The sequence below is a fragment of the Alternaria atra genome, assembly GCF_907166805.1.
Source record: "Alternaria atra isolate CS162 genome assembly, contig: 34, whole genome shotgun sequence".
Classification (NCBI taxonomy): Eukaryota; Fungi; Ascomycota; class Dothideomycetes; order Pleosporales; family Pleosporaceae; genus Alternaria; species Alternaria atra.
In genome coordinates, this window is record NW_025091333.1 from 193,735 (window position 1) to 1,270,078 (window position 1,076,344).

Genomic DNA, 1,076,344 nt, shown 5'->3' on the forward strand with positions numbered 1-1,076,344 from the left:
GAGGAGGAAGGAAAGGAGGTTGTCGCATTGAGGTATGTTACTTTGATGCCGTTTCTTTTCTTCTTTTTAGGTATTGGTACATGGAAGGATCTCCGTTTCTTGTGGGAATCGCCTTGAGTCAGTGGAGTTGTATACCATATTTGGACGAAGCAGACAAATTAGTGTCTTTTCTATTACACTTGCAAGGTTCTGTGCTCTGAAACTAACATCACGCCACAGTAACCCGCACTTCACACCCTCAACTGTATGGACCTCTGGTATCGAATCCTTCAAGCCATCGATTCGCAACTCTGAAAAAGCTCCCCTACCTCGCAGTCAAACGGTCAAATGCATCGAGGAGCGTGCCCGTGTCTTCCAAGGCTGGCGACCCTACACTTTCATTGAGAAACTCTGGAGCCAGAGATATGGCGTCGGAGGCCATTACACATATCACTACGACTGGAGCACTGCGACCAAGAGAAGCGGACGTGTGAGTTCTTTCATGGTGTATTTGGAAGCGAATTGCACGGGGGGTGGAACACATTTTCCGCGCCTAGAAAGGCCAAAAGATGAAAGCTGGTGTCGATTTATTGAGTGTGGTGATGACGGTGATGTGTCTTCCTCTTCTTCGAGAGATGCAGATATGTCCGCCAGTCCTGCTGAGGATGGACGACCCAAGGAGGATCTAAGCAAAGGTGTGATTTTCAAGCCGATTGCTGGGAATGCGGTGTATTGGGAGAATATGCGGGGCGACGGGAGTGGTTATGCAGAGAGTTGGCATGCGGGGTTACCTGTTACTAAGGGAGTGAAGATTGGACTCAATATATGGAGCTGGTTGGCGGAGGGGTACGTGCCGGTGGAGGGAGACGCTTGAGGGAGTTTGGATGTGCAGCTGAAAATCGGATAAGAAGTGCATCATCATCATCATCAAGAAGAAGGCAAGGAAGACAAAGACCCTGTACAGGGAAGTTGCATAGCTCAGGAGACATACGGGCACATCAGTACAGGAAGACAGCGGGAGGAATGCATAAGTAGCCATCCGAGTACACACCGACGTGCCACACACATTTGGCATATTACACATATGTAGCCAAGGCACATAGTTTGTGGCAGCCCTGAAGACTACAAAGCAACAGAGACAGGAAGAGTTATAGCCCGCGGAACATAGCTTCCATGCATGTACTCAAAGCATTTTAGTGGTAAAGCCTGATGATCATTGCAAGAAGAAAAGATCAAGCCCAATATGGAAATAACAACCAACACATATTCTCATTATCATAAGAGCACTACATACGGCGCTACCTACAACTTCAAATCCCTTGATCCCTCTACGTCAACAGTAACAACGTGGTCAATATGCCCCGCACTCTGCCCAAACGAAAACTCATACTGCCCTCGATCAACAGTCCACTTCCCCTTCGCCTCATCGAAGTAGGCAAAGTCCTTGTTCGCACATTCAAGCTGCACTATCGCTTGCGAGCGGGGTTCCAAGTAAATCTTCTTGAAAGCCGCCAATGTTTTGACAGGATGCTCAGCCGATTGGTCTTTCCTACCGATATACAATTGGACGACGGTAGAACCAGCAACATCACCTATGTTTGTGACCTCAACACTAGGCGCAAACTGTTCGGGCGATGACTGAGGTACACGTGCGTCGGTGAGGACGAATGTCGTGTACGATAGACCAAAGCCAAAGGGGAAGTGGATCTTGTCTGCGGCGATACGGTCATAGTGCCTGTATCCTACGAAAATGCCCTCGTCGTACCTAACGGTGAGCTGACCCTTATCATCCCGCGTGCCAGGGAAGTTGCCATGCGCAGGCGCGTCCTCGATGCGTTTGGGCCAGGATATTGGAAGATGTCCGGAAGGGTTCACGGCGCCGGAGATGATGTCTGCGATAGCGTTACCGGCTTCTTGGCCGGGGAACCATGCTTGTATCAAGGCAGAAACTTTGCTCAGCCAGGGAAGAGCGACGGCTACACCCGTTGAGTTTACGACGACGGTCTTTGAGTTGACAGATGCGACTGTTTCGACGAGCTTGTCTTGTGAACCTTCGCGTGGTAGATTGAAGCTGACTTGATCTTGGCCTTCGGTTTCCCAGACTGGTGTGTGGCCGGTGAAGACGATAGCGATGTCACATTCTTTTGCGAGGTCTTTGGCTTCTGCGGCCATGTCTAGATCGTGCTCTTCCTCGTACATGAATCCCAGTCTGAAACCTGGGAGACCCGAGAGAATACCTTCGTCTGAATCGCCGGCGGGTGGCTTTGAGTGAACCTGGATCTTGTAAGATTCGCCCTTGGTAAACGATACACGAAACTCTTTCTCGGGGTTGCCGCCAAAGAGAAAGCCCATAGGGTCCGGAGAGTTGTGCTTCTGCTCATAGACGAGCTTGTCGTTGACATGTACGACTGTGGGGCCGATGCCTGAGCAACCCAAGTAGTGCGAGCCAGACTCCGTAGGCGTAAACATACTAGTAAATCTGACCTCACTATCCTTGGCACTCTGTTCGAGCAACGGAGTAAACGCAGCTTCTTTATTGCCGTGCTTAGTCTTGGTGGGCTTGCTGGTGTTGCCCTTGTTGAACAGTTCCATCGTCCAGCCATGTTTTCCCTCAAGATCTTTGCAGCCTTTGGATAGGGGCGGGATGAGTCGATATGTAGCGGCGCCCTTGGCAAACTTGAATTCCACATCGTTGCCATAAGCAGCTTTGAGGCCTTCTTCAGGAGTGATGCGGTAGTGAGCGTTCAAAGAAGCACTTCCACCACCATGAATAAGAGCCTCTTTCGCCAGACCAAACAGGCCAATTGTCTTGCCCTTGACCTCTTCTCTCTTGAGTGGCAGGACGCCATCGTTCTTCAGGAGAGTGATGCCCTGGCCTGCAACATCCCGGATAAGCTTACTATGCTTTGGATCGACGATGGACTGCTCGGGGGGAATCTCCGGGTTCTCGAATGCACCAACCTTCTCGATGAGTTTCAGGACGTTTCTCGCTCGCTCGGTGATGGTGGCTTCAGTGACTTGCCCCTTCTTGACAGCCTCAAGGACAGCATCAGGGCTCCGCCACCTCGTTGGACCAGGCATCTCTAGATCCAATCCAGCATTTAGTGAATCAGCTGTAGAGTTGACACCACCCCAGTCGCTCATAACAAGCCCGTCCCATCCCCATTCGCCACGCAAAACTTGCTTGAGGAGAAACTCGTTGGAATCTGCGTGGGTTCCGTTAACCTTGTTGTACGCTGTCATGACAGCGAGTGGATTTGCCTCCTTGATAGTAATCTCGAAAGGCTTCATGTAAATTTCTCTCAAGGCACGCTCAGAAACAATCTCGTTGACCTTTAAACGATCCGTCTCCTGCTCATTGGCTGCAAAGTGCTTGATAGTCGCCGCAATACCTTTCTCTTGCAGTCCGCTGACAACGTTTGCAGCCATCTTGCCCGCAAGATAGGGGTCTTCGGAGAAAGATTCAAAGTTGCGGCCACCAAGAGGATGCCTATGGTTGCACATGGTGGGCGCCAGACTGGAGCTTCGTTAGCAATTGTCATGTGTGCATTAGTACCAGCAGACTTACAGCACTCTCGCACTCTTGGTCTTGGTCTCCTCTGCCAAAGCATGACCTATCCGCTTTGCGTTTGTAGGGTCCCACGTCGCAGCTGAGCATACAGCTGCAGGAAAACATGCAGCTCGTGTACCTCCTGTAAACACTTCGCCTCGGGCTCCGTTTGGTCCATCGCTCGTCTGTTCATTGTCAGTAGTTACAAAACATGGTAGACGGTACAGCTGCTGGTCCTACTTTAATGGCGGGGACGCCCTTGTCCGGTATAGGTACTGTCTCCCAAAAGTCCTTTCCAGCAAGAAGGGATATCTTCTCCTCTAGTGTCAAGGACTGGAGGATAGTTTCAACCTTTGCACCCATGTTTTCGTTCACGCGGGGCAGAAGAATGATCGCTCAAAAAATGCGAAGAAGCTGTGAGATTGATTGTTCACGCCCTATCGTTTATTCTGCCGTAGTGACAGATATATTCAACAAAAAGAATAGGTAATCGAAAGGGTATCAACGCTCTATACCGCACCTGAAAGTGCACGACCCGTCACTATATGTATCTCAAGGTCTTCCGCTCTTCCCATTCCCATTCGGCAACACTGACCGTGTTTCCGGCAAGCACACCATTGTCGTCCCTATCGGACATCGCAAGTCGCTGAAGTGGAGAAGCAGAAGTGCGCATCATTGGAGCATCTGGAGATCTACCGCAGTGGCACCCGTAAGCGTGCCGAAGTTTTGCCATGCGGACTGCCTGATTGAGTTCTGATTCGTACCCTGAGTTGCGAGGCGTTTCGGAGATTCGCCGAGGGTTAGCCCCTCGGTATGCAAGTCGCTTACCGACTCGACAACAGACAATGTGAGTACGCGCAACACGAGCGGGTTACATGTTGATTTGGGAAAACCACGAGAGCCGGAGATGGATCGGAGAGTTGTGGCAGGTTGCTCTTGTTGTTGTTGTTGTTGTTGTTGCTGCTGCTGGGTTTAGTCATCTTCGGATGCGGCAACCTTCCGAGGCTCAAACGGCATCGAATGGGACCCACGTGTCTTGGCTGGCGCGGCTGTGGCAGGTGAATCTTTGAAAAACTATACGTCATGTTGTGTACGCGATAGAATTGCAATCTCTACGGCTTCGAAACTTCTGTTTTCATTATCCGATATCCTTAGATTTCTGTATTTCCAGGAGTTGTTCCATTCTTGTACATATTTCCATTTCTGGCGCACAGCATGGCTGCATCATCGAAAAAGTCGGGTGAAGTCAAACCCACCATGAGCCGGCGACATCCGCTGCAGCGTTTCGATTCACCGTCTAAAGGATTTTCAGGCGCGTTGCATGTAAGTACTAGAGGAAACGATGTGAATGAAGGAGTAGCCAAGACCAAACATTGACACCAGTTTGCATTCTAGGTCGCTGGTCTAATCAGCTTCTACAGTTCCTTCAAGTTGTATGTGCCGCCTCTTCCGGTTTTGTATAGGACCCCAGCTAACATACATTCAGCCTAGTGGACAACCCCAACATCTTTGTATGTACTGATTGCTCGCATTTCCTACATCGTACTTGAAGTTATAATCTTGCATTTCCTATACATTTATTGCATACAACACAGGAGGCATCTCCATGATGCTGACACTAGTCCCAATCAGACCAACAGTCTAACACACACCAGAATTCATCCTTCGGCTGGCACCTCCAATTCCTGACCATAATCGGCCTCTCCCTCTCCACAATAACATTCGTCTTCGGTCTCACCGCAGACCTAACCTCAACCGCCCTCTCAAGATCTCCAATCCTACCTTCAGATCCACCAGCGGCGGCTCTTTCCGAGCACCTTTTCCGGCTGAAGAACTATCTAGCCCTGATAGCAGCGCCGATTGAAGTCACCATCAGCGTACTATACTGGACGTTGAAAGCCATTGATGGGAAACTCTTGGTACCCCCTGATCTACCATTGCCGCCAGCCATCTATGACATAGGCTTCCACCTCGTCCCCGCCGTTGTCCTAGCACTTGACTACATCCTCCTCTCTCCGCCATGGCCCACAACGCCTATGAATGAATCTGCACCTATCATTACCCTTTCTATCTCTACTGTAATTGCCTTCGGGTATTGGATTTGGATTGTAAGATACGATCTTCTCCTTCCCCAAGAACTACTTGGCTAACCTATGTTTAGGAGATATGCTTCTCCCAGAATGGCTTCTACCCTTATCCCATCTTTGCGATGCTCACGACAAACCAGCGTATAGGGTTGTTCGTTGTAAGCGGGGTGATCATGTGGGTGGTGGGCGGACTATTGAGGGTATTGTATGCGAGAATAAATGGATATGAAAGCGTAGAGCACTTGGAGAAGGTGAGAAGGAACAAAATTATGGGCGGTAGTGGGAAGTGGGAGTAAACAAGGGAAGGGTATCAGGAGTGGTTCATGACAAGACGAGTAGATGATGAGAGGATGTAGAGATACTAGGGAAAGCGTTGACGGGACTTACGAGTATGAGTTGGGTAGACAGTGGAGTACCCTGCGTGTACACAAGGGCGGAAGTAGTATAGACCTGGATCAAATGTAGGAGCCGTTCAGTTCATACAGCTGTGAAAGACAACACACTCGCTTCTATCACAGCTCCTATATTAATTATGCAGACGAGAAACCAGCGATACTGCACATGCCCGCCAGCTTCCCACCAGCAAACCCATGTTTGCGAAGACAGTGCACAGTAGAGTGAGGTATAGAAATGGAAAAGAACATGCCCGAGAATCTGTCCAGCGATCCCCATAGCCCGTCTCTCTGAGAAAATCATATTAGATTATGCCGTATGTCGTTAGTCGTCGAGGTGTAAACCATGTCGCATCATGTAGGAATCGAACACCAAAACGTAACGCAGGAAAGTAAGTCGCATGCATAAGTCGGTAGATAGAATGAGTGCGAACAGTTGGGTACCTGTTACGGCATGCTGACGCCGAGTCGTAAGTGTCGCATCAGGAAGTCCAAGGGTAGCTCGGCATAAAGCTTAAGTGCTCAGCTCGTTGATGGCGAGGGCGGCGCCGTAATTGTGCGTTGGTCATCATCGTCTTGATCCTGCTGCTGGTAGGCGCTTGTGGTGTTGTAGAGATGGCTGGTGTATTGAAAGGCCTGTTGATCAGGACCAATGCCATAGGAGTAGGCGGGGTACTGATAGCCATTGCTCTGGTGGCCATGAAAGTTACTGTAACCTGTCTGATGGAACGATGGTACAATATTCTCCTTGTTCTCGTACTGGAAAGGATCGTTGAAGGGTTTGTAGGAAGTGAATGCAGGTGCTGGGGAGGGAGATGCTTGGTGTGTAAATCCAGACGTAAGATAGTTCATGCTGCTGGGCTGTGAAAATGGGACATCATCGTCATCTTGGAAGACATCGAATCGTTTCCGCTTCGGAGCACGGTTTTTGTGACTGTTTTCATAGCCAGAGCGGCTGCAGTCTTCATCGTATTGATTGCGGCTGAGGAAGGGAAATACGGGCTGCTTGGACTGCCTAGTGGAGCGGCGAGTAGCGTTGGCATCTAGGTTGGCAAGTGCAGGCCGCCTGTGCACCGGCTGAGGACTCTCAGCCTTGATCTCGATCTCGTCCTCTTCGTCAGACTCCGAGCAAGAAATCCTGCGCTGGCGTTTGAAAGTGCCCAATGGGGTGAAGATGAGTTCAGTAGCCTCGACTTCTTGAGAGTTGAGCTCAAGCTGTTCCACAACGGAGCTGTCCTTCTTCTGATTCCTCTTACGCCGCATCTCTAGGGTAGCAGAGTCGAAGATGTCCATGCCAGGCCAGTATACTCCTTTGAGTTTGGTTGATTCACTGACAGCCATTGGATCTGCCACCTCGGCAGGCTCGTCCTCGATGGCACATGAAGCTGCAGCAGTGTATCGGTATGGCCGCCGCCTCTCGCTCGGGTCTGAGTATTCACTAGACGTATCGTAGTCTGGGTTGGTGTAGCTACGGGAGCTGGCGCGCGACTCTGTAGGCCAGTATTGCATATAGGGTGCAAAGGTATTGCGATTGCGAAGCACCGGCCCATTGGGCTGCGGCGTCGGAGAAGGTGACTGCTCCAGCTTGATCCTGGTATGCTGCTGGTCAGATAGGCGCGGATCAAGGAGGTTGCTTGCGGCGGCGCGGCGTACGGAGCGTGGCACCGGGGCCCCAATCTTGAGTGGAGGCGTGGGCCGAGCTGCATCGCGTGGAGTTAGTAACAGTCTGAAGTACCACGGGATGAAGGTGAGGGGCATACCAGTGGGCCTCGCACGGGTGCGGCGTTTGTCCTTTTGATTCATCCGCTCCGACATGAGCTCCTCGACAGCCCATTCGGCATACCACTGGTCATACGTCTCAATGAGCCGGCGAGATGCTTCCTCGTTGGTGGACCGGACCTTGACCTTGTAGTAGTTGGATAAGTGACCTTTGCTGGCAATGTGCGTGAGTAGATGCGAGACATCGCTGAAGGTTGGCTTCTTGGGGCAAATATTGCAGTGAAGCGGAATGTTGGCCATGCCGAAAGCCTAGAGAGACTGCAGTATATTCAAGTGAAGGCTGCAGTGTGAATGCGGGGTTTGTAAGGAGCGTAAGTGAAACAAGCACAAGAGCAGCACAGTGGTGAAAGCAAAGAGCGTTGCGAAAGGAGCGGGTTGGTGAGGTGAAGTGGCGGTGGAAGAGATGCTCATAAGAGACCTGGTACAGAGATGGCTGCCAGTCACTGCGGTAGCTCCTAGCCCATTTCTGGAGCAGATGAAAGGAAAGCAGGAGAGAGACGCCAGCACTTGGAATGGAGGAAAGAGGAAGGTGCACTATCGCGGTGAATGAATTGCAGCAAGAAGATATCTGTTGGTGGTGTTCTAGCAGGCAGAGCACGTGGGGAAGCTCGGCACTGACGAAAGAGGCAGCCACCCTCACTTTCGTCCCGCTTTGTGTCTCGACGCCTATGGGAGAGACGCGAGGTATTAGATAGCGGGAGCGCGACGAGACACGACTGAGGATTGTTACATGGATGTGCAAAAAGATGCTTGAGAGGAACACAGGTGAATGGTCACCCAACTCACCAGCCACGTGCGATAGAACTGGTATTTGTTTATGGTTTTGTCACTTACTTACCCAGGCATCTACGAGTGACAGATCGGGGCATGCAGCTGTTTGTAATCAGTATACAGTACGGCAGTCGATAGCAGTGGTTACATACTACACGGGGTCTACCTCTTCGAGACCCGGATACTTCAGCAGACTGAGACCAGCAATTCCAAAAACGGTGTGGAAGACGTCGACCATATCACCAGGTCGATCTGCGAGGCCACCCAGCTCCGGATCCTAGTATGGTCAGATTGCTGTGATGTTGAAGAGAAGATGCTACGCACCTGGCACTGCAGGATGAAGCTCGTCAACTTCTGCCCGTCTATCCAGTGCAGCTTGTCCAACATGGCCATGCTGCTCATGACCCACCAGCTGTAGCAGACGTCCTCCTTCTTCTCTGGGCGGCCGTTGAGGCCTCCGTTCTTGAGTTGTCGTTCGCTTAGCCAGGCGCCCAACTTTTCTTGGTTGACAAGGTCAAGTCTCCCCGCGATGGTCAATGCGCCGACACACGTAAACACCTGACCCGAGTGCGACTCGGCACCTGGGCTGGTACCGTATCCACCATCAAAGTTGGCGCACGAGTTGACGTATTGAGCGGCCTTTTCGACGTCGACTAGTTTGAGCAGTCCCATGAGAGACAGAGCATTGAGCGCGCCGTAGAGAAAGCGCGTGTCCTGCTCTCCCCACTCATCACCTGCAAATGTGCCAGTCTCGCGATCTTGCAAATCGGCGATGACTACTACTATAAGTACACTACCATGGTAGATGGATGTACATATGACTTACACTTTCCGATCTTCAGCCGACCACCGGGGATACGCTCTTCAAGGTCACCGAAAGCGTCAAGCGTCGCGAGTATCTGCACGCCACTAACGGTATACAGCAGATGGGCATCATGGCCCGGGGCAGCACCGAAACCGCCATCATCATGCAGACACGAGAAGACAAAATCGAGGATGTTGCTGCGCGGGAGAGCGTCTGGCTGTCCCAAGAGATGCAAGGCCGTCAGTCCCCAGTAGAGGCCGTTGAGACGCAGATGTTCGGTGAGCCAGTATTCGAGCTCATCTTTGCGCTGGAGCGGGTCAGCGCGGGATTGGATAGCTGGCTGCTTGCGCGGCCAGGCAGAGCAGAGACAGGCTACGCACGGTGTCGAGGCTCTGGATGTAGCGGACGTGCTTGTCGACGAAGAGATGCATCTCGTCGGGCATGCTGGCCATGCCCGCAGCACGCCCGGGCCCAGAAACAAGAGACATGTCAGACGGTTGTCAGATGTGGGTGGTGTTGGTGGGAGCTGGAGGCACGGGAGGGTCTAGTTGTTGTTGCAGCATGGCGTCGACAGGGGTGGAGCCTGACGCACATTGAGGGAGAGGGTCTGAATTTGAAACGAGACTTGGCACATGATCCACCGCTGTACGAAGCAGGCGCATGAAGCATTTGGAGCCGCCAGCCGCGACAGCCTTGCAGGTAGTAGTATTGCACAGTGGGCGTAGTCGTCCATAGTTCATCGTCCAGCTTCAACAGTCTGCCCTCACCGCCAGGCCTGCACAACGCCCGCTGTGGACACCCGTTTGCGCACGATAGCTGGCTGATAGCGCCTATGGGACGAATTTGGGGGGTAGGGGTTTTAGTAGCGTCGCTCCCTCGTACCTGGGGCCGTGCGCGGTGCTGAAGTCGTTGCCGCCATCCTCTCGCAGGCCTTGGTGCCCTTTGCTCGCAGCATTGCAGAGCCTGTGCCTCTTGGGCCAGCCATCGTCCCCCCCGCCCACCACCACCATCACCAAGGAGACACGTGAATTGTGTCCTTTTGCTGACCAAGGCGCCGCTCACTGCACTCGCTCCTGCAACGGCCGGCCAAGCCCAGCTCCACTCGCTCCATTCATTCCAGGGCCGTCTCCAGTTCCCTCTGTCGCGCCCAGAAATAGTCGTCCGTGTCTTGTTTGTGAAGTGGGTAAGTAATGCCCGTCGACAGCACTGCGACACCTCTAGACTTGTTTCCACTCGTGCCCGCTCCAATGTTGTACCACCGTCAACAATCGCCATAGCGCCGCCCGGCCCCTTTCACGTTCCGCAGCGCTTGCTGACTATATCCCAGACGTTGCATGACCGCCTCATTGCCCGCGGCCCAGATACTCGACGTCCAAAAAGTGAGCACGTCTGGTGGACTGTGGTCACATATCCGCCTTCGACACCGGTAGCACGCGCCCGGCATTGTCCATCTTTCCGGGTTCCTGCACGCGAGCCACGTCCTGCCGTTGGTGATATAGACTCAACACCCGCAGCCGACACATCGAGGCACGCCTGCAGAGGGCGCTGACCAGGCTCTGACGGTTCGTCCTACCCCGCGCGCCGTCTGATACCTCCTTCACTTGTCATTCACTACTCTATGCCATGAATGAGCTTGCTGCTGACAGCCATGAAATGTAGACTCGTTGAATGCGCAACCACCCATGTGCTTCACTCACTAAACCTGCCCTCGTTACCCATACACCTATACCTACACGCGCCGCGTCGTCTGTTCCAACATCTGCTCGATTGCCTGCCCATTTGCGCGCTTGTTCCAAAACACTCATCGAGGTAGTGCGCTTCTCGACCTGCAAGCTTGGCAGCAGCCGTTGCTTTTTAAGGGAGTTGTGCTAAGGAGTCAGTAGCCCTGGGACTTTCCACGGAAAACAATACCAAAAATGCCAAAACCCTCAACACTGTCGTTGGCTATGCGGGGCAAGCCCAAGGATAATGCCAACACACCCATGAGCCCGAAAAGCCCGAGGTCGCCAGGCATGCCTGAGGATCTCGATTATGCGACACCAAATGCCGCGTTTCACAACATACCACAGTCACCGGCCTCCCCGAAACCTCGCAAAGACTCCAAGAGCATCTTCTCCAATTTCAGTGCCAACAAGTCGTCATCACGTCTCAACAGCCAGGGCAACTCGATACGGCAGCTTCCCGAAAACCAGCCTTCGCCCAGCTTGTACTCTAATGGGCGCGGCGGTGCGTCCACACCAGACCTCGGCCGTCCTGTGCGCACCCCGAATTCCGACGGTATGTTTACGGCAACTCAGACAAATCCCCTCTCGCTAATTACCACAGACAATCGCTCCGAAGTCGTACGCTTAGACCAACGAACAGGGTCAGGCAATTCCAACGACTCTTCCGACCCGTACGCCGACTCCTCGAAGCGCAACACCATCAAGCCGAAGAAGGGTATCCTATCGAGATCGAAATCCATTAAAGAAGGCGAGAGTTCTGGGTCCCGCGCAAAACTGAACAAGGCACCCCCGGGGCAACTGTCACCCGACATTGCGAGTTCGTGGACGACCAACGGCGATGGTATGCCATCAAAAACGGCGCCAATGGATAAAGGTCAATCATGGCGAGGGATAGGCAAGCCACGAACACACTCAGCCGATCGTCAGGATGGCTCCAAGCACATACAACGGGATGCCGATCACGGGCAAAGGAGAGACAAGTCAGAACAAATCTCACTAGCATCAAACTCATACAACGAAACCAAGGGGCATGGCTTCATCTCGAAACTAGGTTCTGGGGCTCGCAACATGGGAGAGAAGATGGACTCGGCACGAAAGGGCGTATTTGGCAAACTGGGGCGAAGCTCAAGCAACCACGAAAGTCAGACGCCCATATCGAACGAACCATATGTGTGCAAGATCATTCACAAGCCGTTGATCGAGCAGACGAGGCTGACACGAATATCGACCCGTCTGGAACAGTCCCGCGATAAAACTGAATTCTGGATGCCAGCTCTACCTTGGCGGTGCATAGAGTAGGTTGTGTCCCGAATAGTTCCGGATTCCCAGGCTAACAACAAGTGTAGCTACCTGAACATGAGGGGTTGTGAAGAGGAAGGCTTGTATCGTGTTCCAGGGTCAGCCCAACAGGTCCGGTATTACGAACGCAAATTCGATGAGGGTAAGACTATCTTGATCGCTACCCGTGACAGCTGCTCACCAAGCCCCAGATCGAGATATCGACCTGATCAGCGACCCCAACCTGAACGACCCAAACGTCATCGGCTCACTGTTCAAGAACTGGCTCCGACAGCTGCCAGATGAGATCTTCCCAAAAGCTATTCAGACCGCTATCCAGCAAGAATGTCAGGGCGCTAAGACGACACCGCAAATGCTTAAGGATGAGCTATCCAAGCTTCCGCCGTTCAACTACTACCTGTTATTTGCCATCACCTGTCACATCAGCCTGTTACACTCATGCTCGGAGTTCAACAAGATGAACTACAACAACTTGTGCATCTGCTTTCAGCCTGCAATCAAGATCGACGCCTTCTGCTTCCAGTTCCTCATCTTGGACTGGCGAAACTGCTGGCAGGGCTGTTGGACGGAGAAGGACTTTTTAACGGATGAAATCAACTTCCTAAACGCTGTAGAAGTTGAGTCCCAGCAGCAACAGCAGCAGCAGCATCATCAACAACTGCAACAACAACAAACCCCCTCTAGGAACGGACCACCTCAAAGCGCCGGTAAAAGCAAAGGCAACAACTCGCCCCAAGTTCAGCCTTCGAAGAAGCCTGTTACGACGCGGAGTCAGTCCACGGACCACGTTAAATCATCCTCAAGAGGACTCTCGTCGGAGAGGAGTGGACGCGCTACACCCCCGAACCCTTCGCTGGTGTTGTCGGAACCCTCGAGTAACCCCGTGTTACGCATGCGCGGCGGCGGCGGTTATGGTGAGCGCGAGACTTCACCCGAGCGAGTCATTTCATCTTCAGACAGTCGAGATGGGGGTCACCATGCGCGGAGCACACCGCGTGCACCTCCCTCGGTTAGCACTGAAGCGTCCTCAATCGACCTAGACGAGAATGCAACGCCGACTCAAGCACAACATAGTCGGGGACCATCTGAATCGACGCAATTCCGACTAGACCTACGGGATCCACCGGGCTCCCCATTCAACATCAAATTCTGATGAGATGGTTGAAAATACGGCGAATCATGTGTTTAGCGCATGTGTATGCGGCGACGATAGAAGAAGGGTTGGATTTGACCGCTTGATTTTCGCATGTTCGATTCGTCCTGTGTGGGCTGCCACGAGGTTGTGATACCCGTCCTTTGACCTCTCTGAACTCGTGGCAGCAATATTGCCCAATAATTGTTTAGTAGCCAGCGCTGGAGTTTGGGCCGCGTATTGCTTAGCTGCTTATTTATTCCTGCATTATGTTGCATACGGGCGTTGGAGAGCGGGCTGGTATGAAGTAGCATTTGAGCGGGTTCATTTGTATCATATGTGGATATCGTCGCATGGCAGAAAGCGTTTCCATGGCAGTTTCAACGTGTTCAACAATTTCCCTCGTACCAACTGCATCGAGTTGGGACGAGAGCCTAGCCCCCGCGCTATTGGAGAACTTGCACCCAGGAACGGGGCGCGGACTGGGGTTTGAGCTTGGGGCAATGACGTTTCTCCCGCGTGTTGCGCTTGCGGCTCATATGCTTCGCGACCGCCCACCGCCGATCTCACACGTCTCCAGGCGCTGCTTCTTTCTCTCCACACAGAGGGCAATTGACCCTCAGAAGCGACTGCGCACACGGCTACCGGACTGCTTATAACCTCAGTCGAGCCCGTTACTCCTACATCATACCCCCACCACTACCTCTGACTGCATCACCGCCATTACTACGTCAAAGACGTATATCCTAGAGTACTGTAAAACACCTACGGTCATTGTTTACCACCACACAATTTCTTCGCAACCATTCAGTCTCTTGACATCATCATGTCTGTAGCACTGCCACACCACTCCAAGTCTTCGGACCGCAAGGTTGTCTACTTGCTGCCATTGACCGACAATGGCTCTCCAGATGTCGCTGGCACCTATATCTACCTACCTCCTCCCACCGAGCCAGCATACTCGATTTGCTTCCAGATCCAAGGTACTAGCTCGATATGTCGCGAGGGCAGTCTCTGGGTGAACATCCCTGCTGAGGGTGAGAAGTTCAAGCGTAGCCAGTACCGCGAGTACAAGTAAGTGATCATCTATACCGCCTGGTCACATGTCACTGACTTTTTTTTTTTTTAAGATTACAGCCCGACTTCACAGGCATGTGTGAGATTGAGATCCCCATCTACGAGGCCAATGCCTTCTCCTTCTACACGACCTATAAACCGCTGCCGCAGTGGTCCTTCACAGATGTTGCGTCACCTGAATCTACGCGGACGGACACATACTACATCGACATATGTCCAAATCTCAAGTTGCACGGCGAGCACTTGCCGGTCGAGGCCGTCTGCATCTTTTCTGCATTGTCCAAGTTCATGGGCAACTACCCCACTGACTGGGACAACCACCTCCGGGGCATCAGCCAGCGTGGCTACAATATGGTGCACTTTACTCCGCTTATGATGCGTGGGTCTTCAAACTCGCCATACAGCATTGCTGACCAATTGGTCTTTGACAAGGCCTTCTTCAAGGAGGGTGAGAAGGACATTGCGAACATGATCCAAAGGATGCAGAATGAATTCAATCTGCTTGCTATGACCGATGTCGTCTGGAATCACACGGCCAACAACAGCCCATGGCTTGAGGAGCATCCAGAATCCGGCTACAACGTCGACACGGCTCCTCACTTGCGACCCGCTCTGGAGCTGGACACGGCGCTGTTGCAGTTCGGCAAAGAGCTCGCTCAACGCGGTCTGCCTACAACCTTTAACAGCGAAGGAGATCTTCTCAAGGTCATGGAGGGCGTCAAGGAGCACGTCCTTAGCAAGGTCAAGCTCTGGGAATACTACGTCGTTGACGTCAAGAGGGATACCAAAGCCATTATGGAGGCTTGGACCTCTGGCCAGGCCAAATTCATCGATGGCAGCTTTAGTGAGGCTGGTCTTCGTGGCCTCGATGCTGTCAGAGATTGGCCACTGAAGCAGAAGGCTGACTGGTTGGTCGAACATGCTCTGCGCGGTGGTGACCGCATGGGCGAGCGCTACCGTCGCACAATGGACCCGAACATCAGTGCCAGCCTCCTCTGCGCTTTGTTCGGCCGTTATGACACTCGTACTAGCAATACGCCCGACGACCGCGCAGCTCAAGGCACTATCACGGCTATTCTCAACGAGGCCAACCTTCCATTCTACCGCGAGTACGATGGAGACCAAGCAGAGATCTTGGAGCAACTCTTCAACCGGATCAAATATGTCCGAATAGATGCCCACGGTCCCAAGCTTGGCGAAGTGACTGAAGCGAACCCACTCATCGAGACTTACTTCACGCGATTACCACTCAACGAGAAGACAAAGAAGCATAACCCGGAAGCCCTCGCTCTAGTGAACAACGGTTGGGTATGGGCAGCAGATGCGATGCGGGACAACGCCGGGCCCAAGTCGAGAGCATATCTAAGGAGAGAAGTCATCGTCTGGGGCGACTGCGTCAAACTCCGATACGGAGACGGTCCAGAAGACAACCCATTCCTTTGGGACCACATGGCCAAGTACACGCGTCTCATGGCCAAATACTTCCAAGGCTTCCGCATCGACAATTGCCACTCTACGCCTCTACACCTTGCGGAGTACATGCTTGACGAAGCCCGCAGCGTGAACTCAAATGTCATGGTTTGCGCCGAACTTTTCACTGGCTCTGAAGAGATGGATTACAAGTTCTGCATGAGGCTCGGCATTTGTGCGCTGATTCGAGAGGCGATGCAGTCATGGAGTACTCAAGAGCTGAGTAGACTGGTTCACCGACATGGTGGTGTTCCCATTGGAAGCTTCGAGACCGACGAAGTGCTCAACGCTGCACAGGCGACTGATGGAGCAGACCAGACAAAGCCAATCATCAAGAGAATCAAGCGCAGTCCTGTCCACGCGCTGTTCATGGATTGCACGCATGACAACGAGACACCGGCTCAGAAGCGAGACGCACGCGACACGCTGCCCAACGCCGCGCTCGTTGCCATGTGCGACTGCGCAACCGGTAGCGTCTTCGGTTATGACGAGGTTTACCCCGAGCTGATCGAGCTTGTGCACGAAAAGAGGCTTTATTCCTCTGCTAATTCTACTGGGGGCCCAATCAAGCCCGAGGCTGGTGAAGGTGGTATTGGTGGCATCCGCAAGATTATCAACGAGATCCACGTCAAGATGGGTAGGGAGGAGTACAACGAGACTTACATCCACCACGACAAAGAGTACATCACCGTTCATCGCGTCAACCCCAACACCAGGAAAGGATACTTCCTTATTGCCCACACTGCGTTCCCTGGTTACGGCAATGGCAACGGAGGCTTCGGCGAGACCAAGCTACCGGGCACACAGGCGAAGCTCATTGGCGCCTGGAACCTCGAAGTTGACAACAGTCCTGAGACAAGAGCACGTATCATTGGCGACAAGACAACACTACGTGGCTTGCCCAGTAAGACAAACAACCTCCAGGGCGTCGACATCAAGTCAGCTGGCGATGACACCACGATCACCATTCCTGACAAATTTCCCCCTGGAAGTATCGCTCTCTTCGAGACCTGGGTGCCCAGCGCAGAGCACGCTGATGGTCTCGACAAGTTCATCACCAGCGGAGCGCGTGCGGCGTTTAGTGGTGTCAACCTTGTCGATCTGAACTACATTCTGTACAGATGTGAAGAAGAAGAGAGGGACGCCACGGATCATAAGGATGGAACATACAACATTCCTGGTCACGGTAACCTAGTATACGCTGGTCTGCAAGGCTGGTGGAGTGTACTACGCGACATTGTAAACGAAAACAATCTCGGCCACCCGCTCTGCAACCATTTACGTGAGGGTAAATGGGCGCTCGACTACTGCCTTGGTCGTCTCCAAAAGATCTCCCAAAAGGAGCAATACGTCAACATCAAGGGCCCCGCCGAGTGGCTGGAGGCAAAGTTCGATGCCATTCGCAAGATCCCTAGCTACATGCTTCCACGATACTTCGCTATGGTCATCCAGACTGCATACAACGCTGCAGTAGAACGAGCAATTGAGCTCATGGGCGAGAATGTCCGCGAGGGCAACCAGTTCCTGAAGAGTCTCGCACTTGTCAGCTGCCAGGTCACTGGCTACATGAACAGCGCCTCTTTGTGGCCAGAGAAGAGCGTGCCCAGCATGGCCGCTGGTCTCCCCCACTTCGCCAACGACTGGGCAAGATGCTGGGGACGTGACATTACCATTTCAGCTCGTGGTCTCTACATGGGAACCGGTCGGTATGCTGACGCCAAGGAGCACATCTTTGCCTTTGCTAGCGTTCTCAAGCATGGCATGGTACCTAATCTCCTTGGTGGTGGGAAGAACCCGCGTTACAACTCCCGCGACTCAGTCTGGTTCTTCCTTCAAAACTGCCAAGATTACACCAAGATTGTGCCAAACGGCATGGAGCTTCTTCATGAGAAGGTCAAGAGGCGATTCCTACCGTATGATGACACATGGTTCGCTCATACCGATGAGCGAGCGTACTCTCAATCTTCTACCATTGAAGATGTCATCCAGGAAGCTCTGCAGCGACACGCTTCCGGCATGGAGTTCCGCGAGTACGACGCGGGCCCGAACATCGACAGTCAGATGAAGTCTGAAGGTTTCAACATCAAGATCTGGACTGACTGGGAGACGGGTATGATCTTCGGTGGCAATCAATGGAATTGCGGTACATGGATGGACAAAATGGGCGAGAGCGAGAAGGCCGGCAGCAAGGGTCACCCGGGTACGCCACGAGACGGTGCTGCGGTCGAGATCATCGGCATGTTGTACAGCATAGTACGCTGGTGCGCCAACATGTACGATGCAGGCCAATTTAAGTACCAGGGTGTGACACTGGACGACGGTAATAAGACTGTTACATACAAGGAGTGGGCCGACCTGATCAAGGCCAACTTCGAGCGTTGCTTCTACGTTCCACGTTCTGCAGACGAGGATAGCAAGTACGATGTCAACCCCAGCATCATCAACCGTCGTGGTATTTACAAGGACTTGTACCGCTCCGGTAAGGAGTATGAGGACTACCAGCTGAGGCCAAACTTCGCCATCATGATGACGGTTGCACCAGATCTTTGCGACCCCGAGCACGCTTTGTACGCCCTCCAGACGGCCGACAGGGTCCTGCTCGGTCCACAGGGCATGAAGACGCTCGACCCCTCCGACCTCAACTACCGGGGTTACTACATCAACAGCGAAGATTCGACTGATTTCCACACTTCCAAGGGCCGCAACTACCACCAAGGCCCCGAGTGGCTCTGGCCCACAGGGTTCTTCCTGCGAGCCATGCTCAAGTTCGATCTGCAGCGCCGCAAGACGCCCGACGAGCGTATCGAGAGCTACCAACAAGTCACACGCCGTCTCGCCGGTTGCATGAAGGCCATTCAGGAGTCGCCCTGGGCTGGTCTCACGGAGCTGACCAACAAGGATGGTGCCTTCTGCGGTGACTCGTGCCCCACGCAGAGTTGGAGTGCTAGCTGCATTATCGACTTGTTCCAGGACGCGCGCGAGTATGAGATGGCGGGGCAGGGTAAGGCTGGCCAACAGTCTTCGTCGTTGGCCGATATGGCTGGCAGTGTTAAGAAGTTTGTAGCCAAGATGACTTGAAGAGGTGTGGTTTGGTGGTATAGAGTAGTAAGAGACTGTTGTTGTAGATACCTAAAGTAGTGCTTTAATGACCTCCAATTCGTTCATTTTCATCATCGCTCGCATCTGACAATGACTTTGCTCCGGTTCGTGTGCTAGTATATAGGCTTGCCTCGAGCCCAATGCTCGCAAACCTCTTATAGGTATGATGAGCAGTGCGCCGTATGTGTCGCCCTGCTGGTGAGCAAGCAACCGTGAGTGTATCGTATACCGAGCGGGCTACAAGGAAACTGCAGTCGCACGACGGGTGAATATGGAAGTGACGGAAGCCTACAAAGCCTCTACCGAGAGGCTTCTGTTGATCGAGGTGTGCTTGAGTGATTGCGGGCGGCGTTGGACTGACTCTGTGAGGAGGGGGTATACTGTCACTGCGCTCAACGTTAGCACGTACGAAGAAGCTCCTTTTTTCTTAGCTGTACTTGGGTAAAGTGTACCCTTGAGGTACTCGCGGCGTTTTACAGTAGCATATACATAGCGTAACACATAGTGAATACCTCTAATGTGCTTTGTTGCTAGGGTATCGCTTGGAGTACGAGCTTCTGGTAGGATTGCGGTACATTCCACACAAGATCGTTGAGAGTACTTGGCCGGTAGGATTAAAGGTAGACTAAGACATCTATGGCGGGGGAACTGGAACTCCTACACGAGATCTCCACTGGGGTTGCGTTGGCAAGGTGGATGGAGCACGGGCGCATGGTAAGCGTTATTGAGTCATCACTAATGGAAGCATGAGTTGCGAAGCACGAGGTGAATGAATGTACGTGACAAAGCTATCCACTGCCGTGGCGACGCAAAAGACTATGGAATTCACACTATGTCTCCTATATCCTGTTTCATCAGTGTTAGTCTCTTTGCCACGTCGCTCTTCCTCCTCCTCACTACCTACCTCAACGACAACCTCTAAAATCAGACACGTCTGACAATCATCTCACCAATGGCGAATCAACACTCATCGTAGGATCCAAACAACTCACCGATGCGCTCTTGCCCAGTCGCTCTCCACGCCACCGCGCCTCAACAGACTCTCCACGCCAATACCCACAACAAGCGTTGTCGTATCATCGTCATCGTCATCATCATCATCATCAGCCACCAGCATGTCACAAGAGGACGCCTTCTCCGCGCGCTTCCTGATTGCAGCTGTTCGTAGCGACACTAGCGCTATGCAGCAAGAGTTGCACCAGATGCTGTCGGTTGCACAGAGCCGAAACCAAGACTGTCTATTTCTGAAACAGCAACGGAAACAGGAGGTTGAGGCGAATCACGGCGAGATGGATTGCATGCACAAGCGAATCCGGGACTTGGAGGCTGAGGTAAGGCGCATGGAAGGGAGGTCAGGTGGATGAAAGATAGGCCGTGAGTGTGTGTGTTCGAGACAGGGTCTTTCCCGGTGGAAGATAGTGTAGCCGTGTAATCCTTCTGCTGCGTAGGCGCGTAAATGCTCATCTTGAGCAGATTGAGTATAGACGGACGCGCCTTGGTGGTAGTCGCAGACTCCTATCGACAACGAGCATGCAGATTACAATTCTCGATAACATCGGTTACATATTATGCCTTGTGCCAATAGCTTACACCAGGAATTTGTTCCTTCTCCCGGGATGATCTGGCGTGATCAGCCTTCTTGTTCCTCGAAAGAAGAGGGTTCAAATTGCGCCATCGTCGACTGACAGGCGGCCGGATGCTTGCGAAGGAAACAGTCGCTTGCTTTTGTGTGTCTACCGATCAGAATGTCGTGCATAAAGAAGCACTGTAGCTACCCGTGTCTTTACTCAGTTCGGACACGCGGCTGTGCATGTCGGCTCAAGTCAGTGGAAAAACAAAATCTAGATACCGAAGATGTGTTAGTACTCTCTATCAGCGCGTTGATACCTATGAGAACTGCCTCATTCGGACGCTTATCATCCCTACGATCATCCTTACGATAACTTCGTGGTGTTGTGCTACTGCGCCGTTGGATGCATGCATTGACTATGCCGTCGGCTTCCTGCGGCAAAGGCTCGAGTCAGCACAACCAACCACGAATCATCTTCCTTTCACTTTTGCCACAAGCCCTGCTTGGTTTCAGGAACGATGCGTAACACCGCTTCTCGCATGAAGTTTAGATGTTGGTTTAAGGTACGGATGCGGCCCGTATGGCGCCCCACAGCTCAGAATAAATGCCTTGAAACGCTTGGTCAATGCTTAGGATGAAGCCAGACACCGTTGAGGAAGGGTTGAAGGGGCGGTCCTGATATCGAGTCTGTCGCCACAATATCGGTGTAGGTGATCAAAATGGCCTTGCGCACAGAGGCATGGCCTGGATCATCCTTGGAGGTAAGCACTCTTGCGTAAGCGGCACATGCGTGATATTGTCGTTAACTGTCCATCATCAGGCGACAAGGAACCGAGGCATAGTGGGTTGTCACTCGAAAAGGATGGGTGAGAGGGGCGCCCCCTACGAGAAGGGCCGAAAGTGTGCAGAGTGACAGTCTTTCAGCTCTCAAGTTCGCAGTCCAAGGCTGCAGCGACTAATTGGCCATCACTTGGTCAGGGTCTGTCTTCTGCAGTGTTACAGGCCAATCGCATTCGTGCCTGCTGGGCATGGCATTGTTCGCGTATATGCAGTGTTGGCAATTTACCATAGGTATGCTGACGGGCAAATGAGGTATAGATGTTCGCGTCAACGGGGCTAGCTGCACTGCCTGCCAGATAACGCATGCGAGCCATCGCCAGGCACGAACAGGCGAGATCTAAACATGATGTGAGGGTAGCAATTGTGCCGTCTCGCTCAAGACATGGTATCTAGTATTGAGCACCCTCGATGCGTGAGTCAGTCGCGTCGAGGCCAGTATAGGCTTGACCTATTATGAGATTAGTAGGCTTGAGCTTCCTGTGTTTTCTGACTATAGTTGCGCAGATTGCTTCAACCTAGCCAAGTCGGGAGTGTTGTGCATCTCAAAGCTTTCGATCCTTCGATGTCGTGCAGGCACGCATACATGCCTAAGCGAATAACTGATGGCGAAACTCGCCACAGGGACGTGAGAAAGCTTACAAGAGACAGGTGGGTCAAGGCTGCCGCTGTGAGCCAAACATTGCTGGTGCAGCATCTGAACTGATTGGTCCAACATTTCTTCAACGTCGATCTTTGTGAGGGGATTAGCGTTAATGAGGTGATGCACGCGAGGCGGGGGAGGACTCCCGTAGCAGGGATTAGCGTGAGTATGAGTCTAGGGCTTAGCACTCACTTGGCTCGACCGCATTTACGGACTCGCTAGGTACGATGTGCCCATGCGAGCAACGTACGTGTCCTATACAGATGTCCGTGATGAGCATGGCTACATGAGACGAGTGATGAGAGCCCACTAGGTAGGTCTGGTCGCGATAAGACATGCCGTTATGCAAGCAAAGGATGAATGCAAGCAAGGCATCGGTTCATTGGTCTGCAGACAGAGCAATCAGTCGATGGCGAAGCAACCGACTTGGGCTTCGGCCTAGGTTAGTGATGAGCACCTTGGCTTGCGGTGTAACTCCTCAGGATAATGACCTTGTACCACAGCAGGAAACACTCGTGAAACTTGCGGAAAAGTTGAGCAAGCCGATGACAGACTCATGTACTCGGGCCGTGGGTAAACCGCGGCGTCTCATAGTGGCGCTTGATTCTTTGAGAAGCGGACGACTCGTTTGCCAATAGTCGAATGTACGGGATGGTCATATTGGCTAGAGCCGTGAAGAACTTGCATTATCGCCCGCAGGTTTGGGGTTGCATGTCCTGTCGGTTGTCCAAACACGCGTTATAGTTAGTAGGTGTAGCGTAACGGATGAATGATCCCCACACAAAGAGCTATTTTGATACTGATAGAGGATCCTCCTTCGCGGCGTAGCAGGCTGACAGCATTGTAGGATCGCCATGCAACTACCCGAAGGTCACTACGGGCAAGTACTGATCTGGTCATTTCGGCGCACAATGTAACGGGGAAATAGTTTGACTCGATTGTTGCTCATGCACACCGCTTAGTGCCTCTGAAAAAATGTCCGGGTGGTAAAGTGTGTAGACGAGGAGGTCCTTCGAAAGCGTGGTTATCGGTCAAGTTTGGAAGCAGGGACTGGTTGTGGGCCAATCAGACTGCGGTCGGTATACCGAGGAAAGGCACTTTTGACTTGGTCGAAGGGCGCGAGCGCGGGACGGATCCCATTCGGTCCGGTAAATGAGGGTCGCCCATGTCCCATCGGTGAAGCAAATGGGGCGAGAGTCGGGTTGCAGGGCACTAGATGGCCGTTGAATGCGTCAGAAGGGTGCAGCTGAAGCTTACCGTTTGGCGCCACAAACACCGTTGAGTGCTAGCCGAAACAGCAAATGGCTAGATGAGGGCTAAATGCTAACGGCTTTGGGAGTCCGAGGAAGAAGTCCAGATATGGCGGGCAAGTTGGGGTGCTGCCACTCTTTCTGGTGAGGCGCTTGGCGGGTGTTGCCAGGAGTAATTGGGCCCATCGAACGCCTGAGGGCGGCACAGTCGTCAACAGGTGGTAAGCGGTGCCTTTGGCCATCGCTCTCGTTTTCGGAGTCGCGTTTCCCATCGTTGTGTTTCCAGTGTCGCATTTCCCGGTCCAGAGCCTCGTTCTCGCGGCGCGTTCGTCCCCGAGACGGGAAGCCCACAGTTGCGTTCATTCGGATGCAGCCGCAGTCGTCCAAAGAAGCAAAGGAACACCCTGGCAGAGAGGCACATTGGACAGTGGCACAGGCGGCGTCTAAGATTGGAGGGAGAGTACGGGAGGAGTCACGTGGGGCATGGCTAGGTAAGCAGCTAGCCGCAGTGGGCGCACAAGGCCGGACAGGTCGCTGCACAGCAAGACACCCACCTGTCGACTTTGGCGGGCCGATTGCTGGTCGAGGATCCTGTGCGCTGTGCACTGTACTCGTGCTTCTGGTGTCACTCGGATCCGGAGCATGGTGTTCAGTGTCGTCCATGTCCTGTCTTGTGCTCGTCGGGGGGCCGGCGGCAGGGCTCGAGTCTGGCAAGATTGGCATGCCACAAGCGGATCTTCAGCCGTCTGCCCCGAGCCCCTTAGCGCCTTCGCACGCTTCCGCGTCTGGCGTCCCGCCGTGCGAGGTCCATGCTGGCAACATGGGTGGCTATGGGTGCGACATGGGTGGCTGTGGGTGGGCGACATGGGTCGACATGGGTTCGTTGACGGCATCAGGTCCCCGCTGCATGCCATCTCAAGTGGGCCCCAAAGCTCTCTTTCACAGTGCAGCAGCGCCTTCCCCCGCAGCCTGCGCAAACCAGTGACATGCCCTTGTCCCAAGCCCCTCAACGGGGGCCTCCAGCCGCTTCTTCCTGAGCGGAGCTGCACAAGAGTTACTGGAAATACTAGACCCTTTCCACTCTTCCCGTGAGACCCTACTCCTTGTGCGACCCTGCTCTTCTTCCTCAACTCCCATCATCACCGCCGCCTGACCGCCAGATTCAAACTTAAGACGACCGAATGCCATGATGGGGAGCGACTGGCATCCACGCAGGCACCCGCAGCCCGATTCCAACCACTTTCCCCGAACCCTCCCCAGCTTTGCTGAGCTGACATCGTCGTCGTCCGACTCAGTCCTGCAACGTCCGCGTGACTCTGTGCCGCCGCCTACGCCAGCCGACCGGCCTGTCTCGCAACCCACGCCGCCGACGACGCTCGCTGCGCTGGACTTTGCGAATTCGAATTCGTCGGCCTCTTTCACAGCAATCAATCACTCGAGCCCGCATGTCAGGTAAGTAGCCGTGACAGAGCCTGCGGCAAGCGTGCTGACTTGTTGGGCAGCCCCACCAACACCAGAATTCCAGCACTTGCACCAGAACATCAAAGGTTTTCTCTTTCATTACCACAGGCGACTGCCGCATCATACAGCCCGGCAGTCTCGTCATTTGGTTCATCTCGACCTTTGCAAGACGCTGCACCACCGCAGCCACCACCAACTGTCAACGTTCGCCAAGACTCTGCCATCTCCCAGCACCGCTTCGACAACTCCAAAGAAGCCGAGTCCTCTCTCCCTTCAGCTGTTCTTGCCTTTTCTTATTTCCACCCTGTTGTGGGTAATGGCCGTCAGTCCAACGCTTCTCCTCATTCCCCAGCGAGCGAATACCGCTCAAACCAGGCACCTGTAGAGACAGGAACCCGCAACCAAAACGGTGCAACCTCGCCCTCGTTATCTTCAGACGCCCACATTTTTGCAGAATCTTCCAGGTCACCAGAGCAAGCGCGAGACGCCAACACAGATTCCGGATCCAGGAGACCATTACCATCTCCTACATTGGATCAAACAAACAGCAGTGGACGACATCAACGCTACAACGTAAGATTTAACACCGTCTACACCTCGGAAAACATGCCGCCCAACCAAAGACCCCGGCCAGACCCTCATCCGACGGCCCCTGTGCCAGTGGAGACTCCCGAAGAACAGCCATCGCCTGAGCACACTATCAAGCCTTCTGTGGAGCAAGCTATCTTGGCCATCACCACTGCAGCTCCTCCCCCTATGGAGGATTCGGCGCAGCTTCAGCAAAATACGCCGCAAGTCGAGCGATGCAAGAACTGTGGTGTTCGCTGGAAGCGGCCTTTACCCGGAGAGAATCAATTTCGTAATAGTTCGCCCGCACAAAACATACGCGAACAGACGAGGTTGACGGAGGATTATATCAAACGACTAGAAAACCACACAAAGTACGCCGACGAAGCGTATGCACATTGGGTACGCCAACATCAGATGTGCGCTGCGACTGCAACTAGTCCGCCTGAGACGGAAGCCGCCCATAAGTCACGGAGCAGAAGCGTAGAAGACCCTTCACCTCCTAGTCCTCCAACCTATCCTGTTTCTGCCAAGCGAAAGTCCGAGATACCTCACGAAGCCTCCAAGTACCGAAAAGTAGTAACATTCGACCCCCCATCCAACCCGACACCACCCGTCCGCCCCACCGCTCCGGCTTAGGTCACTAATGTCTACATTACACCGTTCACGATTACGCTTCCGCACACGAAAGTTCTCATTCGATTCACGTCCGCATTTGCATTTGGGTTGGTGTTCATGACAGCAAAAGAAGATCCTCCGCTATACCCCCCATCCGGTCGTCTTCACGCTTTTGCCTTGGCTGCTATTTTTTGGCATTTGGTACTGTAAGGGTTTACTGCTCGGAAGAGATGGGATAAGAGAAAGATCGGCGTTATTATTCTTGGCAATGTCTTCCTCTTCCCGGCGTCATCCTTTTTACGCCACTATGGCTCTCTATGATGAGTAGCATTTATCATGTTGCTGCTCAGATCTGCACGTTTCATGGTGCTATGTATCACCTGATGTACATGGTACGCCTCCACATCTACGTTTCGCACCTCCTTCGCCCGCGTCCCATCTCCGGTGCCGGCAGCATGTACCTATCCCGCCAGCTATTACTCGACGATATTGCTACTATACCCAATCTGATCTCTTCTTCACAACTGTTGGACTGCTGCACCAGTCGAGTCTCCACTACTGACCCTGTTACCAAAGCGCGAAACTCACAAACCTTATCCAAACATTAGGGGCCCAGCATCCCGTGCTCAGACAAGGATGCACCAGCCCCGCACAAGCGACGAGCGTCAAAGCGGTTCGGTACGAAACCCAAAGTATCAATCAATATGGATCCGCTGAAACAGAGTTCTGGTATCCCGATCGATCTCTGGCTCACCCTTGCACCTGGATGCAGTCTTTATTGACGCAGTCTCGACTTTTACATGTACAACAGCCGGCAAATTCAATCGCAACCGCGCTCTAGCGTGTCGACATCATTCAACGCCTCACACTCGGCGGAGCAGCGAATCACACACTCAGGGCATGTTACAGCTTACGCTATCCGAATTACCTGCATGACTAGATACACCCTTACATGGCTACTCGCAAAAACGGGATAGGGTGACACGGCTGACGGCTGCCGAGCGGGGCTTCCCGAGTCGCCAACGCTGTTGAACTCGCTATCGCGGCTAATCATAATTCGTCGCTCAACTTCCCCATTCCGGTACAGCGGAGTCTTTCGGTGCCGCTTGAGTTTGGCCGACTCCGGTATGCTCTCGAATATCGATTTTGAGCTGGATCATCGCGGATTTGGGATGCAGCTTACATGCGGTCATACAGCGTAATGGCAACTTAGGCAAAGGATTTTACAAGAGCTGGTTTTGTGTATGTGGCTAGCAGATAGTAGGTTTTGTGTTGCCCAGCAGATTGTGCATGGTTTTCCTTGGTGCGGGGAGTACACGGAGGTCTAGGTATCAAACACATACAATCGAGCCACAATTGACAATGACCTCATCATCAGTGTCCACTTGGGCGGCGTCATCAGCCTCGCCAATCATCACCTTTTCGATACCGTTCTTACGGGCTTCGCCACGCCTCTCTCACGCGACTGCTTGCTGATCTTTTGATGTTCGCCTCACGAAATATCCATGTAAACCCAATCGGTCGCTTAGAATTCACCAAACTGAACAAAATGCACCCGCAACAATTCCGAGTTGCTGGGTTCAAAGACCTCGGAACGCCCTTGCAACGTTCTTGTATAAATAGTGAGCGTCGATCGCTCGGAGCACGCAGCGCCTTCGGGAAACGCTGGGTGCCGATTGCAGATCTAGGCTCTAGCGCAGGCAAAACTCTCTCGGCGCGTGCTAACGGCTTGTGTCGCTGGCTGGGAGCGCGAGGCTACGGGAACGCTCGTCGAGTCACAACACCTGGGCAGTTGTTTGAGAATGTGGGTATACAATCGGTCCGTAACGTGATTGCAAACCTGCTATACCCGGACTTGAATCTTGGCTGCGATGCCGAAAACAACGCCTAAGTGCCGCTTAATATCCTTCGGCAGCATACGGCGTCGAAATGGTTGCATGATATACGTCATACCACCTGCAATGTGCTAAGGGGGCTGAGGTGTTTGGGCTTCAAGACCTTGTCGCTCACGTCCTGTAAAGCTATCCGCCCACGACGCAAAAAGTCACAATTGAAGCCACGTAGCAGTTGGACCTGACCCAGAAATAAGGCTCCATTTGTTAGCAAGTTTTCTGCACAAGGCAATCTTCTATGCATGAACTTGGACGCTCTAGACGCACCACTGTACCCACGCGCCAATTCCTTCCTGATACAGCAGCAGTATACAAGTACAGTTCATATCCTTTTCCGCTTCCCCTACTTGGCGATGCATCATCGACCGCGGGAAGGCACAGACAGTACTCGCAACCGTCCTTCGTCAGACCCAGCGAAACGCTAGCCGCAAGAGCGTAGCCTTGGGGTGGAGTCGCCCCGACTGACGCCGTAGGCTAATACAACACAGGCCTTTCGAGTCGCGGGCTCTCCCTGAAGCTCGACCCATGCATTGTTTGATTGGCGCATCAGCCACTGAGGGCCAGAACCAAACACACCTGTTCCTTTCGCTTCCCGCGCAAATACACATTAATCTGACTCGCCAGCCGTTGTGGGATCACTGGGGTGTCTTGTGCGCATCTCACCTCACGTGAGAAGACTGCCGTTGGGCGTGCCGGCGGAATTTCCCCGTTGCCTCCTGGTTTGCGTACATCCTGACTCGTGGCGCAGTAAATCCGCCCCCTCACAGTTAGTAGCGGAGTGAATAGACGGACCTGAAATGAACCCCTACCGTGATCACAGGACAAGCCGCGTCTGCAAGACTACGCCTCTCATCACAACCGTGGCGATGACAGCTGTCAAAAGACAGGGCCCTTTATGCAGCCTGGTCGTAACAGGCAAGAGACGGGCTGCGGTTGCATTGGCCCGAACGACGGCCTTTCTTGCAGGTGGAGCATTCCGCGGCAGCAACCTTCCTCGCGATATATTGTCTATACCTGAGCTTCGGTATAGCCTTCTACGGTTTGCACACTCCGCCTACAAGCGCGATGCAGCGCATCGCTTGCAGCTGATAAAGGCAAATTCCACCGCAAGAAAGTGCAGCAGGGGTGGACAAGATATCTTGCGAACTGGGATATGCAGCGAATCGGAAGGGTCGGCAGCGAAGCATTTCTCTCAAGTTGGCACATTGAACACCATTGGCAAGAACGTCGGCGGTTGGGCTTGGAGTTCGCGAGTAATGCTATCAAGAACGTTACAGGTAGCATACCGATAACATCATTGCTGCATTAAATTACATTCCAACATTAGACGCAAGTGATTGGCTAGTTTGCACTTTGGTTCAGCAACGCACCAGATACAGCAGCCAGGCCGGAGACAAAACTTAGCTCCGTCCACGATACCGCATCAATACACTTTCGTCCCGTGCATACCAGCTCCGAAACCTCATCTTCAGCCGCCATTACCCCAACTGTGCCACAAAGGAGATGCGCTCACGGAATCCTGCATCCGCCCCTCAATCAACGGAAGACCGCGCAGCTACCAAGTGCACCGCAATCAAAGTGCGGTAGTACAATCCAGCCGAGTTTTCAATCTTGGTATAGAAGCTTCGCACGCGATTATAAGGGGTGAGACTCACGGCATGATGCAAGGGGCCTGCTTCATAGAGCACATTCTGCAATGTTAGGTTTACCGGTGTTATGCAGATGGTAGGCTGTAGCGCGCGCCGACTCTGCGGTTGCAACGCTTTCGTCCGATCCAAGAGCAAACTTGTTAAGGGCCTTGACTGCTGCGACTGGCTGGACTTCAACGCCGATGTGCGGATATGTATGCAGGTTTTTCTAGGGTTGTATCACGTTGCGCAAGACTGATGATGCCCCTGCGTTCTCTTTGTGGTGTCGACACCCTGTATTACTCTACCATACACACAGATCGCTGTACGATACTAGGTCGCGGTCTCCGATCTATGTTGTATCAGATACCCACACCGTCTCACTTGCATGGTCATTTTGCTCAACTATTAGAGGTGCGGGTCAGAATTGCGCGGTCGTAAGTACAGGGAATAGGGCATATTTGTATCGTATTCGGGGACCAAGAAGGTTTGGAGATCGATCGTCGAGATCTTGTTCGAATGCGCAATCCCCCTCTTTTTTAACCCACGCTAGATGCCCTGGCCCGCATGAACAACCAGCAAACGACAATGACAACTACCCACTACCGGCGCGTCGTCGTCGCGACCTAGATCAAAGGATTCCCCATCCTGACATATCAGCTTGACCGTAATCAGACAATGTGGAAATCCATATGCACGAAGTCCCCATCTGTACTTTCCTCCTTTCTCACTTCGTGTTCCTCCCGCAAGCCACCTCCGCACTTAGCACTAGATATCGTTGTCATCGGAAAAAGCAAGTACGTGATATAAGTTCTCGTGCCATCGGGAGATTACGCCGATATTGAACACCTGCGTAACATAGAAATGCTTCCATTGGCTAGGAATACATGTCCGCAGACCGAGACAGCTGGCGGGTGACAGATTTCGCTTATCGTAGCTCGATCTAATATTGCCTTTCGTGGAGAGATATTGGATGATTTTTCTCGGTATTTTGCCCGTATGTGTGGGTGTGTGGGTGTGTGGGGTGTGGCAAGAGGCAAGCTAATACTAGAGCAGCTTTCAGGTACAAAGCTGTATTTGCATTGGTGGCAATCATTTTAGCCTTCTTTTGCTGTTGTCAGTACCTTTTCCCGCTCTACACCAATCCAACCGTCTCCTGGTTTGTTTGCTATCGAGTTGTGTCCAGAGAACAGGCCAAAATCGATTTCCGATTGGGGAAGTAGGCGCGAGTATGATTGTCTCATACACAAGTTGCCGGTAGAATAACGGGTAAATGTGATAGTAGAGTAGAATAGTCGACAGCCACTGTTTTGGATTTGCTCTCATGCTCGCGTTCGTGTCCAACGTCTCGAAGTATCAGGCGGAATCGGAGACAACAAATAAGCCGGTAGCATGGAATTGGAAATGAATCCTGGTTACTTTGCCAAGATGGAAAACGTCATGGATTGCGTCAAAAAGATAGACCCGTGCACATATACTTGGGAAAGGAGCAGAGGGTTGGAAGTGAGGGAAATAGCTCATGTTAGTACGAGTGGTACGAATGGGATGAAGGGGCGATGGGGGGCGTGGTCGCGGCGTAGCGGGTAACGGCTTAGCCGCCTTACCGCGAATGTGCATTAGCATAAAAGGAAATGAACGTTTGAAAGATGCACATTATTTGTTGTTGTTTTCCTTCTTTCTTTTTTTACATTCCTAAGACTTGGGGTTGCGTGGCGTTTGTGTGGTACACATGATTTCTTTTTGCTCAAGAACTTTATTCGTAGTTACCGTGTCTCAGTCAATGAAAGTCTATTAGAGACGCCCACGTGCTATTGTACCAAGAGGATGGAAAGTATGGATTGCCATCTCTCTATTCCAGAAATTGTGCAAACTATGACTATCACCCCTTCCATCAACTTGCATTTCATCGTCTTGTTCCCTGCGTTCTCTTTTACTACACTCCATAGCCGCTCTCGACACCATATTTAGCTACAAGTACGGTTGGTGTAATTGGAATGATGTAATAGTTAGAGCCTAACGATAAGTTTACCGTATTGGACGACTGGGACACCTTCATCTGTCATGTTGTTGCCGCTGGCGCCAAAGGCTCCGTTTGGAATATGACAAACACCATTCCGGCGCTTTCGATATAGCTCTACGAGTAGCTTGCTGTAAAGCGTAATCTTGAGGGTGGAGGAACCTGTTTCCCTCTCTAGGAAGGAGCTGATGAGTAAGTTTACGGGGTCGTTGAAAGTAGCTGAGGCACGGACAGGCAAATACAAAGCACTGTTGGGGTTTTTGACAACAAACATCATCCCGCCATTAAATCTACAGCTTATTACCCATATTGATATGCACCGCCTTCAACTGTGAGTAGGCCTCTAACCCTGCCTCACCAAGCTCCCGTCCGATCCCGCTTTGCTTGACACCACCAAAAGGTATCCTGTAGTCGCAATCCTGACTGCTGTTCACCCAAACCATGCCCGATTCAATCTCCGCAGCCACTCTGTGAGCTCTTTCAAGATCCTTTGTGAAGATGGCGCTGCCGAGACCAAAGATCGAGTCGTTGGCCATGTTTATCGCTTCCTCTTCGCTTGAGAAAGTTGCGATCACTACGAAAGGCCCAAAATCTCCTCTCTATAGATGCGCATGTTGGGCGAGACCTTTGTAAAAATTGTGGGCTTGACGTAGTAGCCATTGCCTTCACAAGCCTCTCCACCCTCAATCAGCTTTGCACCCTCAGATTTACCAATGTCGACGTATGAGAGCACCCGTTCGTATTGTTGTTTAGTGACTTGAGGACCTTGGAAAGTATCATCGCTCCATTGATCACCGATAACAGAAACGACCTTGATCCGCTGGCGGAACTGGGTGATGAAGGAATCGAAAATCGACTCCTGAACAAGTATACGAGAAGTAGCCGTGCAAATCTGGCCTTGGTTCGACATGATACCTACGTGCGACCATCGTACCGCTTGTTCCATGTCGGCATCTTCAAAGACGATCAACGGAGACTTGCCTCCAGTCTCCAAAGTAATGTTCCTCAGTCCTGCAGCAGCCATCTTCATGATCTGGGTTGCAGTAGTGGTAGAGCCCGTGAAAGCGACTTTGTCGACGAGAGGATGTTGTACCAGCGCTGCACCTGCTTCCCGTCCAAGCCCGTTCAAGATATTTACAACGCCAGCCGGGAATCCAGCCTGCTTGATAAGCTTAGCTAAAATGAGAATCGATAATGGTGTCTGTTCCGCTGCTTTCAATACGACCGTGTTGCCGCATGCTAACGCAGGTCCAAGTTTCCAGCAAGCCATGGATAAGGGGTAGTTCCAAGGGATAATCTGAGCGATAACACCGATAGGCTGGCGTAGAGTGTATGCAAATTTCTGAGGGGTGGTACTAATTGTCTGCCCAGAAATCTTATCCGCCCAACCAGCGTAGTAGCGAATAGTAGAAAATGCTTCAGGAAGGTCTTCGTTGAGGGCTACGCTGTAAGGCTTACCTGATGACGTTTAGCATGTGTCTTCAATTATCTGTTCTACGAAGCTCACCGTTGTCCCAAGCATCGATAGTGGCAAGAAGTTCCTTGTTCTCTTCCATCAAGTCTGCAAGCTTTGCCATGAGTCGCCCACGTTGAGTAACGCATATTTGCTTCCATTCCGGATTCTTCAATGCCTTCTTTGCTGCTTGGACTGCACGATCAACATCCTGCTCGGACGCAGCCTGTACTACAGCGATCTCCTTTTCCGTGGCAGGGTCGATTGATGATATTGTGTTTGTTGGCGATGATGAGTCCACGAATTCATTATCGATGAAGAGGCCTGTGGGTTGCTCCTACTCTTGACCATTCGGAGCTTTCAGCTTGATGACTTGAGGCATGGTGGGTGATTATGATTTGTTAACGTAGTTCCGCAGTCTCATTTGTTTTCATGCGGATTTCAAGTAGTGATGGTGACTCTGTACAAGGTGCGAACATGGTTATGTATCAACGTTTGCTTCGATCCGGAGCTTGTGGGGTGGGGTCGATTGAACCCACACTAGGTTATCACAGCAGAATTAGTGGCTTTGACGACTGGAGCTAGGAGTCTCCTGCCGCATCTGGTAATCTACTCCCTCCATTTTCGTTCGCAAGCTCCACCAGAGGGACAATGTAGAAGCGGTTCGTCTCCTATCAAGGGACTGTGGTGGCTGAAGCCATGTTTCGATCTTATCGTGCGGATCCGCAACAGGCGCGAACACAATATTTGCAATGATCGTTTTGATTGTGGCGGAAGGCAGTGGATAGCTAGAGAATTATGGTGCTTCTGTTATCTAGTCTTTTTCGATGGGGATGGAATGGTGCGGCCGAATGCTGTCGCTGGGGGCGTGCTCGGCTGATGCCAGACGCTAATCGTTGACCTCACACCGACGTTCGTTCACGCTTTATGCCATCACTTATCACTAATCCCATGCCACATTACAACAACAAAGCTTTTAGTCAGGGCGTTCGAATCTATTTATGCTACTGCGAAACTTGACTACGCACTGTAGCTTTCTGCAGACAGCCCTCTGTGCTCAATGTCTTTTCGTCTACCACTTTGTAACTGCCTACTTACGTAGGTAGACTTCAACATTGGCAATGATTAAGCACTCAAATCCAGAGAGCTGTATATGGCCTGAAATTGTGCTTCCACTCTCAGTTCGAGGTTGTCAGAAAGGCAAAAGGAAAGAAGAGGTGCAGGATCGAACGTATAGACCTGGCGACAAAAATACTTACATTATCCCCGGCAGGCAATACTATGGCATAGCGCGATCAGTAACATTCCGAAATTCTACAACCAGGGGTTTCAGCTGATGTGAGAAGCTATTTCAGAGTAGAGAGGTACGGAACGTGTCGAAAATTGACAAGGACATATACACACCAAAAGACATCAGTCATAGACTTAGGCGCCCACTCACCGCAAACACACGGGAAATGAAACATTGAATCCACTCACATGTTCCACTAAGTTTCCACCCCCACAAAATGGGAGCCTACTCATATGAGAGCCTCACTCGTCGTGCTCTATTAGGGTCAGCTCCTATTCTTGTCACTCATCCCCTTCACTCCTACTATGTACGGCGTACTACGATCGACCATGATAGGACTGTCGTCATTCTTGTTAAAGCTGAACGTGACCGTTGGAGGCTTTCGATGAACCTGTATCACGTTCAGCAGGCACCATCGTATCTAGGCGCCGAGATGCGCACTCTCCGCGATGAAAATATTCTTCAATCGCATCTAGAAAGACCCATAGTGAGTGGCTTGTTCTAGATCTGAAGTGAATGTGCAACACTCCACCAAAGTAAGTGATCTCTGCCCATCGCTTTCGCCGCCGTTCCTTATCTTTCAGGGCCAAACCAATGGCGATACGGCGCTAGTCTGCCTAAAATTTACTGTGAGCGATTGCACCAGTTTCTTTATTTTGCAGCAGCTCCGACGTTTACCACGCCAACTGATCCCACCCTCATCAGATACACGTCAAGCAACGAGTCTTCTAAAATCGGAAGAACCGAACGTTCTACACGATACGATGTGAGATGTAAACAAGATGCGGTTTGTGACCGGTCTAGCTGATATGGCCTATTTGCAACACCGGTTCGGTGAACTGTCTGTCTTAAAGATGGATACAGACGATGCAAAGATCTACGAGAGGTATTTTAGTCCTCAGTTGGCACTCGTGGACACACCGTGGCTTACTCCCTCATAGATACCACGGTCAAATACGTTGTAAGATGGAGTGTGACTTATCTCTCCCTTCTTCTGATAGAGCGACAACTTTGCCGAGATTCCTATCAAATATTACAGCCCCATGATCGTTGAGATTGTTACTGGTTCCGTTATCGACCCGAAGTACAGCCTCCCAGACGGTATTTCCAATGGCACAATGGCGGCGGAGATTCACATGCAGGTGTATTGGTGTTGCTCTGCTCTTAGCGAAGCCGGTCCAGGCGTAGGCGTTCACGGGCAGTACTTCTAGCTACGATACCTTGGAGGACAGTGGGATAATTGCGTTCATGTAGTACTACACATCTAATGAAACCTCTTGGAGCCCATGGTGTATTCTTATGATAATTCTGACTATCATGTCAAACAATGTCTGTATGTTACTACTATGCTCATGTCGTTCTTCATCGTGTCTATCGAAAGCCTTGATTTACTCCAGACTTTCACATTGACCTCATCATTTGTGCCGCGTAGTACTATCGTATGCCTGGTTCCCTCTGCAAAGTCGAAACACAACTTTTAAGTAGTCCCATTAACCTTAGTTGTATGTTCCGTCCCGCAGGCGTATCCGCATGTTTGCCAGCACCCCAACCAAATGGTAGCACCAACCTTCTTCTACTTTGCTTATCTAGCACGACGAGTGCATCTAATGGAAATTTGCCTCCACCAAGAGGATGTAGTAGGCCTAGGCGGACGAAGTGATTGTTCGAAGGTGTCGCAGCTTGTATTATGGGCAGCGAGAAGGGCGCAGACGAAGAGAGTCTATGTGTCGAAGGATCGTGGCAGAGGACGAGGGCTTGGAGGGATGGCGAGAGAGCGTAAAGGTCTGGTAGTGCGGAGCTGTCGAATGTTAGTGGTGGTTCAGATGGGATCGGGATGATTTTACCATAGCAATTCGTAGTGTACTTGAACGTTTCCTTGCACGCACAAAACTATTATTGACCCCTGTCCCTTGTACCTTGGCCAGTTGTCATGCGCCTGTAACATACTGCCTGGTGGAGTCGCGAGCGTGTTGCTAGCAAGTATAGCGTCTAGATCCACGCTCCATGCTTCTTCCGGGCTTATAATGTCTAGCTCTTCCAGTTCGCACTGTGTCTTCGATCTCTTCAAGTTCTCGCCTAATACTGGCAGGGCAGGCGACGGCTCTCTGCGGTACGGTACCTCGTCGTCGTCATCGTCAATGGTCAGGCGCGAACGTTTGCGGCTAAGTGCCACGTTCATGGTCCAGCTGTTCTGCGTAAGTAGATCGCCCATCTACGGCATCACATGATACATGCGTTGTGGACAAAGAAGACGCGACCAGCGCACATGTTCCTACAAATAATTTAAAGTGCTCGTGGTTGTCGCAGAGACGCCCGAGCGAAAGGCTTGTGGTTCCTGCACGCCAGGCCCAAGCTCCCTGCATACCCCGCCACCGCGCCTTGCCTACCTACCCCACTATCGAGCAGCTGCGCCTAGGCTACCAGAACGGCGGCTGGCGACGTGCGTCTTGGATGCTTCGCTTCGATGGCCTCGAGAGACGTCACTAGTAGACTACGGCAGAGCACTTGGAATGGGAGTGTTCCGCTCGAGATACGGCTGCACAAGGGCGACTGTAGGACATACGATGAGTCGGACCCTTACTTAGTATGTGCAACCTCGATACTTGCATGATGACGGTACAGCTCGATGACTTGTGAGCTGACTAGAGGCAGATACAATTTCCACGAATATCCTATCTTGGGTTACTCATACACAAACTACATGCCTTCTTCTCACGCAGCCTCATCTACCCCGACGTCACACCGAAAGATGCATGGTTATCCTACGAAGATGTGCCGTTGAAATGGCACTATCCTGTAGGTCTCCTCTACGACCTCTACTCTGGTGCTGAGCCCGCATATCCCTCAGACACGGATACAGAAGCTGTGCAAGCTCAAAAGATTGATAATGCAGAGGAAGAGCGCCAACATCTACCGTGGCGCCTCACACTGCACTTCTCTGGCTTCCCTTTCGAACAGCTCGTTCAACTCGACAATGACGACAAGCATATGCATGATCTGTTTATTCATAGTGTCAAGGAGGCGGACTACCTCAGAACAGGAACAGGAAAGACAGTCATGTTTTTGAGCAAAGAGGACAGCACACAGCTTTGGAATGGAGTGAAGAACCACGACTTTGCGTTGTACAATCCCATCAACCAAAAGCTGCTGAATCCGCAAGGAGTCAACCTAAGACATCTGCCGGTCAGGCTGTATCTCCCACATGCGTCGTCCGAAGGGGTTCAAGAAGAAACGGCACCAGGGAGTTTGAGAATTGTGCAGAGGCTGGTGACGCCAAATCTGTCGTCTAGTAGGTGTAATTGCGGTGTAGGTCCGGATGGGGCTGACAAGAAACAGGGCAACCACAGACCATCGGGACAGCATTGAACCAGATATTGCCGACACTGTTTCCGAGCAGACGAAGTCCGCTACTGGCACAGGCAGTGCTGCACGGTGCCGTCTTACCGCTGGGGGCGAGTGTGGAGGAATTGGTTCGGGCGACAGCATATCTTGACGGGTGGCTGCACATAGCTGTTGTTATGATGGCCTGAATAAGTGTTTTATGCCCAGGCAACATCGGTCACACGGTGGCCGAGTCATGTGCGACGCTATAGCACCATCCTTGATAACAACAATATTGGCTGTACGGGCAACGTCACTATGGCGGGCATGGAAACACACCCTGGATGTTTGCCTCTCACTCGCGACACTTGCTACGGGTGATGATGTGTGCGTGACATAGCGATCCTTCTCAGCGTTTCAGAGCGCCTCGTGTGCCATGCCTCGCCAAGATGCGGGGGCACAGGCACAACAGAAGCTTAGTGATGATCCCGGCTGCTCGAACCAAGGCCACCCCACGCGCCTCCGGTCTGCTTGGGCGCTATCGGCGTAGCGCGTCGCCCTGTTGACGGCAGAGGGAGCGTCTGGAAATGAGGCATTATTAGCATGCGTTGTTTTTGTCTCCGGTGCGCTAGGCGTGCTTTTGCCTGCCAGCCCACGGTTCGACTTGTCAAACGGCCAGGGCGTTCTATCCGAGGGTGGGCTCGCTGCGTGTTCATCAGTCACTGCAGATAAGCAATGGGCGATGACATCGTTGCTGCTTCTGCGGCACAAGAACGGTTAATAAGTGGCAGGGGTCGTGGTCGAGTGGAGCCGATGAGTAGCGTCAGCGGCGGCTTGCAGCAACCAGACGCAACTGTGTGGAGGCGCGCGAGGAGCGTCCATGGGGAGTAGCTACAGTGGATATCACCAGGTAAAGGGACCGGTGAAGCTGCGCAGAGGGCCTTCTTTGTTATCGTACGAACTAGGTAAACAAGTTGGAAAACAGTGAATCAACACGTGCAAACTCCCTTGACGTCTGCCGAACATGAGGCTGGCGATCGTCGGCTCATCTACGACGAAATGATGGCATGTCGCGCCATTGGCCGCGCTGGGTAGCTCCATCCTAGCTTCCTCAACCCTCGCGTTGCCAGGTCCCAGCCATTCATCTACTCCTGCTGCTGCTCTTCGTCCCGAATCTCCCACATCCCCAAAGTCCACGATCGGCTACCCACCTCAACACGCTCTCGCGACTCACACACGTAAGTTCACTAATTCCATGACCGCTCCCATCCCCGGCCGAAGCTCGCGCTTCTACCCTTGCAAGCTTGGAGGCTCCCGGCCAACCCGCTAGGACCCGGGGCCAAACAAAATGCCTCATCAACTGCAGAAATTTTCGGCGAGCCGGCGCATTTAAAAGCGGACTATCAGCCTCTGGCTATTAAGGCTTTTGATTTCACTCTTTGATGCTGCATCGCTGTCGACCTGCGCCATTCAATTAACATCGCCGAGTCCCTCTGCCGTCGCGACCGTTCCGTGGGTTTGATCCGATCGCGCTGACAAGCTTCCGTTACCATCACCAGCTTCCAAACAAAGCTTCATCCAGCTCGATAATTCAAAAGAGGTCCGATTCAATTCGTAAATGTAAGCTCAATGCCGCCTTTTCTCTCGAGCTGCCTAGGAGGTTGCGCGCCGCGTTATCCCATCTACGCCATCGGGACCAGTCTTGCGACAAGCCTTGGCTGAAGATCTTTCTGCTCCATAGCTCTCTTGGACTGAATCGCATTCGCCCAATGTCGCTGGCCTGTGCTTCTCCAGCTCCAGGAATCTCTTCAGCTACCCCGTTCGAACATCCTGTCTAACACATTCACCTCAGAAACCCACAAACACAATGGCCGCCATCTCTATGCCTATCGCTGCTCGCGCCGAGTACGCTCTCCACCAGCTTGCCAGGCGTGACAAGAACTGGGCTCAGCGTGAGCCCGGTGTCATCGTCGTCTTCGTCATTGTTTTCCTCGTCGCCGTCCTGGTCATTGCCATGTTCATCAACAAGAAGGTACGTTACCCAGCCTCACCAGCCACCTATATTCGCACTCTTCTAACACACAGCACAGAGGCAAGCCGGCCGTGGCGTCGCATAAGATACCCCCCCTTGATTCGAGTTGGAGCGCAGCCGAGCAGTACGATATGAAGGAGGACAAGACATGACCCCCGATACGAAGTCATAGATCTGTATGTTGGACGGGCAAGAGCTTGTGTATAATGTGTTTGAGTATTCGCGTATAGGATAACACGAGTTTTCCCTAACGGGATTGCACCGTGGTGCGAATGCCTATATTCCTAGGCTTCGTGGTAATAATGAACAAATCAAATACCCATTGAGCAGTTGTCGCGTCCAACATTTGAGGAATGAATGAGTTTGCTAACGCGTAAATGATGGCTCCCGGAAGCTGCATAATCATAACAAGGTGGCGCGTCAACCGATTGATTCGACATTGGTCGACTCACACCTCAATCTCTTCGTTGCAGTAGAAAAAGGACTGGACTAGGTCCATGCACATGCCCTGTGCTGTCGTCCAGCACAGTCGCGAACAAATACATTCTCACCGCCGTCGTTACTTTTCCAGCTTAGCTCGCTAAATCGTCTGCAAACGCAGGTTCAGACTTCCTGCATGCTCTACGGCAAAATAGGCTAGCACCAGCTGGAGCGATCGCTTGCTTCTTTCTAGCTGTAGTCCCCAACATTCTTCTTTCTAGTTTTCCTCGCCCGACAAAACTCACCACATCCATACGGCCCGATGCCAATGTTGACGAAGATGAGAGTAATTGCACTGCTCAAACTTATCCCTCGATGGACTTCTTACCTGTCACACTAGTTCAACCTACCTGTGGCTTTGTGGACCTTTACCCTCGTTGTCGAGCGCTTCCCCGTTCATGTACCCGTCAAGATAGCACTCACCGACAAAATGCCATTGATTGTCACTGAGGGATCTCAATACATATGGTACATTTCCACCAAACAAAATCACGATCGAGTCTCCAGCCATCATGCCTGCTGGTCCGAGACCGAGATGACCCGATGAGGTGATAAACAGACGTCTCTTCATCAGTCGTTCAAGTGATGCGATGTAACGTTTTGGATAGCGATCCTCCCAAGGATTGGGTCTGAAATCCGTTTCTAGGTTGCATGCCTCACTCAGTTCTTGCGCTCGATCATTGATACACGGCTTGATTGAAACCAATCCTACTAAATGTCCTTGGTCTGGGGGCTGTTTGGGCTTTGTTCCAATCTTGCGAAAGATTAGGGATAGACTTGAAGGTACTGAGTGGTTCAAATCGAGCGTCTCGATGCTCAGGCGTCTCGCCTGCTATCGTCACAAGGAAGAACGTGTATGGGGAACTTGGTGGAACCTCACTCGGAAGTCCTTGTAGCAATGGGCTCTCCCTGAAAATACCCGAATTGACTGTTCGTTTGAGATCAGACATTCTGTTTCTTCACTGGAGTAGGTATGATGTTGAAGTAGACATGGAGCCGGTTGTGTCTGGGAGGTTGCCTTGTTCCGACGCCACATACTTGGCTGTGCAGGCCAAACTGCAGCCTGATATTGGCATGTTTTTGAACACATGGATGACAAAAGAAGTCCAAGACTGTGCAAGTGTTGTTGTTCTGTGAGCCGGGATCATTTATCATCGAAGGAGAAACCATGTACAGGAAGACACCGTTTGGCTGGTTTCTTCAAACGAGGCATCATGCTGTCGGTATCGGGAGCTATGATGGCAGATTCGCGGACGCGTTGCTCTTCCATGTGACAATTTCATCAAGTAAAGCTGTGCCTTTTCGTTGTGATGGCTGGTGCAAATTTTGGAAGAGCGAAAACGGAATTACCCCGCGAACCATTGGAAGGCACCCATCCACGACCGTAGGCTGATCTAGGCATAGGCAGCAACAGCGACAACCTTGTAACGGCCGCCTGAAACCCATGTCACATAGGTATAAGAGTTATTCGTATTCTCATGAGGAAAAGTACAATCTTAACATTTCAAAATAATTCGGATTTTCTCTACGCTGCAACCGATCTTCCAATACACACCAACAACCATGCCGGTCACACTCACAGTTGCGGACCACGAATCCAACAGCTACTACAGAAATCACAAACTGACCTCTAGCGAAGAACTACTAAGAGGGACGAGTCCACGAGACTCGCAAAAGTGCAAAAGGGTTATCCAAAGTTCCATCCCCGAGGACGAGTTCGGTAAATCTCACCTCATCGAATCGAACAACGGGTTCGTCCACGCAGCTTTCAATGCATATTGCAGCCATCATCACCTTACCATCCGCCCCGAAGATGTATGGTTCGCCATCTTATCGCAGCTGAACTTCTACATCAACGCCAACGCCGAAAAACTGCGCGACCACTTCGTCTCGCACCAAGGGCAGAAACAGCTCGAAGTCAAAGACGTTGGCAATATCCATAGCGTAGACGTCGGCGCGCTCGCACGGCGCATGACAGCGTTGATACGGGAGAATGTCAAGGACCCTAACTTGCGAGACTGGATCATGCCAGCCTTCAGCACGACCACAGTTACCGACCGTACGACGGCTGCGGTGCTCATGATGGGCAGTATGCAGGCTTATTTCTCATACAAGATGACCCTCATGTGTGGGATTCCCACTGTCACTCTATTAGGTGAGCGCGCAGATTACGAAGATATCCTCGCCAGACTCGATAAACTGCCAGAGTTGGGGCCTCAGACAAGCACATTTGCAGACCTCCTTCGCCCCGTTCTGCGCAACTTCATAGCTACTTTTGATTCAAAACAGGCTGCCACCTCACGCGACTTTTGGTCCAAGATTGCGCATCGTTTTGGCGGAGGTAGTGGGCCGTCGTACCTGGGAGGCTGGTTGACGGCATTCTGCTTCTGGGACGACAAGGGGAAATGTATGTATGATCTGCAGAGAGGAGTGAGTGGCTGGGGAATTAGCCCAACCGATCCAGAGCGGTTGGAGTTGGATGGCGCATCATACCATCGCGTTGATACTAATGATATTCCGAGTGGCTTTGCTTCCGTGCCAGTCTTGGTGGACGACAATGGTACGGAGTACAAGACAAAGATGATTGCAGGGTCGCTAGGTATTAAGATCACAAGCAAAGACGACCCATGGGCTGGAACAGCGGAGGAGAAGCTGGATTCACTCCAGTCACTCAGTGGGTGGATGATGTATGAGATCAGAGGGCCAGGCGAGAGGGGTCCCTGGTTTGGGTGAAGAAAACGACTTGAAAGGAAAGGTGAGGATTCACAGACTCGTATTAAGCAAAGGTTAGATAGAGATAAGAAACAATGAAATAATTGCCTGAATTTGTTTGCATATACATCTCAAAAGTACAAATCCGACTCAAAAATATCGACTTCAGCGCAAAATCGCAGGTACACACAGCGAATATGATGCAGTGACTCTCCCACTACTACTACAACAGTCTCGACCACTCTAGGTGAAGGCCATGCTCTTCTTGATCTCCGCAATGGCTAGCGCAGGGTTCAGTCCCTTGGGGCATGTCCTTGAGCAGTTGAGAATGGTGTGGCATCGGTACAAGCTCATGCTGTTATTGAGGGCGTCCTGGCGCTCGGCCTTCTTCTCGTCTCGTGAGTCGGCGATCCATCGGTAGGACTGGAGAAGGACAGCGGGGCCAAGGTACTCCTCTTGGTTCCACCAGTATGATGGGCACGATGTCGAGCAGCAGGCGCAGAGAATGCATTCGTAGAGTCCGTCGAGCTTCTTGCGGTCTTCCTTGGACTGGCGGTACTCACGACCCTGGTAAACTGTTAGTACTAACTTTTCGGCAAGCTTCAGAATATATACGTACATCTGGTGCGGCAGTGGTGCGCTGCAGGTATGGCTTCACCGATCGGTATTGCTTGTAGAAGAGAGTCATGTCCGGTACGAGGTCCTTGACAACGTACATGTGGGGAAGCGGGTAGATGCGAGATTCCTTGGTAGTGTCGGTAGGAATGCGGCCTGTTGTATCCTATTAGCCTCCCAACTCCCATGTGCGATGCTATTCCACATACAAAGACATGCCAGTGTGTTGACTCCGTCGATGTTCATGGCACAACTTCCGCAAATACCCTCACGACAACTCCGCCTGAAAGTCAGAGTAGGGTCCACCTCGTTCTTGATCCTGATGAGCGCATCCAACATCATGGGTCCAGTCTTGTTCAGGTCGAGCGTGTACGACTGCATCTTGGGCTTGGACGTGGGCTCATCTGGGTTCCATCGGTAGATGTGGAAGGTCTTGGTCTTCGCATCTTTGCTGGCCTCGGGATCCTTGATTGTCGACGTCTCGCTTTCGGGGATGGGTGATCGCGAAGCATCGGGTGCGATCTTTTCGGCGACCTTGGAGATGGGCTCCCGGGCGTGAACGTCGTTTACGGAGGCGAAGCCACGAGAGAAAACTGCCGGGCGTACGGCTGCCGTGGAGCGTTAGCAATGCTCAATTGAGGTTGTGATACTGGGCGATATACGTACCAGTTCGCTGGGCAGCCAGACGAGTAAAAGCGCGTATGGAGGCCATTGTGTCTAATGTGGAGTGGAGAGTGCGGGCTGAGGCTTAAAGGTCAAAGTGTTGCTATCATCGAAGTTGTAGCGCCAGAGCGCCACTCAAGCTTCCTCGGTTATGACAACTGCCAATCTGTGATTGGTGGTACCCGTTCATCGGACGATCCCGGCTTCTTCGGCCCTTCGACGCCACTACATCATTGTCGAAAACGTCAACACTTGCTATGAACATCTCACCATATATTCATCAACATGCAGAATGTTCGCGCAGTAATCTTCGTACGATTCGGTTGTTCTCGACTCCTCCCGTTCACGCCATTGGCCTTGTGGAAAGTGGCGCAAACGAGTCGGCTTCATAGGAACATTGTCGGCTTTATGCAATCTCTTCGAGCTCGTGTGACCATTTCGCAAGGTTGATATCCTGAAACTGCCAACGGTAGAAAATTCGGTACTGTCGTGGTGGCTTGATGTATGTTATGCCATGTGTTGACGATCGACATTTCTGTCCGCACCACCAGCCTCACGAAAAGTAGAATTCACTTCAAGATTCTACGTCTGTAGTAATAATCAACATGCAGAACTCTGCACTTTCGGTATATAACCTTATGCACCCTCTCGTTATCTGGGTCTCGTACACACTCTTCTCTATATTCCAGACACTTCCTTGCAGCTCGTTTTGCGCCTGTCATTCCATTGCAATCATTGCACACGTCTCATCCACGGCCTGGCCTTCACAGACTTGGAACTTCAGTAAATCAAATTTTGTGTCAACAATCTCAAGAGTACATGTGTTTGTCTTTCGCCCTGTTTTCCACTTGCATTTGCGTTACTGACCAGACCCATAGATCACTCTTACCTTGACCGTGTCACACTCTCAGGTATTATAAATACACGTCGTTTCGATACGCTTCTTAAGGACACTGTATCATGCCAATTTCGGGTCCGCTTTTCTATTTACTCGGTCCTATCTCACGCTCATGTTTTCGCTCTTTCCTCTTCCGGACGTCGACTCACCTTCACCACGCGTACCATGAAACAGAAGGCACGACGAAAGTCGCGTGTCTTGATCCCACTTCGAGCTCTTCCTAACGCCTTATAGAGAGTGAGATTCAAGACGGCCACTCTAGGATGCCTAATTGTGATAGCTGTTAGCTTGGCGGGAGCATCTGTTGCCAACCCACACTACGTCCGCCCTCTTCTCTCCACCATCGCACTTCGCTCGCACCTCGCCCACATTCGCATCCACTATTAACGCACCATTGTTGCCAAGATTCTGTAAGCAATGTCTTCATCACCTCAGGTCAGTCATCTGCTCTTGCATTTGCTTTTAAATCTTGTTGTTGACAGTCCTCGAGAGGCACACGCCCAGCAAGAGCAGAGTCATTGGAGGTAGCATGATCGGCAACTACGGCAGTCCACATCGCAGTGGTCAAACAGTGCGCTTCCAGACGGATGGTCAGTCTGATATCTCGCCGAGTGTGGTAGAGGCTGGATCTCATGCAAGCGCGTCAACTGATTCATCCACTCCCTCTGGAGGATCACTGTTGCAGCTGGGCTCCGACAATGCCGCTGGCCATTCCATGACTGTACCTCGAGGACAAGTCAACAACCAGATTTTACAAGCCAAGCAGCAGCTTGTGAGCCTTACTTGAGTCCAGAGACATGCCAGGGAACTGTTTCTAACATACACACAGCCGACAACCCCTCAGCGAGCTCATCATATGTCAGCCAACAGAAACGGCATGCCCTCCCTTATCTCCCAGACTCTCGCTTCTCCGCAGGCTATTCAGCAGTATGGTGGTTCTGCTCAAAAGACGCAGTCCAGCAGAGCCGACCACCTCAACAACCCCAATACACAACGTCGCAGCACCCATACTAGCCAGATGTCTGACAACTGGCGTACTTCTGGTCGTCTGTCATTCAACTCAAGCCGTCGCTCATCTCCCATAGTCAATTCTGCTGACACATCTCCACCATTGATGACCGATGTTCCCGAGTATCTAGCTGTACAAGAGATGGCTTTCCGTCAGGGTCAGTCTGACTCAGGTAACTCCCGCAACAAGGTTCCACCGAGCCCTTTCGCGAAGCACCTTGATCATGTCTGGGCTCAGTACTTCAAGGTGGGTGCGGCCTATGGAGGAACGCCTGCCACACCGCCCGTAGCATCGTCTCCCTCACACGACAACTTTGCCTGGTCAGTACTGATCAACCCCACTACACAAGATCTAGAGCACCTCAACGGCTCGATCGACATTGAGTGGGCTCGCAAAATGTGTGTCATGTCGTTGAACTGCATGAAGGAGCTCATTCACGTCGTGCGCGAGCGTCGCAACGACTGGCGCAAGATCGTCTGCGATGTCCCTTTCCCGGTTAAACAGGCGATAGTAGCCTTCCCCGATCTCTGCGAGTACTACGAGGCTCTTCAGCACGACGTTCGTCAGGCATTCGGTAACGGACTATGAAGCGTGTAATAAGCTTCACCTGCACCCCTCATGAAGTGGTAGTATTACTCAAAATACGGAGTCAGGCCGCTTCTCATGACGATTATGACACGCATATGGTTTGCTGATGGCTTTCACTGGGCAATGTAATGTTTACGTGGAGATCCGGGTTTCACTTGTAAGATGTTTCCCCTAAGCAAGCATGATTTTTCCTTTTTGTTGTCATGGCGTTTCATGGTGGGCGTTGGTGGAGTTTCAGCGCGATCTTGTTGAAGGAGTATCCCGGCAGGATCGTCATGTTTCTATCTATGTTCACGCCCACCAATCCTGCGACGTCATATAACGACCCGTATACCGCATATAGAACTGGCGTATAAATCTCAGATATATCGCAGCACACCGACGCACCAGCATGCATAGCAAAAATAATTTTCGATACAATGGCTCAGAAGCAACGACACGTGCCTCAAGTGCTCGCGTCGTGATACTGCCACGCCATATCACGTGGAGACGTGAACACGGGAGGAAATGGCTCCGGGCCTTCTAAGATTCCACGATCTGCGAATATCCGCGTCATTCACATCATATCAGATTTTCATCTCCATCTAATATAGCCGCGTCAAGTCGTGCAAACAGCAACCCCGAAAATGACAGCAACAGTTCCAGCACGTTCACATAGCTTCGATCGTCAGCACCGCCTTTTGCAGCTCGACTGCAGCTCCGACCTGCGACACTATTCGCGCAACCTCGGTCCAGGCGTCCAGGAGCGCATCTTTCAAACAACGAGCGACGCACTGAGGAAACAACTGGACGAGCATCGCGATTTCCTACTTCAGCATCAACAGCAACAACCGCGTTTGGCCCCTGCCTCCGTCGTCAGCGGCTCTACGCCCGCAACTCCTCACGCATACCCGCAACCTCATCCCTATCCACAAGTTTCGCAGCCTCCGCTACAGGTGGCCACCGCACCCCAGCTGGTCCATCGCCGCCCCGAACCTACTATCGTCCCCGGCGACATCAGCACATATCCGCTCGCCCTACGCGATGCTCTGTATTCGCAGAAATTGATTCCACGAGCGCACGATGGCAGAACAGTATACCATGTTGTGGCCAGCAGCAAAAACCGTGATATGGGCGAGGACACAAAGGTTGTAGGGACTTGTGGAACCATGCTGGCAGCAAACGAGCTCGCGGCGCGGTACTTTGTTGAACATTGTATGGGCGATGTCGCTGAAGCGAAGTTTACACAGCTGGCGAGCGGCGCATTGCACTGCGGTGCTGGGCCTCACAATGTGTATGTGCAAGAGGGCAGGATGGAATGATGGGGGTATGCGATATACAGACCGCGGACCCGAGGAAATGGTCTGTCTCAGGTTTCACGGTACCCTTCACAATCTGCAGGGTCAGCTGCCGTCCTGCCGTCTGCCCCTTGCCCAATCCCGCCGGTATGTCTTGACTTCAGGACGTCAAACCACTGAATGTCGGAAGCGCATCGTCATGGCCTAATCAACGATTTGCGGACAGTGTCCAAATTTCAGCGCTACTCTATAGCCAGCGAGCAACGTGACAGCATGCCAAGCTGTGAGATGGGCATGGCCGGTACAAAGGTGATTGTCTTCAGGGTGTGCCGAGTGACAGGAGTCAGACGAGTGCACTGTTTCTTCGGCGCACGCTAGAGATACATGTGCATGAGGCAAGACCAGAAGGAGAAGTGACGGGGCTTTACAATTCTGGAGTTGATGTCAAATTTGGCGAGTATGTATTATTATAATCTATGCAGATGTTCTATGCACACTGTTGCTGGAACAACAGACCTGAATGGGTCAATAAGTTCTTAATCACCTTACCACCCGTTTTACCGCCTATACAACGCTTCCCGCGTCCAAGTTCCCAGTAAGTACGTGTACAACATCCCCTGCATACTGTGTTACATGCCGGCCATACCTCGCGCGCGTGACACAACTACTCAATTCCCTCCGTTCCCAACGCCAATCGCCTTGCTACGAGAAACAGGCCAACAGGATCAAGACGGAGAAAACTTGATCATCTGCATGTCTGCACCGGAAGTCCGTTCCCTGCTCGCACTTCCCAATAAGGCAGTTTGTAGAATTACTATCGATTGCGGTGTTGGTATGTTCCGCAAGTTCCGCCAATACCGGACTCGACTCTATTGTCCGCCCGCAACTTGCCGGCAGGGACAACTAACAACCTGGCATGCGCTTGTTCAGACTACGTCATACAGTGCTGTTCTCGTTGCTGTCGCATGAGTGCTTGCTTGAATAGGTTTCAACGACAAGGAACAGCGCTTACTTGCGATTTTGTCAATCGCTTGTATACCATCTGTCACATCGTGGAGATCACAGATCCAACTTAGCGCAACGGGACGAGCGATCTGATTCTACAACCGCACAAAGCCTTACATACGCCTTACCTCGCACCCACACCGCATACGCGCAGCCATGGCGCCCCCAAACACGCCCTTTATATACCGTCTCTGGCACCTTTATCTCGAACCCTTCTTCGCCCTCGGCGGCGTCTACCACCTCCACTGGGCACCAGCGCAGTACTTCACCTTCATGCCGTCGACGTCGGCCTACCACCCCGATTCACAAATCGCCTACGACCAACTCGCATCGGCATACCTCTTCTTTGCTTTCACAGAGGGCGTGTTGATGCGGGTTGTGGACGATAGGAGGACGTGGTGGTGGATCGTGTTGGGGTTGGTGCTGTGTGATTTGGGGCATTGCTATGCGGCATGGTGTGAGATGGGGACGAGAGGGATTTTAGACTTTGGGAGCTGGAGCGACAAGGATGTAGTCACCAATACGTTGAATGTGTTGCCTGTGCTGGTGAGGACGGGGTATCTACTGGGGGTGGGGGTGCCCGGGGGTGACAGTGTGAGCAAAAAAGGGAAGAAGAGGGCTTAATTTTGGGATTTGAACAGGTTGTTGGCTTGTGAAGTCTTGACCGGTTGACTCTGGACTGTATAGTATCACATGACGTTTGAAGACAGCGTACGTATATTTTCAAGACAGCCAGAACCACATTCTTATGGCCGCATCGGCGACTATGCCGATTGAACTGTTCAGTTTGTCACTAGTATGATCAATGTATCTGACTTGTCAAGAAGATATCATGATCTTGCATATACTGCGGCCGGTTGCTTACGAGGACGGCCGGGTAAAGCGAGAAGTTTCTGTCACGTCTCGGTCTCAGTACAAGGTTGCATGATATCTCGGTATCCTCATGAAACGTCCTACCGAAATGTTGGGGGAGTTGAGGCCGAGGTTTGGAACGCAGTAGGTTTCTCCAACCTTCTCATCTGTTCTCACACGCCCAATTCTAGATGGTTGGTTTGCTGAGCGTCTGCAGTCCACATGCATGAAAAATATAGTAATAGGTGGGGTCAGTGAGCCGCGGGAGAATTTGATGTAGGCGAACATCGGATTGTTCGCGCAATATCGGATTCTGCGCAAATGCCATGACGGTGCAAGGTGCCGAAGCGCTACAAAAAGACTCAACACTTTCCCCGCCACTCCTCATCGAGATGGCACCTTATTCACATGGAAGCTGGAAGCTGCCCGAGCTGAACAGACGGGTGACTGGCTTCGGAGCATTCGGCGCGCACAGGACTGAAGCAGGCTATGGTTGATAGCCCCAACGGTTGCACGAGCCGTAGCCTCTCTAATTGGTGCGCGGGGCTGTGTGGTTTGCGACTAAATGGGAAGCTCCCGCAGCTGTCAGGCTTTGGCAAAGGATGCGCCGGCGCACATTCGTCTGACGACTTGTTTCCGTGGAACTTGCGTAAAGATGATTATCATCGAGTCATTCGCTGCACGAATTGCTGTGGAGAGGCCCACAAAGCTCTGCAACGCGCTGTGCTTGTCCGGTGTGGCTGTACGTCATACCGCGGGGCTGAAATCTTGCAATTTGCGGCCATGGACATGAAAGTAACCAGTACGTTGTCCCTGGCCGTATGTCGCACGCCTCATCAGGAACAACAGCCAGATATCCTGAATTTTCCTGTTCTCCCCCTAGGCCTCTGACAGCTCTTTCTTGCTTGGGCCGCCAACTCGACACGCCAAAGTTAACGTCTGGCTTCCCTTGGACGAGCTTCACGATCGATCGAACCTACCGGAAATTTCACTGCGCGCTCCTACCGCCTCTATAACTTCACCTCGTCTCCTCCGAGCCGTTGTACAGGACCCGCTCCCCCCACCTATATCTGTTTTCACAATCTCCACGCCATTTCTACAACCACAATTTCTGACCAGCGGGCGCCGACGCCAGACTGCTGCCCAACATGACCACCCACGTCGTCTCCCTGTAGGTAACCACTTTCTGCTTATCCAATCGATAGACAGCGCATCATGATTGTTACTTGCAGCTCTGCGCCTTCACCTCATCTAATGTAGTTAGTTTCCTACCGTATACTGTCGATTTCCACGAGTCCAAGTCCAACTCCAACTCCAACGCCCCAAGCCCACCACAACCAGCTCCCCCAAAGCTGAACGAGACCGCCCGCGAGCCCTCCTCCACTAGTGCAGGCAGTGCACGACCAGCTACCAAAAATGCAGATGATGAGCAGCCCCAGAGCCTCCTTAAGCGCGCGCCGCCGACGCATATCCAACTGCCCAAGACGCCTATGAGAATGACCGAGCATGAAGACTTCTTCACCCCTGGCCTGCCCAGTGCAGCCACGCACTTTCCCAAGCCAGCAGACCCCCGGGGCCTGGTACGTAGCGATGCCCATGTCCCTGAATGGGGTACCACCGGCCGGTTCTTCAACCAGCCCATGTCGAGGGCCGAGCCAGCACCACCCGACACGATTCTGGAATACGCCAAGGCACAGGAGCGGGCGCAAGCCCAGAAGGAGCGCATGAAGGGCTCTCATGCCGGCAAGCCTACAACAGACCCGCGATGGGCCACCGAGTACACCGTTGTGCCTGCTGTCCAGGGCAACGGCGGGCTTACCAACGCTCTACGCTGTGCAGTTGACAACAAGTGCATTAGCGACACTATAAGCGTGGGCTTGATTGGCTTCCCTACCGACAGCTTGAACGAGGAGAAGAAGACGGAGATTTACGAGAAACTTGAGGAAGAGCATGACGCTCTCACCGTCTTCGTCAGCGACAAGGACTTTGACGGCCACTACGCCCACTACTGCAAGACCATCCTATGGCCAGTCTTCCACTACATTATCCCCGATCACCCCAAGAGCAAGGCCTTCCTTGATCACTCATGGGTATTCTATGTCAAGGTCAACCAGGCCTTTGCGGATAAGGTTGTCAAAAACTACAAGCGCGGGGATGTCATCTGGATTCACGACTACCACCTGTGTCTTGTTCCTCAAATGATCCGCCAGAAGCTCCCAGATGCACAGATTGGCTTCTTCCTCCACACTGCCTTCCCATCGTCCGAGGTATTCCGCTGCTTAGCTGCGCGCAAGGAGCTGCTTGACGGCATGCTCGGAGCGAACCTAGTCGCATTTCAGACACCGGAGTATGCCCACCATTTCCTGCAGACATGCAGCAGGATTCTCTCAGTCGAGGCTACCGAAGACGGAGTCCAGCTAGAAAACCGTTTTGTCAACGTACACTCATCGCCCATTGGTATTGACCCTCGCGCTCTCGCCCTGGCACGTGAAGAACCCGAAGTTCTAGAGTGGATCACGACCATGCAGAAGCGATACGAGGGCAAAAAGGTTATTGTCGCTCGTGACAAGCTCGACAACATTCGTGGTGTCCGACAGAAGCTGTTGGCCTTCGAGCTGTTTTTGAACAAGAACCCAGAGTGGAGGGACAAGGTTGTCATGATCCAAGTCGCCACATCCACCACCGAGGACACCGAGCTCGCTGCAACCGTTTCCGAGATTGTCACTCGTATCGATGCAGTTCACTCGACCTTGACTCACAACCCTCTCATCTTCCTAAGGCAAGACATTGCTTTCTCGCAGTATCTCGCGCTTCTCTCCATCGCCGACGCACTCGCAATCACAAGTCTTCGCGAAGGCATGAACCTCACTTGCCACGAGTTTGTCATCTGCCAGGACGGCCGTGCGAGCGAAAAGAAGCACAGTCCTGTCATTCTCAGTGAGTTTACCGGAAGTGCCTCGGTCTTTGAAGGAGCCGATCTAGCCGTAAATCCATGGGACTACAACAGCATCGCAGAAGCATTCCGGGTCGCTTTGGAGATGACCGACTCTGAGAAGGAACGGAGATATACCAAGTTGCGCGACACGGTTATGCACCAAACCGGCGATTTCTGGGTCAAAAACCTGAGTACCTATCTAGCCAAGGTCCACGACGAACAGTTCAAGCGCGATACCATGTCCATTCCCGTCTTTCTTCCAGCAACCTTGCCCGTACCTACCAGGAATCTCAACGACGACTCTTTGTACTTGATTACGAAGGTACACTCGCATCTTACGGATCTGTTAACAACACCATCTTGGCAAGCACTGAGCGTGTCATCGTCGTTCTCAACGACCTTGTTTCTGATGAGAAGAACGTTGTCTACGTTATGACTGGTCGGACTGTTCGAGAGACCGAGCTCATCTTTAACCGCGTACGAGGTCTCGGTCTCATCGCGGAGAATGGTTGCTTCTTACGCGAGCCCACCGCGAGTGAATGGATTCAATTCCCCGAAGAAGAGAAGACTGTGAAGTGGAAAGACTCAGTCAAGCCTATCTTGCAGTACTATCTCGAGCGTGTGGAAGGTAGTTGGGTTGAGGAGCGCCACTGCTCTATCATCTTCCACTACAACAAACCCAGCGACAAGGACGACTCTGCAAGCCGACATGCCGGTGACTGCGCGAACCACATTAACGATGCGTGTGAGCAGCAACGCATAAAGGCGGTTCCCACCAAGGACTCGGTTGTCATCGAGCCCATTGACTTTGACAAGGCCTCTGCTTCGCAGTATATCTTCAGCAAATACCCAGAGACGGCTCGACCCGACTTTGTGTTTGCAGCTGGCAACGACCGAAGTGATGAGGGTGTCTTCCGATGGGCGGAGAAGTTGAAGGAGGATTGGAAAGTTCCCAATGTCCAGACTGTTACCGTGGGTGATCGCAACTCGATTGCCATGTCGACATTGCCCAACGGCGCAACTGGTAAGTTTTGTTTTCTGAATGCCCAACAGGATTTTTGCTAACCAGCACCACAGGTCTGCTTGGTGCTCTGAGCAAGCTCTCCAAGAACCCCCGCTCGCCTTGAGATGATTGAGTTGGAGCTTCAAAAAAAAAAGCAAGCGAACACAAAGTCATGAACGGCATGTCTCACACTTTCGATACCCCTCTTACGACATGATGATTGGTGAGGGCAACGGGTGCATAGAGGCATGGTATTGGGACGAAGAGCTGCGCATGGGATGTTACGCATGAATGAATGACAAGCACTGCATAGAGTGGAGTCCGGTTGGTCTTTTCCTATGATAGATCTTTTCTACACTCAACACGGAACCTAGAGTCTTCTTATCAGTCCCGCTCCAAGTGTACACAATTCTGCTGCCCAGATATCGTGAATTATAACAGTAAGCCCTCTACTGATTTATTGTAAGTCCACGTTCGTCGCTGATGGCGCTTGCAGCGAATGGGGACAACATCTAGACTCGGAGCATGCAAAATCATCATCCTGTATATGTAGTAATCTATTCTATGTAGTTTGTCTAAATACTGGGCTGGGTATATCAAAAACTCTCACGTCCATCGCTCACGCTATCTTCTCAACTGTCAAGGAGCCCTCAGCATTGCCTTCTAATGCAACCAGCCCGCTTGACTCAATTTGCTTCTTCCATTTAGTCGACTCATATCTCGCAGTAATGACCGTCAACCTTAGCGTGAAATCTTCCTCGCTGGAGCTCCCGGTGGCTGGTAATGGTACAGTTGTAAAGGTCCAGCGCCCGAACGACCAGTTCAGGATGTATCTTGCTCGTCCCTCTGGTATCTTTTGATGGGAATCCGCCTCAGTATCTGATGACTTTGGTGGAGTGGAGGTGTATAGGATGCCTTTTATCCGGTATACTTCGTCTTTCGTTGGATCCTCGAGGAGTTTTGCTAGTTTCACCGTGTCCACACTACCCTTCCCATCTTTGCTTTTCAGTGTAACAGTAAGAACCTCAACTTCGCTGGAATGGTCATGATCATGCTCATGTGCATGCGCGCTTCCATTCTCTTCGGTGACTCCGGCCAACCTCGCATCCAGCCCAAAGACAATATCCTTATCCACCCACCCTTTCCTACTCTTTGTTCTGGGTATTTGTGGCTCAACCTCCAGCGCTAGCACTGCATCTTCCACATCCTCCAACCGTCTTTCGCTGACCAGCTCGTGCTTGTTGAGTACGATCAAATCTGTGTATCTTGCCTGCATCTTGGCCGTGTAACTTGTATCCTCGTATCCCTTCCAGTTCTCTACATCAATCACGCTCATGACACCATCCAGGACATACTTTCCCGTCTCCCTGCTCAGCCGATTTACTTCCATGGCTAGTGTTGCTGGAAATGCAGAGCCCGAGGTCTCGATGACGATACGGTCGGGTTTTACATCATTGGCGAGCGTTTCGAGGGCGTCGGAGAGCTGCCCGACAAGATTGCAGCATATGCATCCATTGAGGAGTTCCTGTACACCCGATATCGCGGCCGAGGAGGCGAGTGCTGTGTCGACTTTGACGTCGCCGTATTCATTTTTTAGGAGTGCGAGCTTGTAGGTTTTAGGGAGTTGAGGTATCAAGTTCAGGATCAGCGCTGCAAGGCTGTTAGTATGAGGTTGTGATTTCTCTGTCCTTGCTCTCTTGTTAAAATTCAACAGAACGCGCTCATTTCGTGTTGTGGGGGGGCATTGCAAGACCTGTGACTGAAATTTACAACTTACTTGTTTTTCCTGAGCCCAAGAAACCTGTGATGATGGTGATTGGTATCATGGCGATGACAACAATGGTAGAGACGCGTCAATCCGGTCCAGAATTTCAAAGAAGAAGCAACAAAACCCGCAATGGCAAGATTTCTCGCACGTGCAAGTCATGATGGCGGAACGTCCCCCCTCGCGATAGCACTAGTTTCAATTTCCGCGTTGGCGGGGTCTCCGAGCTTCGGATGACGTAGGCGCGCAGCAAGCGGGGCAGCTACGCATCAGGTACACCACCCGTAGCTTCATAACCCCAGCCTGCAATACACGCCTATCAAGCCAGCTTAGCTTCAATACCAAGATTCTGTCACCAGGGACTAGATCTTGATTAACCCATCGCTGCTCCCGCTTCCAAGACCATCATCCTTGCCAGTAAATCAGCTGCATAAATAGCTCTCTCCTCCATTCCATTCAGCTTACAACTCACAACAATCTCATACAACGTCCTTCAATTCCTACTACTGTGATTGCCTATTTATCTTACCTATTCTCCAACAAACAACAACAAACATCATGGACTTCCTCAACAAGGTTACCGGCAGCGGCAACAGCCAAGGCCAATCCGTCAACGAGCAGGTCGTCCAAGGCCAAGGTTCTGAGCAGAAGTCCTCTGGCTCCGGTGGTTTCCTCGGCGGCATTGGCGACAAGCTGAACTCTGCTGCTGGCGGCGGCAAGGAGAGCGAGAAGAACGAGGACTACCTCGACAAGGGTACGTCAACCCTTGGGTTCCGACATGTTGTGATTGCGACAGATGCTAACATTTACTCTAGGTGTCGACTTCGTCCAAGAGAAGTTCATGGGCGCCGGTCCTCAAGATAACGAGTCGGCCGTCGAACAAGCCAAGGACGAACAGATTAGCGACTTCATCCGTGGCCAGTACAAGAGCACCACCGGCTCCGACATTCCCATCAAGGACAAGGAGACCCGCCTTGGTTAAGCTGTTGAGCTAAGGCTTCAGCATAATGAAGGGTATGCAATGAGCCGGCAGGACAGGAGATCCGCTGGCCATGGACTATGACCACGATGATGGTAACATGCATACGATTATGATAGTCATGAAATGAAACAATGACAATACTTCACAAGCAAGCAAGTGTCTTACTTTATGTGACTCTATCAAGATCCATGTGCTTCGTTTGCGCAACGTTGAAACACCATCAGAACCTAAACAGGCATCTTTGCTACACCCTATACAAGGAAGAAACTTAATGGGTGCTAAAATCTCCTCCACGACGTTACTTCCTTATATAGGGTGGCAACACCTTGCTAATACACACAGAACGGCTTTCCGTACGCACCGTCATCAGACGCGTGCTGATTCCATCCATCCCTTCCACCGAGAGCCCGTTCCTCAGCTATATAATACAAGTACATATCAACATTTTACAGTTGCTCAATACCCTCAACAAGCTTGTCGAGACTTGCTTCCGATTCATCAGTCAGCAAGCCCTTCACCATGCGCGACCTACTCAATGTTAGCACAAGTCCTTGACTCCGTCCATCCTCTGTCTTGACGCGACTTACAAGTTCCCCAGTTTACACGCCCCCATACTCTCTTCCAACTCCGCACTTTTGACCCCGGCCACATCGATGACCTTCTCCGGTACCCTTGCCAACCGCGCTACATTCAAGCCGTATGATCGATGACTGATACCCTCTGTAGCTTCATATAGGAAGACGACTTCCTTTCCGCCATTCTGCTCTTCAAAGCGCATGTGTACGTTTTTCAGCTCACCATTGGAGAAGCGACTGGAGAGTTTGGCCAAATGCTGGTAATGCGTGATGAACAGCGTGAGCGACTGTAGGTCCCGGATAACGTAGTCAAGCACTGCTTCCGCAATGGCGACACCGTCAAAGGTTGATGTACCACGACCCAGCTCGTCGAGGATGATAAGGGAACGGGGTGTTGCGGATTTGAGGATATCAGAGGTTTCGTTGAGCTCGACCATGAAGGTTGATTCGCCTTTGAGCATGTTGTCAAAGGCACCCATACGGGTGAAGACGGCGTCTAACATGCCTAGTCGCGCTTCGACCGCTGGAACGTAGGAACCGATTTGGCCCATGATGGCGATTAGAGCTGCAGAGCGCACGTAAGAGGACTTGCCACCCATATTGGGACCTGTTATAAGGAGGGCGCGCGTAGAGTCATGTGAGAGGGAAAGGTCGTTGGGAACGTAGTTGTCGAGGAGTAGTTGCTCGACCATGGGATGCCGACCACCAGTGATGTTGAGCTCAATGTCGTCTGTGAAAGTAGGCTTCACATAACCAGGCTGGTTCGCCAAGGTAGCTAGAGAAAGGAGTGCGTCGAGTGTTGCTAGAGAAGCTACGCAATCTCGAAGCTGCTGATACTTGGACGATATCTCTTCTAACAGACCAATGTAGGCTTTCTCGCATGCTGCCGCAAGTGACTCCTTGTACTGGTCTCGCTCTTGGAGCATGCGCTTGACTTCTGGGGTGTGGAAACGCAAGGTAGTCTTGGTGGCTGAGATCTGCTGCCACGAAGCAGGTACCTTCTTCTCCTCAGGTGCCTTCCTCTTGACCTCGATTAAGTACTCAATTCCAGCAACCGTGACGTAGACTACCTGGCTCTTCCCCAGCTTCGCAGCCGCATCCTTTCGGTGTGTGTTGAGGTCGTCTTCTACAGAGGCGATGCTCAACTTTAGGTCGTTGATGTCTTCCGCCTCATGCTCTTCGCGGAAGAACGAGTACTTGTCGTCATCTTTTGCGGCTCGAGCGTTGATACGCTCTAGAAAGTTGTTCAAATCATCGTATATCTTCGGTACGTTCGAGACTGCTTCGCTTAGGAGTGAGGAAGCGAAACCGCTCTGCTCGGGTGTCTTCGCTGACAGGTATTGGCTTGATATTTCCTGGAGACTTTGCAAAGCTGCCAGCAGTTCCGGCCTTGTACACTTCTTGTAATATATGCGAATGAGCACCTTTTCGAGATCAGTTCTGATCTTTCCAAGCACGAATTTCAGCTTGTCGACAGGTATGGTGTTGTCGCCTTCCTTGAGCTCCTCCACCGCTGCTATGCGCTCTTCTAATTTCTCCTTGTCTATCAGCGGCCGGCCGACCCACTTCCTCAGCAACCGCTGCCCAAAGCGAGTCTTTGTCCGGTTCATGGTCCAGAACAAGCTGCCTTTCGAAGTGTAGTCTGTTTGGTTCTGGTATATCTCCAGACTAGATAGAGTGTTGCCGTTCAGCAACATGTAAGATCTAGCGCTGAAAGGTTGAAAGTACTTTGTGAGATCGAAAACATGTTCCAGCCCGTACTCGCTAAGATATGTGATCATCGCTGAGAGACATATCGTGACATGCTCTGACAATTGATGTACCTTGTCTAGGATGGCACCTTGCTTGTCAGAGTCAACTTCCTGGCTAGACTTCATCTTGCCTGCATAAAAGTTCGAGATGTGACTGTACGCTTGTGCAGCCATCGTCTTCGGCTTTTCCACTCTCTCAACCCGCGACCTGTCTCCGAAAACGTTGGTCTTACTAGCTGATAGATGTTGTATTAGCTTCTCTGTAGCCTTGGATAGATGGCCGACTACAAGAAACTCGGCGGGTGCAATGTGGAGCAGTCGTGTCTCAATCTCGCTGCGCATAAAGCCGTCTTCGAAGTCATCGTAGATGATGTCGCCAGTCGCAGGCTGGACGGCCACCAGCCCGACCTGAACTTTCTCATCGGTACCCCAACCTTTCGCATTGCTCTCGGTAATGCAAAGCAGATATCCGGTCGACTGTACGCCAGCACCTGAGCCCTCAGTAGGTGCCTCCAAACCCTCGACATCGTCCACATAGGTGCCTTTAGTGTAGAGATTGGTGAGCTTCCGTACGAATGGAGCGTTTCTGTTGGTACCAGCCGCTTTCAGCGCTGCTGTCTCTAGCTGCCGCACTACACCAACCTTGTGGTTCGCTTGTATGAGACGTTTGACGTGGACTTGCAGACGATGTGTAGGAAAACTGGCAGATGCGAATCGGTCGAGGTGTGCTTCTGAGGGGTGCTCGTCATATCTGAACTTTCCTGAAATATTGGCGTATAAAGTTAGTGTATGCCTCATACAGTTCGCACACCGCAGGTCTTACCTGGTATACAGACGATACCCAGCGCTTTCGACGCAGTTCTTGCGTCCTCGCCAAAGAATTTGTACTTGTAACCGACCTCCATGACTATGATTGTGTCCAGATGCTTCCGCTTAATGTCCAAATATTGTATCTCCATGGGTGTCAGCTTGCTCGCCTTCTTCGTCGCAACGCTCTTCTTTCCCTTGGTGGGCTTCTGGGGAGGCTCATCCTCCTCCCCGTCCTCCTCACCGTCGCCTTCCTCGCCATTAGCATTGGGATTGTCCTCAGCTATAATCTTGTTGCGCCTCCTTAATTCGGCAAAGCTATCTGGTCGACCCAGCTTCTTGACAAACTTCTCGTGTAGCCTCTCCTTCTGCTTCTGCGAAAGCGCCGCATCCTCGTCGTCATTTTGATGGCTCTCATCCCGTGCGGGAGGTGACGAGGAAAACAGGAACTTGGAGGTCCTATCAGTGATCTTTGGAAGCTTTAATGCAGACGTCTGTCGCGGCGAGTCGCCTTTCTCGAATCTAACGCGCTTGGAGGGAGAGGAGCGATCGGTATCCTGAGCATCGTCTTCGTGTATTGCGCGTTTACGAACGGGAATAGACTGCGAGACCGGAAGGCCATCTTCGTCGTCGTTGTCGTCATCTTGGTTTGCGTCGTTGCTGATAGGTGGAGAAGGCGCCTTAGGAACGGGTTTCGGCGTGGACTTGGGCGTCTGCGACGGTTTTTTTGTGAAGAAGCTGGAGATGGTCGGCTGCGTGGCCTTCTGCGACGAGTTTGGCTGCGTAGATTGACTGCTTTTTGGCGCCATTGGGTGGTTCGCGGGGTTGCAACGGATGGTCGACGTGCTTGTGGAGAAAGCTGGAGACGCGTGAGGCAGGCGACGCGAGCTGCTCCAGATTACATCACGGTGTCACGTTTTCCCATTATCACCCACACCCAGTCTTACTGCCATGTCCCGCACGAGTCCAGCAGGAAAAACTTGCGCCTTTCCTTCAGCAAGACTAGTTTGAAAATTGAACGTAGCTACTATTATATCATTTGACGATCTACAGCCAGATTTGGCCCCGAGACCTAGCTGAACATATCGATAAACGCTCTCAACGAACCACGACTATTACTCAGTTCGTGCTGCATGCAGTTTGCATTCGAAGTTGGACAAGACATTATCCGTCCATGTTTCTCTTTGCTCATACAAACTTGCCGATACGACCGCCGTTATCGACCGCGGCTATCTCCGACCAACAACGGCCCGGCTTCGTTATCTCGAGTACTTCAATTGGCCAAACTTCCCCATTTCACAACTACAATATTACCTGACCACCATCACCGGGCCCGCTCACGATGATGCATTTCCTCCGCTTCGCACGCAATCCCAGCCTTCGGCTTTTGCAGCTTCCCAATTCGTCGCAGCACTTACCATTACAAGTTACTGCCGTGGCTATCATCAGGTACGGTCACAACACTAGATCCACCAAGCCCACTTCGGCTAGTATATAACCTGCACGATGACCCCATGGTTCACGTCTCGTAGCATTGGTGAGCTTGTTCTTCCTCCTTCTCTGCGTCGATACTGTGCTGCTGCGAATATGACGCGCGGATCGCTGGTCAAGTGCTTCACGGGTCTCTTGACGCTGCAAAGTGTCCTGGGTACTCCGGTCAAGAGCGGGGAATCATGGTCTTCCGATTACCCTTCGCAGCCCATTCTGAAAGAGGGAGAGTTGGGTGCTGTCGCATCAGAGAGTGACATCTGCAGCCATATCGGTATTGAGTTATTGAAGCTGGGTGGAAATGCTGCGGATGCCATGGTCGGTACTGTGGCATGTGTAGGCGTTGTCGGCATGTACCATTCTGGTGAGTATTACATATGCAATCCGACCTACCTAGGTACTAACAGCCACAGGTATTGGCGGAGGAGGTTTCATGCTTGTACGAGCACCAAACGGCACATACGAGTTCATTGACTTCCGTGAGACGGCCCCAGCCGCTGCATTTGAAGACATGTACAAGAACAACACAGATGCCAGTATCAATGGTGGCCTTGCCTCCGGAGTCCCTGGTGAATTGCGAGGTCTTCAACATCTTCACGAGAACTACGGTGTTTTGCCATGGGCCACCGTCCTCACCCCAGCTGTCAAGGTCGCAAGAAATGGCTGGAGAGTCAACGAAGATCTCGTCAAATATATGGCTTCCGCTACCTCATCTTCCAACTTCTTGGTCGATGATGTTGAGTTTGCCCTTGATTTTGCGCCGAGAGGACGTCTTCTCAAGCTCAATGAGACAATTACGCGGAAGCGCTATGCTGACACACTCGAGACCATTGCCAAGGACGGTCCAGATGCATTCTACAGTGGCCCCATAGCAGAAGCCACGATCCGGGCTCTCCAAGCCGCCAACGGAACCATGACCCTTGATGACCTTACCAACTACACCGTTGCCATTCGCAAGCCATCCACCATAAACTACCACGACTACAAGCTCACAGCCTGCAGCGCCCCTTCAGGCGGTGAAGTTGCCCTCGCAACGCTCAAGATCATGGAAGGCTACTCCGAGGTTGGCAACCCGGAAAACATCAACCTAACCACCCACCGCCTGGACGAAAGCATGAGATTTGCCTACGGCATGCGCGCCGAACTAGGTGATCCCCTCTTCCTCGACGGCATAGACGCGTATCAGGAGCAGATGATCTCCGAAGCCACAGCTAAAGAGATTCGCTCCAAGATCTCCGACACAAAGACCTTCGACGTGTCCTACTACAACCCTGCTGGTCTCGAATCCCTCGAAACCCCTGGAACAAGCCACATTGTAACGGCAGACAAGAGCGGCATGGCCGTCACACTAACGACAACCGTAAATCTGCTCTTCGGAAGCAAGCTCGTCGTGCCAGAAACCGGTGTCATCATGAACAATGAAATGAACGATTTCAGCATCCCGAACACGACGAATGCTTTTGGGTATATCCCGTCGCCTGCGAACTTTGTTCGTCCTGGGAAACGTCCTCTCTCATCCATCTCCCCTGTTATTGTCGAACACCTCAATTCGTCGTCTATTGCCAATGCTTTCTACGTTGCTATTGGCGCTGCGGGCGGCAGTCGCATCATCACAGCTACCATCCAGAACTTGATACATATTCTGGATGGGGAGAAGACGACGGCGGAGGCACTGGCTGAGCCAAGAATTCATGACCAGTTGGTGCCTGCGCAAGTGAGCTTCGAGTATGGGTTTAATAACGGAACCACGGCTTTCTTGAAGGAGCTGGGAAGCAATGTTACCTGGGTTGCGCCTGGTTCAAGTACGGCGCAGGGTTTGAGACGCTTGACAAACGGAACCTTTGAAGCTGCTGGTGAGCCTAGACAGAAGAACAGTGGTGGATTCGCCGTTTAGAAATGTGTGAGGAGTAAGTTCCTCGTGCTAACTGGGCGATGCCAATGGTTCACAAATAACCTCAAATACAGATGGTTCACATGAATAAGAACTTCACTGTGCATGAAATTCGTGAATGATCTTTAATGTCTCGTTGATAATCTTTTGTACATATGCAACTCGATATGAGCAGCCTGACAGCTTGACGTTACCCAAGCAAACTCGACGTCTCTTACGAGCATCTCCCTTTCATATCACCAATATCTTGTCAAAAGGAATACAACGCCAGAAGTTTTACAGTGCGAACAGAACTAACAAAGGAAAAGGTGCAATATGCATTACCTATGAGATAGCATGGACCACGCGGGCCTATCCAGAGTTGAAACATACCCTTGAGAAAGGTATTGGCTTCGATGTCGCATCGCATCAGGTCATTCTGTACCGATATCATTCATGGCGTAGCTGACCAGACATTATTTTGGAGCGCAATATTCGAACAAAGCGAAAGCTCAAGCAATTTGGGGTAAGCACACCTCGTCTGGGCATCACGGTCAGTAAATCAATGCGAAGGAGATTTGGAGAGATTCATACCAAGATACTGTCGCACTCCTAGAAGCGGGTTCGGTGACTAGGCTTTGAAGGCGTAACAAGAGGAGCTGCAGCAATGTCTTCGACCTGCTTTGCACTGCAACCAACACACACTGTCAGCAAGCACAACAAGATAACGAGAAGTGTGGTGTATTACGTTTTGCTAGTGGTCGTGTGGGTGCAGAAGAATGGTAAATACTAAAAAGTTCAAAAAGGGGTATGATGAACACTAGAGCGCTGTCATGATGCGACTAGCAACTCGCGTCGCAGCCTTGTGCTGAAGAGACCTAACGCACAACTATTTGCGCTGACGTTTGTTTGCTGCATTGTGAGGCTGGCCTTTTCGTTTCTTCTGGGGAGGGATTTGGGAGGAGTCGCTCTTAGCAGATGATACATACCCGTTGACATCCTTATCCAACTGCATATACTCCTCGGCTACGTCCTTGCCTCCACGATCCATCAGGTAAGCCATGTAGTAGTGCGAGAGTTCCTTTGCGACTTCTGGTGAGAAGTGTGCTTTGGTGCGCATCAGCTCGTGAACAGCCTTTATCCGAGTATGAGCCTCTTCCTGATCAGGCGAAGGTTGTGCGACTTCAAACTCAAGGTATTTGACCCAAAACTCGCGCGAGTCCGGGAATCGCTCGTGCTTGTCCTTGAACACTTGGCGAGCCTCATCGACGCTGCCCTTGCATTGCCAGAGTATGCGTGCCTGTTCAGCAGCTAGTATGCCGCCGATGTGGTTATTTGAACGGCCTATGTGCTCCTCTAAGAGGCGGACCGCAGCATCGTTGCCTTCGTGGCGTCGCTCTACACCCGCCAGAGCAACAAGGGTCTCGGTGTGCTCGGGGGCCTCGTCGAGCATGGCCAAGTATATATCGCGAGCAACGGAAATACGACCAAGCTTCTCTTCGAAGCGAGCCCAGTTCAGGCGTATCGCAGGAGCCGAGATGGGTACGAATATGCAACTGGCCCTCATATAAATGATCCTCGCGTTCTCCTCTTTGCCCTGCGAGAACATCCAGCGGGCGTATCGCAGCCAGAACTCGTCATAGAGCGCGCAAGCAACAAGGCAGCGCTCATACAGGAAGCAGGTACGCTCGAAGTCGCCCTGCTTCTCTTCGTACTCGAGATACTTGCGCCAGTTCTCGAGCTCTGCATCTTCGAGCTCTGTGACGTGGAAGTAAGCCCTCTTGATTGTTTGTTCAAAGGTCCAGCGGTTCGTCACGTCCTGCTGCGTCTTGGTGTATTCAGCGTAGTAGTACTCGTGAATTTTAGTACGCAGTTGTCGCTCCACCTCAAGCACTGGCTTCTCGGGCTGTCCCTGGTTCTCCAGCTGAACCGCGTTCTTCATCGTGCTGAGGGTATCGGAGTCGACCAACTCATCGACTGGTCTGTTGTTAAGTAGGACGGAGAACTTTTCGTAGTATCGTGCGAACTGATAGATGGGCAGGTGTAGAACACGGCTGTAAATCTTGGAAACATTGGTTGGCTCTCCGATGCGCTCTTCGAACTCGATGTACTTGTCCCAGAATGGGTGGCTCTGGAAGTCGAGACCAACGAAGTGGGCACCGCGCTCGAACAGACTATTAGGTCAGTATTTCGAAACAAAACAATGGGGAGGGATAGGAAGGGGTGATGCTGCAAAGTAACCTATCATGCCAACAACGGGGCGGCAAGGCCATCGACTCTAGACCTCTGGTGTACCATATCGCTCTTTCGTGGGGCATATTATAACGGGGCAATGAGGAGGTGCATCAAACGGTATGCAGCGAGACTGTATCACTCTGAAAACGCAGCGCCAGACTGCGCACGACTTCCCGCAGGCTACGGCGAGATTGAGCCTCCGAATCGGGAGGGGGTGGGGAAGGGGAGGAAAGGCAAGACTTACTCTCGGATGATGTCGTTGTCATGCGACGTGTCCATCTTGAAGGTACAATAATTGGCCCACAGGTCTACTGAGGGTGTAATGCAAGAGACGCCGCGCTCATAAACCATCTCCGCAGTCTCGGTGCCGCCAATAGAGAATTCGAGGTCGGCATACTTCTTCCAGTATCCGAAGAACAGCGGGAACTTGGTGAGGAAGCAGTCGTATACGTTGCGCACGAGTTCGATGGCGGATGGGCTGGAGTTGCGGGTGACGCCGCCCTCGAGGTCAGAGGCACGAGTGACGAGCGCCTCCCATCTCTCGAAATCGTCTTCATTCTCTACCTGTACATGGTCAGCACGAGTGTCGCGATCAGGTGGGGTAGTACTCACAACTGCGCCGAGGAGCTTGTTGATCTCACCCGCAGCTTCTTCTCCAGTGTAATGTATCTGGGCAATGCTGCCGCGTCCCGTGGCCAACATTGTGTCGCGCGTCAGGTTTGTATCAATGTAGCGTGTCTTGTGGTTGAGGGAAGGCGGGATGCGACGGAGGATGACACGCGGGTGGAGGTGTTGAGAGCTTTGCGACTCGTACCGTGGAAGTTGCGCCGGAGTTCGCGTCGGGAACTTTCGTCAGCGATGCACTCTAGCGCCTTGGTAACGCTTGCCTAGCACGTGCAGCCACCTTCACATCGTCTGCCGCCGACATGTACAATTACACCTGTAAATCACTGAAAACCACCAGCAAGCACAGTTGGTAACTGTATGCTTCGACAAGTTCGGACTTGTGGCCCCAAGCTAAAAGTTCTGTTGAGTGCGCGTGCATAGTGTTCAAACAATCGCAGCATACATCCAGCCCACTGCATTCATGTCGCATCAGTGCAATTGTGATGATGTAAATCTCGCTCATGTTGATTCCAACTACAATGAATTCTCGCAGAGGCAAGAAAGCCGCCTAGGTATCACGTTCATAACAGGGCCACATTGTCCCTTTGACTAACACAGTGCACCCATACCACACTCTGAAGCACCCGTGAATCCATCTACCACGTTATTAAACAGCACTCTCCTCCTTCAAGAAAGGAGCCGTCTCGTTTGCCGCGAATGAAAACGGACTCTTTCCCACTTCAGGACTTCTCGGACTTATAGGTAGAGCGAATAGCCCGTCGTCCTTGTCATCCTCGTCTGCAGGTCCAGATACACCCCGTGATTGAAAGATAGGCGCAGGGCCAGATAGGGCGTTCAGCGAACCCATCATACCAGCGCCTTGCTGTTCTGTGATGAACTGCGGGGGGGCCTGGGCAGCGACCTTGCGAGGCGGCGCTGCTGGCTGAGACTGTGGTTGCTGTGGAGGCTTTGCAGCAAGTGCGGAAGGATTTGCTCCTTTGAAGACGGAAAATGAACTAATAGCAATATCCGAGGATTCGGGCGATAGAGGATTGGAAAAGCCTGGCGTGCTGCTGCTGGGAGTAAGGTCTTTATCGCTCGTACCTAGTCGCAGGCCTGCCAGCTTGTCCATCAGCCGTCCACCGCCTGGTGATCGTGGGCTAGCTGGACCCTTCATCGGGGCTAACATGGGCTCTCCCAGCGAGATACTGAGACCCGCCGGTTTGGCATTTACACCAAAAGTTGATTCGATCCATTCCTTCTCCTGCACCACCATGAGCAGGCCAACGCCTTCGACGTTGTTACGCGATTCGGCTTCAATCTCTTTTTGCAGGACCTGTAGCCTCTTCTTCGCCCAGATAGTGTGCAAAACACCCTTCTTCCCCGCTGCACGCGCCGATGCTCCTAGTTCAGGGGGAAACAAAGCGGGCAGAGGGTTGGTATGCCAGACCACAGGCGATATACTAGCGTCCTGTGGTCGTAGCGTGAGTGTGACACTTGTAGGTACCGCGACTCCCGGGGGCAGCAGGAAGTACATGCGGTTCACGTCGTTGGCAGGTTGATCGTTGGCGGGCAGAACACGCGTGCTGCCGTCCCACGATATGTGCCAGTCTCCCCGCACTCCCCGCGTTGTGTCGTCGTCCTCCCACTCCACCATCAGGATCTTGGTACCGGTTGTGGCATTGCCATGGCCCGCCTCGTATTCGTAGCGGGCAAGCGCATTTGTGCTCGAGATGCTCGGCGACTCGACCTCATCCTTAGCTGGCTGCCGCGTTGTGGTGTCGACTGAGGTGAAGGGAATCGTGGCCGGAGACGCCATTGGGAAGGTGGAGTTCGGACGTTGAGAGCGCGATGCAGGCGGGACGGTACGTCTATACAAATGGGTGGGGGCGGAATACGAGTCTAGGTGTTAATAACGGCGACGGCAAAATGATAGTCGTGTACGGACCCGTATTCGACAGCGTGAGACGCGATGCAGTCGACACAAAGCCTAGATGCATGCACCCACCGCAAACTTCTTCCGACTTGGATGGTGATCTGGAAACGTCGTCGTGCTGGTCCTCTATTGCTGTACGCGTCGACTTGCAGCTTCGCAGTCCGCCCCATGTTCCTCGCTAAATTTAGAAAGGCATCTCTTCAGCAAACAGAAACGAGCGACTGTCGCGCCACACACCTGGGTATGCGGGATGCCCTTTCGAATTGTGGTAGCCAATCATCTTCACATATGCACAAAGGAGGCGTAGCAATGTTGAGCGATACGCTTGTTTCAGCTTCATTTCTCCTCCTCCATCTATGGGCGCTCACACTTGAACCCCATCCAACTCTACTATACATGTTAGGCGCCTGGGTGCTGCGCTAGCTTCCCTTGCACTCTCTGTGCCCCTTTCCACGTCTGAACTACCAGGGCAAGCAGGCCCCAAGTTCTACCGTGATATCGTCAGCCGTAAGGTCCCTTCCAACGCCATCCGGTTGATGCTACTACGCCCTATGAATGCTACCTTGCTCCCATCGAGCCAATGGTATCCGAATTACAAAAATGGGTATCGTGGTGAAGAAAATATATGCAAAGAAATAAGCAAAACGCTTTTCGTGTCATCGCAAGAAGAGGTATGGCGAGCATCAGACGCAGAGAGAATGTAAGTTCGCGAAGAGAGACAACAGACCAGGATGCATACCAGCAGAAGAGCCAGGCTTTTTAGATGAGCAAAAAGTCCCAGTTCTTCTGTCGCATCATGTCCCGCCAGTGGACACTCTGTGTGTTGCCCTTCGCGAGGTTGTCGTCGTTGACCCGCCATACCTCTTCAAGGAGGTTCTTGACCCTTCCGTAAGAGCCAAAGTCTGCAGCCTCACCCAAGAGGGCGGAGCGCTCCGCAAACATGCTGCGGAATCCTGATTGCTGCACTGAGATTGAGCCCGCGACCAAGAGTGGCCATACAAGAGATCGGTCGAATCCGTCAGGACCGGCAGGGATGTACTCCATAGCCTTGCAAAGAGCGCTAACCAGGTTGACAAAGGTGGGCGATGTGCGGTCGAAGTCCGGCACCAGGCTGCACAAGTAGATGCGGGCGGCTAAACGGTACACTGCGGTCATGTTGCGGCGAAGTTGCCTGGGAAGAATTTCACCGGTAGAGTTGTAGGCGCTGTTGAGCGATCCCTGGGGAGGCTCAGTCAAGCTGATTTGCTCACCGAGGAGCTTGATATGTGCGCAGAGCTGTACAACGTCCATGTTCTCGTTCTTCAGCGCCTCGAGACAAGCAATCTCCGAAATCAGATACATGATGCGGTCTTCACAGCCCATGAGTTCGGCGAGACCAGAAGATGCGTCAGCGATAAGCTTCTCACGGTAAGTGTCAGCGAAAGAAGGAGTCCTACCCAGCATGGTAGCGCCGAGAATGTCGATCCAAGAAGCCAGTGTCATGTTGAATGGAGGCTGAGCATGTGCTTGTCCGTTCATCGCAATCATCTGCGCAGGAAGCTCGAGCCTGTGGACGAGGTTCTGGACTGCTTCAAAATGACCATGCCATGGGATATCCATCAGGCCGTCGTTGAAGCGGCCAACTGAACATTGGAAAAAGATCATGCCAAGCGCGGCCTCAAGAGTCTGACCATGCTGGCTGTCGCTGTAGAGCGCCGCGGTAAGCTGCTGGACTGTTTCACCGCGATGCCGTTGGATGTCCTGGTCAATCTGCTCTCCCACAAGTCCCTGAGTAGTCTTCATGTGTAGCGCGGATATACTCATGCAGCAGTGCAGGTATGCTTTGTTGGATTCTAGTGCGGGTATGATGACATCACGCTGCGCTGCGCCTGGCTGATTGGTCTCGAGAACTGGGAAAGCTGTGGGCATGATGTTCTCGAGAAAATGGCTAAGAAGATGTCGATCGCAGTCTTCGACTTGAATTGACGGTTGGTGAGATGGGCTGAAATTACCGTAGGTGGTGTAATCAAAGATGGGGAATTCGAGGGGCTCCTCGATGTAGGACTCGCGGCGCTCGAAGTAGTCTTTCTGTATCCAGTCATCAGTTGGGTAGATGTTACCGGCAGCTGGTGGGGTTTGGTAGTGACTGTAGGATGATAATGTGGAATCGCGACGGGTTGGAATGTCGTTGATGAACATTTGGCTTTCCGTCTTGATGTCAATGTCGTAGGGCACATAATGTCCGGGGTGGGCAAAAGCGGGAGCAAACATTGGCGGAGGCATTGTCGAGTTGTAAAAGTCGGGTGTAACAGTAGGGTTGAAGTTGTAGTCCAGCGAGTTTTGTGAGTCGACAGAGGGCGCCCGGGTGCAGCTGACGCCGTCTGAGAACGTGTCGGCAGTTTGCATTGAATGGCATAGGCTTGGTGGTGTGTTGGTGCCCATCGCGCCGCTCTGTGCTGTCTTCTCATTGAGCTTGGTACGCTTGATGATGTTTTTGATGACTTCTTTTTGTGTTCGTCTTTGTTCATTGTTACTCCACCACATTGGCCTCTTGTATTCGCACTTGAGACCAAGGTGTTTGCATGCGCGGCAAGAGGGTTTTCCTTCATCACACTTCTTCCGTCGCAGGCGACATGTGAAGCACCCTGCAGAGCTCCCGTTAGTCGATTGTCCATGCGCGGGATCCCTGCATCCACATAGAAAGGGTGGTCCTTACCTGATCGTGAACGACGGTGCATTTTTGCGGCAGCTTGTTGTTTTGCTGCGTTAGCAGCATTTGTGGTCCCTACCATGGTTGAGGACTGTTTGGTAGCGGATGGGGGAGCGGACGAGGAGGACATGGACGCTTGATGTACCCAGAGCTGTGGTATATGAGGAAAGCCAGTAAACAATGCGGCAATAACGACTAACGCGCGACGGGACGATTCGTAAGGGACAGGATGGCAGGGCTCGACCGGGCTGCTCGTAATTAAAGATGGGTATTCAAAGCCTGACCAGCGGGCTTGATGTGAAGGAAGGAGCGGAACCAAATTATGCGGTCTACCTGTTGCGTGGAGATGTATTAATGAGAGACAAGTACCTTATATCTACCACGAACGGCAGATTGTTCACAAATATTGCTGAATCTATTCTTGGAGTCCCTGCTATCTGACCAGGTGGTCGTCCAACGGGAGGGAGATGCGAACGCCATGCAGCATGGCGACACAGCATATTGATTGGACGGCTAGTTTCTGGCGTGCAGCCTGATGTCGACATTTGGGGTCATTCTGTGCTCCTTGCTATTTTGGGGCACTCTTACCCGCCGCGCTAGAGCCAACAGCAGTGCTTAGCGCGTATATCTCCACGGCTATCGATCGGCTTACTGGTCCCCGCAACGACTTTAGCAAGTTAAATGACCCATTTAGTACTGGAAGCATATTACCATGTCGACTTGAGAGTTTTCGCTGACTGGGGCCGTGGGCCTTGATCCCCCTCTTGACCCAACCTCCTTGCGGGGCACTATCGAGTTGTGTCCAAGAGTGGCCTAGGAAGTACATGCAGCGGCTGCGATAAGTGGCCGGCCCGGACGTTACTGGTGGCCTTGTGCAGATGTGCAGATCCGGACTGCAGTGTGCCAAGTCCGTACGTAGATGATAGCATAACATCTGCAAGCCTCATGTACGTAGTGTATCGGTACCTGCCCTCGTGTCGACACCAAGAAATGTACAGTGACTCGTAGTACCAAGAGATGGGGCAGTTGCTCAAAATCTATTCGCTTGTGCCACGTTGAGCCAGAACGTTCGGGCATTGAGGACGGAATCACGTAAACTCGAGGCGGCCCAATTCGCGTCCACGCTGTCGTGATCATTTCCACAGCGGGACTTGACCAGCTCGTAGCTAGGCGAACGAAAACGTAGGCCGCATTGTCGACCAAACACGGCAGGTCGGTTGATGGTGTTTTCCCGAGCTATGCGGGAGGAGGTAAGTCGAGTGGGTGAGCCCTCGAGTAATGCGGCGAGTTGGCATAGCACGACAGGTTGTGGCATCCAGTCATCGTGCGCTCCCACGCAAAGCAAGTCGCTTGTGCATGTCGATGGGGTTGGAATTTGCAGGACAAGCTTTTGCTAGCAGAATTGTGTATCCAATAGCAGTTCCCATCGTCCTAGCTTACACTGCGGGGCAGGCAACCGGCTAGGAGAGCTCGGTGGGAGACAGGGAAGGGCCGGTGCTAAACATAGGCCCTTAATTATTCTTTCATCGTCCAGCAAATGCCCATAATTAGTGAGCCTACATCATGCCTGCAAGACAGGTGAAGCGAGACCCTTTCGGGATGTGATACCGCTTGCTAACCGTGCGATTGGTTACCGACAATTACAATCAATACTTGGTAGTCCACGAATTACCCTCGAGTGACTAGGTACCTCCTCGGACGGTTGGGCATACGCAGGATTGCTCACCTGACAATGCGGATTCATGCTCATGGCCATGTTTCCCGCTACAACCCGCTATTCTTCCCCGGTATTTGGGAAATGATGGTGCCTTCTATGCATCCTGTTGGATTCTTAAGGTGATGGATGAAGCGAGATAGATTGAGATGGAGGGTCCGGCCAATGAAGACGACTCAACAGCCTCTTCGCTCAGTTCCTCGGCACCACTTAGGATAGTAGTAAATGAGAAACTAGACAGGTGTTGAAGGCCATAAACAGAACTTTCAAAGCCAGAAGCTCACCAGAGCAGTGTGACTCTTCGTAATGCATGTAAATGTGGATCGTTAGCCGTCCCGCTGGATTTTCACGAACTATGCAGCGTATAGCATAAGAGACGGAAATTCTGTTCTGCATGGCGCGGTTCGTTGAAGTTGCTCGGAACCATGCTCGCACAACTTGCGGTCTGGTAGTCCGGTCGTTGGAAGCCGTCTTCGCAAGCTGATTCGCCCTCCACAACCACGCTTCAGCGAGACCATTGTGGTAGCGGAATATAAGAGACAAAATATGCGGCAGGTCGCAGGACTATTCAGTCACGGGCTCGTGGTGTGGAAGCTTTCTGGGCGACCGTTGGTCGACATGTTGATGAGGATCCCATGGCAAGCCGTCACGAGAACGAGCCGTCGGTGGGCTAGGTGATAGTATGCAACGGTCGGAGCAGCGGCCTGCCATGGCATCACAACGGTAGCAGGTAGCCGGTGGGACGCTTGTGAGATGAGTCAAGATTGTGACCGCTATCGGGTTTTGTGCCAGCCTGCCAGGTCGCACGACAAAGCAAAAGACATCGAGGTAAGTCCGGCAAGCAGGAAAGGTGCTCGGATCCGCGATTGCAGCGATGACGACAAGGTCCGGCGTGCTCGAGTCGTCGGTGGCTTGTACAGCTGCACGCAGCCGTCAAGCACGGAACGCATCCGCATGTGATATGTTTGTGCCAATATCGCTTACTGCATATCACTGACGAGGCTGCCGGCTAGCGACCTCAACCAGCCACAGCCCTGGAACGCTCCGAACCGAAGCTTCACCGACACAGCGCAGCAAGATCAACAAGTCATTAAAGGTCATTTGCAATGTCACTTGACCGTGGCCACAGTGGCGGTGGTGATGCGACTGGATGAAACTACTTCCGAGGTACGTACTTTGGGGCTGCGCAGGAACAACGAAGCGACCAACAGCAAGCGTGCACGGCATGGCCAACTCAGATCTTCGTCGCATCTGCCCTCGACAAGCGGCGACACGATCCGCTGCCGTCGACCCTGATCCTGAGTGGATCCCCGGCGACCCTGGCATTTTCATGCGTCTAGCCCGCGACGTGGGATATTAATGGCATTTAAGTGTCCTCATCGAGCAGAATTAGCCTGCGAGCCAATCTGCGCTGCAGCGAATGGGGGCCGTCTCTCGCCCTCTCAACGCTCGAGTCTAAGCGCCAGCCTAAACCTCGACCAGCATGCGGGCGGGAAAGGCCCGGATTCACATTGGCCGAAGAGCGGTGTCTCTCATCGAGTCGAATGCCTCAGTGGCCGGCTTAAGCAGGCATGCGCTGTCTCGTGCAGCAGCTCCAGTGTGATATTGTCGAACCACACACCCCACCGTCAACGGCGCCCAAGCAACCTCTACAAAAGACTTTCAAGCGCTCTCCACCCGAAGGGTCCCTTTCTCCGTTTTCGATCGTTGTGCTGTTACCGTGTGTGTGCCATGCTCGCGACATTCGCTCGGAATAGTTGTTAGCAGTCTCCCGAACAACCATATTCCCTACTACAGAGCGTGTACGCTGCAAACCCGTGATCATGGTAAGCTATGTTCTCTTCTCTCTCGATGCGCGATTCTAACGTCTCTATCAGCAGGCCATGACACCCATCACCCCGCTGGAGCCGGGCGTGGAGATGTTCGAACGAGGAAAGGCGCAGTCGTTCTTTCCAGTGCTCTAACGGTCCGGTCATCGCTAGAGCGTCCGCTTTCTCATATCAGTGTCGCATATACAGATATCGAAGATGATTCTAGCGAATTTGAGGAATTCAGCGGCTCTTCTGTATGTATTCTTTGGCCTAACAGCATATGCGACACTGACCCTTCCAAAGAGCGACAACAGGCGAAGTCAAACAACCATATCAACCTTCGAGGAAGTACAGACCCCTGGGGAAGAAGTACGACCACAATTCACCTACTGGCAGGAGCGAAAGTCAGTAGAAGGTCCCAAAGGGCCACACCTCTTCCGTGCTTCAGTATCATCCGGCGACTTTCTTTACGACGAAGGCCAAGTAATGCAAATGTCGCCTTTACTGCCAAAAGAAACTCCACTCCGTCATCCGACCTCATTCCGAGAAGCCACTCCAGAAACGATCGTTCCTCAAAGAGAGTACAACAACATCGCTCTAGCCGTTGCCCACTTGGACAATGCCGAAGTGCGCGCCTGACTTCCAAAGACGTTGCTACCTGGATGTATCAGAACGGATTTGAAGACGACGTAATCGACAAGTTTATTCAGCACGATATCTCGGGTGCCGTTTTGCTAGATCTACAGTTCGATGATTTGAAAGAATTGGAAATTCAGTCCTTCGGCAAGAGGCATCAATTGTGGAACCAGATCGACTCCCTGCGCACCGCGGACGGCCTGATGTCGCCAACTGCTCCAGCAGCTATCCCGACTCCATTCGAGGACATCGAACGGCCATGTACAGAGGCAAGGAACAGGTCTAAGAGCAAGGGCCGAAAAGCCAGTAAACGCGACAAGTCGCGAGGGCGTCACTTGACAGACGATGTCATTACTCCTGCGCATTCGGTCTCGATCGTAGCCATCGAACAACTGCTACCCAAGCCACACGTATGCGCAAAGGGCGAACGATGCGCCAAATGGAGGAAGCAACAACGGCAGCTTGCCAGACTTCAAATGGAACACGGCTTTCCGATTTCGCCCGAGAAGGGTGGTCATATCTTCATCGCTGGTGACCCAGGCAACCCCCAGACAGCATCTCATGTTGTCGAGAATGTTCACCGGCCGAACTCAGAAGCTACTCCCTCCGTCGTGGTACCATCCGTGGTAGCATCATCCGACGTGCTGGGGCCTGGCCAGCTACCCGACTTTACTCTCCAGGACCTACAAAAGTTTGAGCAACGCGACCCGCAAGACAACGTGCGACAGTTCCTTACCCTACAGGGTCAGCAGCAGCCCTTTGTCAGCGCTACTCCAATCGAAGCTCCCCCAACACCGCCTACAGAATCATACCCACCTCGCCCTTTCTTGGTGATACCACAGCAACCGCACTACCCGCAGGTTTCAGCCTTTTCCGCATCTACGTCAGCGCATACCACCAAGTCTTTCGATCCTTTCAGTCAGACACCCTCAACTCCAGCTCTGCATCCCCCGGAGTTTATGCCAGCTCCCCACTCGAACCTCAAGAGTCTCCCCAAATTGACAATTCCGCCAGCACGTTCAATGTCCGCCCAGCCTGCTGGTAACTCACACAGTGCAATCCCAGCACACCAGTACCTCGCACCCGATACCGCCTTCTCGCCATGTAGGACAGCGTCACCAGGTGGCGTCTACCGGTTTGGTACGCCGTTCTCCGAGATGGACGTCCCTGTGACTGCTGTGCAACAAGAACCACTTAGCCGCGACACGAGCCAGTCTGTGCCTCCGAACATGCAATACCAACCCCAAATCCAAAGGGTTGGATCGCGCCATGACTGGCGACGTCCCTCGTTGCCCATGCCAGCGCTTGCTGAAGACCGCGTGTTCAGCCCAACGGCCCACTCGGACGACGACACCCTACGTGAGACCATTTTCGACGACTCCGTCAGTACTAGTGACAGCGCTAGCTCGTCGCCGCTCAAAGCTACCAAGCCATTCGACAGCGAAGCTGGTGACACTATTGCGCCTTTGCCCAAGGGAGGCTTCGTGTACAAGGGTGTGAACCACCACGGCTGGATGAAGAAGCGACGTACCAAGCTCCTGCGTCACGAATGGCAAGACCACCATTTCCGCCTCCAGGGCACAATGCTAGCTATGCATCCCAATGAGCTACCCTCCTCCTCCGCCCTGCAGACAATCGACGTGGACGATTATGCCGTAGCATGCTCATCGCTCGCTTCCAACAAGCTCTCTGCCAAGTTCAAGGCCCTGAAACTCTCTTCAGGTCACCACAAGGAGAAGTCTTCCGCTTCCACCCCCGCTTTCGAGTTTCAGCTTGTGCCTGCCGCACCTGGTAAGGGCGATGTCAAGAAGGTCATGCCGAATGGCAAGGTGCAACACTTTGCTGTAACCACCAAAGACCAGAGGATCGACTGGATGCGCGAGCTCATGTTGGCCAAAGCCTTGAAGGCTAAGAGCGACGGCTACGAAGTCAACGTCAACGGTGCCAACATGTGATCGCTACACCAGCGTGCCCATCATCTTTTTTTCCTTGACCAGTAATTTTTCTTCTGTTTTTCTTGTCTAGCAAGCGAGCGTGTGTTTCTGTCCTTTTTGGTTTGTGCAATCTCCTCTTCCTCAGTCCGATCATGACCCGCTATTATACCCTTTCCGTTGTTGCTATCTTATTTCGCACCGCATGTTACTGTTCTTCATGCCTACTCTCAATCCTTGAAGGCAGCATATATTTACTTTTGCTACTACATACATCTAAAGACTTGAACGCTGAGCGGGACCGCAAGGTCATGGAACACTACTGGTTATTTTGGCTTGAACATGGTAATGTTTTGGGTTTGTATTGGTTATGTGCTCGAGCGTCGAGGTCTTGGAACAATCACTCATTGACTAGGGTGGTATTTTGTTTTTAATCAAAAGCTGTCGTTACGTTGAGATGGAGTGAGATGGATTCAGGAGTGGGACGGAAAGGTGGAGGAAAACATAGGTACTATCCATGAATACGATGAACGTCATAGAACAACGTCCTTCTCTGTCCACGATCCTGATGTGTCCACGTATAGCTACCAGCTCATCACCGCTCTCTGGAATATTCGTGCTCGTCACTCTGTTCGAAACACTCGGTCTCCGACATTGCTCTCGGGGGCCGGCCGGCGGTGTGCGTTGTACACTCCCGGCCGACGCAGCCCCATCACGAAACAACATCGCCCCTAAACACGTCAACCACAAATGTTAACAACATACCCACAAAAGACCATTAATTATTCTCTATTATCGTAGTTTCTTAACCCAAATCATTTTGCTACTAAAACACATCTTAACACCCAAAACACACATCTCGCTTCGTCCGTTCGCATCATTTCCCGCATGAACAGCTATCACCTGCATTTGAAACGACACCTGATATGTAATATGCTAAGCGAGACCCGCGATAATGGAATCCAAGGGTATTCGCTCAGAAGGTGTCCTGTTGAATGCCTTCGATGGCTAGTTTACCGGAGGAATGGTTGGGCAGGAGAAAATGACAAATGTTTAACATTACGATATTCCTTGAGTGACAAATTGCTGTCGAAGGCATGGCAGACTGCTGGTATAGCGACCTGGAGGTATACTAATTTTGGGGCTCCTAGGATCTGTTCGTGTGACTTTCTGTGGTACCATTAAAAATTACTACTAAGCAATACCTAAGTAAGCTATACATCAACTTGTCGAAAGCCGTATGAAGCTATTGAAGACCACAACTGGAGTCATAGACTCATTTAAGCTGTTCTTCGGCATCTGCTTCTCATCCGAGATTACATCGCTTTCTAATCGTCTGTCAGCAAATTAGACGTCTAATTCGTGTCGCACAGTCTCCCATTCGTATCCTGATCTAGAGGTTTGATAGCACAAACCCGGTCTTATCCACTATCATCACACAAGTCCGTGGCCGCGGTCCAGTATCCTGATCTTGGATCCTCTCTCTCGGGGCGTTAACGTGAACACCAATATGTGAATGACATCGGCTACCTGCATGATAACACTTTTTCGAATAGGCGATGCGATGCTTGTTACAAGGCAAGGTCGCACTGACAGCTGTCAAAATCGCTCGTGCGTCGTGACATGAGTGCAAAGTGATGGACCATGGATATGGGTCAATGTCGTGATGATGATAGCGTTTACTGGCTATATCTGAGATGAGCACATGTGATGGGTAAATGAAGATGAGATCGTAAGGGCACAGGAGCCGGAACTGAACGCCGCAGCCATTTCATTGAGGGTAACATTCGAGATTGGACTGGAAAGTGCCAGTGTATGAGTTCATGACAAGTACGCTAGGTGCGATGAAGTGCATACGAAATACAATTTATGATAGCGGTAGCGGAAGGATTACGACAGCAAAATATGATATGGCCCAAGTAGAAACAGGATTAAATTGATAAAACTAACGAGACGTTCGAGCAAGGTTATGATGTCTGATCAATTACATGCATTAAGAATAAGAAAATAGACCAGCTGTCCTCCCACCGTGGGTACACATCCTTCAATACAGTGAATGTAGTCCACAAGATGAGAAACCGGTCACGCTCTGTCTGTATCCCAATACTGGGGCATTCCTGTATTAGAAACAACATTATGTAGAGCTTTTGAGATAAAATTGTACAAGGCTCGTCGCGTAATAGTTGATGACCAAATCGCAAGTGTAAGAAATGGCGTATATATGGCTTGCGATTAATCGACTGTGCGTCAAGTGTTCCGAATTGAAATAATGATAGATGAGATAGAACCGGTCGTCGTCGTAGTCCGGTATAGATGTCGAAGGGGACATTGATGCTGGAGAGGTTTACTCCTCGGTCGCGTCAGCGTCACGCTTGCCGATAGGTAGACCAAAAGGGCGTTTCGCGTGTTTCCACCCAGCTTCGGCGTCGGCTTCACGCTTGCCGATAGGTAGACCAAAAGGGCGTTTCGGGAGTTTCCACCCAGCTTCAGCGTCGGCCGCACGCTTGCCGATAGGTAAACCGTAAGGGCGTCCAGGGAGGTTCCATCCAGCCTCAGCCTCAGCCTCAGCCTCACGCTTGTCGATAGCGGCGGGAGCAGCTGCGGCAGCAGGTACTGGCAGGGCGGCACCGGAGACGGTGACAGCTAGGATGACGGAGGCGATGACGGCGTTGATTCTCATGATGTCGAATTAAACGGTTTTGGATAGTAATGAATAGTGTAGGTCGGGGGCGGATCGACTATTGACCAAGTAACTGATAGCGGTCGTTGAAGTTGTAGTCGGTGACGAGAGATATTGGGGCTGTGGAAGAGCTGTACTTAACCATGAAAGAGACAAGGACACATGAAGGTATCTATTGGAGGCGTTATGCTTCTCTAATGATTGTTAAGCGCATGAATAGACCACTTTGTTGCTCAATAGACTTGTGAAGTGAAGGAATAGCGGGTTATCATCCAATAGCGGAGTGCCTATCCAGATGAATGCGAGGCCTTCGAAGGGATCACTCTGCTTAGAAGTTAGTCAAGCCAAATACCAAGGTCTTTCGGCGCAAACGAGCTCTTCCAGACCATCAAAGGCTCCGTAGTTTACGGATATCTTGCTTCCAGGAGATTTGTAGCTTCCGGTACCGGACGGCGAAAGGCCTGGAATACAAAGCACATGCATTTCCCTTAGAAATTCGACAAGGGATTGCTATACTGCTGAAAGAGGGCGTCAGAGTGGAGAGCTGGTGTTGAGATTACCCCATCTGGGTCTGAATAGCTTCAATAGAAAACAGAGGCTTGGCGAAAATTGCGTTTGTTTAACCTCAGCATAATGATGCGCCACCTATTTACAGCGAACAGATCATTCGACTGAGTAACAACGCTCACGAGGAAAGCTAGCAGAGGACTCAAGACTGAGGCATCGGCAAACATTGCAGCGGCTCGCATGTAGGCGAGCCACCTATGGAGATATGAGCGAGCAGAGGATACCGGATCTAGGTTCTCGGCTCACAAATTGTGTTTGTTAGGCTGTGAACCTGACATGCATGTAGGATGAGGTCTCTTTTGCGGAAATTGTCAGCATCGCGTCACCTACACCGTAAATGTTAGCGTGGTATGGACTTAACGAAAGCTATTCGACGTGGTTGACCATTGGTCGCAACGTCTGTGCGGGGGTATCGGAGCAGCAGAATATAGTAAGATTTTGCCTAGCCAACTGGCTGATTAAGCTAGCGCCACACGTGGCTTCGCGCCAAAAGTTGCCGCGGGGAATTGCGCGAATCCATGTGAGACGCCCATGAAAGTATGCATGCTAGGATAGCCAATTCAACGGCGCCTGCACTCAGAAGAGTGCTTTCGAGCTTCTCGAGACGATCACCATGGATTTGCTCGTCTTGCCATAATCGTAGCGGTCGCGGTCGACGACAGATTACCACCCAGACCTCCGAGAAGCCCTACTACATCACCACACCAATATTCTATGTCAATGCTGCCCCTCATGTCGGCCACCTGTATACCATGGTCCTCACGGACGTCATCAAGCGGTGGCACGTGCTCAAAGGACAGACAGCACTGCTCTGTACTGGGACAGATGAACATGGCCTGAAGGTAGTTTTACCTAACAAGTGTGAGAGTGTTGCACTAAGACTATAACAGGTCCAACGAGCAGCCGCCAAAGCTGGCATTGACCCGAAACTGTTTTGCGACAAAGGCGCCGAGATCTTCCGAGTACGCAAATACGCATAACGAACCTGTACTGTTGTTACTTACCTGCACAAGGAACTTGCACGAAAAGCCGAGATCACGAATGATCATTTCGTACGGACGACGGATAGAGAGCATAAGGAAGCTGTCGAGTATGCATGGGTACGAGACCTCGAGATACTTCGTAGAATGCCACGGTAGCTGATGGCGGACAGTTCCTGTTGCAAGAGAAGGGCCTCATATACGAGCAGAAGCATGAGGGGTGGTACTCAATCACCGACGAATGCTTCTACCCACAGTCAGCTGTACAACCGTACCTCGACCCACCGACAGGAAAGAAGATGATGGTATGGCCTGGCTAGTGAACTGTAGTAGTCTGAACTGACCATCCTGCAGACATCGATCGAAACGGGCAGTGAAGTGGAATGGTCTTCGGAGACAAACTATCATTTCCGGCTCTCGGCATTCCAGGACAAATTGTTGGAGTTTTACAAGAACAATCCCGAGTGGATAGCACCAGAACATCGCATGAAGGAGGTTGTGCAGGCCGTTGAATCAGGATTGGAGGACTTGTCCATATCTCGACCATACGAACGACTCACATGGGGCATTCGAGTCCCCGGAGACGACTCGCAAACTATTTACGTATGGCTCGACGCGCTCATGAACTACGCAACCAAGGCAGGATACCCATGGACACCGGGCCGCGAACAAGCAGGCGGTTGGCCTGCCGACTGTCATGTCATCGGCAAAGATATTGTTCGATTCCACTGCATCTACTGGCCGGCTTTTCTCATGGCCCTTGGACTTCCTCTTCCAAAGAAGATTCTGACACACGCTCACTGGACTCTTGGAGGGTCCAAGATGTCCAAATCAACTGGCAGAGTTGTCGATCCGTTCCACGCCATTGATCGATTTGGACCGGATGTTATGCGCTTCTATATGGCTCGTGAAGGTGGTATACAGGACGATGCGAGCTACGATAACTTTCGCATTATTGGGTTGTACAACAAGTTCTTGAACCAGCAACTTGGCAACCTAGCTTCTCGTGTTACACGAGGCAAGAAATGGAGCGTCCGAGGCGCAGTCGAACGCATTGGTGGAAGTCCAACAGAGGAATGGGAAGAAGGACCAGGTTCTAAATTCCGGAATAACTCTCTCGCCACTATCGCCTCGCAAGTAGACGCATCCTTTGATGCCTATGATCCGCGTAAAGCTGCCTCTCAAATTGCTGATTTTGTCCGAGGAGTAAGTTTGTGACTTTTTACGTATTGCTACTCTACTGACCAAACCAAGTCAAACGCATTCTTTCAGATGTCACAACCCTGGGACAAGATATTGAGCTTCGGTCCGGGCGAGCCTGGCGAGGATGTCGACAAGATTATCTATCTTGCCGCTGAAGCACTTCGCATTACCGGCATTTTACTACAGCCGTACATGCCGAATAAGGCACGTATGCTACTAGACCAGTTGGGCGTACAGCACGATCGAAGAAGCTTCGAGTACTGCAAGCCTGGCGCTGATCTAGACTACGGAACTCCATTGGTGGAGCTGGGTGTAGCGCACAAGGGCGTGTTATTCCCACCATTGTCGAGTGACGAGTAGGACATGTATATTGATGTAGTATATGTAAAATTAAGTCACAAAGAATCAGTGCGACTACCCTAGAGGTGAGCCTGTATACATTTATTTATTTTCGCCTATTAGAAGTAATGAAACTATCGAGGCCAAGTTTACTTTGACATATTAGACGCTCGCACCTGATTACCAAAGGCTATTGCAATTATCTTCCCCATGAAGTATAGCCCCAAGCAGGAAAATTCTAAGTAGCAGTTTAAGACAAATACGATAAATCTTCTTTGAGGTGAAGTTGCTAATCACATGTTGCTGGGGCCCAATGCCAAGACGACATCATCGCGCGAACTTTAGATTTCCGAATGAACATTTCCCACGACAACGCAATCATAAACCCCCCTCTACCTTCTACGCCGTCGATCTCCGCTTTCCGCATCAAACCCGTCGAGATTCTATAAGCCTTCCTACAACGACTGCAAAAAACACGATAAAGCATCGCACACGCGCTTCCACACAAGATCAGCTCACCATGGCCGCCCCCAAACCGGGCGGCTTCAAGATGTCGCTAGGGGCACTGAAGACAAACCCAGGGCTGAAATCGTCTCCCGCGCAGAGAGATACTAAAAAGACTAAGCTTCTGCTCGGCGACGACGAACCGGACGATTCGAACACGCAACAAGAGATTACAGGATGGGACGCAGCAGAGGGCGGCGCGCTCGATGCCAACGGGAAGAAGGAGAAGGAGGCACCGCGCATCATTCAAGCTCTGCCAAACCGCGATTGGCGCGCAGAGGCCCGACGGAAACAACTTGCGAAAGCGCCCCATCAACAAGCGCAGAATGTAACCGTCGACAAGAGCAAGATGGAAGAGCCAAAAGTGCAATATGGACTTACCATTATCAAGAAGGACGAGGCGCAGGAAAACGGAGCTGCAGAAACTGAAGTGCCAGAACCAATGGAGGTGGAGCAGGACAATCTTACGGAGGAGCAGCGACTTGAGAAGAAAGCTCTCGATGCGCTAGTCAGCGGCAAATCCACCGACAACGACCTCGTCATTCCCGTACAGACGGAAGAAGAAACGTTCCTAAATGATATCCACAATGCGCCCGACGCTCCCACCCTCGAAGCCTACGAAGCTACACCAATTGAAGGATTTGGCGCGGCTTTGCTTCGCGGCATGGGCTGGAAAGACGAGGAAGCAATTGGTAAGAACGGCGTTGCTGCGAAACCAAAAGAAACCAAACGGCGACCGGCGCTACTTGGCATAGGTGCAAAGGATGATGCTGCTATAGGCGTAGAGCTTGGAGAATGGGGTGGTGGAAAAGGCAAAGGGAAGAAAGTCGCGCAGAGCTACAACCCCGTTACGCTGCGGAATAAGAATACTGGCGAGATTATCACAGAAGAGGAGTTGAAGGCGAAACTTGAAAGCCAGAGCATGATCCCGGATGAGAAGCCGTCGAGAAGCAAGAGCAAATACGACGACGATAGCGAGGAAGATGAGCGAAGGCGTGAAAAGCGGAGAGAGAAGCGAGATGACCGCGACCGCGACCGCCGACGTGACGATGACTATGATAGCGAACGGAGGAAGGACAAGGACCGTCGAAGAGACAAGGATGACTACTACGACAGCGATCGCCGCCGAGACAAACGAAGAGATCGAGCTCGAGACGACGAATACGAAAGCGAGCGCAGGCGCGAGAAGCGAAGAGAACGTAGTCGTAGCCCCGACGACCGAAAGGATAAACGCCGTGATCGGTACCGCAGCAGAAGTCGGGACTCGAAGCGGAAAAGCGACCGGAAAGACCGTAGTCGGAGTCGCGATTCTGACGATCGCAGGAAACGGAGGAGAGATAGGGAGTATGAGGATGATGGGAGGTATGAGAAGAAGAGGCATAGGGATGATAAGTACTACAAGTAATTCTTACTAGGCTTGACCACAGCATTAGAGGGAGTATGGGCATGCATGTATCTGGCGTTCTTGACTGGAGCCACACTGGCATAGCATAGGCATGAATGAGCAATTGTATCATGGAAAACATACAATTCGAGATTTCACATCATGATAATTTATCAATTGACTTCTCTGGAAGTGATTTCAGATGAAGACCTGACGTATGCAGCATAATCGTACAGACCGACAGCTCTTGGGAACATATCTCACTCCAGGCAGATCGATAGCAAAGTGAAAACAGAAAAGTGATATTATCTCGTTCCATTATATGCCATATTATGTATCGTCTACTAATACATTCGTCCTTCATCAGGACGCTACTCATACATGCGTCATTACGAAATCGTCGTAACCATGCAACACAATCAAAAACAATCCAAAAACGCCAGTGGTATATTTGTATGCCAAAAGCTCAACACAAAAAGAATATGTACAAAACGGGGTATACATAGGGAATTTAAAAGTTCTGCGAAGGAAGTGGGGACGGGTCTACCGCAGGCTTGGGGTATCCGTTTGCTGTGTGCGACACGTAACCGTTGGTGTTACCATTGGTGTAGCCGTTGCCATTCGTGTATCCGTTGGTGTAGCCGTTGGTCTGGGGTACGGCCATCTGCGAGTTGCCACGGTAGTATTGCTGGTTGTCCGCAGCGCCATCACCCATGTGGCTCCGTTCTGTCTCGCTGCTTTCCTCAAACACTTGCATCTCGGTCTGCTTGGACTGGTGGTGCTTGGAGCGTGTGGCAGGTAAGAAATCGATGAAGAAACTGAACACGTAGAAGCAGTAGATGAAGGATACACACCATTCGAGAACGGCGGCGACGTTGTAGACGTGCTGCTTGGAGCAAACAGCAAAGGCGACAGCGAGGCAGACCTCGGTGATGATGAAGAAGAGCTTGATCCAGAAGGAAATCCGGAGGATGGAGTGCTCGCGGTAGTGAATGCCTAAGCGCTGGTACTCCCAACAAATGAAGATTGCCGAGATGATGTAACCAATGATGAACACACCGAGGAAGATGTTATGCAGCCTGTTATGGTTCTTGCAATCGAAGATGGTGAGCAGTATCAGACCGGCTGCACCAACAATGGCGGCAACGGTTGCGCACATGGAGTAAATCTTCTGCCAATGGGATGTGTTTGGTGCAAGTTTGTTCGTGTGTCGCAACCAGCGCTCGAAAATGAAGGCGAGATCGAAAGTGACGACGGTCACGGCGGACATGGCGATAAACATAGCTTTCAGGTAATCCGCACCGATATCTTGAGGCTGTTAGTATATGCGTATACTTGGGTGTCCATACTGCGTAACTTACCAGAGATGTAAGGAATGTGTTGCCCTTCGCTCATTGTAACATAACGAGGTTTACCGGTAGCAGCCCAATAGACCAACATGGTGATAAGCATGGCGGTCCATACTACTGCGGAGAAGATGGGAACGACCCAATACGAAAGTCCCAACATGGTGAGTGAGTTTCCTCAGGCGTTGCTCCAAGGTATGTGGGTGGTGTAACAACGAGTCTTCTATTGTGACTGCTAAGGGTGTCCAATGCGCCTGCGACAGGAGGCTGCGGGATCGGGTAACACGACACGCGACCAGATGGTGAAGTGAGAAGAATGGAGCAGGAAAGAGATGAAAGCGCGATCAGCAACAAGGAGCAGGGCTAAGATAATGAGGAGGGACCACGGCAGAGATGAATAGTAGGCAGTCCGCGGCGCGATGAAAGTCTCATACAAACTATGTTGTTGCTAGACGCGACTATGATGTCACGCCTCCAAGACTAAGCCGGCTTGCGTAAGATCCCGCCAGGTCCGATTCGTTCGCCCTATTCAACGTCACCAGGCAAGGCGCAGACTCTTCGATTACGTGGAATTGAAGATCGTGGGCGCTTCCGAACACTTTCGGACGAAAATTGACATCAAGGCAATGATGATGTTGGGATGATAAGCCTTTGCGGGTGTGGCTTCTGCAAAGTGTCGCGATGCGGACTAACGCCATGTTTTGTGCGGCTGGCGCACGTCACTCCTCCAGGGCCACCGTCGTATCGCTGATGGTAGATTCGAGGCAAAGCTTCGCAAAACTCGATTGCGCTCAAACACAACGCAGAGTTTCAGCGTCGGCGCTACAATGGAACCTCTGTGGACCAGGTTGTTGTCGCAATGAGACACCTGACATGGACTGGTCCATGTGATTTGCGATGTTCGGCAGTTTGCGCGGCCTGATTGCGGCTGTCACTCCATGGCCAGGTGGAGCGTTGCTAGCGATGTGCAACATCCAGGCCTTCAGTGCTTCGGCCTTGAAAAGCTCTATAAGACCATGCCGAACCCCAATGTGGCCTGTTGCTGGTGCAAGTGTATATCAGCGTCCAATATGGTTTCGAGGCCAGTCGATGAACCCGGCCTTTTATCCAGAACCTGGGGTAGGTGCGCTTCGCAACCGTATCGTGTCTGTTGCGCTGCGGACGTCCAACCCAATCGGCCATCATCGATCCAACAAAGACATGCTGCCAGTTATTCCTTAGCCGGTACAGGAGTAGCGGTGACTACATGTCCTGCGAGTACGTGGCGACGGTGATAACGTGCGTGGCCAGGATCCTGGGAAAATCACGACGCGACGCTGAAATGAAGGTGCGACTATTGATCGGAGATTACCTAGGTACCTACGGTTTGCTCAATCTGAGATCAACAGGTTCGGTTATCCGCTATGAGAGAGAGTCGCAACAAAAGAAAAAGCGAGAGTACCGGGTGAACTGGTCATGCACGGGCCAGGAAGCAACAGCAACGTAGCGACGACAGCATGGCCAGCCACCGTCGTCGAGGCGCACAGCCACGCTATATATTGCGAGACGCGTATATCGGCACGGCCACAGCAGGCCAGTTCGGTTAGGTCTTCCTGGTGTGGATCTCTCGTAGTTATGGCACGACTTGTGGATGCTGGATTTTTCACTTTGCCATGGCATGAGGCTTGTAGAGGTCCGATCAGCCGTTAGGTTTACCGATACGGTAAAAAGCAGCTGGGATCCAGCCTTCGCGCTGCGCATGGAGCACCATGCCCCGCCTTGATTGGCTTCGGTGCTCGTGCGTTGAGCAACCTTGATTGGCAGATTACTTCACTCGTCGATGCAGCCTGCATTGTCCGGTTTCATGTCGAGCTTCTTCCAAGTTTGTTGCTACTTGGACCAGCTCAATTCTCGCCTGCGACGTGCAGCACTCGTAATTCCATGCCTAGCATCCTTGATACCTGCAGCCAACTGCACTAGACGCCTGTTCGCGCGGGGACATATTACTTATCCCTCGATATCCCTCCATCTGGTCCGCCAGTGTTAGTGTACCACCAGACTTCACTCTCATATCCTCACACCAGCCTCCGTATTGAATAACGTTGCAGCTTCCTATAGCTTTATAAGGTACGCCGTGGACCCGGCATTTTGTCGAGCATGCACGAACTGCGATTGACTCGCTCTTTAGCTATCGCAACTCCGATGCATCCTTCGCAATAATCTTGAGGGCCGTCGCTCTTTAACCCCACTATCACCTGCCAATATGGGGAATCAATCCAGTACCACGAATCACAACAAGCTGTCCAAACCCAAGACCAACACCAATTCCGCAAGTGGGGCTGTGAAGGTCGATTCACCGCAGCCCACAACTTCGAGATCCGCAGACCTGAGCCCTGAAGGACGCCAGCATATCAAAGACGCCCTCCTCTCACCTATCGCTACCGAATTCGATCCTAATACGTGGAAGCATAAGGATGATGGCTTAGGGGAGGTTGCGAAGACGCGTGGTCGCGCATCAACAGTCGCGTCAAGATCGAATTCGCGAACCAACTCCAGGACCAACTCCCGAACAAACTCCTTGTCGTGTTTTGGAAGTAAGCAAGGCTCAGCAGCCCAGCTTGCTGGCCTGGCGGATTCCAAGCTGTCTTTGGCTTCTGTCTCACATGTTGATATTGCTGAGGCAATTCGGCTTCTACAACAAGTCAAGAAGAATGGCACACCAGAAGAGCTTGCGGCGTTGCAAGAAGTCTTGGAAGCACCTGAGGAGCCTGCACAGCCAGTGGCCGAGGCACCCGTTAGTAGAAGAACTTCGTTAGTCGACAGGTCTTCTTCCTCGCTCACACGCCGACAATCGCTAATTCAGACGCCTGGAGTAGGCACCCGACACTCGCCAGTCGAAGGACGTCGCAGGACATGGAATTCGTGGAAAGCCCCCAAGCTTGACCCTGAAGAAGAGGCAAAATGGCAATCCAAGCCAAAGGGAAACTCCCACTTGGCCCCTCAGACAGCTCTGCGTTTGTCTGACGAAGCTCATGACTCCACTACGGCTCGAGCCATCACCCCTTCAGAGCTCGACTATGCGCATCTAGGGAGTTTAAAGCTAGGAACTCTCGTAGTCACAAATGGAGCAGCGTCGCCCGCTCCCAGCACAAAGACCCTAGAGGTGCAAAGGGCTGTAGATGACGACTACTTCTCAGCAACAGAGGCCAACTCCAGTCCACTGATGATGAAGTCGACACGTCGGCGGGCTCACACCAGGAGCAAGTCAGCTGTGGCCCCAACGCCTTCTCCACTCTATGAATTAGAAGCGAACCAAATGCCTATACCTTACGATCCAAGAACTACGGCAAGTGTCATTACGAATGAGTCTGTCTCTTCTTCAAGGGCGCCAAAACCGATTACCGAAGAAGAGTCTCCAAAGTTCTTCCAAACATCGCACGAGCGCAAGCACAGCGCATCTCAAATTGCCGAGAGCTATCAAGCCGGCATACCATTCAGCCCGTTCTTCGCATCCGAGGAGACTGCCATGTTTTACCGGCCCGAAAACTGCGTTTCGTCTACGGCGGGAACACCTCGCAGCGTCCGGGAGTCTTTCCTTGAAGAACCCAAGTCTCAGCCTGAAATCAAAGTTTCGATGCCTTCCACACCATCAGATGTGCTTGTTTCGCAGAAGCCACAGAGCAAGGCTATTCAACGACCAACACCACGAACGACTGATTCTGGTTACTCATCTGGAGCCAGTCTCCGGATAGCCGATCGAGAACAGTCGGAAAACTCTACCTCAATACTCTGTCACCGATGTAGCGATTCTCCACAAATGGTTGATGTGAGCCAGGAACAAGGCACTCGACCTTCAATCCTTGCAAAGAAGGGTCATCAGGATGCCGACTTAGCGCCTCCAAAGGGCGATGTGGAACATCATGCACAAATGGCCCGACACCTACCAGCGCTGAACAGCCCGGTTCCGTCTACGAGCTCTTCTACAAGATCCTCGGCGTCGGAGTCTCTGCACTCACCCAACACGCCTAGATCTATCGGTTCAAAAGCATCATTCGACAGTGCATCTTCGAAATCCCAGAAGCGTTTCCACAAGAGACGGCAGTCGCAGCCGGAGCATGTAATCGTTCAGTCATGCCAGCCGATTCCAGAAGGAACAATTCCTGAGGTCCCAACCAAGGTGCGTGCCAAGTTCGAACGACGCGTATCAAATACTCCGGGAATCGAATGCCTGACGCACACCTATCCAACAAAAGAACACGTTGTTACAGAAGAGCCTGCCAACCAGGCCCTTGCTGCCGACCAAATCGAGTTCAAGCAATTGGCTGAGTTGGAGCCTGAGCGACCACCTACGCCCCCCGTTCATGGTCGTCGAAAGAGTCTATCGTTCTTTCGGAGGAAGTCTTCATCCGGGAAGAGTCAGGTTGAGAAAGAACCCGAGCATGCCGCACTTGATGTGGTTCATCTGGGCACTATCACTTCGTCCCTAGGCAACTCTCCGTATGATATTGCTATGCCCGACACTCAAAGACAGAGCATTACCTCTCCCACCCACCCGCACCAACTGGGCAGTTCCTTGCCTCGCGCGAAGTCCATGGTGAGCATGGACAGCAAGGCTGCTGCGGAATTTGCGCGTCTACATAGCAAGGATCTACCAGTTGCTGGACGGGGATCGCCTCCTCAGCAGCGACGGAAAAGCTGCCATAACCTGAAGAAGGAAGCCGGCGAGGCCACTGCTTCGAAACTTCGCCGGCAGAGTATCGACGTGCCACCTGTGCCCTCCATCGATATGTCCAAACTCACAGTTCCGAAACCTGCTAAGCCTCAAGGACCCAGGGCCGCTCCCAGCTCTAGTCCTCGCAGTCAAAGAGCGTCTCAGCCGATGGGCAAATATGACTCACCCCCGCAGAAGCCTTCTCAGCAACCTGTGAGCTGGGAGGTGCACTCCCAGATTTGGAAGCAGCGCCGTAGGACTTTGGGGGACCGGCTGTATTCAGATGTCGACTTGGATATAGAATCAGAATCGGAGCTCACAGTGGTCAATACAACTCCAGTGGAGACCACTCCTCAGACGACACCTCCAAAAGAAGTCAAGGTTTCCAACAATATGTCTAGATGGGATCGCTTCAGTGGGGGTTTGGAGTACAACTACGAACACGGGGCAGGCATTGGAGGCAGCGCAGGTACGCGATCCCTCCACAGCCACGCATCGGTGAAGTCGTTGCAGTTCCAGCACCAGTACGGCGTGGACCTCTCCGATGTACCAATCATGGTTCGGTACCAAACATGATTCAGCGCATCTAGAAGCGGCTGTTTACTGCTACATTCCCTTTGTTACGATCTACCCAAGCAGCAACTGCATGTCATGATTGTCTTGCATTTCATATATATTCACGCGTACAGAGCGGCATTTTGGGCATGGGGTGATAAGGCGTTCTTGTTTTGAGTACATACTGCATGGGCCCGCATTATAGTCACGTCCCCACAAATTCAGCAATAAGATAACATGAACACACAGCATCCAACGATAGCTGCTCGTATAATTACCATGCACCATGCGCCATTTACTATTCGCTCGTCGATTAACTTTGGGGCGTTGAGCGAGAAAGTTGGCCCAAGACGCTGACGAGTCGCATTGGGCATACCTCACATGCGCGGTTTTTATGCTCAGCCTCGTCTGCGTGCCATCGAGCCGATCAGGCACCACTGGCTTACATGCACGAGCCTCGGTGATGTCAGAATGAAATGCTAGTGGCTGCAGGTCCTGGACGGCGCAGGGATGTTAAGTAATGTTCGGTCCAAGACTCCAGGACCACAACCGAATGCGCGAAAATTGTCACTCCAGCTCCCCGCCATCACCTCCCTTTCTCCTACACTTCACCCATTCCCCATATTCACCGCTCGCCAGACGTCGCCCCTTATAAAGCGACTGTCTGCCCTTTCGTTACTGCTCAGCTCCCTCCTCCGACAGCCTTTGGTCGCGTCAAAGGCTCAAATCTCACCACGGCTTCGGCCCTGATCCTGCTCAACCTTCAAGTTGTCTCTGCTCGACCAGCGCCACACGTTTTCAACAACATCCCCCCTCCGCGTCTTGTCGCCATCTAAGAAAGAACTTGAGCGCCTTTTCTTTCTGTCTCCTACCCAGACACTCGAGCAGCCCGAACTTCAGCTGCCGCATAGGACGCCATCAGCGGTTCTTCCTCTCGCAGAGGAAGCGGCCAGACCTCGCCCAACACCAAGCCTCGGCTTCGCACCCTTCAAGCCACCTTAACACGGCCTAACGACCCGGCAAAATAACCTACTCAACCAATCTACTGTCAGCACCCACCATCAAGGGCATGGCACCTTCTGCTATCACGACTACCGAAGAATACCAATTCCCGTTGAAAGACATACCGTCGTTCAACAACTATTCAGCTGGTAGTGTTGACAATCATGGCGCCTGGCAATCCAAGCAGTTGATTGCCGACGCTCTCAAGAGCCGTGTCGAGACTATTGATCCTGATACCTGCAGCGTTGGCGAGGAAGATGCTTTCTTCGTCGCCGACCTGGGCGAGGTCTACCGCCAGCATTTGCGCTGGAAGAAGAACCTAAGCCGCGTCAAGCCGCACTATGGTAAGTCCACTGCATATTGTTCATGTCGAAACGCCACTAACATCTCGCAGCCGTCAAGTGCAACCCTGACCCCCAAGTGCTGCGTCTTATGACTGCACTAGGTCTCGGTTTTGACTGTGCTTCCAAGAACGAGATTGAGACTGTGCTCAAGCTGGGCGTCGATCCTTCTCGCATCATCTACGCGCAGCCCTGCAAGACCAAGTCTTACGTGCGCTACGCCGCTCAGTCTGGCGTCAAGCAGATGACGTTCGACAATGCCGATGAGCTCTACAAGACCAAGCAGCTCTTCCCTAACGCCGAGTTGTACCTGCGCATCTTGACCGATGACTCGGCCAGCTTGTGCCGCCTCAGCCAGAAGTTCGGCGCTGCCTTGGACACGACTGCAGAGCTCTTGGAGCTGGCGAAGAAGCTGGAGCTCAACGTTGTTGGAGTCGCGTTCCACGTCGGCTCTGGCGCGTCCGACCCCAAGGCTTTTATCAAGGCTGTCCAAGACGCCCGTTTCGTCTTCGACCAGGCGTCTGCACTCGGCTTCAACATGCATACCCTAGACGTGGGCGGCGGTTTCACCGGCGATGTCACTTTCGAGCCCATGGCCGCCGTCTTGTCTACTGCCTTGGACGAGTACTTCCCGCCCCACATCCGCGTTATTGGGGAACCCGGACGCTACTATGTCTCCACAGCGTTCACCATCGCGTGTCACGTCATTGCTCGTCGCACCGTTACCGATGCTACCCTAGGCACCACCTCTTACATGCTGTACCTTAACGACGGTGTCTACGGCAACTTCTCGAGCATCATCTTCGATCACCAGCACCCTGTGCCGCGTGTGTTGAAGAATGGCAACGACGTCCTATACGATGTGCGTCGTTCTGGATATGACACGCCGTCTCAGGTCGAGTACTCCATCTGGGGTCCTACGTGCGACGGCATTGATGTCATCTCATCCTCGTGCACCTTCCCCGAGTTACTCGATGTCGGTGACTGGCTTTACTTTGAGGAGATGGGTGCGTACACCAAGTGCTCTGCTACTCGCTTTAACGGCTTCAGCGACAGCCACGAGGTTGTGTATGTGTGCAGCGAGCCTGGTGCTGCCGCCCTCATGGGCATGTAAATATTCTGGTGGAATATTGTTGGCGCGAAAGTATTTAGCAGGCGTGTAATAGCGAGTATACAGAGAGGGGAGGTAAACCAGTGATCAAAAGTTTGATAGATTCTATAGATGTCCCGTATTTTCATAATCCTGAAGCGTGCATATTGCTAAACCTCATGCTGTTGTCTACCATCGAAGTCGTCATTTCCGTTGTGGGTACTGTTGATCATGTTTCTTACATGCACTACTACTAACCCCTATTCACTTTTCATATCCTCACCTCATGACCTTTCTGGATCTATCTCTTGCAACAACGACGACGCACATTTGTCCGATGCCAAAGCGTCATTAACAATGTTCTCCTCCACACCGGGTCGGCACAGATGACTGGGATACTTGGAGGGATGAAACTGCCGAGTACTGAAAACTCGTGCCTCGCGGATGCTCACAAAGTTGTCAGCCCGCTGTACTGCGCGGCCCGCCCTGCGTCGATGATCGTGGTGCTCACCAGCCACAGGCAGCTCGAGGGGATACAGGGTTTGATTCGCCGGAACAAGTTTGTAGCGTGTGCCACATGAGGTACTGGATGCTGCTCGTATGCGCCGCCAAGTGTGATCAGGAGTGGTCTTGAATTCGGCCGCAGCGCGTAAAGTCGACATGGCCAATCATATGGCAGAGCGCCTTGGAGGCCCAGGGTGGTCGCTATGGAGAGACCCGCCGCAGCCCAACTCTTGGAGGGCCATGGGAGATGGGCTACGTAAGTCAGCAGTATCGCGTAGAAACAAGCAGGCCACAGGCGCATTTGCCGTGGTCCGTCTTTCCTCGCATATAAACCTGAGGGGTCCGGATCGTCGAGTTGATGCACCTCCTCGCCCGGCAGCGTCATCTGTATTGAGCCACGAGCCACGAGCCACTACCCCACCCATAGCAGCAGCCATCCACACCCACGCCCTGCGCACGTCGAGCTATCCGCACCCGTAGCCAAAAATAAGTTTGCGCCTGTCATCGCCCGGCGATCAGGTACTGTCGCTGCAAACTCACAAAATCGCACGTTCCACCATCATGGACGGGAGGAAGCAGGGCCGCCCGGACGAGGAGCTCTTCCTGCGATACGACAACAACCCTGACACGCCCACTATTCCCACAGTCGGTCCCCTGAGGATACAAAAGGGTCGCGATGGGAAGAGCCCGCCTCCGCGAACAGACTCGGCCGGCAGCTCGAGCCAGCCCGCCTTCTCGCGCCCTCCACCGATGCCCTCGTTTCCCGCGCCGCCTACCAGTCCGCCGAACGCGCCTCTTCCCTACCCCGACACGGACCGGCCGCCAAATGTGCAACCCACCCTAGGCACAGGCAGATATACTCCACTCGGCGAGAGGGAACGGCGGGCAAAGAATGCCACCCCCTGAGAGCGCAGACGGAAGGAGGCGGGGTTCAGTGCGACAGGACCGAGTCCCACCTCGCCCAGCCAGCGCGCTCGCTTCGACGCCAACGACCCAAACCGACCGACGATAAGTGGCTATGGCGCAAGGAATCCAGATGGTTCAATCCAGCCTTCAAGGCTGGCGGAGCGAAGGGGAACAGCTCCAAAGCCACTCCCAGACTCGCCCGGCCCAGACACTCCTGATAAAGAGGGCCTGTTCCAGAAGGCGCCGCAGAGGAAGGATAGTGAAGATGTGGGCGTGAACAACCCATACCCCGACTATCACCAGCAGTACTTCCCTCCGCCCGCTGCAGGTCCCAGCGCGGCCCCAGCTGCTCCCGTCGTCCCAGTCGTATATACAGGTCCCAACCAGAATGAGCCGGTACTCAAGGTGCCTACGCCCATGGACGTCAATCGCATGAGCTCCACCGCTTCAACGTCAACAGTGAGAGCACAAAGAGGCTCCCCGCCGCCTCCTGAGACGCCCATCATTCCTCCTTCTGGTGGTGGCATAGAAGCGCGCTTTGCCGCAGCTGGCATTGCAGGAACCTCTACACTCACCAATCTACAAGCGCAAAGTGCTCAAAATGCGGCAGCTGCTCAGCGCAACCAGATCTATGCCAACCAGCCGCCTAGACCGGGTCTCTCAACACCACAACCGAGCCAGCAACAACCAGCCAGGAGACCATGGACACCAACCGAGCAACCCGGAGGCAATCCACATGGCCCACCAGCGGTATACCAAGGTATGGATCAAGTGCCTCCTTCGAGTACCCCTCCACAAGGTCCTCTTCCACAGGCACCAAACACTCGGTTTTCGCCTCCGCCTACAAATGTTCCGCATACGAACGTACCTCCGGAGCACCCTCTCAACCATGAGATGGGACGGATGAACCTGAACGAGGAGCCACCACCAGCATACTCGAGTATAACAACTCCACCAACAGGACAGGCCGGTAGCTATCCCAACGAAAAGGGACAGCAGCCGGCTGCTCAAGGCGTCAGTTTCTCTGACCCGAATCAGGGTCATCCTGCATTTGCGAATGATGTGCGCCCGCAAGCTGGTCCCTCGCAGCCTGCTACGGTGGTCGCACCAACGCCTACGCAAAACCAGTTTCCTCCTCAAATTCAAACCGCCCAACCTGCTCACACACCAAGTCCGGCTCCGGGACCAGGCCCCGGGCCTGCCTCACCTCCACCGCTTCCTGAGGGCTGGATAGCACATCTAGACCCTAGCTCTGGCCAGTATTACTACATCCATTTGCCCACACAGTCTACACAATGGGAATTCCCCAAGGGCCCGACGCCCCTAAATTTGAACGAGCCCATGTCTCCAACAGGTACATTCGTGGGCGGTCCTCTGGCATCCCCGTCTTTTGGCAAGGCTCCTATCGCATCGCCTGGCTTTGCTCCACAGACTGCTACTTTCCCTGGAGACTTTGGCATGGCTCCGCTTGCGACTCCAACTACTACCGGCTTCACTGGGCCACCCCCAGTCGCTGGCGTGGATCAATACAAGGTCGCTCCTACTAATGGCGTTTACTTTGGACCGTACCTCAGATACACCAACATGGACATTGAACGGGGTCTGTGGCTGGGTTCAATCCTGCTTATCACAAATACACCTCATCCGCCTACAATTCACATTCATCAGAGCGCGGATTTGTCGCCGAATCCGCGACAGCTCAAGGCCAATCCCATCTACACGCACCAGACATGGATCTTTTACCGATACGACATCGATCTGAGGATGGAAGAGGAACACGCCGCGAAATGGACTTACGCCATTACCTCGCACCTGGGCTGCACTCGCTTTGAGTTCTTGGTAGCAGGACGACATGAGACAAGCTGGCGGTTTATCGCTCACTCCGGCAACGATTTTGCATTGAACGTCAACGCTAACGAGCGAGCCAAGCTTGGCGGCGTGGGTCTGATGTGGAAGGATATTCTGCAGAAGAACGCCGAGTGTGGTGGCTTTCACGTACAGCTAGGACTGGGTGGTCAGATTTATGCTGACCGGCTATGGAAAGAGCTTCCTTTGTTGAAGCAATGGACAGCAACAAGTGGCAAAGAGATCCGAAAGAACGCGCCATGGACTGCAAAGCATGAAGAGGACGTCTGCCACGCATACTTCCACTACTACACAAGTCATTTTGATCAGCCGCACCTGCGAGAGGCATTTGCACAAATACCTCACATCCTTGCTCTGGATGATCATGACATGTAAGTCTATCTTAATCTGAAAGTAGCAAGAAGTTCTAACTCTGTTTAGTTTCGACGGCTTTGGATCGTATCCTGAATACATGCAGTTCTCGAACATGTTCAAGAACATCGGAAGATTGGGTATCGAGATGTATCTGCTCTTCCAGCACCATACGACACTGGAAATCCTGCGGAATGTCAACAACGACATGGACCTTTTCACCATTACGGGTACAGGCTGGCACTTTATCAAGTACTTGGGTCCCTGCGTTACAGTTGTTGGTCCGGATTGTCGCTCTGAGCGCAACCCGCATCAAGTGATGGCAGGGCCGACATATCAAGGTATTTTCCCTAAAGTTGCGACACTGCCGCCGAGTGTACAACATTGCATTTGGATGGTCCCTGTTCCTATCGTGTACCCTCGCCTGGAGTCTGTTGAGCATCTCGCTCACTCAATGGCTACTGGCAAGAAAGCCGTCACTGGTACCTTCAATATGCTTGGAAAGGTGACAGCTGGCGTCGCTGGTGTCGTCGGTGCTAAGAGTGTCGTTGGCGATGGCTTTAATTCCGTCAAGAAAGCTATCGGCAAGTCCGGCTTGATGAGCGGAGTCTTGAGTCCTTTCGGAGAGATTGACCTGCTTGACGAGCTAAGAGATCAGTGGACGCACGATTCAAAGGTTAGTGACTCCTATATGGTGTTGATCAACTTACTAACGCCTTGTAGGACCTTGAGCGAACGTACTTGATCCGAACACTCCAAGGCATCGCACACAACAAGTCGTTACGGATGACATTCTTCTCCGGTGCGGTCGACTGTTGCGGTGCAGGCCTTGTCCATGACCCGTCGAGACCTCAAGATCACAAGACAATGTACCAAATTATTTCATCGTCAGTGGTGAACGGGCCGCCCGGTAACTATGTACTGCGACTTCTCCATAACAATCGAGCCCTATACGTACCGCAGAACGGACACCGCAGCAACAACCAACCTAGCGACACGAAAGAAGACATGATGGAGATTTTCACACAAGACGTCAATGGCCAGCCACGAGAGTACAAGAGACTGATGGGTCGAAGAAATTACGTTGCATGTGTCATTTACGATCCCGAGATTGTTAACGGCACGTTTGGTCAGGCGGTTCCTGGACATGGAAGTGGCAAGCTGAGTCTGGCGGTCGACTTCATGGTGCAGAACGACGGTGGATATAATGCGCCCATGAAGTATGGACCAGTCATTGTCCCAAGCTTAGATTATGGTAGATAGACGGATTGTTGGCCTTTTTGCTTTCTTGTATTTCAGCGGTGGTGTGCATAGCAAGCGTTGTTTATGCTTTCAGGGTGGAATGTTGAGGCGAACTCGTTCAATATGATATCAAGAGCAATTATGAACAATCTTTCCACGCACGTTTTCATGACACATATCAAACTCCTGTGATGACCTTCTTAACGGTGTTTTCTTAAGCTAGAGGACTGGCAGAGTCCTGGCGGCGTGGAATGGTTTTCCGAATTCGGCAATGACATCTGCAGGCTTGGCTATGGCTATCCGCGGCCTTTGAATTCTCGATAGCGAGACAGGACCGAAACCACAACACCCACACTATGGCAGTTCCTGCAATGCAAGCGACAGCGATACCGCGATTTCTTCTGCCGCAGATATCATGGCCTGCTAGGGCGTCACGGCCAGTAGCGCTGGGCGCATTGGAACAAGTTCGGCATAGATCCTGTGTAGCTTCCGAGCGTCGCGTTGCCATTCCGAAGCCATTGTCACTCCAAGCACGAACAACGATACAGTGGCCAAGAACATCACCACAATACGCAAGCGGTTATGCATCTGCTCTGGATTTTCGGCGCAACTTCAGCGCAACTGCACGGCAGTCCAAGGACCATCATTTCGACACGCTCAAGTTTGTACAGCGATTGAAAGAGGAGGGCTTCACAGAAGAGCAAGCCGAGGGCATGATGAGGGTTCTTAGCGATGTGATTGAGGAGAGGTCAGTTACGGCACAGACTGTTCAAGAAGTTTGAATTAACCTGTGCAGCATACAAAATCTCACGCGCACCATGGTCCTTCGTGAAGACCAAGAGAAGGCCACCTACACGCAGAAAGTCGACTTTGCCAAACTCCGCTCCGAACTTATGACAGCAGACTCGACCGAATCTAGCCTGACGCGTGCATCGCATGAGCGCCTAACGAACGAGCTCGCAAAGCTGAACTCGCGCTTACGGGACGAGATACAACGGACACAGGCATCAGTGAGGCTAGATTTGAACTTGGAGAAGGGGCGCATTAGGGAGGAGGCGAACGTCCAGGAACTCAAGCTCAAGGAGACGGATACGAGGATTGAGCAGGAGACAGCGCAGCTAAGGGAGAGACTAGAGGCTGTCAAGTTCTCAACGCTGCAGTGGCTCATGGGAGTCTGCACCGGTACTGCGGCGTTGATGTTGGGAGTGTGGCGGTTGTTAATGTGAGGCACGATGCGATGGCATGTATGAAGATATCTTGGATCAGACGTGAACAGCCTCAGAGAGCTACAAAGCTCAGAGTGCACATGACCATGTCCCTGAGTTGCACGATTTATGTGCTACAGTATTCGTCAATGCAGTTCGTTGCTTGCAACGGAAGAACGGCTCCATAGCAGCCGTGCACGATGGGATGATGCCGAGACCGCAACGGTTGGTTTTAGATAAGACATTGTGGCGTGCATATGCAGCGCGCGGGAACAAGGTTGTCCGTGTAGAGCGTTGAATACGAACGGCTGCCTTGGTATTCAGGCAAATTCACAACATGCGCGCTGATATTGAGAAGAGGGCTGCTCGCCTATTGGAACATGATGTCTACGCTGTTGGGCTGCTGTGGATACATGTGCCAGGCCGCCTAGCAGGCCTGGCGCCTCAGATCAGCCACATGTGACACGGAAAGCTAACGGCTCTGGGTCTCTGGCATTTGGCCGTGGTACTTCACCGCAACGTGACACGAATCATGGCGCAGAAAGCTCGCAACGCAACGGCTTCTGTCCAGGTTTTCTAGCTGTTTCCAAGGTGCACTGATTGGCCCCCACTTGGACATGGGACGGCAGTCTAGGAGTCAGCCTCTCGTTGGCGGCCGCGCTTCAGAGCTCGACTGGTGTGACTGCTGGTTGTAGACGTTACAGGCAAACTGGAGTAAGATGAGTGCAGGACGATGCAATTGCACATGTCGCGAATAGAACCTAGGGGGGTGATGTAGCTGAAGGGGCCGGTGAAAGGGCAGACCCTGAAGCTGCTCACGTGCCCAAGTGCCCCTCATTGCCAGCTCCTGCGAAGATAGAGAGGCTGGACATGGCGACGCAACTGTAGGGGCGATAGGGGGAATAGAGGTATGTGGTATGTAGTGAAGAGTCTGAAGGGTGTGAAGGAAGGCGTGCCAGCGTGTAAACGGGGCAGGAGATCATGTGAATGGCAGCTCAGGCGCCAATTGAGGGAAGGCGCAGTCGATGGGGTGGTGTTGTTCGCTCTACGCACGGCCCCGGGGGGGCTCTCTTAGGGCAGACGCTCGCTTCCTCAAAACAACTTCGATCCTCTTCTGTTCGTTGATCCACACAAACACCTCAACAACTCCGCCCACCGTCTATCCTTCCATACGCATCTGCACCCACCCCCACAGTCTCCCGACCACCAAAACACACATCAACTCAACCATCACAATGGCGACTGAGGTACGTGGTGCTGATTCTGCCCCCATTCCCCCCCGCTGTTGTCCCCCGGCGGGATGCCCCTCTGAGCCCCGATAAACTACAAGCAAGCAACACGGGCTAACGTCAAACAGCGTGAGAGGTACGATCTAGCTGCTGCATACAGCGCCAGCCCGTAATTGACATGGCAATAGCAAGACTTTCCTCGCCCGGCTGTGCGAACAGGCTGAGCGTTACGATGGTAAGTCTCCGCGCGCTCCCAGCTATGGCCGCGCAAGCTAACAGTAGTCTGCAGAGATGGTTACATACATGAAGGTCAGTTGTTCTGCTATCGCTGCTCATCTGGACTCACATACTGATTGTTTCGCAGGAAGTCGCCAAGGTATGCCCGACCGCATCCGCTCTCAGACGAGCAGGCGCCCGCCACAGCAGGCTCCTATCTGGCCTCAACTAACACACGACAGGTCGCCGGTGAGCTCACCGTTGACGAGCGCAACCTTCTGTCCGTCGCCTACAAGAACGTTGTCGGTACCCGACGCGCGTCGTGGCGCATCATCTCCTCGATCGAGCAGAAGGAGGAGTCCAAGGGCTCTGAGAAGCACGTCGGCACCATCCGCGACTACCGCCAGAAGATCGAGACCGAGCTTGAGCAGGTCTGCCAGGATGTCCTCAACGTCCTCGACGACTCTCTCATCCCGAAGGCCGAGTCCGGCGAGTCCAAGGTCTTCTACCACAAGATGTGCGTGCACACCGCTACATCCGCTGCAAACAAGGCTAACACGGGCACAGGAAGGGAGACTACCACCGTTATCTTGCCGAATTCGCTTCCGGTGAGAAGCGCAAGGTTGCTGCGACTGCTGCACACGAGGCCTACAAGGTATGACGCAATGACTACTCTGTGAATCAACAGCCGCCTAACCCCGCAACACAGACGGCCACCGACGTTGCTCAGACTGAGCTCACACCCACCCACCCCATCCGTCTTGGCCTCGCGCTAAACTTCTCGGTCTTCTACTACGAGATCCTGAACTCGCCCGACCGTGCTTGCCACCTTGCCAAGCAGGCTTTCGACGACGCCATCGCTGAGCTCGACTCTCTGTCCGAGGAGTCCTACCGCGACAGCACCCTCATCATGCAGCTCCTCCGTGACAACCTCACTCTCTGGACGTCATCAGACGGTAACGAGGGCGAGGCCGCTGGTGCCACCGACGCACCCAAGGACGAGGCCAAGACCACTGAGGACGCACCGGCTGCATCCGAGCCCAAGGCCGACGAGCAGCCAGCTGCTCCCGCCCCTGCTCCTGCTGCTTAAGCACACTCTCCCTATTTCGACCTTGTGTATCCTAAGCCATCATCATCTGTTCTCGAATAGACGAAGAGGGCCGGCAGCGAGTGTCCTACGGAGTTGTACGTGTTCTGTGTGATTTCAAAAATTGGCTTTGGCAGCAAGCGGTTCGGTACGGTCGAATTCCCCATGACTGAATGTATTTCCCTTTACTCTCCTATCGCCGGCGCTGTCCCATCGAGCACGCAGCGTGCTGGGGTTGCGTTTCACACACAACCGCAGTACTTCTGAGCTCTTCCTCGTGAGAGTCTCGAGCTGCTACCGGCGAGATACGGCTGCGTTTGGTACGTCGGATGCTACCCTCAATTCCCCCATGTTTTCGTTTTGGCAGCACATAAACACCTCGATCCTATGCCGACAGAGATGTTTGACATCCTCTTGGTGATTCTGGGAGTCAGGACATCTGTTTCGATGGCCGGTAGAGCAGTACGAAAGGCTCTGATGGGCTTAATGTCATCATACTGCACTCTTAGCTAGCCAAAGGAATCGCTACTTCAATCTTGCCCTCTTATGCCGTGACTCTCGAACCTTGATTCGCATTGATCTCTGACTCACTGCAAGGAGCATGTATATCGTCGATCTTGGAACTTTGATCGGTCCTTTTCCATGTGCCAGACCCTGTGGAACGGGCAGCCGCTGCCCCACCACTTGGAACCGAACAGCCCTCCCCGCCTAACTTTTCTGTCTCCCATGTCGCCTCGCGTATGGCAAAAGTTCCAAACAAGCCCTCCAAGGGCGAGCATCGCTCATAATTCTATATAACAGTTTCTATTTCCTTAGGTCCCATCTCTTACCTCCGTACCATCACATCAACTCGCGACTGTCGCGCAAATACGAAAACCATGGCATACACCAAAGACTACTACCACATCTTACAACTACCTGCGCCAGGCTGGTCCTCGAAACAAGAAACCCCGCCAGCGGAATTACGTCGAGCGTACAAAGTCGCCTTGCTAGCAGCACACCCAGACAAAGCGAGCGCCATCACCGCGACCGCAAAGACGAAACCCGCATACACAGTCGACGACGTAAAAGAAGCCTACACGGCGCTCGCAAACGGAACGACAAAGACAGAATACGAGAATTGGTTCTTTCATCATCGCGATAGCATTGCGTCGGCGCAGACTGCGGACACGCATACGCATACGCATACAAATACGAGTACACAGCCGTCGAGCGATTTCATACTGGGGCTTGAGTTGCTTGATCTTGGGGACTTTGACGTTTGGGAACCGGAGGCTGGGGACGCGTCTGAAAACACAGATGTTTCGGGGCAGGAAAAAGGACAGGAACAAATGACGTGGACGAGGGCATGTCGATGTGGTGCGGACAAGGGGTTTAGTATACTGGAAGAAGAGCTCGAAGAGGCAGAGGCAAGGGGCGAGAAGGAGGTACTGGTTGGGTGTGTGGGGTGCAGTTTATGGGTCAGGGTTGCATTTGATGTTGAGGTGGGTTGAGGAATGGGAGAGGACATACCGACGTGGTGTCCCCGCCATAGCGGCGGCTGGTGGTCACGGACTGCTTGTTAGCCTGACTTTTCGACTGGTAAACAGACTGTGGGGTCGTGGAGCCTTTTCTCCGCCTCATACTACTTGTCTGAGTGAAAGAGGGCTTGTCACGACCGGTCATACTGTTCGCCATGCCCATAAGCTACCGTCTCACGCCTCGGACTGGCTCACATTCTACCTTTCCGGGATGTCTGTCGTGTACGTAGCAAGCAGGATATATTGGGTATGATAGGTATATACATAGCCGCAAGAGATCCACTACTTGGGTCTATTCTGGGACTCAGCGGGAAACGAGGTCGCAAGGCATTTGGAAAGGATATTGGGGGAATATCAGGAAGAGTTTGGGAGAAGAGCTTTGCTGTACTATGGCATATGACAATTATAAAATAGGTATGGAAGGTAGGAAGTGTAGATGTATGTATATATATGCGAATCGCAAGGCGGCGATACATGTACATTATTGACTATGGTGCTTTGACGAGCATTTACATCCTAACTTCCAGCGCTATCTCGGTTGCACAATGTGTCTTCCCAGAATGATCAGTAGAGAAGCGGCCACATCGGTGAAGCGCACCGCTCGCTTGTATGGTGTAAAGTTTGACGATATGACAGAAGAGAGGAGTCGGAGGGGTATCGATTTCGTTATCTATTCTTCACCGGGTCTTCATAATAGCCAAGGAGAAGGGGTGTGAAACCCTCATCAGCAAGGAACTTCTGACATGGAGACGTATAATCATGGAATAGACATATGACAAAGACATAAACAACACCAGACCAGAAATCAAGATATCCACCCACGCTTGTTGGTATCAAACATGCACAGATAGCCGCCAACGCCAACAACAGTCGCACCGTAAGCACCAGAAACCACTCGGGACATATCTTGATCACATGTTCGACTGTACCGCCAGCTTGGCTAGCAGATCATCGACTTGTCTCTGCAAGTCTGCCTTCTCTGCCTCAAGCTGCGACTTCTTCTTTGGCTTCTCTTTTTGCACGTGTATGTTCTCCCCGATCAAGTCGCCATTGTCGTCAAGTTTCATGCCCTTCGCCGTGAGCATCTTCTCGACCTCGGGCACCAATTCTGCGAATGTCTCGACACATTTGACACCATACCGGTCACATGTGAGATGGACATTTCCCGATTTCCAGTATGCTTCTCCGCAGCAAACAACAACCTTATCGGATGCAGTCCAGAGACCCAGCTCGAGGAGAGACACGGGGCTCTTAGTCTCGGTATCGAAAAAGAAACAGATGACATCTGCTTGTTCTAGTGCATCTAGCTCCCAGACGACCTGTTGTTTGAAGAATTCATCCTTGGCCTGTTGCGTAATGCTTTGATCCCAAAAGCCTTTCCGGGGATTGCATACAGTGATCGGCAAGTGATTAAGCATGGTTGCCATTAGCGGCTGCCAGTTGACTGCGCCACCCATCTCTATGCTGCCAGCGGTAAAGACAGTAAATTTGCGGTATGTAGGTGGTTCCGGGGATTAGAGTGCACAAAGTCCTTGTGCGGTGTTGGTTCTGGTGATGGCCAGGGTGGAAGTTGATGCTTTTGTCTTCAACCACCTTATCAATACTCGTCACACCGGGAGATTTGCTCATATCGGTAGCTTGCTCCTTTGTCGCTTCCTCGGGAATGTCCACCTTGGGAGGTTCGCTATCGGTTGTCTCGTTCTTGCCTACGAACTTCTCAACGATCTTAGACCAGGTTGTATGGCTCCTCATTAAGTGACCCGTCAGCTGCTGAAGTCGCTCTTTAGTAACAAAACCTCGGATTTTATCGGAAGAGTAGCTGCTCGGGCCAGAGTGGTGTAGGACAAAGGCTGATGAAGAGAGTGGAAGCTGTGAAGGGAAGTTAGTTGCGTGCCTTGTTTGTCTCATGGTCGTTTGGTGGGGCTAGTCATACTCGACCAGTGACATAGCCGAACCCTTGACTGCGGATGTCTTGGATCGTCGGGCCCTTGTGGAACGATGCAAACAGACGGACACAGACAATGTTGGTACGCGTTTTAGATGAGTGTTTGTGATTTGAAACTGTGAATGAACCGATAGGGCAGATGCTTCACAATGCGCATGGCTTTGCGCATCTTATTTGCGATTTCTTGAGCTGCCTGCAACTTGACGTTTGGCGCCAGGCTGCAACATCGGGATCCACAACGAGGCTGTGCCTCCAAGGCGCCTGATAGTTCGCGCCGGCTATACAGATTCTACATAACACACGTGCAGATTTTTCTACACCGACTCCATTGTTGGGGATCTTGCTTGTACGCTAGACTGGTTCACATGAGGCGAAGTGTGGCTAGTATCTTTCTCGTCTCTTTGTACCCCTGGCGCTTGTGGCGAGGCTGTCTATAAGGCTGTTATCGAAGGCAGTACCTAGATGGCTATCCGCCATCGTGTTGATCACTGAACTGCGTGATACTTGACGAGGTAATTGATAGGGCGGGTTCAACACTGGTGTTGGAGGTTTCGGAGTTGGCCGAAAGAGCTATCGCGATAGAATACGGCGGCTAAGGCTGGAGCTGAAGTACATGTGAGCGCTGAGAGGCTGAGTCATATTGGTCACACCAACTAATATCAGTCACATTCACAAAGACTTACTTAAACCTGGAAACCGTCGTTAAGATCCGTCATGTTTATACAATGAACCTGGTGTCACGAACGATGGCATACTGTGGCGATGCTGTCACAGGTGCAACACTAGGATCAATTAGAGGACTAAGGAACGGCCTAACTATTGCCTGGCCCATGGTAATATGACCAGATACGACCGACAGGCTCAAAGACCTGATCAACAGTCAGATCACGTCTGCCTACAAGTCCAAACGACATGTTACCGACAATCGCAGTGTGGATCTCTCAAGTAAGAAATGGAAAGGTCAGTCCCGCTGCGCCTATATAATTCATCCAGGATCCCTGACTGTAATATCCGAGGAACGGAACTGGAGAATGGACGGCCTTAGGTGATCCTAACTCTTGGCGGCCTCAATTTCGGCTCAATACATGCGAACCATAGACGCTACCTTCCAACCTCACCCTTCCTTCAACCGAATCTTTACTCCTAGATCTGTAGCAGGAGACGACTACTGCTTGATCTCCTGTCACTTTACTCCACAGGGTTGCTCCTGAGGGGATTCGGGTGGCGGCTTCCCTTCAACGTCAAGGTAGGTGTACCATGTCCCCTCGCTCTATCTTCCGGTGTACTGCCAAACCTAGCGACGTTGCGCGCAACCACTTGCTTTGCAAACTGTACCTTGCGGAAGTCTTTTGGCGGATCTACGGTCTGGAAACAGAGCGAAGAAGTTTCAGTAGTCATGCCGCAAGTACACTTGATGCCCGTGAACTTGACAGAAACAGACTCGGCCTGCTCTCCATGCCCTCTCTTCATATCGCTCGACAGGGACCGGAGGCTGAGGACGGACCTGGAAGAGGCTATTGATACAGCAGAAGGTTGCCTCTCTGTATCATCGTGCAGGTTGTTCATCGACCGACTAAGTCGGAGGCGCTCCAGAGGGTGTACGCCACCGCGCATCGTTAGTCGCCTAGGAACTGCAGAAACACGTAGTAGGGCTGACTTGTACGCCGGCTTTTTCTTGACCTCGTCTTGGACCTTCTCTGCGCGCCAGGATAAACCACAGCCTTCGCAGAATACACCGAACCGTATAACCTTGTCCTTATCTTCAGACAAAGGGATCAACTCCGGCTCGCTCATCGGTACGAAGTGCTTAACCAGACCCTCTAATGTGCACTTGGAACAAGATCGATGTGTGCATTCGCAGCTCAGGACACTGACTGGATGCTGGCCTTTTGCGAAGCTGTAGATCTCGTAACCGCGGTGACACTTGCAACAGCGCCATTTGCCGTCAGGTTTTGGTGCCTCTTTGTTGTCGTTGGATGAGGCGATTGCATTCGGGACTGCTGCTTTGCCACTACTGGGGTACGCGGAAGTGATGGACTCGTTGTCAAGCGCGGAGGTAACAGGCCCGTTGTAGCGATCTCGAAGAGTCTTCTCCATTGTGACCAGCGACCTGCCGGTATATTTCGGCGTGAAATTTGTAGGCGGAGTAGTATAGACCTGCTGTTTCTTGCTCTCTTGTAGTCGACGCTCTGCTTGAGCTCGTGCGCGTGCAACACTACCAGGGAATTTTTCCGTCAGCCCTAATCCTGCATACTCGTAACTTCCTCCTGTCATGTCGATCAAATACCTTAGGCCCTCATACCGAGCTCTCTGAGCAGCTTCTCCAGGTTCTGTTAATTGGTTTATCTTATCGCCGTCTGTATTACTGATTGAGATGTTTGGTAGATTCATCACAGTGTGCTGTGGGTCTTTTGGTATTGCGAGAGAGTACATCCGCTCTGAGCGAGAGACTTTGAAGTGCTCGTCTGGTTTGTCGCCAGAGCCAGGGCTGTGGGTTGACGATGATGAAGACATTGCGTCCATGGAGACAATCGCAAAAGGCTTGCGCGGTATTGACAGTAAACTGTTCCCAAGTGCAAAAGATGAAGCTGCGACAAAGCTGAGCGAAACAGCAAGTCAAGCTGACAGTGATAGTTTGGCTTTGAAAAATTCTCAGTGAACGACGAAATAGTAATAATGGCGGAGCTAAGAATGAGGTGAACGTGAGTTGGGTTGTGGGGATACAGCGTTTGCGTCTTCACTATGAAGTCAGAAGATTCGACAAAGTAACCCGCATCTAGGCAATCACCGCCACCACGTCCAGGTAGTACAAGATGGAAATCGGGATGTGGGTGACAGCTGCAGCTAAGAATTCATTGTGAAAGTGCGAGGATGTGCAGTCCTTACTTCCTCGTCAAGCCGCTCCTATCTGGAATGAAACAACGTCTAGTCAATATAGCGAATACTTGCAGTATTTGGGTGCCAGACAAAGTAAGAACACGGTAACACGATCTTTCTCATAAGAGAATGCCACCTCCAGCCATATCATTCATCAAGGCAAAATCTATCTTTCGACATAGCCGTCCAACATCCCGTCCACAGGCCACTTCATTAGCATTTCCGATATTTGTCTTCTTGAAGACTAGCGCTTAACAACGGTCGCATATTGATCTCAAGCTCACTGGCCATGCGAATCATGATGGCATGTGCAGCAACAGACGACGACAGGCTTATAGTACTTGTGGCGAAAGCGGATAAATCTCAGTGTCTTATCGATGATAGTTACCAGTAGCGTGGGGTTATTGCAGTCACAGCAGTGCTGGCGTGTAGGGGCGGCCAAGTCTCTTCGGTGGATCCTTTTTGTTCATTATTCGTATGGAGCCCACGTAGATAGAGATAGTGTTGTATCGAATGTAATAGTATGGGAAGGTGTAGATCATAGGTCTGATACCCGTAAAGAAATCGGATAATAATGCGTGTATATATACTGATGGTTTGGTCATCAAGCTGATGTTCAAAGGCAGAGTACTTGTATGCTCCATCGTCAAACTCACGATGGAAGCTAGAGATCATCGTAGACGCAAACCTGGTAATCGATAGCCTGATTCTCGAGTTGGGTTATCTTCGCAGAACTTCGCATAGGAAAACAAGCATGCGAAAGACCAGACTGGATGTATTTGCGGTATGTCAGTCTACTTAAGCTTAACCTGCAGCACACCCTTCCAAGCCTGAAGTGCGCTATCAACATATTCAGTTGCGTAGAAGTCGACGTCATCGTCACTCAGCACCTCTTTCAGTAGCTCGCCCGTCTTACCCCACCGTATTTGCGCCTTGATTGCAGCTTGACCTTTTGTTTCGACGAGCTTGATATAGCTATGCGCCACGTCACGTATTGCCTCAAAACAGATCTTGGTCTCGCTTTCTATATCATTGACCCAGTTCTTCGGCAACTTGGCCTTCAGGTAGTGAGTCTTCGCATTGACGACCTTCTCGCGTAGGTGCTCGACCAGCTTAATGAGCGCGCGGAGGACCTCGAACTTGGTGTAGCAGGATATAAGCATGTTCTCATGGAACATAGTGGGTTCATCTTCGAGTTTCAAGTTGGTAGCGCCCGGCATGCGTAACTTTTCCATTGCCAACCGCATCGCGTGAAGCTCTTCCGGCAGCGCTTTGATCAGAACAGAAAGCATTCCTATGGGATCTTCTCCCAACACCATCATCTTAGCGATAGAGTTGATGCACTCCCACAAATCCTGAGCTTTGAATTCCGCAGGCGTCATGTTAAGGTCGGTTTCCCTGATATGCCCCGGAGGCGTGGCATTTGAGCGTATCCATGAACCCTGTGGGTTCAACACTTGTGTCTCTCTATAAAGCACTCTGCTGCTCGTATCCCAGGTATCAAGGCTTTCGGCCAGCCAGTTGACATTAGGTATCGGGTTAGGCATGATGTGTCGAAGTGGTCCAGGGGATTGAGAGTGCTCATAATTGGGGAACACGGATCTGTCCACGTTGTCCGAGATGTGTCGATAGCCTACATGAATTAGCCGATGATCAGCTACAACGTAGAAAATACTTACTATTCGGGTCGATGACTGGTAGGTTATCAATTGGTTCGCTCTTTAGTCGTGATATACGGCGGCGCTCGATATTGCATATATGCTTTGTCAAGCTCGATTTGAATTTCCGCTTCATAGCCAGAAGTTCCATAGCCTGGTCCCACGGAAGCGATTGCAAATCAGCATATATGGTGTCGTCAATCTTGCGTTCCATTCTCTCCATGGTGCCAACGGCTTTGCCGAGTTCCTCTTCCGCCGAGAAACCTTGATAGCCTTTTGCACCAAATGGATGCGTCAGTGAGATCCGGGACAGAACATATGGCGACAACGTATGTACCAACATCTCTTTACACTTGGTATGGCTGTACAGTTGGAAAGCACATTTCCCTAGACCGAGGTTCAGGTGTAGTCGCGCAGCCAGTAGTGCTAGTGGCCTGTCTTGCTTTTCTTTATCACAAGCGACCAAATGGCGCGCGAGCATTGCAGCTTGAAGAAGGACTCGCGAATTCGGCGTTGTTTCGAAAGGATGGACGGTCTCTTCGTTACGCATGGCGTCATGATGTATCCGAAGGAGGATGTAGATCCCAATGATACCTTCAGGAGACTTGGGAACGCGTAACCAGGGGGCTTGCAATGCAATGGCCAAAGGCGCCTCCATATAATCTTGCCATTTCAGACTTGGCTGCGTCGTCAGTGATATCCACAGAAGATAAGACAGCTTCAGGAGATTCCCGCTATAGGTAACCAAGTCTTGGTAAGGGTAGTTATTTTCTGCCGATAGCCTGGATTTGTCCATAAAGTCGGCGTCCACAAAACTAGAGAATGCCTTACGATCCTCTCTGCTTAATGCTTCCACGAACGGACGGATATCCGCATAACATGTGATGAGGTTCGCGTGGTTTGACCAGTAAGCCTTACAGTCGGTCAGCATCGGGGTTCCTGGAACGACGGTCTGACGAAGTGTCATGTATGCCAGTCTTAGGCTACGGTCCTGGCTTTGGAACTCATCCGGCTTGAAAGTGCGGCGTATGACATCGGAGATAAGGCTAACGGCATCGTCCATGCCACGTGTTGCTCGCGCGGCTTGTAGCAAACTTGTCCAAACATCCTGCTTCCACGCGCAAGTTTCTCGAAGGCTGAAAATGTCAGCAATCAGTTTTGAGGTATGATGAAAGGAGGAGCTGAGATTTCTTCTCTAATTCAGCTTACCTCTCTTGTTGCGATATTACGCGCTCGATATACGCAAGACACTGACTCTCGAGCAGAGGCCAGTCCCTACTGTCCCGCGGAAGTCTGATCTTCATATCCCACAGGTCACCCTGATGTCTGTTCATAAGGTCCTGGAGAGCTGTGGGCGGGCGACTCCAGTGCTCGAACAGCTCGTTGCATTTGGCTTGCCGCGCAAAAATCTCACCCATGAAGCGTAGATCGCGTATATCTTTGAATGCGATCGGGTCATCTGGGGCCGCCTCATATGCTTGCTTCAGGAGTCTACGAGCCAGGTCAAATTGAAGTTTACATTTCATCTCGCCTGCAGGAAGTCCACGCTGCTGTTCGGCTGCAAGTTGGATGGCGAGTATTTGCGTGATATGAGCATGCTTCTTCGCTGACGCTGGCCCAGTGCCGTCCTTGGTCTCCTTACTGTAGTGGAAGACAGCCTGTTGATAGTCAGCAAGGGACACCAAGAATCAGTCTACTAGAATCCACTGCTGTGTGAAGAAGGCATGAAAATATCTGTCTACTAGGGGCTCGAGTTATTCGCATAGTGAGACCAAGATTCGACTTTTTACCTACCAGGCGGAAGTCTTCCCAGCACTCCTCGGCTAATGCTACTTGCCCTAAGGCGGACCAGAGTTCTTGACGGTCTTCTTTGCGGCCCAACGCTTTCGCAGCACGTTGCCAAACTTTGAGGTTCCCGTCGCCTACTCCGCTGATGTTAAGGTTATGACCCTGGTCTCTCCGCGTTGCTTCCGCAAGAATTTGGTATAAGTAGGAAAGCAGGCGGATGTCATTTACTCCTGGCTGCTCCCATGCTTGTTGGACTAGGTTCACCACATCGTTGTGTCCATGGTTGAGTGTAAGACCTAAACGAGCTTTCCATGCCTGCTCGAAATTAGCATAGCAATGCACTTTCCAGCTCAGACCAACGTACCAAGAGAAATGGGTTTTTGGGTGTCTTCTTGAGCGACTTCTGCACAAAAGAATCTGCGAACTTCGGTTTTGGGTAGTCGCGTTGAGCCTTGCACAACTTCTCCCAACTGTTGCACGCCATAATGGCAGGCACTGAAGCGCGACCGAGTATCGCAGTCGCAGAAAAGATCGACCAGAGGCTAGCGATGCTCGAATAATGGTAAAAATCTGGTGATTGGCTGGGGAAATATACGTCGCAGGCGGGGATGTGTAGAGACGGAAAATGATGTTGAGGGCTTTCGGGCGGAAGTCGGAGGCGAGTCCCGGCTGCAGTTTCACCTACACACAGCAAACAAAGCAGCCTCTCACTTCCCATTTGCCTGAACAGCGGCCATTATACCGATAACTAATCTTTCTATACCTTGGAGGTGCTCACGAGCTTCTCTTAATCAGTCTACGATTGTAAAATGTAGTGAATGCCTCGAGGGCAGTCTTGTGCGTATTATGACATAGAAACTACGAGCTCCTCGTCAAGCATACAAAGATAATATCAAAGTTCACTCAATGTGGCGGAAACCTGTATGTCACTGCTCGCACAAGATCAGCACGATCGAACAGCGTACGAACAAAGCGGCACGAATCTGTGTAGCCTAGCCACGAATCCCATGTATGCACAAATGGTTTATTTCAACTCCAAATATGACTTCGGCTTTATTGGTGAGTTGTTATCGTAGATACGTGATCGCAAAAGCATATTTCAAAGTTGAAGCATATTCGAGACGACCAAACGCCAGATCAAATAGCGAAAGCAATTGGCTCTGCTAAGGATCCAAGCCTGCTGCAATCCCACCTCTTGAAGTCTGTTGAAAACGACCAGACGCAAAAAAGTATGCGACCACTCCATGCAAGGAAGAAATTAAGTAGGTGTAGAAAGCCTTTCTACTACGTTGCCTACAACAACACTAACACAGACATCATATATAGATGTAGATAGCTTAGACGTCTGCATTAGCATAAGATATTCATTATTTTTTTATGATATGCTGTTATAGAATGCAATGTAGTAGAAAAGTTTTTAGCACTTATTTAGTTCTTGTATAAGATGCGACGATGATGTATACAAACTCGGGTTGCCGCGAAATTTAGACACCCTAATCAACCTCCATGGCCATGTCTTCGTCTCCATCAGCCTTTGCAACCGCACCAACGCCACGCCTCCCTTCATGTCTCCGCTTGAACTTGTCCTTCTGAGATGTGGGACGTGCACCTAATGTTCCTATAGGCGAGCCATCAGCCCTAAAGATTTTGTTCTTATCCTCGTTGCTGTGTTTGGAATTGGCTGCCTTCCTACGGTCCCGATGCTTCTTGCGCTCCGCCACCGACTGCTTCGTAATATCACCTTGTTTGATGAGCTCCTCAGTCTGTCCCTTGACAACAGTATAAACCTTACGGAAGTCGTCGTATTCTGAACCCTGGATGCTTTCGGAGAACTTTGTGAGCTGTGCTTCCGTCCAATGTCTAGCCTCTTGTGCAAGAACAGCTGCGACGACAAATTGCTGTAATGCACCATCCTCGTCTTTGCAGCTGATCGCAGCGTCTCGTACTCCAACTCTTCCGTCAGGGCGTAGATGTGGAGATGATACGCATATTCGATGATGTCGACGAGGGCAACCGTAGCAGGCGAGGGTGGATTCTCGTTTGGGATGAGGGTTGCGTGGTAGAATTTGAAGGTGCTCTGTGTGAGTTGACCGTCTTCTTAGCCAGGAAGGAACTTGTAGTCCGATGTATAGACTATGGTATTGAATCAGTATATGTTCTTGATTAAACAGTATGCGTAATACTTACTGAAATTGACAATTCGGTCTACGAGGATAGGGTGGAAGTGAGGCGGCAGATTCACGAAACTTGGCGGGTTGGGAATCGTCGCCTGACCATGTCAATTTCGAATCCACAACACGTAAAAGTAATAACAGCAGTTCATCAGCTCGAGGGTACGATCCAAACTGGAGTGAAGGCGATGAAAGGAGGTAGTCTTACACCGCCAGGGAATAGCCCCTTCTGCAACGCCTTCGAGCCACCGATCAACATGATGGAGTGTACTTGAAAGTCTACACCAGCGGCGGTGATCAGATTGAAGTCGCGACCAATCGGCGTGTCAAGCAACAACTCAGCGTGTCTGGGTACTATCACCAGTCACTGCAGCCACGTTCCTACAGCAGTGTCACTTACTCGGCCTGCAAATTCTGTGCCGTAGGTAGATGGTTCCAGCTTTTTTTTTGAAGACTTTGCGTAAGAGATTGCGAGCATTACGCGGGTCAAGCTGTTGCTGTCCGAAAGACGCAGTCTCGCGCTGCAGCCGTGGCGGCTTGACCTGGGGCGTTGGAGCGGCCATGCGTGTGGGTAGGGAGAGCAGGCTATCCATGGAGAATGTTGGTTGAGGAATGACAGTTTCGAGCAATCCAGGATTGCCTAGGTATGTTGTGGTGCGAAGGCAGCAGAGGTGGAATGTGGGGTGGGCAAAGTTGCGACCTGCGTGTTTGTTTGAGGGTCGCGTGTGCGATAATGTCTGTCGCTTTTCACGATAAGGCGAATTCCGAAAAATGAACAGACGTAAGTGCAAACAAACGTATGAACTTGACCGACTCGCAAAAAGCTGTTGCATCAGGCATCTGCATTACTCGTACAATCATATTCCCTAAAGACCCAACTCTTAAAATGTCGGCCTCGTCCTCTCACCTTTCCACAGTCCCATAACTTCTCCTGTCTCTCCGACCCACTCTCTGACACCAGTGACAACGGCCTTTGCCATGCCCGCGTTTGTTCCACTTCTCGCCCTCCTCTTTCCCTCCATTCCGCTGCTCACTCCGCCAACTCCAATACCTGTCCCACTTCCAAACGACTCTGGTGCTTTTCCTGGCATGATGTAGCTGCTGCCGTCTCCAGTCGCGTACTCGGAGCCCATTGAGGGAAGGACGTTCTCGCCAGCAGACAAGGAGACGAACAAGGCGAATGGTACTAGCCAGACACACAGGCCAAAGTAGGATGCGATCTCGGTGAATGAGGGAATATTGACGTCGCGGGAGTAAGGGTACGAGGAGTATGTGTTCGCCGGCGGAGCGCTGAAGTGGCGGAACCAAAGGTAGTGGTTTGCAATCACGAGGGCTAGGAAGACGCTTAGTACAGGACTGGTACGGACTTAGGACCAGGGAACGCATACCACAAGAGACCAAGAATAGCGGATCCGTGAGCTTGACAATGGGAAACTTCCTCAGGTTCTGCGCATAGATGACATGCGACACGACGCTCAACGCGCTTAGTCCAATTGGGAACCTATCGACCACAAGAAGCAGGATCTGTATGCCAACGACGCCGTAGATGAGCCGATAGAGTAGTTTCTTCGCGAACACAGTATGCTCTTCCACGAGTTCAGATAGATAGTATAGGCCGGAAGCTACGTTGCGTCAGCTCCATGAACCAAAGACTATATATCACTGCAAAGTACCTATCGCAAGCGTCAGGAACGCGAACCCCAGGATGACACCCACATATCCAAGCAACGGTAGTATCCACATGTTGACTTTGACACTTCAGGGGGATGTGAAGAAGGATGGAGTCTGGAAGTTTGGCAGGCGCACGATGAGGTCAGTCCAAAGGTGGCATCAAGGCTAGCGGAGAAACCCGTGGACCCGCGGCAAAGTGTGGGGTGCAACACCAAAAAGTCGTCGAACTCTTGGCTCCAGTGAATCGACCTACCGACAGATTACGCTCGCTTCACACAACCTCAGCGCAGGCAATTCGCATATTTCGAGCCTATAAAAAGAACACTGCAGTCTATTGTAGACGAATTCAGAGTCCATAACCGCAATCATGTCGCGCCCCGAAGACATCCTGTACGCACGCCTCTTCGCGATATCGCAAATCGCGCAGCAAAAGAACATAGCGCTTACAGTTCTATAGACCCCCCCGACCTCTTCTACAATGACTTCCGAATCGCGGAAATATACAACCTCGTCGCGAATCCAAAAGATCCAATCTACCATGACCCACCGCGCCCTCTCTCTCCTCGCGCTTTCCTCGCCCTCCATGATCCTCGACATTGGCTGTGGCTCCGGTCTCAGCGGTGAAATCCTCTCGCAAACCGCTGAGCAAGGTACGCCAGGTGGTCCACACGTATGGATTGGTTTTGACATCAGCGCATCCATGCTGGGTGTTGCGCTAGAAAAAGAGGTAGAGGGAGATCTGCTGCTGGCGGATGCAGGGCAAGGAGTACCGTTCAGACCAGGAACCTTCGATGCGGCGATTAGTATTAGTGCTGTACAATGGCTTTGCAACGCCGAGACGAGCGAGGACAGTCCTGCGGGCAGATTATCGAGGTTCTTCAACCAGCTTTACGCGAGTCTGAAGAGAGGAGGGAGGGCAGTTTGTCAGTTCTACCCAAAGAACGATGGGCAGAAGAAGATGGTAGCGCAGGCAGCGATCAAGGCCGGTTTCGGTGCGGGTCTTCTGGAGGATGACATGGGAACCAAGAGCGCAAAGACGTATCTTGTCCTGACTGTGGGCGGAGGAGCGCTGGATGGCGATATCACGGGTGTTGTGAGGGGTATGGAGGGCGTGGACGTCGACGATGCACGAAGGAAGGGAAAGGGTATGAAGAGGGGCGAGGAGCGCAAGGGCAGCAAGGCGTACATCATGAAGAAGAAAGAGCAGATGGAGAGGCAAGGCAAGGTTGTCAAGGCGTCGTCCAAGTACACTGGCAGGAAGAGGAGGATCCAATTCTAGATATACCCACGACATCATGATCACGATGTTACGCATAGCACGGAGTTCTGGTTCTGGCATTTTCAGGAGGGTATAAGAATGGTCAATTCAATCATGCAGCATGCTATATACCGCCTACAAGTACAGCTCTATTCACATTCCAGCTGGTAGTTGTACAAGTGCCATTGCGTCCAATCGTAAAGAAAATGTGTTGTTGCTCCCTATCATAGGTTAACCCGATGTGAGCCGAGGCCTAGATTTGACGGTATCATCGCGTTACATCAAAGCTCAGCAAACACGAAGATCATGATGGTCAGATCATGCCTTCTCCATCTGGTTCAGGACTGCGCGGGTGAACTCGTGGGTGGTGGTGTTGCCTCCCATGTCCCGTGTGCGAGCGGTACTAGAGAATATTAGTTAAGGTTTACTCTTTGGTTTAACATCAAACTCACCCGTCAGCGATAACCTTGTAGACGGACTGCGAGATGCGGTTGGCATGGTCATCGAGACCGATGTGACGGAGCATCATGGCAGCGGACAGGATCAGAGCAGTGGGGTTGGCCTGGTCCTTGCCCTTGATGTCGAGACCGACGTGACGGCATCCAGGCTCGAAAAGGGCGACGTTGCGGCCCATGTTGCAACCGGGGACGATACCAGGGCCACCAACAAGACCGGCACCGATGTTGGACAGGATACCTCCGTACAAGTTGGGCATGACCATGACATCGAATTGCTGTGGCCTTGAGACACACTGCATGGAAGCGTTGTCGACGATCATGTCGTTGGTCTCGAGAGTGGGGTAGTCCTCACCAACCCTCTTGACGGTGTTGCGGAAAAGACCATCGGCAAGCTTCATGATGTTGGCCTTGTGGATGCAGGTAACCTTCTTGCGGTTGTTGGCGAGCGCAAAGGCGAAAGCAAACTTGGCGATGCGCTCCGATTTCTCACGGGTGATGATCTTGAGCGACTCAACGACGCCGTTGACCGACTGGTGCTCGAGACCAGAGTATTCACCCTCGGTGTTCTCACGGATGATGCAGAAGTCGATGTCCTTGTGGCGTGTCTCGTAACCAGGGATGTTCTTGAGGAGGACGATGGAAGCGTAGATGTCGAGCTCTTGACGGAGGGCAACGTTGAAGGAACGGTGGCCGGATCGCTCGACGGGAGTATGAAGGATACCCTTGAGACCGAGCTTGTTGCGCTTGAGCGAAGCAATAGATTCGCGGAGGAGCTCCTCGGAGTGGACGTTGCCGGAGTCGACACCAGATACGTCGACCTGCTCCCACTCAATGGGAACGTTGTCCGCCTTGAAGATCTCCTTGACCGACTCGGAGACCTCAGCACCGATACCATCACCTGCGCATGTTCAGAATCTATATCGGTTTTATGGGCGGTTATCGCGCATACCAGGAATCAAGGTAACGGTGTATTTGCCGCCGAACTTGGTGGGCTTAAAGATGTCCTGAGTGACCGTGGCCATTGCTGTCGCCCAGTTAGACTCTCCATTACTCGGGATATTTTACGCAGTGTTCGTACATCGTGTAGCCATGGCGGGTGCCCATCGAGAGGCAGGCTTCGCGCCCCGCAGGAGCGTCTGTACAGGCGCATTAGCACTTCAATTTCCGCCATAACCGCCAATTGCAAGCGCATAGACATGTCCGTACCTGCGCTGTTCTTTGAGAGGTCCTCGACAACATGGTGGAGTTGCGGCGTTGGGCTGGTGGTGAGGGATTTGAGGTAGAGAGAAACCAGCTGGAGCTGCCGTCCCCCGAAAATGCATCCGAACCGAAGGAAGAAACCGCGCTTGGCAAATGACCGCATCCGTCCTTCCGCCGCGGCTCGCTTTCTCTATTACCTCCGGCGCAGCGCTATTCATCCCTTTCACTCGTCCTGGTACTTGTTTTTTTCGTTCTCGCCCTTATTCTATTCCGGCCTGTTCTTCGATTCTCTGCAACCCCCGAACCCTTTCTCTGCAGTCCACTACGGCTGCATTTGCATGTGATAATATGGGCTACGGATCGCATAGCATATGAGTGTTTCATCCCGTGACAGATTTCAGTTGATAAGCAGTTACTACGACGAACTGCTCTTAGGATCTGGAGCCCTCTTCCAAACATATTGAATTTGTTGTTCGGGCTGAGAGATGTACCAAGCGCTCTGTTCCCCATAGCGCACAATGGCCTCGTCAAGTTACTTTCCCTCATAGATTCTGCCAGACATTCTTGTTATGTCATGCTATGTGATGAGATGATCAGAAAAAATCGATCGTTTACAGGCAGCCAGTAGGGGCTGCGTTTCTGGTACCTCAAAACACCAACAATGGTGAACGTCGAAAGAGCAAGAAGAATTGGTCATGTCGAGCTACAGCAACCACTGTGATCTTGAAGCTTGTTAAAGCATGCTGCCCCATTGAGCCGCACATTTTTGAAGCATTCCGGGGCATTTCCCACTACGATGGAAGGATGGTACTGCATACAACAACTAACATATACAGCTGAACTCTGAGTAACGTTCAAGTGACTCTTACTTGAGCCTTTGCGGGTCTGGCGATCGCTGGCATCACGGCGTTCCACCAGCACATGTCGCGCATCAGGCTAGCTTCACCTTCACCTCACTGCTCATCTGTTTTTGTTAGGCCTTCTAGCCTATGAGGCCGTCTCTCCTCCATTTGGACCTTTTCTCCTGGCCACCACACCCACTCTTCTGTCGCTCGACACTACGTCAAGCCCCCTTCGCTACAACTGTCTGTCCATGGTAGCCCTACCCGGACATATACCAAGACCAAAGATTTGAAGCCTAATCAGTCAGTGTCAGAAGCGCCCTCACGCCGGCATCGTCTCACCTTTGGTCCTGGCCCCAGTGCACTCGAGAAGCTTCTTTGGTCCTCGGCAGCCTAGTCTTTAGCCTATACAACTTCTTCTATTCATTCCGTAACTCTACTACTGTCACAGCTTCCCCGTTACCCGCTCCCGTTGTTTTTGAACCTCAAACCTCGGCTTGGTATTAGGCCTCGTAAGGAGAGAGCTGTGCAATCGCCCCCGAACACGCCTTAGTCACTTTCAATCTTCGCATCACAACAAAGCTTCTCGATATGAAGGTCATTGAGAAGGACAGCGATAGGAAGGCCCGGGTCAACATTTACACCGAGGGCGAAGTTTCGGCGCTGAAAGAGTATGGTGAATATATCGATCGAACAGACAAAGCGATATGTTGCTATATACCACTTGATGAGGGCCATAAGCCTCGCATCGGAGGCCGGTTCTGGGGCACGGTAAATTCTACTTATACAAACTCGACAAAATCATCTAACTAATTCTCAGACTCTCGCTGTGGCCTACGATACTATTGTGGATGGAGTACTCCGCAAGGCCAGTTCGTATGCGGCCAAGGCGGTAAGCCATCAGCACAACAAGAAGATCGACACAGAGAGGTTTCTATACAAGACTACAAAAGGAATCATCGATACCGACATCACGGTGGCTCCAATTGTGGGTGTTACCACGATACAAGGCGATGCGCCTGAGACTATCGGGACCATTGAACTACGTCTTTACGTTACCCGACAACTGGGAGTTTCGCATGATATTGGTGAAGTAAAGAAGTACTACAGCGTTGGAGGCAACACCGAGGATGGAGAAGTCCATGATACCGAGCAGAGAGTAAGCTATAAGCTCATACCTCCGGCTTTCAGAATGTCGTTCGAGAAGAACAGTGCTCTTCTGGGGGAGAGGCAGCCGAGCCTTCACCGGCGCAGGGCAGATGCGAAGCGTCCAGGAACAGAGCCCTGGGCGATCTTTCGTTTCCATTATCGAACTGAAGGTGAGCTGGTCAAGCACCATTTTAAGTATGGTGCTGACACTGTTCTTCAGAAGACATTATGAAGCGAAACCTGGTTATGACGTATGATCCTGACAGCAAAGAGAAGACGGAACCGCGTATTCTATTGCTAGATCCCGCAACCCCTCTGCGATTAGGTGAAAAGCCGCTTAAGAACGACGGAGATGCTTCGTCTCGATCATCATCCCCAATGCCTCCTGGTACACCTTCTACTCCAGTAAAAGGCGTACAGCCAGTTTCTGAAGTAAGAGAAAGACTCGCTGGAACTTACCTCTCCTCACTACCTCATATCTACTTCACCTTGACTTCTGACTCGGCCCAATCTCTACCTACTTCTAACACATACTTTTAGATCTCCATCCCCACCAATAAGAAGCCTGGACTCAAATCAAAGTCAATCGAAACTACGAAGATGGTTTCTCCTACAGACCAAGCAACTGCTACTCTCTTAGCGAAGTCTACCACCACAGAAGAAAGGAAGATACCCACCAGCGGGGATATTGATAGCGTCATCTCTACCTCCACTGCCAATAGCGGTAGTGATGGTTTTGCCGACAATGTCGTTGATACATCTTCTGAGCCGGTAGCTGACAATACCACCAAAGTACCCAGCCTCCCAGATCTCAAGACCAAACCCACAGGTGTACACTCAGAGACATCCGCAATCGCAGCCAGAGCGACGGTCACAAAGCTTCCGCAGTCGCCTGTTACTCCAGCCAAGAAACCAATCGCAAAGCCAGCGCTTATCAGCACCGCCACTGTCAATGATCAGAAGAAACAAGATAGACCTCCCAGCGTAGCTGTACCGGTCAAGCGTCATTCCCCCACTACAAACGGCGCAACACCCGAGCCGAAGCGTACGAAGGTCACCTCAACGTCACTTTCGCCTCCTGCCCAGCCTACAGTCCCACGAATTCTCCCACGATCATCTACACCGAAGACCATTTCGATCGAGCACCAGCTTGCGGACCAGCGTAAGAAGCTCCAGGAAATGCGCAAGAAGCGTGTAGAAATCGCCAAGAAGCAGGCTGGAATCGACGAGCAAATGAGTCCGTATAAGCAACGTATGGCCGAGGAGCTGGACCGTCTCAGCCGAGAGATGATGGAGGAGGAGAGCGCATATACTGAGGAGGCAGAACACTACAGTGTTAGTGTCGAAATTCTCCGGGAGTTCAAGAGGACGGATGGTGGCCGGTAGGTTGTTAGTGGGGCTTGTGAGAAAAGCGTCAAAAGTGTGTTGGAAGGAGTATGGCGTTGACGTGGGATAATGAGGCCTGGAGTGATTTGGAGTTTTTGAGGTTTTAGAGGAGTCGATCAAATTTTGGCTGGGCAAATACCAGGGTATTGAGTTCCCGGATGGAAGGATAATTGCTCAGTCGGGCAACTACCGAGAGGCCACGAGATGGAAAAACTGCTTATGGATTCCCATTATTTACGTAACTAGTAACCAATATGAGGTACTGATGAGGATAGTTTGATACAAGATTATCAAACTATGCAACGGCTAGTTTTCTTTATTGACCTGGCGTTCGCTCTCTGGCTACCCTCATGTTTGCCTTAATCCGTTCCAGTAGCTCAGCGGTTGTTGCAAGTGGAGAGGGGTGTAAATTTCTCTGCTGTAGTATTAGCATAAAGTTGCTCAACCGACAGCACCTATCATCAGCGAAATGCCATGGTATGTTGACAGTAGCCAGGGCTAAAATACGTCTTGTTGTATCTTTTTGCGATAAGAAAACTTACGTGCTTGAGCCAGGTAATGCATTGATCGTGAGTCCATGTTTCTGGGTCTAAGATGGCGTCAGTAAGGTTTGACCGACAGAAATTCTAGGGAGCATAGATTAGCATACCGCCAGTGGGGTCTTGACTAGGAAAGATGTCTTGTCCCCAGATACTCCATGCTGCAACGCCAGCAACGACTGCAGCGAAAGCGAAGAAAGGGCCCTATCTTGTATTAACTTATGATGACAGCGATATGTAGAAGGCCCACTATGTAGAGCAGATGCCATGATAGCCATGAGTAACCTACACGTTGTTGCACTGCGCGATCGATGGGAGTCGGCATGCTGAAGAATGGAGCTGGTTGGACAAGCAGTGTGAAAGACGGATGTAGAACTTAGAGATCTTGTCGGAGTACGCAAGGAGACGAGGAAACTATTCAATGATTCGACAAGAATTGCAGCAGTTATAGGATGGCAGGCAGCACTGTTTTCACATGCGACGCTTCCTCATTGCACTCCTTCCTGGTTTACGCCACGCACGTCGTCACCCCACCAAGCCCGAAGCAGCAACGCTTGCGGGCAGCCCCATTGCAGCCCGTGCGTTTCAAGCGAGTTCCAGTCCACACCCAACGCCTGGGCACTGGCCAAATTGTTTCCGAACTTCACGATCCGAACCAAAACGACCCGTCAACACACAAATCGTCAAGATGCCTTCCGAAGTTTCCGACATCAAGCAGTTCATCGAGATCTGCAGGCGCAAGGATGCCAGCTGTACGTCTACCACTTTTGCTAGGAGGAGGTTGCGGTCGTAGTAGGAGGAGGAATTGTGCACGATAAAAGGGAGATGCAGAAGGCTGCGACGATCGAGGCAGTTAAATGTGATGAGAAATCTAAGCTGACAGCATTGCAGCCGCCCGCATAAAGAAGAACAAGAAGGTCAACAACATCAAGTTCAAGGTCCGATGCTCCACCAACGTCTACACCCTCGTCCTTAAGGACACCGACAAGGCCGAGAAGCTCAAGCAGAGTCTGCCCCCGGGTACGCATGCAATACCAATACTCTAGCGCCTATGACACGAATCTAATAACTTCAGGTCTTACCATCACCGACGTCGGCAAGAAGAACCCCAAGGGCAAGCGCACCGCATAAACGGATCGAACGCATGAGGAACTGAGGACGGAAGTGTGCAAGGACATCGACGCACAATGCGCACGAAGCACGAAGGCATGGGCGGACGGCGTCTCAACGGATAAATTTTGTTCAATGGCATCACGGAACCCTTCAGATTGGGTTACCACCAGGAATGAAAAAAGTTCAAACTTCATTCCGAACATCACGGCCTGTTTCCGACGTGCACCGAGACTTGTCATGTATCATGGTCAACATTGCTGAATAGCTAGCTAGAGAGTCGCTACGGATATGGCTACTAATACAGCGATTGCTTCGGCTTTTGTCCTTGCTTCACATTGAATTTGTACTGATCTTTGCGGTCCAGATACACGACCTTGCTATCCAACCCAGCCGCATGTACCGCCTTTTTGAAATCATCCAGAGGACTCATGAATACATCGTAATCATCGTAGTGGATCGGAATCGTTAGGTCGGGGTTGATGAGCTGCATCAGCTGTACACCCTGTTCGGCATCCATAGTGACCATCAGCAATGGCATCTTGGGACCAGGAATGGTGGTGCCTCCCAGGTGGATCAGCATCAGGTCGATGTTCTGGTCCTTGTACCGCTCAGGGATCTCCTTGAGCTCATCAACCATCAGAGTGTCGCCGGAGATGTAGATTCTGTATCCATTTTCGAAATCGCTTCCATCGCTAGAAGAAGCGTTCGAGTACCCGAGTTCGACCATCCAGCCATTTGTCGGCGGCACAGCGCCAAGAATGTCGTTCGCAACGTTCAGAGGACCGGGAGGCACATGCTTTCCTGGCATGCCTGTGACTTTGATGCTGGGCTTTGGACCGCTACCATTTGTTTGGTCTGATTGCGATACATCCAAAAGCAAACTGTTCCAGAAGTCGAGTGCATGCACGTTCTTGAATGACTCTTCGCCTTTGCCTGTCAAGCATTCCTTGGCATGTGGTGTGGTGATGATTGGGAGGCCCTTTGACAGTTTCTCCTCCACTTCCCGGTCGAAGTGATCCTCGTGGTAATGCGACAGCAAAATCACGTCGATCCTCGGTAGTTCTTCCAAATCGATTGCGGGGTTTGTCCGTCTTGTCGCACTGACGCCTGGTCCTAGATGAACATGGTCGCCAGCATGAAGGAAGTTGGGATCTGTGAGAATGCGAATGCCTTCCCACTCCAGGATTGTGGTGGCAGTCCCAACGAAGAAGAGAGAAGCATTTGTTGAGGCGTCTGGTGCGTTTTGAGGATGAATCTTGGTCTCTTTGGCGTCAGGTAAAGAGGTAGGGACGTCGGTGTTGAGTTTTGTAGGTGGGCCTGAGCCATCTGGTGTGATCTGGATGCGCTTCATACTTGCACCTGACATTGTGGTTTGTTGGGTGAGATGATTGCTGTAGAGGGAGTTTCGTTTCGTTTCGTCTTCCTTTTCGACTGAGATTCTTTGAATTGTGATTTTGCTATCTTAGGAGTATCCGGCTTCTTTACCGCAGGTGATGAGGTGCGAGCAAGCCGGAAACAATGATATAATGGCAGACAGGAAAAGAGGGCAAAGAATAGGAAGCGCGCTTCATCCTTGGTGTAGAAAGCCATCACGTAACTCGCAAACAACAATGACGACAAGACGCGGTAATCATAGAAATACGGCAGGGTATGCGATGATCGTGGGAACAACCTGTCCAAATGCTTCTTGACTGTTAATAAGCATAGGGATGCGGAAGGCGGCTGTGACTGTGCCCGTGTCCGTGCCTAAATACGCGTATTTCACCCATACTACAGGGAGAGCGATGCTTGCGAGTCGCAGAGGCTGAGGTGTGAAGGTGGAGCTTCCCCGTTGAACTCCGCTGTGGCTGATGTTCCCTAAGATGCGGAACCCCTGTCACGCCAAGCCATATGCATCGGGGTGAGCAATGAACACCTGGCGAGTCAGAAGGCGCTTTGAGCATTGCTTCCCGAGTCCATTGGGAATTTGGAGCAAAATGTCAAGTTACCAGACTTTGCAAGGGTGAACTTACACTCGCTCCGCTTGGTCTATTATTCAACTAGCACTACGCGTCGCGCCGCCTCATGAACTCGACACGCGATCCATTCAACCTCCGCAGCAAAGCAACGTTCAAGACACCCTCCGCATTCGCCGTCCTCCAGAACGCCGCCAACAAGAAAGCTTTACAGGCCGTCGAATCGACCAAGCAGGCGGTCGAGGCCACGAAGCAGGCGATCCAGGACTCAGATATGTCCTTCGCCATCCCGCGCAACGTACCCAACTTCGAGAGCGCGCAACGCAAGTTTGAAGATAATGTTTGGAACAAGTTACCAGGAAACGAGAAGGGCTTGCCAATGTATAAGGATAAGCCTTCGGGAAAGGTATACGGATATGGCGGTGGTGCGAGGGGAAGGAGAGGCTTCCTGAGGAGTAAGAGGGGGATGTCATTGATAGCATTAGTAGTGCTAGGGCTCTTCTACTGGTTTGGGTGGTCAAGTGGAGGGACAAATGTGGGCATAATACAAGATGAAAAGGACAAGGGGAAGAGCTTACTTTCAAACATGGGCGGAAGCGCTGCCGGAAAGAAGAGCAAAGTTGACTGGGAGAAGCGGAGACAAGCAGTAAAGGACGCCTTCTTATTGAGCTGGAACGCATACGAGGAGCACGGTTGGGGTTACGACGAGTACCACCCTGTTTCGAAGAAGGGTCGATACATGGCGGAGCCTAATGGCTTGGGCTGGATCATCGTTGACGCCCTCGATACGCTTATGATCATGAACCTTACAAAGGAAGTCAACCATGCGCGGCAATGGATTGCGACGAGTCTCGATTACGACAAGAAGCAGGATGTCAATACCTTCGAAACAACTATACGCATGCTTGGTGGTCTACTGTCCGCACACTACTTGCAAGAGACACTTCCGGGTCTGAAGCCAGAGAATCAAAATGAGGAGGACCTCTTCTTGGAGAAAGCAACCGACTTGGCAGACCGTCTCATGGGCGCGTACGAGTCCCCTTCGGGTGTTCCGTGGGCCAGTGTCATTCTCAGAGATGCCAAAGGCGAAGCCTCGCACGCCGACGGTGGTGCGTCCTCCACAGCCGAAGCGACAACCCTTCAACTTGAGATGAAATACCTAGCCTTCATCACCGGTGAAAAACACTACTGGGATGTGGCAGAGAAAGTCATGCAAGTCGTTGACAACAACGGCGCGAAAGACGGTCTTCTACCCATCTTCATCTATGCAGATAGGGGTACCTTCCGCGGTAACGAGATCCGATGGGGTAGTCGTGGAGACAGTTACTACGAATATCTCATCAAACAGTACCTCCAGACCCAGAAGCAGGAACCAATTTACCAAGAGATGTGGAACGAGTCACTTAATGGCGCGAAGAAGCATCTTCTCACTTATACGAAAGATAGCCACTTCACTGTCTTAGGAGAGCGACCAAACGGAATCGAAGGGAAGTTGCACCCCAAGATGGACCACCTTGTCTGTTTTCTGCCTGGCACCATTGCCCTGGCAGCAACTGGTGGTGCCTCTCTCGCCGATGCACGCAAACTGCCCACCTGGGGCAAAGCACAAGAGGAAGATATTACTCTTGCCCGCGAACTCACAAAGACCTGCATGGGCATGTACAAAGTAACTGCTACAGGTCTCGCCCCTGAGATCGCCTACTTTGAGCTAGACGACCCGCCAAAGATGTACCGCACTGAGATTCTAGCATCCAAGTCTGAGCTCGACACTAGTGTTCCCGATGGTGAAGGCTGGAAGAGCGATTTCGACCTCAAGCCAGCAGATACACATAACCTCCAGCGACCTGAGACTGTAGAGTCTCTGCTATACATGTGGCGCATAACAGGCGACGAAATCTACCGCGAATGGGGTTGGGACATGTTCGAAGCTTTTGTCAAGCACACTATCGTTGAGGACAATGGCGGTTTCTCTAGCATAGGCGATGTCACAAAGATACCTCCTCCATCACGGGACAACATGGAGAGTTTCTGGCTTGTAAGTTCTTCTCCTTTCCATTTCTCTAACCTTACATGTTAGAATTACTGGACTGTTTACTGACATACAACGTAGGCCGAAACACTAAAGTACATGTACCTCCTCTTCTCTCCCAACGACCTCCTTCCTCTCGATCAGATCGTCCTAAACACCGAGGCCCATCCTTTCCCTCGCTTCGACGCAAGCCACAAGCGGTTCAAGACGGGTTGGGAACGTATACCACGGGACGAGAAGGGCAATCTTGTGCCTAAGGAGGCAGATAAGCCTGTGGACACCAAGGCTGATGGGAAGACGACTTGAACGTCTTATCCATACGACTAGAACACTTTGGGGAGCCTTTTTGAACTGGCTCTCTAGCTCCGCGATATTAGAGACTACATTGCAGGCGTCTGGAAGCATTCATATATGCATGGATGGCGGTTTCACTGATATATCCTTCGAAGTAGGATAGACATACATATAGTCTCGAGTGGGGCAACACTTGTAGTCCAATTCGTTATGCATATTTGGTCGTGATATATATTATGTGCGCCCCCATTAAACACTCCGATGTCGTATATTCGCATAAACATGAAGCACGTAAATCGTAAATCATGACCCGTTCGATCTGTTTCCTTGCTTGAGCAATATCCCACGCTCGCTCGTGTATTAGAAGGACCACCGATGTAACAAAGCGTAGCGCTACGTTCACGTAGGGAAAGGTGCGTTGTGCTCATAGGGTCTTCATGGGATAGGGCCAAGCCAGGAAGCTTCCTCCGACGTAAAGCACAGCGGATACTAACGTTCCTGTGATTGTTCATCGCCTATGCGTGGCGGGCTCTTGGAGTGGGCAGACTGATTCCTAAAGGGCGAATGGCTTCCTCTGAGCATGTGTTAGCCTCCTCTCCTTTGCATCATCTGTACACCAAAGACTTACGAGCGCCTCCGCTTGCCCTCGTCTCTCCTCTCCTCGATGACCTTGAGCATGGTCCTCCGTCCGTCTTTTGCATTTATGTGTGCATCCCGCATGCTCATGCTAACCTTCTTGCTCGCATCGGCCCGAAGCAGCCTCTTAAGCAGCAGATGCCGCATAAGCACACAAACGAAAACGCCGCAGTCGCTTCCATTCTCTTGCTGCGGACTATCATTCATAGGGATAAAGCGCAGTCGCTTGCCTAATAATTGTTCCAGCTTCATGGTTGTGCTCCGTGCTTCCCGCTCGTTGGACTGGGTCATGGAGTCGTAGTGGAAGGAAACGCCATCGATGATGGAAACGAGAAGGAGAGACCAGTGTGAGCCGCCTTCAGCTTGTGTGACGTCGGTGTTGTCATTTATGGGAAGAAAGACGTGTGTTGTTTGGCTGAAGTTTGGGAGAACTTCTTTTAGGGAGAGAGGGTCGGCGGATTGCATGAGCATGTAGGACATGGAGGGGCGGAGGAGGACGATAGAGGCTTTGGGGAAGGCATTGAGCTCTTCGCGTTCGAGGTATTCCTGCCAAAAGGCGATGGCCTAGGGTGTATGTTAGCCCTAGTTGTGGTATGCAGAGGGGTAACGGTATGCGCACATTGTCGGTAAGCCAGTCGTTAGATTTGATACTGTCCAAATCGGCTCGCGTTACTATTGGTAGTCGTCAGTATCACCGTCGTTGTTGTCAGAAGCGCGTGGAAGCGCAAGTCAAAGAACAGGCGACGCATACACACCCCTCACATCATGATCTATTCTTAGTCAGTCTTCAGCTCTCGCAATTTCTTGATCTCGACTCACAAGAAAGATAGGCCTCATCCGGACTAGGATCACCCAAGTGGCGCCTCGCCTTGTCCCTGATCCTCGAAAATGATCCAGGCATGCTGTACCCGTTTGCGCTGTGACTCGGGGAAGGATTGTGTGGCACGGGCGTGCTATTAATCCTGTGCGAGGCTGCAACCACCAGTGGGGTATATTAATGTTTCGGGCCTTGTGGTTATGCGAGAAGGTAGGGATGTCGGATGACTGTCTGCCTCGTTGCACCGCTGGATAGAAGCGCGCTCGAATGATGCAGGTGAGTTATGCGGGTGGAAAGCAGGGATGACGTATGTATGTCTTTTGGCTAGACTGTGTGGGGGTGTCAAGGGAAATGGTTCTGGCCACCTCGGCACTTGCAGTCTCGGGGCGCGAACAGCTTTAAGGTGTCGCAAAAGTGTACCACAGTTGCGAGCTCCGCGTTCTGAGTATTCTGATGGTCTTGTTTGTTTCAACCATGGTTGAGTGTTTGGGTTGTAACAGCCAAGTCTAAGTATAGAACAAAGCAAATGCGGGGATATACTTGGAGCATTGGGTTTCTTTTCTTTTCTTTTTTGCGTTGCATTATTCATCAGTCTTTTGAGTATTTATCTAGGTATACAACCTTCACGGGGGTTTCCCGTGCTGGTAATCGATAGTCGTTTTTGGATACGTGAACGCCTAAAACCGCACTCAACACGTCTTAAGGCAGTTGTCCTACTATCTTGGCACCATTTGCCTGAGCTTGCTTGCCAAACTGTTCCGGCTTCTCTACCTTGAAAAGCCAGCTCTGCTTGTCTTCGATCTTTCCTTGCTGAATACCTTTCAGGGTCGAAAGAAGCTTCTTGCACGCTGGGCCTGGTTCTTGCTGTGCCTCTGCGTATGTAAACTTGTCGTTCTTCGATGGCAGGGTGATGGACTTGATGGGAACAAGAGCTGCCGCTGTTCCTGCAGCGAGGACTTCGTCGAAAGACTTGAGTTCGTCATAGGCGATCTACAATCGTTAGCTCGATGTACGCATTCATGGAACGCACACAGTACCTCTCGAGACTCTGCCTCCCAGCCAAAAGATTCCGCAATCCTGAGAATGCTGTCTCCAGTCACACTCTGAATGACGTTCTTGCTGTTGGATGCAACAAGCTTGACTTTGTCGCCATCCCTCTTCACCCCAATGAATGCGGACGTTGAGAATTCATCAACGACGCTCCTAGTCTTGCTGTCAAGGTGCAGGGTGATGCCGTAGCCTGCCTTGTACGCCTTCTCGCTGTGCCGTAATACTGGAGCATAGTTGCCGCCAACCTTTGCTGATCCAGTGCCCTCCGGCGCGGCGCGGTCGAAATCCTCAAGGATGACAGCATCTACCGGGTTCGATCCATGGTAGACGCCTGTTGGGATACAGTATACTACGAATGTGTATTCCTGTGGTGGGTTCAAGCCAAGCTGTGCTGAGCTACCGAAGAGCAGTGGTCGGATGTACATAGCTGCACCAGTTTCATGGGGCGGCACATACGCCGCGTTCATTCCTACAGCCATACTACAGCAGGCAAGGAAGTGGTCTGTCGGCACCTCTGGGATAGAGATGAAAGACGCCGAGTGCTGCATCCGCTCGGCATTCTTGTTTGGCCTGAAGATGTTTATGGTGTTGTTTGGCGCTCGGAAAGCCTTCATGCCCTCGTAGCACTGCATTCCATAGTTCAATCCTGGTGCCATACCGTGGATACGTAGGAACGGATCCTCGACGAAGACTGGAGGAGTCCATTTGCCGGTCTCAACCGAGTAGTGTGATTCAACATGACCAGCGACTTTGGAAAGTTAGGAGATATTCGAAATCGTACTTGTGGATGACTGTAGAGTGGAGATGGAAATACGCGGTAGAGGTACACTCTAGGCGCACCCTCTATCCCTTCTTGTGCATTGTCCAGTACATAGACTCGCCAAGGTCTTTCATAACAGGATTTGGTCTTACCTTCTCGGATTTTAAAGCCCACATTGCTCCAGTCTGCTGTTGAATTAGCGTGGGTCTTTGCGCCGTGTGGAACGTGCCGGCAACCCGGTGAGTAATTGACGTACCAATGGTGTCGACGGGTGGAGGAGGAAAGTCTGACATGGTTGTTTTATTTGCAATGAGTTATGGTGTCGTGTGCTGAGGTGCGAGTCAATATGCAGGTTGGTGAATTGGCGATCCCAAAGTTTTGAACACTTTCGGAGGCTCAGTAAGCTTAGCACTACTGCGATATCGGATGACGTAGACCGGTACTATCCCCCAGCAGCCGTCGCAATATACCAAAAGCTCACCGACTGCACCTTATATCTCATCGCGGAAAATGCTAATGTCGTTGTCGAATACGAACTAGCTTCGATTGTACAGATGTACCTGCAGATTTACCCGCATGGTGGGACCACTCGGGCGTGATGCTTCGAAGCCCCAATGCTTGGCGTTATCTGAGGCATCGAGTGCGTGGCCATGGATGACAGCCATTCACATTCTACAGTGGACTATGGAACGCCTCGCACCACCTTGAAACCTCGTTTTCTCGTCTCAAGGACCTAACATAATTACTTCATCATGATTCGCACCACTGGCCTCAGAGCCCGGTTCGCTCTCTTTGCTCTAGTCGTCTTCGCCCTGTGCTCGTTCATTCTTGTAGGACCCTACAAAGTGACGCCATCACATCTAGCACCAACATCGACTGAGAAGAAGCTGGGCCGTACCAGCGAGGCTGTGCTCACGGGACATGCGATCGCGCCAAAACTGGAGAATGCGACGGCAAAGTACGTGCACCACCGCCTCTGCGCAGACATGATATATAGGACAGGAGGCAGACTGACAAGCAAACGCAGGGCAGAACTCGGTCGCGCCGCGTGGAAAGTCCTACACACAACCTTCGCTCGTTTCCCCGAAAGCCCTACCGAAGAGGAGCAAGAGGCACTGCGGTCATATGTACACTTGTTCCAACGCCTGTACCCTTGGTATGTCTTACACCATGTGGCGCACACAAAGGTCATGCGCAAACTAACCGGGATTGCAGCGGGGAATGCGCAGAGCACTTCGGACAAGTACTCGCAAAGTACCCTCCCCAGGTATCGTCACGGACAGCGGCCGCCATGTGGGGTTGCTACGTACACAACATTGTCAACAAGAGGCTGAAGAAGCCCGAGTTCAATTGCGCAGACATAGGTGATGCATATGATTGTGGTGTAAGTAATACTCCTGTACGAACTACATGTGAGACATGGACTGACTGCGTACACCAACATCTAGTGTGGAGACGAGGAGCCGACCGCATCGAGCAAAGGCACAGCTGCATGAGACCCGGACCACAAAGCGCCAGAGAAGGAGAGAGATCACCAGGCAAGCGCATACCCTGAGAGGATACATTCGCCAATGTATCCTTTACGATAGCCCTAACCCCACCTTGAAACATCCAAGATGGATTCGCATGCAAGGCGGGGTTGGACGGCGCAGCGGACTTCAGATGCGTAATGTCCGAGACACTGTACTGCGCATAGGGGGTCGCGTCTTGGTCACGATATCTTTATTTGCGGGCACTTGCTACGCCGCAAATGGCTGCTGAAGACTTGGAAGGGGAGCCAATAAGCCAATAGTCAAGACGATAGCTGAAGGGTATCGACGGAGCTCCTCCGGCATCCCCGGCAGATCTCAGAGTTCGCCAGCCAGGTTTCACACGGCATGTCTTGAAGTGGCTTTGATGGTGGTGGGATGTAAACCGGACTCGAGATTGCCCTAAGCATACCCTAGCGAATGACTACTCAATGATCAGCCTTCGGACATGTGAAGCCCCGTCGTGTGGAGAGCCACGCAAGCATGGTGCGCGCCAGACAGGATGTCCTTATCGAGCATGATAGAAGGATGATAGAACGAGGCATAGTACTCTACCTGCGACACCGTGCCCCTCTCCAGCCTTCCAACCGTATGTGATACTCGTGCGTCATGGCATGGCAATGCTAGAGGTCGGCGAGCCATTAGGAGATGACCATGAGCAGCCCACCAGTTCGGTGGGCGCGTGGCTTGCAATGGCAGCTATTCGCAGGCGCTAACAGGCTGCATGCAAGATGCGCGGTCGCATGATGTATTTCGGGATGGTCGCGAGGCGCGCATTGTCAGGGGCCAGTTCCCAAAGTAACCTAGCGCCATAACGACTTTTGTTGTATCCCAAACAACTGAAACCTTACCTGGGCCAGCGAGGGGTGATAACGACGCGGCACCCCCTCCATACACCGACTCTTCATCCTCTCCTCCATTGACCGTCTGCCAGCTGTTCACCGCTACTTGTACATCGAAACTCATCTTCCCATCATGGTGTCGTTCTCTTGCGAGGTACTTGAGCCCCATGTCCATACTCTCCCCACCATTGGCCTCTTCCCTGGAGATGCATTGGAAGCTTACTGTGACGGTCTAGGGCTGTGGAGACGTTCTCACAAAGAAGAAGCTTGACGGCCATCGTAACCAATGCTATGGCGCTTCCTTTACATGCCTCGACTGCATGGTTCATTTCCCAGGAACCTCATACAAGTCTCATACGGTACGCATCATGCTTCTCCTACCCTATATGACGATCCGTTGCTATACAAACAACATCGAGTGATTGTTGCAAGTTTTGCGCCCGTGTTGCGCATTGCGCTATCTTCAATTTTCCACCGTTTGCAGTGGCTAACTGACGTATCGTAGGCCTGCATAACCGAAGACCAGAAGTACCAGGGTAAACTCTACAAAGAGAAGAAGAAGGGCCCGCAACAGAAGAGAGATAGCGCCTACCACGACAACTCGCAAGCGCTCGCTCCTCACAATGCATACGTCGAAGAAGCTCGCGATCATGACAACGCCGTCGCAGTCGTGGATGCTCCGCCCCGCGCGCCCACTCCTCCCCCAGCAGCGCATTCTCTAGGCTATCATGAGCAACAGGCTCTTGAGGCACCCAATGTCTTCGATTTCCTCGACCCTTCCTCGACGCCCAATATCCCGAGAACGAGCGCGCCCATCAATGAAGCGCGCATGCTTGAAGACAGCCAGCCACCTGCATACAAGGAGCAGTACATGCCTACGATCGCGGACGTTATGAAGTTCCAGGTACCTGACGACGACGAGTCTTTCGCACAGAACGGCTTCTCATACGGGAACGACCAAGTTCGCCCTTCCAATGAGCGCTACGACTCATACACTACGCCTGCTCCTAAGCCAAAGCACTCGAGAAACAAGTCGCGCGATACCGATGTTGAGACCACGTCGAAGAAGACGGATCGCAAGCGCAAGCGCAATTCGCCCAGCGAACTCGACATGTCGCTGGTCCGCGCCCAAGAGGAAAGGGATACCATGATGGCTGATGCGCCCGCGACGCTCCACTCTGGTCTCACTGGGGGACTGAACAGACTGCTTGCCCGACCTGAGTTCCCACCGTCGCCAGATGACTCCGGTGACTATGTCAACTCGCCTCTGAGCCCCATGAAACGCGCCAAGCAGGGCAACTCCAAAGCTCTTATGCGCGCGCAGCGAGAATACGAGGCCGAACAGGCTAAGCAGCGCAAGGCTGATATCAAGGCACGCGAGCAAGCAGAGAAGAAGGAGAAGGACAGGGGCCGCGAAAAGGAGCGCAAGGAGCGCAAGGCTAGCACCGCTCTCGTGAAGATCAGGCCCAAGAAGAAGCGCGAGGATTCTACAACAGAGGTTCGTCGGATCCGCCGCCGGCAATACTCGTCTTCCGTGTCACCAGCACCGCGCGAGCGCAAGAGTGTCAAGGCCATTGAGTACCATCGTTCTGCAACCAACTCTCCGGAACCAGATGGACAAGGCCAGCTCATTGTGCGTCCCAATGGACACGTCGCACCTGTCTCGCCGGATTACGATGCCCGCGCGGGACTGTTCATGTCCTTCATCACTAAGGGCCCAGACTCTGAGCGCGGCATGAGTGTCAACAAGGCTCTAAAACGGTACCATCGCGAGCGTCACGAGCACCACGATCGCGCGCCCTCCAAGGCTGACGAGGAGAAAGAGCTCTGGAAGGATCTACGTCTCCGAAGAAACGACAGGGGCGAGATCGTTCTGTTCTTCGCTCCCACCGAGGCTTCGTGACTAGACGGGGATCCGGATCTCGACATCATCATCCGCATGCGCGCGTGGTCTTGTTCTGATCCGACACCAAGTCAGGGATCTGACGACATGATCGATGTCTGACAACATTGGGGGAAGGAGCCTCATCGAGGTTCGAGGTAGTTTGGTGGTCGACTCTTGTACGATACCATTCTGCTTCATATGTTTCTTCCTTTTAGATGATACCCGACATCAAGTCAAAGGTTATTTCGGGTGGGCTCGGTGTATGTGTTCCTGTACATGTCTTGTTTGGACTCGGTTCTTTCTGTTGTATCTCATATTTGCATGTCTTACTGTCCGCATATACGTACGATCACGGCCATACTTTGTCTGCGTTGCTTGCTTTGGTATCTTTTGGCCAAATCACCTGCCCTAATACTCCTTTGGGCTGGACCCGCTCCGTCCTTTCGGCGTTGGGTCTTCAAGTATGAATTATGTTATAATTCGCAATATTGCCGGATCAGCTCTCGCGTGATGACTTGATGCAATAGCTGTTGAAGGAATCCTAACGGATCGTATTCGAGGAGCTGGGCATTGAGTTGTCTCTGCTCAATTGGCAACTTCAAAGCAGAGTACGCCAGTGTCGTGCTTGTGCGGAAAGGGGAGTGAATGCGCAGAGCCGCAGACACATGTAAAGGAATAGTGAGGCTAGCTAGCTACCTATGTGTATGGGTGGAATGCATGCATACCAGTACATACTACTGCAGCACCTAGTGCAGGGACAGAGCGATGGGCTTATGGCGCAGCTGCTTTGCCGGGTGTAAGGCACTTTGCCAGGCTGCATCTCGCTTGGCGATGGGTAGGGCATTGGTCTGAAAGGGGGGTCATTTACTCAACAGAGTTAGGTGGTCGCTTGACCTGACCATTCCCATCTACGTGTTCACGGCACTCTGGGGAAGGGCGTCGAGGACAAGCTACCTTGCAACCAGGGCCATGAATCCCGCGCGCCAGTCTTTCCATTACGTGCAGAAGGAGTAAGATAACGTCCCCGAAAGGGTCGAGGAGCTGCTCGAGTTCGGCAAACGTAGGCTTTATCCTCGGCCTGCCCAGGTGCCTCCGCACACTGGCTACAGGCAGTCGTCTTTTCTGAAACCCCCACAACGATGTCTGACAGACGTGATAGCACTCACCACGTCGAATTGCGAAGAAGAAGAAGAATATTCGATAATCCCTCAGAGACGAACATGTGCACAGCCGGAGATTATCCAACTAGCGGCATCGCTCACAGCCACGATGAGGCGAAGTCCTTCCAGAAGCCTGCCTTATTAGACATGGTCGCCAAAATCGCGCAATTGCGTCGAACCGGCCCACTGGCTCTAGGTTGCACGTCGCTCACATCTCTGATGCTGATTCGTTGTCAGTTTGTTGGTATACAGTGGGGAGAACTACCCGGTAAAGCACGGTGACAAGGCTACCACAGATTGAGTTGACCGGCCGCCATGCTGCAGGCCCGCGCATGGTCAGATGGCACTGCCGACCAGCCCTAAGACATCATACCTTCGACGCAAAGTTCCCCAGTGCCAACAGCCTGCGGCCATTTACATGTAAGTTCTGGTCATTGACTAATAAGCAGCTACAACGTGATAAGGCCGTTAACGACTACTCGTCAATTGTCCTGACGGCCTTTGATGCAAGGCAGTCAAGTTCGTGCGATCAGCCGCACTCTGAAATCGCCCCAGTCTGCGTGTGGAATATAACTTTGGCCTCCTTGCAGCCTGGAAACACCGATTAATGTTACACAGACAATCATTGTCTTCCAACACAAAAAATCAACTTCCGGCCTCTACACGCTTCCATCACTCATCGCATGAGACCCTCAGTGAAGGGGTGAACCTTACGGCCTTCATCCACTCTTGGTGGTTCCTTGCCCTTCAGCCTAACACACAACACTGTCAGTCTTAGGAATGTCTCAATTCTCGTACATTAGCTCCCCAAACGAAAGCTGGCAGGACCTCGTTGACTGGGACGATGAATTGTACGACCCTTTCTTTCAAGGCGAGACCAGCTATACTGGAGCTCAGGGAGGCAGCTACGTCGCAGATCACCAGCTATCGGAAAGCTACACGTCTGAGCCTACATACCTGGTATCAGCACCTCCTTCGGTTGCTGATGGACCACCATCACTCGAGTATACCGTCTCCGCCCCACCATCAATCCTAGACGGGCAGTCCTCATATGGACAAGTGAATGTTACCTCGCTGTCCTTTGACACCATATCCACTTCTCCGCTAGCTGTCCAAGCAGATAGTCAGTACTTTGGATCGTTCGGCGCGTGTGACAATAGCCTCCTATCGCCACTAGGTACTATCAGCGATTCTCCTATCCTGGATACACGGTATGAGCGCATTCCGGAAACCTTCACCTCGGGTTCTCTCGAGAGCACGACCGAAACCGTCTTCAACCCCCATGTCACGGACTCTTCCCACTCCTTCAGTGGTTTGGACGTTAGAGCCTCTCGTTTGTTCTCGAATCTGGGTACATGGGCGGAGCAGCCACGAATCATCGAACCCATTGCAGAAGATGACAGTGGCAGAGCAGAAGTCGAGCCGATCGCCATCCCTCATACCTTCTCGCAGAGCTATAACCCGGCGCTGCCGTCCTATCGGCGATCAGATGGCGAGTATGATCTACACAGCCGCAGCAGAGCCATCGCCATTCCTGATGCCACTTATGGACCCACCAGCTACAACAATCGACCTACAGTCTCTACATCAGCACGAAGAGCTCCTCCTATACTCTCAGTATCACCAGTGGCTTCACGTTACCCTCGCAGTGCTACGTTGTCTAGAAGCGCTTCGCTTTCTCGACGCAAAACTTCTACTCCGTCCCCCTCGCCTGACTCCTATGGGTGGGTATCCTATCACCCGAACCCGTTGACGCACCGGCTAGCACCTACGAGTACCGAGGGTATGACAGGACGGGCGCCCAAAGGACGAAAGAGAGCCTTGACTGCTGAGCAGCGCCGCCATGCAGCGTTGATGCGGATTGTTGGCGCTTGCTCGAATTGCCAGCGACGGAAGGAAAAGTGCGACCCTGGCACTCCGTGCAGGGCCTGTCTTGAACACTACAAAGGGGACTTAGTCAACCATCCTTGTCGTGACCACACTCTTGTTGACCTTTCTGCGGCATTCCTCGCCGACAGCCTAGGTTGGCATCCAACCACTCGACCCTGGGAGTCGTTCGTCCCGGCAGGTAATTTCGAAGTCTCCAAAGACGTTACCTACACAGTCCCATTGAATTTCGGCTTTGGTCCGACATTTCCTGTCTCAGTACATGCTGTACAGCTCAACGACAACGCTCCCCTGGTACACGAACACATCATCTACTCGTGGCCACCCCAGTCTTACACCGGTCCTCCACACAGGCACGCCGTTCTCCCAGCTGTGCTAACAGCTGACGCACAGTACCATCTACTGCATACCTTGGATTCTCATTTATCACTACTTGTAGCGCATCACTTCCGCGCTTTCCCGCTCTACTGTTCGCCACTTAGAATTCTCCGCGATATCTACGTCTTCTCACGATCCCTTCCAACAAGCTCCTCTCACCACCGCATACTCCATCAAGCGCTCAAGCTTCTTGTACTAGTCCACATTGGCGGCGACATAACGCTGCCATCACGCTCGGAAAGCCCCATGTTGGAGCAAACCATCCGAAGTACGATGGATATACCCGAGGACCTCACTCCTACACCTTGCTTTATCCGCTCGCAGTTCGGTGCGATCATGCCCGGTCTTGCTCTCAGCTTAATGAAAGACGTGCTCGCATCATTGGAGCAACTTCTTCTGAACAAGGACTGCGACGACTGGCCCATCGCTCTGGCTGTTCTTACTACAGTCTTGATGACAGTAGAGTCTATACACTACCATGCCGCGAAGCTGCCGTACCACAACCTTTATGACGCCACACGCTCATCTACCACCGTCGAAAACATAGAAATCGATGATCATGGTGTCAAATCACTTCTCGAACTCTATAGCGCGTGCTTCTCCGGTTGCCACGCTAGACTTAGACCAGACTGGGAGGGCGAGTCTATGCAGTCTCACAAGACGGGCACACCCGAAGATGCGTTCATCCAGAGCTTGCGGGAGGCGATTAGAAAGGCGGATACATCTGACTACCTGGTCAAGAAAGCCAAAGAGAAGAGACATGATGATGATATGGGTTACTTCTTCGACCGACTCGTCGCGCGCCTCTTTACCATGAGACCTCAATAGGCAGATTTCCGTTTTCTAATTTTCTCTTCTCACAAGTTCTCTACGTTTCTTCTTCGAAATCATGGCCAGATGGCTACCGGCGTTGAAAAGGCTGCGATACCCTTCTTTGTAGACCAACTGTATTTGTTCTTGGGTTATTTGTTGGCGTTGGTTTTACGACTGACGCGCTTATGATTGTATACTAACGACGAAACGGTCTCTTGATGACTCCACCTGGCGTTTCCTCTTTCTGGTAGTCACATGGTTATTCTGGAACGAGTCTCCGAATCTTAGATAGTTCATGAAATCAATCAATACTTCATTGCGTTGCGTGCATCGTACTTATCGTGATTCGGAAGGCGCCCATTTCGCTCCAGTGTTCAGGCTTTCACGCCATAGATCAGCTGCGATGCTGAGACAATAACCCACTTGGCCCCCATCCACAACATGCCACAAGCCAATCCCAATACTATAAACATGACAACAATCATGCGCCCTCGCATCTCAAGCGCATCGCCTATCTCCAACTTGGCTATTTTTCTAATCTTCCTATTCAGATGCCATGACTTTCTCTTCTTCTTCTTCTTCTTCTTCCTCTTGTTTGGTTTCTCCTCCCCTTGCTCGTCTGGCCGAGGACCTATAGCGTCATGGGGCTCGAAATGTCCAGTGGTTCCCCTTCGATCCCATGTTGAATCATCAGGATCTTGGTAGGGTTCTGGATCTAGCCAGCTGGATGGAGCGAGATAGGTGAGGAGGGAGAGGCCGGGCAAGTGTGCTTCTGTTCGGCGGGCGCGGTTGCGGTAGTTGACGAGGAAGAGGGAGAGAAGGAAGGATATGAATAGTACAGGAGTAAGGATAATCTTGAATATTTGTTAGAATTGCTAGCAATAATCTGCTATCTCAATATGGCTTACCCGTTTTAGAAGGGGTTCTTGATCGTCGTCCAGCTCGTTTGCTGGAGAAGAGGGCAACGATGGTATTGGTGCAGTGGCGAGTTCTTCAAAAGGATCTGGTTTCTTCTTTTGTCTTCGTCGTGTAGACGAAGGCGACGGTGGTGGGCTCGGTGGAAGATGCTGGTTATGACGATAGTTGTGTGCTGCAGACATGTTGTTCAAAGAAACGTGTAGACTGCAGCAAACTGATGTGGATGCCAGGAATATTCATCCAGTGGTTTCAATCAAAACACCATGCCGAGAATCTGTATAGCAAGGTTGGTAGATCTTCTTGGCTAGGACCTTGGATTTGGAAAGATGGACATTGGGATTGCGGTATTCTTAGGTATGATGCGGCTGAGCGCGGAATGACGATGCGTGCCCACTATCCATTCATAGGGCTGCTAGCTTGCATCGACCCGCGTTCCACGCAAGCACTCTGAAAACGATGTCATAACGGGTCCAGACTATGATTCTGGTAGCGCACCCATCTCCCCTCGAACGAAGGAGCGCATCATGAACGAGGGTCGCGGGGCCTCCCGCGGGGTAGAATACGCGTATACGGCGCACCAGGCATGGAAGTCTCGGGCACCGCCAAGTCGTATCATGGCGGTATTGACCGCCAACGCCATGTTTCGAGGTCGACTCAAGCATTAGCACAGCCTCAGGCTAACCACCAATGTGTTCATGAAGACCATTCGCATCGTTTCTCGCATATTTCGCCGAATGGGGAACGGGGATTAGAGGAGCTCCGGCTCGACCGAGTCCCCGAACACCCGCCTCAAACGCAGGATAAACTGCTGCCTGGAAATTCTGGCTTTCTATAAGATTCTGTAGTCAACAGTAGCCCTTTCACGGGCGTTGTGCGGCGTTATTCAGCTTCCTTCGCTGACCTAATACACGGACCTAACGGACGAAATCCCCGTCCGGCCCTCCTCGTTCTGCTTTGAAACGCTGTCACCACCAGAAGCTGACGGCTGTCCCTTTGCTACTACTGATCTCTTTTATTTCTTTCCCGTCAGCCTGATCCGTTTATTCCGCAGGAGAAACGAGTTGCAGACGCGATTATATATCAACAAACTTCCGTGATCCGGTTTGCGCGACGCAGAGCCGAGTCCGGACGAATAAGTCGCAAGAGCTAGGTTCGCACGATCTGGGTGGTTGGAACACAACGAATCGAGATGCCCAAGGAGGAGACGTTGCCGACACGCAAGAAGATGCGTAAGGGTACGCACAGCTGCTTCGAATGTATGTGGAACCAGTTGTTGCCTCATGTTGAATGATTACTTCACACCATACTGCTATCCTTCACTGTTACTCTTGTCTCACCTGTGCATCACTACGCCAACCTCAATCTCTACTCTGCCTTTCATCATCACCATACCGTGAGCCTTTCTGATGTAATACAGGTCGTCGCCGCAAGATCCGATGCATCTTCCAGCCCGACAACCCGGATGTTTGCTCAGAATGCTTCGCACGCGGCAGCAGGTGCATCGACCAAGAACATGCCAACCCTGAAGTCATTGTCGATCATAGGAAGAACCTCCGAGAGCGAGTATCAAGACTGGAGGCCTTGATTGACACTTTGCTTGAAGACAAGACTGTCAAGTCAGAAAGCCGGAGTCAGAGCCAAAGCTTAGCCGACACATCATCACCAAAAGCGCCCACCATCTATCACAAGGATACATTTCCACCCACTCCTCTTTCCTCAGAAGCCTCGTCCAACATCTTTCGAGTACCGGAAAATCAGCGTGCTGCCTCGGATCGAGGCCATCATGTACCAATCCTCTCTGTGTTCGAAGACGCAGTATGTATTCCTACTCCCTGAATCCGATCTTTAAGCTTATTGTCTATAGCTCAACGATGCTGAAGCGCAAGCGAAAGCCCGCAATGCTGATCAACAGAGCTCAACACCAAGGCCCGGCCAAGTGGCTGAAGATCGATATACTGTAGAAAACAAAAATGATGATGACATCGCGGCTGGAAGCACCATCGCGCACTCTGCGAAACGAGAGAGGTCCAAGCAAGCACTCATTGCCATGTTGCCGCCTTACGACCAACTCACCAAACTCCTGAACTCCAACAGTGACTGGTGGCAGACGTGGCGGAGAAAATGCAGTGGCACTTCCGGTCCTGAGCAAACATTGCCTCAGTTCGCTGCCCAGGCTCTGACGACCGGGAATATCGGCGCTATTGCTACTGTTGTTTTGTCGGTTGGTATTTGCTCATCGGAGAACGATGACGATGTCGAACGCTATATCGAGGCTGTGGACCGATGGTTCCTGTCTGACGATGAGTATGCGGCAAGCTTGGAAGGTCTAGAATGTCTGATCTTGAAGTCTAAGTGGTACGCGGATGTAGGTCAACCACGAAGAGCCTGGATCGCGTACCGCAAGGGCTTGATGTATGCCCAGCTAATGGTAAGTTTACACGCTCCCACATTATCACATCATGACTTACTTGAAGAAGGGGCTACACCGCAAGCGCACTTCCTCCGCTCCACACGAGAGCATTTGGTGGGCTATGTACCATGGGGACCGTTTCTTGTCTCTCTTGCTGGGTCTTCCATACGGTATTAGCGACGCGCATTGCGACTTAACGATGCCCGATATTGGCGACGGCACATACCTTCATCCATTGGTTGGCATCACGAAGCTCTCGCAGCTCGCAGGGAGGGTCATTGATCGAAACCAGGGAGTTGCCGAGCAGTCCTTCGCCTGGGCACTGCAGCTCGACCAGGAGCTTGAGGATCTGTGGAAGAAGTTCGATCCAGCGTGGCTTGACTACACCGAGTTACTCGCCGACGCAGAATCAAATGCGGCGGAATTGCGAGAGCGAATCATGGGTCAGATGGTCTTCCATCAGATCCGTGTGTACTTGCACTTGCCGTTCATGCTCAAGGCAGCATCAAACTCGCGCTTCTCATACTCAAAAACGGCATGTTTGAACGGCTCGCGAGAAGTCCTAAGGTTGTACCAGTCTCTACGAACAGGACATGTCCAGCCGCTCTACGAGTGCAAAGCTATCGACTTCATCGGTTTCACAGCCGCAGTCCTGATCTTGATCGGTCTTCTCAATTCCGGTATGGGTTCACAATCTTCAATTAGCGGTCCTACCCCCAAGGACATTGAGGAAGATGTGCGTCTCATCGAGGTCAGCATCGACATCTTCCGTCGCGCATCGAGCGAAAAGGGAGGCAAAGTAGCCGCCCAATCCGCACAGGTTCTCGAGCAGATGTTGAGCAAATTCAAAGGCACAAGTCTCGACCATGAGGAGGGACCCTGCAGCGGAAAATCGGACTTTGTTATCCCGTACTTTGGTACCATTTCTATCAAGAGAGGGGGCCAGTTGGTCAAGAAGGGCCCGGAACTTCCCTCTCGCTCGCCCAGCATGATGAGCTCAAGGTCCCCAGGTACATCAGCACAACTCTACACACCCACGTCTGAGAAGCCGTCACAGTCTTCTGCGTCGGACATATTCTCGCAACCCACACAGTCCCTTAATGTCACGCCAAAGACATCCGTCTCCGCTGGTACCGGTACCTCGGCCTTCGGCTTCACTGATCCTTCACCCTTTGTATCGTATGACGGCTTTTACAACTGGAACAACCTCAACGTAGATGATGCGTCGACAACGGGCGCCGCTGCGGGAGGCACGTTCAACTCCCAGATCAACGACGACAGCATGAACAACTTCCCACTACCTACGAATAACTTCTCGTGGCAGCATATGCCCATGGATATCGATCAGGATTGGTCTTGGTTCTTGAACGATGCGCAGACGACACAAGGTATGGGTACGGCAGGGGCGCTCCAGCACCCACTGCAGCGCTTGATTTCAATGCGCAAGGTTTCCCTGGCTTTGGTTAAGCGGGTTACGTAGGGCTGGCGTTTACGGGGTTATGCGTACGTTTGCTATAAGAGACTAGCTATGTGCGGGAAAAGTAAGGAGCAATGTACGATAATAGAAGCATCTGGATGGGCGCGTCCATGCATTCAGCTGGGATCAAGTGGTATGGTTATTGGAGGTGTTTGTGATATCCGGGCTACTCCACTCTCGCTAGTAGTGTGCGAGAGAATTGATTTTTTGTTTCTGTGTACAAAATGACTTCAAGTCTGTGAATCTGTGCTTACAAAGTCCAGATGACCACCCTGCCGTCCACACCAGTAGAACTGATCTTGGTGACACCGCTTCCACTCTCCTCAAAGCTGCGGATGGTGTTGATGGTATTCTGATGCACAGTCTTGAGCTTGGTATCATCCGTGCCCGACTTGCCCTTGAGATCCATCTGCCTGAACATGTTCAACGCGCTCTCCTCACGCTGATCCGAAAGACCAGGTCGGCTCTTCGCTTCCAGACTTCCTGCAAGCTTCCAGCCAGACTCATCACCCTGCAAGCGATAGGCTTCGCAGTTGTATCCCGCAGCAATGATTTCAGCCTCGGAGCTCCAGACTAGTGACATGAAGGGCAGTACTTGAGTGCTGACGCTAAGGATGGCGCGGGGAGCTTCTTCGGGACCGCTGGGGTAGACGACGGTGAGAGTGCTGTCGTGAGATGCGAAGGCGAGGGCGTTGCCCGAGGGAGAGAAGGCAACGCTGTGGACCCAACCTGCAGTGTTGTTCAGGTACTCGCCGCACACGGTGTTGAAGGGTAGACGCTCTCCCCACGCCGAGGGCTCAGGGCGCTCGTCCACGCCCTTGACAAAAGAAGAGAGCACGCGAGCGTGTCCGTCGGTAGAGCCTGCGGCGAGCAACACGGAGTTCGGGTGCCAGGAGACGCAGGTGACGGTGGAGCGAATGGGCTTCTTGATGTGCTTGGAGACCCACCAGTTGTCCTCCTCTTCGAAGTAGCAGACGGGGATCAGGCGAGCACCAGATCCCACTGCGAACTTGGTCTCAGAAGGTGCCCAACGAACGCATGTAGCAGCTCGGTTGATACGCAGAAGCACTAATGTAGGCTTCCATCCTTGCGGTGAAGGCTCCCAAACGTAGGCATTGCGATCTGTCCAATTCGTCAGCTGCCTGCTCCAGCCCACCAGATAGCTCCGAGCTTACCCTGCGAGCAAGTCACAATCTTGCCAGAGTTGGGTGCAATATCTACGCCCGTGACTGTCTTGTCATGGCCTGTCAGCTCGTCTTTGAGCTTGTATCCACTGCCCGTCTTTGAGAAGAGGTCAACGTTGTTCTCGCGGGCTACAGCGAGCGTCTGGCGGTCGGCGGAGAAGGAATGGTCCGCAATGGGATGGTGGAAGAGGTGGTGGACTTCGGGGCCGGACATGATGAATATGGTGGTAGGCGTGCAATAGGAGACTCTCTACTACTGCCAATTGGTGTTTTGGGCTGTAAGCTTGTGGAGCTCTGGGTGACTTGGTGACGTGGGGCTGCTGGCCGCGATGCTGCGGGTGTTAGCGTCGTCTTGGCTTTCCCGAAAATCACGGCGACTGCAACTTCGACATCAACGCGAATTGGGGGGATTTGCTACGCGACACGCAATTCTTCGTACAGTATGCTATGCGCAACAACTCCATGTATGTACTGATGCTAACTATGTCGCAGCAACCGCCATCATGATCCTCAGACGCCCACTTCTCAATGCGACCTCCGCAGTGTCAGCATCAAAGACATGCATACGAAATCTCCAACACTCAATCCCTATGCGCCCTGTTCCTAAGCCGATACCGTTCATCCCCGACCATACTGCCTTCCTCAGCGCAATTGGCCGCGGCCTCTCCGCACATGCAACCAAGATACCGTCCTGGGAGGCCCTTTTCACACTCTCAGGGCCGCAACTGAAGGAACTCGGTGTTGAGCCAGCACGCTCAAGACGTTACCTTTTACAGTGGCGAGAGAAGTACAGGAATGGGGAATATGGCATTGGAGGAGACTGCAAGCACGTCACAGATGGAGTAGCAGAACTCAAGGTTGTAGAAGCACCAGTACCGCCAAACCCCCAACTCGGCAACACGATAAGTCCTCGCTCTGCGGCTGCGACAGCCACACATGATCCGGGAACGAGGAAGCTGGTCGTCAATGTACCTGTCGGCGCCGAAGCACCAGTTGAACCTGTTGAGACATTACCAAAGGTGCAAGGCGTTATCGTTAAGGGCGCGAAGACGATCAAAGGCAGCTATGTGGAGCCAGTCAAGGGAAGTGGAGGTTTGCGAGCGCGGATACGGCTGCAAGAGGGTATCTGGGAAGTAAGGAGAGGACACAAGGTCGATGGTGGAGAGAGGAGAAAGGCAGAAGTGCGGGCGAAGAGAAGGGCGGCCGAGAACAAGGAGAAGCGGGGTTGATTTGGTATGAGTACATGGAGAAGTCGATACCGAATCCTGTACAATGAGTATTATTAAATGTGACACTACATGTTCGACGTCAGAAGACCAATAATGGCAGTACAGATGAGCCAGGTAGAGGTCAAGCAATGATGGAACTGTCCGCCAAATCGTCCCAATCTCAAAGGGCAAAGATGCTGATGCTGGGAGCAGCCAATGTAAAGTCACAAATATTCTGAGCCTAGTACAATGCTCAGTGACACGCACAACCACTACCCTGGAGGTTTCAGCTCGTCGTTATATGGTTAAAATCCCTATCCCAATCCTCTCAAAACCGAAGTAGACCAAGTGCCTGCTTCTCACTCAGAGACGTACATGCGCCGCAGTGGGGGTCGTGACTAAGAACAGAGGAGTTGTTGAACAATCGAGAACGAGTCGAGGGGAAGGTCACGTGCCAGGATAATGTTTCTCAGGACGACATGATCTCTTCGCAAAATACTCATGGTAATCAAGACCGAAACGGCAAAGTTTACAACAAAGGCCCTACTGTCAGGTTAGCATACTGATCCTGCGAGGTGTAAATGATTATTGATGAAGATGTATAGTAGCTCAGAGAGTAAGCTTTCGCACATCAAAACCACGCATTCGGGTTATCTGCTGCGAAGTATCTGGAGAGGCGCACTCGTGGGAGATTAAGCCATGAGGCACGTCGTGTCATCTTTGCTAGTGGAAGAGACTAGGGAACTTGTATGAGCATACTTACTACCTTTCAGACAGAACAACAGTAATATCTAGTCAATACTGCCTACAAATACGTGATGTGATGTGAGTGGTGCTTCCCATGTATCTGGTTTGTGAGATGCAAGCTTAAACTAGCGGACGTAAACGTAGCTACGTCAATGTGTAATGGAAGAAACAAGCTAAGTGTTGCTTTCCGATAGTATGTATTGTGAGAAGGTGTTTGTGTATACACGAAAGAAACAAAAGTCGTAGCTTGTCGGTGAGTGTTTGTGTTGTGGTTGCCTGTCCAGATCTATGACTTCAGGCGGATACGACGCTAGTCCCGATCGCTAGCGTACAACATCATTCCTGCTCTTACTCCAACGCACAATAAGGAGCAAAACTGAAGTGGACCAGGACTGTACAAGAACCTGAACTGTTTAGCATCTCATCGGAGATTGCAACGTACTATTGGAAGCGCCCCTCCCGCACCGTTGTATACGAAGGCCGAAAAAACTAGCTCCCGTACTCCCTTTTCCACCTCAGCTACGCCACGACAAACGATAACGCCTCCCGTACGTTGCCGTTACCCTTGTCACTAACACAAACTAACCCCGCCATTACGTCGATATGTAGGTGAGGGGTAAAGCGAGTAAGCACGGAGTCACGTAGTTCACCCAAGAGCACTAAAGGGAAGCCGTCTAAGGCTATGTTTGGTAGGAATATGTTTGATTCTAACTTAGCTACTTACCACCAGGCTTTCGCATCCCCCATGGTCTAAGAGGTACGTTGTATATACAAGATAGCTAGGAAACTGATTGTATGGCGATATAAGCCTCTGTTACCGACAGCAAAAAAAACTCCATGTATGCAGAACGCAAGGAAATCGACGACGCCATTGTATGCGGGAAAAATGAAAAATGACAAGTAGATGTGTTCAGCTCTCAAAATCGCGCTGCATGAGTCTTCGTATATCGTCCATCTTTTTCTGTGTTCTGTCTCTCTTCCGTTCTGTTGATTATCTAATTATTCTTTCAACTGTACAATATGGTATTAATACTTTCTGATTGCCACTAGTAACCATTACGGCCACCAACACCAGCGGTAATATACTACGAGCTCTTGCCCGCCTCAAAAACCTTGGTCATGAAGTCGTCGACGTCAAGGTCAATCTTCTTCTCCCGTAGTGTTTTTGCAACCTGCGCCGCGTCGCCCTCCATGCAGCTGCCCTCTAGTATGCTGAGTATGGCGACTGCGGCCCGTGGAAGATTCTTGTCGCCTTCGATCGTGTATATGTCCATTATGCGCGCGGCATGCTCGACGCCCAGACGGCCACAGAATAAGGAGCCCAGTGTGTGGAACAGATAATCTCTGGGCTCAACACGTAACGTCTCTAGTCGTTGAGCCAGACTAGGCGCTTTCTTCGCCAAGACGTGAAGTGTTGTGGAGTAGGCGGCATGTATGGCGTTTTGATCGTGGATGAGGAAGGACAGGGGTAGCGGACGGTTGAGGAGGTTGCACAGGGCGACAAAAGCTTGTGGCGCGGCTTGATTCAACAGGAGCAATGCGGCGATGTGATGTATGTCGAACTTTGAGTGTGGAATGTCCGGGCGGTACATCGAGTAGGCTAGACATATGTCGACGAGGTCCTGGTGTAGCGGTTGCTCGTCCTCTGCCTCCTGTGACGTTCGTGCGGCGAACATCTTGAGATCAGGGAACACTGCTTGGGTGCTTTCGACAATGTAGACATAGCGGCCTCCGAGCGCTTCGTGGCCATGCGTCTTGACTTCTTTGCGTGCTTTCTCCAAGGCAATGTTGTAGGTCGCTTCCGTAACCTCAAGATCATTTCCAATCGCCATCTGCCAGACCTGACCTCGCAACCGTGGAGGAATGCCGTTCCACCACATCTTCCTGTGCGAGGCACGGAGCTCGGAATTTGTCATCTCGGTGGCCCAGTTTGGTAAAAGTAGGCTCGACCAGTATTCTGCCTTGACGCGGGAGGCCTTTTCACGAGCTATCGCTTCTTCTTGAGCACGTTGAGCCTCGAGACGTTCTGCGACTGTTAGTCATGTGATTTTTTTCGGATTGCAGTCTGAAGGCATAGATGACTTACCAGCTTCCTCAATGCGAGCCAACATGCGCTGGTACTCCTTAAGGTGCTTCTTCTCTTCCTTGGGATTTTTGGGTGGAAGCCACGAAGGTCGGGTCCGCGAGAGGTACTTCTGCTTCTCAACCGACGGCTGGAACGGATCGATTAGAGGATCGCTCTTACGGACAGGTGGGAGAGCCGGCTTTTTGCTCTTCGGTTCAGGCTGGCTCAAGGATGCTGATCGTGTAAGACCGGGCTGTTGTCTCGAAATTTCTTGCTTTCGCTCATTCTCAGATTGAAACTCCTCCAGTTTTCCAGTAAGGAATTTGGCATCCGTATCTAATGCGGTGTACGTCTCTGCCCACGTGTTCGGCTGTGTCGCTGACTGTGGAGATACGCCTCTGCTAGAAACGTTGGGAGAAGGAGTTCTCTGGGAGACACGCGATACGGAAGGTGCGGGAGAAGTCCTCGAAGACCTCGAAGACGACGATATTAACGCGTCGGGATTGGGCGACGCCAAAGGCGGGCTCTCGCCAACCCAGGACTCTGATGATCGATCCATCGTGGGGCGTGGCGAGATGGGGATATTCCAGATAACAGCATCCTCGGGAAGCTCGTCATCTTCATCATCGCACTCGGCCTCCCTTTCCTTTACAGTTTTTCTTTTGGAGTCCTGCCATGACGGCCTCCTTGAGCCCAACCCTGGCGACGGCAAAACATCACTCCGAGAGCTCTTGCGAGATAGTGTGCGCGGCCCCGAGGCGGATTTGTGTGTGCTTGATGGGGATGGTGATCGGGAAGAGCGTTGGGGTGCAGCGAGGCTCAGGCTGGAGAGCGATGGGACAGACGGCGAAGTGAAGCCTCTCCTAGCTTGCTGCTTCCCTGGGGCGGACAGCTGGGCCTGCTGTCGCACAGCATGGTTGACCGGGCCCTTCAAGCTCGGGTACTTTGGCTTGGTTGCGCCGGTCAGGTCGCGGAAGGAGTGGGCCGAATGTGAATGCGGGAGGCTCCTGGTGGAAAGAGAGGCTCGTGGGGCTTCAAAGAGGATGCGATTAGACGGGCTCGCTGGCATGGGGAAGGAAGAGGGCCCACCTGATGCTTCGTCTAGGTTAATATCCTCAAAGTGGGAGAGGTTCTCCGTTGTGCCCATGAAGTCTAGGAGAGTTGACGAATGGATGCTTGACGACTTGGACGACTTGGAGTTTGTGAGGTCAGGCGGGCTGCCAGGCGGTGCGCCAAAAGTTTGCTGGGCATCTTGGGCGTAGGTGAGGGTGGCCATGAGCGGTCGGGGTGGTCTTCGTTGTGTTGAGAGGCGTAGTGATGTGCCAATGCGGTGTGGTTGTTGGTTCGCGCAGCTATTGTCGCGCTCGCAAGGGGCTCTGATCAATGAAGGCACATAGCTATGTTCGGAAATGATATACAATGACGTTTCCTGTGAGATGTAGTGAAGGTCGGCGTCTGAAAACTCGTGATCTCCAGCTTCGTAGACAGGAGGCAGTCGCTGTTGATGCTGCACCGCCGGCATCTTTGTCGATTTGGCGACGCAATTTGCGGAACTTGCGCTAACCCCTGATGTCGGGGGACAGGGATAGACTCCAATGGTGGGCCTCGCAGTGCTCTGGACCCGTCAGCGGCGCAGAGTGCCTTGGACGAGTTTAATTGCAAGCAGCGGACGATTCTACGTTGGGAATGGGAACTGGCATGGGGGCAAAGGGTGAGGATGCAGCGATATGCCAAAGGGTTGCTTGAAACCGCAAAACGAATACGATGGACTGAGGCAAGTATGCTTCCCCAGCTGGCCCTGGGCCCTTGTTCAATGCGCCTAGCAACGCGTTTTACGAGGCTGTCCGTCAGTTGGAAGCCTGCATAGTCGACCCCGGCGTAATTGGGATGGGGGTTGGCGTCCCAGCCGTCGCATCTACGCTTGACATCACGATACCAGAAGTTGAGGGCCAATCACATCTTCTTACTTGCTTAACCTGATGCTTATCAGGCGCAAGTACTGGGCCGTCTCTACACTACTGTGCTTTGCCTCAATAGCATAGCGCTCCAACATGCATGAAAAGACGAATAACGACATCATCCTCTCTACAGTCCATCCGTCACTCCCGAAGCTGCTGCAGCCAAGGCCCAAGGCTTGCAGTTGCGCCCACATGCCGCCGCTAAACGTGGGCCCCTGGCACAGATCCTTAGGTTGCTTCTTCCCGAGTTCCTGACCCGTCACCACTCCCAACATCAGCTTGAAAGCCTGTCCTGCAACTTATCTTTTCAGTCCGCTTTGTTAGCGCATCAAGCTTTCAACGCCAAGTAATTGCCGCCTCCAGCATGCGTCTCTCTGTCACGTCAGAAATGCAAGCTGCCGCGAGAGACACTTTCAGCCAGGCTAGTAGCGCGCGGTGCTGTGTCTGCTTGCGCTGAAACACTCTCTGAAAAGCTTTACAAGCCAGCCTATCCCTCCAAATTAGCCTTCGTTGGAAACAGGTAATACGAGCCCCGCCATGTCATCTTCCGAACCGTGGAGTCGATCTAGCCAAATCGCAGATCGTGCATCCACCCACATAAGTTATATGACATGGAAGCTTAGCCATAACTTACCATTGAAGTTGCCGACGCGAAATGACGCCCTGCACAATCTTCGCCTCCCTGCTACCACGCGATCGTGAACGGCGCTGTAGCATCACATAGGCTAGCGCAATGATATTGTCTACCGTCTCTGCAGTTCCACGGTCAGCAATTTCCTTGGCTAGCGTAGCTGGCCGCAATCACGATCGTCCATGGCGCAGACTGTGCTCGCTTTTGTGTTATCTGACCATCATTCATTCCACGTGCAGCCTCTTACTGGGCAGCCCTGCATACACACCTCGATGGATTTGGACTCCAACGCTTCAGAACAGGAAAGTTTAGACGTACTGATAAGCAGATTCGAACACGTCGTCCGCACTTTGGATAGCGCGCGTGCGTACTCGAGGCACCTCACCGCCGCTTCAACAAAGCTTTGATGCAAATTCGCTAGTACAGTTGCCACGCTGTTCAACGATTGATCGATCAACATAGCTTTGAGCTGGATTTTGAACGCGCTACCATCGAATATCAGTGAAATGTCGCATTTTTTCCATCCTCTCCATGACCCGATTGGTCGGACCTGTGTACCGAGTATGGAGACTTACTTGAGAGCTTTGCGATGGAACGTTTGGCCGGGCATTTTGGTCAGATCTACTGTCAAAGAGTCCTCGACACCTGGAGTAGTTAGCCTCTAAAGCCATCAATAGAGAACATGCTCCCAATGCAACCTACTGATTTTTGTAGGGCATTCTGTTTTCTTGCTGACTTCCAGCGTCGTCGTATCGATACAGATGCCGCAATACGGGAATTTGCCATCTGAGTCGCTGATAGCGATTCGGGTCCCCTCTTCTGTCATCACGTCAAAGTTGGCCAATGACTTTGAAGGCTTTATCACTACGCCATATTCCGGATGGCCCTTGTGCATAACACAGACGAAGCGCCGCGCGTACTCTTCGTTGATACTGATCAGAAGAAAGTCGTCAAGTAGACGAAGCAGCAAAGAGTCATCATCGAGCAGAAATCCGAGGACATCGCGTTCTAGTTGCGCGTAGAAGAAGTTGCATAAGATGCTCGACAAGACGGAACCTTGGGGTATGCCAGTCTTCTGGCGATAGAAGCGCTTTCAATTTTGACAACATTTCTTTCTATGTGCTCCTGTAAGAGCTGCATCAAGTCGTCTTTAGTCTCACACCGTTGTAGGTTAGTGTTGACAAAAATGGTGTTGGCCTTTGTGCCAACCAGTCTATTTTGCACGAGTTTGTTGAAAGGCGTCATGTCCGTTGCTGCGTGAGTGTGCGGAATGTACTTCTTTAGAGGCATCGGATCTACGTGTTTGCCATCGAGGCGTTGTAGAGATGGCAGGGGAGATATCTCCACATGTTTGCCCGTGTTGTAAGCTTGGATCGACATGAGACTGTCGATCATACGCAATAAGCGTGACTGTGGTATGGTATCGAAGCAGGCCTGCACATCGACTTTGGCAAAGTAAAGCCGAGTGTCGCCGAGTCCCCGTTGTCGCAATGAAGCCTTGAAAGACGCAAGCTTGGGAAACATGTCTCCGACAGAGAATAGGGAGCAGCCGAACTTGTCTGGTCGTAGTGACTGCTTCTGGTTAGCGCTGATGACTCGGTCAGCTCTAGCAATATACTGACCTTCTCATAGGTGATCGCATTGAATGCTGGTGTCATTACCGCGTTGATGCTTCGCCCGAGAGTCATAGTCCCATACCGCATCACCTGCTGTCTTCTCTTGAGGTTCGTTATAGTCCGAAAACCTTGCTTCTTGGGCAGGAGACGAATGTTACTGAAACCAAGTTGGCGTGCGGACAGTAACCTTTCTGTGCTTTCCGTGGGCATTTCTTCAAACATATTCATACGTAATTCCGTCAAAGCAGGTTCTGTTAGCATTCGCCAGACATCGTGGCGGAAGTAGAATAGCCTATTCCGGTGTGCGCTGGACTCAGTTACATGGAAATTTGTGCGGACCAGGGGGACGAGGAAGGAGTCAAAGAGCCAGTAGACGAATTCAAGAAATATCTCCCCACGTTTGTCTATATCCGATTTGGACAGCTTCATGTCATTTTCTTGACTGGGTGGGCGCAACCAAGTTATGTTTGTAATCTGGGGTCCGTTAGCACAGATTCATACTCAAGTAGGAAAATGCATACCTGTATGTTCTGTGTGACCTGATGCAAATTAAGGGACTCGAATCTTCGAAGATCTATGAATTGGTCTACCCAATACATGAGAGTGCGTTTGTTCTGTTCATTACCCCAGAAGCCTTCGGGTACAACCTTAGATATGACTGCGCGACAAAAGGCCGAGACGTGTGCTGCTGGACAGGCAAGATCTGTGAAACAGGTTTGCTGAACGGTGCGAGCTCCGGCCGTAGGTTGACACTTTTTGTCACATTTAGTTGGCTCTGCGACTGGCCGTACATCTGCTTTCGGCTGAAGTGCGCTCTTCCTCCATCCCGGCCTCGTTGATAAAGGTACTCCCTAGTCTGAATTAGTAAAGTTCCTTCAATACATAGAAGATTCGATAGGTACCTCGATTGGGCAGTAATGCCGAAGCATTTCCATGTATGAACATCGCTGGTTGCGAATCCGAAGTCTTTCAACCAACTTAATAATGTCACCTCGGAGCCTTTTGGGTGTTCGTTGCTTCCATTTGGCTACTTCTTGAGCGTCTGTTGCTTTTTTACCCAGCTCTCGGCACATGCTACTGTGTATATCCTTCTCTCGCAGCGTATAGTCCTTGAAAGGCATAGCGGTGTCACGCGGATCCACCTTGGATGTGAAGACATTGTGTAAGCCGAATTGACGGGGGAAGATATATCTCATGACATGTATCGTCTGCTGCTTGTCATCGCGATCAGGGAAACGATTTAGGATATCTACGAGTCAAGTTAGGTAACCAAAGCATTCGAAGGATAGTGGAAATGTACGAATATGGCGTAGCCCAAACCTCACACCACCTTTGGCATTTAAGGCCGCTTTCGCGTATAGCATACGACTTCGGACGAACGTAATTGCACCAGGCGTCTTGCATTCGCTCTTGATACGTGAGAGCTTGTCGACCGCTTCCTGGTCCGCACTGACTTTTGCGGTGTTGCTCTTCTGAGGTTCATCCAACCTCACCTCCGACACAGGTACACCAGACAATTGGTAGTAGTTGCCCATATCCGCGTTAACTGGTATGAAGATGGAGCATCCTAGGAGCATGTCCATTACGATGCGGTCGCCACCCTGGCCGAGCAATGCGTGCAATCGACACCATGCTGGCTCTTTCAAAGTTCGCCTGTAATTATTGGGTTGGTGTTCTTGCAGATTAGGAATTGAAGAACTCAGGTCCTCATTGTTGCCCTGTTTACGGCGGGTGTTTCCTGCTCTTTGGAATCCGTGACAGAGCAGGTGCGTTGGCTTGTGAGATGTTGAACGTTTGAATAAGCGCCATATCACGAAATCGACAATCTATGTACACTCAGTAGTCATTCGATAAGCGTAACCCTGGAAGTGTGTGATACGTGTCACGACCTACCTCAGATTGCATATAGTACCCAGGATTGAACGTGCCGCCCGGAGTACTTTGTGATCGCTGTTGGGTAAACGCCTGGATATCCTTTTCGCGTTCTTCGGTGAAACGCGTATGAGCATCCGTGTCTGCATGTACACTTGGTCCGCACACTAATGCTGAATCGAGCAACTGCACAACGGCCATGTCAAGACGATCCAAACTTGTGCCTTGAGTGGGTGTTGCACGTCCAAGTTGCGAAATCTTTCGATGTCTATTTTTGGATGTATTTGGTAGTCGCGACAGCAAGTACTGGCGCAGAGTAAGAACTTCTGGATAGAGACGTCGCAGGACTGGATGAGTAGCGTTGATAGCGGATTGGTCCACGGCGCGCCTCGTTTTCTTGCGAACGCCTCCAGCGCCGTGGGGGCTGCGCTTCCTCTTCATGCTAAACTAGACGCATGTGTTGCATGCGCGGTCGCGTTGTTGATGCTCATGGCCTGTGGATGGTGTTTGTTAGGTGTGCTATCGGGGTTAGCCCTGACGCGACTGCACGCGCCATCCCGTGACTTGGGTTCGGAGTCACAAAACTTCCACCTGCATACCATGATAATGCAGTCTGTTGTGTCGGGTTGGTCGTGAACAACGGAAATTTGTAGTGGTATTTAGCTAAACAACAAGGCATGACTTTAAAATAGCATGAACCTATCATGTTAGAGCTATAGTTCTATCTACGCGCAGGCCTAAGCACTTCCCAATCACCACCCATGTTGCGCATGTCCTCTGGCTCATCATCCATCAAACTCCGCCCTCCCCGACCACCACTCCTACTACTCCCACCAGTCCCTGTGCGTGGCGGCAAAGCCGGTTTCTCAAAATCATCATCGATGAGATTCTGCACTGGTTTCCTTGTCAGATTCGGAGGCGGTGCCATTGACCGCCTAGCTTGCGTTGGGGGATATCCTCTTGATTCTTCTTCTGGAGGATCATCCCGGTATCTTTGGGGAGGAGGGGCGTAGGATGGGCCTGGTGAGGAATCTTTACAGAGGAGAGAGGGTTTCTTGTTAGGGATTGGTGGTGGGGCTAGTTTGCGGAGTACCTGTGGTTTGTTGGAGGATTGAGTTGAGGGGAGCGTGTTTGATGCGCGGTACGGTAAGCTGGGCATGGAGTGCGTGGAAGCGCTTGAGCCGCTGCGTCGGAGGTCGTTGAGCGAGTCCCGCGCACCATCTGAACTGAGAATTTGATTGGCATGTCCCGGATATAATGGAGCAATCATCTTGCGGGCCGCTGGTTTCTGCGTTAGTGGCAAGCTTGTGGAGGGGCCGTCGATGTCGACTGTGCGTGATCTTTGTGAGCCGCGCGCTGGCGGAGGCTCTGGTCTGCGACTGCTCGGCAGGTGCTTGACGTCTACCCATTCTGGTTCTGGACTGGGCGTGAATGGGTTGCTGGGTCGGTTCGGGTTCGGAGAGTGGTTGTTAGATGGCGGTTCTACGCGTGCTTTCGCCGGTAAACCTATGGAATATGAGCATCCAAGCTATAGCAGGAATTATGATGAAGGTACCGTTGTCAAGCCACCATTTCCTCCGATCTGAGCTCGCAGGTGGCAGCCCTGGCTCAATGCTATCGTATCCAAGCAAGTCTTCATCATCTGTTTCATCTTCGCCCAAACGCCCTGCTGCATGAGTATCACCCACAACTTCTCTTCTTTGTCTGTACAAAGCCGCCTTCACAGCATCTCTCTTCTTTTCATCGACCCGCTGCACCAATAACTGAAAGGTTGCATAAACTGGTCGGTGGTCGGAGAAGCGAAGTGGTGCATCGTTGTAGTGTATTTGTCGGATGTTGTCACCCTTGCGAAGTACACGGTCGCACCAAGCGGGAATACGTGCTTTCTCCGACGTATCGTATTGATTACTATTAAGATCATACTTGTACGTCGGAGGGAAAGTTATACGAGCCTCGGAATAGTATGGGAAGGTCAAACCGGCAACCATCTGGAGATTGAGCTATTACATGTTAGCTTTGATTCCCATTAGCAAAGGACGAGTACCTACCTGATCGTTGTCGTACAAGGTCTCCAGATCACCGACATGGCATAGCCGTTGAACCTTTTCATTGTTCAGACCTATTCGGTAGTTGAAGTCGCCGAGCCATATTACTGTGTCATGGTCTTCGATTGATCGGTTTCTCTGGAAGCGTAGACCATGGCTGATGGTTTTGTAATCACGATTACGTTCTTCGTAGTTGGCAAATCCAGCTGCAAGATGTGCTGTGACCAGGCAGATCGAAGTGTTGGCGTACTCGAATCGAATAGCTACAGCTCCTTTGTTGCCGGCCATACCTGACATGCCAGTCTAAGATATAAATTAGCTCTATATGTGAAAGCGTAGATCGCGTTGACATACCTTCTTTAAAGCGCCTTCAACATTCTTGATGTGCTTGAGGCAGTCTGACCTGACGAAGACCGACAAACTCGCTCCCACCAACTGACCACCTCTAAGGATGACGTACTCATCCTTCCTGTGTTTCTCAGCGTTGTTGTTTAAACACGCTCTGACGGCTTCTTCCCAAGCTTCGCGTCTGTCCGGGTCTGTCGACATGATTTGTTGAGGGCTTAATTCGACAATCTCTTGAAACCCTACAGCCACTATCTCGGGGCATTGTTGTGACGGGTCGACGTCCGGACATAGCCATGGTGAAAGATCGCTCTTGATGCCACTTGTCTTTCCGTTCAAATTGAAGGTACCGACCAGAATATTGATCATCTCGGTCTCTGAGTACTCTGCAGATCTTCGCGTAAGCTCCGCGACCACATAGTCGTTAAGTGGATCGTATAGATGCACTGGAACCTGGCCAATCAATCTTCCTAGGAGCATATCGATCGTGTTCTGTCGCCCTTTATCCGCAAAGTTGTTTATGTACATTCGAGTGGCGCTCTTACGAGCGTCTGCCAGAGCGCCAGCAAGCGACATCTTCCCAGATCGCGTAAATGAGGACTTCAGCGCTCCAGTACCCGCGTAGATCTTCGAAAGAGCATCGCCGCAGTCTGCCCACATACTTGAATGTCTGACCCAGAAGTCCTGACTGGCTCGAAGGCCCTTGTGACTCAGGAAGATCTCCAGGGCCATCTTGCTGATAATGGTTTGGACAAGATTCGTTCGATCAAGGCAATCCAGGCAGTTTGTTCTGAAGACACCCTCCTGTTGTAATATGCTCATTGTCCGGCGTACAGCGTAGTTTTCTCCATTGTGCCTAGCAACCTCATCCACCTCCTTAGAAAGATAGTACCCAAATCCTTCGGCAGAATCTTGGATCCACTGAGCAATCATGCTAGCCATCTCATAGCCACCTGGCCCCCGCGTTTCGGCATGGAAGTCATATTCCGTCAGCTTGATGAGATCGTGCTGGCGATCATTGAGGTCGCTCCCTTGATTTAGCGGGCTGTTTCTGACATGACCGCGATATCTATGCGTCAACTCTAGCTCGTTCTGTTTCTCGTTGCTTAGGAGATTGACGACATGAACTGTGCCGTAGCTCAGCTCCAGGTTGTCAAAGTGCTTATCGAAGGCGGGTTGCGTGGCTTCTGGTGACCGAGTGATGGTGATCTTTTGCTGTCCTGGAAGCAGACCAGCCTGCTGTTCCCAAAAGATGGGTACACTTCCTCGCACCTGCACGTATGAGAAACAGGCTCCGGAGGGCGCCCAATAGATTGTCTCGCTTTCGACAAAGTTTGCGACGTTCCCATCATCGTCGATACCTCGCGAGTTGAACCTTGTCCCTGCCCTCTTGCACGATAATCTTGAGATCAGCGTCATGGAAGATGGCATTCCCGAGTCTTGAACTCTGATAGGGGCGGAAGATTTGGGGATAGTGATGGTAAGGGCGAAACCCCGAATTGCAGATGTCAGAATCCCCGAAGCATCCAGAGCCTCCTTCTCTCTAAGCGCAAGGCGACTTCTGAAGTCTACCAGTGGCTGGATCATGTATGAGTTCCATAGAAAGCCAGCATCTAGGCTATCGATCGAAACGGTCGCGGCATCGGTCGTACGGTCTTGTAGTCGTCGGGTGAGGTCGAAGTCTGAGCTGTAGTAAAAGGTTCCACTACTGAGGATCTTCTTGAGCGCCAGGCACGGGTGTTCCATGGGCGATTGCTCTTTCCTACCACCAAAGCCCATTTCATATCCTTCATCGTCGATGGTGTCGGTAGGGTAGGGGTTGACTTCGTCGTTGAGCAGGGTGTCGTAGCTCGTGCTGGTTAAGCAGTAGAAGCCGACTGAGTGTATCCTCTGCACCGTCTCGCCAGGCCGTACCGTGGCCACCTTGCTCGCGCCATTGACGACGACTAGGAAGACATCACTATTCACAGTAATCAAGCCCAATGTGCCGTGTACTTGGACTGAGTGTAGCGCCCGGTAATCATCTAGCTCGATTTCCTCCAGCCTGGTGAACTCGACCATACAGCGCGCGACACCGGCGCCATTGCTCCCCAGCGACGTCGATGAGGCATTGGGATTGCCATTCTGCTCGGTGGTCGATGAGCTATGTCGGAGGACGAGTGCGTGCGTCGATGTGGCAAGGGCGATTGCGCGGTGTGGGTAATCTTTGATCAGGACGCGGATAGACATGGTCGGCGGTAGAGAGCGGCGGAAGAGGACTGCACGGGTGTTCCAATCATGTCCCGGATTTTGCCATGGGCCACAAGCAGTCGAAGCGTTTGCGCGAAGTAGGACGGTCGCGGTAAGTAAGCACGTGTGCTTTGACGGTTGTTCTCAGCTCACAGAATATTGTTGGCCTGGATCAATGCTGATCGCAACCCAGCATGTAAACCACTCGACTGGTGCCCGACCCTTTACAAGGCTTCCCTGATCATCGCTTACACCGGCAGCCGGAACTTGTCAATTGGGCTGATCAACATGTGGACCTGATTCTCTCCAGCTCGGAAAGTGCGGCGCGGACCTCTTCGCTGGTTCGTGCATGCTACTCAACATCACGGATGACCTCATAGCCACCGAGCATTCGGCCAGTTGAACGCGAAATGCTAGATTAAACACGGGAAAGAGCTATAGATAACCTCACCACAGCTACAAACAAATGCTACACATCCTTCAAGATTAGAGTAAAGGCACGAGACCGATCCTACGCCATCAGAACAATGATACCCCCCAAACATGACACATTTCTCTACTCGCATGCAGGCGGTCACCGCCTGCTGTACGAAACCCTAGTATTAGTTTCTCTGTCATCATAACCGCCACGGCTGCGACTGCGTTGCCTACTCCTATCCTGCCTTTGGTATCTCTCATATTGATCGCTCTCACTCGATGCAGGCTCTACATATCTGTAGTGCTCATAGCGAGGGTTCTCCGGACTATAGTTGCGCTCGCGCTCGCGCCTGACCTCGCGCTCTCTATACACATATTCGCTGCGCCCAGGGCTGGATGAGCGAGAGCTCATACTAGACCGTGGCGAGACTTCGACATAGTGTGCGCCGCCGTGGTGAGACTGGGCGTGGGTATGGTGCGATGAGATGTGGCTAGGCGGTGGAGGTGGAGCCGGCATAGGCGCCGGGGGTGGAGGCTGAACGAACATAGGCACAGGCTGTGGTGCGGGGATCTGAAGTGGCTTTGGCGAGGGCACTGAAATGTAGGATGCTGAAGGCCGTGGAGGAGAGTCGTGCACTATCTCAGTGCGCGAGTAGCGGCGTTCAATGTCGCGCGACTGGCGTGATGTGCGGCGATGCGACGAATGGCGGTTCTGCTGGACGACACGGTACGGGACTACATGGTCCTCTTCCTGCTTAACTTTGACCAGACACATGGCGCCGTCACTCTTGGTATGAGATGCGGTGATAGCGAACGCCCAAAAAGTGGGAAGCTTCGATCGCGATCGCAATGTGATTCGTGCGGCGATCAACGTGGGGTTTGATCGAAGACGGGTCGGGGCGCACCACGAGTGAGTGTGAGAGGCCCTGCAACCGCAAGAGGAGCAAGAAGAGAGTGTAGACGAGCGCAAAGTGAGCGGCATCTCAAAAAGTCGACCGAGACCATGTATATATCCTGGAGATTGGGCAGCCGATGCCCAGCCACACAGCTGACCCCCATGTCCATTCCATGCTGCTCCGCCTTGGAACTCAACATGCGAGTGTGACGACGAGGTCTGGGCTTTTCCCGACAGCTGAGTACTAGCGTGCCGGTCACCCTGGTTAGCCTCAGGTACGAGCCGCCATTGTCAACAAGCAGGGTCGAGTGAACAAACATCATATTTCAATTGCCATCTGCTCTCGTAATTATCATGCTGCATTCCACATACAACCATCAGACATGCCATCAAATCTCTTGTCCCAGACTATGCATACAGCGTTCAAATACGCTATTCACTCCTCCACACGTGCTCTACGACTGCCCGTCATGTTACTCGCTCTTAGGGTCAGTCCCTAGCGAGTTCCCCAGTATATTATTTTCTAGTATACATAGGACTCTCTGGGCGGGCCGGGCGGTGTAGGCTGTCTTCTCTCACTTCCCAAAGGAAAATGCTTGCCGAAGTCTGAACCATGTTTACCACTAATCGTCCATGGGCTTGTCTTCCAGCGTAACACCTCGTGGCGCAGTGTCTTCTAGCGTGACGCCTCTCGGCGCGATGTCTTCACCCCTCAGGCTACCAGTAGAGTCCCTGTTACCCCTCGTCAGGCTGCCTGCATGTTTTCGTGGGAAAGGCACCCGAGTGCTCGAGGGCGCTGGGTGCTCAGCAGGTGCAGGCGCGGCAGCAGGAGCAGGAGCAGTGGCAGCCTCTGTTGTGCCGTTCGTGGTTACAGGAGTTGTCTCGTGAGTAGGACTGTCGTCGCTTCCGGGCACCTCAAGCGAACCACGGTTTGTTCCGTTACTCCTCCGCGTTTCGGTGGGTGATGATGTGTTCACTGGGAATCGAGTTTGACTTCGGTCACGGCGATGTGAGCCAGAGACGCGCGAGCCAGGTGCTGGCGAAGTCGCCCGAGGAGAACGCTGAGCCGCGATGGCACGCTGGCGCTCCTCCATGTTTGCCCGTCGGTTACTCTCATCAGTTGAAATCGCCCGTGGACGCTGGGCGCCCGAAGCCGAGTGAGTGAGTGTGCTCGCGCGCTTCAACTCTCCGAAGATTGCATCCTTGTGTGCGAAAAGGTCGCGGACGAGACGGTAGCTATAGCGCTCGTTCATCGTCAGACTTGATTCTTGTCTTGGCCTCAGAATGCATGGCGCAAGCGCATTGGCCAGTGCTGTAACATAAGTCTCGTCGGCCGAAGTCAGCTCAATGAGACGAGTGAAGTGGGTACAGATAGCGTCCAGCGTTGCGATGTTAGCGAGACGTAGTTGGCCAAGAGTAGATTGAAGAACAGAGACCCGAGTCTCTTCAGAAACATCCGTAGCGGTGGTGCTGTAGATAGTCTTGACAATTTCGTAGACGTGAGAAGAAACCAGTGAGTCTGGTATGGTTAGCTAAGGACTCGACATGCAGAGTTGTTACCTACCAGGTAGTTCCAAAAGGTAAAGCTTAAGGACACTAGCAACGATGGGTACGTCGTACTTCTCGAGTAGTTCATCAGGGAACCTCTTGCCAGTGTTGATCTCAGACCTAAGGGTGTGGGTTTGCGCCAGAGGGACGTCAACGAGCCAGATACCACGGCGAGCTTCGTCGCCCTCCAAGTCGGGATAGTGGTTGTCCAAGAATGTAAGGACAGTGGTAATGAGCACTGGAACACGCTTTTTGTCTGAGCGAGCCCGAGCCTCCAAGTCTACACCGAATGTTTGCTCTATGCGTTTGTCAGTATATTGTTGTAACTGGGCATGCAGTGCATCATACCGTCTACTGAGTTGTAGTAGTTCTCATAGGTCGTAACTCTAGGCACGAATGGCCCAGTCCTGTAGTTCTCGAGCATGTATCGGAGATCACCTAGAGGCTGAACGGTCTCTTGGAACAGCATCATCTTGTCGACGGTGCTCTGTAGACTAGGAATGACGTTGCTGACAGCACCAGAGAAATCCAGGATGACCGCCTTGATGGCCTTCAGCCTATCCAGTTCGCAACGCTCCATAAATTTGAGGTGATCCACCATAGCCTCTTCCAGATTGCAGCGTAGGGAGTCAAGCTTCTTGACAGAGGCCTTGTAGCGCTCATCTGACTCGTGAGCCTCCCTCCTAAGTCTCTCTGCTGGTGTCTCGTTCGGGTACTGGTTGTTAAGTGGGTTCCATCCCTGGAGGTATTCCTGCACGGTTGAGACGGGTGAATCAACAGCAATGCTGTCAGCTGACGAGGCCGACATGGCGGTGGAAGATCGAGCCAGGGGCTGCTTCTTCTCAGGCAGTCCAGTAACCTGGAACGTCTTGGGCTTCCATTGGTAGTTCATTCGAGAGCTGTTCGCGAAAGTGTTGCCGACATTGCCGACTAAGCGCAGGAAGCCATGTGCTACGAGGTCCTGACCAATGCGCTCCGCATAGCTCACTGTGGTGGCTGCCATGTGCTTCTGGATGTATTCGGTGATGTCGGCACCGCTTGAGCAGTTTTGGTAGGTACCGAGGATGGGAACCTTGACCTCCGCGATCTTGATGTTGTCCAGCATGTGCGTGAGTATCTTCTTGACCTGGTCGGGCTGGTAGGTTTCGTCACCAAGATCGATGGGCTCTTCTTCTTCGTTCTCTGGCTCAGACATCTTTATGGTGGGCACCTTCATCTTGGGGCTCTGTGCGGCCTCGCTTTGGGGGTCCTGGAACGCAAGCTTATCCTCCTCCTCCAGATCCTCGACGAGGCGGCACTTGTTGTAGTATTGTGATCGGTACTTGCGGACAGCATCGGCTTGTCGGTCATGTATCTTGATGCGCGATTGAAGATCATCCTGGGAGTTTTGCACGCGGGCAGCATGCGCATCGCACCAGCGACCGAAGGGGTTTACAACGAGTTCTCGGATGTTGGATGCGATCTTCTTGTGGTTGGCGGCCGCTGCCTCCATCTCGGTGCGCACGCCCTCGTAGGCCTAGTACTCGTTAGCCTGGAGTTGTCGCCATGTCTCCTGCTGACGCACCTTGCGCACGCTTGCGCCCTCATCTCTGCTGAAGCCCCCGCCTATGCGATCTGTGGCTGGTGTGATGGCGGACAAGCTGCTTCCATAGGCCTCCTCGGCATCGGCTCGCATGCGGGCAACAGTCAGAATCTGTTGGTTTTCCTGGACCCCCTGCTGCAGCTTTCCAAAGAGAACGCCGAGGCCTGGGAGAGTCAGCCAAAGTGGGGTGGTGTTGTGTGCGGTTGCAGCTCTTACCTCCGGCATAGTCGCTCGACCAGAAGGACGCCGCGAAACCAGTCGTCATGGCGGCGTGTGTTGGTAGAGTCGCCCAAGTGATGGCTAATGTGGGGTATCAAAAAGAAACGACTAAGTTAGGTACGGGTGTGGTCGTTCAACGGCCGTAGTAGTGAGCGCGCGGAGAAGATAAGTCTGGGGAACACGCAAGCGCAGGCCCAGTGACAGACAGAGCGGCGGCGTATGTGACGTCGCACCAACGAAGAAAGGACTCGGGTGACAGGACGGTGCAGGTGGCGTCTGGGGAATTGAAAGCAAGTCGAGCAAGTCGAGACTGAGGCACGTCAGGAGGAGGGTTTTGCAGGCCGCAGCTGGGGCAGAACTGGCAGAGCTGAATGATGTCTCATGTACCCCTGCGTGTGGCCGTTTGTCGTGACAGCCCTGGCACCGTTAGGCAAGCCTACCAATCTTGTGAGCTCCCGACATTTCGCCTTTAGCGGACGATATAAATATCAACACAATTCACCGACCCCGAAGCGCGGCCCCTGCATACGAAGTAGACTAAAGCTAGAGCCACGCGCCTACTACCGTCTACTGTATGCATCATTGCCGTGCTAATGCTGTCGCGCCCAAAAGTCGACACATCCATCACTTGCACCCTCGATTACATACACAGGCAGTAATCTGCGGAGCGCCGTCATCACTGCCCGACCGCCCCTGCACGTGCTCGTGGTCGTAACCTTGATTACCCAGGTTTCGGAAGCAGGTGCATCCAAGAGACACACCAAAGCCTGTTCGGCGTGGACCCTACCTCTGTTAACCATTCATCCGTCTTACTGTACGCATACATCGCCTTGGCCCTTCCAGGTCAGCCCCGCCATCAAAACCCAAGCTTCGCAGGGGAACCGAGATCTCGCTCGGCAAACGCTCCCGGTCCGCGCAGCACGCTTCCTTTTCCATCATGGCTCCAGCTGCCTTTGATGCCAACACACAGCTCAACTATGCTCGCCACATCAAGTACTGGCGGCGAAATTTGAAGACTCTGCTGCCGCACTTCTACACCAGCAATGACTCCAACCGCATGCTCTTGGCCCTCTTCACTGTGTCTGCCCTCGACATTTTGGGAGATTTAGACGCCGCTTTGTCAGCCGAGGAGCGGCAAGGCCACATTGATTGGGTCTACAGTTGCCAACTGCCTGAAGGAGGTTTTCGTCCATGGCCAGGGTCCAACTATGGCGAGCTCAGAAGTGAAGAAAACAAAAACTGGGACCCTGCCCACATTCCTGGAACTTTCTTTGCGCTCCTTACGCTGGTCGTGCTGGGAGATGATTTAGAGAAGGTGAAGAGGAAAGAGATTCTGATATGGCTGGCTAAGATGCAGCGACCAGAGGGCAGCTTCGGAGAGACCTTGGGCGATGGTGACTATGTTCATGGCGGCAACGACTCAAGGTTCGGCTACATGGCTACAGCTATTAGATGGATACTTCGAGGCGACCTAGAGGGACCTTGTGAAGGCGTACCCGACGTAGATGTTGACAAGTTTGTCACTTGTGTTCGACAAGCAGAGTGCTACGATGGAGGTATCTCCGAGGCGCCCTATCATGAGGCACACGCTGGCTTCACCTGCTGTGCCATCGCTGCTCTGCATTTCGTCGGTCGTCTGCCCTTACCACCGTCGCAAAAACCGGACGGTCTCATCCGTGGAGTGACCGACGTTCCAAAGACCCTGCACTGGCTTGTCTCAAGGCAGACTCTGACGCTGGACGAGGATGATGGTCTTGACACCTTGAACGACGAGACAGATACATCAGAAACGTGCCATGACGCGCATACGTTTGTCAAGTTGGGCTCCCGTCCATCCGCACAAGCGAAGTCAAACATCAAAGGACGACCCCATATCCACTTTGAACTGGAGTGGGTGGGAGTGAATGGTAGATGCAACAAGGTAGCGGATACATGTTACGCCTATTGGACTTCTACACCTTTACAACTCCTTGGTCATCTGGATATCATCGATCGGCAACCCATCAGGAAATGGTTGCTAGACAAGACGCAGCATCTCGTAGGAGGGTTCGGCAAGGTCACTGGAGACCCACCGGACATGTACCATTCTTTCCTAGGCCTCATGGTCCTTGCCATGTTTGGAGAGACTGGTCTCCAGGACGTTGACTCGGCGCTGTGTATCACACACAAGGCGAAGAAACACCTAGAATCGCTTTCGTGGAGGAGGAAGATCCTCGGGATGGACAACTCGCATAACAGCACGCAAGTCCCGTTGCAAGAAAGCATAGGCCTGACTGGCGACAAGACGCAGATAGACGCATAGATTGCTGGAAATTGTGGCAAATAACGTGCATCGCCGTCGAATATTGCATCAAACCTTATCGGTCTCTATGCTCCTTGAAACTATGACATCCACCTCTCAGTTTCTTGGGAAGGCAATCAGGCTGTAAAATCATGTCTTGATGTATCACAATCTTGCGTCCATGGTAGACCCTAGTCGGTGTAGCGCCAAAATACCTCGGCCCCACCTAAATTCCTAAGATCCCTGTCCACCCAGGTAATTTTCCCAAACTCCGACACCTGCTTTGCGAACACCAGCGCCAGCGACAGCGACAGCACCAGCCAAATCACTCTCAGCCCCGCACTCGACACCACACTTGGCACAAGCTGCAACCATGAGGAACATGCCGCCGCCATCGAAGAAACGCAAAATCGCCGTGACAGTCCCCGAAAAGATCGAGTTTGACTTTTCCGCGCGCGAAGAGTACCTCACAGGCTTCCATAAGCGCAAACTTGCGCGGATAAAGCATGCACAAGAGGAGAATGCTAAGAGGGAGAAGGAGGAGAAGCTGAGGTTTAGGCGCGAGGTAGGCTATGACTCCAGTTCCAGCCTTTCTCAATGTTGCGTGACAGGCACTTTCACGTCTTGTCGCATAAATACACTTTTTGGGTTGCACCATAGACAAAGATGCTAACAACACGTCAAACTATAGCTCCGAGAACAGCGCAAAGTCGACCTAGAGAAGCACGTCGAAGAAGTAAACCGACTCGTCAAGCAAGCAAATGGCGATCTGGACGACATCGTTACGGGCGAGACATCCGCCGACGATGACGACGACGACGAAGAAGAATTCACAGGCTTCCAAGAACCAGAGCCCATCAATCAGGAAGACGAGTACGTCGACGAAGACAAATATACAACCGTCACCATAGAAAGTGTTGGCATATCTAAAGCGGGCTTCTCGAGACCAGGCGAGGAGGACGAGGATGCTGCTGCGAAGAGAAAGGCCGAGGAGGAGAGGAAAAAGGCAGAGGAAGAGGCAGAGGGCAAGAAGAGGGTGTGGACAAAGGCTTGGCCGAAGAATAGTGAGAGGCCTAAAAAGAAGAAGAAGAAGTTTAGGTATGAGACCAAGACGGAGAGAAAGGCTGAGCGCATGAAGCAAGGTTTGAAGAAGAGGAAGCAGAAGGAGGCCAGAACGAGCAAGTAGACGCAGTCGATGCAAAGTGCACAGAAGTTGAGAAGCTGTACACATCGATATAATGATACCCTTTCATGAGACTTGGAGTACAAAATCCGCATATCGGCGCGTTGGTTATGTCGTGATTCTGCTACGATCATCTCAGACAGCCCGGTTCATGATAGCGTGGTGGGTCATACACCGCTCCTTTGTTTAACTTTGTCAATCCCAATAATGACATGTGAGTACCAAAGTGAATGGTTTGTTGTCAGGAACCGCCAATGTATTCGCTCAGGGATTATCTAAAGCGAACAAGCCCGCCCAGCAAGCAGCCGCAGGAAAGAAAACAGATATATAGGGGTAGTGTAGGGGTACGGGGGGGAATGTGATGTGAAATCTGCCTCTTCTCCAAGCTCCACCGCATGCCGTAGTATCATCCTCCACCGCTACCGTCGCCGTTCATGTTGTCGCACGCGCTCGAAATCAGGATCCGCAGAGGGACGACATCGAAGCTCGACTCAGAACTCGACTAAATACAGTCAACAACCGCAAAAGAGAGACGACAACGAGATCAGATGTTACCGATCTCCTTGACAAAGTCGTCGAGCTCCTTCTTGGTGTCGGCGTATTTCTTGGCCATCTCCTCGTACTTGGTTTCCCACTGGTCGCGGGACTGCTCGAGGGCTTGGACTTTGCGTTCGTAGTGGCCGGACTTGACGTCGGTTTGGCGGAGCCTGGCGGGTGACGTGTCAGTGGATGCAGATCAGGGGTAGTAGATAGTGGATAGGGACAGCGGTAAACGCGGTGAAAGCAAGAAAGGAGTGAACGTACTTCTCGTTGAGCTCGCGGATCGTCCTGTCCGATTCCTCAGCTTCTTCCTCGAGAACTTGGATCTTGCGCTGGAGGCTCTCGGCTTGGGTGCCAGCCTGAGCACCTGCACCAGCTTCGTCCTTGTGGATCTTGACTTGCCCCTCAAGCTTCTCAACCTCGCTCTCAAGCACAGAGTTCTTGTGCGTCAGCGAAGTAATCTCCTGCTCCTTCTGTGTTGTCTCGGCTTCAAGGCGCTTGACAGTTGCCTTGAGCTCCTCGGCGCGGGCGCTGCTCTCATCCGCCTCAACGCGGAGAGCTTCCATGCGCTGTAAAAAGTGGCATGTCAGCGTCTACTTTTGTACAACTGATGTGCATTGTGGCGTCGGGTACAACTGGTACCAAAGAAAGGGGATTTGGCGGGGTATGCGTGGACTCACCTTCTTGATCTGATCCATAGCTGCTGGAGGTGTGTAGTGTGGGGTAGAGAAGGGTGTCTGTAGTGTGTTTACAAGTGAAGAAAGGCCGACAGCTGCAGGCTATGTAGGGATGTGGTGCAGCGCAGTGTTGGAGAGTGGTTGTTGTATGAGAATTGCCCGGGTGTGCAAGCTGATAATGCGGGCAGGCGCTGCCGAAAGGGACTACCTCCGCCCGGACCCTTTCCAAAGCCCAGACCCTCTTTCCTGCCGCCCTAGCAACCATTGGTAAACATAGGCGAGCATCGCATACCATCGTCGCCATTACGAGATAGGAATAAACCACACCGCACACGACTCGCTCAATGTAACGCCCATAATGGCTACTCTCGCAGCAAACGATCAGGAGAACGCCGTCCGCCATCTGCACGCCGGCGCTGCGGGAAAGTCGCTCAATGCCGGCCTCAAGAGCTTCAACGCCAAAACACCCGGAAACAAAGCCCCGAAGACGCCTTTCAAGATCCCCCTCAACGACGAGAATGCCGTGGGCAGAGCTGGAAACGCCAAAGGCAAGGGAAATGATCTCTTCACCACCAACAAGGGCGGAAAGATAGACGCGAATGCCTTTGTTACACCAGCCGGTAAGCATAGCGACGACAGACTGCCCAAGACGACAACTGACGTGTTAAGGTCCGCGAACTCGCGCGCCGCTGGGTATGAAGACGACCAATGCCAAGTCTAGGGCCTTTGCAACTCCAGCGCCTCTTTCCTCCGTTGGAAAGACGCAGAAACTGAGCCCTCGCATGCGCCGACCCAAAGTGAAGATCCACCAACCCGAAGTCGCCCAAGAGGATGAAGATGACGTGCCTGAGATTGAGTACATGCCACCCAAGGAGATCCCGCTCGAAGATGACATGGACGAATACCTCCCCAAGAACTGGACCATTCCCAAACTCAGTAATCAGGATATGGTCCGCGGCATCTGGCAAGCCTACCACAACCCAATCGAGGACGACGGAAGGACCCGTGAGCAGCGCAAGTTTGAGGAGGAGATACAGCAGGGTCGCAAAAAGCGCGACGAGCACATGGAGAAGGTCCTTGCCGCACAGATGGCTAGGAATGATGCTGAGACTAAGGAATACTACGGTATCAAGGAAGCGAAGAAGGAGGCACCCAAGGCACCCGTTGCACTTAGGACGAGGATGACTGGGCCATCGACTATGCGAGCCAGGTCTGCAGCTGCCGCTCTCTCTCCACCATCCAAGCCTAGCTACGCCGCTCCCGCTGCAGCTGTAAAGTCGCGCGTGCCCACTGGACTAGTCGCAAGCAGGAAGGGAGCAAAGACACCCACGGAGCTCTCAGCATCTCGTCAAGCGTCTGCTGCAGCAGCTTCGAAAAGCACCATCGGCTACGCTCAAGGCCGCGCCGGACGCGCTGCTCCAGCTGCTCGCAAGCCTCTCTCCAACGTCACCAAGCCTGCTCCTTTCTCCGCTGCTTCTCGGCCCGCCTCCTCCACTCACATCCGCAGTGCGAGTACCAACACTGGTACTATACGGTCTCGCGGTCCCATGTCTCGTTGCAGCTCCACCGCCACCGACGCTACACTCGTCGCACCTTCAGAGGAAGAGCAGCCCCGCCGCACAGCTGAGGACCTCGAGCGTGAGATGGAACTATTACTTCTCTCCCGCTCAGACGACGAGGACGATGATGCATGGATGAATAGCTTCAACAACCAGCTACATGGTGCAGATCCTCTCGAGGAAGATCATGAGAACTTCCAGCTTCAGCTCCCTGAAGGTCTCTAGATCTTAAACGCTGGATGAGCTGAAGGATTCGGCATGAGCTCTTGAGTCATGTTTGCGGATGTATTGTAAATGGGTCTTGGAGTACCGGTATTGGATACCTCTTGTTTTTATTCGTGAATGATTATCTGTGTCTGCATGGCTAGCACGATGCATTAACGTGCGTAACACATAGTATAACTGTACTTTTGTAACACTAGACGCCTCACTGTCACTACTGCATATTATTTACTTCTCAAGTCACGTCTAGTACCACATCATCATGGTGAACTGACTGTTTGTTTAACAATAGCATTTGGTTAGAGTATAGCAAACGACGACCAAGGAAGCACCAACCCCGCTAGTCTCACCAACCGTTTGCCATGCCTTTATCCATGCACGTGTTCTTCTCTCCACTCCATTCCCCATGCATCCAGATTTTATGTGACGAGAAACTGTGGAAGAAAAAAGATAATGGAAGGACAAGCTCCCATGTCCATACAAACGGGACTAGGATGCGCGCTTCTGGAAAATCCCCATGAAGAAACACCGTCGATGCGCCATGCTGCTAAAATCAAAAGAGACGAAAATGTGACGTAGTGAACCTGGTCGTCGAGAATCGCCGCGTGTACGAATGCTCGTGATATAGTCGTGAGAGTGGACTGAGTTTGTGGATGCAGTATGTGGTTGTGTGGATTAGATTTACTTTCTTCTTCGCTGCGGTTATGGCGCGCGAGGTAGCGTGTAGTGAAGGCCTGGTGGACTGCAGTACGTTTCCGTATTAACACTATGTAGAGATGACCTCATCCACAGCATAGAGATTCTGGTTAAGGATCTTGTTCATGGTGAACATGTGAACGCGGTCCTGTTTGAAGACTGCGCGCATAGCATCGTCGCAGCGGATTTGACGCTTGTCTGCAGGGTCTTGCAGGTCACGCTCTTTAACGTACTCCCATATCTTCTTAACCGTCTGTGGACGCGACAACTGGGTTTCGCCAAGGAGCTCGGAGAGGGCTGGAGAAAGAGCCATCGGTTTCTGAAAGAGCAGTTAGCTTTGACTCGGGTAGCGGTGTAGATTGAGGGGAATTAACTGACATGGAAACCTCCTTTCCGACTTGGGCTCTTCTTTTCTCCTCCACTACCTGACGCAATGTCGCTGTCATCTTCATCCTTGATCCGGGTTGAGCTCTTCTTCTTAGTCTTGGGCTTCTTCGGCGCGGGTGCTTTCCGCTTTGTGTTCCCACCACGTGTCGCCCTGCCCATGCGCGCGTTCTCCTCGGCCTGTAACCTCGCCGCGAAAGCCGCATCATCGTCCTCGTCCTTGACTTTGGTCTTCTTGACCTTCTTCTTAGGAGGTGCAACATCTTCGACCTCAGACAGCGCTGACTCGTCACCGGGCGGCGATCGCTTGTTGTGGGAGACGTCCGAGGTATCATCATTCGAAGTCTTTGCGCCGTTTTCAACTGTAGGTATGGGTTCAGAAACTTCGGATCCGCCATTCTGCTCGTTGTTGAACTTGTCGAACCGCTGCATAATGAGCGTAGTGATTTGCTCCTGTTTGTTCGTCTCAGTTTATGCCATGGTATGCCATGTCGAGCTTCAAACCTTCTGCTTGGAAAGGTCATCCTCGACTCTTTCTTGTAGACCCTTCCGTATGCGCTTTGCAGAGATGGTATTGATGTCGCTGGCGCGTAGGATCTCGTCGATGATGACCGAGTAGGAAGCTTCCACTTCGGCGGGGAGGGGCTCTGATGCGACACGTTAGAATATAAAGATACGCGTAGCAGGCTTCGAGTGGGTACTTACCTGTCATGGCTGCGATGTTTCCTTCCTTCACAGCAAGAGCTCCTAGAATTAGTGGTCGCAAGCTTGAGTGGTGATCGCTGTAAGGACCAGTCCCAAGTCCACCAAGTATTGTGGAGCTCAGGTACAGCTCCGACCTTCGTGATGGCTATGTCGTGCAAACAACCGCGGCTGGTACCAGCGTCTTGGAACCGGAAATGGGAGGTGTGGTATAGGCCTAGAAGATTTGTATCGAGTGTCGCGTACGGCGGGCGTGTCGCCGGTCTCTCACTTAGCGATCAGCAATCGTTGTCGCGTTGTAAACTCCAAAAGGTGAGAGACAGCCAGCGAATGTGCAGCCGAGTTAGGTCGGGCGCCTCAAAGCGGTAGTTCCGACGTAGTGGGGTCCAGTCAATAGAAAGCGACACTAAACTGCAGTCGGAAGAGACTCAAATGTAGAAGATGATTGCAGGGTAACTTGGGTGCTGTCGCGGAGATGAACAGGGCAAGAGAATAGGCACTAAGGTTCATCGATCGTTGCAGTATGCGCGATGAGGTGTGAAGTTGAATGCACGGGCGCGGTCTAGCTCCAGGTACGGCGCCGACCGTGGAGGCTGGGGAACCACGACCATCTAAGTAGTTCAATCCGACAAAGAAAGCCAACCCAGACGGTCTTGTTCGTCTCCTCCAGGTCGCATAAGCAACGTACAGTTGTCAAAGAAATGCTTTTTGGTTTATGCATCGCATTTACTGCACCGTCAGCGGACTGCGCATTCGTCGAAAGCGGTAATCTATGTATGCCACTAGTCGGGGCCGAACAAGCCTCGTTTTCCAATCATGCCAGTCGACGTCACTGGACGATCCTAAACAAGTTCACATGACCAAACACCCCACCCCGTACATCTGCTTCTCCACAGCACCCTTGATTTGATACCAATCCGCTCTCCTTTCAGCAAACTCGTATACTTCCTCTGCCCGGAATATTCCATGATAGCGATCCGTGTCTGCAATAATCGTAGCAATCTCCTTCGCTTCCTTTGCGTCGATGAGATATATCTGGGAGAGTTCGCGGAGTGCGGCGAAGTACTGCATAAGAGGCTTGTTGCGCAGCGAGACAATGTAGGCGTTGTAAGCATTCATGTCACTGTTGGAGTCAGTTACTGCTCGTATGCCTTATGGAATATATGCCATACCTGATGAGTTTGATGGCACCGTCCACACTGATTCTCTGGCGTTTCAAGTGCTTGCAGAGAGCAGTGAACAAGCGCACACCCACTTCTTGGTTGAAGACATCTAGGACGTTCTTGTCTGTGCTACCGATGAGCATGTTTGTATGTGACGAAACAACTTCCACAATCTTTGTAGCTGTCTGGCTGGGTCCAATGTCGGACATCTGCACTTGGCCGTTGGGCCCTACAGGAGGGTTGAAATCAGATGGATGCTGGGTAGTGCCGCACAAATACTCTACTTCGTCCATCAGCACATCGATACCTTTGTTGAGACCGGCAGCGACCCGTTCATCCAACATGGCTTCGAAGCGCTTTTTTTCCTTGGCTGCAAGACTGAGGAAATCGTCGCGGTCTGTGAGGTTGGCGGCTACAAGCTCCTGGAGGTAGAATACCTCGACCATTTGCTGTATCAAGTCGCCAACGTTGACAAGCTCCAAGAAGGCAACCAGCGGTGCGACACCCTCTTTGCTATGATCGGCAACTTCTCTTGGCTTATAATCAGCCAAATGACTGACAGCCTTGTCGAATCCCAACTTCATGTGACGATTGCCGAGAATTTGAACCAAATTGATGAAGATTTGTTCGGATTGCTCTTTTGCCTCTTCACCAGACTGTCCACCAAGTCTAACGAATCGCGCAGCCCGTTCCAACCCAGACTTGGCCATGTGTGTGAGGTTCAGCGCCACCTCGATGCTAAACAGCGACCTGATACCTTCCAAACGAGAGTTCATGATGGCTGCTTTAGCGGCAAGCTCGGTCGTCGGGGCTTCGATTCGTGGTGTAGGCGATCGATCGCCAGGGCCTGGAGTACCAATCCTTGAAGAAGGCTCCAATGTAGCACTGCCATTCATTCCAGGTGCACTTTCGGTTGGCTTACTAGTACTAGACCCGCCGATAGTGGGGAGTACGCTGACGGGCATCATAACCACCTTCTTGAACGATGACAGAAAGTCTTGTTTAACAGCTTTCCTGTTGACGTTCGCCATGTATAGAGTTTCGGTGCTTTGCTCTTCTTCCATTAGTCGCTTCTCCCAAAGATCGACCTCTGCTGCCGACTTTCGCTTAAAGTAATCTAGTTCCTCCTGTAGATAAAGGTCGATGTGTTGCTCGAAGCAACGAGACACGATGCGCATCGCCTCTTCTCTAAAATCGGGCTTGGATGCCTTGGTAGGATGCAAGGAGACTGCGAGTTGAAGCGCTTGCTCGTAGACACCTGCAACCGCTTTGAGGTACGCTTCAATGCTTATATCGTGAGCCTCGTCAAACAGAGTTGTGAGGTATTCGGCAATGACATCGTCCGCAACGCGCTCGAAGAAGGTTTGTAGCACGTCAACAGTGGGTGGGAAGACGCGGTCGATGATGCCTGCTTCTTCGTTGAGTGCACTCGCCAATCCTCTGAAAAACTCGTGGGATGGTTCCAATGTCAAGACTTCGTTGCGCAGGCAATCTGCAGGGTCACCGAGCTTCTCTTTTTCCAACATCAAAGGGTGGTTGTGAATAAAAGAGTCTAAACATGCCGCGCCTCCGTTCAGGGCCACCAAGACTGTAGCAAATCTCTTCATACGACCATCAAAGTCTTTTTCCGCGTAGCCTTGCTCGAACTCTCTGAGTACAGCGTTCTCAAAGATGCCAGTCATTGTATCCAGCTTCTCCTCCCGCTGGCCCCAACCTTGCGCATAATCGCTCTTTGCAAATATCTTGAGCTGCGCCAGCATTTGTGCCTGTTGCTCGGGATCACGGTAGGTCCGAAATAGTATGGGATCTGTGTGACTTCTTGATCTCTCCAAGTCGTAATAGAATGGGGCCAGCGCTCCATAGACCTTCCCATACTCTTGTCGTGCCATGCCTCTAATAGAACGCACATTCGACAGAACCTTTACAGCCGCCTGCGGATCCACGGTGTACGAGCTTGGGGCCAGCGTTCCAGATGATGATAGGGTCATATCATTGAAGCCCTTGTCCAACGTAGTAGACCGTGGTCTATTTCTGTGTTCCTGTGACTTCCGCAGCATATCCTCCTCTATTGTGGCATCAAAAAGCGTCATGCTGGTCTTTCCAGGTATGTCGTCCCCTGGGGGCATCCCGTTGGTGCTGCCATTGAGTGCAACACCAGATCTACGGGCCTCCTCCGCTCTCTGTGCCTCTAACTTTTTCCGCCTTGATTCGTCAAATCTACGCTTTGCTTCCGCTTCGTTCCAGCAGCCCATGGTTCTAAGTCTTTGTATCCACCTCGTGTCATCGTATACCATCTCCCGCATACGTCTCGAGGTGCGTGCGAAGCTGAACATGTCGGCAATGGGTAGGTAATCGAGGATCGCATTGATGAGCTCTGTGGCTTGTAGTCAGATACATGATTTCGAATACAACTGAGTTCATACCGGCAGGTAACACAGCTTTGGAATCATCATTCACCAACTGCGTCGTTCTTAGCGACGCGAGGACGGACTGCTGTGTCTGGGGCACAGCCCGCTTGAAGTTGGATTTGGTCGCCATTATTTTGTACTGAGGTAGAGACTGTGTTCGTTAAGTTTGAGTGAGCGTGTTTCCCATTATTGGAGTTCAGTGATGCTCCGCGTGGTTGCTGCGGGGCGAGGGCTGTTCGAAGCGTGGAGCAATGACCGCTGGCGTTTGGCGGCAGGGTCCCGTAGATCCAACATGGCGCAACGATTGATCGCCCGGCAGCTAGAATCTGTCTACGACAACACGACGCAAAACAAAAAAAGTCGAGATTGAATTCATTCACTGGGCAAGTTTTCAACTCGGCATATTGTAAGAACCTGGGTGAGAGAGGTTGTTACACTTCATGGTCCAAAGCATGATGTCGAGCGTGCACGCGATCTCGAAGCGGAGCGCAAAACAACACGTAGAAGGTAAGCAGGTCATTACGTGCGGCTGCAGCGTCCGCTATAGTAAAACATAAGGACGCATAATTCTACCGAGATGGGCTTGTACACATAAAGCCGTCGAGATGAGACTTTCCATAAGGCGAAACCCAATGCCCACACATATGCAATCAGTCGCGGTGTCAACCTGAACTGTGTACCTAGTATGCATCGTAGCCGTGCGCAGAGAGGATAAGTTGCCCTGTTCGCGAGATGAGTGTCTCTGAGAACAGAGTCTAGGCTCTTTGATGTTCAACACATGCATATACTACGTAGTACAAGCACAACGCAAATCATGAGTTACAGCCAAGCTGCTTGCCTCATGGTCTGGCATTACTCAAACTGGCCCAAAGTCTCCCCCAGCCAAGACTTTTCGTAGTTGAGATCGTCGCGGATCTTGTTGCTATTGTAGGATGAGGCGCGCGTGGTACCCGAAAGGTTATAGCCCCTGGGCTTAGAGGACTACCACCGTCTTTCATGCTCGACTCAGACTTTGTGTGCTCTGGCTGTGCAGCCGAAGCTGAGTGGCAATCTGGGAGGACCTCGGAGGCTCTGTTTGTGTTGGTTGCAAGCAGAGGCTCAGAGGTCCTTCAGTAGGCAAAAGAGGTCCTCCTGTCAGGGGCACTGCAGGGCGACCTGTAGGGCTTTCCCAGACATATTGTTACAATGACCGAGTGGTTGAGTATTATGTGCTGATGATTGGTGAAGGGCGCTGGGGCGCAGCCGGGCACATTGAGAGGGCGCGACCACTGGCGACGCGACGACGCGTAAAGTTCCCGGTCTCGTCCACAACCACTTGTGCAGCCTGTCATCGGCAAAAGGGATGAAACGGAGAGACCCTGGCTGGCTGTCTCTCTGGCTGACGAAGGCTCTTGAGACGTCAGTGTGAGCACACTCCAGGCCTGTACCTGCGTCTCCGAATGCGGGCCGACGGATCCAGACCTAGCGCGCACTGGCGGCGTGGCTCGATTGAACGTGACAGCGTGTCTGGGAGCCGCATCCGAGAAGCCTCGTGATTTTGTGTGGCCAGCGCATGTGGCTCTGGTGGACCGCCCATGGTCTGAGACGCGGTGACGCGCTGTCCCTATGACGGCATAACGGGTGTTCGGCGAAGCACAAAGAAGGCGTCTAGAAACCGCTTATGAAAGGTTGTGAAAGGGTGGTGCTGGGTTCCGGGCCTCGATGCGCAGGGATGTGGAGAGTGAAGCAGCGAATGGGTTCGGCTTCCGCAGCTTCTAGTCCCCCAGGACCTTCCTCACACACGCGCGACAGCTTATGTTATCAGGCACGGATGCCAGGCTTGTCGACGACTCTTTGAGACACTGGGTCGGCGAGGCGGATGCACGATTGGCTGTTTCACGCTGAATTGTGGGCTTGACAGCTCTGTCCTGTTCCATCCCCTTTCAGACGCCGTCCAAGAGTCATCCCAGAGAAGCAATGTGCAATTGCTTCACTTCCAGTTGGCTGTGCTTGCTATACGTACCGAAGGGCCACGTACTGGGACTGGGTGCCCTTCTGGCCCGTCCGTTGCCCCGTGGATCATGGAGGACACGGCCAAGGTAGACGTCAGTATCATGAGTTACTGGAGGACCATGACTTCAGAAGTTAAATATATATGTCCCAGCTATCGGTCCACTGTCACAAGTACCGACACTTCTGTTGCACCGCTACCATACAAAGCCGCGTTTGTGAATCTTAAAGTCTCACACATAGTCTCACTTCTACCCACTCTTAAGCACACCTGCACCGATCCGAACACCGTCCCATAACACAATCAACACTATCACATCCACATCGACATCCAAATCCAGCAATATGTTGTTCGCCATCTCCAGACCCAAAGTCTCTGGTGAGGGTCAGCCCGGTGATGGTGGTCGTAAGTCATTCCCAAAAGTATGGTTGTGAAGTTCCGTTGCTGACTGCCACAACAGGCAAGCCGCTACTCTCCTCCGACAAATGAAAGAAAGGCTGCGCCTTCTCAACCAATCAACCATCACCACCACCAATCTCCAGCATCTCGGGCACGCCATGCGTTTTGTTTCGAAAACCGATTTCGCATTCATCACCACGATCGAGAAAAAAAAGCAACTCAGCATGTTACAGTGCAACAGCGTCGCTTTTGTCGCGCAACCCGGCAGTCGTTCCCCTGGCCCCCAGCTACCCTGTTAGCCGGTCCAAGATGCACCATCGTCAAGATGCGACTGCGAGGCGCAGCACCGCTGCGTCGACCGATTGGGAGAATGCTGCCACGGGCTGTGTTTTTACTCCGGTGAACAATACTGGCACAAGAGTCATCGAAAACACGACCAAGGCGACTTGGAGGTCCCGGGGCTGCTACTTATCGATGCGGCCAAATCGCGAAGATGCCTGGAGTTTGCCTTGAGTGCGCCGTGTCCGCAGTGTGGCTTTGGGGTGCGGCTGTGCAGCACATGTGCTCACCTCTTCACCAGCCTAACTAGGCACCAAACATCGGTTCACCATTTACGGGCCCCCAATGGCCACTTTTCTGCCTGGAAATACTGCCCTGGCCCGTAAATCGAGTCCCTCACCGTGGCTCTGCTGGTGAAGGGCGGTGACTAAAGGAGTCACCTTCGGGGTAGACAGGGCTTTTAGCCTTCTAGAAGGACGCTAGAACGAGTTGCAGCCTGGTTGTCGCCTTGTTCGTCAGGATACACCCAATGAGCATTTCCATTTCACTCTCTAGTGGCGCAGTCATGCTTCTTTTGACAGTCAATTCAATCACCGGAGCGGATTAATCTCGACGGTTTCTGCGTCATAGCCTGAAAGAAGGCAGTCATTGCCTGTTCCTGGACGGGATCTGAGGCTACGACAGGCCTCAGGATGTAGATACTTATACAATGAAAGCGCCTCTGAGGTGTGAGACATCACAAACCACAATCCAACCTTGAAATCTGCCTGCATATCACATACGAACCACAGCCCGCAACCTCCAGCAACATCTGTCTATTAAGACACACCACCCAAAACACATACGCTACCATCACACCCACCACTACCACCACCACCATGAGACTGCTTGAACTGAACAACGACCTCACCTACTCCGAGCCCCAACCCCGCGACGGTGGAGCCCCGAACCCAAGCGCAAGATCATCACCCTCAATGTCTCTTTTCAAGGCACCAAAGGATGGCTCGCAACCTCGTGACGGAGGTTAAGGACCTTGGAGTCGACTTCAGTATGTATAATACTTCGTACTCTGCACCATGCTCAACCTACTAACAAGACTCAGATCATATCTCCAAACCTTCACTCAGCTGAATGATGCGACCCCATCCTACCATCTCCTCCAAACGGAGTCGGATCGGTTTAAAGGACTCCTACACCCACAGCTCCTACACAAGCTCCTCTCGACTTTAGCCGCAAACGACTACCACTACCGCATCTTCTTTTCGGTACCTCAATTTATCCCCCTGAGGACGACCTGCTACATTATTCTGTACTTTCAGCTGCATCTTAGGCGCTTGGGACTTTTCGTTTTGTGTATAACAAGAGACTGTATGATGGACATGATAGCGATATGTTTTCTGGGATTTTAGAAGGCGTTCTGATAGAATAGGAGCAATCCCATAGCAATGGTCATCGCTTAGGCGCCTTTTGGGCAGGGCGGATGAGCATTGCATTGAAGCTTTATCGGACTTGATCCTATAAGGCATGTATCATAGTAGATAATGGGAGGCACAGTAGCATAGCCATAACAATTGTAGATCATAAAGTTTGGCAAAACTATACATCATTGAATATGACGTGTCGCGGATGTGATTGAGGTATTAGAAAATGAGTTAAAGTTGATGGGATCGTTGAAGAAGAAGATGGATGGGGCGTTCGCATTCGCGTATCTGTAACTTACCCCACGCTGCCGCCTATCCTAAGCCTTGGCATAGATAATGAGATTACATGTGTTGATGCGTCTGCATGCTTGCTTGTTCTCCCCGTGGGTGCGAGGATGATATATGTGAGCGCGTGCGTCGCAAGCAAGCCTCAAGGCAACTCTCAAATCTTTCTTCGCGACGCCTGACCATCCCCTCACAGTCTGTCAGATTTCGTCGTTGGACTCGAAGATGACGTTCTCCCGCCCATAGTGCTTCGATTTGCGGACCCCGCAGCAGGAACTAGACGTTAGTCACAGAAACCCAAAAACAGAGTCACGCACGCGCAAACATGGAGATTTTCACGGCTCAGAAAGCAACGTGCCGCCTAGTCGACCAGAAAGAGCACCATCGGCGCGTTGTGCCCAGGCGCGAGTAGACTACTGGTGCTTAATCACGATGGTGTTCAGGGAAACACGATTCCTTCTGGCGCGCAAGACGGAGCACAGTCCTTGAAAGTCTTGTCCTTGCGCCTGGCTTGCTGCTCGCGGAGGAGCCAAGAGCACGGTCAATATAAGAAGGGTTGTGACTGCCATCGCGTCATCACTTCGGCTTTTGTTGAATCTCCCTTACTTTGACGATTCGCTTCCAAGTAAACGCCGCGACTTCATCCTCGTTTGCGCCGACGCACACGCTTCTACAGAAGTAGCCTACTACCAATCGTACTCTCAAAGCTCTAATCAACACCAATTCGCGCAAGATGACCACTCGACCGAACGAATACCAGCGCGTTGCCTCGCACGGGCGCGGAGGTGCTGGTAGGTTCCTATTTTCCTTTAGATCTTGAATCGCAAGTCCATAATGCTTGGGTGATGATTAGCTGGGCCTGGATATCTTTGCAGCGCACGCAGGCGCGCAAAGACTACAACATGCAGTCAAGCAGTCGACAACCCTCGTGAAGCGCTTTACAATCCTTCACCAGTTTCTGCTTCTGAGCCATCACTAACGTTCCAAGGCAACATCGCAAAGGATGACCCTACCAACTACCCAAAGCCCGAGGACCTTGTCACTCCAACACTCAAGTCGAACACATACACCACCGGCCGAGGTGGCACTGGAAACATGGCGAAGAACGACCCCGAACGCCCTGAGCTTGCGCGCGCTGCTCAAGATGTCGACAGTAAACCGCACCCAGAGCCTCAAGGCCCCAAACACTACGGTCGTGGAGGTGCCGCCAATATCATCGGCGACGGACAGCCTGCGCAACGAAAGAGCGCCGAGGCTAAGCGCAAGAGCGAGGAATCTAAGCGCGAGGACAACGGAAAGGGCCTGCTTGGCAAAGGCAAGGACTTGTTGAACAAGTTGGGCAAGAAATAAGCCTGATTAAGCTAATGGTCGGCAATATGATGCTACATTGAAGGCACCTGGCTTAACGATCTGCCCTGTAACATATGATGGGTCTCTTGGTTTCTTTATACGGTTCATGATATCCCAGGAAGCGCAAGGCTTTTAATTGGCGGGCGGGAGGAGTTGGTGGCATATCTTCTTATAATCCGGACGATTGTCTAACCTGGCATAGTGTTATTCAATTGCTTGATTACCTCGTCGATCGTTATGCTTGATTTGCTAAATCTTCTGTGCGGATGGCTGCTATGCCATTCTTTCGAGAAGGCACTTTGGCTCGTGACATTACATCCTACTGCCTGGACTTTCGTTGATGCTACGCAGGATGTTGGAAAGGGTCTGAGAGCAGCGCACCATCACCTGAGTTGATTACATCACTCTTACATGACTTTTACCGTTGACATTCCAAAGTGGCGTACTACTGTTTGCTTTTCTCACAATCGTTAGCCCTTTCGGCATTCTGTCATCTCGCAACCCGTGCAATGCTTTGATAGGACAGCGCCGCTTATTACTACCGGAAGGTCCATAAAGGGTCTTCGGCAACAAGCAAGCGTCATGCGCGGGGATTTACGACATCCACCCGCAGCGGGGCCCTCATCCTCGCACGGTTACATCAAAACATCGCCATCCGCGTGTAGTACGCATTTGATCTCAAGTTTTCTTCAGTATTATCGCCACGCAAGCCCAAACGAAACGTTTCCCGAATATATGACATCCAATTGCCGAGATCAGCACACGCACATACGAGCCGTCGCTGCAAACGTGAAACAAGAACAACCCATTCCAGTCGCGCTCAACTCCGGTTCCCGATGGCTTGGTAAGCTATCAACGCAGTCCGTCGCTTATACATCACCTGGTAGGGTCCTGCCGTTATGGAGAGTCGTCCGATCGCCATGCTGTGGCTGCAGCTAATGCCTCACGGCTCACATGAGTTGCACGCTTTGGTGGGGTGTAAGAAAGTGACGTAGAAAGGTCAACATAATCCAACCATTGGGAAAGATAGTCGAGAAAGATACTGATCATGGAGTTTCCGGGATTATTATATCATACATGGAAGAGATCGAAAAAAGCGCAGTACGCGAGACAGTTCGCATAGAGCACCTTTACTCTCACACACCCTCCCGAGGTCCTCTGTATGCATAGCATCGGTCCTATACCAGCTCCAGGAACACTCCCGCTCCACACCGTCCATACGTAGATAAGTGACCCGGTGAGCGGCGATAGACCCGCCCGGCATGCGCTCTTTTCCGAGAGCATGAGCCTTGGAATCTTGGGGATGATGACACCCACTCCACCACACCGTATATGCATAGGCAATATGGTTCGTTCAGCCTGCAACAAGTACGCCTTGCTCCACGACGTGGTCTGTCACTATTGGTCTGGAAGAATCGTTATGCAGCCTTCAACTTTCACACCGTTTTCTTTTTGTTAGCCGAATATGTCATTCGGCTTATGGTTGGCTGAGTATCGGCTTGTGTGTTAAAGTTGCGGCGCGTCCCGCTGTTGTAGCCTTACTGGCTCTATATACCTTCCGGTTTTTCGCAATTCCTTGCTGTTGCGTATACTTGTCCTTCACTACTAGTATAACAGCAGATCAGTTATCATTCATTGTAATATGTCAAGTACTACCACGACGGAGACGGAAACTTACGTGGATACCTGGGTTCACTACCACGATGGTGGTGTACCCGGTCGGAGGCCAGTCCTCAAAGGCACCGCTGCCAAAGAAACGTTCAATGAACTACCCAAGATCGACTTCCAACGTATATACTCAGACAACCTGGATGATAGAAAGGAACTAGCGAGAGAGGTGGGCGCCGCGTGTCGAGACATTGGTTTCTTCTACGCAGTGAACCATGGAGTGGATAATGACATATTGGAAGGCACTTTCGAAGCGTTGAAGGAGTACTTTGCGCTACCAAAAGACATCAAGATGGAGACTCATAACCAAAAGACGGAGAAGTTCAGAGGTTACGAAGCGTTTCTAGAAGGAAAACTCGACCCAAGTACACGAGGAGGTAGCGTCTTCACTGACTCCATACACCGAACCGTGCATATCTCTAATAACAATATCTAGATCTCAAAGAAGGTTTCCTGATGGGCGAAGACTTCACCGACGAAGAGCAACTCTCTCTCGTCTCCTCTCTACCCCCTTCCCCACAAACCCCACGCAATCAATGGCCCACCCACCCCTCAGTCTGCTTCTGGCGCCCCGCAATCTACCGCTACTACAAAGCCATGTTCGAATTCAGCAAACGAATGCTCCACATCTTTGCCCTCGCTCTTGACCTCCCCGAAGATTACTTCGACACCATCACAACGCATCCCATGACCAACGTGCGCGCCGTCCACTACCCACCACAAGAGCGACAGAGCGACGTTGGAATTGGCGCCCACACAGACTTTTGTTGGTTCACGCTCGTCTGCCAATCCAAAACCGCCTACCCGGCCCTCGAAGTGCTAAACGGAAACGGCATCTGGGTCCCCGTACACCCACAACCCAACACTTTTGTTGTCAACATTGCCGATTTCCTCAAATTGGTTACGGGCGGTTCGTGGCAGAGTACTGTGCATAGAGTGAGGAATATCGGGGGTGAGGAGAGGTATAGCATGCCTTTTTCTTTAGCCCCAATGAAGATGCAAAGGTTAGCGTTGTGCCACATTTGAGAGAGGAGGGGGTGCGGTATGATGAGTTTGGTGTTGGGGAGTATTTCCAGAAGAGGTTGGATATTGATCGGAGGACGCATTTGGATAGAGACGAGAAGGAGGAGACGGAGAAGAAAGAGGACAAAAGGCCGACGGTGGAAAGGAAGGATAGTGGGCTTTGAGAATGCGGGCATATTTTTTGGCGGGGGGATAATGCGTCAATTTGTAAAGTGAATTTCGGCCTCAAGATATCCATAAACTAGTTTTTGCTTGAGAGATACTATGCTTCGTGAATCCATATAGATAGCCACGCTATCAAGCATGGCCATTTCGCCTCTTCGCTTCCTCCAACGCCATACGTAGTCGTTCTTCCTTTGCCGTGTCCTCACTACCTTGCCCCGTCTTCCTCTGCACCAACTCCATAATCTCAGTCTCATCACTATCAAGCACACTCACTCTCCTTTCATACTCCTCTACCAATCCTTTCTCAGCTTCTTCCTTCTCAACCTCCAACTCTCGTATACGTTCTGCATCTGCATCATCAGCCTTCACCTGCGCAATCTCAGCATCGATGTCGGCATTGTTGGATTCAACCTCCAGCGCATTGAAGAGGGAGAGAAGAGCCTTGGATGAAGTTTTCAGGGCTCTGAGTGTCGATTGTGCTTGTATGAGAACATCCGGGTCACCGGTGCCATCCTCAAGATCCTTGATGACTGCAATGACGTAGTCGATTTCTTTTTGCTCATCGCTCACCGCATCAACGACGACTCCCTCAGTAATCTGAAGAAGTTCGCTAATACGTTCAGCCTTCTCACGCTTAGCTTCGAAAATAGCTTGTTTCTCCGCATTCTCGAATTGCTTCTCAACGGCCTTCATCTGACTGATGTTGCCGGCGGCGTAAAGAGGTTGCGTCTCGGTTTTCTTGTAGCGTCTATCGCGCTCTGCAACAAGCTGTACGACACTGTCGTGTCTCTTCTCGATCCGCTCGTGGATATCTCTTAGAAGCTCGAAGCAGTCTTTCGTACTTGGATCATCCGTCTCCTTGAAGCTCTTGAGTCCTCTCACAGAGGATTGCAGAAGATGCTTAGCTTCCACGTACAGATCCATGAGGGATTTGATCTCGGCATGTAGGCCATTGAAAATTGGATCGAATACGGTGTCCACGTAACTCTCGTATTCGTCCTTGTCTTCTTGTGCTTTGAGCTCGCCCTCTTTCTGCTTGAATTCTTCCTCGAGCTGATTCATCTCCGCGTACGAGATCTCATTGTTGTTAAACAGGTCGTCGTTATGCTCCTCGTTCTCTTCTTGACGCTTGCGGCGGGCGTCGTCCTTCTTACGCCGGTTCAGCGATGTTGACTTTTCCCATGTCTTCGTAAGGTCTTCGGTGTTGCTGGATTTTGATCCAATATCCGCGAGCTTAGTTCTGAGATCTTGTATCCGGCGATTCGAAGAGTCAGAATTGATCTGCTTCGGCAACAGACCCTTGAGCACCTGGTTCGGATCTCCCTTTGACGGTGTAGCGGCAGACGCTGGGCGGCGTGGAGTTAGAGTCAATGGCGCGGGCAAGGGAATATCTGCTTCGCTACTGGAAGGCCGAGGAGCAGGCGACTGTGCAGTCGGTTGATGAGCTCCAAAGAAGATCTCATCATGGCCCTTGCTGTTGCTACGTCCCGATGGTGAAGCCACACCTGGAGTATTGGAGAAAGGCATCGTTTGTCTGTGCCTCAATTGAGGAGGGTCAATGGATATGCTAGCAGGTGGAACGTATGCCTTGTATTGAGGTTGCATCGGCTCCTCAGGCAGAGATTGAACTGGCGTTTTGTTTGTATCGTCGTCAATAGAGCTTGTCGGAGTCAGAATTGTCGTTGATACTACCGAGGAGGTGGCTTCGGAGGGCCCTGATAGTTTTCAATAGGCGGCATCGTACTTTGACGTGCCAAGATAGGTCTGCCACCAGGACTATATTCATAATCGTCCTCATATGCAGACCCCTGCGGTACTTGTATGTTCAGATCCTGTCTCTTGGTGGATATGTTTGAAGTTGCAACTTGCTCTGTTTGGTGTGACGTCTCTGGCTCTACTGGAAGCGTTTGCGTTGAGGCGTCGAAAAAGTTGATTGTCCTCATGCTAGACTCCACCTTCATGAATGCCTTGAAAATCTTGATTTTCTCTTCAACTTGCGGTGCTGCTGCCTCACTACGAAGCATGGTTACGTATCGCTCTAATGAGCCGACATACCACGGGTCGATATCCGAGATAAGATCGGCAGGGGTGGCTTTTGGCAATTCTCTCGACTTTTCAGCTTCAAGTTGACGCTTCAACTCAGCGACGAGATTGTCACGCTCTTCAATATTGTGTTCCTTCCCTTCCACATCTTCTTTCAGTCTTTCAATCGTCATGTTCTTCTCCTTTACTAAAGCCTCGGAGTTGACAGTGGCTTGGTCTGCGGCGGTTCTCACAGTCTCAATCTGTGCACGTAAAACGATCATCTGGCTCGCACTATGCGTTTTGTTGGCTTGATACTCAGATAAAAGTTTTTGATTGTCAGCCTCCAGCGCTTCAATCTTCGCGTGTAGTTCAGCCCTTTCCCGTTCTGCATCTGCGCGTAGCTGGTGGATAATGTCATCCTTCTCTTTTAACTCCACAGTATAGTCATAGCTAAAGGATCCAGCGTCGTTAGACTCATTGGTAGTTCGTGACTCGAAATGATGCTTGGGCTGTGTCGGTGTGTGTTGTGATGTATTATACCCGCTCTCGGCTGAGACAAACCCTGTCGTCAATGCAGCAAGTTGATAGGGAGGCTTCGCACCCTGTATGGGTCTTGGCGTAGTTCTCAGGGGTGCGACGATGGCATCTTCTACAACGAACCCTTGGTCAGACGACTGCGAGTCTTGACGTAGGGCAAGACTTGTCGTCACAGACGGCGGTGTGGGTGTATAGCCTTCATCCCACTCACTTGAACTCACATGTGCGGGACGTACTGCAGGACTGGGAAAACTATGTGTCGAGGGAGGAGATGGGACGTGAGCAGGCAACTCAACGCTTTCTGGCTGGGTAGTGTCGCTTTTCTTTTCCTCTTTCTTTACCCCAAATAATTCTTCGTCGTCGATTTCCTCACTGCCACCTAAATGTTCCCAATCAGAAGGTGCACCCGCGGCCAGAACACTGAACCTTGACTTGTCATCGCGAGGTGGAGGCGATACGGGTAGTTTGGGTGCGGGGGGTTTTGGTGAGGACGTCTTGTTCTCTGCGCGTTGTGCGTAGAGATTGGCCAGGGCTATGGAACTCACGGAGTCGGTGCGTCCAGATACAGGTTGATAACCAGATGCAGAACTCACACTCGGACGATTAGATATGGGAGACACAGGTTGACTCGGCGGGCTTGGCTGATGGTAGAAGTTCGGCGTAGCGGTTTCAATTCGATTGGATGGCTTTGGTTCTTGAATCCCTTGGTTCGGCATTTGAGCGTACTGCCGTCCTAAGAACGAGTCTTGTGCTTGGTATCCTGATTGCGGGGGCTGCTGCTGAGGCTCATAGGTCTGTGGTACGCTATGTTGATAAGTAGACTCGGGTGCTGGAGATGCGGACTGCCACGGTCTCTGCAGGTGCGGATCTGATGGAGATGGTTGACCATGATGTTCATACACTGAATGTCCATACTGTTGCTGTACTAGTTGTTGCTGCGATTGCGCCTGTGGGTATATCGGTTGTCCGACCGGCTGTTGCGAAGCTGGTATTGCACCCCAAAATGACCTTGATACTGATGCTGCTGCTGCTGCGGCGGCGGCGGGTATTGGCCTGACGGTTGCTGTGACTGATGAGGTGTCTGCGATTGTGGCGGGTATTGATCAGAGTTGGGGTGTCCATATTGAGGTTGGTGGTGCTCTGGATGTTGCACACTCTGTTGGCCATGTCGAGGAGGCAGAGGCGGCGCTTGCTGCTGGGCATTATGATATCCCTGTGCGTACTGTGGTTGCTGCCACGTAGGAGCTACTGGCGGAGGAGGAACGTATGCACTGGGTGCTGGGAGAGGTGGCTGTGTGTATGCCGGCTGCTGCTCATTCGGGCTGACAGCAGTGGAGGGTTGATGTGGTCCAGCTGATGGCGCATTCGTGTATGAGCTGACCTGGCCTGCACCATAGATGGAGCTGGGCCTTCCTCCTTGTGAAGATGGGAAGTATGAACCTCCCGGTGTGGCTGAAGGCGGCGGAGGGGCTGCATTATGATATGGCTGTTGTGGTGTCCCTTGTACTGGGTATCCTCCCTGTTGCGCATGAGGCGCGTACCCGGTATTCGGTTGCGATTGTTGCGACCAATTCTGCGTGCTTTGCTGCTGCTGCTGCTGCTGCTGTTGTTGTTGTTCTTGCCGTTGGACTGCCGCTGCGAAGCCATAGGGTTTGGGTGGAGGTGGAGGAGGCTGGTCCTGATGTGGTGGAGGGAGATGATACGATTGATGCTGCGCACCTGGCATAGTACCATACGTGCCCGGATTGTACCCTCTTGTCCCTTGTTGTTGCGATTGATTCCATGGGTTCGACGTATGCGTCGGCGTTGGCGCAGCCCATTGGCCGTGGGCTTGAGGAGCAGGTGCTTGATATCCCTGAGAAGCTTCGCCATCAAGTCAGCGCCTCGCTCTGGATCTATAATAAATGTTGCATCACATACCTCCATATCCGGGGGGCGGTGGTGGCACTGGTGGAGGAGCGGTCTGCTGGCCCGTGAAGCTCGTCGTGCTTCCTGGCCGCTGGTAGCCTGGTGTTTGCCCGTAGTTCTGCATCGCGAATACGCGCTTCTCAAACAACCCGCTCAATATCTACGTGTAGCGATGGATAGCGGATCGTGTTCGCTGGGAGCGCGGGCTCGGGTTTCCAACTGAAGTGCCTGTGTGTATTAATAGGCTCTCCAGAAGTGTGACATGCACATGTACAGCAAGCGCTGGGTTTAGATCACGAAGGCAATTGTGATGAATCGTATGACATTGATGCAAGTAGTAAGTACAAGAAGTTGATACCGAAATACATCAAGCAGTGCCTCGTCCATGCGGCACAAGGCTGAATGCTCGAGTCCAGGTGCGCAGAAAGTGGAATGGTGCCACAGCCACGCGGTGATCTGCATGCGGTTCGTCCCCGCTTCGCCTTGCCCCATGTGACTTGGGCCTTCTCTTTGCCAAAACAACTCGCATTCGTGTCCAAACATCAGTATACATTAACAAATGAAACCGAGTATATTCTCGACTTCGGATCGGGCTTGTTACAGGCCTCATGCGTAAATGAAACAGTCAATCTTATTCAAGTTGTACGCTTCCGTCTCTGATCCGCGATATGCGTAAGGACATACTCCACGTCCATCGCAATCGCTTCCAGTGTTTCCTTTTGCTGGACACCCTTCGGAGCCTTACGTGTCATGCCTCCCGCCGTACTCAAAGTCATCTGCAGCACGTCAGCATACATCGACTAGTGTCAGACATGTAAAGCCTACCATATCCCAACGATGACGGTCGCTGTGGGCAGACTTTGCCTGTTGCGCAACATCTTCACCGATGCCTGCTCCTCTCGGAGCGCCAATGAGCCTCTCCAACGAGACGTAGGTGCCTTCTGTCAGCTTCTTCCCCTGGTGCTGCTTCGGATTTGCATTAGGTGTTGATCCAGACCCTGCGATGGAGGGGAAATGGTAGCATTGTGAGGATCCTTTCGTCTTCATCCGACTCCTCTCTTGCACAATCTTGACATCGCCAAATGATGCATAATCAAGCGGTAGCTGAACAGTAAAGGATTTAGAGAGCTCAGAGGGACTATGCGACCGGTAGGTGTTTGCAGTGACGATTAACACATGGAACACGCGGTCTTGTAGTAAGCTGAGTCCAGCGACCTTGGGCATTGTATGAAACATTTGAGATACTACAGTACTTTAGCAACAGCTCAGACAGACATATGACTTTCCGAATGGGGAACCTACTAAACATCTCCACGTTATGAATCTCCTCACGGTGACCTGACTGTTGTACAGCTTTCAATAGCTCTTCATGATCCCACTTCAACAGCTCAACGGCGTCGAAAACGCTCGGCGTATAGATAGCTTCATTGCGACCGTGGTCTTTCGCCAGCAAGTCACCCAACTCGGAAAAGTTGACATGGGTGTCGCTATGGGTAGAAGTTCTGACTGCCCATTTGGCTTGATTCAGATCTTTGACGCGCTTCTCAACCGAGACTGGAACAGGAATTGCATCGTTACTCTCTGTAGCGTTCAATGGGGGCATCATCACATGTCCACTCTCCGGGCTCCAGGTCCCGCGATTCTCAAAACCTTCATCGAAGTCGATTCCCCGTACTTCGCTAAAGAGGTTGTCGAGGAATTGAACGAAGCTTACATTGTGATCTGAGGCAGCATTATCGTATGTCGGATGATAAGGCAAATCGAGTTTCTTCAAAGGCTTCAAGTTGAGGTATTGGCTTTTTAACGCTGCTGTAGTAGTGGAATTAGTATTACTTGGTTTAGCATTAGTATCAGCATCCTGTCCCAAGTTATACTGAGGTTGCAATGGCTTGGATTGCACAGGATCCCTAGCATTGGCAGGTTCTGCCATGCTTGTAGCGGAGCGGAAGTCTTGGAAACCTGCAGCGGACTACAATAGGCGACCGAAGCGGGTCCGTTGCAGTCGTTTGGCGAATGACAGGAGAAGTGCGTCAAATGCCTAGACCGCTGAGATGCAAAGAATCGTGTGGTACAGGGAATAAGTGCCGCGGCTACCAGCACACAGATCAGTATCAGCTCACCCCACTCGAGGCAATTTCTTACGTACTTGACCAGGTAAGCCACAGGCTTGCACAAGGAACACTTATGCGGTTGGCACGAACTGTGTGTGGTGCGAACGTAGTGACTAATCGGTCATACACCACATGGACATGTACGGGCGATGGTCTGGAACAGACTAGATTATATGGGCCGTGTACACAGGAATTGTTGTTTGTAATGTAGATGCAATTTGGTAGATGCCAAGCAGAGATTTGATGGAAGACGTAACAATAGAAGATGAAGTTGTGACACTGAAACGGGGATCGACGAGGGTATGTGTGGCCTTGATTGGCTCGTGCCTAGTTGTGCGATATGCAAGCTAGGAAGCAGCAAGTGTTCGCTTTGAACTGCATGCCACCTAGACGGAATACGAGGACTTTATTGTAAGCAATTCGGAACGATGGTATGTATTCGGTCTCACGTTCTGGGACATACGAGCCTACAGTGTGCAAGTTTCTGGTACAGTACCCGGATAGCAGGCAAGCTATCAAGTATGGCAGAATACAACGTGGACAATGCCATCTTATGTGCTCATGATTCAGAATTGGAGTTACATTGAACAACAGGCAGTTAGTGCTGCACTCAACATACGTTCAAGTGGAATTATCCGGTGGTGCCGAATGCTCAAAGGTATGCGTGGGATTGGCACAGGAGTCTAAACATCCTCAGAGGGAACAGATCTGCCCTCCTCTGACTTAAGTGTGCCATCACCATTGGAAGATCAAGAGAGCATACCAATGCGAGCGGATATTCTGTTTTGCATGTCGATCCAGAAAAGCCGGTTGCCGACTCCGCGGTTGTCCTGCTGTCAGTAGGTATTTACGCTCCGCGGACGTCAAGCTGATAACACAGTTGCTCCTCGGAGCTCACAGCCAACGCCTGCAGGGCCCTCGTTCGCCGTTCCCGTTCGGCAATGGCAGGATTCTGTACCGGAGGTCTGGTTCAGCTGTGGCCTCAACTAACTCTCACCGGCACTTCGTTACGAAGAGGCAAAAGCAAGGGTACATGCGTCATGCAGGTGCTGTGGAGTAATCAGGTCGCAGCTGCCTGCTGATGCTAGAAATCACGCAACAATAGGAAATCAACTGTTTCATCATGATGGTTTCGTGCAAAAATCTCTCTCGTGTTCCTTTGGGGTGTGAGTGGACCCGCTGGCATATAAGCCGCTGTCCGTGGTGTATAGACAGGGGCCCTTGTGATCTATACCGAATCCGAGCACGGTGTCGAACCACCTGCACGTGATTTATTTTCTATCGAATTGAATCCCTGTCATGTGGTGCCGGATCAGCATGCCAGATCTTCGATGTTGACGGACATGGATAAACCTCTCAAGATCCACATAACACGCCACGCCAAGCGCACAATCTCGATGTCGCTCGGGCCAAACAACCGAAGGAGGGTCCACCCTAGTATGACTTTTGCTGCAGTGACAAGCTAGTTGCTGCCTCTCCGTTGGGCGCCATTGAACCCGCCTTGCGCAGACATTATGACCGCCTCATACAGCGTGCGGACTTGTTCATCAAGCAAGGCTGCCTAGCTGTCACACTACATGATGTAGTCGATGAAATGGTCCAGATCATCGTCGCAGCTGACTTTCCAGCCCCCATGTGTACAAGAGAAATTGTCAAGCACGCAGTGTTGTTCAAGCGAAAAGATCTAGATTTCCTATATACAAACTCCGCGTACTCCTGGAACCGCCCATATACCCGCCATGCAGCAGTTCCGTGTATTCTCACGGCATATACCATGGGAGCTAAACTTCCAACCCTTCTACTCTAACATGGCGGGTCCTCCGCATGCAGGCAACATCCGTCCGAACGGCGTAGGCATTGCGCATCTAGAAGGGCCCATCATCCAGCTGCCAACTCCTCAATCAGTCAGGCAGGGATCATCCTCCGTATAATCACTCGGTAATCGAAAGGTCGACTGGTTGCGTTTGGGTATCATCTCGAAATGGCAAAGAACATATGAAAACGTAAAGCGTCTCCGCGTATGCTTACTGGGCTGATGTGCGATACACGCATGCCAATCGTGGCTTTACTGGGGTTGCGCAGCGATACAGCTGTTGGCCGCATGCTGACCACTGGAACGAGCCGTGTGTAATGCTCATACCATATCGTTTACTGTAACGTTGGTATAAATTCAAAAAATCAAGGCGAAGCTTCGGTCTCCATCACGTCGTCATCCACTGCTCTCGACGCCAGCTCTCCTGCTCTCACGAGGACGGCGAGTGACCCCTGCGTTCGATAATCATGGGGGTTATGTGAGAGGTGGGGTGAAGGCATCTGTGGCATCGGTCGATCCAATGGAGAGGCTAGTGGACCCATTGTAGGCACTGGTTGGGGAAGCATGCGCATCGTCTTGCTTGGGTCTACAGGTAATGTCTGCGCCGAATAAACTGTGAAAGGATATCCCGTAGACCCTTGGGTGCTGTGACCGCTCTCGGATGATAGTGTCGTGTCCTCGTGGCTGAGAGGAGGAAGACGCGCAGGTTCTCGCGGAGTCCTGCGAGAAAGCATATCGATAGGCGCTTGATAGTGGGTTGAATGGGGATAAGAAGGCGGTGCTGTAGATGTGATTTTCTGGTGAAGATCCAGGTTGTACGCAGAAGGTTGATGATATGGGTTGGCATCGAAAGGAATCCTTGGGTCCCGAATAGGGTTGGGCGCGGATGGATCAAAGGCTCCGTCTCTTTGCAAGCCATTGATACGTGGAGACGCGGAAGTAGGGGAGAATTGCTCGCCTGAGCGCGGGGAGTTGAAGCCAGAAAGGGAACGGTTAGCCGGTGACGTTGAGTTTGAGGAATAGACTGGACCGGCAGGGAGTCGTGAAGGGCCAACGGGCTGGGCTGGATCGGATTTCTGCTGTACTGTTGTCTGGGCGTCTGACTGGATAGTACTTAATCTTCGGTTTGTGGCTTGATCGTTCTGTTCGTAGCTGCCTCGTGCTGAAGTGCTGGGCTCGGATTCTAGCTTCGAACGTTTGCCTTCTGCACATGTCAATACGCTGCGGCGCGGTAAATTGAGGGTTGTAAACAGACCTTTGGTGGGCACTGAGTGTTTCGCCTTGAAGTCTTCGAGATACTTTTGATAGGCCTCATAATTTGGCGTCTTCTTGTACTCAGCTAACTCCGCGTAGTACTTCTCTTTCGCACCATTGGCCTGTCGTTCGCAACCTTCGCGTTCCTCGGCGGGCAACACTTGCCATTTCTCGCCTACCACCTTGGCGATCTCAGTGAAGGAAAGATCTTGTCCCTTTAGTGACTCTCGCACCTCTACTAAAAATTAGTTGTGTTCATGTTGCACAAAGACAAAACTCACGGTTAGAGAAGATGACGTAGGCCGATGGCGGGCGTTCTGGGGCATGCTCGTCGGGCTATGCCATATTAGCAAGATTGCATGACATGGTAGAAGTTGGAATATGGGCTACCTTGGGATGCCGCCGGTATTTTCGCTTGGCCCCTGTGCCACCCGGCGCAGGGTTGGTAGAGTCTGGCTGCTTGGTTTTGCCCTCTGGTCCTGAGTCGTCACTGCGATATGAGCCGGCAGTACTTCCAGCTCGTGTAAGACTGATGGGTAGGGGCCGATCAGAAGACTGTCCGCGCGATTCGGCAATGGCCCGTTGAAGTTTCTACACAGAGTTTAGTTGTTGGCAAGGCCAAAGGGGAAAGGAAAACAACCTACCCGACGATGTCCAAGCTTGACGTTCAGGGAACTTCTACATAGCAGTAAGCACAAGTCGAGGCAGGTACGAGTAGGGTATGTGCGCACAAGTCGGATTCTGTAATGTCGAGCACAGTCTCCCAAGTGTCGAAGCCTTCGGCCGTGAACACTTCGTGGTATTGGGACAGTCCCAATCGCGCGAGACGTTCTCTCAAGTCGCTCATGTAGGAGGGCGTGGGTGCGACCGCTGGGTGGTGTGGTGTAGCGACCAACTATCGAAATGGGCTGGCCGAAGAGGGTTCGATATGTTTGGAATTATTAAAGCACTAGTGGCAATGGGCTGGGATCGAGCGTGATCGATAGGACTCGAGTATGGCGGAACTAGTGTACAGGGATAAAATAGGAAATGGTCGCGTCGTGGCCCAGGCTATGTGATTGGTGCAGCACGACGAGTGTGGCGGATCGACTCTTAACGAAAATCCGCGTAAGGGTCAAAGTGTTGCAGGGCGCTGGGCGCAGAGAAGAGCAAGTTGAAGGAGTCGTCAACGACTAAGATGCATCCATAAGTGGTGGCGCCTAACGTTAGGTTTGGGGTAGGTGGGTCCCGGACCGATCAGCAGAATTCTGTGATTATGCTGTGGTAGGGGTAGGGAGAGTCTCGGCTATTGTAGCAGTAAAGACGGCGGACGCAGCCTAGTAGAGGCGCAACCAGGACAACGGCTGTCGATAGTCAGCAAGCGGCCGGATCTCATTTGGCGCGTCCCAAGCGGTGCTGCGCGCTGAGCAGAGTCGCACGAGGCCTGGGTTGCGGTGAGAGTGGGCAATTCTGGGCGAGGGCGGTGCAGGCCCAGGGAGAGAGAACAGGGCTAGTAGTAAGGATTCGGCGCAATCATGGCGGGCGTTGCAATTGGCGCAGGAGACGAGTCAGAGAGAGCGGGTGTGAAGAAGACGGCGGCGGCGGTGGTGGTGGTGGTGGTGGTGGTCAGGACGGGTGCAAAAGACGCAAGAAAATAATGCTGTGTGACTGTGCAAGCAATACCTTCTAGGGCCCCGGCCCAGGGCTCTCGAGATCAGAGCAGGGCAATCGACGCAACGGACAGCCAGCGAGCGCGAACACGGGACGACCAAGGGAACGCTCCAGCCACCTCTTCCTCACGGGGAGCACACTAATGCGGAATCTCCTCTAGGATATGGCGCGGGCTGATAGGCTGCGAGGGCGTGCGGGTGATGCTTTCAAGTCTACAGAACATCTCAGACAAAGGCACGATCGACGAAACGCCGGTACCTACAGTAGGGCCGATTCGCAGGAGCCGGCGACGACCTGGTCTGCTATCTGCGCTGACGGTGGTCCGCAATTGCAATTTCGTAACCCCTCCTCCTCCACCTGGCGTGTCCATGCATGTCCATGGAGAGAATGACGTTAAGCTGACATGGATGCATTTGCCTTGTCATATTGGAGCACTTCACCAACACGCCGCGGAACGACGTAAACGCCGCTGAACAGCCGAACAGGCGGGCATCCTCACGACCATGCCTGGTGCGACGGCATGGCCTGTTTCTCGAACTAAGCGAACACCAGACATTCGATCTGCGATGAGACGCAGATGGCGGCGTCTTGTGCGAACGACCAAAACCCGTAAACGCTCAAGATGGACTGCATCGGCGATTGAAATTTCCAAGCCTCAACACGCGACAAGGCCTTGCAGTTGACACTGTTGCACATTGTCGACCCATCACAGTCACTACACGCGCAACTTACTATCGGGCTGATCAACGCGCTGCAAGGGGCGGGAAGGGCAGCTGGGCACCCACTTCCGCCAACTCAGCATTAACAGCGGAGCGGAACATTGCCCATTTCCTGTTGAAGCAACGCTATCCTTGGCTACAGCACGCACGTGAGTATGACGGACGGGCACTCATCCATGAATACATTGCGCTATGTCTCATCTGAAGCTTCGTGATGATGGAATTCTGGGCCCTGGGCGTCATCAGAACCGCCTTAAATCAACCCAGCGTGAGCATCGCGACCGACGGTTCGTCCGCCTTTTCATCCACGTCGCCTCGTGACATGTTCAACCTCGGCAGCAGACAATGCCGGGCTAGACGCACCAACCGCACTGGTGGCCGTGTCGTCGTCGCAATGTGGTTTGCAATCATACCACGCTGCATTTGTTGGCTCACATCGGCCCTACTCGTCCTCCAGTACAGTCTGCCCATCTCCTCCGGGCACCATCTGGAAATGTCAATACTGGTGGCGTAGAAACTAGACAGGGCGTCCCATACCATGCAGATGTTGTTGCCGTTCAATAAGATTTTGGGCAGCTGGACGCTTCCCTCTACCGGGTCACTGTCTTCGTGTCAGTTGGACATGTCCATGTCGAACACCAAAGAACCTTGAAGCTACGCACATCTCCGTTACGTTCTCCAAGACCATGTCTGTTCTCGTTAGAATGGTTCCGTCCACGTTGTCTCTCTCAAGCACACTTACTAACGTAGTCATCGAAACCAACCAGCTTCCCCGTGAATTCTTTCCCACCGTTCATGATGACCCAAATCTGCGAACCCACGCATTTGTCGATGAGTTCTACCGTAATTAGCCATGAACAGACACTCGCTTGCAACCAAGACTTACCAAGCGGAAGAAGGTTCTCGAGCGACATGGCGGCGTGTTTTGTTGTAGGCTGCGTATCGGTCGTTGAATTTAGATGTCGTGTTTGAGGCGCAGGTAGGATCAAGGTGATGATTGGATTCGATATCTTGGCGTTCAAGACCATCTTCCACAGGCGACGCGCTAGCCAACCAATGCTCGTGAAACAGCAAACATCCTGTCCACCCAATCGACCCGCATCCGTGGCGACTATCCTCTCCTGCCGGTACCTAGTGGGAGCACTACCATGGAGTGTTATGCTCTTCCATCGACGCGCCTCTCTGCTGAGCGCGTCAGATGCCCCGCGACGTGTTTGCCATGAGACACTCGCCAACACCCTACCCTCTGTAGAGCGCTCTACACACGCCTCGCATACGTCGTATATTGGAGAGCGCAGAGCGATGCACACCACCCCGCTATGCTCAACACCCATTACCTCACCCACCTCGACCTGCCGCTGGAAGCGAGGACGGCCTGTTACTAGAAACGACAACTTTCCTAGAAGGATCTACCAGACTCCCACCGCGGGACTACAACCTTTAGTGAGCCAGCTCAGTTCCAAAGAGGCAGTACCCATGGCTGGAAAACCCCATCGCCTACGTCAGGCACCGGCCACGCTACACGTACGATCCGCTGAGACTCCTCCAGCACTAAGCACTGACCGATCCCAGCGAGTGGGACTTTGGAATCCAGCTCATGGACTACGCTTTGCGACAACAGCGACGGCTGAAGCGCCCAAGTCAGACTCTATCCCTGAAGCCGCCGAGACTACATGTACACGTATAGACGAATCAGCTGCGACGACTCGCACAGACGACCCCTCTCCGCACACTAAAAACGAAGCAAGAGATACTACGGGGCAAAACGGGGAGTTACTGTAGAAGATGCCTCAGAGAGTGAAGACTCTAACGGTGTCTCATCCCAGTCAGAGACTGAGTCCAAGGACGAGGAGGAAGACGACGACGAAAAAGAATACGTCTCTCTTGCATATCAGATTCCAGAGGAGAAGTTGCGTGCTGCAATGCTTGCCACTCCCAACACACGTGACAGTTATTGGAGTGCGAGACTCTACCAAGGACCTGATGGCGAATCGCTCTCGACCCATTATTGCAAATCCTTTGACGTTGCTGAAAGGGTAGCCAAATACTTCTTACAAGAGAAAGTAGTGGGCTTCGATATTGAGTGGAAGCCTCGTGGAAATCCGTATTCGATCAAGCAGAATACTTCATTGATTCAGCTAGCGTGCGAAGATCGAGTTGCTCTCTTTCACCTGTCGCTTTTCTCTGGAACTAAAGTGGAGCAGCTTATGCCACCTAGTCTCAAGGCTGTTCTCGAATCGCCGGATATCTACAAAGTAGGTGTGGCTGTCAAGGGTGACTTCAAGCGTCTGGAGAAGTACCTCAATATCCAAGCTCAAGGTGTCTTCGAGCTGAGTCGCTTGCATAATCTAGTCGAGTGGTACGAGGTCGACCCTAGCAAAGTCTCACATAGACTTGTCAATCTCGCGTCTCAGGTGCTGCAGCACCTCCAATTGCCCTTGTACAAGGGCGAGCGACTAGTCGATGATCTCGAGACAACCTCCAGCGTTCGAGAAAGTGACTGGAGTCTTCCTCTGAATGTGCAGCAGATACACTACGCAGCCGCCGATGCATATGCTGGATTCCGTCTCTATCATATGCTTGAATGGAAAAGGACGCGAATGAAGCCGACTCCTCCCCCAGTGGCTCTTTGCGATTTCGACAATAAGCTTACACCCAGGTCCAAGGAACCCCGTAAGAGGATGAAAAGTTCCAAAGAGGTCGCAGACACAGTTGTAAAGTCCTCAGTTGATATTGCTGAAGAGCAACAAGAAGACGAAGAAGATGCCGAGGGTTATGAGACAGCAACTGAAGAACTCACTGACAGCTATCAACTCGAAGAACCATCATATGCAAAGTCAACAACTGCCTCCACAGACGGAGCGAACAGGACTTGCGCATCCGAACCCACTGCGAACAGCATTTTAGAAAATACTGAGGATATGGGAGCTGAACGGGGGGTTGCTCGACAAAAGCGAGTTGGCCGAATGAACCTCTCCTGGCTCGATAGCACTGATCCCGGATACCCTGAGCTGCCAAGGACATCACAGGAAGAAGATGCTGAATCAGTGTCTACTGAATCCTCTGAAAACTATGTTGTGCATCCCAAGAAGCAAGACAATGATGTCTCACACCAGAGGCAAATTGATGCCGACGATGAATACGCAGACCCAGCACTTGAAGAAGCACTTGGACGCATGACCCTGGACGATAGTGGAAGGTTGACGGAAGACGTGAACGACCCGGTATCAGAGCATACAACACCACAATCAGACATCGGCCTGCTAGACGAACCATCACGAACACCTGAATACAACCTGGCAACAATATGGGCGCAAGAGCATCTTCGACTGACCATCCCATCGCCTACCTCGACGGCACCCTCGCGTATACGTGCAACCGTGACGCACCTTCGCGCTTATCATATGTGGTATCATCAGAAACTCCCGGTTGACAAGATGGCACAAATTTTGCGAGATCCGCCGCTCTCATGTAATACAGTTGCAAACTATATCTTGCAGGCAGTCACATTGGAGAGACTCGAATACAACCAGGAGTCTCTCAGAAATGTGTTACTAGCAATGCCTTCAGGGATGCGAAAGGGACGATGGAGGGCGTTGGCAGAGGAAGTGGATGCGTTGAAATGAATAACACGAGCTATCCAATGAAAAACCTATTCTTAGAGAGTGTTGAATGTGAAGGAACCAGATATGTGCCTAGAAGGCTGGTGGCTTGTTCAGTGGTACGTGTTCTCTTCGTGTTCATGTGATGTCCATTTGCATGTAGAGGTTCGGACACGTCTTGCGCGGAAGCCATTCCGCTTCTGTCAACGCAAGGTGGCTCAGCGTTGTGCGTCCATGGCCTAGCAGCGTCTACGAGGACACATCTTCGATACATACGAAACACCAGGCTAGCGTGATTCATGTCCAGAAGCTTAGTGAACACATATCAATATTCCCGTGTAGTCGTACTCGTGCAGGTACCATGCAGTGCAAACCAAGTCAGGGTCCAGGCACGCACTAACTCAACCCCACGCGTGCCAACGCGAAACTGCGGTGAGGATCAGCCACCCCTGCAGGAACCCCTCCGAAATATATCAAGACAGGCGGCCCTTGCGCTCTTGCTACACATCCGAATACTTTGACGTCTTCCATCACTCCAATTGAGTGTCTTTGATTTGCATATTTGTCCCATTGAAGCTCATTGAAGGACTACAAAACAAGACGTCCACCATGGCCGCCGCAGCAGCAGTTTACCCTCCCCTCGACCAGCGTCCGGTCAAGAACACTGTCCTTCTCTTCGATGTCGATGACACACTCACAAAGCCCCGTCAGCTCGTCACTCCCCAGATGCTGCAACTACTCTCGGAACTTCGTCACAAGTGCGCTATCGGTTTCGTTGGCGGCTCCAACCTCGTCAAGCAGCAGGAACAGCTTGGCGGGCCCGTAGATGTCACCTCGCTGTTCGATTTCTGCTTCGCCGAGAACGGTCTCACTGCCATCCGTATGGGTGAGGTACTGGCTAGCCAGAGCTTCATCACATGGATCGGTGAGGACAGATACAAGGCCCTTGCCAAGTGGTATGTGACTATAACAGGCTGCAAAGCGTCGCTAATCTAAGATTATAGGATTCTCCACTACATCGCCGATCTCGACATTCCCATCAAGCGCGGCACCTTTATCGAGTTCCGCAACGGCATGATCAACGTCTCTCCCATCGGCCGTAACGCATCTACCGAAGAACGTAACGAATACCAAAAGTACGATCTCGAACACAAGATCAGGGAAACCATGGTCGCGAAGCTCAAGGAAGCGTTCCCTGACTACGGCCTTACATACTCCATTGGTGGTCAGATCTCTTTCGACGTATTCCCCACTGGTTGGGACAAGACCTACTGCCTGCGACACATTGAGGCGGAGAAAGGACTCTCTGGTGTCGTCTACGACAAGATTCACTTCTTTGGTGACAAGGCCTACGAGGGTGGAAATGACTGGGAGATCTACAGCGACCAGCGGACTATCGGACACAAGGTCAAGAACCCAGACGATACCTATGCGCAGCTGCAGGAGCTGTTGAAGAGCTTCCAGTAGTGGTATTACACACATTCAGGATGATTTCGATAATTTCTAGACGGCATAGTAGCTTCGTCCGATTTGGAATCGATCACACTGGCGATAGAATGATACGACATGTAATGTGAACAAGACTTGTACGACTTCATTGGCCCCTAGGGTCACGATTTGGGTGTTGCGTGTCTACGTCACTTCGTCAGCAGATATCAAAGCCTTGTTTTCCAGTCAGATTATACGATCTATACCTTGGACGGAGAAAGTCGTTACCGACATGGTATTAACTTGCTGACCATATATCAGAAAGAGCTATTCTAAATACGCAGGCTGAACTTTTATCGAAATTCTGAATCGTCAGGGGCCTGCATGCGGTTAATTGACAAAATGCTTATTCAGACAACACCTTGATTCACAACCTGCAGCTGAATTTCTGAACGACGCCTACTCTTTCCGCAATAGCGAGCTTGTCCTATTCTAACCATGTGTCTACCAGACACAATACAATCGCAATCATGCGCTCTAAATTCACCTTCCGAAACCATGTCCCGAACGTCGAGAGCGCTGCCCGGCGCCATGATCCCGTCGCTTCTCGGGAGCGGGGACGAGATCAGATAAAGTACCTGCATACGCCCTGTAACCTCACAGCCAATGAATATCAGGCTCTGAACATTACAGGTTTTTCCAAGACGGCTTTAGGAAGTCTTATACGCCGGGTAAAGGCGCGAGGCGGACTTGGCAATTCCAGGATGCTAGATACTTTGTACCTCAACAAGGAAGGAGGAGGAAAAGTAAGTGGGGTTGAAACATATTAAATGATATCTAAGGGCAAACAAGTACAAATTTCTGTACGTAGACTTCTTCCAAAAATATTCTCAAAATTCAAACATTCTCCATCATGAAGATTTCCACGCTTCCACTTGTCAGCCTACTTCCAATTCTCGCTCTAGCGTCTCCTCCTCACCATATTTCCTGTATTCCACCACAATCTTCCTCCAATTCCTCAAATACATACGATTACATCGTTACCGGTAGTGGGCCGGGGGGCGGCACTATCGCTACGAACCTCGCTCGCGCTGGCTACTCTGTTCTGTTGGTTGAAGCGGGCTCTGATGCTTCGTTTGATATTCGCACCCAGGTGCTCGCTTTGAACGACTTCTCCAACACGAATGTAGCGTGGCACTTTTTTGTCAAGCATAGCGATGATGAGGAGAGGTTGAAGAGGTATAATTTACTCGTTTGGAGACTGGAGAATGGGGAGTGTGAGTTTAGTCTCAAGTGTGCAGCGCTTCAGAAGTCATTGCTGATATGGTTCGATAGATTGGGTTGGGAAGGATCCTAGTGTCGAAGGATATGTGGGTGCTGAGAGGCTGGGTATCTTCTATCCGAGAGGTGTAAGTAATGTCGGATAGGAACCGTGCAGGATAGATATGCTGACTTGGTATACCGACGTGTAGGCTACGCTGGGTGGAAGCGCAATCATCAATGCAGCAGGCACATTTCTGCCGAGTGACAGCGATTGGGACTTCTTTGACAAGGGAGTGGAAGATGGAATTTGGAGGTAAACCGTTAGCAAGTCTCATTATCCAAGACGATACTAACATTCCTATAGCGCTAAACTGATGCGCGAATACTTCGAGAAGATCGAGCATAATAACTATCTCGAAGAAGGGACTCCTGGTCACGGGTTCACAGGTTGGTTGCAAACAAACATCGCTGACCGTGCTACCCATGCGGCCGCAACACTCCGATTCAAGGTCTTCGAAGCGGCATTGAAAATGGTTGGAAAGGATCCAGCAAAGGTTCTGGACTATCTCACCAGCGATGCTAACTATCTGGATCCAACGCGTGACCAGTCAGAGGGTCTGTGGTCCCTACCCTTCCATGTCACACCGAACTGGAAGCGCTTCAGTCCACGCGACCGTATTCTGGAAGCGCGTAATCTGACGAATGCGAATGGAACACTGAAATACCCGCTTCATCTCCAGCTTGAATCTTTGACCACAAAGGTGCTATTTGACGACTGCAGCGGTAATGGTACAAAGCCGCGTGCAGTTGGAGTCGAATACCTTCAAGGCAAGTCAGTATACAAGGCTGACCCACGCCGCAATGCTTCCACCACAGGCACACTACATCAAGCTTTTGCTCGAAAGGAAGTCATTGTAGCCGGTGGCACATTCAACTCGCCCCAGATTCTGCAACTCTCTGGCATCGGACCCAAAGCCCTCCTCGCGAAATACAATATTTCCGTAGTCTCTGACTTACCAGGCGTTGGCCGCAACCTTCAAGATAACTACGAGATACCTATTTACGGTAATGCTCAGGTCAGCTTCGCGGCAGCGCCTAATCCCGATGCTCCCCAATGCACATATGGTGCACCAGGCGATCCGTGTCTCGATCTCTGGTACAAAGGCGAAGGTCCTTATTCGCGTGGCGGCTCAAACTCAAACGCCTTCCTCATCAAAACATCTCATGCGGTCGAAGGCGAGAGAGACGAGCTCATGTTTGCCAGCACAGGCGGCGCATTCGCCGGTTTCAGTCCCCCTACACAACTTTCAAACCTCACAGGCTACCCTCCCACCACATTCTCCTGGTCAACAGTTAAAATCCACCCCCAGAACACTGCAGGCTACGTTCAGATCCAGTCAGCAGACCCAGTCGATACACCAGAAGTGAACTTAAACTACTTCGCCGAGGGCGCAGAAACAGATCTCAACGCCATGCTCGACACTGTCGCTTTCGTACGCAGAGCTTTTGCTTCGACTGAAGCACCGGTTGGGCCTGTAACCCCTGTTTCTCCCCCTTGTCCGCCTGCAGACATCCTTGACACGGGTTATTGTCGCGATGTGCAGGTTGACAAGGAGTGGATTCAAGACCAGGTTTTCGGTCACCATCCTACGAGTACGAATAAAGTTGGACCGGACTCTGATCCCTTGGCTGTATTGGATACGAGATTGAGGGTGAGAGGAGTAGAGAGACTACGTGTTGTAGATGCGAGTGCGTTTCCCAGGTGTCCTGGAGCATTTCCGGCGGTCAGTACGTTCCTGTTGAGTGAGAGGGCGACGGATCTGGTGTTGGAGGATGTAGGGAAGTGGTAGGCCAGGTATTGGTGTTGTGTCGTAGAAAGAATAGCTATCTCGAGCAACGTGATGTGATTGAGATAGTTACAGCCACTGTTCCTGAACCGAACATATTTTCATAAATCTATGGTGCAGACGGATAGCAACTACCACAGACATTCAGTGGAAGCAAAATGAAAGCGGCCTGACGACGATCCAGATGGGAACTTAAGCATAAACTTAAGCCCTGCATTAGCGCTCTCTACCCCACCAATGACCCAACCCTCGCAACCGCGCCAAAATTTATTCGTCGCAAAGCCCGCCGGCCAAAACTTGTCGACCAAACCGTTCCACTCCACAACAGCACACGAAACCCTAGAGCGCCAAACGCCTTGCAAGATCCGATCTTTGTCATCAAAAACCACAATATGAAGCTCCTCACCTTGAACTTCCTCACTTGCGCCATAAAAACCTGCAAAACGAACCCCGCATCCTTCCCCCTACACCCCCGCGACGCCGAACTCGAAATCGTAGAAGCAGACGTCAACTTGGCCTTTCTCAAGAACATACTGCCAAGGCTGATGTGGAACGAATTGAGGGGAATATGCAGCGAGGTACGCGACGCCCCCAGTCCAATAGATGCGGAAACAAGGAAACAACAGACACGAGGTCTGCGCGTTGGTTGCGCAAAAGAGAGATACGGCTTGCGAAACGAAGGCTAATAGATCTGTGAATTATAGCTCGGTCTCCCTGAACTACCAACAACAGCACCCACGCCCGCCGACCTTGTCGAACCTTCTTCTACCTCTGCCTCCGCGTTAGATACCACGGATGCGACACCAGCAACAGCAACCGAAGAAGTAGAAGAGGAGCCTAGCCAGACAGCCAAAGATCTACACAGGATATTGCTCGAGACGTGTATACAAGAGGGTAAGCTGGTGTGTGGGGCGTGTGAGCATGAGTATGCAGTTAAAGAGGGGGTTGCGAATTTCCTGTTGCCAGGGCACTTGGTATGAGTGAGCTTGGGATGCTATGCACAAGGTTTTTGGTTAGATAGTTGAGTGTGCTAGGGGGATGTGTCAGCCTGGAGGTTGTGGTCGCAACTAGCAGTCTGCGATACGTCTAGACTGGGTATGGAGTATGAGACTATGAGGGCCATGGGCACTGGAATGCACGCTGTGCATCAGCGGAGAGAGGCATGTGGCGAGATGAAGGAATGCAGCTGCATGGTGGAGGCTGCTATTTGATACCCGTCTGATTGCATCTGCTTATATGGGAAAAGTGCTGTATTGCACAAGAGTATGCAGGTCCTCGCGACCCATCTCGACTGCAGAAGCATCGCCAGAGTCAAGTCAAAGTTGATGGAGGGCAACGCGCTTAAGAATTGAAGCTACACTTTTCCCTAGCCAAAATGGTATCTACGATATGCGCCTGAACACCCTTGTAACGGCCCTTCTACCAGCGCGGACTTCCAACCCTTATGAGCCGAGAGCGCGGTTAATCTGCACTCGTTTATCCTCGCCACCCGAAACGATGCCCACGGCGCGATCCCACCGTACGCTGAAGACCTTGGCGCCCTCACCATGGCTCTTGGCAGTATCGCGTCCTTGCCTGTAGATGGTGTATACGCTCTCACCAGTCATTCCCTCTCCAACCTGTCCGCCTGTACTGACATTCCTGAGGTCCCAAATCTGAACTGTTCCATCGTGCGAAGCAGAAGCCAGGTTGTATTCGGAGGAAGGATCTGTGTCCAAGGAAACAACACCGTTCTTGTGGCCTCGTAGTGTCATAACGCTGATTTGCGTAGCGGACGCACGGGGATCGACCAATGTGATGTGTCGTGCTGAGGTACCAGTTGCAAGAAGGTTTCGGGAAGGAATGGCGCATAGAGAGAGAAGCGAATGACCAGTCGTGCGGGTGTCAACGCACGACTGAGTAGGGAGATCCCAGGTTTTGAGTGTATGGTCATGAGATGCTGAGTATGCGACTGTAGCATCATCCGGCTTAAAGATGACGCTAGATACCGGCGAACTATGACCGCTAAACGTAGCCAGCGCTCCACGAGCGGGAACCGTGCGATCGGGCTTGGAAAGCTTTTGTCGCTTGTTGGAGGCAGCATTTGAGCTCGGCAGGAAGTTTGGCGGTGCAACCGGGTTTTCCTTTGCGTTGCTCGAGAAAAGTGAAATAGTGGTATCCGAAGAGGCGGAGAGAATACGGCTGGAGGGAGCGTGAACCGCGACGTCTTCGACACCCCAGCGATGGTTGAAGAGTTCGAGAGCCGTCGTAATGGTTCGCGTATCATCGTCGTACTTGTAAACACGAACAGTGTTGTCCAAGCCCGCAGCCACCACTTTCTTCTCCGACAACCACTTAGCCGTCTTCAAGCTCGTGACGCGACCGCCGTTGTTGGGAGCTTCGGAAGTTGCCAAAACATCACCTGAAGTGTTCCACACTCTTAACAGTCCATCATAACTCGCACTCAGTATTCTCTCTTGTCCGCTTTGCACCCCTGACAAGATATCCACGGCAGAAACCCAGTCGTCGTGTTCGAAGCTCGTGACGTTCAGAGGTGGCACCAAAGCTCTCGTGTATTCAACATCCAGCGTTGACTCGGCATTGATACCATTCTTGGTAAGAAACTCGTCGATTGTGGACCGGAGAAATTCGCCATTGATCAGGATGTCGAACGGTATGCGACTGTCGTCATCGCGGTGTAGAAGTTCGTTCACAAGTGTCGAAAGCTTGTGTCGTGTCAGAGCTGGGGGCGCATTTGCATTAGCCTCAGTGTCAAAAGAGTTGCGAAGACATTGGCAGTATAAAACCACGGTATTATGGTCGCGACGGCTCACAAGGCATGCGCAAACGTGTTGCAGCACATGACAGGAGGCCGCGACAAGCGATTAGGCCTGCGATAATTCTACTTACATGTCTGAACTAAAAGAATGTTCGGCTCCTCCGAGATTTGCAGGCTAGCATCGCGCGTAGTAAGACGGATCTGCACCTTGGTTTCTGTTGCGTCGATATCCATGGTGTCGGCGGGTTCGGAGGTATATGTTGGTTGGTGTTGAAGTTGTGAAGCTTTGGAAATTTTGGGATCTCGAACTTTTTTTCGAATGCGGTTAGCGCGGTGAAAACCAACCAGTCGGCGTTCGCAAACCTCCGCTCGTGTAGTATTGCAGGTTGTAGGACTTCTACATCTCACAGTTATCGAGCTTACTCAAGTTTTATTATAATCAGTCAAGGAATCCTGCAGCACTTTGTGTTCGACGCAGAATAGTGCTTTTAGACTAGGGTCATCACATGTTTAGCAGAACATGAACTTGCTCAAGAGGGAGCATAGCTCTGCTCCCCCAATATCCTTTCATTATGTCATACTGGTTCTCCTGATCTCTGCAATAGCTCTCCTCCGATGGTCGCTAGGCGCGAACAGGGCCTCAATTAAGCCTACCACCTCTTCAGCCTCCATCTCTAACTTCAGCTCGCCATCGGTCCAGAAATATTTGATATCCGCGAGGCTGCTATCCAAAATCTCGCTCAGATATTGGAACTTAAACCAATTGGGCGTATAGATGCCGGCCATGTCTCTCGTCTCCCCGTTACCATCTTCGGTCTGGAAGTGCTGGGATAGAGTAGCAAGTGAAACACAATATCCGTGTAGCTTTCTGGACTCGTCTTCCGCAATATCTGACATGTCCTCGACATCGTTGATGAACTTCGTAAGTACAGCTGATACTAACGAGCCAAGTGACTGAAGCAGGGCGCTGTGTGAGAGGACATTCTGCCATTGTCGCTTCACATCACCTATGCGATCAATGGTCGTGGCGATAGCGTCATCACAGACTGTAGCAAAGGGTACATTAGTACAGCCCTGGAAGCCCTGCGCATCTTCCAGATGATCCCTAATGATTTGTCTTTGTGACTCCATCTCGCGTCCATATGCACGCTTTCCGAATCCGTCAATTGTCTTGATATCAGATTCGAGCATCGGCTTGAGACGTCTGGACGGTTGCAAATGCTGTGGCAACGTAGATGTCTTATCTTTCTCAGCTTGTTCTTGAAGGAAGAGTTGCAAACGATCCGACAGCCGCTGGCAGTCGTTGTAGATGAGCATGTTACTCGCAATATCTTTTGAGTAATGCATCACAGCAGTAGCTCGGTACATCGCAAGGAGGAGACTAGGAATGGCATATAGACCTCCACTTGCGGGTGCGATCGCGGACTTGACGAGCTCCGGTGAGTTCAGCGTGTCTACTTCTACAATAACCTGCAAGATGATTTCCATGATGGCATCCGGGATTGCCGTCACTGTATATGTCTCCCGAAGTGTGACCTCCTGGTGCGCCGGTTGTTTCTGGGACGCAGTTTTTCCATTCGTTTTCGGTTGCTCTGACGTATTTGCAGCAGGCTTCGGCGTTGCAGTGGGTTTGGTATCGGTCTCGTCATCCCAGTCCGCACCCCAATCATCGGCATCCTCTGCATCGGCTGGCTTTTCCTTGGTCTCTTGCTCCTTCGACTCGTCATCAGCTACCTCGTCATCCTCACCCCAGGCACTCATGTCTTCTTCTTCGATAGTCTCTTTCTTCTCTTCTGTGGCTTCTCCTTCCTCGTCCCAGTCAGCGGCCCAGTCGTCTTCTTGTTCATTCCCAGCATGCAGCGCGTCGCCTTTTGAAATGACTTGCGTCTCGACCCTTTCAACAGTCTTTTTCTCTTGCACTTTCTTCGGGAACATCGTTTGCACTCGGGCAATCGCATCCTCTTTCTGTTTAGCAAGCCATATCTCGGCAGACTTATCCACCCATTCAGCTAAACGATTTTGACCAGACCAGCCAAGCTCATCGAGATACTCCACCAGGCCTAAGACATATGAGAGTGACTCTTGAAAGTGCGGTATTTCATCTGTGGACAATGGCACAGCAGGCAAAAGGAGGTTCGATATCAGACGAGACGCGACGATCGGAATAACTTTGGATGACAGTGGGACGGCGATGCTGGGCGGCAGGCGCGTGCTCAGATACTCGGCGAGCAAGTGAATATCCTCCAAGGTAGATTTTACCTTACCATCATTGACCGGACCTGCACGTTGGATGACATCCTCTTGAATTCTAAATGCGGATACGACGCGGTCGGTACCCATGGCAAGGCGGGGAAAGATTATGATTTTGTCAAGATCACGGCTCAAGCGGGTGACAAAGCTATCAAGGAGCCCCAGTCTCGTAAGCGCTTCGACCGTTGTATTAATATCGACCTTGGCTTCGCGTTCGATAGATTGATGCAGTGCGATCTTGTGGTTAGTGTTGTCAACCGAAATCAATCCGTTCCATGACTCCGTCACAGTTTCCACAATGGCTCTCTTCAGCTGCTCTTCCTTGTTCTTCAACACACCCACTACTCTCGTGGTCGTGAAAGATCCCAGTCTCTGGAAAGCGCCATCCGCATCCTCCAATGTCTGTATAGCATGCATGACATGGCCATGCACAGCAGCACTCTGGGCAGAATCAAGCAATGTCGAGATATCTCTCAGCTGTTCTACCGCTTGTGCCAAGCTCTCATTGTATGCAATCTCCGTGTGCAGCAGGCTGACCTTGCTTGCAGCATCCTGGACGCGAGCTGTGTTTTCTTTCCCAGCTTCTGCTTGTTTTACAATGTCTTTGGCCGTTTCCTGAGAGCGTTTGATATCGTCTTGCAGCTTGCGTGCTTGTGCTATCCAGCCATCGACGTCGGGAGCAGCTTCTCTTGAGAGTTGGCGTACTTCGTTCTGGTACAATAGTCAGCGCTGACTCACAAGCATGCTAGGTGTACACACCTTTGTGTCTTCTCGTGCCTTAGCAACCACCTCTAACAGCTTGGGAAGCGCGCTGGAAGGTACAGTTGCAGACGCGACATCTTCGTCCTGGGGAAACGCCCCATGCGCGGCTGATTGCAGCAGCGCATCGCCTAGCTGCTCGTCGGAAACTTGCGAAGGCATTTGTGATCACGGGGCGATTGACATTTCAATATCAGGAAGGGCACAAGGGCGAGCTGGTTCGTAGGGCAGCCGCAACGTCGCAGGACCAACATTGAAGCTGCACGGACGTCCAAGCGACGTCAACTCGTACGTCGCTGCCCCGCCACACTTACCCCGCCACGGTCAAGTTGTGTGGGCTACTGAAGAACCTAGCACATGTGTGTTTGAAGACAATCGCAGAAGACAAATTTGGGTCAGGGCTACGTAGTATATTCAGCAGAATCTTAGCGGCTCTGCAGTACTATTGCCGGACAACTCGCCTGTTCCAGCCCTGCGCTCCACCATTCCCTTGTTCCTTATCCGGGGTGGCTTCCTACTACTCGTACTTCTTTTTATCCTCTTGTAAGTCTTGATACTTGCCATCACATTAGAAATCTAGATCAAAGCGCTAGTATTGCATCCCAAATGCACCGATGCATTGCTAGATATGTCTCGCAAGTCAGCTAACACAACAATGGTAGTACCAATTCGGACAGAGCGGCCTGTGCCTGCAGCCTAAGCAACGAAGAAGTGTATTCCAGAAATCTCACTCTAACGTTCCCTCCCTCCTTCAAATTCGACATTATGGGGTCAATACAGCAGAAGTCGCATTTCAAGAAACTGCAACAATTCAAGGCAAATTATGCCGACGCCACGTTCACTCAGTATGAATCGCAGCGAACAGGTCTTCGGGTGGTGGTAGTCGATCGAAAGGGTCCCAAAGTATACGGCAACTTTGCAGTGGCCACAGAGATTCACGATGATTCGGGTGCACGTAAGTATCCTGGCTTGTATCTAACACGGCTCTACTAACTGATCCAGCGCATACCCTTGAGCATCTCTGCTTCATGGGCTCGCGGAAATACCCTTTCAAGGGTGTACTAGACAAGATTGCCACCCGATCGTACTCCGACACAAATGCGTGGACAGATGTCTCCGAGACAGTGTATACTCTCTCAACTGCAGGCTGGGAAGGCTTCGCCCAACTACTGCCCATCTACTTAGACCATCTCATTGTACCTACGCTTACCGATGCTGGCTGCTACACTGAGGTACATCACGTTGATGGCAAAGGAGAAGATGCAGGGTGAGTGCTACTTAATACTTGTACGCCATTTGCTAATGACCCAAGTGTGGTCTACTCCGAAATGCAGGGGCGTCAAAACTTGCAGGGTGATCTGATGGATCTCCAGATGCGCCGCCTCCTCTATCCTGAAGGCGACGGTTTCCGTATGGAGACAGGTGGTCTGATGGAGAATCTACGAGTTTCCACCGCAGAGCGCATCCGCCAATTTCATCGAGACATGTATCAACCCAAGAACATACGACTTGTACTGATCGGAGAGGTGGATCATTCAAATCTCTTGGAGGTACTAGACAAGTTCGAGGATCAGATTGTTGATCGCGTACCGGCTTACGATGCGCCCTTCAAGCGGCCATGGGTCGAGTCAAAGCAGACTCCGCCGCTGAGCAAGACTATCGTCGACACAGTCGAGTTCCCAGAAGAGGACGAATCAACGGGTGAGGTTCAGATTGCCTTTCTGGGACCTAAAACCATCGATGACCTTGGAGAGACTGCCATCAACACACTGCTCAACTACCTTGCTGGTTCATCTGTTTCAGTCCTGGTCAACACGCTCGTCGAGAAAGAGCATCTTGCGAGTATGGTCTATTTTTGGTGCAAAGGACATACCGATATGATCATTTGGTGGACCCTATCATCCGTAGAGACAGATAAGCTGGCAGATGCCGAGAAACGTTTCTTCGAAGTCCTCAAAGAACACGCTTCCAAGCCGCTTGACATGAGCTACCTCAAAGACTGTCTCCATCGGTTCAAGCGCCAAACCCGATACATGTCTGAGATTGGTATGGATGAGTACAAAGATCCGATCATCAAAGACCACGTCTTTGGCGACCGGAATGGAACTCACCTTGAAGAAGCGATGGCCACTCTTGATGTATTCGATACCTTGGATAAATGGACCGAGGAGGAATGGCGAGCGTACCTGAACAAGTGGATGGTAGATGCTCACCATGTTTCCATTTTGGGTAAGCCCTCCAAGGCACTCTCAGACAAGATCAAAGCAGATGAGGTTGCACGCGTCAAGGCACAACAAGAAAAACTGGGCGAAGAGGGACTGGAGAACCTCGCACAGAAGCTCAAGGAAGCCCAAGAGGAAAACGACAAGCCCATCCCAGAAGAGATCATCGCCGGTGTTCAGGTTCCAAGCACCGAATCTATCCACTTCTATGAGACTACCACAGCACGCTCTGGATTGGCGAAGAAGCTGGGCACCTCGGAGAATAACATTCAAACAATTGTTGACAAGGACGAGAACGGTCTCCCGCTCTTCATTCACTTTGAGCATATACCGACCTCTTTTGTGCATTTCGGCTTAGCCCTTGGAACTGCATCACTACCAACAGAACTCAAGCCTCTGCTCGGTGTATATCTGACCAACTTCTTCGCCACTCCTATCGTGAAGGATGGAAAGCGTATTGAGTTCGAGGAGGTTATCACTAAGCTTGAGCAGGATACCATTGAATACTCCATGGACCGTGGTACCGACATCGGAAGCTCTGAGATGATCTACATCCCTTTCATCGCTGAAGCGGACAAGTTCGAGACGGTCGTTTTATGGTTGAGGTCAATGCTCGTCGACTCTGTGTTCGACACTGAGCGCATCATTTCTGCTGTCAAAAAGATGCTTGCCGACGTGCCTGAGGAGAAGCGTGACGGTAATTCCATGAGCTTCGCAGTCGACCGCATGATCCACTACGATGCTGCGTCAGCCGTTCGTGCGACTGGAACACTTGTGAAGGGCCTATACCTCAAGCGCATCCTGAAGCTGCTCAAGACGGAGCCTCAGCAGGTTCTCGACAAGCTCGAAGCCTTGCGTAAACACCTACTGACTTTCTCCAACATGCGCATCCTCGTTACCGCCAACCTCGAGACCCTGCCAAACCCGGTATCCACCTTCAAACACCTCACCGAAGCCTTCAAACCCGGCCCAGAACCAACCGTGAACCCGATCGACGACCGTAATGCGCTCCTATCGGATATCGGCCGCAATCCGGGTGGCACACACTACATCATCCCCATGCCCATTGACTCCTCCTTCGCAGTTCTCACATCCAAAGGACCAAAGGGATACACAAATGCCCAACTCCGCCCCTCATGGTTGCACTCGCCTATCTTGATGCTGTCGAGGGCCCCATGTGGCAGTCAATCCGCGGCACAGGTCTCGCATACGGCAGCAACTTCTTCCGTGACCCCGAAACAGGACTGCTCAAATTCCGCATCTCCAAATCCCCCAACGTGTTTGCCGCGTACAACAAAGCCAAGACGGTCATCAAGGAGTATGGCAATGGCACGCAGGAGTTTGAGAAGCTGGCGCTGGAAGGTGCTATCTCTAGTATCGTGCGTGACTTTGTCGATGAGCGCGCTACTGTTGTCGATGCCGCTAGGAGCTCCTTTATTGATCTTGTTACGCGTGGTGTTGGCAAGGACTGGCAGGATTGGGCACTTCGCGAGGTGCGCAAGGTGACTGAAGAAGATGTCAAGAAGATCTTGAACGAGGTTGTAGCTGGTGTGTTTGTGCCTGAGAAGACGGATCTGGTCGTGACATGTGGTGGTATTATGACTGACGTAAGTTCTTCCTCGCCTGCTTCTGCCTTTTGTGTCGAAACGATGCTTACATTTCTATACAGGGTCTCAAGAAAGACTTCGAAGACGCTGGCTTCAAGATTGAGATCAAGCAACTTGCCGACTTCCAAGACGCATATGGTCTGGAGGGCGAAGAGGATGACGACGATGACGATGATCTGTCAGGTAGCGACGACGGCGACGATGATTCTGAAACTGGGTCGGAAATGGAGGAGTAGAATCTGGAGGGCTAACATGAGATCTGTGCTCAGTCCATCAAATTCACTCGTCAGTCATAAATACCTACTGTCACCTGCCGAATAGTAGCTGCAATGCAGAACAACACTTCATTCAAAACCCTCTCAATGTTCATATTTGTACACTAATGCGACGAAAACCCCTTCTCCAAACCAAGAAACGAAAAAAAAACAGGACACTGCCAAATATAAACCAAACCTCACATCAATCATGCCAGATTGAACAAAACCCTCAGAAAGTGTTGTAAATCATCTCTCTCGTAAATACATACAAGGAAAGTAGGTCTCAAAATTGGGCGCCAGCAATGCCTCCCAGCCTCAGCAGGCGCAGTCGTAGAGTTTGCGTATTTGGACAAGGCCAACGTAAAAAGTGAGTTTGGTCGAAGTTCGAAAGGTAAGAAGGATGGGTTTGGGGAATCACATAAGAAAAGAAACCAGAACGGACAAGGAACGACGCACACACACAACGCCGCTGGGTTGGTGGCACATTCGCCGAAAACGCCCCCAATAAAACCCAAGTTGAGCAAATTCTGATCGTCGTGGTAAATGAACTGCTGGAAGCCGAACTATGCATCTTCGGGTAGAATGCGCGCAAAGTGCTTTTCCCAAATCCATCCTACTGTCTTTGTTTGATCATCTTGATTCCGCGCAAGCCATAGCTCACCCTTCATACCAATGACATCGAATATCTCGCCTGGCACGTACACAAGATATGGTATTCCGCCTTCACGGCGATCGTGTGCAATATTGAATTCGAAGAGACTGGCTGCTAAGAAGAGCACCTCTGGCTCATCGGTATCCGCAGGTGTAGTAGGGAGGTCCTCGACGCTGCCGCGAGCAGGAGAATCGGACATGGGTAGCGCCGAGTTGAAGACACCCGACGCACGAGTGGATCCCGGTAATGACGTTGGCTGAGAGGTGGGCGCGGAGAAGGTGTGAATAGTGGGTTGCGAAGGTGAGAGGAAGGATGGACCAAGTTGAGGTGGGAAATCGAATGCGTTGGTTCCCAGCGGTGAGTGCTCGATGTCTACCGCGCCATCGAGACCCAGGTAGTTGTGATTGTTGCGGGAAGGACCAGTGTTGCGCCGCTCTTTGCGAACTATGGTGGCGTCACTATTATCAGATGTAGGACTGAGTGCACGGGCTTCCCGTAACGATGTAGGTCCAGGGCCAGCCCGACCTGATGCGTTGGGTGGATAGAGAGAAGGATATGCTGGTCCTGCAGGGGAAGAGCGTGGCGGGTTATCGAAACTGCGAGGATGTGATCGGGGTGCATAACCGCCGCTATTGCGGGTCTTTGAGTCGAGCATTGATGCCTCGCTCCCGATAGATTCAGTACGACGCGACGATGAGTTACGAGACGATGCGCCGCCATCAGAAGAGAGCGTCGGAACAGGAGACGTCATGTTGGAGATATCAACCAGGAGATTCCTGTTGATGATGCCCAATCTGTTCGCGAGATCCTGCATCGGTTTGTAGTCTGAGTGGAAACGCTCAACGTAGGATTCGAGGTCGTAACGAAGGGACGTCGTGTGCTGTGGTTCGCTCTCAAGTAGCGGAAGAATCTTCTTCGAGCAAGTCTTGTACCAATCCTTTTGCAAACACATGAACAGAGTCATGAGCGTGCGCATGAGGCCCTTTGTTCTTTCGTAGAGAAGAGGTAGCTCATGCTTGAGAGTGTCGTTAATTGTACTGAACTTTTTGGATGACTCCTCTATGTCCGGGTCAATCTTTTCGCCGCGATCAAGTGCTTGCTTGTGCTTGACGTAGTACAGCAGGTATTTTTTGCGTTGCTCGATGGTTTTCTGATAAGAGACCCACATTTCCCAGAGGTCACCAACAGGCTTCAGAACGCGGCTTCGAACGGCAGCTTTCTGTGACACAGTTAGCTGAATATTGATGATACGATCTTCTAATACTTACGTGATCTTCTAATGCCTTATTCTGCAGCTCGAAATGAGCCATAGCCCATTTTCGCCACGTGCTCTCGATCTCTGGATACACAGATGGCGCCACTTCGCAGACAGTGATGAAGCCCAAAAACACAATGTTGAGTTGAAGATAGTGCTCCGTAATCGAATCAAGGTACTGTTCGAAGTCACGAATAACGATCTGAAGTTGGAAGAAGTGCCCTCCAAACTTCTGCTCTTTCGATTTGTAATCCTGGTCTTTGAAAGTCTTGTCGGCCTCATCATATGCCTTGCTCTTGTCAACCTTGGGGATGAAGGCCTTGACAAAAGTCTTGCCAAGACCGCTTTTCTTCTCCTTCTTGCCTTCAGAAGCGGCGGCGCGGAAAGTATCAGAACGCGCCTTGGCCTGGTTGATACGCTGACTCATTGCTCTTAGTTCCTCATAGGCTTCTTTGATCTTTGGCAGATCGGGATGGTCAGGGTCTGTAATCTCTTGCAAGGACTGCAGAATCAGCGGATACTTCAACAGGCGCTGACAAGGCTTCAACAATAGAGAGTCCAGATCCCACGCTTGGGTCATGTTTTCTACTTGCTCAAAGCAAGCAGTGACCCACCCAGATAAGGTCTCGTTGCCGTGGTTCTTCTTGATATAAGCGCTGGCATTATCCTGATTAAGGAAGTATGTTGTGTAGAGTCGTTCCATCTTCTCTTTATTGTCCAAGAAAACTTGGCCAATCGTGGTCAATCGATCGTTCTCCAGAGTGCAGTTCTCGAACTGATCCGGAGAGTCCTCAGATGGCCGTCGAGCATGCATTGGTGATTCTCCAGAATCATACGATTTACCGTCAGAGGAGTCGCGGTTCCAGGGGCCAGTTGGAGGTGATATCTCGTAGTTGACAATAGGCTTCGCGGCCTTCTTGAAGGCACGAAATAGCGACAGAGAGAACTTTTCCAGTTCTTTGCAATTGCTGAACAATAACCTCTTTTCCTTTTCACTCATCAGGTTTTGCGCGGTCGCCTCGAAGATGTTGTGTGCAATCATCATGTCTATACAGAACTGATGCTCAGTGTGAAGCAGCTCTTGCAAGGTGCGATATCGCTTTATTAAAGCTTGCTTGGCAGGGTCAGGCTGGCCGTTTTCGCCTTGCTCGGCTTCACATGGTATCTCAACAGTAGACTCGATAGGTTGTGGAGTACCGTATCGGTCCTCGAGGCTTTGTTCGTGTACATGAAGGACAGGAGTACGTGACCGAGCGGGGTGCATTTCGAATTTGTCGTCGTGGAGCATGGATCGTGAAAGTTGTTGCTGTTGTTGCGGCGTAGAGTTGTACGGGTTAGGTCGAGAGGAGAGTTGTTGATCAATAGATGGGTTCACAGGGGGAGGCGGTGGTGAGTAGTTGGGACGGGGAGGAGCTGGGAGTGAATGCGGCATACTGTGTTGTAGGTCAAGTCCAAGTCCGCCATTGGTCCATGCAAGTTGTGGAAGTTCAATGCGGTTGGATGCTACCGACTTATGCTCATCTGTTGAGGTTCGTGATAATGCATTGTGAGAAGGGTCGCCGGAAGAGCTGCCGGAATGAGACGCATCTTCTTGGATGGTTGTGGTGGTAGAGCCTGCCGATTCCCGTGAATAGCGTCGCGAGGACGATGGGTAAATGATCGCTGTCCCGCCGACATGAGACTCTGGTGTACCTTGCTGTAGCTGTGGTGTGTACGAATCTGGGCGTGATGGGGACGCTACTCTTTCGGGCTCGCGCCTCGTCTTGTCGTATTTCGAACCATTAGCATCACTCAGCAATCGAGCGAGATATGTCTCTGTAGACTCTTTTGATGCCCAATCTTTGTGTTGTGCAATGACGGGCGAGACCTGTTGCACCCTTTCTCTCGATACCGAGGCTAACTCCGGGGAAATAACGGGAGACTGATGGTACATGTTTAAAACAGAGTTGACGACGCTGTAAGTCTCGGTATTTAGCGTCAGCGAGCCAAGTGTTTGGTAAGGAGCAACGCTTGCGGAGTCATCCGGATACAATGTGTCCCGTTTTGGGGCCGAATCGCCTAGCGATCCTTTCGTATCGTGGCGAGACATGGATGGCATGTCTCTAGCATCGTGTGCTTGCTCAGAGTTGTACCCAAACGCCAAAGCCTTGAGGCCTGCGCTGAAGCTCCCCGAATCGGGTTCCCATGGTTCTGGTGGCTCCTCTTCGCTAAGCATGATTGGTATTGATTCCCTAACACCTAGTTCTGACTTCTCCATCTCAGGTGATTGAGGAGCGGGCCTCTGTGGTGGAGGGTGGAAAATATGTGGTTGCAAGAGCTGGTGCTCCGACTCCTGATGCGCCGTCGGCGGCGTAAGAACAAAGCTTCCTGGCAGCCCCAGTACGGGCGATTCGTCAAAATCGGTCATGGCTGACGCTGGTTGCTCGAGCAGTGGTACAGACAGACTAGACGTCTGGAGGCTCAGATGTTGTTGCTCTGACAAGGGTGACGAGTGCTCATCCCGCGAAATGCGCTGCGTCTGCTCACGGGTACCATGAGATTGCTCGGTTTCAGCAACACCGGGCAGCCCCGCAGGTTGCTCTTGCGGCGTATCGAAGCTACTTGCAAGTGGAAAATATTCCTGCTCACCATGGGGGCCGGTACTCGTCGAGCGGGATGCGGGCGAAGGTTGGAGCGGCTGTCTTTCTCTCGAGTTGCGCAAGCGGGGCGACGTTGGTGGAGGCGGGGCGTTCACGACGGCAGACACACTTGGTCCGCTTCTCACTCCCAAGGGCGACTTCCCTCTCTCGCGATATCCACGGTAAGCTAATGCGGGGAGCGTTGACTGGTCTGTGCCTCGGGAGGAGACTGGAGCGCCTGCCGCCGCAGCCAGAACCCTGTCCATTCTCGTCGGCGAGGCGCGGTTGCTGTGATTCATTGCGCGGGTTGGCGTGTATTTGACGGACCGTGTCGACGAGTTCGAGTCTGAGCCCGCGCTCAAACGACGTGTCGCTACTGGTATCCTCGAACGTGGCGTGTGCCGTTGGGGCGACCGTGGTGTAGTTTGTTCTTGCGCATGTGCCTGCGTGCGCGGTGTGGGTTGCGCGTCGTCGGCGAAGGCTGATGTTGCAGTGCTCGCAGACCGTCCATGGTGCGAGCTGTTGAACGAGATCGAAGGTTGTGCAGCGTCTGCCTGCGTGCTCTCGAAAACGGGGATTCCAAACCCTGGCGATAACACATCCTGTCCAGTTAGCACTTCGCCAAACAGCTGCCTCCCACTGGGTGCTGACGCCCGATTTGGCGAGGTGACCTTTTTGGGCGTCGAGGTTGACATGTGCTGGTCGATGCTGCTCCTGCTGCCATTCGTCCTTCGCGCATTTCGAGGGGATGCTGGGGCAGGCTGGGGCCGGTCTCGCGGCTTCAGATTGTTGAACTTGTGCGATCCGTACGAGGCTTCTTTGCTCGGGCGTGCAGCCGATGCAGTCGACGAAATGGATGCATTCGTGCGTCTGGCCGAGTCGTGTGCCCCAGCTCGACTCGGTGTCCTAGATCTCGAGCGCACTGCAGTCGAAGACGTGGTTGAGCTGGCTCCGGGCGACTGCTCGAAGCGCTCTGCCAGGGCTCTGACTTTGTTGGAGACCTGAGGGGAGCGAGTCGCTGGGGGCGGCGATGCAGGACCAGAGGCAGACCTCGGGGTCGCTTTGGGTGTTGTACGCGCACCGTTCGTCATGGGCTGCCGCTGCCGCGCTGCGGGCATGTCGATGCCGCGTTGCGGTGAGGGAGGTGCTGTGTGCTCGGTCGTAGTATAGGCGGAGTAGTAGTGCTCGGGCGAGGTTCCCAGATCTTGGTCGGCATGGTCGAGCTCAGTCGACTGCAGCCAGTGTGAAACCGAAAGGCCGGGATCGTATGCATATTCATGCGCTTGGTCAGAATCCATATCCCATAGTCGGCGGGCGCAAGGGCGCAAAAGCAAGGCAGCGCCAACGTCGGAAGAAGAGGTGGTCCAATCTCGACCAACAAGGGTTGCCAACTCACACTCGGCTCCTCTCGATCAGAAGGCGTCTGGGCCAATGACGATGTCGAGGCCAGTGGTGCCCCAAGTCGACGAGTTGATATGTTTCAGCCTGAAAAGCAAGCCGACTGGTTCCCGATACGGCGCGCTTGTGAGAGGTTCTGAACTGTCTGTGTCAGATCAACAACTGGAGCCCACACGGTACATCTTAACTCCGTCGTTAACATGCAGCTAGGAAGCGGGATACCGGCGCCGCACTTGATGAGGCGGCACGCGACGACGGTCTGGCCTTTGCAACTAGCAGACACATGTCGATATGCTCAGTGTACACAGTGTGTCCCGTCTTGGTAGATTGGGTCAAGTTTCGATGATCCGCATACTCTTTCGCGGCGTGCTTATCCATCCGTGCTTCTTGATGGGTATCGGATGGTAGCATCCCGCTTCCCCAGCCCGTAGCCTCTACCAGTACTAGCGGTTCGTGCTAGGCTTCATTCCAAGGATAGCCGTGTTTTATATAACCAGGGGTACGTAGATCTGTAGATGCAGCTGACCTAAGATCGTTCCATGTACATCATTGTTCCGTTGCCATCCTTCAATTGCATGTAAAGTCAGGTACGAAGATGAGGACGATGGGGTTTCCACGTGGCACAAACGAAGCTAGTCCCAAAGAGATGTGGACTTGGACCCTTCCGTATCCATCCCCACACACGAAAGGTGCATCACAGCACACAAGGTTTTATCTAGAGATGTGATAGTGGAAAGACTGTGTGATCAACATCGTGTTCTTCGGTATACATCGCAAACTCGACGAGAAGTGTAGGTGACGGTTAGGAAGAGCTTACTGCGCCAAGGATACAAGGTATCAGCACATCAAAAAGTACATAAATGTTCCGTTAAGACACTTGGGGGTCATTTGCTTTAGGTGGCGGGTCCATTGCAGATAGTTGTTATTCAAGTTTCGCACCTTCCAGACATGTCCCCATTGAAGGAAGAACAACTCTGGATCTAGCCCCACTAGCAGGGGCAGCGGAATAAAAGAGCTTGTGTCAAGTGTTCAGTTTCTTCCTTGTATGCGGCAAGAGTGCATGTTTATCTCTGCAGAATGAAGCTGCTTGAAAACAACCGAGCTGTCAACGATTACACAGGCAACATTTGACAATGCCTCGTACACAATCATACAAGACTGGATGACTGAGACAGTGCAGTATCCAAACATGGCTGTACGCTGCAGGTGCCGAGGAATGCAACCCAGACACGGATACAGGACATGGCGTCGAAACCATGTCCTAGCATCAAGCACACAGCTTTGCAGTCCACCGAAAACGTCACGTAAACATGTAATGTACGACCAATCATTGCGCTCTCTCCCACTGCAAAAGCAGGGAGAAACCGCACCCAAGATCAGCCAAAGTATTCCTCTCCACTTCACAGACGGTTTTCGTTCTCATGGAAACCTCACACCGTCCGTAGACGACGGGTCTCTCAAAGAAAATGCTTTTCGTGAGTGTGCAATTTTTTGCGTTGTTCAATGAAGAGGAAAGGAAGGGACGGCGGCGAGAAAGCTTTTCTTCTTGAGACCGGCGGAACCTTTCGCCGAGGCGCTTTGACGTTGTGCGCAGCCCCGCCACAAGTGGGCTGTTCCGGATCTGGGTTTGAGTCACTTTGTGTGGGATTTGAACTCGAAAGTTGCCTGCCGCCAGTCTCCACAAACGCAACTCTACGACAGACGAATCCAATCTCCCAACAACCGAAACTTGCAACTCGATTGCCTCCCGAATTCCCAACCCCCCAAACAAGTTGCCCAGCATGGAGTCCGAGTCCGACCACGACCACCGCGATGACGAGAGTGTGTCTGAGCAGGAAGAGATTGAGGAGACAAAGCCAAAGTCCGCGATGAAGAAGGGCCGGGAACCCGTGGCGCCCGTAGAGCGCCCAGAGCTTCCGTACGTGTTGAATGTGTGAGGCTCTGCGCCATATAGCTAACGCGCACAAGCGAACAACCAGACCCGAGCACGCTCGACCTTACTACACTGAACCCACTGTCGCCTGAGATTATTTCACGCCAAGCCACAATCAACATCGGAACCATTGGTCACGTCGCTCACGGAAAGAGTACTGTGGTAAAAGCCATCTCCGGTGTGCAGACGGTCCGCTTCAAGAACGAACTGGAGAGGAATATTACCATCAAGCTCGGTTACGCGAACGCGAAGATCTACCAGTGTGACAACCCAGAGTGCCCGCGCCCAACATGCTACCGGTCATACAAGAGCGACAAGGAGGTCGACCCACCTTGTGAGCGTGAAGGGTGCGAGGGAAAATACAGGCTGAAGCGCCACGTCTCTTTCGTCGACTGCCCTGGTCACGACATTCTCATGAGCACTATGTTGTCGGGCGCCGCCGTCATGGACGCTGCACTGCTTTTGATTGCTGGAAACGAATCTTGCCCGCAACCGCAGACAAGTGAGCATCTTGCTGCCATCGAGATCATGAAGCTGAACCACATCATCATTCTCCAAAACAAGGTTGATCTGATGCGGGAGGACAGTGCTGCGTCGCATTACGAATCTATCCTCAAGTTCATCCGAGGAACCGTCGCGGATGGCTCTCCCATCATCCCCATCTCCGCCCAGCTGAAGTTCAACATTGATGCTATCAACGAACACCTCATCAGCAAGATCCCAGTTCCAGTACGAGACTTCTCCGCGAAGCCACACATGATTGTCATTCGATCCTTCGACGTCAACAAGCCCGGTGCCGAAATTGATGAGCTCAAGGGTGGTGTTGCTGGTGGTAGTATCCTCACTGGTGTACTGAAGCTGGGAGACGAGATTGAGATCAGGCCCGGTATCGTTTCAAAGGACAGTGCCGGAAAGATTCAGTGCAAGCCTATCTTCTCAAGAGTAGTGTCCCTATTTGCCGAACACAACGACTTGAAGTTCGCCGTTCCGGGAGGACTGATCGGTACGCAATCTTAGTCGCAACACCACTGATTCTTCAACTAACATACTCTAGGTGTCGGTACACGCGTTGACCCTACTCTGTGTCGTGCGGATCGTCTTGTCGGTTTCGTCCTTGGTCTCCGTGGACATCTTCCCAACATCTACACCGAGCTCGAAGTCAACTACTTCCTCCTCCGAAGATTGCTCGGTGTCAAGACTGCAGATGGCAAGCAGGCCAAGGTAGCCAAGCTTGCAAAGAATGAAGTTTTGGTAAGTCTTGATCCCTTGTGTGTTTAGAACAAGGCTGATAATCGCATAGATGGTCAACATCGGATCAACTGCAACCGGTGCCAAGGTTGTGGCTGTCAAGGCTGATGCTGCTCGTCTATCCCTCACCTCCCCCGCATGCACAGAAATCGGTGAGAAGGTTGCGCTGTCTCGACGTATTGAGAAGCATTGGCGTCTTATCGGTTGGGCCAACATTGTAGCGTAAGTTTGACAGCATATCTAGCTGCATCCACGAGCTTACATATCTTTTAGCGGCAACATCCTCCAGCCTATCGTCGATTGAGCGGGGACAGAGAGTAGTGGGGTAGCTCACAAGGAGTGGAACGATAAACTTTATGATGGGACGACGTAAACGTGGGGCGTATGATGGCAGAACATGTGCATTTGGTTCCTGAGCATTTCCTGCCGGAGTCGGTTGCGCTTGGAGAAGGGCATCAAAAGTGGTTTTTCTCGCAGCTGTGTTTTAGACAGCATCTGAAGCCACAACCGCAGAGGTCTAGCGTCACTGGAGAGCGAGCGTCTTGTGTATCAGTACGTTCTCCAGCTCAGGGTAGCCGCATATAATGAAACATGCACGATCCACTAGAACTGTTGAGAATGCAGATGACATCGGCTCCACAGGCGGAAAGTAGGCCGATCTTCACATGAAAGCCATTCCGTGACACATGCAAGAGCATGGCCCAACAACGTCAGATCAGCGTACTAGCCTACATGTGCCTCATAGTCCCCTCACTGCATTTTCGTACGAGTTCTCCGGTCGCTGTATTAATTTGATTGCCTATACGAGGTATGTTTGCGAGGCTCCAGTAATTATGCCTGTACAAGGCCGAGCACACGCTCAAAAGCTCACGCGCACTGACTCGGGGTTAGAGTTCAACTTACGTTCCATTCTAAACAACACAACGATTATACGAATACGCGGCTCTGCTTGTGCTGCGAACGATAGCTTGTCTCTTTTTACTTCTTGACGCTCGCTGTTCATATTGCTTTAATCTTTTATTGTAATCGCAAGCCTACATTGGATTTGTACACCTGACAACAAAGTTTGCGGAACCCTGCCCGCGTCGGAACTGGAGCGCGACGGCCATGGAAGAAGACCCTTCGAAAGCGAAAGCGGCACCACCTCCGCTACATATCTACCGCCCCATCCCGCGTCGCAACTTCGAATCCAACTACGACACGGCCGATTCGCCCACACACGCCTTTTCGCAGGCAACGCCTCCGAGCGCGACCGAGAACCGGAGATCGTCTGACTTCCTCGCTCAGCTCAACGCCCGCTTGCTGGGGACATTTAATTCGCGCGATGACGACTCGGACGACCAGGAGAGGGAGAGTAGGCCTCCGCCGCGGAACAAGAGTTACTTGAACATGACGAGTAGCACTTTATCCGGCATATACGACGAGACGGGTGCGAATACGGCTGGGGAACTGAGCACGGCGGAAACGCCATGGGGGACTGGTGCCGAGACACCCACACACATGACCATGGGCTTTCAGACCCGGGAAACCGCGATGGGGAGTCCTGATGGCGGACTGAGCTTGAAGAACCAGGCCAGGAAAGGATCAAACAAGGGCAAAGCTGAAGGGAGGCGGAGGAGTCATGCGATCAAACAACCGCGTCACGGCGTATGGAAATACGCTGTGATTTTGGGCAAGCTCGTAGCCCTGTACGTCTTTGGCGTCATCTACGGAGTCATCGTCTCGCATCTCCACGAGACGAGACAATTGGCAGCTGTACACGTTGAAGGTGTTGATCGCAAGAGTCAGGCCTACCTTGCCACCTGGGGACTATTTGGAGTTACCTTGGGAAGTTTGCTTCCATACGTTGATCTCGTATGGGATGCACAACGGAAAGAGAGCCAGATGGAAGACAAGGAGGCGGATACACACGATTCACCCATCAGCGAGCAGATCAATGATGTAGTTAGGAGTGTGGCAGCTTTTGTCGGGATAGCATTTGCTATTGTAAGTTCTCCTTGGTACTACCTCACTATATACTTGGACGTCGACTGACACTTTGATTCCTAGCGCCGTCTCCCCTGGCAATCCACCCTCCAGCTCACCCTAACTCTCGCCCTCGTAAACCCCGCCCTTTGGTACATCCTCGATCGCTCGAAACCCGGCCTCTCTGTCTCACTCACCGTCACTTCTATCCTCACATCCTTCATTTTCCTCTCGAATCCAGATGTTCTTCCCTCACCGTCCCTACCAGCCACCACAAACGCCACGCAAATCCCGTCCATGGGCAGCCATACATATAAAAAGGAAACCAGCACCAGTCGTTACACCAGAGCTGTTCGCTGGCATGGTTAGTTACGAGAACTTAGCTGTCGTAACTTGGGTGGGAAGTGTCCTATTCTGTAGTTGCGTTTGTTTTGGCAGTATAGGGAGGAGGTTGGCTGTGCTGGAGGAAAGTGGGTGGAAGAGGTGATGCTTCTTGGTTGAAGATTATAGTGTCTCAGGGATTACATTGGATAGTCTCGCACAACTATTGTGTGTTGAGACAATGGATAGATTCTGCGGATGCATGGGGCGTCTGGTAGGAATGAAACCCTTTGGCCTTATATTGGGCCTTTGTGGAATTTGATCTCATCACTCCTTGATGTGTGCTGCCCTTTCAGTACGGCTTTTTCCAGCGAATATTGTGCAAGTAGAATCACACGTCACCTCTCGATTTGGGACTACATGAGCACCCCATTCAATGGAAGAACTGTACACTTCTGAGATTCTGAAACTTTTCTTTGCCTACTACAACGGTACGTAATAAGAAATGATTTACGAAGATAAATGACTTGAACCCCAATATTGCTCTTGAATTTCGTGTATTGTTCTATCTAGTGTTATCGTAGGCTGCATAGCCTTGTTGTTCTTGCTGCTGCACTTGTTGGGTTTCCTCCTTGTATAGGGTGGTCAAGTCAACGTACTGCCCAAGTTTGACTAGTTGTTACCATTGCAGATGAGAGAAACTACAAAGAAGCAAACACCAGAAAACCTGCTGTCTATTATATCCACCAATAAATCTGGGAACAAAAACAATGATTGCCTACCATGGTACACTTCATGTGAGAGGTCGAAAAGGAAAAAAAGAGGCAAAAAAGAGGTGTCGCAAATTGGCGGTACTGGGAACTATAGACATGTTAGTAACAATGTCTCAGTAAACCGACTCAATGAAGGGGAACGTACTCGAACCCAGGCTGGCGCGGATCTGGATCAGGACAAGCTAAGTTGTCCGCCAGCCACAACGCGACGTCATACCACTAGACCATACCACCGTTGGTATCGAGCTCTGATTGGCTGATTTGATGGAGGAAACGAAAAATAAATTATTCATAATCTCTCTAAAATTATAAAAAGAAGCATGTTGGAAATGGCTCTAATCGGTTTTGCAAAGCGGCTACAGAGTGGGGAATATGAGTCAAGGTAAAGGCATCGTGGGGAACACATGCAGAGCCGAGTGGGGAACATAGGCGATTGGGCATGGTTGCCGTCTTCGGAGAAACGGCTACAAATACTTTTACTAGACACCATCACTAAGTGGAGAATCAGGTCTACTTTGCTCTCGGACTGTTTCATGAACAGGCCGTTTGAACAGGCCGTATGAACAGGGTGGTGAGATGCGTAAGATTCTTCTATGCTTTCTCAGATACATCATCTCTTCATACGTGTCCATATCCTCATAATCATCAATGCTTTACGAGCCGCTTTAGGCTGTATTAGATCAACGGCCGGGGCCACTGAAAACTACCATTCGGCGATGACAATTCTCTGCTTTGCCCACTAATCCCCTAATCCCCAACGTCTCTTTCTTGTAGATCCTGAGTACCATCGTACATGCTTCTTCTGTGTTTACATTCGTTTTGATTACCATGCATACGATACTACGTGATACACCAGAAACATCGTTCTACAAGACGTTTACTGGGCCTTGGAGAGCTTCGCCCTGCTAGCAGCGAGAGCAGCAGAGAGACTGAACTGGGTGTTGATACCGTCGATACGGTGGACAGCGTTGAGGTTCTTGACGCAGGTGATTTGGAAGCAAGTAGCAGATCCCTGGCGGGAGGCAATCGTAGAGTAGGCGAGGAAGTATTCCCAGATCTGGCGCATAGTTAGCATCTAGCGATAAAGGCATACGAAAGTAATTCTTACCTTGAACCATCGGATGCCGTACTTGGCAACGACCTTCTCCTTGTTGGCGAGCCAGTTGCGGTACCACCTCCAAAGAGTAGCAGAGTAGTGTACACCGATGGTGTCAACCATCTTGACCTCAAAACCAGCGCCCTCGAGGGTGTCGATAACGAAACCCAGAGGAGTAGAAGCATCGGCACCGGGGAAGACGTATTTGTTCATGAAAAGACCCCAGGTGAAGTCCTCGAACTGCCAAGCCTTGCGGAGACCAGCGATCTGGAGGAAGAAGACACCGTCGTCATCGAGCATATCGTAGACCTGACGGAAGAAACCGCTCAAGTGGCGGACACCGACGTGCTCAGCCATCTCGAGACAGGTAATCTTGTTGTAGCCACCAGGAGGGAGGGGAATGTCACGGTAGTCCATGCAGAGAATCTTGGACTGGTCTTCTTCGATGCCAGCCTTCCTGAGGCCGTTGTTGCCCCAAGCAGTCTGGTTGCGACCAAGAGTAACACCCGTAGCGTGAGCACCGTAGTTGACGGAGGCGAACTTGGTAAGGGTACCCCATCCGCAACCAATGTCGAGCATCTTCTCGCCCTTCTTCAGACCGATCTTCTCGCAGACGATTGACATCTTGTTATCCTGTAGCTGTTCGAGACTCTCCTCAGTGTTGATGTCGGAGATGATGCCGGAGGTGTAGATCATACGAGGACCGAGGAACCAGCCGTAGAAGTCGTCACCGCGGTCGTAGTGGTCGCGGACCTGTTCTTCGTCTAAAGTGGGGTCAGCATATACCTACAGTTTATAGGTGTTCGAGTTACCTACCCTGAGACTTGGAGTGAACAATCATCTCCGGGATCATGCCAAAGAGGAAGTGCTTGATCAATCCGAGGGTGAAGCGGGGCTTGGACCAGTCGTGGCGCCATTCGAGAATCTCGAGCATGTCGCCATTGAGCTCGACCTCACCGTCGAAGTACTTCTCCTGAAACGTCTCAATGGGGATCTGCTTCTTGCCATAGTATGCGTCGCGGTCCTCGGGCTTAGTGAACTTGAGGTAGTGCTCTATGGGCTTGCCGGGAAGTTTGGCTTTCTCGTTCTTGCGGGGTGCGAATTCAGAGGTAAGCCACCAGAATGGTCCTAGAATAGGAAGGAACAGGACAAGGGCTAGGAAAACCCATGTCTTGAAGCCCATACCCCAGCTCCAGGTGATGTAGGCGGGGATGCCAACCAGCAGCGAGATGAGGGCATAGTTGTTGAACGAGTCGCGACCGGAACCTTCTGCAGGCAGAGGAGCATTCGCAATGGTCGGGTACTGTTGGACGTCGAATGTCAGCGTGCTAGCTCTCCATGTTGATGCTCAATGGCTGGCGGGGTTGCTCGTTAAATTGCACAGATGCAACAACTTACCGAAGTCGTCTTGACGCCGCAGTCGAAGGCGGGCGTCGTGGGCGAGGGCGCCGGTGGCGTCTCAACCCACTCAAAGTTCTCCTCAGAGGTATTGCTGCTCATCTTGCGCACCGCTGAGCAATTTTGCAAGATGGGAAGCAAACGTGTTGGGATCTGGAGGCTTTAACGGCGGTGAATCTAAGCGAACACCCACCGGGGTTGCGCCTGCCCCTGCAGATGGTTAACTCTCCAAGCCTAGCTCCAAACATTGAACAGCACACCGACGGCGACTGCCTTGGATATGCGCGATATACGTTGCAGCATTACTAGCACAACTCTGCCGTTGATAAGGGTTGTGGAGCGTGGAGAAAGTCACAGTGCTCACAACTCAGCACTCTTGCATATGGAACGTAGTCCACGGTATCGTTATCACAGCATGTGAACTCGCTCTTTCTTCGGTCATATACGCGTATGATCCATACACGCTTCTTCAATCAACCAGCCGTCTTGTAACCCCGTACAGATAGGAACAATTTTCAAATTCTGCCAAGCCTTATTCATAGCATGGGCGGGGCACGCTCAAGACACGTTTACTAGTAGCTTCCCCCTAACAAAGTCCACCTTCTCCTTGGCAACACCGGCTTGCTCCAGGTACTTCTCAACGTTGCCGTACTTTCCAAGCATATAGGAGTGTACACTACTTACCAAGTCCGGAGGGCATGTCGCAAACTGTTCCGTCAGACCAATCGACGCCATCTCTTTTAATCTTCCTTCTTTCTCTGGCTCAAGTTCTGGTTCGGAAAGTCGGTAGTCTTCGTCGATAGTCTTCTCGTCGACATCGAGCAGCAAGAGAACCAGCATTACTATGAGCCCGGTTCGGTCCTTGCCCTGTGTACAGTGGACTAGAACTGGCCAATTCTGCTCTTCACCTAGTACATCAAAGACCTGCGTGACTTCGCGTGTGCACACGTCTAAGGATTGCTCGGCCAGTCCGACGAGCCCCATGTCTTCCATGTGAGGAGCTAAGATCTTGATGGCATCCTTGCGGTAGCCAGTAATCATAAGCCCTACGAGCTTGAAAAACTCGAGCCATGTGAGCTTTGAGAGCAACATGCGCGAGAAAGCTGAGCCGTTGAAGTTGATTTCGTGATAGTTTATGCCGGGTATCTTGAGGGGCTCTGCTACATCGTCATTGCTCTGAGGAACTGCTGCTGACGCTTTAATCCTTGCATCGTGCTTTTGCGCCTGTTCGATGTGCTCCGTTCTGTACTGGTTAGCACGATGTTGGCTCCCGCCAGTTACATCTACGTACTTTGTTCGTAGATCAATGATGCTTTTTACGCCAAATTCTTTCAAAAGTCGCTGCCTGTCTTGGAAAGAAGCCTCATCTTTTACAGTCAGCCTCGCGCCAAGATACATGTGCAAGATACGCACCAGGTCGGGCACTTCGGAATAGTAAGCCATTCCTTAAACGGCTGTAGTATGGTCAGCCAACGATTGTCTTCGAGTCGCATGGGCAATATACCTAGTTCCGGTCTTTTGGTTGACAAACTGACTGACATCGCGAAAGTTCAATATGCTTTTGAGTGGCGTTTGTAGTTCAGACATGTTCAATACATTTAGTCGTGCGAGGCTAAGAATGATGGTATAGCTATTTACTGGATCAGGTTGGAAGGTCGAGACCCGGTGACGTAGTTAAGTTGACACTAAACCGCATCTAATCCAGCTTTGCTTCTGAAGCCAAACACGCACCAATAGAGGTGCTCGGGCATCATGACAACCATCAGGATAGAAGCGCGCCATAATCGTTCGTAGCTCATGGATATCCGGAATTGTGCTATCGTGATCAATGAATTCAAGTAGGACACCATCTGGAAAGATTTATTGACTTTGCACGCGTTCAGAAATTGAAACTTGGCTATCATGTTCCACCAAACCAAGGTGCAACGTTGTATACAAATGATGTGCTTCGTTCGCACGACGCAGGTCTGTGATCTTCAGATGTGCGCAAGGATGCTGGGAGACAGGATAACCCTCTTGGACGGACTGGGTATATGATTTGACTACTTCGGTGAGTCTGTCGCATGTTTCCGTCTGGACAGGCAAGGTCATGTCCGGCGCGGGCTAGAACCAGCCCCAAGATAGTAAGGCTGGTGTGAGATTTCCCACGCGGAACGCACGCTCACGGCGATCCTCCACAGTTGATATGACATCATTGCTGTCTTCTCGTCATTTAGCCATGAAGGGCGCCGCAAACTGTGTCCCAGGCTGGCGTTTGCCTTTCCCTTTCATCTTCCGTGATCGCCCTCAAAGCAGCTCTTGGTTCAATTTCGTCTTGCACCGAAACGCTCTTTCACAATGGCGACGACAGCTCTTACTGCGAGTGCGGCCCCCACTGCTGACAGCAGACCCTTGAAGGGAACGGAAGAGGCGGCTCCACCACGATCCTCCGCCGAGAGGAACATGCGTTGCCCTGACCCATCCGCGCATCTGCATCAGCCAAAGAACAGCGTGTTACAAAACCAGGCGTCTGCAGCGGCGCTCTATTCGCATAACCACGGCAGCCCTGCCAAAGCAAACGTAGCAAAACCTATCAACCCGCTCGGAGCCGACGGCAAGCTCTCCTCAGCGAGTGAGTGTAAAACTGTGATGATCGCATTACATCATATCCTAACGAACATTCACAGGCGCTGCTACGAGTCTTAAATACGCGAAGGCCCAAGACCTTCCCAGCTATCCCGTCGTCGGAATTGACACTCAATCCTCTGCCGGAGCCGCCGCGCTACTTGCCAACCAGAACAAGAAGAGCCCGGAGTGGTGGAAGCCTGAAGCATCTTCAGCGGCAGGCAAGGCTGCGTTGCTCGCAAACGGTTATAAAATGGCCCCTGTGTGGCAACCAGAAGCAAGCGCGGCAGGCTCAAAAGCAGCGCTTCTCGCTCATAGAGACGGCGCAAAGCTGAACCTGTGGCATCCCGAAGCTAGTGCTGAGGGCCATTCTGCTGCTACTATTGCTATGAGCAAGAAAGGTCTCGGGCCGGAGGTCGACTACGGATATACAGACCAGGGCAGGAAAAACGCCTTCACTGCGGCCACCGACGCCCACTCTGCGTCGAGACGTAAGCGCGCTCAGTCAAACCCACCAGCTGCGCCGCTGTATCCAGACTCGAAAAACTCGGCCAGGAATGCACTGGGAGCAGCAACGCTTGCCCATAGTGCGTCTACTCGTGCGAAACCACAAGCTAGTCCTGCTGATTCCAACCGCCACGGACACGGCGCCATGGAAGCAGCACGTATTCAGCATGCGAAGAGCATATCGCGCGACATGTATACCAGCACTCCGCCTGTTGCACTAGAGACAGAGGAGAAGAGGCACAACGATGCTCTTCGAGCTTCTGCCATATCTATGGCTAAGAAGATCTACGATGTGCAACAGCAACACATCGATGGCGCATCGGGCCAGTCTATCGCCCGCACTGGAGCAACTGCGGCACATAGTCAACAACCGGCGACTGGCGAGGCTGACATCAAGCAGCAAGCTATGCGCTACATCGGAATCCAAGAAGCTGCACAAAAGCTTGCTCAGGAAAGACTGGCAAAGATAGGGTATGACGAGAACGCCGCCTACCGAAGCTACTACGGCTACGATAAGCCGACCAGATCGAAGCTCTCCATGCGCCGTGGACGTAATCGCGCACACAGTGCTTCTGAGACAGCTCCTGCGGACACATCTGATTCTGACGAAGACGACTTTCGCTCGAGGCGAATCCGCTCGCAGATGGAACAGTTCAACCAGCAACTGGCCGATGTGGACGCAAAGAAGCGCGAAAACGATCGCAAGTCCCTGCTTGCTGCAGCACAGCGTAAGGTACAAGCGCAGATGCAGGGTATGGACAAGAAGATCTATGATGAGACTGGCAAGATGTCATCTGCGATGGTAGATGATTGGGACGAAAAGGCGCGACAGCGTGCTATGGCCAACTCCGAGGCCCGTATGGAAAACCATGGCAGAGTACACATCGGCAATGGTAAATGGATGGATCAGAGTGAAATCGATGCTATCGCCCAAGCCAGGATCCAGCCCACATTGGACGAGATCACGGAGAAGACCGAAAAGCGCCTTGCCGAGGACGAGAAGCGACGTGCTGAAGAAGAAGAGCGCCGACTTGACATGGAGCAGGAGAAGCGCCGTGTTCGTACCGAGAAAGAGCGTGCCGCTGAGATCAAGGCGGAGGAGAAGCAAGGAAGGGGTAAGTAGTTCTCGCTGAATCGTTTGTCACGCCACTAACATAATCACAGAAGAAGAGAAGAGGGCTGCGAAAGCACGAGCGGCTGAAGAGAAGCTAGCAGCGAAACAAGCGAAGGATGCCGAGAAGACTAAGACTACAGGAGAACAGCGCAAATCAAAAGAGATCTCAGCGGCTGAACCATTAGTTGTGGATGCTGAAGCTCCACGCGACAACGAGGATCTATACCAGGAACCTACACCTACAGAAGTCCAACATACAGCTGAACATGATTCAGCTGGTCCAACTTCGCCGACGTCGCAAGGACCCTCGAAAGGATTCAAATCACTCTTAAGCAAGTTGAAGCGCCGCTCAAAGCATGCTCCTGCGACAGAGACTGAAGGTGATACAAAAGAGAAAGAACCCGGTTTCATTGGTGGCGCAACTCTCCGAAACTCCACTTCGCTGCCCCAATCTCAGTCTCAGTCTTCGAAGAACGCTAGCCATCCAGCTCGTGAGTCGATAGACGGCCGCATATCTGCAGATACCGATCGACCAAAGGACCTAGGCGCTGTTGAGCCTACGTATGTTCCTCACGTCGGTTTTGTTGACGAAGATCGCCACTCAGATGTTTCATCCCTGTCCAACGATGGAGAGGAATTCAGTATGGCACGTGGGAGACCAGCCGAACGTGTTGTAAGCGGAGCAACAGCGACATCCGCCGGAGAGAGCTTTGAGGAAGCCCGTGACCATTTCGACGAAGCTCTAGCACCGCCACCGGCCTTTGGCTCTGATGCGGAGAAAGCGAGGATAGGAAGCCCAAACCGGGAGTCAAAGTTCCAAGAGGTGGGATTGTAGGCCTTGTGATGGTGAATCAAGCGGGAGTATTGCTCTTGGAAGAACGATGTTATGATTGAGCTGAATGGTAGACTAATGGCCCATGTTTGGAATTCCGTTGTTTATGCGTAGTAGTCTGCAGGGTTATGGGTAGCACAAATACGGCCTTGGGATATAATTTAATGTCTTGTTCTGCAAATATATGTCAGAGACTTCAATATCGCCTATGCACTTGATGCGAGGGACTGTAGGGGGAACATGTGCAGAGGTGAACGTGTATGTTCTGTTTCGATGCTTGTATCGCGAAATATGCCGGGGAACTACGGGTTCCTCCCACACCCAGCCTTCTCACTTGCGACTTACTGTTGTACAAACGCACAAATTGCCAAGTTAATTGCCAAACTCAAGACCTAGAAGGCTGTATTCATCTTCATCCTCTTTTCAAGGTGATAGACTATCTACAAAGTCAGCGTAGCAAGTAAGAGTAGTCCTGATTGAACGCTGCAACAAACGTCATTGGGTAAAGCTGCCCTTGCGTCTTGCCTATTTGGGAACCCAATGCTTATGTCATCACAGGGCGATCCAGCGTATGTGGAAACAACACGAGGAGCTCCTTTCTCAAACAGCATCACCTCCACGACCCCGACCCCGCCTTATACGACCGTCTCTCATTTCCTATCACGCGCTTCTGGAGTTGTGCACCTGGTTCTACTTCTTCCTTTTCTTCCGATACCCGATTCTTGCGCGCTTTCTCACCCCGGTGAGCTTGGAACTGGACTGTCGCAAACATGGCCCAGCGACAGGTGCCATTGCACGTCACGCAGCCGACGCTGGTATGTACCGCATTAGCCCTTGGCATTGCATAATGATTGAAGCTAACAATTGACAGCTCACGAACCTCAACATCCTCGTACGTTGGTCCTAGGCCAAGCACTCCGCGAACAAGGCAACAAGGGTCAGCAAGCTAATACATAGTCCAGCCGGCATCGATATCATGGCAAAACTGCGTATGTGGCCCCATCAAGATGCACACACGAGATGTAGATATGCTGACAGCAGGCCTAGACACTCGAGTCCGACAAGTACGTTTGCGTGCGACAAGTCAACAACGAAGCCAACGCGCCCGCCGAGACTGTCATCATCGACCTTAAGAATACCAACAATGTCATCCGGAGACCGATCCGCGCCGACAGCGCCATTATGCACTTGACTGAGCCCATCATTGCTCTCAAGGCGCAAGGCCGGACACTGCAGCTGTTTAACCTCGAGACCAAAGAACGTCTGCAGACCTACAGCCATCAAGAAGACATTCAGTTCTGGAGGTGGATTAGCCAGACTACACTTGCGCTCGTCAGCACAAAGGCCGTGTACCACTGGGACGTGCTCGACTCGAAGAACGCTGTTGCGCCGCGCAAGATCTTCGATCGCCAAGAACAACTCGAGGTATGCGGCTTGGTCTATAAATCGCTAACTGCATCTAATTCGCTTTGTAGAACAATCAGATCATCAACTATGTTACCAACGATGACGAGAGCTGGTCTTGCTTGGTTGGTATCACATCAAACCCCGCCGGTGGCATTCGTGGAAACATGCAGCTCTTCTCCAAGGCGAGGAACGTCAGCCAGCCCCTCGAAGGTCATGCTGCTACCTTTGGCACTCTCCGTCTTGATGGTGCATCAACCGATACAAAGATCTTCGCGTTCGCTGTCAAGTCGTCGTCCGGTGAAGCCAAGATCAACATCGTCGAAGTCGACCACAACGCCGCGAACCCAGCCTTCCCGAAGCGTCTCATCCCGATCCACTGGCCTGCCGAGGGTACCGGTGACTTTCCGCTCGGCATCCATATTGCGCAAAAGTACGGCATTTTAATCGTAATTACCAAATTCGGTTTCATTCACCTCCACGACCTCGAGACCGGTACCGCACTGTTCCTGAACCGGATATCTGAGGAGACAGTCTTCACAACGGCGCGCGATGACGAAGGCACTGGTGTAGTCGTCATCAACAAGCGAGGTCAGGTCCTGCATACAACTATCCGAGAGGACAGCCTGATTCCATACATCATGGAGAACCCAGCGTGTGCTGAGATTGCGTACAAGCTCGCTTCAAAGGGCGGACTTCCAGGCGCAGACCAGCTTTACTCTCAACGGTTTGAGACGCTCATGTCCCAAGGAAACTTCGCGGAAGCCGCAAAGGTTGCCGCCAACTCACCCCGGGGCTTCCTCCGCACAATGAACACGATCAACAGGCTACGCCAGGTTCCCAACCAGCCTGGCCAGATCACTACTCTGCTACAGTACTTTGGTCAACTACTCGACAAGGGTGGACTAAACAAGGAAGAGACTCTGGAGTTGGCTCGACCTGTCTTCGCTCAAGGCCGCAAGCACCTTATCGAGAAGTGGCAGAAGGAGGGCAAGCTCCACTGCTCGGAGGAGCTCGGAGATCTTGCCAAGCCCCACGATTTGAACCTTGCTCTGGCCATCTACAAGGAGGCGAACGTATCCCAGAAGGTTGTCGCAGCACTCGCTGAGCTTGGCCACTACGACCTTATTCTGCAGTACTGCAACGGCGTCGGCTACACGCCCGACTACAACGTATTGCTCCAGCATGTGGTCCGCATCAATGCTGAGAAGGGTGCTGAGTTCGCCTCCCAGCTAGCGAAGAATGAGGGCGGCCCATTGATCAGTATCGACCGCGTTGTCGACATCTTCCAGTCTCAAGGCATGATCCAACAGGCAACCGCTTTCCTTCTAGACGTTCTCTCCAACGATCTACCAGAAGAGGGCCACATGCAGACCAAGCTGCTCGAAATGAACCTGCTCAACGCCCCTCAGGTTGCAGATGCTATTCTCGGCAATGAGATGTTCCACCACTACGACAAGGCGCGCATTGCCCAGCTGTGCGAGAACGCTGGCCTGCTCACCCGTGCTCTGGAACACAATGATGATCCGGCTGCCATTAGGCGTATCATCGTTCAGACCGACAAGCTTCCAGAAGAGTGGCTGATCAACTACTTCGGTCAACTCACAGTAGAGCTCTCGCTTGAGTGCTTGGACGCCATGCTCACTACAAACATCCGCCAAAACTTGCAGGCCGTCATTCGTATTGCCCAGAAGTACTCAGATCTGCTCGGCGCTACCAAGATCATCGATCTCTTGGAGAAGCACCGTACCGCAGAGGGTCTGTACTTCTTCCTAGGCTCGATCGTCAATGTCAGCGAGGATCCCGATGTTCACTTCAAGTACGTTGAGGCTGCGACCACCATGGGCCAACTTAACGAAGTCGAGCGTATCTGCCGAGAGAGTGCCTTTTTGCCTCCAGAGAAGACGAAGAACTTCCTAAAGGAAGCCAACCTCGCTGAACAACTTCCGCTTATCGTTGTCTGCGATCGTTTCAATTTCGTACACGATCTAGTGCTCTACCTCTACAAGAAGCAGCAGTTCAAGTCTATCGAAGTGTACGTTCAGAGAGTCAACCCTGCGAGGACACCTGCTGTCATCGGTGGTCTTCTCGATGTGGACTGCGACGAAAGCATTATCAAGGGCCTTCTGGCTTCGGTGACACCATCTTCGATTCCAATCGACGAGTTGGTTGCTGAGGTGGAGTCGCGAAACCGATTGAAGCTTCTTCTGCCGTTTTTGGAGCAGACATTGGCGAGCGGCAACCAGCAGCAAGCTGTCTACAATGCCTTGGCCAAGATCTACATCGACTCCAACAACAACCCAGAGAAGTTTTTGAAGGAGAACGACCAATACGACACCCTCACGGTTGGAAAGTACTGCGAGAAGCGTGACCCCAACTTGGCATTCATTGCCTACAGCAAGGGACAGAACGATCTCGAGCTCATCCACATCACCAACGAGAACGCCATGTTCAAGGCCCAGGCACGTTACCTTCTGGAGCGAGCCGATTCCGAAGTTTGGGACTATGTTCTGAGTCCAAACAACGTACACCGCCGATCGCTCGTAGACCAAGTCACTTCGTCGGCTGTTCCCTCGTCCACTGACCCAGACAAGGTCTCCGTCGCTGTGAAGGCTTTTATCACTGGTGACATGCCTGCTGAGCTGATCGATCTGCTCGAGAAGATCATTCTGGAGCCTTCCACTTTCAGCGATAACCCGTCCCTCCAGAACCTGCTGATGCTTACTGCCTGCAAGTCTGATCGCGGCAGGGTCATGAACTACATCCAACAGCTCGACCAGTACACCCCTGAAGACATCGCTCAACAGTGTATCGAGGTTGGCATGTATGACGAGGCTTTCGAGATCTTCAAGAAGCACGAGAGCCACGTCGAGGCTGCCAACGTCCTCATTGAGCACATTGTTTCAATCGACCGGGCATACGAATATGCTGACAGGGTCGACACGCCTGAAGTGTGGAGCAGAGTTGCTAAGGCGCAGCTGGATGGTCTTCGTGTCACCGACTCGATTGAGTCTTACATCCGCGCCGGAGACGCATCCAACTACTTGGAAGTCATTGAGATCGCCACGCACGCCGGCAAAGACGAGGACTTAATCAAGTTCTTGAGGATGGCTCGCAAGACCCTCCGCGAGGTACCCATCGATACCGCCTTGGCTTTCTGCTTCGCTCGTACCAACCAACTAGCCGAGCTTGAGGACTTCCTCCGTGCTACCAACGTTGCGGACGTTGAAGCCTCAGGTGACAAGGCTTATGAGGAGGGCTACCATGAGGCAGCAAAGATCTTTTTCACCAGCATCTCCAACTGGGCGAAGCTTGCAACCACTCTCGTACATCTGGAGGATTACCAAGCCGCTGTCGAATGTGCTAGGAAGGCAAACTCGATCAAAGTCTGGAAACAGGTCAACGAAGCCTGCGTTGCGAAGAAGGAATTCCGTCTCGCCCAGATTTGCGGTCTCAACCTGATCGTACACGCCGAAGAGCTCACCGATCTTGTCAAGCAGTACGAGCGTAACGGGTACTTCGATGAGCTGATCAATCTCCTTGAGGCTGGTCTTGGTCTGGAACGTGGTAAGTAAAACCCTTTTGACAACTACAACCCCACTGCCTATCACAATCTTCCGACGATTACTACCCCGGACAACTACAACGTGTGTGAGATGCTAACTGTATCATTTTAGCCCACATGGGAATGTTCACTTCCCTAGGCGAGGCTCTTGCCAAATATCACCCCGAGCGTGTCATGGAGCATCTCCGCCTCTTCTGGAGTCGGATTAATATTCCAAAGGTAAGTTGTGACTGTACGAAATGCACGTGAGACATACACTGACTTCGTACCTCCCTATCTGCAGATGATCCGTGCGACAGAGGAAGCTCACTTATGGCCGGAGCTGATCTTTTTGTATGTGCACTACGACGAGTGGGACAACGCGGCTCTCGCCATGATGGAGCGTGCCGCAGATGCCTGGGAGCACCAAGCATTCAAGGACACCATCACCAAGGCTACCAACGTCGAGATCTACTACCGGGCTTTAGGCTTCTATCTTGAGGAGCAACCAACTCTCCTAACGGATCTCCTCCAGGCGCTGACTCCCCGTATCGACGTCAACCGTGTTGTCCGCATGTTCGTCAAGTCAGACAACATTCCTCTGATCAAGCCCTTCCTCCTCAACGTCCAGTCGCAAAATAAGCGTGAGGTCAACAACGCCCTCAATGATCTTCTGATCGAAGAGGAGGACTACAAGACGCTCCGGGACTCGGTCAATAACTACGACAACTACGACCCTGTTGATCTTGCCCAGCGCTTGGAGAAGCATGACCTGGTCTTCTTCCGTCAAATCGCGGCCGACATCTACCGCAAGAACAAGCGATGGGAGAAGTCCATCACTCTCTCCAAGCAAGACAAGCTATTCAAGGACGCTATCGAGACCTCGGCCATGTCTGGCAAGTCAGATGTCGTTGAGGATCTGCTCCGCTACGTAAGTTGGACTTTGCTGCTTTTCAATGCATCCTACTAACTCGCGACCTAGTTCGTCGACATTGGTAGCCGCGAGTGCTACGTCGGTATGCTATACGCCTGCTACGACCTCCTCCGTCCCGACATCATCCTTGAGATGTCATGGCGTAATGGTCTCCACGACTTCACTATGGTATGTATCTGCTCTTTCTTCTTTCTTTTTGCAGACTACTGACTTTTCACCAGCCATACATGATCAACCTCATCTCTCAACAGACGGCTGCTATCGAGATGCTCAAGAAGGACAACGAGGAGCGCAAGACTCGCGAAGTCTCGCAACAGAAGAAGGAGGAAGATACTCCGATCTTGGGCTCGCGCCTCATGCTTACCCAGGGTCCGATAGCCTCGGCTCCCTCCCCAGGTCCGTACGGACAAGCCAACGGCATCGCCCCGCAGCCGACTGGAAGCTTTCGCGCCTTCTAGACGCTGTCCAAACTGAAGATGAGATACCTGCTCTGCAAGTGCGGGTAGTTGGGATTCCTCTTCAAATTACATATTGATGATTGGTGTGGCATGCAAAAGCGAGCGGAGGGTTCATACATTTTTGGCAGTGTGTGGCAATGTACTCTACAGGCGTTTAAGGTGGCCTCCTAGTCTGGATGTTTCAAACATAGAACATCCTCGGACTTCTGTACTCTAGTTAATCGCTTCATTTGCGCAGAGATTTTATGTTCTTGCTTGCGGTATTCATGTGACGTGATCGACATGGTGTTACACCCTAGAGCTGGAATCGTACCCTGAAGGTATTCGCGGTCGTCGTGTCGTTCGTATATCACTGTAGAATACTGCGAAGGCCTTTGGGGGTACGATTTGACGTGGGTGGTAATGGCTGGATGTCATACATCTCAACCATCAAATCCACGTCAAGGCCCCTCAAGAATTATGACATACGCCTGTGGACCCTCCAAAGACCTCCTCCTTCGAAAGACAAGCCTCTGAAATAGCGTAGAAAAGGGGGAGAGTCAGAATGGAGAACATAAAATCTGGGAGCGAACTACAAGAAAGCATCGGCTGCAAGCTTATCCATGGTGTCCTTTTGGTATTGGAGTTGATGGCAAAATATCCCGTTGCGCCAACCTTAACCATAGCAGAGTTGTTATGGCAGGCTCATACAGAGGGAGAACTTTGTACTGTGCCAAAAACTAAGATGTGCCCTGGAGTTATACACTACGTTTTCTTTTTGGGTGCGTCGATGTGCAATATGGTGAATGCCATCGGGGTACATTCTGAGGATAGAGCTAAAAGCACGATACTACCTAGGTAGGTACGTATGCAAACTATGAAATCTACAGAAGCCTGAAGCGCAGTCATCGTGGCAGGCTCAGACATGATATTGAAGCGGTGCTGTGCAAAATCTTAATATGTACCCTGAAGGTATACACTGACTTTTCTCTTCGGGAATATTAACGGAAACCTTAGTGAATACCTACAGAGTGTCTTTTGATGTTGGTGTTGATAGCAAATGTTACATACTTACTGACCACTAAAATCATATGCACCCTGGAAAGCTATGCCTACACCGTGGTTGTTACGGCTGGCTCATACATAGTACGAGTAACTGCAGACTCACCATTCTACTGTGGCTGAGTATGGCGACGACCACTCCAGACGACTCTAGCAAACCACGGTCACCAGATATTCAAGAACTTGGACGACCACCCAGATCGACCACGATAGGATTCATCAGGCTTGAGTGCAAAGACCAGAAGAAGGCTCTATGCTTGCAGCGCATGTGTTATAGCTGGTTCAAGCGTAGTACGAAGAAGCTTGTATTTTACCACGAACCAAATTGTACTCTGAAAATATACACAGCCTCTTCCGATTTTAAAATGTCAACGTAAAACACAGCGAAAGCATAAGGAATACTAATTCAATAGCCCTGCGTGTGCTCACGGAATAATTAGCTTTTCGATTCGGCCGTTGATGTGCCAAGTAGCGAGTGTTTGAAGCTCCGCCCGCAGTACGCGTGCATGGCCTTGGCCAAGTTAGGCTACTACGAGTAATGTTTCTAAATGCAGCCATTGAGTGCCTCAAACGATCCATCGTAAGCTAACGTGACCGGTCTCAGGTTTTCCCAAAGCCAAGTTAAGTCTAGAACTTAGTAATAGTGAGAGGCGGAACCGCATAGCAATGATGCACAACCGGCAATAGCTCAGACCCATGGTTCCGAATACTCCTCGCAACCATGCAGGTACGCGACCGGCAAGCGAGGAGAAGTCCGGAAAAGTATACCATGAACAAGGTGAAATAGCGAGTTCACCCTCGACGGTCATGAGGAAGCTCGGTAGAAAAGGCCTACACCGAAGCAAAGCGCTGGATAAGCACGACATTTTTCCGCGATGCCGAGCTTTCTCCGGCATGTGGCAGACACTGCTCTGGCAAGGTAGGATAGAATCGAGTTCGCGAACGGCTTGCTGGAGGGGCCGTAGTGGGGAGCGGTCCAGGTTTCATTGAGCGTCTATCATCACACCAGACAAAGTGCGTGTGGCTTGGCTAGCCGTCCCACGTGCTTTGTCGGCGTGGGATAGAGCAAAAAGGTTTTATACATGTCTGAGAAATCCGGTAGGCGGTGGGGCAGGACCTCTGACCACGGTGACAATTTTAATCGTGTCGCACATGGGGTGGTTCCGTCGGCGAACCTTGTCAGTGCCCTCCATTATCTCCCCGCGCCATGAAGCTCTGGCCAGGTCGTGGCATGCAGCTATCCATGGATAGCTTGGTTGCTTTTCAGGTGGCCGACGGGGTCTTTGCAGCGTGTTTCCATCTGGCTTGGCTGTGTGGATCTGTTTTGGGATTAAACTCGCGCTCTGCAGCTTTGAGCGAGTGAGTCGTAGCAAGTAGCAGACCCTGGATATCCGATAGTCGGTACCATAATAAATTGGCGCTGTATCTGCCCTCTTCTACAGATTTCAGACCTCCCCCTCTCATCCTCCTTCCCTCTCTACACTCTCCCTTACCCAACACACACAGCCGTCATTCGACATGACGACTCTTGCAGTTGACCAGAATGCCTCGTCGGCCATCGACGAGAACGACTTCGATGAGGACCATGGCGAGCACCACCCTCACAGGAACTCAGTCCACCACCACCTGCGTGCGAGCAGCTCTATTATGCAACTGAAGAAGCTCCTCGGTAAGTTGTCGGAGTTCAATGGCTCATTCATCGCGTCTTCGGCGCTCTAACAAATCTACCAGTTGCCAACCGAGGAGAGATCCCCATCCGTATCTTCCGAACAGCCCACGAGCTGTCACTGCACACAGTGGCTGTCTACAGTCATGAGGACCGCCTTAGTATGCACAGGCAAAAGGCTGACGAGGCCTACGAAATTGGCGCCCGCGGCCAGTACACACCTGTCGGTGCTTACCTCGCGGGTGACGAAATCATCAAGATCGCGGTTGAACACAACGTGAACATGATTCACCCGGGTTACGGTTTCTTATCGGAGAATGCAGAGTTCGCGCGGAATGTTGAGAAGGCTGGGCTCATTGTGAGTTTTACCGCTTTGTTTACGCTATGACGAAATTACGTGGAGGGGCCGCAGCTGCTATCGGCTGCTGTTGAGCCTATCGCTCCCGCACAAAGTGAGGAATTGGCGGGGCCGATCACCAAGCAGCCCGGTGCCGATCATCGCTGCGAGCATGGCTTTTGTTTTACCCCATGCAATATGCGACCCATGCTTACTTTTGATTTTAGTTCGTAGGCCCCTCTCCCGACACCATCGACGCTCTCGGGGACAAGGTCTCGGCCCGAAAACTCGCCGTCAAGTGCAACGTCCCGGTTGTACCAGGAACCCCTGGACCAGTCGAGAAGTTCGAGGATGTCAAGGCCTTTACTGATGAGTACGGCTTTCCCATCATCATCAAGGCCGCTTTCGGTGGTGGTGGCCGTGGTATGCGTGTAGTACGCGAACAGGGGACCCTCAAGGACTCGTTCGAGCGCGCAACTTCAGAAGCCAAGTCGGCTTTCGGTAACGGAACCGTCTTCGTCGAGCGCTTCCTCGACAAGCCCAAGCACATTGAAGTCCAGCTTCTTGGTGACAACCAGGGCAATGTCGTCCATCTCTACGAGCGTGACTGCAGTGTCCAGCGTCGTCACCAGAAGGTCGTTGAGATTGCCCCAGCAAAGGATCTCCCAGTCGAGACTCGTGATGCTATCCTTGCCGACGCTGTCAGGCTCGCACAGAGCGTCAAGTACAGGAACGCCGGTACTGCTGAGTTCTTGGTCGACCAACAGAACAGGTACGTCTACACTCCAATTATTGTATTCATCAGCTAACTCGATGCACTTAGATACTACTTTATAGATAAGTAGAAACCTTCCGATATGCACATCAAATCCATATGCTGACATTATTTTACAGATCAACCCCCGTATTCAAGTCGAGCACACCATCACCGAGGAGGTTACCGGTATCGACATTGTTGCGGCGCAGATTCAGATCGCAGCTGGTGCATCCCTTGAGCAGCTTGGTCTGACTCAAGACCACATCTCCACACGAGGCTTTGCTTTCCAATGCCGAATCACTACAGAAGACCCAGCTCAGGGCTTCGCACCCGATACTGGAAAGATCGAGGTCTACCGCTCTGCTGGTGGTAACGGAGTCCGTCTCGATGGTGGTAACGGTTTTGCTGGCGCAATCATTACTCGTGAGTGTCAAGCTACATTTTTAATTGGGAAACTTTGCTAATCGGCCTCGTTTACAGCTCACTACGACAGGTTAGTACTCCTCTAGAGATCACATTTGTGACAAATACTGACTTTCTCTGCAGCATGTTGGTCAAGTGCTCTTGCCGTGGTTCCACATACGAGATCGTCCGCCGAAAGATGCTACGTGCTCTGGTAGAGTTCCGTATCCGTGGCGTCAAGACCAACATCCCCTTCTTGATCAAGCTCCTTACACACCCCACCTTCGTTGACGGACAATGCTGGACAACCTTCATCGACGACACTCCCGCTCTTTTCGACTTGATTGGCTCCCAGAACCGTGCCCAGAAGCTTCTCGCATATCTTGGTGACCTCGCTGTCAACGGCAGCCAGATCAAGGGCCAGATCGGCGAGCCCAAGTTCAAGGGCGTCATTCCCATCCCAGCCATCCACGACAACAACGGCAAGAAGGTTGACACCTCCGCACCTTGCACCGAGGGATGGAGGAACGTCATTCTCAAGGATGGTCCCGAGGGATTCGCAAAGGCTGTTCGCGCCAACAAGGGATGCCTGATCATGGACACTACATGGCGTGATGCCCATCAGTCACTCCTCGCGACTCGTGTCCGAACTGTTGACTTGCTCAACATCGCCAAGGAGACCAGCCACGCTTTCTCCAACGCGTGGGCGCTTGAGTGCTGGGGTGGTGCTACCTTCGATGTCGCCATGCGTTTCCTCTACGAAGACCCCTGGGAGCGTCTTAGGAAGATGCGCAAGCTCGTGCCCAACATTCCGTTCCAGATGCTTCTTCGTGGAGCTAACGGTGTTGCATACTCCTCGCTGCCTGACAACGCTATCTTCCACTTCTGTGAGCAAGCCAAGAAGAACGGTGTCGACATTTTCCGTGTCTTTGATGCGTTGAACGACGTCGAGCAACTCGAGGTTGGTGTCAAGGCCGTCCTCAAGGCCGGTGGTGTTGCTGAGGGAACCGTGTGCTACAGTGGTGACATGCTTAACCCCAAGAAGAAGTACAACCTGGAATACTACTTGGACGTTGTCGACAAGATCGTCAAGATGGGCGCCCATATTCTGGGTATCAAGGACATGGCTGGTGTACTCAAGCCCCGTGCTGCCCGTCTCTTGATCGGCACCATCCGCGAGAAGTACCCTGACCTGCCCATCCACGTGCACACCCACGACTCTGCTGGAACCGGTGTTGCATCTATGGTTGCCTGCGCTGAGGCGGGTGCGGATGCTGTCGATGCCGCCATCGACAGCATGTCTGGTATGACATCCCAGCCTAGTTTGGGTGCCATCCTTTCATCTCTGGAGGGTACCGACTTCGACGCTGGTCTGGACGCGCACATGATCCGTAACTTGGACGCATACTGGGCCCAGCTTCGTCTTCTCTACTCGCCCTTCGAGGCTGGTCTTACCGGACCTGACCCCGAAGTATACGAGCATGAGATTCCTGGAGGTCAACTTACCAACCTCATCTTCCAGGCATCGCAACAAGGTCTCGGTGAGCAATGGGCTCAGACCAAGAAGGCGTACGAGCAGGCCAACGACTTGCTCGGCGACATTGTCAAGGTCACTCCCACCTCCAAGGTTGTCGGTGACCTGGCCCAGTTCATGGTCTCCAACAAGCTTTCTTACGACGATGTCCTAGCCAAGGCCGACCAACTCGACTTCCCATCCTCCGTCTTGGAGTTCTTCGAGGGACTCATGGGTCAGCCATATGGCGGTTTCCCTGAGCCTCTTCGCTCCCAGGCTCTCCGTGAGCGAAGGAAGATGGACAAGCGCCCTGGTCTCTACCTTGAGCCCGTTGACATCCCGAAGATCAAGGCAGAGCTCAAGGCTAAGTGGGGTGATGCTACCGAGTGTGATGTAGCATCGTACATCATGTACCCCAAGGTCTTCGAGGACTACAAGAAGTGGACCACCAAGTACGGAGATCTTTCCGTTCTGCCCACTCGTTACTTCTTGTCCCGCCCTGAGATCGGCGAGGAGTTCCACGTCGAGCTGGAGAAGGGTAAGGTCCTTATCCTCAAGCTCCTTGCCATCGGTCCTCTTTCCGAGCAAACTGGTCTCCGTGAAGTCTTCTACGAGATGAACGGTGAGACCCGTACCGTCACCGTGGAGGACCAACACGCGGCTATCGAGAACGTCTCACGACCCAAGGCCGACCCCACAGACAGCAGCCAAGTCGGATCGCCCATGTCCGGTGTCTTGGTTGAGGTTCGTGTCCACGATGGTAGCGAGGTCAAGAAGGGTGATCCCGTTGCTATTCTCAGCGCCATGAAGATGGAGATGGTCATCTCCGCACCACACTCTGGTAAGGTCAGTGGCCTGTCAGTGCGTGAGGGTGACTCGGTCGACTCTGGCGACCTGGTCTGCAAGCTCGTCAAGTAAGCATATTACCTGTGGATTTGGCGTTGCTTAATGAGATTTATGGAATCCAAGAATGGAAATGACTAGATAGTAACGAATGAATCACGGCGTCGGAATGCCATTTTCAACTTCAAATATGCTCTATATCCTACGTATTAGTGCGCTATTGGCTTCACAAACAAACTCGTTGTTTCCAAGTTCTACTACCACACAAATTTCACCCGGAAGGTATATAGTACATTTTAAAAACGTGTACAAGTAGGTAGATCACAGCGTATACCTCCGGGCTACGCTATATTTGTGAGATAAAGCTCATAGAAAACAGTTGTACTCGTAATAATTAATAAGTACTGTTGGATGTTTGTCAAGACAGGTAACATTAGTTCTTACATTAGTGATGTAGCCGGGAGGTATTCGCTCTAACCTGCGTTTAGGTGCTAAACTGACAGGAGACGATGTATACATCAGGGTACGTAATAGCGTGGTAGAAGTAAAGAGAATCAAGCCATGTCGTAGCCTGGAATCAGTCATGTGCAGGGATATCTGCGATTACACTAAGATTGGGTCGAGTAGTGTATTGAACTTCGGTGGTTGATACACCGAACAAAAAAGCTATCTGACCACCCCAGACTCCAAGAAATGCAGCATCGCTAGCCTAGACGAAACGGCAAGCCTTACCCGTATGCAGGTGCTCCAAACGCCCATGTCAGATCGAAAGTACCCACTAGACCGAACCGCGGTCGGGTGATGTCGGGATGGGATCTACCCCATGGAGCCAAAGTCAAGCTTTCTTGCTACCTTGTCCGCGCGACCATTGGTAGGTGTTTCTCCTCCTCTCCGCTTCAGATCCTCGCCCATAGCCTTTGCCCCACCGCCTTCTTTAGGTAAGTTTTCTTTCTTCGTGGGCCGGGGTGCGTTGGTCCACCATTTATCCTCTAGCGCTTTCCGGGCAGTGTACCTCTTCATTGGGTCCAAGGTCAATAGGCCTCTGATGAAATCGCATCCGTCATCTCCCAATGTGGAGAACTGTTGTTTCCACCAAACACGAGGACGTATCTGCCTGAAAGCTGTAGAGCCTTGTGGGCCGGTTTGTTTGTCGGGCGCGACATAGTACGGGAGTGAAGAAACACCCGGCCATGTCTCTTCGGTCGGCGTTCCAAACTTCTCGCAGATAACGGCGACTTGTTGAATATCCGTGTCGGAATAGAGAAACCAGTTGCGAATGCACAGTTCCGCCATCAAGACACCGATACTCCACATATCGGCCGTGCCACCATAATGTGAACAACCATATAGCAACTCCAATGGACGGTACATGCGTGTAATGACCATGGTAGTCATCTTCGTTCCCGGATCGGCGAAACTCCGCGCAAGACCGAAATCAGCAAGCTTGACGGTTCCGTCAGCGGCGATCAAGGCGTTGCTACCCTTGATATCGCGATGCAGAACAAAGTTCTCGTGGCAGAACCAGATTCCCTGACACAGCATGTTCATCCAAGATTTAATGTCTGCCTTTGTATATGTGATCTCCTTATTCTTCCATAGCTGCTCCAAGTCTCCCAGAGGCAAATGTTCGAGTACGAAGGACAGGTTTTGATCTTTGCTTGAAAATACGTCGTGTAGTTTGATGACGTTGGGGTGATTTATTTCAAAGAGGAACTGCATTTCGCGAAGGGCGTCGGGGGCGATTCCGTTGGGGTACTCGGCGTTGAGCTTGATCTTCTTGATTGCGACGAGCTTCTTGGGGTTGTTGACGTAGTGGGCCTGAAAGACTACCGCATATGTACCTTCTCCTAGTTTCTTGCCCATGACGAACTGGTTGCGGATCCGATCATTCATCTGCTCTGCGAGGTCCATGCCGCTGTCTCCTGCTAATGGGGCCGTCGGTGGCACCACGGGTGACTTTGTAGGCTTCGTGGTGTGGCTTGGGAGCGCGAGTGTTCTGGCCTTGGTCGCATCCTGAAATGGCGCTCCAGGCGGATTCGGTCGTGGGCTCAAGACAGCTGGTGATGCCATGGTGAAGTTGGGGTGCAATGGCAGGCTTCGAGTAGTGCAATGCAGGATAGTCGAGGGAGATAGCGGAGTGCCGGCGTTAGTGGTTACTCCACAGCTCTCTTGAGTTATGCGACTCAATCTCCATACCGCAGTCCTCCTCTTTTAGACGGCGAAGTAAGTGGGAGCGTGGTGTGCCGGTGAGTGAGCGGTCGCGTTCTAGGGACCGCGGCGGCGACCATGCACGTCCCCAAACATTTTGGCTTGGCCGCGCTTTTCTGCGGGGAGCTCACTTCACCACCGACGCTTACGCAGTCGCATATCACACAGACAATGGCTACTTCCGCGCGAGGACCGCCAGGCACCGTCGCCGTTTCCAAAGAGGGTATCCCGAACAGGACGTGAGTTGTTCTCCCCAATGCTCAAGAGCATGTACTGATGATATCAAACAGTTTATACGTGCGCAACCTCCCGACAAGCTACAGAAAGAAGACCTCAAGCGGAACCTGTACATGCTATTCGCTACATATGGCATCATCCTCGATATCGTCGCGCTCAAGACAATGAAGATGCGAGGCCAGGCGCACGTTGTATTCCGCGATGTCGACTCCTCAACGCAAGCTATGCGCGCTCTGCAGGGCTTCACTTTCTTTGGAAAAGACATGGTACGTCTAATTCACAGCTCGGAAGCTGTTATGGAACGATGCTGACATGAGGCAGCATATTGCATACGCAAAGACCAAGTCCGACACGGTAGCGAAGCTGGACGGCACCTACAAGATGCCCGAGCCCGAGCGTGAAGACGAACCCGAACAAGCGTCTACACAACCCGCAGGCTTTGGTGCCGCACCCGACAAAGCAGTACCGGTCAATGCGCAAGACGCAGCCAAGGGACAGAAGAGAGGACGTGAAGAGGAGGAAGAGGAGGAGAATTCGGACGCAGAGATGGAGATGGATGTGAGCGACGACTCGGACTAGATCCTTAAGAATGCGTATGGAAGGACATGATACCCACGAGCAATGAACAGAATCCAGAGGGCACTTCAGGAAGATCTGTTTATGTGAACTATCTACGAACGTGTATGGCGATATACTACAGCTATCTCTGAATTGGTGCTGACTCAATGCAGACAACGTGACATTGAGCGGAAGTTGTACCTGCCACAAAAAGGTATCCTGAAGGCATACACGGTGGTTTTACTAAGAAATCTATAGAACATGAGATAGTGTATACCTCCAGGAACAGACATGTTATAGGCTTGTAACACTCGACGTTGCAAGGTAGATCTCTTTACGTGTTGAGTACAACTCAGAAACAATGAGCATATTTGTAGCAAAAGGAATGGCCGAGGAAAAGCGGCGCGGTTAGGACAAACCGTTCTTGATGCTCCTGGAATGTTGGTTGCAAGTGGCTACTCGCCAGGGTCTATTGGTCTGCCAGCAACCGCTATTCCAGCCTGTGTCCAACAAACGATTATATAGCTGCGGATAAATCTAAACATGTTTGCTCATGCAAGCATCAAGCAGGCCCAGCAACTCAGACTTCCGTTCTTCACCTGTCCAACTGCCGTGAATCGAATTGCTAACGATTGTCCTCCATTCTTCCATGCTCAAGTTAAAAGCCTCTTGCACTGCGCAGTAATTGTTCAGGACGTAACCACCAAAGTACGCTGGGTCGTCGCTGTTGATACTGAACTTTACACCTGCCTCGAGGAATGTCTTGATTGGCACCTGACTAACGCTCTTCACAGCTTGAAGGCAGACGTTGCTCAGTGGACAAACAGTCAATAGTACCTCCTCTTCTACCACCCGACGGAGAAGTTCAGCATCTTCTGTGAGTCGAATGCCGTGATCGATGCGCTCGGCATATAACGCATCGAGTGCTCCGCTGATATATGTTGGGTCACCCTCTTCACCCGCATGGGCTGTCCTCCGTAGACCTTTCTTTTCGCCCTCACGATACATATCCACAAAGAGCTCTGGGCGAAATCCCACCTCCGATGAGTCGAGCCCAAGTCCAGCAATAGCGCGCTCCTGACCGTCGCTCTTAACATCAAAGTGCCCGCCCTTGACAGCCAACGCCATGGCGTCCGCCGCTGAGCTAGCAGGCAAATGCCTTAAAAAACACATAATCAGACAACTCGTTATCCCCAGCTCTTTCTCTGCACGTACTCTCGCGGCGTTGAAGCCACGTACCACAACATCAAAGTCAATACCTCTTTCTGTATGACTTTGTGGATCGAAGAAGACCTCTGCATGGCGAACTCCGTCCTTGGCTGCTGTCGTAAAGTACTCCCAACCAAGCATTTCAAAGTCTTCTTCGTGCACTACGACTGCGATGCCGCGGTAATAATACGCCAAGAAGTCATCCAGGTTGGTGAAATGTGAGTAGCGTTCCGTGAGTGTTGCGGGTGATGTGTAAGCGACATCCTCAGACGGTGATGGTAAGGCGATGTTGTTTTTAGAGGCCAGAGTGAAGAGAAGGCTTGGACTGAGGCAGCCTTCTAGATGGAGGTGATGTTCACATTTTGGGAGGTCCGCGAGGAACGTGTGGGTGGGAGATTTGCACATGATGTTTGATGTGTGGAGGGATAGGAAATCTTGTGAGTTTGGATTGTTAGATAAAGAGATTTGATGTAACTTCTGGATTTTGTAAAGAATGGGTTGTTTAGGGCTAGTTTCTATCGGAGTCTGACGGTGAGTGTCGGTGTTCGCCGGTCTTGCTGGGATAATGGAGATGCTCCAACTAAAGGGTGGATCCCAGATTGGGCTTGCAAGGCGAACACATTTTGCAAGCGCACTAAATTTACCCCAGGAGAATACTCGTCGCTCAGGTTTATCGTTGACCGTATACAAATGCCAATATAGGCGATAAGATTTATTGGTGTTCAGGCTTTTTGCCCTGTTGACCGCGGCTCATACATAGTCCTCCCATACTCTTCTAACAAGCCTTCCTTTTCCGCATCTTCTCGAGTGGTGGAGATCCTCCTGCTCCTGGCATCGATTGTCGGCAACATACAATCACCTATTGTCCTCTCTCCGTCACCAAAGGTTCCCTTGAAAACGCCGTCGTAACTGGTCCACATGCCTGCAAAGATCATAGCACTGAGCTTCGCTAGCCACCACGGCGACCGACCCTTTTTGTCTTGCAGCTTCCTCCCCATGGCAAATATGAACATGATGAAAGGCATCCAGATAGCCAGAAAGATAGCCTTTCCCATTTCCTGCTTCTTGGTTGTAATGGTATATGTTCGTATATTGTTTAGATATTCTTGGTACTCGCCGGGAAGACGACATTCAGCGGCGCCATCGGTTATGAGCTTGAGGTATCGTGCCGAAGGCTGCGCATAGCTGGGATCGGGTCGCGTTACACGAGCGGTGGTTCGTTCTTTGGTTTCGCGGTCTATGATGGGCGCAAAGAGTGTGTGCGCTTTGAACGGCTTCGAATCGGGTGTAGAGGGAACAGTGTTCGAGGGTGGTAGCACGTAGCATTCGACTAGGATATCGTTGTAGGCACTGCCTCCACCCTCCGTGGCGATGATGTGCGCATAATCAGAGAGCGTCACCTCGTACACAACGCCCACCAAGCCCTTATGCCATCGGTCCTTGTGGTAGTCTTGCGCGTCCGGCACCCGCAGCGCTGTGTTGGCGAAACAAGGCTCTTTGTAGGGAATGCCGGGGAGATCAAAGGTCAACCTCAGCGAGGGAACAAGAACATTGACTTGTGAAAGCGGGCGAATACCACGCACGCCTCGGAAGGTTTCGTTGCATAGGTTTGAACCATATGCCAGGTACAACACTGTTTTGTCCTTCTCTTGTGTTGTTGTGGACTGTTGCGACACAAGCTCCTCCGTGTCCAGGGGCGCGTCGGTCAACGAGGCATCGAGACGCGCTTGTGATGGTGGAGGTACGGCTTCAAAGACGGTCATAGTGCGATTGAGTGTTCGTGTGTACCACGAATAACGGCGCTACCAGTTACTTCATATATGACGCGTAGCTTCCGGAACGGCGATTCCGCTGGTGATTTCGTCCGTATGTCGGGCCCTACATCATCGATTTCTCATCAGTCTTAAGGCCGATGGCCCGAGCACGAGCGCCCGCAGCTGCTCACCGTAAGCCGCACGACCACAGGCATATTGTCGTACGTACCAGCCTCCTACCATTGGATTATTACTTTCTGTACGACCATCTGGTTGTTAGTGACTGTGTACTCTACCCTCCCGCTGTAGCAGGTCATGTCGAATCCTTCGTACGCCGTGCTAGCGCTTATTCCAGCTGTCGCATGGCTTTTGTACCTCCAAATAAGCCAATGGCGCTTCAAGCGATATGCACATATTCCCAGCAAGCTGTCATCAAACTTCCTCTTTGGGCACCTTGGTTATATCGCGGCTGAATACAAAAGGGCTGGCTTCAGCATTACCGTCCACCCGGGTAAGACTCACATCCTAGCCACTAGCCACCACTGACAGCAGGCAGACTATGTGTTTGAAAATATATGGAAAGCCCAAGGTAGCCCAGAGTTCATGTTTTTCGACACAAGACCTGTGCAATACCCACTCGTTCTCATTGCATCCCATGAGATGGCAGAGCAAGTTTCAAGAGCTAGCAAAACGCAGCAGTACAGCGTCACCAAATCTCCAACGGTCCAGCAAGGGTTCGGGGAGCTCGTTGGGAGGTATTCCTTGATTAGCGAGAATGGCGAATCCTGGAGAGGACTTCGCAAGACCTTCAACCCAGGTTTCGCCCCGCAGCATTTGCTTACGCTACTTCCTGTCATCGTTGACAAAACGTATACGCTTATTGAAAGACTGGACGCATTGGCAGCCTCTGGCATCGCAGCCGAGATGGAAAGTTACTGCACTGATGTAACCTTCGATATTATTGGCGACGTTGTGACCAACATTGATTGTAGGGCCCAAGACGATGGCGAACAAGCCCATGATATCGTCCGTAACTTCCGCACACTCAAGGCTGTATACACTGGTGACAACGGTCTAATGGCCTCCTGGTTGAACCTGCCATTGCGCGTCAAGAAGTACATTTACAGCCGACGGCTGGACTCGGCTGTCAAGAAGTGCATTGTCGAGAAGTTCGCAGATATCAAAGCAGCTCAGCATTCCGATACAAAGAAAAACAAAGACCGATCGGTGCTGGCCCTGGCACTAGAGGGTATTGATGAGCTGACCCCCTACATATTGCAGAGTACTGCAGACCAGGTCAAATCATTCCTTTTTGCAGGACACGATACCACCGCTATCCTCCTACAGAGATTGCTTTACGCCCTCTCAATACACCCGGATTGCCTTGCGAAAATCCGCGCGGAGCATGATGCTGTCTTTGCTGACTCCGAGCCACGCGATGTATTCCTCAAGCGACCGGATGAGACTATGAAAGCGCTCAAGTATACATCTGCATGCATCAAAGAGGCTTTGCGACTTTGGCCTCCAGCAGGTTCGGCACGAATGTCACACAACGGTTTCAAGCTACACACTTCAGATGGAGATGACGTATGTGTCGACAAATGTGTCATATACTTGTGCCATCATATCATTCAGCGAGATCCCAAGGTGTACGGAGAGACAGCGAACGACTTCGTTCCCGAGCGCTGGGTTGGCGACTCCGATACCAGCAGCACTCCGACTGAAGACGACGGATCAACTACTGGCGAGAGCAAGATACCCATTAGCGCATGGAGGGCCTTTGAAAGAGGACCACGCAATTGTATTGGTCAGGAACTTGCCAACATGGAGGCCCGCGTCATTCTAGCATGCATCATGCGAAGGTATGACTTCGTTAAGGTCGGACTCGGAGAAGTCGAGACGGACGAAGCGGGTCAGCCTATCATGGACCAGAAGGGCAGATACAGAACAAAGTCCGAGTTGATCAACGTAAGCTATCACCCCGTTCGCGAAATCACACAAGCGACTTACTCATTAGCAGACAATGTCCATTACCTCAAGGTAAGCAATCGCCACTCATGACAAGCTGTGCTTTGCTAACAATACGTTCAAGACCTATCGACAAGACCGTCATGCGTATCAAGCTTCGCGAATCCGCGGACCAATAAGCCACGACATTCAGAGATGTATTTTTGTAGCTGTATTTGTAAAAGGTAGGTGCCAGGCAACGCTATTACCGTGTACACATGTAATGTATTTACGACGTCTTGCCCTAGTAGGTAAATAGGAAAAGCTTATACACAAGTGTTTCGGTTCCCTTCTAAATAGAGTGCTATGCTAAGATCTAGATTATTCATCTATACCGTAAATTTCGTTTTGTTCTCCTCGGCGCATTCTTCCGCGATCTTCCGCACCTGCTCCTGGCCTAATTCTTCGAAGATATCGAACCCCCATCGGGACTGCACGTTGAACCGCTTGTGCCTCTCCAGCCCGCTCAACTCATCGAAAGCATCCTTGGGCAGTTCCTTGACCTGCATGTTGCTTTTGATCCTGTTTGGTGTGACGCTCTTGGGCAGCACCACAGTACCCCGCTGAATGCCCCAACTCGCAAGCAGCTGGCCGCCATCCATGCCTAGTCTGCGGCCCAAGACACTTACAAGCTCGTCGTCAACAGTTCGCGGCTCGCCGGTTTGGTTGTTTCCAAGGGGTGAGTAGGCTTCAATGAGAATACCTTTGCTCTTGCAAAAATCGAAGAGGGGAGGCTGTTGAAGGTATGGATGCGCTTCAACCTGGTTTACCGCCGGTACGACATCAGTCTTGGAGAGAAGATCGTTGAGGCGGTTGACGGTGAAGTTGGATACGCCAATGGCGCGAACCTTGCCAGTGTCAAGCAGCTTCTCCATGGCTTTATATGTTGTCGCAGGATCGATGTCAACGAGGTCAAACACACCGTTCTCACGCAGTGGGAACCACTTGCCCGTAGCACCATTGAAGGCACTTCGTCCATGTTAGTATGTTGTGCATGCAATAGCAAAGAAGTATGACGTACACGGGCCAATGCATCAGGAACAGATCGAGATATTCGACGCCTAAATCCTGAAGCGACTTATCGAGAGCTGCTTCAACGTCTTCCGGTGCATGTTTGGTGTTCCATAGCTTGCCGGTAAGGAATATTTCGGAGCGAGGGACACCACTCCTCCTTATGCCGTCGCCTACTTCAGCTTCATTGCGATAGATGGCAGCACAATCAATGTGGCGGTAGCCTGCCTTGAGTGCCGTCTCCACAGCGCGCTCGACCTCTCCTGGCTTCGCTTGCCATGTGCCGAAGCCCACAGCTGGTATCTGCGCGCCTGTGTTGAGGGTAAAGTGTGTGGGGATAGGCATGCTTGCTGTGGCGTTACGCAATGCGATGCGACGACAATAGACTCAAAATGCGCAGATTCGGGGCAGATTTAGGTTTGTACAATACAATGCTAAGAAGATGTGCGACATCTGAAGACAGCGTACAGCCATACGGACGATATATACACCCATCTTGAATTCTCCATATCTGATGCGGAAGGCGCGGTGGTAGTCCATATGTCGGATCGGAAAAGCGATCGAAGGGACCCACAAAAGTGCAGCCGAGGTTATTGACCAACCATTGCCTTGTATTGTTGTTCCAGGGTGCTCGACGGAAATTACGGATTTGCCCTACTTTCTCCTACTCCACAATGTCTACCGAAGCAGCATCCAGCAACACGGCACCCCGGAAGCGGGGCCTTGACGTTGCGCCAGCCAGCAACAATACAAGGCAACGGTTGGTCAAAGTCACGAGAGCATGCGATGTATGCAAGGCGAGGAAGTCAAAATGCTCCGGCGACCAGCCGTGCGAGACCTGTAATCGCCGGGGCTTGACCTGCCAGTATGAAGCCCCCTACACGCGAGGCAAGGTAGTCTCCCCGCGCCCAGTATACCCAGCAGCTGGCAGTGCTCAGCAGCCTACGTCGGCACCAGCCTATCCTCATGCTATACTCAGCGTCGCACCAAGTATGACTGTCGTCGGCGATGAGATGGATCCTCCGTCACGGGCTTCTCCTGGGCTCGAGGTAGCTGGCCAGTACTCAGACTCAACCTCTGGTCTCTCATTCTTGAATCGTGCTTGGCGGCGCATCTCCAACAAGGAAAGCAGCCAGGTTGTAAGTGGACAGCTAGGTTCTGCGGAAGACCGCCAGCTACTTATGAGTGCAGGCGACAAGCCCTTCCTAGAGACCGGAGAAATACAGATGCCATTGCTAGATCGAAGTCGCCAGCTTCTTCATCTGTATTTTGACGTGTGTATTGCAACGTATCGGCTATTGCATAGACCTACAGTCGAATCTTGGCTGGAAATTGTGTCTGAGAATGCAAAGCAGCATCGAGCACTCTTCCATGGTATGTACAACTCTACCTAGAGAACAACACATCCCACTTACAAACCTCTCAATGCAGATCTTGGTCGCCCCAAGACTGCAGCAGTGTTGTCTGTATTGGCTATCGCATCATTCCATGAAGAGAAAGCGGGCGGAGACATCGGTTCATCACCAGTGACCCAAGCCGACACGCAGTCACAGAGCGATATGCTATTCATAGAGGCTTCGCGTCTGACCCAAGCCGAAACTGGTATCCCAAAGCTCGAGTCTGCTCAGTGCAGGCTTATACAGGTTTTATATCTTCTCATGTCATGTCGCTTTAATCAGGCATGGTATACATTTGGCCATGCTTTGCAGATTATCTCGGCTTTAGGCCTACATCGAAGAGACGATCGGAAACGTCAAGCAACCGCCACCAAACGGGATTACATCGATGAACAGTGCAGGAAACGCACGTTTTGGGTAGCCTACACTCTAGACAAGTATCTTGGCGTTATCTTCGGCCGGCCCAGGCACTACCACGATGAAGATATCGACCAAGATTTCCCTGCCGCTGTGAACGATGAAGATATGACCAGTGCTGGCCCAAATGCTAAGAACACAGATGATTGCCATATAGAGTCGCTAGTATATCATGCGCGGCTGGCACAAATTGCCGAAAAGATATCGCGAGAAGTCTACTCGATAAAGCCAGTATGTCAGAGAGCCACTATTTCCAGGACAATGAGATAACTGACTCCATCATCAGGTGCCAGATCAGATTCGGCTTGCGGCCTCTCATCGCCTAGGGGCAGAGCTACGCCAGTGGAAGGCGTCGCTTCCACCCTTCCTGGGTGCCGTCAACCCTAGCAGTCTAATTCCGACATTTCGAAGACAGGCGACTGCACTCAAGTTGTCCTACTGCCATGCTGTGATTCTAGCCCATCGTCCGTTTCTCCTGAAGAACGCTAGGCGTAGTAATGCTGAGATGCATATCCTCGCAAAAGACTGCCTCGCAGAGTGTCTTGCAGCTGCACGATCAGTATTGGAAGCAGTCGATCGTATGGCTCGGGAGGGTCGTTTGTTTCACGCGTTTTGGTGGACTCACTATGTGTGTTTCTGCGCTTTAGTTGTGGTGTATGTGTGGGCTATCCAACAGAGCACCCACGGTACAGCCTCGGCTGAAGACCCCCACGGGATTTTAGATCAAGCTGAGAGCTGTCTGCAACACCTCGCCCAGGCAACAGCGACGAACTCGCCCTCGCGACGATACAGCATCATCTTACAGGAACTTCGCACTGAAGCAAAGAGAAAAGCAGCAAGGTCACGTCAAGAGCAGGTACATGCATCATCGGCTACCGCGGATGCTGGAGCTTCCGTGGCGTTAGGTGACGACGCGATACGAGAATCTCGTTCTGATTCCGCTTTGCAGGCCTTGCAGCCGATTTTTGGTAGTAGCCCAATGGACGTGACTACACCAGGGCTGCAAAACTTCCTGGACGACTGGCAAACGACCGACTGGCTTGACCTTGATGCCTCCGCTTTTGGCCCTTTCCCTGAAGTGGATGATCTGGAGATCGCTTGGATGAACAATATCTCTTGACGGTCTGGAGGCGACATCGTGTTGGAACTTATACTTACTCGGGATCAAAATCTACTCTGGAGATACTCGCTGTGTTTGAGAATGTCATGCCAGTAGAGTAAAGATGGTGTGCACACCTTCAGAGTACATTTTGGTATCGAGTGAAAGCTGGAGCATCCAAGGTCATCGAGCTTGAACTTCTCGCTAACGTAATAACGGATTCCAAATCTATATACCGCATTCAATTGTCCGCGATTGTTAGTTCATATCGTCCCAAGACGTTGCGCTTGCTCTACAAAGTGTATCGGAACAATGGCGACTTGTCACCCATGGCCAGTAGCTCCTGGTCCGTGTACTTTGCCCGGATTTCATCCTCGCTGAGCCTCGCCTTCTTCGTGTTGCCCCACTTGTACGACAACTCCAGTAGGAATGCGACAATGAAACCAGTTGCGCCGAACGCGAGGGACAGTCCGAACCCAGTATAGTACTTGGGCTTCTCGCTCTCCAGGTACATGTAGCTGCCGATGACACCACCGATGTTACCAACGCAGATGTTGAAGGCAACGCCAATGGCACGACGGGAAGAAGGGGCGAGATTGTTGGCAGCCCAACTGCTTCCAGCTGGCTGGATGGGGTAGATACCCATACAGGTCAGAATGATGGCGAAAAACGCCGGACCAATATTGCCACCCAAGTCGCCATCGAACGAGATAACCACGGCATATCCAATGAAGATGAAGGAGAGAGGAATTGCGACGAACGGCAAACGCCAGTAAAACCGATCTGAGAGCTTAGCGAAGAAGATGGAGCTCAAAGCACCGGCCACGTATGGTGGTACGGTCATGAGTTGAGCGTTGGTATTGTTGAATCCCATACTTTTTGTAATGGTGGGCAAGGTGAACTTCGTTCCTGTATGCCAGTCAGCGAGTGTTCTTGTACTCTACAAGGGATACATACCGTATGAGCATGCCGATATGCAGAGCAGAATGTATGCTTGCATGTACAAGCGCCAATTGCATAATACGGCCTTCAAGTCGCTCCATTTGAAGCCCTCTTTCTTTTCCTCCCCGAACCTTCCGCCGTCCTTGATGAATCGTTGGAGCTCGAGGAAGCGAATCTCGTCAGGCTTTAGCCATCGTCCGCTCAATGCTGGAGAGTCGATCAGAAGGAAGAAGCACGAGACACCGAGCGCGACGGTGACGATGCCCTCCAACAAAAAAATCCAGCGCCATCCTTCGTAGCCTCCGACGCCATCCATTTTGGCGATGGCTGCGGCGAGCAGGCCACTGAACGCGCCAGATAGTGCTGATGCGCAATAGAAGTACGAAATCCTCGTCGCAAGGTCCTTTGGCATGTACCAGTAAGAGCAAAGATAGATTGCGCCTGGAAAGAATCCAGCTCTGTATCTTGTCAGAGAAGAACGTATCGCTGATGCACAAGACTTACTCGAACACGCCAAGAAGAATGCGGGCTGCTAATAACCCAGCGAAGTTTTTCACCACGCCCATCATGGTCATGACAATACCCCAACAGACGGTGAGTATGCCGAGGTAGTAGGATGGACGTTTGAATTTCTTCAGGAGAATGTTGGATGGAACCTCGAGAAGGATGTATGGCACGAAGAACACTGACAAGACGATGTTCCATTGCACCCCGTCGAGACCGAGGTCAGTGACCATGCCCTCAATTTTCGCGTTCTGTCCGGGATCAGCATAAGCTCAAGCCCTCAACAAGTTGCCTTTTGCAACTCGCGGGAATGTGCGGTACTCACTCCGATGTTTGCTCGATCAATGTGGGAGATCAGATAAAGGACTGCAAGCATTGGTACCAAGCGTATGTCGACCTATGGAAGGTTAGCAGAAGCTAAGTGGCATAAATAATGGCCATCGCTTACCTTATGGATAACTCTCTTCCGTTGCTCTTCCGAGTAGTTGATATAGAAATCGGCATCTTCAGGTGCCAGACCTAGCACTTGGAAGTTGTCGATTTTAACGATCTGATATGGCTTCGGCGACTCGATCGATTCCGCCTTCTCATCGATGTATTGGATCTCGCTCTTGTCCATTGACGGAGACATTGCGACTATGGATGGCGAAGATGTGTCAGGAAAGCGAAATGAAGAACACGAGATCGATGCGAAGATTAGAGTGAGATAACCCTGATCAACGTCGGATCCTAGAAGCTTTATACACGAGATCCTGGTTACTGCACACCATGTTGATAGCGGTTCACTTGCGGAGAAACAAAGCCACCCCAGTCTTTCGATTTCCTAGAGAAAGTTAGCTGCGGGGAAAGTAGTTTTGTACCAAGCCCAATTCCTTCATCGGCTCGCTGTCGGCGAATCGCCAATGCTTCCGAAAGTTAAAGAAGTTTTCCGCGCGAATCAAAAGTGAATCCGATCCGTGATATGCAATGCAAGTCTCCACATCATCCCGACGTTCGAGGTTGAAGCTGGGGAAAGCATCCGCGTTAGACGAACTAACAAATACTAATACAATGACCCTCATTATGTCTACTTCTGAAACCACAGCCACTTCTTCATCTATTCTCGAACTACTCACTGTCACAAGCCACCATAGCCATGGCGCCAGCTCAGATCGCTATCGCTGCGCCCATTCGATCATCGACACCACCGTCCACATCCAAACATATGCGACATGACTTGCTCCAGCCTGACGAGTCTTCAATACAAACTGTCGACGCGCTCGTTCGACATCGCGCACGTCGCGATCCCCATGCTACCATTGTATCGTATCCGAGCTCTGGAGTTGACTTTGTAGACTATACAATGCAACAACTGGATGTCTTCGCCTACCGAGTAGCCCGGCACTACCAATCTTTCATCCCCACACGATCTAGCTCTGCAGAGAAGCCAACCACGGTCGCGGTACTTGGGCCAAGTAACTTGGACTACATCGTAACAATGCTCGCGCTTACCAAGCTCGGCCACACGGTACTATTCCTTTCGACGCGTATATCTCAAGCAGCCATCCACTCACTCGTTATAACAACCGGAGCTACCTACTTGCTGGCAGATTCAAGATATGCACAGTCTGCAGTCGACGCTCAGGCAAGCATTCCAGCGTTGCAAATCGGCGAGATTGCCCGGTCGAATACCTATAACTTCCCTATAGAAGTCCATGCGGATACCCGACTTGACTACCAGCTTGATCACAAAGTTGAGACTTCAAATAATATCTACATAATACATTCTAGTGGTATGTACTATCTACCCGTTTCTGGGTGCTTGAGTTGACACGAAGAAAGGTTCCACAGGACTGCCGAAACCCATATATCAAACACAGAAGAGCGCAATCGCCAACTACGCTATCAGCATGGAAATGAAAGCCTTCATCACTCTTCCCCTATACCACAATCATGGTATATGCAACTTTTTCCGTGCGATATACAGCTGCAAATCCATTCACATCTACAATGCCGATCTGCCCTTGACCCAGCCTTATCTGGCTGCAATATTGAGGCAGCACAGGTTTGAGATCTTCTACGGCGTACCATACGCTCTCAAGCTTCTCTCTGAAACGGATGAGGGAATAGAGCTATTGAAGAAACTCAAGATTGTCATGTATGGTGGAAGTGCTTGTCCAGACACTTTGGGCGACTTGCTAGTGAACAACGGGGTTAATCTTGTGGGTCACTATGGCGCGTGAGTTTTTCCTGTGTTTTTTATGTCATACACAAGCTTACAACAAGCAGTACTGAAGTCGGCCAACTCATGACATCGTTTCGACCTGCCGATGATAAGGTATGGAATTATGTTCGCGAATCACCGAAACTATCCCCGTATCTTCGATGGGTACCCCGCGGACCCAATCTCTATGAATGTACGGTTTTGCCAGGTTGGCCAGCGAAGGTTGCCTCGAATCTACCTGACGGCAGTTACGCCACGAAAGACTTGTTCGAACCACACCCTACGATCGAAAAAGCCTGGAAATATATTGCGCGTCTCGATGATACGATCGTCTTGGTGAACGGCGAAAAGTTCAATCCAGTCATGATGGAAGGGACCATCCGGTCACATCGAGCTGTGACTGAGACGGTCGTCTTTGGCTCTGGCCGACCATACCTTGGAATTCTTGTGGTCCCAGCAGTTGAGGGTATGCAATCATCAAGAGTTGTTGACGAAATATGGCCCGTCATTGAAGCTGCAAATCAGACAGCCGAAGCGTACGCAAGGATCTCCAGGGATATGATCCAAATCTTGCCATATGGCTGTCAATTCCCACGCACCGATAAAGGCAGTGTAATCCGACAAGCATTTTACAAACAGTTCGCTACTGAGATAAATGACGCCTATGATATCGCTGCATCATCTCGTGGGGATCTCAAAACATTCACTGTTTCGGAGATGGAGAACCTTTTACGTACGATCCTGGCCAAATCTCTGCTGCAGGCAAGCAACATCGAACGTACCACAGACCTCTTCTCGCTGGGGCTGGATTCACTACAGTCGATCCAAATTCGGATGGATATCCTCAAGACCGTCGATTTCGGTGACAACAAACTTGGTCAGAACGTAGTATTTGAGCATCCATCAATCGCAACCCTTGCGACATATCTCTACAGACTCCAGACTGGGCAAGAGGAGGAGGTTGTATCAGTGGTCGCGCAGATGCAAGATCTTATCGCGCAATACAGCATGTTCGAGCCAGTTGATAGACGACAAACTGCACTTACTGGCGCGACCGGCTCGCTTGGTGCTCATGTTCTTGTACAGTTAATCGAACGTCCGGACATCGACAGTGTTTACTGCCTTGTACGAGCCAGAGACTACGCGATTGCAGCTCGCCGTGTCCGAGAATCCCTCATACAGCGAAAACTATACCATACCCTATCGCTCACCGCGCGCAGAAAGATCCATGCCATACCTTCCGACTTATCTGAGCCCCGCCTCGGCTTGGACGACACGACATATGCCCAGGTGACCTCAGGTCTTGCTAATGTCATTCATTGCGCGTGGAGCGTCAACTTCAACAAGAGTCTAATGTCGTTCGAGAAGGACTGCATTGCTAGCGTGCGACATCTGATCGACCTCTGCCTTGCTACATCGTCGATCAAGCCTGCCTCTTTCGACTTCTGTTCTTCCGTCAGCACTGTCGCAAGGTGCCCCAATATGCACACACCTGAGCAGCTAGCAGCGCTTGACTGGGCCCAAGACATGGGATATGCTCAAAGCAAATGCGTCGCGGAGCATTTGTGCTTGACTGCGGCAAAGGAGACTGGTATTCGAGCACGGGTTCTGCGCGTTGGTCAGATTGTCGCGGACACTGTGCATGGCGTGTGGAATGCGACTGAAGCCATACCTCTTATGATGCAGTCTGCACTTACTGTCGGCGCGCTACCTCGACTGCAAGAATCACCGAGTTGGACACCTGTTGATATTGTCGCGAAAGCCGTGACAGAGATCTCGCTCAGTGACGCTGGCTCCGTGGTGGCGAATGTTACCAACGCAAAGAGCTTTTCCTGGACCGATGATCTACTCCCCGCCCTTCGAGAAGCTGGCCTCCAGTTCGATGAGATTGAGCCAAAGGAATGGGTGCGCAGGCTTCGCGAGTCAAATCAGGATGCTGTGACCAACCCACCGATCAAACTAGCTGATTTCTTCGCATCAAAGTACGACAAGGATACTTTCGGCCCTTCGCGTACATACGAGACCAGCGTCGCCAGATCTCTCTCACCTTCGCTCGATGCCGCACCTGTGCTAGATACGTCATTCGTGAAGACGTTTGTTAAACAATTCCAAGCTACCTCTTGGCAACTACGTTACCCCAAAGTTGCAACGAAACCCATGAAGCAGGTCGTCGTAGTTGCCGGACCATGTGGCAGCGGTAAGAGCACTGTTGCACAACACCTCGGTGCCCACTTCAAAGCACCTTTTATCGAAGGTGATGAACTACATAGTGAAGACGCTGTTGCATCAATGGCTGCCGGCACACCCTCGATGACCTCGCCCGTGCCCCTTGGCTCGCCCGCCTCAGGCAGCGCGCACTCGATACTGTCGCCAATGAAGGTCATGGGCGTGTGTTCCTTTCCTGCTCAGCCTTGAAGAAGTCGTACCGTGATCAGTTTCGGACTCTAATGAACGATAAAGTACGAGTTGTCTTTGTGGATTTGCAAGTTGAGCAGGAAAAGCTGACGCGGAGAATGCAAGAAAGGGGTGGCCATTACATGAAGGAAGATATGGTGGAGAGCCAGCTTGCTATCTGGGAGATCGCGGATGTATCAGAGACGGATGTGCTGCCTGTTGATGCTGGAAAGAGCGTTGAGGAAGTTGTAGAAGAGGTTTCTGGATTGTTAGAGGCTCTTAGTTCCATGTAAAGAGCGTCTTTCTGCGTTGATAATGCGTGTTTTATCCCTACTATAAGGCTATAGATTTTATGACAACGCTAAGACTTGATGACTAAACTCCTCTCGCTTGTATGATTGTCGCCTGATACCAATTGGTACACATGGCTGAGCGTAAATCATAGGGGAATTATAAGCTATACCTAACGACGTTCTCGCAAGCTGTGACATGAGTCTGCAGATCTTGATATAAGTAAGATGACAAACTTCGGCAATGCGAGCGACTCGAGTGATGATTACGAGAGCAGCGATGAAACAGTTTCCAAAACATTACTATGTGATCTCTTCCAGCTCAAGAACGCTCTCATCAAGCTACAAGAGAATTTCGACCTTCTGGATGAACAGATAGAAGCGCTTCCCACTCTTACATAAATGTCCCTCATCGAACAGAATGACCGCCATCGAATTTTCACCGACGATGGTTATCGCGACGCGCACGCGTTCAAGCTATATGTCGGAGAAGTGAAGTGGGACATTAACGGAGAGAAACGACGGGACCCAGCATGCGTGTACCTTTCCAAAAGTAAGAACTTTGGAAAGAACACGCAATTCAAGATGGAGATCTTTAACGGCGAGATCAAAGCAGGTCACTGGCCGCCTATGGATGTCAAGTATTTCGGGAAAGTATCTGACCTCACTTTCCCCTTCAGCGGAGAGGTTAGTGCAGAACGAAGTATCGCTGTCACCAAGTTTTACTTTCAGCTCGGCTTCGAGGTGGGTCTGTACCATGAGGGCCCCGGTTTCAAGTTCACTGAAGTGTGGCAGAAGCATTTGCGTGCTGCCTGCAATGATCTCATGGGAGTAAAGCAAGCTAAAGCAGTGAAAGCTTCATAGAAGCGGAATCGTGCTAGCTTCATCACTGCGACGCCCTCTGCTGCTATCAACAAGAGTTTACTATCTCAAGTTCGCGGCACACACCTACCCTTCGCTGGGCAACAGAACGAGACCATGGCAGGCGATTCTGGCAACGGGCGGCAATTTAGGCGAAAGGATCGAAACCATTCTGACCCTGTCCAAAATCTGCAAAGTGCGAAACCACAATATCATCCTACAGTAGACGACCGCTACCCATTTCCCCCTCGGCCATCACACTCGGGAGGTCCCCAGACCATACATAGAACACAATTTCCTGGTTACGAAACAGCTCCTTCTAATTGTAGCAACTACGGCTCTTCGCCATTCTTACCGACGCAGTCATCTTACTACGGTTACTACCCATCGACTACCATAGACCCATATACGCAAAAGTCCGGAGCTCACTTTCATCCGCGACCGGTTCCAACAAATCAATTTGACGGGGGATATGGGCAGCCGGGGTTGAGTCAGTCGGAGAGTGTGTCAGAGTCGGCAGGTCTAGTACCGAATATTGTTGAACCACGACAAGGGTCAAGGCCACAGTAAGTGGTAGTTCTTGGATACGTAGATACGTTTTGCTCACCACTCATTAGTGTCAAGAAGAGCGTACAAATCAAGGCTACACCGGAGGGTTCCCACGGGACACCTGCTGTTAGTCAATTCACCATGCTAGAAAATGAGTACGCAACCCTGTATCAAAAGCGCCATGAGATCGGTGTAAGGATGGAGGAGATCAAAAGAAGCCTTACAGCGGAGCGATACACTTCTTTGATGGCAAAGCTGGATCCTCAGGAGCCTGTAATGCTGAAACCATGGTCAGACAACATAGGCAACTAACAACTATGTGATGGCCTTTGCTTCACATGATTTACGAAGATGATGTTCATTGGATTGCTACTCGCAGCCTGAGGCACTCCATCAGATTAAATCAATATCAGTGTGAACCAAAGTTGATCTAAACAACTTAGTCTTTCTACGTGCCTGTGCCTTCTATTATGTTTCACCAGATGACCGCGACTAAGCAAGCAACCCCGTCTCTTCTTTGTCAACTTCCCCACTCCAGTCTTTCTCAATTTCGAAGTCGTCTTTTCGGTCAAAAAACAACGGGCGAAACCAGTGGTATTCTGATGTGTCTGATAAAAAGAGACGGCTGTAGGTGTGACGATTGAACAGGAACATTCAACTCGACAAGATTGGACCATTGAAATGACAAGAGCTCCAGCATCGCCGCTCTATTTGGAACTAGATGAAGATTGTCCCTAAGACCCCTAATTACTACAAGCGAATATGGTCCGAGCTCAATCCCGCGGCGTCGCGAGTGGAGCTCCAAGCATCAACACGCCGAAGCAGCCAATTCCCTGCCGACGTCCGCTGTCCCCTCCACGTCGCCGCCATGCTCTCCGGAATCCTTATCTTCAACCAGAAGGTGAGAACCTCATCTTTCGCGCCTTCCGCAACGATTGCCGCCCGCGACTTGCCGATGTGTTCCGAATTCAGGTCATCTCCAACGCCCAAGTACGCTCGCCCATTCTCACCCTTGGCTCGACCACCTTCAGCCATGTCAAACACGAAAACATATATCTAGTCGCCGTGACGAAGAGCAATGCCAATGCAGCGCTGGTCTTTGAGTTTCTGTACCGTCTGGTGGGACTAGGCAAGGCATACTTCGGCAAGTTTGACGAGGAGGCCGTGAAGAACAACTTCGTACTGGTTTATGAGCTGCTAGATGAGATTCTGGATTTTGGATACCCACAGAACACCGAGACAGACACGTTGAAGATGTACATCACAACTGAAGGTGTCAAGTCGGAAAGGGCTATGGTAGGTCATGTCCAACACGGCCAGAGCACAGCTGACAGAACCATAGGAGGACTCGTCGAAGATCACAATGCAGGCCACCGGCGCTCTTTCCTGGCGGCGTGCCGACATCAAGTACCGCAAGAACGAAGCCTTCGTCGACGTAATCGAGGACGTCAACCTGCTCATGTCCGCGACAGGAACAGTACTGCGAGCCGACGTCAACGGGCAGATCATAATGCGCGCATATCTCTCAGGCACACCAGAGTGCAAATTCGGCCTCAACGACCGCCTAACGTTAGGCGAAGATCATCTCCAACAACCATCGGGAAACAAGGCAGGCGCGAAGGCTACCAGGGCAGCAGCGGGAAGCGTTACGCTGGAAGACTGTCAATTTCATCAATGCGTGAAGCTGGGCAAGTTTGATGCGGACAGGATAATATCCTTCGTTCCGCCGGATGGCGAGTTCGAGCTAATGCGCTACCGGGCGACTGAGAACGTCAATCTGCCTTTCAAGGTGCATGCCATTGTCAATGAGGTTGGCAAAACGAAGGTCGAATACAGCATTGCCATACGCGCCAACTACGGCTCCAAGCTTTTCGCTACAAACGTCGTCGTGCGAATACCAACACCCCTCAACACTGCGCGTATCACCGAGCGGACATCACAAGGCAAAGCCAAGTACGAACCGGAGCACAACAACATTGTCTGGAAGATCCCAAGGTTTACCGGGCAAAGCGAATTCGTCCTCAGTGCCGAGGCCAGCTTAACGAGCATGACCAACCAGAAGGCCTGGTCACGGCCACCGCTCAATCTGAGCTTCTCCTTGCTGATGTTCACGAGCTCCGGATTGCTTGTGCGATATCTGAAGGTTTTGAGAAGAGCAACTACAGCAGTGTGAAGTGGGTGCGCTACATGACGAGAGCGGGTAATTATGAGATAAGGTATGTTTCCTCCCCCCTAGACCCTACCTGCATCCGTCTTACATATATGGTTCAGGTTTTGAGCATTATTATTCTGTATATTAGCCTGGATTTACACAAGTGTTGTTGCATTGCAGGCGTCATGGAGCCATCAAAGATATCCTTGAACACAATGAAAGTACCTTGTCCGTTTTTCGAACATGATCTCATTCTATTGAATGTTGAAGAATTTTATGTACTTCCAGATGATTGCTATGATGTTCTTATTAGGTAAGGAGCACTCCTCATATATTTGCTATCTCTCTTTGTTATGAGGTTTGACTGTATAGTCGCTTGTGTTAGACAACACATTCTAGAGCCGGTTGCTTAGTCCGCTAGGCAAAGTCTGGTTCGCGGCATGTCGTATCGCATCGCATCGCGTCCTTCTCCTTCTTGAACGTCACCGACGTTGAACCCCTATGGGTGTGTCCCGCGCTTCCTATAGACACTGGACATTAACGTAGCTAGAGAAATGTGTGACGACATCGCCGGTAACACAGGCGTCGTAGTTATCTTTAGTGTTACAGACCAATGTACAACTTGCTCAGCAAACCTGTCATTGCGACTGAAACATTCCTGCTCCGCCCCTTACCCATATGAACTGGCACCGAACCAAGCCGAACCGTGGAATTCCTCTCATGCATGATCGATCCGCAGCAGAGCTTCAAGGCGTGTAGGCTCGGCCCTGGGCTGTACATGTGTATTTATCTCTTGACCATAATAAAAACAGGTTCTTACCTACCTACCGTCATGGATCTTCGCCAGTAACGGTGTCTAAAACCAATTCAAGAGTTCTAACCATCTAAATTGCTAAGAGATTGATTCTTTGTAGGCGTAATGTATGATTTTAGTGCTCGTTGTCGTGAACGATCCGGGGTCCAAAAAGGTCACAAGGACCAATCAGGCCTGGCAGTGACAGCCAAGTACCCAGTGTACGGAAGACAAGTGATCGGACTGTTTGTGGATGTTTTGAAAAGATTGGACATGAGCTTCCGGTGCAACACAACGATGCTCCGTGTAATTCTGGATGTTGAATTGGTATAATCTAGTTATACTGGTGTTTAGTAAAGCACGCCCTTTGTGCTCCTAACTTCACCCTCCCACTGCTTCACCACGGTTGTCGCATGCCTGATAGCAACCGCAAGAGCCTTGAAGGCGCTCTCTGCCCTGTGGTGATCGTTGTCGCCGCGTATGCAGTCAACGTGGAGGGTGGTGCCAGACGCCTGCGCAAAGCTTTGTAGGCAATGGGGAATCATCTCGCAGCTCAAGTCACCGATCTTCTCCCTCTTGAGACCCAGCTCAATGATACTGTATGGCCTGTTCGACAGGTCGATGACGGCCCGTGATAGCGCTTCATCGAGCGGTGCGTATGCGTGTCCAAAACGGGCAAGACCCGTGCTTCCCTGCAACGCATTCTTGAAGGCTGTGCCTAACGCCAAGAATGCATCCTCGCTCGTGTGGTGGTCGTCAATGTGCAGGTCGCCCTTGCACCGGATGCGCAGACTCCAGCCAGCGTGCTTGGCCATGGCGTGAATCATGTGGTCTAGGAAGCCGATGCCCGTGTCGACAGAGATCTCCTGGGACGCCGATTTCTGGGTAGCATGGTCCTTGTCAACCTTCTCACCCTCGCCATTGAGATTCTGCTTGTCGTAGGCGGCCCAGAAGTCGCTATGCTCGTAAGGTGAGAGGTCGCCGCCATCGAGGTTTATCGAGACCTGGATCTTCGTCTCGTTCGTGTCGCGGTTGAGGCAGCAGGTTCGCGGCATTGTGGCGGTATTGTTCGAAGTATATGTTTCGGGGGATTTGGGGTTGTCAATGGAGGAGGAAAGGCACAAAAAGTTGAGGCGGATTCAGAGGGGCTTCCCCACGCCCCACGTCATGTCGCCAAGCGATATAGGGTTGGAAAAAGTCTGGCCAACCAACGAATCGCCGAACCAAAGTCTGCCCCAAAATTTTGATATCGCAAAGTCACGCCCCCAATACAAGATCAACATTAGGAAAACACCAACTCAGCGCGCTATCTCTCACTTACACAGCGCGTCATCTCTCATCTATTACCAACTAGCCACGAATAGCAAGAAGTAGCATAAGATGCCGGGCACCACGCAAGAACCAACTCAAGTTCCAATTTTGGACCCTACATCTGAGAACAACGAGGAGATTGATCCAGCAGTCGACCGTGACAGAATCAGAGTTGTACGTTAGATCGAGTAGAGTATGTAACTATATTTGTCTAATTTGTTGTAGCTATCTGGTGCGACGGAGACGGCTGCATCGTTCCAATTCGATGGCGAGGACCACACCCTGGGCAACGCGCTAAGATACATAATCCATAAGAAGTAAGCTTAGGATCTTCTTGTACAAGCAGGCAAATAGTTAATGTTCTTCTAGCCCCGACGTCGAATTCTGTGGTTACTCTATCCCGCATCCCTCAGAAGCTAAGATGAACTTGCGTATTCAGACATACGGTAGGCCATAGATACGAGCCTCTCCTGACCACGCAGCTAACAAGTAACCAGACGGTGTCAGTGTATATACTGTGCTCGAGAAGGGTCTTGAGGATCTTATGAACATGTGCGATGTCGTCGAGCAGAAATTCACCATTGCACGAGATGACTTTGTCAACAAGATGGAGGAGTAATACTGCGACGCGAGTGTTATGATAGTATTGCATTGTTGGCGTTAAAGGGTAGCATAGTTCATCGGCGAAAGGAAAGGAAATTGGTATTGACTTCAGCTATATACACCGAATTTTGTTCTTGCTTGTCCTCGGACTCTGGTAGTAATGGCCAAATCAGTTGCGACCCTACGCACGCATTAGTATCTGGAAACTCCGGATGATGTACTCAGGAGATAAACGTACCTCCAGGAAGCCGTTGATGAAGTTGCTTTGTAGCCGGGCCTTGGGTTCCTCCTCGGCACGGAAGTACTTGAGAACGTGCGACAGTTGCTTCCAGAAGTTGAGCGTTTCCTGTACACTTGTTAGCATATCCTCTTCGACTATCAAACGTATTGGTTCATGGTGTACTTGGAACTCCTGATGACTGTTGAACAGCAGTACATCTACCGTCTTTAGTTGATTCACGTATCGATGCCGCTCGAACTCCTGCCGCATTTTCGTCCGAAGCGTGGATACAGGCAAGTTCAGCGAGTACATGGTCTGGATTTCGGGAGCCTGCGTAATCATTGTCAGCCCAGGTTCCTGGCTTTGCGATGCTGATGCCCGCTTCTCTGCATGCCACGCGTTTCTCTCATTCCAGCTCTTTCTTATACATGCCCAGATCCTAAGCCCCAGATTCCAGCTAATAAGCCTCTCAAGACTGCGAGTTAACGTACCGACCGCAGCCAGTCCCGGTAGCTGTGAATGACCCTCTTCTTCGCATCAGTCCAGTTGACCGCTGTGGCCGCGTTAGCCTTTGTGTTCCCCCAATGTTCCGTAAGCGTATTCGACTAACATGAGCGCGTGCGCTGAGCGAGGTAGGTGGGGTTGATGACCATTTTAGCGGTGTTGCAGAGCTTCCAGTCGTCTCGTAGCTTGAGTTGCAGTGACGATGCGGCTCACGGGTGGAGTGGAGTGCCAAGACCTGACGTTAGCGCGGATTTTACTCCCGGCGCAGTCGCGAAGTTATCGATCGCTTCTTCTTTGAAACCACCAACACCGGCAACGTCATTGCAGTATATTTCAGGCTCGACCGCTTATACAGCCATAGAAGCTGCTCTTGTTCACGTTTGCGCAAAACCTGTGACCGTCGACCTTTCACCACCAGCCCGGACATGCCTCCAGTCCGCACCGCACGCGCCTCACGCAAGGCCCCGCCAGAGGGCTTCGATGACATTGAAGACACACTCCTGGAGTTTCAGAACAAGATGAAGGATGCCGAGAACGCATCCCACGAGGGCAAGAAGAAGTACGAAATGACGTGGCCCATCTTCCAGATCACCCACCAGCGCTCGCGCTACATATACGACCTATACTACGAGAAAGAGGCTATCAGCAAGCAGCTATACGACTACCTGCTCAAGAACGGATATGCAGACGCTATGTTGATTGCCAAGTGGAAGAAGCAAGGCTACGAGAAGGCAAGTCAACTCCAATCAGGCAGCTTGCCAACCCAGATGAAGCTAACTCAGAAACAGCTGTGCTGCACACGCTGCATTCAGACCAAAGAGACAAACTTCCGATCGACCTGTATCTGCCGTGTCCCCAGGGATCAGCTCACGGAGAACCAGGAAATCCAATGCGTAAACTGCGGCTGCAGAGGATGCGCTTCCAGTGACTGAGCACCATGACAAGGAGAATGATGTGCGAATATAGACTCTTACTTTAACTCAAGGCGAACACGCCTTCGATATGTTACGGATACTGCCAGGGTGGACTTAAAAGATGCGCACATACGCGCGCACGGTTGAGCAAGGCCTTGTCAGCAGGCATAACGCCTCAAGATGCTGAACCAGACAGACCAAAGAGATCATGTGCCGGGGCTCATTTGAGAACATGGTGGCCAAAACAAAAGCATAGGGTGTGTCTATTGACCAGAACATAATAATTCAATTGTTAACATGTTTACAGAGAAAAGTGAGTGAATGAAGGTGTTCCCAACCTGGACGCCTGCAATCTATGGGGTATAGTGAACCATTACGGAAGTCGTCCAGTCATAAGGAAAGACCTACCGTAATTTTAATTTCCGCCCCTCTACCACTTATTAACCAAAACGCCTCTCCAGTAGCTCAAAATACAGAGCTTGCATCGCTCCTTCGCTTGTAGTCAGCGCTGCATTGTGATCTCCGACTCATATCCCGGCCAAATCTCGATGACGGCAGCGAATCGAGAATGCCTTGCCGCCTGACCCAGGCTGTTGGCGGTGGTGATGGCCACAGTTCCGATATTTCAGATCCCAAGCTTCTTCTGACTGTGTCATCACGCTTTAGTCGGAATGGGCTTGACCCATCAATTGGCGAATCTCGACCGGAGTGAACCTTTTCTGACTTTATGCTGCGTGGCGGTGTCCTCAGCATCTCGCGGTCATCATCTTGATCTGGATCTATCGATCGAATGAACTCTCTGCTTTGACCGAGAACCTGCGCTTCTCTGTACCGACCATCATAGACGTGAGTGCTAAATGCGGCCATGTTGAATACCCTGCTTCCTCTCCGGTCACTGTTTAGCGACGGTAAGCGTGTGACGTAGTCTTTCTCTGGGACCGGAGGTGGCGTTTCCAGGTCTTGACTTGCTCTCCGCGCCTTTCCCTTGCGCCACCAGAAAACCGAGAAGAGGCAGATTGCGCACAGGGCGATTATAACGGGTATCATTGCGAGGCCAACTTTCGTCCCGGAAGGCATTCCTTCTGCTTTTGGTGTGGGTTGTGCTGATGGGGATGACGGTGTTGATGTATCCATGACTATCTTTCTCGCTAACGACTGTGATTGTATTGAAGGTCGAGTCGATGGTGTGTTCGGAGTGCTGGCGTCGAGGGTTGAGATTATTGGTGTTGGTGTATCTGCGCGAGCCCGCACATGGGGTATATTAAAGAAAGAATTCATGTTCGAAGGCGACGTATCTTCGCTAAGATGAAGTAATGAAATTATTTTAAAAATAGTAATGAACGACTGTAAAAGATATGGCCATGCTATGTCCCGTATCTTTGGCGGTAGAATTAAGGATGTCGACGAGGTGTCTCCTGCATCGCATATAGAACGCGGACATGAAACCAAGCAGATAAAGCCGCCTTTGTAGAATACAATGAAGCACGGTCGAGCACCGCCTAGCCGTGCTTTCGAAGACAGCCACTACACTGACCACTCGATTATTATCGATTTACGCAATCCGCTCGGTCCCCGATGGTCGAATGATGAAACGCAAATCATCCCGAACACAGTCCTACAACACTGCTTTCGGAAGCGATTGATGCATGGTGAAGCCAATAGCTGCTGTATCTTCTTTTCTATACTGCTGAGTACAGAAGAGGGGCTCATACCTACGTACTACAACACACGATATCGAAGGTATTATTTTCTCCTTATGATAACACCTGCATTCGCATGAACATGACATACCTTTCTTTTGCGCGCATAGATTATCGTAAAGTACCGACTTCCCTACGCACATGCGAACACGAGAACCCAATCGAACAAATGTCATCATATCTAAGTACCACTGACCTGCTCATCTACTTAGACACCGCAAAAGACCAGATCAACACGACTAGCATGCTGATTGATGTCAAATTGACATATGCTCTAAGAAGTCGGAAGGCCTAAACTTCAACACCGATGTTTGGTGTCTCAGGACGGCTAGCGTGGCGCAGGTGCGCTATTTGTAGTGTCTCCTTGTTCGTCCTTCCACCCGTCCCGACCCATAAGGCTGGGGCTGAGCATGGCCTTCCGAACGCCCATGTTCTCCTCGTGGTCTTTGTTTGCGGCTTTCTCATCCGAAGGGTTTACCAAGGTAAGACATTTGCTCGTGGTGATTTTCGGTGGCTGAAACGCAGAAACAGTGCACGAGCTTTTTCAACCACGTTTCTCACCGCGCTTGCATGCGAGGAGATAAAGAGCTGACATATTGTGTGCATCTGTGGAATATGAGAAGCATGTGGGACTTCTGGCAACTGATCTTTTCGAAGCTATGACGTACCTTGTGAATTATGTGTACACACTTGCGCTGTAGGGAGATGTTCGTCCAGCCATTGACGCATCGTCCTCCTGCTCTCTAGTCTCTTGTTCTCTCTCTGTGTTCCTCTTTTCTGTCCTTTACCTTACAGAGACAACATATCCTAGATGTCACCACGAGGTGTAGAGTGCGAAATGTTATGAAGCAAGCATACTTTCCACTGTGTGGAAAATGATTTAGTCACGAAGAGTATTCTATATATCCGATACGATCAAAGTGGTTTGTCACACGGCACAGAATACTAACCTCTACGAGGACACAGTAATAGTGGACTTCCGAAGCAGTGGATCTGGCTCCCGCTGCTCATCAGGTTGTGTTCGGTTCTGCTTATCAAAGAGATACGACTTGCTGCAGCTGGTGGGAGACCAACAAAAGGACAGCAGTCATAGTCAGACGCTGTCAACGAACAATGCGACTCTATCCTTCACACTGCACTTGGCGAACTTGTGGTATCAGCGACAGGCAAATCTGCTTGGGCATACTATTTCGAGACACCAGGAGCAACCGAAGCAGACATATCTCGTTTCACAAAGAGAACATGTCGAATGGCAGATGGCAGGTGGAAGAACACATTCACGGTGACGCAATGTTGGCGAAACAGCCGCTTCTTGGCCAAAGTACAACAACATGTCATGTTACCAGGCTATTTTGATAAGATCAAACATGCGAAAACTTTGTCAAAGATGTAGGTTTACGCTACTTGCTCTACGCAGCTTGATACACACAAGGAACTGCTCGCATATTAGCTCCTTAGCAGGCGCTTCCCGGATGCCTTGCCAATGTTAATTATTACAGCCTATAATGTTTTGGTTACGCTGGGTTCTCATTATTCGTCATCCGTAATTTCAAGGGAGTAAGGCTGACGAAACAAGACCGAGACCGAGTATGAGGCCAAGATGCCATGTCAAACAACTGGGTCCGCCTGTTTCACATGGTGCATTCCAAGACAACCAACATTGGTATCTAACATTGAATGTACCGCCCAAGCGCGAAGATAGGATATAACATGTAGAGGGCCTCGTAAACCAGACTACTGTATACTCGTCAATCCAAAAATTAGCAATCATGATGTCCTATACTTCTGAGAAAACGCCACTACTCCCTGTTGTCGAACGCACACTCGACGCCTACATCAACAAGATCGACCAACGCCGTCGCGACGGCATCGAATACGCATTGCTAGTCTCCACTCTGTTGCTTACGGTCTTCCAGTTTCTCGTCCTTTACAGCGGCGACAGCCTTTTGCCCGTAGCTTTGGATGGGCACTGCTACGTCCTGTTGGCCCAGCTTGCTCGCGGCCTGCGCATGTCAATTCCCGCCAGCCTGCCTACAGCAGCCATCTTTTTCATCGTCGCACCCTACCTGGCGCAAAAGGAGCGTGTTGTGATGACGCGGTACGCGATCCTCGTCTGTTATTTGTTGGGCTCGACGCTGGGCGCGTTGTTGCTCTAGACGCGCAAGGGTCCTGACTCGACTTGGCTCGCGTGGGGATCGGCGGGGAGCGATAACGGCGGGAGGTAGCATCCTTGAACTTTTTGGGCAGCTTCCATCGCAAGACTCATAGGGCGCAGGACGTCAATTGAGTGAGTCAGAAGAGACAAAGGGCACAAGAATATCCTCAGGTATGTTGGATTCTACTATTGAGCTCCGTTGAGCATTGTCTTCACGAGAGTTTCTGCATCATCGCGATTGTCGCAAACAGCGACTTTACAAACGACATATCTGACGGCTCCATCCAGTGCGACCGATTGCTCGCTCTATGTTACTCAATATGTCCCTCACACGCACCAACCCACGCTTTCTTACCCGTACAAACCGCATCTTCACCTCGCAAATACGAACATATGCTGCGCCAGGTGACGGCGTGATCCCACCTGCGAAGAAGAAGTATGTACCGACTTCGGGCACATACCCGCTCGGGTTCAAGGCTGGAAGTGCCCATGTTGGTGTCAAGGCTTCCAATACCCGCTTCGACGATCTTGCCCTCATCGCATCCGATACACCATGCGCAGGAGCAGCCGTCTTCACGACAAACAAATTTCAGGCAGCTCCAGTTACAGTTAGCAGGGATATGCTGAAAAAGAGGAAGGGCGAGGGAATTAGGGCTGTGGTGGTAAACTCTGGATGCGCCAATGCCGTGACGGGACGAGGAGGTATCGAGGATGCTATATCCATGGGCAAAGAGACCGACAAGTGCTTCATACAAGACAAGAACGGTCAAGATGACCTGAAAGGAAGCCGAAGCATTGTCATGAGTACCGGTGTCATTGGCCAACGTCTGCCCATTGACAAAATCACATCAAAGATACCGACTGCATACTACAATCTCGGAGATACGCACGAACACTGGCTAGGCACCGCACGCGCAATTTGTACGACTGACACGTTCCCCAAGCTCGTCTCAAAGACATTTACCCTACCAAGCACCCAACAAGAATATCACATTGCGGGTATGACTAAAGGCGCAGGCATGATCCATCCCAACATGGCCACTCTTCTAGGCATAATATGCACAGACGCGCCCGTCGCCCCTTACCCACTCCGTCAAGCGCTCGTCTCCGCCATCGGAAAATCTTTTAACAGCATATCCATCGACGGCGACACGTCTACCAACGACACAGTAGCTATTCTAGCCAACGGTGCCGCGGGTGGACAGCCCATCAACTCCGCTGATTCTCCAGACTTTGCCGCTTTCCAAAAAGTCCTCACAGATTTTTCGATTGACCTGGCGAAGCTAGTCGTCAGAGACGGAGAAGGTGCAACCAAGTTTGTTACTATCAAGGTGACAAATGCCGCGTCCTACAAGGATGCACACCGCGTAGCTTCCACTATCGCACGCTCACCGCTCGTCAAGACAGCCTTGTACGGAAAGGACGCAAACTGGGGCCGTATCCTGTGCGCGACGGGCTACGCAGAAGGTGTCGACTCCGTTGTTCCCGAAGAGACAAGCGTAAGCTTTGTACCCACGGACGGTAGTGAGGAGTTAAAGCTGCTTGTCAAGGGTGAGCCGGAGCTGGTCGATGAGAACAGGGCAGCCAAGATCCTAGAGGCAGAAGATTTGGAGATTAAAGTTAGGCTGAGCGAAAAGGAAGGAGAGGAAGCTGTCTTTTGGACATGTGATTTCAGTCATGAATACGTCACTATCAATGGTGATTACCGGACATGAGGAGATGTAGATATGAACGTTTTATGGAGCTATTTACGTACTACTGCAGCTGAAGTATCCATGCCATCCATCGTGTACTATGTTAGGAGGTGTCTACACCCAAAGTCCCTGCGCATCGCGGCCACATGGGTCCTCTCTGAGGATTCAAGATCTGAAATTCTGATGACTGCCACATACGACCATAGGATCTTGAGATCACGGCTTCCCGTTCGCTCAGCCCTAGTTAAGCAAGATACCGGCGGATTAGTAGTCAGGTGGGTGACCACTGGCGAATCCCCGCTGTTGTATGTTTTTGCACTGGTGTATATGTCCATGGACACATGCATCTTCGGCCTCTACTTCTATCCTCTTTTGATGCATGGAAAGGAAGCATGCATGATGAAGCACGAACTGTACAATTACAACAAGTGCCCCATGCGTACTTCCGGCTCCCTCAAAGTAGATAGATGGACAACCCAAGGTTCAGATGAGAGCACTTGCGTATACGAACAGTGCGACACTGAAGCGTAGACCACGTTGCTACAACACGTTACTTCTTCTGCTCAATTCAGACGTTCTGCTGTGGGACACTACGGGTATGTATGTGGTATGCACTACGGGTATGTATGTGGCATGTACATAGCCCATGCTGACCATGCACGTACGCACGTCCGCCCCGCTGGCGTAGGCTTAGTACTGTTTATCTCTAGTCGATCACTCAAGCGAATGTGTACAATCCCATGGGACGCTATAACATCGACCTACCGAAAGTGCCGAAAAAATATGCCCTAGACTTTAGCTGCGTAGTCCGTTTGTGGGGTAAACGACATGCTAGAGAGGTAAGTTGCATATGCAGGTGCACCTGCAGCAAGGCCGATCGTGATTAGTGTCCCGAACCTTGGGTAGGTACACGGAGGACCGATAGGCCGAAGGCAGGCTATCTTGCTCTAAGGTGAGGAAAGGTGGGTTCTTTTTGCGGGTAGAACGATACTGTTGGGACGAATGGGCTTTCGTTGAGAGGCGGTTAAGGATAAGAGGGGTTGAGAGAAAAGAAATGGTGCGGAGATTTAATTCCACGACTGGTGCTATTGGTTATTTTGGGATGCGGATGTGTGCCATTGTTTGCAGTATAGGTTCTGCTATTGGAGTCTCTATTCAGCCAGGCAGACTAACTACAACTATGCTCGGGGTATAGTACGTTGAAGAAAACGCGAAGTTTTTGTAATTGCGCAGCCAAGCAACTCATGAACTGGAGTGGAAACACGATAGACATAATGTTAAGGATCAAGAAACATGTTCAATTCGCTGAGCAAGAAAGACTATAATATCCGCTACGTTTAGATATGTTCTGGTTCTCGTCCACGTCGTGATTATGCCATGTAAAAATGACTCTCCTTTCAAGTCCAGCGTCCACCTTAGTATATCATTACGCTTGCATCGCTTGCAAAGAAACAAGAAACCCAAACACTATGGCAGACACAGTGATAGGCGCAATATGTACGTCCCATGTGGCCTTGCAACGCCTCGCCTAATGAGAATATATGCCAAATTAGACGTTAAGAGTAGGAGGGCCAGCCGTTGTTATCGTGGGTATCGTTGGTCGTTACATCGTGAGGCGGAGTTATCCAATGGATAATGCAAAGTAGGAGGTGTCGAAGTGATGATCTAGAGGACCATGATATGGAAGACCAGGGGGGTAAGAGCTAAAAGATGTAGTCGCAAGATGAGGGGTATCGAGAATGGCGAAGAAAGAAGCGTCCAGATCCAGGTGATGAGATCCAGAGGTAGCGCAAAAGTTGAGATGGAAGCCAAAAGCCAGTGACAACGGAATATTGGTGGTTTGCTTAGAAGCGAGTGGTCGAACTGCGGGCCAAGCCCGGTCTCGCAGCCTTCTTCTGTGGCGAGCCGTTAGGTGCGACAGCCAACGTCCGCGCTCCTATCTTCTCAAAACCCTGAAGCAAGTCAATACCTGGCTCAGACTCGTCACTGTGCAACAGATGGAAAATATCTTCATCGTCCTGCTGCTGTTGCTGTTGCGGCTTCGCAGGGACATGGAAGGACTGAGGAGGCGTAAGACCCGAATGTGTGTTCTCTTTGCTTGGCTGGGGAAGAGCGAAGTTGGAGAGAGGGGTAGATGTGGTAGACTTCAATATGGGAGCCTTGATGGGCGACAATTTCTTGGCAGGTGATAGGTCTGGGATGTTGAGGAAGGAGGACGACATTCTCCAGTTGGGCGTAGGGGAGTTGGCCATGTTCCCCTTAGCACCAGTAATGTCGGCGAGGACACCACTTGTGGTGACAGCACGCTCGAGACGGGGACGCTTAGCAGATCGCTTTAGCGGACTCTCGTTGTAGCCAAAATCTCCAAAGATATCAAAGGTACTCTCGAAGCCATGGCCCACAAGGTTGACATTCTCTTCGTTGGGGATTGATACAGCCGGGCTCCAAGCCTTGTTGTCGAGGAAGGAAGTGTCGACCCACATAGCCAGGCTCTTGTCCGGTGAGCCGCCTACTAGTTCTCGCATCTTGTTACGGTGGTTACGTAGGTTGGTATTGGGTGATGCGGAAGCGGGTGGGAGGGCAGGACGCTTGAAGACGATAGCAGGGGTAAGAGGGTCGAGGACCTTACTACCCTGACGAACCGGCGACGAGATGACAGGCTGCTTCGCGTGAGACCTGGTCTTGGTGGGAGAGTCGTAAGAAGAGCCACGTATGCGAGCAATTTCTTCTTCAGCGCGTCCTCGCTTGAGATTAGGGCGATCGAGATCCGCCTCTGAAGTGAGTAGAGGTCCCATTGGATTACCCTTGGTCGCGGATGATTCAATGGATGAGTAGTAGCCGCTGTCACCAAGGCCGTTGAACTTGTGCCTGCGTCCGCCCGAGCGGCTGTTGGGTGGGAAGTGTGGGGCACGTGGCGGTGTGTCCTCACGAACCGAACGGGATCGCGAGACAGGTGGAGGCGGTGAGGAGTGGATGTCAGTTGGTGGAGGTGAAGACGGCAGTTGACGGGGCGGCGGCATGCTAATAGGATCATGTCCATCATGAGCAGCCGGGTCGGAGCAGGGGATGGTAGCCTCGGAAGAAGGCAGCTCGGCCTCTTCCGGAAATTTGCTCGAGTCAAATCCTTTTGTCGAGCTCATGGGTGGGAAGCTAGCTGACATGGATGTGGACGGACGCGGGAGATCACTAGTATATGCCGAAGCAAGAGATTCTGAATGAGCCGGTCGACGGACAGGCTTGACCTTGTGATACTGCTTCTCGAACCCAGCATTGATGACCCAGTAATGGCCCTTTCCAGGGTCGTCCTTGGGGCGCTCTTGCTTAGAGAACGATTTGCTCAGGCTGAGGTTGTGGCGGATGCTATTTTGCCATCCTGTCTCTTGTGAGTTGCGATAGAAGGCGAATGTGTCGGAGATCCACTTGTAGATCTGGGCGAGGGTTAATCGGCGGCTCGGTGCTCTTAGGATGGCCATGCCAATGAGCATCGCGTAGCTGTACGAAGGCTTGTTTCCGTCGTCTTCGATGGTGGGCATCTGGTCTGGGTTGGGTAGTGGACCGTCTACTTCTTCAATCTTGATGTCCTTGACGAACTTCTGCTTCTTGCTGATGTTCATATTGGTGCGGTCGCGTAGTGGGGCAGCGTCCATCAGTGGTCGCTTGTTTCCCTGCTTCATAGGCGGCTCTGCCGCTGACATGACAGACATGACGGGGCCAGAGTAATACGCGTTCTCCTTGTCCATATGAGACGGATAGCCGGACCAGTACTGGATATCGCCGACCATTGAATGTGAGCCCTGCGAAGACGCGGTCTGGACCTTCTTGGTGGGCGCGTCGGTGCGAAACCACTGCTCTTGCGGCGGCGGTATCTTTACGGTGTTGAGGCCCTTCTCAACAAGGGCGCTGGGTGGAGGAGAGCTGGAGACTTGGCGGCTTTTGCGGGGGATCCTTTGGCGGTGAAGGGCGCGGGAGGGGTGAGAAGCGTGTTTGAGTTGTTGGACACGTCGGTAATGGACGTGAAGGCGTCGAGGTAGCGTGGGTCAAAGGCGTTGACTTGATGGTGGTCGTGAGGTTGCACAGGGTCCTGAAAAATCTGCATGGAGGGTTGTCGACGCGCTGCAGCCATGGCGAGACTCAGCTACAAGGGCACCAACAGCCTTGTATAGTCTCTCCAGACGCTTTGACGCGTGAAGTCGCGTCTAGAAATCCAAAATGGGTCCTTCGAGGCGACTAAGCACGGTCGGCGGGTGCGGTGTCGACTAAGATTGCGCTGACGATGGCCAAGTGTATAGTTATATCGACAGTAAGGTGTGGGCTATCAATTGTCGGAGGGAGTATACTGCCTATCATACGCGATGCAATTCTACGTGACTTTGTGAGAAAGGAGCTCGTTTGAGGGGGTGTAGGCTGCTATCTAACCTGTGCTGATGCGATGAGGCAGCGGAGCAATTCGCTTAAGGGCGCTAAAAAGTAACCTCTGACGACAGTAATGCCGGATCTGCAGCGGGAGGGCGGTGTGCGTTTTCTTCTGATAGCAAATAAATTGAGGGTTGGGGCAGGAGAGATTCGAAGACGCGAAGTGGGCGATGAAACAACAAGACAGGAAGAGGAGAGTCTTAGCCTGCTGCTCGACGGCGGAGAGAAAGCGGGCAGGACAAGAGAGCAAGTAGGCAGGCTTGGAGGCAGCTGCAGCGCACCTTCCTTGGCTGCCACCGCAAACGCACCTGCAAGGAAGGAGCAAGGAAGCGTGGCCAATGAGGCGGTCCGAGCACGCGTTCCCTCTGATCGATCGCACGTCATGTCCCATCTGGCCCAGGGACAACCTCGTGCCGGCAATTACACTAGCCAGCTGTTTGCAGTGGGCGTGCACGGTAAGGCTGCTGCCATTGACGCCCATCTGAAACCCGTTGCTTTTGCCCGCCGTGCCCATCTGAAATCTGACGCCTGTTGCGACAAACGACTGGGAAAGTCACCAGCATGTAGGCGCCTGTACAACGCGCCGGTGAAACAACAGATTCGTCGACGCCGAGTACTCTACAAGCCGGTGGTTAACAGCTATCGTATGCCTAGGGAAGATGTCCCGGGGCGTGCTGCACAGCCTATCGAGTGCTAGACGGTGGCACAGTCTGATCCGAACACTAGGGGCGCATGAAACTCGACAAACGACACCCTGGCTCTTAGGTGCAGCTCAGCTCAACCACTCAAGCCACAGGCCGACACCCTAGGGGTACGCTGTCGACGCTGCATTGCTGCCCTCGTGGTCCAGAAGGGTCTCTACAAACTACCACAGACACCTCATTTCGATCTCAACTCCAGCGCACGGAACTCCTCCTGCATCGCGATCGCAAAGTCGCAAATGAGATGAAAAATGCCATCTGGTCGACAACATGCGCAAAATCTCATCTTGGGACACTACGTGAAAAACGGGTAACTCGTCGTAATGCGCTCCGAGTATGCCGTCTTCATGCGAGGGAGCCTTCGCTACCATGCTTCCATGTCAGCTTACCCCAGTATTGTACCCCACTCAACAGTCACCACGCATGTACCGCATCCGGAGTGCCGATTTACACATGCTTAGCTCTCCATCTTTCTCTTGTCCATTACGAATGATCCTTTTCCTTGCGGCTCGGCTCCTGTTGAAAGGCGCAACGCTCATATCCGGGCTAGACAGCCGTCGATAAACGTATGTGGTTCCATTAATAACCTCCTAAGCGAGTCTTTACAGATCACGATGCGGAGCCTCCTCCGTGATTAGCAACGTGGGGCGGACGGCTCATCATGGTGATCAGCGGGTAGCCGCAACTTCGACCTCAACAGTGTCTGTTCTCTGCGCGCCTGTGCCAGCAAACAGGCCTGTATGACCCGACCGGGAAGTGTATTTCGAAGGCAGAGGCCCGCCCACTGGTCGTTTTCGCAGCCTGCTTCACTTCGTCCGTAGGTCACCCGCCCGACGTTACCTGTCTGATCGGAGCCCAAGTTGTGGCCGGTACTTTACGGAAATACAGTTCTACGACCAATCAAGAAAATTGCATTCTGATAATCCTTGATTATGAAACCATGAAGCCAAAGTCTAAACCATCAAGATTGAAGTCAGACACAGCTAAAGTCTAGAACGTGGGAAAGTGACATGTGCGATTACTGAAAGTCTATCTTGTACAGCCTTGCCCGTCGCCGTATGGCCCTGCGTCCTTTCATTCCGATCTTTTCACCTAACCGCACAGCTGACGTATCTTCAAACGATCTGTCCGCCAGTCAAAGTTCAAAGCGTGACATGAACATGCCAAACACTGAACCGCCCACGCGGCCTTTCACCAAACTCAAACGTATGCTCTATCGGGATATTCTCTTGACCCTTAGTAGTATATGGATGGAAGCTCATTGCTCCGGCCGCAAATACCGTTGCTGTTCTGCATGGGACTGCCTGCAGTGTTGGGTAAGGGCAGGATACCCAAAGAGATCGCTGTCAGAAAGATCCTGGATGTACCGGAGTAGAGTATCGGGCACGAGGTAGGGCATGTACTCTTACTACATTTGACGGCGCCATATGGGTAAGAGGATTTTGAGATTGAACGGCGTTTGATGCAAGGCATGAACATGAGATGGGAAGACCTAAGAGCAGGCACGAGGATGAAGCCTGCTCATGCTGGGACAAAGATGACTGCAGGTGTGGAAGCCGTGGTACTGGGCGAAGGTCATGCTAGTGGTAGCCATTGTCATTTGAGTTGTGCCATCAAAAAGTACTTAGGACACGTTAGTTGCAGTGATGAATTGATAATACATCACTGTGATGTGGCTCCCGTGGGAATGTGATAAAACCTGAACCGTGATGTGCAAGGTTTTGTCATGTGAATGGTGTTCAGATAGCAGTAACAAAGATGGCACAAAGTCATAAGAGATAGTTGTGAGTGTCAACCAGAATGTACTTGACTTCAGGCCGCACGTATTACGAACTGTTCTTATCTTGATCTTGATATTCTGTACCCGTTCTGTTCTTTTCTTAACACGGAGTATTACAAACAACTCTCAGATACGATAAATGAGAACTAAACCATTCGAGGCACCTACTAATATTATGTGGTACAGCAAGAGATATGCACAACGAGAAGCTACGAAGAGGAGGTCACAAAATCTTTTAGCGAGTGAAAGGAACACATGATTTTAGAGATGGCATTCAAGAATTGATTGAACAGAAGAAATTGGGTATCTAGGTACAAGTGCACCAAAATGGATGGTCTATCCTTTGTTTCCAACAACAGTGCTAGGCAAACTCAACCGCAATCTCTAATTCCAAGTGGTCTATGTGTGAACTCCAAAGAAAGCATGTTATCATTCGTCAGCTGCGCCACCATTGCTTTGGAAAACCAAAATAATAATGAAATAGATCATCTTCGAGACCCAATCCTCAGACCTGGTACTCCCTTGAGACCCATCTTGCCAACGGTCGACTTCTCCAACATAGGCGGCTCCGGGCAGCCCATCGTATATGCGTAATCATTTGCCAAACGAACCAAATCAGCTGTGCTGATCTGCAGTTTCTTGACGAAGGTCTTGTTGTAACCAAGGAATGCCTGATATGCCTTTGACTTGGCTACTTCATCAACGTTGACGAAGGCTCGGTCAATGTTCGCCTGGTGCGAGGGTAGACGTGACACTAGGTCAACAGGGTAGGGGTTGATGGGCAACGTCTTGTTGATCCTGGGGAAGAAGGCTTCTTGCTCAAAGAGAACTAGAACAGCACGCCCATCCTTGCCGGCACGAGCTGTTCGACCGACTCGATGAACGTACTGGTCAGTGCTTGAAGGAAGACCCAGCTGGACGACCAGACCAACATTAGGGAAATCCATACCGCGACCGACGACATCGGATGCGAACAAGATACCGCTTTGGGCATCCTTGAAGTCCTGGGTCGTACGCGTGCGAGCAGGCTGAGACATGCGACTGTGCAGCTCAAATAGCTTGAATTGTGGCAGCGCATTTCGGTATAGGTCGTAGAGTAGTCCGACACCGTTCGCGGTGGTACCGAAGACGATGGCCTTGAAGTCGGTGGGGTTCTTGTTGTATTCCTCTTCAATCAAGGCTGACAACGCAGGGAAAGTTTGACCAACAGTGGGAACAGAGAAGAAGAACTGTGGTACGCGCTCATGGGTCGGCACCTCGTTCGGATCGACAGTCGAGAGATGTGTGTAACCAGGGAACAGGACAATCTTAGCAATATCGAGAACTTCTTTGGGTAGTGTTGCGGAGAAGCACATTCCCTGCCAGCCATCGTTCTTTGGTGGGATGCGCCTTAGAATCTTCTTGACCGCAGGTGCGAATCCGGCATCGAGCATCTGGTCCGCTTCGTCCAAGATCACCGTTTTCAGATCGGAGAACTTCTCGCGGACTTGCTCTTCACCCAGGATGTCGTCAAGACGGCCAGGGGTAGCGACCAGAACGGTAGGGTTGCCGTTCATGAAGGCTTTGAGGTTAGAAGCACGGGAAGTGCCGCCGAACGCAGTGTGGCACTCCATCTTTTGAGGCAGACACGCTGTGACACCGTTGCACTCTTTCGCAATTTGTAGAGCTAACTCGCGCGTAGGACAGACGACGAGGATGGCGACCTTGCCTTTCCGAGGCATATTACCGGCTAGGAGGTTCTGGATCGCAGGTAGTAGGAAGGCTACTGTCTTGCCCGTACCTGTCTTTGCCTGTACAACGCAGTCGGAGGACAGTGTGGGTAGTTGGGTGAGAACCTTTTGTTGGACTGGAGACATAAACCTGTGGTAATTAGCAATAGCGTCAACAAAGAGCAGGGCGGAAAGAATCCTGCTTACTCAAAGCCCATCTTATCCAAGCCATTGAGCAATGCTGGGTGTAGCTTGTTCTTCAAATCGGAGAAAGGTTTCGGTGCCGCATCGCCAGCCGCAGTGCTGTACATCTGCCGCACGTCGACACCGGTCTCGGGCTTCGGCTGTGCATCTTCAACTCTAGGACGTTTTGGCTGCTGCGACATGGTCGAGCGAGGATTCGTAGGCCCGCCGCGCCCAGGGGCACCGTTCGCACGATCACCGCCGCCGCCACCTCCGCCTCTGCCGCGAGGCCACTTGCGCTTCGGTGGTGCAGACATGACTGAGAGTTGTGCTGGAGGTTGGGTGTAGTGTCTGTGTTGAGTGAGGGAGACGACTGTTGAGGCGTGGCTATGTTTTGTATTAGTTGCTAGAGACAGGCGCGATGGAATGAGGCGAGCAAGAGCAAGCGAGCGAGATGGAAGAGAGAGTGAAACTAGTTTCATTATCTTCATTCGTACATACAAAGTAAGTCTCACTGGAAGACCTAGAGAAAAGTAAAGAGATCGAGGGGTTGTGACAGAGTGGATGCCAAAAGTATTCAGCATCTAGTTTGTGTTGCCGCAAAAAGTTCAGCGCGCGACGTCAGTCTGTGCTTTCTCAATCTGCAAACTGAGTCAGCAGCCTGCTTGCCACCAACTCTACACCAAGAATCCGTCAAACCTAGCGTGACGACCACCCAGTCACGCAGATTTCTAGAACCGGTAGCCAGTTGGTTCAGGGACTCGCGATGTTCTGTCTGCTATATCCTTTTCGATGACCTCAGACTGCTGTAGCGCCTATCTTTCTCATGTGGTTACTCATCTTCTCGTGGTATCTATCGAAGAATCTCTTCACCTAGCTTGTAGTCTCCTCGATCTATTTGTCTTTGAGGTTTTGCACTGGAACTTCGCCTACAAGCTCCAAGATGAACATTGTCGTAGCAAAAGCTCAATGCCAAGCAATCCTTTCGGATTCAATCTGAAGCGTCAATCCTGATAAGGAAAATCGAAATACGGTACATCCATGTCATCGGAAGATTCTCTTCCAGTATTTCAAGCTGTGTTTTTTCGTACGAAACACTATGTTGTATGACATCACAAATTCAGAGACAAACACGAAACTCGCTCAGACCAGACTACACGGGTACTATCACCATGACTGCCCTTACATATAGTCCTCGCAACTACAAAGTCTCCAACTATCCTAAAGTTTTACTAGAGCCCGAGTAGAGGTACACAATGACTGGATAGTCAGTGCACACAATGGGACATAAATACTGCATGCCTTCAATGGGCTGATCAATGATGAATCGGATGGACATGGTAGAAACGAGTGTACTCTAATCATGACCACCAGAATGTCATATTGAGCACTCCACTACACTCGTCACCAGTCATATTGAAGGCAGTCAAGCAAAACCCATCGTCTCGATATCTTCACGTGTAATGCCGCCGAAATTGACCTGAAAATCATCAGCATCCACCTTTTCCATAAGCTCAAAGCCTGGATCCAGATAAGGGATATAAGCTCCGATGGGCCATGTCCAAAGTTGCTCGCGTGTTGATGTTTCAAGAATCGTAAGAAGGTGGAATTTTATGCGGAAATCTTTGCGGAACGTCTTAAAGAGCTGGTACATATATTGCGCGATGTGGTAAGGATCTATCGCATTGGCCTGATCCACAGAGGCCAAAGAAAACGAATAAGCTCGTGGGACGATGAGACATATCTCTATATCGCCGGTCGTACGTGGGTTCCGCATCTTGTCCATTGTCATCTCAAGGAATTTGACCAAGAGATGCCGTTCAGTCTCGTCTAGGGAAATGGGCGCCGCAGTATGGCAGTTCACAGCAATGTGTCTGAACCAGTTTCGTACATGTGTGCCGAGTTTGGGCGATCGTGAAGAACTTCCAAGTTCGTCGAAGATACTCTTGTAACGAGTGGGGCTGAGGTACTCGTAGAGAAGTATGTTGAGATCATGGGAGGTCGACTGTTTGACTCGCACCCAATCTTGCCTATCATCTGTTACAAATGGCGGATTGGCTTCAAGCCAGCGCTCGCCCCAGGTATACGTGTGAGCAAGTAACTGCAAAAGGCGAGGCAGTTGCTTGATGCCTTTCCAGTGTAAGTAGATGCGTGCTTCTTTCTCTCGGTCCAGTGCAATTAGGGCGTCGTCAGCAGCTTGCTGGATTTGGCGGCTGACTCCAGCGATGCCGCAATCGTATGCGATTGAGGGCCAGAGTGCATGTTCGAATCCAGGAATGTGATTCATAGCTATGCGATTTGCGTTCCACCTGTAAATTTCGAGTCGAAGTTCTTCTGGCAGAGCGGAGAAGGTTTTGGGGTCGCTGACCGGCGCTTTAGCGGGACAAATTCTCCTGCCTTTCCGTTTCCTTCCTACTGGGGTATCGCTGCCTTGACATATAGGAGTCTTTCGTTTTCGGTTCGCTGTTTCCTTGTAGTTGTTGCTGGCTTGTGGCGGAAGTGTGACCATGATGACGGTAGGAGAATGAAAGGAGGGGTACGCGGGAAGAGAAAAGGGTCGAAGATGAGGATGGGAGTGAGGAGATATACCAGGTCTCAGTGTGGCGAAGGCGATATATACGATACTTGGAGCAGGAGCGTATGGCTGCTTTCTGCATTACAACAGTACTTAGGTAACGACCATTGCGAATACATGGTATGCCATTGCAAGTACCTCGCCGATGTTCTGAGTTGCGCTCTGTCTTGTTCGAGCGCGTCTTTCCGTTTTGGCGTTGTTTGAATCGCAGTAGTTGTGAGTGGCTTTCCAGCCATGGGTCAGAGCAGAACCATAGCAGAGCAAACGTGTCTACTGAGCTACCTAGGTCCTGTTCACTTATTGGTAACGGTTCCGCTTTGGGTGGACCGTGGCTTACGGCTTCTGCCGTGGAAATCACTTTCGTGGTGGTAGTCTCTACTCTTCGAAACGTGAAGTGTGACCACCGGTTGTTTCGCACTAACAGCATATGATAAGCATTGCTGACCTGCTTGGCACAGAAGCTTAGCAACGATCACACGCTAGGACGCGGACGGCGTGATCGAGACCCAGCTGGTGCCGCGGTGGGCCTGTCCCCTCGCCAATGGCTAAACATGAATAGCATCTGGTGCCAGATTGCTAGCCCTGTCCAACAAATCCACTGATACTTGATGGTTTTCCTCACAACATCAGCTGCTTTCGCAAGCTTCGTAGCGCATATTTTGGTCGAATGTACCTAGAGCAAGCTTCAGTAGGCTGTCGGAGCGATGCCAGAAGACTCACTCGCATAGCATTAGGCCGAGTAGGCAGACGAAAAGAAGTGTGCAACGCAACCACAGCCTAGCGACCCAGCATCGGGGATCCGCATAGGTTGATCCGCGTATGGCGTGCATCGTGCATTGTGAGCACGGTGCCTCCCTCTGCGGGTAACTTTCTTGTATAGCTGGCGACGGACCCAAGTTGTTGGCCTACCCCTTCCACACATGGCTTGTCCTCACTCTTGAAGCTCCATCTGAACATCAATCTTTGGATGCTGTGGAGAACACGAAGCTTTTCCACATACAAAAGGTCCCCACTCTACGTCTCTCCATCGTGTCGCAGACCCTGTGTTCCTTTGACGACTTGGCAGCCAAGATCATTGCGGCTCTTGAACAAGCATTCTGCGCAACCCAAGCTGTACGTAACTGCTGATCCATCATTCATTCCATCCATTCCTTCGCGCCCCACAAGCTTCCCAACTGCTGTCCGCCTTGTGTCCGTCAAGTTAGCATCCATGGGGCGGCGCCGTGCACGGCGGCTTGTCTTTGCTCACGCTAGAGAGCACTGCCACCATCACCATCGTTGTTCCCCGCGTGGGACCGCGAGAAGGCCCCATATTGCCACTACTACGCAGAGTCGTCCGCAATGCTGACCAAAAGTGCGCGCTATCCAGTTGCTTCCTATCGACGTTGTCTAGTTGCACCACCACAGCCCCCAGTCCATCTGAGACAGTTGCGCGTCGCCGTTGCGTGCGCCAGCCCTGAAGCGACCGCCCCAGGACCACAACATCATACGTCGGACACCTGATCGCGTCCTTCATCGTCCCTGTTACACCTGCCACCGTGGCTAATCACGCAGAGTCATTCTCGCGATTCACCTACGTCCAGTCGCGCGTGCCTCCCGACACCGGTACCCGCACCTCGAACCCCTGCGCAACAGCCTTTCTCGGCCCTTCAAGCGGCGAGCTCGGTTTGACACATCTGTAGAGTCGCGTGGGCTCGCCGAGACGATTGTCGACATTGCGGATAGCCGCATGATGTGCGTGGTACACGGAGTATGACTTCCAGCCAGACACGTTCACCCGCTACTCCGTCCTCTCCAGTGTCGAGCAGATCGTTTCTATCTCGGCTCAAATCGCCCTTGACCTCCAAGACTCGCTATTACACCGAGTTTTATATCCAGTCCGACGACCCGCATCGGCATTACACTCCAGGAGACATAATTAGCGGGACCGTCATCATCAAGATTGTCAAACCCCTGAGAATCACTCATTTGGTTGTATCTCTACATGGCTATGCCCAGGTGTTCAAAAACCCAAATACTCCGGGGGGACGCCTACAAGAATTACTGTTCAACAGTCGGTTCTGGGAGAGGAACGAAGGCAGGGAGTTACTTTGGCAATGGATTCGTTTCGCTTTTCGAGGACGAGGTTGTGCTTTGCGGCGAGGGGAGACTGTCCGAGGGCGTATACCACTTCAACTTCGAACTCGAGTTTCCGTCCAAAGGCTTACCCAGCAGTATTGACGTAAGCAACAACGCAGTGCTGCAACTGACGAACATGCTGACAATAATGTACAGTTTGAGCGCGGAACAATTTCCTACATGCTCAATGCTACCTTGACCCGCCCCACTACCATATCGCCGACTGCGTCATGCGATACGAAGGTCTACCTTACCGAATCGGTCGATATCGCGCCCGTACCGCCGCTAAAGCCTCGTGTCATCTCATTGGAACCCATATCTAGACGAACGCGTGCTAGGTCGACGCGGAAACGACCAACTGAGGAGGCTCCACAGACACCTACCACTTCAGAACCTCAGCCAGTAGGGTCCGCTTTAGAAATAACAAATACTGTTGAGGAGACGGAGGGTCCCCGGAGCCCCTCGCCTAGCGACGTGAGCTATGAGAGTCAGAGAAGTAGCGGGAACGCTTCTGGCACCGAGTACGGCATTCGATCGATCAACACGGCTACAGACGGATCGGGCTCACAGAATGGAAGTCGAACGACCCTAAAAGGAAAGACAATCACAGCCACGATCGATGTACTAAAGGGAGGCTTTCTCAGAGGCGACCAAATACCTATCAAAGTCACTGTAAACCATACAAAGCACATACGAAGCTTGAAAGGCATTATCATCACGTTGTATCGTCAAGCAAGGGTAGACATGCATCCTGCGCTGCCTGTTGTACCCAACAGCAAAGGCGACAAGACCAAGTCCGAAGATTACTACCCGAAATCGAGAACTGGTTTAGGAGGCTTGTCTCTCTCATCGGCCGGATCCAGTCATTTGTTCCGGAAGGATTTATGCCAGTCATTCGCACCGCTCTTTGTTGATCCTAGGACGCTAACGGCTGAAGTGAAGTGTACAGTACGCGTGCCTGATGAGGCATTCCCCACAATATCAAACGTCCCAGGAGCGATGATATCCTTCAAGTACTACGTCGAAGTGGTTGTAGATATACAGGGCAAGTTGACAGGCCTTGACCGAATGGTATCTAATGCCGGGCTTGTCAATCTGCCTTCTGCAGCTGGTGGTACCTCAGCCATGACACGCGATGATGCTACTGGCAGCATGTTCTCAACCTGGGGAGGCAACTTTGTCGACACCGATCAGATTCGCCGCGAAAAGGGCATCGTTTCTGCTTTGTTCGAAGTTGTCATCGGTACCAGGGACAGCGATAGGAATGGCAAGAAGAAACAGACACAGGAACAGCCGGTCGACAACAATGGTGCCCATGAAGGACACATGGATCCAAATGCTCAACAGGGCTATGATCAGTACTATTACGAGCAAGACGAGAACGGACAATATTACGACTACAATTACGACCCAACGTATTACGAGGTTCCTGGATACGAACAACATAGCGCAGGCGGAGCTGCATCGTTCCCAGTACCTGCAGCTGTTCCCGAAGAAGAACAAGGGATATCGGAGAAAGAGCGGTTGCGAAGAGCAGAAGAGCGCTTACTACCATCTCAACCGCCCGATACTGCCGGACCGTCAGCACCTTCAGGAGCGGTCCAATACGGTATACCAGCGTCGGCGCCCTTGTTACCGGAAGATGACGATCCGAATCCCCCTTATGTCGCAGCATCTTCATCTTCCTCGACTCCCGCCCATCCTCCACCCCCATTTCGCGCGGCTTCCTCGCCGTCGTTGTCATCGGGCATGACACCCGTACCGCACTTGCAGCGCCGTATTACGAATATCACAGATGATGAGACAAGGACCATCAGAACTGAGTCCTCGCATACCATACATCCCAGTCACCCAGAACCATCCACCAATGGCGACAACAACGACCAGTCGAAACCACTACCGCCACTGCCACCACAACCGCCCACCACAGCACAAGGATCAGCACCAGAGTATGTTGCTAGTTCGTCATCGCATGTCGAACCCACCGACGACAAGCAAGAAATGCAGCGACGAAGACTAGAAATGGAAAGAAGTGCGCCGCCTACAGACCATGACGAAGACGGTGAGCCATCACATGGTCCTTCAGCACCGCCGCTCAATAGAATGCAAAGCTTGCACTTGGCGCCTTCGGCACCTATGCTGAACGATGACGACGAAGATCTCGTGGGCGCTGTACGTCCAGGTCGAAGTACGCAAGGTGGGCCACAGGATAGTAGGCGGGAAAGTGAAGCCTTGCCGGAATACCGGAGGTAACATGCATGATATTGGCGTTGTGGCGTTCGGGCACCGACTCTGCATAGAGTTAAGCGGTGCGCGTAGCCTCTGTCTACCTGGACGATATTTTGATTTACTAAAGCGCAAAGTGCTTGGAACGTGTTGGATGGGTTGCTCTTATGATACCTGGAATCGGATTACATTATTTTGATATTTAGTGTCTATTCTAATGAACAACTACGTCGTTGTTTTGCTGTGACTCTGCCTACGACGCTCAGACTTGGAAAGTCGCAATTCTGTATAGGAGCGCCGTTCTGCGACAAGGTTGCACACCCTCATTGTTCTTAGATTTATCGGGCTCACTTCATCTCTCTTAGTCGGCGGTCAACGACTGCCTCCAGATCACGAGAGTGCGCATGGTATATCTTTTGCAAGCTTGCTAGCTGCCTTGTCATAGCGGTCTCGATGCTAGTCTTTTGGTCGAATAGGTCTTGGAGGCGTTTGAGCTGCGCTTGGTGGGCTGTTGACCTGGGATACTGTTAGTCTATGGGGTAGTATGATTCTAATGCCTCGTTACTTACGCCTCTTGTTCGTGTGTGTCGTATACAATGTTGATGGACTCTTCGATATTGTCGTAATGGTTGTTGTAAGTCCTACCTACGTTTTTCTTTAACATGTCGTAACGCTTGCGTTGCTGCGCTCAGAATTAGCCTGATGCATCTAACGGCCTCAAGACGAGGCGACTTTGGGCCACTGATAGGAACATGAAGACGATAGTGTGTAGTTGCTGAATTCATCTAAACATACGTCCTCTACCATCTTCGCCATCAGGTGCTCCAGCGGGCCATCGGAAGTGTTCTGTGATGCTTGTGTCCCTTCGTGCCCTGAATCTTCGTCATCGCCTGCACTGTTGGCTTCGCCAGAATCGTCAAGCTCTTCTGCTTCGCCGATGATCTGTCTTCGGGACTGCTGTGCGCCCTGGCGAGTTGCGGCTATGGATGGGGTTGCGGAGGTGGATTTCTTGGATGCACGCGGTAGTGTCATGGCTGCTGTGGGTGAGTGTTGATGATTAGTGGCATGAAAAAACTTGTGATCAATTGGCTCGTTGCGTCGAGGCTTTTCTTGTTACAGCTCAAATGGTGAAGCTGGCCAGTTGGAAAGTGCTGGCTCGGAGCCTTGAGATGGGGAGAGCTGGCTTCCCCACATAGCGCCGAGATTCCGCGCTAGCGGGCATCCACAAATTTTTGGTCCTGTTTGCGGACTCCCGCTTTCCCTTCGACAATCGCAATATCGTTCACTCTGTCCAATATTCAGCATGGGTCTCGCAGCGCCGAAGAAGTATGTCTGCCAGTTCGACCCTGGCCAATCCCCGCATAGCTAACGCCACACCAGTCGATCAAAGATCGCCAACGATCCCCAAAATACTACTTGGGCGAACAACACGTCGCGCTTCGGCCATCGCATATTGACTTCGCAAGGATGGCAGCCCGGTAACTCTCTGGGAGCGACAGATGCCTCTCATGCCGCCCATTACACCGCTGCCTCACAATCGCATATTCGGGTGTTCCTCAAGGACGATAATCTTGGCTTGGGCGCAAAGCGAGGGAGTGAACGCGCGGAAAACTTTGGTCTTGCAGGTCTAGAGAGTATTCTTGGACGTCTAAATGGCAATGAGGCCGAAGTCAAGAAGGAAGAGGAAAGGCGAGAGGAGATTGAGAAGAGGGCGTTTGTGTACCGGAAGTACGGCATGATGAACTTCGTTAGCGGCGGCTTTCTGGTGGGCGACAAAATTACGAAAAGCTCTGATATCAAGAAGGAAGTGGAGATCAAGCCTGAGATCAAGTCTGAGCCAGAGAGCGACGATGGCGCATCGGACAAGAAAGACAAGAAAAGGAAGCGCGATGAGCGCACCGACGACGAGCCCAAGGTAAAGCGCAAGAAGAAGAGCCTGGACTTGCGCGACGAAGCACAGAAGGAGAGCGATGAATCCAAGTCGAAGAAGGACAAGAAAGACAAAAAGACAAGAAAGACAAAAAAGGACAAATCGAAGAAGTCGAAGCGGGCATCCTCATCAGATGCTGAATCCTCCACCGACGATGCCGCCACTTCAACGTCCGACCCAGAACCGCTTACGGATAAGGAACGCCGGAAAGCCGAGAAGAAGGCACGTAAGGAGGAGAAGAAGGCCAAGAAGGCTCTGAAGAAAGCTGCTAAGAAAGCAGCGAAAAAGGACAGCTCAGACGACTCCAGCTCTGAGAGTGAGGAGGATGAGAGTACGCCAACAACGATCTCATCGGTTCCTTTGTCAAAAACATCCACGCCGGTATCCGCTGGCCTAGCATACACTCCAAGAGGCATGCATGCCGTCAGGCAGAAATGGATCCGTCAGAAGAAGGCTGCGACTATGGATGCACAGGCCATGAGAGAGGTATGTCAACACCCTTTAATCCTTGTCCAGTCCTCACTAACATATTCGTAGATTTTTATGATTAAAACACCATCATAGATTCCTTCCATCCGAATTGTACATGCATAGCGAGGAGTTATTGGGTGTTGTTTGACAGGCACTTGCTAGAATCCATATTTACAGTCTCTGAAAATCACGATATCGGATATACGGATACCCTTTACATAACAACAAGTATAGCCTCTAGTCTTGATTCGTGTACCACGATTGCGTTGCGTGTTGTGGCTGTGCCTTGAGTAGATGTCGGGTTCCGACGATTTGTCGGACCCCGACGGCTGCGTGGCCCAAGTCGTCATATCTGGCTCCTTGCAGTTTACAGTCACCCAATGTATGAAATAATCGGGACTCAACAAGGGCCACTAGATATACTGCTATCTTGACACAACTACCACGCACCTACCTACAACTCTACAGCTGCATTATAATCCTAAGCATGCACAGCATTAGGAGAAATTTCTAACTGTTGTATGCAATATTTTATAGCTTTTTAGTAGTGCTGTATTACTAATAGCAGTGACTTAAGACATTTGGGAGTTCTGAATATTTAATACACCGGGTGACAGTTAATATAATATGAAAGTTCCCCGCATCTAAACCATCATTCTCTAGTGTCATGCCACCGGGCCGCTTCTTCAGCTTACTGCGGCTGTGAAGGATGAGTGCGGAACGACAAGGGGCTGTCTTGATATTGTTCGCGTGACTTGGTCAAAGAATCCGAAGCAAGCGTAGAACATGACTGCGCCAACGTTGAGCGCCGCGTCGTGTTACGCAGTACAGACGTAATTCTAGAGAGAGAGAGAGGAAGAGAGAGTAGGCAGTGCATGTCTTGGAAATGTCCGGGCAGCCATAGGGCGGTTCTAGAAAACAGGGATGTAAGATTAACCCCGACAGTTCCTGCATGGTGGAGCTGATCACTAGTCCGCCGTCGACTTAGCCCATGTATAATGACCTCGCCCAACTCTGGTACATGGCCCGCCCGTTGAGCACGACGCCTCCTTTGCCGTTGGCAGTTCCCCAATCTATTCACTCACGTTCACTTGTTACTTTTCACTTTTCTTCTTTTCGCAGTCATGGCAGCAAATAGCAGCATGCGCAGGAATACTGTGGTCGCGCCACGTAAGGCGGCTCCTTCCAGGTTGAAGGCTCAAGTCATGGCTAACCCGAACGCAGCGAGCCTTCACCCGCGCACGTCGTCGCATTCCACTCAGACACCCGAGCCCTCGCCCATAGAATCTATGCCCGCACAATTGGCCTCTAATATGCCCTCAATCACCTCCACAAAGCCGAACGGCGCTCCTGTGCTGCTCAGGAAGCAGTCGTCACCTATGATGCCTCCTTTCATGGTTTCTGCACCAGGCAAGGTCATCGTCTACGGAGAACATGCGGTAGTACACGGCAAGGTAGGCTCGATAGGTTGACCATCGCAAGACAGATGCTGATATCCTCCAGGCTGCCATCGCCGCTGCTATATCGCTCCGATCCTATCTCCACGTCTCGTTTCTCTCCAAATCAAATCGGACCGTTAAGCTGCGCTTCCCCGACATACAGATGGAACACACGTGGAATATCGATGACCTGCCCTGGGACAGCTTCTCTAAATCGGGCAAGAAGAAGTACTACTATGACCTCGTCACCTCCCTAGATCCCGACCTCATGGCCGCCATACAACCCTTGATAGATCAAGTATCACCAAAAGCCCCCGAGTCAATACGCAAGATCCATCATGCCTCCGCATGCTCTTTCTTGTACCTCTTCCTTTCTCTTGCGTCGCGCAAAGTGCCTCCCTGCGTTTACACGTTACGATCTACCATTCCCATTGGTGCAGGCTTGGGCAGCAGCGCCAGTATCTCCGTCTGTCTCAGTACGGCGATGCTCCTACAGATCCGCGCACTCAGCGGACCTCATCAGGATCAGCCGCCACAAGAGTGTGAGCTCAACATTGAGCGAATAAACCGATGGGCGTTCGTTGGCGAGATGTGCATACACGGAAATCCATCAGGTGTCGACAACACCGTCTCCTCAGGTGGTAAAGCAGTCTTGTTCCAGCGGAGGGATTACGACAAGCCACCTCTGGTCATCCCGCTGCATAGCTTTCCTGAGCTCCCACTACTGCTTGTCAACACACGACAATCTCGCAGTACAGCTACCGAGGTCGCCAAGGTGGCCAACCTACGCAACGTGCACCCCGCCCTTACGGAGAACATCCTCAACGCTATTGGATTGGTGACCGAATCTGCACACAAACTACTCACATCACCAGATTTCGACTCAACCTCTCCTGACGCACTAAAACACCTCGGCGAGCTCGTCACGATCAACCACGGCCTGCTCGTCTCATTGGGCGTCTCACACCCCAAACTCGAGCGTATCCGCGAAATCATTGATCATACTGGTATCGGGTGGACAAAACTCACAGGCGCAGGAGGCGGAGGATGTGCCATTACCATTCTCAAGCCCCAACCCCCAGCCCTTACCAACGGTCACGCGAATGGCATGCACCACGACATCTCATCGGACGAATCTGATACGTCTGATGAAGCGGATGTTGATTGCGCCGCATCCATAATCTCCAATGGTACAAAGCTGAAATACAAGATCCTCGACTCTCTTGAGGTCAAACTGGAGAACGAAGGCTTTGAGAAATTTGAAACGACGCTTGCCGGTGACGGCGTGGGTGTGCTTTGGCCTGCAGTACTACACAACGGGAATGAAGAGGAAGGTGGAGAGGAGATTGACCAAGAGAAGTTTCTTCGGGCTGAGGGCACTATCGGCATCGAGAGACTGGTCGGAGTGTCGAGTTCGAAGCGGAAGGGTCTTCGAGATGTCAGAGAAGGGTGGAAATTCTGGAGGCCCTGGGAAGTTCCTGAGCGGTAAATATGGGTCTTCTCTCCCAATGAATGCGTTTGCAATTAATGTTTTGTGGCAATGTTTAGGCTGGTCTTAAGTTCCATCCCCTTTCCATATTTTCTTGTTGCTTAGGGGCATAGGAGTTTTCATTGTATTTGCAGCAAGCCTCAAAAGGCGTGAAGGAAAGGGCTAAAGAGATAATGTCTTGTACATATGAGATGGCTGATACAATCCGGCTACAAGGTGCCTACGGCCGAACTATGATACACCACGAATAGTCTAATAATAGTGGACTCGAAAGGTGATGTTGAAGAGTGAACGTGGCGCACCCTATGTGATTGGGCAGCGAATTTTTAGGTAGATCGGAAGCGAGCCACGCGCGATGGTGAGCCCAACTATTGTTTCGCGCCGCAGTCAACTTTAGGTCATTTCTTTCACCCACATCACCCGATTATAAAACCTTGCGCCGCTGCCGGGGTACTTGAATACTACAGCCTAACCACCACAAACCGCATCTCCCTACAAACGATTGCAGCCATGGCACCAGGAAAGTGGGGTACGTCATGTTCGATACTGCGCGCGCTTCAAGATGGACATTGGAAGGCTTGGGGCTAACATGGTTTATAGACGACGAAGAAGAGGGCAGCTCTCCTCCTACCTCTCCACAGGTAGCGCCTATCGCCCGCCGTAGCAAATTCGACGACGAAGAAGAAGATGACGATGTGCGTCAGCCCACCATGCCCCGCGCTTGCACGATCTAAGCCCCGCCATACAAGACCAAATGTACTAACTGTGGACACAACAGGTCCTAGATTCATGGGATGCAGCAGAGGACTCAGAAGTCGAGCGCGAGAAGGCGAAGAAGGCCGCCGAGGCAAAGGCAAAGGCGGATGCAGAGGCAAAGGCAAACCACAAGTCCAAGGCGCAGCGGATTGAGGAGCACAGACAGGCAGCACTACGCCGACGGCAGATGGAAGAAGATGGTGAGACGGACGAGGAAGAGACCGAGGCCGAGCGTCGCGAAAGAATGCGCCAGGCAGAACTTGACGCTTCGCGCGCCCAAGCTGAGGAACTCTTCGGTGAATTGAGCGTCAGTAACAAAACCCGTACTGGCAAGGCTGTTACCATCACCGATGAGAGTAACCCGGGCAATGCCATCGACCTATCCTCTCTCTCCATTTTCAACCCCAACACCAAAGACCAGTTCACCAAGCTCCGGGAGACACTCACACCTCTGATTGCTGCCAATTCTAAGAAGGGACAGTACTCGCTCTTCCTGCAAGAGTTCACCAAGCAGATCGCCAAGGACCTGCCGAGTGAGCAGATTAAGAAAATCGCATCTGGCTTGACCACACTGAGCAACGAGAAGATGAAGGAGGAGAAGGCTGCGGAGAAGGGTGGAAAGAAGACAAAGGCGGCAAAGACCAAGACTACGCTCAACGCGAGCAGGGATGTCGGTGTCAGGGCAGACACCAGGGCATACGATGATGAGGACTTTGGAGAGTAAGTCATGTCCAATTTTGTCTGGGGCCTACAGATACTAACACATGTACAGTGATGACTTCATGTGAGGCACGACGCCACTTCTCATTCACACGCCTTCCCCTCGGACTCTCCTGTCTAGTGCGAGATAGTAGCATCCTACCAGATTATGAGGTAGCCTGGAGTCGCGGCTGGTGTATATCAGGATTGAAAAGTCAATATGCGTCTGGGGCATTTTGCGCTCAGTCTGTCTTTGTCGCGATTGAATTTCGAGACGAAGCGGCATGGTTTTGACGCATAGGCGGTGCATTTTAGATAGATACCAGTAGATGGCTGATTCGCACAATCGAGCATGATATTCCGTTCAAGGTCACTTTCTGCACTATTGAGTGTACAACATTAGTGCGGTGAAGCACTGGTTTATCTTCCGGTGTCAGCGTTACATGCAAAGTCTGGATTTGCACTACAGTCAGTTCACAACTCAAATTCGATAGTGAACCGTCTGAATATGCGAACTGATGCCGGCCGATGCCGCTTCGCCAAACTCCGACGCAACGCGGGGCAACATCTGTTGATGGAACGTCATCCCGCAAAAAAATTGAACCCGCAGGTCGGACATTGAGCCCAAATTTACTGCACCAATTGTAACCCTATTAGTTGCATAGTCTCTACACTATCGACGCGCACTTTTGGGTACTAATTTTGGGGGTTCCACAGCCATTGGCGCATCACACGTGTAGCCCTTACCCCTCCTTGAGTCACTACGTCGAGACGCGCCTCAATCTTGTACACTACAAAACGACACACATATCCACACATCCAAGCCTGCATATCAGGTCTGGCTCCACTCGCCAATCTAGCCACCTCCACGGTAGCAAGCTCATATCCAATTGCAGCTGCCGACGTGAGACTCGTGCTTAAACTGTGGCAGAATTCCCCATTCAAAGTCTTGTTGAAGGTTGCACAGCGCGCGTCTGCATACTACAAACCCTGGCAATTGCGTGCTTGATTCAGAACGATGGATCTCGTTAACTCGTATGTTCCGATTGTCTCTTTTCTCCATTCTTGAACCTTCTTCTGATAAGCCTTTTCTATGACAATGGGTCACACCAATGGGGCAAATGACATTGAGCAAATCGCGCAAAGAGCGCGACAGGGTAGCAGGAGTCTTCCTTTCATGACTGACATCTTGGGTAACAGCTTGAATGACCGCCTCCTCTTTGCGGTGCCTAAGAGTACGTCGCCTACAGCACTACTGGCTGAACTCAGAGACTGACAACCATCGCAGAGGGCCGCCTCCACCAAGCATGTCTTGATCTGCTCCACGGCTCAGACATCCAGTTCCACCGACACTCCCGTCTTGATATCGCGCTTGTCAAGAACCACCCGCTCGCTCTCGTATTCCTGCCCGCCGCTGATATCCCGACCTTCGTAGGAGAGGGTCGCGTAGATTTGGGCATAACTGGACGCGACCAGGTAGCAGAACATGAGTGCGTTGCACCACCCACTGCCACAAGTGGTGTAGAAGAGGTTCTGGATCTTGGTTTTGGAAAATGCAGTTTGCAGGTACAAGTCCCCGCAAAGGGCGACCTGGCAAAACCAGAAGATTTGATCGGCAAGAACGTTGTTACTAGCTTCACCAACTTGGCTGAGCAGTACTTCCGGAAACTAGAGGCGGAACAAGCTGGAAACACAAACGGAGAAGCCAATGGCGACGCCAAACTCAAGACAGTCATCAAGTACGTTGGCGGCAGTGTCGAGGCGGCGTGCGCATTGGGTGTCGCCGACGGCATCGTCGATTTGGTAGAATCGGGCGAGACAATGCGCGCTGCAGGTCTCAAGGCCATCTCTACAGTCGTCTCATCGAGCGCTATCCTTATCAAGTCGAAGCACCCATCGGATCCCAAGCTGGTTGAGTTGATCACAGCTCGGATAAAGGGTGTGATCAGTAAGTGGCATTGGACTTTTCGCGTGGTATGGCATGGCTAACTTCCTCCGCAGCTGCACAAAAGTACGTCCTGTGCACATACAACATCGACCGGTCGAAACTCGATATCGCGCGCAAGATCACTCCCGGACGCCGTGCCCCCACTGTCAACGCGTTGGAAGAAGACGGCTGGGTGGCTGTTCAGGCTATGGTGTTGAGGAAAGATATCGCCATTGCTATGGACAAGTTGACGGAGGTTGGAGCTAGCGACCTGATTGTGACGAAGATTGAGAATTCGAGGACAGGAGACTAAGCGATTGTTTCGCTAAGATTTATGGCCGTTAGAATATGGCATGCGTTTGCTGCGCGATGCCAGGGGCAATAGATAGGAATCATATAGATTGGTTCCATCATAGTAGAACCTACGGTCTGATTCTTGAACTCGTAATCATGGAGTATGAAAAAATGAACTCCCGTGTTTCTTACTACCAGGAGATTTCAGCTTCCAAGAAATTGTTCAATTCTTGCTTCCCACCTCGGGTATGCAGCATATCTATGGAACCTGAAGTCAAATTAAACAAACTTGGTGTATCAAGACATGGACCGTAAGGCTGTTTGGCGCTAGGAATGAAGTTTGACCCCTGTGCCGACGCTAGGTCTCATATCTACAAAATAGAATTCGTCCGATCGGCTAAACATCCACCACCATATGATTGGGATGCTGTTGTATGACCACGATGAGTATGACCTGGCACACCAGTCACAAGAGAAGAATACCAATGTGGATATATATTACAAAATTTAGTTTGTTTTCATCAAGCATTCTTGGTCCAACGGTAGGATAATTGCCTTCCAAGCAATTGGCCCGGGTTCGACTCCCGGAGGATGCATTACATCCTTCTCACGATTGCGAGACATCGATCTACTTTTTTTTTTTGTTGATGGTTGTTATGGTGGATGGTGGATGGGCATGTCACGGATGAAGCACGTGATGACCGATCTTTCGGACAAGCTAGAATCACTCAATCTTAGGCTACCTATCCGCATCACAGATACGTTCTCCATGTCGCTTCCAGAAGCAGAGGGTATTAAAAAAAATTTTAATAGTAAGAATAGCTAAGAATTGGGGACGACTGTTGCAGTATAATGCTTGCACGCGCCTGGGATGCTTACACCGGATTTACAGCAAGTAGAATAGATGTCTCTTATGTGTATCACTTACAATTCCCTATCTATGCAGCAGAATACAAAATGAACGGATGTGTGAGGGGGGTTGACATGTGATTACTTGTATTAGCATCAGTGGTTGGTTGTCATGTAAGGAAAGACCACGACAAGACCGAAGATCATGAGACCGTCATCACCATCAATATAAAATGCACAAAAGTGATGAGTTCAGTCAGATCCCGTGCCGATTCTAGCGACGATTCAGCCAGAGTCCAAGTTTTGATTCGATTATTCCTCTCGGATTAATACCGTCCCCGAGGCAGCAGTATTACCACCTAGCACATAATCTTGGACTGTAGTTGCTAGGTTGGCACCGCGAGTATTGTACTAAACTGAAAAAACCGATCAAATCACAACCCCAACACAGACCCGGAAGGCCAATTGAGCAACCATCAAAATGGATCAAAGATGAAGGTTACAATCATTCCATTGCGATGAACTAGATACAATCCCAATACCGCTACCCCATTAAGAGAGTGAATGCTGCGAATACTACAAGTGCAAAACAAAGCAAACAATCCTACAATACCCCATCGGAAACTCCATCGCTATGCCACGCTTGCTGATCGAAAGGAGGGAAGTCGTGATTCGTCGTTGCTCGGTCAAGCCGCTTTAATCTACTCGATGCTGATCTTTCGAGGCTGAGGAGCCTGAGCCTTGGGAACGAGGATGCTCAAGATACCGTTCTTAAGGCTAGCTTTGACGCTGTCTTGGTCGACACGAGCAGGGAAGGCGAATGAGCGATGGAACTCTCCGACTGAACGCTCGCTGACCCAGTACTTCGCTTTGTTCTCATCGTGCTTGGTGACGTCCTTGTTTTCAGATTGCTTGGCGACCTTCTTGTTGTTGTCGGATTCGCTGGGGTCGTCCTCAACAGTGGGTTGGTGACCGAGCTTCTTTTGCTGGGAAGACTCGCCGTTCTCGATGAAGCCCTGAGGGCGTTGACCCTCCTCGCGAACGTGCTCGTGGCGACCAGAGATGGTCAGCGTGTTGTTGTCTGTCCACTCGATGTTGATGTCCTTTTGTTCGACACCGGGGAGTTCGCCGTGGAGCTCGTAACCCTCTTTCGTTTCCTTCACGTCAAACTTGGGAGTGAAGGACCGAATGTTGTTGAATTCGCGGTCGATGTTGCGGAAGGCTTGCCTATCGTATTCGTCGAAAAGACGGAAGATAGGAGCGAATTCCTGGGTGAATCGTGGGAAGAGAGACATTGTTGCTGGTGTGTTGGTAAAGTGTCGAGTAGCTGTAGTCGTAGGCTTGCTGATGCGGTTGAGTTGTTGAGGAACTCTTCGGATGGTAGTGCGCAGTGATTGCATAGAAGACTTGTTGTTCTTTGTTGTTCTGATGATGAACTCAGGAAGACGCCTCGAGGGTTATATATAATCGAGAGATGTATTTCTCGAATCATCGTGGAGTGCGGAGAAGACTGGTGTTGCGTAAACCAAGATGTTGCGAGAAGCCTCGGAGATGGCTCGGGGAGTTTCTAGAGCTTTCGAACACAATGTTTGTCGTCATGTCGTCGTATGCGATCAGAAGACATCACGAGATGAGAATCTTCCAGTCCTTAGAGAGGGGTAATTACCATGGCATGCTCCCGGACGATCGTACTTCGTGGAGGAGCGAGCATCCACTAGAAACTTCGGAGCGGTGGCTCAGACCAGGTCACGTGACGGCGGCATTCGAAGCTTCCAGCGTGGCGGAAGCAACATGTGATGCAAGTGCTGTCCAAGACGTATTTTACCGCCCTGTAATGCTAGACCGAATTGCGTGATATTCGTCTGATGGACTGCATTGATGTGTCGTTGGCTAGTCGCTGAGTGACGCGCCGCTTCGATGCTCAATCCTCAACCTGGCATTTTCCTGTTACCTGTGAATGTCTCGGATACCTGGCTCAGACCATGTTTCCAGTTGATTTCTTCCTCTTCGAAGTAAATACTCGATGGTCCCGAAGTCCTTTTTACCGACATCTTTGTGCTTGTGAAACTCGGATCTGGGATCATCATCAGCCGCCGTATCAACATGTTGTTCAACTCGCATCGTCGCACCTTGCAAAGTCCCGGAAATGCGACTGCGTCTCCTATAGTTGTATGAGTAGAGCTTCGAGTCGGAGGGCATCGCGATGGCCTACCGTTGGCTTCTGCCTCACAGCTCTTAAGCATTGTCGATAGAGAGACAATACATCTTTCTGAAGCCCTGACAATCGTACCATCTCGCCTAAAGTCAAACGTCTTGAGTAACTGAAGAACGTACACTACGTGAAACTGCGAATGATAGCGACCTTCGAATGCAGGACGAGTTGCGGCGAACCCAGCCTTAGGCGAAGGGCGGAAGCTCCAACCCTGAAGCGGTTAGCGCGATTGAATGTCAATTTCCATGATGTTAGCATCGCGTGTGCGAATCGTAATATGCCTAAGTAAGCGCGATAATGCATTCTAGCTACCTTCACACCCAGCGACGGTTCGTGCATGAGGGCGGCGTCAGCCTTCGTGATCAATCAACCCTACAAGCAACTGCAGATACATTCGAACGCACAATATGCGCATACGTCGCATGCAAGAGAATTGCGTGGCGCACAGCAGATACTACGCAAGTTTCATGAACAAATCGCTTGTATCAAAAAGATATCGCAATGAAGATTTCAAGGATATATAGAAAGCGAGAACTACAGATCATCACCCGCTTTTCGTACGTCCTGCGCCCCATTCAACACTGTCATACGAATAGAATCAGGGCGCGCTGACGCTCTCGAATGGGTCCAGCTTAACTTTGATATCATGCGGCCATACGAACCATTGCTTGTGAAGATCCCACTCTTTGCTTGGATCTTCGAGCTCAATCTGTCGAAATGTCAGCTCTCACATATCAAGTCGGAAGCAACCAAAACATACCTTGTATCTTCCGAACACCGTCGCAACTACTTTGTAGACTTCAATCAGAGCCAATGGCCTGCCGATACAGATTCTGTTTCCTCCTCCGAATGCCATATCCGCATCTTTCATCTTCTTGATCCTGGCCTCGTAAGCGCCAACATCTTCTTGTTCGCTTTGCAACCAGCGCTCTGGACGGAACTCATATGGCTTCGCGCCAAAGATGCTCTCCTTGTAATGAATAACCCAGGGATTCATGCCAACGATCGTGCCTGGTGGCAATGTCGTTCCGTTAGGTAGTGCAAGGCCAGCTGAAGGCACGACGCGCTCGAGAATATGGCCAACGACGGGATGCATGCGAAGGCCTTCTTTGATGCATGCATCCAGGTAGGGTAGCTGTTCGATTGTAGTGTACGATGCGGGGAACGCAAGGTGTGCGGAAAGAAGTTCTTCGACGAGGCGTGCTTTCGAGGCTGGTGATTTGAGGATGTGGTAGAAGATACCTTTTATAACAATGGCAAGGGTATCGGCACCGCCGAGAATCTGTAGGAGTAGGATCAGTTCCATTCTCTTCATAGCGCTGCCATGAGATACCTACATTGATGATCATGTATCCGATAACCTCATTGTCGGTAACAAGCTCTGGAAACTCCTTTTTCGCTTCGAGAAAGCCGTTGAGAAAGTCATTCTTCCCATCGCCAAGTTCAGGTTTCTGCATACGCTCCATGAAGCGCTCGACAGAGAAACCGGCAGCCACAGAGAAGTCGTCAAACTTGTAGAGCGAGCGTGGCCACTTAGGGTTCTTTCCAAGCCACTTGTCGAGAGCAGGGATTTGGCCGACCTAGGTGAGATCAGTAGATGTTTACATATTCGTAGTAGTTGTGGTAGACTTTTGAACACATACTACTGAGAAATAGCGCATAACACGTTCAGCGGTCCCAAGCATATCGCCAACATCCGTACCCTGTTCCATGAAACCAATACGCTTGCTCCATGTCATATCACCCAAGAAGTCCCAAGCAAAGAATGAGATCCAGTCTGCGATATCGCATGTCTTGCCCTTGTTGGCACCTTCCACGAAACGAGCATCGAGTTGGGCGCATAGTGTACGGAGGTCGTCGTCCATGATACTTTCGATTTGGAGGGCGTTTTGAAGGCTGTACAACTTTTGAATAGGCTTGACACCTTTGGAATGGAACTCGTTGCTGCGCGTGCTGAAGATGTTCTGAATGATACGACCATCTTGAAGGGCATCGTTGATGGTCTAAAGCGGGGTCAGTATGACACACTCGTATCCACGACTGCTTATATCTCACGTAGTAATCGCTCTGTTACATTATTAGCAGCTATTTTACTCGACATTCCCACTGCACGCGCTCACCTTCAAGTATGTTCCGCGGGTGTTGTAAATGGTCTTGATTAGACTAGCATCAGCAACACTAACGGTGTTAGGACCAAGACGAACAACATCGCCATGCTGTTCATGGAGTTTCCTCTGCGTCTCGATATGAGTTTGTCCATAGTGATTCAGGAATCGCCAGATATCGGAGAATTGGGCTAGGAAGGGACCAGGTATAGTTTTGAGTGGTGATTGTAGATAGGCCAGAACGTATCGGGTGATGAGAAAGATTGCTCCAAGGCCAATGGCCTTCACGAGTAACCCCGTCAATGCCATTGTGTCACTTTGCTACGCGTATGCAATGTGATTCATAAAAAAAAAGGAAAGAAGAATATAAGTGGGAGGGGTAACAAACATGGTATTGGGAGTGACAAGGTCTTCAGCCTACCATGCAAGCCGAACACTTTATGGGTACTGCCCGCATGTTCAAGCCTGCATCTGATGAACGAGGAGCTGGAGCTAGAGATCGAGCCGTTCCCCTTTGGTAGCTGCGATGCACTGAAGCCGAACAAGTCTTACCAGGGTAAGGCAGGGCACCGCTTGCGTACGCCTATGAAATGAATTGCTTTTTCGCGCCACCTCTTTATCGCGTTCATATGCATAACGATTGGTCGTAGCAGACATGGAGAGCATCGGGGAAGCGGACCCATATACTAGTAAGGGAGTGACAGCGGGAAGTGTGGAGTATGATGGTGCTAACGGAGACTAACGATGCAGATTGCTGCCGAGATGATGGGGTGAAAGAAGAACGAAGTCTGTTCAAACTGTAGGTTCGAGCGTATTGGAGCTTCCCGAGGTGTACATCACTACACTATCAAGATCTTGGTGGTACCTAAATGACAGATGTGGACTGAAGTGCGTACCATAGTCCTAGAAAACAACCTTGAAGGATCATCTTCCTTCACTCCTTTCCGCACGCGCTGCTTGTCGGATCGAGGTTGATCCGTCGGATGTCAAAACGCCACTAGAGGTCGCTTAGCCGAAGCGAGCTAAGCTGGTGCTCAACCCTGACGATTGGTAGCGCGGCCAACGGCCCGTCACGGAAAGGCCTAACGTTTCTGTACCACTCCCTCACATGCATGTCATGGGATTGTTTGAGAAAGAACAAATTCTTGCAATGGCCATATCGAAGCCACTTGCGTAGGACGAACTGTCCAAGGTTTCGTGATGGACCGGACTAACGCGCAGCACAGCTTGCCAGGGACGGGATGTTACGAGATAGGCCCTCAAGCCACGGGACAAGGAATAGCCGGCAGCGGCACACTGAGAGTCTTGTGTACTAATTGGTCCTGTTATCTCTTGCTTCGCTGCCGAACGGTGAAGAAACGCACCTCTGCTCCAAGTTGACGTTTTAGCTGGGGCAGTACTCGTCAGGTGGGGGGCTGGCCATCGACGAATCAGACAAAGCGGACCGTGCTACGAGGAAGCTCGTTGGACTGCAAAACGTATTGCGTCAACTCGATCGAGAAAGAAAAGCAATTTCTCAATCCTTCGCGCTCTGCAAGCTGCAAGATTCACGATATCACGGCGCGGGATGTGCTAACGCGGCAATCATCCCGGCAGTCTTGTATATGATTTTGCGCTCGATGCATCCACTAGTTGTGCGAATGAACTAGTCTGCAAAGCGAGGAAATAAGGACGGGAACTGATTGACGATAAAGCAACAACAACCTACCAACGTCAAAGCGTGCTACAATGTGACCAAGCATACTTCTTCGAGAGCTTGGCATGAGTGTGTCCCCATGCACAGCGCCTCTCTCCGGGAGACTCGGAGCGACAAAGATGGCAGCAAAGCTTTGGCACTATGCCCCGTTCGATTGCCTATGCAGGTCCCCAATACTAGCTTATGGCTTTTGTTTGGAAGATTGGGCCCCTTTTAGTTTCCCAGATCTGCGTTGATGTGCTCGAGCCTCGGACGTATATGCAAGTATGTTTGTTCTTCAGCATGGGTGCCTCAATTCGTGGGCGCAAAGAAGGCTGTAAATACGTCAATGTACTAATCTTCTTTGCCACCACTCGAGTTGCTCACCTAGAAGATAAAGCGTTCGATGTCAAGGATACGACTACTCATTTCAACCCCATTTCGTCTCTAGCAGCGCACATCCTGCTCACTCGTATTTGACTTCTAATCCGGCAACATCTCTTCCAGTGATATTATCCACGGAGGGACAACAGATCAGAGAGTGAAGACAGAAGCCTCTTCACTACAATCTCATCCATACCTGCCGCTAAGATGGGCAAGCCAGCAGACTTTTCGAGCATACTCAATGGAGTGATGTGGTCTCAGGTGGTCCTTGGCACTATCCTCGTCGCGTTGCGAATGTACACGAGACAGTACGTTGTAAGAAACGTCGGATGGGACGACGTGTTGATGTTGGTCAATCTGGTACGTTCACTTACGCCGTTCTACTTCCACGCTATAAAAGCATCCATTCACGAACAATCATCTCGAGATCCATCGCAAGCTTCCGTAACTGACATTCGAAGGCTACATTTATTGGCTACGTCGGTTGTATATCAGTCGGCATCAACTACGGTGTTGGCAAACAGACGGCAGATATCGTTCGCCTCGACCTCAACTACTCTAAATCCATCATGTGGGAAGCCATCGGCCAAGGCATATGTATTATGGGAATAGCTGCATCCAAAGGTTCAGTAGCGCTCTTCCTCTTGCGCATCGTCCTCAAGAGATGGCACATCGCCATCCTCTGGTTCTGCATAGCGAGCACGACAGTGCTTTGCATCATCACAACCACCCTTTTGTACACTCAATGTGTACCTTCGGCATTCTTGTGGGATCAAACGATCGAAGGTGGCTATTGCTGGCTCAACTTCACCGAGGTTGGCCTGACTATGGGTGCTTGGTCTGCAGCTATGGATTTTGTTCTTGCTCTCCTCCGTACGTAAACCTGCCGCGAAACAACTCCAGAAATAGCACTGACCCAAATCAGCCTGGCACATCATCATGGAACTCAATATGAAGCGTAAGGACAAGATTACAATAGCATCCGGTCTTTCACTAGGCATCTTCGCGGGCGCGTGCTCCGTCGTCCGGACCATCGAACTACAATCCATGTCATCAATGGAAAACTACGTATACGACACTGCTAGCATGCTTCTATGGTCTTCTACCGAAGTCTTTCTCACTATCGTTTGCGCCTGTGTCCCCGTCCTTCGTCCGCTTTACGTCCGCATCAGATACGGTTCACGCGGCGACTCGTCAGGCCAGAATTCGTATCCGCTCAAGGACTATTCCAAGTCCAAAAGCAGTCGTGGTATAGACGGAAGCAGAAAATCGGAGAAAATATACATGGGTCCTGGAGAGAGCGTGCTACAGACAACAGTTCGCATGGGCAGTGACACAGCGAGCGAGGAGACGATACTCAGGGAGACTCACGCCAACAACACATGGAACAATGAAGCAGCAAACAAAGACGCGGGCGATATCACGATCACTACTACGGTTACTTCTAGAGACGAATATGTATGATGATAACAGGCTACGGGTATAATAGCACACATAATTAATGCTTTCTTTTAAATCTTTACCTGCAAGACCGCCCAGCATGATACCTAGCTTCGCCATGGCTCTACTTTGCATAACACTCTGCTTGACATGAGTGACAATACATGTTACAAAGCGTCGTGACGGCCCATGCAACAGCACCATGGGTATCCAAGGACAATGAAAGCTGATGTGCTTTTCCGACCTCAAAGAGCTATCGGGATGGCATCCCTAACAGTCGGCAAACACCTTGATAGGGTAGCGAACGTTTGATACAGATTGTGTGTGAATGTTTTTTCTGCGCAGGCTATCCGGAGAGGGTAAGTAGCGAGTGTACTTCCCCACACCTCCATTTCAACAGAAAGAGCCTGAACGATCGACTAGTGCATCTCAAGATCCCTGACTCCGCCAGGAGATGTCCGTTCTTTTTTTCTCTGGCAGTGCAATTGTGCCTCATCCGTTCACGGCCCTACAATTTTGCCCTGCGGAAACTTGCAAGGGTCTTGCCGCTGCCACTGCCGCTGCCGCTGCAGTCGCAGCGCTCCTCTGTAGATCGTATTCTCCCCCTCTTTGATCTTGCTTTTGAAACACTCTGTCTGCAAGTCTGCAGAAAGTGCGCTGCAGCAAATCCCGCAAACGGTACGTTCCCTGCTAGCTCATCGCGTTCCCCGCTCGGAAGGAGTGAGATCCGTTCACACCTCAGCTGGAGGGTAAGTACTCTCGATGGCGCTCCGATGGTTCTTAGATTAAGATCGCTGTGGTTTACCACACGGCTCCATGTCTACGGCGACCGCATTTTCTTTTGCTTATGCGAAATTCGGGCCTACTTTTCGATGGTCAGCAGTACTGTGTGGTCGGGCAGCATGCTTCTTCGATCGGAAGCTCTCAGATGCGATCCAGCGTGAAGCTTGAGCGCGGTATTACACTTTACATTCTTTTCCATTCCCAAATGTATGACCGTCTAATGTAATGTGTTTGAATACGCAAGTCGATTGATCAAACCGTAGATGAAGAGATGGAAGATATACAGTTGTTGTTCGATCGAAGCTATCTTTGAGCGACGCACTCAAGGACAAACGAAGTCGAGGCAAAAAATGGCCGCAAGGATGGAAAGACGATCATACGATTCGTTGCCACCGAAATGACTGAAAGAAGATACAACAATTCGACAGTACGACCGGTCGATGTACGAAGATAACGTTTCCTTCTCTTCATAAAGAGCTTGTCGATGGTCGCCCTGGCATCTCAAGGACGTCAGTGTGACCGCAGTCCCCTGACGATACACTCATCTGTGCAGCGTACAAATTCAGTCGCCTCCTCTGTTCTTCCCGATAGTTCGATCGAGTTGCGACCAAGGTTCGGGAGAGTTTGGTGCCGCGCTCTTTACACTGCGATCATCCCTCTCCGTCAAGGCCCGAGAACAATGTGATGGTGTATAACAGACGGAGTACGAATCGTGCGGTTCGGGACGCTCGTTCGGGTTATGCTCTTCCTGTGTTTCGGGCTCAACAGTGGTTGATACAGATGTTCGACGTCGATCTATAGATCTGTCAGCCCGCCGCAGGATAGAATTGAGCGAAGAGCTACTCGTTTGAACACACTGTAAGTGAACTTACTGTTGGCCGATTTCTGGCGTTGAAACTCCTTGTACTCATGTGGCGGAAGATATGTGCCACAGCCTGTCGGAGTACATGCGCGAGATGCGGGAGATTCATCTGCAGCGCTGTTAACTACACCGGCTTGTGCATGAAGGTCGGTATCTAAGGATATCGGTGCGGAAACAGGGCCGATGTGCGTCGCTTCGTTTTCGGTGAGCTCGAGCATATCAGGCCAAGGCTCATGTTTAGACAGATCAAGATGGGCACCCATACAGCCCAGTTCGGTCAGGTCAACTCTCTTCTTTGCGACGGGAGACTGCCGCCTGGCTCGTATGTTGCGACGGAATTGGTCCTCGCGAGCTTGGATGCGGTCCGGGCGGATATCCGAGTCCCCATTGCTGGACGCCATTCTGTTTGCATGTGGTGGGATGATGCAGGACGTGAGATGTGTCGGTGAAAGGGCTGAGAGTCAGACGAAGGACCGGTGGCAGGAGTATCAGGCAAAGCGACAAGATGATGGACAGGGGTCTACTACAGCAACGAAGAACGACGATATTGCTCGCGAAGGTTGCAGGTGATCCAGGATGTCTGTTAAAAGATCGACGAGATGGACCAAGGATGGAGATATATACGACCATAGGAGAGGCTCGACGACATGCTGGCGGCTCGCACATCATCTTGCACGATCGATGTTTCCCCAATGGTGCCTCCAACATTCACTCATGCAGATCAGCTTCCCGCAAGAACACCAACAACGAACATTCCGACGAACGAAGAAAGTCGGAGAGACCGTAAATCAGAGTGTGAACCAGGGTTCAGAAGTAGACGCATGCTCCGAAACGTGCTTCTTTCCGTACGACCTTACCGTAAGTGACGAACGGTAGTCCTCTAATATGGCGCTAGGACCTATTTATTCATGGTAATTAGACTTCAACGGCGGTGCCGAACTGACACGACGTCCTTCTCGAAGAATTTGAAACAGGTGCCATGCATACTGAAGACGTCAGTGCTGTGGACCGTCCGCTTCGGCTCGCTCCAATCTACTGGGCCCGCGACTAACCCGTATCAGGGCTCATGGGGTCTGCGACGAAGATGCATGGGGATCAGAATGAATCTTTAGTACCCACGACCGGTAGTGTACCGGTATGACCGATGTTTTCGCAAAACCCTTGAGGGATGACCGTATGTCCAGATTGTCAAGCCTGCATTCATCCAATAACATGTGGACTAGAGGGAGCAAGAGTGGAAGACTTCACCGCTCTATCGACTAACTATAACTGGACTCGCGCATCGACGTACAAATACTAAAGGCGGAATCCCAATCTACTTTCATCAACGTGTGCTTGGAAATAGCACGATGGTGGTACAGTTCGCGCATCCTGCCGTCCCAGTTCCATTGTCGCGGGTGGTGGCTGCATAAGCGGGAGACACCTGCGTAATACCAAGAAGTCGTCGAAGAATTACGGTACAATTGCGAAAGGCTATCGCTGTGGTGCAATGCCACCCAATCGTCACCCGGTATCAAGCTACGGTGCTGTCGCATGTCAGACGAAGTAGCGGTAAGCACCTTAAGTTACAACGTCCATGCTCACCGGAAGCAAGCTTCCTGTACCAGCGAGGGTTTGGTATTGACCAACAAATGATGCGGTGAAAATATAGTTCCTATCATCCCAAGTATCGTACCTCAACTTTTCTCTGTCGTTGCGGTGTGCTCAAGACTTGTGCGACCGATGACCTCTCGGACATGTTGCACAATTCAGGCAATGGTCTGCCAGGATATAAGGCATGCCGTGTGACTTGGCTGCATGCGGCGTGGACCAATCTTGTGCCACGACAACCGCGCCTATCACAAAGATCGATTCGGTAACCATGCGTACGACGTCTCAGACATATCCAATCTTATCATCAACGCCGGATCAGATATGACTGTCTGCCAGATGGAGAGGTCACGTGCTAATGAGGTTGAGGTCAAGATATACCTCCAAACACTGTCACCGTCTTCCATCATCTTGGGGCAAGGAAGAGACGCGTTCGAAGTCCTTGTAACCTAGAGAATCCGATCTTATAGAGTAGCTGTGCTGTGTCCAAATTGAGCACTATCCACTGGGCGAAGACAACATGATCCGTTAACTTACCTAAAACTATCAACTGGGGCTGCGATATCGATGCGGGGTCGGACTTGCCGACTCTTCAGCCTTGCCAGCACGTCATCGTACAGCATATTTTCCCGCAGCCTTGGTCTGGGGAACGTAAGAGTACTAAAGAGAAATCACGGTGGGGAAGGAGCGGTAAAGCAGATTAGGTAGGCAACGGCGAGTCCGAAACTCGAGGCCGGGGTGATGCGCTATCACAACTGCAGCGCATAGTGCTAAGTCCTCTGAACGGTGAAAGATAGCGGTGGGGAGGGGGAATGGTGGCCAGGGTCTGAGCTAAATCAGTACGGATAACTGATGGATTTCTGAAGTCGTTGGAAGTCGAGATCGATGTTTCTGTCGAAAGGTTGTTCTCAAGCGGCATGACGTCAGCGTTACTGCTGTAAATACGGACGAACATTAAGTGCAGGAACAACTTTATACTGCTTCTATTTCAATACGTTTAGGCAATCAATGAACATTTGCAACAAGTGACAATCATGCTAGGAAAGAGAAGAACAAGAAGATCGCTTGGCTTGTGACTCTCACGAACTGTGCACCGCCGCTTCCCCAGCCTCCTACTCATCTTCTCGTGATACTGCGTTCCAGGTTTTCTAGTTGGCTACTGAGCGGATTCGTTTATCCTGTCACCTACATACTCTCTGACAGCATCGATACGCCAGCGCTCAAGCATCATAACCTTGGACAGGATATGAATGTATTCGGACTCGATGCATTTCTACCCTATACTGCTTGCCGCCGCAGTATACAACCTTTTGGCGACATAACGGTGCTGTCGGTGTTGCTTTGCCAGCCTTTTCCGTGAAGAGTGGAACGATGCGCGTCTTCTCGATAGGCATCTGCTGCTCGACGCGCTTTTGCTTTTTGGTGCGGTTATGCTGTTCGATAACCTTCGTCTTATGACCGAGGTTCAATTCTGTTGGAAAGTTAATGGGGTCGCAGCGGTGGTCCATGGCACTTCCTATGGAGAAGCGGATCCAAGACTCATCCGCCACGTTGCCACAGACACATGTAGTATCAAATGATACCATGCCGTCCCTCGTCACTGCGCGGTGCGTCAGCCCGCAATCGGGACACAACTGGCCGATACGCAGTTCGCGGCTAGGTTGCTGTGATGGCTTTGTGACGCCAACTTGCAGGATGTTTGAGGTCGCACATCCTTTGGAGTAAACCCGGTCACATACACGGCATACCAAGCGTTTGAATGGGTGATCCCCTCGGTAGTGAATCATGCGGTTTTCGGTATTGCATTTGTAACAGAAGAAAACTCCATCAGCAACATCCGCACCGTGGTTTCGGTGCGTAATGTTCCGGTTCTCTTGGCCGTACCAGAGGTTTTCATCTGGAGGCCCTTCAGCGCGCACAGCTTTGCTCAAGTCCTTCTCCAGATGAGCAGCGGATTTGGGCTTGTTTGATGCTCCGAGTAGTGAGCAGGCGACGTTGGTAACACCTGGAAACATCGTATATTATCAATTTAGCTGTTGATTTACTCCTTTGTTGAATTGTTGAAGTTGTGTCGGCGTTGTTGTTCTTTCTGTTGGTCTTAGTCGGGAAAACAAAGGAGCACTGTTATAGGATTGCAGGGTTCGGAACCCCTCCGTTTCTTGTTGCCTAGGCATCTTTGTATACTGACAATGGTATTTTTCTGTATATAAAGCGTTGTGAGTTGACTTGTGCTCTCGACTGTGGTGCGCTTACATTGTATAAATACCAAACTTGACCAACATGGATCAGTGTTTCGGTATGTAACAAGACAACATGGTTACTGAGTAAGTCTACAGTGTCTTAGTCTTGTTCAATACGCTTTCACTCTCTTTCTAGCCGACTTTTCAAGACATACGCGGATGTTACCAGTACCGCTTTGTGTCTTAGGAACTATCCGTCTCCACTCTGGCCGCAACTTTCTCCTTCTTCAATCCGGTGACAGTTTCTACATGATCTGTCCCTAATACTGCCGACTTGATAAATAAACTCGCTGCAAAACTTAAGAACGCAAAAACTGTATACGTGATCCACATATTTCGCATCGCATACGCAAAAGCTTCTTTCGCGGCAACCTCCCATGCTGAGTTCTCAAATGTAGCAGGAAGCATGACATTGGCCATCGCGCTATCGCCATCAAGCTGACTCAAAAGATCCTGCGGCAGCCCGGCGTCTCGAAGAAAAGAAGCGCGGTTGTTCATCGAGTTCTGGAAGATGGTGCCGCCGATGATGGTAGATATCGAGACGCCGATGTTGCGAATAAATGATAGAGTTGCAGTAGCACTTGCCACATCGTGCTGTTCAACCTGACTTTGAATAGCAATCATGGGCGCCTCGAACAAGATACCGGATCCCAAGCCACCGACTATAACAAGGCCGACTGCTTTGCCCGTTGATGTGTATGCGTCGAAGGAGATGAAGAGGCCAAAACCAATGGTAAGGAGTAAGGTACCCACCCAAATTATCTCGCAAAAGTGACCCGTCTTATGCATGACGAGGCCGCAGAAGACTCCTGCGATTGCACCCGTGACAATGAAAGGGAGGAGAAGCAGTCCAGATCTCAAAGGTGAAGCTTCAAGGACGGCCTGGAAAAACAGCGGTAGATAGTATTCGCCTGCGATGAAGACGAACCCGTGGAAGAATACAACGAGGAAAGCGGCGACGTTTGTCCCTCGACGGAATAATGTCATAGGAATCAAAGGATACTTTGCCACTTTTGCCTCGCTGTAAATGAATGCAAAGATCATAACTCCACCTACTACGAGTAGTGCGATAACTTTTGCAGAGTTCCATGGAAACAGGACGCCACCGAAATCCAGACCCAACAGGATCATGAGTGTGAAGCCGAGGAAGGTGAAGATACCGAACCAATCTACGGCTTTGATGCCATCTAGGAAAGAGGTGTGTTCATGCTTGATGTCCAGGAAGAGAAGGATGAGCAAAAAGGCGAATCCGCTGATGGGTAAGTTGATGTAGACTATGTATCGTAAGATCAAGATGTCAGCGTAGATCAGTGAAGCCCGATGTAGTAAAAGTGTCACTTACAACACCATCTCCAAGTCACCAGGCTGGCAAAGATACCTCCTAGAACCGGTCCGATACCACCGGCTAATGCCCAGATGCCCTCAGTGAAGCCCTACGCACACAATGTTAGCCAAACTCACTCCCACAGCACAACATAACGAGTGACTCACCATCAACAAACTCCTCATCCTCAAACTAAACAAGTCGCTAATACAAACATGCACCAATAGAATGAGTCCACCGCCCGCCGTACCCTGAAAGGCGCGCCCGATAATCAATTCTTGCATTGTCTTCGCCGTCGCACAAACCGCAGAGCTAGCAAAGAAGATGGCAAGCGCGGCCAGCATGATGGGTTTTCGGCCCCAAATATCAGAAAACTTGGCCCAGATAGGACCCGATGCGGCGTTAGCAAGCAGATATGCGCCACCAATCCAGGTGTAGCCGGCGGCACTATTAAGGTCGCGGGATATAGTCGGAAGGGCCGTGGAGACAATTGTTGCGTCGAGAGCGGAAACGAAGAGGGAAAGCTAGATGGCTTGGGTCAGTAGGAAGGGCCAGCATGAGTTTTTGGGAATCTTGTCCGTCAAGAAGACGACAATGGTAGTAAGGCAAAGAAACAGTCAAACGTACAAAAAGCGCAGTAACAATAGCGATCACTCTTAATCTACTCCTCTTCCCCGCAAGCCCTGCTTCTTCAATTTCTAGACCTTCTTCCGCTCCTCGCGGCCCCTTCTGTACCATCTCGACTCCATCTTTCCCAGTCTCTGTCGATTGAGGTGACCTTTGTATATCCATATCCGACTCTTGCAGCATATCTCAACCAAGTCTGATAACCTCGACACCGCTAAGCGAGCTGGAAAGTAACAAAGAATAAAACAAAAATAGATGCCTTAGTTGTAAATGGACATGACCACAATGCGGATGCTCTAATATATACTTGAGAAGAACAAGAGTTGCTTGGTAGACAGGAGATTCAATGAGTGGAGCTCTACGTTGGAAAGAACGGGACGAAGCCCTTTTTTTCAGCGCGTCACCGCCAACGCCTCCCGCTAATCGGATGCCCATGTGGGGCCAGACTAAACACAACTACTTTCCTATACGGGTTAGAACGCAGCGCCCTTATGTATGCTCCACGCCGATATGCATGCCTTATGTAGCTGAGTGGAATCCGGGGGAGGCCCGGGGAGATGCGAGTGTGTTTGGTAGGTCATGTAAAGAGGTGGATCAGTATTGCTTATTCGGCACATCTGCGGAGTTATACCTACGCTCACTTATTTGGATGCATGACTGGAATAAGTTGAGTGGTTTGGACTGCAGTGGTGTGCAGATGCCAAGGGTCGGAATATGCGGACGTGATATTTGAATGTTGCTTTTAGTCTTTTTGCCTGCGCCAAGAAAAGCAGCGGCTTTGAGAGTCAAGATGGAATCTCCATCCATGACAACAGTAACATTTTCTACCTGACTCGAGACCCCATCCATCTCCAACACCCATAATCATAACTCTAATAAGGAATCCCATTAGTAATAAGTTGAAAGCGATCATACGTTCCCGTCGAATAACTCCCCCTACTCTTCTCAATCAACCCCCTCATATAATCCGCTGCCTCCCTCTCACTCTTGTCCAACACAAACCGATCACGGAAGTTCTTCATACTCTCGGGTTTAAAGCATGGCAGCCCACTATCCAACATGACCTGCACGACGTGGCAGAGGTGCTCACAGTGCTGTCTACTAGCAAGGAAAGCTTTAACAGTAAGTTCCTCGAACCAACGGTACGCTTGCGATTGGTACGGGTTTGCGGAGTTCTTGCCAGACATGACAGCGATCATTTCGGCTGTGAGTTTGAAGGGTGCGCGTTCGAATTTTATACCGCCAGGTGCGATGTCAAAGCAGAAACCAAAGTCAATGTGGATGATGTGGCCGGCATCGTCGATCATGATGTTGCCGTTGTGGCGATCTTTGAATTGGAGGAGGAAGCTGATGACTGAGTAGGCAGCCATTGACTTTACAAAGTTGGATCGCGCTTCTTGGTAGCGGATTGAGTCTTCATTGCCGTAACGTGATACGAAGTAATCGTCGAGTCGGTTCACAGCTTCACGACCGAGCATGTCACGCGAGATGGAGTTGGGGAGTACATCGATGACTCCGCAGCCTGGCGCTGTCGCTGTAACGCGGTAGGGGAAGACCCAGACGTCAAGACCCACGGTGTTGAAGATGCCTCGAAAGGCGGCGATCATCTGTAGCGCAAGCACGTCTTGTCGACAGTCGTCTCCAACTTTGAAAATCGCAGAGAGCCATGTTTCGTAGCTGTTGTCGCGCTTCTGCGTGATATCGCGGTTCTCGTCTTCCTGATCTTCCAGACCTTGATCATCGGGCCTAGTCTTCCTGATACGGAACGTAGCCATGAAAGGTGTCTTTGCGTGACTCTGTAGCGGCTTTCCAGACTTGCGATCGATACCAATGACTTGACCATCGGGGTTGGACGGTAGATAGACACCGACCTCCACTTGGATCTTGCGAAGTTCTTCTTCGATCTTCTGCTTCTTGACTTCTTTGGGTTCATGTAAGACAGAGCGTAGAGTACCAGAAATACCCGTGACCTCGTTGAAGAAGGCAAACTCGCGCTCGTAGAAGGCATGGTCTTCCTTGGAGAAACTGGACTCCAAACTACCCATCACTTTATCGAGTGTGGGTTTGACGGGATCAGGTACCTCAGAAGCTTCATCCTTGTACGCGTTTGCCTTCATGTTCCAGATGATTTGATGAGCAAACAGCTGCGAGAATTTGGCTGTCTCAATGATATACCGCTCCACGTAGCCTAGGACGTCGTATCGAAGCGTCTGTACGATCTGATAGACATAGAAGAACATGACGTCGACTGAGTGGCTCTCTAGTGCTCTCATCGCATACTGGATGATGAAAGGATGGTTGCCGTACGCTGGAAGGAAGTACGTGACGGCTGTAATAGGATTGACAGGCTTCCAGTAGAGCATGTACTTGAGCTGGAATGATACATCACTTGGTAAAAGGTTTCCCAGGAGAATCTCAAGAGCATCTGGTTCATCCAACAACTTGTGCGGGAAGTTCAGTACCTGCCAGCGAGTCTCGTTGTTAAGGCGCTGAGATTGGAAGCGCTTAAGGAGATGCACGGCGATCACAGGATTCTCAGTCCAAGCCGTCTTTAAATGAGCGGAAACAGCATTCTAGCAATGTTAGCTAATATCAGTCCACATTCACGGATGACTTACATCAGGAAGCGTATTGTTGTGGCGTCCAGAGGTAAAATGATGCTTTTTGCCGTAATCAAGAGGGAATAGCCACACCATGAGGCGAGTCTGCTCGTTCGAGAGCAGTATAGACAGGAGGTCTTGCTTCGCCTTCAATTTTGCGCTAACCTCAATTGCAGTTGTGACCTTTCCGATAACGTCAAGCTGCGCCAACACGTCTGCGAGAACATGCGTCTCAGCCTTGATCTGCAGTCGGTTGCCTCCAAAAGACCATCTACTAATGTTAGCATGTGCTATGTACGGTTTCTGAGATACTTACTGTGGAGCTTTTGCGAACCATGCTAGAGCAGCAGTCAATATGCGGTCGGTCAACCGCCACCTAATTGTTGCTGACAAAGTGGTACAATGACGCGCAATACGCAGTCCAAGCAGAACAATATGGAAGTAAGACTCGCGAGCAAGCGGCTGCGAACAGCCAGTGCTCATTGCATCGAGCGTAATATGTATCAATCGGACGTAAACACGCTCGACATCCGCTCTGCTCAACCGCGAAGCGCTGAAGTGGCTAGACAAGAACTGCAGCAGGCGGAAGTGAGGCGCAATCAGGTTGTAAATATGCTGTTGGCGTTTCGATAGTGCTTCTTTGTCTGTTGCAGCAAACTCTTGCTTCCCGTAGAAAGGATCTTCGTGTCTCAGTGCAGGACTGAAGATACCACGACGTTTCCGTACCGTGTTTTCCCAGTTTTCCGCAATGGCGACGAGGATACGAGATTCCATACGCGGGTTCTCTTTAGCCACGCTTGTCCACAGTGAGATACCAAGCTTGATGGACTGCTTTGAGAAGACCGCGAATGGAATTCCGACCAGGTGCTGAACGATAGGCGACTGGTCCGTCTTAACTCTGCACAGAAGCGCGGCTGCCCTGCGCAATATGTCGCGAAGCTCAGCAATAGTGACGTGTTTGTGGTTGAGGGTGCGGTTCTCTAAGTCAACTAGAAGATTCGTCGCTTCATGCAAGCTTCGTGAGAGGTAAGTTGACTTTCGCGCAGAAGGGGTTGCGCCCTGTAGCCATTCCTCTTCTTGATCGGCAACGCCCTCAAGAAACTTGTACTCCTGCCTCGTCGTGTATTGGGTGATGAAGTCTGATGCGGTGTTGATGTTGATGCCTTGGCGTTCGATAGCACCAAGGCGTTGGTCGGTTGATGGAATAACAGATCCCATCTCCAAGGCAAAAGATCGTCCTAGCGAGATATGGCCGAAAGTCATCTCATCATCAAATTCGGAAAGATACGACTGAAGGAGCCCTTTCACGTCAAGTGGGGCAATGTCGAGTGCTCCTTTCACCCATACTGTTGCACGCTTATGTAACGCATCGAGAGTCGCTCTTCGGAAAGCGTAGTCGTCTGATAGCTCCACTACGATATTGGATCTCTTTGATGTAAAGGTTGACTTCCAGGCATAGTCGTCAGTCTCGCCTTCAAGGCAGCTGTACCACATCATTGAAAGAAGCTCTAACAGAGCGAACAGAGCGCTTTTCTGACAGAGAGTGGATGGTACTTCGCGGATGATGATATCTGCGCAGGTAGCTGCTGCCTGCTGAACGCGAGCAATGCGATGACAGCATGCAGAAAACACTGTGGCTAGCTGGCGCGCCAGGTATGGAGTTGAGAATGTATGTGATTGGCCTGATAAGGTTTTTGCCAGATAGGTTCGAACAGCAGTTGTTGTGATGGCAGCCATACAGTTTCCCACTGCACCAGTTCGCAGCTTTGGATCGAGGAAGTAGGCAAGCGCCTTGGTGCAGTCACCTGTACTTGCGCGTAGGTCTTCGACCAGATACGCAGTGCTCAAGAAGACTGCTTCCTGATAGCTCAACGACTTGGTATCAGGCTCGCACGATGGAAGTAATTTCCCAAGCCGCTTCTTTTGCTCGACCGTATGTTCAGGCGACTTGCCGCGACGCAGCACCGTGTTGAGTTCGATGTCACTTTCGGAAAGGAATGGTCGCTCCTCAGCTATGAGAGGCTTACTGAATCGCGCAAGAGTGCGCAATTCTTCCCTATGTTGTTTCCCGAGATCAGATAGCAGATCGAAGCCATGAACGACGATGTTGAACCAAGCATCACGCTGAAGACTGATAATGGAGTCATCCAGCTCTGAAAATTCGGCTCGTTCTGCGTTTCTTTCAAGCAAAAGCGCGAGGGGCTTTAGCAATTGCGCAATCTCTTGAGCTGCAAGCTCAGTGTCTCTTAAGTGGCGATGCGATGTCTCTTGGGCATCTCCTTTGCTAACGATCGTATCTAGCAGGTGTGTAAGATAGATCTCAAAGGTAGGCTCATCAGCAGAAATTTCCCGGGAAAGATTGAGACGAGCAGCCATGACAGCTTCAAGTGTAGCCCCGTCGTCTGAGACCAGCGCATCATGCGAAAGCTTTGTGTAGACCTTGAGTAAGGATCTGAACTCGCCAGGCGGGCTGTGAACCCCCAAGAAAGCCGAATCGGTTATGATCTTTGCATCCACAACCTTGCCAGAACGGCCAACCTTTTGGACAAGCATCGACAGTGCCAGTGCCGTGATCTTGGGATCTTTACAGTTCCGTGCGACAGACACAATAGTCTCGATGACAGTCGTGTGTACATGGTGCGGGTCATCAACATCGCTCGGTGTGAGTGAAATGGTACTGCCATTCTGGTTGTTGTAAACGCCACCTGTCCGTGCAGACTTCCCAGCGCCGTTCAATGTAGGAGATGAAGATGGGTTTCGGTCAGGCTTAGGAGCGCCGCTAATGACATTGCCTAGGCTGTAAAGCGTCGTAATGATGGCATCCTGAGGAAGAAGGCTGAGAACCGCAGCGAGCGACTCGGCTGCAACGGATGTTGTTCGATGATCGAAGTTGGCTTGAACAATGACTCGAGGAAGCGATCGTCCCAGGGTAGACGCCAACTGCGGCGAGACTTTGGAGAGGATGGCCATAGACTTCAGCACTGTAGAAGCCAACTCATGATCCGCGCTCTGTGCAGGGTCGTTGAGTACGTTGTCGAGCCAGGCGGTCAAGACCTCCGCATCCGTAATCTCTGTATCACCGTCGTAGATGGTACAGCAGAGGTACGTGACGAGTACCTTTGCCTTAACCGAAGATGCTTGTTGCTGCTGCCAAGCAGATCCTACACGTTGTAGGTAGTCCATATCATTCTCCAGACGCTCCATTTCCTCTCCTGCGATCTTCGCCAATCCCTCAGCCAGAGAGTTCTCGGCTGCATCTCTAAGAACCTGATGGTTCTTGCTGTGGAGCGCAGTCTGTAAATGATCCAGAACAGACGTCTGTGATGCAAGGTGTGGGCTGCTCCCAACAAGCAACGAAGCCGAAGCCAGCACGACCTTGAGAAAGGAATCGTGCAGGATCATAGCACCAAGTGGTCGTCCAGTAGCAGCGTAATGCTTTGTGTACCGCTTCCACTCCCTCAGTCCATGCTGGTGGGAGCGCGCATTACGCACAATGGACAGCACTGTTTCGAATGCAATGAGAAAGTTCTCCGTCAATGCTGTTCGCACATCTTGGACGAGCTGGAGTCTGTCGTACGCATTCCAGAAATGGGCATGCTCAGCAGCAGCACCCAAGAAGCCCAGCAGCGACAGACTGTGCGTCATGACGCGCGCCAACTCTCCATCTGCCGCATAGTCATCGGCTCCATCGTCGACAAATTGTTCTTCCGAGAGCTCTGCAGCTGCTGAGACCCAGCCGGCGAGGTAACTCCTGAGTGCATTGGCAGCCTGGATGCGCAGCTGATCGTGTCGAAGGCCGAGCGAGAGGACGGCACATGTGAGGTTGTAGGTGAGGATTTCGTATGGCGCGGGCTCGAAAGTGCGAAGGCTGGGCGAGGGCGCAAGCGTTTGCGTGTGCGATGCGGCGAGGTATGGGGAAAGGCGTGTGAGCAGCTTCTCGGCGACGTCAACTGACTCGATGTAGGGTGCTGACTTGCATAGAGCGAGGATTGCCTCTAGCTCTTGCAGTTTCATGGAGCTTGAAGCCGAGCATCTCTTGAACAGCCTCGCAAAGTCCGAATGCGTAATATCCGCAGACGCCGACTGCGCGGACAGGCGGGCAAGCTTCTCGAGCGCATTGCTCCGGATGGTGCGTCTACAGGTCCAAGTTAGCGACACATTGCTACCTACCAGCACGAGATACTCACGCCATCATGAAAAAGCTTGTCGGTTGCTTTGCTGAGCGCTATAGCGTAGCGCGATACGGGAACGCGTAGCAATGAGTTGTCCCTGGAACGAGTGACGAAACTACACTACCTACCTAATCTCGGGGTTCGGAGCTGCCTCTACGTTGATTGGTGGCAGCTTCCCACCACCAATACTCAGCTTTGCCTACCATGAATACAACGCTAGGCCAAGTCAAGTGCTATTGAGTATTTGATCGATGGAAAGGTAGAACTTGGAACCAGGATGAGATTGAATCCAATCCAGTCGTATACATGACAAAAGTCATCTAAACTCTACTGACAATTCCCAGATGCAACCCTATCAACAAACGCCTTGCCAAATCGCAGAAAAGACATGAAACCCCCAAAGGAACCTTCCCGTATGCAAAAGCGCCAAAGCCAGTATCGATGCTGCAATCAGTCCTTCTAATCGTCTGCTGGCTCAACTCTGACAAGCACCTCCTCAAGGAAACCTTCCAGGAATCCCGCGACTTCCCCACCCATACCCACCTCTCCCTTCTCGTCCCATCGATCCAGTTCCTCGAATTTCCCCTTGATCTCATCGACTAGGCGAGCTACCTTGTCATGGCATTCTTGTCTTTGCCGTCTGCGCTCGATGAAGCCCTGCGCATCGTCTAGCGACCGAGCCGATTCTTGCTTGTTCCTAATGCTCAGATGGTAACTACGGCGAGATAGTGCAGCGTCGAGAGCTGGTATAACCACACCGCTGAGTGCTGTTATCTCGACAGGCGCCTGTGGAGAACCTTGCGTTTGAATGAAGCTAGGATGGCTGGGCGTCGGTTTGGGCCTACCAAAAGAGCCACGAGACATGGGTGAAGGCTTAGTAACATGTGGTGGCGGTGGAGGGGGTGACTGTGCGGCTTGTTGCTGTTTTGGTGGTAACTGCCAATTCGACGCCATTGGGCCGCCAAATGGATCGTTCGACGATCCTGAATCAGGCCGTGATGAGGGACTTGGACTAAAAGACGCAAACGATTGTTGTGTTGGGGAAGTGGCTTCTGCCCTGCCAAAGGTGGCAATTCTTGTTGTCCAACTAGCGGCAGCAACGGCTTCTGAGCTTGTGACGGGGTCGGGATTTGCTGTTGTGTTCGAATAGGGCTCTGTGATGGCTTTGGTGGTTGGTTTTGCAAGCTGCTCTGACCGGGACTTGCAGACTGTCCACGGAATGGCGGTATTTCGGGTATAATCATCTGCGGCAGAACTGAAGCGCGACTTGGAGTTGGAACTCGCTGTTGTGGTGTAGGCTCCACGTTGTTCATTTCCGCAGCAATTTCTCGCTGTAAAAAATCATCATAAGTGTGCTGTAACGGTGTCTGTCGTCTTGGCTGTTGAGGAGTTGACGGCTTGGTTGGTGTGACTAGTCCTCTGTTGGGTGGAGGCTGGAAAAAGCTAGGCACAGGGGACTTTCGTGGAAGCTCTGCGGCAGGTTGTGGGAAAGAAGGGGCCGTTCTCTTCTCTGGTGATGCTGGCAGCGGTACTCGTGCAGCAGTTCTCACGGGGTCGGGTGAGCCTGGAGTTTGCAGTGGTGCCAAACGCTTGGTTGGCGAAGAGGGTTCTCGAATGGTGTCTTCGTTCTCATCACCATATCCACCTCTGTTTTGTGTCACAGGTTTGCGCTGTGGCGAGTGGTTCCTTGCATTGGCTCCAGCATCATTCATTGGGGCGAGCGCTGGCCCTCTACCACCTCCAGTCGGCCGCACAGTTCCAAAATCCCACAGGTCTTCGTTAACTGGCTCCCTCTTCTTCACAGGAGTGGCCTCGTCTTCTGACTCGGCTGCCTCCTTTGGATATCTGACTTTCCAGTCCTGATATCTTGAGATGAGCTCTTGTAGACGAGCGGGCTTACCAGCCTTGCGGATGAAGTTTGTCTGTAAAAGTTGCTTTGCGCTCGGACGTTCCTTGGGGTCTTTTTGCAGGCATAGGCTGACAAACTCCTTGAAAGCTGGCGAGAAGTTACCCTGTAGTGTTGGCGGTGGATTCTTTGGGATGAGGAAGAGGACCTTCATGGGGTGGATGTCAGCATAAGGAGGCTCGCCGTTGGCCAACTCGAGTGCGGTGATGCCCAGAGACCAGATATCAGCTTTCCCGTCGTAACCGGACTGCTTAATGACCTCGGGTGCCATCCAGAAGGGCGTTCCAACGAACGTGTTCTTCTTGGTCATGGTCGCTGATAGCTGTCCCGAGACGCCAAAGTCAGCGAGCTTGACCTGTCCATTTGCGCTGACTAGTATGTTGGCCGCTATGTTCACGTCAGCTTTCCCAGGCATGAGCTTGGGTGAGCACACGTACCCTTTATGTCCCGGTGTAGCTTGTGGTCGTCGTGCAGATAGGTCAAGCCCATCAATAGCTCTTTGAGTATGACTGCAATCTCCGCCTCTGCTATCTGTCCAGGCTTCATCAGGTCTGCACAACTTCCACCTGAGCAAAACTCCATGACGATCCACAGGTCCGAGCCGGTAAGATACGAGCCGTAGTACTTTGTGACGTATGGCGAGCTCATGCCGGAGAGGATCATGATCTCACCCATAATGTCGTCGACCTCGTCTTCGGCATTCTCCACGTCGATGACCTTGATGGCGACCGTATGGCCGGTCCGTCGGTCAAGGCCCTTGTAGACCTTGCCAAAGCTACCGCCGCCTATGCATTCCTGCTTGGTGTAGAGCGTGTTCGGATCGACCGACTCGTTCGCGCCCAGTTCGGCCATGTGCGCAACCTTGTAGCCAGAGCGTGGTGGGGTGTATGTTCGGATGGATCGATGCTAATGAAGATATGCGCGTGTGCGGTTCCTGGGGTAAAGCGAGCGACTCGGTTGGACAGCGGAAGAGCCGTCGTCGCTACGAGGTGGCCGAAGAGCGGATCGAGGCAGAAAAATGGCCGAGGTCTGGTAATTGAATGCGTCAGTGTAAAGGCGAGAGGCGTGCGAGCTGTGGTAGCCTAGGACCAAAACAGAGTGCTCTGTGGTGCGCGCCTACCAAAGAGTGGTTGTTTCGTAAACACCCAATTGCGAGGGCAACAGCGAATGGTGGGGGACCGCGGCGGAGGAGAACAAGTGCGCAGATGTCCGGATCTGGTACAATTGAGCCAAATAACATCCAAACACGACAAGTTTGGGTCGTTGTATGGGCCACCGGAGTGGTTGTTCGCCTGTTTACTGTCCCACTCGCGCTCTGTTGTCATAGAGGGACAAGCATGTCCGGCGCGTCAACGTGCAGGGATGGGTCGCGTCCAGCTAATGAGCTCCTGCAAAAGCAAGGCATCCATATGATTGCGAACATCGCGATCGCACCGAGTTGGCGCAGGCATTGGTTTCGCATTGCATTGCATGCATCATCTTCGCCAATGGTTCACGTCACACGAACACCTGGACGTCTTCGAAGGTGGTTGAGCGGGGTTGACCACAGCTATGCGTCTCATCGCCTGCCGGACAGTGCAAGATGATTGGAGCACCCTCAATACTTTCAAGTTTCGCTATCAGTGCTGTGACAAGCCTGACTTCTCCCTAACGGAATAGCAACTATTCTGCAGAGCCAATGGACGTTATGGAAGCAGCAACTGGTGACGTCATTTTAGATACAATCCTAGCAAATGGTATACATTCAACTACTTCGCGGCCCTACTAGAATGGAAGAAAGTGTATCTTATCAGTCTCCCGCACTCACAAACTGGGTATCCATATATCTCGGCCGTTAGAAAGCCATAAATCATATCAGCCATGGTCCCCAAATCATTAACAATACCAAACGCCGCGAACAAACTCCAACGCAAAGGCAATGTCCTAAGAATCCTCTGATTGCCTTAGAAACGTCTGCGTACCCTCTCTGCGAGCGCAACCTCCTCTTCGCTCTCCTCTTCCACCGGTGCTGGTGTTCTTCGTTCGCGTGCACGGTGTGCTTTCCTTCTCCTGTTGTTGCTGACATTGCTGGCTGAGTCGTCAGGCCCAATCTCGCTCCTCAGATCATCGACGCCTTCATCAGGGTCGCGCATGTTGGCTGGCGTGTCCGTTCTGACTTCGATACCACCTATACCAGCGCCCCTACGTTGCTGTGCCACCATTGACAAAGCTGCCGCGCGCTCGCGAAGACGACGACGTACGCCCTCGGCTTGGTTGTGAAGCTGTTCAAATGCGTCTTCCATGGCCTCCATACCAAGATAAATCTCTCGCTCGATTTCGGCAAGCACGGCAATTTCGGTCTCTTCGTCGATCTGCACAGGGGCTCCACCGGGCGGGCGGACAGATCCAGGGCGGGCAGATCCCGGTCGTGAGTACGGACTTGGACTAAAGTTGCCGTACCGGTTGGGTGGTACTGGCGATGCAAACCGTTGCGGTCCATCAATGGGTCGGCCTGCTCTTGACCCGGTTCTGGGAGGCGTCGTATTCATATCAGGCATGTCCTCGACGCCAGACCAAAGGAAGCCGTCGAAGCGTCCAGAAACCAGAATTTCCCATTCGTGTTTGGTGACAGCTGCCAAGGTAGCAAGCATGTTGTGCATGTTTGGATGGCGGATAAGATACATGACCACTAACTGGTCGCGCGGTGGAGTATAGAGTCGGTATAAACGCTGCAGTGCCAGACCGGCTTTTGCCAGGTACGGTGGTGTGCCGCTGTCCGGCTTTTGTGTACGGGGATTCGGGAGCTTTTCCAATCCCCATAACAGTGCATAGAAGAGCGGTCGTTGAGGCTGTTCTAGGCGAGTGAGCATGATGAAGGTCAAAGTTTCGTCATCGGCATCTTCGGGGACACCGTCTTGTTGGTCTGATAGCCACGACTGAACTGCAACTTTGGTCTTCTTCGACTGCTTCTCGTAGTGCTCGCGATACTGTTCGGGTACATCAACATCGATGCGTTGACATGGTGCTTCCAGATCAGACGATATGCCTAGTCCAGGTCCAGGACCTTCCTCATAAGGTGGCCAAGTCGGCAATTCACAGCGTCCAGAGACCAGTTCCAAGATTTCTCCCCAGTTGACACCAGCAGAATCTTCCACGACCGATTGCTCAAAGCACATCATACATTGGCAATGCTCTGAAGATATGTTCCGAGCAAAAACGTTTTCGAGACGATCAAGAAGACGCCGTGCAACCGAACGATAACCGGTGGCTACCGCTAGCGATCCGCTTGTGTCCATGACGGTATTGTAACTGTTAAGAACGTTCTGTAGGGGTTTGAAAAAAGATCGGACATCGTGCGCTTGTGCTCCAGATAGCCTCGGTGTCGTGTATTGAGAATAAGCAGAGGCTGGTACTCCATCGATAGCGGCCAGTAGACTTCGTGGGATCGCCTTGGCTAGACCGCCATTCTGAAGTAGGTAGTCGACTCGAGGGGCTTCCATCATGGCTGGAGGTGGTGGTGGAGGCGGTGGTGGGGTCATGGGCGACTGAGCGTAGCTTGAGTCTACCGATTGTGTACGCGACATGGGGTCTGCCATGACCTCGATCACAGGTGGTCCATCCTTAGCAGAAGACACAACAGAGGGAAGGACCGAGTGCTGGGTCGGTGTCCGTGGTGATGAATCGTTTACAGAGGATGGCGAGACATCAGAGCGCGGCGGTGATTGACTCCGACGATAGTGAGAGTTGCGGTCTTGCAGCACTGAAGTTGCTTCTGAGTCGAGTGTATATTCCGAGGGTGCTCTCGTCTTCATTTTGACAGGTGTTGACGTTCTGCCAGGGGTTGACGTCCTACCTGGAGGCCGTACGTTCGATGGGCTCACGGTTCTCGTTCTCGTCGTTGGTGGAGGCGACTTGGCGCGAATAGTGCTGGGCTGCGATCCGGTGGTGGACGTAAGGTCGGTGCCGTCGAAAGTGTCCTCGTCTCTGATGCTGGAGCGTGACGCGACCCGCGGGCCCGCCGTGGAAGTCATGCGCGTACCGCTATCTACGCTTTGGCGACCTTCCTCCATTTCTCTTGCAATCACGTCTGGGTCCCTCCTTCGCATGCTGTTTGCACTGGCCGCCTTCCTAAGATCCGCGCCTGTAGTTGCTGTGAGCGGGGGGCTTGGTGGTGCCCGCGGCGGTGGTGGGGGTGGTGCTCGGTTGGGTGGATGCGGTGCGACTGGTCGCTCATCGTCCCTTCCTGGCGATGTTTCGCCATCTGTGGCATCCGGCGTCAAGGTTGATTTCCTCTTCTCTACGCCATCCCGGGAGTATATGCTCTCTTTTGCGTATGTCTTGGAATGCGACGGATAGGGTAAACTAATCCGCGAAGTGTTCTCGGAGCCCAACGAGCCGCGGCGTCCCATCTCGGGCACAACTGCCATCTTGTGTGATGATTTGGAGACCTGCGACGATGTCAAAGTTGATGTCGACGTCGAGTTGCGCACGCGTTCGGTCGACTGACGCCGCGACGGTGGGTTCTCAGTGTCGTCTTCCTTGGAAGCCGACGAGCGGGTCTTGCGAGACCTGCTGCTCTTATGGCGCTCCCGGTCGCGATCTCTGTCCTTGTCCTTGGTGCGAGGGGTACTGCGCTCGCGGTCCGGGTCCTTCTTGCTCCGGCGGCGATGCGAATCTGACATGGTGAAGAGGCGGCGTGGACCTCCTCGTTGGTGTTACTGTGGGCCGAGAGGCAGGACAGGCTTCTGCGGGTGGGATCACCAGCGCGGCTGTGGGCAGCTTCGATTGGGCGTGAAAGGCGGGCACTTCGCGCGGTTGCGCCTATCAGGAGAGCAGCTCGCCATCCATCTACACAAATCAGGGCAGGGTGCGGTGAGGGGCTTCACTGTCTTGGGTGTGTTGTAGGGGGAGTTTTGGGTAGTACTCTGACGTGTAGCACCCAAGTGGAGAAAGGCTCGGGACTGGGCGCGCAGTGTTGCAGCAGTTTAGCCCTATTGTTGGCGGGCCATTCTTAGCTCATGCCTAGCCGCAAGGGTCCCTCTTACCCACCACACCACCATTACCACTTCTGCAACACCATGGCAACGACGGTCTTTTTTTCAAACTTTCCGAAAAGACAATTCTCTCGCAACTCGAAGCAGCAGTGACTTTCTTCATTTTTTCCCGCCAACTTTGCCCATTGTGCTACCCGCGCTGCTAGGAACATGCTGGGCGCGTGGCTTCACACGCTTCGCTGGCATGGCAGCTCACGTCACTGACCGAACATGTGCCCGTCATCACTCACTGGCGCAGAGAATCTTGTAGCAATGGAACACTGATATAACACGAACTAGTCTAATATACATGTATGAATGATAGCAACCACGGAACAAACTAAGGAAAATGCCAAACATTGGGAGTAATCTTAGCATGGGGTATCATTGTAACATGCTCGTCGTGATCCCTGACGTATGTTGATCCATGTAGAAGCCTGAAATCTCGTCTGTTACTCAATCTTGGGTTTTGTACTCCGTATAACGCCGCCGTTATCCTTTCCTCCAACGCCTGGATCGTATTGCAAAGACCGCACCGAGCAGAAAAGGCACTAGAACCCTTACCACCAGAACCATCTTGTACTATTGGCCTTGCTGATGGGCCTGCGTGTTATTAACATGCTGCTGAGCCAATTGGGCCCGGAGCGTTGTGATCTCATTTTGCAGTGTGGCAATCTTGTCGTTGTGTTCCTTCTCCATTCGTGCCATGCGAGCTTCTATCTCGCGGACGTACTGCCATACATCGACCTGGTTACCCATGACTTCACGCATGCTGCTGCCACTACCACCATGGCTGGACATGCTGCCCGGCTGCGAGCTGCTTCCAGGGGCTGCCATAGTCTGATGTTGGAGCATACTGGGACCATTGCTTTTCCGCCTTGAGAGCCCTGTTTAGGGGCATAGGGCTAAGACCGGGTAGAGAGGGCAGATGGGGACCGTTGCTTGTACTGGGCGGGGCCAGGCCAACGGGAGGGGTTCCCCTCCCGCGAGCATAGTTCTGCTGCTGGTGCATGTGATGCGACAGGCTGGGAGACCGTGAGCCAGGGAGACTGCTTTCGGGCGCACCCAAACGATGCTGCTCCTGCTGGCCTGGCGACAATGGCCTTGGGCTTTCCGTCATACCACCCTGGGCGAAGACATTGGATTGGGTGTTTGCATTCTGAATCGACGAGATGCTGGTAGGAGCTGCTTTGGGCGAGACGTCAGTCGGCTGCGCAGAAGACCCTGGGTAATAGGGGCGCAAGTTGTTCTGGCTACTCGAGCTTCGGTTCGCAGCAATAGGCGGATAAGTGCTGGAATGGTGAGAATACGAACCTTGGGTAGAGTTCCCAGTGTTTTGTCTCTTACGCGCCGGCTCACTGACGCGCCGACTGCCATCTTCGTCTTCGTCACCCTCTCCATCAGGCTCGCCAGTATAGATGACACCATCCATGCCTTCGTCACCTTTATCCCCGAGATCGTCATCCATGCCGAAGCTAGAGCGACGGCCCGCACAGCCACCCTGACCCTTATTGTGTCGCGCAAGCGCATCGCCACGTGCAAATCTGCGACCACACTTGTAGCACGTGTGTGGACGCTCACCAGTATGCAGTTTCGTGTGGCGTTTCAAATCATGCAAACGACGGAAACGCGCCTGACAGGTGGGGCACTCATAAGGCTTTTCTTGGCTATGGGTTAGTAGATGGCTCTTGAGATTGTGGTGGCGAGTAAAGTCAGTTGAGCAATATGGGCATTTGTGACGCTTTGTGGAAGGCGATTTGGGCGTGTTTTGACCGTATCCCGGAAGACTCATTTGGCGAGCCGGGGCGCGTGGGTCTGGCTCCGGAGGCAATGGCCCAGGGAATGTGAAGGCGCGGTTGCCCGGGTTATCTCCAGGGTTTGGGGCGATGAGCTGGTGGTGATGCTGGTGATGGTGCTGGGGTGGTTGTTGCTGGGGCGCGCCCTCGCGACCTGTATTACTGGTTGAGGCACCCTCCGCAGCAGAAGCACCCGGCGCGTTCGGCGCGTCACCATCGCCAAAACTCGAGAGGCTGACTGGGCTCGTCTGCATGTTGTCGCCTGTGACGTTGATCTGCTCGGGAATGGTGATGAGCGGCTTCGTCGTCCTGTCGGCCTTGTTGTTTGGCGATGCCGACTGTTGTGGAGCGTCCGAAGGGTGGCTTATCGGCTGGACGCTGCCATTCAGGCTTTGCAGCGCGGCGACAGCGGGATTAGGGCTCATCTGTCGCGCAGACTGCTCGCGGAAGCGGCGCTCATCAGCCATGGCAGCGGCTCCGGTGAGCGGCTGCGGCGAGAGTCGCGGTGAAAGACCGCCAGGCGACTTTGTGAGATGGGTTCCAAAGGTTGCTCCGCCGTGAGAGTTGCGCGCGGCGGATCCTGGGGTATTGGGCCCATTGTGAGTGGTAAATGGGCCGGTAGGCGTCGGCGTGATTGCTCGCGTCGAGGCAGCCATGATGTGGTGTGGCGAGACAGTTCCGTGAGCGTGTCTTGATACTCAGGTTAGCATGTCTTGTTTCTTTCAGAGGATAGCACGCGCGCCACCCGTTCCGACAATGCGGAGGGTGTTGGTGTGCATGGATCGCTCGTCTAACCTTTGTATTGATGCGGCCGCTGGGGAGCGCGCAGATGACGGTCCTCTACCAACACTCCAGATAAACTTGGGCTGTGGAAAGCGCCAGCTTCGCAATTGATCACGGTTAGATTGCTCTCATGTGCCCTCGGTCGCAAATTGCGGCTCGGGCCAAGGCGATCTGCTGGCTGGTTTCCGAGCAGAGGAAGACCAAGAAACGCGCAAGCAGGGCGGCTGCGCAAAAAAGAGACCTTGGAGACGGGGGAGCGCAGCGCTGCAGTGGCTTCAGTCGCCGGATGGGGGCGTGGCTGTGGGCGATATGGTGGACCGACAGCAGACGAGGGGTCTTCAGTCGGCACGATGTGCGACGTGCAGACGGACGTGGGAGAATAATGGCGATGCTTGACGTGGTGCAACTAGGCCGTCGCAGGGTCGTAGGGTGCAGGTCGTCTGGTAGTCAAGGTGCCGATGACGAGGGACCCGTTGAAGCACCTGGGCAGTCTTGTGGCTGATGGTTCCAGTCCAGGCTAAGTAAGCAGGCAGGAGAGTGCGTGCGTTTAGGGACGGCGAATCTTGCAAGAGCTGAGCAAAAATCACGGGATCTGGCTGCAACGGCCCTTCTATGGGAAGTGGCTAACGTGCGATGGGCGCGCGATAAGTGCAGACGACTTGTAGGTGACAAGAAGGCAGTTTGGCGATGGATTTCGGCAGCAGACAAGAGACAGCCTCAGAGCTGCGCGGCGGCTTGAACGGAACAACGCAAGCCTTTTGGGGCTGTGTATCGCGGCGGCCAACCACGTTTCACTCAAACGGCCCACTGCTAAACATCCAAGAAGTTGCCCTCCAAACAACCACGTCGCAACACGAGACACGTCGACGCCACACCTCTCTCGAGTCGAGTCTCATGGCCAGCTTCCATCGCCAAATCGAGGCCTGCCAGGAAAACTCTGCGATGGCGACTCCGACTCTGCGCGAACAGCTGAGCTGAGCCTGCCAATCCCACCAAGACTGTGTCAGGCTAGACAAGACAACGAGCATTGAGCCGGTGTGGTGGCGCAGCCCATCCTGCATGTATCGCTCTCGAGAATTACAAGCCTACCCGTTCTTGCCGGTACACCAAAGCAGCCGAGTGCTGCTCCATGCAGACGACTGGCCGTCAGAGCACGCCGATCTATGCCCTCCAGGCTGAAGTAATCAGCGCTACATCGGCCAGAGCGACTAGAGTCAGCCACTGCCAAACTCATCGCCTCAACTTTCCAGTGGTTCTACCAACGGTGCCCCTCTGTTCAGCCACTGTAACCTGCGTCATTTCTGACCAGACCTTGTTTGCCATGTGCACCGCGCCTTATTTGCTCGGTACTACCACCAAGGATCCATGCATCGAAAAGCGCGGTATCGATCGTCAGGCACAGTGCGGCTTTTATACTCGCCCGCAACGCAAAACAGGTTATCGTGACCAAACTTCACCGTTGATGGTATTCTAATCAGTAATACTGTGTAATTGTCACTGCAAATCTTTCCACGCATTTGCTCTCAAACAAGGCAGGGGTGGCCCACATCTGTCAAAAAGCAAGCAATCATCACTACGCCACAGACGCCACACGATCATCTCGCCACACTTTACCATTGCGAACAAGACATGTCGACGAGATTCGCCGGATCGTCCTTACTACTTACCTTCCTCTTTCACGGGATCAACATCAGATATTTGCCACTCAGACATCAACAAAGCTAGCATGATTGCCATTACTGGTCTTGAAAGGGGTGAGATCGATCTCGTTCACAACCAGACACATTGGGCGTGCTCATCCGTCGTCGAAGAACAAGAACAACTACGTTGACCTTTAACGACCATACCTTCTTACGGAACCGTCGATTTTCTTCTCCTTCGTACAACTCGCTTCGTACGTTCCAAGCTCATAGCGCAAGGGGTACGTCAAGGTGAGTATCAAAGCAGTCGAAATGATCAGACTGAAGCTCGCATGCAGAGGAGACCTCAAGCCTTGAATATTAGCAAGTACTGAGATAGTCGAGATGGTTAGAATCATCCCCAGCGTACTGTCTCATGAAATGAACCCAATAACTTCCCAAGTCTTTCATTGCTAGGTTTGTAGCTTCGTCGTTCTTCGTTATGAAACGGGCCTTCGTTGCTTGATACACCAGTGAATCAATTAAGCTAAACCAAGCAAGATTGCTACGCTGCAGACTGTAATTGATTGTCTTACAGTTTGCCATTCCCAAACTGATGTTACAAACAGTAGCGGAATAACACGTCGGCATGTCAATCTTCCGTCAAGCTACTTATTACAATTGAGTTGACCAGATCGCCCATTCTCCCATTCATGCTACGATCCTTGACAGCCGTAACCGCAACACATAGTGTTTCTGTTCGATGGTCTGTAGCAAAGACGATGATATAAATGACACAATTACCACGTCCACAACAAACCCCATTTTTCACCTGCGATGTGTGTGCTGATGATAAGCCCATAACACAGTATGTCCAACTCGATTCAGAATCGTAGGAAACCTCAACGCCAATCCTATTCAAATACCAGTCCCACCTCGTTCCTGGACAAGACGGCGATGGCGGCGTATGTATCGCATGTATCGAGAGCCATATACTCTTCCAACTCAGCTACCACGGTCCAGTCCACATCACACGTATCTTTCAATACGATGATATGGTGGCAGACTTCAACGATACTAGATGGAAGAAGCTCGCGAAAGCATTTCCACCGAGAGTTTACACGAAAAGTATGACCAGCAAGTATTCCAGGAGTGGTTGAGGCACGAAATCAAGTGCATGTGTCCGGATGATTGTGAAACAACTGGAATGATGTTGGTACCAAGTGAGACGCCTGGATACCCTTAGGTCGTATGCATAGCGTGTCAAAGCCGCTTTTGTGCGAGATATGTGTTTCTATTGCTCGAATTGCGAGGGCCATGGTCTGACCCTAAGGTAGACTATAGTGGGTAGCACGAGACCTTGTGGGTGCTCACCTATACTGAAAAAGACGATTATATTTCCCAGATGACGGCAAGATGACTGCGCTATGCTGAACGTATTACTGACCGCCTTACCAGTTGGCTACCTCTCCAATAGCGGCTAACACATTACAGGAACACCTTATTTCTTCCCATATAACTCTACTAAACTTGACAGTACCGTATTTCAGCGACCATATGGCCTCAACTAAAGTTTGCGTCGCTAACCACACTGCAAAGACGACACTGTCATCGGCAGCCTAGCAGATAGCTGCGAGTTGAAAGATGATAGATTCGTAGCCATTAGACTCTCGCAAATCATAGTCGCTGTAGGTTGATTCTTGCCGCTACCAGGTGCAACTGTTATGCAGTTTAGTACTGAGCATGTCTTGCAGTCCGTGTGGTTTGTACTAGTGTTGATGGAATAGACACGGTTAACACAAAAAAACTGCCAAGCTGTGAGACAGGAGGTAATTGAAGTTGCTTGAAGTTACTGTTCCTCCACAATTATCAGTCACCAGCTCACGCATATATAAAGCACAGTCGTTAAGATAGAACATCGGTGTTAGCAAGCACGGGTTATTTTCGACGTACTCACTACTACTCTGATGTTCGACGTGTGGATTTGTTTCTGGTAGATAGCTGACTCTGATGCAAGCTGTATAGATGAGTTGAAGGTGAGTACTCCATCCGACAGCAAATGCTAGCTGCCCAGGCCCCGGTGGCTATTTCTCATCACGCGACCCACCATTGAGATGACTGTGCTCATTGAGAGCGGGTATAATAGAATGTTTTGCACGCCTACCGTACCCGTAGACTTTCATAAAGATTGTGCATACTGTGCAGCAACCCACAACATCAACATACGTGGTGTCCCACACCTCCGCATCCGTCAACTGGTGGAAACGGGTGTTGGGTTTAGCTCAGATCTCGGAACTGTGTACAGCCGAGAGTGCACAGATTCATCCTCATTCCAAGCGAGCAGCTATGATCATACCGTCTTACGTGAAGTTGTTCGAGCTGTGGGTAAACGCTGTCCAGCCCCATCCCTGGCACCAGCCACAGATGACTGAAGGATGGAGCTGGACGCCATGTAATTGCGATGTCTTGGGGAGTTTGTAGAAAATTCGCTCTTTCGAGTCCACTGTGAAGTTGGAAACGTAAGGCCCCACATCGCGGCTGGAAAGCCTCGAATTGCTGATCATAGTGCCAGACATGCTCCGAGCATCCGCGGTACGCTGCCGCTGGACGTGACCCGTTTGCAACGTCCCGTATTCGCAAAGAAGCCGTCAAAGACCCCTGTAATAAGGCCGACCAAAACTCCACTCTTATCAAGTTGCGGGGACGACTGCAGGGCGGTGGAATCGGTCCGTAATCCTTCGAGCAGTATTTGTCAAGAACAAGAGTATCGCAAGCTAGTAGTGCGAGCGCGAAGAAGTAGACGGTCTAAGGCATCCGATCTTTCTCTTAGCGGCTCATGTTACCTACTGGCGAGCATACCGTACGTTTCGCAAGACTACGCGATAACGGTAGGTAAAGCGAAACATCACCAAGAATGTCATTGTTGGTTTCGCAAACACTTCCAGGTCAGAGGCGGGCTTCTACGACTTGAAGTCCGGGGTCTTCGCGTGTTGAAAATATACGCGACATCCATGGATGTTTTTGGGGTCCAGGTTGGTTTCGGATCCAGGTGCGGCAGAGCCGGGCCTTGGGGACAGCATCAGGAAGGTCGCGAGCTACACCGAGCAAAGCGAAACTGAATCTATAATTGCACTTCGCTCCCTCGACAAGGAAGGGCAACGGGCCATGATATCGACAGTGCAGGATTGCAGAGCGGTCAGCGCATACTTGAGCCACGCGTGGCTGGTAAGATCTGACAAATGAGGTGAAGGTATGCGGGTCTAGCTCGCCCGACCAGGCTTAGTGAGCGTTGAGCCGACCGCAATTCCATTTCACAGTAGCCCTGGACCGCCACTGCTAGCTCCATCTCTATACCGACCCCACGCTTTCGACATCGCTGGCAGACAGTATGAGGCTTTCGCTCTTGTGTTTCTGTCATTCTTCTCATGATGCCCCACTCAGACATGACTCGGGACATTGCAGCGCTCGCTCACCCTTGACCACCATGTCCTTGTGTCGTACATCAAGCTGGGTCATACCAAAAAAAAGCGTGCAGCATAATCACTATACCACTTGTCGTAATGAAGCCCTCAGCGAATAGGACTGCGCAAGGAGTTCTTAGCCAAGAGCTGGAATGCGATGTCAAGAAGGTAGCCTGATACCAGGACACTTCAGGAGCACGAGGCTGATGTGCTTGCACGCTATTACTGCCTTTGGAAGGACTAAGCGTTGTTGGTGCAACTCGACCCGAGAGAGCGTTTAAGACACTTCAGCCCAACGACAAGGCTACAGCGATGCGGTCATCCCGGGCCCCGCTGCGACGCATGCAGGTACTGCGTCGAGTAGACCCCTAACCTCCTTTGGAAATTGCATTTCTACTGTATACGGACGCACCAATGGTAGTCACTTAGGGTATTTGTTATAGCATACTAATGCGTGAGCCTAAGAACAATTGAGCTTTCGTTCCGCTGCGGGTCTTGGTCCAGGTATTTGTGTACAGTCACTGAACCTCGAATGCTATGTCATAACGGATGGGCTGAGCTGATACAAAAGAGTAAGCGTCAAGAGTGGTTAGCCCTGTATAACTTCTCACTAGGTATCATGGGCAATCCTTCGCAGTACCGTCTCAAAAGTTCAGCCGCGCCCTTTTCGCATATCCTCCCTTTACATCACCGTCATAATTGCACTCACAGACCCCGCTGCTTCAAGGCCTCCAGCTTCCAAAGGCTTGGTTCGAGTATGCTAGTATCTTGGATCATTCGACGTGCTCCTCCTCCAAACACTCCGTCTTGCGGCTGATCAATGGATCCCTCAATATCACATAACAATAGAAATACTGGCTATGCACCCGCCTACTAGATTGATGTCATATCTCATTCGACATTCTTCCAGGCCTACACCACATTACTACTACTCAACAAGGAGCAACTTTCTCTCCATCTCTTGGCTCGTCACCAGGTACCTGTTCCGAGAAAAAGAGAAAGCTGCAGGTCGGCCATAATCCAAAGCACAACCCTCATCGATACCACCTGGGCAGCTTCAAGAGCTATAGACTGGAGTCATGTCTCAGGGTCAGCAATCCAGTCCCAACCAGCCCGCCTCATCCAAGGGTGGCTCATCCGTCGCTGCCGAGTCTCCGGAAGCAAGATCAGACGACTGGTCCGACATCAAAGACCCTAACGAAAGGCGAAAAATCCAGAACAAACTTGCTCAAAGAAGATTCCGTAAGTAGCACAAAGTATAACAATCAGCGGAATTCCGCTGACACATACAAGGCGACAAGATCAAGGAGCAGAAAGAGGAAACTGAGCGCCACGTGGAGAACCAACGACAGGCTGGAAGCTCATACGCATCGCCAGAGCCAGAGAACATCGATACAAGCCAATCACTTTCGGGACTACCGTGGGGTGGCATTTCAATGAAGCATATAGTAGAGAAAGGGAAGAGTAAGGAGCAGAGCTCGCAACGAAATTCTCGCGAGAGTTCTATACATGAAGGCGCATCTTATACTGGAGGAAGCCACTCATGATTCACGTACAAAGCAAGACATGGTATGAATGTGTGATTCTGGTAACTACTAGTACATGTCTATTAAAACGTCATACTATGCTATCATGGTGTCCTACTCTCGTACTGCTCGTGAATAGACTTTCATGATATCATACATTTCTTGCATAATACACCCCTTATAGAATGTTACGCCGTTTTCGCAACCATTCGTTGTGAGTTTCATGAACATCAGGCAATTGTGTTGACCTGTCTTCTCTCCTTTGCCATTTGTTTGGCAGCACGTTCGAGGTTTTTCCGAAGACTTGCCTTTGTGCTCTCCATGCCTTGGAAGACGTGCGCATGGTCGGTTTTGTGTAGCTGAAGCAGAGTGTTGAGTACATGCTCGCCATCCTGCGCGTACGTCTCCGCAATGTCAGTCACACTAGCCTCGTTGTCAGTGATGTGTCGCATGACCCGCTTTGAAGTACGTATCATCAGTTCATGTAGATCGCGTTGATGCGGCTGCAGACTCGCTTCCCACTCCATCTCTTCAGCTTGCGAGCGTGGTAGGGGTGGATCAGTCAATGGCTCGGGCGCAGCGGACGTTGAGCTATGACTACTAGAGGAGCCTGGGCGTGGCGGGGAGGAGCGAAAGTTTACTGGTGAAGCGATGAGTTCATTGTCAGCCTGCTGATCGCCATCGCCATCGCCATCGCCGACGAGTATCATCTTCAAGATTTGTATGGTCTTGGTTAGGTGCCTGCTCGATAGGTGGGTCATCAACCACTTGCTGATTCTTCTCAGTGATCTGCTGCGGGTATTTCATGGCTTGCTGAGTCTCCTCAATCGAGTTTCGCAGGACGTCAGTGGGTTGCTGACCAGCTCGAATAGTTGGCTGAGTAAAGTCGACAATTTGCTGGTCGGGGACCAAAATCGGTTGAGTGACATCGTTTTCTGCGGCAATTTCATTACGAAGCAGTGATGGCGTTATTTTCGTCTCTTTAGACAGCGTTGTGGACGCATTTGGCATGTCGCAATGCTCTGTGTACTCGCCTACATCGCTGTTATCTTGTTGAAGGACTAGTTCAAGTTTTTGCTGCGTCTTCGTATTTGGCACCGGACGAGATGACCGCTTCGCCCGGTTCCTGATATCTGGAATCTGTTGCGATATAACATCGACGTCTTTTGTGAATGTGCGGGGACTTGGATTTTTAGGAAGCGTGCACGAGTTGTTCGCATCAATCTCAGGAAGATATGGCTTCTTCTTTTCCCGAGGCATCTTCTGTGGATGTGGCTGATTCGCTGCTATTGAAGCTTCGGCTTTTGATGTGCTAGAATTTACGATTGCGACAGGCATGCGGTCTGAAACGCCAGCGTTCAGGCTAGCATCTTCGTTCGTCGATTCTTCACCAGTCAGACGGCGTATGAACGATGTAGCCTTCTTGCCAGCGGACCTCCGGCTGAAAGGATCGCTTTTGGCCGTCTGCCAGTCACCAGTCTTCTTCTCGGAAGCTACGTCGTTGCAATCCGCGTGGCCAGAAATCGCTGTCGATTCCGCATTTGGTGACGCGGGGGTAGGCTTGCTGTTGCTAGAGAGTATTGCGGTCTCAACAAGAACCTCGTGCCATTCGTTGCTGTCTTCGAATTCGTCGGCTACGGGTGGTGGTGAGGATGCCATGTACTGCAAAGCATCGTCATCAAAACGCCTTCGTGCTTCCATGGGGGTTTTTGGCCGTGATAGTGCTTCTACGAGCTTCTTGTTTGGCTTCGTAGGGGTCGAAGGAGTTTGGGCAATTCTTGCTGGTAGTGTTGGCTTCTTGAATGAGAGATCAGAGACGTTTGTGGGTCTTTGACTTCCCAGGAGCCCTCCGATCAAGGTGTGCTGCAATGGCAAGACGGGCGATAATGACTTCGGTGGCTCCGTAAGCGGATTTGTTTGACCCTGCTGTTTTGGACCGGTTGCATTCGACTTCACACCTTTACTCGGCTGTATGTGAGGCCTCTTTGTCGGTTTGCTCTCAGCCGTAGTGTCTGGTGCTGCTTTACGTTTGGGATTGGTCTTCTTCTTTGACTTTGTCTGAGTTGGTATGAAGTCTTCGTCGTCATCTGTCGTGTGTTTGATGTGCGATATGCGTGCCCTCGACTTGCTCTCGGTTGCTTTCTTGCCTGGGGCAGCCTTTGAGCCCTGCGATTTCTTTCGCGGTGATGAAGTAACACTTGGAGTACCTGAAGCATCTGTGTGAGCATCTTCTATATCTATGTCGAAGTCCTTAGATTCCGCATCAGCTTCTGCGTTGAGCTTCTTGAAAATCTTGTGTTTTGCGGCCTGAGATACACGAGGTAACTTCCCTTTGGTGTGTGTTGTGCGTTTCGATGTTGTCGATTGATGCTGTGGCTGGAGTTCTTGAAGTGCCTGCGAACCAGCTCGAGGAGTTCGTGCACGCGATCGCAGAGAAATTGAATCGCTGCTTTTCTTGGTAGTGGCGTGCTCCGTTCGACGCGGCTGGGAGCCACTTCGGAGCGACCGTCTTACGTTTGAACATCGGATAGAAGGCGAGCTCGCATCAACAGGCAAGTTACGAGACGTATTCGGGTGGTGCGTATGCAGTTTCTTATGAGCTTTAATGCAACTCTCCCACTCTAACGCGTCCTCCGAATGTTTGAACATCAGCGACATGTCAGTCGCGACGCGTTGGGCGGAGTTCAGACGGTAGCTCCATGGGTTTGATTTGAGTGTCATGATGAGGTCCCACGGTTCGTGCTCTGTATGTTGTGTCTGCGAATCGTGCAGTGTCGATGGCTCTAAACGTGTGCTCAAGATGTGCTCGATTGGTATCTCTACAAAATGGCACTCTTTGAGGTACTCGTCAGGCGCGATGATGGTCATCACTTCGCCCTCGATAAGGGCAACAGGGAAAGCGGTGGTTGACTCCCGCCATCTGAATTCATCCGAGGCGAGGAGCGAGACTAAGTACGTGATTGATGGCTCACTAGTCGGTTTCGTGAGTGCCAGATCGCTCAGAGCGTCGAGAGAGATTTGAAAGTTATGCATCCATCTCGCATCGGCTTTGAGCGGAAAAGTTGGCGCGCCGTGTCTGACCTTCTCCGATGACCAGAAGCTACTGTATTCGATGCCTTGCTCCAATGCCTGCCGTATGATAATTCCAGTGACAATCTTAGTCTGCTCTTGTTCCGTACCGCTCAAGACGATGGCACCCAAGTTGTGTAATAGGTGTGACCTTGTAAAGTGTGCAGCCACCTTTGGCTTTTCCAGCATGCCTGCAAGCGCGATGCCAATCCATCGCCGCCGTACGACGGACAAATTGGTATTGCAAAAAGTCTCGAGATAGTTTTCTGCAACGGAAGGAAGAGTCGGTCCACTGAAGTCGCGTGCAGAGATAAGTTTGTAGAGGTGTGAATTGGACGCGTCGTCGTCGGACTGCTGGATAGCCGCTTCAAGCGAAATCGAGGTCATTACAATAAGAGGAGGTAGAAAAAAAATGAAACTGGAATCTTTCGCCCCATGTGAACAGGACCGAGAGGTGATTGATGTTGAAAATGTGAGCAAAGCGTACTTGAGAAAGTGAGAGCGCGGTAGGGGCTGGTATGGAAGTCGCGTCCCAATGGCGTTTGACGTCACAGTTGCAGGCGCGCGCGAGTTTCGCGTGGCATGGTTTGAAACCACAAAGACCATCATCCAACCATCATGACTTGCTCCTTTCCATCAAAAGAAAGCGCTGCAACTAAAGAAGAACGCTGGGAACAACCAAGGAGGGGATAAGAAAATAACCAGACGATTTCGACCTTTCGTCTCTGCTCGGCACGGCTTTCCAACGCCCACCGACCTGCAGCTGCATAAGCCTAACCACTATAACACTCATTTTTCTAATCGCTATTACTGTCGGGTTGCTCACAAGATCGCGAGATGAAAATGCGATGCAGAGGCGACTGGTTGGAAGTATTGCAGCGAAGGGACAGAATAAGCCGGAAGAACGGCTTCCTTCCCAAGCGAATGCGCTTTGAACGCGTAGAGACCGTACCTAGGCGACCTAAAGACACAACACCCTACCTTTCAAAACGATGCAGGCTTCTTGAAGTATGGCTCGCTGCGACACAATAGCTTTTGAGTCTGCGGCTATTAACCTCTGCATCTCACAATCTTCCCACTGAAGACAGATGTGGCCTGTCACAGCTGACTCCGGTCTATGCGAGCCTCGTATGTATGAGCTGTTGCAGGGGTTCGGTCCTCCGCACATGCAACCACGCCGCAACTGTGGCTAGTAGCTTATAGTCAGACGGAGGACGGACAGCTGTCCCTAATCTCAACAAAAACATGGTTGATGATAAGAGTAGCCGGATTGTAGGCGATAGCACAACCTCCAGCGTACCTATCGTGCCAAATATCAGCTCGAATCGATTGCATGTCATCATTGCTGGACTATGGCTTTGTCTTTTCTTGTCAGCTTTGGACACCACCATCGTCACGACCGCGCTCATCAAGATCTCGAGCGACTTCGACGCTCTTGAGCAAGCAACATGGCTCATTACCGCGTATCTACTAACCTATAACTGTGAGACTCCTCTATTTCTCCATTTCACAAGGCTGACAACATAGCGTTCTTGATGATCACAGCCAAACTGAGCGACGTCTGGGGCCTCAAGAGCCTGCTCTTGCTTTGCGCGTCGGTGTTCCTGATATTCTCCATGGCTTGCGGTGGGGCGCAGACAATGACCCAGCTTATCGTCTTCCGCGCCTTCCAAGGTATTGGAGGATCCGGTCTTTACAGCTTGACGTTCGTGTGCATCATGAAGATGATTGTACCCGAGAAGATTGGCTTCTACTCTGGTGTTATAAGCTCGGTATTTGCTTTGGCAAACCTGCTAGGACCTTTACTTGGTGGAATCATCGCTGATCGGGCAAGTTGGAGATGGATTTTCTTCATGAAGTATGCAAAGCGCAAGCCATCAAGCTACGTAAGCTGACTCGCGGTAGTGGTCCCATCATCGGTATCGCAATGGCAATGCTATTCTTCTCGATGCCTGCATTTGACGACGGTAGAACGAATCTACAGCGGATACAGCAGCTGGATATCTACGGAGGCATCTTGTCGGTCTGTTGGCATATACCACTCATCTTTGCCTTTCAGGAGGTCGGAGTGTCACACTCGTGGGGTAGTGGCATTGTCATCGGACCGTTGGTAGCTGGGATTGCTCTCATGGTGCTTTTTGGCTTGTATGAGTTTTGGATAACGTCTCGGGAGCAAAGAGCTGCCATCTTTCCCATACATTTTCTTCGAAATACGCCCATGGCATTGACTTTGTTGTGAGTTCGGAATCCTCCAACCAGGATCTGCTGACGATAGAATAGAAGCCAGTTCCTCCTGGGATCCGCCTTTTACGTCGTTTTCGTCCAGCTCCCTCAACGCTTCCAAGGAGTGAACTTCACAAGCGCTGAGCGTGCCGGCATCCTACTGCTTCCGGCGACCGTTGTCACCCCAATTGGCGCCATGGCATCTGGACTAGCAGTGAAGAAGGCACCAGTTGAGATTATTTTGGTTTGTTCAACCGCAATTGTATGTGTCGGGACTGGGCTTCTTGGTAGTTTACCAACGTATTCCCGCCTATGGCCAGGACTATATGGTTACGAGATCATCGCTGGTATTGCTTTGGGTCTTGCAAGTCCTCCATATTTTGTGCTCGTCGCTACCTCGATCCAAGAAAAGGACATTGCTGTCGGTACTGGCGCACTTAACATGGTACGCACACTCGGAGGCTGCGTCGCCGTCGCTATCTGCTCCGCAATACATCGCGAGCACTTGGATAAAAAACTATCCGATTTCTTGAGTCCCGAGGAAATCCGCGGGATGCAAAGTTCGACGTCGACGATTGCGCGATTACCGGCCGATGTGAGAGATCGAGTTGGTATCGTTTTTGGTGGTAGTTGTAAGTGCCCGTTACTTGCAGATGTGGGTATACATGACATGCTAACTAGTCTGTACGTATTAGACAATAGGCAGTTCCAAGTCACGTTGGCCTTTACTGGACTCAATGTAGTTGTCGCAGTCATCTTGGCCATGGTGAGAAAGAGATCAGGCTTATTTGGTCTAACACCTAAGAGGAAAGAAGGAAACGAGTTCATGGAGGCTAAAGATGGCCATGGTGAGGCCGCAGCGCCAAATCAAGAGACTTCCGGAAAGCAGCTTCCTAAAGTTGCAACTATATGCAGGCTGGATGATAATGCGAGCTCGTGCCTCAAAACATGATGACAAGCATTTCATAGCATATCCACATTTTCGGTCACGAGCTGTTGTGTGGATACTACGTATGTACACTGGTGGCACCAGGCTCAAACATTTAGCGATTTCGGCACTGCCGCAGTAGTGAAGTTGGCAAGATGCAACAACTGGATGAGCGTCGAGCCCTGTGTGAATCTCTTTCCAAAGGTGTGATTATTTCTCCCACCCGAAGGAACAAAACATTTCAACTCAGTTTCGAAAATCGCTTAAGCCCACAAGGGTTATTACTGGCAGATAAGCACTTGCTAGTGTCTAAGTAAGCAACGTCACAAGCGCAGGCTTGTGTGGAAGCTTAGCCGTCCCCGCATCTTGATCCCCGCACACGTTGCAACGCCCTTCGTGCTTGAATGCTCGGCATATAACGCCCCAATCCTCGGCATCGATGATGCTGCGCCGTTGAGATCTACAACTTGTATCTGAATCGTCGTATACGGAGGAGGAGGCAGATTCAAAATGGTATCTGTGTGTTGTATTGTATCTTCTGGAATTACTACCAGTAGCGTGGGGTATGAACAGTGGGTCACGAACGACACAAGCCTCTTTGTCACAACACAGCTCTGTCCCAACGTTAATGAATGGTCCCAACGACACGGTAGTTATGTTGGGCATCTTCGAAAGACATGTAATCATATAACCATATACCCATGAGAACGACACTTCGCTGCTACTTCTGAATACCGACACTCCGCGGGAGAAGTTCCCATTGTTGATAGACAAGGGATCGGCAAACGCTAGGAAGTGTGTGGTGGGGATTGCATGCTGGAGAAAAGCATACCAGTCACTGCCAATGCCGTCATCGGAATATGATTATCATGACTGGACTAGGTGATAGGCGGCTCAATAGCCTCGGGATGATGATATCCCAGCCGCCTCTCCAGTGGTTCGGGTGGCCGTGACGTTCTTAAGGGACAGTCTCTCGCTGATCGAGGGGTAGTTTTGGGCAAGCAATTTCCCAGTTCCATGGTCGAGACACTGACTTGTGCTTCTTCGGACCGCGATTGTTAACGTTTCTGCGCTCAGCCTCTTTGCGCTCTCGAAATCTACCAACTAGAGTTGACGGCAAGGTTTAAACAAGCCTTGGTATTTTACAAGCTACTAGCTTACAGTGTGGCTACATCCGTCTACATGGCCTCTGCAATAGAACGGCCAATGGGCACGTCGAGCGAGGAAGAGAAGACGATAGGTGAAGAGCATCTCGAAGTAGCAAAACATGTTCACACCATCGAGAACCTACCTGATCCCGACGCTGGTCTCAGCGAAGAAGAGCGCGCCGCGCACGTAAGTTATCTACCTATTGAACTAAAACCCTCCATTATGAACAGAGCTAACAAGATACCTACTAGGACAAAGCCCTTCTCCGCAAACTCGACCTCCGACTAATCCCATGGCTCTCCTTCCTCTACCTCATCTCCTTCCTGGACCGCACAAATATCGGTAACGCCAAAGTTGACGGCCTGCAAGAAGACCTCAACATGACGAACAGCCAGTACAACTCCAGTCTAACAATCTTCTTCGTCAGTTACTCAGTGTTTGAGCCACTGACGAATGTGCTCTTGAAGAAGTTACGACCAAGTATCTTCTTGCCGCTAATTATGATTTGGTGGGGAATTTGTATGACGTGCATGGGTTTAGTGCATAACTATGCCGGTTTGATGACTGCAGTAAGTGGGCCTTCTCGTTAACGGTGTGGTTTTGCGATTGAGTTGGCTGATGAAATATCTGTAGCGCTGGTGGCTTGGGTGCGCTGAAGCAGGGCTTTTCCCAGGTGTAAACTACTATCTGAGTTGTTGGTATAAACGATCCGAATTCGGCATCCGAGCTGCTATCTTCTTCTCGGCTGCAGCGCTGGCTGGTAGTTTCGGTGGATTGCTAGCAGCTGGCATTGCGCAAATGGGAGGTGTAGGGGGAAAACCAGGTTGGGCGTGGATTTTCGTAAGTAACCTATATTCCCCTCTCTTCATTGTGCCAACATGTTTGCTGACAATACTCTACAGATCCTCGAAGGTCTCGCCACCATTTTCGTAGGAATAGCAAGTTACTGGATGGTCCATGACTTCCCTGCCGAAGCCACATTCCTTTCTCCTGACGACCGAGCTCGCGTCCTCCGCCGTCTACGGGCAGACAAGCAGGCCTCGGCTGCGCACGAAGACTTCCCAAATAAAGTACTTTTGGCAATCGCTCAAGGATTGGAAGACACTCATGTTCAGTATCATCTACATGGGCGCCGACGGGTCTCTTTACGCCTTCAGTCTTTTCTTACCAAGTATTCTTGCTGGCATGGGCTATACCTCGACAACGGCGAATCTGCTTTCTGTACCTCCGTATGCGGTTGCAGCTGTCGTGACAGTGTTGGTCGGTTATATCGCCGATCGTACGCAGCAGAGGGGGTACTGCAACATGGGAGTTTCGCTTTTCGGTATTGTGGGGTTTGCTATGCTTCTTGGTTCCGGAAATCCCAACGTTCAATACGCTGGTACTTTCTTGGGAGCAATCGGCATCTATCGTGAGTCTTCCCTTATCTCTCCAACCACACTTCCTTCTTGAGTCTAACACCCTCATCTAGCAACGATAGCAAACACGATATCCTGGGCGGCCAACAATGTCGAAGGCGTGTACAAGCGCGGCGTCACCCTTGGTTGTGTGATTGGCTGGGGCAACATCAACGGCGTTGTTTCTTCGAACATCTACCGCAGTAGGGATAAGCCACGCTACTTTCTCGGCCACGGTGTTGTATTGGCGTATTTGACGTTGTGGCTGTTGGGTGGCAGTATCGTGACGCGGTTCCTGCTCGCGTGGGAAAATAAGAAGAGGAGACAAGGAGCAAGGGATGTGTGGATTGAGGGAAAGAGTGAAAAAGAGATTGAGGAGATGGGAGATCAGAGGCCGGATTTCTTATATACTCTTTGAGATATTAGGGGGTCCAGGTTTGGGTAGAACATAGAAGGGGGAAGTGTAGGTAGGTCGCAATCGACCTTTTTTTCTTCTCTCGCTACATCGTCTACACGACATGTTGTTTAAATTGACGTTGTTTTCCATTGACTCAGGTTTGCCGTGTTCTTTGAGTGAGGAAATTGCAAAAATGGTAAATTGGACTGCTCGGTTACTTGTGGTATCTGAGAGACGACGCTAGGGCCTCTGGAACAGTCAATAACAGTGTATGTTCGCAAGCTTTTAACCGATGCGCCCATGAAATCGAATACATGTCGTAATAGTAACGCCGCCCAATGCAAGTCGTTTTGAAAGTCTTCACCCCACTGACGCAACCGTCAAGTGCTCGAGCTTACGCACCAGTCTTTCGAGACTTGACGCTGTTCGCTCGTTCCTTCCTCTCATTGCGCCTGATTCTTTCTTTACGTTCTTTCCGACTATCCGCCCTCGCGTCGTGAGCCGTACCTGTCTTGGCTTCCTTCTTCTCGTCAACCTCGACCAGCCAGTCATTCTCACCCTCCTTGTTCTTGCCCTTGTAACCCCATTTGGGCACCCACTCGCCAGAAGCCTCGTCGTATACAAGCTTGCCGTCGCGCTTCTTGTCCTTGATACCCTTCTTAGCAGCGAACTTCTCCCATTTAGTCTTCTCTGCGGCTGCAGGAATAGGCTTTTCGCGGGGTAGAGGTGTTGTTGGCGCGGGGAGTACGAGGTGTACGCCCTCTGAGTTTGACTTGATTTCGCAGGTAGAGAGAAGCTGGTTGATGAGGGCCTGTGCGGCATCGCGGGCAGTTGCAGCGAGAGTGGCTTCGTCGGCGCTGGCAGGGACTGGGTTCGGGTCGTTTGCGAGCAGGTTTCCCAAGTCAAAGGTAAAAGGCGTGGGCTTGTTCACAGTGATGGGTCTTTGTTGAGTCAGCAAAGGTGAAGTAGAGGACAAAGCAAGTATGCGACGTACAGTCGGCTTGAGATGGTCGAGTCTGCGACGGAAGCTGCGCCGTTGGTATTGACGTCCATGGCGCCTCCGTTGATTTCGTCGACGAGCTGGGAATGCGTGGGCGAAGCTGCACCTAGCGCGACACCGCCGTCCATTTCTGTGTCTGACATTTTGAGTAGTTGGAGTGGTTTTGGTAGAATTTCACTTTGCGCGCCTGCCAAAAGTTCAGAATAAATTTCGAGTCCGTGCACGAGCGGCGGACCTCCGAGGCTCTGACCATCACAGAATTCGTCTCTAGCATCTCCAATTCGCCCATTGCGGAGGGTCAGAGCCTCGATTACCCGTCATGCCGCCTTCAACATGCCTCCGGAGCCTCTCTCAACTGTCGCTCGATGCCGGCGCCCATAGTTGTGTCACCCCGCGCATGCTACGCCCACAGATAGCCTGCTTTTCTACATCGTCCGCCCGCTATGCTGTCGTACCTAAGAAGAAGGGCATGACCGCCGCCCCAAAAAGGGTGTCAAGTCCCTCAACACGAAGAAGGGCAGGGGAGCAGCAGCAGGCGACTCGGGCAAGCGGCCAGCACAGGGAGAGCGGAAAGCCCAACGCAAGCGCATCGTTCTAAGCAACGACAACGCATTAGAAGTTTCCTCGCTCCGGGACCTCAGCAAGGACAATGTTCTTAGCGAGCAAAACGAGGGCAAGGTCATGGGCCTACCGCAAGAGAATGTAGTGGATGCGCTGCGAGCCGTCGAGGCATTCAAGACAACCCAGGGATGGAGTCTGTTTAGACGACCGGCAGTGTTGATGAGGAAGGAGGCGATTGAACTCGCGAGACTATTCAAAGAGGCAGAGAGCTCCAAGAAGACATTACGACGGATCTTGTCTGGACAAAGAATGAGCGGGAAGAGCACATTGTTGCTTCAGGGTCTGACTATGGGTTTTCTGCGGGATTGGTTTGTGATTAACCTCCCAGAAGGTACGGATTGTGATTTTAGGACAGAAGGATTGCACTGACAGCTTTCAGCCCAAGATATCGTCAACGCTCACACAGATTATGCACCCCTTCCCAACTCGGATCCGATGCAGTACACCCAAGATACATACACGGCGAACCTTCTCCAGCAGATCCTCATGTCCAACGGAGCATTCCTCACGGCGACCAAACTTAGCACACAGCCCGAACTCCCTCTCCCGCTTCCTGCAGGTGCTACACTGAAAGAGCTGGCTGCACTTGGCATGGCCAACCCTGAGGCATCATGGCCCGTCTTTGTTGCGCTATGGAATGAGCTGTCTTTACCCGGTCGTCCACCTATTTTGCTTGCAGTCGACGGTCTATCGCACATCATGCGCCACTCGGAGTACATGTCTGCGGAAGTGAAGCCCATTCACGCCCACGACCTGACTCTTGTCCGCCATTTCGTAGATCATCTTTCAGGCCAAAGGAAACTACCCAATGGCGGTGTGGTGCTCGGCGCAACATCACGATCCAACGCACCCACCTCACCAGCGATGGATCACTGCATCGAAGCAGCCGAAGCCCGTCAAAAGGGTGCAGACAAGCTACCACAATGGAATCCCTACAAGGACGTAGACGTACGCGTCATGGAGGCTCTCAAGGGCCTCCACAGCGACTCCAAGGAATTTGATATTATCAACGTCGGCGGGCTGAGCAAGGAAGAGGCCCGATCGATCATGGAGTACTATGCTGAAAGCGGCATGTTACGACACCAAGTTAACGAGGGCTTCGTGACGGAGAAGTGGAGCTTGGCAGGTATGGGGAACATTGGCGAGCTGGAGAAGGCCAGTGTGCGGATGCGGTTGTAGGTGTACTATACTGTATCACGAAATGTAAATCACGTGTAGCAATGTCAAGTATCGTTTGGTCTTGCTAGTTGTAGAGGTACATGCAAGCCAGCAGCCTTTCCCATGGCTCCTATCCATACCATCAGATACTCATCCGCTGTAATGTTTCTGTCAATAGAGGCCTCCATCACCTCGGCCGTCTGACACGGATGAATAAAAAACACAGGTCTGTTGGTAGCCGGGTGGTCCTAGGAAGATCAGTTTGGTACCATGCATGCGGTCACTCGTCTCACAGTGATGGTGATGGCTCCAATAACACCAACGTTCTCTGTCTGGGCCTTGAACTGCGGCGGGACTAGATACTCGTACAACGTAGTCATTGTCGGCGGATACCGGTGTTGAGAGTCACGAATGCTGATATACAGGACAGGCACACGGTAGACGTGTGATAAGACGACATCGTAGTTTACAACCGCCTGGGGTACTACAGTGTCGTGAAGGGCCTCCTACCTGGGTTGAGCTCTTGTCGGCAGATCTTGGGCACCAACCCACCTCATCATGCTCTACCACCTCATCCTGTTCAGTAGCGTCTCGATCATGCACCGCAGGTGATGCTGCAGGGCGCGGCAGATGTGTGGTAATGTTGAGATATACGGTCCCATTTCGGTGGATCTTCTCCACGGATAGCCAGCCTTCCTGCACGCTACCCTCGAGCTGGAAGCGCCGCTGCATGGCATCGCAGGCGCGCTCAAACTCAGCTTCGTCGAGATGAGGAAAAGCGGATATCATGTTCCTCGGTGATGTTTCTTCACGCTGAGTAATATGGAATACAGGAATGTCATAGGATGACTGGAGTGAAATGTATGGGTACACAGCTTCGCGACAAAGCAACTGTGTACAGTCAGCCGGTGGGTTGCTCCGAGCCACTCAAGCAAGGCCGCGGTCTCGCCACGCGCAAATCGGCAGGGGTGGGACGCGACTTCCCCGGCTCCAGGGCTTGGCTGCCTGGAAGGTCGTCTCAATCTCGAGGCAGCTGAGCGGTCTTTCAATCTCAGTCGAGCTTAGCGGCCCAGACTCTCCGCCCTTACTACTCGTTTCCATCGTTTGCAACACTATGCTGCCTACCTAGACACTGGAAATACACGCGCCCGCATTGACCCGTCTCCGTCGAAACTCGACTGCTCGCCGTTGTTGTCCAAGATGCCGGCGCAAACTGAGAAAAGTCAGCTAAAGCGAAATCGCGTATGTCGCCGTTGTACAAGCCCGATATGTGTGAATAGGATGGGCGCTGACGCTTCAATTGCTGTAGTACTCCCAGGGCGAAGAAGCTGAGCCCAAAAGGACTCGCCACTCGCGCTTGTCGCCGCCTCCCCATGGTCGTCTTAAGCAGGGACCGTTGCCTTCGCCCGTTACCCACAAGGAATCCACCGGAGACGCTTCGGAGGGCTACAAAGAAGGCACAGAGAGCCCCCCACCTGGCAAGCCAAGCCAAGCAAAGGGTGGTCTTTCATCGCCCCCATCCGATACGCAGCCCTTTTCGCAGTTCGTCTACCCACCCGAGAGCCGGACGTACGCCGTAGAAAATGAGGAGGACGAAAAGGTTTGGGGCTATCTAGTGCCTATGGAAGGCCAGGCCGAGGATGTCCTAGTCTTGCGCAAGCGAGAGGCATGCCCCGTTCCTACCGCACTCGTTGGCAAGACGGATGGTAAGGAGCGTGTAAGCAAGGACGAGTACAAAGGCCAGGAGGAAAACTACGAGAATGAGAAGCAGGAGCGAGGTGTTCCCTCCGGTGGTTACCTTATCGGTCGTCACAGAGAGTGCGGTAAGTCACGGTAACGTAATTGTTCGTAGGAGCGCTTCCCTGACGATGCCACAGATCGAGTTCTTAACTCACCGACCGTCTCAAACCGTCACTGTGTGTTCTTCATGGAGAAGAAGGGCGGCGATACCGTTGCCGTGGTCGAAGACTTGTCTGGCAACGGCACATTTGTCAATGATACTTTCGTCGGACGAAACAAACGGCGGGAATTGCGCGAAGGCGACGAAATTGCCATTCTGGACCAAGCCCGCTACGTCTTCAGATACCCGTTGAAGCGCAATACCCACCGATTCCGACAGCAATACACCATGCAGGAACAATTAGGCAAAGGACACTTCGCTTCAGTGTACCTTGCCGCGGAAAAGTCGTCAGGTGTACGGTATGCCGTGAAGAAGTTTGAGAAGCGCACTGGTCCAGGTGAAAAGTCAAAGGTCGAGGGTCTACAGCAGGAAATTGCCGTGTTGATGAGCGTCAGCCACCCGGCACTGCTCTGTCTCAAGGACACCTTTGATGAAGATGATGGCGTCTACCTTGTTCTCGAGTTGGCGACTGAAGGAGAGCTGTTCAACTGGATCGTCATGAAACAGAAGTTGACTGAGGTGGAGGCGCGTAAGGTGTTTGTGCAATTGTTCCAAGCGGTCAAGTACCTGGTAAGTGTTCGAATTTCTGCGTGGTTCCTTGCTAACGGTTACTAGCATGAGCGCAATATTGTTCACAGAGACATCAAGCCCGAGAACATCCTGCTCACAGACAAGGAACTGTCTATCAAGCTGGCCGATTTTGGTCTTGCTAAAATCATTGGCGAGGAGTCATTTACGACTACACTATGCGGAACTCCATCGTGTATGTTGCTTTGCTACAATGCGTGATGGTGTGCTAATGCTTTTCAGATGTCGCACCTGAGATTCTGGAAAACTCTAACCATCGACGTTACACCAAGGGTGTCGATGTTTGGTCATTAGGAGTTGTACTGTACATTTGCCTGTGTGGCTTTCCGCCATTCTCAGACGAGCTGTACAGCGCGGAGAATCCATACACGCTATCTCAGCAAATCAAGATGGGCCGTTTCGATTATCCGTCACCGTACTGGGACTCTGTCGGCGACCCTGCACTAGATCTCATCGACCGCATGCTCACGGTCGATGTTGAGCAGCGAATAACGATTGATCAATGCTTGGAGCACCCGTGGACTACGCAAGACAAGATAAGCGTCACTGACAGCACAGATGGTCTTACGGGCGCCATCTCTAAGCTCGACTTCTCCAAGCGCAAGGTGCAACGAGAGCGTACCATGCTCAGCAGCATCAACGACATCAAGGTTTCTCGCGTCATCAAGGGTACCGAAGGCCAAGATCCAGTCAAGGTCTACGAGAAGAATGGAGTTGAGAAGGGCACAAAGATGAACGGCAGGACTCATGGCGTGGCCGAGGTGAGGCCTGCCGATGAGCGACACCCCGAGGAGTTTGTTGAGATGGGTGGTAAGGGCGACCAGACGCTGTATTCTGAAGAGGAGGATGGTTCCCGCTATGCGACTGACCAAAGTCTTGCATCTGCACAGAGTAAAGGGCAAGTTGGCTAAGATGGCACTGGGAGACGATGTGGTGTTTCTTTGATGTTTCAGGCGGGGCGTCTGGCGTACTCGAGGCGTTCTAGTTGGCTGGAGTTCTACGGCAGTACAGGCGGACGTGTAAAATAATGCGTTAACAGCAAGCACACGTTCTGCGGTCTGGGTCTTTTTACACAGCATAGCGTAGTAAAGAGTAAATCTTGCACCATAATCATGTCTGCTTTAGGTTGTGGATGAGGTGATGTGCCCCTTGGGCCAATGACACGACGCAGTGTACGATGACAGCAATCTGGTTCATATGGTCTGTCAGTGGTGCCATTCTCTCCTATGAGCGGGTGCGCTAAGATCCGCACGCCGTCCCTGCCAAGCCCTCGATACCGACGATCCAGTCGGATACCGCCCTGTACGGCAAAGGGGACTCATTCGTATGATTGGATAGCCTGGCCCATGCGCGCCCTCAACCTGTGGGAAATTTATTGAGGCGCGTTCCCCGTCAACGTTGCCCTTCGACAACACCTTCACTTCTGTTGTTGCTTCTTGTCGCGCATTATGGGTCTCCTCGCCAATGTTGCCGGCCCCGTGGGCAACTTTACCTCCAACTCGTCCACGCCCGTCGTCGCCGCCGCCGGCTTCGCCTCCTTTATCCTGCTCGCCATCGTTCTCAATGTCTTGAAGCAGCTGTTGCTCAAGAACCCCAACGAGCCGCCTCTGGTCTTCCACTGGCTGCCCGTGATTGGCAATACCGTCACATATGGCATGGACCCGTATGCGTTCTTCTTTGCCGCTCAGAAGAAGGTGTGTAGGAGATGCAATTGCACAGTTGAACATGACTGACTGGAAGTAGTATGGCAATGTCTTCACCTTCATTCTCCTCGGTCGCAAGATGACTGTGTGCCTGGATACCACTGGCAACAACTTCATCCTCAATGGAAAGATCAAGGACGTCAATGCCGAGGAGATCTACTCCCCACTCACCACACCCGTTTTCGGCAAGGACGTTGTATATGACTGCCCCAACTCAAAGCTCATGGAGCAGAAGAAGGTGCGCATTGTTCATTCTCTTAACTGCCAAATGCTAACGCCAAAACAGTTCGTCAAGTACGGTCTCACACAAGACGCTCTCCGCTCCTACGTTACCCTCATCACACAAGAATGCGAAGACTTCATGAAGCGCCACGAGACTTTCAAGGGACAAAAGGGTACATTCAACGTCCCCAAGGTCATGGCCGAACTCACCATCTACACCGCCTCTCGTTCGCTCCAGGGCGAGGAGATCCGCAGGTCGTTCGATTCCAGGTTCGCTGAGCTATACCACGACCTCGACATGGGCTTCTCACCCGTCAACTTCATGTTGTCTTGGGCCCCGCTTCCTCACAATCGCGCACGCGACAACGCACGAGAGACGATGATTAAGCTATACTCTGAACTCGTTCGCAAGAGGAGATCGGGTGCGGCCAAGAAGGACTCACACGACATGATCTGGCATCTGATGGACTGCAAGTACAAGGACGGCACACCAGTTCCTGAGCACGAGATTGCCGGAATTATGATTGCGCTGCTCATGGCTGGTCAACACTCTTCCTCATCGACCATCTCATGGATCCTGCTCCGCTTGGCACAGAACTCACACCTGGTAGAGGAACTCCTCGCTGAGCAGAAGTCTGCTCTTGGTGAGGATCTCCCAGAAATTACTTTCGAAGACCTCCAGAAGCTACCTCTCCACGCTCAAGTCGTCAAGGAAACCCTTCGTATCCATGCCCCGATCCACTCAATCATGCGCAAGGTCAAGCAACCCCTCGTCGTCGACGGCACCAACTATGTCGTACCCACCTCGCACACTCTTATGTCTTCGCCTGGTTTCTCCGCTCTGCTCGATACCCACTTTGTCAATCCCGCTGTCTGGGACCCGCACCGCTGGGACCCCGAGCACCAACAATACGACGAGGAGCGCGACGATGCCGATCAAGAAAAGATTGATTATGGTTGGGGTGTCGTTTCCAAGGGAACAAACTCTCCTTACCTGCCTTTCGGCGCTGGAAGGCATCGCTGCATCGGTGAGCAGTTTGCTTACCTTCAACTGCAGACTATTCTCGTAGCATTTGTGCGCGAGTTCAAGCTGAGGAATGTGGGTGGCAGCAAGGACATTGTTGGCACCGACTACTCGAGTTTGTTCTCCAGGCCGTTGGCTCCTGGTATCGTCGAATGGGAGAGGAGGCAGTAGAAGTTGTAGTGACTTCTCTTCTTTTTCTCCTCTTATAACGCACTAGGGGTCTTAATGATTGGCGGATGTAGATATTGGGGTTTTTCAGGCATGATGTATTGGGTTCTGTTCATACTGATATAGACTTTGGGATTAGTAACTTAGTTAATACCTTAGAGTATGTGAGAAAAGATGTAATGAAGATAACATAATAGTATCGTATACGTTTAAAGGTGTAACATGTTGTTAAAGTTGATTGCGGATAAGGCCGACTTGGTTCCATGTTGGTATAGCCGAGGAGATGTCATAACCTTCCGGTAGGTCTAGCGGAACTTGGGGTACATGCATCATCATTCGACCATTACTCAAACACGCGTTGTCGGGCTCACCACAACATACCCATTCCTATAATTACCTTCTTCCTACCGATCTATCAAATTGTCTACGGTAACAGTAAAATACACAAGAAAAGAGTTTCAAAGTCGGGATTCTACCAGCACTATCGGAAGACGCAATTTTGTGCAACACAGAGCGAAGTACACGTAAACACGGGTTCAAAAAAAGTAGAGGCTATTGAAAGTAGAGAGGAAGAAGATATGGACGACATCCAAAGATTAAAAGAAGATTACCCATGGATTCAAACGCCGCTAGTGGTGGGTGCGCCGATGCGACTAATCGCTTTGGCGGACATGGCTGTTGAAGTATCCAAAGCCGGTAAGTCATATGAGAAACGAGCACTATTTCATTGCTGTTCTTCCTCTCTTTTTTGCGGTGAGAATTACATTAGATACATGTACAAAGCTTTTTCCCTCTCTCTCTTTCTTCTCGCGCTCCAGTACACGTAACTAGTCCGTTATCATACTCACAAACTCACACAGGCGGAATTGGTTTCATAGGCGCAGGAACAGATGTCTCGGATCTAGCGTCTCATATTGGCCACGCGAAGGAACTACTCAAAAGTACTACATTGCAGAAGCAAAATGGTATCTTGCCCATCGGCATTGGGTTCATCAATTGGGGCGCGAATCTCGAAATGGCTATCCCCATCATCGCACAACACCGGCCAGCAGCAGTATGGTTCTTTGCTCCTTCCTCCACAGCCTCACTTGTACAATGGGCAGAAAAAAGCAGAGCTGCATCTCCAGAAACAAAGATCTGGGTACAAGTGGGTAGTGTCCAAGAAGCTGTCGAAGCGGTAAAACAAGTACAACCAGATGTGCTCGTCGTGCAAGGAACAGATGCAGGAGGTCACGGCCTGGTAAAAGGAGCAAGTATAGTAACCTTGCTACCAGAAGTCAACGACACCATCGATGCGTGTTTGCAGAAAGAAGACCACACTCGACAAAAACCTGTGCTCCTAGCCGCAGGAGGAATATCCGATTCTCGCACCTTCGCCGCTGCCCTCACCCTTGGCGCCTCGGGCTGTATCCTAGGGACGCGTCTCCTTGCTACGCCAGAAGCCAATATAACTCAGGGTTACCGTTCCGCCGTCCTGCGCACCACTGACGGCGGACAGAGCACCGTCCGCACCAAAGTCTACGATTCTCTGCGTGGCACAAATTGGGCTGAGACACACAATGCGCGTGGGATTATTACTCAGAGCTATGTGGATGCGGTGGACAAGGGGATGAGTCAGGAGGAAAATACGAGGTTGTATAAGGAGGAGATGGGCAAGGGTGATGAGGGGTGGAGAGAGCATGGGGGGAGAATGACGGCATATGCGGGGAGTGGAGTGGGGTTGGTTAAGGAGGTTATGCCAGCTGGGGACGTGGTTAGAGAGGTTAGGGGTGGGGTTGTGGATGTGTTGGAGGAGGTGAGGAGGAGGGCGAGATTGTAGTATGTTCGTGTGAGGATGAAATTTGACTTCTGATGCAGCCTATCTGGTGTTTTATATGCTGTTATGTGATATGTGAATTCGTGAGATGGAGATGTGATTCATCAGGATAGCGAAACTTTTACATATGTATACATGTATGTTTACTGCTCATGTCTCTTTTGGAACAAATGAAAACACAAAGTGGGCTGAGATGAGAAGGTGCGAAGATGGAATCATCGCTGAAATATATTGACATATAATGAAAACAGAAGAGTATGTATCTACTCCTCGCTCAATCACCTTCGACATCTGCCGCTCACGTAATCCCGAGGCCGAGGTGTTCCTTCCTGTTTCCCCTGTGCTCTTTGATGCGGTCCGTACATTGCTACGCCAGATCAATCTCCAGCTTGATGTTTGGCTTGTGTCATGCGAGCTATGCAGTCTGCAAGACGCCGTGGCCCTTTGGACTGAATTACAAAGCCTTGGTGGCCCGGTATCTGCCCGTCTTGAGGTTGAATGCGCGCTGGTCCTTCAACCAACGTCTGTAACCAGCAACGCTGCCAATCTTCTCGCCGTAGTAATCCGGGGGTGGATTCGCCAATGAAGACGCTGTGGGATCAACGCGGTGGCGCTTGATACGGTTAAAGAAGGCCGAATCTTTCTACACCAAACAGTATCAGTATTCGACATGTCAACTCGATGCAAATCCATGGGATTTCAACTTACCCGCGTGAACTCGCCAAGCACACCCCTATAAGCCAGATTGAAAACCTGGTTGCCGAAAATAGGTCCAATGAGCCATCCGACAGCCATCATGCCCAAGGTACTCAGTCCCATGAGCATGAATGGGTCGAAACCACCAAGTTGGGCTGAGAGCGTGGCGTCATAGCCATTGTTAATCATGGTGGTGAGACCAAAATAGGTCACGCCCACTGCGCCGACTCCAGAGCAAGCCTGGCCGATTCTCCGGCGCGTGCGGCGTAGGGCGAAGAAGGCGTTCCATGTGAGTTGGGGTTGTGCGCTGGGCGAGTTGTTGGCAACGGGCTGTGCGGGGGCAGTCGATGCATGTCGTACTATCAGCCTGCTGGGAAATGTGGTACGAGGGGTGGTGGTCGGGCTGTTGCGCGGTTGTTGCTGGAGCTTGTTTGGTCGTGTGCATGTGGAGAAAGAGGATGCTGCGGCCGTGGACGAGGGAGCGAGTATCGCAGGCGGGAAGCGGTTGGCAAAGGCCCTCGCTGGGCACAGTGCACTTCGTGTGAGCATGTTGGGTGTGTCTCGGACGACGGTGGGGCAGCGTCGGTGAGGTCGCAAAGGTCTTTGGCTGCTCCGCGAACTTTCCGTTTGGATGTCAATAGCTGCAGATTGCGGGCCTTGGCGATTGCGGAGAAGCGTCCTGCACTGTAGTCGTCGATGGAAATTGCTCTGCGGATTGTGTATTGCAAAAAAAACAACAATCAGTGCAACTCCTGATTCGGAGGATTTCGCGCCTGCGCTTAACGTTGGCGAGACGTCATTTCTTCTTCTTGCCCAGATGCTGCTGACTCATCCGTCCAGCCATGTTCTCCACCCTCTGGGTCAGGATGATCTTCCGTGGAACATCTACATTGTACATCTCTTAATCATCATAATGACTCGATGGGAACAACTCGATCTGCATCTCCAATGTTCATCACTTCTACCGAGTGCAAGCGATGTGTAGTACAACCTTCAAGGGAGCCATACGGAAGCTGGCAACGAGACAAAGAAAAAGAATGTATCCACTGTGTCTACGATGGAGTTTCGAGACCTTCGTCTAGTTGCTCAGTACTTGCTCTATTGAACCTTGCCAAGGACAATCCTATGGGTCGTGTCTGCAACTGCACGTTCATCTAACATGCAATATCTACCCTTGTCTCAGTGCCACGGAAACATTACGAGCGCACAGCCCATCCTTGTCCAATGCATGCATGTTCCATTTCTCATACTCGCCCAACCTGCTTGAGAAACTTGACCTAGGCTTGGGGTTGTGCTTGGGTCTTGTCAACGGCTGCAGAAGCTTTCTTGTGAACTTGGCGTAAAATCCGAACCACGAGAACACCATAAACCTGCAAGACACTCAGGTTTCCATCATGGGTGCTCGCCCACAGTCTCAGTCTCAGTCTCCGAGCATGGAGCATGCGTATGTCCCTGGTCAATAACCAATACACTGACCCTGCATGGGATTGTCGAAAAGTATATCAACAAGGTGGCATTATGGTTGAAGTAGGCCAAGGAGAAAGTAAATAAACTCGACCTTCACTGTTCCTCTACAGCTACCCACCGTCAACCGCCTACACTCAAGTACTGGTTATGCCGTCAGCCCGCCCTCGACCAACCTCACTCACCATACCTACTGCATCGACAGCTCTATGGCGCACCATCCGCCCCCCTACTCCTCGGCGCGCAACCTACCCATTGATGTCGGCGTTGGTCATCTCCGATGACGAAGCTCCTCCCGTTCCAGTCTTATCCTACTGGGATCCAGACACACCGTCACCATTCGCATCTATCCGCTCACAAGTCTCGCCGAGCTCACCAACAAATCCGTACCTTGCTCCGCCAGAATTCTCAACAAACCAACAGTACCTTTTCCCAAAGGCAACACCTCTTTTACCCGCGTCCCCTCTATCCATGTTTGATAGTCCGATATCGCCAACGGCACTCACATTTCTCCGTACGCCCACGCCCATCCCAACCAGGACGACGTTTCTCTCACCAGCTTCTCATCTTCCAACCACCTCTCCACTCCCAACTCCAAGCTTCCTGTTCCCGTGGACACCAACTCCTTGCCCTGGACGGAAGAGAAAGGTTTCTGTGTACGACATTGTAAGGGATATCGCAGAGAGGAAAGGTAGCATGGCTAGTATTGTGAGAACGCGGGAAATGATGAGGTTAGAGTTCTATCAATCGTTGTTCCTGACGGGACAGAAGGAGTTGAATGAATATACAGGTGATGAGAAAAAGAAAGGAAAGAGGAATAGGTGGACAATGAGAGGAATGTGGAAACGGCTGGTTGGTGGTAGAGACGGCCGACAAGTCGATAGGGAGAGTAATATAGTACTGGGTGGAGGACGTATAGGGATATCTAGGCTTCAAGACCAAGTCTTCCGAGACTGATCTTTGCCTGACAGCTTATTGCGTTATGTAAAATGAGCGTTAGGCCATATGGATGTGTAGAATATACGGTATCTCGGGTCCGACGGACTGGCGATAGTTGCTGAGCTCTCAGTTCAATACGAAGTCAAAAGTAGACTGTAAACTTTCCAGGATTCGAATGACGTATACCTAGAGGGTTCATTGGCGTGGATGTAGAGAATGGTGGTAGATAGTGGCAACGCAACGTCGTCGTGCTAGCGAAGCGTGTGTTAGAACCACAGCAGACTTGGAAGACGATCGACCTAGGAATCTCAAAAGATGTCATTCTTTCCGATGCGCAAATCAGACTGTGGGAGGTGTCATGACGGATGGAATAGCGATAACCTATGGTGCATCAATGACGTATAAGCTTGCCATCCCGTTGGACGAGTTTATGGTTGGTGGCTGTAGCGCAAACTCGATAGGCTGCTGGCACCGAGTTGTTAGTACGATAAACCATCTTCAAAAGAAGTAGTGTGATTGATGAGCATCGTTGGACAGGTTAGTTGCGACAGGATCATTATGCGCAAAATTCTGGGTCCATCGTGATAAAGGCGTGTAAATGCGCATACAGGCCTCATCCTCGGCGATATTGCTTGAGAAACCGCCAACTCGGTGCAAGCGGCATGTCGTACTGGGTACCACGGCCGCTTATGCGGCGAGAGAATCGGTCAGACTTCTCGCGTAAGGCACACTGTGGTCAGAACGCAGTAGGCTGATTTTGCTCGAAGTACGGGTTATACCGTTGTGACATTCGCGGCTGGTGACGAATACCATGAGGAACGTCACTCTCCGTAGCCGTGGTGTGGCATGAGGTTATCTGGCATCCAGGTCCAAGTGGATGCCAGTGGGTGACAGTGGATCCTAGGGTGGTCCCAGACGCGGATCGAAGCACCCCAACATACGAAGCTCAGACAGCTGGTTATCAGTGGAGCAGCGCTAATAGCGAACAACCGAGCGTTTGCAATTTGAATTTGACAATATTGCGATAGAGGATTCTGGTGGACCCTTCATCCTGCGGGCCTGTGTATGGTCGCCAGGCTGCCGGATCATGGTGTTGTGATTGACCTGTCGACTGGTCCGATATGGGACGTTCCAAGACACTGAAGAAATTCCAAGCAAACTTGGCAACATATGAGCTAAGGCCATTGGGGAAGCAGATGAGCGGGGTCTCGTAATTGGCCGCAATTCCTGGGGCAAAAATTGTGGTTTTTTCGGGCATCAGCACGGTGGGTCTGGGTGCCGTTGCCGGTTAGATGGGTACGTTTGCAATCAAGTGTCAAAGACGCGCGACGTCGCACCTCTTAAGCAAAGGATTCGGTAGTATCCTCCCCCACGCGTTGATAACGTTGTTCTCGAACGGGATGGTGGAGCGCAAAAGGGTCCAGATATCGAGGCAACTGAAACGAGCGAGGGATTGTCGTGCCAGGATGCGAAGTTAGATGGGGCAATGTAACACAATGCTGCCGTACTCATTACGCCCGACAAGACAGCACACGCCGTAATCACGAGCGCTTGGCCATGCCTATTCGCGGTATTCGCAATGGCAGGACTGCAGCGCCTCGCAGCGCCACCGATGGAGTGGTTGACAAACAGTATTGTTGGAGAGGCATCGCGTCTCGGGCTAACCGACGCGGAGATGACGGAAGCGAGCGCGCTAGACCTGGCCAGGCAGGTGCACATGGAGGCGGGGCACGTGAGGAGCTTCTCCAGACTACACCAAGTAGGCGCGGCCATCCGACTGCAGATAAGACGGTTGCTCTGCACCATCCTCGATTCGCCAATAGAGGCAGCTGGCAAGGAAAGCGGCGCTGGTTCCGAAGAAAACCGCAGCAGCCAAGGCAGCCCAGCACTGCAATCAGCGTTCTAGAAAGTGTGCTAGAATGTTGCTAAACTCGTTCCTCGTCTTTACTCGTAGGCCTGGAACTCGTGCACTTGTTATCAGTCCTCTTTGGGTCCAATCTCCGCCCAACGACCGGGTCTGACCAAACGTTACCAAGGGCTCCCTCGAAGCTCGCACCAAGCCCTATACGCCACCGGCCGATTTGCTGTTGCGGGGAGGTCCCAAGCTAATCCCAAGAGCCGCCGCGGGGCGCCAATTCACCGTCCCTGCTAGCACTACCTGCTTGCGGTGAACGCTTGTTCTGGTCCTGTGCGGCCAGCCAACCAAATACGGCGCCATCCTATCAGTTGTGAGCTTGGCCCTTCACTGTAATGGAGGGATGCCAAGCTGTCGGCTCGTGCGCCTCGTGCATCAATGGACGGGGGTCCCTGTCGCTTGTTCCGTGAGTCCATCTCCAACGTGGACTGGGTAAATGTCAATTGCCTCCCCCTCCCGCTGATCTACATCTTCCATAAGAGCAGCCGCTCCCAGGGTTTCTCTCGTCTTCACCAGTCTTTCCCCATTCCCAGCACTGACTTGTCCAACCGCCCATCATGGACCACGAGAAGGTTCTCCCGCCTGATGAGAAGACCAGCGTCCCGCACCCGACCGTCGAAAGCCAGAGCGAAGATGTCGCTGATTGGCGTGACCAGGAGGACTTCATGACCCGTAACGGTCTGAACATGAAGTCTTTCCAGCGTCGTCCCCAAGACGGCCCCATGGTCGTCCTCGACAAGTCCATGAAGACGCGCCATCTTCACATGATCGCCATCGGTGGTTCCATCGGTGCTGGTTTCTTCGTCGGTTCCGGTGGTGCCTTGGCCAAAGGTGTAAGTTGCATATCGCTCAAATGCTTTCGATTATCGACTCACAGCTTCTACAGGGTCCTGCCTCCGTCCTGATTGATTTCTCAATTATGGGTATAATGATCTTCAACGTCGGTATGTAGACGCCACGCATCTATGCGTATCCTGACATAACTAACTTCGTTTGTAGTCTACGCTCTTGGTGAACTCGCTGTTATGTACCCCGTCTCTGGTGGTTTCTACACCTACTCTACTCGCTTCATTGATCCTTCCTGGGGTTTCGCCATGGGCTGGAACTACGTCTTCCAATGGGCTATCGTCTTACCTCTCGAACTTCTCGTCGCTGGTCTAACGATTCATTATTGGGAGGGCGCCAAAACCGTAAACGTCGCTGTCTTCATCACGGTCTTCTGGGTCTTCATCTGCTTAATCAACGTCTGGGGTACCCTAGGATATGCGGAAGAAGAGTTCTGGTCGTCTTGTATCAAGCTCGGCGCCACCATCGTCTTCATGATCATCGCCTTGGTCTTGGTTCTCGGAGGAGGTCCCAGCAACGGCATGTATTCTGAATACTGGGGAGCCCGTACCTGGTACGATCCTGGCGCTTTTAACAACGGCTTCAAGGGCTTCTGCTCTGTCTTCGTCACCGCCGCTTTCTCCTTCTCAGGTACCGAACTTGTTGGTCTCGCTGCCGCTGAGACCAAGAATCCTCTGAAGTCCCTTCCTGGTGCTATCCGCCAGGTCTTTTGGCGAATCACTTTGTTCTACATTCTCGGTCTCACCTTCGTCGGACTCCTAGTTCAGCACAAGGATCCACGTCTGATCGGCTCCTCTTCCGATGCCAACACCTCACCCTTCGTCATTGCTGGCAGGAACGCTGGATTGGTTGGATTCGACAGTTTCATGAACGTTGTAATTCTCATCTCCGTCATCTCCATCGGTGTCTCTGGTGTGTACGGTGGTTCCCGTACCCTTACTGCCCTCGCAGACCAGGGTTACGCTCCCAAGTGCTTCACCTACGTCGACCGTGCTGGACGCCCTCTGTACTCCGTTGCTTTCATTCTTATGTGGGGTCCTCTTGCCTACATGAACTTGGCCTCTACCGGTGAGACCGTCTTCAACTGGTTCGTCGCTCTGTCTGGTCTTGCTGCTCTCTTCACCTGGGGCTCCATCTGCTTGGCCCACATTCGCTTCCGCAAGGCTTGGGCTTACCACGGACACACCCTGGATGAGATCCCATTCAAGGCTGCTGGTGGTGTCATTGGCTCCTGGATCGGTCTCTTCATTATCATGATTGTCCTGATCGCTCAGGTAAGATTTTCCCTCAATCGCTTATCTTGTGCATCGTGCTAACATTGACATTAGTTCTACACTGCAGTTTCTCCCATTGGCAAGAGACTTGGTACTGCTACCGACTTCTTCTCAGCTTACCTCGCTGTCTTCGTCGTTGCTGCCTTCTGGGTTGCCGGATACTTCTGGAAGCGTGAGGGATGGCTCCGCACTGCTCAGATGGACGTTGACACTGGCCGTCGTGAACTCGACTGGGACCTCATCAACGCGGAGCGTGCCGAGATCGCCACCTGGCCCGCGTGGAAGCGTTTCTTCAACCGCATCTTCTAAACATGTCTGCATGTATTTAGAACATGGTCCTTGCACTTTCCAAGTGCTTTTGAACTGGTTATCAATCGATGATGTTATTCATCGTAGATCGATATGTAATGTTCGCCTTCTAGACAAGGTGATCCTGAATGTTTATATACCCCTTCTTTCAACGTGCGTCCAGTGCTTGTGATTCTTTTGCTTGTCATGTGAGCCTTCTCGCATCTTAATGACTGATGCATTTCCTAGATAATACTATCTTAAACCCCCACTGTGTCTGAATTCTGTGTTGTCTGAAGGATCCCATTGGAATAAATGACGCTCAAGTTGTTATATATCAGACTATCTGAGACAGTCACAAAGTCCTTGTTAGAATGCTCACAGGCAAAAAACATATATCCCAAGCTACACACTCCCAGATCATACTTTCCGATTGGTGCATTGCTGGGCTCCGGATCTATGATCTTTCCATTTACGTTCGCTTTGCTAAAACCGGCACTACTGCTCGAGTCCGATACCCTTGTACTCAGTGGTAAATCAATCAGGGCCTTCGGGGTCCAAAAATTTAACTTCTTTCCTTTTCTCTTACCTTTCTTCCCAGCAACAGTTTCTTCCGACTTGAGTTCGCATTTCGTGTGCAATACAATAGCTGGCGTAGTCCATAGAGTTGACGGCAAGATACGCAAAACAGTCAGTTTCTTTGGCGCCTTAAAAGAAGCCTGCGCCAGGTCGTCTACCAGCTTGGGCTAATTCGTCAGCAATTTAATCGACGCGTCGTTTCTTGAGGGGGGGCTCACTGGCACTCGTTTGCTCACTCATCTTGTACTGTTTGAGTTCCAGGATCATACGGTTGTTCTCTTCGTTGAGCTTTCGGTTCTTTTCCTTCTCTCTACAAAGTTCTTCCAACACCGTCTTGAAGCGCTTCTCGGATACCATTTTCGGTGGCTCAGGCTTTGGCGCAGGTGTAGTACCTGGCTTCTCATTCAATGCATCCTTTAGACCTTGAATTAGGAAATCGATCGATGCGCCCTTCTCGAGTGCTCCATCAACTCCTGCTTTGAGATCGTCGAGCGGACCCTGGAATTTGTGTGGAAGACCTCTTTTAGCATCGAGGCTGGAGAGACGGTGACGAAGAGACTTTTCAAGCGTCTGTAACTCCTTGTAATCCTTCTCTGGTGTATTGGAGTCGTTTGCGCGCTTGTAGGTCGTGGATAGAAGGCCGTAGGTCGTGCGACATGCTCGATAGTCTGCCCTGTCAATGGATTGCGAAGGTAGAAGTTCTTCCATGTCTATACGATGTCAGTATATATGTCATCCGCACTTCGTGGACCGTTTCCACATACCCTCGATAATCTTGCCGATCTGGCCGTGACCGATTTGGGAAGCAGCCATTGTAAGGTATAAATTGATGTTCGTGACGGTTGAGAGGTGTGTAATGGGAGGGATTGCTAGGAGGTTAGGCTCAGTTGATATTTATCGCTGGTATGAGTAGGTGGAGGAAGGATCAATATAGGCTGTAGAGGTGAGTGTGTTCGTGCTCTGGAAAAAGTGAGTCCTGAAAGCGGAACCATAGCAGGTGCAAGCTGATATGTTATGGTCTTAGCTCGCTTCTTCTGCGCTATTCTCCAACTAGTATTCATCAAGTTCACTTGATAGTCACTCGTGGATCTGAGCCTTGGAACGTTATAAGTAAAGACCCACGACGGATAGCGTCGCTGAGTGAGGACTAAGGTCCCACAACACTCTCAGCCTTCCTAAGTGCCTTCTCACGTACTAAAAGCGGATACTATGTTCGATACAACATAACCGTGCCTTGATTCAGTAGATTGTCTAATCATCCAAATAACTTTCCCTATTACACATGTTGTCGGGTTTATGCGCAATAGAAATGGTAAGTACAATCTTTGTCTTATATCGATCGATCTCATCCCGAATATCCTTATGTGACCAGAACCACTCGTCTCCCTGCTCCATATTCATGAACCTGCTGTATAGGTCTTGATAGAAATGGCGGCCGAGGAAAGCCATCATCTTCGTAGTGTCTAAAGTGTCTTGTGGCGTAGGAGGTGGAATGGTAGCGCCAAAAGTATGTGAAGCAGATGGTGCCCCCTTTGCTACTGCTTTGGGCGGCTGTGCTGGCAGCGCGATACGAGCACGACGAATGTTCTCGAGCCCCACTATCTCCATCGTATCAAGAACAGTGTCTGAAGCCTGTTTGCTCACACCATGGGCCTCTAATCTGCAAGAGAGATGTTCATCAACCCATGACGATAGCTTGGGTCCCTCGCAGCTCATGTGCGCATCCACTGAGAGCATCTCGAGTTGTCCTCCTGGCTTGAGCACACGCATGCAGTCAAAGAACGATCGAGCCCAATCGTCGTTTCGAAGAACAGTCGCTGCCGAACGCGAGATAACGGCATCGAAATAGTCATCGGGGAAGGGCGCTGGAGACGCAAGTGAAGGGGTATATAGTGAATGATGATTCAAGGGAGCAGGATATGTCGAAGCTGGATGCGCTTTTATGGAAGACAGCGTATAAACTGTTACCGAAGGGTACCTGTTTGCAAGCATCCATCCATCCGCTGCAGCAATTAGCATTGAAGCCTTGTGAGATTATACGGAGCGAGAAGGTGAACGCACCTAGAGAACCATGTACTTGGAGAACTCTCTTCTGGTCCACTGGGCGACTGTTACTGAGTAACTCGTGGGCAGGTGACTGTAAGGGTTTGTTCTGTGTTAAGCGTTGATAGGCGGTCAGTGCCCACAACCGCTTCTCGAACATGATCTCCTGGAAACTCTCATCGTCGTCCAAACCATCCCACTCCTCACTCAATCGTGCAGACATGATGCGAGTACCGGCACTCTCCATCTTAGCTAACGCACGGGTAAAGGGTGTTTGAGAGGCTTTGACGCTTTGATCACGTTCATTACTCTGTCTGCTACCAGTCCGCGAACCGCGCTCGACCAGCTCGAAATAAGGTGCGTGAGAGGCCGGCTGAGGTCTGAAGGGAGTTTTGGAAGAGCGAGGCTCATCGTAAGCATCTTCTGAGAAGGCAGTCTCATAGCCCGAAGCACCTGAAAAGACACTATTGTTGGACTGAGTGATGCTAGATTGAAAGGATGATGCGCGGGAAATCGTAGAGTGCTGTGACTTCCTGTCTGCAGTGCGTGTAAGCATGATACTTGTGCAATACCATCATCGATCCATGCTCAAACGAGCCATTGGGTGCAGTTGCGGCAGCGACAATCGTGCCGTCTGCGTATTGCGGAAGTATATACACGTACCTGGCATACTGACGGGGCTAAGCAGTCCTGCAGATACATTCCTAGAGATGGGTGTCGGCGGCAGCCCGGTAGAGGGGGGAGGAGTTGGCAGCGGTGGCAGAAAATGTTGTGGGCGGAGGGGTCGAGATACCTGCTCGGAACGCTGCGAAGGTGGTCTTTGAGGTGCTTGCTGCTGTGTATCTAAGGGAGCAGTCGGTGGTGCTGGTCCTTGATCAAGTTCTGGTTCGGACTCTGGTTCAATTACCAGCTCCCCTGGGTGCTGTGTTTCTTTACATGTCGACAATGGTGCGATCTCCTGGATGCCCTTTTTACTGCTCTTGCCAAACCATCCGCCAAGGCCCCTCTTCCCTCCAGATCTGGAGTCTGACGAACTCGTTACATCTTGACGTTTGCTGCTGTGTGTGCTGCCGGAGGACTGTGAGGTTGCTGAGAAGGATCGTCTGGTAGTGTCGTCTTCCTTTGCTCTCCTTGCCTTGCGGGCTCCTACTGTCTCCGCATGTTGGGGAGGGACATCAAAGGTTGGAAACATGTCTACGATTTCAATACGGAGCTACAATACCTCCAAACGGGGGATCTTCACTCGATAATACCTCATCTCTCTGAATGTGTCGCAACACGTACCACATTTTAGGCCAGCTCATACACGGGAACGACTCTCAATCTCGCCAACTGAGCCGGCTAGTGTGTCTAGTCTGATGATAATAGCTCAGCGTTGGGTGCCGTAAGTCAGTCGTGGTTGGAGGCCTGAGAGACAAGGGATACCCGGTTGCTGCCGACATAGCGCCGAAGCAAGCGAAGTGTCCCCATCGATAGCAGACGCAGATGATGATCGACAAAAGTGACCTTCCCAATCCACTCACTCGGAAAAGCAACTAACGAACTAGAGGGGTATCAGATGAAAGCAACACCAAAATCTTCGCCCATCTTACACATCACAGCAATGCCGTCGCGCAAGCATGTCACCTCCGATAACCAGCAATGCGATACGCACGACCCGCGAAGGCTAGTTAATCTCATGTGCGCCACCAGTTCCTTTTAGCGTCTCCTAGACGACCACTTACCTTCTCCCTCCATGAGAGTCTCGGAAAGCGGCAAATCAGCCATTGGCGCGAACAGAGATCGCGGGTCCAAGCCACTGTTGGGGCTATATGCGACTCGTTAGAACTTCTTGGAAGACCCGACAATCAGGTACCTCTCGTTCCTGAATCCTGTTGTAGCCACGTCCGACTCCTCCACCGATGCACCATCGACCCCGGACCCCGGAGAATGCAGTGTTCCGTAACGACTAGACTCATTTGCAAAGGGCACCGAAACGCTTTGAATTTCAGTTGGTTCAAAGCAGGCAGCGTACACGGCACGCCACTCTATCATCCTAGACATTGCGTGACTCGCCTTCGCTTCTCGGCTCAGTAGAAATCATTTGCTGATGGTAGTGGACCATTCCGTGCGGTCCACATCCCGAATCCGACAACTACGTTAGTACTGGTGGCATGTCCAAGACGGACGGTTCTCCAATGGCGCATACGCGGTTACATTTCACCGAAGGATGAGATGATGAAACAGCAGCACCTACCCGTTCGACTTGCCTCAACGGAGCGGCAGAATTTTCCACGCATAGTGTCACCACATCTACTCAAGGAGTCCCCATCTCCGATCGCGGAGGATGCCTTATTTGGCTTACCACGAACTTCGTGTAGGATCGTTACGGGCACCTGCATGACGCGAGCACATCTACTACGCCCCGTCCCCTGCACTAAGTGTAGCCTCCACATCCTCCTCCTTGAGCACAGCAAATATATCTGGAGATCGATCTCCGCCCTACCTGTGGGTCAGTGGTCCAGTATTGCTATACCATCTCAATTGTCTTGCTTTTGTTTTCTGGAAACATCATGGGCTTCATTGAACGGAATAAGGCTGCTCTCAACGATGTGGTTTCTGCTTCCTTTGTGGGCAGGTACTTCCATCTTGACGGGTCAGGACATGTACGTCGTCCTCGAACTTTGAGTGCAAAACACAGTACTGACTGCCAAAGCCAAACGAGATCAAGAACGCAAGATTTACCACTGAGCTACGCGCTGGTCTGACAACCTTCTTCACCATGGCATACATCATCGCTGTCAACGTGAGTCAACCGATATACATGCCGGATTAGTAGCATGTAGTAGAGCTGTACTGACGACACACTACCACTTACAGGCCTCCGTCCTCACAGACTCGGGTGCTACATGTGTCTGCGACGATCCCGTCGACCCAACATGCATCAACAACGAAGCCTACTCTCTCTGCCTTCTCGAAATAAACCGCGACTTCGTTACTGCCACCGCTGCCATTGCAGCGCTTGGCTCATTCCTCATGGGCGTTCTTGCGAACCTTCCTGTTGCACTCGCACCGGCAATGGGTCTCAATGCGTACCTGGCATATCAGATCGTAGGTTTCCACGGCACCGGTCCAATCGACTACCGTGTGGCAATGACTGCTGTGTTTGTCGAAGGCTTCATCTTCATCGCTCTCTCCCTTGCTGGTATTCGTCAATGGCTGGCTCGCATCATTCCCGCCAGCATCAAAGTTGCGTGTGGTGCAGGTATTGGCCTCTTCCTCACTTTGATCGGACTTTCGTACTCGGCTGGTATTGGTGCCATAACGGGAGCTAAGGCAACGCCCCTTGATCTTGGAGGTTGTCCAACTGAGTACCTCGACCCGGACACTGGCTCGTGTCTCTCCCACAAAGCGACTAACCCCACCATGTGGCTCGGCTTCCTTGTGGGCGGCGTGTTCACAGCTCTGCTCATGACTTACAAAGTTCGTGGCTCAATGATCTTTGGCATTGCACTGGTATCGATCTTCTGTTGGCCCCGGGATACTGCAATCACTTACTTCCCACGCACGACAGTTGGCGACAGCCGCTTCGAATTCTTCAAGAACATTGTCGCTTTCCATCCGATTAAGCATACGTTGTTGGCACAAGACTGGGATCTGTCTAATGTAGGTGGCCAGTTTGCTCTGGCTGTCTTCACTATGCTTTACGTTGATATTCTGGATGCGACGGGTACTTTGTACTCCATGGCTCGTTTCTCGGGCGTTGTCGACCCTGACACAGGCGATTTCCCTAGAAGCACCATCGCTTACTCCGCTGATGCTCTTGCCATCTCCATTGGCTCCCTCTTTGGATCTTCTCCCGTTACCGCTTTCGTCGAGTCTGGTGTAAGTACTGCATCTTAACATGTTCTGTCCTCACTGTACTAACTTTCACAGGCTGGTATCCAAGAAGGCGGTCGCACAGGCCTGACAGCGATCACCACGGGCATCTGCTTCTTCATATCTCTCTTCTTCGCGCCCATCTTCGCCTCCATTCCACCATGGGCTACAGGTGGAGCCCTCATCCTAGTCGGATGCATGATGATGCGGGGTGTGCTAGCTATCAACTGGAACTACCCTGGTGACTCCATCCCAGCCTTCGTCACACTCATGTTCATGCCTTTCTCATACTCAATCGCGTACGGTCTCATCGCTGGAATCATGTGCTACGCCGTCATCAACACTACTACGTGGGCTCTCGGTGCCATTTCTGGCGGACGTTTGCTTCCACCCGACTACGACAATAAAGAGTACTGGAGCTGTAAGTGTATCCATATGCTGACCGTCTTCTGATAACCATGCTGATAATACTCCACTCTAGTCCGTTCAGACTCGCCGCGCGCCCAGCCTTGGTTCATCCGCGCGATGAAGGGTGACAAACAGTTTTGGAGGCCTCAAGATACTGATTCGTTTGAGTTGGAATCTACCGAAGCACGTGTCGAAGCTCATACTAAAGCTTAGATTTGTGTTCTCACTGCTGCCCGCTTGATAGACCGTCCTCACGCTATTTTTCATCTCATGATACCAATACTTAATTTGGGCTGTGGTTGTAGACCCACTGCCTCGCTAGACCAATTAGATGAACTCATAAACACATATTATGAAATAATGGTCGAAGCCACTGTATTCGAATTTGTGCAACTACCTCTACTCATAGAATACCAGGCATCTAACCTCGATACTCTGCCGCCCCGGTGCATCTGCGGGCGTGTTCGGATCCGCAAAAGCAGTGTGCGGTGTCCTCACAGCCAAGCCCTTCTTCCCCGAGGCCATACCTTCACCAAAGCTATCGTAACACTTGAGCAATAGGACTTCCTCAGGCGTCATATCCTTCTGATAATAGAACTTGTGGTTTTCATTCGGTGCCACAGACATTGTCTCGCCCTTGACCTCATAGCCTTCGGTGGATGTGTAATTGTTTGGGTCAGGAAGAACCTCTTTTCCGCGGTCATCGACATCCATGGAGTCGGCGCGCTTCGGGTAGAGAAGGTTTGTGGCAATGAAGTCAGACGGTGAGGTTGTTCTCCAATCAATCACTGCGAGAGGATGGTCTGAGGCGGGATTTTCGATAGGTCTCCATACGTTGATTAATTGCCAGCGGCCCTTGATCAAGTGTTCTGCTTCCTCTGGAGAGAGATGTCGGCGTACACGGGCTTCTGCTGCAGCTTCCGTTTGATCTACGTGAACTTGTTGGACCGGTTGTCTGGGAGAGTTCTTGTCTCGTCTTCGTATGGTATGGTCGAAAATGACGACTTTCTTCACACCGGGAAGCTTGTCGCGAAGTAATGCTTCGACTTCAGCGTAGTAGCCTTCTCGTACTGCTGAATCGTCTGTGAAGAGCTTTTCCTTGGCGGGGTACTGGTAGACTGCGAAACCTGAGTTGTCGGTGTTGAACTCGTGTTCGCGGCCTCGTAGATTGTGAACGGATCGTTCATGCCATTTGTGTGAGAAGCTGGTGCCGGGTCCGTCAACCTTGGCCCAAGGTTTCCCAGAATAGGAGTCGGTGTCGATGTGAGAGAAGCTTGTTGTAGTCATCTTGATTGATTGTGCTTCAGACTGGAAGAAACGATTTTGCGCGTGGCTCCCTAGGTGTGGGTTGTAATAGGCCGTATGAGGTACGTTCGTAGAACGGTGGCCGTGGATGGTTCGGGTTGTTCTGGTATAGGGTGCAAGTCTTCTGGCAATGCTCATAGAGGTGGTTCAGCTGTAATCAAAATGCGAGGGTAGAAAGCAAAATCGAATTGACGGTGTTTATGTATGCTCTGTTGCTTAGAAATGAGACATGACGCCATGTTGAAGTTTGGCCGATGTGCTCATGATATGACCAATCAAGATCCACTCCCTCCCTAAAGTTAAAGTCGTGGTGAGGAGTCGCGTGCTTTGGTGGCGAAGATGGTGCTACGTAATCGCCTATATCCAGACCATGCGGACTTTGCTTATACCCGATTGGCTATGCGGCTCTTCCCCGCAACCTTGGAGCGGTCCCAGGGCTGTCACTGTCCGAATCACTTCCGTTTCACCTCGAAATTATGCCACGATATGCTGTCAGCGACGACGATGAGCCACTCGAAGATAAAACGGCAGCTCTTACCCTCAAGAACAAGAAGACGGAGCGCATGAAGCGCAAGAATGCTACGAGACAACAGAAACGCGACGCCATCCTGAACATTACAAAGTTACCAACTGAGCTTATCCTCGAAAGTCTTAAATACCTTCGCCCTCGCGACGTAATCGACTTCAGCTCCGTCAACCGCCGCTTCCACAGCCTCGTCGAAGCCAACGCGAATGTCATTGGCGACGCCATCATCGCGCGTCGGTACAACATCCTCATCAAATGCCTCCCTACGCCCAGACTCCTCGCCGACGTCGACCCCGCAATACAAACTCTCCTCATAGATCCCGCACGTCAGAAGCAACTCAGTATACATAATCGTCCATACCAACACATCCAATCGCCAGATCCACACCAGCTGTGCACCTGTCTCACCTGCATCCTGACTTGGAATAATCTGGGACTAGTTCTAGACTTTGCGCACTGGCAAGATCATCTCGATACTGGAACCCCGATCCCTATTATACCGCGTGGGCAGACACCAGAGTGGAACAAGGAATTGGTAGCGCGCAATGCACGTATAGCTCGCAAAGCCGTTGAGAATTCACTATGGCACGCCGCCATCCTGCAACGGCACCTCGAAAGCACCATTCACGCCATACGGCGACACTCGAAGAACAGGGGGAATAAACGTGTTCATGTTGAGATGACGGAGACTGAGGCTGCGGAAGAGACGGATGCGTTTCTGGCGAAACATGGACCACCGAGTTTGGAGTTTCCGTATCAGCGGGACGAGTATTATATGCTTGAAGCCTACCTCCCCAACCGGTGGTGGAAGAAACAAGACGCGTACTGGTTCTACACAATCAATGGGCAACATGAACGCGATCTAGAACTTGTCCAACGTTTCGCGAAACGATAATACAAAACCTCGGCTATTTTCAGACTTGTACTCGCGACAGTGCTATGGAAGCACAGAAGAGATGTCTTGGTGCGAAGAGAGATGAGTATTCATACGTAAAAGCAGTTCGCTAAAGCGCAAGACGACGAATATATGAGTTTCAGAGACAACGCCAAACCCAACCATAATCCCAATGCAAGATGATCTAGCGACTGTAGCAAAAGAAGCGCTCATGTGCAGAAACCACTCAATGTTGCCGTCTCTCCTTCGGACCGCGCCTCTTTAATTCAGGCGCTCCGGCCCGCCACTAAAGCTATACCCACTCCCAGCGTGGCTGACGTGACTGGGTTGTCGTTCCATACCCATACTGCCCAGAGGCCCCGCGCTAGCCTCTCTCCTATACTCTTCATAGCCGCCTGGACTTAATGCATCCACGCCAGCAGCTATGCTCCCACTGTCCCTGTATTCCGCATATGGGGTACAGTCGTTCTGCCACCACTGCCATATGTCCCATTCCTATCCTCACCCCAACTCAGCGGCCGGCCAGGGTGTCTGCCTTCATCCGTCTCTGTGCTGTGTAGCAACGCATATTCATCCTCTTCTTGGTTCCCGCCCCGATCCGTGCGGCGATCGAGGGAATCCGTTGAGTCGCGACCGTTTGCGGTTTCGATCTCGGTGGACCAGGTTGTGTCTTTGGGGTTGTTGTAGGCCGAGTCGCCGGAGGCGTAGTGTGTGTTCTCTTTCGAGGATTGGTAGGGCATAACGCCTTCGCGGAGATATTTGTGGAGGTAGTAGCCGGATACGCCCGTTGTGATGGCGAAGAAGAGGCTACAGGCGGTTGTTAGATGTTGCGGCATATTTGACACGCAGATTTGCGAAGAGAACTTACAACACCATGACACCTACACCTACAGCAGCCTTGCTAACTTTGCACTTGGCCTCATCTCCGTATAAGAACGTCGTGCAATTCCGGTCATCATCCGAAATCTTCTCCTTCTTCGCTCCCTCCTTGATACCGTGGGCGTTCCACATAGCCACCGCGATGAAGGCCGCGAACCAGAGGATAGTGTATAGAGCGTCGACAGCGAGGAAAGCGTAGGCAGAGGCGAAGCGTTGGGCGCGCGACCACATGGGTACCATTGTAAGGTAGATTATGGCGGGTATGGATAGGAAACACTATAGGCAACCCTCTGTTAGCCTTCTCCATGCTGTCGTAATAGGCCGGTCTCGAGACCATGCCGTGCACAAAAGGAACGGGAAAGAACGTTACTTACCATGGCAAAGAAATACCTAGTAGGCCCTCCGATATCTCCATCCTTGGTCATAACGGCGATCGTCAGACATGCTGCTATGAAGACGAAGATGGCCTGGAAAACATGTGCCACCACCTTGCACTTCTGAATATATGATTGTGGTATCCGCATATTGTTCTTCTTTGTTTATATCCCAAGTCCGCGAAGTCCTGGTATGTGTGGAAGGGCGCGGAAGCCGGGAAGGGTGAGCGTAAACAGACAGCTCACACAGCCCTGCGAATACGTCAATACGGGCAGGCTTCGGAGCTCCCGAGTCTGCTCTCTGCGTTATGCAAATGTTCAACAACAACAACAGCAACCTCGAATCGTGTACGTAAGGAGATGTAAAATCTGTCAAAGAATGTCGTGGATTCCTCCAGCAACAATGGAAGGGAGAAGTGTCTATGTCAGACACCTTTCGAGTCTCAGCCTCACTACTTGGTGGATCCCAAAGCTGCAAACCACCCAGTCGCGTCCCCGCCGCGCAGCCCGCTCTTCGCTTCTGCAGGGTTTGTGCCTAACCCGGCAACCAGACTGTAGCGTCGCTGGTGGTTATTAATAGAGGGCCGAGAACGGGCAGTGAGGAAGTTAGGCGGTTTAGGGGCTAGGGAAGGGCATTCCTGGCTGATGGTTTGGCGCTGGTTGCTGGGTGATGGGTAAGGACGATGACGTTGGCACCGAGCGACCCTCTTTTGCACGCACTGGCACAGCCGAACAATCCTATGGTATTGCTTATATCCAAGTTCCAAACATTTCACGTCGATACATTCGAGCTTTCCGAAGTTGCTGATGGCCGATTATGCCTTGCCTAGGCAATGTGACTTGGTGTTCATTCAGCTCTAAGCCCACAGCCTCCGCCCAGCCATCACACCACAGCTCGAAAATTGCACCACGACAAAACTGCTCACCGATAGGTTACAGAATTCTGGACCTATCCCTACTCTGTTTGCGCACAAAATTCCTTCGACTAGTCTGCGATAAGCCAGTTTGTTTCGCCCTGACAAAATTGTCTGCACACAAACAACAAAAGGAAATTCATGACCAGTTGGCATGCTCTTCAACCCATTTATCCTTCTCTAAACCACCATCGAGCAGATATGCTTGAGCAGTCGCGTTACCCCTCCACTGCCATTCCAAGTACGCGACAGCCGCTTTACCCTGTTTGCCACCATTCGTAGCAGCGAAAGTCCCGTCATGGCCAGTATCGAGGTTGGCCCTGAGCTTAGGAAGCCCCGCGTTCAGAAGTGCATAATCTTTTGCCGACTATCATAGTTTCAGCATTGGCATTGAACAATATCAAGATCGAGACGTAAGGAAGGCAAACTCACTGTATTATACCCCATATCTTTCGGCCCTCCGATCAGATACACAACAGGCACTTTGATTTCCCTAAGTAGGTACCTCCTGTCATCCTGGAAGATGGCAATATTGAACATCATGATTTTCTTAACACGATCGTCATGATACGCCGTCGACATGGCTTCGAGACCCCCGCAACTATGACCTGCAGTCGTGACTTTGGTCAAATCCACGTTCCCGTATTTCTTCGCTTTGCCAGCGAATGCCCAATCTAGAGAGTCGCGCATGTCCTGTACTTTGGACTGTTGACCAGATTGGAAACCAGAGCCAGTGGGTGTGCCGTCTGCGGCGATGATGTATCCGTAGCTGGCGATCTCTACCAGTAGACGCTCGTAAATGCCTGCGTTGAGGCCGCATCCGCCATTTCCCCAGGCTATAAAGGGGAGACTGAGATTCCCGCTTGGTGGGGTCTTGGGTGCAAAGATGGTGTGGCCCGGTAGTGTAGAGTCGGTCAGCATCTGCGCTGGATAGGGACCTGAGCCAGACGTCTTCGCGCCATTTCCTTTGGGTGCCTCAGGTCCAGTCCCACCTGCGCCAGAGTATTTTGGCAACTCGGAAAGGGAGATGCTGAAGATACCGCCTGCGAAGTCGCCATCACCTTTAGCTGGGAAGTTACCAGGTGCAGGCGTGAAAGACTGTGCAAGTGCAATGCTGAGTAAGCTGGGCACGATACCCAACAACGAGAGAAGGGCGGAAGTGATCATATTGATGGCCAGTCTTCGTGATTAGTAGAGATCTTATGTCGCTACACCAGCGCTGATCCTATATATGGACAAAAACCAGCCTCGGTGTATTCCTCGACTATACTGGGTGCATATGCTGCCCTCATACGTGATATTGACCGCATCGTGGACGATCTGGCCCATGAACCATACTTGAACAAGGTCATAATTCGCCAAGACGATCAATTTAGATTAATAGTGGATTGACGACGTACGAACTGAGGAGAAGATCTGGGGAAGTTGAATGCATGCTAGTGGGGACCAAGAGCTTCGGGTGATGCTTCGGTAAATAATCTGGTGTCGAGTAGGGCCGCGGCAAAGGTCTCGTTAGTTCATCAATATATCTGTTAGAACCACGAGCTTTCACAGAATCTAAAAAGTATACGCCTACATATGCGATCGCAGTCTATGAAATAGGACTTGGCCGGTTGTAGAAATAAGTAGTTGCGGCAGTTGTGATGTTTTGACACAAGTCGTCGGGGCAATAGAATCTTGGCCTAATCCCCAAATAGATTCCAGTGTCGTATTGGAGAGTCCCAACGCTCTTGTATGTCTAGTGTGACTTTGAAGTCCCGGCGTTTTCTTTCAGAATGTTGCATCATATAATAAAAGAAAGGTACAGTGCTGTTATCCTTCGATAGGCGGTAATTGTTACACACTGTTTCGCGGATCGAAAAGTGACCGTGATCATACAGTACCTCGGCGTGAGGAATACTCAACTGCCTGATATGTCTGATCTCACTGCAGGTCTCGAAGTCGCATTCTTCCCATTCCGTTTAAAAGGCTTGTTACTCGTATAGTACGGACATATCTGGGTTGTCTTCGGATATATGTGCTACGACAATCTGTCAACAACACACTCCTGAAAGACATAGCACTAGGAAGTATACACATGGACGGTACCCGAATTGCTGAAAACCCTTAGTGTTGGGTTTTTGATGACGATAGCCTCAAGTGCGGAGTCAAACGTACTCCGACTCCTACTTGGGCTCCCATCAATCTTACGGACGTATGCTTTAGCAAATGAAATAGTCTGAACGCATTTCCAGAACACGGCTGGCTCGCTTGTTAAAGTGGGCCCTCGTCATACAACGGGGCATAGTTCGAAGGTATAAGTAATCAGAACGGCGCTGTATACTCATACCTGCCGGAAAAAGTGGATGCCTACGAGCGAATTTTGCTGCGATCGCAATGCATTCAGTGATTTGTAAATACGTCCTGCGTTCGCGAAAGTGGGCCTCGAAACGCTCAAGTCCCTCTTGGAGTTGTAACCAGGGTGTTAAGACCCAGAAACGAAGAAGAGTGAATGCGGACTACACAAAAGAACGTGTCCTTTCGAATGGCATATCATGTATGAGCTCAGAAAGCCCACAGCTCCATGAGCGGGGCAGCGAGGAACTGTGGTCTCGTCTGGTGTCACGGTCATCGTGCGTAAATGTGTACGTGTTTTGTTCGACATTGCCATCTGGACCTGACGGCCGATGCTGTAACGTCTCGACTTTTAGTTACCAACGATATTCAACCGCCTCCCTCTGAAAAGCCGACGGTTGCTCTATAGACTGAGTTCAAGAAGCTCAGCTTGCACGATGACTGGTAGTATTTCTCTTGGCACGTGTATAGAGGGCGCGACAATTAACAATTAGCGCGTCCTTCAGCCTGATGCCGTGTAGATCATTTTATAGAATGGGCTGCATTCGGATCCTTCCTTGAATCAAACTGACGCACCTCGCTTCTCGAGGTGAGGTTCGTGAATCGCGTCTTGTGACGTGAGTAAAGGCGATGCCGGAAAGCTAGCTTGTGTGCGACCGCATCTTTTGACAGGTATACTCGGTGCGTGCGGACAGGAGTGCCTCTTGCAAACAACCTCGTGACGGCATATCGCGTACTTCGCCGAGGGACACCTTCACGAAATGGAGTTACCAATCGTTGTACGACTCCACACCAATCATGTCATTCCTAAAGCCTCTTGTTAAAATATCATGAAAAGCGTGATGACTAAACGTCCAAGGAGCCGTGGTTCCACCTCTTGCAGGATCGCAAATCGGCTAATCTGTCCAGGCTGTGGTGTTAATTGGGATTAGCAAAGGGCGCTGATCATATCGGCCACGTCACCGGCAGCCTTGCCCACCGCTATAATAGCTGTGATTGGATGACATCAAGAATATTACAAAACTTAAGACGGCTGTATGTTGTACGGCACGGATTGGGGTAGTTGAACGGATCGGGGTTGAGAAAGACGGACAGATACCGCGTGGCAGGATGGAACTAAACCAGCTCCCTTAGCGAGCCTCGGCTGATCGGCGGAGATGCATGGCACGAGCTCACCCTTTACATGCCATCGTCGACCGCGTCAGCAATGAATTCATTCTGATATTCGACAAAACCCATCGATCACCTGTAGCATTATCACCATATAGCTCTTGGTAGTATTTGATGTAGTCCGTCAATCACTTGAGGGAATTTTTAATCCCCGGAAGCTGCCGCTCACGCGTCGTAGTCTCTACTAATCAGAGGTCACCCTTGTCCGCATTCTGCTGTTTTGTAATCACGATGTGCCAACGGCAGAGGGCTCAGCTCTTTAAGAGAACGTCATGGGCTGCACATCTGCAGACAGGATATATTCGGAAATAGCCTGCGTAGCATCAGCGAGAAGTCTTAAAGCCACCGGTTATGATGGTTTCAAAGGTTCGATTAGGCTTTTTTTCCTTTCCAGTCCTCATGAACTGCCCACACTTACTGACATCTTTGCAAAGCCAATAAATCGCGACACTGTTGATGTCCACAGCGTCGACATCCGGTGGAACCACATGCCTTCGCAGTTCCGAGACAGGATCCCCTCCGAACGCTTCCCTGCCGAAAAGGGCCGATACGTACTTTACATCAACTACATCTGCCCCTGGGCACACCGAGCTGCCATTGTGTTCGCATTGAAGGGGCTGGGAGATGTCTTGGATTTGATAGAGGTCGACGGAAGGGATGCAGCGCATGGCTGGTTTTTCTCTGGGCGTAGCGGGCCAGAGAGGGACCCCGTGTATGGTGCGAAGTGGTTGAAAGAACTCTACCTGAGAGCGGACCCAAAGTATAACGGGAGAATCACGATTCCTTTGCTGTGGGATACTTTCAATGGTAAAGATACCTAGGGTTTAGGGTAGTAGCCTTCAGACTGACGATGTTCAGGTACCGCTGTCAACAATGAAGCCGCCGAAATCATTCGCATGCTGTTCGATGCCTTCGATCCTCTTCTACCTTTGGAGCGTCGCGAGATCAATAAAGGAGTGGCTGGTTTCAGACCTGCGCACATCCTGACAGAGATGGATTCGCTCCTTTTATGGGTACACGATACGGTGAACAACGGTGTGTATAAGGTCGGCTTCGCAACGTCACAGGCGTCGTACGACGAACATGTCAGCAAGCTCTTTCAGTCGCTTGATCGTCTTGAAGATCACCTCTCACAGCCTAAGCACTACCCCTACCTTTTTGGGCAATACATTTCGGAGGCCGACATTCGACTATACACAACACTTGTTCGCTTTGACGTGGCATACTACACTCTCTTCAAATGTAACAAGAAGATGATACGTCTAGACTATCCGCGTCTCCATGCTTGGCTGAGGCGTCTTTACTGGAGCGACGGATCTGAAACAGAGGGTGGCGCCTTCCGGACCACAACCCATTTCGACTTGGTATGAGAAGAAATTCAAGCAACCACGTAACGCTACTAACTTTATCAGATTAAGGAAGGATACTCGGCTGTGACTGTTGGCAACGGCGTAGTACCGGCGGGTCCGGAGCCTCCGATCATGCCATTGTAATGACCAGTCTAGTCGGCATAGCAACGTCCTTGCTAACCCGTCTTTCAGCTGATTTAAGCCGAATATTTATGCTGCATCAACACGGTTCAAGTTTGCTTTACAGGCGTTATCAATGCTCGATTGTTGGGGAGGTTCTTTGCTTCTACATACCCAATCTGCTATAGTGTTCTATTATATTCAATTGCCGTTTTCTTATTTGTTACAAAACTGTCACGGTCCGCCAGCCGCCTTACAGAGCGTCTCAGGTGTCAATACATTCTTGAAGAGCAATAGTCCTGTATTGCCGTCTCTTGTGTCGATTCTTCGCAGGTGAATTACATGACCCTTACCCCAGGTTCGCCGATCTGGTTGGGCTCGCCGGCACCGAGCAGTTCTAGGGTTCGTCATTCGTATCGACAAGGAAATCTGTCATGTCCCCAGCTGCAACGGTTATCTTTCTGAAATCGAACACTTCCTTTCGACTCTCAAGGTCTATTCTCGTCTAGCCCGATGTGAAGGAAAGCCGCAGATCCTAGTGACTACGTCGCATTGGTAAACTTCCATATGCACGTCAAGCGCGACTTTTCCAGATGGATGATCGCGTTCGGAAGAATGACTAGCAAAAGAAGTAGAAGCGTCATTGTCAATGACAGAGGGTCTCGTAACTCGCTGTGATCTCGCCTTTGCGCAAAAGGTTTTGATGCGCTTTGCTTAGTGTAGTTGTAGTACCTCAACGTACCTTTACCGTACGTGCACCCAGACGCTGAAGCAGGTATTGCTAGGTGACACCCAATGGAGCTGTGCATGTTAAGATTCAGCCTTGCAGCAGTGTAGCCATCTTACCCCACTTCGACCCTCACAAGTGACCAAAACATCCGCTCTTGCGTTCATCTTCATGCCAGACTTCGTCGAAACACGTTGATCGTTTGTTTTCGTCAGCATGGTACCTGCTTTCGGATTTTCCGTCGGCGATTTTATCGCTACAATAGGTAAGTCATCAATCCTAGTTACATAACCCTCATCAGCCTGACTGCTGACTGCCTAGACCTTATAACCAAAGTCGTACGCGCTCTGGATGCTAGGTCTGGGGCGTCTACTGAATATCAACATGCTCAACTAGACTTACAGGCCTTGGAGAGGTCGCTTCGATATCTACAAGCTCTGCAGCCAAATGAGGATAACAGGACGCACGTCGATGCCATCCGTAGCATGGCGCTCACCTGTTGGATACCGTTACAGGAGTTCTTCGAAAAGATCACCAAGTTTGAAAACACGATGGGCGCATTCTCAAAGCCTAGCGGTAGTTCACTGAAGATGTTTGGTAGGAAGTCGCAATGGGCGCTGGTAATGAGTGAAGAAGTCGCAAAACTACGAACTGCAATTGGAGCAAAAGTGCTCAGCATCATCTTGCTCCTCGTTACCCATATATCGGAGACGCTATCTGGATTCAGGGCACAGGCCCGTACCTTCCATGCCATTATTATGGCAAGCATTCTTCAACAAGAAAGGACTTTAACTACTTTGAGCCAGGAGAGTACCAAGTCTAAAGATTCAGTCGAAACACATGCTAAAGAGCAAGCGAGGAGCATCAAGGGCTTGTACCAGAAAGTAGATGTCTTAGCAACTGGACTCCGCCAGGCATCGGTAACGACAGAGAAGATGAGCACACAACTAGTGAGCTTTACAGATCTTGGAACGCAGCTCATGTACACGTTACGACATCTACCACGGCAGGTTCGTGAAATCTTGAAGCCAGTCGTTCAAAGAAATCTACAGATGTATTCCATGCTGAGGGTCATACATACGAGTATCGTTCGATCGCCAGCTCTTAATCCCGCTGATGCCTTTCGGTTCGAGGATGCGCTTGGACGGTCAAGGACCCTACCCTATGAATACTTCCGGCACAAGGAGGTGTTTGATTCGTTTCTCCGGACGGAGTTCCATGGGCACCCAGGTGAGGAGAAGGTGCGAACAGGCAACTACCTCATATGGGATGCACGATCGGGGCAGGAACCGGTCGATAAAACAGCATGGGTGGGAAGAGTACTTCCAGGCTCCCAACTTTGTATGTCCATTTTTATAGAGTTCCTAGTGGCATCCGCAAGCGGATCAAACTGTCCCCGAGTCGACTGTCGTGGGGTTGGCCAACCACAAGGTAGTCGAGACAATTTTACCAAGTGGTAAGTAATCTCACTGTCGAACACCTTACCAGCACTAACACAGCATAGCAATATGTGTGCAATGGAGTTCTCGCTATTGTCATCCTCCGCTGGTGATAACCTAGCAAGCATCGAAAACCGCAAAGCAAAGGTCGCAGCTGTGCAAAGCTACGATATACGTGAACAAACTCCGACTAGACCGGAAAGCTTGAAGAGACCGAGAGATCGCCACATGATGGATAAGTCTACACACAGCCAGCGAAATCGTGATAATCGTAGCCTTGAGAGACAGGCATGTCAAGAACTCAAAGTCTTTCGACGGATACATTTACAAACTATGGAAGATTTCACAAAGTCGTATGTTTGTAATAGCGACAAATCCCATTTCGAGAGGTTTGACATCGCACATGTTCAATCGAAATTCCCCGGTGCAAGCACGTGGATTTGTCGACGTGCAGGACAAGGAATCACCAAACGTAGACACATTTTGGCACGGTTTGCAGAAGCGGAACAGGCACGTGCAAACTTGGACATCAGCCGACTAGCAAACAATGTTTACGACCATGATAAGGGACAGCAACTCGAGGAGTCAGAGACCACCCATATGCATGAAGAGTTGGATCAGATTACTTACACAACTGAAACGCCAAACGTGGCCTTCACATCGACTGAGACGTATCCAGATGGTTTCTCTCACTATCTTCGACTTCCTTTACCTCATCTGTCGCTCAACGTTTCCTCTGGCGAAAACACGATAAGCAAAATATGCTCCATTTGTTTCCGACAACAAGACATTGCTAGTATTGGTGCATGGAGGTACGTACTCAATGTGGTGGTCATTCTCTAGAATCTGATTTTATTAGGGATCACATATGGGGAGATCTTCGGCCCTACTTTTGCACGTTGGAAAACTGTGATGAAGAGGGTCAACTTTTCTCATCTATCAACGCTTGGAAAAAACATGATCTTCGAAAACACAATGGACAAACTTTCGATCGGCTCCATAAGAGATCGTGTCCGTTCTGCTCGAAAACTAAAGCCTCACTCGAGCACCTTACAAGGCATCTCAAAGAGCTTGCACTATTTGCACTGCCGAGAAGTATTAACGATCTAGATTACGAAGTTGATTCGAACGATGCCGGATCAAGTAGCTCGCGAGACAGCTTTGATATCGGAAGTTCGGATGACCTAGATTTACCTCATCTTCTTGCAAGCCTGCCTGGTCCGCGATGAGCCACATTGTTAATGCTTGTACGTTCTCTTGTGTATCGTTCTCAGGAGACGCTTGGGGATCTTGTGCTGCGGGCCGCCCATTGCCCTGGGAAAATCTTTCGCTATAGGTATTCTTTGTTTATACAGCATAATAAAAAGGTGGGTTATGAGTTTGCTCGTAAGCCACAACAGCAAAAATTAGAAACTACTTGTCAGCCCCATCCGCTTCCTCACGAATACGAGATGAGATAGTAACCTCCGTCTTCTTCGTTATAGCAGCAATGTCACCCATGATGCACTCCTCACTTCCTCCTTCAAAGGGCCCAGAAATATGTGTCGCCTGATGAACACCACTGCCTAGCGGAATAGATCCTTGTCTCGTAGTGCGTCTCGACTTCAAAGCGTATATAGACCGTGATCGCGTTGCAGAGTTGCCATTGGAGCTCTTCTGTGTCTTCTCGACGAAGTACTTGAAGAGGGGTGCCAGTGTCGGTATCGAAGCGACGATGATACCCAGATTATTCTCAACTGTCGACCACATGATGAGACTACCTGAGTCGAGGTAGTTGGCTAGGTTTCGAACGGTTCGGATGCGCAGGAATTGGATAATTGTGATGAAGGTGCCCAGGGCGAGGAGGCCTAACAGGGCGAATTTCTTCCGCTTCTGGATGTGACTCTTGAGGAGGACGGGGAAGGGTAGGAACATGCTGCTGAAGTAAGCTTCTGGTCACAATTGCAAATGAAAGGCTTACACTATGACGTCGAAAACAATGGTCAAAGATGCCATGCTGGTGTAGAAGGGGACGGCGGGTAGGCACTGGCCCCAAGTGATCGAAGGGTCCCATTGTTTCGCGGCCTAGATTTGATCAGAGAAGCGCTATGCACTAGGTGATTTTATGACTCACTGGCTGACAGAGATTGGTCTGCACAATCAGGAAACTGAGGTGGAAGAGTATGCATGCGACTATTACAGTAATAGTAGCGCTACGTGATGCGCCCTTCGGCATAATACGAAGATATGTCAACAGTAGACTGAGTTTGAAGCCCAATATACTGGTTATGTAGCTGTCATTGTCAGCTAGACGACTCAAAACCGTATTGTAGGTCTCGTCTTACAATGGTGCACCCACATACTGTAACTAATCTGGTCAGGGTCGAGCTTTAGGCACTTGCGTTGGTGAGACTTACTAGCCCAAAGTTGTAGAGGTTCTGGATGGGCATATCGTTCAGGAGTTTCAGTCCAAGTCCCCATTTTGTTTCTGTTGGCACGTAGTCAGTCGTGGTGTTGCAGAAGCTGTGTACTCAACGTACGAACGATGGTTACAACAGCGAAGCCACACGACGCTATCTGCGAGACGGTCAGTCCCGCAACTATAGCAAACAGTATAGTTGCTCACCCAAGTCGCGATCAATATCCAGTCGTCTGGCGATAATCGTTAGCTATGTGTCGAAAAGCATGTCTTATGCCAAAATACGTACCAGCTCCAGTTGCTTTGATCATGCAGCCACGCACGTAAACTCGAAGGGACAATACCAAGAATGAAACTGTTGTGAAGACAATTGCGACAGCAGTAATATGCGATCCATCATTGGCAGCATCGTCCGGAGTGTTGTAGGCCCAACCCATCGCCCTGACCTATCCGTGGTGATTTCGTTTAAGTTGTTGTAGACTTCTCGCACCGCCATCGCAAGACATCGTCCTTCTTACTAGGTCTTTGAAATCCAATACTTACATCGTCCCGGCTGTCTCGGCGTATTGGTCGCCCGCGAGGTCGAAACCGGCGTGGGGCTCAATATCAGCTTTACCCGGCCTATCCTATCCTGGTCAGGAAAGCATGCCTTGGTCGAGTGTAGAGCAAAACTTCATACGAGGTGAAACGTGCGGAAATTCCCAGTGTTTTCCGGAGTTATAGTAAGCTAACAGCTAATGGATATGGTTGCAAGGCAGCTTAAGCATTGGCGTTTGAAAGACACCTTCTTGTCAAAGCTAGACCATTATACCACGGCATATTGGTAACGGCAACGGGAATAGTTTTCGGCACTGCTCGGTGAAATATCTCCTAGTTTTAAGGGTCTGGACAGGCGGGATGTGATGATTGCAGTTCGTCGCCTGGAGAGCCGCCGACCCGCCCTTGCGGTGAAGTGTCGGCTGCATCGGAGGTTTCTCGATGAAGGAAAGCTGGCAAAGATCCCTGTTCATTGATGCAGGCCCCAACTTCCAATTGTTCCTGTTCGTGGTAGATACGCAGTGTCACACAAGCAGAACAATCTTGCAACGTTCATGTTCATCCGTTGACTGCGTGTTCAAATTGACGAAGCGCAATCTCCATCACCCGTATAAAGAACATGTACACATTTGACATGCAATCTCTTCTTTTCGACTGAAGGATGCAAGGAAATTGGTCGCAATGGTCGTAGAATGGTGCGCGGTACCGGGACGGCCCACCCTACCGGACACTGGATTTGTAGTCCCACATCGACTCTAGCTTGTCGCCACCATCAAGCGCAGCGCATGCAAGGCGCCTGAATTTCTCTTTATATTAACCCGTATGCCTTGCAGATTGAGATTCCCTAGGTCGCCGAAACTCTGCTCTCCGTTGGTCCTTGTCATGCGTTCCTTCGTCTTGGTCTTCACGCTTCTTAGCGTCGTTTCTGCAAGCAAACCAACCCCCAATCGATGCAAAACATTCCCAGGAGACAGCTCATGGCCTTCGCAATCAGATTGGAACAGCTTGAACAAGACAGTAGGTGGACGTTTGGTGGCTACCGTACCACTCGGCGCACCCTGTCACGGTTCGACTTTTGACGATGCGACTTGTGAAAGCTTGAAAAGTCAGTGGCAGTACGAGAAGATCCAGTATGTACCACTCAGATGGGTTCAAGATGTCATACTTACAATCAGCTAGTTATGAATCGTCCTCATCTGTGATGGCGCCTTTCTTCGCCAACCAGAGCTGTGATCCCTTCCAGCCTCGAGACCGCCCATGTGAACTTGGCAACTATGTCCGTTATGCCGTCGACGCGTCTGGACCTGCAGACGTTCAAAAGGCGATCGCATTCGCTGCGTCTAAGAATATCCGTCTCGTGATTCGCAACACGGGCCATGATTATCTCGGTCGCTCTACCGGCGCGGGCTCACTAGCGGTATGGACACATCATCTCAAGGCCATTACCCATATCCCAGCGTACAAGGGCTCGGGATACAACGGCCCAGCTTTCAAGATTGGTGCCGGTGTTCAAGGATTCGAGCTAATGGCTGCTTCGCGGGACAAAGGCTTGGTTGTTGTTGGAGGCGAGTGCCCTACTGTCGGCGTTGCTGGCGGTTACACACAGGGGGGTGGGCACTCGGCCATCAGTACTAGCTTCGGCCTTGCTGCGGATAATGTACTGAATTGGGAAGTCGTGACTGCCAGCGGAAAGCTTGTTAACGCGAACCCTAAGGAAAATGCAGATCTGTACTGGGCCCTTAACGGCGGCGGTGGCAGCACCTATGGTGTTGTGGTTGGGATGACTGTCAAGGCGCACAAGGAGGCTGTTTTCGGTGGCGCTTCGCTATCATTTTTCACAACGGACAATGCTCAGGATGTGTTTTACGACGCTATCCAAGCGTTCCACGAGGAGTTGCCGGCCATGGTAGATGCTGGAGCAATGGTCGTCCATTACTTTACATCCTCGTTTTTCATGATCTCCCCACTTAACGCCTACAACAAGACGGAAGCCGAGGTCAAAGCCATGCTTGCGCCTTTCGTTGCTAGGCTGGACTCCAAGGGCGTCAAGTACACCGCCGAGTATAGCGAATTCGACACGTACTATGAGCACTACGACAAGTACTTCGGTCCTCTTCCTCTCGGTAACATCCAAGTAGGCATCGCTCAGTACGGCACCCGATTGATCCCACGAAGCGTCGTCAGCAATATCACCGAAACATGGAAGGCTGTCGTAGAAAAGGGAGTAACCTGGATCGGAGTGGGAACAGATGTAAAGTCCTTTGGCTCGCAGCAGACGACCTCAGTCCACCCAGCCTGGCGTAAAGCGATCGTGCATGCGACACTGACACTTCCATGGAACTTTACAGCTCCGTGGTCGGAGGCATTTGCGGTCCAGGAGAAGATGACGAAGGAGATTATTCCTCTTGTTGAGGCTGCGACACCGGGCAGTGGGTCGTACGTGAACGAGGCTGACTTCCGTCAACCAAACTTCCAGGACACCTTTTGGGGCTCGAACTATGGAAAGTTGTTAAGCATCAAGAAGAAATGGGATCCCTCTGGTCTGTTCTACGCCACGGTTGGTGTAGGTAGCGAAGCCTGGACTGTTCAGACTGACGGTCGGATGTGTCGCGCTCAGTAGATAGCGTTCTACCCAGTGTCAACATTGAACATTGCGCGTAAATGAAGCCCGCCATCGCATATTCGTGATTTCCTCATTGCATTGTAATGGCCGACCCGACGTGTCGAATAACCTCCTCGAGAACAACTTACTATATATCGGGTCAATCGAAAAGCGTCAACAGCCGTAATGACACCAACCATTCTTTTGAAGCTGATGCGTACAGGAGAACGAAAATGGAATGGTCGTTGCGCGTCTTGAACGCGTGCAATTCAGGGTTCTCGAGTGGGGCTATCGACGATGACGTACATTAGGGGTTGCTACCAGATACCTGCAGCATCAGCCACGACTGCGAAAACGACAACCACAATCATGCCTCCAAAAAAGCTAAACAAAGATGGAGACAAGAAACCCCAAGACGGCTCAAAGTCCGACAAGCCTGCCGTTTCCGAAGAGGAAGTGCGGCAAGAATCTGGGAAAGCCGCCAATGCTGCCCTTGCTGCGCAGAAGAAAGCGAAAGAATTGAAGGATGCAGCAGCTGCCGCCAGTGATCCAGACGAACGACAGAGATTAACAGAGGAGGCTACAAACGCACATATCGAGGCTGAGTCATTCGGAAAGACCGCAAAATATCTTCGTTCGGGCGCTTTTCAAGGCATGGCAGCGGGCACGGGCCTTGGTGTCGCACCTGGAGCCACATTGGGTGCCATAACAGGCACTTTAGTCGGCGGCATCTCTTCAACTCTTCTCGGTGGGATAGGTGCTGGGGTGGGTGGAGTGACAGGAGCAATTCATGGTCCATGGGTGAATATGGGCAAAGTAGCCGGAAAGGGGATGAAGAAGCTCACAAGTTTTCTTCCAAATTGGGCAGCGAGCGAAGAGCAGAAGAAGACGTTGGAGAAGATGATGGGACAGGCTAATGATGAAGAGATGCCTGGTACTGAAGAGCTTGAGAAGTTCAAGAGCGAGGGCGGTGGAGGCAAAATTGATGAAGGCTGGATGGAGAGTGCGAAGGGCATGATGCCGGATCAGAAAGAGGTATCAGATGCAGCGAAGGCTGGTGCACAAGCTACCGGAGGAGATTCAGACTCAAAACCCAGCGAAACCCAGCCTGAAGCGTCATCAAGTGGCGACTCGACACAAAAGAGCGACACTCAGGGTCGTAAGAAGCCACGGAAGTTGAATGCGAAACAAAACGATAGCGAAACGCAATCAGCAAAGACGGAGCCATCAAACGATAGCGAGAAAACCAATACGCAAAATGGAGAGGAATTAGACGAGCGAGAGAAGCAACTAGATCAACGAGAAAGTGAGCTTGACCGACGACAAACCGAGCTAGACGAAAGAGAAAAGGCTTTGGCCCAACGTGAACAGGAACTGGGATCGAAATCTGAAGGTGGCGTATCCAAACCTGAAGGTGATGCACCGAACCCTGATGGCGACGCTTCAGAGCCTACGACAGCGCCAAAACCAAAAGGTCAACCACGCAAGCTTGCAAGTAGATCATAGAACTCTAGAATAATCCAGACACCAGTACTACCATGGACAGAGCAAGGCACGGCGTATGATGAGTTTGGTGCGCTGTATGCAAGATTGCAGACGCTTGGCGAAGACAGCTTTGGCGATGCATACATTCCTGTCGTTCCGTTGACAGAGGCAATATGGAGGAAATACTGGGAAGAGGGCGAACCGGATTGTCATTAATATGCATACAAAAAATCCGGCAAGAAACAATACATCTGTATAGGATAAGAGGTATGAGCGAAAAGATTCTTTCAATAGCTGAGGTTTAGTCTTGTCACGGTGAAGAATCATGCTAGGTCACCCTGGAATTATTTGGTATGGCGGAGGCCAGAAGGCGTCATTGCTACACGATTTTACATGAATCAGCACCACACATTCCCCTTCATCCTCAAAGTTTTCATCACGCAACTTCTGATCCCTTTTGTCATCGCAGAAAGTCGCCCGTATAAGCTCTCAAAACGCATGCAAATCTCCCATGCGGTGGTATCCTCAATGCCCCCAATCAATGTTGTTACGCCGTAAGCAGGTATATGGTCATGAAATGTAGCTTTCCCCAAACGCCTCGCGCTAAATCCTCTTGACAAATTAGGAAAGAGATGAGTGGATCGTGTAAGAAACTTCACTTGATCAGCCTGCATAGCTTTCCCGTAGTGTAACAGTCCGCGGCGGAGTGAGCTGCCTAGGTGGGTGATATGCTACCTCATCCTGTCCCTGTTTTGCCCTGCAAAGCCGAGGTAGTGTTAGCTGGTGAACCATACTCATACATAAACGAAAGATACAAAAGAACGCGCAACATGTAATTTAAGGGGAGGAAGAGCCGAGGTAGGTAGGGTAGGAGGAAGTACCCTGTCCAGGATAGCTAGGCCGCGAAGCAGGCTGTGCTGGTCGATAGGATAGATACGGATGCCGTGATGGAGGTGTAGATGGAGGCCGGGAGTAATCAGAGCGCATGCTGAGAGAACCACTGTGGTAGGCTGGTGGTAGTGGACGGCTATGGGCAGCAGAGTGACTACCAAGGGGAGGTAGATGATACCGACGGGGCGGATCGGGAAGGCTATTAGGGGTAGTGTACGCTACCTTTTTCGTTGGTCTTACTGGCTCGTCATCATCGCTCAAAGTCAGATCCACCACTTCGGATTTTCTCTTTTGAGCAGACCGGGGGGCACTGGAAGCCTCCCGGGAGGGCAATGGAGGGGTACTGAGCGAAGTGGGTGTTGGCGCGGCTTCGGTCTTGATGGCCTGTACACGGTAGTCTGGTATCTCGATGAGGTCGTCATCACTATCGTCATGGTGCCCATTGTGTTTGGGTTTCACATCCTTCTCAGTGGACCACTCTCCACTTGGCTGGATGGTGACTTGGTCCGTGTTCCGGGCCTTGCTCAGAATCTCCTCGACGTACTGGTCGATGGCCAAGGCTTCATATGATATCGTCTTGCTGCATATTGGGCATGTCCACGTGGGAGCTTGCTCCTGGAGCTGCAGAAATGAGTCGGCGTCAAAGCACTGGTTGTGCGTGCACACTGTCGACCTGCATGGGGTGACGATGCGTAAGGTGGAGATGGGGTCCTTGAGCGACATGACGCTTGAGCCAACTTCAATGTCCGGGTCATTGGCCTTTTTCATCACTGCAATAACGTTAGTCGTGCCGGACACCTCACATGCCAGGGATAAGGACATACTCTCGTTCAATACAGACTGCCTGGTGATGACGTTGCGGTGTTTGATGCGCTGTGTGAGTTCCTCGACGGAAAACTTCCTGACCAAGTAGACGAACAGGTTGTATCTCTGGATTTGAGAATTAGCTTGAGGTCACGTTTTAGGGGGCTAACGAGATAAGAAACCTCCAACTGACTTGCCTTCTGAGTCAAGGCGTAGGTGATGAGGATGCTGTTACGCTGGTTGGCGACCTTGGTGCGCACAAAGTCGGTGATGTCTGCAGGGCGTGTCGAGCCTGGCTTGTTCTTCAGCCCCTTGTAGTTCGCCTTGACCTCATCATCGTTGACCCTGACCTCGATTTGAGACGGGAACGCGATATCGAGACGCGAGTAGGGAGCTAGGGGCTGCTCGAGCGCAGAAAAGAGCAGTAGCCGCAAGGACGGATCTGTCTTTAGGCGTCCGGACTGGTTTTCGTTGAGGGTAAGGTTCCGCGATATGGTGGCACGGTGAGTTGGTGAAGCGTCCAAAGTTATGTTACTCAGCACGAGCTCGCGAATCTCGAAGAATGGGCTGTCCTTGAAGAAGTAGGTTGGTCGAGGCGGCACGGGTGGCTGCTGCTGCGGCTGCTGATATGGCTGATATGCAGCGTTGTTTTGGTAACCGTTAGCCGTGCTGTACCCGTTCGCAATGGGTGCAGGCGGCTGCGAGTACGAAGGCGCTACGGGACTGCTCGTCGCTGGCGGTGGAGCCTCTCCGTGGTGTTGTACGCGATACTGCAGTCGCCGCAAAAGGTCAGCGTCGCTCCTAGAGACTGCATTGGTGATGACTGGTCAAGATGAAGTTAGCAGGTGTCGAGGCGACAGCAAGCCCCAAGGTTGGGGAGCGGAGATACCTACGGCCAATGACGCGCGCTTGCAGTGCAGCCTTGTTGCCTGTCTGCGAGGTGCCCTCTTCCTTGAGGATCTTTTTGAGGTCGTTGTTTATGAGGGTCTTGGAGCGCTCGGTTATGGTGGCAGCCATCTGCTGCAGGCTTGACGCCATCGTGTGCTGCCGTCGCGGTCGTGAGGGCTGGCGATGTTGGAGGTTGGAGGTGAGGCGCTACCGGTAGAGACTTTCTCGCGAAGGCATCTGGGGCTGGATCTCTCAGGCAGTGTCTTTGGCTGGTGACGCAGGGTGAGGTAAAGGCAGCGAAAGGCAGATATCTGGGGATCCAGCAGTCGGACGGGCGTTGGTCGCAACTCCCAAAAACCCGGGGGCGATGCAGAGCGAACAACACTGGCTCGGGCGGAACAATCGTGGAGGAGCAAACGGACGAGGAGAGACCGCAATGCGACTCTTTGGACTATATGGCCGTCGACGTTGGCGGCGGCTCTCGCGGCGAGCGCATCTCCAGCTGGGTATATACCGAAGTCAGCGTCACCTGCAACTAGGCGAAGAACGCGACTAGGGCACGGGCCGGCCTCGATTGATACGCCTTGCCACCAAATTTCCTCGAACTTTTCCCCACCAGGCCGACGCCGAACTTCACCAAGACACACGACCAACAACCACCCGCACCTCCGATATTCCCTGATAAATCTCGCACAATGGCCAAAGGCGCACGAGCAAGCAGCAAGAAGGCGAACCGCACCAAGCTTCGCGCCAATGTATTCGGCCCCGTAGAGCAGGCGCGCGCCGAACGCCTGCACGCCAAACTTCTCGAGACGATTGCGCAACCCAAGCCGCAAAAGGCTGAGATGGAAACCGAAGAAAGTGAGTCGCCAACCAACGTCTTCCAGACACGCCTGCTAACTTTGTCCCAGCCAACACCACCGACGAAGCTACCAAGGAGGACTTGCCCAAAGGTTCGTCTCTACTCACTGTCCCCATACCGCGCTCCCTCTCCGATCCCTCCACCAATGCCCTCGACTCGGCGCAAGAGGATTGCGAGCTCAGAAATCTATGTTTCCACTTGGGCCTGTGCTCTGACATCCTGGGCTTCACCAACTATGGCCATCTCAAATTCGCCTTTGACCCGCTTCCTCCGCACTGGCTGAGTGAGACTCAAGGGCTAACTTTGACTTCTTAGATATGGACGTTGACGGCACCACCACCTCGGCAAAGAACTCGCGCAAGAACAAGGACAAGAGCCAGACCCGGAAACAACTTCGTCGCAGGCCCCAAAATAAGGTCACTTTCCCTGCCTCACGAGGCAAGGGCGCGCTGAAGCCATTCACCGGTGGACGCACCGGCGGCCGCGTCGCAAAACGAAGATCATGATTTACGATCTGCATACACTGGCGTTGTTGTATTGCATTTTCCGGCGTTAAAAATGTTGCTATTTAGCCATGGGCTTAAAAGATACCTTGACTGGAGGATTTCAATGCTTGCATAAGTTTAGGAATGAATATTTGCACAGACGAATTGCCCCTACCAGAAATGCTGCGTTTTGCCCTTTGATGACTATGCTCCTTCCTTACGTGATGCACTAGGCCTTTTTGCGGTGTAAACACCTCGACCCTCGCGCCTTCCGCTCTGCTCTTCCGTTCTTACCTCCACCCCGCTTCCCAATGGCGGCCCCGACTTTCGGTTTCTCGACCTTCCGAAAGGATTGCGTCTTATGGTTTACGAATGCATTCCCATCACAACACGCCACCACGTCTTGCATGACCCGACAATTCCTGAGGATAGTCCCAGCGGCGGATCGACCATTACTTTGGTTGTCAAATCGATATCGATTGCAATGCTTCTTGCCTCTTCTCCAACATATGACGAGTGCAGGCCTATCTTCGACCATACGCTCAAAGCTCTCCGAGCTGAGCCGCTCCGTCTCATCGTCGACTCGACAAGTTGGGAATCTATGAGAGCTTACCCGAAGACGAGATCGATCAATCGATGGTGCACAGAAGATTTCATGTTCCACGCTCGAAATGATCGTTCCCATTATTGGGAGGGGAAAGAGTTCAAATTGGCGCGCCGCGTATTCACACCCAAAGATCCAGAATTTATCCACATCATCAAATTCATGGGCACTATAACAAGACTCCGGAAAACGCGTTTGCCTAGCTCCAGCATAATAGCTGTGCGGCCCAAAGGCAGTCACAATGTCACCTCCGATTTGGCCGACCAGATAGCTAGAACCGCCATCAGACCAATGTTGAACGTGCTTCCAGACCCAAAATGGACGCTCCATGCTTCGAGCCCAGAAGTGGGGTTAGATGGTGTCAATATCAGCGACTGCATCATGAATTTGTTTCACCAAAGAGAGAGCTGGGCATGGCCTGGAGCCACTTTCATTGAACGGGTAAGCCCGGAAGAATGGACTAGAGACTGGGAGGAGTGTGGATCAACGACCCATCCAAGGAAAGCTCCGGGCCAAAATCTGCACCTCCAAATCCACTGAGTAAACCCTCGAAAAGGCCTTCGTTGATGCTCTGCAGCGTCCAATCGTCGAGTGCACCCACATCATTTGAGGAATCGAGCAACGACCACTGATTGTCCCACTCTATAAGTGATGGCTGTATCTGCTCAGACACCTGAGCAGACAGCATCCCCGCAGCTGCCGTGGTAGATGAGGCCAACCTGCGCTGAAGACTGATGGTACCGAGGTATGGTATTTGGAGCTGCAACTCGCCGTTCTCGTCATCCACAAATTGACCGTCACATTCTGTTGCCAGCCCATCGGCAGCCTCGCTAGTGGAAGTGTTGTAGCCAATTCCGTTGGCCGATGCTGCTTCGACTTCAAGGAGGTATTGCATGATACGAGAGAGCTTCATCGCGATCGCGTCGCTCCCCATGTTTTCCAGTATCTCGACTGTTCGTTCCATCATCGCACGATCACTTGGACGACTGTGATCGAGGACTGCTTTGTGTTGAGCTATCGATTGGTTCCGCGCGTCGATATGAGCCAGACATAGCACTGTAAGGGCGATGAAAGAAAGGAAGTCTACCCCTCGACAGTAGTAGAGACCAGTATTCCACCTGCGAAATGCAATATATCGAGATATGATTTCGCGAGCTGCATGAATAGCCGTGGCTTTGCTGTGGTCGCACATGCTGTTTCCTGACGAGCGAAGAACGTACGGTAGATGCAACCGTATGACCAGATGGAAGTGAGAAAACTGATACATTGTACGCGCGATCTCTGGCAGAGGGTCCGGCGCTGTCAAGTCATTGGCATCGAAGTCCGGAACTAGCCACCACTGTGATGGCATGAGTGCAGCCGCCTCCTTCAGCATCTCGTCAATCCCTCGGACATTCTCGGTTTCCTGTTCGCCGGGCTCTTTCACTCGGCGTGATAATATGCGATCCGCGATTATGCATTGCATACGAGAAATTCGATCAAGCGGATGACACGACGCCATTGCTTCAGCATCAAATCCGCGTGTCTGTAATGAAGACTGCGGCAGACCCAAAGTCAACGACAAATAGCGATCCATCTCGATAATGCGACAACAAAACTGATCTGGATCAAGTCCTGACCTCGTTTCCGGGACCAGAACCTTGAAAGAAGACAGCTTCGAGCTGCTTCGATGCAGCCCCAACATCTGCGCAACAGCAGATGCCCGACGTGCAGTCATCCATGCGCGATGTAGGTTACCAGCATAATTATGGATCATAGCTTCTATCATGATACATTCGATGCCTTCTGCAGAGGCAGTTAACTCGTCGTTGGAAGTCACGAATTTCACTGCTGTATCCATTGCCCGAGACATGACTTTGTTGTAATGGGCGCGCTGATGCATTGGTATTTGTCCTGCCGATAGCGCGCCCTGTAAGAGACTGCTCAACAGAAGGAGGTTCCGCGCTAGGAGCGCAGGATGTGCTCCTGGTGGTGGTAATTGTAACATTTCCCGCGGGCTCTTCGGTACCTGATTCATGACTTTGGTCGAAGATGAGGTTAATTTGATGTGCAAATGTGTTGAGAGGCCGACTGGGAGCTTGCAGATGTAATCGAGATTTTGCTTAGTAGGCCATGCTGCAACGAGATCTCGAGATATGCCGGTGTATCTGCTACTAAGTGATTCTGAAGCTTGCGATAGGCTCGTGGGTGTTGATGAAGCTTCTGGAGAGGTGGATGGAGTAATGTTGATGCTCCTCGAATAGTCCTTGTAGACGTCAGGTCTGGCCAAAGACGAATCTTTAAAACGATATGCGTACCACTTCATCACCCCAGCCGCTCGTTACCGCAGTCTCTGGGCGGCTTTCTAGTGTATTGCGACCCGCGTAGGTCGTGGTATTGGCCAGACGCTCAAGCAGATTCTCGACCCGGCTCAAACGACCCTCCACTCCATCATCAGCCGCTTTTGTACTCAAAGCTGGTACATCCGGATACTCCTGACTGATACATGTCGTTCTTCGTCGCACACAATTCTCGCACGTAGTTTTTGAAGGTGCCCAGATGCATCGGACCTTTCGTTTCTTGCATTCCCAGCAACTCTGAGTACCTTTGCGCACCTTTCTTCGTTTCGCCGCTCTTTCACCCTCAAGGTTATTTTGCGATGGCATACTAGTTCGATGAGGTGGTATGTTTTTTAAGAAGACGAAGGCATGCTTGTCCTGAGTTTAGGGAGGTTTGGCAGGGTAGTAGATCTCGTCCGCCGAGCCGGCGGACGAAAGAGCTTCCATCAATTTACAACTACACTTGCGCTAGCGCATCACCGCGGATACCCGCCGGAAGACGCGCTCGATCATGCTATCCCATCACGGCTTACCATCCCATGCCTTCTTCAAAAAAACTTTTGCATCCGTGAACTCGTAATCAGGCAACAACCGATTCCACTCATCGCCTACATCGAAAGCTCCAGCTCCTATAGCCAGCGAAATACCACCGACCATCTTTTTCGATAATGTCTCAACAAATTCTAGTGGAATGGAAGGGTGGTCAAGTCTGGGAAGCCAGGACGCCGTCCAAGTTCCCTTCTCCAAGTCTTCGTTCGGAATCCTTTCGATGGTAAAGGGCCCACCTGAACCACCTTGATTAGTGAACGGAACAACGACAGAAGAGCTTGCGTGAATGGAAAGAGGGTAGGGAGACCAACCGCGTATCTCCTCCCCAAGAGCAAGGAATTCCTTGATAGAGATTCGAGACCCCCGGATTCCACCCGTGACTGGCCACTCGCCTTGATAGTCGACCGCGAGCGCAACCACATTCGCTAGGTCTTTCACTGTGGTAAGGGTGAGATAGTCACTCTCGGCTCCCTCTCGTATAACGGCCCGACGGTTTTCAAAATCGAACTGCGTTTCAATTGCCTTGACATGCTTGGTCGATGTGTACGGAAGAGTAAAGTAGTTGGTGAAGAGGCCCGGCTGAAAGAGACAGTACTCCAAGACTTTCTTGTCCTTGTTGAGCTCTGCTAGGTATTGGCGTGTGTGTCTTTTGAAAGTGTACCAGTCCATGTGGTCTAGGCCAACTCTGATGGAATGTCAGTACGCAAAGAGCGAGACGAGAGAACGGGGGTGACTTACGAGACCCACTCGCTGGGTGCGAATCGTTTTACACCAGCTTTGACTGCCGCATCGATGAGATTCTTCTGACCAGAAATACCTTGTTGTTGGTCATGCGGGGCGATGAACGATAACACCACGTCTACACCTTGCAGATGACCGGCCAATTCGTCCACATCCTCATAGGTGGATTTAGCCCATTTAACGGACGAATCCGTGGTCTCAGCTCGGACGTCCTGAGGGAGACATTAGCATTTTTTGACAGAAGTGACACAAGTGGATGCTGACCTTGCGGGTGAAGATCAAGATCTCATGTTTTTTACTAGCGGTGAGAACATCGACAATTTCTTGCCCGACGTCTGTGAAGATATTAGGCGCCGTTCAGATTGTGTAGGGTGGCAGGAACGTACTTCCAGTACCACCTGCGATTGCGATCTTGACCATGCTGGGCGATGAGTCTGCGTTTTTTTGATCGGACAGTTTTAGAAAGAAGAGGTTGTGTAGGAAGAAGTATTGAACCTGGATGCTCTGCTGAGTGCCTCGATGATTTACTTCGAAGTACACGTCGTTTCTTATATCTGAACTACAACCGAATTCGGCCGAATATTGTAGTGCATTTATTTCCACCGAGTTTCGGTGTAGCATTTTGAACAAGATCAGTGATTACTAGACGCTTACCTTTACTAATCAGCATACTATTTGTGAGCTACGATAGCGCTCCTCCTCTGCTATGTTGTCACAGCAAGCCTTGTGACAAGTATTGGCTAGACTGGGTTCTATCATGACGATTTGGAAGAAAGCTTTAATCGTGGTAAGGAACTGCGCGTCTATAACGTTTGCTTGTTCCTTGCTTAATCTGCTTGTTAAGCATTAAATAGCGCCGAGATTCCTTCTCCTGATCGCGCGTTGCATTGAACAACGGCACTAGGTACCACATTGATCAGCCGTGACGCGAAGTCCTATTATAAATAGAGATGTGAATGCATGATACAAACTGAGAGCTGTAATCAAGTCTGACAGAAAGCATGACGTAGGACATATGAAAGAGTCTCACTATCCATCTGTTTCATCGTTATTGAAGTGGTAGGTAACGCGCACGGACCACTCGACATGGTCAAAAATCAAAATCATCCCATCTCACCACCCGCAGCAGCACAACGTGACTAGGACAACGACGACGACAGCAGCAAAAAGAATTGGACTTGCAGGGAATCGAACCCTGGACCACTCCCATGTTCCACGAGGGTTCACTTGCTGTGAAACCCAGGTGCTAAGGGAGTATTATACCACTAAACCACAAGCCCGAATTTGCTGATGGAGAAAAGAATGGATCAAACGTTTATAACTCAGGTCTACCACTCGCCGTTTACCATCTGAAGCTGCGGCGCGGAAGAAATCAGTGGTTGGAGTGGGACGAAGAGGGGCATTTCACACCAAATGTGCACAGACCTAGACGAGCCTTTCCTCATGCTCCATGCTCCGGTCTGGCTCGGCGATGGGAGCGTCGACGATGTCCTTATTGTGAAAAAGGGCCACACTTGAAATGAGATAAACCAACTGAGTTTGATGACTTGAGCGTTGGACAAGCCAATATATCAGTGCCGCCTTGCTCGGTAGTCGGGCGATCGCTATCCAAATCCTGGGCGACGGCTGCCGGGTTCTGGCCGGGTAGAAATGCTGCCCCACTGTCATCTCTAGAGGGTTGAACACGACGCGTGCATGTCGCAATGCTTCGATGCAATTTATGCGTAGAATGCGACTACTGCATTGGTGTATATACGTACTTCTTAGCAACGATGGCATTGGCTTAATCCTTCGTGTTGTATGCAGCTGGATTACGTGAGAAGCTGTTTTGGAGGTACAACGCTCCTTGTAGTAGTTCAGTGCGATCAGTAGTGTCGATCTCGATGGTGAGTGGTTGCGGGAGGAACGCGGGCAGTAGGGGACCTCGGGGACGTCAGGTGGACTAGCGTACCAGTAGCTGGACTTCACCTCGACTTTGGAAATCTCAAGCTTTGAAAACACGTATCACGATATCGCGAGGAGTGGTTGTGCTTGTTCCCAGTGCAAACATTTCGCATATATACATACACTCGTGTACTCAATCGAGAGGTTCTGGCAAGACACAAACAACTTCCTCATCCATATCATCTCCAATCGTCTGCCTCACCTCCATATTTTCTAGATCAACATCATCAACATCTGGCTCTTCACCTAAGCCATCGACTTCTACCTCGTACTTTTCCTCCGCCTTCCTCTTGACCTCAGTATCGAACAAGGCACCCTTGTCATACAGCTTATCCGACTTGACTCCGCCTTTCCTTCGTACCTTGATCTCACGAATCCTGTACGCAAAGACGAAGTCATCTGCTGTTCGACTCGATTCCTTGGTCTCAGCTTTGCGTTTCCAATTCCCTTCTGGACCGAACGAAAGGCCACTGGGTACACCAGCCCACGCCGCCGCATCAACACCAGCATGAACGTAAAGTCCTTTCTCCTGGAGTCTCTGGCTTGAAATATCTGCCGACGACGCGATCATAACACCGGTGATAATGTAGACCTTCTCGCGAAAACGGTTTTCAGTGATATACCTCCTCACGTCTTCATGGCCCACCACTTGTTCCAGAAAAGTGCGACTGGGTAAAAATGACTGCGTCGTCATTGTATCCACTTTCCAGCTTTGGTGGTGAGATTTGTCCAAGCCCACACTGACATCTGCACCAATTCCAAGGACGCATTCTAGAAAGGACGTCCAGACACCGAAGTGAGATGATGACTGTTTGGCGTGTGAGCCACTCCAGTTGTATTCTGTAAACTTGCTGGTATCAGACTTTGGAGGTGGCGGAGGTAGATATAGCGGCTCGTCGGGTTGAGTTGGTGAGGGTATGATGGCCCCCAGGCGTATGGGTCCATCTGGTGGGCTTGGACGCCGTGGTGCGAGGAAGTAAGTGGGTTTGGATGTAACCATACTTTGTGCAATATTTTAGTAAGACAGTCGGGAGATGTGATGGCGCTGCGTGGTAGGCCGAATAGTTATCGAGGACACCAGGTGTCATATATATTTAGCGCTAGTTGCAGATATTCCGGTATGAGTCGAAGCATGCATATCAATGCAGGATTACGTGTGGATGCATGATCCGTGTGGCTGAGTAATGCAGGTAGGCGTCAAACCCACTTCTTGGCGGCAAAAGTAGTCGGCTTACCTCTGCATCGACCAGTGACCAGTCAACGTATACGAGATCAGCATCAAGACGTTTGAGACAGACATCTGGCTAATCATACTTTCATGTACAAGAAGGCCGGTATACCTTGTGTACGGTGGGAATGCTATCATGGCTTAGCGTTTGTGATACCACGATCAAGGGTGGGAAATATACTCTCTCCCTATGACCGCCGCTGGAACTAGACTCTGAATCAAGCTCTACTCTATCATGCCTCCCAGGGCGCTCTGGTCCTCGACTCCTCCGGAGTCCCAACGCATGTTTCCCATCGTGCACTGTAGCAAACGCTGTTGGTTTGCGTGTCGGCTTAGAATGCCGGGATGTTTCGTGAGGAGTCTGAGAATGTCCCTGGGGAGCTGCTTGAGGTTCTACAAACTGATAGGTTGGTTGAGGAGCTTGAGGACCAGGATAATTTGTCTGATTATGTTGTGCAGGAGCTGCTTGACGACCCACTTGCGGAACTGCTGGCTGGATGGCAGAAGGTGCCTGAGTAGATGCTGGACGAGGTGCTGGGCGAATGGGCAGAGGCGCTACTGGACCTGGGCCACGGGTATCAGGTGGTGGTCTGGTCTCAACAAGAGGTTGTTGTGGAATCGGGAACGGGGCTCTTGGTGACGACGGTGGGCTCTGTGTGGAGGAGCTTTTATCACTACCACTGCGACTACTGCGGCTGCGGCCGCTGCGGCAGCAACAGCACCATATTAGGAGTAGCAGTATCAGTAGACCAAGAAACGCGCCTACAAATGCTCCTCCGATGACTTCGTTAGATGGTCGCTGGAGAGTTGGGCTAACAGGACCAGTCTCTTCGACTGCCGCTGCGGTGGGGGTCCAGCGGCGGACAACAGTTGTGGACCCTTCGAGTACCCGATAGAAGCGCGCTGATAGTTGACTTGAGCGAACCGATGGCTGTGCTGTCATCCGTGACTGTCTCTGAGGCGCAAGCTTGAGGACGGGCATGTGGGAAGCCTAGTTCGCATCGCGGTGAAGGTTGAAGCTACAGAGCCTGCTCAGAATGCAAAGAAGCGCCAGGCGCATGTCGAAATGGGAAGGCTGGCTGCTATCGCTACATGGCTGCGCCGCAAATTACAACGGGGGTGTTCAAACCGGTCGCTACACCCGGCGTTACGCTAGATATCTGCATATCCGCTTGACCCAGGTTGGGTATACAGGCGAGCCATCTTCAGCCCCCACCTCGCCGTAGCCTGAATGACATCGTGAGGCCCGCAACGCGGCTGAGATCGCTTCCATAATCCCAAGGTGCTTCGACTTGGAGAAGAACTGCAGATCTCCTCTTCCTGTTCTGCATGCCAAATTACCGACATTGCGACGACCGCCAGGCTGGGACGGTACAACGAGCCTGAGCTCGCACGGCGACAGGTACTCGTAGACGACACCACTTTTCGCTACTATACCACAAAGTGTCTCCCGATTCGTACTTGAGAACCGATACGGTGCGAAGAAGAAGCGACGAGGACTAGCAAACGTCTTGTCCTCCTGAAATGACGCTTGATGCTCAGATCGAACAACTCATTGCTGAGGCTGAAGGCCTTGAGATCAAAGCGGAGAATGGCGATCAGGCTCTATACTCAGGTGCCATTAGAGCATGGGAGGAAGCGACCCTTATAGCCGAAAATCATTACGGCAATTCCAGTGTGGAGACTTTAAACTTACGGGAATGCCTGGCGGACAGTCTCAGGAATGCTAAGGATTTTCCAAAGGCGATAATGTGCGAGCTGAAAAATGAGCAGTGGACTCTCGAGAACTACAAGCAGTGTCAGAGTCCGTCTCGAGAGATTAGCGCCTTGGCCCGGGATGCTAAAGAAAGGCATCTGAACGCTCAAAGACGACTAGCAAGGACCTATTTAGAGAGTAAACAGTATCCGGAAGCGATCCGATGGTTCCGAGCAGTTGTCAACGATAGAAACATACCAAGGTCAGCTGAGCAAAGATGTAAAGACCGAGTAGATCTTGCTTCGGCTTTGTACACATCTGGTAGGGACCAAGACATCATCCGCGACATCATGGAAGCGATAGACCTGAACATTGAGACCTTGGGAAGAGCAGATGCGAGTCTAGGAAAAGATCATATCGAGTCTGTGAACATCAGATACAACCTAGGCAGGGAGTTGTATGGTCTGAAGAAGTATGGCGACGCACTGGAGAAGTTTCGCGAGGTAGTCGAAATTCTCCAGTTAAAAGACTGCAAAGCCAGATCAGCGCCTAAATATCAAGATTATCTCGAAGATGCAGAGTTCTCGCTTAAGAACTGCAAGACCAAAATCGCTCGACAAGAAAAGGCAAGACGCCGGATTGCCTCAGAGAAAGAAGAGGAGCTCAAGATACAGAAAGCTGAACAGAAGCGAGCTCAAGAGGCTGTTGCCCAACAAGAAGAGGTTGCTAGATATGTGCGATTGCGAATAGCGGAAGAAGAAAAACGGAAACAGGACGAAGATGCAAAGAAGCAGACGCGAGCGAGGGAGATGATTGTCCAGCAAGAAGAAGAAGAAGCAAAGAAGGTTCGAGCGCGCTTAGCAAAAGAAGAGAAGAGAGAACAGGAAGAATCCGCAAGGCGATCAGCTGCAGAAGAGGCGTTAAGAGTACAAAAAGAAGAGGCCAAGCGAATACAAATGCGGGAAGAAAAAGAGGAGAGAAGGAAGCAGAAAGAGTTAGCAAAGCAATCAGCAGAGAAGAAACGAACAGGGGAAGAAGAAGTCATAAGAAGGATAGAGACATTGGAACCAGAGAAGAAAAAGCGTAATGATGGAGATCGGAAGGGATTAGCAGTACAAAAGCAAGTAGAAGAGCAGTCAAAGATTCACCGAGAAGTAGTAAGCACAGAGATCCAAGGACGCGGCCAAGAGGTTGACAAGCAGAAAGTCACTCGCAAGAACAATCGTAGCTCTGGTGGACAGGATACGAAGAGTGAGAATAGTAGCCGGAGGCAGTCCGATGTAGGGAAAGAGACTTCGAGCCCACCAGACTCATCAAGAGCAAGTCCAAGATCCTCCAAGCGAACTCTGAATGGTACGACGAGATCTTCATCGAACGTAGATTCTGTCTCTGACCGTCCGCGTACGAAAGAGACATCGAAGGACTCTTCGGCCCAATCCCCGAAGACTGAGCCACCGACACACCGACGCTCTGCTTCAGCTGTCTCCCAGTCTTCAGGTTTCACCGGATCAAAACTCGGGGAGGCCGACCGGAGGGACTCTACATCTGATCGGCTGCGTGGTAAGGATCTATCCAAGAGGTCACTAGCAACCGAGTCGAAGAATGAGCCACCAACACGCCCGCGTTCAGCCTCTGCCATCATCCACAGTTCGGGCCATACTGAAGAAAGACCAAAAGAGTTTGAACGAAGGAGTTCTAGTCGGAGCGAAGTTGTAGACCGATGCCAAAGCGCTACCCCTGACAAGGGGCGCCGTCCACCCTCTGCCGTCTCCCGCTATTCAGATCGTACTGGAAAGAAAGTGATAGAGCTAGAGAGAGTGAGCTCTACACGGAGGGACAAGGCGCGCACTACATCTCTGGATAGAAAAGGGGAAGGGAAAACTGAAGCGAAGAAAGCGCAAGCACCGTCGAAACCAGAGGGTGCAGTGGTCATACAAGACAAAAAACGTGAACGAGGGGATGATAAGGAGAAGGCAGGCAGTGACAGTTCGACCGCATGGAGACCGCAAACTTCGGACGATTCGGCACGAGCCAGCAGAAGAGGTTCGGTAGATGCAGAAAGAAGAGATTCGGACAGTTTGAAGACACCCGTGGGCCGCAGCAAACGCCGTTCAGAACAGCCTTCACCCACTTCAGAACCAAACGAAAGGCAAGACTCTGAACCGAAGGTCACTTCGAATCGCGCGCGTCCAAGGGATGAGAGGGTATCGCGAACGGTTTCGGCACCCTCAATAACGGTAACAGAGCCTGCGCCTTCGAGACACGCCGCGAAACGGAAGCAAGACCAAGAGCAACCTATTGTCGACGTAGAAGCCCGAATCAAGACCGAAAGAGAAAGGCCTAGGAGCTCACAGTCCAACTATGAGGTAGCTTCTTCAACCTCAGATACCGCAAGAAAACAAAAGTCTCGTTCTGCGTCGACTGGTTCGAGGAAGGCGGAAGAGAAACGCCGGGAACAGGACGAAGATGCAAAGAAGCCGGCGCAAGCGGGAGAAATGATTACCCAGCAAGAGGGGAAAGAAGCAAAGAAGATTTTGGAGCGCCAAGATAAGGAGGAGGAAAGACAACAGGAGGAAGCTGCGGAAGAGGCAAGAAGGAAACAAGAGATAGAGGCTAAGCGAATACACGTGCGCGAAGCAAGAGAAAAGAGAAGGAAAGAGAAAGAGTTAGCTGAGCAAGCAGCAGAAGCCGTGAGAAGAACAGAGGCATCGAAAGTGGAGAAGAACAGGCGTAATGATGAAGCTCAGAAACAAGTTGGGGAGCCATCGAAGAAGTGTCTAGAAGTAGAAAACACGGAGACACAACAACACAACCAAGGAGCCAGCAAGCAGACAGCCACGGGGCCACTGGATGATGAACCAACACAAGACCATGCGAATGTAGGAAGAGCAACAAGACAGAAGCTAGAAGAAGAACCCTCCAGTAAGACGCGAAGCAATACACCGAAGAAGCAGCCTCGAGAATCACTGCCAAGGAAAGACCAAAAGGAAGAACATCCGAAGGCTGAAGATGAGAACCTCAATAAGACGTTGGTAGACACATTTGAGACGCAACGCCAGAGGAACCCGACACGAAAAGATAAGAAAGAGGAACTGACGAATGCGATCTCCAGTACGGTCAACCAGCGGACCCTTCCCGAGTCCATTGGTGCCCAGCCAGGGACGATTGATAAGATTTCGATACCAGTCGACAGCGCAAAAGCGAGCCCGAAGCTGTCCTCATCAGCGGATCAGGTTACTAAAGAACAGGTATCTGAGCAAATACCGTATGAGAAGCTTGTGTCCAGTACGAGTATCCTCCCTTCAACCGCAGTAGCGGTAAAGGGCGAGTCATCCAGCCCCCTTACATCAGCCGAGATGAGACTGGAAAAATCGACCGCGCCTGAAGGCATTCAGAACAATGTGCCTGAAGCGTATAGTACACAAGAGCTGGGCGATACCAGTACTGCTATCAAGGACCGAATCACAATGCCTGAGGATGAACGGTGCGCTCAGACAGTGTCTTCAGCAAATACCACCCACACAGAATCGAGCGCAAAGACCGAAGATCCAGATGAGCCGCAGTTGCCGCGATTCGTCAGTCAGGCTCCAGTACTCACAGCACACTCTGAATCAGTTGCGGAGCCATCCGTCAGAATAGATGATGTACCTGCAAAAGAGCGGATAGTCAGTACCTCGATGTCTTGGTTGGGAAAGCAGGGGAGACAATTCGTGGAGCTGCTTACCGCAATCCCGACGTCCAAGCCCACGCTGGAAGAGAATCCAGAGTACAATTTTAGCCAAACTGATAAGGTGGAATCTTCGCAGCAGTCTTCAATCGCGCCCAAGATGGTCCCAGAACTAAGCGCGTCAGTGGAGAAACCAGAGGAAGATAACAACAGGCTTAAATCCAAGATATCGGTCGAAACACAATCTCAGAATCACATGCGGTCCGAATCTGTTCCCACCATCCGTACGGAGACTTTCAAGGCTGCTGCAAAAGAAAGCCCTGTGCCTGGTGGGTGGCATCATGATTTTGATGAACCAGGACCAGTTCGGAGCCTAAGGAAAGTGCGATCCAATGATCAATTAGGCAAAGGAGACTTGCCAGTATTACAGACGGAAGACGCGAAACACAAGCGTGCCTCGTCTGTTAGCGCCATGGAAAGAAGCATATCCGACATGGGTAGCGCGCCCATTAAGAATTGGAGTGATCAGGAGTAAGTCTCTAGTTATTTGGACATCCAGACATATCGCTAATGATGCGTAGTGCGATCATAGCCGACGAGTGGTTCGAAAATCTGCGCAAGCATGCACATGGACTCTTGGACACGTACGAGAACGACTGCTACAAGGCGAAGAAAACAGAGCGGCGTGTGAAGATCGCTGTACTCGACAGTGGAGTAGCTAGGAGTCCTGCCCGGGGCCCAGTCCCGTCGCTGATGAAGGGCCCTCGAGTAAAGTTAGGAAAGCAACTGGATCCATCCCTGCCTTGGAATTATGACAGCAAAGGCCACGGAACCCATGCCGTTGGTGTGATCCTCACGGTCTGCCCGTACGCCGATGTGTATGTGTACAGGGTTTGTGAAGGTAACGAGCCGATTAACAGGACGTACGTAGCGGACTCCATCACCGACGCTGTCGAGAAGAAGAAGGTCGATATCATCAGTATGAGTTTCGGCTGGGAAGAAAACAGTGACCACAGACTTCGGGCGGCCATTGAACGTGCCAGAGCCAGCAATGTTCTACTCTTCGCAGCGAGTTCGAATGACGGTATCCGGACAAGAGCCGGCATGGCGTACCCAGCTCGGGCCTTGGAGGTCATTGCCGTCGATGCAGCAGACGTTCATGGCAACTCGTCCAAGTTCAACCCACCGCAAACAAGAGACAAAGCCAGGTTCACTGCGCTGGGTGAAGCTGTAAGATCCACTTACCCTATGCACCTTCCTTCGGAAGATGAGCCGGGTTGGAAGAGAATGGTAGGGACATCTTGCGCGACACCCATCGCTGCCGGCATCGCAGGACTAGTATTGGAGTTCGCCCGTCAGCGGCCGCTTTGCTTCGAACCTTCAATTGAAGCCTATCTCAAGTCAGTAGAGGGTATGAGGTTAATTTTGACCAAATGCTTGTCGCTCAAGTATTCGGACAGCTCACCATTCAATCTTCTTGACCCGACAATATTGTTCCGTCGAACCGAGAATTCTGATGACGGAGGTGGCTTGTCTAACTTTATGTCTCCACGGTTGAAGGCAGCGAACAACATCGTGACGAGGCTACAGGAGGAGTACTCGCGAGATATCGGAACGCAAATGTCGGAGGAGCTTGGGAAAGTGTGGGTCGGAGGCGCCTAGAGCAGGACAGAAGAAAGTAGACGTTGGTGGTTTCCGAATGGTCAGTGGAAACATTGGAAACCCTAAAAATCCTAGGGTCCAGCGCACTCAAACGCGCTAGTGCACGCTCTTGGCTCCGACATGCGTGACTTGTCTCTGTGCAAAGGTGTTGAGTTCAATTTAGAAATTGGCACTTCTTACACATATGAGGACACTGAAGCGAAGCTATCAAAGTAGCCCAAACGTATGAACACAACCGCATAATCTACCGTCTCCCATTCAACGGCCTACCTTCCCCCTCCACGCCATCTTCCTCATCGAAGTCATCCAACTCAAATTCACCCGCAGCCCTCAAGCTCTCTTCGTCCCCTTGACCTTCCCCAGCCCTTCTCATCCGCCGGATTAGGAAACGGTGTAGCACACTGCCTGTTCCTCAATGCAGGATAATACCTCCTATACGTGTAATGCGCAACCGCCATGCCCAGCACAGACCCAACACTAACATCGTATACATCGTGACGATAGTCTTCGCAGCGGGAGATAGCGATCAAGGCAGCGCCGAGGAGAGGAGTGAGAGCGAGAAGGACGCGAGCGAGATCGGCGCGAGGGCGGTAGACGTGGCATTGACCTGCGATGAAGAGAGCAAGATAGCCTAATCCACTAAAGGAGAAACTACTATGCCCACTAGGAAAACTGCGCCAGCCGTCGTGCAAAACGTGGTGATTTGTCTCGGTGCAGACCTCGAACGTGACGAGTTGGTGTGCCGGTGTACCAGGAGCGGGTTTACACCTCGCAATGAGATCTGGTCGGGGCCGTCCAACAGCGTTCTTGATCACGTCGGTAATGAACATGGTCAAGATCATGCTGATGAACCAGCCTAAGATGGTGACATGTGCTTTGTGTGTTCCGGGGCGGAGGATGAGGGCCCAGGCGACGAGTGTACCAAGGGGAACTGCGCCGGCGTATATGAAGAGCCATGAGACTGGTACGCGTTCTATTTCCGCGTGTGGATAGCCGATGGCGAGGTTATCGAGGAAGAACATGCGGTGGAAGGGTTCAGCGAGGAATTGTATCTGTGCCTAGTTTGTCAGTCTTGCTGTTGCAAAACCTTGGAGATGAATTGCTTCATAGCTTACTTACCAATATGTACCCGCATATCAGTATCGCAATGCCAACATAGTCTGAAGCATAGGAGCGCTGCAGATGTCACCTGTTGTTAGTTGTCTGTTCATGAGCAATACCCATTGATGAAGTGACGGACCTGCCAGAAGCGCGCCGCAGCGCCCAGGAAGCCGGGCGAGTTCAGAAGCTCATTTGAATTGAGCCTGTGTGTTTGTGCAGGCATTGTCGCGTGGTCAGCACGCGCGCATCGTAGTCGAGGTTTAGCAAGCTGGTGCGGAGGTGTGGCTTCAACTCCGCAGATGCAGGGGAAGACGCGCTAGTGGGGGAAGCGGGCTTTCGTCACTCAGGTACTGAAGAGACATAACAATAGCCTCAGACAACCCCGAGACTCACTTGTCCCGAACTCTGCAATTGCCGTGCTGGACAATCAATGGCTGTCTATCTCTACTGCTAATGACTTCAATATGTAGACGTCAACATACCCAACCTCCCCCCATCAACCACAACCACACTCCCATTCAAATAACTCCCCGCCCGACTCGCCATCCATAATACTGCCCCCGCGATATCCTCCTCCATCCCCGCCCGCCCTGCCGGCACAACATCCCTATCCATCTTCCCACTCTGCCCCGGGTCCAACGCCCCGATAATCCCCATCGCGAGCTCAGACGGGAAAATCCCAGGTGCAAGCACATTACAACGGATGCCATACGGAACAAACGACGTAGCAAGCATCTTCGTCATATGCGTGACGGCAGCTTTACTGCTGTTATAAGCAAACGATGCGCCCGGTAAGCGCGAGAAGCCGCCGATACTCGATGTAGTTATGACTTGGGAGCGGACGTCTGCGCCCATGTTGCTCTTTGTGTTTCCGGCGTCGAGGAGGGAGAGGAAGGCGAGAGTGGTGTAGTATACAGCTGTGGTATTCACCGCATACGTGTTTGTAAATTCCTCCATGGGCGTCTCGAGGGCGTGCGCTCTGTACTCTGAAAGCGACGGAGGTGCAGAGCCGGGTGCTGCTTTAAGCGGCTTGGGACCCATGATTCCGGCATTGCAGATAAGGAGGTTGATGGAGCCGGTTTTGGTCTCGACGTGTTTTGCAATTTCGAGAAGAGACTCGCGGGATGTGACATCGCCGGGTAGTGGGATGACGATCTTAGGGTCGATGCTTTCTGCAGCTGAGCGGAGTACGTCTTCGCGGCGGCCGACGATGTATACGAGGTGGGCGCCGTTGGCTACTAGGGCCTTTGTCATCATTAGGCCGATACCTGGGGGTATCAGAATCGTTCTGTTAGATTCGGCGAGGTTGGACTACCTGATCCGCCTCCTGTGATGACGGCTACGATGCCATTGACATTGAAGAGCGTGTTAGCTGAGAGGTTTGCGGACATTTTGGAGTTATAGAAAGGCGGAGGGTCTTGCAGTTGTTCACTTACCGCGCCCTTCTTTTTATATATGGCATTGCTACGGCTCCGCCTTCCGAACTTTATGATCTTTGTACAACAAGTGCGCCTGCCATGTTCAGCTAGAGTGGTGGGTGTTGACCTCCTTCGCCAACATCTTAATGATCAAATCATATCGAGGGAACAGTGTGTAAAGGTACATGGACGTCTTACTATAGAGGAAGTGTGGGCTAGTCGAATTGTATTTATAGTCAAGGTATACTTTATAACTAGGCAGTCATTACTCGCAGCACCAACATTTGACTCGCGATATCACCAACCCCGTATAGTACATGTGTTGACCAGCTCATGTACCCAAATTAGTCTCACTTCTCCGCATGCCAGCTTTTCTTAGCAGTAACCCACTTGAAGCTTGCACACCAACCCTCCACCTCTCCACGCTCAGACCGCTCGACATAATCTCTCACTTCTCGTTGTGCCATCTCGATATCTGCTCTGAGCTCCTCAGCAGTCCAAATCCTGTTCTTACTACCCCATGTCGTCAACAACCGCAAGCAGACCGGCTCAAACATCTCCATACCCAGCACAAACATCATTTTACCAAGCGACTTTTGCGCCTCGTCCTTTGGCCATTGCCCGACCGGTACGTTGACGTGAGTCGTTTGAATGTCTTCAAATCCCGCTTCTTCGAGATAGGTGTGATGCATATAGAAGAGACCGAGCGGACGACCAGACTTGAATGACGCTTCCATGAACGCCACGTACAGTTTGCGAAGAGTAGGCATAGGTATGTTTGCTGCTGTGATCTCTCCCGGGCCTAATGGCACTTGTCCCAAATCCCAATCTGCGAGTTCAATGCACCCACCAGGGGAGAGGCTCTTGTATATCTCTGCATAGACCTCTTCCCAATGAGTAAAAGAACCCTTCATGTTCCGCAGATGTATGAGTTCGAAAGAATCGCTAAAATGCCAGCCAGGCTCAGGTTGTGGTGTGAGTGTTGAGAGATCGATAGTCAGAGACTCCTCTGGAGTACTCCACCCCCGCGATGATTGAGGTCAGCCGTTGATTTCGGTTTCCTGAGCGACTCTACAGGATTCCGATGTGCCATCTCGGTAGCCAAGTCCAGAGTAGAGAGCTGATTGATTAGCTCGTCAACATCCATCTCTTTTCCCCAGACGTCAAGATCGTCGAGTTCCCACGTCACCCTAGCATCGCCTAACGTGGCCTCGGTAGTATCGATATCCCATTCAGTCATATCAATTCCAACGACTTCCGCATGCGGGTATTGACGCGCCATGGCAACAGCCCAATGACCCGGTCCTGTACCCAAATCGAGTATCCTTCGCGTGGTGGGCAACAATCGCGCAGTGGTAAGCTTGCCATGAAGTGCTCGAACAAAGACTTCGTGTTGTAAAGATAGACGATCTTGCTCTACAAAATCGTTATGTGGCTTGTATACGCATGGTAGATAGTACGTCTCATTGCTGTACGTTCGTCCATTTTCATGGATATACTCCAGATCATCGGAGGCCAAAGTGCGGACAGAGCGACTGTCAATTTAGGTGTCAGCTTGTTCAATGTGCGATTGTTACCAATGGTTGATCATCTGCAAGGCTACAGTCGTTGTTGTTGTTGTTGTTGTTGTTGTTGTTCACTCTTGAGGCCTCCCGTTTGAATCTAGCCCAACAACCACGTCGAAATGCGGGGTGGCAAAAAGATGCAAGAGTAGAGAACAGCAACCTACTTGGACTCGATCGACGCTGTACTTTCCGAGTCAGCTCGTCGGCGTTTGAGTGGAGCTTCTGTGTGAGGGGCAACCACGCCTTCGGGTGGTGGCTGTCCCTCATCCATGGTCTCGGAAGCCGATGCAAAAGACCTAACAAAATCGTTAAGCAAGCCGAGACGAAAACGATGAGCGGATGGAAGAAGTAGAAACGCTTTGTCTTTTGAGCATGTGCTGCACTCGTAGGACCCTAGCAAACTGGTGCTAAAACCTGAGGTTCCGCATGCTAAGCGATGGTCGCTTCATGCTGGGGGGAGGGGGGCGCGTGAATACTGGGTATACGGTCCTTACATGCTGGACGTAAGCGTAAACGGGCAACTTACGGCAAGGAGATCTGCGGACGGTAGTGGAAATCACGCTATGTGTGTGACTGACTGACGCGACATTTGATGGTACGCTGCTATCGACGTAGGCGTGTGTTGGAGCGTGTTAGTAAGAGATGATCGGAACTGCCAATATCCATGGTAGCTAAGAAATTGGCCTCGACCGACGCTGATAAGATTCTGAACAGCCACATAAACGAAGTGCAGGCTCTGCTGCCCGCTGACTTCTGACCATGTTGATCTGACACAAGTCGATTACCAACCCCAGCATCAGACAGCAGGCTGTCTATGCTCGACCATCCGACCAGATGATTGACGAGCAAATGCGCTGGTGCTGAAATCGAGGCGTTGGCGACATGAATGCGTCCATTGTTATGTTACAATGCAATTTCCGGTTCGTGCTACGCGTTTGCAGGTGTTAGCGCGTAGGAACCCAGCCCCGGCTGCCGGCTTGCAGTATGTCACAAAAGGCTGGAGCCGCAGTCCAGAGCCAACGTGAAGCGGTCTTTTGTTGATCCTGCTGAGAATAGCAGAGTCCTGAAGATGTCACCTTAGTTCTAGGGACAGAGTTCTGGCGCGGGGCTTTTTGACGGTGCGGCCATACCGTCGGAGCCAGCGGTGCGGGCGGGTCCCAGTAGATCGTCACCCAGACTGTCGGAAGTGAGTGCACCATCTTATGAGCTTTGTTGAACAAGGTGTAGTGTAGGCTTGCTCCGAGCCTGTTCGGGTTGCTTAATATTCGCACCACTCTCCTTGGTGATAATCCAGAGTCTAGTACGTGCAGGACCAAGCTCGACACATCCGAGTCATCGCTGGTTACATCTGATCCTAGGAGATGCAGCGGGTAGCCGCCCGGTGTAGAGAGAATTGATGGACCAAAACTCAGGGACGCCGAGGTGTCAGCCCCTGCTGACCGTGAGTAATTTGCAATTCTTATCTCCACAAGGTATCCTACATAGAGAAACTGATAGGCATCAGAGGGCGACCTATCGAAAGCCATTTCAGCGGTAATGCCTACGGGATGATCATGCGACATGCGAAAAAGTGGTGCCGGATATCTCGGAGCCCGGAGACATGCAACAAGGAATGAAGCTGATTCGCACGGCTCGGTCAGGCCTCCATTTCTGGTTGATGCGCAGCTGTGCCGTGTTCATATGTGCGAGACCAAGAGGTATATGAGGTGGGCGATGGTAAGCAGTATAGTGGAGCGTAGTAGAGAAGGTATGATTCGGAAGTGGCGCGAAATGCGGTGAGCACATTTGAGAAACGCACGTCTACAGCGTAGACAAATTAGACGTCACAGTGTGATACAGAGAAAGACTGAGCGACAGCATCAGCAAGCGCATCCCATAGAATACACTTGTCTTAGTTTTATTTCAACGTTGTCGTCTACTAGCAGCAGTTGTATTTGTCATGAGCATCCTCAGTGCAATCAGTCAACTTCTTGACCCTCAAATTTGGGTAACCGCGCTGCGACGTCCGACCATGTCTCCTCGCCCTTGACGATGTTGGAAATAGCCTGGGCGATCTCGTCTAAGCTTGAGCGGACCTGCTCTGTGGTGTCTCGGTCTCGGAGTGTGAAAGTGTTGTCCTTGACAGATTGGAAATCTATGGTGATGCCGAGAGGAGTACCAAGCTCATCGTTGCGCTGGGGACATGTCAGTCTTTGATCAAAATTGCTCGAGTAAAAGAAATGACTTACAGCATAACGCTTGCCGATAGATGCACCGGAAGCGTCAACACGGTTGGAGATACCAAGCTTTCGCAGCCTGTCCTTCAGCTTCCGTACAAACGGATCGAAGTCAGGATTTGAGCTGAGCGGTACGATGAGCACCTTGGTCGGTGCGACTGCTGGGGGGAAGGAGAGGACAGCACGGGCTTCGTCCTGCTCACGAGTCCAGTAAACATGTTCACATAGAGCCTAATTCAGTCAGCAAGCTACGTGACCGTCTCAACACATGGATACTTACGTAAAATATGCGGCCGATACCGAATGACGGCTCAATGACGTTTGGTGTGTATTCGCGCATGGTCTCTACGCGAGTACGCTTCTCGATGGTGATGAGGTCCTTTGGTACCTCGACCTTGCCATCACCAACTTCTGGGACGTCGATGATGATCTTGCCCTCCTTCTCTAGATCCAGAGACAGTTTCTCACGAAGGTCTTGTGACAACGCTTCGATAGCTGCTTCTACGGTCTTACCGTCCTTCTTGAACTTGGGACCAAACTTCTTCTTGTCAAGTTCACAGACAAATTCTTCGACCTTCAGAGGTTCCTTTCTCGTCTCACGGACGATCAGAGGTGCACCAGTCTTCTTCATGTGCACAGAGAGGTCGTATGCGCTTCGGTCAGCACAGCCGACACATTCAATCCAGCCGTATGATGTGAGCAGTTCAGCGTCCCAGCAGTCCGCGGCGTAATGCGCCATCTCGTTAGCCATGTGTTGCCTGAATCGAATCTTCTTTGGGTCGACACCGAGCTTGAGCAGGAACAGCTGGATACGGGCCAAGAAGTAACCCAGTGTTTCGTTATCCACGAGACCAGTCTCGACAGCCTTGCCAATCTTGGTGGTCTCAACGGTAGTCTTACCGGAGAGTTGCACATCCCGGTTGAGCAACTCAAGTTCAACGTCCTTGACCTCCTCGAACCGCGGGTGTTTCTTGCCACCTTCTGGATCGACAAAGTGCTCAATCTCGGCCATGAGGAACTCTCGCACACGTAGCAGGCCCTGTCGCGGGGAGATTTCGTTACGGAACGACTTGCCGATGGATGCAGAGGCGAAGGGCATTTGCTGCATGTTGTGGTCTAACAGCTTCTGGAAGTTGACGAACTGACCCTGGGCGGTCTCGGGACGCAGGTAGGCGGGCAGGTTGGACGAGGGGCCGATAGAAGTCTGGAACATGAGGTTGAATGCGACGGGAGGTAGTAGTTCGCCGTTGGTAGCAGGGTTCTTGATGTCGTACTTCTTCATCAACAGACCGAGCTCCTCGCCGTTGTAGTTGTCAATCTTGGCCAGGACCTCTTCAATCTCCTGGACCATGGAGTCCTCGAGCTTTACTGCAGCAATGTTCTTGACCTTCTTCTTTTCTTTTTGGGGTCTTCCTCCTCAACCTCAACTTTCTGGCCGCGTGCCTCCTTGTCGCCCTTCAGTCTAGCCTCGAGGACCTCTTCGACCAAGTGGTCGGCTCGGAAGATCTCGCCAGTCTTTGGGTCTTTGCACATCCAGTCGGCAAACTTGTCAACGTGACCAGAGGTCTTGAGAACCTCGTGTGTGGTGAGGATGGTGGGTTCGACCTTGAGCATATCCTCTTCTAGGACGAAGTGTTCGCGCCATATGTCGACAATGTTGTCGGTGAGGGCAGAGCCGGGTGGGCCGTAGTCGTAGAGACCGGCGACACCGCCGTAGATGTCGAATGAGGGAGCGTAGAAGTATTTGTGCTACAATGGCTGTTGTTAGCACGACTGTGCAGTGTTCCATCAGTCCCGCATACCTTCATGAGCTGCTCGAAAGCCGCCCTTTCAAAGGGCTTGCCCTTGTGTGTGGTGGTATCGCTAGGCATGGCGACGTTCTTGCGCTGTGGCACCTTGTATCTGGAGAATGGTGGTGTGGACGAGAAGTGCTTGGTGGGATGAGTCGGCGGAGGTGGGGCACGATATAAGGGTCTACGTAAAGAGAGGCGCGAAGCAGATTGAGGGACGCGCAGCAATGGGATTAGTCGGCGCATATACTACGTATATTCTCTTGCAACCGACAAGAGAAGATTAATGAGCGACAGGGGTCTAATATACACAGATGGACTACAAGTCTCGAGCCTGAAATGGCATGCTTCAACATGTGGAATCTCTGCCGGTGTGTGACGCGCCAAGATTGCGGAAAAGCACAGGCCGCGGCTCCACCGAAAAGTTGAGCAGCACTTGCGCTCTCCAACTACTCTACACGCGCAAGACACCCAAACCCCGTCGGCGAAAAACAGACCAGCAACGCGAATCGGTCTCAAAATGGCGTTCTCCAAGAGCCCTAATACCGCCTCGGGCCTCAAGCCTAAAAACAAACTGCGCCGACAGGCCGCATTCCTCTCCATCAAGAAGGCGCGCGAATCCGAAAAGAGAGACGCAAGACTTCGTCGCAAGCGCGAAGAAGAAAAAAATCCAGCCCTACGAGAAGAAAGATTAGCACAAAACAAGCCTGCGACTATCGACGGCAAGCGTGTGTGGGATGAACCCGTCGGTGACGAAGAGGATGCGCTGGGGTGGGCGATAGACGTAGAAAGACTTGCGAAGAGGAGGAAGGTGGAGCAAGAGGAGACTGCACAGAAGGAGGGTGAAGACGGCGAAGAAGAGGGCATACTGGCGAAATTGAAGAAGCGCGATCAAGCGACGGAGGGAGATAGCGACGATGAGGACATGGACGACGAAGCAGACAGCATGCTTGACGAATCTGAGCCTGAATCTGAGCTTGACTCCGACGATTCGGACTTGGATTCGGACGCCGCCTCGTCCAAGCCCGGAAAACGCGCCTCCAGTCCCAGCGCCACATCCACCGCAACAAACCTTGAGCTATCACCCGAGTTCCTGAAGCAAAAGTTCCCATCCATATTCAACCCTCGTACCGACGACCCACAGATTCTGATCACAACGAGCATCAACTCGACGCTCCACAAAGAAGCCGAAATCCTCACTTCGCTCTTCCCCAACAGCACCTACATAAGACGGACGCAGCACGTACACGCACACAAGTATAGCGTCAAGGAGATTGCAGGTTTCGCCAGCGCAAGAGGATACACAGCGCTTGTCATCCTAATGCAAGCCGAACACGAGAAGAAGCCCGACGGGTTGGACATTGTCACCCTTCCCGACGGACCGCATTTCCATTTTTCTCTTACAAATTGGGTCGAGGGAAAGAAGCTACCCCGACATGCGAACGACACGGGACACTACCCTGAGCTGATCCTAAACCAATTCAAGACACCACTCGGTATCCTCACAGCACATCTGTTCCAGAACATGTTCCCAGCGAAACCCGAATTAGAGGGCCGTCAAGTCCTCACATTACACAATCAGCGCGATTACATCTTCGTGCGAAGGCATCGCTACGTCTTCCGTGATAAGCGAGAGAGCGAGAAACCCATCTTGGGATCTGATGGCAAGCCACTACCAGGCGTCGAGGATGTCAAAGTGGGTATGCAAGAGATTGGGTAAGTCTTATCATTGCGTATGATGAGTATAGAGTAAACAGCTAACGATGGATACATACAGACCCAGAATGACACTCAAACTCCGCAGAATAGATCGCGGAATCCAGTTCAAGAGCGGCCAGGAATGGCAGTGGAAGGGACGTATGGAGAAGAAGAGGACGAGGTTCAACATGTAGATGCCTCGCGGGTCTGCAGAAGAATCTTCGAAACAGCCTTCTTGCTTTGTGCAAGCGAATACAATACTACACTTTGCACAAATTGTGTTCCATACTTCTGTCAACACAATAGCTGAAACCAAAAGACTGAGGACGCCACTTTAATCTATGCACAAGTGATACATGAATGCAATGATGATTTTGACCATACTAACACGTATGATCCACACTCGCAGTACACTAACCCCGGGTATCGTACAATACTATCCTACGCCAGCCTGTCCGAGTCCTTTCCTTCAGATCGTCCCAAGACGCTGATAATCACTTTTACATTGTGACCAGTCCCAAATGTTCAAGCAGCTTATGGCGCGTTCCCATCGTCGTCACCACCTCGGTAGCCGGTATACCAATTGTTGTCATAACCACCGTAGTAATGATTGCCATAAGCAGGGTGATACGGATATTTGGGATGCGGACCCCTAAATGGCTGTGGCTGATTGGGATACTACACCCCTTTGTTATAATAGCCACCATTCTACTTGTTGCCATATCCGCCATATGCTCCTGGTGTCATCATGCCTGTCGGTCCAGGGGTATTTGATGCGAGACCAGCTGGGTGGTTTGTGGGCGTACTCGGTCCGTCGACACCATGCCTTGCGTTGCCGGGATAGAAAGTGTTGTTGACACCTTGCTGGAAGCCTGTCAGACCCTGTGAAGCACCCTGTGCGGCGAGAACAGCAGCCTGCGCCGTCGCACTGGCTGGCGGTCCAACGCCGGTAAGACCCCACATGTGGCCGCTCATCTCGTCAGGAACTATTCCGTCAAAGATCTTCTTCTTCATCTCCCAAAAGACCACACCTGTTAGCCATGCGTCGGAGCCTGCTGTATGTGAGTTGCCTACGCGTTGGCAGCCGAGTTCATCGGCGAGGTCTTGGAGGCCTGATTTTGTGCCCAGGTTATTGAGTATGTTGGTCGCAGTTGATCCGATAACACCGCGCCTGACGAGATTATTTGCATGCCGCCAGAGGTATTTGACATCCAGTAACTTGGGGAAGAAGACATTGACGAGCTTGCGGTATGTGTCCTCGTCTTCGGGTAGTGATTTCGAGGTGAGCATCTTCAGCATGTATGCGAAATCGTAGCCAGAGTGAAACGATATCCAGTTGACGTCCTCCGATAGAGTCATTCCGGATGTTGTGAGTAGTGAGCCAAACTCTTGAGGGTCAATGCTCTTGATCCCTATGCTTTTCGAAATCGGCGCCAGATTTCTTAAGCATCTGTATTGACTCCTCGTTGTACATGTCGTCTTCGAGCGAGAATTGGAAGTTGAATGACCATGTGCATGGGCAGACGATGATGTTGTTCGCATATCGTTGTATCGACTTTGGCTTGTAGTTCAGTTCTGAGACGTCAAGATGCGATGGCGGGATGTCGCCTTGTACATTGAAGAGGGTGACGCCGAGTTGAATAATTTTAAGCAAGTCAACGTTGCAGCGCACTGTCTGGTAATGATAGGAGGCTTTCGAGTTGAAGTCTCCGATAGGTCGCGCGACAACACCGGGGAACTCGGTGTCCTGTTCATCAAGTAAGCGCGACGTTCAGAAAAGAGAGGGAGAGGTAGAATGGAACTACTTCAAGACCAGGAAAAGAAGCCATTGTGCCAGGCTTGGCGACAGACTTTACACGTATCAGACAGGGCTCTCATACAAGAGCTGTCCGACCGACTTGTAGGAGAGTGGCATACTGACCATACTGATATAGGGGTACTGATCGATGAGCGAGCGCAACATATCCATCTCCTGGTGTAGGTTCGACCGCCAGACTTCCCGTATCCGCTGCCCTGCAATGCCTTTGGCGCCATCTTGACCACGAGCAGCATTCTCTTGTATCTGTGCGCCATGAGCAAACCGCATACGCGCTTCATGCCCGTCGAGTCCTGTCCCTCCGCCTGCCCCGCCAATCGCGGCTGCTGCTCCAAGACCTGCTCCCCCCAATCCACCGCCTAGCGCTGCATTTGATTGGAAGCCGCCCTGATGTTGGCTGAAGAGGTTTAGATTGTGGGCTTGGTTGCCGCCGCCGAAACCTGGATGTTGTATGCTCTGCTGCTGGTGTTGCTGGTGCAGTGGTTGTTGCTGCTGTGGTATTGGGCCTGAGAGATGTGCGAAAGGGTTCGAGAGGTTGTGGCCGGGAAATCGGCCCCCGTGAGGCGGCATCGTGAAGCTGTTCTAGTGATTGAGGCGATTCGCGTGTCCGTGGGGTTGAACGACTTCGTGATTGTTCGTGGTGTTGACGAAACGACAAAGAATCCTGGATGCTCAGATGAAGCTTGCCACAGTCTTGGAGTATCTCAGAATTATTCGAGCGCGTCCGGAGTGGTGATAACGATGGGTTGCGGGAGTTGTATGAGTGGTGTGGGGAGAGCGACCGCAGTTACGTGTGTAGGCCGTGCGCGATGATCGCTCGCCAAGATATCGAGAGATGCGACTGACGAAGGTCCAGGAACGAACAACGTCAGCTCCTCCAAACGCCTTGACTCGCATCAGCTGCTCACGAGGCCGATAAAGTACGCATTCAATCCTCTCGTGCTTGGTTGATTGGCTGTTTCTCACGCGCAACAATTGCTGACTACTCCAGCTCCATCACCATGGCACCACGCCCCTCCATCACCGGTTTCGATCCCAAGAAGTTCGCCGCTGCCTCCGCAAACGGCACAAAGGGTGACCCATGGGCACGATAGTACGCTTCAAACCACGAGCTGGCCTGAGACCGCACATACTTACCTCTGCAGTGAGCAATGGCGATACACCGGACCCTTCACCCGCTTCAACCGCTTCAAGGGCTCCTTCCCTGGCCTCGGAATAGCCACCGTCGCATTCGCTGGATATCTTGTTGCCGAGCAACTGTTCTTCGATGACAAGGGTGGTCACCATGATGAGACAATTTAGGAGTTGCCAGTAAGAGGAAGCGCATGCAGAACAAGGGCGTACCGGTTGATTCAGGCTTCGTTACTGCGGGATTGTACATATGGAATACCACACAGAACGAGCAAACAAAACTATCATGATTCACGGTTTCCCCTCGTATGCTGCTGAGTTGCTGAGGAAGATCAAAGAACGACGACAACGAGGTTTGGCTCTTCGTGTCTAATTATCCAGACTCGTTAACAGAAGACAATTCACTTAGGGGAGGATTATATGAAGCAAAACGCGTCAACTATAGAATTTTGACTATGTCCTGCAGCTATGGTCAAGCCTGCAAAAGCGTACCTTCAATTAGCTAATCTATAAGGCTAGGACAACGCGCCTGTCAAAGCAGGAGCTACGTAGAGTTATCATGGCCATGTACCCTTACCTATGCCCTACTAATCGGCAGTTTCTGGCGCTCATCCACTCGGCTTTTTCTTCCCTTGTCGAATGATGATTAATGTCCACCAGCATATCACTTCCTCTTTCCATTGCAACAGGCGGGCTTTCCTTAACGCGGAACTCGTCTTCTTCCTTGCGATAGGAGAAATCATGTACTGTGCACTGATGCTCTAATTGTGAATCCCGAAGTTTCCCCAACGAACACGTCAGCCTTATTGTCCGCCTTATGCCCGCGCTCGGTATTCGAAGATCATCAACCTTGGTGCGGAGGATTGTCAGTGCGAAGACACGATTGCCTCATTCATCTTTGCGCATACCAAGGCGATAACTAACGCCAATAACGGACGAGCCCATCTTTCCTCGGTCTGACTGTCCCAACAAGAAGATGTTGGTCGTCGGCTCCTTCTCCACATCACAGAACCCCTCAACTCCTTGACGGAGGTGAGCAACAACAACGCGCAGCGTATGCACGGAAATGACAGGCAACCAACTGAAAAGTGCCGTATTACTGCCTATGTCATGGGCTAGACCCAGCAATGCCTCCAGATCTGGATCTCTGGATCTTGAAGTATATCGACCCGTTACCGTAAAACGCCCTGGTCTCAAACTCACCACGAACTGGGGATACGGGGAAGACACGCGTTCCAGAATGTTTCGATCAACGATACAAATGGAGGACAGACCACCATCCAGTCGGTGTAATCGACGGCCTGTCTTCGGACAGGCAGACCCCGCATTGTGTACGTTTTCACCTGCCTTCACTGATACTTTCGGCATTGAGAACGGCTTCATGTAGCCGTTTATCGATTCCGGTAATGTTTTAGTCGTAGATCTGCCTATCTAGGGGGCAAATCGTTTCCGGAAGTATGTTGCAGAAGTTTGGTTAAAAAAACGTTGCTTGGATGTACAAGGGTTGACAGGGCAGACGCGTATACTGAATGTACAAGACGCATGATGCTAGAGGAGAAGGTATTCGGTAGGTATTCGGCAGGTGTACACTATAGCTGTTCATTGCTTGGTTTGGCTACTCACAGTTTATATGGTACATGTCCGTACATCATGCTCTTGAACTGTCAGACCACATCGTCAACGTGAGACATACTTCATTGTATCATCTAGACTGGTTGTCTGACCACTAACAGCCAACGACGAAACAGTCTGTTGAAAATCTGCCTTACTCTCCGCGAACGTCTATTGGTAATCAGTAGTCTAGATCTATCTCGTATGAGTATTATTTCGGTAGTGAGAGTGATTCCAGACGCCACCATCGCTTATGTAAAAAATGTTGTCTAACGTTAGTGACATGAGAGAGACCAAAGTTGGATATCCGAGCTGCCCACCGATCATATACTCCTTTTCTTTTCACAAGTCGAAGTGTGGTCTGGACCTTGTACCTGCAGGATGAGATTGCCATCGTGCATATTGCGAGGCCTTGCGTAAATCGCAAACGAAATGACACTTGCATGGTGGCTTGATGTAAGTATTTGCTTTTTGCGGTCGCACTGGCCAACGGTAGTTGTAGGTCTTTTGGGTGATATGGTATCCGTCCTTACGGAAAAACACAATTTCTGACCCGGCGTGGCAGTTGGTACAAATTGCGTACCCTACATACATTGCAGTTCTCAAGTGTGGTACGGTTGTAATGAAGACGACGTCATGGCAAGAGAGGAATTGAATTCTCATACGAGCATTCCGACACTAATGAATCCGTCTGATAAAATGAGCGAACAAAGCAAAAAGCGGTCGGAAGTGAAGCCATGTTCGTGTAGATGTGTCATTCGATGCACGCGTCTGGCCTTGCGTCGATACCCACACTTTTACGATCGTCAAAGAAAACCCTTTTGGCCCTGCCATACACCTGCCCTTTCAAGGGACCAACCGAGGCGGATTGTGCATCACGGGACCGCCGTGCGTCGTGCGCCTTGACCAGTGATGAAGTCTGCAGTTCACACCGGGGCACGGCTCAGAGTGGTGTTGGTGGCTCTTCGATCGTCAACCGAAGGATTGTGACCCATGTCTCACGGCCCGTGGGCCACCGGCGCGCCTTTCAAGAGATGAACCTGAGATGTGCACAGGAAAACGCCACGGCTTTCTTAGTTGGCATCGACACAGAAGAGTGTAGTTGGAAAACTGCAAATGTGGCGCAGATGATGCGCCAACGGATTGTTGATTGGCGGAGTTTCTGTTCATTCCATCTGTAATCCCCGTTTCCCCCGTTCGACCGCGTAGTGTCAGTATGACCGCATCAAATATATCGATTGCTCTGATGGTCGTTGTGATAGTATTTTCCGCCGACCACCTCTCGTTCACGTCCTCCAATAGCAATGGAGCCGCCTTCAAAGCATCTCTGCATCTGAGCAGACTTAAATTCCGTGCTTTTGCATCAACCGATAGTGCGAGACCAAGAGGGCGACGCGAGAATCTCATGACCCTGGGCTGGACTATTGTTGAACAGTGGCGGAGTTCCCGTCCCATGCAGAGTGCCCCTCTCTTTTTCCAGCCATGCATTGAGAAAGCAAAAGAACAGCTGCATGATGATGAGAGAGAGAAGCCAACCCATACGATGTTGGCCACTGTATGCTTGGATGGCAAAACTATGCTCAAGACGTGCCGTGGCCGAGCTGCAAATCCATGTTCCCCGAAAATTTTGCCTCTGCATAGGATCCGAAACTGTGGACCAAGACTCAGATAAGCCGTTGGGAGCATACGTGCATGATGCCCTTGACGCCCCAGATCAAAAGTCGCAGCTGACTGTCGTCTGGACCTCGGCGGTGTCCCGCGCTCTGACTCTGGAAGGATTAGAGTGAAGATTATCGATAGACTTATGTACCTAGGCAGCGGTCGCTTGCTAAATGTGGGAGTGGCTCTTCGACCGACAACCGGGTACTTCTATTCGTGAATACGTCCTTGGGTTTAAGCGAACTCTGCATCTTGACCCGGATCATGACGGCGTTTTGGGCTATTCGCCAGTTGGCCTATCAGACCGGATCGGACGTATACGCGTACTCTGTATCCGCCGCTGTCTCCACAGATTGTGGGATAAGGTTCGATAGATCCGCAAGTGCACCGTTTGTATGAGGAGACGAGAGCCTCTCCTGTTGAGGCGGAAACGACTGTGGCTGCGATTGCCCGCGCGTTGAACCACTGGGATGGAGAGCCATCATGTCCGCCAGTTGCCAAGGCTGGTAAGCGAAAACGCCACGTTTGCTTCATTGGTGGGATGGTTCTCACTTCGGAGTTATTCGCTACGTACCAGAGCAGTTGTTGTATAGAGGACGTCTGTAATCATAGATACCATGAAATAAGGCTTGCTAAACATCTTTCATGGCCTCTAGGAGGCTGCGTCAAGACGACACTTTCTGGTACGGTATGCAACGCCGTACACAAACAACAGCCGTTCCCAGATCGATTTTCCATGGCAATTATATTATCCACACGGCCAAATCATGGATGCACCTGTTAACAGCTATTACACCCCGTATGTCTCGATGGTGAAACCAGAGCTTCCTAGTGAGAGCGGAGCCGAATGCGAGTTCCTCTAGGTATCGGCATTGCTGAATTCGCATTCGATTTCGTGGACGCAGAGATCCCTGAGTGATGCAGATACTCTACGTAGTGTTAAGGTCGAGGGGAACGACCAGTGGGGGTACGGACGGCTCCAACTAGAGTCAGCCGGTCTGACGAAAATGGTTAGACGACAGAGCGAACGACCTGCAGGTACAGGAAACAAGGTTTTCGTGTGGACATAAGTCCGGGAAACGCAGACTTGAATACTTAGCAGAACAGATACGAGTTGCACCGTGATTACTCTCTGACAACGCCAGCATGTTCCTGGAGTATAATCTCAATCCCGCTGCTGAATGCCTCGAGACGAATGGAAAGTGGAGCGAAGACGAGCACCTATAATTGGCCGCAATGAGGTAATTGCCGTGTACAGACGGTTTCCATAGAAGCGGACCACAGCGCATGGATAGCCATGTGGATACACCGGTGAAGATTGTGTCCGGGAGTTCGGGCGCCGAACCTAAGACTACAAGCCCGCTAGAGAGGTACTCGTGAGGAAGTAGCGCAGTCGTCATGCACCCAACGTCATTCACAACGGGAAGAGGACTAATAGGAGAAGGTTGTTGGACGCGCAGAGGCGTGGTGCGTAAGACGTGGGCCGCTGGTGCGTGGAAGAAGCAGCAAGGTGGAGGTACCGAGTGGTGCTCGCCGATCTATGGTCGGCCGCCAGCGACCACTGCAGGAACAGGGGGAACCACGCAGCGGACAGGAACCACTGGGACTCTGGAGACTGGAGACTGGAGACATGTCCAACTCAGGTATTGATAGGAGACGCTGTGCACAGTCGTCTGCAGGGTAACAGGACAGTGATGATGATGATGATGATGATAATTAGATAGGGTCATCCCCGAGGTTGTTCCACAGATGCACGTGTATTCTTGGCATGGTAGCGCACGCGAGAGAGTCTTCACCTCCAGGTCCGGGACCTCAGCTTGGGAGAAATGACAGCCCAAAAACTGTACAGGAAATCGGTTCCAGTGCCACTATTACCGGGCGCTTTGGAATCAGTCGGTGTGATCGCTTTGCATCTGTGCCGCTGAAGTTGAAGCTGACCGCCCACAACCCCCACACGGCTCATGCCTTGAGCGTTGGACCTCATTACGAGTGCATGTTCCAAGAAGAACAAAAAAACTTGTAGAGATAGGCGCTCGTCACACGTCTTTGTGCAGACTCGAATGGCGCTGTTGTACGGCGGCTGACGCGAAGATCTACAGCCTCTACTTCGGTCGTATGCGACCGCATCACGACATGATACGAGCAGACGGTGTTGCAACATGGACCGTACTCAGTAATCTCGAGGTTATGCTTCGGTGGCCGTGCGACTGTGCCGAGGTAGTACTTTGTGCACGCTGAGTCTGTTGAAGAGTAGCGAAAAAGGCAGACCACAATGGCCTCACAACCCACGATAGTCAGAACTTAACTGTGGCTGTCAAGAGGCTCTGAAACACGTTTGGGATTTGCCTGGGCTCCGACACATCATGGCATGTACTCCGACCTCGATGAGGGCTGTTCACGATTCGGATCGATCCACCGACGAGCCCTGTGTAGATTGAGACGTCTGAGTGAGGCGGGGTATCGAGTCCTTGGACGCATCTTTGGCCATGGTGTAGGGGCTGTCTTCGGTTGTTTCAGGTTCCGCCGTCTCACGAGCGAAGATCTGCAGATGGGACGTTGCTCTAGCCTTTGGTCTCTGCTCAGACGCTTATCGCGATGCCTTTCTGACAGATTTATTGATCCACGCCGGAATGCGACTATAGCATGCACCAATACTTGGAGCAATAGTTGCGCCTCTCTTCGACATGCTTAGCCAGACAGCCAGGACAAAGTAGCAGACATGTCGAAGCTGAGGCGTTATGCATGCCCAGGCGCATCGCACAATCAAGGCCTAACCCTGCAGGCATTGCGCCGTGCCCGCCTGAAAACGCGAGCCGGCACTGTTCGGCACTAATGGCACAAATGCTGTATTTAGCTACCAAAATCCTCCATTCCCAGCCTGTGAATGGATCCTGGCTCGTATCGTAAGCACAATTTACGCGTCCTGTGCTACCAAACGTCTGCTGTCTGCGAACACCGCAGGAAGACAACTTGCTCCAGCCACAGCACGTCCTGCTACGCGTTGTCGAATCCTTCTCGGGTGCACAACAACTTACGGCCGACGTTGCAAGCAAATTGGAGCTCACGTCCTCGTAGCAAAGCGGGTCGAGACGTGGTCAAAGCACATATGCAGCAGATTTAACCGTTTATTTCGCTGCAATGTCCAATCAATGACAGCCGTCATTGCCCCTGCGACCTTATATTACGCAGGCCGACCTGTCGGGCCGCGTTCACCTTGTGCGCTCATCGTCAGTGGCTCATAAGCCCTGTGAAGTCGGGCATCCCCCGTCTCCAACACCCCTGGTTCCGCGCTCCCCCAGCCACTAACAAACGCTCAGACACCGTCGCTCAGCGGCAGATACCCATGTTCTCTCCTGCTTGCGCGCAGCGAGCCTTGTCCTTGCTCATCCTAGATGTCACTAACCGAGTGGAGCACACTGAGCACCTTCCATCTTCTCCACATACTCTCCGCTGCTCGACCAAGCCGGCCATGTTCCTACATAGTGAGATCATCCCTACACCTGCTGTTACTTTACCGGCCACAAAGCATCCTGTTCCCGTGTCACGGCATGCAATACTACAGGATATGCCAATGATCGCTCTTCAGCAACTACAATCCCTACTCGAATCTTTGCTCAGCTACCTGGACCGTCCACCACTCATTCTGATTCGCAACCACCGTTTGTCTCACTTCGGTCTGTGCAGTTCGCCAACCTTCACTCGACCCTAACTCCTTGACCACATCCTCGTCTTGTTCCCACACAGAAGGGCAGAACCCCTTCATCAGCCGTCGCCCTGCAGTGGTCCGTGACCAGGCTCTTGCGTTCTCTACTCCCCTGCAAATAAGTTATCTGCCTGACCAGGTACGCATATATTACTTTGACTGTTATTGCATCTCAACTATACCTTTACCCTCGTTTGTTACGCTTGTATCCTAGACTTGGTCCAAGTCCAGTCATCTCGCCTCATCCAACCTCAATCCCTCCTCACAGGTCTTGTGTACCAATGGCAAGTCCTTTGCATACATCACTAACGCCTTCCGCAGGCGTATAACCCGGGCATTCCAACTCACAACATCCGAGCTCGCGTGCGCGCGACAGGTTTCTCCCAGAGTATTCTGTCAATTTCAATGGTTGTTGCCATCACTACATTTGCCGGCCACTTGTGGGGACCTGCACACGCCATACTAGCATTGCTCGGTTCGCATTGCTTGCATTAGGCCATATCTTTCTGGGGTTCCTCCAGATTCTCAAGCCATGTTTTCATTCCACAAAACTGATGCATCCCGATCTCGACAGTCATCTGTAGACTCTCAGGCCGCGGGGCCTAACTTTCCCACCACAAGTTCAGACTCTTGGCTGGAGCAGTATCCTCCTACGCACTCTTCTCATGCTGGTATGCATTCGCCTGAACAACAACCTAGAGCCTATCCGGCCAGACGAAGCTCCGTGTTCAACCTACGATCAAGGAGCAATACCGCAACGTCCACGACCCCGTCGTTACTGTCTCTTAGCCATTCCGATATGGCTGAACATGAGGGTTCATGGCATGACTCACCACCTGGACATCGACAAACCGGCAACAAAAACCACAAGGAGTCTACCGGATCGAGGAGGTCATTGTTTCGCGGCAAAAAGGGCAAGAGGCTAAGTGAGACGCCCATGATCAACGTTGATGAGTATGACGGGGATGCCAACGAAAGGCGAACATCGATCTTGCGGAAGAGCAAAAGAGGTAACACTCAAGCTGAGGAGGCTGGTAAGCAACAGTTTCCCCAACACGAGGTCTATATGCTAACCATCACAGCAGGTGCGAACCTAATAAGCCGTATTTCGAGCCCATTCGACTTTCAGCACCTCTCCCATACTGATCGACATCAAATCGCTGCCCTCGAAAAGCAACTCCCAGATACACCAACCGAGAGCCTCCATTTCAGGAACTTTTCTTCTGAAAACCTTGCAATTGGAGAGGATAGATCCTCATCTGCCCTTGGCTTTAGATCACCCCCTCGCAGTCCAGATGCGCGCCATGAGTCGGAAAATGCACCCCATTTTCCAATGATGCGACGACCACTACGTCTAGCCCGATCTATAGAGAGCTTCTCCCAACCCGGTATCAGCCCTCGGAAACATACCCACACATCTTCTTCGGTACAGGCGCCTCTCCAATCGCCATATCTCCTCTTGGACCTCCTTTCGATACACCTGAAATTGCATATGAAGAGACAGGACCAATCCCACGCAGATCGTCTCGATCCAAGCGAGAATCAGGTATCTGGGACTCGTTTGCGCTCTCGGCTGTGTCCACACCAGACATAATACCTGAAATACTAGAAGACTCCTCGTATTTCGGCCATGCGGTAACAACACCTGACGACTCGGCCATTCACGCAACGACACCGCCATCGTTTAGCCCTAGTCTCGCAGATGTCGCTGAGGAACCAGAGAGATTCGTCAGCCCAAGGCCTGCACCACAGCCGCCAATGAAGACCCCGACTTCACCGAGATCGCCCTACTTTGGGTCGTTCTCCTTTCAGAGCCCGCGATCACCAGTCAACTCTAGGGCACATGGTCGGGGTCAATCTCCTGCCTCACCAAGGGCAGCACCGTCTGTCTCGCGACCCTCATCGCAGATGTCTGATACGTTGGGCTCGGGTAGTATTCCAAGGAGAATGTCCATTCGAAAACCTACTCATCGTCGCCAGTCGAACACATGGCGCGCAATAGAGGAGTCATGGGAAGAGGACGTTGACTATATTTATGACAACGCCCTCGAAGCTGACTGTGACTTCGAATGGGATCGTGCATCTGATGATGGTGTTCGCTGTTGCGAAACACCTTCTGCGGAGCAAGCGAATAACGACAACCTAAGAATCACGCCCGCTGATAGAGAGCGCTTCGCTTCTGACAATTTCCGCTCGTCTCTACTCGTTCCCAGCACAGGAAGTGTGCCAGAGCTAGTCCCAACTTCTGCGATATCCACATCTACCATGGGTACTGGACTGCCACCAACACCATCGGGATTCTTCAATGCCAACCGCTTCAGCGGCGACACTGGATTCATACTAAGCCCTTCCCTCCTTGTCCCCCAAGAATACAAGGATACCAGAGAAGTCACTTACGAGGACTTGCTTGACGAGTACGCTGGGTCCGATCGGCATTTTCCAATGCTTGACGCGAGCCGAAGCGCGACTAGCTCGGCGCGTAGTAGTCACGTCCGACTTAGTAGACGAAGCTCCTATGATAGTAGCCTCATGTCCTCTGTCCAGAGCTCTGGCCTTTGGAGCTCCCCTGTACGGCGCTCGGCAAGTTCTGCAGGAAGTGTACCAGAATTGATCCCTTCCCGTCGTAGCCGAAAGTCGCTTGGCTTTAGTCTGGCAGGCGATCAATTATCGGAGCAGATCGCATTTCTCAACGAAGACAAAGAAGACGATGACGTTACGCCGCCAGGGCGTACTTTGGAAGGGCGAACATTTTTCGCTTCAGATGACGAAGCGCCACAAGATGAGGAGCAATCTCGCAGCTCCATAGAGACTGAGCTCAGGGCCTCGCTTGATCTGGCTCGACGTGGCTCGCAGCGTACCAATCATCCCACCGTCGAAGAAGAGCTCAAGTCATCGCTCGATCTTGCGCGTCAAGGGTCACCACGCTCCGCTCGTACTTCAGCACGCCAGCACAAACAAGCCCTGTCTGACGGTGCTGCCAAGCTGCTTTCCGTTTCTGTACCTAAAGAAGACTCATCAGCCAAGCTACGCAATCGCTCAGCGACCACAGCGCAGGCGCGCTCCCCCATGCTGAGCCTCTTCCCAGTACCACCACGCAACACATCCACTACTTCGCAATTGTAAAATCCAAACACCATCATCAACAACCCATCACCACGGCGCCCTTAATAATAGCTTCACGAGCAGCGTCTCTCTACACTAAGCCCGGGAGGCTTCTGAAGCATGGCTGGCTATGCTTCATGTCATGTTAACAACGACACAACATTGCATTCAGTGTATATATTGACGAGTCATGTTCTTTCCTATCTTGTCTGTCTACTTTCAGTCTCGTTGTCAACGGAAGGCTAAAAGTCGGAGGAGTTTCACTTAGTCTCGCGCATTTCAGTTTTCTTTGCGTCAGCTTTCTATCAGCTCGCTCATGTGCATTTCGTCGGCGCACCTTTGTCTCATTACATAGATCTGTCTTACACCATTTGCACATCAATCGTCTCCTATGTTCAGAAGGAGAATGACCTATCGCGAAGAGCGCGAAAAATAATCACCATCTGGTTTTGGAATCACCACATGAGATGATTGTTGGTTTCGATCTCGTTCCTCTTTCGAAAGATGCTTGCGAGCATTGCAATACAAACAAATCAAGATGATAACACAACCAATTTCATGGTCTTCTTCGCCTTTGCTTAATGATTGACCTATACTCGGCTGCATTTCGCGGCTTGAAATAAGTTGACCGATTATATGGTCCTCGCTTTGAGCCACGCAGGTACATGGCGCATTCCCCCAGCCTGCGCGAGTCCTTGTGCCTCACTTTGCTACCTTCTCAACGATCCACAGGTCCGACCCTGACGATCCACACGGCAGCTCATCCTCAGATTCGCAGGCTTGCCCTGCATGAACACACCCGCCCGCGCCGTTGGCTTAGTACGGGCAGGCTGATTGGAAATACAGGGAAAAGCATTATCGTCGTATGAACGCCACGAACATGATTACATGAGCTGAAAAAACTACGACGCGACGCGATGTCGTGTCATCAACACCAACGCGCGCAAGTATAGATGAAGAGCACAAGAGCTTCGCATAGCCGCGAAGGGACGTGCAGTACAGTCCGGCTAATTCGACGTTTTACTAGGAGAGTAAAACAATAGCAGAAACTAGTGTGTCAGGAACGGGGCAGCGGGACGCTTTCGCCAGGCTTTTGTCGCGTGCTATTCATCAATGCCGTGCTACTACCCGCAAAACATATCTGGCTACGAAATAGTGCAGATTGACACAACGCTCATTTGATTGCGGCGCCTGCAGCGTATAAGCCCATGTGGTTAGACGCTGCGCATCGTCCTGAAATGGATGTAAACAAGTGGGTTTGTTATCTCAAATGGATACGGAGCCGACCTGTCGAGGCGAGGTTTTCGCAATGAAGTCGCCCAAAGAGACCGGTGCCATGGTACCGAATGGCTGACTGACAAACTGGTGGTGGAGATGGTTCGTGTTGATATCGGAGGCGAGTTGTTTGTTGGTGGGTCGGTTGCATCTAGCCATCTAACGACCTTTTGACTGTTTTGGAAGCCATCGGATCGATCAGATAGGCAGTTGCAAGAACGCGACGGTTTCGGAAAGCATGTTGAAACTGGTTATGATGGCCACGATGTCAAGGTCCCAACCCTGTATCATGCTAGCCAACATATCCGCGGCTCGCAGAATCTGGGGAAGCGAGCAGCAGAGCGCACATACTGATCTGCTAGACAGCATGTTCTTATTGTTGGGATAGTAATATTAAGGGTACTGGAATAGAAAAAAGACCGGGAATGCTCCACTCTACACCCACATGGCAGCTCCACCAAAGTGTTCATTGAGAGAGCGCGTACTGCGACAAACTTCTGCCTACCTAGGTACGATCAATGCGCTCGTCTGACTGCGTTGTGCCTCTACACGCAACCAACCGCGCCCAATACCAACAGATTAAACATGCAGGAACCAAGACGTCCCTCATTCGAAACCGGGAACTGACCGCGCGCAAATCCATAGGGATGCCGAACCGAACAAGATCGTCCGGGTAAAAGACTTCAAGAATCCTGGCCATATGCAAGTCAAATACCAGGGGCCTACACGCGGAGCGGCACGTTCATTATAGACCCTGTTGAGGACCAAGGCGCAGATAGTGTGTGGCTCGGGTAATAGACAAGTCGTTTGGAATTATCCGGGCCGCTGAACGTGCCTGAAGCAATGCCGGCTGTGCTCGTGCATGGGACTTGTGTTTTATGTACTTCATACCCATCGGTAAGCGAGGATGTGTACATGCACATTTCACGATCTTGGACAGATATCGTGACGGATTGAGGGTAGAAGAGCGTTGATCGGCCAGAAAGAGATGTTGTGACCAGGCTGAATGTCATTCAAAACGCTATTTCATATGCGGTGGAACCATCGTGAAGATGCCTGAGGCATTCATTCAGCCTATGCGAGGTGTCTGGACTTCGCCGACTAGATTTTTTTCGATTGACGGACGCTGCGTTCTCGATGTGTTTCTCCGGTAGAGTAGGGACTTTGTCTTGCATTGGATATGATGCAGTGTCTTCTTCTAGGAATGCCACAATGACCATGCTCTTTTCAGTAACCTCCATTTGCGTCCGTGACTACCTGTTGAAATTGACATTGAGGTACACGCTGACCCTGCTTGGTACAGCTCCTGTGATAACCACGCGTTGAGCTACCGGAGGGCAGTTAGATAATACATCAAGGATCTAATTTCAAAGTCCGAGTATTTGTGATTTGGATTAGCCAGTTATCTAGTCGGACGTAGGGTGAGAATGCAACGAAACTAAACGATTTGGCGATACAAATATGTTAAGTCTGTTAAATCTGCACATTAAGCTATCATGTAGACCTCCTGAATTAATACTGCAAACAGGGAGTTCTGTCTGATATCTGCTTTAGTACTAGGCTGCTGCATGGGCTTGACGTCGTGCTCATTCGTCATGTTCGATAACGGCTCACAGCCTCAGCTTCGTCTATATCCCTATCTCAGCAAGATCTAATCTGATATATCTTACTACTCTTCTCATGTAACGAGTTTCAAGGTAAGGGACAGGCAGAAACCTACTGCAGCTCTTGTGTAGACATTAGCATTTGTCGCCCTCGTCCGGATCGTCGGTCCATTCCTAATCGAAGTTTGAAGAACAAAGTCTCAATTGACAAGATTGAGAGAAAGGATATAATCGCAGGCGTGGTGGTAACACATCAGCTCTTGACGAAATGTATTGTAGGTGTTTGTTCATCGAAGATGGGAGTGTCACCCAATTGCCATCTGGGCTTTCTTATCTCCGATGTCGCCTACGTCATCTGTTGCCAACACTTTCACAGCGCGACATATTTCTTCCTTACACCACAATTACCATGTCGAACTCGCGTGCTACCTTGTAGATCTCAGAACCTGACATACCACTCCTGGCTACATATCACAGCCCTTCTCAGACCTTTCCCGCTCCCTTCCGTCTTTGTAGTGAACTGTGATCCAAGCCGCTCATCATGGTCTTCCGGATGGCCCGCCTAGCACCCCCGCCCGCCCGTCTCACACCGCGGCGTCTTTTGTTCATCGCATCGGCAGGTGTACTTTTTGGCGTTCTCTTCTTCAGCTTGGCCCCAATCACCTCACCACTTCCGCCTTACACAGGACCGCATGAGGTTGGCATACTGGATGTTGAGACAGAGGTCCAAAAGAGAACGATTCATGATGCTGTACTGAAGGCAACTGGGGAGAAGACTTTCGAACTCAATACATTGGCCATCACTTTATACTACCCATCTTCTCTGCCTCTGGCGTCGCCTAGTCAGCGACTATGGGCACGACCATGGCTGCCCCAACCGGTTTCGCTCATTGGCGAGGGATATGCTCGGCTTGCCGGTGTATCGAAACTGTCTTCGGTTTTCACGTTTGCTCTCTGGCTCCTTGGTTCAAGCACGGTCATCCCAGGTGTCGTTGATGCACCCATACTTTCCGGCGCTGAGCAGATATTGGGCGAAGATGGCAGTGGTGCAGGCAGCTTCGGAAAGATCATGAGCGCAGCAGAGGAGGAGCATCAGGAATTGAAACGCGGTAGTGATCTCGGGGTTGCCATGCCTGGTATTTACACATGGAATGGCTGGAATGAGCCAGAGTTATGCCCACTACCTCGGAAGTATCGCAAGTTACGGCTATGTTGTCGCTGCTGTCGAACACCGCGACGGAAGCGGACCCGGTACTATCGTGCACTATCCTGATGGGACGGAGCGGAAAGTTTGGCACCTGAAACTCGAGGACCTTGCAGTCGACCCGCCAATGACTGACCTAGATCTTAAGGCTGCACAACTCAACTTCCGCGAAGCCGAGATCAGCGAAACCATCAAGCTCTTCGCGCAACTCAACGCTGGTGACGCACCAGTCGTGAACCTCAAGCCTGATTCACCGCGGAACGCCCTACCTGGTTTCAAGAACCGTCTCAACTTGTCTGCAGTCACAGTCGGAGGCCACTCATACGGCGCTACAGGCGTGATGCAAGCACTCAAATCTGCTGGCTCAAAGGCAATGCCCATCAACGGCGGCGTTGCGTTAGACCCTGGAAAGGGGTCCGGACCGCTGAACAAAGACATCGATGTACCAGTACTTGTAATGCAGAGCGGTGAATGGACAGAGAAGCAAACGGATTTCTACGGACAGGGATGGCACTTCAATGTTGTGAAGGGCATCATCGAAAACGTGAAGGTGGGATGGTTCATGACCTTGATGGGCACCGCTCATCCGTCTTGTACCGATGCGCCTCTGATCGTTCCTTGGATTATGAAGTTAGTCACTGGTACAACGCTCAACAGCAAGGACGCGCTTCACGAGTACATCGACACATCGGTCGCCTTCCTAGAGTACCTGCGAACAGGTGAGAAGAAGGGCGTTCTGGAGAGCGGTGTTACAAATGATGAAGGACCTTTCCATCGTGTCACACCACGTGAAACGGTCAAGGGCCCGCATGGCGCTAACTGGGAAGTTCACGTTGTGCCTAAGGCGGAGTAGACTGTATATACATTTTTAATACCAAAACACAAGAGTATGCAAATATGTGATACTCACCGCATTATACACGACTTCCCATCGAGCTGAATTTAGCTCGACTGTATGTCACAACGCCCATGCCAATGATTATCAATTGTGCAAGTATCGGTAAACCTTTCCTGTACTATTAAATAGTCTGATCTAGCGCCGGCGAGACCTTATACACTATGCCAGCATCGCAAGCACCTGGACATCAACGGTAGTAAAAGTAACCAGATCACGCCACGAGCGTTCAATGTGAATTACATCGCCCTCTAAAGGATCCCAACCATGTTCTTCAGCCACCTGGCGCACACTCACGGGTTGCGCCTGCTCGAACAGCCGCTTTACCACAGGTCCTGCTTCGACATTGACAGCGCGACAAGTGCCAACTATAGCTCGATCAATCTGTATCCGGATCCGAGTCGTTCGGGGAGAGGAGATTCGACCATCGGAACTGGGATACTCGACTGTGACTACTTGAGGGTTAGCAACGATACATATATGGAAGTAAAGCACTCATTGAGACGCTCGTATATCATGAGGCGTAGCTCAGTAGGGAGATCGAGTAGCCGGAATGGCTGGACTACTTTGTTGTTGGATAAAGGAGATGTTGGTTCTGAGCATTTCGCAAGGTTGTCCATGATCTCGAGGTCAAGACTTGCTTTGTGATCGTGTGCTCGAAAAGCGAGCGTTGAATATTGAGAATGAAATCAAGGTTGATGCTGCTATTAGTCTGAGGAGAATCTCTGATGCAATTTGATAGTCGCGCGCTATTTTGACCAGTGAGAGTCTATGCGAGACACACAATCGGTTACGTCTAGGCAGCAGTAAGAACCGACGTTCACCAGAATTCCCGTCGTTCTAAGCTACCAGACTCGGCTATGTGCGGAAGCAGGCGATCTTTGCCATTCTCATGTTGGGTTGTCAAATCGTGAAAAGCCAATGGGGCTGAACAGGGCTATTCAAGTAGTAGGGAGAAGTAGGCCCAGCACTAAAGCAACAACAATGTATGTAAGGTCACCAAGGATCTCGAGGGTATCGAGGTGATAGAACCGAGCCACAGTACAATATAGAACATCTGCTGTAATTGACTAACCACTCGTAAGCGTTGCTTCATGATTGGATAAACATCTCGAGATACTAAACAAATTGGGGAAAGTGCAGTTCAAAGCAGAGTGGTGTGTTACTATTCATCTCATACTTCCATTAATTCTACTTCCATGTGCGCAGCGAGAAGCCCTTGCTGTCACCCCCTCTTGACCTAGGCTGTTGTTTCTTCTCTTTCTTCGGCTTCTCCAGTCTCTTACAGCTCACATCCGCCTTTACCATCATGAAACTTTGATCAAAGACATGTCCATTAGCATTACCGCATCGTTCGAGTGCAGGCGCAAGTGCCAGTTCTACTCTTCTGCCCTTTGCGCTGCCGTTGACTCCATACCCGCCGCTGCTATTTTCGTCATCATCTTCATATACGTCTTCCATTTCGCTGTCATAGAATCCATAGCCCCAGTATTGGTCCTTCTTGCCGCCAGTAAATGTAACAAATCGATAGTCGGCAAGCTGGCGCTTCATCTTCAAGTCTAATGCAACAGACGCTGATATGATTGTTCCCAGTTGTTCCTTCCCTTTACGCAAGGAGTGTGTAGACCAGGGCCGCAGTTTGCGACGCATGCGACTGCAGAAACGGGATATTCGTTTTAAGACGGGAGCAGCATCGAAAGTGGGACGCCATTTGCCGTCTACTTGAGGAACCAGGAGGTTTACGGTCATGGCGCGCCATTGGTGGTACTCTTCGGCCTCGGCCTCGTTCTTGACAGCTGTGCATTGTTAGCGTTTGCATTTACAAGAGGGTTGAGGCACATAGGGGACTATACCCTTGCGCAACGTGTCGTTGATCTCACGCAGCTTCCTATCTCCCAATTTGCCTGCCCAGATGTATCCGCTGCCTTTCTGCCAATTGTTGAAGATCTTCTGTTGCAGCTTCATCCACACGTACGCCTGTATGAGAAGTGGTCGTTCCTCCGGATCCTTCAGATACATCTGATAGTTGTCTGTAAGGTTCCCAAACAGCTCCTTTGCTCTGTGAAGATGCGGTCGCTTGCTCGTGGCCTTGATAGGCCCACCAAAATACTCCTCGCTCCATATCCGGATCTCATATCGCAGCGCGTGGAGCTCTTCAACCAAAGTATTTTCTTCCGACTTGTACAGGACCGTACGTTTCGCGGGTAACCCATGCGGACCCATGCTCCTCCTTTGTAGCTCTTTCCTCAGCGCATCTCGTTCTTTTGTGACATGATAGTACCGCTGTATGAGATCATCTTGACTATTACCCCTCGACGCGTCCGGTCGCGATGGACTTTTCGGTGGTACGAGGGGGCTGATAGTCGCGCTTAGTTGGTGCGGGCGAGGTGATGCTGAAGACTCATCAGACGATGTGTCTTCGGCTGATGTAGCGGTAACTTTCTCGAACTTTAGTGGTGGTATATATGGCGCCTTCCGTCTATGCCTGGGGATCAGGACCTCCTCGTCCGACCATTCGTCTCCAACTTCGGGGAATGGGTAGCCTTGTTGCTCCATAACAGGCGATTCAATGGTCGATACAGATTGTGGTTCTTCGATCACTTCGGCGGAGGGGCAGGTGAGCTTGAGCGATTTGAGAGTAGAATAGCGGACATCTATGGATGCGACTCGGTCAGCGCGCTATATGCCAATAGCTCCAATGCTCACACGCACCGGGAGATAAAGTCGCCATCTCAACAAAGAGCGAGCATGTTGCCCGTCTGGTATGCGCTCAATGTTGATCCTGCCAGCGGTGAAGCCTCTTGGTAGTCTATGCTGCTATCCCTTCCCGCAGTCTCATCTCAGATCAGCTTCGGACAAAGCTGCAGCGGGGCCGATAGTGTTTATAGCCTTGGAAGAATCGACTGGACGATCTGGAGGAGTTTGTGGGCAAGCTCTCAGCAAGGACGGCAGCATGGCGAAAGCAAGCTTTGCTGCTATCTAGGCCCAGCCTCGCCGCGAAAGGAAGCCCTGGCGGTTCAGCATGAACCACTAAGAGCGAGCAGGCGACGAAACGAGCTGCAATCACACCAGTGACGTGTGACGAAGTGCATGCAGACGGCGATAGGTCCACGATTGGGTGGAAAAGAGGGAGGCTTTCGGCGTCTTCGCTTATCTAGCGTGCACCTGTCACCTGAACGCGACAACGCGACGGGACGACTTCGGGATCCACTTAAACCACGTTTCCGCCAGCGACATGTCTCTTCGTCGCACAGTCTTGTACAACACGACATGTGTTTACAAACTCAATTCTGCTGTCATGGTAACTTATCGATATACGCAATTTCCGAAACTCCAAAAGCACAACGCGCAAAGGCCACTCTAGAGTGTGCTAGCAAGCTTTATCCTGGAGTACAGAATACTTCCGACCTCCGCATTCTCCTCCCCACTGTACATCTCGTATACGCCAATCATCGTCGTGTACCTTCCCTAGCCCCCTCATTGTATCAAAGCAGCGGCCATCTCATCTTTCTGCTTCAACCCTGTCCCTGTTTTCGCCCAGCAGTTCCCCGGTGATCTTCCATCAGCATAGAACGACGCTGAAGTACACCTGTCTCCTCCTGTTGTGTATGTAGTTCTAGTTCGAACAAAGCGCGAGGCAAGTATCCAGGTCTAGGACGAAAGCTTCGATGAGGTCTCGCCCATCAGTGTCAAATCCGCAATGCTTGGTGAAGTTGTATTGTCCTGGGTTGCCACCGGGTGTTCTGGGCGTGAAAGATGTGTTGTTGCTGGATGGGCAGTCGGTGGTTACAAAAGAGGAGGGTGAGCCAGTGGGTTGGGAGGATGTTGCATCACTCGAAGCTCCTGTGCAGGACGGAAGCGAGCTGCGAATATATTAGACACACACTGATAAGATGCATCCAGGTTCGGGCTGCTTACCTCTGAACAGATGACGACTGCAAGATACCGTCGCTGCTCTCTTTCGCTGCTAGCGAGCCCCCTACAGCTCCACCTACAGACGCGCCGATCACGACGAGGCTTGCGAGGACAAGTATGAACCAGAAAAGCCTTCTCTTCAAGCCTCCGATATATTGCGACTGATGTTTCTCCGTTGTGGGATTGTTCATGACCACGCGTTGGTGCACCCAGGCTTCCTTCCCCTCACCCTCGTGTTCCATGACATGTAGACCTTCTTCGACAGGATGAAGGCCACCTTCGCAACAACGCTCTGGTAGATTTTCATGTGTAGTGAGTTTCGACATCATGCTATGAGTGGCGCTGATGGTGCTCAAGGTCGTTGAACGGATCTTGATCCAGATCTCTATACAGGAGCCTCGTGGGAGGGTAACGCTAGATCGTTGCTTAGCATCTTCGAGCAATGTTGCAAAACGTGGGTTTTGATACGCAACAGAAGGTCCCACCACAATGTAACGAGGCAAAGCGCTGGGCTAAGATAAGATGCATTGTTACAAACGGGCGTGGAGCGTGGCTTGACGCGAGGCATAAACGACACAAACCCGTCGCACTGGTTCTCAACCGCAGGCAAACTGTGACAACCCAGGTAGGTTTGCCTGCATTAAAATTGCTTCAGTGAGAATGGGGGCTGAACAGGGTGAGATCGCAAGAATGCAACTGAAGCTGACCGTAAGCAGTGCCTGGGGGTCGTATTGCGAAACTCGACTTGTTACAAAGGCACATATAACTTGAGGGTAACTTCGTCCTCGTCGTTAGCCGTGTAATCATAGCCAATAATCGCGCGTCTGGAGACCTCTCCTTCATCGATGCCCGCACTGTTCTTCATTAGTATCGAGGAAGAGGTTTGGCTCAGTGTAGGAATCACTTGGACCTTCTCTTACGCCGCCTGTGATCAGTTCGGCTTCTCTCTTTCGATCTCAAGACAGTTCATATTCCTGCAATCCCATATCTTTCCAGGATTGCGACCTCTGGGATCGTCTATCGGGCTGTGTTAGTTGTCAGTGGACAGCAAGCACTGCAATGTCATCTGGCTGGCAGGTCTGATTGTCTGGGTAGGCTGCGATAAGGCAAAACAAGGCTGTGTGTCGGACACAATCTTCTAACATAATGAACAACCAGGAGAACTTGACAACTACAGCAAGAACAGTCGGTCATGGTAAGGACACAGAAAGTAAGACTGTGCAGAAACAATCCGCTGCTGCTTTGGATTGTGTTGGGAAAAGTATTGGTTGGAACAGATGAAATACCTGCGAGATTCTTCGAAGTCCACTATCAGATTCTCCGACTGATAGCGATTTATTACTACGCCCAATGGTAATATGCCGCCCCCTTACTAACCTAACTCAAACTGCAGTGTGTAATTTCTACCCTCTTCCCAAGCTGTTCGACAAGAATGAGGCAGTACATTGGCATGTGATACCATGACGACACAAGGCTCGTGAACAAACCCTAAAGACAGTGGATTATATCCGGCCTATGGGGCTCTTCTATGTACCGAGGTGTCTGATGTCAAAGTTTCGGCGAATCATTTTGCGAGCAAGGTTGATCGCCACTAAGGCCGAAACGGGTAACGGCGGCCCGTTCAGCTAGTGGGGCGAGAATCGCAACGAACTTCAGTGTGTGACGGAGCCATTTCTCCCCCGGCGACCGATCCACATTGTTGAAAACTTCAAGTCTCGTATGCAGACTGTTACAAACCTTACCCGAGCATGGTGGAAACGAAGACTGGCACATCGTCTAATTCGCCAGGTTCAACAAGCAAACCCAGTGGAGGGCGGCACCGCGTCATTTCGTCATGCTTGACGTGTCGGCGCAGGAAGGTCAAGTGTGATCATGTTCATCCAGTCTGTGGTTCTTGCACACGAGGAAGCCATGTGTGTACTTGGACAGATCAGATACCGGCTTCTACCACTACTGGAAGGATTTCGAAACCTACGGCCGCAAGCAACAATGGAAAGATCGGAAAAGGCAGTGACGTGCAGGCCCGGTTAGACAGACTGGAGTACCTTTTAGAAAGAGCCGTTGCAGGACAGGGGGCGAAATCCACGACATCCGTACGGTCCAGTGTTGAATTTGACAGGAAGGAGGCGGAAGCGCTGACCCCATCGTCGAATAGCCAAACTTCACATGGAGGAGGAATAGCTTCCGATGGCGGCGATGGGACCCTGTTGTTGAATGACGGACAGTCTCAGTTTGTTTCGTCTCTGCATTTCGCATTGCTCGCTGATGAGGTGAGTGTCGCTTCCTGAAGTCTCGCTTTTTCGCGTAAGAAGCCATGGATCTGGTATATACAGAACAAGAGCCAGTCTCATCCTTTTGTGTTTTTATGAGTTTCCAATCTCAGAGCAAGGCTGATGCAATATTAGATTCAAGACATCAAGGCTTTGCTTGGCGACAAAACCGATGAAGAGAGAAAGGAAGTACCGCAAAACAGTCTGGTCGATCTACTCTCCCTTGGTCGTGCAGGAGCAGGATCAGATCTAGAAAACCTACTGCCCAACACCCAAGAGCATCGTGATACGCTCCTCGACGTCTATTTCGCGAACGTAGACCCAATGGTGAGGATCACCCATAGACCAACAGTGGTCCGCAAGTTTTCCACCTATAATAGCGAAGCACATCCTCTCGCCTATGCCATCTATTTCTCTGCTATCAACTCTCTGCCTCCAAAGGTAGTACACAACAAGTTTGGTGAGACCAAGGAATCACTCCTCGATCGATTTCAGCTGGGTGTTGAGATCTCGCTTGCTCGGGAAAATTATCTCACGACATCAAGCCTGGAGATATTCCAGGGGTTCGTGCTGTGGCTGACCTGTATTACCAGGGAAGAGGATATGGGTAAGCGCCCTAGATAGTTATATGTTGAAAACGCTCACATGCATAGTAGGCAAAGCGTGGGTTTTGATTGGCATTGCATTCCGCATCGCTCTGAACCAGGGTCTGCACCGAGATCCGTCTTTGTTTCCAACCGGCTCTATGGACGCTTTAACTATCGAGCTACGTCGTCGCATGTGGCATCAGCTAGGCCATTTGGAGTTCAGGGCTGCAGAATGCAAAGGGCAGGAACCGAGCATCACCGAAGACTTTTACACTACACTATTTCCACGCAACATCGATGATGAGGACCTCGTAGACGGCGCAAGTCCTGGTCCGGCCCCGTATGACGAACAGAAGTTTACCTCAATGACGTTCCAGCTGGTTCGCTTTAACGGCATGCGAGCCCTACGGCGGATAGTCCAGAGTACCTACCGCCTCGAAAGACGTATGCTCGACTCCGGGCTCCATGGAACATCTCGTCCTGATCCTGCACAGGAACTCAGAGATCTATACGAACAGATCAAGGTCATGCTTGATGAAGTTCACGAAGAGAATCAAAGAAAATATCTGCATTATCTTACTCCTGAGGTACCGATGGAGAGGCTGACGTTGGGACTGGCTTCTCTTCTGGAGTGGCGCGCTTATCTGCTGTTTTGGCTTCGAATGCCGCGTGCTTACCGTGATGTAGTCTTCTCAGATGAGATTCGGCGTTCGTACGTACCTCCACAGCACAAGGTCCAACTTCAACAAATAAAACTGACTGATGGTGCTAGGATCTTTGAAAAATCAGTCAACTGTGTAGAAACACTAAACGGAGCGGCCGCAGATGTCGACGCCGCTCGCTTCCAATGGCACATTGGTCAGTAACGCCGGTACCCTTAAACACATAAGCTAACTTCTAAAGGTGGGATCGCTTCCTTCCAGGCCATCATGCATATCCTATCTGAACTTCGCAACCCTCTCTTCGACGCGCCCGATCGACAACGCGCCCTTAGAGCTTTACAGATGTCTCGAATACTTCGGGAGAACAACAGCGCCAAAGCATGGCAAGCTGTGAAAAACATGATCGACAAAGCCGTATCTGAGCATAATCTCTCCCCAAGGGGCCAGTCGCAGCCTACGGGCCACTATATCAGCCAACCTATGGTGCCATCTGTACCCGTGGCGATGAGCAACGCATCGAACAGTAACACAGGCGTATATCCAGCAATGCAAGCGATCCCAAGCTACGCCTTCCAAAACACCTCTGCAGCTTATGATCAACAAGCAATGCCGGGACCATCCCAACCGGAGCCAATGCAATCCCAGCCAGACTTGTTACAATCAATGCAGTCCATTCAGGATCGTGCACCGTGTTGGGATGACATTAATCTCAGCAACATCAACAACATCGTAGGCGATGTACAAGCCAGCACTGATGTGGTTCCCGACTTCGACTTTGTAAGTGACGTGATATAACCAGGTCAATGAGTGTGTCTAGCTAACCAAGGCAGGGCTTCTGGGGAGATCCTTTCAACTACGAAAACGAGCCTGCTGCAATGCCGTTACAAGACGGCTATTTTCCTCAGTGGCTTGGGTGAGTTGGAGGCGAGGAAATGAATCAATAACGACCATAACATTCTGAACCTCCACGAACATTGAGAAAAAAACGCTTGCCAATACGCATGCCACACGAACCGCCGAGAATCCAATACTCCAGTCCCTCTCACTTAATCCTCGATGGCAATCGACCATACAACAATAGATGACGACTACTTCTGCATCACCCAATCCACTATCCAATGATATCAACAACTGGATGTTTCTCATCGATAAATCTTTTACTATCATTTTATGCTTTTGATACGAGTTGGACACGGACTCGACACGCTTCTTTCATCATACTTCTTGGCCCTATACTATGTTTAATACGGCGTTTGTTGGAGGTCTGCGCAACATGATGATTAGGGTGATTAGGGGTGTACCGGTTGGTATGGAGCCTAGGGTTGGTTATGGAATTGGAGTTTTATAGACCGAACATAGAAGAGGGTTGGTTTTTTCTGGATAGGGTAGTTTTAGGGCTGTGCCCTAAGAGTGGAAATCGTTGTACATCACTTTGAGAAAGATTAAGTATAGCAAATGAAGGACAGCCACAGCATAAAACGTCCATGTTATACAATTAGCAGGCGCATGAGTCGCTCAACCACGCCCATAAATCCGGCGAACCGGGTATGTCCCATCAAGAAATCCAGTTCTTATGCAAACTCCCTGCATACGAACCCATAAAAGGCACGAGAGAGCCCATCTACTCGTCCTTGACACCACCGCGGCCAGCACGCTCGGCAGCCTCGATGCTTTTCTTATCCGTCTTAATCTCGCCACCACCCATGGCGCCCATCATACCGCCAGACGCCTTCCATGGCCTAGCAAGGTCGCCAGTTGCGGGCTGGCCGAAGAGGTGGACCTTGACGAGGTTGCCTTCGAAAGCGCCCTTGAGAGGGATGATAGACTGGATGAGGAGCGGGTTTGTGTACTTGAAGTAAAGGTGCATAACGCCCATCATGCCGACACCCATCATCTGGGCCTTGAAGAGCTCGCGCAGCTTCTGGAGATCGTAGGCCTTGACTGTGGTAGCGACAAACTTTGGTTCCTCGCCGGAGCCCATCGGGGCGGGCTCGACGTACTTGACGACCGTCATGTCTGCGCTGTATTAGCCGCTGCGATGGTATGTGGGACTACTGGGCTTCTTTTGACGCACCATTCTTCTTGTTGATTTGTGCCTGGACGTAGAGGTAGATACCCGCGATGATCAGGTTGGAGACGATGTAGAGCGCACGCACGCCGTTGAGGACATTCTCGTTATCGAAAGGTATCTTTTTCGATATTTGCATAAATCCCAGGATAATAACCAGGTTGGAACTGTAATGGAATTAGCAAACTGTCTACAAGACCTCGGCGGTAGGTTCGGCGTACATTTGCGGGCTAATCGCCATTGTGATGGTTGAAGCGGGTTATTCGAGCGAAGAATTGAAGCTCGCTTTTGCGATCGTATAACAGGAGGCTGGAGATAGAGATGTGGTTGCGCGGAACGTGGGTAAGAGGGTAAGGGAACAAGCGGGCGACTTTTGTGGTGGGCGAGGGTCATCATTAGCGTGCCGACCCAAGAGGCCAGGTTGTTGCCCGCCGCTGGCTAGCCCCAACAGGCATTCACTCTTCTAGTCTTATCTAATGCCTTCTCTGAACACATGGTACCAGGCGCAACAGAGAGGTTTTGGTGCGCATCACAGACTATGCAAGGTGCGTAGATCTACAGCGGAAGCTTTCACTTGTTTGTTCCAGCCGTTCCATTTCAGGGTATCTCATCTATAGTAATCCAATATGCATATGCCCTGTCGCAAATCCAACATCAAGCGATACTCTTATGTTCCAATAACGCCGCGCTAATGATTCAAAAAACTCCTCCGCCGGTTTCGTGAACACCCAGTAATGGAATGGTGTCGAGGCGATATGCGATGCAAGCAAACAAACAAACAAACAACAAAACCAGGGATGGTCCTCCCACATGTGTACAAACCCTGACCTCCTCACATCACCAGGCATTCGCGATCCGGTCTGTCCTTGTGCTTGCCTTTCTCTGGAACTGCACCAGGCTCTCTGCTCTTACTTCTCCGTCTATCCTTTTTCTCCTTCTTGCTCTTGCTGCGCCCGAGACCGGATTCTTTCTTCTCTTTGGCTGGAGAGTGGTCCTGCTGATCATTCTCTGCGCTCTTCACTTTGTCAATCACAATTGTAGGCTCGTCGCTGGTGCCAGCTTCGGTCGTAACCAGCTTGTCCTTGCTACCGCGTCCCGTTAGCCTCGATAGAGTAAGAGACAGACGAGTCTCGCCGCTTGGACTACCTGGCCGGCTTCTGTTGTTCCCGGACAGCCATATCCGAGAGCCGCGCCGAGACACAGACAAGAAGCTGCTCTTCTGATCCTCCGGCGTTAGCGGTTCGGTTCGGCCGCGTAAGCTGCCTTCGCCGTCTTCGATCACAGTACTGCTACGGCGATTGCTAGACATACTAGTTCGACTAGCCGGTTCATCTGTGGAATTGGATTCGGTACGCGTATCTGTCGTGTTGACATTTTCACTGTTTCCACCAGCTTCGGCATCTGTTGCTGTCGTAGAAGGCGGGGAAGACAGCGTTTCTTGTGAAGGATCTACCGAAGGAACTCGGGACTGCGCTTCTGCATAGGTTGGAGGATCTCCTCGGGAAGCAAGTTCTTCGTCAATGGGTTGTACCTGGTAGAAGAGCAGATATGGTGACTCTTCTCGCAAAGCTGTCTTGATGTCGACTTCAGTCACTCGTTGAGATGAAAGATCATCAAAGCGTATCCACTTTTCCTGCTCTTGCTCAGAATCCGATTGCGCGGTGCCTGGACGTTCGCGAGCGTTGGCACGGACAAGCGCGATATAATGCCCAGAATCGACCGACACACCTCGATGGCATACGACAGACTGGAGAACGAGCTTGAAATTGCCAAACAGTGGACCCTCCTCTTTCATCCTCTCATCGGAGATGAAGTGAGGCAACCCAATGTCGAGCGGGATGTCGATGTAGGTGTTGAGGCGTTTCGGAGCGCCATTCGGCGTCATCGTGTATCTTTTCAGGCATATGCCGAGCACCGGACGCTTAACTGAGAAGTGTGCAGCAACCTGAGCGTCCGTCTTTGGAACATTATCAGTATACCAGGGTATGAGACTGAAGAACTGCCAAGCTGGCATTAGAATCTCCTTCTTAAGCAGAGAAGCTGATCGTGGTCGGCCACCAGAGCTGTTGTCCAGCATGTCTTCCACATGCTTCTTTTCGTCAAACTTGCTCGTATCTTGTGACTGGCGTGTATATCGCTGGCTGAAGATACTATCAGCACGGCGGCGACCCTCTAGATGGGGCCGCACTGGAGTCACTGGTGTGGTGGGCTCGAAAGTCATTGGCGTCGAGACGATGGGGGTCATTGAGCCTTCCATCTCCATGGTCTCAATATGGATGGTCTCATTCTTCTCGGGGTCCTTGTCTACGAATTCGTCGTCTGTGGACTTCATCGAAGCTATCGTATTCTGTCGTTGCAGGTAGCGCTTGACCTCGATTCTGTTGTTAAAGTAGGTTTCCAGGCAATCTTCCAATGTAACAACATGATCGCCCTCTTGTTCTGGTATGGCGACTTCGAGTAGCCGCTCGTTGACAAACTTGTGGTCATCCTCTTTGTCTTCACGTCCAGTGTGGTAGATGTCCATCTTGAGGGTGAGTAGCGGCAGCTCGAGCGCACCAGTAATGAAAGTGAAAGCTTCCGAAGCGTCTTGTTGGCGAACCTGTGCAGCGTCCTCCCATCCGCACTTAGCGAGGGAGTCTTGAAGATGCTTCGTCTATAATGTGCGTTAGTTGTGAACGTGCAAGGTGACGAAATAGGTCGTACCAAATCGACCTTGATGAGCTGGCCACTTCTCAGGAGGTTGACCCATAGGCGCAAGACAGCCGCCAACTTCTTCCTTGGCTCATCTTCAAAGTTGTCGTATAACATAGCTTCAAAGCTATCGAGACGAGCGAACATGGCGAACAACAATGCGTCGAGGTAACATGTCACCATGTTCCGGTTTATGGCACCCAACATGGTTACATCTGGACTGTAATCCTTCAGTTCACCTTCGAGTGACTCGTTGGCAAGCACTAGAAGTTCGTAGGCTTTGTCGATGTCGTTGGGATGCCAGGCGAGAGCATGTTCGGCCTGTTCCTCTCCCATGCTCGTTATACCAACGCCTTGTAAGCGCGAAAGGAGCATCTTGACCTGCGCCCGTCAACAAGATTCCGCCAAGCCTTTGTTCCCATGCGTACCTTCTTCTCGGCCTCATTGTTCGCTGGCGGTCTTGGACCTTCGCTTGTGAATATCTTGTAGAGATCGGGTGAAGCATTGGAGGATTTAGACTGCAGAAGTACATAGTCAGAAGAATGCGATGTTGAGGTTTGGTCGACGCTAGGGGTAAGAGAAGAAGCGCAACACGGCAGCTTTTGGTGTAGAAATAGAAGACTGTCCTCTACCGACGTTCGCAATACAAATGGGAGTTTATGATACAGCGTCTCGATGCCTGCAGACAACCGCTGTTGGCAGCTGGGAGGGTCTTGGGGCACCGTAGCGACGGCAGAACACAGCAGAGGACTGAGAGAGTTGACGGAGGCGAAAGAGCTCAGGCGTACTTTGGTACTGGCGTGCTTGGACGCGCGCTTTTCATGATGTTTGTCGCGCCGGCTGAGGAACCGCGACATGCCGTTCATGGTGGTGGTTGGTGAAGGTGAGACCCATTCAGTGGAGGGTCCGCGGCCGCTGGAAGAACGAAGGCAGCCAGGTGGGTAGCGGGGTAGGCAGCGAGCTTGGGGTGTGGTGGTTGAGGAAGGTGCAGACGAGCCCTGAGCCCGGTGGTCGGTGGGGAAGCGAGAGGGTGGTTAGGTGTTTGGTTGGTGGAAGATGGAATTTGTCGGTGAAGAGCAGCTATGACGCGCAATCAAGGAGGCAGAAGAAGACAATGACCTCAACCCAAGAGACAAAAAGAAAGATACATGTCCCAGATCCCGATCAGCCGCATGTCGCGAGCTGACCTGGAGCAGAGGGCAGGTGCGGACGAGTGGGGTAGCCCTATTGGCTAGTTGGGGACCTTAGACGCCGCCCATCCCTGCAGCTCTCGCGTCTCGCGTATAGCGTATTCCGTCGAAAAGTCCGTTCGAGACTGGTAGGTCATGCTGTTGACGTCTATACCCACCACGACGTCGCATCACACAACCATGGCGCTGCGCAAACTACCACTCCGGACGGTCGCGGTCATTCGGAACAACGCCAGACCGGCCGTCCGCGCGGCCGCGCCCCTGTGTTGCCGCAATGCCTCGTCCGAAGCAGTCCGAGAAATTGAAGACGCATCGTCATTAGAGATTCCACCGCCATCGCAGGAACTCGCAAAGAACTACGACCCCGTAGCACGGAGTAGACTGCGGAGAAGAGGAAACAAGCAGCTGCCGCCAAGCAGGTATGAGCTTCAAAGAGTACACCCATAGAAACATGGCCTCATAGATACCAGATACCAATACCGTTCGCCCAAATACTACCGCGGTCCTCTCCACCCTCATCAGCCGCCTCCAGAGTCTGACCCCTCTTCGCGACTCTTCCAACCCGGACCCTTCAGTCTGTCCCGCCTCGAGCAAACATATCAGAGCAAGATCGCATCCGATCTCCTTACCCTCACATACCAGCACTACCCTCCAGGTTACCGGGCTGCCAAGACGGATCAACGATTGCGAGAATGGACGGGCGACTCTCCGTACTTCAAGAACCGTCCCCTACGACCTCCACGAGGTAAGGGTGAAGTACTCAGATTGCTCCAGGAGCCCCGCACTTTCCGCAATGTTCCCAAGATCACAGGCGTAACAGTTCACTCCATGGTACCAGAAGCGCAGGAGAACAGTGGGAACCTGCATGTTGCTGGTATGATCCTACAGGCCATTAGCAACGTACGAGCTACATCGCACAAGGCGAAGCACAACGTCGTAGGGTGGGGGTTGCGTGCGGGCAGATATGTCTCAGTGACAACCAAGATGGAGCGGGAAGATGCCGAGCACTTTCTGGCAAAACTCGTCGATGTGGTCCTGCCGAGAATCAAGGAGTGGAAGGGTGTTCCAGGTTCGTCTGGAGACGGACACGGCAACATGAGCTTCGGTCTTACCCCAGATCAACTAGCCCTCTTCCCGGAAATTGAGGTCAACTACGATGCGTGAGTCTGCTTCCTTTCACAATCAATGTTTCGACTGACATGTCTCAGGTACCCACCCAAGATGATTCCTGGTTGCCACATCACCATCCAAACAGATGCCACCAACAACAAGGACGCACGTCTACTACTGCAAGCCATCGGAATCCCATTCTACGGCAAGCTCAACGACTAAGTGCAGATTTTCGTCTGCTGTGTATAAAACGTGTAGAACATTTAAGAGTTATATACGCCTTACGACACATTACGTGTACTGCACCATCGGTTCCACATCCTGACTCTGTAGAGTTGACAACTAGGAGACACAACCTACCATCATCGGTCAAACGCATAGCTCAGTGCGTCAAGAAATGTACAGTAAGAGTAAATGAAGCAATGGCAGATATACAAGCGAAAGCGAGGATTCACAGTTAGTCTGGTTATGTTGAGTACTTGTTGCAAACATCTTGCTATCGCGAAACGTGCGATGCAACATGATTGAATGTTAGAATCGCAACTTGAATACAAATCACGCATTGTGAACAGAATATCTCAAAGTCCAGTACTTTGTTCCTATACCGTACACGATCAATTGCATCCCACCCGTAATGGTTGTAGGCGGACGAGTTATTTTCGTGAAGTTGTCGGGCGCGGACGGACCCTGGCACGAGATTTTAGATTGGCCAAGCTCCCCGAAGAACTCCCGCTATGTCGCAGCTTCGCTCAGACCGCTAACCATCACTAAACCGACCCGCGATACCCCCCAAAAACCCCAGAGTTGCTTTCGTGACCACCATACCAGTCACGATGCAGGCAATCCGGCAACCGATGCGCTCTGCGCTCTCCAAGGCCGCTACCAGGCAGTATGCGACCGCTTCCTCGCAATACGCCGAGACGATTAAGAACCTTCGTATCAACAGCGACACCAAGGTTCTGTTCCAGGGTTTCACTGGAAAGCAGGGAACGTGAGTGGGATTGGAAGAGTCTGTAATGGGAAGGGGTGCTAATGCGGGAACAGCTTCCACGCACAACAAGCGATTGAATACGGTATGCGCCCAACGGCTCTGTTGACATGAACCTGTGAGGGGGAGACTGACGGGACGGCAGGCACAAAAGTTGTTGGAGGAACAAACCCCAAGAAGGCGGGCACTGAGCACCTTGGACTGCCCGTCTTCAAGAGCGTAGCAGAGGCCATGAAGGAGACTCAAGCTTCCGCTACTGCCATCTTCGTTCCGTATGCTATACACCCCCGCGATCATATACGGACTAGGTGACCTGACAGTATTACAGTCCACCAGTCGCCGCTGCCAGTATCGAGGAGGCCATCAACGCAGAGGTTCCTCTGATTGTGACGTAGGTGTGCATATCAAACTCAAGTACATGGAAACTTACAACAGACAGTATCACTGAGGGTATCCCACAACACGGTATGAACCACAATGACAGATCGCGGGATACGGAGGCTGATTGAAGTAGACATGGTGCGCATCACAGACATGCTCAAGACTCAGAACAAGTCTCGTATGGTCGGCCCTAACTGCCCCGGTATCATCGCTCCCGTATGTTCTTCAGCAAGTTCTTTCGGTCTGATTATGTTATTGACTTCACCAGGGCCAATGCAAGATTGGTATCATGCCAGGCTTCATCCACAAGCGCGGCCGCGTCGGTATCGTCTCTCGTTCCGGAACTCTTACATACGAAGCCGTCAACCAGACCACCCAAGCCGGCCTTGGCCAGTCGCTCGTCGTCGGTATTGGTGGTGACCCTTTCTCCGGAACCAACTTCATCGACTGCCTGAACGTTTTCTTGAAGGACGAGGAGACTGACGGTATCATCATGATTGGTGAGATTGGTGGTACTGCCGAGGAGGATGCCGCAGACTTCTTGAAGGAGTACAACACTGCCAACAAGCCTGTTGTCAGCTTCATTGCTGGTATTTCCGCGCCCCCGGGCAGGAGAATGGGTCACGCTGGTGCTATTGTTAGCGGCGGAAAGGGTGATGCCAACTCCAAGATCACCGCGCTTGAGGCTGCTGGTGTCACGGTTGAGCGCTCCCCCGCCAAGCTTGGATCATCTCTTTACGACCAGTTCGTTAAGCGCGACTTGATATAAGCGGTCGTAACGCTGTTTCATTGAACTGTTTGAACATGCCGGCTTGCAAAATGCGCTTGCTGCGCCAGATCCATTGTACATTCTAGTCACTAGAGCAATTCATGATATCTGCATCTACTCGGAGATTTAGGTATCTGAGCATCACTCCAAAATTTCACGGGGCTGCGTTTCGTGCAGACAATGATACCCACGTCCTCGAGTGTCCCTCTTTTCACATGCAGACCCTGAACCCTGTGTGAGGGTGGTCCAAGCTTATGATTTTCGTCGCATTCCATGGCCAAACAATCTTCCCCGCAAACCTCCGAGCCGCATCCAATTGTCTAACAATCGCAAACACAGCAAACATGTCAAAGACAAAGACCAAGCGCGCTCGTCGTGAACTGAAGCGCGAAGGCGACAAGAAGATTTTTGCGATCCAGAAAAAGAACGCGAAAGCAGCCGCCGAGGCGAAACCTGCTGCGAAGACACCCGCGAAGAAGAAGCAGAAGATGAGCGCACCAGCCGCCGCAGCAACTACATCTACGACCACGCCCGCCCATGTACAACCATCACAGAAACCCAAAGTACCCTTTGGCGAATACGACCATATACTCCTTGTCGGCGAAGGCGACTTTAGCTTTACCCGTTCCCTAACTATAGAACACGGCTGCGCAAACGTAACTGCAACAAGCTACGACGACGAAGAAGACCTCCACAGCAAATACCCCTCATTCAAAGAAATCCAGACCGAAATCTCATCCCTCACACCGCCCGTACCTCTCCACCACGACATCGACGCAACCAAACTTTCAAGCTACAAACATCTACGGTGTAAACGCGACGATGACGATGACGAGGAGGGCTGGGATATAATCGCTTTCATGTTCCCTCACACAGGCGGTCTTTCCACCGACGTCAACAGACAGGTCCGCGCGAACCAAGCCCTGCTAGTATCTTTCTTCAAGTCCTGCCTCGATACATCGAACCAGAAACGTCGGTTACAAATCCTTCGGAACCAGGAAGACAAAGAGAAAGGCACTACTACGTCTCAGCAGACAATACGACCGTTCCTGCGCATGGGCGGAAGAATCATCGTCACGCTATTCGAGGGCGAACCGTACACGTTGTGGAATATCCGTGATCTGGCGAGACATGCTGGGCTGAGGGTTGTGGAGAGCTGGAAGTTTGATTGGGCGCAGTATCCCGGGTATCATCATGTGAGGACCCTGGGGGCCATGGAGACGGGGTGGAAGGGTGAGGACAGGGCTGCGCGCATGTTCATGTTTGAGAAGATTCCGCTTGTGGCTGACAGCGATGAGGAGAAGGAGATGGCGCGGCAGGCAAAGGTGGGAAGGGGTGGACGGTTACCGAGCCAGAAAGAGGCGATGAAGAAGGCTATGGAGGGAGAGGAAGAGAATGAAGAGGATGAGTGAGCTTGAGATCGCGGATACGAACACTGTCAGGGAACACTTCCAATATTCGACAAGTAAACCTTGGCAGGCGAAGCGGAAAGCGGTCATTGAACTTGAGAACAACCGCAAAGGCCTATAGTTCCCACTATACCATATAAAAGAGCCAGACACGCAGACCTATACCGCGCCGGGTAGATGCACATACCAAAACGCCACGCTATACCCGAATATCATACAGATGCTGCTAGAAGAAAAGAGAGAAAGCATCACATAACATACACCTTTCGGACCTCGCTCTCATGCCATCTCTCACCACTTAATCCGCCAGCTGGATCTCTTACGAAGCCTTCTTCCGTTCCGACTTTTTCATTGAAGATGCGGAGTCTCCGGAACCGTATATACGACCGTTTGGCAGTACGACAGGTCCATCTTCAACGATCGATTTGGTGTGGAGAGCGTAGGGGACGTTGCGCGCTAGCTCGTTGAGCTCGGTGCTACATATCGGGCAGACGGTTGTAGTGGAGGAAGCGGCATTTGTAGAAGAGGGTGTGTAGGCGGAATGGCAAGCAGGTGTCTTGAGAGCAGAGAGACCGGCGCTCAGGGCGACGTGGAGGAGCGGTCGCGGAGGAAGGGCGTAGAGGTTGTGGTGTGTCTGGACAAAGACGTCGGCTAGATGTGACCACCGCGATGTCGAGTAGAGAGACTAGACAGTTGTTAGAAATGCAACGATGCGCCGTCTCGAACAAACTTACAGCATAAGGTTCCACCTCATCCCAAGGCCTATACGCCAACATACCCGCCGCCCTTCTCATCAATTCAAAATCGCCGCTCGTACTCAAATACTTTTTAGCATGAGCCCTCGCCTCCACCAGTTTTGTTTCTCCACCTCCACCCCCAACACTAACACCATGCATACCGTCATCCTGCATCTCCAGTCCATCCATTCCGCTCAACCCAGCCTCATGCCCCTGCCGAACCAACTCAATATACTGCTGCAACCTCAACTCAAACTCCAACATACTGCCGCCCTTCTTAAGTTCTTTACCATGCTCCTTACACCACTCGAGTGCCAAAGACGTACTCATGCCTTCCCTCAGACTCTTCTCAATCCGATGACACGCAACAAAAGCATCTACATCCACGAGCTCTGTAATCCCTTTACTCTTTGCCAAACACGCCGCACTCTCCGCATACCCTTCCCTCAACAGGTAGTCAACGAGTAAACGGCTTAATCGCGTTCGAGACCACTCATCGTACTTTACGTCGACGAGGCTCTGAATTTCGTAAAGGTCTTGCAGGTGTTGTAAGCGCGCCTTTGCGGAGCGGTGGATACGCGTTTCTTCCTCGTGGAGGTTTTCTAGTTTGCGTTTTAGGCCCTGCATCTTGCTAATCATCGAGTCTAGGGAGTCGAGTGTGGCTTCTGGCGAGGCACCCTTGGAGGCGGCTTTGGTGGCGGCCGTCAGTGAGGTGGTGAGGTTGCTGGAGGAATGCTCGATGACGCGCTGGGCGTTCTTGAAGTTGCGCCGGGAGAGCTCGTAGGGCATGCGGAGGAGAGGTTGGTCCTACGATCACGTTAGTATACAATACGAGTAAGTTTGGGTAGCTGGGGGAGGCATTACGAGAAGGAGATGCGACTCCGCATTGAGCTTCGTGCTTGTGAGTTCCGCCATGGCGGGCAGGAAGCGATCTCAACGAATGGCAATCTTGTTATAAAAGCCGCTAGGTGTCGAAGTTTTCTGATTTCCAAAGAATGTAGTGAGAGTAAAGGTCTCAGAGAGCGATAATCTGAAAGTGAGATAACCTGAGGTCTGGTGTAGATGTTCAAGCTCCACTACCGCGGAGCTTGCGGGGGTGCTCGTCACAGCTCATAGCTCACCAATCGGCACGTGCCGAACACTTGACGAACGATAGCCATATGCACACTCTACCCACAAGACAGCTGTGCGAACACCCTCCTTTCGGGGTTTACGTATGCTACGTCTCGACTAGGCTACTTGAGTTCCTCCATACCTACAGAATGTATACGAATCGGCAACCACACACACAGCACCTAGCAACCACAAGCAGCGTCCACAACGAGGGCGACGAAAAATATATGCTTCTATGTGATATCATTTCTGATCGTAAGACAACTCTAAAACTCCTCTAAGACCCAATGCATCATAACGCATAATCCAGATGTCTCTACCCATGCAGAACGACACTGACGCAGGTAGCGATGAGCTGCCGGCCTACTGCAGAGGTATCCTGAAAACCTGCTCTAAGGCCATTACTTTTTGGTTGTACCCGCGTTCCACAGCTCGGAGGACGCATGCAACTTGCGAAACTACTCCCAGTATCCGCTTAGAGAGCACCAGTCGACGCCATCTTCTTGCGGAGATGGTTCTTGTACTCGCCGATGCTTCCGTCCCACCGGCGGACGGTCTTGTGTTCGCAAACCATAATGTCCTTTGCAATCTTGTCGAGCAATCTGTTCGTTGTTAGCAGGCTATTTAATCATCGAGAGAACAATGAACATACCGGAAGTCGTGGGAAACGACGACGACACCACCGCTGAAAGCGTTGATGGCATCAGCCAAACTGTCGATGGTTGGGATATCCAGACCGTTGGTAGGCTCGTCGAGCAGCAACATGTTAGGTCCCTCAATAGCAAGCAGAGCGAATACGATACGGGACTTCTGACCATCGGAGAGAGTGGCCATCTTGGAGGTCTGGGCCTCACCAGTCATACCGTAACGGCCGAGCTGTTGGCGCCAGTATTGGAGATCTTGGCTGATGTGGTGGAACTTGTCGCGGACGAAGTCAAGGGCAGACTTGGTAAGGTCGAGCTGCTCAGCGGAGTGCTGGCTGTACACACCGAGCTTTAAGTGAGTGTGGCGCGATACAACACCAGATGTGGGGCTGAGCTTTCCGGTGAAGATGTTGAGCAGAGTCGACTTTCCAACACCGTTGGGTCCGACAAGAGCTGTTCGGGAGTCCATGTCGACACCAAAGTCGAGGTTCTCGTACAGGTTGTCCTTTGGATCTCCGGAGTAAGAGAAGCTGACATCGTCGAGCGAAAGCACAGGTGGTGGCAGCTTCTCGACATCGGCGAAACGGAAAGTGAAGACACGGTCAACGGCAACGGGCTCAATCAGACCGTCAGCCTCCATCTTGTCCAAGATCTTCTGGCGAGACTTGGCTTGCCTGACCAAGTTGGCGTAGGTACCAGCGGAAGCAATGAACTTCTTGATATGCTTGATCTCATCTTGCTGCTTCTCGTAGGCCTTGGTCTGGTTGACCTCCTGTTCAGTACGAGTCTTGTGGTATGTGTCGTAGTTACCTCCGTAGTAGAGGAGCTTCTTTTGACGCATGTCAATCATGTTTGTGCAGACACCGTTCAAGAAGTCCATGGAGTGGGACACGAGAACCAGAGTGCGCTCCCACTTCTTCATGTACTCCTCAAGCCACACACAGGCTTCCAAGTCCAAATGGGCAGTAGGGTCGTCGAGCAGCAGCAAGGCGGGCTTGACGAAGAGTGCCTTGGCGAGCGCGACACGCATACGCCATCCACCGGACATGTCCTTTGTCTTCTTGTTGATGGTGTTCTTGTTGAAACCGAGACCGGTGAGAATGAGGGATGCGCGGGTGTGGAAAGTTGACGGGTCCATGTCTTCTTGACGCTGACAAAGGGTTAGTGAGGTTTACTTTGATTTGATCTGGCTAGTACATACCTCGTAGATGTCGTCGAGAAGAGGGCTCTCGGACCATCCTTCTCAAGAATATCCTCAGCCAGCTTCTCGAGACGGGCCAACTCGTTCTCAGCCTCACGGACGACCCACTCCAAGGCACCCAACTCAGTCTTGGGGGCACCCTGGTTCAGCAGGTAAATGTCGATGTGCTCTGGGAAGGGGAACTCGCGCTTGTCGATGGCCTTGAGAAGGGTTGTCTTTCCGCAACCGTTCTCACCCAACAGACCGTATCGTCGGCCGTAGTTGATCTCGAGGGTGGAGTCGTTGAAGAGGACCTTTCCGTGGAACACGAGCGATGCAGAGATGATCTTGACATCGCGCGACTGCTCGAGGGAGGCGAGCACACCAGTGGTGACACGGTCGGACAGACCGTGCTTGTCCTCCTGCATGGTGAGCTTCTTGACCTCCTCGTTCAGCTCGAGGTCCTCGACCTCGTCGCCGTTCTCAGAGTTGGCCTTGGAGGCATTCTTGGAGTTGGCCTTGGACGACAACTTGGAAGTGGCCGTCTTCTTGGGCTTCGCATCGCCGTCAGCGGCGCGCTTCGCTTGGCGGGCAGCTTTTGAGGCGGAGACCATGGTGTCTTAGTGGTGTATGAGTGAAGACTCTAGGATGGTGGAAGGAGGAGGAAATTTCGTAGGGGAGGGAACAACGTCAATCTGTGCCCGCTAAGTTTCTTATCGATTGTCGATACCCAAAGGTTCTGTTTCAGGTCCCGTTCGAAGCGCAAACACTCGGATATGAAAACGAGTGGAGTATTGAAGCGCTGCAGGTGATGTAGAAAGAGAGGATATAAGAGTAAGAAACTGTCAGGGCCGATCAAACAATGCGACCCTGTGAATCAATTTTCTTACTTGTGGCGAATGCTGCGCACGGCCAATGAGCGCTCCCCCACCATCATCATAGGGCAAGTAAGGCGCTCAGCGGCTGGGCTGAGCGCTGACACCGCTGCACCTGTGTCTCCTTAGAAACCCGAGCCATGCGACAGATATACGGTATTGATGCTTTCTGGGATGAAAAACATTTGCATGTGTATTTAATACGAGTCTGCTCCCTATCTGAAGTACTGCGCGATATGTCCCTCAACAAGGAGTAGGCAGATCCGTCTCTCTGAAGAAGAGTTTAGTGTCCGGTGAGTACATACTCTCAAGATTTCACGTAGCCATAAGCTTAGCAGAATGAATTAAAAAGTATCATTGGTATTGGGTATTATGTGTTTGGTTGTTGAGCATTGTGGGTACTCCTCGGAAAAGCGACGATCGTCATACATGGTTCTTATCTTTACCAGCCTCAACAACGATAAGCCTGTGCTATATACCAGTCTGATTGCTCCCACTATTGCTGGGTACCATGGTAAATTCAGTACTGCTTCTTCCACTGTCTGATTTGTTCTTCTCCATATCTCTTTCTTCTCTCTCATTGTCTACTCTCTTCCGTAACCTCTCTCGTAGTCTTTCCAGTACTTTCGTCTCTTCCGCATTCAGACTCATATCGTCTGGTAATACGACTTCTGCGCCGTTGATTTCAATCTTGTCTCCTGCTTGGTCGTAGTGTTGTTGTTCTACACTCTTTTTTCGTTCTAACCCGCCTCTCGCATCTGGCACCACCTCTTCGTCTTCAATTTTCGCTTTCCGTAGGTCCAGAGGTGTCCACCAGTATATTGGGAACTGTCTTTGGATGTTGTTGATGACGAGTCCAACCATGACCATGAGAGTGGTGCCCCAGAGAACAAGTCCAACGAAGTACCAGCCCATGGCCGTAATGATGGGGTCTGTTGCTGCGAGCACTGCGGATGCGCCGCCTGGAGGATGTACGGTGTTGGTCAAGAGCATGACGGCAGACGCGCAACCGCATGCTACAGCGCCTGCGATCCACTTTATCGAATCGTACTCTGAGTGGTATTGGAACAACTTCGATATACCGACACCAATAAGTGCGGAGATACCATGGCCTAGCAGGGCATTGCGAGGTTGGCCGAGTGGTGAGCGTATAGAGTTATACTCGAGGACTGCGGAGGCACCCTGAGTAATCGATCAGCACAACACGTCGCCACCTCCTCAGTCATGAGTAACGTACAAAAGATGCGATTAATGCTGGTGGCTGGTGCCATTGTATACTATCCGTATTGTTGAAGACCGCCGCTACAACCGCCAGACCACAGAAGGCACCTAACAACGACCAAAACGCTCCGAGGATATTCCCAACATCTTGTCGCGTCTCTTTCCTATGCCCGAGAAACCTCGACACGGGCGTTGGAAGCTTGTGTAGCGGTGAAGGGGGGATGATGCGATTGAGGTAGCGGTCGATATCAAGATCCCATTCTCTGGCACCGGTAAATACACCCATGATGTCCAGGTAAACCTGGAAACAAAACAGAGTCTTCACTCAAAGTATAAGTAAGACTAGCAACAGATCGACAACGGTTATAAGAAACCAGGTTTCAAGGTCTTGGGCGCGAACCGCAAAAACACTCGCGCAACCGAAGTCCCTCATCGCGCCATTTATTCCGGGACCCAGCATCAGAGAACTGTGCCCTCATCCGCTCACTTACGATTCGAATCGCACAAACACGCGCATTTACCCTGACGTTGACCTGGCACATGCGCGACGATCTGAGGTAAAGGTTCACGCGCAATAAGTTGGGCTTTACGTAAAATTACGTACCACAAACACCACTACAATATGGCTTTGTGAACATCTCCTCGGTTCCGCGGAAACGCTCCGTGAATTGGAGATGTGAGACTGAGGTGTTTTTGAGAGTGTACGACATTTATTGGAGGTACTTGTGTTGTGGTTGTTGTGATGATGATGGTTGTACGAGTGAGAACCTGGTCGCAGACGTTGAGCTGGCTAACAACAGTGTTCAGCAAGTGAGTCAAAGCGGATGTTTTGGAGACTGTAACATGTTGCACTTGTTTTCGGATATATTGAGTTGCGCAAGATACCGTTGTGCCTGAGATTGTACTACCTGCCATGCGTACAAGGCCGGGAGTCGACAGCCTGACGATCTACGTCATCCCTGCTGTCGCCACCCTAGACATCCGCCTACATGGATCTCACATAAACAGTACACAGGACTAGCAGAAGGCGGTAAATTTGAAGCTCTTGAAAGTCACGTGTAGCGAGATACAAATACTAGACACTGTATTATGCTATAATGTAAACGGGTATAAATCTACTTGGAAAGGTGTCGAAATTACGACCACGCTACGCATCAAATCATGGTTGGAGTGCGCTCGATATTTGTAACGCAAGTAGCACCGCGTCCTTGAAAAGGGAGACACCGCCATTCGATGCAACTTCATGCGCCGCTGACAGATAAACGCCTCATGACTGTAGTGCGCCAGCCTAAAAATTCTATACCCATACATTCCGTGATTCTCCGAACTCCTTTGAAGACACTAAATGCTCCTGCGATTAGGTACCCGGAACAGGAACTGCAAGTCCTCAGGACTGAGGCGATCCATTGCAACCTTGTCGTTGTTCACCGTACCAGCAATCATAGCCGCCTTCTTCTCTTGCAGCGCAACCATACGCGACTCTACACTGTCCTCGATACAGAGGCGAGTGATCACACATGGGCGACGTTGCCCAATACGATGGCATCGATCAGCAGACTGCCACTCGGCTGCTGGGTTCCACCATCTACATTTTGTTAGCAATCTGTGAGAAGACATGGCCAGAGATGACACTTACGGATCGACTATGAATACCCTGGAAGCTTCGGTAAGGTTAAGTGCAACACCACCAGCCTTGAGAGAGACAAGGAAGACCTCAACATCCGGGTTCGTCATGAAGTGATCGATACTCTTTTGGCGTTGGGCAGGCGTCATGCTACCATCTAACATAACCGTGTTGAAACCGGCGCGACGCAGACGCCACTCAATGAGTTGCAACATCGACGTGAACTGACTGAAGACGATGGACTTGAGTGTCTGCTTCTTGCTGCGAAGCTTATACAGGTCGTATACCAACATCTCGATCTTGGTGGAAGAAGTCCAGTTCTCCATCTTGATACGGTTGATGATAGAGGTCTTCTTGACAGAGTCCTCATCTTGCTCAAGCTCAGGTTGCTCGAAATCGATAGACAGGGCAATGTGACAGCGAGGGCAGTCTGCTTCCGTACCAGATGCTTCACAAGTATCCATAAAGTCCTTGATACAAGCGCGACAAAACTCGTGACGGCAGTGAGAGCGTACCGCGTCCTCGGCAGGCTCATCGCAGATGTTACACACGTAGACGTTGCCAGCACCTTCAACCGCATTCTTCTTCAGCAGCAGATCAGGGTGGTTAGCGACTTGTCGCATCTGCATAATGAGACCGAAGATGTTGGCGTAATTGTTTAGCATGACACCTTGCGCAACATACGTATCGAACTTGCGCGAGGAGTTCGACATGATCGAGGTTGAGAAGTCGCGTTCTACCTCGCTGAAGAACTCGTTGTGAATGATGATATCCTTCATCGGAAGCTCCATCGAGTTGGTGTGATCGCGCTTCATACGTCGTAACATGATGCGAGCAGTAATCAAGTGAAGCTTCGTCAAGGCTTCTTCGCGAAGCTGGACGTCATCGCCAGTGATTGGGTTGAGGAGCTCCTGGTTAAACACTGAAATGTGCTCAGACGCACCGTGGTTGCAAGCAACACACATGTGATCATCGTCAGTAGCCCAGTGCAGCTTCTCGCAGTCACACGAACGGCAGAAATAGTCCGCAAACGGACGAACCTCCAGAAAACGAAGAAGAGAGAAGAACTCTCCGATGCGGTTCTGGACCGGCGTACCGGACAAGCACCACTTGTAGTTACTAGTAAGTGCAAAGCAAGCCTTGGCTACGCCAGTGTTGCGGGACTTGATGCTGTGCGCTTCGTCTAGAATAAGGCGGTGGTAATGGATAGCGTGGAGTGCAGATGCTTCCTTGATAATGTCCTCACCGCGAGACCATCCTTTAGTTTCTTTACGGTGGAGTGATTCCAGAGAGTTGTATGAGACCATGATTACGTCGTAGGACTTCAGCTCCTTGATCGACATCTTCTTGCACTTCGCGTTCGTGCCGTGATACACCAGGACCTTGAGTTTGTTGTCTGTGTATTCGCGGATCTCGTTGGACCATTGCATCAGAGCGACTGGCGGAACACAGACCAGCGTCGGCTGCTTTGCAGGGTAATCGGACATGATCAGGGAGACAGCCTGAATAGTCTTGCCCATACCCATCTCATCTCCGAGCAGCCCACCCTTGTAGTGAGTCTTCTCTTGCCGAACCATCCAACTAAGGCCCTCCAGTTGGAATGGCTTTAATCGTCGGGTGATTGACTCTGGCTGCTCTGCCTTCTGAGTTTCGAGGACTGGGATCTTCTTGAGATCATCCCACATAGTGCGCAGCTTTGGATGCTGTTGCTCTGCTCGCTCACGGTTCATGGCGCGCTTCCGCTCCCACTTATCCGCGATATGTGCGAACCTCGCGCGACGACCGACCGCATCCTCCTTCTCGCCTCTTGTGAGCTTCTTCTTCCGGCCGCGAGCTGCTTTGGGATTCGCCGCGATAATGTTCTTCACACGCGCACTCGTTGTCATCAGAGGCTCCTCATCGCTATCGCTAGCCATGGGTGTTTCGATGTCGTTGAGCAGAGAGTCAGCGTCATCCGCGTCGTCAGGACGGAACTCTCCACCATCGGACTCATCGTCATCAAGGAAGTCCTCCTCTGTGAATGTTCCCTTCTTCTTCGCACTAGAACGTGTGGAACGGCCACGCTTCATCGAAGATTCTTGAGCCTTGCCCTTGCCCTTGCCTTCGAAAGACGGAGGTGAGGACAGCTCATCTATCAGTGAATCCCGATCGTCATCGCTGAAGACCTCTTCGACCTTAGCTTTACCCTTGCCCTTGCCAACATACGAAGGCGCTTTCCTGCGACGCGAGGGTGCAACTGGCTCATCTTCAGACAGCATGTCTTCATCTTCGTCTTCCTCAGTCTTCTGGCGCTTGTTGTGTGGCGCATCCTCTTCGTCCTCCAACTGCATTTGTAGAGCGATCTCAGCATCCATGTCGAGCGCCATGTCTTCGGAGTCGGAGTCTAGTACGGCGCTGCGAGATCGCTTAGATGAGGTGCTTTGCGAAGGCGTCGTAGCCTTGTTCAGCCGACTACGGGCGGGCATCTTGCCGCGATTGACTGAGGCGGCTGGCGTGGTCGATATGCTGGTTCCCGGTGTCTCGTAATCTGAGTTCTCGAGAGAAGGTGAGCCAGTTGAGCTTTCTTGCTCGGCTTGTTGCGCGTTCAGCCCTGCTAGCCGTCCGCGAGTGGCGGGAGCTTTTTTGGACTTCATTGGAATCAATACTTCTTTTAGAACGCGGCGGCTGTTGGCGGATAGTGTGGGCGCCTCGACTTCGATTGAGTCGGTTTCGTGGTCGGAAGAGTTGGGTACGAAGGAGCGAGAGGCGCGAGTGCGCTTCTGCTTGTGGCGACTATCAGCCATGGGGGAATCTACCAGGACTGCAATCGTATTAACACGAGAGTAAGAAACCGCAATCACTGTTAAGCAAAAAGGTGAGAGTCGGAATCAGCCTACACATACCATTTGCAGGCGCTGGTGAAGGCACGGTGGCGACGTCATTCGCGACACCGGTCGACTTGCGGGTGGATCGCCGAGGCGCCATTATGATCGATTGATGAAAGGAAAAGCAAGTGAATTTGCGGCAGAGATCGAGGAACGCGCAGCGAACACAGGACCGATGGACAGATTAAATGAAAGACGGTAACCTCGACGGAGGGTGAGATGACAAGAAGCACTAATTGTGGAAGGGCAGATGTACCCCTGGCTCTTTCGCGCCGATAGTCTGTCGCGCGTTCACGCCTCCGGTGGCAAATTCAGGGACAGAGTCTAACGACGGCAAGGATTGCAAGGAAAATTGCGCAGATCGATCGTCTTGTGTAACACTGGCTCGTGTATGTACATTTCATCAGCCCAAGCTTGCCACATCCGTTGGATGAGGTGGGGAAGACGCGTCGCGTCTTGATGACGAAAGCACGTGATTAGTCCTATCTCAGCTCTTTACGGACTAGCGCTGACTACCACCCCGCTGTCAGCCCTTTTATGTACGGAAATGCTCCCGGCTTGAAGGAAGCAGAGCAAGTGCGTTTGGCTCAGACTGCTGCCTGGTTTTCTTTCGCGCTTGTACTTCGTCGAGTGCTCCTGGCTTTTGTCGTACCATCTAACATCCTAAAGTTATAGTTCATCAAGGCCATGTTGACCAAAAACCATCTCTTCCTGCACGCTGGCATCGCCTCAGAACCACCAACTATCGCCAGTTTAAGCGGCACAGGCGTTGTACCTCTTGTGATGTTTTTATGCTTTATAGGCCTTCCTAAAGAGGTTCGCTTCATGGTCTATGAGTGTTTACTCGAGCGGCGCATCAAACCTATGACATATCCAGATCAGGGAATCGCCTACGAGGTGATCACAATAGGTCCAACAATCGCTCAGGCGTCACACCAGCTCAGGACAAGGTACAGGTAGCGACGCGCTAACAGCGCCTCGGTGGACCGCTTGTGCTGTACATGATGAATGCATTCAGTTTCGTAGGAGACCTTTCCCGAACGCTATCCAAGGCTTACGTGTCCGATCAATGACATATACTACAACATGGTATGTTTCACCTGTATTTGAATGTGCAGGTGTAGCCAGTTCGAGCTTGACAGTGCCCACCACAATGATCCTAAACATCTTTCGATATGCCGCCAGTAACAGAAACCTCCAAGGCTACCAGACATTCGGTCACGGACGGTCGAGGTCGCTGATCCGATATTACGTCGAATTCGCACTGGTTAAGCTTCGCCACAATACTCACGTTGAGTGTCGAATTTTGGTTTATGGAGGTCGATTTAGCAATATAGAATCCGAAGACCATCGAGCGGACTACGTGTATGAGGACATAAACTGGCAAGGAGAGATTCAATGCAATGTTGTCCTGATTTCCGACTGTCAAGCTACACAAGAGTTCCTATCAAGAACAACGCCTCCTCAAGCTGGCAGTCGTCCACCCATGGAACTGGCTACATTTATTCAACGAGCTAATATGCGTTCGATACTCTCTCAGTGGCTACCGGAGAAGCCTCGAACATCGTAACAGAAGTACGTATGCTTCATGGAGGTGGCCACGGAAGAGAATCATATGCACATGGACTGAGCAACAGGGCATGGTACCGAACCTCGAGGACTTGAATGTGGTAGTGCTGCAAAAACAGTTGACAGAAGAAGCTTTTGACCATCGTGCAGGGGTTTCGATTTCGTATTCGAGTCTTTCCTTATGCTGCCTTGTGGTGAACGCTCAGCGACGGCTTGATCTATCTTAATCACCATCTGATTATGTACACAGCCTCTTCCTTACCTTTGTGCATTCATCAGGTCTTTTTTCGTGGCACATTGTTGCTATATTGAAGTCCCCTTGCTCTCCGTTAGGACTAAATTCCGACTACCTCAACTTCCTTCAGTCGACTACAAGCAACTGCATACATGCCTCGACTCACTCTCCCGAACAAAGCTCTCAAGTGGCAATCTTCCAAAGAGCTTGCTAAGCAGACTTCTGGTCTTCTCAATTTGCCATTGGATGTGCAGCGTCTCATCTTTGAGAACGTCCCAGCAAATATCTGGCGTTCAATTCCTATTTGCTGTGACGGCTTCTACTACAGTACCAAATCAATAGAAGTGAGCCTTCTTCAGGTCTGTGGTCAAGTCAACGCGGAGGCCGGTCACGCTATGCAACATGGCCAAGCAGATCAGCGCTGTGTGCTAGCATTCAGTCCTTTCCACCACTTTGGCGTCACTCGGGCGATCTTGGAGACAATCAGCCTTGGCCGTACGTACGACGAAATCTATACGAAGAGAGTCCCTAAGGATCAGAAGCCAGCTCTTGCTATCAGTCCACTGGCTGCTGATTTAGCCTTCGAGACTTTTGATCGTAGTATCACGAAAGCGATCAGTCATCATTTTCGAGGAGACCTCTGGGTGCCCGAACTATCCCAAGACAAGTTCAACACATTTATTACCCAAGTTCTCCTACAGTTGCGCCGAAGCCCGGAAATTGAGTTACATCTCCATCTTCCTAAGCGGAGGATGTTCATGCTTATTAACCAGTATTTCGAATGGATTGGGCCTATAATTGCCTATTTCGTAGATCTGGTTCATGGAAACCAGCCAGTGATTACTGGTACGTTGCGCTTTCGTCTCACCATTGTTAGCGAAAACGAAGAGATTCAGCATCTATTGCAAACTGAATGGCCACAATCCCAAGTCGGCAGCGCGAAATGGGAAGTGGCAACGGAGCAGGACCAAGGGGCATGGGATGAGCTCGATAAGTCTACCCATATCGAGTACCAGGACAAGGACGAGGAGTCGAGAGATCAGAGAGAACGAGCTGCCTATCTTGTTAAATGCAAGAAGGGTCGTGCATACAGTCTCATTTAGTAATACGGATAGACGGTATAGTCACTTGGGTTAGGACTGATCTGAATTCGAGTCTTTCACAGTCGTTCAACAAAGTAGCTCATCGCATGTGTTGTTGTATGGAATTTCAAGCCAGTCTTCGATAACATCACATATCTAGAACGCGGCGATCTATAAAATCCTTGCAAACATATATTCAAAACGTCCAAATGTAGCAGTCAACATCATTATAGCGATCGCTATGCCACAGCTCATGATCTTCTTCGGTTGGTGCCTCCCATCGCAGTTTCGGCTCGTTACGAAGAAACTCGTATTTTTGATAGTTTTCGTCATATACGAGACCAATTTTGTATTGTGGGTAGTCGTAATGACCAAATCATACCGACTAGGGAGTTTCCCTTCCCCAGAGGTTATACTTCCTCTCACAAGCCATTCGAGCCGTGAGTCCTCAAGTTGTGATCTGTCGAGAGGAAACATGATCTTCACCTGGACATCTGTACCCTCCCGGATTTTGGGTACGCAGTGATGATATATTTTTTGGAGTATTGTATCGTCGTACTCGGTCATTGGTGGGCAACGGTTCTCGTGGATACGGTCTCAACTCTTGTCTTTCAAGTAACGGATTGATATTACCTGTGTGAATCTACCGAGTTTGGCTGATGTTTTGGCTGCTGGGTGGCTTGTCTGGTATAGCAGGTCGTGTTAGTGACCCAGAAGATCAGCGTCTAGGAACACCAGACGAACGCGCAACAGCCTTCCATAACAATGATCAAGATGGGTTGTCTGAGTTTTTTGAGGTAATCTTTTACCTCATCGTTCAGGAGGCGATTGGTTATTAATAGCGCTGTAGGAGGCCTTACTTCCCCATACTTGAGGCCGTGCTGTTCTGCAAGTATAGGTCAAACTTCCCGTTCGGGCACATAATTGTAAATCAAGAGCTGAGTGTCTTTGGGGAGATCAAGGAAACGGAATCAACCGGAGATGTCGTCCATAGTTTGTTCATGTGACAATGAAAAGAAGACGTTGTCGTCACTCTAAAGCCTCTACGAGCAAGACGCTAGCCGGATACCTTTAGGGTAATGTTTGGGGTACAACTCATAGAGAGAGCTTCTTCTTAGGTATGCGGAGGAGAGAATGTTGACGTTCGGGAAGTTCCCGGTTCACTTGCATCTGATGCAGCGCACAGACCAACACGCGGCTGCAGGCGTCGCAAGACATGACGATGGTTCAGGCACCTCTTCCAGCTGCCGCCATCGACGTCAACCACCCCTAAACTCCATCTTCCGCTACAACATCCTCTATATCGTCAATACAGGTAGCGAACCACCTGACAATACCGCGATCGAAGCGCCGCCGCCACCGCCGATAAGCTAGCCGCCTCCGAACGATACCGAAGCTACAACTCGCCCATCATGGTGAAGCCCGTTGTTTCCGCGATGAATGCTTGGACATGGTATGCGCGAAGTGCCCTGCGAGAAATAGCAGTAGCAAGAAAGCTGATGGAGTGATAGCATCGTCGTGTCCCTCTTCGCCATCGTCATCCTCTCCACGATCGGAGCGCTGTTCAAAGTACGTCTACCACGCGCCTAAGCTTTGAACATCTGCGAATATCTCGAAATCTCTTCTCGCGTTTAAGACCGTATGAGTACAGAACAGAACAAATGCTAATACGCATTTCGCAGGGACACAGCGGCACCGTAATGGGAGGACATGAAGACCCCGAGGATGGTGGCGCAGTTGCTGGCGCGGTATTCGGCGCCGTCTTTATATACATCGTACGTGTTGATCCGAACAAGAGCATCGCAGCTTGCTAATAGCTTCCAGGGCTTCTTTGTCTTCTGCGGACTACAAGCCTTCCTCCACATGCGCGAAAGCCGTCGCGGCGCGATAAGCCTGTCATGAACCTGAACAGCGTGCAAAACATGATCGAGGGATAATGCAGGATGAGACTTCATCTGGAAAATCATTGGATGCGGCGACAGAGCATCAAAGCAGGCATGCGTCATTGCGCCTGTGGAGGAGAGGCGAAGAGCACTTGTACATTGTAATATGACACACGGCGTTTAACAGGCACAGGCGGGTTCATACATTTCCGTAGCAAGACATTGAGTTAGTGTAATATGTGCTATCTGTACATATGCATAAGCCCTGTATATCCATCCGTCGAAGTAGGATGGCCAATCCACGTACCAACGCCAGGATGTGCTAGTCAGGACTTTCCCATCTACCAGTCCCTCTCCCACAGCGGCTCGAGCGTCTTGCTCATATATGGACCATCGAGCCAGTAACCCAGTTTTCCGTAGTAACTCCTCACGCCAACACCAGAGATGACACTGATCTTACTACTTCCATGTTCTTCTCTAGCTATCCGCTCTGCCTCTTCCATCAAAAGCGTACCATAACCTTGATGCTGGAACCTCTTTGGATCCCTAGCATGAATAGGTACAGCAGATCCGTAAACGTGCAACTCGCGCACCAGCGAAGAAGGCTGGCCAGTCAACTCTGGTCGGAAAGTGTGCTCCTTCGAACATTGTCGTAGACGGAGCAGGGCGATCAAGATGTCTTGCTTCGGATCTTCGTACGCTAGGAACGTTTCCCAACCACCGTTGGCTGTGTAATCCCGACGTACCAACTCGACCTGGTCGGGACGGATCTTATGCTTTACTTCGTTGATACCGACCTCACGTGTCCGTACATCGCGACACGAGGTACCGAAATCCTTCATCCTTGCCAGTGCCAACTCTCGCAAGTTACCGTTCTCAACACCAGATGTAACAAGCGGCATGGGGATGTCGCGCTGCACGCGGTAGATACGCGTCCATGGGGGCACCAGCGCCAGAATGCGTGCTACGATATCGATAAGGGCGTTTGGTGTGTAGTTCTTGTATCTTCCCGTCCGCCAGAGTTCGTATAGCCCTGTACCGCGGATGACGAGCGTAGGGTAGATCTTCAGTCCATCGGTCCGGAAGTCTGGGTTCGAGAAGTACTCTACGAACTGATCTAGATCACGCTCCATACCGACGTTAGGCAGATCCGGCATCATGTGTGAAACCACTTTGAATCCGGCGTCTTTGGAAAGACAAAAGGTCTTCGCTACGGCGGCGACAGTGTGGCCCCGGTTCGTATCGCGCGCCACATCTTCGTAAAGCGATTGTACACCAATCTCGAGACGTGTGCATCCGTACCGTAACATGGAAGAAAGATGTTGGTCCAAGCAGTAATCTGGCCGTGTTTCAATGGTGATGCCAACACACTTTATGTTACTCATCTCGCCGGCGGCAACAGCCTCGTCAACATCTTTGGTCTGGTATCCGGAAAGCGCGTTGTGCAGTTGTGAGATGAACTCATCTCGATACGACTCTGGTAGTGACATGAATGTACCGCCCATGATGATGTACTCAACTTTATCGACACTGTGACCAAGTGACTTGATCTGGTCGACTCGTCCACGGGCCTGTTCATAAGGATCATATCGCGCTCGGATAGCGCGCATAGATGTGGGTTCGTAACCTGTGTAAGATTGTGTTGAATATTCAAAGTCTGAGTCTGGACCTCCTGGGCAGTATACACAGATGTTACCAGTGTAGGCAATGTGTGGGCAACGGTGAGGTTTGCACATGACCGCCACTACTGCAATACCAGATGATGTACCTACAACACACATTAGTTTTGCGACACTCAATCAACATCGTTTCAGACGACATACGGATCGGCTTGGCGATGAGTTTTGGGAGGATATATTTCTTATAGTGCTCGGGCACCGCCGCGATAATCGCTGTAAGCGGGGGTTGACTCTTCAGATAGTGCTTCTTAGCGATCTGGCCCCGCAAAGAATTCAAGTTGAGGTCCTTCTTGGGTTTTGAGCCATCGGCCTGCGATTCATAGTCCTGGATGAGTGCTGAGGCGATGTCTGCGCATGCGCGCATGTAACGCTCGTTTTCGGGTGGCAATTTGACATTCTTTGGTAGTCTCCTCTTGTGTTGCGTCTCTGTTACTGTCATTGTCGCCATGGCGGGCAGTTTTGTTGTTCGGAGTTTGCGATTTAGTGATGGCGAATCTTGAGGACTCAGACCCTGGATGTGGAAGTCACGGGTGGGGGTGGGATTTATTCTAGGCTAAGATGCTTTCATACTAGTGCAATCGCTTCAACCTGTGCGACACCAGCAAATGGTGAATGGAGTCGTCCTTACCACAAAGCCACTCTTACTCTTCGATGATGCGCACCCAATGCATCAACAGCTCCAATATCGGTGTCGCCAAACTAAGACAGAATCCCCGTGACTATTGCCATGGAATACGAACGGGCCTATCAGACGCGCCGTATGCAACACCAACGAGGTTTTCAAAATCACAGGCGCCAGCAGACATTAAAACCTGATCGTATAAAAGCACCCGTGCAACAGGCAGCCTTTCAATGGGTGATAAAACTGACTCATTATATACAGGAACTAATCAATAGAAACAGGCTGCAACGACATGCTCTATGATATCAATGCTATTCCTTCGTGCCTTCGCTTTTGGCTCATTATTGTGCGTCATGTCATTATGCGAAGCTAGACGGTGTCCTGTTGAGCCTTTGTCTAGGTTCAGCCTCGAGAACAGCACCTCCAAGAGGTACATCAACGCCATGCTGTAGGGGAGCGTAAAGCTCATCGTTCGTCGTCATGGCGGGGCTATCCTGCCTCGTTTCCGCTCTCAATGCGTGGACTTGTGCAGAGTTGCCGGGTACCGCGCCACGGCTACCCAGGTAGCTGAACCTCCCGATCTGACTACTTGTAGTCGCAGCCGTAGGGCGTTGTGGCTGTACAAATCCTGATTGCGAGCTACCAGAGCCGCGCTTGTCGCTAATGTCTGAGTTGGAGCGGAACTGTGTGCCGTACATGCCAGGACTGATCTCTTGACTACGTCGACCCTGACCATTGGCAACGACTCCACCGTCCGGACCGCCAGCCTCAGCAACAGCGGCCTTTTCAGTAAGCTCTGTAGCGACCTGGTGGGCATCGTACTCGTTGATACCAGCGGCAAGCAATAGGTTCTTCTTCTTCTCGATCTTGGCAGCGTGGTCCATGTCCTGACCTGGGTTGGCCGTCTCGTATTCTAGGATTTTGATGAACTTGTAAAACCCGGCCGCAATAATTGATCCGAGGATGGGTCCAAGCCAATAGATCCAGTGATAAGAAGTGAACTCCAGGTTGACGATAGCAGGGCCAAACGAGCGTGCAGGGTTTAGTGATCCACCAGTGAAGTACACTCCAGATAACTCTGTGACGAACAGTGCAAGACCAATACCTGTTTCAAGACGTTAGCATCCACGGCAAGCTAGATGAAGGCCTAATGGTTACGTACCGACTGGTGCGATAAAGGTACCCTTGTGCTTCTCAGCTGCCAACATGAAAATCGTGAAGACCAACTGTGCAGTGAGGAACATTTCAATGAACAGACCTTGTACGACGCTGGTGTTACCACCGAGGGTAGTTCGAACGTTCAGGTCACCTGGAAACATGCACTGGACCAAACCAGCCGCAGCCATACCACCAAGAATTTGAGTGACGAACAAAAGGCCACCACGAACCCAGGGGAGTGCGCCAATCAGGCACATGCCGAACGTAACCTGTATTGGTATTAGCAAACTCATTTGGCTAAAAGTGCAGCAGGGCGAGGTTACTTACGGCCGGATTGAACAAACCACCACTGATTCTGAAGAAGACCCAAGCATTTACAGCAAGTGAGAAGCCAAAGCAGAGTGCAATGTATTGCAGCTGCTGAGGGTTGCTACCTGCCTCCGCTACTGTCTGGCCTCCGGATGAAGGTATACTATTTGCGACTTGCGCGCCGGATAAGGCGAAGTATAGAAAGAGGACGGTGCCGACAAACTCTCCGCACATGGCGATGAAGTGGTTGCGGACGTTATCTGGAACGCGGCTTATATAAGGCATACGAAGATCTGAATCGGTGAGGTTGGCATTGGGGTTGGCGGCCTTGGTGAAGGGAAGCGCAAAGGCTTTCCCTTGGACAGGTTCCTGTCACGATAATGTCAGTATTGTTTTCCATGCTGATATCCCTATCAGTCGCAACGTACGTTGATATTCATCGTGACGATATGGCTCCTGAGCCAGAGAGAATGGGAAAGTAAACGTCCAGATCGAAAAGTATGATCTACATTACACAGAAGAAGATGGTGATGAGGACAGCGAACAGAAGACAAGCTCGACTTAGTTATCCACGATAATATCAACACACATCATTACTAGAATAGTCGCTTTCTGGCTCTACAGCTAACGGCTACTCGAATGGTTAAAGCAGGGTGTCGTCATGCTTCAGCCGTTGACGCGACGGCCGCACGTCTGGATCCCGAACTACCATGCCTCCTATGCCCAAGATCTACTGGTAATATCTGGAGTTGGGTCAACGTCGAGCCGAAAGCGGTAACAATGTGGCTGACCCAGCATCATAGTTGTCTCGAAGCAGCGACGGGTCGTGATTGTAGCTGGGATCTGTCACGAAAATGTGGCGCACTAGTATCGGGGCGGGCTCCGCAGGTCGATCCAGGCCACGGCAGAGGGAACTATATCCCGATAACCAGTCTACCAACCGTTCGTCCATAGAGTTTTTCTATGAGGACGTCATGCGGAAATGATCGCAAAATGCTGTATTGTTGATACATTTGAAACTCAAGCAAGGTTAACGACCAAGTATCACCAATCACAAGAACGATCGTTCATATCTTGCGAGTACATCGCACTACTTAATACCAATATTGATGCATATATCGACAGGCGAAATACCCGACTGCAATTGTGGGTGGCTGACCCTAAAACAGGCTTCTGCTGGTACTAAGCGCGGACCTTACCTTGACAGATGGAGAGCATCGGGCTTCTATTCGGGCAATCGACTTCTCGAAATGGCACCACTGCAAGGCTTCCAGCGCATGGCTGTAGCTAAATCCGGAAAGCTCTTGGGAGTGGCAATAGGATGCCCTGGTGACCAACGCCGCATGTTCATGTTCGATGCATACCAGCCGCTACTGCAGTCCGGCGTGTGCGAGCAGAAGACATGTGCGAGTCTCAACATTGGTCCACATCGCTGTCATACTGACGCAACGACCTGTTATGTGGAAGCGTAGGGTTGTAGGCTCGCAGAGAATATGACCGTATCATTGTTGAATACTCTGACGCGACAAAAAGTTGGCCAGATACAAGTCTCAGCGCCCTTCAACGACCACGACAGTGAAAGCTCTACACCTCTGGATCAGATCGCTACGTGACTTTTGCGTCTGGTGTCGGAGAAATTCTTGCTTCAGTAGTTCGAAATGTTCTGGTCCATTGAGTACTTTCCGGTGTGTATATCACCAAATCGTTATGGACAGTTCGATAATGCGGCACACTCCAAACATGGCCAACGACTCGACGGAACGCTTACAGCTCGGGATTTAGGAACCCGCGCTATTCTGCAAATATCAGTAGCCTGGGTTTCTCAACAACACCTTCCGCGGGATGCAAGAGACAGGCAGAAATTACCGTTGAATGCAGCAGAAAACGCATCATTCAATCTAGATCGTTACGCGAGTCGGAGTATTCTCAATCTTGTCCAGTTCCGGCGTACGGCATGCTGTACCCCACATACCTAACTACAAACACCTGCAGGTGGAAATAATTGTACTCGTCCTCGCCAGCCCTGGCAGTACTACGAATATAATCTGTCTATCTGGCCCAAACTTCCATCAAGAAATCAACCATTCGTTTATTTCAAACCTCGCATCGGTGGTTTAGTGGTAAAATTAGCCGTTGCCATCCTTCACAGGACAGTTTCGGCTAGCCCCGGGTTCGATTCCCGGCCGATGCAGCGTAAGATCATTCTTTTTGAGTCTGTAGGACTTGTGGATGGTGGTGGTTGAAGTAGGGTTGGAAAGGGAGGATAGGATTTGGGGGTGGTCTGTGCGTAACGGTACCCGCCTGGTGCAAATTCGAACTCTCTTTTTGCCCTATCGCGCCACATGCACCGCCACGCACCCACCTCGCGTTTTCGAGACCCGCCATCTCTTTTCAGCTACGCGCCCACTCCGAGGCGATGTCTGCTTGGTTCATAATGCGCTGGCACACCGCAACCGCGGCTTTAGTCTTCAAAGTCGAGCTTCACTGCCATCGGCACCAGTTTCACGAGTAACCCATTCTTCACGCGGCGGTGAGGCTGTGGAAGAGATTCTGCCAGTAATTCACACAATCATAGTCTGAGCGTTATATTAGCAGCTCGTCCTTGACTTTAGTTCCCATTGATTGCAACTACACTACAAGTCCACCAATATGTTCACAGGAACAACGCCAGAATCGCTCATCCCTCGCTCGGATTCTCGAAATCCGGCTACAACGTGCAAAGGCATCACTAAATCCGGGCGACCTTGTAGACGTCCCATCGATGCAAAAGTATCTGAAGATGACGGTGTTATCGCCGTAGTATCTGTCGTCAGCGATGATAGCGGCGACGACGAAATTGGCGCTGCTGCCTACTTTTGCTGGCAACATAAAGACCAAGCCGAGCACTTGGCCGCACAAGCAACAAGTGGGCCGGCAACCCAACTTTACCCACTAAAAGAGAGAAACAGTATCGACACGCTCGTGGAACGACTGGGTGTCCTTGATTTTGGAGAACCGGACGAAGCTGCTACACGCCAGAAAAAGAACAATAGACAAGGAAGGCGGACATCTGGATCCCATCCGCCGCGGCACATTAACCGGCCAGCTACTTGGGACAATGTGGAGGGACCATTGATGTCTGTGCCGAGTGATGTGATGGCAGAGAGGAAACGCAGAGACCATCGTCCGTCGAAACCACCACCGCAGAGGAAGAAGCAGAGTTTCTGGGCATCGTTGTGCTGCGGGTCTGCAGACGACGACGAATACACTGAAGTTGTGCGGCATAAGAGGAGGACAGACGAAAAGCCAGTAGCGGAATATGATGGACAGCAGACACCAATGCAGCAGGTGCCTCAGCCACCACCTCGAGTACGACAAGATCATCGAAGGCAAAGCGCACAAAGTTCGAGACCGCCATCATCATCGCGACCACCTTCCGCATCTCGACCGTCAAATGATCCGCCTGGTCGCAAGCCACTGGGAGAGAAGCCCGCTCGACCCGTCAATCGAACGACGAGAGAAGAGTCGGAAACAGCCAAGTTGCTACGATACATCCCAAACACATTGCCACCACAACTCGCTTCTATTCTACTCGCACAACTCTCAAAGCCCCTCTCCCCCCACGACGAAGAAGGCTACATCTACATCTTCTGGCTCACACCCGAATCCGCCGGTCCCGCGCCATCCTCAGCCGCATCTACCCTCTTGACACCACCAGCACGTCCAGATCAAGGTCGACGAACCTCAGATGTCATGCGACAATACTCAGTTAAAGGCGGACAACGACAACAACCCAACACCGCTCGATCACGATCTGGTGACGCAAACGCTTCACCAGAAAAAGACACTATTCTCCTCAAGATCGGACGTGCAAACAATGTACATCGCCGTATGAACGAATGGACCCGCCAATGCGGGTATAGTCTCTCTCTCGTACGCTACTACCCCTATGTCTCTTCTTCTACACCTTCTCCACAGCCCTCGCCTGCACAGTCTCGACGCCAGTCAAATTCAAATACCGGCCTTACCTCTGATGGCGTGAGGAAGGTACCACATGCGCATCGCGTGGAGCGCTTGATTCATCTCGAGCTTGCAGATCAGCGCGTCATCAAGCAGTGTGATGCTTGTGGCAAGACGCACAAAGAGTGGTTTGAAGTCGAGGCCACAAAAGAGGGGGTTAAGAAGGTGGACGAGGTTGTTAAGCGGTGGGTGGAATGGGATGAAAAGACTAATGTGTGATGAGTTGGACATCGACTTGGGTATGATGATCCATGTGCGATCTCTACGAGATAGAATATGAGAGAATGAATCTTTTATACCGGTTCTAGCGACATGTAGTACTTCCTGTACGGTAGTCAGGCGTTCACCTTGTAATCAACGTTGTGAGATATGTGAGAGGGATGTGTATAGGAAAATTTCATTGGGGAATTGGGTATCTTGTGTAGCTATAGCAGCAATCAAACAATCAAGAGCAACAAAGGCTCGTACTCTTTGCAAAACGTCCCGATATCCGCGGGTTCAGAATGCAACTCAGGTATGGGGGTTTGTCCGACATAACGGACACTGTACAACGGAGCTTTTGGTAGTGGTGGTGGTGGCGGTGAACAGGGGTGAAGCGCGGTCGGTCTTTCAAGTGGTTGTTGCAACGAATCCAAAGCTTTTCCGTCTCTTTTGCGTCACATCCAGTGACGATTACTACCCCCAGCGGTGTTGAACCTCCTCTTCCTCATAATATGGTGCATTGTATGTACAGTCGGGGTTATTACTACACTCAGCGTCATGGTAATAGGTCTCAGAAAAGGCCGATGCGCGGTCGCCAGTCATTCTCGTTGACAGACTTTGGGTTGACGACGATCTGGTAAGGGAAGGGGTTGGCGTCGGTGGTGGTGATGGGTGGAATGTGGTCTTTCTCTCGGTTTACGATGGCGATGATCTTGTGCGCCGCTTTTTCTAGAGACTTGGTCATGGCACGACGGACCTTTAGTACATCTGTCACCATGATCAGTAACCTGCTTTGCGAAGAGGGTAAGAATGCGTACCAGTCTCGGTCCGTGGTTGTGCAAGGGTAACGTCCAGCGTCCACTGCTCCCAGCAAACGTCCTCGTCTGCCTTGCTAAAGAAATACGATGTCTTCTTTCGCTTCTTCTCAAAGAACTGCACTACAATCTGCCCCCTTCCTCTAGGCTGGTGTGTGCTGTCTATCGCCCGTACTAGCGCAAACGTCTTCTGTTCGATGAGTGTCTCGAGATCGACATCGTCGATAGCGGGGAGGGTAAGATCGAGGAGGTCGCGGGTCAAGGGAGAGATGGAGGTAAAGTACCGGTGGAAGAATATCGTGTGCAGTATCGCTGGAGCAAGGTCAACTATGGTCTACGGCGCTATCCGGGTGGGGAGACGTGAAGTGGGGTGAGAAAGTTGCGCCGATGCTCAAAACAGAGATTGTTTGGAAGGAAAAAAGGGACTTACCCTTGACGACATCCTTCACGCACGCCGCGTCGGCAAAGATCTCAAGGTTGTACTCTGGCCGCCTCCTTGTGTCCATGGTGGCATGTGCAGTCCTAGAACCCGAAGCGTGTTCAGAAGTCCGGGTAACGCGCCGCACAGCGTTCTTGGCGCTCGTGTCGCGGCAAGGCGCTCCAAGGCTGTCGAAGATGGTGGTGCCGGAGTCGCAACAGCAGTCTCGTGACGGTGAGTGGGTCCTTGTGGTGGAAGTCGTCGCGGGTGCAGGAAGTATGGAGCTGAAGATTCGGGGTTGTGCGGGGCAGGAGCGGACGAACACGACGACGGAAGTTGAGAAGGAACGGCCGGCATGCGTGAGATCATCAAAGAAGCACAATCCTGGCTGGGCACCATTTTCGCCTAAGCCACGCCTATCAGCATCTGTTGAATGCATATCCCGTGGAGCCCTACAGCTATTTGTAGCCCCGTCTCAGCCACAGCCTGACATGTCTCACGCTTTGAGACATGTCCTCGAGTATCGCACACGGAAGTGTCATCTGCCTTGCCATATGAATCACAACCTCGTCACGTCTGACAGACCATCACGGCCTGACTGTCGCGGGCGGAGGCAGCAAGTATCCGCTTATGAACGGGCCGCGAACATCCTTCTTAGGCCCCAGGACCAGCGCTAGTCTAGTTTGTAAGGCTGTTTGACATAATCGTGCATGACCAAATCTAGGTCTTCCACGCGATTTGATGTCTCGCATGCATGTAGCCTGGACCAACAGTTTGCAGACTGTTGTAGTCTGGATGCATCCATGATGAGGTTGACCGATTCTGAAAAAGACGGCTGGGTGGGCGCAGTCTACGGAACCACTCACTGCACGACGCTTGCCTGACCTGCAATCACATGTCAACGCGACTTTACTAACAATGAACGGTACTGGTAACGCTAGCCCTATACGATTGTCCTGCCGCGACGACTGGGACTTTGGATAGTGAAAGTTAGTTTCTGCGTAGTTTGCATGGGTGCAGGCAAAGAATGCAAAGGGTAGTCATGAATCTGAAGAGGCAAATACCAGGGCTTACTCGACCCTTGCAAATAAGCTTAGAGGTTGAGCCTCAACCATCGCGCCAAGCCCCAAGTCGCGCAAGTCGCGTTACCCAGTCCTGCCCACACATCCATCCAACAACACGACATGGTCGGCACAAAGCGCAGACGCGACGAAGATGATGTTGATGAGGGGACACCGCACAAGTCACGCGCACGATTTGCAGAAGACGCTCCCGATGAGCTAGAACCCCCTGAAGCGCAGACACCGTCCAGAAAGGGGAGGACACAATACCTGGCCGAGCATGGGACACCACGATCCATCTTGAAAAAGACGGGCCTGATAAATGGAGTGACCGCGACGCCCAAGTCCACCCGGAAGCTGGTCTTCGAAACGCCTACCAAATCCGCAAAACGAGACTCGCCAAATGGCACACCAACCATCGTTCGCAACGCTGATCGCAGCGCACGCAGGAAGAGCAACCGACGCATACTGGAGCGCACACTGAATGGCGACGAGAGCGACGAGGATGCATTGGATGAGGAGGAAGACCTTGCAGAACACATCTTAGGAGAAGAAGCAGAAGACACTGAGCAGGGTGAAGAAGGAGCGGTACAAGATGAAATACCTGTGCCAGAGACACCCTCGAAGCGTGGGAGAGGCCGACCTAAGGGATCAGGAAAGGTAGGACGACCGCGAAAGCAGCGTTCGCCCACACCTCCAACTGAGCTGCCTCCGCACGAGGAGTACTTCTGGCAGAACCGCCCAGGGGGCACCAAAACCTCCAACAACACACTGTCTGCGCAGAGCTTACTCAATCATGATGAATACTTCCAAGCCATGCAAACGTATCAGGACCGCCACCAATCTGAACGAGAGTTCTTAGTTGAATTGCACAGCCGCGCATACGATCAATGGATCTTCGAGCTGGAGGAAGACTTCAACATCTGCCTCTATGGCTACGGATCAAAGCGCATCATTACCGAGCGGTTCACCGCACGCCTTTATCAACATCTTGTAAGCTCCGCGCCGTACAAGGGAACGAAGAAGACGCCGAAGATTGTGGTTATAAATGGATACACAGCTGGTACAACAATGAAAGACTTGTTGTTGACTATAGCATCAGCAATTTTGCCATCAGGACCGAAGTTGCCCAATCAACCTGCACTCCTGCTCGATTTCATTCTCGACCATCTCACGAGCAACCCGCCATCGCACCCAGTACCCGTCATTCTGAACTCCATCGACTCACCCTACCTTCGAAAGTCTCCAGTACCATCGATGCTCGCCCGTTTAGCTGCACATACATCCATCAACCTTGTGTGCACGGCAGATACACCAAACTTTCCTCTTCTATGGGATGTCGGCATGAAGACGCAATACAAGTTCCTGTTCCACGACGCGACAACCTTCGCACCCTACGATGCGGAGATAGATACGGTTGAGACGGTGAATGAGCTCCTAGGACGTAGTGGTAGACGAGTGGGCGGAAGAGATGGTGTAGGCTTCGTCTTACGGTCGCTACCAGAACAAGCCCGAGAACTGTTTCGTATCCTTGTCATGGAGCAGCTGGCACTCTCCCTCATGGAGGTTGGTGACATGCAAGAAGAAGATGAGGTCACTGCTACCCCAAGATCCAAGAAAGTCGCACAAGTTAAAAATGTTTTGCCAGAGTCTGCGCAAGGTGTTGAGTACCGCGTGTTGTATCACAAGGCTGTAGAAGCGTTTGTTTGTACAAGTGAAGTCAGCTTCAGGACGCTACTCAAGGAATTCCACGATCATCAGATGATTGAAAGCAGAAAGGATGCTATGGGCACAGAAAGGTTATGGGTGCCTTTTAGACAAGAAGAGTTGGAGGGTCTTGCGGAGGATCTCGCTGGAGAAGCATTTTGATCGGTGTATACCTTAACTTTCATTGTACAACACAACTTCGACACGATGCGATATTATCTCACTGCTGCATAGGTCACCTTTCCCATCTTAGACTGAATGCACTTGATAATCGGACTTGAAATGCGAGGGAACCAATAGACTTGGAAACGTGACTTGAAGAGTTGGTTGCGGTGCTCTCTAGGCTTTTGGGCTGGGTGGGGTAACGCCAGCAGATTTTGGCTTGGAGTTGAATAGCGGTAGAATATCCTCGACCCCGCTTCGAAACGCACCTCTACACCTCAACAGCATCTCTTCCTATAGAAAACTTTACGAATACATAGTAATTTAAATCAAATCCCTCCATCGAACAACAGCAACAGGTCGCTTAGCTCAGTTGGTTAGAGCGTGGTGCTAATAACGCCAAGGTCGCGAGTTCGACCCTCGTAGTGACCATAATAGCCGTTTCTTTTTGCCAGATTTCGTGTTTCCAATCCATGGTCTTTCCGGTAGCCTCTCTTTTTGCCGGATCGCTCCGTCTAGGATGGGAACGATGGCTCAGGCAGGAGTGAGATAGGACTATCCATCAGGGTATGGTCAAGTCCTCTTTGTAAAGCATGTACACTACCTAGGTGTGGTGTCACCGCCTGAGGCTATTGTCCTTCACTTTGAAACCGAGTTGGCAAGCTTCTCTTTTCAAGCGACGTTGAAGATCTTTGTTGTATATTTTCAAAGTATATATGTAACCGATGAGTTTGGGGTATGCATTGGGTCTGCCTGTGGGTCCTTGCACAACACGTGATGGGGACATGCATTTTGGTTCTCATGTTTAGCCTACTTTCATGTGCAGTTTGGTACATCGATTCGAGATGACAAGACTTTAGAAACCTCAGGATGTAGCTACCTAGGTAGTCGATCATTTACTTGTCATATATTCCCGACCACCGTAAGTTGGCGAGACGTGTACTTTGTGCATTAGAGTACTCAGATGAAAGCGATTTTAGTTCCTTGTTAGCGAGGACTTTATCCTTCTTACACAGTAATCGATAATTGTTTTACACATGTACTGTGTTGATAGAGCGTGCGAGGTCACGGTCGGTACTGGGGAGAAGCTGGTTGTAGAAAGGTTTAAGATAACTTTGCGAAGAAGTAAACAACTCGACGATGTCTTGAAGCTTTGATCAGCTAGAATAGGCACCTGAGGACGGAATAATGTATGTGCAGCGGGAGGCGTTTATCATTGCCGATGTGGAAATCTTCCGAAGTGCGGGGAGGGTATCTATATGCAATCAAATCTCCGACGCTTGATCGTTTCAGCCCATGTACACCGCAACACCAAGCCAATGTACATCAAACGTTATTCAGCCGCCATAGGAAGGTATCATGCGTGGTCGAATGATAATGCGTGCTAGGTGGGAGGAATGTATCTGCGCGTCGACTCACGTGCCATCTCATATGTCCGCCTACCTGATGTGGCTGTATGGCCGCACATAATTACAACCACTACGATAAAGGAGGCGTGGATGGTGATTAACGGTGGAGACGAATCGAATGGGAAGATGAGGTATATCATTAGGCATACCGTAGTACTCCCAGAGGTGCAAGCCTTCAACAGCTCCTGCGACTACGCATCTTGTGTCATTTCAGTCAATCACATCTACCGTCATGCAAATTTCCCTTCTTCTCGTCGCGGCATACGCCTGCACCGCTTCCGCACGCCTGACTTGGTCCTTGGCGAAGGCATCGAACCCCACTGCAGACCAAAGAGACGCATACACTAAAATCGAAGCTGCAATGACAAAGGCCGTCGCACGTTATGAAAAGTTCTCCGATGCCAACAAGACAATCCGCGTTGCCTACGCACCAGGTGTTCCTACTGCCGAAGCAAACTACAACGGCGATCTACGCTTCGGCTCGAACCGCGCTTACATGACCGAAAGGACAGCCATGCACGAAATAAGTCATACGCTGGGAGTTGGCCAAACGGCGGCTTTTGACAGAAAGTGTGCAGCGGGTGATTGGAAGACGGCGCTACCACTGCTGAGAAGCTTTGATGGAGCGAATGCGAAAATTACTTGTGGTGGTGGACATTTCTGGCCATATGGTAAGTTCTGACTGTACGATATGCATGTGAGACCTACACTGACTTCGCACCTCTGCACCTGCAGGACTGAACTATGATACCGAGTGGAGCGAAACGAATGCCAACCGGCATGTGCAGATAGTAGAGGCGATGCTGACTGATGGGATGTAAAATGATTCTTGAGACTACGCAGATTGTAGGAGTCTAGTATTGCTACAACGTCAATGAATCCCTCATCGATCGATACAGTGCAGTAGTACATCATGTCGACTAATTCAGAAGTACCAGAGACATGTGCGATCACTGCGACCAAATGGATACTTGTCGTGAAAAGTTACTGACGGCGCATGAATACATACCTCAATTCTGTCGTGGTCTATTGCTTCAGTTTCCAGACGCTGATCATGTCATCGCCGCGACTTTGCTTGAACGAAACTGGTGGCTTCCAATACACAACTCTTTCGAATGAGCCCTTCCCTTGGGAATTTCCGATAAGATTGCCCGATTCATCGAACAGACCGTCAGCACCATCAGCTAGAAGATTCCAGTGTACGCCATTAAGACCCCAAGGCGGACCCTGATCTTTCAAGGGCTTCCACATGGGGAACTCGAGGCATACGAGCACACCGTTTGGCGACAAAAGACTTTTCATGCGCTCCGCCCAGTCTTTTCGCATCTCAGGAAGCAGGGCACACAAGAACTAAGTGCAGACCATCAGTCCCCACTATGAAGACATCAACCGGATGGAACTCGGCATCTTAAACTTACTGTGTAATCATAGATAAGATCGAAGCCCTGGAAGTCTGGCCCAAGATAGGTCTCAATATCCCTTTTGAAGAAGTCGCCGAGCACGACGTCAGCGTGATGGCCAGCCGAAGGATCCAAGTAAGATTTTACGTTTTCGTTTGCAGTATCCACTGCTCCTTGGGAAATTTCGAGACCCCACGTCTTGAAGCCATGAAGTGCTAGCAGCGCCACATCATGACCTTTGCCGCAGCCCTAGTGTACGATGAGCCACTTTCGTGAACAACCTCGTCAAGAGACACCTACGGGTACAAAGGCCTTCAACTGACGTTTAGCCTTATCTTGGAACAGCGTCTCGCGATAAGGATGTTCTTCCAGAAACTTCGTCAGTGCAGGCGAAGGCTGGCCACGATCCCACAGATCCTGTTCATTCTTTTCCCATAGTTTGGCCCACCCATCGCCCTGCGCATCCCGTGTTCTGGGACTGTTAGCTGTGGCTTACGGATGTGGCGGAACGTAGCACTCCGTACTTGTAGTCATCAAAATGGGAAACCAAACGGGTTCTGTTCTCAGCGAAGCGGGCCTCGGATGTCATGATGCGGAAGGATGCAAGGATTCGGGATGTGACGGCAGGGTGTGTGAGGCCGTTTCTATGAGGGTTGAGATCCGTTGATCAGTGCGCCGCGCTAGTTCTGTGCCTGACTTGGACCTGGCTGGTGACAGCACATCCTTGACGTCACCCCACCTTTTATCAACGACACCAAAAATCCGGATACCTTCGTCCGCAATCGCGCAAGTGAGGAATACTTGGAATCTACTTGTCGCGGTCCAAGCCTCATGAACCTGTTAGCCTGAGGCTGTGTCTGCCTTAGTGTTTCTACCAAAGAGAGGCTTTAGTAACGAGAGGCTCAACAATTCGTCGGGAATATGCAACATCAACATTAAGCACAGGCCGGCTGTGTAACACCCACTACTGACTCCACCCAGGCACTAGGAGATATGCAACCTAAAAGGTACACTACGGGATAGATGCCGTCCTCGTCTACTGGTAGCCAATAACGGCCTCAGTATTGCTCTAATTTACTGTGACGGCACAGATTGGAGATTGGCTATGCTATGGCTCAGCCGACATCTGAATGCAACTACCAGACTTCTTGTTTCCTCGCTCCGGTAAGCCACATCTCAGCCACTCAGAGGCCAAGACCTTGGTGATGGACGTCATAGGGGCGCAGTGTGAAGAACAAGAATAGAGCTCTGCGCCTGGCAGTAGGATCCGAGATGCCGTTTGGTCCCACGAGAGCCACTCGTAGCCTTGGTTGTTGCATTGCGCTCGCGCGCTGTTCCAATGCGTTGGTGCGGAGCACTTTGCGTCAAGTCTTGAAGGGGGTGCCGCTTGTGATTCTACAAGAGTCGAGATATGCGCGCTCTCTTTTTATGAGTCCCAAGGCACAGTGAACGTCATTCTCCTTCTCATCCCAGTGTCCTCTCCTGAGACATATATTAGCACCCATGGGTCGCCTTCTCTCAAGTTCGATCTCCCACAGTGCCCGAACTTTGTATCACTTACGCTATCGGGTCGCTGCTGTATTCTTCATACTTGCGTTATTCCAGCAACAACATCTGTACCTCACTAGTCGGCAAGCACTCTCGGAAAAGTACTCTGCGACCGATTTCGATTCACACAACGGAGGCCTGCAGACTCGATCCTGGACGCCTGACGATGGGTATACAGTGTTCCAAGACGAGCTAATAGCAAATCGAGCATCATGGAAAGTGCTTGGCGAAGGCTGGGAAGGCAAGGTGTTCGCCTATGAAGACTCAGTTATCAAGACATTCACACCGGGGCGGAGTCCGTTCCGGAATTGCGCGCCTGACGCGACCAAATGGCCCACGGAAATACCCGCATCACTACAATTTGGAGGTACCGCTACCGACGATGCGAACACAACACACGATGGTTTCCTTCCTGTGAAGGCACATTTTATGGCTTCCACAACGCCTAGCGAGCCAGCGGAATGGCATCTCGTTACTCCCCTGTTGAGAAGCGGTAATCTTGCTTCACTCGCCAGGAAGCTTTCCACGGAAGAACAGCCCATGTCTTACGAGCAGATTGATGCGCGCTATCGGCCGGCCTTCAACGGACTGTTGGAGAACATGGGCACTCTTCACGGTGCAGGCTATTGCCACGACGATGTCAAACCGGGGAACGTGTTTATCCAAGACGAGTCCCATTGGGTGATAGGCGATTTGGGCAATGTGCGGGAGGTGGAACACCCCTATCATTCTTCGCGTATCTGGAAAGATAATGGGCAGCTAGACGATTGCCGTGCAAACGACGTAGTACGAGCTTTGCAATCGTACCTGAAGTTTGTTCAATCTTCTGCCGCCGACGAGGATGACTTCAATGAAACCTTGTATGGAGGCCAGGCACCCTTGAGCAGACTCTTTTGGTGGACACTTGCGGATGCGCCAAGTATGAGTGCAGAGGAGCTTCGTCAACGGTCTCTTGTAGAGTACCCAGAAGTGGCGCGTGAGATTGAGGTTGATGATAGATACCTCAAACCCACTCTGCCTCATACTTTTCTGAGCCTGTTTTCTAAGCGTCGAGCGATGAAAAATGCGGTTGATCAAGCACTTACGACACGAATTGGTGAAACGCGCGCAAGAATGTGGGGTATGGTTTGGCTGTTTGGTGTACCCGAGTCGGAGATCTGTTGAGCAACTTTTAGTGGTTTGTGAAGTTTGATACCCAAGATACCTGGCGTTGTTCTTACTACTTAATGAAGTCATCCTTCTTCTATTGCGCCACATAACCAGAACCTGAGTCACCTGACATGTGGTATCCACCCAATTGCGACAATGTTGTTCCACGCCGTAAGTGATTCGCTGAGATCAAGACCTGGGGGAGTCTGCGAAGTTTAGGGTCGCCATACCATCGGTAGATACGGACAGGCTAAGAACACCGAAGAACCCCGAGAGATTGCGTAAAACGAGTACCAGCACAGACGAGGCTATGTGGTAGCTATCGTTGGCACAATCAAAGGGTATCCCTTGTGGCGCGCGACGGGAAGGATTACTTCAATATCCAATGCGCTCCCATCGTCTGTCATTGTGCTTGTTATCCCACTCGTCACGATCCTTCTGCTTTTACCCTGCGGGTCAAGCAGTGAAAGAGACAACAGAGCATCCACTCAGGTAAGAGTCAATGCGATGATCATCACAAAGTTAGGAGTTCGCACCCCACGCAGTTCCAATCATGTTAACAAGCACCCCACGTCAGATGCCTCATGTAGCGACAGTGAACAAATCCAAGCCAAGCCTTTCGCTCAGCTATTTTACTCAGCTTGAAAAAGATCACAAGGCAGTTCCAGGTCGTCTTCCCTTAATGTCTAGGAGCGCAGGATCGGGGCATAATTGCGCATACTCCCCAGACACATGTCGGCAGGTTCATCGGAACAACACAAAGAGGTCCACGACAGCGGTGTCGTCGTCAATTCATAGTATCCTTTGGGTCCTGTTCATTGCTCAAGCGATTCTTCTCCTCTCCAGTTGAACCAGCCACTTTCTGGGTGGGAAGTCTCGGCAAGTATTCGGTCTGCAATACGCTGTTGTCTGTAAAGCGCCCGCTTCGGCTGTAACTCGTAGCGTTGTTTCGATCGGCAAGCCTTGCATGCAGACATCTGATTTTCTTGGACGAGAAGGATAAGGACAAGATATGAGATTAGAGGGAAGGTTCTACCAAAAGTCAGAGGTAGAGTCATCCCTTGGGTCGACTCTAGTACCGCCGTCTTGAAATTTTGTTAGATGCTAGCATGTGGTAATCAGAAGAAACTGCACCCATAGCTGCTAGTCGCTGCCGTGATATGGTTGTGTATGCGGTGTGATTTGCGGTGAGTAAGTGTTCAAAGAATGAAGCGGGCAAAGGACAGGGGTGAAGCTTGCAGATGTCGCATGGCTTGAGCGGCTAGCGCGCGGATCATGACATCGCCATCACCAAACTCCATCCTACCATTATACACGACTCCCAACGTCGACGGTATGCATGGTGACTTGACAGAAACCAGCGATGATCAAGGGCAACGATAGTATACCCAATACTTGCAAAGACGGCAGCAAAGATATCTGGGGCAAAGACCGGCCGCGCGACATCCACCTCCAACTCTCCATCTCCTTCGCGCTTGGCATAGGTGCATTTCTGACATTCTGCGTTCGTCCTCACAGCCTCGTCTTACCACTCACCTACTGACTGGCCGTCTTAGTTTCTCCGTCCACGATGGAAGGGCCTCTACGCTGCACGCAAGAAGCAGAACGACCTCGCGACCTCGCTGCCCGAGCTTCCCGATAGCCTTTTCGGTTGGATTATACCGCTATGGAAGATTACCGACGAACAGGTGCTGGCCTCGGCCGGCCTCGATGCCTACGTATACCTCGCCTTCTTCAAAATGGCTATCAAGTTTCTGCTTGTTACGCTGTTCTTCGCGCTGGCCGTCATCAAGCCGGTGCATGACACACATCAAGAAAAGGAGGGAAAGAAAGCTCCGATTCATGGAGACCCCAGCTGGGACCGCATCGAGATAAGAAGTACGATCTCTACATTCGCAGCCGAATACGAACAGTATACCGACTATCTATGGATGTATCTCGTCTTTGTTTACCTTTTCACCGCTCTTATACTATACTTGATTGTCTCGGAGACGAGGAGGATCATTGACATCCGGCAAGAGTATTTGGGGAGTCAGACAACCATCACCGACCGAACCATCCGATTATCGGGTATCCCTATTGATCTCAGGTCGGAGGACAAGATCAAGCACTTCATTATGGATCTCGGCATCGGCAAGGTTGAGAGTGTGACTCTCTGCAAGAACTGGAAAGAGCTCGACAGTAAAGTTATCGATAGACAAGCTGTCTTGCGGAAGCTGGAGGAAGCTTGGACTGTCTATCTTGGAAGCCGCAGAGTGGAACGAAGCTTAGAGACTCTTCCGGTGGTCCAGCCACGTCCGCCACAACATACTGAAAGTAGCGGCAACGACGAGAATGAGACAAGCCATTTCTTAAGCGACACAGATCGGGACTCTGACTACACCACCCCTCATGCTCAGCAGCGCCCGACAGCCAAGATTTGGTACGGCCGCTTTAAGCTGCGATACAAGAGAGTAGATGCCATTGACTATTACGAAGAGAAGCTGCGCAGGATCGACGACGAGATCCGCACGCTGCGCAAGAAAGACTTCGAACCGACTCCGTTGGCTTTTGTGACCATGGATAGCGTCGCGAGTGCGCAAATGGCCATTCAGGCTGTGCTTGACCCTTCGCCACTACAACTCCTAGCTCACAATAGCCCAGCACCACAAGACGTAGTCTGGTCGAACACTTATCTATCTCGTCGTCAAAGAATGTTTCGATCTTGGTCAATCACGGTCGCCATTGGCATTCTGTCCGTTTTCTGGACAGTTCTGCTAGTACCCATTGCTGGTGCTCTGAACACGTGCTCCATTCAGGAGGTTTTTCCCGGCCTGGCAAAAGTGCTGCACGACAACAAATTTGTAGAGTCCCTTGTCAATACTCAGCTTCCCACATTGGCACTCACTCTGATCAACGTAGCTGTGCCTTTCTTGTACGACTGTAAGTGTGCTAGTGCTGGATAGCCAAGGCCTGCGATGCTAACAATCTTCAGGGCTCGCCAATAAGCAGGGGATGATCTCACAAGGCGATGTCGAGCTGTCAGTCATCTCGAAGAACTTCTTCTTCGTTTTTTTCAACTTCTTCATCCTCTTCACTATACTGGGGACTGCTTCCAACTTCCTGACTATGCTTGAGCGCTTCGCCGAGAAACTCACGAGCGCTACACAGATTGCATACGCCTTGGCAACGTCGCTCTCGAACCTATTGGGCTTTTACACCAACTTCATCATCCTTCAAGCATTCGGACTCTTCCCGTTCCGACTTATGGAGTTTGGTGCCCTCTCTCTGTACCCGGTCTATCTAATTGGGGCCAAGACCCCCCGAGATTACGCTGAACTGGTACAACCTCCGGTCTTCAGTTATGGGTTCTTTTTGCCACAAACCATTTTAATCTTCATCATCTGTATGGTTTACAGTGTGTTGAGAGACTCATGGCAGGTTCTCCTTGTCGGCTTGGCCTATTTCATGATCGGCCACTTCGTCCACAAGTATCAACTCTTGTATGCCATGGAGCACCGACAACACTCAACTGGCAAGGGTTGGACAATGATGTGTGATCGCGTTATTGTCGGTGTCGTACTCTTCCAAGTTACTGTTGCCGGTCAACTGGCTCTAAAGAAGGCGTTCAAGCGGGCTGTTATGGTAGCACCGCTAGTCGTCTGTACTTTGTGGTTTCTTGTTGTATTTGCGCGCACCTATCGACCACTGATGAAGTTTATCGCCCTGAGAAGCTTGCGAAGTCCGGAACAATCGGATCTTGGGCGCGACGTTCAGGAAGAAGCTGTCGTCAATAGGCCACTTGGGCGGAGAACTGCAGGCAGACTTACTTTGGACGAAGCCCGAGAACGCGGTCTGCGATTTGAGAATCCCAGTCTTATTATGCCGTATGTATATCTTATGCCATTATGTGCCGCTTTTACTGACCAACATGTTTAGTTTGGACGATGTGTGGCTACTTAACAGGCATGGTAGACCCCAGAACGGATCACATGGATCTGGGATCAACGATGCCAATGGTAGCTGGGAGTAGCCCATTCGGGCTTTCCTCAACAAGGCTAGGGATGCGCCTTCATGTATATGGTTCACAGTCTTGCCTTCTTGTACATTTTGTCGCTCTTTCTTAGTTTGTGTTCGTGATACCCACCATCGCAATGAATTTGGTTATGAGCCTACATCACCGGTACCTCACATTCTTTATTCACCCACCACAAGCACCCAAATCTTGTGGGACACTTTATCCATACTACGTCCCTTATCCTTTCGTCACTAGAAGATAGTCATATTCTCAACGTGGCTAGTACTTGTCGTGCTTACTCCCTGGCCAGCCTCACCAGCAAATCACCTCGGACCGGTGCACCTCCATCCTGGGGGTTGCTTCAACCACGTCTTCTCAGATATATCTCTCGCGTGGGGTAGCCGGAACTAAGTCTGAGCCAGCGCTTCCTGTATTCAACATTGAACCTCTCCAGATAGCCTCATTCTTCGAATCTCCAACCACGCGAAGACTGTCTCTCACTCCGCCCCGTTCCTGCCACCGCGAACGTATGCCATACACGCTAGACCCTGCAATGACGACCCCACTATTGGCTGAACCAAGCCTATCACAAACCATCCCACAGCAGGTGGTCTCCCGATCACTACACGGGATGCACAACCGCCAGCTCCAAAACGCTCCGAAGTTCTCCGTCATGTCTTTCCCCGACCTTCACGAAGCCACAATCCTCATAACCAAAAAAACGTACCTCGTGTCGCCAAAACCAATCGTGCCAACACCGCGCTCGCGTCTCGGCTACAGTCTAGACCGCGAGTCGCTTTCCAAAAATACATCACATACTTCTTCGGCAGTGCCCATGGCCGTAACATGGTCGCGGATAGTCCTGAGGCAAGGTCTCGGGCATCTAGCTTTGGGTCCAGGCCGGGGTCCTCCTTATATGGTTCAGTACCTAGCCTGGATGTCGTCTCACCTGCCGCATTCATGTTCAGTGGACCAAGTCTCCGGTCTGTGGGGTCTTATAGCGACTCAATGTCTCGCCTCCCAAGTCTTGCGGAAACAACTAGCGATATACAACTGATGCGTCGCGCACGAACCGACTCTTTCTCAATGCTCGACAGTGCCAGTGTCATTCAGGATGCAATCTTCGAGCCTGGTGTCGACGAAAGCATAACTCGCACTGTGAATGATGTCCTGCTTGGTGTTCACACACAAACCGAAGAAATTGAAAGCCCTCTGCTCATTACGCTCGAGGATGGTTCCTCCATCTTTACTGGCGCACAAAGTCATGTCATGTGCAGTAGTAGTCTCCATCCTATCAGACACCCCGCCACCTCTCCTGTGTGCACTTTTGCCACACTTCTCTTACCATACTTGGATACAGCTGCATGTAATGCATTGAGACTGACAAATCTTGCCTGGTATCTCGCTCTGAGCGTCGCAGCACCACCGATATTTCCGAAATCGTATCACCTTCCAGTCGAGATACTTCAGCACGTATACGATTACCTCAGCCCAAAGGACTTCAATGCCGTGCGTCATACCTGTCGACACTGGATGCAAGCAAGTCTTGACAGGAAACTGCTGCGTACGATGATAGGCAGAGGTGGCTGGCTGAGTGGCACCGAAAACACCAACTGTAGAACACGCGGTACTTCTTCTGGTCCCATTATAACCACTGTTTCGCAAAGTGAGGAATGGTCACTCAGTAGGCACCTTTCTCGGCAGTGTGCTTTATCGTCTGGGTGGACTGGAAACGGACTGGACACTAGAGCCGCCATCATGGAAAGCTCCGACATTGACTTTGCTGAGCTAGCCGACGGATATGCAAATGGTTTGATATTTGCCACAAGCCTCTGTGGCCGCTTTTTGTGCGTAGCACGAGAAACCCTGATCTACATCTACGTTCTAGAGAGGGGCGTTCCAGTCCCTATCACAAGCGTCGTGTGCCCAAGAAGGGCCCTCGAAATGAAGATGGACGTCTCCTCTGGTCGACACACGATTGTGGCCCTTCTCGAAGGACGCATGGGCCTGGTTTGCGAGCTTCAATATGGTCGCACAGTTAGAGGCAACGGTCCTGTTGAGGTTCACGTTGACATTGATGGACCAGAGAGGGGGACCACATCGGCATCCATACAGACCAGCTGTGTCAACGACTATGAAACTGGTACTAATTTCCAAGGACGCAGCATGGCTCGGACACATCGTCTGTTCGTTCAGGAGCGAGATCCTGCAAGCTCCGACACGATTAGCGTACGATCGAACAACGAGCACATCAACCTCCAGAACACCAATGATTGTCGGACGTACGATCAACACTTCATCAACTATACATGGACCCTCAACTTATCCGGGCCTTCACGAAGGCGGTCAACACAGGCGAATTGTATTCCCCACTCATGCGTTCACAGCGTCCCAGTTGAAAGTGGAACGACAACAATCTACCGCCACCTGTGCGCTGAAGATGATCCACCACGCAGTGTTTCTATCTGCCCACAACGTCGCTGCGTCGCTTTCGGTTGTTCCGCGGGCATTGAGTTACACTGGATAGATGCGCTCACGGGCCAAAGTCTGAGCCGTTAGTTTCCGCTCACAGCGCCAAGTTAGTATACATTTCTTGCATCTATTATTCGACTAACATCCAGCAGGCGACCATTTGTACTTCCTTTCGCCACGACCAGGTTTCGAGTCGGCCAAGAAACTCCGTTTAATCTCCAGTGCAGCTCATCCAGAAGACAGACCTGCCATTAGCCGCAAGCTTTTCGGTCGGCCCACTATGAGCGCTTTCTGGGGTTCTTTCGGGTTTGAATCTACGTCACACCGTCCAGGCTCACCCAGCTGCGATCACTATCGTGCTATCCCTTTGAGCGACGGATATCACATTCTATTCATCGATCCCTCCACTGGCCTACTGAAGCTAAGCTGTGACGCGCCGCTTGGTGGACCCACGAATCTCCTTCGCAAGATCACACTCGTCCCGCCAGAACAGAACATGGTGCCAAGACTGTATAGTGCGGCCGCGGACTTGTCCCAGGGTGTCCGCATCGTCGTGACTTATGGCGACAGCCTCGTGTTATACAGCATACCCCCGGATGTCATTCAACTATCGCAGATGGAGCAAAACGCTAAGTGCTGGGATGCCTACAATGCTTCTACGAACCCAACACTGAGGCGCCAGAGGGATCATTGGCTCAACTAGTGGGATGAGCCATCCTACTGCGAACCATCGAATCAACGCGAAGGTGAAAACAACAGCTCTATATGGCCTCTTGCTATCCGCGGTACAGAAGTCGGAAGATTGGCAGGCGTCTGCGAGCTCGCGATACAAACTCAGCCGGAGATCTTGGTCTGGGCTTTCACGCATACGTCGAAATGCAAAACCTGGCGTCTATGCAATTACATCGATCCTGTTCTTGTTGACAAGAGTCTTGTCTGCCGAAACGGCATTGTACATGATGCCTTCTCTGTCAATGGATCCGGAGATGTCATCATGACAGACGCATCACACGCTTTACCCATCAACGGATCCATTGATCTCCACGTAACGGGTGAAGATACCGAGATACCTCAAGCAGAGAGGTCAGTTCTCGTTGGGTTCGATGGGAATAGTTCTGGCATCTTGAAGAGGATACCGAAAGCACTGGCTGTGGAGAATGATGAGTGGGTGGATTACTTGGATGCAAGAGGTTGTTCGGAGGCACGGTATCAGGCCAATGGCGATGTGAACATGTGGTATGGGACTCGAGACTCTGGGTACAGGGAGGAGGATGACGATGGTGAAATTCAGTAAGCGTGATTAGGAATTGAGACGTACATTAGACGTACGACTATTTCTACCAAATCCTAGTACCTAGCTAAACCCTATAACACAACGACCATCTCTCGGAAGAACAAGCTCTAGATCAACATAATATCTTTGCTTCACAACTTCAAGCCGTCACATTCTTTTCACAAACATGCAACTGCGCGTGAAACATAGTATCTACATACATGCCTTTCCTCCACAACTCGATAGCGTATGCACATATCTCAACTTCCCACCCTCAACTCTGAACTCATGACTATCCGGCAAACCATCAGCTCCAACCTGTCCCTGAATCCCTCCAAAATCCATGATGATATCCACAGTCCCATACTCTTCATCAATAACATACTGTCTGTTTACCAGTGGCACACCACTTGGAACACCAACGTCGCACCTATCAGTCGCTTCGCCTTTACCCGTGTACGCGCCGCCCTCAAGACGAGCACATGGGGAACCCCACGGTACTTTGACGCTTTGGTTGTTGAACAAGTCGGCGTAAGCGTCCCCTGCTGCTTTGATGACAGCACGCGAGTCTCGCTTTGCGGCAGGGATAGCGTCCCACTTTTCGTGCGTGGCCCAGTAGTATGTTCCTGTAACGTTGAACAACCAGTCTCCTTTGCTCGTCCAGATAGTGTCGATCTGCGACACTTTGGTGGAGTTGTCGAGGCGCAGTTGCGTTGCGATTACGTATGGTGCGGCGGTATTGGTGACGATGAATTCACTAAAGGCGGCGCACTGGGTGGTGTCAAGTTGAAATCGAACGTGGTCGATTTTCATGGGCTTGGAGAGGATGCCCTTCTTGATGTCGACGCTCTTGCGATTTTCCGTGTAGGCCACAGTGCTTGACAGGGAATTGAAGCTTGTCTGTCCTGCAGTTTGAGCGGCGAGAAGCTCATCAGTCACGGCTTTGAGCGCTTCACGAGTGCATGCTGCGTGGGTTTGCGTTGCGAGGATGCTGAAAATAGTGATAACGAGGTTACGCATCTTTGTTAGTAATGCGTGTCAGCGTCGAATAGACTTTTCTTAACCGAGTTGATATGTTGAATTTACTCGCGTTATGAATAGCGCTTGAAGTTCAATGCCCTCTCCCTTCAGATGGGGCCTTCTCTTCAACCAATAAAACCCGTGAACGATATTAATACACCCAAGTCCGGCAGTTAGCGATCCATGCATAGGTGTAATATATACACATTTTCCAGATTGTATGGAGAGGGGAAGTATTGCAAATCTTTTGTACTATGATCTCATGGGGTGGGGAGTTGGAACTACCAGATGATACCTATTCCATCCTGCAATGCTTTAGCGGCAGTTCATATACCACATGTTGATGAGAACGTGCAGCTGAAAGTGACCCCACTGATGCAAGCCATCCATCCTTGTTTGGACGGCACTTCTGGATGATTGATTGGCTTTACAGCCTGAGTCCTAGTGTCGAGAGTGCTTGAGTAGATGGAGCTAGGGAGACGATGAACAGTGAACGTCGTCTCTTATCCACCTTCGAACAGGACCGGTTCCGTAACAGCGCCCATCATCGGCGTGCCCAATTTCTTTACCTCGCTAGCAAAAGACATCTTAAAAGTCTCACTGGGCCGATATTGATACAAGGTAGCTGAAAATTCCGTGAGCTTGCTGTCGACGATTATAGCTCCATCAAGCTGAGAAAAATCCACCTCTTCATCGTAGGTTGTATCAGAGACTGTGAACCATATCGATATATCCTTCGCCTTGCCTGTCCTCTCCAGGTACTGCTGTATCTGCACAAATGCAGCAATGTCCTCTGGAACGGGTGCGTAGTAGATCGATGTCGATCCCGGACCAGAGGGTGTCCAATGGTCGACAAATTCTTGAAGAACAATGTCGGCATGACATGCCTCAGCGAAGCAAAACAGTCCCGACTTGCATGCAAGTTGTGAAGAAGATTCAGAAATTATCACCTAGAAGCTTCCGAATTGATCTCTTCGATGCCTTCATGAAGAACCTGCTTGCACGTCAAAAGCCAAAAAGGCAATGCAAAATTCTTCTTTGTCTGGCTGTATTTGTAGGCGTCCTTGGTATGCCATACGTCGACACAGTCGCCAGCATTATAGAGCTCCCTGCCGTAGGGGGTATGCCCCCAAAGAGAGCGATACACTTGATCCCGGAGTTCGCGCGGAAGATGGAGGAAGTTGATCGGCACGTCACGCGGGGGTTGGGTTGGCTTTGTTTTTCCGTACGGGTCTGCTGATATCTGGTTGTTGGTACTGCCGCCGATGTAGGGGAAGAGTCGTGGAGTAGCTCGGTAAAGTGGAGGTTCGGCTAGCAGACGAGGAGAAGCAATTCCAGGCGAGAGGCGTAGGAGCTGTGCTGAAAGGAAATGTTGGGGTTGGAGTAAGCGTTCTTCCCGTCTGTTCAGTTGCGTCATTGGACCCCTATTGGGCGTCAACGCGCCTCGGTGAGTCCGCGGTCGCCTTTTCGAAAATATCTAGAAAGCTACACGCAGTTGTAGCGTACCATTTCCTTGGCACACACTATCTACCAACATGTTGCTTCCCAATGCTTCCCGTACTCTTCTCCGACGAATATTGCTTTCGCGTCTTCGAAAAACTGGAGCCTACCTGTTGATCCCGATCAACATAACGGCGCCTAAGATCCTAGCATTACCCTGCGCCAATACCACCGGACCGCCGACGTGATCAATGCGGTATCGACACGGGCGCGGTGTGTCAGCCCACCAGAGCAGAATGCAAAATGACGCTGTCCGTTTCCCAACATGCTGCCGGTAGCAGTCATAAGCACTTACCAAACGGGATAATGATCCAAGCTCGGACATACGACGTTTTCGAGCATCACGACCGGACGAAGAAACACGTCTTGCATGGGCTTCGTATCCCTATTTCTACATGGTTTCAAGTGGCTCGTGACGGGCTAGAGACCGGAAACAAAGCAAAGATGCTATAGCCGGCAACAAAGAAGCAAAGTGGTGGAAGCTCGCTGCAAACATGACGCGCCCATAGTAGGAGAATATCGAGAATGCTGCTCCTGCAACGGTCTCGCCGAAATTCCTTCTTTCGACCTCACAAAGTCCTGCTGCTGCGCCTTGATATTGAGGATTTTAAGACCGGGAGTTGTGATAACGAAGTGGATGAAGCGAGATTGAAAAGCCGACTGGCCCTGATTGCGACTGACCATGTAAGTCCAGACGCAAAGGACGGAACAATGAATACTCTGTACACCGACTGAAAAGCACTACCATGAGCTGGAAAGTCTGGCAATGTAAGCGAATGCCAACCAACTTGGTTCGGCTGATCTCCAGGAGCCGAGCTGACACTGAGAGCCGAGCGTAGATCGATCGAACGCCTGCCATGTGTTGAGACGCACGTAGAGGGAAGCTAGCTGGCCAACCCCAGATCTCCCGTACACGATTACGCGTTTGCAGGCGGGGTGAACAGAACGTTAGGATTGAAGCAGACGAGAGGTTGGAATTAATGAGGGGCGGGAGCGCTAACAGAGACGGTGTCATGTCCCGCAGTAAAGCTGCAGCGCTGGATCGAAGACAAGTTTAGGGTGCAGCCAACAGTGAGCGCCCGGGAGGCTGGCGAGCCGCGTTCAGCTCATGCAGCCGCAGAAGCGCAGCAAATTGTAGAACAAGAAACCACTCTTGACAAAGCGCGTCACAGGTGCCGGAAGCAGGTCGGAGTACTTTGCCTTGCGAAACGATCACGATGTACAGGTAATCATGACGTCCCCCAGTCAGCGGTCGAGAAGAGTCACAGTTCACGGGTTGATGCTCTGCTTCAGATCTGCGAGGTTGGTATTGGCTTGCATGCGTGTAGCCATAAGGAGAAATACCTAGTAGCGGCCTGCCCGGGGGCAGCGTCTGTGCTTTCATGATGGCAACATTGGCAGCCTCCTGAAATCGATCTGGGAGCAAAATCATCCCAAGCAATGTATGCGCCCAACAACATATCAGCTAAGCGACTTTGAAGTCTAAACAGGCTTTCTTCTCTTAGCTAGACGTTATTAAGACGGGAACCCAGCAGGGGTTACGACAAGTGCACCGGGCGTGGGCGATGTTTTCGCACTGGGTAGCGAATATGCAGGCAGCTGCATGTTAGGCACGAGCAAGAGAAGTGCCCGCGCGGCGAGGCGTCTCGCAGAAGTGTCATCTCGGAGTCTGCAGGCTGAATGGAGAATCACGTACCCTGGCCTGCAGAAATCACAAGCAACGACTGCCCTGGTGTGGCTCGACTCGTAGCCATTCAAGCTTCCATGGTGTCTACTGAGCAGAGCCGCTAGGCAGATACGGGCTACCCATAATTTTGGCTTGACGGTATCGCGCCGACCGCGGGCATGGACCGTGAGAGTCTGTTATGCTGTGGAGCAGTGTAATACGAAGGGTCTCTTGTGTTCCAAGGCCGAAACACCAGGCGCAGCGAGGAGCAAGTGGAAAGGTGACGATGACGTCGAACGGGCTGCGCGTCAATACCGTCGATCAGCTGTTGTTATCAGGTAGCGAAGAGAGAGCGTGCGTCCCTGGAGAGACCATCGTTGAGGAGTTCTCTTAGTCTAGCCGTCTAATTTTGGCAGGAGGGTCCCGGACATGGATCATGGTCGGACTAGGAGGCTACACTACGGTACCAGCACCCTCGACCAGTAGTTTGCGGCCGTGGGTTCAACGTGTAGGGCACATGTCTGAAGCTGCACGGAATTGTGGCAGCGATGTGCAAGACAGCATAAGTCGCACCAGAGTTGATTGCGCCATTGGCAAACTTGCATGGCTGTCAAGACTAGAATATACATGGCAAAACCCAACAAGGCAGTTCATGGCCGTTCTATTGGGCGCTATACCCACTGCGGGAGGATGCCATTGGTTCGGTACCTAGGTAGATGCAGGCCCGGCCGAGCGAAGAGGGCAGTTGAGTGAAGGATGATCGGACGGCGCACTCCTTACTATGGCTTTGTGCCATCCGTGCGCGCCCTTATACTCGTTCATCGTCCAGCCGTTTTGTCCGCGCGTGCACACAAACGACATCATCGCTGTCTCCGCTGTCTGCAATTAGACATTGTCGTTCGTTGAACAGGTGCTGCTGCTGCTACCCGCCTCGTGTCTAGTAAGTCGCACACCCAACCCACCCCCATCCCGGGCCTCGGAAGGATTCAACGACGCCGCACTCGACACCGACAAGCGGTCCAGGCGATGCGCTGGGAAAGGCAAAGGCGGAAGTTGCCACGACAAGATTTCCTGCCACCTCTGTATCGGCAGAGAATCCCTCGAAGCGCATAATAATATCAATACGCGGCTAGATCGACACGGCCCTGACGTTGAAACGCGGTAATACGAAGTTGCCCGTCGACGACACTTCCGACTCAGCTTTCCCACCACCACTCGCCGCGCCCGCTCACATAATCTCTCGACACAGCGCCGCCAGCACGCTGCACCGCCATTTGCACACAGAGCAGAGCTAATTCCTGACACATAGATTGTCCCATCCATTCGTTCTCTGCCCATCACCCGTTTGGCTTATTCGTGACCGCCGCGCATCGCTCCTTCCCCGACCACGACCGCCGCGCATCGCACGTTTTGGGGTACATGATATTGTCCATAACATCAAGATAGGCCGCTCGAGGCATTGGTCGCTGTTTCTACTTGGACAAAAAAATAACAATATCAGCAACATGGGCAAGCCAGGCCTAGGGATATTCACCGCCCGCCGTAAGTCTCAGGGCAATGCATTCGAGGAAGTCGATATCGCAACAAGTCCTGAGACTATAACGGCGCCCTCTGATTCTGGTGGTTTCCGGGTGCTGAGCAAGACGGAGGTAGAAAAAGCAAAAGAGCAGCGCAAGACACAGGAAAAAGAGAGGTCGTCCAAGTTTCCTCGTTTCAGTGGCTTTAGCAATGCTGGCAGCAAGAACCGCAACCAGTCCGTAGACGATGAGTCTCCAGGATCTTCAAAACGGTAAGCTTCGTATCCGCTAGTCATAGCGTCGGCCGGACTGACCCTTTAATTAGCGACAGCAAGTCCAGCAGTGGGACTCAATTTTCCAATTCGAGACCCTACGCCAATGGCCAGCATGGCTCGACCTCTACACTTCCTTCTTCCACGGACACCAGCTCCGACGACAACCTCTTCACTAACATACCTCGACCGACCGTCTCTCAACACAACAGCTCCCCTGCCCCGTCTTCGGTAGGCGCCCTCCGTAAGAACTTGCCCTCACTACCCAAGTCAAGCTCCGGCGTGTCATCATACAAGGATCTGTCAGGGTCAGGGTGGAGCGGCAGAAATCGGGCTATGACCACCTCGAGCTACGCGAGCACAGCAGTTCCGCCGAAACTCGAAGGAGACCTGAACTTCGGCGGCTTTGAAGACGACATGTTTAGCCATTTAAGCCGCAAGGAATCTCCCGAAATACCACGGGAGACTGCGGGACGCTCACTCCTTTCGGAAAAGCGCACGTTCCAGGCAGAACCTATTAAGATACCACCACCCTCTGGCATCGAAGCGCCGTTGAAGAGTTGGGACAGCCGCAACTCAACTGACAACCTAATGGCTTCTCCAAAGTCGGATAATGACTCGCCGCCCCCGCCCCTCCTCCACACAAGTACTCCTCATATGCGCCGGTCGCTTCGGAAAGCCCTACCTTCCATCCATCGTCTACTTTCGAAGATGCCGATGCTCAATTCGTACGCAAATCATACACAGATAGAAAGTCGTACCGGGAAAGCTCTCCAGAACAACAACCCAACTCCACCTCTTCGTCGTCTGCCAACTCCTACCAGACCCCCTATTCCTCTCGATCGGCCACAGCTACGAGCACCACCACGAATACAACACCAAAAGCTTCTCTCGCACCGACTGCCTCACCCTACAACGATGCTGAGGAAGATGACCTGTTCGCACCTTCGAAGCCTGCCCCCAATCAAGAAGTTCCAACAGCGAAAAAGCCTGCGGCTCTACCCTCCAACAGCAACGCTACAGCGGCTGCCACTACAGCGGATGGAAGGCGTGTGATGTCGCAAGCCGAATTTAGGGAGTACCAAAAGAGGCAGATGAATCAGCCACCGCCAGAGGAAAGCTCTGACGACGAAGACTACGAGGATGAGGAGGATGCTATCAAAAGGCGAGAGGAAGAGGAACTGATGAGGCGCAAGAACCAGCAAATGCATTTTGCCCGGGAGGCCATGCGACGTTCCACCACAGCTCCTGGGGCTCCTACAGACCCGGGAGCAGATCATATGGGCTTCCCATCGGAAACGTCGATGAAGGCCGAAGAGTGGGAAGATGAGGATGTACCGTTGGGTATTCTTGCCCAACACGGCTTTCCAAGTCAGACTCGCAACAGGTTTCCCAGTCAGCCAACAAACTCCATGCCCTCGTATATACCCGATCGTCCAGCCTCTGCGGGTGCCATGAGCCAACGCGGCGTTTCCCAAGCGAATCTGCCGGCCTTTGCGAGACACTTGCCTCAGGATCCGTACAACTCCTCTTTCATTGGAGGGGGCTTGGTCCGGCCGACAAACCGCGAGTCGATGGGGTTCAATGGTTTTGCGCGGGGTCCTGGATCAGTCGTAGGCGGGTCAGTTGCTGGTGACATGGGCATGAGCCCTGGCATGATGTACCAAGATGCTGGTATGTCGCAGCCTTCGCTCGTGGACCAGATTCAGATGCGAGATATGACCAAGCAAAAGTACATGGGTGGCGCTTCAGCAAAGAAACCCGTGGGTGGACCTTTTACTGGTGTCCTCGGCCAGCAAATGAACGTGAACGGGCAAGTCCAGAACTCCACACGGATGTCACAAACGCCCATGATGAATGGCATGGGCGGCATGAACGGCATGAATCCCATGATGAATCCCATGATGAGTGGGCAAATGCCGATGCAGGGAATGGGTATGGGCATGGGCATGGGTCAGATGGGATACCCAATGCAGCAAGGCAACGAGTACATGCAGCAGATGCAACAAATGCAGCAGATGATCGCCATGCAGCAAATGCAGCTGCAGATGATGCAGCAGCAACCCCAACAGCAAGACCCAAGGATGTCGATGGCAATGCCCAACAACGGTTACGCGGCTAGTACTATGGGCAGCGCAATGGGCGGCGCAGGCTTCCTAAACGTACCAAATGGGCAGAATCGACCAATGTCATTCATGTCGACCAACGGGAACCAACAACAGCAGCGCTCCATGTCGTTCATGGGTCCACATCCAGGGTACACTCCCTCCATCGCACCATCCGAGCGTTCTAACATTGGGCTGTCCGCTAGGTACCGTCCCGTCGTCAACCAGTCCGATGCCGTCTCCAACGGAACGTCCATGACGCTACAAGCCTCGGGCGGCGCAAACCAGAACCGGACCAACACCATCAAGGGCATTCTCAAGAAGGGTAGCCCAGGACCGCAAATGAACGCTCCCCAGACAGACGATGCCGATGAAGACTGGGGCAAGATGGCAGCACGCAAGAACAAGTCAAAGGGCAAGGAGAACAACAGCTCAGGCCTTGAAGATCTCACTCGCGGTCTCGACATTTAGGTGTTGTTACGCACATTCGCAACGCTCATAAGACGCACACGCAAACCTTTTCTCTTATCGTAACAACAGACGCATTACTTTAGAAACGCCGTAATACGGATCTCATGGTTCAAAGGGAAAAGAAAGAAGAAACGAGTCCCGATATTTTCTCATTCCCCCACAAATTTTCTTCAAGATATATGGAAGCGATTTAAGTGGCCCATGGCCGAAATTCTTGTATTCTCTTTTTTGCATCTACTGGCGGCGTTTTCTTCTTTTGTTTACCAAGAGAGTACTATCGCGTTGTTTGATAAGGGAAAACATACATGTTGCAACTTTAGGCGCGCCCATACTTTCTTCTTACCCCTTCTTTCTTCTCGACTTGGCTACCTTGGCCGTTTATCTTGCATTTACCGAGAAATGTATTCACATTAGGGCATTTGTGGCGTGGGGTAAATTGGGAATGATCTATCAATCTTTGTTTTTATCTTTGCATCAAAGCGTTCGGTGTTGTGCTTTGGTCGACACTGGAGCGGAACGGACGGCATGGGGATGGGGATGGGATGGGAAACAGCTATGGGAGGATCGGATCCTCTTGTAATAATAATACGGATATATACCCTGTGCAAATATCTGCATTTGAATCTTCACTCCAACTCCTTGACTTGTGTATAAACGATTTTGCCCATGTTCTTGCATTATGATGATTGATGATTGATGATTGATGATTGATGATTAATAAGTCACTTGGAATGGTATCTAGCAACTGTGCTGGACACTTGTCCAGATATGCCTCCAGGTGTCTACACCAAAGACGCCCAAAACGCCGCCGTTACGTGACGATTTCAGTCACTCGTTGAACATGGAGTCTTTACCGCTCAGTCTTGCCGTCTCTGTCCAGCAGCTCCCGCGCAGCGATAATCTCCGCCTCGTCATAGCCTTGCCAGCCCTTCTTTCCCGACTTGTATAGTCTTATAATCTCCGCGAGCTTGTTCGTAGCAATCTCTTCTAGCTTCTTTACGGTTTGGGCATTGGGCATGGGGATGTCGTCTTCTTCTTGTGTGTTGCGCTTGGGTGCTGAATCGGAGAGGGTGTCATTGAGCTTTGAAGTGAGGAGCTTGAGGCCGTAGTAGCCACGTAGGTAGCCGTCGTTGAGCTCGACGGAGCGGCAGAAGTGCTTTAGTGAGAGGGCTAGAGAACTGAGGTTGGGTGGGTTATTGGAGGCTGTGGAGAGGTAGTATAGTGTCGCGATGTGTGCGTGTGCCTGAAGCGTTGGTTAGTAACATGCCAGGTGATCTGGGTAGTGTGGTACTTACACTCCATGCGTTCGGCGTGATGAGCAAAACCTCTTCTGCGCAGTATATGGCCTGCCCCCAAGCTGCTTGACTCGCATACAGCTCACTCGCCTCAGCCCATGCCTCGGCATCCGTTGGACTGTTCTGCAAGAGCACCGTCACCGCTGTAATCGCATCGCCTGTCCTCCCCAGCGCCTTGAGCACAGCCACCCTCCTCTTCCTGATGCTCATGTTGGTGGGGTCGTCCCTAAGTATCTTCTCATACGCCTCGAACACTTTTTCTAGATCCGCGTCCGACTTGGACGTCGCCTCGTTGTAGATGCCGCGCAGTGTGATGATGCGCTCGTTGTGATCGCCGAATCGGGCTTCCAGCCGCTGCAAAATGGATAGAGCGGCATTCTCGTCGCCAGTGCGGAGTGTAGAGAGGAAGAGGTTCTCGTGGATGGTCCATGTTTCGGGTGTCTCACGGGAGAAGAGGAGAGAGAGGGGCCATGGGAGGTTCGACGTTGGTGTTGTGGAGAGGACGAGGGGAGCCTTTTGGGAGAGCGCAAGGGCGGTTGGCGGTGGTATTTGTGCGGGTGGAGAGAGGAGGTTGGCTTGTGTCATCTTGGCGAGTGCTTGCGTCGAGGACGGGTGTGGAGTGCGTGTCAATGGCGACAATGTGTCTGGAGAAGCATGTGGAGTTAGGTAAGCCGTTGGGGATGCTGCTGTCCCAAGCTTCCGCCGGCGAAACTAGCGGGCGTTCGGTAGTCTCCACTCTGCAATCGACCAAGTGCACGTCAACATTCCTGACACTCGTAACATTCGCTTTCCTGAAGACGGGCCATTATACCCCGAGTTCGCGTCGCTAAACATCTGCTCCATGACGACCGCATCCCAATGACGATGCCTAGTGGCCCACCACCTTCACCCTCACGCCGCCCATCTACCCCTCCACGCGCGCTTCCATACCTAGACACACGACTGCGCGACGCTACCTGAGCGATACCCAGGATGTATGGCTCTTACTAGATTCCTCACTACCACGTGCATTGGTGGCTGACAATCTGGCAGGTTCGAGAAATCCCTCTTCGACCTCATTCGGGGCCTCCGAAATCATAAAGGCAACGAGCGCGAATACATTGCCGAGAGCATAAAAGAATGTCGCAAGGAAATACGGACCAACGATATGGACCTCAAGGCCACCGCACTTATGAAGCTCACATACCTTGAGATGTTCGGCCACGACATGTCTTGGGCTAGCTTCAACGTCCTCGAGGTCATGTCAAGCTCCAAGTTCAAGCAGAAGCGCACTGGATATTTGGCCGCAGTACAAAGCTTTCGACGTGATACAGAGGTCCTAGTGCTCGCGGAAAACCAACTGAAGAAGGACATCATGAGTTCGAGCCCACAATACATCGCGCTCCCGCTAGGCGCTATACCACACGTCATAAACCCGAGCATGGCCAACTCAGTCCTTTCCGACTTGATACCGCGATTGACGCATTCGCACGCAATGGTCCGGAAGAAGACGGTAGTAACGTTGTACCGCTTGGCTCTTGTGTATCCGGAAACACTACGACCCGCATGGCCCAAGATCAAGGAGCGCTTGCTAGACGATAACGAAGATGCGAGCGTGACAGCGGCAATCGTAAATGTCGTCTGCGAGCTGGGATGGAGGCGACCACAAGACTTCCTACCGCTTGCACCAAGATTGTTTGATCTCCTGGTAGAGGGCGGGAATAACTGGATGGCTATCAAGCTTATCAAACTTGTGAGTGCTGAGACAGTACTAAAAAGAGCTTGAACTAACCAAACTTAGTTTGCAACATTGACTCCGTTAGAACCTAGACTCATCAAGAAACTGCTACCTCCGTTAACTAAGATTATACGGGAGACGTCTGCTATGTCATTACTTTACGAATGTATCAGTGGTATCATTCAGGGTGGCATCCTAGAAGCCGTAGAAGGTACCGTAGAAGGCGAGGAGGTAGCAAAGCTATGTGTCGGCAAACTACGAGGCATGATGATAATAGAAGGAGATGCAAACCGTAAGCTAATGTACACTGTTGTTCAACGTTCCGCTTCTCATCAATCTGCAGTAAAATATGTCGCATTACTCGCCTTCGAAAAGATCGTCAAATCACATCCATACTTGGTTTCTCAGCAGCAAGATGTTATTCTTGAATGCATCGATGATCCAGACATCTCGATACGAATGCGTGCTTTGGATCTGGTGGTTGGTATGGTCAATCCAGATAACCTTACAGCAATTGTGGGACGATTGATGCGACAACTTCGGAATGCACCGATCGCCACAGCGGCAAGCGATCCCAATAGCGACCGGGCCAGACTTACTGGCATAACGCCTTACGGTGATGACGACTCAGACACAGAAGAGACTCTGCCGCAGCACGAACAGAAATCCGACCAACCGCCGCCGCTGCCAGACGACTATCGAATCAGCGTCATCAAGAGGATACTGGAGATGTGCTCACGCGACACCTACAGCAATATCACTGACTTCGAATGGTACATTGACGTCCTTACTCAGCTTGTCAGGGTATCACCGGCAACAAAAGTAGCCTCGGTTATGGAAGAGGAAGAGGAAATGGAACATTCAGATGACGTTGGTGGTGGCATTGGACACGAGCTACAGAATGTTGCTATACGTGTCAAGAGTGTTCGGTCGGAAGCCATAGATGCTGCACAGTCACTCGTGCTTGTTGATCGGAGAGACCAAATGTTCCCAGCATCCGGCAACGGCGGTCAAGGTGTATTGGAATATGCTGGCTGGCTCGTTGGAGAGTACGCCAACTATCTTACTCGCCCAGAGCCGGTCATGACCTCCCTGCTACACTCCTCTTCTCTTCAACTATCTTCGAGAACGCTCGCTGTGTACCTGCAAGCGATACCCAAGGTCTTCTCTAGTATGGCTGGAAACGATCAGGTATCATGGACTCCAGAGCGCAAGACGCTGATGTCACTTCTCATGGCCCGAATCATCCATTTCCTCGAGCCGCTCTCTACGCACCCTAGTCTTGAAGTCCAAGAACGAGCGGTTGAGTACCTTGAACTCATGCGGCTCGCTGCAGAAGCCGCGTCCGGTACTGCTGCTAGCGCAGACCAGGACACGTTTACCGATCCACCTTTGTTACTTACACAAGCTATACCTGCATTATTCTCTGGTGCTGAGCTGAACCCGGTTGCTCCTGGTGCTCAACGCAAGGTTCCATTGCCCGAAGACCTAGATCTTGACACACCAATCAACCCCAATCTACAGCATCTACTTTACACAGCTGACGCGGAAGGTTTTGAAACAGAAGAAGACGATGTCTATGCAGCCTACTCGGAGCCCCCAGCAGCGTATGCGGAAGCTCCTGTCGTTGCTGCACCGGCTGCAGATCGCCTTGATGCCCCGCATAAGGAACCTACATCATACCAGAACGCAGCTGAGGATGAGTATCTGGACGCTGATATCATTGCGCGTCGGAAAGCAGAAAGGAAAGAACGCTACAAAGATGATCCGTTCTACATCGACCCCGAAGCGGATAAAGGCAGCGGCGCAGTCACACCACTTAGTAGAATTGTCCGGGATGGCAACAGAGAGAACAACGAGTTGGACATTGATTCGATTCCGATCATGGAACTCAACCTTGACAGTAAAGGATCATCTTCCGAGCATCTACCACGATCTCGGAGTCCACGCAAGCCGGTGCGAAGGATCGATATCATGGGCGATGAAACGCTTGGGCCTGCAGCACCAGACGCATCAAGAGACGACATTGTGCGGCCACAGCCAGGAAAGGCTAAGAAATCATTGTTGGATGTGGACAGCTCTGGTCTTGCGGCATTGAGTCTTGATGACGAAGGTACATCGAATCGCAAGCTTACACAGCTCGATATCGAAAGAAAGGCTCAAGAAGACGCGGAAATGAAGAAAGCACTTCAAGAAGTTGAGCGATTACGGCTTGAAATGCAGCGAGCGAGCGAGAGGCTGCACGTCAAAGAAGAGGTCGCGGTCAAGAAGAAGAAGAGAAAGGTCAGGAGGGTTGCTGTTGAAGGAGACGAGCCAGCTGAAACGCCAACATTAGAAGCAGAAGTCGGGGAAGATGAAAAGGCAGCGCCTATCAAGAAAAAGAAAAAGAAGAAGGTCAAGCCTGAGGGCCAAGACGAAGGCGTTGTTGAAGGCACAGCTGAGGGTGAGGAAGAAGGCAAGGCCAAGAAGAAGAAAAAGAAGAGGCGGACGGTGGTCATGGATGAGAGTGCAGATGGGCCTGAGGAGTAGTGGTTCAAGAACGCTGCAATGTGTGGCTTGATCTTGAACAAATAAGATTCCGAAATCTCAATACCATGAAATCGGCTATTCCAAGCCCCCTTAATGCCGCAATACCTCCTCTATAACGCCGTATGCCCTATGTGATTGACGCAAGAAAGTGGCCTAAAGGCCGATTGCTCCCTCAAGTTCTTCCAAACTTCTCCCTTCCTCGTTCTCCTGCATGTGTAGGACTTATATCCCAAAACCCAATGTCTCCATATTCCAAAGTCGAAATTGAGGTTGAAGTCGTCTCGCGCGTTCATTCGACGATCGCTCGCATCGCATTACTCTGGCTTTCTAAAAGAAGAGCTTAAGGACCTCAAACAGAAGACCACCGACTAGTATGAAGGCAAGAACAACTGCAGACATGTTAGTCTCCCATACGTTCAGGTTGAAGGAGAGAAGGGACGTACCGATCCAGAACCTGCTAATAGGGCTCTTCTGAGGCGCCTTCTTCTTCACTATAGGCTCCGTTGACACGGGCTGGCCCATCCTCTTCTCCTGGGCCTTGGCGAAACGCATGTTTGCCTGGCGTTGTTGTGGTGTTTGCGCCTGTTGGTTACATTAGTATCTGGTCCATTGTATGCGACAAGGGGGGTTTAGTTGCATGCGTTCTGAGGGAGTATCGTACCATTGTGATTTGTGTGTGAAGTGAATAGATCGTGTGGGAGCGCGGCTCTGGAAGTTGACGAAAAAGTAGCGAGCGTGTAGTGTCTTGTGGAGGGAGAGAGAGATTGAAATGAGGGTTCAAGTTGTTTGGTGAACGTGTTCCTTTGGAAAGAGCATCGCGTGGGTCTGTGCGTTGCGCTAGGGTACCGGCATTAGCTAGGTACGCGGAGATAATGGACGGAGGTTTATACCGTTTTCTGTTTGTCGACTTTCTTGAATTGCCATCGCAAGCGCCTTTGTACAGATTCCTGCTCCCCCAACGTTAGTGCAATCGGAGACGTCGCGCATTCCCGTCAACAGCCAGACTCTTCTTCTTTGCCTTTCAATCGCTTTCCCTTGCAGTGCACCTGGCTTTGTTGCGACGATCGAACGAGCTCCAGAAGCGGGGATAAAAGCTGGCACCGTCACGACACAATGAACCACCTCAGAACAACACGAACGATATGGAGTAGAAGCGCGATGCCCAGGAGCATAGGACAGACATCGCGAAGAACATATGCAGCCGAAGCACCACCGCCCCATCCACCCAGTTCGCCGCCAAATCCAAACTCGGCACCACCGCCAAAAGAGCCATCGCGAGTAGTACGTCATACCTCTAATAACCATCAACATCCACCACTCCATTCAAAAACTAACAAGTACACACAGGGCGCATATTACGGCACCTTTGGCTCACCCCTCCTAAAATGCTTCCTCGGCGCCCTCTTCACATACCAATTATCGTACTACCTCTGGTATAAACTCGAAGCTATTGAGGAGACACACGACACAAAGGCTGAAATACGCGATCTACAAGAGGAACTTCGGCAGGCGATAGAGAAACAGCGGTACATGGCGCAGCAGAAGTGGGGGGAGGCTACTGAGGCTCTTGAGAGGGAGAAGGCAGAATTTGGCCAGGCAGTAGATGCTGTCACTGAGGAGTTCAAGGAGGGGGTAGATGAGGTGGGGAAAGGGACAAGGGCTGTGGGGAGGGTTGCTAGGGGTGGCTGGTGGCCTTGGTGATGGGCTGTTAGTGGGTAGGTGCTGACGTGCTGGGTGAGGGGGTTTGAGGTATTTTGAGGTGGCACTTGTACAGTATGATTTGGTTTACATGTATATCAGATGGACGGACGATACCCCGAGCAGTACCTTGTGAATACATTTGATCGATCTTTACCAAATCCTCATCAGCCAGTCTGCTTCTCTTTCTATGCCCATGGGCTACGCCATCTTTCCTTTGCAACGTCGCATCAGTCCAATCTCCACGTGAGCTTGCTTCAAAGCCTCGTCTTCATCGTATTTCTATTGCGTCGGTCTCTACAACCGCCAGTCTCTCTCTCTCTTCTGCGGATACTCGGCTTTGAAGGCGGGCAGTCGGTAGGCGTCGTCTCAAAGCAGGGCGCTGAATCCATTCGAAGTGCGCCAATTTCATCCCTCCGAAAGGGACTCTTTGCTAGCACTTGGTGTAGCGAGACGGTGACCCTTGGTACTGATCATATGGATGACTCGATCATGATTGACAATAGCGATATTTACCCATCCGAATAGCCCTTCACCCGAAGAACTCGCCAGAGACAAGCGACTCCCACGGCTTGCCTGTATCCCAGACGCGCTTCATGAGCGTACTGACTTTGGGTACCTAATGCAAAGTAAGCAGGCGAGACTACACTAACAATCAGTAAGAAAACTTACGTGGTTCAGTCCAAACCCCTCCACATTCCTCAACCGATCGATAATCTTTTCTCTCTGTCCCTCATCATGTGCATCGCATCCAGCAGCAAACATTGGAAAGATCAAACAAGCTTCTGCTGTGCTTCCCCTCCGGATCTTGTACAACAACCCGACAATCTCTCGGACCGCTTGCTGGACTTCATGATCCATGGCAGATTTACCGAGAACACGACGGTACAAGTGAATCAATCCGGCCCAATGATAGAGTTCGTTTGTCGCGTAGATCTCGGTTGCATCCCATGCTCCTTCAGACTCAGACGAAGTACTGGAGCGGTGGTTACATCCTTTCCTGATGTTGCGATCTAGTAATCCTTCCTCGAGCGCTTGGCGGATTTTGAGAGCTTCCTCGACAACCTCAGAGCTAGGGGCCCAGCCTTCCCTTACATTACCTTCTTCGTCAATGCGCTGGGGCTCACAGCGCTTCGCTAGTTCGGAGACACGGGCCAGAGATCCTATGCAACGTATCGTGAAACCCATTAGACAATCGATTTCGAAATCTTCGTCTGCTGAGGCGTTTTCGCTGGACCAGTAGGAGGAACCAAGGGGCGTGTCGTTCTTGTTTCCACTCAATGAGCCGAGAACATCGAGATATGCGAACCACCGGGAAAGAAAGTAGGCTACACGATCATGTCGGCCCATACCCTTCGGTCCGCCGCGCTGGATGATCATCTGGCGTGCCATGGTTAGATGGTTCTGCCAGGATACGGGTACCTCGAATGTACCCGAACAGATGATCTCCAAACTCGCCATCATTATAACTGCTGCAAGAGTGCTGTCAGATATAGTGTTGGGGTCGTCGTTGAGCGCTTCACGAAGTTTGGGAAACACATCTTGTACCCAGACTGCAATGCGATTCGAGGGTTCCGCATGGTTAAGCATACGCGCGCGGTGCGCAGCGCTATATGCGAGGAGAAGGTTCATGATATTTTCGTCTTGCACAGCCACTGCTGAGGTCAGTGATAGTCTTTGGGGATTGCTACACACTTACTCTCTGGTAGAATCTGACGAAATGGGTTCCGCTCGCAGTCATGATTTACAAGGACACGCGCTGTATGATTGATGAAGTGATGGAAATACAAGAGATTCATCTGGTTCTCCATAAGCAAGGGCGGTAACGGCTCCAGAGACTTCGATATTCGAATTGGAACAGGTTTTGCATAGTATCCTCCGCTCTCGAAAGCCATGTCCTTGCCGTGAGGCTCAGCACTACCATAGGGTGTGTCATCGTCGAACCCCATCGTATCGCTTTGCGGACTGAATATAGCAATAGCCGAAAAGTCATTATTCCTCGGCGTATCGATGTCAGGGAGTCCCAAGTCATAGCCGTAGGTTGTAAAGGCAGAATCAGCGATTGGATACTGTCGACCACGCTCAGCCTCTACACCAGGCGGGCCTGGTCTCTTCTTTGGAAGATCATTGATAAGCGATTGGACGGACACACGACGTACGTCGGGAGGCGACTGTGCTGAGTTTTGTGGTGTCAATGATGTTTGCATAATGTTTCCTTCAGAGCCAACTGATAACGGTGTTAGAGGCATGGCTGGGTAAGGACTATAGGGAATTGGCGATCCTGCATCTGAATCCGCAGGAAAATCATACTTCTGGCGTTTGGCCATTGGATCTACTGAACTTTGAAGTGGCGGTGGCATTGTAGCGTCAACGGAAGCAAAATCAACACTACGGGAGTTGGTAGCATTTGATATAGATGCAAAATGCGACCGAGCGTCGACTGTGCCCTGGAACTGTGCGTGGGTATAGGGTACAGATATGAGCATTTCGCTTTGAAAGTAAAGGCCTCCGTCTATGGCTTCGTTACGAGTGGGATCTTCCGGCATATTTCGCATCAAGTCCGGATCAATAGCCTGTATCGACGACCTAGGTGGAGACATTTGGGATATTGATCGCGAATGGCGTGGTCGCGTGGATGTTTCGGGGGTGGACGAGAAAGCATTTTCTTCAAATGAGAAGGTCGACTCATACGGACTGCCGGATGCTGCGCTCGAAGCATCAGATCCGGTACCTATTCTATCTTTCTTTGAGCGGCCTCCCCAATTCAGCCGAATGCTGTAGTCGCATGTTTCCCCTTGGCGTTCGCAGTTGTTACATCGTGGTTTCTCTTCGCCACTGGAAGCATCCATTAACAGTTCATCATGAGACGTCTATCCGAAATATCTTACCATTTCACTTTTCGAGCTTTACATGGCCTGTGTTAAGTGAGCACAAACGAGCAAAGTTTGAAGACCTGGGGTACTACCAGCAGCCGTTTCGCGATCTCTTTTTCGGCTCAACACCGGGTTTCTTCGGTCGGGGCATGGCGCTGTCGGTCGATTGAGAAAGCGAAGATAGTGCGAATGACGACTATAGCTAATGCTCCTACAACTTTGTATGCGAAGTTTAGATAATGTCATGTGCAGCCGACTTGGCAGGCTGAGGTAGCCCTTGATGATAACGAGCAGCAGTGCACCCGAGTTCCGGATAATAGGATGCTGGGTTGGCTGCACCGCATGCGTGCACCTAGCGCCCTTCGACAAGCGACAACATTGCTGGTGCGATGAAAGTTTGTACACGATCGCTTATCTTGCGTAGCGAGGTTTGACTGTCGGTCCTCAGTTTCGAGTGGAGAATGAGGTGGAAGAAGGAACGATAAGGTCCCCCGCACTTTGCAGCGCGCTCCAATCGTAACCTTGAAACCTAAATGCTTCATGCTAAGTGGGGCGGGACGATGTCGGCATAGCCCGACCCTGAGCGAACATTTCTCATTCTATTGCGACTCATCATAGAAACAAGAATAGCAAGTTCGGCCTTATGCTACATTAATAGATTCTACAGTAGACCTGTTGTCAGCTACTGTCTAGCCGAAGGCCTGAAATCTCTACCCGCTATCACACATTTGTGTAAGCACAGCTCATCACCACGGTTCCTCCAAATCCGCCTTACGAAGAAGGTAAAAATGCCTCGCGATTATCCCATATCTCTCAGTAAACATTGTGGTGAGTTATCAGTTGCTGATGCACTGGATCTACGGCGGTGCATTCAGAATCGACATTTCTTGAAGTACCGTGTATATCGAACGGTGTGATGAAGCATGCAGCTCGCACTTCTAGCGCTCATTGCTAGAGACTGCTCTCAAAGTAGATGCTTCCGACATAGCCTGAATGCTAGAATCAGATTCTATCGAACTGATATGCGAGTCGATCGCTATGACCGACGGACTGGCGTACGTGCTAGGTCGTTCTTGTTCTTCCAAATCGCTCCTGTCCATCATCTCTTCATCTTCATCCTCGCTCTTCTGGCCTGCGCTTACAGCTTCAGCTTCGATGGCAGTCATACAGTTGACAAACTCCTTCTGCAGTTCCTTGAGCCATGCTGTGAGAACTTTACCCTCTAATACCCCGGTATGCGCTTGGACGAGATGTTCTTTGAGGTTCAGAACGAGTTTGCGTCGCTTCTCTCTGAGCACAGTTTCGGATGCTTTCTTCTTCTGGAGCGTATGGCGCTCGATCTTTTGCGCAACCATCGTGGCATGCTCCACAACCCCGGGTGGAAGCGGCACGACGCGTGCAAGTGTTAGACCATAATGTAGCTCCTGCACAACCCCTAGGGTCGTCTTATAAAGCATCGTCATGCTGTGTGCATCTTCCATCTGCAAGGGTAAGTGATTTAATCTGGAAATGAGAGACATAATCTCACCTCTACTGCCAAATGCAGGTTCTGAACTCCGGCACGATCACCCATGATTATCGCAAGATCCTTGAAGTGGGTTGCAAACCAGACTAGAGCCTTACGACAAATTAGCAAGGTACAGCGACCAGACGGAGTTGCGTACCCGGCTCGAAACGAGGGCTTCCGCGATGGCCAAGGCAATGGCTAAACCGTCTCTGGTGCTGGTACCACGGCCTAGTTCATCAATCAGGACCCTTTGTGTTATCAGTGCTTTCATGATATGTACACAGAGCCTACGTTCTTACAAGCTACGCCTGTCGACATTACGTAGGATGAAAGTTATCTCTTTCATCTCCGTAGCAAAAGTGGACACGTTGGTTTCGATGCTATCATCCATACCTAATCTAGCAAACAGCTGATGCAGAATGGGAAACGAGCCATAATTGGCAGGAACGCTGAATCCGGTTAGCATAGAGAGACCTGGAGGTAGAATGAGAGATACACACTAGCAGCCAATCTGAGCCATGATGGTCATCAAAGCCACCGATCGGATATAGGTGCTCTTTCCGCTCATGTTGCAACCAGTAATTATTTGGAAGCGTGTCTGCTGTGTAGCGTAAACATCGTTGGGAACAAATTTGTTCTGCATGATTTTCTCCTTGATCGGGTGCCGTCCCGCCTCGATAGCCAGCGTCTCAGTGAGTTGTGGCTGAGCTGAGCAAATGTCAGCGCCGTGTGCATTGAGCACGACGGAATAGAAGCCACTCGCTATAGTTGTTCACTGTTACCAGATACGCGAAAGCCGCAACCTGTTCTTCATTAGCCCTGTCAGCAATGTGAATTGCTGAACGATGCACACCATATCTAGCATCGCCACTGCTTCGCAGATTTTGAACATGATGGACATATGGCTGCGGACTTTGTCGACTAGAGCCTCTACAGCTTCATCGCCTGATGGTTATTAGTGATCACACAGGTCGATGTTTGTGACTTTGGCTGTACTCATGAGGATTACTTCTTGGTGGGACACAGCAATCTTGGGACAGTTAGTAACGCTTCAAGTCGTTTGTACATGAACACATGCTTTCTGGTTACGCTTCATAAGCTCTAGTGTCTGGCACTCGACGTGTTTCTTGCGGCGAATCACGTTGGTGAATATTGGTGGTAATGCTTTGCCTTCCAGCTCGGATGTTGCGATCTTCATGTAGAACTGGCGCGCGGTGTCATATTTGAGGTCGAGTCGGATATCGTGCTCGTCTTCTAGAAATTAGTGAGTGCACTCACCCAACAGAATAGACTGTACCTCACGACTGAGCTCAGTTGAGTGCTGGTACGCGTCTTCGGTGGCTTCTTTGTAAGTAGTGCGTGCAACGTCAAGCAGGCCATTGACACCTGATTTCACGGCATATGTACGCTGATTTCTCAGTTCGAGAGGTTGCCTTGCATATGTAGTGTCCTCGTTGATGACGTGATCGATGAGCTCCTGTATAGGCGCGACGTTTTCTGGTGCACAGATCTCGCGGATGTTGTTCAGCATTACAGATCCCGTTCCAGTGAGCGCTTCGAAGACAGGGCGTACAGAGTTCACAAATTGCTTGAGCATAATAATGTGATTGATGGACTGTTCAGTTGTATGAAGAGTGATCTTGCTTGGTATAATGATCAGCGCAGTCAGTATGCGGTCAGCATCGAGGAAGTTCTTCAATGCGGCCCGGGTCGCAAAAAAGAACTCTTCCTTTTTGATCAAATCGTCCACTGCAGCATATCGCGTGTTAAGTACTTCTGGATCAGTGAGTGGCTGTAAAACGTTGTTCCGGAGAAGCCGTGCACCCATGGGTGTCAACGTTTCGTTGAGAAGGCCGAACAGACAGTCTCTTGACTTCGGATCGCGGAGGTTCTGCACCAATTCGAGCGAGTAGATGGTGGACACATCGATCATCATCGATCCTTCTGAAGGCTCATATCTCATCCGAAGCGAGTGAAGGGAGAAGACCATACCCAGGCCCAGGTCGATGTACTTGAGCGCCTGTGAGGTTAGCTACAGTATGCACCGAGAAGTGCAATGGAGAACTCACTGCTGCAATGCAGCACACCGCATAGTAGTTGCCAGTGACAGACATCTTAATAGCTTCTACATCCTCTTTAAAAGCTAGAGATTGAATGTATTCGTATCCAGTCGACTCGGCCCAATAGCGCCGATCAAGCAAAGTCAGCTTGCTGCCGATATCCTCAAGGTTCTCTTCAATGATTGAGAAGAGCTTCGACCTAGGACTCGCGGCAGTGGAAACGATCAGGATCTCGGATGGACCATAGACCTTCAGTTTATGGACAGTCCGGACGAAAGTTTGGCTGTCGCAGATTTGACAGAGTACTGCTTCTGCTGTGTCGAGATTTACGAAAGCCAAGCCGACGGTAGGTGAGATACCACGAGACTCCGCAATGGCACAAACAACATTCTGAGCCTCGACCCTAGTGATAGTAGAGGCGCCGGTCCTTGGTCGTGCAGTTGATGGCCTACCTGTGTTTCTGCGGGTACTTGGACGGGACGCAGTAGTGATATTATTATAGTCACCATATCCGTAGTACCCATACGGCGTGGACGCAGATGTACTCTGGGAAGTTGATGGCCTTGATCGCTGGAACATGATTATTAGTGCTGAGAGATTAGCCGTTGAGCATTTGCGTAAACCATGAGCTCCAATGATCGGAGGGTGTCCTCGCAACAGTCGAAAGGAAGAGCGGAAGGAGAGAAGGAAGACGCGTCGAGGGGAAACAGCCTAGCGCGCCGCCCCACTGCTGCTAGCGCGCCTGCTATCGATAACACCCAGAAATTATTTTCCCGTTCTTGTACCAGCGGGGCCGTTCAAAGCAAGAGACAGCTTCACCACTTCACCTGTTGACCCTGGATCCGTACTGCAGAGTAATTGAAAGATGGCGACCCAGTATCCACCCCCGTCGAAACGCCAGAAGCGGGCGCAAGCCGAGATTGCGCGCCAACAACAAGACATTGACACTACGATACCCGATGGCACAGTACGAGTGCGCTTCGTCGACCAAGCCACGGGCGAGAGTGGCAGTATTCCAGTGCTCACTGTACCGCTATCGCAAGCGTCGACTAAAACCTCGAGCTCTTGCTCAACAATCTAAAAGACCAAGCGGATGATCAGATACCGTACCGCTTCTTCCCCGATGGCGCAACCGAAGCGCTCGCCGACAAGGACGACTTATACAATGCCTTGGTCAAGCCCGGCAAGGCGTCAGCGGAAAATGAGATTGTGCTCCAGTATGCGCCGCAAGCAGTCTTCCGGGTCAAGGCTGTTTCACGTTGCTCAGCCGCGGTTTCAGGTCATGGCGACAACATTCTGACAGTCAACTTCTCGCCAGTCAGCTCCAGCAGGATGGCGAGTGGTAGCGGAGACAAGACAGTAAGAGTATGGGACTGCGACACGGGAACACCAGTGCATACCATGAAGGGACACTCAAGATGGGTTCTGGCAGTCAGCTACTCGCCTGACGGCTCCCTGCTCGCTTCTGGTGGCTACGACAACGAAGTGCGGATATGGGATCCAAGCACTGGAAAGCAGATTGGACCTGCTCTCAAAGGTCACACCAGCTTTATCACATCACTCTCCTGGGAACCCTACCACCTACAAGAGGCTGGTCGGCCACGAGTAGCGTCTTCGTCAAAGGACGGTACAGTAAGAGTGTGGGATGCGGTGGGTGGCAGGATTGACTATGCCTTGTCTGGTCACAAGGGCAGTGTGACATGCGTCAAGTGGGGTGGTACTGGACGGATATATACCTCGTCTCACGATAAGACCATCAAGGTCTGGGATGCTGCGAAGGGCACGCTCGTCGACACACTATCAGGACACGCGCATTGGGTCAATCATCTTGCTCTCTCAACAGACTTTGTCTTGCGCACATCGTATCACGACCATACACGAAAGGTACCTTCTAGCCCTGAGGAGAAGCTCGCCAAAGCCAAGGCGCGCTTTGAAAAGGCTGCTACCATCAACGGTGAGGTGGTGGAGCGCTTAGCGACTGCTTCTGAAGATTGTACGATCATACTATGGACGCCTTTGACTAGTAAGAAGCCAGTTACAAGAATGACAGGCCACCAAAAGCAGATCAACCAAGTCACCTTCTCACCGGACGGTGCCCTCCTGGCGTCTGCAGCATGGGACAACCATGTCAAACTATGGTCAGCACGGGATGGGAAGTTCCTCAATACGCTGAGAGCGCACGTTGGCCCGGTATACATGACCTGTTTCTCTGCCGACAGTCGATTGTTGGCGAGTTGCAGTAAGGACACGACGCTGAAGGTGTGGGACATGAGGACTGGTAAATTGAAGGAGGATCTGCCTGGGCACAAGGACCAGGTGTTCGCCCTAGACTGGAGCCCAGATGGCGAAAGGGTAGGAAGTGGTGGCGCCGATAAGCAAGTCCGGATATGGAGCAACTGATTGAGGTATGAACACAGTAGGATGGTAGAAGCTGAAATGATACCCCCTTGTGCGAACTAGTATACCGACTATGTGCTCCTGGTGATCTGTAGTGATTGCACTAACAAGCGTTGGCCCGGAGCTAAGCGTGAGCTTCGATGTCTGCAATTCTTGGAACTGGGATTTCATAGAGAACGCTAGAAGTTGGAAGTAAGGCTGAAGCGGTGGCTAATGTGGTGGCTGACGTGGTGTGGGCCACTCGGTCAACTGCCACGATCGCCCGGATATCGGCATCCCCGCAATATTATGCCAAGCCGTCGAAGCAGGCACTCCCAGTGGCCTGATAGACGCGTAACTGCGGACAGGCACAACGTCATCACAGGAAAGCACTCGGTCATGCACAGGGCCTGTTCTTCATCACGGATCTTCGGCGCTGCAGCTGCAAATGATACGGATCCAGCGTGTGTCAAGTGGAGCTTCAAGGACAGGTTATGCGCCATTCCCTTGCTTGTACCTACGTCAATTGTGAATAGAACAGAACATTCCCTGTCTTCGCGCTTTTCCTGTTTCCTCCCTATGCGACAGGTTTCACGAACATTCGCACGACTTACTATCTCTCACAACTAATGAATTCATGACTTTTCCCCGCCGCCAACCACTAATTGCACAGGTCAGCCCCTCGCTACGAACGACCTTCACAAACACCGAGACAACCCACTGCGCACTGCTACATCATGTCCGGCGTCGAGGACGTAGATGCCCAGCGTAAGAACTACCGACGACCGCACAACGCGCACAATCCGATACCCACGGTCCAAAAATACCGTGAGGAGAAGCAGAGAAGACAAGACGAGTATGGCCATCCAGATGGCGCAAGTAACGAGCCAAGCACACGCGACCGGCTGGGGGATGCCGTCAACGTCTTCAGGCATGGTAGAGATGTAGAGCTGGACAATGATGGCAATGGGCCGTATCAAGCTAGGAACAAGAACATCGAGCAAGACGAGCAAATTGCAGACGATCACGCCGGAAAGAACACACCCGAGCAGAAAGACCAAAATCTGGCGAAAGATCAGGACGACGAAGATGGACTACAGGACACAACAGAGGATGGCATGATATCCTCAGATCCTAAGCAGGCCCGAAAGGATATGAAGAAGTTCAAAGCCGATGGTGCAGATCGCGAAGTCACCGACCCCATCACCCATCTACCTATCCAAATCCACGACTATACAGATCGAGAGCTAAAGAGCACTGCAAAGAACCCGCCGCCTGTAGGGTCAGACCCACGCACCATGACTGGCAAAGACGCCATCAACAAGAGCGATGAACATCTCGAAGATGAATGGCAGGAATCACAGGACTCACATGTTGGTATGCAGGCCTTGTTTCCACCTCCGTCCTTTGACAGGACAAGAAGCGAGATCACGACCGTTTATATGCAGGCTGTGACTGTTGGCGTAGGAGCAGCTGCAATTAGCTTGATGTTGGTCAACACACTATTCTGGCCCACGCGCCATGCGACAGGCTGGGGAAGACAGTTATGGAAGGCTACTGAACTCAGTACTATGGCAGTCATCTCCACGGCCATCATACTCTTCATGCGACAGTGGTCAGAGAACAAGATCAAGAATGTGTGGGATGCTGAGGTTTGGCAGGCAGAACGACAAAGGGGCCAGAGATTGGCCAAGACCCAAACTGCTGAAAGTACACAGTGGCTGAATTCGCTATTTGCTTCCGTATGGCCGTTGATTAACCCGGATCTGTTTACGAGCATTTCGGATACACTTGAGGTATGGGCTTGACAGCATATTCAGTACGCAAACTAACTTTTGTAGGATGTCATGCAAGCTTCCCTCCCCAGTATGGTTCGCATGGTCGCCGTCGAGGATCTTGGTCAGGGTAGCGAGGCCCTCCGCATCCTCGGTGTTCGATGGCTTCCTACAGGTGGGGCTGCTAGATCAGTGGGCTCTGACGGAAATTTGAAGTCTCCTGACGAGGAGAAGGGCGACCGGACTGTCGAAGAGAGCGATGACAGCGGTGAAGGCCAAGATGACCAACCACAGCAAGACACAATGGAGGCTGAAGATGGAGACTTCGTAAACGTGGAAGTTGCCTTCGCATACAGACCATCAACAGGAAAGGGCATCAAGTCACGCGCCAAACATGCTCATTTACTGTTGGCATTCTATATGCCAGGTAATATCAAGATACGTAAGTTTTGTCTTCCCAAGCATCCCTCATTTACTTACACATCTTAGCGGTATGGGTCGACCTCGCGGGCGTGGTTGGTGTCATGCGCTTCCGTCTGCAGCTGTGCCCTGATCCTCCGTTCTTCTCAGTTTGCACCATGTCCTTCATGGGGCAACCCAAAGTCACGCTATCATGTGTGCCACTAATCAAGAAAGGACCCAACCTCATGGACGTGCCTCTCATCTCCAGCTTCGTGCAGTCGTCCATGGACGCAGCATTGGCGGAGTATGTCGCGCCTAAATCTCTTACCTTGGACCTCAAAGACATGTTGATGGGCGACGACTTCAAGAAGGACACAGTCGCACAGGGTGTTATCATGGTACGTATCAAATATGCGTTCGACTTCAAAGAGGGCGATACAAAGATCGGTCCTTTTGGTGGCTCCGCAGACCCCTATGTGAGCGTGGGATGGGCCAAATTCGGGAAGCCGCTCTGGTCGACGCGTGTTCTCCAGCAAAACATGAATCCCCATTGGGACGAACATTGCTTCGTCTGTGTTACCTTTGACCAGTTGAATGTAGATGAGAAATTGAGGCTGCAGTTGTGGGATTCTGACCGTTCAACTGCCGACGACGACCTGGGACGCATCGAGGTGGACCTCAAAGAGTTGATGAAGAGTGATGAGACGAACGGAAGAATGCACGATCGCGAGGACGGCTTCAGAGCCCTCAAGAGTGGAGATGATATGCCTGGAAAACTGAGCTGGAGCCTGGGTTACTTTTCGAAAACCAGAATCACTGATGACCAGCTTACTATGCAAGACGAGGACCCCGATGTCGAAAACATAGACCAGTTGAAGAAGAAGATGTATAAGGAGGCAGAGGACAAACTTCGAGAGGCGAGTGAGGATCACCGAAAAGAAGTGGAACAGCAAAAGTCCGAAGAGTTCAAGAACCGTCAAGATCAGCTTATCATCGCGTCCCCACCCTCCGAAGACTATCCATCAGGTATTCTCAGCATCCAGATCCACCAGATCACCGGCTTGGAATTGGAAACACTGAACAAGCAGAAAGACTCTGCGAACGCAGAGGCAACAGACGAAGAAGAAGAAGGCGATAGTCTGCCCTCTGCATATTGTACCATCATTCTCAACCACAAGAAGATCTACAAGACGCGTACGAAGCCGAAGAACTCGAAGCCTTTCTTCAACGCGGGCTGCGAGAGATTCATCCGAGATGTACGCAATACCGAAGTACATGTTGCCGTTCGTGACGCTCGTATACACGAAGACGACGCCTTGCTCGGTATCGTTTATCTGCCTCTAGAAAGAGTGTTTCGGAAGCGGAGCCAGATAAACCACATGTTTCCACTGGCCGGAGGTGTGGGATACGGCCGTATAAGAATCTCTATGGTCTTCCGAAGCGTGCAAATCCAACTACCGAGAAACCTGGTTGGTTGGGATTACGGAACTGTGGACCTCAAACCCTCTATAAAGGCTATTGATCTTCCGGAGGACCTAAAGCCTCTTCGGCTCAAGGTCCGTACGCCACTGGATCGCGCAAAGCTACACTCGCGGGGACGGAATGGTAGAGTCCGCTCAGAAGACGGCCAGACCGTCTGGACTTCGAGGAAGGACAAGTCTATCCGCTTACCTGTGCGCGCCCGCTACTGTACGCCACTCGTCTTCGAATTTAGACAAGATGCTACCTTCCGAGACCACACCCCGGGTTTCGGTATCCTCTGGCTCAAGGATATTCCCGACAATGAGGAGCAGACAATACGTGTCTCTATCTGGAAGGGTGACTTGGAGCGCGCAGAGAACAATGTGCTTGATTCATATGGTGAGAAGGTGGGCGAGATAGAAGTAACGTTGACGTTCTGGTCCGGTCTATCAGGATATCACGAGAAACTCGCAAAGGGCGATAAACACATTTCCAACGTTATGGAGGTTCTCGATGTCACCAACGACCAGGAGTGGTCCGACTGGGATGATTCGGATGGCTCCGATAAGCCCGGTATCAACGACAACAAGGAAACCGACAACGATGACTCATCATCGGACAGCTCAGATTCGGAAGACGACGGCGAAGATGGTGGTGACAAGAAGTTTGTACCAGACTTCCTCCAGGATGGCGGCAAGAAGATCGATTCGAAGCTGAGCATACAGGGCAAGGGTGGCCCTATCAGCAAGATAAAAGACTACAAGGAGAATGCGAATCAACTACATCGCAAGAACAGGGGCATGATGCAGTGGAAGGGCCCACGGACGTTGGCTTGGATGAAGCACGTAGGTGATCGTGGAAAGAAGAAGGTGGGAAATATGTTCCATCATCATGAGAGGAGTGGAGCGGGTGTTGAGACAGAGGCTTAGCATAGACCATAATTGTTACATAGCGCGTGCGTCTGGCGTTAACTCACAGGAGCTATGTATACTAGCAGTATTCGTTTATTATGCACAACTAGGTTGACTTGCTCTCAACCCAATCTTGAATCTCAGCAAAGTCCCTCGCCCATACAACACCCCACTCATCAGCCTCTCGGTAATCTTTCAATCGCGGACATGATACACCTAACCTCGTCAACGCTTCTGCAAGTTTCTTCTGTGAACTTCCCATGGGATCATCTCGGATGCAAATACCTAGGTTAGCTGCAAGTAGACATTCGATGTCTGTCCAGCTATCACCCACATACACCTTTTGACCTCTGAACTCTTGCATGCGCTCCATCTGCTCAAGTTTGTCTCCACTAGACATGATGAGACTTCCACCATTGTTCGTAGCCGGAACAATAACACCGGTAGACTGTTCTCCAGAATCCACCTTGTCGAGTTCATTGGAGAAGACGGAGTAGGTAGGTACACCATGGATACCCGAAGCTCCAAGGCAGGACTGAATGAAGTGGCGAGACCAGTTAACACTAAGAAGCACAAAGCCATCATTCTCGCGATCGTCATGAATGTGCTTGAATAACTCAGAGAAACCATTGCGCAGCTCTGTCGCACGTGAGTCGATGGCCTGTCTTGCTCCAGCTTCGATGACTTCTCTTGTTAAGCCAGCGAAAATACCAGATGAGGATACGCGGCTGAGACTGCGCTGTTCTACAGGTTTCATCTGGGCAAGAAGACGCTTCTCTCCTGATACTGTGGTGGGGAGCTTGTCTTCTGGGGCGATTTGGGCCAGTGTGGCTGTGTAGTCGTCCATGTAGGCTTTTGAGACATTGTTCCAATGGTCCTGGGTAGGGAAATCGGGTTTTATAGCGGCGGAAATGCTGACCAGGGTATCTAGGGTATCTTTTCGGGTGACGGTACCGTCCCAGTCGAGGATCCAGTGGATTGGTGAGGCTTTGTTGAATGGAGGTTTGGTGGATGTGGACATGGTGGTGTATGGTGGGAAGGTGGAGGGGATCGCTATCTGCAATGGACGGCGGAATGTAGCTAATAAGGCCAAGGTACGGCTGAGTGTATGTAGAGACATGCGATAAAGTGATGGTTGTTCGCAAGGCTGATGTTTGAAATGATCACTATTGCCCTACAGCATTCCTAGGTATGGCTGCGAGCTACACCACCTGGGCAGCTCCGTCCTTCGGCAGCCCCCACCATGCTGCAAGCCTCAAGGGGCGCGATGCGTTAACAGAGCGGAGACGTAAGATACTACAGTGTCGTCGCTGCGCACATGACTGGCTATGTAGAGTATTACAGAAGCCGTCAAAGGTCATCGCAGTACATGACGAATACAGGCTATTGGAGCCGACGTTATGGTGGTGCTGTCGGAGTTTGCGATGCTGTGATTGCTCGAGCAGGCGGGAAAATGGCGCAACGCGTCGAGACACGAAGAACAGGTAACTTTTACCGGCAACACGCGCCATGTCTATCACGTCGGTCAAACTTCATCACCAAACCCAACTTGTCCCTGTTTGCGCATTCTCGCGATCCTTTTCCCGTACCCGTTCGCAGCAGACCAGCGCACCATGTTCCTCCCGCGGCCACGAGCCAATGGCAGCGGCGCTATATGCATAACCCGCCCGCAACCGAGGCGCTCGTTGGTCGCATTCCTCTAAAGGCATCTTGAGGCGATAACACCAGTTGCTCTTACGAAGGCTGTCTCCTAAGTACAGTTGGAGGCGATCCACGGCACAACCCTCAACCAAGCTTGAAAATAAGAAGCCCGCCGCGTCTGCTTTTGTTTTTACATTCTTAACTCACACTCTTGAGCAACAAAGATAGTCTCCCCACTACCCCACGTTAGCATCAACACCGTCCATCATGGCTCCAGGCGCAATTCAGAATGACACTGCAGCAGCAAATGGAAGCGGCACCGCTCTGAAGCCAACTGCCCGCTCTTTCCACCCTACAGGCACCCCAGATCCCTCCAAGTACCACGCGTCGTCCTCGCAGGCCGCCATCAAGACAGAGGCCGACTTCGCAGCGCACAACTACCACCCACTTCCAATTGGTATGCACTCAACACGACTTCTTTGTGGAACAGGATTAACACAGACCAGTCTTCTCAAGAGCAAGTGGATGCAGCGTTTGGGACCCCGAGGGCAAGCACTATCTCGACTTCCTGTCCGCTTACAGCGCCGTCAACCAGGGCCACTGCCACCCCGAGCTTGTCAAGGCTCTCACCGAGCAAGCTTCGCGCTTGACCCTCAGCAGTCGCGCCTTTTACAACGATGTCTTCCCTCGCTTCGCCGAATATGCCACCAAACTGTTCGGCTTCGACATGATCCTACCCATGAACACTGGCGCAGAGGCGGTTGAGACAGCAGTCAAGGTCGCACGTAAATGGGGCTACAAAGTCAAGGGTATCCCGCAGAACGAGGCACTGGTCTTCTCTGTAGAGGAGAACTTCCACGGCCGAACAGTATGCATGCTTGCTCGTTTTTCAAACCTCAACTAACACTCTGGTAGTTTGCCGCGATTACCATGTCCACTGACCCCGAGTCTCGCGACAACTATGGCCCATACCTCCCCGGTATTGGAAGTGTGTGCCCTGCCACCGGCAAACCAATCCGCTACAACAACATTGAAGATGCGCGGGAAGCATTCGAGAAGCATGGAAAGAACCTAGCTGCCTTCCTGGTCGAGCCTATCCAGGGTGAGGCTGGTATCGTGGTTCCAGATGATAACTACCTTCGGGAAATCAGGGCACTCTGCGACAAGCACAATGTTCTGCTCATCTGTGACGAGATCCAAACGGGTATTGCGCGGACAGGCAAGATGCTTTGCCATGAGTGGAGTGGCATCAAGCCTGATCTGGTTTTGTTGGGCAAGGCCATCTCAGGCGGCATGTACCCCGTCTCGTGCGTCCTGGGCTCAAGAGAGGTCATGCTTACTATCGAGCCTGGTACTCATGGTTCAACATACGGTGGCAACCCTCTCGGCTCTGCCGTTGCAATCCGGGCTCTTGAGCTCATTGAGGAGGAGAACATGGTTGAGCGCGCTGAGACATTAGGCAACAAGTTCCGAGAAGGTCTCAAGAACATCAACAACCCTATGATCAAGATCATTCGCGGCAAGGGTCTATTGAACGCCATCGTTATTGATGAAAGCAAGACGAACGGACACAGCGCGTGGGATCTCTGCATGCTCTTTAAGGAGAAGGGATTACTGGTAGGAAGAGCCCTCAAGATTATGCATGTGAAAGAGGTTGACGGTGCTGACTCTGACGAACAGGCGAAACCCACACACCAGAACATCATCCGCCTTGCGCCGCCGCTCGTCATCACCGAAGAGGAGATTGCATCGGCTCTGTCAATTATCAAGGAGGCTATGGAGGAGCTGCCAAAGCTTAAAGGCGAGAAGGAGAAGGAAGTGCTTACTTCAGCTGTCGGACTTGAGAAGAACGTCCACGTAGGAGTGGATAACTAGGAATACGGTCTAGTTCCTTACGATACCCCATGAGACTGACTTGACGCTATGACCGCTACGAACTTGTAGGTAAATCATACCTGCGCTGTTGTGCCATTACAGAGATGTCTATATAGCGCGAGGCCCGGCATTTAGACGGTTCCGAAGCATTCAGTGGACTAGATCTCCCGATATGAGAATGTCATGACCTTACCGTCCATCGGACACCATTGACTTGATTGTGCCTTATATTGAATCCACAGTAATCATACTCACATCAGCATTCACGCTTTTTCCCGTTACTAGTGCTGATTGCGATGGCTACTACACACCTTACCTTTTTTCTGCTTTTGTAATCTCCGGCATAAGTAAACACCGACACTGCTTACCGGCCTTCCCCGCAGCGAGAAGATTTCTACGTCAGAAAACAAGACTCGCGACCATGTGAGGCCTCTTACACCGGCGGACCGACTCGCAAACCGAAACGTGCCTACGGGGTGGGGTAGCCAGACGTTCTGTGCTACATGCTCTCCAACAGCCGCGAGAGAGGTTTCATTTACACGCGCTGTGGGTTGCATGTGCCATATAGCAATATCGCGGATGCATGCTGCCAATTTGAACATCGTCTAGATGGAATTCTGGCAAAGTAGATACCCGGCAAGTAAAACATCAATGAATAGCCTCACATCTTGGAGAACTCACAGTATGAGCGCCCGGACTCTCATCCAATACTGCAGTCCTGACCGCAGTGCGCCCAGCTGGAGGGAAACTTCGTCCGTGCGGGCAGGTGACGGGTACGAGTAATCCATAACATGTCGGCATGTCGGGATCTAGGCCATTCTTTTTGCCATCGTTTCATCGACAAGCGATGGCCCCACTGTTGCCCGATCAAGGCTGCGTATCAATACATTCTTACGGCATCGAATCCGCAGACAGCAATTTCAAAGCAACAGTCGAGGAGATGCCATGGGAAAGACACGGCCTTTGCGCATTTATATAGACCGCATTTGTCATCTACAGCGCATTCTCTTCGCCAACCTGCAGCATCGTGGAGTTACTGCAGTGCTAATATCAAGCCTTTCGGGACATCGGATCGCATTATGTCCCGAAGGAATCGATCATTCTTGATGCTAGCACCCCCGGATTATAATGTGTGTCGGTTCGCACAAGCCGTTCATTGGCGAGTTTTTATGTCCGTTAGGACCATGCGCTAACTGTTGAGCGGGTGCATGCACTGATTTCATGACTGCTCCGAGGCCATATAGACTAGTCGTTGCCTGCCACTCGCAAACATGTCATCTTGCGAGACCTCGTGGCGTTGGTCGTTCCTTTCATTCACACCTAATACACCCTTCAACCTTACGGCTTCATAGTGACGTTCAGGAAAACAGTTGCCGAGATTTTTTTCATCGGCCCTTCGCAACGATCATCGCGATCCTTCCTCGGCGTTCGGAATTCAGCCGCTGAGCCGCCATGGCAAAATCACCATCATCGTCATCGTTGGATGAGAACGAGAAAGAGAAGGACTTTGGTCTTGTAGATCCACAAGCTGCAGCAGAGAATCCGACAGAGTACGAGCCAATACGAACGGAACCCAAGGAAAAGGATTTGGAAAATGGAGATGGCCACAGTAATCCAAGAGGCGTACTAACAAGATTGCAATCCAGCACAAGCGCGTACTCAGAAGCAAGCGATAGCGAATCTAATGCGACAAAGTCAATACGAAAAAGAAGCCATTTTACAAACGCCTCAATGTATTGAAGAATAATCCACCACCCATTCCGAAAGAGCGCAAAGTATCTCCGGAATACACGGCAGGCTTCTTCAGCCGGCTTTCGTGGCAATGGATGCAACCCTTAATGAGAGTGGGCTACAAGCGACCACTAGAAAAGAATGATATCTGGGAGGTCAACCCTGACAGAAGCGCAGAGGTGTTGGCAAACAAGCTGGAAGCAGCTTTCAAGAGGCGGAGAGCAGAAGGCAAAGAGAGGCCTCTGTTAGGAGCCATGTTCGAAACCTTCAAATGGGAGTTCATCATTGGAGGAACATGTCAACTCTCAGCATCCGTCATTCAAGCTGTCGCTCCTTTTGTCCTACGTTATCTCATCAACTTTGCTGTTCGCGCTTACGTTGCTGAACGTTCTGACGCTCCGGCGCCAAATATCGGCGAAGGTATCGGCTTAGTTATTGGGATTACTGCGATGCAGTTCTTGCAGAGTCTGGCCACGAACCACTTCATGTACCGTGGTATGATGATTGGTGGAGAGGCAAGGGGTGTTCTGATTGCTCTCATTTTCAACAAAGCAATGAAGCTATCAGGAAGAGCCAAAGCGGGTGGCGAGGCTGTTCTTGAAGCACCACCGCCGGATATCAAGCCGGGAAGCGAAGCTGAAGTGAAATGGTACAAGAAGATATTGAAGAAGAAAGAGAAGAAGCAATCCCCCAAGACTGCTGCAGGTGTGGCAGGTGATGGCGAGGGCTGGGGCAATGGACGAATTGTCAACCTGATGTCTACCGACACCTACCGTATCGACCAAGCCAGCGGTTTCTTCCACATGATCTGGACCGCTCCTGTTGGTATCTTGATTACGACTGCTCTGCTCCTTGTCAACTTGACGTACAGTGCTCTTCCCGGTCTCGGCCTCATTCTCATTGCTATGCCATTACTTGGTCGCGCAGTCAAGACACTGTTCCGCCGAAGAGTTGCTATCAACAAGATCACCGATCAGCGTGTAAGCTTGACTCAGGAGATTTTACAAGGTGTTCGCTTCGTCAAATACTTCGGATGGGAGACCAGTTTCCTAGAGCGCATCCAAACGATCAGGAAGAAGGAGATTCATGGCATCCAGGTCTTACTCACGATTCGAAACGCCGTTCTTTCCGTCGGAATGTCCATGCCCGTCTTCGCTTCGATGATCTCGTTCATCACCTACTCTCAGGTCAACAGCAGCCTCAATCCCGCGCCAATTTTCTCCTCGCTAGCTCTGTTCAACTCCATGCGTATTCCTCTCAACTTCCTGCCACTCGTCATTGGTCAGGTAATCGATGCGAATGCTTCCGTTAAGCGTATCCAAGAGTTCTTGCTTGCTGAAGAAGCCGAAGAGAGCGGGAAGTGGGATTACGATGCCAAGGATGCCGTGATGCTGAAGGGCGCGAACTTCACTTGGGAGCGTCATCCGACTCAGGACGCGGAAGAAGGCACAGGCGGACCGCCAGGAAAGAAGCCGACTAGGCAAGAGAAGAAGGAGAACAAGGCGAACGCAAAGCTAGCGCAGACCAGTGGAGAGACTACGCCTTCGGATGCGACTGCCGTGGAAGAGGAGAAGCCCTTTGAGATCAAAGGGTTGAACCTCAACATTGGGCGAAACGAGCTCGTGGCTATTATCGGAGGTGTAGGTTCTGGAAAGAGTTCGCTCCTTGCAGCCTTGGCAGGAGACATGCGCAAAACCAGTGGTGAAGTCATCTTTGGTGCTTCGCGTGCTTTCTGTCCGCAATATGCGTGGATCCAAAATGCTACGGTACGAGATAACATCATCTTCGGTAAGGAGTTCAACAAAAAATGGTACGACGAGGTCGTAGATGCATGTGCCCTACGCCCTGACCTGGACATGCTACCACACAACGATGCGACAGAGATTGGAGAGCGCGGTATCACGGTATCTGGTGGCCAGAAGCAGCGTATGAACATTGCTCGAGCCATTTACTTCAACGCAGACATTATCCTCATGGACGACCCCTTGAGCGCTGTTGACGCACATGTTGGTCGCCACATCATGGACAATGCCATTTGCGGTCTACTCAAAGACAAATGCCGTATCCTTGCTACCCATCAGCTACATGTCCTCAGCCGCTGCGACAGGATCATCTGGGTGGATCAAGGAGAAGTAAAAGCCGTCGACACTTTTGACAACCTCATGGCTCAAAACGCAGACTTTGTACAGGTCATGAGCACCACCGCCAAGGAGGAGGAGAAGGAAGAGAAAGAGGAAGTCAACGAGGACGAGGTCGAAGCAGAGGTCAAGAGCACAAAGAAGCAGAGAAAGCAGAAGAAACAGGCGGCCCTCATGCAACAGGAAGAACGCGCAACCAAGAGCGTCAGCTGGGAGGTCTGGATCGAATACATCAAAGCTGGAGGCGGCCTCTGGGTCGGTCCATTCGTCTTCATCCTCCTCGTCCTATCCCAAGGCGCCAACATCGTTACTTCGCTCTGGCTATCCTACTGGACCTCCGACAAGTTCGGCTTCTCAGAGGGCGCATACATTGGCGCCTACGCAGCTTTCGGTTTCAGTCAAGCGCTCTTCATGTTCTTCTTCTCCTTCTCGGTATCTATCTTTGGTACAAGAGCTGGTAAGGTCATGTTGCACCGCGCTATTACCCGTGTACTCCGCGCGCCTATGTCCTTCTTCGATACTACGCCGCTGGGACGCATTACGAATCGTTTCAGCAAGGATATCGATGTTATGGACAATACCATTACCGATGCTATGCGCATGTACTTTTGACGCTCGCCATGATTATATCGTAAGTTATTCAGGATACACAACCTTGGAAGTCTTAGAGATCTGGAACTAACATAAAGGGCAGTGTTTTTATCCTCATCATTTCGTACTATTACTACTACGCCATCGCTCTTGGCCCGCTGTTCATCTTCTTCATGTTCTCGGCTGCCTTCTACCGGTCTTCTGCTCGCGAGGTCAAGCGTCACGAAGCCGTTCTGCGCAGTACGGTGTTCTCGCGCTTTGGCGAGGCTGTCATGGGCACTGCAACTATCCGTGCGTACGGTCTTCAGGATCAATTCTCAAAGACGGTTCGTGATGCAATCGACGACATGAACAGCGCCTACTATCTCACCTTTGCCAACCAACGCTGGCTGAGTGTTCGTCTGGATCTCGTCGGTATCCTGCTCGTCTTCACAACTGGTATCCTCGTCGTTACAAGCCGTTTCTCCGTCGACCCCAGTATCGCTGGTCTAGTTCTATCGTACATTCTCACCATTGTACAGATGATCCAGTTTACGGTCCGCCAGCTTGCTGAGGTGGAGAACAACATGAACTCGACGGAGCGTATCCATCACTACGGAACTCAACTCGAAGAAGAAGCGCCCCTGCACATGGGTGAGGTACGACCCACCTGGCCAGAGCACGGCGAGATTGTCTTCGACAACGTGGAGATGCGATACCGAGATGGACTACCTTTGGTGCTCAAGGGTTTGAGTATGCACGTCCGTGCTGGTGAGCGTATTGGTGTTGTTGGCCGTACCGGAGCGGGTAAATCGTCCATCATGTCGGCATTGTTCCGACTGCAAGAGCTGTCAGGTGGCTCAATCGTCATTGATGGTGTGGATATTGGCAAGATTGGTCTTCACGACTTGCGCTCCAAGCTGGCTATTATCCCGCAGGACCCGACGCTCTTCAAGGGAACCATCCGGTCCAACCTGGATCCTTTCCATGAACATTCCGATCTTGAGCTCTGGTCTGCCCTGCGACAAGCTGATCTTGTGTCCAACGAGCAGACCATGGATGACCACTCTGGCAGGATACATCTTGATAGTGTGGTTGAGGAAGAGGGTCTCAACTTCTCCCTAGGTCAGAGGCAGTTGATGGCTTTGGCTCGCGCGCTTGTCCGCGGCTCTCAGATCATCGTCTGTGACGAAGCTACCAGCTCGGTCGACTTTGAAACGGATGCGAAGATTCAGCAAACGGTAAGACTTGAGTCATCAACCAGTGCTATGGAGTAGGTGAGCTAACATTGAACAACAGATTGTGGACGGCTTCAAGGGCAAGACGCTTCTGTGCATCGCCCATCGACTAAAGACCAGTAAGTGGATCAATATGCCTAGCGCATGCAAACTTCCCTACTAACATTCAGTAGTTATCAACTACGACAGGATTTGCGTCATGGACGCTGGGCTGATTGCAGAGCTCGACTCGCCACTAAATCTCTACGACCAAGGCGGAATATTCAAGGGCATGTGCGACAGATCCGGCATCAAGAGGGAAGAAATCGCTGGTGCAGTAAAATAGAAGTCTGGGGGTTCAAGGAGTTGTGATTGGACCAGTGCGGGTACGCGGCCCAGAACGTAGGCTAATGATGCGGCTGTTCTTAGGAAGCAGGAAGTAAGCAAACGCACACATTGATGGTTGCGCATGGCATGGCATGGCGTTGGCGCGGCATTTCTCATCGGGCAGCATGGAAAGACTTTTGCGATAAGAAAAAAGTGTTAATTCATAGAGCTGGCTGCTGTTCAGCTCATTACAAACAAACTTGTCGACGAGTGTCGGGGGGCTTGAAAAACTATCGAAGAGTCTATCGACGAGTCTATACAAACGCCAGCCTGGGTCCAGATGCCCATCGCAAGCGCGGGCGGCGCGCGACCATGTGACACGACTGGCCAAGGCCGGGGGGCGTTGGTACTGGGGGGGCGTTGGTACTATGGCGTGCGCATCGCGCATTTGACAGCATCATAGTACCGTAGGTCCCTATGAAGAGTAGCTCTGTATGACAAGCGATGCTTGCCAGCAGTTTGCATTAGCGCGAAGCTGGCTCAAGCGGAACGCACGTGCGCGGCTCGCTGGAGCGTCAGTACCCTCTTTGCGGCAACTCATCATTCGTGCGTTATCTAATCTCAGGCTTCGCCTACCGTCTCCAGATCGTATCGTTCGTCGCGTGGGCGTATGGGCGTATCTTCTTTGGTATGGATTCCGGAGGATTGCATAGACTTTTCCTTTGTGTTTACTGCGCCGCTCAAGTGGATGCTGTAGTGGTTTCACGCGCCGCTAGTTCATCAAGATAACAGTGGGTTATTTGGGACACGTCCAGAGTAACAATGTGATCATACGACGATTTGCCTGCTCGATCGAGAGGCACAATTGCGATGATTGCCTTTGTGGTAGGCTTATGCATTTCGTTAGACGGGCTCAACTACTGGCAAGCCTGGTGCATTCCAAGCGCGGTAATAGAACAAAGAAAAAAGTTCGCCTTCTCGAATGCTTCGCTGTTGAAGGTGGCACCAAGAACAGCAAGTCGCGCGTTGGTGCATGACAGACAAGCTGTGACCAAGGCGCTCGGCCAGGTGCTCCGCGTGCATCTGGCGGCCCAAAGATTGGGTGGAGCAGAGGTTTTATGCGCGCTTTAGCTGCAAGGGGCTTAGCAATTCAACAGCCAAGATGAGCCAAACTGCAGTCGCGCAGCACGGATCTAGGCCTGGGAAGCTGCTAACCCCTTATGATGTAAGTTGACGACCTGCCAGGCACGCTGTAATCAATCTAGCGGGCCTTCAGCGGCGTCAAGTGCAAAAGCTTGTAGTGGGGAAGGGGAGGGAGAGGAAGAAAGACGGCGCGGAGAGGGGAATATGGAAATATGGAGGAGTAATGTCGATGGTGCTGTAACGATGAGGGACGCGAATGGGCGAGTGAATGGGCGAGAGGCGATGGAGATCAGGGACGTAAGACAGCTATGCTCAACTCAGCGCGACAAGCCGGTACGATGTTGCAGGGACATGGCTCCGAACGGCCTAGCGGCCCCGATGATTGACCCTAGCTCTGAACTCAGCTTTCACACAGACCTTGTCCATCAGACGGCATGGGCCTGGGGTGCGTGCAGTGCAGAGAAGGAGCAATTCACAATTCACTTCATATCTTTGCTCCTCCCACCCGCGACCACACGCTCCTTCCACTAGGCCGCACATTTCTTCTTCAGCTGTCTTTTAAGTGCCCGTGATAGCACCCGACGCACGCTGGTCGACCCGTTGCTTCCCTGATCCCCTGGTGCACTGTTCGCTCCTTCCTTATCCACGGCAATCCCCTTCCCTTTCCAGCCATATCTCCCACGATACCAGTTATCACACGGCAAGCGATAACGACGTCTTCACCATCACCATTACCATCTCATCCCATGCTGCGCCTGTCGTGACGCAATTACCCCGACTGCAAAGAGTGGCACCACCTCCGGCCACTGCATCTGCTGTCTTCCATCTGCCGTCCAACGGGTCCTGACGAGCTCACACTTTACGCCTTGGACCTCAAACGCCCCATCATTGCCAGCGTGAAACACTCCTTGCCTACGTCACAATGGCAGCAAACGAGAAGCACGAGCCCGTTACTTTCGGCGCCAGCGTGCTACGCTCTCCAAGCCCATTAACAACCCCTTCGCAACCCCTCCGCTCGCAGCCCTCCAACGACTCAACCATGTCGACTGCCACCGCCGACGCAGAAGCCGCCAAGAAAGAGTGGGCTGCCGACCCCTCCAACCCATACTCGGCCTTCTACAAGCACCCGGAGGCTCTCCGCGAGACGCGTCACTCCCTCAACGACGGCGCGCCCCAGAGCAAGACGCACCTTGGCGTCGCTGTTCACGAACACGAACACGATCTCGAGGGTGGCGTCCCCCTCTCGGTAGCCTCAACACAGCAGCAATCGAAACACTCCGTCGATGGCCGCGTCAAGGAGTGCACAATGTGGCCCACGAGGCAGGCTGTACTGGACAAGCGGAAGTCTTACCAACGCAAGCGTGGCTGTGCTTTCTTCCGCAACTTGACCAACAAGCAGAGAATGTGGGCTAAGATCATCATCGCTCTTCTCGTCATAGGCGCTGCCGTCGGCCTCGGTGTTGGAATCTCGAGGGCTGTCGGCGGTGGCGTATGGGCTGGCGAAGGCCGATCCAAGGAGATCCCCCACGGCGACGGACATTGAGGTGTAGCTGCTGCAGCAATGCAATCGTACGTCACTCTCACCATCCTTTCAACTCATGCCAGCACTAACCCTCCCATGCAGAACCACCACCCGTCTCTTCGACCGCACACACTCACGACTTCGGCATACTTCGCTTCGGACAACATCCTTTTTCGATATCCCTTTTCATCTGTTATATTGTTTTTTCTTCGTGGCAGTGTGCATATCACTCTGCCGTCTTTTCTGTGTGTTACGGCATCGAGTCTTTCTATATCACTCGAGGGGTTTGGCGTACATATGGGCGCTTTCTTACTGGGTTACATTCTCTACATGCATTGGAGCGCCGGAGTATAAATGGGCGTTGGGCACATTAGTCGCGTACACCTTCCTGGGTATGCTATATGAGAAGAGAATCGAGCTTTGCCTCCACTGTGAGGCTGCTTTTGCACGTCAACCCTCCTTTCAACATCTATGCGATCTTCCCATGCTTGAATCAGTGATGATGGAACTGCCTTGTTGACACTCGCTACAGATTTTGGTTTTAACAAGTCATAGTAGCCTCTACGCCGATAGCATCTATCAGACCGATATCTTGTTCAAGCGCTCACGAGAAAGGGCGCTGTAAGCGCAGACGATAACCACGATGTTGACGGTAGGATTATAGCTATCACACCTTGATTAAATCCAAATTGTCGTCAACTTTCTGATAGTCGCGCATTCTGGTAATCCACGCTGATTAACCACACGGATCATGTCTGGAGTCCAGTAGGTCTACACCTCATCCTTTTAGTCTTTTAAACGAATCTTTCAACATCACCTCAACAGCTAAATCCCATCCATGGTTTCGAAATACTCAGTCTCGACACTGTAATGTGGTGAATGAGCTACCTAGGCAAACTCGAAGAACTGTGCTACATCCCAATCAATACCCTTAGGAGGGGTAAGCGGTTTCGCACTCAAAATTGCAACAAAAAGAAGCTCGGATGTTAGTTCGCATGTGGATCATATCGACCCTGTACATCTATCCGTTATGTGCACAGATATGACGAACACCTAGCGGGTGCTATTTCAGTACGCCGCAACTTTAAATTTTTGTTGGGTGAATGGACAAGGAAAAGCCTACGATACAAAAGCTTGTTTATTGACACGTACATTCATCTTACCAACTAGCAGGGCTCTTCAGCGGGTACGCCGGTTAGCTCAGATAGTCATCCGTCATACTGATGGTATATCGCTGGCGCTTACTCAAGTCCCCATCAGCTATGCACCGCGACCGGCTCTGGCTGCATACTCCACTTTTGCTCCATCGGATCCCCACAGGCTTTGAGACACGCCATCTTTCGCAGATCCCCAAAGCGTATGTGCGTATCGAGAAAAAGATAAGTGTACAGGTATGGTTTAAGGGAGAACCCTTTGGCATCGTACTCACATCTGAATAAAGAAATTGACCCACTTTCCCTTATCGCGGGGTGGCTTGAGTGCGGGTTGCTTTTTCACATGTTCATCGCATACGCGAACCGTGATTGATTTCAGCGTGCTGCTATTTCGAGACCACGGCTTCGCAAAAGTAACAAAACTTCTTGGCATCTGTCTTTGTCAGATATTTCTTTTGAGTATCCAAGATTGAGGCAACGAAAACAGAACTGGCTCCACAGGGATCAGCTGTGTCGTGAGATATTGTAACACAATTATACTTTCCAAAAACCATGCTAGTCCCGTCTTTACTGATTGGAGCATCAATCACGTATTGTTCAACAGGTGTGTTCAAAATCAAGTACTACATGACTCGACGATCACGAAATGGACAATAAGATTATAGCTATCGCTGTTGTGCTTTCAATAGCAACACATAAAACCATCTCTTCGTTGCAAATCATGCTCTTGCAGCGCCATGCTTAAAGAATTGTAGTGACATGTGTCGAGCCAGTCGACATCATCTCAATAGCCCGAGTAAGCTACTCACATGTACGCAGCACCTCTCCTTCCCAATCTTCTTCCTTGCAGCGCCTTCGCTGCGTTATCATTAGGCTGCGCATCCCCAAACCCACACCCTCCATCTCTTTCCTGTGCAACGACGGGACCGGCACATTTCCCACTCTTGAACCCACAGCAAGCCGAAGCGCAGTCAGCGTCCGATGTACAAGCCCCAGTAATGAACTGCGTGCCAGCTCCAGCTGCAGCTCCGACCCCGGCCCCGGCTCCAGTGCCACTACCGGCAGGGGGAGTAGCAGGAGCAGCGGGAGCGGCAACATCTGGTTGAGCATCGGCGCTGGCATTTCCACTTGCGCCGTTCAAAGCATTGTTGTTTGGTTGTGCGTCGCCAAAGCCACATCCCTCACCCCGTTCATTCGCTACGAATGGTGCCGCACACTTTCCCGATGTGAAGCCACAGCAGCCTGATGCGCATGCAGCGTCTGATGCACATTCGCCCGTGATGAATTGGGTGCCTTGGGCTGCGGCGTAAAGTGAGACTACCAAGGGAAATTAGTAAGAATAGAGGCAAGTCGGTAGAAGGGACCTTACGGTTGAGAAGAGCAAGAAGCTTGAAGATGGGCGCCATATTCCTTGATGGTGTTGTTGGATGGATATAATAGTATGGTAGGCGAACGTATGATGGGTCTTCACTGGGAAGTAAGATTAAATGTGAAGTGTGGTTCAAAGATTTCAGTTGCCTTGATATTGATGATGTATGTTAGCATTCAGTAGCTGACTCTCTATATATGTCTATATCAATACTGTAGAAGCAAACCCTGAACTTGGCACGAGCACAGTAGGCGCCAACTCGAAACGACCAAAGTCACTGAGGTCTCATTTACACCTCAATGGGTAATCAGGTCCGTATGGCGACGAGGTGACATAGCGTGAAGCACGTTTTGCGTAATAGACATCCATGGGTAGTACTGACCACAACGTTTCGTATCTAATTCTGTTTACGAATGGGGCGGGAAAGCCCATCATCACGCCAGTAGCGTGAAAACGCAAACATCAAGAACGTTATGCGTTCTCTTGTTCGTACCTAAATAGCAAGTGTGGAGAAGAGTGAAAGAAGGAGAAAGCGTCAGAGAAAGCGTCGTAAGCGAGCCTATTAGCGCCCTCCAGCCTCATCCACCCCGCGCTCAGCCATTGCCAACTTTCTGCCTCGAAATGCCTCAACACATCTCAGGTTTCCGGACCGTTAGAAGATTGGAAGTGAGCCAATAGGGTTTTTGTGGTTTGCCAAGATGATCGCCGACGGCATGAATGCAGCGGCAGGGGATCAGACCGAGCAGGTGTCGCATGTTGCGGCCTGGCGCTTGGGATGTCTGAGTTCCGAATGATCCTTACGCATGAGGCTGAGGTCATCCATGAGCGCAGCTTAGAAGCGATCTGGTGTCGGTTTTATTATAATGCTTCGACTGCGGTTAGAAATTTTGATAAACGGCCAAGTTGCAGGCATCTCCTGACTAGAAATGCTGTTTTTGAATTAGTAGCACAATACGGCATCGAGGAGCAGATGGCGAATTTATGCTTGCTAGGATTTGCTTGATTTGTTTTCCTGGTTGAGCTCTACACTTTATTATCAATCGGGAATGCCGTGTACTTTAGTTCAACGCAACGATCAAGCAGCTTAGAAACTAAGCTTCACGATACTCTTTTGTGCTCGAACAGGATTGCTGTTCTCACCCGGGAATGAATTCTGACCGAAGATTGAAAAGCATTAGCATGTAACGTCTACGCATGAAATGCAGGTTATTTGTTCTTTTGTATGATGAGCACGAAGATGAATAGAAATCTGACGATAATTTGTAGTAAGTAATTGTAAGTTGATCGAAGATGTAGCCTGCGAAATTTTAGCTTGCCAATAGTGTTCGTCTGGGTTTCCGTAAGAAGCTTAAATCTGGCGTAAAGTGATGTTGACGTAGTAGTCGAGCGATGTGTTGGCGGATACCGAGATGGTGATGAGCTGAAGCTAGACGAGAACAAATTAATCAAAGGGTCTGCGATGGATATATATCCTTTAGGTATTAAATTACTACTGATACCATCAGTATAACATCTGTTAGTGATGCCTGAATGTTGCGTGAGTGTTGACAGTTATATTTAGCTAGGCAGAACTCAGTCAAATCTAACTGGCAACATCGCGAATTGTTAGCAACGAAAGGCTATTGAAGGTAGGAGACTTACGATGAAATTCTAAAATCTAAAAATGAGTATCATTCAACCTTGTTTGGCGGCCTCGACGCTTCCAATCACCCAGAAACAGGCAGTGACTGGTTAGGCAGTATGTCGGTTGTCGCTTGAGAACAGCTCCCCTTGGTTAGAAACGGACGCACTCAATTGATTGCGCTGAACATGATGGTATGAAGCTGGTGGAAGAGGTTTACTGAATGATAGTGCGTAGTTACATTCGTTCCCAGAAGGGGGACAACCAAGTTGTGAGACTGGCAATTTGACGTTGCTACCCAACAATCAGATAACACAAGTCTTCACTTGCCAAGTACTGAAAAATGCATAAAAACCTCCAATGAAAGAAGAGACGATAGTCTCAGACCGAACAACGAACGGAACGGTCGAAAGCTATACCAAGCACGATGTTGTGTGCCGTGTGGTGTACAACCTGATAAGCTAGCGTTACCGAAGAATTGTAGAAGCCTGACATAAAAGAGAAAAGGGTATAGAACCAGCTATCAGAAGAAGATAGGTCGCAGCAAAAGTAATTCGAAAGGCAAAGGGCCCAGTAACCGCATGGTACGAGACCGTTTTGAAGAGCAGAGACTTCAGAGGTAGCACCCTCTGATTAGGAGCGCAGTCCCATATGCCCGTTACCCCTGAGTGTTGTTGTTGTGTTGTATCCTGGCGATGGAACAGTTATCTAGAAGTGGTGTAGGTGCCGGTGTATTGCGTTCGCTGCGCTGTGTTCGTAGGAGGAGGGGGAGCGGAACTAAGTGCCTTCCAAGCGACTTCGGCGGCTTCTTCTCGGGACTGTTCGAGGTAGCGGTAGTCTCGCCAGAGGTGGGCTCGGTATTCGCGGCCGTTAATGAAGACACTGCTTGACCAGGCTGTCCGGATACCTGGATAATAGAGTCAGTCAAAGATAAGAAGGGTGGGGCGACATGTAGAGCTCGTATGGCTACATACCTCGTGGGTCGGAGTAATCCTGGAACTGAGGTTGAGCGATCTGGTTCGTAGCGCAGTAATCTGTGACGTTTAGCTAGGCATTTAGAGGGGCAGTGGCATGCGCACGCTGAAGCTTCTGGACGTAATCTCTGGTGCTGCCATTGTGCGAGATGGGTTCGTGGGAGATGATGAAAATGCAATACTGTCGAGAAGTTTGGAGTGGGGTAGTGCTTCGTGAGTGGGGATGTAGAGAATCAACTATGTGTGCGAGGGCTGGGAAGAACACTTGCTCTAGCATGTTTCCTCCTCTGTTTATAGTCCGACATGACCATCAGAGCCTCACTATCGGTATCCTGTAGGAACCGGCCAGCGCTTTTGCCACACGACCGTCTCAAAAAGATCCAGCCTGCAGCCGCTGTACCACATATGTGCTTGGGAACAAAGCGTGAAGCTGATGCTATGCTGCGTTGGCAGGCCTGTTTCCGCCATAATTGGCCGGCAGAAACATCATTGAGCGAGCAACTGCGGGGGTAGCGAGGACAGAACGCGGCAAGGCAGAAATTACAACCGCCAGAACCCGGTTCAGACACTATGACGGATTGTTGCGTGTTTTCGGCACCACAAGTTTGGGATGGAGAGACCAATGAGCTGATACGGATAAATTTTGGTGTTGAGTATGTTTACCTTGTTAAGCTTGGTTCAAGCGATGTGCTGGCACTGAAGGACGACGAGAGATGCTGCCATGCTAGTTTCTCAAGGCCGATGCAGTGCCAGATGTGTCTCGCAGATTGGCCCATAGTTCCATCGGCGTTCGGCCCGCTTACGGTTAGATGATTAAAGGGCCGTGCCGTTTCCGTACCGTATATATGCCATCTGAAAGCGCGTCATCTTAGACACCATGCTCCTCCGCGTGCTGGAGCTGCAAAGGTCGCATACGCAGCAATGCAACGTTAAGCGAAGGAACGTGGGATTAGGGTAGCTCACGGCTTCAACTGGACCCACATGAGTGAGGTGGCATACGCAATTGCCTAGAGCGGCATGTCAATATCAATCAATGTGTTCCTGGCGTGAACCGCTCAGCCCTGCGATCTCCAGGTTCGTGCATTGAATGCAGCCCATGTCACATCACATTTCTGCAGGCTATCCGGTTCCTGAATTGCTCGTGCTATGGCCATGAGTTTGGTGTACTCCCAGACCCTCCGACACGATGAACGCTAGCCAACTCTTTAACGCGGCACTTGTTCGGTATTCGCTCCGGGCGCTTGAAGCGGATGGCGCAGCTGGATTGATCTACAACACGAGGCTCACGGCGGGGTTAGCACACCCTCCATCTTCTTCTGCTCTGCGCTGGCAGTCGTTGTGTTGTTCATCGAACGCGTCCGAACTGCTGGAAGTGGTGGCTGTTCATGACTGTCAGTGACGTGTCGTACGGATTAATATTGCGCTAGCCTAATCGACGCCACAATGCACGTGCGTAGAGCAATGCAAACCTTGGAAAATCCTCGGGAGGCCCACAATATCGCGCCTTACAAGGTTATGCAAGTCAGGCATGTAGCTGTCGAGTTAGTTCCTTATGCGCGATTCCTGCAAGAGACGTGGTCCACATGAGCTTCTCCCGGCTTCTGCGCCGCCGCACCACACCACGTGTAATTCCACGACGGACGTCATCGGTTGCGCATCAACGGACACTAGGCATTTGAGTTCTGAGCTTAATCGAGTGTTCTCCATTCGTTCCTAGGTATGTGAAGGCATGCATCACGTGTTATTGCAGATAGTAAGGATGCAGGTGAGGCGTTGTTGCCGAAGGTACTGGCCACCTGTGATCAACAGCGGCACCCAAACATGGCATTTTGACGGGACGAAGAAGGGTCAAGGTTCCTGCGTTTACGCAACGGACTTGCTTCCGCAAGGAAGAGCAGGTTTTCATGAGCACATGCGTCCTGACGTCCTTGATCCTTTCGTAGTAATCATGATGTCCTCGGTGTTGCTGCCTTCCTTAAGTTGGGATGGAAGGAACTGACAGGCTCAAAATTCGACATGCAATCATTCTTGACATCAATGAAGTCACAACATCAAGGAACTACCTTAGGTGAAAGATAACTCAGAAAAAGTGGCTCCTGACAACCTGACCTAACTCTTCCAACCCTCGAATGGGGTGCCTGATGGTTAGGTTTGACTGGATCGTGACGGCTAGACGAAGGCATCGGAGGAGAAAATATCTACAAAACCTTGGCGTCTACCTTATCACAACTGAATAAAGACAAACACCATGGGCACACGCAAGCGTTCATAGGATACACAAGAGGTCATCAAGTGTTGTATTGCCAAAAGTGAGTAAATGAGTGACTGGCCGTACAACTATGGCTTCAGACTCCACGCACGATCTACCACTATCACAGCAATATCGCCCTCTAGCGAAGAACGACCTCCATCGTTTCTAGAAAGAGCCCGCTGGCATCTACACGGCCTGTGAACGAACCATCAGTCCAAGTCAAACTCCTCCAACTGAGGACAATTTACTCACCATATTCTCAGTTGAACATATACTCATGTCTAGCAGTTGCACTGGCAGCAGAGAGTCATGCCGCACCAGTTGCAAGGACAGCCAGTGTTGCATCGAGCCTCTACATGAGCGCGCTTAATCATCTCGACACTATGCTCGGGCGCATACTGAATGAGGTTCGAGACGGGAGCGGGACTGCGATCGAGGAGCTCACTGGGAGCAGCGCTGGCGAAAGAGAGGAGGGTGATGATGGGGAGGGCGAAAGTAGTGAACCGCATGGTGTTGAGGTAGGCGTTTCCGTGAGAAAGATGGTAAGTTTGAGAGTGAAGAAATGTTGGTCCGCGTGTTTGCTAAGGACCGAGTGCCCTAAGGGAGGGCTTATATACGTGCTGGAACTCTTCGAGGGCTACAGAGTCGTGGTACCGTACACTCTAGTTCTTCAGAACGGTCCGTGATGCCGATAAAGGGCCCACTTGCTGATGCTGCATACAGACTTGAAGTCTTCCGGTATACTTACGACGAGCATCCGGGTCGTCGGCGAGTCAACCTCAGGCTGAAGTGAAGCAGCACCTTCCGAGAGCAGTTATAGATGTATGCACATTGCTGATAAAGTCCACTGCCTACTGGTTAGTTCAGTGATAGCCAACGCCCAGTTCCTCTAGCTGGTCATGACCACCTACGCGAGCGGCCGATCACAGCAGCACTCACACATAGGGTGCTTGACCTTGCTCTGAATGGAACGGGTCGTCGAACAGAGCAATAGTCTCGGCCGTAAGTCAACCCCAGGTTTACGCGGCCAGGTGTCTGGATGTGCATGAATTCGTGAGACTTGACCGGATCAAGCTTTTCAAGCTTAGCTTGTATGCACTCTTAACCTTCCTACACAGGCTACTATGACGAGTTGAAATTTGGTAGCGAGTAATAACACTGGTTGGTGCATGGCCTTCTTCCGCGGGGCTACTGTAAACTTCGTTACGCTTGGTAGTGAGATGCCTGGAGGATGTAACGCCACAAAAGGTTGGTTGGTGGATATTTCTTACAGACTCCGTAGTTTCGAAGTGACAAGCGATGAAGGCTTGTAGTATAGCTCAATGAGTAGCTGGTATGTACATTGTTTTGCCCAGCTAACCCCATGCTTTTTGTTCTTGGTACTCTAGAGCGTGGCGTACACAGAAATGATGCTGAAAATGTGTGTAGGGGCTCAGCGACCGAACAACAAACCCAAACAGCATACAGTGTCTTCGAGATACTGGCGGCCTTGTAGCAACATGTGTTGCAGGCTAACTGATCTGTACGCGCCTCACCAACTATCACCAACTCAATTGATACTAGCCAGCGCCACGATCGAGGGCTGAAAAGCTTTTCCGACAGAAAGTTCCCTCAGTCCTGTTGGCTTTACTGCTTCCAGCCGCAGCATGACGCGGTACAACCGTAGTCAGTATCAATATAGCCTAAACTCCCTGCAAGGTAGAAGGTGCGGGCCGCCCCCAAGCTGGAGTATTGGCGGGTACAGCCGCTCGTGACCATTGCTGATGGTATTTTGCTGCGCCATTACCGGAATTGGGGAAGAACATTTTGCTGATTGAGAGGGATGCAATCAATAGGTGCATTAGCGTACGGCGGTTTACGAGTGAACAAGCCGTCCCGCATGTGTCAGCTTATCTCCGGTCAAGATTAGTATACGCGCATAGGAGGGTTGTGATTTGAGATTATGCTATTGAACCTTCGAGGTTGATCAGACAGTGTTCGAAGCTCGAGAAGCCAACGAAGGGGTGAATGATGGCCTATACTCGACTGTCGGATGACGCCTCGATTGAGAGTTCATACGAGAAAGTAGAACCATCTGAGTCACCACTACACAGTTTCTTTAGGTACTTCTCGTACAAGAACCTGTTTGGCGCCTTTCTTGTTCTGTGGATAGCAACATTGGCCATGCTTGCTTGGGTTTGGGGGCAGAAGACCTCGACCTACGGTAACCATGCAGCGAACTTGTTGCCATTTCCTCCAGGTACGAGTTGAAGAGACGTAAAGGTATCACGGATGCTTTGCTAACAGAGATATCAAGTGCCATCCCGCATTGTCACTTTCAACCCAAACCCAAAGTTCCACTACACAGCCAAAGATGCAGGCGGGCCCGCATGGTCCGCTTTGATGCCCAGTATTTCCCCAAAGCATGCGATTCGACGGAAAGACTGACAAGGAGCTCATAGATGATGGGGGAATCGTCTCTATAGCCGACCCCAAAAGGTACCAGCTACCCGTGAGCTATAAGGATCGAAACGTCTCTAGCTCGGAAGTATTTTCCATGTCCATGTTCCATCAGCTACACTGCCTGGTCAGTCTTGTGCAGTAACCACAAGGACTATTCGCTGACGATAAAAGAACTCCATTCGAGTGCGGCTCGGGACATTGGAAGGCTTCATCAACAATACTGCCGCTGGTATACACAGAAGGGATGTTTTCGCGCCGGAGTCGCATGTGAACCACTGCTTCGGTAAGTGTCCCTGTACGGATTGCATGTGAGACATACACTGACCTCGTACACCTACATTCAGACTATCTTCGCCAGGTAAGACCCCCGCCTCTTTATGCGCGAAGCAAGTGCTTGAGTGCTAACACTGCATCTCAAGGCTATCATGTGCGCAGGAGATCTATCTTTGGAGCACTCTGTTGTTCCTGAGGAGTTCGGGTTCAACGGTTGGGGAACATCGCACCAGTGTGCAGATTGGGATGCTATGTGGGATATTGCGGTGCAACATCAGTACGATCAGGGTGTTGGGCAACAAGCGAATCGTGATGAGTAGAGCAAAAACGTGCTCCGATGCTGAATTCAGTATCGCTAACAGGAATATCGCAAGGCTGCGTCATTGCTGGTAGATGGGGTCAGTAAGATTGGAATTGAGATTGCCTTCATCTGCGCCTTCTCCTTTTCGTGTGGGGTCCAATCTGCCTGCATACGCAATGTAATCCAAAGCCTAAGGCTCAGAATTGCCAATGATACTGAGCGTCGGTCCGTATTTCAAACAGACAAGGCTTCTCGACTCTCAGCTCCAGCCGGCGTTGCAAGGAGCGGACATGAGCATCGGAAAGTGACGCATGTGAGCGACCCAATGAAGTTGGATCATCAGTCTGCGCGATCGTTCCCGACACGCCCTCTTGTGAAACGCACCGTCTCCGAAAAGTTCACCGCGGCCTTGGTGAAGTGGCTCCAAGGCTACTGTTACGTTCGGCACGGAGCGGCCACGTAACCGCGGCGCCGCAACCTTGGAAGTCCATGAGCGCTCTCAACTGTTGTTAGCAATGACGCCAACAGAAATCGCGCATGAGAGCAAGATCTCTTATCGATACATTACCGGCCAGTGTCGAACGGCGACGAATGAGAATGGCGAGAAGTGAGGAGGCGAAACCCGCAGAGCCGCGGTGTGGCTGGGGGCGGCCAAAAATAGCTCTCCAGCCTCCGTCCGTCCCACGCCGGACCCCCCGATCTGCGCAACACCCAGCCTTTTGACAGCTAACGCCATCTCGGTCGGCTGGGTGATCCTGCGTTCTGGCTCGTGCTACTGGCTCATTGCCCGTTGCGGTGGGTCCAAGGGGCTTTGTAGGGCTGGGTGACAGAGGGCTGGCATGTGGATTGTTTGCAGTCGGTGTACGTAGGCCTGTGGGTTCCGGCTTGGAGAAGGCCAGAAGATGCTGGCAGCAAATGTAATTATGGATAGAGGCGCAGAGGATATAAACACGGCTGTGGTACGCTCTACTAAATTACCATCTCATCTAACCTACCATCAAAGTCTATCATCACACTCTTCAATCTTCAATCTTTACACACACTTCAACAAGAACAAACCTCGTCCACATCAAAGCCAAAATGCAGTTCTCCATCATCTCTGTCGTCGCTGCGCTCGCCGCCACTGCTACTGCCACCTACGTTCCTACCAACGGAACTGCTACCTCTGGTGCTCTCTACCCTACCGGCACTGGTGCTGCTGCCCCTACTGGAGCCAGGCCAACCTCAACTCTCCCCTTCACTGGTGCAGCCGCAAACATCGGCAGCTCAGCCCTTGGTCTCATCGTCGCTGGCGGTGTCGCTTTCGTAAGTTTCTTCCACTCTTAGATTCACACTGAAACAACGTCCTAACCAAAACCCAGATGCTGTAAGCGCTATAAGCACGCTGCTTGGCTCACAACTACAACTTCTTTTAATAACCTTTAATTGATTCGGGTTCAATATTGGCGTATCTTGGTTACGGAGTTACTACGGCATCAAGGGTCTCGGGATGAGATAATTAGCATCATTGGCGCAACGTAGAATTGGCGTAACGATGGAAATATTTAGATGCATAGACTAGACCTATGTTTAGCAGAGATTATGGCCTGGAAAATGGTTGACTGTTAATGGTCTACGAAGAGACGAGCCGAGAAATATCTAGAATGGCCTACATGGCCGAATGAATCAACTACATTTGAACATCACCTGAACTGCTTTGGCATACATGTGTGAGTAAGTGCTTTCCCGAGCTGTGACGCCAAGTGGTCAAAGGGTGGTGAAAGGGTGTGTGTAGAGTGGGGCTCTTAGACTTCCAGTTCAGGATGGCGTAAATGACGCGCGACGCGACTTCCGCGATCTGCAACTTTGGAACTTTACAAGCACACTGTTTCCCCCAACCCTGCTACCTACGCTACGACCCTATGGCCAATTCAGATGATATGTTGCTCAAAGGCGAGCCTTTGTACGTCGATGTTTCCAAATCGCATTCAAATACATATACTAACAGCAACAGCGAGGATGCGCCGCCAGCACCGTTTCGAAATGCTTCGGCGTACAACCCACTACATGACTTCGTACTACCACCGGGTACCGAGCGACACTACTCGCAACAATTCGCCGACATGTACTTCTTACGTTTGATGCAATTGAAGAAGACGGTGAAGCAAAGAGCTGAGGATGCATGGCACGACTTTGAGGTATGCGATGACCTGCTGGTGGATTGCGAGAGCATGTTACCAGGAGTAGGGCAATGCTGACATTGGGAAGCTAGGTGGACAAAAGGCCAGCTTTGTCGAGCGTGTGCTGGATGTGCGCCAGGGCGAGCTTTGCTGGGTAGTGGGAACAGTGTACATGGAAATGGCAGAGAAGCCCAATGTCCTGAACGACATTGAGAAAGACGTACGATTCTCTACCCAGAAACATCATGGATATCTTCTGACACTCTACAGCACTGGATAGCAGACCCTCCTCAACGCGACACCTACGTATCTTCCTCCGGCGCTGACGAGATGATGCTCGAAGACGAGTCTGGCCGTCTGCGCGTTACTGGCGAGCCTTTGCACCAACACTTTGTCACGGGATGTATACTGGCGGCACTGGGCACCGAAGAAGCAGACGGCACATTTATGGTCATTGCAACTCAATGTGCAGATCTACCGAGACAACCACCACGATGGGAACGCGACGACGTAGCGCTATCAAAGGAGAAGAAGAAGGCACCACAACGTGAAAGGGCTGGAAAGCTGGCCATTGTCTCAGGTCTGGAATTGACTGGGGCAGACGACGATGAGGTTTCGCTGGATCTGCTGGTGGAATATCTGACCGGCGAAGCTGCAGACCCAGCAACACAGGCCGAGTCTTCCAAGATAACACGACTCGTCATAGCAGGTGGCTCACTGTCAAAGGGCTCACCTATTCTATCGCGAGAAGACTTTGCTGCGAAGAAGAGCGCAGCAAGACACTACGGATACGACGCCTCGTCCTACAACGCAGCACCTACCACACGCCTCGACGAGTTTCTCTGCGAAATCCTTCCCTCGCTCCCCATCACTATGCTCCCAGGAGCATCGGATCCTTCAAACGTCGCCTTGCCACAACAACCCCTCCATCCTGCTCTCTTCCCTAAGACACGCCTCTACGCTGAGCCACCAATAGAAACCAACACAACCCTTAACGGTTTCGACGCGGTGACAAACCCTTGGTTAGGCGACATCGACGGATACCGTGTGCTAGGCACAGGAGGCCAGACAGTCAAAGACTTACTCAAATATGTCAATCGTGTCAAATCGATAGACGCCATGGAGATGATGCTGCGCTGGCGCTGCGTAGCACCCACAGCCCCAGATACGCTATGGTGCTACCCGTTCCAAGACGAAGACCCATTGATGCTAAAAGAGTGTCCGCACATGTACTTTGCCGGCTGCCAGAATAAGTTTGAGAAGAAAGTTATCGAGGGTTCTGCGGGACAAAAGGTGCTGCTTGTTAGCGTACCCAAGTTCAGGTCTTCGGGCACGATTGTGCTGGTTGATATGGAGAGCTGGGACGTGGAAGTCGTCAAGCTGGGGGCCAAGGGCAACAAGGCTTCGAACCAACGAATTGAGGTAAAGGGAGAGGACACAATGGAGGAGTAGGTGGAGAACATTCGTACAATTGATACCCGATTTGTTGGAGAACATGTTTTGACCATTGCAACGCGAAATCGTGGATTCCCGCAACGGCACAGAAAATGGCAATTGGCTACACAATCATGTTCATTGTTGTACGTCAAAAAGTCCCTCGAGATATGCCACCAGCCAATGGCATTGTCGTCGTATACCGGAAATAAACCATGCACGTTAGTCTCCACATGCAAAAGAAGACACGGCAAGTGGGTACACTACGTCGTCATAAACGCTTGGGTCTTGGACGATGTCATTCGGCAACAGCTTAGCCTCGCCAATAGCCGGATTACTGCTTCTCCAACACACCTACTCGTACGATGATCAGCAACCTTCGAAACAGGGGTTATTTCTTTCGTGATGTCAACATTCATATTTCATGTTATGAGTGGACAGAGTCGTTTGACGCGTCGTGCTGATGTAACATGTACGTAGATGCTGAAGGTGTGTGTGTGTGTGTGTGTGTGTGGAGTAATGTGGACTCAACAACGTCCATCATGGATACACAGAAGATGCACATGACAAATGAAAATTCAGTTGTGGAAAATGAGACACTGGTATTTTGCGCAAAAAGTGGTATCTAGAGTATCAACACCCAATCCCAGTGTATCCAGGAAACGCCATCGCCAATGTAGGAAAACTCCGTTCGTCTTTACATCCTAGTGATATATGTGATATTGTACAAGTGGGACATGAATAAACAAAGGGAAATCTAAACCTTCTAGGCCTTGAAGTTTGCGGTGGTCCATTCTTCATACTCTTTCTTGAGTTCGCGTTGGACCCAGGGGATGGTGATGGCAGTCCAGACACCAGCCCAAAGGAAGGGCAGAACCCAGCCGACCTGTGTGCTGTTAGTGTTGATAGAGTACTGTAGATATCACTTGGACATACAACGTAGGCAGCGTCTCGCTGGATAGTGAAAATAATGGCTGTGCAAACTACAGCGGTGATGATGGCGCCAATAGCCCAGAAGAGTGTCAAGCGGTGCAGCATCATGCGGAAGCCCTTGCTGGCCGTGTATCGGAGGTTCAATCGCTGACGGAACTCAGTGCCACCGGATCCGTCAACAGCGCAAATATCTTCAATGTAGGCGTAGATGCCGGGTCGGAGCGCCGCGCCCTGGGGTAGTGAAGAGATGCGGCAGGGTGCAGGCACGTTCATGTAGCGCAAAATGTCAACGAGTAGGAGTTCGCAACCGATCGCAAACAGCATGGTCGGGGCCGGCATAGCGAGGACGCGAATGGGGGGATCGTGAGGGCATGTACCACTGCAAATTGTTAGCTGGGCTTACTTGGGACGATGCAAAAACCTACGCGATGAGTTCAATCATGACAAAGAACCAGCCGACGGACAAGTTCCAATGGAACCAATCGAGATACCATCTTTGCGCACCAATAACCCTACAGCTTGAGCCCTTCTTCCATAACCTATGGAAGCGGATAAAGTACTCGACAATCGACACGGTTCCGAGCAGGGCGGTGCTGATACTGAAGACGGCATTGGCAGATAATTGATCGCGCGTAAGGCCATACCACATGCCAAAGTAGAGGCCGATGGGCATGAAGACGCAGTCGAGGATGATGAGAGTCCAGAACCAAAAGATGGACTTCTTGCGAGTGCGCAGCGTGTATTTCAGCGGCGGTGGGCGGGCGAAGTCGGGATCATCGTATGTGACCTGGGTGTGGGGAAACTGAGCTTGGGGATTTGGCGACGGGGCTCGACTTGGTTGAGCGCTTGGGTTGAGGCTGGCAGAGTTGTTGACGGGTGTTGTGCTACGCGGCTGTCTTTCGTCGTCGCTAGTACCGTCGACGTGCACGCCAGGTACTGGCAGCGTGTCTGCTTGTCCTGCGGTAGTTGGCCGCGATGCATTAGTTTGAGGCGTCACAGGCCTCAAGGGCTCTGTCGACGATTGTAGTGTAGCCATTGTGTGGAGCGATGGCACGATGGGGTGCCCAGGGGGGAAAGTACGGGAGCGGCGGGAACAAGAAGAGTTGGTCGAGTCTTATCCGGATGCCAACGGGTGTGATTATGTCTTGACAATGCGTCGGCGTATCTTGGGGGGATGGCGTATCTTGGAGGGAAAGGGTGGTTGGTATAAGGTCAGCAGCGTGCAGGCCGTAGCCCGCAAATATGAACCAGACAGATGCTTTCGTTCCAGGGTCGCCCTATGATGTCACCCTCTTCCAAGGTTCGCGCTTTACTGCGACGGTCTTGGCGTCTGCTTGGACGCCTCGGCGCTGACGCTTCGAGCACCTGATTTACCCAACTAGTGACCGCATCCGTCCTCTGACCTCACCACCAAGCCTATCCTCCAATACCACGCAGTCTGTGGATATGTGAAGCGACATTACTGATGGGCTTCTTACGCGGCCTCTTTCTGTATTACTTTGTGCTCGTCGCCTCCTGTACTGCCAGTAGCAGAGGTGATGCGACGCAGCAGCCCCTACCCGGTGCATCAGCCGCTGGTAATGAAACCCTAATCAGCCAGAAGCTGTTCTGGGAACTCGAAGAACTTGCGCGCATCGTCGATATATCCTACTGTGTAGGCACGGCCGGCCTAGGCATTCAGAAGCCCTTCAAGTGCCTCAGCCACTGCGGAGATCGCGACTTTGAGACGTTCGAGTTGGTTACAGTAAGTCGCCGCATCCAGCAATGTGTCGCATGAGGTGCTGATATATCTAGGCATGGAATACTGGACCTTTCCTGTCTGACTCCTGCGGCTACATCGCTCTGTCGCATTCTCCTACCAACCCGCGCCTGATCCTCGCCTTCCGCGGCACCTACTCGGTTGCCAACACCATCGCCGACCTCTCCACCATACCGCAGGAATACGTCCCATATCCAGGCGACGATGACGATGACACCTCAGACTATATCGCACCGAGACTAGACGTGGATGAAGACACGCCACCTGCTGATCCACCAAAGTGCGACAACTGTACTGTACACACCGGCTTCTATTCTTCATGGCTCAATACCCGCAACGTCGTCCTGCCACATGTGTCCAAGGCTATGGACAAGCATCCCGATTACAAGCTGGTCTTGGTGGGACACTCGTTGGGTGGCGCCATTGCGACTCTTGCCGGGCTAGACTTCAAGGCTCGTGGATGGGATCCCTACGTGACAACCTTTGGCGAACCCAGACTTGGCAACAAGGAATTCAACAAGTATGTGGATGAGCGCTTCAGCATCACTTCGGACCACGAACGCAACAAACTCCACCGTGTCACTCACGTCGGAGACCCCGTACCTTTGCTACCGCTATCGGAATGGGGCTTCAGCATGCACAGTGACGAGATCTTCATATCCGAGTCAAGCCTGCCTTTCTCAGTTGCCGACATCCACTACTGCGATGGCGACGAAGACGCGCACTGCATTGCTGGGAGCGACCAAGACAAGCCTGCCTGGGGCGTGCCTACTCGCTTCAAGTTCTGGCAGCTCTTCTTTGCCCATCGTGATTACTTCTGGCGACTGGGCCTATGTCTGCCAGGCGGTAACCCACGAGACTGGTATGACAAGTATCCCGGGCACAGCACAGATGATGGTGACGAAGATGCGCCTGAAACTATTGAGTTGTAATGACTTGTAGTCTTTTGCCTGTAATGTTTTAAATCGTAATTCGTACACCAAGCCCGTATATATGCTTTTCGCTATTGACACGTGTGACAACGCCGAGACCATCCTTACGCCGCGCCTGCAGACCATAGTACCTGAAGAGAAAAAGACGTTTTAGTTGGTGCCGTTCTGGCTGAGTAGAGTCCTCCTCTTGGCGACAGCGCCAGCAAGCTCGGCGAGCACTGTCTCGGTGGTTTCCCAGTCGATGCATGCATCAGTGATGGACATGCCGTACTCGAGGCCAGCCTTGCCTTCCTTGGGGACCTTCTGAGTGCCAGCCTTGATGTTGCTCTCGATCATGACACCCATGACAGCCGTCTCTCCAGCCTCGATCTGCTCAGCAACCGCATGCGCAACCTTGGGCTGGTTCATGTGGTTCTTTTCCGAGTTGCCGTGACTGCAGTCAATCATCAAACGCGAGTTCATGCCCTTGGATTCGAGCTTCTCGCGCGCCTCCTTGACGCTCTTCGCATCGTAGTTTGTGCCCTTCTTTCCACCGCGAAGGATGATGAAGCAGTCGTCGTTGCCAATGGTGCCGACAATGGCGACAACGCCAGGCTTGGTGACGGAGAGGAAGTGGTGGGGGTGCTTCGCGGAGCCGATGGCGTCAATAGCGACATCGAGGGTACCGTCTGTGCCGTTCTTGAAACCAACCGGGAAGGACAGACCCGAAGCAAGCTCACGGTGAAGCTGCGACTCTGTAGTCCGGGCACCGATTGCGCCTACACTGAACATATCGGCCAAGAACTGGGGGGAGATGGTATCAAGCATCTCGCTCGCCAGAGGCATTCCCTTCTCAGTCAGATCAGCAAAGAGCTGTCTTGAGATGCGCAGGCCCTTGTTGATCTTGAAGCTGTTGTCGATGTCCGGGTCGTTGATGAGACCTTTCCAGCCTACAGTCGTGCGCGGCTTCTCCAAGTAAGAGCGCATGACAATGAGGAGATCATCCTGGTACTTCTCCTTGAGCTTCATCAACCGGTCGCAGTATTCGAGGGCGGCGGGAGGGTCGTGGATAGAGCACGGGCCGATGACGACGAGTAACCGCTTCTGTGCATCTTTGCCTTGGACAATCTCAACAGCTTCGTCACGCGCCTTGAGCACTGTGTCTCTTGACTTGGCTGTCTGGGGGATCTCGCTCTGAAGAAGGTCGGGGTGTGAGGGATTGTAGCCCTTGATGCGCCAATCTTCCGAGTTGTGCGGTCGCCGACGGCTTTGTTCTCGATGTGGAACTGCGACGACGTGTTAGAAAGTAGGACCGGAGGCAGCTGTGAATGTTGGTGTACATACAGACATGTCTATGGAAACAACGGAGAGAAGATTAGATAGTTCTCGGGTATATGCAAGGAAACCAGAGTCGAAAGCTCTAAACAGGACGGTGACTGTGGTTTTATTTGCCTTTCCTCTCCTTGCAGGCGACCAAGACCCTTATGAGTCGAATGTTTTCTGGTATGACGGCCGAGTCGGGGGCGTCCTCATTGGTCAATGGGCGGGGCATTCGCGCCGATTTTTAGGTGGCGCGGGGTCGAGCCTCCATCGTCATCGCCGGTTCGGCCACGCCCTGGCGCATGCAATTAATTCTGAAGAGCGATATTCGGCCCTATACTCAAACCTACTTGAGGAATATTGCATAGTACTAGATGGTTTCCAATACGATGCCTTCACAGCTATTTGAATACAGAAGTAGAGAGGGTTTTCGCAAGCATCATGGCCGCGGGGCTTATTGAGACCTCCACCGAGATGAGTATTGACATACCATATTTGGGTTTCAATGATAAATGCCAGCCGATATTTGACTCTTCTTAAATATCAATGGATATGTTTTGATGGCCGAAAAGAGTTTGTACGAGCTGTCCATTAGGCTTTGACAAGCGTGCCGTCATTGCTACTCCACCAGCTATACATACGTCACAGCCATGCCATACCGAAGAAGCCGTTGCGGGCCAATCTACAGCCCTCCCACCCATATACATAATCTCGACTTCTACATTGTGCTGTCACAATACAACTCCTCTCACACTTTCCAATCATCCCAAATATAATTCATCATGGGCAGCCTCGACTATACCTCCCTTCAAAACATCCCTATTAGCTACGCAACATGCTCGCTCGGATCACCATCAAACCCTCCACCTCTCCTTGACCGCCTAAATGCCATAGCCGCCGCAGGCTTCACCGCCGTCGAGCTTTCTTTCCCGGACATCCTCTCCTATGGCCAAACACTACTCGGCCATGAAGTCGAACCGTCCAACTACGATGAGCTGTGCAAAGTAGCGGGCGAGATCAAAAAGGAGTGCGATAAAAGGAACCTCGGGATCATGATGTTGCAGCCGTTTGCCAACTACGAAGGCTGGCCCGAAGGTTCCGATGGCCGCAAAGACGCCATGGAGCGGGCCCGCGGCTGGGTCCGCATCATGCAGGCGTGCGGGACAGATCTGCTGCAAGTCGGATCGACGGATTCACCACTCGAGAAGCTAGACAAAAGCAAAATGGTCTCCGACCTCCAGGTTCTCTGCGACATGCTCAAGGAACACAACTTCCGATTGGCCTATGAGAACTGGTGTTGGTCGACGCACGCGCCTGACTGGAAAGATGTCTGGACCATTGTCCAGCAGGTAGACCGTCCAAACATCGGCCTTTGTCTTGATACTTTCCAGACTGCTGGTGGAGAGTGGGGTGATCCTAGGACGGCCTCTGGTCTGCGAGAAGATGTATCAAGAGACGAGATGGAAAAGCGATTCCACAAGAGCCTGGAGGAGCTGAGCTCCACCATCCCCAAGGACAAGATCTACCTCCTGCAAATTAGCGATGCCTACAAAGTCCCCCAAGCCTTCAATGATGAGCGTGACGATGCAGGTTTGCTGCCTCGTGGACGATGGAGTCACGACTTTAGACCTCTACCTTACAACGGAGGTTACCTACCGGTTGCTGACGTTGCGAGGGCAGTGCTCAAGACGGGATTCAGAGGCTGGTTCAGCTACGAGGTTTTTGACGGAGGTGCAGATGGCAAGGCTACGGATGTTGACATTATGGCTTATGCGCATGCTGCCAAGAATGTACAAGACAGGCTGCTGCAGGAGTGTGCTGGCCACAAGGTTCCGGAAGGGATTGCAACAAGGTAGATAGCTGCTGAAGTTGTTGGAGATGAAGCGGGTCACTGTAAAGATACTGTGTTTATATTAGCTGCGAAGCAACTACTGTAGAGAAGAGTTCCATACTGATGTGGTAGTAATGAAGGACGTGGAAAATAGTTAAACACGGGGAGGACGAAGAACGAGAGGATAGGAAGATTTGGAATGATAAACACAAAAGATAAGCCACCTCACACTCATCGCTCCCACCCAAAACTCATTTCAATACACCCACCGCAACAGACGTCAAAACCGCCTCCGTGACCATAACCGGTGCCACTGTCCGTGTAGCCGCCAAACTCGTACGCGATACGGTACTAAACTCTCTCATTAGCCACGAAATGTATTCTTAACACAAAATCTCGTGGCCAGGATAAGGACACTCAGGATCACTAGTCTTTGGCTTCTTCTTCGTCTTAATCGTCTTCGTTATCAATGTCGTCTTCATTTTGCCACAGTAGATCCCCGGGTAAGGATATGGACAGCGCGAATCGGGAGTTATTACGCTCGTGATAACGGCAGGGTCGGTATCTTGTGTCGAGGTTTCGCTAGGCGGAAGAGAAGTTTTAAGTGTGAAAAAATGCATCGTGGACGTAGGCTTCTTAGGCATCAGTTTCGAGGTCTGTGGTTGAGTTAGTATTTGTACTGTAAACGACAATTTGGTGGGGTGTGTTTGGCATTGTGTGAACGAGTCAAACTTAGTAGCGAGTAGCTAAGTAAGTCTTCTGTCTCGACGGCTTCTCTCTTAAGGACGGGAAAGATTTCGTTAGACGCCTGGTTGGCTTGGGGTTGGCCGCTAGCCAGAGAGAGGATAGAGTTTAGGGGTGTTACCGGTCTGATACAGCTTGCCGTCAACGTTGATGGTCTTCTGACCGTGGTGATGGGTACCACGACGATTACGGGTGTGAATTTTGCTGTTGAGAGTGAAATGATCGTCATGATGGAGCTCCGAGCTCGTGAGCTTGAGTGCAAGGGAAGACCGAAAAGACTTTCATGGGAGGATGTATTTACTGGCTTCTTAGATATGGAGGTTGGAAATGAAGGTACAGAGCTTGTGGGTAGTGGCACTGGACTCCATATGAGTGATGCCGAACTGCAATAAAGGCTCGATACGCTTGAGTGGGCCGGTAAGTACTGGGATATATTCTTCAAGGAAAGAGATGCAGAGCTTGCATGTGGCTTTGGAGAAGTTGCGCTTGACGAGAAGCTGATGGTAACGTTTGCGGTTGTCGACATAGTTACTACTGGAATCGAAAGCAAAGGAGCTTGATCAAAGGAAACAGCTGACGAACTTGGGTATATCGGTAGGTACTGAGATGCAGAACTTGAGTCAGAACCCGAGCTTGGTCTCGAGGAAGCTGCGCTCGGTGAGACACTGACGAGGAGGCCTGGAGATAGCGGCCTAGCCGTTGTTACGACTGAACTGGAAAGAACTGGCCACTGCCACGCATCCCCGGAGGAAGTCAGTAACAGCCCCGTGGAAGCAACCACAGTTGAAGAAGGCGCCGGACCGGGTAGACCAGAGCCAAACAGCATACCAGGAGTCCATATCGATATAGCATAATTTCCAGTTCCTAGCACTGAGTTGCTCGTGATGGTGGAATGACATGACTCTGTAGTCGTAGTAGGAAGCGCATCTTGGATAATAGTGGAAGTGGCTGCAGAGTTCGATGCTAATGTTGGATGTGAGGTGTGTATACTAGAGTCGCTGTATGTTGTTGGAAGTAGCAGGCTTGCGTATGTTTCTAGAAAATCGATTAAACGCGATACAAGTTGACCATCTTTTGATTTCCTGTCTACAGGGTGGACTGGAGATGAGAGACCATGAACTGCGGCCAAAAGAGTTGCACAAACGGCGACACGCATTTTGTTACTTATGAGGTAGTACACTTGATCAACGTAGGCGTTCCGTTCTGATGATCCATCAAATATAAATGTGATGTTCTTCCCAGGAACGATCGTTGAATCACTGCGAGCTCCACCAATATCTTAGACATGTAGCTCCTTTGTTCTTGTTTGAAGTACCGTAAGAACTGACCTACGTGGCTGCATAACTTGAAGCACATGTGAAAGAGACTGTCTTTGTGTACTCTTTCCGGTCGACCCAAAATTCGGATTCATCGTTGGAAATGCAATCGATCGTCTATCCATAGTAACACGAATACAGGAAGTCATCCGCCCGCTTCCTCGATCCGACGAAAAGAGTTCTGATAGCTAGAGAACAGATGGTGCGGGACGATATGAATCATCATAGAAGACATCAACAAAAGAACTACGATCAGGCAGGCTTCAGTACGGCCTACATTTGGCAATCCATACGTGACGTAGGAAGAGCAAAACTGCGGGCGTCGGAAACGTGCCCGTCTTTCAGGAGCAGTGTATTGCTCAGCTAAGTGGGTTGCTCCATAAAAGTCCTACTACGATACGCTGTGGGACCATGCGAACAAGACATAATGAACAGTGATAGTTAAGATGAGTGATGAGTGGTCGCGATAGCAGTTGTGCCTTCCAGTTTAACCTCGGTAAAAACGATAAGACGGGAGGAGTGGATCTCCTAGCCACCGCGTGAAGTACTTCACGCAGTATTGCAGGAAAGCGAAAAACGATATTTTGCAAAGTCCAAGACCTGTAAATAACAGCAGAGCCTGAAGTTGCACCAATGCTCCTTGCTTTCCTTTGGTGGACAATTTACGGCCCGCAAGCCGCTCCGTCTTTCCGAAATTCGTACCCCTTTCACGGTTCCCAAGCACCTTAAGTACTTGTCGCTTAGCATGCTCAGACGGTGAGCCCGAGGCAGTATGTACAGCGCTATGCAGTCATCCAACGACACTTTGATGGAGCAAACTAGGCCGTAAAGCAACGGAACCGCGGGCCTGCTTCCAACCCACGGGATACGTACACCATCACATGCAGGGCAGGCCGACTAAACCTTCTCAACAACGGTGCACAATCACACACCTATGTCTGTATGTTAGATAGATTTCGCGGACAAACGGCCTTGAGCTTTTATCTGGATAAGCCAAGGTGGGCTGAATAGGCTGAAAGGGTGTTACGTCCCCGCTGTTTGTTACTTGATATTGCTTGCGCGTGAGGCGCCACCAACGCGGAAAGTCTTCGACGTCGATATAAGAGATACAGGGAGCCTCTGTTTGATCGATATTTCCAGGCTCTGCATTTGCGCAATTCACAAGTTCAAATCTTCAATATGCCGTCTACTAAAAGCAAGAATATCATCATTACCGGCGGTGCGCGAGGGATTGGTCGCTGCACAGCGCGACACTTGCTATCGTTACCAGCATCGCATCGCGTTTTTATCATCGACTTCGACGCGGAAGAGCTTGAATACGCAGTGAACACACACCTAGCCGCCTACGCACCACGCGTCAGCTCATCGATAACCAACCTCCGCAACCCAGAGGAAATCCGTAGCGCAGTCGCCAAAGCCGCTGACTTCTTCGGCGGCCGCATAGATGTGCTGGTCAATAATGCCGGAGTAGCTCGAGGGTTCTTCAACGCAGGCAACGGTACTATGGAGGACCTTGCTACGGGAGAGCAATGGGAAGCGTACATTGCTACCAATCTCAGTGCACCCTTCTACATGAGCCAAGCCGTCATCCCTTTCATGAAGAGCCAGAACACACAGAAAGATGGTACACCAGGAGTTGATCGGTCGAGGGATCTGAAGCGTACGGAGGAATTCAACCAGTTGCCACTGAACCTTCATGGCGAGGACAAGTTGGAAGAGGGAGGCTGCATCATCAACGTTGCCTCCTTTCGCGCCCATCAGTCAGACCCGGACTGCGAAGGCTATGCTGCGAGCAAAGGTGGCGTGTTGGCCCTCACACAAGCCATGTCTGTTTCGTGCCAGCGCTGGGGTATCCGAGTCATGGCCATCTCGCCAGGTTGGGTCAGCGTGCAGCACGAGTGCAAAGCTCGTGATTTGCAGATCAAAGAGACGCAGAACGGATCATATAAAGAGGTTGCGCCGCACGAGGAGGACGCGGTAAAGCTGAGGATGAAGGCTTGGGCAGAGGATCTGGACGAACTCTATCACAAGCAACATCCGGCCGGCAGAGTGGGTAGGGGAGAAGATCTTGCTGAAATGGTTGAGTACGTCATGGGTGCAGGTTTCTTGAGTGGACAAGAGTTGATCTTGGATGGTGGTGCGAACCGGAGAAAGAATCCCAATATTTGAGAAGTCTCTATAAATCAACAAAGACATGGCCAAAACCAACTTTGTAGCTATCCATGTGTAACAAAGGGTCATATCGAGTGCGATACGCCGCCAACGCCTTGCTTGCAGTCATACCAGAAAATCAATGCCACAATAGGCAGGAATCCAACTCTCAAGGAATAAGTTGGGTGGGGAAAAATGGTGCGTGTGAACCGAACAAGAAAATACTATCATTTGAAGAGAACTTCAATCATGCACGCGTCTTCGTCTTCCATATCGTAGTCGGCTACCGTGTCCAAGGGCATTAGTCGATCACCGTCGAACATGAGTGTGACTGGCTGGCTCTTATCAATTTTGAGACGAGATTTGTAAGCGCTTGCAATATGAGCAATAGTGGTGTTCTAATGGTTTAGTTAGAATATGGACAGAGGTTATGATACTTGATGTCTCAAGTCTTGGCACACTGCGAAGGGACAACCTGGACATACCTCTTTCACCGTCAACTTAAAATCAGAGTGCCCTTTCGCCTTAAGGATTAAGCGGAAGCGTTTCTCTTCGGGTCCAGGTTCGGGTTCCGGGGTTGGAGTCCTTTCTTTCGTCACCAAGGCTGCTTCGGCTGCCAGCTTCTTCGCTATAGCTGCAGCGGCGTCGTCCTTCTTTCGCTGCTTGTAGATCTCCTCTGTCCAAGCTTCGACATGGATCTTGGGGAGGTTGATGTCATCGTATATGTTGGAGTCTCCTTCGACGGATACGTTCCCATTGACGTCTACCTGTATCCCTAACCGTTGTATCGATGTGCTATCGTAGAGACGTGTGCCTTTCCATGTAAAGAAGACGTTGCGTGTCATTTGATCCGGAAACTTCTCCTTTCCACACCATGCCAGCCGTGGCTTCCCAATGGTTGTGTCTACTCTAACCTTGACCATCAATGGGTTCGCGTCCGGCATTTGTGGATCAATGAACAGCTGCGCTATAGGCGCTTTCGGAGCATTACCATTTGCTTGTGCCTTGGCTGCTGCGACGCGCGCCCGCGCCCTAGCCCGCAGTGCAGCGAATGCGGGGTCGAGGTCTTCGTCGTCTTCGTCTTCGTCGTCTTTGATCTCTATAGGAGGTGGTTTCGATGGCCGGACGGCTACATCTTGCTTGAAGACGGAATTTGACGACGTGTAATCCAACGCAGGGTTATCATTGTAAGGCTTAGAGACGCAGCCTGAGTCGTCATCTTTGTCTGAATCGCCCAGATCAATCACGTTTGATTCTTTTGTGGTAATGAAATGCTCGAGGATGCGGATTTGGTCAGGGAATCGTAGCGTGCGGTGAGCGAGTCGGGTGGGAGATGCGATGGCGCTGGAGAGAGGGGGTTATGCTGCGCCTGACCAATTGTCAGTAGTAATTGCTAGACGAGACGCACGATACGTACGCTTTGCTAGCGTTCCTGCCTGCTCGTTCCTTGCTGGCTGAGCTGCTTTTGGTTGGGATAGGCTCTTCATTGTCGTTTGATATGCGACGCCGCTTTTGGTCGCGTGGTTCTGAATGTTTGCGCTTTCTGGCCGCTTCAGCTTTCTTTTCTCTTCTGCCCGTATTCTAGCTTGCTCGGCGACTATGTCGCTGAACTCATTCGAGTGGCTGAACATGTCCTCCCCATCCTTCTTGGGCGCATCTTGCCATGCTGCCCGCTTGAACAGGCTGCGCTTCTTGGGGGGTGCGGCGCTCGCGGTTTTGTCGGTCATCGTTGGCGCGATGCCATGAGCAACCAAGTTGGGTGAAGGAGGTATCGCACTACCCTGAGATAGTGTATAGGAGAGGATGGTTTCGATGTTGGGGAAGGCGCGGGCAAATGCAGGTGGGGCATCAACGCGCAGTCACGCTTCTCGTGATAGATGAGGAAGAGACGTGGTCTGTGCACTCTTCCTTTCCACCACCCAACATCGCCGTCTTTCCACTTCCTTATCCACCAGCGACCGAATTCGAGAATTATCAGCTCACGCCTGCTCAAACACTTACGTAAGCTTCTTTACTACCTGTCGTAACAAGTTGCTAAATGTTTGCCAGGAAATCACACATCACCAGCTTCATCACCATGTCCACCAACGGCGAAAGCCCAGCACCCGAAGCTGCAGGCGACTCAAGAGATCCTAGCGGCTTCCTTAGTGAGATCATTGGAGCTCCTGTCACTGTCAAGCTGAACTCTGGCATCATCTACAAAGGTGCTCCTCCACGTGCCCTTGATGTATACCAACTACTAATATCTACGCAGGTGATCTCCAATCAGTAGATGGCTACATGAACATCGCATTGGAACGATGCAAGGAGATCTCTGAGGGACGCGTCACCCGGAATTGGGGAGATGCTTTCGTCCGTGGTAACAACGGTATCTAATTCTCTACACTGGCTTTCACCCCGCTTTATACTAACTCAAGTGCAGTCACATACATTTGCGCAGACAACGCATGAAGATCTATGAGTTTCTAGTCCTATCCCGTTGAGCGGAGCGGTAACAGGCCGCATGTGATGATTGACGAACCATGCTATACATAACTAAACGCCAATGAGAGTTTGGACGACCATCTTAGAATGCATATCCGACGCTTTCACGAACAATCCAATGTCAAGGCTGCCTGCCGTCTGGCGGTGCAGGTGGCAGTATCGTGTCATTCAGGCCCTTGAACTACCATCATGTATCCGAGAGACTATCATCTGCAACAACTCACCTTCACCGAGCTGTATTCCAATATAGCCACCGGTGAGGATTGTATACGTATTTCTCTCTGTCAACAAAAGTCACCTTCCACTTTCCCCTTCACCACGTCGTCACTGCCTCCCAGAATCACAATCTCTGTCCAAAGACGCATTCACCTGCGCATGGCGCTGTAGCGACGCGCACTGCGCTGTTGAACAGCGCAAACACTGTGGAAATCTTTACGCGTAGCTACTGTTAACCTACACACAACAACACGCGCGTCTACAACTAATCTCAACTTGCTCTTCATAGGTCTTCGAGCATTGCCGCACTCGCATCGCTCGTGCTGTGACTGGCATGCACTAACCCTTTTTCGACTCCTTCACTCCAAAGGTCGCTCGAGCCATGACGATCCCCAGAGTCACATCCCGCGTTCAATTCCAGGGCCGAGCCAAACAGGGCGGGAAAAACAACAAGCAGCGCCCAGTGACGCCGAAAGCAAAACCGACAAACAACGACGCGCATGGCCCGACAAAGGCTCCTAGAGGTAGACGCCGCTACTTTGAACGCTGCTGTCACCAGATGAACCCGCTGACTGGCTCAGTGTACACACTCTCTGTTGAATCTGACAACTTCGACTATGATGACGATGAAAATCCTGTTGACGAGGACGCGAGACCTTTCCTCAAGAAGCGTGTGCTAACTACAGATGATCAAGAGTCTGATGGCGCCTTCAAAAGCGGTCTCCGAACTGCACTAATACTTTGCAGAGCTCCCCTCATTTCAAATAAGCCAAACGTTGCCGTTAGTAATGCAGATGAGCATGATCACGAGTTGGGCGGCGCTTCTCAGAGCGGTCATCCAGTTGAACCAAAAGACTCCTGTGTTCCATCTATCCCAGCCAGTCTAGATGCGCCAGATAGCATCACAGATGAGGATTGCGACCCATCTAACTCCCTTCTGTTACAGGCACCACTATGGTCGTGGCCGACAGATTGGTTTCCGGCAGACTCTTTACCAGTAGCACCAGAGACTACAACAGATTCATCTCCAGAGGGAGAAGATGATACGGTAGATCTATCCCAAGTGGCGGAGGACACAATAGTAAATTCATCGCCAGTGGTAGAAGAGACGAGAACCGATCTATCAACAGTGGCAGAGGAGTCTACGGCAGTCTCATTGTCGGCGGCGCCAGATAGTACGGCAGTCTCATCATCAGTGACAGCAGATACTATATCAGATCTTTCATCAGTGTCGGCAAATACTACATCGGATTTATTATCAGAATCGGCAGATGTTACAGCAGGCTCGTCATCAGCGGCGACAGTTACTACAGCAGACTTATACCCAGCCGCTGCAGTTACTACAGTAAACTTGACTCCAGTGACGGCAACTCCTACAGCGAATTCTGCCCCAGAGGTAGTGCAGGGCACAACAGCACCCTCTCTAGGATCATGGCATCAGTGGATCGTTAACCTCTTCGCGGGATGTAAGTCAGGTCAGACCGAGACTAAAAAGTCCAGCAGCTCTCCTCAGTCAGCTCCCGAACAGCCTGTTTCGGTCATCTCTTGGGTTAGGGAGCGCAGCGATTCCGGACCAAAGATTGTACCACCTCCATTGCCGCGACTGGAACTCCCAAAAGTCCTGATCGAAACTCGCAATAAGAAGAACACAATCACTGACGGCCCAGGCCGTGAAGTCGCCATCTATCCACCACCTTACAATGATTTCATCGGCCGTGCCGTGATGAGTGGGGACGCAGATAACGCGACAGCATTGCAGCGCGGCTTCAGAGTAGCAAGCAACCCTCACCTCGCTCCACTCGCCCAACGCCGCAACAACTCTGATAGCAGTTTGCTGGACCGCAATGGCGATACATGGGCTGAATGGAACAAACTGAACATCACTGCTGATGCCATGCCTTTCAAAACCCCTCAGTCAGACAGCAGTTTGCTGCACCCTCAGTCTGGAGCGAGGATGGTGCGAAACACCAGTATGTACAGCGCTGAGCAGACCAAGGGCCAGACCGGTCATAGCTTCCTTGAGGATGCTGGACATCGATACCCTTTCGGAGGGCTGGGCTTGTAAATGTTGAAGAGAAAAGTGTCTCTTGGACTATGGTGGGTTGGGAACGTCCATTTAAGGACGCGTTGATGGAGAATGGACCGAGTCTAGGTGACTCGGATAACGAAGTACGGACCGCGTCCAATTATTGGGATTCTGGCTAACCGTTGAGATCTAGATTGCCTCTTTTCTTTTCTTGTTTTTCTTTCTTGCTTCTGGGGCATTGGAGTGGCACTGCTGCCCGTGCGAATGGTGGCTAAGGTGTTGCCACTTCTTCATGGCTAGTGCCCGCGGACTAGAAAGAGTGTGGCCGTTGCAACGTAGCTCCACATTTGGATTACGAATTGCGACGTGGTCCGAATTGGAATGCTCTGAGCTACCGGTGGCTTTTTTAGTCCTATTGAATCGGACCGAGAACCGGCAGTGCTTATGGTTTTCTTTTACCATTGCAGCCCCAGTGCGCTACTAAGCGAAGGTTACTAAATACGTTCGGTATTTGGCAGTGAGGCGGCGTTCAGCGAGTCTTTTCTTAATACCCAGCGTTTTAATGTATATTGAAGGTAAAACCACACGGTCTATGACATGTGACGTCATGTCGGGTGAAGATTGTGAGTTTCTTGAATCACCAAGGCACTTGAAGCAGCAATGGGCGTTACAAATGCGACATTGCGTATGTTCATATGTATCAGTTGTTGTGTGATATCTACAACTAGGAAAAACGTGCAGCCACAAAACAGCAAACAAACATGCCTCCATCATTCGTTATATCGTTGTTCTGCATATCCAGCAGCGAGCGTAAATAGTTGACCCTCTCATGCATCTCTAGCTCTTCTAGTTCGCGTCACCTATCGGAGTGAAGACGACCTTCGCACTAGGCTTGGGCAAGATAGTCGATCGCCATGTGAACAAGCGCTTCGCCGTCGGGTCGACGAGCTCACAGTCATAGTTAAGAATAACCTGACCCAGGATGACCTTCATAACAGCTGAGGCATAATACCTTCCAGGGCTATACATGTCGTTAGCAAGATCTCCATTTCGAACAGCGAAGCTAAGCTCAAGACTCACCAGGCCATTCTTCCGGTTCCCCAGACATGGAACGTCATGTCAAAGTCAGTCAGCTTTGTTGGCTTCTTCTGCATAATATCAAAAGCACCGTCGGCGTTCTCGAGACTCTTGACCAGCTGCGGGTCGGCGAAGCGGAAACCGCTGAATGTCGTTGCTTCGGGGTAGTCGACAGGATTTGTCATGATGGCTCGGACGGGTGTGCAGAACCAATCTCCAACGTTGACGTGGGTGCCGTCTTTGAGTGAGAAAGGTTGTAGCGCTGAACGACGTGTACTCTGTGACTCGACTGGCGTCAAACGCGCAGACTCCTTGATGAAGCTGTCGAGAAGCGGAAGTCCCACACCGCTTTGCTCAAAAGCAGCGTATTGGGACTCGCACTCCTTGCGCAGAGGCTCCGCGTACTCAGGATGCAAGCAAAGGTCGTGAATAGCAAAAGTCACGGTTGTGGAGACGGCATGAACAGAGCCGAACCAAATGGCCATTAGTTCGTGGACGACGCGTTGAGGTGTCCATGGTGCGTTCTTGGGCGACGTCTCCATGATCCATTGGATGCAGTCGGCGTGTTGAGGGACTTTTTGGCCTAGCTTAGCCGCATCTCGCTCGATGCATCTTTCTTGGGCGATGGGCAGAAGCCTGTTGAAGATGACGGCATGAGACTTGAGTGTACGGGCGATGATGCCACCGACGATAGGAGTCATGAATCCAGGTAGCAGGCGAACGATCTCAGCGCAGATCAGGGTCTCCTCAATGTATGCGAGAGCGGAGACCATGAACTGCTCATCCTTTGCTAGATCCTTTCCGAAGAAAGATACAGCATTGGAGAGAACCACCAACTTAACCGTCATATGATATACATCTGAATGCTTCTTTCCTGTTGATCGTCGTCAGCTTGAATGAAAATTGAAGTATTGGATGCATTATTACCATTGATTACTGGATGTCCGGCATGTAGTTCCTGGAACCTAGTGCGGATGATACAAGTAAGGTCAGGAAGGATCTTAGGTAGGTTGTTGGTCAAAAGCGTGCGAAGGGCGCGGATGAACCCAACACCCTCAGTACCACGTCGATCAAACCAGTTGAAGCCGTGCCTATGGCGCGTTAGTGAGTTTAATGCAAGATGATTGCTGTCGAGATACTCGAAGGTTATCTTACATGGTGTAGAGGGGCTGTAGCATCTGTATCTTGTTAGTTACCAAGAAGAACAAAGCCTTTCGAGATGCATACCTGCTTTGACGCTGCTTGAAGGGACAGCACCGTATCTGGCGCATTGTCTAGCTCCTTGATTTGCTGAGGGTCAGAGACGAAGACATAGCGGTTGTCAGGGGCGAAGAGCTCGAATGGCTTTCCTTTTGCCTCGTCGAACGCCTTCTGGATGATCTCAGGGCCCCAGAAGAGATATGCCCATGCTTGGTATCGCTTGGTGACAGGCTTGAAGATGATCTTCAGGATCCTTACTGGAGAAGAAGCCTAGTAAACTTGTCAGTATGATGCACACTCCTCCGTGTGCATTCGATACGTACCAATTTCTTCGCGACCAAGGCTTTGTAGAAAAAGAAAATCGATATCAAACCGAATATGCTGCTCGCAGCATTAACTGCTAACGGGCTAAGACCTGGTAGATGTATGCTCTGCATCTCTAGAAACTCCATACTGGCAGTAAAGTTTGGGTGTGAGAATTTAGATTGAGGCTAATGGACGCGGGGTGTTTAGGATTGGTACATATACTATGCTACCATCTTCACGGTGCTCTAGCTACAGGTTCTGCTACACGGCATGGCCGGATGAAGCGACCCATTACATTACGTCTAAGCCTCTATGCAAGTGAACTAAAGTCGTTGTTAGTTAGTTAAACTGTGCCGCTGTCCTGCAGTAAATTCCGATCAATATCAGCCCACCTGCATACTACACAAGCTGCGTCACTTGACGTGAAGTCTCACCTATCGTCGTGTTTCGCTTTCGAAAAAAAAAAGGCGAGCAACCGATCCTTTTCCTAGCGCTATCACAGCGTTTGCTATCCTAGAAAGTAAGTACACCCGATGCAACTACAAAAGAAAACACGAAGCGTATGCAGCCACCAGGCCGGAATGACCAACGGTCCGATCCACAAAGGTGTAGTGTGGGAATCGGGGAAAACGGTTGAACGTCTGGACGGGTCCGAGGCTGCGGGTCTAATGTAAGGTCGATGCGCAAACGAGTGGGCGAATCAGAGCCACATGAGGAAACGTTCCGTGCGCTAAATGACGGGAGAGCCTCTTGAGGACCCTTGGCCTTTAATACGGCTAAATCATGCCGTAATCCTTGATTGATTGCTGTCGAGAAGACGGCGAATAGGTAACGTCTGCACGGCAAGCTATCGCGCTCAGAGATGACATATGCACAAGCGCGCTTAAGCAGTGTTGCCCCACACGGCACCACTACCTGGACATAAGACCGACGGCTTACGTCTGATTGGAGGATCAAGAGTCCAGTGGAGTCAAATCCGACGTCGGTCTTGAATCGTGATCTGTACCTCAACTGCACCTAACGACGCGACTGAGGAGAAAGAGTCTACTTGCCGGTATGTTCCCTGACCGCAATGCTTCTAGTAAAAGGACCTACCTCGGTCCTCCTTGTGTGAGAGGCCAGGTGATCTAACACGTCTTCATGTCTTCCAGGATCTTTTGAGGTTGCTACAGGGTTTAATCGTCATTGCATATGGATATATCGACAGCGGGATGCAAAGGTGACATCGCGGGTAGTATTGCCTGCACGCAATGAGGTCGAAGGCCCGCTTCTCCATAGGTTCGTTTTCGCTCGATTATGCAGCACCCTCCCCACGTGTCCGGATACAAATGACGCGGTCACCCACGGGCCCAGCTCGGATCCTGGGAAGAAATGCTCACGCACATGCGAATATGCACTGGCTTAAGCATGGCGAAGCAAGCCAATGGTTTTGATGTACATATCTGGAATGTACTCTCGATACGAATTGCAGATATACGGAGAGGCTTGCATGTCTTAGTATGCTTTAAAAGGACCGGTGAGAGAATCCTTAATCCAGAGTCCTAGCAGCTAGTTCTAAGCTACCATGGTGCGTCTTGGCGTATATATCGACTTCAGGCGGATATACTGGATCTCGAACGGAAGATAGCGAGTAATTGAGGTTTCCATGTGAAAGCAAGCTCTGGCCACAACTCGAGAAGCGACGGACTAGCGCGCACATAGCATACGTATGCGCGGACCGTAGATATCGGTGCTCAATATGTGCCTATCTCCACATCCAAGTTCGAAATGCACTCGAATATCTGTAGAGATCGCGCCACATGACGCAGCTCCTTCTGGCCGAGGTTTATCGGATTGATAATGGTTGGGTCCATTTCTAGACTACCTTGAGAGCAGCTCCACTATGCTTTTGCATCGTCCTGTAGCCAACGATCTTGTTTCTGATCCCAGGCGATATGCTCTCAAGTTGTAGTCTTGAAGCGACGTATTGGTTTTGACTAACATATGAAACCTAACAAGGCCACTGGAAGACGAGACATTTGTGATATCGTTGTGTACGACCCCACGCCTATCCCAGATATGGAAGTCTGCCGACCCGAGCCGTGTGTGGAGCCGCGCGGTTGACGCACTGTCGTACAACCTTCCGCAAAGGGTGCAAACTACTGCGACGGCCTGTGTAAGTAGTCTGTAGTAAGTGCATTGCATGCTGCAATACCGGAGCAACTCTTTGCTACCCTGAAAATCGTGTGGTTCTATGACCCACTCAGCCGCGCCAGCACGATGGGTCACTGGTGGCCTATCGATTGCAAAATTCGCATCAGCAACCCTTCGATGATTGGTTCGGGCTGCTCGGTGAACGCCGCAATTTACGGTATGTTCGGTAAGACGTCCAGGTCAGCAGCCGCGTTTGCAAGCTCGAAATCAATATATGCAAAGCAAAGTGCTAGCTCATTGGGAGGACTCGGCTGCTACGTACCAGCTGCAAGAAATCCTTGTTCCTTTCACAACGCCCAATAAAAATCCGGTTTAACGTAGAGGGCCTCCGAAGAAACTTGAACGGCGGCACAGTTCCTGCCGTTGAAGGCTAGTTGTGCAAAGCAGCATACTTTAAGCGTTTAGAGTGTCGAATGCTCCTCGTGGTTTCTATGACTTGACTCGTCCAAGAATGGAGCTCATCATCACGCCCACGCAGGCACTTGTGCCTTTATCAGTCCTCTTCCTAGCTTACCACGCAATCCGGGCGGTATTCTTCGGGAAAGTAGAGTCGAAGCATTGGGAAGAGCTACCAGTCGTGGGTCTTCAGAAAGGATGGTTCGAATGGGTGTGGGCGACATTGAAGTCCATCCGCAAGACGCAGGACTGGGCGTTTGAGGGTTACCGCAAGGTATGATCATCTTCGAAGTTAGTAGATTTCTACTCATCATCAATCTTCTAGTTTGCTAGCGTGAACAGTCCTTTCATCCTGCCCAGCATAGATAGAGGAGCGATGATCATTCTCCCACCACGCTTGATAAAAAAGGTTTACTCACTTCCAGAGAGCACGCTCGACATCCATGCGACGCAGAGTGAAACCATTCAGACGAAATGGACAGTTTGGGACAAAGAGGTAGCCGACAATGATTTCCAGATCAACGTTGTGCGTCATCAGATTACTCGAAATCTCGAGCACCTAACACCGCTGATGGCCGATGAACTTGACAGAGGCTTTGAGCGGTGGTGGGGAGCAAAAGGCGACACCGAGTGGAAAGAGGTCGCTGTATGGGATGCGTGTTTAAAGCTAATCGCTGGTGCGAGTAATGGCGCCTTCTGCGGCGCGCCGCTGTGTAAGTTGATTGGAGTGTCCAACAAAAGGTTTCGAATCTGATCGTATCGTAGGTCGTGACGAGCAGTTTTTGAACGATCTCAGGGATCACGCAATGAGCATTTTCGCCGGCGCTATGCTTATCAATGCGACACCTAAACCGCTGAAACCAGTCACTGGTGCCCTCGTAGGATCAACCTGCTGGTACTTGCGACGAAAGGCGATGAAAGGTTGTCTGCCTTTCGTAACAGAGAGGTTGAACGCTACTGCCCGGTTCAAGGTTGATGCGAAATGTGGATGGACTCCACCGGTAGGACTGCCCCTTGCATTGACGAGATCCACATCATCATGCTTACCCGATCCCAGAAAGATGGTCTCCAATGGCTTATCGACGAGTGCTACGCCGCAGCCGCAAAGGGAGACGTGGGGCAACTGGACCCGAAGCGAGTAGCGCATCGTCTCTTGTTGGTCAACGACATTTCTCTTCATTCGACCAGCTTTACTGTGCAGAATGTGATCCTGGATCTCTTCAGTTCGGATCCAGCAATGGGTTATGTTGACGCTCTACGCGACGAAGCTGCATCGGTGCTTGCAAAGGCAGGTGGTGTATGGACGCGCGATGCGGTACGGGATCTGAAGCTCATTGATTCGATGATCCGCGAATCAATGAGGCTCAATCCATTCGCCATTGTTGGGCTTCCGCGAACAGTATGTATGCTGCTATACGTGGGAGATCCGAAATTAACAAGGCTCAGGTTGTACATCCGGAAGGTATTCGGCTCCCGGTCTCCAACATTCATGTACCACAAGGCACCATGATTGCGGTTCCAATGGAGCCGATCCATTATGACGAGAGTATTTATCCACAAGCACGCAGCTTCAACGCGTTTCGCTTTGCGGATCCGAATAATGTTACTAGCATTGTCGACAATTTCGCAACGAAGGACGATATCGAAACTGCCAAAGCCGACACAAGCGACCGTAAGGGCAAGTCAACTGCTACGCTTGATGACGCTTTCCTTGGCTTTGGGTTTGGACGGCATGCGTGCCCTGGTCGATTTTTCGCCTTGAATGAGATGAAAGTCTTCATAGCACACATGCTGCTAAACTATGACGTTGAGCACATGGCAGTTCGACCAAAGCCTTTGGATACTGTGTGGCTGAAGCTACCGTTGCATGGTGGAAAAATCCGAGTACGTCGAAGGCCGACAGCTGCGTAGATAGGACAAGACATGCTTTGTTTTATCTCCATATCGAGTGGAATCCTACAATCGTTGCTTTGGTGAAACGGGTATGATCCATGGCTAATGGCACGATAGTCAACTGCATCAAATGGTAGAAGACGGCCATGGGTAAAACATAAGCTGATTAAGTTAGCGCCCCTGGCATGTCTAAGCGCCGCACAACTGTGGCCTTGGAATGCGACCCATGGTGCCTTCATGACCAATAGATGCTGGTTGCACTAAATTGCTGTACAACCAACTACTTTACCGTACATGTTGGAATCATCTAGATGCACTTCGGTTCCACACGATCGGTGGAGAGTGAGATGTCTGTGCGCCGGTTGACTTAATCCTCCATACAATTGGAGCAGGTTATCTCCAGGCTCGTTATTGTTCGCGTTGCTTGAAGGTCCTCATTCTGCCAGTATGCCAGAGAACAAGAAGTCGATACGCTTTTGGGGCATTTTCGTTGCGTTATGTATCTTGTCCTTTATCTCCGCCCTTGATGTCGCAATTATCATGACGGCGTTACCTACAGTAACAGCAGAGATAGGGGGCGCCGAAAAGTATGTCTGGATTGCCAATTCATTCGTCGTTGCCTCGTCGGTCCCACAGCCCCTGTTCGGACAGTTCGCAAACGTGTTCGGTCGCAGGCTGCCTTTCATCGCATCTACAGTCTTGTTCGCGCTCGGCAGCGGTGTTGCAGGAGGTGCTTCCAACGTAGGAATGCTCATCGCAGGTCGAACGATACAAGGAGTGGGGGCAGGCGGCATTTACGTTCTTCTCGATATCGTGTGCTGCGATCTGGTGCCTCTGCGGGAGCGGGGGAAATATCTAGGATTGATGTTTAGCTGGTCCGGTCTAGCAGCAGGAATGGGACCTGTTGTTGGAGGAGCATTGGCCGAAGCAAATTGGCGGTGGATCTTCTATTTGAATATTCCTATATGCAGCGTTGCGCTCGTCGCAATACTGCTATTCATGCGACTGCAGAAGCATACCGAGAAGCAGGAGATTGATGTTCTGGGCAACCTCATATTCATACCGAGCGTTCTGGCGGTGTTACTGGGCCTGGTTATGGGCGGTATTGAATATCCCTGGTCTTCGTGGCGTGTCATACTCCCTTTGGTACTGGGTGGCATAGGCTGGATCGCTTTCCACATACAGCAGCACTTTGCAACCTACCCCAGTGTGCCGGAGCGACTCTTCAGCAATCGAACCTCAGCAACCGCCTTTGCGCTGACGTTCCTGTCATCAATCCTCGTACAGGCGTCCGGTTACTTCTTGCCAGTATTTTTCCAAGCCGTACTCGGAACAACAGTTGTGCGTTCTGGCGTCAACTTCCTTCCACTGGCGTTCGGAATGCTCGTTTTTGCTGTCATTGCAGGCGTGCTGATGGAGAAGCTCAACCAGTACAAAATGCTGCATGCTGCATCTTTTGCAACGGCCGCCATTGGATTTGGTCTGCTAACGCTCTTGGATGAGAGCACAGTGAGGTGGGCAATTTTCCAGCTCATTGTCGGCGCCGGTCTAGGCATGTCTCTATCGACGCTACTCCCGGCTATCATGGCCGGTTTGCCTGAGACGGACGTCGCTTCCTCGACAGCAACATACAGTTTCGTGCGGACATTTGGTTACGTTTGGGGGGTTACCATCGCTGCTACTATATTCAACCGCGTTTTCGACCAAAATCTGGCACTGATATCGTCACCAACGTTACGAGAGCAGTTATCTGGTGGGCAAGCGTATGGCTTTGCGAGCCAGGCGCGCGTCGTGCGGGGAACTATCGCACCTAACATCTGGGTCGAGGTGATCGAAGTATATCGGCGCAGTCTTCGCACGATATGGTGGCTGGGCATGGGTATTAGCATCGTGTGTTTCTGCTTGGTTTGGGTTGAAAGAAGCATTCCCCTGAGAAAGGAGCTAGACACTCAATATGGACTTGACGCTAAGACGCACGATGATCCACAAGAGGGCGAAAAAAGCAATAACCTAACAGCATAAATGGTTGTAAGATGGAGCTTACATGTACTTGTCACAGCTACTATGAGCTGCTCAAACACTCTGACACTAGTTGTACGCGTGCTTCGGAACTGACCACGTGACTGGGAACTAGCGCATAGTGAATGCCGCGGACGGCATGCTGCTTCCGGAACGCCTCGTTGATGCGCATTACTCTTCTATCCCGTACGGCATCAACCGCGTTACATCGTCAGCACTCCAACTGCACCCAGCTTCGCACAGCATCACGACGCCCGCATTTATGCGCCGCTCGAGCTTTCCCCACTTGTCGATGCTAGCATTTCGCCTGCCGCTTCCTCGCCTACGAACGTCTGCGCATAGGAGATGAGACCACAACCGGGTCGAGAGTGAATGTACCATATTACGGGAGTATTGGAGTTGATGGCAACCTTTTCAGTTTTGATTATATGTCACAGCTGTGACGCTGCGAGGACATAGAACATGTCTTCACTGAAAAATATAGTCTGATATCTTCCTAAGTTGCTCGACAACTGGCCCAGAGACGCAGCATACTCCATCGCAACAACCCTCACCTACCGTCTGCGTTCCACACCCGGTATCGCAGGTACCAGGGTGCGTTGATCTCAAATCGTATTCTTTGGAGTAGGGAACAAGTTCAATTTCAAGAACTTATGAGGAAGTTCAGAGACGCTTTCGGTCATAATCCTGGGGAAACTGGAGAAAATTGACCGCTCCGTCACCGAACAAACTCCGGAATGCCGCGCTGGCAGCTTCGATAGAGCATTCCTTCATGGGCGTAAGGCGCCCTCCAGGGACAAGAAAGACGCTTATGATTGTCATTGTCATGTCCTAGTCGTTGGAAAAACTGCATGGATCAAAGTTCCTCGTTAGTGCGCCAACGCACGACACAGTGGTCAACTTACTGAGGAGGGCTGTGAGCTATCCCGATGAGAAGAAGAGTATCCTCCTGGTCAAGATTTCGACGCGGGCAAATGCTGTTTCCTCTACAATACATCGCCAGCCCAAACTGAGAACAGCGGTTCAACTGACCGACGTAGTACGCTGTACACCACCTTCCTCTTCAGATCAAGTCCTCGATTTAAGATGGTGAATACCCACCGCTACTCGGTCTCTCTGCCTGTTATGGTGTACGGCTTCATGACTCGCACGTGATCTAATCCTGCATCCATTGCATGGATGACTCCAAGAGAGACCCACAGTAGCTGCCAAGAAGCCATCGGGAGTCGGCAAACAAGCTTGCCGTTCTATTGACATTGGCGGGTCTAAATTTCCCTGTGTTGCACTGACGTGCACCCGGCCCGGGCCAGTAACTAAAGCATGGACTCTAATGTACCTGTGCCTTAGGACAAGCATGCGACTCCTTCAATATTATTTGCCATCTATGCCTCCAAATTTGCCTTTACTAGGTGAAGTCACAACGAGATCCAACCCCGAAACGTCGAAATCGCTATCGAGGCTTCGGTCGTGGTGCGCAGCCACTTGGGCAATTACATAGTAAGAATCAATCCTTGTCCAGATATCTATGTTTCCTTGTTTTGGGGCAGACTTATATGTTGTTCTCTAGCTGAGACCTACTATGTCTTCTACAGGCACTATATCGCCCTCGACAGTGCCAGGCCTACAACTTTGCAAATCCGCTTCAAATCTTCGCCTTCAACTTTGAATATCACAAGAACTGTGACTCTGTTTTGATAGACGCACCTGCCCGCTCGCATCCTCGTACTCGACCATCAGGTGTTGTGTTCAGGTGATACCGGAGCTTTACTCGACTTTGCTACTCTCGTGACTACCAGGCCAACAGCTTGGGCCTAGAATGCTGTCCTGGCCATCGTGACCCAGCGTTGCTCCAGAGATACTCGACTTCCCATGTTGCTTGGCTGACCGAAGAGTCTTGCTCCTGATCGTAGCGAGCTTCAATCCAGGTCGACCATTCGATTTGTAGCCACTTCGATCCCGCTCACCACCAGAGCTACCAAACAGCCCTCGGCCCAAGAAGTGGTCAAATAGTTACTGCAAAGTTGGTATCTATGCACCGATGATGATATCATTCCCCTCAATGCTGGTCCAAATGGTGATATCGGTCGTATTGTCTACATGTTAGTGTTAGCATCTCTGGTCGACTCTGACCACGGCTCTACTCACAGCTAAAGTCGGCACTCGCAAGCGCTGGTAGTCGGGTCGACTTGTACACAGCTACGGTTGCAGCACTAATTCAAGCGTAAGCCAATGTTGCCACATATAATGTGTAAGCCTACATAGAACTTAGTGCGAGCGCAACGCTGAGGGCCACCTTCTTTATCAAATTGATCTGCAGATTGTAGAGAACGACGGCAGGACAGATCGCGAGGTAGAGATCCACGATGGCAGAAAAGGTTTCACGATGGTTAGTCATTGACTTGGCCAAGTGGTAGAATATATACTTCCGGCTACGATTGCATAGTATCTCAGAATCCATGGACTCCAACAGGTGCTTTGGGCGGAAAAGTCCCCATGCGATGGAGTCGACGTGCATTGAGCGAAGATTATGATGACGCTGCCAAACAGGATTACCAAGTATCCACCAGACATACACCAAAGGATCACCTAGTGCCTCTTGCTATTGAGACTATGGAGTACGGCTTTCATTTTGAACAGCCGTTGAAGGCGACTTGAGTATACTACATGCACTCCGTGCTGCATGACTGGCCCGACAATGTATGCAAGAGCATCCTAAAGCAGGTCGCCGGCGCCACGAGAAAGACTACCGTAAACTTCCGATAAACGAGAATGCTATTCCGGACAAGGACGCGGGCTGGCAGGCCACGACATTGGATATGATGATGATTATACTCTTCTCTTCGAAGGAGAGGAGAATTTCTCAATGGAGTCAAATGGTGGAGTCACCCGAACCTGGTCTCGAGATTGTGGGTGTCTGGAGTGTCAAGCATTCGCAAGACAGCTTGATTGAGGTCGAACAGGCATGAGTATAGTGGGGCAGAGACACAAACTCTTTAGCAGTTGGTGGAAAGAAACAATACCTACAAATCATCTCCACATTACCATGAATTGTTGCTTGGAGACTGCAAATCAACTATAACGTAGGTAGATCCTGCGCATGGCTTGCGCCTTCCCCATAATCTAGGCTAGCAGAAGGTATGGCGTATTCTCGCAGTGCATACAACCCTGGAATGCTACCTGCACCAGTCAATGCGAAGATCTATAGATCTAGACCGGTGAGCAGAACCAACTTTTGTGATGCCGAGCTAGGAAAACGAAAGTGCAGAGCCGGCGCCAAGTTTGGAAGCAGTGACATATCGAGTTCACCTGTCGATGACATATCGATATCAACGTTAGGTAACATATCGTTTGTAACCTCACCAAAAATATCGCCACTCTCTTATGTACAAGAGTAACCGTTGCTCCTTATATGCTCAGGGAAGTGCAAGAACAAGACTATTTGCCTATTAACCTACACTGCGCGATCCTTTCAGTATTATACTTTCGTCAACCACAACCTCATCATGACCTGCGGAGGAGGTTGCTGTGGTCCGAAAAATACAACCAAAACTACTGTCAAGCCTAAAGTTCCTCCTGAAATTCTCACGGAGCAACCGACAGAAACGAAAAGTAAGGTGATAGCGGTGACGCAACCTAGAGTGGATGCAACACTCGCACCTTCCGATCCCGACCCCGAGCCTACGGCCTCTTGCTCTACTGTCCCCAACCCTGAGTATGCGGCAACGAAACCAGACAGTTCATGCTGCTCACCTTCAAAGCCTGCAGAATCAGAAACAGCGAAATCTCCGTGCGCCTCATCAGAGCCAGCAACAGACCCCAAGCCAAGCACTTCTTGCTGCTCAACTTCAGCGCCTGGGATACCAAAGCCAGCTAGTTCCTGTTGTCAGCCATTGGATTCTCAGGGTTCGAAAGCATCTGACTCTCCCTGTTTTTCGTCGGCGCCTACAAAACAGGAGTCGACCGATTCTTGCTGTTCAACGCCAGGACCTGTGAAACCAAAGCCTACCAGCTCATGCTGCTCATCAACAGGACCGGCGAAGCCGAAGCCAACAAGCTCGTGTCGCAAATCATCTTCGCCGGTCGAAGCGGAGACGAGGGCGTGTGGCAGCAGCAGCAGCAGCTCAAGCAGGGCTGATCCAGCACCTGCTTGTACTGCCAACATGAAAGACGACTGCTGTGCAGACGATATACAGAGTGTCTCTGAAGACACATGTGTCAGCAGCTATTGCGAACCTAAACGAACTAATTGTACAGAGACTACCACGAAAGCACCGAAAGCATCTTGCTACACCTCACCACCCAAAGCATGCGCAACTACCAGGACCAAAACATCATGCTGTCCGCCTAAAAACGCATCGAAATGCTACACCGACAAGAAGTTAACTCTCGTCAACACAACCGAAGTCGTGAGCAGTTCGGATAACGTCGACATTGAGAAAGGCGGGGACACACGTGAACATGTCGTCATCAGCGTATCTGGCATGACCTGCACAGGGTGTGAGACAAAGTTACAGCGAACACTAGGTAGTCTAGACTACGTCAGCAAACTCCAGACCAGCCTGGTCCTCGCCCGCCTCGAGCTAGACATCAATACCAGCCTTGCGACCGTCGACGATGTCGTCAAACACCTCCATCGCACAACGGAGTTCAAATGCGAGATAGTGTCAAATCAGGGTTGTAGTCTGGATCTTATCTGCTCGGGAGACCCTGCAGCTTTGGTCAACGGACAGTGGCCAGACGGCGTAGTGGACGTGCGTCGCCTAAACAAGCAGACCATCCGTGTCGATTACGACGCGAAGATTGTAGGAGCGAGAGACTTGATGGGTGACGACTGGAGTCAGTCGTTACAACTTGCACCACCGTGTCCCGACTCTTCCTTGGAGGCCGGTAGCAGACATGTTCGAAACATGGGCTTGTTGACATTGCTCTCTGCCATGTTAACCATTCCTGTATTGGTCATGGCATGGGCTCCTCTTCCGGAGCGCGAAATTGCATATGGCTCTGCGTCACTTGGGCTCGCAACTATTGTCCAAGTTGTCATCGCTGGCCCTTTCTACCCGAAAGCGCTCAAGGCTCTGGTGTTCTCCAAGGTCATTGAGATGGATTTGCTCATTGTGTTGAGTACAAGCGCCGCGTACATCTTCTCTGTCGTTTCGTTCGGCTACCTGGTCAGCGGGAAACCGCTGTCGACGGGCGAGTTCTTCGAGACAAGTACGCTACTGGTGACACTCATCATGGTCGGACGTTGGGTGGCATCGTTAGCGCGTCAAAAGGCGGCAGAGTCCATCAGTATTCGTTCCTTGCAAACCCCCACTGCCATCCTGGTCGATGACGATGCAGTAGAAAAAGAGATCGATGCCAGGCTGTTGCAATATGGAGACACTTTCAAGGTCGCTCCAGACTCGCGCATCCCGACGGACGGCACCGTCATCTCAGGTTCTTCGGAGATTGATGAATCAATGTTGACCGGCGAGTCTCAGCCTGTAGAGAAGCACACCAAATCTGCTGTCATCGCAGGAACTATCAATGGGAGCGGAACGCTTACTGTTTGCCTAACCCGTCTGCCTGGCGACAATACCATCACGACGATTGCGGGTATGGTTGACGAAGCAAAGCTCTCCAAGCCCAAGATCCAAGAGATTGCCGACACCGTGGCCAGCTACTTCGTCCCGGTAGTAGTGGCCTTGACAATCATCACTTTCGTCATCTGGGTCGCCATTGGGGTTGCGATACGGCATCAGTCTGGCTCAGAAGCGACCATAGAAGCTATCACGTATGCCATCACAGTCCTAATTGTCTCGTGTCCTTGCGCCATCGGTCTCGCGGTTCCCATGGTCATCGTCATCGCATCCGGCGTCGCCGCGAAGCGTGGGGTGATCTTCAAGACAGCTGGCAGTATCGAAGTCGCATACAGAACGACGGATGTAGTGTTCGACAAGACGGGCACCTTGACAGCAGGAAAGCTGGAGGTAGTGCACGAGGAGTATGTTGAGTATGGTGGTGCAGAGGAAGCCAAGTCACTTTTGCTTGGCTTGCTCGGAAACATCAGACATCCCGTGTCGGCGGCCATCGCAACGCGTCTCGCGTCGCAGGGACTACCAGCTTCAACCATATCAGACGCCAAGGTGGTAACTGGCAAGGGCGTCGAGGGAACGATCCATGGCAAGAAGCTACGCGCTGGTAACTCGAGATGGCTTGCGCTTTCCGACGATCCACGCGTCCGCTCCATGTTATCTCAAGGCTTCACCACTTTTTGCTTCACCATCGACAATACACTAGTAGCCATCTTCGGTCTGCAAGATACGCTACGGCCCGACGCAGCATCTACCATCGATCATCTCCGACGCAGCGGCATCAACGTCCATGTACTGTCTGGCGACGACGATGGCGCTGTTAAAGAGATTGCCTCGCAGCTCAACGTCTCAGAAGACAATGTTCGCTCTCGCTACTCACCCGCAGACAAGCAAACTTACATCAAGAACCTCCTCGCAGCACCTTTGACAGCTCCAGCGACTGGCAAATCCCGCAAGCCGGTTATCATGTTCGTCGGCGACGGGACCAATGACGCCGTTGCCCTCGCTCAAGCTACAATTGGTGTCCATGTATCAAGCGGTACTGATATCGCGCAATCTGCTGCCGATGTCGTTCTCGTCCGTCCTAGCCTCTCGGGCGTACTAACCATAATCAATGTGAGTAGGAAGGCGATACACAGAATTGTATTCAACTTTAGTTGGAGCTTCGTGTACAATACTTTCGCTGTACTGTTAGGTGCGGGCGCGTTTGTGCACGCGAGGATACCGCCAGAGTTTGCGGGTCTTGGAGAACTGGTCAGCGTGCTGCCTGTAGTGTTGGCGGCAGTCTTGTTGAAATGGTCGAAAGTCTGAGAATGCCGTCATGAATCTAGCAATACAACTCGATCGATGTGTTTCTGAATTCATAAGCTCCATATCGGTCGTTCTGATTTTGGGTAGACAACGATTAATGTTTTCTTATAAAGTAGACTACTCGAACATACAGAGTCTTAGGGGGGTATCATGCAAGTCATCAACTGTCTCCCCAACGTCCATCTCCTTTAGGGTAAGAGCTTCTGCTCGAACTCATGTCGCTCACGGTACTTGGCCAGAGCAATCGGAACCTCTGCACTATACCCCAGTTCACCTTGCGCCTTTTCCAACTTCCTCGTCACCTTGCCTACCAGCCGTGCGATCCAGCGATCGTTAGCCATGGCATGTACAGTATTCTGACCAGCTTTGCGCATGCCCACCATAGTCTTATTCGACGCTTCCTTGAAACCAGTGTCCACCTTTTTGAGAAATGCTTTGAAGCTCTTGTCCTCATTGCCATTCACTGTGGTCTGCGACATTTCGCTATTGTTGGTATTAATCGACGCAAGACTGCTTGCTTCGCTATCAGTCGTGCTGACGCGCTTCAGTTCGCGTAAAACCTTTGCCTCCTCAAAGTCTTTGTCTGACTCGATGACCTTGGTGGCTTTGACAATTGCGGCGACGAAGTTGAGAAGATCTTGGTGAAACTGCGCCGGGAGGTGAGCGTGTGCGCTGACGTGCATAGATGCCTCGTCTCTCTTTAACTTCTCAAGTTCTTTCAGAGCTTGGATCTGCTTTGGAGTAGATTCAGTTTCTTTGATGGCAGATTCCATCTCCAATAGGTCGAAGTCACTCTTCTTCTCTGGGAAGATGTGCTCATGGTGAGGGAACAGGAATGTCGGAATCGTGAGAATAGCATCGGCACCTCCTAATCGCACAACTTGCTTAAGTTCGACGGCATCAGGGAGTATTCTGTAAGCCATGACATCTGAGATTTTTAAGTGGGTCTGGATGTTGTAATTAGTGTTGATGGGGAAGGAGGCTTCGCTAGCCATGGGGCCTAGTTCTACGGCGAAATTGGCATCTGCACACCAGGCCGATATCCGCGCCTCCAATCTACGAATCTCGGCGTCTTGGGACGAGTAATGCTTAAAGAAATACTGTTGCATCAGGGCTGTGAACCACTTTCCTGATCCAGCTGCAGTAATGGACTTGAACTTGACAGGATGGAAGTAACAAATAGGACTGAGCATCAAGCGGTAGAGGAAGGGCAGTCGATGTAGGAACTTCTTTACGTTTGGGTACGATGTTTTCCGAAGGGTGGAGACTCTGATCGATTTGGTAGGTGGATGAGGTATTGAGGGTTGTCCATGGATCTGGGTACAGATTGCTGCTCTGAAGTCATCCATATTATCAATGTCCAAGCGGACGCCCGGTTCTTCTTTTGACCTTTTAGCATCTTTGGGGTCTTTTTCATCATCTGTTGAGCCAGCCTCATCTCGTGCTTTCGAGGCCTCTACCAGTTGCTGCTTCGCCTTTGTAATGGCACTTGTGTCGTTGATATAGCGGACCAGGTCCTTGTACTTTGTATGAGCGCGCTCCTCATCTGGTGATATCTTCTTAACGGACGAGAATGCGGATGCGGTATCTTCAGCCTCAGTCGGTATCTTGCCAGCCGTAAGATTCCTGACCATATCGGCCGGGCGACCATTGGCTCCCCCTTTCATCGTCGCTGCTCTAAGGATAGCCGTGTTGGTAACGACTACAGAATCGTCGTCGTCTGGCTCCGGGACGCCGTACTGGACGTCTCCGAAGGTGACTTCCCAGTCTCCACCCTTGACATTCGCATAGACGTCGTCGACGGTTATCTCTCGAAAGAGTGGTACAACAACTTTGTCAACTTGAATGCCAAGTTCGATGTCGTCCGAGAGCTTTATGCCGGCTTCAACTCCATGAGCAACAAGTGTCATTGTTGAGAGTGAGAGCGTAACCCGCGGATGACGAACAGTCCTTTGACCTCGGTATCGATTTCCAACGCAGGAAGGTCGAAGAAGGCTACCTGATCGTTGATAAAGTGGAGATCTCGGAGGAACGTCTTTCGCAGAGTGCGGCGTGCCAGTGCAGCAGGTGCGTCGAATTGAAAGAGGCAGGTGACGAAGAGTACAGGCCAGCAGAAGGCCCAAAATACCCAGTATAGAAGCCATGAAGTCGCACATACAGCGTAAACTAGGTTTACTGTTGCAAATATGGTCCAGACTGGAACGAAGGGTAAGATGCGATGACCATACGCCTCGCCTAGCAGGATAGCGTAGATCAGTATGGGCGCTCCGGAGATGACCCATCGCAGTGGCCAGGAGAGAGACAGAGCTGCCAAGAGGGTTCCGGTGAGAAAAGCGTTCGGTATTAGTCTACTAGTGAGCTCTCGCTCTGGTTCAAGCGATGGCGTAGGTGTGGTCGGCGACGGGACAGCTTTTCGTTTAGAAGCGGCCGGCGCCTCGCGCTTTGCGGTTGAATCCATGCCGTGGAGGCTGCGGAAAGTGTAAGGTAAGGGTCACAAGTAGTAGGAATTCCGAGGGAGAGAATGCATCGTGCTTGTGGTATTCTACTAGTGCTAGTGCTTGCAGGCGTGGTCGTTCAAGCAGTTCGGTTCGTTGGTGTGACGTCATGGTTCCCAAAAGAGACAAGAACACTCTAGACCAGACTTGATTTGTCGCAGAGGGGGGTATGATGGGCGATATGGCTGGCCAAGGTATTTCTGTATAACCGTTAGATCACCGCTTACAGCATGTCGATCACCTGTCTTGAAGCCTGTCTTACCAGGTTTCCATGTCTTGAACGGTGACGTAAACGCGCTAGTACTCAATGGTCATTGCACACGATGATGTAGTTCGCGTCTTGCAACGTTGTCTTATACGCAGTGTATATATGAAGAGGGCACATGAATTGTATGAAAGCTATGTCACTCGTGTTCTATTCATGTACGACCTGGCGGAATTTCACCCCAGGTTCCATTCGAGAACCATGTGCCTGCTCTAGTAAAGTCGCTATATGCTACGTTGCCAAACAACTGGTAGCTAACGAATCCAAACCGGAAGTATTCATCTTTCTCGTCGTCTGACCGACTCCAAGTGAAGTTACCTTGGTCGCTTCCACCAGAGCCCCGATATCTTTCCACATCGTTAACCACTACACTCACGCCTTGGTATCCGCGGAGTAAGTTTCCCCATGCGAAGGTGATGCTCGAGCCATTGATAACAGGCTCAAGAATGGCTGGGATGCCAGATCCGAGCTGGCCATCTCCTCGTAACGCCGCTGCCGTCTGTAGGATGGAGTCGAAGTCCCAGCGTGCAATACCATTAACGAACAGTCCAACCAGCAGACCTTGACACAACAGGCTCACTCGCGTCTGCATCGCAGTGCCTGGAAGGAGCAAGAGCGCTATTATGTAGTGGTGTATCCTGAGTGTGAGCTTTGGCATAGCAGCGAGTATACCCAGGCTAATGCCTAATGTGGCATATAGTGCAAGATAGCGTGGCAGTCGTCCTTCTTTGCGGAAGCACCATGTTTGGTACAGAACGACAGCAAACAGAATGAGCACAATGATTACTAATGCTGTGATAGCACCAGGCTGTTGCTGAATGTCATGTCCTGTGAGCCGCTGTATGGGTATACGTTCAAACGTGTAGTTCCCAAGTGCGCCGACCCAAGCCCCACCTACCCAAAGTACGGTCTTCTCGATTTGCGCCTTACAACTACGCAAAGATTTGCGAATACTAAACCGATAGAACAGGGCTGCAGCTAATGCAGCAGGCAAGAAGCGACCGAGTGTTGTAGAGGCCAAAGACGCGTAGTTTGAATACGAAGGCGGATCCGATGCCATGCCAGTCTGGAAGAACAGTATTGTGAAGATGGGCACAAAAAAGGCTGCAGGACTCGTGGTGAAGATGCCGAATAGAGCAGTAAAGACGGTCGAAAGGATAAGCAGATTCCAGCGCGGATCCTCACATTTGGCCGAAGCCTCACCAAAGGTAAAGGCCATTGGGAAGTGCGAGTCAAAGCCGATACTGCTTATGCCATGGCGTGTCACAGCGCCGAAGCTGTCTCGCTCTCCTATCAAAGAGAGGACACCACAACCGCCATTGCCATTGCCGATGACTCCAGCGTGTATAGCCGCTGAGCATATGAACGAGTCTCCGCGGTATACCAAGGCATTATCGCCAGACTCTGGAGCACCTCCAACGACCAAGGATCGGTAGTTTACGACTTGCGGTCCGATTGCGCGAGGGTTGAGCACTTGGGCGCTCGAGCATCCGGCGGGGCAGTTGAAAGCGAACGAAGCGTTGGAGAAGGGGAAGCAATTACGGCCGTCGGGTCCGCAGCTTTCTGGGGATGGCCTGGCGACGATCAGTACAGTCATCGCAGCTTGGGGTATAAGACGAGGAGACATACCACAGGTTGTTGACACATGATAGCTTTACAGGCGCCCCAAATCCTCCAATGTCAGAGGGAAGCCCACCGTCACTGATGACTACAGCGAAGACGACAATCCAGATAACACATGCTGCTGCATATATGCAAAAGCGCGCCCATTCTGGCAACCGCGCGAGCACACGCACAGGCAGTGTTTGCCAGCGCTCAAGCAAAGGCGTAATCGTGTGCCTGCTCGATGGCTTCGGCCCCTTCACCCACTCGACAACCTTCCGGCTCCAACGGGCCACAGGTGCTGGCGTGCGCTCTCTCAACTTGCTTGTCCATAGCGGGCTATGACGGGACTGGCGATGCGGTGCGACCAGTTCTATGCTCTGGCCACTCGGTGTAACTCGATCGTGGTTGTGGTCGCGTTTCGTCCCATGCTCGAGGTCGATGGTTTCCGGAACCACGGGATCCGAAGCGTCGCGTGCTGCCATTCGGGAGGTACAAGTGCAAAAGAACAACAACAGCGGCTATGTACACGCGACTATCATATTGAAAACATGCCAGAACCACGCATGCCGGGTATACGAGAAGAGACTATTGATCTAGGACCAAGGTGGCGCACGGCAAGCATCATCGACTCGGAAGGATGATGGACTGATCCACTCTGCCGTGCCACAGGCCTTGGGGACGCACGCGGTTCCGATACTACCGCGAGCTAAACATTCAGCCTTATCGTCCTCTTACTGAACATCGCGAATCCTAGACGCGAAAACTTCTCTGGGTTAAGCCTCGGTGGATTATTGGCAGGGCCTGCCGGAATAGTGATACCAGGCGCAGCTACGGTTGTCGCATGAGTCTGCGCAATCGGAGTTAGGACACCTCGTATTGGCAACTTCGAACATGTCGCGGCAATTCCATAATCAAGAGCTACATCTTGCTGCTGTTTCCAATCGCGAGCAACACATAAGTAGCTGGCAAAGACTTTCGTGGTAGGAATCATCAATATGCTGGTGTTTTACCCAAAATACAAGCTACCTGATCTATATGAGCTGACAGCAAGGCTACCATTCCTTTTCTTGTATCATCAACCGGACCCTCTCCATGAATCATCTCCATACCACGCGGCCATCCTAGTGGCACTTAGCTTTCAGACCGGTCTCGAAGTTCCCGCTGCATGCGCTGCGTTTCGAGTGTCGCCGTAAACTTTCGCTTCCTCTACGAAACAAGCGCACGTTTGGAGAGCCCGCATCAAGTGGACACGATCTCCCAAAGGAACGGACTGGTGCACCCCATGGTCTCAAAAAAGCCACGGATCCTCATGGTGCAGGGATCGTGATCACCATGTTTGGTAACAAAAGGTCGCAGCGGACTTTCTCCCGACCAACCATCGCCCGTGGTTGTTGTCCAGGCCGAAACGTTCACCCGCTTTAACACGTTTTTGGGTCTGGGATCTCGTACTTTCTGTATGGAACCACTGTTAGCCGGCTGGGGTCTGGAGCCCGCATTACTGCCGCTTCAACACCATCGTATGCTATGAATGCTCATCGCCTCTATGGAAACTCCACCTTGCTATGGCTGCACCAAGCAGACCATATGAGATCCCACCGGTGCTGGTACACCGTAATGTTCCAAGGATGGCAGCTACGTCCATCGTAGTTGAAGGTCAGGATGGAAAGATTGAGGATACGGATTCGCGCAGAGGCGCGACAAGACTTCAACAATCGGATGCGGACATGAACGGACGGTGGGAACGACCACCGCCAACAAACCAACCCACCGGAATGGAAGAAGAGTCGACTTCGCGATCCGAACAGTCCTCACCTTCCGCCATACCGACACCTGCCAATACTCAAGAAACGACCTTCCAAGTTCTCTCTGCACCTTCGCTATCGATGGATGCCAGCTCAACTATTCTACCTGAGTTGGTAGAGTCTACCGCCAGACCTTCCCTTGCCGTTCAGGTAGATGTCAGTACCATGAATGGAACCAGCACCATACAAACGGCTTCAACTACAGTGCCAGCATTTCTGGCAGACTCTGGCGTAAAGATAAACGAAGAAGCGCTTCCAGGCATGAACCAAGGTGACCCTTCGTTGGTAACGGTTCCTGGAATGAATCAAGGTAAATCTAGGGCATACAAAATATATGTGAGACGTACACTGACTATCTTGGTTTCCGTAGAAGCTCCTCTGTTGGTGACCGCACCTATCAGAACGCCTCTCGCGACCCCTGAGAGTTCGCTGGTAATCTCTTCAACTTCCGCGATGACAGTGGATAAGCCTATGCCGGGAAAGAACCAACCGAAGCCTACAGTAGACGCTGCAGCAGCCTCATTGACGACTCTAAGTGACTCCAGGCCAACGAATGTACCGACCTCATCAACGCCTTCGTCGACCACGAGTACATCCATCTCAACTATCGCTGATGTTTCTACGATTTCTTTCTCCATGCTGCCGACATTGGCCATCTCTACTCTATCGTCTACAGAATCTTCAACGACGACAAGCTCTCCAGTACTGTCTCCTGTTCTTACTTTTGTCACCATTACACGAACAGCTCAAGGTAAAGAAGATGCTCAAACGTCCACTCAGACCGTCCCCGCTCCATTAGCTGTCACTGCACCACAATCGCTATCCTCATCATTCTTGACGTCCTCTCTGGTAGTTGGTTCAGCCATACCTTCGAGCCTGGCTACCGCTGTCAGTGTCGAGCCGCAGAGCGGCTTGACTCCTCTAGCAAGGTCCTTGTTCATTCTTTTCGGCGTCCTGGGTAAGTGACTTGTCATATCTTCTTGGAGCAAAGCTAATATGAATATAGGCTTTATCACCATTCTTATCGCCTTGGGTATACTCTGGGTGATGAGAGCTAATAAAAGACGCGCCCAAGCAGCTCGACAACAAGCCATTCAAACTCCTGTCCAGGAAACCGGAGAATACGATAACTACGGAAACACGATACGCATATCCTCCAACAACTCCATCAAGACGTTCCTGACGGAGAGCGAAAAGGCCATTGTAAATCGTGCCGCTACGCCAGACGGAGGCACAGATGTAAGTCCATTCGCCGTTTGAATGAGTATTGCGATACTAACAGACTCCCCAAGGCAAGCGCAAAACCGTCCAGCGCCCTCACCGAAGCTATCAACTCTTTCATAACCAAATCGCGTCGCCTAACTTACAAAATATCGCCTTGAACACTGTACTGGAAATGAAATCAACACATGCTTGAACTTGTCGCCAGCGCAACCTAGTACTATAATCGGTTGCGGGACTTGTAATTAACTGTACATAGCATGATAGACTGTATATACAATGGTTGTGGCCGTTCATGTCGGTCGTAGCCAATCCGATGTGCATACTGAACTCGTGACGTGCACAGCCAGAGGTACGCTCAAATCTCACGTAGTGAATGAGAGCTGCAAGCGAGAAAGGAATTCAAGTTTTGGTTGGCGGCCGAAAGGCTGTAGAAGATTCTAGTCGGAACGTAGCCCACGTCAACACAGTAGGACAAAAGCCGATGATAAGCCATACTCTTATGCGCAGGCAAAGAAACTCCTTCTATGACATGTGTAAACCAAGCCCTACTTATCTAGCAGCAAGAAAAAATGGCATATCATGGTCGCAGACCCTTACAAAGAGCTCGCTCTTTCTCGTTCCATCTCTGAATCCTTCAAAAGCCACCATTCTACTTTCGCTCCAATCATCCCTCCACACCCACCCCAACTCTCCCACATACAAATCTGCCAAGCCACTTGAACCCCAAAATCCTTGTTCTTTTATATCTCACGCCATTGCACGCCTTGTTTAGTCCGTTCATCTACTAGTCTGCGGCGTAGCGGCGTAGCCTGCAAAGCTAGTGCCAGAAGTGCTTACCAGCATCGTTAGTGGCTGTTAGTGCTGGGTTCAACAGACCCCACGCTACTTGCTGTATAGGGTAGTTTTAAAGTATAATCTGGAGGGACGGTAAAGTGGGATGAGAACTGGCTCTTCTTACTTCCTATCCACAGGCATACAGTGATTGTACATACCTAGTCTACCTACAAGCTTCGATTGATGCGGGCTCGAAAGTCAGCCTTGTCATCACCACGACAGATGGACATGTACTGAGGTCCTAAATGTTTTACGGTTATATGGATTGAATCTGCATTCCATGCGAAGAATCAATGGGAAGTAACTACACGTTGACACTATAGTCGTAGTAATCACAAGTCAGTAGTAAAGACTACATGTTATCAACTAGTCAGCACGTGCACTATAACCCAGCACGAACATGCTGCACAACACCTCAGTGCCTACTCGATAATCTGATCTCCAGCCTTGTCCACCCTAACGATAGCCGTGCCCTTGCACTGCGTGTACGGCAGGTCTTCTTCGGGATGAGGAGTGCACTGAATCTCGATGAGCTTAGCACCATACACAGTGATCCCTGTGCCATTAAACGTCACGGTCTGCTCGAGCGCGAGGGCTATGGCTATCGTCAGTCTCACGTATCGAAGAGGTGTTGAGGACAGCTTACAGTATGACCCGGCAACACCGGCGTCACCGTCCAAGGTGTAGTTAAAGCTGGCGGGCGAGCATCCAGTATCAGCTGGAGCCGCACCAGGCCTCTTGATGGTCTTGCAGCCAGCGGCGACGGGCTCACCACTGGCAGTGCTGGCGTCGATGTATAGAGCATCGATGTTGGTGGAACGGTAGCCGTATTCGAAATTGTTGTCCTCGATAGTGACGTTCCATCCGCCGTAGTTGGAAGGAGTTGCTGCGACCACGGCAGGTGCAAGGGAGAGAGCGAGGGAAAGAACGGATGCGTACATCTTGGTATTTGAGATTGAGGAATGTTGGTGTTTGTGGAATGAGGAGAGTGAGCTAAACTGAGATGTTGGATTTGATTATGCTGATGATGAGTTTAAAGACGAGCAAGACAGGGCCACTACATGTACTCATGCCTATGTTCACACTGTCAGTGCTGAGCTCAACATGGGAAACAACGGCGCAACTTCGGTTATCAGAACCTTGGGATACTACCCACTGGCGTTCCTGGACCATGTGGAGAAGCTTGAGATTGCGCTCTTCGCTGGCATGATTGCCTTGAGAATTACTAAAGAATTCGTATACGACGTTGCGGTCAACGAATACGACGCCCTATGCAATCTGCATATCGAGTATTTCCGACTTCGTGATCGACACATGTCATGCCAGATGTAACTTCAGGGCGGAGCTTATCAGGTACAAGCACAGGGTCGGTGAGAGAAGGCGGTGGAATTGAAACGCTAGCGGTCCTCTGGCGCAGAATCCAGAAGAAATGCCCCATCGGCGGTGCCTTAGGTAGTCGTCATGACGCCGGTCATGGTCGGTGACGATCGGTGCTCTTCTATTTTTGGAGGGGTTCGATTTCGTACATGCACCATTCTGTACAACGTAAGATCTCCACTCTGCTAGTCTCCGTACAACCCCTTGATACAAGTCGCCATGTTCAATCTCCAACCTTTCCAATCAAATATACTCAATGGTGCAAGGCTGAAGGTGGCCAACTGCAGAGCTAGATTGAAAATCTACAGGCTTATGACGATGCAGTGGAACATGTTTGTGAAGCCTGATATAACTGGATACTTTTCTTTCATTTTGCTCTTTATTTCAGTCATGACTGTCCACAGGCAAGCTCACCAGACTTAGTCTCACATGATGCTCGGAGGCTACTATCCTACGGTAGCCTTGTAAACGTGCAGGTAGACGACCTCTTCGCCAACTTCTACATCTCCCGGCAACGGGAAGTCCATCTTTGTCGTCTCCATGAAACCCGCGTCTTTCATGAGATCAAAGAAGACTTCCTCACTCGAGTGCCGCATCTTCATGGCGATAGCAACCACAACACCTGGATTGGCTTTGGAGAGTCGTGCCAAAATGTTGACCAATGCTGGGCTGTAGATGAAGGTCAGATTAATGTTGTTTCGGTGAATCTATCTAAGACACCTTAACAGTATAAGAGAAAGACATACCTGCTGTCTGGATTGTACGTGCAATCAGCAGCGAGTACAAGATCAAGCTGATCTGATGTAGACTGCAGATCATGAGGTAGGTCTGCATCCCAATCCAGTTCCATGAATGCGAGTGAGGCACCTGGTGCTATGGTAACTGAGTTGATATTGCGCTCTACGATCTCTTTAGCTTCTGAAAGGTCAGTCAGAAGCACTTTGGAGTTCGGGATGATTTGAGCCATTGCGATGCCAACCATCCCGCAGCCAGTGCCTAGTTCGAGCACATTGAAATGAGGTTTGAATGGGGATGGCCGCAAGGCTTTTGCTAAGTCAGAAGTTGAATTTCTTAGAGCTGGTGTTTGACAAGATAGTGTGATACCAGCGTCCCTAAACATCCAAGTCAGTACCTATGGACCTATACGTTACATATTGAAGTTACATACCACAAATGCCTTGCTATGCTCTCTCCCGTTTCCTCCCATATAGTAGTGACAGGTCCATCAGGTAGCTTGAACCGTCTTTGGACCAACTTCGGAGCACCTACGTTAGACGTGAAAGGCGGACTCCAGGCAGACACAACGCCCCGAGCATCTGGTTCTGAGATGGCTAAGAATTCATCGTGCGCTCGTTTCGGCTCCCCGCCTACTCTTACTCGCAGATTGGTTAACGATACCTGGGATTTGGGAAGCGGGAATGTGATGGGCAGACTCCGCATGCCGGCCGTCCATTGCGCGTTCGACCATACTAGCACATTTTCTTCTGAATCTGCTGTTGCTAACAGCTCTGCTGCTAGCTGAATATCGTAAGGGAGAAAGGAATCCCCTAGATCTGACGTGATGGTGATCAGACAGTGCACTTGCTTTCTTGAGGTGCCTTTGTCAGTGACTACGCGGGGACTTTTGAGAAAGCGGATGTATCGCATGGTGCATGGTAGGATTGGTCGGAAGGCGTGTGCCGAAAGCAGCCAGACTGTGGGGGTGAAAGGCTGGATGTGGGGTGCTGGAACGCTGGAACGCTGGAACGCAGGGCTGGGGAATCTGAACCTAGAATGCCAACCGAGCCGCATCTCATCTACCACGTCGTCATACCTTAGTTTGTCCCAAAGTTAATGCGCTTGCCTCTGTGTTGAAGCCAATGCGCTGTCGCATTGCAGCGGTCCGCTGCTACACGCAATAATCACGAGTTCTTACTGAGTAATAACCACCGTCATCGTCATCATGTACCGTCGCAGCGACCCCAGGTGGAATCGCACGCTCCATCAAATCACGGAGAACCTCGAACACGCAAACGAATCAGCGCAGGAGAACATCTACGGATTCACACAGCGCTACGTCAACCCATGCTTCTCATCCATTACCCAATGCGTCAACGCGTGCACGGCGCCATGCTTCCCAGCGCACAACGACCGCCGGCGCAATCGCGGACGATCACGAGGCCGAGCAGAAGTCAGCTTCGACTTCTACGACGACTGGGAGGACGACGAGAACGACAGCCTCTTGGGCTGGGGCACAGATAACCTCGACCGCTTTCTCGGCGGCGCGGCCAATTATGGCGCAACTACGCAGCCTGGTCGACAGAGCGGCATGAGTTATGGACAGCGAAATCGTGATGCCAGATACAACACGCCGCGGCGGAAGAGCACGACGCTGCCACGAGACGGCGCCCAAGACCCGACTCTCATCCCAAGTTCCTCTTACTTTGGCTTTCTGGGACGGTTGCCTTGGAAGATTGGCGGTAGGGGACTGCGATACAAGCCCTCGGCGGCAGACCTCACAGAGCACCCGGGCGCAACGCGAAGGAGCCTCGAGGAAGAACAGCCGTTGATTGAGGACAGTGATGAGGATGCATTGGACGGGCCGGAGAGTAAGGGACATCGCAGGCAGAGAAGCAACACACATACATCCGGACACACGACCGACTCGCTGAGTTCTAGAGGCGACATTTTCCCCAGCGAAGACGAGCTAGAAGACGCGGTACCGCTCGACGACGAGTTCACCATCGCGCTCGAGCGACGCACAACAGGGCAGTGGAACGAAGACAGCACCAGCAGCAACAAAGCGCGCTCAAGTAAAAGCAAGCGACCCTCCGCCTCCCGCATGTCTACCCGAACAGTCTCCTCACGCAACACAAGCGCCTCTGATAAGCCCCCGTTGCCTCAGCGCTCCGCCTCCGAAATGATTGAAGAAGTCCCCACCCTCGACGAACTACATAAAGAAGAAGAACGTCTCCATCTAGAAGAAGAAATGGAAGTCCATCGCAAACGTCAGGAAGCCCGACAGCTCGCCGTCAAGCGTGGCCTAGCTCCTGACCAACAAGCGCTCTCTACCAAATCCAGCACGCCCCGCTCCTCGTCGCCGGCTCATGTAATGACGGCAGTAAGCTCGACTGTATCGCCGCTTGTACGCACACCCGCTGGCGAAACTGCGCCTTTGACTGACCAGTTCGACTCGATACCTTTTCCCAGTTTTGTAGATACCCAGACGATGCCGGACAGCAGTGGGTTTCATGTCGATGAGAGTGATTATTCGAGTAAGGCTGTGACGCCGAATCGACCCTTGTCTATCAAAGATGGGAGGGGAGAAGATGATGAAGAGGCGTTTGTTCCTGCTCGATTACCGCATTTTGGGCCTGAATAGACATCAAGTAAACGGAGAGACAGACGGGAAGCGTAAAATGAGAAAGGAGTGTCTTTTGACGAATGCAACGGGGACATGAAGAGACGTAGCGGAAAACATATGTTGTAATTAATGACCTGAGCGATCTTGATTCATCTTGTTCCAAATATTATTACTATTGAGTTGTAAGCTCATCATACAAGATGAACCCATTGGCGATGAACTTGGATCATTTCATGCACACGACCCCACCTGTTCTAGGTCGGGGCCTTTGGCCCACTATAGAACTGGATTTTAGCAAGACGACAGCGCCTACTCATTCTTACAAGTTGTGCACCATGATAGACTAGAACGTTTATGGCAAACTATTATCTGCGCACATTCTCATTTTGTGCGAAAGCTCACGAGACCAGTCATTCTATAAGAGTATGACTGGGATGGGTATATTTTTAACAACTAGCAACTTTTCTTCATCAAGCATTCTTGGTCCAACGGTAGGATAATTGCCTTCCAAGCAATTGGCCCGGGTTCGAGTACGTTATATCCCACATCCTCTTCATCAACAACTATTCTAACAACTTCTGTAGCTCCCGGAGGATGCATAACATCCTTCTCCACAATTGCGAGATGATCATTTTTTTTTGCTCATACATTCAGCCCATGTTGCCAAATGTAATCTGCTTCTTTGTCAGACCCTGGTAGATTTCATCCAGTACGCCCCTCTTCCTCTTCTTATCCACCTCCTTCTCTTTCCGTTCGAGTTCCTCTTCCTCGTCTAGTTCGGCTTCTTCTTCTGTTCTTGGCTTCCACGTCGCAATACTGCCATCGGCGTACGCAGAGTACATCTCCACATGGTGTGGTCGCCAGGCCAGACTTGTAATTCTATCTCTGATATTGCGCTGCCCCTTTGTCGCTGCAGCACCGGACGCATTGGCCGGGTTATTTGTCTGAGGCTGCTGTGAGCGGCGTAATCGACGGATGAGCTTGCCGTCAAAGAGCTCATAGGTAAGGATCTCGTGCTCGTTAGGATAGAACATGAGATCAGAACCTGGCTGGAGGTTCTGCACTGGTGCGAGAACGGGGATGCGCGGCGCAAGACCCGAGTTCTTGACCATGGGGCCAAAGTTTGCAAGAGTATTGGCACCTGTATCTGTATCCCAGACGCGTATCCGCGCATCGTGTCCGCAAGAGACTAGATGTTTGCCGTCCTCTGTCCATACGAGCCCATTCACAGCGTCTCTGTGTGCTTGAGCGTTGTTTGAGTTGCGAGTAAAGGACGTGGGTTTCCCTAGTACACCGACTGAGTCTTCGAGGTCCAGTACACCCAGTTCACCGACACTGCGACGTACGTCCCAGAAACGTATGCTGCCATCTGTAGCTCCACTGACAAGAACATGTTCGCGCACCGGACTCCACGCCGTAGAAAGAATCGCACCAGAGTGGCCCGCAAGACTGTGTGTAGTTGCGCCTGAACGGAGGTCTACGAGACGGACATTGGGGTGTTGGGTGGCGCATGCAACGAGGAGATGAGAGGCGACAGGCGAGAGCGCAATGTTGTACACGACCGAGTCGAGGTTGAAGGACGCAGATGGCGCGAGCGTTTCGCTCGAGTAGAGCTTGACGGTGTGGTCGTACGACGACGTGAGAAACGCCAGAGAATCGAAGGGGTAGAACTGTATCTGTGTAATGCCCAACTTGTGCTCTTCGCTTGTCTTGTTCACCGCCGTCAAGGGGAGATATGTCTCTCCCGCCTCGGTTGCTGTAGTCTGCGCCTCGAGATCCCATACCGCAATCGAGCTGTCAGCACCTCCAGAGAGCAGATATCGACCCTCAAACTTGTCGATTGTCAGTGCATTAACCCCGGATATATGCGCCGGTATGCGCTCGTGCGGGTCATCGAGAGCGGGTAGGTGCTGGCTGAAGGTTACGGTGGGCGATGGTTGCAGCGCGTAGGTGAGACGCGAGGTGTAGCCGCGTTTAAGGACGTGGTTGGGAATGAAGCCATACGCCCTGTCGAGCACGTGTTGGGTGTTCATATGCGACTACATGCTTCGTGTGCTTTGGGGCAATGAGGAAGGAGAGGGTGCGCAGAGGATTATGACGTTGTAGCCCGGCCGCCACAACGCGACAGGGATGTCTAGTCGCAAGACATTCACTGATGCTCAAGCCTTGCAGCCAAGCGAGCCGCTTACCTGTACAGTCCGCTGTACTTCAGCATAACACCAACACGTAGGCGTACCGAGGCCACGTCGAATGGCTTCCGATAACGAAAAGCCGTGTCGCAAGAAAGTAGTTAAGAGACCACGAAAGCGACGGGCCACCGTCTACGATGCCGTCAAACGTAAGAGACGCACGTGTTTACAGCCAGGTTGCATAATCTAATATATCTCAAGGCAGAGTCGCCAAAACCGGTCTGATCGACCACATCCATGATCCCAAGGCATCCAGAAAACCACTACGTCCAGATGAGGTCCTCTTCAAGCGAAAGAATGCGCCCATGCGATACGAGGAAGATGATTACTACCCTGCACACGCCAAGTTGCCTGCAGACCAAAAGCTTCCGAGTGGAGATCTAGCAGACGCAATGAAAAGCTACGTTTCGACACTATGGGCCAAAACGGAGCGACCCGGCCTCATGCGAAGGACTTGGAGAGGCATGGATGAAACTGCGCTCATTGCCCTGAGTATCTTGATGGAAGAGACGGCGCGTGGTGTGCTAGGTGAGACTGGAGATTTAGCTTTCACCGAAGCAGCTGAGGAAGATGAGGCGCAAGTCCTTGCTCGTCAAAAAGATTGGACTCGGGGTGGTAAGAAAGAGGGAGCTATTGGCAGGGCCAAGAAGCAAGCTCAAGCCAGTAAACTGAAGCAGCGCGCGAAGGAAAAGGCAAAGGATCGCCTAGAAACGTGGACTTCATCTGATGAGGAGGAGTCGCAAGATGATTCGGAAGAGCTAGAGTAAACGTCACGATATTGGTGGCATGTTCAAAGGCGGTGCTGCGATCAAAGGTATAGTTGAGCACTGGTCGTACCTGCCTCCTTTTGCAGCTGACGGCATAGCGTGCTTTCCTCGAGCCCTGGAAGAACTCGTTCGCTACGAAGGCACAATTAAGAGTTTTACAATCTCACTGCTACACGCGCTCCATCACAGTCGTCTCTTCTCGCATATCCTCCTTACTTCACCTTTTTACAAGATCATCTGTCGTTTCAATCGAGCAAATATGGTCAGTTCGGACACAGGAGTAACTTTAGCATTCACTAAACTCGGCAGGCACCGAAAACCCAGCCCAACCCGCGGAAAGCGGCTTCTATCCTTGCCTGGTTCCACAAGACGGCACAGGCTCACAGCATCAAGGACCTCGAGAAGACACTACCACAAGTCTCCTCCATCAACGGCATGCAAGTCAAGGATTACCTCCAAGCACTTTCAGACGACAACAAGATTCGTGTTGAGAAGATTGGCAGCGGTAACTGGTACTGGAGCTTTCCTGCCGACGAAAAGAAAGCCAAAGACGCTGCTCTCAAGAAAGCCCAAGAGGAGTTCGACAAGGCAAACGCTACTGTGAACCAACTCCAGGCGAAAGTGGATGATGCAGGTGCAGCTCGCACTGAAGACGAGGATATGCTCATGGAAACAGGTAAATACCACAGTAACACTGATCGTGCTCACACTCATCGTCAGCAGGTGGCGATCGTAAGACACTGATTACGAAGCATGCCGACCTCACCAGAGACCTCGAGAAGCTCAGAACTGAGCTAGCCGCATACAGTGAGCAAGACCCCGTCGAGATGGAGAAGAAGGCCGCCGAAACTGAACAGGCTCATCTTGACGCCGAGAAGTTTACCGATCAAATACTCGTCATGCAGGGCTGGATCAATCAGCAACACTTTGGTGGCAGCGGAGGGCCAGACTTCAAGGACATGCTCAAGTCGCTCTACCACGATGAGTACGATGAGGATGAGGAAGGTTTACGCGAGCTGTGATATTCGACGGATCAAGAATCGGAGGAATTAGTGAAGCATATCTCGGCCCTTTCGCTAGGAGAATGCCGACAACATAACGGTATGCAGTGATAAGCGCGTAATTACTTCCACACGGAGGTATTATAGCCAAATCATTTCGACTCATGCATGAGGCTACCATGGTGATGCGCCACTTCGGAATATTTATAAGTGCTTGAGTCATGTTTCAGCATGGGCCACCTAATAGCTTTCGTTCGCTTTTGAACATCGTCATCGCGAGTAACTTTCGCCAACCCACCACCAAACGCCTACTGTAGAAAGAGGCCTCGCCGGCCTGCCTGCAAACAGCCCTTCGTCGCTCCTCGCAAGACTTTGACACTCATCATACCATCAATTCCCTGTACATATCCCTGAGACCAGATCTTATACCCCGCCATGGCCTCGACTGGTGCCCAAGAAAACACACAAGTGCCTGCAAGTCCACAGCGGAGAGGAGGCAGAGGCCGCGGGAGAGGTAGAGGTGGACATGGTGGACATGGTGGACCAGAAGACGGTCACGACAGCTTTGGAGGGAGAGGACGTGGACGAGGCGGCTACCAGAGTCGTGGGCGAGGTCGCGGCAACAGAGACGGCGCGGGCGGTCGTGGTGGACATGCGCCAGAGAAGGGCAAGGCGCCAGCGATAGAGACAGAAGAGAACGGCCAGGCTCCACCCACTCTCGTGAAACCGAACCTTCAGCAATCGGACGAGGATGACGATGCCGAAGTCTGCTTCATTTGCGCCTCGCCCGTTCAGCACACAGCCGTCGCTCCCTGCAACCACCGCACATGTCATATTTGCTCCATCCGGATGCGGGCTCTATACAAGACGAAAGCTTGCGCGCACTGCCGAACAGAGTCAGACCACGTTATCCTTACAGATGACGCAGAGAAGAGTTACGAGGATTTCTCCACCACTGAGTTTTTCAAATCCGATGACACTCTAGGTATACACTTTGAGAATTCTGGCGTTTTCGAAGACGCACGATTGTTGCTGCAGTACAATTGTCCCGACAGCGAGTGCGACGTTGCCTGTCTGGGCTGGCCAGACCTGCATCGCCATGTCAAGACGGCGCACGAGAAAGTGATGTGGTATGTACTTCATAGTCTCAGACCAGCTGCATCGGCTAACATGTTCAAGTGACCTATGCACGCGAAACAAGAAGGTCTTCACCCACGAGCACGAACTGTTCACACAGGCCGATTTACGAAAACACCAAAAGTTCGGCGACGATAACCCCGGAGCAATAGATCAGAGTGGCTTCAAGGGACACCCAGAATGTGGGTTCTGCAGACAACGTTTTTACGGTGACGATGAGCTCTACACTCATTGCAGAGACAAGCACGAGCGCTGCCACATTTGCGATCGTCGAGAAGGGGGAAGCAGAAAACAACAATACTTTGTCAACTACGATTCCCTCGAGGTGCACTTCCGGAAAGACCACTTCCTTTGCCCGGACCGTGAGTGTTTAGAGAAGAAGTTCGTTGTCTTTGATTCCGAGATGGATCTCAAGGCGCATCAGCTGGAAGTGCATCCCAATGGTCTTTCCAAGGACGCATTACGAGATGCTCGGAGAGTTGATATGTCTGGTTTCCAAATAAGAGCGCCCCATGAGCAAGGTCATGGCAACAACAGGCGAGACGACCGCAGACGCGAGGGCGGCAGAGGCCGTGGACGTGGACGGGATCCAAACGCAGAACCGGTGCCTGCATCATCTGCGCAACCTCTGAGCAGAGCAGAGCTTGCTTACCAGCGGCAGCTAGAAGCTCAAAACACTCATTCGGTCACTGGAAGAACTTTCGGCGGCCAGCTCTCTGCACCAACTCCGGGCGAGGCTTTCGCTGCAAGGCCTCCCCCAAGCGCCTCAGAACCTCCCACCGTAACTGCCTCGCGTCCAGCCCCAACGATTGCGAGCAACATCACAAGCGGTGTAGCTCAACTGAGCATGAACATACAACCAGCGAACCCGGTTCCCCAAACACCTCAGGAGCAGGCTCGACTGCTACGCCACAACGCAGTCACAGAACGAGCTACAAACATGCTTCGGAATAGTGAGATCAAGTTACAAGAGTTCAGAGCCGCAGTATCAGCGTATCGCAATTCCAAGGTGTCGGCGGCACAGCTCATCGAGGGGTTCTTTGCACTATTCGACGCCAACTCGAAGGAGATGGGAAAGCTGATCAAGGAACTGGCAGATATCTTCGAGATGCCGGGAAAGCGGGAAGGGCTCTTGAAAGCATGGAATGATTGGAAGGCCATCAACGAGGACTACCCTTCATTACCTGGCTCTGCGATAGAACAGGCGTTGAACGGTGGATCAACTGTGCGGGGAGGCTCTCGCGTACTGAAGCTAAAGAGCTCAACGGCAAAATCATCACGATCTACAGCCAACCAGCAAGCCAGCTGGTCGAACGCATCGTCGAGCAATCCTTTCCCTGCTCTGCCAGCGCCGTCGGGCCGCGTCGGTGCAAAACCCGGACAGACGCCATGGGCTTCTTCGTCTGCTGCAACGAGTGCGCGTCCTTCGCCCATGCCATCACGCGTCGCGTCATCAACAAACGTAAACAAGAAGCCCGCGGCATCAGACGCCTTCCCAGCACTCCCAGCAGCTGCGAAGCCCACCAGCACACTCTTCAGCCCAGGATACACTGGCCACGCTCTACGACGCGACAACAGTGGACGTAATACGCCAGTGAGCAACCCTTGGGCCGGCCCATCGGGCGCAAACAGCGGAACTTCAACGCCAACTCTGGAGGATGCCGGTGCGGCAGGAAAGAAGAAGGGCAACAAGGGGAAAAAGCAAACACTCTTCCAATGGGGTTAGATAGTCATCATGCGCATTCTAAGATACAAGCAAGCATAGACACGACATGGAAGCACAGGGGTAGTGCCTGTCTTAAGATTCCGAGCTTTAGTTCAGGATTTGCCAAGCTGTTTATGCAGAAATGAATGATTCATAGACAGACAGGTTCTGGTGTCACGGCAGTCTATGCTACCGAAAACAAGGCAAAGGTGTTGTTGGATGGAGGCCTACAGCATGTACTGCAGCGTACGCACTCTTTCTTCAAAGGAGCTTGCTTATCATATGTTAAATTTCATACCCAAGGCATGGTGTGAAGACTTACACTATGTAGTTTTTGCTAGTTTGTTACTGTACAACACAGCGTGTTACTCTCGGGTGGGGTAGAGCAAGAATGCAATTAGTGGACCCGCAGAAAGTTATCGCGCAGTTGTTGCAGAGTCGCTTTGTTACCACACTTCAGTTATGGCACTTCCAAGAATAAATAATTACAATTCTTTTATTCGAGAGAATCTTTTCGTTTAGGTCATTGAGAGTTGTAGAAGTTGTGAGTGGCTCGTTTGCTCGCAATACCAGTGGATGAGGTGGATGGTAACCAAAGCATGGCAACCCACAAGCTGTTACAATTATCCTGCCCACTAGAGGTACGGCTCCAACGTTCGGTGTGAAAGAGAGTCAAGTAGCAGTCTCAGTTAAATGTGCTCACCCTTCTTTGCATCGTGTTTGAGTGTGGAGACGAACAAACAGCCTATCAGATATCCAAGACATCGTCTCAAACACCCAACTAGACCTCAGTAGCTATCGCGTATCCGCGATGTTGGTTCTGGATTTAGAGTTTGAGTATAGCCCATGATTTTAAAATCGATTTGTTGATTGGTAATGCAGATACTGTGGTAAACGGGGAGAAGACTGATCACATCATACCTCAGGCGTTGCGAATTTGGACATGATGTGTTACGCGTCCCGCGAGTAGAATGGCGCCGGGAACTGGCGCCGATCATGGTGGAGGCGCATAACTATGATCCCCCAACATTTGCGCCCCCAATCGCGATGGCTTTATTGTAAACCTTCCAAAGGATACTTTTGGTGGTTTGATTATGTGATGAACCTGATTTGCCGGCGGCTTGCGAAGCGGTAATGTCTCCATAGTCAACCATGGTAACAGCGATGCGTCTGTAGCGTTGGTCCTTGGCGCACTCCGCAGTCGCCTAAATCTTGACGAGTATATAACTTCCGGAAGGCCCCCGTCTAGTATCCTTACACCCAACACTATACACCAAGCCACGTTGATACTACCAAAATAAAATGGCTTACAACTACACAAGGACCAGCTCTGGACGCCCTGAGCCAATCCAGCACCAGCAGATACCTGTTCAGTCAGGAAAGAAGTACGAGCTGTCTGTCGAACAGCAACCTATCCGAGCTCGAATGTGCGGCTTCGGTGACAAGGATCGAAGGCCGATCACTCCCCCACCCTGCATCCGCTTGGTTGTGGTAGACAACCAGACAGGACGAGAAGTCGACTTCCAAGATATCGACAGCACCTACTTCGTCCTCATGGTGGACCTCTACGACGCGGCGGGAGCTGATGCCGTCAACCTGGTTAGGCATAGTAGCGCAGCGCCGACAGTGTCCATCTCCAGCAGCACCACCACTTCGTATCCTCCCCCTCCGGAGCGAACGCACCAGATAGTGACGACATCTAATCCTTATGACTACCGGCCACAAGTAACGCCATACGGCGGCAATCCTTCGTCAGGGCCGATGGGATACTGCTATCCACAGCAATACCAAATGTACGGCCAACCCCAAGCCGCCATGATCCCCGCCACGCCCGTGGGCTCCAATCACACGCGCAACCTCATCGGCATGAACGCCGTCAACGCCTGCCGCCTCAACGATCTCGAAGGCAAGCCCGGATTCTGGTTTGTGCTTCAGGACCTCAGCGTGCGCACCGAGGGCACCTTTCGGCTGAAGCTCAGCCTCTTCGACATTGGCGCCGGCGACGGCACAAACGGCACTGTCAACCTAAACGGACCCAGCAAAGGTAAAGGCCCTTGTCTTGCCGTCAACTACACCGATCCCTTCACCGTCTACTCGGCCAAGAAGTTTCCCGGTGTGATTGAAAGCACTAAACTCAGCAAATGCTTTGCCCAACAGGGCATCAAGATTCCCATCCGCAAAGATGGTGGGCCCAAGGTGCCCAATCAGTCCGAGTTCGACAACGATGCATAATTTGCGGTCGGTAGTCAGCGAGGATTTGTTTGCGTCCACGGCAGAGTATAGACAAGGAAGGGCATGTCACGGCATAGGGTTTTGGAGTTTGGGTGTTTTTGGCGTTTCTGGCGTTTTCGTTGGCGATACCTAGTCAAGGGTTTTCAATGTATCAACACGAAATTCTTAAAATGATACATCTTCACTGCTGCCCCTTTTGTGAACAGTATCTCAAATATATACGCTGTATTCTACGTTCACGTTGTATTCTACATTCACACTCTGTCAGACCAGCAAAACAGTATTGTAACCCCCCAGGGTACGTTTTGGTGGTAGTTGATATATAAGTTCATCCGAACAATCTCGATTCTTCGTCAGTCGTTGCGATTATGCTTCGCAAAGAAGAGAGATTACATGGGTGTCATTCTGTCAATTGAACCATCTTGCGTTGATGCCTTCATTGGTGATTATTGCATTGACTAGCTACTATCGCCGTCCCCAAACAGCAGACTTGTGTTCGAGTTGGTTGATTAAAAGGTAAAACAGCTGTAGTCTAGTAAGAACTATAACAGATTGAACTTATTACTAAGAGTGATTGCCACTGTGTGCATGTCTAGTGCGAACGCAAATTCCGTTATCTCCCTAGGAATTTAGATCCTCTGCATTGCATGGTGCGGCTGGTAGTGACCCTAGATTTGGTGCCCTACTGAGAGGTTGCAGCGGCGGTGACTGTGAGCACGGTGGAAGCTCCAAGAGGCCGTGATGCGCTCTAAGGTGGCCGTGCTGGAGCCGGACCCCGCCGATGGTGGGAATTGGAGCAGATGTTGTGCCTGCGACTGGCCGCACATGTACTGCCGTTGTTGATAATTTAGCGACTGGGCTCGCCAATATCCTGTAAGTCATGCAGCAGGATTATTGCCGTATTGGGGGCCTATCTGATGCCTGAATTTCACAAGTTTCGAAACGGACGTCGTTGTCGTGTGGAGAGCTCGCTCTGGCTGAGGACCTAGGAGGTCAGCCGAGCCTATCCAACACACATCAGCGTATCAGGTAAGATCTGTCGCTTCACCCAATATTATGTTTATCCATCTCTTCATCGATCCAGCTCCCACGTTTTACTCTGGCTCGCCTCCTCCACTTCTCTTGATCTTCCTGCTGCCCTCGGGTTTCCCATCCAGTCTCCTCATTCACCGGCTCCGCGTGCGTAACATTCGGACTAATGCGTCTGGAATCCACAAAGTCGGGGTATTGCTGGCTGCCAAAGTCGTGCGTGAGCAGGCTGCTGTTGAGTCTCGCTGATACGCCTACGCTCGCGGTGCCACTGCCACTCGGGGTCTTTTCCAGCGTCAGGGTGTTTCGGCGTTCGAAGCTGTTACCGCGCGCGTAGTTGTTGTTGTTCATGCTCTGATCGCTTTCCGCTCGAACGCGCACCAGTTGAACGAGTTTGCCTAGGACGGCGAATTCGAGTTTGAGTTTGATCGAGTATACGACGCCTTTAAGGGTGGTTTCGATGAGGTATAGGTTGGCGAATTCGACGCTGAGTAGGGCAATATCCATGGCGATGATCAGTACGTTGATGGCAAGAAGCTGGTACATTGTCTTCCGAACGTTGGTATTCCTGAGGTGCCCCATGCCAACGCTGTCATCGAAACTTCGCACGTCGTCTTGAACTTGTTCTGAGAGTTTCAGCAATCGTATCGTCTCTTTAATGTATACTATCGACAAGATAGTTTCTTGCACGAAGAAGCCAACCATCTGTATTTTTTCCATTATCGAGTATCCGCGAACGAAGCGACGGAGCGTGGAATCGGAGAGCGAGTTCGAGTTCGAGCCGAAAGTCAAGACGGTCGTGATTGAATGCAGTAGTATGCCATTGACGATGATCATGTAGAGGGTCCAGCGAAGGACTCGGCGCGAATTCGTGACAAGATGGAGACGCGACCATAGGACGACCGATTGCCCTAGGAGCTTGTTAGCAGCTGCATTCTGGAGCCCTCCAAAACTGAGCGCACTTACCGGTGATCATAGGGTACCACCCAAATGTAAGTAGGACGACGGCGACATATCCAGCATCTCTTGAAGGATCCAGCACTCGGAAGAACTTAATGATGAAGCCTAGAGCGTATGGTATGATGCCGAAAGCGCTGATGACCAGCGACCAGAAATACAGCCCATGGTAGCGCTGGAAAGTGACGAATGCGAGAACGATAAGTTCGATAGCGTTGTAAAGCGAAAGCCCAAGGAGAAACGCGATAATGATCTTAAGGGGTAGAGAGTCGCCCGTATAACCTATGGAAGTGTCAGTACAGAAGAAGTGGGTTTCTGTTGTGTCTAGAGCCCTTGCCTCCAGTGATTCCAGCGCCGGCGGACTCGAGGGTACCCAACGCTGGTGTCGACTCCGCTGCAAAAACAGACGACGTCACGCTGGAAGTAAAGCTGACAGACAGCGACGCCATTTGCGAAGCTTTTGTCCCAGACTCAATGCGCAGCGCCTCCGCTGTACGACGAACCAGGCACGAAGCGTACTTGCGACTCCATCAATTAAGAGGAGATTCGTACGGTAGCGCAGGGCATGGCGACAGATTTGACAGGAGAAACGGGCCGGTAGGGAGCGACATCGAGCAAGGACTTGTTTTCGTCGAGGCGGGGATTTTCCGTGTACGAGCGTCAACGGTGCGCGTGCACTAATTGACCACGCGCGGCTTTCAAAGCACACCAGCCGTTTGGAGGCCCAAAGTGACGCTGCGAGCTCCACTTGCTAACGTTTTGAGGCTTAAGCAGTGCATCAGTCCGGGGTAGATCGGCACTACTGAGTCGTGCATTAGGCCGTCAGCTGGCAAGCTATGCGTTGCCGAGACGCTCACCATGTTCTCGGAAAGGTGAGGCGACTTTATATAGTATTACTCAGCTATTGAAGCCACAAAGAGGCCCATCTAGGAGGTGACGAATAGCAGCCGCTCTGCCACCTATAGAACCATCAACGCTGATTAGAATACTACTAGGTAATGTTCTTGCCCATGATTTCGCCCCTCTTCTTGCCCTTCTGCTGCGCTGCCTCGTGCTTTCTTAGGTCTTCAGGTACCTTACTGAGCCCACTCTTCATGAGAATCTGCTTGAGGTCATAGAGCACATCCGCATCTTCATTGCCCCAGAACGTAATGGCAACACCCGGTTTATCCGAGTCCGCGCCCAAACGACCAGTACGACCAATGCGATGCGTATAGCTTTCAATGTTACCCGGCATGTTGAAGTTCACCACTAACTGAACGCCTTGAATATCAATACCACGACCAAGCAGATCTGTGGCAACAAGCACGCTAGTTTGCCCACTTTTGAGGGATGCAAGAGCAGCCTCACGCTGTTCTTGGGTTTTTCCACCGTGAATCGTCGCGGATGAGAAGCCCATGTGTTTGATCTCGCGGGCGATGGCATCGCAGTTCCGTTTGATATTGACAAACACAATGATGGGTGCGGAGAACTCGCCAGATGTCAAAATCTCTTGGAGACGCTTCTTCCGCTTCTCTTCTCCCTGGACGAACTCGACGCGCTGCTCAACGGTGTCAGTAGCCTCGCCCTGGTTACCTACTGTAACGATGGCAGGGCGACGTGTATATTTCTTCGCGATTCTTTCAACGGCTGGCGGCATGGTAGCTGTGTACATCATGGTTTGGCGGTACATTCCCTTTCTCATCGCATTAGGATCTTCGGCAGAATCGTCATCTGGCTTCTCGTTGTTGACGGGTAGAGCATCGAGGATCTTGTTTACAGGTTCTTCAAAACCCATGTCAATCATCCTGTCGGCTTCATCCATGATAACGTAAGTGCACTGGCTGAGGACGAGAACCCTACGCTCAATACAGTCTACTAGACGACCAGGTGTGGCAATGATGATCTCGGCTCCGTCACGCATCTGAAACGACTGTTCCTCGATAGAATGACCACCGACAAGAACAGCAGTCTTGAACCCTAGCGGTGATGCAAACTTGCGAGTCTCTATTTCGATTTGTTGAGCCAATTCACGAGTCGGTGCGAGAATGAGGGCGTACGGGCCGTCATGACGATTGAAAGCGTCGAGGGGAGGTAGTTGTGAGATGTAGGCAAGTAGTGGCAAGACGAAGGAGGCGGTTTTACCCGAACCTGTTGCAGCGACTCCGATCAAGTCGCGACACTGTAGAGCAATGGGTATAGCCGCACGTTGAATAGGTGAGGGCTCAGTGTAGCCAACTTGATCGACGATGCGCATGAGCTTCTCCGGAAGCCCCGACTCATCCCAGTTGCGCATGGGGTTCGGTATTCCACCTCCCTTGGTAGCGATGCTGAAGTCCTCCTTGAAGATGCGCCAGTCGCGCTCTCGCATGTTTTCTAGCCTCTTTTCGCTCCAGTGCTTGTCCAGTTGTGCGCGGCCGCCCCTATCTTTCCGCCGCCGCTCCATCTCAAGTAGTGCCTCAGCCCGCTCTCTGCCGTGCTCCGGATCTCGCTCGATAATCGCCTCGACCATCTTCTTTGTGGCTGCATCTGTAACTTCCTCGGAAAAGCCACCCAGTCTGCCGCGCCCAAAGAAGCTTGCTTCAGCTTTCTGCTGATAGATGGGGTTGTAGTCATGACTTGTATCCTCCTCTTCATTCCATTCAAAGTTGAACTTTTTCTCTGTTGTCCTCTTGCGCTTCTTCTTGGCCGAAAACGTGGACTGATTTTGCTCTGCGCCCATGTATCGTTGTCTTATCAATGCCTCTGCGTCTTCAGCTGGGCGCTTGTTTCCCTTCTTGTCCGGTGGTGGTGGAGGTGCCATGTCTCCATTGCGGCGATCATGCCGCATAGACGACGGTCCAGTTGGCGCATCGCGCATCGAACGAGGCCCTGTAGGTACTGACGACGACCCGTTATGACCGTTTGTGCGATTATCATCCTGCGAGTTTTTCCATGCGTTGCTGTCTCCGTTAGAAGACTCTCGCCTCTTTTGCGCTTCTTCCACTTCTTTCTTTCGCTTCTCAAGCGCAATGCGCTCCCTCTCCGCCTTGGGTATGAATTTGGGCTTTGCGGCAGCCGCTTCTTTCTCGCGCTTGGCCTTTAGTATATCGTCGATACTCGGTGGCTGCTTGCGAGCAGCTGGAGGCGGGACGGCGGCAGTCATGTTGGTATTACGAAGGTCACAGTTTGTGGAATCGCGGAGGAGGATTCGCGCGAACTATAGGTTGCATGCACGCTAAGGCAACACCAGATCACGTGTACCATAACTATCGATAGCACACTAGCCCCACTACGTAGATTGGTCTCTCATATATTGCCTCAGGTAACAGGAGCATCATATGCATTAGGTGAGTACCAACGTACGGAGCTGGTAGTAAATCAAGGGACCATCCAATGTTGTGTGCTGTTACCTAGAGGCTTTCAAGTTTGGCCTGGGAGCTGTACCATGGTGGCTGCAAGAAAGGGTATGGTCTTGGAGATGCCTTGATTCAGAAGCTGAATCCAGCATTCTACTGTTCAGATGGAGTACCTAGAGTGATTCCGCGTACGTATCACGAGACGGCGTGGTCTTTCCCATTATTCCGTCACAACCATAAGGCAGATTTCCGGCACCCCATAATGTTCATCGTAGCTCATAAACATGATCATATGCCACCTCGTACCATGCACCACCTCAATCCTGCCTGCCCTTGAGTAATCGCTTGGTCACCTTGTCCTTCTCAATGATGTAAACGTGTGCGCCCCAGCCAGAAAGTGCGTCTCGGTCGACAGCGTTGAGCAGCGCCTGTGAGATCGTCTCGAAGAGGTCCTCGGGGCCCTATCATGGATGTTAGTCTAACCCAACTATACTTGGCGATATAACCCACCAGATCCGGCTCCCACAGCCCCTCACATGTACCGAAGAGTTGATCGCTCGCGGTTCCGCTAACAATAAAGTCCTTGGCAAAGTCGATGCATCCAATGCTGTCGAATCCGCAGATAAAGGGCTTCCCGCTCGTCTGGTTGATACCGGCGATCACCGGGCTGATAAAGTAGGGTCCGAAGCGCTTCTCGTACAGACTTGAGCTTACGAGGTTCGCCATGGTCTGGGGGCTGATGTTGCGCTCTTCGCGGAGGCGGTACATGTTGACCTTGTAGCGGAAGAGGTCTGATACGGTAGAAACGTCGGTGGCGAGGCCAGTGAGACCCAGGAAGACGTCGCCGTATTGGAAGATCTTAGGGAAGTTGTTGGACACAGTGAGGGCTTGCATGCCGAGACGCAGGTCGCATGCTATGGCTACACAGTCCTTGCCCACCATGGCCACACAGGCACCGCCGTCTGTTCAAGTGGTTAGAAGAGTATGCGGGATGGTGTCGGTGGGAGCGTACTTATTGAGAATGGTGACGACTGTTGCGGTTAGCTATGGGCTATAACTTGACAGTGGGGGGCTTACCATGGCTGTGTATGTGATATAGAGCGAAGCTTGGTTGGTGTCTACAATTACAGAGGAGGAGTAGAAGCTCCCCGGTGTGTGTGTGTGTGTGTGTGTTGAAAGCTGTGGTGTTGGTTGTGCTTGTGATGTACTCAAGGTTACAGCTCAGTACGCGGCGAGGCGCGAGCAAGCTCCACCCTGGAGGCTACCCTCGTAGCTTAAGACCGCCTTGGCGCTGCAACTTTTAGACATGCACGAGCAGACACGCCGATACGGATCGCAACGCACAAGATACCCACCATGAGCGCCCAGAAGTCTGTCGAGATTGCAAAGTCGCTGCCGCCGCGATTACTGCGCTTCTTCCAAAAGTACCCGCCACCATCGCTCTTCCCCAGTCTCTCATCTCAACTCGCATCACCGACTTCACACGCAACCCCAGACACAATATCGACAACCCCACCAACCGACCCCAATGCTTCCATGACAGAGACTTCGGCTCCAGACGTCGTCCCAAGACCCTCAAATGCGCCTTCAAATTCAGACATACCGCCAGAAGCACACGATCTGCCCTACCCAAACCCATTTCTTCCACACAAGAACTTCGCAACCGGACGATGGCACTCTCCCGCCTACGGGCTCCGGAAACAAGCTGACCTCGTCAAGCTTGCATCAGAACACGGTGTCGTCGATCTATTACCCTGGACCATCAAAAAGCCAGGCGAGAAGGAAAGGCGGAGGGTAGAAAGAGGACTGCAAGTCAAGGGCACAGGTGAGGGACAGAAGGTCAAGGGAAAGCTGTGGGAGCGAACACTGAAGGGACGTTTGGAGATGAGGAGACAGGCTATGCTGAACATGCCCGCTTTGATCCAGGAATGGAAACAGAGGGGACACGGAAGAGGCTGGAAGAAGTGGCCCAGTGGAAAGGCGAAATAGACTGCCTGTTCTCGAACCTTTTTTGGAAAACAGCCACTCAAATGTACCAACATTCTTCTATTTCACTAGGCAACCAAGTTCAAGTGCGTCTGGATTGATACATAGCAATGTAGTCCTGCCAGGACATGCTGCTAACTGAACTATCTCATCTTCGACAACCCCTCCACGTTATTGTTCGTGTGTGCAACTGATTCTGGGTATAATGTAGGAAATTTGGATAAACACACACATCCTTAGGAAGTCCGGAGTAGGAATGTCATGCTTCACATGACCATCTCCTCGTCCCCATAGCCACCCTGTAGTCCATATTCTCGCGCATATGCATACGCTCCGTAGTTGTTCTCCATGTCCGCGACGCTGCCCACGTTCTTCTGCCAGAGTCCACTACTTCCTGTGTTGTTGTAGACCGGATCAGTGGCCTGGTTGTACTTGTTCGATTCCTTCAACGCCTTCTCGGCTCGTGCCGACTCTTCATACTCGCGCCTAGCCATCATTTCATATCCCGAAGCCATGTAGGGCTCAGCGTTTGCTGCAGCCATGCTCTGCTCCAACTGCTGCTGGTGCTGCTGGATGGCCTCCTGTTGCGCCGACTCCGCTTGCTGCTTCTCGTATCTCAGCTTCGCCATTGCCTCCTCCTGTGCTAGACTGGTGGGCGGCCAGCCGTAAAGTTGTCTAGACATGTTGTAGTCCACGCCTGCTGGATGACCTTGGCGCCCTGATGGAGGGGATATACGCCAAAGTTCGAGGAGACGCAGCCGCTGGTCGTCGTCTGCATTTTGAAACAACTCGATCTGGGAAGGAAACAGGAGAGAGGGATCAATGCTGTTCCTTAGAAGTACAGCCGCGAGGTCCGACGAGTCGATGTGTGTCTTCAAGGCTGGTTCGGAAGTACTACGAGTAGGTACATGATACGAATGTGTATAGTGCTGGGAAGCATAGACGATCTGTTTGGGAGCGTCTTCCTGCTGTTGCTGTTGCTGTTGCTGCACTGGTTGTTCTTGGTGCATCTGTGGTTGCATGGGCTGTTCGTTGCCTTGCGACAAGTTCATATTGACTGAAAACAGCCGGGTAAGCTCATCCTGCTGCATGTTTGCGTCTTCTGCTGCTTTCCCCTGAACGTTGATGCCTGTAGATATTGTGCCGCACTATGACGTAATGTTAGTACTTAGCAGCATCAAAGACAATCGAGCTTACGTTTGAGCAGGATATATTCTGGGAAAATGCAAAAGGACTGTACGAGATGGGCGTATCGTAAGTGCAGTTGCAGTGGTGGAGGAGCTGCATATCCTCTAGGATCTCAACAGCAAGTGGGTATGAGGGGCAACTTCTGCAAAACGGAAAGTTGAAGAATATATTAATTGTCGAGTCGGATGACACTCAGAGTGATCAAATCTATTGTTGAACAAGCTTGGGTACTCGGACTTGAGTTTCGCGGTTGGTTTAGATCTTGAACCGTACTATCCGCGGGTGCGTTGGTTGGGCGCTGACGATAATCGGCGGGGATGGGATCAAAGGCGCCTTTGTAGTCAAGAATAAACAGAGAGAGGTATTCAAAGATACTCGAATCAAGTCAGCAGTGAAGAGGGGTCAGCAGGAAAATCAGGAGCAGTGTGATGGTGGTTCTTTATGTACTGTCGAGTATAGCGCGCTGTCGGGGTCATGCGTGTAGGCGGGATGATTCTGATAATTTTGTCGCCCACATCCAATTAGTGACGAAGCTGAAACCCAACTTGTTCGGCTAGCCCGTTGACAGCCAATAGTGTGTCTTTGGAGCTTGGAAATAGTGGTCGAGTTGGGACGACAACTCATCAAATGTGTATGGGCGTATGCACTTTTGGATGTAAGGCGGGTGCAATTGGAGCGGTCCAGGCGGAAGAAGCCGGGACAACAGGCGGCGGGCACACCAATACAGAACAGACCAGCAGCGAGGGAGCATATCGCACGAACAGGTCTATAGCACGCCATAAGAAAGTTCAAAAGTTGCAATGCTTGTGGGCGTCGTGACTTGCGTACGTCGGTGTTGATGCCTCCAGGTGTCGGGGCCCGGGGGTCTTCTTGGCGCGCTAGTGAGCTACTGGAGCTTGCGCAGATACCCCATTGCCTAGAATCATCAACACCGGGACGCTCGACTTTCAACGTTTGCTATTACGGTAATTGTTCCTCTAAACCCAGGAAACTGCTTGATATACCGGAAATTTCAAATCGCCGTCTTCGGTCCTCACCCCGCCCTTCATGGTAAACACCCCACCGCAGCAGTGCAAGCACCCCAGTCGACCTAACAATGGCGTAGACTTCAATAGGTACGGGCTACGACCTGTCCAACTCGGTCTTTTCGCCCGATGGTCGGAACTTCCAGGTCGAATACGCGGTCAAGGCGGTAGAGAACGGTGGCACAGCGGTCGGCATCAAGTGCAAGGATGGCGTCGTACTCGCTCTCGAGAAGCTCGTCAGCAGCAAGCTCCTCAAGCCAGGCGCGAACAAGCGGATAGCTACTGTGGATCGTAATATGGGCATCGTATCTTCCGGTCTTCTCCCCGACGGTCGCCACTTCGTCTCCCGTGCCCGCGATGAGGCAGCCCAATGGCGGCAGCTCTACAAGGCACCCATCCCCTCCTCGTCTCTCGCCGACCGCATGGGAAGCTATGCCCAAGCATATACCCTCTATTCGAGTGTCCGTCCCTTCGGTATAACCGCCATTCTTGCAGGCTGGGATTCCGAGGCAGAGCTACCAGTAGATGGCCAAGTTGGCTCAGGGCCTACTGTTGGATCGGGAGGCAAGAAGGAGGGTGCGAAGCACGGCGGGCCATCACTCTACATGATTGAGCCCAGCGGCCTATACTGGGTATGCTGAATTGTCCTGTCATCACATGGGTAACAACTAACGATTGCAGGGTTACTACGGTGCGGCTACAGGCAAGGGCCGCCAGGTCGCCAAGTCGGAGCTCGAGAAGCTCAACCTCGCCGAAGGACAGCTATCACTGGAGGAAGGTGTAAAGGAGGCAGCACGCATCATCTACGTCGCACACGATGACAACAAGGACAAGGAGTTTGAGCTTGAGATGACATGGATCAGCAATCTCGACGGTCCTACCAAGGGCAGGCACGAGGAAGTACCCAAAGACATCCGGGAAGAGGCTGAGAAGTTAGCAAAGAAGGCGCTAGAGGGAGACGACGATGATGACGAGGATGAGGAGAAGATGGAGGAATAGACAACGACATGACACTACATAGACGGTAGCATGCATAACGAGCGGCTTTGACTGCCTTTCACGATCAAATGAACAACATCTACAGAAGCAAGTACCGCAAACATCATCTTCACGTTCGGCCCGCTTGCCAAACTTGCTTCGTCGCTCCTGCCGCTTATGGGTCAACAATTACCAGCCCGCGTCATCGAAACGATTCCAGATTCGCCATGCAGGTACATCCGCCCCACTACTGGATAGCGCGTCATCAGCAAACCGATTTTGACAACTAACTCAACAACTTTCTTAAGTACTGTACGTAACGCGTCTCTCCATCCACCCATACTCATTCTTCCTATTCAACTGCAATTTCCCATCATGCCGCCAACACTCATACTTATCCGCCATGCTCAGGCCCAACACAATGCTACCAGCGACTGGTCTATCCGGGATCCTCCACTTACCGAGCTGGGTGAACAGCAATGTCGCGAGCTACACGAGAGTCTGAAAGCGAGCAAGATTGGCAATGAGGTTGAACTCATCGTCGTGAGCGCTCAGAGACGGACACTCCAGACCGCCACTATTGGACTAGACTGGCTTATCAAGAAGGGTACAAAAGGTAAGATAATCACTACTGGGATAGAACATTTTATATATGTGTAACATGAGTATTAATCTAGGTCATAGTCATTCCCGACGCAAATTGGCAAGAAAACGCAGACAAGCCCTGTGACACTGGAACACCCATCGACGAGATCTCCAAGGAATTCCCTCAATACGACTTTTCTGTTGTAGATCCTTCATTCCCGGACAAGACGACAGGCGGAGCCAAGAACCCATACGCCTTTACGGAAAAGGCTATCCTAGCACGTGGACAGAGATGCCTCAAGGACCTCTACTCGCGTCCTGAAAAGGTCATTGCTGTTGTCTCGCATTCGGGTTTCCTGCGTACTGGTGTATGCAACCGCATGTTCTTCAACGCCGATTGGCGTGTCTTTGAGTTTGATGAGGAGGAGATGAAGAAGAACCCTGGGTTCTTCGTGCTGAAAGAGAACGAGGAGACGGAGAAGAACGGTGGCGGTATGGGTAGGAGTGACGTTGGCGTCTTTGGTATCGTACCCGGTGACTTCCCGCCGGAGGTTGAGGAGGAGATCGCGACGAAACAGGCACAGGTTGTTGACGAGGCTACCAAGCAGAACCCAAGTGCTTGAGCTAAGTGTCGTGCGGTTTAATTTTTCGAGGGATTTCCGTTGCTGGTTTATGTGGCGGTTGGGATTCGTGATCAACTAGAAATATAGAAATTGCGTAGACAATAGACTCAACAATATTGAGGATGGCGATCGGAACCAGATTGTTAAGTGGAAATTTGAGTAAATGAGATGCCTTCGCTGGCACGAGCATAATACTCCCTCACTACATAAAGTAGTACAGAGAGCGCCAACTTCAAATGCACGAACTCTTCGCTAATTAACTTCTTGGACATCGAGTATATCCATGGTATCGCAAGTACTCTTCACCCTCCCCGAACCAGCACAAGATGGGTTCTCCACTCTGCATATTTCCCCTTCCACGCTGCATTGAATCCAGCCATAGCCGTCTCTTCGGTCGACCCGGTGATAGCAAGACCAATAGCCTGCCCGTAGAGCAGGTGCAAATCCCTACTTGCCTCTATCAATCTTTTGTTGCTAGCCCATAAAGCCTCTATATTTCTGGTCCAACGTGTCCAGACATGGACCTTGGCGATCTGAATACCTGACTGACGATCGACAAGCGGGTTTGACGCTACTTTATGGCTCGACAGTTCCTTTGAATCCGCCAACCGCCGAAACTGAAGCAGAGGTTTCAGCCATTTCTCCCGCAGGCTGAACTTTGGAGAGGTATCGTGAACCTGCATCCAGATCTCAAGCTCGCGTAAGCCGGTAAGCGTCTTCGCAGCGGCCCTGCAAACTCGTTGTCTAGACATGGATATGATATTAGTTACTTTTGCGTAAAGTATCTCGAGACGCCTCTAACTCTATAACTTCCCATCACCGTACTCACCAACTTCGGCTGTGCTTCTCCTGCCAAATCATGTTTTTCATTTCCCAAGGGTCGCCATAGGTGTTGTAGTGGAGATGCAACTTGGTGATGCTCCCCATGTGAATGCTTGAGGCGAACTTGAAGAAGTTTTCAGTGCGCTTCGGCGCGTCGAAGACAAAGACTGTTTTCTGATAGAGGAAAGGCGCTGTCTCCATGGAAACTTTCTTGCACACGAGACTGAGGGCGGATAAAGAGCCTGACCAGTTCGTTCGCAGACCTTGGACAGCATTGTACTTACCAAGTGGTCCCGAGAAGCGGACCACCGTAGGAGGAACAGTAATTGGTTGAACACTAGTTGCTGGGGTGGTCTTGTTCGTAGGAACTAGATTTGACGACAACTTGACAGTCTGCGGCTTTCGCTGCGTGAATTGGGATCCTTTGCTGGCAATCTCACAGCGACGCTCCGAGTCAAAGTAGTAATCGTATATCTGGTTCCTGATCTCTCCAGGTAAGGCAAGGAAGCCGCGTATCTTCTTTGGGACACGAAGTCCCGTGTAAGCGCGGGAGAAGAGACTAGTTGTAGTCATGATTGTGTTGTCAAGCTTCAGGGATGGTGGATGGCTGGCAGTGAGTTTGTTGTAAATGATTGTTAGCAAAGATTAAAGTACGATCATGCTGGTGAGAGTCAGTGTCGATACTGCCGTACCAGTGAAGATGGAGAGTGGAGAAGCGCGTGCCCAGGTTGGAAGGCTGGGCTTGAGATACGAGGAAGGTACGTGAACGCTAGTCCCCTTGGGGTTAACGAGGGGAGGAGCAGCTGCACGACCTTGAATCGCCCCTGCTCATACCGCCATATCACTATCTGCACGATGTCCTTTCTATTCTCGCGCCAGCGTATCCTCCTTCGCCAGCCTCAATTCTTCACAACTCGCGCCTTTACCTCCTCCAGGGTAAACGCATCTCGTCTCCGTCAACCAGGCGAACCTACTGGACCTAACGAGCCACCGACACACATCCGTACCCCACCCTCTAAAAGTCCACTCAAGGTCTGGCCTATCCTCGCTATATTGGGACTAGGCACATACCTGTTCAATCAAATTGTTGAGCAGCGCAAAGGCGAGGGATACCAGCCAAAAAGGACCTATTCAAGGCCATTCACCCAGTGGCAAAGGACAAGTGAAGCCTTCACACCCACACTAGCTATCATGCCTGCTATCGAAGGAACTGCCGCCGGCAGTCGCTCTTCTCCTCGCTGGTCCAGCGACGAAGTGACCGTACTCTTCGTCCTTGGCGGCCCCGGCGCAGGAAAGGGCACTCAATGTACGAAGCTCGTCAGCGACTATGGCTTCAAGCATCTCTCTGCCGGCGACCTGCTGCGTGAGGAGCAGGACCGTGCGGGCAGCGAATTCGGCGAGATGATCAAGACGTACATCAAGGAAGGCACCATTGTACCTATGGAGGTTACCGTTCAGCTACTAGAGAATGCTATGCAGAGTAGCATGGAGAGCGGAGAGAACCACGGAAACCTGTTCCTGATTGACGGTACGATACCTATCACCGCTACTTCCTACTACACCGCCTGACTTAAATAGGTTTCCCACGCAAACTCGATCAAGCCCACGCATTCGAGCGCTCTGTCTGCCCTTCCAAATTCACCATTTTCTTCGACTGCTCCGAGGCTGTCATGGAGAAGCGACTCCTCCACCGCGGCGAGACATCCGGCCGCGCAGACGACAATCCGGAGAGTATCAGAAAGCGTTTCAGGACATTCGTGGAGACAAGCATGCCTGTGGTCAAGGAGTTTGAGTCGCAGGACAGAGTTGTCAAGATCAACGCGGAACAAGAGCCTAACCAAGTTTACCGGGATGTGCAGGAGAAGCTCAAGGAGCGGGGCGTGAAGCCCATCAACCTTACCTTCGTACAGACGCAGGCTTCATAGACATAGAGAGGCGTCCAAGAGTCAATATATCTGAATTGCATTGTCTATCGTGCAGCTCGAGGGCTGCTGTTCATGAACCTGAAAAGCCTCATAATGCATCCGTCCCAAGCCTACCCCTTTTGAAAGAAACAAACGCGCACCAAGAAGACGTAGCCACTTAGTCCATATCTTCGTCGATGGCCCTGTGCTGCTTCCTCTGTCCACCTCGTCCGCCAAACCTCGAGGCCATATCAGCCTTCTGGTCCGCCTTGTTTGCCTCCTCTTCCTTCTCCTGCACGAACCTCTGCTTCTCCTGTTGGATGACTTGCAGGACACCCTGTAGGCTGTTTCGCCACAGGTCTAATCTTGAGGCTACCTCTCTCCACTGGTTATCGCCAAAGACACGGTATGTTGAGCGGTGGATCAGGAAGGTCTGGTTGAGCTGGCTGAGCTTGCCCTCGACGAGACCGGCGCGAATTACGTCAATGACCCACATCTCGACGTCCTCAGATGGTACTTGTAGTGCCTTTGCGATCTTCTCGTAGGGGAGCGACCTGGTCTGGCCGGCTGAGGCAGCCATGGACGCGAGAGTGAGAAGACGCATCTTGCGGTTCAAGGCAGCGCCGTCAAGACCGGACTCCTCAACCCAGCCATCGTGCTCATCCTTGAAGTCGTTGAAGTCGTCTAGCAGATCCGAGTTGAAGATTTCGAGGAGCTGGAAGTAGACTGGGTCGGAGTTGCGGAGGGCTTGGATCGAGTCGAGATCGGTAAGATCTTGGAAGTCGAAGTGGGTGGGGTGTGTGAGGGCGGACTTGAGGGCGCGGAGAGAAAGCTCGCGGGCCTCTGGAGACGACGCTTGTTCCGAAGGGAATGTCCTGAGCGCACGCAGCAAATATGTGTATGCCTGCTCATCCTCGCCTGCGTCCGATGCGACATCGCTTACAGCAAGGTAGAGCTTGCGCGCATCCTCCTCCCCAGTCTGCCATGCGGCTATCCAGCTGTCGAGCTGCTTCAGTTGTGGTCGTAGCGTCTCGAAGTTTGATGTGGCGCGAATGACACGGAGAATGGCGAGGAGCACATGGTAGCGCGTTTCACTGTCCGGCTGGGTGGTGTTGAAGATGGTGCTGAGGATGGAGAGAGCAAGACCACCACCGTTCTGGGGCGATGAGGAAATAGGCGTGCTCAAGTTCTGGCACATCTTGGGAATGAACATGGACACGTTCGGCGACTGGTTTACGAGGTGGATGAGCAAGTTGTATGCCGCGATGAACTCTGCGCACTCATTGTTAGCCCAATGTCATCTCCCATCAACACAACCCCTCTTGTGTCATCGCTGAAGCCGTACCCTTCTCTGGCGCCTGGTTCAGCGCTTGGCTGCCGACGACGAGCTTCTTGAGAACATCGTCCTTCTTGTTCTCCTTGAGCAGGTCCGCGCTCTCGCCCTGGAGGTTGGCGCTCTCATCGCCCTGGGATTTTTTGAGGCTGTCGATGTATTGTGCGAACTCGTCGGTAAGCTCCTCGAAGGTGCCCTCGATGAGCAGCGTGGTCTTGGCGCCCGGCATGGTGATGATCGTAGAATCTGGTATAGGGGGAGAGTGTAGGCGGCGGGCGCAGAGGGCGGGGCTGGTGGATTGTCGACAATGGGAGCGGCGTTGGTGGGATGCCAAGATTGGAGTTGGATTTTTGGAAGTCGCTATCGATAACGCACAGACTTGTGAGACTCAACGCACACGACAACCGGAACCACTTGCTACATTGAAAAGAAACACCAGACTACTACATGTCACGGTTCATAATGCGAAGCCCGCGGAAGCCTTACAAATGTCAGGTGGAGACCTGTCACTGTCCGTAACGAACTGTTGCCTTCTCCTACACCATCATATCAGCTCCAGGCCTACCTACGGTTTCTAGTAGGGCGCTCACCATCATGCAATGCGAGCTCATACGGCCCACCTTCAACCTCAGGATGAACACCTACGAATGATCTCGCCGTCAGCGCACTCCCATCTCTAACGTCCAAGATATTGTTGTCCAAGATGAAGACCCCCCATTCGGCCATCTCCCCTTCAAGGACGTTAGTCGAACCCGGACGTAGCACGTCGCTCATGTATAGGAGTTCGCTAGACTGGTTGCGGCCATGCAGCACTACTTGTCGATCAATGTCCTCCGCCGCATGAAGTTCCCACGTGTTCGTTGCATTATACTTCACGAGGAAGAACTTGCTAGCGCTATCTTGGCTGCTAGTGAGCACATAAGTGCGTATATTGGAAGAGCTGACTGGAAGAGATACCCATTGTTTGTCGACTGTGGGATCGTCTCTACGATAGGCCGTCAGTGTCTGAACCTAGAGATTTGCCCTCTCAAGCACACATACGATGAGGACCGCAGTTGATAGAATTGGGTACCTGAAGCTGCTGGCACATCTAGCTGGGCTCGTCTACCAAGCGACCATGCCATAGCAATGCCGGACAGGCCTGTAGTAAGAGCGAGGGACAACCTCATTCTGAGCTGACAAGCCGGGTAGTTTCTTGCAATAGATGGAAAGAGACTCCTGTCAAGTGCCGAAAACATATATGCGGATCTTGCGGGGGTGACAGGGGTCGGAATGAAGGATCCTTTCAGCCTACAACATACCAGCTTCGCTTAAATTCGAGCATCATCTATAAACACATGCCTTTCTTAATATCTCTTGGCTTGTACTAAACATGTTGCAGAAGACCTGCATGCCGATAGCATGGCTGTAGTGGAGGCGACAGACCACGTTGTTGCGGCGGGGCCTTTATAATACAGTTTGTCGACTGTTCGCAGTAACGAGCCATCTTTCAAGGCCTTAATACTCATTCTTGTTATTGTAAGCTTATCAAGATGAAGTTCACAGCTGTTGTATCATCGTTGTTTCTCGCTGCGTCGGCCTTCGCGCAAACTACGCCCTCGGGCTTTGCTCCAGCGACCAATGCAACACTGGATGTATACTACGGGACGCAGTATATCAGCCCTGGTATCGTCGTCAGGAAATCTAGTATGAGCGTAAGATACGAGGAAAGAAGGATTATGCTGACAATGATCAGTCACGCAAAGAGCTCCTGTCATTGGCCTCACCAACACGACACTTAGCGGGAAGTACCTCCTCGCAATGATTGGTAAGATCTAAAACTATGCTCGCAAAGCCCAGTACATTGACATTACGAAGACATCGACGGTTCTCAGAATGGACGTACGACAACTGTTTTGCATGCGCTCCTGCAGGATTATACGCCATCTAGCACCAAGCAGAACGGTACAACCGTCCTCACCACAACAGCGACAACCCCATCGTCGTACTTCGGCCCTGCACCTCCCGCTGGTGCGCCTCCCACTCATCGTTACGTGTTCTTGCTGCATGAGCAACCGGCAAACTTCGTGGTACCGGCTGCGCATAAACAAGCCGTTAGCAGCCGGTTCGGTATTGACTGGCCAAAGTTCATAGCTGATGCTGGACTGAAAGCGCCGATTGCCGGGAACTATTTGCAGGTGAAGAGCGGAGATAACACGAAGAGGTGGGATGCGTAAAAAAGGAGCACGATCTCTCGAAGTTGTACAACCCAGTATATTCTACATTGCTAGCTTTTTACTGCGTCATCCCAGAGAAGACGTTCATGACGCATTTCTGCATTAAGTAGTACTTCTCATACAACTCAGAATCCCAGCTATCCAAATCCAATGACTAGCGAATCCCCCTTTTCCAATCTGCTTTCACTTCATACTGCCGTGCAGTTCAAATTGTTACCCAAGGTAACTTTAAACACGTCCAGAAGACACTGATGTGCGCGGTCGCCATCCTCACTCAGTACCTCACTGCTATCGATCACATAGGCGCCACCCGGTATGACTATACCATTGTAGTACACAACCGTGTCTATGGTGTGGGCGTTGCATGCTATCATTTTCGGTAGTTAGCACTTGGTCTTTGGATTTCAGTGCGATATGTACCTTTCTTCTCGTTCGACCACATCCATCCAATGCTATACAGCGTCTGATCGTAGTGCGCGACATGTGCCGTAGTATCGTATACAACCCTCCGCCTTCTCAGATTGTTCTCCGTCCATGATCTATCTGTAACGGCATAGGCAATGCATCTTTCGGCCTTGCGAGCGATCTTGTCGATGGCTGTTACGCCGCTGATGGCTGTTGTGAGGATGACGACAAGGCTTGCTTTGCGCATGGTGGTGGCGTTGTATTGTTGTTTGAGATGAGACGGTTGGAGGATTAGGAAGCAGGAATATGTTGCATATTTCGTTGATATGATGTTTGGTGAGGTGTGTTGTTAGGGGTGAAGATGGGGAACCGATTGTAGGTACCGTGGTACTTGGTTAGGGAACATGACACTAACACTGAGGTATTATCTCATCACTTCAGAACATGCATTGTGTATATCCCAAGTTCGTATCCATAAACAGTCTATTACTGTTGCACAAATGCATTCAATGTTTCAACATTGCTATTCGCGGATTTCGCTCTCAGAGTTGGTTCACATCTCAACGTTTCCCAGGAGGTATGCAACGGATTTTTGGACCTCGCTTGGTTACCAACGAGACATCACGGCACACTACAAAGTATGCTAGAGCACTGTACAACTTGAAGTACTGTAATGTATTCGTCATGTCATCACTCGCTTCATGCAAAGCCTAACTAAAATGTTCACATGAAGAGAATCCCTTTGCTAGCCCCCGTATTTGATCAATGCCCGAACGCTTGTGAATTGCCCGCGTTGACTTTGGCAAACTCCTTGTTTTCCTTCTGCCACTTTCTCGCATACCTGACACCAAATCCATGTTCAAAGACCTCTCGGATGGCCTCAAGTGGCATGCCTTTAACTTCGGGGAAGCAGAAGATAACGAAAAGCCAGCCGAAAAAGCAGATTCCTGCGTAAAAGCCGAAGGCTCCAGACGGGGTGATGCCTTTCATCATGGATAGGAAGGTTGAGGCGATGATGATGTTGGTACTCCAACATGTTACTGTGTTGAGCATCGTACCAACTGCCCTGACCTCCATGGGAATCAATTCGGTGCCAATCCATGCCTAAGTTTTGACGTGCGAAGTCAGTATATGTCTCACATGCAGCTTGTACAGGAAAATCACTTACCACTGTCGCGACTCCGCTAGAGTAAAAGCCAACGAAGATGATGATTGTAGCAATGAGAACATAGCCCGGCCAGCCAATCTCGTCGCTCTGAACAGCTAATGTGTGGAGATCGATTGGGATGTAAGAAAAGCTGACGGCAGCAATGACGAGGCAGATGCTCATTCCCAAGACCGTCACCAGGAGTATGCGACGACGGCCGAATTTGTCAACGATGACAAGGTTGACGAGCGAGAAGATAAAGTTCGTAGCGGAAACGGTGATGGCGACGGCGGTGGCGTTGTTGAAACCTACGATCTTGAACAGGGTTGCTGAGTAGTACATAAGTGTGTTGAAACCAGATAACTGCGATATGGCCATGATCGTGCATGCTACGAATACAGCGCGGAATGTGGATGCAGTCGTGAAGATGCGGGCTAGCGTCTTGAATACTGAATCGTCTACCATTGTTTGTGTAGCCTCGTTGATGCTCATCTCGATGCTCATAATCTTCGCACGGCGCTGCTCTTCGGTCGAAGTCGGATAGAGGCGTGTGAGGATGACACTGGCTTCGTCTACTTTTCCGTGTGCGACTAGTTGACGGGGAGATTCGGGGCAGAGAGTCAAGAGGCCAGCAAGAAGGATGGCGGGTGCCGCACCAATACCGACTGTTGCTCTCCATGCTTGTGAGTTAGCACCTCCGACTTGTGCAAAGCCGGCACCGATGGCTGAAGCGAGAAGTTGACCAAAGGTAACGCTCATGTTGTTGAAGGCAATCATTCGGCCGCGATACTTGGCTGGGGCTAGTTCGGAAATGTACAGAGGCACTACCATAGCCGCCGAGCCGACACCCAGGCCTACAACGAAGCGGCCTACAGCAAACTGTGGAAGATGATACGCGGCTGTCTGGAGTACAGTGCCAATAACGAAAACAGCGCAGGCCAGGAAGATTGGTAGCTTGCGACCATATTTGTCGGCAATCATGCCAGCGATGACGGCTCCTACGAGTGCTCCACCGGAGGTAAGTGAGGTGACGAGTTCTTGCTCGGAGGAAGTGAGTTCATGGCCAAGAGATGTGCCGATAGTAACGAGGACCGAGGAGATGTAGCCAGTGTCGTAGCCTCAACAGAGTCAGCATGGTTGACAAGAGCGATCTTACTCAGTAACAGGGGTACACACCGAACAGGAGGCCACCGAGAGAAACGGTCATGGAGATTAGCCAAGCAGCCTTCGAAGCGGCTGTTGCTTCGATACCAGAGAGGTTAGCGATTTGTTCCGCATGTTCGCGTGCAGTCGTAATGTCTTCAATCTTGTCGATGCTGGAAGACCTTTCGTTGAAAATATCGACCTTCTTTACGTCCGAGGAGTTCTGAGCCATGTTGGTAGATAGTTGCCTGTGATGAAGAGCTTAAGGGAGGCTATAAAGTGGCGACCTGAAGTCAATAATGTAATGATGACCGTCGAGGCCCGAAAGCTTGCGATGATTGAAGACCATACTTAGGGAGATTCGACGTCCTACTTATGCTAATCGTATAGTTTCAAGTCTACTCATCGGAAAGGGCCGGGGCGACGCACAACCAGGCTCGATGCGAAGAAATTTGGCAAGTTAACATGGATTGCCATGTTGGGAGTTGGTGTGCCATCATCGCATGGCCTTTCCCCAGACTTCTGCTCGTGTGTCTCCGCAATCTCATCCGATATGCGTCATTTTTCGCTTCGCACCCGCTGGGGTGCATGAGAAAACGCGGGGGTGGGCCCAGAGAGCTGGGCAAACGGGCGTGGAGCAACTGGTTGACAGTCAAATCGGTTGCTGCACATTGGTCGAAGCGTGCGTGGCGGGTCGAGAACACTATTCGCGCGTGCGGCTGAGGGGGTTGGGAATAGGAAGTCCGCGGCGTAAGCTGCTATGTTGGGTGCTACAAGCTCGGGCTTCAATGCCCGTGTTCTGCGGGGTTGCTACTTCGAGTGCTGCAGCTGGGTGGACATGACCCGATCCATCTACCGCGATCTTCTAGAAAGACTTCAGTGCCGACAGAAGGTCACCGAGAACCATGCGTCTTTCGACATGCTTGGTGCCCAAGTGGAGACACGAATTCCACGACATGATGTGTGAGCAACTTCGGGCAACGGCAACGACAACATAGTCTGGTAAAGTTAGAAGTCTTCTGTTCGAATAAGTCACTGGGCTTCGGGACACTCGGGAATCATATTCTATTGAGTATACACGTGCGGGCTATCAATCCGTAGGGCTGGGATAAGTTTGGGATTGTAATCTCGAGTAGAGACATCTAAAAGGAGGATTGCTTTGCGTTTCCGTACCATACTGTGCCGATCTGATGACTACAGGTTTTCTTTCCTCCTGTTTTCAGAGAAGAGGCCAAGGTCTGAGCATGCAGGATATCATTGACAACCCCACTCGATGGGTACTCAAGGCTCCTTGAAATCAAGAAGGAGCAAATCGGCGGAGCAGATTCATGACTCGTCTTACTTGTCCTCGCCGCCGTTCAAAGCGAGGATAGGTCAGCCGCGTATGGTGACGTCGGTGGTGGTATCGGGTTTGTTTGATAACCAAGTTCGAGCGTTCGTACTACTATCAAACTGACATGGATATTTATGACGAGATTCTGGCGACATCATGGCGAGCGTTTCATGCACATTATATTAACATTAAGTATCGCTGTATAAGTCTAGTCATAAAGAGAAAACCATTCGTATCGAGACTGATTGTTGGGCCAGGCAATCAAGAGCATGAAACGCTACTTAGCTGCAACAGCAATAAATAGTTTGTCTTGCCTTGCATTATCTTGTGGAGAAGATTGGCCAAACACAACAACTTCTCTGGGAAGTCAAGGTGTTACTCGCTTTTGGTGTGTTTGATAGGGTTGCCCTGCTCATCCACAAGTCCTTTCGCCCGCATAACTTTGAGGGCGTCATGAATAGGATCCAGCGATGGCTCCGGTGCCCTATGTGAGCCGAAGTAGGTGTCGGCCCAGGTGAAGTACTGTCCATAGTTGACTGTGAAGTACATGTGATGTAATGTGTGGTGTGCGGGACTGTTGATAAACTTCTCTGTCCAATGGCCCGTAATCATGTCGCCGTCGTGAATGAAGATGGTCCAGATCTGAACACCAACGAAGAGGACCAAGTACAGATACCTCTGCATTGGGCAAATGAAAACGAAGAGACTTCTGGTTGTTAGAAACCATGTTTCGAGGACATCAGTGACGAAATACTTACTGGTACGGCAACGACTGCACAAACCCATCAAGCGGGTGAAAAGCCAGCGCAGCCCATGGCGTAGGAACTATTTTTGTTAGCATTGCCATCTATATGTACGAGAAGGCAACGTGATGGTAGGGTGTTGCGAAACTTACCAATCCATTTGTGATGTGGCTTGTGGATATATTTGTACACACTGGGGTGATGTTCCAGGCGATGGATCCAGTAAATAGCAAAATCATTGAAAGCCATGTAGAGGGTGGCTGAGATCACCAGCCATGTCCAGCCATAGTCGCTTGTGTTGGGGTAGAGCAAGCTTTTACCACGAACCTCGGCCAGGAAGATAGGCAGGGTCAAAAGGTTGATAAACGGGACGGCTGAGAGCGATGACTTGATCTCTTGACGGACTTGGTTCTTCAAGAAGCGAGGATGGTACTCGAGTCGTCGATCAAATACAAAATAATACGATAGAGAGCTGAAGAAAAGGTAGAGAGAAGTCGCACCGAGCTGGGTAATGACGAGTATCGACACGATTTGACGATAGATGTTGTCGCGTGGCCATTGGGACGTAGGCGCGTTGCTAGCGGCCGAAAACTCAGAATATGACGAGTTGCCTAAGCTGAAGTCGGAAGAAGGTAACGCCCATGCGTAGGCTTTGTCCAAAACAAGAGGATTGAGAAACTCCAGAGCGACATCCATTGTTAACTGCTATGCAACGGCGGGCGTGAAAATTAGGTTGAACAGTGAAGGCAGCGGGAATAATTGTCGCACAAGTTGCCGTTGAGGCGCGGATAGGCTTGGTGTCCGTGTTCCTTGGCTTGGCAGGGGTAAATTTGTCAAAAGTGGGGTACACTCCCTTCGTAAAATTGATCAAAATTTAGATTCTAGAACAAATCACCCCCAGACATCCGCCTTCCATTTCCCTCGCTTTTTCAACGCGTCGGCCCATGCCTTGACATCTACCTCAGCCAAGCCTTTCTTCTCCATGACAGCTTCCTCGAGCTTCATATCTACCTCTCGTGCCATGCTCGCCTTACCGCAAATGTACATGTTCGCTCCTGACTCCAGCATCTCCAGCACCTTGCCAGCCAGCTCCGCAACCCGGTCCTGCACGTATATCTTGGGTTGCCCCTGCATTCGTGAGAACGCAGTGACGATCTCTAGTTTCTCGCCTAGCTGTTCCTGCAGCTTTACCAGCTCGTCTTGGTAGATGTAGTCATTCTGGTTACGACAACCGAAAAACAACAACATCTTGCCGATCGATTTACCGATTGCATGCAACTTTGCGCGCTCTTGGAGGAAAGCACGAAAAGGTGCGAAACCAGTACCAGCGCTGATCATGATTAATTGAGTCGAAGACGTGATGGGAAGTTTGAACTTCGACTTCCTGACGTGCGCGAGGATTGCCTGACCCTGGAGGTCTCCACTTTCGACCGAGCGATGATAGACGGGTACCGGTGTGTTAGCAGCCGGTTGGAGGTTGGAGGCCGACAAGAGGTAATTTGATGTCAGCCCATGGATAGTGGCAGTTGACTGGTCCACAGTTGTGATGGTCTTATTCACGACGAGTGCGGTGATGGCGATACGCCGTGGTGATATCACAGAGCTTGAAGAGATGGAGTAGTATCGTGGCTGCAATGGTAGCAAGTTCTCCAGAACGAAGGCGAGCGGTATCGAGCTCCACGCAACCCCGGGGCTGACAAGCTTGAGCAACCTAGCGAACGTGATATGTGTAGAGGCTGTGAACCGTTCGTAACGCTCACGATCCTGAGCGATGTCAAGAAGCTTCGATTTGGCTTCAGGTGTGGGCGCAAACTGTGCGACTTCCAGCACTGCCTTACGGGCCATGGGAGCACAAATTTCCAGATGGTTCCGGAAAGCTGTCTCAAGCGTTGAGGGACATGGTATCTTCGGCTTGTTGGCATCACTCTTGGGTGTGACAATAAGGCGCTCTCGCCTGCGGTTTTGCAAACTGAGGACGTCTAGCAGTCGACTGACTTCCTCTTCAGGATTAACTGGCCAGACGCCGATATGGTCTCCGGTCTTGTACACGATATCCATATTCCCTAGGTCTACCTCCAGATGTACGCAGTTGCGATCGCCCGATGTGAACAGCTCACGAGCGTGCTTGATGGTCAAGGGGACAATGGCTGAGTTGGTGGCAGATCGTTGATGATGTGCTGAAGTAACAGAATGCTCTTCGGAACCATGACTCACGGCGGTGAGATCAACTTCGATGTTGGACTCGTAAGTAACAGCCTTCTCCTGGGAAACCTATCTGAGTAAGCAGAGCGAAGACATCATCTTTCCATGCCTGGTAGTCTTCCTCTGTTCCTCCGTTGGCATCGTCGGCTCTCTGGCGTGGGATGAGCGCAGTAGCGCCAGCAGTGTCGAAGGCATCCGCAACAACGTCGAGGACCCTGTTGTAGTACTTGTAGTTACTGTTGCCGAGGCCGAAAGCCAGGTATCGTAAGCTCCCAAGCCGAATCTTGTTTTCGCCGACCCGCTTGATCCAATCCCAAAGACCAGCAGTGTTGTCGCTAGGATCGCCTTCGCCGTACGTGCTTACGATAAAGATGGCGAAGTACTTCTTCTGGATGTTGGCAATGCTTTCGGCGTCGTAATCGGATAGGTCTGCCACAAGAGAGAGTTTATACCAAAGCGTGCGGCGCACTCTCGACCTAGGTTTTCGGCGAGGCGCTCCGACGTACCGGACTGTGAGCCCCAGAATATGACGCAATGATAACCACCCTCATCGAGGCGTTGGGAAACGTCCCGGGTTGTGACTGCCTTTCCGTCCGAAGAGCCCTCTGCGACTTGCGGTCTCTCAAAATACACCTACAGTGACACTACGGTCAGCAATGCTACTACATCCAGGACGCAGGTTCGTGTAGAAGCTGTCTTCTTACATGGTAGTTTGGATCCGGTTTGTCCCAAATGCGACCACGAGAGAGATAACCAAGCGACGCGAGAAGGAACAGAAATGCAGCTAGGCCATCTGCTGTAGTCGAGGGCTTGAGACTGCTGAATATAGGTGCCGTATTCAGCGCTTGCAGGAGTGGATTAAGTTGTGACCTCAGGTCTGACATGTCGACTGGTAGACTGAATGAATCCATGATATCAGAAGGATGCAAAATGGGCGCGGAAAGTGCGACGGGCTGGGTGAACAATATATTCGCGTAGAATAATATGGGGTTTCCTCAGTCACCTTGTAGCATACGGGCCATCGGAGACGAATGCGCCAGCAGTTGCACCCTGCCAGGCGTTGGCGACGGGCATGATTGCCAAACCTGATCTGTTGATGTAATCCGACACCTCAGTGTAGGAGCACCTCGAAATCCCGTGGAATTATCCAATGCCTTTGGGTGTGATCGCAGTAAACCAATGTCGGGTTGATCATGAGGCGAGTAAACTATGGCACCCCCGCGTTACCCCACAGTTCAGCAATCAGCGGCGTCCACAAGTGGTTCCACAGTTTAACTTTGCAAGCGCGCATATGCTGCTCGTAGCAATGCTTGCCGCAATAGGCCATCATTCTCCGAAGTCTACCCTTCTGAGTCCTTGGGAGCCGGTCGTCATCCACTTTGTACAGCTGCGTTGACGGGCAGTGAGATGCCTCAACCAACACTTAAGTAAACCCCAGAGCGCGCCCTCAAGAGTTGCTAACGAGACCATATTCAACTTTCCTGTTGTGTTGATCACGTTCCATCATGTCGACCTCAGTTCTCTCAATCCCGTATGCAGCTGCTCTAGGCACATGCGCTTTCCTCTACTTTGTTGTATACCCTGTCATCGTTTACTTCCGCGATGCAAACGGTATGTTAGTCATCATTTATGACACGAGGCACCAACTAACGACTCAGGTCTTCGTCGCTATCCGAACATGCACCCGCTCTCGGGTATCTCTTCGATACCGTTCATGGTGCTTGCACACGGCGGAGCACGGTCAACATACCTTGAGAAGCTACACCAAAAGCATCCAGTTATCCGTGTTGGCCCCAACTTCCTGTCATACGGCGACCTTCGGGCTGTAAAAGACATCTATGGCCACAACACCCCTTGCACCAAGGATGGATCGTACGTGGTCACTTCGGGTTCACATTACCATCTTGCCGATGTGATTGACAAGCACGATCATGCCCGAAAGAGGAAGTTGATGAGTTCCGCGTATGCGATCAAGAATCTCGAGGGCTGGGAGCACAAGGTAGCCGACAAGACGCAGAAGCTACTCAAACACTTTGACGAGTGCTGTACCGCACCACTGGCTTCTGGACAACTGCCGAAGCCCGAAGACTTGAACCTCGACTATCGAAAATGGACCAACTTTTTCACACTAGACGCCATCGCCGATATTGGACTCTCCGACAAACTTGGGTTCCTCGACCGAGGTCACGACAGGGTTACTGGACGTAGAACAGATGGCTCGACGTATGAGTGCGATTTCAGGCCGGCGCTCTACAACACAGCTCGGAAACAGTCGTTGTTGATTTGGCCATATGACTGGTACCCGCTGATCAACAAACTCTCCAACATCATTCCTTTCTACAAGCGCATGAGTGACTATGCAAACGAATGGGAAGGCATACCAGTTCAGCTTGCCCACAAGCGCCTAGAGCGATATAGGGCAGGAGAGAAGCTCGACGACTTTTTCCAGACACTGATGGAGGACAAGAATGGCCATCCAAACAACCTGGAGTGGGGCGAGATTATCGCGGAAGTGAGCATCATGATGAACGCCGGATCAGCGACGACAGCAATTGCGATGGCAAACGTCATGCATCAACTGATCAAGCATCCGGAAATCAAGAAAAAGTTAGTACATGAGATTGATTCTGCCTTGGAAGATGACGAAGAGGAAGGTGATGGAGTAGTCGCCTATGATAGGGTGAAGCATCTACCGTACCTCCGTGCGTGCCTCGACGAGTCGCTCCGCCTCTTCCCACCGACCCCTCATGGGCTTCCGCGACAGACGCCAACAGAAGGCACAAACATCCTCGGTGACTACATTCCAGGTGGTGTCTCCGTCGCTATATCTGCATATGTTGCGCATCGACAAGAGTCCATATTCCCGCAAGCCGACAAGTATATTCCGGAGCGCTGGCTGGGTGAAGAGGGCAAGGCGTTGCAACCCTATTTCTTGGCCTTTTCGGCAGGTGCAAGAGGCTGCATTGGGCGCAACATCTCATACCTTGAGCAAACTGTGGTACTCGCGAGCGTGTTGCGACGTTATGATTTTGCGCTGAGCAGTCCAAACTGGGAGCTACAACGATTAGAGACGATGAACTGGATCCTGGGGGAGATGCCAGTGAAGATCTGGCGACGAGAGCGAGGACCGGCGCAGCAAGAGTAAAAAGATTTGTTTTTGTTGCATAGCATGAGGTGTTTGGGGGCTTCATAGATTTGCGAATGTGTCTCTAATCGATGGATGTGAAAGGCCGTTCGCATTGTTAGGAAGAAGCTCGTTTTTCCAAGCTGTACCTAGGTGAACTGACCCTGGAAGTATTCGCTATATTATGAGTTCATTAGCTATCAAGAAAAAGGATGACGAATGCCTTTATGGTGCGCTATGGCGTCGAGTTGTACATCCTAGAAAAAAAGATACACGATCATGGTGAGGGCGCGCAAAATGCGATCGAACGGCGCGAACCTCCCCGGGGCATGGCGGCTAAGCTCATTGGCCCCCACACATGTACTACTTGCATTTCTCCGCTTCGCTGCATGTTGTACATAAACGGTTTTACCCCTGTCATCGCTGTCAGGTTCATTACCATCTTTAATGAAAACTCCTCATCGCCTATGTCGCAGCCTGTACAAAGTCAGCCACCGTCGGCAATTCCAGTACCAGCAACTGAATCGTCGCCGGCCCCACCTCGTCCTGCGCGATCAAAGAACGGTTGCAATGCGTGCAGGTACGTGGGAATCCCTTGTTGCTCACCACCAACGCTCATCGACATAGGAGACGAAAAGTGCGATGTAATGAGCAAAGGCCACGTTGTGGTCATTGTGAGAGATTAAACCTCGACTGTAAGCTCAAACTTCAGGGCACGAAATGCATGTCAGACATAGACTGATACCATACACCAAAATTCAGGCACATGGCACCGCAACAGCACTTCCAAGCCATCCCAGTCGTTCGTCATGGGACAGGGTCAGCACCAGCCCTTCTTTTCTGGCCCACTACCATTAGACGGATATGGGTTTGGTTTTGATCTATCTGGGCCATTGAGTTTAGGCACCTGGGATGAAGCCATGCTGTTGAGTCCTAGCTCATGGCCCACCGACAACGGGTCTTTCGCGACCATGAATACACATGCCGACCCTGCGTCGCAATCTATCCACCAACTCCCGCACACTCATAGGTCTTCAAGCCAGATTTTGGGAGCCAATTCTGCTGTAAGCAACGGAGCGCGCGAATTGCCAGAGCGCAGACCACACCAACCTGATCCAGCTTCAACTTCACCTTTCTCGACCGAGGATGTCCCGAATGGACCGAACGAAGACTATCTCTTGCATACATTTCTTCAGATGCTCATGCCACCTATCCTTACGCCGGTGGAGATTGGCCCAAAGTGGGCATCTACCCGCGCCTTCTTTGCCACTCTGGCTGCAGAGTCACCTACCGTCAAGAGTGCCATCATAGCGTTCGCCGCGATGCAAATGCAGCGTAGCGGGCTAGGTAGCGATATGGTCAAGGCAGATTGGAGGCCTTTGTATGACATCGCAACTAGACAGGTATCAGGCCGCCTTGCAAAGACTCGAGCGGTTGAAGATAGTGATCTTAGGCACATGCTCGCCGCTCTTTTCTTGCTTACCTATACCGACCTCCTTACAGAAATGCTGCCACGAGCCCACGCCAACTTACGAGAAGCTTACATGCTCATAAAAGGTGCGGATAAGCTTAAGTTCTCCGTCCCAGAACGCCGACTCATCTCCTGGTTGCGTCTTCTCGATGCACGTGCTATATCAACGGCAGGTGGTGAAGGACTCTTTTTGGCTGATACTGATGAGACCATCTTCGATGCATCACCAGCTGCCAATACTGGGTCAGAGCCGGACACGTCAGACACTGAGATTGAGGAAATTCTGTTTGACGTGTTATATCACCCCGGAATTATCTTCTATCAGAAGGTGCAGTCTTTCGCTGGCCGCATCGCACGCATTGACCCCTGGCATCGTACACGCGGCACTGTTCAGGACGAGACAGAAGTGATGGCTATTGCAGCACAGATTTCCAAGGACTTGCATGCGCTTTACGGTCAGCGACCGGCATTGATGGATCATGCGGTCGCTGGAAATCTCACTGAGAAACATCTGGCCAAGAACCTAGCAGGTGCACTCACTCGAAGTCTTCGCACATATCTCGCCAACTACCACGCCTCGTTCATACACTTACACCGCGTCGCGTATGTGCAGTACCCCAAGACCAGGGATGTCATAAGCGCCATCGCAAGTATAAAGCGCCTAACCCGTTTGATGGCGCAGGCCGACGAGTCGCTACCAGTCAACGTCCTATGGCCTCTACTCATGTGGGGTTGTGAAGAGGACGACAACGAAGAGAGACGATGGATCATTGAAGCAATTCGCAGTCTCGAGAGTATCGCCACCAATGCCAAGGCTACCGCCGATCTTCTAGAAGAAGTCCAAAGGAGGCAAGATGAAGGAAAGCGAAGGGTCGACGTGCGTCTTGTCAGCCATGAGTATTTCGCGTCTTCAAATCATTTCGCAATCGTATGATGGGTTCAGTTCAGCTTCAATACGCACTCAAAGTCCACATGCTGTTGCTCTGTTAGTCCTCTCCAGGCACTGAGCCTCGATCTCGGCGAAAGTGGCAACGCGGAAAGCCTTGCCATTTACGGGTCAATGCGGACAGCACTTGTCATCTCCTGCACAAGTCTAGACCAATCAGATTGCGGATCGCGCTCGGAGCATCACCCCAACCGGAAAGATTTCCGCGAGCTTCGATTCGTCTCGCTCAAGCTGAGACAACGCGTGCCATAGTTGGAACATTACATACGAAACGGGCGGGGTAAGTAGCCCGAACGAAAACTGACAACATGGGCTCGGTTTCCCGGCTCAACGTGGCAACTCGATCATTCACATTCCCTGGGACCCGGATTGTACGATGAGGCAAAGAAGCGGATGGTCAGTCAAACCCGCGGAATCATCTGAATGCATGCACTGACTACTCGACAGCAAAGCCTGTCGTGAGCGTCATATCAAATGTACGATGTCTTACTGTCCGATGAGATCTTAACGCTTAATAATAGACACTTATAGGTGTTAAGTTGCGCGACTCGGAAAAATGCAAATACTGCACTGAGCGCAGGAAGCCTTGCATTCGCGGCAATGCTTTCCGCTTCCGGCCCGTCACGGCAGTCAAGTTTAATGCCGGTGAAGATATAGGCTCTGCTGAACAGTCTCTCGAATTCCGGGTGGGGCAGCAGTGGGTGGATATCCCAAGTTCGTGTGCGTAGGCGCCAGGTCCTGCCTAACAATAGTGGCTGACAAAAAGTGGCCATAGTGCACTTTGTTGAACCTAACAAGGACAGCGGTGACGAAGAGGAGTACGAAGCTGCGCCGGAACGCGAAGCGAATTCCGAAAGCACACCCAACGATCTCGATGTTGCCTCGAAATCCCGGCAGACAGACCAACGTTTGAACAGAGGTTCCAGCGAGAGCCAGCTGGCGTCGTCATATCGTGACCTGAACCCGTTTGCGACTGTTCCGATTCCAGAATTCGATGATAGTAGCGATTTGCCGTCTATTCATGACGTTCTCAATACTCACATCCCACCATCCTTAGTTAACGTCAATAATGGTGGCAGTAACAGTACATCGCAAAGCACTCGAGCCGTCTCTTCAATAAATCAACTAGCGAACACAAGCCACTGGCAAGCAAGCCCCGGATCACTTCAACGTTTGTCGCAGTCCCCAAATCTGTCAAAGAAGAGCCCTTTCGGGTCGATCAACAACAACCAGTCTCCTTACAACTCTACGGCTTTTAGTCCTTCATCAGTGCCAACACTTAAATGGCCCGTGAACAACGCGTATGAAGCCCGGCTTCTCCATCATTACCTCTTCTTCTGTACTGATTGGATCGATGTATGTGACTCACGGCAACACTTCAGTACCGAGGTACCAAAGCGTGCAGTCCATTTTCCTGTCATATTAAATGGCATACTGGGTCTTGCCGCAAGACACTGCTGGCTGATGGGCAAAGTTGTGGAAGACTTGTCGCAGCCATATGTAGATCAGTGCTTACAAGCACTGATTGTGGCGCTCGAGGATCCGCTTGCGCATTGGGATGAGAACTTCCTTATCGCCGTTATTCTGCTTCGCCTTCACGAGGAGATGGGCGATACCGACGAACACTGCCACCACCTTGTACGCTTTCTCTTCATCGAACTTGACTGCACATTCTTGCTGACCGAGGTTTGATCTTAAGGGTACCGCCCGTATACTGAACAGTATCTCGTCCTTTGCCGCGGACGGTGGCCTCCGCGAGTCGGCATCCTGGGTGTCTCTCCGCCAACACATCTACGTCTCCCTGACGACCCAAAAACCCCTCAATCTTAGCCTCGAGAACTACCGGCACTCCGCTGTTTTCAGCGAGTTTGACGACGAAAGCTGGGCGAACCGTATCATATTCCTCTTTGCCGTCGTTCTGCAAACAGTATTTGGAGGCAGCAACAACGGCAGTGAAAACGTCAGTCGAGAAACATGGAAAGATTTGAGCGACGAAGTAGATGAGTGGGAGCGGACAAAACCTTGGACGTTTTCTCCCTTTTACATCGAGTCCGATGCGGGTGACAAGTTCGAAGGGAGTTGGCCTGAATTACTATGTCCGCGGGGGGTTATAACAGTTGGCTTGCAGTACTACCACCTTTGCAAGATACTGCTGACTATATACTCGCCTAACGCGTCCTTGGTGGGGCTCGCTGGTGTCCGTGCTAGAAAATCTACTGACGCAGCTATTCGCAAGCACATGAGGATAACGATAGGATATGGCGTGAGTAATAGTCATTGTGGAAATGCCATGTTCCAGGGTAGCCATATTCTAAGCGCGTGTGGAGCATATATCATCGATCCGAGAGAGCAGCAGGCTTGTGTGGAGTATCTGGAACAATTGCAGAAATTGATAGGTTGGAGGACAGACGGCGTGCTGAGGGATTTAAGAGAGCAATGGTCGATCTAAGAGCATCTTTTCACGCGACAGATTCCCATAGCCAAGAAAGCAATGTTTCAAGATTTTCATTGCGGAGCATCACTTTACAACGATGCTTCCAGCTCATCGAGACCTGATACCTGGTTCACAACCCATTTCCTCTTCTCCTCATCTGTGTATCGCGGGTAAGGCCTTCGGCAGTCCGCGCTGTTCTCTGGGTATCCTCTCTTGTGCGCAACGACGTACTTTGTGCCGTTGATACCGCCCTTTCCGAAACCCCACTCGGTGACTGAGAGTTTGATCTGGAGGGCTGACGCTTCATCGTGCTTGCCTGATCGGTAAAGGTCGAACATGTGTAGACAGGCCTGAGCTGTTAGCTTTTCATCGCAGCGATATATCGCATGTAGTTACATACCTTAGGGTACAAGTTTGCAACACCAGTAATAGTGCCAACTCCACCAACGCTCAGAGCCGGTATGAGCCAGTCGCTTTGACCCGCAAGAGCAACAAACTCTGACTTCTCAAATGCCGCACTGATTCTTGCCACCTTTGCAATACCTCCGCACGTGAGTTTGACTGCTACAATGTTCTCATGCTTGCCGAGGATGTCCAGCATCTCGGAGTTGATGTCCAGACCAGCTACTACATTGGGGAAGTTGTACAGGACGATGGGTATGGGCGATGCGTCGGCCAATTCCTGGAAATAGGCTACGATTGCATCTTGGTTCATGGAGAAGTGAAAGTAGGATGGCACCAGTGCTAGATAGTACGATGCACCTGCATCCTTCGCTTCGATGGTTTGCTGTATCGCGTCGCGGGTGCAGCCTGCTACACCTCCAATTGTGATGGGGAGTTCTCCACGACCAAGGCGCTGTGCTGTCTTGCGGGCTTTTTGGACAAGTTGTGTCTTCTCGGCGGATGATAATGTTGCTGCTTCGCCATTTGTTCCTGCGATGACGATTCCGTGGAGGCCATTTGAGATTAAGAACTCAAAATGCTTCTCTTGGACATCCCAATCAATCTCTTGATTCGTGTCGTTCTTGAACCAAGTCAAGGAGGGGACATGGATTCCTGGCGGAAAGGAGTATGTTGTGGTGCCGTTGGTGCCGTTTGCGGATGGCATTTTGTAAAGATCTCAGGATACAAGCAAGTAGAGAGGAGAATCGAGAGTGGAGGATGTGTTTGGATCAGAGCGAAACCGCCACATTTTGGCATCCACGGCTGCGCGACGCGTTCCGGTACTACGATGGAGCATATGCGAGAAGACGCGCTTCGGCGTGGAGATGTGTGGATGTTCGATCGGCTCTGGAAGCAAGCGATTCGCTGTCGGCTACGATCGCGATAGTGACGTTTGTTTGCCGAATCCAGCTCGCCAGCCTCGCCTGTCGGCTGCACTAGTTCCACGAGCTTCCTGTTCACGCCACCAAACCCACGCGACGAGAATAAGCCATCTCTGGAGACTCCACTGGGGAAGCCTGATGCTCGGATGTGGCAACCTGGTCGTCCGCCTCCGATAGCCTGGGTGTTTTGTGGGGAAGCGAGCTTGGTTAAAAAGAACGTGGGAACCCCAGGTTTGAGATCGGCATCGTGACAACTGCAGAACTTTGCAGCTTCGATATACATCCCGTAACTTGAACATTGTTTGTTTTAGTTGACAGTCATCATGGGTGGTTTTGCTCGCGCCCCCGAGGACCGGCCAACCCCTCCGGAAGTTGTAAGTTCTCATCATCTCGAACGATCGCGATCTGATAAGGCACTAATATGGCTCATAGTACAACTGGAGGGTCTACATGGCCGCGCTCGTGATTTCAATGGGTGTTTTGGCTTATGGTTATGACTCTGCCTTCATCGGCACTACCATCGCCCAGGAGTCCTTCAAACGAGACTTTGGCATCAATGCGTCGAACAAAAACGAGATAACCAGCAATATCACCTCCATCTATTCAGCTGGAGGATTGGTAGGAGCGCTACTAATGTACCCGTTCCTCGAGCTCCTCGGTCGCCGTGCTACGGTAATCATCTCGGACGCTATCTTCATCGTGGGCGCAATTATGTGTACTGGTAAGCAGCAATCCCCCATACGGTGCATGCCATGCCATACTGACTGTGTTATGCAGTCCCCAAAGACCAATTGAGTCTCGTACTTGCCGGGCGCTTCTTTACCGGCATGGGCGTAGGAGGTATAGCTGCAGTGTCTCCCATCTATATCGCCGAAATATCACCTCCCGCTATTCGTGGACGCCTCACTGGCTTTTTTGAGTCCTTCTACCAAACCGGTGCCGTCATCGGATTTTGGATCAACTATGGCATCGTACACAACATGGACAGCTCAAAATCCATCGCTTGGAGAGTGCCCATGGCTGTTCAGCTCATCCCCGCTGGGCTCCTGGCCCTCATGATCCCAGTTCTGAAGGAGTCTCCAACTTGGCTGCTGAAGCGTGGTCGTGAAGCTGAGGCTTTGAAGTCTTACAGCTATTTCCGCAACTTACCGGAGGACCACCCATATATTGCCCAAGATGTCCAGTACGTGCGAAACGAGATCGCAAAGGAGCGTGCCGCACTCCTTCATGGCGAGAAGCATGCTAGCTTCCTCACAACGATCAAGGCCGCAGCAAGAGAAGGCGCTATGCCAGGCATGCGCAATAGGTTTCTCCTAGTATTCCTTATGTTCATGTGGCAAGCATGGAGTGGTGCAGCAGGTATGTACAAACCTCCTGCGCAACGTGTAAAACGAGTAATCACTAACAATTTTATTACAGCCATCAACTACTATTCGCCTATCATCTTCACTTCCATCGGACTGTCTGACGTCACTCTCTGGACAGGTATCTATGGAATCATCAAAGCCGGAGGTTCTATCATCTTCTTTACCTGGTTTATCGACATGTTCGGACGGAAATGGCCTTGGATTATCTCTTCGCTGATCTGTGCTTTCTGCCAGTACTACCTCGCCGTATACATTGCGCTTGGAAAGCCGACCGTAGGCGAGCCCATGTCCGAGTCGACAATCGCTGGAGGCAAGGCCGCAACAGCCATGATTATGATCTTCGGTGCGGCCTGGTCATTTGGTGCAAACGGTCTCCCCTGGATCATCTCGTCAGAAATCTTCCCTGCGTCTATGCGCTCCATATCTGGACCATGGGCGGCAGCATCGGTCTGGATATGGACTTTGATCGCGACCAAATCGTTGCCTTCTATGTATACCTCCATGGAGTGGGGCGTGTACGTTTTCTTTGCAACGTGTCTTATCTGCGCTAGCATCTACGCCTTCTTCTTCATCCACGATACGAAAGGATTGCGAATGGATCAGATGGATCAACTGTTTGGTTTCGAGAAGCGCGAAGAGTTTATTGTGCAGGCTGATGGGAAGGATGCTGACTATGAGAGCGAGCACCACGAAAAAGCACCTGCGCAACGAACTGAAGCTGTGTAGGTTGAGACAAAGAGATCCGTAGTAATAACCAGTTATCCTGTAGTATCTAAAGTCGGCTAGACAAATCCGATTCATTCCTCTAGTTTATGATGAGCGGGAACCATAAATGCTTTCACATCTATCTTCATCCTAACCCGAGTTTACGAGCTTGCGCCTACAATTTTTTCAACGCAACGTAAGAAGAATACACGAATCTATCGAATTGACTAAAAATAACAACCGTTGCTTCGGTTCGTGCGACTTTGGCAATATACGATGTGCGTTGAATTATTTCGTGTGGAGCGCTGCACATAGGCTAAATCCTATCTCACTTTCGAACAATCTGTCGGGACATTGAGTCCCAGGCTGAGTCATGTGCTAACCAAGTTCATCCGAGATCCTGGGAATAGCAATGCCAATTGCCGTACAATACTGCATATTGGGATCTGACTTCACTGCCCTTCAGCCGCAACCGAAGAATTGTTCTCGAGGAGCAAGGGTAACGGCAGGCGAAGGCGGTTTTTGATCTCACGATACTAAAGAAATAGTATAAGGCTTGATATTTACCTTCATCATGTTTCAAACAGCCATCCGCCGCGTTACCACACCATGTCGTCGCTCCTCCTAGTATTATTCCTTGTTCTGTATGCAGCAGTCGTCGCTGCCATCCCGCAGGCAGTATCTCTCGCCGCGGCACCCGTCCTGCCACCCAAAGGCAAAGTCTCCCTAACGACTCTCGACGTCGATCTGGAAGGAAGTGGATGCAGACCCGGCGATGCCAGCGTTATGCTCGCCTCCGATAACTCCGCCTTGACCATCATCTTCGACAACTTCTCCGCCTCTGACGGACCAAAAGCTGGAGGCGCGAGTACACGCGCGTTCTGCAGGGTAAATATCGGCATGACATCGCCTGGATGGGCGTTCGACGTCAATTCAGCTGATTTCCGCGGATACGTGTATATTGAGAAGGGTGTGCAGGCTAGCTTGGTCAGTAGATGGAAATGGATTGATAAGAACGGAGTTGATCTCAAAGGCAAGGTATGTGGTACTGGTAGCTGAGAATGTTGCTTGGAAGTACTGACGCGAACCACAGGGTAACATCCAAAAAAAGATAACAGGGCCTTTTGAGGATGACTTCCTCTTGCACAAGGATGGTGAAGTGTCGGATACAGAGGCATCGGTATGCCAGAAGAAAGATGCGAGGATTCAGATTAGTCTGTCGGCGACTGTGGATTCTGGAACGTCGAACAAGAATGGATATGTACAAGGAAGTTCTGCGGATGCTGCATTTGGCGAGATACTGAATCTTTCGTGGAAGAAATGCTGAGATATTTGTTTAATTATTGGGGTATCAATTTAATGGCCAAGAGAGAAAGGTGTCTGCCTTTACCACTTCACAGTACTTCCTACTGCTCATGACAAGACTAGACCAGCGTAGTTGAACTACGCTTTAGTGTATGCCGGCAAATCCTCAGACTGCGCCTTAGCAGCAGCCCTTGCCTTCCTCCTCTCCCTGCGGTCCATCTCCCTCGCCACCGCCTTGGCCAACTTCCTACGCTCCTCGCGCTCCTTCTGCTTGATCACATCGCCCTTGCCCTTGCCCGACCACACCTTTTTGAACTCCTTGCGGAACTTCTGGTTGAAGGTAAGGTATTTGTCGGCCTCCTCTTCTGCCTTGTTCTTCTTGTGTTCCTCCTCGTCATCGGTGTCATAGAAGTCGGATTCTTCGTCAGCCTCGTCAGAGACAAGACGGTTGGTTTCTCCGTTGGAGGACTCGAGGCCGACGGCGCGCTGGTTGCGGGCTTTGTCCCAGGTCTTGGTGCGAGAGTAGGCGACACAGCCGGTAATGCTGAGGACCGTGAGGAAGGGGAAGGAGAGGAAGAGCATCATTACGATGCCGAAAGCGACTAGGTCTTCGTCCATGGCTGCGGTTTGAGAGTGTATGTGTAGATAGGTGTATTGTTTGAGAGCTGGAAATGTCGAATGCGGAGAAGAGAGGTATGTCTTAAGGGGAGGGTGGTTTGCCACCGCCCAGCCGGAGTGTGGCGCAGCCGCTCGAGAACCGTACGTCACACGCACGAGTCATGCAAAAAGCATGTGATGCGAACTTCGTGACACAGTTTCACGCCTTTTGTGTCAGACTTGTGCAGTGGCGGTTCTTAATACACAGGCAATGACAGGTAGTGTGAAAAGTCCCGTATTTTTTTTTACTACATGTGGTAGGTGTGTTGTTGTTGAGTTCTTGCACGCAGTTCCACCATCTTCATATTGCGACTTGTTCGCTCATGCAACTCCGACTCACTTCAGGTGAGCTGTTTAAAGTACGCCCCCTACTTTACTCCAAGTACATCTGTTCTAGCTCCTCGGCCTCTCCTTCCAACTGGTCCTCATGCCTCTCCTCATATCTCTCTGCTTTAAGCCTCCTCTTCGTCAACTTTGTAATCGCAACATACTTCTGCATAGCCTTTGTGCCTACATTCAAGATCTTCTTTGTATGTCTCTCGTAGTCTGCTTCCGGTTTCTGTAATACATCCGCCCATGTCAATCCCTTCCGCTCCATCGCCGCATCGACAGTCTGATGCCATGCTTTGATCGCGCCGGCCGCAACGTTGTACTCGAGGCCTTCGGTATCCTTGAATTGTGCCATCTCCTCTGCATACTCCTCAAGCGTGCCCAGTGGCTTTACAGCTTGGATGTCTTCGACGAAGAATTCGAGTTGCGACTCCCATGGCATATCACCATGGGAGATACCGTACTGCGTACCGGAGATGTCGAGAGCAGTCTGTTTTCCTGTGGATGGTAGAGTGACGCGCATGCACCAATGGGTACGGTACGAGTCGATGTCGAACTCTTCCCCGGGCTCTGGGGCGATGACGGTGCATTCGACAAGGGGCTTGAGGTGGACTTTTACTTCTTCGATGTGTACGTCGAGGCCTGTTTTTCTCATGATCAACACTGTCTTTTTCATTGTTGACGGGTATAGTAGACATACCTGTGAACAGTTGCTCTACAAGCTTCTTCAAGAAGCCGATATCATAGCACGGGGTGATTGCCAGCACCTTTTCCTTTGCCATAAGGTTGCCGACAAAGTATTGCTGAGGAAAATCTGCGAACCAGCCGTTCTTCCACCCGAGCTTCATCAAGTCCTCAGTAATCACGGTGAGACCGTTATACCGTGTGGGAAGAGAAATTTTGGCACAGAATCTGCTCCACGTAGCTTCGCGGTAGGCATAGAAGACGCTTCGAAGTACGTAGCAAGCGCGGTGGATGCGGAGGTCCGGTGAAGACACTGGGGCAGACCTCAAGACTGCAAGATAGTGGAGGATCGTACGGTCCAAGCGGTGTCGAGTTTTCACTACTTCTTCGTCTCTTGTTAGTGCAATCTTCTGTTGAGGCATCGTGTGAGTTTTAAGAATGAAGGCCGCGTGGATAGTGATGTCGTGTCAGATAGTGGTTACGGCGCAGGTGTTTACTTGTGTTATTGTTTTGGCCTTCACCATGGCGACGAAATTTTCTGATTGCAAATGACAAGAATTGACACAACATAAATGCCAAATACTATGAAAATGTGGTCGTACGAGTCACGAATTGTTATTGGACAGGCACCTGTGTAATTTATTATCCTATCTGCGACCGAGTCTATGTGGAAGTTGGAGCGAACCAGTCTTGACGCTTTGAGCATGTGATTCACATACATCAATGCCGAAGATGCTTCCTTACGGCTGAGCATTAAGCTATAATCCATAGTTTGAAGCCTACTGGGCCGATATGCTACAAGTGGTTGGCCGGCTATACTGATGGAGCAGTATTTCGACGACCAGCTGATGGCCTTGAGACTTCTTCAACGGTAGACTTTCCACATGGACAGTTCGAGAGAAATCCAAGTCGACCGTGTTTGAAGGCGCCACGATATGTCAAGCCACATGCACGGCATAGCTGACAGTATGGAACTTGTGGGGCTGATGCATGGAAGCGCGCCTCGAACGGCTCCATATGGATTAGAGGGATCAGTGTGAGAATTTCCGAGCTAGAGCACTCTGAGCACAAGATGTGATCGCACCTGTTACACGTCAAGTACTTGAATGGGTGAGCGCCTCTGTAGTGCTTTATGCCGTTCTCGCTCCTACAGCGGCCATTACAACATAGCCATACACCATCGTCGGGGTAGCTGTAGTATTCCACCCCCTCTACAGCTTCCGCGGCATCTAGCTTGGCCTTGGTAGGAATGCTAGGTGATTTCGGAACCAAGGCGGTCAACGCCTTTACTACGATCGATATTGATCGCTCACGCTTTGAGGTCGGTCCTGCCTTTTCTCCCATCGAATTCGATCGCTCACGCTTACTTATAGTTTCCTTATCCATGTCAGTGGCTTTTTTGTTTCTACAATTCTTGCGGAGCTTTGGAAGGAACGATGGAGTGAGTTATGTAGAGATCCAGTCCAACGTTTCGTTGGTTTTGTTATCTTGTGTATTACAATGCCTTACGCATATATATAAAGATGAGACGCACGTACGGTGTTTCGGCCTGATCATGCTCTGCATTGTTGATACACAGGAGTCGTTGTCTGAGGTTGGCCAAAGGTAAAAGGTCTCCGGCGAGGTCTTCCACGTCAGAGTTCGTCACGAAGAGGGTCTTGTATGCACTTGCTCGTGGCTGGGAACCCTCGGGAATACCCTGCCGATGAACATCCGGCTTTCGATGTGGCCTTTTCTCCTCAATTGCTTGAGAGGCCATGTCAGTAACACGGGCGGAAGAGGAGACTCAATATGGTTACTAGTCACGACTCCAAGATGTGTGAGACCACATACTCAGCACATATGGCAGTACATGCTTTCCTGTAAGTCTTCCTGATCTCTGAAGTGCTGCTTGAATATCCCCATAGTCAGGGATTGCACTGGGGTCAAGATCTCTGGCGTACGGTCATTGGGGTTTAGAATACGATCACAACGACACTTTAGGTATTTGAAGGGATGTGGCTCCTCGAAGTGGATCAGTTGGGTTTCATGGCCACAAGTGGGGACCCAGATACCACCTCCAGGATCCTCACGCGGTTTAGCATCTACGTCCTCCCAACGTGGACTGTAAAGTCCCAGGAGAGTGCTGAAGGCCGGGCGGCATCCAGTTGTTCCTGTAGCGATGTTTTGGACTGGCTGATTGCCGACATTGTTTCTCTTGCTGATGTCAAAGGATACATAGTCTTGAGTGGTTGACGTGTTCTTTTTTGGGCTGTGGGAGAAACAATGGAACAAAGAAATAAGCCTTCTGCCGGGGCCTTTGAACGTTATTATTGGTAACTACGATGTTGTGCAGGTATATAGACAGGTAAAGTGCAATGGCGTGTACCGATGCCGTGAGCGATGTGGGGGATCAGTTCCCTTCATAAACGCACAACGAGAAACAAGATGATGAGAGTAAGACAACTTACTTGAGACACTGTCTATACGTAGAGCTAACACCATCTTGGGTATCGGCCAAATGCCCATTACCTTCTCCGCTGTCAAAGTAGAGACCCACAAACACAGTCATTGATGCGGTGGTATAATTTCACTTCCTGCAGTCCTTATTGAACAGTTTTGAGCATCATCCCGGATCCTTGCAACTGAGTCTGGACGGTGGCCTATCGTCATTCGCAATAACCCAGCGAAATACTGTCCTCGCCGCATCATCAGCTCTTGCATCGATAAGCTTGACAAAGCTCGCATCTGGATCTCTTCTGTATGGCTCATTGTTTCCAATATGATACCGTGGCCAATCACCGTACGAAGTGCTTCCACAACTCGCACACTTGACGCCATAAAAGTCGAGCGTCGTGCCTTCCATCTCCGCCCGGTGACTCAAACCGCAAGTAAGGCAGATGTGGAAATAGCGGACTTCGCGATCTAGGCCCGGTCGCGGCGCTTGAATCATGCCGTACGGTAGGGGCGACAATATCTCCGATGAATGGCATTGCAAGCACAGTATTTTGTTGCAGCGGCTGCAGACTAGGTCTTTGAAAGGGAATGCACCATTGTAGTGCGTGACGATGTTCTCGTGGCGGCAGTGACAGCATCTCCATATTCCATCCCCAATCTCCGCGTCACTTCGCAAAGCCCGTATAGCAGGGTACTTGTTTTCTTGTATGATGTAATACTCGGTGGGTGCTTCGGCTGGAGTTGCTGAGTTGAAGTCGTCCCATAGGCTGTTGGGTTGAGAACTATCTTTTGAGTGACGTGCAGCGATTGGCGACAAGAGACAGTGGGCGGTTGACGCTGTGCTTCTCCGGGAATCGACCTTCTCAAAGACGCTCGTCAGTGTGGATGTAAAGGCTTTAGACAGTCGTTTGGCGCGGAAGATGCTGCTCTGATGTTTCATGTCGGGCTAAGTTGGGGAAAGCAGTTGTTGCGTGGGCAAGCTCAGTGTGGCTGCGGCGGTACGATTACGTCTGGTCGCAGTGAAGGATCAGATGCTCAGTTGCTTGTTTAGTTTATCGGTCAAAGTGTAACGGAAGTGCGCTCGATGACGCTTTCCACCTTGCTCTCACCACTAATCCAGCCAGGCAAGCGTGGTGGAACTCACTTTCGGCTTCCGTTTGTTTACCTTGTCTCTTCAATTCTTGGTTAGTGAAGTACTGTTGTACATTCAACACTCACATTGCATCTCCTGGCATGCTGTATGTCCACCTCAATATGGCTAGTTCGCGCTTTCATCTTGGCTATGCTGGCGCTGGACTGCCGTGTCAGGACTCAGTTGGCCTCCTCATCTGAAGCAACGTGTCGAACAAACGCGTGAGGACATTTAGGTCTATCATGCTAGGAGACGTATCTGGCTATCTTCATGGAGATGTGTAGTATGTCGTTATGACACGCGGTATGAGCACAGAGTATGTAGTGACAGGTGGAATAGGCAAGACTTTGCAGGCTGTAGAAACCCCGATATCAGAATGTATAAACGTGAAAGAAGAGAGAACGAAGAACAAAGCCCTACAAGGCTGTGACGTACCGTTGCGGAACCCTGCGCTAGCGCTGACGCGCGGAAGGAACATTACGATCTGTCCTCGCGTGCCTCTGCATCCAACATTCACCACCACCGTCATGATCCAGGCAATCCTCCAGGTTAGCTCAATGCGAACCTATTCATGCTATGAAGATTAACACAACCTAGCGCCTGGGCCGCTGGCTCGACCGGCCGCTCTTCCCATGGAAACGCCTCGTCGTCGGCTTCTCGCTCGCAGAGTTCGCTCTTGAGAACTGGCTTCTCTTCCGCCAATACCGTGTCCTTCAACGAACTACTGTCCCCAAAGCCCTCGACAAGGAAATCGAAAGAGACACTTTTGACAAATCCCAGGTATGCGCACATTGGTAGCCAACCCCGCTGTGTACAACAGCGCTAACATACACGGCAGGAATATGGTCGCGCCAAAGCCAAGTTCAGCTTCATCTCCGGTCTCTTCAACCAACTCAAGTCCCTCGCTACCCTCTACTTCAACGTATACCCGCTCGTCTGGGCTGCCGCCGGCACCGTCGTCGCCCGCTATGCGCCCGTCCGCTTCTCTGGTGAAATCACACAGTCGCTCCTGTTCATGTACATGTTGGGATGGATCGATCTGGTTGCTGGTCTCGGCTTCTCCTACTACCACAGCTTCGTGCTAGAGGAGAAGTTCGGCTTCAACAAGATGACGGTCAAGCTCTGGCTTACGGATATGATCAAGGGTCAGGCTCTTGCTATTGCCTTCGGTGTTCCCATTGGAAGCGCTTTCTTGACTATCATCAAGAAGACTGGCCAAGGTTTCTTCTACTACCTGTGGATGTTCATGCTGGTTGTTCAGATCACGGGCATGACTATCTACCCGATCCTCATTGTGCCACTGTTCAACAAGCTGGAGCCGCTCAAGCCAGGCAAGCTCAAGGAGTCTGTCGAGGCTCTTGCGTCTAAGCTCAACTTCCCACTCTCAGAACTACAGGTTATCGACGGCAGCAAGCGCAGCGCCCACAGCAACGCGTACTTCACTGGACTCCCCTGGATCGGCAAGAAGAAGATTGTCATCTACGACACACTGCTTGAGAAGAGCACAGAAAAGGAGGTCGAGGCTGTTCTGGCACACGAACTTGGACACTGGAAGATGAACCACACTTCGCGACTTTTATTCATTAGTCAGGCGCATTTGTTCTACATGTTCGCCCTGTTCTCCGTCTTCATCGACAACCGCTCGCTATATGCCGACTTCGGTTTCCATAGGGAACAGCCGACAATCGTTGGCTTCATGCTCTTCAACGAGATCTTGTCGCCCACTGACTCCATCATCAAGCTTCTCCTCAACATCTGGACTCGCAGCATGGAGTACGAAGCCGGTATGTAAACTGATGTAATTCATGTCTCGATGAATGCTAAACATCCAACAGATGCTTTCGCCGTAAAGCTCGGGTATGCGCGCGAACTCGGTGCCTCATTGATCAAGCTTCAGATTCAGAACTTGTCAAGCATGGATGCCGACTGGTTCTACTCGAGTTTCCACCACTCGCACCCAATTCTGACCGAGCGCCTCAAGGCTATGAACTGGACTGGCGACAAAAAGGTCTCAGAAGACAAGGCGGCGGACGAGGAGAAGCCTGTGAAGGCAGCGGATCGAGAACTCTAGGCGTGCATCTCGATCGGAATTTGTACAATATCGGGTATAAAAGGTCATAAGTACATGACCGCGCAGAGTCGCAAAAGCGACAGAGAATTCGTAGATTACAGCTCGAGTGCAATGGCCAATGTGTCTGTCGAAGTCGTTCCAGTTTGCGCTTCGGTGTGTCCTCCAAGTCGTGATTTCTGGCACCTTTACTCAGTCGACTTCCCTTTGGCCGCCTTGTCCTTTTTCCTTTGCTGATCTCGCTCCTTCTTCGCCCTCTTCCTCGCTTCCTTGTCTATCTGGCCATCCGCTGGGGCCTGCTCCTCCGCCTGCTCGTTCTTCCTCTTCTTCTTGTCCTTGCCCTTGGTCGATTGTACTTGGGGCTCCTCACCACCCTCCTGCACAACGTTTGTCCTATCCCCAATCTCGCCAATCTCAATGTCCCCTTGCTCCGCTTGATACGAGGCCAAGTCTTGCCAGTCGTCATCGGCACCTGCAGCTTTCTTGCCCGTCTTGCCCTTGCCACCACTAACAGTGACGTCGGCGGTGACATCTTGTTGGTCTTCTTCGAGATCCAGCGCTCGCTCTGGCTCTTGGTACTCGCCGCGCATACCCGCTGCTACACGGCGCAAGTGGTGCATAATTGGGTTACCCATGGCACCGCCTTGCGCATTGAATGCGACGCCTTCTGGTGTGATTGTCGCATCGGGGTGGAGGTGTGGGTGCGTTTCTGAGTTTGAGAGGTACTTTTCTAGAATGCTGGATGCAGCGCTGAGGGAGATGGGCGCGCTGGAAATGTAGCGACGAGGAGGAGGCGCTTCGAGAATCATTTTTTGCAGTTGTTAGGCAAGGCACGAAAAGGGTTGGTGGGCGGCTGATACTGTGAAAGTGGTCAGGTTCTTGGTGAGGTTTTTGGGAAGACGGGCAACTTTTGCGCACGGACAACATCTTTCTTCCTAGCTCTGCGGACTTGCGACGGACATGCCAAACTGCACGCTCGTATCTACATATCGGAACCACGCCGTAACCAAGACGCTACAACGGGCGACGAGGAGGCAATTGCGGTTCCAACACAAATCATGAACGCATTCCGGTGCTTAAGGGTCGTCGCGCGCCCGACAACCAGCGCATCCACACTCCTCCGACCACGCATAGCAACACCACACCGGTGCGTTCCCCTCCCCAAACCCCCATTCACCCATCTGACTTAACATCCAGACTATCCACACCCTCTTCGGCCCGCCAAATATCCCTCCTCACACCCCGGCGCCCCATACTGCCCCGCACAAGCACCCTACCACTAGCGGGCAGCACATCTTTCGTACCTTCAACTTCCGAGACACTAGACCTCGCCTCGAAAATCTCGTCACATCCTGGTCTGGGCAGCACGCAGATTCGGTGCGGTCCGCGTGACACGTATAACCCGAGTCATCTTGTGCGGAAGAGGAGACATGGGTTTTTGAGCAGGATTAGGACGAAGAAGGGGAGGAAGCTGATTATGAGGAGGTTGAAGAAGGGGAGGTGGAATATCAGTCATTAGAAGATGTTGAGTCAGGTGGCAGGCTGCTGAATGATTCCCGAAACACAATTTAGATGGGAAAGGCGAAGCAAGGGCGCTTTGTGTATATTGAATGTACAGTGTGTATGCGTATTCTGCACATAGAGGCATGTACTATATAGGACGAGAGAATCCGTGCCCCCCTGACGTCGACACCGCTGGTCCCTTGTGCCTCTCTACCCGACTGCTGTCGCTATCGTTCATCCTCTCTGAACCAGATCGCACCGGGCAGCGCGTGCATTACTAGCCCCATATCCATAGTTTGAACACCCTCTTCATCAACACAAAACTCTCTCTGAATCTTGGCTGCTCCCGTGTTGGCAGCACCGTTGTGAAACTGGCTAGAAACTTTGGTTGACGACCGCCCACCTGTCGAGGAGTTGGGTCCGGCGCTTGATGGCAACCGCGAAGGCTTCTCGGGCCTTGAAATCGGTGCAATGTAGGTGGAATCAGCACCTAATGGATGCTCATTTCCATGAAACTGTGGTGTCCAAGGACAGAAGATTGCTGTCGCATCACTCTGGTGTCGAGGGTTTTGCATCTTCAGCCTTTCCCTCGTCTTCCACCCCCTGCGTGCCGTCCTCCAACGCCTCCACGAGCTTGAGCTCTTCATCCACCTTGTCAATTTGCTTCAAAATAAACGCAATCGTAGCATCCCTTGCCTTATCCACCCTCGTCAGCGCATTCATAGCCATCTTTCCATAATCCTGCAACTTCTGCGGCGTCGGCGGCTCAGGCTCCTCATTCTGCAACTTCGCCTTCTTCTCACTCAACAATTTTCGCAGCGCAAAGATATTGTAATCCCTCTCTTGCAGATTCTTCACCAGCTCTTCCCGTCTAGCTTCTTCATCGACCCTTTGTTTCTTAGTAGCCTGCTCTTTCTTGATCTCCTCTTCGGCGACTTTCCATTTCCAAATGGCTTCTTTGGCGCAGTTCTCAATGTGCGTGAATCGTATGGGACCGATATTTTGCCCTCCATACCAGCGCGCAACTACTACAACACCTTCGGTCTGCGTGTCTCGCAGTACATTGCTCAGCCGTCCTCCAGCCCACTTTTCACCGTCGTCATCATGACCTAGATCATACAAAGTACGGGATTCTGGCATCAAGGACTTTTGCCGTGATGGTTTCCGCCATGCTGCGATTTTGTGGGTCGCAGTCCGAAATTCAGGGAGTGTTTGGAGAACTTTGGCGGAGAGATTGGGAGAGAATGCGGCTGTGAAAGTGGATGTCTGCTCTTGTATTTTCGAGGAGCGATATATTTCTGATGTGGGCTTTGGAGATGGAGAACGCTCCCTTTTCATGGCTATTTCGTCTAACGGTTTGGTTACACTGAATGTGTTGTTGTTCAAGTTGAAGAAAGGACGGGAGGTTGGCAAGTGGCAGGGAAGGCGCATCCATGGATGCTGAAGCGTGACTAGCGCAGATGCCGAACAGACGTTGTGTTAGTTGTCAGCACTTCTTGGACAAAACACCATCTTCACTCATCGAAGGTCTATCAATTCTCCAACCCTTATCATCCCTCATAGGTCCTATCTAGCTACCAATCGTGTCTAAGGGTTTTTGTCTGGTTCATAGCATCTTCTTTCCAGACCATTAAGGACTCCCTCATTTGTTCGTTGTTGGACTCTGCTCGAATTGTACGATTTGTATTCCTCCTGTCTAAGCACTGCATCCTACCAAGCACATTTATGCGACAAAATGCTAAACACACATAGTCATCGCTCAGGCAGTCAGACAAGGAACTTCAATACGGTCAAGTCTGTCTCTTCTCTCACTACGATCTTCAAACCAATTGTTGCTCAAGCATATATATCTTCACCAGCATAATCTTCATACATGCCTTTCTTGTCTCTATCATCGTTACATGATCGATATCCAATCAGCGACAAAGGTGCTCTACTTGTCGGCAACGCCGCGGGCACCCGGTGGTGCCTCTGATCTTTCACTTCGCAGTTTGACGAACACGTCACACCAGGCGCACGAGATCAAATCTTGCAATATCCACCCCACTTATTCATTAGCAGAATGCTCCGCTACGACTAGAAATCCGCATCAAGCGAGTACCTCTTACTGCCAGCGTGCGGGAGAGTATATAGGCAACGATATCTTACCTTCGACACTGACCTTCTACCACCCACTTCCTGCTTCAATATTACCGATATTTTGCGCAATCAAATCGTTTACTTACGGCAAGTCAAGGTAAGCTCATGCGACTTGTTCAATGCAGGTCTTTCGCCCTCAATTGTGGCACGGTTTTCCTTGGTTCATGCGATCTTTTTGCTCCAATCCACCAACTCGCATGCGACACGAAACCTCTTACTAATCCATCGGTTGACAGGTGACTCTGGTTACCATCTTCGAGCTTTGAGAGGATCTTCTTCAGTAGGCGAAAGCTTGTCGGATCGTTTGTCCGTACAATCCAGCCATCATCATGGGCCGATTTGACACCCTCAACGCCGAGACCAAGGATCTGGTGGAATGCCTTCTTCCCGCTCTGGCACAATCCTTCGGTCTCACTGACTGCAAAGACATCATCCCGGAAGACATCCGCATGCGCGCCTGGGACTGTGAGCGCCGCGACCACATCATGGACAAGACTGAGAACGACCCTCGCAACTGGGGTGTGCAGTTTCTCAAAGACTTGAGGGCCATCTCGCGTCTCAAGAACGGAAACCTCGACGAGTTCCACGTCGATCTGCGCGCCAAGGTTGCTCTTCATGAACCGAAGCATCCTTGGTGTCGTCTGGCCGATATCAAGGAGATCAAGCTTGATTACGAGCACCCAGAGCGCTTGAACCCAGTCGAAAAAGAAGAGTCATCTGAAGAGTCATCTGAAGACTCCTACTTCGAAGAGCTTGTCGAGCCAGATCAACCTAAGGGTTCAAAGAAGCGCCGCGGCAACCACGAGATTTACGAAGCACGTGTTCTGGAGAAGCGCCGCAAACGTAAGTCACCTCTGACGTACCACGAATGATGGAACAAACACATGATTCACCATTACAAACCTTCAAACCTCGGGCCAAGTTACTAATATTGAGTAGATCCGCCTAGCCGTCTCCGTCGTGCTGAGTCTGGCGGCTACCAGCGTCACGATAAATACGCGAACAAGCGTAGCCGCTCCGTTCGCACCAGCGCCACTCCCGAAGGTCGCCGCCCCGTGATCCACCGTCCTACTAGAACCGTCCTCACCGACGATGAAGACTCCGTCAGCTCTTGCGGTGGCCGGTCCCTTCTTCCCATCCGACTCCTGCCTTTTCCGTCTCCCCTGGTCCTCAAGGAGCGCGCATGTACCCCATTGAGACCACCGACACATGCAACGAGCCTGTTGCGGTTCAGAAACTTCAGGCTGAGTTGGAAGTTGCGGAGGCTGAGCTCAAGGCTGCGCGTTTGAAGTACCAGTACCTCCAGGCTAAGGAACAGGCTGAGAACGAGTCTTTGTATGGGGGTAGCGGTACCGCGGAGATGCCTCGTCGGTTTGATTAGTTCTCTCTGGTGGATGTAATTAGAAGATCGCATGCGTTCATGAAGTAAATTTGGGCTGTCTATGTAGGATCGATGCGTGTAGGATTGTAGCGGGGCATCTATGGTAGGACGGGTGGGACGGGGTCTATGATAGCAGTAGCAGGAAGTACGATCGTCGCTGGCGGAAGGCGGTCCAAGATCAATAAGCTCCCTTTCTTGTCCATAGTCAAATGTACCTCTTTCATGCCTAATGTCATCCTCAATGCCTTCTCCACGCTGTTGCCATGTCTGGATGTTGCACGTGGATGGGGACCATGGTCGATGTCACATGTTTGCGCTCGCTACTCGATTTGACTTCGGAGATTTTGTATTTCTGCTTCTCTTTGCTGGTGCGCATTTGACGCATCTCGCTGTTTCGGCTCAGCCATGTATGATTGGTAGAAGAAGTCCCCCGCCGCTCTATTGCCCACCAATCATCAAACTGACATGCAAGCCAGTCTCGACACTAGATGCTTGATGATTGATTGTGTGTGGGGTATCTACAGACCTTGGTAAACCTATGAAGCTTAACATCCCCTTCCCGCACTTGGGGCATACCCACTCGATGTATCTCTCTGCTTGGGCAATGGTCTCGAGATTAGGTAGAACACCACTCGTGGCTCGACCTGCGTCGTTCCAGAACATGTGATCTGACATGCAGTCTACCCCACAGTGCTTCCTTACGGGCCAGGTACGCGTTTCTAGACTACTCGGTACGACTTCCATGCCACTTGCACCTGCCTGTTTTGAACCCAGGCAAACCCATTCTGCGGGCGGACCAATTAGGAACTACGCTCCGCTAGCGCGTCTCCGCAAACCTTCCCCAGATCGCCTGATCATCCCGACACCGAGGCTCTTGGTTCTTCAAAATCATCATGCACGCAACAGGACCCGTTACCATGGAGCAGCCATCTCAAAAACGAGTATCCAAAGCGTGCGACGCGTGCAAAAGGAGGAAAGTGCGTTGCAACGGGCAAACGCGCTGCCAGCAATGCGCCCATCTCGGTTTGCGGTGCATCTACTCACCGTCCGGCAAGCAAAGGTCTCAGGGCAAGAGAGGCCATATCATCTCCGAGTTCAGAAATCAAACGTCCAGCCAGCCAGCCATATCGCCGCCAATACTGCCTGCTCATTCAGGAGCAGCCAGCTTCCAGACGCCATACAGCCCCATCTCGCCAATACTTGACCGCAATGGAGGCACGCCGAGTATGTCGCGCTGGTGACTTCAACCCCAATGGAAAATACTGCTGCTGACTCAGGGCAGCATCTCCCTCGCCATCATTCACATCGCAGTACACTAAAGCTTATTTTCTCGACCTTATCCCGGATTACGTCGATGGGGTGTATCCCGTACATCCGGTCATTGCCGAATATGAGCTCAGACAATACATCGAGGTCATGGACAACGATCCAGACGTTCGCTCATTCATTTTTGCTTTTGGCGCTTGTACGCTGAATCTTACGCGCTATGGTGATCGCAGAACAGATGAAGTCGTTCAAACGATCGAAAGTCTTATGGACTACTCGGTTGATACTATGAGGCGAACCCACAAACATTGTCAAGTTTCTGTTATGCGAGCTGTGCAGTCAATGTTCATACACAACTGCCTCATGAGTCTATCAGGTAGCGACAGCGCATTCTACTACATGCGCGACGCCATTACAATCATTCAGCTCCTGCGGATAGACAACCCAGAGAACGTGTCACAGCTAGCTCCTCCTGAGCGATCTCGAAGACAGCGGCTGTATTGGCAAGCGTACATACACGAGCGATTTCTAGCTATATTGGACTACCGACGAGCTATTCTGCCTCCGCTCTACACCCTGCCAGAAGACGACCCGACACTTCCGATACAGATTCACGAAGGCTTCAATCAAATTATCAAGCTTTTCCGCATGCTCGACACAGAATTTCTAGATAGCTGGCTTGGCTCGCAAGGAGGCGGCGTGACGAGCACCTGGGTTGAGGCCAAATCGCGCGAGCTTGAAGGCGACCCCGAAGCCGATGCACGAGAGTTGGCCATGCTGTCCATGATGCAAAGGGCCGATTTGTGCATCACCCGTGAGTGGCTGCGCACTTTGGTCTGGCGCCTGGCTATGAGCCAGACTCTCCTATCATCCCGCTCTTCGAAAGAGTGCTTGTCGCTCTTATTCCCGGTACGGCTGTCACAGACACTACGGCAACAACTATCAAGCATGTCGCGCCAGGACATTGAAGTACACGGAAGCAGCATCACCCAAAAGCTTTTCGAAATCACAGACACCATTGCCGATGTCCTGATCCATGTCCCCGCGGCAACCATCGATGAAACAGCACTACGGGTTGACGATTTCCTTTTCATCCTAGACTTTGTCTTATTGATTCCACATCTTGATCAAACACGGCGCGGAATTTTGCAAGAGAAACTGTTACGGCTCCAAACTATGTTCCCTGAAGCGCTCAGCAACGCTAGTTCGCCGAACCTACCGCACGATGTGAATAGTCCTGGTGGTGCGAATGACCCTTGGTATCAAGTCACGCAGTCGAAGACAGCTGCAGGGTTAGAAGATTTAGCCGACGAATTGGTGCAGAATCAGACCCAAGAGATCCCGAGATCGGAGGCGAGAAGCGGTCAATTGGCTACTTGGAACAACATCTCCCATCGCTTGTCGATGCAGGTCGCTCATGTAGCTCAGTGAATTGTAGCACTAATCTACTTGTTCCGATGATACCATCTATGCAAGTAAATAGATCCTGCCTTCGAAAGCAGCCAACTTGTTCTCCTCACAATCATCCACACTACTAACAAGCAAATTCAACTTCTCGTTCCTCACACTCTCCGGAAGCACCAAATCCCTCGTTTGGTCCGTGAAGTTGCAGATACATACCGCCCTCTTCTCATTCCACGTCTTGGTAAAGATGAAGAAATTCGGGCTCTCCACGTCCAGATCGTCGTACTGACCATGTACAAGGACATCATTGTGCTGCTTGCGTACTTGCAGCATGCGCTTCCAGAAGGCAAGCACGGAGTTCTTGTCTGTTTGTTGTTGTCTGGCATTGCATACGTCGGCATCTTCGAGGGGTCGCATCCAAGGTTTTGCTGCAGCATCCGGCGGCGAGAAACCATTGTGTGGCTCAGTAGACCAGCTCATTGGCACACGAGCATGGTCCCTAGCGAGGTGCTGAAGCGATTTGTGCGCCTCTTCGAGGGCAGCAGGATCGTTCTTCGTCCGTGCAGCTACCATCTTGTAGTAGTTGGTAGATTCGACGTCTTTGTACTCGCTCAGATCCCAGGTTAGAGGGAAGTTCGTCATGCCGATCTCTTGGCCTTGGTAGATGAACAATGTGCCGCTGAGTGCTGCCATCATTAATGCAAGCATCTTGCCGCCTGCTACGCGATGTTCAGGCGCATCAGAGGTGAAGCGTGTGATCGATCGGCTTTGGTCGTGGTTCTCGAGGAAGGCAGTGGTCCAGCCATCTGAAGGGGGGCGGATGAGATCTTGTGTGCGGGCCACGGCACGCTTGAATTGTGGGAGAGTCCAGTTCCCGGGTGTGGTTTGGAATTTGTAGGGACCTTGGCCTACGTCGACGACATCCTGCAAGACTCATTAGTTGCTGAATTCACTTAGAATTTTGCTGTATCCGCGTTTGCTTACGAATTGAAAGACCATGTTTAGTTGCTTTTCTTTCGCGCTGACGTATTCTAGTACTCTCTTCATATCGAGTGTGTGTGGACATTCGCCAACTGTCATGGCATCGTATTTCTCTAGGATTTGGTTCATCTCGTTCAGGAACTCCGCCATTCTTGGGCCGTTGCAGTACTGGTACCCAGCAAACTGCCACTCGGACCCAGGATCGGTAATTGGCGCGTCCAGCATTTCACCCTTGCTGTACATGTTGACGGTATCAACGCGGAAGCCGTCGACACCGCGCTTTAACCAAAACTCCATGGCAGACTCGTAGATGGCTTTTCGGGTCTCCGGGTTTTCCCAGTTGAGATCAGGTTGCTCGGGACAGAAGAGATGTAGGTAGTATTCTTGGGTATGTTCATCCCATTCCCATACACTACCTGTAAAGTTGGAGATCCAGTTGTTGGGGGCTTTCCGCTGGCCATCAACGTAACGAGCCGGTCTCCAGATGTACCAGTCTCTCTTGGGGTTATCTTTTGATGACCGTGACTCTTGGAACCATTTATGCTTCACCAAGTCAGCTTTGCGTGAGTTGTGATTGAGATGTCAGTCGAGACGTACCTGGTCAGACGTATGGTTGACTACCAAATCTAAGATAATCTTCATGCCTCGCGAATGTGTCTCGGCAATCAGTCTCTCCATGTCTTGGACGGTACCATACGGTCTGTACACATCCTCATAGTCACGGATGTCGTATCCCACTAAGTCGTAGCACGCGAAGTTAGCGCACGCTTCACGTGCAATCTATAGAAAGATGTTGCTTACTGTCGACTTGGGGTGAATCGTACATAGGACATATCCAGATGACGTCAACACCGATGGAGCGGATGTAGTCCAGCTCCGAGATGATACCGTTGAGGTCACCAATGCCATCACCGTTGGAGTCTTTGAAGGAGGCAGGGTATATCTGATATACGACACCATCCTTCCACCAAGGCCTTTGGGGGACGGTCATTGTGTTGCTATTGAAATATCGTGTTATTCGTAAAAGCCTGGCTACCTAGGTATGGTAGAGATAGCACGTAACGTCAAAGAGAGTAGGCGTTTCTTCGGTGGCTTACAATGGTGCCAGTAGCTTCCTTATAAACGTGTCGCGGTATGGATCTTATCAGATGGAGGAAGTTGTCGTTGAGGTCTAATCAGTGGATTCTGGCGCACGTGGAGGTCCGGAAGAACTCTCGGCAGGATTTTTCGAGTGCACATTCGCCGAACCTCGGACCGGCTGCTAGAGATGGCGATCCCCACACAACTGAATACCAGCTTCCCCACAGATGTTTTCCATCGCATGCGATTTCAACGGTCTCTCCCACGTATCCAACAATGCGGGAAGTAAGCGAGGACGGGCGCGGGGACATAGTGGATACAGTCTATCGATTCATGCGTACCGACTGTTAGCCAATCAGAGTTTTCAATGAAGCCCTGAGGAATGCACCAGCGGGAGCGCAAACTTGCCACTAGCATCAGAACAAACCTTTCCCGACCGGGAAATTCTCACCACACATGATAGGCTCTCCTAAAATATGGCTCGTGCCCTGCAATTTCGCACCGACACCTGTCGAATCAGTGCGTGTTCATGTTCTTCGTGTCGGCGTTTCTCTCCCGCTATAGCTAGCCTTTCAAGCCATGTCCTAGGGGGAGGGTTGCGTGAAGAAGATGGCCTCGACATTTGCAAGAGTGGCGTCTCTCCCCGCATCCTCTGGTTCAATCCACCATCCCCGGCTTCTGACTTGGCACGAGTTCAACCCATACATGGGTTCCGCGTGTCTGGAGTCGTGAAGTTATATAAGTAGAACGATAAGATCCATTACGAGAGATCACCATCCAGCTCCGAGTCCCACCAGCTCCACGTTCAGGGGAGATCTGGGTTTGACCCACAGTATCCTACTTCATCATTTGAATATACCCACATTTGTCAATCTACTTCGATATCGTCTCGTTCTTCGACACGGCCACCATGTCTCGCCGCAACAGCAGTGTCGTAGCTATCGACTCCGAAAAGGCACGCCGCCTATCACTCGCTGTCCCGGACATCAAACAGGTTGCCCACGATGCCGGCAACGCAACTCGATCAGAGCAGCAGATGACCTTGCGACAGGGTATCAAGTTATACCCAAAGGCCATCGCCTGGTCGGTCCTGCTCTCCGCAGCCATCATTATGGAAGGCTTCGACAAAGTCTTGATCGCCAATTTGATGGCAGTTCCTGCTTTTAAGCAAAAGTTTGGCGTACAGCTCGCCAATGGCACCTTCGAACTCACCGCCGCCTGGCAAGCTGGCCTGACAAATGGTGCATACGTCGGAGAATTTACAGGTCTCCTCCTGAACGGTCTCATTGCGGATCGTTTCGGGTACAAGAAGACGATGATCGGTGCGCTATTTGCCGTCAACTTCTTCATCTTCATCGTCTTCTTTGCACAGAACATTGTCATGCTCCTGTGTGGTCTCATCTTGTGTGGTATTCCATGGGGTGTCTTCCAGACCTTGACCTGCACCTACGCCGCCGAAGTCGTACCGGTTCCGCTCCGCCCAATTCTTACAACATACGTCAACCTTTGCTGGGTTATCGGTCAGTTCCTCGCCTCAGGCGTTCTCAAGGGTGTAGCCGAGCGCCCCGACCAATGGGCATACCGCATTCCATACGCCCTGCAGTGGCTCTGGCCGCTCCCGTTGATGATTGGTATCTCGTTCGCACCCGAATCGCCGTGGTGGCTTGTACGAAAAGACCGCTACGATGAAGCGAAGAAGATGTTGATGCGTCTGACGTCGCCCGAGAAGCTGCCGGACTTCAACGCCGACGAGACCATTGCTATGATGCGTCACACCAACGCCATGGAAATGGCAGTATCTGAAGGTACTTCATACTTGGACTGCTTCAAGGGCACTGATCTTCGACGAACCGAAATTGCTGCCATGGCGTGGTTTACACAGGCTTTCTGCGGAGCAGGCCTCATTGGTTATTCAACATACTTTTTCCAGCAAGCAGGCCTTAGCGACGCGGATGCCTTCTCCATGAGTCTAGGACAATATGCGATCGGTGGAGTTGGTGTCTTCATGGCCTGGATCTTGATCCAACGTGTAGGACGCCGCACTTTGTATGTTTACGGCGATCTCGTCATGGTCGTGCTGTTGTGCATCATTGGAGGTCTCGGCTTCATTCCAGCTGGAAACGTTGGTGCGCAATGGAGTATCGGCGCTATGCTTTTGCTTTTTGCTGCCGCATACAACTGCACAGTTGGACCTGTCTGTTACTCCATCGTCGCAGAAATCCCATCCACCCGTCTTCGCCAAAAGACAGTCGTCTTAGCGAGAAACTTTTATAACTTCGGTTCCATCATCGGCAACGTCATCACCCCACGTATGCTCAACCCTGGTGCTTGGAATTGGGGCGCAAAGAGTGGCCTCTTCTACGCTGGAACTTGCTTCTGCTGCTTCATCTGGGCGTTCTTCCGTCTTCCTGAGCCAAAGGGCCGAACTTACGGTGAGCTCGATCTTCTCTTCGAGAAACGTATTCCCGCTAGGAAGTTCAAGAGCACAGTCGTCGACAGCTTTCATGTTAGTGATACCGAAAGCGACTATGCTGAAAAGAAAGGCGTCTCGACACATCTTGAGCAGGTCGACTCTAGAGATGCTGCTTGAGTAGTTTTGGGGGTCGCATATAAGACTTGACGATTTGTGTATATTATGTTTGATGAGTTTATTGATATGTCGTATATAGAGGATATTGCTTCCGTGTGAATAGAACATGCTCAGTCGTATTCCAGTTTGCTATAATCTCATGCGTCTTCATGTTTCGGTGCAGCAGTAACATACGATAGTTTGTTTTCGGGACAGAAAGCACGGGTGCTCGCCAGGATACCAGTTACGGCCCGATCTGAGTGTGGTTCGATAGTGGGGTAGGTAGCTCTTGCATCCTCGCTTACTCTCCCCAAGCACAACGTGGCGTTCTCTCTCATCAATGTAGGTGAGAAATTAGCAGTGCGGGTCCAGACTGCGTCACATCACAACCGGGCAATTAGTCATCATTCATCGCGATGCCAAATGTTGGGAGACCCTCTCCAGGATGCAAGACTTGTAGGGACAGGAGAATCAGGGTATGTAGCGCACCTACGATCAGGGTGTCTAGAGTGCTGACTTGTTGTTGAAGTGTGACCAGAAGCGACCCTCATGCTCACAATGTGTTCGCGCAGGCAAAGAGTGCCATGGATACCGGGACTTGGTTTCACTGATGTTCAAGAATGAAAGTCATGTCGTGGCGAAGAAGGCAGAAAGGCGCTACGAGGAGCTTGCCAAATCAAAAGAGCCGGCAACACCTTCGAGACGTGGAGAGCCCGCAAAGATTAGAAGCATGCAAAGAATGTATCCGGTGCGGATACCGCCAAAGGCTGAGGTGGTTGTGCAGCCTACGCCAAACGTCGAAGCGCGAGCCCAAGGCTACTTCCTTGCCAACTACGCAGGCACTGCCGACTTCCCTCAAGGAGGCCAGTTCGATTGGATCCCTCAGCTCTTATCTCGACCGGATGTCGAGGGTACTCTTCGCGAGAGCTTCCGAGCACTAAGTCTAGCTGTCTTCTCCAATGCAGTGAAGTCTCCTGCCGTTATGCGAAAAGCGCGCATTGCATACGTGTCCGCCTTGGAGGAAACGAACAGAGCGCTCTCCTCGCACGAAACTGCCATCAAAGATAGCACAGTAGTGTCCGTCGTTTTACTCGGTATGTACGAGGGTGCGATATACACGGACAAGAGCTCCATAGCCAGATGGTCAAAGCACGTCAGCGGCGCTTACACGCTCTTCATGCTTCGCGGAAAGTCACAGTTCGAGACAGAACTCGGGCGGCAGATCTTTCTGCAGTCCTACGGCGTTGCGTTATTTTTCACGCTTGAGTTGGGAACCAGTATTCCCAGTTAGTAAAGCCCCTGTATGAACTGCGTCTGAGACATGCTAACTTCATAAACCAACTTTTAGAGGGGTTGAAAGAGTTGTATGACCAAATTCCTACAGGCGGAGGATTCCTCGAGCTTGGAAAGAAGTTCATGATCAGCATGCTGAACACCATGCACGCTGTTGTCAAACTCAACCAAGACAAAAGCCATGATCCTGTCGAAATAATCAACAAGGCTAGGAGACTCAACCAAGAGCTAGACGAGATCAAGGCTCTCTTACCTGTAGCGTGGCATCCTAAAAGGGTTCGTCTCACCGCACGTTCGAATCACTACTGTGGAAATCTGTACACCCTCTGCCTCCATCCCGTCATAACGCAGATGTGGAATTACACGAGGTTTCTGGGGATACAGATACACGAAATCATAAGGATGAATCTGGGGAGGGTGTATGAGGAACATCCGCCACTACGTTTCGATGCTGCTTCTCTAAAATTATGCATACAACACGAGGAGGATATGCTACGGGCCAACGTTGCGGCAATCATTGCTGCAGTACCCCAGACCACGGGTATGGTACAATCACCTACATCTTTCGCAGTCGATTTAACGTCCGAGGAGGACGAAGCTGTCATAAGAGACCCGGGTACCTTTATTAATTCAGTCGTTTCGCCGAGGTTGATGCAACTCATACAGCCACTGTATGCCGTGGGTACGTGTGTACTCATTACGCATGATATGCGGGAGTGGATCATTGAGATCCTTCATTTCGTGGCGTTGAGAATAGGGTCAAGACAGGCGGTCGTACTCGCGGCTGAGCTACAGGGATTGCAAGAGGCCGCACCAACAGTAGCGCATGATTGTGAAGATATAGCTGAGTGGATGACCTTGGGCTCTGGAGTAATATAAGAGTAAATAAGCGGCACAGCTAAGGAATTGTCTTGACAGCTCTTCTCTTCTAATCCATCTCGGGAAGAGAAGTAACAATATTGATAGGAGAAACGAGTCTCAAGACTCGTACTGAGACGCGACTTTGCATCCATCTTCGAGCAAAAGCGTGCACACGGAAATCATTTTTCAGGGTCTACAAGTCCTTCTTCTCTTCATTCCTTCCAGGTTCACCAAATCCCACCCGTGCCAGAAAAGCCAGCCTCACCAACCCTGCAAATACTGTAATTCCGATACTTCCCCAATCCTCCGCCCTCCACGTCCCTACACTTAGTCTCCCCTGCTTGGCCAAAACTTCCCACACCGCCCAGTAGTATGCCAAATCGACAACGAAGCAAGACAACTGGACGATGCGCCAAACATTCATGTCGGGCGTGTATCGTAGTAGGACAGCGGATATGATGCCAAAGTTTAGCATGCCGCCACCGCGTTGCTTCAGGATCATGGCATGGCCGATGTCTGGGGTAGGAGAGGGGATATGTGACGATAAGACAGTGGTGGGCATGAAAAAGTCCATGGTTGCGCCCCAGGCGCAGATTATGGGGTCAACATAGGTGAAGAATATGCGATAGAAGGCGGGTATAGAGGGTGACGTGGCCTGAGACATGATTGCGGCTTGCTGAACTGAACTATGTCTCAAGATGTCGAATACGAGTACAGAAGCGTCTTTACACGACCGCGGAATGCAGGGCGTCTATCGAGACTAGTGATAATGTGCGTAGTGGTGTAGATGGAATGTGCAACGCGAAGTGTCCTTTGTGTTAGAGCACATGTCAGCTTTGCGTCCCGCGTCAGTCGCTCTAACTGCTTCAGTGCTGTGCCGCTATGGTACCGCGGAACAAGTCGCTTGTGATTAGACTCGTATACCAACAAACCTGTAGTGCAGTTAGGCTCCACCGTAATCCTTCAGCTTCGATCTTTCCTTCGCAGTGATGTAACATGCCGACGGCCACGGTAACGCAGCGCTCTGCCGCCTGTACCTGCCTAGATGTCATTCCCCGTCGCTCACATAAGCGTATATTCTGCCTACCTTCTTCCATCAACTTCAAAGGCAGGATAACAATCTACACAATCTGTCGAGTCCCAATCCGAACTGGCCCTGTGCGCTGGTACCTAGCGTGTCTACCTACGCAGGTAGCTAGCGCGAATCACTACGATGTTGGACACCTGAGGTGTCGTCACGCCAGGGCCCAACACTGCAGGTGGAAGCCGTTGCGTACTTCCACGCCTCGCAAACTCTTATCCACTCCACAGACGAACTTGCCGCGCAGCTCACCTTTGGGGGTTTGTCTCAACTTGTGACAAAACTTCATGGTTGTTCGATCTTCATTGTTGCTCTTCTGGGGCCGTTCCGCTTCTTTCGCTCGCACGGCGGTTACTCGAAATCGCTGAATGGACGCGTCGCAAGTCTGCCCCGCCCCATTCAATAAAGATATTCCCGAGAGCCATCTACGAAACGTGGAGCCTGGATTGTATGGCAGAGTTCACGCGCTCGTCATAGCTCGACGTGCAAACGGTGAGCCTGCTTGTGCGAGCGGGCTTCGCGACTCGATCTAACCTTGGAAACGCGATAGAACTACGGTATGCATCCATCAACGACGGCATGCGCCCGACATCTGAACGCTCCCACAGCCACGAAAACCGTCGCTACTGCTAGTGCACTGCGCAGTGCAGCCTCGCGCAAAAAATATGCCCCCTCCTAGGCCTGCGATACAAGGCCCAAGGCATCCTCAACAAGGTGAATATCGTTGGAGTGTGCCATGCATGATGTACATGTTTATGCGGTCAGAAGCTTAACTAGAAGCGTATTACTCCTTTCACTCCAGTCAGCCTTATAACAGTTTGAGGTTCAGCCATTGACGGGCGCCGCGAAGGCTGAGCCAGAGTCCAAGCCAACGTCAACTCTGGCTGCTCCACCATCACGGACCGATATTGCCTGCAGCCTTAGGCAGCTCTATTGATTCGCGATCATGTTGATTGTCCCTGGCTGCGAGCCTGCTCGCGTACAGCTTCTCGGCACGCATTCGGGTTTGCATTGAGATGGCATTCCTGTTGCAACCTGGCACCTGGATCACGACCCTCGCCTCCGCTGCGGTGCGCGAACGCCGTGCCTTGCATTATCACCCCAACTCATCCTGCGATAGCTGTGCTCGACCATTTAGCGGCCTTTCTGAGATTAAGGTCCGGCGGCAAAACGAGATAATTCTCTGGAGAAGGCAATTCCTTGATCGTCGGCCGCCCCTAATTTAACCGTGTCAGGTTAAAGCATTCATCGCTTCGCCTCAAACAGACTGGGCATTCGGTCTACTGATGCAATGCCATTGGTGTACAACAAAGAATGCTCATGAATAAGTGGGTATTATGACAGTTATGCTGCCCGAAAGCAGGTGATTGATGCGATAAAGACACCAATGTGCACGGAATTGCGGCAAATGTCCGTCGTGACCCTACCACACTCGCTCTAGTAAGCCAGGCAGTACTGCGGCGTTGACAGCTTTCCTCCACTACTTTCGGTTCTCCCCGAGCAAGCCACATCCGCTTTACACGTCTTAATGCTCTACGGCACGGAAGGCCTACTCGTTAAGCGCCGTCGTGAGATGGAGGACATGTTCTGCCTACACGATGGATCAGCTAAGATGGTGGCGTGGAGCTGGGGGAGTTGGATTGATATATAGCTCCTCACTAGGCATTTAGTATGAAATTACCTCGAAACGAAGGTTCTTCATGTCGGCAGAGCAATTCTCGAAGCTCTCTCTAGGAGAGGACATGGTTACAACTCGTGCCGGGGCCGCAAGGGCAGCAAGAGCTAGTACACAGTCATCGGGGCACTCCGACCAAGACCAACCCCTACCGTCAGTCGAGTCTACCGTTTCACCTACGCCTTCTCTGGTCATATCAACGAAAAATCTTCATTACAATGTCTCAGCTTTCGATTCTGACCTCCGAAGGCGAGCCAAGAAAGGACTGGAAGGTAGCGATATCAGGCTGAAATACTGCGCAGTCTCGGAAGACGAGTACAGCCCGGGTGGTAGTCCAAAGAAGTTCTTTCATCTTGAGGACGATATCACGGTAGCGATGGGTGGAAAGCTAAGAAGGCCCGAGTGTACGTGTGGCGCCAATGAGAAGGGTCTCGCGTGTAAGGTACGACTACCAGTGCATGGCGATTGAAACATAACTAAAAGCAATCCAAAGCATATTTATTGGGTCGGAGATCAGATCATCTCAACTTCTCCAGATGACATGGTGAAGACACCTCTTCACCTTTCACCCGACGGATCGAAGATCGAAGACGTGAAGCCCGCGGAAATACTAGACTCCAAAGGCTTAGCCAACATCGCCAACGACCTGAAGTGGGTTTACCGAGACGACGACCTACCTGAAGACGACGACGACTTGAGGGAGACAGTCATCGATATGTTCTCATGCTTTGAGCCCCAAGATGCGCTTCCTGGAGAGTTTCGATATCCTGAATCTCCCTTGACCTCGGAACGATCAAAGAAGTATCAAGAGCTCACAGATCTCTTCACACAGTACGCGAGTAGGGACCCCAGCTTGTACCTTCAAATGCGCAAGATCATCGACACAGACTTTGAAAGCCGTGTCTTCTTCGAGAAGATCGACAAGCGCATCGCGTTGACTTTCGACGCTTTGGACGAGTACATAGCCAAAGGGCCTAAAACTCTCTCTGAAGGCCCACCGCGGTTCGATGTTTCCAGTTGCGCAGAGAAATTGACGTCGCTAGTGAGAGCCATTGACGACTTCTACCATCGCCAAGCTGACGTCGAGGATGTGGCTGCACGATCAGCGGCTGCTCTTGTCACGATTCTTGACCGCGTCACAGATCGCAATGTGAATGCATATGAAGGTATCCAATGGAGTGGAATGGAAGCTCTATCAGACCCTGTCCAAAGCAACCTGTACGTTGCACTGATTGGAGCACAACCAGATGAAGATCATCAGTTCGTTCTCGACACGCTCGGGTCTTTACCACAGGAAGACGTATATCGTAACCATTGGACAGTGTTACAGGATATCGAACACAAGCTGACTGAGGCTCATGCGCCTGCTTATTACATGACCTCTTTCCGCAATATCGTCTACGAGAGTCGCAAGAGACCGGGGTCGGCGGTACGCGAACGAGAGCCGAAGCGGGCGATGCAGTGATCCCGACCGGGAGACAGTGTATCTTGCGGTCAAGGCAACCGTTGAGTGGATGGGAGTGTTGCTCCGTTACGAGCTTGCTTTTTGTATCGGCGTTGGCGGCATTTTGCATTTTTTCCATTCCTTTCTTTGTGGCATTCTTCATCATTTAATACCTTCATGTCTTTCCTTACGATATTACGGCTTTGTGCAGCGCTAGCTGTTATTTTCTTCTTCTTCACTCAAGGTCGCTGGACTTCGGTCTGTCTTCGCTGGACTTTGTTTTGTTATCTTCTCTCTTCTTCAAGACCACCCGACTTCGGTTCGTCAATGACCGGATGATTTTGACTCGATTCACTTCTTTGCTTTCTTTTCGGCCAGTTGCTCACTGGTCTCCTATACGGATACACTCGGTGTGCCCTTTCGCTTCTTTACACTCCTTGTATACATAGTTTGAGCAACATATTTTACGCTACGTGTTACCGTTAGCATTGCACGCTGCAAAACATGTGCGTCTGAACATAGTGCGAAGTCGAAGGAGCACGTCCCATAGTCTGATATAGCATGTTGAGACATTCTCGAGTATGTTCGGTATTGAGTAGTAAACCCAAAGCGACGAAGCGTGACGCCCAGGCTGCAAATATCAGCTGATACGAGGCTCCGTATCCGTACCCTGCCAAGCTCCGACATATAGAGAGATTCCGCGGAACTGGGAGCGTGGCCGACGGCGGACTGACTCGAACCAACACCAGGGTGCACGAAGTGGGCCTGGCGCATTTTCTAGTTGAGCTTCGTATGCCGTAGGCTTTCACATGTCGTCAAGTGCGGTCGGAAGTAAACATTTATGTGCTATGAGCTTGACGCACCTGCAACGTTAGGTGCACAAAGAGATCTCTGTCTGAATGTCGGAATACGTATCTCGTAGCATGCAAGATAACAAGTCGGCATCGGACATCTACTGGGGCCAATCAGGTAAGACTCAGCTAAATGTGGTACAACGACTCTGTCATCCATACGTGCAAGTGGCCGATGTATCCAGGCGCTAAGTTCATGGCGCACATCTGGCCTACACACGACGTTGCTCAGGTGGCTGTTGTTTTGTTGCGTGCATCTGGCCTCCGAGATAGTGGGCTGTTCGTCCGGTGTAGAATTCGAGATATCCACTCGAACTAGCGACAAACCTTCCGCTTCTGCTCGCAGCCACTGAATCAGCGCATATAACACTTGTTGTAAGCTCCCCGCAGTATGCGACATCTTACAGATCATGGGTTTGTCAGATGTTCCGCCGTCTCCGCATATCATAGGCATGCATTCGAGTCCGGGCACAACACGCAGACAAGGTGGTTGTGTGTAGTACACACTCGTCTCAAAAAGGCTCTGAACAGATGCAGCGATAACAGAGGAATCAGCCGTCAAGTTGCATAGCGTGTGAATGGGATGACCGAATACACATGTAAGTGAACAAGTCGAGGGATCGAAGTGGCAAGATAGCTCGTACTAAGCTTATGCTAGCTAGGAACTTACCGTGTCCGCGTTGACCGTGATAGACGTTGTGGACACCTGAGGGTGGGTCGAGAGCTCGATTGCGGGGAGTGCAGCGACTAGGCTCGAGATGCATTTGGATCTGGTTGGATGGCAGGTGAAAGGGCCGCGCATGGCTCTGCCACGGACTGCGGGGAAAGAGCGGAGCTAAACTGCTTTCAGTATTGGCGCAGATGGGCATCCTTTGGCAAGCGCAGCCAAGACGCTCGCTGTTGCTTCCATATTACTCTCTTGTCTATCGTCCCTGTTTCTCTCCGTTTCAACCTTCTTTCCTTGAACAGTTGCACCAAAGTGTCCTGCTAGTCCACGCTATCCAACGCGATTCCCTTGCGGACGTAATTCGCTTATCACGCCATCAACCCCCGCTGACGTACTCTATCTCGGAGACCCTGTCTGTGCGCCTAGCGACATATCAATCCTCCCACCCCCCTTGCTTTACGCACCCCATCCTGATTTGTTCTATGCATACAACCCCCAATCCAATTGACCTTCTTGTACACACTTTAAACCTCCCTTACATTTCGCTGTCGCCTTCATCATGTCCTCCAACGGTCGAAACTCGCCGCCACTGCCTTCGCCGGGTACTCGCCGACGTGCTTCAGTGACTAGCCAGACCTTCCAGGACCTATTCGGCCGGTCAAGCAGCTATGTAGGCCAGCAACAGCCCGCCTCGGGCCCCATCACCACAGCAGCTGCCAACGCCCAGCGGCGGCGGCTCTCACTCACCACCATCGGCCTGGGTGCCTCACCTGGCCAGACATCACCCTTCCTCCAGACGCCGCGAACCCGAACCGAGAGCATCTCCAGTGCCAACTCCGGTTCAGTCGACGAGAACCCATTTGAGGATGATTACGCCCTTTCTACATCTGCTAGCAGCAGCAACCCAGCCACACCCTTTGCTCGACGGCTGAGCTTCGGAGCTCGTGCGATGCGGGATGTTAGGCAGAGCAACGGAGGCGTTGGGAACCCAAATGGTAGACCACCCATCCATAAAGCTTCCTCTCCCCCGACTGGTCGAGGTCGAGGTCTGTCTTCATTGTCACAGTCATTGCCCTCTTCCGCTACCCTGCTTCGTCCCTTTACACATGCACATTCGCGGCGATCTACTTCCATATCACACATCTGGCCTTCCACCATTGCAGAGCAGTCCGAGAATATACTGGGAAACTACTCGCTAACGTCGTCTTCAACAGGCGAAGGTTACAATTTCGCTGAGAACCTCCGATCGCGAGCCGAGCGAGGCTCCATCTCCGGCCCTAGCGGAATGCTGAGTCCTTCTGCTCCAACACACCAGCGTGCTAAGAGTGTCACAATAATGGAGCCACCTGCCCGCGAGATCCCGAAGCCCAAGGTTCCCGATGCTATGCAGGAGCGGATCCTCAAGGGCGACTTCTACATGGATTAGTCTCTGTATGTACCTTGATGTTTTGAATCTCCGGTAGGTGGTCTGAAAAGTGTCTTTTTCTCTGTAATGACTGACGTCCCCGGTTTGCAGGACCATCTGCTTTACAGATGAGACGTCAGATCATGCCACGATCGTGTATCAGTACTCTAGCGCTTACGAAACCAAATCGAACCTTGCCTACCCCAGGACTACTTCCACCTGGCTTTTGTATCGCTCATGGCCATGAGCGATGGAAGAACCACAAAGACGGCTTTAGTGGAATTATCCTGGCATGCATACGTTCAGTAACGGCGATTCCTGGACTTGGCCCTATTGTGTTCTTGGTAGCATCTTCACATGCGACTATCATTGCTGGAAGTATGCACCCCACAATCGTTTCCACCGGCGTCGCTCCTTTTCGATTTGGACCAAACAACTGCACAGCATATACTTTGCTACATTTCACACGAGCACTTCAATTATGTACTTCATATTCTTCCAGTACACGCGTACAGGTGCGATGAAGGAATGGATCAAATTGTCATGCTCACGCGATGAGACTTTATCAGGTGCAGCAAGGGGTTCAGAGTTTAGGAGACATATTGCGCAGCGTGGGAGGTCAGAGTACTCGGTACGAAACATTGTACCGAAACAAATTGTAGATAGCAGAGCAGTCCAGTGCAGCATCATACAAAGAAACAGCACAATAATCAAATTACTGTGTGCATCCCTCGCGTGTGATGGTGTGTTGGCACGCGTCATGAGTTCCACTTCATGTTTCAAGTAAACTGATCGGCATTGGGTTGTACGCGTGTAGGAAGGTGGAATGTCGAATGTCGATCGTTAATTCCCCTCCGGCCGGTGACAAATGTACGTGAGGTAATGCACATCCTGGAGTAGTAAGGAGAGATTGAAACTATGTTATCGCTCTAACAGCTCTACCGACGCTCCCAGTCTCAAAAAGCTCAACCAGCCCAGCGCCTAGACATTCCTCCAAAACCCAATCAAACCTCATCCCATAAAAGGTTTTCCACTTCTTCGTTCGCCCAGGTAGAACGCCCGCAAACTCTCCTCTCAATCTCTTCCTCTCCGCTTTGATATCGTTGGCCGTTACGCCACCGTCCCACCGCTCGCGGAGGACATCAAGCGGCATCTCCTTATGCTTGGTCTTCTTCAACAGAGCGAGAAGGTGGTTCCGTGCATCGATCAGTAGCTTGATCTGCGTGCCCATGTTGGGGAGCGAGAAGTTGTATTGTGATGCTACAGAAGGACGCGATCTGGATCCTCCGTGTATATGCTGGGTAGCTTGTGTGCCACCGACTGCATCTAGAGAGCCAGCTGCGTGGCGGGAGCCGGACGTAGAAACGGCGAGAAGTGAACTAGCGCCTGGTGAGGCGAAAAGGGAAGTGTTGGATGGGTAATTTGAGGCTGAGGTAAGGAAACCGAAAGTTACTAAAGCGGAGAGCTCAGGAGATGTAAAGGTTGTGCCAGGGATGGATGTGGACGTTGGATTGGCGTTCATGGCTGCTATGTATTTCGCTGGTGCCATGTTAGCTAATACACGCCTGGTTTAATGGGTTAGATTGTTTTTACCTTTTAGATCTTCTGGTAATTCGGCATGTGCCTGTACAAGGGCCTGCCACTCCCGCACCGAAGCAATACCGTCGCCCACAGCAGCAGCGCCAACACCACGATTCGGTATCGTGACCCTTCGCAATATACCTGCTTTTGCCAGCTCAGCAGTTTCTCGCTCATTTCGCGTCGAGGATATACCTAGAGCGTCGATGTGTGCTATTGTGACAAATGGTGGCAATCTTTTTCGGAAATTCAACACCTCTGCTATTCTGGTTGAATTCATGCCAGCCTTCTCTGGTAGATCGCTGAACATCCTGTTGCGGATATACTCCATGTACTGAGGAACATCGCGAAATTCAAGATTGTCGACTAGAGATGCTATTATTACACCAGTATCATCCAGTTGCTCATCGTCTTCAAAGGGAGTTGTAGTCTCGGCCGGTAACGACCGTCTTTTCTGATTCGCTGTAGAGGGTGACGAGGGCGTCCGTTTGAGGCCTAATGCTGCGATAGCGCTCCTTCTTCTGGGTTTGGTGATACGTGATGAATGTGCTGCTGTAGCCTGGAGAGACATGCTGACAGTTTCCTTCTCTTAGTTGACTCGACTTGATTGCTTTGATGGTAACGAGGCTCAGTCAGGCGAAAGATACTTGTTGTTGTTTAGGTGCAATGAAGAATTCAGAGTCATTGGCAGCGTAGGTAAGAGCATGTCTTGATATTGACGAATCAGGAAGTGGCAAACATGTGAGAGGCGGCGTTTAAGGCTTTGAGGCCGTCGCGGTGGGGCATGCGCCACAGAGTGTTAGCGTGGATTGGGTGTGAGTGAGCATCTGGCATGGAGCAGGAGGGGTCAAAAGCGTGTAGCTTAGTTGCGTAGCAACAAAGGTCAAAGCGATTAACGAGCAAGCACTTCTTGCTTGGGGGCTCAGAGGGCAAAATATTGAGAGCGTCGGTTTTACCACTTGTACCTGTTCGAGACGAATGAAAATGCTCAGGACGGCGCCACAGCAGGCGTACGTCATTTCCACGCGCGGAACGTCAGGAAGCTCCAACACACGCTATACGCGCCAACAAAACCCTAAACATGCCCGTCCCGCCTATCCTACCAAGCATCTCTTCACAACTGCTCTTATTCCAGCCCGTCGCTAGCCATGTCGCTGAACCCCGAGCCCTCGGCGCCTGAAGAGCGGGCAGAGCACCATCTGCCGCCCAAGTCGTACGCCGACGCCGCCGAAGAAGCCCTGGAGCCCCAGCAGCCACAATCACATGCCAACGGCACCGACGGCACCATCCAACACAGTGGGAAGAAGCCAATAGGCAAGATTGATGAGGCAAAGACCAATGGCATCAAGACTCCCTCAGAAGAGGAGAAGACGTCACTCGAAGGCCTGGGCCAGGACGGCTCACCCAGGAGTCCAACAGTCAAAGGCCATCGTCGCGTCTCATCGCGCAACTCGCACGGGTCGCTCGGCCGCAAGCAGGGCGAGCAGGCACAGAACGGAATTCTTCATGAGAAGCACGCAAATGGCAACGGCGATGCGCTGACGAGTGTGAAGCCGCAGCAGGAGTTCCAAGTCGCCAAAGCAGACCGAAGAACCGACCTCAAGCGCAGAAACTCGGAGCTCACGACGGGACGACAGGCTGGTGCGGGATGGCACAAGAGCAAGTGAGTCGACCTGTACTCTGTTGAAGACGTATCGATACTGACCATGATAGAATACGATTTGCGCCTATGAACGTTCCCCTCCAACGCCGTCTTCAAACCCTCGCTGTCCTCATGCACACACTTAGCATCGTCGGCGGCCTTGCCATCTTCTTCTTCCTTTGCAGCATACCCCTGCTCTGGCCAATCCTCCTGCCGTATACCGTCTACGTCCTCTTCTCCAATGCTGGCACATCGGGCGAGTTATCCTTTCGCAGCGACCGCCTCCGCCGACTGCCCGTCTGGTCGCTCTTCGCTTCCTACTTCCCCGCGCGCCTACATCGCTCACAGGAGCTGGAGCCTACTAGGAAGTACATATTCGGCTACCACCCACATGGCATCATATCCCATGGCGCTTTCGCTGCCTTTGCAACTGAAGCTCTTGGCTTCTCCCAGCTCTTCCCTGGCATCACCAACGCCCTGCTGACCCTCGACTCCAATTTTCGCTACCCCATCTATCGTGAATACGCCCTCCGTCTCGGCATGGCCTCCGTGTCACGCGAGTCCTGCGAAAACATTCTCTCCAAAGGCGGCCCCAACAACGAAGGCATGGGTCGTGCCATTACCATCGTTGTAGGTGGCGCACGTGAGTCCCTCGATGCGCGCCCTGGCTCCATAAAACTCGTTCTCAACCGCCGCAAAGGCTTCGTCAAGATGGCCATACGCACCGGCGCCGATCTCGTACCTGTCCTCGCATTCGGCGAAAACGACGTATACGACCAACTCGACACCGATTCGCATCCCTACATACACAAGTTCCAGATGCTCGTCAAGAAGTTCATGGGCTTTACTGTGCCCATCTTCCATGCGCGGGGTGTCTTCAACTACGATGTAGGTATGATGCCGTACCGAAGACCGATCAACATCGTTGTGGGACGTCCAGTCAGGGTGATGCAGGATAAGCATCCGGATAACGACTACATCAACGAGATACATCAGCAGTACGTGGACGAGCTGATGCGAATATGGAATGAGCACAAGGACACGTTTGCCAAACACAGGACGGGTGAGCTCGAGATAGTCGAGTAGGCAGTCACTGAGAGGCTTTTCTTGTAACAATGGGCACAATACCGGTCTTTTCTTTGTATACTGAGCAAGGTGCTGGATCTTAATCAGGCATCGACCCTGGATGACGGGACCTTTGCACGGTCATGGACTTTTGATCAGCAAATTACAATGAATCAACTACATCCAAAATCTCTGTTTGACGTCCGCGTGATCCAGTCAAGTGTCGAGAGTCACCTCATGCAATAATTTGGGTAGCGCAGGTGTGCGTAAACTGGTGTTCAGATCTCTACATTGTTCGATTCTAATAACTACAAGGAAAAGAATTGCAAAGGAAATGACAACTTGTAATGTCAAAACTACAAATAACGCCACCCAACATTATACGTTCTCTAATTGTACATGTCCAGTCAACACTGACGACGACTCTTTGATCAATCAGTGGAGAAGTGACTGATGCGCGACGAAGGATGCGCATCTTTCCTATCCTCGTCTGTGGAAAACGCCTTCATCTTGTACTCCATGACTGTCGAAGAGACACCTTTACCCTTGTCGTTGCTGTTCCGTTGGCTAGTGGTGTTACTTCCGTTAAGGGTACTGGCGTCGGAAGCGCGGTTACCCATGCCACTCTCCACATCAGCACCATCTTTCTTTTCGTCCGAAGTAGCGTTGCAAGCACGTCCAGTGAACAGGTCCTCGGGGAAGGGGAACAAAGTGCGGCGCCTAGGCGGCGACTTCTTCGTGGCTGTCATCCATACCAAGGCCGTCACGTCCTTACCCAGCGCCTCGATGATGGGTGTGATGATGGGTAGACAGGCGAATAACACACCGTAGGATGTTATACCCACGATTGTCACGTTGATGCCGTAGCTGAATCCGCGACCAGCGAGCAGGACCATGAGCCAAGATCCGTAGGTCCAGAAGACAAGACCGTGGAGCAGGTAGATGGTGAAGACGTGGGGGAAGAGAGCCAAGAAGGGAGGTGTGGAGAGGACCCATTGGACGGCGGCGGAAAGCTCGACAATAGCTTGCATGCCGCCTGCGAAGAGCAAACCGTTGAGACGAGGTGTGTAGTACGGAGGGTATCCTGCCGAGTCTGTGTTGACGATGGGTTCGCCGGTCATGGGGTCAGGATGGATGCCGCGCTCAGCAGTCGAGAAGTTGAAGTCCGTGTCGACCCAGTTGGGAAAGATGTTGACAGCGAAACCGACGCCAACGCAGCACCAGAAGAATGTGATGGTGGCGTAGTAGGCCGACGGTCGCTTGTTAAGGAACGCTTTCCACTTGTAGGTTACGTCGAGATCGGTGAGGAGCAGACCGACCCAGAGGTATGTGCCCCAAGACTGAGCGTACCAGTGGTTGACTAGGCAGAAAGTATAGTAGCACATGCGCTTCCAGGGCGTCTTGATCTCATAGACAACAACAGCGCCAAGAAGCACGAGCCAGGAACCTTGAAGTTGGACAGCGATGGTCCAGAGTACACCGGTACAGTAGTGCAGTGTGATTTGTGGGACTGCGTTGGGGACGAGGAACATGAGTTCGAGAACCTCGGAGATGTACTGACCAAAGTTGTTGTAGCGGCTCACATAAGGCCAGGTCGACCACGTTAGGGACGGGATGTACTGCAAGAACTTTGTTGCGCCAACGTCGATGAAAAAGTACTCCAGTAGTGCCATGGCCGCAACAGGAATCATGAGACGAGGTGTACGACGTACAGCTGCCTTGGCGATTTCATCCATCTTGCCCTTGCGCAAGTACGGCGCAGTGAGGAAACGAACTGAGGTCGTGAAAAAGACACCAAGCCACATTTGGTTGAGCAGGAATGGACCGATAATTCTCTGTGCCCAGGGTTCAGAGGCATTGTGTGCGGACGCTCCAGGAGTGACGATGGCAGGGACAAAGGTAAGACCGAAATGCATCAGGGTGACCACAAGAGAGCAGAGGGCTGTCAAACCAGCAAGATGGTCGATACGTTGTCGCTGAGGCAGAGGCTGAGGGCGCATACGAGGTGCTGGAAGAGCGGATTCGGTGACAGTCTCCATTGTGATTTTGTCGTGTGGAGCAATCATAGGGACAGAGGTGGTCGTGGGGGCGCGTGGGTCCGACAGTGTCATCATGGACTCGTGTCCTCTTGATACTGCGGTGCCTGGGGATCGAGGATCTACCATGGTCAACATTGAGTCACCTCCCATTGAGATTGCGGTTCCTGGCATCGGTGGCATAGGTGCATATAGATCCTCGCGCGTAGTGTTGAAGTTGCTGTTGAAGGGAGTGGGGCCACGACTATCGAAGAGCATCGAGTTGGGTCTGGACAGGCCATCCCTGGGCGTAGAGCCTCCAAGAGTCGAAGTGCCGGGAAGCCTTTCAATAGCCATGTCATCATCAGTTGAGTCGCGCTTCACAGAAGCTGATGGTGTGTTGCGGTCACCGACACCACCACGGGAGAAGATTTCGTGTGATGCTACGGTGAAAGTGCTGTCGCTGAAAGGGTTCCTCTTCTGGTCTTCCGAGAGTTTCTCCTCGGTTGACGGAGCTGGGTCAGATTTCTTGATGTCCCTGTTCATCTTGGGAGCGAGGCGTCGGATGAGGGTGTGGATGATAAGGATGGTCGAGAAGATGAGGCATGACACAGAGAGCCAAAGCGCTGGCATGCGCTTGATATCTTTGCCCTTGTACTGTTCCCACTTCTCGGTCGCATCGTCTCCATACTGAGTTGATCCTCGGAGTTCAATGTCATCCATTGAGCATGCATCAGTCAACGGGCACCTGGCGACGAAATTTTCGCGAGCATCTACGCCCATCGATGACGAGTTGAAGAACATGCGTATCCAGCCAACCTCGGCAATAGACTCAGCAAGTTGAGGAGGACCACGCATAGAGTATCGGTTACCGGTCGACCAGTGTTTGAAGAACATGGCTGTAGGAACCGACGGCATGTTCTTCCTCTCTTTGTGTAGAACTTGCCTAGTGAGGTTGCCACCGATGTAGAAGTTGATATAGTCTGCAGTCCAATCGATCCGATACTCGGTAAACTCCCATGGGTTGATGCTTCCATTGCTAAGACCACCGCCGAGCGTAGTGTAGTTGCGGTTGGCGGCGGTGCTGTTGAGGAGCTGGCTGTAGTTCATTCCGAGGTTACGTGTTGTGAATTCGTTGTTAACGAAGGTGCCTACCCATGGGTCCCTTTCGTTGTTCATATTCATGACACTAAGCTCGGTAATCTCAGTCTCATTGTACTTCCACATCATTGAAGCCGCGGTACCCGCAGCGTCTCTGTCAGCAGACTTGATAAGGGTGCGGAAAGAGCCATGCTGAATGTCGCTTCGCTTGGTTCGGAGACTAGCACCCTGAACAACATGATCGTCGGTCGACGGTTGTACGACAAGTTGGAGAGACTCGCTGTTGTTGAATCTAAGGTTTTTGGGAGAGGCACCCTCACGGTAGACGGCATTCTAGGACGTATTAGTGGGTGGGTTGAAAGCACATGCTATGGAATACAACGGACCCAATCTTTCGCATATTTCTGAGTAAAGTCTTCAGCGATGAAGTCTACTGGTAGTTGAGTGGTCTCGTTGAAGTATACGATGATCGAGTCGGTGAAGAGCTCTTGGGTTTGGGTGTCGTAGAAGCCACAGGCACAGTTATCCTGCCCACGCGTGACATCAGCAAGCGCAGGCAAGATATGCACAAAGGCAAGACCGAGCAAATGAGAGTAAAACATGGCGAAGAGAGTGAGAGTGAGTGACTGAACAGAAACAAGACGAAACAGGCTGCTCAAATCCGAGAGGCAGTATATGTCTGCAACATATGCATGCAGCTAGCTGTGCATGGCCTTTGTAAAGACCCCAGCATAAGCTTGCAACAATGCTCGCCGGACGGAGAGGAGCCGCGATGCTTTTCCGATCAGCATTGGCATCAGGTCGTTTGGCCTTGAAAAGTCCCCTATGTGGGACATAGTCCTAGCCCGTCTCTTGGGGGTCATGACCGGGGCGTTGCCTCAGCGAGGAGTGCGCGGGCCTGCAACAGGGCCAAAAAAGGTATGCAAGCTTCCTTGGCAGGCCCGTACTTGATAGCAAGTAGGATGGAACGTCGTGGCATGGGGCTAACGAGCCGCCGCATGAGGTGCAGAAGAGAAGGTTGAGGAAGATGCCGTGCCCCCGCTGTCGGTGGGTCGGAAACGTGCGCCGCACACCTGTCCAAGTGCATCTGTGCGTTGGCGCTAGCACAGACGTTTCGATGTTTCTAATGCATCCCACGCTCGTTCTGCCTCAACTTTGTTGAGAAAACTTCATCACCATCCCAGTTTCGATCATTGATCTTCGTTGCCAGCATCTACCAATATCAGTCCATTCCGGAATGACCAGGGTCGGCGTTACACTGCTCAGTCCCAGCGGTGCTTCCATGCCGCTGCGGGAGCGCGTTGTCGGTCAATGCCCAGAACAATGCCCGATCTCCCGGCTCTTGCAGTCAGCTTCTGCGGGTTCAATGATACCATGTACATCGGGAACCTAGGCCATGCGACGCAAGATAGTGGCTGGCATGTCGCCTCTCCGATAGATTGTTCCCAACTCGCCCGATTCTGTATGCACAAGCAGTTCGTTGACGTGGATCAAACTGCGGTCAACTGGTAAAAAGCACATTGCTGCTTGGCCGGAAATGTGAGCGTGGGTTTGACATGTGACTTGGCATATTCACCATTCCCGAGATGTAGAGATGTACCGGGGTCGACATGGTCAACGTGCAGGAAGGATCCACCTCAATCTCATTATCACAACTTGGCGCTGTTGATGCTAGGTAATGCTGATCTCAGTTGAGCACGAATCTTGCATGGAGACCAGCTCCTACGGGGGGTAATGACGGTTTCGACATGAACCCTTCGGCGGTATTGGCCACTTCTCCCGTCGCTGCTTGTCGGCCACGGTGTTTACCAAATGCACTAAGGGATTGTGCAATCAAGGGCCGAATATATGTTCTGTATCCGCTCCTTTGAAGTTGCCTTACCCCTCCATCATAGTCATCATTCGCTTTGACTTCCCCTCCATCGTTACTGTCGCATCGTTCACTCGTTTCAAGATGTCAGACTCTACGAAGGACTGCGTGATCGAGGTTGGCGAGGTCGCCTCGCCTGCGGTTAACGAGAAGTCAACCCAGAAGAACAGTTTCAGCGCTTCTGCGACCGTCGGACAGACATCGTCGTTCATCTCAGAGTGGACGCCTTTCGGTCTGGTCGCCTCCTACTACATCTTCTCGGTATGCCTGTACATGTACTGCAGCAACAGCTTGATTGCCATCTTCTGGTTCATCTACATGTGCACCAACTTCTACATCGCCGGTACAACTGTTCTGGAAGCTTTCTTCAGCATCACTCCCTGCCGTGAGGCAAGAGCCATCGTCACACAGGCGCAGGAGAAGGAGTGGCTATTCCCCACGCCACATCACAAGCTACCAATCATCGATCTCCTCATCGTCGCCTACCTACCGAACGAGCAGGATATCATCATGGATCGTGCTCTTTATGCGCTTGAGCAGATTGACTACCCTTCTGAGAGGATACGCATCAACATTCTCTACAACACCCCCAAAGCAATCGAACCATTGGAGAGCGAGCTGAACCAACTTCCGTCTCGCTTTCCACACGCAAGGGTTATCAAGGTGCCCAACTCCACTTCCAAGGCCGACAATCTCAACTACTTCTTCACGCTGGACACTGGATCGGACATCATCGCCATCTACGATTGCGACCATTACCCTCATCCGAACTCACCCAGATGGGCTGCCGAACGGTTCGTTGCCGAGAAGGATGTCGACATCGTTCAGGGCCGCTGCATTGTTTTCAACTCCGACGATAGTTTCATGACCAACATGATCGCAGTCGAGTTTGACAAGATCTACGCCGTCTCTCATCCTGGTCGCTCTACCATGTGGGGTTTTGGCCTTTTCTGTGGTTCCAATGGTTACTGGCGCACTTCGCTACTTCGCGATTTGAAGATGGACGACACAATGCTTACCGAGGATATCGACTCCGCTCTCCGCGCCTTCTCCAAAGGTGCCAAGACTGTCCATGATCTTAACGTTACTTCGTACGAGCTGGCCCCAACAACGTTCGGTGCATTCTGGAAGCAACGTCTGCGGTGGGCACAGGGTTGGGCTCAAGCGAGTATGCGCCACATGAAGATGGTCTGGAACGGTGTCAAGGATCCACTGCATGAGGAGCACGCCAAACGAAGCTTCACTGCACGCTTCGGTGTACTCTCATTACTACTCATCCGCGAATCCTCGTATTACCTTGTCACTCAGTACACGTGCCTCGTCGCATCATTCGTTATCGTTAAATTCCCAACGACCGGGGACGAGCTGTGGAAGCTGGTCTATTTCCAGTACCCTGTATCACAGTGGCTTTTCATTATCAGGTTCGTACAGCACCTGCCCGATTAAATTTGTACACCGCTAACAGTATCGTGTTACAGTATCATCTGCTTGATTGCTACACTTTGGATCACCAATCAGGTCAAGTCTGAGTACATCTCCAGGAGAATGATCATTCTCTTCTCGGTTCTGTACCCCTTCTACCTTATTCTCAACGCCACGATCGGTCTGTATGGTCACGCTCGTCAGCTTGTCAACTACAGCTCCTGGAACCCAACAGCCAGGAAGTAACACTACATTACATCTTCGTAATTTCTTTTTGTCAATATCTTAGGGAACAGGGCGCAAGGCAATAGATGCTCTCTTTGGGGTTCGGAATGAAGACTCGCAAGCCACTAGTGGCCGCTTGAGGATTTGATGAGTCATGCTCCAGTATATAGTAGACGACGATTAATATCAACATAATCATTATTATCATAAATCAACTTTATTATCATCATTACTACCAACCATTGATATGATTACTATCGTTAAGAAGAATGTTCACAAGCATGAAGCACTTTTCCCATTCACCAATAAGCTTGCTTGACTGCTCTATCGTGATGTCTCCTCAGTGGCTACGATTAGAAAATCAATCCATGAAACAACGCGCGGCAATGCAGCAGGAACACGATGGTACCAGATCATCCCAGACTGATCACGTCGGCGCTTCGACTTCCGATCTGACGCGCCTTGTTTATTGACCAGGGCAAAGCTCAGAGATAAGTAAGATCTTGGCGCCAAACAAGGCCGAAGGTCAGCGCCTTACTGAAACGGACTCCGCGTCCCACCGCCCTACCAGAAAGCATCGCCATAGGGACACGGAAAAGGAAATAATCAACAGCATCAGGGGTGGTCGGGATATTACAAGTCGACTATGCGGGCGATCGACACGCGCCCACTAGCGCGTAGATCCACTTCACAAGCGTTCCCCTCGCCTGCGTGGGATATTCCTACCCGAAGCACAACACATGGTGGGTAGCACGACATCGTTGGCCGGCGGTGCCATCCGTATGCTTCCTAGGGCAATCTGCCACGGCATTTCCCTCGGTCAGTAAATGGTTTCGGTGGGTTATCGTTGTTTGTATCACTCACCTTCCTTTTTTGGTCCGAACGCACGAGTCAGCCCCTATGTTTTCTGCAAACGTGCGAAGCTCATGACCCTTTGTGGCCCATCGCGCGGACAAGCGGTATAGGGCTCAATATGCACAGACAACTTCGAGTGTCAAGGCAGTAACTGAGAATCGTAGGTAGTGCCGCCCCGTGCGCCACGCGTGGAAGCTTCTGAGGAAGGCCGTTCACCGGCATGTTGAGAGATCAGGGTGCTTTTCATGGAGCACGTCACGATGTGCGTCTGGGATATGTATGACAAGGGCTGCACTGTTACAGAGTTGCGAAGCCGACAATTCAACATCCGAAATCAAGATAACGATCAACAGCAACCCGCATGTGTAACTGGTCAAAGTTGCAAAATTGTAGACTATTGTAACCCGCGGAAGCTACCCACTACCAGCCTCAACTAGGGTCAACGCTTATCAATATATTCACAGCGGGACGGCGAGAACGCCACAAAAAGCATAACTGAATCTTGGCATGCATGCGCCTGAGGTCCTCTCGGAAGCTTGCGTTGCAGCTAAGCTCAACGCTTCCCGTGCTCGGTAGGTGAATGCTGTGCTAGTTGCGGAAAGAAAAGTAGCTTACAGGTACGTGGTCGTTCTGGTGGCCAAGTTGTTGATCTCGGGTCTCCCACGGGGCTATCTGGCTATGGAATTTGGTGCTACTGCTGCACATAGTTGCCATGGGCTGTGCTGAATTTGTTGTCTGTGTGGTCTGAGGTCGAGGGTAAATTACCCTGTTGGTAAGCTGTTCTTACTCTTCTATCATCGAGATTCTTACCTTTACTCGCGGTACTGAACAAGATGTCTGCAACAATGGAGCCTACCCTTCCATCCAAACTCAAGGCGATTTTCCCCTCGTCGTCGACTCCGCAAGGGACGACTAGCCTGTCAGTCGACCAGAACTATCTTATTGGGCTCCGTGGCCTGCTCGTGTTCCAATCTTTCCTCTTTGTGTTCTTCCAGACGTTCCTCCCAGCCGCTCTCCCCGACTCGAAGAATGTCGATGGCCCGACTTACCAGGTCGTACTTCGCAAGTCGTTTTCAGTACTCTTCGCCAACGAGGCTTTGATTTACTCATGGATTATCTTCCTCTCCGCACGAACTATCTGCTTGCCATACCTTGCCAACAAGACGCGCGAAGTCGGCGCATCCAGCGTCTTTCGCCGTGGCATCAGATTATGGATACCCACTTTCATTGCCTACTCTTTTGCAGCAGCGGCTTTCAGCACAAGCTCGACCGACTACATCTCAGAATTCTTGACTTCCACCGGCAACATCTCCACCATTGCACCGGTGCGCCTCCGCAACTTCCTGCTCTACTTCAACACCTTTTTTGAGATATTCTGGGTCAACAAGCAATACGCTAGTCAAGCTGCCAACGATGTGTTCCCATCCGGTACCCTTTGGATAGTGTCTGTGCTATTCCAGCAAAGTTACACCGTCTACATTACCATGGTCATTGTCCCGAACACTCGCACTTCATGGCGGGTAAAGGCTATGTTAGCCTTCATCGTAGCAGCATTCTGGGTGCAGAGTTGGGCGTGGTACAGCGTCACTGGTCTCATCATAGCTGATGCGGTCCTCAATATGGACTTTCAGTTCCGGTCCCACAGAGGGCTCAAGATCGGTAACTTCACCATACCGATCTGGCCACTTTACGCTGCTATGGTCCTCACCGGTGTTGTGCTGCAGTTCATCTTTATCTCTGGGAAACCCAGCATGCGCGACAATGAACTATGGGGCCACACTGCGCTTTACGACGACGGATTCCTTAACGAGAACGTCGACTTGGATCAGCCAATGGCGAGGGTTGACAACTACCTCATCATCCTTGGGTCGATGCTCCTCATTGAGACATTCGAATGGCCCCGAGCTGTGCTTCGCGGCGGCTTCTTCGTTTCGCTAGGCAAGAGGAGTTTCAGTAAGTGTCAACCTTGGATAGCTTCATCGAACAATCACTTACAAAATTTAGGCTGGTTCCTCGTCCAATCCATAATCATCTACACCGCCGGTATCCAGCTATACACACACATGGTCGCCGCCGGCATGAACGGTGCTGCAAGCAGTTTTGTATGCTTCTTGGTCTGCGCACCCCTCGTTGCGGTCACAGCGGAGGTTTTTTACCGTCTTGTTGATCTACCGAGCGTTGTTCTGGCTAGGGGCTTTTGGGCGTTCATGACGAAATAGGTGCCGGCAACGGCTCGCTATCGGCATGTATTTCGGGTCATCGTCAGCCACATTTTCTGCTGTCTCGCTTACCAGCCGTGCCATTCTTCTCCTCATTCGCCTCTCCGCTGTCGTGCGGGAAAGTCATCCACCACATCGCCCTTGCACAAGACAATTTGCGGGAAGCTCACTGATCGACAAGCACTTCTCAGTAGCTCGGGATCCTCTTTGGAGAAATCCCCGCAGCATTGTGAATCATTCTAAACTTCCCGCAATGTGGAGGGACATTAGCCTACTGGCGTCGGTTCGGAAAAATGTACAATTACCTGATCATGAGTTACACAAGTTAGATCCTTAGATTCCGTTAATCTGTATCTTGTATTTTTGTTTGCACCCGTCTTCCCTGTTGCTATCGTGAAAGCGCGTTTCCAAGTTTGAATCTACTGAACAGCCACAATGGACAATCCAAAAGAGCTAGACACTGAACGTATCGAGAAAGCAATTGGGCTTGACAAAACGATCGATCTCGCCCTAGACAAGCGTCTCAATCGTAAATTCGACACCCACATCTTGCCCTGGTTGTTCGGAATATGGTATCTTCCCATCGTTCACCTCATCAAAGCTGGATACTAAGTAATCCATCTAGGCTCTTCTCATTCATAGACCGCAGCAACATAGGCAATGCTCGTATAGCAGGCTTGTCAGATGAGTTAACGATCACAACTGGCACGCGGTTCAACGTTGCGCTCCTAGTCTTCTACATCCCGTACATCATCGTTGACGTACCTTCGAACCTGCTCGTCAAGCGTCTGCGCGCCGGCATCTACTTACCCGCTCTTATAACTTCATGGGGTCTGGTGTGTACATTTATGGGTTTCGTCCAGTCATTTGCTGGACTGGTTGTATGCAGGTTGTTGCTAGGACTATGCGAAGGTGGCATCCTCGGTGGTGTGATAATTTACCTTGCCATGTTCTACAGGAGAGGCGAGATGCTATTGAGGAGCGGTTTATTCTACTGCGCCGCGCCGTTATCCGGGGCTTTTGGCGGACTTTTAGCTTCAGGTTTGGCAACCATCGAGGTTGGGGAGTATCGGAGATGGCCTTGGATCTTCTTTGGTAAGTTGTCAATGTTCAACATTCGTATCCATCTTTATGTGTTGCGGGAGGTATTGCGCTGACCAGAACGTAGTCGAGGGTGCGATCACAGTCGTCTTCGGCATCATCTGCTTCTTCTTCATGCCCGATACCCCTGCCGCAGCAGGCTTCTTAAGCGATGAAGAGAAGGAATGGGCATTGCGACGTATGAGGCTTGACGCGGGAGGATCGACCGAAGTCGATGTCGATGATGAAAGGTCTAGCTGGCATTGGGTCAAGATGGCATTGGTAGCCCCACAGACCTATCTATCGGCCTTCATCTGGTTCTTCCTATTGGTGCCACTATATGTAAGCTCTTGCCGATTCCAGTGTGCTGGATATAACACTGACTAATAACAGAGCTTCTCACTGTTTCTACCTAGTATCATCGCAGGCATGGGGTACCGAAGCACCACCGCGCAGCTCTTCACAGTGCCTCCCAACATGGCTGCTTTTATCACCGTTGTTGGTACGGCGTATGCCTCGGACAAGCTAAAAAACAGGGGTTACTTTATCATTGGAGGATGCTTGGTGGGAATATGTGGTTACGTGATGTTGATAGTGGCAACGACGAATGCCGTACGATATGCCGGCACGTTCCTAGTTGCCATTGGTGTCTTCCAAGGCTCCCCCATGCTCATGGTAAGCTTGATTTCCGGATATACGTGCTTGACTTGCTTATATGTAATTAGGGATGGGCGTCCAATAATCTTGCGCCTCACTATGTCCGAGCAGTCGGAATCGGTATGGTGATCTCCATCGCTAACTGCTCGGCCTTTATCGGTACATTTATCTACCTTCAACGTGATGCACCGAAGTACGTTCTAGGCCATTCGGTCAGCCTTGGTGCATTGGTGATAACGATCGTACTTGCTGCTGCTCAGTGTGTGTACTTGGGTTGGGAAAATAAGAAGCGAGACAGGGGTGAACGAGACGACAGACTACTGCAAGCGGATGCGGGCAGACTTGGTCATCAGCATCCTAATTTCAGATTCACATTGTAGCTGGCATGGAGCGACAACCGAAAGCGATACCGGTGTTATCGGAGGCTAGCAGGGCAATAGAGTTTTTGGAGTAGTATGCCGCTTTATTTCGAGGAAACGTTTTCCAATGCTAACATTATGTCGTAAATCGTGCCATCTCCCAATTACTTCGCTCTTTTGTTGTCCCTCCCCCCAATCATGCCCTTTTGCTTTGTGGAATCTTTCCTCCACGGCGTGAGGCTTCCACCCCTGCGACCCATCCGATTGCCATTACGATCAACGTGAACGGCACGGCGGTCAGGAAATACCACCCATACGTCGTTTTCAACGCTGAAACACTCTCGTTCATGCTATACAATCCAGATATGAACGTCAACGGAATGAAGATAGTCGCCAGCCATGTGAGCCTTGCCATGTTATGGTTTTCCTCAAGTCCGCGACGTGAATCTTCAATGGATATTTCTGATGTAACAATGCTAGTAAGACGGTCGACACGCTCTTGTAGTTCGTTAACAGCGGCAAGCACACGTTTGAAATCAGGGACTATGTCTTCGAACCCTTCCACGTTCTCGAAGTTGATAGCTAGGTTTTCTGAAATGACTGAGCGTACGGAAAGAGGTGAGTTGGGCGCGGCAGAATACTGAGACGATGGGGTGGTGAGTCGCGCTGCAGCTGGGAGTGCATGTTCCAACGTTTCTGTTACCATCTCCCGGAATACGGGGATTTGCCGACGCCAGGTATGTAGACGTTTGAGCGATGTGTCGATGGCGTCGCCTTTTGAGCGGAAGAGGCGCGGCATTTCAAGTTCCCATTCTATTTGGCTGAGTCGAGCTCTTACGTAGTCGCATACTATAAGCCATTCTGCGCAGATGGTGTATATGGTTGGTTTGGCGAGAACTTGCGCGTTTATGTGATGGCCTTCTTTCTGCTCAAACCATGGAAACGCAGTGGTCATTTGGACAATGTCTTCGAACCAAGATTTGGAGGATTTGATCAACGGGTATACTTTGGTGTCCATCTTAGGGGTCGGCAGCCAATTACTGCGATCGTACCCTTCGCAGTGTCAGCGTGAATCCTGGCTAGGTTTGGATATCGTGTGTTAGTACTCACATAGTGGTTTGCCCTGGCTGACGGTTGGATCCAGCAATACAATACCGACGGTTCCATTTCCACACTTCTTGTCTTTGCCGATCCACATTGTCGTCCGTGTACGCATGATGGACACGACTGCTCCTGTCCATCTTGATAGTGCCAATGATTTTCATCGTTGTCAGGGCGTCTCAGCACATTCCAGGAGTTTGCTTCCAACCTCGAATCTTGGAACTCCGTTTCTGTTTTGAAGTATCGTAATCTCATGTTGCGCATTCTAAACCACGGTCGATGCTTCATACTTGAGATTAGACTGGGCGGAGACGCCCAGGGGTCGCGAGTGTTATGCCATACGTAGTCATCGATTTGTTCACGGAAGAACAACGGATCGAGATCAAAGCGCGCCCCCAAAAGCTCAATGACTTGCTGGGATAGATCTTCCACGATGAAGAGTCTGAGGGGTGGCTCTTTCATATGCTCATGCGACAGAGATTGCAGAGTCTCGTGAAGCAATGCAGGCGTTTTAATCGCTGTAGTCTTCGGTGCAGCAGCGGGGTGATACTCCACGAAGGTGACATTCGTCTTATTCCTGCGTTCTTCGAGTTCTTTTGGGTGGTGTTTGATCTCATTCCAACGCAGTGGGGTTGTGCCAACCTGCATCCAGTCCGCTAGATGGCGTAATGTCCTCCATGAAGTCGATAGCGACTTGATGTGCGCCAAATATGGTAGCCTCTTGCTGTTGCTGCGTCGCATAAGCGTTGTCTTCAGAGGCTGCATTGTTGCTATTGACTTACGGATCCGGTATTTCCCACTCATCTGCAACTGGTATCCGTTCATATGCATCTCCGATTAACTCGTACGGGTCGGGGAATTCTGCGCTATGCGGGATATGCTTAGCTGACCACAAGGCTGGGATCGTATCTCTCTTGGCGGGCTTGTCGTTGCCATTGCCATTGTCGGTGTCAAAAGACATGACTGTGCGGAACGCTGACTACGCGCAATACCAACGAGGGCGGTGCGTTGGGTTTATAGTTCGGTGGGAAGGCTGCAAGGTGATATTGGGGGCTGAAAGCTGGGAAGGCTAAGACTTAAGCGCGACGACTTTGAAGTCGCATCAGGGGTGCATACGCGAGGTTTCCAGCTATGTATACCCGCGCGCCTCTGTGCAAACCTCGAGAGCTAAAGAAAACGCCAGATCCTCCATAGGTAGTCTTGCTGCACTCTTATTAAAATATAGTGAAAACTGGTCAAGTGGCATAGAGGTCGCGTGTGCCGAACTCCGCGAATTCTGATGCGCCGTCAGCTGAAACGAGCATGACCCATTTTGGGCTAGACGTGAAGTTCAGGCGTCCGGCGCAGCATAAGCAAGTCACGCTCGTAAAGCCAGCTCATCTTTAGCCTCTTCGGAAGCGACTGTATTTCGAGGCAGGCAATTCAATGATGGAAATTTCGTTGACTTGTGCGATGTAAGTTCGAGGAGGGTAGTTTTGACCGCGCTTGGAGGTTGGAGAGGTTTGAATGACCCCCCTCCCCCCACGAAAGAATCCCTACCTCGGAACCGACGCGTGTCCGCCACGACGCAACCTTCCATCTCACTTCTGGATAGACCAGCGCCTTACATCAGAGCGCCTTTCCGATTTCATCACATACTAGCAGTCTATGCGAAGAAGGCACCATATCGTGCCCCCGAACTTACTCGCCTGCGCGATGTCAGGATTGACTGTGGGGAGAAGAACGCGGGGCGTGCAGTACACCTCGGAAGTACAACCTACATGTCGCACGAACGTAATACTGGCAGCACATATTTGTGTATGCATGTCTCAATATCTCATAAAGATCTTCTAGTACCCTGCAAGATCAACTCACTGAAGTCTCAACATGACATACGACATCTTCAAACCTCATTGGTCCAGGTACCTTGGCCCCAACTCTCCCGATCCCCACAAAGACAAGTATCTGTCTCACGACGAAGCTATATTCTCATCACCTTTTGGCCCATTTCCACCGACACCAGACGACCTTAATATCCACGAACTTTGCTTTCCGCCAAACAATCCATTGCCTGAAGACTACCCGCTATTCATCAACGCCGTCACAGAAGAAGTCGTCACACTTCACAGCTTCTACGCGCGGGTATGTGCATTGGCGCGTGTCTTCAGATATGATGGACCAAACCCGATAGGTCTGGGAAAGAGCCCAGTGGATGACAAAGAAGATGGCGAGATCCTAGCGCTGTTCTCGCGAAATCACCTGCATTACCCGATGGTAGCGCACGCATGTTTTCGATCGGAGTTGGTTTTTGGAGGAATCAGTCCAGCGAGTACGCCATATGAGCTATGGTGGGTATTGAGGAAGATGCAAATTACGAGTATCATGTGTCATGAAACGCTGCTGCCAGTATTGAACGAAGCGCTCAAGCTAGGGTCTGGTGACGGCGACAATCTGCCCCTCAAGCTCAAGTTAAATCCTCAGAAAGTCATAGTACTGAGCGATGATCCTGGACTTGACACTGTATCAGGACACCGTACCATCGAGTCGCTTGTAAGAGAAGGTTCGCACTTGCCGGAGCGACCACGGAAGCTACTTGGAGGAAACCGCATGGCATATCTGTTCCAGTCTTCAGGAACCTCCGGCCTACCCAAGGCAATGATGATCACACATAGCAATGGCTATCACTCCGGGATGCAGACGCTTATCACCGCCGTACAAGCTGCGTGTTTCGCAGGAGACGAGCCGTTGACACCCATCACTATGCTCGGCGTGATACCGATGTATCACTCGTACGGCATGATCATCTGGATCCTTCGTGTCAACATGATCAGACAAACTAGCATTATGCTGCCAAAATGGGACCTCGAGCTCGCTCTAAAGAGCATACAAAAGTACAGAATTACCCATCTTCCGCTCGTACCACCTCTAGTTCGTCAACTCGCTCAAAGTCCATTGACTGAGAAATATGACTTGAGTTCCGTACTTGGCGCATCGAGCGGAGCTGCATATCTGCCACCGGATGTCGCATACCAACTAGCCAAGAAGCTACCACAAGGCGCGGAAATGCCAGTACCAAGTGGTTATGGCCTCAGTGAAGCAGCCAGTATTGCGAGCCCGGCTGCGCATGGTATCTTCGGATTGGAGCCTGCGTTGCCTGGCATGATTGGTTATCTACTTCCAGGTATGCAAGCTCGGGTCGTAGACCCTGATACGCTCAAAGACGTACCCAAGGGTGGGAAAGGCGAACTTTGGGCTAGTGGAGCAGTCGTCACCCCCGGCTACTTCAAAGACGCCAAAGCCACAGCTGATATCTTCACCGAGCCTGGCTGGTTGCGCACGGGAGATCTGGTGATGCGCGACGAGCGAGACCGTATCCATTACCTGGATCGTCTGAAGGAGATGATTAAAGTCAAAGGTCTACAAGTTGCTGCCACTGAGGTTGAGGATACATTGCTCGATCACCCAGAAGGTCTTGTGCGCGATGCATGTGTAGCAGGCGTCGATAACGGTCGCGGTGATGGTTCTTTGTTCGTCAGAGCATGGGTTGTACTTACTACTGAGGGACAGAAGCAGGCAGAGGAAACCGTTTCAAAGAAGCTACATCAGTGGGTCGAGGGACGCCTGAGTCGACACAAGTGGCTAACTGGCGGTATTGAGATTGTTGATTCAGTAAGTGCTTGATCAACATGAACTGCAAATGCTAATGTTGTCCTCAGATACCCAGAACCCCTTCAGGTAAGATGCTGAGAAGAGAGATGCGGGATCAGTATCATGCACGCGTTAAGCATAGTAATAAGGCTAAACTATAGTCATTATACCGACTGTCCCTATAAATAAAATTTGGGAAAACAGCCAGCTCCATGCATCTGTCAAGTATCACTCTACGTTGAAAAGGGGTGTCCATAATCATGTTGTTCATCAAATATGTGTATAGGTTGTGAGGACGTTGAAGTATGAGGTAGGTTTCATTATTCGTGTGTGATTTGCGCAAACGAGCTGATGGTGAGTACCTTGGATATAAGAATCAAATCCAACCCCGTACCTCTCACCCCCGTCCCAAGTGCTAAAGCCGTGAAGAACACGATACGGACGCTAGTTTTTATCTCTTGACTGTAACCGCAAGCGCAAAGGCTCTAATTCGTAACTGTATCGAATGGCCTCTTGTAAGCGGCAGTCCATGCATCATCTTGTCGCCATCGTCCTACAGTTACAAGCTACTCATCAAGCACTTCACTTTGGGCATTAGATCCCACGACAGACTTCTGGAAGAATTCAAGATGTCCATCCGCAGCCGATCGTGAGGTTGGTTTGCGTAATGTTGATAGTGACGACGTGTACAATTCCGTCGAACTTTTCTTTTAGTTCTTCTTCGCTCATGTCTGCTTGCTGACGCAACTTGCGAAGGTCGCGTACCCTGATTGCGGCGTTGTGCTGATTCTGGCGCTTCGCGAAAACATCGCTCGCAAGATGCTTGACCTCAATCGTGAGAACGGGAAAGAAAAGCTGCTTGTCGCCCTTGAGTGGAAGAAAAAGCGAGATTCCTTGTCCACGCAAGTACTTATTGCGTAGAATGCGAGAAACAGGGTCCAACACGCTAAGACGCTCATATGATGCAGACGGTGACTCACATTGCGCTGTTGATTTCCTTTAATCCACCTCAACAGCAGCAGCAGCTTCCAATGTCGGGCTTTGGACCGAAAGTGAAAGGTCTGGAGTCACACAGGCGGACGGGTTTGTAATCATGATCGACTGAAAGAGGTGGGTGTCCTTGATACCTACCTAGGTAAGTAGCAATCTCGAACTGGAGCGACAGGACAGAGTGAGTTGTTTAGTCAGCCCTATCCTTGGATACCCAAGCAGAAGATGAGGATCCACTTTTTCTCTTTTTTTCTTCAAAATCGTTGAATTGAAGTACTGCTGCTAAACGTCTCTCGCCAGTTCCGTTCATGTTGGCATCCGTCTACGACGCGTTCGGTATGCTACAAGAACACATTCGTCATGAAGTAGGCCAGTAGTTGGCTAGATATTAGAAGGGATTGCCGTGTAGCCCTGATTACATGCGACATGTGAGGTTTCTAAGGCAACAGAGGCACGAGACTGAGGTCACCGCATGGCGTCTTGTTCAAAGCTTGGCGCCAGCTTCGGAGATAGGCGTCCATCCCAGCCCCTTCACAACCACTCCTTACTCATCAACTCCACCTAACACGGCATTCACACTTTAAGTCCGCCATGTGTCGCGACGCGGGCCGTGTGCTCCTTTAGGCACCGGTGATACGACGGAGGGGTAAGAGTGGGGTTAAGATGTGGCGCTTTGCCCGAAGTTCGGTGGGCGTCATGACGTTGGAGCTCTGCAGCTACAAAGATCAATCTCCTGACGCCGCTGAGCGCTCTTCATCGTTAAATCTATAAGTTCACCATCGATCTATTGAGAGACTAATACAACGTCTATCTACATCATGTCATCACCAAAGACTGTCCGCTGGGGTATCCTCGCTACTGGAGGCATCGCCGTCACCTTGTAACTACCCCGCGCCATACCCCACTGAAGCTGTTTACTAACATAGGGACAGTACCAAGGATCTGCTTTGCGACCCTACCACACGTGGCGTCAAGCACCTGAAGCACACAGTCATCGCTGCTGCCTCGTCGTCCTCCGAATCGCGCGCGAAAGACTTCTTGAAGGAGGTGGGCGCACCCTCCGAAGCAAAGGCATATGGCTCCTACGAGGAGTTTGTGAAGAACCCTGACATCGATGTCGTATACATTGCTACACCACACTCGCACCACTACCAAAATGCTATGCTCTGTTTGGAAGCTGGCAAGAACGTGCTGTGTGAGAAGGCATTCACTGTCAATGCCGCCCAGGCGCGCAAGCTTGCTGAGGTCGCAAGGTCTAAGAACCTCTTTCTGATGGAGGCTGTATGGACACGCTACTTCCCACTCTCCATCTACGTCCGCGAACAAATCACTTCCGGTCGCATTGGACCCATTACACGCGTCATCTCGGATAACAGCATGGCGCTCGATCCCGAGAACAACTTCCCAGACGGCAAGAACCGTATGGTGAACCCTGATCTGGCAGGTGGTGCTCTACTCGACCTTGGTATATATGCCCTTACCTGGGTCTTCCAGACCATTTACCACACCCAGCCCGAGAACTCGCGTCAGCCACCCAAGCTAAAGGCTTTCGTCAAGAACTATGAGCCAACAGGCAAGGCCGACGAGCATAGCACCATGATTCTGCAATTCCCACGTTCAAAAGACCAAGGCGGCGAGGTCCATGCCGTAGCTACAACCTCGCTTCGCGTCGCCACAGCACCAGGAGGCAACATGGACCAACCCTTTGTCCGTATTCAGGGACCCAAGGGCGAGATTCAAGTCTTTGGACACTCCTTCCGTCCCCTCTCTACCAAGATCATCGACTCAGAAGGCAAGGTTGAGTCGAAAGAATTCCCCATCCCGGGCCCAGGTAAGGGAAGTGGCTGGTACAATGGCTTCGGTGGCTCACTGCAATCAGAAGGCGAGGGTCAGGGCATGTTCTGGGAAGCTGATGAGGCGGCAGATGCCATCATCAACGGCAGGAAAGAGGGTAGGTTCCTCGGCCTCGATGAGAGTGTGTTGATCATGGAGGTTATGGACGAGGTGAGGAAGCAGGGCGGACTTGTGTATCCTGAGAAGATCGAGACCCTAGACTACCCCACGCAGTTGTAGGTCTAGATTGATAAGTGTTGGATGAATGAATTTGTCTCCAACATGATGTAGTTGATGTCGAGCACCCAATTCAAGTTCAATCTATTCTTACCACTGCTAATGCTTTGACAGCAAATATGCGTTTTCATGCTCGTTCGTTGTATTTTACGGTAGGAGAACTCTAGCTCCATTATGACAATTATAGAAAGGGTCATCGTGTCAAGATCCCTCACAGCGGCGTAAGAGGTACCGTATTATGCGGGGCAGGGAATACACCAAAAAGACACAAGACGAGCCAAGCAGCCAATTCTGCTTGATTTTGATCGTCATCGGCGGGTTGCCTCATCGCGACTCCGACAATGCGGCACGTCCAGAAGCAGAGAACGAATCGAGCTACAAGGGCGCACGTCGGTTCATGCGCAACATGCGCAATCCATCGTGCATACCCAGCGAGGGCGCCAATGCGTGATTGAGGCGCGGCACACACTCGCTTGTCGAGCAGGGATGAAACAGGAAATCAACACGAGTCCACGGTCAATGTGAATACGCACGACACCCATGCAGTCGAAAGCCTCTGTTCTCGCGCTACGACCGAAGGCAACGATATGCAAACGCTGCGGCATGAGGGCTGGATGGTTGACGTATCTTTGCTGTAATCGTCAGCGGTTGTCCTACGAGTACAAAGAGCTTCCGGATCTAGCTTGTGGATCTCGGTGTGAAGTTTCATGAGGGATTGCTCCATGGTTAGTTCGATAAATTACGAAGTGGATGTCCATATGCGGTATCGACCATATGGCTTAATAGCAATTTCGAGCCGCAGAAAACGTGCATTCAGCCCAAGATGGAGTGAGTCCGCGCGTTTTGAGATTCAACGGCGCCACGATAAGCGACAACTCCATGAATCAAGGTTGACATAGGCAATGTGTAGGTCAGCCAATGACCCGTTACATATCCTCCGGAGACGTCCTTGTTTTCTCGCGACTTACATGTTCTCTACACATGATGGGGGCCGAAGACCATCTTTCATACCTTGCCTACTACGGTGGCATTGCCTACATAGTAGCTATCCTGCGCGTTAGAAGCATCCGAATGGCACTGCGCATGTGGGATATCTCGCTGGTAACGTTAGTAGATATCTTCTACACTTGTGATGTAGCTTTCGTCTGCTATACGGCGACCAAGGGGCTAGCCAAGACAGCCGTATTTCTAGAGCTGAAGACGATATTTACTACGAGGCTTCGTGGTGTCGTTTTCTGGATTGTCCTTGGATCTCTCGTCGCCAATGGGCTCATCTACACGGCGGTGCCTGTAGTTTGCATTTCTACATGCTGGCATAGAAAGGAAAGTGGAGACATAGTAGTGAAAGGAAGGGATTCCAATATAATGAACATGGCGACGGGCGCTCCGAGTATTAGCAATGACGTGGATGCATTGATCGTATCGGTGTAGGCAACATGGCAGGTGAGCATCGAATTGCGACAGCAGATGGCCGTTTTAGTCGTCTTTGGCATGGGTGCTATGTGGATCTTTCGACTGTCTGGAACGCCGAGCATTTACTAAATCGATTCAGTGCAATGGCGGTTGGTTGTGCCGGACTGCATTATCGAGTCATTCTTATGGGGCAGTCGTACTATACCTGGCTGGTGAGCCAAAGGGGCTTGGTCTGGTAAGTCTCGTTAGTGAAGGACAAGATTCTTGGGTCATGTTGGCAGAGAGATCCCAGTATGACCAAGACATGTTTAGTCGTCCAGCCGTGCTTGCCAAGGTGCATTCGAGGTTGTACACGCTTGACAGGTATCTAACCACGGATGCTAATGATGACGCAGACGAGACAGAGGGGAGACGATACAACTTGGGGTATGGAGCGAGGGGTAGATGGTGTTGTGTGTTTGACATGGTCATTGATGCATGGCTATTCGCCGAGCTTAGGCCCATCAGAGAGGAGACGGCAGCCTCAATTACCGAACGACCGGGCGGAACGACTATAGCGCTTGCACCCTGCATCGCCATCGCAGAGTAGTTCGGGGGCGCAATCGCAGTCCCATCATCCACCGGCACAAAGAGCGTCTCAATGTGTTCGCAGTGCTCTCGAGACGTGCGCGCCATGCTTCTTCTCCCTGCGCCTTGAAATTCCGCCGCACCTACCCGCACACGTCCATGTCCGCCTCCACACCCGCACCAACGAGTAGCAGTCATGCAAGCAGCTCGCGCCGAGTACCGCTTGACAAGCGGAAGCGTACCGAGACGAGTTGCGACAAATGCAAGTCGCGCAAGCAAAAGTGCCGAAAGGAGCCTGGCCAGGATGCGTGCCGCTACTGCATCGTGCACAACATAGAGTGCTTGACGACGCAGCCGCGCAAGAAGAGACTGTATGGAAGTGTCGAAGGTTTGGGCACTCGTCTGGCGCTGCTCGAGGCGCTGGTCAAGGGGCTGCTTCCCGAGGCCGATGTATCCAGTACCGAGGCGTTGCGACAGCTTGCGACCTCGCACGGCATACCGCTGCCAGATTCCACGACCAACGACGCCAACGGCGACCACGATGACAGTGGCGAGGGTGAAGGAGACGACACCGTGTCGCTACTCCCCGACCAGCAAGGGCAGGTGCAGTTTATTGGCCCCGGCAGCTCGCTCTCCTTCCACATCAAGCTGCGCACGCTGGTCGGACGAGGCGCCCAACGCGAGTTTGTACTGTCAGTCACGTCCCTGCATCAACGCTGTGTGAGGCGCGTACTGACTTCCTGCACCAACATGTAGATTCGGCAAGAATGCAGCCCAGGCATCGTCGCCAACAGGAAGCGACGACCAGCGCATTTCGCCAAACCCGGCCGCCACGTCAAACTCGACCCATAACTCGGTTGCCATTCATGGCCGACACCTGAATCCCAGCGAAAGACCAAACCTCGAAGTGCTGATACGCGCCTTCTTTGAACACATCCACCCGGATTTTCCAGTCCTACATGAACCTTCGTTCCGCGAGGCCTACGAAGCGTGGTTAGTCAACCCCAGAAACGCTGACCCGGCCTGGCTATGCAGCTTCACGTGCATGCTGTTACTCGCTCGACGCGTCGCGCGCATCCCCTTCCCAGAAGACCAGGAGCGACTATGGTGGCAAAGGACACAAACACTTCTCCCGGTCGTCATCTTCACTTCCAGCATCACAGCTATACAGGCTCTGTTACTAGCCGCTATACATCTTCACAATACCAACCACAGGGATGCTTGCTGGAACCTAACAGGCACCGCTGTTCGTATAGCATTTGCCATTGGACTGCATCAGGACAAGGTCAATACTGGCCAAACACCTTTGGCTAGGGAAGTGCGCAAGATTCTGTGGTGGACGTTATACGCCTTTGAGACGATGCAAGTGTCTTCCTATGACCGTCCGAGTGCCATCGAGAACCCAGGCGCAAAGATCAGTTGTCCCAACGAGAGGATCATCGGCGGGCCCCCTGACATGTTCGCATGCTCAACCCGCTTGTTTATGCTGCTCGGGTCAACGTGTCGCGCACCCAAGACAGTCAAATCCAACGCCAGCGACGAGTCCTATGTTGGCCCATTATCACCCGCTGCGGGCGTGCTACGTGATCTGGTCCGATGGAAGGAGACATTACCCCGGCACCTGCATTACGAGGCCGTAGATGCCTCGCCTCCTGCTATGCAACGACCACTGTTGATGATACATTCTGTCTATCACTATACGACCATTGTGTTGTGTCGCTCAGCTCTGCTTGCACGCGCTTCTAGTTTGACTAAAAACGGCCAAGATCCAACAAACTCCGCTCTCACTGCCATGGCGGAAGCTTGCTCTGAGTCTGGCCGATGTCTGGCCAAAGCCTTACTAAAACTCGAATCTTTTGGCAAATTCGATGCCGTCTATTCTTGTGACGTTTGGTACATGCTCGCATCAAGCTCAGTACTAGTTCTTGATCTTGTGTGCTTGAACAAGCTCGGAGGTATAGACATGTCCGAGTCACGCATCCTGTTATCTCAGCTCGCAGATCTGGCGCAGCGGCATAGGCGAAATCCCTACATGCCCGGAACCATTGAGAAATTCGCATCCCTGGTCCCAGAACTACATTCCATGGCTGACTCTCTAGCTTCCCCTGTCAGATTCGCAGACTCAGAACTGGAAACCCACGATACAGGGCCGCAGAGTTCCCTTCCATCGCAGCAATTATCGCAGGCGGACGCTGTGCCGCACATGTACCACCAATCGCCGCCTGGTGTGGGCACATACATGTATGCAGATTCTATGCCAGGCCGCATATACCCTGATCAGGCCTACATGGGGCCGGCCATGCACCCTAACGCCCGGTTCGATAGGACGACGCAGTTGCAGTTCATGGACTTTACCATTAATAACATTCACGAGTGGAACTGGGCGGATATTGGGACTATGGCTGGCCCCGAAGGCGTTCCGAACATGCCTGGAAACCCTCATGTACATGGACCACAGCCAACAGGGCCGAATTGACCACTACAAATACCTTCAAGAAACAATCTTGAGGAATAAGCCCCTTCATATGTGAGAGCGAGTGCGAGCTGAACATGCGACTGGGCACTGTTACATCCTGACCGCCTTTGATGATTGGGTTTGAATGCATGTATATCAAACCATGCTTACTCTTTCTCTACCGGAGAACCCGGCAAAGGTCCAGCGATACGGTTCACGAGTGCTCGAGCGCAAACAAGAGAAAAGGCTTATTTTTTCGTCCGCTTTTCCCAGCTCAATTACTCGCAAACCTAACCTTGAATCACTGGCAAACAGGGGTAAGGCTCATAGGGCTGAAGGACGGCATATCCCGCAACGGCTTGGCATACGCCGCGCCAATCACGTCTCATGTGAGTAGTTCGCACTCGCACTCGCATCATGTCGTACTCGGACTCTACATGCCAGGAAGAACTGTAACAACGCGTACGAGACGGCGGAGTATACAGACTCACGTGGTGATGGATGTAAGAAGCGTAGAGGAGAATGTATATTATATTCCACAATGTATCCTTCTCTACAATCACGCAGCGCCGAAGATCAAGCCTCCAACGTCGATCAGCTACACCACGACTGACTTACGATACGACTTTTACAAACGATTGACCAACTTCGAAGTCAACACTCTCGTCCGAAACCATGATGGGAATCTCCAGAATCCTCGATATGCCCATCTTCAGCAGCCGCTTCAAGTTTCATATCCACATCGCTCAAGTCGTGCTCGTGGTTGCAGCTCTCGGCCTCACGGTTCCTCGTCTCTTCATGAACAATGTGCCGCGTTCAAGATCAAGCACAATTGCTTTGGGAATGGTACGTTCTACTCTGGGTGTCTAAGGACGTTCAGAAATTCTGTAAACTTCATTTATCTTTTGATCTGGTTACTAACACTTGTGCCTAGGGTGCCAAATCCCTCATCCTACTCGCCTACCTCATATTCTCGGAACGTGTTTCTCGTTTCCAACGTTGGCATAGCTACAAGGCGCATGCGATTATCAGCTGTCTCGAGGTCGTGTTCTGGAGTGCGGTCGCCGGCTTGATGTTTCAGGCCAATATGGACTATTGCAAAGGGATAACCTGTGGTCTCAGTTGGGTGGTGATTGTCATCGCCGTGATCATCATGTACGTTGCGCAACGTCCTCCAATGCTAGTAGGAACTAACATGACCTAGTAACTCAGAGATCATCTGTTCTGGAATCAGCATCAGAGAGTTTCGCGAGTGGAAACAAGCAGGAAAGCCAAAGTCAACGAAACCTCAGCATGCCCGTCGCTCTCCGTTCGACGATGAAGAAGCGATGCAGACTCAAACCCATCAATTGAAAGATGCGCCAGTCCAAGCTGCCGAACGAGCGTACATCCAATCTGAGCAACGAAATGCTCAACCCAGCCAATCTCGACCCCACGGCGAATCACTTCGGGAGACCCAGAACGCACCGCGATCCCACCGCCAGGAACGTCAGCATCGCTCCCGTAGCTCTGAGCATCGTACACGTGGGCGAGAGGAATTTCATATGCATGAGATGGAGCAACCACCTCGGTATCCGGGACAACAGCAATATACGCCGAGGGGATCGCGCTAAATGTTTGAGCACCGCATGAGGGCGGTCATCATCGCTCACGAGCCAAGTAAATCCGGATCACATTCGTGATGCGCCTCTCATGTCGTCCGCATGCTAGAACTATGTTCATGTTGATTCTAGGATTCCGGTGGATCGATACTGTATTCTTTTTTCTCTAGTGTGTCTTATTTCCTATGTTACAATGCTGGTGTGTAGAAGAACGTTCTGAGCGGGTGCAAAGGAGTATAGAGTTTTGTAACAAAGTTTCCTTGAATATATCTCGATGCACGCGCGTCTTAAACATTTTAACTGCAATAGAGTGGTGAAACCATACTTACTGAATGGGAGTTTGTCATGTTTTGCTTTGTGACTTCCTGGGAATATGACTGCATTTTGAAAACACCGTACAGGGTCATGGCTGCATCTTGTAGAACAAGGGCCTGTCTTCGACGCGTCAGTTTCAAAGATATCCGCTGTGTTGGGCTCAACGCGTCGTGCATGACGCCAAAATTTTGCCTGGTGGACTTTGAACCTCCAACATCATCTCTCATCTCATTCCAAAGCAACCATGGACACTACATCACGACACACCGCACCACTGTCATCACGCATGATAAGTCTTGCTAACATCTCTATCATGCGCGCTTCGTCGACCGTCGCCATCTTCCAGCCGCGACGCGTTCCTGGTGTCCTCTGGGCAGATGAATGCCTAGTACAGTATCCGCTCTGTCCTTTTACTCAACCTTACTCTTGTTTCATCGCTGGGTTCTTGACTCTGTATATTCTTTTATTTTACCTCGAATATCTCTTAGTTCGTCGTGCGATGTATTCTCCATACGTATCGAGAGATGGTCCCGCGGGATGGATGAGAGTCACTTCTAGCTGATTGAATCTGTTTTTGCTGTTTTGGGTGCTGTGTTGTTGAGTCCTTCTTCTCAGGCTCTCGTCCGAAGCGCAGTAGTGCGGTCTCGTTTTCGTTCTTCTGGTTTTCAGGCGCTCTCCTGTGCTATGATTCTTCGCTACAGTATGCTTCAACATTCACTACGCTAGTAATCGGCACCGCGAGAACGGTGATCCGTGCTCTCCATATTCGCTGCTCCGCGTAATTCGGAAGACTACCCCCGTTGAAGACACTGTCTCCGAAACGATGACGCTCCGTAGCGACAGCCATCCAACTTGGCCGTCAGCTGTTTCTAGTGAAAACGCATTGTCGACTTTGCCAGGTGTCATTCCTCGAAACACTACCCCTGCAACTTTCAACGCTCATGTTGGCACACCGAGTACATCGACAGCTGACAAAGCACATAGACACCAGCAGAGACGTGCGAAGAATAAGGGAGACAGTAAGCTCACTATAGCAACGAGGAACAGTGGCCAAGAGATTTGTTGGCGAGTCTCCTGGACAACAGCGACGGATCAGTCGGGGTATTTAGAGAGCTTCACGATGGCTTGGCGCACAGGCATCCCAAACATACGCCCTGCATTTAGCTAATGATAAGTAGACTAAAGCTGTTCGCCAAGACCATACTCTATGGTTGTCTGAATGCGCGTCTCGTATCATAGAAGCCATGGTCGGTCATGGCTACTTCAGCGATTACCGCTTCGATAGCAACAAACTCTTCAAGCATGCAGAATCCGCCAATAACATCAATCGATCAAAGTCATACCATATCCAAAGCCTTCACGCGGTCACCTTTCACGTCGACGTGTATGACCTTACCATGGCGAAGCAACAAAGGAAAGCACTGGAGGCGATGACACCGCAGATGGAAAACCCGGAATCTCTCGCAGGGGCAAGTCAGATGGCTGGGATCAAGCTCGTTCTGCTACAAGCAGCGTGGAGCCTGAGTAACGAGCAAGGAATCGCTCCAGTTAGGGCGCTGTTATCCAAGAGTCCTCGTCCTCGTCCGCACTGATACTCAGGGCTACTACTGGAGGTGTCGACCACACGTCTACGCCCAGCTCTCCTCGCAGCACCTCCACTATTACTGCGCTGACAGGCTCATCCGCAGGCCGTTCTCGAGCTACAACAGCAGATCCCTCAACAAGCCCTTCGACCAATCCAACAACTCCGACGAGATAGAACTGAGCGGCGATGACTATGATGTCTCATCTTCGGCTGTCACATCTCCAACGTTATCTCATGGAAGCTTTGTGGTTCCACCAGACCCGCCTCACAAGCGCCAGGAGCTTGATCGACACGAGCGTGTATCACTTCGATACATTACTGAGGACTAGGCGGGTGATAATTGATGCTTTATATATACCATAGTTCATTGTGTAGTTGTTCGTGGAACCTGTCACTCATACTGTAGCCGCCTTTGCCTACCTTCGTGTTTCTTGGTGCTTGTTTCTTCACCTCCATGGTAATCTGGACAGAGGGGGTTTGGCGCACGTACGATACCTATGTTTAGGCGGCTTACCGACATCTGGTCTCGGGACGTATTCATAGTACAGGCTATAATACTTTCCGATGTGCATACATAGTAATTCTAGCATCAGATCGAGCCGGCCTTCTCTATCCATGCAACCTACATGATCGCGCATAAACTCAGGATCACACTCTCGCTAAACTTTGCTCTATTAGACATGTTTTTCGGTTTCTAGGCTCTTTAACATTCGTCGCCGTATCAGTGTCCACATCTGCTTCTTACGAAGTGCGCGCAGCCGGACTGGGTAATAGTTGTATGTCTTCCGCTTGCGCTTCCAAAAGTCTAGTCATGTAGCAACTAATTCGTGGGAACGGAGCAAGAGCTTTCATACAAGGGTCTGGAGTAGAAGAAGACGAAGTCATAGTAAAGTTGGACTGGAGACAACTCGAGTTGGTAGAACGACAATTGTTTCTTGGTGTATGTCTGATGCATGAAGTCTGAGGCAAGTTTGACGGCGAAACCTTCAAGTTTTCGCTGCGACTAAGCCACGAAAGGCTGGAAATCTTCGGTCCCCCAACCCGGCTTTACATGCGAGATTCAAGTCGTGATGACCTCAATCAAGGAAAGGACACACGTTCAGCTCATGATTTGATAGGGCTTAGCTGTCAGCAGATCAGGGTATGACTTGGTTACTTCATATGAGAGATAACGAATAACCCTTTGTCGATGATACTTTGACTACACACACCAATGGTAAGGCCGTATCCTCCCACGTGCGCTCCTTTTTCTCCCACTTGCCGTACAAGCTGCGCCTGGTGTGAGACGTGATTGTATGGCCAGCACGTAGCGCACACTAGACGGTTCGATCAAGGTCGTCTCGCCACAATCCAGTAATGCGATTTTCGACAGCATTGCGATGCTGGCATCTAATTCACCGCGAATAGGATGACATCGAGCGTGCTGGTACTACTTCTGGAGGCTGATTCAGTAATTTGACAGTCGAAGACGATAAAGTGCGCGCTGCCATAAAGCATTTTCCCAATACATCTGCTCCCAAGACAATAGTCTTAATTCCCCCTTCCCTCAATCGTCCAGCAGCTCCGGCCAGATCTCTTTCTGCTCTTTGAACGATTCATCCCCAAGGATACCGCGGAACGCTACTTCGGCTTCCAATAGTCGTGCCTCGACATCCCTTCCCCTCATCTCTTCATCGTCGTCACTGCCACAGCTATCATTGCGCCTCTCCAATGCATCAAGCATCGCCTCACCCCTCGTCTCCAGCTCCTCGATACGTTCACTAGCCAGTGCAAGAGCCTCTCTCAGCGTAGCTTCGGTGTCTGCAGCTGCTTGGGTGGTGGCTGACGTACTCTGAGATGCATACCTTTGCAGTGTGGCCTTCAATCTCAAATTGCGCTGTTGCACCTTGTCCTTGGTACGGTCGCTCTTCTTAATGCGGGCGACGGTCCGTACAGCATCATTGAACTGGTCTACAAGCTTGTCGTGCTTGGAGACGAGTACCTGAAAGCGCGAGTAGAGCTGTTTGCCAGCTGTTGTATCCTCTTCATGGCGGAACCGGAGTTTGGCATTCTCCTCCTCAATCTCAGAGGTACTGCGGACTTGGTCTTCGAGGTCTTTATGGGCAGCTTTGAGATCCTGTTCTTGCCTTAGAGCAAGCGAGCGCCAGTTGTCCCGATCACGACGTAGACGAACTGCAAGTGACTGCACCCAAGGCAACTCATCCAGGAGGCCATGTTTGGATCTTGAAGTTGTCTGCGGTGACCTTGGAGATGGTAGGGAATGTTGGTGGTTGGCGTTGGCACTTCCCTCACTTGGTCGACGGTATTCGAGAGTCATTGGGTTCACGGGCGCGGAGACATGTCGCGCGAGCGATCGTACGAGTCGCGACTTCGGGTTTGCGGTATCTGCAGGTATATCAGACATTGCGGCTGCCATGTTTATTGTTGTTATTGTTGACGATCAGATACCGAAGGGGTGTGAGATACGTTGAAGTGTGGCAAGGGTTGCAGATAATGGTGGTGATACAAAAAGAAGGTGAGACAAAGAGTTTGGACCGCAGGGCCGAGCGCAAAACGTCACTATATATCACAACTCAACAAACAATGTGCTGTTTGAATGCGGGGTCGGTGGAAACAATAGGTGACGGTCGATGCAGCGTCGTGTCCTGCATAACACGTGGTCACGTGCAGGCGCGATTCTTGATTGCTGCTTCGACATTTACTGTGGACTCGTCAGTACGAACAGACACCCATCGTGAGTGAAACACGCTGGGTCATTGAGATGAAACGATAGATATAGCGCAGGAAGACCCGATATCGAAGAAACAAATCAAGGATTATTCGGCTCGCCAACGACACGACGACGAAGACACCATCACTTACCAACATGAACGCCGCGCTACGGCCCAAAGTACAATACACTTGATGAAAACACCTCAACCTCAAACAGCCATGGCTGCGGCAAAAGCACCCACAGCACCTCCTATCAAAGCCATCGCATTTGGAATTGATCCAGCAGGTGCAAGACCAGTGCTCGGCGTCGCGACGGCACCTGATCCAGACCTCGAAGGCGATGTCGCTACTGTTCCTAGGCTAGTAGGTGACGGAGTTCCAGTTGCTGAAGCCGATCCTGGTGAAGACGCACCGCTTGCAGTCACCAAGGCCACCACCTGGTACACCTCCAAATCCTGTATTTCGCTCTGCGACAGGACGCTCGATGTAGCAGTTTCAGTGCCCAAGCTCGGAATGGATCCACGATTGGTAACATCGCAGGTTAAGTCTGCTGTTGTCATCGCGCCTTGCCAACTGCAGGCCATGTCCACAGTCCATGCACCTGGCGTCGGATCCGTGAGATGCATCTCATACGTCTCAGGACCTTGTAGGATGGTGTAGGGCTCGCAGAAGGAGTAGTCCTCGCTGGAAGCATCGTCCTGACGGCGCATACGAGGCGCGGGTGTAGGCGTTGGAGTCGCATCAGGGTCAGAGGGGTTGCTTACTGGAGATGTTAGCACAATCTCTCTACAATGTTTCGCAACATACGCATATCGGACGGCACCGCAGAGATACCAGCTCCGTCTGAGGGGCAGCTGTTCTGGTAGGTTGTCGCGCTTGCGTCGGAACCTAGCACGGTGAGGGTGCTATCGAACTGGAAGAAGTTGAGAATCGTCGCAGACTCCTGCGCGATGGCAGCGCCGGCAAACAACGCGACATATCTGGAAGAACGCATGTTGACTGTGTGATAAGAATGGAATTGGAGAGACGCAGTGCTGCTGCTACAGCGAAGTAGGCTTGAAGTTATACAACATTTCCTATCTACCGCACGGCTCGCAGTCAATACTCCATTGCCTTGCCCGAACAGACGCCACCATTCCTTGCAATGTTCAAGCGACGAATCGCGACCTTGTCGTGCCTGGTATTGGTGATGATGCATCAGCAAATACGCGAGGCGACGAAACGCGCTATCTGGTTTTGTTGCTTGATAATCTCAGGGGCACGCACGTGGCTGAATAGTGCAGACTCATTATGACAAACATGTTACGAGAGCATGGTAAAGCGGGGGATCATTCAGGATACGAGAAGGAGGAGGCGGTTGACGCGACGCGACGCGATGCCTAGAATGCGGAGGTGGGTTTGCTGAAAGCTTATTTTTCAAGGCTGGCTGCTTAATTCAGTCGATGCATTTGAAGAGGCTGCATTAATGCAGCAGAAGAAAAGAAGAACTAAATCCAGCTCGTACTGCATGGAATACTGCTAATCCGAACATGATTCAACACGCGGCAGAGATACTGCCCGAGTGTCCCAGTTTCGGAGAGATCTTTTGCCTTTTCTTGTCCAAAGCGCGAGGCAGGTGTAAAGGAGGATGGCACCTCTACAAGTCTCGAGACGCTTCTCAAGCGTGCATCAGATTCAAGACTCACACTCGCGTGAGTGACTGCGAAAGAAGCAAGAGTATGGAAGAAGAAGGATAGCGGACTGACTCTGAAGTCTGACATCTTGTTGAAGCCGAGAGGGCATAATCAGGTTCCAGCGTACTGTTTCCCACTCCGCATAGGGTCGCTTCCCTCTCCGACATTTTTCTTCCGTTCAAACGCTGGGCAAAAAGAGCATTATATGTCTGCAAAAAAAGGCAAAAATATGTTTTTCCGACACCGGGAATCGAACCCGGGCCTTGCCGGCACTGTACAGTGAACTGACTCTGCAGATGAGAGCGGCAAATCCTAGCCACTAGACCATATCGGATATTGATGAAAAGAAAAGAAAACAGAATGTATATGAAAAGAATGAAAATTTTCTGACGAAAAACGAGGGGTCGGGCGGTAACAAAAAGTTTGCACGACGTTTGACACACTACCCACGAGCACTATGGAGCACGCAGAGTGGGTTTACTCATTGGATTAGGCTATTGGGAAACACTAGGCATCATTCGTTATATCGTTAACATAGAGCAGCGCAGTGACGGACAGCTCTCCAGAACTACCCTGGAAAGTAGGCTGGAGGCCAACAGGACCAACGGCAAACTCCATACGCCTATCCTAGATCGAAATGCGCTTGTGGGCAATCTGAACGCGTATAATGGAACGACCACTCACTCACCCCATGACTGGGGTATCTGCTCTCTCCGGCAATGACTGCGCGATTGGAGACAATCCGAGGAGCTTCATGCCATTCTCCAACACAACCGCGGTCGCTTGATACAGCGCAGCAAAGCCGGGCGTGACCTTTCCATCTTTATCACCCTCAGCATCGTCGTCTTCGTCCTCTGCGAGGCACTCAGTGAGCTGCTCAATCACACTAGCGAGATATGTAACTACTCCAGCTGGCTCGAGCGAGTGGTATGTCGCATTCACAACTTCTGGATACTGAGCCAGAACACGTAAAAGATTGGTCGGGTCTTCTTCAGCCAGCGTCACGAAGTCTTCGTCCGAGAGTTCGGCTCCGGTGTCGGCACCTTTGAGTAGTAGACGGAGTTTCGCCAGCCAGTACTGCAAGTCTGGTCCCGATCCGAGCTTGAAGGAAGCCATCGTACTGGTGTCGAAGGCGTGTGTTGTGGTTAAGCGAGTGGAGAGCTCTTGCACGAGCAGTGCGGATGTCGCCAGTCCTTCCTTGGTATCGTCCAGACCACCAATCGTTTCGAGCTTCTCAGCATCAGCTTCTGAAAAGGCTGCCATCGCCTCCTCACACGCATCCAGTATGCCCTGTGGTTTATAACCTTTACCAAGCGTCGCCGCCATCTTAGACGTCTCACTGAATTTGACATGATGAAGCTTACCAGCGAGCTCTTTCATATCAAGTGCTTCCAAGACCTTGATGAGCTGGGTGAAGTGCACACTATTGTCGCTGGCAACCACGTATATCATCTTGTCGAATGAATATTTCCTCGAGCGTTCGAGGACGGCGGCAAGGTCTCGGAGGAGGTATGTGCTGCTGCCGGAGCGATCGCGGATGATGGCCGTACCAGCCTTCGCACCTAGGTTTTGCATGTGGATGATCTGGGATCCTCCACTCTCCTCCGATATGCCCTTATCCTTCAACATCTGTTCGACTTCGACCATGGTATCGGGTTTGATCTGCGACTCGCCAGAGTAATCATCGAAGCGGACGCCTAATCGCTCGTAGAACTTGGTGTAATTGTCGATGTTGACATCTCTCACGCGCTTCCAAAATGCTACGAGTTCTTCATCACCCTCCTCTAGCTTCTTAAACGCTTCATTACGTTCTGCGAAAATGCCCTTGCTTTCGATCTCGACTTGCGCCTCTCCCTTATCCTCCCCTTCCTTCGCCACCTGGTCGCGCGCTTGCTTGCTCGCGACTTGTTCCGGCCTGAAGTCTTCTTCAATCTTATGGTAGACATCCAAAAGGTGCCCGATAGGATCCGCATTATACGCCTCTTCCGAGCCGTACTTCGACCATCCAATGTACAGCAAGGCGATCGGCTTGCCCCAATCGCCAAGGTAATTGATGCGCGTCACGTCCCATTCCATCAGCTCGTGCAATCGGCCTAGGAATGCACCGACAATCGTGCTTCGCAGATGCTTTCCTTGGAATTCGCTAGTGATGTTCGGGGAGGAGAGCTCAACCACGAGCTTCCTGCGCGCATCGTTCATGGTGGAGGAAGGTAAGATGGAGCCGTATGCGCTCTTCCTATCCAATATGTACGGTAACAAAAAGCGCGGAACCGCGTCCAGCTTCAGAAAGAAACGCAGGTGTACACCATCGGGCAGAGGAGGGTCAAAGAGGCTATGGTCTGTAGGAAACTGTCCATAGCGTCAGCTAGGTATACGCGATTGTGAAGAGATGGGAAGACCTTGTTCATCACATCTGCCGATATCTCAGCTGGTTTGCACCCTGGCCTTAGTCTTGGAACGGTAACAGACAGGTCTCCACTATATATGTTGTTCGGCCATTGTATGGACTTGACTGCATCTTGGATATCACACTCCGCGAGGACTGAAAGAAGTTGCGCCAGCGATACACGAAAGACCTCGAGAGGGTTACTGAGAACCTTGGATTCAAGAGAATATGTCTCCGGTTTGGATACGGAGAGACCTTCCAGTAGACTTCTCAGGCTGTCGAGGTCGAGGGTTGACATAGTCGACGTTTCTGGTATTCTATCTTATCACTCAGCAAATACTGATGAATTTTGTTTGCCTCGCACCTAATGCGATAGTTTCCACGGTGTGCGAAAGAGATTTAGACGAAAGAACAAGGTATAGAGTCTCGAAGCATTGAACTGCACTGTTTGTCGATAGCTCGAGATATTCTGAGTGCCTTTGACAACTTCCAAACTCCAGCCTTGTCCGGATGTGGCCCTCACAATGTTAGGCATCAGCCCACTATCGTGGTCGCTTGGGATTGGTGGTTGGTTGCATACGATAACATCAGGCATGCACAATTCCTGGGTGGCAGCATTCATTGGATGGTGAACAGCTGACTGACATACAGAGTTGTTAGTGATATTACAACAGTAGAGAATCAGAGTGAGACTCTTCCATAGGATGACTGTCGTCCGAGCGAGATACCCAGGTGTCTTCATGCACGGCGACCATCGCGCCAATGTTGTGACTTCCTACGGTTTATGCACCGGTGTAGGCGTCAAGCAAACGCTGCTGCTCTTGACAAAGGTAACTCACCTGGGCAGTACGTCCTGCCGCCCAGAAGTTGGCACATCTGATATACTAATTCCTCAGTCGACCATGGCTCGTAGATCTCTCTCGGTCATGGTCCAACCTGTAATTCATCTGGCCCGGCGGTTTGCAGCACTTAGCCACCGAGGTAATGGCAAATCGACTAAACGCGCAATGTCGTAGTGGGTACAGCTTGGTTTGCAGGGTAAAGCCATACCCCGCTCAGCCGCCCCGCTCCGCCATTGATGACCAGGCATGATACCTAGGTAGGCAGACAGACTCCGCGTAGAGAATCCTGACGTAGTTCTATGTGGCGCGACAATCGGTCCGGTTCGACGGCAAGAGTAGATTAAGACGATAACGATGACGTGCAGCAGATGAAACGCGTCTAAGCACGCGTCAGGGCACTGCGTATGTAATCACTTCAGGCGTAAAGTAAAACACAACGTCCATTGCGATACCGCCAATCCAAAGATTTACCCGCGATGGCATTGGCTCCATATACCAGCCAAATGTTTCCACACTTCCGGTGAGTTCGGTGAACTGCCCACCTCACAAGGCCTCACCGCCATAATCATGTGCCGCCATACGAGTGCACAACATGCCGCCCATGCGGATACCAACAGACTTTTCTGCTTGAAAGTTCTGTATAATCTCTGAGGGTAGCGGAAACATCTCCAGTCACTATCGGATTCATCAGATGCACCCCGTGCCGGTCACACTGTGCGCTAAGATAGTCATTTATGTACCTAGGCACCGAATGAGTGATCGCTACCTACCACTCCGCGACTACATGCGGCTCATCAAGCGTTAGGCCATTGGTCTCGGTTCTCGTGCCTCAACTTACAGCACGTCCTGTCATCGAGTATGTATACACTAGCTCAGCATCGCGCAGCTTACATATCTTGCAGGTTTCAACCTTACGATACCGCTGCTGTTGCATCGTCATCTATCCGAAGCGTCTATCTACCTACCTACCCTACCTTCGCTCTCGACCTACCATCTCAAGATGTGGTAGCCCCTAAGACGTCCTGCAAAGCACTATACTACAAAGGCAAGAAGCGACTAGAATATAAGCAGGGCTCATGGTCTAAGGCGCAAGGCATTTTCTGTGTATTTTGTACAGCTCTCGAGACGCGATAGCGCAAAGATACTTGGTTCTCGATTTGCAACATGGAACATACATACGGACATAGCCGTTACTTGTACCCAACGGCTGCAGCTCATGTTACCATTCAGTATATGGCCAAGGAGAAGTACTTGATTATTTGGCAATGTGTGAGCGACTCGTATAGGACGAAGTCCAACTGATTATGCTGACGTGTTCTAGTGCACTTGTGGCCGTCCTTCGATACCCGAACCAAACGGAAGTATCTGTCCGTCGTGTGAACACGCTCAGTGCAGCGACTGCAAAAGGAAGAAACTACAACTTACATCATGAACAGTTCTCACATGCGTGAGAGAGCAAGAGCGTTTTGTTCCTTGTCTATGCTGGTTAGAGGTTTCGGTGCCATATCCAAGTGTATGTGTTAGTATCTACGAACCTCTTGCTTAGGCAAATGGGTCATATCGTAGTTTGTTACGAGCATTCATTCTGTTATGTGGCACATAGTCGCAATTTTGATTTGCATACTTTTGATCGGTTTCGTCCGAATCTGGCGAATTGCAAAACTTTATACCAATACGATTTATATGTTGTAAGAGGATAAATGCTATCATTTCATTCGGATCAGCATGTAGAAGGCCAAATGGCAATGTCACTGCTAGGAATAGATAAACTTTCTCAGATCATACATAATCATAAACATCATAATTCATTAGAAGTGCCAAGTCAAGCTCGTTGCCGCACAGGTGGAGATCTTGTGTTGGCAGGATCCGGGCTGTCAGGATGCTCCAGGTCGTTCAATTCTAGCAGAGTTAGCCGGCTTTCATGGAGCGGGACGACAGCTGCATGGAAACCCCTAGGATCTAGGAATTGAGATGATCTTACCGAATTCTTTAATCCGGTCAGACTCGCGGCCCATCTTTCGCAATGCAAGCTTAATTAGTTTGTTTTTAGCTGAGATGAGCGCTTCAACGGCGTGTGTCGTTAGTGGCAGAAGGGCTAACAGTACAAAGAGACACAACACAAAAGCTTTCGGACCACGATCAATTCCGAGAAAGTTTCGCTCGCCGCAGAAGTACTGGAGGGCGAAGGCGAAAGGGCTTGTGATCAGGAGTAGCTAACCCTGTTAGTAACAGCGATCTGATTGGGGTGACTTTGCACTAACTTGTACGTTCGCCTTCGTCGTTTGGTTCGTTTCTGCCACCGATCTTTGGCTGTCAATCGCTATGATATTGATCTTCTGGTTCAACCTCAACGTCTGTTGGGCGAGCTGATAATTCTGGGCGTCCAGTGCCCTCTTAAGCTACTTATGTCGTCAGAATCTTCGGCGATGGTATCAAAACATTGTACTCACAGCCTTGGCCGCATCTTCTAGGGTTCGGTCTACTCCGTCCAGCTTTTGTAGTTGAAACTTCAGATCCGCAAAGGTTTCGCTCGTGTCCTGGAGTGCGAACTTGGCTTTTTGGTCGCTCACGTCGGAGAAGAAGGATATATCCCCACCAATGCCGCTGAATCTCACCCACACAGCTATCGTGCGTGACAGGTGTGTTCTCAGGGCATGTAGAACCTCTTGGATCTGGTTAATCTCCTGCCCCAACTGCGAGGTATTGATTTTCGCATTCGGAACAGGCCGTGGGCTCCTGACCGTGTATATCGATCTGGTCTATCAACGATAAGTAAGACTAACAATATCAGATACTGATAAGTGAACTAACCCACTCGTCGACGCCTAATTCGAGAGTACGAATCAGGCTATCATACCGCTGGCCGATGATCTTCACTCGAATAGCTAGTACGCAGAGGAAATACACTCTAGGATCCCATATCGGCGAGTTAGCATCCAGAACGTGCTGGTCATCATAATTTGTATCCCCGGTGGCAAACAGATCTTCGTCTGGCATGCTACCATTGTTGTCTTCGTCTTCATTCTCTGGGTTTAACTCCTGGCCTTCATTCATGGAGGGACAACGGGCCGAGAATGCATAGCCTGTCCATTCAAACGCATCGCAACCAAACACAAGAACGGTTTCGTGTGCCTTCCAAATGGAAAAGTGCGTTGGACCGTCACCTTGGTCTGCATCAATCTTTAAGAAAGACAGATCTGTCTCCAATCGTTCAATCCCGCATCCTACTTCAGCCGAAGACGATTGCGACTGATCTCGTTCTTCCAGGATCAGATATGGTAGGCTCAGCTCCAAGCGGAAAGTTTCAAACCCGGTGTGCTGTAGTACATTTCAGATTAGAGCAATCAGAAATTTGTCATGTAACCTACTGGAACGTGTACATTGATGGCCGTCTCACGCATCATGTGTCTACGTATTGCAGGCCTTAATGCCAAGACTTCGTTCCATGATGAGGTTTTTGCAAGAGCATATGCGAAGTCCAGATCGAGTTGTCGTATGAAACTGATAAGGTCAGCGACTGTATGCACAAGGTTACCAGAAGTACGAGTAACATGGTTTTCGCTGTATGGTGATTGAGAGAAGTTAGGCATACATCAAGCGCCGAATGACATCAGCATCTGATACGGCATTTGTTGACTGGAAGCTGTTAGTTGTTGTCAAGCAACACTTCTGGCATACTAGCTCCTAGACTCACCCGGTTCTTGATGAAACTAGCCAATTGGTTCGGCGTAAGGTTTTCAGGTGACATGTGGTTGGAGTCAGACGTCTTCGCACGGGACTCTACCCAAGCCAGCGTGTTGCTTCCACGTAGTATGTTGTCGAATATTCTTTTCACCCATTGGACTTCTCGCGACAAGATAGAGCTATCAGTATCTTGGAGAAAAGCGTCCAAGAGCTCCCGTTTCATTTTCACCCCTCGTAAGCACTTCAGGAAAGGGCGATCTTCTTTCTTGCGGTTCCTGTCATTGAATTTTTGATTCCATGCTTTGCCGTATTCTGCGCAACTAGCTTTCAAGGTTGTACCGTCTAGGTAATTCATGGGGTAGAGACTTGAGTGGTGTAATGGTTTGTAAGAGGCTCATGCTCGTATTAACGGCAGATAAGGAGTATATGAAAGTTGTCTTCCCAAATCCACGCGATCAATAGATTTTGTTGGAATCTGGCGGTTCACAACTTCACAAAGAATGCGGGGGGACTCGAGAACGATGAGGCATTTGTATCATAGACATATGAATCGCCGAAGGGATGTAGAAGTCCGCCTCGTTAGAAGGGCGATGGCCTATCCATCCAATGGCAAATGACTATTGTGACAGTATGATACACACTACCCGCATGCTCCGGTACTGCATCTCTTCATCGGTATGCTCGTAGTACGATAACGTTTAGATTTCGTGGTGCTACACACAAAAACACGTCTTGTGATGTTAGTCGTTGTATGATGGCATTTGATGCACCCTGGAAGTATATCACGAGATGATGTGCAGGAAGAGGCCGTCCAAGACTTTCCATATTCAGGTAGTGGCGGGTATGCATGATTTCCTACCCGGTTAACCATTCGTCTGTGGTGATGGTGAGGCGAAGCGCTCGTGGTATATACGTGCGGTAGGTAAGTAGGCAAAATTCAGGCTGACCCGAACCCCGGTCCATGGGTCGCTTGAGATTGGGCAAGGCGAGGAGGACCTTCAAGGGCGCAGAACAGAATGCCAGCGCATATAATCAAGTAGTCTTGGAATGATGCACTGTATACACCGCTTGGATAAACAAATTCTGAACGCTTTCCGAGATCAGTAGTATATTCAAACACAGGAGGATGTTGCGCAGAGTAATATTGTATATATTCTGTCGGCACTATGATTCGACCGTAGCTGTAAGCGAGCTACTCGCGGTCGACCAATCATCGGCCGACTTAGCCTACCGAGAGGGTGTCACCTACGGTAGACTAGCAAGAGCATCGGAACGTCACTCTGCTCAGCCCCAACCCCATATTGGGCTTTCTTAGATAGTGCAGCCCAAATATGTTGGGTTTCACTTCACAGTTCATATATCTACAGTGTTCCTTTAGCCATCTATGCCTGACTTTGGTAGGTCCTGCCGATTTCAGGCAACCTTCAGCGGGCAATGTAGGGCCCAAACATAGCAAGCTACGTGTTGAGCATGATTTTCGCGCTAGAATAAAACCAATGGCATTCTGTCATGCCTACACTGACGTGGCAGTGGCTTGTTCCTTGTGAGCTGGAACAGAATCCAATGATTAGGTACGACCTTACTCTAGCCACATGATATTCTCGCTGACGCCGAAACCAGAACAAAAGGTGAAGGAAAATCAAGAACCGATGAGTTAGACTGAAGTGCTAATGTACATGAACTTGAAACACAGCTCTTAAGGTTTACAACAGATTCGCTTGAGTTATGCAAATGCAAGAGACAAGGGAAGTAGAGAATGTACAGAACGAGGTCTAATGGATGTAGGCTGTCGGATATTCCTCCTCCAAATGGAAGCAGAGTAGGCAGGGAAGCGTGCCCCAAGCTGACGCGAATCGAGCGAGAGAATATCGAGCGCCACAGGTCTGCGACTAGTGTGCGGTTTCGGCGTGCAGTACAAACACGTCTGTTTAAGAAGAGATGCATCGCCTATTCAAGTGAGCAGATCACATGACCCGCTGGTCTCATGTATATAGTCTGAGCATCGCCCAGGTTCGAATGATTCGTCTTTTTTCACTCGAATCTTACTCTCTCCTTTCATATGTACCGCTGACCACGGGCCATGCACTGCGTCTTTTCTTGACGTATGCTGAGTGCCCTATCTCTGCTGAACTTTTGTTATGTGACAGTTGCCGCATCTGCCGTATCCGCAAGAAGGGCACGCATTGCTACGGTATGGTATAGACAGAGCCCCGCAATAACAGCACTGCCATATGAAGGTATACTTCTTGCCAGCCGTGCGCACATGCTTATCCAAAGGTGAGCATGGAGGTAGAATTGCAGTTCGCTCTCTTTTCCTTTTAAGGAGGCTCCCTCGACCGCCAACGCGAGCCATTATAGTTCAGCAACCTTTTTGTGCTGGAACAGCTATCAAGAGAACGCTTTCTGACTTTCCACGTTGGATAGTGGACGATGTAAAAAGATGGATTGTTCAAGGCTCGTAGGGTAAGGCTGTTTGCCGGAGGACGTATGCAGCGATTGGGTTCTTGCTCTCGTTTCTTTCCACTTATATGCATGTACACGTTGAATCCGAGAGTGTTGATGTAGTCGCGTCGCAAGAACGAGGGTTGGGTCGGCCAACGGGGGAACGGCGCCGGACAGCTTCAAGGTTGGGACTTGGGTCTTCGAAGACGGTTTCACTAATTCCCTGTTGTAGTTGTAAGTAAATGTTTCCGTTATCTCGAATAGGAAATATGTGATCAGTCCCTTTGGTCAACTTCCAGCTTCAAAATGCTGATAAGAGCTAATACTGGCGACCAGGTACTCGGTCCGACAAAAGAGCTATAGCTGAACGCAGTAGATTGTAATACTCTTGCCGCGCTTCAGGACAACAGGAGACTACCATGGTGTGGAGTGTACTTACCTTATCAGAGGAGCGGGAACGGTGGGTCCCCTTTCCAGACTACCTCGAGAGGCAACGTTGAATGTACGTGGCCGACCGGGAACAACGGCTAGCTGACGTTACCCAGATACTCACGAAATTGTGGGCTTGTCTCGATTTTAAACATTCAGCAGTATGCATAGAAGCCCCGGAAATTGCCTCTTGCGGCCCCTTTATCCCGTTGGGAACCGGACGTCAATACGGCGCGTGCGCCCCGATCGCAACTGGAATCCCGGAGGACGCGATAGTGATCGGAATGCCGGTGCAGCATACAAGCAACTAAGCAAGCGCTAGTTTATTGCGTCGGTTCTGATGTTGTGAATCCGCGTTCTAAGGTTTTCAAGGTTGAGTTGGTACCGGTAGACCCTGCTGCTAGGTAAGAACCGCCCAAGCGTGGCTGGAGCTCGGGAACGTCGTACAATGTAGGTACTGATCCCAAAACCAACGAGCAGCACTGTCAAGGTAACATCATCTGTAATAAGGCTCAGTAAATTTTTTCTAGACTGAAAACCTACGCGCACATGCATATACAGTCCTAGGTTGAGAGTAAACATAGCTGTGTTATGAAGGTTCACAAGCAGAACCCTTGAAAACGGCCTAGGTATAACTCAGTCATTAATATGAACTAAACCCAAATGAAACGCACAAAGAGTTTATAACCACGCACCCTTTCTGCGTGTTAAAGGACGCTACTCAACTTCCAGATACTGAAGTTGTCATGTGGGTCAGGATTCTACACATCTGTGCAGGTAGTCTGCCATCATGTTGATCATCAACGCTTACACTACTTCCTAGAGATGTGGTTCCACTACAGATTTGAAGAAATAGAGGGAAGCGGTGTAAATATGTTGGCCCTACTAGCGTAACGAGAACACTACGTTGGCATCGCTTCACGTTGTATGGATGCATACTCCACTACCATATAGCTGAGCTGCATTCTAGACTTCGTGTAACCGGGAGGTTTAGCGGTGTGCATGCTTGACCCATAGCAACCCATAAGAACATAACTTTGGAGGGGAACGATGCTGGCCAAGCAAACTCTCCGAGGTCAGCAGAACCACACTTGGGCTAGTTGACAGGCTACGAGCGTTAGCGTTAATGTCGTGAAAGGCCCAGGTATCTGGTTTTGAGAGACGCAAGCATTCTTGGTTCTTATTCTCTGACAAATTCTACCTTCATGCATTCTCTTCTATACTGTGAGGGACCAAGATCGGCAATGTATGCTTAAGTAGCTCTTCTCGATGGAACGTAACCCAAGTCTAGTGTGAATCATGCATATTTCTTGTGGGTACGACCGGAGATGAGGAAAAGAAAGACATCCATGGAAAGTATTGAGTTTTGGTGTGTGGGCAACGGAATTCTCAAAAAGCAATCAGCTAGATTGCCTGGAGATTATGTGGGTATAGCCTATCCAAGTCCTCTACATCGTACACTGCTTCTGATCAGATTCGGGAGACTGTTCTATACGTAGGTAGTGCAGCCATACTTAAGGAGATTGTAGAAGCTGGCTACCGTCGACAGTCGTGGAACATAGGAATGTCGGCTGTGCCACGATTTGAATTCGTCGGAGCAAAACCTAACCATTTATGCGGATTCCTGGGTTGTTCGGATACTGAACCCATCTGGACGACGTGTATCATGGGGCCAGAATACACCGCCATTCAACTTGGATTAAAGCCAAGTCGAGTCTAGCAATGTACAACAAAGAAGATAGTCTGTAATGCCACGCTCGGCAGCTGCTGCTAAAACATAAAGTAAAGAAAGGGTGGCACAGGGCCGTTCAACAACAAGCCGGTCTTAGGCCTGTAAGCTTTTGGACCGCTTGCAGAATTTATAACTTCTACCAGACTTTGACATAGAGATGGGTCATCCGCCACAACATTCATGTGGTAGCAGTCTGTCTAGATTAGATTAGTGTGACATCTCCAGGGTTATGTAAGCACCGCCACACGGCCCGAAGATAGGGGTACACAAATCCTTCACGTCTTGTACGTGCGCCGTTGTCCGAAGAACGTGCCGCGGGAAAGCAATCATACACATTGTCAACAAGATTTTCGACGCTATTGGTTGATTAGTGAATCCTTGCCGCCGGCCCGCTACTTCCGGCAAGCATTAACACCGTGTGTTTGCCTTTTCTTATGAACTTGTCATGGACGGAAGAAAGGACAACCCCCCTCATCCGAACCGCAAGCGCAGTACCGGAATCTTTCGTTTCGATATGATATAAACGTCGAAGAGCCCATCACGCATGCTGTATCGTGTCCAGCTCAACGGTATCTAAGTGCATCAGTAAGGTCACATCACTCTCGCCCAACAGCATAATCCTCACCTTGAGTTCCCTCGGAATGGCTCGATGTCATTGACCGCTTAGACGACTTCCGATACACTAACGCGAACAAAGCGCCCCCATACTCAAGAGATAAGGTCAACAATCTGAGGACTGCCATCAATACTACCGTGGCAAGGACAAAGGTCTTTGGATTACGATTGAATGAGAATATCTCTTGCTCCGAGCCGAAGTACTGGAGGACGATACCAAAGGGGGTCGTAAGCAACAACAGCTAGAGGATATCAGCACACTGGTAGTATCGGTCAGAGAAGGATGTTATACCTCGACATTCACGCGTGTACTGCGACTAGTTTTCATGGCCTCTGTTTGGCTCATACATGCCGCTTCTGTGCTCCTCTCATTTAGCTTTCGCATTTCTTTGTTGAGTATGCTTGTTTCTTCGTTCATTTTGTGCATGCGCTCACTTAGGCGGTGACTCGCTTGTTGATGTTCGTTGGCCTCTCGGCTGAGCTTGTTACTTTCCATAGACAGGCGATTACTCTCGAGATCAAGAATGCGCCCCAGCTATGGTCTTCATGAGTGGAGTCCGTTGTTCATTGTCACTGTTGACTTACATGAGTTGCAAATCTTTTACAAGAATCGTCAAGGGACCTTAGTTGGATTGAAAGGTCGGTAAGCTTCTCGAAAGATTCCACAATGCTGTTCTGCACCGACCAGCAGTCTGTGATGTCGGAGAAGTAGTGTCTATCTCCACCATATTTATCAAATCGGTTGTACACTCTGAGCGTGGTCGAGAGTTCGTCCCGCAACTTACGTAGAAGCTGCATGGTCTGGAGGGTCTTGTTCAGGGACTTCTGAATCTCGTCCGCTTGCAAGCTTGACTTGTTGGTATTGCTACTGCATGGATCTTCTGTTTTCTACTACGACTTAGTCCCAAGTCATGCGAGATTGAAAACTCATACATACCCATGACTCCACACCATCCTCTATGGTGTGTACAAGATACAGCCATTCCCTTAGCACATATTGACAACGATGAGCGACCAAACGAAGCCAGTACCGCCTCGCGTCCCAGCAATGTGTAGATTGTCGGGGAAGGACAAAGTCGAGGCCGTATTGCGAGGTCAAGAAATGTCCTCTGAACTCGTCTTCATCTTCTTCATCTAAGTCATCGTTGTCTGATTTAGTAAAAACGTATCCAGTCCATTGGAGATTGCTCCAACCACATATGACGATGCTCATATGCCCTTGGTAAATCGAATGTGGAGCTACGTTGCCATCATGGCCAACCAGCTCGAGGAACGAGAGATCTAGCAATGATCCAGTTTTGTCAACGTCTTCACTGCCAGCGGCTATGTCTGTGATTTGTGGTGATTTTCTCAAGAGCAAATGCGCCATGTGAAATTCTAACCGGTATGTCGGGAAGCCCATGATCTGTGGTAGGTCAGCTTCCGCATGGTTGCATTTGTAGGCGTAGTACGTACCGGAACATGTACCCGTAGGCTGGTTTCCATGGCGATATGCTTGCAAATTGCATCACGTAATGCCTCTACCCCCGCAGTCCACACTGTCTTTGTGAGACTGACGACGAACTCTGGGGTGAGTTCCGAAATGTAACTGTCTTATGGTGAGTACCACGCCAATGGGAGAGTGATGAAAGATAGGGCGACCGAACGAACATCATACGCTGATCCACGTCTTCAAGGACCTGGTCATTAAACCGCTTTGTTCGTCAGCCATATTGGATTTGTAGCGTATTGAGAATATTACCTCCATGTCCAGAATCCCGCGCAAGCCATCCGGATCGAAACTCCGTCCATAATCTCGACTTCTTCCTGCGGCTATCTTCCGATCGCAAACCCAAGCCCACGTATCACTTTCTTGTGTTACCATTCCCCTATCTCCGTTTTGCGCAAAGAACTTGTTGAGGACCTTCGCTTCCCAGGCGGCATGTTGTGCGTCGGAACCACCCAGAAGCCTAAGTATAAGTTCTGGCATGGGAAGCATGTCAATGTTTTCATCTAATTCCAATGCGTTCCTATAAAAAGCGCAGTCTTTGCAAGTCCTCGGCTTGGAAAAGAACTTGCTCCAGTACTTGCCGCTGCGGTTTTGCAGATCTATCTTTCGAGGCTTCTGTATCAACACGCTCGATTTTTTAATGTGGTGCCTTGTGTTATGAGTGAATGCATAGGAGTTTCTTGATCTTGGTGATATAAGGGAAGCGCAAGCCTGAGGATCCGCATCCAGGTCGACCGTTGCCTGTCCATTCGAGCAGTGACTTTGGATAACGGTAGATGTACTCTATAACATGGTCAATGGATGCGCCACGGAATGTATGAATAAAATTTCAAACCATAGCTGTAGCCAGTTGCGCTGATAGAATATCCGATAGTTGCTTGCCAAAGCGTACGATACCAAAGAATTCTGAGCGATCAACGAGAGGTGCAGGGAATGTATAAACAATACCGAATTTATAAAGCAACTGCAGAGTACTCCCGAGACACATGTTCTTGTGTCTTATATAAATGCTCATGCGCGATCATGTCTGTTCTAAGTTCCCTGCACGTTCAACCGCGCGGTTATTGGGTGGCTTCGAATCAACCTTGGGATGACACACGAAACGCCTGCAGCAACGCATTATTCGCGACATGTCAACCTTACGCTTCAACCATGTTATCTGGGTGGAGAACAGAAAGATGGAGGACAATGATCTGTTGGCAAATGTGAGCTAAGAGAAAGGGAGTCTACAGACCCACACGGACCGCTTGTAGGGCATACTTAATGGGCTCGTCTTTCATCTGCGTGTGGGTACCATGAAATATACCGTGCCTCGATACATACATGTGCATACTGTTGTTGCCCTTCGTTATATCGGTGACCATCGAGCGAATACACCATATTGAATGGGCATGGCTTGGCATTTCGGGCGCAGACCTGCACCTCTACGGCTCCGGAATATCTTGTGGGGTAATCCTGCATGACGTTAGACAGGAGCGACAGTGCCACTCAATTCAGACGCGTAATTAGATCGATTAGCTTACCCATTTAGGAGGAAAGATCTAGGCGCCAGTGCAAAAGAAGGAAGGTGATCAATGTCCGCAATCGTCATAGGCGGGAAGCGAAGCTCAAGCTTCAAAGCACCGAGCTGTCCAGCTCTTCTCAGCCCCAAGAAGTAATCTTCAATCCCAATTCAGGTGCCATCCGCCTCTCAGACCTCAAAATGGTATTTCGTGCCTTCTCCGTTCTCTCTCTAATCCTCAGCGCCCTCGCTGCCGTTCCACCATCCCGAACACCCCTCGAGCTGTCTGTTCTTGACCCATCCACCTCCAAAGACCTCCTACACCTCCACCGCAAGCTCGTAGAGATCGAGTCGATAACAGAGGATGAGAAAAACGTTGGCGATTGGCTCACCAAGTATCTCCGCGCACACGATTGGACTGTCGAGAAGCAGGAAGTGTCCAGGGACCGATACAACCTCTTAGCTTACGGCAGCAAGCGCGAAACCACGATCCTACTATCCTCACACATTGATACTGTGCCACCCTACTGGCCGTACTACCACAATGAGACGACCGACATCATTGGCGGCCGAGGCAGTGTAGACGCAAAAGGCAGCGTCGCACCCATGATAATCGCCGCACAAGAGATAAAAGAACATCTACAAGACGACATATCCCTGCTCTTTGTTGTAGGCGAGGAAACAGGCGGCGACGGCATGCGCGCGTTCAGCGACTGGGACAAGCGCCCATCGTCGCACGAAATCGTCATCTTCGGAGAACCCACCGAGGCAAAACTAGTCTGTGGACACAAGGGCATGCTAGGCTTCTCGGTCAAAGCGACGGGCAAGGCGGCGCATTCAGGATACCCGTGGTTGGGCGTCAGCGCAAACGACATCATGGTAGAGGCACTGGGAGAGCTTCTAAAGCTAAGGGAGCACCTCCCTTGGAGCAAGAAATACGGAAACACGACCATGAACTTTGGTCGCGTACAGGGCGGTGTCGCGGCCAACGTTGTCGCCGAAACCGCGACTGCGAATATTGCTACGCGTCTTGCGGCCGGTACCCCCGATCTCGTTCGCGGACAAATCATCGACGCGCTCAAGAACGTCAAGGCCGCTGCGCAGAAGGAAGGCGGAGATCTGGATGTACAGTGGGCAAGCGAGGGATATGGCGTTGTGGATATAAACTGTGATATTGAGGGCTTCGAGACCATGACCGTCAACTACGGGACGGATGTACCGAACCTCTCTGGTGATCATAAGAGGTACCTGTACGGCCCAGGCTCCATCTTCGTCGCGCATTCAGATCACGAGGCGCTGAAGAGGAAGGAGTTGGAACAAGCTGTTCTAGACTACCGTCGCCTTATTCTCAAGGCGACGGAGGTAAGGGAGAAGGAGCGCCAGGTGCAGGACGTGGAACAGGTGGAGTTGTAGAGTGAGGCGAAGATATAAACGTAAACTATATACAGCCAGATACCCAAGTGAAACCAGTCCTTTCCATCCAGTTCAACTATTATCAGCTTATATACCCCTACATTTAGTCTACCAGGAGAAGAGTCTCGCTCAATACAGGCAGGTCTGAAAGCAGGTGCTCAATGCCCCTTCCCAAGCTCAACCTCCGGCCTTTGACAGCCAAGGGGTGAACTGGATAGATAGCACGGCGATTGTTCTTGCGCATTATCCCTCATATTTGAAGGGTCAGAGCGAACCAGCAATGGGGGAGAATGCATGGTTCGTCTGGAATCTGTTCGTTGCGCTGATGAGGATGGTGTGAGGGAGCGAGATGAGAGATGCTTCGTACAACGCACGGAGCGGAGGAAGGTAGGCCCGAAGCGATAAGATAGGCAGCAATCGAGGGGTTTGAGGTAAGATGAGATGTTAAAGGAGGAAGTAGCGATGACACCGCGCTATGCATTCAACTTACCCAACGCCGATTATGCTAGCGTCTCATACCTCAAATCATACATATACTTATACAGTCATAACACCATCAATCGACAGACTCAGCTTGCAATAGCCGGCACATCGTCCTCCTTTTGGGCAATACCCTCTGCCTCCTCAGCAGCCTTTGCGCTCTCCGACATACCCAGATCCCTGAATTGCCAACCGTCGTTCTCCTTGACCCAATCTTTGCGTTCGCCCAAGATGGCGACACTACTCTCCTCGGCACGCTTGACAAGGAATTGATCGGCTACGGCTTGTACCTGCTCAGCTGTGACGTCGAGTAGGCGTTCGCGACGCGTCTGCAGCATGTCGTCCGTGACGCCAGATAGGAACAACCTCATACCCTCACGACTGACACTCTGTGGCGCATCATACCCTTGGAATGCACTAAGCTTAGCTTCTTCAAGATCTTGAGGTGTCCATGCGCGGTCGCGCGCCCATTGTCCTGCTTCAGCCATGATTTTCATGCTGTTCTGTGGGTTGGGATCGCGGTATGAGTACATGCCAAAGACACCACCCAGGCCACGGGCATAAGCGCCACCTCCATACGCACCACCCTTTTCACGAATCTCAGGATGTAGTTGCTTGAAAGTGAGAAGTTTGGCAAGAATTTCGAGAGGTGCGCTGGAGGCGTCGGTGTAGGCTACTGTCGGGACGGCGCGCGGAGTAATAGACTTGGTAAGGGAGAGGGAAGAAAGACTTGGCGTTACGAGGGTACTGCTTTTGCTGTGAGGTCGTAGGTACAGAAACATCCTTTGGTAGGGTGTTCAAGAAGCGGTGGAGTGCTTCCTGGTTTGGTGTTGAGCTTTCGTTACCGCAGTTGATCGCCACGCGGAGCTGGTTGCTGTTTGCGATAGTAAAGGACTGGATGGCCTTGAGTTTTTGAATAACCTCATCAAGAGACTCTTGCGATGCGAGAGCTGTCATGACCTTGACTTGGGTAAGGCCTCCGGTTTCTTCTGCCAAGCGGCTAACAGGACTGATGCCAGCTTCGGCATATCTCATGGCATAAGAGTGGCCAGACTCTGCAATCGAGTTGATGGCACCACTTGCTGCACTCTGTAAGAGCTCTCGGATTTTCTTGCCCGCTTCAGGTCCATCAAAGTCGGTCTCTTGTATGATGATTCGGAGAAGCTCATACATGTCAGGGATGTTGCGATCGAAAGCGTAGCCCGAGAACGCCATGCCTTCTTCGTATGCATCCAGTGACAAAGGCGACTGTGATGAGTGGTATCCTACGGAAATGCCGCCTGTCTTCAGCTTGATCAATTCCTCTAGCTGTTCCATCGTCTTGTCTTTAGTACCAAGACGCATGATGGCGCTAGTGAATAGGGGGATCATCTCTCGAAGCTCGTCTGGGAGATCTTGTAATCTGTGCACCGCACGGAAGTAGGTAAGACCATTGGTGGGTGCCTCACGCCATTGGACCTTCACACCGTCCAACTCGGTATGCCGAAGTGGCTTCCTTTCCTTCTCTCGTGGGATGTCCTTCACATGGACAGTGGGGAGACAGCTCAGATCTTCGTTCCTAGCCTTTTCTTGTACTTCCAGCAACTGGAGCTCTCGCTCCTCTAAGTACTTCTGTGCCTCCTGTTCGCTTGGGAATTGCTTGGTAGTCTCTGCAATCTTCGCCGCTAGTCGTTGGCTTTCTTCGTCCACGAGCTCCTGGCTAAATGTCTCCGAGGGCTGCATGGTGAAGGACAAGGTCTTGTCATTGAGGAGGTACTTCTCGATCAAGCTTTCCAGGTAACCGCCTTCAGCGTGCTTCTTCTGGAAAGCATCGACTGTTTCTTGCCATGCGAGGGCTTCCATGGGGTCGATACCGTTGAACCAACCAGGCTTCAGTCTTTGGAGGATACCCATTCCGAAGTTGGCAGTCTTGTGCTTGAGCGAGAGTTCCAACTGATGTAGGATGCCATCAACCTTGATCTTGTCGAAACCGTTCTTGCGCGCTTCGAGCAGGGTCTCGGCTATGACTTGGCGGACTTTGCCTACGTCGTCTGCTTTTACAGCATCCAGTCCAATGGAAAAGACACCTCGTCGTCCTGCGCTGTCGTAGCCGGTGTTCGCACTAAAATCAGCACCAAGTCCAGATTCGACAAGATTACGGTACAGAGGCGAACCGTATCCACTCATAAGCAAACTGCTTAGCACACCAAGCGCAAAGTTCTCCACGGCGTCTGCAGTATCTCCCATCAACCAGGTAACTGAAGTCTTGTACTGCCTGTCCTGAGGTACCAAAGGGTCAAGGGGACCAGCAACCGTAACCTGCTTCGGGCCGTCCAGAGTGATTGGAGCCTTCACTTCTTGATCCACAGCGATTTTGTCAAATCCGTTCAAGCGACTGTCCACCTCCTTCAGATGCTCGACTAATGGCATATCTCCATAGGTAAGAATCTTAGCGTTGCTGGGATGGTAGTGGTCCGCATGGAACTTTCGTAGCTGTTCCCAAGTCAGGTCGGTGATCTTCTGTGGGTCGCCGCCGGAGTTGTTGATGGCCGGATAGAGGTGGTCCTGGAATTTGGTATAGAACAGGTAGCTAGCATCCGACATCTGGCCCTTCATCTCATTGTACACCACGCCCTTGAACACGATGCGCTTAGCATTCGGGTCTTCTGACTCTTTTGCTAGTGGGTTCTCAGGCCCCAACCGCCACCCCTCCTGCGTGAAATCGTTCTCCTTGAGTAGTGGGTGTAGTGTCGCATCGAGGTATACGGACATGAGGTTCTTGAAGTCTTGGGCATTCGTCGTCGCGAACGGGTAGCCAGTGTGGTCGGCAAAAGTCCAGGCGTTCATGAAATTGGACAGAGAGCGGGGCAGCATCTTGAAGAAGGGGTCGCGAATAGGGTACCTGAAATGTCAGCCATGGAGTGAGCGCATTTGGGAGGTAGCTTACTTCTCGCTACCACATAACGTGGTGTGCTCGAGGATGTGTGGCACTCCGGTGGCATCTGGCGGGTTGGTCTTGAAACCGATGGAAAAGACATTGTTCGCATCCTCGCGGGCAATGTGCAAATATTCGGCGCCAGTCTTGTCATGCTGAAGGTGCAAAGCTGTCAACTCAAGCTCCGGCACCTGCTTGACACGCTTGAGAGTGAAGCCATGCAACTGCTCGCCGACATTGGGAAAGTTGGAGACATCGGTGACAGCGGCATATCCACGGCGGGAGAGTGTGGACAATCGGTGAGGGTTATTGTGGCATTTCGAGGGCTCTGAAACTGCCGACCGACGGAACGCAGCATGTTTGGAAGAGAGGATTGATGACAGAATGTCGCGCCGCCTCACAGAAATGTCAGAAGCACCCGCCATCGATGACGCCTGTCGCGCCGATTGGCCGAGGGTCCCCATACCAAAAGAGATTAGCCCGCAAAATTACCAAGACGGAAGAGTGCACCTGTATGGGCTGTTGATGCGTTATACGACTGGAAACAGGCCGGATTGGCTAGTTTGTCACTGATCTCATCTGTCAGGTCCGATATTGAAGCTCGTGGGCGTTGTGGAGACTACCAGGTGTCTTGTGCCTTTCCGCGATCGACCAGACCACCGACTTCCTCCCCTCCTTCCTCTTCAACACCCGCCACGAGACATTGCCCGACCCGACTTGGACAACTGCATGACCCAACACTGTATACATTGCTACACCACACCCGTTCACGCCCCCTGCACTGCGCTGGACACCTGTTTTCACCCGAAGCAGTTCCAAGACGTCAGCGGAGAACTTCTACCTTTGGGACGCGCACTGTAGAGAGGTGGCCGCTGCAAGACGAATGCGCAACTCCGCTGCATAAGAGACTACTTTGGGGATACATGAGATTGAGTGCATAGGTGGAGGAACCATCGGAGGCAACACGAGGGGATCCACAGCTGAAGCGCTACACGCAAGAGTCACGACTTCATGGCAACCGTCGCCCAACAGCGCCAGCCGACGTCTGCCCAGTCTCGACCACACCACGAAGCAAGCCGCAGTGCATCTGCCTCTCCTGCAAACATGGCACCTGCACAGCACAACCCAGCGCCCGCGCCCGCGCCCGCTAAGAAGGGCAAGGGCAAGAAGGCGACAGACCCCTCGGAACAACAGAAGCAGATCCAGGCCAAGATTGCTCAACTCGAGCTGGATCAGGCAGGAGACAAGGAGCAGGAACTTGAAATCGGTGCGTCTACATCTTGCGACGGAGCTACGGACGAGGGGAGACTGGGTGGCGCAGTTAATGTCTGCATAGCACGGGACTGGGGCTCTATGATGTGAATCGCTGGCTGACGTATGGCATGGACAGAACGCGAAGTCAAGAAAGCAAACCGTGAACTCTCCTCCCTCCTTTCCAACATGGACGGCCCGCTGTCTCGTCTCGAAGTTGTACAGAAACGATATACCGAGCTCCTATCCGATATGAAGCGCACGGAGCGCGAACACCAGAAAGCGAAGAAGCGCGGAGATCAACTACAAAAAGAGAAGGATGCGCAAAGGTCTGAGTTGAACAAGGTTACAACTATGAAGGACAAACTGGACAAGCTGTCGCGTGACTTTGCAAAGGAAAACAAGAAACTCAAGGACGAACTACACAAACTCGAAACTAGCGAATCTACCGCCAGGCAAGAACTGCACGAGCGTCTTGAACATCTAGTGAACGATGTGGATGATTGCATAGCAGCTGCGAATGGGCCGGAGCCTCAGAATCAAGCCGAGCAGGAATTGGATGAGCTGTAAGTCTGGCATACTCGGCGTTTGTGGCACCAACTAAACGGACTAGGTTTCGTCAAAAGTTCAAATCGTTCATTGACCAGTACGAGTTGCGCGAGTTACAATATCACTCAATGCTTCGACTCAAAGAGCTCGAGATACAATATCACGCCGCCCGTTTAGAGCAGCAGCGCAAACAACAGGAGGCCGAGTCGTCAAAGTCGCACCAGTTGACGCGTCAAGTGTCGACCTTCTCTCAAACCGAGACCGAGCTACGCACGCAACTCAACATATACGTGGAGAAGTTCAAACAGGTATGTCAACCCGTTAACCCCTCGTTGGTCTGTATCATCATGGTTAATACTGACCAGATGCAGGTCGAGGAAACGCTCAACAACTCGAACGATCTCTTCCTTACGTTCCGCAAGGAAATGGAGGAAATGTCCAAAAAGACCAAACGTCTCGAAAAGGAGAACCAAAACCTGCAGCGTCACAAGGATATTACCAACCGCAATATTGGCGAAATGGTGGAAGAGCGCCAGAAGATGCAAGAAGAGCTTGTAAGGAGGACCAAGGAAGCTGAAGACCAGCGGAAGAAGATCGCTCGCCTGGAAACGTTATGTCGTGGGATGCAAGCACAGGGTCGAGGTCAGGTACCGATGCATGAGCTGGAGCATGACGAGGAGGACGAGGAAATCACGGAGAGTGAGTACGAATATGAGGACGAAGATAGCGCAGAGTATGACGACGACACTGAGGAAGACGGTGTTGAACCGGCACCTGAGCGTCGACCATTCGGACCTGTTCCCCCACCTCCACCGCAGCCTCAAGCTGCACAGGGAAAAGTCAATGGGCACACACAGGTCAATGGGCAAATGAATGGAGTCAAACGCTAATAGCAATATCATAGACACTCACTCTTCGTTGCATTCACCTCTTACAGAACCTGTATATGTCGCTCCTGATGTCCCACTTCAATCAGAACTTGCATGGTGTCTCGAAGACATCATGGCGCAGCTGGATCGTATTGATGAGGGGCATGAGCAGATGAATATAATCATGGACAGGATATCCAAGTTTCGTGCATTAGAAGATTCAGAAGATGTGGAGAACTGGTGATAGGATGAAGCGGTTCCATGCGCCACGTTTTGCACACGAGCAGGATGTCTGAACTCGACTACAGACGATGATGATAGTAGTAGCTTTGAACGTGGTTTCTGACGATCACCATGTTACCACATTCAGTAAAAGGTTTTTGAAACTGTGACCGTTCGCATCATGAGTGATGACTAAGATGGTTTACCTGTCTCGAGTAGTTTGAAATTCACCAAGTTTAGACCCTCAATTCATGAGAGACGGGTGAATCTCGGTAATGGCAACAACTATGTGAGACGCTGACGAGTCGAATCGTAGATGCCTCGGCTCATGCACCCACGTTTTCCCCGCAAAACCCCTGGTTGTCGAGCATACCTCCAGGGACGGCCGCTATTTAGCATCCACATCCCCCATACTCGCCATGCCGTCACATACAGCTTCCGTTCGGCTAGAAGCATACAGCTTAGACGTACACTCGGGTTATCCAACGTGATAAATCTCATTTGCTTTGAATCATCCAACGTCCAGTCACCACAGCCTACGCCATCATGTCACCACCGTCATTGCAAACGCCGCTCTCGAAGCTGCTGGGCATCCAGTACCCCATAATCCTCGCCGGCATGGCGCGCACATCTGGTGGCCCCCTCGCGGCTGCTGTGTCAAACGCCGGTGGCCTGGGTGTGATTGGAGGTCTAGGATACACCCCGGAACAGCTTCAATCCATCATCGATGACCTCAAGTCAAACCTGCGAGACAAGAACCTGCCTTTCGGTGTCGACCTCGCGCTCCCACAAGTCGGCGGTAGCGCACGCAAGACGAACCATGACTACACACATGGACAGCTCGACGATCTTATCGAGGTTACGATCAAGAATGGCGCAAAGTTGTTCGTAAGCGCTGTGGGTGTACCGCCCGAGCGAACTATCAAGAGGCTGCACGAAGCAGGTATTCTGATCATGAACATGGTCGGACACCCCAAGCACGCGAAGAAGGCACTAGATGCAGGTGTGGATATCGTGTGCGCCCAGGGTGGAGAAGGCGGAGGACATACCGGCGATATCGCGAACAGCATCCTGATTCCCTCTGTCGTGGACGTCGCGCGCAAATACAAGAGCCCCCTCACAGGTCAGCCAGCCATTGTAGTGGCAGCAGGAGGCATTTACAATGGTCGCAGTTTAGCCAGCAGCTTGATGCAAGGCGCACAAGGTGTGTGGGTTGGCACACGCTTCGTCGCCTCCACCGAGGCCGGCTGCTCGCAAATGCACAAGGAGAATGTAGTTACTGCCGACTTTACAGACACAGGCCGGACACTAGTTGTCAGTGGCCGACCGTTGCGCGTCAGGTACAACGACTATATCAAAGAGTGGCATGCGCGCGAGGATGAGATCAAGAAGTTGACGGATGCGGGTATTGTGCCGCTGGCAAAGGACATGGACGATGGGAAGGATGTGGATATCCCGTTCTTGATGGGTCAGGTTGCGGGGGTAATCGGCGATATTAAGCCTGCAAAGGAGATTGTTGACGAGATGGTGCAAGAGGCCGTCGACATGTTGAGGCTAGGGCAGACGTATATTGGAGGGCCGAGTAGTAAACTGTAGATGATAATTGTAGACTTGCTCTGCCTCAATGGTGCGTTGGCGTAACTCGGTTCCTGTGCTGTGTGCTACAAGATACTTTTGTGTAACACCAGCGCGCAAGAAGCGAACACATCGTCCAGGACATGTTCGGCTCTTGTTTGAATAACGCATTGCACAGGTGCCATTGACTGGTACATTATAGAAAATAATAAATACTCCATGGCCATGTAGCCGTCGCCGTGTGTTGGTGGTCCCGCACCTTCCCAGTGGAGCGGCATCTGGATGATCTGCGACCAGGATCGCGCTCCCCGAATCCATGGCAGCACCGGAAGCTCAGGAGAGATCTGACGGTACGCCCAGTCCCCTCCGCAAAATTCACAATTAATACACTTTGTTGCAATTCCCGGTCGGCCAAAAATTAGTATCATTATCCTCGCTCATCTCGAACGCCCTAGCCCCCTGGCGTTTGCGGCTATCTCCACTTTCGCTGCGACAGGACCCGTTCCTCTCTTCCGCGGCGCTCGCTCGCCAGACCGAACTCCTGCAACTCATAGATGACGCTGGTTGCGCAGGCGACACCACGGAGCAGCGGCGCATCATTCCATGCAGTCAAATCTCAGAGCCCAGGCTGAGATTCAGGCCCAGAGGAAGAAGGTATGTACCGTCCCGTTGCCGTCCAACGACGCTTGTGCGCCGCAAACAAGCAAAACACACAGGCGCATACCTGGCAGGACTGATGCTGAGACTGAAATTATAGCAGCTTGCAAATTCGTATAAACAGTTACTCGAGTAAGTCTCCTCCTTGCTTTTGCGCGCCGAGTGCGTGTTTCACCCGTGGTAATTTGCTGACCCTGGGACAGTGAGTTCGCGGCGACCGATCTGAAGACCGTCGGTAATTATACACTGGGGAAACTTATAGGCAAAGGAAGTTTTGGCAAGGTCTACTTGGCATCACACAAACTGAGCAATGGCTCCAAGGTACTGTGGCAACAAATGCCATGAAGGAACCACGCTCATCGCGAACAGGTCGTGCTCAAGAGCGCGAAGAAGGACGACGCAAACCTCGCGCGCGAAATCCATCACCACCGCCAATTCATACACCCACACATCGCCCGTCTGTACGAGGTCATAGTCACCGAGGAGCTAGTCTGGTTGGTACTCGAGTACTGCCAGGGCGATGAACTCTACAACTACCTCCTAGCCAAGGGCGCCCTCGAAGCCTCCAGAGTCCAGAAGATCTTCACCCAACTCGTCGGCGCTGTATCCTACGTCCACAACAAGTCCTGCGTCCACCGCGACCTCAAACTCGAAAACATACTGCTGGACAAACACGGTGATGTCAAGTTGGTCGACTTTGGTTTTACGCGCGAGTACGAGGGCAAGTCGAACTACCTGCAAACATGGTGTGGAACTATCTGTTACAGCGCGCCGGAGATGCTTAAGGGCGAGAAGTATGCGGGTGAAAAGGTGGACGTTTGGAGTTTGGGTATCATCCTCTACGCGCTTCTGGTGGGCGAGTTGCCTTTTGACGAGGACGACGAAATGGTCACGAAAAACAAGATACTGAAGGAGGAACCAAAATATCCGGAACACTTCCCGCAGCAAGCAAGAGAGCTGTGTTCGTCGCTCCTTTCGAAACGGCCGATCTTGCGACCTACATTGGCGGATATACTACAAAACCCTTGGTTATCGGAACATGCGCCTCGCCAGCAGGAGATTCTGAAGCTTCAACAGCCGGCGCCTTTCTCGACGGAACTGGAGAAGGAGGTGTTGCATCGTATGCGTGCAGCTGGAGTGGATATTGACATGGTAATTGAGAATGTGTTGGCCCAACGATGCGACTCGTTGGCCGGTTGGTGGGCACTACTGCTTGAAAAGGAGGAACGCAAGGCAAAACGAAGAGAGCGCAAGCGCAAGGAGAAGGAAGCAGAAGCTAAGAGCCTCAGACGGTTGAGCGCTGCAAGTAGCCGACTGGACAAACTTGCGCCTACCATCAGAGAATCGGACGAAGAGGGTATACATTCCCCATCCACACCAAAAAGTCGCGGTAGGACTATAAATCGAAGCAGCTTGCACGGTCAGTATGGTTACGGCTATTGCGAAATAAATCTAACTCTTGACAGGTGCTCCCGAGCTACCCAAATTACCGGAATCACTAACCTCTCCCAATCTTACCGTCGACGACAAGCCGCTTCCACCAATTGATACACATCGGGGCCGTAAATCCCATTCCTCCTCGCGCCCGCCACCACCAGCAAAAGATTTAGATAGACGGCGATCACGCAGTAGCATGTTACAAGTCGTGTCCACTAACCCCGACCTCCTCTCGCCCAACGGCTTCGTGCCTAAGCGGCGCCGGAAGCAGCCCTTCATCAACCACCTTTTGTCACTTAGGAATTGGATAAAGGAAACGTCGAAACGAGCACGATCACCAGGCTCAAAGGCTAGCAGTGGCCAATCCCCGAAAATACCTCCAAGTACGTCTTCAGATTCAAGACGAAGGCAAAGTACAGCGAACCGTTCTTCTGTACATACGAATCCCAAGTCTCCGCCAATACCACACACGCCAGGTCCCCGACCCCGAGGTTCGACCCACGGCTCAGGCTCCATGAGAAGGCTCTCAGCATCCCCCGCCCCACTGACACCGCGATCCTCATATCGTCGTTCCTCTGGTGGACTCCGAGGCCGAAAGTCTACATCATCATCTGTATCTTCGATTCGCAGTATGCCACACCACCATCACTCGCACTCGAAAGCCTCATCCACGTCCTCCGCCTCGCTCGCCTCTCCCGCCGTCTCCGTAAGCAGCCACTCACACAAACCCTCCAAATCTCCCCACAACAGCATCAAAGTCCTCCCCGCAACTCCCACATCCTCAAGCTTTCCCTCCAACATCCGCCTTGTACGTTCTGGATTCCCACCTGGCCTCACAGAGTCCAGCGCCGCCTTCGGAAACGGTAATAGTATTCCTCCGCAATCTCCAGGTCTGATCTTCGCAAAGAGGAAGAGGAGTCCATTCAAAGGACCCATGCTTAATGTTAATACTGGGGCTTTAAATGGCAGTCACGCAAACGGTAGCGGCTGGAGGAGCAGAAGTGGAGATAGCGGTATGGGTAGTAGAGGAACAAGTGTTCAAGGTCGAAGGAGTGGAGAAATACTGGGCATCACCGAGGAAGATGAGGAGGAAGAGGAAGAAGTTGAAGAGGTTGAGACGTTTGGAGGCAAGTTGGGTGAAGGCGAGTTCGTTGAAGAGGAAGGGCCTGGGCCGTTGACCCCGCCTAAAGAGAATTTTAAAGAGAGGGCTTGAATATCTTGTAAAACGGTCATGGGAGTAAAGAGAGGTTTGAGGATATCTTGGTGAGATTGTGGGGGTTCGGCCGTTTCATATTGGCCATTTCCGACTTCGGTTGTTGTTGCGTAGTGGGTGTTCACCTTCTTTTCGCTTTTTTTCTTTCTTCATTCTCTGAGTTATCGCACCTTTACGGCATACATTCGCGGCGTTGGTCCATTTTTTCGGATACCTATACACACATGTTCTTTTCCTTTCGTTTATCCATTCTAATCTCATAGATACATATTCCTACTATGCAAATTTTTCACGCACCACATCTATGTGCATCCTCCAGTAACGGGTGTGTTCGTAGAATGACGTCTATCACTCACGCTGATATCACTATAGCATGTTCAAATCGTGTTAGAGCCCCAAACGATGTCCTACTTACCCTGGAAATTTCTAGGCGATCGCCACACCAAGAGTCCGTTCACAATCAGCCAATAAATATTCTATACAAAGAACATGATATTCATACGTTCTCCTTGATACGTTCTCAAGGTACCCGAAGCAAGGAGAATCGATTACGTAGGACAACATCGTACAACGACACGTGTACGCAAATACACAGACAGGTACAGCAGGTAAGTCAGTAGGGATATACTTGCGCTTGATGTAAGCCTTTTCGTTGCACGCTGACTTTCAAGAGGCGGTGTGGTGTATATGTGGCGTTGGAGTCGATGGTGAATTTGGGCAGATTGTGTGACCAAGTACATCTGACCTTGACATAGTTCCGAAGATGATCTTCGGTGCAGGCAAGTACCATTGTCGCGCACGAAGATTACGTCGGTGAGAACGTTACTGGCTTCTTGAAAGCGCAACGGCTGTCCAGTGGAGATGATTCGGTGACATGCTGTTGTCCATTGTAGCTTCCTGATTGATTGTAGTCTGCTAAGCTCGTCATTTGCACTACGCGCAATGATATTGCGCCCAATGTGTGAGGTTTGCCATGTGACGCGCACGAGACAAAAGTCCAACAGCCGAAATGTGGGAGGTGGCGCATACGGTACGGTAACGCTGTGCTACACTGAGGGACGCAAGGGCCATGAAGTGGTAGATTCGAATCTGTGCGTTATCGCAGTACTCATTTCTCAAGAGGGATAGCCAGATTGGATGGCAGGTAAGGGCCGTAATATTGTGTCCTTGAAGCAAATGTAGTACATCTTGACTCGCCAACGCTCAAAAAGGACGATAAGAGAGATTGGATGACACATACGCCACTTTGATGAGCTGCTCCCTCGGGAGATGCAACGTAAGCCGGGAAGATCAGTCTGTGCATCAGTGCATAAACGGCGTGCGCCTTCGCTACACCGTAGAAAGTTGTAGAAGCACCAAGCGCAAGCCAACCACCAGCCGCTTTTTGCCCGCGGAGCTACGAATAATGATGGCAGTGAGTCTAACGAACTTTCATGTGAAGACCTCGGGAGGCGTTGTCGATACGGGCAACAGATGATACAGTCAAGACGTTGCGACAGTTTGATAGGTGCCGGTGGTGGCTTACCATGTGGGTTGGGGCGTTTTCTGACTCGACCAGTAATGAACGACAACCATAACGACATCGCGTCCCACCAATATGTACTTGGCAAATGAGATTGCACATGTGAAGTTTACGAACAATCCGTTGGTGGAAGAGGAGGGACGTCCGACAGCAGGTGAGGTAAGATTTCGACTTTGCTGAGGGATTGGCAGAGATGGTTGACTGATGCAGCAAAAGGTACAAGGGTTCAGGTAACACACGTGTATATCGATTCGTAATGAGCGAACTTGTGTTCTTACGTGACGAGAGTATGCGGGGCGTACTGCTGGTGTACGTCCGCTCCAAGCTGGGCCAGTCGACAGGCATGATGCACGCAAGGCAGAGGAGATTGCGGCGCGGTGTTGGTACGATGCTCCTGTCTTGATGTGCGTTCTCAAGACATCAGTAGTCGAGAACCACACGATGTTTAGGCGACATCTGTACCTGCATCGGATGAAGATGAGATTAGATTGAGAAGCACGAGTATACTTGGTAGCCCCTGCATATGGTAGGATGCGTTGATGAAGGGTCGTCAAGCGATATGGATCGGGGAAGACGTAATATGATTTACCCGTCTTTACCGACGCGTGTGTGAAGGAAGCGCGTAATGGGTCTACATAACGCGACAGTAAGCTAATTGCTGGGCTGATTTGCGACCTGTAGGGTGGTCACATATCCATGTCGAGCCGTCGCGTCGCCGTTCAGACGGTTCAGCCTAGGACTTGCTAGGGTATTAGTTTCGTAGATGTTCCAGGCCAGAGGCGAGCTCGTGATGAGCACGAAGGGGCAGTGCCTAAAACAGCACGTCGACTATGCGCCAATGCTGCGGCAACGGGACGGGTCAACGGGTGTTGTGAGATGTCTACTCCGAGGTCGACCCGGTCGTCGTCACGATACAGAAACTCGAAGTGAAGGAAAGCAGCAAGGAGCACCTGAAGATTGCGATGGCGGTATTGAAAGGGTGGTTGGAGACGTCGGAAACCTCGGACGTGGGGTTGGTGGCATGTCTTGCGCGCACATGCCGCAAGAGTGCTGGTGGCTTCGAGATAAGGGCGGCCCGTGCGTCGTTGGACTTGGGGAAGTCGCGCAAGCGCCATCAGGACTCGACAGATAGCGCCGGCAGCCAGCGCCCAAAGACGTTACTCAGTCCGACACGCGAGACGCAAATCTGGAGTAATGTAGAATAGAGTTAAGTGACCGAGAGTGACATTTTGGCGTGCGGTATTTAGGGCTGTTGGAGCGTTGGAGCGTTGGGGGGGTTCGTCGGTGTCTGCCGCTTCCAAGAGTGGAGGCGGAAGGAGCGAACTCAGCGAAGAAGGAGCGAATGTGCGACAATGCGCCGTCGATACGGGATGCCAGTCACGTCGCCGTGCTCCGTGCAAACATCGTGCAAATGGTGGAGGGCCATGGTTCAACCGCACTGTCACTAATAGTCACATCACTTCTGCACGACTCTGCCCTTGGACAGGCTCTGCGTGTGTATTGATTCCATAGACGCGCCACGCCGCGATAACGTCGCTCCCACACCTAAGCCAAATCCAGATGCACCCCGGCCACTACACATCCTAGTCGATAGTCCCTACCCGGCACTCTGGAAAGGACACTGACCCTGGACGCCTCAGTTCCGTAGTTGAGCTCGCGCGCCTCAAGACTAGGCCCAAGCCCAAGCAGCCTGGTCGTCAGCATCGCACTCATATCCCGCCCCTGCGCCCACCGCACAGGAAAAAGCAAATATCTCCAACGGCTGCACCGCAGCGACACTGACTGACGTGCAGAACAGCTGCATTTTACACTCTTTCCGTCGCTTGTTATCGCGCCGTTGCGCTAAGCCACCATGACAATAGACGACGACATGTACGGCACCGAGAAGAGTTTTGGGAGAGCCTCGCAAGGGTCCGACTACTATGGCGAATCATCACGGTACCAGGACGGACTGGGGAGGAGGGTTATCGAGAGCTTCAAACGGGACCCGAATTTTGCCATGACCATGACGCCAAAGGGAAGCTTAGGGGCCGACGGGAACGTCTTCGATCCAGAGGCGGCAGCGGCAAATACTGCAAACTCACCACTTGCGCGGAGACTAAAAGGTCGCCATTTGCAGATGATAGCAATTGGAGGTTCCATAGGTATGGTTTGGCATGCATCAACTAAGCGGGGGTCCACCGACTGACTTTCCCAGGTACCGGTCTATTCGTCGGCTCAGGGCAAGCACTAGCAAACGGTGGTCCAGCATCGCTCGTCATCTGTTACTGCCTTGTAGGTATCATGCTGTACACTACCGTCCACGCACTGGGCGAGATGGCAGTGCTCTTTCCCGTCGCCGGTTCCTTCTCCGCATACTCGACGCGCTTCCTGGATCCCGCATGGGGCTTCGCCATGGGTTGGAACTATGCGCTCCAATGGCTTGTCGTACTACCACTGGAAATCGTCGCTGCTACTTTCACAATCGAATACTGGAATGGCGATAAGGTCAACAACAACGCCTGGGTGGCAGTCTTCCTGGTCTTGATCGTCGTCATCAATCTTTTCGGTATCAAAGGATATGGTGAAGCCGAGTTCGTCTTCGCCATCATCAAGATCACAGCGGTTATTGGCTTCATCATCCTTGGTATCATCATCAACATAGGCGGTGGCCCAGATGGAGGCTATATTGGCGGCATGTATTGGCGTGACCCAGGCCCCTTCAATAATGGCTTCAAGGGCCTGTGCAGTGTCTTCGTCAACGCCGCATTCGCCTTTTCTGGAACTGAGCTCGTCGGTCTTGCTGCAGCGGAAACAGCCAATCCGCGCAAGTCTCTTCCCACAGCTGTCAAGCAGGTCTTCTGGCGTATCTCACTGTTCTACATCGTCTCCCTTACTATCGTCGGATTGCTGGTTCCCTACGATGACAAGCGACTCCTCCAAGACAAGAATACTGCAGATGCTGTTGCCTCACCGTTCGTCATCGCCATTCAAAATGCAGGCATTCAGGGACTGCCATCCGTCTTCAACGCTGTGATCATGATTGCTGTTCTCTCAGTCGGCAACTCCTCTATCTACGGTTCTTCGCGCACACTCGCTGCACTGGCTGAGCAAAACCAAGCCCCCAGAATATTTGCTTACATTGACCGCCAGGGTCGTCCTCTCGTTTCCATCGCCTTTGCCTCATCGCTTGGTCTTCTCGCTTTCCTTGCTGGCGCAGAACGCAAGCTACAAGATGCTGCATTCAACTGGCTACTTGCACTATCTGCGCTCTCAGCTGTCTTCACCTGGCTTTCCATCTGTCTAGCGCACATCCGCTTCCGTCAAGGATGGAAGGTGCAAGGACACACCCTTGATGAGCTTGCCTTCCGCTCTCAACCTGGCCTTATCGGATCCTATGTCGGCCTCTTTCTCAACATTCTCGTTCTCATTGCACAGTTCTACGTTTCAGTCGCTCCAATCGACATGGCCGTCCTGTCGACATCGCAACGTCTGCAACGCTTCTTTAGCGTCTACCTCGCACTACCAGTTACACTGGCCTTTTATTTCCCCTACAAGTTCTGGTTCCGCACGTCGGTCGTGCGTTCGCACAACATGGATCTCGTCACCGGCATCCGTGAGCTAAACATTCAAGCGCTGATCGAAGAGGAGCGCGAGGAGAAGAAGAAGTGGCCGAGGTGGAAGAAGGTGTACAAATTCTTTTGCTGATAGATGCCCTACTGCAGCATTCCCTTTTGTCTTGTTCTTTTAGCGATGGCGCCACATGTTCTTCTTTTCGCGGTGCCCTTGTGATACCAGGCGGCATGCCACTTGGCATTGCGCAGTCTTGCGACTTGTATTCTCCCGTCTTGTATATTTACTGCTGGTTGGTATTAATAGATGCAGCATGGGACTTTCGTGCTTGCTGTAGGATCCTGAGAATAAAAGATGAGCTTTATACTGCATATGAACGTATATAACATCGTGTTTCCGAACGACTGATATCAAATTGTGGTTCACTTCGTACACATGCGACTAAAAGTAAAAAATAAAGATACAGCACGCGAGGGTATAGCAGGAAGAGCCAGCATCAAACAACCAGCGCATACCTTCAACCTTACCTATCCCATGTCCCCCCAAAAAATCTCGACGCCACCCTATTATCCTAAAACACCATCTCACCCGTTCAGTGTCAAAAATTGGTCGTAAGCAAACAGTGAAAGCAAAAAGAAAAAGAGAGGTCTTGCCCGGAATCGAACCGGGGTTGCCGGAAGACACTGATTATGAGATCAGAATCCGGAGTGATAACCGCTACCTGGAATGGTTATTAGCGGGGGCAAGCGAGAAGTGATTTGTTGGAGAACGTACACTACAAAACCGATATCAAGATGAAATTTATATAATTTATATAGGGTGTAAAACAATGCTCGATGGAAAAGGTGTGGAGAAGCAGGCATGGTGCTAGGTTTTTGGTTGCCTATAGTGGGGTGGTGGGGTTCGTGAGACTCGAGAACACGCCATACAGGAGAAAACCTGAACAAGTGTATCGAGTGAACCACAACCTGGTCTTAGTCCGCGGCTCCGATATGTCATGCCTCAGTAGCTGAATAGCCTCGCAAGTTCGTACCTGGCGAATACGTCATGGTCACGCCTCTCTAAGCCGCGTCGCTTCTTGGTCTACTTAGGTTTACATCGGCAGCGAACTGCTTGCTTCAACAGGTGCTAGTGGAGCCTTGGGGTTATTCAACAAGATTTGTTTGGACTGGTCTCATCGCTAAGTCTTGTAGAGCTCCGCTGGAGGTTGATCACGTTGGGAAGTATCCGATGAAAGCTTGGCTGTTGATGTCTGCATTCCAGCGATACACAAGTACGCGAGCTAGCTACACGAAACAGTATCCAAACCTACCTACCAACGATGAGCGAGAAGCTATGCTCGCCGGCTAGTCCAGTCTTGAGACAGTACGTCGAGTCTAGGAGGAGTTATAGTTCAAGTTGGTGCCCGGTTGCGATGAACAGTTACCAAAATCGTATGCATTGCTGTAATACTTGCCATTATATAACGACACCGGTCATTCACCCGCACTCCTGTCAACAATGTGCAAGGTATCGAATTCAGCTTAAGCATTGGTCACAGCCTGAACAATAGCGCCCTTGGCTCCCTGATCCAGACCATCCAGCTTAGCCATGTCCTCCTTGTCGAGCTCGAAACCGTAAACGTCCGCGTTCCCAACGATGCGAGACGGCGTGTCACTCTTGGGAAGAGGAACGAAGCCCTTTTGTAGACTCCATCGAATGAGGACTTGGTTTGGCTCCTTGTTGTGCTTCTTGGCGATGCTGGCGAGGGTCTCGTCGTTGGCTTTCTCGTTGCGAACAATCGGGCAGTAGGCTTCGACGACGATGTTCTTTGATTTGCAGTACTCTACGACCTCGCGCTGTTGGCACCAAGGGTGGAGCTAGTTGGCCTTGTTAGCTCGGTTGCGCGATGGAATGGGAGTGCGACAAACCTCAATCTGGTTGACGGCAGGAAGGCTAGCCTTGCTATCAATGGAGGCGAGCTCCTCGATGTGCTGGATGCCGTAGTTGCTGACGCCAATGTCCCGCACAATGCCCTTGTCCTGCGCCTGCTTCAGAGCGAGCCACATCAACTTCCTAGCCTCATTCCCTCCATTGGGGCTGTGAATGAGGAAAAGGTCCGCATAACCATCCTTTCCGGCAAGCTTCTCAACGCTCTCCGCGATCTTCTTGTATGTAGACTCGACGTCCTCCCCAGGGCTGAGAATCTTAGACGTGACGTAGACATCTTTTCGAGGAAGTCCGCTTTCAGCCAGCGCTTGGCCAACTTGCTCTTCGTTTGCGTAGTACTGTGCTGTGTCGATATGACGGTAGCCTGCTTCGAAGGCCTTCTTGCAGGAAGCGACGCAGACGTCCTTTGGAGATAAGTAGACTCCGAAGCCAATTTGTGGAATCTTGTACTCCGAGTTCGGCAAACTCAGAGTTGAGTTTATGCTGAGCGTGCTCGTTGACATAGTGTATAGCGGGGTAGTGATGAGGGGTGAATACTTGGGTGAATATATCAGCAGTGAACGAATGCCAGTCTGTCGAACAGCGGAGTGTGATGAGCTGAAGAGTCTAGAAGAAAAGAGCATACCAGAACGTTGAGAGGAATGGTGCCGCCATCGATCTTCGTTAGGTAGCTCTAGACACATACTGCAGTTGCTCCTGCAGTCGTGATGTCACTGCTTGCAGCTCCATAGTTGGGGAGTGGGTCCAAACACGATGTGGACTCCCAAGGGCATGACATGCACGAAGACTCTGGGTGTCTGCTTATTTATCAGCAATTGGAAACGCAATGGACAGAGCAAACCGAAGGGTGTGCGTTGGAAGTGGAAGAACAGCCTGACGCGTTCTTCTCGCGCGACTGCGAGCAGCTGTTCGCGCTAAGATCTGCCATCCCCACCAAACACAAAGTGCTTCTTCCATTCCTCAAGGTTGTCCAACACTACTATCCGCAGCTCAAATCTACTACGTTGATATCCGAAGAATTAGTGCATATGCTATACCAACCTTCTATCGATACTCGGATATTACTCTTTACCCGCTGCTGCAAACGAGCGTATACTTGGTCGCTTGCTCAGTCCTGTTCATGTAATTGGCTCGAGTGGTTAAGCGTAATGCTTCGTAAAGGTCGCATGGATTTGAACGGCGAAACACGGGCATTGTTAGGGGGGGATTTGGAGTTCAATCAACGCATCAGACTGCAAGAGAGCAAATTGCTGCACATGAGAAAAAAACATGTCGGCAACGGGGTTCATAACTCGTGTATTGAAAGTTATGCTAGTCCCTGGGCTAACCCATGTTCATGACAGTGACCATTACGTCCCTCCATCATGCTTCGTGGACTTAGTTGATCTTCTTGAGCTCGACCTCGCTGTATCAGAGTTAGCATTTGTCTCAAGGCCCGTAAGACACGGTGTGAAGACGTACAAGATGAGGTCAGAGTTGGGAGGAATCAAGCCGGGAACGACCTGTGACGACGTTAATACTCGCACTCAACCCAAATATTCTATGAAGCTTACTGGGTACCATAGGCAAAGTCGCTGCTGATGTCCAGCTTTGCCTTCTCACCGAGCTTCATCTGGACAACACCCTCATCCCAGCCCCTGATGACGCGACCAACGCCGATGGGTGTCTGGAAGGGACCACGGCCGGTGGTGCTGTCGAACTGCTTGCCCTTTTCGCCTGACTCAGTCTTGAGCCAGCCAGTGTATTCCATGGTGACCTTGTCGCCCTTCTGCGGGGAGGGGCCGTTGCCCTCTTGGAGGACAGTCTTCTGGACACCCATGATGCGTGCGGTTGTAGTGAAGGCTCGAGTTGTTGCGCGTTGGAAGGTGGAGGGGGTAAGAAAGCTTCTCATTGATTGGAGTGAGAGAGGTGAGTGGAGGATGGAAGGAAGCTTTCAACGGAAAGAAGGAAGGAAGCTGGAAAGGCCCTTAGAGGGGTAGCTTTAGTGGGGTAGTGGGGTGCAGATCGTCAGCACACAGCCTCATGCTACTGCAAGGGCAAGGTAACCAGGGCAAGTACGACGAGCATGACCAATGAATCGAGCACGTCAGTACTTCAGGGTGGGTTGACTGCTCGTCTGGGGAAATTGCGTGATTGTGTGTACGTCAGGGTGTCTTGAGCTTGAGTTCGCGCTTACCGCGGTAAGAGACGCAGGTGTCTGGAAGAGCCATAGCTCCAAGTAAATGTGCATGGCCCAAAAGGCGTTGAGCTTTGCAAACGATAGTATAGCAATTTTGCCTAGCTTGTCGCATTGAGTAGCAAAGACGGTGAGCTCCATCGCATGCCCTTGTAGACCGTCGAACGACCAGTTGACCTTTTTGCTCAATAGCGGCAACCCCAGTATATCCCAATATATTACAGTGAACGTGAGCTCATGTCAAACGCCGTGCTTATGCAGAGAGGAGATGTTGTACACTTGCTCATCCCGAGCCTTGTTCGCAACACTCAGCCAAACCATGACTTGTTCCTCCTCGCTTCTCTCCTTGCTTCTTGCTATACAGTTGTTAGCGTTTATTCCACAGCGATGATACGACGCGTTATATGGGATAGTGAAAGGGTGGCTGCGGTCGTGTGGGCTGAGGATGGATACGACGTACCCATTGTTCTTTGCAATCTCGATATGCCCTGATAAAACACCTATTAGCACGGGTCCTCCACAAAAGTCTTCGTATCCTGCACAATGTCGCAATCTCCTGTTTTTGGACCTTGCTGTGGGCACTGCACTCACTGGAAGAAATCCGAGCACATAGCTCTCTCTCCTCCATTCCTCTTCAGACACTTTATACTCCTGTCCGCCGCTTCCTGACAGGGGTCGTAGTATTCGCTGTATGCCTTGCTATACCGATCTATCAGCGTCCATCCTGCGTAACAGACGTTTGCGACACGGGTATTGTGGTGGCGTACTTGTCGAATTTGCTGGCTTTGGAGCCAGTCCATTGGTCGGCTTTCGAGGGAGTCGGTTTATCGGACATGTTGAGGGGTTCGAACTAAGGTATGTGGGAAGGTGGTTCACAACGCGCGGTGGTGTGGAGTCGTCGGGCAGTCTTGCGATGGTACATGAGTTGCGATGAGAGACCTGAAGATGCGCCGCGGAGGTGCGTTATCGATAAGAACGGCAGACGGATGAGTAGGACATGTGCACTTTCCCAATATGCCACTGCTCTCCCTGCGTCTTCTGACTCCAGACATTAAACTTCCATTCCTGCTGAAGATTTGAATCACATGGGTTTGCGACCGCTGAGGTTCACCATGGCATCAGGGCCTACCGAGTGACTGAAGACGCTTTTCTTGCATTGGATCCAGATCTAATTCTGAGTTGCTCGCTTTCCTACGATCTGCTTTCAAGACTCACACGGAAAGCCACGAGAGGTAATCGGCGTATGGATACTCAATAATTCGTCCTACTCTGTCACTTCATCATCGAGTGTGGGGGCGGGAAGGCTACTACGGGAGCTAGGCTGGGTATCCCCACAAAAACTGCGATGTGGAAAGTGTGTATTGAGCAGGCCATTCATATCATTTGAGTGTCACGGGACTTCTTACCAAAGAGTGCTGGCATGCTGCTCATGGGCTATGCATCTAGGCCAACATACGATCATGTATCTAGGTAAGATTCTGAACCTTGGATAAGGCAACCAACCCTGGGCTGGCATAGTAGGGCCGTAATCCGCTTGTCATCCGCACACAATACGAACTGTCTAATCAATCAAACAACACAACTGCTGAAGGAAAAAGCTTGTAGTTGCTGTGGCTTCGGGTACCGGCAATATGCTTATTGAGAGGATACAGGGGGCACGGTGGCACACGGAACAATAGTCGATATAGTTGCCATGGTTCTTCTTCTCAGTATCTAGCCAATGTGCTTCGCAATATGCATCCCTTCATCCTTACTGCTTTATGGGCGTTGACCTTGGTTGTGTCGGCACAAGATTCTCCTTTGACAACTCCCACTCTGCTTCCGTTCTACGTACCATTTCCCCTCGCTTCTTCTGGCGACTACATCACGTCCTATACTAACGACAAATTCTGGCAACATGAATACCGCAACTACCACGTTTCGATTACTTCGGCTGGAGCCGACACTGTGGTCTATGTCATCGACTGTCAACCTAACCTCGATCATCCATCTTGCACAAACTTGGCTTGTCCAAAATCTGTAGTTTGCGCCTCAGAAATCGTTCCTTGGGGATTCATGACTGTCACGCAAAGGAGGCTAGGGGCTTTCGGTTTTGCATTTCGTGGGGAGCACGAATGCAGCATGGCCCCCTATCAGTCGACACAAACGTGTACGTGGTACGAATATCAATGCAGCAGCAGTACCACTATTGATCAGACTACGCGGCCTTGCGCAAAGTATGAGAACACGAGATGGACCTGGGATAAAGTCCAGGATGGGACTAGTCATCTAGAGATATCGAGTTTGGGGCATTTGAGCAGTGCGGCCAAGATGCTTGTCACGCTTCGTGTCGGAGGGGCCGACAAAGTACCAGCCATAAGTAGGCATTCTTTCTTAGTGACTCGATGCTTAGACGCCATGTTAGCCAATCGCTAACGCACATACCACAGTGATAATCAGTATGCTGAGTGAAGCGGAGGCGATGATAAGCGCAACATTGACGGTCAGTTCGACCGCGCATGGTGCTGCAGTGCCCAAGGCTACAGGACGTGTAGGGAAAGAGGCTCTGTTCGGTACGGCAGGAGTGCTAGGTGCAGCCGTCTTTGGATTGTAGATGTCTTTGATTACAGTTTGATGAAAAAAAAAGGTTTCAAAAGAAAGGTGTGGAGAAATGGTTGAACGGAGCCATGGGCGAAATTGTGACAGGAATGGGAAGGGTCGCGTGGCCCACGTCATTGGCGGGTCAAGCTTGCAATAGAAACACTAGGTCCAATCAGAAAGTACCATGTATGGGAAGGTCAATAGTCGTGGAGATGGTTGGCGCTGGACGGTGATGATTCTCCATTGCAGGCGCTAAGGATGGAGTGAAAGTTGATAGTGAACGGCTGCTGCGGCAAACGGGTCGGAGGGCAAGGGCAGCAGCGACCGAGCGCCAACATGCTTAGGCTAGTCGACCCGCTGTTGCATGCATAACCACTGCCAACGATAGTCTTTCTTCTCTACAAGGGCAAGTCCCATGTGAGCAGATGCTCCGTCTATCAACCCCCAGCTGCACGTCGCCGTGAGAAAAGAGAGTCACCGCCCGCCATGGAGAATCGAGCGTCGCCAACCCCGCCCACCGCTCGCCCCAAGAATTCGGCCTCATCCATCGCATCATCGTCCAACACAACTTCACATGCCGCTTCTGGCTCGCAGTCTGCCGGCATGCCTTCAAATTCACGGACCGGGCGCGGAAGTACCCCGACTACTAGCCGGTCTGCATCAAAACTCATCGACCAGGACAAGCCGACGCGGGCGGCAAGCAAGGACAGCCTCAAACAGAAGATGCTAAGCAAGAAGGACGATCCTCCACAGCCGAGCAGGGCAGATGAAGTACGACGTGCCGATTTGTATTGGGCTACTGATCCATCGACTAACGTTCCGCAGCAGCTCAAGGCGCTCAAGTCGGAGTTTGACAGCCTTCGCTCCCATCTGACATGCAAGATCTGTGACCGTTTGCTCTACCAGCCTTACACCATATCGTGTGGGCATACCTACTGCTATACAGTAAGATGCGCACCTCATCACTGCACCGGTCGTCCTCTAACATGTCCAGTGTCTCTGCACGTGGTTCGTTGCCAACAAGGCCCGCAAGACATGCCCCGACTGCCGTATTGTCGTAAAAGACCTACCGGGCCCCCCGCCTATGTGGTGAGTCAGGCTGCATACAATTCCAGCGAGAATGTCTAACACAGTTGGCTAGATCCGAGACATGACGGGCGTCTTCATCGCGCGAGCCGAATTACTACCCACGGGCGAGAGCATCGAAGACCACAAGAAGTGGCAGAAGGACGAGGCCGACGCCGTGCAGCTGGACAAGGACAACACTGACCCTCGCGCTGGCGGTCTCTTTAAAGGCTGCTTTAGGCTATCGCATCACCAACGGGGCCCATCACTGCAAGTCGTGCGCGACCAGGAAGACGGTGTTGACCGTTGTCCGGTGTGCACCTGGGAGCTGGAAGATGGCGGATGTACCCAATGCGGACTGATCTTCGACGAGACAGGCGAAGTCTCATGGGGTGATAGCTTCACCGGCTTTAGTGACATGGACGAAATGTCAGAGCATGATCAAGACGACCTCGACGCCGAGATGGACATGCAGGACCCAGACTATGACGGATATGGAGACGGCATGGAAGACTGGGGTGCATACCCTCCCGACCAAAGCTCGTTCATGATGCGACGTTTCCTGGAGGCTGGTATACCACCCAACGCAGCAGCCTTCGCAAGGCGACGTCCGATCACGCACAGCGAAGCCGGCAGCCGACGCTCTTACTCACAAAGCATAGTCTCAGACATGTACGGCGACGAGATGGATACGGTCGAGGAAGAAGATGAAGATGGCCTGGACGAGGACTCCTCGATGAACGATTTCATTGACGACGAGGCCGTACCTGTATCGAGTTCACCCAGCGCTGCGTCATCCACCCCCGGTCCTGTCCCCCAGCCATCCAACAACAGATCGCGAACACAGGCCCGAGCACGTCGTATCGTTGAGTCTGAATCATCATCCAACCGCTCGAGCACCGTTGAGGAAGAAGACGAAGACGAGGAAGACGAAGGGCCAATCCGCAGGGGGATGAGGAATCCGGCTCAGACCCGCGTTCTGCATCGGGCAAACGGGTCAAGATCTTCCCGTGAAACAGCTTCAACCACGTCCACCGACGTCTCCACTGAAGAACTGGACGAAGACACACAGGCACTATTACGAGAGGAGGGATGGGAGTTGCAACGCGACTACGACGACGAGATGGGAGAAGAGGATGAAGATGACAGCGATGGAGGAAGGACGACCGTTGGGTGGGAACCGCTTGCGAACTCAAATGACAGAAGCCGAATGGGCGGTTCTCTAACACCTACTGCAGATCGTCCTCGGCCTAGTGCCCCCATACGCCCGCCCTCTAGAACCGGCAATGTTCGCGCCTTGGATACCTCGCGTGGTCTCCGCCGAAGATCCTCTATCCTCCCCACCTCGACGGCCCACTACGAAGATGGGGAAGCGGACGACGATGACTCCGATCAGGATGGCGACATCAACCTAGCCATGAATGCCCTGCGTACGCGCCGCTCACAAGCTCATCTGCGGAACAACGCACCCTTTTCGAATCCCGCTGCCCGCGTCAGTAACCAAGGGCTTGCTCCTGGGGATGGAACGAACGAGGCGGACACTGATGATAACTCGGACAACTCACAAGGACACAGGCGAGGGGCTCCGCGCATGCCACGTCGGGAATATGATCCACGTATCAGTTGGATGTTCGCTGCTCATCAGGCAGCTCTCCAGCAGCACCAGATGGCAGGCGCGTTGATAGATGTTGAACCACGGGCCATCACGCCGCTGTCTCGCCCTCGCACGAGGAACAGGAACAGGCCCAGTCCAGCACAAGCATACTCCCCCTTCCTACCTCCTGCGCGCATACGAACACCGCTTATGGACAACACCTCAAACTACATCATGGACCCGCGGCTCCCAATATCCCCACCTCGACGTAGCGCCATGTCTCCAGGCTTACCGGCGATGGGCAACGCTGGCAACATGAGCCGCTTTGATCGTGCACCTTCTGTTAGTTCGAATAGCAATACTTCTACCATATTGACTCCTGGCACTTCCACGACCTCTTCCCAAAATGGCATCGATACCATAGCGCAAACACAGGCGGCTGCGGCCATGGACATGATAGATCGTCCTCAGAGTCGCGTTGGTGCTCGCCCATCTTCGGCAAATAGCAGGAGAAACTCTGGCAACTTTAACGCAGCGAATTCATTTCCTCATGCTGCCATGGGCTTGCATGTTCAAGGCGCGGCTCTTCCACCTTTTGCTGCACGTGGTAACCCTTGGGCTGCATTCGTGCAGGCACGAGGTGTCCGCAATCGCAACTCACGTCAAGTTCTCCGAGATCAGTCTTCTGTAGCTACCTTGCGGCCAGCAGGCTCTCGTGTCAACATCAGAGAAGCTGGCAACCCACCGCAAGGCATGAGGCCTCAGCCATCACGTCTCAATCTACGACCACAGCCATCGCGGCGTCAGCTCGCCCCCCAAGCATCTACACGAACCTTGCGCGCCGATGGGAATGGTAGACCTCCACCATCGCCTACGCAAAATGTACAAGCTACTGTACAGCCTGCCGCCCGTCCTGTCGGATTAACTCCAGACGAGCGCAACCTCAGAGCTCGGGAACTTATTGAGACAAGAAGGCAAGCACTTGGTCAGCGAGACACCAGTGTGCCAGCTCGTACAAATCCTTTCACCCAAGGTTTCCAGCGTCCAGCGAACCCTACTGGCTCTCCTCAAATGCAGCAACCAACCACGGCACAACATGTGAGGAGTAACTCGAACGAGTCCATCAACTCTACAGGGACGGTCCAAGGCGCTCCTGCATCACCAGTCCTCGGCCGACGCCGTAGCAATCGCAATATGCTCAATGGCACACCACCTGGCGTCCTCCCACCGCAACAGGGAGCCTACATTGCTCCTCCGACGGCATACGCAAACAGCTACTACCGCCCACGACCAGGTTCTTCGTCAGGCTCACCAGCGGCATACGAACCAACACTGACGACCAATACACGTGGTAGTCCTATGATGGCAGGTCCTCTTATCTAGAATGGCATTTCGCCACGATAAACTTTTCTTATGTATTATCCTCTATCGGTGTTTTGGACATGACACTCTTTTAGTTTTGGACGGGTACAACCATTCGGGGAATGTGAGCATGATGAGCGTATATTTGTTTTCAAGTCTGTTTTTAGCGGCATCAAAACTGGTTCAGCGAGCTTTTTATCAAGGCATTTACTGGCGTCATTCATTCGGGCACTATACCATGGCATTGAGCGATTGGGTCCTGGACAGGCATGAATATGAGCGAAGGATGGGGAAGGGGTACTTCATCTTAGGTTATCTACATTTGGAATGATCAATATGAGGATTCCGATGGTGCTGAACATCTAACTACATGATGATGCAGAGTTCAAGTCTTGCCTGGAGCATCCGCTGCACGTTGCTTTTTAAGTTGCTTACGTTCTTCCTTCTTCCTCTCATTCTCCGCCTCCCTCTTTAGCTTGCTTGCCTTCCATCTTATCGTGGCCTTATCCCTGCACGTCTCACAATTCACATAGTTCGATTTAGCATCAGCTTCCATCTTGTTCCTACAAGTGTGGCAGAATTTCCTTTTGACCTTTTTGTCTTTCTTGTCTGCTGCGGCTCTCTTGTCTACTTCGTCTTCTTCTTCGCCTCTTTCTTCCTTATCTCCTCCGTCCTCTTCGTTTTCTTCGTCTCCATCGTCCCCTTTTCTATTGGCTTCGGAAGTAGACACATGAGGAGTCTTCCTGACGGAGGAAGGCGTTTCTTCGAGGTCACGTAGGCCATGGAGCTTGCCCTTCACTTCTTGAATTTCATTCTCTATGGCTGTGACATGCTGGAGAATGGCTACGACTTCCTCTTGAACAGTGGGTGCTGGAACTTGCTGCTGCTTCGGAGCATGTTTAGTGGAAGGTGGCATTTTTGCGTTTCTACTGTTGTCCATGTTGTCTTCTTGTGCATTGTTCATATATCCCATCGTCTGGTTTGCTTGGGCGGAACCTTGGAAGTCAAGCGAGCATGCACGTAGGTGAGAGGGCAATCTTTGGAATCTTCTCGTGATTTAGCATAGAAGATAGCGCAAACTCGGTGATGAGGGTAAGATTGTGGTGTAGCTCAGCAAATGATCTCTTCAGATGGCCGTAGACACCTTGCGCACTCATTGTAAGCCACTGCTATTCCTGTCTAATATGAATAAAGTATTAACGTTCTGACGCTTCCACATATAACTGTCTCAAGTTCTTCTCCAATCTTTCAATCCTCTGATGGATTGGCAAGAGCCAGCTGGTTTTCAACATCTAAGATCTTGTTTCCCAGCCATGTGCGACATGCGACCTAGGAAAGCGCAGCTAGACCGCCTCCTCTTTAAGCCAACGATCCCACAGGCGCTCTCTAGATATATCACAACGCCACGATCACTACGCGACCAAGAGACTTAGGAAACACGGACACATTCGAGGTTTATTAGCGGGCTGTTACATCCCTACACTTTTTCTTTTTCTTTGGAAGGCGACAAACCGGCTGGATGACACGAAGGGCGGCCAGCATGACACCGCCGACGAACTCCTCTCCTTGTGTGACGGCATGAACGGCACTACACACTGAGCGACTCTCGTCATGCCGTCGTTTCTTCCACCAAACGTCTGCTTGAACCACCGCGACGAAAAGCCCCCTATAGGAGTTACATACTCTCTTCACTGTATAGGTTCGCCGACAAAGCAGATCAGACCTGATGTTTGAACTCGTATAGCCCTTCAAGTGGTTGACCTTCTAGTAGCTTCAGCCCTTCACGGTAGATCTTTGCCTTTTTTCCGTCTCCGAACCTTCCCTCATCAGCCGCCAAGACCAGCTTGTTCAGCAGAATCTTGTTCTTCTTGAAGAGAGCTTGGTAGTTCTTGAACATGCCCGACATACGCTTCTGTAGCAGGTCCTTGGCTTCAATAGCTGCCTCCTTCTGCATCTTGATCCTGTCCTTCAATACGGAGTCCCGGCTGAGCTCGATAAGCTGTTCGCCTCGCTGGCGGAAGCCTTGCTCTAGTTTTTCGACTTGACCCTGAAGTTCTCTAACGCGGACACGTGCTTCGAGAACTTCGGCTGCATGACCACTTTCTAGCTCCACAATCTTCCGTGACAGGTCGGTGTTCTTCTTGGTCAACTTTTTGTTGCTGTTCTTGAACTTCTCTCTGAATTTCTTGCTTTTGGTTGCCGCGGCTTTCATTTCGCTGTCAGATTCACGCATCTTGGATTTACAGAGTCTCTTCTGCTCGTCGACGTCCTGGGTTAAAGCGGAGATTTCGGCTCTCAGAGTATCATGCTCGTCACTGAGTAGCTTGACCCTGCGTACAAGTGCGGCCTTTTCATCTGCGAGCTTCGTTTTGTATTGGCGAACGCTCTTGATTTCTGCTGTTCTAGCGGCTTCTTCTTGTCTTTTAGCCTTCGAAGTACCATCCCCATCTTTGAGTAGTCCGATGTTGCGTGCAAGTGCAGTGTTCTCCTCTGTAAGCTTGGTGTTGTGTTCGTAAAGTATCTGAATCTCCGCTCTGGTGCCTTCGTGTTGTCTCTTCAGAACGATGTTCTCGTCTGTGAGTAGTCGAACACAGCGTCCAAGTGTGGTCGTCTCTCCTCTAAGCTTCGTGTTGCTTTCGCGAAGGAGTTTGATCTCTGTCTTGGCGGCTTCGTCGTGTCCCTCAGCCTTCACCTTCAAAATGGCCATCTGATTCTGGATGAGGATGTCGTGCACTACAGGTGTCCCGTACTGCTGTTTCACTGCCTCTTCTAGGTTCACGATGTACAGTTCCTTGCTCTCTTTCTCCTTGACCAGAAGTTTCTCGTGAGCCTCCAAGGCTTCTTTGCCTAATGCTTGTTCCAGGGCATTGCGTGTCGCGAGCAAGAAGGACTCCTCTTGTTCTGGCTCCTGCTGTTCTGGCCGAGGCAATTTGGGGTAGACATCTGAGCCTGCCGTTTGGGCCCCGTTGCTGTCGGCTTTTTGCTTGGTCGCAGAGCTAGGAGAAACAGCCTCCGCTGGAACGTTCTTGAGTTTTGCGCGCTTTGCTGAAGAACCACCGCCGAGTGGCGGAGCACGTCGCTTCTCGACCGACCGAACGAAGACAATATCATCCATGCTGTCCGGATCGAATTCGACAATGTGTTGCGCGTTAATCTGCTCGTATCAGTGTCCGTATCTGCCGGGCAAATGTGTGCCGCGTACACACCTTGCCTGTAGAAGCCGTTAGATTGTCGTGTTTGGGCAATGGAGCCATGGAGCTGAAACCAACAGCTATCTGCTGAGCCTGCTAAGTGAGTGGTGAAGGTGAATGTGAAGATTGCGGCTAACTTGGGCAGAGCAACGCTCCGACTTTGGTCATCGAAGTGCAAGGTGAAGGAGAGACGCCTTGCCTTCGATCATGAAAGTAGCACACTGCATCCGAATTTGTAGAAGCGAACAAATTTCCAGAAGAAGTATTGTCAGAAGCTACTTCCAGTACACTGCATGTTCTTGTAGCCCCATTTAGTTATCAACGTCATCCGAGACCATATCAAGTGCATCATCTTATGTTGCGTGTTCAACCCAAAGAACGACTCCCGGCTGATCTTCACAGGCCACACCGTCCTTGCTCTTGTATGCCGCCAATTCTACAATCCAATACACCAGAGATGAAATGCCATGTCTATACTTTCTCACAAATGGGTTTCCATCCGCCTTCGCTTGGTACCATTGCGGCGCGCGACATATCAGAACACATATTGTCAGCCAAGTCTACTAACCAAGGTGGGTCTATCGCATCCAAAGGGGCATTACATGCCGGTATCCTGACGGAATAGACGATGGTGATGACAGCACAATAGGGGTGAGATGAAAGAGACATAGTCGCTCAAGGTTTGGCCTGGCGAGACCGCGTCTTGCGCTAGCCAGTCACCTAGGAAAGCGCGTCGCCAGTTCCGTTCAGATCCTCCACATGGAGGTTACATACAGGTCATATACACACCTTGTGCGCAGGCACCCTAACAACTTATGCCATATTTCCGATGTCAAAATTCTTGTTCGCTACTAATGACTAGCTTCCAAATGCCATTCCACACTGCACTCGAAAAAAGAAAGCGCTCCGTCGCCGATGACAAACTCCCAGAAAATGCTCATCTGAAACTACATGACTGTTTACAATCACATCCCTACTTGCTAAAGTTCTACTTCCTCTTAAACAAGCCCTTTCCGAGCAGATTCTTCAGCTTGCTCTCCTTCTCCTCGTTACTCATATTAGCTTTGCGCTTGCCCTCCGCGACCGTCTGGCCCTGAGAAGCCTGAGGTTGAGCCTTCTCCTCCCGTACTGGCTCTTCGACCTTGAGCGCCTGTGCCTTCGCTTGCCACTCCTGCGAAAGAGTATGCCGGCTTGCCCTCGCCTCGGCGCTAGCATTGTCCGCCCATTGAAAAGTAATGAGTTCGTTGTTGAAGAAACGTAGATCATGCACTAAGCGCTTGTTGTCTTGTGGGATCAGAACAAGTCGGCCTGTCGGACCAGTGTTCTTGAGCTGGAAAGGCTCATTCTTCTTCTCGAGAAAGCCGCGCACAAAGTCATATAGACCGACTGCGGTATCACTCTTGTTGAAGTTCATCTGGATGAGCGCACCGTCTGGCATTCGTATACGGAGTGCACCACCCTTCTCAGCTGCCGCATCAATCTTGGCTTGTCGCTCCTTTTCTTGCTCCTCCAACTCTTTGTCGGATAGTAGACGTGTGTTCCGTGTCTTGGTCAACAACGCATTTTGGTGTGCCTTTGCGTGCTCGATGGTGGGTAGGTAGTCGCTCTCGTTGAAGGCATTTCGCGCCGCTTGTGGTGTGGACGATGTTGGCGCAGAGAAGATCTGTACATTGCGGGATTGCTCAGCAGGCTGTGACGACGTTTGGGGGTTGTGCAGGAATTTGAGTAGGCTCTACAGGCACAGAAGACGCTGTTGATGTTGCCGCAGCCAATGCTGCCGCTGGCGAAGTGTTCTCCACGTTCTCAGTCGCGTTGTTTTCTGTAGACACTTCAGGCTCTTGTATAGGCTGGGCAGCCGGTTTGGAGTCAACCTCCATCGGTTCTGGATCGGGCTCTTCGTTGCGAACAGTTTCGCCCGCTACGACTTCTGTCGACTCCGGAGCTGCCTGGGCAGGATCCGGTATTGAGGCTAGTTGATCGGTCGTCGAAGCATGTGCACCATGTGCACCAGCAGACGCAGGCTCACTAGACTTGAAGTACTGTGTGATCTGTGCCATAACCTCCTCCAGTGGCGTTCCGCTGTTCTTGTACGACAACTTTAGCAAGGCCGATCCGCTATCGAAACCCAGCTGACTGAGAGTCTGCTGCAGCTCGACAAAGTTGGACTGTTCCTTATGGCCTGGCATAACGGTTATGACGGGCTGCTCGTAATGTAGCCTACCAGCACCGGACGCACCGCTCATCTCGGGGATGCCGCGCTGTGTGAAGTTGTAGTTGGTCCCCTGACCACTCTCGAAGTGTCGTAGAATCTCCCATAACGAAGTGTTGCTTGCGAACTTGCTTGTAAGGCGTTTGTTCTGCTCGGTTGCGGGAAGCTGGAGCGCGACGGATATGACTGTAGGCGATCGCGAGGCTTGGACGAGTTCTAATCGGGCGCCTTGGGGAAGGTTCGCGAGCCGTATTTGCTGCGATAGGGAGATGGGTTTATTGTTGTACCTGAGGTTTAGTCACTAATTGTCCAGCAGAATGGTGTCTTCTAACTTACTTGAGCGTGAATTGATCCTTGTTGACACCAAACTTTTGGCATGCCTCGTCCCGTACTTCCGTCAGGTACTTGGTGGGCGTCGTCGGAATCTTGAAAGTCCTCGCGTACGAGTTGAATACTACGACGTGCGACATTACGCGCGAATGAGTCTGTAGAGACCGAAGGCGAGCAGGAAAGCAGCGGGAGCGTTCGCTATCAAGATGGCGCGCGAGTACCAACAGTTCCAGCTATGTGCTCTTCGAGTTGCGTCGCTTCGTTCAACCAGGAGAATAATGCTGGCGATGTGGAGGAGCTTTGCTTCGGCGAAACTGAGGAGGAGGTTGTTTGGGCCTGCCATAAGAGGCGATTAGGAGGGTGTTTACACAGTGTCGCGGACGGTGAACGCCAATAGGGGCGCTTACCAATCCTTTGTAGGTGTGAAGGTTATGATACAATCACCGGGTTTCGCGGTGAAAGACGCGGTTGTTAGGCGATAACGATGGTGTTGATTCGGAAGCGTGCGCTTGATATCGAAGGCGACCCAACGTTTATAGGCTCGGCAACTGGTCGTCCTCTATAGGCTTCAGTGATGTTGAGGGAGCAGATAGTCGGTCGACTGTTCGCGATTGCAGCGTCAGCCGGTAGCGTTGTTCTGGAAGCTTCGAGGTGGCTTTGCCGCGTGTTCAGGTGTTGGTGCCTGCAGATGTATACCTTGCCCTCCTACACGTTGATCGTCGGTGACGGAATACTAACACCCCGCCCCCACTAAATCTAGAGAGCTTCCGTCCAAGTCGCGCCTCCTTCACAAACAACACAACCAACCCGTCCACACCGCCACAACCATGTCTGGAACCGTCGAGATCAAGTCGCCTGCACAGCTGAGCTCCCTGCTCTCCTCTTCGCGCGTTGTTGTAGTTAATTGTAAGGAGCGGGCCGGCATCTACTGGGCAAACTTCGGATGCTAACGTCTGTTACTTGCAGTCTACAATGAAGAAAACACGTCGAGCAAAGCCATTGCGCCCGTATATGAGCAACTAGCCGGCCAGCTCACACGGCCCGGGCAGGTCACCTTCACCAAAGTCAGCACAGTGCAGCAAGCACAAATTGCACAGAGTTACAACGTCACCAAGTATGCACACCTTTGAGACGATGTACTGGAACGATACCTGACGTTATATAGCACCCCTACATTTATCATCTACAAGAACAATCAGCAGATAAAGAAATACGCCGGCTCGAATCCCCAGCAACTCTCCGAAGCGATCAAGACCCTCGCCGCAGAAGCAGAGAACGACGGAAAGGGAGGAAGCAGCGCCTCTGGTGCGGGTGGAAGTAGTAGCGGAAGTGGTGCATGGATAGGTGCCAGCCTACCGCGCGGATACACGGATGTGACCGACTCCGTAGACCCACGAGGTCTTGACCTCCTCAACGCGGACAGCGATTTCGGCACCGTCAAGACGCTCTTCGAGACATCACAACCTAGCTCGCTCAACAAGGGTAAGGGCGCGTCAACTGGCTCAGAAGGCAAGAAGGATTGGGTAGAAAGTGATGTGGACAACCAGCTTATGCTGTACGTACCCTTCATGGCCAACCTGAAGGTGCACACTATTCAGATCACGTCTTGTGTTTCCGGAAACGAAGACGACGACGACGAGGCGCCAGTACGGCCAAAGACCATTCACGTCTGGACAAACCGGGCGAACAACTTGGGCTTCGAGGAGGCGGAGGATATCCCAGCGACTCAGACAATCGAGCTGAAGCCATCAGATTGGGACGAGGCGACTCAGACGGCCAAGCTGGAACTGCGATTCGTCAAGTTCCAGAACGTCTACTCATTAGTACTATTCGTCGCGGATGCCGAGGGTGATAGCGAGAAGACGCGCATCGACCGTATCCGGTTTATTGGCGAAACTGGCGAGAAGCGTGAAATCGGCAAGTTGGAGAAGATTGGTCAGGACGACTAAACAACGTTGTCATGGCCAAGGCCGGTAGGGTGACATACCCTCATCTTAGAGTGTTTACGGGGTTTGGAAGACATAACGGTTAATGCATTATATTTGATCCTAGAATTGATACGGGATGTTCATGTCCATTGATATCTTCGCTTGGCCGAGACTTTGAGGTGACTATCACGTACTGCCTCACATCGTAGGCTTTCTATGAGCGTAACAAGAAGACATCACGTAAGTAGTTGGAATATCCGCGCCTCTGCTCGAGGCCTCACTCACACACAAGGATGTGTGAGGCCTGAGCAGTCTTGTCTCCAAGCAAGGCGCGTTTCAATTTAAGCATTTCTCGGCCCTTACTCTGCCATTGATAAGGGCAATAGAGTAGGAATTTGACATCCATGCTAAGTAGGTAGGTATCACCAACGCATCACACCTCACGCGCACTCACGCATAGGTGCACCGGGGACAGGTTGGTTTGGCGTGAACCAATCGTCACATTTCATGATTTTGAGTGACACATGCTAGGTACGTTTAAGAACCACCATTGTCCATTTGCCATACTCCGATGAATCGTGTCATACTTTTTGTGGTATGCTGTGACGTTCCGAGATCGTATCGGGCCGCCCGTTGTGAAAAGAGACCGAACACCCAGGATAAAATCGGAAAGTAAGTCGGTCGCTCGTTCGCCGTGTTGCTTCATCCACCGCAAATCGTGAAACCGTTTAGTGACCAGCGCGCCTCGACTCGGCGATGACCTTGGTCATCTCGTCGACCTTTCTCTTTGAGCGACCGAAGGTACCGAGCTATGGTTTGTTAGTGAATGTTCGTATGTAGGAAGTGGTGGAGCGAGTGGGAGATCGGTCGTGTTGTGGTGCTGGTGTGAGAGACGTACCCTCTTCTTCGCTAGACGGCGGGCACGCTTGTCCTTGGAGTTACGGAGCAATTCGATGATGCGCTTCTCGTATGGGGCAAGACTGTAGACACGTGAAGTTAGCATGCTGTTCGATGACCTGTTCTGCAGTCCCTCTGCGAAAGTTCGAGCTTTGACGTACCCGGCAACCTCCTTGGTGATCTCACGGACAAACGCAGTGCGCTTGGAGAGGAAACCCTTCCTCCTCGAGATCCTGGGAGCGGGGGTCCTAGGGGTGACCTCTATAGACCGCGTTAGCCTCCATCCACGAAATTTCTTAATTGTAGCGATCGGTGCGTATCGAGAGCGGCGGGCGGGGTGACGTACTGTGGCCGGCGTTAAGGCCAACGATGAGGCCAGACTTCTGCTTGACTTCCTTCGGCATCGTGACGGTCGTGATGTTGTCGATTGTCGATGAGTTCAGAGTCGCAGATTTGAAAGGGTAATTTTGGCTCGGCTGTGCGGTGTTGCCAAGATGGCGCTAGCTGTAAGCAGGCACGTGCCCTCCCCCGATGATCCTGGAGCCACGAAATCAACGACCTGCATCTCGAAATACTCCAACACTGATATGAACGTATGCGCATACAATTTCTGATAGCGCTCTCTTGGATTGAATGCGATTGTTGGTACGTGAAAGCTCTCACAAGAACAGAAATGACATCGTCAAGACCTTCGCAGCGTGAACATCATCAATGCAGATCGTTCATATTTGCAACCCTGGTTTCTCAAGCGAAAATCAAAGCAAGATCAAGAAGGCAAATCCTCATCCTCAACCACTCAGTTAAATTACACTAGGGTATACCATTCCACAAGCAACTCCCAAATCAAGAACCATCATAACAAACGCCTTTCGAATTCAATCCATTGCTCTCAAACTTGCCAATGCGTCTCAAGAGCTTCTTTTGACAGCCTTAACTCTCATCCTCGAGCTTGATACCAGCACTCCTGACGTACCAGACGTATTCCTTTGTCTTCTTCCTGACAAGCGAAGATCCATAGATAGATAAACCGCCTTCCGCATCCAAGCCCCAACCCAAATCGCCCCTCCTCACGCTGTATAATTCCAGAAACTCCGGATTGGTGAGTCCTTCATGCCTTTGCTCTTGAAATGACTTCTTCTCGAGCCTGGCGTTTGGACGGGCTGCAAAGAATTTCAACAGGGTGATGTTGGCCACGCTAAGATCCAGGATATTCGAATATACGGTTGTGTTTTCGAAGGTGATCGACTCTGACCGAACGCGTGTTCCCGCTACGATGTTGTACATCTGGTGATGCTTGGCTAATTTGCCAGCTTGGAGCGCGAACATGTGGGTGTAAAACGCGGTTTGACAAGCTTCTTGAAGGGCATGACGCAAGGCGTCGGGAAAGTTGTCGAGGTCAGGGTGTACTGTGACCGAGACGCGATAAAGGGAGTCTTCTTCCTTTTGGGCTGGGCTCTTGACGATTGGTTTGAATGGCTTCTTGACCAGCCTTTCTTCGATGACTTCCAGGTCAATCACATCCGCATTCCGTTTGGTCGTAGCTTTAGGATTCGGAGTCGCACTTGGAGCTGCGACACTGTTAGTTTGCAAGAGTCTATGTAGCTTCGTATTGAAGTCTGACTTACTCTGCATGTTCGTAGCTGTTGTTTTTGGGGACCTTCTCACGGGCTTGACAGGCAGAGAGTAAGTTCTCTCAGACGTTTCAGATGAGAAGGAATATGGTGACGGAAGAGTGGAAGAGTTAATAGTCAAACGGAGAAGCATAGGTCTAGCTGGTAAAGATTGGTAGATCCTAATATACATAGCACCTTCTAAGGTAAAGGCAGTCTACAACTTCGCCTTGGTCTTGGCGTCCTCCTCTTCTTGCGCCTTCACCTTAAGCATCCGTCTGAGGATCTTACCGCTCACAGACTTGGGTATCTCATCAACCCATCTCACTCCACCACGTAGTCTCTTGTGGTGTGCGACCTTTGCGCTCAACCAGTCTATGATTTCCTTCGCGTCTTCATCGGTCTTGCCGAGCCCATCCTTGGGTACGACGTAGGCGCGCGGTAGTTCAGAGGCATCATCTTTCGAGTAGACTCCGATCACGGCTACGTCGTTGATTTTTGGGTGCGAGACCAAGATACCCTCCAACTCCGCAGGTGGCACCTGGAATCCCTTGTACTTGATGAGTTCCTTCACGCGGTCGGTGATGAAGAAGTTTCCGTCTTTATCTTGATACCCGACATCGCCTGTCTTAAAGTAACCGTCAGCTGTCTTCGCATGAGCAGTTCCCTCAGGATTGTTGAGGTAGCCCTTGAAAACATTCGGACCCTTGATCCATAGTTCGCCAACCTCGCCGACTGCCATCTCTTTCTCTTCAGGAGACATGTACTTTGCCGTCTGGTAGGGCAGAAGCTTTCCTACGGATCCGATGGTCTTGTTCCAGTCTTCCCATGGTTGGGTATGCGTTGTCGGGCTAGTTTCTGACAAACCGTATCCTTGTTTAACCGGTATTTTCAACCTGCCGTAGACTGCCTCTACGAGCTCTCTCGTCAAAGGCGCCGCGCCGGAGTTCATCATCCTGATTGAGCTCAGGTCGTAATTCGATACCAAAGGATGCTTGCTGAGCAGTAGAACGATTGGCGGTACTACGTAAGCAAACGTAATCTTGAGCTCCTGAATGAACTTGCAGAAGTCCTCCAGATCAAACTTCGGCATTACAACAAGTTGGAGCCCAGAATACAAGCTCTGGTGAATTAGGCAAGTGAGGCCTACACACAGTTAGTGGGGACAGTCTAGACGAGGTGTAAACGAATACTTACCGTAGATGTGAAAGAAAGGCAGAAAAGCCAGCAGTTTGTCACCTTCGCCAGTTGGTCCGCCAGTTGGCTGCAGTTTACCAGCCTCTCCAGCTTTGATCATCATGGTGTTGGCGACGATGTTCCGGTGGGTCAACATTACACCCTTCGGATGACCTGTAGTTCCACTGGAATACACCAGAAACGCCAGATCCTCTGATGGGTTGCTGGCCTTTGTTCTCCGCCATCTAGAGGTTCCAGCCGTATTGACGATACTAGTGAAGTGCTTCACTTTGTAAGACGGGTCCTTCTGATCGCCCATCACGATGACGCGATCAAGAGGAATCCCAACTTGCTTCGCAGCCTCTTGCGCATTCTTGATGTAAGGCAGTTGGGTTACCAGCGCCTTTGCACCAGAATCCTTGAGTTGGAATGCAAGTTCCTCAACTGTGTAGTTCGGGTTTGCTGGAGAGAGAACACCTCCTGCCCAGTGACAACCCCATGTTATCGCAGGTGTGTCGATACAGTTGGGTGTGTACAAGGCGAGAACATCGCCTTTCTGCCAGTCCCAGAGTGACTTCAGCCCTTTGCCGAAGTTTATGGCAGCATCTCGAACTTGAGTGTAAGTGTAAGAACGCTTGGTGTACGGGTCAAAGTAGATTACTATTCATTTTTTTAGTGATTAGTTATCTGAAAGCAATACGTGAACATACCTTTGTCATCCGCATACGGCCTATCTTTCCTTTCGAAGAGAAACGCCCACTACGATTAAGGACAAAGGTCAGCATGGAATGAGCTTATTTCCGGGTATTCGAACTTACCAGATCCACATCTGGAATTGGCAAACTAGGGTACTGGCTCTCTGAGGGCATCTTAGTGGTTGAAGATCAATATCCAGCCAAGAAATGTTAATGAGGAAGCGGAGTGAAAGCAGAAGGAAGTCAGACCGAGAAGAAGGACATAGCCATCCGCATTCCAACTGACCTCGGAACACCGAGGGCGGAAATGCGCATGGAGGCGGCTGGGTGACGAATAAGCGACCGGGGTAACACCCCACAACTGGGGAAGCGATGACCGAGGTTCTTTCTGTTTGCGGCGTTAGCGGCGCGATAGCAGCACTTGGCCTTCCGAGGTCAACGGCATTGCGACACTGGTAACTCTTGACAGTTTGACCATATAGACCTTTTAAAGTTCTCCATTTACGTCTCGGTTCCGCAGAATTAGGCTGTTCAAGATGCCGAGCTGGGAAGAAGCTACTGCCGTGGAGAAGCTCTCCTCCAACACGTACTCATGCACATTACACGATGATTGGTGCATTGGAAGCGGTATGACAGACCCCAGCATAGATAACATCATCCACGTAAACTAACGGCAACAGTTCCTAACGGTGGTTATGTTACCGGATGGTAGGAATTCATAAACGCTGCTTTTACCAACTCCACTAACCATGCTCAAACTTACAGTATATTGGAAGTAGTCAAAGCGCATTTCAACACATCGTTGTCCAAGCAAAACCAGCCACATACAATAACCCTCCATGTCGAATTCCTACGACGGACGCAAGCCGGACCTGCCACATACAAAGTCGAAGATGTGAAGCTCGGCCGACAAACATCCGTCGTGCACGTGACCATGGAGCAGGACGGTCGAAAAGAAGTCGTCGCATACGTCACAAACTCCAACATGGACACGGAAACGGGCTTTAGCCACGATACCGGATACCGACCCTCACCACCCATTCCATCAGTAGACTTCTCGAAGCTAGAGAAAGACGAAGATCCGAATTGGAAGTATCAAGCCGAACTGCCCCATGCCGACTTTAGAAAGGCAACAAAGAGAGTTCAGTTCTACTTCCCTCGGAACAAACAAACCTCGACGCATCTCGCTGACGAATGGATATGCTTCTCCGATGGGACTAACTTTACCAACTCATCTATTGCCTTTGTCGCAGACATGTTTCCGCTAATGGTCGAGTCGTTCAAAAACAAGGACGAGGGTCCTTTCTGGTATCCGACGCTACTACTGAACCTAGATGTTAAGAAGTCGCTGCCAACAGAGGGAGTCAAGTGGCTGCAGATTAGAGTAGAGATGAAGAAGATGTTCAACGGCAGGATGGATTTGGAAGTGTTTGTGCATGATGCCGAGGGAGATCTGGTGGCTTTGAGCCATCATGTAGGATTCGTGGTGGATGCTAGTAGAAATACAGCCGCGAGAAAGCCGGGCACTGCCAAGATCTAGATTTGGCAATCTTGTGGATAGATATCGGCGTTTTTGTATTAACCTTATCTTGCTATATGCTTTTGTTGCATGCCTTCGGGCCGTCTTGTTGCTGGGTGACGCTATGTGTTTGTCAATATGGTTGTAGGACAAATGCGCGCATCAGTACCCTTCATCGATCGGCACAAGAGGTTCAATGGCAACGGAGCGACATTAGGTAGGTTTTGAATGTTTGATGGTGTAATTTCCCCATTGTTGGATGTCTCTTTGCGCTCGACTGGCAGCAATAATAATGATTTTCTAATTTACAGGATGCTATTGTGCATCGCTTGTCTGCCAAACGCCAATGATGTCATGCATCAGATGCCCGCTACCCCTTGACTATAAATTGCCATAATTTTATGTGTTCGTTCAATCGGTTCGGATGCGCTTATTTGCCCTTGCGGTTGTTGTATTGTACCTCGTAGAATTTGTCCGGCCAGACAGGCTATCATGTGTTAGCACAGCTTCGAATCTTCGGACTACTGCTCCACGCACCTCACTCTGCTGTTCGTTAATGTTCTTCTTGAAGTGCTCTGAGTCCGGACCCCTGTTTGGACCCTCGTGCCTTCCCTCGTTGTTGGTCGCAGAGCCTACAAAATAAAAGTCAGCAAACTCCGTTCTCTGTACTTCCAGGGTTTTAAGTCTGGGGATCTCATTACTCGTACCACGCTGGGTGCCTCCAGCAGGTGTGTGCGTAGGGTGGCCTCCGCCGGATGAGAAACGGTCCTCAATGTTTTGGACGCCCTGTGTCTTGTATGGGTTGGGGAACCAGTATTGGCGCATGAAGAGGTAGTAGCCGAAACCGACGGCACCGCCGGCCATGAAGATTTTGGGAACAGAGAGAGGTGACATGATTGCGCTCTGTCTTTCTTCGATAGTTGAGATGGTAGAAGGACAATGTCGAGGTTGACGTGGAAAGTGGTTTGTGTCGTGCGAGGTGGTGTGACGCAAGAAGTAGGAACTGTCAACGGAACCTTGGATTGTGGAGAAGAAGCAAGTAGTGCAATAAGTCTAGAGATCTGGGCGTTGTTTTCCCTTTTGAATTCGGGTACCCAATGACACACAGCGGAGAATCGTCACTTTGTCGTCGCGATGATCGCGTCATGGCCTCATACTTTAGGCAAAGCTCCCGCGGTCGTCGCACAAACCAAAGACCCGTTCGGCCAGGCACAATCCAGCTAGTTCGCTTGAGGCTGAAGCTCAAGCTGACGTAACACAGCGGCGGCTCGAGGTGTGGCTTGTAGAATTGATGCTAGTGTGATCGCCTCGGGGAAGTGGACACGCTATCGCGCTCTGTTTCCCCTTTGCGCAAACACGACCGAGAACACCTAGGAAGACGAGGATCAATTTGAGCGTGTTGTTCATATTGAGGAGCTTGATGATCATACGGCAGAAAACAGGCTGGGACACAGCAACGGTTACGGACCCAATCGCGCTTTCGAGAAATGGACGGTGATCCAGCCGTTGAGCCAGAAATCGATGGCTTCAGTCGCGTGCTACCTCTACCATATCGCGTCGCCCTGATCATAGTTCTAGGTACCCAAACCCACGCTAGGTACCGGTAATTGATTCTTACGCTAACTAGAACTGCATAGGCATATGGGCATGGGGTCTAAACCTCCACTACCTCACTCTCATCAAGATAGACGTCCCAAGTCTCATCCGCTACCCTGGCCGCACCTCGCCGCGCCATATACCGCACCACCTCTCCTGCTACCGTATCGCCACATTCCTCTCCATCCCGCTTGCGCTCTCGCTGTTCCTATTTTGGGCCCTTACACACGGCAGTCCCAAAGACATCGCAGGCTGGGAAATTCTACCAAACCTATACCTACTAGTACTGGTCATTGGCTTCGTAGTACCGCTGCCGTTTGTTAGTCGCAATGGGCGGTCTCGTACGCTGGCGACGCTGAAGCGCATATCCATTGGCGGCATCGCAGAAGCGCACGATGGGAAGTTTGGGGACATTCTGCTCGCAGATGCATTGACAAGTTATGCCAAGGTGCTGGGAGACCTTTTTGTCTCACTGTGCATGTTCTTCTCGTCCTCGCACAGTTCAACAGGACCTCCGAACAGAAACTGCGGTGGCGCTTTCTGGGTTCCCTTCATCATCGCTGTACCGTCGATGATCCGCCTCCGGCAGTGTATCACCGAGTACTATCGTGTTCAGAAAGCGAACAAGCAAACCGGGCAGATCAGTCCGGCAACGGGATGGGGTGGCCAGCATCTGGCCAACGCACTGAAGTACTCGACCGCATTCCCGGTTATCGTACTCAGCGCTTTGCAACGCTCGCCCGACCCTTCACGTTTTGGCGTTTCGGAAGCGACCCTGTTCCATATGTGGCTCGTCGCAGTGGTGGTCAACTCTGGTTACTCCTACTACTGGGACGTAGCTAAAGATTGGGACCTCACTTTGTTTTCTAATGCTCGTACTCGGGATAGTCCCGAATACCCATGGGGTTTAAGACGGCATCGCTGGTTCCATGCCAAGGAGTTCTACTATGCAGCCATTGTCGTAGATGCAATGCTGAGGTGTACGTGGAGTTTGAAACTCAGTGTGCATCTGGATCATTTCAACGACTTAGAAGGAGGAATCTTTACGATGGAGGTTCTCGAGGTATTGCGAAGATGGATATGGATCTTCTTCCGCGTAGAAACAGAGTGGGTAAGAAATCACAGGGCCCAGCGCCCGATGATATACTACTAGGTGATGTTGGGGTGGGAAACAAATACGACGATAGTGATTAGACTTCGCTGTTGATTAGACATCTAGATCAGTTGCATATAGCGAATGCATGTTCAGCTTCGCTTACCAACCCAATCGACTTGAATGGCCTTTGTGAAAACTCGCGATGCCTTGAGTAAGTACGTCATGAGCGCTTTTTGAAGGCGGAAGGCGCGACATGAGTCTTATCGGGCGCATGGCACCTTTCCACTCGTTCTCACTTCTCGCCTCTGGAATTCGATGCATATTGATAGAGGCACCGGCAACAGTGATATGCGACGCCTAGTCCTGCAACACTCGAGGCGCATGTGCGCACCATCGTTGGCTAGGAGCTTGTCAGACTATGCAGCTGAGCTCTTTGTCAATAAATCTGGACTGTCAGCCGCTAGACCAGATATCAGAATCAGACACCTGCGCTCTACACGACTGGCTAATAGTAGCCCTTCTTGCTTACATTGCGCTAGCTGATGCAGCACGAAATGCATTCCTTCCTGGGACTAGTACGGAAGGCAAGCTTCGATCATCTATATGCTGCAATCCTACTCAGCACACAACCACTTTCTTCATCTTAGCACTTTGAGATTCCCTAATAAGACAGCATTTCGGTATCACTGCTGTTATATCGACTGATGATACATAACCCTAAAGCTTAGCAGAATAGCTTAAACCGTGAACGATCCAATGGTGTTCCGCGGCAAACCATCCAAGGCTTGCGAGAGATGCAGGGATAGAAGACTGCGGGTATGTTTCAAGTTCACAGTATTGATCTTGTATTGATTTCTCTAGTGTGATCAGCAACGGCCCAACTGCAGCTCCTGCATTCGAGTGGGAATAGCATGTACCGGCTATCGGGACACAACCAACATTCGGATCAGCGACCAAACGGATTTTGTACGGACGAAAGCTCTAGCAAACACGAAGACTCCTCTGAAGCAACGATTTACTGGTGAACCCAAAGTGAAGCTCAAAGTTCGCCACCTACCCCAAGATCTTCTTATCATGGGCCGAGATATGTTCTTCACATACTATGTTTCGGATTTCAGTCGAACATGGGACTTCCTTTATAATTACCTGGACTCTAGCCACGCGCCTAAACATATTTCTCTATGCATCGAAGCAGTCAGCCTTGCCTTCCTGTCCCACCAAGTTTCATCGCAGACGGCAAGAGATCTAGGACGTAGAAAATACTGTGAAGCATTACGGAAAATCAACATCGCCCTGCAAGATCCGGTGACAGCAAAAGCCACGTCAACTTTTGAAGGGGCGTTGCTGATGGATCTCTTTGAGAAGATCATGAAGTCAGCTTCGGAGATAAACACGTCGCGACATGCCCATATTGAAGGCGCACTTGCATTAGTGAAGCTACGAGGTGTGGAGTCGTTCAAGGAAGGCACAGAGATGCGAGCATTGATGGGACTTTCTTTGAACTCAACGGTTTGCTCACTAAGTACCGGGCAGCCGGTGGACGATGCCATACGACAAATACGAGTACACGCAGCACAGTTCGTCAACACAGATTACCCAAAATGGAAACTCAGTGGGTTGATGCTCGAAGTCACCGATCTAGCTGCGGAAATGCGACAAGGTCGTATGACAACTGAAGAAAGGATAGCCAAAAGTGCGTATTTCGATCGAGAGCTCGAGCTCGTTGCACTCGAAGCAAGCCCAGTTTGGACATATGAGCGCAGAAACTTACATGGTGCTCATGGAGAAAGGCTGGTACCGGATGGGTTCCCCTTAGTATACGATGTGTACCCGGATCGCATGGTCACACAGATGTGGAACGTCCTTCGAATAGCACGCATGCTCCTTTGCGAGGAGATCATTCAGTCTTGTGCCATGGGCTCCGATCTCGAGATGACCGCCCAGTCTGCCCGTGCGAAAACTGCAATTTTTACCCTGGTCCAGGAAATTGTCGCATCAGTCCCACAAATGACGGACTGCGACTTGGTTGCAAAACATAAACTGCCGAGTGGAAGCACAGGCAAACAGCACACACATAGTATGCCGCATATCCTTGACATCTACATACTAATATTCAGCCTATACGTTGTTGCTTGGTCGAAAAGCTGTCCACAGGCTGCAGTTGATTGGAGTGTCAAGCAGCTGCAACACATCGCCGATCATTTTGCTATCAAAGAGGCTGCCATTATTCTGGAGATCCTGAAGAAGCAGAAGTTGAAAGAGTCTCTGGACCCATGGTATGTGTGTATTTTCTTTGTTCTTTATAATATACACGATGAGAGAGTCGGCAGCTATATCGTACAAGGAGGATAGGGCCTTAATTCTTGAAGAGAGCACATTCAAGGCCAAGAAAACCGTAAAGGCCGTGCTGAATACAGAAAAGGAGCGTGTTCCAAATCCACGAAACAGTTCTCCTGTTGAAAAGAACCCCGTCATAGCAGAGCCTTCGTACTTGCCGACCTGGACGAGAGGAAGGACCAAGTCGCTTCACTGAGATACTCTTCACTCTTCTAGACTGTTCTTGTATCACCACAAACGTACTCAGCAACCCCTTAGAAAAGACCATATCAAATACAACGACTAAGTCTTAGATTAGCTATAGAGCCTCCGGTCATATATCCAGCGCTTCTGGACATTTATGGATGCAGTCTGCCCCTGGTCATGACACCGGCACAAATTGCAATCACGACACACTTCCCGAGATTCCTGGGTAAGCTCTCTAATTTCTTTTGTCTCATTTTGCACATCTGACTTGTGTCATAGCTATTATCCCACGCCCCGACTACCTCCCAACACTTTTAAACCTTCCCCTCTAATCGCTGGCTTACCTCCAGGGTGGCACATTGGAACATAATCCAACATAACGGGGCTAACACACATACCCTGCTAGGTACGACTTTCCACTACCCAGTTCACATGAAGGACACGACCGCCGATACAAAATCCCAGGGGGAACCTTTGTGTAAGCCAGGCAATCACTACTTACCTTCCCTTAATATCTTCACCTCCCTCACATAATCCACTCCAAGCATCTTAACCACACACTGACCTTTTACTACGTAGCCTCCACCACACCCTAGGACCCCATGACCCGCGCCTATGCTACCAAGCCGCGGGTTTCGCAACAGGGCCATGGAGTAGTCTACTCGAGGAACCTTGTAATCTGAAACCCAACTAGATGTCATTGTAGTCAACCGAGTGCTGGGTAGGGGGAAAGAGAGAGAGAAAAAAGGAATGTGTTGGATATTTCTTCCCTACGTCACTACCTCGTCGACACTGTGTCATTTTCGAGGACATATAGACGAGAACCGAACAAATGTCGGAATAATGCATGGCAGAGGAGGCGAGGGACAATGTATAGAAACGACAAGACACAAGAATGCTCGTGCAGACTAATCTTCTCATTCTGTTCCATTTGCGAACTGATTATAGCCAACGGGTTAAGGTGATGCGGCCAAAAAGTAACCCCCCTTCCCCCTTCCTGCTCAACCCATGAAGCACCATATCTTGCCGCTGTTCGACCGTTTAGGCTCTTCTTCGTAAAAGATGTTAAAATAGTACAGATGATAATTTTGAAGAGGGAGAATAGACAAACACCAGATACAATGCCAAAGATATGACCGACGAAGCCATCGTCACCCTTTCTTTTGTGCGAAAAATGATACACAAGAGCTCCACCCTGAAGTGCAGTAGGGGGCGCTGGGGAGATGTGAAGAATGTAGCAGCACTGTAAAAACGCCATGCAATGCAAGTTTCCTCCGCGTTCCCGAATCCAAGCTGAAGAAGACGCGTGTGGGAAGGAACCGTAATTTTTTCCCGCCAGTGTAGGTGTTGAAACAAGAAAAGCAACAGAGCAGCGCTGCAAAAATGTGATGTTGAAGGAAGCCAGCGCAAAAGAGTGGTGCCAAAAAGGCCCGAAGCAGAATTGAAATTGAGCGCAGCCTGGTATGGCACTAGTTAAGGAAGCCCTTGCAGCCGATGGAACCGCAAAGACAAGGAATACGATCAGTCGCGTCCATCTCACGCTCGAACTTGTAGTCGTAGGTAAGTTCCTCATCTACACGCATCGTTAGCAAAAGTCCAATAACATCCAATAGCCAGAAAAAGGTGTACTCACCAGAGTTGATATCCCGCAACGCGTGGGTGACGATACGCTTCGTATTATCCACGCGAATAATCTTGGCCGTGCAGTTTGGCGTACAAGAATGATTGATGAATCTTGCAATGCCACCCATCTTGGTCGCATCGATAACCGTGTCTTCATCAATGCGGAACAGGTAACTTGAGCCGACACCTTGCATGTCGTACTTGGCTTCCCTGAGATCGGCAACCCGCTGGCGAACCTTCTCGCCTACGTATTCGATGATCATGTCGTTGACGGCGATGGGTTCTTGGGCGTAGAGACCCCAGTTGTGAATGGCGGATCGGTCGAATTTGACAAGCTTCTTGCGTTTCTTCAGCTGGTTGAAGCGGAGGGCGTCACCTTCAGCGCCAGACATGTTCTTGGATATGTTGATATCGTTGACCATGCGACGGTTGTTAGCGCGATTGGCACGCGAGTTGGCGGTGGACGTCTTGTTAGCACTAGTGTGGAACTTGAAGCCTTCGACAGAGACAACGCTTTTCTCTTCTTGCTTGGCACGGCGTTGGCGCTCCTCGCGCTCCTTCTGTACGCGAATACGATGAGGTAGGTATTTTGACTTTTCAGACTCGCGAATTTTCTTGACGCCTTCTGTACGAGCTGAGCCAGTCGAGTTAGGAACGTAGTAACCCTCGATCTTTGTTTCGGTACGCGAGACGCCCTCTTCGCCGTTGCGGTTGAGGTGCTTGATAGACTTCTGTTTCCATGCCCAAGACTGTGCGTCTCCGATCTTTGCGGCACTGATGGACTCCATGGCGGCCTTCAGGTGACGCAAATCCTCGTCGTCTTTGAGCATGTGTTGCCAACCGTCAATGTCCATTACAACACTGAGGTCGTCCTCAACAGTCTTCCGAGGCTCTCCGGAGGATACGTCCCAGAGCACAGAAGTGGCTCGCTCGTCGTCTTCTGGTGTCGATTCCTCAACCACGGCCTCTTCGATGACCTCCTTGACTTCCTTGACTTCAGGAACCTCCTCCTCCACAGGAGCCTCGATTTCTGTGACCTCTACCTTCGCAGCCTTGGCCTCCTCTTCAAGCTGCTTCTTAGTCTTTTTCTTGGGTTTGGCGACAGCCTTCTTCTTGAGTGACGTAAGTGTCTCTGGTAGTTCGGTAGTCTCGATAGGCTTGAGTGCTTCATCGTCCTGAGTGATGATGACTTCAGGCTCAAGTTTGTCAAGTGCGCTTGCTTCCACGCCAAAGATCGCATCCGCCTCTTGCTCAATCTTCCGCAACCTTCTAAATCCTTTGAGTGCTTTCTCTGCCTTCTTCCAAATAGGGGAGGAGCGGGGAAGAATTGCAAGTACTTGCTCCAGCTCTTTCTCCGCCATGTTTTCTGGATCCTTGTGGATGCAGTGGGCAAGCAAACTCCTAGCATGCGAATCATCCATCTCCTCGTCACTGTCTTCACCCCATCCAGTTTCGAGACGGCGCCGTTTGGCACGATGGGCTCTCGATGACTCTTCCACCTCCTCTTCAACGTCGGTAGAAGGAGCACGGCTGATTGGTCGGCTCTCTTGCTCTTCAGTGCCGCGAGTTAGCTGGCTGCGACTTTCGTCATCAGACTCTTCCGGCTCGAACATCTCAATCATTTGGCGGTGCAGACCACGGGCCACACGAGGCTTGGGCGCAGAGGCCTTCCTTCGCTCATCTGCGAATGCATTGACAACCTTCGGAGGCTTCTTTCCACGCCTAGTACTGGGATCGAACGCACCCAGTGCTCTACGCGCGTTGCGACCACCGAAACCGCCATTGCGGCCCTTTGGCGTACCAACTCCAAAGGCGTCGAATCCTGGGGCGAGGAGTGCAGGTGGCCGCGCAACCTCTTCCTTCTGAGAAGGAGCGGGGACATCGAATTTGCGGCGCTTCTCTACGTGGAGATCGGGATCCAGCAGTTCGAGTATAGTGGGCGCCGCCAATTTCGTCTTAATGTCCCCAAGAAGCTTTTCTTGGAGCTCCTGCTTCAGAACGTCCAAAGCGGCTCGTACAGGATCTAATGAATCTGCCCTTTGCTTCTTTTCCCACTCAAGATCTTCCGCCTCTTCCTGTTCTATTCGCTCTTCAATAGCCTTTCGCTTCTTGTCTGCCACTACACGTTCTGGGCTTGGACTACGCTCGTAGTTGGGATCGCCATACTGATTGCACTCCATGTTCATGACATACGTGAACAGAGCTTGCATGTGGCATTCTTTGTAGCATCGAACGGCCTCATCTTCACCGCGCTTCGACTCTTCAAAGGTTACATAGTAGCCCGTCTGGTCGCATCGCACCGAAGCCCACCGGAAGTTCTTTAACCGCTTCTTCAGATGATCGACGGTTGTGCTGAGGACGGGTACGTATGCGTGAGCGATGAAGATATAAGGCTTTCGTTTCAGTGTAGGCTTGATTGGTTCGCGTTCGATGAGGAAGGAAAGCGCGGCCTTTCTCGATAGAGGTTCTCGAGGTATCGGTATCGGCGGACGCGTGCCCTTTCCAGACGGGCCTTTGGGCACGTTTGCCGGCAAATCGAAATTCCCCGGTATAACTGGTGTCGCTGCGCTAGCGGCCTTTGCAGCGAACTTGACACGCTGCTTCTCTTCCTCCTTACGGGTTTGCTGCACCGCCATATCCACCAGTTTCTGGCATCTCCGGCCTTCGCGATCAGATTTCACCCTGATGGTGTGTTGCGCAATGCGCTGATTCGTGCCTTCTCGTTCGGCTCGCTTTGCTGAAGTGGTTGCTTTGACCCCTGGTACACCGCGCGCAGGCGGGGTATCGCGAAACTTGACCAAACATATTCCAAGTGGGCTACCATTGTCAGGATGTACTTGGTTGCGAAGAGTCTCTATTTCGCCATAGGTGGAGAAGAAACCACGCAATTGCGCGTCTGGTGTTAAAGGATCAAATCCTGTTACAACCACTTGGGTCGCGGGTCCTGGACCGCATGATATGCGTTGATCGAACGAGTACGGCTTAGCAACATATGGTGCTATTCGAAGTTTGGACTTTGGGGCTCCCACGAAGGAAGTCTTGATGACATAGTGGCCAGTGGTGTAGCCAGCAATGGCTAGCCGCGGGTCGGGAGGAGGAGATGGGTCGCCCTGTAACACAAGTTAAGTTAGCCTTAGCGTCACAGGGCGACCACATCTATGTATGTATATATAACCTTCACGTACCTTATCCAGTATTGTGGTGTATTTCGCCGTTCCCTTTGCTCTCGCCCGTTTGTCGAGTTTAGAGTCAAGCTGCGCATCGTAGGTGGAGCGTTGGCCCAGCACGCCGTCGGCTGGGAAGACGGATATGCGCGTCTCGGGCGGCGTGTTTATGGGTGTGATGGTATCGGCGACATTGTTGGGCGCGCTCGATGGCGCCGCGTGTGTAGAGGATGAGGGCGTGTGCATCGTCTCATGCGAGAGCTTGGAAGAGCGCGGGCTAGGCAGCTTGCCAGGCGGAGACGAGTCTGAACTGGTCAAGGGTGTGAGGGCGTGTAGAGAAATATTTTGACCAGAACGCGACATGGTGGAAGGCGCAGAGGAGTCCGAGTCAACGTCGTCTAGCAGGTCGCTAGGGCGCCGCGCATCGTTCTTGGGTGAATCCGAGTTATTGCTGAGCCCAATCCTGCGCGCTTCACCAGCTGTCCGTGTCGCTGTAGCAGCCGAAGCTGAATGGGAGGTGGCAGACGAGTCGAGGCGATGTGAAGCTTCTCGCCGCAGAGACCTGTCTTCTCTCTCTCCGCGTCTTCTGCCTGACATGGACTTGATATCAAAGTCCAGTCTCTGATGGCTGCGCTGCAGAAGCGCACCTCAATATCAATCGACCCAGTTATTAGCACGTGTATCCTCTCTCCATCACTCTATGTGTGTTTGTAATAGAAGGCCGGTTGGTAGGGGCGCCGCGCGTTGCTGTACTCGATGCAGCTGCAGGCCAGGAACGGGATATATGGACAACGCGCACCCACGCGGTGAGAACGTGTCGGAAAGCCCGGGCGAAGGCGGCAAAGGGAAAGGAAGACGAAAGGGAGGAAAGATGAGATGGGCGATGTAGGCGACAGCAGTCTGCTCGCACAGATGGGGCTGGTGTTGAGTAAGGGCTGTCGTCCAGGAATCTGAGGTTCCAAGGTGAGGCACTGCGGATCCTGGACTAGCGTCTTTTCGGGGGAAAAGGAGAGTGCCTTCTCACATCCGCCAACCATCCTTCTGACACTCAACAATCTTCTTGCAATGCGCCGACTTAGATTGGCCAACACAGTCGCATAATCTCCTGCATCACCTCCTGCATACAGATGCCGCCTTGGAGTTGATTTTCGCACGCGCGCACCCAACTTAGTCCACACCGCATTCCGCATAGTCTTCCAGCCCGAGCGTCATCGCGATCGTCCTGCCTTGCCTACACCATGCATTTACGCTAGCCCACCGCAGTTGTACGAAGAGATGCAGTGCAGACATGACGATATCACGATGGGGTGTACATGGCAAAACAGCTCATAGCGGAGGTTTATTCCGTATTTGCATGAGAACGGGCGGATTATGGGATGAGAGCATGTCCGAAGTCCCAGCCCATAGCTGCGTGGTTCACTTGTGTACATACATGTATTCCGGTCCATATGAGAAGCTACACACGCGTGTGTTCGCAGTCCTGATCTCAGTGTAGGCGCTAACGTCCTCACTTCTCGTACATGTCTAGTCCACGAACTTACCATCAACCCACCCCCGTCTCTTGACACCCAGCTCCACTGCCGCACTCCCCCAATCCTCACCATGGTTGTGTCCACTCTTGCCATCCTGACCACCAATCCCCGCGCGCATGAGCCCCTGCTCATCGCTCAACAGCGTCAACAGTCCAAAGATAACAGGCACATTGTTGTCGAGTTGCAAGCGCATAAGTCCATGGCTCACGGCCTCTGAAATGTACTCAAAGTGCATCGTCTCCCCTTGATCAGCACGCCAATAGCGATTATCGCGTCAAAGGGCGAGTTGGACGTCTTGGATTGTGAGGCTTGTCCCGTGAGGGCTGTGAGGTCAGTGGCCGAGCCCAGGAGGTCTGCTGCTGCGCCTACGACGCCTGTGGACGAGGATTGGATTTGCGAGGCCGAGTATAGTCTGTAAAACTTCTTGTTAGCATATTCATCCTACAAGGAAATATATATAAGAGGGCAGACGCACTGCTTGACAGCATAGGGCAGCTCGTAGCTCCCAGGCACACTCTGTGTGACTATGTTCTCATCCCTGACTCCAGCTTCCTTCAGCTTTCTCTTTGTTCCCTCAAGCAGCGCATCGATGATCTTGGTGTTCCAGCGTGCGTGGATGATGCCGATGCGAAGTGCGGAACCTATGGAGCTTTCGTCAGTCACTCTGTTGGTGGTGGTGGTGGTGGTGGGGGCGGGGTTGCTCCGAGCTTGCTTGCGTACTTACCGTCGTAGGTCTTGGGTGCGCCTGGGCCTTTGATACCTGACATGATGTCGTCTGGTAGGTAGAAATCCGTAGTTATGATGTGGAAGGTGCGATGGGAGAGTGGGGTAGGTGTGGTCAAGGTAGTGCGGGTACAGTTACTGGGTGGGCTGAAGAATGCAGGAACAAGACGCTGAGCACACCACTTTGGGAGCCGCCCCGCAACCGAACGGCAGGGATCCCGCATCGTGCAATGGTGTCATCGGGAGCAGGGGTTGGCTATTATGAAACGCCGCACGTAGATTGCAATACCAACAAGACATGCTCACAACTCAAGATATGATAATTGTTGAAGATTTTGTTCATTCAATCAGACTAGCTATTAGAGCGCGCAAACCGCGTCGCTCCATGTTCTAGATATCGTAAAAATTCCCGTGCCATACACATACGCTACATCCAAGAGCTGTCATTCGTAAATCAAATCCAGATCAGACCCAGCTTCTCTTTCCCAGAGAACGCCAAATCTATAATACATCTACTCGACGGTAACTGACTTGGCCAAGTTACGGGGCATGTCAACGTTGACACCCTCAGCAACCGCCATCCAGTAGGACATGAGTTGCAGAGGAACAACGTTGATGAGACCCTGGAGAACGTCGACGTTCTTGGGCACCTCGATCTTGTCCGTCTTGTCGGTAGGGAACTCGGGGTCGTCCTCGTTGCAGATGATGATTGGTCGTCCGCTACGGGCAATGACCTGTTGGTATGCGTTGAGCGACTTGGCGAAAATGTCGTCACGAGTAAGGATCATGACAATGGGAAGGTTCTCGTCGACCAGAGCCAAGACACCGTGCTTGAGCTCACCAGACATGACGGCCTCGCAGTGGAGGTACGAAATTTCCTTGATCTTGAGAGCACCCTCGAGAGCAGTGGCGTGCTGAGAGCCACGACCGAGAAGGAGCAGAGACTTTTGGTTCTTGAACCTCTCACAGAGCTTCTTGATAGGCTGGTCGAGCTTGAGCACCTCCTTGAACTGGTCTGAGATCTTGGTGAGACCCTCGATGATCTCCTCCCGCCTCTTCTGCTTGGACGCACGGTCCTCAGAGAGAGAAAGCGCGAACATGACCATGCAGACGAATTGCGAGGTGTAGGCCTTGGTGGAGGCGACACCGATCTCGGGACCGGCGTTGATGTGAACACCGCAGTGGGTGAGGAGAGAGATGGAGGAACCGACGGTGTTGACGATACCAACAGTCAGGGCACCACGCTCCAAGCAGTAGCGGAGAGCACCTAGGGAATCAGCAGTCTCACCAGACTGAGAGACGAACACGCAGGTGTCGTCACGGAAGACGGGTGCTTGACGGTCGAGGAAATCGGAGGCCAGCTCAACGGCAATAGGAATCTCGGTGAGCTCCTCGAAGACACCACGAACAGCCATGCACGAGTGGTAGGAGGTACCGCAAGCGACGAAGATGATCCTCCTGCATCGCCTGATGGTAGAGAGGTATTGGCGGAGACCACCAAGAGTGACGGTCTTGTTGACAGCATCGAGACGACCACGCATAGCGTTGACGACGGACTCGGGCTGCTCGAAAATCTCCTTCTGCATGAAGTGGTCGAAGCGGCCCTTCATGATCTCCTGGAGCTGAATCTCAAGAGTCTGGATGGTACGGACGTTGGACGAACCGTCATCCTTGTGCAGACGGTGAATGTTCAGCGAACCCTCGTGGATGTGTGCAATGTCGTCGTCCTCGAGGTATAAGACCTTCTTGGTGTGCTCGACGATGGAGGAGGGGTCGGAGGAGAGGAAGAACTCGGTGGGCATGGGGACGCCGTCGTCGGAGAGGAAAGCGCGCGATTGCGATCGGTGGAGGAGCGACTTGTCAGGGGGAGCGAGCAGGGTGTTGCCCTTCTTCAGCGCAACGTTGTGCGAAGCACTCTCAGCGGGGAGAGCAGCACCCTCGTCGTTGTACTCGACATCGACAAAGTCGACCTTCATCTTCTTCTGTGTTCGCACACCGATGACGAGGGGAGAACCCTTACGGGCGGCAACGACCTCGTGGGGGTAGTGGACGGACTTGAGGAGAAGACCAAAGGCACCCTGGAGCTCCTTGATGACGGCCTTGACGAGAGACGGGAAGCTCAGGTCGGGGTGCTCGCTGTAGATGTACTTTGTGAGCTTGGCAATGGCCTCGGTGTCGGTCTCAGTCTCGAACTTGAAGCCCTTGCTCTCAAGCAGAGTCTTGAGCTCCTTGTAGTTTGTGATGATACCATTGTGCACGACGGAGAACTCCCAGTTGGGGTCGGACCTGGAAGGCTGTTAGAATGGGCTCCAAGTCGCTGGAACAAGAGTGGCATACCTGTGGGGATGGCAGTTGACACGCGAGGGAGGACCGTGGGTGGCCCATCGAGTGTGGGCAATACCGGCGTGCGAGTCGAAGACCTTGTTGAGGTCGAAGTTCTGCTCCTCGACGAGCTTCTTCAGCGAGGCGACCTTGCCGACCTCCTTGACTGCGTAGACCTCATTCTTCTTGTCGCCATCAATGGCAAGACCGGCCGAGTCGTAACCACGGTATTCTAGACGTTGCAGACCTGAGCGAGGACAAGTGTTAGTGATCGCCATACAGCCCCACCAAACCACTTCCGATTCCGCGGAACGCGCGTCTGGAAAAGGAATTGCTCGGGTGCTTACCATTGATCAGTGTGTCGAGAATGTACTTCCTGTCCTTCTCCACCAGGTAGTTGATGTAACCGAAGATACCGCTGTGAGTGTCGTCGTCAGCTCGAGTTCCAACGCTTCTCTGTAGCTTGGACAGCTTCCCATAGTAGGGCGGCGGGGACTTACCACATGGCGACGAAACGAAAGTTAGGGTTCTAAATATGAATGGAAGCGATCGTAAGGTAGTCGGTGTCAATTGGTGGACGGGAGAAAATATGGGTGGGAGGGGAAGCAGACAGGTGAGTGAGCAGAGAAAGAGCGGTGGTGTGTTTGACTTATATCTTCCAAAGCCAAGCACTGAGCATGCCCCAGCGACGCCCTTCTCCACTCGACCTTGTCTAGCCTCGCCAATGCAGCGTATCGCAGCCATCCGTGACGCCGCTCTACCACCCTTGAATCTCGTGCTTGTCGTCCCTGCAACTTGCAACTACTGGCTTTTCGTCGACAAGCCCATCTCATCCCCACTGCCCGTCCCTCATCGTCCCCTATTTCGTCATGTCTCTCGGAACCATCCTTGTCCATCGGCTTCCGCGATGAATGCAGCCAATAGTCCCCATTACTGTTCCTGACCTGATCGCCCGCTATCCATCGTTTCTCAGGGACCAAGAGGCGCAGCACCTCCAAAATAGCAACGCTAGACCCGTTCCTCTACCATTTTCATGTCAAGATGCTAGAATATTTCTCTTTGCAATACTACACTACGGCAACTATGCCACTCGTGTCCTGACGGGCGCCGCCGTCGCCGCATTGGAGGCGTCGACCTGGCCCAACGATTGTGCTTATGGATGTGTTTCTAATTCTGCTCTCATCGTTTAGCATCATGGATTCGCTACGTCAGCGCGGGTGCGGCTCCCTATTTGGAATCATCGCCGTGCGTCACTACTCGACGTCTCTAAACTCTGTTTGATGATCTTTTTTTTTGACATGGTCGGTAGTAGCAACTTGAAGAAAACCGACAAGCCAAAACAAAATATAGGATATGGGTGGAACCCAGTCGCTAGCTGCACCATCCGTCCCACTAACGGCGGAAGTTTACCCGCAATGTGCTCCCCACCGTACAATGTCTCAATCAGACGGTGAGAAGCAATATGTCGTCTGGCCCTGCAAGTCTGCATCTCACGCAAGAGCGGCAGCAACGCATACCTCAAAGGAGCCAGAGAATGCTTCAAAGCCATCGTGGCTGACACTGCTAACGAATCACGCACTGCAATCACAAACGTGTGGGATCGAGCTGAGACCTTGGGGCGTGTACATTTACTCAACTGGAATGGGAGCTGGAACAACGGTGAGCACCTTGTAGCTGTTGCGCGCTTGTTCCGCTCTGGCAAAAGCTTAGCCTACCCACCTGCAGGTGTGGGCTCAGCTGTAGGAAAGCGTGCCGACGACAACACTTTGCCTGCATCCGTTGGGAACGTCTGGATGCCTTAGCAGTTTGATTATTCTGACCGCCTCCAAAGTGCCATCCCATTCCACAGCAGACGGCATCTGAAACCCCACCATGAGTGGCGTATACGAGCATCAGCCGCACATGCATGCCTTGACAACAGTTGTGCCGTTGCATTCGTACCGATTCCTGATTACGGTGTTTTCGCGCCCTGCATGTAGCTTGCTCGTATCCTACTCGCCAAGTGTTCTGCGCGAGTATTGAATCGTCTCGTATCTGAGCCCCGGTCACCAGCTAGGTATCCGCTGCATCTTCGGAGAAATTCGCCTCGCGCCGTTTCAGATGCTACTTGCCCTTTTGCTAGCAGATTCAGAGGCACAGAACACGACAAAGCAGCACATGTGATGTACTCACACTTATGTCACGGTGCAGTTGCGGTCGAAAAGCAAAGAAGAGACTAGTCTGATTTACATACGGGCTTGAGCCTAGCCGCTTCTGTCCATCCGGACATGCACGTGTAGGAGATGGCCTTACAAATGCACCGAAAACCAAGCCTGCGTAGCGCGACTTCTATGACGAGATGCACCCAAAGATCGATACCTATACACATCGCTGAAAGGCTACATGTAACGTGAAATGAGAAACGAGAGACAATTCAATCTGCGAGTACAAACCATCGTCTACCGGCTGTCGCAGTAGCCTGGAGCTTTGGGAGCACCGCCGTGGATCCAACTTTGAACAGTTAGGGTTGTTGTATATACCATGCCAACTGCACCGATAATGCAGAGTAACACGTCCACTACACGTGCAGTCGTTGTTCGTGCGACAGCCCGGTAATGGAGCATGGGCTATACGTTGTCAGCAATGAGTTGATCAGAAGCAGGAGAGATTCTTACAGGATAGATGAAGACCAGCGGGATGCAGGCAAAGCTTCCTACCAGGCTGACGAACTTGTCCAGGTCACCCGCACCAGCCCAGGCGAGACAGGCGCACACCAAGACTATGAAGAAGCGGAAGAAGTTCTTCTTCCATTTGACGTACGGGTTGTACTTGCCTGTCCTGCTGAACAACTGCTGGCTGGTAATCTCGATCGCAGGATAAATCTGCAGCGGAGTAGATAGCAAGATAGCGAGCGAGTAGATGAACTGAACACCGTTGACGAATTTGTTGTCCTGAGGCATGTTGAGAAGGACGACAGTCTTAGTCTTTGATCCAAATGCTGCATAGGACAGGGCACCAGCGCTGAGGAAGATGACAGTAATGATGATCATGACACCTCCCAGGACCTTGGGGAACTTCTTCGGGTCCTTCATGCCAGTCTGGATGGGGATGATGAGACCGATGCCTTCGAATGTGAAGATGGCGGTCCCGATGAAGAGCGTCCAGTCCTTAGCATTGAAGTTGACAATATCGGAAATGCCGCCCTGATCGACAATGGTGAAGAGATCGAAATAATACAGATATACAAGGCCCATGAGGATGAAAAGATCTGCTACCAACGCGAGCTTTTGGATGTTGTTGATGTTTCGATAAAGCGACAAGGGCAAGAAGATGACCATCTGCATCATGATCATGTACTTGATGTCGATGAAGGTCTTGCAGTTGGACACTGCAAGGACGAACGCTTGCAGATTCTCAGAGACGAAGACGATATAGGCGGACGAGAAGCCTATTTGCGATATTACAAGAGAGGTGTTGATCATGTTGCGCATCCAGTTTCCGTAGAGATGGAAGCCCATGTCACCGAACGAGTGCTCCACCACAAGACGAGTAGAGACGAGCAATACGAAGCAGGCGTAGGAGAGTCCTGCCACACCAAGAAGGACCAAGTTCGAAAAAGCCATACCACCGTTGAGGAAGGCTCGGGGTAGGAACAAGACACCTGTACCAACGAAGGATTTGAGGAGCAGCATGGCTGCACCTGTAGGGCTGCCAGTGCCCGTCTTCTTCACTTTGCGCTTCCTCCGCTTGCCGGGGGTCAGCAGTGCGCTCGACTCGCCGTACTCGCGGTCTTCGTCTTCGCTTTGCGCACCGGAATCTAGTGCATCGGAGGAGAAGTATTCATCCGGGCCCAGCACCTCGTCGTCTTCTTCGAGAGACTCACCGGCGAAGTGGCCGTATAGAGTCAAAAACTCAAGGAAGTTGCTCGTGAAGACCTGAGGCGGTGGGCGTGGCTGACGGACTGTCCCATAACCAGATGGGCCTGGACCAGGGGAGGGACTGTCAGCAGCTCTGCGCAGGTAGTTCCGCCTGAAGCCGCCTGGTTGTCGGATGGAGTCAATGTCTAGCGCCTCATCCTCAGGCTTGCGCCGAGACGACCCATGGAAGCTCTTGCTACGCTGGAACTTGCCCTGCTCCTCTGCCTGTTGCTGCTCACTCCACCTGTATATCTGTCGCGTGATGTCGCCGCCCTGAAGCTGCAAGCTCGAGAATTGCTCCTCATCTTCCTCTGGCTTCTTTCCAGTTGATTGAGCATCATCATCGCCTATGTACCCACGATTTGACCTGCTCGGTGAGGCATAGTGACCTACCAAATGTCGGCGCACGATCTCAGGATCTTCGTGAGGTACAGGAGAGCGACCTCGACCGTCAAAGGAACCGTAGTCGCTGGGTGGGACACGGGGAGGCGCCTCTTGGGCGGGTGAAAGCGGGCGTATCGGGGGTGGGCCGAATCGTGGGGTGAATTGCCCAGTGACTCTTTCAGCGCCGAAGAGAGATTCGACTCGGATGGGCCGGGCAGCGACGACTGTGGATCTGTGCGTCCAGGTAGAGGTGTTTGTATTGACGACGAGTTGGCCGTCTGGGAAGGTGTTGGTATCTGGCGTACGGCAGGTGTACCGTTGGGTAGCGAAGGAACGGGCGAACCCAGTCTCGCGATAGAGCCTGCACGAACAGATTGCGACGGGGAACTTCCACGAGAACCTCGCGACGATGGCACCGCCTGTGCATTCGTGGATGATGAACGCTCACCCGACATATTGGGCTGCGTCTGCTGTCGAGCCTCTTTGGAGAGCTTTGTGATAAGAAACACGAGCTCCGGCTATCTGCGTCTAACGTCGCGACAGGAATTCTGAGCGTTAAAATAAGCTATAGGGGTTGTGTGAATGCTATCCTCGGCAGATGCATAACGCGAGGCTTCGAGATGCTACGCGAGATGTATAGCAACGAGATGAAGACGCGCAGAAGAAGCAACGAAACCTGAGACGGGCTGCACCGAGGCCTGTGCCGAGAGGTTGAGGTCATTCGTCGATTTGTCGGAGAGATGTGGCGCCCCACGCGCGGGATGACCATGTCACGCCGTTTTAAGCCCTGCATGTTTCCCCAGTGAAGCGAGCGCTAAGCCGCTAAGTGAAGCATAGCAGACGAGTTTACTGTTGGCGATGTAGATGCGGCGTCATCGCTTCTCGGTACTGTTTCCTTGTCACTTTTCCCAGCTGTTCTGCCCATGTCTTGCGTCCACAAACCAACATCCACGACTAGTTGGCGCATCCCGTGTACGGCCCTGACCGGAACCGCAGTGACACCTCGTGCCAGGAACATTGAACCAGGTTTCCGAATGCCGAGACCATGACCGATGCGGATGCGGACCAGACGGCCAGGCTCACCCTACCGAGAACTCGTTCCAACTTTGCAACCCGTACAGCACGAGATGAGAGTGAGCGGTTACACCGACGCTCCTTCGTACAGCAGTCACCGCCTCCCGATGAGGAAACACCGCTGCTGCCAGGGAGTGGACGCCGGCATCAAGACAATGCCAACGTCTTAGATGGCATCCAAGAGACTGAGGGTACACGAGGAGGGACAAGCAGCTGGTTCTTAAGCTTCTTCCGCACTTCGCAATGGACGTTGGGGAAGGAGCCCAGTAATGACAGAAAACGACACTCGGTCAGCGAAACCGCCAAACCAAGGCCTGGCGCATTTCCCAGACCCGTTGGAGGTACTGACAAGTTAGGTACCTTTGCTGGAGTCTTCGTGCCTGTAACTCTCAATGTTTTGTCCATTTTGATGTTTCTGAGATTTGGCTTCCTCCTTGGTCAAGCCGGCTTGATTGGCATGATGGGTATGCTGATAGCAGCATACGCCATTAATCTTTTGACTACTTTGAACATCTCTGCTATTGCTACAAATGGTACAGTCAGAGGAGGAGGCGGTGAGTTCAACGTCTAGACAGTCTTCTATCTCAACTAACATGGGATGCAGCATATTACCTCATCTCCAGAAGCCTGGGACCTGAATTTGGTGGATCCATAGGCATCGTTTACTATCTTGGCTCGGTCTTCAATACCTCACTGAACGCTGTCGGTCTCATCGATTGCCTCATCGAAAATTTCGGTACCCATGGAGGTGACATGGCAGAGTGGCTACCTCAGAGCTATTGGTGGCAGTTCCTTTGGGCCACCGTAGTTTTAGCAGCATGCACACTCATCTGTCTTGCTGGAAGTGGTCTCTTCGCTCGTTGCAGCAATGGCTTACTACTTGTTCTACTGGTCGCTACTATCAGTATACCTTTGTCAGCTGTCGTCAGGCCTCCGTTTACGAATCCGAAAGAGGACATTGTGTTCACAGGTCTCAGCATGGACACCTTTCGTCAGAACTTGCTACCCCACTTCACGCGAGGCGCCGCGGGAAGTGTTGATCATCACCGCGAGAACTTCCAAGATCTCTTCGGCATTCTCTTCCCAGCCACAGGAGGCATCCTAGCTGGTGCAAGCATGAGCGGAGATTTGAAGCATCCAAGCAAAGCCATTCCAAAAGGGACCTTATACGGTATAGGTTTGACCTTCGTCTTATATACACTCGTCATATTTGCAATGGCAGCGTCGATAGCACGCGAAACCTTCTATAACAACACAAATGTCATCCAGCTAACCAACATCTCCGGCGCCATCGTGCTTGCTGGCGAGGTGGCGACATCACTGTTCTCGGTGCTCATGGGTGTCATTGGTTCAGCAAAACTTCTCCAGGCTTTATCTCGCGACCATCTAATTCCTGGGCTTTCTCTATTTGGTCAAGGAACTAAAAGGTCCGACGAGGTAGGCTGTCTGCATCTATCACTTGTTGCGTCTATGCTAACCACGGGCCTTCATTGGCATAGCCTATCTACGCTATTATCATTACTTTCATCATTGCTCAAATCACGATGTTCGCCGACATCAACCAGATTGCTTCATTCATTACAATGACGGTATGTACTATCTTCTTATAGTTTCCATAGGGTATCTTTGTGCTCTGCGTGCTGCGAACACGTGTCACAAGTAGATTCTAACATGCTCTAGTATCTCATGACTTTCCTAGTCACCAACTTGGCCTGTTTTTTACTCAAGATTGGATCTGCTCCGAACTTCCGGCCATCGTTCCACTACTTCAACTGGCCCACAGCCGCGATTGGTACCGTCGCGTGTGGAGCTACCATGTTCTTCGTCGACGGCTTCTATGCGTCCGGATGTGTTGCTCTGCTTATGATTATCTTTCTGCTGATTCATTATACCACTCCCCCTAAACCATGGGGTGATGTGAGTCAGGGTCTCATCTATCATCAGGTGCGAAAATACCTGCTGCGTTTACGCCAAGAACATGTCAAGTTCTGGAGACCCCAGATCTTACTTTTGGTGAACGACCCGCGGCGACAGTACAAATTGATTCAATTTTGCAACTCGTTGAAAAAGGGAGGTCTCTTCGTTCTCGGGCATGTCATCGTTTCCAGCAACTTTGGCGAAGCTGTGCCAGAGGCTAGACGCCAACAACAATCTTGGACGAAATATATCGACTTTTCCAGGATCAAGGCGTTTGTGAACATTGCCATATCTCCTGCTGTCGAGTGGGGTGCGCGTAATCTCGTACTAGGTGCAGGATTGGGTGGCATGCGGCCAAACATAGTTGTCATGGGCTTTTACAATCTGCCTGAGCTGAGGCAGGCGCAGCCCTCCATTGGTATACCTTCGCCCCAACCATCACGACCGTCTAGCAAGGCCGCAAATCATCCTATCTCTCGAAAAGCGATACAGGCAGCAGCCAGGCGACGCGTCACAGGCAATACCCATAGTATGCTTCCCACGGACGCTATGAAGCCGGAAAACGCAATTGCCATACGCAGCTACGTGACAGTTATCGAGGATTTGATTCTGCGGTTACAAGCAAACGTCGCTATAGGCAAGGGTTTCCAAGAGCTCGAAGTACCACCCGCGAAGCCTACGGCAAAGCAGAAAGCTTTCAGCTTTGTTGGTCTGAGTGAAATTGAGATTGAAGATTCTTCAAAGAAGTACATTGATCTGTGGCCAATACAGATGTCAGCTGAGGTCGCTACTGCTGGCGACGAGCCGGTCCGGAAGAATGTACTGACGACCAATTTCGACACATATACATTAATTCTTCAGCTTGGATGTATTTTGCATACGGTACCGTCTTGGAAGCGCATGTACAAGTTGAGAGTTTGTGTCTTCGTTGAGTACGAGACAGACGTCGAGGAAGAACGCGGTCGTGTTACCACATTGCTGCGTAATCTGCGCATTGAGGCTGAAGTTCACGTCTTCTGGCTATCATCTGGTGACTTGAGCATGTACGAAGTCATCATTAACGGAAGAGACGATGGTGATCTCGATCAGACTGGTCGTGATATCGATTATTCGCTAGAAGACGAGCGTTGGTGGCAAGATATCAAACGTCTGCGTCAACCCGAAAGTATGAGCGCCAGCCAGGAACTAGCACAAACTGTCGATATCCTTGAAGCCGTAACCAGCTGGCCTATCGCCTCATTTCAACATGGCAGGCAAGAGATAAACCCCAAGCGCTTCTCAGCACTACGTAAGATGCTACGCAAGGCTAAAAGTAGGACGTCGGTTAGCAATCTTGGCGATGGGACGAGAATCAAAATGCAAAGCCAAAGAATACCTGTCGAGCTACTGGAAGACAGCGACAGTGACACTCAGCCATCCTCAGCCTGTGGAAGAGAAGACGATGCTGATGATGAAGCAATGGCGTCTGATAGCGAGGCTATTGTCAGTGGCAGTAATTTCGACGAATACGACCTGGATGCATCGAGTGATGAAAGCGACTACAGCGGGCAGAGAATGTCACTAAGAAGGCGAAGGACGGCACCCAGCAACTCTCTCTTCACTAAGCAGCTAGACCTTCGCAAGACTATCTGGAAGAGTTCGCGCAAGGGCAGTACTTCGCAAAAGGACGACAGACCGACCACGCAGTCTGTAACGCCGTTTAAGCCGCACCCAGATGCCACCGCTTCCGACACAGCTGTTCTGCACTCTGGAGAGTGGTCCAAGACCCATAGTGTAGCTAGTTCGTCCTCGCAGCGCTCTGGTTCCTCACGCGCAAAACCTGTAGTCAAACCACCCCCAATGCGCCGGCAGTCACTACCGAAATTTACATCGAATCCGACTCCCCGAACAGCGGTCTCCTCGGAGGAAACAGCCGGCCCATCGATAACGTTTGTCGACACGCCCAAATCATCAACAGCTAACAAACAAGATCCTATGATCGTAACATCCGGCGAGCCTACCCAATTCGCCGCAGACAACAACGACAACCCAGAAACCGCCAGCCCCCATTCAGCCGCAGCATCGTCATATCACCAGCCCACCGACACCGGTACCGCCTCCCCAGCATCTGGGTTTCCTGCCCAACAAGCCATCCCCCTCTCCTTCAACGACCTACCTTGTCGCGCTCAACATCTCATTCTAAACGAGCTCATACGCCAACACTCCGAAGATACGGCTGTGGTTTTTACAACGCTGCCTAGTCCCATGGAAGGTACGTGTGAGAGTGAGGCTGAGAGTGTCAAGTATATTAGTGATTTGGAGGTGTTGTGCCAAGGATTGCCACCTGTCTTGTTGGTGCATAGTAATAGCATGACTGTTACTATGAATTTGTAGAGAAGTATGAGGGCGGATGTTGGATTGCAAGATGGGATGAGATATCGAGATGATAGTATGACATGTTACTCAAAACGAAACGATGTGATCAAGTTTTAAGAACGAGGTGGTGGTATCATTAATGCTACAACTACAAGTCTAAACTACTCGCTATCATCGTCGCTACTCGATACGTCTCCACTCTTCTCAGTTACCTCTTCCTCCTCCTCTACATCAGGTTTGCCAGTCATGGAGAAAGCCTTCAAACACGTGATCCTAGTGCCCGTGGAATACGATCCAAGCAGCTTTCCGACCTGAACTGCGGTAAAGCCCTTTGCCTTGCCCGCATCATCACTCTTTAGCTCATCCGTACTTAAGAACCAGAAACGAACAGTACCGTCGCTGCTACCAGTAACAACCAGGAAGCTTGTTTGTGAGAGAGTTACGATTTCAAAATCCTTGACACGGTTCGTCATGCCTGCAGCTGGGCCACCAATTTGGGCGACTAATCTGGCAGCTGGGACATCGTCCTTGTTCTTTTCTGATGCTTCAGTAGGTATCGTGGTATTTGTGTCGTAGAGGAGTACGCGGCCATCTTCCGTGGACACGAGTAGCGTGGCCGGATGTGACTCCGACGGCAAGTAGTGCATCTGATGAATCTTTGTCCTCGGGGTTGGCGCAATCTTTGCTTTTGGCTTGGATTCAATGTTGAAAACAACGATGCCGCGTTCGAAACCCACGGCAAATTCCTCGCCTTCCTTGTCCCAGATTACTCTCCTACCCTCGCCGGATGCGAAGCGCCCTTCGCCTACTGCGGTCAGGATGTTGCGATCAAAGTTTAGCACGCCGGCTTTCTTTCCTGTTACGAGATTCCAGAGACGCATGCACTTTTCGCCTTTGCCCACGCTGAGCATAAGTTTCATGCTGGGGTGGACGGCGAAATCGTTGATTCCAGATGGTACTTCGCCGGGTCCGGCTGTGTCTCCGCTGGGTCGGCCTTGGGGTTTCGGTATTGGTGCTTTGATTGTTGATAGGGCAGTCCAGTCGCGCGTTCTCGTGATGGCAATTGTGCTATCTTCCGCAGAGCTCAGGAGTTTCGCCCTCGTAGGGAAGTAGAGGGCTGTGATGTTTGATGAGTGGTGAAGTAATGAGCCAAGTTCCTTGTTCTTGGGGTTCTCCGTGATGGAGCCGCCATGGAGGGAAGGCAACTGTGGTCTGAGCTTTGAGGCGACAGGTGGTGCTGTTGAGATGGAATACAGGTTGATGCGCTCGTCGGTGCTACCTGTAGCTAGTGTGATCTTGGAAGTTTCATCTGACAGCGGAGACAGAGCAAGACAGCGGATGGAGGATGAATGGGCGTTGAAAAGAAATGTGTCGGTAAAATCCAATTTTGGCCTGTCTGCCTCAGGTGTCGATGCATTGTCCTGTGTGGTGAAGAGACTGCTGGGAAGAGCTGCTGCGAATCCGTGTAAAACTCTTTCGTAGGAGCCGGTTATGACTTGAACAGTCGTGACATCAGGTACTGCGTCTCCATTTTCCTTGGTAGAGTCGATCTGAAGTTTGCTCATGCTCACATCCATCTTCCCGTTGGCTGTAGCTTCCTTGCTCTTGCGGATCGCACTTTCCTTGGTTGCCTGCTGCTTTGGGGACGAGGCGACTGCTTCCTTGGTGGCTTTTAGCGCCTTCGCCTTGGCGGCACTCTCAGCGGTCTCTCTCTTTCTCTTTGCCATTGTTGATTATGCGTTGTTGTTTTGCTCAGTTGTCGCGTCTTTGGAGATCCAGAAGTTTTTGATGCAGACGGCAGGGACTAGGCCGGGTGGAGTAAGGTGCAGCTAGTGCCCCAATGTTGGCCCAATGAACCAGACTAGGCAGGGCTTATCACGGCCATCCCTGCAATGCGGCGTGCGCAGCCCTTCCCTCACGTTCTCGCAAGTCCCGCCCATCAGTTCAGCATATCGCAAAACACATTTCCATCAACGAACGCGTCCAACAACCCCCATAATTCATCACAACGGCGGCACTCGTGGATAACGGATGTCGGCCACCGTTCGTCGGTCTTCATATGTCCCTCGACAGTTTACGGGAAACCTTACGCCAGGAGAAGACAAATGAAGCCGCGTAAGTCAAAGTCGACGACTATCCATCGCGCTTGCAATTTGATCGATCACATCGACTAAATGCATCGATGCGACAAGGAAAAATCGCTCGTTTTGTTTTATTGGCGTGTTGTGGTGGTGCTAATTCAATGTCCCCAGATTCACATCCGCAGCACTGGAGCGCCATCTCCGGGCACTCTGGAAGGTTACGGGTTCCTGCAATGCCACTCTAAACGGCCACCAACCCAGGGCAGACGACTTCATCTATGGCGAACCTGATGAGGAGGAACGTCGTTTCCTTGACGAAAATGATATCTCACAGTAAGACTGATGTTCCCTACCTACTCGTTCCCAACCTTCCCGTCATCGATATTCGTGTTGTCGCCGCCTCATTCTGCTAACACGGTCGCGTTTATAGAGGTCGACGCTTCAACGATACAACGCTGCCCTTCCCAGTGGCCGTTACTGACCATCAGCCACCACTACCTGCTACTCTCCCATTCCAAGACTCATCCAAGCCCTTCACTAAGCCATCACCATCCCCCGTTGTCGGTACCCCAAGCCTCGAGGACCAACTTCGCGCTGCCTCAGCATCGCCTTCTGTTGCGACGCAAACTTTACCCTCGGTCGAATCATCACTGCAGAGTGATACCATTCACGTTACCCCTCGCGCGAAGGCTACTTCGCGTGCTGCCTCCCTTGCGGTGGAAGAAGAGGTAGCAAACAAGACCCAATCTGAAGCAGGCCCTGCTGTTCATGATGTAGGAAGCCAGGACGATCTCCCTATCGATAAATCCACTGTTGATCCTAGTGCTATTGCATCGCCGACTGCTGAGGAGACGGATGCAGCTACGTCCTATGACACGACGGATGTCAAACCGAAGCCACCACAGGTCGTGCATCTACCACCAAAAGAGGTTCAGGAGGCTAGGCTGCAGGAGACGGAGCGGAAGTTGGACAGGGCTGCGGAGAAGGAGCGAAAAGAAGAGGAACGGCTTACCATCCCACCTGCGAATGCGCCTGTCGATGTTTCCTCACCGTCGTCAACCGTCGGGCCCTACTCTCAGGCGACACCGCATGCGCAACACCATTCGCCCGATACCAGTCCCGACTCCGAGACTTATAGAGAACGCAACCACGTACCCTTACCAAATGACGATGTTCTCGACCCCGCCGCGCAGCAAGTCAAAGACGATCACGAACGTGCGTTACAGAAACGAATGAAGGAGGCAAGAGAGAACGCTCGAGCAAGAGAGGACGACTCCCCTACACCCGATATTGAACAACAGATCGAGGACGAACAGGCAATACGTTTGGCTCGCGATGGAAAGAGTCGCCTGAGCGAGTCTCAGCCCGCTGGGGATGCACATTCGTTGACGGAAGGTGTGGACGATGGTTCCCATGAATCGAAAACTGAGTGTCTCGATTTGGTTGGAACCAAGACTGTCAATGATGTTGCGGTTGATTCCTTACCAACGCCAACCACAGTTGCTGCGGAACCTTCAAACATGGACCGCGATAATGCCGAACAAGCCATCAACCAACAGCACGTCTCCCCTGCTGCCGATCATCCAACCCCTCCTGCTGATATCGACATCGAAATGCGCGACGTACCCCCTCTGGACGCACAATCAACAGTGTCACCCCAACCTCCAACATCCCGTCCTGAACGTATGACTACCCGTGTCGCTTCTGGAGCAATCCGACAGAAGTCTGTCTCCGAGATCATCGCTGAGAAGGCAGCTCCCAAGACTATGCTAACCCCTCGCTCAAGCAATCTATCAGCGTCTACCAGTCCTCCACGACCGCGAACTGCTCATCGTAAATCTCAAGAGATCTCGGCTGTCGTGTTTGCCAAAAAGACACCGACTAAGGCATCGAAAGCTCTGCAATCGTACAACGAAGACTATGCATCGCTCCAAGGTGCTTCGGAAGATTCAAGCCGAGACTATCTGGAAGGCCTTTTCAAGTATCAGGCTCATCACCCGCCTAGGTCTGTGCCTTTGCAGGAACTTGTGGCATCCGCAAGGAAGACGGTGTCGACAGCTGGCACGCTCGCTATGATTCGGGAACATCAAGACTATAAGATCCTGAAGAGAGTGTACCAGCTGCAGAATGCTAATCGATGGTCGTTGAGGCAACTTCAGAAGGCGGTCGAACCCGAGCGCCCATTCACCCATCAGGATCAATTACTCCTTGAAATGAAGTGGATGCAGACAGACTTCAAAGAAGAGAGGAAATGGAAGAAGGCCCTCGCCGCTACCTTTGCGGAATGGTGTGCCGAATACGTGAGCAGTACGCCTGAAGAGCGAACGACACTACAGGTCAACGCACGCATTCCGAAGTCTGCCAGACGTACAAGCAGCGACGAGGATATGAACGATGCTCCTACGCCAGATCTTGTCCATTCTAGCACGCATGAGACAGAGAGCGAGTCATACGGTGACGAGGATGATGTCCTTACTCCTGTTAATGCTACCCCTCCTATCGGTTTGTTCTCTCTAGGTTTCAATGACGTCGTCATGAAGATCGACCGTACACCCGCCAGTGATACCATGTTCCGGGAACTACCTCTCTACGACCCGATGTTTGAGGGCTCTAGCGACACCAACCCCTTCTCTCTTTCGGAACCACCAATCCTTCCTGTATCCAAGTTCGTCACAGGAAAGCTCGTCTCGCAAATACGAGGTCCGCCCAAGAAGCGTAGCAGATACGACTATGACTCCGAGGATGAGCCATCTTCGCCGCCTAGTCGATCTGGTACGTCAGCTGAACATTCGATGCCATCCACACCAGGTCGACGATTGTTCTGTCGCAACGACTTACCACCAGAAATGACCAACGTCGCCCTGTTCAATGCCGAGAACAAGCATGTCCGCGACCGACTACAAGCAGCCCATCAGTTCAGACCGCCTACAGAGTTCAACATGCCTACAATTGCCTTTTTCGAGAATCGCACGCCTTCTCAATGGCTATGGGAAGAAGACCAAAAACTCCGGGCGCTGGTGAAAGAGTATACATTCAACTGGTCTCTGGTGTCACAGCAGCTCTCGTTGCCGTCGATGTTTGTGTCTGGATCTGGTCGAAGAACGCCATGGGAGTGTTTTGAGCGCTGGGTACAACTGGAGGGTCTTCCAGCAGAAATGTCTAAAACGCAGTACTTTCGCACCTACCAGAGCCGGCTGGAGCAGGCCAACAAGACAGTGTTTGCCCAGTTCCAGGCTCAGCAGCAGCAACAACAGCAACAAGGTCAGACCCCAGGTCAACCCCGCAGGAGACCTACGACTACGCCAATACGGGTGGAGAGAAGGAGAGAAACCGACATCTCGCCATTATCGATGGCATGCGCAAATTGGCTAGGAAACGCGAGTCTGCCGCCCACAAGCAAGCAGAGTCCCAGAAAGCTGCTGCGCTTCGAAAAGCACATGAGCCTGCGCCACCTAAAAACAACGTTCATACACCGCAGGAGTTCAGTCGTCTCAAGTGGGAACGCGAAGAAAAGCTGAAGCAAAGGCACATTGCGCAGGAGATGATGGCCAGGGTAAGCCTTGAGTATCATGCCAATTTGTCCACTACTGACTCCAAACAGCAACAGATGGTGGCACGGCAGCAGGCCCAATTACAAGCGCAACCGGGAATGGCAAACGGCGTTAACCAAATGCAACGTAACGGGACACCTGGAGGCACCAACAATGTTCCTCCGCAAATGGCCAATCCGTCTTTGCAACAGGGACAGAACGGCCCCGCAATGGCGGCGCGGGCGCACCAGTCCCAACAGGGCATGCAAGCCAACTTCGCCAACGGTAATATGTCTGGCATGTCGATGGGCACACCGGGCGTTCCCCAGGCACAGATGCAGGGCAACATGCAGAATGCTCAGCGTATGGGACCACCAGATCAGATGCGCATGGCTATGCAAAGAGGCCAGTTCAACGCCACTCAACAACACCAGTTCCAACTGCAACAGCAACAGATCAACATGGCTAGCAACCTCACCCAGGGCATGGGCATGAACGGTATTCCTAACGCGAACATGATGGCTCCTATTCCTAATCAGAACGGTGCGATGAACGGAAACATGAACAATTCCATGAACGGGATGTCAAACGCTGCTGGATCTCCACGGATGAATCAGGGTAATGGGAACATGCAAACGCCTTCCCGACCCCTATCCAGTGGACATATGCCTCAGCTCCTGGCATTCCAGAACCAGTTAAAGGTACAGCATCCGGAATGGACCCCAGAACAGGTTACAAAACAGGCCTCCGACCACCTCACCCGTTACCTTGCTAAGCAACGTACACAGGCAATGAGCGCAGCAGCTGGATCTCCAGGTATATCTCCTTCTCCACAGATGCAGAACAATCAGTACTTCCAACAGAACGGTGGCATGGCCAATGCTCCCCAAACAAACGCGGTACAGAACTACCAGGCCCAACTGGTCCAACAACAACGGCTGATGGCAAGACAGCAGGCCGGCAGTCCTGGATTGAATGCTCGACCACCTAGTCGGAGTGCCACGCCTCAAAACCCACAGATGCAACAAAGTCCGGGTATGCAGCAAGCGCAGATCAACCGGTCTTAGGAATTCCGATTGGCACAAAGGGAGCCTCCGTGAGGTCCCGTCACCGTTGTCTTGTATATAATTTTAATGTTCCTCCTTTAGCGTTGTCCTTCTAGCGTGGGGAGAGTCTGGCTTTTCGCAATGCGGTGGGCGTACCCCATGAGAAAGCATGGTGTTTGTGGCGTTGAACGGCGCTCTCACAGTCGCTCAGGGAAGTGGTTGGTACTGCGGGAAAAAACTCATTGTGTCGCTTTTTGTCAGCGGCATCCATCTGTGTCTTGTTGATGGGCTTCTATACTGGCTTAGAGCTTTCTGAATATCATGCAACTCGAGCATAACATCGAGATATAAACATTATACCTTTGAATCGCTGCCTTATCTTATGCTATCTTCGTGACTTGTGTCGTATTGGTAAATCGAATTATTAAAGGACTAATTTTTTTTCTGGCTAGATTCAGGTCTGGATGCAACGAATCTAAAACGCAAATTAGTAGAGTCTGTTATTTCGATCAATCGCCACACTTGATGTAAGAATATGAAAGCTGCCGTGGGCGCGGACCATGCGGTGACTAAGCCACGCGAAGCACTCGAAGGCGGTGGGTGAAGGCACAAAGAACGTCGCGCGCGGAAGTCGACCCTCACCTCCGCAGCACCTTCCCCAGCGGCCACCACTTGCCATCGCAACCCTCCAAAACCCCCTCGGCCTCGACTCAACCGCGCCCATCGTTGCTTCTCCTGGTGTTTCATCCTGATCACTTTCTTCTACAACCGTCGCGCATCTTCCTCACTTGCGACCGCGGCAAGCGTATTCATACATACAGGCAAGAGTAGATAGGTGTAGAGAGAAGAAAGAGCCGGCATAATGAACGCGCCAGACAGGTAAGCTCTGTGTTTTACAACTCACTCTCCATCAAAACAGTACCCTCTGTACGCGCAGTCCACAGTCCACGATGCCAATCCACCACGATCATGACCACGTACCTGAACGGTATGTTCTGTACTTTCACCACGAGTGAAAAAAAAACGGAATGACGCACATTTCCACAAGCACACGATACTGGCGCCTGATCAAGAAAACATGCTGCAACGTATATATACAACCTCAAAAGTATGCGACACTACGACAGATACTACTCTACAGCGGACACCACCCGACAAACGAAACCAAGATACACCACCATGAGCAGGAGTCCAAGCACGTCCTTCTCATCGAAAATCGGACAACTCATCGAGCGAAACCCAAACTGTGGACTGCGCGACAGCTCAAAAAACAACCGCCATGTGTCGCACAAAGCTGACCACGACGCTGAGTTTAGATTCGAGCTCTTCCTGCTAGACGACGGTCAGCAGAAGGTCGAGGAGAAGGCCGAGACCCGTACGTACAAACTGCTATTTTCCCCTCTTCCACCCTCTCACAAGACCAACGCGGAACAGGCGTTCCCAACACGGCCGTCTTCACATTCAACAAAGAAGACCACACGCTCGGCAACCTCCTCTCGCAACGCCTCCTCAAGAACCCCGCCGTCATGTTCGCCGCGTACAAAGTCCCCCACCCGCTCTTCGCTACTTTTGAACTCCGTGTTCAAACCGATGGAACTATTACACCCAAGGAAGCTGTCATGGCTACTTGTCGATTGGTCATTCAAGATCTGTCCAAGCTGAATGAAAGCTTTCAGACAGAGTGGCTGGGCAAGAGGATTGTGTCCGAGGGCGAGGCGGAGAGGCAACAGCGGGAGCAGAATAACTTCTAGATTGGTCATGAGAAAGATTAGCCCGCTCTTGAACCGCACAGGGTTGACAAAGGAGTTTGTGGGAATTGTTGTTATGCGTATGTTAGGCGTCTGTTTCTCAAGATACGAGACAGACTTTGGCCTATTATCATACTTTGATGGTCTGGCGTTCATGGTCGGTCGATATGACGATGTAAAAAGATTCTAAAATTGTCTCTTACATACATACCCCATAGAGCTGAGAATTATCTGAATAATGAAGAGAGAAAAACAAGGTGGCTCACCAATTACATCAAACATTTCTCACATATTTCCGTACAGTTAAGAGTAGTATATTATCATCGTAAAGTCACCGTGTAGAGGAATCAGTGGCATTCAAAGATTGCAGCAAAGCTGGTTGATATTGTTCTATTCTTCCGACAGTATCTGTGTCACACATGCGCGACGGCTAATCTAGCTCATCATCCAAATCCGACCAACGTCCAAGCAGTGGCTTAGTGGAGAGTACAGTGTCGTCTGTCGGCGCAGCATTACTCTCATCGCTAGCAGGCGTACCACTCGAAGCTTCAGGCACATCCTTTGATGCACCTTCATCCTCGCTTATGGCAGCACTGTTAGCGCCACTAACCTTCTCCTTCTGCTCCTCTTCCTCTTCGGCTTCCTCCCAGTTCTCTGCAATCTCTACAGGCGCCTCTTTCTGTTTCTTCTTCTTGCTGCTTAAGCTAAGAACCGCAAAGCCACCCTTATTGCCAAAAGACGCGGTCTTTTGAATCTGGCGAAACGGAACACCCTTTGAGGCAGCGACTTGACTCCAGCCGGAGCCAGGACCAACATCAGACTCTTTGCGGAGGATATTGAGCGATGAATCGAGTCGTGCGAGCTGGACGTTCTTTCCAATATTTTGCGTTATGACAGCTTGAGTCAATGGTGTTTGGATCGATTCGAGCATTTTCTGCATGTCATGTTCTGGAATGCTGAGACGAGCTGCTAGAGGTGGTTTCAATGCTACTGCTTCGCTGGGCAAAAAGGTAACCTCCAGTTCGCATCGGAAGGATGTCGTTGCAAGTACGCTCCTGATGATGGGGTTGAGCTCTTCGATAGTAAGTGCGAAGCGAGGGTTCAAGATAATGAATGCGTTGTAGGGATCGCCGTTGGTGTTGCTGGGCTTGGGACGCAAGGGAGCAGCTGAAGTCACTGCTGGTGCAGGCGCAGGAGCAAGACGTTGTTGAATTTGACGAGTTCTAGCGCAATCTGCAAGCGTTCGCATTGGCGCCATGACGAACTTCGGGGTCTTGAAGATCGCCACATGTCTATGTGGCTCTGGATCCATGCTCTCTGAGTCCATGCCAAAGTCTTCAGCAAGGTGGTGAATGAATTTGCGTTGATTACGGGGCATTGGTTTGAAGCGAAAACGCTTCTGATCTGGGTCGGCAGCGAACAGTCTAAGTTGCTTCTCCTGAGTAACTGCCCAAGTGGCGTTCTGCTGGTACATGTTCAATGTAGCGTCTGAATATGGGATGTGATCGCTTTGATGCTCCGGGTCGACGTTGAGTGCGAGAGCCAGAACGCGGTTACGCTCTAATCGCGCGCACTCTTCGTCGCACTTGAGTACCTTCTTTAGATTGCCGTCCCCGTTACGCGAAGCATTGCACTTGGCCTCTTGCTTAATCCTCTGGCATTCGCACGTAACGAAGATCTTGTGTGGACAAGGCTTCTCTTCCTTGCATGGTTGAGGGAAATGGCAAGATGCCAGGCACGGATGACCACAAACACTTAGTTCTTTGCCACAGGCTTGCGTGCATGGCTCCTCGCACTCTCCTGGTCGATGGCATTGCTTCTGGCACTTGTGCGTGCCACACTTGAGCGTACGTCCGCAGACCTGGCCACAGCGTACCTCAGTCAACCAACATGGTTGATTCTTGAGAACACTCTTGCCACACAAACACGGCTTTGCCGTCAGAAAAGCGCACTTGGGACATGGCTGGTCATCTTGGTGGCAACTATGGTCCAGTTGAGGATGTCCACAATCCTTAGGTCGCTCACACTTGAAACGACATGGCGGAGGCTTCGTGCCGCATGGCAATGGAGGTTGTAGAACAGTCCGTCCACAATGGCAGCTAAGCTCGTCGAAGATGGCATCGCGACATGTACCGCAGGGACCTTTGTGGCAGAGTTCCTGGCAGCGATGTTCAGGGTTGCCACACTTTAATTGCCGGCCGCAGCTCCGGGTACAGATATGTTCGGCTTCGAAGTTCTCGCGAGGCTGACGAGGAGCCGAATCCAATGGTCTACCCTTACGGCGATTCGACTGGCGCTCGGCAGCTTTCTTCTCTCCAGCACAGCAGTGCTCGCCGCACTCGTGACGTCCGCAGTTCAACGACACTTTGCAGATGCGTCTGCATTGAGGAGGCTCGTCAATTCCCTGGTGGCAGATCGTCCGGGATGATGTGCGCCCGCATCTACATGAGATGTCAACGTTCTTCAGACAAGAACGGCATTCACCCTGATGGCAGAGCTGCTCGCACTTATGGCCACAGGGAAGTGTTTGCCCACAAGGTTTGTCGCAATTTGGTATCGGGTCCTCGCACGTCGTTCGTGGGTTGCTTGACATGTCGCGCAGAGCAGTCTTGCCACAAGGACAGCGGGTGACTACGTCTGGAGATCGCGGGCAATGAGGTGCCTGTGTGTCTTGTGGGTGACATGGCAGCTCGCAAGTGTGCTTCCCGCAATCGAAAGAGCGTCCACACTGATTGGGACACTCGAAAGATCCTATCCATGTCTCTATTGTAGCAGCGCCATCTGCAGCGACATGAGACTGGCTACTCTTCTTCTCTTCTGCTCGGTCATGACATAAAATGTCTTTCTGTATCTGACCACAATAGCAACGTGCTGGCACCCGTACTTCACAGGCGCCACAAGGGCCATCGTGGCATGGGCGTTCACATTGATGCTCTCCGCAAGGCATCAGCCCTCCACAGACGTTGCCGCAGCTCCAACCGTTTTCGTAGTCGGTATCAATACAACGTCGAGTGACTGACTTTTTGCCACAGAAGCAGTGCTGAGTGGGGCCCATCAAACCACATGGAGGACAAGGGCCTGCATGACATGTCGAGCCACAAGGGTGCGGACAGGGCTTGGGAAGAACCCGGGGTCGTGAGCAAGTCTGACCACATGAGAATGGTGGTAGACCAGGTGTTGATCGCGGATCCAGCTCCTTCTCACACCAACAGTGAAAATTCTTCGGTAGAGTGTCTTTTGGTAGATTGCAGCCAGGGCAGCGCCATTGTCTTGGAGGAGGTGTTTCTCCATCTTGAGTCTGCTGTCGCGCTGCCGCCGAACCTTCATTTGTTGACCACTTCTTAATGCATCCCAGATGGAACACAGTCCAGCATGTTCTACACGACCAGACACCTCGCGAACGCCTTGTAACGTCTTCAGTGCAGATTGCGCATTCATAGTGCCCATTATCGATATCCTCGTGTGTTCTGGTGGCGATATCGGGTGCGGTCGATTTGGGGGCTTGCGGCTGCTTCTGACGCGGTGGTCGTGATTTGCGAGGGGCAATGGGTTGGCCGGGCTGGAAGGTAGGCGCATCTGCTTGTAATCCTCCTGGGGCCTCTGAAATGGCGGAAGCTGCATCATCTTCTACAGTCAATTGCCCACCGAATTGACGGCCACCAGCAGCCATACGCTGTGGGGCATGCTCTGCGCCACCTCTCCCTCTGCCACCCCGCCCACCTCCACGTCCGCCCCGTCCACCTCTTCCACCTCTATGCGCTGCTTCTTGTACAGACGAGGGCTCAAAGTCGAGGGCGGCAGCATTTGATTGTGAGGGTCTTGCACTATCTGTTTGGCCTCCCCGGCCTCGTCCTCTGCCACTCCGTCCGCCGCCTCTTTGTGATGGTTGTTGTGCTTGCGCTGGCTCTTGCTGCTCCGGCTGTGCAGTGGTATTCGCGTTTGGTTTTCGATGTCGTGGATTCCGCCGCCCTCGTGCTCCTCTTGAGGCATCTGATGGGCCTGCGGCGGGTGGCTGAGGCGCAACTGCAGGAGTCGACATGCTGTGCGATTCGATTGCGGCAATTTCGAGTGCTGACTTGACGATGGTGATGTATACCCTTGGCCCGCCTAGAGTTGAAAGAAAGGAGTGGTATTGCAGGCTCTAGTAAATGTATGGCCTGCTGAACTGGTAAAGAGAAGGCAGTCGCGGTATTGTTGTGACGGGAAGCTTTGCAGTGGCGAGCAGTTAGTTATATTGGAGAAAGAACCCGAGGAAGGACACTAAAAAGGCGGTTCCAGAATATGCGGGTGCAGTGATGAGTCAAAGTGCACTCATATGGCGGAGTAGCCCGGCGAGTTGCCTCGGGCGTTCAGGTGCAGTGGCGCCGTTGAAGGCGAGAGCGATTGAATAATTGATTGCTGCGCTGGGTGACTGTTGTACGCATGGGAATTTACATGGGGCAGCGCGTCATACCTAGGGTCCGGCCAATCGAGACTACGGCTAGTTCCGGGCGTCCATGGCCGCCGTGTTAGAGCTTCACATCGCGAACGACACCATCGACCATCGACCCAAACATATCCACGCACATCATGGTCAAGACACTCGTCGGCGCCCTCGCTCTGGCAGCACTTCCCTCGGCCCTCGCGTTCCGCAACACGTCGCCCTTCTTCCTCTTCTCTACGGCCGAGTACGCATGACAACAAGCAGCGCATCCTGACGTCTCCAAGCTAACAACTGCAGCCTGCTAATCCCCAGCAACGACGCCGCCATCGCTGAGTCATCAGAAGTCACCGCCGATGTCCTCAAGGCCCTCGAACACTGCCCTACCAAGTCATATGTCGTTGTCGAGCAAAGGGGAGTCTCTGCCGCCGACTACGTAGATGGCCGCGCCGCGCCACAACTGAGCCGATACATGGCTGGCCAGCACGCCGAGGTCAAGTCAACTGTGGCGATACCGGATATTGTTGGACACGTCGATGCGGCAGCCATCACCGAACATCTGGTCTCCAAATGCGGGAAGGGCTTCAATGATGATGATACATGGTTCGCGAGGCAAACTCTTGAAGCGCCCCCAACTTCAAAGGCGCTACGCGTCGAGCAGCTTCAATCTGATGGTAGGCACACCATGTCCGGGATACTTGACCAGAGCTAACCAGTACAGATGCCACGCTCGAGCAATTCATCCAAAATGATGCAAAGTCCCAGGACTACACCGTTATCTACATCACCACTCCCCAGACCGAAGCGCAAGCCAAGGAATCGCTCGAGCACTACACATATGAGATGGAGACCTCATTTCCAGAATCCGTGCAGATGGAGCTGAAGCGGGATCTTTCTTCGCATGCCAAGCGAGCAAACTCGACGGAAGGCGGTCTTTTCGAGAAGTACCAGTACTTCACTCCCGGCATCTTCATGGGCTTCGCTGCCATTATCCCGTTGTTCCTCATTCTCGTGGTTGGCGTCCGAGCCCTCACCAGTCTCGAGGTTTCATACTTCGCCTTCAGCAAGGAGATGGGTCCTAATGCGCAGAAGAAGCAGTAGACGTCTTCTGGGTGGATTAGAGAAGTTGTTAGCGCACAGTGTATATCTTGTAAGTTAGTAGGCATGAGTAACCGGCGTTCATATGGCTTTGGGTCAGTAGCGAAATACCAACATTGTAGTACCCAGGCTCTATTCCTATCTGATATGTTCCCATACTGCTATCAGGTGCCTTGCATATACTATAATCGAAATACGGCTATGAATGCACGTTGGCGGGCCGTTCGGGCATGCTAGACTGATGATGTTACCTAGCCGGTTCCCCAACTTTGCCGAACTCGAAACCCCGGAGTAGCCACTCACATTCGCAGTCAGCACTAAGCCGTGCATCCACAGGTACACGAACATGGGCTGTAAGTCCGATGAGTGCATACCGCTCCGGCATACGATGTATATGTACAGCTCTTTGAGCTCGAACCCCAAGTACAACATCCAACTCCGCACCGTCTGCAAATAGCCGTCTATTTTCTTAAAACCAACAAAAAGTGCCAGCCAAGACATCTCCAACACTGCAACAGTAAAGAAGGTTCCCACAGATTCTACCATGGCTTCTCCAAAGCCGATGGACATCATCATCCTAGGCGGCGGCATAGCCGGCCTAACGACCGCTCTCTCCCTCACCAAATTTGCTCCTGCCTCGTCACCACCAAATATCACCATTTTCGAGATCAGGCCTGAGCCTGCAACAATCGGTGGTGCCGTAAACCTCACACCCAACGCTCTGCGTCTCCTTTCACACCTAGGAGCTCTCGATGAGATCCGTGCCAAAGGATATGGCGCAGAATGTCTCGCAGTAGAAGTCTTCGACCTCTACACCAACGTCAAAATAGCGGAAAGCTCCTTCAGAGGACCAGACGGAAAAGGTCTGGGTGATCCTCCATTTACTGCGCTGAGAATTACAAGAGGAGAGGCGCTCAAGGGTGTCCTTGCTGCCATTGAGAAGCACCCAAACATCAAGCTTGTATGCGGCAAGAAAACAATCAATATCAATGAAAGCGACACTGATGTCAACATCGATTTCGAAGACGGAGGAAGCGCAAAGGCGGACATACTAATTGGATGTGACGGTATCCACAGCGTTGCGCGCCTCAAGCACGTCGAGCCCGAGCGAAAAGCAATGTACAGCGGAATATGTAACGCCTTCGGCTTCGCACCCCGACGAAAGTTGGAGTCCTCCAGCCAGGACTTTGAGCCCACGCACTTTGAAGTCAGCGGCATGAACTTTGGTCGTCGCGGCATGATGTTGACGTCCTTCCACGACCAAGCACAAGAAAGCATCTACGTGGGCGCACTGATGCAAGTCCCCGAGATTGCAGACCGCAATGGCTGGAAAGCAGCAGGAGCTGATGTGCAGAAGATCCGCAACGAGATGCTGGACCGTTACTCTGGTGCTGCAAATTCGCAGATTGCACATTGGATTGAGGATGCAGAGGGTCTGTATCTCTGGCCTGTGTTCACCCTCTCAAAGGGGGGTAAATGGGCTACCGACCGCGTCATATTGATTGGCGATTCCGCACACGCTATGCCTCCGCAGGGCGAATCCACAGGCATTGTCTTCGAAGATGGTGTCTTATTCTCGCGCTGCTTGGCAAAGTGGATGGAGGATAGACGCGACGAAGGCGTACCTGTCAAGGAAGCTTTTGACGCGTATGAATCTTTGAGACGCGCGAGAATCGATACTGCTTTCGATGAGAGTCAGAGTGTGGTTAAGACAGTGCAAGATACGCCTTGGTTGGGCCACAAGATCAAGATGAATGTGGTGCCGTGGTATCTTTGGTGGACGAGGAGTTACCGGGAAAAACATTTCATAGAGGATGTTACGACGTGTGACATTGGGTATTGATGGGTCTTGGTGTTGTTGGCATATTGGACGGCTCATGGGGGCACCTATCGCCTGTGCCATCTGAAAGCAGATGGGTGGACAGTACCGCCCGAACAATGCACTTCAAGTTCCTAACTGGAAATTCAGATGTTAAGCATATTTGCCTCTCGATTATCGGTCTTCTCAAAGCTTTCATGTGCGATCTCCTGTTAACAACTCTAGTATCATCGCTCGCTTACAGCGAGAAACCTTTTTATCGGACGCCACATCATGTCTTACTATTGTTCTTCAACCCGTCTAGTCCGTCCATCCCAACCACCCCTTTCAAACCGCAGATCGAGCGGAACGACTCAGCTGTTACTACTCCAATTTTCAGGGTTACGGATCATAAGGGATTCCGCTATGAAAGCTGAAGTAGGTGCAATGTAGACCAGGCAGTTACAGTGGAGAGGGAGAAATAATGACTCGACTGTTCAAGGGAAAAAAATCCGAGGCGACAGTAGGGGTTCAGAGATGTTTGCGACAATTGTTCTATATGAGTATGAAGTATGGTAAACAAGTGCACGATAAACAATTCTAAACCACATCCTGTACCTTCCGCTGTTGCATTAGTGAAAAGAAGAAAAAATGCATCAACCAGAGGATAATAGAGCAGTCAACCCACTATTCGTGTACCAAAGTCTTCCAAAGTGCATTGAACCAGCGCGTGCTCGAAATTTTCCACCTCTTCCATCTTGTTCATCCAGTTCTCTTGCCCTCACGTCCTACTACACTCACACCGAGCATACAACGCCACCATGCCTGCGCAGCTCAACTTAACCCAACCCACCCACTTACCCCATCAAGCAATTCCAACTTTTCTATCGATCGCTGCAACACAACCACCTTGATCCATGAACATGTCTAGACGAGAAAAAAAGGCGAGACGCAGCGCAGCGTACCGGCACTGCTGCACGGGATATCGCAAGTGGCGCGCCGTAATTGGCTCGAGGCCGGGTTACTTGCGCTGGAGAGTGGATTGTCACACCGGTATACTTACCCGGTACATGTTGGCAGCGAGTCGCGTGGTGTGAAGCTGTTAGGTTGTTCCCTGCTGTCGTTGTATTGGAAGGCCTGCAACGGTGTAGGTTAAAAGAAAAAGTGTGAGAGGATTAGGGAAAGTGAGATCTTGGAGGCGCAGCAAGGTACGAAGGTAGTTTGGTGGGGTAAAGTTTGGTTAGATTAGGTTGGTGGAAGTGGCAGCGCTATTGTACGCCGACGTATTTGCTGCAATGGACAAGTGCAATGACTCGGAAATGAAACGATGTCGATTCTTGTGGAGGAACAGGATATGGGAAGGTTCTATAGCATGCTTTAATATGTATAATCATGACAGCGTTGTGATATAGAAGACGTTCTGCGGCTCCGCACCGGGCGCTGGCGCATAACAGTACCAAACTCTCAACAAAACCGGTTCCTTCTTGACTTCACATCCTCTCTTCACCCAAATGCGAGCAAAGAGGGCACGACAACTCAACATCCGCTATCGACGATTCAGAACTTGACGTTCGGCACAATTGTGGCAGAGCCTCGCGCCGTCCCTAGCCCTCGCTACCATCTCCCCTTTCCAAAGTTCTCCCGCTTCGACCCCGTGCCACACGGCTGCATGAACGGCCCCAACTCCTAGCAACCCACTACTCTCAACGCCGCGTCCGAAGCCCCCAAAGAGAATCTTTAGCGCTTCATGTGATCGCAATCTACTGCATAGTCACCAAGCTAAGTACACGTTTGCAGCCGTTCCAGTAATCTACAGTCGAAATGTCAGCCTGCCGTATGTGGAAACTGCCCCCACTCTGAGTAGTTGAACCGGTCATGCTCGGTAAAGGACCCATGAGCTTGGTGTTCTGACCTTGTAACTAAAGCACGGAGCTCGAGTATGAGACAGGCAGTGAATGTTCAGCTAGAACGTCGATTATGATGACTCGTTGATAGCGACAGTGCTGTGGAGGAGGTAATCAGGCTTGGCGACAAAAGGCGCGTACCTCGGCATCTTTGCGGATTTGATTTGTAAACCATCATGTTTTCACAAACGCAAAACGGCTCTCTCAAGTAGCATCCAAAACCAAATTCAACAAGCTCTCAGTCACCAATACGTCACAAACGTCATAACCAATCATGGCGCCGAAAAACCTCAACAACTCATACACACCCCCTTCGCAACCCCATCTCAAGCCTATCATTATTTGCGGCGTTATTATGGCGCTCTGCGCTGCTCCTACACCAGCTTTCCTCAAGCCCTATAACGTCAATTCCCCGCTTCCGGAGAATGTTGCTACAGCTGGTCGATGGATCCAGACTGGCTTGTTTTACTTCCTCTATGGTGCACATGCCGTTGAGACGGCCATGTTTATGAAGAGACTGAAAGAGCACGGTGTTGGTTTCATGAGTGCGGCATGGTGGAAGTGGATGGGAACGTGTTTCGTCGGTGGGAAATTCTGCTTCGAGCATTTTGACAGGCTGGTTGGTAAGAAGGCGTAGATGGAGGTGTTGAGCAGAGAAGGGACGGCAAGGGAAGGAAGGAAAGAACTAGGATGAAGACTTTGAGTCAAGATGGAATAGGTTGTATGAATGGTAGAAGAGGATATATAAACTAGAGTTACCTAGTAGCCATGTATACGAGCACTTCTTCCCTTTGCAGTACTCAGAAGCCTTTTGCTCAGTTTACACCGTCGTCACATTTTTGCCATTCAACACATCCAAAAATGCTGTATAAGCAGGCTTCTTCTGGAAGTTATCCGTCCATAGCAACGCAGACCCCTCTCCATTGAAAGTACCAGGAACCCAAGAATACCTATCCGCAATACCCTAGAGCCCAACAAGTCAGCATATAATCTCCAAAGTCGAACAGGTTGTGAGTTGGATAGAGGAAGCTTACCCAGATCGTCATGCCCACGCAACGCTGCACATTGATACAACTCTGAGCAACCCTCGCCCAAGCTGCCGCCGCATCCGCCAACTTCTGCGCATTACTCGGTGTGCGAGATCGTACATCCAACTCCGTGTACGCAACGTCAACACCCAGGTTCGCATAATCCTGTAGCACCTTGGTCAGCACCGCTACACTCGGTGTGACTTCGCTCTGGGTGCCGGTGGGTTCCGAAACTAGATGGCCCTGTAGACCCACGCCGTCAATCTTTGCGCCCCAGGATTGAACGAGCTTCACGATCCGGAGGGCGCCTAGATGTTTGGCCGTGCCGTATTCAAGGTTGTAGTCGTTGTAGTAAAGCTTTGCGGCTGGATCGGCGGCGGCAGCCATGCGGAAGGCGATGGGAAGGTACTGCTCGCCGATTACGCGGAGGAAGACGTTGTCTCTGTTTGTGCCGTCCTCGTTGAGGGCTGTTGTTGTGATATTAGTTGATTGTTCCCTGCTTTCTTGTAGTTGTTTTGTTTTGTTTAGTCTTCTAACCTTCATTGACAACATCCCAGTGGGTGCATTTTCCCTTGTATCTTCCCATGACTTGTTTGATGTGGTTCTCCATCACACTCATCAATGTGGCATTGTTGTTGATCTGGTTTACCCAGTTCGGCAACTGACTGTACCAGACCAATGTATGGCAGCGCATCTATATCAATTATCAGCCCCAATACTCCCAGAGCAATCACACAATCCAATAACAGTGGACTAACCTGCTTTCCGTTCTGCGTCGCAAAGTTCGCGACAGCATCCGCGTTTCCCCAGTTGAATTGACCGCGATTGGGTTCTGTAGCATCCCACTTCATCGCATTCTCAGGCGTAATAGAACCAAACTCCGCACTGCGGATGATATTTTGCTCGGTATTGTCATTGCGGATCGTCAACGAAGTGCCAATGTATGAGCGGCCTCGCGCTTTCATAGCAGCATCGAGTGCTGTAGCTGTTTGCTGCCGAGGATCAAGGGGAGTACATGTGGCGATGCTAGCAAATGCAAGAACAGTGCTAAGTGTAGGTAAATACATCGTGAGTGATGATCGTGAACTGCATGCTGGTGAGTTGGGTGACTCTATATAGCTAAACTGTGAACCCGGCTGTTAGGTGATGCCAACCGGGTTTTCCGTCTAATGATCTCAAAGTACGATGTAAATACCCGTCTTGACATGTGTATTATAGAGTGTGATGACAGTATAGTTGTCTTCCATAGTGGCGATCATACCGGGCAGATCTGGTACGAGCGTATACAGCGCATGTGCACCATGCAAAACATCTCGGAGAAATTAAAGATCGTTTAAAGCAAGGCCGATGGGCTTGGTATCTGCGAAGTGGGCGGGGAAAAGGATTCTTTTAGCATGGCCTTTTAGCCTCTTTACCCGCCCGGTACACGTCCGGTACTCCTCCCGGCAATGCTGAGGACAAAAGAGATGGGCTTGGAAACCTCCGTGGAAATACTCGGGATATACTATTTCGAGTTCCTAACAGCCAACTCAACCAGAAAATCAACATTGTAGGCCACTCCTCCATCGACGACATACTTGCCGGACTGTATGACGTGGACGTCGAATCGACGAATGATCTAATGGATTAGCAAAGTAGATCTCTAAACGGTTTGGTATTTAGGACTTACCTCCGGCAACAGCTTATACATCTCTAACTTTGCGACGTCTTTGCCCAGACACATCCTGGCTCCGATACCGAATGTAAACTGAGCCGCCTCCAGCTCGAAGTTCTTCTTCTCGCTTTGCATCCACATATCAGGCTTGAATTCTTCCGCATCCTGACCGTAGAAGCCTTTGTCACGTTGTATAATGTATGCATGACTGGTGACATCCATTCCACCCGGTACATAGTGTCCATCGATGACTTTACCTCCCTTTGGCGTCACTCTAGGGAATAGGTTGGGTGCCGGTGGGAAGAGCCGAAGACCCTCTTTGATGCAGGCAACAAAAAACGGAAGATGCTGGAGAGTCTCATCATAACGAATTGGCGTTGATAGAAGACCGGCCGAATCTGCTGCATCAAGCTCTGTGCGGACACGTGCAAGCGTGGAAGGGTCTGTCAAGATGAGCCGGAGGATACATCCCAGTGCTGTACCTGTTGTGTCTGCTCCGGCTTGATAAAGAAGTGTAACATGAGCACGCTTTTGCGTTGGAGTCAGTGGAGAGCCGTCTGAGTAACGAGCATCAAGGCAGCTAAATGCGATGAGTACAGACCAGAGGTTTAGAGGCGCACATCGGATACTTACTGCTGTAGGAAGTCTGGCCTTCCATCAAACGGCTTCTCTTTATTCTGCTGCTCTCGCGTGGTAACCTGTCGATCCGCTTCGCCCATCAACCAACCCATGCCGTAATCGTTAGAGGTAGTTGGTAACAGCAAGGACCCTACAACAGGCAGTCGCAAAACCCTTTCTCTGAAGAATCGAAACCTTCCTGAGAAGCCGAAGAATGTCAGGCCCTTGCGCCAGTTGGTCAGTAGGTACTTCTCGTCGCGCTGGTTCTCGACACTGCCAAAAGGCTGCGTAAATGAGATGATGCTGAGAATATCCGCCGCGAATTCTGCAACTTTGTCAGAGAGGCATATGGTGCGCTTAGCCTCCGCATGTTCTTTCATCTTCTCGACAAGAAGAGAGATTTGGTCATCGAAGCGAGATTCCCATGCATTCTTCAGTGGGCCGATGGACCATGGCGCGTTCGATAAGGCTTTGCGCAAGACACGGTGCGTCTCGCCGTCTATCGTGGAGACTAGATGCGGAGGCCCCAAAGCCCCACTGTTATACATGCCGCCCCTTGTGTTGCACTGTGAATCTCGATAAATGTCCTTGAGGGCCGACGGCTTAGGAAAGAGCAGCATCGTAGGAGAGATGCGAATTGGGCTATCCGCTACGCTCGTGATCAGAATCTGCAGCCGTACAAGAAACGCCAGACATCACTTACTTCCATACTTCTCCACTAGGTAAACAAAGAACTCAGGCTCTTTGTGCAATACAGAGACTATGGCACCAAAGACAGAGAACGAGGTCGCATACCAAGGCCCTGGAAACTTCGAAAGAGGATGCAGCTTCTGCATGTAAAAGATCCGACATAGTACTGCTGTTGAGAGTATTACAAGCGTGACAAGACTCGCGTTGAAAGCCTTTGTAGCAAGGCCTGCTGCTGTATCCATTATCGCCATCATACCCACGACTTGCGGGTACAAACTGTTGATGAATGGAATGAAGAGAACAGAATAGAGAAATGGAAGTAAAGTAGGGCGTCAGAGATAGCTATGTTGCTCGACAGGACTCATCTCCGCCACCCACCTTGCGGTGGTTGCATGTTCTTCGCCTTTCATGAGGGGTAAACCCATGCCATAGCTGCATGCAAAATGCAAACACATAAAAAGTCGTCCTTCTGGTGTATGCCTGTCGTTGCAGCGGCAACGCTGTGATAGGCCAATCCTATCGTATTCGCGCTGTGGTGGATGCCTACGTTCGGCGCGTGTGAACATATTGAGCGCCTCCGCCGAATCAAGTAGAACACCTGTCTGAACAGCTGCGAAGTAATCAAAAATCTGCTTACAAAACAACCTTGGCTGATTAGCTAGGACTGTTCCAGGGCTGTAAATGCAGCTCAAGCGAATGCGCGCACATTGCGCTTCATTCATATGCTCTGAGGGGTCGGTTGGGGCAATATGCAGGCGGCATGCGGGAATCCTAACGGCGTCTTTGACATGGATGGGTCGGGACGAGCCTGAGTTATCACCTAATCTGGTATGGCTCGTAGGCCCGTATGTATCAATGGTTGCATAGGCGCAAGGACACAGTGTAGGGATCGTGAGGAGGTTGGGAAAATGAGAAAGTTGCCGTGTACGACAAAGAGCCAAATCAGACCAGATATTGCCAAGTGCGGCATTACATCATTGCTCGAACTCCCCCATTGGATAATTGTGGACTGGGGCTGTTGATTCTGGCGACTTGAGTGAAACAGCGTCAGGCTCAACAAAACCTTTTGAGATTTCGAGAGTGAATGGCCAACCTTTTCTTGTTCACATGGTGAGAACTACTCTAGCAGATAGAAGTCGTCTGAAATCGGCTGGAAAGCCGTTATAACTACTAAACGATGGTACGGTGGACATGATGTTGATGGCATGTTGGCACGAACATCATGTTGAGATGGAAATGGTGTTGGGTTGGAAATCATTCTCCCTCCATCTTCTGGCGCTGCTATCTACAGTTGTCTCGAACCTGCTGTATACGGTAAGTGGGTCACTTTGCCCAATCAGAACTGGCCGTAAGACCCCCACCCCTTTTGCTCTTCTGCGTCTGCGTCCTTCGTTGCCCAGGTGGACTTTACGATGGCAACCCTTTACGATAATCAGTATGAGCTTCTGGAGAGTTGCTGCCTGTTCTTGTTACTTTCTGGAGCTCCGCAGTGACATGATGACCTGCCGCCAGCGCTATACACATCTCCTCCATATGAATCTTGGTTATGTATATAGGGTAGGGTGATGTAACGACACACAGAGACAGTACGTCTGGACCGCGAATGCATCAAACATTCCGCAACAATGCTTGGTACTGAACCAAAAGTAGAAACCGACTCTACCGCCCTCTCTACAGGCTCCGGCTCTGTAAAGCGGGGTTCCGAGAGAAGCAGGTTATAATCCTTGAACACTTTCCTGTTCTGTGGGCCAGATGCTCGAAAGATATCGCCCGCCATGTCTGAAATTAATCCACTGGATGTCTTGGCCATCGAGAATGTTGTGTCGCGATACTGCCAGGCTCTGGATCTGAAGGACTTCGATCTGCTGAGCAAAGTCTTCGTACCTGATGTTGAAGCTAGTTATCCCTTCAATAAAGCTATCCAGAGCCTTGATGAGCTGAAGGATGCAATCAAGAATCGGTAGATCTATCCTCCATAGATCAGCAAGGAACAATTTGACGTCTGACAATACACAGTCTTGGACCAATCCGCACACATCACAACCTCACGACGCAGACCATCACATTTAGGTCCGATGCGCAGACGGCACGGGTGGTGACATACTTCCAGGGTGTACACGTAAGTAGCCTACCTCAGTACCTTGTTCGGTGCAATGAACATGCCTTCAAAGCCTCGTACATGTGCTTGAATCGCGTGTCGTTTCGGCGTGTCGCATACAGATAAGTCTTTAGCCGATGCTTAAAGTGGAGTACTAAGTCTTACAGTTTGGACAAGGTCCTCACGAGGGCAAGATGCTATGCGCGTATGGCAAGTACGTGGACGACATGGTAATACTGGAAACGAAGAACAGCGATTTCGATGGTGTGCGCGGCGCAAGCGGAGTCTGGAGGATCAAGGATAGAACGGTCACCTTCACTCAGCGGATTGGAGACGAGAAGATTATGAAGGAACATTGAGGGCTGCGGCGTTGGGATGGAAGACTGTCGTTGCCTTCGCAGTACCTAGCCCACGAATGCTGATCATGCCTTCCTCACCAAAGCAGTTAAGGGCTTTAGTCATGTGTGTGTTGATGTGTACCTCCAGGGCTTCTTGCTTACTCCCCAAGGTTTCTTTCGCCGCAGCCACTCTCTCCAGAGTTCCCAGTTTGCTATCGTTATTCGCCTCAGCTATCTCGTTACGACCATCGCTGTGTTACCATCACTTACAATCGCCGAGATATCCTTCATAACTATGACGGTGCCGCCCGAGTCAACTGGCAGGTTCCCATCTCAATGGACAGAGGCACGAGAGACCGAAGAAGCATTCAACTAGGGGTTGTGCAACATATGGATTCATGAGTAATGCAGTTGTTGCAATTGCAAGCACCGACTAATAGGCGCAGTACCGGAAACCGCGGATCAAACAATTTCAATAGACTGCGTACAGAGTGGCTTCACTCACCCTACCGCAGCGATGAGATCGAAGCCTATGAGGGACCTCTTGACGAAGTCGACACTAGAGCCACATGCTGCATCGTTTACATCCGCAACTTTTTGTGTACACCACACGACTTTGCGTACTGCATATACGGGCACGCAAATCTTGCAAAGTTTCACTCCGGCTTGCATGGGGGAAACGCGGTATGTTGAGCCAAGTATTGCTTTGCGATCGAAACCACACTGATCATATGCCTCGTAGTACAACGGCCCAATCCTTGCGTCGGTTATATCCCTACTCGGAAAAACAATCGTAGAGAATGGCCAGAGGGTTCAGCCGATTTGTTGGAACAGATTCCAAAGGGTGCGCAAGAATCCGGAAAGGCATAACAAGATTCGCTGGTCGTGCATGTTTGAGACAGCAAGACTGGCGTGGAACAAGATGACATTTGACGCCAGATCCCTACAATTGCTCGAGAAGTTTTTAGCAACTGCCACCAATCTGACAGAATACCCGATTACTGAGGAAAGATGGGGAGCAAACGCTATTATCGCGGGCCGGAGGACAAGCCAGGAAGCAAAAAGCATCGCTATCGAGATGAATCTGGAGTTACTCAAGAAACAGGATGATGATGACGAGATCCTCTACTTTGTCGAAAACGAACTGCATGGCCGGCGGGTGCGACTGCGCCAACACAAACTTTCAGACGAGCAAACTCGCCTTCTCGGTTACTTTGCGAAACTCATCGATGAGTTTGACTACTTGTGCAGCCCCGACAACCCAGAGGTTCCAGACGACAAAGCTTTTGCAAACAAAAGGGCCTTGGTCATCACAGAGAGGGATGATCTGATCAAACAGATACAATATGAAATCACAAAACCCATTGACGCAGCTGATACGTCCAGATCTCCGACGATGTCTCCGAAGTCGCCTCAGGTACAGGTTCAGCATACGCCGATCAAACAAGAGGAGCATATACCGATGCAACAGGACGAGCATACACCACTAAACCAAGAGAAGTCTGAATCGCTGAGCAGAAGCGAGACAACGACGACAGTTCGGAAACTTGAGCTTGATGCGATACAGGATTTCTGCAGCATCACCGGCGTCGACTTCGAAGAGGCCGAGAAGAAGCTTAAATATTATGATTACAATGTAAATAACGCCATAGACTTTCACTACGCAGACCAAAAGGCCTCAGAGCAATCAGCACCCCCCGACGTTGATATGGATGCTGATCCCGAGCTGGAAGAAGCCATCCGGTTGAGTCTTGTGACTGGATCTTCTGGCGGCGAAGCTACACAGTGTAATCTTCCGGTCGACAACTCGATAACGAACGACAAACCGAAAAGGCATACGCAATTGTACCGCGAGGATGCATTTAGCATATCGAAGGTCACGACTGGTGAGATCTCACAAAATGTGGCTGAAATGGTGCAGTCGCATGCCCAAATTCGAAAGAACAAGGGTGAGGAGCAACCAGAGATCACCCAGAGTAATTTGGAGGCTCAACATGGCAAAGAGAATTGCGAAGACTCGAGCAAGCAAGCAGTCGCAGCAGTCACAGCAGTCACTGGAGACATATCCCCAAGAGGTCGCTCTCACGCTGGCCAATCCATCCTATTAGATCCCCAAGGAAACTTCAAGGCACATGTGCATCCAGAGCCTCCTCAAACAAGTCTGTGGGAGCAATACCAAACTATGCGAAGCAGATTGCAAGTACAGTATTACGGTTCCGGCGCATGCTTCGAAAGCCTAGGTCCCATTCGCGGCGTTCCTACAAGGGAACAAGCTGAATACATGAAGCCAGCCGAACAGACCCAAAATGACAACGCCAACACGGTTTCGGCTGTGAAAATCGACGACGCTGGAGGGTACAGAAACGTTGGGCAGGTAAAAACAGCTAGGGCATATCGAGAAAAGCAGGAAGTTCAGCATGCAGAGAAAATAGCCGATGCCGCAGATGCTGAAATGGCAGTCGAGTTGACAGACGATGAGCTCAAAATTCAAGAAGAAAGAGACCACGAATACGCAGAAACGGTGCAAAATCAACTCTATGCAGAAGAAGAGGAAGAAGGAGGACAACTCGCCAATGCACCAGAACCCGTGCACGTCTGTGAAGACTGGGCAAAAGTGACAGCCGCAACCATACATTCCCAAATGAAAGGAATTGCGTCTGAACAAAACACAGAAGACGACAACGATTCTACACGCGGCAACTACAGCCCAGCACACAGTGGCCACGACTCTGCGATCGGCGACGACGAAACTTCATCCAAGTTGGACCTTGATTACATCACGAAACACGCCGAAGAAAACAACAGACAGAACGAGAAGCAGGGAGATTTCGAATCTGACTCCTTCATCACCCTCAGAGACCTCGAGGAGTTGAGCGACGAGCCGAGAAAGGCCGTGTCGGAACAAGAGAACGCTCTATCCGTTTCGAAAGAACAAGCCAATAAACACACCACAGATCAGGGAAATGTCGAACCTAACTATTTCGTCAATCCCCGAGACCTCGAGAAAGTGAGAAGTCAGGTGGACGATGTCGGTTCAGAACAAAGGAAGGATCTGTTCATCTCGAACCAAGACGATGCCTGGGACGGATACGACAGTGACGCAGATGAAATGGAAATTGACGATAAGGGGATAGTTGGTTCTGATGCTGATGCAGAAGGCGATACGGATAGCGAACTGCAAGGTTTTGATGCCGATGCGGAAGGCGACGTGGATGAAGAGATGCCAACGTCGACATCGATCGGAGATAAGGATGTTGTCATGAGCGTGGTAACGGGTGACGAACAGCAGACTCTCGAATCGAGTAAGGAGGAGGAAGAACAAAGCGCGAAAAAAGAAAAGTACGGCTCACCTATGGTGTCCAAGCCGGATGAGGATGTGGACATGGACGCTGAAGACGGGAATGTCAAGATCTTCAAGACGGATGAAGAAGACAACGTCGATATGGCCGGCAGCAGTTAGCTAGATATATCCCAGGGCGATACTATAGTAGTAATACGCATGCTCAGTATCCCTACCTTGCCCATGATATCCATAGAACTCACGTCTATCAATAGCAAAAGAAGTCCTCAACAAAGTATTATTCCAATTCAATGCTAAAGCTAACATGATTGCACCATAAAGTGCCCAAAGAATGCAGGGGTATTTGACCACACACGATTCAGTGGTGGCGATGTAAGGAAGATCTATAGACCCCAGGATCCCGTCCAAGCGGTGATGCGTAGAAGCATCTCAGTACGTATGTCGTTACTCATATCTCTTGTATGGCTGTAAGCTATACACAATACCGTCGTGCATTGCAATGTAGGATTCGTTTATCTGGACTACTCATTGTCCAGAAACTCTACCATGACACTGGCGCCCTTCAGTCCAGCGGCTTCAACCGTGTCGTCGACGTGGTCAAGAAGGTTCTTGCCCATGAACGCCAGATCGAACTCAGCTCCTTGCTTGCCTTCCCAAGGTACATCGGACTTGATCCATTCGTAGACGCGACGAACTGGGTCTGAGAGGTTGAAGCGGCGCACGATCGGACGACCTGACGGTCCACGGAACTGGATACGAGTCGTAACCTTGGGGTCGGTAACGGTAGGCTCGGTGTGAGGAGCATGTGCGGAAATCGCATCAAAGACCGGATTGGAGGGAGTTGCCTCAGGCTCGACTTCTGGTTCAGGGGCGGCTTCTTCGGCCTTGCCCTTGCCCTTGATGTTGTCTGTAGACTTGGTGAGAGCATCCGGGTCATCGTCCTTCGGTCCCTTGCCGTTGTCCATGCTGTTTTGTAGTGCCATCTCTAGCATCTCCTCCTCCGTCATGCGACCAACATCCTTCTTCTTGGACTCAGACTTCCGCTTTGCTACTGGGTTCTTCGCGTGGACGTTGAGGCTGTAGCGGTCGAGGAACTCGTGGAGCTGAGCATGAAATTCAACTGGCTCAGGTATCGGTGGGCCCGACCAGACTTTGACTTGCTCGCCCGTTCGGGGGTCGACGATGGCGATGTGGGGGTAGGCGTCGGAACTGTCACGAGCGTGGAAGTAGTAGTTCATGTACTGCTGTCCACGCTGATCATCCTTTGCGTATTGCAGGAAGATAAAGTTCTCCCGCACAGTTGCCTTGATTTCGTCGTTCTTCCAAATGTCCCTGTTAAGGCGCTGGCAGTCAAAAATTGCCGGATCTTGGATGTTGACGAGCAGCCACTTCTCTTCATCCTTGCCCATGTCTCTCGCCTTTTCCCACGACCCTTGGTACATGATCTCGAACGGTGGGCGGAATAGCTCTGCGAGCATGTTCATCTTAGAAGACTGCTCGGAAGCACCGCCCGTTGCGGTCGCAAGCTCGCGTCGCCGAGTGCTCGAATCGGTTGTGTTATCCCAAACGTTGGTGTGAGTTGCGTGCTGGTTGAAGATACCTGCGCGGCCTTCATCAATTGGGTCAGCAAAGTCCGGGAACTGTACATATGAAGTTTGTGGCATACCTGTCCGCCGACGAGCCAGCTGTTCCTGGACCATGGCATCGAGATCTTCTTCGTCATCAGCAGGCCCCCAGTTCGAGCCTGGCCCAACAAGTGTTTCCACTCTCCGTTCTATAGGTGCGCGAATCTCATCATTGCCAGCTCCACCAGCCCCGCCACCGCCATACATCTCTTCTTGTAACCTCCGTGCCATGGCTTCATCATCTTCCACGCCTGGTTGTGCTTGGGTGGGTGGCGCGGTGCCTTGTGGTGCGGGATCGAAGTCCATGTCATCGTCTGAGTCGACATTGATGGGATTCTGTGCGGAGGAAGCGGCTGCTGAGGGCTGTGATGGCACCGAAGGAGCATCGGCAAGTCCTGGGGAGTCGAAGAAGAGTTGTATGGCCTGCTCCAAGTTGCCATCAGTTAGGCGCAAGTATTGAGCAGCCTGATCTGGGCTGCAGGAGGTTATGCCACAGAAGTTGGCAACATTTTCTTCATCCATCTTGGGCGATGGTATGTGTTTCGGCTTTTGGTGTTTAAGTTTGGTGTTGAGGATGGGCAGGAAAGTGCGTTTCCTTGACCCGTGGAATAGGTAGCGAAGGCCTTTGTGACAGCGGTATGCTATTCCGAATGCGTTGATTGGGTCGCGAAGGGTATTTCGGTCGTCGAGCGTGTGTCAGGAATTGTGTGTGGCGGTCGCGATTGTAGGTAGAACTGTGGTGGGGCAGTTTATGTACCCATCAAACTCCGCGAACAACTGTCGAGGTGCGTGCACAGAGTATGGCGACGGGTGATGATGCAAATAGACGCGATTTCGTGAGGCGGTCAATGTACTACACAGTGTGAGGTTTGGACGTTGAGTACCAATGTGAGTACAGGTGCGGTGAACGGCTTGTGACAGGCGCGGGCTCGGCTTGTCTGCTGGGGGGAGATCGTGGAAGAAAGGAAATAGATAGGCTAGGAGAGGGGCGAATTACTAGCCTGGCGGTGTTGCAGGTGTCTAAGATAGGCCGAAGGCGTCGGCTTTATTAGAAGCACGTCGAAGACGCGATGCGATTGTTGTAGGCAGTTGCGACTGCGTCATTCCGGTACCCGTGCGTCAAACCCCTGTTGCCTCACAAGTGAATGTCCGACACGACATGTGGCAACCACGGACGAACAGGGCTTGAGATACGCCTAACTAATCATAGACACTCCATAACAATACACTAGCACACTGCATCGCTTGGTCATCTATCCCTCCCGGAGCCGATGAGCCACGCCATCCGCCTCTGCCTGTTGCCCCTGCTATAAGACTCTCGTTTGTTGATCGGCCCCATCATCACGATACCTCCAACAAATCACAACATGGCGTCGGAACAAACACCAGAAGCCAAAGAGCTTGCTCTGGTGGGCAAGGTCGAGATGCGCATTGCACTTGCTAGCTCAGAGAAGAAGCTCGAAGACTTGCTCAAAGTCTATCTCTCCCCACTACTACTCAAACTCGGTTCAGATAGCGTCGCTGTACGGAATAAGGTAAGTCTCATAGATGGTCGGCTGATGTGCTACTATGAAATTATTTTGAACACCGCTGATAGCGGCCTCTCATTAGGTCATCTCTATTTGCCAACACATCAACACCCGCATCAAGTCGCAGTACGCATTCCTGTTTGTCCAAACATAAAGTCTTGCACTAACGCAGTACCCCAGAGATATCAAGCTCCCCCGTGGGCGCTCTCCTAAAGCAATACAAAGAGAATCCTGATATCTCTCTTATACGGCATTTCGACATTCTTTACATCCAGCAGGGCATATCGCGACTTACAGTTGCCGAACGACTAGAGCTTCTCCCCCATTCTACTGCAGGGCATCGCTAAAGACTATGAAAAGTCGGAGCAACATGCCTCTCAACTATTTCATCTCATCCTTCGTCTTCTGGTTCACTTCAAGCTTCCTCTCCGTGGTAGCAAGGAGGACGACGAGCTAAGAACGACTTTGGGTCTTTCCGATGATGATGCGGCCTTCCTCTCCAAGTGGTTCGGAAAACTGCTTATGTTGAGCATTATACGAGAGAGCAACCCCCAGGCTCAAGCCTCGTTACGCTGTCCTGGCTTATCTTCCGATGACTACAAGTTTCTGACACTTCAGGGCAAGCCAGACGCTTGGGATCCCACCTCAGATGCAGGACTGAACTTGACAGAATCCAAGGCCCTAGTCACGCGCTTCATGGCAAGTGGAATGTTCAAGGAGGATGAGAAGTTCCTGCCCGCGCTGTTCGCATCTGCTGATACCAACTCTCGGATATCAGAAGTTGGTGAGGACACCTTGAAACGTGTAATGTTGTCGAAGGACCTTGAACAACCGGAGGTTGTGGAGACTTTATTCGACCTCTACTTTGGCTCAAGCTCATCGAGTGGATCGCTTCCTGTAAAGACACCCCTACAAATCAGGATACTAAACGTCTTGTCAAGGTCTGCCAGGTGCACTGCATATCCACAGCAGATAGCGAGGCTTGTAGAAGAAGGTCTCCTCTCGCCCGAACTAAATGCGACAAATAAGACAGCCGGTAGGGAAGCTTCCAAGTTCCGTTCAGCTATCTTCTCCCTTGTCAACTTCGTCGCTCGTCGTGGCAAGTCATCCGATCTTTCCCAGGTTGCCGAGAGTCTGGTAGGAAACCTAAGAGCTTTCATCCAAGACCAAGGCTGGCCAACTCCTGATCGCGATCAAGATATGGAGTTGAGGGGCTATGGCTATGAAACCATTGGGCTGTTAGCGAAAGCCGCCCCAGAGAAGATTCTACTAGAACCGTCTCTGGATCTGCTAGAGTTCTTGTTTCGATCTCTTCGCGAAGATTCAGCGGGTAAAGACGTAGCCGTCAGTATAGAGGAAGCTCTTTCTTCAGTACTGGGCGCATTCTCAAAACCTTTCGATCATTCTGTCATGCCCAGATTTCGGCAGATACTGCTGAGATATGCATCTGTAGATCAGGAGAGCACACCAGCTTCAAGTCGATTTACAAGAAGCACTCGCTATGTTGCAACACGGTTCGCGAATCGCTGCCTTCCATATGAAGATGTGCTGGCGCGGTGGATTGATATTCTCGCGGTTAGTGGAGGTGCTTCTGAAAGACATGAGGTCATAGAGGAAGGACGGCGTGGTCTCGATCCATACTGGTTCAGAATGTCTAACACGCCGCCTGGTGAACGTGAACAGAATACGTTGACATTTCCGGACTTCGACAAGTTGGTCAACTTCATCATCGTACAACAAGGGCAGGACGAGGATGCCATGGACATAGATGAGTCGGAGGACTCTCTTGTCCAGATACAACACTTCTACCAGCAATACCCTGGGGCTCTGCCGATCGTCATCAATTTCTGTTCCAGCATCGCTATGCAGTCTGCGCTACTTGACAAAGAGATGGCCGAAGAAGTCCCAGAAGACTGGGAGAGGAAGCTTGATACCCAGATGACCACGGATATGCGCGCCCGGCAAGCGTTTCGTGCATATGCGGCAGATAAGGCCCACGCTCGATCGCTTGCAGTGATATTGCGAGCCAGTTTCGACAGACTCACAAAAGATGATGTTAGTGACATCGGCGACATTGGTACTTCTTTCGTACGAATGCTGTCTCTGCTACCGCAGCGTCATTGGGTTCAAGCGAACGTCGTCCGAGATTTCCGCGCTTTACAACCCTCTATTATAGCCAACAACGCCGGACGACGACTCGCCGCTGCCCACGCATATGGATTGCTAGCGTCCCACGACAGCATTGATCAAGATGCTCTTCAGTCCGCTCAAGTAGTCTTCTTCGAAAAGCTCAGCACTTGGAAGTCAGCAGTCGGTGCCGATATCAACCAGATCAGCGGCATTATCCTAGCACTTGGCTACTACTACAGCAGGGCATTCTGGAGAAGTGGTGCGGCATCTACAACCATCACAGATGATCATCCGATCCAACAACTGTTACAGTCTGTTGTTGAGATTTTGAAAGAATCTCGGGACGCAACCCTGAAGGGTGCTGCCTTTTCTTGTATCGATCAGCTCAGTCTGTTCTATGTTATCACCCCATCATTACTTTCCAAGTACGCAAAGGTCGAAGATGTTGCTCAACATATCTACGACTCTGCCAAGACAGGCACGACCAGTGCCATTCTGGCTTTAGGTCATCTTTCTATGATCACAGATGAAGCCGAAGACGGTGCTGAGGAAGCAGCAGAATATAAGGCCATCGGTGACAAGCTCTATGAGCTGCACGAGGTCCGTCAGCCGGAGGTACACTTTTCTGTCGGTGAAGCGTTGAGCTGTTTCGCTAGTGGTTGGGACTCAAAGGCTCTGACTTCTGAGCTCGATATTCTACATCCAAGCCAACCGCAGGAGCCGTGGGATGCGCCTCTACAGACACCGTCTGGACCTAAGCGCGAGAAGACACTTGGTGCAGTTTTGGAGAAGACCTTGAAGGGCTGTGTTCAAACTAAACCCTCACTGAAGAAAGCTTCTGTGATATGGCTACTCTGTCTTCTACAGTATTGTGGTCACAAGCCCGAGATGCAAGGCTATCTAGGCCAATGTCAGGTAGCGTTCAAGAACTGTCTCTCTGATCGCGACGAGGTTGTCCAAGAAGCAGCTTCACGAGGATTAGGCTTGGTATACGAGAAGGGCGATCGCCAGCTCAAAGATGATCTCGTCCGCGACCTCGTCGGTTCCTTTTCGGACAACAAATCCAAGATGGCTGGTACTGTTACGGACGATACTCAGCTTTTCGAGCCTGGTGCGCTGCCCACTGGAGATGGGTCGATCACAACATACAAGGACATCTTGAACCTGGCAGCTGAGGTTGGTGACTCAAGTTTGGTATACCGCTTCATGTCAATGGCATCCAACAACTCTATCTGGTCAAGTCGAGCTGCATTTGGTCGCTTTGGCTTAAGTAACATCTTCTCCGATTCCAGTGTTGACGGATATCTGGCACAAAATCCCAAGCTTTACCCAAAGCTCTATCGGTATCGGTATGTTCATTGCACTGAGATGTAGCTGTGGAGGTCCTAGACTAGATCGCAAGCTAACACGAACCCAGGTTTGATCCAAACACGAACGTTCAGCGTTCGATGAACGACATTTGGAACGCGCTTGTCAAGGACTCTTCAGCAACTATTGACAAGCACTTTGATGCGATAATGGATGATCTTCTAGTCAGCATACTCACAAAGGAGTGGCGCGTCCGCCAGGCCTCTTGCGCAGCAATCGCGGACCTCGTACAGGGTCGAAGCATCGAAAAGGTAAGCACATCTTAGTGCGGCGCAATGGAAAATACTGATAATGCCGCATAGTACGAGAAGTATCTCGACGCAATTTGGGGCAAGACTTTTAAGGTCCTTGATGACATCAAGGAGACTGTACGCGTCGCAGCAGCATCTCTCGCCCGTGTCCTCACTGGCATACTGACACGTTCTCTCGAAGCTGGTGACGCTTCAAACAAATCCGCGACTATCCAGCTCGAGCGCGTTATACCATTCCTGTTTTCCACCTCCGGATTGGAGTCGTCAGCTGAAGAAGTCCGTCTCTTTTCGGTACACACATTACTCCAGATCGTCAAGAAGAGTAATGCCAAAACGCTTAATCCACACGTTCCAGAGCTTGTCGAACGTTTGCTCGGATTGCTCAGTAGTTTAGAGCCTGAAGCCGTCAACTACGTGCACCTCAACGCCAGCAAGTACAACCTCACGGAGCAAAAGATCGACGACATGCGACTTGCAAGCGTGCGCTCATCGCCACTGACCGAATCCGTGGAGCGCTGCCTTGATCTAGCCGATGCAGACACCATGGCTGCACTTGTACCTCGTATTGAGGCTGCAATGAAGAATGCAGTTGGTCTGCCGTCCAAAGTAGGATGTTCGAGAATTCTGGTTACGCTTGCTACACGGCACCGTTTCTTATTCAACCCGTATGCCGACGGCTTCCTGAAGTTGATCCAGAAGCAAATCCATGATCGCAACGAGACAGTTAGCTCTTCGTATGCGGCTGCAGCTGGCTACCTTGCACGTCTCGCCTCAGATAAGCAGATCATGTCCACCGTCGCGTTTGTGCACAAGTTGTACTTTGAATCCGAAGAGAACAGCGACAGAAATCGCCTGCTAGCAGCAGATATCATGCGCGCGATCTCCTTGTACGCTACAGACCGTTTCACCTCTTTCGCATCTGAGCTACTCCCATTCATCTTCCTGGCTAAACACGACTCCGAAGAGCAAGTCCGAAAGAGTTTCACGGAGACATGGGATGATCACGTCGCAGGTCCACGTAGTGTTTCTCTCTATCTCAAAGAAATTCTTGCTCTCTCGGAAACCCATCTAGAAAGCAGACAGTGGGCCATCAAACACACTGCTGCTAAGACTGTTGCAGACTGCGTCCTGCAAATTACCAACGCTGTCGGTAGCGAGAAGATTGAACCCGCCACCGCGAAAGTTATCTGGCCTGTACTCGACAAAGCCCTAAGTGGGAAGAGCTGGGAAGGGAAAGAAGTCGTGTTAGAAGCATTTGTACGGTTTGTGGAGCGTTCAGAAGCGTACTGGCAGGCTGGAGAAAACACGGATGTGGCCAAACAGTTAGGGAAGGTTGCAACAAGGGAGAGTAAGAGACAAGAAGGCAAGAATGAGAAGGTTGTTGCTGAGGTATTGGGAAAGCTAAGAGAGCATTTGAGCCTGTAGACATGATCGACACTCCATAGAGTCACCCATCGCTGGTCTTTAGACTTACCACTGGAACTATAGAAAGAATATAGATTTTGCAATTGAAGTTGTCAGGCTGCTGATATCAAGTCACGACCCATGGAGTTGCCAAAGTCGATGATGTTTCCAGCCTAGTTGCTCGAAATCTAGCAGCTGCTCATCTTTACTCCTTCTCGTTTGGACACATACATGTACTTGCCTCGGTTATCGGACAAAGTCTCATTCACAACGCCCGATATCCGGTGTGGTGTCAGCGACTTACGTACGAGAGACAAAACCCAAGTATCATAACCCTTGATCGAGAAACTGTACTGTTCCTTCGCTTCTGTAAGCCGAGGCGCAGCTCATCGCACCAACTAGGCCGCCTGATCTCGACCCGCAGCACACCACCCTTCCAATTTCACGATGCGAGATTCCAGCCCTATATCGCGGTATTCGTTTTCCCTTGCTAGCATCTGCAAGAACGAGGCACAGTCCACAAAACGGCGATGGAACGATCTCCATGCAGCTAAATGGGTTTAGTTTTTGGCGGGCATATTTGATAGTCTTCCCGCTGCATGTAAGCTATGTGATTGACATACATGCACGCCCATCGCCCTGTCTTGAGTGTTGGTTGCGAGTCACAATATGACGTGTTGCAAGCATAAAGTTTATGTGAGCTTGTTTGCGGCGGTCTACTCCGCCGAATGCATTACCCAATCTAGGCAAGCAAGCATGAAAAAAAAAGTCTCCGTACAAATAGTCATGTCGGAAGTTTTCCCATCTCGAGTCGTGAAGATGTTGGTTTCCCAACGCTATGATACCGTGCCTCATGATGGACGGGCCTAGGGCCTACGGGGCGTAGCCATCTCCCTAAGACTAAGCCCCATCACAGCCGTCTTCCCCCTTAGCCATGGTCTTGGGAATGCGTTAAGCGCGTCTGACACATCAGTGTCTCGCTATTGTGTGTTCTGTGCCACAACGCCGCTGGGGATCATAGCACACCGATGATATCCTCTGCGGCACGACCCCCCAATCCCAAAATTCCATTGCATGAGTCAGAGCAAGCGCGGTGGAAGCGCCACAGACCGCTTCTCGCTGAGCCGGCAGTGTGGAATCGGGCATGTGCCGCTGGGGATGTATGATGTGGGCTTCGAGAGTACTGTTAAGGTAAGAGGAGATTATGCGGAAGAATCGCGGCTCGGCGCTTGTCCGGCGGTATGTATTCCATCGTGTCTCGCATTTGAAGGATTATTGCGCATGAGATATCATCATGTAACTGAATATCTTCAACAACGAAAACGAAAAACAGACGTGTATGAAGTTAGCGGCGTGCTGCTCCGCGAGCCATGATGCTGTTTTTCTGATCATCAGCGTCCTTCCCGTGTGGCTGATGTGTCTCGCATCTATTCATTCGCACCTGACTTTTTGTACACCTACCCTATCAACAGATACTCATGCTCTTCAATCACTGGGCATTACTAGCTCGATATTTAACTCCACCTCTGCATCTTAACGTCTAAACTCAATAGCCCATCCGCAACCTCATCCGCATCCCCATTACCCTTCACATGACCATACGCAACAATCGGCGACCCCCAGCCCACCTAACGCCACCCGTCTCCACAGCCCTGGTTAAGCGCCCACACCACCCCTGTATCATCCCTGCTCACACCACTTCGCCCATCTCATTCGCCAACTGGTATACCGAGCTAGGAGAAGCGGGAAGGTTACGCAGCCTTGGGAAATATTGGGCCTGAGCTTTCTTTGCTTCTTTTGCGCCAACAGTCATACGCGGTAAACGGGTAACTTCCGTCCTTTTACTCTCCCTTCTGCAATGTTGAGGCGGGCATGAAGGAGAGCCGTGGGATTCGTCGGCCAGGACGCATGCAAACTCAATTGCACGCCTGAAAGAAACAAAAGAAAAAACGGTTGGAAGGATATGGCCTGTTTTCACGAAAGGTGGCTAACGTCTAATGGAGGTTGATTGGACAGACTAAGCGCATATAGATTGCCGTGCGTTATCTGGGGAAATATTGGCTTCTTACGGCGGGTATGCGTGTCCGCGTCACAAGGCGGTCTGAGAGTTCAGCAAATGGGCAGACAAAGAGAACGGAGGGGGAGGCTTGTCTGTTGATATTCTTCTCACCGGCGTGACCGAGCGGTGTGTGGTTCTATGTGTAGGGATGCTGTGTAGTATACCCACCCTAGTCAGTACACCAAAATAATCGAGATCAACATGTGCAGAGAAACATAGTTTGGATAGTAGGTATCATGTTTCATTTCTCTCTTTCTTTCTCTGGCTAGCACTGGTAGACTCGAAACCTGGATGTAAGTGGAGAACCACCGCCATCTGACCTCGTTAGCTTGCCCAAGTGAATAAGTCACGGCGGCAAGGGCTATTGTTCTCGTGTCTTTTGCCGCTCAACCTATCACCACAAGGCGCGTCCCAGATGCCCACTTCCAATACCAGAAAAACCTGCACGCTGCAAGATCTTTGCCGCCCAGCACACACCCACATTGTGTGCGCGCGCGTCGCCCTCGTCCCATATCTCAAGTAAATCGAAGAGGTAATCTCCGTTCTTGCTTTTCGCTTAGCCAATCAAACAGCGCCGGCGCATTCCCGCCCGCTATATATTGGTATCCGCTAGTAAAATGTGGTAAAATGTAATGGTGAATCCCAACGCCGAAGACATGTTTTCCGCCGTGACAAGGTCATGAGAGAGAAGTGACGTGGCCATAACGTCGCATCTCTATTGATGTGGGGTAGTAAACATAAGAAAAGTGGGAGATGTAGAAGCCAGGAGGTGTGATGAGGTTGTCATGTCGTGTTGTGTTTGATGATGTATGAAGATAATGTTGCGATCGGATCGCCTGGACCCGAGTAATTAGTTGAAGTGGCCGGGTTTGGATAGTGTAAGTCGTGTATAATGTAAAATGGTAGACGTTGACCGAATGAGAATTCAAGTGTCATGGTTAGGCGCCAGTTGCAGAGCTTGAAGGGGTATCGTGGAGTCGCACACGGGACGGCTGCCTATGCTCGAGCCAGGCAATCCAGAAGCGGTGGTTTGCGTAACAATCGCGCATCACTACTCGACCTTCCTCCTCTTGCCGCGGGGTGCGGGGTCGATTTGCGGAAACTGTGGAGCTTTCGCATCGACTGGTGTGCGACTATATGTCACTGTCCGTGTAACAACTTCGCGCACACTAACGCGCCTTGAGCGGCCAGTCTTCTTATCCGCATCCCAGGTTTTGGGTGATGAGACTGCAGAAAATGGTGATTGGATGGACTTTGCACTTGCTGGTGACCTTACTGTAGCGGGCGAATAGGGTGATTGTGGGATGTAAAGGCGGGGTGTCCGTGCAGAATGGGGCCGTGTGAAAGGTGATGGTGGTGGGATAGTGACGGTTTGGACCTTGGTTGGAGGTGCAGACATTGGCGGATCATCCTTGGTGGTGTCGCATCTGCTGCAGCTGCTTGATCTTGAAGTTGCTGGCGAGTCCTTGTCCTTAGCCTTGTCTACTGGGGCTGATGTTGATGTGAAGGACGCAGTTGAGGCCGACGATGTTACTGAGGTGGGGCGACTGTCACCAAAGACGAACCTGGAGCTAGTACCGGTGGACATTGGGCTTGAGAGAACAGGTGACAGGTTCTTGAGAAATTCCAGATAGGCTGTTGGTGGTGTGATCGGTGTCTTGAGATCTGAGTCCTCCCGTTTGATGTTGGCAAAGATGGGAGTTGTTGCAGAGGTAATCATGGGCGACCTGAGCTCTGAGGGGTATGTGGCAGACATAGGTGTCTTGAGAGTAGATAGCGTCGGTTTGGAGTCGGTGGCAGCCATGGTGTTGAATATACCGTTGTGTTGAGCGAATGACTTGGATACTTGTCGGTACTACTGCGAGCTGTGCTATACCTTCGTCCACAGCAAAGTGGAAAAGTAGGAGAGCGAGGCAGGCAGACAGGTACCTTTTGGCGCCTGGGGAAGAGAGTGTTTATTGTATGTACTATGACACTAGCTTGGCGCGGATGCGCTGTTGTTGTTGGCTGCTGTATGGGTCGTATCCGGTTATTTTTGGGCGAGAGGAGTCCCAGCGTTCTCTAAGCGCCGAGGACTAGGATATGCAGGCCCCGTGCACTGACGAACACCTCCACAGGGATTCGATTCGCTGCCCAACGCTGAAACAAGATGTGTGATTTGTTCGGCCCCTGCAGGTCTCGAGACTCTGACCGGCCTGAAGGCGCGCCTGATTCGCCGCGTAACCTTCGGGTGTGTGATGTGCGTGGTCGATGTGCGGGAAGCAAGCTCGTAATCTGAAGCTGAACGTGGCGACCTGGTAGTTTGCCCGGTAAGAGGATCTGAGACGAGCTGATGAGACGTTGGCGTCAGAATAAGGCGAAGTAGCAAGCAAGTCAATGTGTCTCATGAACGAATGTTGCTGGAAATAGATCGAAGCTATGTGCAAGCTGTCATCTCATCTCGTGGGAGCATTAGACGATTTTATGTCTTGCTTGCAGCCGCTGTATATCTCTGCGCTGCTTCGAGGGCGCGCGCGCTTCCGTCTCATGCCATCTGCCACCAGTTTTACGTACCAGACACCTGACTCTGGTTCGCCGTTGAAACACCACTACCAGCGCTTACATATGAGCCTTCCCGTGAGTTGCGTATGCCTATCACGTTGCCTAAATCAACGTCTCGACTGCTTCGTGGCCATGTATTCGGCGACCCGCCCGTCTAATCTCTGTTACACTGTACATAGCTACTCAACCAATTACCATCTCCTGCTGCATGCTATCTGAAGCCACGCGCGAACGCTGCGACCGTGTGGTCTGGAGGTATACTCAGCTATGCCGCGTTCCAACAAGGGCCGTAAGTTAATCCTCGGGCCGCCTGGGCGGCTTAACCTACGAGGGACTGCAGGTGACTGTTCTGGTGTATCTCATCCTCTCTAATAGGGCTTACTGCATCGCCGACCGTAATGGTGGGGTTCTGCCGAAGAGGGGACGACACCTCGTCCCAGGGTAGATGGCAGGTATGCTCTCCGAAGTAGACGCGACCATCAAATCGACGTGTTTTGGAAAGCGTTACAAACGGTTCTTGGTTCCTTTCGGCGGTTTGTTGATCAATGCAAACCATTTGACATCTACGGCACGCTCCTAGCATCTCAAAGTACTGCTGGCCAATCTGGAGGTAGCGCCAGTCGTCCTCCGCATACGGGTCTTCCAGCCCAGGCGGGTACGCTGGGTTCTCCGCAACCACGATGTTGGCTCTGAATACCTCTGCTTGCGCCGCCTTACCGCCCTCTGCTTTGATCAATTCATTCAGGCGGTTGAGGCTTGATCGCGATATAGTAAGGATGGGACTCTCATTTGCTAGCAAGATTGGCTTCGAAACGCACGCGCCGGGCGTAATTGGAACCGTTTCTGGAAAGGCGCCGGGTACTCGCATAGCGCCCGCTTTCTGGTACTTCTGCAGATGCGCTTTTGAGTGTCTTGAGATGGCGCTCCCGTTGCTGACAGCTGGAAAGCGCGCAAGGTGACAAGCCACCCCGAGAGCTCGCGTAAAGAATGACGATATATCGCTCGATCTATACGTCTTTGCCTCAATAGAATCTCCGCAGACCTTAGCCCTCGCGTCTTTATATACACTTCCGTCTGTGAACATTCGTGGATCCGCAGAGAGAGGCACGGTGATCTCATGCGTGTCGGTCATATCCTGAAGAGCGCCTACCAAACTCACACGTAGCAACCCTTTGTCGAGATCGATACTGGGGCGTATGAGAGCCATCTTTGGGTAACGTTTTTGGCTCAGTGCGGCTCCAGTGCCTTGATGGACCAAACACCACTCACGATCCCACGCAAGACCCTCTGGGCGCACCTCCCATGCTTTGCCCGGCGGTACGCTGAACCCCGCGCAGCTCTTGATAGGGTAGACAGATAGGCTTTCCACGTGCAAGCGAGACTCCGTTGGTGGCTCTACAGCGGCAGACATTATTGGCGATGTGTCCACTGGCTGGCATTCTTGGACGAAGAATTCGCGTACGAAGCCAACAAACTTGTCCACATCCGATAGGGTACTCATGGCTCCAAAGCTGACGCGTATCATGCCCGTCGGCTTCGCACGCATGACATCGTTATCGTTACCGCACCGTTGCCCGGCAGAAAAGTTCTCTCGCATTTCCCAGGGTGCCAATCCTAGCGATGAGGCAACACCACCAGGATTGCAAAGCCCGCCGGTTCTGAGTTGGATGTTCTTAACTGCAGCCAACTTCTCCACCTCTGCATTACTTACCCAGCCACCGCATTGATTGCGAAGATTGAATGCAATAACCGGGCCCTGAGTAAGCGAATCCCCATACGTAGAAGCCGGGTCTTTGTAGACGTGGCAGACGTCTATACCATTCCCGTGCTGTAATGCCGAAAGTCCTTCATATAGGTTTCTGGCGAGAAATGTAGTGTGCCTCGAGATTCGATCCAATGAGGTGTAGAGCTCCTGATGAACGGCCATCGCGCTGTCAAGCGCCATGATGTTGTGTATCGGAAGAGTACCGTCTTCCAATCTCTCGTGCAATGAGTCCGCCTTCTTCGCGTGCCATTGCTCTTTCAAGCAAACGACCATCTCAACAGTGCCACCACCAAAGTAGCGTCGCTTGTCAAATGCCGATGCTGATGCTTGCCTAACTATTAGGGCGCCTAGATCGGGGAAGCCAAACATCTTGTAAAGGCTCAGTACCGTAAAGTCGGGGGCCTCATCAGGATTCCCAAGGTCAAGAGGTGACGTTGAGACAAGCGCCGCAGCATCCAACAGGGTGTACACATCCTTTCTTTTTCCCGTACGTATACGGTGTGTCCAATCCAACGGCAGGCGACGTCCGTTCATGTTGGACTGCGCTGGGTATGCAAAGAGCTGTGCCGATCCAACTTCAATGTCTTGACCGTCAATCCAGTCATTGACCTCGTTATCCGAAGCGAAGCATCGGTGCTCCTTCGCTGCCTCGCGCACGCCTATCAGGCTTGTATGCGCATCCCTGTGATAACCATACCAGAATCCTTGGTCTTGATCCCGAAATGCATCCGTGACCAACTTTATCCCGGCAGTAGCGTTGGCTACAAACACCACGTCAAATTCCTGGGGATCGGCGTTGAACATTTGTAAGAGGCGTAATCTTACATCTTCGATTCGTCGTGTCGTCAGTTGGGAGGCATTGGAGGCGGAATGAGGATTCCCGTAGAGGTTCGCGATCATATCAGCAGAGAAGCGTTCGATCAACGATTTGGAGTAAAGCGTGGTGCCGGCATGATCTAGGTAGGTCGTATCTATTGAGTAAGCACACATCAGGACCAGAGGCTCTACAAACTTACCCTGCAGCATAGGATACTCCTTGGCGCGAAGCTCTTCGATCGCATTGTTGTAGCTAAGGTATGTTGCCTCCTCCATAGTGCCTGGTGTGTTTCGTCGCATATGACAGGCAAGTCTACTCACCCGTAGTCACTTGGATTTGGGAAAGAAAGGGAAGAGTTTGCGAAGAAACCCATTTGATTGTAGGTAAGCGTCGTGTTTGCGAGAGTGGGGGACATGCGATGGCGAATGGTGGAGTCGTGACTTGGACCCTGCCCAGGAGATACGCGGGCGGTCCCGATCGCTCGGAGAACGCCATCACATAATCCATCAACCCGCGACAACGAGCGTTCGCTACTAACGTCTCATTGTTCTCCTTCACTCCCAGCAGAGTTACGACCTCGGATATTCAACATAGGAAGCAACCCGGGTTGCGTGCCTGCAAAGTGAACATATCTGGGGCAACGCGACGGCTGCATACGCCTACTACATGCCACCATCGGAACCATTGCATACCAATATAAAAAGCCAAGCTAGTTTAAGTGTCGCACGAACATAAATAAGACAGCAAAACCAGTGCTTCAGCATATCGATGAAAACCGACATGAGATTCGAAGCGGCAAGGTGCCTGATTCATCTGCGCCATCGGTATATGGACATTGAGCCATCCCCTCAAGGCTTCATGGCAATTGCCCGTCCACGGGTGTCTTCGGGCCGAATAAGAAGACTAAAACAACTCACGAACTTAGTGGGGAGATCTTGAAGACTGTGACATGATCAATCTCAAAGAGGCTCTGGTCATCACTGATAGCGACATATAATTCTACTGGCCTTGCTGCAGCAGAAGCTTCCAGGTAATCCTTGAGCCTCTCTCAATATCGAAAATCATACGACAGACATGCATCGGTGTTCAAGATGAGAGCGTATCACCTTGGCACAAGGCATACTTACTTCAACTCAAACTCTCCAGCATGCACGAGGGACGATCTCACCGGTTTGAGGCTGCGGCTGAACTTCTATACGACCCACGATACTATTTTCAATTTTCTGTAGCGAACTACGCGTCGAATAATTGGCCCTTTCGATTTTGGCCCCCAGGTACGCTTCGCTTGTTTCCTCGCATTTTTCGCATACTCTAATGATTCACCAATAGCCATCTTGTGGCGTTTTACACATCATCTCAGTGGCGTACCAGAGTAAGGCCTATTGGACGAGTTCTAGGAATAACGGCATGTTGCGAAGAATTCTAATACACAACCGTAGCAGTGGAGATGAAAAGGCTGACTCCCGTGATCGTGGAAGGCTGTCAGGAAGGCTGTCGGGTAGGCTGTTTTTTGTTGTATCCTCAGTGGCATAATGGTATAAAGTCTGGCGTTGCTGAGGGGAGGGCTGAACGAAAACATCTTTCTGTTTCACCAGTAGATCTCAGCAGACATCTTACTCACGAACGCTTGACACTCGTTTTTCAAAGACGTTCCATATACTCCTAGCAACCATGCTTACCCGCTCTTTAATGCTACTGAGCGCCTTCGGGTACTCCGTACTCGCTGCTCAAAAAGCGGGACCTCTGAAGGCAGGATCTGGCGTTTCGCCTCGTCAGCTCGAGGAGTGCAACACACCCGGGTGGATTCCAGTGTGTCCTGGTAAGTCTTCCCCTCCAGTTGAACCATACACCAGACTAACACAACCAGGCGATCTTCCGTGCATCCCACCTTCGGGTACATGCTGCACAGGCGACTACTACCACCTCCCAGGCGAGGAGTGCCCTGATGGATACTCTGAAGTCCCTCGCATCGATCAATCCAACCCCCCTTCTGCTTCCATCACACCAGCACCCTCCGCAAGCTCGATCCCAGACCCAACCTTCGTCGACTATCAATGGTACACCTACTCGTACACATACACCTACTACTATTATTACTACTATTACTTCGACTTCTCATACGAGATTACCTCCACCGAGACAACCTTCTACACAGCCTTCTCGTTCACTGCTACGGACGAGGTGGCCGCGAACTCTGTGTTTGAGTCTGTCACTGCTGCGATAGTTGATGCTGTACCTACACAATCGGAGACGCCTACGCTTGGTTCTGTTCCAGCTTCCACTGCAACCTTGGAACCGGCATCCACACCATTGGTCACGCCGTCATCGACAAGGGTGATCACATCTTCAAGGATCACATCTTCAAGATTGTCGACGTCCTCGGAGGATGCTACACCAACTGTTGAAGATACCTCGTCTAGTTCCACTCCAACACAGTTCACTGGAGCTGCTGCCAGCCTTCGTGCTGGAAGTGTTACAGTTCCTGGTAGTGTCTTCGCATTCACGCTTGGAGCATTCATCCTGACTCCGGGTATGCTGATGCTTCTGCTCTGAATGTAATACCGCGAGCTAGCCGTGACATGGGAATGTGGCTACATGTTGCGCGGAACCTTGGGAAAGAGAGTGGTTGTAATTGTGAGATGCGTCCATTTTCCTCCTTTTGATTTCGATTTGTCTAGTTGTTCGTATGGAGGAGATAATGTCTAGATTCAGGGTGAGGGTTGCTGGTAGAAAATTAAAAACCCTGTTCATATTCCCCAAACTCTTTCGCGGTTTTGTTGCTGCATCTTGCTCGATGCGAAATCTTCCTGGGTATCCGGCGCGGCAGCAACTCTTCATCGGGAATCCGCTCAAAGTCTATCCTTGTTTCCATGGTCTTCGTAATACCATCGTCTTTCAAAATGGACTCTTCGCTTGTATTGCTTCTTCCTCCGCACAAAATTTTCTGTTTTGCCACCGGGCTACGCCCACCGTACGTGAGAAGCTCGGTTTGACCACTGGATCTTGTGCGACTGTGAGAACTCCAGTTATTGGAGGCCGATTCACTGCCTATTGTACGAGTGTAGCCGATTCCATACGCCTTCGGTTGACTGAATGAAAGTGGTGTGTTCCTGAGGAGTGGTCGTATGGCCGGGACCGAGGCGGATATGATTGCTACGTTGACTTCGATCTGTGATAATAGTAGAATCTGCAGACTAGTTAATATCCGGCGAAGTGGAACTACCCTTGAAGATCGACTCACGAAGATTGAGTCGTACGATATATCTTTGGTGACATTGTACAGCCAGAGCGCATATATTCTCACGATTGAAGCAATGACGGCCATGCCACCAACACCAAAGATACCGAAGAGAGCCCACCGTCTTCTCGGATCTAGTTGCAACTTCCAAAAAGCTTTGAACGGCAAGAGAAAGATCGTGATGTCTGTGAGGACATTTATGGCCCCGAGCGCGAAATAGGTAGCTCGCAGGTTGTTGCAACCCTTGGGAAACGTTGGTGACCATGCTTGCGAAGGCTTCGGCCTACATTCGAAAGCCTGTTAAGGTTGTTATCCTTAGGAACTGAAAGAGAGTAACGGAAGGCTTACATTGACGAAAAGGACTACAATCGTGTAGATTGTCACAAATGCAGCTACAAACCACACTTTGTATCGGAATTCTAGCTTCTCAAAGAGGCGATGGTACAATGCCAGGATGCTAGCCTTGACGAAGAACAACGCTAAAGGATACACCAACTGGTAGAAATAGAAGTGCTTCAGGGTTGGGATTCTCATCGAAGGTACATCCAAGTACTCCAGATGTTGTCTGTTACTGTTAGTCGCAACTTCACTCCCGTGTGGCATATTGTTGATGCATACCCTGTGCCCCAGCTGATATGATAACCATTCATGATTGCCATACCAATTGTGACAAAAAGGGCAGCAACCATGAAGTAATCGTCGAGCCCAACATTGCGGACGCGAAAAAGGCGGCAGTAAAGCCTACAAGATAGTCAACGAACAATACCTTGACATATACAAATATGGTATGTACTTGCCTAAGAGCCACGGCAACAGTCGAAAGCAGAATCAGAATTCCAGTGGTGATCAGGAACATGGGCTGTCTAGAATCATGATCTGCACTGAAATTGGGCCCGATCATGGTCACATAGAGCAGAGAGCGCCGTTCGAATATGAGGCGAGTGACATAAACCTCAGTATGGACGAGAGCCAGCACGCCCTCAGCCGCACGTGTAGGTAGAACGCCTTGTTATACATCCTATCCATTAATATCATCGCAAACATCGTAATGTAGCTCGTGGCCGATCAGAAATGGTCATCCTCCAGTTCTGTTGCAGTCATGGACCATCATCAGTCTTTAACCACCGGCGAATATCAGGGAGGATTTGAATCCATGTCGATACGTCGGGTTCGAGACGCGCATCGCTAACGGGACACCAGAGACGAGTACGCAACAACAACTTCTGGAATGGCAATTTGCGTCCTTCCCATGGTCGAATAATCGTGCTAGGGGATGTCAGTATGTCACGCATTAAGTATCTCTCCCGAAGAATCTTGACCACCCGCTGCAGCTGAGCAATCTTACCTACCCCTGCTAGCGGTCTGACCACCTCCACGCCCGGCAAGCCGCAACGATCTATCAAATAAGATCGCTGACAACGCGGTAGCGAGCCATCTTTGTGTGAGCCCCGAACTTCTTCCGGGACCCGCGGGCCTCTCGTCCCGCAATGTAGGGTTCTTAGGACGGGCTATCCTCAGAGGCGTAGGTAATATCAGGGTTAGGACGCAGGCACAGGATACAAGTATCCGTGGCTAGGTTGCATTGCATGAAAATGTTCAACGGAGCACCTAGCCAAGGAATGAAGCTCGGATAACGAAACGAGGACATTGACAATGTGTATGCAGCGTGTAATGAGATTACGCCCTGTCGAGCGAACGCTTCCCATAATAAGGTCGTTTGCAGAGCAATTAGCGACTTGAGTTCATATAACTAGACAACTCACAACCTGAGACAGTTGGTCACGGCCATTGTGGCACTCGAAATGCTGGTCTCCCCTGCATCAGGGATAGATCATCGGTAAATGTATCTACCATACTCAACAATGTCTTCAATGCAACCGCCGGTAAAGGTCCAAAAAGGCCTTAAAGCGATCTGACTGTACAACGCAAGATCGGCAGTCGGCAGCCAGCGCGCGCAGCTTTCTTATAAGATAGACGAATGGCATCAGTTACTAAAGGTCATCAGCTACTTCAGGAGCCTACTTCGTTGTGGGTGTACGAGAAAGCTCTTCAGTACTGCAGAACCATCTAAGGGAAATCTTCTCGAAGGGATTGCCACGTGTGACAAAACCTTTTGTTGTCTAAGTTCCAAACCCGTAGCGCCTACTCGATCTCGATGCGTCTTCTCGAACTCCTCCCTGTCGGCTTAGGCTTGGCACAATGGTCAGCAGCTGCAGCATTACCTCCAACCACTGAATTGGGAACATGCAAGAATCCTCCCAAGAGGGTAGAATGGTGAGGCGATCGAAAGCTTACTAAATCTGAATGCTTCACTGATGCGTAGAACATAGGAGACAGTTGTCAGTGCCACAGAAGAAATCTTACATCGATGCCGTCCTTTGCTTGTCACATAGGAAGGCCAAATCCGGTATCGCAGGTGCCGTGAACCGATTCGATGATCACCAAGGTGTCCACATGCTTCAGAAGCCCCAGATCCACTGGGTGGTATGTCAAGCTCTCTTGATCCAGCCTCATTTTCGCGTGCTTACAGCCTCAGGGTCATTTCCTCTTATGGCACCGTTACTTTGTTGCAACCTATGAAAAGGCACTGAGAGACGAATGCGGATACACCGGAGGCCAACCGTAAGTCGTCTCAACTCCTATATTCCCTTCTCTTGACACCGAATGCCCATGAGCTAAACTGTACGCAGATACTGGGACTGGTCCTTGGATGCTGAACCGCAAAATGAACAGTCTCATCGTGCCTTTCATTCCGAGATCTTCCAACCTGACACAGGGTTCGGTGGTAACGGCTATCCCGTCCAAGCTACTCCAGAACAGAATCGCTTGAACATTACAGGGAATACTGGTGGAGGCTGTGTTATGAATGGGCCATTCGCCCCTCCTCATTTTACCGTGAATCTGCCCACTCCACACTGCTTGAAACGAGACTTTGTTCCGTGGATCATCAACCGATTCGCAGATAGCAAACTGGTTGAAGAAGTGTTGGCACAACCGGACTACACCAGCATAGCAAGAACAGTGGAGAAGAAGCAAAGCTTTGATCCCCCAAACATTCATGCTAGCGGCCACTTCGGTGTTGGTGGCATCCTGGGTACCATGGGAAACGCAGCGGAGAGCCCTGGTGGTGAGCGCTTTCTTCTCATCTCCTCTGATTCTCGCCCATCTGCCACGATGAAACGGCGTTCTAATACAAGCTAACACCCGACAGATCCACTCTTCTACCTCCACCATGGAAACATTGACCGCATCTTTTGGGAATGGCAACAGAAAGATCTGGAGACACGTCTGAATCAAGTGGGTGGTCCCATCACACCCTTTGATTATAGCGGCAAGAACGTTACATTAGACTTCACCATCAACATCGGGGCGCTAGCGGGCAATGCCACACTCAAGGACCTGCTAAATACCAAAGGCGGGACGCTCTGCTACACTTATTAGATACCGTTGATAGATTTTCTCAAAAGCTTGAGACTATGGTAGATATCTTTTGACCCTGTGCATTGGTATGTTGTGGCTTTTCGTAAACGTCTGTCGTCTCCCCGCAGTCTTCTGCACGTGGAGATGTAAACCTCGTTGGGCCGGTTCTCGATCCTCCATCGAAGCTCATAGTATGTGCACAAAGTACAGATGGTCCTTCAACTACGTACGTCTTTTCAGACGTAGCAGGGTATCCCTCCAGTCTCTTGTGTAAACCAGATCGGCTGGGCGCCAGACTCTAGGTGTGAACTGAGTGCTCACGGTTCGATATCGATGTCTCTATCAATTACGCAAGTTCCGAAAGCCGTCCTATAGCGTGTTCTGATCAGCTTCCCGAGCCTGCTTCTCAGCCATCTTCGTCGCTTTCGCCGACCTCTCTTCCCTCAACGTGGTGAAAACCCAGAACCACGCAAATACTTCTATGAACCCCCACGTGAATATAAAGCTGTTGTTCAGACTAGCGCCAGCGCTCATTCTGTATTCCATGCCCCTCGGTGCAAACATGCCTCCCTCCTTGAACATGTACGAGTATGCGGTAAGACCGAAGAGGAAGAGGAGACGCACGGGTGCCTGGAGGCCCCAGAATTGATCGAAAACGTCTTCGTGAAGAGAGAGGGCCGTGAGGTCGGTGAGGCCGATGAAAGCGAAAAGGACGGCTAGGAAGGCTGTTGCTGCGGAGGGTTTGTTGAAGTCACGGGGCGTTGGCTGATATGTGTTAGTGGGTTCAGGGAGGATATGGATGTAAGGAGAGAGACTGGGAATACTTACAAGTTGCATTGATTCTCCTAGCAGGAGGATGACACCTTGGTTCGATATCAAGGCGGGATTCTTGAGCAGGACAACTGCGAGTGTAAGGTGGAACAGTGCGATACTGCGTACTAAGGTGTTTGCTGATATCATCGCCATGTTTGTGGATTGTGAAGTGCAATTGAGGAAGCTATCGATGTATTTTTAAGACGGTTGTGGCTATGACGATGTATTAGGGTGCGCGTCGCGTGGTGTTTTCGGACCAAACTCCTAAATCCGTCCGCGTCTGGTGCCAAGACCGACATCTACCTCGATGATACGGCTCTACCTTGCACTACGTTCCTTTTCCACCTCTGACCTCCTGTATTGATCATGGAGAAGTCAGAAGACCTCCCTGTCAGCGAGAAGCACGCGCATATACTGCGCCGTCGTTCCTCGAGACGGCGCATGTGCGGCGCTTATGACGTTATCTTCTTCGTAGTCCTCTTCCTTATCGCGTCAACCATATGGTTCTCAGAGATCCGGACATTGTTCTCAGGCCAAAAGCATACATGTGGAAAGCCAATAACAGTTGAAGAAAGAGCTGTGAAGATACTGCAGGAGAATCCACTTATCGGTCAGCCGTATGAATGTGACATGAAGGGCCAATTGCTGACTACCCAAGAGATGGCCATAATGATCTCATGATTTTCATTCGAGGCACATACAAAAATCACATCTACAACGAGTCCGGCAGTGACTTTGCAGACAAATTCGAGAACGGCGGGCTAGCGCAGCACGTCGATATCCCTCGCCTTCAAAAGGGCCTGCAAGGCGGTGCGTTCTGGAGCGCATTCTGGCTTTGTCCACTAGGCGATGAGACGAACTTTGCGGATGACAGATATTATGATAGTAAGCCAACACGAAGCAACAAACGAAAATTATGGTATTAATGTGTACAGTCGTCAAGGCAACGCTCGGCCAGCTAGATCTCTTCAACCGTCTAGGTCAAAACTATCCGAAGTACTTCACTCCGCCTAGAAACAGTGCAGAGGCCATCAAAGCCTTCGAGAATGGCGGTTTCATTGCCCCAGCGGCTATCGAAGGTCTGCACCAAATCGGCAACTCGGTCTCTACGCTGCGACTTTACTACCAACTTGGAGTCAGATACGCGACTTTGACATGGAACTGCCATAACAAGTATGCTGATGCAGCAATTGAGACTGGATCCGACTTCAGCGCGCACATCGCAAAACCTTATTGGAAAGGACTTAGTCCAGCAGGTCGTGACCTCATCAAGGAGATGAATCGCCTAGGAATGTTGGTGGATCTTGCGCACGTTAGTCAAGACACTATGCGCGATGTGCTGGTCGGTCGAGGTGACGAAAATTGGACTGGTAGCATCGCGCCCCCAATCTTCAGCCACAGCTCCGCATACGCAATCTGCCCGCATCCGCGAAACGTACCCGATGACATCCTTCACCTCGTCAAGCAGCGTAATTCTGTTGTCATGGTCAACTTTAACCCAAATTTCGTATCCTGCAAGGCCTCGGAAACGCCAAACTCCTTCCCAGACTTTGTTCCAGAGAACAACACACTGGCGCATGTAGTCCGTCACATCAGACATATTGGAGAACTAATTGGTTATGATCACGTTGGTATTGGTACAGACTATGATGGTATCGAGAAGACGCCCGAGGGATTGGAGGATGTATCAAAGTTCCCCGACCTTATTGCTGAATTGCTGAGACAGGGCATAAGCGATGAAGATGCTGCAAAGATTGCAGGACGAAACCTTCTTCGAGTCTGGGGTGAGGCTGATAAAGTGGCGAAAGAATTGCAGAAGACAACACTGCCACTGGAGGATGATGTGCAGAACCAGTGGGCGTATCAGCAGATGTTGTAATAACCACCCTAATACGATGCCCGACCCGAGGCAAAGGAGTGACATAGCAAACATGCGATGAACTACGACACCGAGATTATCCGTAACAATACGATTGAGTTTACGCTGTAAGCACGTGTTTGCATGATGAGATAACGGTGAGTGGCTGAACTCCACCTTACCAATAACATCACACCACCTCTCTGCAGCCCAGGCCTTGGCAACGTACTATAACATCCAGTTCCAAGACTCACGTACAGAAGGCGTGTATATAACATCGAACGATCAGATCGCAGGCTCTTTTTCTTCTCACAATCACAGTTCTACAACCTTTTCAAATTTCACTATCCTCACCACCTAATCTGTCACAACTCTATCACTTAGGCCTACCCACTAACACCTCCTTCCACAGTACCCATACCCGAAAAAACAAAAACCAAGAAACAGCAACAATGACAACCCCCAAACTTAAAACCACAATCGCAATCCTCGGCTGCGGAGACGTCGGCTCAACCCTAGCCTACACCCTAATCCTCCAACCCATCTGCTCGGAAGTAATCCTCGTCGACCTCAAAGCCTCCCTCTTGGAAGCCCAAGTTCGCGACCTAAATGATGCAACCTACCGCGGCGGCTCTGGCGTAAAAGTCCGAGCAGGCACGCACAAAGACGCCGGCCAGGCCGACATTGTCGTCATCACCGCAGGCGCGAAACAAAAGTCCGGAGAATCACGCCTCTCGCTGTTATCCCGGAATTTGCACATTCTGGAGAGTATCTTTGGAGCCATGGCGCCGATTAGTCCGCATACGATCCTGCTACTTGTGGCGAACCCAGTGGACATATTGACGTATTTTGCAAGGAGGTTATCAGGGCTGCCAGAGAGTCAGGTGTTGGGGACGGGGACAAGTTTGGACTCTGCGAGGCTGAGGGGTGTGTTGGCGGACAAGGCGGAGGTGGCGCCAAATAGTATCGATGCATATGTGCTTGGGGAGCATGGCGATAGTCAGTTTGTACGTGAAACCTAAACCCTCTTGCGACGAAGCATTTTGGCCTGAGGGAAAAGAACTCGCTGACCTAGGAAACCTACACAACAGATCGCGTGGTCAAGCGCTACTATCGGCACAACACCACTCGCCCTTGCTCTCCCACCAAACACGCTAACTTCGGAGTTCAAGAACCAAATCTCGTCTCATACTCGCGGAGCAGCTGGTGCCATCATTGCGGCTAAAGGCTGCACTGCGTACGGTATAGGAAATATTGCAGCTAGTATCTGCAAGTACATATTGTTCGACTCACGATCCGTTCGACCCTTGTCCTTCTATCAACCTGAGTTGGGCTGCTGTTTGTCAATGCCAGCAGTGGTGGGCCGAAAGGGTATTATCAAATCGATGCCTATTCAGCTCGACGAAGAAGAGAGAGCGCAGTTGGAGGCTTGCGCCAAGGGACTGAGGGGCGTGATTGAGGGCGCGGAGAAGGAGTTGAGCGCTGATCGCGAGCTGGAGAAGGCTTTGGCAAGCGACAAGGGAACTTGAAAAATATTTTTGTATGGGAAGAGTTAGTGGCTGATGTACCACAGATTTGTGTCACTGCTTGAGCAGCTACTCAGAAGTATCCTTGATTGGCATAATACATTATGGCTTGAACGTCTTGATGCCCTCATGCAAGCAGGTCGTTGTTTAAGGCTCTTTACTCCACTGCCAACTTGATCTTCACGATCAATCCGAAGATACCTCCGACCTCGTAGGATGCACGAACCGCTACATTCCTGCTGTACATGTCGACGTATGCCGTTCTGGTCCTTTTGAGTGGATCGCGTTTGGATAGAAGGGTGACATCACGGCTAGTGAGACGAGGGTCAGTATAGTGTTTGTTCGACATGTAGATGGGGTAATCGACTTACATTTCCGTGCTGTACTTGGCGAAGAATATGCGAATGGCTTTATCATCTGCATCGGCAGCGAGGTTGGAGAGGATCAGGCGAGCTGGCAGGCGCTTGTTCTCCTCGATCTTGTGGTACCTCTTTTCCTCCTCCAAGACATACTTGATGGTGGCCTCAAGCTTCTCGTTCTCTTTCTTCACCATCTCAGCTTTTTCGTCCTTGGCCTCCTGTTCATCCATGCTGTTACTGAACGGTTGTGTGAACCGACCCTTAGCACCTTCACTCTCAACGTCCCGGCTCTCCAATCTCAAGGCGACAGCAGATGATATATATGCCGGCTTGAGCATACCAGCTACATCTTTTTGAGGACTTGGTGTTATGCTGACAACAGATTTACTCTTGGCAATATACGGGAAGTCTCCAGAGGCTGTGCCGAAGGGTGGTGTAAACATAGTCGCTAGCTTGGCATGGAGGAACTCGAGATCGTCGTTCTCGTCTTCGGAATGGCCTGTACCATAAGTTTGGTCCTGCTCACTGAGGATATCAAGTGCAGCTTTCGAATCCTCGAAGACTTCGCTCTCATTGCTGTCGATGCCTAGACGCTTAGCCAAGGCCGATAATTCGCCTTCCTCATACACGTTGAGGCCTGCAGATATAGCTTTTGGGTCGTTCCTCTGCCTAACAGCGTTGCCTTTTAATGACGACCAGTGGTTTTTCAGACCGGCTAACATTCGCGCCAGATCATCGTTGTCATCGAGTTCTTCCTGGACTCCGCTGCCAGAATGCTTTTGCTTTGGCGAATTCAACTCCGCGATCATCATCTTGGAGTCGTCTGCACAGTCCGACACATAGCCACCGCGCAACTGAACCTGTATCCCTGATATTTCTAGGTGCAAATTAGCTAGACTAAACCGAGTGATGGCATAATGCATATATGTATGCTTACCTGAAAGTCCCATAGTAGAGGCGACCACTGTCAAGTAGTCGCTGGTAGTACCTTTGTTGTTCTGCTCGACCTGTTCGAGCTCGACACAATCGTCACCAGAGCCACTGCCCTGCGATGACTCCGGCTTGGCTGTAACAAAAAGCTCGTGTGCAGACTTGGATGTCGATGGGGTGGGTACTGGTCTCAACAGTCTTTGTTGCAGCTTCTGTAGCTCCTGATTTCGTCGCTCACTTGCTTTGAATAGAACGTCAGTTATGCTGGCGAATTGTCTACTGAGCAGACCATTGGCTGAGTTCGCAGTGGTTCGGTCTCGGTGTTCCATCCCGTTTGCGTTTTGTCTGCGTCCAAAAGCGGAGGATGCCTGGCGCCGCGTCATGGCTGGTTGTTGCTACTGCTTTTCCTTAGAGAAAGTATCGGAGCTCAGTAGTCGCGGCTTCCTCTTGTCCAGTGTGGTTCCTTTGGTGAGCGGTGAGAAGGTGCGATCGTCGGCGAATCTATTAATCGATGAAGTGAGCAACAACAGCAGTCCATTAGTATGCCCTGCCGAGATGAGTCCCCGTCCGGGTGCCATATATGGAAAAGAGAAGTTCTGGAAGTGGTAGGGCATGCGAATGAGGTTGATTGGAGAGGGTGAGGTCGGCAGGCACAGGTTTGTTGTTGTTGGTGAGTTGTGCCAAACAGGAAGGCGCTACCAAGCCGAACTTACACCGTCGACCCCATCTGAGATGAGTTCAGATGGTAGCAGTAAACAGAAGGGTAAAATGATTGTGAAGAGATACAGGCAAAGTACTTCAAGTGATATGTACCTCATTGTTCCTATAAACTCGTTCGGTATACCACAAACGAATCCCAGCTCCTAACAACTACACACGATAGAAGTGGAACAAGAGTTGAAAGTATACTCGACCTGAACCTCATTCCCTTGGAAAGCGAATCCACTGCCGCAGACTCACTCAACCGTAGAAGTTACAGCCTACTGCTTCTTCTTCCCCACGCCCTTCTTCTCCTCAGCCTGGCGCTCAAACTCCTCGATCTCCTTCTCCTCAGCCCTCTTAGCATACCATTGCCCAGCCTGCAACACTAGCACACCCACCAGTACGAGCGCCAGAATCGTGTTGCTTGCCGCAAAAACTCTCAACGTGTCCTCCCTCGAGATGTAGTCGGCCATGTCCTCGTCGGTAATCTCACCCGGAGCAGCCTTGTTCACGTCTCCGTAGATGCCTGCCGTCACGACCCTGAAGCCCTTGACGATGTTGGTCAGGTATACGGTAATACCGGCCATGTAGAGAACAAGCGACGCGCCATCGAAGAGCATGTTGGCCTGGTTCGGCTTGAAGAGCTTGATGAGGAAGCCGAGGAGACCGGTGCCGATGGCTAGGTTGAGGATGCGCGACACGATGGGAGGAGAGGCATAGAGGAACTTGATGTGTGATTCAAGGATGTCGAAGTAGGCGGATCGGTCGGTGGGCATGGTCCATAAGACGTTGTAGTCATATGGGAGTTGCGCAAACATGATACCGAGGAAAAAACATGTTGCTACAGGTTCGTCAGCAGGAGCATTGGACAATTGAGCTTTGCGGAAGTGGGCTGAGACAGCATGGAGGGGCATACTTACGTCCTACAACCATGAATTGCGCAAAGTTGTTTGCTGCGCCTTGGGTCATGTTGAAGAATGCTACAAAGTGCGAACCCTTGTGAAATTTGCGATTGATAGGAGGATCACAGTGAGATGCGAACAGCTGGCGCAAGCTTATCTGTCGGTTTCTGCCGCGTCGCGAGATTCGCAGTTGGAAGTAACCTCTTTAAGAAGGTAGAACCGTGGACGAGTGCTCGTAGCGAAATCTCACCACATCAGTAATCAGATAAATGGTGATATGTTGTGAAAGAGTGCACAGTGAAACAGGGCTGGGAGACATGAGCTCTCCCACTTTTCGGTAGCGACCCCGCGAGGGTTCACCACGCACCGATGATGCTTGCCTGCAGATGGGTGGCTTGGCATGTGACAGCGATTCACGACTCACGCGACATCCAGTGAACGATTGTCAAAGAAGCATTTGTTCATCATTGCTTCATTGAAATTTCTATGCGAAGCTGCAAGCAAAGTAGACGCGCGCTAAACGTCGTTCGGATATCCAACGCCTCGATACGCCGTAAACAGGAACATCTACATCCTCTGCCACCGTTACATTCCCATGCTCTAGAAATCGTTATCAGCGTCCATATCCTCGTCCTCCAGACCAGCTTCGATGAAGACAAGTCTTGTGCCTTCACCAGTTGTTTGCCAGACCTATTGAGAAGCGTTAGCACGGTGCACATACTCAAACATTTGACCATGGTACTTACGTCAAGCAAGGAGTATTCGTCGATAGCCTGCTCGAACTGGTCGGCTGTGAAACCCTTGGCCAAGACTCTTTCCCTGACCCTGCGGAGATCAAGTTCGCCCCTTGTGCCGTCACCAACAGCAGCAGCACCGCTAGCCTCCATGGACTTGATGAGGTGATAGATTTTACTGCTTGGAGTGTGATCGATCCCGCGGTTCTCATCAGCATACAGACTGGCCTTGCTGACTTCGGTAAGGCGGAGAGCCTCATCGACGTCTTCAGAGATGACTTGTTCGGCAAACCGCAAACGAGCCAAAGCCTGTGCAAGACGGAGTACACCAAGTAGTGTACGAGGCGATGTGTGGGTAAAGGCCTTCTTGTTGCCATCATCGCGCTTCTGTTGTTGACGCATGCGTACGTAGGCGCCAACCATGTAATCTGACACGTCCTTTGGTACTGTTGGTCGGTATGATCGCGCGCGAGCAACCCATTGTCGGACTTCGGCAGGGCTGAAGATGATGCCACCAGGGGCTTCAGGGTGAGCATTGTGCATGTGCACGTGAGTAACGTGACGGGCTAGCTCTTCATCAGAGTCCCGCGCAGGGGTGTCGAGGATAAGGAACAGGACGTCGAAACGAGATAGGAGCGCAGCGGGAAGGTTGATGTTCTCGATCGGTGAGAGACGAGGATTGTAGCGGCCGTACAGCGGGTTAGCAGCCGCGAGGATCGATGTGCGGGCGTTTAAAGTGGTTGTAATACCAGCCTTGCTGATAGAGATTGTTTGTTGTTCCATGACTTCGTGGATTGCTGTTCGGTCACTGTCGTCCATCTTGTCGAACTCATCAATACAGCACATGCCGTTGTCAGCAAGCACAAGAGCTCCTCCTTCAAGGACCATTTCATCTGTGACAGGGTCACGCATGACCGCAGCAGTGAGACCAACACCACTGCTACCGCGACCAGTCGTGTAGACACCACGAGGTGCTACTTTGGTAATGTACTTGAGCAATTGAGATTTGGCCACACCAGGGTCACCCATCAAGCATACGTTGATATCACCACGAATGCGCATGCCGTCACCAACCTCCTTAGTGACACCGCCAATGAGCTGAAGGAGCAGTGCCTTCTTGACGTCGACGTGACCGAAGATTTCAGGTGCGATGGACCGCGATAGGTACTCGTACAGCTGGCCAGTCCGCTCAAGTTCGTTCATCCTTCGAAGAGTCGGTTGAGCAAGCACAATGTCGTCGTAGGCCTTCTTGTGTTGCATAACGTATTGCGCTTCGAGATATGTGTCGGTGAGAAGACCGGCTCGGATTGCCTTGAAGCCAGTGTAGGGTGTGGGTAGAAAGATACCAGCGCAATCGATGACATCTCCGGGGTTGATCTGTCTGACGAGCGCGCCATGGCAGTGAATGGTCAGCTGTCTGGGAATGTGACCAACAGGTACTTGATCAGCCATCTCCTGGATCTTGACTTCTTGGAACGGAAGAAATTTGGAAGCGCGAGTAGAAAGGAAGAGCTGGCCTTTAGTCTTGTTGCTCTTACAATCGTCGGACGGGCACTCAACAAGCGGCGTGAACTGTTTGGTAGTGACGGGCTGGAAAACTTCGCTTCCACAGCGATCGCAAGAGTAGGCGTTGACCTGCACAGCAGGCTTGACGTCTGACACTCTGGTTGCAATACCGCGAACTGTGATGAGGTGACCCAAGTGCTCTCCCCGGACATTGCGGACTGCTAGCGCCTTAGTGCTACGCTGGCTGCTGGAACCAGCTGGTATCCTGGGCCTGAAGTTGAGGGTGTATCGTCTAGTCAACGCAGGGGGAAACATGGTTTCGGGCGCAGCCTGTGCGGAATCGTCGACTCCCTGCATCTCTTGCTGTCTTTCATTGCGCTTCGAACGCTGCGTCATGATCACGTCCAAAACATCGTCTTTGAAGTCTAGTTCTCTAGTCGGTGGAGGCAGGCACTTGTCGACTGCTCGCGAGAAGATGTCGATGTAATGGTGCGCATTGCGCTCGATTGACTCGACCAGCCTGTAGTTGTGCTCGTCGTCTGATGTCGCCTTCTCGTATGCCTCGACGTCGTTCAGATCTATTTGGATCTCGTCGCGCACGCGATTCGCTACGTCTTGTAGTTGGTCCATGTACTTGAGCTTCGACTTGCTGCGGGATTGCGCTCCGTTTGGCGCGGGATCGTCCGAGTCGTCGACCATGTCATACTCCTCTTCGCCATCGCCATTGATATTGAGGCCCTCGAGCTGGTCGGCAGCATCTGTAGAGGCAGATTTGTAGTTTTGAGGAAATCAACAAAGGCCGCTGTTGGCTGTTAGCTGGAGTTTTGGATATTTTGCCCGTGCACACAAACCCTCCTGCTCGTCGTAGTTGACTGGCGCACTCGTAGTAAGGAGCGCCATTCTATCTGGGGTGTGGTTGTGAAAGTAAGCGTCTAGGGTGGATGGAGTGATGCAGCGGGGAGGGATGCGCGGTAGCAAAATTGGGGCTGGTCTGGTCGCGTATAGCTCTGAGGCGCGTCGACCCGCGTTTCCAGGGCACTCGAGCGATTGGACCGCCGCTTTCTGCCACCGCTTTAGGCCATCGGCGCCGACGACCTCGGCTGCTCGCGTGGGAAGCTTGTGGTATGCGCAATGCGACAGCAGCAGCAACAACAGCTTCGCTTCCTCTTCAATCCTCATCATCATGCCGCCCAAGAAGCCTGCTGGTAATGTTGTCCAGGCCGAGGTTGCCTTGCAGCAATCTTTGAAGAATTGCCTCGTCAATCTCCCATCCTCGCTCGTCTCGGTTCTCGTGAATGCGAACACAGTCGCCCAGAATGTCGTCGTCGAGCTCACATACCGCCAACCTCCACCACCGGGTGCTTCGGATAACAGGAATGCCGCGCCCAAGTCTATCTTCGTGGGATGGACGGGCATGCAGAGCAAGCGCAGGATTGCGCCTGTAGTTGGGCGAGACGGCTTGAGAGGCAGCCCAGCAGTCAGCCAACAAGACCTCCCAGCAGTAGAGGTGGATGCCACATTCGCCAGGTTGATCGGGCTTCAAGAAGGGCAAAAGGTGGGCATACTGCTACATCTGGATCCGCCTCAGGCGCATACCATCAACATCGAGCCCTTGACCCCCGTAGACTGGGAGATGATAGAGCTGCATGCTCAATTCTTGGAATTGAACTTCCTCTCTCAGATACGCGCACTCCCCAACCCTCAGGCCGCATCACCGCACCCCCTTACGCTGCATCTGTCCCCTACAACGACCGCGAACATTACCGTCACTTCCATCGCTCCCGCGCCGCCCAACACATCGCTCTTCGTCAAGATCTCGCCCGACGCCGAAGTTATCGTCGCGCCCAAGACGAGGCAAAAGGAAAGGAGCTCAAACCGGGAAAGCAGGAGTGTGGGCGCTGCATCGAGGAAGAGCGGAAAGAGCTCTGCAAGCACAGTCCGGCGACGCAGTGGTCGCGAGGATGCCGCAAGCAAAGGTGTCATCTTCTTGCGTGGTGTTGATCGTAGTGTGGCAAGGGAGTGGTTCGACGAAGAAGAAGATACAGACGCCGAGGGCCTGAAGGTGTGGGTAGACAAGGACGTACTCCTCACTAAGGCCCTCCGAGGGGCCACTTGGGTCTCCATCTCAATCATCAAGCCTGCAGGGCTACAAGAGCCGGTGGATATGTCCAAGGAGCAGGAACAGGAGAAGCCCGCAACGCGCGTAGTCGCCAAGATTATAGCATGGGAAGACGCGCCCGACAGTAGGCACGTGGCGCTTTCAACCGACCTCTGCAAGGTCTTGGGCTTCGACAACTTTGTGGGTGGACTCGTTCGGATCGAAGGCGCTCCAGCTCAGACTCCGAAGCCGCCGGCCATCAAACCGCAAGGTACAAAGAGTCGAGGGAACCGGTTGTCAAGTCTATCAAGATCATACCCTTCTCCACCGCTGCGTCACAAGTCAATGCTTCCTTGAAGTTTGGTGGCGAGTCTAAGCAAGACCAGGAGAACGCGATACAGAAGATCAAAACAACCTACGGAAAGAAGAACGGCCTTCTCGATGGGCCGGTCACAGATGGAATGATACTGCCTCCGGCCAACGACTCCGAGCTTGGCTGGCAAGGAGGTATCGTGAGGTTCGAACCGCCATCATCCACAAGCGGAGTCTCATGGGTGCTCTTCCCCGAGAGGAAGCCCCCGCTTGAACTAGGTCAAGAGGTGTCAACGCCAACAAGCTGGGCCAAGGGCTGGCAGCAGGGTGATCCGCTTCCGCAAACACCCGCGAATCTGGTTGGCATAGATCCTCTTATCCAGCAACTACGATCACATCTAACACACAATTCTTCGGTTCTGCTCACTGGTGGCCTGGGAGCAGGAAAGTCGGAATGCGCTCAACTACTTGCCCATCAACTTCGAACCGAATATCTCTTCAACACCATCTACTTTCCCTGTCGCAAACTGGTAACGGATGAGACGCGAGTTGCGACTATCAAGGAGACCCTGAACAGATTGTTTGCTTCGGCATCATGGGGCGCAAGAGGCGGTGGAAATGCTGTGGTAATTCTAGATGATTTGGACAAGCTATGTCCAGTGGAGACCGAGCTCCAAGTTGGTAATGAGAACGGGCGCAGTCGACATGTCAGCGAGTGCCTAATCAACATCGTAAGGCAATATTGCTCTATGGACTCTGGTGTGGTCTTGCTAGCAACTGCGCAAGGTAAAGAGGCCTTGAACAATGTCATCGTTGGCGGACATATCGTCCGCGAGATTGTCAGTCTCAAGGCCCCCAGCAAAGACGGTAGAAGGAAGGTTCTCGAGATGCTTGCGTTCAAGGATGCCAAGATAGAGCAGTCAAAGGAGCTCAATGGCCATGCCTTCCCACCATCACCATCGAACAGTCGGCCTAGTACCGCTCATCGCAGTCAGCCTAGTATCGACAGCATACCACAACAACCGTCTGATGATTATGCCTTCACCATTGATCCTACAATCGACTTTCTCGACCTCGCCGGCCAGACAGACGGTTACATGCCCGGCGATCTCGTGTTACTCACATCGCGCGCCCGCAACGAAGCATTGATTCGCTCAGTCACGTCGACATCCCCAACTGTCTCTCTCACACGAGAGGACTACACTCAAGCCATCACCGGCTTCACGCCCGCCTCTTTGCGAAACGTTACACTACAATCCTCCACTACAAAATGGGATTCCATCGGCGGTCTCCTCACAACACGACAGGTTCTCTTGGAAACTCTTCAATATCCTACAACCTACGCTCCCATTTTCGCAAAATGCCCACTACGTCTCCGATCAGGTTTACTCCTGTATGGCTACCCTGGATGTGGCAAGACCCTACTCGCATCTGCAGTAGCAGGCGAGTGCGGTCTAAACTTCATCTCAGTCAAAGGACCAGAAATTCTCAACAAGTACATTGGTGCTTCTGAAAAGTCTGTCCGGGATCTCTTTGAACGTGCAGAAGCAGCGCGACCCTGCGTTCTCTTCTTCGATGAGTTCGACAGTATCGCACCGAAGCGTGGACACGACTCAACGGGCGTAACAGACCGTGTCGTCAACCAACTCCTCACTCAAATGGACGGAGCGGAAGGTCTTTCGGGCGTCTACGTCTTAGCTGCTACGTCGCGACCTGATTTGATCGATCCTGCGCTCCTTCGCCCTGGTCGTCTTGACAAATCTCTCTTATGTGATATGCCAGACGTGGAAGAACGCATCGACATCCTGCGTGCCGTAACACGCAAACTACACCTCGCCCCCAGCCTTCTAGGTGACGGCCACGAAGGCGAGAATCTCCGCGAAATAGCAATGAGAACAGAAGGCTATTCGGGTGCAGATCTCCAAGCCGTGGTATATAACGCGCAGCTAGAAGCCATCCACGATGTACTTGGCGACGTGGACCCTTCGAAAATCGACCACAAGAAAGACGGAAACAACGCTACTGCAAGCAACAAGGGCATTCCTGACTTTTCTTACTTCCGCTACGGCGACGATCCTACATCCACCCCCAACTCTTCCGCCCTAGCAACATCCGCTCAACTCACCGAGCGCGCCATGATTGCTCAGAAAATTGCTGCCCTGCAGGCTCTGCGCAAGAAACAGAAACAAATCCAACGTTCTGATGGATCGGCGCAGAGGGAAGACGAAGATAAAGCGAACAAGGAAGAAGAAGACGGTGATGAAAGAAAGGATCCGCAGATTCAGTGGAAACACATAGAGTCGTCTCTTTCTAGTGGACGAAGCAGTATCTCGGCACAAGAGAGGATGCGTCTTGAGAGGATATACAGGGAGTTTGTTGATGGCAGGGATGGTGATTTGCCAAATGGACAGGGAGGAAATGAGATTGGGGGGAGGAGTAGTCTGATGTAATTTGGGGTGTGTAAATCTCGAATCCAACTGTGTAGAGTCAGTCAGTCTTGAGGAATTATGAAGTTTAGTTTTTTTGCGTATGCACTTCATGAGCAAAGATGTGGTATTCGTCCAAGAAATCAAAGGTTAGAGCACGCTAGGATATAAGGTAAATGTATGTGAACCACCCCACACGTTTCTTTCCAGGCCTTTCATATCTCCGTACTTCTTCCTTTCAACTTCCCTCTTCATTTCGGAATAACACCCTTGACGTTCTCGGCAACCTTCTCAAGCTTCTGTTCCACTTTGCCCACGACACCTATCGTCTCCTCCTTGGCCTTGTCCGCCTTACCCGCCAGACTAGCTTCCCGGCCGCCGAAATTCCAGTAGTTGAGGTATCGGTACCCTTGTACGAGTTGCGAGGTGAAGTTGATGGCGTGGCAGCCGAAGAGCAGGTAGTTTGCTGGTGTTACAGCCATGGCGTAGCGCATGAATGTGCCGGAGTAGAGGGTGAGGGCGCCGGTCATGCGGCCGGAGATGCTATTGTGAGAGAGGGGTTAGCTGGGGGTGTTGTGAAAGCGGGGAGGAATTGGGTGGGGGGCAGGATAGGTCATGATCGCGTGCGGGTTGGAAAGTTTGGATAGAGTCAAGAACGAAGGTAGAGTGGAGTAGGACGTACATCTCAGGATCTTTGCTCATGTCCGCAATAGCCGCAATCGGGATACCAAAGTTACTCGCCGGGCCCCAGAAATCTATCTTTGTGTTAGCCAACCACTCTTTCCCTCTACAGCTCCTTCGTTATATCCTCCAGATATCGTCTTCTGCGCACCCTTTCCCAAGCTCTTGCAATGCGCGGTGCCCTCACAACGAGACGGGTGTACATACGAGTCGAGCAAAAGTAATCCGTGTACTTGTTGGAGCGAATCTTCGCATTGAGGGCTTTGATCGCGGCGGCCATCTTGACTGATTTACCGGAAGGAACCGAGGACCGAGTTGCGTGCGGATTGACGTGAAGTTCGTGGGTCGGTTGGTTGCAGTTTGCGAGTTGCGGACGCACGACGGACGGTTTAGATGCCAAGCGATAATTGGGGCCGAACGAACAGGGACCGGGAACCGCAAACTGCTTCCGACAACGGGAAGGACATCACGTGCACGGTGATCCAGCCGGAAATACGAGGAAATAGAGTAGATGACTGGGAGTGATTACACGTAGGCTAATTGGGATGGGCCCGCGAATCACACGTCAACTGCTCTCTAGTGTTGCATGAAATGGGGTATGAAGCTATGAACATTGTTCATTTCATCATGGCAAACACTCAGAATACGGGCACACCTAGACTTGAATGACTGGGGTTACAGTCGTATCTTATGTTTGGACTGATGCGACTGATTCTTGTGAATACATTTAAGCCAGTGGTATAATTCGTGTCCTTCAACCATATCTCAATACACTTTTGAACTTGGTATTTCGCTCTGTCGGTGCTCTTCGCAATCACTGATCGTAACGTAATTTTAGGGACATTCGCTCCCTTGCTACGTGTCGGACGTGACTTTGGTCCTTTTCCAAGGTATCTCCTGAGATCTGTGGTATGGGCACGCGCCGTGTTCGATCGTCCAATGCCAAATCTTTCTAGCAATGTTTCGTTATGATCCTTCGTTGTCCTCCTTCTACCTGCCACCAAAACCAGGGGGTCCACCACGACCAGGGAAGCCGGGCGGCCCACCGAAGCCTGGCGGTGCACCAAATCCAGGAGGTCCACCAGCGGGAGGGAATCCAGCTATAGAATGTTAGCATATGTTTCTCAAGTTGCGCTCAATGGGAACGTACGTGGTCCGCCAGGTGGGCCGCCACGACCTGGGAAGCCTGGCGGGCCTCCAAAGCCTCCAGGTGCGCCTGGGAAGCCACCTCCGAAGCCAGGACCAGGGCCTCCAACACCAGGAGCTGGTCCAGTAAGACCGACTGGGAGGCCACGTCCAGCAGGACGAGCGACACCGGGCCCTGCAGCCAGCGCGGCAGCAGTAGATGGTCCTCCAGCGTTTGCACCAAGTCGCGCGGCAGGGTCTGCAGGCGGTGGTCCGTCGACTGATAACGAGATTACGTGCGCGCCACGAATAATAGTAAGTCCAATCGCGCGTCGCTCTTCAGTCTCGGTGACTTGCTGGGTTGCGCCGGGCGCGGCTTTGCCCCTTCTTCGTGTACGTCGGAACTCTTCTGTGTCGGCGAGAACAAGGTTCATGTGCTGTAGAGAGCTGGTTAGCAGAGTCAACAGGGGAAAGTTCGCGACACTGACCTTGTCGAATGCGAGCATCTGCCCGACCATTTGTCTACCATCTTGTAGGGTGACTTTCATGCGGTAGTTGATCTGGCTATGTAAGTTGCATGCGACTATGAGCGGAAACTGGAGCGCTTACTAGATTTTGCTATATCACCAGGCGTCAGTCAGTTTCTATGCGCGTCTTCTCTCAGGTCAAGGACTCGAGCTGCTAGGCAGATTTACTTACCATCTTTCCCTGTCGGTTTGCGGCGCCAGACATGATTGGTATAGCGCGTCCGAGGACGACTTGAAGCTCAGAGAATGGGTATGTAAAAGTATTGAGAGATTGTCCCCTTGCAGTTGGCGATAGGCGGGGCGTATGGAGCTGTTTGTTCGCGATCAAAGTTGCAGTTCGTAGCTACGCAGCCTGGCACGTGCACGGCGGGCTTGGCTCTAAGTAAGCGAGCACACCCCATCAAAATTATTACATCGATCGCGACTTCAACACCAGCGACACGACAACCCACCCAACGACTACTAACCTCCGCAGTCATCACCATGGTACGCACACCGAATTTCGACCGCCAATTGCTCTGCGCAAACTAACAGCCATGACAGTCCGACTCCAAGGCCTCCAACCCCATGCGGGAGCTCCGCATCCAGAAGCTCGTCCTCAACATCTCCGTCGGCGAGTCTGGTGATCGTCTCACTCGTGCCGCCAAGGTGCTCGAGCAGCTTTCCGGTCAAACTCCCGTCTACTCCAAGGCCCGCTACACTGTCCGTACTTTCGGTATCCGAAGGAACGAAAAGATCGCTGTCCACGTCACCGTCCGTGGCCCCAAGGCCGAGGAGATCCTCGAGCGTGGTCTCAAGGTCAAGGAGTACGAGCTCCGCAAGCGCAACTTCTCCGAGTCTGGTAACTTCGGTTTCGGTATCAGCGAGCACATCGACTTGGGTATCAAGTACGACCCCAGCATTGGGTATGTGGAATCTGGATCCTGAGTGTGAGAGAGAGAGAGAGAGAGACATTGGCTGACTGGAGCAGTATCTACGGTATGGACTTCTACGTCTGCATGACCCGCCCCGGTGAGCGTGTCGCCAAGCGCAGGAGGTGCCAGAGCAAGATCGGCGCTTCCCACAAGGTCAACCAACAGGAGACCATCAAGTGGTACAAGAACCGATTCGAGGGTATCGTCCGATAAGCGTATCGTCGGTTGGGGGGAAAGGAACGAAGTGAAGATTTTGCACGATCACCAGCATTTTCGGTCTCGGGGGGTTCGGTCCTACGGAGTCCTGGGAATGTATCTTACAAAAGAGCAAGCATTGAACTTGCGGCCTATCAATGGAGCGACCTCGTCTCTAACGAGCAGGTCTACGATCACAAACACAATGGAGGCTTCACTTGGGTGAATGTTCCGCATAACCATTGTGTGATCATTTCTATGCTCGTTGTTGTCGCATGTGATGTGTCTGTTTGTGTTGTACTGACATGACAGGGTCCGACTAGTACACCCAGATACCTCAATGCCATCAACACTTGATCTACATGTCTGTGCTGGACGAGTGTGATGGCTTTGCACTAAGAGATTTAGGTTACAAGAAACGTCCTATCTAGTGTTTGTCTAGCTTCGCAAGCGGCACGCGTACCCAAAGCCCGAGCCTTTAACATTCGACAATAATTCTTGGACATTTTTGTCACCATAAGCTTGCATGCTCTGATGGACGAACGCCTTCTGATTATGAATGATGTTCGTCCGAGCAAAAATGAACAAACATCCTACTAGCACAAGTGCCGTTTACACATTGACACAAAGTGACCTCCTAACTTACGGACAATCTATGTAGATGCCATAATTACATCAGTTCAATTTATCACCATTCGTTTCTTCTCCAAGCCCACAGCACTTTACACTCAGCCACCAAAGTTACATACTGGTAGGTTCACGCGCCTTGGGGCTACCGCAAGCAATCCCGAGCGGTAAAAAATAGGCTGGCGGCTGCAGTCCCGTAGACCTTTTCTGCGGCCCCAGGTCACAGTGCGATGATGGGTTTGGCGAGACGCTCGGGTTGTGTGTGTGTGTGTGTGTGTGTGTGTGTGTGGCGTGGGTGACTGACGTCAACCGTGAGGCGCAGGTTTGAGTTTAATTTGAGTAGGATAAGAAACGGTAGGTAGGAACTGGTGGGTGGTGGTGGTGGTGGTGGTTCGATGGACATGCGACGTAAAGGGAGAATATCGGAATTTGTGTACGGTTCTGTTGTGTTGATACCAGTGGCAAAACATCAATCGCGTCATTGCAAGTAAATAGAAATCATGAATAGAAAGGGTAAGATCTTAATATTGCATCTAGCATTCTCAAAGATCGTGATAGGATCTGATTCTGTTCTGTTGTAGTAATTCTACAATCCCCATGTCTTACAACGAGAGGCGTAGTAAAGAGGCATTTTACTTCAAAGGTATCTTAAAATCCCAGTACCGGAACACCAATTAGCGATAGACAATGGATAAACAAAAGAAAAAGAAAAAAGCCCGGCCGAAGCCTTGCTCCAAGAGATGGAAGAATGTACATGTCCTGATATCGTTCGCAAAAACCATGCAACCAGATTCCAGATTGATTGAGAAGAGAAAAGGGTACGATGCGCGCTAAATCCACAATACAACACACACGCGCGCAAACGACAAGCTAAACCACTTTATCGCTGACCGGTCACTGATGACCCAAAGTCAAAGCCAGTGGGATGTTGTTGCTGTGGTGGTGGGTATGATGGTGATGCTAGTGGTGTGTAGGCACCGGGAATGGGAACAGCAGCGTACTGCTGTTCACCTGGTGCAGCATCAACGTGCTCGTTCCTCCTTTCTTGGAATCCCGGGGATGGTAGTGGCGGCGATACAGTGCCTGTCCGTACTGGTGCAGAGTCAAAGCCATCTTGCTCCATTCTTGGTGTCGCACCAGTAACCTTGATAGGTGGAGCCTGAAGCGTGAATGGCTGGGGTTGAGCAATCTCGCGCGCGTATGCGTATTGTACTTTGTCGCTCTCACCAGCTTCGGCTGCAGAGTGCGGGTCGACGTACATTGGGTGGCCTGGAGGTGGGCGCCAGCCGCCGGAGCGAGGAGACATGGGACCGAAGCCAGGGGTGTTGGGTGCGGATTGTGAGCGGAGCTGGGCAAGGTAGAGATCAGATCGGGCGCGGTCGCGCATGGCCATGGACTTGCGAAGCTTGCGCTTGGACCAGAAGCGATAAAAGACAATACCGTAGATGGCGATGACAAGAACTTCGATTACGACTTCGATGATGCAGCAGACAAGCGCCCAGTTCTGATGAAGTGTTAGTGTTCGGTTCGCTTGTGCTGTGGGAACAGAGTCTTTGCTTACCTGGAGACGGCAGACAAGGCCATAGGCAATGTCATCCTCAAAGAGATGTCGTCGCTTGTTGTCAACGCAGGACCAACCCCACATATCCTTGTTGTTGTTCTGAGCTTTGCTTTGGTTGAAGACGGCTGCACCAACACCCCACATAACAATGCTGAAGATGAAGAATCCAACAGCAAAGACAGTGTAGTACGCGGCAACCTTTTCGGCTCGATGATGACCTCCTCTCCAGTAGGCGATAATGACAAAGATGGACATGACCAGGGAAACACAGGCGATGGAGAGCAGAAGGATTTGAGGCCAGACTTTGGTGTTGTCGGCCCATGGTGGGAGACCGTTTCTCGGTGCGAGACTCTTTGTGGCGTTGAAGATGGCGAAAGCACTTGCGACCATGGCAAGAACGATGAGCGAGCAGGCAAAGTTGATACCCCGTAGGAAGATCTTTGCTAGTCGTACGCGAACTTTGATTTTCTAGGTATCGTTAGTAACTGTGTTTAGCTCAGTACGGACTAGAGATTTACCAAGTCCTTTGCTTGCTCCTTGTCGGTCATTGCTTCCCGCTTCTCAAGCTGATGCTCTTCCCGGAAGGTAGGGCTCATGATTGAAATTGCACCTGGTGTCCGTGGGGGAGCACCGGGCGACTTCAACGCACTCTTGAGCGGAGTCTTTGGTGTTGGTGGAGGAAGGTACCTCCGGTCGGTCTCCTCCATCTCGACGGATTGCATGTAGCCGAAGCCTGTGTCTGCGATCTGGGGTTGTGGCTTGTAGTGGTTTGTAGGGTACTCGACAGGTGACCGAGGAGGATCAACCGGCGAGTAGACTGATGTTGCTTCGGCGAAGCGTGCTGTGCGTGGTGTCCTGACGTCGATGGAGTCTTTGGAGCTTCGTCGTTCAATCGTGATCTGAGTAACCTTCTTATCGTTGGCGGCCATTCTAAAACGTTCCAAGGTTCACTCGAGGAAGTTGGAGGCTTTCATGTAGTGGAGACGGAAGAGAGATGGATAGGAATGTGCAACAAAACGATAACGACCAGAATCCAGCCCAGCTTAGACCAGTCGCAAAAGGTTAAGAGAGACACTTGATAAAAGACGCACGACGTATTACAATAAGAGACCTGCTGGAGAAAAGAAAAGGTCTAGCAATGGGCGAAGCGCTGGGCTTTTAGACTCGGGGCGCTTCGAAGAGGCAACGGTCGAGGATTGGATAGTGGGGAGCACGGATGGTAGCAGGTGGAGAAGGTTGCGATGGGAAAGCGGGCGGGTACTTACAACGTTCTAAATGTATGGCGCCTAGAGGAGGGCTGCTGGGAGTACTGCAGGTCCCCGTCTGATAGGCTGTCTTGGGAGACGAGCTGAATGCCAATGGCGCGCAGAGGAGGGAGGGGAGTGGTGGCCCAGAAATAGACGCCCGGGTGAAGTCGATAAACGATTTACAAACGATGCGCATCCAGACCTGAACAATGCAGCGCGAAGAGCTTGGTTTATGGACAAAGCTGACAAGGTGCTTATGCTGTCTGTCAGCGTGGCAATGGCTGCTTTTCCCCCACGTCTGTCAGATGGGTCAGTCGTACGTGTATTCTCTTGCGCCTCTCGACGTTGCGAGGACGCTCAGAGGTATAGGAAAAACCAGCGGCGGGACCATGCTACCACGCCTCGTGCCCGCCGGGAGCGAACTCTGCCCAGCGAGTTGGCGTCGAGGTGGGCAGGGCATAGATTCACTGACACCCAATAAGTGCAAGACGTTTGACGCCTGCAAAACGCGACATGGTGGTTGAGGCCGGTGAGTGGTCGAAGGGTGCAGGGCCAGTGCATTAAACAGAGTGTGCGCTAGGGCAGATTAAGCTTGCGGGAAGCGCGCAGGATTGTGTGACAACCAATGGCGGCGGGAAGGAGCCCCCAAGACGAGAGGGAAGGCGCCGCCCCGCTTTGATAGCGGCCCACCACACCACCGTCGAGTCCAAAGGCGACTTCGAGGCCATCCAAGACAGCAGAAGAGTCAAGGCCAGACGGGACCTGCAAGTCTCCGATCCGCTTCTTTCGCAGACTTTGGTGACGCCAGCTCGAGTGACATAAAACGATCCGCATGTCCGCTGGCATTTCATCAGCAGCCTGTTTGGATCAATTCAAGAAGCCTTGGCTGTAAGCAGCTGTCAATGCCGGTACGTGGTGATGTGAGCGCTGCTGCATCGTGCGGCTAGGGTCTTCTGCGCCTATTACGGCCATCACCCAGCTAGAGCCTGCACGACCAGGCACAACGTATGCTAAATCTTCTCGGATCGACTCGCTAGCATCCGATCAAGATATTTACCTGGATAGCCTCGGCCGTCTAGCTGTCTTGAGGTAGTTTTGTTTCGTTTCTTGCTGCACGGTTATTTTTGGTCCATGGCTGCATCGTGGGGTAGTACCAAGTCATGGCGATGATGCGCCGGCCATCCAACGGGGAACTATTGTCTTTTCGCGCTGGCGCATTCGAGAATCCCATGAGGCCACGATGATCTTGGTCAGTGGAATCGCCGCCTGAGTGCGTTGTTGGGAGCAAGGGAGACTGTGATGAACTGCTCCCATTGCCGCCTCATCGACTACGCCCCAGGGCCGTCCCACCGTGCAGCAAGTGCCGATGGTGTTGGCAGTTATCGGTCTTCGCTCACTTCCATATTTGAGACATGAACGCCCTCCCGTAAATGTCGGAGAGTACAAGTTCGGGTCAAATCTCTGCACCATTTGCAATCCGCACAGCCCAAAAGTAGTTCCATCTCTCTTCGCTTCATGGTGCTTCTCCCAGCCCGCCTACACTTGCATTTGCCACTCCCATCCATCGTGCTAGCTGCTAGTTCTTACCAGCCTCCCATCTTCACCAGCCTAATAATATCCTGTTTCATGCATATCCTCATTACCATGGCGATAATTTCACTACACTGGGACCATCCGTTCCCCGCCGCATGCAAGGCAGGTGATCAGCCGGGGCCAAAACGGCCGTGCAACCCGTTTCGAAACAATTTTACCCTCTTTTAGCCTCGCTTCCTTGTCGCTGGGTACATCTCATTCGAGTGCGTCTTCTTCCTTGTCGCTTTGATATTGCTCGTGCAGGAAGACGTACTGTTTTCTGATGTATTTGTCGTCATTAGGGCTGAGAAGTTGCGTGGTCGTACGACACTTTCGCGGATTCTGCCTTTCCTCTCGCTACTGTTCTAAGAACGGTGGTATTAATAGCCATATGTGACGAAGGCTGCATAGGGCGATACAAGATGTATATTGGAAGAAAGAGACGCGATAAAAGTAGAAGGTTGACGCTGGGCAAGAGAGTAGGATTTCTTTTTGGAACGCCGATGCTAATTGAAGATTGGAAATGAATACACGCGCATGATGACGTTCGCTCGAAATTTGTACAATGAACTGACCAAAGGATGGAAAGATAGGTAGCGCAGTGAGTGTTCCCTCCAATTCTGCAGATAGGTTCCCGTGCGAAGAGAGCCTTAATACTCGCAACCTCGACATAGGTTTAACAGGGTCTCTTTTTCGTTCCCGTATTCTTGACGCTGAACAACGGATCAGGAACCATCCCCATCTCATCGTCGCTTGACGACTTTTCATTAACTTGATACCTGTCCAACTTTTCGTCCGCTATACCTTGGCACGCAAAGCTAATATCCGAAGTTCTCTTCTTCCTCCCTACATGCACACCGTCTAGCGTCTCCATCGCACTTTGCTTCAACGATTTACTAGCTTCGTACGCAGGACCTACAAATTTATCACGCCAATGTGTTGCGTGAAAGCCATCGCTTCCAGCTACCTTTTCTCTCTCAATGCCCTTGCCGGTCCTCTTTGAGGGGCTGAGATGAAGTGTTGCGAGGTGAAAAGATCGCGGCGACGGCCGCCCGACCTCCTTCTTCTTTTCATAGGTACTAGGCGGTCGAGGTAAGGGAGTACCCATGTGGGTTACAGGAAGTGACATGGCAGCTGCAGGTCCGCCAACCCCACCGCATTCTGCAGCGACATTAACTGTGACACCTTCGCTTGATACCATCAGTGGACCAGGATGAGAAATCTTGGACTTCAAAGAGTGGGGTGCTTTGCAAGGCGAATGCTTCCACCACGTGTAGGTTGGTTCTTTCTCGGTGCACTGTGGTGAATCTCCTGACATTCTGTCCTTGGTTCGTCGTGCCTTCGGTGCTGCGTCCAACTGTGGAACAGGAGGAAGGGGTTTGTTCACATCGACGGTGCTCTGGATACTCTTATTGATGGCTACAGGCACCTCATAGCTCGAGCTTGAGAAGCCAGAGTCTCTTCTCAGATCAGAACGACCAGATTCTCTCCCTTTACCACCACTCTGAGGTTGAGGTGACCGTGGTCGTAGTGGTGGGAAGACTACTCTATCCGGACTTGTTGGGAATAGAAGAGGTAGTGACTCTATGTTCTCTTCGTCAACCATTGGTTCAGATGATATACTCTGCGTCATTTCACCATCAACTCGTCTTTGGCTGCGTGCCTGCTGATACGCTTCCCACACCTTCTGCCCCTCGCCTTTTGGGCCTACATGGTAAATTTCCTTAGCTGCGCGGTACAACGGAGTTGAACTGCAGATACCTTGCTGCTGAACATGCGTTCGCTTCGAAGATGCAGCCTGATTTGCATCAAATGTTCCATATAAATCCTGTTTCTGCCACGAGTTGTTGGCGTTTGACCCAGGCTCCTCTATCGAAGCTGGGGAATGAGGAGAAACATTCACACTCGATTCTCTTAAAGTCTGTTCAAGCCTCGAGAAGTCCATGAGCTGGAGTGTTGGTAAAGGAGTGTCCCGACGGGAGACTCTGGTACAAACTGCAGGAGACTTTGGTGGTAGTGGTCTCGCATCGTCTCTCATTGATGACAGCGCGGGCGTCCTGAGAGAAACATTCTTGACGTCGCTCGGCGAAACGAAGTCCCGGCTGGTGCATATTGAGGTTTGTGTTCTAGCATCAACGTTCTTTCTAGCTATCGTTGAAGAGCCAGCTGTGACCCATTCAGTACTCTCAGTGTTACGTCTCATACGGTGTTCATTCTTGGTAAATGGATTGATGACTTTTCGCGGGTTAGCCATCGCAGAGTGAATGGTTCTAGCAATTACGCTTCTTAGTGTGGTGATTCGTAGACAGACTCGCCTTTTCGTATGATACCAGTATATTTAGTGATGCGCAGGATTAGTGACGGAGACTGGGTGCAAAACAGGAGAGTCTACTCATACGAGGTTGATTTCGCCTAGAACACCTTTGATCGAGTTAAGAATTCAACTCGGGGTCAGATGTTGTATGTGCCTGAGACAAAGCGCTATGAAATTGGACGGTGCTGCTAGTCACAAAGTCCTGGTACCGAGCACGTAAGACAATAGAACAAAGCATTGCAGTCTTTGGTAGCTGCATGTTGTGCTCTGGTTGAATGACATGTCAAGAAGCCAGCTATTTATTGTTCCTGATACTGCATTGTTTGATGACGTTGCGCAGGTGAGTTGGGAGCGAAGGCACTCACCTAGGCAGCTCTTAAGCCAGAACATGATGATTAAACACAGGAAGACTGAAAAAAGTTTTTGTCATTAAACGCTAATATGAACGCGCCTCCACATATGATATTGATCTAAAGAAATTTCGTAAGAAGAGAAAAGAAAAGAGTGGGCATGGCTCCTACTAGGAGCACTCTACACACCCAACCTCAATCCCCTCAATCACCATAGGCTTACTGTACTCACTTGGTACGTTGCCCATATCCATATCCATATCCTTCACACTGCCAGTCTCGCTCTGCGTCTCACTTCCAAGAGCAGAGTCGCTCTTCCTCCTCCTTGCCTCGGTCTCTTCTTCAATGTACGCATACTCGTTCCTCCAATCGCACAACATCTTGCTCGTGACATTGCTACCTCCACAAAGCACGATCACGACTTTGTCTTCTGGTCGAACGGGACGGCCAAGTGCTTTCTCGAGCCGGCCGTCGTAGCAGAGAGCGACGTTGATACCGCAGGCAAGCTCTACCATGATGCGTTCGTCGTCTGCGAGACGCCAGCAGCCCATTGCTGCTTCTGCGTCAGGTAAGACTACGCTTTGGACGTTGCCTCGCTGGCCGTATTTAAATGTGGCGTCTGTTACGCGGGCGCAGCCTAGACTTGTTGCTTGGGATGTGATTTTGGGTAATGTGATGAGTTCCTTGGCTTGGAGTGATGCGTTCAAGCTCTCGGCACCGGCAGTCTCCATAGCGAGAATGGTTGTCTTGCTCATTTGGTGTTTGTCCATGGACTGGCAGATACCGTTGATTAGACCACCACCGCCGACAGAGCAAATCAATACGTCTGGCTCGCCAGGGAGTTGAGCCGCAATCTCATCCATGCAGGTACTGTTGCCTTGCCAGATGTCTGGGTGGTCAAATGGTGGGCAGTAAATCGTCGATGTTTGTGCCTGTTGGAAGCGTCAGTGTCCCAGTCTACATGTATTCAAGAGGATGACCGTACGTAGGGCATGACATGCTCCTTGAGGTATGTGTCGGCGTCCTTCCAAGCTGCACCGTATTGGATAACTTCATATGCACCCGCTGCTCGTAGTTTGGCTACCATCAAAGGTGCTGTGGCAGTTGGTACGACGACAGTGCATAGTAAGTTGAGAGCGCGAGCCGAGTGAACAGCAGCGAGCCCTGCATTGCCACCGCTGGATGCGAATATATGAGGCCGCGAGCCTTGTGGGAGTTCTTCGAGACGACGGAGGATGTAGTTGCCAATTCCTCTAGTAAATGAATCAGTACGTATACTAGACAGTGGCTCCAGGGAGTGGTTGCTTACCGTGATTTGAATGATCCAGAAGGTTGGAGATTCTCCAGCTTGAGGAAGATTCTGCTTCTACGATTTAGAATTCCCTTTTCTCAAGGATGATGCTACGAGGCGGCATGAGGGGGTTGGAGGGGTATGGATGAAGAGGAAGTGTGACCGTACCATCCTGCTGCTTCTGATAATGCATACGACTCCCTCAATGGAGTCGAACCCATGGGCTTTGCTCGGGTTCCTCATCGGCATAGCACTGCTTGACAGCCATGTTGCAAGTTGGTAATAGAATGGGATATCACAGAAAGGTATTAGAAGCAAATGTAGGATGATGAAGAGCAGATGAGGGGCTTGATGTTTGGTGTTTGATGTTCAGAAACGCTTTGTCTGGTACGAACTCAAGGATACAAGAGCCACTCCTTTATCTCTACCATGATGTCTTATCGCTCCGCAAGCACCCGCAACCCTAGTGCCCATGTCGATGAGCCAGAGGGGTAAGGAAGCACTATGGCACACCGATTCCAAGATATGTTGTATCGATTACCCTATAAAGTGCATAAATTACCCTATAGATACTCGATAAGGAACAAGCGACCACGCTGCGACTGCAAAATGACACAAGCATGAGACCGGTACTCAGCAGCTTAGGCCAGGGTTTGGATTTCCAGAAGCGGTTATCAACGGCGGGACTGGTTTCTGCCAGGGCTTGCCGCCTCAGAACAGTGGTGGACTTGGCGCGACCTTGCCTATCAGAGGACGCGCATCAGTCTTCCATGCAGGCGGTCAGTCCAGAAGGCTCGGAGCCGATAACAACTCGGCGAAATTGTAAAGACGGGGTTGGCTGGGAGGCTGATGTTAGGATGACACGACGGGGTTGCGGGAATGACGCGAGGGATCCCCGACGGAAAGGAAAACTCATACACATGAGTGGAAGACGCGTCCATGCTCCCATCACGATCCAGCTTTCCTGTCGATAGCTATCGTCGTTTCAGACAAGGCTTCCCCAAACTGAGGTTTGCATGCGGATGTCCGAACATAAAACGCGGATCCGCAACCTGTCTTGAAAACGCTAATTGGGTATCTCTGTAATGTTTCTCAAGTTTACGCTAATACTGGGGTTTAAGCAGCAACCTTCGGGTGATCGAGGAGACCTTTCCTGAAGTTCCAGTAATTTGCGCGGATCGGATCGTACTTTGTCGCCAAAAGCTCCAGGGCCTTCTCCGCATTCTCTTTGCTATCTTCCTCTTCCGCATATATGTCCGCTAGGAGATCGAGAGCGTGGCTTGAGTGGACATCGTCTGGCTTCCGCACATCAGCGAATTCACCCGCAAAGTCCTTGAGAGTCGACTTGGGAAGTTCCGCTGCGCGAATAATGCCCAAGATGTAGTTCCATGGGCTCTGGTTCTGGGGGGCTTTCCGGATTGCTGCTTTGGTGTACCTAGTAGGGTTAGTACAGTCGAACAGCTTATGGCGACAACAGAAACGTACTCTATCTCTCGGTTCACAAGATCTGCACTCGGTTTTCCCTCGCGACCGCCAACGACTAGGTAGTAGCGATGGTTCCAAGCAGAGTTGTTGCGCACATCCTCCTCAATCATGCTGTGTGTCCACTCTAGCTCTTCGGGCTTGTCGAAAAGATCGAACCGCTTGACCAACCATTGCCTATAGCTCCACACATGGTAGTTCTTAGAGTCAAGCTCCAGCATGGAGTTTATGAACTCTGGTTCGCCCTCGCACGAGCCGAGCTCATCAATAATAGTGTGTCGGTGGTGCCAGATCTGGTAGTTCTTGAGGTGCTTGAGTGCGGTTGGGTTGAGCCATGCGATTTCGTCTTTCAGTGATCGCCCGATCTCTGAGATGGTTCTGGCGCGGTAGAGCCTGCGGGTTGTTAGTAGTGTAGATGTTGGGAAGCTCCATGTGAACACCAGTGTCTCCTCCGAAACTCCGCAACTCGACCGAGTGTCGGACTTACCAAACAGTGTAGTGCGCGGGGTTCATGCTGATGATGTGCTCAGTAAGGCCAAGGACCCTTTCGCTGAACTCGTTCTTCGCCATGACGGCGCGCAGGTAGCCCATAGCCTCGCTGTACTCCTCCGTGTATGCGATGGCAGCGAGTGGATGCAGGCCGCCGTCATCCTGGGGGAGAGGGTCAATGTCCGCCCATGCCTCGTCGTCGTGATAGTATTTCGGCATATTTTCCTTTATACCCTTTGCTTTGGAGTCAGCAAACTGTGTGGTTGTGGATAGCAATGCGCGCAGCAGGCGATATGACGACAGGAAGATGTCCTTGAGCCAGGCGCGAATGAAGTTGAAGGCCATAGTGGGGTGCACTGGAGCTTATGTCCGTTGCTTGGCGGGAAACCACAGACACCACGCTCTTTTCATGCGCATTCGCAGAACAATAGCAAGCCATTTCCACGAGAATCGAACACCCTTGAACGCCTTCGATTCACTTGGTTCTTGAGTCGTGCGGCCATACGCCCGAGATGTTTAGTGACACCAGTCTTCGCTGGGAATAAGGGTACCCCTTCCAAAACACTTCAGCTGTCACTGTAGCACCACGAGCGACATGCACGAACAATGCTAAGATAATTGGACTTGATCGTGGCCTGAGGATACACTTCTAATTCGTAATACCGCTTATAGGCGAACTCAGTGCTTCGGTTGGAGAATGAGCGCTCTGACTTGAACTCTACAACATGGCAGCTTCTGTACTGAAGGGGATCCAAGACGCACCTTCCTTGAGGATAACTTTAGTATTCGCCCTTTCTCCCATGGCGACCTATAACAGCCGGGCGACCAAGAGAGCTAGTCAACAGAGACATGAGGTCGTCTGATGCACTCCCTCCTACGTCTCACCTCCCCACCACTCCACCGCAGCCTTCACCATAGCACGCGCAAGGAGCAATACGCTTAGCAATATCACAATGCCCCTCACAGATGAGATAAAGGCTAAAGACGCCCTGATCAAGAAACAGCGCGACGTCATCGCCAAGTACCTTATCCTCGACATCGAAGACTTCCTCGCTGAGGCCCGTGAGAAGGCGGAGGCGGAGGCTGCGGAAGCCTACGAACTTGCGTTAGCAGAGGAAAAGGCCAGAGGCAGAGTATGTTAGGCTCCTCGCGGCTCACCACTCAAGCTTCGTCGCTCACCCTTCGCCCTAAGGTTGTCTAAGACATACTTTGGTCCATTCGTTAACGGCAACATGGCTGACTCGCTTCATTGTACAGTGGGCGAAGTGGAAAACGATTTACAAACTACAATACGACGGCGTCTCAGTAGGAAGCATCATCTACTACAACCTCCGTAGCCTTTGGGAATCTTGGGGCACCAACCCGTACCATTTGCACGCCGCCTGGTACGCCATAATGCTGACCTTGCTGTTGTCCTGGCTCATCGGCAGCGTCGTTTGCGGATACTACGAAGCGAAGAATGAGAACGGCAGTGTACGAATGGCGAAGCTGTGCAGGGGCATTCTGGGCTCCATTCCGCCAATTGTGCAGTTCATCCTCTTCTTGTTTCCGCCGCTGTTTGTTCAATTCTGATGAGACATGGGCTGATGCGGGACGGCAGTGTCGGCTGAGACCTATGGGGCGAAAGTGTATCCCCATCGCATACGTGACCTCAAGCTAGGTCAAAGGGGGACAATGGGAGTGGGTGGAGGACATGCTCAAGGGGTTTGTCTTGAGGCATATGATCTTACGAGAATAAATGTATGATATAGCGAGCACGATATCTGTTACCGTTGTTGTATTGTTTTCTCAGCATGGTATGATATCCAATCTCCATATCCCCGAAAGACTATCCCCGTTCAGATTCCAAGTCTACCTACAACTCTTGTAGTTGCGGATAGCTTCATATCAAAGCTTCTTGTTGATGCGCTTTGTCATTTTCTCGTCTCGTGTCACGTACCGTATCAAGAGACGATGTATTAGTTTGTTTACTAAGAACACCCACGTCTTGAGCATAAGAAACAAACAAATCGACATGGTCATACGTACATCTGACGCGTGCTTTAGTAGCCGATTGTGGTTGGCATTTCCTGATTTCCCCTCCTGAAACGATAATCGGAGTGTTCCTGACGATCTCTGCCCGAGATGTCACCTGCTCCGGCGTTTTAGCGTGAACCAGGGCCTTATCCTGCGCCTTATCGTCTCCTCCCCAGCCGTTCAAGGGTCGCGAAAGTTCGTGGACACCATCGTGCGACAGACGTCATAAAGCCTTCCCCCGCCGTCGCGCATGCTATCGCTTGTATCCCACTACACGTATCAATTCAACGCGCAATGCCTCCAAAACGCCGCGCCTACGAGGCCATTGACCTCACCGGGGACGACGATACGCCCGCCTATTCCTCGTCGCAATACCCGTCATCATCGCAAGGATATGCGCATTCTCACGTTGCCTCTTCGAGCCCGCACCGCGCACCCAAACAAGCTCGTACATCATACAGCCAAGCGCACCGCACTACATCCGGCTCGTCGCAAGCGGACGCCATCTCAATCGATGAAGACGAGGAAGATGACGCCTCTCAGGAAGTCCCGGATGCCACGCAAGCATACAATCAGCAACAGTACGACTACATACTATATGGAGTAATGCACGAGAAGATCGTGGGTGTGCGGTACTACAACGGATATGCAACGACCGGCGAGATGGTGGTTCTAAGGCGAGAGCCCCGAAACGAGTATGACAGCAACGCGATTAAAGTAACCAACGTACAAGGTCAACAAATTGGACACCTTCCACGAGGGGTCGCAGCCAAATTGGCCAAATACATGGACGAACGCAGCCTGCTTATTGAGGCGCAACTTACAGGGGAGAAGGGCTATTACGACTGCCCTGTTCAGCTCAAGTTGTACGGAACCAACGATCCAGCCGTGCAGCAAGATCTTATGGCACGAATGCGAAGCGACAGAATCCCTATTGGGCATGTTTCAGATCGACGTCGTAAGGAGGCTGCGGCTGCGAAGGAACGCGAGCGAATAGCTAAGCAAGCCGCCAAACAAGCCAAAAAGAAAGGCGCTGCCGTCGTAGATGTTGCTGGCAACATGGCTGAATATGCTGCTGGTTCGTCGCAGGGTCCTGGCCTCATGCCGGGGCCTAGCATGGAGGATATTCTCGGTGGGAGCATACGCTTCAACCCTAGGAATGTCGAAGAGATGGTTGAGGAGTATGGTATCAAGGAAGAAGACCTCGTAAGCAATACGCCTATACGACTTCTGTATCTACCCACTAACTTTCAACAGGAAAAAATGCCACAAGCACCCCAACCCGATGCGCTTCTCACTGAGCTGCATCCCTTCCAGTTGCAAGGTCTGCAATGGATGCTTGACAAAGAAAGCCCCAAGCTTCCAGCCCCAGGCACGAAAGACGTAGTCCAGCTTTGGCGAAGACATACTCACATACCGGGTGCCTTTACAAATGTAGCAACGAGCTTCTCGATCAAGGATCCGGTATTAGCTTCCGGGGGTATACTGGCCGATGACATGGGCTTAGGCAAGACTATTCAAACGATCTCCCTCATTATGGCAGACCGTGCTCTTCATCTTCGTGCAAAGGATTCCTCCAGCGCCACGCTAATCCTTGCCCCTGTGTCCGTGATGAGTAACTGGAGCACTCAAATGAAGAAGCATGTCAAACCGGAACATGCTCTTCGTGTCATGTTTTGGCACGGTCAGAGGAAAGAGCCCATCACGCCCAAATCGATCGGGAACTATGATGTCGTGATCAGCACCTACGAGTCTGTTTCTTCCGATTGGTACTCACAAACAAAGCCCACTCTTCCACGAAAATCCGGACCCTTCTCTATCAAATGGCGTCGAATCATTTTGGATGAGGGCCATGGCATAAGAAACCCGAAAGCCAGGAAGACTATCGCCATTACAAACCTGATGGCGCAGTCCCGGTGGACACTTACCGGTACACCAATCATCAACAACCTCAAGGATCTCTACAGCCAAGTCCGTTTTCTGCGTCTTTCGGGTGGCCTTGACTCTTTCGAAATCTTCCACAGTGTCATCATGCGTCCAGTCATGCAAGGCGACGTCGAAGGCCACAAGTTGCTCCAGCAGCTGATGTCAGGCATCTGTTTGCGTCGCAAGAAGGAGATGTCATTCATAGATCTACGGCTACCTGAGCTCTCCGAGTACGTACATAAGATCAAGCTGCATCCACATGAACAGGAAAAGTACGACGCCTTGGAGGCTCAGGCTAAAGGTACGCTGGACGTTTACAAGCACAACATCGGGAAAAAGAATGCTGGAGATACTTACCGTCATCTCCTTGAGGTGCTGCTCCGAATGCGACAAGTCTGCAACCACTGGCAACTTGTGGGTGAAGAGCGTCTCGACTCCATCATGAAGCAACTCGAAGCAGAAGGCGTGGTCGATCTGACTGAAGAAAACAAGGCCGCACTTCAGAAGATGCTTCAACTCTCTATCGAATCACAGGAAGACTGCCCCATTTGCTTGGATATTTACAAAGAGCCCGTCATAACCAAATGCGCCCACATCTTCTGTACGCTCTGTCTAGAACGCGTCATCGAAACCCAACACAAGTGCCCCATGTGCCGTGCCGAGCTGGAGTCCCTCGCAACTACAACTGTCAAACCTGCCAAGGAAATATCAGCCGCTGCCCCGGCGCCCTTGACACAAGACCAGATCGCAGACAAGGCATCTTTGGAGAAGAACACAAGCACGAAGGTCGAGGCCCTCCTAGACATACTCAGAGCATCCGCCAGCGACCCCACAAACAAGACAATCATCTTCAGCCAATGGACTTCTTTCCTCGATATCCTAGAACCGCACCTCACCCTCTACGGTCTAAAGTACGTCCGTATAGACGGTTCCATGTCCGCAACACAACGCGACGTCGCTCTCGAAGCCCTAGACTCTGATCCGGCCACAACCATCATGCTCGCCTCGCTCGCCGTATGTAGTGTTGGTCTCAACCTCGTTGCCGCAAATCAAGTCATCATGGCGGACTCTTGGTGGGCGCCTGCCATCGAAGATCAAGCTGTAGATCGTGTGCATCGGTTGGGTCAGAAGCGCGAGACCAAGGTCTTCCGACTAGTGGTTGAGGGAAGTGTAGAGGAGCGTGTGTTGGGCATCCAAGAGGAGAAGAGAAAGCTGATGGGTTTAGCGTTTGCGGAGAAGGAGGGTGGGAAGCAGAGGAAAAAGAGAGCTGGGGCTGGACTGGGTGATCTTCAAAGGCTGCTGGGGACGCAACAACCTGCTACTCAGATGCAGACGCAGACACAGGCTTCTTAGGAGGTGAAGACGGTGGAGTTAGATATCCCTTGTACCATATAGCTGTGTGCCCGTGATTGTGTGTTAACACCATCTAATTGGGTAGTTTAATGAATGAACGAGAACCAGGCGCCAACACATCATGTTAACATAACATTACTGTTCTTACCCATGTATGTCTGTGTTTTCAATGGACAATAATATGCTGCCGCAGGTATGACTATGAGGCGTTCTACAGGTTGCGTTCATGAAGATGCTGCGAATGGTTTAGCCATGTTTGTCAACATGTAGTCGCAAATATAGTTGACAGCAGCGTATTCTCTGACTCGGTTTCTCTCCATGATGCCGTTTTTGCGTAGCCATGGAAACTGCATACTTCGGAATTGTTTTATTGTGTGGAAGGGAGTTGTGGTTTTTTTTTAAGGATATAGTATTGGGATCTATGTGTGTAATTAAATTACATCTGACAAGTAACATGTATAGCCTTCCATCTATGCTAGAGTAGAGTAGGTTCATGACCTGGGTTTCTTCTTTCCTTTCCTGATTTCAGTCTCAGTAGAATTTGGTACCTACTTACTTAGGTGGTGTTGAGTTCTTTTCGACGCACTTCCCCATGTATTTCAGGTCACATCGGTTCTAGCCCAACAGTACCATCATTCAAGCACAACATATCGTAAGCATAGCGAGCGCTATGCAGCAATGTGAACACGACCAGAAGGAACCATTCAGATAAAAAATGAGCCTCGTGTGTCATGTATCACAGGTGTCACACTTTCGTCAAAATGACATGCGCCGAAATTCCGCTCACAAAACCTGTAGAACAGGCACGACACTGACCAATTCACACCTTTTGGCATGTGTGTCGTAGTGCAACAAACGGCACCGCTCACTCATGGAACTTTGACACCGAGATATTCACTGCTGTAGATGTAGCGCTAACCCGTGTTCGGGAAGGTGAGATATGTGTGCTCATAGCGACATGAGATGTAAATCACCAGAGGCGCAAGCAGTACACATCTGCAGTTCAAGCAGATGCTCAGAAGACTTAGCGTCGAACCGAGCAATGCATACTATTGCAGCAGATGCTGCGGGTTCACGAAAAAAGATGTTCTACCTTTTTCCAGAGAAGGCGCCACTAGAAACAGGCGCCCACTCAAAGTGTATATGATAGATTGTGCAATATGTATTCTCTGGCAGGTCGATGACACATGAAGGGCCATGGAGTAATGGCCCTCAAGCAACCGGGGAAACGGACTATCGTCCTGCGCCGCATAGAGAACAGAAGCAGTACGCAGAGGTGCGAAGTTTTTATGCCTGCCTCACTAGCGCGTCGGCGCCCTCGTTTCTCCGGCGAGGCACGTGATGCCGGCTAAGCTTCGGCAGGTCGGACAACTTCAAAAAAACCTTTCGCGTCGCAACCGACCGACTCCTGCTCTTCATGGCCAGAGATGATATTTCATATTTGATAGGAAGAGTAATACGTGGCCTAGGCTGCGACTGATTACAACATAACCACTTTCTGAGGCCTGTTACATGCTCCTGTTCGGAACTACTACGCGGTTGTTGCGGCGTTGCGGCGTTGCGGCGTCGCGGCTTTGTCGCGGAAGCTGGACGCGGCCGTTGGATGACACCTGGGTGTTTCGCTGATTTGAAAAGCACGCGCAGGCCTGTGAGACGAGCACAGTGCCAGGGACGTATGGCGACTTCGAGACATCCGCTGTCGCTGCTTCAGATCATTCGCCGTTGAGATTTCGCACGTTTCAGCAAGCATCCCGTATGAGATGGATGGGGTGCGGCCACGAGGGTGCAGGGAACGTCCTATTCTTGTCATGTCTGTTTATGCCGTTTGCAATTTGTGTGTTTCCAGAAGATGGCCTTTTTGCCTGAGGATGCCAGGAAACAAAGCGTCTATGCATTCGGATTCATGCGGCAGGCGGCGCCGCGGCAGTTGCGTGGAATGGCCATGTTGGGTACTTTGGGCGTCTGAGCGTGCGTGCGAAGACATGTTCGGTCGGACACTGGACTGCGACGTGCGTGCTTCATGCTCTCGAGGTTCTCGACTCGGGTTTCCTGTCCTCTACGGCGGCTTTGCTCACTTTTGGCTGTACATGTGAGCAGAGTCATTCGGCCCGTGTGGCACGGCTGATAACGACGTCGAGTAGTAGTCAACATGATAGGTGAATACCAGGTTGCTTGCAGCCGCCACGACGCTTCGGCTAACAACTTCCTCAATATTATCACGACTCTCAATTTGCCGGTCCTGGACAAACTTTACGTCAATAGGCTACGTCAGTCTCAGTCATTCATGACAATTACCTGTTCGTCCACGCCCCATCTTGTGGTCGACGAGAACAATGAGCATTTCCATCTTCACGCGCGTCACTTTGAATTGCGATCTTCGTACCGACGCGCTCGTATGCCCAAGATCTGCGCTCAATCGGCGACTTTCCACACGTTGGGGAGCACAGTCACTAGCCGTCCAAGGTCGGTTTGTCCCGCAGCGTTGCCAGACCCTGGTGGGATGAGCACTTGTGGTCTTGTCTCGCCGAGTTGGGGAGATGTCGCCTGTCGATATCTCGTGTCATGACCAACGGAGGCCCTGCAGAAATTTCGATAACCAGCCAAGGCGCGACGTGCCGAGTGATTTGCGATGGATAGAAGCTGTCGAAACTTAACAGCATTGAATAACGCGGGTCTTATCCTTCCAAGGCTTGATGCTAACCACATTCACGATTGTTTCAGGGCGGGCTTATCGTATGCCGATATTGTTGATAGAATCCCACGTGTACCGGGCTCATCTTTAGATCCAGCCCGTAGCGGTGCAACCTCGACCGCCTGCTCTCAGGCCAGCTGCTTCGGCAATAGCCACGACGGCTCCAGAACGCGGAATATCGTGAGTTCCCACTTGCCGTCTCGACTAGACGAGACACATCTGCAGCCGATGCCTTTTCGCATCAGACACTGGCCTCAACAATATCCAGGCGGTGTCTTGCAGGAAGGGTCGCCCTGGCTGGACCATCACACCGCATAGCACATCGACATGCATTCAGCAACAAGCACCGAGCATCAGTGTGGGGAAGTATTCCAGAAGCCACATGGTCAGGGACCAGTCGTGCGGGCTCTCGGGAGATTACAAACGAGCTTGACCCTGCTTCAGCATAACGCGAATTTCGTTAGAAGAATGTCTGACCGTGCTTGAGACCCCGACGCGGTGGGCTCAGCGATCTGCCAGCTGCCTTATCGGGGTGACATAGCCGTTGTCATTGCCTCTTCGGCTATGGCGACTTGTTGACGAGGTTTCACAATTCCAGAAAGACAACTTTCTCAGTATCAGTGCCTTGGTAATGGTACGTCAGATTTTCCAAGCGGTCAGGGAGACACCTTGTGCGCATCATACCAACGGAAACACCTTTGCAAATACTCATGAGTGCATCAAGCCATCAATGGCTCCGGAAGCCACACTTCGTTTCTAACGCGTAAAAGTAACATTGACCCGCGGCATGACGGAACAAACGCAGGAACATGAGTGGCACGGTGTACTAGCTTTTGTCATTGGTCAAGCCGGCACACATGGCTGTACTTCCGATAGACGTGCTAGCGAGTCAAAGTACACCATCGCGATAGTCAAACCATGGGCGAGCGGGATGGAAGCCCCAACCCCGCCAGGCTGGAAAACTTCCTCGAGAGGTCGAAGATCAGGTCCTCGTGAGTCTCGGCCAATGACAAGGCTGACGGAGTGGAGAGAGAGTCAAGTGGGACAATTCTATGGAAGCCATGCGTCGTTCCCCGGCGCCGAAGCTATGGCATGACCACGCCGCACACGCTAACTGATGGCCCACACCGCGGAAGAGCCCTTCTTCAACTTGAGTCGCATCAAGACCCTGTTGAGTCGTAAGGGAGCCCCGCTGATGTGGCCTTCTAGAAATTGCGTCGTCTTCACATGTAACAGCGAGCATAACGATGGATGTAGAGGCGATTACAGAACGAAAATCCCACGAAATTCTTTTCTTAGGGTCACGATAAGCCCGCGTGTTGTTTTGGGTTTTACTTACCGTTTGTTCCTGCATTGTACCTGCAGTAGACGCTATTCTCGATCAATAAGCTCTGCAGTCAATGTGGGGGATGACGGCCAGGCGGATGCCATCGGCCCTGTTCGAGTTGACCAACGCTTGTCACGCGAAAGACACGCCGCTTTTACGAGTAAGCCACTTAGGCCTCGCCGGCGGCTTCATAACTTTGCACCCGCAGCATTCGATAGCTCGTTTCTATTTGTGCCGAATCTTATACGAGGCACGAACATGCACAACTCTTACCGCGGCGGAAGTGTAAATGATGAGGCATCCACCTTTATCGGCGTCATAACCAGCCAACAGCACCCATTATCGATACGTAGATTAGAGGAGCTTGCATCCTCTGGTACACCACCAAGGTCGGTTGCTGCACGAGTGGCGACCGAAGTGGCAGCCCAACTTCTGAAACACACTTGCAAGATGGATTAAGGCCGCATGTGCAGGTATATGACCATGCATCCCACCAACCCAGTTCTCTTGACACCCTTCGAAGAAGAATGGTATCGGTGGCGACTTGCAGCTCACTGCACATGAGTATGTCGCACCATTAAGAATAGCCGTCTTTTGGACCACTGGGAGGGCGCGGATCCTAGGGCCTTCAGCTGGCGGGCAAATCACGCCCAACTGGGATCATGTTCTTGCATCATGGCTTACGTTCTCACGTTCCTGCGTCAGCCCGGCATGTCGAGTCTTGCTCCAGTGTTGCGCGATGTTTATGTGGCAATGGGTAGCCTTCCTGTTTTCGCTACCGGTTATCTCACGCGACACACTCCTACAACTTTAGGACCTGCATCGTCGGTGGAGTTGTTGAAGATATCGTGAGACACATCGCTCCTACACTTCTGCATCGCAGGGAGGCGTCGCGAGCTTTGTGGTGTGCTACCGGCATTAACGCCAGGCTACAGCACGTCCAAAAGCACTCAATCGACAACCACATCAGCTTCTGTGGTGTTGCTTCTGTGATGCCTGAGGGTGGCACCGCAGGCGTTACGGCGTTGTCGTGCGTGACATATTCAGTGGAGCGCGCAGCGTCATCACGATCACGAAGAGCGGGAGAGACGCGACGCTGTATGGATGTTTCAAAACATAGTTCAACCGGCAGGGTCTGGCAGCTATCATTATCGATTGGCAGATAGGATGATAGGCTGAATGATGCCCGGGCGCGCTAACTTCGAGGCGAGTTGGAGCGTCGTCTGGAGAGGCACTCCGTGGTGTGGTTTGTCAGACGAGACGCAAGACACACCACTTATCGGCAGTATCACCGTCCGCTACCCATCACTCGCTGTTCTGAACAACAACCATACCGTGGCGAGGCTCAGTTGCCTTCAGCTATTGTCTCTCCTCCATTCGGAGAGGGCGGTATAAACCCACTAGGTAGGCAGTGTGGCAGGCTCTACATCCCACCATGTGCTGTGCTGGCGACGTAGCCAATACCTTGAAGCCTGCCGGAGCCGCCGCGCACATCTCATTTCGCGTATAGTCCCATGCAGCTATGCATTGGGCGAATAATTTTAGGCCCATAAACCCATGCATTAATGCACTCGCTGCTTTTGACGCGAGTCAAGGCTAGGGTCTAACGCAGGATCCCATACCCTAGCAGGCTTGTGGAGCTGCGCTGCGCCCCGGCGCACTAGAGCGAGCCGTCCTTCTCTGTGCGCTCATCAGTTCTCTTTTTCACTGGCCTGCCCTTGATCAAGGTTCATCAACCACGTCCCTCTCGTTTCTTTCCGCCGTCGCCGTTCAGGTTTTCATCTTGGGTCTCATAATTTTGTGCCCTCACACTCTTTGATCTTCATTATCTATCTTAGTGACAGTTTCGTTATTACGAACTGGCCCACAGTCATTCCTTCGACACTCTCTTATACTGTCCAGCATCCTGCCTTCAAGTACAACTAATTTGTCCTCGACATCACTCGATATCACACTATCATCGACATACCTAACCAACAACCAACAACGTTAACAACGACGACAACTACTACTATACTGAAGTAAAGACACACCAATACACGCAATGGACGGCTCATATCCCATCCATCCTACCCAAGCTATGCAATCACCATTCTTCTACTACAACCCGGACCCTCAGGGCGAGAACACACGCCAACACGGCCACTTCACACCCCACCCATCTGGACAGGCTACCTTCCAAGCACAAAACATGTACTACCAGAGGCCAACATCGGCATGCTCTCAGATGTCCTACCCTCAGACAGCCTACGCCAACCAGATGCTTACTCCAGTCGCATCACCTCAGCCAATGTACCAGAAGCCCACAATCTTGATCCAACCTCAAGATTCGCCATACCTTCACCCCATTGACACCGACTACTCGTTCTCACCTGCTACACCTCCTCTTTCATCATGCGGTAGCAACACCAGCAGCCCTCCCTCTACATACGATGTCCTTCCTACACCGCTGCACGACATGTTCTCTGCTGAGGGCATTGAGGGTGTCAAGCAAGGCTGCGAAGGCGAGGTCTTTTCTGAGCTTCTGTCCGCTGGTCTCGAATGGCGTTCAGCTTCCCCACCCATGACTCCAGGTATGTATTTTCTACTATTAATCTCGTCTTGTCTTATGCAAGCGATGTCGTTGCTCTGGCTTCGCGTCGACAAATTATCACGTGAGTGCGTGGACGGTGTTGCTAACTCCTTCAAGTTTACATCCAGCCTCCGTCGGCTAGCCAGGGGTCTTACCTTCTGTCTGCAACTTCATGCCCCTCGCTCTCCCCATCACCATCACCAGTACCCCGCGCTGCATTTGCTGAAGCCGAGAACAACTTCTGCAACCCCCGCGATCTCACCGTCTCTGCCACTACTGAGCTCCCCATTGTCACACTTTGCCCTGGCGACGAAGAGCACAAGGTTGTCCTTAAGGGTGAGACTGCCCAGGTTGACAGCTTCGAGTCTGCTCAGTCCTTCAACATTACTGGCCTTCCACTTTCGAGCCCCTGTTTGAGCTTGACTGCGAAGACGACTTCACCGGCCTTGTCAACTTCTCCACCGACAGCGTCCACTTCCTCGGCAACAAGCGCCAGCGCACTGACCTTGGTGCCTTCTCACCTGAGGAGGACTTCCTAAGCGACGAGAGCTTCACAGACTTTGAGGAGGAGCTTGTTCACGGTCTGCCCCTTACCCCTGCCGCCAGCGACTTCGACATGTCCGCCGCTCCTAAGAGGCGAACAGTCAAGAAGGCTCGCTCAGAGTTCAGCGAGACTGAGTCCGACTACCAGGGTAAGCAACAGACATCAGGTGATGATAACACCATGTCTGGAGCATCAAGCCAACAAGAATCAGGTCAAGCCGAGAACGCTGTCGGCTCCAGCTCAGACGAACACGCCACTCCTGTCGCACCTACCAGCCGTCGCGGTCGCAAGCAGTCGCTCACCGACGACCCTTCCAAGACCTTTGTCTGCACACTCTGCTCGCGCCGCTTCCGTCGTCAAGAACACCTCAAGCGTCACTACCGCTCTCTCCACACTCACGACAAGCCCTTTGAGTGCACCGACTGCGGTAAGAAGTTCTCCAGGAGCGACAACCTCTCCCAGCACCAGCGCACCCACGGTACTGGCGCTGTCAGCCTCGAGGTCATGGGCTCCGACTTCCATCACTCTGACATGCAGCATGGTCAATCTGGTGCGTTCGGCGCACAGGCGCCTTCCACCATGGGTGAGATCCTCTACAACGCTGCTGCCGAGATCTCCACCTCAAGCTCAGATGGATCAGAGAACGAGTCGTCGCCCAGCCAGAAGAAGCGCAAAAGGAACGAGTAAATGTTCTTTTCTACCACACTTCTCCTTTCAACTCTTAACGACCCTTCATGACATCCACAACACCCGGTAGAAGGATTATACATCATGCCATACGGCTGCTCGTCCACCCTCACGACACGGCTAGACAGGCGGCACAGGTTCACATTAGCGGTTCGATCTTGCATAATCTGCAGCGAAAACTCTACGCTTCCCTTCTACCACTGTATTCTACACACTCAATCTCGCTGTACAAACATTCGAGATTGGCATTTTTGGTTTCGCGTTCAGCACTGCACACCTGGGTTTTGGGGCGGAGATTGGTAACCACTGGCAGACGGATAGAACTGGTGTTTTTCTTGGTTTCACTCTTACGACGACATGGCCATTACCCTACACCGGCCACTGTCGCCGCGTTACCCCCTTGTTTATCTTGCGCTTCCTACGCTCGTTGTAATTGGGCAGCTACATTTTAGCGCCCTCCAACATTCTGAGAATCTTCGCTTCTTTCTCACAACACATGTAATCGTCAGTCTTTGCAATTTGCTCAGCAATGTTTTTTCTGCGCAGCCAATTGTAGGTTAGAGGTGCTGGCACTGTTCGACTATTACACAAAAACACGTTATTACATACATACTTCCGATGCCTTCCCTGCATGTGACTACTGTGCCATCCATGCGAGCCGCGCGTTGTACGTATCGTTGCTTTTGGATGATCTGCGATGAGTTGCAGGACGGGACCCTGATACCGGAAAACACTATCGCGCTCGTCCCAAATCCCCACAGATGAACCTAGCGTGTGCAGACCTTTAGCGAGACCCAATCCACCTGCGTCTGTATCATGCAACGAGCGGCACCGGGCCGCCTCAACTCCTTCATTGCTTCTCTCAGACGGTCGCCCGTTTCGAATCATTCTTTTTACCATGTCGGCGTCATTGAACGTAATTGCTTTAATCTCCGGAGGCAAAGACTCGCTCTTCTCCATTCTCCACTGTCAAGCAAACGGCCACACCGTCGTAGCACTGGCCAATTTGCACCCAGCGCTTTCCACCAATGACGACGAAGAAGACATCAATAGCTACATGTACCAGACCGTGGGGCATTCGGTCATCCCACTCTATGAAGAAGCGCTAGGAATCCCGCTCTATCGACAAGAGATCAAGGGTACCGCAGTGGACTCGAGTCGAGACTACGCGACACCTTTGCAAAAGCAAGAGCAGGATGAAACTGAAGACTTGGTTCCGCTGTTGAGAAGGGTCCTAGAAGCACATCCTGAGGCCAACGCTGTGTCTACAGGGGCTATCCTGAGCACATATCAACGCACGCGTGTGGAGTCTGTAGCGGTCAGGCTGGGGCTTATGCCGCTATCGTATCTATGGCAGTATCCTTTGTTGCCACCCTACACACAGTCGTCACTCTTGCATGATATGACGGCTGTAGGGCAAAAAGCAATTATCATTAAGACAGCGTCAGGTGGTCTGGATGAGGACTTTTTTGGGTCTCGATGTCGCTAATTACAAGACTATAGCTAGGGTGGCCAAGGCCATGGGACGCTATGGTGACGCTGGCGACGGCGCGATACTAGGTGAGGGGGGGTGAGTTTGAGACGTTGGCTTTGGACGGACCCAGATCGCTCTGGAAGAAGAGGATCAGGATCGAAAATGGACCACCTGGGAAGCTGGAGGGTGGCCAAGCAGTGCTAAAGATTAAGAACAGCACGCTTGAGGAGAAGGGTGCAGATGAAGAGGCTGCTGCTGGGCCACTAAGAATACCGGAGCTTTTGGACGAGGAGTTCACGAAGTTGCTAGCAGCCACAGATGCCAGCAATGAGGGTAGGCAAGGTGTGCCCACTGACACAGGGTCTATCGTCCAGTCTCTTGGGCCTGTCTCTCAAGCGGGCATCCCATCAGTAGTAGATCGGCTATCCTGGAATACATACAGTGATACTTCGACAGTCTTCACATACTCCAATCTAGTAAGCGATGCCTGCACCGCGTCCTCATCCGAGTCCCCATCCCGCCAGCTCTCCAAGATCTTCCTCCGTCTCGACCACATCCTGAAGCAATGCCGTATTCCCAAGAGCAGCGTCAACCACTGCACACTACTGCTCCGTGACATGGCGGATTTTACAGTTCTCAACCCAATCTACGCGCAATACTTCAGCAGCGTGAATCCACCAGCCAGAGCCACCATAGCAGTTGGGGACACAATGCCAAAGGGCATAAATGCCATGCTGAGCGTAGTCGTGGACAAAGACGAAAGAGATCAAGATGGAGAGGTCCTAAGACCAGTGAAGAGACAAGGACTCCACGTACAAGGACGAAGCTACTGGGCACCAGCAAACATCGGACCCTACAGCCAAGCCATCTCCGTACGCCTGCCTACAAGTAATGAGCTCAACGAAAACAACGCCCAGAACAGCGGAGAAGTCGTGTACGTAGCTGGTCAGATCCCCCTAATGCCCGCATCCATGGACGTGTACAAAGAACATGGTTTTAGAGGTCAAGCAGTCCTCTCCCTCCAACATCTTTGGCGCATCGGCCGCACAAAAGGAGTGAAATGGTGGCCGGCAGCCGTAGGTTTCATTCCCGCATCCGAACACGCGGAAGAGTCTGTACGAGTGGCACAAGAAGTCTGGAGAGCGACCCACACACCTCCCTCCTCAGCTGATAACGATGACAACGACGAAGAGGACGAAGACGCGGACATAGACCCCTGGGACCGCTTGAATCAACACCACACCTCGACATTCAAAGATTCCACTTATCGCTCTCCCATCCCCGATCACTCTGCGATTTCTACCCTCCAGATTCAAGGCCAAGACCAAACCACAGGCGCGAATATGAGCGAAACACGAACGCTGATACCACCGTGTTTCATCGCTCAAGTATCTTCTTTACCGCGTGGTGTAGATATAGAATGGAGCGCTACGGGTCTAACTTCCTCTTCCATGGCATATTGGCGCAACCCCACGACCCCACATTCCACGACGACAACGCCGCGGGATGCTCGATCGAGGTTCTTCACCCTCGAGTTGAGGGATGAGGGGGACGTGGAGTGGCTGGGGAAGCAAAGGTGGACGAGTGCTACGTTGTATGTTGGAAGGGGGTTTGAGTGGTTTGGCAAAGAGGGCGTAGATATGAAGATGGAAGGTGTGCAGTGGATTCCTTGTCAGAGGGTTTGGGGCGAGGATGGGAGGGAGGCTTGTGCGGTTTTCGTAGGGAGAGTTGATGGGTGAATGTATGTTTGTTACAAGGACAAGCATCAAGTCATTCGGAGGGGTTATGAGTTGTATGAATCGATCGTAATTGCTTCTGTAGCTATGTCATATCCCAACTACCGTCTTCCAATCATCAAGTCATCTCAGATGGTATAACAGCTTTTCCCCGACGTGCCCAGTCTCCGTAACGCCATGTAAATGCCCGATATCGCCGTTGCCATTGCTTGGCTAACTATGCAAGACTTCTCGCTTGTTGTATTGCCTAGAACCTCTCCTTCATGCGTCCTGCGACTGTTCGTAGGTTGCCATACACCTTGCTTGGTTGTTGACCAAGGATCAAGCTGACGATGGCTTCGCGCGCGATGTGGATGTTCTTGAATCCGCCGAGGATGTGGATCTTCTGGTCTGCTAGGACGACTGGGAATTGTAAGTAATTTGAACAGCTGGGTTGTGATGATCACGCCGCTGGACGTACCTCGTGTTCTGCTGGCATTCTCGATTGCGAACTTCGTCTTGCCGTCCTTGCCTGCAATTCGTCCGATTGCACGGCCGAGATGCTCACCCTGTAGGGTCTTGACATCCTTGATCTCGAAGGTTTCAATGTAAAGATCGTCCAATCGAAGCAGCTATGAATTCGTCAGTCCTGCACTCCCAGGTCATCATGTCCAGCCATGCCAAGCACAACTTGAGTGATTGTGCAAAGCATGTGTAGGGCTGCGCGCGTCCACTCACCGCAATAGCGTCGTCCGTGTCAAAGCCCAGGGTGAATGCCTTTACAAAGTCCTCTCCCTTCTGGAGCGCACCCGTATCGGTTGTAGCGTTTGAAGTGCGCAGCTCGACAGCCTTTGCCTTTGTGTTCATCCTGACCTGCAGTTTGAGGTGCTCAACAAGCGGAGGGTAGATCTTGGGCCACGAGTTCTTGAGCGGTGTCATCCTGTGGGGTGGAATCGGCACCTTGCGCTGCTCTCGGCGGAAAGCGAGCGGTATCGACTTGGCTGCGGGGAACTTGGGCTTTCCGCTCTCGTCTGTCATGGGCATGTCGTCTGTGGGTGCTGGGGCGTCGTGCGCAGCCTCAACCGGGTCAAGGCTCATGGAGATGAGGTCGCCGTCGCTTTCGGTCGGGAGGGGAACAGAGGAAGCCTCCATGGTGACATCGTCGGCGAAGTCTTCGGGCCTGCGCTGGAGGGCTGTAGGTGCTGGCATATTGGCTATGGTATGCGATGGGTACGCGGGCGTAGATGTTGAGATTCGAGCCTAAGCGGTGTGCGCGGAGAGACTTGGGACGAATGGAGGCCGGTCGGGTCGGTGTGCGATTATTTTCCTCCTCTTCTTGCGGTCGTCGTAAATAAAGCGTGAGGCGTGAGGAGGGTCGAATTGGCTATCGATTCGCAACAATGTGGGGCTTCTCGAGAAATTTGGAGAGGCGAAAGACGGTGGTAGACCCGAAGCGTACTAGCGCCTGTCACTCGACCTTCTTTTTGCATGTGCATGGGTAATGACGTGAATCTTGCCTGTATTCCAACCAGCCGCCTGCGTTTCCTACACCGCAAACCTCAGACCTTCTCCCCCGCAGACACGTTCGCACATCCCCTCGCTTGCGAACGTCGACCATGTACCCGCCGCGGTTATCATGAACAAGAATGTAGGAACGCTCGGCTTCCTGTGGCGCGCCGTCGCTGGCCAGCCGCTGACACACGGCGGTGTGCTTCCGCGGGAAGTACTGGGAATATGGGCACAGTCGCAGTCGGCATGGAGGGCAGGCATTCAGAAACGGACGATTGGGTCAGACTCCCGTGTCTTTGGCCTGTCGACAACTACGAGTTTGCCCTCGATTACGCGCTCACCGTATCCTGGACAGACTCCCACTTGCCTGCTCCGAGCGTCGTCACCCCGCACTGGTCGTTTTCAGCAAAGTGTGACTAGCACTGTCCTCTCGGCATGGAGCAGAAATGCATCGTCCAAGGCATCCAGGGCGTTGAGGAAGAGCAGAGGCAGCGACCGACGCAACAAAAGCTCGGTGACGAATGGCTCATCCAAGAACAAGCGCGAACCCACGGGTCAAACACCGCAAGCCCAGCTATCTCCCCAGCCGGACTCGCCTCCCAAAGCCTCAAAGACGCCTCCAAACCCAAAGCCCGAAGCAGCGAGTGCTGCAAAGCCCCTCCTCGACCGTCTGCCGCACCACCTCCCCCACATATACCGCCCGAGCAAAGCCGAACTACTCGAGGCAGCATCAGGCTTCTGGTCGCGGATAAAGATCCACTTCAAGTGGCTTACCATCCGAAGCACCCGTCCGTTCAATGCCGATGAGATATACGCATTGTTCTCATGGATCATCGCGGCGCACTTTGCATGGATCGTGTTGGGAACTACAACCTTTTTCATGTTGACCATCTTCTTGGTCAACACGGCCTTCTCACAGGAGACGATTGCCAAGTTCATCGGAAACTACTTGACAAAGTCTTCTGGCATTAAAGTTGTCTTCGAGACTGCTGTAGTACCCAAGTGGGGAGATGGTGTTATTTCTTTCCGCAACGTCTTCGTCTCGCGACGCCCAGGTCAAGGCAAGGGCAAGGTCAGCAAAGGTTCGCAAACGGAGATGGCTGCTGCCGCTGCTACCATAACCCACCAGGAGAAGGACGCTCAAGACGGAGTCGAAGAGAAGGTGGAACCGGAGGAAGATACCAACTACACCCAGTTCGATATCTCTATCGATACCGTCAACGTCACACTATCCTTCTCCAAATGGTTCAACGGAAAGGGCTTGCTGAAGGATGTCGAAATCAAGGGCATTCGTGGCGTGGTAGACCGGACATCCGTGAAGACAATCGAAGGTGTGGATCCCAGGTCATACAAGCACGAGCACAACCCGGGTGACTTCGAATTGGAATCCTTCAAGATGGAAGATCTCCTGGTAACTATCTACCAGCCCAACGACTTCCGCCCATTCTCTGTCAGCATCTTCTCCTGCGACCTCCCCCAGCTGCGAAAGCAATGGCTGTTCTACGACTTCCTCTCTGCCAACATGATGTCCGGATCTTTTGACAACTCACTCTTTACGATACATCCTCGACAGACACACAACTACACTGGCACGCAGTTGAGCAGCGGCCGGGATAGTGAAGACGGCAAAGCCTGGAAGAAGCACAGCCGCATTCGCATCGACGGCCTTAACATCGACCATCTCAACAGAGGCTTCGAGGGCCCCTTCTCATGGATCCACGAAGGCAATGTAGACATCGTAGCAGATGTCATGTTCCCTAGCGACGACGACGATAGCATTGCAAAGGTCATGTCCGACATGTACGACCGCGTTGAAGCGACCGTTATCCAGCAACGCAAACATCATTTCTCCGATCACGCTGTACACGGCTTCGATGAGCACCACGAAGACAAGTCACATTCTCAGGAGGAGACAGAGGAAGACAAGCGTTACATGATCATGGACATGCGTGTGCATCTCAATGACGTGCGCGCTGCGGTCCCAATCTTCACCCGAGATATTTCTTATGTGAACAACGCGCTCGTACGACCTATCGTGGCTTACATGAACTCGAGCCGCACCTTCATTCCAGTGAATTGCAGGGTTGTAAAGAGGGTTAGTGAGTTCGATGGCAGCTGGACCCTCTATGATAGCGGGTTAATGGAGGAGGTGTCAAAGGAGGTAAGTCTTATATCCGCTTTCTGACCGCCTTTACGAAAGTGAGTACTAATACATGTTTAGATGTACGATGCATTTGCCCGCGACGTCCTCGAAGATCGAACCACACGTAAACGACGCATAAAGAAAGTGGGCATTTGGACGCTGCAACTCGCAGCCCAAGCCCTCTTCCTTGGTCTCGCCGGCAACATTGCATAAAGATACCCTGATGGATTGGATGAAACACACGAATCTCTTCTTTCTGTAATATACATGGCAAAGCACGGCGTTTGGCGCATAAACATACACGATTGATGTGGTTGGATTGGGTGGATGAATGAATGAATGAAACGGAATGTTCAACAAACTTGTGTGTTACTGTAGCGGTTGCCTATGATGAAATGATAGACGTTTTGTTCCTACTTCGTGCATGACAATCGGTCCGAGTTCGTTGTCCAAAACTTTCTACTCGGCGGATTACACAGACGCTGGAGATCAGTGGGACGGCCCTCTTTGCGGGGGGTTTAGTGGAGCTGTCGCTGGACGTCGCGTCTTGCCCTCACATCTGTTCGTTATCAGAAGCCATGCAATACATGCTCTAAACGGCTAACGGGAAGGCTGCCGGGCGTTCAACAGTGTTAAAGAGGTCAGACATCTGTCGCATCGCCTTCCTGACGCGGCATACTGCTCACCGAAATCACCGGAGCATATATTGACTTACATCGCTGGGTACCACATCCGGAGGTCTCAGCTGCTCATACTGATTCAGGGTCTAAGAATCCACAGCAATGTCGCTTTGAACTAGCTCTGGGACGACATTGCATACTAGGCCCGCGACGCAAACGTCGGACGAACGTGGACGCACCACACCACACGACTGACGCAATGCCAGGTGCCTGGAGCCAGGTCAATGGAATCTATCTCGACAAAGAACAAGACAGTCTCCACCAAAAAGCAATATCGCTTCACGCATTGTCGAACTTAAGAAGACGACCCTCCGACCCTCCGCGCGCTCCTCCAGCCAAGGAACTCGGGGCATGACACCAATTCGCGGGCGCTGTCAAGCTCACCGTGCCAGCCAACAAGCTTTCACGAAGCCTCCCCATGCTCTGGCTACCGTTCACCGTCTACGCCATCTTATTGGCGCAAAATCCTACAATGCCGTAGATCCGTTGCTAATGGCTCGAACAGTTTAGCCGATCCGCGGACATAACGCCTAGTAAGGCGTGGAGATAGGGTCAATACGCTGCATACGGTTCTAACACCGCCTGCCGTCTTTGCAGCCCTCGTTTGTAAAGTTTAGGCGTGCAGCCCTTTTATGTGCGGAGGGTCGTAGATTCTGTTCTCCGTGATTGCGACGACGTAAGCCTGTCTTCGTTGCTGTTCGCATCTACAACAAGCGTCACTTCTTTCCTTCCCTTAAAAGTTACTTCCCATATTTGCTAAGAACGTTCCGTGCTTCTGGTTCGAACGGCCGATCTACAAACTGTTCGATTTGTATTCGGGTCTTGCGGTTGTTCCCGTTTAACTGTCTCAGTTTCGATACGTCCGCTCGGTAAGACTTGCTTCTCTTTGTGGCCGCCATTGTACGATCATCCAGCACAAGCTTGCCCTATTAGCATGTGCGATATGGTAGTGGCGAGGATATGTTTTTGGTGCGCATACATGCTGACCAAAGTCCTTCCAGTTCACTTCACTTTCGACTTCCATAATGGCGACGCCAGCCTCATTACCAAACCCCGCGCGGGATGCGCAAGATTTGCCAGACGGACCTACCAAGGATGCATACGAACAAGGCCACGATGCAGACAGAAAAGTGCCGGATGAATCATTCTCCAGAGACCCAGAGAAGGGCATCGATAGCCATGCCCAGTCAACACACACAGACGAGCGAACACTATCCGGCGACGCACCACCAGAACAAGAACGAAACCCTAACATAGTCGACTGGGATGGACCAAACGACCCTGCGAACCCCCAGAATTGGCCTGCTAAAAAGAAATGGGGTATCATCTCAGCACTCGGTGCCTGTACTCTCATCACCCCACTCGCATCCTCCTTCTTCGCACCCGGCGTACCCCAAGTGCTCCGCGCCTTCAACGAAACCTCCAACATAATGGCCTCGTTTGTCGTGTCAGTTTATATCTTGGGATTCGCCATCGGACCTCTGATAATCGCACCCATGTCCGAATTATACGGACGCATGCATTTGTACAACATCTGCAATGCGCTCTTCGTAGTCTTCAACATCTGCTGCGCAGTATCGAACTCAATGGGCATGCTAGTAGCCTTCCGTTTCCTCGCTGGCTGTGCCGGAGCCGCACCCCTGACTATCGGTGGCGGCACAATCGCAGACATGTTCCCCCCACACCAAAGAGCAGGTGCCATGGCCATCTGGGCTGTGGGTCCACTCCTCGGTCCCGTCATCGGTCCCGTATGCGGAGGTTTCCTCGTCGAACATCAATCCTGGCGCTGGGTATTCTGGATCCTAGCCATCTTTGGTGGACTCTTCGGCGTCATGCTCTTTTCGTTGGTCGCGAAACCTTTCACCCTACTATTCTCTCCCGCAAAACGAAGGCCCTACGGAAAGAAACTGGAAACGAAAACCTACGTTCAAAACTCGCTCAGGATCTGCCGCCAAAGGAGATCTTCATCCGTGCTATTGTTCGCCCGATGAAGATGCTCTTCCTATCGCCCATCGTGGGCCTCATGTCCCTCTACGTCGCTGTAAACTACGGTATCTTATACCTCTTCTTCACGACCGTAACATTTGTCTTTGAAGGTCAATACCACTTCTCTTCCGGCGCGGTTGGACTATCCTACATCGGTGTCGGCGTAGGCATGTTCGTCGGTATGGTAGCCCTTGGTATCCTATCTGACAAGATAATCGTCAAGCAACAAGCCAAGGGCAACGTCAAGCCTGAACATCGCCTCCCTCTCATCCTCACTATGCCCGGCGCCATCGGTCTACCCGTTGGTGTCTTTGTGTACGGATGGACGACGTATTATAAAGTACATTGGATCGTCCCCATCATCTTCACGGCTTTCATCGGTCTGGGGAACCTGACGGCTATGATGACTATCCAAACCTATCTCGTTGATGCATTCACCATTCACGCCGCGTCTGCTATTGCCGCGAACACCGTTCTCCGCTCCATCTTCGGTGCCTTTTTACCACTGGCTGGATTGAACATGTATGATGCTTTGGGTTTGGGTTGGGGCAACTCGTTGCTTGGTTTCATATCTGTGGCTTTTATCCCTGTGCCGATTTTCTTTAGATATTATGGTGAGCGGATTAGGACGAATCCGAAACTGCAAGTGCAGTTGTGAGGTAGTGTGTCTGCTCAGGGTGGATCTTTCTTGTTGCAGGTATATAGAACGAGCATTGCATGGAGTTACTTTACAATATAGAGTCACATCTGGGTATATGCCCTTATCCAAAGCACATGACAAGAACTTCCTATGCTTCTTCCACTGGCTCTTGCACTGCTCCGTGCTTGATGAGAATTCTAACAACTCCTTCGTGGCCTTTCTCTATCGCTATCTTCATCGCGTCTCCATGATCCGCGCCAGCTTGAAGAAGTTCTTCCATAATCTGCTCGTAGCCCCGTAATGCAGCTCGATCTAGAGCAGTACCTCTTTCGCCTTTGAAGTTAAGCATATGGTTGTTCATGCCCCCCTGGAGCAGCTTCGATACAATACTGATGCGGCCTTGGCTCGCGGCCGCGATGAGTACTGTACCCCAGTGACCTCCCTCATATCCTACATCGGCGCTATTTGCGATCAGCATATTCACTATCGTTTCATGTCCTTCGTAGGCAGCAGCTTGTAAAGCTGTACCGAATCTACCCCCAGTGCAGTTTACATCAGCACCATTGGTGAGCAGTATATCTACTATCGTTTCGTGTCCTTTGAAAGCAGCAGCTTGTAAAGCTGCACCAAAATTACCCCCATTACAGTTTACATCAGCGCCATTAGCGATGAGGATCTTTACAACCTCTTTATTTCCGTAGTATGCTGCAGCTTGGAGGGCAGTATGATGATGTCCACCTACTTTAAAGACGTCTTGACCTGACGTCGATTTGCAAAGTAAAGATACAGTTTGGAGTAGATTCAAGAGAGCTGACCAGTACAAAGCAGTCGAATCATACGATCTTTCATTCTGTGAGCGTTCTGTATGAAGCCTTAACCATGAATCTCGCACTCGACCGTTTTCAAGCACTCCTAGATGAAGGCACGAATTTGCAGGTGGCTCTTCACCCGACTCTGCCCATGCTTGGTGTTTTGCCCATTGATCGCAGGCGTATGGTAGCAGAGTGTAGACTCGAGCGAGGTTGATTGCGTTGTCTATCCTGGTGCTGTAATTCTCATTTATCTTGCGTTTGGGGGTTTCCTTCATCCATCCAGCTCTTCACATCGTGCTGTTTTGTGAAATGTGTGATATACGCGCAGCATTTCTGACTAAGGGATTGGTGTACTTCTATTTCCCTGAGCGCGTACCTTGATAATTGGCCGTGAGAATGCTTTAGGCGATTTGAGACTAGATATTCTTTGACTGAAAAGTGGGCGAGGCGAACAAATTGATCATAACACGCTCTATCGTACTTCCTTGGTAGAAGGTCATCCAAGGGACGATCGATGGGACGATCGATGGGCCGACCGTGTATGTTCTTTTTGTTAGGTTTCCGACGACAATGAGTGAGGATAGGACACCAAAGAGCCCGACAAGGGCGTCGTATCCACCTTCCTCGAAGATTGGCTCCTGAGTGTCATCGATTCGTATGCTGCATGCATCTGCCAACTCAGCAACAGAGAGTGGCCTCGTGCTAAATGTAATCCATTCTAAAGCTGCCCGAGCTTCGTCAAAATACGGGTCATCGATCGCGGCCAATATACGCGCATAGGTCTCGTCCAATGTCCTTGGCATCGCGTGTAATGCTTGTGAGATATACTTTGGTCGCAGTATCTTCAAAGTACGAATCTCATGGAGTTGTAGGGCGGCCCATCGAAACCTGAGACCCAAGTCAGTGCCTGAATATCGTCGAACGAATCAATGTAATAAGCAAGGGAACCCACATTCCATCAGACTTCTCGTGAAATATGTTTTCAATCTCCTTCTTCGTGGCGCTTGTCAGTTTTACCAGCTTCGTGTCCATAGCCAACGCGTTCTTCACATAAATATCAATATCCTCATTGACGCCTGCTTCGTTGATTGGAAATTGATTTTGACACCAAGACGTCACTAGATCTTCGATATCTGCTTCCTTACGGCTAGTCATGAGAAGCCTGGTTTTCGGAACTGCTTGAGTGATGCGTTTGAAGCCTTCTAGGATCTGCTTTCGATTCTCTTCCGAGCATTCGTCTATGGCGTCGACCAGGAGATAGGAGGTCTTGGATTCCTCAAGCAGAGCCACAAGTATGGGCTCGAGGACTTCGAAGGAAGGGCTTTGAGACGGAGCCCGGCAGTAAGCGGCGCGGAGAAGTGGATGGACACTGCGTTCCTGACTCAATTGGGTCACCATAAAGAGCAGCATATTCGTATAACTCTGCTTCCGTGTATCCGAGAAGGAGAAGTAGAAATATGCAAATGCAACATCGTGTTGACCAGAGGCAAGGCTTGATATCTGTTCGATAACTGTGGAGCACAATATTGTTTTGCAACATCCGGCTTTGCCATGTAGCCAGAGGAGTGGATATACACCAGATACCCAATCTTGATACTTCTGACTTTTGAATAGCCATTCTCCAGTTCCAGCTTCGTACGTTTCCCGTGCTTGAGTGTGATTAGTTGATGGATTTGGAGCAGAAAGCCATGTAAGGATCTTAGCGAGCTCTTTGGACTGCTCTGTAGAGAGCAAGACTTGCACGCTACTGCAGTAGCTGATACTTGGGTCTGCGTGTCCAGTGTAGTAGCTTCCATTCGTTTGACCAGTGCCTCGGTAGTATCAACGGTAATCTGAATTTGATCCGCTTTGCGTTGAATGGAATGACTGTTGTCCAGATGAATGATCTGGATTGCAAGGTTCAATTGCCGTATCAACCCATGCGCGATTTCCTTGAGCTTTTCCAGTGTACTTTTCCGAAGAGGGTATGTCAACCGGAGACCACCCGCTTGAGCTTTCTGCCGTAGCCCAGCTGGCGCTTCTTTGTGCAGCTTTTTCAACTTCTTCTCCAACTGCTCAAGCCCGTCTTGACACGTCTCGAGACATTCTTGTGCACGAGTCGCCAAAGCTTTCGTGGAACTGCCTGTAATTCGTCATGTAGTAATGCAAAGGTCTTGCCGAGATCTTCGATTCCAGTGTAGGTCTCTCGAATGTCGTCCTCGTATCCTTTCCATTCGCGGTAATATTTGAGAATACCCTCGCACACTTGGATGCCTAGCGAAACAACGCCCACGGCAGTGCCAGGGTCCATCTTGTGTTCACTTACGGATAGAAGGAACGAAGTCCGAAACAAAGCGGCAGATTGTAGTTTGTTATAGAGAGCTATGATGTGCGGGGCAGGACCGAAGAAGTAGGCGCAAGGCAAAGGTCAACACACGCTGAACCAGCCGATCTCAGCCAGGCTGTAACCGCCCCGCTCAGCCTCCAAGCCTCTCATGCCAAGTACCAATAAGCAGCTCAAGGTATTCTCAACTTAACGCTGCGAGCGTGGGATGCCTACATACCCTGTGGTAGTACACACCATCAGGCTGAAGCCGTTCGTTCAGCAACGAGGCTTAGTTGGCAGCTATGTGAAGTGTTCCAGACCATGCGCCAATTCGATGAAGACAATGTGGTAACTCATGCTGGCGCAGTCAGGCCTTCTGTGCGGAGACGCTTGAGATCATAGTGGCAGGTTGTGGTGTTGGAAAGATCAACCCGCCCGTGCGTTGAGTTTCGAAACGCGCGCACCCTGAATTACGCCTCACGAACGCGGTCTGTGCATATCCCGCCTTAGGGGGCGCAGCGGACATGCGCTTCGCATATCAACTGGCGCACGAGGCTCGAACATCGCGACCAGGCTTTTGATGTTCCGCGCAAAAGAAATCATACGGAATGTTGCGCCCTATACCAGCGGTCGGCCTTGCGAGCGCACTCGTCCAAACCATCGACTTCAGCATCAACGCACTACGCAAGGACCACCCCATCTTCCAGCCTTGCTCACCTTCGACAACACCGCTCGTGGAGAATGCAGCTTTCCTACAGAATATCATACACAATCTCTACCGCTTGATCGACCTTATTGACAACTCGGAGCTCAAAGAGCTCTACGACGAAAAAACTGCGAAGAGCGCAAAAGCGGCCAAGAAACTTAGCGAGGCTGCGTTACAATTGCTGAAGCATGCCGAGGTGGTTAAGGAATTGACAGCTACGTTCATCGACGCATTTATCGCTGCACAAGAGAAAGGCAAGTTTGGTGACCCGCGATGGCCCACTGCGCGCGAAGCACTGTTGAATGGGGTGTGGAAAAAGGCCCACATTACAGGTGCGAAGAAGAGGTACCGAGCCCTTCGTCGCGACATTGAGACGAGTTTGCTGCTGGCTATGCGCCAGTATCTCGATCAATCAATTGAAACCGGCCTTGCTTTGTTCAGCGGCGACGAAGGGGTACACACAAAGCACTGGGAAAAGTGGCAGAATCAAACGCTTGACATGATTCACAGCAATGATTGGAAGAGTAACAAGAAGAAGGACGTAGAGGAGTTTTCCAAACAAGTCGATAGGTTGATTCAGGCGGAAAAGGAAGCATTTTTCCGCGCTACGACCTTCGAGAGGCTGTGGTTCAAGGAGATGGATGAGAGGATGAACAGTATCGCTGCACCAGTCGACGGAGGGTTCGAATGGGTATTTGGAGATGCCTCGAGACAGGTTGGCGGATTGCTGGAGTGGTTTACCAATACGAGAGGCGAAGAAATATATTGGCTCACTGGTGCGTCTCCATCTCTTGCGATCGCGTCCTTTGATCCCCGAACTTCATCTCACACTGACTCCAGGTAAACCGGGCTCGGGGAAGACGACCCTCATGAAACACCTCTTCCGCAACCCACGCTTATTCCCACATCTTGAGGCATGGTCAGGACAACAACCAGGCATCACATCTGGATTCTTTCTCTGGAACAATGGGACAGAACCACAGAAGAGTTCCGTCGGTCTATTGCGAGCCATTATTTACGAAACCCTACAAGACTTGATCTTTGGACCCTTGGAAGAAGATGGAATTATTGTGCAAAATCTGTTCTCGGATCGCTGGAACGCATTCCAATCCTACGCTGGCGGTCTTCATGAATTCACTTTTCTGGAGCTGAAGGCAGCATTTGAAGGCTTGGTCAGTGACGCGAACAAGAAGTTCCTCTTCATGGTCGACGGGTTGGATGAGACGGACGATTATCCGAAGGAATTGATGGACCTGGTGTTTAGTTCCGCCCGGAGAGATAACGTCAAGTTCCTGCTCTCGGCTCGAAGCTCACCAGCCTTCCAGTCAGCTTTTGAAAACAGGCCTAGGATGTTCCTGGATGAAAATACGAGAGAAGATATACACACTTACCTGACCACGACGTTCAACATAGAGCCAAAGTTGCAGTCGCTAAGGGGGAAGATGGACGGAGAAGAAGAGACGACTATTGTCAGGAATTTAGCGGAAAAGAGTTCAGGAGTGTTTCTTTGGGCAAAGATCGCGGCCACATTCCTCCTCGAAAGCCTAGAACCCGACGTAGATTTTCTCATCTTGAAAGATCGTGCGGATGCTCTTCCATACCTCCTCGACGATCTTCTTGCCCACATACTCAGCAAACTCGCCCAAGAAGACGTTGCGGTGCTCGGAAAACTGCACGCGCTCCTCTCACACCAAAACACATGTCCTGCCATCCTTCCTTTCTCCTTCGCCTTCACAGCCGAAACACCAGCCACACTAGCCGCAGATGTACGACCCCTGACAGCAGTCGAAATAGGCAAGAGGGTAGAAGACATGCAGGTTCTGACTCAACAGCGCTGTAAAGGGCTGCTAACCATTTTCGACACCACACCACCCGACCAACACGCCAGTTCCGAGAGCTTAAGGGTAAGCTATTCACATCGCGCGATCCGAGACTACTTCCTCGCATACCCCGGTCTACTCGAAACGAATATGACCAGCGCACCGGAAGAAAACGCTTGGAACCCCGCGCAACAATGGGCGAATGCTCATCTCTGGCTACTCAAAACCCTCTCCCCTCCTACCGCCAAACGCTCCAGCAGTGGTACCACCAACTCGAAAGCCACAACACTTCACGTCTGGACCCCATTATCCAGTGCCCTGGAAAGCAGCCTCGAGTTACACACGAATACAGGCAAGTTTCCACTAACCTACATCGACGCCGCCCTAACAACCGCCATCTTCCTCGCACTAAGAAATGAAACTGGTCACGACCTCCCCCAATACCCCTCCTCATCCGCATCAACAACTGCCTCCGCATCTACAAGCCCAACAACCCTCACCACAGCCCTCGACCTGACCGTCCTCCTCAATCTGACCGCCTACATAGCGCTGAAAGCCAAAACCACGGATCGCCGAGAAGTACGGCACGCGCTTGATTACAGCCGTGGAATGAGAAAACGCATGGGCGTAGGTGGAGAGGAAGTCTGGTTGTCTGGAAGGGAGAGGGAAAGGTTAAGGAAAGAGTTTGAGAAGGGGAGGCAGGATGGAGAAGCGCTGTTGGAGTACTATGCCAAGGCGGTCAGGTTTGGGGTTAGTAAGCCGGAAATCGAGGTACCGGAGTGGGTGTGAGGGACGTATGAGCGACCGATTGGATTGGATTGACGAGTTGGAGTGAGTAGTAGCAAGAGGATAAAAGTAAAAGTGTAGTGGAGGATTCCTTGCCATGGCATATGTTGATAGTTTGGAAAAAGAACGTTGATGCAAATGATGACATAATTTGATAATAATAATCAGAAATTAAGCTTCTCTCAGGTACGAAAATAGGACGGCGGGTATCTCGGGGTGGAGAGAGTGTCCGTGTATCTAATGCTTCCTCCCTCTCTCTCTTTCTTAGCTGCAAGCAAATACATGCAATTCTCCAACAACAACAAAGCTCGAAAGCTAAAAGTGAAATGCTAGAAAAGAAGAAGAAGAAGGAGAAGGAGAAAACCATGTACAAGGCGTGATGACAACAGGAACACTTCGACATGAAAGAAAAAGAAAAAAAGACGTCAGTCAAGTAAGCAGTAGCAGGTTAGCTCTTCGCTCCAGACTCTGTGCCTGTGCCCCCCTGCGACGATGACACAGGTTTATCCCCATGCTCCTGTCTCAATCTATCAACTTCCTCATCATCCGCCTTAGCCGGATGACCATCACCCCTCCACCCCTCATGATTATTACGTGGGCGATACTCCTTGGCATGGATTTTCATTGCATCAACCCTAGCCTCTGCTTCCCGTTGGACCTGATGCCTAAGATGTCTCGGCGACATTTCACCTTCATTCTCCAGACGATCCAATTCCTCCTCATCACTACTGCTCATACTGCTGCTCCTACTGATTTGCGTGTAGACAACAGCCTGGCCCTCCTTCTTCTTGCGTTCGCGCTGTTCGCTCTTCATGGCTTCCATCTTCTCGGCGTCGCCTTGACAGTCGAGAGTACGGATGTGTAGACCAGGGAGGTTTCGGGACATGAATTCCTTGAGCTGGGGGAGGAGTTTGGCGTTGGGGCGATAGGTGCCTGAGTCGTTGTCGATGACGAGTTCGTAGTAGGCCGGGTTTTAGGAGGACCTTCTCTGGGAGGACCGCCGTCGATGTCGCCAGGGGGGTGGGATTTGTTGTTTCCGCCTTCATCCGGCGGCTTGCGGTCTTTGTGCTTTAGTCTTCTGATGAAGAATTCGCCGGAGAAGGCGACGTATGCTGCTACGTCGCTGTGCATAGTGTGTTTACTCAGCATGTCGATGCCAAACTCTTTGCCGGTTTCTGTAAACCTGAAGAGCGCGTCGAGGGTTAAGACGTAGGTGAAGATCCTCCCGCCTTGGTCGTAGTGGACTAGTTCGAGGAATTTTGCGTAAATTCTTTGCAAGGTGCAGGCAGGACTTTGAACTCAGTGGCATGGTCAAAGTTGTATACGCGTGCGTGCTGATGATGTAGTGCTTTGGACAGGACGAAGCCTCGTACACCCTTAGCCGTGAACATGCTCTTAACAAAAGGCTTGAACTCGACGTAGCGGTGGTACATGGCTTCGGGAACTGGACCACGCATTTGCATTTGATTCGACTGGAAGTTGTACTTCTCAGGCTTCTGCTTGCCGTTCCTGCGCGAAACTGCGCCATCGTTGTTGGGCTCTTTCTGGCCCAACAGGCGTCCTAGAAGCGGCGAGTAGTGCCGTATCCAGAATTGTGGGCCAATTGTATATGCGCGTCCGCCGTTCTCGTCTTCTGTCCTGCCTAGCACTTCTACGCTGACGTTCAGCGTACCATTCATGTGGTGCGCCTTGCCAAAGCAAACAGCCATGGCACGCAGCGCATAGGCCCGCTTGCTCACCATGCGCTTCTTGATTGGATACATCTGGTCTTGTATACCAGCCCAGTTCTCGTTTATAGCAGGAACCGTGACGTGTACGTTGCCGAGACGATCGTCGTGGTCTGCAGGGTCTTCATCGTATATGCGGCATTTGAGGTTGAAGCCGGAAGAGGGCACATTGGCAACTACCCATTCGCAGTTCCATACGGGATCGGTGTTCTGTCGTATCGTAGGCGTTCGTAGCGTCAAGGGCGGGTCTTCTTTATGTCTCGTGGGTAAGCCGGTGAATAGCTGGGCGATGATGAAGGGATCGGCGCTGAGGGTGTTGATGTCGGCGAGTGGGAGATTGTTCGCGCGATGTAGAGTGAACTTGACGGTATAGCCGGGAGGTGCGCGCGGTATGGGTGTGTCGTCAAAACCCCCCTCGGGACCCTTCTTCTTACTACCGAGCGTATCCGTCTTCTGCGGCTTTGGGGGCGCGCTGTCGGCGCCATCTATGCCCCCCTCCTTCTCCGGCAGGTCCGGCGCATGTCCGTTCTGCGCGTCTTCAGGCCTCGAGTCCTTCTCCTCTGCCATGGTTGCGATGCGCAATGCGCGACAGTGACTCTGGGAAATGTGCAGACTGTGCAGGCTATGCTGGCTGTAACCGCGTCTCGGCGCAATGGATCTCGCGGCGCGCAGCAGAGGCAGCAGGTAATCGATGTCAAATGTATATTGTCGCAAAAACACCAAAGTCAGCGGGCGCAGGGCGTGACAGCATGTAAGCTGAATATGCAAGGCTGGAAAAAGAAGCGCCGAACGCGCAATCAACGGCGGGCGCAGCGCAGCATGAGTGTTGATCGCCAGTGGGAGGCTTGACCCTGCAGAAACAAGCCTTGCTAAGCATTAGCCTAAACGCTGACCACATTGACCAGCCACACCCAATCCAACCAATCCAATATCGAGGCCATGGCAACCGGCACGTCTATTCGCTCATGTTAGCCCCCGTCTCCACTCGTCTCCTGACTGGGAATGAGACTTGCATGTGACATCCGAGTCTGGACAAACGACAAGGAACGGGCTGACGTCACGACGGGTGGGACCGGCTCGACATGGAACGGCTATGAAGAAGATATGCAGGTATGCTCATGACATGTGCATCGTCAGGATATCATGTGGTACACTCTGTATTAGATCTACATTTTCTAAGAGAGAAGAGTCGTCATGTCTCCGCCAGCACATATGCCAGCACATTAGGCCAAAAAGCAACATGCTGTGTCTATCAATTCATCCCCCATCTATAACAATGTATATGTGACGGTATATCGGTATTGCCATGCAAAACACAAGAACGCCGCGCTCGCCTGAGCATGCTAGTGCTAACAAGCCGCCGAAAAGGGTATCATACAAACCTTGGATCAAGGCATCCAAGAAATCGTCCAGTCAAATAAACTTCTGAGGTGTCACAGTCTTGGACCACTCTACGCAGCAGCCATGGTGATCTGCTTGCCCTTCATCGACTTCCACTCGACGAATACCGCACCGATTATCGACATGGTGCCGCAAGCGACCGACACGTAGAATGTCTGAGTAAGAGTCTGATTGTATGCCGCTAGCACACCAGACAGGTACTCGGGATCGATAGCGTTTTTGAGTTCGGTTGCGCCGGTACGGAGAACAATGCTTGCATCGAGATCAGGTACGATGCTGGCAAGGTTCTTGATAAGCTGGTTGGTGAAGACGTTTTGGCCGACCGAGATGAACAGAGCACCGCCGAGTGTCTGGGTGAACATCATGATCGCAGTACCAATGGGGATGTCATCGGCCGGCAAGACCGTCTGAACAGCGACAAGAGTCTGCTGCATACCGAAACCGACACCAGCACCGAAGATGAACTGGTATCCGATCCACTTGGGGGAGCCACTGTCGACTTCCAGTGTGGACAAGAGACCGGCACCGATTGCCATCAGAACAGAGGAGGTGAGCATGAACGGAGTGTAGTAGCCCAGAGCTGTGACGAGACCACCTGCAAGCATCGAGATGATGACGAGTCCTAGAATGGCAGGCAGGTTCATGATACCAGACTTGGTTGCTGAAGCGCCCTTGATTGCCTGGAACCAGATGGGAAGGTAGTAAACGATGAGGAAGAATGCCGCGCCCAACATGGCACCGAACCACGCACTGCCCCAGACGTTGCGGTTAAGGAAAACGCGAGGAGGAACGGTAGCATCCTCCTGCTTCCACCATTGAATAGTGATGAATCCGGCAACAAGGACAACGAAGATGACTAGGAGTGCGATGATGCGTCCGCTGTTCCACGCATACTTGCTACCACCCCACTGAAGGGCAAGTAACAAGCAGATGATAGCCGGCAAGAAACACGCGGTACCTGGAAGATCAAACTTCTGAATCTGCTGTTTCCATGTAGCCTCGATCTTCTTGCCACGACGCTTGACATTGAGGAAGGGGATGATGAAGGCAGCGGTAAGGGCACCGAATGGAAGGTTGATGTAGACTGAATATCGGAAGTCAGCGGAAAGACCTACAAAGCTTAATTTAACAACACTTACAGCACCAACGCCAAGTCAGATGGTCTGTGAAGGCTCCACCCATACTAAGTAATCATTAGTGTTGATCTTAGATCCCGAGGTCTTCTCCACAACTTACAGTGGACCAGCAACAGACGCAATACCATACATGCCTCCAATAAGACCCATGTAAGTAGGACGACTGCGCAGCGGTACGGTAACGGAGATGATCAGAATGGCACCAGAAAAGATACCAGCTGCTCCTACACCAGCGACTGCGCGACCAATAATGAGGGCTGTCGAGTTTGGCGCAACACCGCAGATGAGGGAGCCGAGTTCGAAGATGAAGAGTGCGATGAGGTATACCCATTTGATCGAGTAGTACGTATAGAACTTTCCGTAGATGAGTTGCGTCGCGCATGTAGTCAGTAGGTATGATGACCCATACCATCCAACATCATTGAGCGCCTTGAACTGATCTGTAATGCGAGGAATAGCTGTTGCGATAATCGTGTTATCCTAGAGACGTGTCAGCATATATTCGCGGGTAATCTTCACAGTCTGGTTTGACAGGTGTAACCGTTGTCGATCAACGGCGTACCAAGGCTGTGGAACTGGGGGTTACAGAAAAGTGCAGCTTACCAGTGCCATGCAGAATACACTCAGACAAAGCGCCAAAGTGATCGCAGCGAGCTTCCATTTCGTCGGGTACTCAAAGGTGTCCTCATCATCTAATGTTGGTTCTGTTACCGAGTTGGGTCGCGACGACTTTTCGCCAGTGACGGGCCGAGAAGCATCTACAGCTACACCAGCAGCAGGAGCAACAGTCTCAACGGCGCCCTTCTTCTCGTCGGTAACGTTGAGCTGGACACTAGGCGCAGCGGTTTTCTCCGAGTCCGCCATGCTGGAGGGGCGGAGTTCGTTGTTTGTGTCGCTCATTGGGAAAGCGCAGAGAGGCCGTGTAATATATTCGCGATAATGTAAGATAGTTCGCGATACAGGTCGTCGAAGCGCCAAGGAAGGAATAACTAGGGCGAATGTGAAGAAAGAGCAAGAAGCGGAAGAGACCCTTGGATAATTAAGTAGGCAAGCACCTCCTAAGGGCGGAAATCACAGCTTCTATATATTCCCTGGCTCTTTGCGGCGCGGGCAGAAAAGGAGGTAAGTAACGAAAGCGGAGTTAGGGCTGAAGGAATCGAGTGTAACCGACATTTCCCTTGCTTGACGGAGACATAGCAATCTTTCGTCCCCGTCACGGCGAAGGCGCCACTAGAATTAGCTCCCGATTTTCACGCTCGCTCACCCATGCGCGCAACAAGCTTACAGTATTACCGGGGTCTTGGGGTTCCATTCTCTTCGCAAACGTCGTATCTAGTATCTGACTATGCCGAAATCATCCTGTCTCTGCCTTCATCGCAGCATGGCATCAAGCTTCGTCCGTGTAAACTACCTTCCTACAGTCATCTGTCTTCTCACTGGCTGCCTGAACCCCCACCATCACGCTTCGAAATGCCCAGTTCTCCAAACTGGTGACCCGATGACTTTGCGACTTGCACCTGTCATCACATCGCAGGGGGGGTTCGGTAACCGAGGACCTGGAGCCAAGTCTAGAAACGTGTTTGCGGACAAGAAGCTTCGCGCCGATGCAGACGATCTTGCGGCTTAGCTAGTGTCCGTTTGCATCAAGCATTTTGGACAAGGGACGGTTTCCGCGCGCACCGTCATTTTTCTGAGACGGTTTATCATCATAATGTTCTCACTTTGAGCAGTTTTCTCATGTGTGCTACCGTCACGGTGCAGCGTATTATCCTTCGTCTTTATGCGCTTATGCAGCCATCTCAAGCCCATTTGACGCAAGCTAGAAAACAGTTTGTCTGCGCGCCTATGAGCACTCTTGAATTTCGTCCGTAGACCTTCATTACCACACATGCAAGATTGAATGTTGCTGCCTGAAATGCACCCTTGCTGGTCAAATTTCTCCGTTGTGGATCACCCATCTACACAATATCGTTCTAGCCTCTTCGACCGGGCAAGCCGCCAAGCTCGTTTCGACTCGCACTTGCAAAAACTTGGCGTCGAAGATCGGAGGTTCGGAGAGGAATTGCGCTCCGCTCTCCAGTGGCTGCGAGAACGCGACGGGAGGAGATGACGCATCACCACTGCGGGTGTAGCTATGTGTCATAGTGGCTGCTTTGGTAGACCGGTAGCATGACAACATGATGCAGAGTATCGTCACCTTGTGTAGTTCACGTTACGGCGTTCCTTTTGCTGGACCAAATCTAGCCAGTGTGGGCTTGGCGAGTGGGTTTGCTTCGGAGAGATTCTATCAGCACTGAACGATCTATGGTATTTACTGTCCGAGATCGTTGGAATCTTCTTCCTGAAACTGACTACCTTGAGTAGGGGTGTCACACTATACCACCATGATGGTCCACCAGCCTTGTTGTCCATTTCCTTCAGCCGCATGTTACCATGTACAACATCTGCATGCACCCTGCACGAGGATATGCGCTTGATCGCTTGACAGATAGGTCACAGTCACACTATGCATGTCATGCTGCAGATCGTGTCGGACGGAACAAGAGAAGCAGAAAGCGGGAAGAAACGGACCGATTGGCGTGTTGAATTCGCCATGTAATTTTCTAGTTTAACATATGTTGGATGCCTGATGTGATTTAGGCTTGCTTCGCGGCGAAAACAGGTATTGTGAATCCTTCAAGCACCACTGCTCATGTTTTCGTCCGTTGAGCGTTCGATCACACATTCTGCTGGATCCAGTACCAAAGCCTCTCGACATATTCCTTATCCAGCGGCCTGATATCCCTCAGCGCTGGTACACACTTGCTCGTTTCCGTCGTTGAGAACCGCGGTCTCGAAGTGTTGTCCTCAAATCCACCGCCGTACGACTCTTTCCATAGCCCCAGCAGCTTCAGCGCAGAATGATCCGAACCGTCAGCCTGTTCTAATCGCTCTACCCATTCTTTGGGTGTAACAATTTCAAACCCTTCCTTCTTCTGCAGCCACTGCAACATCTGGTTCCAGGTGGGTTCTTGATGTGGGTTCAGCACATGGAACACTGGCATGTCATCCTTGCCCCCGATTGGACCAGTGGCCTCAAGGAACGCCTTTGCAGCAACGTCGACCGGCAGCCAGTCCAAAGGTTCACTTCCAAGGTCGGGTAAACATTTGATGAGCTTCGCAGTACTCAACATCATAGGCCAGGCCTCCTTCGTGTTCCATATCCCTGACGTCGAATCGCCAGCAAGTTGTCCGACACGGACGACTGCAATACCTCCGCGAAGACTCGTCCGGTTATGCGCTTCGAGGCAGATATGCTCTGCAACCCACTTCGAACGCGAATAACCCAAAGGAGATGCTGAAGAGGGCTCAGATGACACTTGCTCCGGTAGCTCACCCGAAGCGTCGAGCGAGCCATTCATGATGGCTGCAGTGGAAGAGCAGTACGTAAAGCGCGGAGGTTGTGGTCGCGGCGACTTAAGAGCAAGATCAAGCAGGTTTCTCACACCAGCTATGTTGTCTTTCTCAAAACTGCGCAACTTGAGACGGAAATTGACAGTCCACGCAACGTGGATAATCGACGTCGCCTTCTCCGCAAGGTACTCGTACACTTCGTCACTAAGTCCCAGACGCTCTTCGTCTAGCCGAGACGGTATAACTTTGACCTTAGCATCGGAGGATTTCGATGATAACAGGCTGACCAGTCCACGCTGCTCCAATGCTTTGCTAACTCGTTCCCTTGCTGCATGCTCATCGGCCCCTCGGACGAGGCAGTAAATAGCCTCGACGTTGGACGTCTTTTGCAGAAGATTGAGAATGTGCGCCCCCAGCGCACCAGTGGCTCCTGTGAGTACTACCACTGCGCCGCCATCCTTGCTTCCCAACGACTCGTTATTAGTGGTATGCCGTGATGACGTCTTGAACGAGCCGTATTGGTTGACCAAGTCCAGCATCAATTTTTCTTCATCTTCACCACCAGAATCGCTCTGTCCATGCCTCTTCCGCAAGACATAGTCTGCCAGTCGTCGTATAGTACCACAGTCTTCCACGACGCTCATCGGAAGCTGCCCTTCGAAATTGGGAATTAAGCGTCTCAAACGCGTTCTCAGTTGCATGCATGCAATCGAATCAACACCATATGAGAACAGGTCCATATCTTCGTTTAGTTCTGCCGTCTGTCCGGTCATGCTTTGGATGAGACCAATCAGATGCCCAGACAAATCTTTGTCACCTACTTCAGGTGATGAGTCGGAATCTGGAGAGCCATATGCGCTGTTGATGACGTCTTCAAATCGAGATTCCGCTGCTCTTCGGATGATGGTCCCTTTGCTGCTCTTTTCTATTGGTTGGTCTTGATGAGGCAGTGGGATCAACATGTCAGTGGGAATCCTAGCGTGATCTTGGCTTTCACTATTCAACTTTTCAACTTGTGCCTTGACGACATTGAGGAGCTCCTGGTCCGACATTTTGCTAGATTGTTTTGATCGCAGGAGGAGAGCACCTGGGAAGGGTCGGTTGTTGCCAAATATCAACACATCATCGAGGTGAGGAGACGTGGCGATGGCATCCTCTAATGGCGCTGGGTCAAACTTCTTTCCTGTTATTAGTGTGAGTTGAGAGTCTGCTCGTGAGTGGTACAACCATGCGTCTTTGATCGTTGGATGTGCCTCAAACAAGTCGGCAGTCGCGAACGATCCATCGGGTCGGTTTTGTTTTGCCTGTTCCCGAGTCAGTTACAGGACCCATCTTATGATGTCGTAAAAGGTACCATATGCGGCCATCCTGGCTTGATAACCAACTCCGCTAAATCTCCTTCGCGCTTCTCAAACTCTACAAGTTTTGGTGGGTTGGAGTTTCGCAAATACTGCCAGTCCTTGTCGGCGACAAAGTTGCGAGAGGACGATAGAATGAAGCCACACTCCGCACTCCCAAATCTTGAGATGAGATTGACTCCGTTCTTCACTAATCGATCGCCAACTTCTGCTGGCAAAGCAGCACCTCCAACGCCGACCATCTCCATGCCTTGGAGCAGCTGAAGGCCTTTCTTGTCGGTCTCCATCATCTGGAGTACATACGGTACCGACGAGAAGTATTTGACCTTGGGTAGCCCTTCTGTCGCCGCATATGACTTGGCCACATCCAGACAGCTGCAAATGTTGCGTGCTGTTATTGGTACATCTTTGCCTGGGAAGAGCCAAATCATAGCATCGCTTGTCCAGCATCGGAACAGGTCTGCAATGCCACCATGATAGAGTGGGGTTGTGGTAAACGATGCTATTACGGGGATTTTGGGGAGATGCGGAAGCACGCCGATAGCCGCGCGATGGGACTGTGGTATAGGCTTCGGTAGACCTGAAGAGGTTCCAGATGTGTGATGTAGATAAGCGATTGATCTTTCATCTACGTGAAGAGGCTCAATGCTACTCTCTGGTGGAGTCTGGATCACCTCGAAGACGTCTTCTGTATCGCTCAGGGGTAACAGCCGTACTTTTAGCCCGGACGTTCCTTGCTCTTTTGCCAGCTTCTCCGTTTGTTGCGCTCTTTCTGTATGAGCAGCATCATAGAAGAAATCGGCAACCTTGCATGATGTGCAGAGATGCAGTATGGCAGCTGGTTGACATTGTGGTGCTATCAGAAGGACAGAATACCCTAGTCTGATTAAACCTAACCAGACGAAGAGGAATTCTGGAGAGCTGTGGCACAGCAAAGCGACCGTCCCTGCCTTGCCAGAGGTGCCAAGGGACTTCGCAAGACGTGAGGCGAAAACACTGGTGCCTCGGTCAACGTCTGCAAATGTAAGAACCCGATAATCCCAATTTTGCTGGTCTGGCCGCGGGATGGGAAACCCAACGGCTGGGAGTAGCGAATGATGCTGGAACTGCTGGCTGAGGAAGTCGCTAATGTTTCTGTATGGCTTCGGATTGGTATTCAGAGCGGCAGCTTGGCCGAGCGTGCAAACGAAGTAGTTGTTCTGCATCTTGGGACGCATACCAGAGAGGCCAATGTAAACTGAATTTGCTGGTCCAATCGTCTGTGAGACTGGGTTGTTGATCCGTCAGCTTCAATGGCATGGAAATCTACAATTACAGCGGCAATGCAAGCCCCATTAGTCGTGACATCATCGTGGCTGCAAAGGCAGTAGCGACCCTGCAGCTGCCCCTTAGGCAAACTATTGCATGGACAGCGCATGTCGAATGGTAGTTTGTCGAGAAAGATAAAGCTGCATACGGACATCTCATGATAGTAGTAAGCTTTGGACGCCTCGCAAGCTCTGGAGGGATAAGTCAATCGCTGCGCGCACGAACCATGCGTTCGACAAGGTCATGCCCACCCAACGCAGGCTTCTGACGCGAGCCACCATTCGGTCGCGTCTGGTTACCTGTGTTCGATATCACGAGTATTTTGCGATTGTACATGGCGTCACGAAGCGGCTAAAGAGGCTCGAGTATGTCTCAGCGTGGTGCAAACTCGGTCAACGGGTTAGAGAGCGTCGTACACCCGCGTAATCGGCTTACGACAGATTGTTACCATGTACTGGCTACGCCACAGTCACTATTGCATTTCTGGGGTAGAGAATGCGGGCAATGTCGACGCGTCGACGCCATCCAGTAGTGCCTATCAACGTATCGCCATAGTTGATTTGCAGGATGGTATGGCAAGCGTACACTTGCGACGACGCCCAAGCAACGTATCGAGCTTTGTATGTGGAAGTCGACATCACATCTTGCTTGCTCAGGTGACAACAGGGCATCAGCGCTTCTCCGCTCTTCCTCTCCGCACAACGGGCTTATATCCGATGCGGCACAACAAGGTGTTGTTTTGGGACGGATAGTGGAGAAAGCTTGCAGCTAACAGCGTGGCGGTGTGTGGCAATGCGAATAGCTTCACAAGGAACGGCGTGCGTCTTTTAATGTAGATTTGTCAAGGAAAGTGATTGGTGGTGCCCACTGCAGCCCGCATGCATTGGGCCGGTGGATGCGTCGTTCGTCTGTGCGGCCCGAGGATGTAAATGCGGGCCACCTAGCAAGGCAATAAGCTAGGCAGACAAAGCCGGAAGTCATGGATGCGGCGTTCCTCCAGTGACAGCAGTGTTTGCTGTGGCTGCAATCCTGCTCCTACGTTTCTCTCAATTACCGCCGGGTCTTGTTGCGACATGAGATGAGATCTGAAACTGTGCGACGTCGAGGGTGTGGTGAATCATGCAAGGCTGCAATTGTTTTTTGGCCGGCTTATGGCCAACAGTGGAGCTCGGCCCGCACGACGATGCTTGACCGTGACTGAGAAGCCCCGTACGTGTCAGTAGATGGGGTTTGCGCAGAGAATGTGATGCACGGTTGACGGTGGCCTGGGACCATCTTCCTTTGCCTCGAGCCAAGCACGTCAACACAATTGGGCCGGGGCAGCTCCATGACGCAGCCAACCGGGTGCTGCATGGCATGGCATGGCATGGCATTGCAGATGCGCTTAGATGGTTGGAAACTGGAGCGCGAATCCGCTGGACGGAGTGTTGCTGCCGCAGGTGTATATCCGAAGCGTGGCAAGTTTTGCGTCTGGCGTCGTCTGAAACCACAACGCGGTCAAAGTGACGATGGCCGTTCACGATATCCAGCCCGACGTCAGCCCTCGGGACGTCGGCCTTGTCACGCTGGAGATACAAATTGAGCAATTTCCAAGCGAGCGGAATCGAATAAGTCGCCCAGGTACACTTTCGGTCGCGTCTGAGCGTATCTCCAATCCAATTGCCCTAGCTGCTAGAGGCAAGCACGGCCGGCTAGCGTTGTTTCTCTAGCCCGTGCGCTGGAGCATATATTCCTGCCCTCCCCAGCAACACCCGCCTCTTCTATCCGTTCCAACAGACAAGCATTAAATCACGCTGTAAGTCCCACATGCTCTGCGACGGAAGCACTTGAGGATATATTGCGCCCATTGCCCCTACAGTTGGCGACCCCAAGCCCCATCACTCGCCTTCTCCACCACGACTGCCGATCTCCCGCTAACTCTCGTCCTCGCAGGCATTGATATCCTCTGCCCCATCCACAACAATGCTCTACTCTTCCATCATCGTCGCCGCTTCGGCCCTTGCCGGCTTCGCCTCTGCGCAAAACGCCACCGGCTCCTACGACACCCCCATCCCATGCTGCACCGTCGATGCCGGCACCGTGCCTCAGGATGACAAGCAGACGTGGTGCAATGCCAACCAGAACACCTGCGTCGAGCTCTGCGGTGGCCAGGGATCCCTTGCCAGCAACGGCAACCAGTGCGACGCCGTAAGCACATCCATCTTGCACCGAATCACACTCACTAATATGTTTGCAGCAAACCCTCGACTTCTCTTGCAACTGCCGTAACGGTACCGACGTGAGCGACCAGATGGAAGCCTACCAACAGACAGTTCCCGGTCTCATGTGCCGCTACTGGTACGACCAGTGCATTGCCGCCACCGGCTCCGATGCTGCTGCCCAGTTCCAGTGCAACCAGGCCCGTGACAACGAGTGCGGCAACCTGACCACCCAGGACGCCACCGACTCCGGTAACGCTGCCTCTTCTTCCGGCAGTGACAGCAGCCCCTCGGCTACCAGCAGCGGCTCTTCCCCCGACAGCACCGGCGATGCTTCCGCCAGCGCTGCTTCTTCTACCCCCACTGGTGCTGCCGCTCGCATTGCTGTCTACGGTACCCCCGCCCTCGCTGGTGGTCTTTTCGCACTTTTCGGCTTCGCCTTGTAAGCTAGCAATACTAGAGATGGATTGCGGGCCGGTCCCAGTTGGACGGTAATGAGGATGGATTTGCGTCACGGATACTAGCAAGGAGATACCACATATCAGGGATTACAGCATAGCGTTACAGTGCTTCGACGTTGGAGTCACATTGCATTGCTTTCACTGCTATCCACTTGTTCACGGCGGTTTCGTGGGAGACGAGGGGAGTTAAGGAGGATGCTTAATGCGATGTTATGAAAGGACACACGACTTGTAATACCCAATACTACCAATACCGCCACTGCCATGTTCTGTTTTTGTGCTACGTGAAGCTTGAGTTTTCAGTCCATGCATGTAACGCGTCGCGCGTCTTCACTCGCGGAGCGCAAACCACAATGCGTGACATTGGCATCCTCGACTGCTTGCGAAGCATCGCCACGTACCTGACCGTAAAATCGCGACGCTTGCCCCACAGAAAGCAACTGCCAGCTGTTTGCGCAGGGACTTGAAGTCTACCATGTTTTATGAGCTGTAGTGCTGGCGACCGCTATTCTATTGGTCAATGCTGAGTGCATGATCAGCCGGCTCGATGATAGGCGTTCTGCAGCTAACCCATGTCTCTGACGCATGTCTCCGAAATCGTTCCTAGATTCAACATTTCGTCTCCTTCCGATCAAAGTTTACCATCGGAGCCGCTTTTTGCTCGATATTTGAACCCACCCTCACCGCCAACAGCCCACTTGTCAGCTGAAGTCCGCTTTCGGCATCGCCGTATCACAAGCTCATAACCAGCTGCAGAGCCGAGGCCAGGCGGACCCTCCGCTTACCGACACAGCAGGTGTGAAAGTCGCAGCCCGAGCAGACGTGAATCTCCTACTGACTGCATTCAGACATCGTAAACATATAAAAGTGGCGGTCTCAAGATTTCTGTCGCTCGCGTCACACTCACCTACGCACTACGTCACTCCCTGTCGCCTACTCCAAAATCTGCGCAAGCGAGTTGCAGTACCAATCAACACACCCTACATTACAAACCTGCAGAAAAAAGGGCATACCTCAAGGACAATGGCGACTCTCAGTGCTGGGCGTAAGCATAAGGTGACGATAGTTGGCTCCGGCAACTGGTATGTAGAGCAATTCTAATGCTGGGGGGATCCTTCCAGTTACAGAGCTATGGATAACTGTTGAGCCCAAGTGCTGACTGCTACAGGGGCACCACCATGGCCAAGCTCGTTGCTGAGAACGTGAAAGAGAACCCGTCTCTGTTTGAAGAGACCGTGCAGATGTGGGTGTTCGAGGAGGAGTACACCATCCCAAAAGACTCGCCTCACTACAGCGGCTCCGACAAGCCTGAGAAACTCTCGCAAATCATCAACAAAGTCCACGAGAACGTCAAATACCTCCCAAACATCACGCTCCCTTCGAACGTCGTCGCCAATCCCGATTTACCTGATTCTTGCAAGGACTCTACGATGCTCATTTTCGTCCTCCCACATCAGTTCATTGCACGTTCGAGTCAGCAGCTGGTCGGCAAGATTCTTCCTTATGCGCGAGCTATCTGCTGTACAAAGGGTGTGGACGTTAGCGAGAAGGGTATCAGGCTCATGTCCGAGACGATTGGCATGACCCTCAACATCTACTGTGGTGCCCTATCAGGAGCGAACATTGCTTCTGAAATCGCCCAAGAGAAGTACTCTGAGACGACTGTAGCATACGACCCGCCTCCGATGGATTCGCGCAACCCCACTCCCAGCGGTTCGCCCAATGCCTCCCAGACGGATCTTACTGCTCATGTTGACCTTATCGATCCCAGCAAAAAGAAACCCAGCAAGCGTTCGGCACATTTGACTGCTCTTCCCAACGAGTATCCACCTCTGTCGCACGAGAACGTCCGGAAGCTCTTCCACCGCCCCTACTTCCACGTACATATTGTCAACGACGTCGCAGGTGTCTCACTGGGCGGCGCGCTGAAGAACATCATCGCACTTGCAGCAGGATTTGTGGATGGGTTGGGCTGGGGAGACAATGCCAAAGCAGCTGTTATGCGTGTCGGTATCTTGGAGATGGTCAAGTTTGGCAAGGCTTTCTTCGGAGACAGTGCTCGCACAAGCACCTTCACTGAAGAGAGTTGTGGTGTCGCCGACGTCATTACTTCGTGCTCGGGTGGCCGCAACTTCCGCTGCGCAAAGATGGCCGTCGCCCGTGGCAAGACTATTTATGAAATCGAGCAGTCTGAACTTAACGGCCAGAAGCTCCAGGGTACTAGTACTGCCTATGAGGTTAACGAGTTCTTGAAGGCGGAGGGTATGGAGGCTGACTTCCCGCTCTTCACTGCTGTCTACAACATCTTGGAAGGCAAGAACAAGCCCGAAGACATTCCTCAGCTCATTGAGAAGAAGCCATGACTAGAAGAGCCTAAACTCTAGGAGTCTGATACATGCTGGTGAGAGTGTAGGAAACGGCGAATAAGATGGTCACTTGGAAGCGAATACCCCTTTAGATAGAATAGATTTCTATTGGACAGTCCTTGGAATCCTTATCATGATCCTAATGAAACTGTACAATGATAAGCACAAAGTTTATTCATCCCGGTTGATCATTGTAGGATCCTTAATGATTTGTCTATTTCTAAGCGCACATGTGTTTGTAAGCACCTCTTTCGTACAACGTACACACTGCCCAGGCGGGGAATAGATGTGTGGCGGGTTCTGCGCGTCGCGTTCACTCTCGCACTATGTACGAGCATATATACATTTATAAGCGTATGCATATTCGCCAGGCACATGTGTGCTTCTTTCAGCATAGGCATCCTTTCTAAGCATATATACACTTTCTAAGCCATTGATGTAGGCGACACGGCAAAGTACCCGGCCGCGCTGTTAATGCAACCGACTGACGCATGCAGATTTGTACCTCCGAATAGCATCGGACTTAGTTACCAAATTGTCTTGGCAAGATCGACGTCTAGAAGTTAGAGCTTAGGTCCGCGGAGCCGATATCCATGTAGGCAACATTGACATCATACCAAACATGGAAAACTCGATCACCGATTTGGAAGACCGCCTGCCTACAACCTACGCATGCGTGTCAGGAATGCGAGATGGTCCACCTTACACGAGTGAGTTGTGACTCGTGTTGGCGTCCAAACATGCAGGGATACCTACCCAAGTGGATAAAGCGAGTAAGATCTTCTGCGGAAGGATTGATTGGTAATGCAAAAAAAAGTTGTTGGATCTTCACCCGTTTCAACCGCATCTGGGTTTGTTAGATGGGTGGAGTTCGCCTCGGAGTTTAGCTCCATCTAGCTTCTCGGCAGGGCACGTCAATCGCTTCATCAAATCTCAAAGATGACGACATGGTCTCGCTTTATCTCCGATTTCTCCTTCCCATACCTAAATTTTGGCCTGGTATCCCCGTTAGCTACGAACCCCGGTGTTCTCCTGGGCTCAACAGTGACTGCTTAATAACCATCAATTGAACAATCTGTCTGCGTTAAACATTTTGATTGCTCCTCCTGCTGAATCTCTTCACACCTCTTTCGTATTCTCCTTTTCTTTCAGTACAGCTGTTTGATACCCAATACTTCCGTTTGCAACATGTGGGGATCCGCAATTCCACCCGATCGAGACAATCGGCGCAATCCATGGCACGAGGATGACTATCTTCGTGATGGAAGAGAAGAGGTGGTAACGCCGGACAACCAGAGTGAAGAGGATAGTCCAGATCGCGAGCGCCTGAGACGCGCAGGTACCTGGGGTGAGAGAGATGCAGGAAGACTGGATACACGGGCCGCAGCAGAAGATCTCGAGGTTCTACGAGGAGAACTTGCGTCTCTCTCAAAGTCGCGATCCCGAGGCGCGCAATCGCAACGATCGAACCCACTTTCCCGGACTGTAAGTAGGGTTAGCGGGCGTCAAAGCCAGAGCCACCGTCGAGGATCCGTCACACGCGCAGAGGAGGGCACCGGCGACGCAGAAGATGACGAGCCCGGAGATATCGGAGCCCTCGCGGATGAGAAAGAGGACGATTTCGAACTCGACGAGTTCATGCGCGAGGGCCACTTCGAGAAGCGTAAGGACGGTCAATCCGCCAAGAAAGTCGGTGTCATCTACAAGAATCTCACTGTCAAGGGCGTGGGATCAACCGCTACGTTCGCGAGGACGTTGCCTGACGCAATATTAGGCACCTTTGGGCCCGACCTTTATAAGATTGTCTCGGGCTTCGTTCCGGCATTGAAGCTTGGCAGGCACAAGCAGATGAGGACGCTTATCAACGACTTCTCGGGTGTGGTCAAGGACGGTGAGATGATGCTTGTTTTAGGACGGTAAGCAGTATTCCGGACTGTATGCCAGACAAATACTGATCGATTATATCAGCCCCGGGTCCGGATGTTCGACGTTCTTGAAGGCTATCTCCAACAATCGCGAATCCTATGCTGCTGTCGAGGGCGATGTATCCTACGGAGGTATCCCAGCCAGCAAGCAAAAGAAGCAGTTCCGTGGTGAGGTCAACTACAACCCGGAAGACGACTCGCACATGGCCGATCTCAACGTGTGGCAAACGCTCAAGTTCGCTCTCACAAACAAAACCAAGAAGAATGAAAAGCACGAGGTAAGTCTCGAATGTACAAAACCCTATGCGAGACAGATACTGACATCGTATACTACAGATTCCAATCATACTTGAGGCACTCCTAAAGGTATTCGGCATATCCCACACAAAGTACACCAAAGTAGGAGATGAATACGTCCGTGGTGTCAGTGGAGGTGAACGCAAGCGTGTCTCCATCGCCGAGACACTCGCCACCAAGAGTTCGGTCAATTGCTGGGATAACAGTACTCGGGGTCTTGACGCTAGTACTGCACTCGACTACGCCAAATCGCTCCGTATAATGACCGATATCAGCAATCGTACGACGTTAGTGACGCTTTACCAGGCTGGTGAACAGATATACGAAGTCATGGACAAGGTCATGGTTATCGATGCGGGCCGGTGCATCTATCAGGGCCCAGCGAACGAGGCCAAGCAGTATTTCAGGATTTGGGATTCAAGTGCCCGGAACGCCAAACGACCGCTGATTTCTTGACTGCGGTTACTGATCCTACTGAGCGTCAATTCCAACCCGGCTTCGAGGACAAAGCACCAAAAACCTCAGAAGAGCTGGAAAAGACCTTTAGGGAAAGTGATGCGTACAAGAAGGTATTGAGAGAGGTCTCTGAGTACGAGGCTGAGCTCGAAGCCAGTGGCTACGTCAACGCCAAAGAGTTTGAGGGCGCCGTACGTGAGAGTAAGAGTAAGACGGTTCGTAAGAAGAGTCCATACACAGTCTCCTTCATTCGCCAGGTTCTAGCCTGTACTCAACGTGAGTTTTGGCTCACATGGGGTGACCAGACTACGCTGTATACCAAATTCTGTAAGTTTCGCAAACGTGTCAGAGGAGCATGGAGAACTTGGCAGCATTTTCAGCATTTGCAAATCTCTTGAAAATGTCGCAAGGACCTTTAGACTTACTTTTCACACCCATCACCTGGAAACATCACGCTAACGTCACCATCAAGTTATCATCATCTCAAACGGTCTCATCGTCGGTTCTCTGTTCTACGGTCAAGCTCTCGATACCTCGGGTGCTTTCACCCGAGGCGGTTCCGGTTTCTTCTCCATTCTCTTCCTCGGATGGCTCCAGCTTTCCGAGCTTATGAAGGCTGTTTCTGGTCGCAACGTGGTTAAGAGACATGAGGATTACGCGTTCTATCGCCCAAGTGCTGTGGCTATTGCGCGTGTTGTGCAAGACTTCCCGCTGTTGTTGGCACAGGTCATTCCATTCTGTAAGTTATATTTCTTAAGAACACGGGTGGGAAACGTGAGCTTGAAAGCTTTGCGAGGGCCTTCAAGTATATCTGAACTTGTGAACTTCGCTAACATCTTTAGCTATCATCATGTACTTCATGACCGGTCTCGACGTCGATGTGTCCAAGTTCTTTATCTACTTCCTGTTCATATACATCACGACCTTCTGTGTTACAAGTCTCTACCGCATGTTCGCCGCTCTCTCGCCAACTATCGACGACGCTGTACGATTTGCCGGTATCGCGCTCAACCTCCTGATCATCTACACCGGTTACGTTATCCCGAAGCCACAGCTTTTGACGGACTACATCTGGTTTGGATGGATCTATTGGATCAACCCGGTAGCATACTCTTTCGAATCAGTCCTTGCAAACGAGTTTTCCGATCGTATCATGGAGTGCGCCCCCAGCCAGCTGGTACCTCAGGGGCCGGGCGTCGATCCTGCCTATCAAGGCTGCAGCTTGACTGGTGCAGCACCCAATTCCCGCACCGTGGCTGGCTCAGACTACCTTCAGGTGTCCTTCAACTACTCCAGGTCGAACCTCTGGCGCAACTTCGGTGTTGTGATAGCATTCACGGTACTTTATCTCTTGGTTACGGTGATCGCAACCGAGACTGTATCCTTCGCGCAGTCAGGTGGCGGTGCGTTGGTCTTCGCTAAGAACAAGCGGGCCAAGCAAGCCGTCAAGGAGGAGGCACCCGCTGATGAGGAGAAGGTGGCCGCTGGAGAGTCTACTGCAAGCTCAGACACGGCTGCTCACGATGAGGAAGAGGCACTGGAGTCTATCTCGAGCAGTGAGAGTGTCTTTACTTGGAAAGATGTCGAATACACTGTCCCATATCAGGGAGGCGAACGAAAGCTTTTGAACAAAGTCAACGGATACGCCAAGCCCGGGGTCATGATCGCCCTTGTCGGTGCTTCTGGTGCTGGTAAGTCCACTTTGCTCAACACACTATCCCAACGACAGTCTACCGGTGTCGTCTCGGGTGAGTTCTTGGTGGACGGCAAGGATCTTGGTAAGGCCTTCCAGCGAGGTACTGGATTCTGCGAGCAAATGGATCTCCACGACGGCACTGCTACTATCCGCGAAGCTCTCGAGTTCTCCGCCATCCTGCGTCAAGACAAGAACACGCCTAGGAAGGAAAAGCTTGACTATGTCAACAAGATTATTGACCTCCTCGAACTGCAAGACATCCAAGATGCACTGGTGTCCAGCCTGGGTGTCGAGCAGAAGAAGCGTCTTACTATCGGTGTCGAACTCGCCGCGAAGCCTTCTTTGCTCTTGTTCTTGGATGAACCAACCAGCGGTCTCGACAGCAACTCTGCGTACTCTATTGTACAGTTTCTCAAGAAACTTGCTCAGGCAGGTCAGGCTATTGTCTGCACCATCCATCAGCCTAGCAGTGTTCTCATTCAGCAATTCGACATGATTCTTGCCCTCAACCCCGGTGGTAACACGTTCTACTTCGGTCCTGTAGGCGAGAACGGCACCGATGTCATCAAGTACTTTGGCGACCGCGGCGTACAGTGTCCTCCTAGCAAGAACGTGGCAGAGTTCATCCTAGAGACTGCAGCGAAGCCTGTCAAGCGCAAAGACGGCAGCAAAATCAACTGGAATGAGGAATGGCTCAACTCCGACAACAACAAGCAAATGCTACAGGAAATTGACCGCGTTAAGACCGAGCGCAGCAAGATTTCTGACCAGAACCAAGATGGAGGAGCCGAGCAGTCCGAGTTTGCGGCGAGCGTCTGGGAGCAAACCACCATGCTCACCAAGCGCACATTCATCCAATACTGGCGCGACCCATCCTACCTCTACGGCAAACTCTTTGTCGCAGTCATCATCGGCATATTTAACGGCTTCACCTTCTGGCAACTCGGCAACTCCATTGGCGACCTACAAAACCGCATGTTCACTGCCTTTCTCATCATTCTTATCCCACCCACCATCGTCAACGGTGTAGTGCCCAAGTTCTACCAAAATATGGCACTCTGGCAAGCTCGTGAGCTACCCTCTCGTATCTACGGTTGGGTTGCGTTTACGACTGCGCAGGTCGTTGCCGAGATCCCTATCGCTATTGTGTCGAGCGTGCTGTATTGGGTTTTGTGGTATTTCCCTACTGGACTACCCACTGATAGCTCGACTTCTGGATACGTCTTCTTGATGACGATGTTATTCTTCTTATTTATTTCAAGTTGGGGTCAGTGGATCTGTGCGTTTGCGCCGTCCTTTACTGTCATCTCAAATGTTTTGCCCTTCTTCTTCGTTATGTTTGGTCTTTTCAACGGTGTTGTACGACCCTACGAGATGATGCCGGTGTTCTGGAAGTATTGGGTGAGTAGTATCCCTGTACAAACTGCATTTGAGACATACACTGACTTCATACTTCAACATATAGATGTATTATCTAAATCCCTCAACGTACTGGATTGGTGGTGTCCTCTCTGCAACACTGACCGGAATTCCGGTTCAGTGTCAGGAGAGCGAGACCGCTGTTTTCGACGCACCACCAGGCCAAAGCTGTTCGTCCTATGCTGGCGCCTTCGCTTCCGCCTCGCCAGGTTACCTGCTCAACCCCGAGGCCACAACTGGTTGCCAATACTGTCCTTATTCGGTTGGAGACGACTACTTAGCTACTATCAACGTCAAGGCCAGTGACAAGTGGCGCGACTTTGGTATTTTCCTTGCTTTTTGCATTAGCAACTGGGCGCTTGTTTACTTCTTCGTATGGAGCATTCGAATCAAGGGTTGGAAGTTTGGGTTTGGAATGGTGTTTGGAGGCTTAGGCAAGGGTGTTAGCAAGATCAAGGGGATGCTTAGAGGGAAGAAGAAGAGTGAGGAGAAGGCCTGATGAAAGGGCTCAGGCTACAAAAGTATGTGAGCGGGAGATGAGTGTAGCAAATTATAATATAATGTTCAAATTTCGACAAGGCTCTGACCGAACCCAAGATGAAACATGAAGAAGCTTGAATTTTGCAAGTTGTACTAGCTGACGAGCCATACCCTGAAGGTACTCGCTGCTTCCTATGTGATAAAACATAGTATAGGACCTGGCAAATACCCTTAGGGCATACCATAGGGACAACCTTGGAGATCAGAAACCGTAAACTTCTTGGTATCTCAACACCCTGCATTGCCCAACAACGCAGCCATCAAGCAACCCAACCACCACATCCTTATCCTTTCTTACCCATCACATCCCGCCAACCAAACTCCTCCCTAAACCCAAGCATATCCTTCATCTTCTTGTTACAAACTGGACTCTCCCTCATCCCCATCGTCCCCAAAATTTCCGTCTCGGGACAAGCCTTCCTCAACCAATCCTCACTTGACCCCTCCGTCTCGGGAACAGTAATCTCATCATTCACCGCATTGAAAACCTGGAACCCCAACCCATCCGTCTGTAAACAACACTGCACCATATTCCCCAAATCCCTCGCATCAGTATAACTCCACGCATGCACTTTGAAATCCTGTGGCCGGGTTAGATACGCTTCGAACTTTTTTGCATGGTTCTCTGGTTCGATCACAGCCGATATTCTCAAACAGTAAATGTCAACACCGGGGAACCGGCGCGCGAATGACGCGGCAGTGGTTTCCATACAGAGTTTACTGGTAGCGTAGACGTCCATGGGGGTCGTTGGTGTGGATTCGGTGATGGGGAAGTGGGTGTAGGATGTGCTGCCTTCGGCGTATGTGACGCCGTAGGTGGTGAGGCTAGAGGCGAGGATTATCTTGCGGATGCCAAGTTTACAGGCGGATTCGAGGATGTTGTAGGAGCTTAGGGTGTTTATGCGATAGGTTTCGTTGTCGGGGAGGCGCATGGGTTGGGGAATGCCTGGGAGTTTGGTGTTAATCTTATGTTGATGGGGGGGTTATGGGAGCCATGGACTGTTTCCTGACTGTTCGTCTCTTTGATTCTCTTCGAAATAAGCACAGGTGGTTACGTACCGGCGAAATGTACGACAGCATCCGGCGTCTTGACTGGCTCCATGAAGGGTTCGCTAATCTTGAAGTGACAAGATAGACTGTTGAAAGCCTGCGCGCCGTCTGTAAGATCGGCCTTCAAGGTATGTACCCTGGGATTGTCTAGAAGTGTTGCGTCCACGTTGAGTATCTCATGGCCGAAACTAAGTAGCTTCTCAATTACATGTCGTCCGGCTACTCCAGAACCGCCTGTAAATACTATCCTCTTACTTTGTGGAGACGCCATCATATAAGAGGTCGGCGGGTGTTGGATGAGTTGGTAACTACGGTATGATGGAAGTGTCTGTAGGCATATACGCACAAAACAACAGGTCATAAGACCACGGCGCTGATCACTAGGTTTGCTGTTCGTGAGCGGAGCTTCCCCGCTCTAGCTTACGAAGCTCTAACCTCGTTGGCTCTTTTGAGTACCGTTATGCATGGAGTCTTGGTTGCCGAAAATAGTAATAAAGCACGAACACACAACATACCGGGTGCACGGGCTTGGACAAACTCATACCGTTATTGGTACATTCAATCATGTCTATCATTCAGGCCTCAGTTACTCAATGTGCTGACGCCTTTGATCGTGATATTTGACCTCTCCCATCAGTTCTCCCTATACAACCTGGGTACCGTATCCCCTGATCCTGTCGGCAAACGCCCAGCTCTGGTTTTCCAGCTTCACGTTCTCGTCGAGATCAACACCATCCTTTGTGATGACGGCAATCGAGTACTTGTCCATACTCCTGGCATCTCTGTAGAAGAGAACCTTCATGCACTCTTTGATCTTCTCTACCGCCTGTTCCCTTGTGACATTCTCTACGGCAGCCTCATCTGGCAATATTGTCCTTAGGATTGGCTGAGCGAGATGTGCACCGAAGCCAGTGGCCAGCGATGGTGATGAAAAGGTGGTACCGAGAAGGTCTGCACTCGCAAGGAAGGGCTTCTTATCTCCGTCCATGCCCACAATGAGCAAATGGTTCCACAATGGGTCGAACTTTGAGCGGCGGTTGTACATAACTTTGGCGAGGTAAGTGTGGAGGTTCTTGGCGTTCAGCGAGTTCTCGGAAGAGGAGTAGTTCTCGCGGATGTCGAGCGAGTTGAGTAGGCGGTCCAGGTACTGCATGTCCGAAACATCGCCGCCGAAACCCACGACTACCTCGTCATTGAACTTTCGTAGACGCTTGACGTCGGTGAAGCGAGCAAGAGAACCGTATGAAGCTATGTATGTTTGTCAGCCAGACCCTCGTCAACCATAGTCTTGTGCCATACCCAAGTTGTCCGCGGCAATGACTACGCCATCCTTGAACTTGGCCGCAAGTACTGAGGTACCGGTAACGATCGGGCTCTGGGTATGCTGGTTCGGGCCTGCAGCGGAGAAGTGTGAAGGGTCGTAAGCGCCGTATACATCGTCTCTAGGCTATGATGTATTAGTACCGTTGCTGTTTGAGGCGAGCGGAAGACATACACGACCCCAAGCTTGTGGAAGGTGGTTCATGGTGTTGGCGGTAACTGAAACGGTGGTTTGGAGAGGGTGGTTTGTTCGGGAATCGGAGAAGCTGATATGTCGTAGTGGACTTGAAGGTGAGGTTGTTGTCACGATGCCCGCCAGGCAGTCGGTGGTTGCGCAGCTCGCCCGCCAAGACATAGAGCTGGCCCAAGCTTCCGCATACTGAGGTCAATCCGAGATGATCGTCTACAAGCATTGCGCATCCAAAATGCTCGGAATTGACTACCCAGATAGTGACGAGGAGGATGTCGTGCCCGCGACTAAGCCAGAGGTGAGACTCACAAATGTGCATCAAGGGCTCTGGTGGCTACTAATATAGAGTTGACCAACATTCCTGCAGCAGTTGCGCCGACCCCAGAACCTCTTTCCGCTCCCGCGCCTCTCGAACAACCGCCCACCTCCTCAGCTCCAGTGAATGGTCCTGCGCAAGGTCCGACGGTTTCGCCGCCTCCAGAGGAAGATGTTCCTTCAAATGATGCCGCGCCAGGCTCACCGTACACAACTACACGCGCTCTGATTCAGAACCTTACTCTACCTACCGTTCCAAACTTCGACATACCGCCTTCCCCACCTGGGTCACCACCCCAGAGAGCTACCAAGAAGTTTGCGCAATTCCTAGAGCTTAAAAAGAAGGGTCAGCATTTCAACCAGCGTTTGGAAGGCTCGTCAGTCCTACGCGATCCGGGGCATACGCGGAAACTGATGGACTTTGCGGGAATCAGCGAAGAGGATTCATATGCATCCACCCTACCAGAAGATGTCGCGGTACCCGCAATCTTTCCGGAGTGGGCCTACGTCGAGGAACTGAGAGCCTCACAGAAGCGTATCGCGAAGACCAAAGAACAGGAGAGGTCCAAGGCACCAAGAGAAGCTCTCGAGTTCGTCTCTGCGTCCAAGACTGTCGCACCGAGCTCTACTACGGGAAAGCGCAAGGAGTTGGAACATAGAGGAAAGGATGATCAGACTTCAAGGAGCAAGTTGGAGAGCAGGTCAAGGTCGCCAAAGAGGAGACGCTCGAGGTCCAGAGAGAGAAGGTGATAGAGGAGATTGTACATTAGCGACAGAAATCAGTAGTGCAATGCTATGGGAACAATACCTGAAAACTCCATCACGAGCTTGAAGTCTAGTTAGGTAATTCCTAGGATATAAACTGAAGCCATTTCTGTATATGCTCCAAGACGGTCCTTGATGTACGCTCTCACTACATCAGCGCCAAGACACTAGCGCGTGGAAGCTCCAGGCATTCGAGCTGCGTAACTCTAGAGCTTCAACACCAACAAATAGAACCGCCGCTATAACCCACAACCCTCCGATATCGACTGGAGCCCCTACATTCCGTTTCGAATTCACGTCTACAAAACCCAACAATGGCTGCGCTCTACACCGGTGCACCCCCGCAAGGTGGCCCAGGCTATTCGTTCAACCAGACCCCCAGAACTGTCCCATCAGGCGAGCGGCAACATGGCTTTTACCCGTATGTGTAACTCTATACCATGAATATATGGAGAACTAACAAGATCAGCTACACCGACAACGGCGGATCAACACTAGGCATCTCCGGTGCCGACTTCGCCATCCTGGCAGGTGACACACGTTCGACATCCGGCTACAACATCAACACACGATACGCACCCAAGCTCTTCAAGATCGGCGGTGAGGGACCAGACAACAAGGGCGCCAGGATAGTACTGTCAGTAGTCGGTTTCGCAGCAGACGGTGACGCGTTGAAGGAGCGTCTCGACACCATCGTCAAGATGTACAAGTACCAGCATGGAAAGCCCATGACCGTCTCCGCCTGCGCACAACGACTCAGCCACATCCTCTACAACAAGCGATTCTTCCCCTACTACGTACACGCCATCTTGGCTGGTCTGGACGAAGAGGGCAAGGGTGCGCTGTACTCCTACGACCCGGTCGGCAGCTACGAGAGGGAGCAGTGTAGGGCGGCTGGTGCTGCGGCATCACTCATCATGCCTTTCTTGGACAATCAGGTCAACTTCAAGAACATGTACGAGCCAGGCAGCGGAACAGGTCACGAGCTCAAGTCAAAGCAAGCACAACCGCTACCGCGGGATCACGTCGAGGATCTGGTCCGGGATGCTTTCACAAGCGCGGTTGAGAGGCATATCGAGGTTGGTGATGGTCTTCAGATGATGATCATCACGAGTGAGGGTATAGCCGAGACCTTCACCCCGCTTAAGCGGGATTAGAAAGGTGTGGTAGGTAGATGGAGCGCGAGGTATCTTCACGAACATGATGATTTCAAGACACCAAGTAGATGTATGAATAGCATAACAATGCTACCGACGATCAGGAATTGAAGCCTTGCATGATCATTGATAGGGCAGATTACAAACAAGCTGTCTAACTTTTTCTTCCTCTATTCAATCTTCGTATGTCCATTTCTCTGTAGATAAGGCACCTGTGCGGCACTTCTGACTACTATGATATCTGGCAAGCCCCTGTTGTCTTATATACTAACATAGGCCGGGCTGTGTGGAACTTTAGATGTTGCGACTTGCTTTTCTTTGTAATTTTAGTACAAATCATACTACCTCTCTTCCTACATTGCTCTTTTCATACCTCTATCTATAGCATTCTTATATTTTCACGAAATAAAGCATTCTGTCTTTGTTCTGTGCTTTACGCCGCCTACGCAGAGAGGCGGCAAGTAAACAAGAGGGGTGTCAAGGAAATACATTTGCATTGAGATCATTCCATAGTGCTACATTACAGTATCACATCACCCTTCCCTAGTATTACTCACTCTGCCGCATTAAGACATAGTTCACGTAACAATAAAACGGCATTTGTGGGAGCAAAAAGAATACTCACTCTTAAGGCATTAAGTGACTGCCGAAAACCACCACTCGAACCCGCAGCTTTCCAATCTTTTGGGCAGCTACCCCGAGGTTGGCGGCGGTGTTACCCGTACTTTTTCTATGTAATCACGTTTCCGACCGCCACGAGAGTATTCCAAAGTCATGTGTTGATGGGATATTGGGTAAGATTCAGGGCTGTATAGCGAGAGAGATCATGGGGTTGTATATGGTGGGTGGAGGAAGGCGAGGTGAAGGTGAGGGTAGGCATTTGCTACTTTGATGGTTGGAGAAGGAATGTGGGCGTGTTTGTGGGAAGCGAGAGGTTTAAGGAAGAGAAAGACAATGATGGGAAGGACGACGAGACTTGTATCCGGATGAACGGATGACTTGAGAGGGGAGACTGATATTGCTGTGGCAGACTCACCTATGGACGTATGGATAGAGTAGGCGAGTCTGCGACAACGATACAAGGCAGACACTAATTCAATTCTAGAAGAGACGGATATATAGCGAATATAGACGTTGTCGACAGACGTGAGCATGTGATGAGTTTGAGAAGTGAAAAAACTCTGCCTATGCGAACTCAACTATGTTAGTAAAAAGACGCGATGCAGATAGGAGAAAAAGTTTAGCGATGAGAATGGGAAGTAATTCGCCGAACAATATGTTGGGCTTAAATTTCCATGGGGTAAAAGGACGCTGTTCATGAAAGAGCGTTTGGTAGGTAGGGTGAAGGATAATGATCGGAACAGCAGCACCAACATCTGGAGTAGAATTTGGGAGCTACCTACGACTCCCTGACACAAGCATCTCCGTATGAACATCGTAGAAACCCATCATGATGGACTGAAGCTGTGCGTCGATGAAGGAACGATGGGAGGTTCGTGTGCGGCACGCGCCCTTGTCCCGACTGCGCTAACCTATCCCCACATCATCACGGCCAGCATCTCCGCATATCCCGACCTACCAAGATTGCATTCCCAACCACGCGACTTTCAGAGTGTTACCTCGCCAGGAATCGAGCCGTCTAAGACCCCCTGCTTCCATACTAGAAAGAGACGAGAAACAAGCTTTTCTGCCGAGGTACCGGATCTGGGGAAGGCGCAGACGCGGCACGCGTCGCTTCTCGAATTTCATTTAAACAAATTGCTTTCGATAACTCTTCGCCCTAAGCCCTGGCCGACTCACTCGATGGCCTGAGATCACGGTTTCGAGCAATTTCTGGTGGACAGCGTACACACAATAGCAGTTTGATGTTGTAGAGCTGCACAACTCGTGTCAGCGCTCAACGCGAACAAGAACATACGCGTCAATGAGTGTAAAGGTCTTTGTTTCAGCTCACAGAGATGCAGCAATGAGACTTCGAGACTGTCTACAAGGTGCACGCCCAATCGAACCGACGGGAGCTTTAACCGGTGGCTTGTAGTACGTACGTTATATACCAGCAGCCCTGCACGACGCACACAAAAGCATACCTATGGAGCGAATCTAGAGCCAGAACCTTGTGTGCGGGCTGGTTAATATCCACGCCTGCCACAGGACGTTACACGTGGAAAATAGAACCCAGGTTTTGGCAATGACAAGCTTTATTTTCATATAATCTTATGTCACACGACGGTACCATACTCTAAACATGTACCTTTTAGGGTGTAGTAGCACGGATCGAAACAGCGGGCTGCACTCCAAATGTAAGCGAGCATGTTGTATACTGCCTGAAGCATGAAGCAGCGAGTATAAAGAGGTGTTGGGTACGAAACCAGTTCGATATCATCTCAGTAAGATCTCATCACTTCCCTTCTTCCAGGTTACCGACTACCGTCATAATCCCTACTATGAGAAGCGCGATCATCTTGACCGGCGTTGCTGCCCTCGCAACACAGGTAGCATCTCACGCGACTTTCCAGGACCTATGGGTCAACGGCAAAGATCAGATAAGTACTCTCAGAAACTCATCATCGAAAACACTGACACCCGTTCACCAGTCCACTTGTGCAAGGCTTCCCAACAGCAATAGCCCAGTCACCTCGGTAGCAAGCAATGACATCCGCTGCAATGCCAACCAAGGTCCAGCAGCCTCAAAATGTAGCGTCCCTGCCGGCGGCACCGTCACCGTAGAGATGCACCAGCAAAATGGCGACCGCTCCTGCGCAAACGAGGCCATCGGTGGTGCTCACTACGGCCCCGTCCTTGTCTACATGTCTAAAGTCGCAGATGCATCCACAGCGGATGGCTCGACCCCTTTCTTCAAGGTCTTCCAGGATACGTGGGCGAAGAACACTGCGGGTGGTGGCGGTTCGGATGATTACTGGGGTACGAAGGATCTGAACAAGAACTGCGGGAAGATGGATGTGAAGGTCCCCGCGAACCTGGCTCCAGGAGACTATCTATTAAGAGCGGAAGCTATTGCGCTGCATGCCGCGTCTGGTGCTGGGGGCGCTCAGTTCTACGTTACCTGTTATCAGATCACCGTCACTGGTGGCGGATCATCTTCACCTGCTGGCGTGTCATTCCCTGGAGCTTACAAAGCTACCGACCCTGGTATCCAGATCAACATCTACCAGAACCTCGCTTCGTATGTCGCACCCGGTCCGGCAGTTATCGCCGGTGGTACTGAAGCCGTCGCTGGAAGTGCTGGATCAGCCGTCACTGCTACTGGTGGAGCGCCGGTTGCCACCGCTACCGCAACTACTATGAAGACATCTGCAGTAGCCACGTCTGCCGCCGCTGTGCCGACGAGTGGAGGCGGTGCTGGTGCATGCTCGGTTGCAAAGTACGGTCAGTGCGGCGGAAATGGATACACTGGATGCAAAACCTGTAAGTTGAATGAGTTCGAGTATACGAGGATAAGCTTATACTGACGATTTTTAGGTGCTTCAGGACTTACCTGCAAAGCTGGGGGTGACTATTACTCACAGTGCGTCTGATTAGCTTAATGCCAGCATACGGTAGACTTTAAGGATCTTCTTGTAAATACTCTGAAATTGACAGTCACCTGAAATTTGTCGTCACTGTCTACCGCCATGTACTCTAGGCTCCCTGATCGAAGCTAGAGCAGTAGCAGCGCCCTTCCACACCAACGTCGCATTTCCTTTGCATACATAGCATTTTCAAGCATCTATATGTGCAGATCAGTCTCGTTTCGCCAAAAACGCCCTTCGGAGTAATTGCACTTCTTGCTTCAGCCCTTCACGTCAGAACGATTGTAAGCATAGTGACTTAGCCCTAATTAGGTCTAGTCACACCGGCATAACACTTTTAGTCCGATATCTTTCCATTCCTCCTATCCAGCCGCAATGACACATGCAATTCATACCGAAACAGATTTCGCATCTGAAACAAAATCTGATCATTTGAAAATAAGCTTGACGCGCGTAACTTGACTCCTGCATGCAATGCTTGTCGGGCTGTGGCTTCGGTATTGGACGCCTAACGTTGTTGCCTAGACATCATACCATGATGAGTGCATGCACTTACCGGAAGCTGCCAAACAGTCACTCCGAACCGTGCATAGATATGTATGAGATGAGCTTTGTGGCTTGGACTGAATGAAAGGGGGTCAAATTGAATTCCGACGCAACCCACCAGGCAAAAAGGACAATGACGAGCCTGCGTAGGGTATCCAACTTGATCGGTGGTGATGAGAAGAATTTGCATATAAGACGACCTGTGCAATATTGATGGGGTAGTCATCCAATTCAACCAGAGCAGAAGCATACAATATCTCAATCGCCTTACTTTTACCTGGCAGCTTCAAGCGCTATCGAACCACATTTGTTCATCACAACTACCTATCACAGCTTCCATCACAATGTCTTTTCCTTCTAAGACAACGACATGCTCTCCCACCGATCTGCCACGCTACTCCACCACTACACCACCGCCATACTCGGCATCCGATGCAAACTCCATAATCTCAACGAAGTCAACATCGAAGAGTATTCTGGCAAAGGTGCTAAACCGAAAGCGTATGTAAATCTACTCTAGTGAACTGAGAACATTCTAACGCCGACAATAGCATCTGGAACAACATCGCCTTCAAGTAGCCAAGCGCAGAAGGAAACAGAAGAAAAAGAGACGAGAGCTGCTGCAAGAGCAGTATACTTTGCTGGGCGTTAGATAGGTTACTATCATTCGAGAGAGGAACATCATCCGGAGCATTGAGATGTTCGTTGTGAAGCTTTATGGGTGGGATGTATCGTATGCTCGTAGTATACGGCTAGAGCATTGAAGAAGCCATGGCAGGCCTATGCAATATTGTGTTTCGCCTTTGGTGTCCGTCGGCGTCTGGTGTTATGTAGTTTGTATCGCGTATTCAACTCTTTGTCAATGTAGTATCCTCGACCCGCTTAAAATATGTCCTGGAGAAGTCAGTGAACCACGTATCTGCCTATGGCCGCTCAGCTTACTGTATTGTTCCACGTTGCATTATCCAACCAGTTCAAAAAGTCCTCCGACTCAGTCGGTATAGGTTCCAAACCCTCAATCATGGGCATGTCGAAGAAACCCTGCCCCGCTCCAGTCATAGCTGCGGCATCATCGCCATGTTCTTGCCCACCATTAACTGGAGGCACGTAGTTGAGAACTTCTTCGAGAACTAGCGTAAGCATCTTGTTAAGCTCGCTGCATAGCTTGTAGTTTCCGTCGCCGGGAAGAACGATCCACTCCAGACATGAAGTCAGCACGGAAAGATTCCGGATCACATCTGCTCGAGATATCGTGTCAGGTAGTGGTACGCCTTCAATCGTGCATCTTCTAAGCTCAAGTGCTAGGACACCCGCGGCTGGAGAGCAGTAGAATAAGATGACGGTGGGGAAATGGCGACGAGTTTCGTAGTCGCCATTTTGCGGCTTGGTTGAGATAAGGGACGTAACCAGTAACTTTAGCGACACTTCCAATAGTGCTGGGAGTGCTTGTTGCGTAATCCGGTGGAGGAGACGCTGCGTCTGGAAATGGACGTGTAGGTAGTCTAGGTAGTAAGCGACTAGTCGCATGGCTAGGCCAGGACCACGCCCTACCCAGGCAGCCTCTTCCGTATAGGTGTCGTATCGAAGGTGCGTTGGCAACGCGTTCCACCATGTCGTACATTCAGCCGATATCGCCCTGAGCGTGTTAGCCAAATGTAGAGAAGAGGTCACGGGCCAGACGTACTCCACGTTCCGCACGACTTCACTATCCTTTTCGCCAGCCAGGCTTTGTTCCAGCAACCTCTCTTTGAATACAGCAAGTTGACATCGCATTCTGCCGAAAGTAGCAGGATGAAGGTGCCCTTCGGTGTTCCAGCCCGCGCTATCCAGCTTCGAAAGCTCAGCATTCAGTACTTCCGGATCTTCCGAGGTCACAGCCTGATCGCTAATGTCCAACAACATCTTGCGGTCACTGTACCTCCAGCCCATCATCGGAGGTCGTCCGTAGAACACCGCCAGGGTCTTGTCGGAGCGATATACTGCGGCGTAGAGGCGTCTTCTGAATTCGCGCATGAAGAATGGTTCCGCATTGGTGCCATCTACGTTGCAAGCTTCGCAATGTATGCCTGCAGCGTATAGAGCGGAGACACTGTCGCCCATACGCCTCCATGTGGCGTGATCTAGACGGGTCAGCAATTGTGATGTAGCCCTCAGGAGTATAGATTGACGCACGGTTATCTCCGTAGAAGCTACTGACTACCATTAAATTGATGTAGACGACACATGTCATAAGCTCGTTGACGGCGCCGTGTGTTTGGCAGATGTTGATGCACGTATTAGTTGCGTGCATTATGTCTTCAATGAACTCTTCCCTGTTCATTTGCTTGCCGTCTTCTAGAGTGAAAAGAGCATCATTAGGTGATGTATATTGGGCGTTGGAGCCAGCAACCGCCATTATCAAGCCCAAAATCTCCCACCTCAAGTTCTTCCCTGTGAAGAGAGTGTGAAATTCTGATGGACGCATATCTGAGGGTATTTTCAGTGGTCGAGAGGAGTTCCTTGTAATCTCTGCGTATAGAGGATATGCGTGATTACCAGCAGCTTGGAGCTGTTCTATGTCTTTGCGTAATTGCGGCATCGCGGAGAGAATGAGTGGGCCAACAAGGGCAGGATCTTTGTGCATATCGAAGTACATATCAAGAGATCTTTCAAAGAAGGAAAAGGGTTGAAGCGTAGAGACTATCGTATCTCCAAGTGAAAATTGGCAGTGCCGATGTCCCATACCTCTACTTGATGCTGAAGGGGTTATGCTTAGTCTCTCAGACGGCTGTTCATGCACCGTGTCTGGCAAGGGGTGCTCTTCTGTGAAGACAGCAGCGTAACTAGTGGAACCCAAGAAGAAGTTCCTAGATGGGCTGGGGCCGCTTTGCGTTGTTCTGGTAGCAGACTCAGGAGGGGTAGGCCAAGGGACGAATCCCGCATCGTTCCTTAATGTTGGAGGACTCAGGGTCAACGGAGTCAACCTCCCTTGACTGGACGATGGGTTTGTAGCATGCCCATCTAACCTCCGACGACGCGGTTCTGGTTTCTTGCGTGGAGTGCCGGCAGGCTTCGTCATGGGATTAGGATGGTAGAAGCACTGCTCTGTCATCCCACGAGCTTGACACTTTGAGCATGTCGGCATGGCATGGTCGCACTTGATTTTTGATATGCGACATGGTTCGCAAGACCTGCGAATACCCCATTAGCTCATATCTACAAGGCACCTCGAAGCGGCTGTCGGAATCACCGACCTCAGCTTTCCGTTTCTCCGTAACATAATGGCTGGCTCTCCGGACATTCGGGTGTTGCAACAGTGTGAAAATGCCTGCTTAGCAACCAGAACTCACGTATCATCCAACGTACAGTTGTGGAATCCGATCAATCGTTCCGACAGCAGCTCTCCGGCGTAAAAGTAAAACGAGGGTTGCGCCTAATCCTAAGCAGGTTTAGAGGACAGCACCCAGCGCCTCGCCATCTCTCCCACCATTGGATGGTTCTCCCGACAAGAGGACGCCTAAAGATCGATTTGCGTTATCTTTCCTGATGGAGCTGATCGTGGGCCATAAGCCTAGGACACGGAGTACTCGGAATGAACCAAGCAGTACTTTGTGTGCTGCTTCGTAGTGCTGAGCTGCGAAGCTGGGATGAGCAATGCACAAAAAATTGATGTCCGGAACTCTCGAATCGCGACGCTGATGCGATTATACTGGATGTGGCAGAAGGAAATCCTGGTCGTTGGTGCGGAGTTGTTGTCCGCCGGGCGTGCTGAGAGGGCATGCTTGCAAAAATGTGGCGGCTTAGCGCGAAAGCCGGGCATCGTCTACGAAGAACTTCTCTCCTTCTAGAGTTGTCATACACAACAGCAAGATCCTAAACCCACTTGCAGCATATTTTTACTTACTGGCCATGTTGTTGAATAATAGGAATACCTCTGAGTAGCTTCACGCCCAGTACAGGGCTCAAAAAATACAAGCTTCTCTGCAAGTTCGAAGCGGCCTCTATGGGCGCGGGGATCCTCGCAATCGCAGTCAAAACGATAGTGGTCCCATTCCCTGCACCTCGCCCCTAATGACGCATATCCTGTGACGAGTAAATCGATGTTGAGGGTCATTATACAGTACTGCGGGGTCGAATGCTCTTTACATGCTCAGGTGTTCTGCTGCCACTCTGTTGCAGAACTCTATTGAACGAAGCAAATATATCATTTTTAAAAATGCCGTCGCCTGTGCCAGATTTAATGAGAGTTCGCCAACGCTAAACTCTGATGACACTGGAGCAAAGTTGCCTCCAGTTGAGAAGCGTCAATGCAATTCCGCGTGATTCGATATAAAACATAACCATACTGACTCTCGCTACCTCACGTCGCAGGCATAACATACCGTACCGAGGACATCGACTATAACCTTCGTAGTAACGCGGATGTTCTGCTCCTCTTCGCTCTCGCCAAGATTGCTCATTGGATATAGTTCATCCTGACTTCCTGTTTGTATATTGTCTTCCTCAGCGTGGGTACGCATCTTGCTTCCCTTCATCATACGACTAGCATTGCCTAAGGAGCGGCCCTTTGAACTTGAACCTGGAGTGGCAATGCCAAAGTGATATTCCTCCGTGGCAGTCTGATCCTTCTTTGATATTTTCGTCCGATAGAAACCGTACATACTAGGCATGTTTGCGGTGATGATTGCTACTGCGAATTCGATGGACGTTACGATGGTAACGGAGCCGAAGATATAAGATGTGTCTTTCGTGTTCGCGAGTTGCCAGAGGACGATGAAGCGAAGGACAACTCAAACCGACAGTAGCAACATGCAATCCTGTTAGCAGAATCCTATTGGTCACAAATATGCGGTGTAGGAGCATGCTGTGCATGTCAGGCCGTGCGACATATGTCACGGCGTAGGGGCGTGGTAATATCTGGTGGTGTTTCCATGATGTTGTTACCGAATCGGCTCATCTTCAGGGCTCTCTCTATGACAACCTATGTTACCAGGGGAATATAAATACCCCAAGGTTGACGGGTAGCGCGGCAAGATATCTCACAGAACCCGGGGTTGGACATTAAGGAAGTATGCACGCGATGAGGCTTACCTTCAAACAAGCTCGTCCCACAGCCGTTACCGCTTGCCGCGCCTAGTTTCAGCACGTGTTTCCTATTGGACGTGAAAGCAAGTCGAACGAGTCAGTAATGGTTTTTTGCCAAATGCGGAAACTTGCACCGAGGTAATGCCTTGTAGACGCTGCATAATTGGTGACCTTCACGCTGCAGGGCATGCGGCGTCGGGGTTTTGGTCTGATTGCCTCGTAAATTCTCCGCTTTTGAACTTCAAGTTTCTAAGCAGAACCCCCTCGCCTCTTGTTCGTTGCATTATCCGCAGCTGCTCGGGCTGAATCCAGTTTCGTTTCAACAAACTATCATGTCCACGAAAGAAGTTCGGATTCGCCCAGCGGGCTGGGAGAGCGCTCCCGCAGAGGAGCAATTTGCTCTCTCTGATATGGATCATACGATGCCGAAGATCTATGTCCAGATAGTGGAAGTGTTCAAGCTCGCACCACTTTTCGACAAGACTAAGGTTGTGGACAGCATGGCAAAAAGTCTCGAGTTTACATTGAGTCAGTTCCCCATCCTCGCTGGCGGCTTGAAGATGGATGCGGAGAATGGCCGTTTGTGGGTGACGAAAAGAAAGGACAGTGAAGTCAGTCTGTTCGTGCAGGACTTGGAAGAAACATTCCCGTCTTTTGGTGAGCTGGATAGGACCGATTTCCCGCCGCAACTTTCAAAGGACACATGTTGTTGCCCAAGGCGGTGACGGAGAAACAACTATTCTTGCCTCTCGGGGAAAATCAAGAGGACTATCTTATCATATCGACGTTTCAGATCAATTTCATCAAAGGCGGCCTTGTCCTCGGTGTCGCTATCCACCATGACTGTTCCGACGGCCCAGGATGCGACGGCTTTCTCACTACTTGGGCGCAGAATTCTGCAGCGGTGGTCAATGGGACCTCCCCTAAAGCGGTACCTGAAGGAACGATGAACCGATCGCGTCTCAGTGCAAAGAAACCGGATGCCGGACGATGGAAAGAACTTGACCAGAAGTTTCTTGTGCTTAAGGATGGCGGTGGACCAGCTCCTCCACCACCAGGCGACTTCAAGATGCCCGAATTGGCCATTCGCATGTGGCATTTTCCCAAGAGTAAGACCGAGGAACTTAAATCTCGAGCGATGACACAGACAGGAGAAAGCTGGATTTCCACTTACGACGCAATCATGTCGATTCTCTGGAAGAGTATCACACGGTCCAAGCTTGAGCTTCTTCACCCTGACTTCGGCAAGGGGGTCATACTAGTACACGCGGTTGATACACGAAAGGTGTCGGACCCGCCCTTGCCAGAGACAATGATGGGAAATGCCGTTGCGCTTCCCCGCACGGAGCCGATTAAGATATCCGAACTCCTCGGTGAAGACAATCTCTCAGAGATCGCGCAAAGAGTGCGGAAGTCAATCAAGACTATCACTTCGCAGTACGTTGCTGAGCTACCTGAATGGATCGCAGGATTAAACGATAGGCGGTGGATCAATATCAATATGAGTTCGTTCCTGGGTATGGACTTGACGGGTACGAGTTGGCAAGACATGAACGTATACCGGAAACATGACTTCGGTTTCGGTATTGCGAGGGCCATTCGTTTTCCGGATCCCCAGTTCGAAGGATACGTTTTTGTATATCCGAGCAGGGCGGATGTAAAAGAGAATGCCATTGACGAAGGTGTCGAGGTATGCGTGTGCTTAGAAAAAGGTTGCCATGATCGGTTGATGAAAGATCAGGAGCTGCTCCGATATCCACAACCTCGTGGTAATTAGGCGAGACACGGCTCAGATCGTGCTGTATGGCTACTGTAACAACTGTCCGCTAGAGTAGAATGTACCATATTTTGCTTCGGGTCGTGGTGCTTCGTAGAGAAAACCGGTTCCGGACCACCCGTCTCTGTATCTGTGCCAGCAGCTCTTTCATCCATGAATTATGCCAGATTGTGTTTGTGCCTTCATGACGTCACACCATACCATGTAGTATTTCCCTAGGTCGAATATCTTCCAGATACTTGCCAGCATCTTATGGATGGACATGCAAGCATACGGGAAGCAAGAATCGAACGCAAAGTGATGCCGATCACGGTTCGTAGTTGCTTCCACGTCGTGAAGTATGCGTTGCGCTCTCTACATCATTGTAGGAACTGAGTAAGGTCAAAATGAACGAGAATAACGATGGTATCAGCGCTGTGGCGTAGTCCACTATCAACGCTAATCGTTGTCTCGTGGTAAAGGTCGGTCCTGCGACGATCGTGTTCCTCATCGGTATCATCCACCCCCTAGACTCGTTTGGGCATAGACCCGATTGGAGGATGTGTATCTCGAGCGCCCTCCCAAGTCTAAGAGCCCACGCAAAGCGGCAGGCCTACATATATCATATGAGCATTTTTGGTGTTGTTTCATTCTTTGCAACATTTTGAAAACTTCAACAAACACGATTCTAGGGTTATTCCTGATGACACAAGTCAACTATGTTGAGCAATACATCATGCGCGACAGCCGCTTCATCGTTCGGCTTACTTTACCTTCCACCAGTGTGCGCTGGCATTCGACAAGCCTGCTTACACAGAACGCTCACAACCCATTGATGCGCGCATCCGGATAGAAAGAATGGTATGACATATTGCCGGAGGAAAACGATTGGATTGAGTTCATGCACATAGGTCACTCCCCGCGGCATGAGCTGGCAGCTTGTCAACCGGTGAACACCGCAGAGCCGCACTAGGTCGTAATTCGCAGTTGCTCAACCAGCCATCACCTTCAGTACGACCTTAATTCGTTCCACCAAGGCTGAATTTGATGAGGTATGGCTTAGCGAACAAGGCGCAGGCTGTGCATTGCATAAATGAATGCCTGAGGGATATTGACGCGGCTGGGAAAACCCTCAAGTGTTTCAGATTTGGCTAACAGAAGGAGCGAAAATCGCGACTCAAAAGCGCAAAATTCGATGCGACCAGCCACTATCGCGAATCTATATCGACCTCAAACAATCGGTGATTTGCAGCGCAGCGCGGAGGGAGCGCGAACGTTTGTTGCGGTTTGGTGCGATCTAAAAGTTGTGCGGATGCATGCAGCTAAGCCAATAGCTTGCATTTTCCGGTTGTCCTTCACCGGTCCTCGCGGGGCAGCGTAAGATGGGCTCGAATGCCACCAGACTAATCATCGTCTGAACTTCTGACAATCAGCCGCTCTGAGACAGATTCTCCTTGCGCGTCCTCCTCAAGTCACGGCGGACGTCACTCATTCTGGTCGGACCCTTCCCGTGTGTCGTTCCCTGTTGCGCATCGCTGTTCTGCACGGGTACGAGCCGTTTACCTTCCCGTCTTCACCATCTCCAGTCAGTGGGCCGAGCGCTGGGGCATCATCCCATACAGGATCCTCACAGCCGTTTGATGCGCAAGGTCTAGAAAGACCCTAATTTCTGTTCGGCCCCCAGCGGCCACTTGCGCACCATGTCGACATACTCACCGCAATACCATCAATACCCGGAACAACAGGTTTTCATCGACCCGCATGCATTTGGATATGGTCAATATGACAACCGACGGTCGAAGACACCAACCGACTCCCTGATCAATCATACTGGACACTCCCCTGGCCCGCTTGCGACCCCACCACTTGCGAGCCGCAATCTGTCGCAACAATTGGAACTACCTCAAGACCAACCGCCAGAGTATATGCAATGGGAGAATGATAGTTCTTCGACTTCGCCTACGTCCGTAAGGACACCCGACGGCTCATCCTTTGAGGGAGAAATGACTGATTTCTCGCCCAACTACCACCACAACGGCAACACAATGTCAACGCAAAGCTCATATCACTCCATACCGGCGGTGGACTCTAGCATGTTACTCAGTGATCAAGGTTAGTTGTCTTGAGATTACCCACCCATATCCGCTGACACCCGCATAGTAGTCCAGGCGGCATTTAACGCTACAATGGCTGAAACTCAACAGTATCAGCAACAATATACCATGCAAAGCCAACAAGCCCACCAGATTTCGCCGGTACATGCTCAGACCAACATGTTCAATCAGAACTACACCACCCAGCCACCTCGCCATGACCCTTGGAACGGGCAAGCACCTTCGCGGTCTTCGATGATCCCTCGATCTGGCCATGTTGTTTTCGACCCTGCGAGCGATCATATCAATTACTCCGACTATTTGATTGATGTGGACTCGTGGGCGGCGCAATACACAGATCCTTCCTCCTTGATCTCGCCCAGCGAACCTACCACATCATTCCAAGGAGAACTATACTTTGCGCAAGGTCAAAATCTCCCTCATCGCGCGTACGATCATGTACCACGGACGCAGCTACCGAATCATCAGTCGATAGAAATGCAATTAACGCGGGCATCACCGCCACCTGACCAGCAAAATTTCGTCAACTACAACGCGTCGTCCAGTCTCTTTACGGATAGTTACATTACCAGCAACCAATTCCCTGCCCCACCGTCGACGGCATCATCAACCGGCTATCACCCAAGGTCTCCGTATCAGCCAGAGATCAGCCCTTCTGCACCTAGTCCAGGAAGTTCCGATGGCGTGTACTCCTCGTATCAGCATTCCGACTCTGGCATGATGTTCGACCAGTACCAGACTCAACAGTACACTCATATGCAACAGCTGCCACAGATACAGCAACCACAACAGCCTCCCATCAAGGTAGACTATTCTATGATGAATGGTGTACCTGAAATGAGTTTCGATGCATCTCCTGAACCAGAATCATCCCAAAGTGCAGCACAAAAGGCTTTGGCAGCGAAGTCAGGGGGTAGGGCGTTGGGCACCCATCTCGAGCCAACTGTTGCCAAAGCAGCACATGACATGCGCAAAATTGTTGCGTGCTGGCATTGCGTGTTGCAGAGAGACAAATGTGGACCAGGCGATATATGCGAGCGCTGCTTCAAGCGGTCACAGCGACCAAATGCCGATTGCGGTCTTGGATGCAACCGGCTGAAGCTCATCGATTTGTCGCCATACTTCCTTCCTTCCCTTGTTACGCAGATGCATGAGGACGCGAACCTCACGCATTTTGTGACTCAGTACATACAGCAGTGGGGAAGCGTTGAACTAACCGTCATGATGACATGCGGTCAGGACAGCATGCCACGGATACCGGTGAAGGTATACGAATTTATACCTCGCGGAGACGCTTTGTTGGTACAAATCCAGTACAGAACCGACCCTGTCACACATGCAAGGGTCGCTATTCAGAAGCAAAGCCCAGCATTAGGCATGGTACACATCAACCACAACGAAGAAAAGAAGTACGACAGGTACATCACTGAAATTGTCGATCACCACCTCGATGCCTTTGGCGAACTCTGTTGGATGGAAGACGACAACGACTTCCAGCAGAAACTCTTTAAGCTGATGACGCGTGTGAAACCCAAATCAGAAGATGAAGCAAAATTACTCCGCGAGATTTTCCGCCTCATCGTAGTAACCTTCATCATGTCACACACGCTCACTATCGCCGAGGAAACTAAAGTCGATACACTATCCCGTATGCACTCGTACGGCGGCCACAACTCCTACGTCGAGAACTACACATCGCCGCGCATGACCAACCGGCAACTCAAGTACTTCTTCTCGCGCCTCCAACGCTCTATCCAAACCACTGTCCTCAACAAGCTCCAGCAAATCTTCAAATCTTCCAAAGGTTGTGACAAATGGCTTGCAGCCTTTGTTGCGGTGCTAGGGATGTGCATGGCACTTGAAGACCAGCAAAAGACCATACACCTTGTTATGTCCACCAAGGCTACCACGGAGGGCTTGGATCAGAGAGACGCGCAGAGCCAGGCGGATATCGCGTGTCGTGAGATCGATCAAAGGATGCATTTCGTGCAGCAGATATTCAGATGGAAGTACAACCGCAAGCACAACCCTATGCGTGATGCAGATCACGACTGGGAAAAGGAAGTGGGCTTCGGGGATGCAAGCAGTGTGAGCTTCGTGAGACAAGTTGCGCAGTTGGTCAAGGAAAACAGTAAGTCCCTCCGCTCCCGCTCCCATGTGGGTATGACGGACGAACGTACTGCTAATATCGATCCAGTCGATTTCTTACAACAACGGCAGCAGGTCAGCATCTCGAGTGATAACCAGACAAAGTATACGTCACGTCTTGTGGGCCAGTTTCTGCTCTCGTTCTGGCTTCCTAGCGTATAGGGCGCTTTGGGCGATTGAGAGTTACAACGCCCATCTCGAGTGCGCCACCGAGCACTGCGACCACATGCAGCGTCCGCATAGCCCTTTCCTTTCGACACGATTCCCACGATCTATGTGTGACCGTCCTTTCCTATTTCTCTTTCATCGCGTTTGAGCATTCGCAGTTAGGCTCGCGCTTGCCTTTCACTTCACGCACCAAAAATACGTTGGATGACCCACTTCTTGGTCCACGACTTTATGAACTTCACCGCATTCACGCTCTTACGGGAAACCGATTTATTCTTATACCCTTCGGTTTTGTTACGCAATGTCACGTTCCTTTTGTTTAGAAGATTTGGAGGGCCCGGGCCCTTCCTTGGGGCAGAAGCATGTATCATGATTAGTTTAATGATATCACTCATATGCACACTATGTAAACTTGACGATTTGCGTTCGTGGTGCGAAGAACTCGCTTGTGAATGTTACTCTTAAGAGGGGCAAGCCAGCGCTCGAAACGAACGCCCTCATCCGGCTGTTGAGCTAAGGCCATCCCCGGAACACGGATAATGTTAATTAATCTACTCCCGTGCCGAGATCCAAGACGGAAGGGACCCGAGCAGACTTTACCAACCAACGCATAACTACCGTACCCCCCCTCCCAGGCACCATGATCTACCCCTAACGACCCGCAGCGGATGTGGCGCAATTGCGATCGCCGATTTAGTTCTACCTATAAGCTAGCCCATAGATAAGCTGGCCACCCGGGTAAGCTGGCCACCCCACCAAAACGAGACACCTACACAAAACACGCTATATCTCTCAACAACGCTTTTCAATATGGACGCTCGTGAAGTAGCCTTACAATTAGCTATTAGCGATCTTAACATAGGCGTTTATTCTAGCCAGCGAGCTGCAGCTAAGGCGTACGGTATCCCTTAGTCAACTCTCTCGACGCGCCTAAATGGCGTCACTAACAGACGCATTAGCTATTAGCACTGGCAGCGGCTGACCCCTCTACAAGAGGATTTCCTTGTTAACTGGATCCTCGAAGAGGACGCTCGCGGCTACCCCTCTACACGCGCGCGCGAGAAATGGCGAATCAAATCCTGCGTATAAATGGCGACGCTTAGCCTGTTGGCAAGCTCTAGGTCTCCTACTTTATTAAGCGCTAGCTACGCGTCGCCTTAGTTATTAGCTGGAAGATCGACGCTTAGAGAGTTGAGGCGGCTACGCTAGATTAGCTACGCGCGTTCCTTAAGCACTATGAGCAGACGCGAGAGCGCCTTAGTATATAGGCAGAGAATACATATAATATAGATGAGATAGGGATTGCCTTAGGCGTATGTACGAATACTAGAGTCCTTGCTAGAGCATTAAAGAAGAAGGCTGACGTTAAGTCGCTAGAAAATCGCGAGTGGGTGTTAATAGTTGAGTGTGTGTTAGCGATAGGGCGGAAGCTACGCTGCGCGGTTATCTTTAAGGGCTAGAGCTTACAGACAACCTGGTTCCTAGCTAAATTAGTACTTAGCTGGCTCTATACAACGTCTGAGAATGGATGGACCTTAAACGCGATAGGTCTTGAGTGGCTACAGCGTATATTTCTCCCTAAGACAGCGCTAGCAGATGGTTAATACTAACTCCTAATTCTTGACAGTTATGGCAGCTATATTAGTCTAGACGTCCTCCTGCTCTGCAAACAGCACAAGATCTACCTCCTCTATCTACCTGCGCACTCCTCACACGTCCTACAGCCTCTAGACCTTGCTCTATTCTCTGTTATTAAGTTAAGTTACTGCTAGCAGATCTAGGACCTAGCCTCGCTTAACGACGCAGCGCCTGTAAAGAAGGAGCGCTTTATTACCTGCTACTATTAAGCTAGAGAGGAAGGCTTTATAGAGCGTGTGATTTGAGCTGGCTGGCGAGCTGCTGGCCTCTGCCCATTTAATATTAATTACGTGCTTAGCTTATTGTAAGTCTCGCAGCAGCTAGCTACACCTCTACGCCTAAAGCAACCTCGATTACCTATTGAGGCCTTCCTCTCTACACCCTAGGGCCCTTGCGATATCTACCTTGCGCAGCAGGACATCTAGAGTTATAAAAATCTTGGTTGTAAGACTCGGCTTCTGCTACAGAAAGCAGGCAAGGCGCTGGCAAGTGCGAATACGAGAGCAGCAGGGCTAGAAGCAGAGAAAAGACGCCTTGAGGCTGAACTAGAGATCGCTCTCCTCAGGCCCCTCGCAAGCGCGTCTAAGTAGACCTAAATTAACGCTTTGCGGAAGTTGAGGATATTATGGCGGCAATACATAGATTGGCAGCTACAGCGGCCTAGCGAGATAGAGCTACTATAGAGAGGGCTACAGAGAGGGCTGCAGCAGCTACAGCAGCTGCAACTCTTCAATCTATGTGTAGCTAATGGCAATTGTAAAGCGTTGTTGAGAGATATAGCGTGTTTTGTGTAGGTGTCTCGTTTTGGTGGGGTGGCCAGCTTACCCGGGTGGCCAGCTTATCTATGGGCTAGCTTATTTCTAGACCTACACTAAGATAACGCATTTCCGCATATATGCGTTGTCACGAGTGCGAAAGCGATTAGCCTCAAGCCTTCGGTTCTAGCGTTTGGTACTAAGAGTATGGGTTGTATGTCCAGAAAGTCTAGAAGGCGGGGGCAGAAATGAGGGTGTGTACAGAGATGGTATGTGCAAGGCGGACGTGGCAAACTAAGGTGTATCGTTTGACGCAGGGTAATAAACCTGAGCTAGGGACGCCTCAGTGGACGCCTAGATGAGGAGGTATTCGGACCGAGGGAAGGTTGGTAATTATGGGATGGTGTGTAGAAGAGGGGTATGTGATGGGTGAATGCAATGGGTTGTAAGGTTGTTGTGAAGACTGGGCAAGAAGGAGTTCAAGTTTGCATGTATGCGTGTGTATATGTGCATTGAAGGAATGATATGCAGAGATAAAAATCTGTTTGAACATACGAAAAAGACGCTACCGATTAAGTAGTTGAATGCACGCTCCAAATCCTCCCACTGTCATAAGTAACAAAAGAGAGGAAATGCTAAACAACAGGTGGTATACCGAGAACTCCGTTGCGAAAATGCGTAAGCAGCCCAAACCTCCCAGCCAACATTACTTCTATTACCAGCAGGCGAAAACCAATCGGAAAGATCAAACTTCTAGTTATGCATGTAATAGCTCACTGGAAGCTTGACTACAGTCGTCCGGGATTCCATCTTCGTCATCACTGCTCTTCATCTCCCCCTTCTCGAGTTCGACGCTCATCCAGCGCCAGTCTGAGATGGAGAAACTCTTCTTGTTACTGTTGCGGCTAGTCAGCACTCTGCTTGCCGCAAGGTGATAAGAAGAGAAAGCAGTGGTGGATTACCTACTACCTGGCCTTTGACACGTTGGCCTTGGGAGCGCTGGCAGCGTTCGGGAACAGGAGCGCGAGACCCTCTTCCCAACCCCTCTCAGTGACAATGTCGATGACGGCTCGACCGGAATCGTCTTGCAGCTGAAGGTCGGGTTGGCCACCCATGTCGATAAGGAGCTTGAGAATCTCAGCGTCGCCATTCTCGACGGCTTGCAGGATCGCGTTCCAGCCGCGGTGCATTTTGTTGATGTCAGCGCCGCGTGTGAGCAGCATCTGAATGATTTCTGTGTCGCCGGAGTAGCGACGAAGGGCCTTGACGATAGGAAGATGCTCGCCAGGGGCATTGGGGTCGGCGTTCGCGACGTCAAGGAGGTAGCGGACGATGACCTTGCGCTCTTCGCGGATGGCTGTTGTGAGCGGGGAGAAAACGCCGCAGTTCTTGTCTTCTACGCTAACGCCTGCTGCAAGGAGAAGCTTGATGCTTTCGAGTTGGTTGGCTACGACAGCCATCTCTACGACACCGCGGAAGGCACGCGGGTTGGGAGTTGCGGCAAGGAGCTTTTTGAGGATGGCAGGGCGCTTGACGGCCATGCAAAGAGGCCACTCCTTTCCACGAATGGCTGGATCTGCGCCACGAGCGAGAAGTATATCAACGAGTTCGCCGTGGTCGTCGTTGATAGCGGTAGTGAGCGCTGTGCATCCGTCCGGTGTCCGATCATTAGGACTGACACCCTGGTCAAGTAGGTAAATCATGGCATCCTTGTCATTAAACTTGACGGCCGTCTCGATGATACCTTTAGGCTTGTTAAGGTCTGCCCCAGCGGCGACTAGTTGCGGAAGGAAATGTGTGCGCTTGTGTGTGATACACTTGAAGGCGGGGTATTCCGCCGCGTTGAAGTTGGGGTCCGCACCGTGCTCTAGCAGATAGGTGACGATCTCCGGGCTGTTGTCACGAATGGCTGAGCAGAGCGGGGTGTAAACACCATCTTTCCGGAGGTTGGGCGACACACCGGCTTCCATAAGGATCTTAATGGAATCCAGCTTCTTCAAGCTGGAAGCCAGTTCCATCACACCAGGTGTCTTTTTTGTGTCCGCGCCACGAGAAAGCAGCAGTTGAAGAGCTTTGGGCTTGTACATAGATGGCCAGAGCGGGTGCTTAGGACCAGGAAGGTTAGGGTTCGCTCCGTGGTCGAGCAACACCGTCATGAGATCTACACGGTTCGCCTGAATAGCCTGGAACAAGGCAGTTGTGCCTTCTCCGTTCTTCGCGTTGGCATCTCCGTCCTTGCTGAGGAGCATTTCAACGCACTTAGGCGAGGTGGTCTTGTTCATGGCCGAGACGAGTGCTGTAGAGCCATTCTCCATGACGAATCCAGCATCGCCACCGTTGGCGAGGTACAATTGAACAAAGTCAATGTAGTTCTGGGAAGCAGCCAAAGATAAGGGTGACTCGGATTCGGGGCCAGCAGACAAATTAGGATCAGCACCGTGCTTGAGCAGTATCTTTGCGCTTTCAAGGCACTGGGAACGAGTGGTAGCAAACAAGGGAGTGATACCCTCGCGGTCGAAACCGTTAGCGTCTGCGCCATATCGCAGAAGTAGCATGATACTTTCCGCGTCCTGGTTTTGCGCAGCGACGCGAAGCATTGCAGACTCCATGTGAGGTTCAGCTCTGGCGCCGCCGTCGAGAAGCTGCTCTAGCATCCGATGTCTCCTCTGCTCGACAGCGCTGAATAGTGCTGCCTTGCCACCAACGTTCTTTGAACCTCCACTCTGGCGTGGCGCCCAGTGCGGCGATGTGATAGGAGAATCGACCTTGGATGAGGAGTGATGGTCATCCATGTAGCGCTCGTTGACGCTGAGACCATGCAGTTTTTCTTCCATTGTGGGTGGCCGGGTGCTGGAGTGTGACGCGTAGTCCTCGTACACTGGATCCTCATGATGCCGAGTATTCTGGTGGTACATTGTGTCCCTGGTGGATTCACTGGAACGAGCACTAGCTGGTGCACGCCAGTTCTTCTGTAGGTCGACGATCCCAGGTGAAAGACCCGTATCTTCGTGCCTGAAATGTGAACTGTGGCTGTCATATGAGTGACCCTCTTCGTGGCGAAGTTCGTTCAAAGATGGCCTGTCCATACGGTGTGAAACATGTGAAGGTGGCAAAAGTGGATGGTCTCCATGATGGCTCGGAGCTTTCGTAGGTGGTGTTGGTGGAAGATCGGATGTCGGTGCTGGATGTAGTGGTGGAAGGCTGGCGGCTTTGCTTGGGTTCAATCGCTCCAAGGCGGCGATCAGTCCGGCGTATCCAATTCCCATGGAGGCATCAGCTCGTGCGTCGCCAAGTGTCCATCTGAACATAGCGGAGCTGACTTTGAGGGAGTCACGACTCCGTGAAAGTGTGTGGCGCATCTTCTCGACATCTGTATCTGCGAACATCATTCGAAACTTCATGCCGAAGCCGCCTTTGTGGTTCTCCTTGTCGACAACTAATACAGGTGCCGTAGTTAGCAAGGTTCGCAATGGCCGCTCAATCGTCCTATTCAAGAATCATTCAACACATAAATCGGAAAGACTTACATTTGTTGACCATCTGAGCTAGAACAGAAAACTCCTCGTTAACCTGACGAACCCTCCTGTCGAGTTCTTGAGATACCTCAACAGGAAATCCACTTCGTGTTTTCGACGCTTCCGTGACACCAGCTTCAATGGTCCATAATACCTGACAGAGCTCGATGAACTCTCTGGCAAGTGGCTCGAAGCCATGAATAGGAGTCTTTGCTGTGCTCAGATACTCGAGCATGCGAATCGCTATGGTGTTTCCCTGTGCATTGACCCGTTTGCACAGATCAACCGACGTCTCTTTTGCTGGAGCCATAACGAAGATGGTAAAAATGAACGAATGCTGGGGAAATCGAAGAGACGAACAAGCGGGTCAATGAGACCTCTTTACAATGCATTCGCGGGCCCTGACTAAAGACTATCTTTGGCGCACTACAAATACCGTGGTAAGCCAGGCCGTCCGTCTGCTCTAGCCCGCATGAATATCGAGTCAAGGAGGCGCGGCCAGGCGAATCGCGTCGCGTCATAGCTCTAAGTTTGTAGTGGAGGATCTAAAGGCCCGGTATAAGGTTTGGGTTGTCGCCTTCGCCGGGGTTGGTGCCAAGGGTCGTATGGCAACACCCCAGGGTATCCTAGGGTCATCCTAGATGACACCTGCCATTCCACGTGAAAATACGCGTGCATAAGGGGAAAACATACGGTCGGTGCTGTGGGCCGCAACCCATATTCGGGAACAGGTCGAGCGCTACACAGCTTAGCAAGATGTAGCACCAGTGAATATCATTTTCTGTTGCCTGCAGCTTGCAGACTGTGCCTGCTGGCACAGCTGCATGCCACACTACTACTAGCCGAGCATCGTGCGGGCAGATCTTCCTCGAGATTCTAGTCCACACTTAGATGGCTGCCTCGTGCTGCTTGCATGCATGTATGAACTAGGCGTTGGCCATGCGAGGAACTGAAACCATTCCAACTGGCTCCATAGTCGGCATACAAGACATCATCTCGAGAATTTATGATAGAGTACGATGTATAACTTGACAGCCTGCGCAACTGCTCAATGCAACTCATGTGGGATCAGCCGTCAACGTTCAACCCAGTGAACGAGCCGCGCATGGGTACAGTCGTGGTTGCATGAACAAGGCGCCGAACGTAACGGGAAAGGCAAACGAGCATTCGCCCACCAACCACACATCGGCAACTCCCATCTGGGGTCCATCGGTCTCGTGTTTCCGCGTTGTCTAGCTCCACTCGTGATGTTTTTGCGTGCAATGTAAGCACGCAAACTGTATTCGCGTCGCACGGCCCGAAGTACAACACTTGAATGGATGGTGCGCCGTTTTGCTAGAGTGTGGTGAAGTTCCAGACACCTGAAGCTCGTCGCCCCGTGAAGAGGCGCTTCGGTGCTCTAGGGATTGCCAGAAGGGTCGCCGAAGCTTCGTTGAAACCTCGTCTACCCCTGGCGTCGAAATCGTATCGCTAGCTGTGCCACACAGAATCGATCTATGGTCGGTGCCACTAACAGCCGCAGCGAGGCCTGATCTCATCGGACATATCTCCGCTATGCTTGAAAATCCGTTTGGACAAATGACAAGGTCTTAAAATTCGAATAATCCAAGGTGGGTCTGAAACTCTTCGTCCACGAGGATAGCGGAAGGCCTAGTCAACCCACATGCGTGTGGAAGCCGTCAAGATGTCTTTCGTGGATGTCCGATATAATTGGTCCCGAACTAGGTTTCGCAATGATGCAAGATGCAAAAGGGCAAAGATTGGCTCACTAGTCCCAGGTTTTCAGCCAAGCCCGTTGGGAGCTCTTGCCGAGGAAGAAGGCTTCCGGACAGCTTGCTGATCAAGAGGGTTCTAGTGAGTCGTGTATATTCCAGCGGGTCCCTCGACGTTTCAGACCGTTTGAAATGAGGCGTTGGCGGTGGCTCAAAGTCTGAACGACGCAATGATCTTCATGGAAAAGCAAATCTTGGGCGTCTGCCGTCATGCAAATCCTCCGCAATTTCTCATCTCGAGCTCAGATCCTAAATCGCCTAGCATGACGCTAAGGCCTGCCGTGACCGCGCTATTGATAGTGCGCGTCCAGTACCTGCGAAGTCAAGAACTCTGGGCCGCTCTTCAGCACTTCGCCGTTTTTGCTAGCAGAATGGGACTTCGTCGGGTCTACTATGGTATACTGATTTCGCCGATGTGCGGGCTCGGGTCGATACCAGAAGATAGCAACTTGTGTGGCAAAGTATTTGTGATGAATTTCGTCGCTCATGGAAGCACACACTGTTTGGCAAAAAGAGAAGCGTGTCATTGAGCGGCACGGTTATGCAAGATCGGAGATGAAGTTCTGAGGAAGGGTTGGGCATGACGATAGAAGACGAGTCAGCTTGACATCGGAAGCACGGAATCTGTACGCTTGGCGAGTGTATTGAAAGGTAACGACAGCATCGGCACCGGAACCCGAGATACTGAGGCCTGTCGTTCTCCACTGAACTAAATGGTCTCCTTGCAGTTGTGCCCAGCTCTGAAATCTTGCACACATCCCTGCAATCCGATTCACAGCTTCGACATGCACAACATGCAAGATGTGATATATACATCACAACCCCCAATACCAGGTCACCTAAGCTGAGGAAGGGTAGCCCTCGAACCACGCAGCCACGGTGTGTGTGCATGCCTGAATTGCTCAATGTTGGCACTTGCACTAGTTGAACGGATGACCAATGCTTTGAGCATGGTCGGTCTAGTGCGCGGTGTGCTCAATGTGGACATCCCTCCACGATGCTCCAGGGCGATAGGCGAGGATATGTGTGGCGCGCTATGGGATTAAAAGGGCCAGGCTCTGGTGCACATCTTATCTTGTCCCAGTGCTACTGCGCGTCGCATACCCAGATTGATCAGATGTGGCGCGCTCAAGACCTCAGGCAATTATTGGATGTGCTGGGACATCTACCGGGAGTTCGGCCTGATTGTAGAGTTGTGAAGGAAGGCAGCCTTAGTACCTAGGTGACAGCGGACGCCAAAGAAACACGAAATCATGTGACTGAATTGCCAAGACATGACTAATCGCCCGGGCGGCGGAGTTCACTGCGACTCGACTTGGGCACAGGCACAACAACTATTGTGACCACAGCCCACAAAGGCCCCCAAACATGAGTGAGCAGCAACCCCCTGTCGCGCAGTCTGAAGACGCGATGCCTGCCGATCTCTCTACCTTCCACATTGCCGATCTCATCAAGACGCCGCACAATGCGCGTCTGTACAAAGAAGTGCAGAACCTCAAGAAGCTCATCAACGAGCTTGTAGACTACCAGCTTGCCCATCCAAAGAACCCGAAGCCAGGTTCACGTGAGGACATTGATAAGGAGAAGAAGGCCACGCAAGAGATCGAGAGGAGGGAGAAGTACATTCGCGCGCAACTGTCCATCGTCAAGACTTTGTACCGGCAGAGCGTACTCAAAGTGCGCGAGGAAAAGGCGAAGACTTCCGATGACAGGGCTGTGAATGACGCGCTTATCTTGGGTCTCCATAATCTTAAGTACGAGGAGCAGTCGCTGCGGTCCGAGATTTCTGCTGCCGAGAACTACGAGTATGTCTCTATGCGAAAGGCTGCATGCAAAGCTAACATCTGGATAGTCACAAATACATGAAGCTGCCGCTCATCTCCCGCGAAGAGTTTCTCGAACAGTTCCCCGAGCACAAAGATTCGACCGACCACGACCTCATGACTGCGCGCATCGAGCACGAACACCAAGTCCGTCTTAAGCTTGAAGAGCGGCGACAGGAGAAGCTCAAGCAGAAGCAGAAGCTTATTGCAGAGGTCAAGAAGGGCAAGGACGATCTCACCAAGCTGGATACCATGGTCGAAAAGTTTATTGAGGCTGCAGAACCAATCAAGAAAGTGCTGGCCACAGAGTAAATATCTGCTACTGGATTTTATGGACCTGATACCGCGCAATAGTGGAACTACGCTTATACTTGTACCTAGAGACGTCAACATCGTAGAGAAGGACAAGTTCGAAACGAAGGCTCGAACACAGTAACCTTCGGCCATACAGACGGGATTTCCAATGTCGCCTATTAGCGACCACCCCGCGCCGATGACTGCTCCCTTGTAAGCTACTAAGACGCAACCTTCCGACCACGGACAGAGCCAAAGGCACCACGCATATATGGACAATATGCCAAGGATGCGCTCAGTTGAGCCTCGGGAGTATACATGTCCGTCTGGTAGACCTCTTTGCCCTTTCTTTGAGGAACGAGACAATTGTCGCCAAAGTGCAGATAGAACGGTCTACTTTATGGGTGGTTCAAAGCAACGGCATCTGTATAAGAACAATGGCAGCTCGAAGATGGCTTCAACTCATATAGCAGAAAAGGGACAGCTAGCTAGTTATCACCAAAACTCACTTTTCGCATGAAGCCTAATTTTCAAGCCTCCTCTTCCCAAGTCATTATCTGCACATGTGAGGCGAAGAATTCTCTTGGGTACAGTTGAGGGGTGAGGGGTGATGGTGAAGGTGGCCAAGCTCGAGCTTGAACTGATGCCTGGTTGTGGGGCTGACCCTGGTCCATCACTTATCTTAGCGTGTCCACGATTGCGGGCCTGGACATTCGCTCACACCCGCGTTCGCCTGGTCCCTCATTACACAGCAATCTTCTTCCGATACGACCCTCGACTCGATAGCCATTATGGCTTCTTTGGAGGGTAGTGCTCAGCTTCTGAGCGCAACTCCCTTTTCTAAGATCGATGTTCGGAGTTCTGGTGGCCCGTCATCGCTTCCGGCGCAAGATGCTTCGAGTTGCATCCGTACTATACAGCATTTATTCGCTGCGCCTGTTGCCCATAGGGAACAAGGGCCATCGCCCAAGCGGCGCAAATCTGGAAATGGCAATGCTATTCCTGTACGTCCGCAGGCGGACTTGGATATGAAAGATAGCATTGTCTTGGCCAAAGTATCTATTGATTTGGTCGGTGGGCTGGTCGACTCTCGTGATGCTCAACTAACATGTATGCAGAACATGCCTACCCCTTCGCAGGATTCCATAGAAATTACGTACACCTCGAACGCGTCGCAAGGACCCATACAACTAGAACTTGAATCCTGCCAGAGAGACCACGCAAGAGCGGCTTTGCAAGTGAGACTTTGGAACGCGGTCAACGAGACGGGTATCGACCTGGTCGCCACAACCTCTGTTCCTTTCATAGACTCGATCATTACCCACCTACGAACCGCCACTACACTTTCGGTTATGCGTCAGGGCAAGAAGTCCAAACCTGTGACTCGGGCTGCCTTCTGTCGCTGTCAACTGTACCCACCCGCGAATGGACGCAGTTTATACAAGTTGGTAGTGGAGATACGGTGGACCCTGGGCATATCGGTGGTTGAGGATCCAGAGGTTCGGGGTCATTATATGAATGAGGACCTGAAGCTCCTCTCGACCTACATGAGTGACGCGGCTGCAAAAGGCGACAAGTCATGGACCCTGTCCGATTTCTACGATTCAGTACATGTACCACCGGCGGACATAGAGGTCTCTCAGCGTATCAAACAGAGTTTGGTCGATACCAGGCTTCTGCCTTTCCAAGAGAGGACTGTTGATTGGCTCTTGCGTCGCGAAGGTGTGACATTCTCATCTTCTGGTTTGCTGAAGCCTTTTTTCAACACTTCGCCACCAGCATCATTTAGGCAGACGCAAGACGCGACAGGGGTACAGTGCTACGTCAGTCAGCTGCGCGGCACTATAGTCACAAATTTAGATGCTGTCAAGGGCGACACTCTGCAGTCACTGCGCGGCGGTATACTCGCCGAAGAGATGGGCTTAGGTAAAACTGTTGAGCTGATCGCGCTCGTATCGCACCACAAGCGGGATGTTCCAGAGGGTAACATCTACGACACATATACTGGGGCTCAGGTTAGACCCTCAGGTGCTACGTTGATTATCACCCCTCCTTCGATTCTGGACCAGTGGGTGAGCGAAATACATGCCCACGCTCCGGATCTCAAAGTCTGCCATTACAAGGGTTTACCACCCCAATCTGCACCAAAGAAAGCCCATGCCACAGCCACAGTCGCCTATCTCATGCAACACGATGTAGTAGTGACGACATACCAGGTCCTTTCGAAAGAGATCCATCACGCTGTACCTCCCCCTGATCGCAGCTCCCGGCGCCCCAAACGCCACGAGCGCCGACATAGCCCCCTTGTCGGTATCTCATGGTGGAGAGTCTGCTTAGACGAAGCGCAGATGGTGGAAAGCGGGGTCAGTCAGGCCGCCCAAGTAGCTCGAATCATCCCCCGGTGTAATGCATGGGCGATTTCCGGAACTCCCCTTCGCAAAGATGTCCAGGATCTACGTGGTCTCTTGATCTTCCTCAGATGCGATGCATTTGCAAATAACAAGGCAGTCTGGAGTCGTCTGGACAAGGCGTCATTCAAGGGCATTTTCAACGAGATCTGCGTACGAAATACGAAAGCAAGGGTTCGTGATGACCTTCAAATACCGCCGCAGAAACGTGTAGTCATCACTGTTCCGTTCACAACCATCGAGGAGCAGCACTACAATGAGATGATACGCCAAATGTGTGATGCATGCTGGCTCACGCCCGAAGGACAACCCATAGACGAAGGTCGTGACGAGACCCATCCAGACGTCGTCGAGCGCATGCGGGAGTGGCTAGTCAGACTGCGCCAGACCTGTCTCCATGCGAACGTAGGCCGAAAGAATCGAAAAGCGTTGGGTGGAAAGAACGGTGCCTTACGTACCGTACACGAAGTTCTGGAGGTCATGATAGAGCAGAATGACACAAAATGGAAGGCGGAGGCTCGCGAAATGGTCCTCTGTTTGATCAAGATGGGTCACATTCAAGCATATGCTGGAAACTTCGCCGCTAGAGCAAAGTCGTCTCTTGAGTACTATGATAAAGCGCGAACAGAGGCACAGTCATACATTGCGATATGCAGAGCCGAATTACTAGCGGAACAGCAGAAGCTGGGCCGCGCATCTACAGCCGGCCTTCGTGAGGCTGACGAAGACGAAGAGATGGATGGAGACAACATGGGCCGTATCCCAGTTCTGCGCAAATCGCTACGATCTTTTCTGGAGCTTGAGCATGCCGCTCAGTTCTTTACCGCCACGGCCTGGCATCAGATTAAAGGAAACCCACAACTCACGGAACCAGACTCGGATGATTGGCGCGAAAAAGACAAGTCTGAAACAAATGACTACGAAGCAGCCAGGGTAATTCGCCGTGAACTGCTGAAGGAATCGAAGGGTAGAGCTCAGCAGCAAATGGCTAAAGTCGATTCCAAAAAGCCTTTCCACCAAATAGCCACGATCGCCGACCTTCCAGATCTGGGAGGTATCGAGGCGCGGAAGATTCTCGATACAATGGATAACCTCAGCGATTATCTAAATGAACAAGCTCAGCTGATACAAACATGGCGTACGAAGATAGTTGACATCCTCCTAACGCGCTTGGTAGATGATGACGATGACGAAGAGACGACGGGTGAAGAGTACGATGACTCACTTCAGGCTCAGGATGAGCTATACGTCTACATCACGGCTCTCCGAACCCTTGTCGCGGACCGTAATGCTGCTGTGAACGGTCTACAAGATACTCTTGTCGAACACGAGCTCAAGGCTGCCGAAAAGCAAGCTCTGAAGGGAGACGAGGAAGGCGATCGAGGTCACGCGCCTCAACTTTTGCTTGATATTGTCAATACAAGACGCGGACTTCAAGCGAAATTACAAACTGGGTCTTTGAAAGGCGTTGTATCTGGCATCCGCTCACTGGTCACGGCTTTGCAATGGAGGGCGGACAGTGGTGATGCTCGCGCTTCCTTGGAGCTTGGCATCCTCCAAAAGCAGATCGCTGAAGTTCAAGCCATAGTCACAGAACAAGCAAAGGCTATCACAGAACTTGAGAAAGAGCAGGAAATGTACCGAGGCACCATGAACCAGCGTCTGGAGTACTATCGACAGTTCCAACATATCTCCGACACCGTCGCAAAGTACAAGGAGGAGTTGGATGAGACTTTCGACGTGCGCGAGTTCAATAAGACAGATCAGTTGCGAGAGAAGAAGAAGGACCTCGCTAATGGCTTCAAGACAAAGTGCACTTATCTAAAGCATCTACGAACTGAAAACCAAAACGAAGCGACTGCCGAGTGTATCATTTGTAGGGACGATATTGAGATTGGCGTCTTGACAGCTTGCGGTCACAAATATTGTAAAGAATGTATCAATCAATGGTGGCAGGTGCATCGATCCTGCCCGACTTGTAAGCAAAAGCTATCGGGGTCCGACTTCAAGGACATCACTTTCAAACCAACCGAGATCAAAGCAAAGGAGGAGACGAATGCACCTGCCAGTCCGACCCAAGCTTCTACGCCAGGCTCTTCGTCAACCACATCCATCTACTCCGACATCTCTGACTCAACGATGAAAGAGATCAAGATGATCGATCTAGAAGGTTCATACGGCACAAAGATCGACATGATTGCACGCCATCTAATCTGGATCCGCAACAACGACCCCGGCGCCAAATCAATCATCTTCTCCCAATTTGGCGACTTCCTCGAAGTACTCCACGAAGCGCTCAAAAAGTGGAAGATTGGCGCCAGCAGCATTACCGACAAAGACGGTATCCGAAAGTTCAAGGCAGACCCCAGTATCGAGTGTTTGCTCCTAGATGCCAAAACCGATTCTTCAGGTCTGACTCTGGTAAACGCCACGTACGTCTTCCTCTGCGAACCGCTCATCAACCCCGCAATCGAACTCCAAGCTATCAACCGCGTTCATCGAATCGGACAACAACGACCTACGACGGTTTTCATGTACCTTGTTAGCGACACGGTTGAAGAAGCCATCTACGACATCTCCGTTGCCAGACGTCTCGAGCACATGAGCAATAACACCTCATCCAAAGCACCTACCCGATCCGGTTCCATGACCCCTGCTCTAAAAGAACAGACACTCGATGCTGCAAACTCTGCTGAGCTCCAAAACGCACCGTTTAAACAACTTCTCCGCAAGAAGGGCGAGGGTGAGATTGTCAAGGAAGACGATTTGTGGCATTGTCTGTTTGGTAAACAGAGGAAAGCGGCGAAACCTGTGTTGGAAAGGGAGGTTGGACGGGAACTGAGGGCGCAGGCTGCGGAGTCGAGGGTGGCGGGGAGGGTAGTGCGGGACCGAGTGGTGCGGCGTCGAGTGATGATGATGATGATGATGTGAACATGTCCGGTGGTGATTTCGCTGAGACTTTGCCAATTGTTGGGGGCGATGCTACTAGGTTCTGAGCGTTGCTTGGTAGAGCGAATAGGTGCATTGGCTTTGCGCTGAGTTGATATGGATATATACCTAGGGCATGCTTGGTGAGATCTACGCAGACGATCTCTAGATGAGTATTTACAATTACAACAACGAGATATCTGATGAAGTCTACGATCATGAGATGGTGGAACGATTTGATGTTAATGTTGATATTTAGGGTTGATTGATAAGAAAACGAGCTCGTAGAGAGCGACTAAAGGCCTGCCTATGTGGTATCATGTAAAGAAGGACCAACGCCGAAGACAAATGTAAATGCAAATGCAGTGAGTGTACCAACCTGTTGTAATGAATGCCCAAACGCCAGCGCTAACAAAAAGACCATCAAAAAGTGAAGAATATATGTACGAGGAGAAGAGAAACCATCAAACGAGTGACTAACCAAGCAGGGCCGGGAATGCTGCGAACAACTACGCTCGAGGCGTCCTCCACGCCTTGACCTCCTGCTGAGCACCCTCATCAAACCCCGCCCTCTCCATGAGTTTGGTAAAAGTTGTGTTGGCCGAATCCGTCGTATAGCGATTATCGCGCCGCATACCCGGTGCCTGTGGGGGTGCCAGGAAACTCGGTGCTGGCATCAAGACGTCGATAGTCTCTGAGCTGCCGCTTCGTACTACATTCGGACGATGTTGTTCTGGTTGTAGTGTATTGAATGTCTGTGTACTTGTACGTAGGGAACTCGTGCGCCGACTGGCAGAGTGAATGCGTTTCGGTTTCGGAGGCGGGGTCTGGTAGGGATTTGTGTAGTTTCCTGCGCGGACAGGAGGGGCAGGGTTCGATGGGAGACCGCCGGTGAAGCCAAAGTTTAGTTTGGGAGTGCGGTCCCACATGCTTTTGATTCTGGGGGTGAAGCCGTGGACGGGCGGGTTGGCGTTTGTTTCCTTCATGCCCTGGACGATTCGATCTGTTGAGTTGGGAGAAGAGTGGGCGGAGTGGCTGCCCCGGCGCATGAAGTCTGTTCGTGCGGCATGTTGGGGGTCGTAGATGGGATCGCTGATTTGACGGGCTACGTGGCCAAAGTCGCCGGAGTAGCGCTCTTTGGACTGAGATTCGCGTCTTTTCTTGATGATCCAGATCAGGGCTAGGGTGCTGAGGGCGCCGATTACTATGCCAGGGAAGAAACCGGCTGCAAATGATTTGCCGTCGAAGCCTTGCTTTGTTTGGAGGGGTGCGGTTACTGAACAATCAGAAGTTTGGGATGCAGAGGCTGGGCTGGTGGAGGAAGGCGTTGCGTTTGCGGTTGATGTTGCAGATGGAGATGGAGATGGCGATGGGGAGGTGTCTTTGGCACACATAGTGCCCTGACATGTGTAACCTAACGAACAACATTTGTCGCCGCATTTTGGTAGGTCAATTCCGTCGGTCTCTGAAAGATGCATTTGGTTGTCCGGATGCAGGGTAGCGTTCAGCTGCGTGGTATCGCAAGTGGTAGGTTGGATGTAGGCGCAATCTGAGCCGGCTGGACAACAGATGACTGACTGTATGCTCCCACCATTTAGAGACATGCATGTTGAGTCCTTGGGGCAGCAAAAAGAGGAAGGGAAGTCCGATCCGCACTGCTGAAGGCCTGTGTTTCCTCCACATGTTTCTGCTTGACGGAGGAAGAGACTTGATGCGTGTGTAGTTGTGATGAGCGACACGAAGAGGCACATGAGGGATATCCTCGAAAGCCTGGGAGATGGTGTGATGGGAGCCATTGTCTCGAGAATAGAAACGTTATGGCAGTATTATGTTCAAGAGGTCGGACCTGCGAACCTCGACGAAGTGACTCGGAGTGAAACGAGATGATAAGGAAGTAGTATGAAAGCGATCTACGAAACAATGGGATAGACAAAGACACGCCTTACCATGGGTATATTTACTACCAAAGAACTAGACACGAGTGACGTTCCTCACCGCGAGATGGGAAAATTTGGGCTCTATCGTGTCCACCCATGTCGTCGGCTAAGTTCTGAGAATAGAGCTCTGCTTCGCGCCGAGTGGACAATAGGCATTGTATGGCGGGTGTAGGGTTTAGCTAGCACGGTCGCAGTGGCAGGTGACTGTCTTGTTTGTGTGGCTATGCGTTGACGAGCAGTCGAGTGGATGAAACGTGTGACGCAGGCGCTTGGAGTTTGGCGAGTTTTGCCCACCTGGGCTGCGATGGCGAGGACGCGTCGTGATTGGGTGGGGGGTTTTAGCGCGATGATTCGAGGCTCGGGAAAAAGATGAGCTTGGAGAAACGACTTGCCGACGACAATTCGATCGCTCGCCCGAATTCTACCACACATATGATGATTACACGGTGTCTGGCCCGCCGGCCGGGTGCCATTCAGTCTGCGGCCGGGGCTTGGAGGGTATGTTGGGCTGTGGAGATGCGTCGTGGGTGAACTGACGTGGGATAGAGAATACCATCACCCGCCCGCAGCATCTACACGATCCCCCCGCTGGACAACCATGCCCAGGTAGAGCAGAACGGTGTTCCCGGCCTGCTCTCACCAAAGGGCTTCAATACTGCGTATACCGAATACCAAGGGCACATTATTGACGAGCTAAATGCGTCGACAGCCGGTACGATAGGTGGGATTGAAAAGGAAGACTGTCCCAGAGGCTGATGTCGCTCTTGCAGGTACACCCTTCGAGAACCAGGAAGCAAAGGCCCTCGTTGTAGATTTCGCCCGCGACCCGATGAAAGCCTATGCCTTCAACATCGCTAGCATGGCCTTCAACAACCACTTCTTCTTCCGCGGCATCAACACCAACCCAGACGTGCAATCGCGGCCATCCACCGACCTCCAGAAGCAGATCAACCGGGACTTTTCGTCCATGGAAACACTGCGCGACACATTCCTCGCCACGGCTGAGTCCATGTTTGGCCCCGGCTTTGTCTGGCTCGTGCAAACCAACGACACTAGCTTCGGAAGCCTGCGCATTCTGCCCACATATCTCGCCGGATCACCGCTGTCGGGCGCTCACTACAGGCGGCAATCGCACGATCTCAACACACACAACGTCGATTCGTACCAGGCAGTGAACAAGGTTGGGTCGTTTGGGGCGGCGGCGCAGCAAGACCAGAGGGCCAAGAAGCCGCTGGGTGGCATCGATGTAGTACCACTACTGTGCGTAAACACATGGGAGCATGTCTGGCTACAGGACTACGGTGTCCGGGGGAAGAGGGCTTTCCTCGACAAGTGGTGGAACAAGATTGACTGGGACTTTGTGGGGCAGAACGCAACGCTGTCACCACGTCAGAATGGAAGCTTTTTCAACTAGGATATGACTGGGGCCTGTATATTGCATGTAGACATATGTGTATAAGACATCTCGAAACGACATGAGGGCATCTTTGCATGGCCGGTGTTGGACATGTATTCTACAAGGATTTAGTGCCACATAGCAACACACGATGACTGCTTCTCGCTGAATTCGTCGATTCAGAATGCATGTGTCTTATCTGTGCGGGTGGTCGCTGCCCCAAAGTTGTCGGTGCATTTGCTTGGCGAACGCATTCCAACACTTGCATTCATCTCAAACTGATCACCACCATCCAAAACTCCTTCAGATATCGCTGCAGCTGCAAAGTATCTTGAATGCTGTTTAGACCTTGCTCCCCCGCGCTGCGAGTCGTATCAAATACGGCGTGTACATGCACCGACCTGTAGCACATCACCATCAGAAGCCTAAGCCGTCTGATCAACAGCCACGTCTTCAAGTCTTCACCGGATGCTCCATCTCACACCACCAGATGCCAGGCTCTCAAGGCAGATCCGGAACACAGTTTCACGAATGCGCTTGTCTTCTCTCCTCAGCTTGAGCCTCAAAAAGTCATCAGGTGGTCAACTCGATCCCGTATAGCCGGCGTCATCCTGTGCCACACCATTGGCGCGCCTCTAGTCAACTGTTGACGCGCAACACTCCAAGGTTCTGTCCGCGGATACTTCGGGCCAAAATGACTGGACACATATGCTGGGTGAGAAAAAGCATTAAGTCGTCAAGTTTCAAATGCGGGCGGAATCCCTCGAGGTCCTATGCAGACACAGATGCATCTATCGGAAACATTGACGAGAGCGCACAGCCTCCGCCTTACATGCTTATAGTGCACTGATTTTTGCCCAGCCCTGTGGCTACCTCTGAATGAGTTGAACAGTTCGCGTGCTCGCCTACCTTCAGCCGTGCGTCTTGACCAATCACCAAGCCGTGATTTCCACCGGATTTAGTCGTCGGTCAACGAGGGCCCTGCATTAATTCCTACACTATGACCTCACACGACTCTAGGGTTAGTTAGTTGGGAACACATACCGAAGGATTTCGACTTTGTTCGATTCGGGTGCTTCTTCCCCAAGACTCCATTTCTCCACACCGCTCATTTCGCCACTTTTTTTCCATCTAGGAATTGAATCCACTAGGAGAAAGAGATGGCGGTGCTTGCAGATATACTACCGGTGGTTTCGAGGAGTTCGGCTCTTGCACTGAAGTTCTACGGCATTGCTGCTGAGTCGCCTGCGGCTGCGAAAGACCTAGTTGGCGTTGCGAATAAGATAAATGAATTTGCCGCCATACTGAAGCAACTTGGGACCATCATCAAGGAGGATGATCGCTTACCATCACCTGAGGTACGTGAATTTTTTCGAACCATGATGCAATCAGAGAATGTTACAGATTACACAATGATTCGAGTCGTGGGTGGGATTCGCAAGAGGAAGATTGCGAGATATTGCGTACTTGCTTTGTGTGACTGAGGGATTTGGAGTTACGAGAGAAGAGCTGAAACATACCTTAATACTTTTCTTGATAGTTATGAAACCTCTTGCTGACCATGGGTTTAGGCCATCGATACTCTGGACGATGTCATTGATCAAGCTCAAACATTACTTGCCAGCTTCGAATCGACTATACCAACCGAAGACGAAAAGCACCATGATCGAAGAGACGATCCCCCTTCTACTCAGAATAGCCGTTCGCAGTTACATCCTTCGACCAAAGCAAGCTTAGATTATCTTTCAGCTCACCTGGAAGCATTGAGCATGACACTGTCTGTCCTGCTTCAAACTCTATATGCAGCGCAGACTATAATGTGGTCAAAGTAAGTTTCATGGCCTTGCAAGGCACCCAGCTTTCGATCGCGCCACATTGATATGGCTCTACAATTCTCTCAACGTAGACTATGATATGGATTAGTACGCTGACAGTGTTGTAGACTACGTCCCACGGTATCTCCACAGCAAGCCGCCAAACTCGTTGACAACGAAAAAGTTCAACTAGAGACACTCATCATTCAACAGCAACTGTCAATTTTGTCAGCATCAAATCTTTACGAACACTTGCCACGATCTGACGCGCGCCTGTTGATGGAGGCAGACAGCTCTCAGAGCTTAGTGATCACAGAGCGTGGCGAGATTCCTAGGCCATCTAGTCTCCGTTCATATCAGGATGAGGATTTGACAAGCCTCGACACATCGGTATACAGCGAAGCGAATGGATTACCTGCAGTTTTGAGCATATCAGCTTCACGTACGGAGCGCTTGCTGCAACAATGGACAAGTCTGCCTCTATTTGAGCGTCGCTTACAGGACGAAGAACGCGAGATGCAAAGGCAGAGATGGGAAAACCAACAAGCTACTGTTGAATCTGATAGTGAAGAAGAGAGTCGCAGATCGAAGCTGTCAGGCGATGGTACTCGGCGAACTGATGGGCTGGGAAGCATACAGCCGCTATTTACTGAAGTCAACGATACGCCCAGTCCACCACAGGAGAAGCAGTATGGTCCAAATGCACCGCCAACACCTGTTTCTACACCTCACACATCGCGAACGAGCATGCCACCAGCCGCCAACGAACAGTACATATCTACCTCACCCCGATCAAGTATGGGGAGTCTGCCAGTCGAGGCAGCCGCCGCGGTAGAAGCGAAGGAGGAAGACAGCGAGGTCGATCTAGGTATACCGTGGAAGTTATGTACGCGCAAATACTACTGGCGTTTCATTGATGCCAAACAGGTCAGCTCAAACACTGATCAAGCGTATTCTCTGGCCTATCTGGAACGTAGCAGCTGGACCGAGATCATGGCAAGCTGGGTGTGCAAGGAAGCAATCAGAGAGGCGGGTTTCAGATTTACGCAATACCAAAAGGAGCGAAAGGATAGCAGGAGGACAAGAGGCGAGACATGCTTCTGCATCGAGCGGCCATTACAATTCAACCAGGTCAAGCATCTTGTCGAAAGGACTGTTGATATTTACCGGAAGACAGCACCATCGACTCCGCCTCAACAGCCACAAGTCAGGAGATCATCTTTCAATCGTCCTCCACCACCACCTAGTATCTTGAAAGGAAGCACATTCGATCGCGATCGAACACCAGTACCGCGGAACACACATCCCCCGCTTGACCGCGCGAACAGCTCAATGCACTTTGCGCCGCCACCTGGGCCACCACCGCTAGATCGCTCGCTATCAATGCCTGGACCCGGTCTCGTTCCACCACCACCGCAATCAAATATTCAGACCCGCACTCCGAACCTCCAAATACCAGTACCCAGTCAATACATACCTCAGCAACCACAGTTCCCTCAGTCTCCACGACTACCACAGTACCCACCCCAAGCCAACGGCTATCCATCGCAGCCCATGAACGCAGCAGCTGCACCATCATACTACCCACCACCTCCAAACGCCCCTTTCGCGAACACACCCTTACCCCCACATCCGCAATTCCAAAACCAAAACTATCACATACAAGCTTCACCTCTCCGCCAATCATACATGAACCCAAGCAATCGACGGTACGATGACGATATTACGACTTCTGAATCTGAACTCGAGCGACCCAGACGACGTAGGTCGAAGTCGAGGAGCAGAATTTACGAGAAAGAACGGGAAAGGGAGAGGGAAAGGGATAAGTATGGGAAGAAGAGTTACACTGGGAGGAAGGCAGCGGCGGGTGCGTTGTTGGGTGTTGGTGGATTGACGGCGTTGCTGGATGGGCTGAGTGGACTGTAAGATGTACAAAGTTTATGTTGTTAGTTTCCAAACGCATGCGAGAATACCGATTGCTAATCGCTATATCGGCCGTATGCGTTATATGTCTAATGAATTATGATATCATGATGAAGAATTATTCTCCGCCTCCTTTGCCAAGTAATGCTCGTCACAATAGTAAACAAAGGACTTCGAGATAGCACAACGAGTGTTCAAAAAGGGAAAACGAATTCTGACATTAATATAGGATTATCGATAATCCCCCAGCCAAGAAACGCGTCGATCAGGATTACCAAACCAGGAGAAGAAGTACTAGGACAAGAATTAAAATAGGATCCACAATCCATCTCTTTCAATAACCCAGTAATCCAATTCTCTATGAATTCACACTCGTTCAAGGTAGTTTTACTCCAGGAATCTCATATACGGCACGAAGCAATCCAAATTATTTGGAACCACTCTCTCGCTGTTACGACGAGTACGCTGGCTAGTCGTATCTGAGTTCGAATAGATCCTCGTCCTATCCGGGTGGTGAGGGGCGTAGGAAAGGATTTCCTGCGCAGGAGCTATTTCGAAGTATTCTGGAGTCGTAATCGATTCTGTGGGAACTTGGTGTGGTACAGATTTTCCGAATATGGTTGTCGTTGCTACTGGGCAGACCATCAAAGGCGAAGTGGAAGTCTGGTTGCTGAAAGTCTCGTCCGGCACAATCGGTTCGGGAGTAGTGCTTGAAGCGGCGGTTCCATCGGTGTGTAAGTGCGCTTCAGTGGGCCCTCTATATCTTCCGACTGAGCTTCTGCCTCAGATCCGTCCGGCCGCTCGTCAACACTTTCCATGATCGCTGGCAATTCAGCGACTGGGCATGGGGCACCTTCTTCTTGTGTGGCCAGGGGCATGACCATCTCCTCACCCAAACCTCCACTCGGTTGCTGTACAACAACACCCTCAACCCCAGCCCCAGCGCCATCACCACCCCCAAACCCTGTCCTATGCCCTTCAATCAGCAGTTTCGATTCCTTCTCGTTCTGAATCAACGAGCAGCAAGGGCACAACCATGTCTTCGTACAGTCTGCGGCGCAAGTCCCGCCGAGATCGCCTATTCTGCGGATGCGGAATGTTTGCCATGCGTTTGGGATACAGACGAGAAATTGGTGGGCGAGCGGGGTGCAGCAGAAGATTGAGTAGCCATAGGCTAGGCACTGTGGTTGCGTCTTGTTAGTCATGGAGAAGAGAATGATGAGGCGGGTTGAGCTAGGATCGAATGTAGGATATAGGTGTATTAGAGGAGAAGATACGTACCGGTACGTTGACAATCTCATAACCACTCATATCGCCATTGTAGTGAAGACGATGCCATGTCTTTCCGCAAGTGACACAGGGACAAAAGAAAGTGACGATGCCTACAATACACGTCAGTTTACCTTCTCACCAGTCCCGCCCTGACATCGACCTATGAGAAGGACTTACACAGTGGCAATGGATTGAGACAATCCTATAGACTTGTATTCCACGGCTTAGTACGATTTATGTCTGCTTCGAATTCCTCTCTTGCTTCCGCAGTCCAATCTATGAAGTGTGAACGGCAGTATTTACCCCATGTTGTAAGAGTGCCGCGAGTCTTTTGGAGTGAGGGGTGGCCTGCGAGACGGTCTGACATTGTGTATTACGAGGCGACCTTCTGATGAGGAGCTCGTATGAACTGCGCTATTCGATCTGGTAGAGAGGTATGGATACGATCATGAGTATGCAGATAACGGATGGATACCTGAGCGAAGAATAGAGTGGGCGGTGAGTGGGGTGACCCAGATGATGATGTTGACAAGAGAAGAGAAGCAGATACGCGAGGGAATGATCTTGATTGCGCCTGCGTCGCAACGTAAGAACGACAAAGCTAGATGGCAGGTAAGGATGCTGACGACTGGGAAAGAGCCACCACCTAGTGAAGCCACAATCGTCTCTGGGTCCCACGTTGCCAGAACGTAGCCTAAGTGCATTCGCAATATTGTGGATGAAGAACATGAGCTGGAATAACAGCTACAGATAACCAGACCACATCACCTGGACCGTGCGATACCACTTAGCCTAGAGCTGTGGTCTTTAACATCACTGCGTTTGGTGGAAAAGATTTGCAAGTATGAAATCGCATGCATTGTACAGGTTGCGCATGTTGGCAGCCCATACTAGTCTATATAACTAATCATCTGCTCGAAACTATACTTTTATGAAATTCCTTCCACCCAAGTCATTGGGTCAGGTCCGCGCACATGTGCATGCAAACCAAATGAGCTTCTAAATCCCACTGCCGAGCTGGCCTTGGAAAGACAGCCACCATGATGGTTACCACAAAGAACCGGGGGTATCTTCCTTCGTAAAAAGGTTGGGTCGTGGATGGACCTTCATGAACGCCATCTATGCAGGAAACTTTTCTGTCGTCCGAAACAGGGTCATGCTGCTACTCTCCGCGTGTGGAGAGACTGAGCGACGCAAGGACGACAAGAAAGACGTTGTCGCCGAAGGGTATGACCGGGAAAAAGGAATCGCTTTTGTCGTAAAATAAGAAAATGCTCAGAGGTCATCCGCGTGTGGACGACTCGGAAAGCGAGAATCTATAGCTCCCCAAGCAGCAGGCTTGCAAAAGAGCGAAGTCGTGAAATGTTCGTAATGCATGTCTTTCCGGGAAAGACGAGGGTCCTGCCTCCATGTTCGAGCTCGACAAGTGTGCGTCGAAGGGTATCGTATGCGAGAAGAGCTCGAAAACAGGCAGATCCGCAAAAACAGTCGCTGTCTATATGCTGGTTGGGGTATGAGATTCCAGATTTCCGCATCGATCCGCGGTAACCGGGAAAGATTCGCAGAAAACATCCGAGAATAAAGGAAATCGAAAGCAAGCCATCGGTAGCAGCTGCACGAAGGCCCAGGGTATCGTAGAGAAGAAAATATGTCCCGGGCTGGCTACATCGTGAAGCGGTGTGATGCACGTTTACCACCAAGAGTTGCCACCAGGGCCAGATGGGTTGCCGTAGCCTCCACCGAAGCCGCCGCCACCGCCGCCGCCGCCACTGTAGCCGCCAGGAGCAGGAGGAGCGTAGCCACCGCCGGGAGCGCCGCCGTAGCCACCTCCGTAGCCGCCTTGGGGAGCACCACCCCACTGGCCACCACCACCGAAGCCACCACCACCACCGCCCATGCGACGAACGTCACGGGTAGCAGCGTTACCACGTCCACGGCCGCCTCCGCGTCCACCACGGCCTCCACCGAAGCCGGAGCCCTCACGAGCAATGGACTCGAGGAATCCAGGGACTTCCTGGTTGGCCTCCTTCAACAGGTCAAGGAGGTCGCGTACGACTCCGCGGTTGCCGCGGTTGAAGAAAGCAGTGGCAATACCAGTGTTTCCAGCTCGTCCAGTACGACCGATTCGATGAACGTAGTCGTCAATGTCGGTAGGCAGGTCGTAGTTGACCACATGAGTAACGTTCGGGATATCCAAGCCTTTTTAGGAGTTAGTAGGTTATTTCAAGGTTTGAAGAATACATGTGTTTTTGAAAGGATGAAAGTATTGGGAAACTTACCTCGGGCAGCTACAGCAGTAGCGACGAGGATAGGGCAACGTCCAGTTCGGAACATCTCCAGGGCCTTCTCACGCTCGCGCTGAGTGCGGTCACCGTGAATGGAGGTGGCGGGGAAGCCCTGGTTGATGAGGAAGTCGGACAGCGAGTCAGCCATACGCTTGGTCTCGACGAAGATCAAGGTAAGACCAGCACCGTGGGTGTGGAGGATATCCAGGAGAACAGAGCGCTTGTCAACGTCCTCGACGTACTCAATCTTCTGGGTAATGTTCTCAGAAGTGGAACCGACACGACCAACCGAAAGGAAAATGTAGTCCTTCAAGAAATCGCGGGCAAGCATCTGAATGTCGCGGGGGAAGGTGGCCGAGAACATGAGTGTCTGGCGGCCAGCGGTAGGAGGCATGTCCTCACCCTCAACGATGCGGCGAATCTGAGGCTCGAAACCCATGTCCAACATGCGGTCAGCCTCGTCAAGAACAAGGTACTTGATGCTAGCGAGGGAGATACGGCCACGCTCGATCAAGTCGACAAGACGGCCGGGGGTAGCAACAAGAAGATCGCAGCCGCGCTCGATCTGGCGAAGCTGGGAGCCAATGTCGGCACCACCGTAGACGACACAAGGGCGGACCCAAGAGCGGTAGGCGAACTTGCGGGCTTCGTCGAAGATTTGGGAGACCAACTCACGGGTAGGAGCAAGGACGAGCGAGGTGGGGTAGGCCTTGCGTTGACGTCCATAGCCACCCTGAGCCTGTGCGGGGGGAGGAGAGGGGCCGTTCTGGAAGGCCTGGGCGAGAATGGGGAAGAGGAAACCACCAGTCTTTCCGGAACCAGTCTGGGCACAAGCCATGAGATCACGACCACCCATGACGATGGGAATAGAGTACTTCTGTACGGGTGTGGGAACCTTGTATCCAGAGAGCTCGATGTTGCTCAGCAGGTGGTCATCGAGAGGTGGGTTTGTGAAACGTGTAACGGGCTCGGGAACACCCTGACCAGAGGCCTCGACGGGGATATCGTCGTACTTCTCGAAGTTGATACCGGTGTGTTGCTTGGAGGGGTCGTTGGGCACGCCAAAGAGGTCGCGCTCCAGACGCTGGTTGGGCGGGCCGGGAACGTGCTTGCCGTCCTTCCAGGCACCATCACCAGATCCGCGAGCACCTCCAGAGCCACCGCCGCCGGGCTTGCCGTAGGCGCTGGGATCGAAGTTACCGCGAGGGGCACCGCCCCATCCACCACCACCTTGAGGACCGTCGCGGCCGCGGGGAGTGAAGTTGGGTGCGTTGGCCCAGCCACCGGCACCACCGCCGCCGTTCATCTGAGGGGGAGGACCCTGACTGTCACCCGTTAGCATACCTTCCTGTTTTGTGTCTTGGGTATTGACTGACCCTCCTGGTCCCCAGGCGCTGCCACCGAGACCACCGCCGTTCATCTGAGGAGGCGGGCCGTCCATTGGGGCCGGGCCTCCGGGACCACCCTGGGGACGACCGCGAAGGTGAGGGGGGATGTAGGCAGAACGCTCGCCGTTGAAGCCGTTCTGGTTGTTGTGTTGGGAGTCGTTTATGTTGAGACGACCCATGTCGAGTTGGTCAGCCATGATGGGCGAGGTTGAGTCGAGTAGGCTGAGGGTGTGTTTGCGTGTACGACAGATGTAATGTGCAAGTCGCAAATTACAGATATACTGACTTCGGCTGGCTCGGCGGTGAGCGACAGACGAAAAGTGGCAAGTCTAAGTGACGAAACTCGTAACTCGCAGGCGGGTGCCTGAGACTCGTTCTGTCAGGAAAGAAGGGAACGCCTCTGTCCTGGAAAACGAGAAGTAAAGAAGTGAAGACCAAAAGAAAGGACTTCACAGGAAATGTGCTTGTAAGGTTGTGTAATACACACAAGATAGTTTTGGAGAGTGGGTGGTTAGGGAAGAGGGAGAACGCAGCAGGTAAGTTAAAAGCGTGTCGGAGAACCCTTTCCGCACTAGACCCTGAGTGGCGCTAGCGCTCCCTCTCAGAGTTCTCAGCCTGTGGCGAGTGGGGAGCGGTGAACGTCACATATGGATCCTGTCGTGTGCTGCAACAGGCTTGCTTTTCATGCGACATGCACTGTGACATGTCCTCGGTGAACGTAGTGGCGACTTTGCCTGGCTCTTCCGCAGGTTCCAGGCCAGTTCGTGCGCCTGTGCCATGCCTCCAGATGACTCAACAGAACACCGTTTTGTTTTTGCTAGCAACGAGGTGTCTGGAACGCTTTACATCATTGTCTGTGGGTAATGCAGGGACTACAAGGAGTCCGTATCGGCTCACGTGCCGTCCTCTTCACCCTAGCTAGCGTCTTGACATGCTTGCATCCTATACAAGAAAGGAATTGAGCCGGTGCAGAGCGATAAAACCTGAGAGCTCTACAGCCTACAATAGCCCAATATACAGGAACACTGAAAATCTAAGAACCATGTAGGCTTTCTAACCAATTGTCTATATACCTCATTTTCCTACTGCGTGTTGTTGTGGTAGGCAAAGAGGGACTTGAGGTTCTTAGAAGTGTGTAACGTTGTTCCTGAATGGCGTGCTTGATGGTTCATGTTCATCACATATCGTAACCACAGTCTATTAAATGAATGTTCCTGCATTTCATCGTAATCTAGGCCATGCTTTTCTCCTTAAGCCCACCCATAATGTTACCTTGCCCACCGTTTCGCGACTTCAAGAACAGCACGCAGACCGCGACGACAGCCCCGATAAAGAAAAGCTTTTGGCCCATGGACAGACCATCAGCGGAACCAGTAACAGCAGCCATACCAGGAAGCTTGGGCTTGGTGGCAGAGGCCTGGGATACTTCAGCAATGTTGACGACGTCATCCTTGGACGGAGTTGCCGTGATATCGAGTTCGTCGCCAGGAATGGCGGGTTCAGCAAGTCCGTATAAATCTTGAAGAAATGGTACAACTATCAGCAGCTCTCCAACCTGAGGGATCGACTCAATAGCAAAGAATGCATACTGATGTCTAGAGTTCCGCGTGAATACCTTCCTCTGGCACCTCGAACTCGCCACTCTTGGCGATCTTGACAGTCTCAACCGGCTTATCTCCAGGTCCCTTCTTTACATTCTCAATCTTCTCCACGACCTCGTAGCCCTCGAGGACCTCTCCGAAAACGACGTGGCGGCCATCGAGCCAGCTGGTGACGACGGTGGTGATGAAGAACTGACTCCCGTTGGTGTCTAAAGATCGGTATACCAAGTCAGTATTTGTCTCATAGGCAGTTCGTACATGGGAGTTACTCGCCCTTTCCACTATTGGCCATGCTGAGGAGACCCTTGCGGGTGTGCTTGAGCTTGAAGTTCTCATCAGGGAACTTGGCGCCATAAATGCTCTTTCCGCCAGTTCCGTCACCTATTCAAGTATTACATCGTCAGTGTGTGGATCGCGTGTGGCTCATGCTGTCGTGGACCTACCCTTTGTGAAATCTAGTCTTTTGTCAGTACTGCGAATCTCTTCAGAGTGTGTTATCAGTTGTACTTACCACCACCCTGGATCATGAAGTTGTTGATAACGCGGTGGAAAGTAGAGCCCTCGTACCCGAAACCCTTCTCGCCAGTGGCCAGAGCGCTGTCGTATTTGTTAGACCCAGAAGCTACACGTGGGATTATACGCAGTCGTACCGGAAGTTCTCGGCGGTCTTGGGGACGGTCTTGCCGTAAAGACCGATGGTGATGCGGCCTAGCTCTTCATCGCCGTGGGTGATGTCGAAGTACACCTATGTCCAGTTAGCAAGGCCATCCATATATCCTCAATTGCAAGCTATACACACCTTGTGGGTGATCTTCGGTCCCTTGGCAGCCTCTGTGCTCTGAGCAAAGAAGACAAAGGTGATCGAAAGGATCAAGAGGAGCGAGATGACAGCTCTCTGGATAGTAGCCATGATGCCTGATTGTGTCGGGAAGCAATCGAGGGAAGTCACAGGGTTAAATAGTTTGGAAAGCCCCTGCCTTAAGTGCAATGGTGGAGTGAATGTTGAAACGTTGCGTTTTACCTGGGTACAGAGCGATTGCCCGCACCATCGAACTAGGACTTATCGGGACTAGTGGGAAACGGAAGTCTGGAGTTCGAGATCAGACAAGATAATTGACACTTCAACACGCGAATTCGTCGTCGGAACGCTGATCCGCCATGGTACGCTACTGAATCGTCCAGTTCTCCTTGAGAGTATCTTACTGATGGTTTCAGGTGTTCATCAACGGCTTCAGCTTCACGGAAGCGACGCTTGTAAAGCGATCCCTCGAATCTTTCTTCGGCATCGGACCCTCAGTCTCGCAGCGCATCATGGCGAAATTCTACATCCACCCATGGGCGAAAGTTGGCAGCTTGAAAAACGCGACAGTCATGGACCTGACGGCTGAGCTGGCGAATATGAAGATTGAGAACGATTTACGGCGGCAAGTGCAGGACGACATTCGGAGATTGAGGGATATGGGCACATATCGCGGAAGGAGACATGCTATGGGTTTGCCTGTGAGGGGTCAGAGAACAAGGACACAGGCATGTTTTATCCTGGGAGCGAGGCTGCGATTATGTTGGGCATGTGTGCTAACGGATGTAGATTGCGACTGCGCGACGGTTGAACAAGATGGAACGGGGTGGTACTGGAAGAGTAGGATTGTAAGGTGGAAGACAGCATGCATACGAGTGTATGATATTGTACAGTATGCGGGCATGGGAAGGCCTGTACGATGCGCATTTAGAAGGAATACATGGCACATTAACGACTCAATAACACTAAAGACATCAGTGGCTATCTCTTCATCTTTCCCCACGGGTGAGCATATCTTTCGACAACACCAGAAATATGATATTTGGCAATAATGTTCTTATAGGACTGGTCTAGTCTCCCCTATGTTGAACGAGCGATCTATGAAGAAGCTTATTTTATATGGGTCGTACCTATCATTGAAATTGCCCTCTAGAGATATCTACTGTTGCTTTACTATTCGAGTTTTAACGTAGCTTAGCATGTATACCGTCAGGGTACATTTCAGTAATAGGTGCAACTTGGTAAAACAAGCTTCCTCGTACCGTTCGAAGACAGTGTATCTGTGCAGATCCTGTCCGCCGTCGAAATCCTCTCGCGCGTATATGGGAGCATAGTAATAGTCCCAAGCGGGAAGCCGACTAGCATTTCGATCGAAATTGATGATGACCTAGGTAGGCTGCAACGTTACTTGAGGCCGTCAACACCGATGAGGAAGATTACAACGTTGGCAACCTTACTCATCTCGAAACAAATTTGCGAATTAGACTAGCGAATGTTTGATCGCAACTATCAGGCTAGTCGTGTCGGAAGTATGGAAGCCGGAACCATGAATCCAAAAGCAGATGCTTCATCCGGATCTGGTTGCCAGAATCTAGATGGCAACCATGTTGTCCTGTAATTGTACAGATCGTGGGCCTCCTTGAAGATATAGGGATTGTAGACTCCAAGCTCAGTGCAGCTATGACAAGATTGTGTGGTTGCTCAATATATTGTCTCGTTGCGTTGGTATGGCAGCTGTGCACTGTTGGTCTCGGAATGGAACAATAAGAAACGAATGCTTCACAAAACCCAACTTCCACATTGGGAATACTGTTTTGCTGAGAACTACTCTGAAAACTCTACTTCCGCATTTACACATTTTGCCGTACCCAGGGCAATCACTGACTTGGCACTCGCTCAGTAGGCCTATCCTTCTTGTAACATCGAACTAGAGGCCCATAACGAGTGTTTTGGGTTTCCCCATAACAGCACCGATTACTTGCGCTTACGCTCGACTGGAACGTCTCGTGCCGCTGGCGGCTTTGGGTGCAGCATTACACGCTGATGGATACCCTACTGCGGCGGGCGGAAGCCGAAACGTTTTGAGAGTTATCATGGACGTTTACCTGCCGGGTGAGGGCTAGCGATGCCAGGATACCCAAGCAGCATCTGCTTCATGGCGCACACAATCTTGGAGTTCCGATAGGCGTTATTGGCATACAGCTTGGCACTCCCCTACCATCCGATCTATCCTTCTCCACGTTTGACGGCAGGAACTGTAGGCCTAGGCGGTAATAAGCGGTCGGACGGGAGCTCACAACCCGGACGGAAGCTCTCGTATGGATGTATATGCATTGATACCGCCGAAGCGACTACCTTTGGAAACGAGGACAGGATTCTTTTACTGCAATAACGTGTGAGCATGGTAGGGAAGTCAATGTTTGTCTCTGCCCGGAATTGGTGTCAATTTAAACATGGATGATTTGTTTTCCCGAAGAAAGCAAACTGCGAAAGTGCAGTGGTGAAGATCACAATACTTCGGCCTTGCCTTTCGGAACTTTGATATGCGAAGTATAATTGGACGTGGAGAGAGCTTGCAGATTGACGCAACGCGCGTGGAAACAGCTGTCCCGGATCATGCTCGCCACCTCTTTGGGGTCGCGTCTGCCTCAGGTTGACCCTGCATGGGTTGTTGATGTGAATGCCGTCGAAGGAGTAATGCTGATGGACCGCGAAAGAGAGCTGCTCATGCCGTGCATCTTTACTTGTCCAAGTAATGATGTTCGTTCCAGACTTCAGTCACACTTCATCTCCACGGCACGCTGCGGGTACTAGTTCAGAAACAGAAAAACAAAAGACGTTTCTCGGCTTCTTGCACTCGAGTTACCCCTGATACAGTGTTGCGAAGGAATATTGTTAATCTAGCCTTGGCTTTGGCGTGCAGCTTGTGATCACCATGCGTCGACTGTTAAGGGCTAGTCGTGGAGCTATCAGCGGCTCCCTGCAGCACACTTCGCTTGACGGCGGATGGGTTTCAGATGTAATCGTAGGTCGGTAGGAATCGTACGATACCATTAAGCGTCTCAAGCAGGAGCGTGAAGATACTCGAATATTCGGTCGCAACGCAAAGCGGATGATCAGAGTGCTTTTGCTGACAATGGCACACGGACATCGTTCATCTTTCAAAGTTTATGGCTTGCGGCTGATTAAGCCACGAGAGATTGGGCCAATGACAGCTGATCGACGGGTCTAGCCTCGATTTGGCCTGGAGAATCCTTCTCGCCGCAGCGACCCAGCCCTTCAACTCGAACGCTATCCGTGCGCCAGAGACATGATTACGACCCGTGGACCCAATTGACGGCCAGATGTGTGGCGGAAATGCACCTTCGAGTCTACCATGAATCGCAAATTACTGGACCGCCGAATCAATACACCCTCAGAACTCGTATGCCAAATCATCTGCTTTTCAGCCAATAGGTGGGTATTTCGCAAAATTCGCCTTGTCAGGCTGCTGTCAGCTTGACTGCGGGCACCAGCGACAGCAGACCACGCGGACATCTCGTTTCTGCACAAGACCGTCAGTGGATGATAGCTCGTAGTTTATTAAGGCTAGCAAGCCACAGGTCTAAACCAATGAGAAGCCCAAAGCACGCTTTTGGCGCCTACACCGGCATGTTGTCGACTAGGATGCAAATGGCTTTGGGCATATCTCAAACGTGAGGGGACACAGCCATCAGGGCCTGCGGAGGCGATCATGGAGACAAAGGCCTCCAGGGCTCGCTTCTGCTGCAGGTCCCAGGCTTGAATTTGGCCCGGCTCCTACAAGGGCGGTTATGGCGCCGAATGAGAACCCACCAGTCTACAAGCCCAAATCTCTTCTGTTCCGGCTGCTCCTTCTGACGGAGACTTGTCTCAAGCTGCGCGGGACGCCCAGATGCTGACGAGACTGCTGAGCGTGGCAGCTTTGATTTCACCAGACACTCAGAGCGTCACCGAAACACTAATCCCCACTAACTATCTGCTATACTGTCGACCAGATATCCCGGTCGTCGGCTAGCCCGTTTGAGACTTGAACATGGCGGCGACGAATACAGACATGCATATGCTTCAGGAAAGTCCAACGGCACATCGTATTCCTCAGCACCAACCGTCGTCACCTTTCCACTCTCTATCCTCGCCGTCCCTTGCGGAGAGTATTCGCAGCCTTCGCGACGACTCGACGCGCTCGCACAACGTGCCGGCCACTACAGACGAGCAACACCAAATCCGAGGACGTCGCAAGCCTGTCCCGACTCCGCTGTATCCAACTGGCAATAACGGGTCCTCATATCAGCAGTCGTCCTATCAAGACTCACCCCGCTTCGACGAACCGCGTAGTCCGCGCGAGAAGCTTGACGCATTGCTTGCGGAGGAGCAACATCACACCTCGCCCATTCGCCCAACCAAGCCAGCGCATCCCCCTACACCACCCAACGTCGCTGCCCCAAACTTCACGCAGCCTTCGAGGCCGTCTGCGTATGCAAAACTCCGGCAGGTGTCGTCGCCCACGCTGTCCTCGGCTGGAATTTCCCCACCAGCGTCACCTGTCACCATGCCTCCACCATCGCGGCCGAACCGACCTGAGACGAGACCGACGGTGCCTGTCCGCAACCCCTCAATAGACTCAGCAGCATCATCACTATCCTCGACTGCCTCCCAGAACCGCCCTCCTGCCAACCATGCGCCCCGACCATCGCAAGATACGAGCACCGCGAACCCCCAGATATGGCCGCTTTGATAGCCACAGCAGGCTCACCAGAGGCTGCGATGCTAGCATTGTGGAAGGAGAAGCAAAATACGTCAAGTCACAACGCGCAACTCTGGCGGCTGGTTGAGAAGCAACGGTCCATGATCATCGGGTTGCAGAAAGACCTGGAGCGCGCATTGAAGGACAAGGACCGCTACCGCAGGAAATTCAAGGAGTACGCTGAACAGGTACCACCAGGTCCTGGTTCACTACAGAAGTCCGACACCTTCGACTCAGTCGTGGAACGCGAGACGAGCCAGTCGCCAGCCCTCAGCGAGCCAACTGGCGAATTCGCTAAACTCAGCGACACGAAAGCCGTAGAGCACAAGACATCGCCCTTGACACAAGAGCACCCGGCACCACAGCTCATACCAGACTCACAACTAGCGACGTCGCCATCTCATTCCACCGCATCAAATCTGTCATCAGCAGTAAATTCACCCACCGACTACTCTGTGCAACCCCTTAGCCTTGGTAGCAAGGGTCTCGGCCTCGACGCCATATTGCTACAACCCAGCGATGCTGCTCAACACTCAGAACAGGCACCGAAGCCAACTACGCCTCCTCAGAATACCTCCGATGTGACGCTGGTTCCAGGCGATTCACAACTCCAGCCTCCACAGATATCTCTGATTCAGGCCACGCCTGTCATTGGCGGCGACGGCTTTGAATCGCCTCCAAGAAAGACTCCGCAACCTCTGCGCAAGGCTCCGCCAGCTCCGCTCAACCTCTCGAAACCCATAACCACCAGCGCACATCTCCACCAAGCCGTACATGGCGACGATGTCGATTCAGATTATGACGATACATTGGAAGTGGATGAGATACCTGTTGTAGAGTTGCGGGGAAGGAGAAAGACCCGTGAGGAAGATGATCGGGTACGCGAAGCTCTGTATTCGCAAGACGAGGAAGCTAGGAGCAAGTCGAAGAAGAAGAAAAGCGAAAGCAAGAGCAAACAAGCGACGCCTTCTGAAACACCAGCAAGCGATCAACCTCAGGCGGTCCCGGTTCCCCTTTCGCCGCGACAGTTCAATGCGCTGCAATCGGGCCTTCCACTCTCTCCCCGTCACCCACCAGCCAACTCTTTAAACGCTCTTCTTAGTCCTGCAAATTCGGATAGTTCTATGATGGCGAACCGAAGTGTCGCATCACCACTCATGAGTCCAGGACTTCCTTCTAGTCCTAGGCCTACCGACAGGCCACTTGGGTCACCACTACCGAGGAACCCCAAGCAGTCAATAGCATCACCGCCCATGTCGCCAACTGCTACCAATCAACCAGCTGGGCGGACAGTGCAGCAACAAGTTCCTCTCCCTCCGAATACACCTCAGTCGTATCAATCTCCTCCGGTCAATCAGAGTCAGCAGTCCAATCAGCTCCGCAAAGAAGCGTCTACAGGCCTTTTGACAGTACCAGGTGCGCAACCTAGTCCAGAATCGCCATCGAGTAGCCCTACCTTGAACGATGTTCCTGATGCAGAACACGTCTATCGAGGACTCGTCTCAGATCAGTACCCTGGACTCTTGCTGCCTCCCAATGCGCTACCCTCTATTCAAGTGAAGGTCTTCTCATCCCGCCTTCGGCCGTCCCGTATGAGCATGCTAGCCCCAAGACCACAAGAGGAGGACCCTGTCTTTATTCTCGCTGTTTACGCTCGCTCTGATAACAAACAGCTTTGGCGCGTGGAGAAGACAATCGCTACGCTGCCCTCTCTAGATTCCCAGCTGAGATCCCTGTGCGACTTCCAGGGACAACTTCCAGATCGCGGTCTTTTCGGGGGTCATGCGCCTGCCAAGATTGATGCTCGAAGGGTCGCCCTCAACGAATACTTCGATACTGTCCTGGAAACCCCCATGAACGAAAGAACGGCCTTGATTGTGTGCGATTACCTATCCACTGATGTCATTGGCGCACAAGCCGGCGACAGATTGGCCCCCGAGCCTACCCCAGGTCCAACAGTGTCTGTTCAGAGGACGCAGCGCAAGGTGGGTTACCTTACCAAGCGTGGTAAGAACTTCGGAGGCTGGAAAGCGCGGTTCTTTGTCCTGGATGGCTCAGAGTTCAGGTACTTTGAGGGTGAAGGTGGTGCGCATTTAGGAACGATCAAGTTGCAAAACGCACAAATCGGGAAACAGTCACAACAGCAGTCAAACCAATCGCCACAACGAAAGGACGACTCTGAGGACAACCAATATCGACACGCCTTCCTCATCTTGGAGCCAAAGCGGAAAGACTCGACAAGCTTAGTTCGTCATGTGTTGTGTGCGGAAAACGATGAAGAGCGAGATGCTTGGGTTGAGGCGCTTTTGCAACATGTCGACATACCAGATGAAACCTCGCCAATCGAAATTCACGTCCCCTCTACTACACGTCTCCAGAAGCAGCAGGCCAGCCAAGACTCGACGCGCTCTCAGCGGAGAGAAAGCCCTGATGTGGCAGAGCAAGATCGCTTACAGGGTCTCAGTTATGACGATGCCGTTCAAGCCCAAGCCCCTGTTCGAGGTCCCAACCACCGAGACATGATGACGGAAAAGCCTTCCCGAGGGTCACCTAAGGAATCATCTTTTCTACAGGACAACTCAGGTCACTATCCTGCTATCTCTGGGCCCAGCAACGGCACTCCCATCAAGGACTCTGAGAGTTGGGGTAGCAAACTGATGGGGGGACCTACGGCAGTCAAGGACAAGAAACGCAGCATATTCGGCTTCAGAGGTCGTGGCGGTTCCTCCGATCTTGCACCGGTACAAGTCAGTACCCCTCTGCAGCCAACCATGGAACATCGCCTACCTCCAGGCCGCAGCGTCTTCGGCATTCCGCTTATGGAAGCCGTGGAATTCACACAGCCTGACGGTGTCAATGTGGCGCTACCGGCTGTCGTCTACAGGTGCTTGGAGTACCTTCGAGCAAAGAAGGCGATTAGCGAAGAAGGTATCTTCAGGCTTAGTGGGTCGAACATTGTCATCAAGGGCCTGCGTGATCGGTTTAACAACGAAGGAGATATCAAGCTTCTGGACGGGCAATACTATGATGTTCACGCTGTGGCATCGCTCCTCAAGCTGTACCTGCGAGAACTACCAGCTTCTGTTCTAACTCGGGAACTGCATCTCGACTTCCTCAAAGTTCTCGGTAAGTGTTTCTTCTGGATGAACTTGATCAATCGGGCCATGTACTGACACGTTTTAGACATGGACGAACGTAGTAAGAAGATCCAGAGCTTCAACGTTCTCGTGCACAAGCTTCCCAGGCCCAACTTCGAGTTGTTGCGACACCTGGCGTCGTTCCTAATTGAGATTGTGGACAACTCCGGGGTGAACAAGATGACCGTGCGAAATGTCGGCATAGTGTTTGCACCTACTCTGAACATTCCAGCTCCATTGATATCTTTCTTCTTGACTGACTACACCGACATCTTTGGTACTGCTCTCGATGAAGCAAGTTCCCCAATCCATGAGATCCGGAACAACACTTCTCACCTAGGCGACGACGCCATTCGATCTCCACGGAGGCAGATGTTCTCCGATCTCCCAACGCCTGCGTACAACGAGACCACCTTCCAGCAGCGTATGGATCGACCGCCCCAAAGTTATCAAGGAAACAGTGCTCCCAACTATCCACCCCCACAACCTCCACAGCAATATCAGCAACAACAACAACAACAGCAGCAGCAGCAGCAGCAGCAGCAGCAGCAACAACAAGGTCAATACAGTGGCTATGATTCAGGCTTCATTCCAATGCGACCCAGCTACGATACTCCAGCCTACGATCAACCATACAACTCTGGGGAGGGGTACGGTAGCTTGAACGGAGCCGTACAATCCGGCGGAGCTCGAGAACAGCGGCAGCGAAAACGAGAAAGCGGCATGCTTCTGATGAACATGGGCATGGGGGGCCAACGCAAAGGCCCAGGTGGACCCAACCCTCAACGGGGAGACGGACGATACGATCCACGAATGTACTCTCAAAACAACACCAACCCCCTAATGGTACGAGAAGAAACGGCATTCGACTGAGCGCAAGCCGTCGGGTCGAATTGGCGACAACAATGATACATGAGGATGTATACCAAGATTTGTGTTTAATTTTTGGATTCTTAATTCAGGACCACGGACTGGATCCTTGGCTACTTCGGACTTTGGCTCTTCTTCCTTTTTTCGGCTCTTGTATGTATATCCAGCGATACCAGGCGTTTTTTGCATGGGCGAGGAAGCAAAATCGACTCGCGAGGAGTTGTGCATGCTTTTCTCATTTGCATACCCCATCCCTTCCCATTATTTCTGCGACAGCTTGGCCTTGGCTTTAGCGTGGCGCATTTTGTGTGTTTTTAGTTTTCTACCTTCGCTGAGATATCCTGGTTACTTTATGTTATATCTTTGGCGTGCTTCATGGGTAGAGGTTATGCAAACAGAGCCGACCACTACAGATGGGAAATGAAAAGAATTTTACATAAATATTCAAAGTCATCTTGTTCGTTACCTTGAGATGAAATTGATTACAGTGATAATGGAAGAAGGAAAATGAGTTTCTCTGCGAGATATAGCGCGATGTGTCTAGAACCTCATCGGCGGAAGGTTTGGCTATCGCCGAGGGGATTCGTGATGGAATCGCGTTGAGTGGCATCCGTTGGTTCGGGGTCTTAGCGTCTAAGCTTGGGCTTGGATGCGCTTCCCGCACTGATGCATCTTCCTCCTTCGCGATTGACGGCTGACTAGCTATTCTCGCAGTAGTTGAGGTTGCGACACGCTTTCTTGCTTGTTCGAGACGCGCAAGGCTTGAGACACACCATCTCAGATCCCAAAGTCGCGCCACAGGGATAGCAAGCCAGGTCGCAAGCTCAGGCGACACAGGGCCAATCCCATCCCACAGCGCAACCAGCACAGGACTAGTGGAACCGTACACAGAGCACCCAAAGCTAATCCCCGAACCGCGTCTTCGTCATGGACGACAGGCCTGCTGCGACAACCGCACCTCTGCCTCCGCGCGCCGACGAGCCCGACTCGAGAAACAGCTTGCGACACATCCTGGCCGCAGACCCCCAAATGGACGACTCCAAGCCCGACGCATCGCAAGCAAACACGCCTGTCCCCGATGAGAGCGAAGCTGGCGGCGATGCGCCAGATGCCTCGCGGCCAGCCAACGACAACGACCCTGCGCGACCATACTACACGGCAACAACCACGACGACCCGCCGCAATGCCAACGGGAGCGTGTCGTCCGTCTACAGTGGGAATAAGATCAAGCATTTGAAGAAGGACGATGGCATCCCGCTGTGGCGCAAGGACATCCAGTTCGACTTCCTCAAGCTCGTCTTCGAGGACGACAAGCGCGTCTTCACCAAGCAATCCGACAGCACCAGCGGCCACACGTTTGCCGACATCTACCTCGATGCCATGGCCAAGAGCAGCAAGTGCAGCAAGATCCTGAAGGACAAGCTGCTGACTGAGCGCCCGGCTGCCATCAACATGGCCATGGTGTGTCTGCTGGTCAACGTCGGGCGCATGAACACTACCCTGAATTGTAGGCCACATATACCCACTTGCAGACCTTCCCTAACAAACAACAGTCTTCCCAGAGATGCGCGCCCAGCTACGAACCTACCACTCCATCCCCTCGCTCCAAGCCCACCAAGATCCCAATGCCTACAAGCAGCTTCAGGATGCGCCGCGGTTGAAGTCTATCCTAAAGGGAGCGACTGAAGACCATGAGCAGCCCAGCACCATCGAGGAAATAATGGCAGCTTCCATACCGCGCACGAACCCGGTCAACCTCATCTTCGTTCTGTCACAATACGCACCCAAGATCTCAGAACTACACTTCTTCCCGCCTCGCGACTTCTTCGACCTCGTCATGCGCTCCAACCTGAGCAGTAAGAGCAGAGCCACAGCCTTCCTATGGCTCATGTGGTGGTATCTTGAGAGCGACTTCACCAAAGAAGCTGCCGAGAACAATCCTTTTGGCCCTGGACAGATGGGACCGCCTGATGACCCGACTACGGCAGAGTTCCCAATCAAGTGTCCGCCCTTTGAAATACTTTCGCCTGAGCAGGAGGCGCTGGAGAACGTCGATTCGACCGAGGAGAAGGCATTTGGTGAGATCAAGCGCAAGGAGAGAACAGCTATATTGGCAAGCGACATGGCGCCAGTTGTCACAGGCCCAAAGCGGACGAACAAAAGGGTGAGTACTGTTTTTCATGAGTACCGAAGTTGCGACAAGACTCAGCTCCGACCATTCCTAACATTTCCCTAGGTTTCAACCAAAACCCGGTCTTCTCAATAGCCGCCGATGATGGTGCTTCGACACCTGGCCGTGACAGACAATCGCCATCCCATGGTAAGCCTCTATACTTGATCTCCAAGATAGTACCGATCTAACAACAGCAGGCTCCGCGAGAGGACGTGGCAAGCTTGCCAAATCGATCATCGAACGAGATTACCCCTCAGACACCGACCGTACCCGGTCAGCATCCCCTCCGAACAGCGTCTATAACACAGCCAAGAAGGTGGCCACGCCTAACATGCGCATCAACACCCTCCTCAACGAAGATGGACCCGCCTCTTCTCCCGCACCCAAGGGGCCCGGCCGCGGGAACTGGTCGCGCAATCGCACATCAGGGATAGGTGCCGGGGGAACACCAGCAGCACGTAGCTTCAAGACCAAACTCGACGGTCCAACCTCGCAAGACGGCCAATCTCCCTCTACATCCGCGCCCACCTTCAACGGTCCACACGGCTTCTACCTCCCACTCAACGGGTCTGATCCCTCTCACAAACGCACACGTCCCCTCACACAACACCAACTCGCCGTCGAGCAATACCGTCGGCGACGCGTAGATGTCATCCTCGACCGCGGAATCCGCATCGAGTACGCCGCCGCCGCTAAACGCCGCCGCAAAGCCAACCCCTTCATGCGCAGCTGGATCCGCTGCAAAGGTATGGCAGACGGCTATGATACAGATGAAGAATCGCACGCACAATTCGCTCAACTCCCCGACTATGAACTCGGCACCAAAACACCGCCACCCATGCCCTCTGGCCTCGTTCCCTTGGATTTCGGCGGCGAAGTCAACGACCACGGCGAGGAATCCTACTATCGCGCTAAGATGCTTAGCAGAGCTTTGCGTCGTCTGGATCGCTGGGAGGGTGGTAAGAGTGCGTCTAGAGGGAGACCCAAGGGGGAGAGGAGTAGTGGGTTACCGGATGTGAATGAGGGGAGACCTGTCATGGGTAGTGAGGATGAAGATGACGAGGATGACGATGGTGATTTGATGGATGTGGATGAGATGGAGAGGAGGGAGGCGTTGGAAGATGCGAGTGAAGAGGACAGCGACGAGGATGTTGATATGGAGGGTGAGAGGAGGTGGGATTCTAGTACCCTTCCGCCGTTACCTAGGATGGCGTAGTTGGTGCATGTTGCTGTGGAGAGCTGTTGTGTGGTGGGGAGGGGGGAAGGAGGAAAACAAGCTTTCTATTCTGTCGTTTGTATAAGTTGGTATTTTCTCGTGTATTGATATGTTGGGAAGCATGGCGTTTTGCGTCGGACGTCGCCTTTAGTTTTCAACAGGGACGTAGATGTTTTGATGTTTCGTTGATTATAGCATTCTACCTGAGGCCTTTTCATGGGGAAAAATTGACGGATTATACATACCATCTTGTAGTTCGATTGGTGACTTGATAGTATCATATACTAACTAATTCGCACGGAGAGCGTTGAATTGGTAAAACCAATATTTGTGACATCTGACGATATCTTGGCTGATCGGTAGATTATAGTGTTGACACGCTGTTTTCAAGAAGACCCAATCTGGCTGAGGCGAGATTTACGTATCGCTGGGAAGGACATGTGTCCTCGCTAGGATGCTTGACGTAGTTCCCACTCGCATTCCCTACATTGTAGTATTTCTCACTCAAGACTGAAGCCTCACTACTTTAGCTGAAATGACGTGCACAAGTTCAATTTTACTACGCCAAAACTAAAGCTAAACTAGAGCTAAATTAAACGTTCAATGGTATCATCATTTTGAACAACAACGAACAATCTAACGATTGAACACCCATTATCCACACTTGCTTCACCCACCTCCCAATCTACTCCCTTGCACTCCTGCAACAAAAAATCTTAGAGTGCTTCCGTAAATGACTCAAACTCGACGATAGTGACCACGAGGAGACCGAAGGACGGCCTAGACGTGGACCTGGGCCTTCCTAAGGCGCAATAGTATACGCATTCCCATGCTCATTGTTGCCATTTGCGTTGGCATGACCATTCGAAGCATAGTTTGTATGTCCGTTAGCTAGCCCATCCGTGTGACCATTAGTAAGATGACCATTCAACCCGGTCGCAACAACATCCTCACTATCGTAGTGAAGGCGCAAACTCGTGGGAATAGGACTCTCCTTTGAACTAGAATCGAGATAATGCCGCATCGTGATACCCGCGAGTTTATGCTCAGTAATAGTGAAACGACCTTGTTTACCAGGCGCACGACGTACGTTTGGTAGCTTGAAGACTTCGCGTAGAGTGGAGGCGAGAGAGGGGCCGACGAGGCGGGCACCGAAGCAAAAGTGCAGGCCGTGACCGAGTAAAGTGTACTCCTTGAATGAACGGTGCGGATCCAGGATCTCGGGGTTGGGGAACGCAACGGGGTCCATGGCGGCTTTTGATGTGGCAATGAGGATCGTGTGGCCCTTCTTGATGGAGACGGGGCCACGGATGCCGTCGTTGATGGTGATGTCGCGGGTTGCAACGCGAGGGAGTCCGGGAACTACACCGACGTGGCGCATTCCTTCGTAGACGAAACCCTGGAGTTCGCGGTCCGAGGTCGCGGGGTCCATGTGCGATAGCTCGACAATTCGAGCCTTGTACTTTTCGTACCCAGGAGAGAGGAACAAGTCGATTAGTAGACTGGCTTGCTGGGTTAGGTTTCCAGCGACGGGCGCGCCCATGCCGATGCAGTCGCCCACCATGTCGCCAATGGGCAGCTTAGTGTCGGCAAGCGCATGGTAGATGCGGTCTGCGTGTGGACCTACTTCGAAGGCGGAGCCCTTGGCCATCCAGTCTACCAGGCCTTCTAGACGTCCCGTCTGTGACTTGAGATGGGCTTCGAAGATGGAGCGGAGGGGTGCTGCAGCTTGCATGGCGCCCGCTCGTAGTTTCCACTCATTGTGTGGCATTATGTTGAAGGATTGGTACATGACTGGGAGTGAATCAGCAGGCTGTTCGTAGTCGGAAATGGGCTAGTTGTGTGACTTACATAGAACGAGGTACGCTAGGAACGCTTCGTGAATAGAGAGCAAACCTCTAGGTTGCTCCTGTGTCTTCAGTGGGAGTGCAAAACGCTCGGCCAGCCAAAGAATTGGCGTGATGTTCGTAACGTCGCGAACAATGTCGATGCTCATTCTGCCTTTGGCGCCTTTGAGCGAATTCTGCTTAATGAGCTTCCGTACGTTGGTTGTGAAGAACTCGTTGATGTTCTTCTCAAAGCCCTCTTCGAAGAAAACTTTGTGCAAGATATTGGACCTCTCGTCATGCTTCTTCTGTTGGTCCCATCCGATCATGAAGTCATGCCCAGCAGTACAGTTGCGAATAGCTGCCTGGTACATGACAACGAAATTCTCACGATCCTCAAACACCTTCTTGCAACCTTCTTGCGTCTGGACGCTGATGATATCGTAGTCGCTCGGAGGGCGGCTGAGGTCGTATTGTTCAACCATCTTATTGCCTGTAAGAATCTCTTTCGCCGCTTTAGGCGTGTAGAAGGGTAATAGCGCGTAGCTGGACGTTCCTCTGAATCCACCTGGGAGCCCCTGGAAGAGCAGCTTGGGAAACACGCCGCCGTATGCTCCTGGTGTCGTCTCTGCCAGCAAAGCCGCACCCCATTGCGTAAGAGTATTACTATTAAAGTCGTAGCTCAAGAAACGGTCACCGCGAACCAATGCGACGGCATCATCCAAGATACCTCGACCAGTGGTTTGACCAGGACAGACACCACTACCTGGCATGGCAGGCTTCGTGCACTCGGCCATCAACCCTGGGTAAAGTTCCATGTTTTCCATGTGGCCATACAAGAGCTCAGCGGCTCGTGCCGTCTCCTTGTCAGAGCACCAATCTTCAAATGTATCGTACGGCTTCAGATTAAGGTACCGACGGAACTCATTGAGTGTGCAGACATTGAACATCTCACGGGCTTGCAGCTGGCCCATAAGATCAACAACCTTGAGGCTGGCCGGTGTACCGTGGGCGCCAAAAGCGTGAGCAGGCTCTTCGATACAGTCTTTGATTAACTCGGAAAGCTGAGCGTCGTTGAACTTGCCGTCAGCTCCTCTCTCAAGGCCTCCGAAAGTCCACTCCCAAGGCTTCTTGCTCATCAAGTCATGACCGTAGACCTTCATGACCTTGTGGAACATCTCGATTGTTACATCGTCGATGTGACGAATATCGGGGAATACGGAACGGATGATGTCCTCCATCCAGTTCTCGTCCGCAGCGCTGAGAGCAGCGTGCCAGTGGTAGAGAACAGCGAACTCGACGGATACATGGCTGCCGGTCCCGCGCTCGACACGTGTACCGCCTTGCTTAATTTCTTTACCAAGATCGAGAGACCACTCTGAATTGGCTCGTGGTGTGTTCAGAATAGCAGCAACGTAGTCCTTCAACACGACCGAAGCGAAGAATCCAACGTTAATGTTGCGCGTAATCTGGAAGATGTCCTCGTCTTGCCTATAGACCGTGTCAGACTCATTCTACGATACGGTAGTCATGCCGAGCTTACCATTTCCTGCCTGCCTCATCAAGGCTGTCCCAGGACTTGTATTTGCCGTCCTCATTCACTGACAGTAATGACTCAGCGACATGATTGTGGTTTCTTGAGAACATCAAAAGTACTGCGACTACACCTGGAGGCATCATCATAATGCGCTCTGAAGCGATTGAGTCTGGGTATATTAGGCCATTCTTGTATGTTCGTACGCGCGGCTGCTCTTTCTCTGTGTTGCCATACAGGGTGCTGAGGTCAACATAGCTCGACGTCTCGTTGATCCAAGGGTTCGTCCTAGAGGTTTGGAAACATTCGTGAATGACTATAGTTGCAAAAGAAAAGAACAGGCGATTAAGTCCAGATGGATGCTCGCGGAAAGGCCCATTGCGCTTTAAAAGTGCCTCGTATACGTCTTCGACGTCGGGCAGGTTTGGTCCTGCATGGGAATGTTAGTCTTCGTTCCCAAGTGTATTGCATTAAGAGATTGGTTACCTTTCGGTTTGGTGGGAGGCACGTTGCGCGCATATGGCGATCCCGCTTTGCCCATTTCAGGGTTGTGAGGATTGTTTCCTGAGCCGTCGTGCTTCCGGTATCTTGCTGAAGGGCCGGCATGTGTAGGCGTTGGGTGTGGCAAGTCATTCCAGAGCATGCTAATAAAACCGTCTGAGACCTTTGCACTGAGACCACTGTTCAAAGGCAGTCCCTGTAGCATCTGGACTCCCTTCTCGAGGAGAAGATCCTTGTCGTCCAAAGGCTCGCCGGACGCCAGGGTCGTAATAGCGTCGAGAGCGAATTTGGCATCCTTAACACCGAGACCTCTAATGTCGCTGACGATGCCAGTCTTCTGGTGGTTCTTCATCCCACTCGATGCTTCTGCCGTCCTGCCATCGCTTGCTAATGTGGGCTTCCTCCTGATCTTTCCGATCAATGTTTGTATTTGACTAGGCATGATGAATGATTTTGCGTATAACCATGTGAAAAGGGTGGGAAAGGGCAGAATATGAATCCCAGGACTAGAGGAAGTTTAGAAAGTAAGTTCGATGTAGCTCGCTGTTAATCTTGGAAGGCACAATGCTCCCCACGCAAGAGCTTAGCCAATGCAAGCAGCGGCGAGCCAGTCGCATGACGACGATCGCTAGCAGCTACAGTATGTTGATCATCATATGCACACGGCGAACAGTGTCCTGCGGCTTCCACTGAGGGCGGATGAACCCATGCATGCACCGGGACGGTGTGGATAGCGTCCGGATCTTGATATCGTCAAAGCTCTGATGGCTAGGATTATGTGAGTGTTGATTGGTTCTGAACCATTTTGTGGAGGGTAGCACTAGACGGATATGGCGCTACCTTCACTGGGAACTGACAGAGGGGTGGTGAGTACTGCATGCCAAGTTCAAATGCTGATCTGCGAGCAGCGTCGGTGAGACCCACAACGCAGCAGCACCATTGGCTCCATCGGGGTGGTCCAAAGAGGATGGGACTAAAGTGTCCCACTTGCGATGATCCGTGAGTGGTTTTTGTAACATCGTGGAGTGTCTGTCCAAAAGCAATATGTGGCTGACCCAAGGGTACGCTTACCACGTTTCACGCTTCAGCATCCCGTGACTGCCTGGGGACCCGTTGTGGTATCACTTCGGCGGTCTCTTGATGCCAGACTATGCATAGAATTGTGCATACTGCAGCCGACGACGTGGTAGACAGAAACGGCGACCTGATCTCGCGACCATTCCAAACAGAGACGTAGACAAAAGCTATGGACTAACTATCAAGCGATCAATATCCCGATTCAGCAGTCTTCGGCTGAGTAGTAGAAGAAACCTCTAGCGCTTGCGAGCTTGGAATCGATCGACCCTGCTTCCCGGCGAATGGATGCGCATCATCCACTAGCGAGCGAACAAACGAAAGGGAGTTTCAGCTGATGTGGTGGCGGTCAACAACTAAGGTGTGAGCTTGCAAATCTCCGAGTAGAGTGCGTTATCGAGCTAGGTACTAGATTCTGCGGGCTGTGGCCTACGGCCTGTCCCGAAGCCGTAAGGTTTACTGTCCGGTTCGTCCAAGACGCCGGCGGTGGTTGTGATGAGTGGGAGGTGGGATCGATAGTCGCAACGACGGGAATCGAGACGGCCCGTGCATGGACCAGTGCCCCACAAGTGATCGCTCATAGGGTAGCGCCAACCACCTCTAAACGACGCGACGTGCTTTTCCTGTTCGAAGGTCGGCGAGCAGACCTACACCAGCAACTACTCTCTGATCGGCACAGTTGTGCTGAGTTCAAACGCCCATGAGTCCAATAGGAAATGACACTACTGTGATTACGAGCACCGCACTCAGCATTAGCTTTCGTAGCTTGTCTGCTGGATCGCGTATCATTGCGTGTATCGGTTACCGCCGCTTCACCAGCCAGGATGGTGGCCGAAAGGTGGTATTGGCTCAATTTCGGTGAAGGGGTCATTTTGGTTTCTTTTCACGATCAACTACGGCAAGAAGGGGGCGGCACGCGGTGTATCTGTCGTGCCTCCTGTCAGGCAACGCTGCGACACCTGTGTTGCTTCCGCACCATTAACATTGATACAGTAGGTGGGGGTGTGGGACAGTGCCTGGTAGCTAGTTCGGATCAGCCCTTTCAAGATTAATAGTCTTTGTAGGGCGGCGGCACTTCAGAACGATCAGCGGCTTCTGATTAGCGGCGGGACTACTCAAAACCCACCACATGCGACGTCGACATGTCGATAGGCGAGAGTCTTTGCAAGTTGCATTAGCAACGGCGATCAGTATCTTAATGTGACCTGATACGTTCGGAAGCTTTGGGGACAGGCCGGAGGGGGAGCATGCGTCAGTCGCGTAAGGGTTCTGCATCCGATCTCCGCGTTGATGGAAATTACTTGGCTACTTTACGCTTCGCGACTGCTTCAGTCTGACTATCGAGCTGCGTTCATTTTGAAGCACCTTTCTGCTTGAGTTCTACGTTGTCAACATGGCGCGCAAAAACCCAGAGCAGTCACACCTATCGAGCGTTTCACCTCAGGTATCTACACAAACACCTAACAACAACCCTATGGATTACGGAGCCGTGTCGCGACGTCCGAATCATGTGACTAAGAAATTTGTCTTGTGCTTTGACGGTACGGGTAACAAATTCTCGGGCACAGATTCAGATAGCAACATCCTTAAGATTTATCGCATGCTCGACCGCAATGGGGATGATCAGTTTCATTATTACCAGCCTGGAATCGGCACCTATGTCACGAAAGCCAATGGATCCATGACTCGAACAGGTCGATGGGAGAAGTTCCAGTCATGGTATGCGAAGGCGAAGGACAGTGCAATAGGTATGTTTGACCGGCCTTGGCTGTCGTGTATGAGAACTGACATGGTATAGGGACATCATTTGATCAGCACGTTATGGCAGGATATAAAGTAGGTCCTTAACCTCCTTAAGAGAAGAAGCGGCTCCATCCGGCTGATTGCTAGAGGGAAGAACTATGGCGCATTAGACTGACACGATTTGGACAGTTCCTGATGCGATACTATACACCTGGTGACGACATCTTCTTCTTCGGATTTTCGCGTGGTGCATACACCGCTCGTTTCCTTGCGGAGATGCTTGATCACGTCGGCCTCCTCTCTGTAAGCGATTGACCACTAACTACAAGGAAATGTCTAATACTTGATAGGCTGGAAATGAAGAGATGTGCCAATTCGCATGGAAGTGAGTATAGCATATATTCGGCATGAAAATTCCACTAACCTAGTTTTTAGGACATTCCAGAAGTGGCAATGTCGATTGCCGGAGGAGAAAGGGAGCAATGGGCGCAAACCTGGCGAGAAGTCGGAGAAGTCAAAACTCTTGGAATTCATGTGCGCATTCAGGGAGACTTTCAGCCGCCCAGTCAAACCCATACGCTTCCTTGGTCTTTTTGATACAGTCAATAGCGTACCTGCCTTCGAGAACGCATGGATGCAACGCAGCAGGTTTCCCTACACCGCAAGGAGCAGCGCGAACGTTATACGACATGCGGTTTCAATTGACGAACGACGCGCAAAATTCAGACAAGATCTCATCTCCCAGGAGAAGCCAGACAGATCGATGTTATACAAGCACCGCCACCACAGATATCGGCAGCACATGAAGGATCTGATGCACAGTGGTCATGAGGATCATGATTTCGACGAGAAGGACCATGAGGAACAGGAGGATAGAGGTCGGCGGGATACATTGGCACCGCCTGAACGATTCAGGGATCCACATGAGACGTCAGGCGTGCGCAGCCGGAGCGCGGACCGCTCACAGCTCGATGGTGCTCACGGCTCCGCTACTCCTTCGATGCGATCGTTTGACGCCGCGGGAACTTTTAACACCCAAGACGAAGATGCGGAACAAGACATCCAGGAAGTTTGGTTTCCCGGATGCCATGCGGTAAGTATGCTTAGCCTTCAAGCAGACCATTAACACTGACAATGCGTAGGATATCGGTGGAGGCTGGCCCCTCGGCGACGATGATGCAGCTTTGAGTCATGTAGCACTCGTATGGATGGTGCGCGAAGCTCAAAAAGCTGGTCTCGAATTCGACGAAGACAAACTAGAGGCTCTGAGCTGCTGCCACGAGGAGCCCACCACCGCTGTTACGCAAGCACGGAACAACATACCGATGATTTCAATCGATCCTGCATCACCCTCGCCTGTCATCCCCCGCCTAAACTCGGACGCGCCATCCGTCGACACAGCTGGCTACACCGACGATGACAATATTCTTCACCACCACCGCGAACACCCTAACACGCACTTCCATAACCATCTCCACAGCGCCGCAACCAGAGGCCGCATTCATGACGTTCTACAGTTCAACAACGGCGCCAATCGAATGGGCGTCGTTTCGTGGAATATAATGGAATATCTACCCTTTAGACGTATGGATTTACAAGAAGACGGGACGTGGAAAGCGATCAGGTGGCCTTTGCCTAAGGGCGAGACCCGTGATATACCCGCCAACGCGATCATTCACAGCAGCGTAATTAAGCGTATGCGCGCAGATCCAACATACCGTCCTGGCAATTTGATAGTAGGCGGCGGTGGAAGAGGTGTCAGACGCGCACCCAAGGACATGGGTATGGGCCAGTGGGTCGTTGCTTGCGATGAAGGTCATCCTGTAGGCGAGTGCTTCATGCGCAGAAACCCACCCGAGAGGACGAAGACGGAGGAGATGGAGGCGCAAGCGGCTTTAGGTGGCAAGCAAGTATGTCTCCACTAATCCTATCATCCAGGCTACGTACTAACGTTTTACAGGGAAATCGCTTTGCTGGACGCAAGAGGTCGACTGTCAAATAGACCAAGACACTAGTTCTATGCGCAGCTTCTTCCTAGATTGCCTTCAATATACCCCGCTTTTGATCTGGATGGCTTGAACTCAGTGCTTTACACTCTCGGTGATGCTATCCTGTGAAATGCACTCTTGCAATTATTCTAACGAGCATGCTATATGGCCTCAGTATTGCCTTTGTGCCATTCTTTCTGTCTCCTCTAGTTTTCAACCCTCAATTGAACACTATCTTCGTCGATATATACGCTCAAGCCTTCTGCGCATCGTGACCCCAATTCTTCAAACTCTTATAACTCTTACTGTTTGTGTCTTTCTTCGCCTTCTCCTCTTGCGCAAGATGCCTCTTGCAATATGCCACCACCTTGCGCATATGATCAATGTCTTCTTGCTCGTATTTACTGGCCTCTTTCTTTGGATTCTTTTGTAAGATGGCGACGATTTTGCGGCCTGAGTCGTGACCGATGGTTTCGCCGGAGCCGTCATCCTTGGACCTATAGGCATCTTAGAGAATGTATGCCATGAGATTCGCAATGTCAGCGTTGCATTGAAGGTAGAGCTTACCAGCCGGCTCCCACGGACTCCTCGCTGCCGAGCCAGTCTTGTAGTTCGTCTGCTGACATGTTGACAAGCTCCTTGAACTCTCTTGGGACGTTGTAAACACTTGGCGTTACCCCAGTCCATGTAGGCTACTCACTCAATTACGGTTTCATTGTCTTTGACCATTTTGTAATGTGCTTAGGAATCGTCTTAAGCAGTTCAACATCAGCGTTCTCCAGAATGCCCCTTCAGGATATCTTGTCGAGGTTTCTAAGTTCAGTATCTTCAGTATGTTCAGTCTGCACGACATGATGACATCACGATCACGCCCTGGCGCCCAGGTAGTACCAAGTAAAGACTGCATGTGACTTAGCGGAACGCGTCGCGACTTTCATGTAAATGACGATGCACCGAAGGATGTGAAGACTGTACGAAGCCAAACTGTATGGCTGCGTTCTCGATGCAGCATACCTAGGTACTTAGGTATGCTTCCTTCCGCACAAAATCTTGCATCTTCCTGAGTGCGCTAAACCGCATGGAGCGGAAAACTGCGAGAGTCAGATCTGAAGCAATTTTGACGTTGAATGTGTCAGGTATAAATCTAGCCGGAGTCGCTGTCGTGCGCGAAGTTGCTGTTCTGCAGCTTTCGTTGCTCCGTCTCCAGCTTTCGTCCCCAGTGCTTACTACTTAGGAGGAGAAGCTTTCTCCAGTCTCCGCAGCCTCCGCAACCCCTTCTTCTCCTCACTACACGCAAGCTCCCCTCAAAGTTTTCACACTCACTCCGCGACGTGGGAACTGCCGAGATTACGGCCTCACTTTCTTGTCCGCTGTGGGTCGCACATGCCAAGTTCAATGGAATGTTCTTAGTGGCTTCCTTGAGCCTCATGTGGGCCTCCGAACCAATCCGTCGCGGTGACCTGGCTTACGTTGCATCCAAAACGGGTCCCTCGCTATACTTGACCGGAGGAAGACTGCAAGCGATCGGAGATTGCGAATCAGAACAAGCGATGCGACAAAGCTTATGCCGGTTCACGCGGCATTTGTTTAAAGAGTCGGAGGGTTGGTCGGAGAGAGCGCAGGTGTTGGGGGTTGCACAGACCTGGATGGGGTCGTACACATCTCCATCATCCCCACTGCCTAGAGAGCCTGTCGCATCTTGTAGTGAAGTATCTTCACCGACATGGGCCCGGCCGAGGAATACGCGTCGTCGAGTCGATATCCACAAGTCACGCGACTATCATTGAGTTTATGAGGGTCGGGTGTGCGGCACAACGGTCCCTGAAGCTCGTCGCTGAATGCCATGCGCCTGAATGCGGGGTGCGCATCAGAGGCGTTCATATCGCACGTTAAAGAGTTAGTAGAACGCCTTGTACAACGCCCACCGTCAGATGAGCATGCAAGAACACGATCCGATCCATGTGTACTCGAGGCCGTGTATCTCTTGGGGCACTTCCCGGAATGTCGGGTGGATTGGGCTTGGCTATCGAATCGCGACCAGCTTCCCCACATACATGCCCCTTGCCCCCCAGCGGCTGCGTCGCATTGACAAGCCCACTACTGCAGTTTCAGACCCCCAGATGACTTCCGTTTGGCTGTGGAGGAGGGCAAGCCAAGCTTGTAAGGCCGCTCGCGCGCAATTTCGCGTGACGGCGTGGCGTGTATGACGTAGGAGCCCCGGAGTCGAACGCTCGGCGCGATGCTGGGCATTACCGCATTACGGGACACGGGATTAGAATTGGCATCGATACTTAAGAATGGTCGTGTACCGGACGAGTAATCCCATCTTGCCTTGAACATCAATCTTCCCGTGGTCAAGTCATTCTTACAATCATGGGTCTGGGCAAAGTGTAGGTTGCGATCCGGTTGAAGTATGCAAGCAGTTATGCTAACTTGCACAGTGCTGTCCGCATACGCGGCGCTGAGTGCGGTATTGAAGCCATCATTCTCGGAGTGATCACTTCGATAGGTGGTTTTCTGTTCGGTTACGACACGGTATGTAGCGTGTTTCCTCTGTTTTCAATCGTACATCAGCTCATTTAAGATAGGGTCAAATCTCTGGAATGCTCATCTTCGATGACTTTATCCAGCGATTTGGACAGGACCAGGGCAATGGCGAGAAGGCATTTGACCCCATGATTCAGTCCTTGCTCGTATCCCTTATGTCTATCGGTACTCTCGTCGGAGCCCTCGCTGGTGCCTACACTGCTGATTGGTTCGGTCGTCGACGCAATCTGTCCGTTGGTGTGCTCATATTCGTCATTGGCAACATCATTCAGGTCACTGCAATGAGCACCTGGGTACACATGACAATCGGCCGTATTGTCGCTGGTCTCGGTGTCGGTATTCTGTCCATTGGTGTACCGATGTACCAATCCGAAGTCTGCCCCCGAGAGATCCGTGGTGCCGTCGTCGCATCTTATCAACTCATGATCACTGTTGGAATTCTCATCTCCAACATCATCAACTACGGTGTCCGCGACAACCCAGGAGAAACCAGCGATGCCTCCTGGAGGATCGTAATTGGCTTGGGAATCGGCTTTTCCATTCCTCTTGGACTCGGTGTACTCTTCACTCCAGAATCTCCGAGATGGCTGGCGGGTAAAGGACGATGGGAAGAGGCACGAATGGCCATGGCTCGTCTCCGAGGTCTGGTCCATGACCCTAATCACGAGCTGGTCAACTCAGATTTCAAAGAGATGGAGGATTCCATCAACGAGCAACAGAGCGCTGGACAAGGTACTTGGATGGAATGCTTCACTGGCCAGCCATCCGGCATCCCGCGTCTTGCGTACCGTACCCTTCTCGGATGCGCTATCCAATTCTTCCAGCAGTGGACTGGTGTTAACTATTTCTTCTACTATGGAGCGACTATCTTCCAATCTGCAGGGATTGACGATCCTCTCCAGGTTCAACTGATTCTTGGCGCTGTCAATGTAGTCATGACGATTCCTGGATTGTGGCTCATTGAGCGAGTTGGTCGCCGTGTGCCTCTCGTTGTCGGCGGTCTCTGGCAAGCCACATGGTTGCTTATTTTCGCTATCATCGGTGTCGTGCTACCGCCACAAGACAACCCGGCCGCTGGTATCGTCATGATCGTCGCTGCTTGCATGTTCATCGCAAGTTTTGCCTCCACCTGGGGGCCTTTCATTTGGGTTATTATCGGAGAGACGTTCCCACTTCGCACTCGTGCGAAGCAAGCCTCCTTGGCTACTGCATTTAACTGGCTCGGTAAGCTACACACCTTCAACATAACATTTCTATTTACTAACGCTTCTTTCCAGGTAACTTCTTGATCGGTTTCCTTACACCATTAGCTGATGACGGTATCGGTTACGCCTTCGGCTTCGTGTTCTTCGCATGCAACTTCGTTGCTGCGGGTGTCGTTTACTTCTTCGTCTTCGAGACCAAGTCCTTGTCTCTTGAGAACGTCGATATCATGTACTCAGACCCAAGCATGTCGGCTAGGACCAGTAAAAAGTGGGTCCCAGCTGGATACATCAGCCGTAACGAGCGTGACGACCCATACTGGGAGCGACGTCACAGTGCTGTTGGTGCCACTGGCGCTGCTGCATCTGAGAAGGTCGGCGACAAGGACGTTGACACTTCGCCTGAAAGAGGCATGTCAACACACCACGAGAGGGTTTAAGCCTATTATCATGGTTCAAGTATAAGATAACTATACTTCTTTAGTCCAGATCCAAGGTGTTTTCGCACTGCCGCCGTCCTTCTAGCGGCTCCTCCCTTTTAGCAAAGCGCTATAAATCCGCCAAGAGGCGTACATAATTTAGACATCATTCAATTCCAACATATCAACAAACCACTGCCTTCTGATCCCACAACCTCTGTTACATATGCATTCTCTCCGTCGTTGACGAGAGCTGGGCGGTCTCCTTTCCGGAAAGATGCCGACACAGCCACACCCCTGCTAATTTTAGCGTGGCACGCGTCAGCTCCACGTCCTCCCTCCAGCCACTCTTCGCTTCCGAACATCAAACAACAAGTAACAGTATCCTCATTCATTTACATTTTTGCCGCTCATTACCCAGGCTCTTTCCCGCTTATCTTTGAGCATTTAACCACAACGACATACGAATACCACAGCTATGCCGCCAGCAGTACCACTTCAGAACACAAGCAACCTCGCCAAGTTAGCGCGTCGGGCCCTGGTCACAGCGGGGCCGGTTGTCGCTTCGCGGGCCTCACATCACTTTGAGCGCCGCGGTCTGAGTGTAAATCATACCCAAGGGGTTACGTTGGGTGTTATTGCTGCATATGTTGTTGTTATTGCGCTGTTGTGGAATTTACCGTACGTACGGTGGGTGTTGTGGCCGTTCAAGGTATGTACACTGTACTGTAGTCCCCTTAGATGAAGATGGTACGGAATTGGTGTCATGAACGCGATTAACAGCCAGGTCGCTTTACCATGCAAGTTTGGCACGATAAGAGATATTGATGGCTAACCAAAACCACAGATGCTAGTCATAGCGTTCCATGAATTTTCCCATGCAATAACGTCTTGTTGTACTGGTGGGCGAGTAGAGTCCATCTCCCTTGATCCTCATGAGGGAGGTGTGACGCACATGCGCGGCGGCAAACAATTCATCACTCTGCCCGCTGGCTACTTAGGGTCCTCATTGATCGGCGCTTTACTTACTTTCTGCGGCTTCAACATCGTGGCCTCTAAAGTAGCGAGTATAGTGCTAGGCGTGTGTTTCTTGCTAACACTGTGGTGGGCGAGAAAAGACTGGTTGACGATTGTAACAATTCTACTTAGTGTAGGATTACTTGTGGCGTTTTGGTTCATCGAACATGGCGAGGCCTTGAGGTTCATGGTCGTACGTGTCTTCCCTTCCCCTTATACCGTTAAATTAACACCCACTTCAGCTCTTCATCGGCGTCATGTCCTCTCTGTACAGCGTCTGGGATATCTGTGATGACCTTATCCTCCGCAAGGTCAACTCGTCTGATGCTAGTGTCTTCGCCAAGCGGTATGGCGGTTCGTCGCAATGCTGGGGCGTTATCTGGTCGCTTGTTTCGCTAATGTTCATGGTTTGCGGAATCCTCGCGGGGTTGGCAGCCTTCAAACAGAGTTTCGAACAGCAAGAGAAGGATAGTCAAGATTTTATTCCTACGGTGCGGATGATGATGAGGGTGTAAGATATAACAAGAGTACAAGATACGGTATGGGCGGCTAAGGCACCCTCTGAACTGGCGTTTCGAGATTTGGTATACCCTTTTTTCGTCTAGTGTTAAGTATCGTATCATTCGGATCACTCCATATCGATGAAATGTTATGGATATATACATACCACAGGTAATGAGGGCATGTTCCTACGAGAACATTGATTGACTGATAAAGTGTCTACAAAGAAGCGGTTACTGTCAGTGATGTCTGAAGGGATACGATAAAAGCAAAGTGTGTGTTCAATGTTCTGCACATGTCATACATGCGACATCTACAACGGCCTCGAAGATATGATGAGAGTAAGAAACCCATTACGACCGAAACAAAAACAATGCACCTACTCCTATCCCACCTCAATCAGCAGATCGAACCCCCACCCGATACTTAACGCACCCCTCCCCAGACGCAGCTCTTCCGTTGGCTCACTCGTTTTCAAAGAACCCACCGAACGCCTCCTTCAAAGCCTCTCTCATCCTCTCCAACACGACCTTATCCCCACTATACTGTCCCTCAACTTGTAGTAAAAGCATGTCATAGACTGCGCGACCCATCTCATAGCTCTTGCCGAGCGACCGCAACTTACTCGTCAACATCCTGCACTGCACGATCTCATCTTCTTTCCCTTCCTTTAATTGCATTTTTACGAGCTTGTAATCGTCGTCTTGTTTCAACATCGTCTCGCGGTAGGTGTCGGTATCCTTCAGGGACTCGTCTAGTTCCTTCCTGGTAAGATCGAGGGCGCATTTGTGGGCTCGAAGCTCTGAGGCCAGATCATGAGATGCGTCTTGAAGGGCGGTGTGGGAGGCGACAACGGCGCGGTAACGGTCGGTCAGTCTGTAGCATTGAATACATAGCAGGTTGATCTGGTTGCTATCTCGAAGTGACTTGGATTTCTCGACTGCCAGATCTTGTTTCGTCTTTTGGAGCTCGGCCTTCATGCGGAGGAACTGGCGCTGAAAGATAGGGTGTGCATAAAGTCGAGGTGTCTAAGGGAGGTTCGTGAGCAATTTCAGGTTGGGCGTCCGCATCGTTTTGGCTATAGCCCTTGGATACCGTACAAAAGTAGTCTTAGTGTTATGTTTCGTCTTCTTGGGGGTCGGTTCGGGAGATGGTTCCTCAGTGGGCCGCTTGCTCTTTGTTGGATCTGTGGTCGGTACCATCAGGCTGTGGTACTTCAGTAACGCGGTTTGCCGTTCGAGTTCCGTCATCTTGATCCAGTCAGGACTTGAATTCGTTGCGCAATGCTGCCAGTAATTCGTAGAGCAACGTTAGAGTTGGTGAGATGGAGACGAAGGCCGAAATACGCAAGATACATGGGAGCCAATTCTTCCATCTCCAGGTGACTGGCACTTGATAATGAGTCACATATCAAGAATTCAGGTTGCCATGGGGAACGGAACGTGATGGTGACGTGCTAGGAGATGAGTAAAACCAAGGTGAAGCATAGATACCCGACTCCTAGCCTAGGTGAAGGTGAGAAAGAGCAAATCGAGAACGGTCTCGAGTTTAACAAGTTAGGGGAACTGCCTAGTTGAGCCATGGCGGCAAATGGTTCATGTGTTGAAAAGTATGAATGCAATGGCCAAGCTGCTAGCTGCAAATGGTCACTGCGAGGGCACCTGCGGTCTTCGCAACGACAAAACTCTGGGACACCACGATATCTGTATCCAGTGACTCACTTCATGTTTATGATTCGATACTTTTTGGTTATCAGGAAGTGTCTCCTTCACCCGCTCAGGAGCCGCAAGGAACTTGGCTCTTCCGATATAGTAGGATGTACTATAGTGATCGATCATGATCCTCTGGATGCCTTCCCGGTAGATTATCTGTAAAAGCCATTGAACAAATACCCGGTGTGTATACAATAAGAGCTTGACTCAGAGCCCTGGACATTAACATTAATAGTATAGACATCCTTCCGACAGCGAGACATCTAGTGCAGTCCCACTCCCTTCACTCCCTCAAAAGTGCATCCTCCCTAATCAACAAGCTCCGATTCAGGTCCTTCTTTTGCACACTCTGAATACCACTCAAATGTAATGTCAGCTCCAGCTCACCGACCAAACTCTTGAGCACATGCTCCACACCCTCTCTCCTGCGAGCGCTAGGCCATACACGTATGGCCTACCAACTAGCACGCAGTCCGCACCCAGCGCCATTGCTTTCGCGATGTCAGCACCAGATTGAACCCCACTGTCAAAGAAGATCGTCAACTTCTCACCAACAGCATCAACAATATGTGGCAACACGCCCAACGAAGAGTTTCCGCCATCAAGCTGCCTCCCACCATGATTACTCACAACAATGCCCTGCACACCGACCTCCACCGCCTTCCTCGCATCAGCCAAGCTCTGGATACCTTTCAGTACAATCGGCCCATCCCAGTGCCTCTTCAGAAACTCTACATCCTCCCAACTATGGCTCTCCCCCGGGAAAATCGTCCTCATCCATTCCGGTGCCGCAGCCTCCATCTTACTCTCCACATCCACGCCATGCCTCTCTTTAAACTGTTTCTGGAATACAGGGTCCGTCATACCGAGTTCCACACCCGTACGATCAGCGCGCATGAAAGGGTTATACCCGTTATCCATGTCTTCGGGCCGCCAGCCAAGGATATACGTATCTAGGGTTACGAAGAGAGCTGTAAAACCGGATTTCTTTGCGCGCTGCAGTAGGGAAATTGTGATGTCGTCGTGTTCGCGTGAGGGCCAGTAGAGTTGGTACCAGCGTTGGCCGTCGGAGCCGTTGGCTGCAGCTGTGTCTTCTATACTTGTACTACTGGCCGTACTGAGAATGTATGGAATGGCTTCTTTGGCTGCGGCCTTTGCGGCGGCAACTTCGCCTTGGGGATTGAAGATTTTGAGTACGCCGACAGGTGCCATGGCTATAGGTGCTACCATTTTCTCTCCGAAGATCTCGGTCGTCAGGTCGGGGAAACCGTCATATTTTACTAGGCGATTTGGCACGATGGACCATCTTCTGAAGGCATTGCGGTTCTTGTCCGTTGTTTCTCTTACGCCGGCTGACCCATAGACGTAGCCTTTGGAGTCGGCAGACATGCGACTACAAGCCAACTCTTCCCATTTATCGGCCTGGAATGTGAGCGGTGGGCGTTCAAAGTCTAGTCCGCGTGTATATGTTTGCATCTCATAGGCGACGGCATCCTGTTCCGGTTTTCGATTTTGAAATTTGGGGTGGTGTTCGGTTGCTGTGGGTTCGGACATGGTGGGATAGTAGGACTCGGGTCGCTCTTGAGGATGAAGTGACGGGGTGTGATGAGAGCCCGTGAAGTAAGGAAAGGTAATATGGGTTTTAAGAAAATCTATTCAAGTGCTGTTACAAGCTTGCTGGAGTATAATGCACGTCACATCATGACAGCTTTACCGGATATTTTCGGAAACAGTGTAGTGCAGGGTCTAATTGCGCCTTCCGCAGTGTTAGGAAGCTTTAACTGCGAGCTACTTAGTGGTTACTCAGGATTGGACTGCCAGTTCATGCATGTTGCATCAATGGGTCTCTAGATGAGGGTAGCATGACAGTGCAGTGACGTCATGCGCTGTCATCGCAAAGCATGTCCAAGCAGAGACAGCTGCACAAAGATGTCGAACAGGATGGGGTGAGCGAGGACAGATGTCCGTTTGGTGGTACATTTCTACCGGTTTAATAATGTGCCTCTATGCCTCCAGTCCATGATCACACCCTGTGCAAAGCATGCAGCCTCTGCTTCCGAAGAAAAGCGGGCATCCCAAACTCCATCAATGCAAATCTTGATCATCGCAGTATAACAAGCAAGGTTAAACGAAACGTCTAAACGGCGACACACCCGCCATCAATCTTCAAGTGTCCACCAGTCATGAACTTGCTGTCTTCGCTGACAAGGAATGCCACGACGCTGGCCACGTCGTCTGGGCTGCTGAACCGGTCGAGCGCAGTCTCCTCCTTCAACTCTGCCAGCTTCTCCTTGCTCCAGCCGTCCTTGTATCCTTGTGTTTGGATGATGCTTGTGTGAATAGTGTTAACACGGATATTGAGCGGGCCGAGTTCTTCAGCGGCAGTAAGGGCGATACCGCGAAGAGCAAACTTGCTGGCACTGTACGAGATGAGGTTGGGGAACCCGCGGAGACCGGCGATGGAGGATCGGATTATGATGGAGCCGCCACCAGAGGTGGTTTGCATGGCTGTAGCAGCGTACTTGACACCTAGGAATGCTGGGGGGATAATCAGTGGGTGATGTTTGAGGATAAGTGAAATGACATACCAGACTTGGCGTTGATGGTCATGATTCTGTCAAAGTCGTCTTCGGTGACGTCGAAGATGCTCTTGGACTCGCCGCGATGGCAGCAGTTCAACAGCGCAGCATCGAGCCTCTCAAATCGCTGCACGATCTTCTTGGCGCATGCCTCGACATCCGGCTCCTTTGTCGCATCGGCCACGATAGTGAGGAGGCGGGATTCTACGGGCATGCCAGTGGGAATCGCAGCCTTGAGAACGGGTACGGCAGCCTCGAGAGCGCCCTGGTCGATGTCGATCAGGGCGACATTGCAGCCCTCGATAAGCAGGCGTCCGGCAGACTCTACACCAACTTTGCCGCCTCCACCTGTAATCATGACTACCTTGCCTTCAAGGCGCTGGATGGGGAGTGGCCGTGTGAGGTTGGTAGATGTGGGCGCGCGTTCCATGCCCGGCCGCGGGGGCTTGTTCAGGTTGAGAGTCGAGATGCTGGCGCCAGGTGTGCGCAGGCTCTCGGTGGTGTTTGCTCGCTGCATCTTGGAGTCGTGATGTGAGGAGATATGCCGTCCAGCGGTTTATTCGTGAAGTTGTTCGGAGAGCAGGACTCGCGGGCACAGGGTCATTTTGGTATTTCTACGTGACATGATCCCCTCCTCACCGGACCCTTCTTTTCCCTCAAGATGACGTATCGCCGGGGTTCCCTAGGCGAAATCTTTTCTGCGATGATCAAACACCGGATGTGCATCCGTTGAGGCTCTTGCTGGCGGCTGTACCCACCGCCCCGAAAATTTCAGCCAATGCCGCCACTCGCCGGCATTTGGCCGCACCACCTGCTCCAACTCTGGCGCAATGAGCGGTGGGACGTGTCCACTCAATGTTATCACTTATCGTACCCCGTGTGGACGATTGTGGGTGATGTGGGCAAGAGACATGCCGACGTGTGGTTTTGAAGTGGTTAGGGCGGGGTTGTAATTTAATCGTTTCCACCAGTCGCTGGGATCCAGTCGGGGCAACGTGACATCGCCTGCGAGCAGTGTCCAGGTGTTCGAACAAGGCGGTCAGAGACAGCGCTATTACTGCCAAACGGGCAAGTAGTCCGGCAAGGTATCCATTTGTAACTTTACAGCGCAGAGGAAGCGACAACCCATCTCCAATCGCGTCGTGGTGTCCGGGTAACGCGGAAGATGAATGGTAAAAGAGGAAATCTTCTGCGTAGAAGATGATAAAGGGAACAACGGGTCGTGAGGGGTATTTCGACCATGTGCGAATGAAAGAGACTGAGAGAATGGAAGCGACACATGTTAGTGCATGTAAGCGACGATCAGGCTAACATTGCAACATAATCAGTAAGAGCCTGAGAATGAGCAGCAAGAGCGTCCGAGGAGCACAGAACCTTGCGCTGATACCAAGTAGAATGCGTCCTGGTGAATCATGCCTGCCTTTGCCCGGCTGTACAAAGACTGGCGTCGGCATAGTGGAGCAATAGCCGATGCTACAGAGATGCAGAGTCATGGAGAGCCGGGTTGGAAAATAACAGGAAAAGATATCACCGCGGCCGAAATCAAGGATTACCAAGCTTGGAGAACAGGAAGGAGAATCTGCGTTGGTTGAGCTCCAGGATTGATCATCAGGTTTTCATTCAATCTTCATACAAGGCGTTGCTCTCTTCCACCTCCACCCTTTAACAGCACTTGCCACTCACCAGTCCAGGAAGTAGTCAATACCATCCGCGAGCGCTGCCGCGCCTACTGCAGCGTGGTCACTGAAAGGGTACTCATGTATGCTGATATCCCTCAATGCTGGACTATCCTCCAACGTGCTGTACAGCTTTTGACTCAGATCCGTCATCCGCTGCGGCACAAGAATGCTCTGCCTGAACGCAAACTCCTCGTCCGTTTCCGTCCGCCTCTGCACCAGGTTCTGTTCGAGCGCGCCATAGCTTATCTGGAAAGCAGGTTTGGTGGTATTGGAAGTATTGTTGGCGGAGGGCGAAGTCAGCGGTGCAAGGAAATCCGTGTTGTTAAAGACGTAATCGTTGTTGAAGAAGAGCGCCGGAGAAGCGCTGAGGAATGTATCGAAGAGATCAGGGCGTACGGTAAGAGCATACAGGACGAAAAGGCCACCGAAAGAGTGGCCGTAGAGCGCATCGCGATCGAAGTCAGCCTTTGGGAAAGCTGTTTCCTGGACCCAGGGGCGGAGAGCAGTATCAATGAATTCGATGAACTCGTTGGCATTGGATTGCACGCCAGGTACTGTTGGCAATGGGCAATCATCGCAGACAGGAGGCTGGAAGTCGTAGCTTCGCTGCGTGCTGTAGGGCGAATCTTCAATGGTTTCCGGATAGCCTATGCTGACAACAATACAGTCGGGCATGTTGAACTCCACGGGACGACGGCGACGGAAGGCTTCCGTGGCAGTCATGCCGAGAGCGTTTCCGTCAAGAACATACCTAGTAGTGATATTAGTATATCTTTTCTCATGTTGCTGCTGTAGTTCATGGTGGGCTCTTACATCGTCTCCACAGTCGAGCTCTCCTCCTGTGATGTCCAGTTCAGCGGCCATGCCACCTGAATCTGATATTCCCAAGACCCATTGGTCGCACTCCAGAATCCTAAGTTTGGCAAAACATTGGTAGGAAACTCGGTAACGAGAGGTGCGAACTGCCAAGCACCAACTGAGCTCATGATGGCGGTAGTGAAAACGGTCCGTTCTGCGTACTGTTAGATGCAGGTACCAGAGGATCAGGCTACCTGTCGACTGGAAACTTATTGGCTTTTGTACCTGACGACCACCAGATTACTCGTCCCAGAAGTAGAGACCCGAGCAGTGGGGAGCAAGTCTGTGTCCCGTGCAGACATCACGCTGCAATCGCAAGGGCCCCGCAGAACCTTTGCTCTGGTGGGTTAGCATGGACGCGGCATGGGATTCTAGTCCCGGTACTTGCACCTGGGCACCCCTGGCGTTATTGAGGGATGTATACATTGCCAAGACGGGGGATCATCCTTCATGTTTCCGATCTCTGTTTTCTTCGCATTACGAGGCGAAGATACTCAGCCATCTTGCAATACGAACTCAACTGGAGAAACCTCTGTTGTGCCAAAGACTCCAGTGCCGCGAAGTCATGGATTAATACAACAAGAGCGCGAGTCAAGCAGCTGTCCAAGTGGAGGAGGCGGGTCAGAAGGATTTGTTATCTGCGGTCTGGCTCTTGAAAAACTCATGTTTCTATGCGTGCAGCCGATGAATGTCAACCCTACTCGACGAAACTATTGAACTCATGCAAGCCTCTATGCAGACCTTGCGCCACTGGAATCTTGATAGTCGTCCCTGATGCGAACGGCAAACCCAGGCATGATTGGCCGTTCGTGATTAGGGTCATGATACATGATGGTATAGTTCGGAAGGATGGCTCCGGTCGAGCTGGATGTGTTACCCACGTGCTCTTCTCCAGTCTCTCACACGCCGCCGCCTTCGCAATTACCTCGGCAATCCAATCACAGTTGACTGCAATATCATTTCCAGGGTATAGCCGTTGCGATAGGATACATTTTGTCTCATTTCCTACGGACAGTCGGTTGGCGCCGCGCTGTGGGCTCACGACAAAGTTCGTTAGTCGGCGTCAGCGCATCGGGCCGTAACCACAAACGTTAACTCAACCCGAACGAGACCAGACCCTGGGGACCCAAGTGCCGGGAAAACAGCCACTTCGGACGCAAACTCAACGCTGGGTTCAATGGCGAGTCGTCCAGGGTTTGGATCTGTGGTCTTATGCGAATGCGAACCCCTTCAGCAGTACATAGCAATGCGAACAAGTTACCAGACGATACCGATCGAAACAAAGCGACGATGAGCGATATGATGGTGTTGACGAGTATTATTCTAACGGACTATTTATTTGTATACAAGCTTGATTCTGTCTTTCTAGAAGGCACCTCGTCCAGGCAGCGGATCGTTCTTCGCAGGACACGACGCGTCGTAGATCTTTGGGTCGACAAACTTAGGCACAGGGTCGTTGTTGTAGGCCAGTTCGACGAGTGTGGCATTGCCTGTACAATTGTTAGTAAAGGAATATTCGTCTTTCGATAGAGCTTGGTTCTTACCCGAGTTGTACATAGGCCATCCATACTTGGTCAATCCCTTCTGCGAGTCGCGGGCAAATGCAGCCCAAGCGCCCTGGACATACTTTGTGTATTGGTTCTCAGCAACAGAGTTGGGTAGGCCAGAGATGTCCTGGGCGGTGCCGAAAACCAAGCCAAGATCAGAGCCGTGGTAGGCCGCGCTTCCTTGAGGACCAAGACCTGCGCTGCCGTTGTAAAGACGAAGGTTATCCCAATCACCATGGTATCTGTATCGCCAGGTCGGCACGCCATACTGGACCCTGTATGCGGCGGAAAGGGAAGTCGGGCATGTGAAGCCACGTTGGGTGAACAGATCCCATTGGGCGTTGGTGAAGTTCAGCTTGGCCGCCCACCCGGAGATACGATACCATCCGTCTTCATGGTCAGCGTTGCCAGCCAGGAGTGGGATCTTTGCGAAGGAACCCGCCACGGAGAGCTTTTGATAATCCTCGAAAACCGTGATATTGTCGACGGTCGGATGGAAGGTCGCCTGGGTCAGACCCACGCTGGGAAGACCAGGAACTTTCGCAGAGGCGGCCAGGAGAGCAGACATATTCGCAGAACGTACGCAAGATATGACTGCAGCAGAGTCATTGGCCGCGCCGCCGCAACCGATGGTCTGGGATACGTTGTACCAAATGGATTGTGAGTACTCCACAGTGTTGGGGATGAAGCTCAGTGAAGTTCCAGACATGGGAATGAGGCCAGAAACGATTGGATCATTCTTCCAGGCGTACGCCCAGTAGTCGACAGCGGCGCCGCCTGCACTTTGCCCGAAGATCACAATACGTGAAGGGTCACCTCCAAAGCCAGCAATATTGTCGCGCACCCATTCGACAGCGGTACGGTGGTCGCGTAGGGCGGCGTTTTTCTCAACACCAGGAGCACCGGCAAAGCCGAAGATGCCCAATCGATAACTGAGGTGGTTAGTAAATGGACAGATAGAAGCAGAGAAGGCCTTACTTGAATGTCACGACGACTACATCTTCAGCGTCGGCTAGATACTGGCCGTTGTAAAGGGAGAGTGGGGACCAGGAATCTGGAAACCTAAACTGGTCGTTAGATTTATTCTTGAAAAGCGAATTGACAACGTACGTCCTCCGTGAAGAAACACTAACACTGGTTTCTTCGCGTGCACCACTCCAGCACTTCCCGTCCAAACATTGAGCTTCAAGCAATCCTCAGATACGGAGTTATTGTTCTGGGCTGCAAAGTTCTTCCATACTCGTAGACCGGATGGTTGTGTGAAGTTGGGGAAAGCCGACACTGGCGGCTTGACAGCAGGACAGTCACTATAGAGTCATTAGATACGTCCTCCATTTCTTACATGTCTTACATACGGGGACTACGGTTTGTTAGTGAAGGAATTCACATAGTAATGTTGTGATTACTAACCCACTCGGATGCCTCAAAGACGGTTCCCACTGGCGCATCGTACTTCTTCGGCGCAGCAAATCTCAGCTCGCCAACTGGCGCCTCTGCATATCGGATGCCCAGAAACTCGGTCACATGTGTTTTGTTAGAAGATGGGTGACCAATCAAGGTACCACTTGATGTCGTGACGCTTGAACCATTCTTTGGCGCTGCAACAGCCGAACCGAAGAGCGAAGCTACAGCTGCAGCAGTAAGGAGGAGGTGCTGCATAATTCTAACTCGAAACAACAACAACCTTGCGCTTGACGGAATAACCCTTAACAGCAGGCGGGCGACCGGCTGACTTTAACAGAGCGAGATGCAAATCGCGGCTCGGACTGGCAAGCAATTGGCTCCACGTTCCTGCGTTGCCGTCAACGCCAACCGTCGTCGATGGGGGCAAATGAAGCTGGAACCAGACAAAGCTCCGAGACAAAGGGTAATCTTGCAAAATGCTCCATATCGAGCGCACGCGGTCTTACACCGGCACGAAAAGCTTCGACGACGTTTATGACAGGACGGGTGGCTTCATCTCGCACGGCTGCACCTGGGCACGTTTTGACATCTGAAAGGTAACGCTAGTCCTCATACGCTACCGCTCCTTCCCGGTCATATGGAACCTTTCCATCTGGCAGACCTCAACATCATCATGACATACTGAGTTCGAGTATCTGGTACCAAGACGACTTCCAACCTGCCAGCGCCTATGCTTATTCTTACCAGAACCCAAACATTGCGGACAGAAACGGCAGTCGTGGTATGTCTATGTTCGGGACAATTCCGGGCGGCTGCTGATCTCCATCTGTGATGTCACCCACCCATACCTGTTCAGTACACTGCACCGAGCCGATGGGAAGTCTGCCCTACGTCTAAGGCGAACTCCTGGACTCTAGCAAGGAAAAGCTTGCATGCGCACGGAGATAGAGAGATCGACAAATGTAGTCCCCGAAGATTGGTACACAAGATCGAATCGCATCGGATTACAATGACGGGAAATTCGCCGATACTGCATTCCCGAAATGCCCCACGAAGGGATTGTCAACTGCTCCACAGCCCTCACCCTGCACTCTCGTATCTCCAGGGACGGGTACCTGGAAAGCCAAATGCTGGACGAGGCCCATTATACTATCCGCTCCCGCTGTTCATGGATCTTCCATAGGATTTGCCCTCCAAAAATCGAGTCCCCTCATGCGACATGGCTCCAAACATCGGCCTAGGCAGTGAAGCCTCAATCGAGCGCGGATGGGGTCTCTGGCTCACCAGTGTGCTATCTGTCATCATCGCCGGTCTGTTCGTTGGCGCACGTCTTGCGCAGCGATTCATCAAGAGTAGTGGCCTGGGAATGGACGACTACATGATTGTAGCGGCCTTGCTTTCATCGGTTCTGCTCTCTATAACCGAGTGTCAAGGTTAGTAAATTCGTACTATCTTGGTGATCGGATGTTGACTTCGAACAGCTGTGGTATATGGCTATGGAAGACACTGGAAAGACTTACCTACTGATTCTCGCATCATTGCTCGCAAATGGTTCTACGGGGCGAATAGTGAGTAGACCTTCAACGAACGCACCCTCCTCCCGGGAAACATAGAGATCTCTTGCGTTTTCCGGCCCCTGAAAAGCTACGTAAAGCGCTCAATGGAGGTAGTGCAAAGTTTGACGAATCTTACTGACTGTCGCAGTTGTCTACAAAGTAGTCCTAATGTTTAATAAGATTTCCGTAGTTTGTCTCTACTACCGGATCTTCGCCATCACCACAAAGTCTTTCCGTGTTGCTTGTCACATTATGAGTAAGTGTCTTGTTCTGCACTACAGATCATCGACTGACGCCATTGTAGACGCCTGGGTTATCATTACTGGTTTTGCGTTTACTATCGCGACGGTCTTCCAATGTACGCCAATCGCCGCATTCTGGGACAAAACGATACCTGGAGCAAGGTGTTTCAAGAACGAACCCTGGTGGATTTCCTATGCCACTGTTCAAATCACGACCGACTTCATGCTCCTTGCAATGCCTTTCCGACGAATTGTAGGACTCTCCATGGGACGAGCCGAGAAGTTGGGCGTAGCACTCGTGTTCGGTACTGGTGGCTTGTAAGTATTTGAAATCTCCATTCGAAGCACTTTGCTAACCCCCCAGTGTCACTTTTGCGTCTATATATCGTGCAACTACAATCGCTAGATCTGCAAACGATCCAGATCCGACCTGGGGTCCTGTTCCTGCTACGATATGGTCAGTAATAGAAGCAAACGCTGGTATCATATGTGCCTGTCTTCCTATGCTCCGCGCTCCATTCGTCCGTCTCTTCGGGCCACTCTTTGGCTCAGACATAGGCACCAAGGCCAGCTCAAAGCGTCGATCATACCCCATGGACAACTCAAAGCGCCAGTCGTACCCCATGGACTGGAAGAGCAACTACGGACCGGCTGGGAACGGTAACAAGAGCAACATATCTGGCAAAAGTGCATCTGAGCGGGAAAGCGAAGATGATGCACTGCCACCGAGTAGGCCGAGTGAGCTTGGCCGCCGTGGCAGTGGTATCTTCGTCACGAATGAGTTCAGCATTGAGTGCAACGAGTTACAAAAGCAAGAGACAGACACACGATCATGCGAGCAGGATGGCGACACCAATACTGCGGCGAGCGTCAACGAGGATAAGCCGGGGGGCAAGAGCCCCTACTACCACGTTTGAGATGGAGGACCATATCGCTTCCTCTCATCCAATGCAGCAGTGCGCTAGCACTCGCTCCGCACTAAAAGACGTAGGTTGCTGTCCAGCAAACAAGCTACACTCTCTCGTCGACATACGCAACACGATCTTCAGCGCGCTCATGGAAGCGACATCTTAGTGCTTGTTCGGTCTTATACCGCACGGCCACTAGCGAACAAGACGCGCGATTTTTGAGAGGTCAAATCGCCAGCCGCTTGTGCCCTGTCTGTTCATCGACAGTCCGTTCACACGCATCACCGTCTTGATCAAACAAAATGCAGGGGCTGTGTAGTGCTCATCGCCTATGCTGATGCTGCGCCGTTGTGAAGGATGCGCTGACTGATGCGACGCTACGCACACGTCTGCCGGTACATATGGCCGCCGGGCGATGCGATTATGCATGCTACCCTCCGGGCCGCTCAGTTCACATTTCATGCCCGACGGACGATGCACCACGCTTCGGGTCCTACCATTGTCTGCCGTCTGTGTTGGACTGCCGCACAGAAGCGTGAGCTCGAGATACGACTAGAGCAGCGGTTGCTATGTTACGCGGCGTTGCGCGCAATATGTGAGAGCAGCCAATGGTTTCAGTAACGTGATGATCTTGTCCAGGTCCTCTCACCGACAGCCCAAAGGCCTAGATACTAGATGCGATGCGACGTATACTGACGTCCGAACAATTGTTATGTCATCGAGCAGTACTTGTCGCATCTTTTCTGTTGTGAGAAAATCCAGACATGTACCCGGGATGACACAATCTAGATCGCAAGCTATGCAGCGAAAGACGGTGAAAATTTTGGCAGCCAAATTTGCGGTCGCACGTTCATTCCCAACAAAGCGAGAGGCCGAGCAATGAGGCATTTGTTCTACATGGCGTCGGACACGTGTGGCGTCGAAAACACCTTGAATCTGCAGGAAAAGGCGTGGCATACACTGCTGAATTGCTTGGTTGCGGATACTGGCCCTTTTTCACGAATGACGAGGGTGCTAGCAAAGCCAAGTGAGGATAAACGGCCTGCCGATCCCTGCCCCGCTTCCTTTGTGCACGCGGCTGCGCCACAGCTGGATATTGGTCTCTCCCCCTCAGACGTCATGCGCACATGCAGTGAATATCGACTTGACCTGATCCGTGATGCATCCTGGTTTTCCTTCAGCTGGCGCACAAGCTTCTAACGCACGACATCTTCATCCGCTCCGCTATCCACACCTCTCGAGCTGGAGATCGAAACCTACCCCGCCACCATGACCACGAAAAGTACGACCGACTTCGTCGAATCGACAGATCCGGCTGGAGGGAAGACCAAGGCCCAGATTCTCACTGACGTCTTCTCTCTCGCGACCCAATTCAGCACCTGTGTTGAAGCTTTCAATCTCATCCATCCATCCAAAGATCAAGACCATGCGCAGAAGGTTGTGCTCGCAAAGCTCGGCCTTCAGCAGGGCAGATTGCTGATCTTTGGCGATGCGGTGGGTATCACTGCGCCACCCGCGACAATTGCACGACACATGATTCCTAGCCATCCTGGCATCACAAATCCAGATCCGCATGTGCCTGTGCACTTTGGTGTCAGAGATCCGAGGCTTGATGACGAGGTCATCAACGCGAAGGTTCGCAGAGCGCTCCACGAGATCGCAGGACGCCCAAGTACCATGTCGCGAGACGAACTGATGCATGTATACGGCTTGAAGAGTCCAAAAACGTTCTCGCGCCTCGAATATCCAGCACTAGACACAAACCGCCTGGAAGGCTTCCGCGAGAAGTTCACCCTACTGAAGGATCTCCTCAACCAGACAGGCGCGCGGGCAAGTCTGAAGCGCAACATGAGTATAACAACTTCCCACTGGACTGTCAAGGACACCATGCGCTTCAGCGAATACGTCAAAGTTGTGCGCACCGAAGTTGATGCGCTCATCGATCTCATGGGTGTTAAAGAGCAGGTTGACCGTGGAATCCGATCCGATCTTAAGAGCATGGGCTGGCACCCAGACCTAACAGGGCCAGCAGTACGACAGGATTGGGAAAAGTTGCGTCTGATCCGCGAAGCCTGTGTAGTCGATTATCCCGAGTACATTGAAGTCATTGACAAGGCCATGCAGTACATCAGCGAAGAAGTCAAGGAATCCAACCTCGCTCGAAATCGTGCTGTGTTAGGCCTTTCAGAATCTAACATGGACGCAGCAGGCGCGCGTCGGAAGTCAGACTACGACATCCGCTCCGCGCCAGCCCCTGCGCCAGCCCCCGTCGCCGGACTCAAACCCGCAAAACCGGAAGCAAAATCTCACATTCAACTTGCTGCCGAACGAGCCCTAAATCCGAATGCGGGCAAGGAAAAGCGCCCAGGCTGGCTCTCAGCCTTCAAGTTCAAATCCTGGTCCAAGAGCAGCAAAACCGCAAATGGCAAGCAGCGCTCAAACAGTGTTCCACATACGCCAACTGTAGACCCTCAACGCTCCCTCTCCGCAGCCGAAGCAACAGATCAGGTCTCAGAAGACTCAAACATTCTCCAAGCCGTGCGCTCCAAGTCCCTCAGCGCAATTCCCAGCGACTACACTCCACCATCAAACCTCGACTCTCGCGTCCGTAAACTCAGTCTTGACCACGGGGACATGGCGGGCATACCGCCCATTCAAGAAAACGGCGGGGAAGTAATAAGTTTCCCTGAAAGGAACGGACTGGCTGGTTTCGATGTCGATATGGATAAGAATGCGCTGGTGCAGGTAGATACCGCGAAGAGTGAGGGAAGCAAAGATGGTTTAGAGAACATCAAGACGGCGAATAGTTATATCGATCGCCATGATATGTATCCTGCTGTGGGGCGGATCGAAACTAAGGATATCAGGAATGTGGCGCATACGCCGGGGCTATGAGACTGTTTGGTGAGTGTGCTCATAGAATCAGTCAAGCGATTATAAAGGATAATTGTGTAGTCAGTCAGTAGAGCTATGCCCGTAGATGATGAGATAGACATGATTTTGTGGTAATTCTGAGACCAAGCTGGAGGCGTTCGCTGCGTTTTCGGTGTATGGAGCTCAAGGTAGTTGGTTAGTTTGGTGGTTACAAAGGTTTCACGATGGGTTGTTTGACATGTTAAAGTTTACTGATTATCTTCGGCGTCATCATTCCATTGTTGAGCTCATACTACATTTCCGTCTACCGAGGGTATTATCTGAACGCAAGCCAACTCAGACGCGGCCATGAACATCATCCATCGTCAGACAATGTCTACAATAACTCCGGCGCGTCTGGAAGAATATATTGAGCAGAGCAAGAATGATCCCATCACCTTGCACGGTAATATGATGGCCTTCATTACCCAAATGCGGACCCAGGTCGACTTCCAGATCGCAGTTCGCAACAAGCTGCAGATTGCTGTGGCGGATTGAGCGCCGTAATATTGAGGAACAGCTTCACAAGGCTTGCTCAGAAGGCGCAAGATAGCGAGCACGTGTGAAGTACCTAGAGGTCTCCCTCAAGAAGGTCATCAAAGAGACGGATGGTATAGGTGAGGAGCTGAAGGATATTCCACAACATCAAGCACATACCTAGATGACTGAACACGGGACGATTCTAGTAGAACTTACATGGCAAAGAGTCACTCACAGCGAGTGTGATTATGGGACTCCTTGTAAGCCTTGCATTGAGCGTGGGAAGCGGTCCTTTCGTAAGCAGTGCCCTACATATCGAGCCAGAACTCAACGTTGCCACGAACGTTGTGGTCGACATGCGCGTCCTGAGAACGAACATCCGAATAGGACCTACATGTCTAAAGATATCGGAATCCAGATTTGCCACTGATAGGAGAGAGGACGAAGTCTCATTTAACACGGGGCTATTGTGGGGATGGGTATTGCCGGAAAAGACATGGCAATTCTGTTACTGACATGTTAGTAGACATCCCCGTGTATCATTGAATTTCGACAGCATGCCGTAATGCTTACCACCTTGGCATGCATTTAGGTGCAGAATGTGGTGACAGTGTAGACATATCAGTGCCCGCACTTCAACTGTAACAAAGAACATAGCGCGAATGATAGTAAAGTCCAAATGCCATATCTTACAATGCTCATCTAGCCACGTGATAAAAACATGTCGTCGTATTCTCCAAGTTCTCATTGATTGCATCAGTTGCTCCGCAAGATGCCGTACTCACGGTGAAGGCGATTTCACGTCCGTGTCTTCACCTTCACCTCGAGTTGGCATGCACCATCTTTTGGTCAACTAACTTTGTAGTTTCCTCTACACGCTCTTGACCACCTCGTCTCTCGCATCTTCTCCCACTACCCCAATCCTGTCACCGCAACGTGAGGCTCTAGGTAATAAACCCCAAAACATGCTTAGGCGCACTCGCTCTAACCGGGTCCAGATCAATTGTACCTTGTCGCGCGCTCTAACGATCACGATTGTTTGCTTTCTGCGCTCAGTCAACTTGCAACAGCAACAACAAACCACGCCAACAAACAGCTTTTCGAATCCAGATCCGCCCATTGCACACCACTCGTGATAGCAATAATGCCGCCCAGGGGACTCTACCGTATTCCGCAACATCATTTGACTGGTCAAGGCGCCTCGATGAAGCGCCAATCTTTCAACAGCACGGACTTCAAAGAAGTGGATAAGTCGGCGTCCATTACAACCAATGATGGCACGGCAGACGATGTCATCAACGAAGAGAGGGCTAAGAGGAAGCAAGAGAAGCGCGAGAGGAAGGAAGCTAAGAGATTGAAGAGGGAGGCCAAGGCAGCTAAAGCTACCGCAGAACCAGAAAATGCCGAAGAGGCAGAGAAGGTAGAAGACAAGCAGAAAACCCCACCGGCCGACACAACTACTGAGACCCCTGCTGCAACCCCCGTCAAGAATCGCAGGTGCGGTCCACGTGGTCCCTACAAGAAGAAGGAGATTGGCCCGGATGGCACACCTGTTTCTGCTGCGAAGAAGCGCAAGAGAGAGAATGAGGTACCCGTTGATAACCCAGTTGATACTCACAAAGGTCTCGTCAATGCTGATAGTTGGCTCGGCCCTAACTTCATGAAAAATTTGAACGACGCTCTGAATGGTCGCGGTTCCATACTCGACCGGCAAAACAACAACACTGCCACGCCTACCGAGCCGCCTAAGAAGAAGCTAGGAAGACCCGTAGGTTCGGGCAAGAAGACTATTGTCAAGTCTGGCGAGCCCGAACCCAAGCCCAAGGCTAAGAGGCAGAAGTTGGACAAAGCTCCTGTTGCTTCCAACTTGGAGACGGCATCCAAGATGATCAAGACCTCTGTACCCGTCCCCTTTGTCCCATCGGCCCTGCCTTCAGAGCCAAAGACCACACCCGTCCCACTTCCTCAGAAATCGCCTCGTACATTGAAAGACAACATGAACAAGTCGCCGGCCGAGAAGACTAAGGCAGCTTCCCTTGAGTCTGAAGTCCTTGTCAACGAGACACCCCTTTCACAAATGAGCCGTACTCCTGCGACTACTCCTCGTGTGCAAGCGATTCCGTTCAGTTTGTCACCCGCAATCACCACGGCCAAGAAGATCAAGAAAGCACCTAGTACCCAGGAGTCGTCTCCTGATATCCCCCTCATGGTTAGCACAAAGCTCGCAAAGGCCAACAAGCATATCATTGGTAGCCAAGGTTCCGTCAACCCCCTCACCAGCAGCCAAGTCGACAGCCTCACCTCCGCGAACCTTGTGCGCTTCAAGCAGCCTCTGAACGACGCCCCCAAACCACGCCTCCGAAGCCGCCGCTCCGTCAGCGAAGCACCTAGTACCTCGTCTAGCAGCTCTTCCACCACATCAAGGAGCATCCGTGACATGTTGTTGCGCCCCGGTAAACCATACACACGCCCTGGTGACGAGCTCTCTCCCTTCAACAGGAAGAAGCACGTTGAGAAACACGACGAAGCCAACCTCGCCACCTTCTCCAGCACCTTCGCCGCTTCCCAACGCACCATCAACTTCACCGATGAGGCTGAGTACCTTGAGGAGTACAGCGAATGGCTCTCCGACAGTGAAGCAGCAGGGCCACTCCTTTGCTTGAAACAAGCATCAGGCTGCACCCCCAAGTCGGAGCAACTGCTCCATCTCCAACGCTCCGACGACACGTCCGCACTCAAAGTCATCGTCACAAACGAGTCCGAAGCCGAGACCACGGCATCCGACACAGTGCGTGCCCAAGCCGCCTCCACCTTCCTCCGCTACAGCATCCAAACCCGCATACCCATGCCGCTGGGCTCGATTGAAGGAATCTTCAAGCTCTACTGCCCCAAATACACATCTACCCACGTCGACAAGTACGGTTTCGGTCAACGCACCCTAAGTATCTCCTCCATTGCCGGTCTAAACCCCATGTCAGGAGCCTATACAGCTCGTTTCTGCATCCCGCCCCGCTCCATGCCGTACCCCATCCAAGCGTTTGAAGCCCCACCCCACGCCTCGTTTCGCACCATCATGCTCAAGACGGTTGCTGAGGGGTATAAGATGGATGTCATGTTCTTGGGTAACGGGTACCTGAAGCTGAGAGTTGATTTGTGTCTGGTTCTTACGGGTAAGAGCGCTGCGGAGACGAAGGCGGGTAAGGGAAAGGAGAGGAAGATGAAGGCTGGAGAGGGGATCTGGGAGTTTCTGGGTGTGAACGAGAAGGCGGTTGTTTGGGAGCCTGAGGTTGATGAGTTGGAGAGGCAGGGGAGGAAGTTGGTTGCGAAGTATGATGGTCGTTGAGATGGAGGGGTGAGGTTGGATGGAACAACTGGGTTAGTGGATGGTGGGTGTAGGATATGACAGCGGTTTTCTAGAGCATGGGTTAGCGGTGTGAGGGGGAAGAGCTGATGCGATATTTGCGTTTGGTGGAAGCTTGAGCTTGACTTTGGCTTGCTTGTCGAACACTCTTCGAGTTTCGCAAGAGCTTTGCAGGACCTTCTCTGGGCTTATCGCCATCGTCGCCTTCAACTGCATACAGAGCGCCGCTTCGATGCAATTACAAACCGGTACCCTACTTCAGTCTACGATAAGGATACTGGGCACTGAAGAACTCGCCAACATTGCGATACGGACACCAGATGATCGTTAGTGATCGTCTCGAGACCGATCGACGATTGCCTTTCTACCCCAACTCTTTCATATACAATACTTCTAACACATACAAAACATACATGTACTCCTTTGGCTGTGGCGTGATTGTTGCTCTATTTATACTATTCACATCTACATCTACCACTTGTCTTCGAACAAACAAAAACTCCTAATCTCATGCAAAAGGTATCAAAACATCCCTCCCCTCGCTGTCTCATGGACCACCTACAGCCCCATCTCTTGCTTCTACATGCAGAGTAACTATGATACGTGTTTCTTGACCGGATCGGATCGGAGATGCGAGCGCCCGCCGACGCGTCTCAGCGAGCGAGAGGGAGAAGAAGGGGAAGAAGACAACTAGTCCTTCTTCGCTCGGCCGTTCTGCTGTTCAGCAAGCTCCAACTTCTCGTTGCCCTTTTGGATGAAAAATCTGCGTTCGAGGAATTTGAGACCTTCGTCGATGATGCTGGGAATACGTTAATGATTCATCCTTCTGTACTTGTGCCACACGGCATGGGGTTGACTTACATGATAGGCGCACTGATCGCCATGACCGCCTTCCACTCGTTACCATCTAGCGGAATAACGCTGAACAGACCTTGCAAGAACGGAACATAGAGAAGAGCAAAGTGCAACGCCATACTCAAACAGATAGCATAGACGAGCATCATGTTCTCCCAAAGCGGTAACGTGAGCAAACTCTCTGAGCTGCTCAAAGCGTTCATAGCATTAAGCATCTCGATCACGACCAAGATGCTCAAACTAACAGTAGACGCAGCTTGGGCAGATGAGTTGCTGAACATTTCGCAACCGATCTCAGGGAACTGTGTCGAGCAGCGGTGGAAGTGGCGAAGTTGGTAGAAAGAGATCTGAGGGCCATCGCTGTTGAACATGAACCACCACGCATAGCCACCGACGGTTGCGGCGCCGACGTAGGTACCAATAACCATGTAGCGGAAGAACAACCAGCCGCTGATGAGAGGCTCGTCGCGCTTGCGGGGTTGGCGCCTCATTACATCGTGGTCTGGAGGGTTGAAAGAGAGAGCGGTGGCGGGGAGACCATCGGTAACGAGATTGACCCAGAGGAGCTGGACAGGAATCAGAGCCTCAGGCATACCCATAGCAGCAGTCAGGAAGATAGATACGACTTCTCCGATGTTGGAGGAGATGAGGTAGCGAATAAACTGTTGAGTGTTGTTGTAGATGGAACGGCCTTCTTCGACGGCGCCTTCGATAGTGGCAAAGTTGTCGTCTACAAGGACCATATCAGCGGCGAGCTTGGCTACGTCGGTTCCGGAACCCATGGCAACGCCAATATCGGCCTTCTTGAGAGCAGGCGCATCGTTGACACCGTCGCCAGTCATAGCGACGACCTCACCGGCTTGTTGGAGAAGGTCGACGAGTTTGGACTTGTGTGTTGGCTCAGTACGGGAGAAGAGGCTGGCATGCTTGGCGGCTTCCATCTTTTCGGACTCGGAAAGATCATCGAACTGGCGACCTGTGAAAGACTTGCCAGTGAGATCTTCGTTGGGGCCGAAGACACCAATTTGACGGCAGATGGACTCGGCAGTGTTCTGGTTGTCTCCAGTGATGACTACAACACGGATACCAGCAGAGCGGCACTTGGCGATCGAGGCGCGAACTTCAGGGCGGGGAGGGTCCAACATGCCGACGAGACCGATAAGAGTCATTTTCTGCTCCAGCTGGGTGTACTCCTTGGTAGTCTTAGCCTTTGTCAGAAGTGGGTTCGATTCAATGTCTTCAACAGATGCTACGGCAATGACACGGAGACCGCGGTTGCCGTACTCGACAATCTCCTTGTTGATAAGGGTGGACAGTTGCTTGTTCATGGGCATCTTCTTTCCGTTCTTGCCAACGACGACATTTGTGCAGCGATCAAGAATTGACTCGGGGGCGCCCTTGACGAGTAGTTTCTGCGAGTTACCGTTCTTGACTAGGACAGACATGCTCTTGCGGTCGCGAGAGAATTCATAGGTGGCAAGACGAGAGTACTGGCTTTCATAGTGCTTGGTGGAGAAATCGAGGCGTCCTTCGGGCGAGGTACTAGCGCGGGTTGCATTGTGAGCAATGTCGGGAGTGCCAACCTTCTCAACTAGGACACGAAGAGCACCCTCTGTAGGCTCACCAACCAGGTTGTAAGTGCCGTTTTTGGAGTCGTAGGCAAGGGCGGCATCGTTGCAAAGCGCTGTGACCTCACAAATCTGGCGTACAGTGTCGGATTGTGCTGCAAGATTCTCAAGGGGTTTGCCACGGAGTGAGATTTGACCCTCGGGCGCAAAGCTAGTACCCTCGATGTCAAACTCTTCGAGACCGCTGCCTTGTTCGTTGAGGAAAACCATCTTGTTTACGCTCATTTGGTTGGTGGTAAGAGTACCTGTCTTGTCGGAGCAAATAACGCTGCAGCTACCAAGTGTCTCGACAGAAGGCAGGCTTCGCACGACGGCGTTCCTTGCAGCCATCTTGCGCGTTCCCAAAGCCAAACATGTTGTGATGACGACGGCCAGACCTTCGGGGATAGCAGCAACACCGAGGGAAACAGCGATCTTGAGGTAGTAGATAGCGCCCTTGGTAAAGCTGCCGTGCGAGGGGTCGCTGAAGTTGCCAATGTTGATGAGCCAGACGAGGATGCAGATAGCCGTGATGACCTTTGCGAGCTGGTCGCCAAAGTCATTGAGCTTCTCCTTGAGAGGGGTGGGCTGGGAAATTTGTGCCGTGATGCTCTCATGGATGTCTCCAATCGCGGTGTTACCACCCGTCAGGACAACCAGCGCAGTCGCATGACCTGTGACAACCGTAGTACCCGAGAAGAGCATATTAACCTGGTCCTGCTTAACAGCATTCTCATCCTTGACGGCCCTGGTATCCTTGGATACACTCTCGCTCTCTCCAGTCAAGATAGACTGGTCGATGTTGAAGCTATTGCTCGAGATGGACAGAATCCTGCAGTCAGCGGGTATTCTGTCACCAATTGTAACCGAAATGACATCTCCAGGAACCAGCTCATCAGCCTTGACGCGTTTGACATGTCCGTCGCGTACGACTTTCGCTTCGTTGGCTGAGTATTCTTGGAGGGCCGCGATGGCTTTCTCGGCGCTAGTTTCTTGCGATACTCCGACGACAGCGTTTAGGATGAGAATGGTGAGGATCTGTAGACATGAATGTTAGCCAAGACACATGTATGCCCCTGATCTGGTACGTACAACTGCAGGGTCGACGAATGCGGTCCAGCCTTCTTCCTCTTCGAAGAGCGCAAGTACGAACGACACTGCTGCCGAGCCTAGCAGTATGATGACCAGCTGATCTTTGAATTGCTCGAGGATGAGCTCCCAGATGGGAGTTGGGGGGTCTTCTGGTAGCGCTGTTTCTTATGTTAGCAATTGTCCGTTTCCCCTATGCACATCGTCCGATGTCCACCTTGTCGTCGCCCCAGTCCACGGGGATGATAACATACCATTCTTTCCATGCTTCTCCCGCGCGCTCTGCACCTGCTGTGCGCTAAGACCTTTCTGTTTCTCGACCTGGAAGTACCTCAGCGCCTCAGCAGGCGTCTTGGTGTACGCATTCTCCATGCCCACTACTCTTTCCACCGGGTATCCTTCGCTCAGTATACCACTCGTTCAACGGTTCGTTGTGTGATGGCTCAATCGTTGCGCGTTGGTGTTGTTCGCAGGGATATCTCGGCTCTAGAAATGTCTGGCCTCCCAAGTCGCAGGTATCTTCGCCTATGACGTTGAAATGAACTTTGACAATGTCCACGTTATTCCTTTGAGTTAGAAAGGAGAGGACTGTATTTTCCTGGCACAAGTAAGTCGCAGGAGAAGACGATAGAAGATTCTGCGACTGTCCGCGGCAGAAACGGCTGCACTGGCGGCGCAACAGCACTTGTCTCGACTTCGGCGCACCCCAAGAAATCTGTCCTCTAATCGACCCGCATGCGCCACAGCACTATCCCTCTTTCAGCCTCACCAGCCACTTTTCGCCGATAACCACGTTTTGCGCAACTCGTTTCAATTCGTCTATATCTCAAACTTGCCCTTGATGTGTATCATTTCGATGCTAGTGAATAGTGGCTGGTGAGAATCGGGTTTACGCCGTTCGCAGCGACTCTGAAATGCATGGGGGTGCGGCCAGATTCCGAGAACAGCTTGCTGTGTTCGGCCTTTTCGACCATTGCCCCGCGATTCAAGGTCCCCACCTCGACATCATCACTGCAGCTCACTTGGGCAAGACTGCCGTGCCTGCGGGTCCAGTCCGGCAATCCGGGTCTGAGCAGAGCCTCACCAAGCAATGCGTCGTCATCTCATAAAAAGCTTACGTTGCAATCACTCGGGTGTCACTTGCGGGTGGAACAAAGATCGAATAGAATGTTTAACGTTTTGTTGTATTCGAGTAGCCCGCATATGCTACTGCAGCCCATATCCAAGGTTATCCCAACATGCAAAGTTCATCAAAGGGTATTATAGCCCACCATAGGTATCCCGCTCGCTGACGCCGTAAAATAAAGGCTATCCAAAAGACCAGGTCAAATGCTATCATGATCGTCATGTACCCAGTCCGATCTAATCATGCCTGCTTTCTGACATGATCACCTCTATGGTGTACAACTATAATGTGTATAACGTGAATAAAACCAGGCAGCCAAAATGCCATGGGAGAAGTAAATTTCGCAAGCTTATTGGCTTGCGCAGTATGTCCGAATCAATCGGGCGATGTCTCGGGTGATGAAGGGCTTAGTGACGAAGCCCTTCATCCCACTCTTGACTGCTTTGTCTAGAGCGGCGTCGGTGATGTCTGCGCTGACGGCCAGAATGGTCGGCTTTCGCTCGAGCTCTGGCATCTTCAGAATCACCTCGGTAGCTTGGAAGCCGTCCAGCAGCGGCATCCAAAGGTCCATAAGGACGACATCAAAGGCCTCGGAGGCTGGGGCAAGAGCATTGCGACGAACAGTCTCGACGGCGTCGTTACCGTTGAATGCTGTGGTGATGTTCTTGTAGCCCAGTCTGTCCAGCATGCTCACCAGCACACGTCTATTAATAGCGTTGTCGTCTACAACTAGGATGTTGAGAGGCAGTTGCACACCGAGATTGGATGGCGCAACATCCCGCTCCAAGGATAGAGCGCGAGTAGCATGTTGTCTTGGAGGCGATGAGGTGCGGCGAGGAGTAGCTAGGCCAATATTGTCTGGCGATGTCGCAGAGTGGACAGTGATGACAGGTGTGATTGGTGGTTGGCGTTCGCGATCACTTTTGAATGATTCGGAACTCAGGGGAGGAGTGACAGGGCCACGGCTGAGATCCAGGCGGGGCACCTCATGATCGATAGACATGCGAGATTTGATGGAGAGTGTAGGGGATCCAAACGGTGTTGCAGGACGACTGCAGATCTCGCCTGGAGTAAGTGGGACTCGCATCTCGAATTCCGACCCTCTCCCTGGTCCAGAGACATGCGAACGGAGGCAAAAGAGATCGCCACCCAGCTTCCTCGCAATGCCCTTGGCAACCATTAGACCAAGGCCCAGCCCCTCACTCTGCCGTGTCATCGAATCGTCTTCTCTTGAGAATGGTTTGAATAGATTAGGTAGGAACGCTGCCGGGATACCGGAGCCAGTGTCCTTGATGTTGATGACAATGTAGCGGCCTTTAGCGCTAAGTGTCGCTTGAAGTGTGATGGATCCGTCCTGCGTGAACTTGATAGCGTTGAGAGCAAGGCAAGAGACCATCTTAGCGAGATCCCGTTCATCGATAACAATCGTCTCTGGAACATCGGCAGAAACCGTCCACTCAATCCATTTAGTGTGTGCCTCTCCATTGGAGCTACGTGTTCGGACTTCAATCCGCTCTCCTGTATCCGTAGCCTCAGCGATGGCAGAATCCGGCCTTCCTCCTACTTTAAGCGCATCGTTGATGACATATTGTAAAACCTCTCTTAGATTGGTATGTCGGAGTCCAGGGACCTTGGAATGCTCTGATGCGAATATAGGCGAGGTAGTTGAGTCGCAATTGCCTAACGAGGTTCCGTGTGAGCAAGTGTGGTCTAGTCGATCTAGTTCCAGAGCGCTTGCATCTGGGGGACAAGACTTGGTGCCGCGCATGGGAGGCTCTTCTGAGAAGGTGTCTCGAACACGTTGGCGAGCATTCTTAGCCACGCGTGTCTTGTTAGCATGATCTGCCCAAGAGACCTCACGTCGTCTTCTCTTGATACCACGTAGTGGAGCACGCATGTCGTTGCCGGTGATCATCAAGTCCGGTCGCATCTCACGCCAGAAGGTGTTCCACTGGTCGGGGGTCTTGTCGAGTGGCGAAAGTGGAGTCTCTGGAACACCCATGTTCATGTCGTAGGCATGGACGACATTGTCAGCTGCCTCGACTGCGCGTCTTGAGCTGTCTGAGACGAAGTCAGTATGAGAGTATCGTCACACAGAGTGTTGGAAGGATTGTTACACACCTTGGACAGCTTCAATATTCTCCCTCAGTGTATCGAGTATCTCACGGGTCCGGGATTCAAGCTGCAATGATTCTGATGCTTCCTTCACATTTGCCATCATGACATCCAGCATACCAACAACGCCCTGCATTGGCGTCCTCAATTCGTGGGATAGGCTCCTGGCGTAGGGCTTTAATGACTGGGCAACTGAGACAGCTCTGTGCGGTACGATCCTGGGTACTCCAGCAGCTTGAATTGGTTCTGCTGACTTTGCGAAATCGTTGCCTTCCAACACGCGTTCTAGGATCATGTCTTCCAGGCCATGAAACAGCATTTCGAGAAACCCCCAACTCAACACACGGCGAGCAGCCCCCTCTTTACCCCACATAACACCAAAATGTGCAAAGCACTTTCCTTCAGCAAACAGAGGAATACCAAGATAGGCCTCGCCAGGGATGATGAGGTCGTTTGGGTTGTCGAGGATGAAATCGTTTAATCTTTCGGGTATGATGAAAACTTTGTCATGCTTCATGTAGGCACACGGACATTGGTAGGCATGGTACTTGAAGTTTCTCAGATGGCCGGGTCCGTTACCATGGTCATCGTTGATGTAGAAGGCCTCGCCCATGAGGCATGCTCCAGGCTCGCCAATGGGTGGAAGTTCGACAGCAACATTCTTGTCATCGACCAAAATCCTCTTGGAGACGAAGGCATACTGGGCATCGGCAATCTTAGCGAGGCCTTGGGTGAGCTGGATCCAAAAGCTGTCGGTATCGGCTTTTCGGAGAGCGTCCTTTAGCTTGACGAATTGCTCGGCGGCGTTGCTCTCTGCTGGCACGTATAATTGTGATAGCTCTTCTCTGAAGCCGGTCTCGCCCTGTTGCACGACCATGCCTGGCAAGGGGCGGGAGAAGCACAGCGACTGGCGCTCGATTATATCGGGTGGGATGGTACTATGTCCCTCCATCTTTCAGAATTCCATGCGGGCTGCAGTCGGTACGGACGTCCAGGATGGGCACAGGGGTGTTGGTCAGACGAGGTGAGAAGCTGAACAACGATATGCAAAGGGCTACGAAGGCAGTCGGCAACGCATGCGGAAGTGGATTAGTAACGGAGTTTGGAAGGGCGAAGAATGCGTGGTTGTGCGGGACAGTGAGAAGGAATGCGAGGAATGGCAGGCACGGCGGGCAGTCAGCGATATGGTTGGTCTTCTGCTAGAGTCGCACATAAGAGGGCTGGTGGACGATCTAGAACCTGTCCCGGAGCCGTGGCTTTGCGCGTCCTTGCACCCTCGAGGCCCGCCCTCGTCTGGTAGTGGTCATGACAGCAGCCAGCGCCGCTGTTTGCCTGGCACGCATTCAAAGAGACAGCGGGCCCCAACCCGCGGCTTCGTTTTGAATCGAGGCTCGTTGTGCTGCGTGTCCGCCCCATCACCATTCTCTCATGCCGCAGCATTCGCGCTGGATGGGGCAGAGTTTGAGCGTCGAGTACGCTCAGTGGGTCGCGCCTGCTGGAACAGTCTAGACGCGCTCGGCTGCCGGTCGCTCCTGCACGATTTACAGCGCTACCCCGGTAGCCCCTTCCGCTTCGGCCCCTATGCAAACCTCGCCCACTGTCACCGCCGACTCTCACGCCTGGCCCTCCGCCATGACGATTACTGTCCGCCCCACACAAGCCCTCAATCCGTGCAATGCGAACATGCGAATTACACTTTTCGCCCTTGTCTTGCTTTTTCGCCCATCCAGAAGCTCCAACCAACGCCAGCCTGCATGCCAATATGCTTTATTGTGGCGGCCAAAAGCTACCTCGGACTGCTCAACAACTGTCTAGCATCTACAACCCACAACATCTGGCCATTGATACTCCGGAGTACAGGCGGAGATGCAGCTCGTGGGGCTGACTCCTGCTTGACGTCAGCGGCTCCAGCTCCGCCCATGCATCTTATCGCGCCCGTTTGCTATTCTCATGTTCCCCATGAAGCCGCACTGCCGTCGTACAGTGCTGGTAGATGGATAACGATACACTGGGGCCTAGCGCCTAGTCTTACATGGCACCAGATCGACGATCGGCCGAAACAGAACTTAGCGCTATTTGTTCTGTTGTCTGCTCGTGCTTGCGTCTTGTCTTCCATTACTGCTCTCACGTTGCAAGCTTCGACACCCCATCGCCCAGTCGCCTGCCCTGACATTGCCCTTTTTTGGACACCGATGATGCAGCTTTTCACTTCTGCGACGCCGTCCCTCTGCATGTCGCCCGCACATTCGGCCCTCGAGCAAACATTAACGTGTCATCTTCACAAGTCCAGGCCTCAGGCTGCATGCTCGGTCTTTTGCTACCCTTATTCCCTGCGCTAGCAACAAACCAGCCTGATCTGACGAATCAGCCGCAGTCCTTCCGCTGTCCCGTATTCAATTCACAGCTGTAGTCTGCTGGCTTGCCCTCCGCCAGCCTTCAAAGGCCCTCGTGAGGCCTGAGGTTAGAGTAACGTTACATGGTGTCTTCTTGCAACAGGTACGTCGTGACTTTTCCGGACCCGTGGGTGTGCTCCTGTTTGGGAACCCGTCGCACCAAGCATCGACCAACTAATCAGAACATGATCGACAAAGGCATCGTGAACGGCGTGCTCCCAGGCGAGTAATGATGTGCACTGTGTGTTGATCGACCTCTCTAGCTGTCTCGCTGCAGGGGCGCAGGCCATGTCAGCTTGATGCTCTTCTTCCTTTTGTTTCCCTTTTGTCTTCACCGACACCACCTTTGCAAGCCTATGAATACTTATCGCTACCAAGCTGACATTTGGGGGCAGTTGTGGACATGTTCAACTCCTGGCGTGCGGCTGCCCAATTTTCCGGCGCTAGCTGCACCGGACCACTGCAGAAGGAGCAGCCACAAACATGAAAGCTGCCAGTACCCGCTCTATCACGTTACTAGAACCTTTTTTATCAGACGTCGGCGTCTTGGTTTTCACCGCAACTGCTTTGAGAGTGGAGAGATACTCTCCAAGGTGACGGCTGGGCGGCTGTAGCATTCAGATCGTGAGGCGAACATCGTCGAATTTTTACAGTCACTCCTCAAGATCTTGCATACACCCACGACCCACTCGCTAATTCAAAGTAATGCGCTCGCCAATCACACCTCTGGCAACGCGCGTTGACACTGAATGGGCGACACTATCGTCTGTTGGTTTGTCAGAGTTGGCGACTTTGAGAGCACATGAACCACGGTACACATCTGACATGCCGCGCCAGAAGCTCTACCCGCGGAGCCGTCTAGATGTCTAGACCATTGCCCAGCCTGAGATTTGATCCGCTACACGCCTCTGCTGCAAGTCTATTTCCACTGCCTGGTTCTAGATGCAGCGCAACGACGCATGAGGCTTCACAATACAAATGCTCTTGAATCTACGAAGCCTCTCAATATTTCGGAGATCCACTTCGCGATCATGACGACATGGACACCCGTGTTCCATGTCAATTCATCACGCCCATCACTGGAACTCTTGGCAACGGTCTGGGCCTATCCACATTGTGCGCCTGGTCTGCCTTGTCGATACCAAAGGCCTCACGACCGTGCTCTACATGCGACGCTTGCATCGACAGCTGATATCAGTTGATTGAGGATGCGTAGTGCAGGCAGCATTACTGACCTGATGTGCACTCCACACAATCAAACGATGTTGCTGTTAACGACGCCGCATCAGCCCCAACATCTTGAAACGGCTGCGGTCCGCTCCAGAGCAAGATGCTCCCTGCTACTCCGCTCAAGACATAAAGCAGGCACGGTAAGCTCAGGGCGGCAGTGCATCTTATTCGGCCGACCAAAGCTAGACGGCAATGATAACACACCTAGGCTTGAACAGACTCTAGCAGCTCTTGCATACCCCTTGCGGTTCTCACTGTGGCACCACATCTCGAGCATCGAACCTGGCAGTCGTGAAGCCCAGAGAGAGCGCAGAACATGTCTATCCCGTAGTATGCCATCGTGACTCTACTCGACGCATCGATGACTTGCACATTTCGGGCCGCCAACGTGCCGAGTCCCGGACCGTCTCAAGTTGGAGCACGAGTCTGTTCGCGGCACAATCTATTACTCTAAGCACCTAGATTTGACCGAATACCTGCTCGACAGACTCGTGGGAGTATTGCTTACACGGTGCGCGGAGCATCGAGAAGTCGGCGTATTGTGAAGCCAAATTCTGACAGGCTCAACGAGCTTCCATCTGACTGCTACGACTCTACAATCATGAAGGGTTCCACCAAGGCATGTTGCGTAAAACAGTTGGATGTCGAGTAAACCATAGGCTGATCAAGAGGCAAAGAATGACGTTTAATCGCATCCCATCCGTTCACAGGGAGCACAAATGACCCGTTGCGATTACACCGAAGTACTTCACCACTTTTTCAACAGACTAGAGCTTCCAGTCACCAACAGATGAGCATCACGGTACTTGAATGGCCTGTGTTCCTTCGATACGTGGGACAAGGTATTACAAGTATGCGGCTCCACCGTACATATACGTCAAAACCTTGCTCAAGAGTGTGATACGATTTCATCACAACTAGAGCACTGACATGAGTACGTACCACTCGAACACAACAGCAATCACATACCACCGAGTCAAATATGTGAGTAGGTAGAGTACTGCCCCGAACACATCCAACGCTTCCATCCGTTTACTTGATACTACAATCAACTCAGCATCTCCGCCCTCTCGAAACTCAAGAGCCGACACCATGCATCTCTCAATCCCTTTTCTACAACTCTCTATACCCATCATTCTCATTCTCTCCCTAACTCCACCCTCCGCCACCGCCTCCGCAGTCTCAATCACAAAATCCGCCTGCGTCATCCCCACAACAACAATCACCGCCACCACCATTGAATCATCATCATCATCATGGACCCTATTAAACTACACTTCCTCAACGACCACGACTTCCGTTCTCCCAGCCTCCACAACACCGCTTTGGCAAATCGACCCCCAGTGTCTTCCCGGCGTAGCCCAATGCCACCACTTCGGCGACCGCTTCCGGTACTGCAATGCAACAGGGTTTTGGATCCCAAACTATTGTGGTGGAGATTGGATTTGCTGTGCGTATAGTAGTAGGAATGGGGTTGGGCCTATGTGTGAGGCTAGAGAGAAGTGTGAGGTTACTGGACAGCCGTGGATGGTGGCAGAGGGGTGGGTGTAAGAGGGGGAGGATAGAATGACGGATGGGTTGGATTGGGCTTGGGATTGGAAATCAGGGGAGGGGCCATGGGTAAGTGGCGAGTGGTGAGAGTGAGATGGGAAGATAGGATGCGCTTTCGGGTCTGTCGCAAGTTTGATGCAACAGCGTCGCGAGCGGTGCGCAAAATCTCTAGACCATGTTTGGAACAACACCTCATCAGCCTTGTGCTAACAGTACTCGTTACATGTTAACCTGTGCATGTGTTGTTGCAACATACAGTGAATGTTTTTAGAGCACAATTTGCGTGGGTACAAACTCTTTCTCCCTCTAGGCTGACAGGAAAGAATGAGTCGGGTAACAGTAACACATTCAGCTGTATCTGTTTACCGTTTCGATTCATATCTACTCCAGCTTCACCTCTATCTGGGTAGCAATGGTATGCTAGCTGCATGTCGTGCAGAGCTCCTTGATACGCAGAAGAGCGGAACACGGTGTGAGAGGGCCGCGACCACGTTGATGATGGTATTGACATTGACGATGGTGATGATCCAGGCAACGAAAGTAGGGTCTAGTATGCGGCTTGTTGCGGAGAATCGTTCAGATGAGCGAATCCATCATGGAGTAGTCAACTGGACATATAGCAATACAGGTGAGAAGCCCCACCAAGGCTGCAAGCTACGAGAGCTCCTCGTATACTACTTGGTCTACAGCTAGGATTACAAATTTGAGAACTGGCGCGGACAAGAAACGCTGCCTCACAGTTTTCAAAGCGCGTAGAAATTGGCGGTAGTATCCCAGTAGGGCTGTTGGAGGTGGCTTGGGTTGGTTCAAACCTGTGACGCTTCGTCTCTATGCGCTCTGGCATGCTCACCTCGAGATGCAGCTGTTATAGCATCGCTACGGTAATATGTATCCTCCTTAACATCTCCCTGTTCGAGATTCTTGACAATCTCACTTCCGAAGACAGCCTACCTTGGGTGAAAACGCTCCACGTCCCATTGCCGTAGCAATATAAACTCAATACTTATGCCCAAGTCGAGATCAACATCAAGCAAATCGACACATACTTCAAGTGCTCAACAGGCGATAGAATGCTCATGGTGTAGGACATATCGTTACATTTCGTATACGTATTTCCTTCGCTCTCAAATTCATTATTCGTCGCATTTCCTCACAACGCTAACACTGCCGGACTCTACAGATAAGTTGCTTACAAGTTGACGGCAGTCCTGAAGTTGTTGCCGGCGTAGATGGCGTTGTCGCCGAGCTCCTCCTCGATACGGAGGATCTGGTTGAGCTTGGCGAGACGCTCAGATCGGGCTGGCGCACCAGTCTTGATCTGACCAGATCGCAGACCGACAACGATATCGGCGATGGTGACATCCTCAGTCTCACCGGAGCGGTGAGAAACCATGACACCCCAGCCAGCGCCGAAAGCGTCCTTGGCAGCCTGGATGGCCTCAGTGATGGTACCGATCTGGTTGACCTTGAGGAGAAGGGCATTGCAAGACTTAAGTTCAATAGCCTTCTTGATGAACTCGGGGTTGGTGACGGTCAAGTCATCACCGACAATCTGGCCATCGTAGGTCTTGAAGAAATAAGACCAAGCCTCCCAGTCGTCCTCAGCGAAGGGGTCCTCAATGCTGATGATGGGGTACTTCTCGGCCAGCGACTTGTACAGCTCGGCGAGTTGTTCGTATGTGAGCCACTTGCTCTTGTCGCTGTCGGGGTTCTTGAAGTCGAGGTCGTACTTCTTCTCGTCGGCCTTGTAGAACTCGCTGGATGCGACATCCATGGCGATCTTGATCTTGCCAGTGTAGCCAGCCTCCTCAATAGCCTTGGTGATGAGGTCAAGGGCCTCCTCAGGAGTCTGAATGTCTGGGGCAACACCACCCTCGTCACCAACGTTTCCGGCAGACTGTCCGTAGGTCTTCTTGGCGAGGGCCTTGAGCTTCTGGTAGACTTCGGCTCCCTGGCGCATGGCCTCGGAGAAGGTAGGGGCCTCACTGGAGGTCATTAGTATGGGTGGCTACTCGTATATGTAGATAACCTACCAAGGAACGATCATGAACTCCTGGAAAGCAAGGCGGCCACCAGCGTGCGAGCCACCGTTGAGGACGTTTTGGACTGTATAGTCAGTAAAAAAGGTTTTTTTTTCCGGATGAGCGTTTACTCACAGGGTACGGGGAGAACGTAGGGCTTCTTAGTGCCAGCCAAGTCGGAGATGTGTGCGTAGAGGGGGACACCCTTCTCGGCGGCAGCGGCCTTTGCGATAGCCATTGAGACACCGAGGATGGCGTTAGCACCCAGGTTAGTCTTGTTTGTTGTGCCATCGAGCTTGTTGAGGAAAGCGTCTACGGCGGACTGGTCCTTGACGTCGAGCTTCTCCTTGATGAGAGCAGGGGCGATGGTGTCGTTGACGTTGGCGACAGCCTTGGTGACACCCTTACCACCCCACTTGGACTTGTCTCCATCACGGAGTTCGCAAGCCTCGTGGGAGCCGGTGGAGGCACCAGAGGGGACGATGGCGCGGTGAAGGCCGGTCTCGGTGACGATGTCAACCTCGACAGTCGGGTTACCCTGAAGACGTTAGAAGTGAAGCTTGACAAGCATGGATGTCTGAATACGTACCCGAGAGTCGTAGACGGAGCGGGCGTGGATCTTGGTGATGGTCATTGTGAAGGATTGCTGTTGAGAGAGTCAATTGGAGAGTTGGGGAGCCGCGAAGTGCAAGGCAGGAGATATAGAAGCAGATCGGATGCGCGGGCAGCAAAGTCCGGCCGCGGATAGGATGCCGAGCAGAAAATTCGACTTACTAGTTGTATGTGTAAGATCAAGTGTCGGTGTTGTTTTGTTTGGGTGGGGTGTTCCAGAGCTTAAGAGTCCAGCAAGGTTTTGGAGGGGTCGCTCAGCAGAAATCAGCCCCGCTATGACGCCGTCGCCTCATTGGTAGCCACCCACGGCCTCTTTGTAAAAGTGTGCATTAACATTATCGCAAAAGCATCGAGTGGGACGACGCGCAAGCTGATTTGGGGGACCTGTGGGATATGATTGACAGACGCCGGTGATGCATTCTCTCTTCGGCCCTGTCGATTATGCACGGGAGATCGTCGTCCAAGGTAGCTTCTTTCGCAAGGGATTCAAAACCTCAGACTGCTCATTGGGGAAATACCCAGAGATGTCAGACAAGTGCGATACAAAGTCTTCTCAGCCAAGCCAGGCGAAACAGTAGCTCTTCTAGCACCGGTGGAGAAGTCGAGCAGAGGTCAATTCATTTTAACACAAACACTGACCTGCGGAGTCTGTTGCATGTAGTTGTAACTACCGTCAGTGTCTCGTGAGTGGACCGCGAGTATCATCACGGTTGGTTATCCATCTCTTGTGTTACGTGAAGACTGCAGATAAGTCTTGGACTTCTGAGAACCGTGACAGGTGGTCGGAATGGTTCAACAAAGATAGCTGTTCGGGCCGGTACAAGGGCACAGCGTCGTGAAGTAGGTATTGGTGCGGGTCAACAAAGAGGCGCACCTGAGGCTATGCCAGTATGGCCATTATTCGGTGACGAATATTTCATTGAACATGATTTACGAATTGAACGGATCCAAAGCTGCGAGATATCCCACGGGCCTGGATGGACGCAACTTTGCCTACTAAAGACGTGCATGTTCACATCCAAGTCCAGTTCTGCCAAGCCCAAGCTGGCCCAAGCTTCATCTGTACGGGCAGCCGCGACGCTGGGAGCTGCCTTCGCGTGTGGGTTCAACATCACCGTATAACCACACCAATACCGTCCTCCCCGCTATATCAACTCGCCCGTAGGACAAGGCTTCTGGCTTTTATCTGATCTTACGCCTTCCCACCCGACTATCCAAAAGCCCGACGAAAGTCGCCCTCCAACACACCTACCGTCACCACTTCAAGCTCATCACAATGTATGTCGTACTGAAGATACGCTGTTCCGATACTAACCACAGTACAGGGAGGTTCTACTAGGAATCACCGGCAAGGACTTCACCCTGATCGCCGCCTCCAAAGCCGCCATGCGTGGCGCCACCATCCTCAAGGCATCCGACGACAAGACCCGAGTACTCAACACACATACCTTGATGGCTTTCTCTGGAGAGGCTGGTGACACTGGTATGACAGAAGAAGAGGTTACGAGGGATTAGCGGTAGCTAACAACGGTGCAGTTCAATTCGCCGAGTACATTCAGGCAAACGTACAATTATACTCCATGCGCAACAACATGGAGCTGTCCCCCGCCGCGACAGCCAACTTTGTCCGAGGAGAACTGGCGTCAGCGCTGAGGTCAAGAAAACCCTACACGGTCAACTTGCTGCTAGGAGGATATGACACGATTGCCGACAAGCCGACTCTGTACTGGATCGACTACTTGGCGAGTCTAGCGCCGCTGCCATACGCTGCACATGGATATGCACAGTATGTTTTACCAGTTGTTGTTTTTACAGCAGCATACCCAACTCCGCTTCTGCATGTTCCTACACGCAAAGATCCCATGCTAACACAGTACCTCCAGATACTACTGCCTCTCTCTGCTCGACAAGCACCACCATCCCGACATCGACTATGAGCAAGGCATGAAGATCTTGCGGATGTGCACCGAGGAGCTCAAGCGACGTCTTCCGATCGACTTCAAGGGCGTACTGGTTAAGGTCATAACGAAGGATGGCATCAAGGATGTGGAATATGAGGACGATGTGAAGGTTGCGATTCCATAGAGGGCTATGGTTTACGGAAGCTAGATTATTCCGTCGAACGATTTATGCATAACAGATAGGTGCCATTACGATTATGACACTTAAGCATGACAGGTAACGAGAACAAATAGTCAAATGATATTAATGACTACGCCATGTTCCTGATGCGTTACAGTAGCGGCTATACATATCCTTGCTTGTTGCTTAGACCATGGTCCCGTTGTCTTCGCCGACTCACTCTCCACACGGATTGACTGATGGTTCCGTAAAAATGTCCAGGCTTAGCTGAGCCTGAGTGCAAATGAACGTGACCATGTCCTAAGATAGCTTCGAAGACACTCTACTCTGCGCAAAGGCAAACCCGAAGCAACACAGGACGAGTAGCATGCTTGCACGCATCTGGTTCACATCAAAGCACGCATAAGACAAAGGTATGTCCTCCCAATAAATCGACACCGCAGACTCATCGCCATCACTGAAGACGACCCAACGAGAAAGCAGCTTCCTACAGGAGTATCGCTCTCCGACCCCACGCCACCGTAGTGACTGGCAACTAAAAGACAAAGGTGTTCTGATAGTCGTGGCTGGGTTCGTTTGTATTTTTGATCAAAGAGCGAGAAAGGAGGACGAGGGGCGCAGAGTTTTTATACTGAGATGTGGGGTCCGCCAAGCCAGTGCACGGGCGGAAGGGTTTTTTGCGGCGGCGGGCACGGGCACGGTCAAGCGGCGGCGGGATTGGGGACGACGATGCGTGCGGCGAAAGAACGACACCAACACTCTCATGATGCTGCAGACGACGATATTGCGCGACAGCGGAGGCGTAAAGACATGTCGCGTGGCAGATCTTCAATGTTTGCTTGATGCAACGACAGACACAGACACGTTCAACTGAACTGCCTCCACACCAACAACCCGTCGCTTCACAATTCACGATTCACGATACAAACAGTCAAAGAGTACAATGTGTTGGGTAAATACTTTTTTTTTCATTTCGGGGAAGTTGATGGGCATAAAGCATGTCGCGATCTACCACTGCAAGATGAGGATAACACCGCCGCTTAAAAGAAGAACTTTTACGTTCAAACCATGGTACCCATCTGACATGCGCTTGCCTAGTCGGACTTATTCGCAGCTATGTCGCTTCCTAGTTCTTGTATCCGTTCTCATAACCATTAGCCATGACTTCCTGTAAGCCCTGGGGAGGGCCAGCAGCCTCTCCCTTGGCGGTGCCATTGACGGCGCCGTTGGTCAAGCCGTTCATGGTCTTCTTTGACTCATGCATAGCGTCCTCAATGGGCTTGTCGTTCATGGTGTATCCGGTGTCGGATGCATCGACGAACGCGTCAAGACCGGCACCCTCGCGAGGGTACTCCTTCATCAGCTCCTTGTGTCGTCGCAGAGCCTTGTTCATCTCCTCAGGGGAGACGTCGTTCAGGAACACGCAGGTACCGATGGGGTTGGGCACGGCAGCACGGAGCAGACCGTCACGAGTCTTCAGGATAGCCTTTGTGGCTTTGTCAAGCATGTCCTCGTCGAACAGCTCGTGGTCCATGGATAGACCGGCCCTGGAGAACAGGTTCAACAGTCTCCTGTGCTCCTCATCGCTGAGAAGACCACGCTGGTTCGCCAATGTCGCCGAGTAGGCCATGTCGATAGAGATGGCATGGCCGTGACGAAGGGGGACCTTGGGCGAGAGCTACAAACGAGTCAGCAAAGTCAGCGTCCATAAGGTGCAGCAGCCTTACCTCGTGGAGCGGGCTCCAGGTGTGACCGTAGGCAATAACACGATCAAGACCGATCTCGTGGAGGTTAGGCGTCTCGAGCTTCAACATCTCGTGAATGCCAGCGCGGTTTATCTCATCCGCTGCCTGTAGGACCTCCTTGTCATCACCCTCACGGCCGAATCGAGAAGTGATTAGCTTCTCACAGTACTTGTCCAGCAAGTCGAACGTGGGCTTGTGGGCACAGGTTGAGATTTTGATCAACTCTGCGAAGCCGTTTCGTACTTGACCCTCTGGTAGGGTCTTCAAGAAAGAGAAGTCGAGGAATGTGTGCATCGGAGCGTGGTACGCTCCGAGACGGTTCTTGTAGTTGCCGTAGTTGACAGCGACCTTGATACTGACGCTGGCATCGATCAGGCCAATGACGGTAGTTGGGATACGGATGAAGTTGGTGTTCCTTCGGTAGGCGGCGCAAGCAAATCTAAGACCACGAGTTAACTCCCTTCTTTCAACGCAGTCAGGCCAGAGTGCCTTAGAGCTATATTTTACCCAGCAACATCAGTCACCAAACCACCACCCTATATCACATTAGCATCTTTTCACACCCAACGCGGACTGGATAACATACAACGACAAGTACTGGCTCCTTTCGGATGATACCAAAGTCGGTCATCGAGTCAACAATGCTGAGGAGAGTCTCCATAGACTTGGCCTTCTCGCCAATCATGGTCTTGTGGATCGTCAAGGGCAGGTTGTAGTGGTCGAAGTACTTTTGCATCTCATCGCCGTAGACGTTGTAGATGTTCAAGTCCATGACAGCTAGGCAACGGCCCCAGCGCTCGTAGCACTTGGCCAGATTGTTGTTGGCAGGGTTGAAGACGCCATCGAGGAAGGTGAAGTCATATTCGATCTTCTCGTATCCCTCGACGTGGAAGCCGTTCTTGGTCTCTACAACGGAAGCTTTGAGGTCTGACATGGTGAAAAGAGTTTGAAAAAGTGTATATGAGATACGTTGAGTTCTGCGGAGTCAAGTACGGGCACGACTGTCCTATATAAATGGCCCCAGACCGATGTCGTTTGGGACTACTCACATAGCTCGTGGTACACGCTCCGCCTCCATTGGCTCTCGCACGCCAGCAGCGCTCCAGACAACGTCAACCATACGTGTTATTCTCGTTCATGATGCGGCCACTCGTGGATCCCTTGTTGTTTGGACTTGGTACCACTTCACATCGAGCCAAACTAGGCTCCTACTGGCCGGCCATGATGAAATGACTTCAACAACAGCGCCCTCTCAGCGGTAAAACCCGGTTCCGGCACATGGGATTTGCACATTGCACATGTAACATGGGTTTTTGCGGGCTTGGACGAAGCAGAATCATCCTATTTCCCCTTCAGCTAGGGACGAAGTCGGCGTAGCACGAGCCACGAATTCATTTAGTGCCAACAACGGAGTCTCTCCCGTTGTGGAGAGACTGAGATACACTACATAAAACTGCGGGGCAATCATCGAAATCACCTCATTCCCACTTCAGGAATCGCATCGTTCGATTGCTGACGTTCTGTGGCAGATGTTGGGAGACTTTTCATTTGCCAGCTAGTCGAAAGATGTGCTGTGTGCGCGCAGGGCTGATAGTGCAGTACCGGTAGCCATACAACGGCACTTTTTTTTTACCCCTCAGTGCATGGGACAAGCTGGAAAAAATGTGACGTTCGAGGGGATCTTTTCGATCCTAGTTCCCGCTTCGGGTAGATAGAGTTTGGCGGATTCAGGATCGCTGAGGTATATTGCCTGGTAGAGGTAAGCGTACCTTGTCATGGCAAGTCCTTGTGGCTCCATAGTCGGCTAGCGGGTGCAGCAAGCTCTAGATCGTTGACGACAGCCACAGCCAACTCAACGTCAACACTATACAGAACCGTATATGCACCAATGATCCGCCCCACATGAACGTCGCATATCCACATAGTGTAGTGTGAACTCGCCTCAACCGGTGCCAAGGGCGCCTTGACGCGTACACGGGGGTGTGGCATGGAAAAGGCAGGATATAGTGTCTGAGCTACATTGGCATCCCACCCTCAATAATGTGGTTTTGCACAAAAAGCAATTTGGAGAGAGTCAATTGCTAATGTGCTAACATAAGGAGTGACATCTAGATGACTCCACGGAAGCGGAATCCGTGCTAAAACGGTCGACCGAACCAAGTGCCACTCATCGTACATGTTCCTGCATGCATTTCGTCATTACTAACCACAGCCCCGCACTAGACCACACGCGTTGAGGGGCACCCTCTGGTAGCTTGGACCTTGGACGCGTCAAGCTCACGGCTGCTCGCACAAATTCATACTGCCATTGAACAACAACAGCAATGGGTAGCTTCGATCAAAGTAAAGCATACGCAGCGCAAGAGGAAGAGGGTGCCTTCTTTGACGATGGGCGGGAAATCGAGCTCCTGCACTTTGTCTACTCGCACCCCAACATTGAGAAGATACGAGGATCACCAGAGAATGTCCTGGCAGCCATTGACGAATATGGCCGCACGAAGAAGTATCTCATGAACGTCGGAGAGGACAAGGGCCGCATTGTAACAGATTTGATCGCGGAAGTAAAGCCAAAAACTATGGTACGAGACTCCTTGGACTCATTTCTACATTTCTAACGACACGCAGGTAGAACTCGGCGGCTATGTAGGCTACTCCTGCATTCTCTTCGCAGACGCAGTACGCAAAGCAGGCGGTGAGCGATACTTCAGCTTCGAGCGCGATCCCGCTTTCGCGGCCGTCATCATGTCTTTGGTCGATCTTGCAGGCCTCACCGACCTTGTCAAGGTAATCGTAGGCTCAAGTGACGAAGGAATCGCACGACTGGCAGCTTCGGGACAACTCAAACACGTCGACCTCATGTTCCTGGACCACTACAAGCCGGCCTACACCACGGATCTAAAACTATGTGAAGAGCTTGGTCTGATAACCAAGGGCTCAGTGCTGGCAGCGGACAATGTCATCAAGCCCGGAAACCCGCCGTACTTGAAGTATGTCAGATCGAGTGTCGAGGAGAAGGTGAAGGAGGCTGGAGAAGGTGGACAGACAAACCTCAGCGGCATCGCTGAGACAAATGTCAAGATGTATGAGAAGAGATATGGCAAGGCCAAGTTCAGCGAGAGCAAAGGCAACCCGAATCTCAAGTACGAGAGTAAGCTGGTAAACAGCTACGAGCCAACTGGGGTACCTGTGAGTTCGAGCACTGGCGATGTCTCGGGAGCATACACTGACTAGCACAGGATGGTATCGAGATCACACGATGCGTTGGTTAGAAGGAAGCATCATGAGTTGGTAAAACACGCGTACTAGTCTCTATGAATCGCGAGTTTCAGCGGTGGTGGTGGGTCTTGAACGACTCAGACACGGTGATGGTAATCGGCTACCTACCAGCATGATAACCACTGGTATTGCCTCAATGGCTACACAAGTCAATGCAACAAATATTTGAATCTGTATTCCTATGCATTTGACAGAGTGTCTTTGCGAATTCGTGTTTCACAAATTGTGCGTAATGTTGTGACAATAGCATGACACGTTGCGCTTGAAGAAACAAACATGGACCCCACACACCCGGCATCCTCCGTACGAACCCCTCAATACCCATCCGCCGATCGCGGCCAGATCGCAATCTTAAAATCGGAATCCACTAAATCCAGATCGCAAATAGGTCATGGAATTCCTAGTGTTCCGCAATGTCGTACATGAGTGAAGTAACGATGACGTCTACACTAGTCATGCAAAGCCAGCATTCCAAGGCCAACAACTTTGTCTAGGCGAACGCAGCCACACGTACATCAATCACCTCGCCTATGCAAGAACGGACTTCGTGACTACGAGCCGTCCGTCTACTGCCGCTAAAATCCTCCTTACTTGCAGTTTGCATTACAGCGCAAGCTTGCAGTTTCTCGCAGGGGCAATTGAGACGTCTCTCGGTCCTATTCTTGATAAGATAACGCCGTTGGTGGTGTGTTGGGAGGCATCTGAACGGTGAAGACTGTGCGAGAACAAGTGCCGAGGTCACGAGCTGCTCATTCTCATCAACAGCAACAAGGCGAAGACATGGCTGAGGGAAAGAAGGATGCCGTGGTGTTGCCATTTTACTATAGCCATGTGTGGAAGAATGTGCTTCTACTGGCTCTGAGCGCTGTTTGCGCGCCTCTCTCGGCAGCGCTGGTGTTGGTTGGTCTTGCAGTGTCGAAAGTCCATGGGCAGCGCAACGCGACCTTTTCCAAGGAGGATAAGCAACATGTTGCTGCTGCACGAAGACGGAAAACTATTCTTGTCACGGGGGTGTCGATGACCAAGGGCCTCACTATTGCGCGCAATTTGTCTCAGCATACACCGCACCGCATCATTGGCGCCGACATCTCTGCTTTATCGCCAGGTCGCTTCTCCAGCGCTATTGCGAGGTACTACCGTCTGGACACACCGAGTGGCGACGATGCGGACCCGTATATTGACTCCATTCTCTCAATCATTCAGCGCGAGAAAGTGGACCTATGGATCAGCTGCTCCAGTGTCGTTGCAGCCGTAGAAGACGGTCAAGTCGTCCGCTTAGCAGAGAAGCAAGCAAAAGAACAAGGCCGCCAGTTCGAAGCCATCCAATTCAGGGAAGATGTTGTTGAGAAGTTCCACGAGAAGGACAAATTCATCGATTACATCGAATCCCTTGGTCTGCCGATCCCGGAATCGCACCGCTGCACTCATCCAGGCGAAGCCCTCGATGTGCTCATGGGAGAGCTTCATAGAACGCCAACGAAATCTGGAAGACCGGTACCCAGGCGACGATTCATCATGAAACCCATTGGAGTGGACGACAAGGCTCGGAACAACATGATGACCCTCCTGCCCTTTAGTACTCCAGATGCAACAGCCCAATACATCCACTCGCTCAACATCAGCAAAGAAAACCCCTTCCAGCTCCAGCAATTCATCAAAGGGAACGAATATTGCACACACGCCCTCGTCATCGGCGGCAAAGTAAAAGCCTTCACCAGCTGCCCCAGCTTAGAACTCCTCATGCACTACGAACCGCTGCCAGCCTCCTCCCCCCTCAGTAAGAAGATGCTCGAATTCACCGAGCGCGTGTGCAAGGACGGCGGCGAAACCTTTACGGGCCATTTGAGTTTCGACTTCTTAGTCGAGAATGATGATAAGGGTGCGGCTGCAAAATTCTACCCTATCGAATCCAACCCCCGCGCTCACACGGCAGTCGTACTGTTCGAGCAAACTCCCGAGATGGCAGAAGCATACCTCTCCATATTCGACAGCCCTAACCCCTTGACCTCCAAAACAAGTCTGGTCCTGTTTTCCCTCGCACCCCGACGTACAGTTACTACTGGATCGGACATGACCTGGTATCTTTCGTCATCTTACCACTTCTCGATTTGTTGTTCGGCGTCACGACGCTACAGAATGCGTTTAACGATCTAGCGACCTTTTGGAGTCATGTTGTAGGCTGGAAGGATGGAACGTACTTGTTTGAAGACCCGGTGCCGTTTTTTGTTTTGTATCACCTATATTGGCCAGCGAAGTTTTGGAAGCGTTGAGGAGGGGGAAAGGGTGGAGTCGGATTAACGTTAGTACTACGAAGATGTTTGAGGGGTGAGTGTGGGATAATGGGGTTACATGGGAGAGGGGGTTCAGTGTGACGCACGTTGGTGTGTATTTTAGATCGTTTATCGTGAGATGTTGTATCATTACCAGGGCCTCGTAGCTCGATCCAATCGCACTGCCATGCTAGCTCAACGATGCCACTTCACCCTAATCCAAACCTGTGACCTTCACCCCTTCTTCTCCTACTTGCTACTTCTACTCCACCCTCAGTCCAAACTAACATCACTCTCCGACTCCCAAACCTTTCCCATATACCCATCCCCATCCCCAGCACCTAACCACACCTTCTCCAACTCCGCAGAATCCCGTCTTGCCTTCTTCTTCTTCAGCTCCACAACAGCAATCGCCATCTGTCGCTGTAGACGAGTCTGCTGGCCATGCAGCGCGCGCGCCATACCGCATCGAGTGTAGCAGCGAAATGCGACGTGGTGTTTACTAGCAGTGCCTGTGAGACGGCGGAAGAAGCCTCTACGCGGCTGAGATAGAGCTAGAATCTTAGTTTCCTTGGAGGTACGGGAAGGATGAACGGTGATGATGTGGTGTTTCCGGGACGTGGTGCTGGAGTAGGTTATGCGGTCGTAAACTTCTTTTGGCCTGGTTCCATTCTTGATACCAGATGGTGAGCGAGCCATGGGTGCTGCGTCATAGAGTTCGTCAGCATGGATGAGTGCTGCGAGGGAAGTCGAGTTTGCGGTGCTGATGATCTGTCGGACTTGTCCATCCAAGGAATGGCTCTGCTCTACTTTTCGAGCGACGAAAGTGAGAATGCGTTGAGAGCGAGTGTCTTCGGCAGAATTGTCGATCTGGTCGCCGGGGCTAGGTAAGTAGGCTGTGCTCTTCTCAGAGTCTTCGTCTGCTTCGTACCTACGCTTGATGTCGTTCTTTCTGTCTTCCTGGCCTGATGGAACCTCGTTATCCTGAACATCGGTGGCGGTATCTGTAATCTCTAAAATAGTAGTCTGGTTTAGGATGTCTTCCAGATCGTTCTCTGCATGTTCTTGTCCCAAGAGTTGGCTGCCAGGCGTATATATCGGGCTATCCTCTGAGTCTCCATCCGCCTCAAACTTGGGCTTGACTCGATGATCGCCATCGTCGAGGCGTAGTGGAGCCTCAACACCGGCCCTATCTTCGGCAACCGCAAGTACCGCCTCCTCTTCCACCTGCACGATAGTGTCGTCGACGACAGGCGTTTCCTTCTCCGCCTCTTCGGCAGCATACGAAGCCTTGAGACCCTCCCAATCTCCCTTAACCCGCAGCTTCGCGCGCATCAACTCCACATCGCCTTTACCACGAGTCAAATCCAGCATCATCTCAGCAACACGTCGAATCTGCTTCAACGGCACAACCTTGGTCGAAAGCTGCTGCCCAGCGCCCTCCTCTGCTTCCGCCTCCTTTTCTTTCTTAGTCTTGGGCTCGATCTGCAACGCCCTGAAGAGATCGTTTATGAGTTGAAAGTTTGGAGGATCTGGATTCGCATTCATGTCTTCAGCTCGGAAGCGCCGGGCTTCGTCGCTCATGAGGACTTCCTCGCGGATACGCAGGACGAGGTCGTAGGCGCGGCGGTAGAACGAAAGGAAGTCAAAGTTACTGTGTACTTCGCTGTCTTGCAGCTCTGACTTCATGGTACCAAAGAGATTGGCGTGTATCTCGTCTTGCTTGTTGAAATCGGGTTTGCGTACCCTGGACTTGTTCTTGCCTTTGCGCCTTGGTTTTGGAGGCGTGATCTTGGTCGCTAGATTTGCAAAAGTATCTTGCAGGTCTTTCAGATCTTGATCAGCTTCTTCGATGTCATCGTCTGGCGTATCCGTAGTAGCCTCCTTCTGTCGGTAGAGGTAGTTGAAGACCGCGTGGCGCCTCAGCCAACGATCGTTGTCCGGATTTGGACCATAGTATTCGCGAATCTTAGCATCCAACGGCAACTCAGTCTGTAAGCCGCGCTTAGTACCGAATTCTTTCGACACACGAGGTAGGAAATTGCACGTGCTACGAAAATCCGAGGCCATAGTGCGACTACTAGTGTGGCTCGAGAGAAGATAGCGGTTGAGGAAGTCGTTTGGGTGAGTGGGTGGATCGCCCCGGAACATAACCTTGGACCCATGCATATTGATCAGGTAGTCGAGGTCTGGCCACCAGATATTCAGACCTCAATCTGGCAGGCGGCGTTATATAGATGAGCCAAACCGTTGATGAACCACTGTATCTTGATGATCGCAGTGTGATGGTAGATCTGATTGAAGTGCCACATAGAGAGTCCTGCGAGCGTCGCATGGACAGTGATGAAGACACTAGCGGTCATTGGCTTTTCTTGGGAGTTCAGAAGATCCTGTAGCCATTCCAACAGTCTGTCTAGAGGCTTGAGAAGTATGGTGCTGATCTTGATTTCTTCTTTGCACATATAGTCGGGCTTTGTTCCTTTCATCCACATGCGGTCCTCGTAATCGACATGGCAAAGAATGCATCTAGCGATATCTAGACCATGCTCGGTAAGGTCGCGTATCATTCGGCGATAGTCTTCGCTCACTGCTTTCTGGATATCGAGGACTATGCTCAAGCCGAAAGGTAGGTAATCTTGTGATGTATCCTGACGCAGCAGCATCTCTCTGGTGAAGTGGTCCCACTTTGGGAGCTTGAGGTTGCCCTTGCGAATGACGTCGAAGAACCCCAAGAAAAGCATGAGAGGGTGCTCTCGTATGTCGTCGTTGACGATGTTCTCTGTTGAGCGTGTCTCCGTAATGTAAATCTTGACCAAAGCGGCAGCATCCAGACCAAACAGGTGGCGCAATGCCTTTTCAGTAGGTATTATCGCTAAGCCTTGCGTTCTGGTATCAGGAGCAGTTTGTATCTTATCAAAAAGCTGACGGATAATTGTAGCCAATTCTCTAGGTAACAGATCAAGCTCTTCCACTAGTGCCTCGACGTTTTGGTGTACATGGTCCTGAGCAAGGTCAGACACCAAAGCCGCCGTAATTGCATTGACGAGACCCTCGTGGTAGAGAACCCACACCTCGTAAACAACATCCCGTATACGGTTGAGGTTGTATAGGAAGCAGAGTACAAGGAACTCTCGACGCAACTGCTCTTCCTCTGCAGTCAACGGATTCGTTTCTGGTATCGGTACCTTCTTCTTCGCCTTGGGCGTCGAAGTTCGATGTTGCTGGCCGTCTTCCTCCAAGTCGGATCTGTCCCGTTTCCGCAGCTTCTCCAACAAAACATCCTGTTCGTCTTGGCTTGTCTTAGGCCTGGTGGGAATCTGGATGAACACAAAGGTAGACTTGTCATTCTTGTGATCTTGAACCTTGTTTATTCCGGGGATGAGACCTTTCAACGCTGCCATGAGCGCTTCCAGGCTCCCGTTGAAGTATTCATGACCCAAATCCGCTGTATTGTTGTGTTTGTGATATTGTGTTATCTCCCTCCTCAGGCGGATAGCGTCGTCAAGGTCGTTGATTCCTGAGGTGTCTGCGAGTGGAACGCTCGTGGCGGCGATGGCGTTGACGAGTTGCTCTTGTTTCTGTAATGGTATCCTGTAGCCCTTCTTGCCCTTTTTTCTTCTAGCCTGGTCTGTGGCTACATTTGCGATTTCTACACCACGCTGAATCGCCGCCTTGATCAGCCACGCCTGAAATTGGTCGATGTACGTCTTGTAACGCTTGACTGTCTCGGGAAGTTCATTTCGTCGATAATAATCCATTCCGTAAGAACAGCGGGTAGGCGGTTGAGAAAATGAGTATGGGTAGTAGAAACGATATAGAGGAATGCGGTGGCAGTAGATCTAGTTGGTGGGGCAGACTCGCGAATACGCCAGAACAACTTTCACTAAGTAAGATATCTGTGCTTTCTGTTGTGGAAGGGAATAAATGAAGCATACAAGACGAGACACCTAGGGCAGTGGGCTCCCAGGCAGGCAACTTACAATCGAGTACTGTGGAAGATGACAACGCCAGTCGCGATAGCGTAGTTACGGCCCGCCAAAATACTGTTGACATGTAATGACTGACGTAACCAGGTGGTGACCTAGAGATCATGAGTTCGGTGGTCTATATCCTATCGTGCTCGCACTCTCGCAGGCTAAAAGTCCAGGTAAACAAAGTGAAAAGAGGAAAACACGCGACCAGTGTGATACGAGCCATAACGAGCCGATCATCGAGGTCATCGTTGGATCTGGAGACGACTAAACCACTAGCCAAGTTCTCGATCAGCTTCCAGCATGGTTCAGAGCATCGTTTCATTATTGGCAGGATAATTGGAAATCAGTGCTGAGGTTCGTCAGAAGTTTTCGTGAAAGGCATCGTCCGCGACTGTATCCATTTTCGTATCCGCCCATAGTACATCTATTCACAACAACGAGCGCCATTCCCTACTCTCAGGCCTCTCAATACCCAAATGATCACACAGCTGACCCATATGATCGACGCCCCAATACCCCTCAGTCTCCCCCTTCTTGTTCGTAGCAACAAACCAAGGCAATCCGAAAGCCCCATCCTCGAACGCCTTATTGGTATTCCCACCCAGTACCTTCTTCACCTCCTCCGTCTTCGTCCTCTCAACCACTTTCATTGCCTCTTCCTCACTGCCTAAAACGGTCGTAAGGATAGCAAGCAGGTTCTCCAGTTTGATCGGGTCGTTCCATTTTGCCCAGAAGTTCTTGTAGAAAAGGTCAATGGCGCGTTCAAGGTTTTGGGGGTGCGAGAGCGAGAGGGAAGCTAGGGCACGTTGGATGGGTAATGTGTTGATTGGGAAGCCGGGTGGAGTATCCTGCGATATGGGAACGTTGAACTGTTTCGATAAGCGCTGGCGCTCTGTGTTGATCCATTTGTCCTTGTCTAGCGTGTGTGTTAGAGGTGTAGACAAACGGCCGTGACTCCGATAATGGTCCACTGGGTCGGCAGTTGTATTTCTCTTTCGTGTTGTTCTTTTACTCGGACCATACCAGATACATTCTTTGCAGAGACGGGAAGTTGAACATACTCTTTATTTTCAACGGCGGTGTGTTCTCACAGACCTTCATCAACCCCCCGAGCAGAATTGGCACATAGTCCACTTCAACCTGCTTGAAAACCTTCGAATTCTATCCAGAAGATTTTTGTCAGCACTGCGATACATATGTATACCATCTCCAATATCCATCAAAGCAAGTGACATGTGCACAAACTTACCTTCAATATGTAGAAAGCAATGTAAGCAAACGGGCTGACAATGTCAACGTAAAGGGTAATTTTCGGCTGAGACATGGTTGGCCGTGTTATTCTCCCAATCGGGGAATAGAACAGAGGGATTACTGATCTGGAGTGGAGATACGACCGGGGTGGCCTTTGTATGTTGTTCGTGAGGAGTCGATAGCGGCGATCTCATAGCCGACTGCCTTAACCGAGGCACAGTCGGCGCCTGTCTTTGACGCAGGCGTCCGGTTCGAGAGCTTTGAGACATGATTTTTTCTTCTACAATCTCATTATGGTATGTTCATAGTTAACGCTCTGCATCACGAGTGTTCGTCGTTAGCGTCATGCATGGAATGTTGTCAAGCGTCGTACAATGTGAAACCCTCCTCCATGCCACAACTTGAAGTCCAGAAAGATGAAATAAAGAGATGCAAGACAAGCTACCCTTGGGCTGTTCATATTCATCTCTACACACACATACACCTTCCACGATAGCCAAATCCACCCAGCAGAAACAGAAACAAGCCCTTACCACATGATCCCCTTCCACTCAAACGCCCCATCAATGTTCCTCCACTTACCCTCCCGCACCGCACTTCCCCACCCCATCATAACAGCCAACAATCTACAACTGGTGCTACTAACCGTACAAACTACCGTATCTGCCTTGCCCAACACGCTCAGATCAAGCAAATACGCGCGCCCAACAAGTTCCCTTAGTTTCATCGCGCTCTCAGGAGCAGCAACCTTATCGTCATTAACCTTCTTCAGGTCCTCAGCGTTACCAACGGGTTGCCCCAGGGAAAAGAAGACGTCGCGGTAAAATCCGCCTTCCCATCCGGTGATCTCATCGATCCAAGTGTTTTTCTTCGGCTGCGATTGGGCGGCTTCGAGGGCGGCTTTTGTGGCGAGGACGATGCGGTCTTGGGCGCGGATGCTGTTTGGGCCTAGCTCGGGGGAGTCGTAGACGAGGGGGTCGTCGGAGGCGAGGATCATTTTGGAGGTTGTGTGGCGGGGGACTAAGGGGTCCGTTGATGAGGAGAAGGGGGAGGAGAGCAGATTCCGCTTGGCTTTCTTCTTAAGCCCACCTTCGACGAGGTCGATGTAGAGGTCGCGGGCTGTGTCAACGTAGCGGGCCAGGGGGATGTAGTCTTTTTGGTATTGGTATTCCATGGGGTGTTTGTCGCCGTGGCGGACGTGCATGGCGATGCTGAGGCCGCCCTCGCTCTTGACTTCTCCGTACATGTCTAGCGCTCGTTGGAGAACGTAGGCTTCATCATCTGAGCGGAGTTTGAAGAGGGCTTCGTAGCCGGTTCGGGCGAGGTTGAAGATTTTTGATTGACGTTGAACGCCCATCTTTGTTGGGTCTTCCCACTCGTCTGTGAAGGAGTGACCGAAGGTAGATTTTAGCGTCGCTCCGCTGACGACGATGTGGCGGGCGGTGTGAGGGCATGGGACAATGTGGGAGGGAGGAGGCGGAAGGCAATTGGCGGAGGGTGGAGGTTGAAAGTAAGAGGAGTACTTGCCATAAGGCCTGATAGTGGTGTCAGTATCTAGCAGCAGATAGTTGGGTATTGGGAGACATACCAACGAGTGTCGTCAACGAAGAAGGCGCGCTTCTCAGCTTTCGCCAAACCATACGACATCCACAAACGCATCAGCGTGTTGCCAAAGCCTGCATCTTCCGTTTCCATAACATATGTCAAGGTCCTGTCACAGACCTTGAGTCCTTCCGTAGAGATACCATCCTTGATAGCCTCGTCCTCAACAAAGCCTTTCGGTCTTCCTGTAGCCTTGGTTGATGGCAACAGACCTTGTTGTTCCGCTTCTTGGACATCAATATAATACTGATCTTGCTGGTAGTAGTTCAACATTCTCTTGGCAAAGCCAGCCGAAGCCTTTGCTTCCTGACTAATCTCCTTGGACACTTCCATAGACTGATGGCATATATCACGGTACTGTGCCGGACGAAGTGGAAACTCGTAGTCGGATGGTATCGATACAGTCCACCTCATCTTTCCCTTGGCATCCTGGAGCGCAAGAGCAACAGGCTCGTGTGGCAACTGACTGCCACCAACCATCTCCCATTCTTCATCACTGCCATCCTCATAAGTGGCCGCTCCCTGCGAGTTTGCGTAAATCTGCCTCAGCACAATCCAGAGTAAGAACGCTACTCCACAGCACCCTATCAGTATCCGCTTCACCAACTTCGAATGACTCGGCTGTGTAGTCTTCTTGCCATGCTTCGGCAGCAGACTAGGAAGGCTCGGGCTCGGCGGCGGGGATCTCGCAAGCAGTCCACGTCTCGAAGGAACCGTAGGAGAGAGGAAAGCACTCGAGGTAGCAGACTGGGGTGGCGGGCTTAGTTGTGAGTAGTGTGCTGTCGCCTGTATAGACAGGTTCGATTCCGTCTAACATGCATCTTGGAGAACTTCTTCGCAGCCTGGTTCAGCATGTCGAATGTCAAAGACTTGGTGGACTGAAGTGATCGGCGTACTCGTTATCAGCGTTCGTGTAGAAGGACAATGTAGGGTATCGGCCAAGTCGGGCGGCTTTCTGCAGTATACGGTACTACTGTGATGACGAAGCTGTAACGCCCGTATATGCAGGTAGGGAAACGTCACCTCTGACCCTGCAGAGAACGCTCCAACAAGCAAGTAAAGATGTAATAGTAGTCAAAGGAGGGGACGTAGGCACCGCCTATCAAACAAGCAAGACAAGTTGGAAAAAAAAAAGTACAAGAATGTATAACTCAATCCCCTGTTTCCCCGAGATACTAATCAAAGGGAGAAGGAGAAGAGAGCCGTCCAAGAAGCCATTCAAAAGGGCGGGCAAACCTTAGGTGTATCTTGAAAGAGGGCCCCTCCTGGCGCGAGACGAGTTTCACAACCAGAAACAATCCGATGTCCGAGCAGGATCCCGCAGTGAAATGATCTCCATCAAGGAGCGCCCGAGTCCCTTACAAAACGGAATAGGCCAGTAAGCGACGATTCAAGAAGCGCTGCAGAGACCAAGACAGGATCGAAGGTAAGATTGCGTGAGATCGCACTTGCTTGATCCAGGAAGGTTGCAACGAGGATGCGGAAGGCGCAGGAGGGGACCTCATTTTGTCGTATGTGCACGGGCCAGGGTGTCGTTGTTTCAGAAGTGCCTTCTAGTGCAACGTTGACGCACTGCTCCGGCGCTAAACGCAGTCGATGCTAGAGTCGAGTAGCCAAAACCACATGACAGTGACACCACTAGTTGCTTACACCAATGGCGGCTTGGGATCTTTGCAAATGTAAGCTGATTCGCTTGCTGCCAGTTTGGACTAGAGGGCACATAGTCAGATGTACAGGCAAATATATTAAGGGAAGTTTACTATTTAGAACGTCATGCAGGACATGCAGTAAGACTGCACCTGGCGATCGACATTAAAATCCCGAGGCACGGCAAGTAAGCTCCGCCGTGCCGTATAGCTCGTACTATATACAGCCTCGGAGTACATATCTGTAAATTGCCAACGTGTTAGCGCTTTGAATCTTACAAAGACAAGCTCACGAATAGCGAGACGGCACTTATCGTATTGCGCGTTCGTCTCATGAACCATAGGCGATAGCTAATTGTTTTGCTTTGATCGAAGATGCACATGTTAGGACGGCATGTTGGAACCCGATTGCAGAACACATGTCATCGAGACAAGTATAGAAGCTATTCTTCATAGCTCCCATATCGTATTCGCAAACAACAAAAGATTCGAGAAAAGCTATATAAAGGGGGGTATCAGATCGAAAGTCCCTCGGCACAGGAAAGGTGAAGAAACAAAAAAGTGGTAGTGTTACAAAATCCTTCCAGGCCGCATCGCAATGTGACTAAACAAGCAGCAGAAAAGCCGCCCCCTTCAATAACCCATGTGCGTAACACAATCCTGTACGCTATTTGCCGAATTTTCCATCCAGTCCTATTCCTGGTGGCCAATCATTACTCCATTTCTCCATATAAACGCCTGTCGCTAATGTGTGTATCCTCGTAATTGAGGATGTGTTTGCTGAAAGAGAGAAAGGAAAGTGGAAGTACTGTGCCCCGCGCGCCCCTCGTTGTTGACGTTCTTGCTTCATCCTCATTACCGTACTTCGTTTCATCCTGATTAAACTGATTCGTTTGTTCGCTCAAGCAAGATTCACAGCTAACTCTCGCCACCCTCTGCGTTGGGCAAAATCATGGTCCTTCGGTAACCGGCCTAAGACTGCTTCGCCTTGCAGTCTTCTCAACGCGACCGGTGATCATCTCGTCGAGCATACGCGTCATCTCTTCGATGTTCTTGGTTGAGCCATTGGTAGCTGGAGGAGGTAGAAAGGGAGTCTTTACACTGAGTGCAGGCGATGTTGGACCTTTCGGCAAGCTGATCCCACTGCCGTCACTGCCGCTGCGTTGATAATATGACGTGCGCCGGCTTCCTGGTGATTCACTACCCATCTCGTGTGCGTTGTCATTCTTCTTGCGAGCTGACGTGAGGGCGCCAATCATACGCTCCTTGTCCTCTAGTTGTGCGCGCAGGTTGACTATCTCGTTGTCTCTTTCGGCAAGGGCTGCAATCATGCCACCCTCCTCGCTGTTTGTGAGCTTGTGCGACAACGACAGGGAGACACGAGAATGACTGGACCGCCGGGCGTGCAACAGGCGCTTCTCAAGGGTAGCGATGTAACGGTTCTTATCCGCAAGATCAGCTTGTAGTGCTTGGATCTGCACTGTCTGACTTGCAATGCCGTCGCCATTCTCCCCAACCGAGTCGTCTTCCTCGGAGCCGTCCATGTGAAGGTGCGGTGTGCTTTGTCTTTTACCTGGAACTTCGAGCGTGGCATGGCTTGCGGAGGAGCGTATAGAGCTTGGGCGCATGTCGTGGTGGTTATTGCTCATGACGGAGCCGCGCTGGAAGCTCATTGAAGAGAAGGATCGGCCATTGTTCACACCGAGAGACTTGGAACTCAAAATTAGCCTGTTGAGATGTTCGATACGCTCCTTCAGGGCGGTTCGGGCTAGTTGCATCTCAAGCATCTGTTCTTCGTGCCGTTGCCTGTCTTCCAGTTCGCGCGCTTTCTCTTCCTCCTTGTCTCTTTTCAGCTCGTCATCTTCTTCTTCCTTGGGCTCCTTATTTTTGCCTTCCGCAAGCTGCTTCTTTAGTTCCTCAATCTCTAGGCGGTAGCGATCCAGAAGCGCTCGACTTCCAGCGTCTCCACCAGCACCCATAGACTCGTCGGCTTTCTTGGCGTGGCTGACAATGTTGTTCTTGGCTCGGGAGGCGAACTTGAGCGTATTCAGTGTCTCACCCGTGTGACTGTTTACGGCAGCAGGACTCCCACTTGCTCCGATCTGGATTGTACAGAGAATGCTGACCAGTGAGTTACCAGAGAGAGCGGGTTGAAGAAGTCGGGTGAGCTTGCTGTCTCGGTATGGCAAATGCTTATCGCCCTTGCCCTTGTCCTTCTCAGACTTGTCCTTGTCGGAAGCTAACCGTCCAATGACTGTACCCAAAGTAAGCAAACTCTTGTTGATGTGGGAGCCCTCAGTTCGTCTTTCTTTGTTATCGGCAGCCTTTTCAGAACCAGCCAAATCGATCAAACTGAGCGTCGAAACACGAACACCACCAGGGACAATGGCTGATCGTTTGTCACCGCTCATTGCCGGGCCGGGAGCGCGCTCTCTGCTTTCGACAACAATCTGGACCACAGCGTGACTGCGGGAACTGCGCGCATTGAACTGGGTACCCGCCACCTTTCTTGAGTTGTCACCTCGGGCAATGACCCTCAAGAGTTGCGTCGGACTCTGCACGATTTCTTCCTTCAGTGGCGACGCATAGACACCCCGTTTGCTGTCCTCGCGCAGCTTGATCTCTTCGACGGGCCCGGTCTGGCCATTCATGCCTACAACAGGTCCTGCCAGCAGATCGATAATCTTTTCGTTGTAGATTTCAATGTAGCTGACTCTCAGGAGAAACTCTCGCTGAGGCGTCTCGCGGATGTAGGAGAAGATGTCAGTGATAGCGAGTGGTATGACACCAGGATTCGTTGCAGTTCCTTGCATAGAAAACGTCTTGCCGGTTCCAGTCATGCCGTAAGCAAAGACGGTGCCGTGGTAGCCCTCCATGACCCTCCGGACAAGTCGTTTGGCTGCAGCATCGTATACGCGGGCGTTGTTGTCTTGGGTGTCGAATACGTTGTCTAAGTCAGACCAAGTTAGCTCCAGCTCAATCACCCTCCGCCCCGTTGTGCAACTATACCATATATGTAGTCCCCACCCTCCTTGCCCTTGTAGGCTATCAATGCGCGCTTGTTGTTGACTTCCCACTCCAGGTCATGTTTATTATCCTTGGCCCCAGCATCAGGCCTTACTCGGACGCTCACAATGACGTTGCCTTTGCCGTCCTTGTGTCCCTTGCCATCTGCGCGTCCGTCCTCTCCGTCCTCGAATGTGGTTGCGCTGGTTGCGTACGAGCCCTGGGGCGAAGAGTTGCGACTCTGCGGTGGTGAGGGAGACTGAGATGGGCCGTCTCTACTGTGACAGAATCCGCGCTTCCGTTGAGTAAACTTGGAGGCGACAGAGGTGATTTTGGCAGCAAGCCTCGCGCTCCTCCAATGTTGGAGCTTCGTGGCTTCTTGAGGCTATTATTCCGAGAAGGCGTTTGACCTTTGGATATGGATGACACTCTCCGATCGACCATGTCTCCGCCAGGCGTCGAACTCGTCGACAGCGGACTAGTTGGATTTGACCTCCCCCCATGTCTGGGTGGTTGTGGAAAGGAACCGATGCTGACTGTCTTGCGCAGCGACTTTCCAACGGGCAGCGATCCGGCAGAACCAGCTTCGGGTGGGAACGACGGCACCGACGGCGATGTGAGGTGCTTGGAAGTCGGTCTGTAGGGCAGCGAAGACGAAGATACAGCGCGTGTATTGGCAGCACCCGGGAGCAACGAGTTTCGTGTTGTCGGACCGACATTGGAGCTTCTGTGCTTTGGAACGGGCAGCGAGGGCAAGGGTCCCGTTGGAGGAGCAATCGACGGTCGCGACGGGCGAGGCAGCGAGTTGACCGACATTGTGATGGGGGTGGCGCGTATGTACGAATGCTACTGCAGGCTGGAAGGGTGCTGGCGCTGTAGTGTTTGGCCCGATTGCCTTTGTTTTTTCCAAGTGGCCTATGCTACAGTGCACATGTCCGGCGCAGCCTTCCAGTAGTCGTGACCAGAACTCGAACAGGCTGGGGAAGCTGGAAAAGCTGGCTGTGTATGCGGGGGAGAGATACAGCCTTTGTTGGATATGCGTCAGCCTTGGACAGGCAGGGACCTGGATGCGGCGGGAAGCAAGCGCGAAATGTAATGTAGCGGAGACGGGTAGGTGCAGTGGATACTGCCGATTGACGTAAGGGCTTGGAGCCACTCTAGCAATCGTCGGGGGTGCGTGAAGGGGGTCGGAGGCGGAAGCGAGAGTGAAGATGCGATGCGAGAGCACTCAGGGTCTAATCTCTCAGCGTGAAGTCGGCAAACAGTGTGTTGGCGTGGTGGGGAAAAAGGAGCGGCGATGGGATGGATGGTAGGTTGTGGTGGCCGCCGAAAAGCCCAAGCGTGGGTATCCCCTGGGACTCGGTGCATGCGCAGGGGCCCGAGAAAGGAACGACCGACGAAAACTCCGTGCAAAGCAAAGAACGGGTGGGAGGCGTCTTCTTACACTTCACAGTCGTGCCGTGTGGAGACGGCGAAGAAATCACAGGCAGGACCCTCTTTCGACCCTGGGAAAGGATGGAAAAGGGGTACAATACTCAACTCGTGGTGGGTTGACCTTCTTCCCCCCATGTTGCCTCTACGCACCAAAGACGTTAGCCCCACGCCAGCCTCAGTCCAAGCGTACATATCCGCACCCACAGCTGCTATCTGCAGACCCTTGCCCTGCCCTGTTCGCGTAGCATTCCGGCTATATGCCATCATCCTATGGCAGAAGTCCTTTGACGACCTTTGCCTTGTCCTTTGCGCGCCATTTGGCTTTGCACCAGCGGGCATTACGCACACTACTACTCTGTCTGAATCTCACGGCTTATCTGGTAGCGACGTTTCCGTAGTGACGGCTTGCGTCGACGGTATTTGTAAAGCCCCAGAGACGATCCCTTGCTGATCCGCCCCTGCACAGGCAATCATGCCGACCATCCTTCGCTTCTCTGCCCCTGCGGCATGCCATTGCTCTACCACAGAACTATTCGCAATCTCCGTGTCACAAAGCTTTTGTTGACCAAACCTCGATGTCGCATCTCGCTCCCCCAATCAGTCTCGGTAGTTGCATTGCATCGCGCCAGCCTCGTGAGACGAACGCGTTGGCGCTGGCGGGAAGAGCGCCACATTGCACGTGCTGCCGCCTTTGCCTTCCGAGCCACTATGTCTTGCAAACGTCTGCCGGCAATCTTCCTCTATGCGTATGCCCCAACAACACACATCATCGATCCGCTCCAACGTCTACTGTATCGAGTGGGCTCGTGACCAAGTATGCCCGATCGCCGTGACCAACCAAAAGCCAACCCACTGGAATCGCGGGGAGGCCGCTGTGCACTGCTCACTGCTTCTTCTTCTTCGGAGCATTATCCATGCCGGCACTCGAGTCTAGTTGCTCGTGAAACGTGCAAAGGCGCCACTCTAAGGCCACTGCATCGGGTGTTGCCGAACACATAGACATCAGCGACGAGCGAACGTGTCCCACCTGGGTGGTAAGTGCAATGCAAGAGCATGTTACGAAGCGAGTGGTTCGCTTATAGTGTACCCCATCCGAAGACACTCTGCCCAAACTTTGTGATGGCCAGATATTGCAGTCCCCACAAGCCAAGATCGATAGATAATTCCAATGCACCACAGAGCGCTACGCGTGAGAGCTGGTTACCAATGTTCTGCCAGCTTACATCGTTGTGGAGTCCCAGTGGACCTACAACGCGATACGACCCCGCATACCCGCCTTGGTTGGCCAGATAGTGTGAAGCAATCGCTCGCAAAGTGACCATCCTAAACGGAAGCATGGCAAGACCGACAAGCTGAGCTCTCACCATTGCACTGATCATCTGTGCAGGCTCACACGAGAGTTGAGTGACGCGGTGGTATACATGGCCGGCTGTTGAGCGTGCTCGGTTCCGCGACTCAGCGGCTGCATCCTCTCGCGAGGAACCCGAGGCTTCTGCGACGTCCGTGTGAGTGGAAAGTATTCTAGGCGGTAAACGCACTTCCATTTCTACGATACCTTCCCTTGAAGTGATGCGTATCCGAGGGTCGTTCTCGTTTTGCTCTGATTCTGTTGGTGATCCTGGTGGAGTCGTGGATCGTATCAAATCCTGGAACGCATCTATTGGAATTGTGATTACATCTGCATCGAGCGGCTCTGTAGCAGGCTGATCTTGGGGCTGGAGGGTGGGAAGATTCAGTGGGGTAGCGTTGGTAACCTGAGTACTACCGACTTGCATTATCTCGCCGTCATTTGGAGTAATTGTGGTTGCAAGCTCGATAGTCCGCTTCCGTTGCGTGTTCGGCGGCGAACTCGGTAGCGCCCAGCCGAGCATTGCAAGTAGCCTGTGAATGGCATTGCGAATCAGAAGTGGTGACTCCCGTCGCAGCCCAAGAACGGTCAAAGCACGGTCTTTCCCATTGGCGTCTCGACTGGGTATGTCGGGCTTGTCAGGACGGATGATGGCTGTCTCGACTGCTTCATAGACACAAGCGTAGATCCAGCGTTCGATTGAGTGTTCAGCACATAAAGAATAACGGGCGAAGCCAGTACTGCTCCAATACAGTCCGTGATGGAGTTGAAGGCATTGTATTGCAAGGAGGATGGCAGTAGAGGCGATGAGCTTGAGTAGGGAATGAGACTTGTCCAGGTTGGCAGCAGTGGGCGAGCGGGGACCAGCCCAAGGCGTTGCAAAGCGGCGTGGTAGAAGAACGGGTAGAACAGAACCTCAAGGCCCAAGCGAAAACTGAGCCGGTTAGTAAGGACCAGAAAGGTACATGTGCGGCCTACCTAGATTTGATGACTGTCTTGGCTCGTCGGAACAAGTTCCGTGTCTTTGCGCTTGCACGTGTTGCATACAGCAAACGCTCCACGGGTTGATAGACAAAGGTGCTATACACGATCGCTTGGGTGTTCATGGTCGCAAACACGCGGGGGGCGAAGCCAGCATAGACCATCGAAGCGCCAGAGAAGGCATGCTCGGAAGCCGCGATCTGGCCAAAGGTGAGGACATGGGGATAGCGAAATGTCTGCCCAGGTTAGTGTTGCCCATGAAAGACAAATGGCATGAAGCTACCAGAATCCTCTCCCTGATGGTGCCTACCCACCACGTACACAGATTCTCCGTAAGCGTGGTAACCAATGCCATGGCATTTCCAACTGTATCCTCAGCCTCGAGCAGCTCGAGGCGCTCTTCACTGGGTCCCGGAAACCCCTCAGCAGGAGAGTGTCTCCTCTCGACTACGCCGACGGATGCCAGCACATCGTTCTGAGCGCCTCTAAGCTTCTTGCCATATTGGTGGGAGCGGGGGTTGATGGGGTTGCCGCGTTCGTCGTAGAGCTGCACGTAGTTGTTGGCCGTGGCCTCGTGGTAACGCCGTGGGATTTCAGCTTGCGACGACTCAAGTTGAACGTATTCTGTCGACTGCGAGGCGGATTGTGTGGGCTCAAAGGCCGACCGTCCCTGGCAGGCATGTTAGACATCTACTGGAGCATTGCACTGGCGGGGTCTATACGAATGCGATCTTGTCCAGATAAGCTTGTCGGCCCATGATGGTGGTGACAAAGTCCGGCTTTCATCAGGTACAGGCAATAGTAAAAAGAGATTGCATCTTGGCAATAGTGCTATCCAAGTGAGGGTTCAGTGAATGCACGCATGCATGCTTCAGAAGTCGAGTTGGCGGCCGAGGGAGACAGACGCGCTGACGTTTGGCGCCAGCGCGTGGTTGCGACTCGCCTTATCGATAAACTTTTTCCTGCAGCACTTTGCGACTTCCCTCGCAGCCCGGCAGAGACCCGACGCTACCAACTCTGCAATCCAACATGTCGGCGCAAAGAGCTGCAGTCAAGACTACATACGAGGTTGGTCGTACCCTGCAGCCAATCTACTCAGGAGGAAGCTTAGCCCTCAGCGAAGACGGGCGCATTCTGGCCGCGAGCTTGGGTGAAGATGTCCTTCTTTCTGACCTCACCAATGGGCAAGAGCTAGGGAGGGTCGAGGGAGACGGCGAGGCCATCACGGCTCTAACCCTAACCCCGTCCGCATCGCATCTTGTAGTATGCTCGCGATCGCTTTCCATGCGCTTTTTCGCCCTCAAGCCTTCCGATACCGACGACGAAACTTTCCAACTCGAACTTGTTCGGACATTGCGGCCGCACACATCTCCTGTAGTCACGTTAGCGACAGACCGTACGGGAACACTGGTGGCAACTGGAGGCGCAGACGGTGTGGTCAAGATTTGGGACATTGTCGGTGGCTACACGACACATACTTTCCACGGCCATGGTGGAGTTGTCTCGGCGCTGCACTTCTTCGAGGTAGAGGTAGCTGAGCGCGACGATGCATCCGAGAACAAAAAAAAGAGGAAAAGGAAGTCACGGCAAGAAGGCGCTGAGTTGGACCACGCCCAGGGCGAGAGTCAGATACAGTTCCGACTGGCGTCTGGTGCCGAAGATGGCAAGATACGGATATGGGATCTGCACAAGAGAAAGAGCGCCGCTGTCCTCGACTCGCATGTCTCCGTCGTTCGCTCGTTACAGTACTCGCCGCAAGAGAAGGTCCTTCTGTCTGGCAGCAGAGACAAGACGTTGATTGTCTGGGACTCACACAAGTGGAAGGCGCAACGCACTATTGCTGCCCTAGAGGGCATCGAGAGCGCAGGCTTCATCGCAGACGGGAAGATCTTATACTCTGGCGGAGAGAACGGCCGACTACGACTCTGGTCAGCGTCCAGCGGAAGAGAGCTCACCCGAGACCAAGCGCCTGGAATCGAGACGGACGAGATTGTCAACATCCTCTACTATCCTTCGTTACCCTACTTGATCTCGGTGCATGCCGACCAAGTACTCAACTTCTACTCCCTCAAATCAGCCCAGTCACTCGTCGTCGAAGAGACCATCGACCCGCTACCCATCTTCCGCCGCGTTTCCGGAACACACGATGAGGTTATCGATATCGCCTACGTCGGCCGAGACAAGACTCTACTAGCACTTAACACCAATTCAGAGGACATCCGGATAATCACGCTAAACGAATCCGACGCAGAAGACGCGACCGAAGGCAGATACTTTGGTGCGGATGTGGGGTTGCTGAAAGGACACGAAGACATCGTCATCTGTCTCGACGTAGATTGGTCAGGTCACTGGCTTGTTACAGGTGCTAAAGACAACACAGCACGGTTATGGCGTCTCGACCCAGCCAACGAGTCGTATACCTGTGCTGCAGTCCTCACCGGCCATGCGGAGTCGCTCGGAGCGATTGCATTGCCACACACAATACCCCAAGAATCATCAGCCGCATTTACCGACCCCTTGTCACATCCACCCGCGTATATCGTGACCGGCTCTCAAGATCGGACGGTCAAGCGTTGGGATACTACGAAAGAGATGAAGGGCAAACTGCGAGCCAAGTACACCCGCAAAGCACACGACAAAGACATCAACGCCATCGACATCGATCCCTCTGGAACCCTTTTTGCATCCGCATCGCAGGATCGTACCATCAAGATCTATTCGGCAGCAGAAGGAGAGGCTATCGGTGTCCTTCGAGGTCACAAACGTGGTGTATGGTCGGTCAAATTTGCACCCAAAGACTCGCAAGCGCCAAACTCGGGAAACAAGGGCTTGATCGCAACAGGCAGCGGAGATAAGACGGTCAAAATCTGGAGCCTAGCAGACTACAGCTGTTTGCTCACGCTAGAAGGCCACTCGAACAGTGTCCTGAAGCTGTCGTGGTTGCCCTACCGACCCGTCGACGCACGGGATAAGCGCGGTCCACAGATAGCTTCTGCAGCTGGTGATGGACTTGTCAAGATCTGGGATACAGTGTCCGGGGAGGCCATGTCTACACTTGACAACCACACTGATCGTGTATGGGCACTTGTCGCACACCCAACAACCGGCGCTTTGGTGTCTGGTGGTGGAGATAGCGTCATCACATTTTGGGAAGACACGACAAGCACCACGCTGGAAGCTGCCACGACAGCGGAAACAGAACGCGTTGAACTGGATCAAAAGCTACAAAACTACACCTACGCTGGCAACTACCGCGAGGCTATCGTCCTTGCACTTCAAATGGACCAACCGGCCCGTCTCTTCTCCCTCTTCAAATCCGTAGTAGAAACGGAGAATCCGGATACAGACAGTCTCTCAGGCCTCATCACTGTAGACGAAGTCCTTGGCTCTCTGGCAGACGAACAGCTATACAAACTGCTCATCCGCCTCCGTGACTGGAACACCAATGTCCGTACCGCGCCCATCGCTCAGAAGATTCTATGGACTATTGTCAAGTCGTACCCAGCTTCTCGCCTAGCTAGTCTGAGGCCGCAAGGAAAGGTTGGCGCAAAGGGTAGTCTGAAGGATGTGCTAGATGCTATCAAGGTGTACTCTGAGAGGCATTATAAGCGAGTAGAGGAGTTGGTTGATGAGAGTTATTTGTTAGACTTTACTCTCAAGGAAATGGACGAGGTTGCTGGTGAGGTCAAGGCTATCACAAACGGCACGTCGCAGTTGGGTCTTGAGAGGGATGTCGTAATGGTTGATTAAAGACGCTGCGTTGAAAGGGTTGATTGTAGTACTGATGCCATGGCGAGTAGCTGTGTTATAGTATACTCGATGTAAATACCACATTTGACAATATCAAGTTTCTTCTTCTGTTATGCTGCAAGGTTAGGGGTACAATCCTGTCTTGAATATTCGGAGATGCTTGTTGATCAAGTTCGTAAAGTCGAAGAATGGATACCATGTCTTCAATCTTGGTTCACGGGTAGAAGATCCGAACGGAATTGAGAGCACTTCACTAGTCATTGCAGGAAAAGTATGAGAGAGAACATCAAGAAGGCGATACGATGCTGGACATGTGCAGGAAACTCATCGAATCGATTCCAGAAAAGGTATCTTCCCAAACATACTCCTTGAACTACTCATACAAGACCCCTTGTTCCTCTATCTACCTCCCCTTTGGTTTCTGCCCCTTCTCCTCTCCCAGACCATCAGATATGCTTCCTTGGTAAACAGCGTCTCGCCTCTCCTTCTCGACGTACAGATCTTGAATACCATACCACTCCTCCCTCGCTCGGTCTTTAACCTGCACTCTCCAAACCTTGCTCTCCTGTTCACCCTCGACACTATCATCCTTCTTCTTGACCGCCTCGTGGGTGATGTTGGCCACGAGATCATACCAGATAGGCTCGCCAGGTGGGTATTCTTTCGGGTTTGGCTCGACATAGGGTGACATGTCGAGGGAGTGAACAGGGAAGGTGACGATGGTCGGGTTGCGTTCCGAGACGAATTTGTTCTTAGAGAAGCGCTTGATGTTGAAGAGGAGGTAAGGGGGCAAGGGGTGTAGGAGGCGGTAGCGAACGCGATTCTTCGACTTCTCTTGTGGAGTCACACCGTTGTATTTTGAGAGGATGTTGACGAGAGGGACTTGTGGGATGATGTTCTTTTCCAGTGCGTCTTGAAATAGAGGGGCTGCGGGTAGGTCAAGGGTTAGCACGAGGAAACGGGATATCTCGGTTTGGACAGCTGCGTCTTCGAAACGGAGGCGGTCGCCTGCATCTGCACGAGCGGTGATTTCTTGTTGCTCAATTTTCAGTGTGCCCTGGAATACTTTCTGGATTATGCTGCTGTTGGGTTTTGTTCGCGAGCCGCCGACTGCTAGGTGGAGGTTGTTGAGGAACCATGAGAGGAAGTCGACGGGATCTGACTGGTCGGAGAGAGTAAAACGTTTCGACGATCGAAGAGCAATCTCTTGGAGGAGTTCATGGGGCGAGACGTGAGTTTTGAAGGCCCGTGGGTTCCAAATCTTGCGGACAAGTGTGCTAAAGCGCTGTGCGAGCTGTGGTCGAGTTGACAGATCTTCCAGCATGAAATAGTTCCGCAAGGGGGCAACATGAGAGAGGGCTTGTATCACAACGTTGAAGTAGTCGTTCGCTTTGATGTTGTTCATGCCGACGAAACCTGGAATATACTCTCGGTTAGAGAGGTCCCACGACACTTTGGGCTCTTTGTCCAGCTTTGCGACCTCCTCTTTGCTCATGCGTGGATCCACAACGAACTTGATATCATCCAACGACTTGGACGTCACCTCATAGCCTTCGGGGAGAACATAGACCTTCTTTGTCTCCATGTTGACGTATACGTGGTGACCCTCTTCCAGCGCATGGAAGTATGCTTGTGATTTTGGACCGCGACCTTGGTAGTATTTCCCGCATACGAGACAGGCGTAGACGTTGATGTTGGAGAGGGTGACGGAACATAGTTTCTCAAAGTCGAAATCGAGGACTTTGCGATTTATCGTGTCAAGATATAGGTCTGTGTATCCAGCTTCTGGAGCCGTCTGACGTTTCGGCGCAGCGATTGCGGGCTCGTCATCGTCGTCGTCGTCGTCGTCGTCGTCGTCTAATGCGCCGGCTTCCACAAGCTCCGCATGCTCCTCCTCGTATGCGCCTGCGATGTCTACTTTGTCCCGGTCTTGCTCGCGCGGAGACATGAGATGACTATTGCTAGTCGCGCCATTGGCCTGAGGGCTTTCCATCTCTTCGTCTTCGACCCTGGCGCGCTTTGGTGCTGGAGAAGGCGCGTCGTAGACTTCCTCGAGCGGTTCCAGCGCCGGTCGCTTCGACATTGTGCGCGGGGAAAAGTGTTGTGACGATTCGAGAGTGAGCGGCAGCAGGGAGGAGCTACGTGTCCAGGTTTATAGCAGATTTCCAGGGAATTGCGGTTGTGAAGCAACAAAAGTTGTAGGCATCCAAAAGGTCACGGGCTCCGGTGGAACCATTGGCCGGGGAAGCTTCGCGCAAACACCGCAAACACAGCTTCAACGCGGGCAGGCCGAGAAAAAAGTCGCGTTCAGGCACCACAAGCCAACAACCCCACACCTTCCGAGATACCCCTCTTTGCCTGTTTACAAGTGATTTCAAGATGGTATATCGCACGCCTCACTGCGAGAATAGCAAAAGTACTAACTTCTACGCAGTCAAACCCCACCCAGATCTTTGCGGAGGATGTCACAGAGGAGAAGGGCGAGAATGCGCGTCTCTCAGCCTTCGTAGGAGCCATCGCCGTCGGAGATTTGGTCAAGAGCACACTGGGCCCCAAGGGCATGGACAAGATATTACAGTCTGCGTAGGTGCACTTTGCCCCACTACGTGTATACTTGAGCTCACATGTCCCAAGTTCGACCGGCGAGATCATGGTCACAAACGACGGCGCTACCATCCTCAAAGCGATTGCCCTCGACAACGCCGCTGCCAAGGTCCTGGTCAACATCTCAAAAGTCCAAGATGACGAAGTCGGCGACGGAACCACATCAGTCACTGTCCTTGCCGCCGAACTGCTGCGAGAGGCCGAGAAGCTGGTCGACCAGAAGATCCACCCTCAGACCATCATCGAAGGCTACAGGATAGCGAGTTCTGCGGCTCTCAAGGCGCTGGAGAAGATCGCCGTGGACCACAGCAGCGACGAGCAGGCTTTCAGGAAGGATCTCGAGGCCATCGCCCGAACAACCCTGAGCTCAAAGGTGCTCTCGCAGGACCGACAGCAGTTTGCCAAACTCGCCGTCGACGCCGTCCTCAAGCTTGGTGGATCGACCGACCTCACGCACATCCAGATCATCAAGAAGGCTGGTGGAAAGCTGAAGGACTCATACCTGGACGAGGGCTTCATCCTAGACAAGAAGTTCGGTGTGAACCAGCCGAAGCGGATAGAAAACGCCAAAATTCTCGTTGCGAACACAGCCATGGACACGGACAAGATCAAGATCTTCGGCGCACGGGTCAAGGTTGATTCGACGGGCAAACTCGCTGAGCTAGAGAAGGCTGAGCGCGAGAAGATGAAGGCCAAGGTCGAGCGCATCAAGGCACACGGCATCAACTGTTTCGTCAACCGACAGCTCATCTATAACTGGCCAGAGCAACTCTTCGCGGATGCGGGCATCTGCTCCATCGAGCACGCCGACTTTGACGGCATCGAGCGCCTGGCCTTGGTCACTGGCGGAGAGATCACATCGACGTTCGACCACCCGGAGAACGTCAAGCTCGGCCACTGCGATCTAGTCGAAGAAGTCATTATCGGAGAGGATGTGTTGATCAGATTCTCGGGCATCAATGCTGGACGGGCATGCACCATCGTCCTCCGTGGTGCAACTGAGCAGCTTCTTGACGAGGCTGAGCGATCGCTACACGACGCACTTGCCGTTCTATCACAAACTATCAAGGAGCCAAGGACAACGCTAGGTGGCGGTTGCGCCGAGATGAACATGGCGAAGGCCGTAGCCGAGGCGGCACAAAACGTGGCTGGCAAGAAGGCCATTGCTGTCGAGTCCTTCTCCAAGGCGCTCCAACAACTACCCACCATCCTGGCCGATAACGCTGGTTTCGACTCAAGCGACCTGGTCACACGTCTCCGGAAAGCAGTCTACTCGGGCTTGACCAGCTCAGGCCTGGATCTGTTGTCCCCTGGAGGTGGCATTGCGGACATGAGGGAGCTAGGCGTCATTGAGAGCTACAAGCTGAAGCGCGCGGTGGTGTCGTCAGCGTCAGAGGCTGCGGAGGTAAGTTTACCCAATTCACTTGATTCGAGCATCGGACTAACATAACCCAGTTGCTGTTGCGAGTAGACAACATCATCCGAAGCGCACCGCGGAGACGTGAGCGCATGTAAGGGTGGGGCGAGCAAGCATGATGTCGCAAAGGATTCGACACTAGATAGAGTGTATACTACGGAAGACATCAATGTAGTAAGACGAGCACGATGCAGACTAACGTTCTCTTTTCGTCGTGTCACATGTTTGGCAGTGAGCGCGGGCGAACCACGTGATGCGCGTGCACGGGTCTCGCCTGTTCCGCATGTTACGCCTGCAAATGTCGGACTCGAGTGAAGTTGTGCGCCACGACGGGCTCGAGGCTATGATCAAGCATAGTCCGGAAAGCCATGTTGTATTTTGTCCATCGCCAGCAACCTGCCGCTGAGTAGATCAGGTCGCTACTGAAGTGCTCACATCATCTGTTTCATGTTGGTGTCTCGCCATCGCAGCGAATAGGTCCAAGGTAACGCCTCAGCACCCGAATAGGAATCTTGCACCTAGATTGTGGTACTTGCTGCAGGACAGCAGTCGGACTTGGTAACATTGAGATGGCGTGTCAGCGTCAGGATAGCTCACGCCAGATAGGTGCATGTTTCGATACCATGCGTTGCTGGGGCGGCGTGGCTAGTGTCGGATGCTCCCTTTCTGACTGTATCGTGGTGGGTAGAGTCAGAGACAGGCGATATCAAGCTCAACCACAACGATGGCAAGCACAGCCATGAAATCCATCATTTGGCCGTCTTGCCGGTACCTGCGTGGGTAGCGACACAACGGGGCAAAGGTTGGTGCTAAAACCAGGGAAACAGGCGAGCGTGTCGGGAAGCAGTTTAGTCGACGGGCTGGCTGACGAGGCCCCGGCGAGACCCCCAGTTTACGGCGCACGCTCAGCTGCGGCAGCCCCCGCAGGTTAATATCGAGGCCAAAATCACTGCCACGGGCATTCTTCCTCTCCTGCTCCATCCTCATCACCTCCCACTGATGCTCCATCACCCTCGCCCTCGCCGCCTTCGCTAGGCTTCCCACTCCATCGACGTACGACCCGCCATGCCGCGTCCGCGTCGGCCGCCCGGTGCCGGCTCGACGCTCACCACGCTCGCCTTTCTCATTATTACCCTTGTGGCAGCTCAGCAGCAGCACCCACTCGACCACCATGTCCGCAACACGTCTCCCCACGCCGAGGTGCACGTGGAGCCTGCACACATGATCCCACCCCACCACGGACAGCCCAGCCTCAAAGACACTGTAGGGGACGCCCACAGACGTCATCTCTACACGCCCTTGAACGACCAGAATGTGCGCGCCGTAGCTACCAAAGTTCCTTCTGCTCCAGCCATTAGTGCTGTCAGAGCCCATCCTGCCAGATACGCTGCCTCGGGAGGCCTCATCCCCAGTGCGCGTTCTCTGCAGGATTGGGAAGTTGAGGACTTTGTTCTTTTGGCGACCGTCGATGGCCACATACACGCACGCGACCGATATAACGGAGAAGAGATCTGGGAGCTGAGCGGACGGCCCATGTTGGAGACCATCTACAACGTCTCCGAGGACAAGATCGGCCCCCAGCATCAGCCCTTTGTATGGATTGTCGAGCCTAGGGAGGACGGAGCTCTCTATCTCCTCACCCCAGGCCCACACCCGCAACTCCAGCACCTGGGTGTCACGGTCAAGCAGTTAGCGGAAAGTGCCCCCTACTCCAGCGACGACCCGGAACTCCCGGTTGTCTACAATGTGGAAAAGAAGACATTCATGCTTCTCGTCGATGCTGCCTCGGGCATTGTCAAGCAGAGCTTCACTCCGGGCGGCAACTTCCCCTACGACGACAGTTGCGCCCCCGACTCGAAGAACTTCTTCAGCACCCGGGAACGCGATTGTCGTGGTATCATCGACATCGGACAGACCCAGTACACCATCACCATCCATAACAAGAAGACGAACGAGCACATCTGCACGCTGAAGTATGCAGAGTGGAACCCAAACAGCCGAGACAAGGATCTGCAGTCCCAGTATGACCAGACTCTTGATAAGCAGTACATCTATACCATGTACAACGGCGAAGTCATCGCCTTCGACTACAAGCGACCGAGATCGCACCAGCGTCCTCTCTACAGACAACGCCTGCCCTACCCAGTAGCACGTGTCTTCGACGTCGCTCGACCTCTGAACGACCAATCAAATGAGCCACCGCTCGTTTTACTCCCACAACCAGCCGGCCCCATCTTCTCGGAAGACAAAGCCAACCACGTCCTGCTCAACACGACCGAATCGGGGGCTTGGTACGCTCTATCAGAAGTCAATTACCCGGCAGTGACCGACGGTGCACCAGATGCAACTTGTTACAAGCAGAACCAAGTATCATACGAGTGGGACTCGGCCTACGTATTGCCGGATAGGAGCAGTCTCATCGGTGTTCACAGGCTGGACTATAGGATCCCTAGTCAGCAGGCACAGTTGCCGGGCATCGCCGCCACGACGTATTATCCAACCTTGAACGACCAGGTCGTGTCTAATCCGCCTGAGACATCGCCTCATGAGCAACACCAACCGCCAACCATCGACGCACCACCTCAGACACAGACGGTTAAAGCAATCATCACACTTTTTGTCTTTGTTCTTGCCGTTGCTGGCGCCTTGGGAGCTACTATGAAACCAACAGTACGCGAATCCTGCTTGAGCTATCTGAAGAGACTTTTGCGTTCAGGCAAGGCTAAGGTGCCACACACTCTAGTGTCAGCCTCTACCGAGCCGGAGGTCAAGCCTGTAGAAGAGGAGACTCTGCCCCTACCGGCCGACGAGGACGTTGTTTCTCAGAAGACAGTTGCAGAAACTGTAGCAAAGGCTGATATCGTCACACCTGTTGCAGAGGAAGTCAAGGAGAAGAAAGTGACTTTCGACGTCCCTGATGACGATGACGATGAACTTGCGCCTCTCTCGAGAACTACAACCGTTGAACGTAGCTCTTCTGTTGAAGACGAAACTGCCCTACCTGGCTCTACACTCAACACGGAGGCTCAGCCGATGACTAGCAGTATCGAAGACGTCTCGCAAGATTCATCCGCCGCGCCCTCGACTCCCAAGAAGAAGAAAGCACACCGGGGTAGACGTGGCGGGCGCAAACTCAGCAAGAACCAGCAAAAAGAGGAAGACGAGGTCAACCGTATTGTAGATGCAGCTAAGCAACTTGAGGTTGGGCCTCGCTTGCAACCCGATGAGCTTACTGTGAGCGGTGGCGACGTACAGAACATATCCGAGATCAAGCGAATTGGCAAGTTGACGATAGATCAAGATCGTCTTCTTGGAAACGGAAGTGGAGGAACGTTTGTCTTTGAGGGTAAATGGAAGGTACGTTGAATACATCAGCCTGTACGACCGATCATGTCGGTCGTTCAAGAATGACATGTTTCGCTCATTCTCGATAAGAGTCTTATACTAATCTTCATACAGGAAGTCAAGGTGGCTGTCAAGCGCATGCTACCGCAATACTTCGGACTCGCGGAGCAAGAGGTGAAGCTTCTACAGAACAGCGACCCCCACCCAAACGTCATCCGATACTTCGACGACGAGAGAGATGAAAACTTTCTCTACATCGCCGTCGAACTCTGCCAAGCCAGTTTGTTTGACCTCTACAAAGACGGTCGTCCAGGAGAGGAGCTATCCGAAAGCCACCAGCAGCTGGTGAACAAGATCAGCGGGAAAGCTGCATCTTGTTTGTACCAACTTGCCGCCGGACTGAACCATCTTCATCATCTTCGCATCATCCACCGCGACATCAAACCCCAAAACATACTGATCGCACAACCCTTGATCACTTCCAAGGATGATGTACGGCTGGTGATATCTGATTTCGGTCTCTGTAAGACGCTGCCCGATAACGTTAGTACCCTTGTCGGAACGACTGGTAACGCAGGCACCGTTGGTTGGAAAGCGCCTGAGCTTATCTCGCAACCGAAGGAGTTGGCCAACGGCAGCTCTCAGGGCTTTTCTCGCGATTCATCCAGCTCGACAGATCCAGTCGCGCAAGGCGTCAAGCGAGCCGTCGACATCTTCTCTCTCGGCTGCGTCTTTTACTATGTCCTCACCGGCGGTTGTCATCCCTTTGATGACGAAGAAGGCTGGATGCAGATTCGTGAATACAACATCAAGAAGGAGAAGTCCAACCTCGATCGCCTACTTCTCGGTGCTGATTCGGTGGAACCCCATCGTCTTATCCATTGGATGCTGCGACCCAGGCCCGAAGACCGCCCCAACGCCTTGCAAGTCATGAACCATCCTTTTTTCTGGGATGACCAGAAACGCCTTGATTTCTTGTGCGACTGCTCGGATCATTGGGAACGTGAACCTAGAGACCCACCATCGGATCACCTTGCAGTGCTGGAAGAATACTCGGAAGACGTACTGGATCATAGACGCAACTTTCTCGCCAAACTTGACCAGGGCTTCATCAACTCGCTCGGCAAACAACGCAAGTACACGGGCGATAAGATGTTAGATTTGTTGAGGGCGCTCAGGAACAAGAAGAACCACTACGAGGATATGGAGGATGCAATCAAGGCCAAGGTGGGCCCATTGCCGAGTGGCTATCTGAGATATTGGACGGTCAAGTTTCCGCAGCTGCTTATGAGCTGTTACGATGCGGTGTTGCGGTGTGATCTGGAGCGTGAGCCGCGGTTCAAGAAGTATTTTGAGAGCATGAAGTAGTGGATGAACGGGGGTATTGCTAGTGGCACACACCAAGATCAAACATGACTTGTCTGCTTATTTGCATTCGCAATAGCTCGGCGATGTATATCATGAACTATGTTGCTATTGCGAAGACGCATGTGCTACCTCTTCAATCCACTACCATCCAATTCCGCTAAACTCGCCTTGACCATGTCCGGGTTGCTCTTCAGCAGGTCTTGCACCCTCCTTTCAAAAGCCTTGATCATGAACTCTGCCACCTTGGGCGCCACACCCCCACTCAAGGCTGCGTACATTGGGTTCGCAAACGCAAACTCTACCGCCAAACTAACCTGTGTCTGGTCGTTCTGTATAGCCTCGACAGTCCACTTGCTCCGTAGATGCGTAAGCAAGCCATTCTCTCCTTCCTTCCTTTCTGTCCCCTGTTTCTCCCCGTCTAGATGATGCGCAATATCATCATTCTTCAAGCTCGTTTCCGTGTTTCCGCCTACACTCTCCACATAACGCCCAGGTATACAATACACCCTGCTCACAAAACTCTCTGTTATGCCGCCAAAACCGCTCGTCAAGATGCCTTCCGATGGCCACTGCCGACCATAGACTTTATCCGGTGCCGACCACTTCGTTATGTTGCTGCGTTGGCAGTACGGCAGGAAGTTTTGGTAGTTGGGTACATCGGCTATTATAGAGTAGACGGGGGCCGAGGGGTAGGGGAGAGTTCGCACGGCGGTTAGGACTTGTGGTGGCGAGGACGACGATGGGAGAGCGGAGTTTAAGGCTTCGAAGGGGTTGGGGAGGAAGGTTCGTCGCTGGGATGGGCGCTGGAGGAGGCGTGTGCAGCGGTGTATCGATGGGCGGGTGAATCGCAGGGATGACATTGTGGTTCAAAAGTAGTAGGTGCTGGTGGTATGCTGAAGTTGTGTAGATTGAGGTTAATTGGTGTCACCTCGACATGGTATCTGTGATTTGCCAAAAGTCCAGAGTCGATGAGCGCATCAAGCTTCAGTTGAACGTAAATTCGCGCTAGGAGATGCGGCTCTCTCAAATGCTGCATGACGCTATCATATGCCAGGGACCACGGCTGGACCAAACTTCTTTGGACACTAGCGCTCGAAATTTCCCCTCCATGAATTATCCCCCCGCATACGCGACTCTGTCAAAACTCCATGATGGCTGCGAATATGGATACCATGGACCACGGAACCGCGGACACTATGAATGGTGCAAATGCCCAGGATAGCGGCGACTCCAGATTCCAAACGGACAATACCGTGTCAAGAAAACCACAGCCGAAACAGCAACTATCCAAAGCAATGGAACACATGCGCTTCGCAGTCACAGTCGATCCTATACCGCACGCTTCAACTTCCACACCACCACCAGATGCCTCCGATCCCGCATCTCCACCCACCCAAGAAGGCACCGAGAACGACGCTTACGGAGTGCCTGCTTCTCTACAGCCCGTCCGCGCCCCACCCTCTCGCTCCCACGACCCTGGCAACAACCAAAAGCGCAGTGATCCCTTCGCTTTCGGTTCGCGCTACCTCGAGGAAGGCGACAACATCTTCGAATTCAATGCCTGGGACCACGTAACCGTCGACTCCAACTATCTCGCCTTTTCCGAAGAACAATATTCCAGACAACGGCAAGAACCCGTCTCGGACTTTGATCGCAAACGTTACAACGACCAGCCCGAGAAGTGGTGGAACCAGTTTTACAAGAACAACAAGACAAACTTCTTCAAGAACCGCAAATGGCTGGCGCAGGAATTTCCGATACTAGAGGAGTTGGGCGCAGAGAATGGACCTGAGGTCACCTTGTTGGAGGTTGGCGCCGGAGCGGGCAACAGTGCGTTTCCCATTCTGCAGAGGAGTCAGAACAAGAGGTTAAAAATACACGCGTGTGATTTCTCTAAAAAGGCAGTCGAACTTATACGCAACCACGAACTCTACGACCCGGAACGCATACAAGCCGACGTATGGGATGTAGCCGCATCCCCCGAGTCCGAAAACAGCGGCCTCCCTCCCGGCCTAACAGAAGGCAGCGTAGACGTCGTACTCATGATATTCATCTTCAGCGCCCTGAATCCCAAACAATGGGACCAAGCCGTCCGCAACATCTGGCGGGTCCTCAAGCCGGGCGGCCAGGTCCTCTTCCGCGACTACGGCCGTGGCGACCTAGCTCAAGTCCGCTTCAAGAAGGGCCGGTATATGGAAGAAAACTTCTACGTCCGTGGCGACGGCACGCGAGTTTACTTCTTCGAGCAGTCTGAACTCGAGGACATTTGGGGTGGAGCGGCCAGAAAACGCGATACGACGATTGGCAATGTAGCGGGTACAACGATATCCCAGACGGAGGCTGAAGGTGTCATCGCAGATCAAATTGAGAGTTTGTCTCTTCATGATCCGAGCTTGCAGACGAAAGAGCAGAGCCATGATGATGTCAATGATCTCGAGACCCCCAGACCGGGATTCGAGATTGCGCATATTGGCGTGGATAGACGCATGTTGGTTAATAGGCAGAGGAGGTTGAAAATGTATAGGTGTTGGATGCAGGCTGTGTTTCGCAAGGCGGGCATGGAGAGCGAGGTGCCGACAAGTACGCTGAGGCAGGATAAGGAGGAAGAGGAGGAGGAGGATGGACAACAAGAAGGAGGGAGTCGGGTGGGCAAAGAGGATGCTGTAGAAGGAGGGGGCGTCAAGGTTTAAGGATCTGGGTCTCGGAGACTGGAATGCATGGATCTACATGAATGGGATGAAGATGAATGATACCATAATCTCTAAGATATGAGAAGATAGAAGAAATACAATAGATTGCTTTCCAACTCGCTCATGGATTTGGAAAACAATGCTATGGGGAAGCACATCTCATTGGCCTTTCTGGTTTTTGTCTTGGTGTTTCTTCGTCTCCTCTCCCAAGGCCTACGAAGAGGCTTACGAGGTTGAGTGGTCAGAAAATCCCACGTCAGACGCTACTCTCTCACTCCATCAATCAGGCGTAGTAGGAAATGGAAGAGTCGTTGAAAACGTACTGAATTTGTGGTGTGCGTCTGCTATGCTGAGAAAACAAACACCCCTACGCTATGCTAATTTACTACGCTCATGATACAAGACATGATACAGGTTGAAAAACTCCATGCCACGCTATGCAAAACAAACGCACATACTCAGAGCCTCAATCGAGGATACAAAAAGAAACGACGAGTACCAAAGCCGTATCCCATCCAATCGAGTCCATAAACACAACATAACGCATCTACACGATTCCCTCTTTAATTCCCCTCAAGAATACCCTTGAGAATGCCAGCTCCAGGCCCCACGAGTGAGTCCGCCAGCTCCTTTTCTCCAACGACACTAGCAACCCTGCGATCCTCAACAACAACACCAGGAAAAGCTTTAGCCCTCCCCTCCGACTCGGCGTACCAGCGCCAACATCTAGCGATCCAGCTTTACCCTCGACTGCCGAAACAAGCGACAGTGTCTCCAGACTGCCCACGATATCCCTGAATTCGGTGCTCGTGAGAGGGTGTAGAATATTCTCTCGTTTACACAGCGCGGTGTAGGCCTCGAAGAGTTCTTTGATAGTAGGAGATGTAGTGTGGGATCTTGACGGTGTGGATAGAATGCTGTCGACAGCGGTGGCGCGCTTCTTCTTCTCGATAGCAGAAAGCGAACAGAGGACAGCTTTTTGTTGGAGGTTCAAGTTTCGCAGGCGTTGGCTTGTGCCGTTGCTGAATACTGCTGCTGTGATCTTCGCCATGTGGGCAATGGTGGCCCGTGGTGCGGTTTCGAAGGTGAGGGAGGCAAGAGAGGCGGCGATGATACTGTTTAGATCTTTGGGCTTCGTGGGAGAGCGCACGGCTGAGGAGGAGAGGTTGACTTTTTCCACCAAGGGAGTTTTTGAGGGTGAGGGGGTGGGTGATGGGGTGATTTCTGTGGCTTTCTTTGCGTGCTGGTCGCGTGTGTCGGCTTCGATGAGGTCGATTGCTCGACGGCAGATGTCGAAGGCTTTGCGTAGATCGCCGGATTGGGCGGCTACTTTCTTGGAGAGGAATATGATGGCGGTTGGGTGGATAAAGGGTAGTTGGGTTGAGCCTACTGGCAGAAGCGCCTTGAGTTTTGAAGTGATGACAGAAGAGATTTGCGTGGCGTTGTATGGGAGGAAGGGTAGTAGTTGTGGCTTGAGCCCGCGAGCCTTGAGTCGTGGGAGGAATCGATCCGTGAGATCCAACGCGTTCGCGATACCGACTAGCACAAGTCCCGATGCTTCCTGTAAGGACCACTCGAAGATGTTGTAAAAGAGTTCAATGTCCAGCTCCAGTAAGTGGTCCACTTCATCAAGCGTAACGACGTAAGACGTCTTCCGCTGCATGAAGATTGCCCGAAGCGCATCTACTTCATCGCCCTCTGCAATCTCGGTGATGTCGACAAACTCCTCCAAAAGCGTTCTGTACAGATCTGTGGCGTTCTTTACACTCATACAATTAATGTATCCGGTCCTGACAGATTCATTCGATGAGACGGTACGGCAGACATCGTCGACGAAGGCGCTCTTGCCAGTGCCTGGCGGACCGGAGACGTATATACATCCAGATCTCTTAGTCTTTGTTCTTGTTGTGATGAACGTCTCGAGCTCCCTCCTCTCGTTCTCCCGACCAAACAGTGCCGTTGGGGCAGAGCCTCTTGCAAACACCTGGCGCGCTTCATTGTAGATTGTTGGCCCCGTATTCCGTGGAGTGCCTGGGGTGTGTGGTGTGCGAGGCGTCAACGGTCGTCCGGCGATGATGAGACGGTGCCTGGGTGTGACGGCAACTTTGCCGGCAAGCGCGTCGCGATGCCTGGGTGTTGAAGGAGTAGGCGCAAACTTGTCTGGAATGTCCACGAGCGCCTTCTGCGGAGAATTCTCTTTGGCTGTTGAAAGTGGAAGCCGTGTGCATGGTGCGCCATACTTTGCAGGAGCTGTGCCAGCCTTCCTCCCGCGTTTCACCGACGTCTTCTCCTCGGGCTCGTCCACGTCCATTGCATCCTCGTCGCGCACATTTTGTTTCTTTGGAGTGACGAATGGATTCTCAATCTCGCCTTCATCGTGTATGACAAACTGGGTCCTCCGCTTTGCGCGTGTTGCGACATTTGACTTTGACTCTGCAGAGCGCGTTAGGGACGTGTTGTCCGACGAACCACGACCAGGGCCTCGGTGGCTCGTACCTGAAGCATCTATACGTGCAGAGCTGCGAGTCCTCTTCCCGAGAACAGTAGAGGCCATTGCGGATATGCTGTGGGAAGGTGCAATGGGTGGGGTGCAATCGTGGAAAGTGAAGTGACAATGGTGGGAAGGAGCTGGGCGGCAGACCGAAGCGCGATCCACGCGACGCGTAAAGTGGCCGCAAACTCGCTTGGCCGAGCCGCGCCCGCGTTCAACCACACAAAGTCGTTCACGCACTCAACCCATCTTCACACACTCCGCTCTCTGAAGACGTACGTCCGATGGGGCATCAGTTGGGTTAACCTGTTTCTTACGCGTCCTTCCAGGACCAACAACGTCCGATAATCAAGTTTCCCAACACGGCGCGGTAGAATCTCGAGGCTGCCGAGCATTTACGGCGAACAAACACCTTAGAACCCTTTCCAGAACACAAAATGTGACCTGGTGACCTTTCTCCAGCTCCGTAATGCATGTGCATTGGAATGTCAGCATCTTCTTTCGACGGGCCGCAGTTCACCAATAGCCTTCTACATAGCACTTAGAACAAGCAAGCAACCGACAGTCTTCCGTACTGTACTACTGTATCCTATGAACATGACTCAACATCACTCAGTCAGCGGTGAGTATATCACGCGAACTTTTCGCTTTTGTCGAATTGCTTGCTGCGGGACCCCGCGCTTCGTGAGGACTCCCCGACGGGACCTCCTCCCTCTCTAATACCTGATGCACATCTACTTATTCTGGACTGACGTGCAGAGAATGACTACTATCTCACCACCGCCACTACGTTTGCGTGATACAGTTGGGTTACCCTTGTCGTTCCGCCAGTCCTTGTGATGGTGCAAGAAGCAGGGCTGGTACTAAGTGTGTGACATAAGCAAGCGCAAAGTTCAGCGGTATAAGGGCCTTCGCATGCAACAGGCATTTCACCGTCAATTCTTGCTCTCTACCACTTTCTTTACATTACTTGTTCGTTATTCCACAGCGTGGTATGCTGGGCATCATTCACAAAGATAACACGAAATGCCATACCAGACATACCCGTGGCGGTCAAATGGCTTTGAATTCTTTCCAGACGCAAATGCACACCGCTATACCAATTCGCGATCGTCTCAAAGGTTGCGTCGTGGTCTGACCAGCTAAAATACATGGGGAAGGATAAGCAAACAAGTCCCAGACGTTTTCGATCCAGCACGATGACCAAGTACTGGTATAA

General features: G+C 51.5%; 359 protein-coding genes across 363 annotated transcripts; 182 read left to right on the top strand and 177 right to left on the bottom strand.

Moving 5' to 3' along the window:
- Positions 1–1,281: 1,281 nt before the first annotated feature.
- ALTATR162_LOCUS10513 (uncharacterized protein) lies at positions 1,282–3,892 on the bottom strand (the record flags this gene model as incomplete). Its single annotated transcript, XM_043318149.1, has 3 exons — positions 1,282–3,496; positions 3,548–3,714; positions 3,770–3,892. The coding sequence occupies 3 exons, from the start codon at positions 3,890–3,892 to the stop codon at positions 1,282–1,284; spliced, it is 2,505 nt and encodes an 834-aa protein (XP_043174084.1).
- Positions 3,893–4,744: 852 nt separating this feature from the next.
- ALTATR162_LOCUS10514 (uncharacterized protein) lies at positions 4,745–5,912 on the top strand (the record flags this gene model as incomplete). Its single annotated transcript, XM_043318150.1, has 5 exons — positions 4,745–4,852; positions 4,925–4,962; positions 5,016–5,040; positions 5,185–5,637; positions 5,691–5,912. The coding sequence occupies 5 exons, from the start codon at positions 4,745–4,747 to the stop codon at positions 5,910–5,912; spliced, it is 846 nt and encodes a 281-aa protein (XP_043174085.1).
- A 618-nt stretch (positions 5,913–6,530) lies between these two features.
- On the bottom strand, positions 6,531–8,027 carry ALTATR162_LOCUS10515 (uncharacterized protein; the record flags this gene model as incomplete). The annotated part of the gene is made up of 1 exon (XM_043318151.1): positions 6,531–8,027. One exon carries the CDS (start codon positions 8,025–8,027, stop codon positions 6,531–6,533), a length of 1,497 nt encoding a protein of 498 aa, XP_043174086.1.
- A 590-nt stretch (positions 8,028–8,617) lies between these two features.
- On the bottom strand, positions 8,618–9,851 carry ALTATR162_LOCUS10516 (uncharacterized protein; the record flags this gene model as incomplete). Its single annotated transcript, XM_043318152.1, has 5 exons — positions 8,618–8,660; positions 8,711–8,835; positions 8,883–9,334; positions 9,385–9,670; positions 9,744–9,851. 5 exons carry the CDS (start codon positions 9,849–9,851, stop codon positions 8,618–8,620), a joined length of 1,014 nt encoding a protein of 337 aa, XP_043174087.1.
- A 1,428-nt stretch (positions 9,852–11,279) lies between these two features.
- On the top strand, positions 11,280–13,539 carry ALTATR162_LOCUS10517 (uncharacterized protein; the record flags this gene model as incomplete). The annotated part of the gene is made up of 4 exons (XM_043318153.1): positions 11,280–11,640; positions 11,689–12,382; positions 12,434–12,528; positions 12,578–13,539. 4 exons carry the CDS (start codon positions 11,280–11,282, stop codon positions 13,537–13,539), a joined length of 2,112 nt encoding a protein of 703 aa, XP_043174088.1.
- An 805-nt stretch (positions 13,540–14,344) lies between these two features.
- On the top strand, positions 14,345–19,143 carry ALTATR162_LOCUS10518 (uncharacterized protein; the record flags this gene model as incomplete). Its single annotated transcript, XM_043318154.1, has 2 exons — positions 14,345–14,592; positions 14,649–19,143. The coding sequence occupies 2 exons, from the start codon at positions 14,345–14,347 to the stop codon at positions 19,141–19,143; spliced, it is 4,743 nt and encodes a 1,580-aa protein (XP_043174089.1).
- Positions 19,144–24,653: 5,510 nt separating this feature from the next.
- On the top strand, positions 24,654–26,131 carry ALTATR162_LOCUS10519 (uncharacterized protein; the record flags this gene model as incomplete). Its single annotated transcript, XM_043318155.1, has 2 exons — positions 24,654–24,916; positions 24,967–26,131. 2 exons carry the CDS (start codon positions 24,654–24,656, stop codon positions 26,129–26,131), a joined length of 1,428 nt encoding a protein of 475 aa, XP_043174090.1.
- Positions 26,132–31,937: 5,806 nt separating this feature from the next.
- ALTATR162_LOCUS10520 (uncharacterized protein) lies at positions 31,938–36,570 on the bottom strand (the record flags this gene model as incomplete). The annotated part of the gene is made up of 5 exons (XM_043318156.1): positions 31,938–32,246; positions 32,297–33,105; positions 33,155–33,437; positions 35,988–36,189; positions 36,236–36,570. 5 exons carry the CDS (start codon positions 36,568–36,570, stop codon positions 31,938–31,940), a joined length of 1,938 nt encoding a protein of 645 aa, XP_043174091.1.
- A 604-nt stretch (positions 36,571–37,174) lies between these two features.
- Positions 37,175–37,921, top strand: ALTATR162_LOCUS10521 (uncharacterized protein; the record flags this gene model as incomplete). Its single annotated transcript, XM_043318157.1, has 3 exons — positions 37,175–37,187; positions 37,240–37,680; positions 37,728–37,921. 3 exons carry the CDS (start codon positions 37,175–37,177, stop codon positions 37,919–37,921), a joined length of 648 nt encoding a protein of 215 aa, XP_043174092.1.
- Positions 37,922–41,787: 3,866 nt separating this feature from the next.
- ALTATR162_LOCUS10522 (uncharacterized protein) lies at positions 41,788–42,957 on the top strand (the record flags this gene model as incomplete). Its single annotated transcript, XM_043318158.1, has 1 exon — positions 41,788–42,957. One exon carries the CDS (start codon positions 41,788–41,790, stop codon positions 42,955–42,957), a length of 1,170 nt encoding a protein of 389 aa, XP_043174093.1.
- Positions 42,958–43,179: 222 nt separating this feature from the next.
- Positions 43,180–44,263, bottom strand: ALTATR162_LOCUS10523 (uncharacterized protein; the record flags this gene model as incomplete). Its single annotated transcript, XM_043318159.1, has 4 exons — positions 43,180–43,503; positions 43,556–43,707; positions 43,761–44,159; positions 44,218–44,263. The coding sequence occupies 4 exons, from the start codon at positions 44,261–44,263 to the stop codon at positions 43,180–43,182; spliced, it is 921 nt and encodes a 306-aa protein (XP_043174094.1).
- A 1,378-nt stretch (positions 44,264–45,641) lies between these two features.
- On the top strand, positions 45,642–46,709 carry ALTATR162_LOCUS10524 (uncharacterized protein; the record flags this gene model as incomplete). The annotated part of the gene is made up of 2 exons (XM_043318160.1): positions 45,642–45,884; positions 45,942–46,709. 2 exons carry the CDS (start codon positions 45,642–45,644, stop codon positions 46,707–46,709), a joined length of 1,011 nt encoding a protein of 336 aa, XP_043174095.1.
- Positions 46,710–47,335: 626 nt separating this feature from the next.
- ALTATR162_LOCUS10525 (uncharacterized protein) lies at positions 47,336–48,010 on the top strand (the record flags this gene model as incomplete). Its single annotated transcript, XM_043318161.1, has 1 exon — positions 47,336–48,010. The coding sequence occupies one exon, from the start codon at positions 47,336–47,338 to the stop codon at positions 48,008–48,010; it is 675 nt and encodes a 224-aa protein (XP_043174096.1).
- A 1,137-nt stretch (positions 48,011–49,147) lies between these two features.
- On the top strand, positions 49,148–53,905 carry ALTATR162_LOCUS10526 (uncharacterized protein; the record flags this gene model as incomplete). Its single annotated transcript, XM_043318162.1, has 4 exons — positions 49,148–49,356; positions 51,108–53,084; positions 53,147–53,802; positions 53,856–53,905. The coding sequence occupies 4 exons, from the start codon at positions 49,148–49,150 to the stop codon at positions 53,903–53,905; spliced, it is 2,892 nt and encodes a 963-aa protein (XP_043174097.1).
- A 495-nt stretch (positions 53,906–54,400) lies between these two features.
- ALTATR162_LOCUS10527 (uncharacterized protein) lies at positions 54,401–55,607 on the bottom strand (the record flags this gene model as incomplete). The annotated part of the gene is made up of 2 exons (XM_043318163.1): positions 54,401–55,431; positions 55,559–55,607. 2 exons carry the CDS (start codon positions 55,605–55,607, stop codon positions 54,401–54,403), a joined length of 1,080 nt encoding a protein of 359 aa, XP_043174098.1.
- Positions 55,608–56,104: 497 nt separating this feature from the next.
- On the top strand, positions 56,105–56,528 carry ALTATR162_LOCUS10528 (uncharacterized protein; the record flags this gene model as incomplete). Its single annotated transcript, XM_043318164.1, has 2 exons — positions 56,105–56,300; positions 56,362–56,528. 2 exons carry the CDS (start codon positions 56,105–56,107, stop codon positions 56,526–56,528), a joined length of 363 nt encoding a protein of 120 aa, XP_043174099.1.
- A 446-nt stretch (positions 56,529–56,974) lies between these two features.
- On the bottom strand, positions 56,975–60,470 carry ALTATR162_LOCUS10529 (uncharacterized protein; the record flags this gene model as incomplete). Its single annotated transcript, XM_043318165.1, has 3 exons — positions 56,975–57,056; positions 57,116–59,615; positions 59,678–60,470. The coding sequence occupies 3 exons, from the start codon at positions 60,468–60,470 to the stop codon at positions 56,975–56,977; spliced, it is 3,375 nt and encodes a 1,124-aa protein (XP_043174100.1).
- A 697-nt stretch (positions 60,471–61,167) lies between these two features.
- Positions 61,168–63,043, top strand: ALTATR162_LOCUS10530 (uncharacterized protein; the record flags this gene model as incomplete). Its single annotated transcript, XM_043318166.1, has 2 exons — positions 61,168–61,513; positions 61,563–63,043. 2 exons carry the CDS (start codon positions 61,168–61,170, stop codon positions 63,041–63,043), a joined length of 1,827 nt encoding a protein of 608 aa, XP_043174101.1.
- Positions 63,044–63,631: 588 nt separating this feature from the next.
- On the bottom strand, positions 63,632–65,956 carry ALTATR162_LOCUS10531 (uncharacterized protein; the record flags this gene model as incomplete). The annotated part of the gene is made up of 5 exons (XM_043318167.1): positions 63,632–63,707; positions 63,768–63,773; positions 64,009–65,193; positions 65,499–65,818; positions 65,867–65,956. 5 exons carry the CDS (start codon positions 65,954–65,956, stop codon positions 63,632–63,634), a joined length of 1,677 nt encoding a protein of 558 aa, XP_043174102.1.
- Positions 65,957–66,527: 571 nt separating this feature from the next.
- ALTATR162_LOCUS10532 (uncharacterized protein) lies at positions 66,528–67,679 on the bottom strand (the record flags this gene model as incomplete). Its single annotated transcript, XM_043318168.1, has 1 exon — positions 66,528–67,679. One exon carries the CDS (start codon positions 67,677–67,679, stop codon positions 66,528–66,530), a length of 1,152 nt encoding a protein of 383 aa, XP_043174103.1.
- Positions 67,680–68,555: 876 nt separating this feature from the next.
- On the bottom strand, positions 68,556–70,567 carry ALTATR162_LOCUS10533 (uncharacterized protein; the record flags this gene model as incomplete). Its single annotated transcript, XM_043318169.1, has 2 exons — positions 68,556–70,420; positions 70,492–70,567. The coding sequence occupies 2 exons, from the start codon at positions 70,565–70,567 to the stop codon at positions 68,556–68,558; spliced, it is 1,941 nt and encodes a 646-aa protein (XP_043174104.1).
- Positions 70,568–74,022: 3,455 nt separating this feature from the next.
- On the top strand, positions 74,023–76,601 carry ALTATR162_LOCUS10534 (uncharacterized protein; the record flags this gene model as incomplete). The annotated part of the gene is made up of 5 exons (XM_043318170.1): positions 74,023–74,025; positions 74,077–74,144; positions 74,204–74,264; positions 74,314–74,637; positions 74,682–76,601. 5 exons carry the CDS (start codon positions 74,023–74,025, stop codon positions 76,599–76,601), a joined length of 2,376 nt encoding a protein of 791 aa, XP_043174105.1.
- A 2,320-nt stretch (positions 76,602–78,921) lies between these two features.
- On the bottom strand, positions 78,922–79,257 carry ALTATR162_LOCUS10535 (uncharacterized protein; the record flags this gene model as incomplete). Its single annotated transcript, XM_043318171.1, has 1 exon — positions 78,922–79,257. One exon carries the CDS (start codon positions 79,255–79,257, stop codon positions 78,922–78,924), a length of 336 nt encoding a protein of 111 aa, XP_043174106.1.
- A 1,319-nt stretch (positions 79,258–80,576) lies between these two features.
- Positions 80,577–82,367, top strand: ALTATR162_LOCUS10536 (uncharacterized protein; the record flags this gene model as incomplete). Its single annotated transcript, XM_043318172.1, has 6 exons — positions 80,577–80,666; positions 80,715–80,786; positions 80,838–80,924; positions 80,978–81,109; positions 81,159–82,010; positions 82,059–82,367. The coding sequence occupies 6 exons, from the start codon at positions 80,577–80,579 to the stop codon at positions 82,365–82,367; spliced, it is 1,542 nt and encodes a 513-aa protein (XP_043174107.1).
- A 499-nt stretch (positions 82,368–82,866) lies between these two features.
- ALTATR162_LOCUS10537 (uncharacterized protein) lies at positions 82,867–84,255 on the top strand (the record flags this gene model as incomplete). The annotated part of the gene is made up of 1 exon (XM_043318173.1): positions 82,867–84,255. One exon carries the CDS (start codon positions 82,867–82,869, stop codon positions 84,253–84,255), a length of 1,389 nt encoding a protein of 462 aa, XP_043174108.1.
- Positions 84,256–84,745: 490 nt separating this feature from the next.
- Positions 84,746–85,743, bottom strand: ALTATR162_LOCUS10538 (uncharacterized protein; the record flags this gene model as incomplete). The annotated part of the gene is made up of 2 exons (XM_043318174.1): positions 84,746–85,542; positions 85,596–85,743. 2 exons carry the CDS (start codon positions 85,741–85,743, stop codon positions 84,746–84,748), a joined length of 945 nt encoding a protein of 314 aa, XP_043174109.1.
- A 2,079-nt stretch (positions 85,744–87,822) lies between these two features.
- Positions 87,823–90,846, top strand: ALTATR162_LOCUS10539 (uncharacterized protein; the record flags this gene model as incomplete). The annotated part of the gene is made up of 1 exon (XM_043318175.1): positions 87,823–90,846. The coding sequence occupies one exon, from the start codon at positions 87,823–87,825 to the stop codon at positions 90,844–90,846; it is 3,024 nt and encodes a 1,007-aa protein (XP_043174110.1).
- A 1,048-nt stretch (positions 90,847–91,894) lies between these two features.
- Positions 91,895–93,282, top strand: ALTATR162_LOCUS10540 (uncharacterized protein; the record flags this gene model as incomplete). Its single annotated transcript, XM_043318176.1, has 2 exons — positions 91,895–92,171; positions 92,222–93,282. The coding sequence occupies 2 exons, from the start codon at positions 91,895–91,897 to the stop codon at positions 93,280–93,282; spliced, it is 1,338 nt and encodes a 445-aa protein (XP_043174111.1).
- Positions 93,283–94,323: 1,041 nt separating this feature from the next.
- Positions 94,324–99,353, top strand: ALTATR162_LOCUS10541 (uncharacterized protein; the record flags this gene model as incomplete). The annotated part of the gene is made up of 6 exons (XM_043318177.1): positions 94,324–94,520; positions 94,677–96,905; positions 96,955–97,561; positions 97,609–98,121; positions 98,676–98,875; positions 98,924–99,353. The coding sequence occupies 6 exons, from the start codon at positions 94,324–94,326 to the stop codon at positions 99,351–99,353; spliced, it is 4,176 nt and encodes a 1,391-aa protein (XP_043174112.1).
- Positions 99,354–100,567: 1,214 nt separating this feature from the next.
- ALTATR162_LOCUS10542 (uncharacterized protein) lies at positions 100,568–101,867 on the top strand (the record flags this gene model as incomplete). The annotated part of the gene is made up of 8 exons (XM_043318178.1): positions 100,568–100,579; positions 100,690–100,697; positions 100,750–100,796; positions 100,851–100,870; positions 100,926–100,937; positions 101,020–101,294; positions 101,345–101,432; positions 101,487–101,867. The coding sequence occupies 8 exons, from the start codon at positions 100,568–100,570 to the stop codon at positions 101,865–101,867; spliced, it is 843 nt and encodes a 280-aa protein (XP_043174113.1).
- Positions 101,868–104,295: 2,428 nt separating this feature from the next.
- ALTATR162_LOCUS10543 (uncharacterized protein) lies at positions 104,296–105,292 on the bottom strand (the record flags this gene model as incomplete). The annotated part of the gene is made up of 2 exons (XM_043318179.1): positions 104,296–104,848; positions 104,910–105,292. The coding sequence occupies 2 exons, from the start codon at positions 105,290–105,292 to the stop codon at positions 104,296–104,298; spliced, it is 936 nt and encodes a 311-aa protein (XP_043174114.1).
- Positions 105,293–106,517: 1,225 nt separating this feature from the next.
- ALTATR162_LOCUS10544 (uncharacterized protein) lies at positions 106,518–107,843 on the bottom strand (the record flags this gene model as incomplete). Its single annotated transcript, XM_043318180.1, has 1 exon — positions 106,518–107,843. The coding sequence occupies one exon, from the start codon at positions 107,841–107,843 to the stop codon at positions 106,518–106,520; it is 1,326 nt and encodes a 441-aa protein (XP_043174115.1).
- A 1,157-nt stretch (positions 107,844–109,000) lies between these two features.
- Positions 109,001–112,136, bottom strand: ALTATR162_LOCUS10545 (uncharacterized protein; the record flags this gene model as incomplete). Its single annotated transcript, XM_043318181.1, has 5 exons — positions 109,001–109,839; positions 109,886–111,000; positions 111,074–111,522; positions 111,659–111,967; positions 112,017–112,136. The coding sequence occupies 5 exons, from the start codon at positions 112,134–112,136 to the stop codon at positions 109,001–109,003; spliced, it is 2,832 nt and encodes a 943-aa protein (XP_043174116.1).
- Positions 112,137–113,145: 1,009 nt separating this feature from the next.
- ALTATR162_LOCUS10546 (uncharacterized protein) lies at positions 113,146–115,566 on the bottom strand (the record flags this gene model as incomplete). The annotated part of the gene is made up of 8 exons (XM_043318182.1): positions 113,146–113,578; positions 113,638–113,749; positions 113,840–113,921; positions 114,032–114,177; positions 114,224–114,463; positions 114,731–115,156; positions 115,212–115,445; positions 115,497–115,566. The coding sequence occupies 8 exons, from the start codon at positions 115,564–115,566 to the stop codon at positions 113,146–113,148; spliced, it is 1,743 nt and encodes a 580-aa protein (XP_043174117.1).
- A 406-nt stretch (positions 115,567–115,972) lies between these two features.
- On the top strand, positions 115,973–116,773 carry ALTATR162_LOCUS10547 (uncharacterized protein; the record flags this gene model as incomplete). Its single annotated transcript, XM_043318183.1, has 1 exon — positions 115,973–116,773. One exon carries the CDS (start codon positions 115,973–115,975, stop codon positions 116,771–116,773), a length of 801 nt encoding a protein of 266 aa, XP_043174118.1.
- A 297-nt stretch (positions 116,774–117,070) lies between these two features.
- On the bottom strand, positions 117,071–118,449 carry ALTATR162_LOCUS10548 (uncharacterized protein; the record flags this gene model as incomplete). Its single annotated transcript, XM_043318184.1, has 5 exons — positions 117,071–117,155; positions 117,205–118,108; positions 118,160–118,234; positions 118,289–118,346; positions 118,417–118,449. The coding sequence occupies 5 exons, from the start codon at positions 118,447–118,449 to the stop codon at positions 117,071–117,073; spliced, it is 1,155 nt and encodes a 384-aa protein (XP_043174119.1).
- Positions 118,450–119,843: 1,394 nt separating this feature from the next.
- ALTATR162_LOCUS10549 (uncharacterized protein) lies at positions 119,844–121,787 on the top strand (the record flags this gene model as incomplete). Its single annotated transcript, XM_043318185.1, has 4 exons — positions 119,844–120,023; positions 120,073–120,571; positions 120,622–120,833; positions 120,942–121,787. 4 exons carry the CDS (start codon positions 119,844–119,846, stop codon positions 121,785–121,787), a joined length of 1,737 nt encoding a protein of 578 aa, XP_043174120.1.
- Positions 121,788–122,228: 441 nt separating this feature from the next.
- ALTATR162_LOCUS10550 (uncharacterized protein) lies at positions 122,229–122,651 on the bottom strand (the record flags this gene model as incomplete). Its single annotated transcript, XM_043318186.1, has 4 exons — positions 122,229–122,285; positions 122,330–122,376; positions 122,437–122,530; positions 122,616–122,651. 4 exons carry the CDS (start codon positions 122,649–122,651, stop codon positions 122,229–122,231), a joined length of 234 nt encoding a protein of 77 aa, XP_043174121.1.
- Positions 122,652–123,014: 363 nt separating this feature from the next.
- ALTATR162_LOCUS10551 (uncharacterized protein) lies at positions 123,015–123,457 on the top strand (the record flags this gene model as incomplete). Its single annotated transcript, XM_043318187.1, has 3 exons — positions 123,015–123,078; positions 123,218–123,346; positions 123,402–123,457. The coding sequence occupies 3 exons, from the start codon at positions 123,015–123,017 to the stop codon at positions 123,455–123,457; spliced, it is 249 nt and encodes an 82-aa protein (XP_043174122.1).
- Positions 123,458–123,734: 277 nt separating this feature from the next.
- ALTATR162_LOCUS10552 (uncharacterized protein) lies at positions 123,735–124,805 on the bottom strand (the record flags this gene model as incomplete). Of its 2 annotated transcripts, none has more annotated exons than XM_043318188.1 (1): positions 123,735–124,805. In XM_043318188.1, the coding sequence occupies one exon, from the start codon at positions 124,803–124,805 to the stop codon at positions 123,735–123,737; it is 1,071 nt and encodes a 356-aa protein (XP_043174123.1). The 2 variants fall into 2 exon arrangements, with proteins under 2 accessions (XP_043174123.1, XP_043174124.1); XM_043318189.1 differs by having other exon boundaries at positions 123,735–124,247.
- A 698-nt stretch (positions 124,806–125,503) lies between these two features.
- On the top strand, positions 125,504–127,729 carry ALTATR162_LOCUS10553 (uncharacterized protein; the record flags this gene model as incomplete). The annotated part of the gene is made up of 2 exons (XM_043318190.1): positions 125,504–127,429; positions 127,505–127,729. The coding sequence occupies 2 exons, from the start codon at positions 125,504–125,506 to the stop codon at positions 127,727–127,729; spliced, it is 2,151 nt and encodes a 716-aa protein (XP_043174125.1).
- A 477-nt stretch (positions 127,730–128,206) lies between these two features.
- ALTATR162_LOCUS10554 (uncharacterized protein) lies at positions 128,207–129,254 on the bottom strand (the record flags this gene model as incomplete). The annotated part of the gene is made up of 4 exons (XM_043318191.1): positions 128,207–128,291; positions 128,346–128,917; positions 128,973–129,025; positions 129,173–129,254. 4 exons carry the CDS (start codon positions 129,252–129,254, stop codon positions 128,207–128,209), a joined length of 792 nt encoding a protein of 263 aa, XP_043174126.1.
- A 615-nt stretch (positions 129,255–129,869) lies between these two features.
- On the bottom strand, positions 129,870–131,273 carry ALTATR162_LOCUS10555 (uncharacterized protein; the record flags this gene model as incomplete). Its single annotated transcript, XM_043318192.1, has 4 exons — positions 129,870–130,160; positions 130,208–130,968; positions 131,133–131,165; positions 131,237–131,273. 4 exons carry the CDS (start codon positions 131,271–131,273, stop codon positions 129,870–129,872), a joined length of 1,122 nt encoding a protein of 373 aa, XP_043174127.1.
- Positions 131,274–131,732: 459 nt separating this feature from the next.
- Positions 131,733–135,254, top strand: ALTATR162_LOCUS10556 (uncharacterized protein; the record flags this gene model as incomplete). Its single annotated transcript, XM_043318193.1, has 4 exons — positions 131,733–131,938; positions 132,008–132,136; positions 132,196–132,364; positions 133,857–135,254. The coding sequence occupies 4 exons, from the start codon at positions 131,733–131,735 to the stop codon at positions 135,252–135,254; spliced, it is 1,902 nt and encodes a 633-aa protein (XP_043174128.1).
- A 1,922-nt stretch (positions 135,255–137,176) lies between these two features.
- On the top strand, positions 137,177–139,489 carry ALTATR162_LOCUS10557 (uncharacterized protein; the record flags this gene model as incomplete). The annotated part of the gene is made up of 1 exon (XM_043318194.1): positions 137,177–139,489. The coding sequence occupies one exon, from the start codon at positions 137,177–137,179 to the stop codon at positions 139,487–139,489; it is 2,313 nt and encodes a 770-aa protein (XP_043174129.1).
- Positions 139,490–139,848: 359 nt separating this feature from the next.
- ALTATR162_LOCUS10558 (uncharacterized protein) lies at positions 139,849–140,574 on the bottom strand (the record flags this gene model as incomplete). Its single annotated transcript, XM_043318195.1, has 2 exons — positions 139,849–140,328; positions 140,383–140,574. 2 exons carry the CDS (start codon positions 140,572–140,574, stop codon positions 139,849–139,851), a joined length of 672 nt encoding a protein of 223 aa, XP_043174130.1.
- Positions 140,575–141,581: 1,007 nt separating this feature from the next.
- ALTATR162_LOCUS10559 (uncharacterized protein) lies at positions 141,582–144,282 on the top strand (the record flags this gene model as incomplete). The annotated part of the gene is made up of 4 exons (XM_043318196.1): positions 141,582–141,648; positions 141,810–142,207; positions 142,257–142,820; positions 142,870–144,282. The coding sequence occupies 4 exons, from the start codon at positions 141,582–141,584 to the stop codon at positions 144,280–144,282; spliced, it is 2,442 nt and encodes an 813-aa protein (XP_043174131.1).
- A 247-nt stretch (positions 144,283–144,529) lies between these two features.
- Positions 144,530–145,677, bottom strand: ALTATR162_LOCUS10560 (uncharacterized protein; the record flags this gene model as incomplete). The annotated part of the gene is made up of 2 exons (XM_043318197.1): positions 144,530–145,401; positions 145,455–145,677. 2 exons carry the CDS (start codon positions 145,675–145,677, stop codon positions 144,530–144,532), a joined length of 1,095 nt encoding a protein of 364 aa, XP_043174132.1.
- Positions 145,678–145,966: 289 nt separating this feature from the next.
- On the top strand, positions 145,967–146,692 carry ALTATR162_LOCUS10561 (uncharacterized protein; the record flags this gene model as incomplete). Its single annotated transcript, XM_043318198.1, has 1 exon — positions 145,967–146,692. One exon carries the CDS (start codon positions 145,967–145,969, stop codon positions 146,690–146,692), a length of 726 nt encoding a protein of 241 aa, XP_043174133.1.
- A 1,811-nt stretch (positions 146,693–148,503) lies between these two features.
- On the bottom strand, positions 148,504–151,005 carry ALTATR162_LOCUS10562 (uncharacterized protein; the record flags this gene model as incomplete). Its single annotated transcript, XM_043318199.1, has 3 exons — positions 148,504–149,444; positions 149,505–150,515; positions 150,573–151,005. 3 exons carry the CDS (start codon positions 151,003–151,005, stop codon positions 148,504–148,506), a joined length of 2,385 nt encoding a protein of 794 aa, XP_043174134.1.
- Positions 151,006–152,643: 1,638 nt separating this feature from the next.
- ALTATR162_LOCUS10563 (uncharacterized protein) lies at positions 152,644–155,223 on the bottom strand (the record flags this gene model as incomplete). Its single annotated transcript, XM_043318200.1, has 7 exons — positions 152,644–152,717; positions 152,775–153,147; positions 153,255–153,644; positions 153,695–154,162; positions 154,210–154,539; positions 154,591–154,937; positions 154,989–155,223. 7 exons carry the CDS (start codon positions 155,221–155,223, stop codon positions 152,644–152,646), a joined length of 2,217 nt encoding a protein of 738 aa, XP_043174135.1.
- A 1,058-nt stretch (positions 155,224–156,281) lies between these two features.
- On the bottom strand, positions 156,282–160,179 carry ALTATR162_LOCUS10564 (uncharacterized protein; the record flags this gene model as incomplete). The annotated part of the gene is made up of 4 exons (XM_043318201.1): positions 156,282–157,066; positions 157,116–157,560; positions 157,609–157,908; positions 157,960–160,179. 4 exons carry the CDS (start codon positions 160,177–160,179, stop codon positions 156,282–156,284), a joined length of 3,750 nt encoding a protein of 1,249 aa, XP_043174136.1.
- A 1,935-nt stretch (positions 160,180–162,114) lies between these two features.
- ALTATR162_LOCUS10565 (uncharacterized protein) lies at positions 162,115–164,886 on the bottom strand (the record flags this gene model as incomplete). Its single annotated transcript, XM_043318202.1, has 5 exons — positions 162,115–163,010; positions 163,056–163,337; positions 163,388–164,555; positions 164,604–164,785; positions 164,838–164,886. The coding sequence occupies 5 exons, from the start codon at positions 164,884–164,886 to the stop codon at positions 162,115–162,117; spliced, it is 2,577 nt and encodes an 858-aa protein (XP_043174137.1).
- An 891-nt stretch (positions 164,887–165,777) lies between these two features.
- ALTATR162_LOCUS10566 (uncharacterized protein) lies at positions 165,778–167,142 on the top strand (the record flags this gene model as incomplete). Its single annotated transcript, XM_043318203.1, has 1 exon — positions 165,778–167,142. The coding sequence occupies one exon, from the start codon at positions 165,778–165,780 to the stop codon at positions 167,140–167,142; it is 1,365 nt and encodes a 454-aa protein (XP_043174138.1).
- Positions 167,143–167,494: 352 nt separating this feature from the next.
- ALTATR162_LOCUS10567 (uncharacterized protein) lies at positions 167,495–168,307 on the top strand (the record flags this gene model as incomplete). The annotated part of the gene is made up of 2 exons (XM_043318204.1): positions 167,495–167,686; positions 167,813–168,307. The coding sequence occupies 2 exons, from the start codon at positions 167,495–167,497 to the stop codon at positions 168,305–168,307; spliced, it is 687 nt and encodes a 228-aa protein (XP_043174139.1).
- Positions 168,308–168,848: 541 nt separating this feature from the next.
- Positions 168,849–169,542, bottom strand: ALTATR162_LOCUS10568 (uncharacterized protein; the record flags this gene model as incomplete). Its single annotated transcript, XM_043318205.1, has 3 exons — positions 168,849–169,011; positions 169,109–169,413; positions 169,525–169,542. The coding sequence occupies 3 exons, from the start codon at positions 169,540–169,542 to the stop codon at positions 168,849–168,851; spliced, it is 486 nt and encodes a 161-aa protein (XP_043174140.1).
- A 337-nt stretch (positions 169,543–169,879) lies between these two features.
- On the top strand, positions 169,880–171,305 carry ALTATR162_LOCUS10569 (uncharacterized protein; the record flags this gene model as incomplete). Its single annotated transcript, XM_043318206.1, has 2 exons — positions 169,880–170,141; positions 170,191–171,305. 2 exons carry the CDS (start codon positions 169,880–169,882, stop codon positions 171,303–171,305), a joined length of 1,377 nt encoding a protein of 458 aa, XP_043174141.1.
- A 763-nt stretch (positions 171,306–172,068) lies between these two features.
- On the bottom strand, positions 172,069–176,785 carry ALTATR162_LOCUS10570 (uncharacterized protein; the record flags this gene model as incomplete). The annotated part of the gene is made up of 7 exons (XM_043318207.1): positions 172,069–172,317; positions 172,377–172,835; positions 172,887–173,029; positions 173,088–173,221; positions 173,965–174,207; positions 174,257–176,621; positions 176,671–176,785. 7 exons carry the CDS (start codon positions 176,783–176,785, stop codon positions 172,069–172,071), a joined length of 3,708 nt encoding a protein of 1,235 aa, XP_043174142.1.
- Positions 176,786–181,762: 4,977 nt separating this feature from the next.
- On the top strand, positions 181,763–182,379 carry ALTATR162_LOCUS10571 (uncharacterized protein; the record flags this gene model as incomplete). Its single annotated transcript, XM_043318208.1, has 2 exons — positions 181,763–181,820; positions 182,018–182,379. 2 exons carry the CDS (start codon positions 181,763–181,765, stop codon positions 182,377–182,379), a joined length of 420 nt encoding a protein of 139 aa, XP_043174143.1.
- Positions 182,380–184,021: 1,642 nt separating this feature from the next.
- ALTATR162_LOCUS10572 (uncharacterized protein) lies at positions 184,022–185,234 on the top strand (the record flags this gene model as incomplete). The annotated part of the gene is made up of 3 exons (XM_043318209.1): positions 184,022–184,412; positions 184,484–184,961; positions 185,033–185,234. The coding sequence occupies 3 exons, from the start codon at positions 184,022–184,024 to the stop codon at positions 185,232–185,234; spliced, it is 1,071 nt and encodes a 356-aa protein (XP_043174144.1).
- A 133-nt stretch (positions 185,235–185,367) lies between these two features.
- On the bottom strand, positions 185,368–189,829 carry ALTATR162_LOCUS10573 (uncharacterized protein; the record flags this gene model as incomplete). Its single annotated transcript, XM_043318210.1, has 5 exons — positions 185,368–186,895; positions 186,928–187,248; positions 187,291–188,805; positions 188,856–189,660; positions 189,718–189,829. The coding sequence occupies 5 exons, from the start codon at positions 189,827–189,829 to the stop codon at positions 185,368–185,370; spliced, it is 4,281 nt and encodes a 1,426-aa protein (XP_043174145.1).
- Positions 189,830–190,340: 511 nt separating this feature from the next.
- On the bottom strand, positions 190,341–191,635 carry ALTATR162_LOCUS10574 (uncharacterized protein; the record flags this gene model as incomplete). The annotated part of the gene is made up of 3 exons (XM_043318211.1): positions 190,341–190,481; positions 190,531–190,949; positions 191,008–191,635. 3 exons carry the CDS (start codon positions 191,633–191,635, stop codon positions 190,341–190,343), a joined length of 1,188 nt encoding a protein of 395 aa, XP_043174146.1.
- A 2,359-nt stretch (positions 191,636–193,994) lies between these two features.
- On the bottom strand, positions 193,995–195,730 carry ALTATR162_LOCUS10575 (uncharacterized protein; the record flags this gene model as incomplete). Its single annotated transcript, XM_043318212.1, has 6 exons — positions 193,995–194,833; positions 194,885–195,118; positions 195,165–195,219; positions 195,274–195,474; positions 195,528–195,561; positions 195,615–195,730. 6 exons carry the CDS (start codon positions 195,728–195,730, stop codon positions 193,995–193,997), a joined length of 1,479 nt encoding a protein of 492 aa, XP_043174147.1.
- A 1,964-nt stretch (positions 195,731–197,694) lies between these two features.
- Positions 197,695–198,166, bottom strand: ALTATR162_LOCUS10576 (uncharacterized protein; the record flags this gene model as incomplete). The annotated part of the gene is made up of 5 exons (XM_043318213.1): positions 197,695–197,739; positions 197,790–197,853; positions 197,915–197,942; positions 197,995–198,090; positions 198,139–198,166. The coding sequence occupies 5 exons, from the start codon at positions 198,164–198,166 to the stop codon at positions 197,695–197,697; spliced, it is 261 nt and encodes an 86-aa protein (XP_043174148.1).
- A 562-nt stretch (positions 198,167–198,728) lies between these two features.
- ALTATR162_LOCUS10577 (uncharacterized protein) lies at positions 198,729–200,878 on the top strand (the record flags this gene model as incomplete). Its single annotated transcript, XM_043318214.1, has 2 exons — positions 198,729–198,933; positions 199,035–200,878. 2 exons carry the CDS (start codon positions 198,729–198,731, stop codon positions 200,876–200,878), a joined length of 2,049 nt encoding a protein of 682 aa, XP_043174149.1.
- Positions 200,879–201,463: 585 nt separating this feature from the next.
- ALTATR162_LOCUS10578 (uncharacterized protein) lies at positions 201,464–202,321 on the top strand (the record flags this gene model as incomplete). Its single annotated transcript, XM_043318215.1, has 2 exons — positions 201,464–201,810; positions 201,859–202,321. 2 exons carry the CDS (start codon positions 201,464–201,466, stop codon positions 202,319–202,321), a joined length of 810 nt encoding a protein of 269 aa, XP_043174150.1.
- Positions 202,322–203,195: 874 nt separating this feature from the next.
- On the top strand, positions 203,196–205,395 carry ALTATR162_LOCUS10579 (uncharacterized protein; the record flags this gene model as incomplete). The annotated part of the gene is made up of 4 exons (XM_043318216.1): positions 203,196–203,559; positions 203,618–203,691; positions 203,755–203,858; positions 203,910–205,395. 4 exons carry the CDS (start codon positions 203,196–203,198, stop codon positions 205,393–205,395), a joined length of 2,028 nt encoding a protein of 675 aa, XP_043174151.1.
- A 1,439-nt stretch (positions 205,396–206,834) lies between these two features.
- ALTATR162_LOCUS10580 (uncharacterized protein) lies at positions 206,835–208,384 on the bottom strand (the record flags this gene model as incomplete). Its single annotated transcript, XM_043318217.1, has 2 exons — positions 206,835–208,114; positions 208,282–208,384. 2 exons carry the CDS (start codon positions 208,382–208,384, stop codon positions 206,835–206,837), a joined length of 1,383 nt encoding a protein of 460 aa, XP_043174152.1.
- A 336-nt stretch (positions 208,385–208,720) lies between these two features.
- On the bottom strand, positions 208,721–211,321 carry ALTATR162_LOCUS10581 (uncharacterized protein; the record flags this gene model as incomplete). The annotated part of the gene is made up of 2 exons (XM_043318218.1): positions 208,721–211,111; positions 211,160–211,321. 2 exons carry the CDS (start codon positions 211,319–211,321, stop codon positions 208,721–208,723), a joined length of 2,553 nt encoding a protein of 850 aa, XP_043174153.1.
- Positions 211,322–211,924: 603 nt separating this feature from the next.
- Positions 211,925–215,224, top strand: ALTATR162_LOCUS10582 (uncharacterized protein; the record flags this gene model as incomplete). The annotated part of the gene is made up of 5 exons (XM_043318219.1): positions 211,925–212,114; positions 212,162–212,426; positions 212,472–214,464; positions 214,566–214,988; positions 215,051–215,224. The coding sequence occupies 5 exons, from the start codon at positions 211,925–211,927 to the stop codon at positions 215,222–215,224; spliced, it is 3,045 nt and encodes a 1,014-aa protein (XP_043174154.1).
- Positions 215,225–215,808: 584 nt separating this feature from the next.
- On the bottom strand, positions 215,809–221,068 carry ALTATR162_LOCUS10583 (uncharacterized protein; the record flags this gene model as incomplete). Its single annotated transcript, XM_043318220.1, has 2 exons — positions 215,809–217,116; positions 217,166–221,068. The coding sequence occupies 2 exons, from the start codon at positions 221,066–221,068 to the stop codon at positions 215,809–215,811; spliced, it is 5,211 nt and encodes a 1,736-aa protein (XP_043174155.1).
- A 1,881-nt stretch (positions 221,069–222,949) lies between these two features.
- Positions 222,950–224,653, top strand: ALTATR162_LOCUS10584 (uncharacterized protein; the record flags this gene model as incomplete). Its single annotated transcript, XM_043318221.1, has 5 exons — positions 222,950–223,086; positions 223,137–224,104; positions 224,156–224,352; positions 224,402–224,571; positions 224,623–224,653. 5 exons carry the CDS (start codon positions 222,950–222,952, stop codon positions 224,651–224,653), a joined length of 1,503 nt encoding a protein of 500 aa, XP_043174156.1.
- Positions 224,654–225,456: 803 nt separating this feature from the next.
- ALTATR162_LOCUS10585 (uncharacterized protein) lies at positions 225,457–226,683 on the top strand (the record flags this gene model as incomplete). Its single annotated transcript, XM_043318222.1, has 2 exons — positions 225,457–226,335; positions 226,399–226,683. 2 exons carry the CDS (start codon positions 225,457–225,459, stop codon positions 226,681–226,683), a joined length of 1,164 nt encoding a protein of 387 aa, XP_043174157.1.
- Positions 226,684–228,285: 1,602 nt separating this feature from the next.
- Positions 228,286–230,004, bottom strand: ALTATR162_LOCUS10586 (uncharacterized protein; the record flags this gene model as incomplete). Its single annotated transcript, XM_043318223.1, has 4 exons — positions 228,286–228,465; positions 228,517–229,268; positions 229,321–229,807; positions 229,903–230,004. 4 exons carry the CDS (start codon positions 230,002–230,004, stop codon positions 228,286–228,288), a joined length of 1,521 nt encoding a protein of 506 aa, XP_043174158.1.
- Positions 230,005–230,460: 456 nt separating this feature from the next.
- On the bottom strand, positions 230,461–231,489 carry ALTATR162_LOCUS10587 (uncharacterized protein; the record flags this gene model as incomplete). Its single annotated transcript, XM_043318224.1, has 4 exons — positions 230,461–231,145; positions 231,194–231,269; positions 231,316–231,356; positions 231,407–231,489. 4 exons carry the CDS (start codon positions 231,487–231,489, stop codon positions 230,461–230,463), a joined length of 885 nt encoding a protein of 294 aa, XP_043174159.1.
- Positions 231,490–232,239: 750 nt separating this feature from the next.
- On the top strand, positions 232,240–234,962 carry ALTATR162_LOCUS10588 (uncharacterized protein; the record flags this gene model as incomplete). The annotated part of the gene is made up of 3 exons (XM_043318225.1): positions 232,240–232,513; positions 232,569–234,128; positions 234,178–234,962. 3 exons carry the CDS (start codon positions 232,240–232,242, stop codon positions 234,960–234,962), a joined length of 2,619 nt encoding a protein of 872 aa, XP_043174160.1.
- A 767-nt stretch (positions 234,963–235,729) lies between these two features.
- On the top strand, positions 235,730–241,299 carry ALTATR162_LOCUS10589 (uncharacterized protein; the record flags this gene model as incomplete). Its single annotated transcript, XM_043318226.1, has 9 exons — positions 235,730–235,774; positions 235,831–235,851; positions 235,922–235,948; positions 236,007–236,384; positions 236,435–239,930; positions 240,041–240,147; positions 240,212–240,838; positions 240,890–241,009; positions 241,063–241,299. The coding sequence occupies 9 exons, from the start codon at positions 235,730–235,732 to the stop codon at positions 241,297–241,299; spliced, it is 5,058 nt and encodes a 1,685-aa protein (XP_043174161.1).
- A 2,559-nt stretch (positions 241,300–243,858) lies between these two features.
- On the top strand, positions 243,859–247,933 carry ALTATR162_LOCUS10590 (uncharacterized protein; the record flags this gene model as incomplete). The annotated part of the gene is made up of 6 exons (XM_043318227.1): positions 243,859–244,009; positions 244,072–244,364; positions 244,571–245,137; positions 245,238–245,523; positions 245,581–245,593; positions 245,647–247,933. 6 exons carry the CDS (start codon positions 243,859–243,861, stop codon positions 247,931–247,933), a joined length of 3,597 nt encoding a protein of 1,198 aa, XP_043174162.1.
- Positions 247,934–248,674: 741 nt separating this feature from the next.
- On the bottom strand, positions 248,675–249,928 carry ALTATR162_LOCUS10591 (uncharacterized protein; the record flags this gene model as incomplete). Its single annotated transcript, XM_043318228.1, has 1 exon — positions 248,675–249,928. The coding sequence occupies one exon, from the start codon at positions 249,926–249,928 to the stop codon at positions 248,675–248,677; it is 1,254 nt and encodes a 417-aa protein (XP_043174163.1).
- Positions 249,929–250,144: 216 nt separating this feature from the next.
- ALTATR162_LOCUS10592 (uncharacterized protein) lies at positions 250,145–251,084 on the top strand (the record flags this gene model as incomplete). The annotated part of the gene is made up of 5 exons (XM_043318229.1): positions 250,145–250,276; positions 250,357–250,569; positions 250,625–250,861; positions 250,906–250,984; positions 251,035–251,084. The coding sequence occupies 5 exons, from the start codon at positions 250,145–250,147 to the stop codon at positions 251,082–251,084; spliced, it is 711 nt and encodes a 236-aa protein (XP_043174164.1).
- A 314-nt stretch (positions 251,085–251,398) lies between these two features.
- On the bottom strand, positions 251,399–252,475 carry ALTATR162_LOCUS10593 (uncharacterized protein; the record flags this gene model as incomplete). The annotated part of the gene is made up of 1 exon (XM_043318230.1): positions 251,399–252,475. One exon carries the CDS (start codon positions 252,473–252,475, stop codon positions 251,399–251,401), a length of 1,077 nt encoding a protein of 358 aa, XP_043174165.1.
- A 317-nt stretch (positions 252,476–252,792) lies between these two features.
- Positions 252,793–253,833, bottom strand: ALTATR162_LOCUS10594 (uncharacterized protein; the record flags this gene model as incomplete). The annotated part of the gene is made up of 1 exon (XM_043318231.1): positions 252,793–253,833. One exon carries the CDS (start codon positions 253,831–253,833, stop codon positions 252,793–252,795), a length of 1,041 nt encoding a protein of 346 aa, XP_043174166.1.
- Positions 253,834–254,139: 306 nt separating this feature from the next.
- Positions 254,140–255,971, top strand: ALTATR162_LOCUS10595 (uncharacterized protein; the record flags this gene model as incomplete). Its single annotated transcript, XM_043318232.1, has 4 exons — positions 254,140–254,335; positions 254,381–255,792; positions 255,845–255,864; positions 255,917–255,971. The coding sequence occupies 4 exons, from the start codon at positions 254,140–254,142 to the stop codon at positions 255,969–255,971; spliced, it is 1,683 nt and encodes a 560-aa protein (XP_043174167.1).
- Positions 255,972–256,160: 189 nt separating this feature from the next.
- ALTATR162_LOCUS10596 (uncharacterized protein) lies at positions 256,161–257,187 on the bottom strand (the record flags this gene model as incomplete). The annotated part of the gene is made up of 2 exons (XM_043318233.1): positions 256,161–256,800; positions 256,853–257,187. 2 exons carry the CDS (start codon positions 257,185–257,187, stop codon positions 256,161–256,163), a joined length of 975 nt encoding a protein of 324 aa, XP_043174168.1.
- A 329-nt stretch (positions 257,188–257,516) lies between these two features.
- On the top strand, positions 257,517–259,776 carry ALTATR162_LOCUS10597 (uncharacterized protein; the record flags this gene model as incomplete). The annotated part of the gene is made up of 3 exons (XM_043318234.1): positions 257,517–258,216; positions 258,274–258,887; positions 258,943–259,776. The coding sequence occupies 3 exons, from the start codon at positions 257,517–257,519 to the stop codon at positions 259,774–259,776; spliced, it is 2,148 nt and encodes a 715-aa protein (XP_043174169.1).
- A 271-nt stretch (positions 259,777–260,047) lies between these two features.
- ALTATR162_LOCUS10598 (uncharacterized protein) lies at positions 260,048–261,832 on the bottom strand (the record flags this gene model as incomplete). Its single annotated transcript, XM_043318235.1, has 5 exons — positions 260,048–260,664; positions 260,713–261,155; positions 261,202–261,452; positions 261,527–261,598; positions 261,650–261,832. The coding sequence occupies 5 exons, from the start codon at positions 261,830–261,832 to the stop codon at positions 260,048–260,050; spliced, it is 1,566 nt and encodes a 521-aa protein (XP_043174170.1).
- A 504-nt stretch (positions 261,833–262,336) lies between these two features.
- On the top strand, positions 262,337–266,091 carry ALTATR162_LOCUS10599 (uncharacterized protein; the record flags this gene model as incomplete). The annotated part of the gene is made up of 4 exons (XM_043318236.1): positions 262,337–262,973; positions 263,032–263,419; positions 263,470–265,796; positions 265,865–266,091. The coding sequence occupies 4 exons, from the start codon at positions 262,337–262,339 to the stop codon at positions 266,089–266,091; spliced, it is 3,579 nt and encodes a 1,192-aa protein (XP_043174171.1).
- Positions 266,092–266,490: 399 nt separating this feature from the next.
- ALTATR162_LOCUS10600 (uncharacterized protein) lies at positions 266,491–267,810 on the top strand (the record flags this gene model as incomplete). Its single annotated transcript, XM_043318237.1, has 3 exons — positions 266,491–266,876; positions 266,970–267,515; positions 267,567–267,810. 3 exons carry the CDS (start codon positions 266,491–266,493, stop codon positions 267,808–267,810), a joined length of 1,176 nt encoding a protein of 391 aa, XP_043174172.1.
- A 450-nt stretch (positions 267,811–268,260) lies between these two features.
- Positions 268,261–269,671, top strand: ALTATR162_LOCUS10601 (uncharacterized protein; the record flags this gene model as incomplete). Its single annotated transcript, XM_043318238.1, has 2 exons — positions 268,261–268,794; positions 268,841–269,671. 2 exons carry the CDS (start codon positions 268,261–268,263, stop codon positions 269,669–269,671), a joined length of 1,365 nt encoding a protein of 454 aa, XP_043174173.1.
- A 1,122-nt stretch (positions 269,672–270,793) lies between these two features.
- Positions 270,794–271,498, bottom strand: ALTATR162_LOCUS10602 (uncharacterized protein; the record flags this gene model as incomplete). Its single annotated transcript, XM_043318239.1, has 1 exon — positions 270,794–271,498. The coding sequence occupies one exon, from the start codon at positions 271,496–271,498 to the stop codon at positions 270,794–270,796; it is 705 nt and encodes a 234-aa protein (XP_043174174.1).
- A 325-nt stretch (positions 271,499–271,823) lies between these two features.
- ALTATR162_LOCUS10603 (uncharacterized protein) lies at positions 271,824–272,373 on the top strand (the record flags this gene model as incomplete). The annotated part of the gene is made up of 4 exons (XM_043318240.1): positions 271,824–271,928; positions 271,980–272,071; positions 272,124–272,200; positions 272,252–272,373. The coding sequence occupies 4 exons, from the start codon at positions 271,824–271,826 to the stop codon at positions 272,371–272,373; spliced, it is 396 nt and encodes a 131-aa protein (XP_043174175.1).
- A 153-nt stretch (positions 272,374–272,526) lies between these two features.
- Positions 272,527–273,230, bottom strand: ALTATR162_LOCUS10604 (uncharacterized protein; the record flags this gene model as incomplete). The annotated part of the gene is made up of 5 exons (XM_043318241.1): positions 272,527–272,538; positions 272,596–272,703; positions 272,761–272,907; positions 273,069–273,130; positions 273,188–273,230. The coding sequence occupies 5 exons, from the start codon at positions 273,228–273,230 to the stop codon at positions 272,527–272,529; spliced, it is 372 nt and encodes a 123-aa protein (XP_043174176.1).
- Positions 273,231–273,506: 276 nt separating this feature from the next.
- Positions 273,507–274,013, top strand: ALTATR162_LOCUS10605 (uncharacterized protein; the record flags this gene model as incomplete). Its single annotated transcript, XM_043318242.1, has 1 exon — positions 273,507–274,013. The coding sequence occupies one exon, from the start codon at positions 273,507–273,509 to the stop codon at positions 274,011–274,013; it is 507 nt and encodes a 168-aa protein (XP_043174177.1).
- A 3,451-nt stretch (positions 274,014–277,464) lies between these two features.
- Positions 277,465–277,851, top strand: ALTATR162_LOCUS10606 (uncharacterized protein; the record flags this gene model as incomplete). Its single annotated transcript, XM_043318243.1, has 1 exon — positions 277,465–277,851. The coding sequence occupies one exon, from the start codon at positions 277,465–277,467 to the stop codon at positions 277,849–277,851; it is 387 nt and encodes a 128-aa protein (XP_043174178.1).
- A 319-nt stretch (positions 277,852–278,170) lies between these two features.
- ALTATR162_LOCUS10607 (uncharacterized protein) lies at positions 278,171–279,565 on the top strand (the record flags this gene model as incomplete). Its single annotated transcript, XM_043318244.1, has 1 exon — positions 278,171–279,565. The coding sequence occupies one exon, from the start codon at positions 278,171–278,173 to the stop codon at positions 279,563–279,565; it is 1,395 nt and encodes a 464-aa protein (XP_043174179.1).
- A 1,823-nt stretch (positions 279,566–281,388) lies between these two features.
- Positions 281,389–283,667, bottom strand: ALTATR162_LOCUS10608 (uncharacterized protein; the record flags this gene model as incomplete). The annotated part of the gene is made up of 2 exons (XM_043318245.1): positions 281,389–283,459; positions 283,543–283,667. 2 exons carry the CDS (start codon positions 283,665–283,667, stop codon positions 281,389–281,391), a joined length of 2,196 nt encoding a protein of 731 aa, XP_043174180.1.
- Positions 283,668–286,923: 3,256 nt separating this feature from the next.
- On the bottom strand, positions 286,924–288,647 carry ALTATR162_LOCUS10609 (uncharacterized protein; the record flags this gene model as incomplete). Its single annotated transcript, XM_043318246.1, has 2 exons — positions 286,924–288,298; positions 288,355–288,647. The coding sequence occupies 2 exons, from the start codon at positions 288,645–288,647 to the stop codon at positions 286,924–286,926; spliced, it is 1,668 nt and encodes a 555-aa protein (XP_043174181.1).
- A 1,109-nt stretch (positions 288,648–289,756) lies between these two features.
- ALTATR162_LOCUS10610 (uncharacterized protein) lies at positions 289,757–290,839 on the bottom strand (the record flags this gene model as incomplete). Its single annotated transcript, XM_043318247.1, has 1 exon — positions 289,757–290,839. The coding sequence occupies one exon, from the start codon at positions 290,837–290,839 to the stop codon at positions 289,757–289,759; it is 1,083 nt and encodes a 360-aa protein (XP_043174182.1).
- A 2,056-nt stretch (positions 290,840–292,895) lies between these two features.
- On the top strand, positions 292,896–295,276 carry ALTATR162_LOCUS10611 (uncharacterized protein; the record flags this gene model as incomplete). The annotated part of the gene is made up of 2 exons (XM_043318248.1): positions 292,896–293,126; positions 293,180–295,276. 2 exons carry the CDS (start codon positions 292,896–292,898, stop codon positions 295,274–295,276), a joined length of 2,328 nt encoding a protein of 775 aa, XP_043174183.1.
- Positions 295,277–295,596: 320 nt separating this feature from the next.
- ALTATR162_LOCUS10612 (uncharacterized protein) lies at positions 295,597–296,281 on the bottom strand (the record flags this gene model as incomplete). Its single annotated transcript, XM_043318249.1, has 3 exons — positions 295,597–295,765; positions 295,819–295,931; positions 296,045–296,281. 3 exons carry the CDS (start codon positions 296,279–296,281, stop codon positions 295,597–295,599), a joined length of 519 nt encoding a protein of 172 aa, XP_043174184.1.
- A 271-nt stretch (positions 296,282–296,552) lies between these two features.
- ALTATR162_LOCUS10613 (uncharacterized protein) lies at positions 296,553–297,743 on the top strand (the record flags this gene model as incomplete). The annotated part of the gene is made up of 3 exons (XM_043318250.1): positions 296,553–296,575; positions 296,630–297,665; positions 297,717–297,743. The coding sequence occupies 3 exons, from the start codon at positions 296,553–296,555 to the stop codon at positions 297,741–297,743; spliced, it is 1,086 nt and encodes a 361-aa protein (XP_043174185.1).
- Positions 297,744–298,792: 1,049 nt separating this feature from the next.
- On the top strand, positions 298,793–300,578 carry ALTATR162_LOCUS10614 (uncharacterized protein; the record flags this gene model as incomplete). Its single annotated transcript, XM_043318251.1, has 3 exons — positions 298,793–298,820; positions 298,875–299,104; positions 299,154–300,578. The coding sequence occupies 3 exons, from the start codon at positions 298,793–298,795 to the stop codon at positions 300,576–300,578; spliced, it is 1,683 nt and encodes a 560-aa protein (XP_043174186.1).
- A 510-nt stretch (positions 300,579–301,088) lies between these two features.
- On the top strand, positions 301,089–302,122 carry ALTATR162_LOCUS10615 (uncharacterized protein; the record flags this gene model as incomplete). The annotated part of the gene is made up of 4 exons (XM_043318252.1): positions 301,089–301,107; positions 301,179–301,273; positions 301,357–302,054; positions 302,107–302,122. The coding sequence occupies 4 exons, from the start codon at positions 301,089–301,091 to the stop codon at positions 302,120–302,122; spliced, it is 828 nt and encodes a 275-aa protein (XP_043174187.1).
- Positions 302,123–303,132: 1,010 nt separating this feature from the next.
- On the top strand, positions 303,133–304,273 carry ALTATR162_LOCUS10616 (uncharacterized protein; the record flags this gene model as incomplete). Its single annotated transcript, XM_043318253.1, has 3 exons — positions 303,133–303,268; positions 303,322–303,981; positions 304,035–304,273. 3 exons carry the CDS (start codon positions 303,133–303,135, stop codon positions 304,271–304,273), a joined length of 1,035 nt encoding a protein of 344 aa, XP_043174188.1.
- A 1,531-nt stretch (positions 304,274–305,804) lies between these two features.
- On the bottom strand, positions 305,805–306,398 carry ALTATR162_LOCUS10617 (uncharacterized protein; the record flags this gene model as incomplete). The annotated part of the gene is made up of 1 exon (XM_043318254.1): positions 305,805–306,398. The coding sequence occupies one exon, from the start codon at positions 306,396–306,398 to the stop codon at positions 305,805–305,807; it is 594 nt and encodes a 197-aa protein (XP_043174189.1).
- A 1,515-nt stretch (positions 306,399–307,913) lies between these two features.
- On the bottom strand, positions 307,914–309,729 carry ALTATR162_LOCUS10618 (uncharacterized protein; the record flags this gene model as incomplete). Its single annotated transcript, XM_043318255.1, has 6 exons — positions 307,914–308,024; positions 308,076–308,597; positions 308,653–308,895; positions 308,959–309,318; positions 309,371–309,382; positions 309,436–309,729. 6 exons carry the CDS (start codon positions 309,727–309,729, stop codon positions 307,914–307,916), a joined length of 1,542 nt encoding a protein of 513 aa, XP_043174190.1.
- A 1,957-nt stretch (positions 309,730–311,686) lies between these two features.
- ALTATR162_LOCUS10619 (uncharacterized protein) lies at positions 311,687–312,943 on the top strand (the record flags this gene model as incomplete). Its single annotated transcript, XM_043318256.1, has 3 exons — positions 311,687–311,839; positions 311,941–312,352; positions 312,405–312,943. 3 exons carry the CDS (start codon positions 311,687–311,689, stop codon positions 312,941–312,943), a joined length of 1,104 nt encoding a protein of 367 aa, XP_043174191.1.
- Positions 312,944–314,264: 1,321 nt separating this feature from the next.
- On the bottom strand, positions 314,265–314,965 carry ALTATR162_LOCUS10620 (uncharacterized protein; the record flags this gene model as incomplete). Its single annotated transcript, XM_043318257.1, has 2 exons — positions 314,265–314,497; positions 314,575–314,965. 2 exons carry the CDS (start codon positions 314,963–314,965, stop codon positions 314,265–314,267), a joined length of 624 nt encoding a protein of 207 aa, XP_043174192.1.
- A 2,409-nt stretch (positions 314,966–317,374) lies between these two features.
- Positions 317,375–318,169, bottom strand: ALTATR162_LOCUS10621 (uncharacterized protein; the record flags this gene model as incomplete). Its single annotated transcript, XM_043318258.1, has 1 exon — positions 317,375–318,169. One exon carries the CDS (start codon positions 318,167–318,169, stop codon positions 317,375–317,377), a length of 795 nt encoding a protein of 264 aa, XP_043174193.1.
- A 408-nt stretch (positions 318,170–318,577) lies between these two features.
- Positions 318,578–327,137, bottom strand: ALTATR162_LOCUS10622 (uncharacterized protein; the record flags this gene model as incomplete). The annotated part of the gene is made up of 5 exons (XM_043318259.1): positions 318,578–319,581; positions 321,436–322,918; positions 322,964–323,216; positions 323,262–327,080; positions 327,133–327,137. 5 exons carry the CDS (start codon positions 327,135–327,137, stop codon positions 318,578–318,580), a joined length of 6,564 nt encoding a protein of 2,187 aa, XP_043174194.1.
- A 439-nt stretch (positions 327,138–327,576) lies between these two features.
- Positions 327,577–333,684, bottom strand: ALTATR162_LOCUS10623 (uncharacterized protein; the record flags this gene model as incomplete). The annotated part of the gene is made up of 4 exons (XM_043318260.1): positions 327,577–328,271; positions 328,313–329,410; positions 329,461–329,929; positions 330,985–333,684. The coding sequence occupies 4 exons, from the start codon at positions 333,682–333,684 to the stop codon at positions 327,577–327,579; spliced, it is 4,962 nt and encodes a 1,653-aa protein (XP_043174195.1).
- A 933-nt stretch (positions 333,685–334,617) lies between these two features.
- Positions 334,618–336,487, bottom strand: ALTATR162_LOCUS10624 (uncharacterized protein; the record flags this gene model as incomplete). The annotated part of the gene is made up of 2 exons (XM_043318261.1): positions 334,618–334,828; positions 334,893–336,487. The coding sequence occupies 2 exons, from the start codon at positions 336,485–336,487 to the stop codon at positions 334,618–334,620; spliced, it is 1,806 nt and encodes a 601-aa protein (XP_043174196.1).
- A 6,286-nt stretch (positions 336,488–342,773) lies between these two features.
- Positions 342,774–343,241, top strand: ALTATR162_LOCUS10625 (uncharacterized protein; the record flags this gene model as incomplete). The annotated part of the gene is made up of 2 exons (XM_043318262.1): positions 342,774–342,936; positions 342,988–343,241. The coding sequence occupies 2 exons, from the start codon at positions 342,774–342,776 to the stop codon at positions 343,239–343,241; spliced, it is 417 nt and encodes a 138-aa protein (XP_043174197.1).
- A 209-nt stretch (positions 343,242–343,450) lies between these two features.
- ALTATR162_LOCUS10626 (uncharacterized protein) lies at positions 343,451–346,676 on the bottom strand (the record flags this gene model as incomplete). The annotated part of the gene is made up of 2 exons (XM_043318263.1): positions 343,451–343,930; positions 343,986–346,676. The coding sequence occupies 2 exons, from the start codon at positions 346,674–346,676 to the stop codon at positions 343,451–343,453; spliced, it is 3,171 nt and encodes a 1,056-aa protein (XP_043174198.1).
- Positions 346,677–347,534: 858 nt separating this feature from the next.
- ALTATR162_LOCUS10627 (uncharacterized protein) lies at positions 347,535–352,404 on the top strand (the record flags this gene model as incomplete). 2 transcript variants are annotated; one of them, XM_043318264.1, is made up of 11 exons in its annotated part: positions 347,535–347,772; positions 347,817–348,147; positions 348,195–348,524; positions 348,570–349,144; positions 349,208–349,360; positions 350,597–350,775; positions 350,841–351,158; positions 351,223–351,429; positions 351,492–351,659; positions 351,691–352,000; positions 352,061–352,404. In XM_043318264.1, the coding sequence occupies 11 exons, from the start codon at positions 347,535–347,537 to the stop codon at positions 352,402–352,404; spliced, it is 3,153 nt and encodes a 1,050-aa protein (XP_043174199.1). The 2 variants fall into 2 exon arrangements, with proteins under 2 accessions (XP_043174199.1, XP_043174200.1); XM_043318265.1 differs by having other exon boundaries at positions 348,195–348,521.
- A 373-nt stretch (positions 352,405–352,777) lies between these two features.
- Positions 352,778–353,526, bottom strand: ALTATR162_LOCUS10628 (uncharacterized protein; the record flags this gene model as incomplete). The annotated part of the gene is made up of 2 exons (XM_043318266.1): positions 352,778–353,324; positions 353,378–353,526. The coding sequence occupies 2 exons, from the start codon at positions 353,524–353,526 to the stop codon at positions 352,778–352,780; spliced, it is 696 nt and encodes a 231-aa protein (XP_043174201.1).
- Positions 353,527–353,702: 176 nt separating this feature from the next.
- ALTATR162_LOCUS10629 (uncharacterized protein) lies at positions 353,703–355,183 on the top strand (the record flags this gene model as incomplete). The annotated part of the gene is made up of 3 exons (XM_043318267.1): positions 353,703–353,834; positions 353,882–354,335; positions 354,384–355,183. The coding sequence occupies 3 exons, from the start codon at positions 353,703–353,705 to the stop codon at positions 355,181–355,183; spliced, it is 1,386 nt and encodes a 461-aa protein (XP_043174202.1).
- Positions 355,184–356,362: 1,179 nt separating this feature from the next.
- On the top strand, positions 356,363–358,561 carry ALTATR162_LOCUS10630 (uncharacterized protein; the record flags this gene model as incomplete). Its single annotated transcript, XM_043318268.1, has 5 exons — positions 356,363–356,404; positions 356,472–356,985; positions 357,040–357,632; positions 357,678–357,825; positions 357,873–358,561. The coding sequence occupies 5 exons, from the start codon at positions 356,363–356,365 to the stop codon at positions 358,559–358,561; spliced, it is 1,986 nt and encodes a 661-aa protein (XP_043174203.1).
- Positions 358,562–359,098: 537 nt separating this feature from the next.
- ALTATR162_LOCUS10631 (uncharacterized protein) lies at positions 359,099–360,770 on the top strand (the record flags this gene model as incomplete). Its single annotated transcript, XM_043318269.1, has 3 exons — positions 359,099–359,344; positions 359,394–359,591; positions 359,640–360,770. 3 exons carry the CDS (start codon positions 359,099–359,101, stop codon positions 360,768–360,770), a joined length of 1,575 nt encoding a protein of 524 aa, XP_043174204.1.
- A 668-nt stretch (positions 360,771–361,438) lies between these two features.
- ALTATR162_LOCUS10632 (uncharacterized protein) lies at positions 361,439–362,586 on the top strand (the record flags this gene model as incomplete). The annotated part of the gene is made up of 2 exons (XM_043318270.1): positions 361,439–361,463; positions 361,628–362,586. The coding sequence occupies 2 exons, from the start codon at positions 361,439–361,441 to the stop codon at positions 362,584–362,586; spliced, it is 984 nt and encodes a 327-aa protein (XP_043174205.1).
- A 451-nt stretch (positions 362,587–363,037) lies between these two features.
- ALTATR162_LOCUS10633 (uncharacterized protein) lies at positions 363,038–363,828 on the bottom strand (the record flags this gene model as incomplete). Its single annotated transcript, XM_043318271.1, has 2 exons — positions 363,038–363,226; positions 363,292–363,828. 2 exons carry the CDS (start codon positions 363,826–363,828, stop codon positions 363,038–363,040), a joined length of 726 nt encoding a protein of 241 aa, XP_043174206.1.
- A 4,326-nt stretch (positions 363,829–368,154) lies between these two features.
- Positions 368,155–368,549, top strand: ALTATR162_LOCUS10634 (uncharacterized protein; the record flags this gene model as incomplete). The annotated part of the gene is made up of 2 exons (XM_043318272.1): positions 368,155–368,430; positions 368,484–368,549. 2 exons carry the CDS (start codon positions 368,155–368,157, stop codon positions 368,547–368,549), a joined length of 342 nt encoding a protein of 113 aa, XP_043174207.1.
- A 29,040-nt stretch (positions 368,550–397,589) lies between these two features.
- On the bottom strand, positions 397,590–404,509 carry ALTATR162_LOCUS10635 (uncharacterized protein; the record flags this gene model as incomplete). The annotated part of the gene is made up of 6 exons (XM_043318273.1): positions 397,590–397,608; positions 397,663–397,682; positions 397,745–397,768; positions 397,825–397,916; positions 404,389–404,424; positions 404,476–404,509. 6 exons carry the CDS (start codon positions 404,507–404,509, stop codon positions 397,590–397,592), a joined length of 225 nt encoding a protein of 74 aa, XP_043174208.1.
- A 1,657-nt stretch (positions 404,510–406,166) lies between these two features.
- ALTATR162_LOCUS10636 (uncharacterized protein) lies at positions 406,167–407,033 on the bottom strand (the record flags this gene model as incomplete). The annotated part of the gene is made up of 1 exon (XM_043318274.1): positions 406,167–407,033. One exon carries the CDS (start codon positions 407,031–407,033, stop codon positions 406,167–406,169), a length of 867 nt encoding a protein of 288 aa, XP_043174209.1.
- A 308-nt stretch (positions 407,034–407,341) lies between these two features.
- Positions 407,342–408,243, bottom strand: ALTATR162_LOCUS10637 (uncharacterized protein; the record flags this gene model as incomplete). The annotated part of the gene is made up of 2 exons (XM_043318275.1): positions 407,342–407,392; positions 407,443–408,243. 2 exons carry the CDS (start codon positions 408,241–408,243, stop codon positions 407,342–407,344), a joined length of 852 nt encoding a protein of 283 aa, XP_043174210.1.
- Positions 408,244–408,785: 542 nt separating this feature from the next.
- ALTATR162_LOCUS10638 (uncharacterized protein) lies at positions 408,786–414,286 on the top strand (the record flags this gene model as incomplete). Its single annotated transcript, XM_043318276.1, has 2 exons — positions 408,786–413,155; positions 413,206–414,286. 2 exons carry the CDS (start codon positions 408,786–408,788, stop codon positions 414,284–414,286), a joined length of 5,451 nt encoding a protein of 1,816 aa, XP_043174211.1.
- Positions 414,287–414,603: 317 nt separating this feature from the next.
- On the bottom strand, positions 414,604–416,778 carry ALTATR162_LOCUS10639 (uncharacterized protein; the record flags this gene model as incomplete). The annotated part of the gene is made up of 3 exons (XM_043318277.1): positions 414,604–415,338; positions 416,081–416,655; positions 416,703–416,778. 3 exons carry the CDS (start codon positions 416,776–416,778, stop codon positions 414,604–414,606), a joined length of 1,386 nt encoding a protein of 461 aa, XP_043174212.1.
- A 377-nt stretch (positions 416,779–417,155) lies between these two features.
- On the bottom strand, positions 417,156–417,719 carry ALTATR162_LOCUS10640 (uncharacterized protein; the record flags this gene model as incomplete). The annotated part of the gene is made up of 1 exon (XM_043318278.1): positions 417,156–417,719. One exon carries the CDS (start codon positions 417,717–417,719, stop codon positions 417,156–417,158), a length of 564 nt encoding a protein of 187 aa, XP_043174213.1.
- An 83-nt stretch (positions 417,720–417,802) lies between these two features.
- ALTATR162_LOCUS10641 (uncharacterized protein) lies at positions 417,803–418,819 on the bottom strand (the record flags this gene model as incomplete). The annotated part of the gene is made up of 3 exons (XM_043318279.1): positions 417,803–418,340; positions 418,535–418,666; positions 418,785–418,819. 3 exons carry the CDS (start codon positions 418,817–418,819, stop codon positions 417,803–417,805), a joined length of 705 nt encoding a protein of 234 aa, XP_043174214.1.
- Positions 418,820–420,328: 1,509 nt separating this feature from the next.
- On the bottom strand, positions 420,329–422,457 carry ALTATR162_LOCUS10642 (uncharacterized protein; the record flags this gene model as incomplete). The annotated part of the gene is made up of 5 exons (XM_043318280.1): positions 420,329–420,544; positions 420,599–420,817; positions 420,867–421,973; positions 422,015–422,335; positions 422,389–422,457. The coding sequence occupies 5 exons, from the start codon at positions 422,455–422,457 to the stop codon at positions 420,329–420,331; spliced, it is 1,932 nt and encodes a 643-aa protein (XP_043174215.1).
- Positions 422,458–422,896: 439 nt separating this feature from the next.
- On the top strand, positions 422,897–424,268 carry ALTATR162_LOCUS10643 (uncharacterized protein; the record flags this gene model as incomplete). The annotated part of the gene is made up of 2 exons (XM_043318281.1): positions 422,897–424,092; positions 424,154–424,268. 2 exons carry the CDS (start codon positions 422,897–422,899, stop codon positions 424,266–424,268), a joined length of 1,311 nt encoding a protein of 436 aa, XP_043174216.1.
- Positions 424,269–424,782: 514 nt separating this feature from the next.
- Positions 424,783–425,433, bottom strand: ALTATR162_LOCUS10644 (uncharacterized protein; the record flags this gene model as incomplete). Its single annotated transcript, XM_043318282.1, has 1 exon — positions 424,783–425,433. The coding sequence occupies one exon, from the start codon at positions 425,431–425,433 to the stop codon at positions 424,783–424,785; it is 651 nt and encodes a 216-aa protein (XP_043174217.1).
- Positions 425,434–425,470: 37 nt separating this feature from the next.
- Positions 425,471–426,460, bottom strand: ALTATR162_LOCUS10645 (uncharacterized protein; the record flags this gene model as incomplete). Its single annotated transcript, XM_043318283.1, has 2 exons — positions 425,471–425,821; positions 425,996–426,460. 2 exons carry the CDS (start codon positions 426,458–426,460, stop codon positions 425,471–425,473), a joined length of 816 nt encoding a protein of 271 aa, XP_043174218.1.
- Positions 426,461–426,891: 431 nt separating this feature from the next.
- On the top strand, positions 426,892–427,192 carry ALTATR162_LOCUS10646 (uncharacterized protein; the record flags this gene model as incomplete). The annotated part of the gene is made up of 2 exons (XM_043318284.1): positions 426,892–426,983; positions 427,036–427,192. The coding sequence occupies 2 exons, from the start codon at positions 426,892–426,894 to the stop codon at positions 427,190–427,192; spliced, it is 249 nt and encodes an 82-aa protein (XP_043174219.1).
- A 7,601-nt stretch (positions 427,193–434,793) lies between these two features.
- On the top strand, positions 434,794–437,117 carry ALTATR162_LOCUS10647 (uncharacterized protein; the record flags this gene model as incomplete). Its single annotated transcript, XM_043318285.1, has 3 exons — positions 434,794–435,028; positions 435,077–435,302; positions 435,353–437,117. 3 exons carry the CDS (start codon positions 434,794–434,796, stop codon positions 437,115–437,117), a joined length of 2,226 nt encoding a protein of 741 aa, XP_043174220.1.
- Positions 437,118–440,516: 3,399 nt separating this feature from the next.
- ALTATR162_LOCUS10648 (uncharacterized protein) lies at positions 440,517–442,032 on the top strand (the record flags this gene model as incomplete). Its single annotated transcript, XM_043318286.1, has 2 exons — positions 440,517–441,098; positions 441,145–442,032. 2 exons carry the CDS (start codon positions 440,517–440,519, stop codon positions 442,030–442,032), a joined length of 1,470 nt encoding a protein of 489 aa, XP_043174221.1.
- A 1,233-nt stretch (positions 442,033–443,265) lies between these two features.
- ALTATR162_LOCUS10649 (uncharacterized protein) lies at positions 443,266–444,805 on the bottom strand (the record flags this gene model as incomplete). The annotated part of the gene is made up of 3 exons (XM_043318287.1): positions 443,266–443,870; positions 443,928–444,728; positions 444,787–444,805. The coding sequence occupies 3 exons, from the start codon at positions 444,803–444,805 to the stop codon at positions 443,266–443,268; spliced, it is 1,425 nt and encodes a 474-aa protein (XP_043174222.1).
- An 885-nt stretch (positions 444,806–445,690) lies between these two features.
- Positions 445,691–446,315, bottom strand: ALTATR162_LOCUS10650 (uncharacterized protein; the record flags this gene model as incomplete). Its single annotated transcript, XM_043318288.1, has 2 exons — positions 445,691–445,937; positions 445,993–446,315. 2 exons carry the CDS (start codon positions 446,313–446,315, stop codon positions 445,691–445,693), a joined length of 570 nt encoding a protein of 189 aa, XP_043174223.1.
- Positions 446,316–448,303: 1,988 nt separating this feature from the next.
- Positions 448,304–450,425, top strand: ALTATR162_LOCUS10651 (uncharacterized protein; the record flags this gene model as incomplete). Its single annotated transcript, XM_043318289.1, has 6 exons — positions 448,304–448,333; positions 448,395–448,866; positions 448,913–449,558; positions 449,619–449,704; positions 449,750–450,285; positions 450,339–450,425. The coding sequence occupies 6 exons, from the start codon at positions 448,304–448,306 to the stop codon at positions 450,423–450,425; spliced, it is 1,857 nt and encodes a 618-aa protein (XP_043174224.1).
- Positions 450,426–451,129: 704 nt separating this feature from the next.
- ALTATR162_LOCUS10652 (uncharacterized protein) lies at positions 451,130–451,817 on the bottom strand (the record flags this gene model as incomplete). The annotated part of the gene is made up of 3 exons (XM_043318290.1): positions 451,130–451,524; positions 451,583–451,743; positions 451,798–451,817. 3 exons carry the CDS (start codon positions 451,815–451,817, stop codon positions 451,130–451,132), a joined length of 576 nt encoding a protein of 191 aa, XP_043174225.1.
- A 591-nt stretch (positions 451,818–452,408) lies between these two features.
- Positions 452,409–455,133, bottom strand: ALTATR162_LOCUS10653 (uncharacterized protein; the record flags this gene model as incomplete). The annotated part of the gene is made up of 3 exons (XM_043318291.1): positions 452,409–454,229; positions 454,280–454,648; positions 454,696–455,133. 3 exons carry the CDS (start codon positions 455,131–455,133, stop codon positions 452,409–452,411), a joined length of 2,628 nt encoding a protein of 875 aa, XP_043174226.1.
- Positions 455,134–455,637: 504 nt separating this feature from the next.
- Positions 455,638–456,789, top strand: ALTATR162_LOCUS10654 (uncharacterized protein; the record flags this gene model as incomplete). Its single annotated transcript, XM_043318292.1, has 3 exons — positions 455,638–455,876; positions 455,928–456,617; positions 456,666–456,789. 3 exons carry the CDS (start codon positions 455,638–455,640, stop codon positions 456,787–456,789), a joined length of 1,053 nt encoding a protein of 350 aa, XP_043174227.1.
- A 611-nt stretch (positions 456,790–457,400) lies between these two features.
- On the top strand, positions 457,401–458,705 carry ALTATR162_LOCUS10655 (uncharacterized protein; the record flags this gene model as incomplete). Its single annotated transcript, XM_043318293.1, has 7 exons — positions 457,401–457,558; positions 457,612–457,640; positions 457,701–457,827; positions 457,884–457,946; positions 457,995–458,020; positions 458,070–458,152; positions 458,205–458,705. The coding sequence occupies 7 exons, from the start codon at positions 457,401–457,403 to the stop codon at positions 458,703–458,705; spliced, it is 987 nt and encodes a 328-aa protein (XP_043174228.1).
- A 344-nt stretch (positions 458,706–459,049) lies between these two features.
- Positions 459,050–460,117, top strand: ALTATR162_LOCUS10656 (uncharacterized protein; the record flags this gene model as incomplete). The annotated part of the gene is made up of 1 exon (XM_043318294.1): positions 459,050–460,117. The coding sequence occupies one exon, from the start codon at positions 459,050–459,052 to the stop codon at positions 460,115–460,117; it is 1,068 nt and encodes a 355-aa protein (XP_043174229.1).
- A 316-nt stretch (positions 460,118–460,433) lies between these two features.
- Positions 460,434–461,766, bottom strand: ALTATR162_LOCUS10657 (uncharacterized protein; the record flags this gene model as incomplete). Its single annotated transcript, XM_043318295.1, has 3 exons — positions 460,434–460,799; positions 460,849–461,658; positions 461,716–461,766. The coding sequence occupies 3 exons, from the start codon at positions 461,764–461,766 to the stop codon at positions 460,434–460,436; spliced, it is 1,227 nt and encodes a 408-aa protein (XP_043174230.1).
- A 673-nt stretch (positions 461,767–462,439) lies between these two features.
- On the bottom strand, positions 462,440–464,402 carry ALTATR162_LOCUS10658 (uncharacterized protein; the record flags this gene model as incomplete). The annotated part of the gene is made up of 3 exons (XM_043318296.1): positions 462,440–462,566; positions 462,617–463,758; positions 463,806–464,402. 3 exons carry the CDS (start codon positions 464,400–464,402, stop codon positions 462,440–462,442), a joined length of 1,866 nt encoding a protein of 621 aa, XP_043174231.1.
- Positions 464,403–465,134: 732 nt separating this feature from the next.
- Positions 465,135–466,170, bottom strand: ALTATR162_LOCUS10659 (uncharacterized protein; the record flags this gene model as incomplete). Its single annotated transcript, XM_043318297.1, has 2 exons — positions 465,135–465,845; positions 465,901–466,170. The coding sequence occupies 2 exons, from the start codon at positions 466,168–466,170 to the stop codon at positions 465,135–465,137; spliced, it is 981 nt and encodes a 326-aa protein (XP_043174232.1).
- A 1,055-nt stretch (positions 466,171–467,225) lies between these two features.
- Positions 467,226–470,472, bottom strand: ALTATR162_LOCUS10660 (uncharacterized protein; the record flags this gene model as incomplete). The annotated part of the gene is made up of 3 exons (XM_043318298.1): positions 467,226–467,469; positions 467,521–470,308; positions 470,391–470,472. The coding sequence occupies 3 exons, from the start codon at positions 470,470–470,472 to the stop codon at positions 467,226–467,228; spliced, it is 3,114 nt and encodes a 1,037-aa protein (XP_043174233.1).
- Positions 470,473–472,328: 1,856 nt separating this feature from the next.
- On the top strand, positions 472,329–473,279 carry ALTATR162_LOCUS10661 (uncharacterized protein; the record flags this gene model as incomplete). Its single annotated transcript, XM_043318299.1, has 1 exon — positions 472,329–473,279. The coding sequence occupies one exon, from the start codon at positions 472,329–472,331 to the stop codon at positions 473,277–473,279; it is 951 nt and encodes a 316-aa protein (XP_043174234.1).
- Positions 473,280–474,670: 1,391 nt separating this feature from the next.
- On the top strand, positions 474,671–475,160 carry ALTATR162_LOCUS10662 (uncharacterized protein; the record flags this gene model as incomplete). The annotated part of the gene is made up of 4 exons (XM_043318300.1): positions 474,671–474,711; positions 474,770–474,827; positions 474,941–475,033; positions 475,083–475,160. The coding sequence occupies 4 exons, from the start codon at positions 474,671–474,673 to the stop codon at positions 475,158–475,160; spliced, it is 270 nt and encodes an 89-aa protein (XP_043174235.1).
- A 322-nt stretch (positions 475,161–475,482) lies between these two features.
- Positions 475,483–477,268, bottom strand: ALTATR162_LOCUS10663 (uncharacterized protein; the record flags this gene model as incomplete). The annotated part of the gene is made up of 2 exons (XM_043318301.1): positions 475,483–476,909; positions 476,965–477,268. The coding sequence occupies 2 exons, from the start codon at positions 477,266–477,268 to the stop codon at positions 475,483–475,485; spliced, it is 1,731 nt and encodes a 576-aa protein (XP_043174236.1).
- A 533-nt stretch (positions 477,269–477,801) lies between these two features.
- On the bottom strand, positions 477,802–479,349 carry ALTATR162_LOCUS10664 (uncharacterized protein; the record flags this gene model as incomplete). Its single annotated transcript, XM_043318302.1, has 4 exons — positions 477,802–478,547; positions 478,605–478,869; positions 478,928–479,278; positions 479,338–479,349. The coding sequence occupies 4 exons, from the start codon at positions 479,347–479,349 to the stop codon at positions 477,802–477,804; spliced, it is 1,374 nt and encodes a 457-aa protein (XP_043174237.1).
- A 2,209-nt stretch (positions 479,350–481,558) lies between these two features.
- ALTATR162_LOCUS10665 (uncharacterized protein) lies at positions 481,559–483,127 on the top strand (the record flags this gene model as incomplete). The annotated part of the gene is made up of 1 exon (XM_043318303.1): positions 481,559–483,127. One exon carries the CDS (start codon positions 481,559–481,561, stop codon positions 483,125–483,127), a length of 1,569 nt encoding a protein of 522 aa, XP_043174238.1.
- A 553-nt stretch (positions 483,128–483,680) lies between these two features.
- On the bottom strand, positions 483,681–484,430 carry ALTATR162_LOCUS10666 (uncharacterized protein; the record flags this gene model as incomplete). Its single annotated transcript, XM_043318304.1, has 3 exons — positions 483,681–483,877; positions 483,928–484,236; positions 484,355–484,430. 3 exons carry the CDS (start codon positions 484,428–484,430, stop codon positions 483,681–483,683), a joined length of 582 nt encoding a protein of 193 aa, XP_043174239.1.
- A 1,096-nt stretch (positions 484,431–485,526) lies between these two features.
- Positions 485,527–487,272, top strand: ALTATR162_LOCUS10667 (uncharacterized protein; the record flags this gene model as incomplete). The annotated part of the gene is made up of 1 exon (XM_043318305.1): positions 485,527–487,272. The coding sequence occupies one exon, from the start codon at positions 485,527–485,529 to the stop codon at positions 487,270–487,272; it is 1,746 nt and encodes a 581-aa protein (XP_043174240.1).
- Positions 487,273–489,707: 2,435 nt separating this feature from the next.
- Positions 489,708–490,670, bottom strand: ALTATR162_LOCUS10668 (uncharacterized protein; the record flags this gene model as incomplete). The annotated part of the gene is made up of 4 exons (XM_043318306.1): positions 489,708–490,031; positions 490,100–490,330; positions 490,382–490,553; positions 490,606–490,670. 4 exons carry the CDS (start codon positions 490,668–490,670, stop codon positions 489,708–489,710), a joined length of 792 nt encoding a protein of 263 aa, XP_043174241.1.
- Positions 490,671–491,584: 914 nt separating this feature from the next.
- On the top strand, positions 491,585–492,793 carry ALTATR162_LOCUS10669 (uncharacterized protein; the record flags this gene model as incomplete). The annotated part of the gene is made up of 1 exon (XM_043318307.1): positions 491,585–492,793. The coding sequence occupies one exon, from the start codon at positions 491,585–491,587 to the stop codon at positions 492,791–492,793; it is 1,209 nt and encodes a 402-aa protein (XP_043174242.1).
- A 1,348-nt stretch (positions 492,794–494,141) lies between these two features.
- On the top strand, positions 494,142–496,790 carry ALTATR162_LOCUS10670 (uncharacterized protein; the record flags this gene model as incomplete). Its single annotated transcript, XM_043318308.1, has 4 exons — positions 494,142–494,282; positions 494,335–495,700; positions 495,753–496,644; positions 496,697–496,790. The coding sequence occupies 4 exons, from the start codon at positions 494,142–494,144 to the stop codon at positions 496,788–496,790; spliced, it is 2,493 nt and encodes an 830-aa protein (XP_043174243.1).
- A 1,743-nt stretch (positions 496,791–498,533) lies between these two features.
- Positions 498,534–500,541, top strand: ALTATR162_LOCUS10671 (uncharacterized protein; the record flags this gene model as incomplete). Its single annotated transcript, XM_043318309.1, has 4 exons — positions 498,534–499,004; positions 499,335–499,353; positions 499,400–499,949; positions 500,007–500,541. 4 exons carry the CDS (start codon positions 498,534–498,536, stop codon positions 500,539–500,541), a joined length of 1,575 nt encoding a protein of 524 aa, XP_043174244.1.
- Positions 500,542–500,733: 192 nt separating this feature from the next.
- ALTATR162_LOCUS10672 (uncharacterized protein) lies at positions 500,734–501,540 on the bottom strand (the record flags this gene model as incomplete). Its single annotated transcript, XM_043318310.1, has 1 exon — positions 500,734–501,540. One exon carries the CDS (start codon positions 501,538–501,540, stop codon positions 500,734–500,736), a length of 807 nt encoding a protein of 268 aa, XP_043174245.1.
- Positions 501,541–506,211: 4,671 nt separating this feature from the next.
- On the top strand, positions 506,212–509,071 carry ALTATR162_LOCUS10673 (uncharacterized protein; the record flags this gene model as incomplete). Its single annotated transcript, XM_043318311.1, has 3 exons — positions 506,212–506,495; positions 506,549–507,141; positions 507,207–509,071. The coding sequence occupies 3 exons, from the start codon at positions 506,212–506,214 to the stop codon at positions 509,069–509,071; spliced, it is 2,742 nt and encodes a 913-aa protein (XP_043174246.1).
- An 850-nt stretch (positions 509,072–509,921) lies between these two features.
- On the bottom strand, positions 509,922–510,951 carry ALTATR162_LOCUS10674 (uncharacterized protein; the record flags this gene model as incomplete). The annotated part of the gene is made up of 2 exons (XM_043318312.1): positions 509,922–510,314; positions 510,367–510,951. 2 exons carry the CDS (start codon positions 510,949–510,951, stop codon positions 509,922–509,924), a joined length of 978 nt encoding a protein of 325 aa, XP_043174247.1.
- Positions 510,952–511,513: 562 nt separating this feature from the next.
- Positions 511,514–514,612, top strand: ALTATR162_LOCUS10675 (uncharacterized protein; the record flags this gene model as incomplete). The annotated part of the gene is made up of 3 exons (XM_043318313.1): positions 511,514–512,098; positions 512,147–512,375; positions 512,427–514,612. 3 exons carry the CDS (start codon positions 511,514–511,516, stop codon positions 514,610–514,612), a joined length of 3,000 nt encoding a protein of 999 aa, XP_043174248.1.
- A 327-nt stretch (positions 514,613–514,939) lies between these two features.
- On the bottom strand, positions 514,940–515,276 carry ALTATR162_LOCUS10676 (uncharacterized protein; the record flags this gene model as incomplete). Its single annotated transcript, XM_043318314.1, has 3 exons — positions 514,940–515,001; positions 515,056–515,194; positions 515,274–515,276. The coding sequence occupies 3 exons, from the start codon at positions 515,274–515,276 to the stop codon at positions 514,940–514,942; spliced, it is 204 nt and encodes a 67-aa protein (XP_043174249.1).
- A 494-nt stretch (positions 515,277–515,770) lies between these two features.
- On the top strand, positions 515,771–517,026 carry ALTATR162_LOCUS10677 (uncharacterized protein; the record flags this gene model as incomplete). Its single annotated transcript, XM_043318315.1, has 4 exons — positions 515,771–515,893; positions 515,960–516,231; positions 516,839–516,939; positions 516,992–517,026. The coding sequence occupies 4 exons, from the start codon at positions 515,771–515,773 to the stop codon at positions 517,024–517,026; spliced, it is 531 nt and encodes a 176-aa protein (XP_043174250.1).
- A 57-nt stretch (positions 517,027–517,083) lies between these two features.
- On the bottom strand, positions 517,084–518,910 carry ALTATR162_LOCUS10678 (uncharacterized protein; the record flags this gene model as incomplete). Its single annotated transcript, XM_043318316.1, has 3 exons — positions 517,084–517,095; positions 517,148–517,965; positions 518,010–518,910. The coding sequence occupies 3 exons, from the start codon at positions 518,908–518,910 to the stop codon at positions 517,084–517,086; spliced, it is 1,731 nt and encodes a 576-aa protein (XP_043174251.1).
- A 1,211-nt stretch (positions 518,911–520,121) lies between these two features.
- Positions 520,122–523,329, bottom strand: ALTATR162_LOCUS10679 (uncharacterized protein; the record flags this gene model as incomplete). The annotated part of the gene is made up of 8 exons (XM_043318317.1): positions 520,122–520,664; positions 520,712–520,801; positions 520,848–520,938; positions 520,990–521,139; positions 521,191–521,398; positions 521,780–521,944; positions 521,993–522,710; positions 522,760–523,329. The coding sequence occupies 8 exons, from the start codon at positions 523,327–523,329 to the stop codon at positions 520,122–520,124; spliced, it is 2,535 nt and encodes an 844-aa protein (XP_043174252.1).
- A 286-nt stretch (positions 523,330–523,615) lies between these two features.
- Positions 523,616–525,150, top strand: ALTATR162_LOCUS10680 (uncharacterized protein; the record flags this gene model as incomplete). The annotated part of the gene is made up of 2 exons (XM_043318318.1): positions 523,616–523,760; positions 523,835–525,150. The coding sequence occupies 2 exons, from the start codon at positions 523,616–523,618 to the stop codon at positions 525,148–525,150; spliced, it is 1,461 nt and encodes a 486-aa protein (XP_043174253.1).
- Positions 525,151–525,863: 713 nt separating this feature from the next.
- On the top strand, positions 525,864–529,693 carry ALTATR162_LOCUS10681 (uncharacterized protein; the record flags this gene model as incomplete). Its single annotated transcript, XM_043318319.1, has 3 exons — positions 525,864–526,922; positions 526,968–527,343; positions 527,391–529,693. 3 exons carry the CDS (start codon positions 525,864–525,866, stop codon positions 529,691–529,693), a joined length of 3,738 nt encoding a protein of 1,245 aa, XP_043174254.1.
- Positions 529,694–529,781: 88 nt separating this feature from the next.
- Positions 529,782–530,696, bottom strand: ALTATR162_LOCUS10682 (uncharacterized protein; the record flags this gene model as incomplete). The annotated part of the gene is made up of 1 exon (XM_043318320.1): positions 529,782–530,696. The coding sequence occupies one exon, from the start codon at positions 530,694–530,696 to the stop codon at positions 529,782–529,784; it is 915 nt and encodes a 304-aa protein (XP_043174255.1).
- Positions 530,697–531,583: 887 nt separating this feature from the next.
- On the top strand, positions 531,584–533,191 carry ALTATR162_LOCUS10683 (uncharacterized protein; the record flags this gene model as incomplete). The annotated part of the gene is made up of 3 exons (XM_043318321.1): positions 531,584–531,773; positions 531,823–532,184; positions 532,232–533,191. 3 exons carry the CDS (start codon positions 531,584–531,586, stop codon positions 533,189–533,191), a joined length of 1,512 nt encoding a protein of 503 aa, XP_043174256.1.
- A 1,452-nt stretch (positions 533,192–534,643) lies between these two features.
- ALTATR162_LOCUS10684 (uncharacterized protein) lies at positions 534,644–539,193 on the top strand (the record flags this gene model as incomplete). The annotated part of the gene is made up of 5 exons (XM_043318322.1): positions 534,644–534,800; positions 534,887–537,662; positions 537,755–538,871; positions 538,930–538,987; positions 539,042–539,193. The coding sequence occupies 5 exons, from the start codon at positions 534,644–534,646 to the stop codon at positions 539,191–539,193; spliced, it is 4,260 nt and encodes a 1,419-aa protein (XP_043174257.1).
- Positions 539,194–541,239: 2,046 nt separating this feature from the next.
- On the top strand, positions 541,240–542,394 carry ALTATR162_LOCUS10685 (uncharacterized protein; the record flags this gene model as incomplete). The annotated part of the gene is made up of 4 exons (XM_043318323.1): positions 541,240–541,806; positions 541,868–541,886; positions 541,942–542,031; positions 542,372–542,394. 4 exons carry the CDS (start codon positions 541,240–541,242, stop codon positions 542,392–542,394), a joined length of 699 nt encoding a protein of 232 aa, XP_043174258.1.
- A 1,404-nt stretch (positions 542,395–543,798) lies between these two features.
- Positions 543,799–544,399, bottom strand: ALTATR162_LOCUS10686 (uncharacterized protein; the record flags this gene model as incomplete). The annotated part of the gene is made up of 2 exons (XM_043318324.1): positions 543,799–544,310; positions 544,363–544,399. The coding sequence occupies 2 exons, from the start codon at positions 544,397–544,399 to the stop codon at positions 543,799–543,801; spliced, it is 549 nt and encodes a 182-aa protein (XP_043174259.1).
- Positions 544,400–546,687: 2,288 nt separating this feature from the next.
- ALTATR162_LOCUS10687 (uncharacterized protein) lies at positions 546,688–547,234 on the bottom strand (the record flags this gene model as incomplete). The annotated part of the gene is made up of 3 exons (XM_043318325.1): positions 546,688–546,890; positions 546,958–547,017; positions 547,063–547,234. 3 exons carry the CDS (start codon positions 547,232–547,234, stop codon positions 546,688–546,690), a joined length of 435 nt encoding a protein of 144 aa, XP_043174260.1.
- A 3,984-nt stretch (positions 547,235–551,218) lies between these two features.
- Positions 551,219–552,243, top strand: ALTATR162_LOCUS10688 (uncharacterized protein; the record flags this gene model as incomplete). The annotated part of the gene is made up of 6 exons (XM_043318326.1): positions 551,219–551,447; positions 551,505–551,597; positions 551,650–551,774; positions 551,822–551,933; positions 551,995–552,008; positions 552,070–552,243. The coding sequence occupies 6 exons, from the start codon at positions 551,219–551,221 to the stop codon at positions 552,241–552,243; spliced, it is 747 nt and encodes a 248-aa protein (XP_043174261.1).
- Positions 552,244–553,304: 1,061 nt separating this feature from the next.
- On the top strand, positions 553,305–553,594 carry ALTATR162_LOCUS10689 (uncharacterized protein; the record flags this gene model as incomplete). The annotated part of the gene is made up of 2 exons (XM_043318327.1): positions 553,305–553,529; positions 553,586–553,594. The coding sequence occupies 2 exons, from the start codon at positions 553,305–553,307 to the stop codon at positions 553,592–553,594; spliced, it is 234 nt and encodes a 77-aa protein (XP_043174262.1).
- Positions 553,595–554,125: 531 nt separating this feature from the next.
- ALTATR162_LOCUS10690 (uncharacterized protein) lies at positions 554,126–555,835 on the top strand (the record flags this gene model as incomplete). Its single annotated transcript, XM_043318328.1, has 4 exons — positions 554,126–554,166; positions 554,218–554,401; positions 554,472–554,603; positions 554,654–555,835. The coding sequence occupies 4 exons, from the start codon at positions 554,126–554,128 to the stop codon at positions 555,833–555,835; spliced, it is 1,539 nt and encodes a 512-aa protein (XP_043174263.1).
- Positions 555,836–556,583: 748 nt separating this feature from the next.
- ALTATR162_LOCUS10691 (uncharacterized protein) lies at positions 556,584–557,786 on the bottom strand (the record flags this gene model as incomplete). The annotated part of the gene is made up of 3 exons (XM_043318329.1): positions 556,584–556,703; positions 556,754–557,129; positions 557,176–557,786. 3 exons carry the CDS (start codon positions 557,784–557,786, stop codon positions 556,584–556,586), a joined length of 1,107 nt encoding a protein of 368 aa, XP_043174264.1.
- A 429-nt stretch (positions 557,787–558,215) lies between these two features.
- ALTATR162_LOCUS10692 (uncharacterized protein) lies at positions 558,216–559,441 on the top strand (the record flags this gene model as incomplete). The annotated part of the gene is made up of 2 exons (XM_043318330.1): positions 558,216–558,494; positions 558,545–559,441. The coding sequence occupies 2 exons, from the start codon at positions 558,216–558,218 to the stop codon at positions 559,439–559,441; spliced, it is 1,176 nt and encodes a 391-aa protein (XP_043174265.1).
- A 150-nt stretch (positions 559,442–559,591) lies between these two features.
- ALTATR162_LOCUS10693 (uncharacterized protein) lies at positions 559,592–560,770 on the bottom strand (the record flags this gene model as incomplete). Its single annotated transcript, XM_043318331.1, has 2 exons — positions 559,592–560,706; positions 560,761–560,770. 2 exons carry the CDS (start codon positions 560,768–560,770, stop codon positions 559,592–559,594), a joined length of 1,125 nt encoding a protein of 374 aa, XP_043174266.1.
- Positions 560,771–561,522: 752 nt separating this feature from the next.
- Positions 561,523–562,596, top strand: ALTATR162_LOCUS10694 (uncharacterized protein; the record flags this gene model as incomplete). Its single annotated transcript, XM_043318332.1, has 1 exon — positions 561,523–562,596. One exon carries the CDS (start codon positions 561,523–561,525, stop codon positions 562,594–562,596), a length of 1,074 nt encoding a protein of 357 aa, XP_043174267.1.
- A 3,214-nt stretch (positions 562,597–565,810) lies between these two features.
- ALTATR162_LOCUS10695 (uncharacterized protein) lies at positions 565,811–566,800 on the top strand (the record flags this gene model as incomplete). Its single annotated transcript, XM_043318333.1, has 1 exon — positions 565,811–566,800. The coding sequence occupies one exon, from the start codon at positions 565,811–565,813 to the stop codon at positions 566,798–566,800; it is 990 nt and encodes a 329-aa protein (XP_043174268.1).
- Positions 566,801–567,009: 209 nt separating this feature from the next.
- ALTATR162_LOCUS10696 (uncharacterized protein) lies at positions 567,010–568,509 on the bottom strand (the record flags this gene model as incomplete). The annotated part of the gene is made up of 3 exons (XM_043318334.1): positions 567,010–567,180; positions 567,268–568,126; positions 568,196–568,509. The coding sequence occupies 3 exons, from the start codon at positions 568,507–568,509 to the stop codon at positions 567,010–567,012; spliced, it is 1,344 nt and encodes a 447-aa protein (XP_043174269.1).
- A 107-nt stretch (positions 568,510–568,616) lies between these two features.
- On the top strand, positions 568,617–569,158 carry ALTATR162_LOCUS10697 (uncharacterized protein; the record flags this gene model as incomplete). Its single annotated transcript, XM_043318335.1, has 3 exons — positions 568,617–568,783; positions 568,832–568,986; positions 569,037–569,158. The coding sequence occupies 3 exons, from the start codon at positions 568,617–568,619 to the stop codon at positions 569,156–569,158; spliced, it is 444 nt and encodes a 147-aa protein (XP_043174270.1).
- A 706-nt stretch (positions 569,159–569,864) lies between these two features.
- Positions 569,865–571,547, top strand: ALTATR162_LOCUS10698 (uncharacterized protein; the record flags this gene model as incomplete). Its single annotated transcript, XM_043318336.1, has 1 exon — positions 569,865–571,547. One exon carries the CDS (start codon positions 569,865–569,867, stop codon positions 571,545–571,547), a length of 1,683 nt encoding a protein of 560 aa, XP_043174271.1.
- An 807-nt stretch (positions 571,548–572,354) lies between these two features.
- On the bottom strand, positions 572,355–574,237 carry ALTATR162_LOCUS10699 (uncharacterized protein; the record flags this gene model as incomplete). Its single annotated transcript, XM_043318337.1, has 6 exons — positions 572,355–572,529; positions 572,589–573,459; positions 573,513–573,676; positions 573,741–573,763; positions 573,813–574,055; positions 574,109–574,237. 6 exons carry the CDS (start codon positions 574,235–574,237, stop codon positions 572,355–572,357), a joined length of 1,605 nt encoding a protein of 534 aa, XP_043174272.1.
- Positions 574,238–576,735: 2,498 nt separating this feature from the next.
- ALTATR162_LOCUS10700 (uncharacterized protein) lies at positions 576,736–578,591 on the top strand (the record flags this gene model as incomplete). Its single annotated transcript, XM_043318338.1, has 5 exons — positions 576,736–576,954; positions 577,006–577,393; positions 577,446–577,681; positions 577,738–578,079; positions 578,127–578,591. 5 exons carry the CDS (start codon positions 576,736–576,738, stop codon positions 578,589–578,591), a joined length of 1,650 nt encoding a protein of 549 aa, XP_043174273.1.
- A 429-nt stretch (positions 578,592–579,020) lies between these two features.
- On the top strand, positions 579,021–580,595 carry ALTATR162_LOCUS10701 (uncharacterized protein; the record flags this gene model as incomplete). Its single annotated transcript, XM_043318339.1, has 1 exon — positions 579,021–580,595. One exon carries the CDS (start codon positions 579,021–579,023, stop codon positions 580,593–580,595), a length of 1,575 nt encoding a protein of 524 aa, XP_043174274.1.
- A 4,157-nt stretch (positions 580,596–584,752) lies between these two features.
- On the top strand, positions 584,753–587,476 carry ALTATR162_LOCUS10702 (uncharacterized protein; the record flags this gene model as incomplete). The annotated part of the gene is made up of 1 exon (XM_043318340.1): positions 584,753–587,476. The coding sequence occupies one exon, from the start codon at positions 584,753–584,755 to the stop codon at positions 587,474–587,476; it is 2,724 nt and encodes a 907-aa protein (XP_043174275.1).
- A 188-nt stretch (positions 587,477–587,664) lies between these two features.
- Positions 587,665–589,386, bottom strand: ALTATR162_LOCUS10703 (uncharacterized protein; the record flags this gene model as incomplete). The annotated part of the gene is made up of 1 exon (XM_043318341.1): positions 587,665–589,386. The coding sequence occupies one exon, from the start codon at positions 589,384–589,386 to the stop codon at positions 587,665–587,667; it is 1,722 nt and encodes a 573-aa protein (XP_043174276.1).
- Positions 589,387–590,390: 1,004 nt separating this feature from the next.
- On the bottom strand, positions 590,391–592,323 carry ALTATR162_LOCUS10704 (uncharacterized protein; the record flags this gene model as incomplete). Its single annotated transcript, XM_043318342.1, has 2 exons — positions 590,391–591,810; positions 591,866–592,323. The coding sequence occupies 2 exons, from the start codon at positions 592,321–592,323 to the stop codon at positions 590,391–590,393; spliced, it is 1,878 nt and encodes a 625-aa protein (XP_043174277.1).
- Positions 592,324–593,403: 1,080 nt separating this feature from the next.
- ALTATR162_LOCUS10705 (uncharacterized protein) lies at positions 593,404–595,025 on the top strand (the record flags this gene model as incomplete). The annotated part of the gene is made up of 4 exons (XM_043318343.1): positions 593,404–593,953; positions 594,014–594,601; positions 594,650–594,882; positions 594,936–595,025. The coding sequence occupies 4 exons, from the start codon at positions 593,404–593,406 to the stop codon at positions 595,023–595,025; spliced, it is 1,461 nt and encodes a 486-aa protein (XP_043174278.1).
- Positions 595,026–596,123: 1,098 nt separating this feature from the next.
- Positions 596,124–596,642, bottom strand: ALTATR162_LOCUS10706 (uncharacterized protein; the record flags this gene model as incomplete). The annotated part of the gene is made up of 2 exons (XM_043318344.1): positions 596,124–596,296; positions 596,348–596,642. 2 exons carry the CDS (start codon positions 596,640–596,642, stop codon positions 596,124–596,126), a joined length of 468 nt encoding a protein of 155 aa, XP_043174279.1.
- Positions 596,643–597,524: 882 nt separating this feature from the next.
- On the bottom strand, positions 597,525–598,725 carry ALTATR162_LOCUS10707 (uncharacterized protein; the record flags this gene model as incomplete). The annotated part of the gene is made up of 3 exons (XM_043318345.1): positions 597,525–597,747; positions 597,825–598,190; positions 598,247–598,725. The coding sequence occupies 3 exons, from the start codon at positions 598,723–598,725 to the stop codon at positions 597,525–597,527; spliced, it is 1,068 nt and encodes a 355-aa protein (XP_043174280.1).
- A 295-nt stretch (positions 598,726–599,020) lies between these two features.
- Positions 599,021–600,439, top strand: ALTATR162_LOCUS10708 (uncharacterized protein; the record flags this gene model as incomplete). Its single annotated transcript, XM_043318346.1, has 1 exon — positions 599,021–600,439. One exon carries the CDS (start codon positions 599,021–599,023, stop codon positions 600,437–600,439), a length of 1,419 nt encoding a protein of 472 aa, XP_043174281.1.
- Positions 600,440–601,071: 632 nt separating this feature from the next.
- On the bottom strand, positions 601,072–602,454 carry ALTATR162_LOCUS10709 (uncharacterized protein; the record flags this gene model as incomplete). Its single annotated transcript, XM_043318347.1, has 1 exon — positions 601,072–602,454. One exon carries the CDS (start codon positions 602,452–602,454, stop codon positions 601,072–601,074), a length of 1,383 nt encoding a protein of 460 aa, XP_043174282.1.
- Positions 602,455–602,671: 217 nt separating this feature from the next.
- On the top strand, positions 602,672–603,377 carry ALTATR162_LOCUS10710 (uncharacterized protein; the record flags this gene model as incomplete). The annotated part of the gene is made up of 2 exons (XM_043318348.1): positions 602,672–602,759; positions 602,812–603,377. The coding sequence occupies 2 exons, from the start codon at positions 602,672–602,674 to the stop codon at positions 603,375–603,377; spliced, it is 654 nt and encodes a 217-aa protein (XP_043174283.1).
- Positions 603,378–603,636: 259 nt separating this feature from the next.
- On the top strand, positions 603,637–604,399 carry ALTATR162_LOCUS10711 (uncharacterized protein; the record flags this gene model as incomplete). The annotated part of the gene is made up of 3 exons (XM_043318349.1): positions 603,637–603,639; positions 603,687–604,053; positions 604,101–604,399. The coding sequence occupies 3 exons, from the start codon at positions 603,637–603,639 to the stop codon at positions 604,397–604,399; spliced, it is 669 nt and encodes a 222-aa protein (XP_043174284.1).
- Positions 604,400–604,813: 414 nt separating this feature from the next.
- On the top strand, positions 604,814–607,241 carry ALTATR162_LOCUS10712 (uncharacterized protein; the record flags this gene model as incomplete). The annotated part of the gene is made up of 2 exons (XM_043318350.1): positions 604,814–605,508; positions 605,558–607,241. The coding sequence occupies 2 exons, from the start codon at positions 604,814–604,816 to the stop codon at positions 607,239–607,241; spliced, it is 2,379 nt and encodes a 792-aa protein (XP_043174285.1).
- A 1,281-nt stretch (positions 607,242–608,522) lies between these two features.
- ALTATR162_LOCUS10713 (uncharacterized protein) lies at positions 608,523–609,452 on the top strand (the record flags this gene model as incomplete). The annotated part of the gene is made up of 1 exon (XM_043318351.1): positions 608,523–609,452. The coding sequence occupies one exon, from the start codon at positions 608,523–608,525 to the stop codon at positions 609,450–609,452; it is 930 nt and encodes a 309-aa protein (XP_043174286.1).
- Positions 609,453–610,496: 1,044 nt separating this feature from the next.
- On the bottom strand, positions 610,497–611,969 carry ALTATR162_LOCUS10714 (uncharacterized protein; the record flags this gene model as incomplete). Its single annotated transcript, XM_043318352.1, has 3 exons — positions 610,497–611,392; positions 611,448–611,720; positions 611,942–611,969. The coding sequence occupies 3 exons, from the start codon at positions 611,967–611,969 to the stop codon at positions 610,497–610,499; spliced, it is 1,197 nt and encodes a 398-aa protein (XP_043174287.1).
- A 460-nt stretch (positions 611,970–612,429) lies between these two features.
- Positions 612,430–614,562, bottom strand: ALTATR162_LOCUS10715 (uncharacterized protein; the record flags this gene model as incomplete). The annotated part of the gene is made up of 1 exon (XM_043318353.1): positions 612,430–614,562. The coding sequence occupies one exon, from the start codon at positions 614,560–614,562 to the stop codon at positions 612,430–612,432; it is 2,133 nt and encodes a 710-aa protein (XP_043174288.1).
- Positions 614,563–615,072: 510 nt separating this feature from the next.
- ALTATR162_LOCUS10716 (uncharacterized protein) lies at positions 615,073–615,835 on the bottom strand (the record flags this gene model as incomplete). The annotated part of the gene is made up of 4 exons (XM_043318354.1): positions 615,073–615,216; positions 615,266–615,717; positions 615,768–615,786; positions 615,833–615,835. The coding sequence occupies 4 exons, from the start codon at positions 615,833–615,835 to the stop codon at positions 615,073–615,075; spliced, it is 618 nt and encodes a 205-aa protein (XP_043174289.1).
- A 276-nt stretch (positions 615,836–616,111) lies between these two features.
- ALTATR162_LOCUS10717 (uncharacterized protein) lies at positions 616,112–616,744 on the top strand (the record flags this gene model as incomplete). Its single annotated transcript, XM_043318355.1, has 1 exon — positions 616,112–616,744. The coding sequence occupies one exon, from the start codon at positions 616,112–616,114 to the stop codon at positions 616,742–616,744; it is 633 nt and encodes a 210-aa protein (XP_043174290.1).
- Positions 616,745–617,007: 263 nt separating this feature from the next.
- On the bottom strand, positions 617,008–618,028 carry ALTATR162_LOCUS10718 (uncharacterized protein; the record flags this gene model as incomplete). The annotated part of the gene is made up of 2 exons (XM_043318356.1): positions 617,008–617,889; positions 617,939–618,028. 2 exons carry the CDS (start codon positions 618,026–618,028, stop codon positions 617,008–617,010), a joined length of 972 nt encoding a protein of 323 aa, XP_043174291.1.
- A 948-nt stretch (positions 618,029–618,976) lies between these two features.
- Positions 618,977–619,953, top strand: ALTATR162_LOCUS10719 (uncharacterized protein; the record flags this gene model as incomplete). Its single annotated transcript, XM_043318357.1, has 3 exons — positions 618,977–618,979; positions 619,035–619,586; positions 619,636–619,953. The coding sequence occupies 3 exons, from the start codon at positions 618,977–618,979 to the stop codon at positions 619,951–619,953; spliced, it is 873 nt and encodes a 290-aa protein (XP_043174292.1).
- A 354-nt stretch (positions 619,954–620,307) lies between these two features.
- Positions 620,308–621,140, top strand: ALTATR162_LOCUS10720 (uncharacterized protein; the record flags this gene model as incomplete). The annotated part of the gene is made up of 2 exons (XM_043318358.1): positions 620,308–620,548; positions 620,617–621,140. The coding sequence occupies 2 exons, from the start codon at positions 620,308–620,310 to the stop codon at positions 621,138–621,140; spliced, it is 765 nt and encodes a 254-aa protein (XP_043174293.1).
- Positions 621,141–621,965: 825 nt separating this feature from the next.
- Positions 621,966–622,535, bottom strand: ALTATR162_LOCUS10721 (uncharacterized protein; the record flags this gene model as incomplete). Its single annotated transcript, XM_043318359.1, has 1 exon — positions 621,966–622,535. One exon carries the CDS (start codon positions 622,533–622,535, stop codon positions 621,966–621,968), a length of 570 nt encoding a protein of 189 aa, XP_043174294.1.
- Positions 622,536–622,817: 282 nt separating this feature from the next.
- Positions 622,818–623,887, top strand: ALTATR162_LOCUS10722 (uncharacterized protein; the record flags this gene model as incomplete). Its single annotated transcript, XM_043318360.1, has 2 exons — positions 622,818–623,490; positions 623,541–623,887. The coding sequence occupies 2 exons, from the start codon at positions 622,818–622,820 to the stop codon at positions 623,885–623,887; spliced, it is 1,020 nt and encodes a 339-aa protein (XP_043174295.1).
- Positions 623,888–624,044: 157 nt separating this feature from the next.
- On the bottom strand, positions 624,045–625,428 carry ALTATR162_LOCUS10723 (uncharacterized protein; the record flags this gene model as incomplete). The annotated part of the gene is made up of 2 exons (XM_043318361.1): positions 624,045–625,138; positions 625,212–625,428. 2 exons carry the CDS (start codon positions 625,426–625,428, stop codon positions 624,045–624,047), a joined length of 1,311 nt encoding a protein of 436 aa, XP_043174296.1.
- Positions 625,429–626,731: 1,303 nt separating this feature from the next.
- ALTATR162_LOCUS10724 (uncharacterized protein) lies at positions 626,732–627,415 on the top strand (the record flags this gene model as incomplete). The annotated part of the gene is made up of 3 exons (XM_043318362.1): positions 626,732–626,885; positions 626,935–627,006; positions 627,057–627,415. 3 exons carry the CDS (start codon positions 626,732–626,734, stop codon positions 627,413–627,415), a joined length of 585 nt encoding a protein of 194 aa, XP_043174297.1.
- Positions 627,416–628,582: 1,167 nt separating this feature from the next.
- ALTATR162_LOCUS10725 (uncharacterized protein) lies at positions 628,583–630,342 on the bottom strand (the record flags this gene model as incomplete). Its single annotated transcript, XM_043318363.1, has 3 exons — positions 628,583–628,924; positions 628,989–630,085; positions 630,144–630,342. The coding sequence occupies 3 exons, from the start codon at positions 630,340–630,342 to the stop codon at positions 628,583–628,585; spliced, it is 1,638 nt and encodes a 545-aa protein (XP_043174298.1).
- Positions 630,343–631,818: 1,476 nt separating this feature from the next.
- ALTATR162_LOCUS10726 (uncharacterized protein) lies at positions 631,819–632,882 on the bottom strand (the record flags this gene model as incomplete). Its single annotated transcript, XM_043318364.1, has 3 exons — positions 631,819–632,149; positions 632,202–632,268; positions 632,339–632,882. The coding sequence occupies 3 exons, from the start codon at positions 632,880–632,882 to the stop codon at positions 631,819–631,821; spliced, it is 942 nt and encodes a 313-aa protein (XP_043174299.1).
- Positions 632,883–633,077: 195 nt separating this feature from the next.
- On the bottom strand, positions 633,078–635,272 carry ALTATR162_LOCUS10727 (uncharacterized protein; the record flags this gene model as incomplete). The annotated part of the gene is made up of 4 exons (XM_043318365.1): positions 633,078–634,363; positions 634,416–634,817; positions 634,895–635,021; positions 635,093–635,272. The coding sequence occupies 4 exons, from the start codon at positions 635,270–635,272 to the stop codon at positions 633,078–633,080; spliced, it is 1,995 nt and encodes a 664-aa protein (XP_043174300.1).
- Positions 635,273–635,893: 621 nt separating this feature from the next.
- ALTATR162_LOCUS10728 (uncharacterized protein) lies at positions 635,894–637,533 on the top strand (the record flags this gene model as incomplete). Its single annotated transcript, XM_043318366.1, has 2 exons — positions 635,894–635,999; positions 636,047–637,533. The coding sequence occupies 2 exons, from the start codon at positions 635,894–635,896 to the stop codon at positions 637,531–637,533; spliced, it is 1,593 nt and encodes a 530-aa protein (XP_043174301.1).
- Positions 637,534–638,321: 788 nt separating this feature from the next.
- Positions 638,322–642,101, top strand: ALTATR162_LOCUS10729 (uncharacterized protein; the record flags this gene model as incomplete). The annotated part of the gene is made up of 4 exons (XM_043318367.1): positions 638,322–639,880; positions 640,733–641,567; positions 641,629–642,007; positions 642,058–642,101. 4 exons carry the CDS (start codon positions 638,322–638,324, stop codon positions 642,099–642,101), a joined length of 2,817 nt encoding a protein of 938 aa, XP_043174302.1.
- Positions 642,102–642,452: 351 nt separating this feature from the next.
- Positions 642,453–643,471, bottom strand: ALTATR162_LOCUS10730 (uncharacterized protein; the record flags this gene model as incomplete). Its single annotated transcript, XM_043318368.1, has 2 exons — positions 642,453–642,713; positions 642,764–643,471. 2 exons carry the CDS (start codon positions 643,469–643,471, stop codon positions 642,453–642,455), a joined length of 969 nt encoding a protein of 322 aa, XP_043174303.1.
- A 540-nt stretch (positions 643,472–644,011) lies between these two features.
- Positions 644,012–645,781, top strand: ALTATR162_LOCUS10731 (uncharacterized protein; the record flags this gene model as incomplete). Its single annotated transcript, XM_043318369.1, has 4 exons — positions 644,012–644,062; positions 644,121–644,409; positions 644,466–645,047; positions 645,108–645,781. The coding sequence occupies 4 exons, from the start codon at positions 644,012–644,014 to the stop codon at positions 645,779–645,781; spliced, it is 1,596 nt and encodes a 531-aa protein (XP_043174304.1).
- Positions 645,782–646,369: 588 nt separating this feature from the next.
- ALTATR162_LOCUS10732 (uncharacterized protein) lies at positions 646,370–647,087 on the top strand (the record flags this gene model as incomplete). Its single annotated transcript, XM_043318370.1, has 2 exons — positions 646,370–646,798; positions 646,854–647,087. 2 exons carry the CDS (start codon positions 646,370–646,372, stop codon positions 647,085–647,087), a joined length of 663 nt encoding a protein of 220 aa, XP_043174305.1.
- A 116-nt stretch (positions 647,088–647,203) lies between these two features.
- ALTATR162_LOCUS10733 (uncharacterized protein) lies at positions 647,204–647,683 on the bottom strand (the record flags this gene model as incomplete). The annotated part of the gene is made up of 1 exon (XM_043318371.1): positions 647,204–647,683. One exon carries the CDS (start codon positions 647,681–647,683, stop codon positions 647,204–647,206), a length of 480 nt encoding a protein of 159 aa, XP_043174306.1.
- A 412-nt stretch (positions 647,684–648,095) lies between these two features.
- ALTATR162_LOCUS10734 (uncharacterized protein) lies at positions 648,096–649,158 on the bottom strand (the record flags this gene model as incomplete). Its single annotated transcript, XM_043318372.1, has 2 exons — positions 648,096–648,694; positions 648,753–649,158. 2 exons carry the CDS (start codon positions 649,156–649,158, stop codon positions 648,096–648,098), a joined length of 1,005 nt encoding a protein of 334 aa, XP_043174307.1.
- Positions 649,159–652,831: 3,673 nt separating this feature from the next.
- On the top strand, positions 652,832–654,375 carry ALTATR162_LOCUS10735 (uncharacterized protein; the record flags this gene model as incomplete). Its single annotated transcript, XM_043318373.1, has 4 exons — positions 652,832–652,852; positions 652,902–653,084; positions 653,143–654,088; positions 654,140–654,375. The coding sequence occupies 4 exons, from the start codon at positions 652,832–652,834 to the stop codon at positions 654,373–654,375; spliced, it is 1,386 nt and encodes a 461-aa protein (XP_043174308.1).
- A 185-nt stretch (positions 654,376–654,560) lies between these two features.
- Positions 654,561–655,181, bottom strand: ALTATR162_LOCUS10736 (uncharacterized protein; the record flags this gene model as incomplete). Its single annotated transcript, XM_043318374.1, has 1 exon — positions 654,561–655,181. One exon carries the CDS (start codon positions 655,179–655,181, stop codon positions 654,561–654,563), a length of 621 nt encoding a protein of 206 aa, XP_043174309.1.
- A 1,243-nt stretch (positions 655,182–656,424) lies between these two features.
- On the bottom strand, positions 656,425–657,213 carry ALTATR162_LOCUS10737 (uncharacterized protein; the record flags this gene model as incomplete). Its single annotated transcript, XM_043318375.1, has 1 exon — positions 656,425–657,213. The coding sequence occupies one exon, from the start codon at positions 657,211–657,213 to the stop codon at positions 656,425–656,427; it is 789 nt and encodes a 262-aa protein (XP_043174310.1).
- A 1,130-nt stretch (positions 657,214–658,343) lies between these two features.
- ALTATR162_LOCUS10738 (uncharacterized protein) lies at positions 658,344–659,395 on the top strand (the record flags this gene model as incomplete). Its single annotated transcript, XM_043318376.1, has 3 exons — positions 658,344–658,857; positions 658,954–659,130; positions 659,190–659,395. 3 exons carry the CDS (start codon positions 658,344–658,346, stop codon positions 659,393–659,395), a joined length of 897 nt encoding a protein of 298 aa, XP_043174311.1.
- A 917-nt stretch (positions 659,396–660,312) lies between these two features.
- ALTATR162_LOCUS10739 (uncharacterized protein) lies at positions 660,313–662,092 on the top strand (the record flags this gene model as incomplete). The annotated part of the gene is made up of 2 exons (XM_043318377.1): positions 660,313–660,619; positions 660,678–662,092. The coding sequence occupies 2 exons, from the start codon at positions 660,313–660,315 to the stop codon at positions 662,090–662,092; spliced, it is 1,722 nt and encodes a 573-aa protein (XP_043174312.1).
- Positions 662,093–662,128: 36 nt separating this feature from the next.
- ALTATR162_LOCUS10740 (uncharacterized protein) lies at positions 662,129–664,037 on the bottom strand (the record flags this gene model as incomplete). Its single annotated transcript, XM_043318378.1, has 4 exons — positions 662,129–662,989; positions 663,050–663,589; positions 663,644–663,783; positions 663,848–664,037. The coding sequence occupies 4 exons, from the start codon at positions 664,035–664,037 to the stop codon at positions 662,129–662,131; spliced, it is 1,731 nt and encodes a 576-aa protein (XP_043174313.1).
- Positions 664,038–665,036: 999 nt separating this feature from the next.
- Positions 665,037–666,716, top strand: ALTATR162_LOCUS10741 (uncharacterized protein; the record flags this gene model as incomplete). The annotated part of the gene is made up of 1 exon (XM_043318379.1): positions 665,037–666,716. The coding sequence occupies one exon, from the start codon at positions 665,037–665,039 to the stop codon at positions 666,714–666,716; it is 1,680 nt and encodes a 559-aa protein (XP_043174314.1).
- A 395-nt stretch (positions 666,717–667,111) lies between these two features.
- On the top strand, positions 667,112–673,070 carry ALTATR162_LOCUS10742 (uncharacterized protein; the record flags this gene model as incomplete). The annotated part of the gene is made up of 5 exons (XM_043318380.1): positions 667,112–667,171; positions 667,225–667,981; positions 668,080–668,670; positions 671,833–672,047; positions 672,099–673,070. The coding sequence occupies 5 exons, from the start codon at positions 667,112–667,114 to the stop codon at positions 673,068–673,070; spliced, it is 2,595 nt and encodes an 864-aa protein (XP_043174315.1).
- A 2,056-nt stretch (positions 673,071–675,126) lies between these two features.
- On the top strand, positions 675,127–675,993 carry ALTATR162_LOCUS10743 (uncharacterized protein; the record flags this gene model as incomplete). The annotated part of the gene is made up of 1 exon (XM_043318381.1): positions 675,127–675,993. One exon carries the CDS (start codon positions 675,127–675,129, stop codon positions 675,991–675,993), a length of 867 nt encoding a protein of 288 aa, XP_043174316.1.
- An 895-nt stretch (positions 675,994–676,888) lies between these two features.
- On the bottom strand, positions 676,889–678,121 carry ALTATR162_LOCUS10744 (uncharacterized protein; the record flags this gene model as incomplete). Its single annotated transcript, XM_043318382.1, has 2 exons — positions 676,889–677,511; positions 677,566–678,121. The coding sequence occupies 2 exons, from the start codon at positions 678,119–678,121 to the stop codon at positions 676,889–676,891; spliced, it is 1,179 nt and encodes a 392-aa protein (XP_043174317.1).
- A 577-nt stretch (positions 678,122–678,698) lies between these two features.
- On the top strand, positions 678,699–680,278 carry ALTATR162_LOCUS10745 (uncharacterized protein; the record flags this gene model as incomplete). Its single annotated transcript, XM_043318383.1, has 2 exons — positions 678,699–679,213; positions 679,264–680,278. The coding sequence occupies 2 exons, from the start codon at positions 678,699–678,701 to the stop codon at positions 680,276–680,278; spliced, it is 1,530 nt and encodes a 509-aa protein (XP_043174318.1).
- A 410-nt stretch (positions 680,279–680,688) lies between these two features.
- ALTATR162_LOCUS10746 (uncharacterized protein) lies at positions 680,689–683,975 on the bottom strand (the record flags this gene model as incomplete). The annotated part of the gene is made up of 2 exons (XM_043318384.1): positions 680,689–683,706; positions 683,760–683,975. The coding sequence occupies 2 exons, from the start codon at positions 683,973–683,975 to the stop codon at positions 680,689–680,691; spliced, it is 3,234 nt and encodes a 1,077-aa protein (XP_043174319.1).
- A 1,352-nt stretch (positions 683,976–685,327) lies between these two features.
- Positions 685,328–686,911, top strand: ALTATR162_LOCUS10747 (uncharacterized protein; the record flags this gene model as incomplete). Its single annotated transcript, XM_043318385.1, has 2 exons — positions 685,328–686,664; positions 686,722–686,911. The coding sequence occupies 2 exons, from the start codon at positions 685,328–685,330 to the stop codon at positions 686,909–686,911; spliced, it is 1,527 nt and encodes a 508-aa protein (XP_043174320.1).
- A 1,667-nt stretch (positions 686,912–688,578) lies between these two features.
- On the top strand, positions 688,579–689,964 carry ALTATR162_LOCUS10748 (uncharacterized protein; the record flags this gene model as incomplete). Its single annotated transcript, XM_043318386.1, has 2 exons — positions 688,579–689,698; positions 689,750–689,964. The coding sequence occupies 2 exons, from the start codon at positions 688,579–688,581 to the stop codon at positions 689,962–689,964; spliced, it is 1,335 nt and encodes a 444-aa protein (XP_043174321.1).
- Positions 689,965–690,399: 435 nt separating this feature from the next.
- On the top strand, positions 690,400–692,081 carry ALTATR162_LOCUS10749 (uncharacterized protein; the record flags this gene model as incomplete). Its single annotated transcript, XM_043318387.1, has 5 exons — positions 690,400–690,536; positions 690,590–691,059; positions 691,133–691,386; positions 691,438–691,719; positions 691,770–692,081. 5 exons carry the CDS (start codon positions 690,400–690,402, stop codon positions 692,079–692,081), a joined length of 1,455 nt encoding a protein of 484 aa, XP_043174322.1.
- Positions 692,082–692,256: 175 nt separating this feature from the next.
- On the bottom strand, positions 692,257–694,122 carry ALTATR162_LOCUS10750 (uncharacterized protein; the record flags this gene model as incomplete). Its single annotated transcript, XM_043318388.1, has 4 exons — positions 692,257–693,113; positions 693,171–693,293; positions 693,452–693,891; positions 693,944–694,122. 4 exons carry the CDS (start codon positions 694,120–694,122, stop codon positions 692,257–692,259), a joined length of 1,599 nt encoding a protein of 532 aa, XP_043174323.1.
- A 905-nt stretch (positions 694,123–695,027) lies between these two features.
- On the top strand, positions 695,028–696,949 carry ALTATR162_LOCUS10751 (uncharacterized protein; the record flags this gene model as incomplete). The annotated part of the gene is made up of 2 exons (XM_043318389.1): positions 695,028–696,809; positions 696,857–696,949. The coding sequence occupies 2 exons, from the start codon at positions 695,028–695,030 to the stop codon at positions 696,947–696,949; spliced, it is 1,875 nt and encodes a 624-aa protein (XP_043174324.1).
- Positions 696,950–698,596: 1,647 nt separating this feature from the next.
- ALTATR162_LOCUS10752 (uncharacterized protein) lies at positions 698,597–699,851 on the top strand (the record flags this gene model as incomplete). The annotated part of the gene is made up of 2 exons (XM_043318390.1): positions 698,597–698,658; positions 698,711–699,851. 2 exons carry the CDS (start codon positions 698,597–698,599, stop codon positions 699,849–699,851), a joined length of 1,203 nt encoding a protein of 400 aa, XP_043174325.1.
- A 2,136-nt stretch (positions 699,852–701,987) lies between these two features.
- Positions 701,988–704,304, top strand: ALTATR162_LOCUS10753 (uncharacterized protein; the record flags this gene model as incomplete). The annotated part of the gene is made up of 2 exons (XM_043318391.1): positions 701,988–702,520; positions 702,585–704,304. 2 exons carry the CDS (start codon positions 701,988–701,990, stop codon positions 704,302–704,304), a joined length of 2,253 nt encoding a protein of 750 aa, XP_043174326.1.
- A 654-nt stretch (positions 704,305–704,958) lies between these two features.
- Positions 704,959–705,896, top strand: ALTATR162_LOCUS10754 (uncharacterized protein; the record flags this gene model as incomplete). Its single annotated transcript, XM_043318392.1, has 3 exons — positions 704,959–705,129; positions 705,218–705,438; positions 705,488–705,896. 3 exons carry the CDS (start codon positions 704,959–704,961, stop codon positions 705,894–705,896), a joined length of 801 nt encoding a protein of 266 aa, XP_043174327.1.
- A 1,547-nt stretch (positions 705,897–707,443) lies between these two features.
- On the top strand, positions 707,444–708,113 carry ALTATR162_LOCUS10755 (uncharacterized protein; the record flags this gene model as incomplete). Its single annotated transcript, XM_043318393.1, has 2 exons — positions 707,444–707,746; positions 707,799–708,113. 2 exons carry the CDS (start codon positions 707,444–707,446, stop codon positions 708,111–708,113), a joined length of 618 nt encoding a protein of 205 aa, XP_043174328.1.
- Positions 708,114–709,330: 1,217 nt separating this feature from the next.
- On the bottom strand, positions 709,331–710,200 carry ALTATR162_LOCUS10756 (uncharacterized protein; the record flags this gene model as incomplete). The annotated part of the gene is made up of 1 exon (XM_043318394.1): positions 709,331–710,200. The coding sequence occupies one exon, from the start codon at positions 710,198–710,200 to the stop codon at positions 709,331–709,333; it is 870 nt and encodes a 289-aa protein (XP_043174329.1).
- Positions 710,201–710,705: 505 nt separating this feature from the next.
- ALTATR162_LOCUS10757 (uncharacterized protein) lies at positions 710,706–711,490 on the bottom strand (the record flags this gene model as incomplete). Its single annotated transcript, XM_043318395.1, has 2 exons — positions 710,706–711,259; positions 711,304–711,490. 2 exons carry the CDS (start codon positions 711,488–711,490, stop codon positions 710,706–710,708), a joined length of 741 nt encoding a protein of 246 aa, XP_043174330.1.
- A 1,186-nt stretch (positions 711,491–712,676) lies between these two features.
- On the bottom strand, positions 712,677–714,853 carry ALTATR162_LOCUS10758 (uncharacterized protein; the record flags this gene model as incomplete). The annotated part of the gene is made up of 3 exons (XM_043318396.1): positions 712,677–712,791; positions 712,858–714,518; positions 714,569–714,853. The coding sequence occupies 3 exons, from the start codon at positions 714,851–714,853 to the stop codon at positions 712,677–712,679; spliced, it is 2,061 nt and encodes a 686-aa protein (XP_043174331.1).
- A 1,020-nt stretch (positions 714,854–715,873) lies between these two features.
- On the top strand, positions 715,874–716,777 carry ALTATR162_LOCUS10759 (uncharacterized protein; the record flags this gene model as incomplete). Of its 2 annotated transcripts, none has more annotated exons than XM_043318397.1 (5): positions 715,874–715,917; positions 716,203–716,253; positions 716,300–716,499; positions 716,628–716,666; positions 716,719–716,777. In XM_043318397.1, 5 exons carry the CDS (start codon positions 715,874–715,876, stop codon positions 716,775–716,777), a joined length of 393 nt encoding a protein of 130 aa, XP_043174332.1. The 2 variants fall into 2 exon arrangements, with proteins under 2 accessions (XP_043174332.1, XP_043174333.1); XM_043318398.1 differs by having other exon boundaries at positions 716,300–716,476; positions 716,585–716,664.
- Positions 716,778–717,219: 442 nt separating this feature from the next.
- Positions 717,220–719,436, bottom strand: ALTATR162_LOCUS10760 (uncharacterized protein; the record flags this gene model as incomplete). The annotated part of the gene is made up of 8 exons (XM_043318399.1): positions 717,220–717,296; positions 717,379–717,610; positions 717,659–717,796; positions 717,848–718,156; positions 718,209–718,715; positions 718,778–718,898; positions 718,990–719,033; positions 719,092–719,436. 8 exons carry the CDS (start codon positions 719,434–719,436, stop codon positions 717,220–717,222), a joined length of 1,773 nt encoding a protein of 590 aa, XP_043174334.1.
- A 4,786-nt stretch (positions 719,437–724,222) lies between these two features.
- Positions 724,223–727,068, bottom strand: ALTATR162_LOCUS10761 (uncharacterized protein; the record flags this gene model as incomplete). Its single annotated transcript, XM_043318400.1, has 11 exons — positions 724,223–724,257; positions 724,310–724,541; positions 724,592–724,834; positions 724,885–725,187; positions 725,237–725,704; positions 725,755–725,887; positions 725,941–725,993; positions 726,041–726,571; positions 726,624–726,762; positions 726,932–726,981; positions 727,033–727,068. The coding sequence occupies 11 exons, from the start codon at positions 727,066–727,068 to the stop codon at positions 724,223–724,225; spliced, it is 2,223 nt and encodes a 740-aa protein (XP_043174335.1).
- Positions 727,069–727,490: 422 nt separating this feature from the next.
- On the top strand, positions 727,491–728,702 carry ALTATR162_LOCUS10762 (uncharacterized protein; the record flags this gene model as incomplete). The annotated part of the gene is made up of 1 exon (XM_043318401.1): positions 727,491–728,702. The coding sequence occupies one exon, from the start codon at positions 727,491–727,493 to the stop codon at positions 728,700–728,702; it is 1,212 nt and encodes a 403-aa protein (XP_043174336.1).
- A 569-nt stretch (positions 728,703–729,271) lies between these two features.
- ALTATR162_LOCUS10763 (uncharacterized protein) lies at positions 729,272–732,521 on the bottom strand (the record flags this gene model as incomplete). Its single annotated transcript, XM_043318402.1, has 3 exons — positions 729,272–729,858; positions 729,923–732,063; positions 732,109–732,521. The coding sequence occupies 3 exons, from the start codon at positions 732,519–732,521 to the stop codon at positions 729,272–729,274; spliced, it is 3,141 nt and encodes a 1,046-aa protein (XP_043174337.1).
- A 679-nt stretch (positions 732,522–733,200) lies between these two features.
- ALTATR162_LOCUS10764 (uncharacterized protein) lies at positions 733,201–734,786 on the top strand (the record flags this gene model as incomplete). Its single annotated transcript, XM_043318403.1, has 4 exons — positions 733,201–733,363; positions 733,487–733,913; positions 733,961–734,204; positions 734,268–734,786. 4 exons carry the CDS (start codon positions 733,201–733,203, stop codon positions 734,784–734,786), a joined length of 1,353 nt encoding a protein of 450 aa, XP_043174338.1.
- A 747-nt stretch (positions 734,787–735,533) lies between these two features.
- ALTATR162_LOCUS10765 (uncharacterized protein) lies at positions 735,534–736,583 on the top strand (the record flags this gene model as incomplete). Its single annotated transcript, XM_043318404.1, has 1 exon — positions 735,534–736,583. The coding sequence occupies one exon, from the start codon at positions 735,534–735,536 to the stop codon at positions 736,581–736,583; it is 1,050 nt and encodes a 349-aa protein (XP_043174339.1).
- Positions 736,584–737,165: 582 nt separating this feature from the next.
- ALTATR162_LOCUS10766 (uncharacterized protein) lies at positions 737,166–739,869 on the top strand (the record flags this gene model as incomplete). Its single annotated transcript, XM_043318405.1, has 7 exons — positions 737,166–737,216; positions 737,320–737,351; positions 737,423–737,540; positions 737,589–738,639; positions 738,686–739,039; positions 739,108–739,362; positions 739,415–739,869. 7 exons carry the CDS (start codon positions 737,166–737,168, stop codon positions 739,867–739,869), a joined length of 2,316 nt encoding a protein of 771 aa, XP_043174340.1.
- A 3,374-nt stretch (positions 739,870–743,243) lies between these two features.
- Positions 743,244–745,078, top strand: ALTATR162_LOCUS10767 (uncharacterized protein; the record flags this gene model as incomplete). The annotated part of the gene is made up of 3 exons (XM_043318406.1): positions 743,244–743,535; positions 743,589–743,665; positions 744,809–745,078. 3 exons carry the CDS (start codon positions 743,244–743,246, stop codon positions 745,076–745,078), a joined length of 639 nt encoding a protein of 212 aa, XP_043174341.1.
- Positions 745,079–746,466: 1,388 nt separating this feature from the next.
- Positions 746,467–747,375, bottom strand: ALTATR162_LOCUS10768 (uncharacterized protein; the record flags this gene model as incomplete). Its single annotated transcript, XM_043318407.1, has 2 exons — positions 746,467–746,802; positions 746,854–747,375. 2 exons carry the CDS (start codon positions 747,373–747,375, stop codon positions 746,467–746,469), a joined length of 858 nt encoding a protein of 285 aa, XP_043174342.1.
- An 874-nt stretch (positions 747,376–748,249) lies between these two features.
- ALTATR162_LOCUS10769 (uncharacterized protein) lies at positions 748,250–748,691 on the bottom strand (the record flags this gene model as incomplete). The annotated part of the gene is made up of 2 exons (XM_043318408.1): positions 748,250–748,277; positions 748,426–748,691. 2 exons carry the CDS (start codon positions 748,689–748,691, stop codon positions 748,250–748,252), a joined length of 294 nt encoding a protein of 97 aa, XP_043174343.1.
- A 3,423-nt stretch (positions 748,692–752,114) lies between these two features.
- On the top strand, positions 752,115–755,670 carry ALTATR162_LOCUS10770 (uncharacterized protein; the record flags this gene model as incomplete). 2 transcript variants are annotated; one of them, XM_043318410.1, is made up of 4 exons in its annotated part: positions 752,115–752,399; positions 752,454–752,573; positions 752,623–752,685; positions 752,770–755,670. In XM_043318410.1, 4 exons carry the CDS (start codon positions 752,115–752,117, stop codon positions 755,668–755,670), a joined length of 3,369 nt encoding a protein of 1,122 aa, XP_043174345.1. The 2 variants fall into 2 exon arrangements, with proteins under 2 accessions (XP_043174345.1, XP_043174344.1); XM_043318409.1 differs by having other exon boundaries at positions 752,457–752,573.
- A 364-nt stretch (positions 755,671–756,034) lies between these two features.
- ALTATR162_LOCUS10771 (uncharacterized protein) lies at positions 756,035–756,622 on the bottom strand (the record flags this gene model as incomplete). Its single annotated transcript, XM_043318411.1, has 1 exon — positions 756,035–756,622. The coding sequence occupies one exon, from the start codon at positions 756,620–756,622 to the stop codon at positions 756,035–756,037; it is 588 nt and encodes a 195-aa protein (XP_043174346.1).
- Positions 756,623–757,366: 744 nt separating this feature from the next.
- On the bottom strand, positions 757,367–758,764 carry ALTATR162_LOCUS10772 (uncharacterized protein; the record flags this gene model as incomplete). Its single annotated transcript, XM_043318412.1, has 1 exon — positions 757,367–758,764. The coding sequence occupies one exon, from the start codon at positions 758,762–758,764 to the stop codon at positions 757,367–757,369; it is 1,398 nt and encodes a 465-aa protein (XP_043174347.1).
- A 1,064-nt stretch (positions 758,765–759,828) lies between these two features.
- On the bottom strand, positions 759,829–761,519 carry ALTATR162_LOCUS10773 (uncharacterized protein; the record flags this gene model as incomplete). The annotated part of the gene is made up of 3 exons (XM_043318413.1): positions 759,829–760,530; positions 760,583–761,336; positions 761,386–761,519. The coding sequence occupies 3 exons, from the start codon at positions 761,517–761,519 to the stop codon at positions 759,829–759,831; spliced, it is 1,590 nt and encodes a 529-aa protein (XP_043174348.1).
- Positions 761,520–762,206: 687 nt separating this feature from the next.
- ALTATR162_LOCUS10774 (uncharacterized protein) lies at positions 762,207–763,328 on the top strand (the record flags this gene model as incomplete). Its single annotated transcript, XM_043318414.1, has 3 exons — positions 762,207–762,285; positions 762,346–762,493; positions 762,545–763,328. The coding sequence occupies 3 exons, from the start codon at positions 762,207–762,209 to the stop codon at positions 763,326–763,328; spliced, it is 1,011 nt and encodes a 336-aa protein (XP_043174349.1).
- A 707-nt stretch (positions 763,329–764,035) lies between these two features.
- Positions 764,036–764,608, bottom strand: ALTATR162_LOCUS10775 (uncharacterized protein; the record flags this gene model as incomplete). Its single annotated transcript, XM_043318415.1, has 3 exons — positions 764,036–764,116; positions 764,206–764,465; positions 764,551–764,608. 3 exons carry the CDS (start codon positions 764,606–764,608, stop codon positions 764,036–764,038), a joined length of 399 nt encoding a protein of 132 aa, XP_043174350.1.
- Positions 764,609–765,134: 526 nt separating this feature from the next.
- Positions 765,135–765,836, bottom strand: ALTATR162_LOCUS10776 (uncharacterized protein; the record flags this gene model as incomplete). The annotated part of the gene is made up of 2 exons (XM_043318416.1): positions 765,135–765,772; positions 765,830–765,836. The coding sequence occupies 2 exons, from the start codon at positions 765,834–765,836 to the stop codon at positions 765,135–765,137; spliced, it is 645 nt and encodes a 214-aa protein (XP_043174351.1).
- A 195-nt stretch (positions 765,837–766,031) lies between these two features.
- On the bottom strand, positions 766,032–767,859 carry ALTATR162_LOCUS10777 (uncharacterized protein; the record flags this gene model as incomplete). Its single annotated transcript, XM_043318417.1, has 4 exons — positions 766,032–766,960; positions 767,012–767,650; positions 767,701–767,749; positions 767,809–767,859. The coding sequence occupies 4 exons, from the start codon at positions 767,857–767,859 to the stop codon at positions 766,032–766,034; spliced, it is 1,668 nt and encodes a 555-aa protein (XP_043174352.1).
- Positions 767,860–768,221: 362 nt separating this feature from the next.
- ALTATR162_LOCUS10778 (uncharacterized protein) lies at positions 768,222–769,225 on the top strand (the record flags this gene model as incomplete). Its single annotated transcript, XM_043318418.1, has 3 exons — positions 768,222–768,312; positions 768,366–768,393; positions 768,451–769,225. 3 exons carry the CDS (start codon positions 768,222–768,224, stop codon positions 769,223–769,225), a joined length of 894 nt encoding a protein of 297 aa, XP_043174353.1.
- Positions 769,226–769,634: 409 nt separating this feature from the next.
- Positions 769,635–770,098, bottom strand: ALTATR162_LOCUS10779 (uncharacterized protein; the record flags this gene model as incomplete). Its single annotated transcript, XM_043318419.1, has 2 exons — positions 769,635–769,691; positions 769,742–770,098. 2 exons carry the CDS (start codon positions 770,096–770,098, stop codon positions 769,635–769,637), a joined length of 414 nt encoding a protein of 137 aa, XP_043174354.1.
- A 593-nt stretch (positions 770,099–770,691) lies between these two features.
- ALTATR162_LOCUS10780 (uncharacterized protein) lies at positions 770,692–774,429 on the top strand (the record flags this gene model as incomplete). The annotated part of the gene is made up of 4 exons (XM_043318420.1): positions 770,692–770,782; positions 770,842–771,911; positions 772,758–774,172; positions 774,249–774,429. 4 exons carry the CDS (start codon positions 770,692–770,694, stop codon positions 774,427–774,429), a joined length of 2,757 nt encoding a protein of 918 aa, XP_043174355.1.
- Positions 774,430–775,888: 1,459 nt separating this feature from the next.
- ALTATR162_LOCUS10781 (uncharacterized protein) lies at positions 775,889–779,569 on the bottom strand (the record flags this gene model as incomplete). The annotated part of the gene is made up of 3 exons (XM_043318421.1): positions 775,889–775,992; positions 776,053–779,152; positions 779,228–779,569. The coding sequence occupies 3 exons, from the start codon at positions 779,567–779,569 to the stop codon at positions 775,889–775,891; spliced, it is 3,546 nt and encodes a 1,181-aa protein (XP_043174356.1).
- Positions 779,570–780,942: 1,373 nt separating this feature from the next.
- ALTATR162_LOCUS10782 (uncharacterized protein) lies at positions 780,943–781,505 on the bottom strand (the record flags this gene model as incomplete). The annotated part of the gene is made up of 3 exons (XM_043318422.1): positions 780,943–781,150; positions 781,214–781,379; positions 781,463–781,505. 3 exons carry the CDS (start codon positions 781,503–781,505, stop codon positions 780,943–780,945), a joined length of 417 nt encoding a protein of 138 aa, XP_043174357.1.
- A 468-nt stretch (positions 781,506–781,973) lies between these two features.
- ALTATR162_LOCUS10783 (uncharacterized protein) lies at positions 781,974–784,288 on the bottom strand (the record flags this gene model as incomplete). Its single annotated transcript, XM_043318423.1, has 4 exons — positions 781,974–783,747; positions 783,799–784,030; positions 784,131–784,201; positions 784,284–784,288. 4 exons carry the CDS (start codon positions 784,286–784,288, stop codon positions 781,974–781,976), a joined length of 2,082 nt encoding a protein of 693 aa, XP_043174358.1.
- A 1,933-nt stretch (positions 784,289–786,221) lies between these two features.
- Positions 786,222–788,518, bottom strand: ALTATR162_LOCUS10784 (uncharacterized protein; the record flags this gene model as incomplete). Its single annotated transcript, XM_043318424.1, has 3 exons — positions 786,222–786,389; positions 786,438–788,341; positions 788,380–788,518. The coding sequence occupies 3 exons, from the start codon at positions 788,516–788,518 to the stop codon at positions 786,222–786,224; spliced, it is 2,211 nt and encodes a 736-aa protein (XP_043174359.1).
- A 590-nt stretch (positions 788,519–789,108) lies between these two features.
- ALTATR162_LOCUS10785 (uncharacterized protein) lies at positions 789,109–793,427 on the top strand (the record flags this gene model as incomplete). Its single annotated transcript, XM_043318425.1, has 4 exons — positions 789,109–789,691; positions 789,742–790,574; positions 790,637–790,726; positions 790,818–793,427. The coding sequence occupies 4 exons, from the start codon at positions 789,109–789,111 to the stop codon at positions 793,425–793,427; spliced, it is 4,116 nt and encodes a 1,371-aa protein (XP_043174360.1).
- A 143-nt stretch (positions 793,428–793,570) lies between these two features.
- ALTATR162_LOCUS10786 (uncharacterized protein) lies at positions 793,571–795,136 on the bottom strand (the record flags this gene model as incomplete). The annotated part of the gene is made up of 1 exon (XM_043318426.1): positions 793,571–795,136. One exon carries the CDS (start codon positions 795,134–795,136, stop codon positions 793,571–793,573), a length of 1,566 nt encoding a protein of 521 aa, XP_043174361.1.
- A 332-nt stretch (positions 795,137–795,468) lies between these two features.
- ALTATR162_LOCUS10787 (uncharacterized protein) lies at positions 795,469–800,087 on the top strand (the record flags this gene model as incomplete). Its single annotated transcript, XM_043318427.1, has 5 exons — positions 795,469–795,524; positions 795,662–795,823; positions 795,921–798,707; positions 798,752–799,043; positions 799,092–800,087. The coding sequence occupies 5 exons, from the start codon at positions 795,469–795,471 to the stop codon at positions 800,085–800,087; spliced, it is 4,293 nt and encodes a 1,430-aa protein (XP_043174362.1).
- Positions 800,088–801,245: 1,158 nt separating this feature from the next.
- On the top strand, positions 801,246–801,817 carry ALTATR162_LOCUS10788 (uncharacterized protein; the record flags this gene model as incomplete). Its single annotated transcript, XM_043318428.1, has 2 exons — positions 801,246–801,441; positions 801,501–801,817. The coding sequence occupies 2 exons, from the start codon at positions 801,246–801,248 to the stop codon at positions 801,815–801,817; spliced, it is 513 nt and encodes a 170-aa protein (XP_043174363.1).
- Positions 801,818–802,244: 427 nt separating this feature from the next.
- ALTATR162_LOCUS10789 (uncharacterized protein) lies at positions 802,245–805,853 on the bottom strand (the record flags this gene model as incomplete). Its single annotated transcript, XM_043318429.1, has 2 exons — positions 802,245–803,468; positions 805,227–805,853. 2 exons carry the CDS (start codon positions 805,851–805,853, stop codon positions 802,245–802,247), a joined length of 1,851 nt encoding a protein of 616 aa, XP_043174364.1.
- Positions 805,854–806,383: 530 nt separating this feature from the next.
- ALTATR162_LOCUS10790 (uncharacterized protein) lies at positions 806,384–807,335 on the top strand (the record flags this gene model as incomplete). The annotated part of the gene is made up of 3 exons (XM_043318430.1): positions 806,384–806,481; positions 806,535–806,908; positions 806,956–807,335. The coding sequence occupies 3 exons, from the start codon at positions 806,384–806,386 to the stop codon at positions 807,333–807,335; spliced, it is 852 nt and encodes a 283-aa protein (XP_043174365.1).
- A 541-nt stretch (positions 807,336–807,876) lies between these two features.
- ALTATR162_LOCUS10791 (uncharacterized protein) lies at positions 807,877–809,175 on the top strand (the record flags this gene model as incomplete). The annotated part of the gene is made up of 1 exon (XM_043318431.1): positions 807,877–809,175. The coding sequence occupies one exon, from the start codon at positions 807,877–807,879 to the stop codon at positions 809,173–809,175; it is 1,299 nt and encodes a 432-aa protein (XP_043174366.1).
- A 2,133-nt stretch (positions 809,176–811,308) lies between these two features.
- Positions 811,309–811,671, top strand: ALTATR162_LOCUS10792 (uncharacterized protein; the record flags this gene model as incomplete). Its single annotated transcript, XM_043318432.1, has 1 exon — positions 811,309–811,671. The coding sequence occupies one exon, from the start codon at positions 811,309–811,311 to the stop codon at positions 811,669–811,671; it is 363 nt and encodes a 120-aa protein (XP_043174367.1).
- A 183-nt stretch (positions 811,672–811,854) lies between these two features.
- Positions 811,855–813,129, bottom strand: ALTATR162_LOCUS10793 (uncharacterized protein; the record flags this gene model as incomplete). Its single annotated transcript, XM_043318433.1, has 4 exons — positions 811,855–811,998; positions 812,069–812,529; positions 812,600–812,756; positions 812,821–813,129. The coding sequence occupies 4 exons, from the start codon at positions 813,127–813,129 to the stop codon at positions 811,855–811,857; spliced, it is 1,071 nt and encodes a 356-aa protein (XP_043174368.1).
- A 437-nt stretch (positions 813,130–813,566) lies between these two features.
- On the bottom strand, positions 813,567–815,266 carry ALTATR162_LOCUS10794 (uncharacterized protein; the record flags this gene model as incomplete). The annotated part of the gene is made up of 4 exons (XM_043318434.1): positions 813,567–813,680; positions 813,732–814,296; positions 814,350–814,983; positions 815,038–815,266. The coding sequence occupies 4 exons, from the start codon at positions 815,264–815,266 to the stop codon at positions 813,567–813,569; spliced, it is 1,542 nt and encodes a 513-aa protein (XP_043174369.1).
- Positions 815,267–816,799: 1,533 nt separating this feature from the next.
- ALTATR162_LOCUS10795 (uncharacterized protein) lies at positions 816,800–817,481 on the top strand (the record flags this gene model as incomplete). The annotated part of the gene is made up of 3 exons (XM_043318435.1): positions 816,800–816,984; positions 817,041–817,143; positions 817,290–817,481. The coding sequence occupies 3 exons, from the start codon at positions 816,800–816,802 to the stop codon at positions 817,479–817,481; spliced, it is 480 nt and encodes a 159-aa protein (XP_043174370.1).
- A 901-nt stretch (positions 817,482–818,382) lies between these two features.
- Positions 818,383–820,920, top strand: ALTATR162_LOCUS10796 (uncharacterized protein; the record flags this gene model as incomplete). The annotated part of the gene is made up of 1 exon (XM_043318436.1): positions 818,383–820,920. One exon carries the CDS (start codon positions 818,383–818,385, stop codon positions 820,918–820,920), a length of 2,538 nt encoding a protein of 845 aa, XP_043174371.1.
- A 362-nt stretch (positions 820,921–821,282) lies between these two features.
- On the bottom strand, positions 821,283–822,908 carry ALTATR162_LOCUS10797 (uncharacterized protein; the record flags this gene model as incomplete). Its single annotated transcript, XM_043318437.1, has 1 exon — positions 821,283–822,908. One exon carries the CDS (start codon positions 822,906–822,908, stop codon positions 821,283–821,285), a length of 1,626 nt encoding a protein of 541 aa, XP_043174372.1.
- Positions 822,909–823,753: 845 nt separating this feature from the next.
- On the top strand, positions 823,754–829,089 carry ALTATR162_LOCUS10798 (uncharacterized protein; the record flags this gene model as incomplete). The annotated part of the gene is made up of 4 exons (XM_043318438.1): positions 823,754–823,921; positions 824,252–827,394; positions 827,463–827,664; positions 827,716–829,089. 4 exons carry the CDS (start codon positions 823,754–823,756, stop codon positions 829,087–829,089), a joined length of 4,887 nt encoding a protein of 1,628 aa, XP_043174373.1.
- Positions 829,090–832,178: 3,089 nt separating this feature from the next.
- ALTATR162_LOCUS10799 (uncharacterized protein) lies at positions 832,179–832,931 on the bottom strand (the record flags this gene model as incomplete). The annotated part of the gene is made up of 1 exon (XM_043318439.1): positions 832,179–832,931. One exon carries the CDS (start codon positions 832,929–832,931, stop codon positions 832,179–832,181), a length of 753 nt encoding a protein of 250 aa, XP_043174374.1.
- A 1,056-nt stretch (positions 832,932–833,987) lies between these two features.
- Positions 833,988–836,525, bottom strand: ALTATR162_LOCUS10800 (uncharacterized protein; the record flags this gene model as incomplete). Its single annotated transcript, XM_043318440.1, has 2 exons — positions 833,988–836,404; positions 836,450–836,525. 2 exons carry the CDS (start codon positions 836,523–836,525, stop codon positions 833,988–833,990), a joined length of 2,493 nt encoding a protein of 830 aa, XP_043174375.1.
- A 1,396-nt stretch (positions 836,526–837,921) lies between these two features.
- ALTATR162_LOCUS10801 (uncharacterized protein) lies at positions 837,922–838,803 on the top strand (the record flags this gene model as incomplete). Its single annotated transcript, XM_043318441.1, has 2 exons — positions 837,922–838,069; positions 838,118–838,803. The coding sequence occupies 2 exons, from the start codon at positions 837,922–837,924 to the stop codon at positions 838,801–838,803; spliced, it is 834 nt and encodes a 277-aa protein (XP_043174376.1).
- Positions 838,804–838,984: 181 nt separating this feature from the next.
- ALTATR162_LOCUS10802 (uncharacterized protein) lies at positions 838,985–840,138 on the bottom strand (the record flags this gene model as incomplete). Its single annotated transcript, XM_043318442.1, has 4 exons — positions 838,985–839,437; positions 839,492–839,785; positions 839,837–840,053; positions 840,107–840,138. 4 exons carry the CDS (start codon positions 840,136–840,138, stop codon positions 838,985–838,987), a joined length of 996 nt encoding a protein of 331 aa, XP_043174377.1.
- A 1,505-nt stretch (positions 840,139–841,643) lies between these two features.
- ALTATR162_LOCUS10803 (uncharacterized protein) lies at positions 841,644–842,929 on the top strand (the record flags this gene model as incomplete). Its single annotated transcript, XM_043318443.1, has 5 exons — positions 841,644–841,762; positions 841,819–841,972; positions 842,025–842,110; positions 842,179–842,615; positions 842,700–842,929. The coding sequence occupies 5 exons, from the start codon at positions 841,644–841,646 to the stop codon at positions 842,927–842,929; spliced, it is 1,026 nt and encodes a 341-aa protein (XP_043174378.1).
- Positions 842,930–843,277: 348 nt separating this feature from the next.
- Positions 843,278–843,874, bottom strand: ALTATR162_LOCUS10804 (uncharacterized protein; the record flags this gene model as incomplete). The annotated part of the gene is made up of 2 exons (XM_043318444.1): positions 843,278–843,673; positions 843,737–843,874. The coding sequence occupies 2 exons, from the start codon at positions 843,872–843,874 to the stop codon at positions 843,278–843,280; spliced, it is 534 nt and encodes a 177-aa protein (XP_043174379.1).
- Positions 843,875–844,087: 213 nt separating this feature from the next.
- Positions 844,088–845,600, top strand: ALTATR162_LOCUS10805 (uncharacterized protein; the record flags this gene model as incomplete). The annotated part of the gene is made up of 3 exons (XM_043318445.1): positions 844,088–844,338; positions 844,380–844,606; positions 844,657–845,600. 3 exons carry the CDS (start codon positions 844,088–844,090, stop codon positions 845,598–845,600), a joined length of 1,422 nt encoding a protein of 473 aa, XP_043174380.1.
- A 431-nt stretch (positions 845,601–846,031) lies between these two features.
- Positions 846,032–847,108, top strand: ALTATR162_LOCUS10806 (uncharacterized protein; the record flags this gene model as incomplete). The annotated part of the gene is made up of 2 exons (XM_043318446.1): positions 846,032–846,586; positions 846,671–847,108. The coding sequence occupies 2 exons, from the start codon at positions 846,032–846,034 to the stop codon at positions 847,106–847,108; spliced, it is 993 nt and encodes a 330-aa protein (XP_043174381.1).
- A 154-nt stretch (positions 847,109–847,262) lies between these two features.
- ALTATR162_LOCUS10807 (uncharacterized protein) lies at positions 847,263–848,723 on the bottom strand (the record flags this gene model as incomplete). Its single annotated transcript, XM_043318447.1, has 3 exons — positions 847,263–847,416; positions 847,477–848,341; positions 848,402–848,723. The coding sequence occupies 3 exons, from the start codon at positions 848,721–848,723 to the stop codon at positions 847,263–847,265; spliced, it is 1,341 nt and encodes a 446-aa protein (XP_043174382.1).
- A 651-nt stretch (positions 848,724–849,374) lies between these two features.
- Positions 849,375–850,065, bottom strand: ALTATR162_LOCUS10808 (uncharacterized protein; the record flags this gene model as incomplete). Its single annotated transcript, XM_043318448.1, has 2 exons — positions 849,375–849,937; positions 850,017–850,065. The coding sequence occupies 2 exons, from the start codon at positions 850,063–850,065 to the stop codon at positions 849,375–849,377; spliced, it is 612 nt and encodes a 203-aa protein (XP_043174383.1).
- Positions 850,066–850,598: 533 nt separating this feature from the next.
- On the bottom strand, positions 850,599–853,138 carry ALTATR162_LOCUS10809 (uncharacterized protein; the record flags this gene model as incomplete). The annotated part of the gene is made up of 4 exons (XM_043318449.1): positions 850,599–850,688; positions 850,745–852,982; positions 853,033–853,040; positions 853,090–853,138. The coding sequence occupies 4 exons, from the start codon at positions 853,136–853,138 to the stop codon at positions 850,599–850,601; spliced, it is 2,385 nt and encodes a 794-aa protein (XP_043174384.1).
- A 283-nt stretch (positions 853,139–853,421) lies between these two features.
- Positions 853,422–857,098, top strand: ALTATR162_LOCUS10810 (uncharacterized protein; the record flags this gene model as incomplete). Its single annotated transcript, XM_043318450.1, has 2 exons — positions 853,422–854,541; positions 854,586–857,098. 2 exons carry the CDS (start codon positions 853,422–853,424, stop codon positions 857,096–857,098), a joined length of 3,633 nt encoding a protein of 1,210 aa, XP_043174385.1.
- Positions 857,099–857,325: 227 nt separating this feature from the next.
- ALTATR162_LOCUS10811 (uncharacterized protein) lies at positions 857,326–858,035 on the bottom strand (the record flags this gene model as incomplete). Its single annotated transcript, XM_043318451.1, has 3 exons — positions 857,326–857,617; positions 857,757–857,829; positions 857,963–858,035. 3 exons carry the CDS (start codon positions 858,033–858,035, stop codon positions 857,326–857,328), a joined length of 438 nt encoding a protein of 145 aa, XP_043174386.1.
- A 710-nt stretch (positions 858,036–858,745) lies between these two features.
- Positions 858,746–859,612, bottom strand: ALTATR162_LOCUS10812 (uncharacterized protein; the record flags this gene model as incomplete). Its single annotated transcript, XM_043318452.1, has 4 exons — positions 858,746–858,855; positions 858,906–859,317; positions 859,369–859,440; positions 859,580–859,612. 4 exons carry the CDS (start codon positions 859,610–859,612, stop codon positions 858,746–858,748), a joined length of 627 nt encoding a protein of 208 aa, XP_043174387.1.
- A 278-nt stretch (positions 859,613–859,890) lies between these two features.
- On the top strand, positions 859,891–860,534 carry ALTATR162_LOCUS10813 (uncharacterized protein; the record flags this gene model as incomplete). The annotated part of the gene is made up of 3 exons (XM_043318453.1): positions 859,891–859,893; positions 859,951–860,312; positions 860,378–860,534. 3 exons carry the CDS (start codon positions 859,891–859,893, stop codon positions 860,532–860,534), a joined length of 522 nt encoding a protein of 173 aa, XP_043174388.1.
- A 1,489-nt stretch (positions 860,535–862,023) lies between these two features.
- Positions 862,024–863,633, bottom strand: ALTATR162_LOCUS10814 (uncharacterized protein; the record flags this gene model as incomplete). The annotated part of the gene is made up of 3 exons (XM_043318454.1): positions 862,024–862,647; positions 862,705–863,172; positions 863,223–863,633. 3 exons carry the CDS (start codon positions 863,631–863,633, stop codon positions 862,024–862,026), a joined length of 1,503 nt encoding a protein of 500 aa, XP_043174389.1.
- Positions 863,634–866,199: 2,566 nt separating this feature from the next.
- ALTATR162_LOCUS10815 (uncharacterized protein) lies at positions 866,200–869,746 on the bottom strand (the record flags this gene model as incomplete). Its single annotated transcript, XM_043318455.1, has 5 exons — positions 866,200–867,758; positions 868,420–869,119; positions 869,173–869,440; positions 869,497–869,547; positions 869,733–869,746. 5 exons carry the CDS (start codon positions 869,744–869,746, stop codon positions 866,200–866,202), a joined length of 2,592 nt encoding a protein of 863 aa, XP_043174390.1.
- Positions 869,747–870,594: 848 nt separating this feature from the next.
- On the bottom strand, positions 870,595–871,794 carry ALTATR162_LOCUS10816 (uncharacterized protein; the record flags this gene model as incomplete). Its single annotated transcript, XM_043318456.1, has 3 exons — positions 870,595–870,913; positions 870,964–871,353; positions 871,448–871,794. 3 exons carry the CDS (start codon positions 871,792–871,794, stop codon positions 870,595–870,597), a joined length of 1,056 nt encoding a protein of 351 aa, XP_043174391.1.
- Positions 871,795–872,402: 608 nt separating this feature from the next.
- Positions 872,403–873,021, top strand: ALTATR162_LOCUS10817 (uncharacterized protein; the record flags this gene model as incomplete). The annotated part of the gene is made up of 2 exons (XM_043318457.1): positions 872,403–872,582; positions 872,707–873,021. The coding sequence occupies 2 exons, from the start codon at positions 872,403–872,405 to the stop codon at positions 873,019–873,021; spliced, it is 495 nt and encodes a 164-aa protein (XP_043174392.1).
- A 738-nt stretch (positions 873,022–873,759) lies between these two features.
- On the top strand, positions 873,760–876,744 carry ALTATR162_LOCUS10818 (uncharacterized protein; the record flags this gene model as incomplete). The annotated part of the gene is made up of 2 exons (XM_043318458.1): positions 873,760–874,671; positions 874,723–876,744. The coding sequence occupies 2 exons, from the start codon at positions 873,760–873,762 to the stop codon at positions 876,742–876,744; spliced, it is 2,934 nt and encodes a 977-aa protein (XP_043174393.1).
- Positions 876,745–882,807: 6,063 nt separating this feature from the next.
- Positions 882,808–884,566, top strand: ALTATR162_LOCUS10819 (uncharacterized protein; the record flags this gene model as incomplete). The annotated part of the gene is made up of 3 exons (XM_043318459.1): positions 882,808–883,336; positions 883,453–883,671; positions 883,710–884,566. The coding sequence occupies 3 exons, from the start codon at positions 882,808–882,810 to the stop codon at positions 884,564–884,566; spliced, it is 1,605 nt and encodes a 534-aa protein (XP_043174394.1).
- Positions 884,567–885,464: 898 nt separating this feature from the next.
- Positions 885,465–887,779, top strand: ALTATR162_LOCUS10820 (uncharacterized protein; the record flags this gene model as incomplete). Its single annotated transcript, XM_043318460.1, has 3 exons — positions 885,465–885,867; positions 886,070–886,136; positions 886,195–887,779. The coding sequence occupies 3 exons, from the start codon at positions 885,465–885,467 to the stop codon at positions 887,777–887,779; spliced, it is 2,055 nt and encodes a 684-aa protein (XP_043174395.1).
- A 244-nt stretch (positions 887,780–888,023) lies between these two features.
- Positions 888,024–888,964, bottom strand: ALTATR162_LOCUS10821 (uncharacterized protein; the record flags this gene model as incomplete). Its single annotated transcript, XM_043318461.1, has 3 exons — positions 888,024–888,178; positions 888,237–888,387; positions 888,494–888,964. The coding sequence occupies 3 exons, from the start codon at positions 888,962–888,964 to the stop codon at positions 888,024–888,026; spliced, it is 777 nt and encodes a 258-aa protein (XP_043174396.1).
- A 427-nt stretch (positions 888,965–889,391) lies between these two features.
- On the top strand, positions 889,392–913,733 carry ALTATR162_LOCUS10822 (uncharacterized protein; the record flags this gene model as incomplete). Its single annotated transcript, XM_043318462.1, has 3 exons — positions 889,392–891,363; positions 913,644–913,652; positions 913,702–913,733. 3 exons carry the CDS (start codon positions 889,392–889,394, stop codon positions 913,731–913,733), a joined length of 2,013 nt encoding a protein of 670 aa, XP_043174397.1.
- A 16,331-nt stretch (positions 913,734–930,064) lies between these two features.
- On the top strand, positions 930,065–931,156 carry ALTATR162_LOCUS10823 (uncharacterized protein; the record flags this gene model as incomplete). Its single annotated transcript, XM_043318463.1, has 3 exons — positions 930,065–930,163; positions 930,212–931,046; positions 931,101–931,156. 3 exons carry the CDS (start codon positions 930,065–930,067, stop codon positions 931,154–931,156), a joined length of 990 nt encoding a protein of 329 aa, XP_043174398.1.
- Positions 931,157–932,578: 1,422 nt separating this feature from the next.
- On the bottom strand, positions 932,579–934,160 carry ALTATR162_LOCUS10824 (uncharacterized protein; the record flags this gene model as incomplete). Its single annotated transcript, XM_043318464.1, has 4 exons — positions 932,579–932,590; positions 932,639–933,332; positions 933,381–933,816; positions 933,869–934,160. The coding sequence occupies 4 exons, from the start codon at positions 934,158–934,160 to the stop codon at positions 932,579–932,581; spliced, it is 1,434 nt and encodes a 477-aa protein (XP_043174399.1).
- Positions 934,161–937,092: 2,932 nt separating this feature from the next.
- On the top strand, positions 937,093–938,537 carry ALTATR162_LOCUS10825 (uncharacterized protein; the record flags this gene model as incomplete). Its single annotated transcript, XM_043318465.1, has 2 exons — positions 937,093–937,417; positions 937,459–938,537. 2 exons carry the CDS (start codon positions 937,093–937,095, stop codon positions 938,535–938,537), a joined length of 1,404 nt encoding a protein of 467 aa, XP_043174400.1.
- A 1,679-nt stretch (positions 938,538–940,216) lies between these two features.
- ALTATR162_LOCUS10826 (uncharacterized protein) lies at positions 940,217–942,940 on the top strand (the record flags this gene model as incomplete). Its single annotated transcript, XM_043318466.1, has 3 exons — positions 940,217–940,628; positions 940,677–942,761; positions 942,828–942,940. The coding sequence occupies 3 exons, from the start codon at positions 940,217–940,219 to the stop codon at positions 942,938–942,940; spliced, it is 2,610 nt and encodes an 869-aa protein (XP_043174401.1).
- Positions 942,941–946,096: 3,156 nt separating this feature from the next.
- On the bottom strand, positions 946,097–949,164 carry ALTATR162_LOCUS10827 (uncharacterized protein; the record flags this gene model as incomplete). The annotated part of the gene is made up of 3 exons (XM_043318467.1): positions 946,097–946,235; positions 946,306–948,775; positions 948,867–949,164. 3 exons carry the CDS (start codon positions 949,162–949,164, stop codon positions 946,097–946,099), a joined length of 2,907 nt encoding a protein of 968 aa, XP_043174402.1.
- A 2,830-nt stretch (positions 949,165–951,994) lies between these two features.
- ALTATR162_LOCUS10828 (uncharacterized protein) lies at positions 951,995–952,885 on the top strand (the record flags this gene model as incomplete). Its single annotated transcript, XM_043318468.1, has 3 exons — positions 951,995–952,431; positions 952,479–952,757; positions 952,804–952,885. The coding sequence occupies 3 exons, from the start codon at positions 951,995–951,997 to the stop codon at positions 952,883–952,885; spliced, it is 798 nt and encodes a 265-aa protein (XP_043174403.1).
- A 649-nt stretch (positions 952,886–953,534) lies between these two features.
- Positions 953,535–958,082, top strand: ALTATR162_LOCUS10829 (uncharacterized protein; the record flags this gene model as incomplete). Its single annotated transcript, XM_043318469.1, has 1 exon — positions 953,535–958,082. One exon carries the CDS (start codon positions 953,535–953,537, stop codon positions 958,080–958,082), a length of 4,548 nt encoding a protein of 1,515 aa, XP_043174404.1.
- Positions 958,083–958,588: 506 nt separating this feature from the next.
- ALTATR162_LOCUS10830 (uncharacterized protein) lies at positions 958,589–959,473 on the bottom strand (the record flags this gene model as incomplete). The annotated part of the gene is made up of 1 exon (XM_043318470.1): positions 958,589–959,473. The coding sequence occupies one exon, from the start codon at positions 959,471–959,473 to the stop codon at positions 958,589–958,591; it is 885 nt and encodes a 294-aa protein (XP_043174405.1).
- Positions 959,474–960,451: 978 nt separating this feature from the next.
- Positions 960,452–961,430, top strand: ALTATR162_LOCUS10831 (uncharacterized protein; the record flags this gene model as incomplete). The annotated part of the gene is made up of 3 exons (XM_043318471.1): positions 960,452–960,514; positions 960,563–960,728; positions 960,787–961,430. The coding sequence occupies 3 exons, from the start codon at positions 960,452–960,454 to the stop codon at positions 961,428–961,430; spliced, it is 873 nt and encodes a 290-aa protein (XP_043174406.1).
- A 1,142-nt stretch (positions 961,431–962,572) lies between these two features.
- On the top strand, positions 962,573–965,152 carry ALTATR162_LOCUS10832 (uncharacterized protein; the record flags this gene model as incomplete). Its single annotated transcript, XM_043318472.1, has 3 exons — positions 962,573–962,770; positions 962,984–963,240; positions 963,355–965,152. The coding sequence occupies 3 exons, from the start codon at positions 962,573–962,575 to the stop codon at positions 965,150–965,152; spliced, it is 2,253 nt and encodes a 750-aa protein (XP_043174407.1).
- Positions 965,153–968,111: 2,959 nt separating this feature from the next.
- ALTATR162_LOCUS10833 (uncharacterized protein) lies at positions 968,112–970,291 on the bottom strand (the record flags this gene model as incomplete). Its single annotated transcript, XM_043318473.1, has 3 exons — positions 968,112–968,620; positions 968,701–970,031; positions 970,083–970,291. 3 exons carry the CDS (start codon positions 970,289–970,291, stop codon positions 968,112–968,114), a joined length of 2,049 nt encoding a protein of 682 aa, XP_043174408.1.
- A 1,034-nt stretch (positions 970,292–971,325) lies between these two features.
- Positions 971,326–972,605, bottom strand: ALTATR162_LOCUS10834 (uncharacterized protein; the record flags this gene model as incomplete). Its single annotated transcript, XM_043318474.1, has 7 exons — positions 971,326–971,682; positions 971,723–971,904; positions 971,969–972,076; positions 972,139–972,150; positions 972,207–972,292; positions 972,346–972,440; positions 972,495–972,605. 7 exons carry the CDS (start codon positions 972,603–972,605, stop codon positions 971,326–971,328), a joined length of 951 nt encoding a protein of 316 aa, XP_043174409.1.
- Positions 972,606–972,853: 248 nt separating this feature from the next.
- ALTATR162_LOCUS10835 (uncharacterized protein) lies at positions 972,854–973,346 on the top strand (the record flags this gene model as incomplete). Its single annotated transcript, XM_043318475.1, has 3 exons — positions 972,854–972,856; positions 972,911–973,195; positions 973,284–973,346. The coding sequence occupies 3 exons, from the start codon at positions 972,854–972,856 to the stop codon at positions 973,344–973,346; spliced, it is 351 nt and encodes a 116-aa protein (XP_043174410.1).
- A 3,202-nt stretch (positions 973,347–976,548) lies between these two features.
- ALTATR162_LOCUS10836 (uncharacterized protein) lies at positions 976,549–977,250 on the top strand (the record flags this gene model as incomplete). Its single annotated transcript, XM_043318476.1, has 1 exon — positions 976,549–977,250. The coding sequence occupies one exon, from the start codon at positions 976,549–976,551 to the stop codon at positions 977,248–977,250; it is 702 nt and encodes a 233-aa protein (XP_043174411.1).
- A 29-nt stretch (positions 977,251–977,279) lies between these two features.
- Positions 977,280–981,269, top strand: ALTATR162_LOCUS10837 (uncharacterized protein; the record flags this gene model as incomplete). The annotated part of the gene is made up of 2 exons (XM_043318477.1): positions 977,280–980,385; positions 980,443–981,269. The coding sequence occupies 2 exons, from the start codon at positions 977,280–977,282 to the stop codon at positions 981,267–981,269; spliced, it is 3,933 nt and encodes a 1,310-aa protein (XP_043174412.1).
- A 924-nt stretch (positions 981,270–982,193) lies between these two features.
- On the top strand, positions 982,194–984,655 carry ALTATR162_LOCUS10838 (uncharacterized protein; the record flags this gene model as incomplete). Its single annotated transcript, XM_043318478.1, has 4 exons — positions 982,194–982,773; positions 982,820–983,434; positions 983,503–983,586; positions 983,637–984,655. 4 exons carry the CDS (start codon positions 982,194–982,196, stop codon positions 984,653–984,655), a joined length of 2,298 nt encoding a protein of 765 aa, XP_043174413.1.
- Positions 984,656–985,457: 802 nt separating this feature from the next.
- Positions 985,458–988,958, bottom strand: ALTATR162_LOCUS10839 (uncharacterized protein; the record flags this gene model as incomplete). The annotated part of the gene is made up of 4 exons (XM_043318479.1): positions 985,458–986,449; positions 986,507–987,972; positions 988,025–988,445; positions 988,502–988,958. The coding sequence occupies 4 exons, from the start codon at positions 988,956–988,958 to the stop codon at positions 985,458–985,460; spliced, it is 3,336 nt and encodes a 1,111-aa protein (XP_043174414.1).
- Positions 988,959–990,983: 2,025 nt separating this feature from the next.
- Positions 990,984–993,335, top strand: ALTATR162_LOCUS10840 (uncharacterized protein; the record flags this gene model as incomplete). Its single annotated transcript, XM_043318480.1, has 7 exons — positions 990,984–991,338; positions 991,389–991,426; positions 991,523–991,636; positions 991,684–991,718; positions 991,769–992,426; positions 992,476–993,243; positions 993,294–993,335. The coding sequence occupies 7 exons, from the start codon at positions 990,984–990,986 to the stop codon at positions 993,333–993,335; spliced, it is 2,010 nt and encodes a 669-aa protein (XP_043174415.1).
- A 239-nt stretch (positions 993,336–993,574) lies between these two features.
- On the bottom strand, positions 993,575–994,050 carry ALTATR162_LOCUS10841 (uncharacterized protein; the record flags this gene model as incomplete). Its single annotated transcript, XM_043318481.1, has 3 exons — positions 993,575–993,818; positions 993,889–993,969; positions 994,022–994,050. 3 exons carry the CDS (start codon positions 994,048–994,050, stop codon positions 993,575–993,577), a joined length of 354 nt encoding a protein of 117 aa, XP_043174416.1.
- A 1,644-nt stretch (positions 994,051–995,694) lies between these two features.
- On the top strand, positions 995,695–997,510 carry ALTATR162_LOCUS10842 (uncharacterized protein; the record flags this gene model as incomplete). Its single annotated transcript, XM_043318482.1, has 4 exons — positions 995,695–995,711; positions 995,763–995,856; positions 995,910–997,092; positions 997,146–997,510. The coding sequence occupies 4 exons, from the start codon at positions 995,695–995,697 to the stop codon at positions 997,508–997,510; spliced, it is 1,659 nt and encodes a 552-aa protein (XP_043174417.1).
- A 934-nt stretch (positions 997,511–998,444) lies between these two features.
- Positions 998,445–999,021, top strand: ALTATR162_LOCUS10843 (uncharacterized protein; the record flags this gene model as incomplete). The annotated part of the gene is made up of 2 exons (XM_043318483.1): positions 998,445–998,699; positions 998,749–999,021. 2 exons carry the CDS (start codon positions 998,445–998,447, stop codon positions 999,019–999,021), a joined length of 528 nt encoding a protein of 175 aa, XP_043174418.1.
- Positions 999,022–999,471: 450 nt separating this feature from the next.
- Positions 999,472–999,987, bottom strand: ALTATR162_LOCUS10844 (uncharacterized protein; the record flags this gene model as incomplete). The annotated part of the gene is made up of 1 exon (XM_043318484.1): positions 999,472–999,987. One exon carries the CDS (start codon positions 999,985–999,987, stop codon positions 999,472–999,474), a length of 516 nt encoding a protein of 171 aa, XP_043174419.1.
- A 1,104-nt stretch (positions 999,988–1,001,091) lies between these two features.
- ALTATR162_LOCUS10845 (uncharacterized protein) lies at positions 1,001,092–1,002,273 on the bottom strand (the record flags this gene model as incomplete). Its single annotated transcript, XM_043318485.1, has 1 exon — positions 1,001,092–1,002,273. One exon carries the CDS (start codon positions 1,002,271–1,002,273, stop codon positions 1,001,092–1,001,094), a length of 1,182 nt encoding a protein of 393 aa, XP_043174420.1.
- Positions 1,002,274–1,002,856: 583 nt separating this feature from the next.
- On the bottom strand, positions 1,002,857–1,003,815 carry ALTATR162_LOCUS10846 (uncharacterized protein; the record flags this gene model as incomplete). Its single annotated transcript, XM_043318486.1, has 2 exons — positions 1,002,857–1,003,257; positions 1,003,308–1,003,815. The coding sequence occupies 2 exons, from the start codon at positions 1,003,813–1,003,815 to the stop codon at positions 1,002,857–1,002,859; spliced, it is 909 nt and encodes a 302-aa protein (XP_043174421.1).
- Positions 1,003,816–1,004,977: 1,162 nt separating this feature from the next.
- ALTATR162_LOCUS10847 (uncharacterized protein) lies at positions 1,004,978–1,005,963 on the bottom strand (the record flags this gene model as incomplete). Its single annotated transcript, XM_043318487.1, has 2 exons — positions 1,004,978–1,005,728; positions 1,005,791–1,005,963. 2 exons carry the CDS (start codon positions 1,005,961–1,005,963, stop codon positions 1,004,978–1,004,980), a joined length of 924 nt encoding a protein of 307 aa, XP_043174422.1.
- A 1,237-nt stretch (positions 1,005,964–1,007,200) lies between these two features.
- Positions 1,007,201–1,009,041, bottom strand: ALTATR162_LOCUS10848 (uncharacterized protein; the record flags this gene model as incomplete). Its single annotated transcript, XM_043318488.1, has 6 exons — positions 1,007,201–1,007,325; positions 1,007,380–1,008,314; positions 1,008,361–1,008,444; positions 1,008,516–1,008,689; positions 1,008,734–1,008,742; positions 1,008,797–1,009,041. 6 exons carry the CDS (start codon positions 1,009,039–1,009,041, stop codon positions 1,007,201–1,007,203), a joined length of 1,572 nt encoding a protein of 523 aa, XP_043174423.1.
- A 964-nt stretch (positions 1,009,042–1,010,005) lies between these two features.
- Positions 1,010,006–1,011,501, top strand: ALTATR162_LOCUS10849 (uncharacterized protein; the record flags this gene model as incomplete). The annotated part of the gene is made up of 5 exons (XM_043318489.1): positions 1,010,006–1,010,219; positions 1,010,268–1,010,354; positions 1,010,491–1,010,598; positions 1,010,647–1,010,902; positions 1,010,949–1,011,501. The coding sequence occupies 5 exons, from the start codon at positions 1,010,006–1,010,008 to the stop codon at positions 1,011,499–1,011,501; spliced, it is 1,218 nt and encodes a 405-aa protein (XP_043174424.1).
- A 1,260-nt stretch (positions 1,011,502–1,012,761) lies between these two features.
- ALTATR162_LOCUS10850 (uncharacterized protein) lies at positions 1,012,762–1,014,387 on the top strand (the record flags this gene model as incomplete). Its single annotated transcript, XM_043318490.1, has 1 exon — positions 1,012,762–1,014,387. The coding sequence occupies one exon, from the start codon at positions 1,012,762–1,012,764 to the stop codon at positions 1,014,385–1,014,387; it is 1,626 nt and encodes a 541-aa protein (XP_043174425.1).
- A 1,642-nt stretch (positions 1,014,388–1,016,029) lies between these two features.
- Positions 1,016,030–1,018,228, top strand: ALTATR162_LOCUS10851 (uncharacterized protein; the record flags this gene model as incomplete). The annotated part of the gene is made up of 1 exon (XM_043318491.1): positions 1,016,030–1,018,228. One exon carries the CDS (start codon positions 1,016,030–1,016,032, stop codon positions 1,018,226–1,018,228), a length of 2,199 nt encoding a protein of 732 aa, XP_043174426.1.
- A 708-nt stretch (positions 1,018,229–1,018,936) lies between these two features.
- On the bottom strand, positions 1,018,937–1,022,169 carry ALTATR162_LOCUS10852 (uncharacterized protein; the record flags this gene model as incomplete). Its single annotated transcript, XM_043318492.1, has 4 exons — positions 1,018,937–1,019,045; positions 1,019,108–1,021,746; positions 1,021,801–1,021,958; positions 1,022,052–1,022,169. 4 exons carry the CDS (start codon positions 1,022,167–1,022,169, stop codon positions 1,018,937–1,018,939), a joined length of 3,024 nt encoding a protein of 1,007 aa, XP_043174427.1.
- Positions 1,022,170–1,023,272: 1,103 nt separating this feature from the next.
- Positions 1,023,273–1,025,990, bottom strand: ALTATR162_LOCUS10853 (uncharacterized protein; the record flags this gene model as incomplete). The annotated part of the gene is made up of 2 exons (XM_043318493.1): positions 1,023,273–1,024,984; positions 1,025,045–1,025,990. The coding sequence occupies 2 exons, from the start codon at positions 1,025,988–1,025,990 to the stop codon at positions 1,023,273–1,023,275; spliced, it is 2,658 nt and encodes an 885-aa protein (XP_043174428.1).
- A 5,411-nt stretch (positions 1,025,991–1,031,401) lies between these two features.
- On the bottom strand, positions 1,031,402–1,032,867 carry ALTATR162_LOCUS10854 (uncharacterized protein; the record flags this gene model as incomplete). The annotated part of the gene is made up of 4 exons (XM_043318494.1): positions 1,031,402–1,032,197; positions 1,032,246–1,032,318; positions 1,032,369–1,032,771; positions 1,032,823–1,032,867. 4 exons carry the CDS (start codon positions 1,032,865–1,032,867, stop codon positions 1,031,402–1,031,404), a joined length of 1,317 nt encoding a protein of 438 aa, XP_043174429.1.
- Positions 1,032,868–1,033,853: 986 nt separating this feature from the next.
- Positions 1,033,854–1,034,930, top strand: ALTATR162_LOCUS10855 (uncharacterized protein; the record flags this gene model as incomplete). Its single annotated transcript, XM_043318495.1, has 5 exons — positions 1,033,854–1,033,961; positions 1,034,011–1,034,123; positions 1,034,171–1,034,328; positions 1,034,382–1,034,631; positions 1,034,729–1,034,930. 5 exons carry the CDS (start codon positions 1,033,854–1,033,856, stop codon positions 1,034,928–1,034,930), a joined length of 831 nt encoding a protein of 276 aa, XP_043174430.1.
- Positions 1,034,931–1,036,053: 1,123 nt separating this feature from the next.
- Positions 1,036,054–1,037,606, bottom strand: ALTATR162_LOCUS10856 (uncharacterized protein; the record flags this gene model as incomplete). Its single annotated transcript, XM_043318496.1, has 4 exons — positions 1,036,054–1,036,605; positions 1,036,655–1,037,111; positions 1,037,180–1,037,208; positions 1,037,259–1,037,606. 4 exons carry the CDS (start codon positions 1,037,604–1,037,606, stop codon positions 1,036,054–1,036,056), a joined length of 1,386 nt encoding a protein of 461 aa, XP_043174431.1.
- A 1,390-nt stretch (positions 1,037,607–1,038,996) lies between these two features.
- Positions 1,038,997–1,039,941, top strand: ALTATR162_LOCUS10857 (uncharacterized protein; the record flags this gene model as incomplete). Its single annotated transcript, XM_043318497.1, has 3 exons — positions 1,038,997–1,039,251; positions 1,039,298–1,039,858; positions 1,039,909–1,039,941. 3 exons carry the CDS (start codon positions 1,038,997–1,038,999, stop codon positions 1,039,939–1,039,941), a joined length of 849 nt encoding a protein of 282 aa, XP_043174432.1.
- A 787-nt stretch (positions 1,039,942–1,040,728) lies between these two features.
- On the top strand, positions 1,040,729–1,042,102 carry ALTATR162_LOCUS10858 (uncharacterized protein; the record flags this gene model as incomplete). The annotated part of the gene is made up of 1 exon (XM_043318498.1): positions 1,040,729–1,042,102. The coding sequence occupies one exon, from the start codon at positions 1,040,729–1,040,731 to the stop codon at positions 1,042,100–1,042,102; it is 1,374 nt and encodes a 457-aa protein (XP_043174433.1).
- A 389-nt stretch (positions 1,042,103–1,042,491) lies between these two features.
- ALTATR162_LOCUS10859 (uncharacterized protein) lies at positions 1,042,492–1,044,387 on the bottom strand (the record flags this gene model as incomplete). The annotated part of the gene is made up of 1 exon (XM_043318499.1): positions 1,042,492–1,044,387. The coding sequence occupies one exon, from the start codon at positions 1,044,385–1,044,387 to the stop codon at positions 1,042,492–1,042,494; it is 1,896 nt and encodes a 631-aa protein (XP_043174434.1).
- A 35-nt stretch (positions 1,044,388–1,044,422) lies between these two features.
- On the bottom strand, positions 1,044,423–1,045,976 carry ALTATR162_LOCUS10860 (uncharacterized protein; the record flags this gene model as incomplete). Its single annotated transcript, XM_043318500.1, has 1 exon — positions 1,044,423–1,045,976. The coding sequence occupies one exon, from the start codon at positions 1,045,974–1,045,976 to the stop codon at positions 1,044,423–1,044,425; it is 1,554 nt and encodes a 517-aa protein (XP_043174435.1).
- Positions 1,045,977–1,046,620: 644 nt separating this feature from the next.
- Positions 1,046,621–1,049,899, bottom strand: ALTATR162_LOCUS10861 (uncharacterized protein; the record flags this gene model as incomplete). The annotated part of the gene is made up of 4 exons (XM_043318501.1): positions 1,046,621–1,047,108; positions 1,048,095–1,048,978; positions 1,049,032–1,049,792; positions 1,049,861–1,049,899. The coding sequence occupies 4 exons, from the start codon at positions 1,049,897–1,049,899 to the stop codon at positions 1,046,621–1,046,623; spliced, it is 2,172 nt and encodes a 723-aa protein (XP_043174436.1).
- A 1,742-nt stretch (positions 1,049,900–1,051,641) lies between these two features.
- On the bottom strand, positions 1,051,642–1,054,513 carry ALTATR162_LOCUS10862 (uncharacterized protein; the record flags this gene model as incomplete). Its single annotated transcript, XM_043318502.1, has 3 exons — positions 1,051,642–1,053,641; positions 1,053,701–1,053,938; positions 1,053,977–1,054,513. 3 exons carry the CDS (start codon positions 1,054,511–1,054,513, stop codon positions 1,051,642–1,051,644), a joined length of 2,775 nt encoding a protein of 924 aa, XP_043174437.1.
- A 1,694-nt stretch (positions 1,054,514–1,056,207) lies between these two features.
- On the bottom strand, positions 1,056,208–1,057,002 carry ALTATR162_LOCUS10863 (uncharacterized protein; the record flags this gene model as incomplete). The annotated part of the gene is made up of 1 exon (XM_043318503.1): positions 1,056,208–1,057,002. One exon carries the CDS (start codon positions 1,057,000–1,057,002, stop codon positions 1,056,208–1,056,210), a length of 795 nt encoding a protein of 264 aa, XP_043174438.1.
- Positions 1,057,003–1,057,067: 65 nt separating this feature from the next.
- On the bottom strand, positions 1,057,068–1,058,218 carry ALTATR162_LOCUS10864 (uncharacterized protein; the record flags this gene model as incomplete). The annotated part of the gene is made up of 4 exons (XM_043318504.1): positions 1,057,068–1,057,413; positions 1,057,458–1,057,696; positions 1,057,744–1,058,130; positions 1,058,183–1,058,218. The coding sequence occupies 4 exons, from the start codon at positions 1,058,216–1,058,218 to the stop codon at positions 1,057,068–1,057,070; spliced, it is 1,008 nt and encodes a 335-aa protein (XP_043174439.1).
- Positions 1,058,219–1,058,489: 271 nt separating this feature from the next.
- Positions 1,058,490–1,061,210, top strand: ALTATR162_LOCUS10865 (uncharacterized protein; the record flags this gene model as incomplete). The annotated part of the gene is made up of 1 exon (XM_043318505.1): positions 1,058,490–1,061,210. One exon carries the CDS (start codon positions 1,058,490–1,058,492, stop codon positions 1,061,208–1,061,210), a length of 2,721 nt encoding a protein of 906 aa, XP_043174440.1.
- A 403-nt stretch (positions 1,061,211–1,061,613) lies between these two features.
- ALTATR162_LOCUS10866 (uncharacterized protein) lies at positions 1,061,614–1,063,293 on the bottom strand (the record flags this gene model as incomplete). Its single annotated transcript, XM_043318506.1, has 1 exon — positions 1,061,614–1,063,293. The coding sequence occupies one exon, from the start codon at positions 1,063,291–1,063,293 to the stop codon at positions 1,061,614–1,061,616; it is 1,680 nt and encodes a 559-aa protein (XP_043174441.1).
- Positions 1,063,294–1,063,589: 296 nt separating this feature from the next.
- Positions 1,063,590–1,065,329, top strand: ALTATR162_LOCUS10867 (uncharacterized protein; the record flags this gene model as incomplete). The annotated part of the gene is made up of 4 exons (XM_043318507.1): positions 1,063,590–1,063,592; positions 1,063,645–1,063,793; positions 1,063,845–1,065,219; positions 1,065,270–1,065,329. The coding sequence occupies 4 exons, from the start codon at positions 1,063,590–1,063,592 to the stop codon at positions 1,065,327–1,065,329; spliced, it is 1,587 nt and encodes a 528-aa protein (XP_043174442.1).
- A 967-nt stretch (positions 1,065,330–1,066,296) lies between these two features.
- On the top strand, positions 1,066,297–1,069,944 carry ALTATR162_LOCUS10868 (uncharacterized protein; the record flags this gene model as incomplete). The annotated part of the gene is made up of 2 exons (XM_043318508.1): positions 1,066,297–1,068,588; positions 1,068,691–1,069,944. 2 exons carry the CDS (start codon positions 1,066,297–1,066,299, stop codon positions 1,069,942–1,069,944), a joined length of 3,546 nt encoding a protein of 1,181 aa, XP_043174443.1.
- Positions 1,069,945–1,070,069: 125 nt separating this feature from the next.
- Positions 1,070,070–1,070,804, bottom strand: ALTATR162_LOCUS10869 (uncharacterized protein; the record flags this gene model as incomplete). The annotated part of the gene is made up of 1 exon (XM_043318509.1): positions 1,070,070–1,070,804. One exon carries the CDS (start codon positions 1,070,802–1,070,804, stop codon positions 1,070,070–1,070,072), a length of 735 nt encoding a protein of 244 aa, XP_043174444.1.
- A 291-nt stretch (positions 1,070,805–1,071,095) lies between these two features.
- ALTATR162_LOCUS10870 (uncharacterized protein) lies at positions 1,071,096–1,072,634 on the top strand (the record flags this gene model as incomplete). Its single annotated transcript, XM_043318510.1, has 1 exon — positions 1,071,096–1,072,634. One exon carries the CDS (start codon positions 1,071,096–1,071,098, stop codon positions 1,072,632–1,072,634), a length of 1,539 nt encoding a protein of 512 aa, XP_043174445.1.
- Positions 1,072,635–1,073,181: 547 nt separating this feature from the next.
- Positions 1,073,182–1,075,188, bottom strand: ALTATR162_LOCUS10871 (uncharacterized protein; the record flags this gene model as incomplete). Its single annotated transcript, XM_043318511.1, has 1 exon — positions 1,073,182–1,075,188. One exon carries the CDS (start codon positions 1,075,186–1,075,188, stop codon positions 1,073,182–1,073,184), a length of 2,007 nt encoding a protein of 668 aa, XP_043174446.1.
- Between the last annotated feature and the right edge of the window lie 1,156 nt (positions 1,075,189–1,076,344).